A 1,153,433-nucleotide genomic window follows, 5' to 3' on the forward strand; every position below is an offset into this window, starting at 1 on the left:
ACCGATGGTCCCCATCATTCTGTTTTATTATAATAGTGTCATGAATTAGCTTCTCTCACTAATTTCTTCTTTTTTCTGAAAGAAACTGAATATTACTATTGTATAGAAATATTGACTGTTTCTACAGTATAAAGGGTGTGCAGGGGACGGGAGAGTTCCACAATCTTGTGGACAATCTGTTGGATTTACATAGGTTAAAACAACCCAGTGTCAAGGTTGTTATTCTCCCCGGCACCCCGTAAATTTTCAACAAATTTTGTAAAAAAAACCTTAAACCTAGGTGTGCGCTAGGCAACACAAATATTGGATTCTTGCAGGTTGTTCTCTTAGCAGGATTCTTTGCAATTCTGGCTATTTTCAGCTGCTTTTGCTTTGGAGAGGGTTTGTATGGGGCAAGGATTTTACAACTTCTTTTTCTTAGTTGCTTCTTGAAGAAAAAGCATTGTTTTCTTTACACCAACAACAGTGATTCAGGTGAACGAAATTTGGACCTTGGTTTCTAAATGTCAAGAAATAGAACACTTAACACATTGGGTTAAAATATGCACACGACCCCAGTAACTGTAATTTCTTCACTATTTTTGTTATATCTTCCTCTCTTCTAACTTATCTACTTTACTGAATTTCTTCTCAGGAAAATTTAGCCTGCTTGCAATTACTTCACACCACTTCCCATTTACCATTGAATTTATTCAGACAGTCTGGGAAAATTGCTCACTTCAGTTACCAGCTACACACCTAGTGCCCTAACTGAAATTCAGTTTCAGACATACATTACCATTTACTCTTGGTAATTTTGTGGCACTATTAGCACAAAATCATAGGCCCTTTAGACGTGTCTGCTCTGAATGTACGTCCTGCAAAATGGGTATGGAACTTGCATGTCCTATAAACTTCCAGAAACAGAATGTCATAAACAATTAGATGCAAATACTGTGAAATTGAATACATTATAGGATGATGAAAATTCTATGGTGTAAAGGTCACACATTGAAAATAGTTCGACTCCATTTAACATCAGATACAAAGAAAAGGTGGTGAGTTTTTTTCAAAGTTTTCCTTTAAATAAATCATTAATCATGATCATTTCCAGGCATGTAGCTTTTGAAAGATATAGCTGAAAGAGTGTCCTCATCACTTCCTACACTGCTCTTGAAAATATGTAAATTATAGTACAGGAGCTGTGCTGCGTTCTTAAACCCCCATTTTGTTGGGGTTGTAAGTTGCTTCAGCATGTATTTGGTATACACCTTGGAGATTCCCAAAATATATATAGGTGGTTTCCATTTGTGTTTAAACTGCATACATGGTATCCATCTCTTGTGCCAATGCTGAAGTGTGTTGAAAGGCCCATGAAATTGAAACTGCCCTCGAAAGATTTCTAGGTACCAGTGCACAAGATGGTAAAACATACACATTCAAAGAAGCGCAGAGTGCACATGTTTACTTGCCTGGTTCACGTTCGCTGGGAGCTAGCCAGAGAAACGTTCTTCATCTCAGGAAGGCTGTACACTGATCTCAGACCTCACATTCCTTACTTGAGTATGTCTGCTTCAATCTCTCTTCCTTCTTCCACCCTCACAAGAAGCACTCCACCTTTTCCCTATCCGTGTGTCTCTCCATTTGTCTACTTGGCTGTGGGCGTTTATATTTTCTATTTGGAATCCCCCACCAACTTTTGATTTTAGTCAGTTCCAACTCTTCTTGGGGGAGGCAGAATGAGGGGCTTAGAGTTGCTGTAAATTCCAGAGAAAACAACCCAAACTGTTTATTTTAAACAATCTTCGTTTCAGTTATCCAACTTCCAACATGACTGTATACATTATTGCTCTTCAAGCGAAGTTAAATAATATATTTACCTTAAAGATCAGGCTTCTTCTTCCAGCTACATGGCACTTTGTATAAATCACTTGATTTAATAATGTGTGCTTTCTCCGAAGTTAACTATAAAGGGGCGTGGCTACAGAGCCATGAGATAGGCTGCGATTCCATGAGCTCCCGCCGATCCTGAATGATCCTGAAAGAAAATCATTATCACAGAATGCTGCGACGTTTCATATTCGATATGCATGCGTGTGAATACGCCAGAGACAGTGTGTGTATACATTTGAAGGGACACACAGTACAGCCTGGGAATGAGAGCCGGATAAGTGGAGAAGCGTTTGGAAGATGAGGAGGCAAGATGGCGGCCAGTCTGTAACAAAGGACAGAGCTGATGAGCTGCGGCAAAGCGGAACGAGAAGAGTGAGAGCGCTGAGTCGCATACCGGGTGGGATTAGCCCTCGGCTGGAGTGGAACAAGGGATCAGACGATCCCAAGTGAAGGACCGGCACATCCTGATAGAGCCAACGGATGCGTGTACCCCTGCGGAGCCCTGAGTGCAGATAGCTGTATTGGAGCAAGGCGATAGGGTCAGACACCATCGGCTGCTAATAGCGCGACCAAGAGCCGGGTGCCCAACAATAAAGGAAGAAGTTCCCTATATGGAATACAGAGAAGCGCAACATCGGCGGAGTGGGCGCCCCGATGCACCATTGTGTCATTACAATCATAGATACTTTCGGAATTACACAAAGAGCCGCCGGCACACCAGCACACCGCGTGGACAGCAACTACATTGTAGCAGCAGTCGGATGAAGGGATCCAGCAGCAAAGGAAGCACATAGAACAAGACCGCATATAGCCGCGAGATATGGGTACACACTCGGCGGTGAAATGAGATGCACTAGACACATTGATGCATAAGGCTAGAGCAGGCGCGGGAGGCGTTTCTGAAAAAAGGAACTGAACAAACGAAAATTGTGCAACAGACGTTCACACTCACCGGAGACATTACCAGTGCATAACACTGTGTCGGTCAGTCGCAAAGGAAGGAAGGTCTAGCGGATATGTAAATATTATCCATTGGGCAATTGCAACATCAGTTCTGAGGAAGAAACCCGCTTGCAGAGGGGGAAGGCACCAGAGCTGTGGAGCAGTCAACAGCACAAACTGTCACGAATAAGAACTGCAACATACTAATACTTCGTATGCAGCATTCTGGAACTTCATGGCGGCCTGGCCCATGGAGAGGAAGAGGGCCTAAAGAACTACAGTTTCAACAGGCCGCAATCTTCCCTGTTACCGGACCAGCACAGCCTCCCATGTGAGAAGATACGAGTACGAACAGGCGGAAAGTGTGGGCAGACACAAAGGAGGAGCAGGCAATTGCGGAAGCATAGGGCTGCCACTGTAAGGCGACCAAACACCTAGATCAGCCACAAGGCTGTTACAGAACAAACTTCAGCTTCAAACAGCGCAACACGTTGCGGCAGCGCAGTGCATCAGTGGTGGTACAATGGGAATTGTAATACCCACAGTGCTTCCAGCACCTGAATAAGGCCTGCGGCACCCAGACATTAAGCTGAGCACGAAATTGGTGGACGAGTGGTGGGGGATGTACTAGTCAATAAAAAAGCCCCTGGGTGGAGGCGCAGGTCCTGGAGAAGGAAGCAAAAAGTAAGCACAACCAGTGTAGGACAAGCTCCCCCAGGAGCAAGACTGCAGAAATAAAGAAGGGCCCTGGGGGAGTGAGCAAAGTGTGCGCAGTAGAAGATCCACAACACAGAAACAACGCCACCAGACACCTGGGTTCACCCACCAAAACGCATGGCAGAAATGGAGGCAGTACTGGGGGTTTAAGTGATATGAAGCGGAAAAGTGGTTCCCAGTCACTGAGCGAACTTGGTGGTGACCCCAGAAGAAACAGTGGGTCTAGTAACAAATAGCGGCCTCGAGGGGACTTATGTGACTTGGTTACAGCAAAGAGCGACGGGCAGCAAAACCAACCAGTCTATTGCACCACAAAAGGCAAGGAACTGTACCACATTGGACAAGATAAGAGAAGACGCCAGAGTGTGGAGTGGTGCAACTATGGCATCCAAGTTGAAAAAGGGCAAAGGAAAACAGTTCTCAATTGACACATTCACCAAACCTGCACAGACAGCAGACGGAGCGACGGCAACAGTACGGGGGACACATGGAGAAGAGGCCTCTGGACGGGGAGACCACCAGATTCTGGAGGCCATAGCTGCGCTGAAGTCGACGCTGGAGTTTAAAATCGATGCTATCAGCATTGAGGTGAACCTCCTGAGGCAGGATGTTTGGACATTGGCAGAGCGCACAGGGGTGCTGGAGAAGGAGGTGCACGCCAATACGAGCAGTTGTAACAAAAACTCCCAGGAAGTCTCCATACTACAGCAGCAGGTACAGAATCTGCAAAGCAGAGCAGAGGAAGCTGAAGGACGAGCATGAAGGAACAATGTACAAATTGTTGGGCTCCCAGAGGGGGAAGAGAGACTGGATCCGACGGACTACATAGAAAATATGCTGTTGCAGGAAATAGGCACTGAGACACTCACCCAAGGGTTCACAGTTGAGAGGGAGCACACCGCCCTGACCAGAAAACCACCACTGGGGCCCCACCCCAGACAGTAATAGCCTGGATCCTAAATTACAAGGACAGGGAGAAGATCCTAGAATACTTTCGTAAAGGAGGGACGATCTGCCGAGCATCAGCAACCATCACGGCATACCCTGACTATACTTTTCTGGTGCAAAAACAAAGGATGAGCTCCATAGCAGTGAAGAGAAGATTACGTGCAGCTAACCTCAAATACATGCTGTTGTATCCAGCGAAACTGAAAGTCCTATATAAAGACTGTGCTGTCTTCTTCATGACTCTGGAAGAGGTGGATAAATGGATGGACACAATGAACATGCCTACTGGGATGGAATACCAGGCTGGGGCGATAAGTGAACCTTCACTGTTTAGTGGTCGCATGTTTAGACCTCAAAGTATCTATTAAGGAACGATCAGACATTGTTATATGTGTTGAAAGGCCATGTTGGCCGATCTTGAAATCAGCTAAATGCGGGAGCCACGGGCGCTGCACCGATAGGGGGGTGCCAAAGAATTCACACTATCACCCCAATTAGTTTAGTTAGGTTAGGCTACTAGTAGTAACGTATCCTCTTACTGCACTCTGAAAACCAGCAGCAGAGCCTGGGATAGGAGTGAGATGCTCGGATGCCTGAGCTCTAGATTCGGAGCTGGGCAACGGTTGGGAATTGTTGGGGAAGGGGGTGGGAAGGGAGTTGGGGTAGTTCAGGGGGTGTTGGCCTACAGGTACGTACAGGGTTGGAATAACGGATACAGCGTGGGGAAAATGAGAGTGAGAACCAGAATATAGACTGGAAGCCATAGCACAAACAGGGGAGGGGTCCTTAGAGGTGTCCCGCCTACAACAAGAATGTTGGGGACATAGGAATAGGCTAAGCAAATTGAGCTACAGGAAATATGTTGAGAACATACAGAAGCGGACAAACCTGGGCACTTGCTAGCTTGGCTTTATAGGAGTGAGAATAAATGGGAGACAATTAGAGCAATTGTGGGAACCAATGTGGAGTTGTGCGAGACGCAGGGCGGGGTGAACAAATGCTTTTATGATTATTACAAGCAACTGTATGAGGAAACCTCAGAGTGCCATATGTCAGAGGTAGAAAAAGCATTGTCAGAGATTAGACTCCCCAAACTAAACGCAGAGGAGAGAGACAGGCTGGAAATACCCATCAGAACTACCGACGAGCAAGGTCCCAGGAGCGGATGGGCTTCCCAGTGAATTTTATAAAGAATACAGGACGGAAATCCTAGCTCCTCTACTGGCAATGCTGAACGAGGCATTGGACACAGGCGGGCTGCTGGATCCTTAAGAGAGTTGATAATTGTCCCCCTTCTTAAACCTAATAAACCGGATACAAACTGCAGCTCATAAAGGCCTCTTTCATGATTGAATCAAGAGGGAAGATTCTCACAGCTTTAATGGCGAACAGGCTTAAACCGGTCATCGCCAAGCTTTTACATTCATACCCGACAGGATATGTCCCAAACAGAAATATTACACATAACCTGAGGGGATTGCACTACATAATTGATTGTACCCAAGAGGATACACAGCAAGTGGCAGTGGCATCCCTCGACGCAGCCAAGGCACTTGACTAGGTCAGATGGCGCTGGCTGTTAATGGTGTTGGACAGGTTCGGTATTGGACCCACGTACATTAAATGGGTGCGATTGCTGTATACTAAACCGATAGCGAGGGTCAAAATTAGCGCAATCATCTCAGAGCAGTGGCAGTTAAGCAAGGGCATGAGGCAAGGATGTCCGTGGTCCCAGATGCTTTTCATCTTAGTATTGGAGCCATTAGCAGTCTATTTACGGGAGGAATATGGGGAGGCGGGCCTAGGTACTCGGGGAGGGAGGCATCTGATCTCATTGTAGGTGGATGATATGCTCCTGTACTTGCAGCACCCCGAGACGAATTTGCAATACATACTCAATGTGATGGAGCGATATGCGGCCTTGTCAGGCATAACAATCAACCCACAGAAGTCGAGTCTGTTCCCTTTAGGGAGTTACACGAGGAGGCCCACACGCATGTTGCCGGTGCTATCAATTAAATGGGAAGTAGACACATTTAAGTACCTGGGTGTGGATATTTATCATGATCCTCAGACAGAACACACGCAGTACACGGAGAGGGTAGTAAACAAAATGGAAAACTCCATGTCTTTCTGGGCCAGATTGCCATGGTCTATGATGGAGCGTGCAGCATTCCTGAAGATGGTGGTGCTGCCGAGACTCCTTCATCATTTTGCAAATATCCTGTTTGCGATACCAAAAAAGTTTTTGAAGAGGCTGCACAGCATATGCAGGAGCTCCCTGTGGCATAATTCGAGGTGCAGAGTGGCATTAGGGAAGCTCCAGAACTCATACGAACAAGGGGGAATAAGGTTGCCCAATTTCGAAGTATAGTTCGTTGCTAGCCAGTTGCAATTTGTGGCCAAATGGCTCCCTGATGAGCAAACACCTGAATCACAGTTACTGCGAGTGGTGAGTACTCCGTTCTTTCTGAACAAAGTGATATGAATAAGTGACCAGCGCGCAACTCGCTCGCACTTGCTGCTGCGGCTGGGATGTGGAATGTGGCATAGGGCCTGCCAATTGCTGGGGAACACACAATGTATTCCCTCCAGATCCCGCTGGTTGTGCTGGAAGGGATAGATGAACAACTGAGATTAAATGTGAGGAAATACTGGGAACCGAAGAGGGTGGCGACAGTGGGAGATGTGCTAAAGAAAGGGTTACCCAAGGATTTTGAGGAACTGATAGAGGACTCTGGGGTACACCTAGGGCAACACCTTGCATATTCCTGCCTCCTGAGGAGTTTCAGACCCAGATGACCGGAGACCGAGGCACCAGTACAGCCAGACGAGGCGACAGAGACATTCTATGATATATCAGAAGTTGGGCATGAAGTCTTGAGGATATATGATCTATTGATGTCCAAGATGTGAGATGCGTTAGTGCAAACTAAGCAGAGCTGGGAACCAGACTTGCAGGAACCATTGTCAGAAGCAATGTGGATCAGAGCTATGACGTACCATAAAAAGGATTTTAGGAATTCACGTCTACAGCAAATTCAATTATAGGTGACCCATAGAGCATATCTGTAAAGAATAGCCAAGTTCAGTCAGGCAACAGTACAATCATGCCCGATGTTCGGAGAGATTAATGCAGATCTGGTTCACATGGTTTGGGCCTGCACAGAGATTAGAAGATTCTGGGGGAGGTGGCCCAGGCGTTAGCACGGGTGGATATCACCGTGGATATAGAATCCCCCCTAGCTTGTCTGCTAGGGGGCTTTACCAGGACCAAAAGGGCCAGACATATGAGTAAGCTTAAGGATTTGGCATACATACTGGCAAAATGTAGGATAACGATGGGATGGAAAGCACATATGAGGCTGGTAGTGCAGGTGTGGTGGAAGGACCTGATGAAATGGGCAAACGCAGAAATCGTGGTATGGCAAGAAGCAGTGGGTCGGGACACGGAACAAGGGGTGGGGGTGGTGGAGGCATGGAGACAGTTGATACCGGATTTGCCGACTTCTGAGTACAGTGTCATAGACTTGGAGGAGATACCGGAACAAGTAGAGTTTAATGTCAGTGTGGGCTCTGAGGAACATAGTGGTGAAGTGGCGGAAGTATCGGGTGCAAAGTAGGCCGGGGAAGGGGGGAGTGTGGGGAGCAGACGATTATGACTTGATGTGAAATGTGATGTACATGCTAATGCAAGTCTGTAAGTTACTCTGTTTAAGTTAAAATAATCAAAACTTTTTTTAAAAAAAAGGTTAAATATAAACTCTCCTTTGATAAGCGCTAGGTGTGCATTGTAGGGATTCCAAACAACTGTATAACCTCTTAGTTTAACACTTTCTCTTAGTTTAACACTTTGTGCCTTTGCAATGCAAAACAAGCTCCTTGTAATCCCAAACATCCCAGCGGAGGCAGAATTGTTATGATTTACAGGGCTTCTGTTCTCAACCCACTGTCGTAAATGTATGGGTGCAAAACGTCACTCTAGCAGCTATCGTGGTTCTGCATAGCATAATACACAATAGTATAGTGTGTAGTATGTTATAAACAGAACTTGTAATTGTGTACTTACCCTTTGTTTCCCGTGTGTGTAGTATATATAGTGGCTATTTTTCCTAATCACCTTACATAATATCACATGACAGTGGACAAATGAAGTAGCTCATATAACCACAAAATGTAGTTTTATTAAAGAAAATGAAATGGATGAAACAACATTTAGTTATTACTTTGCCAGAAAATGTTTGATGAACAGAAATGTCTTTTTCCAATACAGTAAAATCTATGTGTAGCCATGAACGAAAAAGATTCTATGTAGTTTAATCCCTACACTTTTTAAAGTGGACTGTTTGATTGTGGCAATTTCCACACTGCCATATAATTGTTTTCTTATTTCTTAAAATGGGCGGATCCCCCAAATACCTGATCCCCATCCCCTACGTACACCCGTATTGCCCCTGAACACCCCCTACCTATACAGATATATCTTATGCCATGATGATCAAATGGCCACAACCAAAGAATCCACTTTATAAATTGTGAAATGAAACCACCGCAGACAACAATTCATTGTGGATGCATTAATATTCATGACATTCGTCCCTTTGTTCTTAATAAAGCTTCATCCACATATACCGTGCAGAGTGGGCCCAACCTGCAGCTTGCTAGAGTTGTGCAACGTCTCCATAAATCTCAAACATGGTAAATCACTTTCCTCTGCGTGTTTTGGTTGCCAGTCTCCTCCAAAGCATCAGGTAACAGCCACAGGTAGATGAAGAATAATGTAATAGTGCTGCCACAGTTTTATTAAATGGTCCCAGTAAATAAATACATTTCAAGAACTGAAGGTTTGGATCACCATTGTGACTTTTTTTTTCAGAAAGAAACACAAATGCAACAGTCCAAATTCTTACATTGTAATTGTTATTACTTGTTGATTTTTATAACCACGTAAGCGCCTCAATTACTTATTATTGCATCAGCTTTATTGGTATATAACACTACATAATAAATTCCAATTAGTCTGAATCATGTTTCAAAAAAAGCCTTTTGCAGAGGGCTGCAAATGAACTCGGAGAGAGAAATGATTGGCCATAACTTGAGGATATTCAGATAATGGAATACTTCAGTTCCGAAAGAATCTTAAAAGTGAAACACAAATTGGTGGAAAGATTGAACAACGTTCAAAGGCATTGGGCGTGAGCCTCCAAGTCCTCTCTTATTACAGTCTGTACAGGGTCAACCTTTTGTGAAGAAACATTATATATCAACTTAACCTTTAGTCTTAAAAAAGAAATCCTGCACCAAAATAAGGTTGGTTTACAAATACAGCACATGGTATGCATCCAGTCAAGTAGAGACTAGGTGCCACACAACAGGTATTCTCGAGTAACAAAAATGTACATAACACTTAACACTTTCAAAAACATAGTAGCAGCAGAATTGATACAGTATTACTCTTAATCCATACCCATCTGTAAAATATCAAATACTGAACCTCGTACAAATGTCTGAACCTTTTACAAATGTCTGGACCTTTTACAAATGTCCTGAGATAAGATATTTGCTGGGCGGAATATATTGTGTTTGATCTTTCTAAGATCCACTTTTGACAGCAATATAGGGATCAACTACTTTGTCACTTGGAAGGAGACTTAAAAATAAACCTCCAAATTAACTGATAACAAGGCACCAACCTGTGTCATTAATAACCTTAGATATATATGTGTTTGTAGCTCTAGAATTGTCCGACGTATTACATTTCCTGGATATTTTTTTTATTTTCTAGTCCGAAAGACTCCTTTCTATATTTGGAAGCCTGTTCCACTAGAAGCCTTGATAGCCCACCTTGCTCAGCAGACAACCATACAGCAGCATTCAGCCTGCTCAGTGAAATTAAATGCAATGTTAAGTAGACACATGCCACTGGAAGGCTCATTTTAAACACACCTCATTGAAATAGAGGACTCTCATATGCACTTTAGAGACACATTGTGTGTAGACATATATGGATCCATTTTTTGCTTTTTTCTGGTAGAGCAAAATAAGGGTTATTTTTGACGACCAAGTGCCAGCTTTTGTGATTCCATTATGCGAACGTACCAATATTTTTCATGCAAACAAACATAGACCACATTATCGACAAAACATAGGGCAACAAGAACTTTGAGAATTATGCTCTGTTCATTGTTAAATTATTTCTACACTACCAATACAAAAAAGGCATATTCCAAGGCTGCCTGCAAATGTGCATATTGCGGACATACTAACACATGTATAGCCGAATATAAGGCACAATGGTAAACATATATGTGTAGGCTTTATCTATACTTGATACAGCTTATACATGTAATTGACATTATTTAATGACCAGTGGTTTGCTCATCATTGTCGAGTGGCAGCAATGATACTCCATTCACAACTGTGTCTGAATTTTCAGGTTTGTTGACTTTGGGAGTCGCCAGTTCGTCAGCCTCATCAAAAGTGTTTGTCAGGGGTTTCCCGAGGGTTTCAGGAAGCATTAGAGTTAAGACTCCAGCCAGAAGAGCCATGATTCCAACAAGAAGCTGAAAGAAATGTGAGCAGTCATTGAGAAGATGGGAACCACTTAAACGTACATAATAATGACATCTGTTTTGAAATCACATCATCAAAACGTGCCAGTGGTAACATTCAGTTATTCTAAGACACTTCTTAGAACAATTCTTTGATGCTCCTCTTGGCGAACCTTTTTGAGAACCTAATACTTACAATATGTAATGGGTGAAGTTGTTAATTTGTATATTATTGCAGATCAAGTTAGTGAGCCACAAACCTATATAATAACCAATAATGAAGGCATCACAACAACCATTTCAAGTGTACATTTAGAGTATGTTCATGCGGAGTTGGCAGCTGAGTTGAGTTGCTGCAGTCTGTGGCAGTCTACTCTCTCCTTCTCTACAGAGACCTGAGTCTTTCTTCAGTTGCTGTGTGTTCCTGTTTGTGGGAGGACCCATAAAACCCCATACTATCCGCGTAGCAGGCGTGGAGTTGGCAGCTGAGTTGAGTTGCTGCAGTCTGTGGCAGTCCGTGGGCAGGACTGGCAGACCACCACTACATGGAGTTTGAAAACCCTTTGGGTGGTACGGAAGAAGATGGGCGCTGGATGCGGAGTGCCAGCTTATCCTACAACAGACCAGAGTCAAATCGGGTCCCCGCGGCCCGGTCGACTCCAGGTTCTCGTGGCTGCCCTCCATTGACATTGTCCAAAGAATCTCTGTTCAAAGAATTAAAGGGAGCAAGAAACGCTGTAATTACGCCAACATCAGCCGCATCGGCCGCTCGTGCGGATCGCTTACCCCCCTTCTCCAGATCTCACCTGCCTTGGCTGACTTGGCAGACTCCAGCAAATCACACACTCCAGTTGTACTTGAAGCTGTACAGGGAGGAGCGTCGGAAGTAGCAGCGGACACAGCACCGGACGTTCTAACACAGCCTGAGCACGCTCAGGCGGCACAAACTCCCGGCTCACCCCCAGTGCAGCCTGCCGAAGGGCGGTCTGCGAGGGATTCGCCAGCCGGTCCGAGTTGTACCGCCGAGCTCGTTCCAGGGAAGGAGTTGGAGCCCTCACAACCACCTTCATTCAATCTCACTGTTGCAACGGCGCTGATGACGGTGTTCACGGCCCGCTGTACGAGGCCTCTGAAGTTCCGCTCTGAGTCCCGGGCATAGATGCTGCCTCCGTGCTTGCGGTGCTGGCCGGCGCGGAGAGGGGACGGGGGTCTCCCCCCCTCAGCATGTCATCCGAGAAAAGGCGGGTGGAGGCTTTATTCCACGACCCAGAAGGCGTGACCTAGCCTCCGAGTGAAGGCGCGGCTAAGTGGCTCCCGGAAGGAGGCAGGTTGATAACACCAGATGGAAGAGCGTTATAACACCAGATGGAAGAGCGTTGCGCGCCCCCCCTCGGGATCTAGTGATAAAGCCGACGACTCCATAGAAGAACTGGGAGAAGTAATACAATCTTCTACCTCGTTGTCAGCGACCCCTCCCCAAAAAAGAAAAACAAATCAAGAACTGGACCAAAAGTGTCCCACCTACCAACGTAAAAAAAAAACAAAAAAAACACTCAGCATACTTTACAAAAAAATAAACATCTGCTTTGAAGGTACTGTCCGAAACAATTATATGTAATTGCTTGAAGGAATACTTTGTGAGCCAAGGTAAAATAAAATACGACCCTTTCAGTGACCACGGCGCAAGTATCGAAAACCAGAGGCATCTTCGTCCTATTCTTGCCCCAACAGCCGCAAACTTACCATCCCCAACTAATTCCAGTGGTGTCGCTCAGAGTCAAGACCTGGCGCAAGTCAATTCCACTCGCCCAACACTCAACTCTTCGCTAACACCAACCCCTACGAACCGGTGTTTCCGCGCCTTCTCTCGCCCAACACAACACCATCGGAGAGAGTGCGGCATCCCCAATCTTCGTCCGAGGACTTCCTTGCCCCCCCAATTCAGGCAGACCCAGTGGTCAACGACACAAGCTCGCCACCAGGGCACCCTGCACATCGACCAGTTTTGCCACCAATTTCTAAGGACTCAAGTCCAACAAAAAGCGCACCACAGATCCCTTCACTTCCGACTCTGCCTCCAGTCACACCAAGAAGAAAAAGCAGATCTGGTGAGCCGCAACATGATGAAATACAGAAAGATACGCCTCCAAAACGACTAGACCTAGCGACCTTAATGTCTGCAATACCAATTGCCCTTGCCCCATTCGGCAAACTGTACGAGGCAATAAGCGACTCACTTAAGGACCAAACAACTTTACTGGCAATGACTCACACTAAATTGATTTTCCTGGAAGGATATTTCACAGCTAAAGAAAAACAGGACACTGAACTGTTCAATAAAATTCTGTTGGCCCCCAAGAGACCTGGGCCAACACCCGAGCTTCCTCTCCAGAGAACCATTGTTATCAAGGACTCAACAGACCAAGGCTCCCAAACGGAAATCACCAATGCACCCGAGCAACAGTTGGTACCTAAACCACTAGCGGCAGCCTTAAAGTCCCTTCCTGGTAATTGTCCTGACCATAAAAGCAAACAAAAAAAGAACCAATCTCACTCTGGTCACCCTGACCTATCCAATTCATTCCCAATTGGATCTGGTAAACGGGGTTCCTCCAAGCCCTTCTTACAATCAAAAGGGCCATCTACGAAGTTGTCAGAAAATTCGAAACCCGCAGAGACCCAGTCTGGTGCACAGACACCTGCAAAGCGGGTAGAGAAAGCAAAATCCTCTCTACAGGCCGACAAAGCCTCAGATCAACCCGACCCAAAGGAAATAAAAGGGCAGACTCAACAAGCAGGCCCCTCGGTCAGGCCAAAAGTGAAAGATCATAAGGAAAGTGAATCCTCGAGGCCTATGCCAAAGAGGTCTCCACCAGAGAAAGGTTTCACTCTGGCCCCTTCAAGAAAGTCACCGATCACACCAGAAGACTTCATGAGAGACGAAAACCTCATGAACCTAACCCTCCATACATCACCTACGAGTGCCGTCGACCCCCAAAATTGTCACTTTGGTAAGCAAACCACGTCTACAAAACGTAACAAGATTGTCTCTCCAGTCTCTAAAAAACATAGGCAAATGAGTGGTCCTCGCACGGATGTGACCCAAGCAAACAACTCCAGATATCCGAGAGGTCCGCTAAAGCTGAGAAACCTCTCATCACCTCCAAAAAACCGTCAAAAAGAAACGGATTTAAGGCCCCGTGAGAACCCAAACCCAAGAACCAGAAGAAGCCCGGACAGTCCCCGAAGAGGATCCAGTCCGAAAAAGCAAAGTAGTCCCTACAGACAAAAATACACCTTACGAATCCACAGGCCTCAGCACAACCTGTCTCCTTCTATTATCTTTAAGCTAGAACAGATCCCGCAAAACTCTGAAGCGATAACCCTGAACAGGGGCACAGTCCTGAAAATCCTGAAGCACACCAAAGACTTTAAGCACATGACGACGGCTGACTTAACGCTAGTCGAGCCATACCACAAAGGACATAAGGCAAAAGCCTTTTTTCACGTTAAAGAACACGCAGTGAGGCGGGGTTCTAGAGAAGGCGAATCCGACCTACTCAAATGTGGATACACCATCACATAGTGGACAAGTTCAACAGATAAATAAATCGAACACTCGACGAATATGTACCCCAAGCCAAAACCATCCATAGCTGAAACCCAGAGGAGTCTGCATGAACACCCTGAACCAGAGAGCCATCGGACGGCCACTTTCCATGACCTTGGTGCAGAGGCCAAACGTTCAAACAGGAAAGGCAACCAAAATCCCCCGAGTGGGGTAAGAGAAAGGAGAAACCTAAGCCCAGTACCACAAGGGACACCTAAAACAACAATTAAAAACTCGAACGGCAAGTCAAATGAAGCGCTGAGTGAGAGGTCCCCTCTTCCACCCCCGAAGATCTCGTCAACATTCGCTCCTATCAAACAACTTCTAGCGTGGTTGCCTAAAGCTCCAATGCTCTCGATGAAAAAATAGCAATTAACACCAATTAGTCTGCTAAAGAGTGAAAAGACTCACCATCACCTTCAGCAGCCTCTCAAAGCATGATGACGCAAGAAAGCTCCGTCCTTAAAATGATGTCTTGGAACACAAGAGGATTTAGTCACCTAACAAGTCCAGGTGAAGTCAACCTAGCGGAATACGACATCATAACGCTACAAGAAACATGGCTCATCGACAAACTGTCACGACTCGCTCCCTTCGCTCCCGTTCCCGCCACTTGGGGGCATGTTTTGGGGTTTATTCCCTACTGGACATTTCCTCCGAACCTAATGCTACAGTGTTGTGATGAATTGGTAGCGCTAAAACCTTATTTTCCAAGTTACTTCCCTTCCGGATCCATTCCAGGTTTTTGGCAGCCAGCATGCTACTTTGATCAAATGACTATGCTTCCCAGAATGCCTAGCTCACTGCTTCACCTCCTCCCTTGCAGGACAAGGTTGGGTGGAGGATAGGCAACACCTGTGGCTGCAGGTGCAGCAGGCGGCACACCTGAGGGGTGTGCTCGTTAAGCAGCTTTAAAAGCCTCAGTTTGCTTCAGTTCAGCACTGGTCATCGTTGCAGTGTTCCTGTTGTGACTGGTCCCTTGTTCCTTGTTCCTAGCTTTTGTGCCTAGTTCCTGTTCCTTGTTCCTCCGCCCTGGATTTCGGATTCATGTGCTTAATTGATTTCTGCTTTTTGGATTTCCCTTTCTGTCTTCCTCTGTCTGCAGGCAGCCTTTCTCTGTGCTTTACCCTTTGATGCAGCCCAATTTGCCTGTGTTTTCTGTTTCTTTGATGCTGTCCTTTGCTACTGAAAAACTTGATGCATTAGTCTTTCCGTTTTTAGATTTAGCTTCCTGCCTTTTCTCCTTGGATGGGTGGGAAAGGTTTCCTTTTGTGATATCATTTTCCCGGCTCCTGATCCTTACTTTCTATTGGGATCCATTCCATGTTTTCCGTTGCACTTCTGCATTTATTTCCCATTTGATTATCTAGGTGAGGGGTGCTGTTGTTAACTAGTCCCTGTGTGAATGCCTTTTGTTTTCCTCACTATTTCTTTAATCACAATTCCTACTTGCTCCTTGACTTAGGTCTTAGGTATTTAGTTATCCTCCACCCATTGCTGTTATAGCCTTCTGGGTCCCTGTTTGATCAACTGGGTTCGTGGGTTTACTGACATTCAAGTGGTCTTTCCGGTTCTCGTGAGTACTGTTTTTAAGTTCCTTATTCAGTATCATCCAGAGTGTCAGCACACAGATCCTGTCCTTGCTTGCCCTCTACGTGGGTTTAGCGCTGTCAGTATCTGTAATAGCATAGTGGGTAAGGAGTTTGCCGACTTTCCTTTCAGTCATAAGGAGGTTCTAAATGCTTACCCCACATCCCTTTTCATATATTGGTATTTTTGTTTCACTCTATCTGCACTCCTGGGTTTTAGTATATATGAGTCGTGGTTCTTGTGTGCACGTTGTTTGATTCAAGGTTATTCACTGTGCGAATTTGTGCACATTTCCCTTGCCATATTCGCTGCCTTTGTACTCACCTGATTAATCCTGATACAAACCAGGAATTGACGGTTTCTCAGTAATGGTCTCACCAGCCAGCAAAGGTCGACTGGGTCGCCCATCCTCCGGTCTCTTGGTAGCAGTCCGGCTAGGAGCTGGTCTGACAATTAAGAAACGCCTAGCTGCAACCCAAAACCATCTTGCGGTGTTGGTGGAATGGACGAGACCCTCTGTACCAATGGCCAAATAAAAGGAGATCAATTGACTGGCCATAATTACAACGTACTGGAATCCGGAGTCTATCACAGATGAGAAATTCCTCAAAATCATCGAAAAAGAGATTGATGGAATTTTGGCAGCTCAGGATGAGCCTCTAATCATACTAAGTGGCGAATTAAACGGTAAGTGCCCGAAAAATGGCCTGAACACCAACCACTCACGACCAAAAATCCAGGCAGAGTCTTGAGGGCAGAAATGGCAATCTCTAATGAATACCAGAAATCTTCACAACATCGAGGAGGCCCTTCCCCCAGTATGTCACATTCCGACTTGAGAAAGAGGCACTCAAAAGGGGACCATCGACTACATCTTTACATCAGAGGGTCTGCTTACTCGGATCACATCATTTGAAGTCCTACGGACCACCGCCAGTGACCATAATATCCTGAAAATCAGTTGGCCCTCTGAGTTTAGCCCAAGGGAGTACTCATCTGAGGCAATGGAACCCACAGCCCAAGGAAATCGTCTCAGACTCACGGCTGAAAGGATCAGAGAACTTACAAGAAACTATACTTGGCAGCAGTATAGGGAGTCAGGAGTCTTAATGCCTTCATCAGACTACCAGCCTCTCCTACTCCCTTACTATTCAAATATACAGAAAAAAGCAAGGGTCACTGCACACCTGATTCACGAGTACAACAGGGAGTTGGTCATCAAAAGGCGAAAACTGAGAAAACTGAAAGAAGCAAGCGATTAACTTAAAAACAAACGATGCTGAGAAAATCTTTTTGGAAGAACAAAAAAGATACAAGTCATGGCTAAGATTCCACAGATTTGCTCTATATCAACAAGACCCTGAAGAAATGTTAAGGAAACTGGCGGACAAAAACTCTGGAGCTTTCTGGCAACTGATAAGAAATAATGACAATCCCTCGACCCTTCTACCAACTAACTGTGTCGCAGAGGACGTCTCGAAATCTCACTTCTCTACCACTTTCAAGCTCCCCAAGCAGAAATCAATCATTACGGAAGAACCCTCCAAAGTTACCACCTGGGAAGACTTCTCTGATATTGACGACATCGTGCTAGTCATAAAAAGGCTAAAACCCGCAAGAGCACCCGGACGCGATGGAATTACCAGTTTTGCCACCAATTTCTAAGGACTCAAGTCCAACAAAAAGCGCACCACAGATCCCTCCACTTCCGACTCTGCCTCCAGTCACACCAAGAAGAAAAAGCAGATCTGGTGAGCCGCAACATGATGAAATACAGAAAGATACACCTCCAAAACGACTAGACCTAGCGACCTTAATGTCTGCAATACCAATTGCCCTTGCCCCATTCGGCAAACTGTACGAGGCAATAAGCGACTCACTTAAGGACCAAACAACTTTACTGGCAATGACTCACACTAAATTGATTTTCCTGGAAGGATATTTCACAGCTAAAGAAAAACAGGACACTGAACTGTTCAATAAAATTCTGTTGGCCCCCAAGAGACCTGGGCCAACACCCGAGCTTCCTCTCCAGAGAACCATTGTTATCAAGGACTCAACAGACCAAGGCTCCCAAACGAAATCACCAATACACCCGAGCAACAGTTGGTACCTAAACCACTAGCGGCAGCCTTAAAGTCCCTTCCTGGTAATTGTCCTGACCATAAAAGCAAACAAAAAAAGAACCAATCTCACTCTGGTCACCCTGACCTATCCAATTCATTCCCAATTGGATCTGGTAAACGGGGTTCCTCCAAGCCCTTCTTACAATCAAAAGGGCCATCTACGAAGTTGTCAGAAAATTTGAAACCCGCGGAGACCCAGTCTGGTGCACAGACACCTGCAAAGCGGGTAGAGAAAGCAAAATCCTCTCTACAGGCCAACAAAGCCTCAGATCAACCCGACCCAAAGGAAATAAAAGGGCAGACTCAACAAGCAGGCCCCTCGGTCAGGCCAAAAGTGAAAGATCATAAGGAAAGTGAATCCTCGAGGCCTACGCCAAAGAGGTCTCCACCAGAGAAAGGTTTCACTCTGGCCCCTTCAAGAAAGTCACCGATCACACCAGAAGACTTCATGAGAGACGAAAACCTCATGAACCTAACCCTCCATACATCACCTACGAGTGCCGTCGACCCCCAAAATTGTCACTTTGGTAAGCAAACCACGTCTACAAAACGTAACAAGATTGTCTCTCCAGTATCTAAAAAACATAGGCAAATGAGTGGTCCTCGCACGGATGTGACCCAAGCAAACAACTCCAGATATCCGAGAGGTCCGCTAAAGCTGAGAAACCTCTCATCACCTTCAAAAAGAAATGGATTTAAGGCCCCGTGAGAACCCAAACCCAAGAACCAGAAGAAGCCCGGACAGTCCCCGAAGAGGATCCAGTCCGAAAAAGCAAAGTAGTCCCTACAGACAAAAATACACCTTACGAATCCACAGGCCTCAGCACAACCTGTCTCCTATTATATTTAAGCTAGAACAGATCCCGCAAAACTCTGAAGCGATAACCCTGAACAGGGGCACAGTCCTGAAAATCCTGAAGCACACCAAAGACTTTAAGCACATGACGACGGCTGACTTAACGCTAGTCGAGCCATACCACAAAGGACATAAGGCAAAAGCCTTTTTTCACGTTAAAGAACACGCAGTGAGGCGGGGTTCTAGAGAAGGCGAATCCGACCTACTCAAATGTGGATACACCATCACATAGTGGACAAGTTCAACAGATAAATAAATCGAACACTCGACGAATATGTACCTCAAGCCAAAACCATCCATAGCTGAAACCCAGAGGAGCCTGCATGAACACCCTAAACCAGAGAGCCATCGGACGGCCACTTTCCATGACCTTGGTGCAGAGGCCAAACGTTCAAACAGGAAAGGCAACCAAAATCCCCCGAGTGGGGTAAGAGAAAGGAGAAACCTAAGCCCAGTACCACACGGGACACCTAAAACAACAATTAAAAACTCGAACGGCAAGTCAAATGAAGCGCTGAGTGAGAGGTCCCCTCTTCCACCCCCGAAGATCTCGTCAACATTCGCTCCTATCAAACAACGTCTAGCGTGGTTGCCTAAAGCTCCAACGCTCTCGTTGAAAAAATAGCAATTAACACCAATGAGTCTGCTAAAGAGAGAAAAGACTCACCATCACCTTCAGCAGCCTCTCAAAGCATGATGACGCAAGAAAGCTCCGTCCTTAAAATGATGTCTTGGAACACAAGAGGATTTAGTCACCTAACAAGTCCAGGTGAAGTCAACCTAGCGGAATACGACATCATAACGCTACAAGAAACATGGCTCATCGACAAACTGTCACGACTCGCTCCCTTCGCTCCCGTTCCCGCCACTTGGGGGCATGTTTTGGGGTTTATTCCCTACTGGACATTTCCTCCGAACCTAATGCTACAGTGCTGTGATGAATTGGGAGCGCTAAAACCTTATTTTCCAAGTTACTTCCCTTCCGGATCCATTCCAGGTATTTGGCAGCCAGCATGCTACTTTGATCAAATGACTATGCTTCCCAGAATGCCTGGCTCACTGCTTCACCTCCTCCCTTGCAGGACAAGGTTGGGTGGAGGATAGGCAACACCTGTGGCTGCAGGTGCAGCAGGCGGCACACCTGAGGGGTGTGCTCGTTAAGCAGCTTTAAAAGCCTCAGTTTGCTTCAGTCCAGCGCTGGTCATCGTTGCAGTGTTCCTGTTGTGACTGGTCCCTTGTTCCTTGTTCCTAGCTTTTGTGCCTAGTTCCTAGTTCCTGTTCCTTGTTCCTCCGCCCTGGATTTCGGATTCATGTGCTTAATTGATTTCTGCTTTCTGGATTTCCCTTTCTGTCTTCCTCTGTCTGCAGGCAGCCTTTCTCTGTGCTTTACCCTTTGATGCAGCCCAATTTGCCTGTGTTTTCTGTTTCTTTGATGCTGTCCTTTGCTACTGAAAAACTTGATGCATTAGTCTTTCCCTTTTTAGATTTAGCTTCCTGCCTTTTCTCCTTGGATGGGTGGGAAAGGTTTCCTTTTGTGATATCATTTTCCCGGCTCCTGATCCTTACTTTCTATTGGGATCCATTCCATGTTTTCCGTTGCACTTCTGCATTTATTTCCCATTTGATTATCTAGGTGAGGGGTGCTGTTGTTAACTAGTCCCTGTGTGAATGCCTTTTGTTTTCCTCACTATTTCTTTAATCACAATTCCTACTTGCTCCTTGACTCAGGTCTTAGGTATTTAGTTATCCTCCACCCATTGCTGTTATAGCCTTCTGGGTCCCTGTTTGATCAACTGGGTTCGTGGGTTTAGTGGGTATTCAAGTGGTCTTTCCGGTTCTCGTGAGTACTGTTTTTAAGTTCCTTATTCAGTATCATCCAGAGTGTCAGCACACAGATCCTGTCCTTGCTTGCCCTCTACGTGGGTTTAGCGCTGTCAGTATCTGTAATAGCATAGTGGGTAAGGAGTTTGCCGACTTTCCTTTCAGTCATAAGGAGGTTCTAAATGCTTACCCCACATCCCTTTTCATATATTGGTATTTTTGTTTCACTCTATCTGCACTCCTGGGTTTTAGTATATATGAGTCGTGGTTCTTGTGTGCACGTTGTTTGATTCAAGGTTATTCACTGTGCGAATTTGTGCACATTTCCCTTGCCATATTCGCTGCCTTTGTACTCACCTGATTAATCCTGATACAAACCAGGAATTGACGGTTTCTCAGTAATGGTCTCACCAGCCAGCAAAGGTCGACTGGGTCGCCCATCCTCCGGTCTCTTGGTAGCAGTCCGGTTAGGAGCTGGTCTGACAATTAAGAAATGCCTAGCTGCAACCCAAAACCATCTTGCGGTGTTGGTGGAATGGACGAGACCCTCTGTACCAATGGCCAAAAAAAAGGAGATCAATTGGCTGGCCATAATTACAACGTACTGGAATCCGGAGTCTATCACAGATGAGAAATTCCTCAAAATCATCGAAAAAGAGATTGATGGAATTTTGGCAGCTCAGGATGAGCCTCTAATCATACTAAGTGGCGAATTAAACGCTAAGTGCCCGCAAAATGGCCTGAACACCAACCACTCACGACCAAAAATCCAGGCAGAGTCTTGAGGGCAGAAATGGCAATCTCTAATGAATACCAGAAATCTTCACAACATCGAGGAGGCCCTTCCCCCAGTATGTCACATTCCGACTTGAGAAAGAGGCACTCAAAAGGGGACCATCGACTACATCTTTACATCAGAGGGTCTGCTTACTCGGATCACATCATTTGAAGTCCTACGGACCACCGCCAGTGACCATAATATCCTGAAAATCAGTTGGCCCTCTGAGTTTAGCCCAAGGGAGTACTCATCTGAGGCAATGGAACCCACAGCCCAAGGAAATCGTCTCAGACTCACGGCTGAAAGGATCAGAGAACTTACAAGAAACTATACTTGGCAGCAGTATAGGGAGTCAGGAGTCTTAATGCCTTCATCAGACTACCAGCCTCTCCTACTCCCTTACTATTCAAATATACAGAAAAAAGCAAGGGTCACTGCACACCTGATTCACGAGTACAACAGGGAGTTGGTCATCAAAAGGCGAAAACTGAGAAAACTGAAAGAAGCAAGCGATTAACTTAAAAACAAACGATGCTGAGAAAATCTTTTTGGAAGAACAAAAAAGATACAAGTCATGGCTAAGATTCCACAGATTTGCTCTATATCAACAAGACCCTGAAGAAATGTTAAGGAAACTGGCGGACAAAAACTCTGGAGCTTTCTGGCAACTGATAAGAAATAATGACAATCCCTCAACCCTTCTACCAACTAACTGTGTCGCGGAGGACGTCTGGAAATCTCACTTCTCTACCACTTTCAAGCTCCCCAAGCAGAAATCAATCATTACGGAAGAACCCTCCAAAGTTACCACCTGGGAAGACTTCTCTGATATTGACGACATCATGCTAGTCATAAAAAGGCTAAAACCGTCAAGAGCACCCGGACGCGATGGAATTACCAGTTTTGCCACCAATTTCTAAGGACTCAAGTCCAACAAAAAGCGCACCACAGATCCCTCCACTTCCGACTCTGCCTCCAGTCACACCAAGAAGAAAAAGCAGATCTGGTGAGCCGCAACATGATGAAATACAGAAAGATACGCCTCCAAAACGACTAGACCTAGCGACCTTAATGTCTGCAATACCAATTGCCCTTGCCCCATTCGGCAAACTGTACGAGGCAATAAGCGACTCACTTAAGGACCAAACAACTTTACTGGCAATGACTCACACTAAATTGATTTTCCTGGAAGGATATTTCACAGCTAAAGAAAAACAGGACACTGAACTGTTCAATAAAATTCTGTTGGCCCCCAAGAGACCTGGGCCAACACCCGAGCTTCCTCTCCAGAGAACCATTGTTATCAAGGACTCAACAGACCAAGGCTCCCAAACGGAAATCACCAATACACCCGAGCAACAGTTGGTACCTAAACCACTAGCGGCAGCCTTAAGGTCCCTTCCTGGTAATTGTCCTGACCATAAAAGCAAACAAAAAAAGAACCAATCTCACTCGGGTCACCCTGACCTATCCAATTCATTCCCAATTGGATCTGGTAAACGGGGTTCCTCCAAGCCCTTCTTACAATCAAAAGGGCCATCTACGAAGTTGTCAGAAAATTCGAAACCCGCGGAGACCCAGTCTGGTGCACAGACACCTGCAAAGCGGGTAGAGAAAGCAAAATCCTCTCTACAGGCCGACAAAGCCTCAGATCAACCTGACCCAAAGGAAATAAAAGGGCAGACTCAACAAGCAGGCCCCTCGGTCAGGCCAAAAGTGAAAGATCATAAGGAAAGTGAATCCTCGAGGCCTACGCCAAAGAGGTCTCCACCAGAGAAAGGTTTCACTCTGGCCCCTTCAAGAAAGTCACCGATCACACCAGAAGACTTCATGAGAGACGAAAACCTCATGAACCTAACCCTCCATACATCACCTACGAGTGCCGTCGACCCCCAAAATTGTCACTTTGGTAAGCAAACCACGTCTACAAAACGTAACAAGATTGTCTCTCCAGTATCTAAAAAACATAGGCAAATGAGTGGTCCTCGCACGGATGTGACCCAAGCAAACAACTCCAGATATCCGAGAGGTCCGCTAAAGCTGAGAAACCTCTCATCACCTCCAAAAAACCGTCAAAAAGAAATGGATTTAAGGCCCCGTGAGAACCCAAACCCAAGAATCAGAAGAAGCCCGGACAGTCCCCAAGGAGGATCCAGTCCGAAAAAGCAAAGTAGTCCCTACAGACAAAAATACACCTTACGAATCCACAGGCCTCAGCACAACCTGTCTCCTATTATATTTAGGCTAGAACAGATCCCGCAAAACTCTGAAGCGATAACCCTGAACAGGGGCACAGTCCTGAAAATCCTGAAGCACACCAAAGACTTTAAGCACATGACGACGGCTGACTTAACGCTAGTCGAGCCATACCACAAAGGACATAAGGCAAAAGCCTTTTTTCACGTTAAAGAACACGCAGTGAGGCGGGGTTCTAGAGAAGGCGAATCCGACCTACTCAAATGTGGATAAACCATCACATAGTGGACAAGTTCAACAGATAAATAAATCGAACACTCGACGAATATGTACCCCAAGCCAAAACCATCCATAGCTGAAACCCAGAGGAGCCTGCATGAACACCCTAAACCAGAGAGCCATCGGACGGCCACTTTCCATGACCTTGGTGCAGAGGCCAAACGTTCAAACAGGAAAGGCAACCAAAATTCCCCGAGTGGGGTAAGAGAAAGGAGAAACCCAAGCCCAGTACCACACGGGACACCTAAAACAACAATTAAAAACTCGAACGGCAAGTCAAATGAAGCGCTGAGTGAGAGGTCCCCTCTTCCACCCCAGAAGATCTCGTCAACATTCGCTCCTATCAAACAACTTCTAGCGTGGTTGCCTAAAGCTCCAAGGCTCTCGATGAAAAAATAGCAATTAACACCAATGAGTCTGCTAAAGAGAGAAAAGACTCACCATCACCTTCAGCAGCCTCTCAAAGCATGATGACGCAAGAAAGCTCCGTCCTTAAAATGATGTCTTGGAACACAAGAGGATTTAGTCACCTAACAAGTCCAGGTGAAGTCAACCTAGCGGAATACGACATCATAACGCTACAAGAAACATGGCTCATCGACAAACTGTCACGACTCGCTCCCTTCGCTCCCGTTCCCGCCACTTGGGGGCATGTTTTGGGGTTTATTCCCTACTGGACATTTCCTCCGAACCTAATGCTACAGTGCTGTGATGAATTGGGAGCGCTAAAACCTTATTTTCCAAGTTACTTCCCTTCCGGATCCATTCCAGGTTTTTGGCAGCCAGCATGCTACTTTGATCAAATGACTATGCTTCCCAGAATGCCTGGCTCACTGCTTCACCTCCTCCCTTGCAGGACAAGGTTGGGTGGAGGATAGGCAACACCTGTGGCTGCAGGTGCAGCAGGCGGCACACCTGAGGGGTGTGCTCGTTAAGCAGCTTTAAAAGCCTCAGTTTGCTTCAGTCCGGCGCTGGTCATCGTTGCAGTGTTCCTGTTGTGACTGGTCCCTTGTTCCTAGCTTTTGTGCCTAGTTCCTAGTTCCTGTTCCTTGTTCCTCCGCCCTGGATTTCGGATTCATGTGCTTAATTGATTTCTGCTTTCTGGATTTCCCTTTCTGTCTTCCTCTGTCTGCAGGCAGCCTTTCTCTGTGCTTTACCCTTTGATGCAGCCCAATTTGCCTGTGTTTTCTGTTTCTTTGATGCTGTCCTTTGCTACTGAAAAACTTGATGCATTAGTCTTTCCCTTTTTAGATTTAGCTTCCTGCCTTTTCTCCTTGGATGGGTGGGAAAGGTTTCCTTTTGTGATATCATTTTCCCGGCTCCTGATCCTTACTTTCTATTGTGATCCAATCCATGTTTTCCGTTGCACTTCTGCATTTGTTTCCCATTTGATTATCTAGGTGAGGGGTGCTGTTGTTAACTAGTCCCTGTGTGAATGCCTTTTGTTTTCCTCACTATTTCTTTAATCACAATTCCTACTTGCTCCTTGACTTAGGTCTTAGGTATTTAGTTATCCTCCACCCATTGCTGTTATAGCCTTCTGGGTCCCTGTTTGATCAACTGGGTTCGTGGGTTTACTGACATTCAAGTGGTCTTTCCGGTTCTCGTGAGTACTGTTTTTAAGTTCCTTATTCAGTATCATCCAGAGTGTAAGCACACAGATCCTGTCCTTGCTTGCCCTCTACGTGGGTTTAGCGCTGTCAGTATCTGTAATAGCATAGTGTGTAAGGAGTTTGCCGACTTTCCTCTCAGTCATAAGGAGGTTCTAAATGCTTACCCCACATCCCTTTTCATATATTGGTATTTTTGTTTCACTCTATCTGCACTCCTGGGTTTTAGTATATATGAGTCGTGGTTCTTGTGTGCACGTTGTTTGATTCAAGGTTATTCACTGTGCGAATTTGTGCACATTTCCCTTGCCATATTCGCTGCCTTTGTACTCACCTGATTAATCCTGATACAAACCAGGAATTGACGGTTTCTCAGTAATGGTCTCACCAGCCAGCAAAGGTCGACTGGGTCGCCCATCCTCCGGTCTCTTGGTAGCAGTCCGGCTAGGAGCTGGTCTGACAATTAAGAAACGCCTAGCTGCAACCCAAAACCATCTTGCGGTGTTGGTGGAATGGACGAGACCCTCTGTACCAATGACCAAAAAAAAGGAGATCAATTGGCTGGCCATAATTACAACGTACTGGAATCCGGAGTCTATCACAGATGAGAAATTCCTCAAAATCATCGAAAAAGAGATTGATGGAATTTTGGCAGGTCAGGATGAGCCTCTAATCATACTAAGTGGCGAATTAAACGCTAAGTGCCCGAAAAATGGCCAGAACACCGACCACTCACGACTGAAAATCCAGGCAGAGTCTCGAGGGCAGAAATGGCAATCTCTAATGAATACCAGAAATCTTCACAACATCGAGGAGGCCCTTCCCCCAGTATGTCACATTCCGACTTGAGAAAGAGGCACTCAAAAGGGGACCATCGACTACATCTTTACATCAGAGGGTCTGCTTACTCGGATCACAACATTTAAAGTCCTACGGACCACCGCCAGTGACCATAATATCCTGAAAATCAGTTGGCCCTCTGAGTTTAGCCCAAGGGAGTACTCGTCTGAGGCAATGGAACCCACAGCCCAAGGAAATCGTCTCAGACTCACGGCTGAAAGGATCAGAGAACTTACAAGAAACTATACTTGGCAGCAGTATAGGGAGTCAGGAGTCTTAATGCCTTCATCAGACTACCAGCCTCTCCTACTCCCTTACTATTCAAATAACAGAAAAAAGCAAGGGTCACTGCACACCTGATTCACGAGTACAACAGGGAGTTGGTCATCAAAAGGCGAAAACTGAGAAAACTGAAAGAAGCAAGCGATTAACTTAAAAACAAACGATGCTGAGAAAATCTTTTTGGACGAACAAAAAAGATACAAGTCATGGCTAAGATTCCACAGATTTGCTCTATATCAACAAGACCCTGAAGAAATGTTAAGGAAACTGGCAGACAAAAACTCTGGAGCTTTCTGGCAACTGATAAGAAATAATGACAATCCCTCGACCCTTCTACCAACTAACTGTGTCGCGGAGGACGTCTGGAAATCTCACTTCTCTACCACTTTCAAGCTCCCCAAGCAGAAATCAGTCATTACGGAAGAACCCTCCGAAGTTACCACCTGGGAAGACTTCTCTGATATCGACGACATTGTGCTAGTCATAAAAAGGCTAAAACCCTCAAGAGCACCCGGACGCGATGGAATTACCAACATCGATTTGAAAAACCATCCGATAGAATGGGCCTCCTTTATCAGCCAAGTTTTCAAAAACTGTACCCTGTCTAGAACAATTCCCGGCTCTTGACCACCTCTGTGGTCTCCCCCATATACAAGAAAGGAGACAGGGCGGTCCCTGTAAACTACCGCCCAATTGCTCTGCTAGACACGATCAGAAAGATCTATGGTTCGATCCTACAAAGGAGCTTTCAAACATGGGCAAAATCTGCTCAAGGCAACGACCCTTTCCAAGCGGGCTTCATGAAGAACTGTGGAACTACAGTGAACATCATGATCCTTAGTATTTTAAAGAACAAACTCATGGAAGGATCAGGACAGGTTTTCCTCGCTTTTATCGACCTCACCTAGGCATTCAACCAAACTGACAGGGAGATGCTATGGTCAAAATTGGCCTCCTGGAACTGCCCGAACACAATTCTGGACCCTGTGAAAGCCCTTCACACCGGAACCTCAATGAGAGTTAAACTGACCCAAAAAGGCCTTCTCTCCGATGAAATACCAACATTCCGAGGAGATAAGCAAGGATGTCCCCTTACACCTGCCCTGTTTATCTCCTTTCTAGGTGATTACAAAGAGAGTGCAAATCAAATAAGATCTTTTCCGCCAAAAATTGGCCAAACAGCCTTGGCTCGACTTCTTTATGCTGATGACATTATCCTCCTCGACCAGACAGAAATCGGCCTCCAAAGACAACTGGATAACCTGGCCTCTTACATATCTGCAAACAATCTGGAGATAAATAAGGAGAAAACTAAAATCTTGATAATGGAAAAACCACCCGGAAAGAAGTCAAAAAAATCGAGCTGGCACATTGAAAAAGCTTCCCTGGAGGTAATCAAAAACTTTAAATACCTGGGAGTGATGATTGACAGTTCCAAAACAGAAGTATCAATGCAAAAGCACCTGTGGGAAAAAAAAACGGAAGCTAACAACTCAGGCTCGGATCATCGACAGGAAATATGGTTGGTTCTCACTGCTACCGGTGCTAAAATTCTATAAAGGGAAAGTGATGCCGTGCCTGGTCTACGGAGGAGAAGCTTTGCCCGCGATCCCATCAACAATCTGGCAAAAACTAGAGGGTTACTTCTGGCGGAAAGTTCTCCAATTTCCAAATTCAACATCGATCGCAGCCATCAGAAGAGAATTGGGCCTACGCTCCCTGAAAGCAGTAAAAGAGGCAGGAGAAATGGCCCTTTTCAGGAGAGTTCTCATGTCTGAATCTCCACCGTTATACAACCTGATAAAACTGGAAATGAATAACGATAGCTGCAAGATGTTGACTGCATGGGCGACCAAACAAAGAACAAGCCTGGCTAACATTGCATGCACAGAAGAGATACTGACTCAAAATCCAACCAAAGTCAAAAAGAAAATGGACCAAGAAGACTGGATTGAAACCCAAACAATTGCAGAAAAAAACAAATTACTGGTGCATCTCCCTCCTCAAGCAAAAAAATTACACGCCACGACTAAAATCGCTCAACTTTCCTAAGGGCAAGGCTGAACTTATTGCCAACTAACGAAGTTCGGGCCATCAGGGGGCTTTCTACGACAAACCATTGTCGCCTGTGCAAAGTTTCATCAGAAAAGGAGTCAGTGAAACACCTTCTGCTAAACTGCTCTCAGACTATCAAATGGAGAAGAGCGTTCCTCGGCCCTCTACTTGAACCATTGTCTCTGTTTGAAGAAGAAGTGTGGTGGTCCCGTCTAATGAGTGGCTCAAAATCTTCATGGTCCCTAGCAACGGCAAAAATCCTAAAAGCCGCCTTGGACGAATGCGCTAAACAAGAGACAGAGCAACTTACAGTAAGCTCGGCCGACTAGTCAGGTGCAACGTCTAAAAGCAACGGACTCAAAACAGATAAATCAATAAAGAGCAACTAAAGAAAAAAAAGAAAGAAGAAGAAAGGAAGAGAAAATCATTTTGCAAAATCATAAAATTGATAAAAGCAACAAAAAAAAAAGTATGTTCATGAAGTAATCCGCAATCAGTGGTACTCCCTCAGTCTCCCATACACCACCAAACAAGAATGGAGCAATACCATTTTCCCCAGAACCAACCCACATGGCTAGTCCCACCTCTGGATGCATTTTGATTAGGTGTTGGTGAATCTTAAATGCAAACCTGAGTGCAACCTGATGTAGAAAGTATCAGCGCTTACCCATAAAGCTGGATGCAACATACATATACTTTTCAGTGCCAATGATGTTGGTTTGGTGATCCATTGCGTGATAATGCAAGCCTGGTCTAACAGCTTTTCTGTCTAATTAATTTAATGCTTGGACAAGAAGGAATTCCCACCGACAGACACAATTAACCCAGCAATTTAGCAGAGTATGGAAGAAATTATATCTCATACTTGCTGCAACCTTGAATGATGCAGTTACTGTTTGTAAACTCCTAACTTACTAGATCATTAATGGTTTGAAGGAGGTGAACCCCATGGCAGTTAAACAAAAACACTTGCATAAGACGCAAATATTGTATTGACTTCCGAACATTTGACAACAACAAAATAAAAATTAATCTTTATGACTTCGATGACAGGTCAGTTACAAACACAAAGATAGACTGCCCCACCTTCAACTTACTAGACAATTTGAAAGATGGTTGTGGGAACTAAACACATTTTACTTTCAGAATAATCTTTGCGAATCAAGTTTTTCTCAAAAGAAACTATTGTGCGTTATGTAGACATTTCACAATATGGCATCAACAAGAAACAAATTTACTTCTAGGCAGGATTGGATGAAAAAAGCCAGCCAATAGGTTAGAAAAAATCTTATGCTCTCAACTACCTCTTGGCACCCATTTAAGGGCATAAATATCTATAATAACTCCCATTAGAATATATCAATCCTAACCTGCACTAAACGTCTAAATGCCTCTCACTTCAAAGCTCTATTACAAGCCATCTAGCGTTCTGGCTCTTCAATCTACCAAGGCTTACCTGCAGTCTATAAAGTGCTAGCATTCTTCCCACTAATACCTGACAAAGTATGTATTGTATGTGGTTTATGCGCTCCCTGCTCTATGCACCAGCCCCTGCAGTCTCTCAAGTTGCAACACAGAGACAGATTCTAAAGATACCCAGGACCTATCCCCTAGAGTTTTCTAATTTCTAATCAATTCCTTGTCTGCTTTTACCAGTGAAATTGTGCGAGAAATTATAATGCAACAGCTACAACACCTCTTTGACTCCAACATATCAGCTGCAAGTTGACTTTTGGCCTTGTCATGGGATCAAATCTGTGATGACTGCCATTCTGGAGGCTCTGAAATAGCAGGTGGAAAAAAATCAGTGGTTTAACTCATATCTTGTTAGAAATCTTAGCGGCCTTGACACCGTCAGCCACAACTTCTTCCTCACAAGACTGTATGATTTTAGGAATGAGGGGTTTTCTGTGGACTGGATTAAAGGAGTGATTACGATTTGGGTAGATTTCTGCCAGGAAAGCTCACCAGAAAGAAACACTACTTTCGCTGGAGGAAGCTACAGCCCACTGAGTGAATTGGGAGTGTACCAGCATGATGGCAGTAACTGAATTTGACATTGTGTACTTTCCCTAGGAAATTCCAGAAACACTGTCACTTGTGGCGAACTTCACCAAAAATACAATTTGCATGGACGGACTCCCAGAATTTGTTTTCCCACCATGACAATGCCACCACCCACCTCTACAAATCCATTCCAATCCTAACAGAGAGAGTGCCATCTATTAAAATGTGCGGCCCCAGCGTATGAGAAAGAAATGTCTGCGAGCCAACAGAAAGTAAGGAAAGATCTGCAGATGTAGTTTCTTAATGGATGTCTGCATTAACAGCACAGTCCACGCAAGCCTTGCACCACCATTCACTGCCTCAACGGTTCTCTCGCAATGGACCCGTTGCCTTTGCTAACAAATCTCACATGCACTTCATAAGCAGGCAGAGTGAGACTTGCCATGTCCTGGGCTCGGGGGGGACAAGAGAAAGGGCTTGACACTGGCCACACTTTCTTGGGCGAAACAGCAACAGAATCAAAGAGAGATGTTTTTATGGGTGCCACGAGACAGGGACAACCACGTGAGGGTCACATACAACAAAGGCAAGCAATTGGAGGACACATTCAGCAGCCCCAAAGAAGAGAGACATGCATGTATCTCACTCACAACACCTAACAGTAGAAAGGAATATAGAGGGTTATACAGTGAGAGGATGTTATCCAAAGCAATCTAACAGTTTAGGCCACAGGTGGGTAAATGTAGGAGCAAAGTGCAGTTCCGTACTTACTGAGTCACCTAATACCACATGGCAATGCACGAGATAGGGGAGGAATGTAGATGTGGCAGAGGAAGTGGCAGCTGGGAACAGCGCACTGGTGATGTGTCCGTACGAAGGAACACACATCCAAACGGATAGATAGGTCGAATCTCTTACAATGTCATTTTTCAACAATCTTGCTTCCCATTCCTTCTCTCAACGGATTATCTTTAAAATTCTGTGTTTAGCTTTTAAATGCATCCATGATTTAGCTCCCACTTATCTGATCCGGAAAATTTAAAGATATAATACCGTAGGCCATCTTTGATCTTCTAATCTTTATCTGTTAAATATCCCTTCTTCAGGCTGTCTCATGAGAGAGGACAGGCATTTATAAGTCTTGGTCCCCTTGATCTGGAATAACCTCCCGCTTCACTTTTGGTCTGCAAACTCCGTTGAGATTTTTAGGAGAGGCCTAAAAACATAACTATTTTTCAAAATTCTTCTCATCATGATTATTCGTCCAAGGTTCCCTGCATAGTTGCTTTCCCTTTATTCCATCTGTGCCCAGATGCAGCTACAGCTGCTTCAGTACCTTGTGTTATGCGCATATTCAAATTCAAGAGAAGCGAACAAACTTCTTTGATTGACAGGCTGGACTAATAAGATTTAAAGTTGGTTACCAGGTTTGTCATATGACTTCATGCCAAGTGGCATGGGCCCAATCAGGTCCCGGAAGTGTTGTGTGATCTGAATAATTGAATTCAACAAGATAACAGACACAAAACTACTCTGGTCTATTACATAAATTGACTGAAGGTATGGAAGGCCATAAGCAACCCAGTGATGGCCAGCATCGAAGTGTCTCTCAGAGCCTGTCTCAGCCCATATCCGGAAAGGTTGGTTCTGGAACGATTCACAACACAGCAGATTGCTGATCCACAAGACCACTTACACCACTTCCAGGATGTATTTGTGCAAAAACCAGGAAGGGTAAAAAGCGTTGTAATTTGTACTGAATCTCAGCAGTTGGGCAAGGCTATTCATCTCAAATCTTACAGACCCGAAGAATCTCTTGAATCAGTACAGAAAGAGGCCCAAAATATGTTGCAACTGGATGCGATTGAGCCTTCCTAAAGCCATTGGTACTCTGCCATTGTCTGGTCGGAAACCCTGATAGCTCTTGGAGATTTTAATTGACATGTTAATGAGATATTAAGGTACAATGTCGTTTTCGATGCCAAGGCTAGATGACATGACTGAGCCTACTGGACCAGTCAAAAAATTCTCCCCTTTGGATTTAACCAAAGGATATTCACCCAACCCTGTAACGCTCACCTGATTCTCGCAGAGGCGCCGGTCTTGACTGGGCGACTACCGTATCTTCAAAGGTGATGTGTAGCACCCGGTTGGCTCTTTGGGCTGGACCTCTGTGCACTGTATGCCTGACGTGTAGAGTAAGATGTCTGCAGATAGAAAATATGGGGTTAATGAACTGGGGTTATTGGGGTGTCCCTATCTCTTTCCTCTTCTCCTCTCCTGTAGACCCCCAAAGGTTAACGCTCTCACCTTAGGTAAGTGAATGCCGAGCTCTCCATCTGCCTCGGGGCAGGGTGCTGTAACCAGTTTCTTCACTGGATAGGTAGCGCAGGCCTCTTGACTTCAGAGGACTGCTGTCCGTCGTTTACTGCACTAACGGTAAGTTTCGAGTCATTCAAATGTCTTTAAAGTCTTTAGTAATGATGTCTCTTGTTTTGCAGGGTTCCGGCGATGGCGGATGACGGGCTGAAGTGAGTTGAAGATGGAGCCCGTGTGATGAATAGAAGCGCCTGGAAGCACGTAAGTAAGCGCTTGTTGCCTGCTTCACTATGCGCTCTAACTGTCTTTTTATTTTGCAGGTACGAGTTCGGAGCGGCTGCAGGGTGCCGGAATACCCACTGGATTAGATGTGGAAAGGAGTAATGGCACGTGAGTATTAAAGTTCCCCAATGTCTTTAAACGCACCTTGTTTTGTCTTTCAGATGCGGGATGCAGCGCCGAAGGCCTCCGGAGCGTGCAAAGAGTTGGTAAACTTTTGTCTTTCAGATGCCGGAATGCAGTGTGAAGACCTCCGGAGCGCATGAAGAGTAGGTAAGCCTTTGCCTTTCAGATGCCGGAATGCTAACCTGTTCTTTCTTGTCTTTATAGGTATTGCTGAAGACTGGATTCAGGATGGTAAGCCTTTGCCTTTCAGATGCCGGAATGCTAACCTGTTCTTTCTTGTCTTTATAGGTGTTGCTGAAGACTGGATTCAGGATGGTAAGCCTTTTTCCTTAGGCCCAGGACCGGATGCAGAAGACACGATGAGCGTTCTGCTGCAGAGGTTGCAGAATAACGCAAAGCAAGATTCATCCACCGGGTGTGGTTTAAATAGCCTCCTGTAGTGCTTAGGTGTCTCCTTCCACAGCCACGCCTAAGTAAGAAAAGAGTTCCTGGTAAGAAAAGAGTTCCTGCCTTCCAGAAGAGTTCCAGTGTTCTGAATCTAGGGAGTGGCTCCAGCCCCACCCAACAGGAAAAGTAGTTCCAAACAGAAGAGGATCAGAGGCTCAACTGGCAGGCAAGTAAGCAGCATGGTCTGCTGAAGGTAAGTCCACCCAAGCATTATGAGCCCGGCGCTTCCAGCGCTGGGACTGGGCATATTTATGAGCCTGGTGCCACTGGCGCCAGGACTGGGTCCAAAAGGTCCCAATTGGGACTGGTTGGCACTCGGAACCTGGGTTATGGATCTGCTTCCAAGGGAGTTGGGAAAACCCTGACCTTTTGGAAGCAGAGATCATGACAGTACCCCCCCTCAAGGCCCCTCCCAAACCGGGCTTCTCCGGGGGTTTTGGCTTGTCAGGAAATGTTCGGTGAAATCTTTTGATTAGGCGAGGAGCGTGGACATATTCAGCAGGTTCCCAGGATCTCTCTTGGGGGCCGTAGCCTTTCCAGTCAATTAGGTAGAATAGTTTAGATTTGGAGATCTTGGAGTCCAGAATGCTTTTGACTTCAAACTCGAGTTCTCCATCCACTAGGATAGGTTTTGGAGATTTGGTTAGTCGGGTTTGAGGTTGCACAGGTTTTAATAGAGAGACGTGGAAGACCGGATGTATCTTCATGTGCGGGGGCAAGTCCAACTTGACCGCTACTGGGTTTACTATGGTAGTGATGGAATAGGGACCAAGGTATCTTGGGTTGAATGTGCGTGGCCCTTTTAGAGATAGATATTTGGTGGATAACCAGACTTGATCCCCTACTTGATATTGAGGGGCTTCCTTCCGATGTTGATCTGCTCCTTTCTTGTATTGTTCTTTAGCCCTTTGAAGGTGAGAAACAGATTCCTTAAAGGCTTGGGTGATTGTAGAATGCAGGTAGTCTACTGCTGGTGTTTCAAGATCTTGGAGGGGATCCAACTCCGAGGTTCGAGGGTGACTGCCGTACAAAAGAAAAAACGGGGTTTTCCCAGTTCCCGAATGGACAGAGTTATTGTAGGCATACTCGGCTATCCAAAGGATATCTTTCCAAGTTTTTTCAGTTTGTTGCAGCATGCAGCGTAAATACTGTTCCAGAGTTTGATTGGTCCTCTCGGTTTGTCCGTCGGTCTGAGGGTGGTGACTGGTCGATAGTCTCACATCAATTTGAGCCGACCGACAGCAACTTCGCCAAAAATGAGAAATAGATTGACTACCTCGATCCGAAATTAGAACCGAAGGAAAACCGTGCAGTCGGACGATGTTTTCGAGAAATTCTCGGGCCAGAGTTGCTGCTGTTGGCAAGCCTTTGAGCGGAATGAAATGCGCCATCTTGGAGAATAAGTCCACGATTACTAGAATCGTATTGTATCCGGAGCATGGAGGTAGATCGGTGATGAAGTCCATAGAAAGCGTATGCCAAGGGCGAGGTGGGATGTCAATAGGGCGTAAGAGGCCTGCTGGTCTTTCCTTTTGACTCTTGTTTTGGGCGCATACTCCACAGGACATTATAAAGTCTCTGATATCTTTTTTCCAAGACGGCCACCAGAAGTAGCGCTTGATCTTTTCTGAGGTCTTGGATATACCGGGATGACCTTCCATTAAAGAGTCGTGATAACAAGAGATTACTTTTTTCTGTAAATCTGTGCTGGGTAGGTATAATCGTTCTTGGAAATACAATAAGTTGTCCTTTACTGCAAAGTCCTTTCCCTGCAGATGCCAATTCTGTATGTCTGCTGGAGTTACAAGTTGCCTGGCTTTATCCTTAACTTCCTCTAAGATCCAGCTTTGTATATATGCATGCTTTTCTGACTTGGTCCAGGAGTTCAGGGATCAAAGGTAACGGATATCTATTCTTAACGGTGATCTGGTTCAGGGAGCGATAATCGATACAAGTTCTAAGGTCTCCTTCCTTTTTTGGAACGAAGAACAAAGCTGAAGAAGCAGGGGACTTGGAAGGACGAATAAACCCATTTGCCAGGTATTGATCCAGGTATTGTCGAAGGTGAAGGTTCTCAGGCTCGGTGAGGGCATAAATTCTACTACAAGGAGGAGTAGATCCAGGTATCAGGTCTATCTGGCAGTCATAAGACCTATGAGGAGGTAGAGAGTTAGCCTGATCCTTCCGGAAAACATCTTGGTATTCTAGGTATTCGGGAGGTAACTGGGGAGTCTCTGAAGAAATTGCGGCCAGTGCAACACCAGGTGGAGGGTGACAAGTAGAGACACATTCTGGAAACTGGACCGTTCTTGCTCGCCAATCGATCAGAGGATTGTGTTTCTCTAACCAAGGTATTCCTAGAATAATCTGAAACTGAGGGGCCTTGATCACATCGAACACGATCTTCTCATGGTGTCCATCTTGATTTACTAGCGTCACCTCTTGAGTGGTATGCGTTACTGGCCCGGAGGCTATCTCCGTACCATCCACCGTAGTAATGACGTCCTTTACAGCCTTGGGACAAAGAGTTAGATTCATCCTCAAAACCATTTCATGATCCACATAATTGCCGATGGCACCGCTGTCGACGTAAGCTTCAATTGCATGTAATCGATCCGGATTATCAGGGCTAATGAGGACCATAGGTATCACGAAATGCGAGGTCACGGAACTGGTTTTCACGCTCGGCAAGAGGACCTCTATTCTTGTCGGGCGAGGTCGTTTCCCTGCTCAGAGTTTGTAACTTTGGTAACTGCAGCTCCTACTGCCTTCTTGGCAGGTTTCACCGGACAGTCTCGAAGAAAGTGCCCTGAGTTTCCGCAATATAGGCATAATTGCAACTGTTTCCTCCTTTCCCGCTCCCTTTGTGTTAGAGGACCTTTCAGACCCCCTATTTGCATGGGTTCCCCGGAGTCTACTCCTTTGGAAGGAGTTGGCGGTTTGGAAAATACTCGAGCATCAAACTTGGAACGATCGGCCTTCCTGTTCTGCAGCCTGTGATCTATTTGAACGACCAAGTCTATATAATCCGAACAGTCTTGTGGGGGATTCACTACTTGGGCTAAAACGTCTTTGAGCTCTCCACGTAGACCTCTATAAAACAGCGTAATCCTTTTGTCCTCAGGCCATTGAGTTTCCACTATTAGTCTATTGAAAGATGCAATATAAGCCAAAAGGTCTTGATTACCCTGTCGCAACGAAAGAAGCTCATTGTCCAAGGCCTGCCCCTGTGAATGTCTTGCGAACAGTTTTTCCATACTAAGCTGAAAGGCTTGAAAATCATGGAGAACCGGATCATCTTGATTAACTAGAGGGATCGACCAGTCTGCCGCATTGCCACTAAGGTACGAAAGTACAAAAGCTACTTTTGCTTGATCAGTTGGAAAGGCTGCTGGCCGGCATAAGAAGTGCAACCGGCACTGATTGATAAATACTGCAAACCTCTTTGGGTCACCAGAAAATCGTTCGGGCGGAGCCAGAGGTACATTCCCAGGTAGGTTGATCTGCACTGGATTCATAGAGGATGTTGAAGGAAGATTTGCCCCTGATGCGGGTAACGGGGTCTGTCCGGCTTGTGACTGTAGCACTTGTCTAGCAAGATTGTCTGTTCTCTCCTTGGAAATAATTAGTTCACTTCTTAGAGCATTCGTTTCCTGACGAGCTGCATGCACTTCTGCCCTTAGTTCCCCAAGTAACCGGGCTAGGGGGTCAGTATCCGAGGTTTCCATAGCGCCTGGGCGAGAGTTTTGCGGTAGGCTTTGCGTTCTGTAACGCTCACCTGATTCTCGCAGAGGCGCCGGTCTTGACTGGGCGACTACCGTATCTTCAAAGGTGATGTGTAGCACCCGGTTGGCTCTTTGGGCTGGACCTCTGTGCACTGTATGCCTGACGTGTAGAGTAAGATGTCTGCAGATAGAAAATATGGGGTTAATGAACTGGGGTTATTGGGGTGTCCCTATCTCTTTCCTCTTCTCCTCTCCTGTAGACCCCCAAAGGTTAACGCTCTCACCTTAGGTAAGTGAATGCCGAGCTCTCCATCTGCCTCGGGGCAGGGTGCTGTAACCAGTTTCTTCACTGGATAGGTAGCGCAGGCCTATTGACTTCAGAGAACTGCTGTCCGTCGTTTACTGCACGAACGGTAAGTTTCGAGTCATTCAAATGTCTTTAAAGTCTTTAGTAATGATGTCTCTTGTTTTGCAGGGTTCCGGCGATGGCGGATGACGGGCTGAAGTGAGTTGAAGATGGAGCCCGTGTGATGAATAGAAGCGCCTGGAAGCAGGTAAGTAAGCGCTTGTTGCCTGCTTCACTATGCGCTCTAACTGTCTTTTTATTTTGCAGGTACGAGTTCGGAGCGGCTGCAGGGTGCCGGAATACCCACTGGATTAGATGTGGAAAGGAGTAATGGCACGTGAGTATTAAAGTTCCCCAATGTCTTTAAACGCACCTTGTTTTGTCTTTCAGATGCGGGATGCAGCGCCGAAGGCCTCCGGAGCGTGCAAAGAGTTGGTAAACTTTTGTCTTTCAGATGCCGGAATGCAGTGTGAAGACCTCCGGAGCGCATGAAGAGTAGGTAAGCCTTTGCCTTTCAGATGCCGGAATGCTAACCTGTTCTTTCTTGTCTTTATAGGTGTTGCTAAAGACTGGATTCAGGATGGTAAGCCTTTGCCTTTCAGATGCCGGAATGCTAACCTGTTCTTTCTTGTCTTTATAGGTGTTGCTGAAGACTGGATTCAGGATGGTAAGCCTTTTTCCTTAGGCCCAGGACCGGATGCAGAAGACACGATGAGCGTTCTGCTGCAGAGGTTGCAGAATAACGCAAAGCAAGATTCATCCACCGGGTGTGGTTTAAATAGCCTCCTGTAGTGCTTAGGTGTCTCCTTCCACAGCCACGCCTAAGTAAGAAAAGAGTTCCTGGTAAGAAAAGAGTTCCTGCCTTCCAGAAGAGTTCCAGTGTTCTGAATCTAGGGAGTGGCTCCAGCCCCACCCAACAGGAAAAGTAGTTCCAAACAGAAGAGGATCAGAGGCTCAACTGGCAGGCAAGTAAGCAGCATGGTCTGCTGAAGGTAAGTCCACCCAAGCATTATGAGCCCGGCGCTTCCAGCGCTGGGACTGGGCATATTTATGAGCCTGGTGCCACTGGCGCCAGGACTGGGTCCAAAAGGTCCCAATTGGGACTGGTTGGCACTCGGAACCTGGGTTATGGATCTGCTTCCAAGGGAGTTGGGAAAACCCTGACCTTTTGGAAGCAGAGATCATGACAAACCCCTTGGATCCCTAAGATAGTGAGAAGACAGCCTTTGTCATGCCAGTGATATTGTATCAGTTCAACTAGATGCCTTGTGATTTACCTGTTACCCTAGTCCCATTCCAGTCGATCATGGATTGCATGGTGCAGCTGCATCAAACATATGCTGGGGCCTACCTTGATAACGTAATGTATGATGGTACTACAATGGAGCACATCAGGTATATCTCATCACACAAAGTCATTGGAAAGCGGGACTCACAACAAACCCAGCAAAGGGTCATGTAGCCCCGGATTCTATGCATTATCTGAGTTTCAAGGTTGGTAGGGGCATCGTCCAACCCCAAAGAGGTCATAATAAAAGTAACACAGAAGAGTCCAAGACCGGTGGCGAAAATCTATCTGCAGGCCTTCCTCTACCTGGTGGGCTACTATCGCTGATTTTTCCCAAACCTTTTTACTTGCTCATGGGCTCACTATAAGGCACCAAGACAAACCAAATCTGGTGAACGAGTCGTAATAAAGAGGCATTCAAGATGTTGAAAACTCCCTCTGTTGAACCCCTCCCTTATCATGTCTGACTTCACGGAGGTGGTACATGCCCCACAAGGGAAGCAAGTGTACCTCCTGAACTGGTTTCCTGCAGGTTGTAGCTCCTCAGCCCTTGCCAAAATATGGCTCAGAATCAACCTGATGTGGAATCTTCAACAACAACAATCCAGTGAGTGGACAATTGGAGTCCCGCTACCACAATGTTTGCAAGCTGTACAAGACCGATTGGTGAAGGAACTCTGAACCTCAGAGACGGGCACAACTCGTAATAGATGTTTTGGGAAAACAAACATGTTCGAAGAGACATTGTTGCACCCACAGAAGCTATTCTGATGTTATTGTTTCAGTTAATCCTTTTGTTTGAACAACAAACCTTGCACCATCCTTGACAAACCAGGTTAACAAATATCTCAATGTTTGATTTGTTGGGCTGCTGGTCTTTTGGAACAGAATGTAGCAACTGATTTAGCGCATACTGCAAAACTCTGATTGATAGTCTCTGATAGAAGCAAAATAATACTCAAAATAATTATATCAATGATAGCGATTGCAGACATGAAGGTGCAGTTTAATTAACCATGTTGAACTATAGAAGCAGCCGCTGCAATTATTACAATTGGACTTTATCTAATGCACATCCTACTCAACCCCCATTGTTTCAGATTTAATGCCATGTCGGTCTAGGTGAAGAGGCCAATAGAGATTGGGGTTGGCTCATTGGGCTTGTGAAGTGTAAAATCATATCCTCAGGATAACCACAATGACTCTCTATGAGACACAGCTACATACAGTTTCAGTTACACTATATATTGGTCTTTTTTGCCTCATCATGAGTTGGGCTTCAACCCTTAAATGTGGCGGTAATGCTATTACCACTGCATTTAAGGGTTGGCCCAATTACTTGTTGGGCATAAAGTTGGAGTTTTACCTCCAGCTTTTCGTTGGAGGTACGAATGTCCACTTACCGCCTGTTTGCAGCCGTTTTTTGGACTCTATGGACACAATAGGGAATGGGGATTTACTGACCCCTTCGCCCCGCAACTCGGGATCTGCCACAAATTGCACCGGACTGAGTTGCGGTAATGCCCATTGCGTTGGGCCGTATCCCGGTGCAATTATTACCGGGATACCACCATGTCATGATAGAGCTCAGGATTTGCAGAGATGACTTACTCTTCAGATTTGTAGTCAAGATTAATGCCAAGAATATAATTATTCATACAAAATTGAAAACTAAAATGCAGGCTAGAAAATATAGAAAAGTTGAAAGCAAGTCGAGATTAAGAAGGGATAAAGACAGACAACATAGGTGATATGTTTTAAAATGCTGTGAGTGACTGGCCAGAGACATGGATATCTCAGGGAAGGTAGGGAAAGCGATTGGGAGCTAGAGGGGTTGGGGAATACACATTTTTTGTTTTTAAATTCATTTTATATTGGTATTTATTACATTTCTATACAAAGAGACATTAAAGATCAAGACTGATTAAATTAACAATACAAGCTATAACTGAGTGCATAGTAAAATTGTAAAAGTAGTAAGTAATTCACCCTATAAAAGGCAACCTCAGCCATCATAGTGCAAGTCGTTCAACTAAATTATGTGTATTAAAGGCACGGTCACCCCTGTACATTTTCTCCATGAATCGTCGTTAAACCTGCTCTGCACCACCTAGCGATGTATCATAAGTTTGTTTTGTGTGGAGTATCACTTGCATTTCAACTTGCTAATACCATTTTAACTTACCAAAGCAATCCTCATGTGTTTGCCATGGGCATCTTCTGTTAATGTAAAGTCTGTGATAGGGTTAACTTTGAATGTCCTTGCAGCAAAAAACCAGAGCAAAAGCCCCCATTGGTGATGTGTGTGCCCACCAGAGCAGTATGTACTCTCCATGCATTTACACAATAACGTGTTGCCATGGAAATGCGGAAGTCTCTTTTGCCTGCAGTACATATCAACATAGCTTTTCAGCATTTTCACTTTATTATCCATGTATGCATGTGGCATTGATAGTAATGTTTTAAAGTCATGTTCGCTTTGCCAGAACAGTTTCGAAATCTTCTTGTAACTGCAAATTACTCAAACATCTACTACATCATTCAGTTTATTTTAAAGTGTTTTATTGACATTTGATTAGTTACAGCGATGCATTTCAACATATCATTTACCATTCAGGTCATACATTTATGCCAAGTTTTAATAATAACCTTCAGACAAACAAAAAAACAAAACAAATTAAACAGTTTCCTACACAGGTCTTGTGGTGTATTGCATAGTTGAACGGGATATGCATCCTGGTGCATGGGATGTAGTTCTTACCCATCCTTCCCTGATGTCCCTATCGACCATTGTCAGTTGGATGTGGGTGGGTGGTTGTGCAGGCATGAGATAAGTGTGTTCCACAGTGCCTGGCCCACTCAGGGAGGTTTATCGTCTGACAGGTGGAACATGTCCCACACCAGTGCCTTCCATGAAGCCCATTTGTCATTGCCGTCCTGCTCCGATCTATTAACCCCTTCCAACCACACTTTGGTTTCCGCCTCTGCCCACCTCTCGAATTCCCTGTGCCATTTACCATATTGTGGCCACCCCAGCCTTTTTCCAAGACATGGCAATGGTTCTTTTGGCTAAGACGCATGCTAGGTCCATGAATCTGAGCACGTGCTTGTATTTGCTTACCCTGGGGTAGGCACCGAGCAGGCATTCCTTCGGCGACCATTCAAACCTTACTACACCAGCCGCTCTGCAAGCTTGTTCTATGCGCGCTCAGAAACCTTGCACCCGCCCGCACCCCTAGAACATGTGTATCATGTCGGCACCCTCTCCTCCACACCATGGGCATTGTGAGTTAGTGCTCTTATTAAATGTGGCTACCCTGTGCGGAGTCATGTAGGTGCGGTATAGCACATGCAGTTGTATCAGTTTAAAGCAATGGTTCCTTGACACTACTTTGGGGTAACCCAGTATCCTTTCCCATTCTTTTTCGGTTATCACAGTGCCCAGGTCTGCCTCCCACTTCTCTTTTAGTGACGTGCTCTTGGGGTTGGGTGCGTCTATTAGCATGTTGTACAATCTTGAAACCGTACGCCAGCCGTCGCACAGATTATACATCAGGGTGAGCAATGGTTCCGCTTGCGGCTCCTCCGGCCAGCCCTCCCATCTGCCTTTAGCCATCTTGCGGATACCTTGGTACCAGAGGAACTGCCCACTCGAGATCCCTTCTTTCTCTTGCATTGAGTTGAACTCCCTGAAGGCCCCCCATTCATATACATCGCCCCAGGCGCATATCCCTTTCCCTTTCCATCTTCTCAGCACCGCCATGTCTGTGCTGTCTCGGTATACATCTGCTGCTATTGGCACTTCTGGGGAGTAAGGGCGCTCAAGTTTTAGAAGGGCTTGTGTCCTCCTCCATATTTTACTTCCTGGCGTTACCACCATTGGGGTGTGTTCTGTGTCCCCGTGCATTACCCACAGTATTTCTTTCAGTTTAATGGGGGCCACCAGGTATTGTATCAGGCTTGTTTCTGAGGTGGAGTCGTCCGCCAGCCATTTGACCACATGGCTGAGTTGAGCTGCTAGATAATACCTCTCCAGGTTTGGCAGTTTCACGCCCCCCTTGTCGTACGGTAGGTGCAGTGTTGTCAGTGAGAGTTTGTGGCCGGCAGTGCCCCACAGAAATTCCCAGATCAGTCTCCAGCGTGGGGAACAAAGACACTTTGATGTAGTGATGCACATTGTTAAAGAAATACAGAAATCTCGGCAGGATGATCATTTTATCTGCCTAGAAAAGATAGTGGTAGCTTAGACCAGAACTTTATGGACTTCCCCAGGCCCTGCACCACCCTTGCCATGTTGTGTTCATGCATCTGTTCTGGCGTGTGCTTTATGTTAACTCCCAGGTATTTGAACGAGTGCGTCTCCCAGTTGAGTCCCACTGTCGGTAATGTGCTGGTGTCCCTCCCACTTAGCCCTGCTATTGGGAATATACATGATTTAGATCTGCTAAAGCTGATACCTGACACCTTGGCGTAGTTACCTAGTATATCTAGGATGACTGGGCCATTTAGATGTGGATCCCTGGGGGGCGCTGTTGCACGGCTGTCCGAGATGGCTGCTGCCTGAGAGGTTCCGGCCGAGGCCTCTATATCCTGAGCGAAATCCTCCTCTTCTTGGACCCGTCTTCCCCTGGCTGTTCGTCTGACACCGGCTGAAGCTGTGCGGCACCTTTTGGACTAGTTTTCTCTTCCTGCAGGCGAATTGTAGACCGCGAGGTCGGAGTGGTGCCGGTGGTGGCCTTGCTGCTTTGCTGGAGCTGCGAGTGGGGGGGCCCCGCACCGCACGTCGCTGCCCCTTGTCCCCCTTGCTGCCCGCGGCTGTGGGGATTGAAGCTGCTCAGCTCTGCTGGAGTCTGCGGACCTGATCGGGGCACCTTCCTGAGATCCTGTGCCCGTACGGTCGGGGCTGAGCTGTGGCTGCCTGGGCTCCTGACGGCGCGGGTTTGCCGTGGACCCAGCGTTCCCTCTGCCGGCCGGCACTGTCTGCGCTGCGGGCCTCCGGCCCCACCGTTTCCTGCTGTCTGGGGGGCCTGCCGCTTGCCTCATCTACTTGACTTGACTCTCGGACCACGGGGGGCCCCATCTGCAGGCTGAGCGGAGAGCGGTGCTTGGAGTGCCCAGCGGATCCTTGGTTTTCATCTGGCGCGGTGTGAGGAGCTGCTGGCTGTTCCCCTTGGGCCTCCTGCGCGTGCCCTGTGGCGGCTGAGGATGGGGGCTGGTGGAGCCCACTGGGGCATAGCCCAACTCTGGACTGGCGGTGAGAGCTGTTCGGCACTGCCTGGACTCTGGGACTGGACGTTGCTAAGGTGAGGCGCCCTGCATAGCGTTCTTCATCACTGTGTAAGGGCTCATCTCCCGCTGTTGCATGATTCTCCGCCTAGCCCCACTGCTTTTGCAGTTCGTGCACTGAGGTCGCTCGGGCTTGTCTGTCTGGGATAGCATTGAACTGTGGGCGCCCAGACTAGGAGTGTGGTGCCATCTTGGGCTGGTGCACATACATGATATACTGTTAATGATGTGTTATTTATATAGCGCCTTAATCCAAAGCGCTTAACAGAGACATATTTACATACAATATCACCCAACCAAAATTGGTACCCATTTATCGACCTCGGAAGGATGAAAGGCGGGGTTGGCCTTGCCGGGATTCGAACCTGCGCAGCAGCAAGCGCTCAACCCGCTGAGCTATCTTACCGGATAGATATACTTGCCTTTTGCCTTGCTTTGCCCCTGGGGGAGAGCCCTTGCCCTGTGATGGCATATTTTATGCAGTGACGTGGCTGCGCCCCCGGGTATCGACTACTATGCCACCTGCGACTGGGCCTACCCCGCTGTTTATCCTTCTTCTAATATCGTCCTAGTAAGTTGGACTCCCTTGGCCCCAGGCTACCACCGACGAGGGACCAAGCTTTGCTCTCTGGCCTGTGAGATTTGGGAGATCACTACGCTGCGGTGTGACTACCCTTCAGCTGGCACCCGATACCATTGAGGAGGAAGTTGGGTAGCATACATGCTCTGGCGTTGCAGAGACTCACGTTTGCATCCTGAGGTCCCACCGGCCCCTGGTTGTTTTTAGGGGGTGTAATTTACGCCTGCTGCTTCAATACCGAAGGGGGTGTGAGAAAGTGGGTACTCTCCTGCTGCCCACTGTCCTTGATATCGACAACACCTGCTCGAATCAGCGTCGGGACTCCGCACATTCAGTGATCTCCCCCTTCTGGCAGACCTGCGCTCAACCCACTGGTTACCACCGGCTCCTCTGGGTTCCTCTGCACGGGGAACACAGAGTGGGACTCTGGCTGCCTAACCTATGCATTAGAGTGACACGAGCCACTGTTCCTCAGGACGCTGAGGGGTTCAATTTCCATTGGACACCTGTACAGTCTGTGGAGGAATAAACTTCCCTCTGCGTCCCCGTACTTCTGCCTGCACTGTACCCCCTGGCGCCCACTCAGGCCGCTATGGGAAACCGCAAGAAGCAGGCCAAAATGGATCAATTGGCCTGCACCTACCAACCTTCTAGGCCGCCATCTCCCTCCTCGAGCCAATCTCCATCTCAAATTGATGTTGCTGCACTGAATCAAACCTTGCTTGCTTTAAAGAGCAGTACTGATAATCTAAGCACAAAAATTGATTCCTTAACTTATAAGGTGGACATCTCGGCTATGCAGATCGACAAATTGTGTGGACGCATGACAGAAGCGGAGCTGCGCATAGGAGAGGGTGAGGATAAAGTCTCCACACTGCAGCGCGAGGTGGCGGATCTGCAACAAGCAGTCAAGAAAATCACGGCCAAGAATGAGGATCTGGAAGGCCGCTCCAGACGGAACAATATATGCATACTTGTGGTGCCGGAATCCACACCAATTGACAACATGGAAAGATTCACGAAAACACTCATCGCTGACATTCTGGACCGCTCCTCCCTTACATCGATGTTCATGGTGAAGCGGGCACATCGCTCGCCAGCAGCGAAGCCTCCCGCTGGCTCTACGGAGCGCCCGATCATAGCTAGAATTTTTAACTATCGCGATCGGGATACCATCCTGCGCTCGGCCAGGGAGAAGGGCGAACTACGATGGGGCTCATCCGTGATCCGATTGTTTCCGGACTTCAGTCCTGCGGTCCAGGATCAACGTAAAACCTTTCAATCGGTCAAAGCCGTACTCAGAAGGAAAGGTATCAAATATGCAATGTTGTACCGAGCTAAACTTCGTGTGCAACATAATGGGACCGCGGTCTTCTTCACCTCTCCTGAGGCTGCTGAGCGCTTCGCGCCTCCCGGACACTGCGGGCCCCTCAGTTTGCTCTCCCTCGCACTCCAACGGTGCCAACTAGATGTGATGGAATGACGAAAGATGACCCTTGTGGACTGGTCCAAGAGATATCTCCTATTGGCCGAGGCCTTTTGGAGTGCGCTGGCCGCCTACAGCGCACCACCAATACCAGCAGACACTGCTGTTTGATTGTTTATTATTAGGTTTTTTTGGGGTCGGGTGGGGTAGTGATGCCGGTAGGTTACGGTTTCTGGCGTGGGAGAGTTTAGGGGGGGGGAGAGCCGGGGTACTGGCTGGGCTGTTTTTTGTTCATGGTTACCTCAGCATTTAATGGGCCTTTTAATCACTTACGTAGACAGAATGAGCCAGCACACGTCCCACCATAGCGTCCTCTTGGTTGTACGGTCCTATACATATTGGGAGGAGGTAGGCCAAAGGCTCTTTCGGTCCTGTCTTGGAATAAAAGGGGCTTTACCAACCCCAAGAAGACTCGGCTGATTGCGAATTACTGCAGGAATCATGGGGTTAGCATACTTTGCTTTCAGGAAACGCATCTTGCCAAGGGGGCCACTCTTCCTAGGCTGGCCGGGTGGGGCATCCATAGGTACGATTCATCCTATACATCTCACTCCAGAGGAGTAGCCATCTATATTCACGGCTCCTTGCAAAATAGACTACATGAGCAACTCGGGGAAAGCGAGGGTAGGTTCCTGATCCTGGCCGGAGAGCTACACAGTGTTAAGCTACTGCTCATTAATGTGTACGCCCCAAACGTGGACTCCTCAGAGTTCTTCCATCAGTGTGCGGCACATATACACACATTTCCGGGTTACGAGATCATATGAGCTGGGGATTTCAACTTAGCCCTCACACTTAGGCTGGATAGGTCGGCGACTAGTCAAACATCCTTACCGCTGGCTGCCAGTACCTGGGCTGCCATATCCCAGTACCATGGCCTACATGATGTATGGCGATCTCTACACCCTGACACTAGGGAGTATCTTTTCTTCTCGGGAGTGCATGGCAGTTGCTCCAGAATTGATTACATTATGCTTACCCCCCAGCTTCTTAGGGATACCGTTGAGGCTTCCATTCTTCCCCAAACCTTATCCGACTATTCTCCCGTACTGGCTAGCATTACTGTCCTTACAGACCCCCCTGGCCATCTTCGGTGTAGATTCAGGGCTCGCGCACTGGAGGACGCAGCCTTCCAGTCTGAGTTAGGCCAGGATATTGAAACATTCTTCCAGTTCAACGTTGATTCAGTCCCTGATCAGGGCATAATCTGGGAAGCGTTCAAGGTCTACCTGCGTGGATGTTGCATCTCTAGGGCGGGGTACTTAAGGCCATTAGGAGATCTATGCGAGCTCTTGAAGATAAAATTAGAGAGGGGGAGAATCGGCAGGGTGAAGCTGATACCTCTGAGCTCCGTCGCGAGCTTTTGTTGCTTAGGTAAGAATTAATGCACTTGGCCATGAGTGAGGAGAGATATTTGGGGGACCCCTTCCTAGCGATGAGATACGGAGAAGGGGACCGCCCGAGTAAAACCCTTGCTTGGGCCATTTGGAAAGAGCAGCAATCTACCATTGTCTCCGAGATTGTGGGTCAGGATGGGACCTTGGTTAAAGATTTGCAAGGGATAAACACCGAATTCCGCGAGTACTATAATCAATTATACACATCGCGGCTGCTCCCGGGCCACGATGCACTGATCCGGTATCTAGATGAGGTTGCCCTGGGCTGGTTGGATCGGGAGCAGGGTAGCTTGCTCAGCAACCCCATCACAGAGGAGGAAATCTGCAAAGCCATAAATTCTCTCCCTAGCGGGGAGGCTCCTGGGCCAGATATAATAACGGCTGAATTTTATAAAACATATGCAGACCTACTGTTTCCCCATCTGCTGAGTATGTACGACAATGCTTTTTCTAGTGGCTCCCTCCCGGAATCCACTAGATCAGCCTTAGTGACTGTACTCCTAAAGCCCGGACGAGACACCTGACAACTGTCCTCATACCGCCCATTGTCACTTATCAACACCGACAACAAAATCCTTGCAAAAATTCTCACTGACCATATCCTTCCCTACCTGCCAGCTCTGGTCCTTCCGGATGTAATGCTCACCTGATTCCCATAGAGGCGCCGGTCTTGACTGGGCGTATACCGTATCTTCAAAGGTGATGTGTAACACACGGCTGGCTCTTTGGGCTGGACCTCTGTGCACTGTATGTCTGGCTCGAAGGGTAAGATGTCTTAGGTAAGTGAACGCCGTGCTCTCCATCTGCCTCGAGGCAGGGTGCTGTAACCAGTTTCTTCACTGGATACGGGGAGCAGGCCTCTTGACTTCAGAGAACTGCTGTCCGTCGTTTACTGCACGAACGGTAAGTTTCGAGTAATTCTAATGTCTTTAAAGTCTTTAGTAATGATGTCTCTTGTTTTGCAGGGTTCCGGCGATGGCGGATGGCGGGCTGAAGTGAGTTGAAGATGGAGCCCGTGTGATGAATAGAAGCGCCTGGAAGCACGTAAGTAAGCGCTTGTTGCCTGCTTCACGATGCGCTCTAACTGTCTTTTTATTTTGCAGGTACAAGTTCGGGGCTGCTGCAGGGTGCCGGAATACCCACTGGGTTAGATGTGGAAAGGAGTAATGGCACGTGAGTATTAAAGTTCCCCAATGTCTTTAAACGCACCTTGTTTTGTCTTTCAGATGCGGGATGCAGCGCCGAAGGCCTCCGGAGCGTGCAAAGAGTTGGTAAGCTTTTGTCTTTCAGATGCCGGAATGCAGTGTGAAGACCTCCGGAGCGCACGAAGAGTAGGTAAGCCTTTGTCTTTCAGATGCCGGAATGCAGCGCGAGGCGTTGGTGACAGCCGATGGACCAGGTAAGTGAAGAGCTGTCACTGAAGACCGTAATGCTAACCTGTTCTTTCTTGTCTTTATAGGTGTTGCTGAAGACTGGATTCAGAATGGTAAGCCTTTTTCCTTAGGCCCAGGATCAGATGCAGAAGACACGATGAGCGTTCTGCTGCTGAGGATGCAGAATAACGCAAAGCAAGATTCATCCATCGGGTGTGGTTTAAATAGCCTCCTGTAGTGCTTAGGTGTCTCCTTCCACAGCCACGCCTAGGTAAGAAAAGAGTTCCTGCTTTCCAGAAGAGTTCCAGTGTTCTGAATCTAGGGAGTGGCTCCTGCCCCACCCAACAGGAAAAGTAGTTCCAAACAGAAGAGGATCAGAGACTCAACTGGCAGGCAAGTAAGCAGCATGGTCTGCTGCAGGTAAGTCCACCCAAGCATTATGAGCCCGGCGCTTCCAGCGCTGGGACTGGGCATATTTATGAGCCTGGTGCCACTGGCGCCAGGACTGGGTCCAAAAGGTCCCAATTGGGACTGGTTGGCACTCGGAACCTGGGTTATGGATCTGCTTCCAAGGGAGTTGGGAAAACCCTGACCTTTTGGAAGCAGAGATCATGACAGTACCCCCCCTCAAGGCCCCTCCCAAACCGGGCTTCTCCGGGGGTTTTGGCTTGTCAGGAAATGTTCGGTGAAATCTTTTGATTAGGCGAGGAGCGTGGACATATTCAGCAGGTTCCCAGGATCTCTCTTGGGGGCCGTAGCCTTTCCAGTCAATTAGGTAGAATAGTTTAGATTTGGAGATCTTGGAGTCCAGAATGCTTTTGACTTCAAACTCGAGTTCTCCATCAACTAGGATAGGTTTTGGAGATTTGGTTAGTCGGGTTTGAGGTTGCACGGGTTTTAATAGAGAGACGTGGAAGACCGGATGTATCTTCATGTGCGGGGGCAAGTCTAACTTGACCGCTACTGGGTTTACTATGGTAGTGATGGAATAGGGACCAAGGTATCTTGGGTTGAATGTGCGTGGCCCTTTTAGAGGTAGATATTTGGTGGATAACCAGACTTGATCCCCTACTTGATATTGAGGGGCTTCCTTCCGATGTTGATCTGCTCCTTTCTTGTATTGTTCTTTAGCCCTTTGAAGGTGAGAAACCGCTTCCTTAAAGGCTTGGGTGATTGTAGAATGCAGGTAGTCTACTGCTGGTGTTTCAAGATCTTGGAGGGGATCCAACTCCGAGGTTCGAGGGCGACTGCCGTACAAAAGAAAAAACGGGGTTTTCCCAGTTCCCGAATGGACAGAGTTATTGTAGGCATATTCGGCTATCCAAAGGATGTCTTTCCAAGTTTTTTCAGTTTGTTGCAGCATGCAGCGTAAATACTGTTCCAGAGTTTGATTGGTCCTCTCGGTTTGTCCGTCGGTCTGAGGGTGGTGACTGGTCGATAGTCTCACATCAATTTGAGCCGACCGACAGCAACTTCGCCAAAAATGAGAAATAAATTGACTACCTCGATCCGAAATTAGAACCGGAGGAAAACCGTGCAGTCGGACGATGTTTTCGAGAAATTCTCGGCCAGAGTTGCTGCTGTTGGCAAGCCTTTGAGCGGAATGAAATGCGCCATCTTGGAGAATAAGTCCACGATTACTAGAATCGTATTGTATCCGGAGCATGGAGGTAGATCGGTGATGAAGTCCATAGAAAGCGTATGCCAAGGGCGAGGTGGGATGTCAATAGGGCGTAAGAGGCCTGCTGGTCTTTCCTTTTGACTCTTGTTTTGGGCGCATACTCCACAGGACATTATAAAGTCTCTGATATCTTTTTTCCAAGACGGCCACCAGAAGTAGCGATTGATCTTTTCTGAGGTCTTGGCCATACCGGGATGTCCTTCCATTAAAGAATCGTGATAACAAGAGATTACTTTTTTCTGTAAATCTGTGCTGGGTAGGTATAATCGTTCTTGGAAATACAATAAGTTGTCCTTTACTGCAAAGTCCTTTCCCTGAAGATGCCAATTCTGTATGTCTGCTGGAGTTACAAGTTGCCTGGCTTTATCCTTAACTTCCTCTATGGATTCTGTGGCGATTACACCCAGAATTCTTTGTTCGGGAATGATTGGTACAGGTTTAGGGTTGATCAAGTGTTCTTCCACTCCCATCCGAGAAAGGGCATCAGCTTTACCGTTTTTTGTACCAGGTCGATAGGTAATTATGAAGTCAAACTCGGCAAAGAATAATGCCCAACGGAGTTGTCTAGAGGATTGGGCTTTTGCGGTTTTCAAATATTGCAGGTTTCGGTGATCCGTAATCACAGTAACGGTGTGTCGGGCCCCCAGCAGATAATGCCGCCAAGCCTTAAAGGCAGACTTGATAGCCAGAAGTTCCTTGTCAGTAATCGTGTAATTGATTTCAGGAGGCGAGAATTTGCGGGACCAAAATGCCACGGGATGCAACTGATTGGTTACCGGGTCCTTTTGTGATAGAACTGCCCCCATGGCAAGGCTTGAAGCATCAGTTTCCACGATGTAGGGGAGTTCGGGGCGAGGGTGTTTTAAGATTGGTGCAGAGATAAATTTAGTCTTCAAATCCTGGAAAGCTTGTTCCGCCTCGGTAGACCATTCAAAACGTTTGTTTTTCTTTAACAAGGCATTGATGGGCTGGACTATTCGAGAGAATTCGGGGATAAACCTGCGGTAAAAGTTAGCGAAGCCTAACATGCTTTGCACACCTTTTACGGAGGATGGTGATGGCCATTTGAGAACTGCATCGACCTTCTTTGAATCCATACGCACTCCGCCAGGTGATGATATGAATCCCAAGAATTCAACTTCAGTCACGTTGAAAACACATTTTTCCAACTTAGCGAAAAGTTTGTGTTGACACAATCTTTCGAGGACCATTTTCACGTGTTTCCGATGTTCAGATTCCGATGAAGAATAAACGAGGATGTCGTCAATGTAAACAACAACACACACATCTATGAGCTCTCTGAGGACATCGTTCATAAAATATTGAAAGGCGGCCGGGGCATTACAAAGTCCGAAGGGCATGACCTGATATTCAAATAGCCCATACTTGGTGCGGAAGGCCGTCTTCCATTCATCGCCCTCTTTTACTCGTACCAAGTGGTAAGCTCCTCTAAGATCAAGCTTTGTATATATGCATGCTTTTCTGACTTGGTCCAGGAGTTCAGGGATCAAAGGTAACGGATATCTATTCTTAACGGTGATCTGGTTCAGGGAGCGATAATCTATACAAGTTCTAAGGTCTTCTTCCTTTTTTGGAACGAAGAACAAAGCTGAAGAAGCAGGGGACTTGGAAGGACGAATAAACCCATTTGCCAGGTATTGATCCAGGTATTGTCGAAGGTAAAGGTTCTCAGGCTCGGTGAGGGCATAAATTCTACTACAAGGAGGAGTAGATCCAGGTATCAGGTCGATCTGGCAGTCATAAGACCTATGAGGAGGTAGAGAGTTAGCCTGATCCTTCCGGAAAACATCTTGGTATTCTAGGTATTCGGGAGGTAACTGGGGAGTCTCTGAAGAAATTGCTGCCAGTGCAACACCAGGTGGAGAGTGACAAGTAGAGACACATTCTGGAAACTGGACCGTTCTTGCTCGCCAATCGATCAGAGGATTGTGTTTCTCTAACCAAGGTATTCCTAGAATAATCTGAAACTGAGGGGCCTTGATCACATCGAACACGATCTTCTCATGGTGTCCATCTTGACTTACTAGCGTCACTTCTTGAGTGGTATGCGTTACTGGCCCGGAGGCTATCTCCGTACCATCCACCGTAGTAATGACGTCCTTTACAGCCTTGGGATAAAGAGTTAGATTCATCCTCAAAACCATTTCATGATCCACATAATTGCCGATGGCACCGCTGTCGACGTAAGCTTCAATTGCATGTAATCGATCCGGATTATCAGGGCTGATGAGGACCATAGGTATCACGAAATGCGAGGTCACGGAACTGGTTTTCACGCTCGGCAAGAGGACCTCTATTCTTGTCGGGCGAGGTTGTTTCCCTACTCAGAGTTTGTAACTTTGGTAACTGCAGCTCCTACTGCCTTCTTGGCAGGTTTCACCGGACAGTCTCGAAGAAAGTGCCCTGAGTTTCCGCAATAGAGGCATAATTGCAACTGTTTTCTCCTTTCCCGCTTTCCCCAGAGTCTACTCCTTTGGAAGGAGTTGGCGGTTTGGAAAATACTCGAGCATCAAACTTGGAACGATCGGCCTTCCTGTTCTGCAGTCTGTGATCTATTTGAACGACTAAGTCTATATAGTCCGAACAATCTTGTGGGGGATTCACTACTTGGGCTAACACATCTTTGAGCTCTCCGCGTAGACCTCTATAAAACAGCGTAATTCTTTTGTCCTCAGGCCAGTGAGTTTCCACTATCAGTCTGTTGAAAGACGCAATATAAGCCAAAAGGTCTTGATTACCTTGTCGCAACGAAAGAAGCTCATTGTCCAAGGCCTGCCCCTGTGAATGTCTTGCGAACAGTTTTTCCATACTGAGCTCAAAAGCTTGAAAATCATGGAGGACCGGATCATCTTGATTTACTAGAGGGATCGACCAGTCTGCCGCATTGCCACTAAGGTACGAAAGCACGAAAGCTACTTTAGCTTGATCAGTTGGAAAGGCTGCTGGCCGGCATAAGAAATGCAACCGGCACTGATTGATAAATACTGCAAACCTCTTTGGGTCACCAGAAAATCGTTCGGGCGGAGCCAGAGGTACATTCCCAGGTAGGTTGATCTGCACTGGATTCATAGAGGATGCAGAAGGAAGATTTCCCCCAGATGCGGGTAACGGGGTCTGTCCGGCTTGTGACTGTAGCAATTGTCTAGCGAGATCATCTGTTCGCTCCTTGGAAATAATCAGTTCCCTTCTTAGAGCGTTCGTTTCCTGACGGGCTGCATGCACTTCTGCCCTTAGTTCCCCAAGTAACTGGGCTAGCTGGTCGGTATCCGAGGTTTCCATAGCGCCTGGACGGGAGTTTTGTGGTGGGCTTTGCGTTCTGTAACGCTCACCTGATTCCCGTAGAGGCGCCGGTCTTGACTGGGCGTATACCGTATCTTCAAAGGTGATGTGTAACACACGGCTGGCTCTTTGGGCTGGACCTCTGTGCACTGTATGTCTGGCTCGAAGGGTAAGATGTCTTAGGTAAGTGAACGCCGTGCTCTCCATCTGCCTCGAGGCAGGGTGCTGTAACCAGTTTCTTCACTGGATACGGGGAGCAGGCCTCTTGACTTCAGAGAACTGCTGTCCGTCGTTTACTGCACGAACGGTAAGTTTCGAGTAATTCTAATGTCTTTAAAGTCTTTAGTAATGATGTCTCTTGTTTTGCAGGGTTCCGGCGATGGCGGATGGCGGGCTGAAGTGAGTTGAAGATGGAGCCCGTGTGATGAATAGAAGCGCCTGGAAGCACGTAAGTAAGCGCTTGTTGCCTGCTTCACGATGCGCTCTAACTGTCTTTTTATTTTGCAGGTACAAGTTCGGGGCTGCTGCAGGGTGCCGGAATACCCACTGGGTTAGATGTGGAAAGGAGTAATGGCACGTGAGTATTAAAGTTCCCCAATGTCTTTAAACGCACCTTGTTTTGTCTTTCAGATGCGGGATGCAGCGCCGAAGGCCTCCGGAGCGTGCGAAGAGTTGGTAAGCTTTTGTCTTTCAGATGCCGGAATGCAGTGTGAAGACCTCCGGAGCGCACGAAGAGTAGGTAAGCCTTTGTCTTTCAGATGCCGGAATGCAGCGCGAGGCGTTGGTGACAGCCGATGGACCAGGTAAGTGACGAGCTGTCACTGAAGACCGTAATGCTAACCTGTTCTTTCTTGTCTTTATAGGTGTTGCTGAAGACTGGATTCAGAATGGTAAGCCTTTTTCCTTAGGCCCAGGATCAGATGCAGAAGACACGATGAGCGTTCTGCTGCTGAGGATGCAGAATAACGCAAAGCAAGATTCATCCATCGGGTGTGGTTTAAATAGCCTCCTGTAGTGCTTAGGTGTCTCCTTCCACAGCCACGCCTAGGTAAGAAAAGAGTTCCTGCTTTCCAGAAGAGTTCCAGTGTTCTGAATCTAGGGAGTGGCTCCTGCCCCGCCCAACAGGAAAAGTAGTTCCAAACAGAAGAGGATCAGAGACTCAACTGGCAGGCAAGTAAGCAGCATGGTCTGCTGCAGGTAAGTCCACCCAAGCATTATGAGCCCGGCGCTTCCAGCGCTGGGACTGGGCATATTTATGAGCCTGGTGCCACTGGCGCCAGGACTAGGTCCAAAAGGTCCCAATTGGGACTGGTTGGCACTCGGAACCTGGGCTATGGATCTGCTTCCAAGGGAGTTGGGAAAACCCTGACCTTTTGGAAGCAGAGATCATGACACCGGATCAAGCCGGATTTATCCTGGGCCGCTCTACCCAGTTTAATCTGAGGCGCTTGTTCACCTTAATGCACAACGTCAACCCGGAGGTCCCAATAGCCATTGCGGCGCTCGACGCGGAGAAGGCCTTCGATTCCATCGAATGGCCCTTCCTTTTTGAGGTGCTCTGCTTATCCGGGTTTGGGTTAACATACATAAAGTGGATTAAAATACTATATACGGCACCTAGGGCAGCAATATGCACTAACGGTACAATCTCGGAGTACATTTACCCTATGCGCGGTACCCGCCAGGGGTGCCCCTTCTCACCTGTCCTATTTGCTCTCGTCATGAAGCCTTTGGCGTGTTACATTCGGGAATTACATGCACATTGGGGCGTATTGGTGCGCACGCATCGCACTGTGATATCCCTATACATTGATGATATTCTCTTGTTCGTTAAACACCCACAGCTGAATCTAAATCCACTGACTCAAGAGGTGGTCCAGTTTGGGGAACTATCCGGTCTTAGAATCAACTGGTCCAAGTCAGAAGTTCTTCCCCCGACTCCCACTGTACAACATATCGATGTGGGAGATGGTTTTCGTTGGTGCCCGCAGAGGATATGCTATCTAGGGGTGAGGGTCTCCACCGCGCCAGATGCCCTGTACAGGGATAACTACATTCAAGCCCTGGAGGAAATGGAGCAGAGGGTTGAGGCGTGGATACTACTCCCTATGTCCCAGGCAGCCCGCATTGCATTGTCCAAGATGTTATACTCCCTAAGCTGTTATATATTTTTAAGAACGTTCCAGTGTGGCCTCCACTGCTCTTTTGGTCTCGTGTCAGGAAAAGGATAACCAAACTAGTTTGGGCAGATAAACAGCCTACGGTATCGTACGAAATCCTCGCCAGGCCATATGAACAGGGCGGTCTAGAATACCCTGATATGTTTTTATATTACCTCGCAGCACAGGCACAATACATTGTCGGATGGTGCTCTCCTAGTCTTGACGCCCCTCACAACCATCTTGTGGCAGCAATCGCATCTCCAAATGCACTCCTGGGATTGTTATGGGCTATAGGGATTCCACTCCGAAAAGGGAGGTCCAACCACTAGTAGTGACATGTAAGGCCTGGGATAAGATATGTCAGTTGCTCGAGTCTTTTCCCCGTTACCAACCCTGCTTCCCGATCTACAACATAGTGGGGGTCCCACTTACACATGAAAAATCCTTTAAGGAGCTCTTCCCGATGCTCGGGGTACAAACTGTCTGTGATATAGTCCATAACGACCAGATGGTGTCCTGGGGGAACTTAAAACCAGAGGAGAGTGTAACCGGTGTCTTTGCTTCATTACTACAGGCTTAGAAGTGCACTTAAAGATATATGGCCGGAATTTCCTCGAGCCCCCTCTCCTCACCCAGTTCTGAATTTCATTATACAGCCACAGTCATCTGGTAAACTTGTGTCTTCTATTTATAAACTGATCAGATCCGGGAGGCAATCTGGGAATCACAGATACAAACACTAATGGGGAACTGCCCTTAGGGAGCCTTTGAGTGAGAATCAATGGAGGGCAATCGGCATGCAGACCCGGCACATATCCTTACATTTCCGATACAGACTGATTCCGTTTAAATTTATCCATCAGGCCTACTACTCTTCTCCCTCTGCAGGTTCTTTCCTGGGAGATCTTCAGCATGTAAGAGGTGTGGCAGCAAGGATGCTGACTTTTACCACGTTGCTTGGTCCTGCCCCTGCATAAGGCCCTTTTGGTCCAGCATAGCGTCGGCAATGAGCGTGATGCTACCCTCGACACACACTTATACCCCGGAGCTCTGGTTGCTGGCTCTGATAGAAGGTGAGAGCTGTGCAGAAAAGAAACTATTAAGCATGGCCTCTGTGTTGGCTAGGTATCTCGTAGCCAGAAACTGGGGGAGACCCAATCCGCCTACCTTTTCTAAATGGCTGGGACTTATGAACACATCTGAGCGAAGAGAGACTGGATATGCTTCCACACTCCCCGTCTCCTGTCGCCCCCTTGACTATTGGCCACCACTGAGGCAATACATGTCTGAAATGCTCTTAACAGCGCAGTCCCCTGCCCCCACGTTGGTTCATGAAAAATAGCACAATCTTGTGGTGGGCTTGTCTTCCACATCGTGAACTTGGAGGCGGGATATGGTGAATATTACCCTCTTTTGTTGTGCACTGATGTTATTCTGGAGTTGTATGTACATGCTTGGTTCTAATGCTTTGTGTCGGGAGCGGGGGGTGGGTGGGTTCGAAGGGCCTGTAGACTGAAGGTAACCTGTTGTTGTCTGTTTGCTGTTTGAAACTCAATAAAGAAAGTTTAATAAAAAAAAGATGTGGATCCCTTATGTATAGCAGCACATTGTCTGCATAGAGTGACAGTAGGTGTTCCTCTCCCGCAACCCAGATGCCGGCATCTAAGTATTTTTTCCTAAGGTATATCGCTATTGGCTCAAGACCCAGGATGTAAAGCATTGGGGACAGTGGGCAGCCCTGTCTGGTCCCCCTCTTTATGTCCCAGATCGCCGACACCGTCCTCCCAGTTTCAACCCTAGCTTTGGGGTTCGTGCATAGGATCCGAACCCAGCGAATGAAGGCCTCCCCAAATCCGAACTCCCGTAGTGTCGCCAGTAGCCACTCCCAGAAAATTGAATCAAACGCTTTTATAGCGTCCAGGGAGAGTACAGCATAATTTCTTTGGGATCCCTCTGTCTGCGCCAGGATGTGTTGCAGTCTGCGTAGGTTTAATGCAGTGCTGCGCCCCAGTATGAAGCCTGTCTGATCGCTATGTATTAAGCCCCCTATTATTCTGTTCAGGCGCTTAGCTAGCATAGTGTTGAGGATCTTGACGTCATAGTTCAGCATCGCTAGTGGGCGACAGGAGTCGCATTCTTCAGTTGGTTTGCCAGGCTTGGGTATCGGGACAATTAGCCTTTCTCTCATGGACCCCGGCAGTTCCCCATTGGTGAATGCTTCTCGGTAAACCTCCAGCAATACGGGCGCGATGGTTGTCTCGTACGTTTTGTAGAACTCTTGTGGAGTCCATCACTGCCAGGTGTCTTGCTGGAGGCAAGGGATCTTATTGCCTCAGCGATATCATCCCCTGTTATTTCCTCATCCAGGGCTTCACGTTGTGCCGCCTCTATCTTGGGGAGACCTATTTCCTACAGTGTATCCAGTATGTCTGACTGCGCCACCCAGTGTTCGTGGCTTTACAGTCGGGAGTAGAAGTCCCTGAATGTGTTGTTTATTTCTTGTTGTGTTTTGTATACTATGCCTGCTGCGTCCTGGATCTCCGTGACTTGGTGCCTAGGGTGTTCTCTTTTATACAGCCACAACAATAGCCTGCCAGGTCTGTCTCCCTCAGCGTGTGCCCTAGCGGTTTTCACCACATAATCAAACTTAGAGAGTCTTACCCATGCTTCCTGGCAATCCCTTCGCAGCTTCGCCAGTGTGCCCTCCTCCTCCCGTGTCCCCTGCAGGTTAGATTCCTTGTGTTTTATCTCGTCCTCCATTTCCTCTAGTTCAGCTCTTAGTGTTTTCCTTATACCTCCCGCTCCTGTGATGGCCTCGCCCCTCACCACCACTTTCATTGCTTCCCAGACTGTACCCCATCGCTCAAAGCTGCCCACATTCACCTCTATGTACTCCTCCAGTTTGTCTCGTAGCCCTTCTGTGAAGGCCTGATCGGTCAAAGCGTCGGATGACATGCGCTAAAGCGGTATTGGTGACCTGGGGCCCCTTGTTTTCCACGTCGCCAGCCGTGGCGAGTGATCCGAGATTGATCTGCCCAAGTACTGTGCTGAGTCTATTTGTGGCAGTTGGGGCTTGGGCACGAATAGGTAATCTATCCTTACTACATCATTCAGAGTAAGTGTTTTACATTATTTGTGTTGCTGATGCACCTTGTTATTTTATTTTTATTGTTATCTGTTTCAATGACATTATTTTTGCATTCATCCAAAAATCTCTCTTAATCTGTTTTTTCACATTGGCGATGCACTGAAATGTACTAACTTTAGTAATGTGAAAGGGTTTTGTGGTACACATTTTCTCCACATACTGTCTTGGAATGTCAGTTGAACATACTGTTTAACTACAGTTAAGACGACAGTTGTAACCAGATTCACAAATGCATGTTTTGAATATCAATTTTATGCAACAACCTGTTTTATGTTTAATTTTTCAACATGTCTCTTGTATGTGTCATCTTGCACTTTGCATCTAATAATCACATTTTAAAGTTACAATGACAGCGCTTGAATGGGTTCATGTTTGAACCAGAATACACAGATGAAAAAAATCGAAGACAAAGTCAAGAACAACCGGTGAAAGGCAGTGACACTAAAGCAATTTTTCCTGATTGAATGGAAGATGTTTCTACTTGGTAGCGTTGGCATGATTGTGAACTGATGCCCACATTAGAAGAAGATCCAAATTGTAGGGCCTATCTATCTGAAGGCAATGCCCCTTTATATTGCACAATGCAGCAAAATGATGTTAGGGCAACATGTCTTACTCATTCAGTTCTATGAATGCTCATGACCTTGATGCATGAACCTTGTGGCACAGTTTGACCATGTGTTCCCACTAATGAGTGTAATATTAAATTACTGAAATTAGTTCCCAAATGTCATTGTTAAAAACATTACTGTACTTTCAACTACCCAACATGATGTATGTTTTCCATTGTGATGGCACTAATAGATAACTTTTCTTTATCCAGTCACCTTTTCATCCTCGTCCGGTGGTATGAATATTTCTGTGTCTATAACATGTCTATTTTTGAATCGTTCTTTACTTTTTAATTATTTTCTGGGGATCTGTGAGGCTTTTGCTATTATAATTTTTTTTAAAAACTCTTTTTATTAGTGATCAAGAGATACATAGCTCAGTTACATCATTACCACAATGCAGAAACGTCAAATTAAATACATATCGTACAAATATCAGGGTCACACAGTATCATCGTCCTCTGGGATCATGTCACACAGGTACATTCTGAATGGCCCCCATATGTCTTTGGGCCTACACATCGATGGACGTGTGATGACAAACTGCTCTTCAGCTTAACTTATGTCAATTCCTTAAGAAAATGTTTCATAGTGGGCGGCCCAGTACTCTTCCACTGTTGTAGAATGCATTTTTTAGCCACTGCACACGAAACATTAAACAGTCTTCTGGTTCTTTCTGAACATTTTCCTATGTCTCCAAACAAGTATTTCTGCCGGGTTAGTGCAGGGGGGATTTGTGTTATTTCCTCTAACATCTCTGCCACCTCCTTCCAGAACCCCGCCACTATCGGACATCCCCAATACATATGAAATGCACCCGCCCCATCTGCCTTGCATTTGGGACATTCTCCCGTCACATCCGGTGCAAACCGTGCTACTTTGGCTGGAGTAAAGTGTAGTCTATTCACAATTTTGAACTGAATTAGACGAAGGCCTGCATTCAGGGAGACTCGTTTGCTGAGTGAACTGTACCTTCCCCAGGTCTGATCATCTATGGAGATCTGCAGATCCCTTTCCCATTTTACTTTAACCATGTTAGTCGAGGGGGAGTGTGTTTGGACCGCAGCATATAGTCCCGAAATCCCCAGCCTGTCATTAGATGTTACCACCTGTACACAGGGATGAGTGGGGGGTTCCTCAGGGAAGGATGCCCAGCGCCTCTGAAAGGCTGATCGCATTCGATGGTATTGAAGCACCCTAAGCGGACCCCCGCCAAAAGCTCTAGTAATTTCCTGCAGGGTCACAAACCTCCCATCAACGAATAGGTCACCCAGCTTCATCTCCTCATTGGGGTCCCAGGCCTCCCGCAAACCACTGTCATGTGTAGGTGGTATGCCAGGGTAGTTCCAAAGGGGGGTCTGCGGGTTATATGGGGACTCTAAACCCAGTTTTTTAAATATGGCTTTCCACTCACCAACTGTACAACTCACCGGGTTGAGCTTGCATGTGTCTTTATAGCATGTGTCAAATACCACAGACTTTATATTAGTATGGTGTGTGGTGAGCGTTTTTATCTCTGCGTGTGGGGGACCAGTAGGTTCATCATACCAGTACCTCGAGAATTGGGCTTGGGCCGTGTAATAGTATAACTCAAAATCAGGCACAGCTATGCCTCCCGAGGAATATGGCTCAATCAGTTTTTCCCACCCTATTCTAGGGGTTTTTCCATTCCAAAGAAAGGTTGTCGCCATTGACCTAAGCCTATTGAAAAAGAACCGGCCTGGCCATATGGGGATATTAACAAAAAGATATAGCAGCTTGGGTAAAACTATCATTTTAAGGACCGCTACTCTTCCATGCAGTGATATCGGGAGGCGGTCCCATAGTAGTAATTTAGTGCTCAGGGCTTGGAGTGTGTTTTCGTGGTTGTCTGTGTAAAGCGTGTGTTTATTTCCTGAGACCACAATGCCCAGGTACCGAATGCACTCTACAGACCACTTGAGTCCGCATGTAGAGTTGGGACACATGGTTGTCGGTGTAAGTGGGAATACCTCGGACTTGGCCTTATTTATGGAGTATCCCGAGTGGGCAGTAAATTCTTGAATCTCAGCCCTCAGGGGAGCGATATTGTTTTCAGGCTCACGAACATACAGAACGATGTCGTCCGCGTATAAACAGATCAGCCGGGAGGCCCCCCTTAAATTGATACCCCTATCCGAGTGTCTGAGCCAGATCGCAATCGCCATAGGTTCTATTGTCAGTGCAAACAATATGGGTGAGAACGGGCAACCCTGCCTGGTGCCTCTCCCCAGCAGGAACAGATCAGAAATAGTTCGATTGGTCAGCACTCGTGCCCCAGGTTCCGTGTATAGCAGTTTCAAGTATGCAATGAAATGGGGACCGATACCAAACGCCTCCAACACCGCCAACAAATAGGCCCATGAGACCGAATCAAAGGCCTTTTCTGCGTCCAGGGATATGGCCACTGCTTTCCTCTCCGGATCTATCTGAGCCACGATCCCAAAGAGTCTGCGTAGGTTGAGGGCCGTGGACCTGTTTGGGATAAACCCGTTCTGATCAGGGTGAACCAGGTTCGGGACCTCAGGCAGAAGCCTGTTGGCCAACACCTTGGCAAATATCTTGGAGTCGGTGTTTATTAAGGAGAGCAGCCTGTAGGAGGAAATGTCCTGTGGTGGACGCCGGGGTTTAAGGAGCACAGTTATGATGGCCTCCCTCATCGTAGGGGGCAAGGTGTTGCTCTGTAGTGATCCCTCCCACACCTGCAACAGCACAGGGGACAAGTTCTTCATGGAATTCCTTGTAGAATTCCGCCCCTATTCCATCTGATCCTGGGGCTTTATTGGATGCCAAGTCTTTAATCGCCTCAGCGATTTCCTCAGCCGTAACCGGCTGGTCCATGGCCAGTTGGGCCTCCTCAGTGAGTGTAGGCAACCTCAATGATTCCAGATAAGTCTTAATTTCGGTGGGTGTTTTGGTATCCTTGTTACTATATAATTGCTGATAGAATTTAGCAAACTCAATATTAATTTCCTGTTTCCCCAAAAGGACCTCCCCCTGTGGTGTCTGTATGCTAGTGATCCGGCTGGAATGTCTATCCTGCTTCAGGAGGTTAGACAGCGTCCTGCTGGCTTTGTTGCCCTCACCATATCTACGGGCGTGAATCGGGGCAGCCATGTATTGCACCTCCCTAGTGGCCAGCTTACCATATTTTTGCAAATGTATCTGTATCTCGGCCAATGTTGCCTTGTCTTGTGTCAGAGTGTAAGCCTCTTCCAATTCCCCAAGTTTGAGTTCAGTTTGGGTTAGTTCGGCTCAGACCCCTTTAAGGAGTCCCACTGATTTGGACAACAGGGTTCCCCTCAGCCACACTTTCAAGGATTCCCATACCGTGGAGTATCTGCCAACAGAGCCTATATTTCTGTCTAGGAACTCTGCAATCTCAATGTGCAATCCTTCCACCACCCCGGCATCACAGAGCAACCCTCCGGGCATTCTTCATCTTTTGACAGGTCTGGGGGAGTCACGAAAGTCGATCTCAATCACAATCGGGAATGATCAGACAGCGTGCGGGGCAATATCTCACACGTCTGGACCGCAGTAAGTGCAGCGGGGAGACAAACCAGTAGTCAATTCTAGACTCCGAAACGTGCACGGACGAGTAGTATGTATATCCTCTACTTTCCGGGTGGAGAACCCGCCATGCATCTTCAAGGGAGAGTTGAGATAGGATATTGTGCAAGGTAAGAACAGTTTTGCTGGATGGCCTTACAATCGTATTGGACCTCTCTAACCTGGGGTTGAGAGCAACATTAAAATCCCCCCCCACAAATTATGGTGGACACATCAATGGAAGTGACTATATGATATACATTGGTATAAAAGGCTGGGTCGTCTATGTTAGGACCATACGTGTTAACCAGTAACACTTGTCGACCAGCGATCACACCCCACACAATGACATACCTGCCAAGGGGGTCGATTTTTTGGCCTTCCAGTGTGAATCCCACACCTGGGTGTATTAAGGTGACGACCCCTCTGGACTTGGATGAGTAATTCGTATAGAACCTTGTTTTACCCCAACCCGGCATTATGCTTTCATTAGTATTATCCATGGCATGCGTTTCTTGTAACATGACAATCTGGACACCATGTCTGCTAATGTAGTTCGCCACCTTCCTAATATTAGATCGATTGTTTAGGCACCTAACATTCCATGACAGTAGCTTCATTTTCAGACCGCAACCAACATTTACAGAGAAGTGATCGGATAATGTCATACATTGTGGCAATGCACCACATGTGGAACATGCACTGCGCCAGCACCTCAGAGATCACTTGATTAACCGTTAACCAACAACCTGGTCCCCCCCTTCCCTTACCCAGACTGGGTTTCGTAACATGAAACCCACTGCCCGCTTCAAACTGCAGGGCTGCATAGCGACAACAATTTACTGGATTCCCCTCAACCAGCCCCCCTCCCTCACCGTCTCCCCCAACTTGACGATGTTCCCACAGCAACCTGTGGAGCATTCCAGGGGTGGTCATGTTGCCTCACATGGCCACCAACTCCGTCTCCACCAACGCCCCACCTGTTCATAAGATTGTGAGGCTGTTTGTAGTACTAAATAAGCACAGGCTCGGACAGATTCATGGAACCTTACACCTCAATCAACTGGACGGGGTCTGTTGTTCTGAGCGGGTCTGTCTTCTCTGGGAGGCAGGGGTATAGAGGATTCTATGTAAGCCAGGGCTTCGGCGGGGTTTTCAAAAAAGTGAGCTCTCCCAGCATGTTGAATCCTCATTTTTGCTGGGAATAATAGGGCAAACGTGACTTGGCGTGCTTTCAAGAGTTTCTTTACAGGTTTGTATGATCGTCTGCTCGCTTGAACCACAGCTGAGAAGTCTGGATAGATATGTATACGGTTTTCCTCAAATTGAAGCGTGCCGGCCTCCCTAGCTAGTTGAAGAATCGTGTCTCTGTCTCTGTAGTTCAGGAGATGGGCAATTATCGTACGCGGAGGTGTCCCAGGCTTCGGGGCTGGCGCTAGTGTGCGATGAGCCCTTTCAATCAAGAAATGTTCTGTAAAAGCATCAGGACCAAATAAAGATTTGAACAGTTCCTCCAGTTTCTTCTCCATTTGGTTCCTCCCAAAGGATTCCGATACGCCTACCACACGTACGTTGTTCCTTCTTGATCGGGATTCGAGGTCCTCACACTTGTTTTGCAATTTACTGACCGTGTCCTTGATCTGGGATATATCTTGGCTATGGCGAGCAATAGTGTCCTCATTGACGGATATTCTATTCTCAGTTTCTGTAACTCTAGCGCTTTCCTTGTCGATCCTGGCCCTCATGGAGCCTATGGTCGCCACAATTTCATCCAGTTTCACATTTACTGCCAGGACCCCGTTCTGAACCAACATTGTTAGTTTGTCATCACGTTCCCCCAAATCATGTTCTCCAGACCCAACGGGTTCTGGGTGACTGTCCATCGTAGTATTCTGGCTCTGGGCGTTCGTGTAAGTGTCAATTGGGCCCTTCTTTCTGCTCCCAGGGGTCTTGGATGACTTGCCCGACTTGTGCGGTTCCCCCATCTTGGCGAAGAGCAGTGTCTGTCGATCTCCAGGAGCATTGGTATGAAGGCAATCCCCCCAGAGCTCAGCTCGTACAGGCAAGGGTGGAGGTTTAAATGTCTCCGTGCTTCGCCTCACTTCGGAGTGCACCAGTGCTCGTGAGCTCGGATGGACTGTGCTCTGCCACGTATACAGTTTGTTATAGTATTATTTCCCAGTCGCGCTTGTAGCCTGGCGCATGCAGTGCACGTGTCTTACCGGCACGTATTCCGGGATCCAGGAGTAGAAGGCCCGGGGGCTGCCCCCACGTCTCTCAGGTCAATCAGGAGATGGAAACTCGCAATGCCAGGCCCGCAACCGAAGCTCAAACCCGCCTGCTCCCGGTACCTCAGAGAGTGCGCGACCGGATCAGGCCTCGTCCTCGATCCCGCTCCAGCGTCGCCCCAAGGAGGAAGGATTCCGCACTGCTCAGTTTTTATCTTCCGCTGCCCACAGCAGCTTGTAGCACGGCACCACAAGCCCGAACAGAGGGAGGGATCCACTTCTCCTCGCCACCTCCACTGGTCTCAGCCAGGCCCCGATCGGGCGCAAGGTCGTCGTGTGAGGCTCCTCCCACCTGTGGCCCGCGGCACCTCCACAGCCCCAGCACCCGGGTGAATATGCGTGGTTCCGGCCGCCGGATCACCACAGCGCTAGGCGGCGGTCAAACTTCACACGGCCGTAACTTGAAGGATTTAAGCCGTTTTTCCAGGATTTTCAGACGGTGTGCCCGGCCATATAGTATGTTGGTGGAGCCGTGTCGCAGCTCTTAAAACAGCCTTCAAAAGGATTTGTTTGATAGGGATCTTGCGGTGGAGTGCGAGCTTCGGAACCTTTTGCTATTATAATTTAATGTGGTCACTAGTCACTCAAAAAGTGTCACACACGTTCCAATGACAAATCATTATTTTTGTAAGATATTGTTTCAGATTGTGGACAATCTGTGCATGATGTTTTTGTTTAATGTGGATTTAAATAAAAAATGTGGTGGTCAGAAGTGGGTGTTTATAGAAGAAAGGATGAAGGTGGGCACCACTATGAAAAATAAATTGGTTAGATCAGTAAGTAGATATATTTCATACAGACAGTAAATCAAGGTGTCTGCAGCAAACAGGTAAGAACATCCGTAGCACCAGGAATGCAACTATACCAACAGAGGATCAGGGATTCCCCTGGTCCAACCTAATGCTCACAGTTAATATGTACTTAAACATTCATAATATTAAATGTCTATTAATGCATTCCTTGATGTCTCAAAAATATTCTCAGCAAAGTACAATTAATAAACTCACGTCCATATTTATTTCATCATTTTAGAATGCAGTATGCAGTACATAAACCAATGCATTTCGGAGCAATGTCCGTCTTCAGGTCTAGAAACTGCATTCAATGCATACCCTCTCGTAGAACTGAGCATTCTCTTGTACAGATGATGGGCGCACTTGGTGAGGGTCTGAGGGGGTGGGGGAGCAGGAAAGCATCAGCCATTTTGCCAATATTTGCAGCTATGTTCGAGGTTATAAAGGACTACTGATAGCTGATGGTATGTATAGTTCAGTACCCACGGTTACAGTTTAGAGAAACGGGCCGGCCCTTCCCTTGCTTTTAAGCTATGCAGGGTCAGTGCCGGTTACTGCATGGATGGGTGACTGAATGAGCATCCAAATTATTTAATTTTCTACAAACTGTGCTACTGTCAGTCCTTGAAAGTTTTGCACTCACACCATTTTTTGCCTTTTGCTGAATTGCATTCTGGTATTTGTAGTCTCCCAGTCAATAATAAAAATATATGGGATACATTACTCACCGTAATCGTATTTCTGATGCTTGTATCTGCTTAGAATCACATGCTTTGCATAGGCCGACATCTAGTGGAAGCTGCGGAGTATTACAGTTTGTTTTTCGAAACTCGAAAATGGGCGTCGACACAGGGCGTGCCAGTAATACTATCCCTAGTGTGACGTCCACTGTACCCAAGATCCCTCACGCGTTTTGGATCCTCAGATTGTATTTTTTCTGACATGAGGTAGCATGAGGAGTAGCGTGAGTACAGATAATCCAAGCAGATAGATAGAAAGGTAAGACTACAAGCAACCATGCGCCTTCTCTCAGAGGGGAGGAAGGGTGGGTCGCATGTGAATCTAAGCAGATACAAGCATCAGAAATACGATTACGGTGAGTAATGTATCCCTTCTGAGGCTTGTGGAATCTGCTTAGATCACATGCTGTGCATAGATTAGCGAGCAGTACCTGAAGAAGGAGGTGGGATGTGAGAAGGGTCATGAGCAAATAAGTGTCTTAGAACCGCTTGTCCCACTTGTGTATCTGCCTTGGAATGGGTGTCAATGCAGTAATGCTGAGTAAAAGTGTGAATAGAGCTCCATGTAGCTGCTTTGCAAATGGTGTCAAGGGGTACATTTGCAATGAAAGCCAGAGTGGCCCCAATGCCTCTTGTAGAGTGGGCTCTTGGCGTGAAAGGCAGAGTCTTTTCAGAGAGTGAGTAACACAGCTGGATACAGTTAATAATCCACTTCGAGATGGCACCTTTAGAGATGCGATCCCCCTCTCTGCCTGTAGCTACGGAGACAAACAGCTGATCTGTTTTTCTTAGCGGTCTGGATTTATTTACATAGTAGAGGACCACTCTACGCACATCTACGGTGTGTAGTTTCACCTCAGCTGAGCTTTGAGGGTCCTGGAAGAAAGCCGGAAGCTCGATGGACTGGTTTACGTGGAATTTAGATATACATTTAGGTGAGAACCTAGGGTGTGTGCGTAAAACCAGTTTGTCTTTATGGACAGTAAAGAAGGGATCCTGCACTGATAGAGCCTGAATTTCACTGACCCTTCTTATAGACGTAATAGCTACTAAAAAGGCTGTTTTATAAGTCAGGTGTTTGAGACTGCTTTTATGCATGGGCTCGAAAGGGGGGTCCATGAGCTTAGATAGCACCACATTAAGGTCCCACCCTCGTGGTGGGTTTGAAATAGGAGGGTGAAGTCTCTTAACTCCTTCCATGAAGGCTTTAACTACTGGTACTTTCCACCACGAGACCTTGTTATGGGAAGTGGTGTATGCCGACAGGGCTGCCAGGTGTACTTTCAGTGAGTTAAAAACCAGTCCTGCATCCAGCAGGTGGAGCATGTATGTAACAATAGTGGAAAGAGTGCAATCAACTGGGTTGATTTGTTTACTCTGGCACCAGATAACGAATCCCTTCCACTTGTCAAAGTAGCAGTGCCTTGTGTTTGGTTTCCTAGATTCCTTAAGGATGTCCATACACCTCTGTGGTAAATTGAGATGTCCAAACTCTATGACCTCAGGAGCCATGCTGCCAGGTTCATTGAGTTGGGTTGCTGATGCACTGTTTGACCTTGGTGCTGGGACAGTAGGTTGTAGCAGGCCGGAAGTTTGATGGGCTCACACACCGCCATCCTGCGTAAGTGTGGGAACCACGGTTGTCTTGCCCACATGGGAGCAACTAGGACGAGCGTCATCGACTCTCTGTTCATCTTGTTGACCACCTTCCTGATGAGGGGAGTTGGTGGAAAAGCGTACGCAAACATCCCTGACCAGTTCATCCACAGGGCGTTCCCCTGGGAGTCTGGTTGGGGGAACCTGGATGCAAATCCTGGGCACTGTCTGTTTTCGCTTGTGGCGAATAAGTCTATAGTGGGGAAACCCCACTGAGAGAAGATATCTTCTACGACCTCTCTGTGTAGAACCCATTCGTGTTCCTCTGGGAGGGAGTCTCTGCTCAGAGCATCCGCTAGGGAATTGAGCTCCCCTGGAACATGTTGTGATGACAGGAAGATGTTCTGTCTGAGTGCCCATATCCAGATTTTCTGGGCAAGCTTGGACAGATTTGGCGAACGAGTCCCTCCTTGCTTGTTCAGGTAGAACATGGCTGTCGTGCTGTCCGTCCGGATTTGCACTGACAGGTTTAGAAGGTGGGGCTCGAACGCTTGAAGCGCTCTGAATACTGCCAGGAGCTCTAGCAGGTTGATGTGGTTCTTGGCTACTGAGGGAGACCAGAGACCCTGAGCTGTGTGGTGGAGATGGTGAGCTCCCCACCCCGTCAGGCATGCATCGGTAGTGACTACTGCCTGTACTTCAGGATCGTAAAAAGGTTTCCCCTGTGCAAGATTCTCTCTTGTCCACCAGTGAAGGCTTTGTACCAGTGTTGGCGAAACGACCACTAGATCGTCCCACTGACCACTTGCCTGAGACCACTGTTTCGCCAACCATTCCTGCATGGGACGCATGCGCAGGCGCGCATGGGGGACCAGGTAAATACATCACGCCATCATGCCCAGCAAACGCATTGCTTTGCGTACCGTTATTTGGTGATCGGACTGATATTGCGGAATTTGCAGTAGTATATTCCGAATTCTTTCCTCTGAAGGAAATGTCAACCCCTCTTGAGTATCTCGGATTGCTCCTAAGAACTGTTTGGAGGTGCTTGGCACCAGGCTTGACTTTTTCTCGTTGATTGAGAAGCCTAAATCATGGAGGAGGTCGATAGTCCTTTGAATGTTTGTCCTGCAAATTACTGGGGTTTCCCCCGTTATGAGCCAGTCGTCCAGATAAGGGTACACCGGGATTGCCTCCCTGCGTAGGTGTGCAGCCACCACCGCCAGTACCTTGGTGAATACCCTTGGTGCCGAAGCTATCCCGAAGGGCAGTACCTTGAACTGGTAGTGCCGACTGTCCACCTTGAAGCGCAAGTACCTTCTGTGCGCTGGGAACATGGAAATATGAAAATAGGCATCTTTCATATCCAAGGTTGCCATGTAATCCCCCTTTTTTAGGAGGGGGATTACCTCTTGTAGCGTAGTCATTCGAAACTTTTGGGGCTTGACATACTTGTTGGCAGGCCGTAAGTCCAATACTGGGCGCATTGTCAAATCTTTTTTTGGCACAAGGAAGTAAGTTGAATAAATACCCTTGTTTACCTGGTGTCCCGGGACGAGTTCTATCGCGTCCTTTGCTAGCAGATTAGCGATCTCCTTGAGGAGAATCTTCTGATGTTCTAAAGAGTGTACTCTTTGTCGTGGAGGATGGTTCTGGGGACGCTGCAGTAGTTCTATACAGTACCCTGCGGATACTGTTGACAGCACCCATCTGTCTGATGTGATCCCTTCCCAAGCCTGGGTGAAGTTGGAAATGCGTCCCCCTACTGGGGTTGCGTGAGAAGGGACCCTGAACTGAGCGTCACTGCTTTGGTGGAGGCGTGCCGCCTCCTCTACTGGGGCTGCCTCTGCCTTTACCACGTCCTCTCCTATTACCCCTGCCGTAACCCTGGGTAGACTGTTGGCTGTTGTTGTTCCACTGTGTACCCTGCCCCTGGGAATAGTTTGATCCTCTCTGGGAATTTTGGCCGCGTGGGCGACGAAAGTTTTCATTCCCTCTCTGGTTAGGGGGTTTATTGGTTAGTTGGCCAAGGGACTTGAGTGTCTCATATTCGTCCTTGGCATTCTTCAGCGCGTCCTCGACCGCCTTACCAAACAACAGATCGGCTTCCACCGGTTTGTCCAACAATGATGCCTGGGTTTCTGCCTTAAAACCAGACTGCCGTAACCACGCATGTCTCTTGATAACAGTACCTTCTGCAATCAATCTGCCTGCGTTGTCCGCGGCGTCAAAAGTTGCTTTTAAAATGCAACCAGACACGGCTCTACCCTCTGCTGAAATTCGTGCTAACTGGCCCTTTAAGGGTTCTGGTGCAGAGGCTATGAGTGCCGCGACTTCTTCCCACTAATGGCAGTTGTAGCTGGCCAACAGGGTGGTGGAGTTTGCAATCCTTGCCTGATAGGCGGACGTTGATGCTACTTTCCTGCCGAAACCATAGTTTTTTGCTCTCCTTGTCTGGAGGAGCTTCGGACGATGACAAGGGTGTTCCAGCCCTCTTACGAGTGTTAGTGACAACCAGGGAGTCTGGCTTCAGATGTCCTCTTATATAGAGAGGGTCAGACTGGGCTGCCCTGAAAAGTTTTTCAACTCTTGGATTGACTGCTCTGGTGAGGTTCGGGTTCACCAGGGACGGGTCTATTCTGCGCTGAATAGACTTAAGGATAGGGATGGTCTGGGCAACAGGCCTCCTTTCTCCCACTAACTCCTCGGCGAAGTCCCTTTCCTCCTGGACACCGTGGGTGTCAATATGGAAATGTTCTGCTGCTCGTGCGAGAACCTCGTTCAAGAGGGGTTGGTTATTGACAGGGGAGTCGGTAACCGGGGCTTCCTTCTCTACCGGGGAATCTACTCTGTAGGTTTCAGGGTCTTCCTCTTCCTCTTCTTGGTCCTCATCATCCCCATAGTAGCCCGTCCCGGTTTGCTCTTCTACCATGCCAAATTCTTGGTCCTCACCAAAGGAAGTCTCTCCTTGATACTGTGAGTATGGCCGTGAGTATGGTTGTACATCGAAGGGGTCCGAAGACCTCATAGGTGTCTCAAACCGGGGCTTCTTACTCGGGGGGATAGGATCATTAGAGCCTGAGGGTGCAGACCCTTGTGGATTATATGAAAGGAAATGGTCTGGATTTTTATCATAAAAGTCTGCCAAAGAAGACATCCTTGACATGACCCTATCTATGTCATCACTCGACCATTCTTTGGAACTGGGAATGACCCTCTCAGAAAGTCTAGGAGACTTATCCTGAGTAGACTTGCTGGTTTTAGAAATAGCAGTAGACCTGGGCTTGTCTGTCTGTTTATGATGAGTGGAGAGTTTTACAGGTGTGGAAGAGTGCAGTGGCTGCTTCTTCTGCTGTTTTCCCCCCTCCCTGTGAGTGGAAGAGTGTTTTCCCTGTCCCTTTGTGGTTCCGGAGGTTTTCGACGCCTGGCGTCGAGGATCGGGGTTAGAGTCCCTGTCAATAATAAAAATATATATATTTTTACAGCAACAGTGGGTTTCCCATCCTGTCAGTAACTCAGACAAACCCTACTTAGCTTCAAAGCGAGGAAGGGGTGAGCCCCCTAAAGCCGTGTTGCCTAATAAATGAGCCCACCTTACAAGACCACTTAAAGAAACATGGCATAAGGGGGCTGGATCCTTCCTCGCTTTGAAACTAAGACGGGTCGATCACGGTTACTGCATGGATGGGAGACAGTTCACAGTCCCGAGTGCCGTGTGTTTTCTTAGTTTTAAATATCTCATAACACATGGCATCCACATAATTATTTTTTTAAACTGTGTTACTGTCATACCTCGAAAATATTTCACTGAGAGGCAATTTTTTTTAAACCTTTTGACGAATTGCATTCTGGGAGTTGCAGTCTCACAGTCAAGACTGGGGGGAATAATGCCCAATTGTACACTTTTTGCCTAACATAGTTCTATAAGGATTTTTATATTTAAGTGACACTATGGTACTTTCCACGTTAGCTTTATGAAGCATAGTATTGTTGAAAGCTAGACATGGAGGGGAAATGATGAGAGGGCAAGTAAGTCATGAGTATTTGCCCACAATGTGGCAAATGAGTTTGCAATCCTGGACACTGGTGCAGTTATTTTCCATTGTTTGTGGCTGCTTTTCAGGGCACCAGAAAAGAACACATGTGGGTGGACAGCGTAACTTTTCTTCAGAGGGCGGACACAACCCTTGGGATTTTATTAAGGTTGGCAAGATTGCTGAAGCAGGATGTCATGTTCCCAGTGCAGAAGCTTACTCACAAGACCACAAACACTTGTTTCGTATTGGAGTTAGTTTTACAGCTCCACTGGCTTCTGGTGGAGAAGCAGATATTGTTTAAATCGATGTGCATCGCCCACCGTGCCTTCTACAAGGTTGGAGCGGAATATCTTCAGGACAAGTTTCCTCAGTATGTTCCCACTCGCTCCCTCCGATCTCAGTCTGCTTTCTTGCTGTTGGTCCCGTGGGTCAGACTGTCCCAGACAGGAGGACGTGCTTTCTCTGTAACGGCTGCGAGGTCCTGGAACAAACTACTACTTTTTTCAGTCGCTTGCTGAAAACATTGTTATTCTAAGGTCTTTGTCTCTGTTACTGTCTCTGTTACTGTTCCTCCGCTGGTTTAGCACCAAGATGCCCTTGGGCGATCGTGCGCTGTATAAATATAATTAACATAACACAACATTTAAATAATGCATTCTCCAAATGCTGTGAACAGGTTTAAATTAGTGTTCCATTAAGTAATTCTTACTATTATTTCCCTTCTTTTTGAACATTGATGTTTTGTCTTGGTTATCCCAAATCAACAAGCTTTTCATTTTGATTTCTGTACTTTGATTTCTGTGCCTAATAAAAAATGTGTTTACTCACCCCGACATTGCGGGTACTACTTGATGACGTTGTCCACGTGTGTAAGCGGAACTGCCATTTTGAATCCCAGTATTTATGTATGCTGCGTGACGTCACATGGTAATTATAATAAATAAACACCCGTGCGTGCGCCTGGGTCACTGTCACTCGGTTTCTTTTTCGTTTTTTTTAAATTTTGAATGTATACATTCAGCCTCATTACGACCCTGGCGGTACGGGTTAACGGGCTCCGCAAAAGGAGGCGGATCCGTTAAACCCGTTCCACCACATTACGAGGTCCCCTCACGGGACCTGGTAAGGACGCCTGGTTTTACCGGGTCACGCGAGGGAAAGAGGGCGCAAACAACGGGTGTCATAAATCACCAATGTATCAATTGAAAAGGATACGGTATCCAAAAAAGGATACAATTGGTAGGGCTCTTCCGGATCCTTTTTCACACGACTTGATTGTAGGTAAGTCAAATTAGACCTTCCAAATGATACAACTCTCTGACTGATGAAACAGGCAGAGAGATGGATCACTGGAAAGGGCGTGGGTATTGTATCGGAAGTCAGCCTAGGATAGATAAAGTATCATAAGAAACTGTCGCAAACTCAATTCACTATGATAGCGCAGTATTAGCATTAATTCAAAACACTGACCTTATGGCAAAAACTGAAGTAGTCAACGAAAGTCTCTTGAAGAAAACCAGGAGTTGAACCAACGAAAAAGGAGGGGAAGATTAGTAAGGGAGACTTATCCCGAACGGCACGAGGCTCACGCTAGATACCGGGTTGGTGCACCAAAGTATAGCGTCCAAAGTACTGTGCACAATCACCTTCCAATAGTTCATGAAATACTTCCTTTCCCACGAAGAACAAAAATAGAAGTTCACCTGTTAACTATCACAGGTACCAAAGGTTCATAGTAGTTCAGAAAACCATGTGCAGGATTGCACGCGATAGTGTACACACAGCCAGGACAGCCGCGCTTGCAGACAGCGTTTCCGCGTGGAGATTTGGCACGCAAACAGGATACACGCAGCCCAGGACAGCCGTGCTTGAAGACAGCATCTGCGTGTGGAGATATGGCACGCGAACAGGATACACGCAGCTCAGGACAGCCGCGCTTGGAGACAGCGTCCGCGTGGAGATTTGGCACGCGAACAGGATACATGGCCTCAGGAATTAGCGTGTGGAGGAAAACATGCTACAAAAGGCCAAAGAAGTTGCTGAAGGGAATGCGAGGACGCGGGTCCAGAGTTCAGCTACAAAACGCCAAAAATTAATTAATCAGAAGCAGCGATCGACATTTCCACGCTGCTTATGTACGTACTGCCATGACACACGTGACGGAACTAAGTCACGTGAATTTAACGACGTGAAAAATGCAGACATCGTTTTCCTGGCAATGCATCGAACAACCTCCATTTCGAATCGAACGGTCTAGCGGTTCTATCGGCGTAACTTATTTTGTATAGAGATGTTGTTCCCGGTCCAGAGATATGTCCAGCAGGCATGACAACGGGCCACTCGTAATCGGGCCGTTGTTTGCTCCCTCTCCCATTCCCATTCAGCCCTATGCGGGCTGAAATGGGAATGGGGAAGGTCCGGGCCCGGGTTCCTGGAGGAAGGAATTACCGGGCCCTCCAAACTCGGAATGGCCTGGTAATTCCCCATTCTGGGAACCCGGACCCGATTTCAGTGGCAGCCATGCCGCCAATAGCGGCATGGCTACCGCCGAGGTCGTAACGAGGCCCATTGTGTTGCATCTAAGAACAAATGTCCCATATGTGGGTTTAACCCCTCATGTTGTTAGCATTCTGTCAATGCACCCATTTTCTGCCAAAAACGTATTCTAACAATTTATTTTGGGTTGCCATTCTTTTTATCAATATACACAGGGCCTCATTATGACATTGGCGGTAGCCGTGCCTGTAATACAGGCATGGCTGCCGCTGGTGTAATTTATTTTCTGGCACCCGCGAATGGGCAATTACCGGGTCATTACGACCCTGCCGGACCCGGTAATTGCCCATTTGCGGGCGCCGGAAAAAAGATTCTCCGCATTCCCATTCGGCCCCATAGGGCTGAATGGGAATGGGGAGGTTGGATGCACCGGCACCGTTTAGAATGGTGCCGGTGCATCTGACATGCTGTGCTTGCGGGTGTCTTTCTGCCCGCCAGGTTTGACCTGGCGGGCAGAAAGGCACCCGCAAGCACAACTCGTAGTTTGCCGGTCCGTGAACTACGGTACCGGCATGCTTATCAGTACCGTAGTTCCTGGACCGGCAAACTAATAAAGAGGCCCACAGTCTTTTTAGACAACATTGGAATGATGGCTAACTGCATGCTACATTTTGTTTTCAAATTGGGGTTCCTTGTCCCCTCATGTTATTTACTTTCTATGAGAGCACCAGAATTAAACTAACAACTTTTCACATTTAATGTTTAGTACATGCTCCTCGCCTATTCACAATGTCTGCTCAGGCAACGCAAGATAAAAAATACTATTTCTAATTTGCATGATAGCCGTGTGACCCTGATGCAGAGGAGCAGAAATTGGGGCGAGAAAAATCACTGCAACTCGAACCTAGCTTTGTGGCTTCCCATATATTGTTTCCTTAAGTTTATATGGTATTGACACCAATCTCTCAATATGTATATGGGGCTCATCTGTGACAACCTGCGTTTTGTAATATTTCATTTTAGAATTGCTCTAATCTCCACTTAAATTGTCTACCGAAATCACTGTACTCAATATTTTTTCTTTCTTATTGTTGTTTCTTATATAATAACATAATACTACTGTATTCACACATTCTGCCTCATCACGAGTTTGGCGGTAACCCTTAAATGCAGCGGTAGCTCTATTAACGCAGCATTTAAGGGTCTGCCAAATCACAGGTTTGGCAGCATTCACCCCCAGTTCTGAGCTCGGGGTAAATGCGCTGGGAATTTTCCAATTTTCGGCGCAATTAAGGCGCGGTAATACCGCCGCTGGTAATCACGCTGAAAATTCCCCATTGGGTCCAATGGGGAATGGGGAATTACTATTCTGCCAAACTCGTGATCCGGCGCTAATAGTGGCGGGGTTTGGCGGTAACGCTATTTGCCCTGGTGGTATCCCGGCGGTATTACGCCCAACTCGTGATGAGGCCAATTATAATCAATCAAAGCTGGATATTAAATTCTTAGAGGTAAACTTGATGTCATTGATGTAATTTGTGGTGTCATGTTTGATGACCTGGGTGTTAGTGTTAGCAGTGCATGGCAGTGGCGTGAGTTATGGTGCATAGTGCAACTTAACCATAACGTCCCTTTAACAAAGTTTTTTCACTGAATATATATATATATATATATATATATATATATATATATATATATCCTTCAAAGCACTGATGACAACAGGCAGGGTGAGTAGCACTCTTCATATCACAAGATTTGCGGAGTCCAGACACCAACGTTCAAGAATAATAGTAATCTTTATTAATGCCTTACAAAGTGGCACAAAAATTAAAAAGCCATCAAAATTTGGCTCTCCCAAAGTGTCAGTGCGCGTTGGGAACGTTGACGCATTTCGCGGCTTGCCTCGCCGCTTGATCACAACAATGCGTCCCCATCAAACCACAGAGTTTTAAACAACATGGTGTAGAGCAACCGGCCACTATTTTAGCCGAAATAGAAGAGGGACTCCATTGGAAACCACAACCTCCTTAACGCAGAACCATGGCGGACATCTTTGACTGTTGCAGACCGCAATTGTAGCTAATGCATGACGCTACCACCTAATGTATCTATAGAGACCCTTTGGGTTATCCTTAATAGGGATCTGATGCGGAATTACTGTGTGTATTAATTATCCTATTTGCCCGCCATGGACTAGCACAGGTAAGGTGCGTGTCAATGAAGCCCCTGGTAACGGACCATATCTTTCTCAGCACCTAGCATGCATTTGGACATCTAGTTAAGCACGAATAACAGACCCATTAAGAAAAATCGGACATTAGCATAATTCGTAAATCATAAAATTGCCATCAATTTATATGCTTTTCCCAGTTCCTTAAAGTGCATGATGCGATAAAGTACAACGATCTCTCTAAAGTGCAAAAGTCACAATAAAGTGCATAGTGCAGGAAAATTGTGCTAAGGTGCATAGGTTGTTTTTAAAGTGCAAAGTGCACAATTCAACAGTCTGTGATTTTTTCTTATTATATCCAAGTTCCTGCCATCTCGTCTCCTTTTGTTCTGGCTCGGCAGTTATTTCCACAAGCTCTACATTACATGTTAATAATCAAACTCTGGTTAAAAAAGACTAAGGGCCTGATCACGACCTCGGCGGTAACCCTTAAATCCGGCGGTAGCGCTATTACCGCCGGATTTAAGGGTCCGCCGAATCAGGGCTTTGGCGGATTTCGCCCCAAGTCTTGGCTGGGGGGAAATCCGCCGAAAATTCACGCTATTACCGCCGGCGGGAAATCCATTGAGCCCAATGGGGAATGGGGCATTCCCGAATGGGCTCAATGGGGAATGGGGACTTCCAAGTCTGCCCAACTCGTGCTCCCGCGCTATTAGCGCCAGGGGCTATGGCGGTCGCGCTAATAGCCCCCGCGCTAATAGCGTTAGCGTTACCGCCGAGGTTGTGATCAGGCCCTAAATCTATTGTCGCACAAATGTAAAAATATTACTTAATAGACAACCACCTAGTGAATTAAAAATATGCTTCAAAAAAGTTTAAAACCAATATTAAAATGAGTGTTTCCAAGGATGGAGGGGCAAAGATAATTATCATCCTCCTCTTAGTACTCTTTCATCATTGGAAATTAAGCATCTTACAATATTAGCAAACTCGACATTTACATAATCACTCGAATTTCCATATCTTGTTATGTATGATGTCTGCAATTTACAGGAAGAGGGGAAACAGGGGAACAGAGAAGAGGAACAAGGCAAAAGAAGAAGAAGAAAGAAAATACAAGCAAAAAAGCATAAAACATCAATGGAGGAAACCAGAAGCAGGGAGAATCACTTAATTGTCAATTACTGGCCTAGAAATGTATAGAGTTCCTCGTATATATTGTGTCCATTTGGAAATTTGCTTTCAAAGTCCAATATATAGCGAGTCTCTTTCTATCTCAGGATCTTTTCTTTGTCACCTCATCTTGGTCCTGTCTCAATTTTGTGAACACCGAAAAACCCAAAACTGCTCATGTTCTTGTCGTGGAACTCGGCAAAATGTTTAGCCATCGGGTAATTGGCATCATTGTTCACAATTGCCCGTACATGTTGGATACGTGTCTTTAATTTGCATTTGGTGCTTACTATGTACCACTTGTTGCATGAACAGGTCAGCACATAGACAACGTATTCCGTCTCTCTATATATATATATATACACACACACACATAGGGCCTCATTCCGAGTACGGCGCTAACCAATGGCGCTATTAACGCCTTGGTTGACGCCGTACCCGGACCGGCAGCGCCTTGGTGGATGGCGGAATCACCGCCCCATTCCAAGGTTGGCGGGGCGGTAATTCCCCATTCACCAAGGCTCTTCCCCATTCCCGAATGAGCCCCCATAGGGCTCAATGGGAATGGGGAAGATGCAAATAACGGTGACCGTTCATTACGGTCACCGTTATTGGCTTGGAGGCCCCTTTGCGCCCTCGACTTTAACACCTGCTCAAAGCAGGCGTTAAGGGCGAGGGCGCAGAGGGAACTCGGAGTATGGCGGTAAGGGATTACCACCACCGGTCTCGTTACCGGTGGCCGCTATCCCTTACCGCCATACTCGGAATGAGGCCCATACAGTTCTAAAACAGGCACAGCAATGCCACGGGCCGCACTTGTGCGTCTCCAAATGATCAAAATGGAAATCCCAATAGTAGTACACACTGGGCCTCATCACGAGTTGGGCGGTATTACAGCCGGGGCTATTAGCGTTAACGCCAAACCCTCTGGCGCTATTAGCAGCAGGATCACGGGTTTGGCGGAACGGTAAATCCCCATTCCCCATTGGGCCCATTTGGGAATTCCCCATTGGGCTCAATGGGGAATTTTCTGCACTACCACCGGCGGTATTAGTGCAAGGTAATACCGCCGGAAATTCAGCAAAATCGCGGTGGATTTGACCCCAACTTCAGAGCTGGGGGTAAATCCTGCCAAACCCGTGATGGTGTCCGGTTAAAGGTGTAATTACAAAAGATTCGAATGCAATAGGTTCGGGTCAATAGAACCGAAAACAAAAGGTTCGATTTTTTTTTTATTATATATTTTTTGAGGGGTTTCCGTATAGGTAAAAAAAAGTGTTTTTTACCACAAAAACAGGGGTGGTGGGGGATCCCCCCCCAAAAAAATATTTTTCGAACCTTTTGTTTTCGGTCCTTTTGTTTCGACCCTATTGTATTTCGAACCTTTTGATTCAAACCTTTAACCTATAACCACCCGTGATTTGGTGGACCCTAAAATGCAGCGGTAATAGCATTACTGCCACATTTAAGGGTTACCGCCAAACTTGTGATGACCCCTACAGTCTTAGAATGGAAACAAATTCCTCACGGTTAAAAGGCAGATAAATGGAAGCCACACTTAAAGCGTTTTGTCACTTGATCACTATATATGGCATGCATTACTCACCATAATCATATTTCTGATGCTTGTACCTGCTCAGATTCACATGGTATGCATAGGCCGACATCTAGTGGTAGTCGTAGAGTTTGACATGATTTGTTTTCAAAACTCGAAAAGGGACATCGACTGGGTGTGTTAGTAATACTATCCCTGGCATGACGTCTACTGTACCCACGTTCCTTCACGCGTTGAGGTGTATCAGATTGTTTTGTTTCTGATATGAGGTTGCATGAAGTGTAGCGTGAGTGCAGAAATAGGTAAGCGTAAAGGTAGATAGAGAAACATATATGCACTTTCGACTCCAGGAGGGGAGGGATGGTGGGTGCATGTGAATCTAAGCAGATACAAGCATCAGAATTACGATTACAGTGAGTCATTTATGCCTTCTGAGGCTTGTGGATTTGCTTAGATCACATGCTATGAATAGATTAGTGAGCATTAACTGGAGAAGGAGGTTGGTTGTGAGAAGGTATAGAGGCAAAGAACAAGTTACTTACCAACTGTAAAGTTCTTTCGACTGGATGTTCCTCCCACGTATTCCTTATCTTTGATAAATCCACTTCCAGCTTGCTGGCCTCGGAATTTCTTTTTTTTTTACAGTAGATGGGGCTGCGCGTCAACGTCCCTTGAAGGCCTCCGTATCGGCACCAACGTCACCATAGATATACATAGTGTTGCGCAGTGTCCATTGCTCAGTTCCGTTTTGAGGTTCTGTTTTTGCCTGGTATGAAATGGTTAATAACCTTGAAGGAGCGTAGGCTGCAACTACAAGGGAAGTTTTACTGTGGGGAAGGATGGGAGGGGCGATAAGGAATACGTGGGAGGAACATCCAGTCGAAAGAACGTTACAGTTAGTAAGTAACTTGTTCTTTGAATGGATTGAGTCCTCACATGTATTCCTTATCTTTGATAGACTCCCAAAGCAGTAGCGTGTAGAGGAGGCGGGCGTAAAACAAAACGTTTCTTTTTAAAGATGCACAGAGTGCAACACAGCTTTTCCAAATCTTGTCTCCTGGCTAGAGGAGGAATCAAGACTGTAGAATTTAGTGAAAGTATGTGCGGACGACCATGTGGCAGCCGCACATATGTCTTTAATTGGAACTCCTCTTTGGAGAGCTGAAGAGGCTGCGATACCCCTGGTTGAATGAGCCATGAGGTGTTGAGGGGGCTCTTTTCCTGCCAATTTATAGCATTCTACAATAGTTAATATAATCCATCTTGAAATGGTCTGTTTTGTAATAGGTAAACCTAACTTGTGCCCTGCACACCCCACAAACAATTGGTCTGCTTGCCTAATCCTTGCATGTCTGCTAATGTAAAAACTCAAGGCACGTCTTGGATCCAGCCTGTGCAATCTTTCTTCCTCTTTCACTGGATGGGGAGGAGGGTAAAACGAGGGTAATGTTATTTTTTTGTGTGATGTGGAATTCTGAGACCACCTTTGGGAGAAAATTCGGCTTCACTTGGAGAACTACCTTATCTTTGTGAAAGATTGTATGTGGAGATTTGCAAGACAAAGCTTGTAATTCGCTCACTCTTCTAGCAGAAGTTAAAGCCACTAGAAAGACTGTTTTAAGAGTGAGAAACCTTAATGAGCAGGAATGAAGGGGTTCGAATGGAGTACCCATTAGAAATGTTAAGACTAGGTTAAGGTCCCACAGTGTAGGTTGAAAAGGAGTTGAAGGAAAAATATTAGTTAACCCTTTTAGAAATTGAATCACTATGGGCAATTTGAAGTATGAAGGCTCCTCCACAGTGCGCTTGAAGGTTGACACCGCTGCAAGGTAACCCTTGATTGTACCAACTTGAAGACCTGAATTTGCCAAATATAGCAAAAAAGATAACACCATCTGTGTACTACATGAGAAAGGTTCAATATTCTTTTCTATACACCAGCTGCAAAATTTGTTCCAACGGCAGCGGTATAAAGATTTTGTTGCTGGACTTCTGGCTGAAAGCAACACCTCCATTACGTCATCCGGGAGGTCGCAATCCTTGTATCTCAACCTTTCAGAAACCAGGCGTGAAGGTTGAGGGTCCTGATATCCGGATGGAGAACTCGACCTCCCTTCTGCGAGAGAAGATCCTCTCTTTACCGAAGACGAATGCAAAGAGGACAGATGGACATGTCTTGAAGATCTGGGTACCACGTTCTCCTGGCCCAGTCCGGGGCAATTAGGATCATGGGTTTCCGGAATCTCCTCAACCTCCTGATCATTTGAGGAATGACGGGGACTGGAGGAAACGCGTACAGAAGTGGAAACTCCCAGTCCACCACGAACGCGTCCCCTAGAGCTCCTCTTGGAGGAAATTCCCTTGAGGAATACTGATCGCACTTCCGGTTGATACTGGTGGCGAACAGATCCACTTGAGGGGTTCCCCAAAGGGCAAAGATCTCTTGAAGGACTTCCTGTGCTAGTTCCCACTCGTGGGAGACTGTGTTCTGCGCTCAGAGTGTCCGCCGTTGAGTTCTTCTCTCCGGCTAGGTCAACTGCCTATAGAGAGATTCCTTCTTGATTTGCCCAGAACCAGAGCTGCATCGCCTCTCTGCACAGTGGCAGTGACCCTACGCCTCCTCTTTTGTTGAGTTAATGCATTGCCACTGTGTTGTCCGTCATTATCATGACATTCTTTCCCTGTACGATGGCAGGAAAGCTTTCAGCGCTAGTCTGATCGCTCTCAGCTCTAATAGGTTGATGTGTAGTCTGGACTCCGATGGAGATCAACTACCGCTGATGGTCAAGTCATTGGCATGGACTCCCCACCCCGTGAGTGAAGCGTCCGTGACTACTGTTATCTCCGGCCATGGTTGCCAAAACTGTTCTCCTTTCAAGATGTTCTCCCGGCAGGTCCACCAATGAAGGTCTCGAGCCACTCTGTCCGGGATTAATAGGAGATCTGACATCTTTCCTGAGTATTGTGACCACTGAGTCCTTAGCGCCCACTGGAGAGATCTCATTCTCAGGCGAGCCTCTGGCACTAGACAAATGCAGGATGCCATCAGGCAGAGCAACCTCAAAAAGTCGAAGGCTGGTAGACGCTGAGCATTTTGAAACTTGATGACCATCTGTACAATATCTTGAGTCCTCACCTCTGGTGGCAAGGCTTTTCCCAGGGATGTGTCCAAGACTGCTCCGATGAACTGGAGTCTCTGTGATGGTATCATCTGTGACTTCTTCAAGTTGCTGGAGAAGCCCAGCTTGTGGAGGAAGTGGCAAACATCTTCTAGATGGATCTGAGCTTGTTCCCGGGACGCTGATCTGATCAACCAATCGTCCAGGTAGGGATAGACATGAATCCCTTCCCTCTTTAGACTTGCAGCCACAACCGCCATTAGCTTGGTGAAGACCCTCGGGGCAGAGGTCAGCCCAAATGGCAGAACTCGAAATTGATAATGAGAGTTGCCAATGGCAAACCTCAGGTACTTCCTGTGCTTGTGATGGATTGGCACATGAAAGTAAGCTTCCTCAAGGTCTAGAGATACCAACCAGTCCTGAAGCTGGAGGGCCTGAAGGATCTAAGAAAGGGATACCATCTTGAACTTGTCTTTCCTGAGGAATTTGTTTAATTCTCGCAAGTCCAAGATGGGTCTCAATCCCCCGTCCTTCTTCAGTATTAGAAAATAGGGGGAATACCCACCCTTGTTCCTCTGCGCTAAAGGTACTGGTTCTATGGCACCAATCTCTAGCAGGTCTGAAATCTCCTACATAAGGAGTGGGTCTGGAAGCTTCAAAGAGTTGTTCCCTGGTGGATGACTCTGAGGAGTGTGTAGGAAAGGCAGGCAGTAACTGTTACGCTCACCTGGTATCCACGGGGACGCCACCCAGCTGCGGGGACTCTGGTGCCCTTCTCAGCCGCTCCCTGGTATAATCAGCGGGGATGTTCTGCCTGGAAAACAGGTGGGCAATGTTCAAGACTGGGCAACTGGGGTAAGAGCCTCCCAGCACCCTGTATGCCCGCAGCCCCTCCCCGGACCTTTCCTCACCTTGTTATGGGTTTTGGTGTGCTCTCCGTCCTGCCTTCTTGGCAGGGGCGCGTTGTCCTTTGTGGGCGAGTGCGATCTAGTTACTTCACTGATGCTTCCCTTTAGTGTCTTTCAGGTAGGTCTTATTACTGTTATACTGTAAGCCTTTCTTGGATTCAATAATGTCTTTTTTCTTTCCTTAGGTGCGGGGAAGCTCGCTGTGGAACCTTGGCTGAATTTGGACTCACCGGCAGGTGATGGTGTTTCAAGAGCGCCTTGATGCGGTAAGTAGGCGCTATGCGCAGCGCTATGATGCCTTGCCTTTGCTAACCGGTTGTCTTTTGTTCCCGTAGGTTGCGGTGCTCACCCGGAGCAAGAAGTCCCAAGGCGGTGCTGGTCGATGGGCGACTTGAGAGGTAAGCTGCCGGCACAATTGTAAATGTCTAATGTCTTGTTTCTCTCCTTTTGCAGATCCGACGGTCCGGGAGGCTCGCTGTTCCTTGGATGCTGTTTGCAGGAGTAGAGGGCATCTAGCAGTGGAATCACAGGTAAGCTGCTGCTAATAACGATGTCCCTTTTGTTTTTCCGAGGTTCGCAGATGCTGCTGAACACGATGAGCGTCACGTTGCAGGATTGCAAAGTAACGCTAAGCGTGTTCTCCAAGTCGGGTGTGGTTTAAATAGCATCAAGAAAGTAGTCCAGGTAAAATAGTCCCTAGGCTACCACACCCAAAACACTATACCGCATAACTTGGTTCCAAGGAGCCAAGCTATGTGGATGCCTCCATGTTGACTGCCATTGAGATAAAGTAGATCCCATGCACAAGTCTTCATTAAGTATGAGCCTGGCGCCAAAGGCGCCAGGACTGGCCCCAAGAGGGCTTAGGCAAAGGATGCCTAAGCTTGTTGGGGGCCCAAGCCGAGACCCCTCCTGGCCCATGGGCCTGCCGGGGGGGTTTCAGGAAGTGGGTTGTGGCAGTAACCTTGGGCAACTATTTCCATTGTTCAAGCATCTAACATAATAGCCTGCCATTCTGTCAGATGTTGAGTTAACCTGCCTCCTACTGGTGTCTTGTGTGGGGAGACCTCAAAGGGGTTTAGAAGCGGCTAACGCAGATGCTGAGGGTAAATCAGCACCTGCTGATGCGGGTTTGGTACCTTTGACCCGTCCACCACGGGTGAATCGTCTCTGTCCCCTTTGAGCTGGCTTCCCTCTGCCTTTTCCAAATGTGGAGTAAAAACAAAAGGGCTTCCCCCTCCAGGACGTACCAGTGGGGCGATTTGGAGTTTGACGGATTGCAGCCCCAAGTGATTTTGCTGCCGCCTTTGAGTTTTGCAATTTCTCCAGGCTGTCATCAGCCTTTTTGCCAAATAGAGAGGTGCAGTCAAAGGGCATATTCAGAAGCCTGGCCTGCACATCAGGAGCCAAACCAGACTTCCGCAACCGCACAAATCTGCAGATTGTGGTACTTGCCTCCATGGCTCTGCTGAGGCTGTCAGCAGAGTCGATACCTGTTTGGAGGGACTCACACATCGCATCCTTCCCATCCTTGATGATGTTCAAGAATGCGTCTCATTCCTCCCCTTCTGGGAGACAGTTAGCCGCTGATGAAGTACACTCCCAAAGGGTGTGGCTGAATCTAGCTAGCGTGCAAGTGGCATTAATAGACTTAAGTGCCATACTGCATGCTGAAAAGACTTTTTTAGACAAGGCATCAAATATTTTGTCGTCTCTGTCTTGTGGTATAGAGGGGTATGCCGACTTACTATTTGATGACGTCGCTGCCTGCACTACTAAACTCTCTGGAGTTGGGTGCTTATTTAAATATTCAGGGTCTGAGGCGGTTACTCAGTACTTCGCAGAGAGCTTTTTATTTACTGCAGGGATAACTTCAGGTGTCTCCCAATTTTCTGCTATTTACCTCTGCAATGCAGCATGAACAGGGACTATAGGGTCTTCTGGAGGCCCTTTATCTAAAATGTCAGTAAGATCATCTTGCTGGAAAGAGGGTGCAGGTGTTGTCCACCCAATAAATTGCATAATTCTAGCCATAAGGGCTCTGTAAGGCATTTCTGAATGTTCTCCAGGCTCTGGTCTGGCAAATTCTGCCTCTGGAGAGGTATCTATGCCACTAGCATCTTGTAAAGATTCTTGTAGATCTTTCAATCTATTTTCTGAAATGGGTACTGTTGTTCTTTGTAACCCAAAAGGTCTCTGTCAGAGTCCTCCCCTTCCTCATATATATATAGAGGATAAAGCTCTGAAATAATCAGATCTTGGATAAGTGGTAAAACCCATTTCCAGAGAAGAAGGAGCCAAATTAGTGGATACTGCTTGGGAAAAAGTAATGGTTGTCGATGTAGACGTTACAGGTCTCGACAAACCCACAAATGGCGTTGAAAAACTCGAAAAGGGTCTTGATGTACTCGAGACGACCGGAATCCTACTCGGTGTCGTTGATATTGTCGACGCCACTCTCGACGCCTTGGGTGGGCCCTTCGACACCTCTGCTGCCGATGGCGTAGTTGAGGTTTCAGGCCTCGAGGACGTATCCTTCATCGGGGTCGACGACGGCGTCGATTACGGCGTCGATGACACAGATTTGTGCGTCAAAGTTACCTTCAACGATGGCGTCGATGACGCAGCTTTACTCGATGATTTTTTGTCTTTACTCGAGGGTTCATGAAGCTCTCAAGGGTTTTTGCTCGCCGGGTTCGATGACTTGCAGCGTTTTTGTTTTTCGGGCCTTTCACCCGGGGTATCACCTCTAGGCATCTCCGAGGGAGCAAGGCAGCGTTCTCGAAGACCCTTAGCATTCTTTTTACAAAATTCCTCCCACTTAGCTGGAGAGCTGTGTTTAGTGGGGCAGGTGACCCTTTCTGGGGAATTTGAGGATGCAGAAGAGAGAGATCTATGATGCCTCTTCTTAGAGTGTCTCGATCTCAAAGAGGGATGGGAACCGCTTCGAGGTCTTGATCGGGAATGTTCCTTTCGATGGTGAGGAGACGAATGTCTTGACTCGGCCGAGGACAATTTTAAGGGACAGAAGATTTAACAGCCTTACATCTTTTTAACTTCCCCTTACTCTCCTTCAAGGCTTTCGCCGTCATAGACATGCAGTCCTCACATTCCGAACCCTGGTGCTATGATCCCAGGCACCACAAACAGATCCTATGAGGATCTCTTAGAGACATCTTTTTACCACAATCTCGACATTTTTTTAAGCCAGATCATGGCGTTGATGTTTCGGACGAAGATGCCATTGTATATATTGAGATTTTCGAAGATTTCGAAGATTTTCGAAGAGTAGAAGAACCGAGAATTGCGTCTCCGTGGCTTACGAAGCGCGGAAAAACGGAACTGAGGAACGGACGCTGCGCGAGACTATTTATACCTATGGAGACATCGGCGCCGATACGGAGGCCTTCGAGGGACACCGACTCAAGGGACGCCGATGCGCAGCGCCCTCTACTGTGAAAAAAAAATAATAATTCCGAGGCCAGCAAGCTGTAAGTGGATGTATCAAAGATAAGGAATACGTGGGAGGACACAATCCATTCGAATAGATGTTCTAGCAATGCTTGTCCCACCAGTGAATCTGCTTTAGAGTGTGTGCCAATGCTTATTAAATGTATGTATGGAGCTCCAAGTAGCTACCTTGCAAATTGCATCTAAGGGAACATTTGCAGTAAATGCTAAAGTAGCTCCTGTATTTCTTGTAGAGTGAGCTCTTGGTGTAAAAGACAGAGGGCCTCATTAGGAGTTTGCCGGTCCGGAAACAAAACAAGGGTGCCGGTAAACTCACTGGCACCCTTGTTTCTGGATCGGCAAACTCTGGAGTCTGCCTGCTGTGACCGCTGTGCCCGACAGATCTGACTTTGCTGGGCACTGAGGCCACGGGAGGCAGACTTTTCACGGAAGTGCCTGTACCGTTGCTTTTGTGTCTCCACCCCCATAAAGTCCGATAGGACTCTATGGGAATGGGGACTAACAATTTGCCAGCACCTGACTTCCCGGGCCGCCGGCCTCCTAGTGAGCCAGTGGCATCGGGAAGTCAGGCCCCAGTAAATTATTAAGGGGCCCACGGCAACCCGCTGGTAGCACTGGCAGGGTTACCGCTGTACCCGTAATGAGACCCAGAGTCTTTTTCATCAAGAGTATCAAAGCTGTATGCACTTGACTATCCATTTTTTGAAATATAATCTCCTTCCCTGCTGGGGTGCTATGAAAACAAGGAGTTGGTCTGTTTTCCTTAGAGGTTTAGTTTTGTTTATGTAGTACAAGACCATCCTCCTTACATCTAGGGTTTGGAGGCTTCTTTCAGTTGAGTTTGGAAAAAAGTAGGTAGTTCAATGGACTGGGTAACATGGAACTTAGATATTAATTTAGGTGAGAACCTAGGGTGTGTTCTAAGAACCACCTTGTCTTTGTGGATGACAATGAAAGGGTCTTGTAATGAGAGTGCCTGTAGTTCAGAGGTGATAGCTACTAGAAAGTCAATCTTGTAAGTTAAATATTTCAGGCTGGCTTTGTGCATAGGATCAAATGGGGGACCCATGAGCTTTGTGAAGACAACTTTACGTTCCGAACCTAGTGGAGGATTTAAAATGAGAGGGTAAAGTCTTTTTACTCCTTCCATGAATGCTTTGATAACTGGTACCTTCCACGTTGACACCTTGCTTTGGGATGTAGTGTAAGCAGACAGAGATTCTAGGTGTACTTTGGTGGAATTAAATACCAAACCAGAGTCTAGTAGGTAAAGCATATAGTGAAGAATGTTAGATGGTGAACATTCAATTGGATTTATGTTTGGTGATCTGCACCAAATGACAAATCTCTTAGCAGTGTCTGGTGCTGTGTTTTCGTGCTTCTTTGAGGATATCCATACACCTTTGTGGAAGATTTAAGTGCCCAGACTCCTCGTGTTGGGACAGCATGTTGAAGGGGCACGGAAGTTTGATTGGCTTGCACATTGCTAGTTTGAGTGGTTGTGGAAACCATGATTGCCGTGCCCAAATTTGAGTGATTAGGATTAGAGTGACTTGTTCCTGGTGCATCTTATGCACAATCTTGTTGAGGAGTGGTGCCGGTAGAAAAATGTAGGAAAATTTACCTGAGCCACTCATCAACAGGACGTTGCCCTTGGATACTGGTTGGGGAAACCTGGATGCGAAGTGTGGGCATTGTGCGTTTAGGTTTGTTGCCAACAAATCTTGAGATGAATGCCCCCATTGGGTGAAGATAGTGTTTAAAATAACCTTGTGAATTTGCCACTCGTGTTCCTCGGGCAGTAGAGAACTTCTGCTTGGAGTGTCTGTTAGAGCATTGAGTTCCCCTGGAACGTGTTGTGAGACTAGGAACATGTTCCGCTTGAGTGCCCTCTTCCAAATCATTTGGGATAACCTGGACAGACTTAGAGAGTGTGTCCCTCCCTGCTTGTTTAGATAAAAGATAGCAGTGGTGCTATCTGTGAGGACTTGCACTGTTTGACCTGTTAGAAGGTGCTGAAAAGCTTGCAAAGTTGTTGAAAAGCTGCTACGAGTTCTAGAAGGTTTATGTGGTTTTGGTCTGTTTGGGTCCACATGCTGTGTGATGGCGGTAATGGGCTCCCCACCTTGAGAGTATGGCGTCCGTTGTCCGAATGGCTTGTACTGGTGGATTGCGAAAGGGTTTTCCTTTTAGCAAGTTGTCTTTGGACCACCAGCGTAGAACTTGTACTAAGGTTATCGAAACAACCACTAGATCGTCCCACTGACCGCTTGCCTGAGACCATTGTTTTGCTAACCATTCCTGCATTGGGCGCATGCGCAGCCACGCGTGAGGCACCAGAGAGACGCATGAGGCTATCATCCCAAGCAGGCGCATTGCCTTGCACACGGTTATTTGGTGACTGGCCAAATATTGAGGTACTTGAAACAACATTTGTTGTACTCTCTCATTTGAGGGGAAGACCAACTCCTCTTGAGTTTTTATGATTGCTCTCAGAAATTGTTTCACTTAACTGGGGACAGCAGATGGATTGCTCTTTGGGTGTTGAGTTTGCATATTTGTGGAGTTTCCACTGTTATTAGCCAGTCGTCCATATAAGTGTGCACTGGGATTGATTCTCTGCGTAGGTGCACCACCACTACTGCTGGTACTTTTGTGAACACCCTTGGAGCTGAGGCTATGTGAAGGGAAGAATTGGTAATGTTCGCCCACTATTTTGAAGCGCAGATACTTTCTGTGCGCTGGGAACATTGAAATATGAAAGTACGCATCTTTCATATCCAATGTTGCCATGAAATCCCCCTGTTTTAAGAGAGGGATTACCTCCTGTAGTGTTGTCATGCAAAACTTTTGAGGTTTGACATATCCGTTTGCTGGGCGCAAATCTAGTACAGGGCGCATAGTTAAGTCTTTCTTTGGTACAAGAAAATACGTTGAATAGATACCCTTGTTTACCTGGTTTGCTGGGACTATTTCTATTGCGTCTTTTTCCAGCAGGGACTTCACTTATTCCAGTAATATGAGCCTTTCTTTTGGCGTCATTTTCCTGTGTCTTGGCATGTGGTTTAGTGGTTTCTGCACAAGTTATATGCAGTACCCTCCTGCAACGGGGGACAACAACCACTTATCTGATGTGATCCCCCCGATGCGTGGGTTAATTGAGAGATGCGACTTCTGACTGGAGTAGCAAGTAAGGGGACATGAATTGGGTGTGATTGTTTTGAGGTAGCAGAGCCTCTAGTGGTGGAGGCTCTACCTCTACTTCTGGACCTGTAGCCTCTTTGAAAGCTGTCAGATGACTGACCCTGTGAGTTATCCCATGATGGTGATTGGCCTCCCTGATTATAACCTCTGGAGCGCTGTGGACCTTGTCCACAAAGAAATCGTCTGATGTTAAACGCCCCTCGTTGGGCAAAAGGCTTATTAATCAGTAGTCCTAAAGACTTTAGAGTGGAGTGCTCTTCCTTGGCACTCTTTAGTGCATCCTGAAATGCTTTGCCAAACAAAGCTTTAGGTTCGATGGGCATGTTTAGGTGAGTGGCCTGTGTCTCCAGCATTAAGCCTGACTGCCTTAACCAGGCATGCCGCTTGATTAAGGTGCCCTCAGCCATAATATGGCCCGCATTGTCTGCTGCGTCCAGATAATTCTTCAAGATGCAGTTAGCAATTTGTTTGCCTTCAGTAATTGTTTTTGTAAGCTTAGATTTAAGGGGTTCGGGGACGGCATCAATTTGCTGTTGTAGAGAATCCCACACATGGCAACTATAACTGGCCAGTAGAGTTATGTTGTTTGCAATTCTAGTCTGATAAGGAGCGGAGGATGTAACTTTCCTGCCGAGAGTGTAGATCATTTTACTCCCGTTGTCAGGAGGTGCATCAGCAGAAGCTAGAGTTGTGCCTGCCCCTTTCCTGGTTGTGGTCACAAGAGAGTCAGGTTTCAGTTGACCTCTAACATAAAGGGGGTCAGTTGGTGCTGGCCTGAAAACGTTCTCAATGCGGGGGTTAGCTGCTCTCGTGAGGTTGGTTGGGCTGGATGGGCCACTGCACTGACTGAAGGATGGGTATAAATTGGGTTACCGATTTCTTGTCCCCCAAAATGCCCTCCACAACGCCCTTGTGTTGTTGGACCTCTTGTGTTTCTATTTTGAAGTGTTGGGCGGCTTTTAGTAGTAGTTTGTTGTATTGGAGCTGGCTATCTATGGTGGAGTCGGCCTCTGAGGAGTATCATGGCATCATCGGACGAGACATGGTATGCCCCTTCTTCTTTTCAGGAACCCATGGCCAATGGCCTTAATGGCATATTGCCATACCTCTCCTCATCCACACAGGAAGATTACTGAAAACCTCTTTACAAGATCTGTATGAAAGCCGTGGAAATCTGACTTGCCTTTTAAGACTCATGAAAACACCTTCTCAGACTCTACCTACAAGTCATCCAGAGCTGACTTGCCCTTAAAGATCACTGCAAACACTTACCCAGAATTTACATGCAAGTCATCAAGAATGGACTTCCATTCCCATAAATACAAGAATACTGTGACAAAGAAGATGAGCCGAGTAATGCAGATCAATGGAGGTGAAGAGCACAAGCTGCACACTAGTTGTTGCAAGCGCATACCTGCAGCCGGGAAATATAAACAGGCAAAGAAGCCTACTGAAGCGTGCTGCTGGTGGGAGAACGCTGTTCCTCTCAGTATGGACCGTGAGACAGTGGGGCTGGAGAGTGTTCCGTGGAGCCAAACCGGCTCGAGGACAAGGAAAAGGGAAGCGGAGTAAGGTGGTTAAAAAGCCTGGTAAACCACTTAAAGTAACAGTTTGTAAACACACTCCGATATAAGACATGCGCCAGTTGGTTTATATGTAACTTGAGTTTAATTTGTCGTATATTAGTCCTTAGTGATGACATGTGTTTCGGCGCAATGCGCCTTTTTCAAATCAGGGATCGGGGTCTCACGCTTCGGCTGGGACCCGAGTCCCAGGCGACACGTAAGACCCTGAACCAATGGAATCAAGCATGAGCCCTGATTTGAAAAAGGCACATTGAGCCGAAACATGTGTCATCACCAAGGACTAATATATGACAAATTAAACTCAAGTTACATATAACCAACTGGTGCATGTCTTATATTGGAGTGTGTTTACAAACTGTTACTTTAGGTGGTTTACCAGGCTTTTTAACCACCTTACTCCGTGATATATCTGAGTGTGTTTCCAAACAATATAGGGATGATCCATGACTGTACCAGAGGGGAAATTGCAATGGGCAAGATGAACACACAGGTAATACCCACCGCCCATACTCAGATGAATATACAAGTACCGATTCCAATTCCTGCCCCTCAACAGTATCGTCCAGGTGAGAAACTGTGCCAACTGAGACAACCCTAATGCCCCAAGAGCCAAGGGGTGGAAGATGAGACCAACCAAAACCACAAAGTTACTGTAATGAATAAGATAGCTGAGGTGACTAGCAGAGTGACAGGTAGTTGTTACTATATATAGAGACAAAGGGAGAGATAGAGAGTAACTAGATGACTATACACATAAACACGAAGTACACATAGCAGAAGTGCATGCATTCGATACAAAGAAAACATGCACTCCACATGAAGGACATTTCCAATAGGTAATATTTGCATTTAGATTGAAACAATACTAATATAGCATCCATAAGACACAAAGAACATTAACATGACCAATGTATAAAGTGAATGCAACATGAACGACGTGCAAATATAGCTCGCTAACATGGAAGCAAGAGTGTAATTGAGCAACCATCTACCAAAGATGGACGCCGCAGCACGTCTCAGAACAAGCACAAGTCTCAACTCCTCAGAAAACTCAAAAAGCTGAATCCACAGAAACACATTTGTGCAGAGCCCAAGCAGTAGTTCATAGCAAGAGCCAAGGTCAGGAACTGGAAGGCAGTCGTGAATGAGCGGAACGCTGACAACAGACAACAGTTCCCAGGTCGAGGCATGATATTCTCCCCAGCTAATCAAGAGTGCACAAAAACAACCCCTGATGTCAATGTGCATGCGATCAGCACGCCAAAAGCCTTTATAGAAAGTAACCGACAAGAGCCATGAGTGGTCACAAAGTACACAACATGCACGTTAGAATTAGCTAAAACCTAAGCTAAAACCTTAATAAATTGGAGGAAGTTCATTCTCAAACACAGTATCCCAACATGTGACCATATATGAAAAACACTGCCTATTCATTAAGTCCCAAACATAGATAGAACATGTGCAGAACTCCCTCAGCATGCACACAGACACCAAACGGCACACAAGGCCAAGTTCAAAGAATAAGGGAAGGCCTCATCGCCTTGAGATGGTTAGGGGTATTCTTTAATTGGAAGTGTGGCAGGCCAGTGAAGTTTCTTCCCCCACTTGTGTCTCAATCGTATCTTGACATCCTGCCAAAATGTCCACTGTTGGTAAGCTAGATGCCAACCAATAGAAGGTTCCCTTACCACACCGCACTTGTGCACAAAACAATTGTAAGCACCATAGTGATTCAGGTCACAGAATGTACTTTCTCTGTTGCAATAGTGAAGCAAGGTTTTGTTAAATCTATTGCACTTCTTCAATCCAGAGGTTTATAAGTGGAACTAATAGCCAGCGACAGTCAGATGAGCATATTCTTAAGGCATGTGAGAGAGGTTCCCACACATCCGGCATCAATTAAACGTTTGTCAAATGTCAAAGTCCGTGGCCCAGAAAATGAATGCAGCAAGGAAAAAAAAGGTTGTCAAGAACTAATACAATATTCAGTCAATAAGTAATACTCTCTGGAGGAAATCTTGCAATTTTGAACACTGAGAAGACATACTGGTCGAAAAAAGGTAATCACTTCTTCACCATACTACCAACAAACAATAATAGCAGGGCAGAACACAATCATGCCTGCGCACATCCACCACTGAGTGAGAAACAGCGGAGGAGAAAGAAATGGCTGCAGCCTAGGTCGCCACCTTATACAGCTCTTGTGAAGATTGTGTGTGCGACAAGGGACTGACCATATATTTAAAGGGCATCACATACATTTTCTACACTGGGGATTTGGAGGTGTTCCATAACATGCCTCAAATACCATCCCAGAAGGTTGTATTTCAGCATCAATGCCATGGACAACCTTGGTATTTCTGGTCAGGCCCTGGCCTGGTTGACCTCCTTTCTCACTGATTGGCCCTCCCAGAATCAACTTCGGTCTTTCCTCTCTTCTATCTCTCTTTTGTGGTGTTCCCCTGGGAGTCTAACCTCTCTCTCTGGCTCTTCAACCACTACCTGGCACCCTCGCCCACTGCATCTCTACATTCTGCTCTAACTTTCAGTGTTATACGGAAGACACTCAGCTCTCCTTCAGGCTCCCCTCAGCCACTTCTGCTCCTTCTCTCATACCAGACGTGCCTGTCTGCAATTCAGGAATGGTGTGCCTCCAATGATCTCTGCCTTAATGCCAGTAAGACTGAGATCCTCCTCTTTGGGACACCTGCTCCCTCCTTTCCTCTCTGACTCTGGCCGCCCACCCTGTGCCCTCTACCTGCTCCTTCCTGTGAGTCTAAGAACCTTGGTGTCATCTTCGACTCCACACTCTCCATCTCTCCTCACATTTCCGACGTCTCTAAGAAGTCACACTATCAGCTGCACCACCTCAGAGGTATTTTTCTTTTTCTCACTTTCCCCCAGAAGCTCACGGTCTCCAGAGCGCTGGTCCTCTCTAGGCTAGACTACTGCAACAGCCTCTTTCTAAATCTGCCTGCCTCTACTCTTCACCCTTTACAACTTGTCCAGAACAGGACTGGGAGACTTGTCCTTGGCCTCAAGCCCAGGTATCGTATCTCTCCAGCTCTGAAATCTCTCCACTGGCTCCCTGTGACTACAAGGATCAGGTTTAAGACCCTTTGCATCGTCCACAAGGCTTTCTGGGGCTGGGTATCGCACTACCTCCAACTTTCTCTTCCTAAGCATCTTCCTTTCCGAACCCTCTGCTCATCCACCTCCAACTCTCTTGAGGGCCAGACGCTTCTCCAGGCAGAGAGTGGGGTGTAGATCTCTTTCCTCTGCTGGGCCTACCACTGGAACAGCCTCCCTGCCTCTCGCAAACTTGAGCAGGACCATCTCTGGTTCCGGAAGCAACTCAAGACCTTCCTTTACGCTTCCGCTTTTTCTCTACCTCTTCTTTGGTGATGTCCCTGAATGCTCTGCACACTGGTCACCTGCCCACCCACTGAACTTCGGGTCCAGGTTCCTCCATATCCACTTGCCCTTGCACTGCCTACGGGCCTCCCAAGCACTTAAGCGTCTGTATATGCAACCCTACAGTCCCCTGACTCTGCACTCATAAGCCACTTACCGGTAGCACTTATGAGCTACCTGCACTTTCCCTACCCCCAACCCTGGCACTTCTCCCCCACACTCCCACCCGCACTTGCACAATCGGAATGACACAAGGCCTAGTAAGATGGTTGTTTTGTCCTCCCTTCCATGTCTTGTCGCGCCTAGAAACACTAGTGTATTGGCACGTTATAAATGACTTATCATATCATGGAGGTGAGGAAATGGTTAGCAGTGTTGGTACACAATGAAAACAGCAACAGGCAAGAACTGCCGGTGGTGCAATGAGAAAGTAAGGTGATGGCAAACTGCATTACAGATGGGCCTTCACTAAACGAAAGAAAGAGTGGGCCGCCAACACAATCTTGGGGTTAACAGTCATGGCAATGGAGACCAGGGTCCTGAAACAGGATATAGGCCACATGCAGAAACATTGCACCAATAGTAAGCCCCTCAAATGTCTGTTACTGACCCCCCAACTAAGTAGCCAATTTAAATGAAGATGTGGTGTCCACTTCGTTGATTTTGTTTTACTGTGTTTTGCTCCATGGAGCACTATTTGTTTACCAAATCCTCCAATGCTCTTTGTGTATGATGTATATAAGAGGTTTGGTGTCTTATCTTCCTCGTTGGAGGACTTAATTTGGCCACCATGGAGTGACCATAAACAGTGGGATTATTCTGCCATTGTGAGGTTTCATCCCTGTACCCTTTGTGGCATATATCTCCGGCCCAACAAACCCCCACAACCCCCTACATCCCCCTCTCTTTGGCAGGGTGGAGCAGGATCTGGATCCATTGGGGTGTTTGCTCCCTGAATGCCACTTACCCTGCCCCCATACCTGCTGTGCCCTTGCAATCACACACCCCTTCCCTGCCCACCTAACCAAAGTAAATGGACCACACCGTCTGAAGCAAACAGACCCGCCTCTCCTGATCTGCCCACACCCTGGCCCTCACCGGCCCTTTCATACATTTACCTGCTTCCAATCCCCCTGAATTCCTGCTTCCGGGATGCAGCCTTCTATAGGCAGCGTTTCCTGGATGGTGTCTTTGAGAGGAGTCCCAGGAAATACGGTATGAAGATGGCATACCATAAAATAAACTTTGTGTGTTCCTTGAAATGAACACGTGTAATACTTTTACAAAGAGCACCAAGGCGCCACAAAGGTGGTGACAGTGCGCAGTATAAGAGCCTTTAACATAGCATAACATATCCATGGCTATGTTTGTAGTTATACAATAATACAATGTTTATGTATATTAATAAGTGATCGCAAATCTGATTGAGCAGATAGCCATGCTGTTGGAAAGCTGTAGTTTCTGAGGTGACTGTTGCTCCTATACAAGACTATTTTGTGTTCGTATTCTCTCAAAAGGATGGCAAAAATATATACTAGTGATCTGTTGAAACTGGATGGGCGTCTTTGTGAGTGAACAAGTGATACTTGCACTTGTCACACAAATAGTGAGGGTGCACATATTGAAAAACAGTTAGTGCCACATGAAAAGAGGTAAGGCATGTCAATATTAGTTTTACCCCAGTGCCTGGACAATTAGCATTCGTATTGAGACTTCACTGTTTTTGAGAAATCCATTTCAATCTGATTTCAATCTGATCCATCTAGCCTGCATTGTTTTCGGTGTTCAAAGTAGTAGTTATTTATTTATTGTATTGGTTTACAGCGCCTAAACCCGTAAGTATCACGGCGCTGGTACATTGGTGAGCAAGAAAAAAAACAGTCAGGTACAAAAGCATGATGGTAGATTTTGCGGATAGTCAGGTAGTGGGGATACCCCAGTTTCAGTTTAGTCATATTTGTCGAACAGCCAAGTTTTTAGCAGTTTTCTGAAGATAATTTAGGAAGGCTGCTCTTGGATGTGGAGAGTTAGGGCCTTCCACAGGGTTGGGACAATGACTGTGAAGCAAGTGCCCCCGCTCTTTTTCTTGAGAATCTGGGGATGGCTAGTGATGGAGTGGATGAGGATCGTAGGCAAGGGGGTTCGGTTTTTTTGGAGATGCGTTGGGTGAGGAAGGAGGGTGCCGTGTTATGGAGGCATATGTGTGTTAAGGAGAGGATATTGAAATCAATACGTGCTTTAATTGGCAACCAGTGACGTCACGTCAATGAGCGCCATGTCATTATTATAGTAATAGCAAAAACAAAGAGGTGATGGCTGGAAGGTTTAGAATTAATCTTAACCACTGGCAATGCTCTGGGCAACCCTCCAGACCACCGTTCTTCGCCTGCCAAGCCATTACAGAAGGGAAAGACCATATGCAAATCAGGCTTGGCCCCACCCCAAAAGGGGCAGTCCAGCCCGAACTGCTAGGCCACATCCCTTCTGCACGAGACCACAAGCATCCCCAAACATGTTTCGCCCTTGTTGGGGCTCATCAGTGAGGAGTAGCTTGGGTCTCTAGGCCCAGCAGGCACGGGACCCACGTCTGGGCATACCCGTCCCACTCGGGGTGACATAGCAAAAACAAAGAGGTGATGTAATAATAGTAGACATTTTATGATCAGAAATGTTCATAAAAAAGAGCAGTATATTACATGCTTCCATGAGGTGGCATTTCAATTTTCTAGTCATGGGAACCGACCAATAAGACATTAGGTATCCCTTTACTTTGCAAAGGACCAATATATGTTCAAAGAAGGCAGACCATTACTTATGGTCCAGAAGTGTAGCCAGTCTCAGCCATTGGGGGGTAAGGGAAACTGGTTGGAGGACAGTTTTAACACGCTGGTGACAAGTGGGACCTTGATCCATGAGCCCAAATCCAGAGGTTTAATTTCAGAATCTCTAAAAAAAATCAATGGCTTCTTTGAAAGACTCACTGGGGTTTAGAGGGTTTAGAGGGGTGCACTTTTGCGATAAGAAATATGCGACATTGGGGTAAAACGAAAGGAGTACCACATTTGTATGGCAGACTCCTCCTCGACTACCCTTATGGTTCCTCATCCTCCGTGAGCTCCTTCTCGCTTTCGCTCCTTCTCTCTTCTTGCTCCACGTGCATGGAATTGTCTTCCCCGAGACTTCTGAGAAACAGTCCACACAGATTTGTTAAAAACCAAACTAAAAGCCTACCTCCTCGCATGTGAGTTACGCTATTTACCTACCTCTCTTCTCACTACTAGCTAACATTTTTCCCTCGCCTCTAACCTGCCCCTGTCCCCACTTCCTCTGCTGTAGCACTTCACCCATCATGGTCACATCCGATCACAGCTGGCCCTACCACCTACCTGCACTTAGAAAATGTCCAATGTTTGTTGTCCTTAATCTATGTATGTCCACGTATGTATTGTCTCTGGTGACTGTTTCATTTACTCCCCTTCACAACCTGGTTAGAATGTCCCTCAAACTCACCCCCATTGTAAGAAGCTCACTGCTTCCCATCAAATCTGATAGATTTCTTATCTATTGTACATTCTTTTGTGATCAAAAGAGCATTGTTCCTCCTGTATATAATATAAAATAAATAAATAAATAAAACCACTAATAAATAAATAAAAATAGCTCGGGAGAAAAAAGCTGAAAACAGAATTGGCAGACGTCGTAGTAGCAGTTTAAAATACGTAACATCTCGAGCAATTTATATGGTATAATATTGCATGCTGGGACATGTAGTTTGGTTTTCATGTAGCAGGATGTATTTGGAAAACTTGGCATAGAAACACTTAACGCAAAGTGTACATAGTAACAATGGAGGTGTGCAGTTTTTTTAAGGGGTTAGGGCTGAGAGAGGGCACACGAGGTATATGGGCTGAATGCTACGTCACTCTCTTCCACGGAGTACTTGTTGCATATGTGTGTGCCATGGTCTCACGGTTCCGCATCTGCAGCAAGCAATGGACAAAATCCCTTCCTATTGGCCAAATTGTGATCATCATTACAATAGATGTTTGAGGGGATTGTTTACAGCAGCACAAGAATACATCAGCTGTGAAACGCCATTGTGACAACAAACAAAAATTGATAAAATAACACACCATGCCATCAGAGTTGCAGTTCGAAACAAGAACACGGTTGGTCTTCGCTCGGTTTTGTGGATTACCGAATGTTTATGTCGCTTCAAAATGCCACCGAGCATACCACCGAAAGATGATGAACATTACAGAAATTAACAGACATTTGCATACGCATGCCAAATACTTTTTTCAAATGAAATGAACTTTTCAGAGCGGTGTGGTTTCAGATTAGAAAGCATGCACAACAAATGATATTATGCTTCTGACATTTTAATAACAATGCTTACATCACGTGAATATGTCAACTGCTTTCATTATTTTAGAAAGGAAACGACTGAAGTGAGAGGAACTGAGAAAGTCAATGTTGACTTGCATTCCTAGGCAGAACGTCGTCTACATTTGCGTGGTGACACGTGATTGCACAAATGCGTTGAGGGCATGTTTTGCTCCAGGGCCACATACTTCATTAGTGGGGGTGGTGGCTCTAGTTTATTGCCGCCAGGATGTTTTGAAGTTATTGTGATCACGTCAGACTTTGTGTTAACACAAGATGGCAGTGGCAACCATATGCAGGTAGCATTGGCAAGTTCATAGAATGAGGTGCAGTGCGGGTGTAATTAATTAGTTAATGGTTTAAAAAAAAATGTTTTACCTGTTTTAATCGAATGCGATTTTTACAATATATCAAAGTCCTTTGGTATTTATAATGCGCCTCACAAGTGTTTCAAGGCGCAACAAGCCAAGGTGGGTGGATGAAAAAACAATAACTGTCCTACTAGGTTTTGTTTTGTGACATTCGGCTTAATGCTGATTCACTGAGAAAAAGTACAGAGGTGATCATTACTTTATGCAAGTATGAGCCTCTTGCCGTCACTCCACCTCCCCTCAATACCCTACCTTCTCCGATTCTTTTAACATATTACCAGAAAAAAAGCACACAAAAAAGACCTTGGTAATGCTTCTGTGAGACACCAACGTCTTCATTTCTAGTCTGTTAGATACAGATAAGTAAGTAAACATAACCTTAACTCTACAACCTCTATCTAACCCAACCTTCTTTTCATGTTGTTGTCTGCACATAAACAGCACCCCTAATTTATCAGCTAAGTTGGTCGCGTTGTAGTAATGACCTTCCTTCACAAACTACCAAAAAAGGAAGCACTTGCCAACACACACCCAAATTGAGATTTTAGATACAATTGAAATTACGATACCTCGTGTATCTGGATGAAAACTACCAGAGAAGGCAGGATATTAATGTTAAAGGTGCTTATACTGCACACAGGTGCCACTTGCGTGGTCTCTCACGCTCTGGCGGTTCTGTGAAAAAATAAGGAGGGTACGGTTAGTTGGGGGAGTGGGAAAAGAGCAAGGGAGCCATGATGTGCTTGTGGCAGCTTCAGTTGGATGAACTGTTCAATGAGCCTGGTGTGAAATTTGGAGCCGGCCATCATGTGGTCTTGTGCAAGATTATGTGTAAAATGTCTTGTTGCTGCAGTGTTATGAAGTATGTGCGGTTTGCTGTGCCGAGGATGTCTGGTTATCTTTAGTGCAGTACGTGAGAGGTGTATGCAAAGGGTTGAGTGTTAATATTAGTTCACACGGGTGCGAGTGATGGCTAAGCAACAAAGTTTGTCCACAGATGAGAAATTGCTGACTAATGCAGTTCACCTAGATGTGGCAAATGGCCAACTAACGCAGTTCATCTGGGTGTGACAAATCGCTGACTAACACAGTTTACCCAGATGTGGCGATTGGCTAACTAACACAGTTCACCTAGATGTGACAAATGGCTAGCACAGATCACCTAGATGTGACAAATGGCTGATATTCACATTTCTGTCTAGATGTGAGGCAAACTAATATTCACATTTCTGTCCAGATGTGACACAAGCTAATGCTCACATTTTTTTCTAGATGTGACGCAAGCAAGTATGCACAATTCTGTCTAGATGTGACACAAGCTAGTATGCACAATACTTTCTAGATGTGACGCAAGCTAATATTCACATTTCTGTCTAGATGTGACGCAAGCTAATATGCACAATTCTGTCTAGATGTGACGCAAGCTAATATTCACATTTCTGTCTAGATGGGATGCAAGCTAATATTTGCATTTCTGTCGGGACTACCCGATAGAATAGCTGAGATTTATTGATGCTGTGCAACTCCCTGTAGTCATCTGTCCATGGCGACAAATATATTAATTCCCTTTCCTTGCACAGTCACGTCCTCCCTCCCCCGAGAGGAATTCATGCAACGCTGAGACCAGCAGGGCTGAGAGAGGCACTAGCTCTCTGCGACTGCCATACAGTGAAGGCGGGAGCCAAGAAGCACGCCAGACCAGGGGTGAGCGATAAACCAGACTGGAGGTGAACGAGAAACCAAAGCAAACGGACGGTCAAGAGAGCCGACCAAGGAACCTGAGTGAGTGCCAAGCCCCACAATTGTAATCCACATGAAAACAGGTACTGGGGTATACTGGAGTGGCAGGAGGCCGCCAGGAAGACTCATACTACCGAGTTGGGATGATAAAAGTCATAATTGTGATAAAGGAAGAGAAACCCAAGTCATTTAGACGTCTGAGGAAATATTTAAGAATAATGAGTATGAAGCATTAACTCCAAGGAGAAAGACATTTGGGGTTAGAAGCACCCCCGGAGTAACCTCATGGTTACTTGAAGACAAGTGGATAAGCCACTTAATAAAGAGTGATAAGGCACAGTGTGTCATAAAAGTGTTGAGTGAAATAAAACAATAATTGCAGGATATGGTAACCGTAGAAAAGGTTGAATGAATAAAATGAAAGGTAGATTGGTAGAATTTCGGCTGTACGAAAATGTTGTACCCCCGAAAGTTTCTAACAAATTTACCATTCGGTGCTGTTATAGTGTACAAGGGGAGCAGGGCTTGTGGGGTTATCCACTGCACCCTTGTTCACTATAATGGCACCGGGGGTTGCAGGTGTGTACCACCCTCCCGATAGGAAAATGTAAAAAAAAAAAAGAAAAGGACCCTGCAGTGCCGATTCCTGTGCACTTAAGTGAATAGAACCGGCTTTGCAGAGGGATGGAGGAGTTGGTAGCACACAACGAGGTGTGCCGCTGACAGGTAAGTAATGTGGTGGGGGAGCGGGTTGCCAGAAATGTCAGCGGGAGAAAAAACAAAAGTCATTTTCGCTCAAATAACTTTCTTTTTTTCTTCCGTGGACATTTCAAATTCAATTCTTTCATCGACATCCACAGGATATATTAAAGGTTTCCCAAGAGTGGAGAAACCTCAAAGTTTATCAAAAGCTCGAACCATATACCATAAGAGGAAGAAGGTGGAGAGCATATGTGGGAAACATTAAGGAAAAGAATCATGTAAATTGGAGCCTAAGATATAGTGACTGTTGGAAAGAGTTACAGTAACTCATTACAGTAACTCATAAATCAGACCTGCCGGTATTATTTCAAGATATCTTCCTAAAGAGACCCATTGAGAAAGAGAGACATTTGTGTCTGCAAAATCATTGTTAAAAAGAGGAAACCCTAAGAATAAGCCACAAGGCAAAGAGGCAAAGGGGGTGGGGGATACATAATGAAAGACATTCATCTGGCCAAGTTTAGTTATCGGTTATCAGTGGAAGGGATAGATAGAGATAGGTTTGGACAGAGGACATGTCTGTTATTGACTTCCTGATGACAGACTAGCACCTTTAGTTTAGTTGGTGAGACAGAGAACTACCCTTTAGCGATGCGGACAGTTCAGTCTGTTTTACTGTATCATTTCAATAGAATAAGTGAACATGTCCATCTTCTGTCCATATCCTTCTAACCCACCACATAGCCTACATCCAGGTGTGCTGGCGATGCAAAAAGAGACAGCAGGCCTAAGGATTCAGCCAAGATCCTGGCACCCAGAACTCCCTGGTTGCTTCACCTCATGTGCAGCTAGCTACAGAGAAAGCCTACCTTTCAAGAGCGGACATCAAGGCCATCTCCACCAGCTGTGGTCCACCCAAACTGTGCACTGTGGATTTAGGCCTATAAGCAACAGCATAGGGCTCAGAGGCAGTCTTTCTCTCTATTTCATAGCAACCAGGGATTGAAAGCAAACCGGGAGGTTGGAAGATAAACCGTCACAGAGTGCATGGAGCGAGAAAGAGAGGGATCTTCATTACACCTACACCACCTAGCAGTCTTGGAATAAACATTTGCAAGTATGTTCTTTGGCATATGCCCCTGAAGTTGGCAAAACATGGTTATAGAGGGGAATTTGGCTGGTTCTTAAATTTGCATTGGTCTTCTTTTGCCACATGGAGATATTTGGGGAAAAGAAATCTGCTCAAGGCCGTTGTCACTTGCGGTTTTGGCCAGATAAAGCTTTGGGATCAGGTCAGCTTCACCCAGTCAATGCTTGTTCATCCAATATTAAGGCAGTAGGGTGACCAGCTGTCTTGGTGTTTTTGTGACTGTCTTGAAATTGGCTGCTCTGTCTCGAAAGTTTTTTTTTCATTTAAAGCCCTATCCCGGAGCTCATGGGACCACTTGCAGAATGCCAGCTGAAATGCATTATCTCAGATTAAGCACAAAAGAGAGCGATTGCAGTGCTCATTTCACAACAAACCAATATAACAGTTTACTTGTTACACCTCAAACAAATGTTGTAACAGTTTGGTGGTTTCACAGTAACCCAGTCGCATCATGATCATTCCTGGTGGGCTCGAACTTCCAACCTTATCGGTTTACAGCCATATGCTGTAACCAGCTGTGGCACAGAGACAGTTTGGGTGTATGGTTTCATAGCCGGGTCTGGAATGCCAATCAGAGCAAAGGCTCCTTTGTGTTTAGTATGCTTAGAGTCACGCTAAACAGGCACAGTTTATTTCCAGGGGAATCACCCTCTCCTTTTCCACTGGTGAAATGTGGTCCTGGCATACCCATTTAAATGTTAGTCAAACTTTTATGCAAGTGGCCTGTCCTAGTTTTTTTTTATTTGGAAAATCTGGTCACCCTAATTAAGGGCGACATGTCTTCTAAAGTGCAATGACCAGAATGTAATATGCATTTGCCAGGTGTGAGAAATGCACCATGGACTTGGGGGAATTCACATTTTCAATAAATGTTCCCCTTCACTATGACTGTCCATTTCAATGGCGTGCCTATGTCTGTAACGTGCACTTATGTCAATTTAGAAGGTGGTGAGAAGGGCACGTTGTATACGCCAAACCCATTTACAAAAGCACAGGATCCAAGCGGCTTCACGTTTACACCCGCTTCATTTTTGTAACTTAATCAACTTTCTGATTTGTGACTAGTGATGGCAAATCACAAAAGTGGGTCATTAGAAAGACACATTATATAAGAGAAGGTTACAATACAGCTTAAAAGAAAATATATTTCAGTACAACATTTCATGGACTCTACATGTCCTCTTCAGATCAAATATTCACATAATGGCAAATCTAACCCTTGGTATGCCCAAACTCTTAATATTAAAAAGTGATGTACTATGGTGGACATACTCTGCTATAGTGGTCCAGATCCATTTACTGTTTGGGCTCTCAAAAACACCTTTAGCACTCATATGTATCTTATTAAGGATGAAAAATCCAGGCGTTATCCAGATTTGATAATGGATGCATAATTTATTTTATTTATTTATTGGTTACTTATTAGGCGCTTATACAATTAACAAAACTGTTTCAAAGTGCCCACAGGGCAAACAGGGTGCGCACAGGAGAAGACAGTGAATTACAGAAGGATACATAATTGCATTAATAGTACAAACAAAGAGAATAAATGAAAGGGGAGATGAACCTTGTGAGTGTTCAGATAAGTAGATGGCCTTATTCGAGGCTGTACAGAAATCTGCCAAACCAATTTCTCATTCGGCTAATTCTATTGTAATTTGTGATAAGATTAATCATTGTTTTAATAGATACGTTGCTTTAATTTCAAATGAAAATTAAATTCAACCTTTGTCCTGTTGGGTTCCAGTGGCGATCTTTCTATTCCTATCGGGAGCCCCTTTACATCTTTGACAGCTAAATCATTTTGCTCTGTCACTAAGATCCTGAAATATACTACACATAGGGGTGCTTTGATTCCTGCCAAAATCTTTAACAAGATCTCTTTTTATGTTTTAATTCTTTCTTTGAGGATTGTTACCCTCTCGCTATGCCAAGGAGTTCCTTTCTTCAACTCTCAAGCTTGGTTAAATTTTCCTATTATTGAAAAATCATCCTTGGATAGTTTGTGCTTAGTAGTTTCAGACCAATTGCAAGCCTTTCATTCCCAGGGGAAATTATTGAAATGTTGGTGGCTTGCCCGCTGCAAAGCCATATTGATCAGGAAAATCTCCTTGGCTTATATCAATCAGGCTTTCGACCATGGTATATGACTAAAATGGGCACTCTTCAGGTGGTGGATGACCTCTTTTGTGCTGCTGATGTCTGGGGCCTCTATTCACTGGATCTGGCAGCGATTGTTTTTATTTGGACATGATTTCCATCTTTGCAGCCTAAATGGTGATTGGTGGGGTTGTCCTGGAAGGTTTCATCTTTCCTTTCTGGACTCTGTGTGTTCAGATAGGAACCTCCAGGTCCGCTGCTCTTATTGTAAGCTGCAGGGTTCCACATGGATCCATTTAGTAACCCATGTAATTCAACCTTTACATGGAGACAGTGGGAGATCTGGTGGCAGGCTTTGGGGTCTCCATTCACCATTATGCTGACCACACTCAACTAGATGTTAGCGTGTTGTCTCAGGCTGCCATTCATAATCTGAAGAGTTGAATTTCCACTATTAAAGCCTGGATAACTTCAGCTAGCCTCATAGTTAAAATGTCATAGTAGTTTAGAATGGTATTTGTCCAGTAGTTGTTGATTTAACTACATTGTTGAGAGTTTTCCTCAAAAATGGACTGCCAACTTTATTTAATGTTCACACTGCAAAGAAAAACTCTAACCACCAAATTCCAACATATTTTGCCCTGGATTTGCCCTTTTTTACCTGGATGTATGTTTTATGCAGTTGTCTATTCTCTTGTGATTTACCTGCTTAAGAATATATTGTTGCCAGTTAAAGTCATCTGTCATTCTTTAGCTCGCTTAGTTAGTCAAACCAAGAAGTTCAAAGATATTTTGATTTTTCGATAGAGCTTCGCCAACTTCTCTAGCTTCCATTGGAGGCACAGATTCAGTTGAAGCTTGACTGTTTGATTTTCAAAGCTTTCCAGATTAACCATCCTCGCTGTTAGACCAACAAATTACAACCACATGTTTGCTCTCAGCTATCAGTCTGTGGCTTGCAAGGAAATACCTTCTGTCAAAAAATCCTTAAAAGAATTGCTACCTAAATATGTTCCGGCAGAAGCGTTATGCTGTGAATTAGGGCGGACCTCTCTTTTGACGTAATGGAGGATATCACAGAGCTTGTTATATTTGAAATTCTTGTGTCAGGTTAATCTGAGATCTATATTTAATCATTTTGTTTAATGCTTGGTTTAATGCTCAAAAGCGAGTTAAATCATGTGGTGTTTTTTACTAAGTTTATGAAAGAAGTGGAACATTTTCATGATTTGATTGATTTTCAAGTTGAAATGCCTTTTAATTTGGGGGCTGGTTTGGCAGCAATGAAAAAGAAAGCTAGGTTGCGGGATCGAGTGAACTTAATAGATAGATTGAGCCAAAAGCCAAAATATCATACCCTTTCCATGTCCTTTTTCTTATCTTATAAAAACTCAGTGTGAATCCTTGAGGACATTTATAATGAATTTAAAGTTCAATCTCTTGCATACTAACGAAATTCTTGGTTCTTTGGCTAAAGTGCCTCATGATCAGCAGAAATGTAGACTATGGGCCTGATAACGAGCGCTATTACCGCCGCATTTAAGGGTCTGCCAAATCACGGCTTCGGCTGATTTCCCAAGCGTGAAATTTCCCCATTGAGCCCAATGGGGAATGGGAAATTCCCGAATGGGCTCAACGGGGAATGGGCAATACCCGTTCCGCGAAACCCGTGATCCGGTGCTATTAGCGCCGGGGGGTTTGGCAGGAGGGCTATTAGCGCCGGCGTTACCGCCCAACTTGTGATGAGGCCCTATGTGCTGGGAAAATTGAGACCATTAGACATGCATTAACTGGCTTTTCTGGACGCTATAATAAATATGCTAAGGGATATTCTGCTTCTGTTAGCAATCTGGCATGTATTACGTAAGACCAATTTTGGAGCATCATTTTCTTGGACGACTCACTAGTGATAACTTCAGCTGCACATTTTATGTGGAAGGAATTTGAGAAAATGATTTTAAATGTGTGTTATCGATACATTTTATAGTAGAGTTGGCGAATTGTTTATTTTAACTGTGATTTGTTTCGTAATGGATTATTACGAAATATTAATTATTTTGTATTTCTATGATGTCCCAACGCCTTTACACAGCCATGTGTCACCATAGCATATAAACACATGCTTTTTCAGTTCTTTATAGGTCCTTTTTGTTTTCAAAGATATTATTTCTCAAAGAAATAAAGAAAGCGGTCGACACAGTAATTTGAGTATTTGTATTAACATTCCATTGAAGAAATCTGACACATGTTATTAAATATCATGAGTTAGATATGAATAAGGTTATAATTCGGCACAGGTAAAAACATGGCATACAATATCTACCAACACTTTCAGTGTCCAAGGCTGGTGGAGTCAGTTAATATTTGACAGGTGACCCAATTTAAATCATGTGAAATCATGTTGGGGCTTTTCTGTATAATCTATTGTAGACTATGGAAAACATAGTGCTTGTTTTAGGGTGAGAATATGTCCAAGGCTGTTCACCCTCCTAGTGAGTGTGAAAATTGGGGTATGTTCAGTAAATTGATGACAATTCAAGGTAAGATCAAAATGTGAGCGATCTGGAAAACCACAGCATGACATCCAACTTCTAGTCGTTTCTCTGTGACAGACAAAGGCAGGGTTGGGCATTTCTTCAATGTCAACTGAAGGAGGGATGTGCAGGCTATTGATGAAAATCAATGGCACAGTGAGTAGACACACCTGCGGTTGAGGGTGGGGCGTGATGAGGGTCATGAATAGGTCGTTTAGAAGAATGAATATTGCTGGCCCTTTAAAAAAGTCGTTGTTTGGTAAAGTAATGCTGCGACACAAGCATGCTTATGGACAGAAGCTGTCGAAGGCCATAGAATGTTTTTTTAAATTATGATCTTGAAAACAATCTGGGAAGAAAGTTCAACAGTAATTTCTAGGAGAATATTCTAATGACATGTATGGTAACATGGATCAGTGGGTAAAGCACCAGTTTCTATTCTATGACCTGTGTGTTTGTGAGCTGCATGAAGCAGGTTTGAAAACTGGAGGGTCCAACTCAGCCTTTCATCCTTCCAAGGTTGATAAATGAGTCTCATTGTTGGTTCAACATTTTTATATACAATTATTATTATCCAACATACAGTTCTTTAGCACAAGTGCTTAATAAATAAGTCATTATTATTAAAAGAGGTGCATCAAGGGTGGGACACTACTGGCATCAGAAAAGATCAATCCACACCCACTGCACACGCCAAGAAGTCAATCAGTATTGCAGTAGGCACTGTGCAAATCAACAATACATTAACAAATACATGTTTCATTCATATTAGCTTTATTTGGACTGCCATACAAAAATGAATATAAATATTGTCCAAATGATCGAAACAAGTTACAGTAAGACCATAATTATAAACATAAAATGTTGTTCCAGTAAATCTAAAAAAAGAAATCATCTGTTTAAAAGCTAGTAAGACATCAAATTCTCTTAGTCCTTGCTTTTTGAATGTAATTGGACATAGTGAAAACAACATCAGTAAAGCCAGAGTTTTGGAAGAGCTGTTCAGCCACTTTTAAAACTCTTAACGCTGTGGTTAATCAGACAAATATTTAGATTTTGTCTGTGAACATCAGCATATGCTGGGCATAAGAAGAACATTGTTGGAGGGTTCCTGACTTTGCACTACAGACAGGGCAACATTCAGACTGCTGTTATTTTATTTCAAGCGTTTTAGAATTTGTGCGAGGGATAGAAAACCAAGTCTCATTTTGAATACAGTGAAGAGGGATGGGGAAGTTTACCCTCTCCTCCCCCTCCTATAAAATACATGAAACGGAAGAAGGACAGGAGACAACGCGATTCCCAGTGGTCCGATGATTGACAAGTATGTTGAGAGGTACTCCCTCAGCCAGACATACAGGCCAGGTGTGGTACAAATTTACCCCAGAGTGGACGAGGATCCCCAGGCTGCAACTAAAGACACCTCAATTGACAGTATCGATTAAAGTGCCAAGAAGCCATGAAGCCATGTTGCGGACGTCGATAGAGACACCACGATTTAGCAGCATTAGACATGAAGCACACATGCCATCCGCACTTCGGGACACAAACACGCACTTGAATACACGAAGAATACGAGCATACAGTTGTATAGTTAGAGGACACATTCATATACATACTGTCATTGCTTTTTATTACTTTCCCATTAGCTAAACGCAGCAACGCAGAAACCGCAAGAAGCAAGAGATGCTGAGCAAAGCTTGCAGATGCGTACATGCAAATAACCTTGTGGAACTGCAGGTGCACCTATGGGTCCTGACAGAACCAATTGTGACTAACCTATGGCGTATATAGAGTAGCGCAAACACTGTAGACGCTGCATTATGGTTTAGGAAATCTACAGCAGGGCACAGGTCTCTCAGCAAGAGCTGAGCTGAATTCAGGCTGAACAGAGAGCAAATCATGTGAGACAGGGCAGACTCCAAAGGCCACAAGATATGGATGACATTCTATTCCCTGAACGACAGTAGCACCAGCTGCAATAAATGCAAATAATTCCTCTTAATTCAGAGCTGCACAGCTCCAAATCATGGTCTCTGAACACGTGACATGGCTGATGCAGATAATGGACAGCAACCTGCGCTGGGAAAGGGAGCCGATCTCACGCCACCAGACATAGGACCGCAACAAAGATGCTACAATGTGAGACAAGTGTTGCATGGAGCGAACAAGCACTCTCATAGACTAAGGTGGTTACACACAAGTTACAATGCAGACACAGTCATTCCTATTACCTTGAAAAGGTACACCAAGAGCTGAGAACCTTTGCGGATCCCAGGCCTGGGGACATCAGCTCTAGCCAATCACAGTTTAGTATCCTTGGGGTGGGTAGGAACGGGCAAGAACCAATGGTAAGACCCTCACACTGCAACATTGTTATATATAGTGACTTGGGGATGGACCAGGCCAGCCACCTGACATGCGAGTGCCAGTATACTAACATGTATAGGGCCTCATTACACGGAAGGTGGTAAGGGTTAACGGTCACCGGTAATGGTACCGGTGACCGTTAACCCTTACCGCCTTACTACGAGGTCCCTTTGCGGGTTGGTACTTTAACGCCTGCTTTTTAGCAGGCGTTAAAAACCAACCCGCAAAGGGACCAGGGTGCTAATTACGGTACCGCAATTTGCGGTACCGTAATTAGCACCTTCCCCATTCCCATTATGTCCTATGGGGCAAAAATGGGAATGGGGAAGGGCAATGGGGGAAGGGGGAATTACCACCCGCCAACCTTGGAATAGGGCGATAATTCCCCTTTCCTCCAAGGCGGTGCCGGTATTTTACCGGCATGGACCAAGGTGCTAATAGCATCTTGGTCCACCGCCTACCGTGTAATGAGGCCCATAGTGTCCACTATAGGTGGTCTATTACTCATTACCTAATACGGTGGTCCGATAGGTTTTATGGAGAAGGGCTCAGGTTGTAGCATCACTCTGACGTCATTAAGGTACAAAACTGGCATGCGAGCCAGGAGAAGTTGAGATGTCCATGGATTTCTTCTGTCCCTATGCTGATCCCTGTTGGTTTTGTTTGTAATAAACCGCAGTTTGAACTTGCTGTTGACCGAGTCCTCTGTTTGTCCTGTGGAAGGTGTTGGGCCTTCCGAGAGTCCGAGAACTCCTAGTGGCCATCTGGCATACCGGCGAGTTTGTTCCAACAACAGAGATGTGCGAAATTGATGTTTAATATCTGCCATATACTGCTGAGGGCCAAAGTCACCTGTAAGGGCAATAAAGTCAAACATATTGCTGATGCTGCTGTCACATTTAATGGAATCTTGAAATGAAGGACACCAATCATGCCATTTCCTCTCTGCAGTGCACTCTCTGCAAATCCACCAGGATACAGGCAAAGGCACCTACCGTTCTGCTACATGATATCCCGGTAATACCGGGATATTACAATCAGCGGACCAACCGGTAAACCCCATTCCATGGTGTCTCATAGGACTCCGCGGGTGGATTTGCCAGTATTAATACTGGCTGTTTTATGCCAGTGGGGCTGGAGGCAAGTCAGGTTACTCCCACTGGCATACTTGTACTCTGCCAGTCTGGTAAAGTACCGGGATACGTAAAAACCAGCACTTTTTTACTGGACCGGCAGAGTGATAATGAGACCCATTATTGTATTATTGCCACGTCAGTCTCCAAGATAGAAATGGAGTTACACTACATGGAGAAGGGGGGTGGGGCCTACAAGCCCTTTTGAAGCCTCCTGAGCACTGCCCATGACACACACCCTGGAGCCAGGTAAGCTATTGGTTAAGGTAAGTGAGCAATCCTGGGAGGGGTTGTGGTATTTAAGGAGGTGTGTGAGAAGGGTTGAGTGTGGGTTACTTGGGTTAGGACAGAAGTTGGTGGAGGACATCCGAGAGACCAGAGGATAGATGACCAGACTGCAGAAGCTATTGGTGAGAGGGGGTCTGTGGAGTATTTGTGAGTGGAAAGTGTGAGGAGTAGAGGTAGACTAGGAATAGCAGGGTGGTAAAGGTAGTAGAAGTAGTTGTGGGAGTTAGTAGAGTGGTGGTGTGGGTAGGAGGTGGTAGTTGGTAGTGGTGGATGGCAGTAAATCTTAGTGAGTGGTAGTCAGAGTAGACAAGGAGTAGAGGAGACAAGACATAGTAGGGGTAGCAGAACAGTAGTAGCAGTGACAGGGTGTGGGAGAATAGAAGTAGTGGTAGAACTAGTGATAGAAAAGGAGAGGCAGTTGTAGCAGTAGTGGCAGAGGAAGCCAGGAGAAAGAAGGGTGGAAAAGTATACCTGTGGCGGTCTGAGGGAGTGGTAGTTGGAGGACAGAGTGAAAGTAAGAGCAGGAGTAGGAAGAGAGCTGAGATCAAAGGATGGAGGTGGAAAGGTGAGTGAAAGATCTGAGGGACAGTATTATGGTGGGAGAAGAACATCTGTTGAGACCAGTGTAGAAAAGGGGCACAAGAGGACGGGTGTGAGACAAGAACAAGTTACTTACCACTGGTAATGTTCTTTCGACTGGATGTTCCTCCCACGTATTCCTCATCTTATGATATCTTTGTTTTCAGCTTTAGTTGCTTCGGAAAAATATTGCTCTTGGCAGAGGGCACTGTGCCTAGAGATGGTCGACTCGATGTCCCTCGGGGGCTTCCATCTCGGCTGATGTCATCGTCAAGTACATATACCACGCGCAGCGCCCGTTGGCTTCAGTTCTGTTTTTTCACCACCATATGCAGATTTACCAGCTTTGATAAGTTCCTTGTTAAATTATCAGACCTTAAAAGAGCGCAAGGTCTAAAGCTTGGAAATTCTACACAGGCGGTAGGATGGGAGGGTGATGAGGAATACGTGGGAGGAACATCCAGATGAAAGAACATTACCAGGGGTAACTTGTTCTTCCAATGGATTGTGTCCTCCCACGTATTCCTCATTTTATGGAAGACTCCCAAAGCAGTATTAGGTTCTTTTGGAGGAGGTGGTATGAATTGAGAGTTATTGTTTGTCCAGAATGGAGCATAGAACTGCCTTCCCAAATTGTCCTCCATTGTTAAAAGTGTCTAAACAGTAATGTTTAGAGAACGTGTGGAAGGTGGACCAGGTAGCTTCCTCAGAGATGTCCTTTATCGGAACTCCCCTCTGAAGGGCAGAGGAAGTTGCCATGCCGCTAGTGGAATGAGCTCTTAAAACTTCTGGGGGATCTTCCCCAGCTAACCTGTAGCACTCCAAAATAGCGTGTATGATCCATCTGGATAGGGTCTTTTTGGTGACTTATAGACGCAGTTTGTGTCCAGTATATCCAATGAAAATGTGGTTGTGTCGTTGCAACTTTGCCATCCTTCAAATATAAAAGCTTAGAGCTCTCCTTGGATCAAGCCTATGGAATCTTTCCTCTTCCTTGCCAGGATGAGTTGGAAGATAGAAGGCTGGAAGCACAATTTTCTGTATTAAATGGTAATCTGGCACAATCTTCGGTAGAAAAGAGGGTTTGACCTTAAGGACAACCTTATCCTTGTAAAATTTGGTAAACTGATGGTTACAGGATAATGCCTGCAACTCACTCACCCTGCGGGCTGATGTTACTGCCGCTAACAAAATGGTTTTGTAGGTTAATAGCCTTAAAGCGCAGGAATGTAGTGGCTCGAAAGGAGCACACGCCAGAAACTTTAAAACCAAGTTAAGGTCCCAAGTGGGTATTTGGAATGGTGTAGGAGAAAACACATTTGTGAGTCCTTTTAGAAATTGAATTATTAAGGGTATTTCAAAGTAGGTTGCCTCTTCTGAGGTGCACTTGAATATGGAAAGCGCTGCTAGATAACCCTTGATTGTTCCAATCTGGAGCCCCAGATTTTCCAAATGTAGTAGAAAAGATAACACTATAGGTGTATCACATTGAAATTGGTCCACATCTTTTTGCATACACCAGCTGCAGAACTTGTTCCAACAGCACTGATATAAGGATTGTGTTGCTGGTCTTCTGGGCGAAAGCAAAATCTCCATTACGTCATCCGGGAGGTCCCAATCCTTGTATCTCAGCCTCTCAGAAACCACGCATGAAGGCTGAGAGTCTTGGCCTCTGGATGGAGAACTTGACCCTCCTCTCGTGAGAGAAGGTCCTCTCTTTATGGAAGACGTATTGGAGGGCAGATGGACATGTCCAGAAGGTCCGGGTACTATGTCCTCCTGGCCCAAGCAGGGGCAATTAGGATCATGGATTTCCAAAACTTTTGCAACCTCCTGATTACATGAGGAATAACAGGAACTGGAGGAAACATGTACAGGAGTCAAAATTCCCAGTCCACTACGTCTCCTAGATCTCCTCTTGGAGGAAATTCCCTGGAGCAGAACAGTTCACACTTCCGGTTGACACTGGTTGCGAACAGATCCACTTGAGGGGTTCCCTAAAGGGTGAAGATCTCTTGAAGGACTTCCTTAGCTACTTCCCACTCGTGGGAGACTGTGCTCTGTCTGCTCAGAGCATCCGCCGCTGTGTTCTCCTCTCCAGCTAGGTGAACTGCCAATAGAGAGATTCCTTCTTGAATTGGTCAGAACCAGAGCTGCATTGCTTCTCTGCACAGTGGTAGTTACCCTAAGCCTCCTCTCTTGTTGAGGTAGTACATGGTCACTGTGTTGACGGTCATTATCAGAACATTCTTTCCCATACAGAGGGCCGAGGCCTTCAGCGATAGTCTGATTGCCCTCAGCTCCAAAAGGTTGATGTGTAGTTTGGACTCCGATGGAGACCAAGAACCGGTGATTGTTAGATCATTGGTGGGGGCTCCCCACCCAGTGAGTGAGGCATCCGTCACTACTGTTATCTCCGCCCATGGTTGCCAAAAAGGTTCTCCTTTCAGAATGTTGTCCTTGCAGGCCCTCCACAGAAGGTTCTGTGAGACTCTGCTCGGAATCTGAAGAAGGTCTGACATCCTGCCTGAGAATTGGGACCACTGTGTTCTGAGAGCAGGCGAGCCTCTGGCACCAGGAAAATGCAGGATGCCATGAGGCTGAGCAACCTCAAAAAGTCGAAGACCGGAAGACGCTGTTCACTCTGAAATTTGGTGACCATCTGCGAAATGTCTTGAGCCCTCACCTCGGGTAGCGATGCTTTTCCCAAGGATGCATATAGGAATACTCCAATAAACTGGAGTCTCTGAGATGGTATCATGTGAGACTTCTTGTAATTGAGGGAGAAGCCCAGTCTGTGGAGGGAGTGGCAGGTGACACTGAGATGTTCCTGGGCCTGTTCGGGTGAGCATGCTCTGATCAGCCAATCGTCCAGGTAGGGGTAGATGTGAATCCCCCCTCTCCGGAGACTTGCTGCCACCAGTGCCAATAACTTGGTGAAAGCTCTTGAGGCGGAAGGCACCCCGGATGGCAGAACTCGAAACTGATAATGAGAACCGCCAGTGGCGAACCTCAGGTACTTCCTGTGCTTGTGATGGATTGGCACATGAAAGTAAGCATCCTGAAGGTCCGATGATACCATCCAATCCTGGAGCTGGTCGTCTTGAAGAATCTGAGAAAGTGTGACCATCTTGAACTTGTCCTTTCTGGGGAACTTGTTCAAGTATCTCAAGTCCAAGACAGGTCTCAGTCCTCCATCCTTGTTAGGGAGAATTCTCAGAAATGTGCTAATTCCTCTCTACCTTAGAGCTCTTTTGCTGGACTCTAGGACTTTTTCACTTTTACCTGGAGAGTGTGAGACCCTTGTTCCCACTCTCTAATGTTTTTTAATGTGATTCTACTCTGTGTTTCTTTTGGTTTCTGGAGTCTGACAAACCCCATAGGCATCATTTTACTTTGTAGCACACAGTACCTTTAGTGTGGTGCTACAGAGAAGTCTTACAGATTTCCCCAAGGGCTTAAAACACCTTTCTCTTGAATAAACTACTGTTTCCAAGAGTACTAAAGTGAAATTGACTTTACTTTACACTTTTACATTTCTAGACCCAGCACACAATATCTTACAATAGGGTGCTGGAGGGGTTACATAGTATCCCCTTTGTCAAGCTTCTTATGTAACATTTTTATGTTACCCTTTCCTCGATGAATGGCTGGTGGCAGTGGTTTACGTTTAACTACCGTGGTGTGTCATTACCCTGGGCTGCGTTCTGGTCTTCTTTTTTCACCATTTCTTTGTGGAAAGGTCCTTCTTGAGATTTACTCTGCGTGCCAAACCAGGTTTGGTCCCTTTGTGCGTTTTGTCTTCGGCGGGATTCACAAGTGAAGCCCGCCTCTGGCTACAGGGTGTCTGGTGGGGGCAGGAAGTGATGGAGGTGCCCAAAACTCCCTGTGCTTGGTCTCCTAGGAGACAGGAATGCACTCCTAGTTGATTGGCCAGCTGTCTATCCGGCAAGGACAGCCACCCTGCTGGGTGATTGACAGCCAGGCTGGAATAAATGGGCGAAACCTGCATAAAAGTCAATGCTTTTGGCTTGGAAGGCAGTGTCGACCACAGGATGAAGGAATCCGAAGAAGAACTTGAAGAGGACGCCTGCTGCAACTCCTGGAGCGTTGGTTTGCCCGGTGAAGCCCTGCTGCTGTGCTGAAACTCCAAATTTGCATCGACAGCGAAGCCCCTGCAAGGACGACTTCTCCCTTTGAGTTTGTGGGACCCATCCACTCCAAAGTAAGCCACCTGGACATCCGTCTCAAAGCTAGTTGAAATTCCACAGAGTTGCTGCTGGAACCGAAAGAACAGGGAGGGGAACACCAGTTTGTGTGCATTGCTTTTTAGCTGGCCAAAAGCTCCAGAAAGATCCTCCAGGCTCCCAGGAAGCAGGACTGACGGAGCTTGAGCTACCTCAAGAGGGTGCTGGACCCCATATGCAAGGAAAGATGCAAGGAAAGTCTGTCTCGACATCCAGGAACTGGGGTGGTGCTGTTTGCGGTAGACGTGAGGAGCTGAAACACTGAATTGCCACTTGTTTGAAGATAGCCGGTTGCTGTCGGTAACCGTCCCATTGCAGTGCAGGAGTCCTGGGGTGTAGGAAGTTTCTGTGTGGCATCCCCAATGGGTGCTTGCTGATTTAGAAACTAAGAGTGTTTATTTTGATGGTATTTGTGTGTTGCTATAATATTGCTGCCTTCTAAAGAAGGCGTATATAAATGACGGCAAATAAATAAATAATTGTTTTATCAAGAAACCTTGAGTTTAAGTGTTTGTTTGAATAACTGTCACTGTGATTCTTTGTGTAACCACTGTATTGTTCACATTGACCCCTCTTGAGAGAAGCATGGCTGCTCTACCACACTACAAACCTGTGTAGTTCAGACTTATACCAAAGGTTGGGTCCTATTGCCAGGAGACTGAGATTGTTGTTGGGCTCCCTAAAAGCAGTACCACAAATCTGTACCTAACAGTCCTTCTTGGGGATTAGATAATAGGGAGAATACCATCCTCTGTTCCACTCCATCACAGGTACTGGTTCTACAGCACCTTTCTATAGCAGGGTCAACATTTCCTGCAACAGGAATGGATCTGGAACATTTAGCGAACGGTTTCCCGGTGGATGATCCCGAGGTCTCTTTATAAAGGGGAGGCAGTAACCCTGGGCTACTGCTTCTAGTGCCCATGCATCCAAAGTAATACCTCGCCATTCTTTCAGATGCTGTGAGAGTCTACCTACCTCCGGGGTGTCTTGAGTCAAGACCTCAGAGTGGTTTTGAGGTGGCTGAAGCAGTGGCTGATTGTAAAGAAGCTGCTTCTTAGGCAGGCTTTGCACCTCTCCCTCATACGCCACAAGGGAATATTCTCTGTCCTCTTTGACCAGCCTGTCCTCTTGCTCTTCCAACTGATGAGTAGTAGCGAAAATACCTACCCCTCCAAGATGATCCGCTGGGGTGAAAAGGCTGTGGTGCCTGACTGCGGCACTTAAAGAGTTGGCTGCTGCCTGCCTTTGAGGTCTGCAGCTTTTCAAGGCTTTCATCAGCCTTATTTCCAAATAAATGAGAGCTGTCAAATGGCATGTTAAGGAGCCTGGGTTGTACAACAGGTGCAAATCCTGACTTCCTCAAACACACAAAAATCTGCATATGACAGTGCTTGCCACAATGGCCCTGCAGACGCTGTCAGCAGTGTCCAAACCTGATTGCAGAGACTTACACATGGCCTCTTTGCCATCCCTTATCAGGTTCATGAAGCCGTCTCTTTCCTCACCCTCAGGGATGTGATCAGTCGCCATCGCTATGCAGTCCCACATGGTGAATATAAACTTTACCAGGGCATATGTCGAATTAGCAGACTTTAAGGCCATGCTGCTAGCAGAGAAGACTTTTGTTGCCCATGTGTCAATGCGTTTGTCATGCAGATCAAGTGTATGTTTGGGTACGCAGCTTGCTTGGAGGCAGATGTAGCTGCTTGTACTACAAGGCTTTCTGTAGTTGGATGAATTGACAGGTAGCCAGGGTCACTACTGGATGGCCTGTATTTCTTGTCATATTTTTGTTTACTGCAGGGCTGGACTCTGGAGCCTCCCAGTTTGCTGCAACCATTTTTTGCAGTGCCACATGGAACAGTAAAATAGGGTCATATTGAGGACCCTTGTCCAATATATAGCAGTCAGGTCGTCCTGTTCAAATGCAGGAGCTTGTCTACTCCATCCCAGGAATTCCATCCCTCATTAGGCTCCTGTAGGATGCATCTGCATGATCAGCCGGGTCTGGTTCCCCAAAATCTAGTTTTGGGAAGGTGTCTAGCCCACTAGCTGTCTGTAGGTTGTCACGTAGTTCCCTAACTCTGGTCTCTTCTGAAATAATGCATTCAGGTATATTAGTATTTTTTTGAATACTAGGTGTATCCAATTGGAGACCACATACACGAGTATCATCAGAGGTTTCATAACCCTTGTATATTGAAGTCAAGGACCTGAAAAAATCCCTTTTAGGTAAAGGTTTAAAAAAAAATTCCTGGCTTTTTTGATGTAAAGGCGTCAAACAATGTACTATCAGCGTCAATGTTTTTTGTTTAGACGCCAAAGACCTCAAGGGTGTTGATGTCAATGGTGTCAATGGTGTTGACAGCTTGACTTTTGTCTTGTGTTTCGAAGGACTTTGCACTCGACTCGACATTTTGGTCGACGATTTCTCGTCTCGTCGAGTACTCATAGACTTTCGAGTAGACTTAGGCTTATGATCTGGGCTCGAGGGCGTGCAGGGTTTCGCCTTGGCATCCTGCTTGTCTTCCACTGTAGCATGGCCACTTTTCTTATGCTTCGAGGAGGTTGGGACCTGATCCTCGAAGATTTTGCACATTTTCTTCCTAAAGAGTTCCCACTCCTCTTTGGAGGAAGATTTAGTTGGTCAGACTACGCTCCTTTCTGAGGAAGAAGACGAGGAAGAAGGCGGCGATCTGTGCCTTCTCTTTGATTTTTTTGAAGATGACAAGGAGTGTCTACTCATAGAGTTGGATCGCTTCTTTGATCTTTTTTTGTGAGAAGAGGAATCTCTCGGCTCGTGGGATGACCCACATTTAGAAAGAGTGGACAGGGATTTGAGGACAATCCTACCCACTGCAAGTTTAGATTTCCGCTCTTTTAAGGCCTTACCTGTCATCGACTGACAGGATCGACAGTCGGTTACATGCTCGACGCCCAGGCACCAGAGGCATATCTTATTCGGGTCAGTGATCGACATCTTTGTGCTGCATTTTTGACACTTTTTTGAAACCATCTTCAGAGTATTCGCAGCTGAAGACCAGGACATTTTCAATACGTTTTTGAAGAAAACTGAAGTGTGCGGTTAATCTCGAAGTAATCGCATTTGTGGAAAAATTGAACTAAAGCCAACGGGCGCTGCGGGTGGTATATGTACCAGACGGTGACGTCAGCCGAGATGGAAGCCCTTGAGGGACATTGAGTCGACCATCTCGACACACAGCACCCTCTGCTGAGAGAAGAACAAGTTACTTCTTACCTTGTAACGTTCTTTCGATGGGATGTTCCTCCGACGTATTCCTTATCTTTGATAATTCGTCTCCAGCTTGCTGGCCTCGGAAATTTTTTCTCTGTAGAGGGCGCTGCGCGTCGACGTCCGCCGAGTCGATGTCCCTCGACAGCCACCGTATCAGCGCCGACGTCACCATGCCCATAAATAGCCATGCGCGGCGTCCATTCCTCAGTTCCGTTTTGTAGCATAAGATAAGTCATGCCTGAATTGGTTATTGACCTTGAAGGAGCGTAAACTGCAACCACAAGGGAAGTATTACTGCGGGGATGGATGGGAGGGGCGATGAGGAATACGTCGGAGGAACTTCCCATCGAAAGAACGTTACAAGGTAAGAAGTAACTTGTTCTTCGAAGGGATTGTGTCCTCTGATGTATTCCTTATCTTTGATAGACTCCCATAGCAGTGGCATGTAATTGGAGGTGGGAGTAATAATGTCATGTATCCATTTTAGGAACGAACCGCATGTAATACTGCTTTTCCAAATCTGGTCTCTTGACTAGCGGAGGAATCCAGGTTGTAAAATTTTGTGAACGTATGTGTGGACGACCATGTGGCAGCCGCACATATGTCTCGGACCGGTACCCCTCTTTGGAGGGCCGAAGAGGCTGCGATACCCCTGGTTGAATGAGCCCTAAGATTTTGGGGTGGCTCTTTCCCTGCCAGTTTGTAACATTCCAGAATGGCCAAAATAATCCACCTGGAAATGGTCTGTTTTGTTATGGGTAGTCCCAACTTGTGACCTGAGTATCCTACAAACAGTTGGTCTGCTTGCCTAATCCTAGCCAGTCTGCTGATGTAAAAGCTCAGAGCTCGCCTTGGGTCCAGCCTATGTAGCCTTTCTTCCTCTTTCCCCGGAAGGGGAGGAGGGTAGAACAAAGGTAAGGTAATTTTCTGAGTAATATGAAATTCAGAAACCACCTTTGGGAGGATATTAGGCTTCACCTGTAGGACAACTTTGTCCTTATGGAAAATTGTATGGGGGGGTTTACAAGAGAGAGCTTGTAGCAAGCTCACCCTCCTAGAAGATGTTAGTGCTACCAATAGGACAGTTTTAAGCGTGAGAAATCTCAGCGAACAAGAGTGGAGTGGTTCGAATGGAGTACCCATTAGGAAGTTTAAGACTAAATTTAAGTCTCATAAGGGAACTTGGAATGGTCTTTGAGGATAAACATTAGTTAATCCCTTGAGAAATTGTATTACTCGAGGTAGTTTGAAATACAATGGTTCCTCCGCAGTGCGCTTGAAGATTGAAAGCGCTGTGAGATAGCCTTTTACAGTGCCAACTTGAAGACCTGAGTTTGCCAAGTAGAGTAGAAACGATAACACCGTTGGTGTACCACATGAAAAAGGGTCGATATTCCCTTCTCTACACCAGCTGCAAAATTTGTTCCAACGGCAGCGATATAAAGACTTTGTTGCTGGCCTTCTGGCCGAAAGCGACACCTCCATGACATCATCAGGGAGGTCCCAATCCTTGTACCTCACCCTTTCAGAAGCCAAGCGTGAAGGTTGAGGGTTCTGATGTCTGGATGGAGAGCCTGGCCTCCCTTCTGCGAGAGAAGATTCTCTTTGAGTGGAAGACGGATTGGAGGGCAGATGGACATATCTAGAAGGTTCCGGGTACCACATTCTCCTGGCCCAGTCCGGGGCAATTAGGATCATGGTTTTCCGGAATCTTCTCAACCTCCTGATCATTTGAGGAATAACAGGGACTGGTGGAAACGCGTAAAGGAGTGGGAACTCCCCGTCCACTACGAACGCGACTCCTAGAGCTCCTCTCGGGGGAAATTCCCTTGAACAGAACAGATCGCACTTCCTGTTGGTGCTTGTGGCGAACAGATCCACCTGAGGGGTTCCCCAAAGGGCAAAGATCTCTTGAAGGACTTCCTGAGCTAGCTCCCACTCGTGGGAGATTGTGCTCTGCTTGCTAATAGCGTCTGCTGTCAAGTTCTTCTCCCTGGCTAGGTGGACTGCCTATAGAGAGATTCCTTCCTGAATTGCCCGAAACCAGAGCTGCATTGCCTCTCTGCACAGTGGCAGTGACCCTACACCTCCTCTTTTGTTGAGGTAGTGCATGGCCACCGTGTTGTCCGTCATTATCAGGACATTTCTCCCCTGTACTGATGGCAGGAAAGCTTTCAGCGCTAGACTGATCGCTCTCAGCTCTAATAGGTTGATATGTAGTCTGGACTCCGATGGAGACCAACGACCGCTGATGGTCAAGTCGTTGGCGTGGGCTCCCCACCCCGTGAGTGAGGCGTCTGTGACTACTGTTATCTCCGGCCATGGTTGCCAAAACAGTTCTCCTTTCAAGATGTTCTCTGGATAGGCCCACCATTGAAGGTCGTGGGCTACCTTGTCCGGAATCCGGAGGAGATCTGTCATTCTCCCTGAGAATTGCGACCACTGAGTTCTCAGTGCCCACTGAAGAGATCTCATTCTAAGGCAAGCCTCTGGCACAAGGAAGATGCAGGATGCCATGAGGCCTAGCAACCTCAAAAAGTCGAAGGCTGGGAGACGTTGGGCATTTTGGAACTTGTTGACCATCTGCAGAATATCTTGAGCTCTCACCTCTGATGGCGAGGCTTTTCCCAGGGAAGTGTCCAGGACCGCTCCAATGAACTGGAGTCTCTGTGATGGTATCATATGTGACTTCTTTAATTTGAGGGAGAAGCCCAGTTTGTGAAGGAAGTGGCAGACATTATCTAGCTGGATCTGAGCTTGTTCCGAAGATACAGCCCTGATCAGCCAATCGTCCAGGTAGGGGTAGACGTGGATCCCTTCCCTCCTTAGACTCGCAGCCACTACCGACATGAGCTTGGTGAAGACCCTCGGGTTGGAGGTCAGCCCAAATGGCAGAACTCGAAATTGATAATGAGAGTCGGCAATTGGGAACCTCAGGTATTTCCTGTGTTTGAGATGGATTGGCACATGGAAATAAGCATCCTGAAAGTCCAGAGATACCAGCCAGTCCTGGAGCTGGAGGGCCTGAAGGATCTGAGAGAGAGTTACCATCTTGAACTTGTCCTTCCTGAGAAACTTGTTCCATTCTCGTAAGTCCAGGATGCGTCTCAGACCTTCGTCCTTCTTTGGTATGAGAAAGTAGGGGGAGTACCAGCCCTTGTTCCTGTCCGCTACAGGTACTGGTTCTATGGCACCTTTCTCTAGCAGGTCTATAATTTCCTGCAAGAGGAGCGGATCTGGAACTTTTAGAGAGCTGTGCCCCGGTGGATGACTCTGAGGGATGTGTAGAAATGGTAGGCAGTAACCCTGGGCAACTGTCTCCAATGCCCAAGCATCTAACGTTATAGCCTGCTATTCCGACAGATAAGAGTTAACCTGCCCCCTACAGGTGTTTTGTGTGGAAAGACCTCAGAGTGGTTTGGGGGCGGCTGATGCAGATGCCGAGGGTAAAGAGGCACCTGCTGCTGCTGCGGCTTTAGTACTTTTGACCCGTCCACCTCGGGTGGATCTCCTTTGACCTCTTTGAGCCGGCTGTCCTCTGCCTTTCCCGAATGCGGAATAATAGCGAAAGGACTTTCCTCTTCCAGAGGTTCCTGAGGGGCGAGAAGGAGTTTGGCGGATTGCAGCTCCTAACGATTTTGCCGCTGCTCTAGATGTCTGCAACTTTTCCAGACTGTCATCAGCCTTTTTACCAAATAAAGAAGAGCCGTCAAAGGGCATATTCAAAAGTCTGGCCTGTACATCTGGAGCAAAGCCAGACTTTCGCAACCACACATGCCTGCGGATTGTCGTACTTGCCGCCATGGCCCTGCTGATACTGTCAGCGGAATCGATGCCAGTTTGAAGTGATTCGCACATGGCATCTTTGCCATCTTTAATAATGTTAAGGAAGGCATCCCTTTCCTCTCCTTCGGGTATGCAGTCAGACGCTGATGAAACACACTCCCACAGTGTGTGACTGAACCTGGCGAGCATACAGGTGGCGTCGATGGACTTCAACGCCATACTACAAGCAGAAAATACTTTTTTTGCCATAGAATCGTACCTTTTGTCATCTCTATCCTGTGGGACAGTAGGGTAAGCGGACCTGCTGCTTGATGAAGTTGCCGCTTGAACCACCAGGCTCTCTGGAGTCGGGTGTTTTGATAAGTATTCAGGGTCAGCCGCAGCTACCCTATACTTGGCTGACAATCTTTTATTGACTGCAGGGATAACTTCAGGAGTTTCCCAATTAGATGACATCTTTCTTTGTAAGGCTGCATGGAAGGGGACCACAGGATCCTCCTGTGGACCTTTGTCTAATATGTCTGTCAGGTCATCCTGTTGAAAAACAGGTGAAGGTGCAGACCAACCCATAAATTCAATAATCCTTGCAATCAGGGTTCTATAGGGTGTTTCGCCATGTTCCCGTGGGTCTGGTTTAACAAATTCCACTTCTGGGGAAGTGTCCAGCCCACTTGCCTCATGTAATGACTCCTGTAGGTCTTTCAACCTTCTTTTCTCAGAGGTGAAATCCTCTGAAACAGGTAGTGTGGTCCTCTGCAACCCGAAGGTTTCCTGGTCAGAATCCTCCCCTTCTTCATAGATTGAAGATAATCCGGGGTACTCTGACCTCGGAAATGGTGTAAAACCCATTTCTAAGGCAGAAGGAGCCAAACTTGTCATTATTGGGCGAGAAAACGTCAATGTCGTCGACGCCGATGTGACAGGCTTCGAAGGCGCCGAGAACGGTGTCGAGAAAACTGGAAGAGGCCTCGAAGAACTCAAGAGGATTGGGATCCTACTCGAGGATGTCGACGACGGTCTCGTCGTCGTGCCGGAGGCTCTTGGTATCACCGTTGGCTGTGAAGTAGCCGTGGTTTTCTCTTTCATTGGCGTCGATGTCGGCGTCGACGATGGCATCGAGTCGATCGACCGATGCGTCGAAGAACCCTTCCACAACAGCGTTGATGGCGCCGATCCATGCGTCCAAGGGATCTTCGATGCCGGCGTCGAAGACGGTGCCTTCTTACCCGATGGCCCGTGGCGCTCTCGGGTGGAATCTTTCGCCAGGTGCAGCGACTCGCGGCGTTTTGATTTTTTGGGTTTTTCACCCGGGGTATCACCCTCAGTTGTCTTCGAGGGGGTCGAGGCCGCTTTCTCGAAGACGCTTAGCATTTTCTTCCTGAATTCCTCCCACTTAGCCTGAGAACTGTGTTTTGTGGGGCAGGAGACCCTTTCTGTGGAAATAGAAGATGACGAGGAAGGGGATCTTCGACGTCTCTTCTTTGAGTGTCTCGATCTCGATGAATGGTGGGAGCTACTTCGAGATCTAGAATGGGAATGCTTTCGACGGCAAGGAGACGAATGCCTCGACTCAGCCGAAGAAACTTTCGAGGAGGTTTTGACTGACTTACCTCTCTCGAGCTTCCCCTTGCGCTCCTTCAAGGCTTTCGCCGTCATAGACATGCAGTCCTCACACTCCAAACAATGGTGCTCGGCTCCCAAGCACCACAAGCAGATCCTGTGTGGATCCGTTATCGACATTTTATTACTGCAGTCTCGACATTTTTTTAAGCCGGATCGTGGCGTTCTCGGTTCCGATGAAGAAGCCATCGAGAACGAGTTGGTATTTTCGAGTAAATCTAGAAGGTTTATCTGACTGAACTGAGCAACGATATTCCGTGGCCCCACGAAGCGCGGAAAAACAGAACTGAGCAATGGACACCGCGCGTGGCTATTTATGGGCATGGTGACGTAGGCGCCGATATGGTGGCTGTCGAGGGACATCGACTCGGCGGACGTCGACGCGCAGCGCCCTCTGCAGAGAAAACATTTCCGAGGCCAGCAAGCTGGAGACGAATTATCAAAGATAAGGAATACGTCGGAGGACACAAGCCCTTCGAAATGTTTTTCTGAAGCAGCTAAAGCTAAAGCTGGAAACAAAGATTTCAAAAGATGAGGAATACATGGGAGGACGCAATCCATTCGAAAGAAGAGTGACACTGGGTAAAAGAAGGCACCATCCCTAATTCCCTAAGACTACTAAGTGGGCTAGGTTAGGGAAAGCCTAGAAGACGACTAAAGAGCCAGTCAGCCATCGCTTTAGGGATGCCCCTAAATAGAATAAGACAGAAACAGACAGCTCAGGGCCACCAATCAAATAGCAACTAACATACCCGTTAATGATGCCTGGGTTAGGTGGGGCAGAAGAGGCCGGGAAAGTGGGGATAGTGAGGGACAGTCTGAGTGCCCAAAAAACCACAAGCCTGAGAACCCAGAGAACACCCAAATTCAGCGTCCAGTTTTTCTATGGAAGGTTAATAACACCCTTGGATTTGCATTCTGAGTCGGCGTGATTATTTGTGGTTGGCCACCCTGTCACCCAACTTATGAATGTAAGATGCCTGCCATGACCTTGACACACTTCTAACTTCCTGTGCTAATTGTAATCACTGGCCGCCATCTTGGAATGGAGAAACCCTCCTTAGCTGCTCATAAATTACCAGTGTTTCTTAGTTCCTAATCGCCATTTTTCAGAGATCCTACAGATTTTGCTCTATCCCCAGTGCCTATACCTGACAAATGCGCATCATACTCAATAGCTTGCTCAGTGTCCATACCAAAAGGACCCCATTTGCCTGTTGCCTCATACTATTATAAAATACTTTGTGGGGTAAGCCACAATCCTTCTAGTCCCAAAGATGCACATAAATCCCTAAAATGCCTAGTTCATGATAACGACTGCTCTCCCTGGGATCCCAAGATGTCATTCACTGCATCTCTATATTTTTCAAGATGAATATTCAACCAAAGCTGGATGCAATAGATTAGGGGTCTTATCGCCATTACATAGCCAATACTACACGATCCCAGTTCCTTATGGATACGTTCATTAGGAGCACTCTGGGGAGCCACCAAAGGTTTTTAAGAAAAATAAATTCTGCAAGTCAATCTTGGAGCGGTTACCGCTTAGGTCCTTTCAACAGCATAACAGCATTGTTCCCACTAGAGTTAGAGAAAGAAAATACCTCTCTGCATCGCTTCACAAGCGCTGCTTAATATGCTTGCTCCATTTCCCATCATGGTTACATCAAAATTCTAGGTAGTGTGAAGAGCCAGGAATGAGACGCGGACACATGGTTTTGGTTATAGACTTTTATTAAGGAAGGATAGATCAGGGCAACGCGTTTGTCTTGGAAGCAAGATAACAGCGCAACACAGGTTTCGAATCCCGAAACCACTCGCTGGTATTAAGCGCATTATAAATGAACAATAAAATCAATACACTAAGAGGTATCTTCCCTACCTCATCCAAAACTAAGGGTCAAGAAGTCCAAAAAAAAAAAAAAAAAGAACATCCAGTGTCCGAAATCCTATCCTAGCCCTCACACTCTAAAAACGAACTCTAAAGTGCTAAGGATATTCGGCCTCATTACAGGTCAAGCGGTCAGGAATTAACAGTGGCGGTAAACCCGCCACCACTGTTAATTCCGGACCGCCCAATCCCGAGTCCTGCAGGCGGGAGGTGATCTTCCCGCCAGGTCTGACCTGGGGGGTTGAACACCTCCCGCCTGCAGGCGGACGTGGAAACACCAGCACCATCACGAGATGGTGCCGGTGTTTCCACTTCCCCATTCCCATTGAGTCCTATGGAACTCAATGGGAATGGGGATTTACACCATTCCGCCTCCGGGATTCCCAGGACACCAGGGTCGTAATGCCCTGGTATTTCCGGGAGTCACGGAGGCGGAATGGTAATACAAGTCTGGCGGTAACCAGGCGGTTTTACCGCCGCGGTTACCGCCGGACTCGTAATGAGGCCCAATGTCTCTGATTCTCAAGGTGCACACATTTTCTGCTCCAGCTAAAGGGTATACATCCAGGAAAAAGGTCTCCATGAACAATATTCACAGTTCCAGGGAATGACTCTCCTTCCCAGGTTTCTCTTCTCTCCAATGAAATAAAACAAGAACGTTCCAACAAAGAATAACCAGGTTCCTTGTATCCCAAGAGGGTAACACCCTTCTCCTGGTGCATTCACAGTTGCAGGGAACAACTCCCTTCCACTTCACAATCCCAAAGGTATAACTCTTCCTTGGGTTACTTTCCTACTACTTGAAGTTTGGGTGTGGATCCCAGACCTGCAGGTCACCTGGTGTACTCCCCTGCCAGGCTTTTCCTTCACTTTAAGAAACAACTCACACTTTCAAGGGCATGGGTCCTCCTTGAGATGTCACTGTTGGTCATCACACACCTGTTCACTTTGCCTGGTGTACTTTCCTGCCAGATCTTGGATACAGTCTTTCAAACACTTGATGATACAGTCTATCACACACCTAGGTTTTCCTGGTGTATTCTCCTGCCAGGGTTTCAACACTTAAGCTTGCCTGGTGTACTCTCCTGCCAGGCCTTGGATAAAACACTTCAATCACTTGATGTACAAACTCTTTCAATTGCTTTACTTTGCCTGGTATACTCTTCTGCCAGGATTTACATGCAGTGTTCTTCTCTTTTACCCTAAAAGAGATATGTGCCCACTGTTGGTTTCTTACTGGCGATTTTATAAAGTTAGTTTCCACATTTATACTACTATTTGTTACATTTCCTCCTTTCAAATATGGGTCCAGTGACCCGTTCGTCGTATGGCTCAAAATCCCTTTAAACCCTTCACATGTTTCATTCAGCATTCTTTCTGTTACTTTTATGGAGCGGCATGCATTCTCAGGCACCCCGGTAACCCGTTTCTCTTCTCTGGGCTTACTGGGTGCTTTGAACGTCTCTCGTTCCTCTTCGTTGCTTCTCCGAGCTGCCTTCTGGCTCATTGTGTATCCCGTCAGCCGATGTAGCTTTGCCACATTTGGTTCCCCTCTACGCGGCTCCTACTGCCTCTCCGACACAGGCGGCGGGTCCTCTGCCACTCGACTTCCCTTCACACAGTAAGCTTTCACTTTGGTTTTGCTTTCACCGGCGGGCTCTGCCTTTACTTGCTGTCGAGTCTCCTCGCAGCTCCAGGCTTCACCCAGCATCCTCATGCCTTCTGTTAGCTGTTGGGAATTTAAACTTCCTGGCAGCTCGACGTAGCTTACAAAGACTAGACCACTCAGTTTGATTGTCGGCTCTAGTCATTTTACGGCTCTGTTCCTCTTTCTCATCTCAGTGGCAGTTACATAAAAGTGGTTTGACGGTGAGGGTTACAATATGCCATTAAAACATGGGAGGAGAAGGAGTATCCCTGAAAGGAAAAGGGGGCCTTTTGTTTTCCTCCAATGATGTCTTGTCATCCCACTGAGGTTCACCTCTCCCATGTAGTCGTCCCTCATACAGCCACCCCAGGGTCAGGATCAGGTAGCGGGAAGGGAAGAGGCCACCCCCGGGAAAGAAGTGAAGACATCCTCTGATTCATCACAGCCGTGAAAAAGGTGGCAAGCAGTTTAATCGCAGATGTAGACACTGGCTGGTCATTGACCTTTGATGGCAAGACTTGGATTTGTTTTTTGTGGTGTTTATTTCCAAGCACCTTAAAAGACAGAGGTTGCTCACAGGTTCCTAAGGCCACTTGGTGTGTGTGAGAGATCAAGAATGCACATTGTGCAAACAAAATGATACCTATTGTTTTCTCTAAGGTGGGGGCACCTGCTACCAGGGTCTTATTTCTTCTACAATCCCATTTAGACATGGAAAATAGTGTTGGGGCCAAGACACAGCACTGTCAAACACCTTTCTCGACTGGAAATTGATTTTTATTTTTGCCGCCTAGACCCCACCTCACAGTAGCCACATTATTAAAGTATACATTGATTATGCCCTTGGTGATGGGTTTGGGTATGCTCTTCTCAATTTGGGTTACCCAGAGTTATTTTCTCTATACCCCATTTAATTCATTTTGAGGTCGACAACCAGCAGGTACAGGGATTCCTTTCTAAGCATAAAAGATGTTTAAATCAGAGTCTCAGCCCAAAAGCCTGATATATTGTACTGACTCCCCTGTGGAAGCCTCCTTATAAATGACTAATGCTATCTGTTCATTCCACCCATTCCTCTAGATGTGCCCCTAGCACTTTACCATTTATTTTCTCCATGGTGCTCAAAAGGGAAATTTGGTCGGTCATTTGCTGGTAGTTCACGTCCACATTATTTTAAATATGAATATTATTTCGCCCTTCTGCTAGGACTCCAAGGCTTTGCCCAAGATGTTAATTTATTTATTTTATTTTATTCGTATTTGTATAGCGCGCAGCAGCCCAAAGACATCGTGGCACTTGTTACAGAAACATACTTAGTTGCAGAGTTATCACGTGGCATTAATTACATAGCAAAAGCATATTTGGATACATATTTGTACATTTGTCAAGTGACTGTTGGATAGAAAGAATATACATAGTTACATAGTGTTAAATTATATTTATAATACAATATACATTAGGAGTGTGTTGCTTACTGAGCTAGTTCTAGAAAGTGGTCTTTAGACTTTTCTGGAAAGCATGAATGGATGGTTCAGCTCTGAGGAGGGCAGGGAGTGAGTTTCATAGTTTGGGAGCAATGTAAGAGAAGCCTAGCCCTCTGGCTTTAGCTCTCCGTATACGGGGGATGTGTAACTGGTTTGTGTACTGAGTTCTGGTCGGGCGTGTTGAGGTGGATCTTGATATAGCTTCTGATAGGTATGAGGGGGCTGTGTTGTTGAGGCATCTATGCGTAATGGTGAGGACTTTGGGTGGAATGCGGTCTTTGACCTGGAGCAGCCGCACGGCTTGTCTGGCTTGGGATATGTGGTCTCTCCTGGGAATGCTTAGGGCAGCTCGTAGGGCATTGTTTTGTATAATTTGTAGTCTGTGTAAGTTTTTGGAGGATGTAAAAGCCAAAAGTGCATTGCAATAATCGAGTTTGGTGCCTATAGTTGCTCTGGCTATTGCAAAGCAGTTGGGTGCAGAAAGGTAAGGTTTAATGGTATTGATAAGTTTGGTGCTATATGTTGCCGCAGAGGCTATAGCGCTAACTTGTTTGTTCATAGATAGGTTAGCATCGATGTGGACACCTAGGACCTCATCACGAGTTGGGCGGTAATGTTAATCCCCATCCCCCATTGAGCCCATTTGGGAATGCCCGATTCTCCATTGGGCTCAATGGGGAATTTTCGCGCTCTTACCGCCGGCGGATTTACCGCCGGCGGTAATATCACAAATTTTCGGTGGATTTCCCCCCAGCTCAGAGCTGGGGCGAAATACGCCCAAGTCCTGATTTGCCGGACCCTTAAATCCGGCGGTAATAGTGCGACGGCCGGTTTTAAGGGTTACCGCGAAAGTCGTGATGAGGTACCTAGTGTCTTGACTGAGGAAGATACTGTGATGGCAGAATTATCGATGTTAAAGTTGCTGTATTGGGGACTAAGTTTAGCTATTATGGCTTTCTGCCTGAGGATAAGGATTTCAGTCTTATCCCCGTTAAGACACAAGCCATTAACAGCCATCCAATCTTGGATAGTGGCATAGATATGATGTAAGGCAGTGGCGTCTTGGTGGTAGGAGCCCGATAGTGGTAGGAGTACTTGAGTATCGTCAGCATAGCTAGTATATGCTATACCCATGGAGTCAAGTAGGTCGAAGAGGAGTTTAGTGAAGGGGTTATAGAGGGTGGGGGCTGTGCATGAACCTTGGGGGACTCTGCAGTGTATGGTAGTGGGGTCAGCATTTGCTATGTTAGAGAATACCTTCATGGCTCTGCCTTCCAGGAAGGACGTAATCCATGAAGCTGCTTGTGTGGAAAAGCGGGCTGCCTGGGTGAGATGGGTGGTTAGGGTTTTATGGTTGACCAAATGAAATGCTGCCGAGAGATCAAGCAGGAGGAGCAGGGCAGGTTTACTTTTGTCAATGATCTGTGAGATTTGGTCTAGTAGGGCGGTTTCTGTTGCATGTCCTATGCGAAACCCGGAACCCAGATTGTCTTTTTCCCAATATAGAGTTGGATTCTATGTATAGTTGGATCTGGTTGTGAGCTGCCTTGTCGAGGATTTTTAGAAGGAATGGGACTGTCGTTATCGGTCTGTAGTTGTTGGGCTGAGCTGGGTCTAACGTGTTTTTTTTTAGGAGGGGGCGTACCCACGCTTCTTTCAGACTGTCAGGTACAGAGCCTGTTCTAAATGAAGCATTAATTAATGCAGTCACCACCGGTGCTAAGTCCTTGGCACATTCCTTAATAATTTGGGGGGGGGGCATATGCCTCCTTTGCAGAGTGATGGTTTGAGGTGTTTGATGAGATCAAGGAGCTCAGATTCGGTAGTGTCTCCGAAGTTGAATTGGGTATGGTGGGGGTCTCTCTGCTTTGCTTGTGTGCGCTGGTTGTTATTTTGGTTGGGGAGGGCTTTGCAATGGTTATGAATTTTTTTTTTAGAGGAGATCAATTTTGTTGAGCATTGCAGATTGGATGCCTGCGCACCAGTTTTTGTCTTTGATTACCTCCTCTGTGCTAACCGCAGGTTTGACCATTTCATTGAAGATTATGAATATCTCTTTGACTTGCGAATTGGACTTGGAGATCCTGTCGTTAAAAGAGTTAGCTTCAGCTGTGATAATTGCTTTTTTGTATTGGAGAGCTATCTGTTTGAATATGTTCCTGTTTAAGTGAGTTGGGTCTGCTTGCCAGTTTTTTTGTGCCTGCCTCTTTTGTGAGCAAGACCTTGGAGTTCATCTGAGAACCAAGAGTTGTGGTGGAAGGATTTTTTTTCTTTCTTGTTCTCAAGAGGGGCTAAAGTTTATAGCGTTGGCAAGTGTGGCGTTAAAGATGTCTGCTAACACTTTAGGATCCTGAGAGAATGGGGGTGCTAGACATGGGTTGTTGAGGTAAGGTCGGAGGATATCTGCGTTGAGTTTTTTTGAACTTCTAATTAAGGCTGGTGGCGTGAGGGTGAGAACTTTGGAGCTTGGGGTTGTGGGGATGTCAACTTCAATGCAGGTGTGGTCTGTCCAAGGATAGGCGGTGTTTGAGGTAATGTTGGATGCACAGATGTGATCCATGACCCAGTCAAGGGTAGAGCCTTTGGAGTGGGTTGGAGAGATTACTCCTTGAGAAAAGCCTAGATCTAATAGTTCCTTAGCTAGAGCTAAGGCAGGTTCATCTTTAGGGTCATTGAAGCCTAGGTTTAGGTCTCCTAGTAATAGAATTTTGGAAGATTTTCTAATGTTGTTACTGAGTCGGTGGGAGAGGTGGTCTTGGAAGTCTGCGGGTGGGCCCGGAGGCCTGTACAGGATATGAATGTTGATTGTGTTGTTGGGTGAGAGCGCTAATTTAACTGATAGGATGTCAGCATTACCACCCCAGGTGCTAGAGTCTGCTAGTCTAATGGACAGTGAGTCTCTGTAGATAAGGGCAACTCCACTTCCAGTTCTGTCCAGTCTATCCTGCCTCAGGATGGCATAGCCTTGAGGTAGGGCTAGTGAAATCGCTGGGTAGGAGGCATCATTGAGCCACGTTTCAGTTATGCCAAGTAGGTCAAGATTATGGGTGGATAATAGGTAATTTATCTCTAAGGCATGTGCAGGGAGAGAACGTGCACTCAGTAGTGCGCATTTGAGAGTTGGATATTGTTGCATTTTGGTTATGTTCATTTTGGAGTGTGATGTGGTACATTTTTTGTTGTGGGAGATTGTGTGCGGCTTAGTGCACGATATTGCTCGAGAAAATTGGTGAGGCAAGGGGCGAGTGTCATGACCCTTGCTACAGTAGGTAGAAAGTGTGGGTGCAGTGCGGGTGCTTAATCTGTTATTTCTCCCAGGGAGAGGTGGATGTGCGCATAACCAGTGTCTGGGTAGTGTGCGGGTTCTGAGTCTGTGAATTCTAGCTACTGGGCTGGGGTGTTGTGACTGTGTGGTGTGATGGTCTAGTGGAGTGGGAGGTGAGTGTATTGCAGTGCAATACGTATGAAATCTAGGATGAGGGTGTATAGGTGTGGGTACCAGAATTGTGGCGGCCATAGCAAATGTCACAAGGATAGCTAGGTGGAGCGCAGTATTGAGAGCAAAGGTCTGGGGACCTTTGTTGTGCACTATATGTGAGATCTTAGGTAGCATGATGGGGAGAACAGAGGCGTCTAAGCGTGCATCTAATATGTGGCAGGAGTGTGGTTCGGGAGCTGGTGGGTAGTTAGTGTGAGGAGAAAAGAGTTATGCACAATAGGCTACAATCAATGTATACACATTAGGCTAGTGCAGTTGTTAGACAGTGATGGTGAGCACAGAGGCTATGTTGGCGAAAGCAATATATGCATAGTAGGCCACTATCGGTGTGCTCTTTGGAATAAGCAGTGGACTAAAGCACACCACAGGCACAGTAGAGTTAGAAAAATAATATAGGCATGGTAGGCTACAGTTAGGTTGTGTGCTTTAGGCTGATATGCAGAGTAGGCGACAATGATTAAGAGCAGGATAAACGCAGGAGGCTAGAAGTTTAAGATATGCACTTATACTACTGCCAAAGGCTAAAACATACGATGGGCGCGGGCTGCTGCATTAGTTACAGTCAGCATAGTGGAGGTAGTACCGATGTGCGTGCGTGCGTTTTAGGCTAATGCATATGACTGAAAACACGAAAGGCAAAGTAGGCAACAATCAAGGTGAGCAGATTAGGCCAGGTACAAGATGGGCACATTAAGACAGCATGGTTGAATTGTGCATTGGGAGCAACATGGCAAATCAAGATGTGATAAAGCAAGTTGGGGCAAATATTATGGGAAATTGAGGACCAGTATTAACGGCGGTAAGTAGACAGTGAGAGTGGCAGTTGTGCAAGTAACAGATTGCAGGGCACTCAGTATTGCAGCAGTATATTAGAAGTATGAAGAGCACAACAGTGATGTACAGAGTCAACAGATTGGTGCATACATTTGATCAAGCCAGGGGCCACACTTGTTAACGCAGTATATGAGCGGTGTAGTGAAGATTGTCATGAAGAGCAGGTCGATCAGGGCGGCGCGAATATAGCGCTGGAGCTTACAATAAGGGATTCAGTAGAGTTAGGGGTGGAGTTCCAGTAGTTCAGGAGGGTACAGCAGCGTTGGAGATGGGTGGCTAGAATTGGAGGGAGCTGATCAAGGAGGTAAGGGGAGGGGAGGCAGGTGGACACTCGTATTGGCCTATAGCTGCAATAAGACAAGGTGATCTTGAATAGATGGCGCTTACCGTGTGGGGGAAGTACTGTGCACGGAGTGAGGCAGCAGGACAGTGTTCCAGGCCCTGGGCTCTGGCAGCTCCTGACAGGCTCACAACAGGGTCTGAGCCTTAGAAGGTGAGCCTTCGTGGGTGTACGGGTGAGGGATAGGCTCCTAAGTATGGCCACGAGCCAATCGCGTCGTCAGGCTGAGAGCACGAAGTGCCGGGCGGCCATTTTGAACTGCCCAAACCTCATGGCAGTCAATGGAGGAATGTACAGTTATGGTGCTTTCTGCTAATTTCCCTGAGGCGGAACTGTGGATAAGGGCATCAGGCGCACATGGGGAAAATTGTAGAGGACGTTTTTCTGAATTTCGTTGGGGTCCGCAGGGCGAGGGCTGGAATCAGGTGTGGCAGCAGTATTAGCACCACAGCCTACCTTTAGGCTGGAAGTTGGCCAGGGGTCTCTCCAAAGGCGGCGGACACTGCTCCAGCAGTGATGGAGGGCTCCTGCTCCACAAGTACTGTGTCAAATGAGTTCCAAGGAGTAAACATGTAAATCAATTCCCCAGAGAGACTTTTAATCACATTGAAAAGTCAGAAAGGGTATGCTACCTAAAGTGTGAACTTTTGCCTGAGAAAGTCCACTGAGATATTATCTGGAGTACCCCATTGTGTGAAATGTTTGTATTTAGGGCCTGATCACAAGTCGGGCGGTAGCCCTTGAATGTGGTATTAACGGTATTAGCGCCTGGAATAACGATCCGCCCGATCACGGCCCTGCAAAATTAGCGCCAGGCCCAAAAGGGACCGGCATTAATACAGCCGACGTCATTACAGCCAGCGTTATTACAGCAGAGGGTAAAACCGCTGTCAACACAGAGTGCTATCACAGACCTATCACAACTCCAGGTCCAGCGGTATTACTGCCCGAAAACCAGCGATAATACAGCTGGAATTACCTACAGCCTCCAGCTGGAGGTAAATGAACCCAGGTCCCAGGAATAAAGCCACAGGTACATACAATGCACACGAGAGGGCTACATAAGATCCAACCAGGCACCAAACACACTTTCCAACACCATTCTGCCATTTTCTGCTGAGAGCTTTGACATGCAGTTTCACGTGCTGCACCTGGAGCTACAGATGCTGGATAACCAGGGCAGGGCACAGGGAGCATAGGGGGGTTGTGGATGAGGAGGAGGAGACCAGCCCAATCAAGGTGTGCATCCATCCCCAGGGTCAGGCTATCACCACGGGCCCTCAGTGACACCCAGTTGGTAACAGAGTACCAATATAGGATGGGCGACCATCACTGAGCTGCTGGCCACAATAGAAAACGATATTGGGAGCAGGATTGCCATCTGGACAGCTGTGCCCCCCACTGGTCAGCTGGTGGCAGTCCTGCAGTTCCTGGGGACTGACACTTTCCAGAAATCTGTGGCCATGATGCATTGCATGGCCCAGTCAACATTCAGTGCAGCCCTGGGTCAGGTGCTGGATGCCCTGCTGCCCCATGCCAACCTGTACATCGCACTGCCCGCCATCCAGGCCGAGGTGAATGACCTCAAGGCACGCTTCCATGCCACAGCACAAGTGCCCAACGTCATTTCAGCCATCGACTGCACCCATGCAGTATTGGTTGTTCCGCAGTCCCAAGTGGAAGTCTTTAGGAACCGCAATCACTACGACTCTATGAACGTTCAGATGACCTGTGGGTCTGACCTTATCATCAGCCACTGCTGTGCCTGCTACCCTGGATCAAGCCATGACTCCACTGCATGCACCACTGGCCCAAACATATCCACGGAGTGGTGCCGGTGTAACCCGGGGCACAATGTTCCTGGTGTCCCTTGCCCAAATAATGCAGGGAGTATTAGTGCATCCCATTACAATTCAATGTGAGTTCATGGCAATTCATAATGAGGAAAAGTGGACCATACGCCCCCTTACCTGTAGTGCTGTGTCCACCCGTGCCACAACAGTCATCCCATGTGCATTCAACCGTCAGCCGCCACAGGACAGCCACCTCAACAACACACGGTGCATGTACAGGGGATATAATGCATGGCATGAAATAGGAAGGATGTACACCCATCACACATACACATTGCATGGCCCTGTTGCTCACAGGAATGCCCACGGTGCATAATGGCCAAATATTCTAATTCTGCAGACTCATGCATAGTACAAATGCCTGATGTTGTCATTCCCTCCCATGCAGGTGACTCAGGATACCCGCAGCTCACGTTGCGGATGACCCCTGTGTGTGACCCACGAACACCACATGACCACGCATACAACCATGCCGATGGCATGGCATGGCTAGACACGCATATGCATCGAACGCACTTTTGGACTTTTAAAGGCACGATTCAGGTGCATAGATCGCAGTGGAGGGGCCCTCATGTATGCCCCGGACAAAGTTAGAAAATTGTCTTGACATGTGCAATGCTGCACAACATTTGCCTCAGGCGGAATGTGCCCGTACCCCCCGATGCAGACAGGCAACCCCCAGGGGATGATGATGACAATGACCAAGTGGTGGGAGCCAGGGCTGATACAGAGATGGGGCGAGGGAGGGGAGGCTTGTCCGACAGGCACTGATAGATAATTTATTTTAGCACGTTGACCGGGCCCAATACACAACCTGCACATGAATAAAAATCACGAGTACACAATCATAAATGTCCTTGCATTTCTTCAGTTTTGATCAGGCTTTAATGTTTATGGTTGTACACCACCCCAGCACACAGCCCCCGCTTCCCCACCCACCACCAACTCCCCAGCACATAGTCCCACCTCTCCCCACCCACCATCAACTCACTAGCACACAGTCCCTCACCCCCACCCACCACCAACTTCCCAACACACATCCCACCTACCCCCACCCACCACCAACCCCCCAGCACAGTCCCCCCTAACTCCACCCACCACCAACTCCCCAGCACACAGTCCCCCCACCCCCCACCAGCTCCCCAGAACACAGACCCCCCTGCTCCCACCCAACCATGTGTCCATGTGATGGCACCCTAGGCCGACAGCGCACAGTCCATTCACTGGGTACGTGGCCACTTACAATGTGCACCGGATTCGGGAGAGGGCTGTAGCAGCAGGTGCTGTGACCTCTGCCGTGGGGTTACCTGGTGGGGGTGGTGGAGGTAGAGGAGATGGAGGTAGGCAGTTGAATATGCTGCCGGGAGAGGTTATTGGTTTCTCTCATTTGTCCGACAAATGTGGAGAGCCCCTCGCATAGTTCCCTTACCCCCTGCCCGAACCCTGTGATGGATGCTGTGGATGCCTCCACCACCATCCTCGTGTAGGCATTGCCCCTAGCAATGATCTTTGTTGCACCCCTATTAGCATGGCTGATGGCCTTCACGTGCCTATTGTGTCCTCTAGCAAGGCCCTCAATTCTTAGCTGCCTGAGGGGGATGTCCTGCCTGGGGGGGCAGTATTGCCTGTGGGGGCTGTCCTGCCTGGGGGGGCTGCCTGATGATGAGGCATACGAGGGTGTGTCTTCATCAGCCACCGGGGTGTAGGCACGATGCTGGCGTGCCCAGCCCTGTGACTGCTGTTAATGCATCTTTCGTCACTGGTGTGATTCCTGCTTCTTTGAAACATGCGCTGGTCATCCCTCTGCTGAAAAAGCCCTCCTTAGATCCCGAGGTTCTGGCCAACTATCGCCCGATTTCCCTCCTTCCTTTTTTGATGAAGGTTTTGAAAGCCCTTGTCTCTCCCCTTCTATCTAAATTACTGGAAACCTCCAGTTATTTTGATCCTTTCCAGTCCGGGTTTCGACCCAGACGAGGGACGGAATCTGTGCTGAATTCAGTACCCCCTCCCCAACATCAGCAGGAGCAGGGAGGAGACAGAATTAAGGACCCAGGTGGAACCACTGCAAATCAGAGGCCTACAAAGGACCCACCCATGCACAACACACCCTCCCCAACACCATTACACCAGCAGGAGCAGGGAGGAGACAGCAATAAGGACCCAGGTGGAACCACTGCAAATCAGAGGCCTACAAAGGACCCACCCATGCACAACACACCCTCCCCAACACCATTACACCAGCAGTAGCAGGAAGGAGACAGCAATAATGACCCAGGTGGAACCACTGCAAATCAGAGGCCTACAAAGGACCCACCCATGCACAACACACTTGCCCCAACACCATTACACCAGCAGGAGCAGGGAGGAGACTGCAATAAGGACCCAGGTGGAACCACTGCAAACCAGAGGCCTACACAGGACCCACCCATGCACAACACACCCTCCCCAACACCATTATACCAGCAGGAGCAGGGAGGAGACAGCAATAAGGACCCAGGTGGAACCACTGCAAATCATTGGCATACAAAAGACCCACCCATGCACAACACACCCTCCCCAACACCATGCTGCCATTTGGAGCTAGGAGCCTTGATGTTGACTTCTAGCTGCTGCGTCTGGAGCTACAGAGGCCAGCCAACCAGGCCAGGGCCCTGGGAGTGCAGGGGTCAGTGGGGATGAGGAAAAGGAGTTGGAGAGCAGCACCAGCAAGGCAGCCAGCCATCCCCAGGGTCAGGCCAACACCCTGGGCCCTGACTGATGGTCAGTTGGTGACAGATTATCGGCTGGACATGGCGACCATCAGCCAGTAGCTGGACACAATCCAGGGTGACATTGGCAGCCGCATAGCCACCAGCACGGCAGTACCTCCCCTAGTGAAGCTCGTGTCTGTGCTTCAATTTCTTGGGACTGGCAGCTACCAACATACCGTTGCCATGATGCATGGAATGTGCCAGTCCACATTCAGTGTCATACTGGGACAGGTGCTTGATGCACTGTTGAATCATGTGAACGAACACATCGCATTGCCAGCCACACAGGCACAGCTGCACCAGCTGAAGTGTCAATACTATGCCATTGCCCAAGTCACGAATGTAATAGCAGCCCTGGACTGCACACATGTGGCACTCGTACCACCCCAGGCACATGAGGCTGCCTACAGAAACCGGAAACAGTACCATTCCCTCAACGTGCAGATGAAATGTGGTCTCAACCACACCTTCATCCACTTCTCTGCCCGCTACCCAGGATCCAACCACTACTCCATGGTCCTGCGCAACAGTACCCTGCCGGCATACATGAAAAGGCATCGAGGGCAAAACACATGGCTACTGGGTGAGTACAAATGTATACCATAAAGCATGTCAATCCACAACAGATGGTGTCTGTCACAGAATCCATCATTCACAATAGGCAGCAGCATTACTGCAGCATACACATTCAAGCACCTTGCCCGATAAACCTCGGACATGTGCAACACAGCAGAACACACCCATGCAGGATGTACGACATGTGGCGGCACCGTGACATATAGAAGCCCCACCACAATAAAGCCTCCTGTGTGCATAGCACCATGGCTCCCAACACTGACACAGTACAGAATTCCCACCCTGCCCACCCGACAATAATTAATTTTCAAACCATAAGCTGGCACAACCACAAACGCACCACACATAAGTAGGCCGAGTAATGACAATGTTCATCCCACGAACACTGTCCCCAAAATGGCCAGGGAAATGCATGGAGAACAGTACAGAGCAGTGACAACCAGCAAATGCAACTGTAGCCAAATGGATTTGCAATGACACATGAGGCAGCCACTTCTGTCATGCACAAGTAGATGGAAGTGCCCCCTTATCCTGCGACAACTGAATGAGTACTGTTACATACAGATACATAGGCGTACCAAGTGGAGAGTACCCCATTGATTCAATCGTGCCCGTAGGATAGCACACTCCACAATGTTATAGGCCAAATGATATAAAAGGCAAAATGACACTGATGACAGAGCCCTGTACACCCACTGGACTTACCTTGTCCCCATACCGTCTTCCTCACCCCTGCAGGTGAGTCTGCATATCCCCAAGACACGTGGCACATGACCCCTGTGCATCACCCACACACGGCGGTGGAGCGGGCATACAACCTTGCCCATGCCCGTACACGGATCTGCGTGGAGAGGGCATTTGGACTGGCGAAGGCACGCTTCCGGTGCCTCGACCGCACGGGAGGGGCAATGATATATGCACCAGAATAAGTAGGCTAAATTGTACTGACATGTGCCATGCTGCACAACATCTGCTGTCGCAGAAATGTGCCACTGCCCCCTGATGCTCATGTGCATCCACCTGAGGATGGTAGTGAGGGCGATGAAGTGCCTGAATGTGTTGCACATGCACAAAGGATTGGGCTGAGGGAGGGGAGGTTGGCCAGACAGGGATTGATGGATGGATTATTTTGTAAATGGGTAATGGGTAGATCGGAAATATGTCACTTCAACATTGATTTGCATCAGTGACAATCACTACTGTCCATGCATTGTGAATTTTCTAACGTGATTTATTTAACATCCAACAATCCCCCCTGGCCCCAGTGAACACCCAGCACACTATCCCCCCTCCCCCCAGTAAACACCCAGCACACTATCCCCCCTCCCCCCAGTAAACACCCAGCACACTATCCCCCCTCCCCCCAGTAGACTACCCCCAACTGTGCAGATAGGCACATGTGTCTCATCAGGGCAACAACAACGATGCCATGCACCACTAGGATGGTCGCGGGCGCTTCCCTTTTCTGGGCCCCTCCGGTGTGAGTGCCCTTAGGTGGCACATGGACCCGCGCCTAGGAGATGGCTCGAGGGAACCCTCTGTGGGTGTGGTCGATGACGAGGTGACTGAAGCGGTGGCCATCACGTGCTGTCGCATGACGTTGTTTGCCTCCCATGTCTGTTTAGCAAGTGCCGAGACTGCCTCCGTCAACTCCCTCACTCGTTGGCCAAAGCCTGTCAGGGCATCGGTACATTGTTCAACAACTCGGCGTGTACGCGCATTGTCCCGCGCTATGTACTTGCACCCATGCCTTGTTGATTGACTGACTGCCTTGATGTGCCTGCTCTGCACCTTCGCCATCGATTCCACCCTGGCCTGTTTGGACTCAATGGTGTTGAGTCGGCCCATCACTGCTGCCCCAGTGACGAAGGGCTCCCCTGGTGCGTTACGTGGTGGCCTACGACTTGTGTGCTGTCGGGGGGTGGAGGGGGCTGCATGGCGACATGGCGCCAGCCTGGACTGGGCTGCCTGGCTCAGAGTGCCGGTCTTCTGGGCTCCCATAAGATGGCGTGTCGACGTTGGGCTGCGGTGTGCGGACACGACGCACAGGCACATGTCGACTCCCTGCATGCTTTGTGCCTGGGCTTGAGCTTCCCTGGGGTGTGATCATTCCTTCAGCCTCACTACTTCCGGGAGAGTGTTGTCCTACGGCATTATGGCCACGTGGAGGTTTTGCTCCCACGTCGGGCTCCGATGCAGACCTCTCTCCCTCAGCATCAGGGTTGTGAATGGTGGCTTGGGGTGAGCTGGCGGTCGCCTCCCTGTGGCCATGTGGCTGCCGCTGCTGTCTGACGGGGCTGCGTTAAGGTGAGGTGGGTGTTGGCCTGGGTCGTCTCCCTTCGTTGTGGCCTCTTTGTGGGATGCTGATGCTGGTGGAGGCGTGGTGTTGTGGGCGCTGTGTTGGTGTGGCCTCCTCCCCATTATCTTCGTCCCGTTGGGATCGACGTGTGCCTGTGGGGTACATAGGGTGTGGTTTGAGTTCAATGCTACATAGATTTGTGTGATGCAGGTCATGCCAACAAGTGTGATTGAAGACAGTAACAATGACGCATTCAACTTGTATTCTGTTCAGTCGCCATGTGGTGCTTGTTGTGAATGTGTGTGGAGGTACACTGCACGGGAATGCGTGGTTGGGGTGCACTGCGCTCTGGGTTTTGGGGGTGTGTTCATGCACACTCCAACTCTACGTAGCTGTCCTATGGCTATGGAAGTCTATCCCCTGCCCCTGTCATTCATGCACTGCACGTACGGGGTCGTCTAGGCAGCACTACCGTTCTAGGGATGTAGGCCTCACTTATGGGTGTATGCAGTACCTCAGACACATGTCTTCGCTTTCATTCACTAAGGGTCTGCATGTGTGGTACTTTCAGCTGCATGTATTTGGGAATGGGACTCACCTACCGTTGGGTCGATGCCAGTCCCTGCCTCCGCTCCACCAATGCCCTCGATGGTTTCAACGTCTATCAGGGCTGTCATTTTCTCCTCCCAAGGTGTGAGTTCGGGTGGGGGTGGGCTTCCTGCAGTGGCCCTCCTTGCACTCCTGTGCTGTGACAGGATGCCACGGCTGCGCTGGCCACTAGTTTTTCGCTGTTGCAGCTCCTCGTGGTGTATCTGTGCCTCCTCGACCAGTACTGCTAGCTCCTGGTCACTGAATTTGGGCTTCCTCACCGTGTCCAGGGCGGACTTGCCCCTAGTGCGCTCCTGAGACATGTTTTGGCCATGGTTCGCATGGATGGCTTCCAGAAGCTGTGATATCTGATGGATTGTGATTTCCAAGATGGCCGCCGCTTTATTTCCCGTTCCATCGGTGACGCGTTTCCCGCGCGCTATGAGCGCGACATGACGGTAGCGCACGGTGCGCCGGATTTAAAGGTTTGCGCTATTCGCGCTAATGCCATGGACCGGGGCGTGTGCATGATAACTGGTGATCTGGCGGATTATCCGACGGGGGCCTTGGCGTTAGCGCTATTAGATCCGGCGGATAATCCGCCACATTTACCGCCAAAGTCGTGATGAGGCCCATTGCCTGTAAATGCTTAGTTAAATGCAGACATGCAAGACATGCAAGTTGAAGATCCTTTCAAGCTCAAAATACTTCATTTAAAAATCCATTCTCCTGATGCATATACCATCAATCTATCTTGCATCAGTAAAATGTATAATTATTGCTGTAAAACCATTACTGTGACTGATGCACATGATGCATGCGTCTGTTATACTTTCACCAAGATGAAGAAAGTGATTTGGCACAACGAGAATGTAGATTTGAAAATAGTTTAAATCAGTGAGAACAAGCCACGAGAAGCAAAAACAGATAATAAAGTGAGAACCGAGAAAGGTTGTGTTGATGTACACTAGAGGCGAACACATCGTCTGCCTTTCCATGGCAACACGTGATTGCGTAAAGACGTTTTTCTGTGGCAGCTGCAGAGATCAACAGCAGGGACATGTCCTATGGATTGTGCCGCGAGAGCAGTTGAAGTTTTCTCACCCAGGTCTGTCTGACTGTTAGCACAAGATGGCCTGACAAACAAGGATGGGTGGAAGTGTTCAGGCCAGGCAAAAGTAATTAATGCACTGTAGAAAACATGGTTACAATACATCACTATGTGGTGCAGACAATGCATGGTTTAACAGTGAGGGTGGCCACTCCTCTAACACCACTAAGTAGACTTTCTCTGTGGCAACGCCACATTTCTGGAATTCTCTATCATTCTCTTAAACGCTGTTTTGGATGGAATACAATACACTGCCTTTCTCCCAATGCTTAAGTAACTCTTGAATTTGTCTTTATTTGTATATGATTTAACATTTTGAGAGGCTTTTTCTTTCTGAATGTTATAACACTGTTTTAAAACATGATATTTTCAATCGTATTATTCTTTTTTGTAAATGTGTTGTGTTTATGTTGTGATGTACCATTTTCGTATTTATTGTACAGCTCTGCATCAGTCATGCCCGCCAAGCTTTGCGTGCTATTAAGTACAGGTAATAAAATAGAAATAAGCACAACAGTTTCATCTTCAGTTAAAATGTTACAGAAAATTATAACCTTTGCTCGCAAAGTTATGCCGTATAGCAATATTTGGAAGTAAAGCCATCTTGGCTTGATACAGCTAATTAGAAATAACTACATGGTAAAATAATGAATGCATTCAGCCACACAATTACCTGGGGCAAAAAGATCCAAACATCCATCAAGTAAACACAAAATGGGGCCACAATGCTCCCTACACGACACATCATACTCCCGCTTCCAACAGCAAGTGACCTGAAATATGAAACACAATAAGAAGTAAGACTTGCAGATGTTTTAATTTTACTCCTTATATATTTGCATTTATGTCACAGTCCTTGAACAAAAAACTAAGGTCCAAGCCATACAATTTTTTTAAGTTCTTACCCTATCAACACATGTAGGAGGCATACTGTTTTTAACATGAGAAAGTCACAAGCACGATACCTAAACATTCTTAAACTCAACAAAACCTCTCCACAAACATATCTTCACAAGGAACATATGTCCTTACAAACAAAGCATATTTTATGATTGCGAGATTGTATTCCAAATGTCCCATTCATTAATTTCAAGCATTGTATTTGTAATGCTATTTAACCCTCTTCCGACATTACAACAGTATATATACACAATCCACAACAAACAATTATAACAAACTACTTAAACTATTTGCAACATGAGAGACTGTTTGCTTAGACTCCTATTCTTCATCGCTTCCTTCCTTTGTAGGAGACTTTACTCAACATGTTTCAGCCTGTGCAGTACTCGCATTATCGCTCTTTATCTAGGGTGACCTGTGTCTACTGCCTACATGAATTACACATTCAAAGGCATGCATTGCTCATCTCATCTTTCAGGGATGACATGTATTGGTAAAATTCCTTAAGCAGTTGTTTACCTATAGTAGTACCTGGTTTATAGTCAAAAAGTCGAATCCAATAATGTCGAAAGTCAAAAAGTCGAAAACAAAAAGGCGAAAACAAAAATGTCGAATTTTTGTTTTGGTTGGTTTTTTTTCGAAATGGGGGGTTCCCTCCCCAACCCCCTTTTTTAAATTTCTTTTTGTTTTACCCCTTTTTTTTACCCCCAGAGCCCAAAAAAAATATATAAATAAAAAAATAAAAAATTCAACATTTTTGTTTTCGACTTTTTGGATTCGACATTTTTGTAATTCGACATTATTGGTTCGGCATTATGACTGGACACCGTAGTTACCTGACTAATAAGTGATAGGTTCAAATGGAGCTTCCTTAACACGCTTGGTAGTCATCCCTCTAATCAACCAGGGTTCCTTAAAAATTGATATTGATAAACATTGATATTGTTCAGTGCTTAGCAGGGAATCTTTACCTAATGTGTCATCCTTTTTTTCACATGAATCACCCACCTGGAGGCAATGAGAAAAAATGTTTCTCTCTTTTTTTTCCTCATGATTCTTTTCGCTAAATTGACTCTTCAGTGTTCTGCAATGTGTCTTTTGGAAAGCATTGAATGTCTACTGATCACTTTCATTTTCTTACCATTTTGGACAATATTCAAGTAATTGGGTAAGAGGAAGAGGAACGGGTTCCACGTGCTATTTTTGTTTATCCTCGAAATGGGACCTTATTTTTTGTGCCCTGTAAATTGTTGTCCTTCCTTTTCTTTTATAGAAAGGTTTGTAAACCATGCCCTTAAGACCCTCAGATCAACCTACCAACAGTATTTTTTACATTAGACATCAGGAATGAAATACAATACTAGCTCACAAAGAAAATAGTTAAATAGCTGTTCTTCAAAAGTCTGCAATTAGCGTTTTGAAGCACTAAAACAGGGGTGTCATAACTAAGGGAATCTCCCAATCGAGTTTTGTTTTTATAAATCGCTGCTTAGTTTGGCTAAGCGCCCCCTGTTTACCACTGAAACCTGTGTTGTGGGTAAATGCCAACGAGACCTAAGAGTCCCCAAGACCGTTACTGGTTGAGTCCCCAAACACCTGCCAGTAGGGAGTACATTTTGTCTATAGAAGGGTCACTTACCTAGCTGAAAGGCTTGGACATGTATTCTTTATGTGGGATTACTTCCCAGTGGCACAAGTGGCACAATGGGAAGACTGCGTCCAGAAGGAAACCTGATGGAATACGTCTTGGGGAGGTTTCTTACATCAAAATGTGTACTTAAGATGAGAATTATCTAGCTTTCATGCCATAAACCTCAGTGAGCCACAGGATGACATGGAGGCAAGAAGTGCTGTCAAGATCCGAGTCCACCTCCCCTTTCTCCTCACCTGACTCCTCCGAGGTAACTTCGTAAGGATCCGTCTTGGTCTTGCTGGGTTTCTCTTTAGCTCTTGGTCCCTTGCCTTTCTGAGTTCTGGTCTTCTTTTCGTGAAGGTAAGGTCTGGCCCCTCCGGAGGCCACCCTGACAGAGGAGTAGGCCTGTCACAGGGGAACCCCCGGAGGCCAGCCTCAGCTCTAGGGAAAAAGCCCGTAGGCAGAAAAAATCCTAGTCCGTAGATGGGTTCCGAAGATGGGGTCTTTAGAAATCTTTAAGGTTGAATTTCCAGGATATTTGGTAAAAGGACGTACTCAGTGCTACTGAAGAAAATGTCAAGACACAGAGTGGAAGGGTCTTAAACCCGGAGCGAGAGATAGGTAAAGAAAGGAGGATCAAATATAGTCTATGAAGGTTAGCTGAGAATATGAGAAGAATATCTTGTCAAGTCAGGAAGAGGAAGGTAGGTATGTTCTGAGTAGCCCAAAACAGCGTAGTGCAATATTACTACGGCGGAGAAGGAAGGAAGAACCCCGCCGGGAAGCAGCACGCCGAGACGTCAAGGAGGTAGGAATAGGTAACGCAGAAGCGGCAAAGCGCAGCGCTTCTGCGCTCGTTAGAGACAGAATGTACAAGACTGAAGGGCTGAGAGTGCCGCCGAAAGCGGAACCAGCTAGGAAGCTCCTGTTAAAGGACGCGGAGACCTGTGCAAGAAGCACCTCCGTGGCCGGAAAAGGAGGAAGACCAGGCAGCAGTAATGTTAAAAAAACCAGAAAGTTAGAGCAAAGAGATGAGTACGAGGAGGAGAGGAACCGAACAAGAGACAGCGGCGGTGACCTCGAACTAAAGTAGAAAGCTAGCGAGCACGGGAAGAAAAAGGCAACAGACAGAGATATCAACACACAGGGAAGGAACAGAATGAAAGATATCAAGGGAGTAAACACAGGATAGCTGTAGTCCAAAGTCGGAGCGTTGGGAAAGTAAACAAGCCACAGATACAACGCGCCGAAAAGTGGGCGGAGCCTGGTATTATAGGCTCCGGCGCCATGTTGGCTGAGGACTAGACTGTTCACCGTCGGAACCGCCAGCGGTTCCAATGTTTCCAATCCTGGATCCTGACAGTATACCCCCTTCCTCTCGGGGTGCCCCCTGGCTTATCCGGATGAAGGTGATGAAATCTTCTTAGGAGCCTAGGGGCATGAACGTGGCTTACCAGTTCCCAAGACCTTTCTTCCACAGGATAGCCTTTCCAGTGAACCAGGTATTGGAGCCGACCTCTGTGGTATCTGGAGTCCACCAGGTATGCCACTTCGTATTCTTCTGGAACAGAATGTACCTGGGCTCGGCTCTTATGGATAGGTCTGAAGAATGGGTCTTCCTTGTATTCCTTGAGCAAGGAAACGTGAAAAACCGGGTGAACCCTTTTTAGATAGTCAGGGAGTCTGAGTCGAAAGGCAACCGGGTTGACCTGTTGGAGGACGGGAAATGGTCCAAGATAACGGGGGGAGAATTTTCCAGCGTGAACCCATCTAGGAAGAAATCTGGTCGACAACCAGACTAGTTGTCCTGGTCCCCATGTTGGATTGGAAGCCCTATTCCTATCAGCCCATCTCTTCTGTGATTGTTGGCTGAGTTGATGTGCCTTCTTGGCGAGTTCGTGTACTTCCTGGAGTTCTCGTAAAACGCTGTCCAAAGCGGGAATCTTAGTGGCTAGGGAGCCAAACCCGGGTAAATGTTGGGGATGAAAACCATAGGTGCACAAAAAAGGACTCATTTGGATGGTGGTATGCAGGGTATTGTTATAAGCGAACTCTGCTTGGGAAAGGAAACTGTACCATCTCTCTTGTTGTGAACTGCAGAAACACCTCAAGTACTGCTCCAGGCTCGCGTTTAACCTCTCAGTTTGTCCATTACTCTGGGGGTGGTAACCCGAAGAAAGGGCTCTGTTGATACCCAGGGTTTGGCAAAGCGAAGCCCAGAATTTGGATGTGAACTGAGGTCCACGGTCAGATACTATGGTCTGGGGTAGACCATGTAGACGAACGATGTCTCGGAGAAAGGTTTCAGCAGTCTCGGAAGCAGATGGTATTTGTTTAAAAGCTGAGAAATGGGCCAGTTTGCTGAAGGAATCAATCGTGACCATGATCACCGTCATACCCTCCGAGGGGGGAAGATCGACAATGAAATCTGTAGATATATGTTCCCATGGTCGTGATGGTAGAGAATGTTGTTGTAAGAGTCCGAGTGGTTTACCTGTTCTGTATTTGTTAGAGGCACAAACTGAGCATGAGGTGACGTACTGATGTACATTGCTCTTCAATTTATGCCACCAAAAGCCTCTTTGCAAGAGTTCATAGGTCTTTCTGATGCCGGGGTGACCTGACAAGGGAGCATCATGGCACCACGAAAGGACAAGCTTCTGGAGATCCTTGGTGGGAATGAAAAGGGCGTTTTCATGATAATACAATCCATCCTTGCCTTGGATGACCGTGGCGGGTAGTTCTGTACCGGACTGGTAACGAGGTATCAGCTCCCGGAAAAAAGAGACAGTGGAGGCTAAAACCTTGAGATTGGGGAAAAGGCGGTCATGTCCATCGTAGGTTCCTGAGCTGTTTCCGATGCTTCGTGATAAGGCATCTGCATTTTTGTTTTCTGTGCCTGGGATGTAGGTTATCATGAAATCAAACTGCAGGAAGAAATATGCCCACCGAGCATGTCGGGCATTGGTGCACTCCATTTGTTGTAGCACTCTGAGGTTGCGGTGGTCCGTTCTGATCACGAAGGGATGGGTTGCGCCCTGTAGGAGATGCCGCCATTCTTTGCAGGCTAACTTGATGGCCAGAAGTTCCCTCTCCAAAACTGAGTAGTTCCGTTCACTACTGGTGAGGCTCTTAGAAAAATATGCCACCGGGTGTTCGTAGCTATCAGCTATCTTCTGAAGTAGGATGGCACCTACTGCTCCTATCGAAGCATCTGTTTCCAAGATGTATGGTTTGGTCTGGTCCGGCTGTACCAAAATGGGAGCGGAGGAGAAGCTTTCCTTAAGGGTCTGGATAGCTCTCTTTTGTTCGTCCCCAAAGGCAAACTTGACTCCCTTCTTGAGCAAGGACGTGAGGGGAAGCACTAAGTTGGAAAATGTGGGTATAAATCTTCTATAAAAGTTGGCTAACCCTAAGAAGCTTTGTAACTCCTTGATAGTGCTGGGTTCTCTCCACTCCATGATGGCCTTGACCTTAGAGGGGTCCATCTCTATGCCTTCGCTGGATAAAATGAACCCCAGGTAGGACACTGAAGTGGTCTCGAACGAACATTTCTCTGGTTTTACCAAAAGCTGGTGTTCAAGAAGATGTTGAAGTACCCTCCTCACCAGTGACCTGTGTTCGGTTAACGACCGAGAGAACACCAGAATATCATCCAGATACACCACAACTGAGACAAACATCATATCTGCAAACAGCTTGTCCATATACCTCTGAAAGATGGCTGGGGCGTTGACCAGACCGAACGGCATCACCCGGTATTCAAATAATCCGAACGGGGTGCGGAACGCGGTCTTCCACTCGTCACCTTGTCTTATTCTTAGGAGATGGTAGGCACCTCTTAAATCCAGTTTAGTAAAATATACGGCTCCTTGTACCGCCTCCAAGATGTCTCGGATCAACGGCATAGGATACCGGTCTCTGATCGTCACCTTATTCAGCCCTCTGTAGTCTATGCATGGACGCAATTCAGCACTGTCTTTCTTAGGTATGAAAAACAAGGAGGCTCCACAAGCTAATCTTGATTCCTGAATGAGTCCGTTCTGGAGATTGGAGTCCAGGTATTCTCTCAAGACCTTCCTTTCTGGGAGTGATAAAGGGTACATCCGCCCGAATGGAATTACGGCTTCTGGTACTATGTCGATACCACAGTCTTCTGGTCTGTGGGGAGGAAGTTCACGTGGTTGAATATCTACGAATACCTCAGAGAACTCGAGATATTGAGTTGGTACTGAGGCTATGATTGTTGAACTCAGTATAGGAAGTGGTTCTGCTACTGGGAGAGTGGAGGAAACTATGCTGTCCATACAAGTTGATTTACAAAAGAGTGAGTCGAAGCTTACTCTATTTGCCTTCCAATCGATGTGGGGATTGTGTTTCCTTAGCCACGGAATACCTATGACCAGAGGGAAGTGAGCCGCTCTGATGAGATCGAACACCAGGTATTCCGAGTGGTGGCTCATCTCCATTCTTAGTGGTATTGATTCTGAGGTGATAGGTCCGGATGATAATGGTCTACCATCAACACCCTCAACCGGAATGGAAGTCGTCTTGTGTTTGGTAGATACGTGGTGTTCTCTTGCCCAGTCCGCATCCATGAAGTTACCTGCAGCACCACAGTCCAGCATGGCAAGTACATCAATGGGATTCGAAGGTGATAACCATAACCTGACCTGGAACACCATCAGGCTGTTTTCCTCAAGGTTGTTCATGGTTCTTGAGTGGTTGCAAGGGTACTTGGCACTTCCCCCGAGACTTCCCTTGCTGTAGATCGGGGGTTGAAGTTTTCCTTTCTCCTGGGTGGTCAGCTTCTCAACAGGTGTTTGGAGGAACCGCAATACATACATAACCCGGACTCTGTTCTTCGTTTACGCTCTTCCGGTGTTAGGGGTCCTCGTGTAGTTCCGACTTGCATGGGTTCTTCAGACGAGACGTTAGTCCTGGTTGTAGGAGAAGGGTACGGTACACTGATAGTAGGAGGATTGCTCCTAAATCGTCTTCTTTCTTGCCGCCTTTCGGTTAGCCGGAACTCGATCTGTAACGACAAAGTCATCAGCTCTTGACAAGACACTGGTCGGGCTACTCGCGCCAGTTCGTCCTTGAGCTCGTCGTGAAGGCCTCTCCGGAATATTGTTTGTTGGGCTGAGTCGGGCCAATCTACCTTAGCCGCTAGTTTCTGGAAGTGGGACATGTAGGTTTGGACGTCGGTGTTCCCTTGTTTGACGTCCAGGATAGCTTCTAAAGAAGAGTAGAACACCTCAGGTCTGTCGAATCTTTCCTTGAAGCCCTCTACGAAATGATCATAATCAGTCAAAGAGGGGTCATTTCTGGTCACAAGAGGAGTGGCCCAAGCCAGAGCGTTTCCTGTGAGATTGGCAATGATGAATCCAACCCTAGCTCTTGCCGATTCATATGCATAGGTACAAAAGGCAAAATAGACACCACAGGCATCAAGGAATTCTTTCATTCCTCCCGGATGACCGTCGAACTTGCCGAAGGAAAGGGGCATCGCCGGTAGATCACCATAGTCGTCTCTATGTAGGACTACCTGCTGTCGGAGTGCTATATTCTCTGTCCTCAAAGCCTGGACTTCGACTGTGAGGTTCTGCATCGCCGCCACCAGTTCGTGGTATTGTTCCAAGGAGGTCATGTTAGGATTTTGGCGTTGTATGCTGTCAAGATCCGAGTCCACCTCCCCTTTCTCCTCACCTGACTCCTCCGAGGTAACTTCGTAAGGATCCGTCTTGGTCTTGCTGGGTTTCTCTTTAGCTCTTGGTCCCTTGCCTTTCTGAGTTCTGGTCTTCTTTTCGTGAAGGTAAGGTCTGGCCCCTCGGGAGGCCACCCTGACAGAGGAGTAGGCCTGTCACAGGGGAACCCCAGGGGGCCAGCCTCAGCTCTAGGGAAAAAGCCCGTAGGCAGAAAAAACCCTAGTCCGTAGATGGGTTCCGAAGATGGGGTCTTTAGAAATCTTTAAGGTTGAATTTCCTGGATATTTGGTAAAAGGACGTACTCAGTGCTACTGAAGAAAATGTCAAGACACAGAGTGGAAGGGTCTTAAACCCGGAGCGAGAGATAGGTAAAGAAAGGAGGATCAAATATAGTCTATGAAGGTTAGCTGAGAATATGAGAAGAATATCTTGTCGAGTCAGGAAGAGGAAGGTAGGTATGTTCTGAGTAGCCCAAAACAGCGTAGTGCAATATTACTACGGTGGAGAAGGAAGGAAGAACCCCGCCGGGAAGCAGCACGCTGAGACGGCAAGGAGGTAGGAATAGGTAACGCAGAAGCGGCAAAGCGCAGCGCTTCTGCGCTCGTTAGAGACAGAATGTACAAGACTGAAGGGCTGAGAGTGCTGCCGAAAGCAGAACCAGCTAGGAAGCTCCTGTTAAAGGACGCAGAGACCTGTGCAAGAAGCACCTCCGTGGCCGGAAAAGGAGGAAGACCAGGCAGCAGTAATGTTAAAAAAAACAGAAAGTTAGAGCAAAGAGATGAGTATGAGGAGGAGAGGCACCGAACCAGAGACAGCGGCGGTGACCTCGAACTAAAGTAGAAAGCTAGCGAACACGGGAAGAAAAAGGCAACAGACAGAGATATCAACACACAGGAAAGGAACAGAATGAAAGATATCAAGGGAGTAAACACAGGATGGCAGTAGTCCAAAGTCGGAGCATTGGGAAAGTAAACAAGCCACAGATACAACGTGCCGAAAAGTGGGCGGAGCCTGGTATTATAGGCTCCGGCGCCATGTTTGGTGAGGACTAGACCGTTCACCGTCGGAACCGCCAGCGGTTCCAATGTTTCCAATCCTGGATCCTGACAAGTGCTGTCTGACTGCTATGTTATAGTGGCTGATGACCCAAGGGTATTAAAGAACTGCATATTGTAATAAACAAAATTAATGGCATTGATTTTGAACAAAAAAGGGTGGCTAGCTAGAAAGGGGACAAACGCTAATTTGGGTACATGTAGATGAAAAATGACGTTTTGTTGCATTTTCCTAAATCTGACTAGGTTTGACGGAGTTATTTATATTTAAAATTCATGCTGGGCTGCTATGGCTATGTGTATATGGAGGTGGTAGGATAGACTCACTGCTGCTCTACAGTGCGTTTGCAATGTCTTGAGTCTAAAGGGAGGGTGGGGGGCTGTTGCCTTCTCGATGTATGTGGATTGTTTCCAGAAGTGGTGGAATCCTATACTGTACCAGTTGGATAACTGGACATTTAAAGATGCTGTTTCCTGGTAAATTCCAATGAATATGCATTGGTGCAGTTTGCTACTGGAGAGGCTGTTGGAATAAAAGATAATACTGGTAAAAAAATCTAAAAAAGGAACTGTGCAAGGATCTACTAGGTTTGTCAAAGTAGGGCATGCCTTCGCTGCAATGCCCTTACCTTGGAGAGCTGCGATGCTTCAGGGGCCCCATGACTGCCGCTAGTTTTGTTAGACCTCTAGTTAGGTGGCAGTGCCCTTAGGTACAACACCCCTTTTATGAATAGCCTATTGAGCATACTGATGTGGGTTTCCCTAAAACATTATAAATCCCTGTTCACCCTCTGTAATTTGCAACTCACACATGTTATACATGTAGGTACATGTTTCTACTTAACTATGATGGTTTATTGGGTGATTGAATATGTGCATGGGGGTTATCGCCACTTATTTTATATTTACAGCTTGACATTTGTATGTATGTATTGTGACTAAGTCCTCTGCACTACCCCGGGGACCTCCAGTGAGATGAATAAGGAGGCTGCTTGCCTCCCCAAGCTAGCGGATAATGGGCTTGTAAGTTGCCTGGCGAGGATGCCCTGGTAGGTGACGGTTACATTACCATCACAGACACGCCTGCTCATTTAAGAGAATTAAGGAATAGCAGCCCTGCAATAGCATCAGCAGCTGAACACTCAGCTCCCCTTGCATGGGTGCAGGAACCCCATACAGATCTACAGAGAGAAAGAAAGGGACCTGACTTATGACATAAGACGTGTCAGCGAACCAACCAGCAATCCCCACATACTTTGTACAAGACCTCCACTCTCATACAGTTAAGAACAGAAAGATGAAGGGAGTCCATCCTGAGACAGGGTCACAAGGTGACAACCAGAGAGAGAATCACCCAAGAGAAGGGACTAACCATGACCAAACCACAAATTAGAACTGGAAGGCATCCTCACGGGTGGGGCCCACCAGTCAATCCATATACCAGCTGTCTCAAGAGACACACTTGAGTTCCCTTACCTCAGATACAGGCTGGATGGCAGAGCCAGAATATGGTAGGCTGAGAGAGGCCTATCCCAAGGGGAAGGGGCAGTCAAATCCTATTCCCAGATCTGGGTCGTCCAATTGACCAGAGAGAGCCTAGAAGGAAGGGCCAAACCCCAATAAGAGCCTACAAACTCAGTCTGGGTGTTTAGAGCAAGAGCTGGAGACCGAAGAGTGGAGACAGAAGTTTGTTGGTGGCAGGTTGGAGGAGCAAGCAAGAGATTGAGTAAGACCTAGGAGACTAGAGAAGTCCAGAAGGATGAGCAATACTGGAACTTGGGAAGTGGCAGAGAGACCCGGGAGACCAGACCAAGGATTTAAGAGAGCACGAGGCAAGTTGGTTGGGAGTGATGGCCAAAGGTGAAGAATGGCAAGACAGAGGTGAAAGAGGGAGGGAATATCAAGAGGCAACATAGAGAGAATATTTGGAGATAGTTAAAAGAGGAAGTGATTGTCAAGAGCTAAAATAAGGTGAATATGAGATCTGAACTGAAAAAAGGAGTGAAAAACAGGCTTTAGAGGGAGACAATCTAGGCAAAACTGTAAGAGTAATTATGAGGCTATGAAAGAGGGAGAATTACAGGAAGAGGATAGAGGTGGTCTTGAAAGGCTAAGAGGGAGCGATTTTCAGGAGGAGTAAGGAGATAAACCCCAGGTGGAAGACAAAGGTTTTTTGGCAGAGCTGATAAATGGTAAAGACCTACAGGTGAAAACATGTGGTTATCAAGAGGAGGACCCAAGAATATCAGGAGGAGGAGAGTGAGAACACTGAGGAATGTCAGGAGGGAGGCAACAAATAACATGAAGAGGTTGACTGTGAAGGTCATTATGGGTTGAATGGAGATGTCTATCAATAAGTGATAGAAAGTAAATATCGGGAGCTGGATATCATTGAGCGGTGTGAGAAACCAGAATGTGTCTCACCCATTAGTCCCCGAACATCTGTCATCCAAGTGGCCAGGACACAGCCATTGCTGTTAGATCTAGTTCCTGGAGGTGGACCACTGCGGGAGAATCACCTGGGTGAGGGGGTTTTCGGGGGGTGGGATTGGGACACCGGATGGTGAGACACGGTATCCCCTTCCCTGTAACACCTTTACCCCATCCTCCCGGTAGGATATTTAAGAACTCTACCCACCCAAACCCCTTTTAAAACACAAACACTTTCTCACTGACAGCCCGCTATAAGGGAAAACAGACTAACACCCGAGCCGTGTACCTGACATGTCACAATACTTTGGTCAGGAAAGGTCAGGCAATTATCGACAATCACTCACACCTGACTTCCATTACACTTCCCCACACAGATAAAAGGCGGAGCATGAGAGCACACTCTGAGCGAGGCAAAGCACTTGAAGAAACAACAGTTCCCAGATAGCAGTTTAACAAGAGGAGAAAGACGGTGAAACAGAAAGGGGTCGCAAGGAGGGAAGTTCCCTTGACCTTTTTGACAAGGAACCGTTACTTCCATGAAACCTCGAGAGAAAGCGTAAGACCAGCAAACCAGGCTAAAGAATGCTGCATTGTGTGTCACAGGTACACGGGGCCCTCCCACGTCAGTAATCAATGCAGGGAGAATCTCTAGCCACTGTGGTACTGCCCATGGCTCCAAGAACAAAGTCGCTTCAGTAAAAGCAACGCAACCAGTGATTTGGGGAGACCGATACAAGACTGGTCTGTGTTGAAGCCACGATTGCAAGCAGCAACATTGTATGGCAAGCGCTGGAATGAACATTGTTAAAACGTGTGTGATAAGAGACGCAAATGAAGTTAAACTGCTGATGAGTGATTGAACTTTAAAGCAAGCTACAATACCTTTGACAGAGTGGTCTGGCACTGTGTGGGTCCTCAATCGAAGGTCTCTAAGGTACCCAGCTAAGAAGTGATAAAAGTAGATAAAGATGGTCCGAGACCGGCGGAGGGAGATCAATTGAAAGAGAACAAATATGTGTGAATTGAAGTGGTCCTGCGACGTGTCAAGTCAAATCATGTGCAGTCGAAAGTCTTCTTTTTTGATAAAGTAAAGAAAGTTTGGAAAAGTATATGGATTTGGTCCGAGCCCAACAGAGGGAGATTAATCAAGAAGTTGTACATGAGAATCCTAAGGATAAAGGAACTTTTGAATGTTTCTTTGTTTGTCACATCAGGCCCTCTGAAGTAAGAGACTTTGAATGGCAAAGAGACTTTGACATAGAAGGCCCTGATACTGAGATCTGAAGGGCATCCTTGTGCTAGAGAAGCCAGAGACTGTGCTAAGCTCGAGTGTGCCACCTTGTCCCGTGCTGAAAACGTGGGCAAAGGAGGCCGATGGCCTGAATATGACATGCATTACATACTGTAAAAGCAGTTCTGATGGTTGTATCTGCTTAGATTCACATGCTGTGCATAGTCCGACATCCAGTGGCCACTGCGGAGTATTGCATCTTGTTTTTCGAAAGTCGAAAAGGGGACGTCGACATAGGCGTGTCTGTAATACTATCCCTATAGTGACGTGTAGTGTACCCACAATCCCTCACGCGTCGAGGTCCCTCTGTTTGTATTTTTTCTGCCATGAGGGAGCTTTATGACTAACGTGAGTGAGTACAGAAAAAAGATAAAGTAATAAGATGTCTATGTTCCTTTCATCTGAGCGGAGAGGAAGGGCGGGCACATGTGAATCTAAGCAGATACAACCATCAGAAATGCTTTTACGGTAAGTAATGCATGTCTTCTGATGTTTGTTAATCTGCTTATAATCACATGCTGTGCATAGACTAGCGAGCAGTACCCGGAGTTGGAGGTGGGTTGTGAGAAGGAACAGTAGTGAAAAGATGTCTTAGTACTGCTTGTCCCACCTGGGAATCAGATCTAGAATGGGCATCTAGACAATAATGTTTTGTACAGGTGTGTACAGAACTCCAGGTTGCCGCCTTGCAAATAGACTCAAGGGAAACATTTGCAATGAATGCTAAGGATGCTCCAGTGCCTCGAGTAGAATGTGCTCTAGACTTGAAGGGCAGTTCTCTCTTAGCAAGAGTGTAACAGAGAGTGATGCACTGGACAATCCATCTAGATACAGTGGATTTGGAAACTGCATCTCCTTCTCTTCCTGCCGCCACTGAGACAAAGAACTGATTGGTCTTTCTCAGTGGTCTAGTTCTTCCCATATAAAACATGACCGCCCTGCGCACATCAAGTTGTGCAGGCTCTTTTCTCCAAAGTTTGATGAGATTTGAAAGAACGTTGGTAGATCTATAGACTGGTTGACATGAAATTTTGAAATGAACTTCGGTGCAAACCTAGGGTGTGTGCGTAGAACCACCTTATCTTTGTGAACTGTAACAAAGGGATCTAATATAGAGAACGCTTGTAGTTCACTCAATCTCCTAATGAAGGTGATATTTATCAAGAAAGCAGTCTTAAGAGTGAGATCCTTAAGGGTTGCTTTATGCATGGGCTCGAAGGGGGAGCCCATTAGCCTGGTTAGTACAACGTTCAGGTCCCATCCGGGGGATGGGTTAGATATAGGAGGGTGAATTCTTTTCACTCCCTCCATGAAGGCTTTAATAACTGGAACTTTCCACCATGACACCTTATGTTGAGACGTAGGGTAGGCGGAGAGGGCAGCTAGGTGAACTTTAATAGAATTAAAGACTAAACCTGAGTCCAACAAGTGAGTCAGGTATAGAACGATATGTGTGGGAGAGCAGTCAACGGGGTTGATGCTCTTTGACTTACACCAGATGACGAACTGATTCCACTTGCTAGAGTAGCAGTAACGAGTGTTCGGTTTCCTTTCCTCTCTGAGAATGTCCATGCATCTCTGTGGGAGCTGCAAATGTCCAAATTCTATGACCTCAGGAGCCAGGCTGCCAAGCTCAGGGTCTGTGGGCATGGGTGCAGCGTTTGGTCCCTGTCCTGTGACAACATGTTGTACGGGCAGGGTAGTTTCACTGGAGGAGACAGTGACATCTCCATCAGATGAGCGAACCAGGGTTCGGTGTTCTCCAGAGTTGCGAACAGGTCCATCTCTGGGAAGCCCCATTCTGTGAAAACGTTGGAGACAATGTCTTCATGTAGTCACCATTCATACTCTGCAGGCAGAGGGAAGTCTCTACTGAGTCAGTCTGCCAGAAGATTGAGTTCCCCTGGTACATGTTGAGATAACAGGAACATGTTGTGTTTGAGAGCCCACTTCCAGATGTTCTGGGACAGCTTGGACAGTCCTGGAGAGTGAGTGCCCCCTTGCTTGTTCAGGATGTACATGGCCGTGGTGCTGTCTGTGAGGATCAGCACTGTTTTCCCTTGTAGGTGTGTCTGGAAAGCCTTCAGTGCCTTGAAGACAGCCAGCAGTTCCAGCAAGTTTATGTTTTTGGACGCCACACTCAGAGTCCAAACTCTGTGTGCAGTCTGAGGGGATAGGTGAGCCCCTCATCCTGTGAGGGATGCTTCTGTGGTTAGAGTGGCTTTCACTGTGGGGGTGGCGAAGGGTTTCCCCAACACAAGGTTTTCCTTTGACCACCATCGCAGCGAGAGAACCAAGGCCTGCGGGACCACCACTAGATCGTCCGCTGGCCTGACACCACTGGCTGTTGAGCCACTCTTGCATTGGGCACATGCGCAGGCGCGCGTGAGGTACCAAATAAATACATGACGCCATAATTCCTAGCAATCGCATGGCTTTGCGTACCATCACGTCTCGATTGGCTACATATTGAGGGATCTGATACAGCATGTTTTGGACCCTCTCATTGGAGGGGAAGACGAGGCCGTCCTTTGTTCGAATTAGAGCCCCTAGGAATTGCTTGACTTGGCTGTGGTCTAGACTGGACTTCTTCTCGTTGATGGAGAAGCTCAGGTGGAACAAAAGGTCTATAGTCTTTTGGGTATTTGAGAAGCATGTTTCGTAAGAATCCCCTGTTATGAGCCAGTCGTCGAGGTAAGGATAGACCAGAATGGACAACCTGCGCAGGTGTGCCGCTGCCACTGCCAGTACCTTCGTGAATACCCTTGGCGCTGAGACTATGCCGATGGGTAGCACTTTGAACTGATAGTGTTTGCCTTCTATCATGAACCTGAGGTATTTCCTTTGCGCTGACAACATTGAAATATGAAAGTATGCATCTTTCATGTCCAGTGTTGCCATGTAATCCCCCTGTGTGAGCAGGGGGATTACCTCCTGCAAAGTCACCATACGAAATGTCTGAGGTTTTACGAATTTGTTCGCTGGGCGCAGATCTAATACAGGGCGCATGGTTAAATCCTTTTTGGGTACAAGGAAGTACACTGAATAAATACAATGCTTTACTTGTGATAGAGGCACGATTTCTATGGCTCCTTTTTCCAGCAGCAGTTCGACTTCCTGAAGAAGGATGGAGAGGTGTTCCGGTGATAGGCGTCTTCCACTTGGGGGTCTGAATGTTGGGGATCGACTGAATTCGATGCAGTAACCATGGGCTATTGTTGACAGTACCCAACAGTCTGTGGTAATTCCTTCCCATGCTTGCAGGAATGATGTTAACTGGCCCCAGACCGGAGATGCATGGGAGGGGACCCGAACTTTCGGGTCATTTGGTTGTGGTAGCCGAGGAGCCTCTGGGAGTGGGGCCCGACCTCTTCCCTTGCCACGACGTTGTCCTCTTTGAGCATACTGTCCACTGGTTCCCTGAGGGGAGGACCAGTTGCTGGCTGAGGTGTAATGCTGTTGATTTTGTCGTTGCCATGAAAAAAGCACCTGTTGCCATAACCTTGCTTATTAGGAGGTCTTGTGATTTGGTCCAGGGTTTTAAGTGTTTCGTGTTCCTTCTTAGCTGTTTCCAGTGCGACATCAACAGCCTTGTCAAACAAATTTGAGTCTTCAACGGGTTTGTTGATGAGGGACGCCTGTGTCTCTGGCTTATAAGCGGGTTTGCAAGGGCTCAGGGGCTTCTTGTAGGCCTTCGTGCAACAGTCCCCGTTGGGCATCGGCTAAGCTAGCCAACAAAGTTGTATTGTTGGCAATACGCTTGGCAAAAGCTGCCGAGGATGTAATCCTCTTCCCTAAGGCATAAAGCTTCTTCCACTGTTTGTCCGTGGGTGCTTCGCTAGTAGACAGCGGAACCCCCGCCCTTTTCCTCGTGCTGGTTACTACCAGGGAATCAGGTATGGAATGACCCCTAATATATAAGGGATCAGAAGGTGAGGGGTTAAAAAGCTTCTCGATTCTTGGATTGACCCCTCTAACCAATGCACGTGTAGATAAAGAGGGAACGAGGCGTCTCTTGATTGAGGTGAGAAGGGGCATGGCCTGGCTAGCAGGCGGCTTTTCCTTAATTATTTTCTCAATTAAATCTACTTCTGGGATAGTTTCCCCTGTCTCAATTTGAAAATGTGCGGCCGCCTTGCGTAGCATTGCATTGAAAGTGGGTTGATCATACACAGGTGAAGGGTCACTGACCGGTGTGGTCTGAGGAGAGGGCAGATCTAAAACATCAGGGTCTGTTGACACCCTTGTGACTGCTAGGGCTATGGTTCACATATGTCTGGGTCCTCTTCAAAGTCCCCTACAGGGTCTTGTAGATCCTCAGTATTTTTTTTAAAAATGTCTTTATTTTGTTTTTTAAATAAACAACAAATATAACATACAAACACACAACATAACTGGCATATGGGCACTTCCATGGATTTCCGCTTTGGGTTAATTGTCCTGGTGCTATCTAACGACCTTGCCATCTCTGTCTGTAACTGCTTATGTGTGCAGTTTCAGCATCGCCGCTTATGCTGTCTTTTGCTTAGTTGCTTGTGCACAGCTGTCTTGAATCCGTCATTATTCCCATGCCTCCTCGGGGCCTTCTCCTTCTCTTCCTCCCCCTCTTGTCCGAATAGGTCCTGTACCAGGGAGTTCCATGCAGTTATTTTCTGTGCTGTTTCTCCCTCCCCCTTTTGCACTTCTCTTATCCACACTGCGGTTTCTGCTTGTGCCCACTTCCGGAGGTCTGACCACCATGACTCTATGGTCGGGCCTTCTCTTGATTTCCAAGACATCGCTATCCTTCTTTTGGCTAATATACATATCAAGTCCTTCATCTTTGCTAGATGCGCCTTATGTCTGCCTCCTCTCAGGAAGAGGCCCAGCAAGTACCTCTCTGGGTGCTCCACCTGTATTTTGAGTCCACTCTCTGTTATTTTGCCTCTGATTCCCTCCCAGAAGATCTGTATAACTGAGCAGGTCCAAAACATGTGCACCATGTCTGCTTCGTCGGCTGAGCATCAAGGGCACTTATTAAGGTCTCCCTCGTGCATCGTGTTTATCCTCTTGGGTGTGAGGAGGTATGCCCTTTGTGTTACGTACAGCTGTGCTTGTCTGAACCTTGCGTTCCTGGACACTTTCTTCGGATATTTTAGCACCCTGCTCCATTCTTGGTCATTAAAGGGCCTGTCGAGTTCTTCTTCCCAGCGCTGTTTTATGTGTAGCTCTTGCGCATTGTTGGCTCTTAGCATCTGTTCGTATAACCTGGAGGTTGTGTGTGTTCCCTCGTATATATCGTACCATGTGTCTAACGCCCCTGTTGCGTCCTCTTGCTCTTCCCATTCTGGCCATCTGTTCTTGATTTTGAGGATTATTCTATTATAGAGGATGAATTGGCCTTCGTGTATATCATGTTCCTCCACCATCTCTTGGAAGTCTGCCCACTTCTCCTCTCTCCTCAGGTCCCCAATTTGTGCTACGCCTTTGGCTTCCCACTGGGCTCGGTATATTGCTAGCGTGTTTCTGTCCATGCCCGCACGGCCCGCAAGAGGGATTTGTACCGACCGGGGGTCCTGTGTCCCTTGTAGTTTCCACACTCTCTTCCATAGCCCCATTGCGAGGTTAAGCACGTACGGTAGGGTCCTGAGCAGGGGTTTGTCCAGCCATGGTATTGCTCTTAGGTAGTATGTTTTTAGTGCTGGCTGAAAAATGGTTGTGTCGATTGTCTCTTCCTCACCCAGCCACTTGACTGCGAATTGCAGCTGCCCCGCTAAGTAGTACTTTTCAAAGTCCGGCAGCCCAATGCCTCCTTCCTCATAGTCTCTCTGTAGAGTCTTCATTGGGATCCTGATTCTCCCCCCTGCCCATAGGAAATTCCTTGCAATTGCGTTTAGTTTGATAAAGAAGGCCCTGAGAATACTGTGTGGGATATTTGTGAAATAGTATAGCAGGCGTGGGAGTACCACCATTTTCAAGAGGGCCGCCCTACCCATCATCCCCAGTGGTAGTGTTCCCCAGAATGTCATAGACTTTTGTGTTTTTTCGAGGGCTGTCTGTGTGTTGTGCTGGTGTGAATTTGCAGTGTTGTGGTGTATCTCTATTACAGGATATCAGAAGGAGTGTGGTGCTCAAGTTAGGCCCAGGTCTGGGAGATCTGCCTGGGGGACCCGTTTCAGACCGGCCAGGGGGAAGATCAGGGACTTCTCTTTGTTGATTGCCATACCGGAAAGTCTGGTGTATGCCCCAATTGCTTCCAGGAGGCAGCGCAGACTAGTGCGCGGGTTTCCCACAAAAAGCAGCATGTCGTCTGCGTATAACGAGATTTGGTGCAGCACTCCATCTATTTCTATCCCTGTGTCTCCGTATTCTGCTCTAAGAAACTCCAACAGCGGTTCGAGAGCCAAAATATATAACCTTGGTGACAGTGGGCACCCCTGTTTAGTTCCCCTATGTATTCTCCACTCTTTCGAGATATATCGTCCCGTCTTCACCCTGGCTCTGGGGTCCCTATACAATAACCTAATCCATCTAAGGAACCCTTCCCCAATGCCGAAATGTGCGAGGACCCCCAGCAGCCACCCCCAGTTCACAGAGTCAAATGCTTTGACAGTGTCCAGAGACACTATCGCACATTCTCCCTGTCTCTGGTTTGTCCCGTCTATCACGTGGTGTAGTTTTCGGAGATTCCATGACATATTCCGTCCCGGGACATAGCCTGTTTGGTCAGAGTGTATCAATGTGGGAATTACTTGTTTCAGGCGGTTGGCTAAAACCGCCGTGAGTATTTTGGCGTCCTGGTTAATGAGGGAAACCGGCCTGTATGCGGTGCATTTCGTGGGTGGTTTTCCTGGTTTGAGGATCGGTACAATTATTGATTCTAACATGCTAGTCGGTAATTGTGCGCTTTCATATGAGTCTTGGTATGTCTCTAATAGTTTCGGGCTGATGGTACTTTTAACTGTTTTGTAGAACTCTCCCGGGAGCCGGTCCGGACCCGGGGATTTGCTGGTAGGGAGCTCAGCGATTACGCTCTCTATTTCCTCTACCGTAAGTGGGGCATCGAGGATTTGGGCTTGCTCTTTGGGTAATTTTGGCAGTCTTATCTCTGCTAACGCATCTGTTATGTCCTCCGGGTCAACTTCCGGATTAGGGGCATACAGTCGCTCATAGAAACGGGCAAATAATCTCCATCCCTGTTTCGTCTTCTAGGACTGTTATGGGGTCTTTTTTATTTTCTTGCTTAGTAAGCCATGCCAGGAGCCTACTAGGTTTATCCCCTTCCGCGTGCAATCGTTGTAGATACCTCCCATAGTTCAACCTTCGCAGTTTTTCCCAGAGCTCTATTCATCTTGTCCTCAACTCCATCAGTTCCCTAGGTTCTTACCCCGCCGCTTCCGCTTTACGTTCCTCTATTTCTATCTGCCTTTCCAGTTTTTAAGTTCTTCTATTGCTGCTCCTTTCAGTCCCCCCATTCTGCCGATTGCCACCCCTCTTATCACAACTTTAAACGCGTCCCAGAGTGTGGCGTTACTTTCTCCTCTTCCCTCATTATGTTCGAAGTAATCTTCTATCACCTCTTGAAGGTGTTCCTCAAATTCTCCCTCTCCCAAAGCCTCTGCCCGGAGCCGCCATGTTGGTATCAGGGCTTTCCTATATGTATGTGCCCATGTTGCTAGTAGTAGTAGTATCGGGGCGTGGTCTGAAAGTGTGCGGGCTTTGATGTTAATCCCCGTAAAGTCCTATAGTGACTCAGTGCCCGTGAATATGTAGTCTATTCGTGTAAATGTTCCGTGGGGTGCGCTATAATGTGTTTACCCTCTTCAACCTTCATGTACCTGTCTCCAGACGTCCACCAGCTGTAGATGGTCGAGGGCTTTATGCAGTTCCTTGGCAGGGGGTGCTGGTTTCTTGTGCTTGCCATCTGACCTATCCAGGAGCGGGTCCAACGTGCAATTAAAGTCTCCGACCCAGATAATAATGTAATGGGCCAGTTTAGGTGCTAATTTCTTGAAAGATTCTGTTGTGTCGTGATTCGGAGCATAGGTGTTGATTAGGCACACCTCTTTGTTCTCCAGCATGCCATGCACTAGCACTAGTCTCCCCTCTGAGCCAGTTTCCTGTTTTATGACCTGAAATGGCACACCTGGGGCAATCCACATTAGTACTCCTCGTGCATAGTTTGAGTACGTGGTACTGTATACCTGCTCTCCCCATTTCTGGTCGACTTTGACCTGGTGTCAAATGCATCTCCTGGAGCATAGCTATCTTGACCTTCATCTTGTTCAGCTAGGCTTAGACTTGCAACCTCTCGACGTATGCGTTGAGTCCTGTCACATTCCAGGTTGCTATTACTAACTCGTCCAGGCCCATGTGCGCTTGTTTGTTCCGGCTCTGTCGGCCCATAGCCTTGTGCTTGTCCACTGTCTCTTGTATTTACTCTTTTTGGTGCTACTTGAAGTCGTCCCCACAGGGCTTACTTTCCCTGTACCTCGGCAGTCGTGTCCCTAGGATTGTTGCTGTATGCTGTACCATTAACTTTGTGCTGGAATTTCCCCATTATGTTTTTTGTTGTTTGCTCTGCTGCCAATGCCTTTTACCAACCATTCACTCAAGTCAATAACCCGAACCACAACTGAAAAACTAACACCCAGCCACCCTCCCCCTGCTCGGGCCTCGCCGCTTCTCTTGCCATGCTCCTCTAGGTGAAGCAGACTCGCTGCAGCGTGATGCCTTAAAACTGGCATCTGAACTAGCATTACGCTCTTTCCTGGGGGTTGGTTCTTCTCGGCTGACGCGGCTGGGTAGGGCTGGTTGCCCCTTCACATTGTTTTTTCTTTTCCTGATTTATTTGTTTGTTAGATGCTTGGCGTCGTTGTTCCTGGCTATCTGCGGGTCCCTTCACCGGGGCTGATCCCCACCATTATTGGAGTTTCTCTGCCCTAGCTGGGGGATTCCTTGTGCGTCCATCCATGTGTGGGCCTCTTCTGTGGATTCAAAGAAACATGTTTTCCCTTTGTGTAACACCTTCAGTTTGGCCGGAAAGAGGGGCATATATCGTACCCCCACTCTTCTGAGACGTTCTTTTGTGGGACCAAACTGTGCTCTTTGTTTTTGGACGGTGGCTGTATAGTCCGGGTATATGGTGATCCTGGAGGAGGGAGTTCCTAGTGATCACTCCCCCTCCCCTTGAGAATGCCAGTATCCTTTCTCTATCTTTAAAGTTCATAATCTTGGTGATCATCGCCTTCGGGGGGGCACCCGGCTGAGGTCTCCTAGTTAGAGCTCTGTGTGCCCGTTCCACCACAAAGCTCTGGGACAGTGTCCTGGCTCCAATCTCCTGGAGAAGGAACAAGTTACTTACCTGTAACTGTTGTTCTCCAGCATGGGTCTGGCATGGATACACATGCTCATGAATATTCCCCGTCGTCAGGTTGGGAATCCTTGGTAAAGAAAAAATCAGTTTCCATTTCGTTTCTGAACTGTCTTTCTCCTAATAACCAATCACTGGTCTCTGGGTCATACTGCCCCCAGCCAATGACTGCCTTCTACCTAAGCCCCTCCTCTGGCAGCCATCTTCAGATTTGGTAGCACGTAAAGTGGCAGTAGGACCAAGTGAAGAGCCGCAGAGGTATGGAGGGAGGGTTTGCATGTGAATCCCTGCCAGACCCATGCTGGAGAACAACAGTTACAGGTAAGTAACTTGTTCCTTCTCAGCATGGGGTCTGGCAAGGATTCACATGCTCATCAATCTAAAAATACATAGCAGTACACACATGCACAACCACGGGAGGTGGCAAGGCTCAACATTAAGTATTTAATCAACTCAACATTAAGCATCTCTTACCTCCTCACCAGGCCCATCTTCAGGCGAACAGGTTACGTAGCACTGCCTGGCCGTCTCTGGACTCCTCCCTGGAATCCCGGTCGACGCAGTAGAATCTCATGAAGGTGTGCGTTGACCTCCACGTAGCAGCCCTGCAGATGTCCAGCAGGGGCACACCAGATAGGAACGCCGTGGTAGTGTAACGCTCACCTGATTCTCGCAGAGACGCCGGTCTTGACTGGGCGACAACCGTATCTTCAAAGGTGATGTGTAGCACCCGGTTGGCTCTTTGGGCTGGACCTCTGTGCACTGTATGCCTGACGTGTAGAGTAAGATGTCTGCAGATAGAAAATATGGGGTTAATGAACTGGGGTTATTGGGGTGTCCCTATCTCTTTCCTCTTCTCCTCTCCTGTAGACCCCCAAAGGTTAACGCTCTCACCTTAGGTAAGTGAATGCCGAGCTCTCCATCTGCCTCGGGGCAGGGTGCTGTAACCAGTTTCTTCACTGGATAGGTAGCGCAGGCCTCTTGACTTCAGAGGACTGCTGTCCGTCGTTTACTGCACGAACGGTAAGTTTCGAGTCATTCAAATGTCTTTAAAGTCTTTAGTAATGATGTCTCTTGTTTTGCAGGGTTCCGGCGATGGCGGATGACGGGCTGAAGTGAGTTGAAGATGGAGCCCGTGTGATGAATAGAAGCGCCTGGAAGCACGTAAGTAAGCGCTTGTTGCCTGCTTCACTATGCGCTCTAACTGTCTTTTTATTTTGCAGGTACGAGTTCGGAGCGGCTGCAGGGTGCCGGAATACCCACTGGATTAGATGTGGAAAGGAGTAATGGCACGTGAGTATTAAAGTTCCCCAATGTCTTTAAAAGCACCTTGTTTTGTCTTTCAGATGCGGGATGCAGCGCCGAAGGCCTCCGGAGCGTGCAAAGAGTTGGTAAACTTTTGTCTTTCAGATGCCGGAATGCAGTGTGAAGACCTCCGGAGCGCACTAAGAGTAGGTAAGCCTTTGCCTTTCAGATGCCGGAATGCTAACCTGTTCTTTCTTGTCTTTATAGGTGTTGCTGAAGACTGGATTCAGGATGGTAAGCCTTTTTCCTTAGGCCCAGGACCGGATGCAGAAGACACGATGAGCGTTCTGCTGCAGAGGTTGCAGAATAACGCAAAGCAAGATTCATCCACCGGGTGTGGTTTAAATAGCCTCCTGTAGTGCTTAGGTGTCTCCTTCCACAGCCACGCCTAAGTAAGAAAAGAGTTCCTGGTAAGAAAAGAGTTCCTGCCTTCCAGAAGAGTTCCAGTGTTCTGAATCTAGGGAGTGGCTCCAGCCCCACCCAACAGGAAAAGTAGTTCCAAACAGAAGAGGATCAGAGGCTCAACTGGCAGGCAAGTAAGCAGCATGGTCTGCTGAAGGTAAGTCCACCCAAGCATTATGAGCCCGGCGCTTCCAGCGCTGGGACTGGGCATATTTATGAGCCTGGTGCCACTGGCTCCAGGACTGGGTCCAAAAGGTCCCAATTGGGACTGGTTGGCACTCGGAACCTGGGTTATGGATCTGCTTCCAAGGGAGTTGGGAAAACCCTGACCTTTTGGAAGCAGAGATCATGACAGTACCCCCCCTCAAGGCCCCTCCCAAACCGGGCTTCTCCGGGGGTTTTGGCTTGTCAGGAAATGTTCGGTGAAATCTTTTGATTAGGCGAGGAGCGTGGACATATTCAGCAGGTTCCCAGGATCTCTCTTGGGGGCCGTAGCCTTTCCAGTCAATTAGGTAGAATAGTTTAGATTTGGAGATCTTGGAGTCCAGAATGCTTTTGACTTCAAACTGGAGTTCTCCATCCACTAGGATAGGTTTTGGAGATTTGGTTAGTCGGGTTTGAGGTTGCACGGGTTTTAATAGAGAGACGTGGAAGACCGGATGTACCTTCATGTGCGGGGGCAAGTCCAACTTGACCGCTACTGGGTTTACTATGGTAGTGATGGAATAGGGACCAAGGTATCTTGGGTTGAATGTGCGTGGCCCTTTTAGAGATAGATATTTGGTGGATAACCAGACTTGATCCCCTACTTGATAGTGAGGGGCTTCCTTCCGATGTTGATCTGCTCCTTTCTTGTATTGTTCTTTAGCCCTTTGAAGGTGAGAAACAGCTTCCTTAAAGGCTTGGGTGATTGTAGAATGCAGGTAGTCTACTGCTGGTGTTTCAAGATCTTGGAGGGGATCCAACTCCGAGGTTCGAGGGTGACTGCCGTACAAAAGAAAAAACGGGGTTTTCCCAGTTCCCGAATGGACAGAGTTATTGTAGGCATACTCGGCTATCCAACGGATATCTTTCCAAGTTTTTTCAGTTTGTTGCAGCATGCAGCGTAAATACTGTTCCAGAGTTTGATTGGTCCTCTCGGTTTGTCCGTCGGTCTGAGGGTGGTGACTGGTCGATAGTCTCACATCAATTTGAGCCGACTGACAGCAACTTCGCCAAAAATGAGAAATAAATTGACTACCTCGATCCGAAATTAGAACCGAAGGAAAACCGTGCAGTCGGACGATGTTTTCGAGAAATTCTCGGGCCAGAGTTGCTGCTGTTGGCAAGCCTTTGAGCGGAATGAAATGCGCCATCTTGGAGAATAAGTCCACGATTACTAGAATCGTATTGTATCCGGAGCATGGAGGTAGATCGGTGATGAAGTCCATAGAAAGCGTATGCCAAGGGCGAGGTGGGATGTCAATAGGGCGTAAGAGGCCTGCTGGTCTTTCCTTTTGACTCTTGTTTTGGGCGCATACTCCACAGGACATTATAAAGTCTCTGATATCTTTTTTCCAAGACGGCCACCAGAAGTAGCGCTTGATCTTTTCTGAGGTCTTGGCTATACCGGGATGACCTTCCATTAAAGAGTCGTGATAACAAGAGATTACTTTTTTCTGTAAATCTGTGCTGGGTAGGTATAATCGTTCTTGGAAATACAATAAATTGTCCTTTACTGCAAAGTCCTTTCCCTGCAGATGCCAATTCTGTATGTCTGCTGGAGTTACAAGTTGCCTGGCTTTATCCTTACCTTCCTCTATGGATTCTGTGGCGATTACACCCAGAATTCTTTGTTCGGGATTGATTGGTACAGGTTTAGGGTTGACCAAGTGTTCTTCCACTCCCATCCGAGAAAGGGCATCGGCTTTACCGTTCTTTGTACCAGGTCGATAGGTAATTATGAAGTCAAACTCGGCAAAGAATAATGCCCAACGGAGTTGTCTAGAGGATTGGGCTTTTGCGGTCTTCAAATATTGCAGGTTTCGGTGATCCGTAATCACAGTAACGGTGTGTCGGGCCCCCAGCAGATAATGCCGCCAAGCCTTAAAGGCAGACTTGATAGCCAGAAGTTCCTTGTCAGTAATCGTGTAATTGATTTCAGGAGGCGAGAATTTGCGGGACCAAAATGCCACGGGATGCAACTGATTGGTTACCGGGTCCTTTTGTGATAGAACTGCCCCCATGGCAAGGCTTGAAGCATCAGTTTCCACGATGTAGGGGAGTTCGGGGCGAGGGTGTTTTAAGATTGGTGCAGAGATAAATTTAGTCTTCAAATCCTGGAAAGCTTGTTCCGCCTCGGTAGACCATTCAAAACGTTTGTTTTTCTTTAACAAGGCAGTGATGGGCTGGACTATTCGAGAGAATTCGGGGATAAACCTGCGGTAAAAGTTAGCAAAGCCTAACATGCTTTGCACACCTTTTACGGAGGATGGTGATGGCCATTTGAGAACTGCATCGACCTTCTTTGAATCCATACGCACTCCGCCAGGTGATAATATGAATCCCAAGAATTCAACTTCAGTCACGTTGAAAACACATTTTTCCAACTTAGCGAAAAGTTTGTGTTGACGCAATCTTTCGAGGACCATTTTCACGTGTTTCCGATGTTCAGATTCCGATGAAGAATAAACGAGGATGTCGTCAATGTAAACAACAACACATACATCTATGAGCTCTCTGAGGACATCGTTCATAAAATATTGAAAGGCGGCCGGGGCATTGCAAAGTCCGAAGGGCATGACCTGATATTCAAATAGCCCATACTTGGTGCGGAAGGCCGTCTTCCATTCATCGCCCTCTTTTACTCGTACCAAGTGGTAAGCTCCTCTAAGATCCAGCTTTGTATATATGCATGCTTTTCTGACTTGGTCCAGGAGCTCAGGGATCAAAGGTAACGGATATCTATTCTTAACGGTGATCTGGTTCAGGGAGCGATAATCGATACAAGTTCTAAGGTCTCCTTCCTTTTTTGGAACGAAGAACAAAGCTGAAGAAGCAGGGGACTTGGAAGGACGAATAAACCCATTTGCCAGGTATTGATCCAGGTATTGTCGAAGGTGAAGGTTCTCAGGCTCGGTGAGGGCATAAATTCTACTACAAGGAGGAGTAGATCCAGGTATCAGGTCTATCTGGCAGTCATAAGACCTATGAGGAGGTAGAGAGTTAGCCTGATCCTTCCGGAAAACATCTTGGTATTCTAGGTATTCGGGAGGTAACTGGGGAGTCTCTGAAGAAATTGCTGCCAGTGCAACACCAGGTGGAGGGTGACAAGTAGAGACACATTCTGGAAACTGGACCGTTCTTGCTCGCCAATCGATCAGAGGATTGTGTTTCTCTAACCAAGGTATTCCTAGAATAATCTGAAACTGAGGGGCCTTGATCACATCGAACACGATCTTCTCATGGTGTCCATCTTGACTTACTAGCGTCACCTCTTGAGTGGTATGCGTTACTGGCCCGGAGGCTATCTCCGTACCATCCACCGTAGTAATGACGTCCTTTACAGCCTTGGGACAAAGAGTTAGATTCATCCTCAAAACCATTTCATGATCCACATAATTGCCGATGGCACCGCTGTCGACGTAAGCTTCAATTGCATGTAATCGATCCGGATTATCAGGGCTAATGAGGACCATAGGTATCACGAAATGCGAGGTCACGGAACTGGTTTTCACGCTCGGCAAGAGGACCTCTATTCTTGTCGGGCGAGGTCGTTTCCCTGCTCAGAGTTTGTAACTTTGGTAACTGCAGCTCCTACTGCCTTCTTGGCAGGTTTCACCGGACAGTCTCGAAGAAAGTGCCCTGAGTTTCTGCAATATAGGCATAATTGCAACTGTTTCCTCCTTTCCCGCTCCCTTTGTGTTAGAGGACCTTTCAGACCCCCTATTTGCATGGGTTCCCCGGAGTCTACTCCTTTGGAAGGAGTTGGCGGTTTGGAAAATACTCGAGCATCAAACTTGGAACGATCGGCCTTCCTGTTCTGCAGCCTGTGATCTATTTGAACGACCAAGTCTATATAATCCGAACAGTCTTGTGGGGGATTCACTACTTGGGCTAAAACGTCTTTGAGCTCTCCACGTAGACCTCTATAAAACAGCGTAATCCTTTTGTCCTCAGGCCATTGAGTTTCCACTATTAGTCTATTGAAAGATGCAATATAAGCCAAAAGGTTGTGATTACCCTGTCGCAACGAAAGAAGCTCATTGTCCAAGGCCTGCCCCTGTGAATGTCTTGCGAACAGTTTTTCCATACTAAGCTGAAAGGCTTGAAAATCATGGAGAACCGGATCATCTTGATTAACTAGAGGGATCGACCAGTCTGCCGCATTGCCACTAAGGTACGAAAGTACAAAAGCTACTTTTGCTTGATCAGTTGGAAAGGCTGCTGGCCGGCATAAGAAGTGCAACCGGCACTGATTGATAAATACTGCAAACCTCTTTGGGTCACCAGAAAATCGTTCGGGCGGAGCCAGAGGTAAGTTCCCAGGTAGGTTGATCTGCACTGGATTCATAGAGGATGTTGAAGGAAGATTTGCCCCTGATGCGGGTAACGGGGTCTGTCCGGCTTGTGACTGTAGCACTTGTCTAGCAAGATTGTCTGTTCTCTCCTTGGAAATAATTAGTTCCCTTCTTAGAGCATTCGTTTCCTGACGAGCTGCATGCACTTCTGCCCTTAGTTCCCCAAGTAACCGGGCTAGGGGGTCAGTATCCGAGGTTTCCATAGCGCCTGGGCGAGAGTTTTGCGGTAGGCTTTGCGTTCTGTAACGCTCACCTGATTCTCGCAGAGGCGCCGGTCTTGACTGGGCGACTACCGTATCTTCAAAGGTGATGTGTAGCACCCGGTTGGCTCTTTGGGCTGGACCTCTGTGCACTGTATGCCTGACGTGTGGAGTAAGATGTCTGCAGATAGAAAATATGGGGTTAATGAACTGGGGTTATTGGGGTGTCCCTATCTCTTTCCTCTTCTCCTCTCCTGTAGACCCCCAAAGGTTAACGCTCTCACCTTAGGTAAGTGAATGCCGAGCTCTCCATCTGCCTCTGGGCAGGGTGCTGTAACCAGTTTCTTCACTGGATAGGTAGCGCAGGCCTCTTGACTTCAGAGGACTGCTGTCCGTCGTTTACTGCACGAACGGTAAGTTTCGAGTCATTCAAATGTCTTTAAAGTCTTTAGTAATGATGTCTCTTGTTTTGCAGGGTTCCGGCGATGGCGGATGACGGGCTGAAGTGAGTTGAAGATGGAGCCCGTGTGATGAATAGAAGCGCCTGGAAGCACGTAAGTAAGCGCTTGTTGCCTGCTTCACTATGCGCTCTAACTGTCTTTCTATTTTGCAGGTACGAGTTCGGAGCGGCTGCAGGGTGCCGGAATACCCACTGGATTAGATGTGGAAAGGAGTAATGGCAGGTGAGTATTAAAGTTCCCCAATGTCTTTAAACGCACCTTGTTTTGTCTTTCAGATGCGGGATGCAGCGCCGAAGGCCTCCGGAGCGTGCGAAGAGTTGGTAAACTTTTGTCTTTCAGATGCCGGAATGCAGTGTGAAGACCTCCGGAGCGCACTAAGAGTAGGTAAGCCTTTGCCTTTCAGATGCCGGAATGCTAACCTGTTCTTTCTTGTCTTTATAGGTGTTGCTGAAGACTGGATTCAGGATGGTAAGCCTTTTTCCTTAGACCCAGGACCGGATGCAGAAGACACGATGAGCGTTCTGCTGCAGAGGTTGCAGAATAACGCAAAGCAAGATTCATCCACCGGGTGTGGTTTAAATAGCCTCCTGTAGTGCTTAGGTGTCTCCTTCCACAGCCACGCCTAAGTAAGAAAAGAGTTCCTGGTAAGAAAAGAGTTCCTGCCTTCCAGAAGAGTTCCAGTGTTCTGAATCTAGGGAGTGGCTCCAGCCCCACCCAACAGGAAAAGTAGTTCCAAACAGAAGAGGATCAGAGGCTCAACTGGCAGGCAAGTAAGCAGCATGGTCTGCTGAAGGTAAGTCCACCCAAGCATTATGAGCCGGCGCTTCCAGCGCTGGGACTGGGCATATTTATGAGCCTGGTGCCACTGGCGCCAGGACTGGGTCCAAAAGGTCCCAATTGGGACTGGTTGGCACTCGGAACCTGGGTTATGGATCTGCTTCCAAGGGAGTTGGGAAAACCCTGACCTTTTGGAAGCAGAGATCATGACAGGTAGCAGCGATCGCTCTGGTCGAATGGGCTCTCGGACGGCCGGGCAACGGTCGGTTTGCCAACCAATGGCAGTGCATGATGCAGCCGGAGAGCCATCTGGAAATGGAAGCCTTCGAGAGGGCCTTCCCCTGGTTCACAGGTCCAAAGTTCACAAACAGCTGTGATGTTTTCCGAAAACTCTTTGTGCGGTCCACGTAGAACTTCAGCACTCTAGCTACATCCAGCGAGTGCAAAGTCCTCTCGGCCGGCGACAAAGGCGACGGGAAGAAAACAGGTAACACCAAGGGATCGTTGAGATGGAAGTCCAATGGCACCTTGGGCATGAAGGAGGGGTGCGTCCTCAGCACCACCCTCGACTCGTGGAAAGTCAGGTATGGAGGCTTGCAGGAGAGGGCCTGGATCTCTCCCACTCGTCGTGCAGAGGTGATGGCCACAAGAAACATTGTTTTCCACGACAGGAACTTCAACAGTGCCGAATGCAGAGGCTCGAATGGCGGGCCCATGAGCCTGGTCAGCACCACGTTGAGCTCCCATGCCAGGGCCGGAGCCTTCACCGGCAGAAAAGATCGGAACAGTCCCTTCATGAACTCCTTCACCAGGCGATGGGACCACAGGGAAGAGCGTCCCGGAGTTCTTGTGTAGCAGGAGATAGCCGCCAGATGGATCTTGATGGAGGCATGGGCCAGCCCCGCCTTGGCCAGAGATAGCAAGTACGGCAGCACTTGAGGGGCCGTAATCCGCAGAGGGTTAATCTTCTGTGCTCGGCACCAGACAGAAAACCTCTTCCATTTGTGTCTGTAGCCCCTGAGAGTTGAGGACGCCCTGGCCTTTGCAAGCATCTCCTTGGAGTCCGCCGGGATATCATACCCTCCAAACTCTAGTGTTGCAGGAGCCAGGCCTGCAAGTTCAGCGACCCCGGGTCGTGGTGGAGGATGGTGCCTCGTTCTCTAGAGAGGAGATCCGCGTCCGTCGGCAGTTTGACTGGGGGGGACGCTGACATGTCCAGAAGGTCCGGGAACCAGATCTGTCTCGGCCACGCCGGTGCGACGAGTATCATCCTGCACCGCGACTGTCCGAGTTGGTTGATGAGTTGCAGCAGCAACGGCAAAGGTGGGAACGCATAGAGGAACAGGCCATCCCAGGGGAATGAGAAGGCATCGCCCATGCTCCCCGGCTGGGGAAACCTGCGGGCGAACCTCTGGCACTTGGCGTTCATCGCCGTAGCAAATAAGTCGATCTGGAGATTGCCCCATCGTTGGAATAGCAGATCCACTTTATCCTGTCGCAGCTCCCACTCGTGGCACGAGCGCAGCTCCCTGCTGAGTGAGTCCGTAATGGTGTTCTTTATTCCTGTCAGGTGGAAGGGTACCAGAAACATCCCTTGAGCGACTGCTCAGTGCCACAGACCCTGGGCCTCCTTGGATAGGACTGGGGATCTGGTGCCTCCCTGCTTCCGGATGTAGAACATCGTGGTGGCGTTGTCGGTGAAGATCCTCACCATCTTGCCCTTGAGGGACGGGAGGAACGACCTGAGGGCCCAGAACACGGCTCGGAGCTCCAGAACGTTGATGTGTAGTGACCTCTCCTCCGGGAGCCAAAGGCCTCTTGCGTGGAGATCTCCGGTATGCGCTCCCCATTCCTCCAGGGAGGCATCCGTCGTCACCGTCTCCTGATGTGCCGGGGTCTGGAAGTCCATACCCAACGGGCATCGAGGAACTCTTGCAGTGGACGCATCCGCAGCCTGCACAGGCGTACGAGGTAGATGCACGAGGACATCATGCAGAGAAGGGACTTGATGGACCTCACCCTGGCCACGTCCATGGTCGACAGCCGCTGCACCTTGCCCAGGATGGCCTTCGTCCTTTCCTCCCACAGCGAGGCCAACTGTGCCACTGTGTCGAGCCTGGCTCCCAGGAACAGTGCGACTTGCGACGGGACCAGGTGGGATTGATGGAGAATCCCAGATCCTTGAGCAGCTGGATGGTCTTCGCTGTGTGCTCGACGGCGAGTTCTCTTGTCCTTGATCGGATGAGCCAATCGTCCAGGTAGGGGTAGATGTGGATCCCCTGCAGGCGCAGCCGCGCCGCCATTGGTGCTAGGCACTTGGTGAATACCCTTGTTGCCGACTTCAATCCGAAAGGAAGGGCCTTGAACTGGTAGTGCCGTCCTTGGACTACGAATTTGAGAAACTTTCAATGTCCTTTTAGAATGGGGATGTGGAAGTAGGCATTCTCCAAGTCCAGCGACGATAGGAAGTCGCCCTCCTCCAGCTATCCCAGCACGTGCTGGAGAGTGACCATTCGGAACTTCTGGGACTTGATGTGCTTGTTTAAACGACGAAGGTCCAGGATGGGTCGCCAGCCGCCGGTCTTCTTTCTTACGAGGAAGTATCGAGAGTAAACTCCGGAGCCCCAGAGCCTCTTTGGGACACGCTCCATAGCCCCTTTCTTCAGCATAGCCCTTACTTCCAGCAGCAGTTGAGGGACGTGGTTTTCCTTCCTGGCCACGGGAGGAATGCAGGGGGCATTTCTTTAGAAACTCGAGAGTGTGACCGCGGGCCAGGGCATCCAACACCCAATGGTCGGTGGAGATGGACTCCCACATGCTGACGAACTTCGCCAGCTGGCCTCCCACCAGGGTGCTCAGGTGGGGGCCCGACACCATGGCCGGTTCAGTCCTGCTTAGCAGCGGCCTTGCCGCCTTGGCCTCCTTGACGACGACGATGAGATCCTCCTGATTTGCTGCGTCCTCTGTAGGCCTCTTGCGTCGAGGAGCGGGCCGCCTGGCGGTACGTCGAGGAGCCGCCGCCGCATCCTGTGGAGGCACCTTGCTTGCCTCCGGAGTTCCGCAATGGGCGGCCGTCACTGCTGTAAAACTCCCAAGGCCCGTGCCGTCTCCGTGTCGGCCTTGATGCCCTGCAGTGACTTGTCCACTTATTTATTTTATTTATTTATTTATTTGTAACGCGCCGAAGCTCGCAAGCATCAGGGCGCGACAAGGACACAAGGACGAAGAAGAACGGGACAACACATAGAGAGCATAGAGAGGGAGGAAGCAGAACGATGGCAACTAGAAGCGGTGTGGAGGTTGTCTAATTATATGAAGAGAAAGGTCTTCAATTGTTTCCTAAAGCGTTGGAGGTTGTTTTCCAATCTGAGGCTGCAAGGCAGTTTGTTCCAGTGGAAAGTCGCCAGGTTCGGAAAAGCTCGGCCGAGACCAGTGGCTTTACCTGGAGGGCTGGGATTGATCAATCCTTGTTTTGCAGATCTCAAGCTACGGCTCGGCTCATACCAGCTGAATTTATTCTTAAGGTATGCAGGTGCCGTGCCATATAGGCATCGGTGGGTTAGGATCAGTGATTTAAACTTGATCCGTTCCTTTACAGCCAACCAATGAAGATCTTTTCTGTCCTTGGTGATGTGTTCACGTTTGGATTTATTAGTGATGGACCTAACAGCATTATTCTGGATAATCTGACATTGTTTCAGGCAGTTGTTGCTGGCGCCGAGCATTAACGCGTTCCCATAATCTAAGCGGGATAGTATGGTGGCTCTCCCTATCGTGGTGCTGTTCTTGGTATTAAGAAAAGGTCTTATCTGACATAGAAGCCTTTGGTAGTATTGACAGTTTCGCTTTAAATAAGCGGTTTGGGCTTCTGCACCTAAGGAGGATTGTAAGTAAATACCTAGTGTTTTAACCTTATTAGATACCTTAATGGTAGAATCTTTTATGGTGAATGTGGAGTAATCCGAACCAAGATTGTTTAAGGCTTTAGCGCTTCCGAAGGTCATGAGTTCCGTTTTGGAGCTATTAAGACACATCCCCCGTCACCACTGTCTTGCCAAACAGGTTGTTTCCTTCGAAAGGCATGTCCAAAACTCTGGTCTGCACGTCCTGGCGGAAATCGGTTGCCTTGAGCCAACCACGCCGGCGAAGGCAAACACTGCTGCCCATCTGGCGGAAGCCAGTGTCAGCAATGTCCGTGGCCACTGTTATGGTGTGGTCCGACGCCACCTCGCCTTCCTGCAGGATCTCCAGGGCCTCAGCCCTCTTGTCGTCCGGGAGGAAGTCCAGCAAAGGAGCAATCTTAAACCACAGCTCCCTGTCGCAGCGGGCCACAATCGCGAGGGCGTTGGCCGCCGACAAGATGACCCATCGTCCCATGGCGTCCAATTTCTTCCCTTCGCCGTCCGGCAGTGAGGTCGAAGTTGAAGACGTCGCCCCCGCTGCTTTCTTCTTGGCCGCTGCTGAGACGACCGAATCCGGGGTCGGCTGCGCCCTTAGGCACATGGGGGCGGAATCCGGGACCTGGTACTTCTTCTCGTACCGATCTCTCTTGGCAGGGGTCGTGGACGGGTTCTTCAGGTGCTCCAGCCCCTCGTCCCAGATGTCATCAAGTAACAGGACCGAGAGGACCATCTTCCTCTTGGCCTCACGGCGTTGATAGAGGAAACCTTCCTTCTTCTGTTCTACGGGGCAGAGCTGGAAGAGCTTGGATGCCCTGGCGATCATGGCGTGGAAGGAGCCAATTTCGTCAGGCGGAGAGGCCCGAGCAGGTGGTGATGGGAGGCCCATCCCATTGTCACCGCCATCGTCATCCGTCTCTGTCGTGGCCGTCTCTGTCTCCGTGTCATCCCTCGGGATTGGGGAAGGAGAAGAAGGCTGTGAGGGCCGCGCCAGCTGGAAGGGCAGTGGGGGATGAGCTCTCCTCTGCTTGCTTGGAGGGCTTCCCGACGGTCCAGACTCCGCTGGGTTGTCCGTTTGGGGTAAGGTAAACCTTGTCCTTATCTCCATACACAAGGCCTGGATTGCGATCAGGATTGCTCCTGAGTTGTCCTGTGGTCCGAGTACCGGTTGCGACGGGCACAGCGGTTGGGGAGTGGAATCCTCCGCCTCCACCGGAGCCTCGTCAGCGCCTCCGTCGCTTTCTTCGCCCGCCTCATCGGGATCCCTCCCGTGGGACCGGACTTCCTTGAACCTCTTGTCCAGGTTCTTCACGACTTCAGCCAGATCCTCTTCAGAGGCTGTATCCATGTCCATGATGGCCACCTGCCCCCCCTCTTTTTCCACCGGGGTTCTCACGGGGGTCTTATCGATGGGTTGAAAAGAGGATTCCCTCCGCGGTGACAGGGAAACTCTGGGCCCCGAGGTCGTCTCCACTGGGGTAGCCTCCACAGGCTTCGCCAGGGCCGCCACGACTCCCTCGATAGAGGCCTTAGCCGGGTGAATCAAGGCCGTCATGACCTTAGACGCGCCTGAGGCTTTCACCATGGGGGGAGGGTCACTGACTCGCTCCCCCTCGGCTGTCTCCGTCGGGATCGACCGGGACTTATCCCTAAGTTTACCCGGGTTCTCTGACTTTCTTTTCCCAGAGCCAGAGCATTGGCTCGTGGTTGATGGCGTCAGTGAAAGTGCGCCCTGCCTGGCAACCGAGGAGCCAGACCATTCGGTGCTCCTGGTGCCCGCGGACTCGCAGTGCTTTGCCTTTTGTTGGTCCCCCGTCACCGGAGTGCCCTCAAAGGTCTTAGAAGACGGCTCAGACCTCTTCTTCTCACCTGCTGCTGGACTCTTACCCTCCAGCCAGTTGGTGAGGCGGATACACCGATCCTTTATGGTCCGCTCCGACATGTTCTGGCAAAACGCACAGTCCTTCTCCACGTGCGTTTTGTCTTCGTGAAGGCAGTAGAGACATCTGGAATGCTCGTCCTCCTTTAAGACATTCTGCAATCCGCATCCAGGGCAGCTCCTGAACAGCTTGGATCCGGGCGTCGTGCTCCCTTTGTCCTGGGCCATGTCCACGCGGGGTAGGCCTCAAAGATCTTCTGGAATCCTCTGAGAAGCGGTACTCGACGAGAACTTCGCCCTTGAGGGGCGTAGAAAATTCCGAAACGGGTCCCCGTTGATCGGAAGTAGAAACGGTGGAGCTTGAGGCTCGATTGACCGAAAAAATGAGATTAAACACTTTAAAAAATCGCAAAACGCAGTAAAAGCTTGAGAGCTATAGCATGAGGACTCCCAACACTTGAACGTGCGGTAGAAATCTGAAGATGGCTGCCAGAAGAGGGGCTTAGGTAGAGGGCAGTCATTGACTGGGGGCAGTATGACCAAGAGACCAGTGATTGGTTATTAGGAGAAAGACAGTTCAGAAACGAAACTGAAACTGATTTTTTCTTTACCGAGGATTCCCAGCCTGACAACGGGGAATATTCATGAGCATGTGAATCCATGCCAGACCCCATGCTGGAGAAGCATGTTTTCGACATATTCTGTGGGGTCATTTCCTTCCTCGCTCTCCAGAACTCCAATTATGCAGACATTGTTCCTCCTTGCCCTACCCTCCGCATCTTCTACTCTTCGTTCTAGGATCTTGACTTTCTGCAGCACTTCTGTCATTTGTGTCCGCGTGACGGCGAAGTCTGCAGGGTTTTGTTGTACCTCCTGTTCCGTTGTCGTTACTCTGTCCGTCAGGTTCCTTGCATCCTGGTGAAGGAGGCCCGCGTCCACCATGACTGTATCTAGTTTATGTTCTAAAGATGCTTTCAGGGCACCTATAGCAGTGTCCATCTTGTTTTCGAGGGATGTCTTTAGGGAAGCAATCGCTTCCAGAATCTGTCCGTCTTTTCCATTTTCTAGTTGGTGCGGGGTGTTCGTCTCCGCCATTGCTGTGATTCAGCTGCTTGTTCCCCGATGTCTTGGCACAAGTGTCCAAACTGATTTGTTTGGTTTTCCCTTCTGTTTTCTTGTTGGACATTGTTACTGTGCGGGCGTGAGGTACAGTTCTACTCTTGCGCCTTTCGCATGTGGCCTGTCGCCAGGATCTGTGTGGGGTCGAGTCCTGCTTGTAGATGGGCTATTGATGCCTGGTCTCTCTATGTTCGGCTTATTGTGGCCCTCCGGATTCCCTCTTATTGCTCTCCCCCAGGCTTATATTCTAGATGTTTATTAGTCCAGCCTCTGCTACCCCGTGGCGCAGTTCTCCAGTGGGTGATTGGGGGTCTGTGATTCGTGCTGTGCGCCTTCTCTTTGGGCTTGTGTGTCGGGAGCCCACTTCTTCTGTGGTGTCTGCGGAGGGTCTCGGCCTAGTTTGCTGTGTTTTTATGCTAGTTCTCCCTCTCTGTTCGCCCCACTTCTCCAATCAACAGTGCTCCCCTGTGGGTTCCCTTTGTCTCTGGGCGTTTGTGTGTCTCAGGGTGGGGTGGGCACTTCCAGACAATCTGCTCACCTCCTGTGCTGCTGGACTACGAGCGTATCTCCAGAGCGGGACCCGCTCTGCCTCGGCTGCCTCCCTCTCTGTCCCTCCTCCCGTGCTCTTATGGGACCACTCCGCCTGCCGGTTCTCAGCTGCTTCAAGTTATGGAAGGAGCAGAGGGGCACCCCAGCTCCTCCCCGCCGGCTCTTGCCTGTGGCACGGGTCAGGGACGTCCTGCCCCGTGTGTGGGCCCGCGGAGCAGCTGCTTCCTCCGGGGCAGGGAAGGGAGCGGGGGAGTGCCTTGGGTCCTCCCTGCCAGCTCACAGCCCACGATGCGGGTCCGGGGCGCCCTGCGTTGGGAGTCTCTTTGTGCATGTAGGGTCAGCGTCGGTGAGCGGGTAAGCGGACGCCGGCTCTAAGGGTTCCCTCTGTGCCGCGGCTCCCACGGCGGTCATCCAGGTCCCGTTCTCACCGTCATGCTTTTTCTCCTGTGTCTGCTCGCCTGCCGCAGGTGTCCTCCTCCTCCTTCTCTGTCGCTGGATTTCTGGCTCCTTCCAGCGTCTCCCTTGCTTTTCGGAACGCTGCATGGCAGAGGTCCTCTCAGCGGGCCGCCATCTTGCTTCCCACGGTCGGTGACTTCTTTGGTTGTTTCGCCTCGATCCACGGTCCGATTTTCTTCCAGAATCAGACTGAACGGTCAGTAGGTGTTCCGACACCTTCGAGCGAAGTTTGGGGTGAATTAAGTCAGTTTGAAAGGATCATACACAGGATCATGTAGGAGCTTCCCAGTAACGCGTCCTAACGCATGGCCGCTTAGCCACGCCCCCCAGATCCTCAGTATTTAGGAATTCTTCCTCTTCCTGAAAATGTGGATCCTCCTCAGTGAGGTCATATGTATCAATTTCTTCCTCAAGTGGGTCAAAAAGTCTTGGGAATTTGGCCCTAGGGTCTTCAGAGAGCACCTCCCTTGGCCTTTTGGGTGTAGTGTGTTCAGAAGTGGACACAAACCTATCTAGCCTGTCTATACATGATTCAAATCTTTCCCTAGTACACTGGGATAACCCTGAATGGTCTAGTGGCAGAAAGGCTTGCTCCTCCGCCTCTAGGCGTCGCGATCTCTCCCATAGCGTGGAGGATATACCCCTGTCGCCCTCTGAGAAGCCTTCTCGTGGGCCCGGAACTGGGGACGTATCTCTGGGTTTTCCTTCGATGTGGGGGGAGGTTCCAGCATACCCTCCGTAGATTTCGGCGTCTCTCTGACCTTCTGAGCGGGCTTTGGTGACTCCTTCACCAGCTGTTTCTGTGCGTCTTTGGAGACTATTCTAGCTATGCTTGCCACGATTAGTTTGTCCGTCGAGGGCTGGATGTGAATAGTTTTCGGTGGAGCCGGAACCTTACCGTCGACTGACACCCTCTTACGAGGTGTTTCGACTGACTTTTTGGTGGTAGCGCCCTTAGCTGAAGACGGCCCAGTCGCTAGGCGTGTATGCGGCTGCTGGGAGGGCTGGCGACCCTTACGGTCGGCGGGGGATGCCAGTTGATTCGGCGTCTCCGTTGGCGCTGAGGCCTTCTTCGATTTACTCGACGAATGGCCGTGGGTTGTGTGTTTAGTGACTTTTTCGTGTGCGTCATCGTCGCCGGGGTGTACATTCCCATAAGTAGGGCCAGAGCCGAGCTTTTCGGGGCCGGGGACAGACACGGTGGAGCGGGAGCGCTCCATTTAGAGGTCAACAACCTCCGTTACGGATGTAGCGTTATCACTATCCCCCTCGTCACACACGGCGGCGGAAGCCGCTGGTGAGGAATCAGCCTTCGACATGCCGTAGGTTGCCCATCTCTTGACCCTGTGGTCCTTCAAAGTTTTTGGACGAAGGAGTTTACAGGCCGCACACCCGGCCTCGTTGTGGTCGAGGGGTAAGCAGCGGTTACACCGCTTATGCTTGTCCTTCCACGGAAATTTGCCGTTACAACGTGGGCAAAATCTAAAAGGAGTCCTCTCCATAGCTGAGGATGTAATCAGTGATAACGACCCAGAAGGAAAGTGGGGAGAAAGGTAAAGGCATTCTAGTAGAAACAGAAATGTCCACACCAACCCCCACTCTCCCTACTGTGTAGGCCGGCGAGGTCGGGCCACGTGTTCGGCAGTGCCGATAGGATCACCTCCGTCCAAACCACCGCCGTCAAAGATCTTGACTCGGCGGGGAAGTTGAATGGCCGTCGAAAGAGGGAGGAGGTGGTTTAATTAAACAATAACTGACAAATCGACCAAGGGTCGAATAAATGGTAAATGGCAATGTCTCTACGAGCTCCGCATAAGGCGACCAGTAATCTGGGCGGAAAGAAACAATCTAAGGGACCTTGACGCATGAGCTATTGTGGGTACACTACACGTCACAATAGGGATAATATTACAGACACGCCTATGTCGACGTCCCCTTTTTGACTTTCGAAAAACAAGATGCAATACTCCTCAGTGACCACTGGATATCGGATTATGCACAGCATGTGATTCTAAGCAGATTAACAAACATCAGAACCTGACATATCATTTCTTGAACACTTGTTGCATAACATTGTTTCCCACACTATTTGTATTTAGAAGTAAGGATTGGCAATAGGTTTATTAGTATAGGCCCCTTTAATTTTGACAAGACACCAATAGGAGTGCATTGTTATTATTTGATGGTCGTAGCTTGCTCCCATCGTTAGATTTAGGTTTAGACAGGCATTTTTCAAACCCAATTGAAGTTCAATAAACACCCTTGAAATGTGATCACTTGTGTCTGTCTTACTGTTTGAGACCATGCTTTCCTTACAGCGGAGTGGACGAAGATGAACATATCAGGAGGAGGAGAGAAATTGATGGTTTAGGTATTTGAGAGTTCAATTTGGGAAGAGCAAGAAGCCAAAAGGGGTGAAAAAGGTGAGGCCAGTAATAAGTCACTGGAGATTGGTTCTTGGATACAAAAGGAGAAGGAGCTGGAATACCAGGTTGAGGAATCCATTAATAGCGTAGGAAAAAGGGATAGATAGAGAGAGGTCTAAGAAACATCTGAGCAGAGAGGAGGTCAGAAAGTACATATAGCTGGACTTGGGCTCGTGGATATGCCACTTGAGACAGGATAAGTGCAATTGGACTCCCTCTCATCCGCTCCTGGCCCTGAACAGAGAGATTGAGAATTGCCACAACCACATTTCAGACCCTCACTGGACAACAACAGTGGTGTCCAACTAACTCAATAGAAGGTGAGAACAAGGCTATGAAGAGAGATGAAAGGTGCAGGCAACCTTGAAACCGAGTTAGAGATTAAAAGGAGACTGATTTTTAAACAACAGAGAGGAAGGGTTCAGCTAACCTTTAGAACAAGTTGTGGAGCTCAGGGAAGAAGGGCGTGGGTAGGAACAAGTTACTTACCTGTAACTGTTGTTCTCCAGTATGGCTCTGGCATGGATTCACATGCTCATGAATATTCCCCGTCGTCAGGCTGGGAATCCTCGGTAAAGAAAAAATCAGTATCAGTTTCGTTCCTGATCTGTCTTTCTTAGTAGTAACCAATCACTGATCTGTGGGTCATACTGCCCCCCAGCCAATGACTGCCCTCTCCTTAAGTCCCGCCTCTGGCAGCCATCCTCAGATTTGGTAGCACGCCAAGTGGCAGTATGACCAAATGAAGAGCCGCAGAGGGGTGGGTGGGACGGATCGCATGTGAATCCATGCCAGACCCATGCTGGGGAACAAAAGTTACAGGTAAGTAACTTGTTCCTTCTCCAGCATGGGGTTTGGCATGGATTCACATGCTCATGAATAAAAGAATACCTAGCAGTATACACATGCACAACCACGGGAGGTGGCAACAGGTTCAACATTAAGCAATACAACAACTCAACATTAAGCATCTCTTACCTCCTCACCAGGCTCACCTTAAGCGAACAGGTTGCGCAGCACTGCTTGGCCGACCCTGGACTACTCCCTGGAGTCCCGATCGACGCAGTAGAATCTTGTGACGGTGTGCGTCGACCTCCACGTAGCGGCCCTGCAGATGTCCAGCAGGGGCACACCAGACAGGAACGCCGTGGTAGCAGCGATCGCTCTGGTCGAATGGGCTCTGGGACGGCCGGGCAGCGGTCGGTTTGCCAACCGGTGACAATGCATGATGCAGCCGGAGAGCCATCTGGAAATGGAAGTCTTCGAGAGAGCCTTCCCTTGATTCAAAGACCCAAAGTTCACAAACAGTTGTGACGTCTTCCGAAAACTCTTTGTGCGGTCCACGTAGAACTTCAGCGCTCTAGCTACATCCAGCGAGTGCAAAGTCCTTTCGGCCGGCATCGAAGGCGACGGAAAGAAAACTGGTAACACCAAGGGCTCGTTGAGGTGGAAGTCCGATGACACCTTGGGCATGAAGGAGGGGTGCGTCCTCAGCACCACCCTCGTGTCATGAAAAGTCAAGTATGGAGGCTTGCAAGATAGGGCATGAATCTCTCCCACTCGTCGTGCAGAGGTGATGGCCACGAGGAATGCTGTCTTCCATGACAGGAACTTCAAAAGCGCTGAATGCATAGGCTCGAATGGGGCTCCCATGAGCCTGGTCAGCACCACATTAAGCTCCCACGCCGGCGCAGGAGCCTTCACCGGTGGGAATGATCGGAATAGTCCCTTCATAAATTCCTTCACCAGGCGATGAGACCACAAGGACGCCCGTCCCGTCGTCCTGGTATATCGGGAGATGGCAGCCAGATGTATTTTTATGGAGGCGTGAGCCAGCCCAGCCTTGGCCAGCGACAGCAGGTACGGCAGCACTTGAGGGGCTGTAATTCGCAGAGGGTTAATCTTCTGTGCACAGCACCAGACAGAGAACCTCTTCCATTTATGACCGTAACACTTGAGAGTTGAGGACGCCCTGGCCTTTGCAAGAACCTCTCTGCAATCAGCCGGGATATCGTACCCTCTAAACTCTAGTGCTGCAGCAGCCAGGCCTGCAAGTTCAGCGACTGTGGGTCGTGGTGGAGAATGGCACCTCCTTCTCTGGAGAGAAGATCCGTGTCCGCCGGCAGCCTGACTGGCGGGGACGTTGACAAGTCCAGAAGGTCCGGGAACCAGATCTGCCTCGGCCACGCCGGTGCGACGAGGATCATCCTGCACCTGGACTTCTTGAGCTGGTGGATGAGGCGGAGCAGCAACGGCAACGGAGGGAATGCGTATAGAAACAGGCCGTCCCAAGGGAATGAGAAAGCATCGCCCATGCTCCTCGGCTGTGGGAACCTGCTGGCGAACCTCTGGCACTTGGAGTTTGTCGCCGTCGCGAACAGGTCGATCTGGGGTTTGCCCCATCGTTGGAAGAGTCGATCCACTTGATCCTGGCGCAGTTCCCACTCGTGGCACGAGCGCAGCTCCCTGCTGAGTGAGTCGGCAATGGTGTTTTTTATTCCTGCCAGGTGGAAGGGAACCAGAAACATCCCCTGGGCGACGGCCCAGTGCCACAGATCCTGGGCCTCCTTGGATAGGGCTGGGGATATGGTGCCCCCCTGCTTCCGTATGTAGAACATTGTGGTGGTGTTGTCAGTGAAGATCCTCACCACTTTGTCCTTGAGGGACGGGAGGAACGACTTGAGCGCCCAGAACACTGCTCGGAGCTCCAAGATGTTGATGTGAAGAGAACTCTCTTCCGGGAGCCAAAGGCCTCTTGCGTGGAGATCTCCGGTGTGGGCCCCCCAACCCTCCAGAGAGGCGTCCGTAGTTACCGTCTCCTGAAATGCCGGGGTTTGAAAGTCCATGTCTTTAGTAAGGTGAGCCCGGGTGCCTCACCATAGGATCGCCCGACGGAACTCCTTGTCGAGAGGGATCCTGTCCTCGAAGCAGCTCCTCGCCTGAAACCAGCGGGTGCCGAGGAACTCCTGTAGCGGACACATCCAAAGTCTGCAAAGGGGCACAAGGTAGATGCACGAGGACATCATCCCGAGAAGGGACTTGATGGTCCTCACCCTGGCCACGTCCGTGGCTAACAGACACCGCACCTTGCCCAGGATGGTCTTGGTCCTCTGAAGGGGAGGCCAATTGCTCCACTGTATCGAGCTTCGCTCCCAAAAACAGTGCTACTTGCGATGGAACCAGGTGGGATTTGGGGTAGTTAATGGTGAACCCCAGCTCCGTGAGCAACCGGACGGTCCTCGCCGTATGGTTGACGGCGAGTTCCCTTGACCTTGCCCGGATTAGCCAGTCGTCCAGGTAGGGGTAGACGTGGATCCCCTGCAGGCGCAGCCGCGCCGCCATTGGTGCCAGGCACTTGGTGAAAACCCTGGGTGCTGACTTTAATCCGAACGGTAGGGCTCTGAATTGATAGTGGCATCCCTGAACCACGAACCTGAGGAACTTCCTGTGCCTTTTTAGAATGGGGATGTGGAAGTAAGCATCCTCCAGGTCCAACGACGATAGGAAGTCGCCTTCCTCCAGCTGTCCCAGCACGTGCTGGAGGGTGACCATCCAGAATTTCTGCACCTTGATGTATTTGTTTAACCGACGCAGGTCCAGGATGGGGCGCCAACCGCCTGTCTTCTTTCTGACGAGGAAGTACCTTGAGTACACTCCGGAGCCCCGGAGCCTCCTGGGGACGAGCTCGATGGCACCTTTCTTGAGCATCGCCTTTACTTCCAACAGCAGTTGAGGGACGTGATTCTCCTTCCTTGCCATTGGAGGAATGCAAGGGCACTTCTTTAGGAATTCCAGCGAGTGCCCGTTGGCCAGGGTGTCCAACACCCAACGATCGGTGGAGATGGACTTCGTCAGCCAGCCTCCCACCGAGGTGCTTCGGTGGGGGCCCGACAACCCGGCCGGGTCAGTCTTGCTTGGAGGCGGCCTTGCTGCCTTGGCCTCCTTGGCGACGACAGCGGGAACCCCCTTGCTTGCCGCGACCTCTGTAGTCCTCCTGGGAAGAGGAGCGGGCCGCCTGGCGGTAAGTGGAAGAGCCACTGGATCCTTTGGAGGCACCCTGTCTGCCTCCGGGGCTCCGAAAGGGCTGAAGCACCCCAAGGGCCCGGGCCGTCTCCGAGTCGGTCTTGATGGCCTGCAGAGACTCATCCACCGCCTTACCAAAAAGGTTGTTGCAGTAGAACGGCATGTCCAACACTCTGGTCTGGACGTCCTGGCGAAAGTCTGTCGCCTTGAGCCATCCTCGTCGTCGGAGGCAAACTCCGTTGCCCAGTTGGCGAAATCCGGTATCGGCAATGTCCGTTGCCACCGTAATGGCGTGATCCGACGCCACCTCGCCCTCCTGCAGAATTTCTAGTGCCTCCGCCCTTTTGTCATCAGGCAGGAAATCTAGCAGGGGAGCTATCTTGAACCAGAGCTCCCTGTCGTAGCGGGCCACGATCGCTAAGGCATTGGCCGCCTTAATCGTCGTCGCCGCCGACGAGATGACTCGTCGTCCCATAGAGTCCAACTTCTTGCCCTCGCTGTCCGGCAGGGAAGTGGAAGTTGAAGCCGCTGCGCCCGCTGCCTTCTTCTTAGCCGCTGCCGAGACGACCGAGTCCGGCGTGGGCTGGGCCCTGAGGCACAAGGGGGCGGCATTGGGGACTCGGTACTTCTTCTCGTACCTGTCCCTCTTGGCGGGTGTCGTGGCAGGGTTCTTGAGGACAGCAAGCCCCTCGTCCCAGATGTCGTCAAGTAAAGGCACCGCGAGGACCGTCTTCCTCCTAGCCTCTCGTCGTTGGTACAGAAACCCCTCCTTTTTCTGTTCTTCAGGGCAGAGCTGGAAGAGCTCGGATGCCCTGGTTATCATGGCGTGGAAAGATCCAAACTCGTCGGCTGGCGACGCCCGCGGGGGGTGACGACGGGATGTCCGCTGTGTCATTGCCGCCGTCATCGTCCGTCACCGTCGCCGTATCCGTCGCCGTATCCTCTCTAGGGGGATGAGGGGTCCACCGGTCTCGCAGGCACGAAGAGCACTGCGGGGTGGACTCTCCTCCGCTTGTTCGGAGGGCTTCCCGACGGGCCTGGTTCTGGCTCCTCCGTTGGGGTGCATGGTAATCTCGTCCTTATCTCGGTATATAAGGATTGGATTGCCAACAAAATGGCCGCCGAGCTATCCTGGGGCTCGGGCAATGGCTGCGACGGACGGGATGGCCGCTCCACTGGGCCCTGTTCGTCGTCGTCGTCGCTGTCTTCGATCACGTCAGCAGGGACCGTCCGCTGGGATCGAACCTTCTCGAACCTCTCGTTGAAGCCTATGGGTCTTTCGTTGAGGCCCTTCTCGTTCTCCACCAGTTCCTCCTCAGAGACTGATTCCGAGTCTGAAATGGCCACCCCCCCCTCTTTTTCAGCCGGGGCTTTCACGGGGGTCTTAGCGATGGGCTGGAAAGAGGATTCCCTCTGCGGCGGCAGGGATACTCTGGGCCTAGAGGCCGTTTCCATTGGCGTAGTTTCAGCCGGCTCCGCCAGGGTCGAGGCGACCACTTCGGTAGAGGCCTTAGCCGGGTGGGTCAAAGCCCTCACCACCTTAGGTGAGTCCTGTGCCTTCGCCTTGGGGGGAGGGTGAGCGCCTCGCTCCCCCTTTGAGATCAACCGGGTCTGCTCCAGCGGCCTACCCGGGTTCTCGGACTTTCTCTTCCCCGAACTGGAGCGCTGGCTCGTGGTCGAACGTGCCGGGGAAGTAGCGCCCTGCTTGGCAACCGAAGAGCCTGACCTTTCGGCGCTCCCGGAGCCCGCAGACTTGCAGTGCTTGGCCTTCTGTTGGGCCCCCATCGCCAGGGCACCCACAAAGGACTTAGAAGCACGCTCAGACTTCTTCTTCGCCTTCTCACCTGCCGTGCCCTTCTCCAGCCAGGTGGCGAGGCGGGAACGACGATCTTGTTTGGTCCGTTCCAAAAGGTTCTTGCAGAACGCACAGTCCTTCTCCACGTGCGTCTTGTCCCCATGGAGGCAGTAGAGACATCGCGAATGCTCATCCTCGTTGAAAACGTTATATAATCCGCATCCAGGGCAGTTCCTGAACAGCTTGGATCCGGGCGTAGAGCTCCCCTTGTCCTGGGCCTTGTCCGTTGAGGTAGGCGGCAGATCTTCCGGAATCCTCCAAGAAGTATAAACTCGACAAAACCTTCACCCTTGAGGGGCTAGAAGAATTCCGAAACGGGTCCCCGTTTGAAAAAATGAGAAATTCTCCTGAAAAAACATGAAAATGCAGTAAAAAACTCGAGAGCTAAACACGAGGACTCCCAACACTTGAGCGTGCGGTAAAAAATCTGAGGATGGCTGCCAGAGGCGGGGCTTAGGGAGAGGGCAGTCATTGGCTGGGGGGCAGTAAGACCCAGAGATCAGTGATTGGTTACTACTAAGAAAGACAGATCAGAAACAAAACTGATACTGATTTTTTCTTTACCGAGGATTCCCAGCCTGACGACGGGGAATATTCATGAGCATGTGAATCCATGCCAGACCCCGTGCTGGAGAACTTCTGAAACCTGCACTTGTAAATATAGGGGAGGACCCGGGAATAAAATGAGAAGCAGCAGATTTTGTGGAGGACTTTGGTCAAAGCTCATCTATTGTGGGGAACCCCAAAACAAGCCAATTCTAAGGAGAAGCTACCCTGAACTTTTTTAGCTTACTTTGGATTTTTAGTTGAGTGGGACTTTTATTTCAACTTGAGAGCTCAATTGATTATGACTCTTTAGTTGACTTTCTTCTAACCCGTTTTGTTAATTTCCACTAATAAACACATTCAAATTGAGTTTCAGAAAATGGCTGCTCATTTTTCAATGTGCTTCTGTTTTGCATCTTGTTTGGAAATTGTCAAACTAATACACATTTTAAATGAAAAATAATTATTTTGTTGTTGATGATTAACAATTTGCTCCTGTAGATATTACATGAAAATATTTACATTATAACAAAAACGGAGCAAATATTATTTTTCACCGTTTTTTATGCTTGTGTAATATGGCAAGGAGTGGAAAGGCCTTATTACACAAACGTTTTGAATCAGTGCAAACAAGAAAGGTGGCAAATGTGTTTGCTTTAGCTTTACTCTAAGTAATGAGAAATTGAGAAAATACATTTTGCTGCACTTTTCAAAAGTGAACGCCAAAGTTAAGTCAGAACCAAAATCAGTTAGCACAATTTCACATTACCTAAACAGCCACCATTGTGCAACATCCTGCAGCTCCATTCTACCTCTAGTAAAATAAATCTTCACGTAATATGCGTTTGAACAAAACCTATAATTCCAAATTACACAAACCTATAGGGCCAATACACAAACCCATTTTTAAAGTATTCCAGAAACACCACTAATGTTACCTCTGCACCAGTGGTATTTCTGTAATTTGTAAGATTTATGGAAATAGGTCCAGTAGAGATGGTAAATACCGCCAACAGTATTTCAGGTCCAAAATCCACCAAGAAATGAATGAGTTACTGAGTTTTCCTGGAGTGGCAGTTGATGAGAGACTTGATGAAGAGTTGATGTTTCTGTTGGGTGTCAAACTGAATGTACTTAAAGACTTGTCTGCAACTACTAATGAGAAGAATAAAGAAGCACACTCGTATTATAACAACTTTGGTTACGATGGGCTTCTTCCTGCACATTTATCTTATTGCCGCGTTCCTCACTTTGTAATGTAACCCATTCATTGATTAAACTATGGACAAACCATTTTGGTTCAAGGTGGTGAACACATCATTTCAACGAAAGATTTTGAGTGTGGTTCTACCTTAATTGAAAATAAAAACGATTTTTGAAATTAAATAAGTAACAAAAGTAGGTGGAAATTAAAATGGAATATTATGTAGAGTTCTGTCTAAGAATATTTCGCATGTTTCGAACATTCAAATGAGCAACATACACCGTTGCTGCGAAGTGGAGACCTCATTTTATATAGTCTTACAGCTCAGCGTAAGCCCTTTACATGGGTCTGTGTGATGAGAATCTCAGGAGCCCATCGTTGCACTATGTGATGTTTGCCATGAGCACCTGGAGACCGTCTCTGTGGTGGTAACGGTGCGCACTATAAGCCAACATAACATTACCTGATAAACGTGTTGCTTCTTTCTTCCACACAGTAATGTGTACTTCTTGTGCCGTTATGTAGACAATTTATTGAGCTCTGTAAGCAAAACATGACTCCTTAAAACATATGAAATACCTTACCTTATAATTGTCGGATAAAGCTCTGCTGTATACAGGTAAATAAGTCCAAAAGCCACTCCTATGGAAAACTTTCCTGACATATTTGCCACAATGCTTAAAACAGTGAAATCCTGTAAAAACGAAAAAAATCAGATATATTGTTTTAAGTGGCAATTTATTGCTGTTGTATAGAAATGACAATCAAGTAAACACGGTAAAAGCATCATTGCATGCTCCCTATTCATTTAAAAATATTTATTTAAAAATTCAGTGCTTCATCACTGTTAGAAACACCCAAATATGTTTTGTCATACACCTGAGTGAGGCCCAGTGTAGTTAGTTCTCAGAACTCCATATAATAACATGTGGGAGTAGCAGGCCACTGGGGACAAGATTGGACCGGCCCCGACCTGATGTGCCTCCCACAAGGATGGACAGTGAAGGTTCCTGTATGTCCATTACTCTCCATAGAAAGCAGTATTCCCCAATCTAACAACACTGGGGCAGAAGAGGATTGGGTAAACTATGAGTCCCAGAGTGCCTCCAACATTGTGCAGGAAGAATTAGATGCAAGAGCAATGCCAGAATATACAAGCTATAGTGTTCCTCAGGAGGAGATGGCCATAGGGGAAGTAGAGCAGTAGAGACTACATTGCAGACCTCGACCTCACAGCTGTATTGAATGTGGCAGGAAAGGTATAGGAGAGGCAAGACCTAGACTGCTTACTTACAGCGTCCACAGAACTTTTCACCACAGACTTTGAAACGTTACCTGGAGAGAGAGCAGGTAGTTGAGTAAGCAAGCAGACACACTGTCAGCAAGACAACCTGAGTGCAGAACCATGCATTCCAAGGCCTGGGAAATTTCAAGATGGTGCTGTAGTCCGCACTGACATTTAATTCTTCGCTGGAGCTGATTGTGGGCAGTTAGACAGAGCCACCAGGTAACCAATCACAATGCCAGATAAACAGCGAGCCAATAGGACGGGACAATATGAAACATAACCAATTAAATCCCATAGTTTTAATTACTAAAGGGAACAACCTTTGGGAGGGCAGAGGGGGCGGTCAGCCCCTCTCAGAGAACTTTCAATCCAGCAGGAAAAGCCCAGTCAGAGAGACAATCCGGAGGGATGTAGGTGGGATCTCTGTGGGGTCCTTGATATTAGAGCAGAGGATACTGGAAGAGACAATTGCAAGAAGAAACACCCAGACACAGGAGAAGGTGTATGCCATGGAACCCTTGATACAAGTGGAGAATACACCTGAGGAGATAACAAGGAAGAAGCCCCCCAGGTGGATCACTATGGAACTTTCGCAGAGCATAGAAGGTTGCTATCCGACCACCCAGTATGGCAAAACCCGGAAAGAGAGGAAAGGTTCAATAAATAATAAAGCACTTTCTATATTGAGGGAACTAAAGGACTGCTAGATTATCTTTCCACCAGCAACCCCAAAAACAAAGGAAGAGGAGCCAACCTGTGGCCGGAGGGCGTGACACATATCAGTAACCTGACAAAGACCCCGATGGCGGGAGAAATACCTATCGACAGCATTGAGGGCTACGAAGAGACCAGTGCCACCAGAGGAGAGACCTGGACTACACTCTGTACCTAGCATCTAGCATCTAGGACAGGATCTCTCATCAGCACCGAAGCGTAAAGTCTAGGAAGAGACCTATGGACAAACCTCATCTCTGGGAAGAGAGCTGTGCAACCTAAGATCCTTGAAGAGACTTCTCCTACAGCTCCAAGCCCAAGGCCTAGAAAGAGACCTGTGCTACACCCGGAACCCAAGGTCTAGGAGGAGACCTAAGTTACAACCAGAAACCAAAACTCTAGAAAGCTCCCTGTGCTACAACCTGAACCCAAGATCTAGGAAGAGACCAATGCTACAAGTACTATGCTGAAGCCTGAACCCAAGATCTGGAAAAAACCTGTGTTATACCCTGAACCTAAGCTCAGGGAAGACACGTGTGATACCAAAGGTCTAGGAAGAGACCTATGCTGCAACCTGAACCCAAGATCTAGGAAGAGACCTGTGAAAACCAAGAAACAGCCTGCACCCAAGGTGTAAGACGAGGCCTGTGCTACAAGGTGAGACCCAAGACCTAGGAAGAGACCTGGGCTAAACCTGAACCCAAGTCTAATAGGAGAGACTTGCATTACAACCTGAAACCCCAAAGTCTGAGAAGAGGCTGTGCTACAACTTGACAACTGAGATCTAGGGAGAGTCCTATTCTACAAGATGAAACCCAAGGTCTAGGAGGAGACATGTGATACCTCCAGAAGACCAAAGAGAAAGAGACCCTTAGTATTTTCTTTACCGAGGATCCAGGAAGAGGCCTATTGGGAACACTCAAACCCAAGGTCCGGGAACGGCCCCCTTCATGAATACTGAATCCCATGATCTGGGATGAGACCTCGTTAGAGAGATTTAAACAAAGGTCGGGGAGAGACCTGTTGGAAAGTGTGAAAAGTACTGTATCCAACTATCCAAGGACCTGCAGGGACCAGACAATCTGGCAAGGCCTGATAAAACGGCACTGAAAACTGACGGAACCCGAAGGGCTAGGAGAGGACAGAAGGAACACAACCAAACTGACAGAAGTCTGAGGGAAAAAGCAGAGCGGTCCAAGACCAGACTGTGAATCCCTGATCCCAGAACTTTGCACAAAAAAGATAATACAATATCAGCCCAAAAGAAGTAATAAAAGCATCTTCATCAATGTAATATAAATATCTAAAACAAAGAAAGCAAAAAGAGCCAATTTACAATTCTATTAAGTTAATATTATTAGAGAAAGAGACAAGAATAAAATTGATATACAGGAAATGACACACAGCTGGAAAAGGACCAGCCAACTGAGACATAATAACGTAATACCCTTTGCTGTACTGATCAAATGGACGGCTTCCCTCCATATGTGGAATGCTGTAGCCATGATCACAATACACTCTGACCCAAAAAGTGTACTCCAGAACTGGTCACCCGCAATGGAGTCAGGATTTACGATAAAATATGAATAACTTGTCATGTAATAAAATGTTAAACTCTTACATTGCGCAAGTAAGTGACGGGATGATTTCACGATCAATCTACATAGGAAGCATAGTCTCTCACTTCTAGGAGTCTGAGACCATCTGCCAGTGTTGTCAAAGGTGGGTAAGATATTGAATCAGAGGTAAGTAACAGAACGATGTAACTTTGACAAATAAAATGTGTCTAATATTATCATTGTAGTAGGGGATGATTTTCTATAAGAATGTGTTTTGGATTATTACATTGGCCAAACCTTGTAACATTTAGAGTAGTGTGCAATAGCACTTTATGGGCATATCCATGCACAGACTGGGATTGCCATAATAGACAGTGTTGGACCCAAATGACTGGACAGACTCAAATAATATGGAAAAGTACTACTTTATTATCAATTGAATAAAGAAGGGCAATCTGGCAAACAACGGTTCCTGGTCCACACACTCACACTGAAGATTAGTTACACAAAGGCTTTATACCTCAAAGTGTGTCAGCTATGATGTCATCCTATGTGACAAATAAAAAAACCTATCAGGTTTAGGGATTGGTTAGGGGAACATATCTAATTATGGAGTCTATAAGTGTTATTTACTTCATTGGCTGTTCCTCTCTGGTAGGCAAGCCTCGAACCTCCCTCTAACTAGGTATAATACAGATTATAACAGTATAACAGTAGTGGATTGGCTCATGCAACACTGTATGCTCATCGTTGTTTAGGCTTCATGATAGGTTGGCATCCTCTCCCAACCTTGAATACTCTGCTCACCAGCAGTACATAAGCAAAATGAAAATCAGGTGCAGAGAACAACGTCAGACTACTACCCACTTTCCCTATTAGTCCATCATCTCTCATCTGCCAAGCCTTCAGCCAAGGCCTATTCTTTGTAGTTGACCTTGTACACTGTTCTCTTCTCTAGGACTTTTTAGGGAGTGTAGGTACACCACTATCTTCATCTGGAGCTTAATCAATAGGCCTTGTTTTCGATTCCTGAATCACGTGTGAGGAGACCATAATTTTGCCAATTTCGACCTCTTATTTAGGGCTATTTAATTCAATTAAACTGGGTTTCATTACTCCTCTTGGGCTCTGGAGACTTGGTTGCTCCGTCTCTCATAGGTTTTTCTGCATCTTTCATTGTCATTACTTGTCACTTACAAATGGTCCCTCGTTTACTTAATCTAAGAGAAATATGTCTTGCATAAGTTGAATATCCTTGTAAACTCCCCTTGCACCCTTCAGTAGCTTCTCGCTGTGGCATCCTTGATCTCTGACCAGCAGTTATTCTTTGTTCATGCATGAATTTTTATTTCCAGTCTCTGTAAACTCTGGTCTCTCTCCTTCGAACTCTACTTATTATCATTGAGCGCCGGCGTCCATCTGTCCAACATGGCTTCTTCACCTGTGTTATGTTTTCTACTGCAGCAAGCGTCTATATGGCTCATCTACCTTGCGTTTCTGCATATACAGATTCACTACTCATTTGGTTACTTATATTCCTTGTATATATGGTTTCTTCTTACTTGTACGTATGTTTACTATTGTGTCTTCAATTACATCTTCATTCTTAAGTATTCTTAGATCGTTTCAGTGTGTCATTGTATCTTCTCCTTATGACATTACCTTGCACCTGTCAGATCTTCTTTACAACTCCTCGATATTCAGTGGTGCCTGCAAGTCTCCTGCTACTACTTCAGTACGAGGGTACATTCGATACAGCTGTCTGAGTGCATAACGTCTCTCAAACACTCGATGCGATATTGGGATAATATCTAGTGCCATGCACAGTGTCTTCTTGTTATTCATCCAGTATGACGGAGGAGAGGGGGACGGAGTCTATCAGTGACACACAACACTGCTCCTCTACAGTAGGTTAGTTTGAAGGCTAAGGCTTTCTAAAGAAAACAGTTCTATTTTCTGTAGAACCAACTTTGGATCCTTCTTTCGTGTTGTAGACTAGGGTGTCTCACAAAGAGACAAAGACTCATTAAGAGAAACCATCCTTAATCAAGGCAATATTTTAAGTTACCCAGACCCTCGCCGTGTTTGAATTCAGCAGTTTCTTTCAGTTATACCCCTATGACTAACTGTTATTTACCTAACCATATATCTGGGTACAGCCTAAATAAAGAACCAGGAGAGACTTTACACCAGGTCTTGTGCCTCACTGAACGGATTACACACCACAAAAAGACATGGGTAGCAAAGGTTTAATTGACCAAGGATTAAACATAAATGAAAGAAAAGGTCTCTTATTAACAATATTGCTAATTTCAAAAATCTGTATAAAGATTGCAACCCAAATGGCTTCCTGTGCCAATTACAGTTTTAAAGGTATCCTTTACAGTCCAGTGGATTCACTGTTCCTCTTCCACTAGCTTTAGTTAGTAGCACCGGTGCAGCACTCTAAAGTGATTTCAGCAAGTCCTTCCAGGTGTTAGCGGACATGGAACAGGAGAATCTACAAAGAGGCCTCATACAGACCAGGGCACTGATCGGCAATGGTGAGTGTTCCTTTTCTGTTTGTTTAGGGATAACTGTCTCGACGGTATTTCACTCTGTTTTTCGGGATTTGTCTTCTGCCCGTTCTCCTCTATTGGTAACACAGCCCTATTTGCAGCCACTTATGTTTGACGTCTGCCTGTTCTATGGATGTACTTCTTCCTTTTCCCTTGTATCGGAATTCGTCATTCGACCCCGATTGGAACTATTTGTGTTTACCACTGATTCCTCCATGGTATACGTCTGTGCTTTCTTCTGTACTGGTAACACAGACTTCATTTCAACTGTTATGTTAGACTTCAGGCTTGCTCTCTACGGCTTACCCTCACATTTATTGAACCTCTGACTGGAATTTTGCTGCATACCTGAACTGGGGTTTTTCTGCATGCACCATGCTGGACCTCTGCTTGAATTGGAGTTTTCCCCTTAGCTACCCCTCATGCCATACTGGTAGTTCCCTGCTTCTTACTTTTTTTAGCATTCATGTTCGCCTAGGAAGTTCATCCCTTTCTTTCCTGTCCCTCCTACTTACCCGACCCCCCTGACCCCTTCCCAGACTTGGACCTGTACTTTAAGGTACGTTCCTACTAAATTGGTAGTGGTTGGGGAAAGGAGGATCATTGTGCCTTATCATATGTCCTTACTCTTTATACCTCAAGCAGGGTAATAGCATTTCCTGGGAACCTTGTCCTATCCCTGGCTGCGAACACAACAGTTATTCTCTAGGCTAAGATCTCTTAAAGGGACCGTACCGTGTTCCTCTGTACAGCAATACAGAGCATATTATTCTTTGGGCAGGAAGAGTGCGTGATTTCCCCAATAATCCACTTTAGCAAGTTCCCTTCTGTATGAGCCATTACAAGTGCCTCGTTATTAATGCCTGCCCTGAGGTGGGGTCGAAGTGAAGATGATCAGGGGATTGGCCCAATATCATCATCCAATTGCTTGGGGAGGTACCCAGCCCCATCGTTCAACCCCCTCCATGTCCCCAGAGGGAGGTAGAGGACCTCCTAACCATTTTAAACTAGATATTCTTCTGTATTGAAGTCCATAATTAACCAATACAATGGTATGACCAGACAGGCAAGAAAATCAAAAGCCCTTTAGTTCCAAATTAGGTTAAATGATAAATGGATGTGAACATTTCAAGTTGAGTACCTTCATTGATACAGGCTTTAAAATGCATGCGACGCATCTATGCCTCGATCTATCTTTGTGTGGCTGGTTTACAGAGAGGAGATGTCTACTGCAGCATTATGAAATATGTTGTAATTCTCAGTCGTTCACATAGTTTCTGGCACTGAACTCTAGTGCCGGACCAGAAAGACCGACTGGAAGTGACCTTTGCTTGCTTATTTGGCCTTGTACCGTTACCTAGAAAATGTGGATTCAACAAAGAAGGTATTTAAAGATGCATAACTGAAACAAATTCCATAGGTAGAAAAGTAATACTCGAAAGGCGTCGCCGATGTAACATATATTTGAAACAGGGCCCTGTTCTCCAGTGCAAATTGACACACAGCTGCTGCATCCCTTATATAGAAATCACCCAAATGTCCATGCCTCTTTCTACATGTGGCAGAGGGGAATTATTTAGGATGAATTTGGACTTCTCTCAGTCTGTTGTGGCTGAATAGACCTTCGCACGCTAAGACACTGAATGATTATGTAGAGATATCGCGAGAGCGCCCACTCTCGCGAGATCTCGCCGCGAAAGTTAGCTCCGCCCCCGCGCACTCCGCGCGCATTACGGGAAGAGCCGAGGACGCGATAAGGTGCGTCCTGCCGGCTCCTCCGAGAATGGGGCCCGCGGCCCACACCCAAGGACACGGACATTTCGGCTGCAGCCTCCCAGCCACGTTAGGCCCGTTGGCCTTTGTTATTGAGGCACGCACTTGGCGTGCAGTGTTGCATGAAACCTGTGGGAGAATAAAACTCAGTGAGACAAGCCCTGCGACTCCTGCATTATCAGAGGCGGAACAGAACTATTCCACCATAGAAAAAGAAATGTTGGCCTGCGCATGGGCAGTGGAACATTTCAGGACATACGTATGGGGCACAAAATTCAAGTTAGTGACTGATCATAAGCCCCTCATTCATATGCTCAGCCCGGGAGGCACTAAAGTATCCACACCCAGATTAGCACGCATTGCAGCCAAACTGCAAGAGTACACGTTTGAAGTCCAGCACATCTCAGGCTGGAAAAATTCGCAAGCTGACTGCATGTCGAGACTGCCGGAGGGTAGGGATAAAGCCACCACGTTCCTTCATGGAGAATGCATAGTTGCATCCATCACGGACTTGAGAGCACCAGATTACCTAGAACTCAGTGAGAGACACTGGGAAGAGGAAGATGGGAAAGACCCCACCATGGCCATGATTCGCAAATGGATCAAGGAAGGTTGGCCAAGTGAAAAAACGCTGCCCGAGGGCATGAGACCCTATTGGAAGGTGTCAGACGAGCTATCTGAAACAGAGGGGATAATTATGAAAACCGACCAGATTATCCCCCCACAGGAATGAGAAATACCATTCTATGTAGAGCCCACGCGGGCCACTTGGGAAACACGATGACCCGTCGCAGAGTGAGAGAGGCCTACTGGTGGCCATCCATGGACCAGGAAATTCGATCCATGATAGAACGTTGCCATGAATGCCTCAATAGCGACAAGAGACTGAAGGTCCGCCAAGCACCCCTAATACCCACGGAAATACCAGAAGCCGTGTGGTCAAAGTTTGGCATCGACTTCATAGGACCTTTGGAAGCAATGGCACCTGAACATCGGTACGGAATAGTACTGGTTGACTACCTATCCAAGTGGGTGGAGGCGGAGTTTGTCCCAAACATAACTACAGCAACAGTTATAGAAGTACTTACAGAAATTTTTCAGAGGGAAGGCCTCCCCAAGGAAGTGGTTAGAGACAACGGGGTGCAACTGGTCTCTAAGGACATGGAAGAATTCTTAAAAAGAAATCACATTAAACAAAAGAAAGCGGCCCTATATCACCCCCAGGCAAATGGGCTGGTAGAGAGGGCAAACAGGTTCATAAAGGGCGCCATCCAATTGGCAACGGCTTCGGGTATGGACTGCTCAAAACCACCAAGGAGGCCATAGCGGCCCACAGACTCACTCCAAATGGAATCACGCAAATATCTCTGTTCAAAATGTTGAGAGGGAGGAGTGCGGCTTCCACGCTGATTCCACCATGGTTGTCGAAAATACGAGAAGACGAAGCGGTGGACATGGCAGAAGTAGTCTGGAGAATCGAAAGCAGCAAGACACGCATGAAATCATGGAGTGATCGGAGAAGAAGAACCAAGCAAGCGTCCGACATAGGAAAAGGAGACTTGGTTAAAATCAGACTACCGAAGAAAGATCAGGTCACGGGGTCTCGGTTTAGCCGACCTATCAAAGTGAGTTACAAAGGAGCAAATCATGTTCGCACAGAAGACGGGCGAGCGTGGAACCTCGAAAGAGTGGCACTATACCAGAAGACTCGAGGAAGAGCGAGGACTCCGGAGAGATCACGAACGGAAACCGAAAGAGACTACGGAACAGGCGAGGAACGAGAACCAGAAGGAGACGACAGAGAGAGGGTGGAAACCGAGGTCGAGCCGGAAGCACTGAGGGCAGATCCCGAACAGGAGCAACAGGAAGATTGCGCCGGAACTGATGATCGGCCCAGAAGAGAACACAGAAGACCGGTAAGATACAATGACTATGTTTTACAGTGATGTGCTGTCCATTGAAAAAGGGAGATGTGTAGAGATATCGCGAGAGCGCCCACTCTCGCGAGATCTCGCCGTGAAAGTTAGCTCCGCCCCCGCGCGCTCCGCGCGCATTACGGGAAGAGCCGAGGACGCGATAAGGTGCGTCCTGCCGGCTCCTCCGAGAACGGGTCCGCGGCCCACACCCAAGGACACAGACATTTCGGCTGCAGCCTCCCAGCCATATTAGGCCCGTTGGCCTTTGTTATTGAGGCACGCACTTGGCGTGCAGTGTTGCATGAAACCTGTGGGAGAATAAAACTCAGTGAGACAAGCCCTGCGACTCCTGTCTTCATTGTAAGCATTATACAACAGATTATCTGTGCCTCGCTTCTCATGGCATCATTATTTGTTTCTTTTTCTGTGTTTTTCACTTTTTGAAAGGGAGAGAAAACGCAAAACCTCAAGGTGGCCCGGGACTTCTCAAAGAAGAGGTTGGCTATTTTTAAGTAGAGCCTGGATTGTTTTATTTCCATACTCTTTTAAATGATAACTTGGTTGCACATGCCTGCTCTTAAGTGTCAGGGGACCGTAAGGTGAACCTCTCTGGTCGTTTTCCTGCTCAAATGAAACCGATAGAGCACTCTAGAGCAGTCTAGCTGATAATTGTTGGCTCATTCCCTTATTGTTTTTCACTTTTAGTGCCAAGAGGATGTAAGGTACAAGGCTTTTAACTGGTCCCCCCTTTTGCCCTATTATTTTTGCAAAGTAATTTACTGCTGAGAGAAATACGTGGGACAGCTGCTTATTTCTCCTTTTTCCAACTTAGAGAGGCTAGCATCTCACCATTACACTCCTCAAGCATTAGCTTGACATCATGATGTAATGTTCAGTACCTGAAGGTAAATAACACTGGCCTCAATGTATAAGGAGACTAAGTTAAGGAACACCAAACCCCTTCCATATTATCCCCAGAACTGTCACGTCTGGTCTGGCCATTGTCTTTAGAAGGCCTGCATTTGGAAGAAGGAGACAGGCCTGTCAGTAAATAATAGTAGGGAGTCAATATATTTGTATGGTTGGAGGGTTGGCATCAGAGATTTAGTATTATATGGCAAAGGTGTGGCAGAGTCAGGCACCTGACCCCATCCAGAGGGCATGCGGACCCCTCTCAACCATGGGTGAGAGACCTACCAGGATTTTCACCAGAGGCAGCCCTACCCCACGGGTGGGTTGTGGGAGTTGGGAGGTGTCCAGTGCCTGTCTCGTCTACGTGGGCCTGTTTGAATTAAATAAGTACCACCTTTTCTTGCCCCATGCCTGTACTACACAATATTGGCGTCTTGTTCTTGTCTCTTAGGACTGCAGTGTCCAGCATACCTAGGGATGGAAGAAAGAGCGAGCAGTCTGACCAGGAGAGAGGCGAGGAATTGCCATGCCTCAGAGCAACCCGCACAGCAGATTGGGAATCCAAACATTCTACGTGACACAGACCAACGTGACAGAAGTAAATTCACCTTCAGCGAGCCTGTGGAGTGGTCCATGCAACAAACTAGCAATTCCAGCCCTCTACTTAATACTCACAGAGGCAAATTCCTCACTTGCGCCATGGCCAAGGAACAGTCCCCATATCAACCCATCATACCAGACGCTCTGGCAAGCCCTAAAATGATCTGCTTCATTGACTAATAATAGCGAGCCACCATTTCCAAATTCAGGCGGACCTGCATATGAGAAGGGAGCGGGACTTAAATTCCAATTTTTGTGTGGGCTTACCCGTAACACCTCGCCTGGGGAAAGGAAAGACAGTTGCTGGCCTGGAGAAACAGGTGAGGGAGAGAGCCAATGGAGGGGCACAGGAAGGTGTGAGTTGTTCATGTGCTGTCAAGGGAGTAGGATGACCAACAGACCAAGTGGAGGAATGTACAGTGTAGAGGTACATGAAGAAGGATTACTAAAGGAGTGTACAAGGTGAGGTATTGGTAGGTGGGAGAAAGTGGTACTTGGATGTGAGTGTGTGTGTAAGGTGTGTGAGTGGGGGTAATAAAGGGAGAGTAGCGAGTGAATGAAAAGGTGTCAGAGAGTGAAGGGGAATGACTGCGGGAGAAGGTGTGGGTGGACTATAGATTAGTAGCTGTGTGCAGAGAGAAGAATAGTGGTGTCGAGTGGTGAGACAATAGTGTGGAGTGGTGAGAGTAGTAGTATGGAGAGTGGAGAGAACAGTGGGAGAGAAGAATTGGTGTGGAGAGGGTAGCATAGTGGTAAAAAGATGTGGGGAGTAAAAAAGAGAACATCATAGGGAGGGACAGGAAGAGCGATAGAGCGGTAGAGACAAAGGAGAATGGGGGGAAAAAGGAAGGAGAGTATAAGAATAGAACATCAGGATGAGGAGTACAAGGGAGTGAAAGGGAAGGACCAAGTGGGGCCAGAGTATATGAAAGTTACTAATCTTTACACTGAATTGCACTGAGGAACCTCGGTTAGAGAACACCTAGTTTGTTCCCATAGGGAGATAGTTAGAAAGAGTGTTTGCTCTTAGACCATCCCCATCAGGCAGGCAGAATTTTAGACAGTAGGGGTTATCAAACTTTAGAGAATGTCCTGCAGTTGAGGGATGCCTACTCTAGGGAGGGAACCGCCCCCGCGCTAGATGAGAGAGCGAGGCACGGCCCTTAACCAGCCCCTTTGTTTAATAAAAACCCTTGAACTATCTTCAAGAGTTGGTGTGTTCTTGAGGCCATCTTTGAAAGAGGTTACCATCTTTCCTTTACCTGTTATAGGCTCACTTGAAAGATGGTTTGACAAGACAAAACCAGTTGAAATGGCAGGGCTAGAGGGCAAATATTTATATATATAAAACACTTAAGTACTCAGCTGATGCAATTTATCAGTGCTATGTTGCCCTCTGCTGTCCAAATGGCAAAAGTGCACCCACTTCAACAACAGCTACCAATTCAACAAACAGAATGAGCATGGTTCTACAAGGTCACCTTCACATTCCACTATAGCAAACATTCAAAAGTTACTTCTTTCCACCCCCCTTCTCTTCACACAGGGAACAGCGGTTCCAGTGTCAATGAACAGTTAATTACCGGCTCAACGTAAACCCTGTAAGACGAATGCCTCCTCACGAGCTACAACTGAAAGTAGGTTTGGTAATTGCTACTGCTCAATCTTAATGCATCACTGGGACTCTGCAATGGAACGAGGTTGACAATTATGCATCTACAAAGACACAGCATAGAGGCCCGTGTGATTGATGGAATACTACCATAAGGCGTAAGGTCTACTTCATCCTGGATCCTGTGAAATATTGTACATGTTTCCTGATGGAATCATTTAAAAATAGCAGAGCAAAGTGGCTTACAAAGTTTCACAAATTGCTGATATCGGACATAGTATTATGGCTTAACAGGGACTATGAGCTGAAAGCAAAGTGCCACTTGGGAAACCGATCTACTTTTAGCAGTTCCCACCCATATTGCTGCTCTAATCCCTCATCAGCTAGCTAAGGGCTGCCGAGGAGCTAGGAAGGGCCTAACCACATCATCCGGGTGTTACTGACATGAGAGCAGGAAGAGGAAAAGCCAGAAGAAAGATTAGACAAATCAAGTTTCAACACATTACCAATCATCAATGTAGAGTCAGAACCGTGACATGTGGCCTCTTCCCAGGTAAGTGTTGGTGTGTGGGGGGCTGGATAAGGAGCCCCTGCACATGTGAAGCTGTACCTTATTTATGAGGACTGTGCATGAGAGTAGGCAGGAGTTGGGGCAAAGCACATGTAATGCCATGCCATACCTAACATACACTCAGCATGCAGATAGGCTGGTATGAAGAGGTTTGGAGTAGCAGTACCTGCACATGTGAAGGCGTACCTTGCATGGGCTGAGCGTGTATGCAGGCGGGTGGCTGGGATAGCAGTACTGGAGAGGCAGCAAAACCCCTGACTAAAAGCTGATGGCAGGACTGGCACATGCGAGATGTGCCTTGTTTGTGATGACTATACTGCACATGGCATGAACTACTATTGAATTCTTGAGATATTTGATGCGCATGGCATGTGATGGCAGCAACTGGACATTGAGGCTGTGATGGTGCCATGCAAATGAGGAATCAGCTGGCATTGGATGACCTTACGGGGGCATTTGAGGCTGCATTTGGCATAGAATGGCAACACATACACATGTGAGGTGGCACCATACACATGGCGTCTGTACTGAATACATGTCATCAGCGTTTGAAATATCAGCCACACATTGCCCCGATATGAGAGCAATTGTTGCAGCGAGTTCCTTCGGGTTGATTTTTTTCCCTTTACCCCCTCTCACATATGCCTAAAGAGAAACTAATGACACCTCTCCAGACTCTCCAGGGTGTGAAACTAGAAAGAAACTGCACTTTCTACGCACAAGGTTTTGACTGTGCACATGGTAACCTAAGATCATCTGTTAACCCTTACCTATGCATCTATTAGCTTTATCTGTACGGCATTGGTTGTGAAGTGGTTATGGCGCTTGCCTCAAAACAAGGAACAGTCTTGGGAGCTGGAATGAAGTCCTACCACCTTCAGCACCTTTTTTGAATTGGCCTGTTTTATTTTTATTTATTTTGTTGCCTTTTTTTTACCCATTGACAAATGGGACAAAATAGCACATAGGCAATATGGCAATGTCATTTCGGTATGCACAAGCCCAGAAATGTACCTCATCGCTAGGAGACCTAGGGGATCTGTGCTGTCTGATTCTGGACAGGTGTAGCCATAAAAGCAACCAAACTCTGTAGGCTTGGAGTCCCTTGATATCCAGCTCTGCCTTTTAGATCCGCTCTACAAACAGTTGCACTTGTGATTACAAAAGTACAGATTTAAAAAATGTTATTTTTTTCAATTGAAATGTTTTAGTCTAATGGTATGACAGATAATACCCTATGGGGTCCATGCTTTTGTACGCTTGTAGTAGTAATTATCCATGCACGTTGGTTGGATAATGGGTTCTGTTAACTTGGTAATTGGAGGTAGTCCTTCCATATATCGAACGGCCCAGGGTTCGTTTAAAAATGCACAGTCTTGAGGGGCCCTTGGCATCCAATGCTGCTTTTTAGCTTTCTCTCTCTCTCTGACAAGGGTCACACTTTTTAATTTCAGAAGCTTTGATTTTTAAACAATCTGCTTCTTTCCAGAAATACAATGTTTTTTTCTGAAATAGACACCGTTGTTTTGGGAAGCCTTTCTTAATTTCTTTCCTTTGTATTTTGGGTTGAGGGTTTTGAGTCACGGCAAACCTCCTTGTCAGTTACTTAGTACATTGCAATTGTGATTTTGCTAACAATGTCTCTTTATTGTTTGAATTTAGGTTGCTCTGGGGTGAGAGCGCCTCACTGATATGGAGGTGTGAACCTCCTGCAGTGTCTCTGATAGTAATGTGGACTCTTGCAAAGGTGTTTGCACCTTTTCACACAGGTTTGTTTGTTTGTTTATTTTATTTGTAAGGCGCACCAGACCCAGGAGTAGCAGGGCGCAGAAGGATATGCGAAGCTTACATATGTTACAAATATACGGGCAAAATACAAAATGTCGACATTACATCTGAAGTAATACAATATAATACAATATACAAGACTTATAATACAATATACAAGACTTAAGTTGCACATAGTGGCAGAATAACCTACATCTAGGAAGTTGGAACTATACACAATTTACAATCTAGCAGCAGGTCGTGCTGACGTACCATAGTTTCAGGGCAAACTAATTCTCAGTCAGGTTGAGGAGAGTAATGACGTTCTTTCTGAAGAAGGAGTAGGGGAGGTCGGCTCTCAAATGGTGTGGCAGGGAGTTCCAAAGTTTAGCGGCCTTCACGAGGAAACTGATGCCGCCAATCTTACACAATTTGAATCTGGGTACTACCAAACAATTAGTATTAATTGTTCTGGACGGTCTACTAGAAGTTCTTCCGGATATTCTGTCAATGAGGTAGCTCGGAGCCACATTGTGTAGCGCTTTATGTGTCAAAGAGGCGATTTTTAGTTGTATTTTATTGTGAGTCGATAACCATTTATGATGACGTCTGATGGCAGAGATATGCACTCTTTTGTTGATGCCTAGTGCAGCTCTAATGGCATTGTTTGTAATATTTGGAGTTTTTGGATAATGGTTTTATTACCACTGCTGTAGAGGGCGTTGCAGTAATCTAATCTTGATAGAATTAATGCTCTGGCCAGTATAAGGCAGCTGTCGTTGGAAAGGAAGGGCCTGCCTGCTCTGATCAGTTTACAGGTATAGGCTGTGGTAGAGGCCAGAGAATTTAGTTGTTTGGTAAAGGACATCCTTGCATCCAGGTAGAAACCAAGCGTTTTTACCTCCTTGGAGACAATAGTATTATTACCGTCAATGATGAAGGAGGCATATTCATGCCCTAGTTTGGAGATGTTGGGTGGGAAGCCAAGGATGATCAGCTCTGTCTTGTCATCATTCAGGCAGAGGCCGTGAGTGGCCATCCATGACTGAATGAAGAGATAAATTCTATTCACCAACACCAGGTCTTTGCCATGATCCCCGGAAAGCGGGAGGAGAATCTGAGTGTCATCTGCGTAATTAGTGTAGGTGACACCCAGAAGGTCCAGATCATCGAACAGTGGCTTGGTGAATATATTGTAGAGAGTGGGGGACACACAAGAAACCTGAGGAACCCCACACATGATTGGGATAGGGTCCGCAGCTGCAGAGGGAGAGAATACTCTGCTAGTTCTGTCGCTCAAGAAGGATCCTACCCATTTAACAGCGCCTCTATAAAAGTGGGCTGCCGTATCAAGATGCCTACAAAGGACCTTATGATCAACCAAGTCGAATGCAGCTGAGAGAATGAGTAGCAGTAATAATGCTGTTTTACCTTGGTCTCTCAGCTCATCGATTTGTGTCTTCAGGTCTATCAGTGCAGTTTCCGTCCTGTGTAATGGTCGAAATCCTGATTGACAGATCCCTAGGAGTTTGTGCTGTTCGAGGTGTTTATGGATCTGCAAATATGCAATTTTATCAAAAATTTTAAGAAGAAATGGAACTGTTGTGATAGGGAGGTAATTGGTGGCGATAAGTGGGTCTAAGGTTTGCTTCTTGAGAAGCGGAAGTACCCAGGATTGTTTCAAATTGGCTGGGACGGTGCCGGAAGCAAAGGAGGCGTTAATCAGTTTGGAAATGAAAGGGGGGAGGTCTCTCGCAGCCTCTTTTATGATATACACTGGGCAGATATCACCTTTCCAGTTAGATGGTTTGAGAGAGAGGATAATTTTTTTCACCTCGAGGATAGTAGTTTTGGTGAAGCAGAATGTGGTATTTGGATCAGAGATATTTGCATTAGTTGGGGGGTGGTGGTTGGTTGGTTGAGATAGGTTCAGAGAGTCTTTCTTGTTTTTTATTCTAGTTTGGAGGGTGTTGATTTTATTGGTTAGTGCTAGTTGTATCTCTGAGCACCAGTTCTTGTCTTTAAGGCAGATATCAGGGAGAGAGATAGGGGACTCTAGCTCTTTTAGGATTGAGAATAATTTTTCTTTTTAATAGTCGCAGATCTTTTAACTGAGGAGTAAACCACTTGTTGAGATGTAGTTAAGGTTTACTAGCCCTCAGTTTGAGAGGGGCGACTTTGTCCAAGGTCGAGAGCATGATCTTGTTATATTCATGCACCATTGTACTTGGGTCCAGGTTGTCTACCAGAGAATGTAGGGTGGGTAGAATATTAGGGATCACACTGTCCACTGTTAAATTCTTTTTTAACCGGTTAGCCAAGGTGGCGCTTCTTGGGGAGCCATGAGTTTTTGTCTGGTAGTGGAGAGTGTCATGGACACGAGGAACTGGTCCATCCAAGATAGGGGAGAGCTAGAGGTAACGGTAGCTGTACAATTGTGGTTGGCTACCCAATCCAGGGTTCTACCCTTAGTGTGGGTGGGAGCGTTCACCTTTTGGGTTAATCCTTATGCATTGCGGGAGCTTACTATTTGCACAGCATGATTGTCAGAAGGATCATTCAGGCCTAGGTTAAAGTCTCCGAGCAACAATACTTGGGAGGTAGGTTTGAGATTACAAGCAGTTAGATTATGCAGATCCTCTTCAAAAGTGCCAATGGGACCAGGGGGTCTGTAAACTATATGCATGTTGAGGGATCGGGAGTTCTTTAGTGGTAGCTTGACAGAGAGGGATTCACATGATTGCAGGTCATGAGGGGCTACTAGTCTCAGCGATAAACTCTCTCTAGCTATGATAGCTATTCCACCGCCTCGGGAGCCATCTCTGTCTTGTCTGAGAATAGTGTATCCTTCTGGGATGGCTAACGTGAGTGCAGGTCCTGCGGCCTTGTGTAACCATGATTCGGTTATGGCTAGGAAATCTAGGCTGTCTTCTGTAATTAGGTAGGCTATGTCGATTGCATGGGCCACCAATGACCTAGCGTTGAGGAGAGCTCCTTTTAGGGGTAGATTATCTTCTTTAGTTATGGTTGTGCATGTAGTAAGGCTATTGGGGGCTAATGCCTTGGAGATGAGTGTGGGAGTCTGAGTATCAGAAATGCTACAGGTGGGAAGGGTAGTGGGCCATTTGGTGCTGGTAGTTGTCGTGGTGTGGTGACAATTGGTTTTCTTATTGGAAGGTGGTAGCAATCTGGTAAGCGACTCGTAGATTTTAGGGAGTCTGCTACATAGTTTAAGATTTCTGATGTACGTAGTACAAGGGATCATGGTATATTCTCCTGTAAACTGGTAGTTAGGATGGGCAGGAATACTAGGCTTGGGTGTCATGTTGGTGGAGGTATGAGGGCGTGATTTCCTCTAAGCTAGGAGGGTAGCGTTGGAGTGGGCTACTAAACTAATGAGCAGCTGAAGAATGTTAGGTCTCATAAGGATATAGAGGATGCGGCGGCCTGGCATATTAGAGGTAAGCAGTGGACCAGTTCAACTTTAACTAGGTGGGCCTGGGGCTTGGTATGCACGGTACACAGAATGTTCTAAGACAAATCGGAATAGGCAGATACAACTTAGTCTGTGAGGGCCTATGACAAGGTATGCAAGTGCACTGAGTGCTCTAGGACACAAAGGGTAGGGCTGATACGGTATAGGGCAATAAGGCTGAGTAGCATTACAGAACTCAGTCTAAATGGTCATAATGGTTATAAGGCATCAAGAGCTAAATAATAAATGCAATGGTATCATGGTAAACAAATCTGTATAGTACAGCCTAAGTACAGTTCACACAGCAATACTAACATAAACAGGCAGGTGCATTCAGGTGTCTGAATGAATATGGGTGGTCTAGGCTGAGAGTAGATCAAAATACAGACAATGATGAGAACGCGATTAAGGGGGGAGTTGGTGCCGCTGATGTTACTGGACAACAAAGGTAGCATGGGGGGGCAACAATGTACTCACGTGGGTCAGCGAGCACATGGACTTTGCAGACATGGAGTCTGGCCTCTGGCACAATACCTCCTTACAGAGTGAATAAGCTGGCAGCGTGCAGATCCAAAGTAGGTGTCCACAGTTCTATAACAGCAAGTTCCGGGTAGGTCCTAGGGCATGTGTGCAGTGTGGTTCAAGGTTGCTGTTGCGGCTGCAAGGAGGACTGCCTGCGGAGCAGTATCCCGCGCCATAGCGCAGGTGCGGACAGGGGCAGACAGGAAGGGGCCTTTGGCTCACAGGCCTTAGGCTGCTTGGGCCGGCTTCCATCTCCGGTATTTCGTGCGGAGTGAAATACGTGTGATGATGGTTGCTAAGCAACCAGAGTAGACGCTGCGGTCGCGTCGTAGCTGGCGGCCATCTTGCGGCAGGAATGGGTCTGAAAATCTCCTCGTGGGCACAGTGATGTTAGCTGGCACTGGGGCCCAGGTTACTTGCCCAGGGTGCCTTGGTGCCTCTTAGCAGGGACAGGCGAGATGTGGACTTCAAACAAGAAGCAGCGCGGGATCACAGGCATGTAGATCGGGCCTGTGAGGGATATGCGGCTCGCTGCTCCTGCAGCATGGTGCGATGCCGGTACCCGATGTGGAGCAGGATCAGGTGTTGCAGGACAGGGTGATTTCTGTCTAACCGGGATCAAAAAAATATCAATAATCCTGATTAAAGCACAAAGCGTTGATGGCTGTACTCAAGAAAGTACTTGATTAAACAATTAAACTCCTGCCATTTGCGCACTTTGCATATCTAATCTTCACCCATCTTACTCCAATTAAAGAATCCCATTTGGAGAAGGACCGTGCAGTTATTGGTTGTGCACTGCAACTTGTGCAGCACTTCACCTGCCCTACCCTACCTGCAATGCCTAAAATTATTGGCCCAGAGATGAGCCCCAAGCTGAGGGAGCTTTTTGGGGTCAGGTATTCCTTTAAGTAAACCCAGCAATGGCTCACCACTCTTTCTCTCATGCAGTCTGCCACCTACTACCACAACAGTGGCAAAGGGCATCCTTCCACAGCAGAGTCTAATTAAGCATCACGACAAATAAGTGCTGTACTGTATAGTGCAGCTGGTGGGATGCTGTGAGGGGTTGTTCTGTTTAATGGAGAAGATAATGTGCCCATATAAGGAAACCATCCCTACTTACAATAGATGGGAGGACACTCAAAGTGTACGGTACAATTTGGACTGGGCTCTGTCAAGAGGGGGTGGAGACCTCTCTCAATCAAGGGTGGTAGCTCTACCATTGGGTTCCCAAGAGCCAGTGCTGCCCCACAAGTGGGGAGTGAGAGTTAGGAGGGCCCAAGTTAACCTTTGCATGGATGACTATCTCGAGTACCACTACTCTTGCTACATACCTGTTGCACACAATGCTCGCTATTGAACTTTCTATTCTTCCACAGGGCTACACATACAAACATGCCTGGTGGTGTAGACCCTAAATAGAAGCACGCCAGGGAAAGAGGGGGCGGCAAGTGAAGCAGATGAGGAACACCAAGCACATCCCAGGCAATGCAGATGTTGAAATTAAGCTGGGCACGAACTCCAGAAAGAACTCTTGTCAGCAGGCCGTCATTTTCAAATGCCGGCGGACTCATGGGTGAAAGGTGTAGGGTACTAACCCCATTATGTGCTTTGGTGACTTGAACCGAGCCCCTGGGGGAAAGAACGCCAGCAGCTGGCCCAGGCAACCAGCTGACAGGGGAAGGCAATGGCAAAGACAAACTATAGGATAAAGAAGGGCAGTGTAACCAGGGCATTGTGGATTGTTTGTGTGAGGTCATCGGGGGAGGAGGACCAAGAGACCAGGCACAGGAAGGACGGTGCAGTGGAGCGTGGAGGTAAATTATCAAAAGTGTGTATAAGGTGAGGTATTGGCTGCTGAGAGAAAAAGGTACTTGAGTGTGAGAGTGTGTGCAAGTCGAGGGAGTGATATTAAGGGAGAGTGTAGCGGGTGTGATAGAGAGTGGTTGAGAAGCATGACAGAGTGTGAAAGAAAGGTGACTGTGGATGTGATAATGGAGTGCAGCGTAGTCTCAGGAGAGTGCAGTATATTGCAGTGGGAGGAGAGTGTATGAGAAGGAAGCAATAGTGTGAAGAGAGTAGTAAAGAGTGGGAAGGAGAATATAGTCTAGGAGAGTTGGACCTTGGGGTGTAATATTCAATGACAGTTGCTTTTCAGTTCACTGACTAAGGGAAGCAATAGCTAACTTATTTTAAGATACCACAGTTATACTCCAGGTAAGTAAAACCTATACACTTTTTACATGAACTTTAAGCAACTTCAAGGCAGTTGTAAACCTAAGACTCTGTTTGTGTCTGTCTAAAACAGAGCAGGGAAAGCAAAACCCAGTGTTACACTTTATGAAGGCCTCAAAGTTATTCTACGTAGGTAAAACCTAATGCAGACTTATTTTGGACAGGCTAACAGCAAATCAGGGGAAGCAAGACCCAGTTGTGGAACACTCATACATATCCTAACAGGAATAGTGGAGTGAAACAAAAGCATTATTTTTGGCAAAGAGGCACAACCAATTCACAGGTCAGTAAAATAACCTTACACCTACTTTTCCAAATGGCAAAACATTTCTAAGGTAAGTAAAACAACTTTAAATATACTTTTCAGAATGGCAGAAGATTTTTAAAGTAAGTAATAACTTTTGTAACTGTTCACTCTCAGAGTTACAGTTACCAACCAACTCTTTTACAAGTAAGTAACATTTAAACACTTATTCTCTTTTCTAGGCAAAAGGCCCAACCTTTTAAAAGTATTTCCCTTATTCTTGGAGCATGAGTGTTCTTTGTGGCAAAAGGGGGATCACTAGGGAATAGTGTCCAACAGGCAGTGTCAGGATATGTTCTTAAGTAGCAAAAGTCAGGGTACCTAATGAAGACTGTTCAGAAAGGTGAGTATTTTACTTTAGAGTTAGTTGAGGGTCCAGGGGCTTCACAGGAGACACCCTAGGAGGATTCCAGCAGAGCCCTGGGTGCACTGGTGAGAGGACTTCCCAATCACAGAAAACACCCCAAAACTACACAGGAATCATAAGAGACTTAAGGTAAGTAAATACCCAAGCCAGCACATTACCTCAGCACAGAAGAAGATTTTGCAGCAGGAGGACTTCCCTGCAAAACCCAGTTGATGGATTCCTTGTTGTGGTGACTGACAACAGGACCTTGGAACTTTGCAGCAGGGATCAACGGGGAAGGCTCTAGGCAAGGCTTTCCTCTCAGCTGGATGCGGCTCTGTGGATATGGTGCCTTTTCAGTAGCACAGAAGAAGATGAAGAAGACAGAATATCGCTGGTCGGATTCTCGTCGTTATAAACGTGCAGCACTCTGGTGAGGGAACTTTTCTGACTGGAATAGTGCCTCTGGAGATCCAGCAGGATGCCCACGAAGTTTCAGCGAGATTCGGAATTCGGAAGACTGTGCACCACACAATGGCTAGAGGTCTGAGGGTATTGGGGTATAGCAGCCCCGCACAGTTACAGCACGGTGTGGGATGGCTCAAAAGGCAGGTTTTCTTGAGCCTAGCAGGTCTCACCAGGCTCTGGGTTGGGGTCATCAATTTCGGAGTCCCCAGCTCGATTGGAAGGAAGGGCTACAGCAGGCTCCGGTTACACAGCAAAGATCCTTTCTACTCTTGGGAACTGTAGTTCTCAAAAGGTTAGCCAGAGAAAGTTAAAAAGGGGAGCACCTAGGGCAGTGGTCTTCAAACTTTTTTGGCCTGGGCCCCCCCTGAGCAAAGTATGGGCAGGCCTGGCCCCCCCAAAAGTGCCAGATGGACAGTATGTAGAAATCACTATGAACATTTGCGTGCCGTCACCGCACCCTACTCCCAGTACAGACCCTGGGCTCTCCCCACCATGCTCCCACCACTATCCCAGTGATGCCGCCCATCCTGCTCCCACCACAGTCCCATAACACAAGCATACACACATCCATACACATTTAAATAAAACATAAATCGCCATAAACGTAGCTCGCTTGGTTGCTAAAATGCCACGCTCCAGGTTGCTCTGCCCGTATGTGCGAGGAGGCGCTGGAGCCCCCCTCGCACATACATACACGCAGTGCCCCAGCCAGCATTTCCAATGAGCTAGGCAAGGATGGCGAAGCAAATCACCCCCAGCGTTGCATGGCTCAGTGATCATGTGCGGCTGGGGAAATGAACTGTCAAAGGCAAACAGAGTTTCCCTTTGACAGTTCAGCCAGCCCAGGAGCACTCCCTCAGCTGGAGAAAGCAGCTGAGGGAGTGTTCAGTGTTTCACTGGGCTGGCTCGTCGGCTCCTCCATAATAGGTGAGGTGGCCAGTGGGTGGACGCCCCCTCACCCATTATGGATGAGCCGGAAGGCTTGGACTGGCTTAGAGGGCAATAGGGCGATGACCGTAACAAAAATGCAAAATGCTAGTGTAGGCCAGTAAAAATGGGCCACTTTTTTGGCCAATGTGGGCCAGTTTGAGGAGTTACTTCACTATGCAGCTAGTAGTTTTGACCATTGTTGCTGAATAAATATTCTTTAAATATCACCATTTGTTTACATTTGAACAAAAAACAACCCCTTGGGTACTGTTCAAACAGTCTGTGACTAAACACTGAATATCCATTTGCAACTGCTGGCCATTTTTTCATTGGTGCCTAAGACCGTTTTATGGCCCAGTCTGACCATGTGAGCTGCCCCTTCCCATTTCCTCCAATCTATAAAAAAAAAAAAAAAAAATACATTTCATGCTGGGCTCTGGTGTCCCCCCTGGGATGCGGCTGCGCCCCCCTGTGGGGGCGCGCCCCACAGTTTGAAGACCTCTGACCTAGGGCAACCCAGCAAAAATAGGCACTTATTACCAAAAAGTTGCATGGCTCAGTGATCATGTGCGGCTGGGGAAATGAACTGTCAAAGGCAAACAGAGTTTCCCTTTGACAGTTCAGCCAGCCCAGGAGCACTCCCTCAGCTGGAGAAAGCAGCTGAGGGAGTGTTCAGTGTTTCACTGGGCTGGCTCGTCGGCTCCTCCATAATGGGTGAGGTGGCCAGTGGGTGGACGCCCCCTCACCCATTATGGATGAGCCGGAAGGCTTGGACTGGCTTAGAGGGCAATAGGGCGATGACCGTAACAAAAATGCAAAATGCTAGTGTAGGCCAGTAAAAATGGGCCACTTTTTTTGGCCAATGTGGGCCAGTTTGAGGAGTTACTTCACTATGCAGCTAGTAGTTTTGACCATTGTTGCTGAATAAATATTCTTTAAATATCACCATTTGTTTACATTTGAACAAAAAACAACCCCTTGGGTACTGTTCAAACAGTCTGTGACTAAACACTGAATATCCATTTGCAACTGCTGGCCATTTTTTCATTGGTGCCTAAGACCGTTTTATGGCCCAGTCTGACCATGTGAGCTGCCCCTTCCCATTTCCTCCAATCTATAAAAAAAAAAAAAAAATACATTTCATGCTGGGCTCTGGTGTCCCCCCTGGGATGCGGCTGCGCCCCCCTGTGGGGGCGCGCCCCACAGTTTGAAGACCTCTGACCTAGGGCAACCCAGCAAAAATAGGCACTTATTACCAAAAAGTTGTAAAGGATGATAACTTTTAAAAGTCACTATGGAGAGTCTTAAAAATGACACCGATAAAAAGAGTAAAAGATTCTGTAAGTTTGGGAAAAGGCTCCTACTCACAGAGGTATAAGGAAAAATAATCCACCCGTAAAATCAAAAGATTCTGGGGAAGACACAGGTCCTGAATTGTTATCATTACTATCAAAATCTTACCTAACAACTTGTGAACTTTGGCAAGTGTGAACCCGACAGAGGGATGCCAGGAAAAAGCTTGGGGAAGGGAACTCCCGCTTTCTTATGAGATTGTGAACTTTGATATGGGCAAATGTGAACATGACTGATGGATGCTTGCGAAGACATTGAGACTTTTTGAATGTTATATTTTGAGTGAAAGGCAGTAGTGAACCTGACTGAGGGAGGCTAACGTTGGAAGAAGGATCAGAGCCCGGCTGAGGGGGATCCAAGGGGTGAAGAGCAATCGCCCAATGTGAAAGATTACCAAAGGAACTTTTGTTTGTTTATTATTTATGATCCAGCAGCAGGGACGTCATTTCACCAAAATGCCAGAGGTAGCGGAAGTGACATCAAACAACCCTTGACCTCTGATGACATCATAAGAAGTGTCTATTAACATGCGTTTTTCTTTCTCCTCTGCTTCCCTCTGTCTCTTGATTTCTTCTTGCTCCCATTTCATCCTTTACCGCTGCTACCGATCTTTCTATTCCTCCCTTTTCCCCTCGCTCCGCTCCATCTCAATTCTCTCTTCTCTTTCCCTCTCTCTTCTGTCCATTTCCATTTGTAATGGGTACTTCCCCTGCTCATCATCTGTGTCTTCAGAGACCTCGCCTGGAGGAGCGGGTGGGGGAGCGGAGGGTGGGGCCACGGTCCCCTGCACCTCCTGTTGGCTCAACATCCACTGACGCCTCACTGCATCCCCCTCGCCCTTCTGAAACATCCTCCACAATTCTAATATTGCCATGCGGCTTACTAGCTTCTTCCCCCTGTATGTGTGTCAATAGTGATTGCTGCACATCTTTGGAGAAACTTCCGCAACGTGGTTAACGCCCAACCCACAGGAAATCCACTATTTACATAATTTCTGTTATCCATGCCCTCGAGTCAATAGTTTAGGTTGTTCACCAGAACCTTTTACCTCTAAACGGAATGTGCCTTAACCACAAATAATGACATCTACATCAGTTCCAGTCCCTACTAAGCTTGACAATGCTAGACAATAATTGACAATACTCAACAATACTCCATACTGCTAAACAATGCTCCACAATACTCCACAATACTCGATACCCCTCTTACACCCCAGTTGCTGAGTGGCTGAGTCAATACTTACACTCCGTGGTCTGCATACGTTGCTCGGCTGCCGCATCCACCAAAGCTGCCACTTCGCCTTCCTGGTCTGCTGGACGCTTCACCGACTTCAGATAGGATATTTCCCAGGATGGCTACTGACAGTCTTTCAGCTGGGCACGCATTCCCTTCCCTGTCTTATTGAAACATGCGAGGGGTCTTGCAGCCTCTCAGGGTCTGTGGCGGGAGAGTCGGCTTCATGTCGGGCTAGCGTAGCTAACCATCACCTCTGCTACCAACTTGTTGGGGTAGTTTTCTCTGATATACCAGAAGATGGCTGGGGGTCCACCTGACTCTTAAGGGCCCAACTCCCTTCCCCAGAATAAACAGAGTACTCAGCCAATGGCAAGTTAGAACTGCGGTTTATTGCAAAAACCAACAGGGATCATACAAGACAATCAAGATTCTCTGGTACTTCTCCACTTTCCATGGCGTGCATTGCATTTTTGTGGACAGTCCACATCATTCCTGGGTGGGTCCTCCCCCGAAAAACCTATCATCACACATGATTGGGTATCGAGAGTGGTAACACGTATGGAAGTACCCGGTAGAGGTTATTCTACTGGTTCTTTCATGTCAAGTGGCTGACCTATCCCGTCCCCAAGAAACTATCTATTACGTTGTTGCAGAGTAATGGGCTTATCATTGGTTCTTGCCCCTTGCCATCTACCCCTGAGTTTCTATTCTGTGATTGGCTTGAGCTGATCTCCCCAGGCCTGGGACTCGATTAGGTTCTCAGCTCTCTGTACACCTCTTCAAGGTGATGTGAACGTCTATTTGTCTGTATTGTATCTGGTAGTGTCCCACCTTTGCCTATGAGAGTGCGTTCCAACGTTGCAACACTTGTTGCTTCTTTTGTCAGGCTTTGCTGGGACCAGCTCTGCTTTCCCACCACGGGGGAATGTCCATTGTCCATCTTGGCTGCATCATGAGTGTAGAGACCACAAAATCTAGCTCTTGAGCTTGCATTTATGAAGATTTTATTCCGTTTCTCTGCAGCTGGTCCCCTTGTCGTCTGAAGATTGGAATGTGACCGTGTATCTCCGACATTGGCTGTTAGCCTGCTTTGCTCTCTGTGCAGCCAGAATCAGCTCTTCTCGTCTCTGTGGCTTGAGGCCTTATGTAATTTTCCTTAGACTTCATAATCTGATTTCTACATGCTCATGTTATGCTAGGTAACCTATAAGTTAGTCACACTTGGTCCTACAAGACTCTACATATACTCCTGAAGTCCCATAGGGTTATTCGCATCTGCAAGCTTGCTCAGGATCTCTTGTTGCATTGCGTTTCTACATTACTGCATTTGGCTAATGATAAAAATAATAAAAGCTTTGACAGTATGTATATGTATCTGTCCTCTACCTAAAGAACTGTGTGAGCATGTTCTTCGTGTATGCGAGTGTGTGTCTGTGTAATGCCGTGCAGGAGTGCAAATGTGCTTCAAGACTAACGCAGCTATGTCGTGGTGTCACTAGTGACGTCAGCATCGTGGCTTCTTGGTGCTTTAATCGAGACTGTCCATCAAGGTATTTCCATCCATAATTTTTGTTTCTTCCTCTATATCAGTGAAGACATGTACTGGATTCGGTCTGTATGGCTGGCTGAGAGGATACCTTTCTGTGTATTTGTCAGCCATTGGTGCACTTGGGATTCGCCCGAAATAAGACTGGTGGCTTCCAGCATTTCTGGCTCTTTGTCCTGTCATGAATCTGGGAGTGAGGAGGGACATTCGCGGGACCCGCTCTTCAGTGCACTCTTTGAGCTGGGAGTTTCTTAACGACACGGTGCGGGCTGGGAGATAGGAGGCATATGGCAGGGGCATGTGCAGAGCCTGTTATTTCTGAGCAAGGTGGATCTGGCACGGATGTGGAAGATAGGCGCGCTTTGGGTTTAGTATTAGCTCCATTGAACCTCCTTGTTGTGCGTTTGTGCTACAAGGTGGTGTGCTGGGCTAAGGCTGTGATGGGAGGCTTCAGGATGTTTTGTGTGCCGAGGGGACTTTGAGCAACAGGTGGCGGCAGCAGTGCTTTGCGAGGATATGAAGTTGGTAGATGTAGGTAGGGGGGGCTTTAACGCCAGTCCTGCCTGTTTGCAGTTTTCCATCTTCTGTGGCAGTCTGGCGCATTGGCCACGGAAAGGGCTTGTGGCAGTGGTTCAAATTACTGATGGTAGTACTCTGGGCTACTGGATTGGAATGGCTTTGAGAGGCTGCAGTGCCTGTGGCTTGCCGACCTGTGTGCCCAGCTTTTAAAAGGACCGGGGAAAGGTAGGGGTTGGGCCTGGGTGAAGGAACTGAGTAGCACAAGAAAGGCGGACAGTATTTTGTTTTGCAGACGGCGATGCATGGGATCTAATTGTTGGGCAGAAGAGGCATGCAAGGAGCATCTGACCTTTACCATTCAGTATAAAGGTTGGTTGGTAGGCCACAGGACTAGGAGGTACAACTATATCCAAGATGGGTATGTGGAGTTCCTGGTGAGGGGTGACAGAGAAGGACTGTAGCGCCGGTTGTGAGTATTGAGCAGTGTGGGAGAGTGAAAGGTTTGGGAGGCTTCTAGGCAAGTATAGATGCATGGGCACTACACTCAATGTAAGTAGGATACACGCTGCACCAACCAAAGGCATAGTATTGTAGTTAAATACTGATGCAAATGGAGATGTGGTTACCTTTATCCGGCAAATGTCAGTAGACCAGGATGAGGGGTCATCAATTTGCCATTGTAGAGGTGCGCCTCTTAACAAATGTTGCATGGCAAGTGGTGATACCCAGTGGGTGTGTTCCACACACGGACAGGTGCAGGCAGGCTCTGGCCTTTTCAGTCAGCCTTCTCCGGTGGCTGGAGCCGGCAACTTTTTTAAAGGCACTAGCCAACACTTCCCCAAATATTCTGGGACTGGAGTTAGTTTATATAATAGCACCAGTCCTAAAATATGTTGGGAAAGTTGGTTAGTGGCATTAAAAAAAATTATCGAGTTACCTTCGATTTAATTTCCTGTGATTATATAACATAGAACTGGCAGGAGAGAGCTTTGAGCTCCCTCCATAATGATGGGGCTTCTTGCTTTACCTTTCATTGCCTCTGGGGGTCTTGAGATCCCTCAGAGAGTCCCAAGGAATGTCTGTGGGGCCTGCCTATGACCATCCTCTCCATACAGACAGGGGGCTTTGTCACATATCTCCCTCTCTTCATTTTGAAACTCCTCTCTACTCAGTGGGACAAGTCCACTGAGAGGTCAGGGCTCTTAACCCTTACTGTACAACTCTGCATGGGGTGTCTAAGCATGGGGTCTCAGGGATGGGTGAATGCCCTATGGGTTGCATTGTGCATGGTGTAAAAGTGTAGAGGAGCAGGTGGACACCTTCTCCCTGGTCTCCAACCCATTAGCACTGTCCTATTGGAATGACAAATGAAGAGCCACAATTGGGAACCAATGCATGAATTATTGCACCATATTGAGTATATGAGATGCGATATGCACTCAGGCAACCATTTAGAGTGTACCCACAAGCTGACATAGTGGAGGAAAGTTTCCAAGAAGGATGCTCTTTGCCGAGCTGTTGAAATGCAGCCATGAGCAGAATGGATGTATGTTAAAACAAAGTCTGACAATAGCAAAATAATTTAATAAAGAAGATGTAAGAACCTATGCTGAAACAACATGAAAATACTTAAGAATGAAGATGTAACTGAAACACTAAGAGAAACATGTACCCCACGATACAGTAATCATGAACATAAAGATGAATGAAGTGACTCACTGGTCAATAACTGTAAATATGCTGAAACGCAAGGTAAAGAAAACATATAGAGGCTTGCTTATGAGAGGTATATATTCAACGTTTAGGACGGCCATTAGAAGAAGATGGACGAAGGCTTATGGCAATCAACCCAGTTAACTCAAAATACAAGCCCAGGATCTTAAAGTGAAAAGATGATGAAGAAGTTGTTCTTCCCTTGCAAAATAGAGGAGTACATTGGCCTGGGACAAAGGATGCTATTTCGGGAGATGAAGGCAAAGTATGAAGGGAGTCCAACGAGCAGACCATGTGCGAAGGACATATTTCCCAAGATTAGGAGGAACAAGAACATTTAAGGAAGCCAAGTACTGGACAATTAAAAGTGCACAACGTTTATATGGGATAGAGTTAGCAAGTCTCTAGAGGTCAAGAGGAGCAACAGCACCCAGTATAATTGAATCAGATAGTGTTGAATACACTGTCGAAATGGACACATTTCTGGTCTTGTAACATGTGATGAAGAGCTCGCAAACAAAGGCTATTCATAAGGCTTGAAGCTAAGAAAATGGTGTGCCTACACTCCCTTGAATGTTCTGAGACAGTGCAGACTGGCAAGGTCAGCCTTCAAACAGAGGACACTGGCATGAGGCCTACCGATACGAGAGGGTAGACGAATTGGGAAAACAAGGGGAGAGCTGACGTTTCTCCAAGCACCTGGGTTTCATTTCTATGTATATGCTACTACCAAGCCGAATGTCCAAGGATGTATTTGGGTTGCCAACCAATCAGAAAAGCCTGCCATGCACTTTTACGTACAATTTTGCAAAGTATTATCCTGCTGCCATATTCTCTGCTGTAATAAGTGTTATAGGTATTTAGAAGTAGCTCAGGGCGTGTCCTACAGACAAGGGACCGCCAATGAGAGATGAATATTCATGCATTCTATATGTAGACATGTTCCCCATATCCAATCCCATCCCTCAATAGGTTTTTAGTAATGTAAATTTTTATTTTCACAGTAAGCAAACATAAATAAATGAACAGCAGTCCATGAAATTCACACATATCAACCAAGTGAAAGCAAACTAATCAATTCGCCATAAACAATCCAAACATCATATAAACATCAAAAATAGAACAAGAAGGAAGAAAGGAACAGAAGAAAAAGAAAAAGAAAAGGAAGAAAGAGAATAAGAGCATAGGAGTAGAAGACATAAACCAAAAATGTCAATGCAAAATACTATACCTCAGACAAAAGGGCATTACAAAAACCATCACACAAACTATAGGTATTATACAGATTATGAGTGTTCAAGGGTAAGTACATAATACCCCAGATCAAAGATCAGGTTTATCCATATGCATCAAGAAAGCAGCTCCAAATGTCCCAACATTTTTCAATGTCACCAGTGAGTTTGTAAATGGCTTTTTCATACGTTGAAACAGTAAGTAGCTCCTCCACCCAGTCATCAATGTTAACTGGTTGACGTACGCTCAGCTTTGCCAGATGTATGACATGTCAGAATGCTCGTTTGCTGAATATAGGAAACTGAAGATTATTATTTCAGCTTGTGTTGAGATACCACAATTGACTGGTCAGAGTCCTGATTGGACAGCTCTATCTGTATGCTTGAGTGCCTCACACCCTGCTTCTACCACGTATGGAATTATAAAAGCTACTCGGAAGGGTGATCCGAGATTGCCTGCAATTTGGACAGAGGAATTGGGGGAAGATGTTAGCTTCAGATGTTGGCGGAGGTGCTGTGAAAATAGTAGTTTGGTAAGTTTGGATTGGTCCTCAGAGCTTCTCAAACTAAGTTGTTGTTCAGGGCCTATTGGACGCCGGAGAAACTATTCAGGAGACGACTTTTAGACAACAATCTTTGCTGGAAGTGTAAATGTTCGAGAGGATCTCTGAGTCATTTGATTTGGTCATGTCCCAAGACGATGCAATTCTGGGATAAGGTTCGGGAGAGGTTGAGTCTGGTCTTGGATGTCACAATCCCAATGAATGCTTCATTACTGATTTTGGGTGATGACTCTTCTCTGGAGGAAATTGACTTTGGTAAGAGAGTTTGGTTGCTTCGTGCATGCATGGTTGCTAAAAAATTCATATTGAGGTCATGGAAATCAAGTCCCTCAATAGGTTTTTGTAATATACCATGTAGGATGACGTCATAGATGACGCATCTAGCATTATATAAACTGAGTATAATCAAAAAGACAGTGTGATCCTGAAGTTACTTACCCCTGGTAATGTTCTTTCGACTGGATGTTCCTCCCACGTATTCCTTATCTTTGATATTTCCAATATCCAGCTTTGCTCCTTCGGAAAACAAATTTCAGCAAGGGGTGCTGTGCATCGATGCCTGTCGATGTCCCTCGGAGGCATCTGTCACGATTGGCCTCAGTTCCGTTTTTATGAGTGAAGGATTAGCATGGTTGCTCTTCCTGAGGAAGCGTAGACTATAAGCGCAAGGGAAATTCTACTGCGGGGTAGGTTGGGAGCGGCGATAAGGATTACGTGGGAAGAACATCCAGGCGAAAGAACGTTACCAGGGCTAAGTAACTTATCTTCAAATGGATTGTGTCCTCCCATGTATTCCTTATCTTTGATACACTCAAAGCAGTTTAACTAATTTGGAGGAGGGAGTAGAATTTAGTATGACATTACATGTTATGGGTGTGTATGCAAAGAACGCAACACTGCTTTGCCAAATGCAGATTCCTGCCCTGAAGAAGAGTCTAAACTATAATGTTTAGTGAATGTGTTTACAGATGACCATGTGGCAGCTGCACATATATCCCTTACTGGAACACCCCTCTGTAAAGCAGAAGAAATTGGACAGATGTAATTGCTACTAAAAAGATGGTTTTTAGAGTTAGTAGCCTCAAAGGACAGGAGTATAATGGCTCGAAAGGCGCTCCCATCAAAAAGTTTAACACTAAGTTGAGATCCCAAAGTGGGACTTGAAAAGGGATTGGAGGGAAAACATTTGTCAGTCCCTTTAAATATTTTACTATTAGAGGTATCTTAAAGTAAGAGACTTCCTCTGTTCGCTTAAAAATAGAAAGCGCCGCCAAATATCCCTTAATGGTACCAATCTGGAGCACCAGATTTGGCAGAATTAACAAAAATGATAACACCATCAGTGTATTACATGCAAATGGGTCAACATTCGTACCTCTACACCGGCTGCAGAACTTATTCCAACGGCACAGATACAAAGATTTGGTTGCTGGCCTTCTGGCTGAAAGCAAAATCCCCATTATGTTGTCCGGGAGGTCCCAATCCTTGTATCTCAGACTCAGAAACCATGCGTGAATGCTGAGCGTCCTGATATACGGATGGAGAACCCTTTGTGGAAGACGTATCAGAGGGCAGATGGACATGTCCAGAAGATCCGGGTACCATGTTCTCTTGTCCCAAACTGGGGCAACTAGACTCATGCATTTCCTGAATTTCTCAACCTCCTAATTACGTGAGGGATGACACAGATTGGAGGAAACTCGTATTTGAGTGGAAATTCCCAGTCCACTACGACTGTGTCTCCTAGAGTTCCTCTTGGGGGAAATTCCCTTGAGCAGTACAGCTCGCACTTCTGGTTGGCACCAGTCGTGAACAGATCCACTTAAGGTGTTCCCCAAAGGGTGAAGGTCTCTTGAATGACTTCCTGAGCTAGTTCCCACTCGTGGGAGACTGGGCTCTGCCTGCTCAGAGCGTCCGCCGTTGTGTTCTTCTCTCCGGCTAGATGAACTGCCGACAGAGAGATTCCTTCTCGTATTGCCCAGAACCAGAGCTGCATTGCCTTTCTGCCCAATGGTAGTGACCCTACACCTCCTCTCTTATTGATGTAGTACATGGCCACTGGGTTGTCTGTCATTATCAGAACATTCTTTCCCCCGTACAGATGGCAGAAAATCCTTCAGCACTAGTCTGATTGCTCTCAGCTCTAAAAGGTTGATATGTAATTTGGACGACCGCTGATTGTCAGTCCGTTAGTATGGGCTTCCCACCCCGTGAGGGAGCCGTCCGCCACTACTGTTATCTCTGGCCATGGGTGTCAAAATGTTTCTCCTTTCAAGATGTTCTTCTGACATGCCCACCACAGAAGATGCAGAGAAACTCTGCTCAGGATTTGTAGGAGTTCTGACCTGCGCCCTAAGAATTGTGACCACTGAGTCCTGAGAGCCCATTGGAGAGATCTCATTCTCAGGCGAGCCTCTGGCACCAGGAAGATGGAGCATGCCATGAGGCCGAGCAACCTCAGAAAGTCAAAGGCTGGTAGACGCTGGGCGTTCTGTAATTTGGTCACCATCTGCAGAATGTCTTGAGCCCTCACCTATGGTGTCAAGGCTTTTCCCAAGGATGCATCCATGACTGCCCCAATGAATTGGAGTCTTTGTGATGGTATCATGTGGGACTTCCTGAAGTTGAGGGAGAAGCCCAGTCTGTGAAGGGAGTGGCAGGTATAGTTGAGATGTTCCAGGGCATGTTCGGGGGAACTGGCTCTGATCAGCCAATCAGCTAGGTAGGGGTAAACATGAATTCCCCTTCTCCTGAGACTCGCTGCCACAACCCCCATCAGTTTGGTGAAACCGTTGGGACGGAGGTCAGCCCAAATGGCAGAACTCGAAACTGATAATGAGAACCACCAACAGCGAGCCTCAGGTACTGTCTGTGCTTGTGATGGATTGGCACATGAAAGTAAGCTTCCTGAAGGTCCAATGATCCCATCCAATCCTGAAGCTGGAGGGCCTGAAGGATCTGAGAAAGGGTTACCATCTTGAACTTGTCCTTCCTGAGGAACTTTTTCAAGTCTCTTACATCCAAGATTGGTCTCAATCCTCAGTCCTTCGTGGGGATTAGGAAGTAAGGGGAGTACCAACCCCTGTTCCTCTCCGCTACAGGTACTGGTTCCATAGCACCTTTCTCTAGCAGGGTTACAATCTCCTGCATAAGGAGTGGATCTGGATCTTTCAAAGAGTTTCTCCCCGGTGTATGACTCTGAGGTTTTTGCAGAAAAGGAAGGCAGTAACCTTAGGCAACTGTCTCCAATGCCCATGCATCTGAAGTAATAGCCTTCCATTCTGTCAGATGCTGTGGCAATCTGCCTCCCACTGCAGTCTTGTGAATCAGAGAGGTTTTGGAGTGGCTGACGCAGTGCCTGAAGGTAAGGCTGCTGCTGCTGTTGCAGTCTTAGTACTTCTTCCCCGTCCACCGCGGAGGAATCTTCTTTGTCCTCTTTGAGCTGGCTGTCCTCTGCCCCTTCGTGAAGCAGTGACGAAAGGACCTACCCCTCCAGGGCGTACTCATGGGTTAGTTTGGAGGTTGTCTGATTGCAGCACCAAGAGATTTGGCTGCTCCCTTGGAAGTTTCCCACTTCTCCAAACTCTCATCAGCTTTGTTTCCAAATAAATGAGTGCTGTCAAAGGGCATGTTGAGAAGTCTGGATTGTACGTTTGGGCAAATCCTGACTTTCTCAACCAGGCAAATCTGTCCATCACTGTACTAGCCACCATAGCTCTGCTGATACTGTCAACAGAGTCGAAACCAGGTAGGGATTCGCACATTGCATCTTTCCCATCCTTGTTTAAGAATCTGTCTCGCTCCTCCCCTTCGGGGATAAGGTTAGCCACCATGGAAATGCACTCCCAAAGGGTGTGTGTAAACCTTGCTAACGTGCACGTAGCATTTGCCGATTTCAAGGCCATGATCCCGGCCGAAAAAACCTTCTCAGCCATGGTGTCATAACACTTGTCATCCCTATTCTGAGGTATTGTAGGATAGGCATTCAGCCTACTCGTAGAGGTGGCCGCCAAACCACCAGACTCTCTGGTGTTGGATGCTTTGACAAGTAAAAAGGGTCAGAGCTTGAAAATCTGTACTCTGCTGTCAACTTTTTATTGACAGCCAGAATGGTCTCTGGTGCCTCCCAGTTGGTAGTCACACTCCTTTGTAAAGCTTGATGAAAAGGTACAATTGGGTCCTCTTGTGGCCCTCTGTCCAAGATATCAGTTAGATCGTCTTGTTCAAAGACTGGTGTAGGTCTTGACCAACCCATATGTTCCATAACTCTTGACATCAGTTGCCTGTGTGTCACTTCTGTGTGGTCACCGGGGTCTGCCCTGCCAAATTCAACCTCTGGTGAGGTGTCTATGCCACTAGCCTCATGTAGGCATTCCTGTAGGTTTGTCATACGTGAATCTTCTGAAATTAATGCCTAAGGCACTGATGGTGTTCCATATTGTAAACTAAAAGGTCTGGATTCAGTAGAAGATTCCTCTGCATCCTCATAAATAGAGTGGGATTTGAAAAAAATCAGATTATGTAAGAAGCATATGTCTTTCCCAATGTAGTTATTATATTGTGGTCAGGGGAGCAGAAATCGTCGAGACCGTCGACGTCTTCGACGGTTGCATTGACGACGTTGACGGTTGCGCCGATGGCTGCGACATATGTGGCGCCGAGGAGGTCGACGCTCGAAGAGTCGATGACTTCTCCAAAATGATCAGCACCGATGGCCCCGATGACACACCTTTCGAACCTGATGGTGTCAATGGCTCAGTCCTTAAGGGGACTTTCTCTCGACTCGAGGGATTTTTCTAACGCTCTCGAGGAATCTTACCCGCCGGGTCCGAAGGCGCACAGCTTTTGTGCTTCTGAGGTTTTTCACTGGTTTTGTGTGTAGTCGAGGGGGGCAAGGCCGCTTTCTCAAACACCTTCAACATTCGTAATCTAAATTCTTCCCACTGGGCCGGTGAACTAGACTTAGTGGGGCAAACAACCCATTCCAGTGAGGAACTTGTAGACGAGGAAGATGGCGATCTATGGCGCGGTTTCTTTCCGTGTCCAGATGTCAACAAGTGGTGTGAATCACTTCTTGACCAGGAACGTTTTTTCTTTTTGTGACGAGGAGAAACTGTTCTCGACTCGTCCAAGGTCTTTCACTTTTTCGACAGAGTCGAAGGGGATTTTTGGGTCCTACCTGCGGCAAGCTTCCCTCTACGCTCTCTCAGGTCTTCAGCTGTCATGGATATGCAGTCCTCACACTCCGATGACGGATGAGTTGACCCCAGACATCACAGGCAGATCCTGTGAGGGTCCGTCACGGACATCTTTGCACCACAGTCACAGCATTTTTTGAAGCCCGATCTGGGGATGGACGATGCCGAATACGAAGCCATTACACGTATTCACTAGAAGATATGAAGAAATTATCGAAGAAGTATCAAAGATATTCCTATCAAGGAACACGGCGTACCACATCCGAAGCGTAAGCGCAGAAAAACAGAACTGAGGCCAACAGGCGCTGCATGTGCTACATATACCTTCGGTCATGTCGACATCGAGACGGAGGCCTCCGCAGGACCTCGAGTCGACAGGCATAGATTCACAGCGCCCCCTGCTGAAAAATAAATTCCGAAGCAGCAAAGCTGAACATTGGAAATATCAAGGATAAGGTATACGTGGGAGGACAATCCATTCGAAGTAGTATTTTACCATCTTCTTTGAGTCCGTCCAGTTATTTGGTCTGAGACATTTTATTGATAATTCCATCTAGCTCAAAGACGCTTCAAGGTGCTAGAGCACAAAGGTGACCCATGTCTCTAGAAAAATGCCACTCTCAATTGAAGGCCTACTGGTTCCCTGGGAGGAGATACAATGGTATTAGATCTATGTGGTCCCAACTAAAGGTATCCAGGGGTCTCTCCAAACGTTGGGAAGGCTCTTCATTCCAACTAACCTTGAGCTGAGTTTGTCTGATCTACTCATCAGTTTTCTGTCTTCTCCTGGTCGAATATTCCCCTCTTTCCGTTAATTGGCCACGGTCAGGCATACCTCTGACATTTATTCACCATGTTTGCCCATATTAGCCATGCTTAAAATGGCATGTGGTCTGAGCCGCAGACCAGGCTTTGTTGCTAAATGCACAGTGCAATGAAAACACTTTCAAGTTTAGTGAAATACAAGCCGCGAGATTTGCTTTTGCATGTTGTGAAGTACAGTACAGTTTTTTCCAATAGTCCAGGCTGCTCGCCAATGGCATTGAGCCAGGTACATCACACCTTTATTGTGTAAACATAGCCGTTCACTACTCCTTTAGGCTTTTTCTTGGATGGAGGCCAATATTCCTGCAAAATACAAAAAATAGATAACAGCAAACATTGCAAACAACAAAATGCAGTAATTTCTAGTAGATGTTTTCTGTATTTTTAAACAGGTTTCTGTAGTTTGCTGACACATTTGTTGGAACAATTCCTAGGGCTAAATGACAACATTTCCTTGACCTCAGGCGCTTAGCCGTTTTGTCCAGTGACCAAGAAAGGAAACTCCAGTTTGGCCACATTGTAACAGCTACCTATAGGACCCTAGGCAGAAATCCTCTGGGTAGACCCCCGTGGGGAAAAGCAAAGGAAGGAATTGTGGGAGAATAAGCACTCTAAGAAAGCACCACCTATTAACATCATTGGTACGAGACAGGAACCATGCAGAAATACCTTGTCAGCTAGAAGCGGAAAGGGAAAGACAAGGGCTTCCAATATGCCCCCTACCAATAAAGAACGGGAGACCTCTCGTAGCATAACACTATCTGGAGCGAACAATAGTACCTGTCCCAAGCAAGAAGCTGTTTGGGACCGAAGACCTTTTAAGGGTAGGTAGAAGTGGTGAGAAAAGCAACTAATAATTAAGAGATAGGGCACAGTTTAGGCAGCCACAAAGTTACACAGATGAAGGCTATCCTTCTTCTTCACAGAAAGAGAAGAAACAGCACCCAAGGGAGAGTAGAAGCCTGTCAGGAGGAAGCAGACAAAAGGAGAAAGGAAGCAAACTGCAGCTTTGAGAATGGACAATGGCAATAATGGTAGACATTGTAAACCAGACGCATAGGATAATACCAGTGACTAAAGATCCAAAGGATTTGTTAGTGGTACAATTGGACCCTGATACACAAGTCTCCATATTCACAAGAAGCGTTTGCATCATATACCTACTAATCAAACGATAGAGGTTATTGCTCCCACAGGAGAAGTGGTTGATGAGATTAATGTGTATATAGTTACAATTCACCTTGAAGGGGAACATCCTGTCATGAACTTCAGATCACGCCCCTTTTGGACCTCCTGGTCCTTGTCTCAATGGGGCTTACATTCCATACTACTTCCAACATGGCCGTCCAGAGCTGAAGCCCTTGCTCGCTCCATGCGCTGAACGCGGCGTGATCTATTTATAGACCACGCCTTCCGCGGCTCTGCGCGTCTCAATGCTATTGCAGAGTAGCCTCAGACGTGTGTTCGTAGCTCGCTGCATTGTTTCCTTTGTCCCAGTGCTATTACCCGCTCCTGACCCTTTCCCCCTTCCTGATTCCGAGCATTACTAGCTTTTCCCAGACTCCCGGATTCCTGGACTCCGCGCTCCCGGAACTAAACGCAACCTGGAACCAGACGAGACTCGAGCAGCGCTGTTCAAGACCAGGAGCGTTCGCAAGAAGGCAGCGATCGAAGACACCGGCAAACACCGGACCCAGGTGAGACGTGGGGGAACTCTTTGACAGTTTGAGATGCCACCTGATCGAACCTAAAAACGAGCTAGAAGCCGCCCTGCAGCACTTAATGCGACGCATTCAAGAATTATCAACCGAGGTCCAAAATCTTAAGGCGGAAAACGCTGCGCTCAAACAATTGGTCTTATCCCGGTATTCTGCTACAAAGGAGGGTGCCCTGTTGGGCGGTATTGTTGACAAGTATGATGGTTCAGCAAAAACACTTTGCGGATTCCTGGATTCATGCCTGGTCCACTTTACCTTTAAGCCCTATTATTTCTCGACTCCTAGGGCTAAGGTGGGTTTCATCATATCCCACCTTTCCGGCAACGCCTTAACTTGGGCAACACCCCTTGTTAACTCCGGCAATGCCCTCCTAGACGACTATGATGGGTTCTACAGGCCCTTAAAGGCATGTTTGACCGTCCAGAGCAGGTCTATACTGCCGAAGAACGCTTGCTGGACTTTCAACAGGGCTCCCAAGATATGCTCACTTATGTGACCAGATTTAAACAATTGGCTAAGGAAGCAGACTGGTCCTCTGAGGCTAGTTTTAACCCGTTCAGGAGAGGCCTGAACGATAAGATCAAGGATGAACTGGCCAGGGTGGCGACCAAATTCATTCCAAGCACTAATGGACCTGGCCTTGCAAATAGACTTTTGCATCCAGGAAAGGAAGGCTGAAAGGAAGAAATCCAAGGGAAACCCACAGAACCTGAACCCATGCAAATTGGAGCCTTTCGTGGACCCATATCACCTCAAGAAAGGTTGAGAAGGATCCATACGGGTTTGTGTATGTATTGTGCTTCAGACAAACATTTGGTGAGGGAATGTCCTCTGGCACCTCCTCGGCGTTCGGGAAACACCAGCTCCCGATCTTAAATGGAGCAGAGATTCGGGAGAGAGATGTTTGCTCAACATCAATTCCATCCTTGAACTCTCCTGGACAAAACATACTGGTCGTTCTCCAGGCATTTCTTTCACCCTTGAAGAGTAAGATCTGTCCCATTCTGGCCTTGGTTGACTGTGGAACTATGGGAACCTTCATAGATCAGGAATGGGTTGTCAGTCATCAAATCGCATATGAGGCACGAAGCACCATGCAGCCTGTGGAAGCCATCGATGGAAGACCCCTCAGTTCAGGACCCATAAGCCTACAGACCAAGGAAATCCAGCTCTCAATAAACCACCATCAAGAGCTAATCAGATTTGATATCGTTAAGTCCGCCCACTACCCCATGGTATTGAGTATGCCCTGGTTACAAAAACACAATCCGCATATAAACTGGACAGCAGGATCATTATTCCTAGGCTCTGAGTTTTGTATGTCTCATTGTCTATCCCTGGAACTTCCTTTAACACCCCCTGAGGAACCACCTAAGGAGCAAGAATCCCCACTCATAGTTTCCAATACAATACAGGTTCCGGAGGCCTACCAAGGATTTGCTGATGTCTTTTCCACTGCCATAGTCCAGGCTTTACCTCGACACAGACCCGAAGACTGCGCAATTGAAACGGAACCCTTGGCAGTGATCCCTTTCGGTAGGATGTTTATCCTTTCCGAACCTGAGAAAAAGGCCTTCAAAGAATATCTGGATACAAACCTTGAAAACGGTACCATAAGACCTTCAAAGTCACCAGCAGGCACATCATTGTCCTTTGTTCCTAAGAAAGACACCCAGGAACTTAGACCTTGCCTCGATTATCATGGCCTAAATCAATGCACTCTTAAGGACCGATACCCACTACCCTTGATATCGGATATCCTGGAGGCAGTGAGGGGTGCAGTAATATTCATAAAAATTGGATCTCAGGGGTGCCTACCATTTGATCCGTATCCGGGAAGGAGACGAGTGGAAGACCGCCTTTAGAACACCCTTTGGCCACTACGAGTAGCTGGTCATGCCCTTTGGACTACCCAATGCCCCAGCAGTATTCCAACGTTTTATGGATAGGGTGTTCTCTGATATGTTGTTTCTCTTCGTCATTGTCTATCTGCACGACATATTGATTTTTTCCAAGGACCCTCTGAAGCATGAAGGACATGTTAAGGCAGTTCTACAAAGACTCCGGGAACACCACCTCTTAGCCAAGCCTGAAAAATGTTTGTTTCACGTTACCTCTGTGCACTATCTGGGATTTATCCTTAGTCCAGAGGGGATTGGCATGGACCCTTCAAAAGTAAAGGCCATTCTAGCCTGGCCTACTCCCACGTCTGTGAAACAAATCCAATCCTTCCTAGGACTAGCCAATTTCTACCGAAAGTTCATAGCCACCTTTTCCAAGATTGTACAACCTATAGTGGCTCTGCTAAAGAAGGATACCCCATTTGTCTGGTCAACATTACAAGAAACTGCATTCCAGCGTTTGAAGACCGAGTTCACACAAGCTCCCATTTTGGCTCAACCCGATACAAGTCGACCCTTTTTAGTGCAAACGAATGCCTCTAATTATGCTATAGGAGCAGTGTTGAAGCAGAAAATGGAGGACGATTTGGAACACCCCGTTGCTTATCTTTCAAGAACCTTAACTCCGAGTGAAACACACTACTCTGTCCTGGAAAAGGAACTCTTAGCCATTCGCCAAGCCTTCACTGAATGGCGACACCTACTTCTGGGAGCCAGACATCCTGTCCAAGTCCGTACTGATCATCAAAACCTTCAGATTCTACAGTCACTGGAGTGCAGGAACAGTCGTCAGGCACGTTGGGCCTACTTTTTTGCCCAGTATCAGTTCCACATTACTCATGTCCCTGGATCACAGAACCTGATCGCTGACGCCTTGTCTCGCCGTCCTGACTACGTGACCACTGAAGATAAGGCATTTCCTAAAATGTTTTCTCCCACGATCTTCGTAGCCCAAGCAGTTGATCTCCTGGAAGAAGTCTGATCGCAAACCCAATCCTCGGAAATATGGAAGGACATTTCAACAAGAAATCACTGGAAATTAAGACCCAAGGAAGGCTACTTATTCAAGGACAATGCACTACTCATTCCTACACGGAAGTTACAGCAAAAAATAATAAACCTTTGTCATGACACACTCCATTCCGGGCACCAAGGTATCACCAACACCCTCTGTTTTATACAGAGACAGTTCTGGTGGCCTAAAATAAAGTCTGACGTACAGCAATACATCCAGGCTTGTATAACCTGTGCCCAAAATAAACCTGATAACAAAAGACCGGCGGGTCTTCTTCTGCAGCCCACTCTACCCTCTAAACCATGGGAAATCATTGCTACAGACTTCATAGTGGAGTTACCACCTTCCCGAGGATATACTACCATCATGGTCACCATAGATTTGTTTACCCATATGGCCCATTTTACGCCACTGATGAAACTACCCTCCTCTTCAGAGCTAGCTGGAATATTTCTGGAACACATATTCCGACTACATGGGCTTCCTTCCAAGATCATATCTGACCGGGGTCCCCAATACATTTCACAATTCTGGAAACACCTCTGTCTGGTACTAGGAATCCAACGTGCCCTCTCTTCAGGATATCACCCCCAAACCAACGGAGCCACAGAACGTGCAAATCAGACCCTGGAACAATATCTCTGATGTTTCGCCACCAAGGTCCAGGATGACTGGTCTCTCCTAATACCCGTTGCGGAATTCGCTTACAACAACTCCAAACACTCAGCGCTACAGACCAGCCCTTTTTATTGTAGTCAGGGCTTCCATCCATCGGTTTTACCCTTGGTTCTTCCTTACCCTGCACCAGTACCTACTGTTGACTCCTGGATCGAAACTCTTATCAACATTCACCGGGAGGCTAAAGAACACTTAGAGAAAGCCAGATTACAGACCAAGAGGTATGCGGATTCCAAGAGAAGACCAGGTCCTTCCTATACGGTCGGTGACCGAGTGTGGTTGTCATCAAAACTACTCCCCCGACACTTGCGACCAAACAAGCTGGCTCCCCGCTACTATGGTCCATTTCCCATCAAGGAGATTATCAATCCTGTCTCATATCGAATCAAACTACCTGACTCCTGGAAAATAATTCATCCAGTTTTTCACACATCCCTATTGAAGCCCTACATCCAATCCTCTCGAAAATCCAGTAGACCTCCTCATCTACTGGTTGACGACCAACTGGAATATGAGGTGTCCCGGATTTGTGACTCCAGGTATAAGCGGGGCCATCTTCAATACCTAGTGGAGTGGAAAGGATATCCTCCTAGCGAAAGGACCTGGGAACCTGTTTCAAATATCAAGGCTCCTCGGTTGCTCAGAATATTTCACCTAATACACCCGGGCAAACCTGGAGGAAAAGGCCTTCGGAGGAGGCATGCTGTCATGAACTTCAGATCACGCCCCTTTTGGACCTCCTGGTCCTTGTCTCAACAGGGCTTACATTCCATACTACTTCCAAGATGGCCGTCCAGAGCTGAAGCCCTTGCTCGCCCCATGCGCTGGACGTGGCGTGATCTATTTATAGACCACGCCTTCCGCGGCTCTGCGCGTCTCAATGTTATTGCAGAGTAGCCTCAGACGTGTGTTCGTAGCTCGCTGTATTGTTTCCTTTGTCACAGTGCTATTACCTGCTCCTGACCCTTTCCCCCTTCCTGATTCCGAGCATTACTAGCTTTTCCCAGACTCCCGGATTCCTGGACTCCGACCTCCCGGAACTAAACGCAACCTGGAACCAGACGAGACTCGAGCAGCGCTGTTCAAGACCAGGATCGTTCGCAAGAAGGCAGCGATCAAAGACACTGGCAAACACCAGACCCAGGTGAGAAGGGGGGAACTCCTTGACACATCCAAAGGAAATAGAGGCACTATTTTGGTCTAATTTGCATACAACACAAGATGGCCTTTTAGCAGAACATAAGTGGCAGAGGTAATATGTTAGGGAAAGTCCTAGAGAGCAGGAGGTAATTAAACCGACTTTTTCAGATAAACTTGGGAAATGTAGTGAGCTCCTATGCAGCCTCATGGCTGTTTTAGGTCCAGTACTGTTATACAAAAATGAAGTAGGACAGGTCAATGATTACCCTCCACATACAATGCCAAGTGTTTGCTTCAATAAAGCCTCAGAGACAATATCCAATCAAAGCACATGCTATGCCACATTTGAAAGTAATTGTGAATTAGTTATTGTAACAAGGAGTTCTGATACAAAAGGGAAGCCCATGCAACACCATTAATTCCAGTATCCACACCAGATGGTTCATATTGATTGTTAATAGATTTTAGAATCTTCAATACTAACACACGCACAGAGGGCCTCATTATGACCCTGGCGGTAGTGGTTTAACCGGGCCGGTAGAGCTGCTGGCCCCGTTAAACCCCTACTGCCTCAATACGAGGTACGCTTGCAGGACCCGATAAGGACACCTGGTAAAACCAGGCGTCCTTAGCAGGACCTGCGAGCGGCCCAGCATGCTAACAATGGGCCCGTCATTAACGGGCCTGTTGTTAGCATGCTCCCCATTCCCATTGAGCCCTATGTGGGCTCAATGGGAATGGGGATGGACCAGGTCCGGGTTCCCTGAATGGGGAAATACCAAACCCTCCAAGGTCAGAATGGCCCGGTATTTCCCCATTCAGGGAACCCGGACCCGGAACCGGGAATGGGGGTAGCCATGCCGCAAATAGCGGCATTGGCTACCTCCATTCTTGTAATGAGGCCCAGAGGCTGTACAGAACATGCATAGTTCAGGCCTTCTGGGTAACATACAGGGATACAAATATAAGGCTGTATTTGAACTGGGGATGGGTTTATTACACAACCTTTGGATACAGAGAGCTATACATACAAAGCTATAACCTTTAGGGGAAATCAGTATGCTTCACTAGACTCCCAAAGGGGAACAGAAAAGTCCTGGGCTATTCTTTAGTATATTACAATCCCTCTTAGAAGGCATACAGTCATGCTGGACATATGTAGATGGCATATACTGTACAGATGATAACTTAGATGAACACTTATAGAAAGAGGAACTGATCATTAGGACACTAGCAGTTAAGGGCTACATATTCAATGTCATCTAATCTAAGTTAGCCGATAGAGAAATCATATTTCTGGGGTTTTCATTATCTGGTGAGGGGAGGGGACTTGCTCCACAATTACTAGAGCAATGTGCATAGTTGAAATGTCTGCACACGCATAAGCAATTGCAGGCCATACTTGGCCTTTTTAACTTTGGGCGATCATATGTGGCAGACTATGCGGCATTTGTATAACCACTACATGACTTGTTGAAGCCCAACTTCCATCCAACAGACTGGGAGGGAGAGCATGTATTTGTATTTTATTTGTAATTTATATAACGCTTTCCACCAAAGCGCTTAACATGAATATACTTATAGTACAATCATCATGAATCAACAGACTTTGCAAAATGTTCAGCTTACAACTAGAGAAGGTAGCTTTTAAGGGAAGAGCAACATATTTTTTTTATTTTTTTTATTTTGGCTGGCTGAATATACAACCTTTCAAAATGTAGAATTTACAACAACAAATTAACAATACAAGAGTAAAAAAGAATTAATCAATACAATCACAATCTTATAAAAAACCTGAGAAGAAAAAAAACTTAACCCACACAGCATTTCGGCAAAATTTCAACATTCACTCCAACACCTGGAAAATTGGCCTTTTCATTACCCCACCATAATGCTGGACCTCAATACAGTATAAATATTAAACACTTAGCGCCAAAAAAGGTGATTTGGTTGGAATTACAGCATTTACAAATTGAACCAATGCGATTTGTGAAGATGCTCTAGCATTGGTTATAATGTAGACCCAAATTTCCTCACAGGTTCGAGATGTAAAAAAATAGCAACATTTGCTGAACAGTTGGTTCCGAATTATATCGAGGGCAGGACACTCAACAACCAAATGGCACAATGTTTCCAATTGTGTGGGATCTTTACAGTGCAGACAAAAGGTTTCATTTTTAGGAATGAGACGTCTCCTTCCTAGGATCTGCCTTGTAGCCCATTAATTCAACCGAATGCACAACATTTGGGATCTAACAAACTGGGAAGGACTTTTCACCAGATAGGGTTCCATGGTACGTAATCTTTTATGAGATCGCATTAGGATTTCACCATCCACATACGCTAGACATTGACTACGGGTATGTGACCAATCCGCCCAGTATAGTTTATGCTGGGCTTTGGTAGGATTCAGTAGTAGAAGTTCAAGAGAGATATCAGCACTGGATGAAGCTTCCATTACATACTCATTCCATTTTTTGGCTACATTGAGACAAGGAGTCAAAAGTTGTTTTGCAAGAATTCCCAACACATTTGGAACAGTAGCACTGATAATACATTTTCTATACAAAGAGCAGAATTTCCACACCACCTGGACATATAATGACAAAGAGCCCAATTCATGCCGGAGTAAAGGTAATGGAGTACATTTGGGCAGTTTGAGAACTGTTTTCCAAAACATGGATTCAAGGTGTTCCCAAAAGAGTCTTGCCTTCGGAGCTCTTGTTTCAGCTCCGTAGATGGTAATAGGGACCACTTTTAGTTGGTAGAAATTTACTATATGGGCTAAAGTGAACTTCCCATATCTATGCAGCAAAATTTTAGCTTGCGACGTTAATGAGCGCATTTTGGCATCCAAAATGGCATCAAAAATGCGCTCATTTTGCCACTCTGTATAAGGAAGACCGAGGTATTTGTATTGGGACACTCTCAATACCTCCTGCTTTTGAAGAAACCATTTAAAGCTAGCTGTCTTTTTCTTAGCAGAGGGAACACACAAAACTATTTGAGTTTTAGCTAAATTGATAGTGAGATGGTTCTCAGCCACATAAACTTGAAGTTTGTCCAACAAATTTTGCAGCCCACGCGGAGAGCAGGATAGTAAGACAAGGTCATCCGTGTATAAGAGCCAGGTGATTTTCTGTGACCCTAGTTTGGGCGCATCAGCAATAGTGTCTTCTAATTTCAGGCCTATGTCTAACAAAAATAGATTGAAGATCGTAGAGACCAGAATGCACCCCTGCTTAAGTCCCCGGTGTGTTGGAATCGAGGCAGACAAGGTACCATCCAAAGAAAGTCTAACTTGCAAGGATGTGTTCGTATGCAACAATTTGATTAGTGTAAGTATGAACAACGGACAGCCATAAAGTTCCAATTTCTTAAAAAGCAACTGACGTTCGACAGAGTCGAATGCGTTGCTAAAATCAACGAAAGCAATATATACATTTTGTTTGAGGTTGGCATACTTAGACTTAATCAAATTGAGAAGAAGCATATTGGGGGACGTCTCCAGCCCAGAAACAAAGCCCGCCTGGAAGGGATCTCTCTTCCCTGCATTCTTAATCCAGTCGTTCAAATATTGTGATAAAATACGACTGTAAAGTTTGCCCGGGGCATCTAACATTGCAATTGGACGGTAACTTTGGGGCTTGCTGCAGTCACCTTTCTTAAACAGAGGAATGATTATCGAATGTGTCCATGTTTTAGGGAGAGATTGCGTGAAATTGATTTGTTGGTAAATCTGAAACAATATCTCAGTCCACAACTCCATATTGAGCTTAAAGGTCTTATTTGAAAGCCCATCGGGACCTGGGGCTCTCGATTTACTTGGAGATGAAATGTGGTACCGAATGTCCGCTCTCAGTATTTGGAGGTAAAATGGTGGAGTGGGGGTCTCCTCCTGAAACGGAGAGGCTGAGACTGGACATGCATACAATTTCGAGAAATGCTCAATCCAGGCTGCTTCAGATACATTATGACTCTGAACTATTGTTTGGGGTGTATTAATAGCCTCATTGAGAATCGTCCAAATGTGCGCGGTGTTTTGATTACACAACAATTTCAGCATGTGCTCTCCGTCCTGTTGCCAAAGTGTGGCGCGATGTGTCCGCACCCAATTTCTATAATTAGTCTTTTCTTTGGACAGCGCAGCAATAAAGCTCTGCAGGGAGTAAAGAAACTCTACGCCTTAATGCTCGATATTCAGTTTTTTTTATTTTTGACCAGTATGTCGAATGTATGCCTTCTTGAGACTAGTGGTTTATTGGTAGTCTTCTTATTAACTACATGTTTCTGCATGAGATCAAAATAGCATGCATTAGTGCCCTCCCCAGTTAGTCACGAGTGGGCAAAGGCCGAAGTAAGGGAATTTGCAAATCGGATAAGGTTTTCTTCAGACCATTTAATCCGATTTACCTGAGGGTTTGCTCTCACAGTTCCGGAGTATTTCATCAAGGACTTGGACTGCTCTTTACGCATAGAGTACCAGGAGCTATCTAGTAGGTTGTGATCACTGTCAGCAACAGGAACTATTTGGAAGTCATTAACCTGCGACATTAGTTTAGAGTCAACATACAGATAATCAATGATAGCTCCAACCTGCCCACACTGCCAAGTAAAATTAGGGGGGCTATCACCCACATGGGATCGATTGAGCATAAGTAGACCACGAGATGCCATCAAATGTTTCCACTGTGCTTGCCTGATGGACTCACCAACTTTGCAAATTAAGATCACCAGCCAACACCAAGTAAACATTATCAGGCAGCATGAAAACAAAATCTAGCAAACCTACAAGGTCATGAAAAAATGTTAAATCATCAATTCCCTGACTGTTCCAATAGATGTTAACCAACGCGTACAGGGCAAGGCCAACTGAGATTAACGTCAGTTGCATATAAGGATTTGGTGAATGAGTGGCAATCATTTTAAGACCAGAGCCAATTTTGATACAAGTAATCAAACCCGCTGTGGGACGACCCTTAACCCCCTGCAAGGCTGGAGTAAAATGCATGATATGATCATGCCAAACTGGAGACCGGGTCAGCCAAGTTTCTTGCAGAAAAGTGATATCATATTTACTTAATTTAGAGTTGGGGTTATTAAACAAATGAGAATGCCCACGTGTATTCCACGAGGCAAACTTTACCAAATCGAACTCGCACTGCAGCGTTAGTTAATGTGGTGTCTCACAGTTGCAAACACATTTAGATTGCAAGGGTTGATCACGAACCACACCATTAATTAAAATTGGCTTAAGTGGTGTACATTTGTCAGCCTCAATACTGAGGGTAGGCCCCAGCAGCAGAACAAAGCCCAGGTCAAACAATTGATTCTTAGCAGCCCAAATAATGTTACGCACCAACTTTGAGCGTAACTTCAGACAAATGATGGTTAGAATAGTTTCATTCATAAATTCAACTTGCACAATATCAGCTGTTCCTATATCCTCAAGTTCTTTCACATCAGAAAACATTTCCAACACACTATATCTGTTGAGTACAAATTGGGGGTACGGTGCAGGACGGCACCCAAGTATTAACGTGTTTGCATTGTGGTCTTGATTAGAATTTGGCACTGGAGTTTTCAAAGTTTACTTACGAACTTGACTCACTTCAGACATTTTAGTTTTTGTTTGCTGTTTAATCACTTCAGGCATTTGAGTTTTTGTTTGTTGTTTGGGAAGCAAAGATTGTAGTAACCGAGCAATCTCATCCCCCCTGCCTTCAAAAGAGTCATATCGGGATTGCCCCACAGTATTTGAATCCACGACCACTGCCTGATAATGGTTGCAACATTCCTTAAAGGGTGCATCTGGAGGAAGATTTTGTCTTTGCACCATCTTTGCCTGTCCCTCATGGTCATTTGAGGGCTTCGTATTCAATTTTGAGGTTACAGAAGATGGCTCCTTATCACAAAAGGTCACAGCTTTAAGCATAGGGTTGGGGGCACCTATTGTGGGCAACTGAACAAACTTGGCCATATAAGCGTCAACTTCTCTTCTGATTTCTTCTCGCCTACCCACTCCGAAGAAGAGTCTGCTAGCCCTTCCTGCGTGGGAGAGTCTGGAATAGTGTTAGAGTGAAGCTGAATAGCATCAACAAGGTTGTCCAAAGGAGCATATGGCTCTGTGAAGGGTAAAGTTTTTAGCAGCCCCATCTTGATTGTTTTTAGATTGTTCAGTTCCACATATTTTTAGCCGCTGTGGCTGTAGAAGCACTTTTGGTTGGAGTGTTCAAGGCTCTAATAAACTGCTTTGTGGAGCCAGTCACTAAGTTTTTCTTGGCTTTTACGTTCTTAGATTTTGGCTTCAAAAAGGCGGCTGTGTTACTCTCAGTGTTATCCGAGACTAAAACCTTTTTCTTAGGGCAGCCAATTACCCCCTTTGACGGTTTGGCAAATATAGTATATATTTGCCTTTCCGTATGGTTAGGCAACTGAGGGGTGCTGTCAGTCCCCTCATTGCCAGACGCAAAGGGGTCGGTGATTACTTCAGAAAAAAGGGGTACAGCAGAACCCGTTTTTGGCCCTGGACATGGATCAAGCGATTGAATGGGGGGACATTTAGCTATAGGCGAGGTAGCTCTGTCAATATGAAGGACTCTTATTGGAGAAGCGCTCTGGTCTCTTGTCTACCACGTTCAAATTCCCCCGCACCTCTGGGCAAAGCTTGCCAGGCCATGATAGTAGAGATCTGCGCACTTTGGGCCGAGATTTTATCATTTAGTGATTCAAATAATTTCACTAAAGTGCTCAGAGTGGTATTCATGGCTTCACACACCAGATTCACCACTCTGTTTTCTCTGGGAGAGGGCGACCTGTACTCTTCCTGTCTTACTTGCCTTGGTGTAGGTTACAAAAAGGAGGAAGAAATATTAGACTTTGCAGGGCTAATGACAGGACACATATTTGGCGAGAAGGATAACTTCTCAGAGATGGTTTGTGCAGAGTAATCAGTGTGCATAGAGTCAAGATCTATCACCGCAGCATCAACAGAGGAAATCACAAAACTCCTGCTGATTGAGTTAGCAACCGAGGTAACCGAGGTCCCTCGTCCCACCATATTATTAGAAAGAGAGCATTTGCAAATGGGTTTGAACGTTGTTTGTGCATCATCTGCACCATCCATTGCAGTGCCCACATTGACAATCAATGCCTGTTTAGCAGAACAGGCAGTCGGGGGGGGGGGGTGGGGGAGAGTGTCATCCACTCTATCCACAGTTGCTGCAAACAAAACACGTATATCTGTGGCACTAAGATCCTTTAGGGCTTTTGGACCAACAGCATTGGATACCACTGATAAGCTTTTTGGGGTGGAACAGTTTTTTACAAAGAAAAAGCTTTTGTGCGAGGTTGTACGTTTCTTCTCACCCTTCACACTAATATTAGAACTAGAAGGTTGCACAGGCATATCTGTCCGTAGTGTCTAATAAGGAGGTTTCATGCCTGGCAAAAGGGAGGGCAATATACTCGCAACAACGTTTTCCAATAATGAAAAGACAACAATAAATCACTTAGCGTTTCTCTCTCAGAAGTATTCAGAAAACGTCAACAAAAACTTAGGCGCTTTTGCCCATAACAGCTCACCCAACAAATGACACTTCAGTGTTGACTCAGAGAGCGGGAGCAGTAGCTTGAGCAGAACCGCTCACACAAAGCTTCTCGCTCCAAAGAGAAGGAAAAAGGCAATAACAGCCAGGGAGAAGTAGAGCCTGGAGCCACACCGCACGACGCCGCGGCGAAGCGGCAAAGTGGGACTCAGCGTGGACTCCACGTGTGCGAGGGTGCTGTGCGCGCGGGCTCCCGCTTTTATAGCACGCCCCCTTGAGCGCGCTGTAATGTGAAAGTGCCTATGAATAAAGCAAAATTAAATATAAGTATATAATTACTGGAGATATAGTATAGTCCAGTATAGTCCCAAGAGGATCAGCAAAGAGTCAGCACCTTGTGGGGCACGTCGTTTTCAATCCAGTAAAAGAGTTGTGGAGACGATCCAACGGAGCAGGGGTCCTCGCAAAGGCAAAGCGGGACTCAGCGTGGACTCCACGTGTGCGCGCGCACTGTGCGCGCGGGCTCCCGCTTTTATAGTACGCCCCCTTCAGCATGCTGTAATGTGAAAGTGCCTTGTGGGGCATGTAGTTTTCAATCCAGTAAAAGCGTTGTGGAGACGATCCAACGGAGCAGGGGTCCTCGCAAAGGCAAAGCGGGACTCAGCGTGGACTCCAAAATAATGAATAAGTAGTAGAATGGAGGGAAAGAGGAAGAGAGTTCCAGTGAAGAGGCGCAAGCAGTGAAAAAGAACGAAGGCACGACTGAGCACAAGGGGGTCGAAAAACTGATAACAAAAATTGAGCTTGAGTACGTAATACAAGAGAGGCAACATAGAATGACACAAGACAGGAGAGATACTGGGGGGCAAGTCAATAGAGAGATTTAAACACAATACAAATAACATTACATTTCAGACCTGAGTGAAAGGAGAGCCGTCCAAGAGAAGTTAGTGGCAAGGAAATAGAATCACAAGAAGAAAGTATAACAAGCAAAGAGGCATTAAAACAGATTTTAGTGGGGCAAGACGAGAAACGGGGAGACCGAGATGTAGGGTAGAACAGTACAAAAGATGTGACAAAATTAAAGAAGAGACCAAATGTTTAGGGGCATTGAATGTAAGAAAAGGATAAGATTTCAGAATATTAAAAAGGTGAAATCGACAAGACCGAGAAATAATAGAGATATGATTAGAAAAAGTTAAATCAGTATCAAGATAAAGACTAAGATTATGAGCAGAGTCCGCATAGAAAGAGAATCGGAAAAGAAAGAAAAGAAGGAGGAGAAGGGGGAGGAAGAGTGTTAGCAGGGAAAAAGAGAACTTCAGTTTTAGAGGAATTCAAGACAAAAAAATGGTCTACAGATCTAAGTCTTTGTGGCTGAAAGACATGCAGTAAAATTATCATGAATAGAGGGCATGAAAGAAGAAAAAGATAGAAAGGGTCGGCCATCATCCGCATACAAATGATGGGAGATCCCGAAAGAAGAGATAAAGTCTGCCAAAGGGGAAGTATAGAGAGAAAACAGGAAGGGTCCAAGGACAAAACCCTGAGTGACACCATGAAGAACAGGTAGGGTATTAGAAGATGTCCCTGCCCAAGTGACTGAATAAGTACAATTAGAAAGATAGGAACGAAACCAAGCTAAGACAGAACGAGAAAAAACAAACGTAGCAATAAGAGTGCGAAGCAGAGTGTGATCCAGTGTGTCAAAAGCAGCTGACAAATCCAGTAGAACGAGAAGAGAATTTTTTTTAGAGTAGTGAGAAGAGTCACAGACTGAAAGAAGAGCCATTTCCGTAGAGTGTAAATGTCGGGAACCTGACTGAAAGAGAGGATAGCGTTCTCAGTAACAAAAACAGAAACCTGAGAATAGACAAGGTGCTCAAGCAATTTAGAAAGAAATGGTAGAAGTGAGATTGGCCGAAGGTTTGCTGGTAAAGAAGGTTCTAACGAAGGCTTCTTCAGAATTGGAAGCATTGTTGCATGGTTGGAAGATGAAGGAAAATTGTATGTGACAATTGAGATGTTAAGGCGAGTAGTGAGGTAAGAAATAAGCAAGGGTTCACTTTTGGTATTAGTGAAGAAGGCATGAGGTCAGAGGGAGAGGCTGTAGGATGGGCATGCTCTAGAATAGACAAAGTATCAGAATTAGAAATAGATGAGAATGATTAGATAGTTGGAATAGACAAATAAAGTGGGGAAGATGGAAAAAAGTTGAAGGCAGGGGAGATGGAACAGTAGCCGCTAGAAGAGTGGCCACTTTTGAAGAGAAGTAGGAAGCAAAGTCTGAAGCAGTTAAGACAGAATTGGGAGAACAGTCAGATGGAGAAGGAGAAAGAAGAAGAGAACGTGTCTGAAACAAGCATCGAGGATGAGCTGCTTGAGCACATAAGTGATCAGAATAATACAACTGTGTTGCTGCCTTAAGGGCCTCTTCGTATAATGCATGGTAGGAAGAAAAGGATGAAAGGTCTGAGGTAAGCAAAGAGTTACGCCAGTGTCTTTCAAGACAACAAAGAGCTTCACACATGGAGAGAAGATGAAGAGTGAGCCATGGTTGAGGTGGCTTCCGAGAAGGGGAGAAAGAATAAACTGGATAAAGAGAATCAAGAGAGAAAGAAAGAGAAGAAGAAAGAACATTGGCTGCTTCATCAGCCGTCAAAGTGAAAAAGAGTGAAACGAGGGAGACTCACAAAACAAGATGAGGCGAAAAGGGAGGTATTGAAAGCACAGAGATCATGACAAGAACAGATCCGAGTCATCGGTCTGTGATAAGTGTGTTAAAGGGGAAGGAAGAAAAATAGACAGAGATAGAAGATGATGATCAGAAGAGTAGATAGTTTGAGCAACCAGAGAAGAAGTAGATAATGATGAGACAAAGACAAGATCCAGATATATGAGATGGCTGAGTAGGAAGAGCAGAAAGATAATAAGAGTCAAGAATAGCAAGAAACGGAAGAGAACAATGAATAGAAGAAAGATGTAAGTTAAAATCCCCCAAAAGCATGAATGGGGAAGAGAAAGGGCAGGATAACCGACAAAAGTGCATCCACGTTGTCACAAAAAGTAGTAACAGGGCCAGGAGGGCGCGAGATAACTAGAAAAGTCAGTGGGTAAGGTTTAGAGAAAGCAACCAAAGAGTATTCAAAAGAAGACAAAAATTGGAAGAGACAGAGAAATAGGAGTGGAAGTAAACGAAGAACAAAAAAGAATACCAGTTCCATGTAGTATGTAATCATGTAAAGACAACACCCATAGCATACCATTCACATGTCTATACAATTGCTGAGCTAAGATTTGCTCCAGAAGGAAAGATTATGCTGTTGTACAAATGATAGTGCAGAATCCAAACAGACTGCACCAGTTTAGGACCAAAAGAAGGTGAAAGAACCTGGAAGAAAGTTGTGCTGTATATCCAAGGACTGGGTGTACTGCCAATTGAGATGTGCTATCTTGTAGCAGATTAAAACTGTGTTGTATTGCAGCAAGGAATCTACAAGCAGACAGATGTGGTAGTGGACATGGTACATATCGTCCAAGAGGACTTGGGAACTTTACAGGGTGAACAACAAGCAATGCTTGAACTTCTGAAGATCAAAGACTTCCTGGACACACACTCTGCAGGTGTTCTAGAATGGTCTACATCACATGGTCAGAGCAGCCGGCAGAACTGAATCTATCAAGACAACCTCAAAGACAGGCCATTTCAGAGTCTACCTATATGTTGCTGAGTGTACCCAAGAAAGCATTCTATGGAATATCAGCATGCTACAAAGAATTCATGTCATGGACACTGCATGGGATTCTGAACATTCCCATGCTAGCAGAAAAACCTCTGTTGTGTGAAGAAATGCAGTCCCGGGGCACAATGCAAGTCGAGAAGCAATGGATACAAACGCTCTATGAGGTGCCCTACACCCATGTATGTGTGACTTGTGAGGTTTTTATGGTACAACTGTATTCCCTGAAGAACTGTGTGGGAACGCCCCATATAAGATGCAAGGACATCCTCAAGTGCAGCCCATGTGAGCAGAATTCAAACTCAACCAAGTGCATGCTGAGTGCAATTCAAATGAAAACGTTCAGTAGCAAAGCTATGCTACTACCCAATGTATCCTACATGTGGTGTGCCAGTAGGGATTGTGATAATCACAGTCTCAAACATGATAAAGTGATAAGCATGATAAAGTGTTGCAACATTGTTTTCATCCACCAGTGCGGACTGAGCTAGTGCTATTGAACTGGCCTGAGTTAAAGCTATCACCACTGAAGTTCCTGCAATTATCACTGAGAATGGCATATCTCCTGGACATGAAGATACACATCACTAGCACCACAGAGACCTTCGTAGAAGCAGCACACAGAGCGATGCAATTTGCCAAAGACCTGCTGCAGAGAACACCAGATTGGCCAAAGGAGATCCAAGCCATGTTGTAAAGCTCTGCTCCATCAAACGGAAGCTCCATTCTGGGATCCACAACGGACTGGCTGACAAAGACATTCTTCTCTTTCAATCCACTGAAGAGTACTTTAGACCTTTTTTCGAAACATAGGCTGGGGATCACTCCTGTGTTCTACATTCTCGCAGCTGAGTTCATCCTGATCCTGATCATCTTTTTGTTTTGTTGTGACAAGTAGTAGTGAACTTGTTCAATGCACCAAAGCTGAATCCTGACAAACAAAAGAAAACAGTTTGGAACTTTTTGTGTAGCGAACATCTACTCGTCCTTATCAGCGATCATCAGCGGCTGAAGATTTTCTGCTGACCAGTACCTGCTGCAGCTGGTTCATCTCAAAAAGAATTGTTTATGTTTTAATATGTAGCAACTAGTTAAGATTCTAAGTGTATACATTTGAGCAAATAAGTAGTCTGACATTATTTACATGCTCTTCTGTCTCTTCACTCTTATATCCATGTTACCTATGATGCCTCCACGGCTTTTTCTATGTCTCATGGGGGTGGGGGTGACATGCATTCCCCATGTTTGCCCATATTAGCCATGCTTAAAATGGCATGTGGTCTGAGCCGCAGGCCAGGCCTTCTTGCTAAATGCACAGTGCACTGAAATACTTTCATGTTTAGTGAAATACAAGCCGCAAGATTTGCTTTTGCATGTTGTGATGAAGTACACTAGAGTTTTTCCAATAGCCCGGGCTGCATGCCAACGGCCTTGAGCCGGGTACATCGCACTTTTATTGTATAAACATTGCCGTTCACTACTGCTGTAGGCTTCTTCTGGGATGGGGGCCAATATTGTTGCAAAATACAAAACATCAATAACAGCAAACATTGCAACCTATCGAATGCAGTCGTTTCTGTAGTTTTATTCTGTACTTTTAACCAGGTTTCTGTAGTTCGCTGACACATTTGTTGGAACAATTCCTAGGGCTTCATGACGACATGTCCTTGGCCAATATTTACACAAGAAAGGTGCTGTCAGCTAAAACATATGTGCTGGCACAATTCCTAATAGCCGATGACGCTTGTGTCCTCGATATATTGTTTAGAACAGTTTTCAGTGCTGGACGAAGTTTGGGGAGTGTAAGCGTGGTATAGCGATGGCCCGAAGTGTATATGAGAAAGTAAGCTCAGCCCCTGCACACAGCTGTTCGGAGTGGCAGAGCAGGAAGGTCAGGAGGCAGATGGCTGGAATTCTTTTTTAAAATGTGTTTATTTTATTGTGTGATTAGTTTCAAATTTAAAACTTTACACACAAACACACACACACACACACACACAGGCACACACACACACACGAAAAAATTGCAGTTATTGTTAAAAAGAGTATCATCACAAAAGGAAAATACCAACAATTCATAGACAAAAGAACATTCACATAAACTTCATATAACATATTTAAAATACCATTTGTAAATCCACGGGAAATGCTTCTAGAAAATTCATAACTGAGATGAGCAAATGGTCACTAGGCTCAACCAACAATGACGTCCAAAGCATTTTCCATGTGACCAAGGGGCGCTTTTTAAAATACAAATCAAAAGAGGCTTTTCGAAGATTACATAGACCAGCACATGTTTTAGCGTTTCTCTTGACCGCATACAAAAGCGACAAAGGCGCTCTACCACAGGGGCTTTATTGCGTGCATCAATAACATCTTTGGTTGGCAATAGAATTAATTTCAACCTTAACCACATGTCTCTTGCTTTTTTGGATGGGTGTTTTATCATAAAGTTCTGCAACGCATTATGTGGTTTTATATCCAGACTGAAATGGTCAAAAATGTTATAAGAGACCAGGTGTTTACGATTCAGGATCCAGTCTATCTCGTACAATTTCCTCTTGATTTTGTCAGGAGTACATTGCAAATCCTCTACCAATTGAGAATTATGATCCAGAATATCCCGGGAGTTGCTCATCCATGCATTTAATACCCCACATTCACCCCCATTGAATTCCTCCTTCAATTGTTCAAAGAGAGAAAAAAATGGGGGGAATAATATGCTTCGGAATAACAACATTCTACGAGCATTCTACGTCAGGTAACTTTGACCTCCAGAGATACAAGTCCCAAAATGTGGCGCACTGCAGCAGAAGGAATACCTCCGGGTAAGGACAATACACATTTCCATATAAAAGACTCAACCTTAGACCAAGCTACACCTTCTTCATGAGCCTCAGCCCCATACATCACCCTAGGGACTATCATTTGGTTGTACATCTTAATGTCTGGCAAAACCGAGAACCAACCATATTTCTTGTATATTAGTCAAAGTCGAGTTGCAGCCGCGAATGCTTCCTGCATCAGAGCTTTGTTCGCCCTGGTTCGCCGTACCCAGTGATTTCCTAGATTTAAAGAGGACCCCAAGGTATCTGAATTCCTGAACCTCCTCCAACCTCCTCTCATTTATGTGCCAGGCAAAATTCAGTCTGCCAGAGCAAATAATTTGATGGTTTACTACCAAAACCTTTGACTTGGGGACATTGACTGTCAAGCCAAGATCCGCAAAGAAGTCCCCAGCGGCTTTTAGTGATCTTTGCAGGCCTGTTGCTGTATAATGAAGTAAAACCAGGCCATCCGTGTACATTAAAGACTGTAGTTTGAGCAAACCCAACCTTGGAGGGTTGACCATTGGGTCAACTAGTGCCGCCCTTATTCCAAATATATACAAATTAAAAAGAAAAGGGGCAAGCACACATCCCTGCCAGAGACCGCGCGCCACATAGACTCAAGCCGAATACTTATATCTGTGTGCAGGGACTCCAATATATTGACCAGACACTCTGGAAAGCCCCACAACCTTACCATCTTCCATAATCTGACACAATCCACGCAGTCAAACACCTTGGAGATGTCATGGAATGCCAAGTAAAGGCCACGCTTGGCCAACGTCGCTTGCTCACTCAGCAGGTAAATTATATGGCAGTTTAGAGAGGTACTTGTGCCTTTTTTGCGAAATCCTGACTGATTAATGTCCAGTTTGCCAGATTCTCTGGGCCAACCTTTCAAAGCACGAAGAACTAATCTAGAGAAGATCTTGTATGTCGCATCCAAGATGGAGATAGGGCGGTAGTTTCCAGGATCCCCTCTATCTTCCTTTTTGAATATCACTACCACAATGGCCTTGTTCCAATTTGCAGGGAGCTGGTGAGTAGCAATGATATTCCTAAACAATTGCAATAAAACCTCTGCCCATAGAAGAGGAGAAGACTTCAATGTTACATTGGTCAGGCCATCTGGGCCTGGGGCATTCAATTTTTTTGCCCTCCTAATTGCATTGGTACCTCCAGGTCTACATCCAGGCAATCCCACTTGGTCCTAAGCCCCACCACCCCTCTACCTTCTTGAAATTTAGCAGTGGCCCGAGGGGGTGAGAATACAATTCCCTAAAATAAGACTCCCAGTGGAGGCCAGCTATTGGCTGTAATTGCAAAGTTGTCTGGAACCAACTACCTCTAACGAGCCTCCAAAGTTTAGATAGGTCGGAGGAGCCAAGCGCCGACAACATGCATTCCGCATCTTTTTGGAACAATCAAAATCTATACCTTTTTATGCAATTTGCATAAGCCAACTTCAACTTCTTTATATTTTCATGTGCAGCGACCCCTAACTTGGCCGCTTTGCTAATATCGCCTCTAAGACTTCTTTTTCTTAGGTCCGCAACCTGCTGATTAAACTTATGGGCAACATCAGCAGTATTAACGTTGCCGGACAAAGACTTTAATGGAATTAGCATGCATAATGTGTTCTGGAAATAAGCATCCGCATCAAGAGGCGACATGTTCATAATGGTACCCCCCACAAGTCCATGCTCCACTTTAGTATTGAAACAAGCTGGCAGCTTTGGCCACCATATTATGGCATGGTCGGTTGGTCTTATCTCAATCAATGTCGTTGCCACCAAGCCAGGGCTAGCCATAGACAACCCCGCCAGTGTAAATACCAGCTGCGTGTGATCACTAATCACATTACCCATCCCCTCCAGCAGATCGAAGCTGGCACACAGCGAGTTTGAGACAAACACATAGTCCAATGTAGAGCTAATACTACCATTCGACCAAGTGTATTTGGGAGGCCTATCACTTCAAATATTACTATTTAACAGTGAGAGATCACACAAGTCCATGCAACCATGTAGCAGTTTCCCTCTATCTCTAGCTTGCTGTGAGAAATGTCTAAGAGTAGCCGTGGAATATACATGTGTCAAATAAACAATTCACTAAACGCATTCAAAATAACACTGATAGAGCTAATTCAAATCCATTAACCAGTTTAGGGGCCACCTCTTAATGGGATATTGGGCCTCATTACAAGTTTGCCGGTCTGGATTTAATGGTGCCGGTAAAACCGTACCGGCACCATTTTCCGGACCGGCAAACCACGAGTTCTGCAGGCGGGTGCCGTCCCACCCACAGGTCTGACCTGGCGGGCGGAACAGCACCCGCACGCAGAGATGCACAGAAACACCGGCACCATTACGACATGGTGGAGTTCCTATGGGACTCCACGGGAATGGGGATTAACCGGGCCACCAAGGCTGTAATGCCCCGGTAATTCCAGCAAGTCCGGAGCCCGTAATTCACTACGGGTCCGGCGGCAGCCTGCCGGTTTTACCGGCACGGCTACTGCCGGACTCGTAACGAGGCCCAAATTGTGAAGAAGAGACCCCTGTGATTCCCGCGTACCTTATGTCTTGGTCCGTTGACGGTCCAGGGTTGTCAAGAAGCTGGCATCCTATCCAGTCCTGATGATGTATAGTGAGGGTGTCCACACCCAGTCCCAGTCCAGGTATTGGGTACTAGCCAGGAACAGGAAGCAGTCTCCCAGCACCAGAGAAAGGACTGCACTCGTATTAACGTGGTCCCAAGCTGTGCAAAGCACTGGACGTGGAAAGTCCAAGATAAGCTTAAGAATAATGTGAGCAGAAAGATAGGAGAAACAAGCAAGGTCAAGCAGGGAGAGCCGTGGGCAAAAGGGAAACCGGAACAGAGCCAAGAGAGAAAGGACTCAGCACGGCAGAAGGCAAGGAGTCAGACAAACAACAGGAGCAGGTTCCAGAGGAGGAGGCTGGCAGTAGAATCAAAAGGGAACGAGCAAGGGAAATAGCTGGAAACAGCAGCATGGACTGAGCACAGGCTCAGCAGCGTAACCTCTGGGAAGGAAGAGGTTGTGATGCGCTGGAGCAGGCATCTGCCTTGTTTTTATAGTGCTCGGCAGCCAGTGGGAACTCTGCACTGGTTAACGGGTTGTCCATACAGGGTTGGATTGGCCCCTTGGCCAAAAAAGAAATTGGAAAAATAAAATATATATTTTTGGGAAAAAAAATACCTGCAACGGCATAATTCATCAACGCAAAGTAACACATGTTACCTTGCTTTGATGAGTTATTTGCATGCATGATGCGTGCATCATAAATTATGATGCATGCATCATTCACATGCTGCTGCAGCATGCAAAGTTGAGGGGCCAGGGCTGCCGCCGGGCCGGCGGCTGTCACTGTGCCGCCACTCCAGGGGGCACGGAGTCCCCTGGAGTTGCTCTGCTGTTGTATTAGTGATAAATATGCATTAGTGATATTAGGGATAAACAACCAATTTTAGAGTAGAATAAGCATCAATTTCGGACTATGTATTTTGTCTTTTGCAAGTTGCAGTAATAGCATGTTTTTTTTCGCCCGTTGTCTCTGTTAGGATCATCACAAGACATTCCCTCTCGGTGTTCTCGGTCACTTGACAAAATCCTTGTGCCTAAAAGCTTCTGTACAGTGTATAAATATTTGACCATAGCACATCAAGTGGCCATTGACTTCATTGTGCCACAATGAATGCTTTGTTGTAATGTGTCCATCTTTCCCGTCTCACTGGCATGCTGTTCAATGTTTGTTTGCATGTATGAGGTATGAGTGCTCAGAGTATGGGATGTCCTGTGAGTGCGCTGATATCCCTATTTTGCCAAACTCTGAAGTTTGAAAGTAAAAGCATGTAGGCTTGACATGCGGCCAACTTTGCACCAGACCTGCAGATGTACTTAGCTGGTCTGCTATTAAATCTCAGTTACCAGTTTAATGGTATCCACTACAGATTAATTGCTCATTTTACTATCACCGATATGATAGCTCAGTGGGTTGAGCGCTCGCTGCTGCGATGTGTGTGTGATCTGCAGGTTCGAATCTCAGCAAGGCCATCTCAGCCTTTCATCCTTCTTAGGTCGATAAATGAGTACCAACACAGGCTTGGTGATATTGTATGCATATTTGTTCTATAAAAAAGAGCTTAAGTGTAAGTGCTATACAATAACATTATAATTTGGCCTTGGACGTCTGCTTGCATTCACAGTAATTTGACAATATGGATCTATACACACAGATATTAATGATACATATGGGATCCATTATTGTATGAAATGTATATCACATTAGTGAAATCATAACCATATTTCTCGCAGTGTGCTGAGGAACAATGCTATTTGATGCCACTTCCTGTTTTGTCAAGGGGTGAAAGGTCATGTTTCATCGCTTCCCGGTATGTTACTTTGGGGTGGGGTCAAATGACATCACTTCTGGTGATGTCATCAGATGTCAAGGGTCGTGAGGCGGGCCACATTATTTTAGGTGTCCTGGCCTATTTCTTGTCCCAGTCCAACCCTGTGCCCATAGCAACAACCCAAGCCATGCACACAGCACATGCACGGAAAGCAGCCCTGGTACTGTCGGGCCGCAGTGATGAAAAGATGGCGGCCCTCAGGAACCGGGCAACCCAGCGGGAAGCGTCAAGAAAAATGGGGCAGCAACCTTCAGCGGGCCCCGTGGGGGAAAGGCATGTCGAACCAAGAAAGTTAGGTGCCGTGACAGACATTTTCCCAGTTGATCGGGTGCACACCATGTTTAAACCCTGGTGCTCAATCTATTTGGATACACCTGGCAAGCACTCAACCACACGTCCACCAAAGTTACAGGGACTCACATGTGCTTGAATGCCGAAGATACTTATGTCACACTCTCCTCTTCACAGTGCGTTTGTGGACAGGGCCAGCAGATGAAGGTGCAGGTGCTTTCACCCAATTGAACAAGGAGCCATGTAGCGATGTGTCTTGCGTGCAACAGAGATAAAATGGACCCAAAATAATACTGAAATGTAGTAGAGAGATGCTCACTAGGTCCTATAAAAAGACCCATACGTACAATTGGTGCTCTAAAGTATAGTATTTGAGTATGTGCTTGGTATATGATGTTAGCAATTGAAGCTGTGAAAATGTAAATTACATATTGTGACAATACCGTGCATATCAGGGTTTACCTGCCATTGGATGGCATTACTTGGGCATTTGTGGTCACAATAGTAATATGATGGCAACACCTGAAACATGAGGCTGCATCTTACATGTATTAACTATACCAAATATATGATATATGAGTCATGAACTGCAATTAGGATGCAGGTGAGGTTGCTCCAAACTTGCGAGCCTGCACTTGGCACACAAGGGCACCTACTGCACATACTATTGTGCCCCTTACATGAGTAGACTACACCAGGTGTGAGACTTCATATGGCATCAGATGGCATTTCCAAGGAATTGATGGCTTCATTTGGCTTAAGATTGTAGCACCTTGACATGTCAGTCTCTGCCTTGCACATTATACGCACACAAGTCCCTGCATCCAAATACAGTAGAAACAAGTGATTTATTGTAACTGTAGGACTAATTACCTTTTGTATAATTTGCAATTAATATATTTTTATTAAGCAACCACACTTGATACGAATGACACTGAAAAGGACAAACCTGAGGGATCAGCATAATTAATCCACAGATCAAAGCACTTAGCAAAAGGAATGGAGCCAAAGTATTTCTTCTGCCCAGATTATCCATCCCAATGCAGGCTATGATGTATGCCGGAATCTCCACAGCGCCTGTCAATTCAGAATGTGTTATCAGTGAGGTGGATGACAGTACTCCTTTACTTCGAATAGCATTGTCTTGGTATGCCAAAAAGGTCAAGCAAACAATGCTGAAACTGATGCCATAAAATCATAACGTTGCATTACATGTTAATCAGTGACCTTTCTTTTCGGGGAAAGGTTTGGAAATAGTAATGGGCAGCATACATGCATGTTAAGTTAACCAATCTTTTGCTCTTAATAGGTTCATGCAATAGCAGTGTGTGTGTGATTTTATGCCCAGGAAAAGTAAACAAATGAAGCAGGGCAATGAGACAGAAACATATAGCAGTTGGTATAATGGCAACGTAAGCACGGCTTTCAAAATATGATTATACAGCACTCATGTCTGGTTGCATCCACACTTTACCGAATGGGCATATTTTTCATGCGAGCATTAGCCAAAGTGGCTCAGATTGGAGTATTCGTGGAGATTTTTTTTCCCAAAGCATTTTATTGATTTCGATTTTAATTTAATATAAACAATATCAACGTGGAAGTGCAACGACACTCAAGGAGAAACAATAATAATTCTGGATCAAACGGTTCCATCGAATTCCTAAACAAAACATAACTCACGCCGACCCTACCCTATTTCCCCTCTCCTCCCTACAGTACCATTCCGTAACTTCCCCCTGCAGCATCTACAAATATTGTCTCCATAGCTTCTCGCACAAAAAAATCGGCTTGGGTTGCTCCTACTGCCTACATATAGACCAGTAGTCATTCCTACAAGCAAATGAAGGTTTCACACGTTATCTTCACAGAACGTTTCATCACCTTCAAATTCCAATTTACCAAAGAAAAGACTCGAGTATACTTCATACCCTCCGCCAGGACATCACCAGGACGGCTCATAGGTGGTTTGGCAGACTTAAGAATATACATCTAAAGAGATTCTGGGAGCGACCTGGACTGCATAAAGACAATCTAGCATGCCTAACCCACATAGAAGGTTATTAGAAAGAAATACGGCATAGACGGAGCTAGTACCTTTTCCAACAATACAGTAGAAACAATGAAGCACAACATCAGCTTCCAAGGTTGCTCCACTGAGGCCTCCTTTGTTGGTTCAAGGTCAAACGTTACATTCATTCCCACATTAGAGTAGGGTCTGGTTAAAATGGTGATAGAAATGAGAGAGCTGAGTGCCTCCACCACCCAGAGAGACCCATGCTAGGCAAATCTAATTAAGTAGCAAATCACTGTGTTAGCCACAACTCTGACCCACTTCTGCACTACCTCACTAATTGTTGGCTGAATGCCAGACTCCTCAAGAGGATCACCATAACCTCATTCCTCAAAGAATGCCACACTGTCTGTAATGGCAAATTTACATCCAATATCAAACGTCCCATTCGAAGAAAAAAGCCTGAGAAACCTAATCACCTCCCAGCTCCAAGCTTACAGTGAGAGCAACCCTCTTTTACACAATTACCAGTCGGGCATCAGACACTTAGAGGGATTAAAACAACTACTCTAAGCGTTAGAAGCCAGACATTGAAAACATGCATACCAACAAGGCAGTCACCCTTCTCCTACTTGACCTGTTGGCATCTTATAAAACTGCTGACCATGCAATCTTACTCCAATGTCTACAGTTTTAAATAGAACGATAAGAAGAAGCATTAGAATGGATCGCCTTTTGTGAACAACCATGATGCACACATATGTGTGGGACACATGGCTCTTCAACATGTATAGGAGGCACTGGCATCAATCGTTTGCTACACCTTTTCCTTTTTATGCATATGAGACTCACATCCTGATGTGTCTAGTGGGAGAAAACATCAGCATGTTGTTCGTAACTGAACACAAGGGAAAAAATGCTGTGCGCCACTCCTGGCAATTATCCATGAGTCCTCCACTGGTTACTACTAGGAACACAAGGAACATGAGCATCATCTTCGATGCACACCTGAGATTTAACTCTCAGACTGAAACTGAAGTCAGATCTGCCCTTTAACAGGTGCACACCCTGAGGAAAACGGTATCCCTCCTCGACTTCCACCATAAGACTGAGGTAGTGAGAGCGTTGATATTCTCCCACCTGGGCTACTCGAAACAGCCTGTCCATCAGCCAATCCACACATTCTAAAACTCAAATTAAACTTCTCCAGAACAGAGCGAATGGGCTGATCGTCAGTGTGAAGAAAAATTACTTGTTACCTCGGCTCTAAGATTAGTGACTTTCGAATAAACAAATAGTGTTTTTCAAAACTATAAGCATAAACAGAAAGAGCACTGGAACAATGGGCCCAAATACCTATCCGTGCATATCCAACCCTGTAAGCCACTGAGGAATCGCAAGTGTGAAATAATGGGGCAAATTTGTACCAAACCAAAGAAAGTGTGCTGTGTAGGTAGGATGATCACCTACCTTTGCCATAAGTTGTGGAATGACCATCAGAATTTAGGGCATGAAAAGTACTTTCACCACTTTTAAAAGTCTCTGAAAGCCTCCCTAGTCCTCCACGCTTTCTGGCTCTGACAACAGTTGGCACTAGGGAACTGCTTGTTGATCTGAATTTCATTATCTATCACCATCCTCAGCACCCACACACATCCTTGTGGACACTCTCGCCCTCAGGGCCTTCCATTGTATTCAATCATTAATCCAAAACACAACAACTGCAGCCATATTTGGTCCGGCAATGGTGATTAAGAACTGCCATATAGCCGAGTGAGGTCCACAAAGAGGCCAAACCCAATTCTTATGTTAACATGCATTTTATTTCACACACATAGATTTTCTCCTGGGGCCAATACAACATGTAGGCTGTCAGGACAGTCTCTTCCTAACAGTTCCAGAAGTGTCAAGGTTTCTTTATAAATTCTGTAAGGTTCAGGTTACTTACCCATCACGCACAGTCTCAAATGTATTCTCTCTGGGTTTCTTCCTGCTTCCCTCTGGTTGTGGTGGGATACAGCCACCTCCAGTAAACCGCATAGTCCCCAAGACATTGTTGTGTCTCAGTCACAAGCTGCTGCTAGTAGCAGAGCTCCTCTTCAGTGATGAAACAAAGCCATCTGTGTTAATCTTCTTTGGCTTCCGCAGATGGTCTCATCAGGGCTCATCACATCCCACTCCTAGGGTTCTGTATTCCCTCTTCACCACCTCTGTACTCTTGCTCCTCCACAACGCCATGCCACATACTTGTTCCTCCTCCCGCCTTCAGCTTCAATCCTTGCCTTGGGCCAAGCGTAATGTTTCCTAACTTCATAATTTCACTAACTAGGAAATTGCTAGCCTCCAGTACTTCTCAAATTTCCTTGAAACCTCTTCCTGCTGTTTTAAAGCAATCTCATCCTCCAGAGGACTCAAGGCAAATGTCTTTATTGAAACAATAGAGCTATCTGGATGCGTAGGTCACCACACTCCAAACCTTTTAGTTATGCTCTAACAGCTATTTTATAAATCAATTAATTAGACCATAATATGGTCAGTATTTGACTATTGATAATTTCTCACTCCCTGCCAACACGTGTTTCGAGACAATGACTCTTCATTAGGGCATAATCTAAATGTTTAAAATAAGATTGTAAAAGAAATAAAAGATATAATCCAAAATGAAAGATGACAAAATCCTACCAAATGTTTTAACAAATAAATAAAAAGTGAATTTGTTATTATTATTATAATTATATATTGTTATTTATTGAGCATGGATTTAGCTTCAAAGGCAACAGATCTGACTATATGCAGATGACTTTCTGGCAAAACTGCAAACCCTGAGGTGACCATGGCTTTCCCTACTGACCACTAAGTATAAGTAAATACTTGAGAAGATTCCACTAACAGAGTTCCTACAGATGAGTTGGCAATCCATATCCCATGCATTCAGTGCAGACCCTTATATCTTCTTTAATGCATTGATCCAGTGAGGAGTTTATTCTGGCCCAATTGGTATCTGAGTGGCATTCGCTAGATCTAAGATCTGGTATAAGATGGGAAATGGATCCCTTATATTATGCCAAAAGCATAAACTGCAAGATTGCGCCTACACAGAATACAGAAAATTTAGAGGAATTTTAGCAGAAAGCACTGGAAACATGCTCTGCCCACTTGAAATGAAGCTTTGTCCCATGTTTAAATATGCATAACTAGCGCCCATCCAGCAACTGCTCTACACAAACTTTTGTTGACAACCAGTTAGAAAGATACAGGAATTATGTTACTCTGGGGTCAGGAAATTGGAGACGACCTGTGACTGGAAAGCTGGATGAGGTGTTGCCACAATATACGACTGACATCATTAAATTGGAATCGAAGGGCCTGTTTGATCAAACATCTAAATTGAATATACTGGACACCTGAGAGAATGCATTAGAGGAAATTAAGCAAAGACAATTCATGCTGAAAATGGCAGAAAGCATAAGGAAATGTGAGTCACCTAATCTGGTTGTGCCACAAGACCAGTGACTTTTGGAAAGAATTGTCGGAGAGAATAAATCTTGTTCTGGAAACGGGCATCCTGATGAATGCTATCCCTAGCTATGCATCCTTGTTCCCAACCCTGTCACCTCATAGGTGCATCTTTCCCCCTATACCCTGTGTGACACCTTCCAATCCATATAGTGATCCTATACTCAATTACCCTGTAGGTATAGGTTTTGGCTCTGTCAACTGTAGGTCAGCTCTCAAACAACTCACTAATATTCCCAAATCTATTAAAGACCTCAGTATTGATATCCTTGCCCTTTTTGAAAAATTGTTATCTGATGACTGCACGACAGCCATTCCCCTTCCTCGAAAGTACAATATCCTGGGTAACAACCACACTGTGAAATGGGTGACCCCAGTGTTCACCTAGGAATTTCTATATCACCACCGCCTAGGTCGGTCCCACCCAATCACTTGAGAAAATGGTTGGTAAACTACTGATCAATTACAACACTTCTGTCACCATCTGTACTGCTTAATGTCCACCAGGATCCAGCTCCCCTCTTCCTGTATAAGTTGGCTGATTTGAGGACCACCCTCTGATCCAAGGGTAACCACATTCGCCTCCTCTGGCTCAAACAACCACACTCTAATCTATCTAAAGCATTCTGTAAACGTGCACTTAATACAGACTTCTGCCCTTTGGTCAACATGCGCCACCACCTGCATAGCCACTGGCTGGATGGGGTTTCACCTTCAGTTATGCACTCATGCCTTCGTATAATGTTCCCCTTACCTGGTCTGACCACTGCTTGTTGCAAAATGATTGGGATCACCATGCCCTACCTCTGTTCTCACCATACACCAGTAAAAGAATGCAAAATACCCTCCAGGTCCTGAAATCACTTGATTTTCATCAATTTTGAAGATAATGATAAATCTACTGTCTGCCACCGGACCAGTCCGAGACACTATCCTTATTCTCAACAGTGAAATCACAGGAATCTGGACACCTTGGCTAACAAATTACAGTGTATAATCCTCACGCACGTCCACCACAACTAACCTGAAAGGGAAAAAAGCCTTCTTCCAGAACTGCATTGTTACTGCCAATAAAACATCTACTGAAGTTTTCAAAATGTATTCTGGACTCTAATACCTCTCAGACCAACTCCAAACCTCCCCCTTCATTGCCTTGGACCTCACTTTTGGGTTGAACAAGTGCACTGCTAAGACAAGCTGCAACTAAATTCCTGTCTTCTTTCCTACCCACACGCCACAATGACAACCTGTTATTTCTCCAACTTCACATTAGAGATGGATATTCTTTCTTTTGCCAGAAAACTGAAGGGCTCTGCTTAACAATGCTACCCTTGTCCTGCATCTCTCATGAGAAGCATGATGCACCTTCCTTCTGAGCCCATCACAAAACTGTGTAATGCCTCTCTAACTAGAGGGCTGTCTTATTTTCCATTTATATCTGCAACCACCACAGAATTACTTATGAAACCCACTGCCAACCAGAGAGTACAACAATGGAAAAAACGACCATAACAAAATTTATAGAACACCACCCGAAACAGGAGTTGGAGCATGGCAATCCACCTACCTACCACCTCAAATATAAGGGAAAAGTTGTTGAAAAGGTTGATATTTTACAAGACCTAGTTCTAGCCAGACTTCATCACTGTAGCTTGAAGGAAGTTGACGCGACACAGACTTGAGCTTTGAAGTCCTTTATTTACGGAGCTCCCCAGAGCCCTAAATAGCTCCTCCTCTCAGATTCATATCTCGCGTCCTCAACCGTCTCTCCGTGGTCACGCGGCTCTTCGCTCCGAACACTGACACAGAGCGCGCGTGACCACCGCGAGCCGAAATCAATACATGCAATTCCCTACACATCTTCCCCTTTATAATAGAATACAAGATTTTAACCACACAAAGAAAAGACGGTCACAAACTAACTAATGTAACTGGTCAACCTGAAAACATAGGAAATGCGATTACTCCAGGTAATAATTAAAATGTTACTACTAATCTTGCATTTGCATTACCCTTTCATGTAATGAGATCAAGGTATTTTAATTTTCATAATCCCTCATCCACACAGGTTTTGACCTGGTCCTATGCGACCCTCCTTCTTTAGCTCTCTCCTCATTATCAATTTCGACATTTTTTCCGTCTACAACATCTTCTTTCCTCACCCTTCCTAACGTACTGTATCCAACCTTCACCACACCTTCCCTTATTTTCTCATCCGATTTACTGACATTCACATCACCTACTTTCGCCAACCTTCCTTTTGACCACACTTCACCTCCCTCCAAAATAACCACATTACTTTTTACTGCATTTATCTTCTTCGGTCCCAGGAATTTACTTTCCACACATTTGTTTACTAATCTAGGATTCTTAACATACACCTCTTCACCAACTTTCCATTCCTGTTCTTTCACCCTCCTCCTGTCATCAAACAATTCTTTATTTCTCTCCTGACTCAATGTAATAAGTTTCATAATGTGTTCCCGATCAACATTTACCACTTTGGCCATTCCCAACCATCCTGGACAAAGCCTTGTCCCAGGTTCCCTGCCTTTCAGTGATACGAAAGGAGACACACCCGTCACAGAGTGTGGTGTGGTGACATAATTCCACGTCAATAACCTTAATACTTCCCTCCACGGTTGTCCCGAATTCATGGCCATCTGCAGACCCCCTTTTATGTACCTATTTATTCTTTCAACAAGACCATTTGCCTTAGGATTATACAACGCTGTCCTCGTGTTTTTAATGCTATAACCTGCAAGAAATTTCCTCATACTCTCAGATACAAATTGTACCCCATTATCAGACACAATTTCACTAGGCACCCCTTCTTTAAGGAACAGTCTCTCTAAAAAACAAATCAACTCCTTGGCTGTAACCTCTCTCACCGCTTCCCACTCAAACCATTTAGAATGAAAATCCACTGCAACAAATAAAACTTCTGGCCACCTCCCAGCCCTGCTACAGGACCCATAATGTCCACCGCCAATTTGCACCAAGGCTGGTCTGGCACCACATTTGGTATCAAAGGGGCCTCCCTCACTACTCTGCACTTGTCACTCATTTGACAGGTCATGCAATCTTTGACAAATCTTTCAGCACATCTATCGATTCCCGGCCACCAATAATTTTGCCTCAATTTTCTTTTCATGGCAGCCTCTCCCGGATGACCCAGATGAGCCAAACTAACCAGCACTGACCTAATAGACTGCGGAGGAACAACACATCTTCCTCTTCTTAGCCTGTCCCCACACAGATTCAATTCATCCCTTATCTCCCACCAATTATTGAATTTACTATCCAAATCTCCCTTTGCAGGCCATCCCTTCACGGTCCAGTCCTTTATAAGACTAAGCTCCTCGTCAGTATCCTCTTCTCGTATCCACTCAACCTTGCTAACTGCATTCAGTATTTCTGCCACAACTGACTCCTCCTCTGCTTCTCTGTCTTCTGCAAATCCACCACTTACTGGCAACCTGGACAAACAGTCCGCCACCACATTTTTCTTTCCCGGCAGATAGCTCACATCAAAGTTAAAATTCTGGAGCCCCAAACCCCATCTGCTAATCCTTGGGGAACCTAACGCCCACCTTCCACTCTCAAAAAGTTGAACCATGGGCTTATGATCCGACCTAACCACAAATCTTCTTCCCCACAAGAAATACTTGAAATGATTCACTGCCCAGAACATAGCTAAGGTTTCTCTTTCAATAACAGAATATTTGCACTCTGCACCCCTCAACGTCCTAGACGCAAACGCAATAACTCTTTCAGTATTATCCCTGTCATACTGGACCAATGTCGCTCCCAGTCCCAGCATGCTCGCATCAACCACCAAAACAATTTTATCCTTATGATCAAACCTTCCTATGGATGGTGCTTCGCTCACCGCTTGCTTGATACACTCAAAAGCCACACCACACTCTGCTGACCATTCAAATTTTGCACCTTTCTTGAGCAAACTTCTGAGGGGAATCGATACTTTTGCAAAATCCTTCACAAACTTATGGTAATATTCGGCCAAACCTAGGAACGATTTCACTTGTTCCTTACTCTCTGGTACCGGTGCAACCTTCACTGCGTCTACCAAATTCTTCTTAGGCCTCACACCCTTTTCATCTATTTCATGACCAAGAAATTCAACCCTGTGCACTCCAATCTTGCACTTGCTCCTTTTCACCGTTAATCCTGCCTCCCTCAATCTATCTAACACCTTTCTCAACACCACCTCATGTTCTTCGGTGGAATTCGCATATATCAGAACATCCTCTTGAAAAATAATAATGTTCTTCACTCCGCACAGCACCGTCTCCATCACCCTTTGGAATACAGCTGCCGCCGAAGCGAGCCTAAACGGCATCCTGCAATATCTAAAAGTACCAAACACTGTAATGAATGCCGTCAATTGTTGACAATCCTCCTTCAGTGGAACCTGATGATATGCTTGAGAAAGATCAATGACTGAAAATATTTTAGCATTGTTCAATACGGATAACTCATCACCAATTATCGGCAGGGGGTGTCTATCAATCAAGATATTTCTGTTCAAGTCTCGCAAGTCTCCACACAGTCTTATATCCCCATTTGCCTTCGCTGCTACTACCACTGGCGACAGCCATTCAGAGCTTTCACTTTTCTCTATTATTCCCCTTTGCAGCAGTGATTCCACTTCCATTCTTAACTTTTCCTTTAGTTCGTGAGGCACTGGCCTCACCTTGTGCACTTTTGGAGTGGCTCCTGTCTTCAGCTGAATCTGATGTTCAAATCCCATCAGCACTCCTAATTCATCTTGAAACACTTCGGGGTATTCCTTCTCCCACCTATCCTTCAGCTCCGCCACATCTATAGGCCTTTCCACATTCGCTTGGATTCTAATACCCAACTTCCACTGTTCACCCCATCCCAGGAGTGTCGAACCTTCTTGAGTAACGTATATCTCCGCTTCGCAGCTTCTTCCTTTATAGTCCACTGAAGCCTGGAACATGCCCACAATTTCAATCTTCACATTCCCATACGCATAAGGTTCGATCTTATGTTCTTTCAGTTGCTTCACATCTCCTTGCATGCGACCTAGAAATGTTGCTTTCGACATCAAAGTCCACGGCGAACAACTGTCCACCTTCATTGTTATTGCCTTCCCGTTGACTTTGAATACATCTAAAGGTGCTCCACTTTTATTAGATACCTCTGACACTTCTAGTATATGCTTTGTCTGGCTGCAGATCCCTTCTGCACCATCTTCTTCTTGCTCGGGCACCCTACTTCCTTCCTCAATATTCTGCACCACTCCCGACTCACGACAAACTTTCGCAAAATGACCCTTTTTCTTGCATTTAAGACAAGATATGTTTCTGGCTGGACAGAACAGGCTAGTCGAAATGTGACGGTTACTTCCACACTTGTAGCATCTTATCTCCTTGTTGGAAACTCCTTTACGAAATCCCTTCACCACTGCCACTTCTCCCTCCATCTTCTCTCCCTTCATTTTAGTTATGTACTTCTGGGTCTGTTCCATACTTCTTGCCGTTTCAATAGCTACTTCCAGTGATGCGTCTTTGGACAATAGTCTCTCTTGTATCTTTACGTTATTAGTACATCGTACTAACTGATCCCTTATGAGAGAGTCTGTGAGCAGTCCAAATTCACATGTGTGACTAAGGGACCTCAATGCTGCCACAAAATTCTCCACTGGCTCCTGTGGACCCTGTGTCCTTTGGAAAAACTTATGCCTCTCAAAAGTTATGTTCTTTTTGGCTTCAAAGTGTATCTCCAACTTTCTTTCCGCCATGGAATATTGATCCACTTCTCCTTGGTACAGCTGTGGAGGATCAGGCAATCCATCATACACGCTTCTGCCTTCAGTTCCCAAATTGTGAAGTAAAATTGCTTCCTTCCTAGCTGATGCGAACTTGTCCCCACCAATGGCAACCAGGTACGTGTCAAACAGCCTCTTCCACCTGTCCCACCTTATTGGAGGTGCCCCGGGTTCAGCCAGGAACGGTGGTGGGGGTGCCATGCTAGCTGCAGCCATCTTTATGTGTGTCTAGGTGCTTTAATTTCCCTTAAATGTCACTTAGTTCACGGCTAGACAACACTGTTCACTTCTTCAGGTGCACTAATCTCCCAGTGATTAAGCTGCACTGTGGCACTTCATTAATTATATATTCATTTCCCCCAACACCATCCTTTGTTCTGCTGCCTCTTTGCCTTTACAAAGTCTCAATGTGTCCGTGGAGACGCTCCCACACTATAATAGCCAATTATTGTCCACCTTTCTGATGAGCCTCCCCCTCTGGTTGTGCCCAACCTCCCTTCTCCTTGCTCCTCACCTCTTTATCCAATGAGCCAGGGTGGGCGGCACCAACCAGGAACTAGCTGTTTGCTTCTTACAGCTACTCGGAGCAAGCGAGAGGAGGGGAGACTGTCCCCCTGCAGCGCACACTTCCCAGCGCCGCTGAGACAGCCTCTGCAGCTCCCTTCCCCTTCACCTCGGCTCCTCACACGTTTGTAGAGGCCCAATCTCCTCGCCTCTGACGGCAGCGCACTTTTCTTTCCTGGCCGTAAGGAAGACGTCACCAGGCTCCGTGGCGAGCTCCGTGTGTGTATATCCTCGTCGCCACTTGAAGGAAGTTGACGCGACACAGACTTGAGCTTTGAAGTCCTTTATTTACAGAGCTCCCCGGAGCCCTAAACAGCTGCTCCTCTCAGATTCATATCTCACGTCCTCAACCGTCTCCCCGTGGTCACGCGGCTCTTCGCTCCGAACACTGACACAGAGCGCGCGTGACCACCGCGAGCCGAAATCAATACATGCAATTCCCTACATAGCTCTGTTTATATAAGTCGTAACAATGACTCAATCCGCCGGCTACAATTCCACCAAAATAAGGTAGCAAGACACAGTTTCTCCCTTATATCATGGGATCCTATCTCATCATCTCTGAAACCTTTGAAAGGGTTCTCAGCTGAGCAAAGAATTATCTTCCAGAGTGTCTGAACTACCCACAAGAGCCTTTCCAACAGAGGCCCTAAATATATTTTGCATCCAACATAAAATGCCTAACTCTTCTGTCTTCCAGGAATCTGAGAGCTGCCACAAATAACATTCTAAGCTCTTCAAAGTTCTATAGAATCCACAATGGTGGAAGCGCTCCTGTTCTCTTTGGTCCCAAGTACTGGAACAACCTCCCACTGGATCTCAGCCCTGAACTGTTCTAGAGTTGATTACACTGCAGACTCAAAAATGTGCCTGATTTCTACAGCTCTCTAGCGATTTCTACAGCTCTCTAGTTCCGGGCAGAGGCGTAGCCAGGATTGTCTAACAAGTGGGGCCTGAAGCTAATGTAGTTGGGCCGACCACAGTTGCAAATTACATCTGTAAATGCCCATACAGCGCTGCAGAGTGGGCATTTACAGAAGTTGGGCGGGCCCTGCACGCTTAGGCTCTACCCTGTCTACGCCTCTGGTTCTGGGCCGCTTGCCATTCTGTGCTTCTTAGAACTTATTCAACTACTTCTAGTCCTGCTTCAGGGAGTGAATTTACTTTCATCTTTTTTACACTCCTGTGCTTGCATTGTTTTAGTCCTCCCATCTAGGAATATGTTCTTCTGCATTGTGATCTGATGTGCATTGTTTACCTTTCCCTGCGAATCAAAGTCGTTTACTGCATTACAACACTTCCAAACTAAATAAATATGGGTGAGAAATTTAATTTCTCAGATATTGACGTTTATAATGCTAAAGAAAAGTCCGAGCTGGGGACAAAGTAGCATGCATTGTGTTGCAGCAGGGTGCAAAATTGGTTGTTTAGGTGGTAAGGAGGGAGGGTCTTTTCCTGCCATGAGCAACTATTGCCCAGAACTTTCATGTTCTCCCACATCTTTTGTGGGAAACCTCTCCAGTTATGTTTTTATTTCTTTGTATTAAGGGACTTTTAGATTTGCATCTAAAAAGGGAAAAGCAGACCCACAAGCACAACAATGAAACGAGTAAAATCGGGACTGAAGAAGCCGCTCACACATAATAAAGGAAAAAAGAATGCTCAAACTGTCCTGAATACAATATAATCCCAATGTAAGAAAAAGGCGATCTGGAAACTAGATTATTGGACCTCATTACGACCCTGGCGGTAACCATTAGCGCCATGATTGACGCTGGTATTTTACCAACTTCACCATGGTGAATGGCGGAATTACCGCCCCATTCCAAGGTTGGCGGGGCGGTAATTCCCCATTCCCCATTGGCCCTTCCCCATTCCCATTTTTGCCCCCATAGGGCTCAATGGGAATGGGGAAGGCGGTAATTACGGTACCGCAAATTGCGGTACCGTAATTACCTCAAAAGTAAAACCAGCCGTTAAGGTCGGGACCCGCAAAGGGACCTCGTAATTAGGCGGTAAGGGTTTAACGCGCCGACACCTTTTACGGCGCCGTTAAACCCTTACCGCCTGGGTCGTAATGAGGCCCATTGTGTTAGAAAATAAATGAGCCTTTAGGTCCATATTTCCAAAGAGATCTGTTTAGCTTTGAAAATCATTTAACTATATTGTAAAAGCAAAGACAGATTAAGAGACTAAGGGCCTGATTCAATGAAGTGTTTTATAATGGCAAAACCCCACTGGAAAACGCTCTGTGAATTAGGTTCTAAGTATAGTTTATGATACTGCATGCAGAGATCTCTTGGCAGGGTAAAAGAGAAAGCATAGTTGTTTACAGTTGTTTGCCACAGGTCAGGGTAGATGGCTTAAAGCTCCAAGGGCGAGGGATGAACGAGGATGTCAAATAGTTCCAGACCAGTGGGCATAATTTCCCAAATCCCCAGAGTATAACAGTAAGATGTAAGGGGAAAGTGGTTTACCCCTTATTTTTGTACTCCAGGGGATTTTGAATCAATTTGGAGGTGGAGTAGGGGCACAGAATATATGTTTCCGCCATGCATTAAGCCTCTGCCTTTAAATACCACATGGGTGTATGTTGCTACATAGCTTTATTCAGCATTTGCCATAAAAGTGTAATATAAATATATAGTCCACACTTGCTTTAGATTGCTTCTTAATAGGTTTACTTCCAGTACTTAAGTTACAAGTTACAGGACTAAGACATCAGGTATAAGACAGATCACCGGCACCCATCACCCAGGGAGGGAGGGACCACCTGACTCCTACAGAACACTCAACACAGCATTCTCACACTGATACATCAACATTCTACTTGACACTTGCATGACATCACTAAGCACATGACCAGCTACAGCAGACTCAGACAAGCACATCATAACACATCTTCATCCTTACCGAAACATCTACACAAACAACAAGCACTTCACACACAGACAAGTCACACCACCATCGATCATACAAACTTCACAGGTACTCTCACAGCTATGCAATTCCAAACTTCGCCTACACATATCCAGGCCACCCTCAATAATAACACAAATCACCTTCTGTCTGTCCCTGCCACAAACAGACTCTAGACTCACACTCTAGACACATGCCAGCCCATACACAAGGCTAAAACTATCCTACAAACCAAACACTCACTAAAATAACATATATCCTTCCGCCCGCCCCCGCCACAGGCTAGCCTCCAGGCTGCCACCCTGAAGCACAGCTTGCCATCCTGACGCAATACTAGACATCCAGGATGACAACAGAATCACCATACCTAGTAACAGAACTCATAAAACCGCTAAAACCACTGCTACGAGATATCACCAACTATGCCTGCATCACAAACATACAAACAGATACATAAATGGACTAAGCCAATCGAGCCCACCCAACCACACCAAGATATTCAGATCCTGCAACAACTTGAAAATGCTGGCCAGCCATCTCCAAGACCACCAACAAAACAAAGGGTTGGCCTAAACACTCATCTCAATGGCAGAGCTAAACAATTCCAATGATCAAACCATGACCCAAAAGATTTGTGGCCAGGGTTGACAAATAACACACAAGATAAAGAAAACACCATGCTACTCTTCATCTTGAACAGCATCTTTACCTTTCGCCATTATACTTAACAGTATCACACTTCATCTACCTCAACCAACTGTCCATTAAAATAAGAGTCGACTTCTCCTAACAGTGCACTACTGCCAATCCTACAATCACCAGACTTACAACTCCACTATCTTTAGTGCACTTCTCACACACCACTCACTAATACTCCTGACAGGGCGCTACCCCCAGGATTTACCTCACTCGACACTATAACCAAAAGAGGAGCTAACTCACAACGGTTAACTCATACAAAGGCGCTACCTCCATATACAATATACCAAAACCCAAAACTACTGTGCGTGCTACACTTAAACACCTAATAAAACACTCATCTCCTGTCACTCTCAAAGGAGACATTACCTCCATCCCTTACTTCAAAAACCAATGAACAACCAAATGAGGCGCTACCTCATCATGGTTAATTTACAGTGACACTACCTCTGTTTCACTACACAAAGGCGCTAACAGAGGCGCTTACTCCTAACCTACCTTTCACTCATTATGACATACACATACTGCACGCAAAGTCACCTCGCACCACTAAATAAGAACTTTGCACACATCAGTCATACCTGTGATACTCATCATATCAATTCCATTAAGCCTCATAGTCACTCCCAAACTTAGAAACAGTGTGAGTACCACAAATGACACTTCTTCAGAATTTACAACTTTAAACTGCAACAACTCCAGCATAGTTCATTTCCTTGTCCATAACTTGCATTAGTTCTAAATGCCTAAACGTCCAAGTTGATGCTTAAAAACCTTTAACCTAAAAATCCTCAATAAGTAAACTAGCTCATCCACACACAAATAAGCTCCACACCATATCTCGTTGCATTTAACATGCACTTTTCCCTATAATGCCTAATAAGTCCATGAACCTGCAAATGCTAAAGAAATGGTTAAATTCTAACAACAATGTCTTAACCTTTGCCTTACACACACTCATCAGACCAGCATTTCAAATATGGTAGTTTTCACTAAAGCCCACAATAATGCTCAATGTCACCTTACCAATACAGCATTACCCAACATTGCATTCACAACATTTTTCTTTTCTACCATAGAAATTAAGTTCTACTAAAACTTAACTTGCCCAAAACAGGAAGGAAAGAAATTCAACAAAGCTAGGGTTGCATGCAAAAAAAAATAAAAAAATGAACTACCATTTTAGCATGAATTTGACCATTTTAACATGAATTTTACCAACACGTTGGCCGCTGCATTACGCCTCGGCAGTGAGACGGAGCGGCGTTACCTGCACACAACCTCATCAGCAAAGGATTCCTTGCACAGTACTTTGCCATGTTGCCTGCTACATCACACCCCTAGCGGGCGGAGCTGGTTTACTGCACACCGACCAGTACAGCGCTCCTCGCCGCACAGTAGAATAGGTTGCGTTCCTGAAAAGCGGGATCGCTTCTTCCTTCCTGGTCTCCGATCCACTCAATCCAATTTGAAAAAGCATCTTCCAGATCACTGAACACGATGTTGTGTCCAAAACGTAAGGTCCCTTACTCAGAAGGTACGATCTCCCTCTACGCTTACAGTAGGCGGTGATCCCTTTCTTCGTTTAGATCACTTGAAGAACTAAATGAACGGAACGTTCGATCACACCTCCAACTCCTCCTTACAGGTAATAGACGTCATCACTTTCAAATAGGCAGTAGAGGATAGAGAAACTCCTGCGCTTTCCAATGGACCAACGGTCACTTGGGCTCCTGCGCTTTCCAATCCGAGTGCTGTTTCTTCACGCACCACGAATGAAAGCTCTGCTCAAACTCCCCATGGACTGATCATCCGTGCACTGAACAGTTCCAGGAAACATACTTCATATATATATATATCACGTCCATTGTCCTTCAGCACATACTAAAAGAAACGCTTAATCTTTCACTTGCTTCACTTCTATTTATGGGACCGTTCCAACTGCATGCACATCAGGGAATAGAAAGAAACGCTTACTCTTCCTTTAGTCCACTATAAATTACGGGACCTTTCCACCATATTGGCAAGCTTCTCATCACCTTAGCTGGCCCTTGAAGTCCCTTATGGCCCCACACACAGCACTCCCTTAAAAATCAGGCTGCTGGTCTGGTCCGCCCAAATTAGTCCAGGAGTACTTTCTAACATGGATCACTTCCACTACATATGTCCCAAGATCCAGCACTCTAAGGGCACCCTTCTCACGTGGATCCCTTCCACTTCTTATGCCCCAAGACCCAGCACTCCCAAGAACTATGGGCTGTTGATCCAATCTGCAATGGCCTTCCTCCTCCCTTATCCGCCCTGGGTGATGGGTTTTCTTACTTGGGGGCGGTGATGTCCATTTCTTTCCTTCGTCCTGATGACTCCTGCACCCCCCGCAGCAGTTCTCTACAGTCACCTTCCTTTCCTGCTTTCCTTGCACCAGGGTTCTTCTTTCCAGAGATCCTCGTCTCCAATGTAATATAAAGATATAGTCCACACTTGCTTTAGATTGCTTCTTAATAGGTTTACTTCCAGTTCTTAAGTTACAAGTTACAGGACTAAGACATCAGGTATAAGACAGATCACCGGCACCCATCACCCAGGGAGGGAGGGACCAACTTCCTCCTACAGAACACTCAACACAGCATTCTCACAATGATACATCAACATTCCACTTGACACTTGCATGGCATCACTAAGCACATGACCAGCTACAGCAGACTCAGAGAGGCACATTATAACACAAAGCACCCATTTGCATTTATAAAACAAAACAATGAAATCACGTTCTAGTAGCCAGAAAAATAAAATATCAGTCTTGTAACATTATCAATTAAAATTACATCCAATTCGAACACATTAATTTAAAACATTATGAACAAGACCAGGCATATAATAGCCATGTAACGCCGCAAGCCCTGGATTGTTTTAAAACCAAGCATTAATAATCAAAGCGGTATAACAGAATAAGACAACCATATAACTAAAGCCCGGGTGAGTCCAACTCTGACCCATCAAGGTTAAATTGATAGGTACAAGTACAAGTAACAATGAAACGGTTGATACAAAAAGTCACGTGGTATATGCACAGATCCCCAAGCTACACCTACTTTGATTTTCTCAGCCACATCAAATATAAATATTTTTAAATGAAAAAAACAGCATTGAGATCATTGACATGGGTTTAAGCCATCATAATGTTTACATGCTGGCATAAAGCCACATGGATTCCCTGGAAATCCATCTGTTTTAACCCCTGTTTTTACAAGTGGGCGGATAAGATCTGTCCTGCTGGTCACAGATCTGTTTTCTGGAAAATGGCTGTGAAATACCTTAGGCACTTTCACAGGTTTCTCCAGTGCTGGCACACTTGAAGTACACTTCCCTAAGAATAGCGTCCATTAGCGGAGTGAGGGAAACGTGCACTTAGCTGAAGAAATATGGGCACATTGTTAGCTAATAATGGATCGACATCCACATTTTCAGGAATGGAATTGCATGACTGTCTGTCAAAACGTCCAATGAAGCATTGACGTAAAGGGGAATAATTAAGGTGGCACACTTCACTACCTCCCTTTGAGGAGGAGATGGCAATCAAAGTTTAATTTTCTTTGAAATGGGGATTTGAATCCTCAAAGTGCTAAACAAGTGCGAAAGTAACTAGGAAACCTATGGTATTGAATCACAAATTGCAATTTGGTACTGCTTATCCTTACCCTTGTATTGTGGGATATTGTGAGTTCCAGTCCCACATTTCATACCATAACTTTCAGCTTTCTTTTAAGCTTCTTGCTACATGCTGAACATTTGAATACTGCAAACCTCCCCATACCAAGCAGTACATTGTAGACAGAAGAAAGTGTAGTGCAGAAGCTTTGCTGACTGTTTGTTCTCTGAAGAGTTTGAGGCATTTCTGCTGCTCAGTAACAGTAAGACGTTTGTCTTTTCTCCTCTTTTCTTGGTGTGACTGAGCCAAACAAAGGGATGGAATCGATCTTAGGGATAGCCGGGTTTACGGCTCTCTAGGTATATGTGGAGGTAGAGATGGAGGGGCAGCAGTTCCTCTAAACAGGGATAACAACATTAAGAGGTCTGAAGTGTTGTGAGTTTTGTGGCTCGTAGCTATGCCCGGGGCTTGAGGGGTGCAGCAGTAGAAGGATATAATGCCTCACAACTTAGAGCTATGGTTCACCATTAGTAATCTATGCTGTTCTGTTAGTCAATAATGGCTGGGAAAAGGACATATGACCGTAGAAGAGACCATTCTCAATGTCCTAAACACTACTTCTGAAAGTGGCACTTCTAGTGACTGGGCCAGATGGCAATGAGAGGGATGCCCGAGTGCTTAATGTGGAGAAGAGCTCATCAGAATAGGATCATGTCTTAGCAGGCTCTTCTTTGACATCCACCGGTTCTGATGAGCAGCCTAATGTGAATGCACTGAGACACCTCAGAGGTATAGCCAGCTGCCATCATAGATGGGGAGGAAGAATGGGAGGATGTGCACGTGCTGCTGAACGGTCAGCACATTCCTGAGTTGCCAAAAAAGAAACGCAGCACAAGACAGACTAGAATCTAAGGATAGATCACTGGAGGTCCTTAGCAAACACTGCATTAACATGCGGGGGGCGGGGGACCTTTAGGTTTCTCTTCACAGAAGAAATCCTACACATAATCCTGAGCGAAACCAACCATGAGGCTGAGCATCTATCCAGGATTTAGAATTATATCCATCCAGAGAAGCAATACATTTGGAAGCAACTGCATGCAAAACAACCTCCTCCATTACCCGCCTTGAAACCCCTCCCCCTTCCTAGTCCCCTCCTTCGGTGCCTTATCTCCTTGATCTTCTCCCTATCCCCTCGCTCCCCCCCAATCTCTCCCCTCTCCCCTTCCATTCCCTTCCCCCTCTTCCCCTCCCCCCTCGACCCTCTCATTTCTACTGCATTCCTCTTCTTCTCTCCTCCAGCTAATTGCTCTACACTTGTTTTGTTGGCCTGATTCTCAATTTGTTAATTGCTTCTACTGTTACTGTTATAATGTTACTTCACATGTATCCTGTTGTTATAATGTGCAGGGCTTTGGTGTAAAGCGCTATATGAATAAAAATAAATACAAATACAAACTAAAGTCCTATTTCAGTCTACTGATCCTGTCTGGAATGTTGCATGTCAACCACAAAACTCTCAACGAATTATGTGCAGAGCAATTGGGACACCCATATTTCCAATCCTTTTAGAACATCACATGGGTTCTGTGCTTTGACGACAAAGCATGCTGGGAAAAAAGATAAGCTGACAAGCTGGCACCCATCAGGGATGTATATACTATGATTGTGGAAGAGCTTCAGAAAGCTATGTTCCTGGGATAGACCTGACAGTTGATGAGCAGTGGGTGGGCTTCAGAGGCTGCTGTCCTTCCGTCAGTATATCAAGATATGGTGGTGTTGTGATGCCCCCACTTCTAATCCACTGCTTGGTGAGGTTTATTTGTGAAAGCAGGCTGTAGCCTCAAGACAGGCAAATGTAGGCATGAGTGTGGTGCAGCACCATGTGAAGGCGTGGGAGACCACAGTCAGACATGTGCTGGGAGAGATTTTTTACCAGTATGGACCAAGCTGAAGATCGCCTGTCCAAAGAGTTGAGATGTGTGAACACAGTCAAGCAGAACAGAGCTGATAAACCCTCAGAAAGTATGCCACATTCAGGAAGGAAGCCACTGTCCTATGTGTGTGGATTTGATGGACCTAAACAATTGTCCCCTATGTGTCAGAAAATGGAAGGCTCAGATTCTCCTCTCAACAATGCACCACAAAGGAGTAGTTAAAGGAGATAAGACAAATCCGAACATCAAAATGTAATATAGTGCAGGAAAACCAACAGACTCAGCAAAGCTTTTCACACCAAAGCTGCGACCTTATGGAATAACCTCCCACCACAAATAAGACTGGAGCTCTCAGACATTACCTTCCGAAAGAAACTCAAGACTCACTTGTTTAGATAACTCCCTTAATCTAAGCTAAAACCCACCTGAAAATCCATAGAATCATGTTTTCCCGTGACTTGTCAGTATAATGTGACTCTGTGTGTACATGTGGCGCCCTGATGCCTGTGGGCTCTGGGCGCGGTAGTCTCAGGTACTGTTGAGGTCCTTCCTTGGTCAATGCCCTTAATTCCCACCTCCTCCTCCTCCTCACCTGTACTTGCTTCTTCTGTGGAACTTTCTGTAGATATGGCTCTTCTTTCTCTCTAGGTGGTATCCAGCCTTTTTTTGTGAAGTCTGGGACGAGCTCCACTGGAGGCCACCCTGCCAACAAGCTAACTGCCCGGCAAGAGGGGCCCTCAGGGAGCCTGCCCCCACAACCAAGGAAAAGCGCAGCTGAAAAACCCTGGAGGACTGGTTAGTTGCCAGTACAGTTGGTGTTTTGGAGGTTTGGCTTGAAGGTGTGGTTCGAGAGAAACCCAACTCCCAGAGTGCACTCCAGGAACCGGAAAAATGAGGACCCAAGGATGGAGAGAGGCTTGGAGAAAAACTGGAAGCCTCCGGTGCCCAGGAGGCGAGTACGGAGCTGTCGTAGAGGAGGAGCAGAAGGATAACAACCAGACGAAGCAGAAAGAAGAATGGGGCCCAGGACTTCAGAAGGTAAGCACGGACAGGGAAGCCTGAACTGGGCCGCAGTAAACGAGGCTCGGAGCAAGGAAAAAAGGCAAGAAAGCAGGGAGGACAACAGAGGAGGAAATAACACACGGACTGAAATCACTTACAGAAATGAACGAAGGAAAAAGGATTCAAGCGTGTTAACCCGAAGAGGAAGCTGGGTTGCAACGCACCGGTGCTCAGGAACGACACGTATATGTACGCGTCTTCTGCGTACGTGCGTCAAACAACTAGACCGATGCCTGTGCTTCCTTGTTAGCCCCTCTTGCACCGTCTCCACAGTTTCCATGGCGTTCGCGTCATGACAGTATAACCCCTTTGCCAAGGACCCCCTCCTGGCTTCCCTGGATGGTTGCGATGAAAAAGGCGCAGGAGTCTGGGTGCACTGAGGTTATTGGCTGGTTCCCATGATCTTTCAGTCCAAGGGTAACCCTTCCATAGTATGAGATATTGTAGTACTCTGTGTTTGTATTGGGAGTCCAAAATGTGGGATACTTCATACTCTTGAGGGTCATTCAGGCTTGGTGTTCTTCTCTTGATCGGTCTTTTATGCTGATCCAATTTGTAGTCCTTTAAAAGGGAGGCGTGAAATACAGAATGTATCTTACGTAGGGAGTGTGGTAGGTTTAACCTGAAAGCCACCGGATTGATTTGACGATCAATAGAAAAAGGACCTATATATCTAGGTGTGAATTTCCCTGGATGTATTCGCCTGGGAAGGTATTTGGTAGATAGCCGAACCTTATCCCCTGTGTTCCATGCTGGATTTGGCCTTCTGTTTCTGTCAGCCCATCTTATATAGGTCTGGCGACTAGCTCATAAAGTTTCCTGTGCCATTTTATGAGCTTGATCCAGGGAGTGCAACAACTGATCAATCGTTGGAATAATGGTGGATTGGGATGCGGAAAATGCTATATGTCTAGGTTCGTATCCATAGGTGCACTTGAAAGGACTCATTCCAATAGCCGAATGCTTGGTGTTATTATAAGAAAATTCTGCCACTGGTAAGAGATGATACCAATTGTCTTGAGGTTGATTACAGTAGCATCTAAGATACTGCTCAAGTGTGGCATTCAGGCGCTCCGTCTGTCCAGTAGTCTTTGGGTGAAAACCAGATGATAACGCCTTCTGGATATGCAATTGTTTACACAAGGTCGTCCAGAACTTGGAAGTGAATTGTGTTCCTCTGTCAGATACAATTGTGTGTGGTAATCCATGCAGTGGTACAATCTCTTTCATGAATATCTCTGCAGTGGTAGTGGCAGACGGAGTGCCTTTGAGAGGAACAAAATGTGCTAGTTTACTGAAAGAGTCGATGACTACCATGATTGCCGTGCACCCTTCTGATTCAGGTAATTCCACAATGAAGTCCATTGATAAGTGTTGCCAGGGTCCTGCAGGGGGTTTCTCTTGTTGAAGGAGGCCCAAGGGTTTTGCGGTATTGTATTTGCTCTGCGCACATGTAGGACAAGTAGAGACATACTCCAAGGCGTCTTTGGTCATAGTCGGCCACCAAAAATGTCTTCTCAATAAGTCCAGTGTAGCTGCGGAACCCTTGTGTCCAGCGGTCGGCAGATCATGACACCAGGAAATGGCTTGGGTCTGTAAGGCTTGTGTTGGTAAGTACAGCAAGTTCTCCTTAAAAAGGTACTCCCCCTTGTGGGTCAGAAACGGTATTTGGATCGTTGATGTGGTCTTCTGTGCTTCCAGTACCTGTTGCATGAAGTTGTTGATGATCCCGATGAATCTCTTCCCTTTCAACAAGTATTCCTGTTCAGCATATTTTCCTGATTCTTCACCAAAGCTTCGAGAGAGAGCATCTGCTAAGTGGTTCTCCTTCCCTGGTAAATAAGTGAGTTCAAAATCGAATTGGGAGAAAAAATAGGCCCACCGGGCATGTCAGGAATTTCTGCATTTCATTTGTTGGAGTACACTGAGATTTCTGTGATCAGTACGTACTTGAAATGGGTACCGGGTACCTTGTAGCAGGTGTCGCCATTCTTCACAAGCTTGTCTGATTGCCAACAACTCCTTTTCTATCACTGAATAGTTATTTTCACTGGTCGTAAGAGTCCTTGAGTAATAAGGTATGGGGTGTTCCAGCTGGTCTTCTTTTCTTTGTAAGAGTGCGGCTCCGATGGCTCTCTGTGAAGCGTCGGTCTTTACAATAAAGGGCATAGACTGATCCGGTTGTTTGAGGATGGGGGCAGAAGTAAAGGCTTCCTTGAGCTGATGAAAGGCAAGGTCAGCTTCAGGAGTCCAGTGGAACCTCACCCCTTTCTTCAACAGAGCTGTAATGGGTAGGACGATGTTGGAGAAACCGGTGATAAATTTATGATAAAAATTTGCCAGGCCTAAGAACTTCTGAATGTCTTTCACCGAGTTGGGAGTAGGCCAGTTATTAATGGCAGCAGTCTTATTTGGGTCCATTTCCAACCGATCTTCTGATAGGATAAACCCCAAATAGGGAACCGTGGAAACCTCAAACAGGCATTTTTCTGGTTTGGCCAATAAATGGTGGTCTCGAAGTCTTCTGAGTACTTCTCTTACATGTAAACGATGTTGGTCTAAGGTGAATGAATAAATCAAAATGTCGTCCAGATATACGATGGTTGAATTGAACAATAAGTCACTGAAGACCTTATCCATGAATCTTTGAAACTGGACAGGGGCATTGACTAGACCGAAGGGCATCACCTTATACTCATTATGGCCTAAGGGAGTCCGAAAGGCGGTTTTCCACTTGTCTCCTTTTCTTATTCTGAGGAGATGGTATGCACCTCTAAGGTCTAGTTTGGTGAACCATTTCGCCCCTTGCACTGCTTCCATGATGTCCTTTATCAAGGGCATAGGGTATCTGTCTCTGATGGTTTGACTATTAAGACCCCTGAAATCAATGCAAGGTCTGAGCTCCTTCGTTCCTTTTTTTGGAATGAAGAACAAGGATGCGCCTGCTGAAGAAGTGGATTCTTGTATAAGGCCATTTTGTAGATTGGTTGCTAGGTATTCCCTCAAGGCCTCCTTCTCCGGAAGGGACAGGGGGTACATCCTCCCGAATGGGACCACAGCTTCAGGTATGAGGTTGGTTGGTACAGTGTGGTGGTAATGGCTTCGGTTGTGTGTCAGCAAACACATCGGCAAAGTCTTGGTATGCCACTGGTATGGTGTTGATACTTCTTGCAGGCATAAAACTTCCTTGATGGTAAGGTTTCTCTTCATGGGATAGACAGGATTGAAAACAAAAGTCTGATCGAAACTCCACAGTGTTGGTCCTCCAGTCTATGCCGGGATTGTGCTTTCTTAACCAGGGGATACACAGGATAACCGGAAAGTGAGCCGCCTTTATTAAATCGAAAACAAGTCTTTCCTGATGTGTCTTCATCTTGACAGTGACTTCCTGGGTCTCTTGTCTGATCGGACCTGAAGATAGTGGGGTGCCATTGACACCTTCTATCGGAACAGGTTGCTGCTTTTCTCTTCGTGGAACCGCGTGCTCTCTGGCCCATTGATCGTCCATAAAATTCCCGGCTGCTCCTCAATCTAGCATGGCTAGACATTCCACTGCCTGGTTCGGTGTCCACTCCATTACTACCTTAAAGACCATTAACTGATGTGAAGAATCCAGTGGAGGAGGTGGATTAGCAACACAGGGATTTGCCAGTGTAGCCCCTTCCTTGTCCCTGTTCAAGGTCGGGGTCTTTCGTTTCCCGACCTCCTAGGAGGTACTTCAGGACAATCTCGCAAAAGATGTTTCTCTGAGCCACAATACAGACATAAACTCAAGTCTTTTCACCGTTTTCTTTCAGCAGCAGTCAAGGGACCCCTGGCTGTACCTATTTGCATGGGTTCTTCGGTCTGAGGAAGGGATCTTTCGGTGGTAACAGGTGGGTAGGAGGGGAGAATCTGCGGCAAGCTTGGTTTAGATCTTCGCCTTTCAACCCGTCGTTCGGATATACGGTATTCGATTTGCAGAGCTAAGGCAACCAATTCTTGGAAGGAAGAAGGCCTACCACCCGGGAGAGTTCATCCTTTATCTCTTCATGCAATCCCCTGCGGAAGAGCGTTTGTTTTTCCGAGTCCGGCCACCCTGTCTCCAGTGCGATCCTCTGGAAGTTCGAGACGTATGTTTGTACATCCGAAGGGCCTTGTTTGAGGTCCAAATGTGTTCGTAAGAAGCATATAATACTTCTGGTCTTTCAAATCTGTCTCGAAAGCGTTGAACAAAGGAGTTATAGTCATTCAATACTGGATCGGAATCCGTAACCAGCGGGGTTTCCCACGCGAGAGCATTACCACCTAGGCTGGAGATGAGGAAACCGACTTTGGCTTGGTCCAAATCATACATTTTAGGGCGGAAAGTAAAGTAAACCCTGCATGCGTCTGGGAATTCCTTGATTCTTTTGGGGTTACCTTCTTATTTACCACAGGGTAATTGCAGGGGTGGAAGATCGCCACACACCTCGTCCCTTTGTGTGATCTGTTGCCTCAGGGCAGCATTATCAGCCTTAAGTGCATTGTTCTCTGCCTTTATCGTCTGAAGTTCAGCAGTGATTCCTTGTATGGCATTGACCAGTTCTTGATACTGTTCTAGACTGGCCATCTTTTGGCGTTGCAAACTCTGAGGGACTGTTGAGGTCCTTCCTTGGTCAATGCCCTTAATTCCCACCTCCTCCTCCTCCTCACCTGTACTTGCTTCTTCTGTGGAACTTTATGTAGATATGGCTCTTCTTTCTCTCCAGGTGGTATCCGGCCTTTTTTCGTGAAGTCTGGGACGAGCTCCACTGGAGGCGACCCTGCCAACAAGCTAACTGCCTGGCAAGAGGGGCCCTCAGGGAGCCTGCCCCCACAACCAGGGAAAAGCGTAGCTGAAAATCCCTGGAGGACTGGTTAGTTGCCAGTACAGTTGGTGTTTTGGAGGTTTTGCTTGAAGGTGTGGTTCGAGAGGAATCCAACTCCCAGAGTGCACTCCAGGAACCAGAAAAATGAGGACCCAAGGATGGAGAGAGGCTTGGAGAAAAACTGGAAGCCTCCGGTGCCCAGGAGGTGAGGACGGAGCTGTCATAGAGGAGGAGCAGAAGGATAACAACCAGACGAAGCAGAAAGAAGAATGGAGCCCAGGACTCCGTAAGGTAAGCACGGACAGGGAAGCCTGAACCGGGCCGCAGTAAACGAGGCTCGGAGCAAGGAAAAAAGGCAAGAAAGCAGGGAGGACAACGGAGGAGGAAATAACACACGGACTGAAATCGCTTACAGAAGTGAACGAAGGAAAAAGGATTCAAGCGTGTTAACCCAAAGAGGAAGCTGGGTTGCAACGCACCAGCGCTCAGGAACGACGCGTATATGTACGCGTCTTCTGCGTACGTGCGTCGAACAACTAGACCGCTGCCTGTGCTTCCTTGTTAGCCCCTCTTTCACCGTCTCCACAGTTTCCACGGCGCGTCATGACAGGTAGAAATAAATAAATGTATACATGTGTGCCTGGAAAAGTAAAAACAGGTTGCTGTTAACCCTTTTTTCATTTTTCTGGGCACTGTGATCTTTGCTAATGTCATTCTCTGGATGTTGCACAAACGACAATGGAACCCCCATGATCTGACATTCTGCAGGCTCAAGCTTCTCACCTTGCTGGGGGACAAACTGATTGATTGGGCGATCAAATGGGGACTACTGAATGCCCAGGGGAATCAGACAATCGAAAGCGCATTCGCTATGTTCGGCTACACCCATGCACCCTTCTGACCATTAGCAAGTACTACAAGAGCAAAACATTGGCACTGCTACGAGTTCCCATGAGAAGAAGATAAGCGAACAACACACATATTTGACTGCTGTGAGAGACTGGCATTCAAAACACACCTCACCATTCTCAAATCCTGTGAAGACTGCAATTAAACCTCTTTATGTTCTAATACACAATAACAGTTTCTGGACATAGACTCTCCCAAAACACAGAATTAGCCATTACTTTGGAAAAATGGGTATTAGCAATATAGGTGCTGCAAAAGATGTATGAGTGTGATCCTATTGTTGTACTAGATTACAGTGATATAAAAAAGTTATAATACAGTTATAATATATGTTTGAATAAAAGTTACATTTTTATATCACAAACGCCTGTAAGGAATGTGTGTTCTAGTGCTAGGGCATGGGGTATACCACACAGGGTATCTCTGTATATGAGCTGTCTGTGGATTATTCCTTTGGCCTTTAGGTGTAGTTGGGCCATACTAACTCCATGTGAAATATGAACTGAAAATCCATAAGGGCTCTTCACTTATACACCATAATAGCTGTAGGACATAGAATATCCCACACCACAGGATTAGTTGGTAATTTTATAGCATAGGGTGTTTGCAACTAAGTTATACACAACGTTTATATGTTTACGTTATGAAAGTAAAATAAAAGCATTGTACTATTGTGATGCTGGAAATGCATTGGACGGACAGGGCCTCCCTGTGCTTGTCCTGTAGTCCTTTTTCATTTGTGTTCTGTATTGTTTTCTGCCCAGGAGTCCATATTGGACTCCTGGCAGTGCAGCTCTTCCTGTTTTTGGTTTGGTGTACAGACCCATGGAATACCCTTATAGCACCCATGGGTGGTGGTGCAACCCTGTGCCCCTAGTGTATGTTTGTGGGAACCTGTGTGTGGCCCACAGAGCAGGGTATGGGCTGGTGGCAGCTCCATGCTGAATTTGGCAGGTGCTCTGAGTATCCTCCATTTTGGGATATCCAGGCCCTGCCATTGGAATCAGTTGATTCCTGATAGGAAACAAGATGGCCCCTGTGACCTCTTGCTTTCTATTGTCTGTCACCTTGTTTTCCCAAAGTCTTGGGAAGCCCTGACTCTGTCCCTTCCCCCTGACTGGCTGTTGGGTGGAAGTTCCGTATATGGTGTTGTTGTGAAGTCCAGGCCAGACTGGCTGGAGCCTTCCCAGTGACTGTATGTTGTGGGTACACCCTGTGGGTGGGACCTGGGTGAATGGAGTGTGTGGCAAATATGCACTTGTTGTTGTGGATGTCTGGTTTCTGGTGTAGGACTGAGACAGCCCTGGTATAAATTCAGTGTGTAGTGTTGAATGGATGGGTACTTGTCCCAATACCCATTCCTTGTTGTGAGTGTCTGAGAGGGAGGAGTGTGGCCTGAATGCACTGTATGCCTGATAGGCTGACTAACTCCATGAATGCCCTTCTGTATGATTGGCTGCTGAGTGTGACCCAGCAGTGTGGATGAGAGACAGAATAGTAGATCTGGGGACATCTCACTACTGGAAATTGTTCAGAAGCTGAGTTGACACTTAAAGAGTAACTGCAACTGCTTATCCTTGACGCCCAGCTGGAGGAAGAAGAACTGCTGCTGCATTTGTTTCGACCCGATCCCAAAGCTGCTGAGTTAATCAAGGACTGATCCGAGAGAGGACCTGGTTAGGTTCCCACCATCGAGCACCGCTAGCCTTCGCCAAAGCTCCCTGGAAGTCAGACCTACGAAAGGCTGCCGACCGGAGATAGAGACCGCTGAGGAGAACGAAGTAAAGCACCCTGACATCGATGCCGTCGAAGTTCATTGCCATCGACCAAGATTCGGAGTATCGCAGTAACTGCTGGAGGCCTGTCGAAGCCAGTTTACCCAGAAGAGGGGAACGCTTGACGCCGTGCCGTCGCCAACCGGAGCCGCATACTCCTTTGCCTAAGACTTTTGATTCACGGATGCGCTCGTCTGCACCACCGCCTGCCTTATCCCACTGGAGAAGGCCAGGCCGTCGACGCGCCGAGGAGCATCCGCCGGTGGTTTTCCCACCACCCGAAGACCACAAAGACTTCGATGACTTGACGCCCTTGTCGGGCCACAGTTCTTCAGAAACTCTTTGCAGTCCTGAACTATCAAACACTGAGGTGCCCTGCACACCTCATCCTCGCAGGACGTCGCCGACGAGCACCGCCTAGATCAATGCCATGGTCTCGGCACCATCAAACTTTTCATCGACGCCTCTTGACGATCCATGGCTCCTGCTTTAAAGGGAGTCAATCAAGAAGGATCCATCGACGCCTCATCAAAGAACTCTGCTGTACCAGGTACATTGGGGGGGAGGGGTAGAAACCTTAAAGAAGGAAATAAGACTTACAGAACAATATATGGACTGGCATTGTGATATATCTTTAATTTACAGGTTGCCCAGGTGGGGGGGATCTCCACACAAAACTGTGCCTAGTTGGTAGGGGGTCAATATTCTGCCCATTGTTCTAACCAACTGCTTTCCTCCTATATCTATTGTTGGTTACTTTTATTCCTTGATCTGTGTGACATTTGACCAGAGTATGGTTGATGCACTTTAATGAGATCTGATAATAATTGTGGTACCATTTTAGAACTGTACATCTTTGCCATTGTGGATTTTCTGAGCACAGAGTGAGTTATTGTGATAGTGTACATAACCTTGAATATTAATTATATAAAGACTGTGTTTTAACTAATACAGTGTGTTTACATTCCTTTGTGGGGGCTTGGGGACTACACTGTACTTAAGAACCAGCCTGCATCACCGCCTGAGAAGCTAGGCCTTGATTGCTCGACCAGCGCTACTCTAGAGAGAATCTTGGCTGGGGTCCTCTGTGTCTCTCCTCTGCCATATAGAGAGCAGGAGTACAGTCACCCCCCTCCAGTCTTTACACTGGTGGCAGTGGTGGGATGCTTATGGTTTTAACCGTGCCACTTACAAAATATCTGCAGTGAGGTTTAGTTGTTTGCAAGATAACTGCATTACAAGCAATGGAGTCTATTGCAAATGGTAAATTGACTAGGATGAGCTTAGAGGCTCTCCAGAGTGCTTGTGAAGCCAGGGAGTTAGACTTTGTGGATAAGTCTAGGGCTGAGTTTACAGCTGCCCTGGTAGACTACCAGACTGATGGCAAAACTCTTGAAGGGGGGGATGCAACCAACGAGGACTCTGTCCCTGGGGTTTTTACTGAATCTGATTCTGGGAATGCCACCATTCCTGCTTCCACTGTTCCAAACCCCAGTACTGCTCTTCAGGGGGAAGCCCTGTTAGGGAGAATTCTCTCTTTAGGCTGAATTTCCTAACCTAGTGAATCCCCCAGCAGCTTTGCTGGGTTTCTGGAGTTTTTTTTTCCACCTGCCAAGAGTGAGACTGTTTTTCTCCCACTCTTGGACATGTTTATGGTGTTCCTTTGACTGTTAAGGTGTTTTATGGGCTATGTGGTCCTTTACTCCATAGGGTCTCATGTGTTTTTCTTATGGGTGTTACCCAGCACCCTCCGTGCAGTAACACAGGGGTGTCATAGTGAACCCCCACCATAGACTCTATAACCTGGGACCGACTACTGTCTACCAGGGCATGTAAAGTCACCATTGGCTTTACTAGTCCCAAATTATTAACAGAAACCAGTACAAACCATCATATTGTGGACATACTGGTCAGGGCAATTCGATTGCCCTGGGGTCTATTAGTCGAGGGGGCACGTCTCCGTCCCCCCTGATCGAGTTTTGGCTGGTGGCAGTGGAAATTACTTTTTATATTCGACCGCGAATATTTTCCTATGGGATTTTCCCATTGTTCGAGGCTACCAACTTTAATTATTTATTTCTCATAGCCTCTAACATACCGCCGGTTTATTTATTTAATATTAATTCACTGGTTGGTATTTTTTGCCAGGACTCGATTCTAAAATGGCGTCTGTGTTCTCTTCTGTGACTCCAACCCAAGTCGAGCCCTTTGTTCCACTTTCTGGAGGGCTTCTCCATGGAAGCCTCCAAAAGTGGTGCCACTCTGTCTGGGTACCACAGGGGGTGTGGGAGGGGGTTTAGGCACCCTGGGCTGAGTTACCTTGGTAACTCAAGTCGCACTCGTGTGTGATTGGCCCAAGTGGTGAGCCAGCCGGCTCACCACTTAGCATGTTTGATTGACAGCTAGGCTGAGTGAATGGGGGTATGCTGCATAAAAGCAGGGTTTTGGGGACTGGAACTTCAGAAGTCGCCACAGGACCTGAGAATCCGACGAGGGAGAAGCTGAGCCGACCTACCACGACGACACCACCGGTGGAGCCCTGCGGAACCGACTCACCACTTCCCGACGACAGAGATCATCTCCCAGCTGGAGAGGCTTCTTCCCCTGACTGGTGGGCACAACCAGTTTTACCTTCCTTCTTCGCACCCCAGACCGGTTTGTGGTTGAACTGCCCGTGCCAAGCACCCTGGCGGCCGGATAGCCACTCACCACTGAACCGCGAATCAACGGACCGCTCCTTGTACCTGAGGAACTCCGCGGCAGGTTTCTTCCCTGGCTGTGGAACGGACTCCTGTCTTCCTCCACGACGAGATCCTCACTTGCTCCGGACGAAGCACCAACTTGCATCCGCTGCCAGGAACAACTGCCCCCGCTGGAGTCTTCTCACCACTTTAAGGTACTGTGTCTGCCAGGCCTCCCTTTCTGAAGATTGCTACAAGGTAATAATAACCCCTTAACCTTCTGGACTGGGCTGGCCGCCTTGACCCTCTAACTGGTCCCTTTCTTTGGTCCAACTCCTTTTTGAACCGTTACAAGACTTTTGTGCACTGCAACCGTGTGACCTTGGACACATTTCATCCGATCCTATGAAAGTGGATCCGGCCTATTGAACTCTAACTTCACGGTTTTACTTTGCCTTCCTCTCTTGTTATGTTCTTGTAAAAGTGTTGGGATCCTTTTCAACTTGTTCTCTGCTTTTCTCTCCCTTTTAAAAACGAACTATTAGAGTGCCATCTACGTTAAGCGCTCACCGCTGTCTGAAAATAAGTGGGGCTTTACTTAAGACTTGTATAATATTCTTTTAAGGGAGTGTATATCTTTTAGTGACCGTGTTTTTGAATTGCTTACTATTAGTGCCTGTGTGTTTTTCTAGATGTGGTTTTTAAATAAATAATGATATCTCTTTTACACCAAGCCCTGGTCAGTGTTTACTTGTTCTATGGTGTTCTCTTGACCTATTGTGAATACTCTGTATACTTCCTAACTCTTTTTGAGGGAAGTCTGACTGCTCAGCCACAGCTACCAAGTGAATCTGTGTGGTACAGACTGCTACCAAGTGGGTTTACTGCCAAACACCTGTAGTCTTAAATCTTTTGCAGTGGTCCCAGGGGGAACTGCACAGGTTTCTGCCTAACACTGGTGTACAGTGGTGGGATTTGTATTGAGTATACACTTTAGAGTGCTTGTTGAACACTTTAGGACAACTAACCACAGAGATTAGCACTGAGAAGCTGATTTTCTAACTATGTCTGCTATGGAGAGTTATACCCTAGAATCATTGTCTGCCAAAACTGCTGATTGCTTAAAAGTATTGTGTAGACATAAGAATCTCTCTGAGAAGGGCAAGAAAATGGAACTTATAGAAAGATTGTTAGAAAACCAAAGTCTGGGTGGTACAGAGGAATCTACCCCCCCAGCAAATGTAGAAAACAGTGATGGTATTGATCTGAATCAAAGTCTTGATAATGAGTCAGAAGAGGAAAGTGAACCTAATGAAGTTAGGCACTCTGAGCCTCTGTCTGCCTTACCTACTGTACCTACTGGGCCTATACCAGGTCCTACATGTAACCCTGCTTATTTTGAACTTGAGAAAATGAAGCTTGAATTAGAGTACAAACGTTTTATTGCTCAATCTGAAAGAAACCAAGAGCTAGAGTTCAGAAGAATGAATGCCCAGGCTGAGCAGAAGCAAGCTGAATTAAGACTCAAAGAAATAGAGCTTAATCATGAACTAGAAATGAAAAAGTTGTCTGTGGAAAATTCTTCTCTCTCCTCTGGTTCTTCTAGGAGTTACAGTCCCAAAAGACCACAGATGCCTAAGGAATTAGTGGGTATGTATGAACCTACGTTGGATGTTTTGGATTGGTTGAAAATGTTTGAGTATAATAATGGGTTCCAGGACATCACAGGGAATGAGTTACTTCCCTGGTTGTTCTCTGGGCTTCCCCCTGTTGCAACTGATGTGGTAATGGAGTTGGGGGAGGTGGATAAGAAGGATTATGAATGTGTCAAACTAGCTTTGATAGCTAGATTTGGGAAGACCCCTTCCCAGTACCTTAAGAGGTTTAGGACCCTCAAAAAGCATGATGGTACGCCTTGGGCTACCTGGGTGAGTGAAAGTTTGAAAAACTTAGAGGGATGGATTAAGGGTTACAGAGTTAACACTTATGAAGGAATGAAGAATCTTGTAATGTTGGAGTCAATTTATGATGCCTGCTCTCCTGAGTTCAGACAGCACTTGGCTGATTCAAAGGAATTAGATTCCAGGAAGTTAGCTAAGGCTGCTGACTTCTGGGTTGCCAACCGGGCCATTCACAAGGATTCTGGGGCTACTCAGAAAAAGGATGCGGGAAAACAGCCGAAAAAGGATTCCAAAGAGAATTCTAATAATTCCAATTCCAAAGAGGGCCCCAACCAAAACCAAAAGGGTAAGCCACCAGGGAAACCAAATCAGGCTAGTGTTCCTCCTGGTGCCAAACCAGAAGGAGGTCAGAACAAGCCACCATTCCAGAAAGCATTTGGTAAATGCTTTGTTTGTGGCTCCACTGACCATGTGAAAGGAGATCCCAGATGCAAGGGTAAACCTTCAGGGGTCCAACTTGTCTCCTTAGCCTTCGCTCCAGAGGAGGAAGTCCAAATGGCAAGTGGAAACTTTCTATTACTGGCTGACGAACCCATTGGAGTCTCAGCCAGTGTTTCTTTAGTGTCTCTGGGTCTGTGGGAACAACAGAACTTAGATCTCTATAATTCTATCCCAGATAATACTAAAGAGTATTATAAGGACAGTGTCCAGGTGAATGGTCAGGAAACTCCTGCCATTAGGGACACTGGGGCCAGCATAACTGTGGTGGACAAATCGTTTTTTCAGGCTGAGGATGTTGCTAAGGCACCCATACGCCTCACCAAGTTAGCTGGAGGGCCTGTGCAGATGCTTCCCCAATTACCAGTTCTCATCCAGTGTAATGTCATGACTGTGAAGATACCTGTCAGCATACAAAGTGAGGTGCCAGGAAGGGTTCTGCTGGGTAATGACTTGAAAACTCTTGGAGTAGTGTCACACACCCCCAGACCTCCTAGTAAAAGGTTACACGAGCTCCCCAGACCTGCAAGGGAGAGAACCATGAGAGGTACTCCCAAGGAGATGATGAAGAAAGAGATCACTCCTGCTCCACTGGAGATGTCAGCTGCTGTCTCTAAGAAACTTAAAACTTCTAAAAAGAACCTCACAGCCAGCACTCCAGTGCAGCCAACAAGGACTTCCCTTAGGTTGTCCAAAGCTACACCAGTAACTCCCCCTCCAGCTGAGGCTGAGAGGGAGGTACAACCCTTTGTGGTTGAACTAGACTCTGAAGAAGAGCTAGTGGAATGCCAGGAACTCATTGGAGATCTGGATACTGTTGACCATCCTGAGCTGCAGTCTTTATTGGCAGAAGGTGGACCCAACAGGGCAGACTTCAGTAAGGGACAGAGAGAATATCCAACTCTGGAAGGTCTTCGCACCAGGCAGATGCTCAGGCTGAAGGGCAAGAGCCTGGGAAATATAGGTTACACTGGGAAGATGGCCTCTTCTACAGTGAACCAACGGAGTCTGCACCTGGGGACAACAAACCACTTGTAGTACCCCAAGAGAACAGACCACAGTTCTTGCAGTTAGCCCATGAGATTCCTTTGGCTGGTCACTTGAGTTTCAAGAAGACTAAGGAAAGGCTCTCACTCTACCTTTATTGGCCAAAGATGGGGGCTGAAGTAGATAAATACTGCAGGAGCTGCCACACCTGCCAGACTTCTGGTAAGGTTGGCTCCAAGAATGTGGCACCTTTAGTGCCTCTCCCTATAGTGGGAGTCCAATTTGAGAGAGTAGGGATTGACATTGTTGGTCCCCTTGATCCTCCAACTTCTTCAGGCAACAGGTCTATACTTGTTGTAGTAGACCATGCTACTAGATACCCTGAGGCAATTCCTATGAGGACTGTTACAGCTCCAGCTGTGGCTAAGGCCCTCCTTGGTATTTTTACCAGGGTTGGGTTTCCCAAGGAAGTAATCTCTGACAGAGGGTCAAACTTTATGTCCCACTACATGAAAGCCATGTGGAAAACCTGCGGAGTTACTTACAAGTTCTCGACCGCATACCACCCTCAGACAAATGGGCTGGTTGAAAGTTTCAACAGAACCTTCAAGAGCAGGATAGGTGCTTTAGAGGACCCCCTTAAAAGAAAGTGGGACCTTCTACTGCCATGCCTTCACTTTGCTTATAGGGAAGTCCTTCAGGAGGGAGTAGGTTATTCTCCCTTTGAACTTCTCTATGGTCATCCGGTCAGAGGTCCATTGGCCCTGATCAAGGAGGGGTTGGAGAGTGCTCCTTCCCCCAAGCCAGTCAGAGCGACTGACTACGTGATAGGTTTCCGAAGGAGAATGTCACAAATGATGGCAGAAGCAAGTGATAACTTGAAAGCTGGACAAGCATTGGTCAAGCACTGGCATGACCAAAAGGCTAACATGGTTTTGTTTACTCAGGACCAGCTAGTTCTCGTTATGATTCCAACAAGGCAGAGGGCCTTGCAAGACAAATGGATGAAACCCTTAAAAGTTGTGGGTAAACTTGGAGAGGTCAACTATCTGGTGGACTTGGGCAACCCCAAAGAGGCTCCAACAGTCTTCCACACCAACATACTAAAAGCGTATGTCTCCAGACCTGATGTAGGAGCTTTGCTTCTAGCATCATCAGAGGAAGAAGAAGAGAGTGAAGCTCTTCCTGATCTCCTCAGAGGCTTACCTTTAGAGGAAAAGATTGAAGGAGTAAATCTCTCTTCAAACCTGACACCTGAGCAACAGGAAGAGTGCAAATCTATGTTAAATCTGTTTGCCTCTCTATTCTCACTTTCACCAGGCTTGACCCCTTAGGGACAGCATGACATACTCACTGGTGACTGTCTGCCAGTCAAAAGCAGAGGATATCGAATGTCAGAAAATATAAGGACCCACATCAAAGGTGAGGTCAACAAGATGCTTGATCTCGGGGTAATAGAGCCCTCTACTAGTCCATGGTCTAGCCCAGTTGTGTTAGTACCAAAGGCAGGATCTAAAGAACTTAGATTCTGTGTGGATTACAGAGCTCTTAATGCAGTCACTAAGACTGATGCCCACCCTTTGCCAAGGGCAGATGAGTTGGTGGATAGACTTGGTGCAGCCAAGTTCCTCAGCACATTTGACTTGACTTCAGGCTATTGGAAAATAGCCCCGACAGACCATGCCAAGGAGAAAACTGCATTTTCTACCCCAGTTGGCTTATACCAGTTTAAGGTTATGCCTTTTGGATTGAAAAATGCACCTGCTACGTTTCAAAGGATGGTAAACCAGGTTCTGAATAGGATAGAGGACTTCTGCATGGCATACTTGGATGACATAGCAGTGTTCAGCAATTCCTGGGAAGAACATGTGGACCACCTGAGATATGTTTTGCAGGCTCTTGGAAAGGCCAATCTGACCATAAAGGCAAGTAAACTTCCAGATTGGACACAGTAAAGTGGTCTACCTTGGACATGAGGTAGGAGGTGGAGAAATAAGGCCTTTGCCCAGTAAGATTGAAGCTGTGCAAAATTGGACAACACCTACTACTCAGACCCAGGTGAGACCATTCTTAGGTCTCACTGGGTATTACAGGAATTTCATTGAAAACTATGGGCCCATACCTTCTCCACTGAATGTCATCTCCTCTCCTAAATTCCCTAAAAAGGTTAGGTGGAATGAGGAATGCAATCAGGCCTTTGAACCCCTGAAAAAGGCTCATTGCCAAGCCCCAGTACTCAGAGCTCCTGACTATCACCAAACTTTCATTGTGCAAACAGATGCTTCAAATGTAGGAATAGGTGCAGTCCTCAGTCAACTGGATGGGAAAGGTAGGGAGCACCCCATTTGCTTCATCAGTAGAAAACTGAAGGATCCTGAAACAAGGTGGGCAACCATTGAACGAGAGAGTTTTTCTATTGTGTGGGCTCTGAAGAAGTTTAGGCCATACTTGTATGGTTCTACTTTTTGTCATTCAGACTGACCACCAACCCTTGAGATGGTTAATGCAAATGAAAGGGGAAAACCCAAAACTATTGAGATGGTCAATCTGCCGGCAAGGGTTTGATTTCACCATTGAGCACAGGTCAGGGTGTCACCATCAAAATGCTGATGGTCTTTCTAGGATGTATGTCATCGACTAGAGGTATGAGATTCATCCAGGAGTGGATTAAATCCTCCGGTCCCTTAGTTTGGGGGGGGGCGAGTGTTAGGGAGAATTCTCTCTTTAGGCTGAATTTCCTAACCTAGTGAGTCCCCCAGCAGCTTTGCTGGATTTCTGGAGTTTGTTTTCTTTTCCTCCTGCCAAGAGTGAGACTCTTTTTCTCCCACTCTTGGACATGTTTATGGTGTTCCTTTGACTGTTAATGTGTTTTATGGGCTCTGGGGTCCTTTACTCCATAGGGTCTCATGTGTTTTTCTTATGTGTGTTACCCAGCACCCTCCGTGCAGTAACACAGGGGTGTCATACTGACCCCCCCACCATAGACTCCATACCCTGGGACTGACTACTGTCTACCAGGGCATGTAAAGTCACCATTGGCTTTACTAGTCCCAAATTATTAACAGAAACCAGTACAAACCATCATATTGTGGACATACTGGTCAGGGCAATTCGATTGCCCCGGGGTCTATTAGTCGAGCGGGCACGTCTCCGTCCCCCCTGATCGAGTTTTGGCTGGTGGCAGTGGAAATTACTTTTTATATTCGACCGCAAATATTTTCCTATGGGATTTTCCCATTGTTCGAGGCTACCAACTTTAATTATTTAATTCTCATAGCCTCGAACATACCGCCGGTTTATTTATTTAATATTAATTCACCGGTTGGTATTTTTTGCCAGGACTCGATTCTAAAATGGCGTCTGTGTTCTCTTCAATGACTCCAACCCAAGTCGAGCGCTTTGTTCCACTTTCTGGCGGGCTTCTCCACAGAAGCCTCCAAAAGTGGTGCCACTCTGTCTGGGTACCACAGGAGGTGTGGGAGGGGGTTTAGGCACCCTGGACTGAGTTACCTTGGTAACTCAAGTCGCACTCTTGTGTGATTGGCCCAAGTGGTGAGCCAGCCGGCTCACCACTTAGCATGTTTGATTGACAGCTAGGCTGAGTGAATGGGGGTATGCTGCATAAAAGCAGGGTTTTGGGGACTGGAACTTCAGAAGTCGCCACAGGACCTGAGAATCTGATGAGGGAGAAGCTGAGCCGACCTACCACGACGACACCACCGGTGGAGCCCTGCGGAACCGACTCACCACTTCCCGACGACAGAGAAGATCTCCCGGCTGGAGAGGCTTCTTCCCCTGACTGGTGGGCACAACCAGTTTTACCTTCCTTCTTCGCACCCCAGACCGGTTTGTGGTTGAACTGCCTGTGCCAATCACCCTGGCGGCCGGATAGCCACTCACCACTGAACCGCGAATCAACGGACCGCTCCTTGTACCTGAGGAACTCCGCGGCAGGTTTCTTCCCTGGCTGTGCAACAGACTCCTGTCTTCCTCCACGACGAGATCCTCGCTTGCTCCGGACGAAGCACCGACTTGCATTCACTGCCAGGAACAACTTCCCCCGCAGGAGTCTTCTCACCACTTTAAGGTACCGTGTCCGCCAGGCCTCCCTTTCTAAAGATTGCTACAAGGCAATAATAACTCCTTAACATTCTGGACTGGGCTGGCCGCCTTGACCCTCTAACTGGTCCCTTTCTTTGGTCCAACTCCTTTTTGAACCGTTAAAAGACTTTTGTGCACTGCAACCGTGTGACCTTGGACACATTTCATCTGATCCTCTGAAAGTGGATCCGGCCTATTGAACTCTAACTTCACGGTTTTACTTTGCCTTCCTCTCTTGTTATGTTCTTGTAAAAGTGTTGGGATCTGTTTCAACTTGTTCTCTGCTTTTCTCTCCCTTTTAAAAACGAACTATTAGAGTGCCATCTACGTTAAGCGCTCACCGCTGTCTGAAAATAAGTGGGGCGTTACTTAAGACTTGTCTAATATTCTTTTAAGGGAGTGTATATCTTTTAGTGACCGTGTTTTTGAATTGCTTACTATTAGTGCCTGTGTGTTTTTCTAGATGTGGTTTTTAAATAAATAATTATATCTCTTTTACACCAAGCCCTGGTCAGTGTTTACTTGTTCTATTGTGTTCTCTTGACCTATTGTGAATACTCTGTATACTTCCTAACTCTTCTTGAGGGAAGTCTGACTGCTCAGCCACAGCTACCAAGTGAATCTGTGTGGTACAGACTGCTACCAAGTGGGTTTACTGCCAAACACCTGTAGTCTGAAATCTTTTGCAGTGTCCCAGAGGGAACTGCACAGGTTTCTGCCTAACAAGCCCTGAAGATTGAACTTTTAAAATTGGAGCTACAACGGAAACAGTTAGCCTTTCAATACAAAAAGTTGGCAACAGGAGCTGAGTTGAAGAAAGCGGAGTTGGCACAGCAAGTAATACTCAAAAATAAGGACACTGAGCACCAAAGAAACCAGCTATAGAAACCTAGAGTGGAAACTTCAGCTAAACCAGTTGAGAGTGGCAGGTCCCCAGCCACCAAGTTTATGAAAGATTTGGTTGGTGTGTTTGTGGAGGGTTCTGTTATCCTCCAGTAGATTGAAGCATTTGAGATGGCTTGTGCAATTCATGATGCTGATAAGCGAGATTGGGCTAAGTGTTTGTTAAGCAGAGTTCCTCAGACTGGATATGACTGTATTCTGAAACTGAGTGTGGAAGAAAGGGGTCAGTATGAGTGCATGAAGTCTGCTTTGATTGCCAAGTTTGGCAAGACACCTACCCAATACCTTAGAAGGTTCAGGGATTTTAGGAAAGGAGAGAATGTGTCTTGGGTTGACTGGGTGAGTGCTGTGCACATGAACATGATGGGGTGGATTGATGGTTACAAAGTGAAAACGTTTGTTGAATCGTCCCACCTTTTGTTTTTTGAGCATTTTTCGGAAGCCTGTTCACCAGAGCTGCGTCAGTATGTTGCTCACCAGAACATTTTGGATCCCTTTAAGCTGGCTAGGTTGACTGACAAGTGGGTCTCCCACCGGGTGTCTCCTAAGGACTCCAGTGGGAAGGAAAAGAACAAAGAAAAGGGGACCTCTCAGAAAGCTGAGGAGTCCCAGAAGCAATCACAGTCGAGTAAACCAAGACCTTCCTCTCCTAAGACCCAAAAATCTAGTGGGGATAAGTCATCTGAGGGTGGGAACAAGAGTAGTGGTCCGCCTGTTGCAAAGCAGGCTCCCAGTGGTTGCAGTACCGTACCCCGCATTCCTGGCACTTGTTGGGACTGTGGGCCTCTGGATCACAAGAGGGGTGACCCCAAGTATAAAGGTAAGGCACTTGGAGTCCAGGCTGTCAGCCTGACCTACCCTTACCCCATGTCTGAGGTGGAGGCCACTGTCCTCTCTTCCTCTACAGGGATCACATTTGGTGCTCCTGTAGAGATTTCCTTGGGGCCTGGAACCAGTATGCAGAAGTACTGGCGACTATCCCACAGAACACCTGTAGGTTTTTGAGAAGTGTCCTCTTAAATGGCCAGCCTTCTACTGGTTTGAGAGACACTGGGCAAGCAAGACAGTGGTGGACAGGACCCTGCTCAAGCCAGAGGACTATGTAGGTGCTCCTCTGAGAACCACCAGGTTAGCTGGTGGGTCTCCCAAATTATCGCCTGTAGCCTTAGTCACACTCATGATTGGAGAAAAGACAGCAAAGCTTCCTGTCCTGGTTCAGGACAATGTCCCTTCTAACATTCTGTTAGGTAATGATCTAGTGGAGTTGGGGTTGATCTCAGATGGTCTCCCCCTGACTGCTGCTGCAGTCACTAGGTCACAGGTGACAAAGGGTCTGGCTGTGAGTCAGGTACCCGAGCCAAAGGCGAGGCCTAAGGCAAGAAGACGGAAGACCAAGAAGGACACCTCTGTGAAGGGGGCTCCTTTTCTTCCTGCTGTTCCTACAGCACCCATTGGGATCCATGCTCCGGATGGGCTGGGTCCAGTGGAAAACCCAAACTCAACTCCTGAGGGAGAAGAGACAGAAGACTCTCCTGTGGGAGAGGTTCTCAACCCGGAGGACCACCCTGATCTTCAATGCCTGCTGGCTGAAGGGGGACCCTCCCGGGCGGACTTCGGTAAGGGACAGAGAGAGTGCCACTCTCTCGAGGATCCGAGGAAACAGGCCCTGTCCCAGGCACAAGGAGAAGTGGCCAGGACATTCCGGATCTATTGGGAGGGTGAGCTCCTTGTTAGTGAGCCCACTAAGCCTGAACCTGGTGCCCTCAAGAGGTTGGTGGTACCCCAGGTTTACAGGCCCTTCCTGCTGCAGTTGGTGCGTGAGGTGCCCTTAGCTGGTCATCTAGGTACCAAAAAGACTAAGCAGAGGCTCTCTGCCCATTTCTACTAGCCCCGGATGGAAGTGGAAGGGGAGTCCCACTGCAGGACCTGCCCAACTTGTCAGTTGTCTGGCAATACTGGAGGCAGTGTCACACCGTTTGAGAGTGTGGGCATCGACATTGTCGGTCCCCTTGACCCTCCCACTTCAGGTGGACATCGGTTAATCCTGGTCTTGGTTGATCTTGCCACCAGGTACCCTGAGGCTATACCCCTTCGGACTGTTACTGCCAAGGTGGTTGCCAGGGCTCTCCTGCGCATTTTCATCCGTGTTGGATTCCCTACGGAGGTTGTCTCTGACAGAGGATCCAACTTCATGTCTAGTTACATGAAAACCATGTGGAAAGAGTGCGGGGTAACCTACAAGTTCTCCACCTCTTACCATCCCCAGACCAATGGTCTGGTTGAGAGATTTAATCAAACTCTCAAGGGCATGCTAGGCGCTTTGGAAAAGCCCCTAAGGAGGAAATGAGATCTCCTCCTGCCATGCCTGCTGTTCGCTTACAGAGAGGTACCTCAAGAGGGTGTTGGTGTAATGCTCACCTGACTCCCACGGAGGCGCTGGCCTGGTTCGCGCTGCTGTGACCTCTTCTAAGGTGATGCGCAGGGTTCAGAAGACGGACTGGACCTGGCCCCCAAATCTGGCTTGTCTGGCTCGCAGAAGTATCCTTCTGTAGGCGAAAATAGGGGATTAACTGTCTGTGGGGTAATGCAATCGGCCTCCCACTTTCCCCTCTCACCCTCCTCGAAACCCTTCTGTGATTCCTCGTAGCGTCTCACCTTAGGGTCTGGAAGGACGAGCTCTCCATCCTGCTTCTGATGCATGGGCGCGTTGGTATCCAGTTACTTCACTGGATTTTCGGATTGGTGAGAACCAAACTTGCTTGGCTTCCAGGTAAGTTTTTGATAAGAGGTTCCCCTTGTGTCCATGCATTAATGTACTAATGCTAGTGTCTTTTTCCCCATAGGGGCCGGGGTACGGAATGCCGGGGAACAGACACCGACCCGAGATGAGAGGTGAAATCCTTGTAGAAATCAGGTAAGTCTTTAATGAGCGTTTTTTGGTAATGTCTATTCATTCGCTCATTAACGCTGATGTCTTTTTTTCCCCTTAGGGGCCGGGGTCCGGAAATGCCAGGATGCGGCGCAGACCCGAAATGGAGAGGGAATGAATCAGCAGGTAAGTCTTAACATGGAGATTTAGCTTTCCTTATTCCCTTCTCTCTCTCACCTTTTGTTCTGGTCATTTTCTCCGGCGCTGGGGCGTGACTGCGAATCCGGATGATCGCTGCTGAACATGGAGGCGCCTTGTAAAGGTGAGTGGAATGTGGCGCTGCAGCGATCGACGCGATGAGCTTTTAAATAAAAGTCTTCCTTTTCAGGATTGTCGCCGAGATGTCTCCTGGATGCAGTTTTAGCAGGTAAGGACTTTTCCTTCTTCTGTTCTCTTCTTCTCTTCCTTTGCAGGTGATTCAGGATGCTGGCAGGCGTGGCAGAAGTCAGGATGCAGGAGCAGACACGGTGAGCGTCCAGCTGCTAGATGCAGAACAACGCGAAGCACGTGTGGCTGTTCGGGTGGGGTTTAAATAGCCTTGGAAGACGTTCCAGGTATGTATCCTTCCTCCAATCAGGTATGTATCCTTCCACGACCACGCCCAGATGGTAAATTAGTCCCACAGGTAAAGTAGTTCCTTTCAGGCCTCAAGGAGGCCGGGATCCTGCAGCATGGTCTGCATCAGGTAAGTGCACCCAAGCACTCCCATAATGAGCCTGGCGCCTATGGCGCCAGGACTGATGTCTTTTATGAGCCTGGCGCCATAGGCACCAGGACACTGTCCAAAGGGCCCCTATATGGGGTTGCTGGGTCCTTGCTTGGGGACTGGATGTCCGCTTTCGGGGACGCAGGGCTTGAACCGGCTCCCCGGGAGCGGGCATCATGACAGTTGGTTTCAGCCCCTTTGAGTTACTCTTTGGACATCCCGTGAAGGGGCCCCTTGCCTCGATCAGAGAAGGTTGGGAGGCCAATGTCCAGGTCCCGCCAAGCAAGTGGGGGACTATGTGTTAGGCCTCAGACAAAGGATGAAACAGATGATGGGTCAGGCGACAGCAAATCTCAAGGCCAGCCAGGAATTGAATAAGTACTGGCATGACCTTAAAGCCTCACAAGTGGATTGGACTCCGGGACAGGAAATCCTTGTGATGGAGCCTACCAAGCCTAGAGCTTTGGCAGACAAGTGGACTGGACCCGACAGGATCATCTCCAAGATGGGCAAAGTCAATTATCTGGTTGACATGGGAGCCCCTGGGGTAGCCCCTCAGGTATTCCATGTTAACAGGCTCAAGCCTTTCCACAGGCGAGCAGAAGTCTCCTGTCTTTTACTAGCTTCAGAGCAAGAAGAGGATGAGAGTGAGCCCCTTCCTGATTTGCTGCATAGTAACCCTCAAGATGGCTCCGTGGAGGGAGTATATCTCTCTCCCGATCTGACGACAGAGCAGCAGAGGGCCTGCAGGGCCTTGCTCCGGCAGTATGCCTCTCTGTTTTCACTGACTCCAGGCCTTACACTGTGGTGTAGGCACGAAATTGACAGTGGTGACAGTGTGCCTGTCAAAAACAGGTGCTACAGTATGTCAGATACAGTTAAGAACCACATCAAGGCTGAGGTCGCCAAGATGTTGGATCAGGGTGTTATTGAACCCTCAACCAGTCTCTGGTCCAGTCCAGTGGTCCTTGTCCCCAAGGCAAGCTGCCAGGCAGGTACCAAGGATTGGAGGTTCTGTGTGGACTACAGAGGAGTCAATGCCATCACCAAAACTGACGCGCAGCCATTGCCCCGGGCTGATGAGCTCGTGGACACTATAGGTGCTGCCAAATTTGTGAGCATCTTTGACCTTACCTCGGGCTATTGGCAAATAGCTCTGACGGACCATGCCAAGGAAAAGACGGCATTCTCAACACCTGAAGGACTCTACCAGTTTAGGGTCATGCCTTTTGGGTTGAAGAATGCCTCTGCCACCTTCCAGAGATTGGTCAATCATGCGCTCTATGGGCTGGAGGCCTTTTGTGTGGCTTACTTAGATGAGCTTGCTGTCTACAGTTCCATCCACCTGGGAAGAGCATTTGACACATCTGGATAAGGTGTTGCAGGCCTTGAAAAGGGCTAACCTCACTATCAAGGCCACCAAGTGCCAGATAGCTCAGGGTAAAGTCACATATCTTGGTCATGAGGTAGGAGGGGCTCAAATCCAACCTCTCCCCAGTAAAGTCCAGGATGTACATGACTGGGAGACTCCCACTACTCAAACCCAGGTGAGAGCCTTTTTGGGTCTCACTGGGTATTATCGCAATTTCATGGAAGACTATGGAACCATAGCTGCACCCCTGACAGCACTGACTTCACCCAAAAAGCCGAGGAAGGTTAATTGGACTGAAGACTGTCAGAGGGCCTTTGATGGCATGAAAGAAAGTCTGTATGTGGCACCCGTGTTGTGTGCACCTGATTACAGCAAGCCCTTTATCGTTCAAACGGACGCCTGCAACACCGGAATTGGAGCTGGCTTGTCCCAAGTAGATGACAAAGGAAGAGAACATCCGATCATATTCATCAGTACACAACTGAAGGTTAGAGGACTTAGGTGGGCTACGGTTGAAAAGGAATGTTTTAGCATAGTTTGGAGCCTTAGGTGTTTTAGACCCTACCTTACCGGGTCTACCTTCAAGGTCCAAACAGATCATAAGCCTCTGAAGTGGCTTATGCAGAAGAAGGGTGAGAACCCGAAACTGCTCAGGTGGTCCATTAGCCTGCAAAGGCTAGACTTCACCATAGAGCATAGACCAGGGAAGAGTCACGATAATGCAGATGGCTTTTCCAGAAGGTATATTGACCGTCTGAATGAGGGTGTCTATCTCGTGGGAGATTAGGCCCCCGTAACCTCAGTCTGGGGGGGGGGCGCGATTGTGATGCTGGAAATGCATTGGAGGGACAGGGCCTCCCTGTCCTTGTCCTGTAGCCCTTTTTCATTTGTGTTCTGTATTGTTTTCTGCACAGGAGTCCATATGGGACTCCTAGCAGTGCAGCTCTTCCTGTTTTTGGTTTGGTGTACAGACCCATGGGATACCATTATGGCAACCAGGGGTGGGGGTGCAACCCTGCGCCCCTAGTGTATGTTTTTGGGCACCTGTGTGTGGCCCACAGAGCAGAGTATGGGCCGGTGGTAGCTCCATGCTGAATTTGACAGGTGCTCTGAGTATCCTCCATTTTGGGATATCCAGGCCCTGCCATTGGAATCAGTTGATTCCTAATAGGAAACAAGATGGCCCCTGTGGCCTCTTGCTTTCTATTGCCTGGTACCTTGTTTTACCAAAGACCTGGGAAGCCCTGACTCTGTCTCTTCCCCCTGACTGGCTGTTGGGTGGAAGTTCCATATATGGTGGTGTTGTGAAGTTCAGGCCAGACTGGCTGGAGCCTACCCAGTGATTGTATGTTGTGGGTACACCCTGTGGGTGGGGCCTGGGTGAATGGAGTGTGTGACCAATATGCACTTCTTGTTGTGGATGTTTGGCTTCTGGTGTATGACACAATGACTGAGACAGCCCTGCCCGAAACTGGTATGAATGCAGTGTGTAGTGTTGGATTGCAGGGTACTTGTCCCAATACACATTCCTTGTTGTGAGTGTCTGAGAGGAAGAGTTATGGCCTGCATACACAGTATGCCTGATTGGCTGACTGACTGCATGAATGCCCTTCTGCATGATTGGGTGCTAACTGTGACCCAGCAGTGTGGATGAGAGACAGAATAGTATATCTGGGGTTCTCTCACCACTGGAAATTATTCAGAAGCTGAGTTGACACTTGAAGAGTAACTGGAACTGCTTAACCTTGAACCCAGCTAGAAGAAGAACTACTGCTGCATTTGTTTCGACCCGATCCAAAAGCTGTCGAGTTCATCAAGGACTGATCCGAGAGAGGACCTGGTTAGGCGCCCTCTTCCCATGTTCCGAGGGACTAGTGAGCACCGCTAACCTTCGCCGAAGCTCGCTGGAAGTCAGACCCTCGAAAGGCTGTCGACCAGAGACGGGGACCGCCGAGGAGAACGAAGTAAAGCACCTGGACATCGATGCCATCAAAGTCCATTGTCGTAGACCAGGGTTTGGATTATCGCCGTAACGGCTGGAGGCCCGTCGAAGCCGGAGTGCCCAGAAGAGGGGACCGCTTGATGCCGTGCCGCCGACGACCGGAGCTGCACGCTCCTTTGCCTAAGACTTTTGATTCACGGACGTGCTCGTCCGCACCGCCGCCTGCCTTATCCCACCGGAGAAGGCCAGGCCATCGATGCCCGGAGGAGCATCAGCCGGTGGGTTTCCCGCCACCCAAAGACCACAAAGACTTCGACGACTCAACGCCCTTGTCGGCCCACAGTGCTTCAGAAACTCTTTGCGGTCCTGAACTATCAAACACCGAGGAGCACTGCACACCTCATCCTCGCAGGACGTCGCCGATGAGCACCGCCTGGATCGACCCCGGGGTCTCGGCATCATCGAACTTTTCATTGACGCCAAGTTCACCTTCTTCGACGCCTTTTGATGATCCGTGGCTCCTGCTTTAAAGGGAGTCACTCAAGAAGGATCCATCGACGCCTTATCGAAGAACTCTGCTCTACCAGGTACATTGGGGTGTGGGGTGTAGAAACCTTATAGAAGGAAGTAAGACTTATAGAACAATATATGGACTGGGCTTGTGATATATCTTTAATTTAAAGGTTGCCCAGGTGGGGGGATCTCCACACAGAATTGTGTCTATTTGGTAGGGGCCGATATTCTGCCCATTGTTCTAACCAACTGCTTTCCTCCTATATCTATTGTTGGTTAGTTTTATTCCTTGATCTGTGTGACATTTGACAAGAGTATAGTTTATGCACTTTAATGAGATCTGATAATAATTGTGATACCACTTTAGAACTGTATATATTTGCCATTGTGGATTTTCTGAGCACAAAGTGAGTTATTGTGATAGTGTACATAACCTTGAATTTTAATTATATAAAGACTGTGTTTTAACTAATACAGTGTGTGGACATTCCTTTGTGGGGGCCTGGGGACTACACTGTACTTAAGAACCAGCCTGCATCACCTCCTGAGAAGCTAGGCCTTGATTGCTCGACCAGCGCTACCCTATAGAGAATCTTGGCTGGGGTCCTCTTGTCCTCTCCTCTGTCATATAGAGAGCAGGAGTACAGGCACCTCCCTCCAGTCTTTACAACTATATGTGCAGATTAAATTAAAAAAACATGTATAATTACATTATATCAATTTCTGCTGTCATGCAGTGTACTTCACAGTGTATCTCCATATTTGAATTGTCTCGGTCAAATTTCTTTGGAATTTTCTTGTACAGGGACCCAGTCTAACTTCATCTGATACATGAATTGATAAGGATGCCTTATGTATATACCATAACAGCTCTGAGTCATATAATGTCCACACGCGATTAGTCTCGCCCAACGTCATCTTTAATTTTTGCTTTTGCTTTAACAAGCAAGCATACACATTCCATTAATTCCAGCACCATACCACAATCATCTCACTATTAAGAATCTACACTCAAACTCAGCATCTTTCTATCCATTTCCCCCCACAAAAAGACCATTTTAATTTATTCATTCATCCCCACACCTAGTCTCATGTTATATCCATTCATCTACACAAACTCACCATCCACTGAAATACAAACTTCATTCAGACACAGAGAGAAAAGGAACCATCCATCCTCTATCCCTCACACACACACTCAAACTCACTGTTCTATCCAGCCACTAAACCATTCACACCACAGGTACACACCAATTCACCCATCCATCCATCAACCCACCAACCCAGCCTCGTGCATGTATTCCCCATTAACACAGTCACAAAACAACACACATGCACCCATGCCCACACAAAAATCAATCCACACATCCATGAACCTTGACACACAAACACTATGTACTCATTCTACCCAGCAATACTATCATAGTTATGGTAAAAGACTGCAATGGAGCAAATGGCCAAATGCTCGACAGGATGAACAGTGGGACAGGAAATCATACTACAATGAAGCATGTCAAAATAACGCCTTTAAACTAGTATTCTGTATGCAGCAAAGAAAAGCAACGTTCATCTACATTGCAAACCCATAATGCATTGCTGTGTGTCTCTCATCTGGCAGTCAGCTTCCAGTGATGGCTTCTAAGTAGCACTGAACTGTGTGTTTTCTTTTAGGTGGAAATGGCCTATTCGACTCATACATTGCAGGTAAAGAAAATGTTTCCCTTGCTTTTAAACCCATCATATTATGGATTGTGTTCATCAACAGAAGTACAGCACAGACAAGACTCATAGGGTCACACAGCTAGAGGGAGCCGGGACAATACTAGGCTTGGATCTGCACAAGGAATCCTTGGAACCCAGCCGTAGTCAGAGATGGCAAGTGGGGATCCCATGGTTGTAGACGCCTTCGACGTACTGAACCCGAAGAGGCATAGGGTTGGCCCTGCCGCTAGCTTGACAAACAGTCTCATACTTTAACAGACAGGTCCCTAGGCATTCTGTGCCTTATAATTCAATGCTAGCGTTGCATTGATAATTATTTATCTCTTTACTGGCTAGAACATACCGGATAGGGGCTCACTATGTCTCCTCCATATGTTTTGAAGGGGGACTACCACTGCTTTTCCTGCAGTACCGCATGGTTGGGTTTCATTACAACTGTATTTAGTTAATTTGTCTGAATTTACTTCAGGTATGGTATGAAGGGGACAGGGGAGAAAACTGTTAATCTCCTGGTCTAATGGCTTGATAATTTGGTAATAATTATTTTCACCTTAAAGTGTATATATATATATATATATATATATATATATATATATATATATATATATATAGTTTGTGACAATAAAGAGACACATGTACAAAGATTTTTCTGCACCTGCTATGCTGCTGGAGTCTACAATGTTATTATTATGTTTGTGTGGAAAGAACGAGTGAACGAAAGAATGAAAGTGCATTCATTGATGTTTGATTTCCTCGTTTGCTTCAGCATATCGTCTCTCTGAACAACATGGGCACAATTTATGATTACACTCTTGGTTACCCTAGCTTCAAGTCACAACCTTTAATGTACAGACGCTGATTATCTTCCACTAAAGAATATGGTCACTTCGACTACCGAGGCAGTGTAAATAGGTGTGACCTGTATAAAGGAAACTTATTTACTTAAGGTGGACACAGGAAGGCTGTCAAATAGGATATTTTCCATCCATCAAGGTCTGTGGGCCAGAGAAGGCTGCACTATACTGGCAATCAATTATGATTTATTATACAGTATGGTTACAAAGGGGAGCATAATAGGTTGCTTACCCCTTCTCCTCTTCTCTGGTAATTTGTCATCAATGGGTATGGACCCATGTTTTCTCTGTTACTCTTTTCCTTTTCTGCAGGGAATTAGTAATTCCACTTCAGTGAGGAGGCTTCTCCCAGGACGTCTTCTTCCTAGCAGGGAGGACGGAACAGTCACCCCCATAAGTGTTCTTTTTTGCATTTATACTGGATTCCCGTCTGATCCACCAATCCCTTTGAGCTCTCTGTGACCCAATGGGTTCAGAAAGGTATTGCTTTGCTCTGCACACCTTCCATGTGATCTGGGAAGTCTTGTGACTTCTCGTCCATAAGCTCCACTTCTTCTGATGACTGTTGGGCTCGATCTCTCTGGCGTCTGCATGGACCTGCCATATTTTCTTCCAAGATCCGCATGGCGTCTTTCTCAGGGCCAGGTCGAACCTCATTGCAAATCCTGTTACCAACACTGGGCTGCACATCAAGAGGTCATTGCCGTCCTCCAGCAATGCTGGTTCCCCACTGGGCTCTGACTCCAAAACAGGACCGGCCGCCTGCAAGCCTGCCGCTCAGGATGCCCCACCGGCCTGACTCCCACAAGTAAGGATACCACTTGTGTGTCTTGTTCATTCGAATAAGGTCTTGTTTCCAATTGTGTTGTGCTCTCCTGTGTTTGGGAACTCACAAGAACAAAAAGAGGGTGGCGAGTATACTTTCTCTTCACCTAAAAAGCCCAGATTTCTGACAAGGAGGGCAAAGTAATCTTCCTGTGCACTATACATGGGGAGGATTTGACTATAGCCGTTCCGTTGAATGCGTCATTCCTTTTTCTTGTGCCAACAGGTTCTTGTGGGGTTACTTGCATTCTGGGGTCCTCCTTACTTTCTCTTCTTTCACCTTTGTCTTCTCCTGTGGACAATTAGGGACACAACTCATACTTTAATGAATTTCTGCCCACCCTCCAATCAGCTGCATAGGGTGTTAGCACCTTCACAGGAGATTTAAACATGGTTCACAATAAACAATTAGACAAAGTAACAGAGATAGATGGTGGTGTAATCGGGCATAGCAGTAAAACCTACAGGCATTACAGGTGATGGTAATATGTGAAGTCTGGAGAGAGAATGTCCCTCGACAGAAAGATTTTTAATTTTCCTTCCACGTATAGGGTACATACCCTCAAAGACTTGAACGCAAAACAGAAACCTGTGGAGCTTCCCAAATTCCAACCTGTTTAATCATATGTAGTTCAGGTCACTCAGCAGAGTCACAGCAGATAGTCTAAACATGAGGGCATCCTACTCGCACAGGGACCAGATGAGGAAGCGTACTGTTGAAGTAAGCATGTGGCTCCACAGGATGGGCGCGAAAGAGAGCACACAAAAAAGAAAGCATTCCAGTATGAGCCAAGGAGGCGGTGATGATTTGTCACCCTTTAAACCTTCACTGGCCCTCAGTAAGGACTCTCATGACCGTTATATAATTAACCAATCAGCCACCAAGTTAAACATTTTAGATAGAAGTAAGGAATGGGTGGGGTTGGGTTAGACACAGCCCAAAGAGAAGAGAATGAAAGGGACTGCGAATGGCCACTTGTTGAGGAGCTCCTGAGGGAGACAGAGGTATCTGGAAGCGTTCTTATGATACAAGGGGAACTTGTCAGAAAGCCAGGTTCTAGAAAGCAAAGGAGGTAACATTACAAGCTTACTGCCTAACCTTTTGGGAGTTGGGGGGAACCAGCATTAGATTTCTACCTGCAATCCAAATGTTTGAGACTTGCCCATGACAAGGGAGCAAAAGAAAAGAATATCGACTGCCTGACAAGAATCTACAGAAGCTGGACAGAGTTACCTATCTGTGTTACGAACAACCCAGGAGTTCCAGAGAGGACCCGAGCTTTAGGGGAAGAAGTGAGATACCTGTACTGGGAACAAAACCTGAGAAGCAAATCCAAGCCAGTTCTGACGTCAAGGACACACAATGAAGCCTGAGAGAAATAAATGAGATACCACTTGTTGGGAACAAAACCTGCCCGTCCGCATACCAGGAACAAATGGAGAACTTAAAGGTCTCTTAATTGAAGCGCTGATCCAATGACAAGTTATTTATCATAAAAGAGGAGAATTCGAGAACATTCAGCCAGAGAACTAGAGGGTATCCAATGAAGAAGACACCGGGTGAAAGCAGAGAGGCTGATGAAGAACCGAGACTGATAGTCACACACACACGCACTTGTTGCTGCAAGGAAGGAGAAGTTAACATTTATCAGGACTGCCAAAACGGTGTCCACAGGAGGAGAAATAGGTAAAAAAAAGAGAGAGTAAGGAGGAACCCAGACTGCAAGAAACCCCACAAGAACCTGTTGACACAAGAAAGAATAAGAGAGCATTCCATAGAACGGCCCAGAAGGTGTCCGCAGTAGGAGGGACCAGTTGAAAGCAGAGATGGCGAGGAAGAACCCTGACTGTGAGTAGCCCCACAAGGACTTGTTGCCAAAAGAAAGGGGAATCCAATACAAAGATTTCCACCAGAGTGGCAAGTAGGTGTCCATGGAGGAGGCACCAGGTGAAGACAGGGAGGTTGAGGAGGAAACCATACTGTGAAAAGAACATGTTTTATCTTAGATTATGGTCAGACTTGGCAAGATTAGGGATTGTGATCCAAATAAATTCTATTAGGGCCGAGAATGTGAACAAAAACAATATTCTGTGTCAGTATAGATGCTCATAAGGATGTGATCAGTTCTCGGGCTAAACTGAAAAATCCAGTGTCTCCCTGGGAGGATGAAACATGTTAAAGGTAAAAGTTCTTCAGTTCTTGTTAAACACTGCTGCTGGACTCTACTAGTAGTTTAACGCAATGCAGTGAGCCCCTACCTCCTGTCTGTGACATGGTGGGGGTAAACTAGGGGATCTACCCCATTATCTAGCATCACATGGCTTGTGCTGACAACCAGCCCCCTTGATGGCTCCGCCATTCATCAGTAAGGTTGGGCAGGAGACTTCCTCACATACTCCTCTCCTCCCATCCCCGTGGGTGGGGGTTTGAGTTCTTCTGGGTTCCACTTCTGAAGATGCCCCTATCTGGAGTGGAGTTTGGTACACACAGATAATTTAGTAGCTATAGGTTCTTCTTGTAATCTTTGTTTTTTCCCCAGGGTATTCTTTTTTAATACAGCCGACCTGACGTATGTTTCTGTCATGAACACTTTAATAAAAGCCTCCAACTTATTTGCCAGGATCATTCCCTGGTCCTTGTCCACCTTCACCAAGGGCTTTCCTGGAAGATTCTTTACACAGTGGAATTTTGGGAGGTTGTAACCAGACACAGTTCTTGAGACTGTCTTCCTCGAACCTTGCACACAAATTTGGGGTACCTATCTTTATCAGGAAGTTTAATTCTCTTGGTGCCCAGATAGCAGACTGCCCAAAGGTATCTAACATACATTTCATGTAACAGATTCTCCAAATGTAGGGTCTCCTTTTGATCAGTTTTCATAAGGGTCTTCATCCCTGAGCTCCTCATAAGCTATCCTGTGCGCAGGAGTGCAGTGTGGCATGAATACTATTACACAGAATTTCTCTGCCAGCTTGTCGGTTGAGGAGCTTCCCCTGTCTGGTGCTGGTGGATGGATGTTATGTTTCCCTATGGATATTCTCACACTTCTGAGTCTTTGGGGCTCCTTATAGGTGCTCTTTGTGGCTCCTTTACATCGGTCATGGTCAAGTGCGGTCTATAACCAACCTGGGAGTTAGATAGCTAGATCCTCTCTGAAGCTGGTGCTCTCAGAGTACCCTTAAATGTAAACATCTTGTCCATCTGCTGCTCTCCAGTATTACCATGCTGTCATCAGCTCCTATCAGCAAATGTTCCATTAGATCAACATCAGGGTTGAGGCAAGGCTGGAATTTCTTCTCCCTCAATGAAGTAAGTACTAGAATGACTTCCAGGGCCGATGTTGGGGTTCTGCCGGTATTGTATCTCTGGGTCCTCGGCTGATCCTCTTTGTCTCACCTCTTCCTCTTCACCTTTCCTCTTTACCACCACCCTGTATGCTACATTCTGTCGATAAACACCTGTTGGTGGTCCTGCCATTCCGCTTTGTCTCCGGGGGAGGCAGACACTTTGCAGTCCAAGGCCCTAGGCTATGGAATAGCCTTCCATGGGAGCTGAAAAAAGGACTCTATTTAGTTTTGTAAGGCATTGAGAACTTTCCTTTTCAACTAATCTTCTCTTTGTGTCCGGAATTCGTACTCATGTTTAACAGTCTTGAAGCATACCCCCTCTCTATTTGGTATAACCTGCACCTGGATGCGGTTAAATCCACTTAGTTTGCGTGCTACAAACGTTTCAAAAATCAAACCACCTGCTCAAATATCTTACTCGAATGAAACCTCAGTGCCTGCTTCTTTCCTACCTTCCTCCTTGACTCCAGTTGCCACCACCCCTTAGCTTCCTTTATCCCCTCCTTCTTAACTTCTCTCACCAACTTCTTCTGAACTCCTATCCTCCCCTACACCTTAGTACCTCTCACCACCTCCTTCACTCCTGTGACCATCTCATTCTTGATTCCTCTTACCTCCTCCTTGGGCAACTCTTTACTCCGCGCCACTTTCACCTACTCCTCCACCTCTTGGGTCTCTCTCCAGCTCCCTGTGTATAATTTTTACCCAACCTCCTCGGTGTCTCCTCAGTCTGAGCTTTGTTATCCCTTGCTTCCAGAATCTTCCTCTCTTCAACCTCCTGAGACCTCCTTTCCTTAGCCTCCCTGCACCTCCTTTCCCTAGTCTCCTGGTTCTGTCTCCTTGCCCCAGCCTCGTGGGTCAGCCTCTGCCCAGCTTCCTGGTTCTACCTCTTTCCAAACCCCTAGGTATGTCTTCGCCAGTCCCTTGGGTCTCTATTTGTTCAGTCCTGTGCATCTCTCCTCTAGCCTCTGATCTACTCCTTTACCCCCTTCCTCCTGGGTCCTTCTTTCCACAACCTCCCGCATCTCTCCTCTGGTCTCCTGTTCCTTCTACAGTCTTCACCAGCCTTCTCCAAATGAGCTTTTTCTTATGATTCCTGCAGCTTTCTGCTACAGGCCCTTCCTTTTACAGCGCGCTGACCTGGGATTCCAACCTCTCTCTGGCCTAAGGGAATTCAGCTTTGACTCTCCAAGCCATTAGGATGGGGATTGTCAGAATGGCCCTGCCGCTTGAAATGGATTACAGCTCTGATATGGGACCTGGAGTTGGTTAGTCCATCTTTATTGGTGCCCGTCTCTCTGCATGCCACACCCTGGCCCTACAAGGGCAGCCAAGCATGCAGGCACTGCCGACTCTGCAGGACCGCAGGACCACCCCCCTAGAGTCTCTTAAAGGGACAGGAGCTTCTAAGGTGGCAATAGTAAATCCTCCTGCACATTGAATGGTGAGGGTAACCAGGGGATCTTCCACATGCTGTCCTCGTACCCAAAATCACCTGGCTTGTCCCGACCTTGCCCTCTTGAGGATCCCACCATTCTCCAAGTAAAGTCAGGCCAAGGAATTTGCCACATGATGTAGTTCTAAGGATGAGCATTGGTGGGGGTTTTAAGTGGCTTTTATGGTCATTTGCTAAAGTCCAACAGCAATGGTATGCAATGTTTTCAGAAGGGTCTTCATCCCTCAGCCCCTCACAGGTTCCTTTGCGGGCAGTGGTGCAGTGTGGCATGTACTCCATTAGATTGCTTTTCTCTGCCGGCTTCTCGGTTGAGGAGCTTCCCGTGTGTGGCACTGGTGGATGGATCTTACCATTCCCTATGGATATTCTTACACTTACGAGTCTCTGGGCTTCCCTGTAGGTGCTCAATCTAGGAGTTAGATAGCCAGATCCTCTCTGAAGCTGAGCCTCTCAGAGTACCCTTAAGTTTAAACATTTTGTCATTTCGCTGCTCTCTGGTATTTCCATGCTCTCCTCAGCGCTTATCTGCAAATGTTCCATTAGATCAAGATTAAGGTTGAAGCAAAGCTGGAATCTCTTCTCTCTTGATGAGGAAAGTACTAGAAATGACTTCCAGGTATGATGTCGAGGGCTCTGCAGGTATTGCATCTCTGGGTCTTCAGCTGATCCATTTGAGCCAACACCTTTCTGCAGAATTGAGGCCTCCTGCTCTCAGAGATGTTGGGTTTAATGGGAACTTTTCTGAATCATAGACTGTCTACATGGTTCCTTCTGTGCTTTTCGCTGCCTCCCTCTGTGAGGGTCTGGCACTCAAACCCCATTTTATTTTGAGCTTGTGCCTAATGGCATCTTGCCTAACTTTTCTGCACCTTTCTTAAGTTGTTCTAACTCCAGTTGTACATCCTCGCAGTTCCACCACCGGGTTATTCCTTCAACATTCTTACTTACACACCCCATAACCATGGGTTATGTGGTTCCTTCACAATTATTCCTCTCACAACTTCATTCCCCCTCCTTCTTTTCACCTCTTCTTCTCACCTCCACCTCTTCACCTTTCCCCTTTACTACCACCTGCTCAAATATCTCCCTCGTAGGCACCCTGTGTGCCTGCTTCTTTGCTTCCTTCCTTCCTTCCTTCCTCCTTGACTCCAGTTGCCACCACCTCCTTAGCTTCCATTATCTCCTCCTTCTTAACTTCTCTCGCCATCTTCTTCTGAATTCCTATCATCCCCCACAACTTAGTATCGCTCACCATTTCCTTCACTCCTGTCACCACCTCATACTTAATTCCTCTTAACTTCTCGGGTATCTCTATACTGAGGGCCACTTTCACTCCTCCACCTACTGGGTCTCTCTCCCTCTCCAGTTCCATGGGCATCCTTTTTACCGAACTTCCTGTGTGTCTACTCAGTCTGAGTTTTGTTATCCCTTCTTGATTCCACCTCTTTCCAAGCCCCTAGGTATCTCTTCCCTAGTGCATTGGGTCTCTCTTTGCTCAGTCCTCTGTATCTCTCCTCTAGCCTCCTATCTCCTCCTTGCCCATATCCTTGTGGGTCCTTCTTTCCGCAACCTCCAACGTCTCTCATCTGGCCCCCTGTCTCCTGCAACCTCTGCAGTCTTCACCAGCCTTCTCCAAAGGAGCTTCTTCTCAGGATTCATCACAGCTGACATTCCAGCCTCTCTCTGGCCTAAGGAAATTCAGCTGTGACTCCCCAAGCCACTAGAGTGGGGAATGTGAGATCGGCCCAGCCTCTTGAGATCGCTAACAGTTCTGATGTGGGACTTGGAGATGGCTAGTCCATCTTCATTGGCGGTCCTTTCTCTGCTTGCCACACCCTGTCCCTCAAGGGCCGCCAAGCATGCAGGCACTTGCGGCTCCGCAAGGCCACCCCTCCTTGATTCTATTAAAGTGACAGGAGCTTCTAAGCCAACAATATTAAAAGCCTCCTTCACATTGCATGGTGAAAGTTACCAGGGGATCTTCCACATGCCGCCCTCAGATCCAGCATCACCTGGCTTGTGCGGACCCAGCCCTCATGGTGATCCCAGCATTCTCCAAGAAAGTTCAGGTTGAGGAATTTGTCACATGAGGTACTCTTCAGGATGGGTATGGGTGGAGGTTTTAAGTGACTGTTATGGTCATTTACAAAAATCCAACAGCAATGGTATGTGTTGTGGGTTAATGGGACACTGTCATGAACCGTCGCCTGCGTCCCTTCTGGAATTCGTGGTCCCTGACCCATAGAGGACTGAATGCAGTAATCCTCCCAACATGGCCACCTGATACGGAACACAGCCTGCCAGTCTTTGCGCTCCAGACTTTGCACACTACTAAACAGACACGCCCCCCCAGCGCTCCGTGTCTCAACGCTACCGCTCGCTGTAGTTGGACGTGTGTTGCCGGAGTCCGCTCAGGGCTTTTTCCTCACTCCTGTTTTCCAGTTCCTTGAATCCCCCTCCTTCCTTCCTTCCTTCCCTCTAACTTACCTCCGAACTTCCTGGATTTTCGCCTGCGCTCGAGTCACGGCGTTCTGTGCCTCCGAGCCCGGACACTATTCCTTCCTGGTTCCGTCCTGGACTTCTGAACGTATCCTGGAATTGAAACATCTTTCTCATGCTGGAATCCAAAGACCAGCACACAGGCTTATATAAATCCCGGACCGTGCGAAAGAAGTCACCAAAGAAGGTCACAAGCAAACAAGAAAAACAGGTGAGAAGGGGAGAGACTTGTGACAGATTGAGACGCCTAAAGAACCTACAGATACAGAGATGGAAGCCACCGTGCAAGATCTCATGCGAGGCATGCAGGAACTCACCACAGAAGTTCAAAATCTTAAGGCAGAGAATGCTGCTTTAAAGCAGCTTGTCCTGTCTCGTGATTCTGCTACTAAGGAAAGTGTCTTGTTGGGTGGAGTAGTGGACAAATATGATGGTTCTCCAAAGACCCTTCGTGCCTTCCTCGATTCATGTTTGGTACATTTCACCTTCAAGCCCTACTACTTTTCCACTCCTAGAGCAAAAGTGGGGTTTATGATATCACACCTCACTGGTAACGCCTTGACCTGGGCAACCCCCCCCCCAGTCAATTCGGGTGACGCCCTCCTGGATGATTACAATGGGTTTGTGGAAGCCCTAAAAGCCATGTTTGATCGCCCTGAACAGGTTTACAGCGCTCAAGAACGTCTACTTGATTTTTGACAAGGATCCCAGGATATGCTTACATATTTGACTTGTTTCAAACAACTTATGAAGGAAGCTGATTGGTCCCAAGAGGCCAGCTTCACCCTCTTTCGAAGAGGCCTGAATAAAGGACGAGTTAGCTAGGGTAGCTCGCCCAAATTCCTTCCAGGCCCTTTTGGACCTTTCCCTGCAAATCGATTTCTGAATCCAGGAAAGAAGGGCGGAGAAAAAGAAGTCTAAATCTTCATTCCAAAAAACTGCCATAGACCACCCTTCCAGTCCAGAGCCCGCAGTCTCTCCGACCTCGGATCCAGAACCCATGCAACTGGGGGCCTTCCGTGGACCCATTACCCCACAAGAAAGGATGTGCCGTATTCACACTGGTCTCTGCATGTGTTGCACCTCCGATAAACATCTTGTGAGAGAGTACCCTATCGCTCCCCCACAGCATTTGGGAAATGCCAGCTCCCGATCCTAGATGGGGCACAGTTTCGGGAGAGTGGGGTCTGCTCCACATCAATTCCTTCCTTGAACTCTCCTGGACAAAACAACCTTGTGATTCTACAGGCATTCCTATCGCCTCCCAAGAGAGAATCCTACCCCATCATGGCATTAGTGGATTGTGGAGCCTTGGGCATATTCATAGATCATGATTGGGTCACTACTCATCACATTCCATACGAAACACGAGACTATGCAGCCTGTTGAAGCTATCAATGGAAGACCCCTGTCTTCAGGACCCATAACCCCTCAAACCAAGGAGCTTCTTCTTTCCATTAACCACCACCAAGAGAGGATTAAATGTGATATTATAAGATCTGCCCACTATCTTATGGTTCTAGGCATGCACTGGTTACAGAAGCACAACCCCTACATCAATTGGACAGCAGGCTCTTTGTTTCTTGGTTCGGAACATTGCATGTCCCACTGTTTGTCGCTAAACACCTTACCAAAGCCCCCTGATGACTTCCAAGAAACTCAGCAAGCACCAGTCACCGTCTCTAATGTCATCCAGATTCCCAGAGCCTACCAGGCTTACGCAGATGCGTTCTCCACAGCCATAGTTCAAGCCTTACCACCCCACAGACCTGAGGATTGTGCCATTGATACTGAACCTTCGGCAGTTATTCCTTTCGGAAGAATGTTTATATTGTCAGAACCTGAAAAAAGGGCCCTCCGGGAAAACCTGGAGGATACCAATTTGGAAAATTGAACTATTCGCCCGTCCAAATCCCCGGCGGGCGCTTCTCTGTTTTTTGTTCCCAAGAAGGATTCCAAGGAGCTTAGGCCATGCCTGGATTCCCGCAGCCTTAACCAATGCACTCTCAAGGACCGTTATCCATTGCCTCTCATCTCGGACATCCTGGAAGCGGTCAGAGGTGCAGTCATCTTCACAAAATTAGATCTCAGGGGCGCCTACCATCTTATTCGTATAAAGGAGGGTGACGAATGGAAAACAGCCTTTAGAACACCCTTCGGCCATTTTGAATACCTGGTTATGCCCTTTGGACTTGCTAATGCCCCAGCAGTCTTCCAACGTTTTATGGATCGGGTATTTTCTAACATGCTGTTCCCTCTTCGTCATTGTATGTCTAGACGACATACTAATCTACTCCAAGGACCATACAAAACATGAAACACACGTAAGGGCAGTTTTACAACCTCTACGTGAACACAAACTCCTGGCCAAACCCAAGAAGTGCCTTTTCTGTGTATCGACTGTTCACTACCTCGGATTCGTACTTAGCCAAAAGGGGATTGGAATGAACTCTTCGAAGGTTGATTCCATTCTTTCTTGGCCTGTTCCCACTACTGTAAAGCAAATTCAATCCTTCCTGGGGCTTGCTAACTTCTACAGAAAATTCATTCCAACTTTTTCTGAGATTGTGCATCCTATAGTTACATTACTAAAGAAAGACACTCCTTATCAGTGGACCTCAGCCCAAGATTCGGCGTTTCAACGGTTGAAGTCACACACAAGCTCCCATCCCTGCTCAACCTGACACTGACCGACCTCATTGTTGAAACTGATGCCTCCAACTACGCCATTGGGGCAGTCCTGAAACAGGAACTTGCTGACAAGTTAGAACACCCCATCGCCTATCTTTCCCGTACCTTGACTCCCAGTGAAACTCATTATTCCGTCCTGGAGAAGGAATTGTTAGCCATCCGTCAGGCCTTCACTGATTGGCGTCATCTCCTTCTAGGAGCCAAACATCCAGTACAAGTCTGCACGGACCATCGGAACCTTCAAGTCCTACAATCCCTAGAATGCAGAAACAGTCGTCAAGCCCGTTGGGCTTTCTTTTTTGCCCAATACCAATTTCAAATCCACCATTTCCCTGGAACACATAACATTACAGCCGATGCCTTGTCCAGACGTCCTGATTATGAAACCCTTGAAGACCGGACCTTTCCTAAGATGTTTCCCAACACTATATTGTTGCTCAAGCAATTACTCTCCTGGAGGATATCCGAATCCAAACTCAGTCCTCGGAACCTTGGAAGGAGTTTAGGAGAAACAACCGATGGAAACTCAAAACAAAAGGCAGATATCTATTCAAGGATAATCGATTGGTTATCCCCACTCCTGGATTGAGACAAAAGATCACAAGCTTATGTCATGATACCTTCCATTCAGGACACCGTGGCATCACCAACACCTTCCATCTAATACAAAAACAGTTTTGGTGGCCAAGGATGAAGGACGATATCAAGATCCACGTCGAGACTTTTGCAGTCTGTAACCAGAGCAAACACGACAATAAAAGACAGCAGGTCTCCTGCTCCAACCGGAAATACCAACAAGACCCTGGGAAATCATTGCCATGGATTTCATCGTGGAACTAGCGTCTTCCATAGGCTACACAACCATAATGGTTACCATAGATCTGTTCACACATATGGCTCATTTTACGCCTTTAAACAAGCTACCATCCTCATCTGAACTTGCTGGAATTTTCCTAGAACACATATTCCGGCTTCATGGACTACCTTCCCAGATCATTTCTGATCGTGGACCCCAGTAAATATCCCAGTTCTGGAAACGGTTATGTCGTATACTGGGAATCCAACATGCTTTGTCTTCGGGTTATCACCCACAGACCAATGGAGTTACTGAATGAGTAAACCAAACCCTGGAGCAATATCTTTGTTGCTTCGCCACCAAGATCCAGGATGATTGGTCACTCGTAATACCTGTGGCCGAGTTCGCATACAACAATTTGGATCATTCAGCTATCAAGACTAGTCCTTTCTTATGTAGTCAAGGATTTCATCCTTCAGTACTACCGTCCATTCTTCCTCACCCTATCCCAGTTCCCGCAGTTGATTCCTGGATTGAGACATTAATCAATGTGCACAAGGAAGCTAAAGAACACCTAGAAAAGGCCCGAAGAGACGTTAAACATTATGCCAACTCCAAAAGAAGACCAGGACCTTCCTATTCAATAGGCGATAAGGTCTGGTTATCCTCAAAACTCCTACCACGTCACCTACGGCCAAATAAATTGGCTCCGAGGTTTTACAGACCCTTTTCTATAAAAGAAATCGTCAATCCAGTGGCCTTTCGACTCCGTCTACCAGAATCATGGAAGAGGATCCACCCAGTCTTCCACACTTCTCTGTTGAAACCATATGTTCAGCCCTCTCTAACTGCTCCAAGATCTACCCCAGTGATTGTCAATGAGCAACTCGAATACGAGGTCTCCAGAATTTGTGACTCTAGGTACCGACGCGGTCAACTACAATATTTGGTCGAATGGAAAGGGTATCCTCCTAGTGAACGCACCTGGGAACCCATGTCAAACATGAATGCCCCCAGGCTGATTAGAAGATATCAACTTATCCATTCAGGCAAACCCGGAGGAGCTGGGCTTCAGAGGAGGCATACTGTCATGAACCGTCGCCTGCGTCCATTCTGGGCTTCGTGGTCCCTGACCCATAGAGGACTGAATGCAGAAATCCTCCCAACATGGCCGCCTAATACGGAACGCAGCCTGCAAGTCTTTACGCTCCACGCTTTGCACACTACTAAAGAGACACGCCCCCGCGGCGCTCCATGTCTCAACGCTACCGCTCGCTGTAGTTGGACGTGTGTTGCTGGAGTTCGCTCTGGGCTTTTTCCTCAATCCTGTTTTCCAGTTTCTTAAATCCCTATCCTTCCTTCCTTCCCTCTAACTTACCTCCGAACTTCCTGGATTTTCGCCCACGCTCGAGTCACGGCGTTCCGTGCCTCCGAGCCCGGACACTATTCCTACCTGGTTCCGTCCTGGACTTCTGAACGTATTCTGGAATTGAAACATCTTTCTCACGCTGGAATCCGAAGACCAGCACACAAGCTTATATAAATCCCGGACTGTGTGAAAGAAGTCACCAAAGAAGGTCACAAGCAAACAAGAAAAACAGGTGAAAAGGGGAGAGACTTGCGACAGACACAGTCCCCTTAAGGGAAAGGAAAAAGAGACTTGGGGGCGGGGGCACTGGGAGGGGAGGGAACGCACATGGAGAGGTTAGTGATTGTAAGGAAATAAAGGAAGCAGACGTATACTTGGTGTCTGTCCGTTATTGAGTGTATGCCTGGACAGGATACAACAAATGGCAACGAGCCGAGGCTCATGTCCGCTGTCCCGCAGGGGAGGGGGCGCAGTGAGGAGAACGTCTGCAGCTGCATACGAGTGCTGTGGCCCGGTACAGCCAAGAGTGGTGGCCATCCAGCGTGAGTAGAAGCGGACCGCCAGAGGAGTTGACGTCATCACACCAGCGAGAAGGGCTGCGTGGAAATGGGAGAAGCAACTATATAACTGTGAGGTGTGGTGAGGAGGGCCATGCAGACGTGCGCGCAACTACGCACCAACCACATTCCAGCCGATGGAGGAAACGGCTGGAAGAGGTCGCCACGGAGGAAGGAAGCAGCCGTACCGGCAGGTGTAACGCTCACCTGGTATCCACGGGGACGTCACTCAGCCTGTTCTGACCTCTTACGACCTCAAACCCTTCCCTGGAGGCTATTCGACTGGAGACTGGGCCTGAAACACAGGATTGGTAGAGTTTAACTCCCTATTGTCTCTGTGTGCTTGAACCCCTTCTTCCCCGGGGTCCAACCCTTCCCTTTGATCCACAGCTCACCTTGTTTTCTTGGATAGTGTGCTCTCTGTCCTGCTTTCAGCGCAGGGGCGCGTTGATTGATGCGGGCTCGTTGCTGCCTAGTTACTTCACTGGCAAGAGTCCGACAGGTAAGTATAATGAGTCTTTTGAACAGTTCTCTAACTTCGTTCCTTTCCTTCCTTAGATGATGGCTGGCGTCCGGGGATGGCTGCGTGCTGCTGAGATGAGTAGCGCTGAAGGTGAGTGAGAGCGCGATGCACTCCTTTCGTATTTTTATTGAACTGAGTTCTTTTTCTGTGACTTTTAGGTGCCGCGATGTTTTCAGCGTGGATGCCGGTTATGAAGAACAAATGTGGTGGGTAAGCGCGGTATGCGGCGCCTCTAGATGTTTCCACGCTAACCTGGAGTGTCTTTTCCCTCTTGTAGATGGATGAGAAGTTCCGGAGACAGAGTTCCCCCAGAGCGGCTGGGATTCAGGTAAGCGTTTGAAGCTCGTACAGTATTTAAAAATAAGCAAAGATTTGCAGAATGCTTACTAATGCCTTTTTTCTGTTCTTTTCCCTTTTCCTTAGGAAGTGGCGTGCCGGGATGGGAATGACACCGCCGAAGATGCCCGCAGAACAGAAGGAGCGATGAATGATGGGCAGGAGCGCCGCAAGGTAAGGCTGTTCCTAACGGTGTTCTTGTTCTTGCAGGAGCTGGAGACCGATCCGAACACGGTGAGTGTCACGCTGCAGGTACAGAAAACGCAAAGCATGTTTCTCAGCCTGGGTGTGGCTAAAATAGTCTCTGGGTGTCCCAGGTGTCTCTGGGCTGAACCACACCCAAAAGACTAGACTGCACATGCAGTTCTGGGAACCGAAATATGTGGGGGCATCCATCTTGTCCCCATCAATGCATTACAAGTTCAATCCCCAATGTTATCCTATCGGAGTGAGTGAGTCTGGTGCCACAAGCGCCAAGTCTGATTCCAAGTGGGTCTTTGGAGGGATGGAAAGGCCCTTGAGGGCCATGCAGGTGATTGTGGCCTGGCTCCAGCCTGACATCTTGGAGGGCTGGGGACATGAGGGGCAGGAATCATGACAGCAGGAAGCAGTCTAGAATATCCAATGCGCCCGACGCACACAGAATGAAAGAAGGAGGGTCCAGAGGAGGCGATCACGGTAAGGAGCACCGTGTCAGGAGGGAGGACTCAGTGCGCCCGATGTGCACCAACAAAAGAACGACGGCACGCACGACATGATCACGGGAAAGAGCACTGTGTAAACAAAGCACGTGGTGGATAACACGTGCACCCGACACGCATAAACAAAAGGAGGGCCAACGAGCGATCATGGTGAAGAGTACCGTGTAAGGAGAGCACCATAATCCAAAAAAGCATGTGGTAGATAACACGTGCAGGCAAAGCCCACTAGACCATGGGCTAAATACTCTTATGCTCTACCCAAGCACAGGGCTGATAGCTCATGTGCAGTAAAGGCCACTGTTAGGCAGAAACCTGTGCAGTTCCCTCTGGGACCACTGCAAAAGATTTAAGACTACAGGTGGTTGGCAGTAAACCCAATTGGTAGCAGTCTGTACCACCCAGATTTACCTGGTGGCTGTGGCTGAGCAGTCAGATTTCTATCAGGAAGAGTTAGGCAGTATACAGAGTATTCACAATAGGTCAAAAGAACACAGTAGAACAAGCAAACACTGACCAGAGCTTGGTGTAAATGAGATATAATTACTTATTTAAAAACACATCTAGTTAAACACACTGGCACTAATATCAAGCAGTTCAAAAACACGGTCACTAAAAGATATACACTCCCTTCAACGATTAGTTAGACAAGTCTTAAGTAAAGCAACACTTATTTTCAGACAGCGGTGAGCGCTTAACGAAGATGGTACTCTAATCAATCGGTTTAAAAGGGAGAGAAAGGCAGAGCAAAGATAGAAACAGATCCCAACACTTTCGGAAGAACACAGTAGGAGAAGAAGGCAGGTTAAAACCGTAAAGTCAAAGTTAACAAGGCCGGACCCACTTTAAGAGGCTCCGGTCGAAATGTGTCCAAGGTCACACGGTTCAAAGTGCCCAAAAGTCTCGCAATAGTTTCAAAAGGAGTTGGATCAACAGAAAGGGACCAGTTAGATGGTCAAGGCGGCCAGCCCAGTCCAGAAGGTTAAGGGGTTATTGTTACCTTGTAGCAATCTTTAGAAAGGGAGGCCTGGCGGACACGGTACCTTAAAATGGTGAGAACGCTCCAGCGGGGACAGTTGTTCCTGGCAGCGGGTGCAAGTCGGTGCTTCATCCGGAGGAAGAGAGGATCTCGTCGGGGAGGAAAGCAGGAGTCCGTTGTACTGCCAAGGAAGAAACCAGCAGCGGAGTTCTCAATTAAAAGGAGCGGTCCTTTTATTCGCGGTCCAGTGGTAAGTGGCTATCCGGTTGCCGGGGTGCTTGGCACGGGCAATTCGACCACAAGACGTCCTGGGATGCGAGAAAAGAAGGTAAACTGGTTGTGCCCACCAGTCAGGGGAAGAAGACTCTCCAGCAGGGAGATCTCCTCTGTCGTTGGGAAGTGGTGAGTCGGTTCAGCAGGGCTCCACCAGTGGTGTAGTCGTAGCAGGTCGGCTCAGCTTCTCCCTCGTCGGATTTTCAGGTCCTGTGGCGACTTCTGAAGTTCCAGTCCCAAAAGCCCTGCTTTTATGCAGCACACCCCCATTCACTCAGCCTAGCTGTCAATCAAACATGCTAAGTGGTGAGCCGGCCGGCTCACCACTTGGGCCAATCACACAAGAGTGCGACTTGAGTTACCAAGGTAACTCAGTCCAGGGTGCCTAAACCCCCTCCCACACCCCTTGTGGTACCCAGACAGAGTGGCACCACTTTTGGAGGCTTCTGTGGAGAAGCCCGCCAAAAAGTGGAACAAAGGGCTCGACCTTTGGTTTGGAGATACAGAGGCGAACACAAACGCCATTTTAAAACCGAGTTCTGGCAGAAAATACCAACCGGTAAATTAATATTAAATAAATAAACCGGCGGTATGTTAGAGGCTATGTTAAAAAGTATTAGCCTCGAACAATGGCAAAATCCCATAGAGATATATTCGCGATTGAATATAAAAAGTAGTATCCACTGCCACCAGCCAAAACTCGATGAGGGGGGACGGGACAGTGCCCCCTCGAATAACAGGCCCAGGGGCAATCGAATTGCCCCTACCAGTACTTCCACAATATGATGGTTTGTACTGGTTCTGTTAGTAATTTGGGACTAGTAATGCCAATGTTGACTTTACATGCCCTGGGAGACAGTAGTCAGCCCCAGGGTATGGAGTCTATGGTGGGGGGTCACTATGACACCCCTGTGCTACTGCACGGAGGGTGCTGTGTAACACACATAAAAAAACATATGAGACCCTATGGAGGAAAAGACCCCATAGCCCATGAAACACATTAACATTCAAAGGAACACCATAAATCATGTCCAAGAGTGGGAGGAAAAGAGTCCCACTCTTGGCAGGAGAAAAAAACAAACTCCAGAAATCCAGCAAAGCTGCTGGGGGACTCACTAGGTTAGGAAATTCAGCCTAAACAGAGAATTCTCCCTAACACTCGCCCACCCCCCCCCCCCAGACTAAGGGACAGGAGGATTTAATCCACTCCTGGATGAATCTCATACCTCTAGTCGATGACATACATCCTAGAGAGACCATCAGCATTTTGGTGGTGACACCCTGACCTGTGCTCAATGGTGAAATCAAACCCTTGCAGGCAGATTGACCATCTCAATAGTTTTGGGTTTTCCCCTTTCATTTGCATTAACCATCTCAAGGGTGGTGGTCAGTCTGAATGACAAAAGTAGAACCATACAAGTATGGCCTAAACTTCTTCAGAGCCCACACAATAGCAAAACACTCCCGTTCAATGGTTGCCCACCTTGTTTCAGGATCCTTCAGTTTTCTACTGATGAAGCAAATTGGGTGCTCCCTACCTTTCCCATCCAGTTGACTGAGGACTGTACCTTTTCCTACATTTGAAGCATCTGTCTGCACAATGAAAGTTTGGTGGTAGTCAGGAGCTCTGAGTACTGGTGCTTGGCAAAGAGCCTTTTTCAGGGTTTCAAAGGCCTGATTGCATTCCTCATTCCACCTAACCTTTTTAGGGAATTTAGGAGAGGAGATGACATTCAGTGGAGAAGCTATGGTCCCATAGTTCTCTATGAAATTCCTGTAGTACCCAGTGAGGCCTAAGAAGGCTCTCACCTGGGTCTGAGTAGTAGGTGTTGTCCAATTTTGCACAGCTTCAATCTTACTGGGCAAAGGCCTTATTTCTCCACCTCCTACCTCATGTCCAAGGTAGATCACTTTACTCTGTCCAATCTGGCATTTACTCGCCCTTATGGTCAGACTCGCCTTTCCAAGAGCCTGCAAAACATCTCTCAGGTGGTCCACATGTTCTTCCCAGGAATTGCTGAACACTGCTATATCATCCAAGTATGCCATGCAGAAGTCCTACATCCCATTCAGAACCTGGTTTACCATCCTTTGAAATGTAGCAGGTGCATTTTTCAATCCAAAAGGCATAACCTTAAACTGGTATAAGCCAACTGGGGTATAAAATGCAGTTTTCTCCTTGGCATGGTCTGTCAGGGCTATTTGCCAAAAGCCTGACGTCAAGTCAAATGTGCTGAGGAACTTGGCTGCACCAAGCCTATCCACCAACTCATCTTTCCTTGGCAAAGGGTGGGCATCAGTTTTAGTGACTGCATTAGGAGCTCTGTTGTCCACACAGAATCAAAGTTCTTTAGATCCTGCCTTTGGTACTAACACAACTGGGCTAGACCATGGACTAGTAGAGGGCTCTATTACCCCGAGATCAAGCATCTTGCTGACCTCACCTTTGATGTGGGTTCTTACATTCTCTGACATTCGATATCCTCTGCTTTTGACTGGCAGACAGTCACCAGTGAGTATGTCATGCTGTCCCCAAGGGGTCAAGCCTGGTGAACGTACGAACAGGGAGGCAAACTGATTTAAAATAGATTTGCACTCTTCCTGTTGCTCAGGTGTCAGATTTGAAGAGAGATTTACTCCTTCAATCTTTTCGTCTAAAGGTAAGCCTCTGAGGAGATCAGGGAGAGCTTCCCTCTCTTCTTCTTCCTCTGATGATGCTAGAAGCAAAGCTCCTACATCAGGTCTGGAGACATACGCTTTTAGTCTGTTGGTGTGGAAGACTGTTGGAGCCTCCTTGGGATTGCCCAAGTCCACCAGATAGTTGACCTCTCCAAGTTTACCCACAACCTTGAAGGGTCCCATCCATTTGTCATGCAAGGCCCTCTGCCTTGTTGGAATCAAAACGAGAACTAGCTGGTCTTGAGTAAACTCAACCAGGTTAGCCTTTTGATCATGACAGTGTATGGGAGCGAGGGGTCCTCAAGACCCCTCGGGTCGTATGCTCCTCCGTACAAGGCTTGGACCACGTGCCTCCGGTAGTGGGATTGCCCCTTGCCCTTATGTAAAGTTGACCACGGTTGACTGCTACATAGATGGGACTACTGAGCAGGACACGGGGCATGCATCTTTTGTGCCCCCTTTCAACTCCATCTTGGGTAAACAGGCCTCACTGCGATAGTACAGCAATGCTCAGCTCCCCTTCCACCGCGGCAGCCAAGGACAGAGACCCACACACACAAGGCGCGCAGGCAGCTGGCGGACCCCCACCCTTGCACTCCCCCTGCGAAGGAAAACTCTGCGCTTCCATTCTCACGCTGAAGCTGGAGAAAGTTGCAACAATCAATATGCTACAGTTTTCTACCTCTGAGATCACTGTTCGTCTGAGAACCGGCATGTGAACCAGGACGAGCTAAGCACTTTCTGCTCGATTCATCCTCATAAACGTGCAAGCCCCCCACCCCCATTAGAACAATTCATTGCCATCCTGACCATGCACCCCTTGTAAGGTATTTCTTTCAAGTGCCAGACCCTCGCCTGTGCTGCGAAACCCACCAAATACACTCCTTACTAACCTTAAGCATTTTTACTACTATACATGTTTTTATTTTGTACTATGAGTTTTGAAACCTAGGAAAAGATGCGAAACACAGCCTGATTCTTCTACATGCACAATAAGGTCAAGGCCTCCAATTAAAGCCACGAATGACCCAATTGTACTGACAATAATCATTGTGTGTGACTCATGTAGAAATGTGGCAAGTAGCATAAAATGTTTTAAATAATTTGTTATTTAGTGTGTAACATATTAGCTTAGGTATTGACCACAGTGACCGGACCCTGACCTGTGTGGAGCACAAGATGTTTGACGTCCGTCATCTCGTCAGCCACTCAGCCAACCAGGAGGAAGAGATGCCACCCACCGCTTGGCCAATCGGGTCCATTTAGCATTTTTTGTTAGAGTTACTTTAATTAATATAAATATAAGTGTGATGTAATGAGGGTTGGAGGGTTTTTTGTGTTATTTCCTAGCTGGAGAAATAAACCATGCTTTGAACTCTTGCAGCCGGGTCTCAGTGCCTCTTTCCCCGACAAGGGGTTGTGTCGGCTATTTTATTTTCTCTCACACGTAGTAAGCCTGGGAAAGGCACCTACACCAGTGCTTGACCAATGCTTGTCCAGCTTTCAAGTTGTCACTTGCTTCTGCCATCATGTGCGACATTCTCCTTCGGAGACCTATCACATAGTCAGTCACTCTGACTGGCTTGGGGGAAGGAGCACTCTCAACCCCTCCTTGATCAGGGCCAATGGACCTCTGACCGGATGACCATAAAGAAGTTCAAAGGGAGAATAACCTATTCCCTCCTGAGGGACTTCTCTATAAGCAAAGAGAAGGCATGGCAGTAGAAGGTCCCACTTTCTTTTAAGGGGGTCCTCTAAAACACCTATCATGCTCTTCATGGTTCTGTTGAACCTTTCAACCAACCCATTTGTCTGAGGGTGGTATGCGGTTGAGAACTTGTAAGTAACTCCGCAAGTTTTCCACATGGCTTTCATGTAGTGGGACATAAAATTCGTCCCCCTGTCAGAGATTACTTCCTTAGGAAACCCAACCCTGTTAAAATACCAAGGAGGGCCTTAGCCACAGCCGGAGCTGTAACAGTCCTCATAGGAATTGCCTCAGGGTACCTAGTAGCATGGTCTACTACAACAAGTATAAACCTGTTGCCTGAGGAGGTTGGAGGATCAAGGGGACCAACAATGTCAATCCCTACTCTCTCAAATGGGACTCCCACTACAGGGAGAGGCACTAAAGGTGCCACATTCTTGGAGCCAACCTTACCAGAAGTCTGGCAGGTGTGGCAGCTCCTGCAGTACTTATCTACTTCAGCCCCCATCTTTGGCAGTAAAAGTAGAGTGAGAGCCTTTCCTTAGTCTTCTTGAAACTCAAGTGACCAGCCAAAGGAATCTCATGGGCTAACTGCAAGAACTGTGGTCTGTTCTCTTGGGGTACTACAAGTCGTTTGTTGTCCCCAGGTGCAGACTCCGTTGGTTCACTGTAGAAGAGGCCATCTTCCCAGTGTAACCTATATTTCCCAGGCTCTTGCCCTTCAGCCTGAGCCTGGACCCTGTTGGGTCCACCTTCTGCCAGTAAAGACTGCAGCTCAGGATGGTCAACGGGATCCAGATCTCCAATGAGTTCCTGGCCTTCCACTAGCTCTTCCTCAGAGTCTAGTTCAACCACACAGGGTTGTACCTCCCTCTCAGCCTCAGCTGGAGGGGGAGTTACTGGTGTAACTTTGGACAACCTAGGGGAAGTCCTTATTGGCTGCACTGGAGTGCTGGCTGTGGGGTTCTTTTTAGAAGTTTTAGGTTTCCCTTTTTCTTCTAGTTTCTTAGAGACAGCAGCTGACATCTCCAGTGGAGCAGGAGTGATCTCTTTCTTCATCATCTCCTTGGGAGCACCTCTCATGGTTCTCTCCCTTGCAGGTCTGGTGAGCTCCCGTAACCTTTTACTAGGAGGTCTGGGGGTATGTGACATTACTCCAAGAGTTTTCAAGTCATTACCCAACAGAACCCTTCCTGGCACCTCACTTTGTATGCTGACAGGTATCTTCACAGTCATGTCATTACACTGGATGAGAACTGGTAGTTGGGGAAGCATCTGCACAGGCCCTCCAGCTAACTTGGTGAGGCGTTTGGGTGCCTTAGCAACATCCTCAGCCTGAAAAAACGATTTGTCCACCACAGTTATGCTGGCTCCAGTGTCCCTAATGGCAGGAGTCTCCTGACCATTCACCTGGACACTGTCCTTATAATACTCTTTAGTATTATCTGGGATAGAATTATAGACATCTAAATTATGTTGTTCCCACAAACCCAGAGACACTAAAGAAACACTGGCTGAGACTGGCTGAGACTCCAATGGGTTCATCAGCCAGTAATAGAAAGTTTCCACTTGCCATTTGTACTTCCTCCTCTGGAGCGAAGGCTAAGGAGACAAGCTGGACCCCTGAAGGTTTACCCTTACATCTGGGATCTCCTTTCACATGGTCAGTAGAGCCACAAACAAAGCATTTACCAAATGCTTTCTGGAATGGTGGCTTGTTCTGACCTCCTTCTGGTTTGGCACCAGAAGGTACACTAGCCTGATTTGGTTTCCCTTGTGGCTTACCCTTTTGGTTTTGTTTGGGGCCCTCTTTGGAATTGGAATTATTAGAATTCTCTTTGGAGTCCTTTTTTGGCTGTTTTCCCTCATCCTTTTTCTGAGTAGCCCCAGAATCCTTGTGAGTGGCCCTGTTGGCAACCCACCAGTCAGCAGCCTTAGCTAACTTCCTGGAATCCAATTCCTTTGAATCAGCCGAATGCTGTCTGAGCTCAGGAGAGCAGGCATTATAAATTGACTCCAACATTACAAGATTCTTCATCCCTTCATAAGTGTTAACCCTGTAACCCTTAATCCATCCCTCTAAGTTTTTCAAACTTTCACTCACCCAAGTAGCCCAAGAGGTACCATCATGCTTTTTGAGGGTCCTAAACCTCTTAAGGTACTGGGAAGGGGTCTTCCCAAATCTAGCTATTAAAGCTAGTTTCACACATTCATAATCCTTCTTATCCACCTCCCCCAACTCCATTACCACATCAGTTGCAACAGGGGGAAGCCTAGAGAACAACCAGGGAAGTAGCTCATTCCCTGTGATGTCCTGGAGCCCATGATTATACTCAAACATTTTTAACCAATCTAACACATCCAACTTAGGTTCATACATACCCACTAATTCCTTAGGCATCCGGGGTCTTTTAGGACTGGAACTCCTAGAGGAACCAGAGGAGAGAGAAGCATTTTCCACAGACAACTTTTTCATTTCTAGTTCATGATTAAGCTCTATTTCTCTGAGTCTTAACTCAGCTTGCTTCTGCTCAGCCTGGGCATTCATTCTTCTGAACTCTAGCTCTTGGTGTGTTCAGATTGAGCAATAAAACGTTTGTACTCTAATTCAAGCTTCATTTTTTCAAGTTCAAAATAAGCAGGGTTACATGTAGGACCTGGTATAGGCCCAATAGGTACAGTAGGTAAGGCAGACAGAGGCTCAGAGTGGCTAACTTCATTAGGTTCACTTTCCTCTTCTGACTCATTATCAAGACTTTGATTCAGATCAATACCATCACTGTTTTCTACATTTGCTGGGGGGGTAGATTCCTCTGTACCACCCAGACTTTGGTTTTCTAACAATCTTTCTACAAGTTCCATTTTCTTGCCCTTCTCAGAGAGATTCTTATGTCTACACAATACTTTTAAGCAATCAGCAGTTTTGGCAGACAATGATTCTAGGGTATAACTCTCCATAGTAGACATAGTTAGAAAATCAGCTTTTTAGTGCTGAGCTTTGTGGTTAGTTGTCCTAAAGTATTCAAAAAGCACACTAAAGTGTATACTCAATACAAATCCCACCGCTGTACCCCCAGTGTTAGGCAGAAACCTGTGCAGTTCCCTCTGGGACCACTGCAAAAGATTTAAGACTACAGGTGGTTGGCAGTAAACCCAATTGGTAGCAGTCTGTACCTGGTAGCTGTGGCTGAGCAGTCAGACTTCTCTCAAGAAGAGTTAGGCAGTATACAGAGTATTCACAATAGGTCAGAAGAACACAGTAGAACAAGCAAACACTGACCAGAGCTTGGTGTAAAGGAGATATAATTATTTATTTAAAAACACATCTAGTTAAACACACTGGCACTAATATCAAGCAGTTCAAAAACACGGTCACTAAAAGATATACACTCCCTTCAACGATTAGTTAGACAAGTCTTACGTAAAGCAACACTTATTTTCAGACAGCGGTGAGCGCTTAACGAAGATGGCACTCTAATCAATCGGTTTAAAAGGGAGAGAAAGGCAGAGCAAAGATAGAAACAGATCCTAACACTTTCGGAAGAACACAGAAGGAGAAGAAGGCAGGTTAAAACCGTAAGTTAACAAGGCCGGACCTACTTTAAAAGGCTCCGGTCGAAATGTGTCCAAGGTCACACGGTTCAAAGTGCCCAAAAGTCTTGCAATAGTTTCAAAACGAGTTGGATCAACAGAAAGGGACCAGTAAGATGGTCAAGGCGGCCAGCCCAGTCCAGAAGGTTAAGGGGTTATTGTTACCTTGTAGCAATCTTTAGAAAGGGAGGCCTGGCGGACACGGTACCTTAAAATGGTGAGAACGCTCCAGCGGGGGCAGTTGTTCCTGGCAGCGGGTGCAAGTCGGTGCTTCGTCCGGGGGAAGAGAGGATCTCATCGGGGAGGAAAGCAGGAGTCCGTTGTACTGCCAGGGAAGAAACCAGTCGCGGAGTTCTCAATTAAAAGGAGCGGTCCTTTTATTCGCGGTCCAGTGGTAAGTGGCTATCCGGTTGCCGGGGTACTTGGCACGGGCAATTCGACCACAAGCCGTCCTGGGATGCGATAAAAGAAGGTAAACTGGTTGTGCCCACCAGTCAGGGGAAGAAGACTCTCCAGCAGGGAGATCTCCTCTGTCGTTGGGAAGTGGTGAGTCGGTTCAGCAGGGTTCCACCGGTGGTGTCGTCGTAGCAGGTCGGCTCAGCTTCTCCCTCGTTGGATTTTCAGGTCCTGTGGCGACTTCTGAAGTTTCAGTCCCAAAGCCCTGCGTTTATGCAGCACACCCCCATTCACTCAGCCTAGCTGCAATCAAACATGCTAAGTGGTGAGCCGGCCGGCTCACCACTTGGGCCAATCACACAAGAGTGCGACTTGAGTTACCAAGGTAACTCAGTCCAGGGTGCCTAAACCCCCTGCCACACCCCCTGTGATACCCAGACAGAGTGGCACCACTTTTGGAGGCTTCTGAGGAGAAGCCCGCCAAAAAGTGGAACAAAGGGCTCGACCTTTGGTTTGGAGTTACAGAGGCGAACACAAAAAACATTTTAAAACCGAGTTCTGGCATAAAATACCAACCGGTAAATTAATATTAAATAAATCAACCGGCGGTATATTAGAGGCTATGTTAAAAAGTATTAGCCTCGAACAATCGGAAAATCCCATAGAGATATATTCGCAGTTGAATATAAAAAGTAGTATCCACTGCCACTAGCCAAAACTCGACGAGGGGGGATGGGACAGTGCCCCCTCGAATAACAGACCCAGGGGCAATCGAATTGCCCCTACCAGTACGTCCATAATATGATGGTTTGTACTGGTTCTGTTAGTAATTTGGGACTAGTAAAGCCAATGGTGACTTTACATGCCCTGGGAGACAGTAGTCAGCCGCAGGGTATGGAGTCTATGGTGGGGGGTCACTATGACACCCCTGTGTTACTGCACGGAGGGTGCTGTGTAACACACATAAAAAAAACTTATGAGACCCTATAGAGTAAAAGACCCCATAGCCCATGAAACACATTAACATTCAAAGGAACACCATAAATCATGTCCAAGAGTGGGAGGAAAAGAGTCTCACTCTTGGCAGGAGAAAAAAACAAACTCCAGAAATCCAGCAAAGCTGCTGGGGGACTCACTAGGTTAGAAAATTCAGCCTAAACAGAGAGTTCTCCCTAACAGCCACTGCAAGATAAGCTGGGCACCTCAACAGACCTAGTGACACCAAGTGCCCCAAGCGTGCCAAGCACGCCAGTGGGTGGCCCCCATGCAGGCACAGAAACCAACAACAGAAAGGGCGCCAGTGCAAAGCCAGCACCACTGACCCCACAAAGGACATCACAGCACTAAGAGGGTGGAATACATACCCTACAGCCCAAATGTCTAGAGACACGGCACCCAAACAAAGCAACCTTGCCATGAAAACCTGACCGCTTGGCGAGAAAAGGGCCACCATGTCCGAGGCAGTAGCAGGAGCAGCAGATCCAGCTGCCCGAATTGCAGCAGGAGTGGCCCCCACCAACCCGGTGTCCTTCCTACGACAGCCAAATCCATTTACTCTGGAGCCACAAGAAGATCAAGGACAACGATGGCAAGAGTGAATGGATGAATTCGAGGAATTCATGAGAGAGGTTGGGAACCAAGACGCTCCTAACAAACTCGACATCTTCACCAACCTGGTAGGGAAAGAAATGAAAAGTGTCATCAAAACCATTTCCCCCCAGCAAAAGTCTACATACCAACTTTTCATCACTGCAATAAATGGTCGACTGGTTGTGCTTCCCAACAGGGACTACGAATGATACACGTTTAATCAGTGCGCCCAAGTCCCCCATGAGACGATTGGACAGTTCATACTACGTCTCCAGAGGAAAATTACATATTGTGACTTTGCCAACTTCAATGATGATGAAGCCATCCGTTTGAGGGTGATAGAGGGGTGTATATCATCACAATTCAGAAAATACCTGCAAAAATAAAAACTCCCCCTACAGGAAATTGCCAAATTGGCGAGGGCCTATGAATGGGTTGATGTTCAAGCAGCCCAGAGAGAGAGCCAGAAGAAGACCGACACCATTTCTGCCATAGTCAACAGCCCACAAGGGCAGGCCCGACAGATGGGCACCTCGCCAAGAGGCCTCGAACGCCAACCGCCATACCCAACCCGAAAGACAATGCTATAGATGCAGGTTTGAATTCCCACACAAAGGCCAATGCCCCGCCATTGGCCAAATGTGTATGAGGTGCGGCCAGGAGAACCATTTTAAAAGTATGTGCCGGGAAAGGGTCCCACTACTGCTGGCATACAGACCGCCACCGCAATTGACTCCCTCACGGAGATATGACCCGACGAGGGCTCCCAACCTGCGACCGTACCCAGAGAGAGACGACACAAGACCCAGTTTCAACAGAAACACAGCAACGTATACAACGCACCCAGGATTCATACAAGAAGTAGAGAATCTACAAATTGAGATGCCAGACAGAGCCCCCAGAGCATCGGTCTGCACATAACTCTACCAAGGGGAAGACCAACAACAAGAGTTCTCGACGGATGACCCCTATGAGAAACCTTAAATACAAAAAATGAGCAAGGTCACAGAACCCCCTACAAATACTCCTGTTATGAATTACCACATAATGACAAAGGTTTGGCAAATTTAATACACAAAATGAATTAATATTCAATTTACAACCTGTCACAGGAGACTTAACAATTTATATACAATATCTATGCATGATACAATTTGTGCTCACCCAAAGTCAGTACTTTGGATTGTGATCTAAAATCAATTACATTCCCTGACATCCTATCAGGATTAACAGAGAAACAATTGTACATGAACATTATAAAGTGCTTCAATGCACTAATCTGAACAGTGTATACGTTGGACACTGGGGACTGGGAATCATATCGGCAACACGACTGTGTTTCGGCGTAATAGAGCTGAATTATGTAGCAGCTGTTATGTCGGCCTTCATCAGGACAGAGCAATTTTATATTGGGAGTAATGTCTGGAACCAGTGCAGGTCCAAAAGAATCTTTTCTACAGTAAGAATCTTTTCTCAAATGAAGCTAACCATTTGTTTTTTGTAAATACGTATTAAAATTTGTAAACGCAAATCAAGAGGATCATTCTAAAGTACATGAGCATCCTAGAAAAAAGCCCATCTCACTTATCTAACATTTTGTTTGCTTTTAAAAGGAGCTCCAACATTCAGGACACGTTTGTACATACAGATATGAGACAACTCATTTCATCCCACCACCAATAATTGATCTTTGAGACCCTCCTGCAGTTACAAACTACTTGGTAACTGCTCAGGTTGTAGCTTTACCAAGCCCATTAAAGAACTAAAGAACTAGATTTAGGCTTTCAATTTATTTGCATGCAACATCAGAAATTGACTAATTGAAACTCTCAGTGCAGTGTTCGAAATTGAGATTTGATGACCAGGCACTAAATCTAGATCCTGGGTGTCAGGCATCACCCAGTAGGCAGTAGCTACCGTTTGGGAACTAGGAGCGAGGGCACGCACACTGCAAATCTAGCTTCCACAGGAGAGGCAAACCTTTATGTATAACCCATTATATTTAAATGTGTCCAAGATGTGCCCTAATTCCTCTTTACTTACATTCTTAAACACTCAAAGTTAATGTCACAAATACATGTTTATAAAACAGCAATTGGCCTGGGGTGCCAAAGATAGCTACTGGTAACTGTTGACTTCACGCTAACCAGGCTTTCCTAGGGTAGAAGTAGGAGCTAAATAGCTCCCAGAAATGTCAAAGGCTGCAGTGAGTCATTTACATGATTACCTGTCCTTGTGAGTCAAAATGCATTGTTTTGACGAGAACTGTGAAGACACGTATCATTCAACATTGCAGTTCCATCCTCAACAAACATCTAACAGCTTTCTAGACAAGAATCACACTGAAAATATTTTTTTATGGACTACGTTAACTAGTTTTGATGCAGGGATCAATGCAGAGCACAAACCTTCCATAAATGAAAGTTTAATTTTTAAAACTAACAGTGAAATCATTTGATTCAATGAAGATATTAGTTACACATGAATTAAATAATGTTTATCTTGAGATCTTACCATTAAAAACTTGTGCTGTTAATGTTTTGGGAATGAGCAGATCCACGCAATGTCCGAACTGAAGTATGGTGGGGATCTGCTCTGAAGCGAAGTTGTGGAACACTGAGGTGAGATCAAGTGGGCTGTCAGGATGGTTACCATGAGCCCTGAGTGGAGTGGCAGAGGTGGGCTGAGGCGAAAGGAGGCTGCGGTCGGAACGGTCGCAGGCAGCCCACGCTGCGACAGACCCACACTGCAGATGGCAAAAGAGGACAAAGAAAAACGGAGAGCCAACCCAGAGAGAGTGTACCGATAGGGTTCAGCAATGCGGACTGCATGCAGAGCAAAGGCGGTGAAGGAGCGGCTTGGATGGGATACCCAGGTTGTGAGAGAGCAATGGAGGACCGCTCTCCATGAGACACGCACCACCAGAAAAGGGCTCCAAATGAGGCAAGGACCATGTACACCCTGGTGGAGATGTCACCCGTGCAGACAGAAGTGGTCATCCGAGGTGCTCTAGCAGACGGTAGACGGGCATGGCAGCCTGATGGAAAGTGCAAAATAAGCATGACGTAAGTAACACGGGCCTGCCGGCACAGGTCACGTTGAGCACAAAAGGCAAGTGGTCCAGAGCAGGACTGTGGCAGGGCACTCCATGAAGTGGCTCAATGGCTTGGCCAGAGAATGGGCTCAGCGGCCTTCAGGTACCAGTTGGATGGGCATGGAGTCTGCTGGGCAACTTGATCAACCTGCGTGAAGTGTTGAAAGTAGTGTGACCAGATTCCTGTCCCCTTCACAGGAACCAGCCCAAGGATAACCAAAGACTGGGAAAGACAGAAGAGCGAGCAAAAGAGAAGCAGGGCTGGGTCTGCTGCAATAGAGGCATGTCGTCCAGCCCAGCAGCAAAGAGAAGTCCCACTGAGTGTGAGGGAGAGGCATCAGGGGGTGTGGCCAGTGGAGAGAGGACAGTTGTGCGACAGGGGTTGGCCACAATGGCGAGGCAACCGGAAGTGTAAGATCTGTCACAGTTCGCCACTGAAGATGAAGTTGGGGGGATTCTGGCTCAAATCAAAGCCCTCTGTGGTGGCATCCAGACGTCGCTTGCAGACTTGAAGGGCAGGGTGGACATAATTGAAGGCAAAATGGAGGGCATAGAAAACAATCAGTGGAATGCCGACATGGTTGAAATGTGCCTAGATGCTTGTATAACAGAACTGGAGCTACATGAAGAGAAAGTACTATTAAAGCTGGACGATTCCGAGAACTGCGAAAGGATGAATAACATCAGAATCATCAGGCTGAGAGGGACATTGAGACACACATGCAAGTGGAGCAAAAAGTACAAGACATCATCGACGTCAGAAAAGCGAACAAAAGGCAGAAAAGCAGTGCAGCTTGGGGGAGCACACAGAGGGGGAAAACCATATGGCAATGGCCCGAGATCAATAATTGCCAAATTCCGCTGATACAAAAGGTAAGGTGGAAGTGATGACAAGGGCCAAACAAGGTTCAAAGATTAAGATCTTCCAGTGCTTGTCAGGCCTGACGTTGACCTGACGGAGAGACTGCTGCCCGCTCACGCAATGGCTCATGAGCAGGGAATTAGATATCAGTGGGCATACCCATTTGCATTGAAGTTTGAGTTTGGGCCATTAGAGTACTGAATAACGGCAGTTGGAGAGGTGGAGTAGGCCCTGCAACTCCTGATGTCGGAAGCCGAAGTGATACAGGTGGAGTGTGTTGCGTCCAACAACAAACAAGAGCGGTGGGAGCACGGGACTGGCCCCCACGGCGACAGAATGGGGAGTTCAATTTATGTTGAAGTTTATGTTCAATTGTTTACGAGATGAAGGGGGGATTGTAAGGTAACAGGGTATGGATCAAGGAAAGGTGGACGCATCCAGGGCTGTGCAGCATGGGGTGTATGGTGGGGCTTAGATAGTGTTATGTTATAGAGATGCTTCCTGGTCTCATGGTTGAGACAGTGGCATAAAGTGGGAAGGGCAGGAAAGCAGTGGGGACGCTCAATGTGAAGGTTCTCAACTCCCCTACCAAAAGGTCCTTGGTTGCCCATGAATTCTGTAATGCTTCTCTAGATGTGCTCTTTGTGCAGGGAAAGAGAATGAAGGTGGGGGATGAGGGGCCAATTAGAGAGGCTGGAGGAGGGCAGGTCTACTTAGCATCTGGAAAGGTGAAGTGGGGGGAGTGGGAATTATACTCCACAAGCGCCTCTGAATGATGGGAGCAGAAATGACAAGGATGTTTGATGGATGCCTGGTAGCAGTGCAGGTCTCCTTAGAGGGGATCCAAGTGGTGCTGGCTTCAATCTATTGCCCTGACCAGGGTCAAACAGCATTCAATGCTGTAGTGCTGGATGCAGTCATGGCAATGAGGGTTGAAATCATGATAATGGTGGGGGGGACTTAAATTCATGGACAGACAAGAGCTCCAATGAGGGCCCCAAAGAATTTGGGAGCCCTGGGATGTCCCATAGAAGAAAGGGGGCTCATAGACGCCTGGAGACAGTTGCACCTGGGTCAGAAAGGCTACACATTCTATTCGCTACCACACACCACATACACCAGGATTGACTATATGTTGTTGAACAGAGACCAGAACAGTAGACTCTGCCGCTGTGAGAACAGGCCGGTGAGATGGTGAGACCATGACATGGTTAACATGACAAAGGATATAGTGGGGCTAAGAAGAGCTGACGCAAAGTGCAGGTGTAACAAGTTACTCTGGCGAGACAAGATATTCGCGGAGCAGCTGAGCAAGGATATGGAGGAGTACTTTGCTCTGAATGACATGGGAGAGATAGACCTGAACACGCTGTGGGATGCAGTGAAAGCCACAAGTAGGCGACACCTGATGAGGGAGGCCCGTATGAAAAGGGAATGTAAGGAACTGGAAGACACTCTGCTGAAAGATATAGCAGAAAGGGAAATACGACTGCACTCAGGAGAGGGCTATGAGGAGGAGATCCTCAGGGTCTTACAACGCAAATGGGCTGAGCTCACTGGGGCTGGGGGACACAGTGAGAAAACTGTGGTTTAACAAACAGAGGTTTACACAGTGAGAAAACTGTGGTTTAACAAACAGAGGTTTTAGGAAAAATGAGACAAGGTTGACGCACCGCTGGAAGCAAGGCTCAGGCGCAGAGGACAGACAGATGGGTAGCAGAGGTATGCGACATAGAGGGGCACGAGAAGACAAAACTGGGGAAGATAGAAGAGTGCTTTGCGAAATACTACAAAGGCCTCTACAAGAACGAATTCCCTGAGAGTGATGTGGCACTGAGGGATTACCTTTGTGACACATAGATGGTAGCGCTAACCCACGAGGAGATGGCATTTATAGATAGCCCAATCAAATCGGAGGAGATAATGGGTGCCATTAATAGACTCCCAAATGTAAAAACGCCAGGAGAGGATGGGTACATAATCGGCTTTTACAAGCAATTTGTTTGTTTAATAATATCTTGGAAACTGGGTCTGCACTAAAATCTTTTGGTAAAGCACTTATCTCAGTACTACCAATGGAGGGGAGGGATCCGTGTCTCTCTGAGTCATACCGCCCGATAACCTTGCTCAATCGTGATGAGAAAATATTCACAAGGCTATTAGCCAAGAGGCTAGAGGAGAAGATCCCCTGCTTTGAACACCCTGATCAGGTTGCCTTCATTATGTGACGACAGGGAGTGGACACGAGGCAATCTCATGGAGCTAGCAACTGAGGAGAAGGGGCACTATGCTGTGATTAGTTTTGATGCAGAGAAAGCCTTCAATCGGGTGGAGTGGCAGTTTCTGTTTGCAGTCCTAAGTAAATTGGGTTTCGGGGATAGGATGCTGTAGGCAGCTAGGGCAATATACCCGGAGCCAACGGCACAAGTGGTAGTCAATGGTAAGATGTCTCCCGAATTCAGTTAAGGTAGAGGCCTAAAGCAAGGTTGCCCGCTGTCACCTCCATTGTTTGCCTTGTCTGTGGAGCCATTGGGTATCAACATTCGGAGGGACAAGTTGGTGGATGGCATCGGAGTAGGGGATGCAGAGTACAAACTTGGGATGTACACAGATGACATCCTTCTCTACATTGGGAACCTGTGCAATTCGATCTGGTGCACGCTACAAATTATTGAACACTATGGGCGAGTGTTGGTATTTAGTGTTAACATAGATAAATAAACCATATTCCCATTTAGCCGGAAAGAGCACATCTCGGTCGAAGAACTGCAGGAGTTTGGGATTCCTATTGAGAGTCAAGCAATCAGATATCTGGGAGTGCGCCTCACCAGGAACCTAAATACCATTTATGAGGCTAACTCTCCTCCCCCCTTTGCTACATAAGGTATTTGCATAAATGGAGGCATGGTTTCAGCTCACACTGTCATGGCTAGGGAGATTAAATGCAGTGAAAATGACTCTGCACCCCAAAATCATGTACCTGTACCAAATGTTGCTGATAGCAATGCCAGAAGAAGACTTCTGGGAACAAAGGCATAGGATCACTAGGTTTATATGACAGGGGCAAAAACATAGGGTAGCTTATAATGTATTGATACAGCCCAAGGGAAAGGGAGGGGTAGGACTGCCGAACATGCACACTTATTTCAGAGCAGCACAGTTCAGAGCGATACTCCCTCTAATTCTTAGAGGAACAACAAGCTCTCCAATCACTCCCTCTTTTGTAAGTATCTATGCCTTCTTCACTCCAATCCTACTCTGCCCATCCACTTTCTAGGAATGCTTTCTTCTTTTTTTGCTCTTGTATCCTGCCGCCTCCATTTCTGCAATACTGCCTGCCTTTTCATCAGGTTTGTCAGAAAAGCATTTCCAACAGTTGTTTTATTTAGTTGTGAATGTTTTTTCAGCAGATTCACATCATTGCGACAGAATGAGAGGAGGAGGGAATGCTCAGCTTTTTTGATTTCGCTATGTAAAATGATGGTGGGTTTTCACTCAGAACGTGAGCTCTCCTAAACAGACCTCACACTCCAAATGCTCCATGCTAGAAAATATATTTCACACATGTGTACATTGCTGGATCCTGTCTTCTGACACAACAGCAGCTGAAATGTGATTTGGCGACATGGCAGCTACACAGTAACATATGCATTTATTAAGCAGCCTGCTGGACTCAAATGAATTCCAACAGCCATGGGATGGCTTTAACAGTGGGTACCCATGTTTCAAAATATATGTAACTGCATATCCACATGGTCTGGTGGCAGAACTGTGGTAAATGTAAATATAAAAGTATATCTAGTTTGATATAATGGCCTATGGGGAAATCTGGTTAAAACTGCTAAAACCCAATCTTATACATAATTATAACGATGGCGAAGGGCATCGCTCATTGCTATATTATTTCAATAAGTTAAACAGTAAACGTACTGTATTTGGCGCTGACCAAAGTCTAGATTGCACTTTCCAGAAAAACAAAGTACATGAAAGACTGGGGAATCACCACCAGTATTGACCGGGCCCTTGTTGTAAATACTATTTCAAAGTCTATGCATACGTAAAGAACAATTCTTCAATCTTCTGGATTATGTGTTACATCCTTTATTGATGTTGCTCCATCAATATTAAAGTACCACCTTTTCTACATTATATCCATAATGCGAGAACCCTTCTGGCCACCGTTTTTTTTGCCACATATTGGTTTTTCACAAAACCTTGGATAATAAGCGTTTAGTTCACCAGACTACTGGCGTACATGTTGACTTTGAAGACAAGGGAGTTTAATCACAAAATAGGCTTCACATTTGCATCAGAGATCGCCCTGATGAAGGACAGAATGTCCGAAAGTATGCAAAACAAAACCCAATATTATTTCATTTTATTATTTCAACCTGATTTCCACTGACATACAACTGAAGGGCCATTTCTGTATTAGTGTCTGGGCCTGGATGTTTCACCCACAGCACATGGTGGGTCTGGCGCAGGAAGCTGTTTGTGCTCTACTGAGAGAGCAGGCCATATCTCCCCCAGAGGTGGGGTGAGGGCTTGGACCTTCAAAGGGATCCCTGTGACATAATGGGAAAATCACACCAGGTAGATAATTATCAGAGACCTTTTGTTCTCAGGCAGAAAGGAGACGGGGAAGTACATTGTATCTAGGGCGAGGACATGTACACAGGAGAAGGGTCCAGCCATCTTGAATATGTCCAAGCCACACTTCCTTACTGTCACCCACCTAATGGATGGGGTCCCTTCTCAACCTGGGCCAGGAAGCCTACCAGGTTGTTTGCCAGAGTCAATCCTGCCCCAGATGCAGCGTGTTGGAGTTGGGAGGGCCCCTGTCTTTGTCCCTTAGACCTGTGCCTGGTTAAATGATCAAAGTACAACTTCGTTTTACTCCATACCTGCTGTGCACCATGCTGGCCAGTGTTCGTTCTCATTTCCTTAGGAACACGAGAACCAGGATTCCTACCTGTGGAGACCAGAGCTTGCAGTGCACCGGAGAGAGATGCAGCGACAAGCAGAGCAGCTGAGGAACACTGCATATATCCAACCAGCAATCCGGAAACTCCACTCTATCAGGGTATGAAAAGGGGCAATGCTTAGGCTTATCATCTTTTATATGCTTTCTGATGCCTGTAACTTGACCCTGAGGAAAGGGATGCCTGTGGCTGTCCTGGGGAAACAGCTAAGGGGGGATCCAATGGAAGGAGAATGGGAATTACGAAATGGGCCAGAAGGTTCAAGCCAGTGTGGGCAGTTTGGGTGAGGTCAAGGGAGAACAAGGCAGACCAAGAGACCAGGCAGAGGAAGGACGGGACACACAAGCATGAAGAAGGATTACAGAGAGCACGTGCAAGGTGAGGTATTGGTTGCTGAAAGTAGTACTTGGGTGCGAGGGAACGTGCAAAAGTGAGTGAGACTAATGAAGAGTATAGGGGTGTGAGTGATAGTGGTTGGGAAAGGGGGCTGGGAGTGTGAAAGGAGGGTGAATGTGGGAGGTGTGGGTGGAGTATAGAGTAGGTTGAGGAGAGTGTGGTAATGTAAGGAGAGTGTAATGGGAGTAGAAAGTAGTAGTGAGTAACAGAAGTGGTGAGTAGAACAGAGTAGTGGGAGAGCAGAGCAGTAGGAAGGGCGAGTAGGAGAGAGTTATGGAAGTGAAAAGTGGGAAGAGGGAAGAGTAGTAGCAGTGGAGAGTAGTAGGGAGGAGAGTGGAGTGGGGAGCGTGGGGAGTAGCGGGTAGAGTAGAAGTAATGAGAAGAAAAGAGAGGGAGTGAGAGAACATCACGGGGACAGAAGAGGAAGGGAGAGAGTGAGAGATAGGAGAGACGGTGGGAGGAAGAATAGGGAGGAGGGAAAGGATATAGTGAGAAAATCAGGGCAAAGAATACTAGGGTGTTAGAGCAAAGGACATGTGGAGCCTGGGCAATTGGTAGGCACCTATTCCAATCATAAAGATCATTGTTATTCGTATGGGACTTCTGTATATGATCCTGCTAAGAAATCCCAGAGGGGAACAGCCAAATTGAGATTTTATATATTTTGCTTCATGCTAAAGGCCAGCCTCTAAGCACAGGACCGGGTTCGAATCAGTGATGCTGTGCATTGGCTTGCTTCCAATGCAAACACGTTGCCCCTGAGCTAAGCTATTTGCCTTTAGGCCATCCCACCAGTCTGTCAGCTGCTAGGTAGTATGGGTTACCAATCTCTAGTGACCATTTTAGCAGTTAGGGACGCCTGGGATAGGGCAGTAAAATCCCACTAGAGAGGAGATAGAGAGACAGCCCTTAGTGAAGCCCTTTTCCAAACCCTTGAACTATCTTTGAGAGTTGGTGTGTTCACGAGTTCATCTGTGACACACTCAACACTTTGAAATGTTTAAAGCACCTTAAAGCTGCGCTTTATTTATTGGGTACTTATAATGGGCCTATACATAATGTGTTTCAAGGCGCAAAGATCTGAACAAGCTTCTTAGTGCTATGAGCTGTTGCTGCTTGTCAACCGCATCATGTTACTGGCAGACATTATCTGTTGCTCCAAGCAACCCCCGCTCCAATACCTTCCTTAATCCCTCTGTTCCTCATCTACGCTGTGCATCCTCAATGTTTTACTCCTCCCTCCCTGCTCTCCACCACGAGAATGTACTACACACCTAGGACAAAAAAACACTTACGTCCACTCCTTTATATCTGCACTGAAGCTCCACCTCCTAAGTCTTGAAGGATCACTCTACCATGTGTTGTGACCTTCCCCTGGTGCATGTATCTTTTGATCCCTAAGATTAATTAATCAGTTATTCATTGTCATTCTCTCATATATAAGGCACCTGTTACAGGGCTGCCCCAGGCACTAATGTGCTTGTTTCAAGTTAACGCGCCTTGTTCACGTAATAAATGCACATTTTGTTCCACTGGTCTTTGTGGACTATGCTCATCCATACAGGCAGAATATCTTTCCCCTTTCTTGCTGCTATTTGTACTTATACCACACAAACCTAGATAAGAAGCCATAGAGTGCTTCACAATGTGAGCAGTCACACAGATTGTAAAGGTGCATCTGGCCGTCAGGTACTGAGAGGGTCTACCCAACTGGTGATCCAATGTCTGTATGATTATCTGAGCAATTCTTTGAATAGCACGGTCTTGGTCCATGCGCTTATCTGTTGGTATAATGTTACAACGTTTTGGCACAGTCTAATGATGCTACAGTTTTGGGAAATGTGCTGGCCTGTCAGGGTGCATATTTTCTCAGCTATTTATGTCAGTACTCGGTTAGCCACAGATTTCCATGTGATACAGGCTGCCTTAAAGATGATCGTGTTAGATATGTGTAGCCATTTTAGGTTTCCTCGGTTGGGAGAGATGTGATCATATTTTTTGGTGCCAGCGATAAACGTGCTGCAGAATAATTAACTGTTGGGAATGGGATGATGGTTATGGCCGAGATGCCAAAGAGGAGTGCGTTCCACCGGCCAGATGTGATAGAGCCAGGAATTGAACAGTAGCCTGGTAGTCAGAGGAAGGCAAGAATGTTTGTGTTCACACAGTAATATTACTTGGTGCAAGACCTACTGGGCCCTGTTGGTGATGTGATGTTTGAAGGAGAGACTGGAGTCAATGATGAAGCCTAGTTATTTGGTACTTCGGGCAACATTCTGAGAGAACCTTCGGGGTTCGTGTGTGCTAGAAATTAATGCACAAGTCTTTTACTTGTATGATTTTGGAGCAATTTGTTATTCAAGACTGAATGAGTGTGAGGCAGCATTTAATTCCAGTCATTTATCCAAAGTGCAAAGCACTTAGGTAAATTATACCACATACATTTGAAGTTTCGGAAGACAGCATTATGAGTCTTACTAGACGGACAAATAAGCCAAACATTACAAAGGGTATCCCTTTCTGAGGTTGGATGTGAGCTTTTGAGGGCATAACAAAAACTACTGAAAATGCTTCTAGCACTGTTGGAAACTAAATTCTCTCAATTTCCTAACCTTTTCAATCATTCACCGTTCCCCCTTTACTAATACCACAAACTCTTCCCTCACCTCTGAGTCCAATTACCAAGTGACACATATGAGTGGACATTTCAAAGGCCCGTTGCCTAAGTCACACAAATTCAATGCAGCCAACTGCATCATTCTTATACTAACAATTAACTACATTTTAAAGGACCCCCCCAGTTCAATTATCTAGGTAAGAGGAACATCAAATGTGAGCATGAAACCTGACATTTATGTAAATATGTATTTACATTTAAGTCAGAAGTTGCAATTCATATTAATAATTTTGCTTCTGAAAAAAAGGACACATTTGAAAACTTGGAAAAATAAATCATGCAGCCAGAGAAGTTAAAATAATGTTTTTTTGTGTTTTGAATGAGCATTACTTTTTTATGAAATTACATTTCCATATGTCAGCTTGTGATGCATTTTCTGACTCACAGGCAAACTTACCTGTGAGAATATCATCACGCTTAAGCCATATTTCTCACAATTATTTAAAAACAATATTAAATCTATTCCTTCTAAAACTGTGGTGTGACGAAGGACCAGCAGAAGACAAGCCAGAAATTAGGTTCAACACCTTTATTTAGAAACAAAAGGTTGTGTGGGATAAACTCCTACAGGTGATACCTAGTGATGTGACTAAAACTGAAAAAGGGATACCTGTACTAAGTGTCAGGATGGATTCAGTCAAAAAGTGAATTGGCCTAATGCGGGACCACCTATCCATTCGGGATTCCCTAATCTAAAACAGTGTATAGCCATCAGTATGCATTTTGGCTCAAAACTCACAATCTTTGAGCTATCGCACCCATCTCGCTAGTTTACTTTGATCCCAGTGATATAGCATCCAGTTTGCTTCTTGACCAACTACTACAAGCAATTATTTCTTGACAACTTGCTTTGGATCTGGTGTAGGCATAGATATTGTCACTCTCGTGCAGCAGGTTGCCCTCCTGGGCTGGTAATAATACTAATATCCGTAATACCTTAGGTAAACTTCTACCACTAAGTATGTCTTCCTCCTCGGGTGTTTTCAGATATGAGAGATTCTCAGCCACAAGCCTCGGGTCACCCTCCGGGGCCAAAGCAATCAGCCCATAAAGGCCTTTTGTATGTGTTTCTGGTCCCTCAGTCATGTCAGGGGTTGAGCCCTCACTAGACTTGTTCTGTAGAACTGTTCCTTCCTGTTTCCTGGTGTCAGGCAGTGTCTGTGATAGTCACCAGCAGGCATGCAGCTTTTCTTTATTCCTTTCAATCTGGTCTCTGCCAGATAAAGACGTATGTTTTCGGCTTCCTCTCCTTCTCTTGGTCTATCTTTCTGGGTCCACTTGGACTTTCTTCTTCAGGTCAGTATCCCGGTCTGCTGCACTTCCCTTAAATAGCTACAGGGTGTCATAGCGCTTGGTTGTTTGCGAAATGCTCCTTATTGGTGTTCTTTGATTCCATTCACCCTTGTGATCAGATTTGCCTTATCTCTCTGTTTGCTCTCCAGCGTATTTGGACTTTCTCACCTTGCTTCCCAAGCGGATTGTACTTGCATTCCCTCCTTATGCGATTGATTACAATTTCAGAGCAGCAGCCAAGAGTTTAATATGGTGGTGTGCTCTTTTGGGTACAGGCTGAAGTGCCCAACTAGCCAGGTGACTGTACAGCTAATTGTATCCTTCCTGGGTAGTTTCTGCCTAGCACGACCTGCAGTCCCCATTAGGTAACAAATGTTTTCTTTGATCTGTAAACCAGTCTTGGAGCTGTTGCGGGATTATTGGAAATGACTGCGCTCAATGCCCATATTACCATCTTTGGGTGTCGATGGAGGACTATGGACAAGTGCATGAATCACTGCACTTTCCCTGCTATTCGGCAGAGAATTTACCTTAATGGTGGCAATGAATTTCAGTGTTGAGATCTAATTTGTTTTTCTGGGAAGGAAATGTGGGAAGGGGGAAGTTCTGATCAACGCCAGACTGGGGCATACAATTGGCATGGACACCAATGAAAAAGTGGCCCACAGTCTCAAATGATCCTTTTGTGGCCAATCATTTGATAAGTACCCAAGTCGAGTTTTGGGGAATAATGTGTTGCAAATTGTGTACCTTAAAGAATATTTGTTCAGTAACATGTACCAAAACGTCTAGCTGCACAGTTAAATAACTCCTCAAACTGGCTAACTTTGGACAGAAAAACTGCACCCCACAAGGATGTGGGGTCTGCATGTCATTTTGGGCATTGCCTTATACGTCAACCGAAATCTGGTGCTGATGATGTCTGATAGGTGGCCCGAGGTATACCACCTTTTCTTCATGCAAAAAGTAGTTTGGATGGTGATCGCTCCTGTGATTAGTAGACATGGTGAACTGGGGAGTGTGTAAGGCCTCTGGGTAATCCTTCATGTACCAACTTCTGGTAGTTCTTTGCACAGTGTAAGGGTGTCGAAGAAGGATGCTGACACAAAAGTCGCATGGTGGTAGTTACAGCCTTTTATTTATAGAAAAAAAACTCACTATCCCTATCATCTAAGAGAGGTTTCCCTGCCTCAAACTAATACTAAAGGATCTGTCAGAATGTCGGTCAAAATCAAAGTCCACCGTCCTGTGTCACAACCTACTTCTATATTTTACACTACAACTAAAGACTAATATAATCCAACAGAAGGTTCCTTCTCCTGGTATGTGGGTGATGCTCAAAAGAATGTCCTCTTGATAAAAGGTTGCCAAGGGGAATAACTTCCTTCCCCCGACTTGCGGGTTCCCCACAATCTTTGCAAAACTGCACGTTCTGGACCAGGAGAATGACTCCCTTCTCCTGGTACTGGTTTGCACAGTTCACAATAAGGCCATGGAGAATTACTCCCTTCCTCTGGAATCTTTTGAATATGTTAGAAGGGGTTTTGTGTCATCCCCAGTAGAATGACTCCCTTCTCCTGGTATTTGAAGTTATTTTTCGTGCCTTTCAACTTGCTGCATGTTTTTCCACTCTCTCATGGTACCAAATTCCCAAACCCTTCTCTGTTGGTCTATGGACTTAACTTTGCCACTCCACCGAGGAAGTTCTCAGGTTCTCAGATCCTTGTATTGGGGACCCAAAACCTTTTCTGGTGGTCAGCAGGCTTATTGCTGCCACTGCAATGAGGAAGTTCTCCTTAGATGCTCTCTTCACTGTTGCTAGGGTCCCTAACCCTTCTCCGTTGGTCAGTGGTGCTTGGTTCACTCTTCCAGTGTACAGTAGCTATTTCATTACTACTAGGACAAGGGAGCTCCTCCTTGGTGCACTCTACACAGTTCTGTTCCCAGTAGTCCTATAGCTGCCACTGGTGTGAGGAACATTACACTGTGTCCCTTTCTCCGCCTCCCCCGTATCACTACCGGGTCTCCCGTGCCTCTCTTTACCTTCTCTTGGGATGTGGCATGTCACTGGTCCTTCCTGGGATAGAGTTCCTTGTTGGCGGTTTCCGCTATTCTTTCTGTCTGCTTTGATGGTCCCGGTGCACCTTCACGGTCCTCCGCTCCTTACGTTCTTGGCTCCTCTCAGAGCTGCAATGGACTCTAGCAGCCTTCCGCCAGTGTCTTCTGCACAGCCCTTCTTCCAGCACTCACTTAAGAGTTCAAAACTCCCGGCCTCCAGCGGGTCCCTGTCTTCCCCACGATCGGACTTCCTTCAGTCGCTTTTCTCTTTCCTTTTTTATCTTCGGGACTCCGCCCCGGCGCAGCATCAACACCTGCACGGCATTCCTCATGTCTCCAGTGATCCACCTTGGGCCAGTAAATAAGAGTTTGTTACTCTTCATGGTGGCTGTGCTCTTCCTCGCATCAGTATGTTCTGTTCTGGCAATATCCCATGTGCTGCAAAATTACATGGGCTTACTCTCGATGACATAGCCTGGTATGAAAGGAGGGCGGGGGTTAGGGAATGTTGGGAGTGACTTAGCTCAATGGGCTGTACCCTACGTGACTGTCCTTGTCCCTAGCGAGAGAGTCTCTCCCCATGAGGTCAACCCGCATTAAACAACCCCTAAGGGGACTGTTCAGTAGTGGCTGCACCTCCCTAGTCTCATGGGAAAGGGCTCCCCCTTGGGGAAAAGTGACATCACCTTGCGAGTCGTCACAGTAGCCAGTGGGCTTTCACAGACCCCAAAGAATGTCTTGTTCCCAATTAAGTATAGATACACAATGTGATTTGGTCATAGTGGAAAATAGGCACTTCTGCAGATTAGAAATGTGCTACCTAATGTCAAATTACTAGTTGAAGGCAGTTTTGTAGTGCAAGCAAGCTATATTTACCCATCAAAACAATCCTTTTAGCCATTCAATCTTCAGAAAATGTGCAAACAAAGGATTCAGGAATTTCTCACGCATATCATAAGCCTGCTTTCAAATATCAATAGAAGGAAAGAAATACAGAGGACCAGATTTCACATTTTGCAAAAATTATACTTACTAAAAATAAGCATATACAGCTATTGCATTTACACAAATGCAGTGCAGCTCTCCCTAATTAAACATAAGCTCTTGGAAAGTAGGAAGGTTCTTCTAAATATCGGAGAACCTGGTCCTATGTTAATGCGTATGTTGTTTTGCTATTTTTGTAACAAATCTGATCATTGGACATTTAAAATTTGTGTTGCAAGTGAAAAAAAACACTCTTGTAGTGCAATTTGTAAAATGTACAGTATTCGAGATTGAATATTAATTATTTTGGAAAATCACCCTTATGTACAGGAAAAAATAGTAACGCATCACTTACAGTGTGGAATGTTTCCCGTTTGGTAACCGAGCGACCCGTCAATGTGGAACGACTAAATGGCCACCTCACCCCATATCACCTTTCGTCCGACAGGTAACATCTGCCTGGGCATGCTAGAAAGAGGATTGGTATAAAAGCTCCACAGCTAGCCACAGGTGTACGAAAAAAAGAAGGAATTGCTGTACCAATCGTGAACAAGCATACAAGCAATAAAAGGAGGGAGGAGTCTGGCAGTATGAAGTTGACAGCAGTTAGAATGCAGGTCCGGAACGCAGGATTGTCCACAAATTTGTGACTGCAAACAACCTGGCGCAGAGAATGGTAACCATCTCTTAAAAATATTTGCCTGGAAAAGCCAAGCAGTAATTGCAGTTTCTGAGGAATGCTTGCCCGACAAAGCCAATAGGCTGGTGTATTCTTTGATGAACACTTACCTGAAAGAGTGGCTGGTGAAGTCCCTAAGAAGCTACGTGCCTGGCAAAGCCAAGAGGCATGTGCGGTCTCTGAAAAATATTTGTCTGACAAACCAAATGGCTGTTGAAGTCTCTAAGGCAACAGTTGCTTGGAAAAAAGCCTAGAGGCTAGTGAAGTCGCAGAGGAATGCTCGTTTGACAAAGCCAAGAGGCTGGTGAAGTAGCCAGATGAATACTTTCTAGTGAAGTCTCTGAGCCTGAAAAAGCCAAGAGGCCGAGGAATGCTGGACTGAGAAATCCAAGAGATTGATGAAGTCTGCGAGGTAACACTCACCTGACAAAGTGAAGAAGCTGGTGACGGCTCTGAGAGATGCTTGTCTATCAAAGCTAAGAGGCTAATGAAGTTACTGAGGTAGTTCTTGCATGGCATGGACAAGATGCTGGGTGAGTCTCTGATGAACGTTGTGCTGACAAAGCCAAGAGGCTAGTTGATGAATGGAGTCTCTGAAGAATGTTTATTGAATACTACCAATAGGTTCCTATGAACTTCTATATATCCTTCACCTAGTCAAGAGGCTATAGAGAGTTTGACAGAAGCTTGTTGGTCATTATCAAAGGTGAATTAAAGGATTTGGGTTGTTTGACCGTGGGAAAATTGTTTGCGGCAGAATTGACCCTAGTCAATTTCGCCATGAATACGATTTTACAGTGGCCAAACACACCAAACCCATGTCCCCCCAATTTCCCAGTACATCCCCCACATCCTCTACTTACCTTTTCTCCGTCCACCGCCTCTCCTCACGCTGCTGCATCAGTCCCGTTCCTCTAACTTGGGTCGGATCCGACGCCGCAGGGTCCCCTTTTCTTTTTTTCGTCCCCCGCCTCCAATGTTCAGAAAGCATGGGACACCCCTGCAACTCCTCAAGGCCAAAAATACTGAACATGGGGAGCCGGGGACACCCCTGCTGCCACTGCTCCACATGTTCAGTATTTTTTATAATCGATCGAATGGTACTGGCCGAATTCGGTCCAATGTACCATTCGATTGATTATATTCAAGTTGGGAAATTTTGAATTAAAGGCTTACAGACTGAAGCCAAAATGGGACAAAAACCCTCCATAGAATTGTCTCTATTATAAAGATTAATTTTTCAAATTATACAATTCTTTATAAAGAAAAGATAAGTGTTAGGAGGGTTTTTCAGAACCACTATCGGTATAGATTCTGAGTGACCAACCTTGGTGGACCTGTAGGGTTTTCGCCAAATTAGACCAACCATCTCACTGGCAATGTGACTGAGCAGTAAGGCTTACACTAAGAATAGAAGGAGAAAAGTGTAAAGTAGAGGTCACATAAACAATGGTTTCCAAACAATATATTTTCCACAATGGCAAGCTTCAGAAGAACAAGTTACTTAACAACTGGTAACGTTCTTTCGATTGGATGTTCCTCCAACGTATTCCTCATCTTAGATGTATTCCATCCAGCTTTGCTGCTCTTCGGAAATTTTTTCAGCAGAGGGCTCCGTGCGTCGATGTCGTCGAGTCGATGGTCCCTCGAAGGCCTCCGTCGAGGGTGACATAATCGGGTGTATAAGTAGCACGTGCGGCGCCCGTTGGCCTCAGTTCTGTTTTTCCCCTTTTTATCTTTGATCTTGTACTGTGTAGATTGTGCCGGCAGACAGGTATGAGCCTTGGGAGATTTGAGATGGCAATAACCTGGAAAAATCTATTGAGGGGTAGGCTGGGAGGGCGATGAGGAATACGTTGGAGGAACATCCAATCGAAAGAACGTTACCAGTTGGTAAGTAACTTGTTCTTCGAGTGGATTGTGTCCTCCAACGTATTCCTCATCTTAGATAGACTCCCAAAGCAGTATGAACAATTCCTCTGGAGGAGGGGGTAGATTTGTCGATACTCTTAGATGGCATAGTATAGTACTGCTTTTCCAAAAGCTAGCTCCCTAGACTGGGAAGCATCCAGGTTATAGAATTTTGAGAAGGTGTGTTGCGAAGACCAAGTTGCTGCTTCGCAAATAGATCTTATTGGAACACCTCCTTGAAGGGCCATGGAGGAGGCGATACCTCTGGTGGAATGAACCCTTACCCCTTCCGGAGGGTCTTTTTTGAGCTAGTCTGTAGCATTCTGAAATGCAAAGCACAATCCAGCATGAAATTGTCTGTTTTGTCACCGATTTACCCAGTTTCCTTCCTGTATAACCTATAAACAGCTGGTTGTCCACTCAAAGTCTGGAAAGTCTAGAGATATAAAAGCTTAAAGCTCTTTTCGGATCCAACCTGTGTAATCTTTCCTCCTCCTTCGAAGGATTGGGTGGAGGATAGAATGCGGGTAAGACAATTTTCTGACTTAAATGAAAATCAGATATTACTTTCGGTAAAAATTATGGTTTTACCCTCAACACAACTCTTTCCTTATAGAACACAGTATAGGGTGGCCCAGAAGACAGTGCCTGCAATTCGCTCACTCTTCTTGCTGATATTAGAGCAACCAAGAAGGCTGTTTTCCACGTTAGTAATCTTAATGGACATGTGTGCATATGCTCAAAAGGAACACACATTAAGAATTTTAGGACTAAATTTAGATCCCAGATCGGTACTTGAAATGGGTGAGGAGGAAATACATTAGTGGGTCCTTTTAAGAATTGTATTATCAAAGGAATTTTGAAGTAGGAGCATTCTTCCGATGAGCGCTTGAAAATGGAAAGCGCTGCAAGGTAACCATTTATTGTTCCAATATTCAGACCTCTACGTGCTAGGGTCAGAAGGAAAGATAATACTTCCGGAATAGAACATAGGAAAGGATCGACATTCTTTTCTCTGCACCAGTTGCAAAACTTTTTCCAACGGCAGCGGTATAGAGACTTTGTTGCTGGTCTTCTTGCCGAAAGCAACACCTCCATAACGTCATCTGCAAGGTTCCAATCCCTGTATCTCAGCCTTTCAGATACCAAGCATGAAGGTTGAGCGTTTTGACCTCTGGATGGAGAACCTGACCCTCCATTTGAGAGAGAAGGTTCTCTCTCTGAGGAAGACGTACTGGGGGACAGATGGACATGTCTAGAAGGTCCGGGTACCACGTTCTCCTGGCTCAATCCGGGGCAATTAGGATTATGCGGCTCCGAAACCTTCTCAGCCTCCTGATGACCTGAGGAATGACGGGAATCGGAGGGAACGCGTACAATAGTGGGAAATTCCACTCCACCACGAACGCGTCCCCCAGGGCTCCTCTCGGGGGAAATTCCCTTGAACAATACCTTTCGCATTTTCGGTTGATTCTGGTTGCAAACAGGTCTACTTGAGGGGTTCCCCAAAGGGCGAAGATCTCTTGAATGACTTCCTGAACCAGTTCCCATTTGTGGGATACCGTGTTCTGCCTGCTCAGAGCATCTGCCGTCATATTCTCTTCCCCGGCTAGATGAATTGCTGTTAAAGAGATTCCTTCCTGAATCGCCCAATACCAAAGCTGCACTGCCTCTCTGCACAGGGGTAGAGACCCCACACTTCCTCTTTAGTTTAAGTAATGCATGGCCATTGTGTTGTCCGTCATTTTCAGGACATGCTTTCCCCTGACAGATGGCAGGAAGGCCTTCAGCGCTAGTCTGATTGCCCTCAACTCTAAAAGGTTGATATGTAGTTTGGACTCCGATGGAGACCAACAACTGTTGATTGTCAAATCGTTGGCATGAGCTCCCCACCCCAGGAGTGAGTCGTCCGTCACTACTGTGATCTCCGGCCATGGTTGCCAAAAAGGTTCTCCTTTTAGGCTGTTCTCTGTACAGGTCCACCATAGAAGGTCTTGCCTGACCTTGTTCGGAATCTGAAGAAGATCCGTCATTTGACCAGAGAACTGGGACCACTGAGTCTTTAGGGCCCATTGAAGGGATCTCATCCACAAGCATGCCTCTGGCACCAGAAAGATGCAGGATTCCATTAGGGTGAGCAACCTTAAAAAGTCATAAGCCTGGAGATTTTGGGCATTTTGGAATTTGGAAACCATCTGAAGAATGTCTTGAGCCCTCGACTTGGAAGGCGAGCTCTTTCCCAAGGACGTGTCTAATACAGCTCCTATGTACTGAAGCTGTTGGGAAGGTGTCATCTGTGACTTCTTGAAATTGAGGGAGAAGCCCAGTTTGTGGAGGAATCGGCAGGTGACTTTCAGATGATCAAGTGCTTGCTCGGCAGAACGCGCTCTGATCAACCAATCATCCAGGTAGGACATGAATCCCCCCTCTCCTGAGGTGCGCTGCCACCACTACCATTAACTTGGTGAAGACCCTCGGGGCGGATGTCAACCCGAAAGGCAGGACTCGAAACTGATAATGTGAGTCGCCAACTACGAACCCCAGGTATTTTCTGTGTTTGAGATGAATCGGCACATGAAAATAAGCATCCTGGAGGTCCAATGACACCAACCAGTCCTGAAGTTGAAGGGCCTGAAGGATCTGAGAAAGGGTAACCATCTTGAACTTGTCCTTTCTGAGGATTTTGTTCAAATTTCTTAAGTCCAAGATGGATCTCAGTCCTCCGTCCTTTTTGTGGATCAAAAAATATGGGGAGTACCATCCCTTCTTCCTCTCTGCTGCAGATACTGGTTCTATATCACCTTTCTCCAGTAGGGTTAAAACTTCCTGCTGTAGGAGCGGGTTTGAAGACTTCAACGGGTGTCTCCCTGGTGGATTGCTTTGAGGTTGCGTTAGAAAAGGAAGGCAGTAACCTTGTGCTATTATTTCTAGAGCCCAAACATCTGAAGTAATGGATCGCCATTCTTGTAGATGCTGTGACAGCCTGCCCCTACAGGTGTTTTGTGATGCAAGTCCTCAAAGCGGTTTTGTGGCGGATGTTGCCGCCGCTGATGGCAGAGAGGCTGGAGCTGGTTTAGCACGTTTTCCTCGTCCACCACGAGTGGCCTTTTTCTGGCCCCTTTGACTGGCCATTACTCCCGCCTTTCCATATAAGGTGTAGTAACGATAGGATCGTCCCCTCCATGACTGTCCTTGCGCACGAAAAGGCTGAGGTTGCCTAATAGCAGCTCCTAAATATTTGGCAGCTGCTTTTGAGGTCTGCAACCTCTCAAGGCTCTCGTCAGCCTTGTTGCCAAAAAGGTGAGACCCGTCAAAAGGCATGTTCAGAAGGCGGTTCTGTACGTCCGGTGCGAAACCCGACTTCCGTAACCACGCAAATCTGCGCATTACCGTGCTAGTGCCCATGGACCTGCTTACACTATCTGCACTGTCCAATCCAGATTGAAGGGATTCCTGCATGGCTTCCTTTCCATCTCTAACGATGGCGAGAAACCCTTCCCTTTCTTCCCCTTCTGGTATGTGCTCCGCCGCCATTGCAATGCACTCCCAAAGAGTGTATGAAAATGTTGCCAAGGCACATTTGGAGTTGGCAGATTTTAATGCCATGCTCTCGGCTGAAAATACCTTCGGTGCCCAACCATCCACATGCTTATCATCCCTGTCTGGAGGGATAGACGGGTATGCAAGTTTGTTAGAAGCTGTGGCTGCCTGTATGACCAGACTCTCGGGAGTTGGGTGTTTGGACAGATAGCCGGGGTCGCTACTGGCCGGGTGGTATTTTGAGGTGAGGGATTTATTTGCCGGAGGAAAAGAATCTGGAGTTTCCCAATTCTTGGCCACCATATTTTGCAGGGCTACATGAAAGGGTAGTACTGGGTCTTCAGTGGGACCATGGTCCAATATATCTGTTAAATCATCCTGATTAATTGGGCTGATGGTTTAGCCCATCCTAAGTAATCTACTACCTTTGTCATTAATTGATGCTATGATAGACTGGCATGTTCTCCCGGTTCTTGTCTGCCAAAGTCATTTTCAGGAGATGTGTCAATGCCACTTGCAGTGTGTAATGATTCCACCAAGTCCCTCATTCTGCTTTCTTCTGAAATCAAGCATTCTGGGACATTTGGGGTGTCATATTCCAGCCCAAAAGGTACATTCTCCTCATTAGATCTCTCCTGTTCCTCAAAAATTGGGGTCAGGGATTTGAAAAATTCCTTTCTGGGGAGAGGCTTGAAAACCTTCTCTGGGAGGTCTAGTGCCTTGCTCTGAGGACAATACAGGTTTTGTAACCTTATTCTTCTCTTTTTCTGGTTTCCCTGGCTTGGCTGCAGCCTTTGGCGCCGAGGGTTTCGGCGTCGACGTCGATAATGGCGTCGACGACATCGTGGTCGTCGACAGGGTCTGCTTCGAGGGCGTCGAGGCGACCTTCGAAGATTTTCCCTTCGAGGTATGATGGGTCTCGGATGGCGTCGATGACCTTGAGCGGTCGACTCGACACAAGCGTTTTTCACTCTGCGTCCTGGAAGGTTCCCTATCCTTCCTTTTTCGATCACCCGGGCTCTAGGGCGCGCGAGTGTCGGAGCGATAACGCTCCCGGCGCGGACCGAGGCTTCGCTTTTTCAAACACCTCCATCATTTTGATCCTGAATGCTTCCCACTCTTCGGTAGACAAATGTTTCGTGGGGCATTTCATCTTTTTTGGAGACTCGTCTGACGATGAGGTGGAGGGAGACCTCTGGCGTCGTTTCTTCAATCTTTTTGACGAGGACGACGAGCGATGGGAATCGCTACGGGACCTCGATCGATGCCTTTCGCGTCAAGGAGAATTCTCCTAACGGGATCTCGACTCGACGCTAGAGGTTTTTCGATCGGTTTTTCGACCTACCTGTAGCTTTCCTCTCCTCTCTCGCAAGGCCTTCCCCGTCATCGCCTGACACTTCGTACAGGCCTCCATGTCGTGGCCTTCTCCGAGGCACCACAAACACTCTCGATGCGGGTCCGTGATCGACATTTTTGACCCGCACGATTTGCACCTTTTGAATCCCGATTTCGGGGTCGTGGTCGGCGTCGATGACGAGGACATATTTCGTATTATATATTCTCACAGAACTCGAGGCGCGCCGAATGTCCGAAGCAACGTATACTGCGGAAAAACGGAACTGAGGCCAACGGGCTCCGCGCGTGCTACTTATACACCCCGATGACATCACCCTCGACGGAGGCCTTCGAGGGACCATCGACTCGACGACATCGACGCACGGCGCCCTCTGCCAAAAAAATTCCGAAGAGCAGCAAAGCTGGATGGAATACATCTAAGATGAGGAATACGTTGGAGAACACAATCCACTCGAAATATACTTATGTATTACAACAAGAATATTGCATTATGTTCTGTAATCTACAAGCTAGATAAAAACATTTCTACATATAAACAACACAACATTGGCATCCACTTAGGAACACCTACCACACTTTAGATCCTAACAGTTTGTCACAAGGCTTATAATGTTAAAAGCAGGGCTCAAGTCGAGGGTACAGGCAGGAGGATGCAGTCCACCAATTTTTTTTCATATTCAATCTTCTTTGAATTTATGCATTAATGCCGACCACAGTGATCGAACCACAGTCGTCAGGTTTGCAGGCCGGACATTTCACCACTGCACTATACAACCTGATGAAAAATAACAAACAACTAAATGTGAAATGTCCCATTTCGGTACTGCATGTTCCAGGGAAAACATTTGTATTGGTTCTTGGAGTTTAAAACATGCACACCTTTTAATGTTTTCAAAAACACAATTAGGAGAAAATATCCTCTCTTGGTTTTGTGTGTGTGTTGATTTTCTGAAAGGCAAATGCCATTCTGTTAAATGTAAGACGGATAATAACTGTCTAAGTGGTTCTGATTTCAACAACAATAGGATAACTGAATCAGACAGATTAAGAAGAACTAACCTGGTCTGGTAGCAGAGACGAGAACAGCAAATTCAGAGCGCAAGGACCACCCCGGGGAGCCTGCCTCCCTCCACCGGAGAGGAAGACCAGCAAGGGAGAAGCATGAACCCCAGGGAAACCCTCTGGGGAAGAAAACCCTGGGCGAAGTAGATGGGCGACCTTCTTCTATGGATGGAACTCCTTCGAGCAGCGACTCACATGAATATTGGATGATCAGGTATGGACTCCTATGGGGAATCGGCTTTGAATAAGCGAGTTGTCCGTCCGTGGACTGGGAGCGGAGGACTCTGTAGATCCCTGGAAGACGAACAGAGGGAACTAATGTTCAGTAAGGAAGGGGGGCTCACTTTCTCTAGAAGGACAGGCTTCTTGCTATTCGTTGTTCATGAGACTGAAAGGTAAGGAGCGAGTGAAATGAAGCGATTCCGAGGGTATGGGCGATTCAGGGTTTTCGCGGAAAAGGTAATCTGCAGAGGAATTCTGAGGAGAAATTAGGAAATAAAAGGAATGAAGACAGAATTCAAAGAACAAATTAGATAGTTGTTCAATCCCTAGATTCGAACTTACGGAGCGCCACTCAAAACAGAAGCGACGCATCGAGCTGAGCATCTTCGGTCCTTTAATGGGATCACGTGACCCGCTGACAACGTCCGCAGAAAACGTGAGGAAACTAGACAGCTGCTTCTCCCATGATCTAGAGCCGCCACCATCCTTAATGTATCTTGGTTTATCAATCCGCACAACCTCCTTCTTCGTAACAAGGACCAACGTCGGAAGGGTGTAACACATTCGTCCTGTAAAATTTGGGTGGTTATGCAAAGCCAATTTAATGAAATGTGCATATTTCTCCTTGATATGCTAATTTCAGGCGACTTCACATCCCATTGCATTTGTTAGGAGTCCTGCCACTTTACTTTTTAGGACTTGACCCCTGGTTAAAAGGCACACCAACACACTGTCAAATTACCTTAAAATATCCAATCCTATCATAGGATCAATTGCCCAGCAATAGTCTCTAAAGATTTCGCCAGCGTTCTCTCATCGGTTTTAGCAGGCTTGATACAATGGTCAGTGTGGTTATACTGACAATTGTTTAAGATGGTACTTACAGAATTTCCATGAAGAAAGAAGGCAGCCGGCAATCAATGGACTATAGAAGTACCTCAGACGAGATTCCTGTATTCAGGCTCCAACCCCAAAAGTATTGCAAAGTGGCTGCAAGAAAGGACTTTATACCCTATTGGATATTATGGGCTGGGGGGGCAACTTAAGAGGTACGCAGCCAAGCCCCTTGACCCTAAGTAAACAGATCAATACATTCAGGTAAGTCTAGGCAGTTGGTGACGAATGCTCCCAATGCTGGTTGTTGTGATAGGGGCCCATGGGTTGTCGGTGCAGAGGCTCATTTTGGTGTCGGAACTGGGTCTGGTGAAGCATTGGTTCTGGTTTCCATTTCATACCTCAGCGTTCTAGACAGCAACAGGAGCAGGACCTCCGACTTCCAACGATGAAAGCAGGTCTGCTTTGAGACCCACAATGATGAAGGACTACAATGTTGCAGCAGTCGGGAAAGGTAGTGTTGTTGTCCAAGCAAGGAACTACAGGTAAAAGAGGACAAAGGACTTCAGTTCTAGAGAGCCTCCTCCAACTGGTGGTGATCAGCAGAACCAAGAGAGACCCTAGAAGATGTTCCAGAGTAAATTGAACAGCACTGGAGGCTGCACGATGTCCAGCACAGAGGAGCTCAGACTCTGGGTGATGCAGATCAGATGCAGGCCCATGGCTTTCATGAGGAGGACATCTATCGAGGTACAATACTATAAACTGGTTGTGCCCACCAGTTCAAGGAAGGGAGACACCTTGGTCCAAAGAAGACCAAGCTTTGCCTTATGGGAATTGGCCTTTGCAATGGCTGCCTCAGAAAGAGCGTCCAGCATTCCTCTGCGGCCTCTCATGCTTCAGATTGCAGGTTCCAGTGATTGACTATGGAAATGGCTCCAGTTTATTTCTTCTGATACAGAAACCTGGACTGTGGAGACCCCAGCCGGACTATCAGGGGATCTGTAACACTGAAACCATGGGTGGCTATCAATCCTAGCAGCAGGCTCATGCACATTCAGGGCATCACTCTAGCTTTGATATGTACTAGGGTTTTTGGGACTCTTTGCCCAGTCCAAGCGAGTCCCAAAGGCTTTTCCCCGAATTTGGCCACAGCCCACAAAAAGGGCCTAACCACATATGGTTATTTCTTCCTGTTGGGGAGGAAGACGGCCAACAAACGAGTGATCTGAAGAGACAGAAATTAAACTGCAAGATTAGCTATTTTCACCACCATATTGGACAAAAGGCTATCCAGCAGTAGAAATAGTTTAAGGTGTACCTAAAAATGGAAAATATGGGTATCACTGCCATCAGCATATCTGGACTACACTGCTTAAGTGAAAAATGCATTTGTGGTAAAAAAGAAAATTCTGGCCCTCACACTCAAAATAAACTCCAAGGTGCCAATGACAGTGTCTCTTGCTTTTCAAAAGTGCCCACAAAGGTTCAAATCCAACAAAAAGGTTCCCAATGAACAATGTTCAAAGTTCAAGAGAATAACTACCTTCCCCAGATTCTTTGTTCCAATATCACAAGTTCAAAAAGAATAATCAGGTTTCAAGAGGATTTATCTCTCCCCCTTGGTATCTTTTCTGTTCTTGGGGAACAGTTCCCTCCCCCAGGCTTTTTCTTCACCTTTTAACTCGTTGTAAATTCTGAGGGTATGCCTCTTCCTAGGGACTTTCCTTTCCTTTATATACTTTCCCAACAGTTCATTATCCCAAGGGCATTACCTTCCTTAAGGTTCTATATAGTTCATAATCCTAATAGCATTATCTTTCCTGAGATTCTTTACAAGTTATCGTTCTATCTTAACCTGGTATACTCTCCTGTCAGGAACTTTTACACAAACACTTAATTTTACCTTCACCTGGTCCACCTTCCTATCAGGACTTTGTTACACAAATACTTAGTTTCGCCTGGTATACTTTCCTGCAAGAACTTTGCCATACAAATACTTAACTTTAGCTGGTATACTTTCTGGCAGGACTTTGTCACACAAATGCTTCTCTTTGAGGCTTGGGTTCAATAACCCACTCATGACTTGTTATACAAATCCTTTCATTTATTTAGTGGTTTTGCTTTTGGCCTACCGCTGTGTTTTCAAGAAGCAACTAACTTTATTAAGCCATCCGGTAACCCACTTGTGCTCTCCGGGTTCACTGGTAACTTTTGGCCTCTCTGGCCTCCCCTCTCTTCGGTTCCCTTCAGTTTGTGTTATTCCTGTGGAGCTGTACACATACGCTGGTAACTCAGTAACCCTCTTTTTCTCACCGGGCTTACCGGCTGCCTCCAGCGTTCCTTCGTTGCAGCCAGATTCAGCGTACAGGCTTCATTGCGCCCGGTTAAGCAATGTACCCTTGCCGTCTCTCTTTCTGAGGTGCGCGGCTCCTGCTGCTCTCTCTCAGCGGTGAGCCGCTGCACCCAGGGTTCTCCTTTCCTCATTTGGATTAGCCTTCATGTCACTTGCTGCTCTGCAGCTCTCCTCTCTCCTTCTCCCGCTCCTTCTCACTGTCAGGTGTAGCCGAACATAGATAAACTTCCTGGCTTGATTATTCATCTTCCAACAACTAGACTGCTCATGTCAGTGGTCCACATACTATCCCTCATGGATAGTAATAAATGTATGATATGATATGATATGGCATTTGTAACACGCCTATACACAAGTGTATATGTAGATCTACATAGAAGTTGGGGAGGAGTGTAACAGTATGCCATTATGGTGTAAATAAATCGGGGGCATGGGACATACAGGAAGCATCCCTTGAAGGCAAGGTGGGGCATGCCACTTTCCCAAATGATATCGTCTGGTCTCCCCAGAAGTCACCGGCCCACAGGTGGTCCTCCCTGGGGGTCCAGACCAGGTAGCGGCTGCCATCTCCTGGCCATATAGGGGGAGGCTATCTCGGGGAAAGGAGTGATGAAGCCATCAGATTTATCACACTAGGCAGAGACTCCCCCTGCTTCCATGAATTGAAATAACAAACTGACTTTTCAAGAAAGTGTAACTTGGAAGCACAATAAAAGCCAAGCCTGCTCTGTGTCTTTCGCTCTGCTATATCCAAGTTCAGACCCCAATAATACAATTACCAGCAAGACCCTGACCACAGCTTCTTGTCATGTTTGGCAGACACTGGCATGCAAATCAAGGTGGTCTACCATCTACATGTGAGCCAGGGCAATTGAAGGGGGTGAGTGACAAGGAATTGGTAGTTGGCCAATGTGGGTAAGGAAAGAGGATACATGCAAGGTAAGGGAAGGGGTATTGAGTTAAGGATTAACAGTTGGCACAAAAGGGGAACAGAGGACTGAAAGTTAATCGTAAGAAAGCAGCGTAAAGGACATTGAGGATGTGGATCAAGGGAAGGACATCAGAGAGTGATGGGGAAGGAAAATAAGGTAAAGGAGGCAGAGGTACACATCTGGAAGGCTGGGTCAGCAGACTGAGAGACGGTTGGAGTGTGTGAGTGACCTGCATGCCACTGTACCAGATTGCAGGTCTGGGTCAACCCCTTTGTTTATTCTGACAAGGTGATGCATACTTGCTTTATAAACATCTGTTTCAAATAGGACTTCTCTCATATTTTGTCAGGTTGGTTTAGCATGTGACTTGATGCTTTGAAAGCCAGATTTATTTGAACAATGTACTAGTTTGACCACTGAATAACAACTTTGCAGAAAGGATTTTGTGGGTTTCAACCCTGAAGTTAGAATAGGCGAAGATGAAGTCACTCCTGCTGTCCACACTGGAAAATGTGTCACCAGGATGCCAGGGCTCAAATCCCTGTCTTCCACACTTCACACATTATGTGACCCTGAGCAAATCAGTTTTCATGACTTCTCCTTAGCTTCCTTAACTATCTGTAGGGAAAGTCTCTGTCATATGGGTTTATAATCTATAGCGTTACTACATACATAATTATAATATTAACCTTTGTATAACGTGCACTGGAGAGGCTGCAGGGCGTCAAGTTAGTGTCTTATGTTGCAGAGGGGTGGCTAGACAGGGTGTCAGGAATGAGTTTTGTGCTGTGGGGAGGATGGAATCCAGATCTGGTTGTGGGCTATCCCCGCTGGCGTTTGTCTCTTCCAGCAAAGTCAGACTCCATGGCTCAGCTATGGGTCTGATCTACCAATTAATTCTCTAGCTTCCCAACCTCTATACATCTGTCTAAAGCTAACGATGTAATGGGATAGGACGGGAGATGTAGCCTGCTGTTAAATTGCAAACTAGGTCACAAAGAAATCTGTGCTCAAATCCCAGATTTCCCATTTCTTCAAATTATATTATTTTGGTGAAATCCTTTTTCTATGTTTGGCAAGTGGGGGAGGTTCCCTGGGCCCTGTGTCCCTAAGAAACCAAAACCATAACTGAAAGATATGATGCATAAAAGGAAAGTGTCTACTATATATACTTGAGAACGTGTGAGTGGGGGAGAGGTTGGAATTGAGTTTAGTTGTACTGGAAGTTGGGGACACTGCATTGTGGGCTTGGGCCAATGCACCATGGGCCAGAAAATTGTGCTTGCCCTTCAGGCCAAAACTTGTCAGAAACAATAGGAGAGATGCAGGTTCAAGACCCACGAACTAGACTGTAATCAATATAAGTAATATGAGATGGGAAACAAAATAGACTTTGATTTTTCATTAGCTCATGTATTCATTAAGATATGATTTGTAAATTTAGAGAAACGATTATCATATCTGTGTATTAGTGCGCTGAACATAAGTCTGCGCTGCTGTGTTTATACATATTTAAGTTCTGTGACTCAAACACTATTCCAAGTGTAGAGCAAATGACATTTTAATGTTGTCTTTCTATCAGCAGGTCTCTAAGACTTGCCGGTACTTGTTAATGGGTAGGATAGCCTTTCATTTTACTGTGTCCTTTGGGTAAATAAGAGTGTGCCGAGAGCGAGAGACTGGTCGTCATAAAAGACACACTTCTGTACAAACCTGTGTTAGGCTGCAATGGCACCGTATAATCAATGATAATCATGTGGCAGGCAATAGCCACTTGCCAAGAAGAGTTGAGAATGCATTATTTACAGTGTGCCACTGGCGTGGTCATAATGTCCCATGTAATTTCCAGATCCAAAAGTTGAAGTTATTAATTCCAGTGGCATGCAACTTCTCACTGAGTACCAACTGTTGTAAAGTGACACCCTCTAAAATGGGCGCCTTTGTTAGCAGGGTAAAACATTTTTTGGTAAGGAAAGTTACGTTAGAAAAACATATTTACCTGCGAGAAACAAATTGAAATATTCATTGCCTCCAAGGTTGACAGAGCTCAGGGAGAAAACATAATATCCCAGACTTCCAGTAAACCATATTAACCAGACGGTAATTGTCCTTCTTGTGATGCTCCAGTTGGAAAACAGATCTATCATGTTGTGTTTCTTAATTGAGTTTGTTTCGTTTTCTTCTGGCATCTTCACAAGTAAGCCTTCTTCAGATAGTGGGTACAGCTCAGAAAGCATCAAAGGCTTGCTCACTCTGTTGCATCTTTGCATTGTGTTCATGAGTGTCTGCACTTCCCCGTTCCTCCCCTGTGACAGAAGCCAGAACGGTGTCTCTGGAAGCTTCCAACAGCACAACACAAAGGGGAGAGTAATAAGTGAGAGGCATATCTGGTAGAGCCACCAAGTCCTGACTAAGTATCCCACTAGGGCCACTACCATGATGCCCACTGCGAAGGCTGCATGGACATGCATGGAAGCCCAGGTCCGGGCTTTAATTCCAACGTATTCTGTCACATATACGAAAATGACAACCAGGTAGCCGCTTGAGACCTGAAAATCAAGGGACATTTTGTTAATTGATTTTTTCATATTTATATGGAAACAAAAACAGGTCTTTTCTTTCCTTGAACAGTTACAAGACAGCTATTTAGGCAATGTGCACATTGCGTCATGCTCTATTCTCTAAATACCTTCAGCTATACCTCCGTAAATACCTCCCCTCTCGAGCTCTTCGCTCCTCTACCTCCAACTCCCTCAATGTCAGTCGTTTTTCAAAGAAACGAGCTGGAAGTAGATCTCTGTCTTCGGCTGGGGCCACCCTCTGCAACAGCCTCCCTGCCACTCTGAAAGTTGAGGAGAACCATCTCCAGTTCCGGGAGCCCCTCAAGACCTTCCTCTTTGCTTCTGCCTTTGCCCCTCCTCTCCCCTGCTGATCTTCTCTCTCTCGGCATTGTGCACCTGGCCTACCCTCTGTCTTCAGGGCCCAGGTACCTGCTCACCCTCCCACCCACCTGCACTGCTTCCGGGCCACCCCTTGCACTGGGGTCTGTATCTGTACCCATACATCCCCCCTCAAGTTTAAGAGTGGCAGGGAGGCTGTTCCAGAGGGAGGCCCCAGCCAAAGACAGAGATCTACCCGCAGCTCATTTCTTTGAAAAACGACTGACCCTGAGGGAGTTAAAGGTAGAGGAGTGAAGAGCTCGAGAGGGTAGGTATTTGCAGAGGGATAGCTGAAGGTATTTTGGACCCAGGCCCCAGAAAGCCTTGTGGACAATGCAGAGGGTTTTGAATTTAATCATTGCATCCACTGGGAGCCAATGGAGATATTTCAGAGCTGGGGAGATACGATCCCAGGGCTTGAGGCCAAGGACAAGTCTCACAGTCCTGTACTGGATTAGTTGCACAGAGGGCAGAGAGTAGAGGCAGGTAGATTTAGAAAGAGGCTGTTACCATAGTCCAACCTGGAGAGCACCAGAGTTTGGGATACCATGACCTTCTGGGGGGAGGAGAGGAAAGGCAGAGTACCTCTGAGGAGGTGCAGTAGGAAGTTTGACTTTTTAGAGACCTCAGAGATGTGGGCGGAAAAGGAAAGGGTGGAGTCAAAGATGAACCCGAAGTTCTTAGCCTCGCAGGTGGGGGTAGGAGGAGGGCCAAGGGAAGGTGGGCAGAGGGTGAGGGGAAAGGATGGTGAAGGTGTGCTGATGAGGAGGATCTCCGTCTTGCTGGCATTCAGACAAAGATCATTGGCGGCACACCAATCTTGAATGGCAGTTAGGCAATCAGAGATAAGAGAAGAGGTGGCCGAGGGCAGCCTGAAAATGAGTTGACTGTCGTCAGCGTAGCACTGGAAATTTGAGCAGAAAATGGCAATGCAGTGAGCAAGAGTTGCCAGGTATTGGTTGAAAAGCCAGGGCGAGAGGTTAGACCCCTGAGGAACGCCACAGGTAGAGAGGAAGATAGATGATAGGAAGGACCCAAGGTGGCCCTGGGAGGGTCGATCAGACAGGAAAGAGGTCAGCCAAGCCAGAGCCTGATCAGTGATACCCAGGTTTTCACGGAGACAGTTGAGCAGGATGGTATGGTACACTGTGTCGAAGGCAGAAGAGAGATCAAGGAGGATGAGGACAGAGGGAATGTTAGAGTCAAGGTTGGAGAGCAGATCTTCAAATATCATATCATATATATCATATCTGATCGTTCCTATTGCCATGCAACAGCTTGACAGTATTGTCATAAAACATTTAAGAATGCCACAAAGTTACAAACACACCAAAACATGTGGATACATTTGGAGTTTCAAAACGAGTACCTACCACCTGCCATATTTTACAGCTATTCTTGGCTGTAGGAAAGCGCACTAGAATATTATCTGCACAGCAAGCACAGAAATAGAAAAACGGGGACCAATTCACATGTAAGGTCCTAGGCATCATCTACCCTATCTGCTGGCCAACTCCACCTAGGGCAGTTCTTTCTCCCCATCCATCCCAAGAGACTATAGACTACCTGCACAAAAGTCATCCCACTCATGTGGAAGATTTTAAAGCATGTACATGCATTGTAGTGCCGTGGTCCGATATTCATATTCTAATTTGAACTAGATAAACTTTCGAGCCGGCTGAGCTTTACCAAACCGAGAATCTAATCTTGACAACATCGAGTTAGTGATTTTAAAGCATGGTTGTCGTAGACAGGACATCCAAAGGGTCATAGCACCCATTGCCTTTTGCGAATGAGAGGAGACTACTACAGAAGGTGGAATGATCACCATGGCACAGCATTCTAATGTACAAGACAGTGCTCAGCGAGTAATTGAGACTTTTCAACCATGCTTGGCAGGAGAGTGGGCAGTACAGGTATTAAAACACATATGTTAAGACCACATTTAATTGCAGTCCGGGTGGTCTTTAAGAGCCCTGTAGAAATGAAAGGTGCTCCCTGCATCACAGTGAGATGAGAAAAAAAGGCAAACCGATCGCTCAATTGACATGGAAAATAATTTGGGTAAAAAAATGAGAAAACTGTTTTCCAGGTCACCCATCACTAACAATTGTATTTATTTAAGTAGTTGATAAGTCAACAGATGAATGTAATACAAATTATGCAAATCTACAGGAAATCACAGAGGTAGAGCCAGTCTTGCATTTTGGGGGGGGGGGGGAGATGCGGCGACAGTATTGAAACACTGTTTGTGAGTGGGGTCATGAGTGATCACCCAATACCAGTGCCTGGATACCCACTATCAAATGTGCCCTTGTTTTGTGCATTCATCTACCTGCCCCCATGAGAATTGATATAAATGGAGGGGGAAAAAGTGAGGCATACGTATCACTGTTGGTAAGCTACTTGTGCTTGGAACAAACAACTCACCTTCTTGAAGTGATGTGAGGGAAACTTACCAAAAAACATGGTACAGCCCTCTCACGGGTATGTGGCTTGCAGGTTATAACTTTAGGCAATATAACCTGAGTGGGTGGGGGCATTACCGGCAGGTTAATGCCCCCAAGGTCATAGTTAGAAGCCTGAGCATAGCGAAGGCTTTAACGTAGCTGCAATGACATTACCCTACGGTTAATGCCCCCCAAAAGTTATATTGCCATTAGTACCCCGGCACGTCGTACCAGAGTACTAGTAGGAGTTTTTCTCAAGTTGAGAAACAGCGCTGTGAGCATTTCGCGACTTGAGAAAAAAAGAAGAAAATGCCTGCCAGGGACCGGGGAGGAGGGACTACACATTTTGTCCCTTCTCCCTTTGCATGGCGGCCATTAAAACTAATGTAAAAAAAAGTAAAAAAAAAAATGCCCGCCATGGAAGGGGCGAAGGGACAACACATTGTCCCTTCTCCCTTTCCATGTAGGCCACTTGGGGAAAGAACTCCGGGATGAGGCAGGGCTCGGAGCCTTGTCGGGCAGCTAATGCACGGTTGAGGGCCAATGAGCAGGTGCCTTGCTTCGCCATTACTCATGGACCAACTCTTCAATGTCATGCAGAGCAATGTAAGATGCTATTCGATTCAGTGCAAAGATACATATGAAGAGCTCTCAGGCATAATCATATCCTTGTCAATAGATGGAGAAAATGGAGGCTTGTTTAATAGCCTTGGTATGGACTTCTCAGTCATTAAAGTTCTCGTAGAATGTCTTCACAATTTTAGTATCAAATCCTTTTAGGAAATCAACAACTATCTTCTGTAATGGTTCCCCCCTCTGCCTCTGATAAGGAAACAGATTATTTCTAAATGTTTGAATCCCTCCAGGACAGCATGAAAATATATGTCTTTCTTTTCCACCTTCTTAGCGTTGGGACGTCCCAAAAGTCTGTTTGCTCCATGATAAAATGTCTTGTTTCTCAGTATACACTTTAGCTTAGGGGTTCTTGTCCAGTTGAATAACACCACTCCCTTACATTTATGCACTATGCTGTCCGTGTTGTAGAGTATTCTGCTTCCCTTTCCTGTGGATGAGGATGTTGGTCTGTGCTTTCTTGATACTCTGGTTGGTTACTTCAACTTTGATATATAGTTTCTGTATCTTTTCCTACTCTTATTTAGTGAGGGCCCGCTGCCCGTCTCACTCTCTTAACTTGGCGTACTTGGTTGGCTATTTTAGCCTTGTATTACATTGTTCGTATCCCTTTTCTCTATGGATTAGAGGAGCAGGGTGCCCCTTACAGTCTCTTGTCTGTTTATAGTATTGCTGGCTATTCCAGCCTTTCAGTGCAGTGTTCATATTGTTTGCTCTCTGGCTCAATAGGGCTGTGTGCCTGGTACATTTATTTTGGTGTTCGTACCTGCATTGGTTTCTGTGCTCCTGGAAACATGCAGCCATGTATCTTGCTTGCCTCCACGTATCTCGCTTGCTTCACAGGTCCGTAGCGTTCCTTTCCCCATCTGTGCCTCTCGTGGCAGGAAAGGTCTGTGTCGGCGGGAGCTCAGGATTTCGGTCCCCTCTTTCCTCTGGGGTCTCAGCGCTGGTTGATTGTTACGCTCACCTGATATCCACGGGGACGCCACCCAGCCCTGGTTGGATGATTTGCACTCTCGAACCCTCTCCCGGTCCCTTGGTAAGGCTTCTGGTTAAAGATGGGTCTTAATATTGTAAAAGGTGGATTCTCCGTCCTGCTCCTCGTGGCTGGGGGGCGAGCAGCGACCAAGTTACTTCACTGGTGCAAGCCCCCACTTGCGGGAATACAGGCCTGCTGCGACTCCGTAGGTTTGCTGCTTTAAAGTCTTTATATGCAGTTCTTATGTTCCTCTTAGTTCGAATAATAATGTCTTGCTTCTTTCCTTTTAGGTATGGAAAGGTATTTTGGTGTTGTCATGCAGCCTGTAGATGAGCATGGGCCGGTAGGCGAAAGCGTGGTGTGCGCAATGCTGTCCGGTGAGTAATGCGCGATGCGCTGCACTGTTTCGCCTTTTATATTGCTAACCTGTGTCTTTTCTCTCCTTGCAGGTTGCGATATTCCTTGCCGAGCGCTGTTATATTCCAGCAATGATACTGACCATGAGATGACTACCCAGGTAGGAATTGTGTGGCTTTCTTCATTCGGGGAGGAAACGTGAGTAAACGCTTACTAATGCTGTCTTTATTTCTCCTCTTTCCGGGTTATGGTATTCCAGGATGCATCCGGTGCCAGATGATGGAGTTCGTACCTTCAGGTGAGTGGAACTGAAGTCGGCGATGGATTGAAGACAGGATACTGTTCCAGGTAAGTTTCGTAGTGTTCTTTCTCTCTCTGCAGGTCCTTGGTTTCAGGTAAGCTGGCATCAAAGAACTGGACACGATGAGCGTTATGCTGCTCACAGCAGAATAACGCAAAGCATGTTCTGCTGTTTCGGTGCGGTTTAAATAGTCTCAGGTAAAGTAGTCCAGGTAAAATAGTCCCAGGCCTGCCACACCCAAAGTAGTCCAGGTAAAGTAGTCCTGGGCCTGCCACACCCAAATGACTCGACCGCATAGCTCAGTTCCTTGTAACTGAGCTACGTGTGTGCCTCCATGTTGGCTGAACCCCCCCCCCAAGTTAAATAGTCCCAAGTAAATAGTCCCATTCTAGTGTTGGTCTTCATGATGGTTATGAGCCTGATGCCAAAGGCGCAAGGGTCATGACATTGATGGGCACCAGGCCCACCACTGCTCTTCAGTAGTCACGTCGGCCAGAAAGACTGTTGTCTTTAAATCCTGTGTCTCGCCTTGACAAGAGCCTCTTGCTCGGTTAAGGCACCCACAATCCAGCCTTCAGCTGGCAGGCTACGCATTCTGCTTGTCACTGCTGTCTCTGTGGCTCGACATAGCTCCGCCCCCTCCATGAAGTAGGCACTCCATGTGCTCGCCTCTGCGTAGCACTTGCAGGCCTCCCACTGCGGAAGATGGCTCTCCATTCATAAAATGTATGCGTCTTATACACTCAATAGAATTAATGAACTGTTGTCTGTCATCTATGATAATGGCAATTAGGCAAGGTTCACCATTACCTGAAGCCAATATGCTCACAGAAGAATCATTGTGGTTCATAACTCTAACAGGGAATGCAACAATTTTTCCGACATCCATATATCCAGAAAGGGTAGTTTAGACTGGGAGTTCCACATTGGGATGGGAGTCCTTGTCCCCAAGAGGGAGTCACTCCCAGTGAGGTCCCACCTGCCCAGAGCCCTAAGGAGGGTCTTGCGTAGCAGGCTCACCTCGCTAGCCTCAAAGGGGATGGCTCCCCTATGGGGAGAAGGGATGAATTGTTCAGATTCATCACAGTTTTCAGCCTGTCTCAAGGTGTGTGCTCTTTCTAACAATTCTGATACCAAAATGTGTGTGATAAGCTTGGAGATTGTGCACCTCTGTGGTAAGAGTTGGCTTTATCTACATTCCATAGGAGAACCAGCAGGATGCTTGACGTAACTGAATGATGGTTAAGGCTTTGATTATTGAAAGAACAGGATCCTAGTAGGGTGATTCAATTTCTGGACAATTCCACCAGATGTAAAACGTGGCATATTACTGCCTGCAACATTCCCAGAAGAAATCTTATTTGTCGGAAATATCAGGAATATTTTGCAGCCATCCTCTGTCATTTCTATGCAGCATGACGATACAGACACTGTGGCTATGATACAGACACCCTGCCCCACATCTTCTCTCGTGAATGAATCAGGGCCGCACATTGTATTTATTCTCATATTTTAACATATCTGGAAGTTTGTCTTGATATTCTTTCTCAGTTGGCAACTTTAGTAGATTGGGGAAACCAAGTGAGTGTTTGACGCATCCCTGAGTAATACGTCAAACAGTGTAATATGTCTGGCAGATACTTCTTCCATCTGCCACTCTGAAGCCATGTTCCTCATTTGTGAGTAGACGTCATCAAAGTCTGCAGTAGCTAGTCTATATAAATAGGCTAGTTCCCTACTTTTTAAACCTGAAAACTACTATATTCCATGCCCAAGTAAAAGGGGAGGCTTCCCAAACACTGGAACTCCTGGTGAGGAAAATGGTGTCATGATCTCTGGAAGCAGACCCATAACCCCGGTTCCGAGTGCCAGCCAGTCCCAATTGGGACCTTTTGGACCATGTCCTGGCGCCAGTGGCACCAGGCTCATAAAGATGCCCAGCGCTGGAAGCGCCGGGCTCATAATGCTTGGGTGGACTTACCTGCAGCAGACCATGCTGCTTACTTACCTGCCAGTAGAACCCCTGATCCTCTTCTGTTTGGGACTACTTCTGCTGTTGGGTGGGGCAGGAGCCACTCCCTAGGTTCAGAACACTGGAACTCTTCTGGAAAGCAGGAACTCTTTTCTTACCTAGGCGTGGCTGTGGAAGGAGACACCTAAGCACTACAGGAGGCTATTTAAATCACACCCGATGGATGAATCTTGCTTTGCGTTATTCTGCATTCTCTGCAGCAGAACGCTCATCCTGTCTTCTGCTTCTGATCCTGGGCCTAAGGGAACAAAGGCTTACCATCCTGGAATCCAGACTTCAGCAGCACCTGTAAAGACAAAGAAAGCACAGCTTAGCACTACGGTCTTCAGTGGCAGCGCATCTCTTACCTGGTCCATCAGCTGTCACCAACGCCTCGCGCTGCATTCCGGCATCTGAAAGACAAAGGCTTACCTACTCTTTGCATGCTCCGGAGGTCTTCGCACTGCATTCCGGCATCTGAAAGACAAAAGCTTACCAGCTCTTCGCACGCTCCGGAGGCCTTCGGCGCTGCATCCCGCATCTGAAAGACAAAAGAAGGTGCGTTTAAAGACATTGGGCAACTTTATTACTCACGTGCCATTACTCCTTCCCACGCCGAATCCAGTGGGTATTCCAGCACCCTTCAGCTTCTCTAAAGCTCCGAACTTGTACCTGCAAGATAAAAGGGACAGTTAGTGCGCATAGTGAAGCATGCTACAAGCGCTTACTTACGTGCTTCCAGGCGCTTCTATTCCTCACGCGGGTTCGATCCTCAACTCTCATCAGCCCGCCATCCGCCATCGCCGGAACCCTGCAAAACAAGAGATATCATTACAAAAGACTTTTAAGACATTTGAAGTGCCCAGAACTTACCGTTCGTGCAGTTAACGACGGACAGCAGTCCTCTGAGGTCAAGAGGCCTGCACCCTTATCCAGTGAAGAAACTGGTTACGGCACCCTGCCCCGAGGCAGATGGAGAGCTCGGCGTTCACTTACCTAAGGTGAGGGCGTTAACCTTTGGGGTTCTACAGGAGAAGAGAAAGGGAAGAGGAGAGAGGCACCCAATAACCCCAGTTCATTAATCCCATATTTTCTATCTGCAGACGTCTTACTCTTCGAGTCAGACATACAGTGCACAGAGGTCCAGCCCAAAGAGCCAACCGTGTGTTACACATCACCTTTGAAGATACGGCATTCACCCAGTCAAGACCGGCGCCTCTGCGGGAATCAGGTGAGCGTTACAGAACGCAAAGCCCTACCGCAAAACTCCCACCCAGGCGCTATGGAAACCTCGGATACCGACCAGCTAACCCAGTTACTTGGGGAACTAAGAGCAGAAGTGCATGCAGCCCGTCAGGAAACAAATGCTCTAAGAAGGGAACTGATTATTTCCAAGGAGCGAACAGACGATCTCGCTAGACAATTGCTACAGTCACAAGCCGGACAAACTCCGTTACCCGCATCAGGGGCAAATCTTCCTTCAACATCCTCTACGAACCCAGTGCAGATCAACCTACCTGGGAATGTACCTCTGGCTCCGCCCGAACGATTTTCTGGTGACCCAAAGAGGTTTGCAGTATTTATTAACCAGTGCCGGTTGCACTTCTTATGCCGGCCAGCAGCCTTTCCAACTGATCAAGCTAAGGTAGCTTTCGTGCTTTCGTACCTTAGTGGCAATGCGGCAGACTGGTCGATCCCTCTAGTTAATCAAGATGATCCGGTTCTCCATGATTTTCAAGCTTTTCAGCTCAGTATGGAAAGACTGTTTGCAAGACATTCACAGGGGCAGGCCTTGGACAATGAGCTCCTTTCATTGCGACAGGGTAATCAAGACCTTTTGGCTTATATTGCGTCTTTCAACAGACTGATAGTGGAAACTCGATGGCCTGAGGACAAAAGGATTACGCTGTTTTATAGAGGTCTACGTGGAGAGCTCAAAGATGTGTTAGCCCAAGTAGTGAATCCCCCGCAAGACTGTTCGGACTATATTGACTTAGTCGTTCAAATTGACCACAGACTGCAGAACAGGAAGGCCGATCGTTCCAAGTTTGATGCTCGAGTATTTTCCAAACCACCAACTCCTACCAAAGGAGTAGACTCCGGGGAACCCATGCAAATAGGGGGCCTGAAAGGACCACTAACACAAAAGGAGCGGGAAAGGAGAAAACAGCTGCAATTATGCCTCTATTGCGGAAACTCGGGGCACTTTCTTCGAGACTGTCCGGTGAAACCAGCCAAGAAGGCAGTAGGAGCTGCAGTTACCAGGGTCACAAACTCTGAGCAGGGAAACAACCTCGCCCGACAAGAATAGAGGTCCTCTTGCCGAGCGTTAAAACCAGTTCCGTGACCTCGCATTTCGTGATACCTATGGTCCTCATTAGCCCTGAACATCCGGATCGATTGCATGCGATTGAAGCTTACGTCGACAGCGGTGCCATCGGCAATTATGTGGATCATGAAATGGTTTTGAGGATGAATCTGACTCTTTGTCCAAAGGCTGTAAAGGACATCATTACTACGGTGGATGGTACGGAGATAGCCTCCGGACCAGTAACGCATACCACCCAAGAAGTGACGCTAGTAAGTCAAGATGGACACCATGAGAAGATCGTGTTCGATGTGATCAAGGCCCCTCAGTTCCAGATTATTCTAGGAATTCCTTGGTTAGAGAAGCACAATCCTCAGATCGATTGGCAAGCAAGAACGGTTCAGTTTCCAGAATGTGTCTCTACTTGTCACCCTCGACCTGGTGTTGCACTGGCAGCAATTTCCTCGGAGGCTCCCCAGTTACCTCCAGAATACCTAGAATTCCAAGATGTTTTCCGGAAGGATCAGGCTAACTCTCTACCTCCTCATAGGTCTTATGACTGCCAGATAGACCTGATACCTGGATCTACTCCTCCTTGTAGTAGAATTTATGCCCTCACCGAGCCTGAGAATCTTCACCTCCGACAATACCTGGATCAATACCTAGCGAATGGGTTTATTCGTCCTTCCAAGTCCCCTGCTTCCTCAGCTTTGTTCTTCATTCCAAAAAAAGAAGGGGACCTTAGAACTTGTATAGATTATCGCGCCCTGAACCGATCACCGTTAAGAATAGATATCCGTTACCTTTGATCCCTGAACTCCTGGACCAAGTCAGAAAAGCATGCATATATACAAAGCTGGATCTTAGAGGAGCCTACCACTTGGTACGAGTAAAAGAGGGCGATGAATGGAAGACGGCCTTCCGCACCAAGTATGGGCTATTTGAATATCAGGTCATGCCCTTCGGACTTTGCAATGCCCCGGCCGCCTTTCAATATTTTATGAACGATGTCCTGAGAGAGCTCATAGATGTGTGTGTTGTTGTTTACATTGACGACATCCTCGTTTATTCTTCATCGGAAACTGAACATCGGAAACACGTGAGAATGGTCCTCGAGAGATTGCGTCAACACAAACTTTTCGCTAAGTTGGAAAAATGTGTTTTCAACGTGACTGAAGTTGAATTCTTGGGATTCATATTATCACCTAGCAGAGTGCGTATGGATTCAAAGAAGGTCGATGCAATTCTCAAATGGCCATCGCCATCCTCCGTAAAAGGTGTTCAAAGCATGTTAGGCTTCGCTAACTGTTACCGCAGGTTTATCCCCGAATTCTCTCGAATAGTCCAGCCCATCACCGCCTTGTTAAAGAAAAACAAACGTTTTGAATGGTCTACCGAGGAGGAACAAGCTTTCCAGAATTTGAAGAATAGATTTATCTCTGCACCGATCTTAAAACATCCTCGCCCAGAACTCCCCTACATCGTTGAAACTGATGCTTCGAGCCTTGCCATGGGTGCAGTTCTATCACAAAAGGACCCAGTAACCAATCAGTTGCATCCCGTGGCATTTTGGTCCCGCAAATTCTCGCCTCCTGAAATCAATTACACTATTACTGATAAGGAACTTCTAGCTATCAAGTCCGCCTTTAAGGCTTGGCGGCATTATCTTCTGGGGCCCGATACACCGTTACTGTGATTACAGATCACCGAAACCTGCAATATTTGAAAACCGCAAAAGCTCAATCCTCTAGGCAACTCCGTTGGGCACTATTCTTTGCCGAGTTTGACTTCATAATTACCTATCGACCTGGTACAAAAAACGGTAAAGCTGATGCCCTTTCTCGGATGGGAGTGGAAGAACATTTGATCAATCCTAAACCTGTACCTATCATTCCCGAACAAAGAATTCTAGGTGTAATCGCCACACAATCCATAGAGGAAGTTAAGGATAAAGCCAGGCTACTGGTAACTCCAGCAGACATACAGAATTGGCATCTGCAGGGAAAGGACTTTACGGTGAAGGACAACCTATTATATTTCCAAGAACGGTTATACCTGCCCAGCACAGATTTACAGAAAAAGGTAATCTCTTGTTATCACGATTCTTTAATGGAAGGACATCCCGGTATGACCAAGACCTCGGAAAAGATCAAGCGCTACTTCTGGTGGCCGTCTTGGAAAAAAGATATCAGAGACTTTATAATGTCCTGTGGAGTATGCACCCAAAACAAGAGTCAAAAGGAAAAACCAGCCGGCCTCTTACGCCCTATTGACATCCCGCCTCGCCCTTGGCATACGCTTTCTATGGACTTCATCACCGATCTACCTCCATGCTTCGGATACAATACGATCCTAGTAATCGTGGACCTATTCTCCAAGATGGCGCATTTCATTCCACTCAAAGGCTTACAAACACCAGCAACTCTGGCTCGAGAATTTCTCGAAAACATCGTCCGACTGCACGGTTTTCCTTCAGTTCTAATTTCGGATCGAGGTAGTCAATTTATTTCTCATTTTTGGCGAAGTTGCTGTCGGTCGGCTCAAATTGATGTGAGACATTCGACCAGCCACCACACTCAAACCGACGGACAAACCGAGAGGACCAATCAAACTCTGGAACAGTATTTGTGCTGCATGCTACAACAAACTGAAAAAACTTGGAAAGATATCCTTTGGATAGCCGAATATGCCTACAATAACTCTGTCCACTCGGGAACTGGGAAGACCCCGTTTTTTCTTTTATACGGTAGTCACCCTCGAACCTCGGAGTTGGATCCACTCCAAGATCTTGGAACACCAGCAGTAGACCACCTGCATTCTACAATCACCCAAGCCTTTAAGGAAGCCGTTTCTCACCTTCAAAGGGCTAAAGAACAATACAAGAAAGGAGCAGACCAACATCGGAAGGAAGCCCCCCAATATCAAGTAGGAGATCAAGTCTGGTTATCCACCAAATATCTACCTCTAAAAGGACCACGCACATTCAACCCAAGATACCTTGGTCCCTATTCCATCACTACCATAGTAAATCCAGTAGCGGTCAAGTTGGACTTGCCCCCTCACATGCAGATACATCCGGTCTTCCACGTCTCTCTATTAAAACCCGTGCAACCTCAAACCCGACTAACTACATCTCCAAAACCTATTCTAGTTGATGGAGAACTCGAGTTTGAAGTCAAAAGCATCCTGGATTCCAAGATCTCCAAATCTAAACTATTTTACCTGATTGACTGGAAAGGCTACGGTCCCCAAGAAAGATCCTGGGAACCAGCAGAATATGTCCACGCGCCTCGTCTAATCAAAAGATTTCATCGAACATTTCCTAACAAGCCCAAACCCCCGGAGAAGCCCGGTTTGGGAGGGGCCTTGAGGGGGGGTGCTGTCATGATCTCTGCTTCCAAAAGATCAGGACTTGCCCGACTCCCTTGGAAGCAGACCCATAACCCTGGTTCCGAGTGCCAGCCAGTCCCAATTGGGACCTTTTGGACCATGTCCTGGCGCCAGTGGCACCAGGCTCATAAAGATGCCCAGTCCCAGCGCTGGAAGCGCCGGGCTCATCATGCTTGGGTGGACTTACCTGTAGCAGACCATGCTGCTTACTTACCTGCCAGTTGAACCCCTGATCCTCTTCTGTTTGGGACTACTTTTCCTGTTGGGTGGGGCAGGAGCCACTCCCTAGGTTCAGAACACTGGAACTCTTCTGGAAAGCAGGAACTCTTTTCTTACCTAGGCGTGGCTGTGGAAGGAGACACCTAAGCACTACAGGAGGCTATTTAAACCACACCCGATGGATGAATCTTGCTTTGCGTTATTCTGCATTCTCTGCAGCAGAACGCTCATCGTGTCTTCTGCTTCTGATCCTGGGCCTAAGGGAACAAAGGCTTACCATCCTGGAATCCAGTCTTCAGCAGCACCTGTAAAGACAAAGAAAGAACAGGTTAGCACTACGGTCTTCAGTGGCAGCGCATCTCTTACCTGGTCCATCGGCTGTCACCAACGCCTCGCGCTGCATTCCGGCATCTGAAAGACAAAGGCTTACCTACTCTTCGCATGCTCCGGAGGTCTTCGCACTGCATTCCGGCATCTGAAAGACAAAAGCTTACCAGCTCTTCGCACGCTCCGGAGGCCTTCGGCGCTGCATCCCACATCTGAAAGACAAAAGAAGGTGCATTTAAAGACATTGGGCAACTGTATTACTCACGTGCCATTACTCCTTCCCACGCCGAATCCAGTGGGTATTCCAGCACCCTTCAGCTTCTCTAAAGCTCTGAACTTGTGCCTGCAAGATAAAAGGGACAGTTAGTGCGCACCGTGAAGCAGGCTACAAGCGCTTACTTACGTGCTTCCAGGCGCTTCTATTCTTCACGCGGGTTCGATCCTCAACTCTCATCAGCCCGCCATCCGCCATCGCCGGAACCCTGCAAAACAAGAGATATCATTACAAAAGACTTTTAAGACATTTGAAGTGCCCAGAACTTACCGTTCGTGCAGTTAACGACGGACAGCAGTCCTCTGAGGTCGAGAGGCCTGCACCCTTATCCAGTGAAGAAACTGGTTACGGCACCCTGCCCCGAGGCAGATGGAGAGCTCGGCGTTCACTTACCTAAGGTGAGGGCGTTAACCTTTGGGGTTCTACAGGAGAAGAGAAAGGGAAGAGGAGAGAGGCACCCAATAACCCCAGTTCATTAATCCCATATTTTCTATCTGCAGACGTCTTACTCTTCGAGTCAGACATACAGTGCACAGAGGTCCAGCCCAAAGAGCCAACCGTGTGTTACACATCACCTTTGAAGATACGGCATTCACCCAGTCAAGACCGGCGCCTCTGCGGGAATCAGGTGAGCGTTACAAATGGGTTCTGTATTTCATTCTGGCTCTATCCCAGAAGGTCCAAGTAGTCAGGGCTGCAGCACCGGGTGGGAGGTTCCCTAGTCAGTCTTTAAAGTAATTTACTGAATCAGTAATTTGTTGCCCTGCTCCAACACGAAGCATAACTTATCTGGATCAGTCACTGTAATAAGGTTTTAAGTTGGACTGAAATTAAATCTTGCACCTTTGTTGGTAGTACCAGACACACTTTATCCATGATCTAGATCCTAAGTATCTGTGTAACCTGCGTCTTTTATTAGACCAAATTTAATCCATTGTGTGCAGTATCCACAGAGGAATCTCAATGTAAAGTTCATTTTCCCACTTGCTGATCAAACCCTTATACAGCTCCACAAGGAGAGTGAGTACTGTATCAGAAACAAGTGCTATAACACCATGTAATGTCTACCCCAAATATCTCGTATTGTTTTCCCATTCAAATTCAGATCTTTCTTTCAGGCATCTATGAGACTCTCAGTGACTTAATGTTTAATCATTTGTACTTCTTATACCTTTTTGATAAGCTTGTGATGTTGTGAAACAGCTCAAGCTCTTTGATCATTACTGGCAAGAATGTCTCTTCATTACTCATTAATAAGACATCATCCACAACCAAAGAGAGATTATATAGTGCTTGAGCTGATTTGAAGCCCATGATCAAAGGATTCTGTGTATTGGGTCTGGGAAAAGTGTTCAACAGGCACGTCAAAAGTTATTAGAGCATAGCCTTCGAGCAACCATTTTTGGAGTGACTCCTGTCACCCTAGCAAAAGGGGTGAGAAAAGTGTGAATTTAGTAAAGACCCCGCCAAAATTAAATTTGCCAACAACTGCTTTGAAGTGACACTAGACAACCAGATTCACTCCCTATTGCGTTATTTTAAACGCAATGGCTGCCTATTTTCTCATCTATATTTAACATCCTGCTGCACTTGAAGACCATCCCACAAAAGTTGAAGTTAGTGTTAATAGTACTGATGAGATAGGGCGATAGCACACAGGATCTGCTCTATCTCCTTTATCAATATTACGGTCAAATGGTTTGTTCAGGCCTTATATTGTAAGATTCTGGACTGGGCACAAACACGCAGAATGCTTTCAGATTTTCAATATGGCTTTCAAAAGGGCATGGGCACTGTGGGCCAGATCCTGAGCCCAAATCTCATTTTGGATAAATATATATGTAGATATAGAAGTCTGATTTACTTAGGTTTTATAGATCTGTCAAAGGCGCTTGATTGCATAAACCGCAAAAAGCTTTGGACCACACTACTGGGCATTATAATACCCAATTGAATGTTTCAACGATTTATCAAAATGCATAGAAATATATCAGCAAGAGTGCGAATTGGTAAAATGGGCAAATTAACACACACATTTTGGTCAACACAAAGGGTAAGACAAGGCTGTGTTTTAGCACCAATTATTTTTAATTTATGTTTACTCACTCTCATCAGTATTGGGCAAATTAACAAGAGATGTCCCCACAATGGGAAGGCACAAAACATGTGTTCTTGTCTATGCAGATGACACAGTCTTGATTGCAAGAACACAAAATGGCTTGCAAGCATTGACTACAGGAGTTACAGACTACATGGGTTCAAATGACTGAAAGGTCAATGTTAGTAAATCTAAAGTCATGTTCATTAGTGACTCAAGGTCCGCTGTCGGTGTCAAGGAGTTCCCCCCTTCTCACCTGGGTCCGATGTTTGCCGGTGACTTTGATCGCTGCCTTCTTGCGAACGCTCCTGGTCTTCAACAGCGCTGCTCGAGATTCGTCTGGTTCCAGGTTGCGTTTAGTTCCAGGATCACGGAGTCCAGGAATCCAGGAGACTGGAAAAGGCTGGAAAAGCTCGGAACCAGGAAGGGGGAAAGGAAAAGGAATGGGTAATAGCACTGGGACAAGGGAAACAATACCGCGAGCTACGAACACACGTCTGGGCTACTCTGCAATAGCATTGAGACGCACGGAGCCGCGGAAGGCGTGGTCTATAAATAGACCACGCCGTGTTCAGCGCATGGAGCGAGCAAGGGCTTCAGCTCTGGACGGCCATGTTGGAAGTAGTACGGAATGCAAGCCCTGTTGGGACAAGGACCAGGAGGTCCAAAAGGGGCGTGATCTGAAGTTCATGACAGCCGGCCCAATATTGGTGACAGGTAGAAAAACAGATTGGGTCAGTTCTTTCTATTATTGTTGTGTCACTATAGTGCACATGGTTAAATGGAATCACCATATTAAAAATGAAGAGGTTAAAATGACACAGGTTATTGGTTCAATGTTAAGATATGGGAATAAATAAGGAGGCTTACCTTTTGACATATTGTCTGCATATACATGGCCAAATCTGTACCGTTGGCCCGGTATGGTGTGTGTGTGTGTCTGGGGTCATCAATGCCCGGAAGTAATTGAGATCAAGGAGAATACATTTCTCCGACCAACAATGTAAGCACACCAGGGCTTTCTGTGATAACTTATGCACTAGTAGTGCGGCCTGATATACATTGAAGATTACATAGGCCTGAAGCCATTAATTTGTTGGGTACAACTTTAGGGGAACGCGCATTTGGCCCTAACTAAATTGTTAGTGTAAAATATTATGGATTCTGATGTCCATAATAGCTCGCCATGGCTAAATTACATAAGATCCTTTTTAAGTATCTGTAAGGGATCAAGAGTAAGAGTTGGACACAGTGGCATTATGTTTTTGGTCATAGACTTTTATTAAGATGAAATAAAGAAAGGGTTGGGAGAAAATCCTACCTCACCCTCACTTTATGAGGGATTTCCCCGCCTCAACAAAACTAAGGACCGTCTGTGTCAGGATGTTCAACCAAAAAGCATCTTCCGTCCTGTGCCCAAAAACCCTAAACTGACCTTAAGTGCTAAACTCAATATAATGTACAACTCTGGGATTTCTGCAAGCTATAAACTTATAGATTTCTTTCATAGTTCCAAAACAAAGTTCTATGGTGCAGAAAAGAAAAGGAACAACAAAACTATGTTTCGCCGGGTCTTCCACTGTCTATCCGGTACTTCCGGAAAGAGTCAATAATGTTCCACTGCTTCACAGGGGTGCGACTCTTCCCCTGTGGTTCTCCTTTCATACAATGTTTTACTTCACAGTTTTAAAGGGGACAACTCCTCCCTTGAGTCATCCTTAAGCACACAGTTCTTTTGAATGTTTCAATCTCTCACCCTCTGGATCTCAGTTATACTTAAAGGGGTGTGCTTCTTCCCTTTTCGATTGATTGTCTCTGATTCCACAATTTCAAAGAGGGGTTCTTAATCCTAAACTTTCTCAATCCTTTTGCTACTCCTAGTGTACCCTGGTACATGCAGCTTTATTACTTCTCTTGTTCTCTGGGTCTCAATTATTCTTTTGAACGTTTCAATCTCTCACTCTCTCAGTTATCCTTAAAGGGGTATTGGTCTTCTCTTGTCCATTGATTGTCACTGTTTTACAATTTCAAGGAGGGGTTTTGACCCTGAGCTTTCTTAATCCTCTTCCCACCACTGGTGTACTCTCCTGCCAAGGTATCGCACTTGGGTGCGGGCAGCCCTACATATAAGGGGTATTTCGGACACTTTTACTCCCTAAAAATAGGCAAATTCTCCCAAAAAATGAAAATCATGAGTAAAAATACCCCCAACAAAAACAGGAAACAGACACATATTTCTTTCATCCGCACAGCTCCATGGATATGTTTGGATTAGTGGTAAACATAAGGCCACAGAAGAAGTTATACTATTATTACTGTCTGGTCCGAAGAGGTGGAATTGTACCTTTTATTGTGCATTTATAAATTGGTGCAAAGAAATATTTCTTTCTAAAAGTTTGTTTTACAGATAAGATATATTTATTTGCTTATTAAAATAGTCCCACTGGGAATGGTACTTACTTTTTTACTCTCCTGGAGCATCGGGTAAGGGTCCCTGATTTGCACACTGCTTGTTTTACTTTCCTGCCAGGCCTTTTTATATCCTTTCATGGGTGTGAGTCCCAGACTCACTATTTGCCTGGTTTACTATCCTGCCAGGAATTTTCTGTTTTCCAGTCACTCTCTTTTGCATTTTGGAAATAATGTTTTTCAAGTATTGGGTCACTGACCCTTTCTTAACAATGTTCATATTCATATTAACTATTCCAGTTCCTATAATTAATTAGGCTCTCTCGCGCTGTCAACGGTATACAGCATTCGCTCTGAAGCACACTGGTGTCCCATTCACTCTCACTGGGCTTACCAGTCTTCAATGGCGGCTCCGGCATTCCTCGCATCTCACTGTCTTGTTTGCTCTCTGCCTGCTGACTGGCAGTGCATACCGTTAGCCGTTTGGTTCACGCTTTGCTCTCCTCTACTTTTGGCGGCTCCAGCTGCCCAATGCAATAATGCAGTGAACTTCTCTCAGCTTGGTTTCTCTGCACGCTGTTTTCATCAGCCTCTGTGCTGCGTCCTGCAGTCTGCTTGCCTCTGGTGTCCCAACCAGCATCAGAACAAGTTGGATTCAGCAGCAGTCTCAGTCTCTCTATCTCGTTCTGTTCAGTTGTGTCGGTTTTAAATGTCCCGGCATTGGTTATCATTTTCTAAAGACTAGAACGTGGTGTTGGCTTACCGCTTTTGTTCATCCTCATTACTTCACCCCTCTTCCTCTTCTCAGTACCATACAAGGGGGTCGGGGTAAATAATGTTCTTGGCCATGAAAACCCGCTAGTTCTCTATCTACATCACAATAAGCCATACATACATGTTGCAAAAGTACATGTGTGTCATTTAGAATTACAGCTGAAGGATTACTCAGATTCAGTATTCTTCTGTCTCCCTGGAGTTTGTCCGCACCCTACGCAGTCCTCCTGCAGATAGCCACCCCCAGGGTTAGAGTCAGGTAGCTTCTGCTTTCTCTGGCCATGTAAGAGAATCTTCCCTGTTGCTAGATTCGACACAGATCCTTCGCGTTGATGAGCTCCTCTGCAATAGATATAGGGCTAGTAATACAGATTGTAGGAGAGCATGAAAGAATTTATTTTCTTAAAATCGAAAACAAGGAGAGAACACTAAATCCATAAAACAAAGTGTCCAATTTTATTCTAACTACATATTCCACTCTGGTGTACCGAACTATGTCATATGTATTAATAATCCCAGGAAAAAAGCTATTTAGATTTGCTTCAGGTAAAAAAATGTGTTTACAAAAGGTGCTGGCCTGTGTGCAGCGAATGGCTCTAATGGAATAAATAAATACCTTTACAATTGGTCTAAATATGATGATAGCTTACATGTTATGCTGTTTATTTGAATCTAAGAAAGAAATATCTTCTATCAATGTTGAAAAGATGGGGAGTGAGGCAGATTCATACAGCTATTGTTAAAAGTTTACCGATTTCGGATTTGTATTCTGCAGAATGGGCCTCATTTTGAGTCTGACTGTACCTTTGCTGGTATATACCGGCACGGCTTCCGCCGCAGTAATTTTTTTCTGGCGCCCGGCAATGGGCACATACCAGGGCATTAAAGTATTACTCCCCATTCCCATTTGGTGTGTAGGGAGTTATTATAAGCATATTCAGCTATCCATAATAGGTCGAACCAGCTTCCTTCAGCTTGGTGTAAGATGCAACGCAGATAATGCTCGAGCATCTGATTTGTCCTCTCAGTTTGACCATCCGTTTGGGGATGGTGACTGGTGGATAGCCGGATGTCGATCTGGGCCATAGAGCAGCATTTTCTCCAGAAGTTAGGTACGAATTGAGTACCTCGGTCTGAGACCAAAACTGAAGGAAACCCATAGAGCCATATGATGCCTTCAAGAAATACCTTTGCCAGAGTGGAAGCATTTGGGAGCCCCTTAAGAGGAATGAAATGTGCAATTTTTGAAAATAGGTCCACGACCACAAGAATGGTGTTAAACCCTTGACTGGGTGGTAAGTCAGTAATAAAATCGAGAGACAATGTGTGCCAGGGTGCTGGTGGGATTTGCAATGGTTGTAATAGCCAAGCCGGTTTCTGCTTGGATGACTTGTTTTGAGCACACACTCCACAAGATAGGATGAATTGGATAATGGGCCTCATTCCGACCCTGGCGTTAACCATGGTTGACGCCGTTATCTTTCCGACTCCGCCATGGTGAATGGCGGAATTACCGCCCCATTCCAAGGTTGGCGGGGTCGGTAATTCCCCATTCACCAAGGGCCCTTCCACATTCCCATTTTTGCCCCATAGGACTCATTGGGAATGGGGAAGGCGCTAATTACGGCACCGTAAATTACGGTGCCGTAATTAGCTCCTAGGTCCCTTTGCGGGTTGGTTTTTTAACGCCTGCAAAAAGCAGGCGTTAAGTACCAACCCGCAAAGGGAACTCGGAATAGGGCGGTAAGGGTTTAACGGCACCGGTCTCGTTAACGGTGAACGTTAACCCTTACCACCCTACTCGGAATGACCCCCAATGTCTTTACGCCACGTGGGCCACCAATAATTTCATTTTACCTTGGCTAGGGTTTTAGCGATTCAGGGGTGGCCCTCAATCAAGGAAGCATGATAACCGGACATGACTTGTTCTCGTAGTTCTTGGTTTGTTAAGAATAAACGATTCCTAAAGTAGGGCAACTGATCTTTTATCATGTAATGTTCTCCTTGTGCACTCCACGCTTGTAATTGCTCCGGACTTATCAGGTTTTGGATTTCTTCATGTAATTCTTTCTGAGTTATGGTTGCTGTGATTCCTAGGAGCTTGTCACTCGGGATGATTGCTATTGGGTCAGGGGACTGATACCCTTGCTCTTCCACCCCCATACGGGAAAGGGCACCGGCCTCCCTGTTTTTCACCCCTGGTCGAAATGTAATCACATAGCCAGATTTAGCAAAAAGAAGAGCCCAGCGTAGTTGTCGTGAGGATTGGGCCTTTGCCGTTTTTAGGTACTGGAGGTTTCCGGTGGTCAGTTATTACGGTGATTGTGTGTCTGGCGCCCAAGAGGCTGACTTAATGGCCAGGAGTTCTTTGTCTGTGATAGCGTAATTGAGTTCAGGGGGTGTGAATTTACGCGGCCAGAAGGCAACAGGGTGTAACTGGCCCGTTTCTGGGTCGTTTTGTGAGAGCACGGCTCCCATAGCCATGCTTGAGGCGTCCGTTTTCAAAAGGTATGAGAGATCAGGGCGAGGGTGACATAAGATTGGGGCAGATGTGAATCTTGCTTTGAGTTCCTGGAAAGCCTCCTCGGCTTCTGTTGTCCACTGGAACTTTTTGTTGTTTTCCTTAGTAATGACGTGATGGGATGCACGATTTGCGAAAATCCTGGGATGAACCGGCGGTAGAAGTTTTCAAAACCCAGCATACTTTGAACCCCCTTGAATGAATTTGGGGATGGCCAGTACAGGATAGCATTTATCTTGTCTACATCCATTCGGATTCCATTCGGGCTGAGAATAAAGCCCAGGAATTCCACCTCGGAGACGTGGAATGAGCACTTTTCGAGCTTGGCGTAGAGCTGTTGTTGACGGAGTTTCTCCAATACGGATCGGACGTGTTTAACGTGGTCCTGCTTTGATGTGGAATATACTAGGATATCGTCGATGTACACTAGAGCACAGACATCAATCAATTCCCGTAGGGCATCGTTCATGAAGTATTGAAATGCAGCAGGGACGTTGCAAAGGCCAAAGTGCATTACTTGATATTCGTACAAGCTGAATTTGGTGCGAAAAGCGGTTTTCCATTCGTCCCCCTGTTTTACGCGAACAAGGTGATATGCCCCCCTCAGGTCTAGTTTTGTGTAGATTTGGACATCTTTGACTTGATCAAGCAATTCAGGGATCAGTGGCAGGGGTAGCGATTTTTTACGGTAATCTGGTTCAGTGCGCGATAGTCGATGCACGTTCTCAAGTCCCCCTCCTTTTTCGGTACGAAGAATAGAGGACTGGCTGCTGGAGACTTCCAGGGACGGATGAACCCGTTGGCCAGGTATTGGTCAAGATAGGCCTTCAGGTGCTGGTTTTCTGGTTCCGTGAGTGCGTAAATTCGCCCACTAGGGATTTGTGTGCCGGGTATCAGGTCGATTTGGCAATCGTACGGTCTATGCAGTGGCAGGTTATTAGCCTGTTCTTTCTGAAAGACATATTGAAAGTCCTGGTATTCACTTGGTAGGGTGCCGATTGCCACAGTCGCAAGCGTGAGGTTCTGGTGTCTATTGGTTGTTTCTCTTGGAGATAACATGTGTGGGCGCAAGTCTCGAGAAATGCCAATTCTTTTGCTCGCCAATCGATTCGAGGATTGTGAGCTACCAACCATGGCATTCCCAAAATCAACCGGAACTGTGGTGCCTTAATGAGGTCGAAAACGATAGATTCTTGGTGTCCATCCTGGCACAGAAGGGTTAAAGCTGCAGTGCATTGGGATACTGGACCAGAAGCTATTTCCGTGCCGTCGACAGTGGTAACAGTGTCGGTGGTTGATTTAGGGCATAACGGAAGCCCCATCTTTGCCGCAAGATCCTGGTCGATGTAAATCCCAACGGCTCCAATGTCTATGTACGCTCTTACTGCGTGCATCCGAGATGGTTGTTGGTGATTGATCAAGACCACAGATAGTGCAAAATGGGAGGTCTGTAGTTCACTTTCTTCGCTCGACAAGTGGACCCCTACACTTGGCGGGCTGGGGAGTTTTTCCGATTCCTTGATGGTATCTTCCTTGTCCGTGGCCCCTCCCGTCCTCCTCGGTGGCTTCACAGGGCACTCTTTAAGGAAATGACCTGACCTTCCACAGTACAGACATAACTGCTGCTGTCTCCTTTTATCCCTTTCCGCTTTAGTCAAGTGGGATCTGACCCCTCCGATTTGCATTGGTTCTCCTGAACCTTCCGTTGTTCGGGCAGTATTGTCCTTTGAACGCACATACATAGGGCGAGAGTCCGGTCTGGTTCAATCTGCTCTTCGGTCCTGCAACCTATGATCCAGTTGAACATCAAGGTCAATTAATTCTGAGCAGTCTTTCGGGGGGGTTCACTACATCCTTGAGCACCCCCCGCAACCCCTGATGAAATAACGTGGTTCTCTACTCCATTGGCCATTCTGCTTCAACTACGAGTCTATTGAACGTGGCTATGTATGTTAATAGGTCTTGATTCCCTTGGCATAGGGAAGTTCGTTGTCTAATGCCTGCCCATGAGTACGACGGGCGAATAGCTTTTCCATCTCCTGCTGAAAGCCCCTGAAGTCATGCAGCAAAGGATCGTCTTGGGCCACAAAGGGTACAGACCAGTCCGCTGCGCTACCACTCAGGTAGGATAGCACAAAAGCGACCCGTGATTGGTCATTCGGAAAGGCCCCTGGCCTACAAAGGAAGGGCAGGTGGCACTGGTTCATGAACGTTGCAAACCTCTTGGGATCCCTGTAAATCGTTCGGCGGGGCCAAGGGAACTGCCCCAGGTAGAGTTGAATTCCCTATTGTCTCTGTGTGCTTGAAACCCCTTCTTCCCCGGGGTCCAACCCTTCCCTTTGATCCACAGCTTACCTTGTTTTCTTGGATAGTGTTCTCTGTCCTGCCTTCAGCACAGGGGCGCGTTGATTGATGCGGGCTCGTTGCTGCCAAGTTACTTCACTGGCAATAGTCTGACAGGTAAGTATAATGAGTCTTTTGAACAGTTCTCTAAGTTTGTTCCTTTCCTTCCTTAGATGATGGCCGGCGTCCGGGGATGGCAGCGTGCTGCTGAAATGAGTAGCACTGAAGGTGAGTGAGAGCGCGATGCACCCCTTTCGTATTTGCATTGAATTGAGTTCTTTTTCTGTGTCTTTTAGGTGCCGCGACGTTTTCAGCGTGGATGCCGGTTATGAAGAACAAATGCGGTGGGTAAGCATGGTATGCGGCGCCTCTAGATGTTTCCACGCTAACCTGGAGTGTCTTTTCCCTCTTGCAGATGGATGAGAAGTTCCGGAGACAGAGTTCCCCCAGAGCGGCTGGGATTCAGGTAAGCGTTTGAAGCTTGTACAGTATTTAAAAATAAGCGAAGATTTGCAGAATGCTTACTAATAACTTTTTTCTGTTCTTTTCCCTTTTCCTTAGGAAGCGGCGTGCCGGGATGGGAATGACACCGCCGAAGATGCCCGCAGAACAGAAGGAGCGATGACTGATGGGCAGGAGCGCCGCAAGGTAAGGCTGTTCCTAACGGTGTTCTTGTTCTTGCAGGAGCTGAGCGCAGAAGAAAGATGCAGGCCTACTGGAGACCGATCCGAACACGGCGAGTGTCACGCTGCAGGTGCAGAAAACGCAAAGAATGTTTCTCAGCCTGGGTGTGGCTTAAATAGTCTCTGGGTATCCCAGGTGCCTCTGGGCTGAACCACACCCAAAAGACTAGACCACACATACAGTTCTGGGAACCGAAATATGTGGGGGCATCCATCTTGTCCCCATCAATGCACTATAAGTCAAATCCCCAATGTTATCCTATGGGAGTGAGTGAGTCTGGTGCCACAAGCGCCGAGTCTGACTCCAAGTGGGTCTTTGGAGGGATGGAGAGGCCCTTGAGGGCCATGTAGGTGATCGTGGCCTGTCTCCAGCCTGATATCTTGGAGGGCTGGGGACATGAGGGGCAGGAATCATGACATGAGCTCCATGTTGCAGCCTTACAAATCTCTTGTAAAGGTACATTAGCAATGAAGGCTAAGGTAGCCCTTGTGGTATGTGTGGAGTGAGCTCTTGGTGTAAACGGAAGTGTTTTATGTACCAGCTTGTAGCAACGCCTGATGCTTTTTACGATGCATCTGGAGAAGGTGGAATTAGTCATGGGATCCCCCTCCAGACCTGCTGCAAATGAGACAAAGAACTGGCTTGTCTCCCATACTTGTTTTGTTTTGTCAAGATAGAACATCACTGCCCTGTGCCAGTCTAGGATGTGTAATGCATTGTCACCCCTACTCAACTGTAGGGTTGAGGAAAAAACAAGGAAGTTTAATGGATTGGGTTACATGGAATTTTGATATATATTTTGGCGAGAACAATGGGTGTGTTCTTAGGACTACCTTGAGAGTGGCTACGAATGGTTCTATAACCAATAGTGCCTGGAGTGTGCTTACTCTTCTAATAGATGTTATTGCAATTAGAAAAGCCGCTATATAAGTTAGATCTCTCAGAGAAGCCTTGTGCATGGGTTTGAAAGGTGTTTCCATGAGTCTCTGGAGAACTGTTTTAAGGACCCCTCCTGGTGCTGGGCAGCCACTGGGGGGTATATGCAAATAACCACCCAATGAATGCCTTAAACACTGGTACTTTCCATCTGTATGTCTTAAGTTGTGAGGTTGAATAGGCCGCTAGTCCTGCAAGATATATCTTGATAGAATTGTACAGCAGTCCTGAATCCAGCTTGCAAGCTCGACAATGCCCTTCGTCGTGGTTGTGGTTCAGAAACAGGCTGCACACTCTGTGTTTGCCTAACCACAAACATTTTTTATAACATGTGGGGCAGAGTTTAAAGGGTGTCCTATCCATGTCTGGGAAAGGCAGCCGGGCGATAAAGGGAAAGGGTAGAAAAAAGCATTGTTCAATGACCGCCACCCACTCTCCCGACTGTATGGGCGTAGGCCCAGTGGGCTTTCCAAGGCCGAAATGGTCCATCGAAACGTGACTCCATCCGACGGTGCTGTCTTGTCTTTGTCTTGTCTTTCCACCGCGTCGAAGAACGATGTCGGAAAGAAAAGGGGTAAAGGACAGAAAGAGAAATTATATTTAAACTTTTCAAAAGTAAATGGCGTTAGCGGAACACGTTGGTGGAAAAATACAATCTGAGGGACATCAACGAGTGAAGGACCATGGGTACAGTGGACGCCGCACTAGGGATAGTATTACTGGCATGCCCTGTCAACGTCCCTTTTCAAGTTTCGATAACAACAACTCTAATACTCTGCAGCTTCCACTATATGTCGGCCTATGCATAGCATGTGATCTAAGCAGATTCCACAAGCCTCAGAAATATATATACACATATATATCACTATATCTGTTGGTGTGCAGTTGATGGGGTCAATCTGCTTCGATTTACACCAAATGGCAAATCACTTCTATTCATTAGAATAGCAATGTTTTGTGTTGGGTTTTATTGGCGCCCTTAGAGTTGTAAGTGTCCAAACTCTATGATTTCAGGAGCCAAGTTACTAAATTGGTGCATTGATGCATTATTTGTCCTTGAAGTTGTGCTGGAAAGTTGTGTCTGCTCTGTAACCTGATTGAGGGATGTATGGCCCTTTTCAGGATATGTGGATACCATGTCTGTTGTGTGCACATTGGTGGAATTAGAATCATGGTGAGCTGTTCGTGTAATAGTTTGTGTACTGTAAGGAACTCATGGTGGCAATAGTAAAGACAGCCACAAGTGATCACAGTTCAAGGGTATTTATTGAACTTTATAATGGGTGAAATAAACCTAAATCTAAGATGGGAGAAAGCTACAACCATCAAATAATAATAAGGCAGTCCTAGTGGCGTCTTGTCAAATAAAAAGGGCGTATACTAAAAAAAACTATTGCCAATCCCTACTGCTAAATTACAAAAAGAGTGTGTGATAATGTTCACCAGAAAAGAAAGAAGTGTTCAAAAATGAAAAGTCAGCATCGTATGGCTGGATCTCCCTTCCCCACGTTTGAAGCACAGGATAAGGCGGCACTTCTGAGCAGAGCAGCATGAGGTTCACAGTTCAGTCCAACGATATCAAACCTTCAGAAGTTAAGTCTCCTTCTTGAAAAAAGTCTCTTGCCTTAGAAGGCCTGCTGATTCACGACGACAAACAAACAAACAAAAGTTCCTTCAGTGGTTTTGTACCTGAGCGATTGCTCTTCACCCCTAGGATCACCCTCTGACGGGCTCGGATGCTTCTTTCAACTTGGGTCCCCCTCCGTCGGGTTCACTACGGCTTTTCTTTAGCACAGTTCATGTACCTTTTTAACACAGTTAATGAGTTACTCATTTTAAACAGAAAGCAGTGTTTTCCTTCTCCTAGCTTTCTTTCGGCATCCCTCTCTTAGGTTCACACTTGCCTTATTCCACAGTTCAGAATCTTATTGGAAAGCGGGGTTTCCTTCTCCTAGCTTTGCTCTGGCAACGGATCAGAGACTTTGGATTGTATAAAGGATTTGACATAACCCTTATAGGACCACTCTGATGCCTCACGCCACCCTTTCCTAAGGTCTTCTGGTTCTTTTAGTTTCTTAAACAGGTCCCAGTCAGAGTCTTTCGAATGAGCGTCCATATGGTGCCGGACCATTCTACATCTGGACCTCAACTGGGCTTTCTTTAAAGTTCACACATATACACAAGTTCTTTCTCTTAGGATTCCTTGCATTGAAAATGTTGCCACTTGCAACCATGGGCTGAACACAGCCTGCTTTACTATCAGTTTCCTTCAACTCATCGGCTGTGCTGAACCTGTTGGCTTCTTTGTTCTCTCGAGTCAAAGATAGTACCACGGTAGCCAGCTTGCCTCTCCACCTGCGTTATCAATGCTGGAGACCCCTGTGTACCATGGTTGCATGCTGCCTCGCACGCCAGCTGTCACTTCCGATCTTAGGATTTCCTTTTCGGAGGCTTGGTGGGTTTGTGGTGAAAAGGGCAAGGGCAACTCCCTCTTCATCGTCCTTCCAGGTTTTACTGCCTTTCTTCTCCGTTTGAACTGCTAGTTTGGTGTAGCTGTCTTCTCGTGTGTTTGGCCTTGCTCAAAGTGTGCTTTCATGTTCCACCTTTTATCCCTGTGTGGAAGACAAAGGGCAGTCAGGTGTGTGTTATTATTGTTAAGTGCCTGACTCTGCCTGACCCGTGTGTTGGGACATGTCAGGTAAACGGCTCTGGTGTTAGTCCGTTATTTGTTACCGTGTAAGAAAGTTACCCTGTGGGAAAAGGGGGGCGGCGGGGTAGAGCTTCTAAATATCCTACCAGATAGGATGGAGAAAAGGTGTTACAGGGAAAGGGATACCGTGTTTCAACCCTCAGTGTCCCACTTCCACTCCCCTAAGACACCTCGCCCAGGTGATCCTCCCCCACTGGTCCACCCGGAGGAACTGTATCCAATGGCGATGGCCGTGTCCTTGCCACCTGGACAACAGATCCCAAGGGACTAGTAAGAGAGACAGCTTCAGGCTTCTCACAGTACCATCTTGCATAGGAGTGGGGTCAGGGAAAAAGCATTAGCAAATGTCCCTGACCAATTCCTCCATAGTGCATTGCCTAATGACCCTTTCTCTGGGTACTTGGATGCAAAGGTGGGAAATTTAGCGTGTTGTGCTTTTGCGAAAAGGTCCACTGTGGTGTGACCCCATTTTCAGAAGATCTGTTTGAGTGTATCTGTGTACAACTCCCACTCATGATTCGACTATAACACCCTGCTTAGAGTGTCCGCTAGGCAGTTTTCTCCCTGGGAACATGTTGTGCTTGGATGGAAATGCCTCTTTTGATAGACAAACTAGATATGTTTTGTCCTAATCTGGACAGAGCTATGGAGTGTTTTCCTCATGTTTCTTTATGTAGGACATTGCTGTGGTGTTGTCTGTGTTGACCAACACACTCTTGTTGGTTAACCTTGTCTGAAAGGAAAGTAATGCCATCCTGATGGCCAGATGTTTCAGTATGTTTATGCGGTACTTCCTTTTCCTCTTGTGACCATGCACCCTGGGATGTTAGTTCTTGGCAATGGGGCAACTGTGGCCAGTGTTATTTGGATTGGCGGTTGTCTGAATAATCTTCCTTTTTACACGTTTTCCCTTGTCCACCATTGCAGAGCTTTTATGACCTCCTTTGTTATAACCACAAGATTGTCCCAATCACCTTCCACCTGAGACCTGAGACCAGTGACCCAAAAGCCACTGCTGTAGTGTACACATGTTTAAATGTGCATGTGGGACTATGTATATGCAGGATGCCATTATACCTAACAGTTTTTTATCTTTGCTCCCCTGTGACATCTGGGGATCTGCGCTAGAATCACCTGTACTATTTCCACAGATAGCCAGTGCCTATTTGGCACCTGGGAACCGTTTCTGCTGAGATGTTACTAAGCTTGATTTTGTTTTGTTGATGGTGAACCCTAGTGTGTGGATTCTTTTTACAGCTTTCTGTGTTCTCTAGACATGATTGCCAAGTCTCGCCCTATTTCAGCCAATCGTCTAGATGGGGAAAGACTGGTATGTTCTCTCTGCATAAGTGAGCTGCCACTACCACAAGAACTTTCATGAATACACATGGTGCCGATGCAATTCCAAAAGGTAGTACTTTGAACTGGAAACGTTTTGTCTCTATCTTGAATCTTAGGAATCTTCTGGGACTGGGGTACACAGAAATATGAAAGTATGCATCTTTCATGTCTAGTGTGGTCATGTATATTCCTCTTTTTAATAATAAGGGAATGATCTCCTGCAGGGTGTCATTCATACGTTTTGTGGTTTTACACACATTTCATTGGGTGAAGCAATTGTGTTCAAGGAATGTAGGCCTGGAATGGCTATGTTATCTGAAGGTCCTTAAAACGTTCTCCGGGTAACACTAAAAACAGTTTACATAAGAAGCAGTTCACATTTCTAGCCATGCTGAAAGATGAATTTTAAGAAAGCAAATCACATTCACACATCCTGTTGATTGTAATATGTTCTTAATATTATGCACAGGCAATCTGAAAATGAGCCCCTAAAAGTTTTAAAAAACATTTACATTCTTTTGGAAATACATGGAAGGGAGAGATTTAATAACACACTATTTGTAAAGGAGGGTGTGTTTTGCATTTCTCCCACACAGAGTATGAAAGGGTGTTTTGCAGACTCTATGTAGTGTCAGGACAGTGGTTTTAATATAGTTGCGAAGGTTGACTGGCTTGTATGCTCAGTGACCACTACAAATTATGTCCTCAAGGTTTGAACAGTGCAGTGTATAATGTTGGCTTGCACAGAATGTGGCAAATACAAAATACAATAATATTTTTTAATGTTGCAATGTCTGCTGTTATCTTAGGGCGCCTCATGCTCGATAATGGGTGCCAACTCATGTGGGCTTAATTGTAATTAACTATTGCACTATAATAAAAACAATTACATTGAAAAAAAAGAAAATTGGGCTTAGGCACCTAAGATGTCTATTGTAAATATCATATGTCCACACCTATTGGGGGTTGTGAACAGTAGTGTCCAAAATGTGTTGGTGAGAGATGGTACGAGAGGGTTGTCTTCTGGTTTTGTTGATGTGAATTCCTTGCTATTCTTGTGTTCAAAATTGACCATGTTGTGTAATACAACCTATATCAGACCTCTGCCTTTTTGGTTAAGCATCTTTAAGTACTTGAGTTTCTGTGTGTGTGTTATTTGACAGCTCATCTTACAAAACTATGACCAACAGGTACTGCAGTTGGTGACCAATCTGTGAAGTGGTAGCTCACTGGTGTTTCTGTTTTGCAGTTTGAGATGATGTATTTATGTAGGTACATCTTTTCAAGAAGGTCCTCGCCTACATATGTTCCTTGTGGGCATTGTTTGCAATGGGTGAGGTTCACAACATTGAAAGATCTGCAGTTGTATGTCCTGTGTACCTGTTTTGTTTGGTTATGTGGAGTGTGGTGCACAGTGGGAGGATTACTTGGCAAGGGAAGCCCCTTATGGGACTAGGCACAATCATCTTCAGGAGACGCGGCATAACCCGGCCGAAGGTACTTTTAACCCTTTGTCAGGAATTAAAATCCCCTCCCACCTGCCCTGATGAGACTGATATGTTTAATTGTGAAACCAATCCGACATTAAAGAGCAAACCAGCATTGACCTATTATATCGGAGACGAGGTAGAGGATTTTGAGGATGAAGATCACTCTGGTAAACCGAATTGAGCAGTCTAGTTCTTCTGGGAATCTCCTTGTCTTTCCCAACGCAGGAGTTTAAATGTAGTACTGAGCTGACAAAGTATAACTTGGGTACTCATACTTTTTGATAATGGGGGACCTGTCTCGAAGGGAAGAAACAATCCAACTGGAGGAGTTTTTCAAGAGTGTGGAATCATACTTGCATCGATTTCATGTTGTGTGTCCTCCTGATGAAGGCTTTTTGGGATCAATCAATTTGGGTGCTGATTATAGGCGCACCCCCATTTGCCAGAAACACGGTGTGTCAACCTACGGTCTGACGTATTTCTTGACAAGTCAGCTTAATTTGATGTAAGCGATAGTTCTGCCCCATGTATGAGAACTTAGAGAAGGGATCTGATAGATACATGTGAATATAGCCTGTGTAATAAGTGTAAAAATAAGTAACATTACACCTGTAGTAGTTATAGCACAGATTAGACAAGGTTGTGTCTTCTCCCTTGCATCTCTTGAGACCATCGAGTGCTGACGAAACAGTGATGGTGGAATTTTTGTCACATTCAAGTTTATTAACTTCACTTTATCGTATGAATTATGTTTAGTAATTGGTATGTTCATGAAATATGTTTAGTTTTGTGTCATAGCTCTGTCTAGTGGCTGTCCATGTATACATATTGATTGATTTTGGTGTTTTGTGTGATGAATAAACAACATATGTCCTTATATTGGAAAATATTGTATTAAAATGATTTTTTACTTCCCTGAACATATGTGCTGATAAGTGGTGTTTATCAGATCCCTCTGCGTAGCTGCGGCCGGAGAAACAAAGCTGTCAGTTGGAGAGCAGAGTAATGTGAAAGCATCATGAAGCAAGACACAGACAACAGATTCAAAGTTCAAACAAATAGGTTTTATTAACTTAAATGTCAGGATGGTTGAAGGTCTAAGTTGCCCTATGCTAAGGTGGGATTTTCCTACCTAAAGAAACTAAGGAAATTCTGAGTAAGAAAGTTCAAGTTAAACGTCTGTCCGTTCCCAGAACCTATATTTGCCTCACAACTAAAGCTAAACAATGTGTAGGGATGGCAGCAATAAAAGAAACAGTGTTCCAAATAAAGTTCTGAGCTTCTTCCAGCTGCGGGTTTACTTTTCAGTTTCCCTTCCCCAACTTCAAAGCAGTTCCACAAAACTCTCAGGGTTCCCTTCCCCATGTTCAAGACAGTTCCACAAAGTCTCAGTGTTTCCTTCCCGTGTTCAATATAGAAGGTTCAAAGTTCAGAACAAAAACAGCTCACAAAGCATTGGGATCCTCCCCAACCTTCTTACTATGGTTCACCAATGAACGTCTGCACACACAAGTTTTTCCATGTATATTTTCATTGACTTGCTCCTTTTGATATCAACACTCTTGACTTCTCTTTTCGTTTGCTTTTCATGTGGGGCACTTGGTCTAGGTGCAGTTGTCGGACCACATGGTCCACTCATTACAGGTCATGCAACCAATACCTCTTTCTTGGATGTGGTTCATCAATATTGCTTCTATGCAGGGGTCCCCACGCTTTAGTCGCAGTTGACAGACTAGCCGCTCCACCCATTACCGGTCACACAACCGATACCCCTTTTCCATCCGTTTTACCAACAATTGTCCACTGCTTTCCCTTGACAACACTTTATCGTGGTTAGCTTGGCCACCATTTGCGGTTATTCCTTCGATACTTCTCTGGCTCTTGCCAATACAGGTTTCCGCTTAACCTGTAGTTCTTTGACCACTTCGTTTGTTTCAATATTTGTTTCTCTTCTCACACCCTTCTTGGGATTTTACTTGGTTTACCAACACTTATATTTTATTAAATTCATTCTGTGGCATTTGCCACCTGCACAAAGTTACTTTTATTCCATTCAAAACATGCTCATTATTTGTTGGTCTCTTTGCGGCATTCAGAAATGCTTATTCAATCATATTCCTTATCTGCTTTAATTCTGTACGGTATTCAGTAATGCTTTCAGTTCGTTCAGTATTCAAAACGTATCTGTTTCACACTTGAAACCACCTTCAGTTCATTTTAAGATTATAGGCACTCGCTTCAGTATTCAAAAGTGCTTAGGACAGTTTCCAAAACGTGTGATATTCAAGAAAGGCTTTTTCCGGTTTTCCGAGTGTTCCGCATCTGTACTCATCGGCTTCAGGCGGCAGCACCCGTCGCACTCGTTCCTTTCCTCACTTTGCCTTTCAGCTTCCACGGTTTCTGCTCTTCTCTCACTGAGGTCCGGAAGAGTGCTGCTCGCTCTCCCGGAGGTTTGTGGCGACCGGAGTGCTTCAGCGCCCACTGCAAAGTTTAAGAATGGTATCATGGAGGAGATTAATTAGGGCTACAGAAACTTGGAAATCACAATGGTGGGAACCGTCTAGCCAAAAGTATTGTTTAGCCAAGGTTTAATGAAAAGATCCATAAACTCTTTCATGGTATGCCCTTGGAACAAAGGTTTGAGAGTTTTACGATAAAAACATTTCAAGGAGGCCACCAGGGGGCGCACAGGCAATAGCTGCCTGAGTACCTAGCTCCCGCCGAAGCCAGGCCGAAATAGGGGATTGAGCCCCCCCAACACCACCCAGGTGGATTTAACGGGCCGGACCGGGCGGTGACCCCCCAGGGCTTCCCCCGCTCAAAAGAGCGATGTTCGGGGACCCCCGAGGGACGGAAAACGGGACCTGTGGCCTCTGGGGAAGAGCGGCAGGAGGTTGGAACGGCTGCAACACCAAGGGAGGAGCCGTAGCCCACCGGAGCCGGGAGATCCCGCCAGAGAGGCCAACCCCCCCTCCCCAGCCCTCACCCTGCGCTCGCTGGAGGGGTACACAGAGACAAGACACCAGCGCCCACAAAGCGGGAGCGCAACCTCGGCGTGAGGTGAGAGCTAACCCCCGCCCCTCTACCCCCAGTGCGGGAGAAAGCCGCTCCAAGGGCCTGGGCCTGACGACGGCGAGGACCCGTGAATGAGGAGCGGAAGCGCCGGGGCCCAATGCCCTCCAACTCTCGTCAGACCCGTAGGACGCCGATACTGCGGGCCTAAGTGCGCAAGCCCTTCTGGATGCACCTCGGCCCGGATCGAGGAGGGACACATCCATCACCCCTACAGCTTCACTCCAACTCTTGTGCGTCTCCAACAGAGGATGCACGGACTACCGAGAGGCCAGTGTAGACGGGCCTACAACACAGCAACCCAGAGGATAGGAGCGCAGTCCGCCCTCCTCCGTGGGGTTCCTGAGGGCAAAAGGACCGTAATCACTGGGCGGAAAAGCAGAGGGGCAGGGACCCGGTGCCCAGATTTCAAGTAGGTGGTGGCCCCTGGTCTCAATCCCAGGGCGTGTGCCCGCCTAGCAGCAGCCAAGCGGGGAGGGGTGGCATCTGGTGGGGGCTGTGGGGCACGACCGTCGGTCCCCCCATTTGAGAGACCCCACGTGTCAGTCCCCACAGACCCCGTTGAACAAACCATCCCCCCAGGTGTGCAAAGAGGGCCAAGACAGCCTCAGGGAGAAGGGACAGGGTGTGAGGCCCCCGCCCGGTGTCGGTGGGGCGTGTGCCCGCCCAGAAGCGACCCATCTGCAGCGGTGAAGAAAAAAATAAGAGGGGGCAGCCCTGGCCTGGCCCCCCCTGTTCTCCTCTGGCCATTCCTGTCTAGAGAGCACAAAGCGGGGCCTGGAGGGGCTCCCTCGACCCCCCCTGAACGGCAGAATACCGCTATCAGGAGACAGGAAGCAATAACAGCGGCTTGGCCGGTGATAGGGGAAGGGCCCATTCAGAGGCCTTGTCGCAGTCCACAACGGCAATGGAAAGGGGCTTTGCCTCAATCCTGCAAGAAATTAGGGACATGCGATCTGACATTGCCCAGAAATTTGAAAAAATGAACCAAAGGGTGGATAAGGTCGAGGACAGGTTGTTACAGGTGGAGACCAACCAATCGACATCAGCAACCCAAGAGGTACAAATAGGCATGAGGTTAGCGGCCCTGGAGAAGATGGACGAGGAAAGGGCCAAGCAGATGGATGACTTTGAAAACAGGGAAAGGAGGAACAACCTCAGATTTCTTGGGCTCCCTGAAACGGAAGGAGAAACGGAGAGAGGTATGGCCCGAATGGTGAGAGATATTATCACCCTCCTGTTTGCAGAAGAGATGACGACAGAACTTACGTTCGAACGGGTGCACAGAGCGGGGGGAAGAGCGGGGGGCCCACGGTCGATTCTGGTCTGGTTCCATTACTATACGGAAAAGGCGAAGGTGCTGGAGGAAGCTAGGAAGGCGCGGGAGAACACATATAACAACGCCCAGGTTTCCATTTTCTAAGATCTCTCTTTGTATACACTGGCCAAACGCAGAATGTGCCGCCCCCTAACAGTTCCTAAAGGAGAAAGGAGTGCGCTACAGATGGGGCAACCCTTTTTCCCTGGCCTTCGAATATATGGGTCAACGGACGACGCTGGTCACGGGGGAGGACATAAGGGGTGCCATACAAGACTATGTGACGGAACCGATCCCCCGGAGGGGACCTACTGGGTTGGCGATGGGAGGAGAAAGTGGTCTTGGGCCGTCGGGAGACAGGAGAAGGAAGACTAGCTCAAGGAAATTAAAAAAATTGAAAACACCGCCAACGACAAAGGAAGGAGAGCGGAACAATCCTGAAGGTTGAGGATCGGGGCAACCCGACCTGCAGTGGATCGGGAGTTGAAGACCCAGAGGTTTCACCACAAGTAGGGTCCCCTTGAACAGCAAGTATAAGGGGGCTACTGAGGGGACGACGCAATGGGGTGGGGGGTGCTCAAAGAGAAGATCACTTCAATGATTGCCTGGCTGAGGAGGGCAGGCTGGTGGTCCGGCCAAGTGCCAGCAATGGCGGAACTATCTGGCTGGATGCCGGGGAGGGGGGAGGGGGGAAATATGAAAGTTGTGGTTGTTAATTTAGGGGTTGGGAACGGGGGATAGTTGGGGAAAAGTTTGAGGCCCACCCTGGGAGGAGTTAAGGGGGGTGAGAGGGAGCAAAATAAAAGACAAAGGGAGCGGGAAGGGAGTGGCGTTGTGAAGATGTTGACCGTGAGAGAAGGAAACCTAGATAATGGCTGAAAGTCTGCTGGCCATGGAACTGGGTTCTCTTAACATGCGAGGTCTGAACACCCCTACCAAGAGGTCCTTGGTCTGTAGAGAATTCAGAAGGGCGAAATTTGACCTACTTTTTTTGCAAGAGACACATTGGGCACGGGGGAAGGAACCCAAAATGCGAGGGGGGTGGAATTGTAGAGGTTTTTTGTGCGTCCCACAAGACAAAGAAAAGGGGGAGGGCATTTTAATGGCAAGGGACGTGGGCTTTGACATGGAGGCCACACTGAAGGACCCTGAGGGCCGTTATTTTCTGGTAAGGGGCTCCCTACAGGGCGCCCTGCTAACTCTTGCTGTAGTATACAGCCCAAATGAAGGCCAAGCTCAATTCTGGGAAGAAGCGAGGGACAGGCTAAAGCTATTTGTTCAAGGCACAGTGGTAGTGGGGGGGGGGGCTTTAACATGGTTCTGGACCCAGCCACTGACAGGATAAGTGTGGGACCGCAAATCACTAGGGCTGCAGAAGAAACCATGGCACAAAACTTCCAGAAGGTTAACACAGAACTGGGCCTGGTGGACACAATCCCGACCCCCAGGATGGGTGATCCCTCATTCACATACTATTCCGCATTCCATACATCATACTCTAGAATAGATTACATCCTAGTGGATGAGCTCCTGCGCCCATATGTCTCTGGCCACAGGGTTGACCCTGTCCCCTGGTCAGACCATGACATGGTCCGCGTCACCATAGCAGAGGGATGGCAAAGTGACCGTAGAGGGCGTTGGAAATGCAATGACGCCCTGTTGAAGGATGAGGTCCATGCGCAGGAGGTTCTAGATGCCAATAACGGAATTTTGTGAACTAAACGACAATGGGGAGGTTGGCACGCACACATTGTGGGACGCCTTTAAGGCGACCTTACGTGGAGTCCTCATTAAAATGGGAGCCCAGAATAAAAGGGAAAGGGAAGCCCAGGAGAGGTCTCTGAGAGAAAAAATAGCCCAACTCCAGCCGGGAGGTCCCCCAGATGAGCCCCTGGAGCGTGAGCGGGTGGCCACCCTGGAAGACTATAGGCTCCAGTTAAAAGACCTCCTTCTACATAAAACACAGAGGAGTCTTCAGCTGGTTAAGCAAAAATATTACGATAAGGGGGACAGAGCGGATAGGATTTTAGCCTGGAAGCTGAGGGAGGTCCAGAGAAGCAGAATGGTGAAGGCGGTGAGAAATGAGCGGGGGTCGATAGGTTATGATACTCCTCACATAGGAGGGGCCTTCCGTCAATATTATGAAAAACTATATTCGTCAGAATACGATGGGGGCGATGCCCAGATTGAGGGGTTTTTGAACTCCATCCAAATTCCGGCCCTGACAAAGGAGATGGCAGAGAGGTTGGAGGGGCCGGTGACCGAGGACGAGGTAGAGCATGTGATTAGCGGGATTAAAGTGGGAACGTCCCCTGGTGAGGATGGCTTCACAGTGTACTTTTATAAAAGGTTTCCCTCCACCCTAGCCCCGCACTAGTGAGGGTGTTTAATGCAGTGCTGGAGGGGGGAATCCTCCCAGAATCTATGATGGGGGCCATAATAGTAGTGCTGCCCAAGGAAGGTAAGGACCCTACGGAATGCTCCTCAGATCGTCCAATATCACTGCTAAATATAGATGTAAACATCCTGGCCAAGGTGGTGGGGAGGCGGATGGAAGACATAATGCCGAGGCTGGTTCACAGGGATCAGGTGGGATTCATAAGGGGAAGACAAGGCTCGGATATCATACGCAAAACAATAGATCTGATCCATTATGCCCAAGAATCAGAGCTTGAAGCGAGCGTGCTCTCCTTAGACTCGGAAAAAGCTTTCGACAGGGTCGAATGGAGATATATGGAACTCCTCCTCCAAAAAATGGGCTTTGGGGTACACATCAGGGATTGGGTGTCCGCATTATACAGAGCCCCAACAGCAAGGGTACAAGTGAATGGGAGGTTATCGGAATCATTCCCCCTTTCACGGGGGACAAGGCAGGGATGCCCAATTTCCCCTTTGATATATGTCCTCACGATGGAACCCTTACCTATAGCAGTGAGAGCACATCCGGATATCAAAGGGATCAGAAGAGGTGAAGTGGAATTCAAGCTTTCCATGTTTGCGGATGACATCCTGGCCTACCTGGTGGAGCCCAGCTCCTCGCTTCCCCCCTCCTGTCCTTGATGACCACGTTTGGGCATTTCTCAAGGTTAAAAATTAACACATCAAAGTCAGTATTACTCCCCATGAGAGTTCGGGACCCGAGGCTGGATCCCTTGGACAGGTTCAATGGGATTGTAGTGAGGAAGGACTCTATCCGATATCTGGGCGTTCTCCTCACCAGGGACCTATCAAAACTTGCCCCTACCAACTATGACCCCACAATGGTAGGGATTACCTCGGATCTGAGGAAATGGGGCACGATGATACTGTCCTGGCATGGTCGTATGACGGCGGTAAAGATGAATGTCCTGCCGAGGCTACTGTACCTCTTTACGGCACTCCCAAACAGTGTCCCCGACCAAACCTTCAGGGAGCTACAGAATGCAGTGCGAGAGTTTATATGGTAGGGGAAAACCCCGAGGACCGGGAGGGCCATCCTAACTTTACAGAGGGAAAAGGGAGGCTTTGGGTTACCGGGTTCACGTCTTTATTACCGTGCCGCCCAGTTGCGTGTCTGCCTGGAACACATGAAAGAGGGGATGGGAACCTATTGGTCCTACTTAGAAGATATGGATGCCCACCCTCTTAAGGTTCGTGACCTCCTGTGGGCCCCACGCAAGTTCATCCCAAGTAGACTGAAAACTCATCCAACCTTGGGAGTTCTCTGGGCAATTTGGAAAGAGGGACCCCAAACTGCTCACCTCACTTCATGGCCGTCCCCGATGACCTCACTCTGGGGGCACCCTCTCAAACTGGATAGTAGGGGGTTCCGGAACGTCCAGGCCTGGTCTGACATGGGAATGGAATGGGCGGGGCAGATGTTCAGAGAGGGCGAGTTCCTAGCGTATGAGGAAATGAGGGACGCTCTTGGGCAGGGTCTCTCTCCATTTTTGAATACCTTCGCCTGAAGGGCATCCTCTGCGACCAGTCATGGGGTCAAAATCTGAGGAGACAGTTGACCCCCTTTGAAAAACTACTGGACATGGCGACTTCAAGAAAGGGGACAGTGTCCAAGATGTACAAAACATTGAACACTAACAACTTAGCGGAAAGGAGGGGATTCCGCTCGTTCTGGAATGACTTAGCAGGGGAAGACATCTCGGAGGATACTTGGTCAAGGATATTTAAAATAGCATTCCATGGGAACCTATTCATTTCAGAAATGGAACATAATTTCAAGATCCTGCAGGGGTGGCATAGGGACCCAGTGAAACTGTCGAAGATGTTCCCAGGGGTGTCATCCAGATGTCCAAGGGGATGCGGTCAGGTGGGAACGAGGGGCCACATGTGGTGGCACTGCCCAAGAGTCCAGGAGTTTTGGGGGAAGGTAAGGGGCTGGATTGCGGTGGTCTCCGATGAACTACTCCCACAAAATCCCCTGACAATGCTGCTGGGCCTCCCCCTGGAGGAAGCGGAAATACACAGGTACCCAAGAATGTGGGAAACAATGTTGAGGGCGGGCAGGGTGGCCCTGGCGCAGAATTGGAAGAGGCCGGAGATCCCCTCCAAAGAAGATTGGTTAACAAAATTGAAGAACGTGTTTCTAATGGACAAACTGACTGCCATGATTAACAAGGACTCTGGTTCATTCCAAGCAAATTGGTATGGGGTGCAACAGTCCTGGGGATGGGAGGTTCATTGACACCAAGGAGAGGCCCCGGCAGGGGTAGGGAGGGAAGGGGACTTTGAGGTGTCAACTGTAATCCGGGTGCCCACGGCCCGGGGGACAGCGGACGCAATTAAGCCATCGAAGAAGTCAACAAAAACGTCAGCTCTCAAGTACCGGAAACAATGAGGTCTTATGGATGCTCCCATGGTTAAAGTTTTTGTTTGGATATTTCAATTGGGGGGAGGGACTGTGTTGGGGTGGGGGTTTGGGGGGAGGTTGGGGATGGGTTCAAGGGCCAGTCGAATGCATATTTCCTGTATTTACAATGAGCCTGTTTGTAACACTAAGAAAATGTGAATAAAACCAAAGTAAAAAAAAAAAACATTTCAAATGTTTATTGATAATTTGGGATGCCTGCCCAATGGCCACACAGATCCCCCTCAGGGTCAATCGTATTCGTTTGACCCTGAGATACAACATAAAAAGAGAGAGTTCAGAAGTAATGTTCGGGCAGCAGGAAGAAAATGGGGTCTAAACACAAAGTGCCAAGAAGAAGTGAGGAAGCTGAGGCAAACTGTATCCGCAGAAAAATTGGAATGAAAAAAACGAGGCAGAAAATGCTAACTTATTTTATTCAAATTTTGTGACTTTTTAGCAAATTAATAGATGGGGAGTAGGGTAAGGGGATATATTAGGGGAGGGGTAATGTGAGGGGGATTTGGGGGTACCCCCCTGCATTTCAAGTAAAACATTTAATTTCAAGTAAAACATTTGAATAAAGAAAATTCAGCATTTTCCGCCTCAGTATTTTCTACTAGATCTTTTCATGGACAACTTAGGCAAACTTATAAAAACTGGTGTAAGAGCCATACATTTATTCCACTGCAAAAGGAGGGAGAGACAATGTTAAAAACTCTTGTAGAAAATAAATAATTTTTGGGCCATGATCAATCATATGATTAAGGCATTTGATCAGGCACAAACTAACCTGATATCTGAAGGAGCATGGGTGGATAATTTTAGGGTTCTTTACAGAGAGTCTAACCAGTTGCACTCATATTCCCATTTGGAGGTGCAATGGACGCTGCACTTCAATGTAACCACCATTGAGAGCCTCATTAAGAAGGCCTCTAATTCGCGGGCAGCTGAAATTGAATCCCGAACTGCGGGCACAGATACTGTTTATTCTTTTTAGGGCTGTGCTTGATGCGAGGGCTTTTCCCAGTTCCTGGTGTCAGTCGATAGTAGTCAAAATTTACAAAAAAGGTGCTAGATGTAACCCGTGTAACTATCGTCCAATCTCACTATTAGATTCAGAGAAGACAATCTTTGCATCAATCGTGTTGGGGGAGTTGGATGCCTGGGTGCTATCTAGTGGCCGCTTACAGAAATTTCAAACTTGGTTGCGCAGGGGGTAATTGGTTTATTATTAGTCTCGGGAGGATAGCTCAGGTCTCGCGAGGATAGCATAACTCAGGGGCAAGGTGCTTGCCTTGGAAGCAAGATGACACGGAGCAACACAGGTTCGATCCCCAGGTCTGTGCTTAGAAACCTCTGGGTATTAAGCACGTTATAAATAACCTATCATAACATATAAATCATATGTATTCAAGAGACTTCATGGGGCCAGGGAGCTGCCACCGTACCGTTTTCGCAGCCACAATCTACTCCCAAGCTTTTGACTTTGTCAATCGCTCTCTGTTGTGGAGGAAGCTGAGAGACTGGAAGATCCCTCCAATGCTGCTCTCTATTCTAATCCTCATGCATGAAAACAGCTCACTTCAGGTGTGTTTGAGCTTGCATGGGGAGTTGACCGGGAACATACCCACTAAAAGAGGACTAAGACAAGGGTGTGTCCTGGCCCTGTACCGGTTTAATTTATATTTGGCCGACCTGTGGGAGCATTAGGAGGAGTCAAGTTTTGCCCCACCTAAAATTTGCTGATGATGTGATTCTGATGGACAAAACACAGATTGGGTTGCAGAGGCGACTGGTCTCTATAGAGTCTTACTCCATCAAGAACAAACTCATTATTAACAAGGAAAAGAGTAACATCATACGCTTCATGGCCGATTCGAGCAAAGATATTGGGTTGAAATGGTAGGTGGAAAGTCAGGTCCTGCTTATGGAAGCATCTGTCATGTATTTGGGCTTGTTTCTTAATTCTATACCAATTCAGAAAAGCATGCTGGCCCATTCTGTGGAGAAAGTAGACCAGCTGGTATCTACGATGAAAAAGATCAATGGCAAGTATTGCTGATTTTCCTTGCTGCCTTTGAGCAACTTTTACAACACAAAGGCAGTACCGGCCCTTCTATATGGCATGGAACCGGCAAGGCTTGCTAGATCAACTAATTGAGAATCACTGGAAGCCAGACTCTGGCATGAACGTCTTGGGAGCAAGACGACACCGAGCAACATGGGTTCGATCCCCGGGTCCGCGCTTAGAGACCTCTGGGTATTAAGCGCGTTATAAATAACCTATCATATCATTTCATATCACCTTCTTAAAATGTCATTTGCAGTGAAAGGTGTAGACCTCATGTTGAAACTAACTAGTTCCAGTGACAGGATCATTGTACAGGGACTTATTGTACAGGGACTTGGCAGAGGCAATGTCACTTGGCAGGTCTTCGCATTAGTGAACTTTGAGAATGAAGCAAAGGCAATATTAATTGATTGTAACCTCTGGGCTGCGGGCCTCGTTTGTAACCCGACAAAGGCTAAAAAGAAACTATTAGACCATGACTGGATTTGATCAATAGATGGCGTGAATACACATAAACTATATTAAAATACTTTTGTTGTCGATAGGAGAAGGGGGACAGTGGTGATTTATTTAAAAAAGTTCCCCAACTCCTATTGGAGGTCCCAGTATTTAAGAATCCGTCTAAACACAATGCCGACCGGTGAGGTATTGCAAAAGCGCAACCATAACAATGTTATTATTGAGGATTGCAGCTGTGCTTCAAACATGGTTCTATGTAGCGATCGAAGGTGAGGTTCTGAAATCACTTGGAGAGGAGCCGTGGTCGAAGTATGCACAACATTTGCATTATATAAGCGTGTCAGAGTTTTATATGAGATTAACCAGTGGTGAAGAGACAGGATTGACGTGAACTCTAGTCAAACTGCTTAATGCAGTATGGCTCATTCAGTTGAGATGGTGAAGAAAATGGGGCCTGCGGGAGCATGGACGATTATGGGAATGCCTCTTGTTACAGCTCCGCACTTTAATATGGTAATGAATTATATCTTTTCAGTTATGTGTGTAAGACTGGATAATATGACAGGAGAGATGGTAAGCAGGATTCCCAGTGTCTGTGAAATTGTATTCTAAGTAGTGTGATTTTAAATGCGTTGTTGCTATATTTGTGTGATTATGATTTTTTATTTTAAATGCACTTGAATTGTATTGCTCTTATCAATTTGTGTGTTTAGAAATGTATCTTGTTTTTAGCATTAGTGATGAATTCAGTGTGTATAAGGTTGTTTTATACAACCGACAGTAAAAAAAATAAGAGATCAGCCTCAAAGGACAGTTGTCCCTTTTTGAAGTCTAGGCGAAATGAGATAATAGAGACTTTCACTTGATCCTCAGAGATTTGTATTTGCACTTAAGGACTTGAACCAAGGAAAATCATCGTCACAATACGAATCAGCCATTTTGAAAACAATATCGCTCCTTAATCGGAAAATAAAATGCTGAATGCACATTTAGTGCGCATTCAGCAGTAACGAAAATGAACAAGGGGGGCTGGGGTTGCAGGGGTGTCTCCCGCTTCCCTCGTACAGTGAAATGGGATATGGGGTTACGGGGGTGTCCCCCGCATTCACGCAGAGGGGATTAGGGCAGAACCACCTGGAAGTACGATCTATGTGATTACCGCGCAGCTCCGTTTTCGCAGTCGGAATAACTGTTTGCAGGATTTTGGGCTGTGCAGTAATCACATAGATCACTTGAAAACTACTTGGTGTGTTAAGTCATATGTAGCATTTGTTGTAGGACCTAACAAAGTAAAAATTATCTTCTTCAATGTATTGAGTAGGGGCATAGTCTAACAGAGGAAGCTTTTTTTTAAATGCAAAACTAAGAGTAAGACAAAAGGATTTGCTTTACTATGTGGTTTACTATGCCATCCTTAAATTAAAGGTTGATTTCAGTGATGAAGCACTGAACAGGAAGCTAGATCTCTGGGGCGGACCACCGGTGCAAATATCCTGACCACTGCTACTATGCTATCAGAAGACCAAATAACTTTGAAGACCCAGTCTTGCCCCATACAAGTTGCTGCATGAAGTTCCAACATGGCACCAACTGATACATGATGATGCGCTCTGTTCTTCGTGAGTTTTCTTTTTGTGGTCCCAGCTATAATAGTTTACCTTAGGGTTGCTTCGTGACTTTGATGTAGCCTGTCTGTCATCCAATACCTTCACCTTATCCCCTCCCCCCTTTTGTTCTTTCCCTGTCCCATTTTAGGGTTGGTTGGATGCCTGCCCTTACGTGATCTTTTTGGAATACATTTTGGTAAAGATACAGTTTATCTTAGGTAATATCTATGTACTACCTCTGCCAAGGGCTCCTACTTTAGGATAAGTGAAGTGATTGGTGAGAGGTAATGTTATCCTAGGGGGTGACTTTAACTATGTGCAGGATGACAAGTTAGACAGATCTTATATGCATGTCCCAACAGCCAGGACGGAAAGGAAAGAGATGAAATCTCGAAAGAACCGAATGTAGACTATCCATGGAGTTGTATGCACCCGAAGGAGAAAGACGACACCATTTTTGCCCCCACAAAGGACACCCATTTTAACATCAATATGTTTATATAAAAAATCTGCTGAATGACCTAACCTTGGAGTGGTATAGGCAACTTTGTATTATTCAACCATGCAGATCTAACTCTCAATGTGGTTTTGCTGAGAGTTGAACTAAGGTGAGGCGGAAATGCTGCCTAAACTCCTACCTGCTGAAGGATGAAAATGGTATTGCCCATATAAAGGACACAGGGGCCTTATATATTGAGTACAGGAATTTGGTTGATGACTTCTTTATTAAATAGGATGCCCATAGGATACTGTTTGTGGAACAATTATTGCATACGGTTCTTGTGATAACAAGAACAGGAAAGAAGGACCGATTTCATTGGAAGATGTGTTGAAGTTGGCTGGTATATTCCATATGAATCTACAGGCTGAACAAGCAGTAGTCTACATCTGATACAACATTTAGGAGCACACGTCAAAAGCTGGGGCACTGCTAGTGGATAGACCTAAAAGAGCTAAGGACCACAGACCTTTAATTTCCTATGGTAGAATACAGTGATTGCGGATAGATTTAAGCCCCATTATGAGGACCTCAGTAGCATACCTTCCCTGCTGAAGAAGAGTCACTTAGATAATTTCTTCTGTAGGATCAGCGTATCAAAACACAAAGCCAATGATGCAGCCATCTTGGAGGGTGAAACTACACAGTCTGAAATATGTTTGGCTACCTCACAGCTAGAGAACGGAAAGAGGCCCAGGCATAATGGCCTGCTGATCGATTTCTATCACTCCTTTGCTGAGACTTTGCTCCCAGTCTTAGCTGTACTTTACAATCCCATCACTGCTGGAGCGTGCAAGCCACAGCCATACATCTTATCCCCAAGCTGGGTAAGGACACAATGGAAAGGGAGCACTATGGCCACATTTCTCTGCTAAACCAGATTTTACAATCTTGGCAAGATTCTCTGTGGCATGCCTTGAATATCTCATGCCTTGCTTACTACATATCAATCAGGTAGGATTAATGAGGGACCGCTATGGTGCGGACAATACGCATGAACTGGTGAGCGCTAAACACTTGATACACAACTCCATTTAGCCCTATGGAGCAGTGAGCATTAATGTTGAAAGGACATTTGACAGGGTTGGGTGGGAGAGTCATACACTTTGCAATTGGCCACGGTTCTGGAGCCACTTTGCAGTGTTCTGTGAAAGCACAGCTGCAGTGGTGTTGCAGTGGCGTTGGTGAACAAGTTAGTACTGAATCCCTGGGAGGACTGGGCAAAGCTGCCTTTGGTCCCACTTGCTGTACATCCTAACCATGGCACCACTGGATTCAGCTATTAGGAGCCATGAAGGTATTTGGGGTAGAGATGTGGGGAGATGCAGTCCAAGGTGCTCCTGTTTAGTGTCCATATGATAGCTTTTGTCTGATCGGGATACGTCTGCGCCCTCCTATTCTCCCTATTTGATTAATTTGGTGCACAAACATATTTCAAGGTTAACCTCTCTAAGCTAATGTGTTCCCCAGCTCAATAGATTGCCACAGCTTTGTTTGAAGATAGGGCTTTAACTGAACAAAATATGGGCTCACCTACTTAGTTGTAGATGTGCCTTCATTGGCTAAGAAATACTTCTCTACTCTGTCAATTAACATATTCTAACTGTTTCATGTTTTAACTTTCTCTCAGGAATTGTTTTTCTTCATTATCTAATTGTTGCAATGCTAGGATCAGACTGATATATAGTGGGTTTGATGGGAGTAACTTTGTAAAATAAAGCAGATTCCACCTGCAACCACTACAAAAATCTTTTAAAACAACAGTACAATGTTTGGTATATATTTAATTCATCATGCCATTCCATTTTTGGGGGGTGGGGGGGATAATCCTAAACCTGCCTCCTCTCCCTTCACCAGCAGCCCCTCCACCTTTGTTACCCCTCACTTGCATTACCCTGCCCTCGCCTACCTCTCGTGTTACTGCCAATTCTTTGTGGATCCTTCTGGGCGATGTAAATTGCAAGCAATATATTTTGGGATCTATTTTTACATGTGTTTTCTAAATCAATAATATTACTGCATACCATCAGACACATGTACCATGTCCTCATCCTCCCTGATAATATTGCAATCCGGCTGTCTAATATTTATCGAGACATGGCCCGTTGGTACAATCAAAATGGTTTTGCTACCAAAGATATCATATGTGCATAGCATACAGTTGTTGCCAGTAAAGAGCAGTGATGCCATGGATAGAGAGAAGAGCTTCATTGGCTTTGTAAGAACTGGGACAAAAACACTGAAAGTCCCAATGAAAATTCTGAAAGCGGCTAGTAGCAAGGGGCGCTTTGGCCTTTTAGATGTGAGGCTTTAATGTGAAGCATTAACATTAAAGGGTTCAAATAATTGGTGCTCCCCTCTCTGGCCTTACTCCAAAGTGACTCCATATTGACAGGCAGGCATGTCCCTGGCTACACTTGAATCTCTTTTCTACTCGAACCATAAAATACAGGTGTAAAGTATTCCCAACTGTTGTGAACATCACTAGAGTGTGGTGTGCAACAGCCACTATGAAGAACGAAAATAATCTCCTGCGTGGCGAGCCTTGCTATGAAAGAACTTGGTGCTGCAAGTGAACAACAGGACACCATCATAGTCGCATTCGAGAAAGACATTTTGTATCTACGGGAGGTGTGGCGAAATGTAAGTATAACCTCAATGAGTGTGACAGAACAAAATACGCCATTCTGACTAAACTATTTGTGAAAGTAGGATCTCAGCATCAACATTATAGAAGATGATTGATCAACCTAACTACCCACCTCATTTTACTTGTCAGGATGGATACAAAATCTAGGTTACTTGGGTATGTATATGCACCAACCATGTACAGAAGAAAACTGACTTAGCTTTGCGATTAACAAGGCAGCATGTCATTTTCAGGTAGTATTGTTTGAATGTTTGATGGAGGATTGATTTAGTCTGCCTCCAGTTGATTCCGTGGTGAGGACAATGGCTCTTTGGTGCATATGCTTTGGTTCTGCAAGGTCAACTCCTTCTGGGTGGTTGACCGCAGCAAACAGACTTGTTCTACTACCACCTATGCTGCATTCTCCTTTAGTGGCAGTGTTCAGTCACCTCCCAGACCCATCAAGCAAGCATAGTTTGAAAAAAGGTGGCTGTACAAACATTTAAAGTTGTCCCTCAAGCAAATTCTACAGTAGTGGAAAGGTAATAGCAAGCCTCAACCATATTAGTGGTAACCCTCTGTCAGCTAGAGAAAAAGTGTCCTGTATGCCGAAGGGCAAACTGGAGGAATATGATTGGATGTGATTGGCCTCAATCGATCTGTATGTGTACCCCACTGTTCATATGCCTGCTCTTCTGTATTAGGAATCATCAATCCACTACTATTGATTGGTGTGAATGCTATCTGCAGGAATGTCTCTGTCTCAGTGTACCACTCTCAACCCCTTATTTCCGTCACCGCAGCTGCTTTTCCTTGTCCTCTTCTGTATTTTCACTTTGCTTGCTGTCACCTTGCCCATTTTCTTCCCTCTTCTTTCATGACCCCTGCTTTAAATGTTGCTTTTTAAATTGAAATGTAGTTACTTCAAGGCATTGTGCTGTAGTCTTTCCTCCGTGAAGGCTATGTAATGCTTACTGTAGAGACATTTATCATTGGGTGAACGTAGGTTTGCATTTAATTCTGTTGTTGTCAGTAAAGCCAAAACGGAGCAACACAGTGTGACACTGTCCTTAAAGAAAGGGGAATGAAGCATGAAGCTTGATGGTGAGAGTGTGTCAGGATAATACCCTAACAAAAACATAGGTGAATAGTCGCAAACTTGCTCTAGGCGAAGTGTTTGCTAGGAAGAAAGCGCTCTGTGATTATGAAAATAATTCGGCCAATCCCCATGCAATGATTAGTCAGCCTCATGAGATCCAACCCTATTTGATTTGGGGCTCCTCTAAAAAAGATTGTTGGCTAATCACACGGGCGAGGTTTGATTGCCTCCTCCTGCGGGGGAATACAGTGAACTGGAAAGGTTATCCGGTTTCCGCGGGATGCCGTGTGTGCGGACATAATAACGAAGACTTAGTGCATTAGCTACTGTTTTGCCTGGGGTATATCGGGATCCAGAGAGTAACAATAATTCCCCTTCTCAGGGACACTAAGATCCGTCATCATAAAGTGGCTATCTGTTCTGGCTGCATGGGCATTACTCTCCTTTCTGAAAAGAGCAATGTATTTTAGAAAGGGAATATTGAGGGTACAGGGTGAGGGATGTTGAAATTTACCCGGCAGAACTGCAATGTGAAAAGGCATATAGATTTTAGACTTGTTTGAAACTTTGTTGCTTCATTGATAGTATGGTATTACATACGTTATTTTATCAATGGACTGTTGTTTGAAGTTGTATAATGGGGTTTCGGTGTATACTTTCAAGGGAAGGGATTTTATTTTTTGTATGTATTGTTTGGTCTTATGTGTCTTATGGATTTTGAATTCCAAATAAACTTTTTGACTGACTAATACCCTAATAAAAGAGCGGCGGGGGAAATAATTGCTGGTAAAAGCTTGCCTAACATCATGTCATAAAGTCTAGGAAGATAACCCACAGCCAGAAGACCAGGATTTCAGCGCTAAAGATATCAAGTAACACTTGAACCCCTGATAAACCAGAAAAGAGCAGAGGGGATTATATCCCTTCGATTGAAGTCAAGAAACAAGCTGGGGACTATAACCCTCAGGCTGTTAGTATTAGATCTGGGAATCCTAAAAAGGATAGGGAGTTATTTAAGATAGGCCATTACACCTCTATTTAAATTAGCCATCCTCAAACATTTAGAGCAGCTGTCCCTTTTGAGCTGCAGTTGAAACCTGTCCCACTTGAAGGAGCCTCTCAGCATATCATTTAAATCCATCATCACCATTGTTGGGTTAGTCTGGGGGAATTTGGCTACCCTGGTTTACTTATTTAAAATTGTTCATCCCTAGAGGCATTCTTCTCCAATCCCACATTATTTACCCAATCTATGGTGTTGTATTAATACATGTGTTAATCATACCTGCTGTTGAAGCTTTGCTGCAGTGAATCCTTGAGGAGTCCTGAGGTGCCTGTGGAGCTTTGGAGCTCTTTGAGCCATTGTTTTGTTTCCCCCTACTAACTTTTTTGTATTGCTGAATTATATAGCTTAAGTAAACTGCACTAGTTAAACAGGTGTGTTGTAAGGGATAAGCCTGCACAGATTCCTTCAGCATACAGTGAATGGCAGCAACATGTAATGTGAAGATGTTATGATAATTTGCACATAGCTTGTAATGTGAAGATGTTATGATAATTTGCACATAGATTATCTGCAAACCATACTGGAAATATAGGTTAGAAAAGTTTAAATGCGTTTTTTGCACAGTGGAAAAATGTTTACATGTGTAGTTTGCACATTGTTCTTTGCATAATGGCCATTAAGGAAATGCAGATGTACGGTTTTAAAAAGGTTTGCATGCACAATTTGCACAATGGTAATGAAGGAAATGCAGGTGATTATATGTTGTTGGTTGAATGGGCACATAATTGTTCTGAATATATTTGTGTGAAAAAAAACGATGTTAAAGAAATTAACATAAAGTAGTAATGGACCGCTTTATTCCCCAAAAATCCCAGCCATTTATTTGCCTTGCATTTAAAAACAAGTGAAAAAAGTGACTTTAGCTCATATTTATCTGCTATGGGCATCCAGTTGTCAGTAAAGGTCCTCCTGGGTGCACCCCATAATCATATAGGGCTGGTCTATCGAGCCAAACCCCAATCACCTTCTGTCTTCAATCTGCTACACATTGCTGATTGGTCAACCCCAGAAGCTGCCAAGTGTCTCGTCTTTTCAGTTTACAACCTTAACTTTGTCTTCCACAAGAAAAGAAGAAAAATCATTGCTGTAATTTTCTTTTTGTTTAAAAAAAAACAGGAGAATCGAGAATCCATTGAACTGTAAAACCCTACAAAAATATGAGAAAAACGTAAACTATTTTGTGATACAGTTCTGATGCCAATACCACAAATTGTTGGTGCTGGAAAGCCGAGAGGGACTCCAGCAACAGCTTAATTGTCCCAGCGGGTGCGGATCCAGAACCAGCTAGGAAAACTGAGTCATTCTCCCAGCTCCACAAGAACTTTGTTATTATTTCATTTTCTGTTGGATTACAGAGAACTCAGAATCTTTATGGAACTTTTACTTTGAACAACCCAAGAGGCGTTGGACGTTTTTCATCCAGTAGCTAGACTATGGTGTTTTGTTGTAGTGACAGGGAAAGAATTGTGAGTTGACGGTGCCTTTTTGTTTTGACTCACATAGACTTCCAGACGAGCACCAACGTTTCTTTAGTTTAGGTAGGGATATCACCTTAGAGTTAATGTTAGATAGGTTTGGTTTTTTATTTAATAAAAGTATATAGCAACCACTATGACACCACTTGGTCATTCTCTTCATTCCTTGTCACCACAGTTTACTCCCTGATTCCACATGCGACAGGCACAAACAAGCCCTTTATCCCACAGGAAGTACCAGCACAGACAGCACAGTTTGGTCCACCTGGCTTTATGTAGGGTAAGGGGGTTGTTCCAAGGGCACAGGGCTTTGGTATAGTGGGTGGAGGAGAGTAATGTTGTTTATGAATATAATTACATCAAGTTAAAGGAAATGGCAGAAACCGAATAAACTATCAGGGTAATTCATAGAATTTCGCAGAAAAGTGTCGCAAGCGGCTGGCGCAGAGTGTCCGCGTGCGATTGTCTGCGCCAGGCACGTGCGCCAAAACCGATTTCCGCGCACAGCGTATTCATGGATTTTAGGCTCCCAAACCAGCCGTGGCGCAGAGAATCGCAGCGACCCTGCAGCAGCGCCAGTAACGCCCCCAAGAACGCCCTCGCGCAAGGAAAAGCCATCAAAATCACTAAATCATCGCAAAGGGCTGCGCTAACCCTGGACCAGTTCACCGGGCTGGCAAACAGCAAACGCCAAGCGGGGAACGTGTATTTCAGGGGTGCGCTGGAAGTTCCACACGCGTTTGGCCCCGTGCAAGGAGGGTATGTGTATTCCATGGGTGCGCGGGAAGTTCCACACGCGATTTCAGCAGGGTACGTGTATTCCAGGGGTGCGCGGGAAGTTCCACACGCGATTTCAGCAGAGTACGTGTATTTCAGGGGTGCGCGGGAAGTTACACACGCGATTTCAGCAGGGTACGTGTATTCCAGGGGTGCGCGGGAAGTTCCACACGCGATTTCAGCAGAGTACGTGTATTTCAGGGGTGCACGGGAAGTTACACACGCGATTTCAGCAGGGTACGTGTATTCCAGGGGTGCGCGGGAAGTTCCACACGCGATTCCAGCAGGGTACGTGTATTTCAGGGGTGCACGGGAAGTTCCACACGCGATTGGCCCAGTGCGAGCAGGGTACGTGTATTCCATGGGTGCGCGGGAAGTACCACACGCGATTTCAGCAAGGTATGTGTATTCCAGGGGTGCGCGGGAAGTTCCACACGCGATTCCAGCAGGGTACGTGTATTTCAGGGGTGCGCGGGAAGTTCCACACGCGATTGGCCCAGTGCGAGCAGGGTACGTGTATTCCATGGGTGCGCGGGAAGTTCCACACGCGATTTCAGCAGGGTACGTGTATTCCAGGGGTGCGCGGGAAGTTCCACACGCGATTTCAGCAGGGTACGTGTATTTCAGGGGTGCGCGGGAAGTTCCACACGCGTTTGGCCCCGTGCAAGCAGGGTATGTGTATTCCATGGGTGCGCGGGAAGTTCCACACGCGATTTCAGCAGGGTACGTGTATTCCAGGGGTGCGCGGGAAGTTCCACACGCGATTTCAGCAGAGTACGTGTATTTCAGGGGTGCGCGGGAAGTTACACACGCGATTTCAGCAGGGTACGTGTATTCCAGGGGTGCGCGGGAAGTTCCACACGCGATTCCAGCAGGGTACGTGTATTTCAGGGGTGCACGGGAAGTTACACACGCGATTTCAGCAGGGTACGTGTATTCCAGGGGTGCGCGGGAAGTTCCACACGCGATTCCAGCAGGGTACGTGTATTTCAGGGGTGCACGGGAAGTTCCACACGCGATTGGCCCAGTGCGAGCAGGGTACGTGTATTCCATGGGTGCGCGGGAAGTACCACACGCGATTTCAGCAGGGTACGTGTATTCCAGGGGTGCGCGGGAAGTTCCACACGCGATTCCAGCAGGGTACGTGTATTTCAGGGGTGCGCGGGAAGTTCCACACGCGATTGGCCCAGTGCGAGCAGGGTACGTGTATTCCATGGGTGCGCGGGAAGTTCCACACGCGATTTCAGCAGGGTACGTGTATTCCAGGGGTGCGCGGGAAGTTCCACACGCGATTTCAGCAGGGTACGTGTATTTCAGGGGTGCGCGGGAAGTTCCACACGCGTTTGGCCCCGTGCAAGCAGGGTATGTGTATTCCATGGGTGCGCGGGAAGTTCCACACGCGATTTCAGCAGGGTACGTGTATTCCAGGGGTGCGCGGGAAGTTCCACACGCGATTTCAGCAGAGTACGTGTATTTCAGGGGTGCGCGGGAAGTTACACACGCGATTTCAGCAGGGTACGTGTATTCCAGGGGTGCGCGGGAAGTTCCACACGCGATTCCAGCAGGGTACGTGTATTTCAGGGGTGCACGGGAAGTTCCACACGCGATTGGCCCTGTGCGAGCAGGGTACGTGTATTCCATGGGTGCGCGAGAAGTACCACACACGATTTCAGCAGGGTACGTGTATTCCAGGGGTGCGCGGGAAGTTCCACACGCGATTCCAGCAGGGTACGTGTATTTCAGGGGTGCGGGGGAAGTTCCACACGCGATTGGCCCAGTGCGAGCAGGGTACGTTAATTCAGTGGGTGCGCGGGAAGTTCGAAACGCGATTTCAGCAGGGTACGTGTATTCCAGGGGTGCGCGGGAAGTTCCACACGCGATTTCAGCAGGGTACGTGTATTTCAGGGGTGCGCGGGAAGTTCCACACGCGATTGGGCCAGTGCGAGCAGGGTACGTGTATTCCATGGGTGCGCGGGAAGTACCACACGCGATTTCAGCAGGGTACGTGTATTCCAGGGGTGCGCGGGAAGTTCCACACGCGATTCCAGCAGGGTACGTGTATTTCAGGGGTGCGCGGGAAGTTCCACACGCGATTGGCCCAGTGCGAGCAGGGTACGTGTATTCCATGGGTGCGCGGGAAGTACCACACGCGATTTCAGCAGGGTACGTGTATTCCAGGGGTGCGCGGGAAGTTCCACACGCGATTCCAGCAGGGTATGTGTATTTCAGGGGTGCGCGGGAAGTTCCACACGCGATTGGCCCAGTGCGAGCAGGGTACGTGTATTCCATGGGTGCGCGGGAAATTCCACACGCGATTTCAGTAGGGTACGTGTATTTCAGGGGTGCGCGGGAAGTTCCACACGTGATTGGCCCAGTGCGAGCAGGGTACGTGTATTCCATGGGTGCGCGGGAAGTTCCACACGCGATTTCAGCAGGGTACGTGTATTTCAGGGATGCGCAGGAAGTTCCACACGCGATTGGCCCAGTGCGAGCAGGGTACGTGTATTCCATGGGTGCTCGGGAAGTTCCACACGCGATTTCAGCAGGGTACGTGTATTTCAGGAGTGTGCGGGAAGTTCCACACGCGATTTCAGCAGGGTATGTGTATTTCAGGGGTTCTGGGGAGTACTACACGTGAATTGGCCGTGTGGATCCTCCCAGGTGTACGCTCCACAACCTCCACGGCCCCTGCAGGCAGCCCACACCACGGGGGACTACCCTGCACCCCTGCTCATGTCCCGCAGGCAGCCCATCCACCATGGGCATGCCCCCCAGCCAACCCACATGTCACCTTGCACTACTGATCAACAATGCATGTCTCCCACCACCCCCACCCCCCAGCAGTGCAGGGGCAGCCTCCACCAGGCCCCCACTCATGTCTCCCTCCACCTCCACCCCCCAGCCACCAGGGGCAGCCTCCACCAGGCCCCCACTCATGTCCCCCTGCACCCCCACCCCCCAGCATCCAGGGGCACCCTCCACCAGGCCCCCACCCATGGCCCCTATCACCCCCACCCCCACCCCCCAGGGGCACCCTCCACCAGGCCCCCACTCATGTCTCCCACCACCCCCACCCCCCAGCCACCAGGGGCAGCCTCCACCAGGCCCCCACTCATGTCTCCCACCACCCCCACCACCCAGCCACCAGGGGCACCCTCCACCAGGCCCCCACCCATGTCTCCCACCACCCCCACCCCCCAGCAGTGCAGGGGCACCCTCCACCAGGCCCCCACTCATGTCTCCCACCACCCCCACCCCCCAGCAGTGCAGGGGCAGCCTCCACCAGGCCCACACTCATGTCTCCCACCACCCCCACCACCCAGCCACCAGGGGCAGCCTCCACCAGGCCCCCACTCATGTCTCCCACCACCCCCAACCCCCAGCCACCAGGGGCAGCCTCCACCAGGCCCCCACTCATGTCTCCCACCACCCCCACCCCCCAGCAGTGCAGGGGCACCCTCCACCAGGCCCCCACTCATGTCTCCCACCACCCCCACCCCCCAGCCACCAGGGGCACCCTCCACCAGGCCCCCACCCATGTCTCCCACCACCCCCACCCCCCAGCAGTGCAGGGGCAGCCTCCACCAGGCCCCCACTCATGTCCCCTTGCACCCCCACCCCCCAGCATCCAGGGGCAGCCTCCACCAGGCCCACACCCATGGCCCCTATCACCCCCACCCCCCACCCCCCAGGGGCACCCTCCACCAGGCCCCCACTCATGTCTCACACCACCCCCACCCCCCAGCCACCAGGGGCAGCCTCCACCAGGCCCCCACTCATGTCTCCCACCACCCCCACCACCCAGCCACCAGGGGCACCCTCCACCAGGCCCCCACCCATGTCTCCCACCACCCCCACCCCCCAGCAGTGCAGGGGCACCCTCCACCAGGCCCCCACTCATGTCTCCCACCACCCCCACCCCCCAGCGGTGCAGGGGCAGCCTCCACCAGGCCCACACTCATGTCTCCCACCACCCCCACCACCCAGCCACCAGGGGCAGCCTCCACCAGGCCCCCACTCATGTCTCCCACCACCCCCACCCCCCAGCCACCAGGGGCAGCCTCCACCAGGCCCCCACTCATGTCTCCCACCACCCCCACCCCCCAGCAGTGCAGGGGCACCCTCCACCAGGCCCCCACTCATGTCTCCCACCACCCCCACCACCCAGCCACCAGGGGCACCCTCCACCAGGCCCCCACCCATGTCTCCCACCACCCCCACCCCCCCAGCAGTGCAGGGGCAGCCTCCACCAGGCCCACACTCATGTCTCCCACCACCCAGCCACCATGGGCAGCCTCCACCAGGTCCTCACAATCCCCAATCATGTACGTTATGGTCAGCCTCCACAGCCAAAAAGCCCTACCAAGTAACCCATTCACCCACATGGAAATGGAAATTACGTGTTACACCCCCAATGTTCATAAAGCTAATGAACCCATGTCCGTCACACACAATGGTTGCAATTGAATGGGAAAACACCCAACATGACATGCATGAAACCAATGAGATGATACCACACAGTGAAGTATGAAAACAAAATTGTATTAAAAAAAATAAGAATGCAAAAGAAGTGAAACAAACTACAATGTCAATGAAAAAAAGATAAGCTGCATGTCCGTTTAAAAAAATAAAAACACCAAATCCGAATCCAAAAAAATGCTGTCCAAAGTCAAATGAAAAATAAAATCAATCCAATGAAGAACTATGTACAATACTTCCAAGGGTCCATGAGCCCAACTGAACAAAGGAAACCTACAAAAATCCCTAACTAAAATGCAACTATATACAAAAAGTGGAGCAGTGTCCGTCGACTCCAAATCATAAGAACAAACAAAGGAAACCTAAAACTAAAGAACTATATACAAAGGCGGTGGGCAAGTCCAGCGGCTCACTCCGTGGTGTTCCGGGCCAGGGCATCATCGAACTCCTGTTCGATGTCCCGGAGGCGGTCCTGTTCCATGGCCCCGAGGGTCCGCAGGGACGACGCCGTGTCCTCCTCCAACCCCCTGCGGATTGCCTCGAGGCACTTGGCCCGCCTCAGGGCCCTCCGCATGGAGTTCTCCGCCCTGACCATTGTGAGCCGCGCCTCTTCCGCCCGCCGCCGCTCCGCATCTATGGCGTGGCCCAACCGCTGCCACACGGAAGACACTCTCTGTCCTGGATCCTCCTGCCCTCCGGCCGATGCCTGCCCCTCCGATGTCGAAGGCCCCGAGCCTTCATGGCTCCCACCATGTTGCTGCTGCTGCTCTGCCTCTGCCCGTGCACTGCCTCCTGCTGCCTGCACATCCTCCGCCGGCTGGGGTGCAGTCGTAGATGTGGCCACCCCTGCTGGATGTCCGACTCCCGACTGTGGCAGGGATGCCTCCTCCACCAGCCTGGCCGCACCATCAGAGGCAGCTCCACAGGGCACCCAGGTGACTGATGGGCGGGAAGATGGCACAGAGGACGACTGGCGCGTAGGGGGTCCAGTTGAGGAGGGGGTCGGAGCAAGCCCCATCAGACGGAGGAATCCGGCCTGGGTGACCTGTCCCAGCAGGCTGACGTGGTCAACGAGCCATTCGAGATGACGTGCAGTCTCTCCATGAAAAGACTGCAGGTCACCTTGCATGGCCCGTTGACGCAACGCCACACCAGCCAGGACAGGCTCAACCCGGACCTGGATAGCCACGTCCGCAGGCAGAGGAAGGCCAGTTGATGTCAGCTCATCCCCTGCCTGAAAACGGGTCTGGACGAAGGCATCCCTGCTGGTGCAAGATGATGCAGGGACAGGATCGGGACAGGATTGCACACAGGCACCTCCGCGGCGGCCTGTGCTGCCTCCTGTCCCTGGTCCTGCACTGCACCACTAGCACCAGTGGGATCCCCACCTCCAGACCCCGTCTCTGGTGCTTGCACGGCCTCCTCCTCCACCAAACCCCCCACCAACCTGGATGACTCCGTGCCATCTTCCCCTGTTGGGCCCTGTGGGGTCCCAGCTGCCCCTTCTGCTGCCGAGGAGTCCAACTCCAACCTCCGCCTCTTGGACCTCCCCCCGGCAGCTGCGGCCTGGGACGCGGCACCGGACTCCTCACTCCCCGACGAGATGACAACACGGGAGTGGAGCCGGGCCTTGCGTCTCCGGCTGGCGGTGGGATCCCCGCCGCTGTGCTCCACAGCACCTTCTCCGCCCTCTTCATCAGTTGACGCTGCAGACAGGGAGAAACAAAACACAGGCATCAGGGCACTGTACAATGGACACATACACACATGACAGTTGCACATGAGTGGCATTGGCAAACCTCAGACATGTCATCACAATCCCCAACACACATGTCATTACAACTCGCACACATGAGCCATACCACAGCCATATCGCAACTGCTACCACCATCCCTAGACATACAACAGCATGAGCAGCCAAAGGTGAGCCTGACATCACATGCAACACAGGAAGTGCACCACACATGTACACACACCACCACACTTGCATGCATGTGTACACCTCTGCCAAGTGTCGCACTGTTCAGACGGGCATCCATGTCACATCTGCCAATCAGGCTTCCACATACCGCTGTCACATGCATCCATTTTGCATCACTGTTGCACCCTTGTCAAATACACACACATGCACATGTACACAGTGCTGATACATGCAGCCGAAAACAACATACATGCGTGACATCACGGACATGTCTACTTACATACACATTCATCCAAACATGTGTGCCCACACAACTGCATTTGGCATGCAAGCCTACACACACAAGCACCATCCATGTCTCACACATTACAGCCCTCGCATGTGTCAGCCCCACGGCCCTGTACAACCCCAGCCATACTCGACCCCATACAAACAGATGTGCAACCTGCACACTACCGAATAATCACCACACGCACTGCTCACAATCAGGATGCATGTACACTCACCGCTCGACTCCAGACGGGTCTGCTTCTCTAGGACCTGGACGTGGAGCGCTGGGGATATGCGTTCCAGGACCCTCATCTGTTCTTCCGACAAGTGGCCCTGGCGCCCCTTGGCATCCGCTGCCTTCAAGAGGCGCCGGGCCTTGTTCAGGGTAATGGACCTGAAGTCCTCCCAGCGCTTCCTGACATGTTGTAAGTCGCGGATTGCCACCCCCTCCGCGTTGATGGCAGTCACGATGTCAGTCCAGATCCGAGTCCGTCCTTCCTTGTCGGCGCGGGAACTTCCGAAGAGGGCATCATACTGCCCCAGGACTTGCTCCACCAGGACACCAACTTCGGTGGCACTGAAGCTGGTGCCCCTCTGCCTCTCTGGCCGGGGGTTGTCAGTGGTCACAGATGGTGTTTGCCCCGACATGACAACCCCAGAGGCAGGAGTGGGTGGGCAACTGGGTCCTGGGGCTGGGCTGTGGAGCGATGGAATCCCAGTTGGGAGTCTTCAGTTCCAGCAGGGGTGGTCACAGCAACAGCACCCCTGGCTGATGTGCAGGCAGCAAATGGCAGTGCACGTGGGCAGCAGGCAGTCAGGCAGCAGCAGATGACAGGTGGGAGCGTGCTCGGGGCTCTGGGGGGCAGTACTTCGGCCTTCTGGGCAGGAGCGTGGTCTTCCGTGTGCATACGCGTGGCCAGCTTGATACGGAGTGATTTGGCATGTGAAAAATCTGCACGTCAGCGTGTAATTCGAGGAAAGGCCCTTAGCGCGTAAGCGCGTCTGCACGCATACGCATTTTCATTGGACAGAAGGCCCCTCAAGCGCAAGCGCCCCTGTGACGTGACGCGTACAGACGTGCATGCGCATTTCAGCGCGCGTGAAAAAATGCACGTCCGCGTGTAATACGAGGAAAGGTCCATGCGCGTATGCACGGCAGCACAGCACGCATATGCGATGTCATTGGACCAAAGGCCCTTAGCGCGTATAAAGGCGTCGCCAGCGTATGCGCGTCTATGAAGTCACGTGCACGTTGAATTGGGCACACGTTTGAAAATGTTGCGTGTTAAAAAAATGAAAGACACGTCCGAGTGTCAAAGCGTGTAATTGGTGGGAATGGGCCTAGCGCGTACACGCGGCAGTGACAAAGCATGTAATTGGTGGAAATGGCCCTAGCGCGTACACGCCGCGTAAGTGACGCTGGACGTGTGGGCCTGTATAAATGGTACGTGTAGAACACCATTTCCTTGTACGTGCTTTTCGTGGAGAGCGAGTGGGTGAATTCTGTACTTCTTGTCGTTTCACACGCAATTTACTTCACAGCGTTTCAAGTTCGTATTCCCTGTTACCTCTGACAGCTTTTTCTCTTTTTTCTCTTTTACTGGTTTACCTGGGCCTGTTCCCTCAAACAGTGTTCCCTTCTACTGTTGTCCTGTCTCCTCAGACAGCGTACAAATCTTCTTTTGGCGGGGGTGTTGCCAACCAAACGCGCTCCTTTTTCACGCTCTTTTACCTGGCAGACGGTGAGTCACGCACGTATCTAACATCTGTGCTTGCCCCGTGTGTCGCCTACCCCTTCAGAGGTCATTCTAGGCTGCGTGTGACACGCATACGTTCATTCTTGTGTTACTGGGTGCCACAGCGTAGTGCAGGTTTTTCTTTCTGCACACGTGGTCTAGGAGGGGTTGCGTGCACGTCATCTCCCTTTTTTGGGGCTCCTGTGCGTAGCGTGACCCGTCATCTTTCCCCAGGGGTTACATTCAGCCTTGCTAGAGCACTAGGGTACAATTACCATCTGGTACCCAACCCCTTTGACCCCCAATTGCCCAGGACAATAGTTTCCAGCCACTCCCATACGCACATTAACATCAGTGCCATGGCTGGGAGGCGAGGATTCCGTAAGGGTGGCAAAGGTGGAAGAGCCACAAGTGGTGGCTGTGGTGGATCCGGTAGGGGACGTGGTTGTTACTTGCAGGGTGAGCCTGTCCCCCCATGTGTGGAGGACCAGTCAAGGGCACCCATAATCCCCCCCCCTCCCGTTGAGGCTGATGTGGCTGACACCATCCATGCTCAGCCCTTGTTGGACCAGCCCATTGTGGCTTCAGACCTGGCTGACTCCATGCTGACTTCCAGGTCAGCAGGCCTATGACACGTGGGCTGGTGCACGTTGATGTCATCATGCCACGTGCATCTGGGGCAGCAAGGTCATCTGCTGCCCCAAGTAGGCAGGGCGGAGAGGCTGCAGGGGCAGCTGCGGCTCCATCCACCCCAGCTCTCACACACCCAGCCAGGACAGTGTCGGTCCTAGTCCATCCTGCTGGCATTCCCCCTGACACCATTACACTTGAGCCAATGCCTGCACCAACTCCCATGCTGATTGTGCAATCCCACACTCCTGATACAGAGTCCACCAGGGCTCCTGCCCCTAGTGTCCAGAGCGGCGCAGGACACTCCGGATCACCACCACCTTTCAAGCGGAAGAGGAAGAGTGCTCGTCCGGCGCAGGCTGATGCCCCAGACACGGCTACACAGTCCGGCCCGTCGAGGAAGCCCAGCTTCACGGATGACGAACTGAATGCACTTGTCGAGTATGTGTCCGCACATGATAACGAGATGGTCATTGTTGCAGGATCCAAGACCACACCTGCACAACGCCAGGCACACTGGCAGACCGTTGCGGACATCGTAAGTGCCCTTGGAATCGTGAGGCGCACAGCCAATGATTGCTATAAGCGCTGGAATGACCTAAAGCGCAGGGCAAAGAGTAAGCTGGCCTCAAGTCATGCCGCAACTCTAGTGACTGGAGGTGGGTCTCCAGTAGTAGACATGGAACTCACTCCACATGAGTCAGTCGCTGGGACCTACGTCACGGAGGAACAGATCCAAGGCGTGGGAGATCTGCCTGATTACGAGGCATTGTCCGGTGAGTGCACATGCATGTGTGTGTCATCCATGTGCATGGTGTGTGTGTGAGGGCTTCTGTTTGTGTGCCAGGTGAGAGTGTGTGCGCCTGAGTCGTATGGGTCAGCCATGTGCTTCATGCAATACATCCTGCGCAGCTGCATTTGGCCATAGCAGTATCCCTTCTGCCAACGGTAGACATCTAGCCCAACTGTAGCCAGTTGCCCTTGAAGTGTCACCTTGCCACAGCATTGTTGCTTAATTTTCAGTGTTCATTCAGTCAGATTGTTTGCATTCCACCACTTTTACTAGGCATTTCGCAGTCCTCTAGTCACATGTCTGACATGGCTATGGTAAAGTGGAGTGACTTTGTTACCTGGATATCATTTGTTCACACATGTCCCTGTGCAATTGGACCATTTTGGAATGGCAGCTCCAGGTGAAAAATCTGACCTGTTTGAATTAGAAAAGCTATTACATGCGGGAACTGGACTGAATGAATAGGTGCTGCCCTCCTCTCCATCTTCACTCAATAGCAATGGTACATGCCATCTATGTGATGGCATGTGTGTTTCACCTGGCAATCACAGGCCAATGTGTGATGCCACTGCCAGGCAGCATGCAGAAAATGTGTTCATCTTCCATCTTGGTGTCATCAATGTGTGCCATTTGCCTCCCCTTCATACGCAGTGAGGGTGCATGCACGAGAGGGTTTTAGTCATGTGGGACATGTGTCAATCAAGTACTGGTTCTGTTGCTTCTCAGCCCTCATTGTGTGCCACGGCGCTAAAGCCTGTTTCCATTTCTTTGTTTTTATGTCTTTGCAGGGGAAGACGCACCTGATACTGCTGGGGTTGTGGAGATGGTGCAGACCCAGGAGGGGTCCGAGGGCCGACCAACCACCAGTGAGGGACGTGGTGTGGTGGTGGGTGAGAACCCACAAGTGCTGCAGGTCGTGCTCTCAAGGGGTGTCTCTGGCTGCACCTCCCCCGAGCTGTACTCAGGTGTTGATTCGGATGATGAGACCTACGTGCCGTCGCAGGTGAGTGTTCCAGGGAGGGATTCTGTTCTGTCCCACCCACCTGCACCAGGGTCAGAACCCTCAATGGGGATGTCAGTGTTGGCAGCTACGCCTTTGGTGGTTACGGATGCAGGGTCACACTCCGCGACATCTGATCCTGTTCCTGGGCCAGCAGATCAGAGGGGGAATGCAGTCCTGCAGCCTCAGGCAGTGCCGGCACAGCAAGGCGCAGTTCGCCTTGCCCCAGACAGGTGTGGTGCCCGCCGACGTGGTGGCCGTACGCCACCTGGCAATATCGCATGGGAGCAATCCATTTACGGTATGGCAACCCAACAGGCAGCATCATCCGAGATGATGGCTCAGGCCATGGATAGGGTGGCCACTTCCATTGTCCCCCCTGAAAGGCTGATGGAGCGACTACAGCAGGCAACCGACTCCATCTGCCAGTCACACAGGGAGGACATGTTGGCGTCCAACAGGGACAGGCGGGCGGCACTGGCGACTCTGCAGGAGGCCATCTCCATAGAGTCCCAGGGCCACAGGGAAGCCCTGAGGCAGGAGCTCCTTCACCTCAGGACGACTCTTGTTGAGCTTGAGGCTTCAACACACCAAAGGACAGAACAGCAGCTGGAGCGTCTCACCCGTACGCTCTCAGCTGAGATGCAGGCAACGAGGGCGGAGGTCCAGGCATCCCGTGAGTTGTTGCATGGGGACCTCCGCACACTCATCCTCCAGAACGAGACCTACCACACCCGCATGCTTGCAGCCATGGAGGAGCAGACTAGGGCCTTGCGTGGGCTGCCTCCCATAGTGCAACCACCTCCGGATGCAGCTGCACAGGGTGATAATAGCGACAGCAGTGATACTCCCACAATAGGGTAGCCGTGTGGGCCAAGAGCTCATGGAGGTGTTTTTTTTTCCTAGGATCCACACAGTTGGTTTTTGGTGTGCACCCTGTTCTCGGACCTCCTGGGTGGCCTCCCCAACCCCCCCGGGCCCATCAATGGCCATTTTTTATTTTTTTTATTTTTATTTTTATTTTTCCCCATTTTTTTGGGACAATTTGTTGCCTTCCGTGGTTCCTGTGGGCATACGCTGCATTGTGGCTGGGCACATGCAGGCTTGTCATGTATTTGGTTCAGATGCTTGGGTTTGAGTCACACACACCCCTCCTGCTTCCCGTTTCCATGGGCTTGCAAAGGGTGTGCCCAAGTGACATTGACGTACATGGTGACATTGGACTCCCACTACATGTGTGGGTAGTCTAGTCAATACTGTGTATACATTCCTAGTGCATATTGCTGTTGTGTTGTACACTGCATGTTGCATTGATGTGTAACTCATCATCTGTGTCTACCTCCCAATTTGAAGGTCCCTTCCTCATGTCTACACAAGGCCCTCTAGTAATATAGCATGACATGGCACGGTGTGTCATGTGGCGGGGCTGGGGATGGGTTGGCTGACATGGCACTGTCCTCTTGTTGCATTTTGGAAGTGGGTATTCATTTTAGCTGCTTGAATGTGTTTCTTCACAAAACTGCATTGGTGGTGTCTGTGTGGGTAGGGATGCACACATTGTAACACTGCCAGGTGAACAATCTCATGCTGATATGGTTTTCATGGTTGATTCTCCAGACATTCAGGATCAGTGTCAGGTTGAGTCATCATTGATTGTCAGATGGAATGTGCCAGGGCAGTGTGCACTCCACAGGGGTGTGATTTCTATGTGAAGTAATTAGCCACTAGCTATGTACGGGCTGCCTCCCCCCGTGCCCTTTCCCCTCCCATGCGCAGCGGCTGTGCATGTGGTTGGGGATGTGGGGCCACCACCATGTCCACGGCCAGGCCCCGGCGTGTTGCAACGTTGTGCAGGACACATGCTGCCACTATGATCCTGCACACTACTGGGGGAGCGTACAACAGCTGCCCGCCAGAACGGTCAAGGGAGCGAAAGCGTGACTTTAGCACTCCGAATGTGCGCTCCACTATGCCCCGGGTTGTAATGTGGGCTGTGTTATATCTTACCTGGGGTGGCGTGGTGGGGTTCCGAATTGGCGTCATCATGTGGGGGCTGAGAGGGTAGGCACTGTCCCCTGTGGAGGTGGTGATTGGTATCATTGGTGGGGTTGTGACCTTGCTCAGTATCTGACATGCATGCATGTGCAGTGGCATTCATACTCACCAAGCAGTCATGTATCGCCATGCCGCCCAGCTTCTAGGTCCCGGCTTAGGGTGGACATTCGGTAAATGAAGCTGTCGTGGGTGGAGCCGGGATAGTTGGCATATACTGAGGTGATGATTCCCTTGGCATTACATACTACCTGCACGTTGATGGAATGCCAGTGCTTGCGGTTCTTATAGATGTGCTCTGATGCCCTGGGGGGACCCTCCACCAGGCCCCCACTCATGTCCCCCTGCACACCCACCCCATATGGGTGCAGTCGATGGCACCTAGCACTTTGGGGAATCGTGCCACACCGTAAAAATCCAGGGCGGCAGCATGCCTTTCTGCAGGTGTTCTGGGCAGGTATATGTGCCTGCGGACTGATGGGCATGCAGTGATGATGTTCAAGACCTGGTGTAGGCAGCGTGACTGGGTGGCCTGTGATACCCCACCCACTATGGCACTTGTCCGCTGAAATGATCCAGTGGCTAAGAAGTGCAGTACATTGAGGACCTTCTCCAGGGGGCTGAGTGCTTGGGAGCACAGGGTGGGTGATGTGAGGTCATCCTCCCACTCACTCACCAGGTCCAGTATTATGTGTGGTGGAAACCTGTACCTCCCATACACCTGGTCATCATGCATCCCGAAAAGGCTGGTTCTGGGTGTGAATATTCTGGCCCTGACTATCCTCCTCCTCCTCCTCCTTTGGTAGCCCACGCCCACTGCTGCTAGGAACGGTATGTTCATCCTGGGTCTGAGCTTGTTATTTTGTTAGCGCGCTAATTTATGCGTTGCCCGTGTTGTAGGCGAGCGTGTGACCCGCGCACCCCTGAAATCCAGTACCCAGTCCAATAGCGTGTGGAAATTCCCGCGCACCCCGGGATACAGTTGCGCTGACGTACTTGCGTGTGTAAGTGCCCGCGCACCCCTGATATACAAGTACATAGGCCAATCGCGTGTACGCGCACTTTTATCCAATTACACGCGATGACACTCTGACGCTGTCCAATTACACGCGATGACACTCTGACGTGCAGTCTTTCCACGTGTGCTCTGTCATCACGTGCTGTGTGGGAAACATCCGTGCGGGTCACGTCACAGACGCGCTTACGCGCTGAGGGCCTTTGGTCCAATAGAATCGCGTATGCGTGCTGACGCGCTTACGCGCTAAGGGCCTTTCCTCGATTTTCACGCTGACGTGCAGGATTTTCACGTGCCAAATCACTCCGTATCAAGCTGGCCACGCGAAAACACACGGAAGACCACGCTCCTGCCCAGAAGGCCGAATTACTGCCCCCCAGTGCCCCGAGCAGCCTCCCACGTGCCATCTGCTGCTGCCTGCCTGCCTGCCTGCCTGCTGCCACCGTGCCCTGCCATTTGGTGCCTGCACATCAGCCATCTGCAGGGGTCCAGTTGCTGTGTCCACCCCTGCTGGAACTGAAGACTCCCGACTGGGATTACATCGCTCCACAGCCCAGCCCCAGGACCCAGTTGCCCACCCAAACCTGCCTCTGGGGTTGCCATGTCGGGCACTTCCACATCTGGCACCAGTGGCAACCCCAGCCCAGAGGGGCAGAGGGGCACCAGCTTCACTGCCACCGAAGTTGGTGTCCTGGTGGAGCATGTCCTGGGGCAGTATGATGCCCTCTTTGGATCGTCCCGCGCCAGCAAGGAAAGACGGGAGAGGATCTGGGCCGACTGTGTGGTTGCCCTCAACGCGGAGGGGGTGGCAACCCGCGACGTCCAGAAGATCAAGAAGCGCTGGGAGGACTTGAGGTCCAGGACCCTCGTGAAGGCCCGGCGCCTCATGGAGGGGGGCCGGGGCTGCATGAGTTCCATCCAGATGAGGGTCCTGGAACGCGTACGCCCAGCACTCCACGCCCAGATCCTTGAGAGGGAGACCCGTCTGGAGTTGAGCGGTAAGTGTCCAAGCATTGCTGTGTGAGACAGGGCATGTTGCGGTGTGCTGGTTGTCTGATACTTGCCTGTATGTGTGACATAGGCCATGTATGCATGTATGTGTGCAGGGACATCATGGTAATGCATGTGCGACCAGTGATGTGTGAACCACATGGTTGTTGCATGTGTTTAAATGCCACATGGGGAGCTCTATGCAGATTTCAGACATGAGAGCATGCCAGACTCTGTTCCTGGACATGGGTGGGGGTGAGGGATGGGTGCTGATGGCAGGTACATATATGGTAGCCATGTCTGTGTGCCTGACCTGCGTGTCTGTGTCTTGTGCATGCCATGGATGCATGACACATGTGTGTGACAATGCACAGATTCACTGATGCAGCCTAGTTACCCTTGTATCCGCTGTGTTTGGGGTGTATGGGGCCAGATGGATGTGACTGAGGTGAAGTGTGTGCATGTGATAGGCATGACCCATGATGCATGTGAGTTCCATATCATTGTATGTTTCAAGAGTCCATTGGACATGTATGGAAATGTCCATGGCATGCACCATGCCTGTTACTGTGTGTGTTTTGCCTGGACTGACCCATGTGTTGTGGAGGGACATGATGGAAGTGTACTTTGACAGTGGTACTCATCTGCTATTGCTTCCTGTCTAGGGGACCATTGTACAGTACCCTGATGCTTGTGTTCTTTGTCTCCCTCTACACAGCGGCTAGTGAAGAAGAGGGTGGAGACGGCGCTGTGGAGCAAGGCGGCGAGGATGCCCCCACGGCTGCAGCGGAAGGGGTGGGTGAGCCCCCACAGGGGCCTGCTACGGTGGAAGACGGTGAGGAGCCATCCAGGTTGGTGGTTTCCACAGAGGAGGAGGAGGCCGCCACAGGGGCACACATGGGGCCTGGTGGGGGCATCCCTGCTGGTGCAAGTGGTGCAGTCCAGGGCCAGGGGCAGGAGGCAGCACAGGTCACCGTGGAGGGGCCTGTGCATGTCGCTGTCCCTGACCCTGTGAGTGCACCACCATGCACCAGCAGGGTTGCCCCGTCCCAGGCCCGTCCGCAGGTAGAGGGGATGTCCATGTCACCTGACTCCCCTCCACCTGCGGACGAGGGGACCGTGTCCGTATGGAGAAGGTCCTGATTGGGGTTGCGATGCGCGCGGGTGCAATTCGTGATGACGTGCGTGCTTCCCGGGAGGAGCACGCACATCATCACGAAGAGCACCGTGCCGACGTGGCCCAATTGGGATCTTCCATGTTTGGGGGTTTCCTGCATGTGTCGGCCAATCTGGCGGCCTTCTCCTCCTCTGTGGAGGCTATACGCCAGTCGTTCTCCTTGCCGTCTTCCGGCCCAGATGCCACCAGGGCCCCCTGTGGACCTGCCCTGACCTATGCAGCCAGCTCGGTGGGGATCCCATCCCTGCCACAGTCGGGAGTCGGAGGTCAAGCAGGGGTGGACACCACAGCAACTGTACCCCAGCAGATGGAGGATGTGCCGGCATCATCAGGCAGGGCACGTGCACGACGGCGTCGGTGGATTCCATCAGCCTGGATGCCGTCGTGCTGGCAGAGGCAGTTGCGTCGGAGGCAGCAGCAGAGTCAACGTGGGAGGCATCATGGCTCGGGGCCTTCAACATCGGAGGGGCAGGCATCGGCCGGAGGGCAGGAGGACCCAGGACAGGAAGTGTCTTCCGTGTGGCTGCGGTTGGGCCAGCAGATAGGTGCGGAGCGGCGGCGGGCGGAAGAGGAGCGGCTCACGATGGTCAGGGCGGAGAACTCCATGCGGAGGGCCCTGAGGCGGGCTGAGTGCCTCGAGGCAATCCGCAGGGGGTTGGAGGAGCAGATGGCGTCGTCCCTGCGGACCCTCGGGGCCATGGAACAGGACCGCCTCCGGGACATAGACGAGGAGTTTGATGATGCCCTGGCCCGGAACACTACGGAGTGAGCCGCTGGACTTGCCCGCCGCCTTTGTATATAGTTCTTTAGTTTTAGGTTTCCTTTGTTTATTGTTATGATTTGGAGTCGACGGACACAGCTCCACTTTTTGTATATAGTTGCTTTTTTGTTAGGGTTTTTAGTAGGTTTCCTTTGTTCAGTTGGGCTCATGGACCCTTGGATTTGTGTACATAGTTCTTCATTGGATTGTTTTATTTTTTAATTTTATTTTTTCTTCTCCATGGAGCAATGGTGTTTGGATTTTATTTTTTTTCTGTCGGATTGATTTCATTTTTAATGTGACTTTGAAGTACATTTTTTTTGGATTTTGTGTTTTTCATTTTTTGGGACGGACATGCACCTTTTCTTTTTTTCATTGGCATTGTAGTTTGTTTCATTTCATTTGCATTCATATTTTTTAAATACATTTTTGTTTTCATACTTCACTGTGTGGTATCATCTCATTGGTTTCATGCATGTCATGTTGGGTGTTTTCAAATTCATTTGCAACCATTGTGTGTGACAGACATGTGTTCATTTGCTTTATGTACGTTGGGGGTGTAACATGTAATTTTCATTTCCATGTGGGTGAATGGGTTACTTGGTAGGGCCTTTTGGCTGTGGAGGCTGACCATTACGCACATGGTTGGTGATTGTGAGGACCTGGGTGCAGGGGGACATGAGTGGGGGCCTGGTGGAGGCTGCCCATGGTGGCTGGGGGGTGGGGGTGGGTGGGAGACATGAGTGGGGGCCTGGTGGAGGCTGCCCCTGCACTGCTGGGGGGTGGGGGTGGTGGGAGACATGAGTGGGGGCCTGGTGGGGGCTGGCCATGGTGGCTGGGGGGTGGGGGTGGTGGGAGACATGAGTGGGGGCCTGGTGGAGGCTGCTCCTGCACTGCTGGGGGGTGGGGGTGATAGGGGACATGAGTGGGGGCCTGGTGGGGGCTGCCCCTGGTGGCTGGGGGGTCGGGGTGGGTGGGAGACATGAGTGGGGGCCTGGTGGAGGCTGCCCCTGCACTGCTGGGGGGTGGGGGTGGTGGGAGACATGAGTGGGGGCCTGGTGGGGGCTGGCCATGGTGGCTGGGGGGTGGGGGTGGTGGGAGACATGAGTGGGGGCCTGGTGGAGGCTGCTCCTGCACTGCTGGGGGGTGGGGGTGATAGGGGACATGAGTGGGGGCCTGGTGGGGGCTGCCCATGGTGGCTGGGGGGTGGGGGTGGCAGGGGGACATGAGTGGGGGCCTGGTGGAGGCTGCCCCTGCACTGCTGGGGGGTGGGGGTGGTGGGAGACATGAGTGGGGGCCTGGTGGAGGGTGCCCCTGCACTGCTGGGGGGTGGGGGTGATAGGGGACATGAGTGGGGGCCTGGTGTGGGCTGCCCCTGGATGCTGGGGGGTGGGGGTGGCAGGGGGACATGAGTGGGGGCCTGGTGGAGGCTGCCCCTGCACTGCTGGGGGGTGGGGGTGATAGGGGACATGAGTGGGGGCCTGGTGGAGGGTGCCCCTGGTGGCTGGGTGGTGGGGGTGGTGGGAGACATGAGTGGGGGCCTGGTGGAGGCTGCCCCTGGTGGCTGGGGGGTGGGGGTGGTGGGAGACATGAGTGGGGGCCTGGTGGAGGGTGCCCCTGGTGGCTGGGGGGTGGGGGTGCAGGGGGACATGAGTGGGGGCCTGGTGGAGGGTGCCCCTGGTGGCTGGGTGGTGGGAGACATGAGTGTGGGCCTGGTGGAGGCTGCCCCTGCACTGCTGGGGGGTGGGGGTGGTGGGAGACATGAGTGGGGGCCTGGTGGAGGGTGCCCATGGTGGCTGGGGGGTGGGGGTGCAGGGGACATGAGTGGGGGCCTGGTGGAGGGTGCCCCTGGATGCTGGGGGGGTGGGGGTGCAGGGGGACATGAGTGGGGGCCTGGTGGAGGGTGCCCCTGCACTGCTGGGGGGTGGGGGTGATAGGGGACATGAGTGGGGGCCTGGTGGAGGGTGCCCCTGGTGGCTGGGTGGTGGGGGTGGTGGGAGACATGAGTGGGGGCCTGGTGGAGGGTGCCCCTGCACTGCTGGGGGGGGGTGGTGGGAGACATGAGTGGGGGCCTGATGGAGGGTGCCCCTGCACTGCTGGGGGGTGGGGGTGGTGGGAGACATGATTGGGGGCCTGGTGGGGGCTGCCCATGGTGGCTGGGGGGTGGGGGTGCAGGGGGACATGAGTGGGGGCCTGGTGGAGGGTGCCCCTGCACTGCTGGGGGGTGGGGGGGGTGGGACGACATGAGTGGGGGCCTGGTGGGGTCTGTCCATGGTGGCTGGGGGGTGGGGGTGATAGGGGCCATGGGTGGGGGCCTGGTGGAGGCTGCCCCTGCACTGCTGGGGGGTGGGGGTGGTGGGAGACATGAGTGGGGGCCTGGTGGAGGGTGCCCCTGCACTGCTGGGGGTGGGGGTGGTGGGAGACATGAGTGGGGGCCTGGTGGAGGGTGCCCCTGGATGCTGGGGGGTGGGGGTGGTGGGAGACATGAGTGGGGGCCTGGTGGAGGCTGCCCTTGGTGGCGGGGGGTGGGGGTGATAGGGGACATGAGTGGGGGCCTGGTGGAGGGTGCCCCTGGATGCTGGGGGGTGGGGGTGCAGGGGGACATGAGTGGGGGCCTGGTGAAGGGTGCCCCTGCACTGCTGGGGGGTGGGGGTGATAGGGGACATGAGTGGGGGCCTGGTGGAGGGTGCCCCTGGTGGCTGGGTGGTGGGGGTGGTGGGAGACATGAGTGGGGGCCTGGTGGAGGCTGCCCCTGGTGGCTGGGGGGTGGGGGTGGTGGGAGACATGAGTGGGGGCCTGGTGGAGGCTGCCCCTGGTGGCGGGGGGGTGGGGGTGATAGGGGACATGAGTGGGGGCCTGGTGGAGGGTGCCCCTGGATGCTGGGGGGTGGGGGCGCAGGGGGACATGAGTGGGGGCCTGGTGGAGGGTGCCCCTGCACTGCTGGGGGGTGGGGATGATAGGGGACATGAGTGGGGGCCTGGTGGGGGCTGCCCATGGTGGCTGGGGGATGGGGGTGGCAGGGGGACATGAGTGGGGGCTTGGTGGGGGATGCCCATGGTGGCTGGGGGGTGGGTGTGGTGGTCGACATGAGCGGGGGCCTGGTGGAGGGTGCCCCTGCACTGCTGGGGGGTGGGGGTGGTGGGAGACATGGGTGGGGGCCTGGTTGAGGGTGCCCCTGGTGGCTGGGTGGTGGGGGGGGTGGGAGACATGAGTGGGGGCCTGGTGGAGGCTGCCCCTGGTGGCTGGGGGGTGGGGGTGGTGGGAGACATGAGTGGGGGCCTGGTGGAGGGTGCCCCTGGATGCTGGGGGGTGGTGGTGGTGGGAGACATGAGTGGGGGCCTGGTGGAGGGTGCCCCTGCACTGCTGGGGGGTGGGGGTGGTGGGAGACATGAGTGGGGGCCTGGTGGAGGCTGCCCCTGGTGGCAGGGGGGTGGGGGTGATAGGGGACATGAGTGGGGGCCTGGTGGAGGGTGCCCCTGGATGCTGGGGGGTGGGGGTGCAGGGGGACATGAGTGGGGGCCTGGTGGAGGGTGCCCCTGCACTGCTGGGAGGTGGGGGTGATAGGGGACATGAGTGGGGGCCTGGTGGAGGCTGCCCCTGGTGGCTGGGGGGTGGGGGTGGTGGGAGACATGAGTGGGGGCCTGGTGGAGGGTGCCCCTGGATGCTGGGGGGTGGGAGTGGTGGGAGACATGAGTGGGGGCCTGGTGGAGGGTGCCCCTGCACTGCTGGGGGGTGGGGGTGGTGGGAGACATGAGTGGGGGCCTGGTGGAGGCTGCCCCTGGTGGCTGGGGGTGGGGGTGCAGGGGAACATGAGTGGGGGCCTGGTGGAGGGTGCCCCTGCACTGCTGGTGGGTGGGGGTGATAGGGGACATGAGTGGGGGCCTGGTGGGGGCTGCCCATGGTGGCTGGGGGTGGCAGGGGGACATGAGTGGGGGCCTGGTGGAGGCTGCCCCTGCACTGCTGGGGGGTGGGGGTGGTGGGAGACATGAGTGGGGGCCTGGTGGAGGGTGCCCCTGCACTGCTGGGGGGTGGGGGGGTGGGAGACATGAGTGGGGGCCTGGTGGGGGCTGCACATGGTGGCTGGGGGGTGGGGGTGGTGGGGGACATGAGTGGGGGCCTGGTGGAGGCTGCCTCTGCACTGCTGGGGGGTGGGGGCGGTGGGAGACATGAGTGGGGGCCTGGTGGAGGGTGCCCCTGGATGCTGGGGGGTGGGGGTGCAGGGGGACATGAGTGGGGGCCTGGTGGAGGGTGCCCCTGCACTGCCTGGGGGTGGGGGTGATAGGGGACATGAGTGGGGGCCTGGTGGAGGGTGCCCCTGGTGGCTGGGTGGTGGGGGTGGTGGGAGACATGAGTGGGGGCCTGGTGGAGGCTGCCCCTGGTGGCTGGGGGGTGGGGGTGGTGGGAGACATGAGTGGGGGCCTGATGGAGGGTGCCCCTGGTGGCTGGGGGGTGCGGGTGCAGGGGGACATGAGTGGGGGCCTGGTGGAGGGTGCCCCTGGTGGCTGGGTGGTGGGAGACATGAGTGTGGGCCTGGTGGATGCTGCCCCTGCACTGCTGGGGGGTGGGGGTGGTGGGAGACATGAGTGGGGGCCTGGTGGAGGGTGCCCATGGTGGCTGGGGGGTGGGGGTGCAGGGGGACATGAGTGGGGGCCTGGTGGAGGGTGCCCCTGCACTGCTGGGAGGTGGGGGTGGTGGGAGACATGAGTGAGGGCCTGGTGGGGGCTGCCCATGGTGGCTGGGGGGTGGGGGTGCAGGGGGACATGAGTGGGGGCCTGGTGGAGGGTGCCCCTGCACTGCTGGGGGGTGGGGGTGGTGGGAGACATGAGTGGGGGCCTGGTGGGGGCTGCCCATGGTGGCTGGGGGGTGGGGGTGGTGGGAGACATGAGTGGGGGCCTGGCGGAGGGTGCCCCTGCACTGCTGAGGGGTGGGGGTGGTGGGAGACATGAGTGGGGGCCTGGTGGAGGGTGCCCCTGCACTGCTGGGGGGTGGGGGTGATAGGGGACATGAGTGGGGGCCTGGTGGAGGCTGCCCCTGGTGGCTGGGGGGTGGGGGTGGTGGGAGACATGAGTGGGGGCCTGGTGGAGGGTGCCCCTGGATGCTGGGGGGTGGGGGTGGTGGGAGACATGAGTGGGGGCCTGGTGGAGGGTGGCCCTGCACTGCTGGGGGGTGGGGGTGGTGGGAGACATGAGTGGGGGCCTGGTGGAGGCTGCCCCTGGTGGCGGGGGGTGGGGGTGATAGGGGACATGAGTGGGGGCCTGGTGGAGGGTGCCCCTGGATGCTGGGGGATGGGGGTGCAGGGGGACATGAGTGGGGGCCTGGTGGAGGGTGCCCCTGCACTGCTGGGGGGTGGGGGTAATAGGGGACATGAGTGGGGGCCTGGTGGAGGGTGCCCCTGGTGGCTGGGTGGTGGGGGTGGTGGGAGACATGAGTGGGGGCCTGGTGGAGGCTGCCCCTGGTGGCTGGGGGGTGGGAGTGGTGGGAGACATGAGTGGGGGCCTGGTGGAGGGTGCCCCTGGATGCTGGGGGGTGGGGGTGCTGGGTAACATGAGCAGGTGTGCAGGGTAGTCCCCTGTGGTGTGTGCTGCCTGCAGGGGCCGTGGAGGGTGTACAGGGAATACCTGGGAGCACACAGCCAAATCGCGTGTTGAATTTCCTGCGCACAACTGAAATCCACGTACCCTGACAAATCGCGTGTGGAACTTCCCGCGCACACCTGAAATCCACTTACCCGGCCAAATCGCGTGTGGGACTTCCCGCGCACCCCTGAAATCCACGTACACAGCCAAATCGCGTGTGGAACTTCCCGCGCACCCCTGAAATCCACATACCCTGACAAATCGCGTGTGGAACTTCCCGCGCACCCCTGAAATCCATGTACCCGGCCAAATCGCGTGTGGTACTTCCCGCGCACCCCTGAAATCCAAGTACACGGCCAAATCTCGTGTGGAACTTCCCGCGCACCACTGAAATCCACGTACCCTGACAAATGGCGTGTGGAACTTCCCGCGCACCCCTGAAATCCACGTACCCGGCCAAATCGCATGTGGGACTTCCCGTGCACCCCTGAAATCCACGTACACGGCCAAATCGCGTGTGGAACTTCCCGCGCACCCCTGAAATCCACGTACCCTGACAAATCGCGTGTGGAACTTCCCGCGCACCCCTGAAATCCACGTACCCGGCCAATTCGCGTGTGAGACTTCCCGCGCACCCCGGTATACACGCACACGTATTTTTTGTCAGTGGGTGTCCGTGTTTGTGGGTACCCCTTTGCACGTCATTTGTCCTGGAGGGCCACAGTATGGGACATTCATCATGGCAGTATATAGGTGCTATTTGTTGGTGCACCTTTTGGCGCACATTTCTTCCAGGCGCAGAGACGCTACCGCCTGCTTTCTTGTGGCGGTTGTGTTTGTGCCTGTGCGCTGGTTTGAGCGTGCGCTTTTTTGCCCTATTCTATTCCATGAATACGTGATGTAGGCGAGCGTGTGGGCGTTCCGCGCACTTGTACCCTGTAATTCCCCCGTGACGCCCACATTTTGGCAAGTTGTTCCCCATTCCGAGTGTTACGCCCCGTGTTCCGCCTACTTTTGTAGCGTGCGCCGCGCTATGTGCGATTTTCGCTGTGGCCTGTGCGATTTTCGCTGTGACCTGGCACACGCAGTTAGATGGCCTGTGCGCCAACATGCGCCGCGCACTTTATTATCGCACATCCATGGTTTTCTCGCGCACGCCCTTCCATGAATCGATGTGCGCTGCTTTTCGTGCGATTTTCGCACTTGCACTGCGATTTTCGCTATTCCACTGCGATTCGCACGTTTTTGGCCACTTGCGCCGCACTAATTATTCCATGAATCGGCCTCACAGGATATTGGGCCTCATTACGCTGTAGGAGGTAGCATGGTGCTATTAGCACCATGGCTGCCCCCTTACCGCATTCCGGGTCCGGGTTCCCGAAATAGGGACTTACCCGGTCATTCCAACCTTGGAGGACCCGGTAAATCCCCATTCCGGGAACCATTCCCCATTCCCATTCGAGCCCCCATAGGGCTCAATGGGAATGGGGATGGAGCTAATAACAGTACCGCAATTTGCGGTACCGTTATTAGCTCTGAAGTCCCTTAACGGGTCCCATCCATAACGCCTCGTAAAACCAGGCGTTGAGGAAGGGACCCGCTAAGGGACCTCGGAATAGGGTGGTAAGGGATTACCGGCACCGGTGACCTTACTGCTACCGGTAATCCCTTACCACCTACTGCGTAATGAGGCCCATTGTGTTGCATTATGAAACAAAGGGACCAAGGAGAGGGAAGCTACCATTTACAACACACCACACACTTTCTTGTGAAAACAGAACAGGACATGCGTTGCCATGGTTTAGGACGAGACCCCAATTACATATAGAGGGTGCAGATTTCTACCAGGACGAGTGGAAGGAGGGCAGAAGGATTGGTGGGATTTACAGAAAAAGTGGCTATGCATATGAACAAGACTTGTTTTAGTATTTTGGAACGTAATGTTCAGATACTAACTTGGATTGATGAAAATAAGCAATCCGTTAAGATGCATGCAGAATAGTCCTTGTGTTTCAGATCCAGGGGTAGCGTTAAAATGAGGGTGAACAAGAAGTGCACAAGAACAATGGAGCTCTTGAGCCTATGGGGAGGAACAGTGGCACTAATGGACACGCACCGGGAAACAGCACCCTGGCTTATGCCCAACTACCACCACGTTGGTCGGGCATTTGTTCCCTTGCTACCCAGCACTCACCAGTATTGGTGCTCTTGTGTCCTTTGTTGAACATCTTCATATTAAACATCTGTACCATAAGAGGCCTAGGGGGTACCTGAACTTACAAAGAAGCCATTGCACTTCGCAGCAGTAATTACTTTTCCCAGGAATCCTCTTATAGACTCGCAGAAATACCTACAGAAATGTGTTTTTTACTAAAACTACAAAAAATGTTATGTCACTTCTTGCACCTGGTATCCAGCAGCCAATACTAAACGGTTGCAGATCACTCATTGAGAGCTGTTGCAGCTGGCAAATGATACAGATCGGGGTTCAAACATTATCATGGAAAAACTCAGGGCAGTACGGTTGACCACTCTGTACAATGGGTATGTCCTCGAAATCATAACAGCTATGGAAGGAGGAGTGTGTGCAAAGATAGGAAGTCCCTGCTGCACTTGTGTGCCCTCCAATGAGGCTGAGAACAGAATCTTGACTGAAGCCATCAGCGAAAAAGAAAGCAGCAGTGTGTTCAAAGAGGACTGGTACAATAAAAAAAAACGTCGGTGCCCACCTGGTTAAATAATATCGTAAAGTGCTTGTTGCTCTTTGTGCCCTCCAAACTGTTCTGGGTTGCTGCAAAAGGGTTGTGGCTAAGTGGACATTCATGATGCCAGTCACACTAAAGAATCTCTATGACGTTGCCACACCCATTTCGAGACATGCTCATACACAGACAGATAAGTGGAATGATGAGATTGAACATCGTATGGTCTGGATAGGAAATCCAATTGGTCCCCCAGGGACGCTCTCTAATGCACCCCCAGATCCTCAGAATTACACTGAATATTGGGTAGATTGTAATGCCAATGGTGATTGTGCTTTCATGACCTGTACATCTGAGGAGTACGCTGCGCAGGGAGAACACTTATGTGGTGTCTGTAAGATATGGATTACAAAGGATGATTGGGATAGGAAGATGAAGGAGGAGTTATAAGTTAATAAATTAACTAAAGGGGGGAGTGTAAATATGCAAGTCTAGCCTCCCAAAGGTGAACACAAGTACAAGATAAGAAAACTCTTTTGGCAAAGCATCAGAATCCTGGTAGTGACATAGGTATCACGGGCTTTCCATGGTGTGACATAGCATTTAGAGTAGATATAGTTTTGGCACACTTCAGGGAGCTTTTAGGCTGTGTGCATACATTAAAAAAACACACGTGCAGCAAAGTATTTCTTTATATTCTTATCACATTTATATTATTATATAAGGCTATGTAGTTTGGATTTATTTGGATTGCGGAAGTTGAGCTCTAGTAGGTGTAGTTGTTAGTTGATGTATTGAGCAAGAGGTCTGCCATGTTAAAATACACCATTGCTAAAGGCTGTAGATTTTGCCATTCTAGTGTGCTAGGCCACATTTCTAAGCTAAGACCATTTAATTGAAGGTTTATTTCTGATGGTGGACAGAAAGATCCAGGCAGCAACGGTCAGGAAAGCAAGAGATGCAGAACAGTGTTCAGCCAATTGTTGTGAGGGAGAAAGTTCTCAGGGGTCTGGAAAGAGATACAAGACAGCAGGTGGATTCCCAGTCGATAGACAAATGAATACTTAATGGTTGTGAAGGACACAGTGAGATAAACAAGAAAGCCCGTACAGTAGCAGGGTCTGCTGTTTGTAGGAGAGAGACATGACCACAGATAACTACTACTTGACGTTGGGTGCTTACTCACTGGGGCTCAGTGCTTGCATAAACAGTCAAGAAGAGCTGGCAGAGGTGCATCTGGACACCGAAGACTAGGCATTGTGCCCACTTCCACCTAGTGGATGTTAAGACACAATAAAGGCAAGGACCAGGGCCTCTAGTGCAAAACTTCAGTGTTTTCCGGCCATGAAGTAGCAGCCACAGGCAAGTGTCCTCACCATGTGTGGTCCTGCCAAGCCCTGCAATGCTGACCTTCGGTCGTTGGTGATCTGATCCTCCCAGATCCTGGCTGCCAGGGAACCAGCTGCTATCTAGCATGTTCTTACACAAAAAGGTAGAGTGATCTCAGCACCACAAATAGGAATATCATCAGCCTATCAGGGGAACCATTGGCATACATGATCATGCCACTGTTTCCGTAACTAGGGGGTCATTGTTGCTCTACTTCCCATACACTTTGATGATTCATTTTTCTGTGAAAATGTGGTTGTCGACAAACATGTGAGGAACCAGTCTTCCCCAGTCCCCATATGACATTACCTCCTGCCCAGGTCTTTACTTTACTTTGACTTGTCACCAGGGCCACACATAGCTTATGCACCAAAACAACAAAAAACACGCTTATATGAACCAAGAGAAGGAACTCTTCAAAGTGATATGATTGCAATGTTGTTTTGTGAGAAAAATATTGCTTTTTGTAGGAGCCTATAGTGCCCAAATAAGTTAAATCATTTCAGCCTGATACCTATCTCGACCAGGTAAAAAACAAATGACAAAAATGTATTCAGGGAATACTGCTGGGGATGTTCATGCTTCACAAAATCTGAACCTCTTCATCCTCTACTGGCTCAGAGCAAAACTCTTCCTAGCAGCTTGGAGGAGATCAGGATACCATTTGGAAAGCCCCAAATGATTGAAGGTCAGTTCCATAGATACAAACCAGACAATTGCAGCAATTAAGGGCAATAGTGAATCAATTAATCATGCAGCTGATGGGGGATTTCACCTCTCTCACACCGCGCTATAGTTAGAGGTGGCAAACTGCAAGCACCATAAGGTCTGAGAAACAGAATTTATTTGGCCTAGTGAGAGAGAGAAACGTCAATTGACATGTCACAAACCTCCCGGGGTTTACTATCATCTTTGGGACAAGTAATAAAGTGCAGGTTGTAAAGATGCTAATCTTCTCCCCCTCCATTCTAGAACGGAGCCATCACCAATGTTGAGGAGGGGTTGGTCCTCAACCACAAGACAAACTGACCACACTAAAATTGCAGCCTGGGGTGAAAAAGATCCACACTGGGGAAGCTTCACCTCCAAAAGAGGAAGAAGTCCACCTGATTGTTAAATTTTATTGGGAGCTTCTGTAAATCGGTGCTGTCGATAAATGTTTGTGTCCCATCTCTCACCAGGCGAAGAGCCAAGAGAGGCATTTCATTTTTGAGGACCTATAGCCACCTATTTTCAGCAGCAAGAAAAGATGGCGCAGGTTGACCCTTACTTGCAGATGTAAACCTTTGGTGTTTTCTCGTATATGAAATATGTCCCTCTACCCACAACAGGAAGGAAGATAGGCCTACAGTTAAGAATAAATGGTCCACTGGTCTAGGTAATTTAAGTGCAGGATCCAAAGGAAGGGAGAGTGCCCTTGCTAGTAGATGTGATTCATGGGAGTACCGCAGAAGTCCTTATTATCTTAAACTGAGATATGAATACAAGACGACTGATGATCACACAACTGCCTGCCTGATGGCAAAGCTAGAATTGGGTGCTGTATTGTTGAGGCTAGCAGGGTATTAGTAGCATGTATGAGACAATGATGTCAGGACTCTCTACAACAATCTGCACATGTCACAAGCTGAGCACTCAAATTACTGTTCATCTGCTTTACAGTCAGAATTCTCTATGGAGGAGTGAAGGTGATAGGAATATGAAGCTGTCAAAGGAGATTGGGATCTCACCATCCATTCATCCAAGTAGAGGCAGATGCAACTTGTTGGCATCTGAAAGAGGCCACCACAGACTCCATCATCTTGGTGAATGTGAGAGAAGCAGCGCTCAATTAAAAAGGAAGTCTTCTGGACCTTTATTGCACTCCTACGCTGCCAGAAAAGCCCTCTAGACCTGACTCAAACATGTGTCCCAGAGTGAGCATCTGTCAGGAGAGATGTGGAATGACTGAAAGGTGAACCTGCTTGATCAAGCCACTCATGGCTCCCGAAGTCATGAACTTCATGGAAATGTCTAAGGGTTCTGCTTATTGCAAGGATTGATCGTGGTGACACTGACACCAAACTAACTGGATACCGTTGTGTTTTCTGGGTATCTGCAGAAACAGTCAACTAGGCACTGAAAACAAATGAAATCAGATCTTGAAAGCCCCTAGCAATAAGCCAGCTCCATTGTGATGCATGTAACCAGTGGTAGGAGTTGGAGGCAGGGTCTTATGAAATATTGCGGGATGCTCTGAAACAAGCAAGGATTTGAGATTAATCTGTTTGACTACCCAGGCAGGGACTTCACGTTTTCTCCTACAGCTCTCATTTGGGGAGAATGAGAACCTCTCTACAGAAAATACTCCAGTCCTGATGACTATCAAATTAGAGTTCAAATGTCCTTTAGCCTCTTATAAGAGAGAGTCATGTAAGCAGCCTACTGCCATGCATTGTGGGATGGGGCAAATGAACTAACCATAGTAACACACACGGAAGGCTGGATAAATGGGTTTCATACCTGCTCCTTAGCCACTTGAAACCCAAAACCAGCAAATTCAGACCGAACAGAAATGCCAACAATCCTCCTTTTAGACTTCTAACATGTAAAGTATTCAATCAACGTGTGCCTCATCACCCAGGCACATAGGGTATGCTTGACCTTAATGGTACCAGTAAGGCATAATACCCCTTATGGCAGTGTGTTAACCCAACCTTTGCATCCCAGATTTGTGGTTGCAGTGCTGATGAGTTCCAGGAACCCACATTGTCCTACTGATGCTTCAAGAACATGCCATAGAAACACACCCCATCGCCCTTTTTAGGTTTCTTCTGCACTTCCTGGCGTGTCCCAACTATGTAAACCCACAGAATACATCAGAAAGGCTCCTGCACCACATTTAAGTTGTGGGTTCGCCCCTGGGTGATCCCTGAAGTAAGGTGTGTTGAATCCTTCACGGTTTCTCTGAGTGGAAGCAGAGAACACTACAGTGACTTGACCTCTGAGAGTTGTTTCTAATTTCATGTAAACAATATGTTTGAAACAACATGGGACCAGGTTGGGTAGCCTGTGAGATGAAGGTCTTTGATACTTGTCTACCTTTTTACATTTCTCAGTGATGAAATACTGGAGATCCCATGGACCAAAAAAACCCTACAATGGTGGTCACCGAGGAACCTGTTAAGGGGCCTCCAGCAAGAAATGCAGGTGAGCTTTGGGCAATTTTGACTGGCATGAATCACATTGCTTACAAAATATAAGACATTTGCAGAAACCACGAGTTATGGACAAAATATTCCAACTGAACACAATGGAAAAATAGAACTGAGCAGGTAAATGCAGAGGGCCGGAGTCTGCAGTCGTGCATGAGTGGTGGGATACCCTTTAATCCACTTGTAGCTTTGATTTGAAAGTATGTCATGGCCCGTGTTGGCACACAGAAGATCAGATGAGTCTGGAGGAAAGGGACTGGAAGTATGAGTACAGAAGTAAAGTGGAACAACATAAAGGGTATGTGTGTTAAATTTAGAAGAGAGTTGTCAGCCTGGTTGGGCTTGCTAGTCCATCTGATGCCAAGTTATATTTTTCCACGTCTATTTAGGATTTAAACATTTCAATTTTAGGCAGAACCATAGCATAAATGATACAGCATTTTGTTTTCTGAAAATGTACACATGTAAAATATCTATGTGGACAGCGCCAAACCAATCAAATCATTTGACAACACTGGAACTGGCCACCACCAGTCTACTGTCGTGTTTAAAAAAAAAAATATAAACAGAATACAAAGTCCCATAAATTACACGATGTAAATCTGTTACAAATGTGCAGAAATCGACATACCATATCAGGTTTTCCTTGCACTAATACTTTTTGAATTGTCTGGGGATAAAAGTTGGGCTGTTATTTAACCTACTGGAAGAGAGAGATAACGTGAATTTCCCATGAATAGTTTGTCTGAAACCCCATGGAAAAGGTTTAATAAACAGGAGTTTGCCTTGAAATGTATGGGTATTCAAAGCGGATAATTCCTGAATTGAGTAATGTTGCACACTGTGCAGAGTAGTGTGCACACGTGTAAAGGAGCCAGTTTGTTGCTGTCCGATTTCTGCGCTGTTGGACTATAGCACTTGTCTAAGGGGTCTCTGCATAGGATGTCAATAGGTCCAAAGTCCCTGAGCAAAACCTGGTATAGTGGGCCTCACATTCTCCATGAATTTATGTTGGAACACAGGACCGAGACAGGGAACAAGGAGAATCTTGGAGCCAGCAGAATATGGCATGTGGTGGGGATACTTAGGCACTATCAGTTATGTGGCTGTGGTACCTAGGCATGTGATGGCATTACCTGGTCTGTTGTGGGCCAACCAGGCATTTGATTGCACATCCTGAAACGTGGTGGAGTACCTGGGCATAATAGGGAAATACCACCCATGTGATGCAGGTACATGTTCAAATAATGTCAACATCTGGCATGTTACGTGTAACTAGGCATATGATTACTGCTATTTAACATGCAAGATGGTGCTACCTGAGCCTATGATGGCAGCATCTGGAAATGTGATGGCACTACCTGGCAATAAGAATATGTTGGTTTTGTTAAGTTTATGTGGCACTAACGGGTTGTTTGAGGCTATACCTAGGTATAGGATGGATACATCGGGACATAGGTGACTGTTCATAGGCACGAGCCAGCGACTGAGTTTATGAGGTTGTTTACAGGGATCTGCGGCAGTAAAAATCCACATTGGTCAGTACCTGGGTGTAAGCAGAAGCCACGCAAAGGCTCGGCATCCTACACCACCCACATCACTTCCTGCATCTTCACCAACTGCAGTAACGGTTAAAGGTTTGGCTAAGGGAATGGGGAAAGCCTGAAAAAACAGAGCATTTAATGAAAATGACAGGCTAACATTTCGGAACGAAAATAGTGTATTAATGAAACGGACAGGATGATATTTGGGTCTATGTATTTTCAGAAAATAACAAGCGGATATTTTAAATACATGAGTAAATGTGATGACTATAAAGGACAATGTGGTATTCAGTGACAACATTAGAGTATTTCCTGACAACAGCAAGCTTTGTGGAGGCAAATTTTGTGTTTACATTTGGGGCTAGTGATTGAATGCATGTAGTTACTGAAAATGACAATGTCCTTGGTGCCAGGGAAACTTTGTATTGTTCTGGGGTTACTTTGCTAACTCATGTGGCGAATTACAGGATATTTATAGAGGGGTTGTATAATATTATTTCTATAAATCTCTGCTATTTGAGACATGGGCTTTAAGATTGGTGTAAACCAGAGGTCTGCAAACTGTGGCTCTCCAGATGTTTTCCAAACACATCTGGATAACCAAATATTGCAGACCCCTTAGTTATATCTGCTTGAGTTGTAGCCTGAACTATCTGACCTTGTAAGATGTATTTACACAAGGGAATTATCTGCTGCCTAAAGCATGACCCTGTAAGATGTGTAACATGAGCAACAGCTCTGAACATTAGGAAAACTGGCAATGTGCATTGCTAAGCATTAAGTCATAGTGGTAATCTAGTTATAGACCAAAGCATGATAACCTGGGAGGGATCGAAATCCACAACTTGGGGATGCCTGAAAAATGATGTAGCACAGCACACCATTCAGGAAATGCGTGCAGAATATGATTACTCTTTTGACACTACTTCAGCTACCTTCTGGTGCATATACAAAAAGAATATGATCACTTAATGAGCAGTGTCTCTGGAAGGATATATTAATGGGAAATATTGCCCCCCGTCCCCCACCTCACACACACACACCATGCAGCCTCATGGACACAATGCTTTCTTTTAAGACCATAACTAGTTGATGCAAGCCCTAGAATTCAATTCTTTAGAGGTACACAACTGGAGGTGTTTATCCTAAACCTATGCTTAACTGATGCTATTTTTCAAGCCACCACCTCTTCATTGTATGGTTCCTGAAGTCAAATTGTGCCAACAACATCATGTCAAATATGCAGTGCACCCTTGTTACCCGTGTACTGATCGCAAGCAGGAGCTTCTGTTTTCTCTAAAATGCCTGGCAATCAATAGTTACATCAAAATGGGCACACACTTATTGTTTGGTGAAACGGTTACAAAGTTTTTTTAAAAAAAAAAACAATCAGTTTAAGATATTAGAGTATACACACCATAGCCAGTAGGAATCGTACAATCACGAAGCTGTAGTAGTCAGAAGTGAAAGCCACTGCTATGCCGAACAAAAACTGACCAGTGCTTGTGAACCATATCACAGGCCGTCTTCCCATTCTGAATATCATGAAATAATGAAACAGGACATGTAAAACCATGGAAATAAAAGTGCATGCAGTGCAATCTGGGAAAAAGGCAAACAATACCAGAGCTAAAGTTGCGAGGAATGGTAAACAGATTATATTTGACCTCCATAAGTGCATGCAGCAAATCTCTGGATAGAGTAAGGAACGAAGACGAGTCACATTGACAGCCTAAAATAAATTTACATCAAAAGGTTGAACGTATACTTTCTTTCACATTCTATTTCTGAAATCTTCCAGAATGGTCAATCGGGGGATTAGCAACATTTGCAAAAAAAACTTATATTAAAAGAAGAATTGAGCATCTATTACTGTATTTTATGCAGCACAATGTCACAAGTCTCCTACCATGTTACAGCAGCCAGGATTGGACCCCCTAACAAAAGGCTTGCCGTGGACCAATCCACTTTAGTATTTTGCCTACAAAAAGATGGGGGGGTGGTTAGCCCCTTAGTTGAATTATCTTTGGACTTCAAGATAAGAAGTAATCCCAAGTTACTCTGTTGGGAGTACAGTCTAATCCAAAGTCCTCTGTAATAGAGGTGAAGACGGACAGCTCCAAGGAGGAGGAAAGCTCTTCTCCCTAACCATCTCCAGGGCCTATGTGGCATCCCACCAGCCGGCTGGAAAAGGCCTACTGCAAATGAGACACTGGTACCCAGGACCTTGCTCGATGGAGGTGATAAAATCCTGTAAGCGGTCTCTACGAACTTTACTAATTGGTAAGGGCAGATGACAGGACTCACCTGTCACCTGAGACTTTGGACTGGTTCCCCCAGTAATCACAGAACCAAGGAGCTGGAACCTAGCTCTCTATGCATATCCAAACTGCCACCCAAGCAGCTGCAAGGGTACTGTTGAGTCATACCTGACCGCCTCTGCATCTCTACGTTTTGTTCGGTGGCGAAGCTCCACTGTCTCCACATCCGAGACCCATAGAGTCTTTCAGCATCCCTGCCTGGTTACCAGCTTCTTCAAGCTCCAAACAGTGCCACTGCGGTACCCTTAAACTGCATTCAGCCAGTGGAAACGGTTGTAGCTGCAGGAAAGTCTCTGCACTAGAGGCCGCCAATCCTTTTAGAATTGCTGATCCAACACTTCGTGCCATTGCCAACATTCTCCACCCACAAGCCATTGGTGCTGTCAAACAGCACTACATCATTGTAACCCGTTGCGGCTATTACCCCGACTAAACCCCGAACCAGCACTGAAAAGCACCCATATTCCTGGTTCAATGCTGAAAAGTTTTGCTCAATGTTGTTGTGCCTGCCAGACAAGAACATAAGGGATTTGAAGAGGCCCTGTCCCCTTGGCCGCTTTAAAGGCCCCCCTTCTCTACCTTTTGAGGGACAAATTCATAAATGTTGACATTTTGCTGCTGAAATCTTTGCCTGGGTGCAGCTGTCTACAAACTAAGAGTGTCCCTTTATTATAAAGTCTGCTTTCTCTATGTTTTCCCTTAAAGGGTTGGGCAAGTAGTTTTTGTAAGTGTAATTAAAGGTCCTATTTTTATAGAACCATGGTTGGACATTCTTTTATTTTGGTATCAGAATAGTATTGTTGTTTGGATTACGTCTGTATCAGCTCACACCCCTCCTAAAGAGTACACCCTGCAGTCAGCCCATGTCACCAAAATAGGCGAAGGAGGTATACCTGTCGGGCTGTGCCTGTTTTACCTTTATGATTAAGAGCACTAATGGTTTAGTGGGACTTAGTAGGGGCTTTAGCCACTGTTCATCAGTGCCCTCCTTCACAGCAGTACTCATTTTCTGACCAATAATCAGGTGCCAGATAAACACACAGAATCCTTGTGAATTTGCAGAATTAACACTCAAGATGGCAAAGGCCACAGAGGCTGGCACCAGTTACATTCATTTACATTTAAGCAATTATGGGAAATATGCATTTACAGGTGAAGTACTGAGGGTGAAAGATGGGATAGAACATCTTTTGATTATAAGACAATATATCGTTCCTTTGAAGCCTGCTAGTATAAAATGGAAGTTACTTGTTAAAGTACAGTTAAAATTCAATCGAGAACCTATGAAAGATGCCAATGCTGGAGAAATGGAGCTACAGGTAAGAAACTTGCCCCTTCTCCAGCATTGGATCTTTCATAGATTCACATGATGTGAATAGAATATACAGCAGTATACACTTAGTTTCGGTAGATCGTAGGAAAAACCTACTTTACTGAAATAGTCTCTGGAGGACTGCTCTTCCCCTCTTTGCGTCTGCAGCGTTCTGCTCCTGGAAGCAGTAATGCCTGTTAAATGTGTGCAGGACCTGTCCAGGTGGCTGCCTGGCAGGGGAATCCAGTCAGGGGAATCCCAGACCACATTGCTGCGGATGTCGCTGTCACACTTGTTGAATGGACATGAGCTGCTCCCCTCAAGGGCTTGTTTGCCTTTGTGTAACAAAAGGAGATGACTGAGGAAATTCGTCTGGAAATGCCTTGTTTAGAAATTTAATTTCCCTTGTTTGGAGGTCAATAACTGAGAAACTGCTGCATGGAATGTCTGGAGGGCTTGGTCATGTCCAGGTAGTACTTAAGCACTCTCCTAACATCCAGGGAGTGCAGTGCAACCTCCGCCTGGGTTTTTGAAACTTGGAAGAATGTAGGTAGTGTAATGGACGAATGTTTATGAAACTAGGAGGGCACTTGGTCTAAAGTGAGGGTTGGTTCTAAGGTATCTTTGTGGAACCAGAGATATGGCTACATTATCCTAAGTGCCTGCAATTCTGAGACTCTTCTTGCTCATGTAATGGCTATTAAGAAAGCAACCTTCCATGACAGGAATTTTAGGTTAGCCCTAGCCAACGGCTCAAATGGTGGCTTCATGAGTCCTGCAAGAACTATATTGAGACTCCATTTTCTTTGTTGGAGGGAATGGTCGAAAATAACCCTTGCAGGAAGTGTTTGATTAATCTGTCATTGAGGAGGGGCCTAGCCCTTCTCCTGCTGGTGTATCCGCAGATGGCCACCCGGTGTAGCTTCATTGACGTATGGGTGAGGCATCCCTGTGCTAACGATAGAAGATATGGCTGGACGCTCTCTGGGCATGCTGAAAGAGGTTGTATATCGGGCTGCTGTTCACACCATCGACAGAATCTTCGCCACTCGCTATGGTAGGAGCGATTCGTGGATGGGGCCCCTGCTGTGCTAAGGATGTTCGTACACTTGCGAAATGGTCAAGTGGCCAAATCTGCGAAGTCAGGAGCCATGTGTCAATTTGAATGACTATGGATCGTGGTTTAGTACCTTGCCTTGGTTCTGTGAGATTATACCCACCTATGTAACTAGCACTCAGATGCCAGAGGGCTTGATGCGCTGCTATAAATGAAAAATTAAAATAAATGCATTATTTTGGCGTGGTTTTGTAGGTGGATTGGACTGCATTGGGACAGTTCCAAGAGGTCCGAATACCACATTTGGCACGGCCAGCTGTGTGTTATTAGGATTACTGTGCAGGGGTATGTCCAGATCATTTGGATTGTTTTGCAAATTACCAGTATCAGCCGGTAAGCATAGGCAAATAGGTTGGTCCATGGAAAGGAGAAGGCATCTCCCATCGACCCTTGCTGCTGTATTCTGCTCACAATCTATGCACATTTTGCATTTCGTTTGGTTGCAAACAGGTCCACGGATGGGTGACTCCACTGAGTGAAGACCCAGTTGAGCTGACTGTTGTTTAGCTCCCACTCATGGCATTGAGTGGCCACCCTGCTGAGGCCATCCCTGTCATGAACCACCACTCGCGCCCCTTCTGGACTTCCTGGTCCATGATGCATCGCGCCGCCGGGCGGTGTCCCTCCAAACATGGCCGCTGCATCAGTTATGCTGCGCTCCAGCGTTTACGCCGATGCGATGGACGCCTACAAAATGGGCACGCCCCCGCGGCGCTCCGCGTCTCAAAGCTCCTATACTAGTTAGCGGCTAGTGTGCCTTGCGTTCCTTCCTAGTATCGCCCTTTCCGATACTTCAATCCCTTCTTCCTTTTATCCCCGGACCCCGGAGCGGTTCCCTCTCCCAGACCGCTTGCTCCTTCCTTCCTGGCTCTCACCCTTGCTCCGTGCTTGCTCCCGGCTTGTTAGCCCTCGAGCAGCTACCTCCTTCCTGGTTCCGCACTCCATTCAGAACGTAGTCTTCCCTGGCATCCTGGAATCCTGAACACTCCCCCTGTATCCATCCATGCCCACGCTGGATTTAGAGGATCACCGGCCGTACCTGTTCAAGTCCAGGACCTCTCGGAAATCGGAGAAATCCACAAAGAAGAGAGCGGCGAAGGACAAACAGGTAGGATCGGGGCTAGAGTGTGACAGTTTGAGACACCCAGAATCTGATACAGTGTTCAATATGGAGGCAGCAGTCCAGGATCTAATGAGAAGAATGCAGGAGCTAACAACAGAGGTCCAGAACCACAAAGTTGAAAATGCAGCCTTAAAGCAACATGTGCTTTCCCGGAATTCCGCACTACAGGAAAGTGCTCTAGTCGGGGGGAATAGTGGACAAGTATGATGGTTCCAGCAAATCGCTGCGGTCCTTCCTTGATTCCTGTTTGGTGCATTTCACATTTAAACCCTACTATTTTTCTACAACTCGAGCCAAAGTGGGGTTTATAATTGCTCATCTCTCTGGCAATGCCTTAGCCTGGGCTACTCCCTGTTCCTCAGGGGATTGAACGACGAGATCAAAGATGAACTGCTAGAGTGGCCGTCCAAGTTCCTTCCAGGCCCTGATCGATCTATCACTCCAAATTGAATTTCGGATCCAGGAAAGAAAAGCAGAAAAGAAAAAAACCAAAATAGCTTCTCCTAAGGTTCCCATGGATTATCCCAGTCCTAAGGAAGCAACCACATCTCACTCTCCCGATCCTCCTGATCCTGAACCTATGCAACTGGGTCCGATATCTGCACAGGAAAGGATGCGCAGGATTAACACAGGGCTCTGTATGTATTGTGCCTCGGATAAACACCTAGTACGGAATTGCCCTATTGCTCCACCCCGGCGTTCGGGAAAGGCCAGCTCCCTATCTTGAGCAGAGCCCAGCCTCGGGAGAAAGGTGTTTGCCCCGCATCAGCCTCTTCTTTACATTACCCTCGATTGAAAACCTTGGTAGTCCTACAAACATTCTTATCTACCGCCAATAAGGAGACTCATTCCGTTATGGCCCTAGAAGACTCTGGCGCAATGGGAATCTTCTTGGACCATGAATGGGCCTTGAAACATAGCATTCCCTGGGAAGCTAAGGAGGCAAGTCAGCCTGTCAAAGAAATTGATGGAAAACCACTCTCGTCAGGACCCATAACCCAACAAACCACGGAACTGTTACTTTCGATCAACAATCATCAGGAGATGCTTTGTTTTGACATCATCAAGGCAGCACATTACCCCTTGGTTCTGGGAATGTCCTGGCTACAAAAACACAACCCATACATCAATTGGGCGGCAGGATCCTTATTCCTACGATCTGAATGCTGCCTATCCCATTGCATACCCCAAAACATGATGAATGTGGATATGGAACCCCAGGTTTCCTAACAACCGTCCATCTGTGTCTCCAGTATTTCCCAGGTTCCGGAAATATAGCATGACTTCTCTGATGTGTTCTCTTCAGCTATAGGTCAATAACTACCACCACATCGACCAGAAGATTGCGCTATCGACACAGAAGACTCTGTAGTGATACCATTTGGAAGAATGTTTATCCTTTCCGAGTCTGAAAAAAGGGCATTGCAGGAGTATCGGGATACTAATCTTGCCAATGGAACCATTCGACCTTCCAAATCTCCAGCCGGTGCCTCCTTGTTTTTTGTGCACAAGAAAGACACTAAGGAACTTCGACCCTGCCTGGACTATCGGGGACTCAACCAATGTACCCTCAAAGATCGTTATCCCCTACCACTCATATCCGACATCTTGGAAGCAGTCAGGGGAGCTGTAATTTTCACTAAACTTGACCTAAGAGGCGCCTACCATCTCATCCGGATAAGGGAAGGCAATGAATGGAAGACAGCCTTTTGGACCCCTTTTGGACATTTTGAATACCTGGTAATGCCATTGGCCTTGCAAACGCCCCTGCAGTGTTTCAGCGATTCATGGATAGGGTCTTTTCAGACATGTTTTTCCTCTTTGTCATAGTGTATTTGGATGACATCTTGATTTATTCCAAGGATCCTCAGCTACATCAGAAACATGTAACATCGGTATTACAACGTTTACGTGAGAACAAGTTACTGGTCAAACCCGAGAAGTGTATATTCCATGCTCAAACAGTTCCTTACCTCGGGTTCATCCTGAGTACTAAAGCAATTGAAATGGATCCTTCTAAGGTGCAGTCTATCCTATCTTGGCCGGCCCCTACCACAGTGAAACAGATTCAATCCTTCCTGGGACTTGCCAATTGTTATCGGAAATTCATTCCCACCTTCTCTGATGTCGTGCAGCCAATAGTTGCATTATTGAAGAAAGATGTTCCCTTCCTTTGGTGCAAAGCTCAAGAAGCAGCCTTCCATGAGTTAAAACAGAGATTTACTCAGAGTCCCTTCCTGGCCCAACCGGATATCGACAGACCCTTCCTGGTAGAGACTGATGCCTCAGATCACACGATTGGAGCCTTCCTGAAACAGGAATTCGAGGACAACTTGGAACACCCCATTGCCTATTTATCTCGAACCTTAACTCCCAGTGAGACCCACTATTCTGTGCTGGAGAAAGAGTTGCTCGCCATCCAAGCCTATACTGATTGGCGCCATTTACTCCTGGGTGCCAAATATCCTGTCCAGGTGCGAACTGATCATAGAAACCTGCAGGTTCTACAATCCCTGGAATGCAGGAATAGTCGTCAAGCGCGTTGGGCTTATTTCTTTGCACAGTATCAGTTTCACATTCATCACGTTCCTGGAACTCACAATATAATTGCTGACATCTTATCTAGGCGCCCGGATTATGAACCAGTTGAGGTCCGAGCCCTTCCTAAAATGTTCCCTGACACTGTGTTCGTCGCCCAAGCCAACTCCCTGCTGGAAAGGTTCTGAGTTGAAACCCCATCCTCTGAATTGTGGAAGGACTACATCGGAAGGAATCAATGGTCTCTAATTAGAAAAGATGGTTACCTTTTCAAAGATGATAGGTTGGCAGTGCCCACGAACAAGTTGAGAACCAAGATCATAAACCTTTGTCATGACACCTTCCATTCCGGGCATTGAGGCATTACTTCCACCCTTCATCATATTCAGAGACAATTCTGGTGGCCTAACATGAAGGAAGACTTAAAGGCCTATATCAAAGCCTGCCCAGTCTGCAGTCAGAATAAGTCGGATAATAGGAAACCTGCTGGTCTTCTCCATCGACCTACGTTGCCAGATCGTCCTTGGGAAATAATCGTTACCGATTTTATCATTTTATCGTGGAGCTACCCCCTTCCAAAGGTTTTACCACGATAATGGTCACAATCGACTTGTTCACCCACATGGCTCATTTCACCCCACTGCATAAGTTACCTTCAGCCGAGGAAATGGCAGGTACATTTCTGAAACACATCTTGAGATTACTTGGCCTACCCTCCAAGATCATTTCTGACCGTGGTCCTCAATACATCTCACAGTTCTGGAAACACCTATGCCACATGCTGGGCATCCACCGTGCCTGGTCTTCAGGATACCACCCTCAAACCAATGGGATTACAGAACAAGTTAATCAGACCTTAGAACAATATCTGCACTGCTTTTCAGCAAAAGCCCAGCAAGATTGGTCAATCTTGATTCCAGTGGCAGAATTCGCTTATAACAATTCTGATCACTCAGCCATTAAGACAAGTGTTGCCAAGGGTTGCAAGCATTTTGCTACTGTCTTCTGATGGATGACATGATGCTGGGGAGAGAGGGATCCCCTAGGGTTTTTTGAGACCGTAGGAGACAAGTGCTTTCGTTTTGCTGCCACTTTGTGGGGAGGTGACACAATTACAGGAGACGTAGGCCTTGACCTTGTAGGAGAAACTGGTGCGGTCTACTGTAGTGCTGATTGGTGTGTTTGTGTGGGGGACCCTCGTTGGGGTGCTACAGGCAGTGTACTATGTACCTGCGTGATCATTGATAATGCTAGATTTTGTTGATTTTTTGGGTGCCTTGTGCACCACTTCCATGGATTCCTCGCGTGAGCAGAGGTGTGATTCACGTTGGACTTGCGCTTTCTTCTCTGCTGTAATGGTTACTGTCGTGGCCGACGACGACGTCCCAGTGAAGGGCGCCTGCGGTGTTCCTGCCATCAATATCTCTGTCAACAAGTGTTTATCCGTCGACAAGCGTTTCTCTTCTATTGTTGAGTGTTTCTCCTGCATCGATGAACGCTTCACCGTCGCCGACAGTTTCTCCATCGACAAGTGTTTCTCGGCCGTCAATCGCTTCTGTGGCAAAGAGTCCAGGTCTTTTGTCGAGTGATTCAACTTTCCCATTGACGTCTGTCCTGATGACGAGCATGGGGCCGTCAACGATGTTTGCTTCGTCGAACTGTGAGTCGTGGGCTAGGGTGCAGACGGTATTGTGATTTCCTTTACTTGCACCAGCAGGGTTCCTGCACCTGCAGCCATTACTGTCATCAGCAGACCCTGTGTTTATTGTGGCTTGGCTGGTAGATGCGCACCAAGGCCTTTTTATGCCTTCACTCGAGGTCTTTTGGTCGGCCATTCCTCAGACATTGACCTTTTTGGTGCAGGGACCCTTTTTTCTGGGCATCTTGGCACAGCCAGACTTCTTGATGACTCTGCTTCTGATGTGGGATAATTACCCTCATTGAACCAGCATATGAGGCGTCTACTCTGTCTTTCAGCGTTCTAGTGTTGAATGCATGGCAAATGTTGCACTCCTCAATGGAGTGATTTGGGTACAGACAATAGATGCAATCAGCATGTCTGTCACCCTCAAAGATGTTTTTTAGGCTGCATATGGAGCAGGCCTTTCCCTTCCATCCCCTTTCACCCATCCGAACTTATCTGCAGTAAGAGGTAGATGTTCCTTTGAAGAAACTCCTTCTGAAGAAGATGTCAATCTGAAGAAAGAAATGCTAATCCAATGGTTTTGAATATATCTGAGGAGAAAAACACAAGGACTCCATGGCATGCGGTTAGAATCGGAAGAGAGGCTGCAGGGGAGGGTCCACATGCTCGATGTCTCATTGGTGGGGACCAAACAAAAGCACCCATAAGGAGGGTAATAGTCTACATAAGAGGTGCCTACTTTTTCTTTTTATTACTATGTAAAAAGGGTTAACCGAAGATTCCCAGCCTGACGACGGGGAATATTGACAGCATGTGAATCTATGAATTATACAGTGCTGGAGAAGAACAGGATCCTAGAGCTCAGGAACTCAGCATCATTGTCAAAAGAGGTACAAATCCTAAAAACAAGAGGCAGATTAGAAACCCATAAAACTGAAATAGTGCAATTTCTTTTGGCATGAATCAGAGCCTAGAGCAGGGGGCCTCCATGACTGATTCTCAAGAGCCACAACCATACCATGGTTTTGATTTAACCATTGACTATGTAAATTACTCCCATTTAGATTCACTATATGCAAAAGCATTTTATGTGGCTATCTTGAACATGGATTTGATTGTGTCTGTTAGGACTGGACCTGAGCCCCATCACCTAGAGCAAGAGTGGTTCTGTTAGCAACAGAAGAGTACTATACTGTTTCTCATAACCTGCCACACTCTATTCGGTTTCCGTTTCCAAAATTGCCCCAGTAGCAAACCTCTTGTTTCACCCTTTAAGTGTGGGTGGTTCTAGCAATGAAAATAATGGTGATGACATAAATAACCATCTATATACTTCCCCTCTATATGAATTTGATCTCATCCTTGAAGTGTAAAATCAAACTTATGCCAATCACTAGAAAGACACTCAAAAGAAATCCTAAAGGTCTAAATAGAGCAACATTACACTGCAAAATGCCTTAACCCTCCATATTAAAAAAAAACGTTCAGTCCAGTTTAGCTCAAATCCTTCCATTCATTGAAGATAAACTGTCAGGTTAAGTTGATTTATACGGTGAACCGCGGACATTTCCTTAGTCCCCAGTCGCTCCTTCGAAAACCTATATGAGATTACAGCGATACCAACATTTTTGCAGGTGGTCCCAACCATCCCCTAGCCAAGTGAGAATAGACATACTAAAAGAGCAATCAGTATAGTAAGCAATTATTCACTCCTGATTTTGAAAAACATGAAGATGCTTGTATTGTAGAAAACGTTGAGACCGAAAACCACAAAAATACTTTAATTACATTTGCTTTTTTTTGTTTTTAAAGCGCTCACACAGCCCGTGGGCATCGAGGCGCTGTTACAGGAATATGTCTCTTAGTTGCGTATTAATAACACGCTTAATACCTAGAGGTTTTTAAGCGCAGACCCGGGGATTGAACCTGTGTTGCTTTGTGTCGTCTTGTTTCCAAGGCAAGCACGTTGCCGCTGAGCTATCCTCCCGGGACATATCCTTTAGTCTATTTTCATTAAAACTCCAGCTTTTATTGGCACTGCATTGTGGGGCTGTTAAACATGGACATCACCCTCACTCCTGCTCTAGATGCAGAAACAACAATGGAGTAGTACCGAACATAGGCAGGCTTGGGAGCAGACACAATAGGGGCTTTGCTTTGAAGATGGGCATTACACTTACATGTCTGCAGGTCTTACCAGCCAGGTCATGACACGCAATTGCATATAAAAGATGTAAGGAATATGGCAGGGTGGATCCAACCTGTTGCCATGGAGTCCAGGAAACTGTGCTGCAATGGGGTACTCGGGGAGGATACCCTCTGAGCCAGGTACTGTTGTGATGCAGGGCTGTAGCTGCAATTATGGTGGTCTAATCTCCAAGATTTGTTGACATTTTAGGAGCTATAGTAAATGGATTTTGCCATGAAAGCCAGATCTGTCAACATCCTCACTTTCAGACAGTGTTCTGTGTTTTAAAAACTGGTCTTTGTTGGTTTGTATCCATATGGACCTACCGGCTATTGGGTGTATAAAGGAATTTACCAGCATTCATATATAAGACACCACATGTGTACCTTTTGAGAGGCATCAGTAACTGGCATGCAAGCGGTGGTTGAGCGACACAATACCTGACAAAATGATGGGAAGCTGGAAATGGGTACATGTAGAATTAACAGTTTCTCATGCAGGTTTCCTTTCCAAAGCGTAATTGACACTAAAGAAACCCTTTCACATCATACAGCAGTCTACGGAAACATTTCACCTTATTTATCGAGAAGTATAGGGTGAGGGATAACATTTTGTGGAATTACAAAATATTTGTTATTAGTATAATATTAGTATCACAAATTCTGTCAACTTGTCAACTTTTAGTACAAAATCTCTCCACACATTATGCAGCTTTTATCGCCGTCATACGTAGCTCAATCAATGAGGAGCATTTATCGATAAGATGGAAGGCCGACTTCAGTTCTAGCCCTCCACATAACCGGCACAGTCTTTTGCTTTTCTGTATTTTAGACCATACACATGTAATCTCTTAGGTTGTTGCACAATTCTATGTGAGTCTCATATAGTCCCACATCAGTGTGTTGCCTACAAAGTGATGGATGTAGGATAGGCAATACATTAAATTCAAAGTAAAACATTTCCACAGATGTATATGGGAGGAGTCCTAACAATTTCTTAAGAACAATAGAATCCATTTTAGGAATTTCTGGTAACTGCCCCAAAGAACAGAATTCAGCCCTATACAATTCCACAGGCAGGATCTTGGTAGAATATAACTGGATGAATATGCCAGTGGAGTAACCACCACCTTTGTAAGCTAGTGTGCCAATGGTGCCGCTAAGCTGGGAAGTGCATAGCCTCAGGCGGTCCAGGTGTGACCCCCCCTTGAGATGGCAATCAAGAGTCACACCCAGGTACGTATAGGCAGCAACCTCCACAATCAATTCCCCATTCATCTGCCATTGATATCTCACTGGCTTTTTTCTTGATGCATTAAAGACCATGATTTTGGTCTTGGTTGTGTTTATTTTCATGCATTAGAGGTGGAGTATGTGAAGAGATTGCTTAGGGCAACCAGCAGGGCTCCAGGGGTAAGATCTAAGACATTACGCCCAGTTTTGGGGGTATGCATTTAGGACTCACTAGGGCAGGCCCCATGTCGGATAGGTAGAGATTAAGCAATATAGGGGGCCAATAAACACCCCTGCTTTCCCCCACGGTTTGCCTTGATCCAACTGGACATTCCACTTGTGTCTCTTACTGCACTCTCACCCGGGTTTGTTAATGCAAGATGACAATCATTTCAAATAAACAGGGGGGGATACTCCAGCTGGTCAATCTCCCCCACAGTCTAGGTCTATCAATGGTGTCAAAAGCTGCGCTGTAATCAATAAAAGCAGCATACACTGGCCTTTTTCGCATGATCCAAGCTTGTTGTATGGTGGTCACAAGTCTGAGGTTGTTAGTAGTTGTTGAACAGCTCTTGCGGTAACCAATTTGGTTCAGAGGAATTATGTTGTTCCCATCAAACCAAGTAGACAGCTCTTCAAGTAGTACCCGTGAAAAGATCTTTGCCGGCGCATCTTACATCGACAGCGACAGCAGGCGATAGTTGTGTGGGTCTGTGTAAGAGCCTTTGTTCAGAACAGGTACCAAAATGCCATCATTTTCTCCTCGGTGATGGCAATACTCATAAACAAGATCAAGTGTTGTGTGTTAAAGGCAAAACTTGCAACCCACACTCACAGCCACCCAAGGTGTCAGTTATATTAGTGATCCATTCCTGTTCTGTTACCTCATTGATGTCTCTATGTCGTGCACAGTTGCCATTGATGATCTGCCAAAACCTACAGGAATCATTGTTCAAAGTGGTCTCGACTAAGTCTCTCCACTGCTTGCATTCAATTTTATATTTGTGTTGTTTCAGCCATTTAGATTAATTACTCTTGATGGCTTTCCAGACTAATGAGTACTGAAGTGGGTTAGAGACATGCAGAGCCAATGCACGTAACTCTTTGTGGATTTCCCTTTTTTTTGTTGCTTTGATTTCCTTGTTATACAGATGTCGATGTGGTTTAGTCATCGCAGTGGCATTTCTGTTAGCACCCATAGATTTAGGGAGGGTGCTTTTCCTAATCAGTTCCAGGCAACCTTCATATTTGGACAGAAAGGAGCCATCTCGCTGTAGGTTTTCAATGGGTTCAGAGGATCCTTCCAATAAGACATCACTAAACAGCTCTATGCTAGTTCGGAAGTGACTTGAATTTTTGTTATATTCAAAGTGATCCTATTCAGTGCAGAGTTAACCAGAAGATTTCCTTCCATCGATCTGACTAGGGACCCACAGTCAAAATTGAGGCGGAGAACAATTGGAAAATGATCACTTTCCAATGTTTCCACAGAAGACCTCAACTAGAGATTGAATGTTGGACAAAAAACAATCAATGATATTCGCAATGCTAGCGGAGGGCCTGCTAAGTGCTCCATTGATCATAGTGCAACCGGCTGCATATGATAAAGTGACCCAACCCATTCCTTTCTTGCACCCCATATCCAAACGGGAGTCTGCAGACACTGCCGAGCTGGTGGATCCGATATTAGATCCAAGAGAACTAATATCTCTAGGTATGCTTGAGTTCAAATCACCACATATTATGATCGATACACTTCGTGGCTGTGTGTCTAAGACTTCTTCCATCTTTTAAGGATGGTAACATGAGATTCAGAATACAGGTGAACATATACGTTGATGATGATAACCTCATTCCCTGTCACCATACCATCATTGTTATTAAGTAACACTCTTCAGATGATAATATTCAGAGAGTCACAAGAAATGCCAATCAAGTGTAGTGGTTTCTTTACTCCCAAAATCAGGGCACCCTTTGGTCTGCCAAGTAACCCTTTAACTCCAGATTTATTGCTAACATTCCACCCATCTAAGACAATAGGTTCCCATAGCTATGTCTCCTGTAGTATTGAAATCCTAAAGATATCAATATAGTCTCTAACAGACACTCATATTCAAACAAATGTTTGTGGCCTATGGTGCTCCAACAAATAAGCAGAGACAGTTGTAATAACTATTCCCAATGTGAATCATCGTCCTTTACTTTATGGCCAGAACTGTATGGGCCCTGTAATTTAAATCGCCTATCCACACCGTTGTCTAGGCTAATAGGGCCCAGGGCATGTGCTTGATGCCTAGCTACTGAGTTTTACAATGTGAAAAAGTTGGGACCTGGGGAGTTCATCACCTTTGTTCACTGACCTACTGACTCCAACAGCCCTCTCTATCTGAGCTGATTCATTCCTGATTTTATTGGGATACGAAGCCCCACTGCCAGAGAAAATCTCTTCAATGACACTGTATTCGTAGCCCATCCTCAGGAGATGCTGACAACATTGAAGCACATAATCCATCATGCTTTCTGCATGGAAATATACCAGGGAAGTCAAATATTTCTCTTTCTCGAAAAGGTGGACTATCTTGATATCATTGCTGCTGACGAAGCGTAGTGGAATAATTGATTGAAAAAGCTCCATGAGTTTGGTATGATTCAAATAGCCATAACTGCTAAGGCAAAAGAGACTTATCTTTAGAACTTTCACCTTATGCATTTGTTTGCCATCAGATACCTTCACTTGCTTTTCAGCATTTGGAATGTAACTACCAAGCGAGGCCTCTACATTAGACATACCACAGTCAGTCTGAATCTCCACATCAACAGACACTTTCTCTGCGAGAGGTGGCATTATCACAGTCACCTTCTCAGAAAGAAAAGTTTTTACCACAGGTGGAGAACTATCAGGAATGGTAAATAGACCTTCTAAGTCATATACATCTCGCTCTTTCTTTTTGTGTACCGTTTTTTAACCAACAGTGTTATGTGGCTTTGGATTTTGTATCACTGTGCTTTGATACTTTTGAGGCTGATTAGGTACAAAGTTCCTACCCTACTCAACCACGAGCACACTCTCATCCTCAACTACTAAAGATGTTTGAACCCCATACTTATTCTGCAATTTCTTCTTTTTCTTATTTGATTTACATAGGGTCTCATTGATGACCACCTGTACCAGGGAAGAACCCACATTAAGGTTGTCATGTTGCAATGACGGCAATTCTATCATCTTTCCTGTTTTAGAGCCTTTGTGTGAGGTACCCTTATCCACATACATAATAGCCTGACACGTGGGCTTAAGCTTTTCCGTTTATACCAAAAAAGGTAAATTGCCGGCTTCCGCTTCCAAGGAAGCCGACTTGGTCTGAGAAAGATCATCTGTTTGCTTGACTGGAGGAGACTTTAATAGCCCAAAGACTGTTTCGATCTTTGTCAGAGTGATTGCATGGTCTTGCAGCGTAGTTGGTACCTGATTTAAAGTACCCACAATGTTTGTATGAACCTTGTTCAGTTGTTTAAAGCAAGTTAATACATTCCCAGTTCTTGTAGATAAAAGTAACAGAAGATTTTCTAAAACTCTAAACATTGAAGCAGAACCAGCATTGTTGTAGCGGTCATGGAAAGGATTATGAGTAGAGTCATGTTGAGAAATGCAGGAAGAGTCTAGGCGTGACCACTCAGACAAAGGATTTTTGTCTTCCCTGAGTGCTTCTGTATCTAGACTATGAGGCACATCAGACTAACTGTACATACTTGATAAATGCACAGCCACTGGGAACTCAATCACATTTATTGTTACCAGGCTCATGTTTAGAGTATTATGAAAACCAACTCCAATAGGGGATGTAGGCCCCTCGGCCCTGCCATTCTGTCTCTCCATAACCAAAACTGCTTTACTCGCACAGGACCTCACTTCTGCTGACACCTCCTTGAGGACCTGTGTTGATAATTCCTCACCCAGCATGTGTACCATTGTCTCGATCATCTTTGAACCGAGACAAGGAACTGAGACCAAGAGCTCCTCCATAAATTTGATACGGGAGTCATGAGATTTCAAGTGTCATCACACAGGGTATGCTTGGATGCCGTGTAGAAGTCAGTGATTTTAGAAGTAGATTTAGGGGGTGACTTAACCACCCATATATCTGCTCCAAATCTAAATATTTGTGTGGGCATGATCGAAGATTCCGCTTCCTAGCAGCAACGGGATTGGGGGTGGAATTAGAAGTGTCGAGTTTGTCGCCAACAATGACAGGGGTGTTAGCTGTATCCAAGATTTCAATCGTCTCCAGACTCTCTGTCACATCACCACCCCTGACCCCCAAGCCCCCATTCGTGTGCATCTTGGGAGGCTTTTGCTTCCATACCCACATCCATCGCTGTAACAAGAGAAGCTGCAGCATCTCTTCCTCTCTGCCCCCCACCTCACCTATTGCTTCCACATTGTTCCTAGCATGGGGGGGCAGACGTTTGCCCATGAATGAAGGTTCAGTTGGATTTGCGCTCAAATGTACTCTGAGGCTCTAAGACTCTAATGCCAGTGAAAATATCAAGGTAAATGTCTTACCAATTGCAAGTCTGCAAGTCTGGAGGACTAAGACGTCTCCATACAGCACAACCGTGCACCTATGGAACCGCCTGTGAACCACTGCAAACCACTCCTATAGCACTCTGCGGTGCTTCGTGGATGAGTCGAGATTTTAAAGTTGCGTGTTGCAGGCTCACTGCCTCCAAGTAGTCGTGAAAAAAGGCTCCGCTCCAGACCAGACTTCAACCACTGCAAACCACTCCTGCAGCACTCTGTGGTGTGACACTTTCAAAATTGCTCAGCCTATTTGTTCAGTTACAAAGTGCAAACCTTTTTTTTGTTTGCCAAATATTCTACAAATACAGTGGCAGTGTAAAAATTGGAGGTAACATTCATGACTTCTTCAGGTGCCATCCAGAACTTTTTTCGCTGACAAGTCCAAGACCAAAGTTTTTCTAAATTTTGCAAAGGCCTTTTTGTGGGGAAAAAATGGGAATCCCTTTGAACGTAAACAAACAGTTCACTTTTAATTAATTAATTATCCCATAAAACCTAGTCACAGTTATTGCTAAAATATAAATATAAATATGTATCTGGTTTGATGTAGTGGCCTATGAGGAGATGCAGGTATTTACTGCCATATGTCCATTTGCTTTGATTTTGTGTCAAACTGGTCTCATTCAACTCATACAACTTTCAGAGTATTGCGTACCACTGCTTGGGGTTATTTTTTTTTTTATTGTTTATTTATACAGCACTTATACACAGGTGAAGTGCTTCAAATCGCTACAAGGCGGAAAGGGAACAAGGGAATACAGTAATAATTCTTAGGCCTCGAAGATTCCGAATTATCTAAACAGAAAAACTAGAATACTAGGCCGGATTACATTTCTCCTAGTGCAAGTGCATGAAGTGTTACAGTTGCGACCAAGCTAGGCAGGGTGGAACAAGAAACGGTGGTGGGAGGGGGGGACAGGACAGACAACTAACTGGTCCTTGTACATTTAGGTAATGCATACATACAGACAGAGGTGCAGGGACGGGGGTGAGGGATGGGGGAACAAAGCGAGTCCGGTCCAGCAGGGCGCTGGGTGAAGTGCACAGAGGCTGCCCAGCTCATGCAGCGTATGCTGAAAGTGCATTAGCACTGTACAAAGTGCAGCGACCCGAAGGCCAGTGCAAAAAACTGGCAGGGGGAGCCTCTGACCTGTAGGCTCTGGAAGTGAACCAGGCAACTAGTCAGCAAAAACTGAACAGAGTTAGGTGGGAGAAGGAGGGTGGAGAGAAAAGAAAGAAGGTTAGCAAGGGAGAGGGAGAGAGAAGGAGGAAGATAAAAGGAAGGTCTTGAGGAGTTTCCGGAACTTAAGGTGTTCTGGCTCAAGAAGTAGAGAGACAGGAAGGCTGTTCCAGAGGGAGGCATCTGCAGAGGATAAAGATCTACCCTCAAATCTCTGTTTGTGAAAGCGGCTTACCTGCAGAGGGCTGGAGGACGAGCGGAGGACTCTAGAGGTAGAGTATTTAGGAAGAGAGTGTTGTAGATAGTGCGGGCCCCGGCCTCAGAAAGCCTTGTGGATTATGCAGGGGATCTTGAACTTGGTCCTTGCAGCCACAGAGAGCCAGTGGAGTGATTTCAGTGCTGGAGTGATGCAGTCCCAGGGCTTGGAGCCAAGGATAAGTCTCACGGTTCTGTTCCGGATAAGTTGTAGAGGACGGAGAATAGAAGTAGGAAGATTGAGAAAGAGGCTGTTGCAATAGTCCAGCCTCAAGGTGATGAACCTCTCGGGGAAAGTGAGAAATGGTAGAATACCTCTGAGGAGGTACAGTTGGTAGTTGGACAAACTCCCTTTGTTCTCTGCTGAGAATCTTGACACCCTTGCCACAGAACAGGAAATGCCCCCACAGGATATGGATGGATACATTGTGGAAGTCAAAGGGTTATAACTACTATAGTTTCTTTGATGTAAGGCAGCCAAAGAGAGAGATAAGTTAGAGGAGCTCAGGAAAGAAGTCACACCCAGGAGAGCGGTCCCACCATCTTGGAATTTCTCAGGCTAACCACACTGGTTGTGTCCCTCCCCATTTTCTGCAGACAAAGCACTCTTGTTACAGTAGCAAGGATTGGCCTCAACAGAAAGTTTGAAATTGACCAATCCAATGTGGTAAAATGAGTATGTAAGGGGATGAGACCCCTTTTATCCCCTTTAATTGAATTAGCTTTCAACTCAAGAAGAAGGAAGATGTTGCTGAAACATTATTGGGAACTGTCTGGCCAAAGTCCCCAGTAATTGGGGGAAGATAAAGCTTTTCAAGGAGGGAGTCATACCCTCCGATAAACCACTTCAAAAGAACATTTGAAGTCACCTTCTGTTAGAAAAGGCATGCCTGCTGCTTGGACACTGATACCCAGAACTCTGCCTCCTGAAGTGGCAAATTCTGCAAGTGCCGTGGCATCCTTTCTGGCTGAGAAGGGCCAACCATTGACCTGTGGCTCGAAAAAAAGGCCTGCCTGCTACTTGGACACTGGTACACAGGACTCCACGCTGAAGTGGCATTCTCTTCAAATGTCCCTGGCAACATTCTTAGAAAAGGAGGGCAGAAGGATTCACCTTTACTCAGAGACCATGGGCAGGGCCTCACAGCAGCCTAGGAACAAAAGAAGCTGAATGTCATTCTCCCTACCATTTTGAACTACGAATGCCTGTACGCTACCCCAACCATAACATCGCCTGCCTGCCCCAAACTTCTTTGACACAAGTTGAATTGCACCACACTCTTGAATCCAATTGCAACCAGTTTGGCCACCTCAAACCTAATTCGGAGCACTGACTAGCACCCAGAAGCCTAGCTCAATGCTGTCGAGCCCCAGAAAAAAAATATTAGGGTATGTGTAGTGGCTCTGTCCCTCTGGCCTTGTTCTATGGGACCTAGAAACAATTAAAATCCCATGCATCACATTTTTAAAAAGACATATATTTAAACTTGAATACTGCTGCAAAGACCATTGCCTACAAATGCCTGTCTTCCTAACCAGAATGCCCTATTCAAACAAAACTGCCTATTCTGTGTATTTCGTTACAGGGGTTGATTGTTAGTGTTTTTATTAGTTGGTCTGTCCTTATAGTTTAATTAATGTTTTGTATTTTGTATAGAACCCTGATTGAACATTTCTATTATTTTGGTACAACAATACAATTTTTGTTTTGGATTCCTCATTGCTGGGCCACACTCTCCTTGAAGAGTATAGCCTGCCCTCGGTTTATGCTATCTTAAAGAGTCAAAGGAGGTATACCATTCATGTTGTGCCTGTTTAATCTTTAGGATTGAGATCACTGCTGGTTTAGTATTAGTGTGGACCTGAGTGGGAGTTTAGAAACCATTACTCATCCTGGTACTTCTGCACAGCAGTAGTCATTTCATCACGCAAAGTTTTCGGACCATAGGGATGGACTCATCACAGGAACTGCACCTACAAAACCTAAGAAGTGAAAATGTAGATTTGAAGGTTTTATTATCCCACAGTGCAAACATTGTAATAGAAACGTTTGTACCTCTTGCTGCAATGTTTAGAGTGTGTCAAGAGTTAAGCATAGGCAAATAGTTCTGTGATTACTTTTTGGTTCAATTTACTTTTTTACCAAATCCAAATCATTTTGTCTAGGACTGATATAACATTGGTTTCGTCATTCAGAACCTGGCGGTTCATGTTGCTTTGACCTACAGCTTTAGTTTCAGCCTCTGGTACACTTTTTAATTGCGCAACTTATTTGGTTTTGCATTGCCATATATTTAATTGACCTGATATAGAGTCATATGCTTAGAAGACTCCGGTGAGTTACAGCAGCAAACAGTGAAGTTCCTTTCTTATATTCCGACAGATGGCAACGGAAACCATCTGGGTAAAAAAAAAAAAGGCAATATGCAGTATTTTATTTCGTAGAGCACTGAAAGAGGAGCACACGAATTAATTGGCCTAAGAGTCTCATGTTTTGACATTTCATTGGTGTGGATAGTTTTAAAAATGGATTAATCAAAGGAAAAGGTCTTTATCTGGAATTGCAAAACCAATGGAAGATGAGGTCAAGACACTAACTGATAGTCTCAAAGAAGGGAAGGTGCAGGTCCCAATGTCCCAGAAAGCGATTTTGGTGGCCACTAGTAATAACAAGCGTGATTGATGCATTTGCAAAGGTGCCACTATCCTCGAATCATGGAAGGAAAGGGCTACAACTTATAGTCCCATTTTACAATGAAGGTGACAAAAGGGACCCTACTGTCGTCTGATCAATAAGATTCACAGATGTGAATAACCACTTCTGTAGCAAATGGAGCATAATATACTATGAGATTTCCTAGAGGAAAACCAATTGATTCCTCTACTGTCAACTAGTTTTTAGAAGGCCGCTCGATGGTGGACCAAGCTTTTATACTCTTAATGGTGTAAGCAGATACACAAAGAGCAAGGGTAAACAGATCTTTGAATGTTTTTTTATGTCTAAAATAAGCATTCGGCACAGTAAAATAGAGGTAGACTGTGGTCTAAACTGAGAATTTTAGGCTTGCCCAAAGCCACTCCCAAATCATCCACAGACTCTACGAGAATACAACCGGAACAGTGAGATATGGAAGAAAAGAAGATTGACAGAAGTCTTAAAGGAATAGTACACTCAAAAATATTGTCCCGAGTGTTCAGCATGTGTTTTTAAGCATACGTTGATCAATCGTACAAACATTTCCTATGCACCTTACCTTAGTTTTCATCTTTTTTTACACATGCGAAATCAGGCAGCAGGGTGCGGCCATCTTGTGATAATCTTATCCGTTGCCGCATCGGCCAAGATGGACTGCTCTGGCGGCACTAAATCATATCCCCCGCCCCTGAGGCTGACATCACAAAAACTAGTGATAATCTCCACCTATCTCCACAACGTTACTGGGCAGCGTAGCCAAACACGCCCAGTCATCACCTACATGTTAACGTTAGCTGACGCAGAACGTGGAATATCAACACACATCATCTCACAACACAGCGGTCCCAATTTTGAATCTAAACTATACTTTTTTTTTTTTTAATATCAGTTTTATTAGTTTTCAAAAGGTAGCAGTTTGGTAATCATATACAAGCATTTTCCACCAACAAGACAGATAAAGATTATTGCAAAAAACAGCAACCATGTATAGAACATATAAAGTCTTTGTGGAACACATACATTTGCAATAGCAATATAGAAACCAATTGCCTACACCCGGCCCCTCTCCCCCAATTCCCATGTCGCCGACTGACGGGCTAGAAGACACCAGATGTTACATTAGAACCATTTTCATATACATAACATGGGACACATGAGCACAAAATGTCCTGTGAAATCTACATAGCAGACAACATGAACCATCGAATAGATTATCTCTGGGTGTAGTAACGCTCTGCACACATTCTGTTTATGTGACATATTTAGCACGAAATTCAGACCATTCATTCTCAACTGTGGTGCGATCCCCCTGCAGGGCCACAGTCAGATTGTCCATTCTGTATATGTTCAGTGCAACCCCCAACCACTCTGTTTTGCTAGGGAGCTGGGTCTCTTCCAAGTCATGGTGAGACAGGCTCTTGCGGCCATAAGAAGGCCTTGTATCATTTTGGGTGCTTCCAAGGTCGTGTTGTCTGTTTCAACCAGGCCGAACAGAATCAGGAGTGGTTGTTTCTCCCATACATCCTCATCCAATTCCTTGATCCAGCTGAGAACCTCTGACCAATAAGCTTGGACCACCTCACATCCCCACCACATATGCCAATAGTCTGCTCGCTTCCCACAGCCCCTCCAGCAGTGTGGGCTTACCCCTTGGTACATTTTAGCCAGTCGTGTCGGATCATACTTCCATCTATACATCAACTTGACGGCATACAATTTGTATTGGCAGGATATAGATGATTTCGCCGTTCGTCTACAAATTTGTAACCATAAGTTTTGTGAAATCTGCCTGCCCATATCTGACTCCCATCTGTTCTTGAGTGTGAGGGATGGTGTAATATCGACCTCAATCAGCGCCGAGCACATTGCACTAATTAAACCTCTAGTGGTCACACAGGTGTCGATAGTTTTCTCGAACGGGGTGAGGTCCCTTTGTAGCTGATCTTTCCATATCGCCCTTGTCATCACCCCCTTGAGTCTAAGGTAGAGGAAAACTGAAAGCGAGCCTATGCCAAGTGCCTCCTGAAGCTCCTGAATAGTAATGAAGGTTCCATTCCTCCAGAGTTGACCAGCCCTCTCCAGTCCCGCGTCATACCAGGTGTCATAGCTCCCTGGGTCCGGGATTGCATCCCGGATCTCTGTCAACCAGAGGTTTCCCAACGGAGAGGGCCATGTTGTAACTCCCACCATTTTCTTGCCTGGCTTCCATATTGCCCATATCATTCCAATAATGGGGTGATTTTTGACACTATTGCGTAGCTGGGGACCCGGAACCCATAGCCATTCACCCAGAATGAAAGGGCGGAGATGGTAATTGTCCAAGGCTATCCATTGCGGTTCTGACTGCTGCCTGACATGCGGAACAAGCACACGCAGTTGGGCTGCCCCATAATATGTTTCTATGTACGGGAGGCCTACCCCTGCATTGTCTTTTCGAAGCTAGAGCAAAGATCTGGGGACTCTTGGCTTTTGATTTTGCCAGAGGAAGGTTAAGAGGGACTTTCTAGTATCCATAAAGTATTCTTGGGGCAATTTGATGGGGAGCATTTGGAACAAATAAAGTATTTTGGGAAGAATCACCATTTTTATTGCGTTTAGACGGCCCAGCCAGGAGATGGTGAGTCTGGACCACCTTTGGATGTCGTTTTGAAGGACAAGTGACAGAGGGGGGAAGTTAACCTCATATAGGGAATCCAAGTCGCGTGTAACTGATGCCTAGGTAGCGGAGTGTGGAGAGGCTGACTTTTACACCTAGAGGGGCAAAACGCTCCGACTCAGAGTCTCTACTTTTATCAATTGGGAGGAGGATAGACTTTCCAGTATTAATTTTCAGGCCGGCCAGTTCGCCATATTCCTCGATTATATCGATCGCAGCTGGGACAGAATTGAGGGGGTCAGTTAGGTGTAGTAATATGTCATCAGCGTAGAGGCCCAGTTTATACTCGCAATTACCCACTATGATTCCCTTAACCTTACCATCGTTCCTTAAACTCTGCGCCAGCTGCTCAAGGGACAGTACAAATAGTATTGCCGACATTGGGCAGCCTTGCCTTGTTCCTCTTTCCAAGGGAAACCAGCGTGAATAGCCCCCGTTCACTGCTACTGACGTTGTGGGGGATGTGGACAGTGCTTTGATGGCGCGGCGGAGCTTCGGCCCGAGCCCGTTCCAGACCAAAACCCTTTCTAAGAAGTCCCATGACACCCTCTCAAAGGCCTTCTCGGCATCCAATGACAGAAGAGACGGATCCCCACCCATTCCCTGTGCTTCATGAATTAGGTGAAGTGTTTTCCTCATGGTATCCGCACCCTGTCTCCCAATAACGAAGCCAACTTGATCGGAGTGTATTAGCCGAGGTAAGTGTGATTCAAGCCGGGCCGCAATGACTCTAGCATATACCTTAGCATCAATGTTGAGAAGAGAGACGGGGCGATAGGAGCTTCAATATTTGGGGTCTCTACCCTCCTTTGGAATGACAGCGAGCAGGGCCTGAGAGAAGGACGGGGGGGCTTGGCCTGTATCAAAGATGTGATTGAACTAGGATGCAAGAAAGGGGGCAACGAGTGCGGAGAATGTCTTATAAAACCCAGGCGTGAAACCATCATCCCCACGGGCCTTTCCCGTCTTCAGGCGTTTTATGGCTTCCGTGACTTCCTCTTCTGTGACTGGTGTGTCTAAGGATTCGGCCTCCACGGATTTGAGCGTGGGGATCTGCACTTCTTCGAGGTATGTGTCAATACTCTCGGGAGGAGGGGGAGGTTCACATGTATATAAGTCTTCATAAAAGAAGGCAAATGCTTCTTGTATGCCTTCGGGGGATGTTGCTGTCGTGTCTGTGAGGGTGCCGTCAGTCCTCTCGATGAGATCGACCCACCTCTCTGCCTTCAGTGTACGAAGACGAGCCGCCAGGAGGGCGTCTGCCTTGTCACCTTTTTCATAATATTTTTGTTTGAGGTATTGTAGGGTTTGAGCTGTTTTGCCCACGATAAGTATTTTCAGCTCCTCTCTGAGCTGTTTAGCTTCGGCAAGATGCTTGGGTCTCTCACATGGGGAGGACTGTGCTAACTTTTGGGCTGTGGAGAGCTTCTCCCTAATATTCTTTTCTATCAGGGCACATTCTCTTTTTTTTCGGGCCCCCTCCCTAAGGAGCACCCCCCTCCAAGTGGCCTTGGCTGCTTCCCATACGGACGTCTTCCCAACCTCTCCCGGGTCATTTGTGGCGAAGAATTGATCGATCTCAGTTTCAAGAGTTTCTTTGAAAACCGAGTCTGCCCATAAGGAGTCATTACATCTCCATTTAGTATTCCGAGGGGCCAGGTCGTTCCAGCATACGTCCACCGTAACCATGTCGTGGTCCGACCATGCCGTGGGGTGTATATTCGCGGCGCGAAGTATTCGTAGGAGGCCATCGGAGAGGAAAATGTAGTCAATGCGTGTGAGTGTGTCATGAGGGAGGGAGTGAAAGGTGAAGCCCCTATCTGCTGGATGCAAATAGCGCCAACTGTCAGTGAGGCCATATAGGTCCAGGGTTAATTTGATTTCAGCCTCATCTCGGGAGGTGGGTGGATCGTGTGCATCGGACCTAGTCTGTCTATCCACAGAGCTGTCCATCCATGTATTAAAATCTCCACCTAGCGCTATGTGTCCCGTGGCCATACCCAAAACCTTTTCAGTGATTTTGTGGAGGAACCTATTCTGCCCTTGGTTAGGTGCGTAGAGCGTGGGTAGGGTAACAATTGTGCCTCGAATGTTTCCCACAACCATGAGAGCCCTTCCTTCCTTGTCTGACCAAGTCTCAAGAGTCGACATCCGAAGGCCCCTGCAAATTAAAATCCCCACTCCCGCTTTTTTTGAGATACCAGAGCTCCAGTAGGAAGGGCCCACTTCATGTGATGGAATCACCCTCTCATCCCCCCTGTGGTATCGTGTCTCCTGCAGAAAAAGAACATCTACGTTTGACCTCCTGAATTCTCTGGCCACCATGGATCGTTTCGTGGGGGAATTTAATCCCTTCACACTAAGTGTGCATATTCGTAGTGTGTCGTTAGAGAGTATAGGCGCCATCTTGAGTGTCATGTGAGTGCTTAAGCGAACATGTCGTCTGCATCATGGTCCGTGTCATGCTCGATAATGCAATGCATGTTTCATTTCTCGTGCGTCTGGTCTCCGCGAGTCCTGAAGAGGCCAAGGAGAGACCCTTCCAATTCGTGCTTTGACCCTTCATGGTCCCACTTGTGTACTTCCGCCCCCCAGGTCCGTCTTCTCATGGATTGTATGTCTTCTTCCCAGCCCACCCTTTCCTCCCTCCCCTCCCCCTCCAACATTCAGCGTCCGACCCGTCCAGGTTGACATCACCCAGTCAGCCTCGGACCACCAATGGAAACCGCGAAACAAGCAGTCGTATCGTAACATAAACATATTTAACAGTGAGCCCCCAACCGTGCAATCTTAACACCGCAAAAGCAACGTACAAGTGGTAATTCTGACCCCCTTCTTAGGCATCGTTCCAGTGCCCATTTTACCCCACATTTCCACCCAGGCACCCTAAACATGCAGGCCCCAGTTTGTCGAATGCGTAACAGAAATTAAACAATTAGATCTAAAGTCTGACCCTGGGGTCAGGTGCACCGTTGGCGCATGCTGCGTGTGAGCTCCCCCCACCATCATACCGAAAACCCTCCAGGATGGCGCCCGAGCGTTCAGCTTCATCCTTACCAATCACCCCACTGTACCTTTGCCACGTGCAGTTTAACGTGACAGCCTGGAATCCGGGTCAATGTTCCATGTCTTGTGAATTGTTCATTCTCCGGATTTTTCTGGATCCCTGAATCCTCCTGCGCCGCAGGCCCTTAGTACGCCACTCACCCTCACCTCCTTTCGATTCAGCAAGGGAGGGCCCTTCTCCCTGGGGACCCAACATGTCCGCTATACAGTCCGCAATGTTCTTTTTTCTGAAACTAGTTTCGTTGTCGAGGCCTCCCAATCAAAGATGGGTGAGAACGGATAACCCCACCGGTACCTGATACCTTTGTCCCTCAGCATACGTGTAATTGGGGAGCATTTCTTCCTCATTGCCAACGTGAGCGATGATACATCTTGGTAGATTGAGATGTTCGCTTCGCCCAGTGAAAGCTGTGGTCCGTGTCTGGCCTTTTCTAGGATCCTAGCTCTGTCTGCGTAATTGTGAAAACGAGCCAGTATTGATCTCGGGCCTCCTGGTCTGCCTCCAGCCCTATGGATGCAGTCAATTTTGGGTTCATCCACTAATTCATCCCTAAATAGGAGCTTAAGAATGGTGTGTAGGGTCTGTCTTAGGTCAAGATCAGTTTCGCCTTCCTTTTCGGGCACGCCGAACACACGAATGTTGTTACGGCGCTCCCTGTTTTCGAGATCGTCAACCTTTAGGCGTATTTGTTCTTCCCTGTGTTCTATTTCTGCGATGCGGTGATCCATTTGTGCCTCCAACGTGTTCAGAGAGGTTTGGTTGTGCTCGACTTGTTCCAGCCTGTCGTCCATTTTGTCCATTCTTTGTGTGATTTTATCGATTTTGCTGCCTATATCTGCTCTCATGCTTCTCATCTCGGTAAGCAGATCAGCAACATCTGCCTTGGTGGCAGCGGCGCCAGATCCTACAGTCGACATCTTGGACTCGGCGGGTGGCCTCAGGGAGTCGTGGGTTGGTGTAAACCTATATTTCGCCAATTTGCCCTTAAGGTCCATGGGTGGCGGGACCCCAATGGCGAGGTGCGTGGGTCACAGCTATACACAGAAAGCTCCTCCAGAATGGTCTATTGAGAAGTATACGCTTGTGTATATGGGCTTTGTCCTCCAGTGGCTATGCGTGATGGGGGGGATGTTATTAAAAGCTCCGATAACAGATAGCCCCTCTTATGTAACTAATTGCCCTTCAGATCTTCCTGCTTTATCCAACTGGGGAGCTTCCTGTGGTGTAGGACAGCACGAGGCTCCGGAGCAGTACCCAAGGAAGAGAGATTTCAGTTTGAGGCCTGCGCAGCGCACCCCCGGCGGGGTGCCCGCAACCGCCCCCGGATCTTGTAAGTTCAGGAGTATGCGTGGGTTCCGAGGAGGGCACACGCCCTGACTGTCAGGGGCCCAACCCTCTTTTGTGACCTGTTTAAGATCTTGTAGCGCCCTTAATAGGACCCGAGGCGCATTGGCTTGCTTATTCTCTCTGGGGTCCAGGTGCCCTGCGCAGTCCCCCAGCCAAGTTGCGACTCGGGAGAGGGCCCGCCGCTTTCCCTGTTTGTGATGTGGGAGGAGAGTCCACCCGTGAAGGGCCGGGACAGCTTTGAGCGGATGGAGCCGGTCGTCTCCTTCTAGAGTGACCGGGGCGCACGCTCGTACATGAAGCAACAGCGGAGGCCGCGTAAACTGGGCCCGCTCCACAGCAGTCCTCCCACAGGCGCACCCGGTGCCCAGTCAGGCCCCCTCCGGGTCCCCGGCACACAGGGGTGTGGGGGTGCATTCCCGTGTGCCTGTACTTGTCGGTGGGCCCCGGGAGCGGTGTGCGTCGCTGAATTCTCCCTGGTTCCGCTCATATCACGGCTCTGCGGTCGCAGAAGGGCATGGCGGGATCTCGCAGACCTGCCCTTCCCTCGCACGCCCATTCTTGCAAAGGGGGTTTCTCCATGAAAAAAAGCTCTGTTTCAGTCCGGGTTTTCTCCTGAACACTTCCAACGCTTATTTCCGTCGAAGTTGTGGCCGGGGGGGTCTCATGGTGGGGGCACAATCCACTTTTCGGGATCCTTGCGCAGAGCCTACACGTAAAGTAATTCCATCCTTGCGCCCTCTGGTGGCCGATTCTAAACTATACCTTTAAAGGAAATAGCACAACTGTACAATTTGTAAAGTACTTTTATTTCACAATAAACGCTCCGAGAACATCCGGCGATTGCCATATTCAAGAAAATGGGTAATTTTTTTCTTTGTTCCCGATCCACAAATGTTTATCGTGAGTCACCTTTTGGGTATAAGAACCGCATTGGATGCACCGTGAATCGCAAGGCTTGGGCATCAGCTTGGTGCTAGGCCACTGCAAACGATGTCAGGTTGCTCCTTATCGCTGGTACCGCTTAAGGGCATATCGGCCTGTGGCAATCGACCCAAAAAAGCGACATTGTGATCCAGTCATTCAAGTGTATCTGCAGCTGTCGGTTAAAAAAAACCATAAGTTGGTATCTGGAATCGATGACAATCGCAGAAAGGCAGGATGTAGCTGTTGAAAAACATAACAGAAATGTGTCTCAGTAGCCGATCTTTATTACAATTGATCATTTTACCCATTAATTCGGCGCATGTTAAAACTAATGATGAACACAGAGAAAACAACGTGGAAAGTAGTCTACAATTTGCTTCAGAGGTTAGTGCTATGGAGTATGTTCAGCTCGAAATGGGATGCGGAAGTTGACGCTACAATTCGAAGAACACATAGACAGCATTTTAACTAAATATTAGCGTGTAATTTGGCGTTTGTGGAACCTGGGGGAACCCAGTGATGGACTACATATCATCTCGATGCTGGACTGCCCATGTGTCCGGGACAAAGACAAGTGCACACACAGGTTGTATTTGCGTGTTGTTGCAATATGCCACAAAGAACAACCCAGTACAATGTAAGCCAGCAATAACGGTCGGCTAATGAAACGTTGACTCGTTGGTCTATAAAATCGTGGAAAGTAAAACGTACATAATATTCGGCATTTCCATTCTCTCGGCGTAACGCAGAGACTCCGTTCAGATCAACGAATTTTCATAAAATGAAATTACATGTTCCTTTGTCCAGTTTTGAAATGTTGACCCTTATCATATTTGACGGTATTGCGCTCCCCTCACTTCATTCATTCCTTTCGGAATCCTCCCTTTCTTTCAAAGTCGAAAAACAATTGAACTTTATACTGTGTACAATGCATGGGTTTGCTCAGCTCGCAAGCAAAAATTCAAAGCCGCTGACCTTCACTCAGAATGGGAGCCAATAGCCATTCAGACCGTAGTGGCATTAGAAATATTTTTGAAAAACATCTGAATTGTTTGCTGCCATCCACCAATGGCGCACAAAATTTCGAGTGACTTACTTTGTTCCTCTGGAGAACTTCACACTCTCCCAGTGACTTCCACAGCCAGCCCACACCACCTGTCAGCTCAGCCCATCTCCTGGTCACACGGCAAATCACGTAAACATTTTTCGCAAGGAGCAAGTCTCAAGCCCTGACAAAATGTGCTTGTACGAGAATGTCCAAGCAAGCCCTGCTGCAACCCCCCCCTGCCAGGCCAGCGTCCCCTGAACCCATGACTGCAGTTCTCCTTGAACGCATTTGCTTTCCAGACCCTAACCCTGCACCACCTCAACCTATATATTAGAGGCCTATAAATTGCACATGTGTGTTTGTACTATCCCACTTTGGGTCACTAGCGAGGTGAAGGGTGTGGGGGTCTTACCCCTGAGGCAACCAGCAGGGGTGGGGTTTGATAGCTGACAGGTCTGGCACATCAAAGCTAGAAAGGTGGTGGACTGACACATGTTAGTTTAGGATAGAATATACTGTGACTGGGGTCTTGTTTAATTGGGAGGCACCCTGGGGTGGTCAGTAAGGAAGGGTTACACTTCTGGTACATGAAAAGAATAGCTTTGGAAGGGGCACAAGGTTTAACAAGCAGTAACTTTCCAGCAGCATGGGTGAGAGGTGCAGGAGAACATTTGTTGAGATGGATGAACAACTACAAGTCATGGTTTGGCCCTGACACACACAGGACAATGATCTCAGAGGAAGAATTAAATTAATACATTATTTGTTCGCAACATCTTGTCTCAGCGCATCCATGAGAAAAGGGACTTGGGAGGCACAGGCGCAGGAGGAAAAAGGTGGGGACTGCCATTGCTCACTGTTCGTGGCGCTGCTAAGGGGGAGAGGAAACTTTGCAATGCCAGAATGCGGCCTAGTCCAAAGTTGGAGTCAAGGGTACACAAAATGGAGTCCAAGTGTGTCTAGCAATAGCCCCACCTCTGCTTATGTCAGGGCCTTCTTCCCCATGGCTGCAGAAGGGCAAAAGAGGTGTCCCCCACGAGTGCAAGGGCAGGGTGTCACTTTTGTGTCTAATGTATGGGGCTGGGGGCTCAAACGACCCACTCCTTCCTTACATTAGCAACGACCACCAACACATGCCCCCTTGAATATATTGGTCAGAGTGCAGCTATTTCTCACCATCAACCCACTTTGATGTGCTGTTTTGCTCACAGTCAGTAGTTATTGGGTGCAGAGTATCATATCTAGCCTAGATTTCATCCCTTTTGTGGGACGAGTAGTTATTCAGCTATTTCGGCAACTGTTTGGTAAGGCAACTGCAGAAACCCAAAGTTGCTTTCATGCTGTTATCCATCTGGCCCTCCCATGATCAGTGAAGGTCCCACAGTAGCTCGATGAAACTGGGAAGTGTGAAAGCACAGCATTACATTGTATGGCATTCGTAAAAATGGTATTTGTTGAAAAAGAAAATTGACAAAGAGGATAGATTTCAAAAGACAAATTGGGTGTTTTATTTGGACACTTTATATAAACATTGTTGATAAAGAAAAGGTGCTATTCATTAGAACCTGGAAGTGAACTGCTTCACATGCTTTGCTTTAGGTGGACAGGGCACGTTTGCAATGTTTTATGGCAATGTATGTGTCCTTGGAACAAAATTGAACGCAATCCCGTGAGTATGTATGTCCAAGACAGTCATAATAAGATCTTTCATAAAATCAAATTCCATTTCCCCGTATATTGGCTTGACCACCCATTTTTTGCTTCTTTTCGTAAAGGCCATTGTGTAGCGAAGCATCCCAAAGTTTCCCACAGTCCTTGATTGTTCACGCCCTACATTCTCGTTATGCACTAATACCGCTAGTAATGTCCTATATTGCATCCATCTATGCCGAAAGGCAATCTCTTGGGCCTGTACTTTAGGCACATATTGTGGAACACCTCTACATCTCCCGTGTGACAGAATTCGGGGAGTCCCTTCAGATCTCTTGCTAGAGTTTTATCAAACACAATCTTCTCAAGAGCTTTGTGTGGAGGTGAAGATGGAATCAACTACTTCTTCTTCCGTTCCTGCTCCGGCGACAAAGGGCCATGTGCACATTGGTGGAAATGTTGGTTTTCTGTCCAAGAGTGAACGTTGGAACAGTGGTGCAATAGTGACCGCCATTTTTCTAGTAGAATTTCCACAGACCCATCACAAGATTTGGAGCTACACCAAAGATGGTTGCTGAAAGACTGGGACCACTGTAAAATATTTTCAGAACCTTTTTTTTTCCTGCAGCTGAGATTTTTTAATTGATTGATTTGGCAATGTGCCATACATCAAATTGATGGTGAATATTTGGAAACTGCTCTCTCATTGTCTTGGCTATTGAAACGTGTCTGTCCATGGCCATGAGGTCGATTTGCATTCCCCTCGATTGGAGATCTTCCAGGGATTTTATAAAACCAAGTTTCTCCATGGCCACTGAGGATTTATATTCGGACACCTTCACGACCACCAAACTCACAATGTTTTTTAGTGTCCATGTCCTGAAAGTGCTATGTGCAGTAGTTTGCTGAAAATCCAGGGCTGTCACACTGTCATCGCCAGCTAGCCTGAACCGTTTTTCAGAGAATGTACTTTGAATAGACATTTGTTCAATTTTCCAAGCTTCACTAAAAGCAGGGGAATAGATATTGACGTTGATATTTGTAATACTGCGTTTTAGAAAGGAACTGGAGTACCAAAAATTGACAGAAACTGGACAACTTACTGAAACTAGAGCCACTGAAAAGTAAAGCAGCTGCATGCAGTAGATTTCCAGCTGGCAGTTTCTGCAACATTGGTTGAGCGGACCATGAACATTTTGCATGGAGCATTTCACAGGTGGCTTGTATTTTGAGGTTACTGCCTTGTGATACACGAGTCACATTCACCAATGGCTTCCCGCATACTTCCCCTCTCACTCGATGCACACATTTCAGCATTATCATAATCTCCTCAAGCAGCTGTTGAATACAATGTATTTGTGCTCCTTTATTAGACTATCATCCTGCATGAATGTTGTTTCTGACTCAACTGTGCTTGACTTATCAGCCCAACTGGACAAACTGTAGTCAAGATCTTTGGCTAGTTCCTCGGTCAATTGTGTTGATGCTTCAGTCTCTATTATTTCAGCTTCTGTTACTTGAACACGAATCGGAGAAAACATCAATGTCGATTGTTTTTTGGTTGGCCCTTTTTTGGCAGGTGTCGATTGTGTCAAGTGGTCTGGGTCTAATTCTAAAGCATCTTCATTACATTCAGTTTCAACTTCATCTGGTGGAGCTCTCGCATTGTAGCAATGGTCCAAAAACACTTTGCTGACTTTGCCGGTCACATTCAATTCATTTTCTGGCCATTGGGCAAAAGCATCTCTAGTCTGCTTATTGATTTGAACACGCTGCACCTCAAATAATAGTTGCTCCATGGTCAAATCATTTTGGCAAGCAGCATCTCTAATTTCTGTAGCTGTCTGTGTCTGCATAGTTGTTACACCATCGTAAAACTAGAAGACAGGTTGGAAAAACATGTTAAATCCAACATACAGTATATGGCACTTTAGATTTTTTTAAAAGCATGTTATGAAGGCAACAGCAGAAAACACTTTTTGAAAAGGAAATTGTTTGTAAATTACCGTAACTTTCTTGGTTTTCTGAGAAACCTTCTTCTTCTTCTTCTTTACTGTACGACTGCACCAGCAAGCTGGTCCACCGACTCGGATCCATGTGCCTCCTCTTCTATATCCTGATCTTTTATACATCCCTAGAAAAGAGTATCCATTCAAAATATTCCATCACACACATGGCTTACACAGATACCCTCATACACTGTATACATTCCGAATTTCACCTCATTGATGGCTAGTTTACTCAATGAAAGGCGACTGTGCGAAACCCACAGATTGAAATGTTGCACTGAAGCAATTTGCAAAAGATGCTCAATTATAATAATGTTAATGTCTAATGGTATCAGATCTAGGACCAACTTTCTCTCATTCGATGGAACTGTCAGTATGCATACCTCTGGTTCTGTATCAGCTCTGAAGGATGATGTCATTGTAGTCAAAGTACCATCATCACCCTGTAAAACAGTACTTGTTTTAGTATGGAAAAAGTGAAATTGAACACACACAATGTGATGCAGACAATGGTACATATCAATAAAAACCCATATATGAAACATTATTTAAACAAACGACAGGATACGTAAATTTGATCATATTATCTCAAATTCCATGCATAAATCATTTCCAGAACTGAATAGCTAAATAATACTACCTGATGCACGCTCAAAGTTGTTGCTGGCTCCAGGAAAGACATGGATGCAGAATCTTGCTCCTTCATATTCAGTGCATTTTCATGGAGTTGTAAAGGGAAAATTAGATTTGATTTAGAAATGCTAGCATAAATAATGGACATGTAAAGCATCCGAATTACGAAAAGATTATGCTTATTTCCAAGGGCAATATAGCATAGTTATCTGTGCCCAAAAATCATTTTCTATGATGCTCCTAAAACCAAGGACAGATGTTTAGCAAAATGGGGTTTAGTTATAAAGCAATACAATCTTGTAAATATGAAAAGTATTATAAGGGACATTTACACCTAAAACACCAATCTGTCCATGTAGTTACCTGTTCATGTTACGCTCACCTGGCTCCCACAGGGGCGTCGATCGGACCCGGACAGCTGCGGTCTTCTCCAAGTGAAGCGTGCAGAGATGACAGACTGGACTGGCCCGCCTAACCTCGTCTGCTTGACCTGTAGAAGTATTCTCCTGCAAGTGGAGAAAGGGATTTAGCCACCTGTGGATTCTAGTGATGGCACCCCACTGTTCTCCCCATTTATCACCTCCGATATTCCCTTTCAGTAATCTCACCTTATGTTTTTGAATGATGAGCTCTCCATCCGGTGGGGAAAGCAGGGGCGCGTAGATACCAGTTACTTCACTGGTTCGAAGGCCTTGGAAGAGTTTCCGGATGAATATTGACTCTGAAGTTCCTGGCGAGAACCCGTAAGTATAAAGTCCAAAGAGTTCAATATGTCCGATGTTCACTCTTGTCCCATTCCCTTCTTGTGTTGCAGCTGGGTCTAAGAGAAGATTGTCTTGTGGCTGCTGATGGCGTTCAGGTAAGAGTCTGTTTTACCCAACACTGTCCGGTAAAAGATGCGTGTATTTAACTTGTTGTTTTCTCTCTCCTTACAGGTGCGGCGTAAGAAGTTGTCGGATATTTAAGAATAATGCCTCCGGTGGTAAATCAGGTAAGACTATGGTGGTTAAACAGAGATTGGGCCTCATTACGACCCTGGCGCTAAGGGATTACCAGTACCGGTAAGGGTACCCGTACCGGTAATCCCTTAGCGACTGGTTACGAGGTCCCTTTGCGGGTTCCCACCTTAACGGCTGGTTTTACCAGCCGTTAAGGAATGGACCTGCAAAGGGACCTTGGTGCTAATTACGGTACCGCAATTTGCGGTACCGTAATTACCGGCTTCCCCATTCCCATTGAGCCCGACTGCAGGCACGGTGAGCGGTACGCTGCTGGATGCAGAATAACGCGAAGCATGTGCTGCTGTTTGGGCGTGGTTTAAATAGCCTGCTAAGTAGTACCAGTAAGAAGTTCCACCAGAACCACACCCGAGTAAAAAATTGTCCCTGAAGTAAAGTAGTCCCATTCAGGCCTCACGTTGGCTTGGCTTCATTGCAGCATGGTCTGCATGAGGTAAGGAATGTACATGAGCCTGGCGCCTATGGCGCCAGGACTGATTTCCTCTATGACCCTGTGCCAATGGTGCCAGGACTGTACCCAGGCTTTTAATAAGCACCTGGATTCCTGCTCCCAGGGCTTTTGGGCTTGGTCCGGATGCCCGGGGGTAGGCATCATGACAGCACTCCCCACCAAGGCCCCTCCTAAAGGTGTTCTTCCCCTTGGTCCTGGTTTGTCTGGGAAGTTTTGATGGAATCTTTTCACCAACCGAGGTGCATGAACATGGTCACTAGGCTCCCATGACCTTTCTTGTGGTCCGTAACCCTTCCAGTCGATTAAATAAATACAAAGTCTTGATTTAACCATTTTAGAGTCCAGGATATTTTTAACTTCGAATTCAGGTTCCCCATCTATTAGGATGGGGTTGGGTGGTTTGGCTAGTCTTGTCCCGGGTTGAACTGGTTTCAGGAGTGAAACATGAAAGACAGGATGAATCCGCATGTTAGAGGGTAATTCCAATTTGACGGCCACCGGGTTGATAATGGCCTTAATAGTGTTAAATCCCAAATATCTACGATTAAAAGTCTGAGTCCCTTTTAGAGGTATGTGTTTTGTAGCCAGCCAAACTTGATCCCCAATCTGGTATTGTGGAGCATCACTTCTATGTTGATCAGCATTTTTCTTGTATTTCTCTTTCGCTTGTTTCAAATGTTCTGTTGCTTCCTTAAAGGCTTGTGTAATAGTAGAGTGCAGATGATTCACTGCGGGCCTTTCTAAGTGTTGAGGCAAATCGAGTTCTGAGGTTCGAAGATGATGTCCATATATGGTATAAAAGGGGCTTTGTCCGGTTCCTTAATGTACAGAGTTATTTTATGCGTATTCGGAAATCCATAAAATTTCCTTCCAATTGCTTTCGATTTGGTGTAGCATGCAACGTAGGTACTGTTCAAGAGTCTGGTTGGTCCTCTCCGTCTGACCATCGGTCTGGGGATGGTAACTGGTTGATAACCTCACGTCGATTTGCGCTAATTGACAACATCTTTTCCCAAATTGCGAAATGAATTGACTACCTCGGTCAGAGACCAATACAGAAGGAAATCCATGTATTCGAACAATGTTTTTGAGAAATTCCTTGGCCAAAATTGAAGCGGAAGGTAATCCCTTTAAAGGAATAAAGTGGGCCATCTTGGAAAAAAGATCCACAATAACTAGAATGGTGTTAAATCCATTACATGGAGGTAGATCAGTAATAACGTCTAAAGACAAAGGGCCTCATTACGACCCTTGCGGAAATGGAAAAATGATGGCGGAAATGCAATACCGCCATCGAACACCGCTCGTTGCGATCATGACCCGTCACCGTAAAGTACGATGCCATTAGCGACACCGCAGTGAACGGCAACGCTAACTGCACCAAGTACGCGCACGCGCGCCTTGCAAAACCGGAATCACCGCCATGGCGCAACGGTACGCGAATTCTGACCCTAGCGGACATGTACTGAACGCCATCAAGCACGTCGTAAAGTACCATTCCGCCATGGCGAGAAATACGGCAACGCGAACCAACCGTAAATGGCCCACTGAGTGCCTGTACTCCACTCCCTGGCCTCATTGCACAACTCCTGGCAGGCGCAATGTACTCACACTATGCAACCAGTGAAATCCACAATTCACCCATGCATGCCAACGTAGAAAAGCATGCAGGGGCTCAAAGCGCCCCGTGAGTGGGCATCCATGTACGGCATGTCACCATAGCCGTACTGACGCAGCACAGGCATGTGAAGGTACAATACATCAAAATGAAAATCAAGAACACATGACACAAAACAACAGTAGTCCCCCATCGCTTGCCACCAGCGCAAGGCAACATCCAAAACAGCATCCTGAGGGGGATTGCACCAGCCCTGTACTCATGCCAGTAAACAAACCAACCATCAGCAGAAGCATGTACCACACAAGTCGGCAGAGTGACTGAGCAGCCAGGCTCATCCCAAGAGGGGCCGATGGGAGCTGCAGGGCACAGATGGCATCAATACAGAAGCTATTCCAATGGACATGACCCCAGTCCCCCTCCAACAAACGCACGCAAACACAGTCACCTGTGACCAGCCACATTCTGAACAACCCATCATTCCACCAATCGACCTGGCTGACAGGCACCAGTCGGCCAAAAGCCAATCCCCCGCCCCTGAACAGCACATCATGTAAACAGTCACAATGGCAGCCCCTATCCGTGACCATACTGTGCTACGTAGGCAAACGCGGCCAGTACTGTACCACACAACTCAACTCAGAAGGCGGAACACAATGCAGATCATCACGCAATACATACCGCCACAAAGCGAAAATCGCCACATCACCTGCAAAGAACAACGCAACACGACAAATATCGGAATACAATTTAAATGCACATCCAAATGACAAAGGCCCCACAGCAATTTGCAAAATACCACCAAAACAACCATCATCACCGAGGGCTGCATCTGCAATAATTGACCGGCTTCCACTTGTGTGACGCCCTGTACCATCATGGCACACAGGGCCTACATCAACGTTCCAAAAGGCAACATGGAAGCGGCAAGAACCGCAGGTCCGTCCCATGAGGCAGGCACTAGTCGAGCTGAAAGGCCGAAATGTTGCACCTAGCCACCAGTACAGCGTAAGGGCATGTGGCCCATTGGCGATCGTCCCATATGATCGAAATGGTGCTCCACTGATTCACCCGAAGCTGCAGGAGTCGAGAGTAAAAACCATCTGGAGGAGTGGCGTAGAGATGGCATCTGCAATAGGGCAGGAGATACCTGTCACCCAAAAGAAACACAAATCAACCGATTGCATTACGGGACTCATGATGCATTACAATCTTCATTCAACACACCAAATCCACACCCATATGCATGCTAGCCCACTCCAAAGGAATATACACACCCCTAAATCAGTATCGAATCATAACGAAACCAATCGAGCTAAATACACCATTGTCAACGTCGGTTACTGTGCATGCGTCCGTCAAGATAGAACCCATGACATGGGATTAGTAACGTGCCTAGACACAAGTGTATGAAGGCGCGTCGAGACAGGGAGGATCCGACAAGGGCAGATAGACGTATGTCCCACTATGGCAGCCTTGCATCACATAACGCAGGGGAAGGGGAGTGAATCAAAAAACCCATGTACATGGCAGACCCTAAACGGAATCATCAGTCCATGCATCCACACATCATTCCCTCATCCCGCAATGAAAACGCATGAATATTCACTCACATAATATGTGAAACTTCCATCGCGTCTGTGCGTAATGCAGTCCGCAAAAACCACTGTGCCCCTGGCCGGATCTGTAGTGTTGTGAAGCAAGATGGATTTGGGAACGTCCTGCCTTATCGTCCACTACGCTATTGCGCATCCCATTCAATTCATATCATTCATTGCCTGCTCGTTATGGGCCATGTCCCAAGGACATTCTACAATAGAACGTTACATTTCCAGCCAGACCTGTGGGCGTATCCTCGCCGCTACTTCAAAACCCAAAATGCTGGCCTTCGAATTCCTCACTTGCAACATTACGTCGAAAAGGCTTCTGTGAACGCTTGCATTCACAATTACATCAATGTAGTGCGGCTGTGTGTCATGATGCTAACTGGCTGCAATCACAAATGGCACGCCACGCCCGTCGGTGAAGTACGTTACTGTGCTGCATGAGGGTCGGCCATCGATCGAGCCCTACATACCACTGACTCTTCACAGGTATGTAAGCGGCTGCAATCATAGCATGTGTAACAATGGGAGCATAGCATGAAGATCAGTCAAAGTACATCACACTGCCATCGGGATTTGATACATGATTCAAATCCCAAGATGCCATGCGGCCAAATGCAGCCTTACGTGCGGGACGTGCTCGGCCAGAAGGGATTGCATCTGCCACAGATTCATTCAATCAGCACAGGTGGAGGCCATACAGGCCGACAGCACATATATTGCAGACCCAAACCCCTCCCACAACCACTCCCACTCCAAAATGCTACCGGCAGGACTAGCGATGTTGGGCCTGGGGTACCAGATAGCACTGCAAGTGCTACAACTACAAGAAGACGACGAACAACAACAGGTACAACAACCGGGCGCACAGGGGAGACGGAGGAGAAGGAGGAGGAGGAGGGCAAGGCAGGGTCAGCAAGGCCCACAAGCACTGCCACTACCACCACGCAGGCGGCCCGCAATCCCACGCCTCCGAGCCGATCCGTTCAACCTCACTGCTGAGCAGATCCACACCCTCTACCGTTTGGACCGGGACACCATAATCGCCATTGTGGACATGACACATGCTGACCTCGTGAGCATGATAGATAGCCCAACCGCCATCCCACCCCTACTGAAGGTGGTGTCTGCACTCCACTTCCTGGCCACAGGCACCTACCAGCACACAGTGGGACAGTTGCATGGCATTTCACAGCCACTGTTCTCACGGACACTCTTCCAAGTGCACGATGCCCTCCTGAAGCACGCCGACGACCACATCACACTACCACGCACGTACCAGGAGATTACCAACGCTAAAGTGGGATTCCATGCACTTGGCGGCATCCCGGGTTGCATTGGTGCCATCGACTGCACCCATGTTGAATTGGTTGTCCCACATGCCATGGAGGTCCAGTACCGCAACCGGAAACAATTTCATTCAATCAATGTGCAAATGGTGTGTGACTCCAACAAGATATTTACGCATTGTTGTGCCAGATTTCCAGGATCTACCCATGATTCTATGGTCCTGAGGAACACAAGAATACCACGCTACATGGAGCGACACGCAGGGCACAGATCCTGGCTACTCGGTGAGTCTCATTCCATGCATGACATCGTGGCCCATTTGATGTGTCAATGACCTTGCAGGGGGGGGGGGGGGCTACTTAGCACTATCATTCCACTGACACCCTTTATTCGTCTCATACAGGTGATGCCGGGTATCCACTGAAGAGATGGCTCCTTACACCAATCCGGAACCCACAGAACGAGCATGAGGAGGACTACAACCATGCCCACTCACGTACCCGTGTGGTCATTGAACAGGCATTCGGCCTACTGAAGGCTCGTTTCCGCAGCCTCAGCAGGTCTGGCGGGGCACTCATGTACAGCCATGAGAAGGTTTCTAAGATGGTCATGGCATGTGTCATGCTGCACAACATGTGCATACGTAGGAATGTGCCCATGCCCCCTGACGCTGTACTGCATGCACCTGAAGATGATGATGATGATGAGGGTGGGGATGTGGAGGCACCTCAAGGAGTCCATGAGGCACAGGATGTACGTGCAATCCGACAGAGCATCATAGATGCATGCTTCTAGCAACCACGCATGGTGCCTATTACACGGAAAGGGGACCTGTGGCACTGTGTGTGTGTAGTACAGGCACATTGTGGACTGTACGCCTATGAAGGCCTCGTACGCAAATATCAATGTCCACACATGTCATTGGATGATAATGAGGTGCTGTATTGTTAATGTGATTTGATTTATACACCCTATGGACCCGCCACCCAGTGAAGCCCAACACACCCCCTCCACCCTACTACCTCCCCCCCCAACACCAGTGTCCAAATATGCATGCTGTCCGTGGGTAGACGCTATTGCAAGCCCCCTCTACGGGTATCAGGGGCACCCCTGCCCGTGGAGCGCAGGTTCCTGCCAGATCTGCGTTGGGGGCTGCCCTGGACGGAACTTGCCACGGATGATGTCTCTGCCTGCTCGCGTCCATGCATGTCTCTGAGGGTTTGTGAGAGCTCCGAGAGCACACGGCGCACAGCAGCAAGTTCAGCACAAACGTCTTTGGACGTCGCATGCAGTTCCCCCCTCAGGCTCTCGGTGCTTTTCTCCATTTGTGCTCTCAGGCTCTCGGTGCTTCTCTCCATTTCTCCCCTGAGGCTCTCACTACTTTTCTCTATTTGTGCCCTGAGTGTCTCGGTGGATGTTTCCATGGCTGCCCTGGAACCCCCGCATTCATTTGCATGGTCCTTGAGTAGCGTGGACGCTTCCTGCTGTTGCTCGATCAGCAGGTCGAGGGACTGTTGCCTCTGCTGGGCCATGGACATTTGCGGTGGTGTGACAGGGGGGCTGCTCAACACATGTTGCCTTGGCACAGGACTTGTGGGGGTTGGCCAGTCGTCGTCTTCAGGGTGCCCCTGCGTGGTTTCGTCATGGTGTAGGGGATGGAACATGCAGGGGGATTGGGAAAGGTCATGGATGGTACCTACGTCGCCAGCACTGTTTTCCGTGTCGGAGCATGCTGGCATGACAGCTGTGTCACCTATGGTGCTGCTACCACCAGAGGCAGTGCCATCAGATACGTTCTTTGGGGGGACCTGTGGTGCTGGGGTTGTGGACTTGCTGGCTGCTGGGGTGCCTGTTGCAGTCCCCTCCAGTGTGCTGCCACTTGATTCCTGCTGCTGCCGTGTCTTGATCCTTGCACCTGAGGTGGAGGCTCTTGGGACGTTGGTCCTGGCCCTCTTTGCAGGCGTGCTGGTAGGGGTGTCCTGCAGCTCGTCGTTGGTATCGGACCCTGTGGTGGAGTAAAGAGGGGCGAGCGTTAGTTATGGGTCTGTCGGATTTGGAATGGCAACGTATCAAATGCATTGGGGTGGTACATGAGGCTGATTTGGGACTGGGCCTTGGAGGTGGTCTCATTTTCGTGTGGATTGAGGATGCATTCATTTGGCTGCCTGCAGTTAGGGGGTGCATGCTGCACATGTAGGGGTTGTTTATGGCTTCTTGATTGATTTGTTTGTTCATTCTGACTTTTAGAGGGCGCTGTCAGGGCAAAGTATGTATTGCACTATGGGGTCACATGGTACTGCACATGTTCGTGGTTTGTGGATTTCGCATTGTTTCTCTTGGCCAACCTACCTGATTCTCCGGATGTCGGCACTCCTTTCTCCATCCCTCCGACTCCCTCTATGCTCTCCATTCCTATGGTGGAGGCGCAGATTTCCTCCCAGGGGGTCAACTTGATGGGCGACTCTGAACCCCCCCCGGTAGCTGTGGCGATGTTCCTGTTCGCAGAAAGTATGCTGCGTACGCGGATCCGCAGGTCGTCCCACCGCTTGCGACATTGCTGTGGCGTGCGGGGTGTTGTCCCCACCGCACTTACGCGCTGTGCCACCAGGGCCCATATGGCCTTCTTGTTGGCAAGGGCCGTCCTGGTCATTTGACTGGAGAAGACGACGGCGGCATTTTCCTGGAGGGTCTCGGTGAGCACGGTCAGTTCCTCTCGGGAGAAGTGTACCTGCCGCTTGCGGTCACACGCTTTCTTGGCTACCTTTCCCATATTTATTTTTTTAACTGGGGTTGCTAACGGGTTGGGATGTGTGTCAGGGTCGGATTTTTTATGGTTGTGTTGGGATTCGGATTTTATAGTTGTGCGGCGTGCTGTTACCCGTTCCGGCCACATGCTTTTACTTCCGTTTCCGTATATTTACGGTGGCCGTAATTTGCGGTGCACGCTCGTTACGGTGACCGCTCATTACGGTGACCGCTAAGATGGGTGGCGGTATTGCACCTGGTGCAGCGTACGGCGGCGGTAAGGGCCGTTTTGGGGTCATTTCCGCCATCGCAGCCTTTCGGATTCCGCCATGGCGTAATGCTCGTGCCCGATGGGTCGTGATTGGCCGCACTTTGCTCCTTCGTGCAATGGCGGAAACGCTATTTACGCTGTTGCGGTCCGGTCAGTCACTTTCCGCCAGGGTCGTAATGAGGCCCAAAGTATGCCATAGTGTAGGTGGAATATCCAAAGGTTGTAAAAGACCAATTGTTTTTTTCTTCTGACTTTTGTTTTGGGCGCAGATACCACAAGATAGCACAAATGACTATGGGCCTTATTACAGGGACGGTGGTAAGGGAATAACGGTACCGGTAAGCGATTACCGGTACCACTAAATTCCCTATCTAATTACGACCCAGTCTTGTCGCTATTAGCGCAACCGGTAAGAACGGTGCCACTAATAGCGGCAAGTCCACAGGCGCGCGACCCCCAGGTCGGAAATAGCGGCATGGTGCTAATAGCATCCCATCACAAGCTAGGCGGACATGGCAATAGCGGCATGGGAAAGACCCAAAAACCCCTTACCGGCATGGCGCAAATACCGGCATCGCGAACCACCCATTAAGAGACCTGAGCAGTGTTTCCACCTGCCACAGGTGGACACATCCAGCACAGGTGGAGGCGATGGATACTGTGGCAGCACAAAAGAGCACACCACACCTCTTCCCAGACCCCTTCCCACACAAAAATGCTTCCAATACTGCCAGCATTACATGGGCTGGAGGACATGATTGCAGTGCGGCAGCACCAACAACAGGCAGCACGGAGGAGACGCAGGAGGAGGAGGAGTAGGGCAAGACAGGCGCAGCAAGCACCACCAGGGCACCCAGAAATACCACAGAGCCAGCCACCAATCTCCAGGATCCAAGCCAGTCCATTGAACCAGACACCTGAGCACATACAAACCCTGTACCGTCTGCACTGGGATACCATCACCATCATCGTGGATAAGATACATGACGACAGCGTGAGACTCATAGACATCAGAATTGCAATCCCCCCTCTAGTGCAGGTGTTGACTGCGCTCCACTCCCTGGCCACAGGCTCGCAGCAGCATAATGTGTGGCAGATGCATGGCATCTTACAACCAGTATTCCCATGCACGCCGAACCAGGTACACAATGCCCCCCTGAAGCTTGGACATGAACACAAATTCCTGCCACGGACTGCCCAGGAGATTGCAAACACCAAATTATGCATCTATTCACTTGCAAACATCCCAAGTAGCATCAGGGCCAGCAACTGTACCCATGTGGAATTGGTGGTCCCACATCACAATGAAGTAGTCCACAGAAACAGAAAATATTTTCACCCAATCATTTTCCAAATGGCATGTGATGCAAACAAGACAATCGCACATTGTTGCGCCAGACATCCCAGATCAACGCATGATTCAATGGTTCTGCAGAACTCAACCATACCAAGCAACATGGAGCGACAAGCTGGCCAACGATCGTGGCAACTTGGTGAGTAGCAGGCCATGCACAGGGCGGTGTGATTGGGGGGGGAGAGAACGATACACCAACTGTGAATTGTCTGGCGTGTGTGGGACAAATGGTCATACAGATGTCCATTGGGGGACTTCACAATGTACTTGATAAGACCCCACATGAAATGCGAATACCTTCCAACATTTCAAAGATGACACATCTATCCACAACCACATTTCACATCATGCCACACCACATAATACACAAATCATCATCTTGCCCTCAGGACAGTCATACAGAATTTGGGCAGCACAACATCATTACCGCAATGTGCCCTAGAATGCATGCAAAGGAATCACCCCTAGCCATGGCACATGACCACAAACCCATAGCAGCACTGAAGTGATGCCCCGCAGCACAGCAACATGGATGTAGGGATGGCTGCACACTGGCATAGCGGTACAAAATTTGCCTGGGCCCAAGGACACCTGAGGCCTGGCCTCAGCCAGGACATTTCCATTACTTGCGGAGGCATGTTTCGGGCATGTCGACTTGCATGGTTGAGCCCAGCTTTGTACATTGCAGTCACGCAGATTGTCTGCATGCATGCTGTCAGTTGTGACTTCCAATCACAATGCAAAGAAGACATGTGTGACATGTACAGTCCACAGCAGGGTGGCCGGTAACAGGTACCCATTCTTCACCCCATACAGGCAAAGCCGGCTATCCCCTGAAGAGGTAGCACCTAACCCCTGTATGGAACCCACAGAACCAGCAGGAAGAGGACAACAATATTGCACATACCCGTACCGACGTCGTGATGGAGCAGGCATTCGGCCTCTCCAACACACAGCTCCGGTGCCTAAGCGTGCCGGGTGAGGCTCTCCTGTACGGCCATGACAAGGTGCCAAAGATAACCATGGCATGTGTGATGCCGGACTAAATTTTCATCAGACGGAATGTGCCTATGCCACCTGACATGCAAGCGCCAGATGAGGATGATGTGGATGGTGATGAGGATGGGTCAAAAGGCCCGCAAGGACATGCAAGTGGCAATGTCCAGGAGGGACACGATGTGCGTCAGCATCTGATGTATCAGATTCCATGACATCCAAGGTATTTATGACTATTATGGATGCAGATGGGTATTACTGCCCTGATGCATGTGGTCAGTCCCACAAAGAACCATCTCCCCAATACAGTACACACACACAATGATGAATACCAAGCCTGTTTTTCAACTTTTCAACAGTGTATTGTGAACAAAAGACAATAATTAAGTGCATGGCCCCAACTGTGCAAACGACTTTATCCCCCTCCCCCACAACACTCCCAAGAACACCCTTACCCCCCTCCCCCCACAACACTCCCAAGAACACCCTTACCCCCCTCCCCCCATAACACCCCCACGTGAGCCTCATTGTGGGTGTGAACGTGTCCTTCTCCACATGTGCCACCTAGTCCTTGCTGGCCCTAATTGTCAGTGCCTCCTCTGCCATTTGGTGGTTGGGATGTGGTGCGCCTCAGGTTGCGCAGAGACCGGCGTAGGGGGCTAGTTTGCCGGGAACTCCCAGAGGAGGTGGTGCCCGGTTCATCCTGTGTTGTGAGTGGGCATCGGCGCTCAATCGCATCTGCTATACGGATCATGGCCTGCCTGAGTTGGGCCATTTCATTGCAGATCCTGTTGGTGCATGCCTCCATGCCCTCCCTTGTCTGCCGTGCATACATACTGAGGTCCTCCCTCAGACGGCCTGCCTCAGCCACATGCTGCCCTACTAGCCCAGTGATCTCTGCCTGCCTCTGGATGATGGATGAGAGGTCATGTAGCATGCTAAGTGCTGGTGGGATGACTGCTGCGCCTTGATCCATGGCACTGGCATCAGGTGAGAATACCTGGGGGCTCCATGCCCCTTCCAGGGTGGGGGTGGGTGATCCTCCATGGCTACCCGGACCTGATGACAACCTTGGGCTTGCCAGAATGGAGCGTGTTGGTTTGGGGGTCTGGCTTTGATCCACAATGCCATGTGCTTCCTCCTCGTCCGAAAGTGGGGCAGTGGCTGCTGCCTCACCAGTTGAACTGGTGGCAGCAGAGTGCGTGCCCTCTATGCTGGTTTCACTTGCAGGGAGACACACTACCGTGGGTGCTACGATGGCAGCAGGCATGGCCTCAGGCTGCATGGAACTGGTGCTCCTGCTGCCTTTGTCCCTCTGGTCATGGTCACTCCTCCCGGTTCCCCTTGAGGCTGTGGCGGTGTCCCTTGTGGCATTTCTCCTGGGTTTTTTGGTGGATGGGGGAGCAGGTGTCGCAGTGCGTGGCTCCTCAGTTTCTGTGTGTGATCCTGTAGGGGTGAGAAATGGGGATATTCATCATTTATGGTTCGACCTGCCTTATGCTGAATGATTACGTCATGCCGCTCTATGCATTTGGGCCTCTTTATTGTGGATTCAGGTAATGGGGATGTTGGGTGGGTCATGCATGAATGGGTCTGTGTTGCACGTGTATGTGGTGATGCATGCATGTATGTTTGTGGCTGGACCCACGGCCTTAATATGGACACATAATTTCTCCAATTCCCTCTTTGGATTCCACTCCAATTGTGGATGCACAGGTCTCCTCCCACTCACAGAGTTTAATAGGCGATTCACTGCCTCCTCCTGTGCCCATAGCCAGGTTGCGGTTCGCTGCCAGTATGTTCCTGACACGGAGCCGGAGGTCGTCCCACCTCTTACGACAGTCTTTAACTGTGCGGGTGGTGGTGCCCACCGCGCTGACCTTGTTGGCAACCTCTCCCCAGATGGCCTTCTTCTTGAGGATGGTCTCCCGCCGCATGTCGTTGCTGAAGACCACATGTGCATTTGCCGCTAATGTCTCGGTCAGCATTATGAGCTCCTCATTGCAGAATTTTTCCTTACGTTGCCGCTCTGTAGATTTTTTTACGGCCTTGGGCATCTTTAGGCTGTCCTGGAAGGATTTTTGTCCGAGTTTCCTGGAAAGGAGTCCTGGATACGGAGGATGGCAATGGATTATGTTTTTAAAGATGGCCGCCGTGCTCTTTCCCGTTCCTGTGCGATGACGCTATTTCTGCTTCTGCGTTTTTACGGTGACCGCTAATTGCGGTAACCGCAATTTGGATGCAGTAAGAAGGCAGAGGTGCTATTAGCACTTTGGTCGAATCCGTTAATGGACTTTTTGGGGGCTTTTACGACACGGCGGTAGGAGGATTACCGGCATGGCGCTATGCTCGTGTTCGCGCACTCGTCATAGTCCACCATTTGCGGGCTCTTGCGAGGGCGGAGACGCAAATAACGCCATGCCGGTAAATGCCTTTTTTTACCGCACAACATGTAATGAGGCCCTATGTCTTTTCGCCAGGTGGCCCACCAGAATTGTCTTTTAATTTTAGCTTCAGTTTTTGCAATACCTGGGTGTCCTTCCATCAGAGCATCATGATAATTGGAGATAACTAGTTCTTGTAGTTCCTTGTGTGGTAGAAATAGGCGCCCTTGATAGTAACGTAGGTCATTGCTGACTGAATAATCTTTGCCTTTCTTTACCCAGTCCTGCACGGCTGCAGGATCGAAAAGTTGTTGGATTTTTAAATGAATATCTTCTAAAGTCTGTAGAGTAGTTATGCCAAGAATTCTTTGTTCTGAAATTATAGGCACCGGGTCCGGGTTCGAATATGTTTCTCCCATCCCTATTCGGGATAAGGCATCTGCATTGCCGTTTTTACAACCTGGTCAATAAGTGATCACGAAATCGAATTCGGCAAAGAATAATGCCCATCGAAGTTGTCGCGATGATTGGGCCTTGGCTGTTTTCAAATACTGCAAATTCCTGTTATCGGTGATTACAGTGATGGTATGCCTGGCACCGAGAAGATAATGCCGCCAAGCCTTGAAGGCAGATTTGATGGCTAATAACTCTTTACCAGCAACCGCATAGTTTAACTCGGGTGCCGAGAACTTTCTTGACCAGAATGCTACTGGATGAAGTTGACCGGTTTCAGGATCCTTCTGGGACAGGACAGCTCCCATGGCTAAACTGGATGCATCGGTTTCAACTATGTATGGAAGCTCAGGGCATGGATGCTTTAAGACAGGTGCAGACGTGAATTTCAATGTTAGCTCTTGGAAGGCTCTTTCAGCCTCTTCAGTCCACAGGAAGCGTTTGTTTTTTCGCAAAAGTGCTGTGGATGGGGTGTACAATATGTGAGAATTCAGGAATAAATCTGCGATAGAAGTTAGCAAATCCACGCATGCTTTGTACTCCTTTAACTGAACTGGGTGATGGCCACTTGAGGATTCTGTCCACCTTTTGACAGTCCATTTGAACTCCTTTTGGAGTCAGGATAAATCCAAGGAATTCAACTTCTGTAGAATGAAAAACACATTTCTCCAATTTTGCGAATAACTTGTGCTGGCATAGTTTCTCAAGGACTGCACGAACGTGCTTAACATGGTATGATTCTGAGGAGGAGTACACTATTTGTATTTGTATTTGTTTTATTTGTATAGTGCAAACCAGGCCCGGAGGCTACCGGGCGCATATCTTAGCAACAATGGTTACATAGTATTCCGACATATCAGGTAACATTTAAATTGACATAGTAATCGGCAGCATTGGTATTTTGTACATATATACATAGGTAATCAAGTATTCACAGTGCAGCTTGGACCTCAGATGTGACTAGCCAATGTTTGGCTTTGTATTTGAAGAGATTCAGAGAAGGAAGGTTTCTGATAGTAAGGGGGACAGAGTTCCATAATTTGGCTGCCAGAACTGGGAAGCTGGATCCACTGGCTGTTTGGAGCTTGTATCTAGGGATCATTAGGTTCTGGTTGATGGTGGATCTTAGAGATCGAGATGGTGTATACTGTGTGAACCGTGAAGAGAGGTAGATGGGGGCCAGGTTATTCATGTATTTGTAGGTTAGGGCAAGCGATTTTAGAGAGATCCTTTGGATGACTGATAGCCAATGAAGGTTCTTCCTGGTTTCCGAGATGTGGGCCGATCTAGGGATATTCAGGGCTGCTCTGATGGCGTTGTTTTGTATGACCTGGAGTTTGTCTAAGTTGCCTTGATTGGTGCCTTGGTACAGTGCATTACAGTAGTCCAATTTGGACATGACCAGAGTTCTAGCAAGGATTGTGCAGTTATGAGTGGACAGAAAAGGGCGGCATGCTGTGATCAGCTTGCAGGTGTAAGCAGCGGCGGCCGCAACTGTATTCGTTTGTCTGTGGAGGGAGAGCATGGAATCGAGGTAGATTCCGAGCGCTTTGGTATCTTTGGAGACTTTTATGGAATTTCCATCGATATTGAAGGAGCTGAACAATGGGTTCAGCTTGTTAAGTCTTTGCTGTGTGCCTACGATGAGGAGCTCTGTCTTGTCGTCATTGAGACAGAGCTCATGTTGTGCCATCCAAGTTTGGATGACGAGGTATATGTCATTTAAGGATTTCGAGTCTACCGTGTAATCGCCCGTGATGGGGATGAGTATCTGGATGTCATCGGCATAGTTAGTGTAGGTGACACACGAGATAGTCAAGCACATCAAACAGGGGTTTGGTGAGAACATTGTAAAGGGTAGGGGATACACACGATCCTTGGGGGACTCCGCAAGGGACTGGTGCGGGGTTGGCGGCGGCGGTGGGGGAGAATACCCTCATCTGTCTGTTATCCAGGAAGGATTAAATCCAGTTAGTGGCCTTATCAGAGAAGTGGGCGGCCGTTTTCAGGTGGTGACAGAGGATTTGGTGGTTAACCAAATTGAAGGCTGCTGATAAGTCTAATAGTAATAGCAGGGCTAGTTTGCCTTTGTCTTTAAAGTCCTCAATTTGGGTTTTGAGATCTAGGAGGGCTGTCTCGGTACCGTGCTTAGGTCTGAAGCCGGATTGTCTCGTGCCTAGTAGATTGTTTGTTTTCAGGTAGTTCTGTATCTGAAGATACGCTGCTCTATCCAAGATTTTTAGCAGAAATGGGACCGTCGTGATGGGCCTGTAGTTGGTTGGGACCTCCGGATCTAAGGTGGTTTTTTTTAGGAGGGGGATGACCCATGCATCCTTCAAGTTGTTGGGGACCAGTCCCGATTGAAAGGAGGCATTGATAAACGTGGTGATAAAAGGTGCGAGGTCATGAGCTGATTCCTTAATGATCTGGGCTGGACATGCGTCCCCTTGGCAGTTGGAGGGTTTTAAGTTGCAGATAATTTTTTCAACTTCCATAACAGAGAGCGGTGTGAAGCTGAATGGCGCCGGGGAGTCAAGGGTGGTTATTTTAGGTGGCAGGGTGTTTGCTGAATGTAGGAGTGTGGAGGGAGTTTTGTTTGGCGTTAATTTTGGATTGCAGTGTGGTTATTTTGTTGAGAAGTGCGTTTTGTATATTGTTGCACCAAGTGCTGTCTTTGGTGCACACGTCAGGGACAGGGGAGGGGGATTCTAATTCTTTGAGAATTTTAAATAATTCTCTTGTGTTGGATTCTGCTTGGGATATGCGTGAATTATAGGTCTCTTTTTTAGCTTGAAGGATAGCTTCCTTATAGTTGAGAGAGGTGATCAGTAGGGAGGCTTTATTAGCTGGGCTGGGATGACTTTTCCAGAGGGCTTCGGCCTTACGCTTTTCTTTGCGCAGCACGTTAAGCTCCGGAGTGAACCAGGAGTTTAGGTGGGACTGTTGTTTGGCTTTGCGAATTTTTAGTGGGGCTATGCTCTCAATGGCTTTGATCATCAAGCTGTTGAAGGCGTCTACTAAAACAGTGGGGTCCTTGTACTTATGCTGCGAAGCGAAAGTGTTCAGGCAAGGGAGGAAAAGAGGAAGCAATTTCTCGCTGGTAATATCCTTTTTATTTCTGGTGGGTACAGCAGGGGCTATAATAGGTGTGGGCTGGGGGTTGGAGGTTGGCAGGAGGAAGGTAATAACATGATGGTCAGACCAAGCGCAAGCATCGTTGGAGATGACATTAGTATTGCAATTTAGGTCAGCTAACCAGTCGAGCGTTCTACCCTTGTTATGTGTAGGATCACGAATGCGCTGCTGGAAGCCTAGATTGGAAAGGGTAGTGTCAACTTCAGAGGCCATGTGGTCCTTGGGATCAGAGAGGCCAAGGTTGAAGTCACCTAATAACAGTATCTGGGAATTCGGCTTGGTATTAGCCGACACGGTGGAAGCAGCATCGTCAATGAACGAGCCCAGTGGACCTGGAGGTCTTTACACAAGATGGAGTGTTGCTGTGTTGGTGGGAGAGAGAGAAAGTTTCACTGATAGTGATTCTGCGGAGCTGAATTGTGTGTTGTTGGCAACTCTCATAGTGATCTTGTCTCTATGTATGAAAGCGACTCCTCCTCATTGCACTGAATACAGGGTGGTCTGGGCAGTCTGGATCTAAGTCTGATATTCCTATGTTGTAGTGTGCATGGGAGGTTAGGTGTAGGTTTGGTTGCAAAGTGCTTGAGCCACAGGGCTGGGTCGTTAAGGTAGGGGTTCGATGGAGGGTCCGAGCAGTGGAGCATGGTGGAAGGACGAGTAAGTTGGCGGTTGTGGTGTGTCTTAAGGATAGAATATTGTCTATGTATACGACAACACAGACGTCAATGAGTTCACGAAGGACATTGTTCATAAAATACTGGAAGGCTGCTGGTGCATTGCACAACCCGAAGGGCATCACCTGGTATTCGAATAACCTGTACTTAGTGCGAAAGGCAGTCTTCCATTCATCGCCTTTCTTTACACGTACCAGATGATATGCCCCTCGGAGATCTAACTTAGTGTAGATACAAGGATCCTTTACTTGGTCTAGTAATTCGGGGATCAGAGGCAATGGGTATCGTTTTTTTACCGTAATCTGATTTAATGCGCGGTAGTCTATGCACGTTCTAAGGTCACCTTCCTTTTTAGGCATGAAGAATAAAGCTGAGGATGCAGGAGACTTGGATGGACAAATGAAGCCATTAGCAAGGTATTGGTCCAAGTATTGTCGTAGGTGAAGATTTTCGGGTTCCGTAAGGGTGTAGATCCTACTGCATGGAGGTTGTGCACCGGGTATGAGGTCGATTTGACAATCGTATGATCTGTGAGGTGGTAAGGTGTTTGCCTGTTCTTTTTTAAAAACATCCTGAAATTCTTGATATTCCTGAGGTAACTGCACGACTGTATTAGTGACTGTGGCCAGGCCTTTGTTCAAGGTTTTTTCCGAGTAACAGGTGTGTGCACAATCCGGGAAGGTCACTCTCTTCTCTCGCCATTCAATACAAGGATTATGTGTTTCCAACCATGGCATTCCCAGAATTGGAATTGCGGGGCCTTGATTAAATCAAACACAATAGTTTCTCGATGCCCATCTTGACCCAACAGTGTCATCTCAGTAGTGGAATGAGTTACGGGCCCAGAGGCAATTTCAGTTCCATCGACTGTGGTGATGACATCCGAAGCGGCCTTTTTGCAAAGGGGTAGATTCATTCTTGAGGCCAATTCGTGGTCCATGTAGTTTCCTACGGCCCCACTATCAATGTATGCCCTTACTGCGTGCATACGTGATGGCTACTTGGATCAATAAGAACCATTGGTATGATTAGGTGCAAGGTCTGAGTGTTCTTCTTTAAGCTCGGCAAGTGGACCTCTACACTTGTCGGGCATGGTCTTTTCCCGAATCCGGCTCTATTTGGCTTTTGTCAGCAACTCCTACTACTTTCTTGGGTGGTTTTATAGGGCAATCCCGTAGAAAATGTCCTGGGGTTCCACAGTACAGACACAATTGCATCTGCCGTCTCTTTTCTCTTTCCTTTTGAGTTAAGGGTCCTTTAACCCCCCCCAATCTGCATAGGTTCTGATGCATCTGTTCCTTTGGGGGTAACGTTGGGTTTAACCAATACCCGATTCTCGAACTTAGCTCGATCAGCCTTTCTATTCTGAAGTCGGTGGTCTAACTGGACCACTAAGTCTATATATTCTGCGCAATCCTGAGGTGGGTTCACAACTTGAGCCAAAACATCTTTGAGTTCTCCCCGAAGTCCACAATGAAATAATGTAATTCGTTTCTCCTCAGGCCATCCGGTTTCCACCACCAACCTATTGAAGGTTGCGATATAGGTCAGCAGATCCTGGTTACCCTGTCGTAGGGATAAAAGTTTGTTATCCAGGGCCTGTCCCTGTGAATGTCTGTGAATGTCTGGCAAATAGTCTTTCCATGCTCCTTTGAAAACCCTGAAAATCCCGAAGAAAAGGGTCATCCTGGTTGACTAGTGAAATTGACCAATCAGCTGCGCTGCCACTAAGATATGATAGTACAAAGGCTACTTTGGCTTGGTCATTTGGAAAAGCTCCAGGTCTGCATAAAAATTGGTTCATAAACACCGCAAACCTTTTTGGGTCCCCAGCAAAGTGTTCGGGTGGAGCTAAAGGAATATCCCTGGTAGAATTACTTGCACAGGATTGCTTGATGAAACAGGAGTTGGGTCCCCCCCCCCCCCCCGAGTCCAGGTAGGGGTGTTTGCCCAGCTTGGTTTTGCAGCAGTTGTCTAGCAAAATCATCAGTGCGTTCCTTTGACACAATCAGCTCTCTCCTGAGGGCATTAGTTTCCTGGCGTGCGGAGTGCACTTCCTCCCTAAGTTCCCCTAATAATTGGGCTGGTTGGTCGGTTTCTGAGGTTTCCATACGCCCGGGTGGGGATTTGTAAATAGGCTTTGCGTTCTGTTACGCTCACCTGGCTCCCACAGGGGCATCGATCGGACGCGGACAGCTGCGGTCTCCTCCAAGTGAAGCGTAGTGCAGAGATGACAGACTGGACTGGCCCGCCTAACCTCGTCTGCTTGACCCGTAGAAGTATTCTCCTGCAAGTGGAGAAAGGGATTTAGCCACCCGTGGATTCTAGTGATGGCACCCCACTGTTCTCCCCATTAATCACCTCCGATATTCCCTTTCAGTAATCTCACCTTATGTTTTTGAATGATGAGCTCTCCATCCTGCGGGGAATGCAGGGGCGCGTAGATACCAGCTACTTCACTGGTTCGAAGGCCTTGGAAGAGTTTCCGGATGAATATTGACTCTGAGGTTCCTGGCGAGAACCCGTAAGTATAAAGTCCAAAGAGTTCAATATGTCCGATGTTCACTCTTGTCCCATTCCCTTCTTGTGTTGCAGCTGGGTCTAAGAGAAGATTGTCTTGTGGCTGCTGATGGCGTTCAGGTAAGAGTCTGTATTACCCAACACTGTCCGGTAAAAGATGCGTGTATTTAACTTGTTGTTTTCTCTCTCCTTACAGGTGTGGCGTAAGAAGTTGTGGGATGTTTAGGAATAATGCCTCCGGTGGTAAATCAGGTGAGACTATGGTGGTTAAACAGAGATTGTATTTGGTGGCTCTCTCGGCTCACCTTATATTTCTTTTGTCCCCTAGATGCTGGAGTTCGGCAAAGAAAATGATGGAGGCAGCGCCGAATCGAAAGATGCTGTGAGGACTCGTGAGTATGGCGCGGCGCTGCAGCTGGCGATGCGACGCATGCAGAAATAATGTCCTTTCCAAGTTCGAAGACGTGATGGATCCGGAATCAGGTAAGGAATTAAAATAATGTCCGTGTTCTAACCTTTCCTTCTTCTTTCCTCTATTTCTAGGAGCTCTGGATTCGAGGCGAGCGTGGCAGAAGACTGGATGTTGACTGCAGGCACGGTGAGCGTTACGCTGCTGGATGCAGAATAACGCGAAGAATGTGCTGCTGTTCGGGCGAGGTTTAAATAGCCTGCAAAGTAGTCCCAGTAAGAAGTTCCCCCAGAACCACACCCAAGTAAAAAATAGTCACTGGAGTAAAGTAGTCCCATTCAGGCCTCACGTTGGCTTGACTTCATTGCAGCATGGTCTGCATGAGGTAAGTAATGTACATGAGCCTGGCGTCTATGGAACCAGGACTGATTTCCTCTATGAGCCTGGTGCCAATGGCGCCAGGACTGTACCCAGACAGCCCCTAGCCGGGGCTGCTGGACTTTTAGTAAGCACCTGGATGCCTGCTCCCGGGGCTGATGGGCTTGGTCCAGATGCCGGGGGGTAGGCATCATGACAATTCAGTACCCCAAGGCCTACAGCTAAATCAGGAACCGTGACTCACCTGAGGCAGCGTGTGCATGACTAGAGTCAGAATTGCATTTGGAAGCAATGTACGAGACATTCTGAGTCGATGCTTCTTTGTTTACTGCGATTGGTTGTACATATGTGTGGCAAAGTGAAGGCTGCAGATGCAGAATCGATCACCCCTCGAGTCCCCCAAGACTTCATGGGCTCTACTTTCAAGCTCTTCCTGCGCAAATCCGCAATATCTGACCCATTCTCTTGTTAGATCTATATTCCTCTGGAATACATGCATTGTAGTGCCTTTAGGTTTGTTATGGGCCTTAGAGCGGCAACCGTAAACCGTACATGCATGAATTGTTGGAAATTCTGTAAAAAAAAAAAGGTCAACATTATTAGAAAATTACTTTGCATAAAAGCTTGAGAAAGATGGAATTATATCATACATTTTTCTATGCAATCCGTGATTTGGTCACCGAAGCAAAACCTGTGTAGTGTAGCCGGCTGTATTAAAGGATAACTTTCATACACAATTCATTGATGTGATGCAAATCATAACATGTTACTCGTCCCTTGAATGTACTATCGTGCATCAAAAGGAAACATGCTTATAGACATGGTCCGTGAAGGATGCAATTCGATCCCAATTGACACTGATGACAATTGCTATATATCGATAACATAACAAATTAAACTCAAGTCAATAACAATGAGATGAATGAACATTACACTACTGGGTACGTTCGTTCGAAATAGATAGAAATTTAAAGATCAAGGAGATATGATTAGGTGACCTGCCCTTACCTTGACCAACAAACAGTTAGATTCAGCAAGCAGGGTAGTTAGGAGCAGGAGAATAGGGAGATGTTCACAGGTAGCACAATGGCAAGATGACTCACAATGGTCGCAGAAATTCTCAGGTAGCACGTTCACGAGTTGACTTGCAGTGCTCAACGATGTTCTCATGATAAATATCAAGTGGTTTATAAAGAATTAGAAAAGTGGGTGTGTATGTGAATGAATGACGTGTATATGGCGTGGTCTTATGTGGATTGCAGGGGCGCGGCCTGCTTCAAGGGGAGCCTGCCTAGAGACACCGGGTTTGGCTAGGCCATGTGTACAATGGCCACTGCCCGTAAAATACCTTTAAAGTGTACATGGTGTTTGGCACATTGGCCGTTCCCACCCCTGCCAGCCCCCATTGGGAGGGCATATCCACAGGTGCTAACAGTCATTGAATCTGGAGGGGTGGATGGAGGGGCCTGAGGCGTGCAGGAAAGGGTCCGAAAACTGCTGAATGGAGACACACTTATATGGATTGCAGGGGCGCGGCCTGCTTCAAGGGGAGCCTGCCTGGAGACCCGGGGTATGAGGAGGGCATATGAACAATGAGCCCTGCGCATAAGATACCTTTGAAGTGTACATGGTGTTTGGCACCTTGGCCTTTCCCATCCCAGCCAGCCCCCTTTGGCAGCGCACACCCACTGGTGCCAACTGCCTTTGATAATGGAGGGGGGATGGATGGGCATGAGGCATGCAGACAAGGCCCGGAACACTGCTGAATGAAGACACCCTTATGTCGATTGCAGGGGCGCAACCTGCTTCAAGGGGAGCCTGCCTGGAGACACAGGGTCTGAGGAGGGCATGTGAACAATGACCCCTGCGCGTAAGATACCTTTGAAGCGTACATGGTGTTTGGCACCTTGGCCGTTCCCACCCCTGCCAGCCCCCATTGGGAGATCATATCCACAGGTGCTAGCAGTCATTGTGCCTCATTACGAGGCTGGCGGAATGGGATTAACGGCGCCGGTTTTACCAGACGTCCTGAGCGTGTCCCACAAGGGGACTAGGGAGCTAACAACGGGCCCGTTATTAACGGGGTTGTTGTTAGCTCCCTCCCCATTCCCATTGAGCCCTATGGGGGCTCGCATGGGAATGGGGAAGGTCCGGGTTCCCTGAAAGAGGAAATACTTTCCCTCCAAGGTCAGAATGGCCCGGTATTTCCCCATTCAGGGAACCAGGACCAGAGTTTGGAGGCAGCCATGCCCTTACTAAGGGCATGGCTGCCTCCAAACTCGTAATGAGGCCCATTGATTCTGGAGTGGTGGATGAAGGGGCCTGAGGCATGCAGACAAGGCCCGGAACACTGCTGAATGGAGACACACTTGATTCACTGAAAAATGGAAACAACCATTGATGAAAGTTCTGGTGTGTTTTATTTTGTTGCTGATTTTGATGGCACAAATGTACTACACATTAAAAACTTTGGAATGCAGCACAGTGTGGGAAAATCCCCTGTGCTGACCGCTGTCACTGGGAAAAGTTTCTCTAATGGCACCAACGACACAGGTGGGTATTACTCGTCGAACGCGGTGTCCAAACCTCCCATGAAGCCAACATGTAAACGAACGATAGGCCACCAGCCTGTACCACCTGCGAAAGATAAAGATACAACCTGTTTTTAAATGAACAAGATAAGTGTAGTAAACCTTAGTTGAAAATGCAATCTTGTATCGAATGGAATTGTTGCCAGCACAAATGTTGCTTAGACACTGTACAATATTGAACGACTATGCATTCCATTAAATTTGGGACACAAAGAAATATTCCTTCATGGTTGTACATGAAATAAACATAAGGAGACCACTATGATTTCCCCAAATTGCGAGTGATGTATAGAATTGCAAGACTACATTCGTTTGGCATTGATAGATCAAAGTTACGACAATATAGGAGACAACCATGAAATGGTAGCGGCCTAAGTGACCTCACAACTAGAGTACACTTACTCGTTACTTGGATTGCGAGGGTGAACTGTTGCTCCAAGTTCATGCATAAGCACCATCATAATCCTCAACACGGACCATGTGAGCCAGGCTGCCCTGAAGTCATGCAGCTCGGTAACGCATTGCAGCAGTGTCTCGCCTTCCAATATGTAGGACAAGCATCCAGAGTTTTCTCTGCAGCAGCAGCTCTCCTCCTCGGTTGGCATTACCGTGCACCAATTGCAGGTACACCAGGTGGAAACGTCGTCCATGCGACTAGGCTCAGGCTCTTGATCTGTTGAATCGTCCTCCCAAATGTCGTCCGAAGCCCCATCGTTTGCGTATCTTTCTCTTTCGAGTAATTCCACCTCGGAATACTCCGGCTCACTGGTAGGGCTGTATTGTTGCCATTATGGGGCAAAATAAAAATGGATAGTAATGGTACTAGTATCTGTTTGCACGGCCTACGAGCAACGAAAGTAGCTGACCAGAGCACAGAAACGAGGCACAGAGTATTCAAAAAAAGACAGTGAAACAATTGGAAAAGGAAATCTGATGTTGTCTGATGAGGAGCGGTTTGTTTATACTTATTGAGGAAAGAGGTGTCCTGCCATTTCCATGGAGACACGTCATTAGCTGGAGTACAGAGAATGTTGACACGAGACGTGCATTGGTGTTGTGAAATGGGCGGTATGCGTCTAGTGATCTCAGCCTCAGGGGCAGTGGATATGATTTAGTGCCTCCAGGGCAGTCCACCTTGGGCGATGCAGCAACGGATAAGATTATCACAAGATGGACGCGCCCTGCTGCCTGATTTCGCATGTGTAAAAAAGAGGAAAACTACAGTAAGGTGCATAGAAAATGTTTGCACAATCGATCAATGTATGCTTAAAAACACATGCCTGAACCCTCGGGACAATAATATTTTTGAGCGCACTATTCCTTTAATTATTGAGAATGGGACCAAGCAGCATTGTATCCTTGTTCCCCTATTATTTTTGTCATACCTTGCCAATATAGAGCTACTAATAAGAGAAAGGAACACTTTCTGCACAAAGATTGGAGAAATGTATGTTAGTGCTCTTGTTTTTACCAATGTGACAGTAAATATACAGGCCATAGATGGGCCTCAAAAGGAGCCAAAAAAGGATGTCTCTCGAAAGTGTACTTCAAACTTAATTTGCAAACAAAAAATATTAATATTTGGAGGCGCTGCAAGGAGAAATGGGCAATGATTTATAAACAATGTTGAGTATAACGAGCCGAGTTACATGTATTTACGCATCACCTTCTCAGAGCAAGGGCCCTGCGAAAAACTTGCTCAAGATGTTGCAAAAAAGATGAAATGGGCATGGGAAAGAAGAACAAGTTACTTCTTACCTTGTAACGTTCTTTCGATGGGATGTTCCTCCGACGTATTCCTTATCTTAGATATCTCTTTCCAGCTTTGCTGGCCTCGGAAATTTTTTCTCTAGAGGGCGCTGCGCGTCGACGTCCGCCGAGTCGATGTCCCTCGACAGCCGACGTATCGACGTCGACGTCATCCTGCCTATAAAGGCCGCGCGCAGCGTCCGTTGCTCAGTTCCGTTTTGTAGCCCACAATAATTCTTTCTGGACTAGACTAATCACCCTGAAGGAGCGTAAGCTGCAACAACAAGGGAAGTAGTACTGCAGGGATGGATGGGAGGGTCGATAAGGAATACGTCGGAGGAACATCCCATCGAAAGAACGTTACAAGGTAAGAAGTAACTTGTTCTTCGAAGGGATTGTGTCCTCCGACGTATTCCTCATCTTAGATAGGCTCCCATAACAGTATTCTGTTATTGGAGGTGGGAGTACTGACTTCATGCTTCCTCTTATTGATGAATAGAGTGCAATACTGCCCTTCCAAACCTAGTCTCTTGACTGGAGGAGGAATCCAAGTTGTAAAACCATGTAAAGGTATGGACGGATGACCATGTGGCAGCCGCACATATGTCTCTAACCGGCACTCCTCTTTTGAGGGCCGATGAAGCTGCAATACCTCTGGTCGAATGAGCCCTAAGATTTTGAGGGGGCTCTTTTCCTGCCAGTTTATAACATTCCAAAATGGCTAAAATGATCAATCTGGAAATGGTCTGCTTAGTTATCGGTAACCCCAGCTTGTGACCTGCGTAGCCTACAAACAGCTGGTCTGCTTGTCTTATCCTAGCCAGTCTACTAATGTAAAAACTTAAAGCCCTTCTTGGGTCCAGCCTGTGTAACCTCTCTTCCTCTTTCCCCGGATGAGGAGGAGGATAGAAAGATGGAAGGGTAATCTTCTGAGTGATATGAAATTCAGAAACCACCTTTGGGATGAAATTAGGCTTCACTTGCAGAACAACTTTGTCTTTGTGAAAGATTGTATGAGGGGGTTTACAAGAAAGAGCTTGTAACTCGCTCACCCTTCTAGCAGATGTAAGTGCTATTAATAAAACAGTCTTAAGGGTAAGAAATCTTAACGAACAAGAGTGGAGTGGTTCGAAAGGTGTGCCCATCAGGAAAGTTAGGACTAAGTTTAAATCCCATAGGGGAACCTGGAATGGTCTTGGGGGATAAACGTTAGTTAACCCCTTTAGAAACTGTATTACCAAGGGTAACTTGAAATAGGATGGTTCTTCCGCAGTGCACTTAAAGATGGATAGCGCTGCGAGATAGCCCTTGATGGTGCCAACTTGAAGGCCTGAATTCGCTAAATAAAGTAGGAAGGACAAAACCATTGGTGTACCACATGAAAAGGGATCGATATTCTTTTCTCTACACCAGCTGCAAAACCTGTTCCAACGGCAGCGGTATAAAGATTTTGTTGCTGGCCTTCTTGCCGAAAGCAACACCTCCATAACATCACCAGGGAGGTCCCAATCCTTGTACCTCAGCCTTTCAGAAGCCAATCGTGAAGGTTGAGGGTTTTGATTTCTGGATGGAGAACCTGACCTCCCTTCTGTGAGAGCAGATTCTCTCTGAGTGGAAGTCGAATTGGAGGGCAGATGGACAAGTCTAGAAGGTCCGGGTACCACGTTCTCCTGGCCCAATTCGGGGCAATTAGGATCATGGTTTTCCGGAATCTTCTCAACCTCCTGATCATTTGAGGAATGACAGGGACCGGTGGAAACACGTACAGAAGCGGAAACTCCCAGTCCACTACGAACGCTTCTCCCAGAGCTCCTCTCGGGGGAAATTCCCTTGAACAGAACAGATCGCACTTCCTGTTGACACTGGTGGCGAACAGATCCACCTGAGGGGTTCCCCAAAGGGCGAAGATCTATTGAAGGACTTCCTGAGCTAGTTCCCACTCGTGGGAGACTGTGCTCTGCCTGCTCAGAGCGTCCGCTGTCAAGTTCTCTCCGGCTAGGTGAACTGCCGATAGAGAGATTCCTTCTTGGATTGCCCAAAACCAGAGCTGCATCGCCTCTCTGCACAGAGGTAGTGATCCTACGCCTCCTCTTTTGTTGAGGTAATGCCTGGCCACTGTGTTGTCCGTCATTATCAGGACATTCTTTCCTTGTACAGATGGCAGAAAAGCCTTCAGCGCAAGTCTGATGGCCCTCAGCTCTAACAGGTTGATATGTAGTCTGGACTCCGATGGAGACCAACGACCGCTGATGGTCAAGTCGTTGGTGTGGGCTCCCCACCCCGTGAGTGAGGCATCCGTGACTACTGTTATGTCCGGCCAGGGTTGCCAAAACTGCTCTCATTTCAGAATGTTCACCTGACAGGCCCACCACTGAAGGTCTCGAGCCACCCTGTCGGGAACCTAAAGAAGAAGTGTCATTTTGCCTGAGAATTGTGACCACTGAGTTCTCAGTGCCCACTGGAGGGATCTCATTCTCAGGCGAGCCTCTGGCACTAGGAAAATACAGGATGCCATGAGGCCTAGCAACCTCAAAAAGTCAAAGGCTGGGAGACGTTGGGCATTTTGAAAATTGGTAACCATCTGTAGAATATCTTGAGCCCTCACCTCTGGTGGCGAGGCTTTTCCCAGGGAAGTGTCCAGGATCGCTCCGATGAACTGGAGTCTCTGCGATGGTATAATTTGTGACTTCTTTAAATTGAGGGAGAAGCCCAGTCTGTGAAGGGAGTGGCAAACATGATCTAGCTGGATCTGAGCTTGTTCCGAAGATACAGCTCTGATCAACCAATCGTCCAGGTAGGGGTAGACGTGAATCCCTTCCCTCCTTAGACTTGCAGCCACTACCGACATTAACTTGGTGAAGACCCTCGGGGCGGAGGTCAGCCCAAATGGCAGCACTCAAAATTGATAATGAGAGTTGCCAATTGCGAACCTCAGGTATTTCCTGTGTTTGAGATGGATTGGCACACGGAAATAAGCGTCCTGAAGGTCTAGAGATACCAACCAGTCCTGGAACTGAAGGGCCTGAAGGATCTGAGAAAGAGTTACCATCTTGAATTTGTCTTTCCTGAGGAATTTGTTCAATTCTCGCAAATCCAAGATGGGTCTCAGTACTCCGTCTTTCTTTGGAATGAGAAAGTAAGGGGAGTACCAGCCCCTGTTCCTCTCCGCTACAGGTACCGGTTCTATGGCACCTTTCTCTAGCAGGTCTAAAATTTCCTGCAAGAGGAGCGGATCTGGAGCTTTTTGAGAGCTGATCCCCGGTGGATAACTCTGAGGTGTGCGTAGGAGAGGCAGGCAGTAACCTTGTGCAACTGTCTCCAATGCCCAACCATCTGACGTGATAGCTTGCCATTCCGCCAGATGTTGAGTTAACCTGCCTCCTACAGGTGTCTTGTGAGGGAAGTCCTCAGAGTGGTTTTGGGGCGGCTGATGCAGATGCCGATGGTAAAGAGGCACCTGCTGTTGCTGTGGCTTTTGAATATCTACCCCGTCCACCTCGGGTAGTTCTTCTTTGTCCCCTTTGAGCCGGTCGTCCTCTACCTCTTCCGAATGCGGAGTAGAAGCGAAAGGACTTGCCTCTCGCAGAGGTTCCTGTGGGACGAAAAGGTGTCTGACAGATTGCAGCGCCTAGGGATTTTGCTGCTGCCTTTGATGTTTGCAGTTTTTCTAAACTGTCATCCGCCTTTTTCCCAAACAAAGAAGAGCCATCAAATGGCATGTTCAAGAGCCTGGCTTGCACATCTGGGGCATAACCAGACTTTCTCAACCAAGCAAATCTCCTGGTTGTTATACTTGCCGCCATTGCTCTGCTGATACTGTCAGCCGAATCAATGCCTGTCTGGAGGGATTCGCACATGGCGTCTTTACCGTCCTGTATGATATTTAGGAACGCCTCCCTTTCTTCTCCCTCTGGGATGCAGTCAGCCGCTGTAGAAGCACACTCCCAAAGTGTATGGCTAAATCTAGCAAGGGTGCAAGTAGCATTAATAGATTTTAACGCCATGCTACATGCCGAAAAGACTTTCTTAGCCATAGCATCATATTTTTTATCGTCCCTGTCCTGTGGGACGGTAGGGTAAGCAGTCTTGATGTCAGTAGAAGATGCTGCCTGTACCACCAGACTTTCTGGGGATGGGTGTTTGGACAAAAACTCTGGGTCTGCAGAAGATACCCTGTATTTAGTAGACAGTTTTTTATTTACTGCCGGGACGACATCTGGGGTTTCCCAGTTCGTCATGATTTTCCTTTGAAGAGCTTTATGAAAAGGTACTACAGGATCCTCCTGTGGACCTTTATCAAGAATATCCGTGAGGTCATCCTGTTGGAAAGCCTGTGACGGTGTTGACCACCTCATACATTCTGTGATCCTGGCCATTAAGGCTCTATAAAGGGTTTCAGCATGCTCCCCCGGGTCTGGCCTAGCGAACTCCACCTCAGGGGAAGTGTCTAAACCACTTGCCTCATGTAAGGAATCATGGAGTTCCTTTAATCTGCGTTCCTCTGAGGATAACTCCTCTTGAACTGGGGTTGCAGGTCCCTGCAACTCAAATGTCTCTTCTTGGTCAGATAGTTCTCTCTCTTCCATAATTGAGGACATTGTTCTCAATTGGTCTGAACTCACAAAGGGTGTGAAACCCATCTCCAAGGCAGAGGGTGCCAAACTTGTTGTAATCAGCCTCGAAAACGTCCATGTCGTTGACGCCGACATCGAAGGCTTCGAACGTGGCATCGAAAACAAAGGCGGAGGCCTCAAGGTCCTCGATAGAATTGGAATTCTGCTTGAGGATGTCGACAATCTCGACGACATCGTCATCGAAGACCTGGGAATAGCCACTGGGTGCGCCGCAACCGTGACTTTCCTTGGCGTCGACGCCGGTGTTGAGGATGGCGTCGAGTCGACAGACCCGTGTGTCAAAGGTCCCTTCGACAACGGCGTCAAAGACACCGACCTCGGCGTCGACGGAACCTTCGTCGACGGCGTCGACGGAACCTTCGAAGAAGGATTCGAGGTCTTAGCTTTACTCAAGGGTTCGTGACACGCTCGAGAAGCTTCCTTCGCCGGGTATTGCGACTCGATGCGTTTTGGACCTTTGGGTCTTTCGACCAGAGCATCGCTCTCGGCAGTCTTCGAGGGGGTCAAGGCCGCTTTCTCGAAGACGCTCATCATATTTTTTCGGAATTCCTCCCATTCAGCCCGGGAACTATGTTTCGTGGGGCAAGGGATTCTCTTAGGTGAAACAGAGGAAGAGGAGGACGAAGAAGGGGATCTTCGACGTCTCCTCTTCGAGTGCTTCGATCTCGAGGAGTGATGGGACCCGCTTCGAGACCTGGAGCGCGAATGGTGACGAGGAGACGAATGTCTCGACTTCGTCGAGGAAGAAGAAGCTTTAGAAGTCTTACCTTTTTCCAGCTTCCCCCTACGCTCCTTCGGGGCCTTAGCTGTCATGGACATACAGTCCTCGCACTCCGAACAATGGTGTTCAGCTCCCAAACACTACAGACAAACTCTGTGAGGGTCAGTCAGCGACATCTTTTTTTTTTAAAGCCGGACTGAGGGGTCGTCGGTTCCGACGAGGAAGCCATCGAGTATGGATCGAATATCTCGAGGAAATTGGATTAATTCTCTGCAAAACTGAGCAACGATATTCCGAGGCACTGATTAAGCGCGGAAAAACAGAACCGAGCAACGGACGCTGCGCGCAGCCTTCATAGGCAGGATGACGTTGACGTCGATTCGGCGGCTGTTGAGAGAAATCGACTCGGTGGACGTCGACGCGCAGCGCCCTCTAGAGAAAAAATTTCCGAGGCCAGCAAAGCTGGAAAGAGATATCTAAGATAAGGAATACGTCGGAGGACACAATCCCTTCGAAGTAACCATTTTTCCAAAATTACAAAGGGAAGTTATCACTTAGCACGTTGAAAGTGTATTAAGCAAAAGCAATGCCAGTAATGTTGTCTGAAGCTTACTTTTGGGAAGGAAAACCTTTCAGCATCCTAGATACCATCAAAGAAGCTCTGCTTTGAACAGCCACAAACCAACCATTGTTTTGTCCCAGGGTATCATATTTATTGAGAACTAGAAAGAACTAGAAAGATTACCAATATTTCCAAAGATACTTCTAGGGCCAGTACTCAGTTGTGCAAAGTGTGCAAAGAAACTGGAGAAACCAGAAGCATTTTTTTGCCCGAGTGTACTTAGAGAAACATTAATGGAAGAGCACAAAAAAGAACACCGTTGGGTTGGTTAGGAATGTCATTGGGAAGCTAAGTAAGCTGTATTTGCCCCATTTAATCAACAACCTTGCAACATGGCCTCTCAACCTATCGAAGAAAGAAGTGAAGACGTGTTTCCAGGAGAAACAAAAAGTTGAAATGAGGGCAACCTTAGGTTTATACGGTTCTCTAGAAAGATATTAGTCGTCGAAACCTGCATGGGGGCAGGAGTTACAGTTGACAGAAACGCTTATCCCAGGTTTGTAATTTGTTCATACAAGTGCAGTTAATCCAGCTAAGAACTGGTGACATATCAAAAAGGAAGGTTGTGTATTTTAAACTAAGAATGTGGAATTGTGGATTGCAGAAAAAGGAAAATAGTGTTTTTTTTTAATGGTGTGTAAACGCTAATGGAGGAAGAGGGTGCGCTCGCAGAAACCACTCTTTAGAGTGAATGGGATACAGCGGTAGTCCAGGCAGCACTATCTGCTCCATGAGGAGAGGGTCAGGAGTTCTTTCAAATTAAGCAGTTGCAAATTCTATCAAGGAGACAATGTTTTTCCAGAAAATTGTAAAAAGCTAGATGCAGCTGGAGAAACAAGCGGGACAAACCCCTGCAATCTATTATTTTAAAATGTATATTTTAAGAAAAGATCTTCCTTTTTAATAGTTGTTTTATTGAGATCTATATTTTGCTAGTGTACAGCAAGGGGGAACCCGCCCATAAAAGCTTGGTTTAAAGCATAGGGAAGAATTGTCCCGGGAGGATAGCTCAGCAGCAACTGCCTTGGAAACAAGACGACATGAAGCAAAACAGGTTCGATCCCCAGGTCCGCACTTAAAAGACCTCTTGGTATTAAGCGCGTTATAAATACGCAACTAAGAGACATATTCCTGTAACAGCACCTCGATGCCCCCGGGCTGTGTGAGCGCTTTAAAAATGCAAAAATAAAAAATAAAAAAATTGGGGAAAGAGCTTCATCTTCATATACAATGAGGCAATCAGACCTAACTGCAGAATTCTCTTAACGGTTTCATGTTGATGAGCCAATGCAGATTGAATTAGTACATTGTTCCCTATCAGAGGATGAGAAGGGATGTTGAAAAGAACTAGGTTTGTGCCTGTATTGTGGAATGAAGTGACATTTGGTAAAGTAGTGTCCAGTTCCTGCTGCTAAGCCATAAGGAAACAAAGCCAACCAACTCTTGTGAGGATGGAGAGGATGGGCGATGAGATTGTTTTTCTCAAAAAGAAAATCAGAAATAGATCACTACTTCCGCTACTACTGATTCTTGGTAATGTTAATGTTGACACTTTTCTTTGAGAACAAATGTATAAGGCCTCAATCTTCTTGAGATCTGGGATCTTAGGTCTGTAGATCATGATTGGTCTAACGAATTTGGGATTCCAGTACTACCAAAATCCCAGTTGGATATGGTCCATGCTGTGGATCGTACAGCCTTGTGTTTGTTGCCAATGGTCAATCAATTGAGGCCACCAGTGCTTTGGTAATCACAACGAGGTTCTTTCTTTTGAATTAATTTCATCTCCCAACTTCGCTTTGATGTTTTGGATTCCATGTTTGGAGAGTCTTACATTTATTGGACATCTTGTTCTGTAATTATGGGGTTCTCTTGTGAAATCACTTATACACCTAAGACTGGCTATTGCGTTCCTAAGAAAGAAACTGAGGAACTTGGAGGTGAGCTTGATGAGGCAGAAAGTAATCATGTATGCCTCAACAATTGCATCCATGTATGAAAAGTTGGATGTTATTTTTCGGATTTTTGTTGAGCAAGCTCTGCCACCCAATTTGGCTGGAGCCAGATAGCGATGCTATTATTATTTTTTTCAAAGTTTGAATTAGAGGGGGTTTATAACCTACAGCTAATGAGATCTGGAGATGAAACAAAGGCTTCTTTTTCAACCTCATTTGGTCATTACGAGTATTGCATACACTTATTTACGTTATGCAATGATCCAGTGAGTTTTTATAGATTTAGAGATTTATCTATTCAGATGTGTTTGTATCAATTTATGGTTGTGTACTCCGATTACATTTTGATATATTCATTCTCAGCTGAGAGGGATTAGGGATGTATAAAAGATTTTTGTAACACTCATGGAATAAAAAGCAATTTGCAAAGCCTGAAAAATAGGAGTGTGAGGTGGAAAGTGTTGCTTTAAATTCACATTTTCTTCTGATGACTGTCTATGGACCCTTAGATTACCTCTACTGTTATGGATTGGTTGTCCCTAAGATTTGTAAAGACACTGTCAAAGTCGGGAGATCGACAGATGTTCCATGACGATATTCTTTCTCTTTCCTTTTGGAGCGTAAAAACAGGGATTATTTTGCAACTGAATACAGAGGATAGGTTTGGGGGTTTTCAAAATTCAGCAAGGTTTTCCATAGGTCCACGGTCCTCAGTTCTTCCCACTCACCCTTAAATCCGGTCTGTCTTTGGAGTGGATAACAGTCACACACAGTCTTTGGGATTTATAGTCGATCCTCACTACTTTGTTGACTTTTGCTGTGTCTCTCTTGGCCCTGGCTTAAGTTGCAAGGAGCAGGTGTTGGTTCCTCTGACTTTACCTGCTATGTACCCCACATGGTGCTCCTAGGTTTTGCGACAGGGAACAGTTATTGGGAGAAATGCACAGATAGTAAAGCCACAAAGTTTGTCCGGCTTCCTTTTTAGTAGGCAATTAGTAAATTGTTCTGTGGGCCCTCAAGATGTTTTGGTATAATCATAGGCCTCACACTACTGTATGATCTTTTGTGAGATTGTGGTTCTGAGGACTATCTTGCGTTCTATAGTTTACATCCTTAAACCTTGCTTCATTCTTTCCCACTTCTTTGCATCTTCTTTGCTCTCTCTCTGCTTCTCTCCTTCACTCTCTCTTCCTCACCTTCTCTCCCGTTTCCTTTTTCCTTCCATTCTCTTCCAACTCTGTTCTACCCCACTTCTCTCTCTTCCTCCTTTCTCTTTCTTCCTCTTCTTCTGTTCTCTTCCTTTCTCCTCTCTGTTCTCTTTTTTCCCGTTAAGTCCCTCTCATCCACTATCTCTTCTCTCACTGCCTCAATACTCAAGTACACTGTATTCGGTCACTAGTCCCCTCCTCGCTCCCTCTCCTGTGCTTCCTCCTCTCCTCTCCCAATTCCACTTTCTCCACTCCACACTCTCTCCTCCTGCACTCCTCTCTCTCCTCCTCGATTTCGGTTTCTCTTCTCCACCTAGGCACTGCTCTGCCAAGTTCTTCTTCCTGACTTCTAACTGCCACTGCTATATCCATGTTTATAGGTCTTGGGGCTGTGAATGGGCTGTATGGTTGTGTATGAAAGGTGGAAGCATGTCTCACTAACTCGACAAGTAGCTTGCATTGCAAAGCTAATCGTCCTGCAGGTCTGCTAGCTGGGGTTGCAAAGGGTGCATTTGCCATTTTGAAACCAGTATAACAGCTGCATAGACTCTGACTGCTCCTTGCAATGTCAGTGGACTCTTTCACTGAATTCTTTCAGCAGTACTTCTCATGCCCTCATGAATTTTGGCGTTACCAGTGAGTAGGTGTAAGTAGGGCCTGAAGGGTTCTCCTAGAGCGCTGCTCATAAACATTTCCATTTTGGGCAAACGTGAATCCTACTATGGAAAATGTAGCTTGTTGACCCCTGTGATGGCGGATCCATGAGCAGATCACTTTGTCTAGGTCTTTTGTCATTTTACCATGGTTCACATTATTTTTGGGAACAAACTGTGTTCCAGGGCAGCTGGAGTTTTCCTACATATGAGACTAGGGATATCATGATCGCCTGGAGGATCTGTCATATTCTGCTTCCAGGGCCAGCATCATCCATCAGAAAGAACATTACTAAGAGGTAAGTAATTTGTTCTTCTAATGGATTCGTTTCTGCCACGGAATCCTCATCTGTGATAGACTCAAAAAGCAGTACGTAAATCTGGAGGAGGGAAGAAGCAGGGACCCTACTTAAACCAGAAAACTCTGGAGGACTGTCCTACCAAAACATGTGCAAAAATAGCCTACGTTGCTGCCTGGCAAATGTCTAGGATAAGGACTGCCTTCTGCAGGGCAGCCACTCCTCTGGTAGAGTGAGCTCTGAAACCCTCCGGCACATCCTTCCTGGCATTCTGCGATGCAGAGTATGATCCACCTGGACATGGTCTGTTTGGTCACCTTCTGGAGGGTGTCCTCAGCTCCAAAAAGGTTCTGTCCATTGAAAGGCATGTCTAGCAGCCTTGTCTGAACATTGATGCAAATATGACATTCATAGCCAAGAATGGCATCTGACCACCGTGCTAGTGGTCACGTATCTGCACATGCAGTCTGACATGGCCAGTCCAGATTGCAGCATCTGCTGTGCTGCTTCCTTGCTGCCAAGACCAAAGACAGAGACCCATCCATCATCTGTCCCTCTGGAACGCACTCCACTGCATTGCCTACTGAAGCCGAAGGAGAATTTCGCCATGGCACAAGAGGTGTTCACGGCCCGCAGTGCTAGACTGCGCAATGTAAAACAACTTCTTGCCCCACACGCCCAACCTCTTACACTCTCTGTCCGGTGGAAGGGACTGAAAGGTAGAGGTCTTCAGGCTAGCTGCCACAGCCTGATCCACCAGGCTTTCAGGTGAAGTGTGGGAGGAAAAAGAAAGCTGGGTCCGACAGAGCGAGACGGTGCCTCGCCAGGCCCCTGTCCACTGATGAAGCAGATGCAGGTTTTTCCTGCACTTCAGTTCTGGGGCCTCCACCACCACATTGACGGACAGGAGGGTTTTCCTTCTTTGTGGCATTGTCCAGAATGTCACAGAGTTCGCATTGAACTCTGGACGTGGATGGAGCAGAGAGCCCCAGAGTATCGGCCACCATAGCCTTCAGGTGCTGGAAGTCAGATGACTCAGGCTTATCTGGGGAGGGAGCTGGTAAGATGTCATCAGGGACGTTTGTAGGCTGCTGGCCCTTTGAAGGTCCTCTGCCAGGAACCAGCACATCCACACTTCCTCTGTAAAACTGCTCAAGGAAGTCTCTCAGTCTCTCGCCTCCCTACAACCCATGGGTTGAAGCCCAAAAGGGACCTGATCGCCTTCCTCATTGTAGATGTCATAGATCTTAGCTATGAAGGCGTCCCTGGGGAGTTCATGATGCTGATCGGCGCTGATCAGGCGGCGCCTAGAGACCTCACTCTCCTGGACCAGGCCCAAGCATCTTCAGGCGGAGGTTCTCCCATTCCTCTGGCGTAGAGGACTGGGTTGGAAACCCTTAGAGCGGTGGCCCTTTTTCTTTGAGGAGGAAGAACAGTGGCGATGAGAGGACTCACACAGAGAACGTGACCTCGTGGGATGCTGCTTCTTCTTTTCCTTCCCCTTCAGAGCGTCGATTTGTGCCGTGTGACCTCGACTGAGACCACAGAACCTAACCCTTTGCCTTGTAGACGAATGTGAAGATCTTTGCTGCCCATTCCCGTAGGGCCTTCAGGTGCATGCACTGACATGACCCGCAATTCTGGGTGTCATGGTTCTCGCTTAAGCAGTACAAGCATATCTTGTGTGGATCCAAGACCGACAACTGCCGGCCACAATCCGTATCCAGCTTGGAACAAGAGGCCTTCAATGGAGTCGGCACAGTGTTTTCAGAAATAAAAAGCTTGACAAGTGTGTTCCGGATTAGCCAATAGAGTGTGTGTAAAAAGGGAACAGAGGTCATGGTGCGTTGCGCTGCTATATATACTGTCCCCGACATCATATCCCACGTTAGACCCAAACAGCCGTCGGATCGAACTGAGGAGGAGCCACGCTGCGCCCTATGGCAGCCAAAATGTTTCCAGCGAACAGCTGCACTTGGATGGGGATATCATAGATGAGGAATATGTGGCGGGAAAGAATCCATTAAAAGTTTATTATGAATTGAATATACTTATGATATTAAGGAATGTGCAGAAAGGACTTTTCAAAATCTTAATTTTGTCTGTATTTCTTTCTTCATGTTGCTTCACCCATATAAGTTTATTGCTAAAATAATGCTTCCATTAGAACTTTTGGAGAAAATATGTTATCTTTTTCGTAGTGTCACTGCTTGTGAACAGAACTATTCTGTCATACAGGGTGAATTGTTGCAGATGAAGGAAGTCTGGGCCTAAATAGATATATATTTTGTTGGGTGCATGGTTTCTTTTTAAGATTAACAGGTTTTTATGTTGTGACACTTTTTCAGAAGGGTGAAGAGGATGTAAAGTTTAGAGGCCAAAGTTCTATTCTCCCCACTGTACATTTAACTAGAAAGGAAGGTGTGTACTTTTTAGATCATGCTTTGTTTGTGCCTATTTGTAAATTACACAAGTTCAAAGGGTGTGTTATGAGGCTGCTGTTGGTGTAGACACGGGATTAATGTCGAGTTGTTCCAGTGATCTTCAAGCAGTGACACGGTCAGTGAACCTTTGCAAGTATGTTGCCGCCTGCTGCGGTTGTTAAAATAATAAGACTTTATATAACAGCTAAAGGTGTTGCTATCACCATTAGAAGAAGCCCCAGCAGTGTAGCATAGTGATTCTAGTGCGAAATCACTGAGAGACACTCTGAGAGGGGCTCAATTTCCTATATATTAGTTGAGATATTCTGCTTCAGTCATCTGCTGAGACATATGATTTCTAATACAGAATCCCAGTATTTTTCAAAATTTGGAGGAGCTATGAGAAAGGCTTTGGGATTTAGATGGGCACCCTCTTTTGGTCACAAGCTTTATGCTCGAGTACAATCAGTTACTGAAGTAATATTTGAATTGTTTCATCAACACAAAGAAACTGCAAGGTTCTATATCCCATAACCTGTTTCACCTACTATCTATACTTTCTGAAAATAGGATGTGTTTGGAACACACAAATGGCTCCTTTACAGCATAGGGTTCCTACTTATTTTATGATTCTTTCTTTAAAGAACTATAATCAAATTATACATGGATTGCTAAAAAGGTACATGCAGCCAATGGGACTGTGAAGAGGAATACAAATATGTTGAAAAGTCCAGCACATACATTTTCGGTGGGAGGCATCATTTGATTGTCTTCACAGTTTCTTGACTGTCTGACATCTTTTAGCCTTTTTCAATAGATTGCATTGTTAACCATCTGCACGTCAGCTTCACAGTGGTTGGAGTGAAATCTTGTGTAACAAGGACCTTGTCAAGAGGGGATTGTAATCCGTCTCAGGCGGGGTTTGGGAGGCCTAACAGGGAGAACTGGTTACATTTAATTATAACTAATGAAATAATGACTAATGAAAAAAGAACAAATACTAAATAACTAATTCCAAAATAACTAATTTATTTTTCCCTCCCTTTTTTAAATAATACTTTCCCCCCACCCCACCCCAACTATGCCCTCTCACCACCCCTTTTTTTTGTTTTTTTCTGAATTAGTTATTTTGGTATTAATAGTTGTTTCATCTGTTATTTTTTCATCAGTTGTTTTGTATTCGATATAATCACTGCATACCAGGAGAAATCCAGATCCAGTCCTACCCGTAAGGTGGCCCGTGACAGTTGACAGGACCCCAATTCCTGTTCCCCACTTCCCCCTGTGCTAGTATGCGTTTATGCAGACCACTGCTATCTCCAGCCTTTCCTCCTTTGTCAAATACTTGCCCGGGTTTATCTATCAATTTCAGAGCTTCAGCATCAGACTCAGAAGTAAAGAAAACCTGCAAACCATAGAAATATCAGAAACACTGCCTGACTGCTACAAGGATCAGCTGCAGAGAGAGAGAGAATTGCTGATGGTAAAAGACGCAGAAACACTGCTGCCGAAACACACCAGAGACACTGGTGCTACTTGAAGAATTCCTCGAGAGGGGAAAGCTGTTTCTTTATGCAGCAGCAATGAGGACCTTACAGAGCTGCCAAACAGAGCAGGCAAGTTGGCACAAAAAAGGCTCCCCTAGACCACCAGGGACTGAGATAGGACCCCACCTGATAGACTTACCGGGAGACCCTACGGAATGTGGTCCTGGAACATGAACATGCACACGACATGGCCTTCCTGGGCCACCATCTCCGGTTTGCCTTGGGTAGATCCTCTTGGCCCCGTGGACATAGGCAATTGCTATTTTCTTCCATGGTTTGTATTCACTTGGAGCAACTACATAGAGGACTACTGCTATCTGTTTTCAAATTAAATACAACATGGCAGTAGCCACAAGCCCATGGATTTTCACTGTGTTTTTATTGTGAAATTCTGATTTTTGAGAAGATTTTAACTTTGTATGGAAGGATTGTCCTCTTTTTCTGGGAATGTTTTGCCACAGGTCTTCGTCTGCTTTCCAACTAGAGGCACCAACACGGCAATAATTCAGGCACTCCTTCTCAGCCTAAATGTCCAAATTCCTGATGCTCTGTGGAATACCCTGTTGATAGGCCATTTGCTAGCCAGATCTTTCAGATTTGCCACAGGGTCCCTTACAGGAATAATATGACCTGCCTGATCTGCTGTCTGTATTTGTCCTCGAACTCTCCGGAATGACATTCTCGAGCTCTGGGTAGGTGGTTCCTCCAGTAGGGACTCAATTCTGGGATTCTCCCACTAGAAGAGGTGTGATATACTTGTTCCACTTCTCAAAGTTACAGAGCAATACTGCAGGACCTTCAAGGTTATGTGCTTCTGTGGCTGATGCTGGGGATATTAGGATGTACACTGAAAGATCCTACATCCGACCTCAACTGGGGGAAGGCAAGTTGTTGACTTCTTGATTTGCCTGAGTTTGTCCCCTTGGGTTCTCAAAACTTCCAGCAGCAACCTTTGACCATACGCTAAACTCAGATTTAAAATGTCCATATTTGTACGGTTTCCAACTGGGACTTGTGAGAAACCTGAGGGTATTCTCCCAAGTAGACCTCTGGAGTCACTTATTCAGGTGGCCAGGGAAGGGCTGGCGCTCTCAGATCCCAACCCTGGAGGTGGACGAGCAAGGGAGGATCAGCTGGGTAGGGAAGCCTGGGGCAAGGCTTGGAAGAATATCCAAGGTGAGGCGCAGTACTGTACTGAGGAGGAAGAAGAGGATGAAATCACTGAGGCCTTCATAGGTTACAATACATCTCCCCCCCCAATAAATCTCTTCTACCCAGATCCAATAAACCCTCCATGCAAAACCCATCCTATAAGATCTCTAAACGCTTGCAACACATTCAAACAACCCCAGACATTCTTTTCCACATTCCTCTGGTTATTTGGTCCAGAAAACCCAATCTACTATGACAGAACACTACTATTCCCATAATCCTCTATGTTCTGTTCTCCATCCCAGTCATTCTCGCCCATTTCACAAACCTTCCCTATCCCGTCCCGTAGGATACTCTGACACTCCAACCCCTCCCCTTTCCAATATGAAGACTATAATTCCCGATAAAACCTTATCCCCATCCTGCCACGCAGAACATGTAGAAACTTAACCTATCCCCTTTTCCGACACCAACACTTTTTCCCGATGTAGAAAACACCAGACTTGTAATAAAACTGTTTACCTGACATGTCCCAACATGGGGGTCAGGCAAAGTCAGGCAATTTACTTAAATCACACACACATGACGGCCCTTCCTTTTCCCCACAGGGATAAAAGGTGGAGCAAGTGAGCACAGTACGAGCATGGCAGACAGCACAACGGCACAGATAACCAGGCACGGCACTCCAAGATATGGAGAAAGGCGGTAGGAATCGAGAGGGTGGCGAGGAGGGAAGCGACCTTGCCCTTTTCATCCCAGGCCCACAGAACCTTAGTGGAAGAGGACATAAGACCGCAAACAATAGCACAAGTGTTTTTCAGCAGATGTCAACGGTACACGGGGCAAGCCTACGCTGATAAGCAGAAGCAATGGAAGCTTGTGGCACCGGCCATGACTCACGATACAAGAGAAGCTAAGCGCTTCATCACAGCTGGTGAGTCGAAGGGAAATCTGACAAGAACCGAACTGTGTTAAAAGAAAATTGTAAAGTGGCTATTTGAAGAAAGTTCAAAGAACTGTAAATTGTAAGAAAGGAACACCAGATGCTGAGGGACCGGCACCATGTGGGTGCTAACTCGAAAGAGACTGGTCGATCCCCATCTGAGCGAAACTACAGGTACCAGAAGGCCCGTAGGAGAGCCGCCAAAAGAGGTCAACCTGGTCATGCAGGAGGTCTAGTAAAATCCCTGTACAATCAAAAGACTTTGAGCTGCAAATTGAGTGAAAGTAAGGGAAGTGAATGCCACCACATAAGAAATCAAGGGACGTGAATCCTGCAACACTTGAAAGTAAAGTTAATGTGAAGTAAGCAAGAGTGAACCCAACCGAGGGATACTGATGAGAAGGGGCAAAGTCTAAAGTCCCAAGAAACAGTGGGCCTCATTTGGAGTCTGGCAGTAAGCTTGCCGATGATACCGGCAGCTTGACGCCAGACTCGAAAAGAATTGCCGGCACCTGACTTTCCGGTAACACCGGGGTATTACAACCTCGGTGGCTGGGAAGTCAGGCGCCAGTAATTTTGTAAGTCCCCATTCCAATGGGGACGAAGGAAGCACTGGAACCGTTTGTGGTGCCGTTGCTTCCGTGAAACTCCCCGGGCGATTGCCGTTCCGCCCGCCAGGTCAGACCCCGGCAGGCGGGATGGCACCGGCCCGCAGAGTAGTACTCTTCTGGTCCGGTAACAACAGTCCCTGTAGGCTTACCAGCACCGTTTTTACCAGACCGGAACAGACGTAATGAGGCTCAGTGTGTTGACAACCGTGAACCCGGCCAAGGGATGTCCACTATGAACTGCTTGAAAAGACATTGAAAAGCCACAGGAAGTGAATCCACCTAAAGAGAAGACAGGAGAAGTACACTGTCCCGCTTGTCACTTGCAGTCCGAGCCCGACTGAGGGAGAAACCAAGAGATACTGTAAAACAGGAGATGTACACAGTCCCGCATGACATTTTGGGTCTGAAAAACTATCTTCCAAAGTGTCTGAGAGGTCTGTGCACAGAAGAGGGGGACCTAGGGGTAAAACTGTCACCCAGAAGCATTTTGTAGAAATAGGGGAATAAGAATGTGAAGGGTCAGCGCACATAAGAGGGGGACCCAAGGGTGAAGCTGTCACCCAAAGCAGAAACTATCAGGCCCTCGAGGGCAATGGACTTTTTATTGGAAAGAGACTTTTAAGCCACCGGAGAAACTGATAGCTGGAGCGGAGCTATTTACTCCTGCTGGGGAAAGCTTGAGTCTGTGCTCAGGAGACCCACCTTATCATATGCTAAAAGATGGGGAATGGAGACACCTGACAATCACATCCTGACTTAATATTTGAGAACACTTCTTTCTTTCCCTGAAAACTATGGCAAACTCTTTTGTATTTAGCGTAAGGAATTGGAAATAGGTTTTTCATAGTATAGGTCTTTTATTTTGACAAGACGCCACGAGGACTGCATTATTTTCATTTCATGGGTGACGTTTGAAGTCTGGTAAGGAGGCTTGAGCACTAAGAGGAAAGCCCAAAAGGGGAAAAGAAGATCACAAGGATTTTTTAGAAGATACAGGAACCAACGTTAATGAGACGGGATACTCAGGGCATGTCTGAAGAAACAGCAGCAACCAGGATGGCTGGAGAATAATTCTTCATAAACACCTTTCCTTTCTTATGGAGATGAACGCCAACCAGTGTGACTAAAGCAAAATAACCTAGGCATCATCATTAACTCAGACTTAGGGTTTATCTCACAGGTTAAGTAAATCTCAAAAACAGCCATTTTAAACTATACTCACTTCCTTTGCTATAGAGAATAGCTTTGGTTTTGACATGCCTAAAAAGGATTATTTACCCATTATTAAAAAAAATAATGAAACATATTGTGTCTGAGCAACTGGAAAATTATGGTATACAAATTGATAACAATGTTTCAACAATGAAAAAGGCACACTACCAATCTCAAATGCAATAAAATCTAGGTGGACTAAAAAATAATTTTGATCTTTTTTCCTACGCAGGGACCAAGAGGAAGTGATCCTTTTGTGAACAGGAAACGTGCGAGAGGTGGGTGGAAGGGGGCGGAACTTGGAGACCAGGAGATATAATAAAGATGACTCCTCAAAGTACGGGCCAAATGCCCAGACTTTAGAATGGTCAGAAGGGACAGTTGAGAAAGGAGGAATCTATTACGGTGCAAACTACTATAAACTGGATTTCTAGAACAAGGTTACCATAGAACAGGACCAAGGTCGCCATTCCATTTTTCTTTCATTGGGAAGCGAGATTTTCTTCTCAGACAAAAAAATTCAAAATGTATGAAGACGTATAAAAAGAGACTGAACCAGACGGCTAACAATCTCTTGCTCTCAGTTACCTGTTCGTAAGGTCCTAAGCTCAGCAAACACTTTTTGGAAGAATGCAACATGTTCATGTTCATGTTCCTCCCTGCTTCTAGCTCTCATTTTGAGTCCACTAGGTTTCCTGTCCTTTGTATAGGCAGACACCTGGGTGCCACTGAGTTAAACTTCTTTTATTTGAAACAGCACTATTTACATTGGGGTCTCTTAACACATCCTTTGACATTTTATTAGTTGATCAACTAGCATTGACAGTCTTCCATACAAATTGGTTTCTTGTATATTTATGTTTATCATTTAAAATGGCTTTGGAAGAACAGGGCCATAGATTTTCTCTTTATTGTTTTTTTTTTTAACCTTTATTTATTCATTTTTTTAAGTAACGTCCAGTCTGTAGTTGGCTTGACAGCAGTGAACACTTTCCAAGTTCCAAACAACACAGGTTATACCATTCTTATTGACAGAAGGGATCCAAGCACACTCAGATCTCAATATATGCTTTTAGGGAGAAGCAAGTCCACCAGCTCATTATACTACCATTTATGTATGCCCTACCTCTACCCAGCTCCAGCATGGGATGCCTTTCCCACCGTTCCCCTTACAACTCCGGTCTACTAGTGGGAGGGAGAGGGCGGACTCACAGTGGGTGACCCGTTGCTTCCCTGCCCCTGCAGGATGTACAGTTTATATGGCTAGACCCGAGAAATATTTGGTTTTGCTGGCTTGTGGCGACGTCCCGCAGATCTATGTTTCTCTATCGTGACATATAGTTTTATCCCATAGACAGGTTGCCAACAAAAGCTGGTGGCCTTGCATCCACGTTTTACCTATACATCGTCTGGCGAGTATCATTATAAGCCCCCAAAACCTCTGTGACATTAACTCTCCCATCCCAAAAGCTCAACCACTGGGGCGGGATCAATTCTTTTTCCTGTCATTCCAGATGCCTCCTCAAACTACCTAACCCAAAACTCAGAACAGGTGGGCATTCTCAACTCATGTGCAGGAAGCCATCCTTGGCACCCAGCATCGCAAGCAGATATCTCAAAAGTCAGTGTAGATCTTATGCATTCTCTTTATTGTTAAACAGCAATTGTGTTAAAAGTGTTTGGGAGGAGCGACTTACTCTGATAATGTCTCTGGGAGATGGCAAAGTTGGAGTTACCTCTGTGCTTGTTTCCTTTGGCTGTTCCTTGAGGATCAAGTAGCCTAAAACTGATGCAAATCCAGTTCCCGAATCAGTGTGGACAAAATACAATACAGAACAATATTTTGAGTCCAATAACTACCTGTCCCATAATTTAGTCGATAAGGACTGTAAGTGGTTGCTTTCAGTGGTTTATGACATCAAAATCATTGTCAGTTATCAGGCATAATAATTTTCCATCAGTAGTTGAATTCTGAAGGCCAACGTTAGTATTCATAACATTTTACTTGGGTTTTGCCTTCAACAGAAGTAGATGTAAGCGGTCACAACAGGAGGAATCAGACTTTTAAGTTGGTGTTGTGAATCTTCAAAATGCTTATGAAGTACAAGTGGCAACAGTCACCTTGCTTTGCAGCCCCATCACAGAGATTTTTTGTTTTTTTGTTTAGAATGTTCACAGCTGGTAGACATTCCTCGGCTACACAAGTTCTTTCAAACCCACGTTCAGTGGTAGCTCAATGTTTAAAGAGGTTGCAGACCCCAGTGGCGGGGTTTGAAAAGTGTGCCTGGGCACCAATATGGTGTAAAATGCCGGCGGAAGAGTCACAAATGTTCAGCAATAAGTCCAGATATGATTTCAAATTCAGCAATGGGAACACGTATCGCTAAAAAGAACACCACTAGGAATGTGAAGATTTAAAATCCCAAAGGCAGGATTTGTAGTTAATTCCATTTGCAATCCAGCTCAGAGAGCGGAAACCTCCTTGTGGGTAAGGCTCATTTATTTGAGTCTTCCATTTGCTGCGTGGTGTCGCCCCTTGCCCTACGGTGCACCAGTATCTTTCCCAGGCCAGACTCCACCCTCTCCCCCTGCCCGCCCATGCCCATCTCGACTCGGATTGGTCCCTGCTTCGAGCATGGGGCTGGAACCATCCAGGGGCTTAGAGACCTTTTTTCCTGCACCAGTCTCCTTTCTGCCCATTTCCACTCCAGCTCAAAGAGCAGATCCTCCTAGTGGGTAAGGCTCTATATTTATTTATTAGGGGCCTTCTGTTTGCAGCATGGTTTCGTATCTTTCCCTATGGTGCATCGGCACCTTTCCCAGTCCTGCCTACACCCTCTCCCCCTGCCCTCCCATCTTTACTCGGATTAGTCCGTGCTTCGAGCATGGGGCTGGAACCACTCTAGTTCAAAGACTCTTCCAGGGAAGCCTAGCATGGGCAGCCCGCAAAAGGCCACGGCTAAGGGCACCTCTTCTTTGCCTTTTCACCCTTGCCAGACTTCCAAATCTGTCTTCAGCAACTACCAGGAATGAGACAGCGAATATTTGGATGCATTTGTGCTGCATTTGTGACTCTTGCTTTGATGTTAGCATACATGCCAACAACATTCGAACGCACCTGGGAGGGAGATTTCTACAGAGAAATCGGGAGACCACAATTTCCCCCGCAGGAATGCATTGGGGAAATAATTATTTTAGGCGAGAGAACGTGAATAATTGTATTTTTTACTGAAAAATTGCGAGACTCCCGCCTAAATCGGAATCGTGAGGGTTGGCATGTATGTGTTAGTTGCACTCAATGTATAACCGCTGTGTTTAAACTTAGCTGCAACCTAATGTAAATAACTCATTGTGGAAACAGTCAAGACAGACACACGTGATCACAGTTCAAGGATGTTTATTAAACCGTATAAATGGGTGAGAAAAACACCTAATCTAAACTAAATATAAGATAGGAGAAAGCTACGACCATCACATAATAATAAGGCAGTCCTGTGGCCAAGTCTCTTTTACACCAAGACTCTTGCCTCAGAGGGCCTGATGTGCTATAAACAACAAACCAAAAGTTCCTTTCAGTAATCTTCCCGTCGGTTGATTTCCTTTCACCTGTGGATCCCCCTCACCGAGGCTCCGATCCTTTTTGTAATGTTGGCCTCCCTCACTCGGGTTCACATTTGCCAGTTTCATACAGTTCACTTATTTGTAATACCTTGCAGGATACCCTTTCCTTAGCTTTTTCTAGCCCCCAGTCAGGCTTTCTCTTAAGACCCAGTCAAGCTTTCTCTTAATCCCCAGTCAGGCTTCAGACATTTATCATTCGTACAGCTTTTCCCTCAGCCGAGCGCACACGCCTGTTTCACAAAATCAAAACTTTGGTAATGGGTTAAGGACTTTCGATTGTACAAGGGATTTTGGCTCAACCTTTGTATGACCATCTTAACTCTTTATGATGGCCTTTACTATGGCCTCTTGGTACTATAATGTTTACAAGAAAAGGGTACCAGCCAGAGTCTTTCGAACTATTCTGCAGCTGGTCTTTCCCTGAGCTTTAAAAGTTCATTAGAACACAAGTTCTTTGTTCATAACTTGTTGCCGTTTGCAACCTTTGCTCAACACCGCCCGGTTTGCTATCGGTTCTCCCTCTGACTCACCAGCTGTACTGAACTCCTTGTCGTTTCTTGTCTCTGCAGTCAAGGGTGGTATCACGGTAGCAAGCGCGTCTAACCACCTCGGTTATCAGTGCGGGAGAGTCCCGTGCACCATTGACATCTGTTACACCACACGTCAGCTGCAGTTCCCGGTCTTATGATCCCTTTCACGGAGGCTTTGCGGGTTTGGGTCGAAAAGGACAAGGGCCTTGTTGTCCTTGCCAGTCTCGCCACCTTTCGTTTCCGTTTGAACTGCCGTCATGGAATAGCTGCTTCCTCGTGTGATTGTCCTTCCTCAAAGTGTGCTCTCGTTCTCTGCCTTTTATCCCTGTGGAGAAGGGAATGGGCTGTCAGGTGTCTGTAGTTATTGTCAATTGCCCGACTCTGCATGACCATTGTGTTGGGACAAGTCAGGTAAATGGCTCCAGTGTCAGTCCGTTGTCTTTCATGGTGTAAGAAAGTGCTTGCGTTGGAAAAGGGGGGTAGAGCTTCAAGTATCCAACGGAGTAGGATGGGGAAAAGGTATTATAAGGAACGGGGAACCGGTCTCACTCGTGGGTGTCCCACTTCCACTCCCCGAAGACCACCCATCCAGGTGATCCTCCCCCACTGGTTCACCCCCAGGAACTGGATCCAATAGCGATGGGCGTGTCCTGGCCACCTGGATGACAGATCTCTGGGGACTAGTGGGTAAGACACCTTCAGGTTTCTCATATACCCTTCCTCCATGCGATGTAGCTGCAGCCGTTTCACATGGGAACCGGGAAAGGAAGTCTACATTCGCCTGGTCTTTTCCTTTTGGGTGTGCCACGGTAAAGCAGTAGGGTTACAGGTCTAGAAACCATTGCATGACCCGAGGGCTGGAATCCTTGCGCTGGCTAATCCAAACTAGGGGTGAGTGGTCTGTAACGAGTGTGAACTTTCTTCCTAATAGGCAGTATGTAAGATGGATAATGGCCCACTTGATGGCCAGGGCCTCTAGTTCCAACACTGAGGGCCTCATTATAAGTTTGGCGGTAGCCTTTCCAGTAAAACCGGCAGGCTGCCGCCAAACTTCTGAAAAACTCCGGCACCCACGAATGGGCAATTCCCGCTCATTACGGCCTTGCCGGACCCGGTAATTGACCATTCGCGGGCACCGGAATGGAATGCTCCCCATTCCCATTGAGCCCAAAAGGGCTCAATGGGAATGGGGAGGTTGGATGCACCATCACCATTCAGAATGGTGCCGGTGCATCTGACATGCTCTGCTCACGGGTGCCGGTAAGGCCGCCAGGTCAGACCTGGCGGCCGTAATGGCACCCACGAGCAGAACTCGTAGTTTGCCAGTCCGGTAACTAGGGTACCAGCAAGCTTACCGGTACCGTAGTTACCGGACCGGCAAACTTATAATGAGGCCCAGACTTATTTTATTTCACAAGGATAAAGCTTGCGACTTGCAAATAAGATGGGGTGGTCTAATCCGTCGTAAACTTGGTATAGTACTGCTCCTAATGTAGCTGTAATATAAACTCTTTAGAGACGTCTACTACCTTCAGAATTGGGATTGGGTTCTAGCACAGAGTTTGTTTTAGGGTGTTATAACATATAACATATACCATCCTCGTCATTCCAATGAAGATTCTTGGGTTCGGCATTCCTGAGTTTGTCGGTCAGCCTAGCTGTTTTGTACGAAAAGTTAGGGATAAACCTACAGTAATATCCTATTAAACCAAGAAAGGCTCTAAGATCTCTTTTGGTCTTGGGTGTTGGTGTATCTAGGATGGCTTTCACCTTCTCATGTTGAGGCTGTACATTCCCATTCCCTACATAGAAGCCAAGATATTTTACGGCTCACTGGGCCAGTCTGCATTTAGCTGGATTAGCAGTTAGGCCGGTCTCTCTGAGGACTTTCATGATGCTATAAAGATGGAAGAGATGGTCCTCCACGGTCTTACTATAAATGATGTCGTCAATATAAGCCCCACAGAAAATGGAATCTGGTTGGAGGATTTTATCTTTGAGGCGCTGGAAAGTGGCTGGCGAGCAGTGCAAGCCAAAATGGAGGACTTTGACTTGAAACAGTCCTAGGGGCTTTGAAAACGCAGTCTTTTCCTTATCTGGCCCATGTACTGGAACTTGCCAGTAACCTTTGGTTAAGTCAAGGGTGGATAAAAAGATGGCTCCTTCTAGTTAATCAATTAGGTCATTGATGCGCGTCATGGGATGGGCATCAAAGTCAGAAATGGAATTAACTTGATGGAAATATACGCAGAATATCCAGGAACGGTCACGTTTAGTGACCAACATGATATCAGAGGACTATGGACTTGACGAAGGCTCGATAATATTGGCTTTCAACATTTTGTTGACTTCCTCAATCTGTTTACGGCCTTCAGGGAGTCTATATGGTTTTAAATGAACCACTTTACCCTTAGGTGTTCTAATATAGTGGTATGTGCCTTTTACTCTTCCTGGTTTTCTGAGAATGCATCAGGAAATTAGGTAACTACATCTTTTAGATCTTCTTGTTGTTGGATAGATAGTTCTGGGGGAATTAATTCAAAGTTGTCTACCTCTTCTGGAACCAGAGAGGCTAATACTTTGGCATGGGTGGCTGATGGGTTGTCTTTCCACTCTTTCAAGAGATTTATGTGATATAAATGGACGTTCTGTTTCCTGTCCGGTTGGGCTACTTTATAAGTACAGGTTCCTGTTTGTTCTAATACCTCATAGGGCCCATGCACTTAGAGACAAGTTTGTTTTCTGAGGTGATAGGAGGACCAGTACGTTCATACTTTCTGTCCTATAGAGTATGATCTTAGCTCACCTTTTTTTGTAAGTGGATTTTTGTTGGCTCTGGGCCTTTTTCATATGATTACACACTAGATCTCGAACCAATTTCATATGTTCTCGCTTTCTGGTGGCGGTTTGTGAGATGGGAGTGGGAGCCTCTTCTCTTTCTTCCCAGGTTTCCCAGAGCATGTCCAGGACATCTCTAGGCACTCTACCAAAGAGCAGTTCAAAAGGAGAGAAACCTGTGGAGGCATGAGGGGTTTTCCTTACTGCAAATAGTGCCCAAGGGATCATTCGGTCCCAGTCTTTCCCGGCCTTATCTACCATTTTTCGCAGAATTAACTTCTGAGTTTTACTGAATCTTTCTACCAAGCCATTGGTTTGGGGATGGTACACTGAAGGTAGTGAGGTAGTAATATGGAGTAGCTCTTTGAATTCTGTCATAAGCTTACTCATGAAATTCAAACCCTGGTCAGTTAATATTTCCTTGGGAAAGCCGACCCTGGAAAAATATGGTAGGAGGTGTTTATGGATTCGCTGTGTGGTATAATTTTCATTGGGAATGCTTCGTGATATCGGGTTGCATAGTCCACAATCACAAGGATATATTTTTTGCCTAGTCTGAATGTTTCTAGAGGTCCAATCATGTTCATTCTGATTCTTGAAAAAGGGACTTCTATAATCAGCAACAGGTTCAGAGGGAGAGGTAATGGGAAGTGTCTGCTGGTCTTGACATATTTCTCACGTTTGGAAAAAGGTCTTTATATCGGTGTGAATTCCTGCCCAGTAAAGCTTCCCACAAATATGTGCCTGAGTTTTAGATTGTCCTAAGTCCCCCCCCACCCCTGGTAAGATGGAAAAACGCAATCTACAGTACAACCTTTTGGTGGCTCTTGGGTATTGCCACTTTGGTTGTTACTAAGCCTTCCGTACTTCTATAAAGTAACCCTTGTTGTAGGAAGAAAAAGGGGATTCCTTTCTCTATACCTTCTCCTTCCAAAATAGCTTGTAGAAAAGCTTCAGCGAGAGCAGGATCATTTCGCTGAGCGAAGGCTAGGTCGGGATGGATCGTATGCTCTTCTCCCTTCCTTTCTTCGATGTTACAAGGTTTATCAACTTCCCCAAAGCCTAAGGTACCTCTCTCTGGTTTGTATGGTTCACTTTCTTTAAACTGAGGAAATAAAGATCTTCCCAAAATCCCTTCACCAATTTGATCTCCACGATTTACTTCAAAGGGGATCTCATCATGATTCTGTAAGAGAACCTTTACATCTCCCCGGAAGTCAGTATCGATGACGCCTGCTAAAACGTCTATACCGAACTTCCACGCTGGCCAGATTTTGGGGCCAATCTTATGTTTCACCCCGGAGGAGGTATTAAAGCCAAGTCTGTAGGAATCATTCCTATTCTCCCAGGGGGGATAGTGGCTTCCCTACTGCTTCAGATATCAAAACCTATTGATTCCTTGGTCGCAACAGAAGGGTTAGGAGCTCTCTGACTACGTTTTTTAAATTGTAGGGTTCCCCAATTAGTTTCAATTGAGTCACACCCCACTACTGACACCATATGTAAGGAAGTCATAGAGTAAGGACAGACACAAGTGATCACAGTTCAAGGGTATTTATTAAACTGTAAAAATGGGTAAGAAAAACACCTAATCTAAACCTAAATCTAAGATGGGATCAAGCTACAACCGTCAAATAATAATAAGGCAGTCCTAGTGGCGTCTTGTCAAATGAAAAGGGGCTATCCTAAAAAAACATATTGCCAATCCTTACTGCTAACTTACAAAATAGTGTGGGATAATGTTCACCAGAAAAGAAAGAAGTGTTCACAAAATGATAAGTCAGGATGGTATAACTGGGGTCTCCCTTACCTGCGTTTTTACCACGGGATAAGGCAGGACTCTTGAGCACAGCACACTTCTGGGCTTCTCCAGCACAAGCTTACAGTTTGTTTCCAAAATATCAGGGCCTTCTGTGGCCAAGTCTCTTGCCTCAGAGGGCCTCATGTGCTATAATCAACAACCAAAATTACTTTCAGTAATCTTCCCATCAGCTGATTTCCTTTAACTCGTGGATCCCCCTCAACCGGGCTACAATCCTTTTTGTAACTTTGGCCTCCCTCAGTCGGGTTCACATTTGGGTTCACATTTGCCAGTTTCACACAGTTCACTTATTTGTAATACCTTGCAGGATTCACTTGCTTTTTCTAGCCCCCAATCAGGATTTCTCTTAAGCCCCCAGTCAGGCTTTCTCTTAAGCCCCCAGCCAGGCTTCACACATTTATCATTCGTACAGCGTTTCCCTCAAGACAGACACACGTGATCACAGTTCAAGGATGTTTATTAAACCGTATAAATGGGTGAGAAAAACACCTAATCTAAACTAAATATAAGATAGGAGAAAGCTACGACCATCACATAATAATAAGGCAGTCCTGTGGCCAAGTCTCTTTTACACCAAGACTCTTGCCTCAGAGGGCCTGATGTGCTATAAACAACAAACCAAAAGTTCCTTTCAGTAATCTTCCCGTCGGGTGATTTCCTTTCACCTGTGGATCCCCCTCACCGAGGCTCCGATCCTTTTTGTAATGTTGGCCTCCCTCACTCGGGTTCACATTTGCCAGTTTCATACAGTTCACTTATTTGTAATACCTTGCAGGATACCCTTTCCTTAGCTTTTTCTAGCCCCCAGTCAGGCTTTCTCTTAAGACCCAGTCAAGCTTTCTCTTAATCCCCAGTCAGGCTTCACACATTTATCATTCGTACAGCTTTTCCCTCAGCCGAGCGCACACGCCTGTTTCACAAAGTCAAAACTTTGGTAATGGGTTAAGGACTTTCGATTGTACAAGGGATTTTGGCTCAACCTTTGTATGACCATCTTAACTCTTTATGATGGCCTTTACTATGGCCTCTTGGTACTATAATGTTTACAAGAAAAGGGTACCAGCCAGAGTCTTTCGAACTATTCTGCAGCTGGTCTTTCCCTGAGCTTTAAAAGTTCATTAGAACACAAGTTCTTTGTTCATAACTTGTTGCCGTTTGCAACCTTTGCTCAACACCGCCCGGTTTACTATCGGTTCTCCCTCTGACTCACCAGCTGTACTGAACTCCTTGTCGTTTCTTGTCTCTGCAGTCAAGGGTGGTATCACGGTAGCAAGCGCGTCTAACCACCTCGGTTATCAGTGCGGGAGAGTCCCGTGCACCATTGACATCTGTTACACCACACGTCAGCTGCAGTTCCCGGTCTTATGATCCCTTTCACGGAGGCTTTGCGGGTTTGGGTCGAAAAGGACAAGGGCCTTGTTGTCCTTGCCAGTCTCGCCACCTTTCGTTTCCGTTTGAACTGCCGTCATGGAATAGCTGCTTCCTCGTGTGATTGTCCTTCCTCAAAGTGTGCTCTCGTTCTCTGCCTTTTATCCCTGTGGAGAAGGGAATGGGCTGTCAGGTGTCTGTAGTTATTGTCAATTGCCCGACTCTGCATGACCATTGTGTTGGGACAAGTCAGGTAAATGGCTCCAGTGTCAGTCCGTTGTCTTTCATGGTGTAAGAAAGTGCTTGCGTTGGAAAAGGGGGGTAGAGCTTCAAGTATCCAACGGAGTAGGATGGGGAAAAGGTATTATAAGGAACGGGGTACCGGTCTCACTCGTGGGTGTCCCACTTCCACTCCCCGAAGACCACCCATCCAGGTGATCCTCCCCCACTGGTCCACCCCCAGGAACTGGATCCAATAGCGATGGGCGTGTCCTGGCCACCTGGATGACAGATCTCTGGGGACTAGTGGGTAAGACACCTTCAGGTTTCTCATATACCCTTCCTCCATGCGATGTAGCTGCAGCCGTTTCACATGGGAACCGGGAAAGGAAGTCTACATTCGCCTGGTCTTTTCCTTTTGGGTGTGCCACGGTAAAGCAGTAGGGTTACAGGTCTAGAAACCATTGCATGACCCGAGGGCTGGAATCCTTGCGCTGGCTAATCCAAACTAGGGGTGAGTGGTCTGTAACGAGTGTGAACTTTCTTCCTAATAGGCAGTATGTAAGATGGATAATGGCCCACTTGATGGCCAGGGCCTCTAGTTCCAACACTGAGGGCCTCATTATAAGTTTGGCGGTAGCCTTTCCAGTAAAACCGGCAGGCTGCCGCCAAACTTCTGAAAAACTCCGGCACCCACGAATGGGCAATTCCCGCTCATTACGGCCTTGCCGGACCCGGTAATTGACCATTCGCGGGCACCGGAATGGAATGCTCCCCATTCCCATTGAGCCCAAAAGGGCTCAATGGGAATGGGGAGGTTGGATGCACCATCACCATTCAGAATGGTGCCGGTGCATCTGACATGCTCTGCTCACGGGTGCCGGTAAGGCCGCCAGGTCAGACCTGGCGGCCGTAATGGCACCCACGAGCAGAACTCGTAGTTTGCCAGTCCGGTAACTAGGGTACCGGCAAGCTTACCGGTACCGTAGTTACCGGACCGGCAAACTTATAATGAGGCCCAGACTTATTTTATTTCACAAGGATAAAGCTTGCGACTTGCAAATAAGATGGGGTGGTCTAATCCGTCGTAAACTTGGTATAGTACTGCTCCTAATGTAGCTGTAATATAAACTCTTTAGAGACGTCTACTACCTTCAGAATCGGGATTGGGTTCTAGCACAGAGTTTGTTTTAGGGTGTTATAACATATAACATATACCATCCTCGTCATTCCAATGAAGATTCTTGGGTTCGGCATTCCTGAGTTTGTCGGTCAGCCTAGCTGTTTTGTATGAAAAGTTAGGGATAAACCTACAGTAATATCCTATTAAACCAAGAAAGGCTCTAAGATCTCTTTTGGTCTTGGGTGTTGGTGTATCTAGGATGGCTTTCACCTTCTCATGTTGAGGCTGTACATTCCCATTCCCTACATAGAAGCCAAGATATTTTACGGCTCACTGGGCCAGTCTGCATTTAGCTGGATTAGCAGTTAGGCCGGTCTCTCTGAGGACTTTCATGATGCTATAAAGATGGAAGAGATGGTCCTCCACGGTCTTACTATAAATGATGTCGTCAATATAAGCCCCACAGAAAATGGAATCTGGTTGGAGGATTTTATCTTTGAGGCGCTGGAAAGTGGCTGGCGAGCAGTGCAAGCCAAAATGGAGGACTTTGACTTGAAACAGTCCTAGGGGCTTTGAAAACGCAGTCTTTTCCTTATCTGGCCCATGTACTGGAACTTGCCAGTAACCTTTGGTTAAGTCAAGGGTGGATAAAAAGATGGCTCCTTCTAGTTAATCAATTAGGTCATTGATGCGCGTCATGGGATGGGCATCAAAGTCAGAAATGGAATTAACTTGATGGAAATATACGCAGAATATTCAGGAACGGTCACGTTTAGTGACCAACATGATATCAGAGGACTATGGACTTGACGAAGGCTCGATAATGTTGGCTTTCAACATTTTGTTGACTTCCTCAATCTGTTTACGGCCTTCAGGGAGTCTATATGGTTTTAAATGAACCACTTTACCCTTAGGTGTTCTAATATAGTGGTATGTGCCTTTTACTCTTCCTGGTTTTCTGAGAATGCATCAGGAAATTAGGTAACTACATCTTTTAGATCTTCTTGTTGTTGGATAGATAGTTCTGGGGGAATTAATTCAAAGTTGTCTACCTCTTCTGGAACCAGAGAGGCTAATACTTTGGCATGGGTGGCTGATGGGTTGTCTTTCCACTCTTTCAAGAGATTTATGTGATATAAATGGACGTTCTGTTTCCTGTCCGGTTGGGCTACTTTATAAGTACAGGTTCCTGTTTGTTCTAATACCTCATAGGGCCCATGCACTTAGAGACAAATTTGTTTTCTGAGGTGGATAGGAGGACCAGTACTTTCGTACTTTCTGTCCTATAGAGTATGATCTTAGCTCACCTTTTTTTGTAAGTGGATTTTTGTTGGCTCTGGGCCTTTTTCATATGATTACACACTAGATCTCGAACCAATTTCATATGTTCTCGCTTTCTGGTGGCGGTTTGTGAGATGGGAGTGGGAGCCTCTTCTCTTTCTTCCCAGGTTTCCCAGAGCATGTCCAGGACATCTCTAGGCACTCTAGCAAAGAGCAGTTCAAAAGGAGAGAAACCTGTGGAGGCATGAGGGGTTTTCCTTACTGCAAATAGTGCCCAAGGGATCATTCGGTCCCAGTCTTTCCCGGCCTTATCTACCATTTTTCGCAGAATTAACTTCTGAGTTTTACTGAATCTTTCTACCAAGCCATTGGTTTGGGGATGGTACACTGAAGTTAGTGAGGTAGTAATATGGAGTAGCTCTTTGAATTCTGTCATAAGCTTACTCATGAAATTCAAACCCTGGTCAGTTAGTATTTCCTTGGGAAAGCCGACCCTGGAAAAATATGGTAGGAGGTGTTTATGGATTCGCTGTGTGGTATAATTTTCATTGGGAATGCTTCGTGATATCGGGTTGCATAGTCCACAATCACAAGGATATATTTGTTGCCTAGTCTGAATGTTTCTAGAGGTCCAATCATGTTCATTCTGATTCTTGAAAAAGGGACTTCTATAATCAGCAACAGGTTCAGAGGGAGAGGTAATGGGAAGTGTCTGCTGGTCTTGACATATTTCTCACGTTTGGAAAAAGGTCTTTATATCGGTGTGAATTCCTGCCCAGTAAAGCTTCCCACAAATATGTGCCTGAGTTTTAGATTGTCCTAAGTCCCCCCCCACCCCTGGTAAGATGGAAAAACGCAATCTACAGTACAACCTTTTGGTGGCTCTTGGGTATTGCCACTTTGGTTGTTACTAAGCCTTCCGTACTTCTATAAAGTAACCCTTGTTGTAGGAAGAAAAAGGGGATTCCTTTCTCTATACCTTCTCCTTCCAAAATAGCTTGTAGAAAAGCTTCAGCGAGAGCAGGATCATTTCGCTGAGCGAAGGCTAGGTCGGGATGGATCGTATGCTCTTCTCCCTTCCTTTCTTCGATGTTACAAGGTTTATCAACTTCCCCAAAGCCTAAGGTACCTCTCTCTGTTTTGTATGGTTCACTTTCTTTAAACTGAGGAAATAAAGATCTTCCCAAAATCCCTTCACCAATTTGATCTCCACGATTTACTTCAAAGGGGATCTCATCATGATTCTGTAAGAGAACCTTTACATCTCCCCGGAAGTCAGTATCGATGACGCCTGCTAAAACGTCTATACCGAACTTCCACGCTGGCCAGATTTTGGGGCCAATCTTATGTTTCACCCCGGAGGAGGTATTAAAGCCAAGTCTGTAGGAATCATTCCTATTCTCCCAGGGGGGATAGTGGCTTCCCTACTGCTTCAGATATCAAAACCTATTGATTCCTTGGTCGCAACAGAAGGGTTAGGAGCTCTCTGACTACGTTTTTTAAATTGTAGGGTTCCCCAATTAGTTTCAATTGAGTCACACCCCACTACTGACACCATATGTAAGGAAGTCATAGAGTAAGGACAGACACAAGTGATCACAGTTCAAGGGTATTTATTAAACTGTAAAAATGGGTAAGAAAAACACCTAATCTAAACCTAAATCTAAGATGGGATCAAGCTACAACCGTCAAATAATAATAAGGCAGTCCTAGTGGCGTCTTGTCAAATGAAAAGGGCCTATCCTAAAAAAACATATTGCCAATCCTTACTGCTAACTTACAAAATAGTGTGGGATAATGTTCACCAGAAAAGAAAGAAGTGTTCACAAAATGATAAGTCAGGATGGTATAACTGGGGTCTCCCTTACCTGCGTTTTTACCACGGGATAAGGCAGGACTCTTGAGCACAGCACACTTCTGGGCTTCTCCAGCACAAGCTTACAGTTTGTTTCCAAAATATCAGGGCCTTCTGTGGCCTTCTGTGGCCAAGTCTCTTGCCTCAGAGGGCCTCATGTGCTATAATCAACAACCAAAATTACTTTCAGTAATCTTCCCATCAGCTGATTTCCTTTAACTCGTGGATCCCCCTCAACCGGGCTACGATCCTTTTTGTAACTTTGGCCTCCCTCAGTCGGGTTCACATTTGGGTTCACATTTGCCAGTTTCACACAGTTCACTTATTTGTAATACCTTGCAGGATTCACTTGCTTTTTCTAGCCCCCAATCAGGATTTCTCTTAAGCCCCCAGTCAGGCTTTCTCTTAAGCCCCCAGCCAGGCTTCACACATTTATCATTCGTACAGCGTTTCCCTCAACCGGGCGCACACGTAAGGGGTTAAGGACATTCCATTGTACAAGGGATTTTGGCTCGACCCTTGTATGACCACCTTAACTCTTTATACCAACCTTTCCTATGGCCTCTTGGTACTATAATGTTTACAACTAAAGGGGACAAGCTAGAGTCTTTCAAATGGATGCCCAGGTGTCGCTGGACTACTCTGCAGCTGGTCTTTACCTGAGCTTTAAAAGTTCATTATCACACAAGTTCTTTGTTCAAAACATGTTGCCGTTTGCAACCTTCGCTCAACACCGTCCGGTTTACTATCGTCTCTCCCTCTGGCTCACCGGCTGTGCTGAACTCCTTGTTGTTTCTTGTCTCTGGAGTCAAGGACGGTACCAAAGTAGCAAGCGCATCTCCCCACCTCGGTTATCAGTGCGGAAGACTCCTGTGCACCGTGGACATCTGTTACACCACACATCAGCTGTAGTTTCCGGTCTTATGACTCCTTTCACGGCGACTTCGCAGGTTTGAGTCGAAAAGGGCAGAGCACTTCCATCCTTGTTGTACTTTCCGGTCTCGCCGCCTTTCTTCTCCGTTTGAACTACCGTCCTGGAATAGCTGCTTCCTCGTGCAATTTTTCTTGCTCAAAGTGTGCTCTCGTGTTCCGCATTTTATCCCTGTGGGGTGTAACGCTCCCCTGGCTCCCACGGAGGCGCGGGCGTGGCTGGGACTGCTGTGACCTCTTCTGCAGAGATGCGTAAGACCCGGAAGATGGACTGGACTGGATTCCCCAACCTGGCTTTTCTGGCTCGGAGGAATATCCCACTTAGGGACCAAAATGATGAGCTCTCCATTCTGCTTCTGATGCAGGGGCGCGTTGTGATTCCAGTTACTTCACTGGATTGATGAGTTTAAACTAGTTTGTCCATTCCCGTCGTACCGCAAATGTTTACGGCAAGTTTGGGTTTATATTCACTCATCTGTTCTTTTCTTTCGCAGGTGCTGGAGAAGATTCCGGGCTGCAGGCGATTTGGATGAAGCCAAATTCTGGTAAGAATTCCGATGAGAGATTCCTTTGCAGTTTTAAGTATCTCCTTTAATGTCCAATGTCTTTTTCCCCATAGGGGCCAGGGTACGGCAATGCCGGAGGTAAGGTGCCGACCCGTAAAGAGCTGCTGTGTCTCTCTTGCAAATGGGTAAGTCTTGAGTGAGCGTATTGCTAATGTTCTCACATGCTCTCACTAATACAATGTCTGTTTCTTTTCCCCTTAGGGGCCGGGGGGCTGAGATGCCGAAGGTATGGCACAAACCCGAAGGCGGAGAGGGAATTGAACCACAGGTAAGTTCTACTTAGATTCGTGTTTCCCTTCTAACCTCTCTTTCTCCTTCCTTCCAATAGGCGCTGGATGGCGGTGGAAACTCCAGATGGACGTCGCAGGACTCGAAAACGCCACGTGCAGGTGAGTGAAATGCAGCGTGCTGCGCGCGACGCGATGCGCATTTAAAATGTTTGCCTTCTTTGCAGGATCGTCGGCGTGCAGAATCCTGAGTGCAGATGTATCAGGTAAGGTTCTTGTTTTCACCTGTTCTCTTCCCTTTTCTTCTTTAGGTGTTTCCAGGATGCTGGCAGGCGTGATGGAGGACCAAGGAAGGAGCAGGCACGGTGAGCGTCCAGCTGCTAAGTGCAGAACAACGCGAAGCGTGGTCTGCTGCTTGGGTGTGGCTTAAATAGCCTTTCAAGTAGTTCCAGGTATATATTCTTCCCTCAGAAATATGTATTCCTCCACCGGTCACACCCTAGAGATCAAGTAGTCCCTAGAAAAATAGTTCCTTCCAGTCTTGGAAGTTGCAGCATGGCCTGCACAAGTAAGTTTACACCAAGCACTACTCCCAACCTACTTCTGTATGAGCCTGGCGCCGATGGCGCCAGGACTGATGTCCCCTATGAGCCTGACGCCAACGGCGCCAGGACTGAATCCTAAGGGCCCCCATCTGGGGCTGCTGGGACTTCCCTTGAATGCATGGTGTCTGTCTCTGAGGGTGCCGGGCCTGGTTTGGCTCCTTGGAGGCAGGCATCATGACAGTACCTCCCCCCAAGGCCCCTCCCAAGGGTGTCCAACCTGGAGGCCTTGGTTTATTTGGGAACTTCCGGTGAAAATTCCGTATTAGTCGAGGTGCATGTACATTCTCACTTGGTTCCCAAGATCTTTCCTGAGGTCCATATCCTTTCCAATCAATCAGATAAAAGAGTTTTGACTTGGACATCTTAGAATCCAATATGTCCTTAACTTCGAATTCCAATTCCCCATCTATTGGAATTGGTTCTGGTGGTTTGCATAACCTGGTTCCGGGTGGTACTGGTTTCAACAGTGATACGTGAAAAACGGGATGGATTCGCATATTAGGTGGCAAATCGAGTTTGAAGGCTACCGGGTTAATGATAGCTTTGATTGGATAAGGCCCTATATATCTTGGGTTAAAAGTTCGTGGACCTTTAAGCGGTAAATGTCTAGTTGCAAGCCACACTTGGTCTCCTACTTTGTAAGGAGGTACTTTACTTCGATGTAAATCAGCATTTTCCTTGTACCTTTCTTTGGCTTGTTGTAAATGAGTCGTTGCTTCCTTGAAGGCTTGGGTTATTGTGGCATGTAAATGATCCACGGCGGGCATTTCAAGGCTTTGAGGGGATTCAAGGTCTGAAGTCCTGGGATGATGGCCGAATAGGGTATAGAAAGGAGTCTGACCCATTCCAGAATGCACAGAATTGTTGTACGCGTACTCGGCAATCCATAGAATGTCCTTCCAATTACACTCAGATTGAGGTAACATACACCGCAGATACTATTCCAGGGTCTGGTTTGTTCTTTCGGTTTGACCATCGGTTTGAGGATGGTGGCTGGTGGATTATCGCACATCAACTTGGGCCATTTGGCAACACCTTTTCCAGAAATGAGAAATAAATTGACTTCCCCGATCAGAAACCAATATGGATGGGAAGCCATGTAAACGAACAACATTTTCAAGAAATTCCTTTGCTAAGGTGGGGGCTGAAGGCAACCCCTTCAATGGGATAAAATGAGCCATCTTGGAGAAGAGGTCTACAATCACCAGGATAGTATTATACCCATGACTAGGAGGCAGGTCAGTTATAAAGTCCATCGATAAGGTGTGCCACGGTGCCGGAGGGATGTCCAGGGGCCGTAAAGGACCGGCTGGTTTTTGCTTCTGACTTTTATTTTGGGCGCACACTCCGCAGGTCATCACAAAGAATTTAATATCCTTTCGCCAGGATGGCCACCAGAAATGCCGTTTGATCTTTTCCTCTGTTTTAGCGATGCCCGGGTGTCCTTCCATTAGTGTATCATGATAATGTGCTATAACGAGTTCTTGCAATTCCTTGTGAGGCAGAAATAACCGCCCTTGGAAATAGGGTAAATCATTATTAATGGAATAGTTTGAGCTTTCTGGCTCCATTCTTGAAAAGCTGTAGCGTCGAAAAGAAATTTAACTCTACCTTGAACATCCTCAATAGTTTGAGAAGAGATTACACCCAAAATCCTCTGTTCGGGAATAATCGGAACTGGCTCTAGACTTGAGGCAATGTCACCCATTCCAATTCGAGATAGAGCGTCTGCCTTGCCATTCTTGCAACCCGGGCGATATGTGATTATAAAGTCAAATTCTGCAAAGAACAGAGCCCAACGGAGTTGACGAGAAGATTGAGCTTTGGCCGTTTTCAAGTATTGCAAGTTCCTGTGATCTGTAATCACTGTAACGGTGTGTCTTGCGCCGAGCAGGTAGTGACGCCAAGCTTTGAAAGCTGACTTAATAGCCAACAGTTCCTTGTCTGTGATTCCGTAGTTCACTTCAGGAGCCGAGAATTTCCTGGACCAAAAGGCTACGGGATGTAGTTGATTTGAAACTGATCCCTTTGAGAAAGGACAGCCCCCATGGCTAAACTAGAAGCGTCGGTTTCCACAACGTAAGGGAGGTCCGGACGAGGATGTTTTAACACAGGTGCGGAGGTGAATTTGGTTTTTAGTTCCTGAAAGGCTTGTTCTGCCTCCTTAGACCACTCGAAGCGTCTGTTTTTTCATAGGAGCGCCGTGATGGGTTGAACCACTCGAGAAAATTCCGGGATAAACCTTCTGTAAAAATTGGCAAAACCTAGGATACTTTGAACTCCTTTCACAGAACTAGGAGACGGCCATTTGAGGATCGCATCCACTTTCCGTGAGTCCATTCGGACTCCTTTAGGTGTTAGGACGAATCCGAGAAACTCAACCTCCGTAACATGAAAAAGGCATTTTTCAAGTTTTGCAAACAGTTTGTGCTGGCGCAGTTTCTCCAAGACAGTTCTAACATGTTTTCGGTGATCGGATTCCGAGGAGGAGTACACCAGGATGTCGTCAATATATACAATGATACAAACATCGATGAGTTCTCGAAAAACGTCATTCATAAAATATTGAAAGGCAGCAGGTGCGTTGTACAACCCGAAAGGCATTACCTGGTACTCAAAGAGTCCATATTTGGTGCGGAAGGCAGTTTTCCATTCGTCACCTTCTCTGACGCGCACCAGGTGGTAAGCTCCCCTTAAATCTAACTTAGTATAGCTAAAAGCATCTTTTACCTGGTCAAGGAGCTCAGGGATCAAGGGCAGAGGATAACCATTATTGACCGTTATCTGATTTAAGGCGCGGTAGTCAATGCAAGTTCTAAGGTCGCCTTCTTTTTTCGGTACGAAGAATAGAGCTGAGGAAGCAGGTGACTTTGACGGGCGAATAAAACCATTGGCAAGGTACTGATCCAAATACTGTCGCAAATGAAGGTTCTCCGGTTCAGTAAGGGCATAGATTCTACTACAAGGCGGTTGAGCATTGGGTACCAGGTCGATCTGACAATCATATGGCCGGTGAGGAGGTAAGGTGTTGGCCTGTTCCTTTTGGAAGACGTCTTGAAAGTCTTGATAATCAAAAGGTAATGGTACTGTTGTGGAGGTTACTGAGGCTAGACCCATCTGTGGATTTCCTGGATAACACTTTTGTGCACAATCAGGGAAGGTTATGCTCTTTGCTCGCCAGTCAATTCGAGGATTATGTGTTTCTAACCAAGGGATCCCTAAGATTACCTGAAATTGTGGAGCCTTGATTACGTCAAACACTATGGTTTCCCGATGGCCATCTTGGCCAACCAGTGTCATTTCCGTGGTAGAGTGTGTTACCGGCCCGGAGGCAATTTCGGTTCCATCAACCGTGGTAATGACATCCTTGGGGGTTTTTGGACGGAGAGGGAGACCAATCCTGGAAGCCAATTCAAGGTCAACATAATTTCCAATAGCCCCGGCTTTTATTCCGTGCAACCGTTGAGGCTGTTTTGGATCTATGAGGACCATAGGCATGATGAAATGCGAGGTCAAAGAGTCTGTCTTCACGCTCGGCAAGCGGACTTCTACACTTGTCGGGCTTGGTCGTTTCCCGAATCAGGTTCTGGAAGATTACTGTCTGTGGCTCCAACCACCTTCTTAGGTGGTTTTACCGGGCAATCCCGCAGGAAGTGTCCAGAAGCTCCACAGTAAAGACATAATTGTTTTTGTCTTCTTCTTTCTCGTTCTTTCTGAGTTAGTGGTCCTTTAACTCCCCCAATTTGCATTGGCTCTGAAGCGTCGGTACCCTTGGGGCTTGTGTGGGTTTTGATCAGAACTCGGGTTTCAAATCTGGACCGATCCGCTTTTCTATTCTGGAGTCTATGATCAAGTTGGACCACTAAGTCAATGTATTCTGCGCAGAGTTGAGGCGGGTTCACTATTTGAGCAAGAACGTCTTTTAGTTCTCCACGCAGACCTCGGTGGAATAATGTAATTCTTTTATTCTCAGGCCACCCAGTCTCTACGACCAATCTGTTAAATGTGGCTATATAAGATAGGAGATCTTGGTTTCCTTGCCGCAAGGACAGAAGTTCGTTATCCAAGGCCTCACCCTGAGCGTGTCAAGCGAATAATCTTTCCATGCTTGCCTGGAAGCCTTGAAAGTCCTGAAGGATTGGGTCGTCTTGATTTACCAACGGAATCGACCAATCGGCAGCACTGCCGCTGAGATAAGATAGCACAAAAGCCACCTTGGTTTGGTCATTAGGGAAGGCCCCAGGTCTGCATATGAAATGTAAACGACATTGATTCATGAAAACGGCGTATTTCTTGGGATCCCCAGTAAAACGCTCAGGGGGGGCCAGAGGCATATTTCCTGGCAGGTTAATTTACACCGGGTTGGTTGAAACCATCGGAGTGGAATTCATCCCGGAGCCGGGTAAAGGCGTTTGTCCTGCCTGACTCTGCAAAAGCTGTTTAGCCAAATCATCAGTTCGTTCTTTGGATAAGATTAGTTCCCTTCTAAGGGCGTTAGTTTCCTGGCGGGTGGCATGCACTTCTGCCTGTAATTCCCCCAATAATTGGGCCAGTTGGTCTGTCTCGGAAGTCTCCATGGCGCCTGGGTGGGAAATTATGGGTTGGCTTCGCGTTCTGTAACGCTGACCTGGCTCCCACGGAGGCGCGGGCGTGGCTGGGACTGCTGTGACCTCTTCTGCAGAGATGCGTCGTAAGACCCAGAAGATGGACTGGACTGGATTCCCCAACCTGGCTTTTCTGGCTCGGAGGAATATCCCACTTAGGGACCAAAATGACGAGCTCTCCATCCTGCTTCTGATGCAGGGGCGCGTTGTGATTCCAGTTACTTCACTGGATTGATGAGTTTAAACTAGTTTGTCCATTCCCGTCGTACCGCAAATGTTTATGGCATGTTTGGGTTTATATTCACTCATCTGTTCTTTTCTTTCGCAGGTGCTGGAGAAGATTCCGGGCTGCAGGCGATTTGGATGAAGCCAAATTCTGGTAAGAATTCCGATGAGAGATTCCTTTGAAGTTTTAAGTATCTCCTTTAATGTCCAATGTCTTTTTCCCCATAGGGGCCGGTGTACGGCAATGCCGGGGGTAAGGCGCCGACCCGAAAAGAGCTGCTGTGTCTCTCTTGCAAATTGGTAAGTCTTGAGTGAGCGTATTGCTAATGTTCTCACATGCTCTCACTAATACAATGTCTGTTTCTTTTCCCCTTAGGGGCCGGGGGGCTGAGATGCCGAAGGTATGGCACAAACCCGAAGGCGGAGAGGGAATTGAACCACAGGTAAGTTCTACTTAGATTCGTGTTTCCCTTCTCACCTCTCTTTCTCCTTCCTTCCAATAGGTGCTGGATGGCAGTGGAAGCTCCGGATGGACGTCGCAGGACTCAAAAACGCCACGTGCAGGTGAGTGAAATGCAGCGTGCTGCGCGCGACGCGATGCGCGTTTAAAATGTTTGCCTTCTTTGCAGGATCGTCGGCGTGCAGAATCTGGAGTGCAGATGTATCAGGTAAGGTTCTTGTTTTCACCTGTTCTCTTCCCTTTTCTTCTTTAGGTGTTTCCAGGATGCTGGCAGGCGTGATGGAGGACCAAGGCAGGAGCAGGCACGGTGAGCGTCCAGCTGCTAAGTGCAGAACAACGCAAAGCGTGGTCTGCTGCTTGGGTGTGGCTTAAATAGCCTTTCAAGTAGTTCCAGGTATGTATTCTTCCCCCAGAAATATGTATTCCTCCACCGGTCACACCCTAGAGATCAAGTAGTCCCTAGAAAAATAGTTCCTTCCAGTCTTGGAAGTTGCAGCATGGTCTGCACAGGTAGGTTTACACCAAGCACTACTCCCAACCTACTTCTGTATGAGCCTGGCGCCGATGGCGCCAGGACTGATGTCCCCTATGAGCCTGACGCCAACGGCGCCAGGACTGAGTCCTAAGGGCACCCATCTGGGGCTGCTGGGACTTCCCTTGAATGCATGGTGTCTGTCTCTGAGGGTGCCGGGCCTGGTTTGGCTCCTTGGAGGCAGGCATCATGACATGGGGAAGGGAAAGGTCCGTCAGGTGTGTGTTGTTACATTCTCACGGACATAGAAGAATGACATTCCAGTTCTTGTTGTTCTTGCCATCTTCTAGGACACTTCACCACAATACACTTATTGTAGCATGTACAATCCCTGGGTTTTCCAAATCGCACAAAAAGGAAAGACCATCACAGGAATCGGAATTAAGATTGGACAAGCAGGAGCTAAAAGTAGCTCTTGGGTATCCAGCATTAACCAGGGACCAGGAGCTAGCTACCACTGGGGAACAAAGTGCTAGATAACACGTCTTGTTTTACTTACATCCAACCCCCTTTGGATGTAAGTAAAACAAGACGTGTTATCTTACTCTTTATTGTATTATACATATTGATATCCCTGTCAGTAGAGTAGGATGTTATTATAGGGACTGTTTATACCTATTTGAACATAGAACAAAGTGCTAGTACATAGCATTCTGCAATTTTAACTTCCACACAAAATACACACATATAATTGTGACTATTATTTAAGACTCCATATGATTTAAATGGCATATAGATGTGTCTGAATGTATATGGTGCAGATTCTCCCAAATGCAGAGTTCAATTTACATAGGTGTGTTTGTTCAGGATCAGTTGGCCTGGGGAGCCAAAGGTAGCTCCTTGTATATGTTGTTGTCAATCTAACCAGGCTCTTGTAACCTAGAAGAAGGAGCAAAATACCTACCAGCTTCACTCAATTTCGAACCCTGCTATAGTATAAAAAGAATGTGGTCACCTTCCTTCACTGTATCGATTTAATGGAGACACAGGGATACAACTAACAACTGTAATATATCATTCTCTTTCAATATATGGCTGACAGAGTTTCAAGACCTGTATTTAGGTTTTAAGTGTTCTTTCTTGAATAAGATGATTTGTTACAATTGATCGACTTGATGGACCAACACAAGACCATTGAAACCACCTAAAACAGTACACTCTTGTAGGGAGAAATCACATTGGTGGATTGATACTGGTGCACATGTGCTGTCACACAGTCAGCTACTGATATGTATACGGTCTTATAACACCAAGTAATTTCTTGATACCCATGCAAATGTAGGAAGGTCTGTAGTAAACTTCTGTTTTGTACTAGGGCACAGACATCTTCAATCACTTGCTGCTTGAAAAGTGGATGTGAAAGAAATGGCTTCCTCAGCGTAACAAAACAAATACCTATGCCAAAGTCTATAAGAAAAAAGCCATAATCCATGACAACAGCTTGTATGGGGCAGCAATAGAGCATGCAGAAATGCTCTACTAAACTTTGTAAACAAGGCAGTGATTACAACGTTAACAATGCAACCAGAGTATAACACAAGCTGTAAAAATGCAGGGAAAGTTCAATCACCATACTTAAAGACTGGGAAATGGGCAAATAAGATCTTTACAAGAGTCTTCAAAGACAAACTGAGATTAATATCCATTTCAAAAGCTTTGCAGGGCTATATAAAAAGACTAATCCAGTTATTCCAACACCCCCAAACACATGCAAAACAAAATAAATGACACAGATGGAACAAAATTAATACAATTGTTTAGCAACTGACACAGGAATAGTCTGCAAGATCCTAAAACATCTTCTCATAATTGCAAGAGCTCAGAGTCCAACATTACAAATATACTGTGAGTTTAGCATTTCTCCTTTTTATACATAACTAGCAGGTGTACCTGTGCTTTGCACAGTAATTCCTACTTCTCTCCTAGTTTGAAGTTAATTTAATGAATTAAACCAATGCTTCTTTTGTGGGAAATATATGCCCACTGAGCAGAACTTCCTCACATCATCAAGCTGCTCTTCTGCAGTTAACAGCAACATGGCTGTGTTTGCTCCTTGGAGCACCATTGCATCACAACTGCATTGTGCAGCAACAAAAGGATGGCTGCACCATCTTGCCAAACACCTATTGGGCGGGATGGAACAGGGGGGCACACTGAGAAAGCATGCCAGTTTGTTACGTACTTGCACCAAGGAGATAATTGAGAAGCAGCACTGCTTGATCCACATTCCCCTTGAAAAAGGAAATATTTGGCCTTTATAATGATTGTGCTCTGACGCTATTTCCATCTGTTCAACGTCACACTGCTTTCATCAATGAGGCCCTGCCATGCCCACCCATATTCAGATTGTGCTCCAGCAAAATAGAACATTATCCCTGTATGACAGGCTGTGTCAGCCAAACCAGAGAAATCAAAAGAAGTTTTATTTTCAGTCACATGGGAAAAGGCTTCACTTATGAGTTACAAAATGTCAAATATCAATGCTGCAAAAGAGACTCTGGCTCTCTGGGCCTATGTCAATTTCAATGGACCTGTGTCTTAAACAGATTGTTGTATAAGTGAAACTGACTAGGGCTGCAAAACAATGTGGGAAATTCAGAGAGAAAACCTTTTGAAATGGTCAGCCCAGCAGACTTCACCATGTGTTAAAATGCGCTTTTGTAAATAAGGAAAAATGCCTGTTTTGAAAGTGTAATGTTGAAAGAAGGCCCTGTTTCGGCCTCACAATGTTACAGGGGTTTTTGCTGGGAAACATATATGGGATGTTGTATTCAACAGGCTTGCTTTTGATTTAAAACAAAATAAAATAAAATAAGAAATAAAGACATGGGCTGCCCTCTGAAAACTAGCCAACCAGGTGTCTGCTATGGCTCAAGGGACATTTGGCTGACCACAGGAGTGGCCTAACCCCCCCCGAAAGAAGACGCCACATAGATTCTAGGACACATGGGTGATAATTGCTACCTTGCCAGAAGGCCGCATATCACAGGCTCATCAGACTTTTGTCTGGGCTGAGGCCTCTTACAATAGAGATTCTGGGACATGGACATGTGAAATAGGAAATCACACGTCCTCACAACTTCTACTCGGAGCTTCAAAGCCAATTCAAGAGCAGCCTTGGAACTATGCCCTTATATGGTGAACAATGCTGACCATTTTGGCTCTAAAGATTATTTTATTAAAAAACTTTTAAGACTTTTATCTTTGTGGACTTTGTGGGAATGTAAAAGGTTTTAACAGTTTAAATGTAATTTTGTGGTTTTTAATTTAAGACGTGGTAGCCTTCACTGCCATATTGGGAACAGAAATGGCAGAGAATTGGACAGTTTGAGGAAAGTGTACATGCCTTATGATAATCTATACCCATGTATAAAGTTATAGAATTTTAGGTCGAAGATTTATCAATGTAAATTGCGGAAAACTATTAGACGGGCGAAACAAAGTCCTACAGACATGAGGGTGGGACTGCCATGCTCTGCATAAAATGTGTAATCTGCCTTTGTAATTTGTTATGATGCCACAACTGTAAAAATGTGCCATTTATGTAAAAACTGGATTTTAGCTAAAGTAACTATGGGATGATCCTAGGCATAGTAAAGCCACATCATAAAGCTGATGTCATTTCTCTAAGTCCAAACATCTGACAGCAAGGCGTTAACAATCACACCTTGCCAATCCAGTTGTTAGAGGCGTACATAGCTTAAGCCTGCCCCACCATATAATTCTATGATGTCACCATGCCTTATAAATAAGGGTGGCTGACAGAACTTGACACAATCTCTTATGAATGTTCTAGCACCTGCGTATACAGATATCCCACCTTCACTTGGCAAGATTCCAGACCCCACTGCCAGAAAAGGGATACTTGGCCCAGGCCTTGCTATCCAGGCAGAACTACCATTCAGCACTAAAACTCCATAACAAAATTCCACTAACTTCAGGGAGAAAGGGGAAAGGTGGTTGAGCCCGCTTTGGGATTCTCCAGTGCTGCCTGCTTGCCCTGCCTACCCGCTCCATCCAGCTGAGGCTTTGCTGCGCTGTGACCAGACCTTTGCCCAGCTGTCTTTTGCCAGGAGAGCCTGCTATCCAATGACCAGAACCTTTTGAGCCCAGAACCCAGCTGGCTGTCCCAAATTCCAAACTCAAGTGCTGATTGTGAGTATTTCCCCATCCCATAGTAACACATAGCATACCACATCTTGACCCCTTTGTCTTTGCCCTATTATCTAAGTAATCCTATCCATACCCTGATAACTTGTCTAAACTGTTCTAATTCTCTGTGCACCCTGCCCTGGTTTTTCTAGTGTTAGCGCAATACCTTCATTCACCTCACCTTGTAACTCCTTAGCAATATTTGGAATAATTTAAAGTAATTCCCACATAGATCTGAACGCAGGGTGAAAGGGTTAAGTTTCAAATTAACCCAGGATCGTACCTTGTCTTTCTTTAACAATTTAGTCGGAATAATCTGGTTAGGTAAAACTTGTCGTTTTTCTTTCCCAACCGATTTCTTCTCTTTGACGGCTTTATTTTACCAAAACCGACCCTCCTTTTATCTTGCAAATCTCATCCAGTTCTTCAACTATAGCCCTCCTTTCACTTCTATATTGTCCCTGTGAGTATTTGACCTGTTTTTCTGAAAAACGTTTTTGACATTTAAAACTGCAAACTAGAAAAAATGAAACTTTTCCATGTGTGATTGACTGCACTGTGTTTTCCATTTCATCATGCTTTGTGAACTGTATGCCTTTTGTAATACCTTGCCTTATAGTTGCTAGTGGTATAACATCCCTGATACTGTGGTAAAACATATGTACATCATTATTTAATTACATATATAATTAATTATTTGTTAAAATCCGAGTGTCATTTTAGGCCATTGCAAAGGGTTTGCCTCTTATTTTATGAGGTAAGGTTGGATTTTGATTCTGTTTGCTGTCTCATATCCATGACTACCTGCTGTTTCTTTCTATCCACTCAGAAATCGAGTCATTGTGGGTTGAGGGAACATTGCAGGGGGAAACCTTAACTTGGGTGCTATCTATCTTAATTCAAAAAGTGCTCCTATTCAATTGTGCTTTGGATATGTTCATGTAGAAGGTTACCCAAGTGTGTTTCAGTAGTTTCCATTGTAATTATCACCCTGTGGTGATTGCTGCCCAATATAAAAATGGTGTGATTATCATTGAAATTAAAATAAATAAATATTGTGTTATATCCCACCGGCGTGGTTCATGGTCCATTGTGACCCGGGGTATTTGTAAAAGGGGGTGTGAAACGGGTCGGGTATTGGCTCAATTTGAATTAGTTGAAATTAAAGAAAAAGCATTCTAATCACGCGGTACATCTAAGGCTGAGGGCCTAGGTCCTGGTCCAGTGTGTGATGCCCGATTGGAATCCTTCACAAATTGGGGGCTCGTCGCCGGGGATTGGGCTTGTTTATTCACCTGTGACAGTTTAACACAGCAGGCTAACCTTCAAGGAAGTAATACTTTGTGTGGCTGGAACACTGTGTTACGCTGTAGAAGCGCCTGCTCAAAACAAAAACCCTAAGTACCAGGCATGTGTATAAAATGAAAGCCAAATCAACCCCAAAAATAGTCAAAAAGCAACAGAATACAGATTACCCTTATAGTAATAAATTAATAAAGAAAGAACACTTTCCAAAATGGCCACAGTAGAGATCAACATAGCTAGGGAGCACCTTCTGTACAAATTATTTGTCAGGGGGGAATGGCCAGATCAAGATGAAAAAGTATGGCTATAAGTAATGGTGCAACAGGTCACTGCCATGAACATGGACACGTAGCAGGACGGTGGCCTATTACACCAAGCTTTGAGTGAGTTATTCATGACTCCGAAAATTAAAGAGGAGCAGATTAAAATTGTCAGAATCGCGGCCTACATGTATCTCCATATGGGAGTGATGCGGGAAAAGCATGAGGAAAATACAACTCTTGCGCAAAATCAATCTGAAATCTTAACTAAAATCCAGACTGAACTAAAATTAGAATAAACAAAAATTCCAAAAGTGTCAAGATTCTGAGGCAGAATCTGGAAATTACATACAAAAATTAAAAGAGGACTTGGCTTTCCAACAGCAGAATAATGTAGACCAAGAGGCCCAATTAGATGCATTAAAAACAGAGTGTCAGGAAAAGGTTCTCTCTACAATAGAGTCAACAGAAGCTGACTCAACAATGAACATATAACAGGGGCTGCTCAAGACAAATAACCATGCTGCAAGATCAGGTCAAAAGGGTGGAAGAGGAGAATAATAAACTCATTATTAAAGAACTCACTCCCAAGCAGAATTTTATCAAGAGCGTCAGAAATTAAATACCATCAAGCAACAAAGGGATGACCTGGCTGAACAGAGTGACACCCTAAATCAGGAGAAAGATGCCTTATGTCAGGTCCTCCAGAAACTAAATGAACTCAAAACAGAATATTGGAGCACACCCGACGGGTAGAATGTGCTCTGGAAGACAACACCCAAAATAAAAATGCACAAACTCAGGAGGTGAGTCTCCTGCAATAAAAATTGGTGCAGTGTTCCCAAACTATACAGGCAGCACAAAGAGATAATGAGGCCCCCTGTGAGGAGTAAAATGGACTCCACCAGCAGGTGGTAGCTCAAGAATGGGTCATAGAGACCAGTAAAGCCCTGATAGCCGAGCAAAAGGCTCAGATCGTTGCCTATTATCAAGAGGTAGGGGCTGAGAAAGAAAAACTAGCGAGGTTGGAGAAAGGGTATCCTAGATCTAATCCAAACTGGAGGGACCCCGAACAGGTAGAGAAGGACAGGGCAACCCCTGATCATAGTATGATGACCTCGGTACTGAGGGACTCCAACCCATTTAATACTTTGCGCACTGCTGACCTCATGGCTACCGGTTCACATAAAGCAGAAACCATGAAGCCATCAGAATGAAATATATCTAGCATGATGGAGCTGACAGGTCAGTGCCTCCCAGAAATGGATAGAAGGGCATCCCTGGATAGATACAAAAATATAATGGCTGATGTCTCTGACCAGGAAACCTCCTATGAGGAGAAAGTCAGGGAATTTGATCTGAAGCATCACTACCTCCAAAGGGATCAGTTGGTACGATTTGCACAAGAACAACAGGAAAAGATGCCCAAAAAGAGCATCCTGAAGACTTCCACCCAATCAGGGCAGTGGGGGGGGATACCCTGCCAACCCTGGAAGCAGGGAGGAGTCAGAAGACTACTCTCCTGTGTGCCACAGGGGAGAAGAAACTAGGCCCCACCATTCTGCGAGCCCCTCTGAAGCTCACAGAATCAGGGAGCGCCTAGATGATCATGAGGGGACCTCAAACAGCAGCGCCTCGGAGTTTGAGGGCGAATGGACTCGGGTGACGTGGCGAAAGAAGGTAGATAAACCAAAAAGAGTTCTGGTGAAAGACCCCATTAGGCAGATCAAGGCCATCAGGAACTTCATAACACTGTACAATAAAAACACAAAATATTCTGTCTGGGAGCATTCGGAACTCTATGAACAAATGATGGATACATTTCACATAAAAGATAGCCAGAACTGTACAGATTATGCCAAATGGACATTCTCTCCAGAATACTCCAGCTTCTTTGCTGGACTGGAAGACCAAAAACATTCAAGATGGTCCACTTACAGGGCGGCCATCTTGAAGCACTTTTCCATCCATAGAAACTCCCAAGAGTCTCGCAAAGCAGCCTACAATCTACAATGTGGGGAAGACCAGGCCCCGTGAGAGTTTGTGCAGGAATTAAAATGTGCCTTTGCCCAAACCACCAGGAGGGTGCGCACGGATAGCAGAGAGTTTGTCACTATCTACTTTCATGCACTCCCAAAATACATTATGACCCAACTGGTGAGGGATTTCCGTGATAAAAGATCTCTGGACTGGGTAATAGAGCAGGATACCTGAATATATGAAGTCCAAAAACCTGCAGAAAATAAAAAATCAGACCAAAAACCCCAAACAAGCCAACACCCCTGCTGCTGCTAAGGTGGCAGAGGTGAAGGTTGCCCCCATTTTGGACCTAGAAATGGGGGAGCCTAAAAATGCACCAATCCCAAACCAGTAAAACCAGAGGCCAAGAAGGCCTTCAGGTCAATCACAAACAGGTGGTCAGGGATGTAATCCCACCAATGGGACCCCTAACTCTCCTGAGTATATAAGTCCCAGATACAAGGGCAATCGGCCTATCATGAGGTATCTATGGACTCCCCCAGCCCAAGGGGGAGGTATGTACTCCCCCAGGAAACTTCCCTCCTAATTTCCCTCAGGAGGGCAGTAAACCTCAAATCCTGGGTTAGGTTTCTTTCCCCAGTATCCACAAAACCCCAACCTGCAGTACAACCCTCCTTTCTTTCCCCAGTTTCAGGAGCCCAGACTGCCCAATCCGGGAGAGCGGAGGCCAAGGGTGGAGAGTTACCAAAATCCACAATTCCTAGGGTACTCCGGGAGAAGGGATAGTTACCTTTCCCATGAACCACCTAGATATGAATAGAGATCCCCGTACCAGCCTGAACGGGTATCCCAATTGGAGCACCAGGTCCAGAACCTCACACAGGATCTGGGTCGCATGCTGAGGGCTCAGGAGAACCCTCAGATGAACATGGCGGCTCAGAACCCCACAAACCAAGGGTCTGGAACCCCTGAACAATGACGGTGAGAGGGGTGTAAGGCCCTAGAGGAGGCTTCCTTCCTCACCTGTAAAAAGCCCCTGGACACCCAGGACATCTTCCTACATAAGGCCATGACCGACTTGGGTGAAAGGGGTAATCTGGCCTATGTGGATGATGTCTTGATAAAAAGCTCAACTGTGGAGGAACCCACAGCAGAAATCCGTTATGTTCTGACCCAGTTGAGGGTTGCCGGAGAAAAACTGTCCTTCCCAAAGGCACAGTGGTGCAGGACCCGTGTCAACTTCTTGGGGCATGAGATAACTCTAGAGGGTATCTGTCCCCAGGGAAAGAAAGTGGAAGCACTCCTAAAACTGAAAGACCCCACAACTCTGTGTGAGCTAAGAAGCCTCCTTGGACTGACTAATTACAGTAGAAAGTTCATTGAGGATTACGCAGAGGTCACAAGACCCCTGATCCATCTGTTGAAGGGGGGTCAAGTGGAAGTGGGGTTCAGAGCAAACTGAGGCAGTAAAACAACTCAAAAGAAGCCTCTCATAAGCGCCTTGTCTAGCTTACCCTGTCAAAAACAAGGAGTTCTTCTTGGAGACAGGGTTCTCGAATACATGCTTAACAGCCGTATTATAGCAAAAGCATGACAAGTTCAATAAAGTAATCTCTTATGCAAGCAAGACTTTTTCCTCTGTGGAGGAAGGAAAAATTCAACGATTGTGAGAAGGCACTCCTGACAACGGTGGTGGCATTGAAGAATTACCGCCTGTTCATCCAGGGAGAACACATCATAGTGGAGACTTCCCACCAGCCTCTGCAATACCTCCAAAGTGACAGAATCCGGACCGGAAATGTGAGTAATTCCAGAATTACTTCCTTGATCCTGTCAATGCAAGGCTTTCCTGTGGAGGTCAGATATAGCCAACACAAGAAGAGTCCCCTCGTGCAAGGTCTGGCTGACTTGCATGATTGTGCCAGAGAAAACTGTCTTGAGGACGAAAGTCTTAAAACTCCGGACAACATGGAGGCATACCTGAATTCCCTGCACAAAGTTATGAAGAAGACAAGTGCCAGGGAATGCCCACAGTTTATGTGGACGGTTGCTCCTACCATGTTGATAACAACGCGGAAAAGGAACTGGTGGCCGGCGCTGGGAATGCCTGAGTAAATGATGCCCCGGAACCCTCAGCTCGATACAAAAGCAGTCCTGCAGTAGTCAGGTGGTGGAGTTGATGGCAGTTCATCAGGCCATCCTCCATGAACTGGTCATAATCACTGATTCAGATTATGTCCAAACGGGTTTGTGGAGCACCTGGTTAATTGGAAAACCAGAGGCATGCTTTGTGCTAATAACAAACCTCTCAAACATGGTAAGCTAATCTAAAATATTGATAATCTGGTCACCTCTAGTGGGATGACCATCTATTGGAAGAAGATCAAGTGTCATTCCAGAATAGAGGGGCCAGACAAAACTGGAAACGACCTAGCTGATCAGCTGGCCAAAACCGGAGCTATCCATGGGATGTCCTCGAGATTGAGTCCCTGTTGGGGGAAATCCAGGCCACTGCTGTCACTAGGTCCCAGACAAATGCTCACAATGAACTCTCAACTGCCCAGTGGAGTAAGGAGACCCTATATGGTGATTTAATCACGGCACAAAGGGGATCCAATTATTGGGAAATGTTATCAGCACATTGAGGACCCTGAGAACTTTGCCCTGACGGATACCGGTTACATTGGGAAAGAGGACCTCAGAGTGGTTGATGAAGTGTCCAAAAATGTTCCAAATCCAATACGGTTTATTGGTAAGGAGATGCATACCTGGCTGTGACCAGTGGGTAGTCCCTACCTCATTCCGAAGCCTGATGCTAAGTCACACCCATGACGCGGCCACAGCCGGTCATCGAGGGTTTCACACTATTTTAGAAATCTTGCGGGAGGTTGCATACTGGCCACACATGGGGCAGTACCTCGACCAATACTTGAAGGGGTGTCTTGTGTGTGCACAATTTCAGCCAACATCACTCACACACCGAGCTCCCCTCCAGAAGAGGGGGATGACATTGCCTTGTTCAGATTTACAAGTAGATTTCATCGGGCCCATGATTCACTCCTCTAGGCGGAACAGGTACATGTTAACTGTAACATGCTTGTTTACCAAATGGGTGGAATGTCTCTGGGCCCCAAATTGCAAGGCAGAAACAGCAGCTGCCCTGATGATCAGCCACATCTTCTCGCGTTTTGGCCTACCCCAAAGGATTGAGTGAGACCGAGGTAGTCACTTCACCAGCGAGGTGATGACAAAGATGTGGGAGATACTTGGGGTAAAAAAGAAACTTCACATTGCATACCACCGTCCTCTATTGGGGGATTTGAGAGGTACAACAAAACAATTGTGAGCATTCTAAAAAAGTTTGTGAAAGACTCTGGGCCAAGTTGGGACATTCGATTACCGCTTGTCCTGATGGCCATCAGATCTACACCTTCTTCTGCGACCAAGATGTCTACATTTCAGCTAATGACTGGGCGAAGGATGGTACTACCTCAGCATCTGCTCTGTAGAACACTAGAGCAGACACTGATAAACGCCTCCACAACTTATGAGTATGTTGATAATCTAAGAAAACACCTTCAACATGCTTTTGCATACGCTATGCAGAACCTGGAAAATCTGCAGAGAGGATGAAGATTCAATATGACTTAAAAACAACCAAAAAGGAATACCAAGTAGGAGACAGGGTCTACTTGTTCAATTTCCAAAGGAACCAGACCAGGGAGCGGACATTTTTAACGAGCTGGCGCAGTCTTTTTTAAATTGTAGATAAAATGTCACCTGTCGCCTACAGAATCTGCATCCCCAAAGGAGAGCTGACATAGGAGAAATGGTCCATATTAATCAGCTAAAGAGTTGTCACCCTAGGTACAATTTGCAGCAAATTGAGGAGCCAAGAGAAAATCCAACAGAGGAGACATTTGGAGCACAAGAACAAGAAAAAGAAGAACCATAACGGAACTGGTAGGTTTATAGGTATAATTATTTAATAGGGACTATTTTTCTTCATTGTCAGGACAAAAGGGATTCTCAAAAATTCTAGTGAAGTCAGTAGTTATCTATGGCTTGTGAGTGATCATTTGTCTTTATCATCAAAGTACTGTTATTATTGCAATACATGTGTGTCCCATTGCTGTCAACCTTCTTGGAAGGCAGTCAGTGGGAAAATGTAGTAACCGGTTCTTATTTATTCAATAGATTCGTATTGGTTGCACCCTTCATCGACCGAGGAGGACCTCCCCGGGGACTTGGAAAGGAGAGATCGAAGAAAATCTGGCTGTGTCGATCCACACTACAAAGAAAGACCTAAGGGAAAGCTGTGGGTGTCGCTCCACCCTCCAACGAGAGACAGTGGGAGGAACGTGGCTTACCGCCCCCTGATGGAAGGACTCCACCTGATGAACCCCACTTTGCCCTACTGATGAACCCCACTTTGCCCTACTCTCCCTCGACAAGGAATCTCAGAAGAGTCAGGGGCGGGGTGATTTGTGGGACATATTTACCCACTCAGCAGTACTTCCTTGCATCATCAAGCTGCGCTTCTGCAGTTAACAGCAAAATGGCTGTGCTGGCTCCTTGGAGCACCATTGCATCAAAACTGCGTTTTGCAGAGATAAAAGGATAGCTGCACCATCTTGCCAAACACATATTGTACAGGATGGAACAGGGGGGCACACTGAGAAAGCCTGCCAGTGTGTTGCTTACTTGCACCAAGGAAAAAATTGGGAAGCAGCACTGCTTTGCTGCTTGATCCACATTCTCCTTGAAAAAGGAAATATTTGGCCTTTATAATGATGGTGCCCTGACGCTATTTCCATCTGTTCAATATCACACTGCTTTCATCAATGAGGCCCTGCCATACCCACCCATATAAAGATTGTGCTGCAGCAAAATAGAACATTATCCCTGTATGACATGCTGTGTCAGCCAAATCTGAGAAATCAAAAGAAGCTTTATTTTCAGTCGCATGGGAAAACGCTTGATTTTTGAGTTACAAAATGTCAAATATCAATGCTGCAAAAGAGACTCTGGCTCTCTGGGTCTATGTCAATTTCAATGGACCTGTGTCTTAAACATATTTTAGCATAAGTGAAACTGCCTGGGTCTGCAAAACAATGTGGGAAATTCAGAGAGAAAACCTTTTGAAATGGTCAGCCCAGCAGACTTCACTATTTGTTAAAATGCGCTTTTGTAATTAAGGAAAAATGCCTGTTTTAAAAGTGTAATGTTGAAAAAAGGCCCTTTATTGGCCTCACAATGTAAAGGGGGAAACATATATGGGATGTTTCATTCAACAGGCTTGCTTTTGATTTAAAATAAAATAAAATAAAATAAGAAATAAAGACATGGGGTGCCTTCTGAAAACGAGCCAAACAGGTTTCTGCCATGGCTCAAGGGACATTTGGCTGACAACAGGCATGGCCTAAACCCCCGAAAGAAGGATCGACCATAGATTCTAGGACACATGGGTGATAATTGCTACCTTGGAAAACTTTGAATGGCCAGAAGGCCGCATATCACAGGATCATCAGACTTTTGTCTGGACTGAGGCCTCTTACAATAGAGATTCTGCGACACGGACATGGGAAATAGGAAATCAATGACCCCGCAATTTCTACTGGGAGCTTCAAAGCCAATTCAAGAGCAGCCTTGGAACTATGCCCTTATATGGTGAACAATACTGACCATTTTGGCTCTAAAGACAATTTTATTAATAAACTTTTAAGACTTTTATCTTTGCAACGGGACTTCGTAGGAATGTAAAAAGTTAACAGTTTAAATGTAATTCTGTGGTTTTTAATTTAAGACGTGGTAGACTTCACTGCCATATTGGGAACAGAAATGGCAGAAAATTGAACAGTTTGAGGAAAGTGTACATGATGCCACTGTGAAATTCAATACTTACATGCCTTATGATAATCTATACCCATGAATAAAGTAATAGAATTTTAGGTTGAATATTTATCACTGAAAATCGCGAAAGACTATTAGATGGGCAAAACAAAGTCCTACAGGCACTGTAAAAATGTGCCATTTATGTCAAAACTGGATTTTAGCTAAAGTAACTGTGGGATGCTCCTAGGCATTGTAAAGCCACATCATAAAGCTGATGTCATGTCTCTAAAAGTCCAGCCAGCTGACAGCAAGGCGGTAACAATCACCTCTAGCTAATCCAGTTGTTAGAGGCGTGCCTAGCTTAAGCCTGCCCCACCATATAATTCTATGATGTCAACATGCCTTATAAATAAGGGTGGCTGACAGAACTCGACACACTCTCTTCTGAATTTTCCAGTACCTGCGTATCCAGATATCCCACCTTCACTCTGCAAGATTCCAGACCCCATTGCGAGAAAAGGGATAGTTGATCCAGTCCTTCCTATCCAGGCAGAACTACCCTTCAGCACTAAAACCCCATAACAGAATCGCACTAACTTCAGGGAGAAAGGGGAAAGGTGTTATGCTCACCTGGTATCCACAGGGACGCCACCCAGCCGGGTTACTCGCCGGTATGCTTCTCAGCTTTGCCCTGATATGGTCTGCGGGAAAGGTTCTACCTTGTGGTAGAATTAGGCGTGCTCTCCGTCCTACCTTCTTTGCAGGGGCGCATTGTCTTTCACAGGTGAGTGCGGTCCAGTTACTTCACTGACGCCGGCCTGTTTGATATTGTTCAGGTAGGTCTTATTGCTGTTCTTTAGTTTTGTTGCTATCCTGCATGCCTTTCTTTGTTTAAAATGTCTCTTTTTTCTCCCTTTGGTATGCGGAGCTTCAGCGCGGAGAACTGGCTTGGTTGAGCCCCGCTGGTAAATGATGGCACATTAAGAGCACTATGATGCGTTAAGTAAGCGCTATACGCAGCGCTGCAAAGTCTTGTCTTTGCCAACCTGTGTTTTCCTCGCTTGTAGGTCGCGGTGTTCTTCAGCGCGAGTGGAATGTCCGGAGTGGTGCCAGCCGAGAGGTGACCAGCCAGGTAAGCCTTTGGAGCAGTTCGTAATTTGTAAATGTCGCTACTGCTTTCTTTAATGTTGCCTCTATCTTCCTCTTTCAGGTCGTTCTGTCCGGGAGGCGTGCAGATTCGAGGAAGCTGTTCTCAGTAGCTGAGAGTGTTTAAAGATGAAGACTGCAGGTAAGATGCTGCTTCTAATGATGTTCCCTTTGTCTCCTTGCAGGTTCTGCTTCTCCGAGGTTCGAGGGAATAGCTGGACACGGAGAGCGTCACGTTGCAAGCTGCAAAGTAACGCAAAGCATGTTGTCTTGCTCGGGTGTGGTTTAAACAGCCCCAACAAAATAGTCCAGGTAAAGTAGTCTCTAGGCTGCCACACCCAAAACACTAGACCGCATAGCTTGGTTCTTAGGGCATGCCTCCATGTTGGCTGACAATACAATAAAGTAGTTCCCAAGCACATTGTTTTTCATGGTGTATGAGCCTGGCTGTCAAGGAGTTCCCCCTTCTCACCTGAGTTCGATCTTTGCTGGATTTCTTGATCGATGTCCTCTTGCGGACTGATCGAGTCTTGAATAAGGCTGCATGAGTCTCTTCCGACTCCAGCGTGCGTTCAAAGTTCCGGGGTGCAAGGATCCAAGAATCCGGGAAATTAACAGAGTGCGCAACTAGCACACGAGTCCAGGAATCAAGAAAGGAAGGAAAGGGACTAGGAATGGGGTAGGGTGGAAGAAGCAAGGGAAACAATACCGTGAGCTACGGAGCACACGTCTGGTCGCTACTTCGCAATAGCATTGAGACGCGTAGAGCCGCGGGAGGCGTGGTCTATAAATAGAACACGCTAGGTGCAAGGTGTAGAGCGAGGAAGGTGTTTCACAGTGGACGGCCATGTTGGAAGTACAATGGAGTGTGGGTCCCGTTGCGACAAGGACCAGGAAGTCTAAAAGGGGCGTGTTCTGTAGTTCATGACACTGGCGTCATAGGCGCCAGGACTGGCCCCATGAGGGCTTTTGAAGAGGATGCCAGGCTCTAGAGGCCCGAATCCTGACCTCACCTGGCCAATGGTTTTTCCAGAGGGGGTTTTGGGCGAGGGTCGTGACAGCACTCCCCCCTAAGGCCCCTCCCATGGTGTTCCTTCTGTCTGGCCCAGGTTTGGTTGGGAAGTTCCGATGGAATTTCCTGATTAGACGTGGTGCGTGGATATTCTCACTGGGCTCCCAGGATCTATCTTGTGGTCCAAATCCTTTCCAATCGACGAGATGATATAACTTGGTCCTAGAGAGTCCAAGATATCTTTGACTTCGAATTCTGGTTCTCCGTCAACCAGTATGGGCTTAGGTGGTGTCCCAATCCGTGTGCCGGGTTGCATTGGTTTCAGGAGGGACACATGGAATACCGGTTGGATGTGTATATTAGGTAGTAAATCTGGTTTCACGGCTGCTGGGTTGATAATTGCCTTAATGGTATAGGGTCCTAAGAATCTGGGATGAAAGGTCCGGGTTCCCTTGATGGGTACGAATTTAGCGGCTAACCAAACTTTATCTCCTACTTGATAATCAGGGGCCTTTTTCCAGTGTTGGTCTGCAAATCTCTTTTGTTTTTCTTTGGCATGAATAAGGTGTTCCTTTGCCCTTTTGAAAGCCTGAGTAATGGCTGTGTGTAGAGTCTTTACCGCTGGCCTTTCTAAGCTGGCTGGAAGGTCTAGTTCAGAGGTACGTGGATGTCTGCCATAAAGGGTATAGAGGGTGTTTGTCCCGTGCTTGAATATAAAGAATTGTTATATTCATATTCGGCTATCCATAGTAGGTCTTTCCAATTCCTTTGTTCGTGGTTCAGCATGCACCGTAAATATTGATCGAGTGTCTGATTGGTTCTCTCGGTTTGGCCGTCCATTTGGGGATGGTGACTGGTAGATAGCCGAACGTTGATCTGCGCCATTGCACAACATTTTTTCCAGAAGTTTGAAACAAACTGGCTGCCTCGATCAGAGAACAGAACCGAAGGGAAGCCATGTAGCTTAACCACGCCCTCCAGGAACACTTTTGCTAAAGTGGCTGCGTCTGGGCGGCCTTTGATAGGAATAAAATGGGCCCTCTTCGAGAATAAGTCCACAACTACAAGGATGGTGTTGAACCCTTGGCTTGGAGGTAGATCAGTGATGAAGTCAAGGGAAACAGTGTGCCATGGAACTGGAGGAATGTCCAATGGTTGTAGGAGACCAGAAGGTTTTTGTTTCTGTGATTTATTTTGTGCGCAGACACCGGAGGACTGAATATACTGAATGATGTCCTTATGCCAGGTAGTCCACCAAATGTTCTCTTTCACCTTAGCTAGGGTTTTGGCGATCCCAGGATGCCCTTCAATCAGTGAATCGTGATAGTTTGAAATAACATGCTGTTATAATTCCTTCTTGGGTACATATAGGCGATCCCTAAAAAAGGGTAGATGGTCCTTGATGGTATATTGTTCTCCTTGAGTTTGCCATGCGAGGTAGGCATCAGGATTCATTGTCAGTTGGATTTCTTTTTGTAGTTCTGCTGGTGTTAAGGCTGTCGTGATACCCAAGAGCTTGTCTTCAGGTATAATAGGTACTGGGTCTGGAGTTATATATACTATTTCATCTATGCCATGCGAGATAAGGCATCCGCCTTTCCGTTTCTGACTCCTGGTCGAAATGTGATTACATAATCATATTTAGCGAAGAAAAGGGCCCACCGTAATTGGCGCGAGGACTGGGCCTTGGTTGTTTTTAGATATTGCAGGTTCGGTGGTCTGTGATGACTGTAATGGTGTGTCTGGCCCCCAGAAGGTAGTGCCTCCAGGCTTTAAAGGCGGATTTGATAGCCAGGAGTTTCTTGTCCGTGATGGCATAATTAATCTCTGGAGCTGAGAACTTTTTCGACCAGAAGGCCACAGGATGTAGCTGGCCGGTTTCCGGGTTTCTCTGTGAAAGGACAGCCCCCATTGCGAGAATGGACGCATCAGTTTCAACAACATAAGGGAGGTCTGGACGAGGATGTCGCAGGATTGGAGTGGGATAAGCCTTCGTTTAAGTTCCTGAAAGGCTTCTTCTGCTTCTTCGGTCCAAGCAAACCTTTTATAGTTTTTTCGTAATAGTACTGTGATTGGGTGCACAACCTGAGAGAAGTCTGGGATGAACCGGTGGTAGAAGTTTGCAAAGCCCAGCATGCTTTGTACCCCATTCAGAGACGTCGGTGAAGGCCATTTCAGAATGGCATCTACCTTGTGCACCTCCATTCTGATGCCTCCTGGAGTAAGGCTAAAACCAAGAAATTCTACTTCGGTGACGTGAAAAAAGCATTTTTCAAGCTTTGCAAACAAGCAATGTTGACAGAGCTTGGTGAGGACTGAACGAACGTGCCTGACATGATCTTGTTCTGAGGCTTAGTATAATAAGATGTCGTCTATGTACACTAAGGCGCACACATCAATTAACTCCCTTAAGACGTCATTCATGAAATACTGGAATGCCGCAGGAGCGTTGCATAACCCGAAGGGCATGACTTGATATTCAAACAAGCCGTACTTAGTACGGAAGGCGGTTTTCCATTCATCTCCTTTTCTGGCTCGGACCAGGTGGTACGCTCCTCGAAGGTCCAATTTGGTATAAATCTGGGCATCTTTAACTTGGTCTAGCATCTCAGGGATAAGTGGCAAGGGGTAACGGTTCTTCACAGTGATCTGGTTCAATACGCGTTAGTCACTACAGGTTCTCAAGTCTCCTTCCTTTTTCGGTACGAAGAACAAAGGACTGGCTGCGGGTGACTTCGAAGGTCTGATAAATCTGTTTGCAAGGTACTGGTCTAAATAGGATTTCAAATGAAGGTTTTCTGGTTCTGTGAGAGCGTAGATATTGCCGCAAGGGATTTGTGCACCAGGAACAAGGTCGATCTGACAGTCATAGGGCCTGTGCGGCGGCAATGTATTGGCTTGGTCCTTTCGGAAAACATCCTGGAAATCATGGTATTCACTTGGCAAGGTATTAGTTGCTCCCAGGGTTGATACTGTCGCTCCGGGAGTCTTGGGGATACAGACGTCGGGTTTCTCCTCTTGGTAATAGCAGGCAGGGAAGCAGTCACCGGGGAAGGTTAATTTTCGTGCCCGCCAGTCTATCAAAGGGTTGTGAGCAACCAACCATGGCATCCCAAGTATTAGCCTGAACTGAGGTGCCTTGATGAGATCGAATGAAATAGACTCCCGATGTCCGTCCTGGCACAGCAAGGTTACCCTGGCTGTGCACTGGGTTACTGGTCCGGAAGCGATTTCTGTCCCATCCACGGTGGTTGCCTTGTGCATAGTTGGCTTAGAACACAAAGGAAGCCCCATCTCTGCTGCCAGTTCTTAATCAATTTAATTTCCAACTACTCCACTATTGATGTATGCTTCAACGACATGCATTGCATTCTTGACGACTGTTGGTGGTTAATTAAGATCACTGGTATTGCAAAGTGCGAGGTCAGCAACTCTTTCTTCTCAATCGACAAACTGACCTCTACGTTTGTCGAGCTTGGTAGTTTTCCGATTCCTTAGCTTCATCCTTCTCTGTGGCCCGACTGTTCTTCTTGGGGGTTTTACTGTACAGTCCTTTAGGAAATGTCCTGGTTTCCCACAATACAAACAAAGCTGTTGTTGTGTTCTTTTGTCCCGCTCTTGTTTTGTTAATGGAGGCCGTATCCCTCCAATCCTCATGGGTTCTACAGCATTTTCAGGTACACGGGTGTGTTTTCCCTTGGTCGAACATACACTGTCCGACGGTCCGTCTTAGACCGGTCTGCCTTTCGGTCCTGCAACCGGTGGTCTAGCTGCGCGACCAGATTCATGAATTCTGCACAGTCTCTGGGTGGATCAACCACCTGGGCTAAGACGTCTTTTAATTCGCCTTGTAAGCCTCGATGGAATAACGTGGTTCTTTTGTTTTCTGGCCACCTAGCTTCGGCAACCAGTCTGTTGAAGGTAGCAATGTACGTTAACAAATTCTGATTCCCCTGTCGGAGAGACAAGAGTTCATTGTCTACTGCTTGTTCCTGGGTTATGGCGAGCAAAAGGTTTTTCCATTTCTCTCTGGAACCCCCAAAGTCATGTAATAGAGGATCGTCATGTGTTATCAACGGCACCGACCAATCTGCTGCACTACCACTCAGGTATGATAAGACAAAAGCTACCCGAGCTTGGTCGTTTGGAAATGCTCCAGGCCTACAAAGAAAATGAAGACGGCACTGATTGATGAATGCTGCATACTTCCGTGGGTCGCCTGAGAACCTTTCTGGTGGTGCCAGGGGCACTGTTCCAGGTAACGTGCTCTGTACCGGAGTGGGTGGTATGGCGGGTTTTTGCATTATTGTATTACTTCCAGGTAGAGGCGTCTGTCCTGCCTGTGATTGCAAGTATTGCCTGCTAATCTCTTCAGTGCGTTCTTTGGTCACTATTAGGTCTCTCCGGAGGACATTAGTCTCTTGTCGGGCAGAATGAACCTCAGCACGAAGCTCTCCTAGTAATTGGGCCAATTGGTCCATTTCTTATGTCTCCATGGCGCCCAGGTGGATTTGTTATGGTAGTCTTCGCGTTCTGTTATGCTCACCTGGTATCCACAGGGACGCCACCCAGCCGGGTTACTCGCTGGTATGCTTCTCAGCTTTGCCCTAATGTGGTCTGCGGGGAAGGTTCTGCTTTGTGGTCGAATTAGGCGTGCTCTCCGTCCTGCCTTCTTTGCAGGGGCGCGTTGTCTTTTACGGGCTAGTGCGGTCCAGTTACTTCACTGACGCCGGCCTGTTTGATATTGTTCAGGTAGGTCTTATTGCTGTTCTTTAGTTTTGTTGCTATCCTGCATGCCCTTCTTTGTTTAAAATGTCTCTTTTTTCTCCCTTAGGTATGCAGAGCTTCAGCGCGGAGAACTGGCTTGGTTGAGCCCCGCTGGTAAATGATGGCACATTAAGAGCACTATGATGCGTTAAGTAAGCGCTATACGCAGCGCTGCAAACTCTTGTCTTTGCCAACCTGTGTTTTCCTCGCTTGTAGGTCGCGGTGTTCTTCAGCGCGAGTGGAATGTCCGGAGTGGTGCCAGCCGAGAGGTGACCAGCCAGGTAAGCCTTTGGAGCAGTTCGTAATTTGTAAATGTCGCTACTGCTTTCTTTAATGTTGCCTCTTTCTTCCTCTTTCAGGTCGTTCTGTCCGGGAGGCGTGCAGATTCGAGGAAGCTGTTCTCAGTAGCTGCGAGTGTTTAAAGATGAAGACAGCAGGTAAGATGCTGCTGCTAACAATGTTCCTTTTGTCTCCTTGCAGGTTCTGCTTCTCCGAGGTTCGAGAGAATAGCTGGACACAGTGAGCATCACGTTGCAAGCTGCAGAGTAACGCGAAGCGTGTTGTCTTAATCGGGTGTGGTTTAAATAGCCCCAACAAAATAGTCCAGGCAAAGTAGTCCCTAGGCTGCCACACCCAAAACACTAGACCGCATAGTTTGGTTCTTAGGACATGCCTCCATGTTGGCTGACAATACAATAAAGTAGTTCTCAAGCACATTGTTTTTCATGGTGTATGAGCCTGGTGTCATAGGCGCCAGGACTGGCCCCATGAGGGCTTTGGAAGAGGATGCCTGGCTTTAGAGGCCCGAGTGCTGACCCCACCTGCCCAATGGGTTTGCCAGAGGCGTTTTGGGCGAGGGTCGTGACAAAGGGTGGTTGAGCCTGCTTTGGGATTCGCCAGTGCCGCCGGCTTGCCCAGCCTACCCGCCCCATCTAGCTGAGGCATCGCTCTGCCGTAACCAGACCTTTGCCCAGCTGCCTTTTGCCAGGAGAGCCTGCTATACGGTGACCGGAACCTTTTGAGCCCAGAACCCAGTTGGCTGTCCCAAATTCCAAACTCAAGTGCTGATTGTGAGTATTTCCCCATCCCATAATCACACATAGCATACTCCATCTTGACCCCTTTGTCTTTGCCCTATTTTCTAAGTAATCCTATCCATATCCTGATAACTTGTCTAAACTGTCCTAATTCTCTATGCACCCTGTCCTTGTTTTTCTAGTGTTAGCGCAATCCTTTCATTCACCTCACCTTGAAACTCCTTAGCAATAGTTGGAATAATTTAAAGTAATTCCCACATAGATCTGAACGCGGGGTGAAAGGGGTAAGTTGCAAATTAACCCAGGATCGTACTGTGTCTTTCTTTAACAATTTGGTTTGAATAATCTAGTTTAAGTAAGATTTCCTCTCTTTGATGGCTTTATTTTACCAAAACCAATCCTCCTTTTATCTTGAAAATCTCATCCAGTTCTTCAGCTATAGCCCTCCTTTCACTTCTATATTGTCCCTGTGAGTATTTTACCAGTTTTTCTGAAAAAAAGTTTTTGACATTTAAAACTGCAAACTAGAAAAAATGAAACTTTTCCATGTGTGATTGACTGCACTGCGTTTTAAATGTCAACCTGCTTTGTGAACTGTATGCCTTTTGTGAGACCTTGCCTTATAGTTGCTAGTGGTATAACATCACTGATACTGTGGTAAAACATATGTACATCAATATTTAATTACACATATAATTAATTATTTGTTAAAATCCAAGTGTCATTTTAGGCCATTGCAAAGGGTTTGCCTCTTATTTTGTGAGATAAGGTTGGATTTTGATTCTGTTTGCTGTCTCATATCCATGACTACCTGCTGCTTTTTTCTATCCACTCAGAATCCGAGTGTGGGTTGAGGGAACATTGCAGGGGGAAACCTTAACTTGGGTGCTATCTATCCTAATTCAAAAAGTGCTCCTATTCAATTGTGCTTTGGATATGTTCATGAAGAAGGTTACCCAATTGTATTTCAGTAGTTTCCATTGTAATTATCACCCCGTGGTGATAGCTGCCCAATATGAAAATTGTGCGATTTTCGTTGAAATTAAAATAAATAAATATTGTGCGGCCTGGTTCATGGTCCATTGTGACCTGAGTTATTTGTAAAAGGGGTGTGAAACGGGTCGGTATTGGCTCAATTTGAATTAGTTGAAATTAAAGAAAAAGCATTCTAATTGCACGCTTCATCTAAGGCTGAGGGCGTAGGTCCTGGTCCGGTGTGTGATGCCCGATTGGAATCCTTCACACTTTGTAGACAATATTGCTAGTCTAACCTGTAGGAGCCAGTGTGAACAAATTGTCTTGGTTTGCAACTCTGGAGCAAGCCACATAAAGCTGACCATGAGAAAAGCATGAATCCCGTAAATCAGTTCCAGCTACTTTGAGTCGGAAGGTTGAGATTGCTCAGCAACATTATTGCTATCCCAATCTACAGCCAAGGCAGCAGCGACCTCAACATAAGTGCCGTACGTGTAGGGCTGAAGTGTGTATGCTTGAAGTGCCATACCTGTATGTGTATGGCTGAAGCAGCTACGTTTTGTACTGTTGAGATGGCATACATTCATCAATTTAGGTGTGAAATTAATTTTCTGTAATTAACAAGAGAGATTTGCCACGATGTGACGGACAGCGTCATTGCGGACACTATTGAAGAGACATGCACTATTTCCCGTCACCAGCATTACTACAAAAGCACTGTATTGTGTCACCCGCATGACTTCAAAAGTGGGTGCCGCTAATTATAGTGTGGAAAGTTTAGGAACAATGAACTGCTGAAGTTTTCATGAACTGCTGAAATTTAGGAACAATAAACATGGAACTACGGCAGAACCACAGCACGAAGAGCCAAATGACAGGGGTAAACCTTGCAGACTACTTAGAAAATTCCCAAAAGGGTATATTATGTACTGGTTACATTACCCACACCATGGAACCTACCCACATGCCAAATTTCAGGTTTGTAGCATGTTGGGAAGTATGCTGAACATTTCGAATAGACACACAAATATTCTCAAATTTCCCTTGTATATATATATATATATATATATATATATAGATTGAGACTGTTGAATGCAGGCAGATCTAAAGGCCCCAATGTCATTTAAGCAGTCCTTAGGGAGTTACTTTGAGACATCAATCAAAAGGATTACTTTAACTTTGAAAAGAAGCTTACCAGGCAGAGCAGTCACATGCTTCAAAATGATGCCTGGTGCTGATCAATCCCAGACTATCTATACAAATGTAATACTGCCCAGAGGAAATCTATAATTAATCAAATGATGAACGCACCCTTCGAACCGGTAAGATGACAAGTCATGGAATAATGCAAATAAATATGGGTCCTTAAGTCTTTGGCTGTTAGAGTACCAATGGTTAAACTAATACACTCCCATGCCATTATGCAATATTACATATATATCCTAAGAGTAAAAGTGTCCACTTTGTTAGGACTTATATATTTACAAGCGATAGGACATAAAAATGGAGAGCTAGATCTGTCTTGATCTGCTTTTGTTTCATCATCCTCAATGACATGTAAGCAAAGTTTGAAAGCAAACATTTATTTGCAACACCGAGTGAGTGGGCCCATGATATTCATGGAAGTGGAACAAGTAGGCTCTTTCATGGGATTGTGGACAATCCAACAATGTTTGAGAATGCATTTAATGAAAAAGAGCACAGTAAGGTGAAAAGGAGCAGCTTCATCTAACATTAGCACCATCAGCGGGTGCGTCAACCAATCAGGTTGATGAAAACATTGGCTGAATCTAACTATCCAAGAATGGATTCTGAGCAATGCGAGCAACCGAAGCACCCGCTACTCATCTTCCTTCTGGAAGAGGGGCTTCCTTCTGGAAGAGGGGCTCCTGACTGGAGTCCCGACTTCCAGTTCCATGGCAGTCATGTTAGATGAGGAATGGATTTGTATGAATCAACGGGTCACAAGTTCGCCATAACCCCTTGATTACCACAAATGTATTGCTGTCAGCACACCGAGGGTGCATAACCTGGGGCACTGGGCTGTTACCGCACAGTGAAGGCCTTAGACTGGGTGCTTATTGCTTCATTTATAGATCTGAAGTTTGTTTTTGTTGTTACAAATAGAGCCCAATTGGAAGAGGTATTAAAGATATTTTGTACAAGATCATAGTAACCTGTGTTTGCACCTATACTCCACTCTTCGGTAACCAGCATATCAATAATGTCCATACCTTCATGAGTAATACAGTGTAAGTATTAACCTGAGTGAAATATTATTGATGTTGTTCATTATGCACACATTCCTATTAGCTATGACTGGGAATGTTTGCACCATCTTAAGAATCTCATCATATTCATTGGATGATTCAGATTGTCTAATAATGCCAATTAATACAGCACAAAATAACTCATCTTAAAAAGTAAAATGAATCATAAACTGAAGTTAGAATTGATGTAAAATCAGCTATTGATTATCAAGGATGGAGGTTTTTGAGGTATGGAACAGGTGAAGCCAGACTCCTAAAAGCTTAAAAGCTTGCACTGTCATGGCTCTGAAGAGGAATGGGGAAATGTACCCCCTCCTCCTATAAAATACATGACACGGAAGAAGGCCAGAAGACATCGCGATCGCCCATACTATTTTGGACCAATTCCCAGTACTCCAATGATTGACAAATACATCGGGAGGTACCCCCCTCAGCCAGCCCTATCGGCCAACGTGGACAAGGAGCCCCAGTCTGCAACTAAAGACACCTCAATTGACAGCATTGATTAAAGAGCCAAGAAGCCATGTTGCAGACATCGTTAGAGATACCACGACTTAGCAGAGTTAGACATGAAGCACACGTGCCGTCCGCACTTCGGGACACAAACACACACCCGAATACACGAGGAACACGAGCGTACAGTTCTATAGTTAGAGGACAGATACATATACATACTGTCATTGTTTTTAGTATTTTACCATTAGCTAAATCACAAGAACAAGAGATCCTGAACAGAGCTTGCAGATGCTTACATGCGAATAACCTTATGGAACTGCAGGAGCACCTATGGGACCTGACAGAACCAAGTGTGATTAACCTACGGAGAATATAGAATAGCATCAACATTTTAGAAGGCGTGTTATGGCTTAGGAAAATTACAGCAGGCAAAAGTCCTCTCAGCACGAGCTGAGCTGAGCTGAATTCAGGCTGGACAAAACGTGTGAGACAGGACCTGCTGCCAATGCCAAAAGATACAGATGACATTCCATTCCCTGAACGACAGCAGCACCAGCTGTAGTAAATGCAAATAATTCCTCATAATTCAGAGCTGCCCAGCTCCTAATCATGGTCTCGGAACACGTGACCCAGGCGATTCAGATAATGGACAGCAACCAGTGCTGAGAAAGGGAGCCGATCCCACGCTACCAGACAGAAGCTGTTGCTGTAAAGATGTTACAATGTGAGACAAGTGTTGCACTGAGCAAACAAGCACTCTCAGAGTAAGGTGGTACACACAAGTTACAATGCAGACACATAGTCATTCTTGTTACCTTGAAAAGGTAGACCAAGAGATGAGAACCTTTGCAGATCCCAGGCCTGGGGATGTTAGCTCTAGCCAATCACAGTTTAGTATCCTAGGGGTGGGTAGCAACAGGCATGAACCAATGGCAAGACCCTTGCACTGCAACATTGTTATAGATAGTGATTTGGGGGTGAACCAGGCCAGCCACCTTACATGCGAGGGCCAGTAGACTAACATGTATAGTGTCCACTATTGGTTGTTCTATTACTCAGTACCCAATCCAGTAGTCCGATAGGTTTTCTGGAGAGGGACCCAGGTCGTAGCGTCACTCCGAAGTCATTCGGGTACAAAAATGGCCTGCAAGCCAGGAGAAGTTGAGATGTCCATGGATTTCTTCTCTCCCTTTACTGATCCCGGTTGGTTTTGCTGTAATAATCCGCAGTTTGAACTTGTTTTTTGAATGAGTCCTTCGTTTGTCCTATGGAAGGCGTTGGACCTTCCGAGAGTCTGCAAACTCCTAGTGGCCCTCTGGCATACCTGGGAGCTTGTCCCAACAAGTTGGTAGCAGAGGTATGGTTGACTGTGCCAGCCTGGCACCAGGTTGTCTCTTTCACCATAGAACCTGAGAGGCTGCAGGACCATCGCATGTTTTGAGAAGACGGGAAACGCGTGCCCGTTTACAGGTCGTCGGGAGCCCCTTGTGAATTATCCTGCCAGAAGTCAGCGAGTTGTCCAGTCAGACCAAGCCGGGAGGCGAGCACCTTGACGGGGAGCCGGCAGCTGAGCACTGCCAGCACACTACAGAACGTAAGTACTGACCAGTCTAAAAGCAACTGTGAGTGTGAGGGAGGATACTGAGTATTGTGGAGTGTTGCTTAGTATTGTCGAGTATTGTTGAAGTATTGTTTAGTATTGTTATAGTGAGTAGGGACAGGAGCGTAGGTAGAAGTCCTGTTTCTATGTTTAGGGCACATTCGGTCTTAGAGCTAAAAGATCCTGGTGAATAACCTAGACTATTGACTTGAGGGCTTGGATGACAAAAGTTATGTAATAAGGTATTCCTGTGGGTTGAGCATTTTAGCTCGGTCATAGATGACGGTATCCCCGTGAGGGTTAGCAAGAGAGCTGACCTAGCATGCGGAAGGTGAGTGGACTGGTTAAGTCTCCTGGAGTAAGGCGTTTCACACGTTAGGCGACACAGCAGGTGCAGTTCGATCTTAAGAGAATATTGATGTACTCTGCCTGGAGTGCAGGAAGACAGCTGTGGGGCTTTTGTGCGGTTTTGGAGTAACGGGCTATTATTGTGTGTGCGCAATATTTGATTTTTCTATGTCATTCTGGTAGCTTGGTGATGTCACCCCTAGGGTTGCATATAGGACACAGAGAGCTTGAGACAGTGAGGAGCTAGTATTGGGAACTTGGGATTGGTGGACGAGGTGAACGAGCGGCGGTGCACGGAAAGCGTATGTGCAAGATTTTATTTTTTAACAATTTTTATTGATTTCAACAAACAACAAAAACATAAACCAAACAGTGAACCACAATTATAAATGTCCAGTATCCAGTCTCACGATGTGTTCCCCACTTCCCCGTTAACCCCCTCCCCTAACCCGAGCTTACCCCACATCACCGTCTTCCGCCACTCTATCTGAGGACACTCCTTCCGCTTCCCCTGAGGAGCCATCGTCTTCTAGGCAACTCTGGGCAGGCCCGGACTGTGAGGCCACTAAGTGCCTCCACACTATCAGTGTCTCCACTTCTTACTCTTCCCCTCTATTAATTGCTTTACTCCACACCACTGTTTCTGCATCTGCCCATTTCTGAAGGTTGTACCGCCAGGCTTCCACTTTTGGTCTATGACTAGCTTTCCAGCACATGGCAATCCTGCGCTTCGCAAGTATATAAGCCAGGTCTCTGAGTTTGCTCACATGTTTTAACTTGAGCGACCTGGGGAACCCCCCCACCATGCATGTCCACAAAGATTACACCTCTAGCCTAATCTCCTTTTCGATCAACTGGTGGGCCACCTCCCGCCTGAATCTCCTTATTTCCGGGCACACCCAGAACATGTGCACCAGTCCCGCATTTCGGGCATTTTTGTATTCCTGCATTCTTAAACCTTGCAATCTTCTGAGGGGTAATGTATGCTCTATGGGTAACGTATAACTGAATTTGTTGCAACCTCGCATTCCTGGACACTTTCTTATGGTATCCTTGTAGCCTCGCCCACAACCCATCACTCATGGATTCCCCAGCTTCCTCTTCCCAAACCCGTTTCAGCGGAGTCACCTCCTTTCCCACCCTCGACATCAGCAGTTCATATATCCGGGAGACCTCATGACTGTCGTAAAAAATGTTTCTATGGCCATGTCCGGCTGACTCTCCTGCGCTATTTCTGACCAAGTGTCTTTTATCTTCCGCACCAATCTTTCATAAGTGATGTACTGTCCCTGGTGTAGTCACGTGTTTTCTACCAGTATGTCAAACTCCACCGCCTTCCCATCCTGCCAAACATCTCCAAGCATTACTATACCAATTGGTTCCAAGTGCTTCCGGACTACCTTCCTCAGTTGTCCATCCACTCCATTCAGTGCCACTAGCGGCAGCTCTGGGGAACACGGGTACGGGTTCTCCATGGCCCTGCAAGCCCTTTGCCATATCTTCCATCCCAAGTATAACAATCTTGTCCCTCTGCCCTGCCGTGATTTTGGTAACCATATCCATTCTTTCAGGAAAAAAGGGGCACATTCAGCCCTCAACAGCCTGGACTCCGATGTGGAGTCTTCCGATAACCACCTCTCCATATATTGTAGTTGGCTGGCCAGGTAGTACATCTCGAAGTTGGGCAATCTGATGCCTCCTTGGTCATATGTGTTTTGCAATTTCCATAACGCTATTCTGTTCCTAGTGTTGTGCCATATGAACTCCCTACATATACCCTGGATTTTAATAAATAATCTCTTGGGTATCATGTACGGTACATTCCCAAAGTAGTGTAAAAGCCTGGGCAACACCACCATCTTTAACAGTGCCACTCTTCCCATCATGGTCAGGGGGAGCTTAGCCCAGAACCTCATACTGTTTTCAATGTTAGCCACTGCCTTCTCTGTGTTTAGTTTGTGTTCGATCTCTACGCTGTGATATACATCCACCCCCAGGTATCTGAAGGTCCTGGTCTCCCATTGTATTTGTAATACTGGCCGTTCCTCTCATGGTATCCCTTTATATCTACCCAGGGGAAATATGCATGATTTCTTAGGGTTCACAGTGATGCCAGACAGCACCACATATCGACCCATTACTTCCAGAATATATTGTAGGTTCTCTTCAGGATATCTCAAATACAACAGCATGTCATCAGCATACATTGATATTAAATGTTGCCCTCCCGTCGTGCTGATCCCCACCTCCCCATATTGTTGCCTCAGATATATTGCTTGGGGTTCTAGTGCTAGAATGAGCAGCATCAGGGATCACAGACATCCCTGTCTAGTGCCCCTGCCGAGTTGCCATTTATCTGCAATGGTCGCTCCCATCCTAACTCAAGGCAAAGCCAGTGGTTTGCCGTACGGCAATTGGACCCATCTCAAGTACGTGGCCCAACCCCGTATTCTTTCAGGGCCGCCATCAACCAAGGCCATTTGACAGAGTTGAAGGCCTTCACTGCATCTAGTGAAATTAATGCAACTTCCTGGGGGCCTTTTCGGTTAATTCTATTACGTGATGGAGCCTTCTGAGATTGTCGGATATGTTCCTACCAGGAACATACCCGGTCTGGTCAGGATGTATGAGTTTATTAATGACTGGCCTCAGCCTATTTGCCAGCACTGCCGTAAGTATTTTGCTATCTTGGTTAAGCATGGATAATGGTCTGTAAGATCCGCAGTCTAAGCTTGATTTGTTAGGTTTGAGCAGTGGGATGATAATCGCCTCCCCCAGAGACTCTGGCAGTGCTCCCCTTTCTAATGCCTTGTTGAAAATTGCTAATAGTCGGTGGAGCAGCTCTGCCTTGTACGTTTTGTAAAACTTGCTTGGAAGCCCATCGGCCCCTGAAGCCTTACTGTTGGGTAGGAGTTTGATCACTGCTTCCAACTCCTCTAGCGTAATCGGGACCTCCAAGTTCTCCCTCTCTCCTTCCTCTAGTGTGGGAAGGCCAATGTCCTTCATTGTTTCCATCACATCAATCTCCTCTCCCTCAGCAGCGTCCGTATAAAATCGCTGGTAGAACTCTAAAAAATCTTTATTCATCACTTCCTGGGTATCTAGCATTTGTCCATCCATCCCCCGTATAGCTCTGATCGTTTGTCTGGGTGTCTCATTCTTGTACAACCAGGCTAACAACCTGCCCAGTTTATCCCCCCTCTGCGTGCTGTCTATCAACATATCTTTTATAGTTCAGGTTGCATAATCTCTCCCAGTACCCCTACAGTCTTGTTGCAATTGTTGTATGACTACAGACTCCTCTGGGGAATGCTCCTCCTTACGCATCTAATTTCTTTTTTTTCTTTTTTTTTTTTTAATGTCTTATTGGTTAATCTTATTTAAACCTTAAACATTGTTCTCCTTACTCCATTAGTAAGGTCATTATTCCTTTCTTAAAATCCTCTTCCATCGATAAGAACCAGTCCAATAGCGTGTTCCCTCCGTTACCTTTTGTTCCATCATTACATTGTTTCAAAGTTTGTTTTATCAAAATAATTAATTGATTAATTACATAAGTCTACTCCTAGATTTGTCTCAAAGTCCGGACCCTTCTTCTTCCTGATTCAAATTCAATGTTTCAACAAATTTTAGTGCATCGAGGGTTTTGCCAATCTGGTCAACAGTCAGGAGTCATTCCCAATAGTCTTCTTCCGTCTCCTCAGTAATATTCCTTATATAGCTGCCCATATAGATCTCTCTTTTCCATTTTAAAGCTGGGCAGACTAACATAACATGCCTGATCGTTTCCAGTTGGCCTTTAAGTTTGCAGAACCTGCAATATGCTGCTGGTTTTTCAATTTGCCTCCTTTTCCATTTTACTTCTCTGCAGTGCCAAAATGTTGAGTCTGCAGCGCAGCAGCAGGTCCCGGTAATGCTTAGATGGAAATTTCAACAGGTATGAAGGTAGCATGTTCAAGCCTTTTTTTCCCAGACGATGTTATAACATAGATTTCTTTTCAATCTTTGTTCCTGGGTTTCCTCCCAGTCCTTTTCCCGGATGACTCTTTTTGCTTTATCCGTATTATTCTTTAGGGTATCTTCCAGGAGGTTTACTTGTTCCATGCAAGCTTTGCATCTTCTTTTCCAGTTATTCAGCATCTTATCTTCATTCACTGTGTCCGTCTGTACTAGAATTTCAAATGGCTTTGATGGTATGTCCAGGATGCACTTTCTATACAGAGCTAGAGATTTCCAAAGTGCGACTGAGGCTACCGATTGGAGTCTAAGCTCCATTCTTATGAGTTCCACTGGCAATGAAGTTGGTAGGCGCAGGATCTTACGCCAAAAGTACGCCTTGCAGAGATTCCAAACTTCCCATTTTAGGGCTAAGAGTGCCTCAACGCCATAAGTGATGACCGCCACTACTTTCTGCTTGAAAAAGGTTACAATCGGGGTTAAAGAAAACTTCCCATATCTGCGATGTAGGCAAATCCCTTGATTTGTCAGGGCCACTAGTTTTTCCCAGATCAGAGTGTAATGTGCCTGTTCGATGCAGTTTTTGTTAATCATTATCCCCAGGTACAGTGTCGTTTCCACTTCTTCCAGTTTTTCGTTTTCCAATGACCATGTCACAGTTTTTCCTGCCAATTTTCTTCCCGTGCCAGATTTCAAGGTTAAGATCATAGATTTTTTGATGTTCATCTTCATGCTATTTTCTTTTAGATATTTATTGAAGGTCTCAATCCGTCTTTGTAGGCCTATTGGTGTTTGGTCTATAAATACTGCGTCATCAGCATATAGCATCCACGGTATCTCTTTTCCATGTATTTTTGGCGGGAATGCATGAATCTTGTCTTGGGCCGTTTTCATATCGGCCATATATAGCACAAAGAGGAACGGACCTACTGCACAGCCATGTTTGATTCCTCTGGAGGTTCTGATCCTCCTGGAGAGCCCCCCATTGCTTGTGATTTGAACCTTGATTGAAGTGTCAGTATATAATGTTTAATGGCTGTTTTAATGGCTTCCAGTAAGTCCTTTGGGCAACCCCAGTTCCTCATTTTTGACCACAAACGTTCTCTATTAATTCCATCAAAGGCTTGTTCGAGGTCAATAAATGCTAGGTAAAGTTTTTTTTTCCCAGCTAATGTATTTGCCTTCAGCAGGTTAATCAGAAACAGATTCAAGGCGGTGCCAACTCCACTAACAAAGGCTGTCTGTCTTTCATCTAGGATTTTGGCCTGGGAAGCCCATTTTTTGAGGTCTCTTATTAGAAGTGATGCAAATAGCTTGCCAATTGAATCTAGAAGCGCTATTGGCCTATAGTTCCTGGGGTTTTCCCAGTCTCCCTTCTTGTATATCGGTACTATATAAGCCTCCGTCCATGTGGCTGGAATTTGTTTTGTTTTCATGATTTGTTGAAATAGGGCATAAATTAGATCAGTCCAGTTCTCACAATTTTCTTTGAACAATTTATTGGAGATGCCATCTGGGCCAGCTGCTCTAGAGGTACTAAGATTCAGATGTCATCTTTATCAAAGTCCAGGGCCCAAGGGGTCGTGTCGGGAGTCTCTTTTGTGGTTTTTCCCTGGATTTCACCTTCATAGAGAGCAGTGTAATGTTGGAACCATTTCTCTTCCGAGACTTGATTAATACCTATGGCCGATAGATCGAGGTCTCTGTCGTTGAGTAAGTCCCATGTACCTCTTGCGTTGTTAGTAGATATTGCGGCTAGCATTTTTTCAGCATCCCTTTGCATTCTTAGGTGGCTAGTTTGTCGCAACCAGTTCTTGTAGGTTTGTTGACTTTTCCTCAGAAGTTCCTCTCTTTCTGTACTGGTATTCTTTTTTATAAGTCTCTGTTCTGATCTATATTGTTTCCTCCTAGCCACTAGCTGTTCATCATAAGCATGTTTTTTCTTAATGTGTTTACTTTGGGTAGGGTTATACTTCACCTCATAGGCTTCCAGAAGCCATTTGTAATCAACCAGCTCTTCATTTTTTGTTATAGCTTCTTTATATCCTTGTACTAGTTTTGGGATTGCCTGAGTTTTTATTCTTAAGCGATTTCTTCCCCATGAAACCTCAGTTTCCATTGATCTTTCGCTCTCTCTGTTAGTTCTTATTTTCCAGGCGAGTGTGGTGGCTAACAGACAATGATCACTGCTGGTTTGTTTAACTATTGTAAAGGATTTTATCCTCTCCAACGTGTTCCCTCCAACAAAGCAGTAGTCTAGGCATGCTCCTGATTTCCCACTGTGCCAAGTGTTAGCCCCCTGCAGATCTCCCTTTGTCTGACCATTTAACATCTTCATCTCACGGATTCTCATTTCCTTCATCCATGTTTGTTTTTTTCCTAGTAGATGTTCTATTATTTTGATTTTTCCTTCTTTATCTAGCAGTTTGATGTTTAAGTCGCCATTTAATATTATCAGCTGGTCATTTTCCTCAGTCATGGATTTGTCAATTACATCCATGATTGATTTTAGAAAGATCGCCTGTCCAGGCATATTCTCACTCCGGTAGATGTTAATCAAGATCATTTGTTTCGGGCCTTTCGAGTCTTCCGCTTCAGATGTTACTTTGAGCATTTGTACATATGGGTTTGGTGTCAGATGTTCTAATACTTTTAGTGGGCATTCCAGTTTCTTTAGTATCATGAGACCTCCAAATGGTCTTCCCTTAGGTCCCTTTCTAGCCGGGTTGGTAAAAACTTCTTAGCCCTCGCATACTGGAGGTTCACGCAACCATGATTCCTGTATTGAAATTAGGTCATATTTTGCCAAGAAGCAGCTGTCATTTGAGAGCAGGTGTTTAAATCCTCTTGTGTTCCACAAAGCACAGAGGATCGACTTCTGCTCGTTCTCCTTGCTCTATTGTTTCTTAGAATTCAAGGCATTTGCCATCCATGACCAATCCTTTCCCTGACTGTCTGCCTTAATTGGCTTACTCTTTGTCCTCCTTGGATTTTCAGAATTGTCCACTGTGAACCTCAGGGTTTTCAGTTCCTCCTTACTTTTTTTAGTTGTTAAAGGGTTTTCTTTCTGATTTCCTTCCATTTCTTTACCTTTTTCATTCTTTTCCTTCGGTGTTTCAGCATCTGGTCTATTTTCTATGTACTTTTTCCCAGTGTCTGTAACTCTAGGTCTTACTGAAATCTCCTCCTTTGTCCCGTTTGAGCTTTTTCTTTTATTTGCCTAGAGTCAACATCCAGATCCTCCAACAGGAACCCCTTTTTTTTTAGAATATCAGTCGCCTCCAAGAGTTTCCGCTTTATCTTCTTGGAAGTCAAGTGCAAGATGACTTGGTCCAACCTCTGTTCCCTTGGGAATTCGACTATTTTTATATCCTCAGTCGATATCATCCGTGGTGGTAGGACTTGATTACAAAGCTCCATCACATAGCTCCTATTTAATATCACCCTTCTTGGTCCATTTACAGCTGTTTCTAGTTTTAGATAACATCCTTTAAATAAAATGGATTTCTTTGGTGGTGATGTTAGCGGCAACCCTTCCCTTTTCTTAGCTTCAGTGTGCTTTTTTTTTCTTTATCATTTAGTTGTTTAAGTCGGGGGCTATCCTGAGTCTTTCGTTCTATCCTCCCTTTGTTCACCTGTTCTTTTCTTTTTTGTTCCAACGTCTTAAATTTGGTGGACTCCTGGTCTGAATTCCAATCACTTTCAGATGGTCCCGGTCGTCTTTCTCTCTCCCTGCTATTTTCTTGGGCACTTTTTTTATGGGACTTCAGCTTCTTATCATCCTTAGAGTTTTCAGTTGGGTCTACTGTATCCCAGTTATCTATGGTTTGCCATTCCGATACACTGAAACTGTCCCAGTCTTCATCCTTACTGTCGTTTTCCATCAGCTCAATAAGATCACTAAGATTTGCTGGCTGCTCCTGATCATCCCGGTTTTCCTCTATTATTGCATTTTCTAGATCTTTTATCCCCTCTGTCTCTAAAGAGTCATTCATATTCAGTTCTCTTCTAGATTTCTTAGCACACTGTGTATTGTTTCTTCTGGGTGGAGTTCTTAGATTCCTCAGAAAAGCTCTTGAGCCATTTACTTTGCGTTTAAGGCATTCATTTTTGGGTTTTTTCCCCTTTTCATTCGGTATTCTTATGATCTCCTTCCCATTTTGGTGGGTCAAGTCCTTCAACGTAGCCCCTGAAAAAATTGCAAAGGAGGATAGTTCCGGTTGAGCTGAGATCGGTTGTTTGGTTGGAATGCCTTTATCCTTTCCCTTTGTCCCGGACGGGATCAGAATCACATCGTCCAGATGTTGCTCCTTTTGTTTAGAGGGGACGGTTACACCCTGTTTCAATTTCATTGGGCCATTTCCTTCTTTAGGTTTTGTTTCAGTCCAATCGCCCTCGTTCTTTTGGCTTTTATGTTTATGGACGCTTCTCATCCATTTGCAAACCTCCAGGACTGCTTCCATCAGCAGGGATTTATCTGTCGCATCTCGCCTAGATAAGTCACTTAGGCGAGATTGCCAAATTTGGGTTAATTCTGCTTCTTTATTAGTTTGTTTATTTAAGCTATGCAGAGAGGAAGTCATTTGGGCGTGTGTCTCTTTTATTTGAGTATTGCTGATGGTCACCTCTTGGACAGAGTCTTTAATTGCCTCGTAGAGCTTTAAAAAGGGGGCCATTGTGATGGTTAATGAAGCCATAACCACTTTTTCAATATGCTCCATGTCTTTTTCTCTTTCAATTTTACAGGCCTCGGTTATTACCCATAGGATTTGTTTGTTCCCTGATTCTCCTGAAAGCCTGTTTGCATCTTCCGAGATTAGAGAGCTGATTATGTTCCTTCCTGTTTGTTCCTTCCCCACTGCTGCTGCTGCAGGATCCTCGACCAAAGACAAAGGCCTCCCTTTGGCTTGTTCTTTATCCAGAGCGGCCATTCTCTCATTTATCAGACAAAAGCTCTTTCTTTTTTCTCTTTCGATTTTGTCCGTCAGTATGAAAATGTCTTGCAAGATTTTGTTTGCAAGACATGAATTGCTCAGGCTTGCTGGAGCAATATCTGATGCTCCATTGGTATTCATTCTTCGTAATGGAATAGCCCTCCCCATGTGGGGCCTGGTATGTTCAGCATCATATCCAACGGTGCCAATTATTTTGTTTGCTTCATTGAGGGGATTTATAGATCTACTCCCTTTTCCCTTTAGGGGATTTGTAGCCAGTGGACTTATCTTCGTTATGGGGCTAGCCTTATCTTCCCTATACGGTTGGAAAATGTCTATAGAATCTTGGACTATCTTTATTGGCGCTCTATAATCTGTCTTCTCACTCGGGTTGATGGACTCCTGTAGGGCTTCCTCCATTCGTCACAGTTCGATCACATCCCATTGGTCTCCTCGGTCCCATGATGCTTCTGATGATTGATGGTCATTTCTGATGCTATCCATACCGCAGCTAGGCTCTAATGTCAGTGGCCTTAATGTTTCATTTAGACTCGTGGCCATTCTTGCCTCAGACGTCAATTCACTTAGGTCTGCCCTTTCCACCTCGTGAGACGACGTGGTCAATTGTGGATTCTCCATTATTTCACCTGCATTCTTGTTTCCGGGGTGCTGATCTTCTCTAAGAATGTCTAGAGACAGACCTGTTCTATTCAAAACCTCCATCTCCCCCACTGCAAGGCGTGTTACAATGACCTCACCCTCAATTTGTAGGTTCCTCTGGTTGTTTAAAGTCTCTTCAAGTGGGTTGGCAGACACTAGACTGAGCTTCGTTGGTCGTGCGTCGGTTCCCTGCGCTAGGATAGGGTCCTCACTTAGTGCTATTTCATTGGGATCACTAAAGGTTTGTTCAGCCACTTTCTCCTTGCAAGTAGGCTCAATAGGCATCTCAGCTAATATAGCTATTGTAGGAGCTAGGGGCAGTTTTATGATTTCTCTTGCCGTGGGGACAGTACACGCCATGGGTAGTTCAGGAGAATTTGGGGCCAATCACAAATTATCGCCTTTTTCTACTAAATGCGATTGATTTGATATGTCCATATCTGGCTGACTGGCTCCCACTGATAAACTTTTTCGTTTTTTTGTACAGAATGGTAGGCGACTCTGTTTTAGCGTAGCCGTTTTCAGAGTTTGCTCCGGACTCCCATTCACCTCCGGGAGTGAAGCAAATCTTTGCCTTACCTGCAGGTGGGTTCTTAATCCAGTCCCTTGTAGATCCCTTGATGCTGGGGTTGATTTCATGTTATCGAGGGCCTCTTCGTTGTGCTTCGTCACACTGACTTCTGGCAGCCAACAATTTAGAGATCCCTGCAAAGCCACAGCAAGCAGCCAAACAGCTTAACAGCTGACACAATCCTCTGTAATGATGCCCTTTGCGCGCCGGGCTTAGCGCCGCAAGGGTGTCTGGGTGGTGGTTTTATTTCACTTCCTGTAGGCGTGGTAAGGGGCGGGCAGGGGGCGGAGCCAACCAGCGCAACGGCGCACGCTCCTGCACCGCGTCCTCCTCAGCAGCAAACCGCGTGTCCCACAACACCTCCAAAGTCCTCCGTAGGCTCGAAGATTAACAGAGGGCAGGTGAGGGGGGTCGCAGCCACAGCTTAACAGCTGACACAATCCTCTGTAACGATGCCCTTTGCACGCCAGGCTAATTTCTTTTCTGCTACTTGTAACTCATGCTTTATTCCACCTTGTAGGCCTTTGGATTTGGATATTGCTGCCCCCCTCACCACCACCTTGAATGCCTCCCATAACATGCAAGCCGTTTCTACACTGCCGGTGTTGTTCTCGAAGTATTCCACTATATCCTTCTTCAAGTCATCTCTAAACCCGGTGTCTTTCAAGGCTTCGACCCTAAGCCTCCATGTCAGGATGCGTGCACTGGGCGGCGAATACTGCCATGTCACAATCAATGGTGAGTGGTCTGAGAGGACTCGCTTTGTATTCTGACTGCACTAGTTACCCCATCAGCTCTGGTGCCACAAATATATAGTCTAGCCGCGTGTTCAGGTTTTGTGGGGCTGAATAGTGAGAATATTGCCTATCCTGTGGGTGGTGCATCCTCCATACGTCCACCAGTCGGAAATCACTTAATAGGGACTTCAGAGCTTTGGCCACTGGGGTGGGCTTCTCCATATTCTTATCTGACCTGTCAACCCTGGGATCTAGCGTGCAATTAAAGTTTCCTCCCCATATAACTGCCCCCCGATATATGAGCTGGTCTTACAGTACAGGGTTCTAAAGTAGCTGGTAGCGTCTTGGTTCGGGGCATACGTGTTGACAATGCTCAGTTCTCTGTTTTCTGTCAGTCCTTTTATTAATACCATCCTCCCATCTTCCTCTATGGTGGATTGCAACAGCTTAAAGGGGACATGCGGTGCTATCCACGTGATTACCACTTTGGGATACGCCGAATATGTCGCTCCTATAGTGGTCCCTCTCCATTTCCTCCCCACCACTTCCTGTTTTTCTTTTGTCAGGTGAGTTTCCTGTAATAGAGCAATATTGATTCTCTGTCTCTTCAAATACGTCATGACCTTATTCCTCTTCAAATAACTATTGAGCCCCCTGACGTTCCAGGTCCCTATCTTAAGGTCCCCCATCTCATCCCTACCCCGTTCCACCCCTGTCCTCCCTTATCTTCTGCTCCATGTGCAGTGATTTATGTGTGTATGCTCGCCCTCCCCCTTTTCTTCCCATCTCTAGCCTCCCCCACAACTCCCCAACTCCTCCTCCTTCCCCCACCCATCCCATCCCCAACTGCCCAGCTCCATCCCTGGATCTCAGGCTATCCTGCATGTAGTCCACACGGCCCTGCCGGTGCCAGGACTCTGCAGGGGGATACCCTACTATTGGCACCCCAACTAAACCAACTACTAGGGGGGTAAAGACGCATTTCCTCACTGGCTCCTAGATTAAGCTAGATGACATAGAAGCCCTACCATGCTTGTGTTGCAAATTACTATATAAGTGTGTCCTTAGAAGCCCTACCATGCTCGTGTTCCAAATTGCTATATATGTGTGTCCTGATACCCTTTTCACATGTGCGAGCAGCTTTCAATGTCCGCAGCACTATACAATCATATTAAGCTCCTCAGGATGTGGCATCCTTTGTATCAGTTTATAGTACAATATGGAACAATACCGGGTCACTTATCCTGCTCCTGCCGAGGTTCACTCTCTGTACCATCTGGGCAACCCAGCGTGTCTAGCCAGCATGCAGTTTCTTCGGGCGTCTAAAAAAACTGCCTTATTCCTGTGAATGACTTTTAGTTTAGCCGGGTACAACAACATGTACTTAAAGCCGGATTCTCGCAGCCGCCTCTTAATCGCCACATACTGTAGTTGTTGTCTCTGTACCCCTAAGGTGAAGTCTGGGTACGCCGTGACCGTGGCTGATGCTCTAGTCATCGTACCACCTTTATGGAAGTGTTCCAGGATCTTCCCCGATCTTTATAGTTCAGGATCTTGGCGATGATCGCTCTGGGAGGGGCCCCCGGTTGAGGTTTCCTTGATTGGGCCCTGTGCGCTCTTTTCACCGTGAACCCCTGAGTGAGTGCTCCTGCGCCTATCTCCTGCATCAGCATATTCTCCACATAGTTTGTGGGGTCCATACCCTCTTCACCTTCTGGTTGTCCCACTACCCGTATGTTGTTGCCGCGAGGCGTCAGTGGATGCTAAGTCACCATGAGGTGAAGGACCAAGGGTCCCATCCCTCCGCACCTCTAGTATCCGATGATACAGATGATGAGCAGGGAATCCAATGAGGGAACTAAGAGCAGCAGAGGGGTATTCAAATCCGACATATAAGCCACCACCATATATGAAAGAAGATAAGCCGAAAGGTGCAGGGCAGCCAGCAAGTGATTCAGGGGCGAATGAATGGATAGCAGAGCAGGTACTTTTGAAGCGTGAAGGGAAGACAAATAGAGAGTCAGAAGGGGAAAAGGGACAGCGCCACGACAGACTGGCCAGCACTAATAGACGAGGAGGATAGACGGGAGATGGACAGGGAGGTGAGATTAGAATACGAGAACAGAGAGAGAAGGAGAGATGAGAAACTGGAGCGGGAAGACAGGGAACGAAGAAGGGACGAAGAGAGGGAACACTTGGAACGGGAAGAAAGAATTGAGAGAGATCTTAAGGAATGGAAGAGGACAGAAAGAGAGATGAGGAAGAGAGGGAAAGGGAACTGGAAAAGGCAGAGAGATGGAGAGAAATAGCAGAGTAGGAAAAACTCAAGTTAGCTGAGAGGGAACAGCGGAATTTGCAGTTGGACGAACTGGCAAGGTAATGAGTGCGCAGAGAGGAGGACGAGCAAGCAATAAGGGAGGTGAAGACGCAGGTAGCACAGGAAAGGCAAAGGAATAGATTTGAGGAGGACAGACAGACAGAACCAGACAGCACAAACTCTCTGGGCTGGAGCACAAATGAGGGAAGTGGAGCAGGCCTATGGGCCTGGACAGGAGGAAGCAGGGGTGACTTGAGAGAAATCGACCTTAGCATGAAGCCCAACACAGACTTAACATTGAGAAAACTTAGTTTTGCAGATGATTTTTGTAACAAAATGGACACAGGGTCTAAAAACAAGGACAAATACAGTGTGGGGCGAGGGGGGGGAGCAGTATCCATCACAGTCCATGTGAACGGGGACAGACAAACGGGTGTCATAAGAGTTCAGGGCACATACACAGGGAGAAGAGGGAGGTGGCTCAGACGAACAGACACAATAGACGGCCGACTTTTGCACCTCACAGAGCATCTATATTAATAGACTAAGGGATCTCCCAGGACTAAGGAGGGTGGAGGTGGCTATAGCTTGTTCGAGAGGACGGCTGTCTAGAGCTTATTGAGATAACAGGAGAGTGCCTATATTGGAACCAGTAGATGTATGCGCCAACATTGAGGATGAGAGAGGGCCTCGACAAATTAGATTGACCAGAAGGACACCTGAGGAGGTGACAGCATACACACAGATGCCTCTATTGGAGAGAGGAGGGGTGAGACCTCAGTATGTGCCAAGGAAGCACACAGACAAGAAGAATGTGAAGTGTAGGTTACCATCGTTGAGTGCGGGAGCTGGGAAATGAATCTATGAGATGGAGAAAATGACAGCTGGCCATAGGCTAGCAGTGGGTGACGTAAAGGGACTGTTAGTATCGATATTAGGAGACACAGCTGATGACATATGGAAAAGGGCGTGGTTCCCAGGGGTGATGACACAGAACACAGCACACAACGGGGCGCCATTTGTAAACTTCCGGGCGGCGGTATGGCAAGCATTAAGGATACAGTATCTAGACTCGTCAGACATTGGGGCGATTATGTCACGTAAAATGAGGGAAGATGAAGATCCAGTGCAGTATATTCAGGAGATTCAAGAGCTTTGGCGCCTCGAACCTCGAGAGCCTTGGGATAAAACAGTTGCAATATTTTATCACATATTAGTGCAGGGACTACCACAGCCACTTCAGAAGAGTTTGAAGAAGTTGGTAGGGATGGAAGCAAAAGGATGGCCAGAACTACAGCTCACGATAGTACATAATTGTAGACTATGGCAGGAAAAGGTTAAGCAAAAAGCAGAAGACAGGAAGGCAGATGAAACAAAATGAGTATAGAGAAAACTGTCAAAGTATGCGATGGAAGGGTCGGTTATAACCAGCTGCACCCCACAGACACAGCAGCGGAATCAGCAGCCACAACAGTTCGCACCACCCATGGAGGGAGGATACATGGGGTGGGCGGCCCACAGCAGGGGTTTCGAGGAAGGGGAAGCCTACAGGGGGCATGGTTTTGGGCCACTGATGCATCACAACCAAGGGGGGTTCCCAGGAGGATTTCGGGGATATGGACGACAGGTGCAACAGTGCCATGGGGACATTTCAAGAGGTTTTCAAGGACAAGGGAGGGAGCCGCCACAGTGCTGGACCTGTGGGCAGCTAGGGCATATCTCAAGGGTATGTTGATGTTGGGGGACGCAACAGAATTGGGGAGAGCAGGGCCAGCAGCCTTATCAAGGGGGCCAAGAAGATTATTATGCACAGCACCAACAACCACAAGGGCAGACGCAGGATACATATCAACAGATGCCACAAGTACTGCAAGCACAGATGCAAGTAACACAGATGTCAGCACCAATACCACAGTATTTACAAGTACCACAGATTAGAGGGTGCACACAACAACTAGCACAAATACAGAATGATGACGCACCAGTACACGTGGACACAGTAGCGACAGTACCTGTCCGACGACTGGGAGGAGTTGCCATGGTAGGGGACAACCCCTTTACAGGAAATGGGTTATCCATGTACCCTCAATAGGACAGCCAACAGATGAACTTGATGTGTGCCATCCTGTCGATCACACCCAACCCTACGGAAGAACCTCGCATAGGGGTGGCGATAGGTGATAAAACCTTTTCTTTCATTGTTGACACTGGGGTGACTAGGTCATGCATTAGGGAGGAACATTTACATTGTCAGGCGATGCAATGAAGACTCAACGATTCTCTGGGGGTCGAGAAGTGGTTCCTTTTACTGATAATATCTCACTATCTATAGGAGATCATCATTACCTCTACTTTATTCTCGACAGACATATCTAAATATATGGGGACAAGACATCATGAGCAGACTAACCATGACCATCTCATTCACAGACAAGGGTATAGTGTGTTCAACAACAGGCATACACATGTTAAACTAAGGAAGATTGTTCAAGCATATTGTGGATGCACGGTACAGAAGGGGGGTGCCAGTGGACCCAGATATGTTTCAATATGGGAATGACATTGCCATGGATGCCAGGCATTGCAAGGAAGGTGTGGCGAGTTCCAAACAAATATTTGTTCAGGCCAGAGACACCACTGGACGAGCCAGAAGGAACGATAGTGTTCATAGAAATAGAGGCAGTATTGGCAAGGGAGGATTGGATTGCAGCACATGGCATGGATGACAAAGGGAGGGCATGGAGAGCAATAATTGCAGTTGCAGAGGTGTGCAGGTTGACTACAGTGACAGATGAAGAACTATTCCAGGAAGAAAGACAGGAACTGTAAATTGTGTTTCAAATGAGGGTAACCTTTTGGTTACAGATACACTACAGAGAGGTGCCAGAGAGAATGGCAATGGCACTGGAGGTGCCGCCCACATTCTGGGAAGAGGACATGGCCAAAGTACCCAGCAGTTTACTGCATACCACAAGTCCTTATGACATGGGAGGCATAAAGAGCATAGGAGGGGTGTAGATAAAACTGAAACCAGGAGCGATTTTGCGAAGAGTAAAGCAGTATCCCGTAACTAAGGAGGCAGGCGAGGGCATTTATGATACAATTACAGCCCTGATTGATACGGTCATTCTGCTACCATCAGAATCCCCATGTAACACAACAGTGTACCCCATGTGCAAGGCAAATGGGGGATCATGGCATTCTATTCAGGATTTAAGACCTCTTAACCACATTAGTATCCTCTAGCAGCAAACCCAGCAACAATATTGTGCAGCATTCCAGCGGCAGCTGCCTGCTTCATGGTCATGGATTTGAAGAACACATTCTTCTCAGTGCCACTACACCCAGACTCACAAGACTTGACCATGTTTCATGCATAGAAACCAGAAGTGGAAACATACTTGTTTGCCACAAGGGTACTGCGAGTCACCATCTATCTATAACAGAGTGATACAGATCCATCTCAGTAACATACAGTCAGAAAGTGCAGTTTTACAGTATGTAGACGACATTTTGATTTGCAGTGAGACAGAAGATCAGTGCAGGAGGGACTCAGTGCACATGCTGACATTGCTAGCTGACAAAGGGTACAACGTGGACACGGCCAAATTACAGTATTGTCATGAGGAGGTGCTGTATATTGGACACGTGATATCCAAGGACGGCCGACAGATTGCCCCACGCAGAGCAGAGACAATACGCAAGACATCCCAGCCCACGACAGTGAGGGAGATGCAACAGTTCTTGGGGTTGTGCAATTATTCCAGAGCATGGGTCTTTGACTACACCACATACACAAGGCCACTACTGGGCACTCTGAAAGAAGCACAGAGGGGAACAAAGACACTGGGCCTCATTACGAGTCTGTCGGTAGCTGTGCCGGAAAAACCGGCAGGCTGCCGCCGGACTGGTAATTCCATTCCGCCTCCGTGATTGCCAGATTCACTGGGGCATTACACCCCCGGTGAGCCAGTAATTCTGGAGGCAGAATTCTGTTAAGCCCCATTCCCATGGAGTTGTATAGGGCTCCATAGGGATGGGGACCATGGAAACACCGGTTCCATATATGACAGAGCCAGTGTTTCCATGTTCGCCTGCAGGTGGGTGGTGTTACTTCCACCAGGTCAGACCTGGCGGGAGTGACACCTCCCACCTGCAGGACTCGGAATCAGATTTACTGCCAGCGTTGTTTCCGGACTGGCTGACTTGTAATGAGGCCCATTGACATGGACCACAGAGATGACTGAGACCTTTGAGCACTGCCCCAATGTTAGGGACTCCCGACTATAAAAAGGATTTCTTCTTATTCTCACACACTGACAGTTTTGTGATGAAAGTGGTACTGACACAGAAGACAAGCATGAGCCATAACCCAATAGCTTACTACAGCAAACAACTTGACCCAGTGATGAGAGGACATTATCCCTTCTCTTTGCTTCTGCTTTTTCTCCTCCTCTTCCTTGCTGACTCCCTGGCTGACACTGAAACTGCACTGATTACCTAGCCACCCTCTGATCTCAGGCCCAGGTCCCCTCACCCGCCAGTCGCACTCCTGCACTGCATTCCTGGCAGCCTCCGCACTTGGGTACTGTTTTCTGTATCCCTACAGTCCCACTACCAGCCCTTGACACCTGATATCTGCACTTACCCTTGCACTTGCCACCTGCTGGCCCTCCTTTTACTTTTTTTTTTTTTTTAAAGGTTTTTATTATTTTGAAAACAAATAAACAATACAAACCAAACTTGCAGCATTATTTACAACAGACTCATGGACATCAATTAGCGCACATTACCGCTCCCCAAATCCCTCCCCCCTCAAGAGCTTGTTTGCGTTTCTCGTTCTGTATTTGCTGCGTGTGGCCGGGTATCGCTTCCTTCCGAAGCTGCAGAATCCGTTATTGTGCCAAACAGTCCTGTTATTAACACTCTCCAAGCCATCAGGTTACCCACTTCTTCTTCCCCGCACTTGCTACATGCCTCCTGCCACACTACCGTTTCAGCCTCCGCCCATTTTTGCAAATCCCGCCACCATACCTCAACCCGAGGCTTGTGGCCCTGCTTCCAGCCCATGGCAATCCTTCTTTTAGCAAGCACATATGCCAGGTCCCTCAGTTTCCCAACATGTTTAGTAATCCGTGGTCTGGGAAACCCTCCCAATAGGCAGGCCCATGCCGTATCTATGTTGAGCGTGACCCCTTTATCCGCTAGTTTCCGTGCCACTTCCCCCCAAAAAGCTTCAATCACTGGGCAAGACCAGAACATGTGTGTCATATCAGCATCTTCTTCATCGCATTTTGGACATGCTTGTCTTCCTGCGTTTACAAACTTAGATATTCTCTTCGGGGTCATATAGGCTCTATGCGTTGGCGTTTCTGGACACCTTCTTGTGGTATCCCATAGCACGTTCCCACATCCCATCGGTCATCTGTGCCCCCACCTCCGCTTCCCAGTCCAGCCTCAAATGAGTCAAATCCTTCTCCACCCGGGTCATCACCATCTCGTACAGTCTAGAGATCTCGTGCCCTCCTTCTGATATGTCATATATTGTTCCCATTAGGACGTCTGGCTCCTCCGCCAGTACAGTCTCTGGCCAAGTTGTACAAATAATCTGCACTAGCCTAAGATACATGACATATTGGCCTCCATGCAAACCTGCCTCTTCTCCCAGTTCTTCGAAATCTTTAATGATTCCCTCTTGCCATACATCTCCCAATGTGACCAGCCCGACCGATTCCCAATAGGTCCCAATTATCATTCTATGTTGGTTGTCTCTCCCAGCTAAGGCGACTAGCGGTGCCTGTGGGGAACACGGGTACGGGTTCTCCATCAGTCAGCATACTCTGCGCCACATCTTCCACCCAAGCAACATCATACCCGGGTGTTCTTTCATTTTAAGTCTAGGCACCCAGATAATCTCCTTTAGGAAAAATGGGGTGCAGTCCTGCCCAAACAGCCTAAACTCAGGAGTTACCTCATCAGACAGCCATTTGGTTACATATTGCAACTGACTAGCTACATAATAGGCCTCAAAATTTGGCAGCTTAATGCCCCCTCTATCATGGAAGTTCTGCAGCTTCCATAGCGCCACTCTATTGCGAGTGCCATGCCATAGGAAGTCCCTGCACATGCTATTCAGTTTGACAAAAAACTTTTTGGGTATCAAGTATGGTATATTACTGAAGAAATGTAACATCCTGGGCAGGACCACCATTTTGAGCATCGCCCCCCGTCCCATCATCGCCAGCGGCAACTTCTCCCAAAACTTCATACTTGTTCGGATTTTTTTCACAGCCACCTCGGTATTATGCAAGTGTTCCCCCTCCACCGTATGATACACATCTATTCCGAGGTAGCGGAAGGAATCAGCCGCCCAAGGTACGGACAACACTGGCAACCGCTCATACCTTTCCATAACCTCTAGAATATACTGAAGATTTTCCTCCGGATATTTCAAGTATAGTAGTAAATCGTCAGCATACAAGGATATTAGGTGTTTCTCTCCCCCTACCTCAATTCCAACCATGTCATATTGTTGTCTGAGGTACACTGCCAGGGGCTCCAGGGCTAGAATGTATAACATCGGGTACCAGGGGCACCCCTGTCTGGTGCCTCTACCGAGTTGCCATCTCTCAGATATCACCGATCCTGTGCGCACCCTGGCCAGTGGTTCACTGTATAGTAATTTTGCCCACCTAACATAACCCGGCCCCATCCCGTATTCTTCCAGGGCCTCCAACAACCATGGCCACCTCACTGAATCAAAAGCTTTGACTGCATCTAGGGACACCACCGCCATTTCCCCCTCGCTCCTGTTTCCCTCTTCAATCACCCGGTGGAGTCGCCTATGGTTGTGGGTTATATTTCTGTTGGGGTCATAACCTGTCTGGTCCGGGTGTATCAGTTTGCTAATAACTCTACGCAGCCTATTGGCCAGGGCCGCCGTCAATATCTTGCTATCCTGGTTCAACATTGACAACGGCCTAGAGGAGCCGCAGCTATGCCCTGGCTTGTTGGGCTTAGGGAGCGGCACAATTAACGCTTCTCTAAGCGATTCCGGCAGCCAACCCATCTCAAAAGACTCATTGAGCATCTCTAGCATAGGGGGGGAGTACTTCCTCTCTATATGTTTTATAAAACTCGCCAGGGATTCCGTCCGCACCCGGGGTCTTGCAGGTGGGCAGCTGCTTCACCACCTCCTCCAATTCCTCTAAGGTAATCGGTGCGTCCAGCTCCTCCCTTTCTTCAGCACTAATCTTAGGTAACTCCATGTCTCTTAGAGTTTCTCTAATCTCTTCTTGATTGTCCCCTCCTCTGTCCTCATATAATGTCATATAATAGTCCAAGAATGCCTCGTTGACTCCCTCTTGGGTGTCAACCACCTCCCCGTCTTCTCTAGTTATTGTCCTAATCGGGGGCCTGGGGGTTTCGCTCTTATATAACCACGCCAACAAGCGGCCAGTTTTATCCCCTCCTGCATGTTGCCTCTCGACATACTTCTTATAGTTAAGGTTGCAGAGCTTTTCCCAAAGCTCTGCACACCTCTGCTGTAACTCGAGTATAAGTTCCGCATCCCCTCCCGCCCTGTTGCTTTCCCGCTCCAGTTTCTCTTCCGCTTCCTCTAGTTCCGTTAGGACCCCACCCTGTAGACCTTTTGATTTAGCAATAGCAGCACCCCGCAATACTACCTTAAAGGCTTCCCAGAGCGTGCACGCTGAGTCTACGCTGCCTGTGTTTACCTCAAAGTACTGTGTGATCGCATCCCTGATATCTTCCCTGAAGACAGGGTCCCGGAGCGCCTCTGCCCAGAGGCGCCATGTCGGTATCCGCGCCCTGGGGCGGCAGTACTGCCAACTCAGCACCAGAGGCGAGTGGTCCAACAGGACCCTCGCTCTATAGTCTATTTGGGGGGTCTCTATCACCACCTCTGGCGTGGCAAAAAAGTAATCAAGTCTCGTGTGCAGTTGCTGCGGAGCTGAGTAATGTGAGTACTGTGTTTCATTAGGGTGTTTCAGCCTCCAAACATCTGCCAGCCCAAAGTCGTCTAGCAATGTCTGCAGTACCCTGGCCGCCGGGGTGGGCTTATCAATCTTACCATCAGATCTGTCTGCCTTTGGGTTGAGCACGTAGTTGAAATCCCCTCCCCAGATAACCGCTCCTCCCATACACGCGCCCAGATGAGTACACAGGGTTCTAAAATATGCCACAGTGTTTTGGTTGGGGGCATACGTATTTATAATGCACACCTCTCTATTCTCTACCAAAGCCTTCAATATGACCAGCCTCCCCTCCGTGTCCACCACTTCTTGTGTAAATTGGAGCGGAACGTGCGGTGCCACTCAGCCCAGCAGTCCCCTAGCGTAGGCAGAATACGGAGAGCCTACTACAGTACCTCTCCACTTCTTCCCCACCAGTTCCAATTTTTGCCGGGTCAAATGTGTTTCCTGCAACAACCCAATATCAATCTTCTGTCTTTTCAAGTACATCATGACTTTGTTTCTCTTTAAGTAACTGTTAAGTCCCACGATCTTAACGTCCCCCATAGCTCATGAGTGTCTTCTTGCCTTCCGTGTAGCGATTCCCCCTTGCCCACGTGATACAGATACAGCTCTCCATCTTTACTTGTAGCTTCTTATACCAGCTCAAACTATCCATAACTATGTACACAGCAAATTCCCAACTTCCCTCCCCTCACCCCACCCGTCCCTTCCCCAACACCACACACCCCAACTGCTGCCCAGCTCCGTTCTCGGAACTCAGGCACACCCACATCTAGCCCTGCAAGCACCAAACAATGCACAGAGCTCAGTAGGGTGAAGTCGCCCTAATGGCCACTTAACTAAAATTGTTGTGGGCTAAAGAGATCCCCGTCTGTAAGGCTTCCATTATTTCAATAATAACTACAGTGCTCATAACATCTAGTGCAATAGTATGACCTTCTCTACTGAAGGCTGCGCAAATGACTATATTCAAGTCCCACGTGCCGCGCCATCTTGTGGCACCCTCCTCGTGCATTACTTATCTCTTCTGTGCTCTCTCTCCGTCCGAACTTCTGACTCCTGGGGACATCCCTGCGCATCGAGCCATCCCATGGCATCCTCCGGGGTCTCAAAAAACAAAGTTTTGTGTTTATGTATGACTTTCAATTTTGCCGGATACAATAACATATATTTGTGGCCCGCCTCTCTCAATCTCCGCTTTACCGTCCCAAAGTTCATGCGGCTACGCTGCACAGACAGGGTATAGTCCGGGTAGGCCGTGATGTTCGCCGCTCCTCGTGTAATCGTTCCTCCCTTGCGAAAGTGTTCCAATATCCTCTCCCGATCTCGGTAATTAAGAATTTTGGCTATCACCGGCCTAGGCGGGTTTCCCGGCAGCAGCCTCCTCGTTAGAGCTCTATGTGCCCTTTCCACCACAAATCCTTGAGATAGGGCTCCTCCGGGTATCTCTTGCAGTAGCATGGACTCAATGAATTCCGTGGGATCGTGGCCCTCCAATCCCTGCGGCAGGCCCACGATGCGGATGTTGTTTCGTCGGGCGCGTCCTTCCGCCTCCTCTGCTCTGCTCTCCAAGTTGCCCACTTTTTGTATCAGGGCATGCAATTCGGCCTTATGGGAGGCACAATCCGCGGTATTCGGGCTAACTTCCTTCTCAAGGGATTCGGTGCGCTCCGCCAAGGCCCTGACGTCCTGTCGGAGTAGATTAACATCCTCCTGCACCTCTCCGACCTTGAGGTCCAGTGCCGTTTTCAGTTCAATGACGGCCAGTTCGAGTTTAGATTCCCAGGCCGCCTTTAGGTCCGCAATCGCAGCTAGGACTTCTCGGTTAGCGCCCGTTGTCGTCATGCTGCTTGCAGGCGGCTTATCTCTGCTCTTGGTATTGTTTTGACCAGGGGACGTCTTAGCGAAGTCATCTAAGGTGGGCTGTTTTGCCTTCGGCCTCACCGTTCTATTCGACATGACCCAGAGGACCTGTATTTTGCACAAATGACAAATGCGCACCCAGTACGCCTCTTTCGCTCGGTCACCGTGCGGCCTGCTCCTTCCTTTGTTCCGGACATTGTTCGGCCATTTTGTGTCGTCTTTTGTCTCTGGCGCTCCTTATCCTTTCCGCACAGATCTCTGCCGTCGTTCTTCCTACACCTTCCAGAAGTTCACCAAGCGTGGCCCAAGCATTCACACTCCGACATGTGTATTTTCAGCGGTCATCGGCCCATCGTTGCGCACTTTTTCGCCCGGATCATGTCAGGATCTCGGGAGCTCCTCCAGATCACGTCCTCCTACATGGCCCTCGTAGCCACACCCCCCCTCCTTTTACTTATTGTTGATTTATTTTCTTATCCCATGTACTGCACTGTCCTCTCCTCCTTACCCCCGCACTTCTCCTCCCTCCCCATCCCATGTAGTTGCGCGATCTGAATGACACCTGGCCTAGTAGGATCATTGTCTGTCTTCCCTCTGTTCCCCCTCCCTTGCCTCGTCACGCCTTCAAACACTTGTGTATAGGCGCGTTATAAAGGCCATATCATATCATATCATCCGTGCGAACAAGCAGTGGCAGATGCAGCCTTCACAGTAGAGAAATTATCAGCAGTGACAATGGGGTGCACCACCACTTCGTACGTGGAACATGCCCTCTTTGCGATACTGCATAGGCCAAAGAGCACAGAGTACAGAGAGCATCAGGGTTTCGAGGTAATACTGTCGAATGTAGGATTGAAGATAGTAAGATGCAAGACAGTGAACCCAGCAACATTTTTGGCAGATGTTCTCAAGGCAGGAGACTATGATCATGACTGCGCAAAGAACATAGAGATGTTCAGTGAGACACGCAAAGTGGGGGAGGACGTACTTGAATGGGGAGACGTGCTGTACATTGATGGTTCATTGACAATTGATCAAACTGATGGCATCAGATGTACTGGGAATGCAGTGGTTAGACTGAAGGAGGATGGGACAAGTGAGGTGATTACAAGTGCGTGGCTACCATCCCATTATTCAGCACAAGCAGCAGAACTAGTGGCGCTCATATTAGCACTAGAAAACAGAGTAGAGAAATAGGTGACAAGACGTAGACAGTGCACTCAGGACTGACGCAATGGCTCAGGAGAGGCTTCAGGAGAGCAGACAGGACCCCAGAGCAGCATGCGCTATTATTGGACAGATTGATCAAGGTGATTGCATATCCACAAAAGGTAGCACTGGTAAAGTACCAGGTCCACACCAAAGGGGAAGACCCTATCTCAATAGGGAACGAAGCAGCAGATGAGGCAAAATACGCAGCGTATTTTGGGCAATTGTGGGAATTGAAAGAGACACAAAAGGCTCAGGGAGGAGTGAGGAACATGGTGATGAAGGAAGGTTACAGTATACTACCGGAGAGACACATTATGGAGCTGCAAGGAGCTGCACCCCAGGAGGAGAATGGGTAAAGAGAGGGTGCTCCATGTCTCCGGCAGATGCCTTATGGCAACAGAACAATACAGGGAACAATAGAGGGAAAGTGGTCATGCCAATAGCATTATTGAAGACAGCATTAGCACAATTGCACTATCCAACACATACCGAGAAGGAGGTCATTGCTACACACATTGGATTGGAGAAAGGTGGTTTTGTCCAAATTTGAACAAACATGAAGATGCATTTTGTCAGTAATTGTTTGACAAGCCAGCAGTTTACAGCAGGGCATACTCAGAGAGTTGTGAGAGGAGCCATACCAAAACCTCTAGGCCCATTTCTGCACCTCCACATGGACTACGTAATTATGATCCATGTTTGTCAAGAATAATGCTACATGATAGTGGATGTTTGCCCATTCTCTAGGTGGATCGAGGCCGGCCCCTATTCACATGCTGACGCCCTTAGAGTGGCTACGTTTTTGGTCAGGGAGGTTTTCCCGAGATGGGGCGTATGTGAGGCCCTGCGGTCTGACCACAGACCTCACTTCGACATCGAGCTATTCCAACACATCACAACCATGCTAGGCATCAAGCATAAATTCACCTGCGCGTACCTCCTGCAAGAAAATGGGGTGTGTGAACGCCTGAATGGACTCCTAAAGGAGTGCATAGCAATGACTCAGCAAAGCACCAAGAAAAATTAGTTGCACTGTTTGCCTCTTGCCTTGTTTGAATTGCGCAATAAGCCAGGGTCCAACCATCATTTAACGCCCCATGAGGTGGTGACAGGACGGCGCATACATCTTCCCCTGGCTCCTCCCACAAGAGCACTAAAGGACTGTGAGAGTAGGGCAGTTGTGTTAGGACAGGGGATCTATGATTACATTACTTCTCTGGTTGCTAGTGCCTCTTTTATGTCTCGCCAGATACAGGTAATCCAGTGGGTCCAGAAGATGGCGAGGAGATCAACTGTGACGACACACCACAAGACTGTGACCTAAAGCATTCTGTGAAAGTGGGAGAAATTGTTCTCCTACGGAACTTTATGAGGTGCTGGAATGCGCCTAGATTCACTGGTCCCCACGTGGTGGAGGCAGTAGCAGACCGTGCTGTTGAGCTAGTAGGCAAATCTGTATGGAATCATCCATAAGACATCAAGCCATACAAAGCAATGACTCCGCATGGCAACAGAGTTTCCGTGAGCGTCAGGGCCAACGTTCAGGACCTTGATGAACTACAAGTGCATGCAGACCCGACCCAATTATGGAGACCCGGACACCCCATGGTCACACGATCCCAAGCAGCAGAAATAGTGATGGAATACATGTACAAATCGACTAGGGATACACTGTCTGTTTGTTATTTTCCTTTCTGTACACGCAGGGTCTACATGAATGTCGTGGGGATTGTATTGTTTGTGTCACTGATGTTACCTTCCACCAATCACCCGGAAACGTTCGCTGATCAGTTTGTCAACTATGTGAGAATACCCAAATGATTTAGAGCACGATCCCCTGCAGTATATTATCTTGTCTTTGTAGAGTACTTGGCGCATACATACCCACAACTTGAGCACAGTCATCTCCCAGTGTTGGCCACATTAAGAGCCCCCTCGGTAAGGAATGTCTGAGTGGAGGTATATGCCTTTGCAATTAGTGATTATTTGGTTAACGGGGTTTGGGGGCACTGACAAATACTAACACAATACCGCCTTTTTCTGCACATTTCAGGCTGCAAGGATCAAGCAGCGTAAGTTGATTTGAAGGGAACAATAAAGAACATTATTGTTATGTTGTGTCTATTAATTCCCAGTGGCTTGATGGGATTCATATTTTACCCCGACCCCAGCAGGTGGGACGACCATGTCAGGTGGACGAGAGGACACTGCTGATAAGGTAAGGAGAGGTAAGCGCAGTGTTGATACAGACATCAAAGGAGTAGACATTTATCTCACTAACACTGTCTAACAACATGTGGAACAAACATATGACAAAAGTAGGTAAGGAAACCACCAGGGAGAGCTGTTATGTCAGCTCCTTAATCCCCTACGCCATGAGTGCCTCTAAAACGTTCAGAGCAACTGAAATACCAGCAGCAAGAGCACAATGCCTGATGTATCTCGCAATGGTGCAAACACGAGGAAGATTCCAAGGGAAGACAGCAACATTGAGATGGATATCCAAAGGAAAATGTCCATACGAAGATAATTACATAAAGACATTGGACATGATGAACAATTACTGGCAGCTAGATGAAGCCATAGAGTACCTGAGAAGGGTGAAACAAAGACTATAACATTGAAGAAACTGCCATGTCCATGGACAAGAGTGAATGAGATAGGAGGAGAGCCTGGCTGCAGGGAAAGGCCACAGATCCCAGTGTATGGACGAGTGTACACTAATGATGGATGGCAAGATGAAGTGGTAGGAAGCAAGGCACTGACACTAGCCCAGCCGTCAGTGAACAAGGTGCAGGAGAAAAATGACAATTGCCTCAAGGAGTGGACGCTAGTACAAAGTTGCTGACATGGGTGGAAAATGAAGCTGGAACCATGCCAATAATTCCTCTGAACCCACCAGCCCCGTGCATCAGAATAATGGTGATGTTGAATTGGGTGAGAACGTTTGATGCAAAATGATTGAACAACTCACAGCTATGAGGGCAGGAACAGCAGTACTTATGGATCATTACTGGGCTTGTGGATTGAAAGCATATGAGAAGCTGTCACCTGAATGGGGAGCAGTTTGCTCGCTGGTACACATCAACATGCCCTCGTTAGTCGTACCCAAGAAGGATGTAAAGCTCGATGAATTCGCGAAAATGAACACCAATAAGAGAAGGAAGAGGTTGGTTGGGGTGACACCAACAGCCCAGGTGGAGAGGACAGAGAAATGGGAAGAATTGAGCAGAGTGAAGAAAAGGGGGAATTACTTCTCGGAGGCATCAGAAATGGCATTGGATTAGATTCTAGTAGATCACAGGCTGTTCAGCAAGACACAGATGTTCTTCGCATCAATAATACCAGGAATACAGACATACACGAATGCCAAGTGGTTACAGATCACTCGTTGGGAGCTGATGGTAACGATGAACTCAACAGTGAATGGGTTCAACGCCATAAAAGAAGAGCTCAGAGCAATAAGGTTGGTGGCACTCCAGAATAGATATGTTCTGGATCTCTTCACGGCTATGGAAGGAGGAGTTTGCACAAAAATAGGGAGTTCCTGTTAAAGATTTATACCAGCTAATGAAGAAGATAACTGAGCTTTCTCAAAAGAAGTATCGCAGCTGGCACAGATGCATGCCAAAATGGAAGATGAAGCACGAGAAACAGGGGAGGACAAAAGCTGGCTAGTGCATATATGGTCATGGATGCCATCATGGCTGTCAGCCGGACCTAAGGTGATGGCAGGAGCCCTGGTGCTGGGAGCAGCATCACTGTGTGGGATCAAGATGTGCATGGCAAAATGCAAGAAAACAGCAAACGAGGCTATCGGAATGCAGATCCAGATGGATGTGAACATAGGAGGGACAAAGGACAAGATTGCTGCAGAACGAGACAAGCTCAGAGCGAAGATTGCGCAGTGTGAACTATTTCCAGCAGGATCTCTGAATCTGGATAATCTGCATGAACCAAAGTTCTATGAAGGGAAGTGGGTTTGCTGTTACATGTACTGGTCAGTCGATGACCACACAAACTATTATAGACACCTTGGAGGAATAACGAAGATATGGTGACCCAGAGCAAAAAGGACTATCATATAAGGATGTGGTCGACAGGTCGACCAGAGGGGGGACTGAAGAGGGATGGGGAAATGTACCCCTCCTCCCCTCCTATAAAATACATGACACAAGAAGGCCAGATGACATCGCAATCGCCCATACTATTTCGGACCAATTCCCAGTGCTCCAATGATTGACAAGTATGTCAAGAGGTACCCCCTCAGCCAGCCCTATAGGCCAGGTGCGGTACAAATAGTGGACAAGGAGCTCCAGGCTGCAACTAAAGACACCTCAATTGATAGCATTGATTTAAGCGCCAAGAAGCCATGTTGCTGACATTGTTAGAGACACCACGACTTAGCAGCGTAAGACATGAAGCACACGTGCAGTCTGCACTTCGGGACACAAACACACACCCGAATAAACGAGGAACACGAGCGCACATGTCTATAGTTGGAGGACAGATACATATACATACTGTCATTGCTTTTATTATTTTGCCATTAAACGCAGAAACGCAGAACACACATGAGCAAGAGAGCCTGAACAGAGCTTGCAGATGCTTACATGCAAATAAGCTTATGGAACTGCAGGAGCATCTACGGGACCTGACAGAACCAAGTGAGGCTAACCTACAGAGAATATAGATTAGCATAAACATTTTAGAAGCCGTGTTATGGCTTAGGAAAATTACAGCAGGCCACAGGCCTCTCAGCACAAGCTAAACTGAGCTGCATTCAGGCTAGACGAGCAAACGTGTGAGACAGGAGCCGCTGCCAAGACCACCAGATACAGATGAAATTCCATTCCCTGGACAACAGTGGCCCCACATGCAGTAAATGTGAATAATTCCTCATAATTCAGAGGTGCCCAGCCCCAAATCATGGTCTCTGAATACGTGACCGGGGCGACGCAGACAATGGACAGCAACCAGCGCTGAGAAAGGGAGCCAATCTCACGCTACCAGACAGGAGCTTGCAACAAAGATGTTACAATGTGAGACAAGTGTTGCACTGAGCAAACGAGCACTCTCATAGACTAAGGTGGTACACACAAGTAACAACGCAGACACATAAGGCCTCATTACGAGTTCGGAGGTAAGTAATGTCCCTTACCGGCATGGCGCAAATAGCGTGTCCGTGCTGGTACCAGCCCACTAATAGAGGGCTATTACGACTTCTCGGGCACGAGCTTTGCGCCATGCCGGTAATGACCCCACCGCCATGCCGTAAAAGGGCGAAAAATCCCTCTTACTGGCATAGCACGAGGTGCAAATAGCACTACCATCATCCAAGGCATTGGCATTAGCGGTCACCGCTAATAAGCGGAACCGGAAGTAGCGTCACCAGACAGGAACAGGAAAGGGCATGGTGGCCATCTTTAAAAACACAATCCATTCCCATCCTCCACAACCAGGAGCCATCTGACTACCACACCTCTACCACACCTCCACCACTACCTGCTGCATCCTACCATGCCCAAGGCACTCAAAAAAAGCACAGAGCGCCTGCGCAAGGAGCGCTTCTCCCAAGAGGAGTTGACCATGCTGGCGGAGACGCTGCAAGAACATGCGTATGTCGTCTTTTCCTCCGACATGTCCCGCCCTGCAGTGCAGCGCAAGAAGCAGATATGGGCGGAGGTTGCGCAGAAAGTAAGTGACACTGGCGTGGCGTATTTCAATCAGGCTGATGATGTTGTCATGTATCATGTCCACAATGGTGGTGATGGTGTCCCGGTCCAGACGGTACAGGGTGTGGATCTGCTCAGGGGTTAGGTTGAATGGACTGACTCTGATGCGAGGGATTGGGGGCTGCCTGTGTGGTACCACTGGATGCACTGGTGGGGCATGCTGGGCCTGCCTCACCCTCCTTCACTTCCTGAGTCTCCTCTGTGCTGCCTGTTTTTGTTGTTGTTGTTGAAGTTCCACTGCAATCATGTCCTCCAGCCCCAGCATTGCTAGTAGTATTGGAATCATTTTGGTGTGTGACTGGGTGTGGGAAGGGGTGGGGTGTGCTCCTTTTGTGCTGGCACCACACCCCGCACTCCAAAAGATGTCCGGAAGCGCTGGGACGATCTGCGTTTACGCGTGCAGAGCATCCTCTCCGCCAACCCCAAGCTGGGGATGGCAACAGGCAGAGTTGAGGACTCCCCCATCAGGTTGCCACCCTGGGAGGAGATCTGCGCAACCACCACAGGGATGGAGGCAATTGAGGGAGTGGGGGACATGGAGCGTGAAGCCCCGTCATCGGCTGATGCAGGTAGGTGTCCCAAATGAAACAATGCAAATACCAACACAATGATGTCCACCTGAACTGACAGTGCAATGATGTAGAGCAGGGTCCACCAGACACATATATACAATACTGCCTACAGGCAGTGCACAGCACCATCTTGTCCACATGCATGATGCACCCCATATATGTCTCAACCCAGACGCTTCCATGCATCACCCACCCAATAGACAAGCAACCCGTATGTCACTACCCCAATGTCAACTGCTATTCCATATCAATGCAGCCACCCCAATGCATGCCTGATGCCTATAGACCCATCACTTACCCTCTCCCTCTATTGGTCCCCAACAGGCATGCACTCAGACAGCGATGACCAGGACACTAGGGAGGAGGATGCAACACCACAAAAGAAGGCCAAGGCATGGAGGGAGAACACCGCCCGTCGACATCAAGGGGAAGAGGCCAACCGGCACTACTGTGGAAGGGCAAGAAAACCCCAGAGGCCACAGCACCAATGTACAGTACGGCCCCACCACAACACTCACAACAGCCACCAGAACACAGGAGCCAGTGGCAGAAGGCACTGCATCAGCTGCCAGCAGCACAGTGGGGGTGACATCTGCCACAGCAGCCGTGTCGGACGATGAGGCAGATGTTCTGCCGCATGGCGCAACTACCGCCACAGGCCCCCTGCAATCACCACAACTCTCCCCATGCAGCTTGCACAACAGCAGCATGCATGGGCTGTCTCCTGGGGATTCATGGCCCGGCAGTTTCACCCCCACGCCAAGTGTGCATGAAGAACATACCATGTTGGACACCCCTCACACATCCACCACTGTCCCGACCAGCCAAGAGGGGATCAGGGCAATTCAGAAGCGGCAGGAGGAGCTGACAGGGCTGTTGACACAGCACATAACGGAATGTGCCCGGGCAAGGGATGACATTAGGGAATGTGCTGCATCCCTCAAAACAGCAATTGAGACCACTTCAAAGGACATTTGCGGCGAATTGGCAGCAGTGCGGCAGGTCCTCTCCCAAATGGTGGCAGAAATGGAGGCCATGCGTTCGGCACCGGTTGCATAACACGCTGGGACATCTTCCAATGCAAGCTCAACTAAGTCGGGCCCCGTGCGTAGGTCTGGCCGGAACCTGCACAGATCGGACAGGGGTGCACCTGGTGCTGGAAGAGGGGGAGTGCTGTAGGTTCAGCCAGGCATACTGGTCCCATGTGGACTTATGGTGCATGCCAGTGCACACCATATGTGGGGGAGTTGAGGGGGGAGAGGGTGTGTGTGAAAGTTGAGGGCGGAGGGGGAGATGGAGAGGGTGTGTGGGGAAGTTGAGGGGGAGGGGGAGGGGAGAGAGGGTGTGTGGGGAAGTTGAGGGGGGAGGGGGTAGAGGGTGTGTGGGGAAGTTGAGGGGGGAGTGGGAGTGGGGAGTGGGTGTGTTGGGTGGAGGGCTTGTGCACTTGTTAGTTACATATTCTTAATACACTTGTTATGCAATCTGATTCTACATGTGAGGACATTGCTTATTGTGTACGTGTGCTTTATTGGTGAACAGTCTACAGTGTCCATGTCCCTGACACACCCAGTGCCCTGAGTTCCACCTCCATGTCACACTCCACATCCATGTGTGCTGTGCTAGAAACATTGGTCAATCAGAGTCTGACGCATGGCACGTCCCCTCCTGTGCATCGCTGCCTCCCTGAAGTGCAGCCCCATCTCCACTCTCCTCATCCTCATCGTCAGGTGGTTGCAGTTCAGAGTCAGGGGGAAGGGGTACATTCCATCTGATGCACATATTGTGTAGCATGACACATGCCATGACGATCTTGCCCATCTTCTCATGGCCATACAGGAGTGCACCACCAGACCTGCTGAGGCAGCGAAACCGTGCCTTCAAGAGGCCAAAGGTCTGCTCAATCACCACACAGGTACGTGTATGTGCACTATTGTAGTCCTCCTCGTGCCTGTTCTGCGGGTTCCGGACTGGGGTAAGGAGCCACCTCTTCAAGGGATAGCCTGCATCACCTGCATGTGGGCAACAATGATTATGTGTAAGTCCCCACATCACATGGGACCTGTATCAATGACACCATAGCAAGCATTCATTTCCTGTATGCACCCACAGATCCATGCATGAATAGAGACACATGAAGTGAGTGCTATGTGTGTATTGCACTCATAGACAGGTGTGCGTGCCATCGTCAATAGGGCGCGGGGAGGCCAATTCCTTGTGGTTGCTCATGCACTGTGGTAGTCCACGATGGTTGTTCCCATGATCTGGGTGATGTGCAGTGATATGTATGCTACCATCCTGTCAACGTTGATGGCTTTGTCATGATGATCTCACTTTGCACGACAAATGGTGACATGCTGTTTTGGTGGACCTCTGTGTTGGTGTAGGGGTGCGTTCTTGTATCTTGCCCTCATGTGGCTCCTTTGTACGCAGTAATGAAGACCTGTACTTTTAGATGATGGTATTTTGCGCTGTGCTTTGGCCATCCTCATTGCTTGTTGCTGAATTGTGCTGTGGGGTCTACGGTCTGATTATGTGCAGTGTACATGTTGATGGCTATGTAATGGTTGTTGCACTGCATCATTTTCGTGGTAGGTCAGCTTACCTCTTGTATTTTGTGGTCAGGTGTCGGGTCAAGTCTGGCCTGCTTTGGGGTATGAGCATGGTACATCCTCTCAGGTACTCTCAGCCAGGTGAAGTATGCATCTCTCCCCCCCATCTCAGCCAGGTGAAGTATGCATCTCCCCCCCATCTCAGCCAGGTGAAGTATGCATCTCTCCCCCCATCTCAACCAGGTGAAGTATGCATCTCCCCCCCCATCTCAGCCAGGTGAAGTATGCATCTCCCCCCCCTATCTCAGCCAGGTGAAGTATGCATCCCCATCTCAGCCAGGTGAAGTATGCATCTTTCCCCCCAATCACCTACCCACATTGCATTTCCATGAGCCTGACAATCAACTCACCGAGAAGCCAGGATCTCTGCCCTGCATGTTGCTCCATGTAGCGTGGTATCGTGGAGTTCCGCATGACCATTGAATCATGGGTTGATCCGGGGAATCGGGCACAACAATGTGTGATGATCTTGTTTGAGTCACATACCATTTGCACATTGATGGAGTGGTATAACTTACGGTTACGGTACACTACCTCCATGGCATGTGGGACCACCAATTCAACATGGGTGCAGTCGATGGTGCCAATGCAACCAGGGATGCCGGCCAGTTAATGGAAACCACCTTTGGTGTTGGAGATCTCCTGGGCTGTCCGTGGTAGGAAAATGTGCTCGCCTGTGTGCTTCAGGAGGGCATCAAGCACTTGGTTCAGCGTACGTGAGAATAATGGTTGTGATATGCCATGCATGTGCCCCACTGTGTGCTGGTAGGTGCCTGTGGCCAGGAAGTGGAGCACTGACACTACCTTCAGGAGAGGTGGGATGGCGGTGCGTATTTCAATCAGGCTGATGATGTTGTCATGTATCATTGTCCTCAATGGTGGTGATGGTGTCCCGGTCCAGACGGTACAGGGTGTGGATCTGCTCAGGGGTTAGGTTGAATGGACTGATTCTGATGCGAGGGATTGGGGGCTGCCTGTGTGGTACCACTGGATGCACTGGTGGGGCATGCTGGGCCTGCCTCACCCTCCTTCACCTCCTGAGTCTCCTCTGTGCTGCCTGTTTTTGTTGTTGTTGTTGAAGTTCCACTGCAATCATGTCCTCCAGCCCCAGCATTGCTAGTAGTATTGGAATCATTTTGGTGTGTGACTGGGTGTGGGAAGGGGTGGGGTGTGCTCCTTTTGTGCTGGCCCAGTCTATATTGCCTCCACCTGTGCTGATTGTGTGCACCTGTGGCAGTTGGGAACACTGCACATGGCCGTTTATGGGTAGTCCGCGATGCCAGTATTTACTCCATGCCAGTAAGGTACTTTTCGGCCTTCAGTAGGCCGTTATTTGCATGTCTGCCTGACTTGTGATGTCCTCCTGTTTACGCCATGCCGGTATTGCCGGCATGAAGGGCTGCATGCCCGCGCCCATGCGGCTATTAGAGGCACCGTTATTTATGGTGCGCTAATAGCGGGTTGGCGGGTCATAATAGCCCGGAGCGGTAAGCAATGCCAATAATCCTTTACCGGCATCGTTTTTCCCTTACCTCCAACCTCGTAATGACCCCCATAGTCATTATTGTTACCTTGAAAAGGTACCAAGAGCTGAGAACCTTTGCGGATCCCAGGCCTGCGGATGTCAGCTCTAGCCAATCACAGTTTAATATCCTAGGGGTGGATACCAACAGACATAAACCAATGGCAAGACCCACACACTGCAACATTGTTATAGATAGTGATTTGGGGATGGACCAGGCCAGCCAGCTGACATGCGAGGGCCAGTAGACTAACATGTATACTGTCCACTATAGGTGGTCTATTACTCAGTACCCTGTCCAGTGGTCCAATAGGTTCTCTGGAGAAGGGCCAGATCGTAGTGTCAGTCTGATGTCATTCGGGTACAAAACTAGCCTGCGAGCGAGGAGAAGTTGAGATGTCCATGGATTTCTTCTGCCCCTGTACTGATCCCTGTTTGTTTTCATGTAATAAACCGCAGTTTGAACTTGCCGTTTGACTGAGTCCTCTGTTTGTCCTGTGGAAGGTGTTGGCCCCTCCGAGAGTCTGCAAACTCCTAGTGGCACTCTGGCATACCTGGAAGTTTGGCCCAACAGTTCATATATATGCCAGGCTCTGATATTTCAATGTGAGGTATTGGGGTGGCTCAATTGAACATGCCATCAAGGAGTATATGGTATAGCTACAGAAAGGCCAGCTGCTACCTATGACCTCAGGATTTGGGTATTTCTTTATTTAAAAGCTTTACAAGTATCAGAGGAGAATACATTATCAAAGATCTAGCATGGAGGTTGGACAATCAGATCTTGTGAAATGATGTATCTAGATTTGGTAAAAGGTCCAGTATAGTACAAAATGCCTGCCCTAAAGATCTCTGAAGCAGAAATAACAGAGTCCCTATAATATTAAGCACCATCGTCCTTTCCAATTTGTCAAATATCCCAGGAATCCACCTTGAGTATTGGAACTGGAACAGTAACACATAAAGGAGTGGCTCATTCTAAGTAGGCTATATTTGGTACATGCAGGGGACATTTTAAACACAATGCACTGTTTATATTTAAAGGATTAGCTGAACCCAGGGAGACTACCAAGAAATGCTGTGAAGATTCCTGGTTTTGTCGATTTGTTAAGGATTTCAATCAGGCATCACACACTGGACCAGGACACTTGGTCTTGGCCTGGGATGTGGTGCTCAATAGGAATGATTTTTCTTTAATTTCAACTAATTCAAATTTAGCCGGTACCCGACCAGTCTCACACCACCTTTTACAAATACCCCGAGTCACAATAGACCATGAACCAGGCCGGTTGGTTAAAATGCAATATTTATTTATTTTTAAAATTCGCAAAAATCACACACATTTTCATATTGGGCAGCAATCACCAATGGGGTGATAATTACAATAGAAATAGAAGCAATGCACTTGGTTATCCTTCTAGTAGAACATATCCAAAGCACAAATGAATAGGAACACTTTTTGAATTAGGATAGATATCACCCAAGGTAAGGTTTCCCCCTGCAATGTTCCCTCAACCCACAAATAATCGAATTCCGAAGAGAAAGAAGCAGCAGGTAGTCTGGGATAAGAGGCAGAAAACAGAATCAAAATCCGACCTTCCCTCACAAAATAAGAGGCAAAGGCCTAAAATGACACTCAGATTTTGATAAATAATTGATTATATGTGTGTTTAAATAATGATATACATATGTTTGATCACAGTATTAGGGATGTTATCTCACTATCAACCATACGGTAAGGTATCACAAAAGTATACAGTTCACAAAACAGATTGAAATTGAAAACCCAATGCAGCTGAATTCACACATGGAAAAGTTGCATTTTTTTCTAGTTTGCAGTTTTAAATGCCAAAACGTTTTTTTTTTTAAAACGGGTGAAGAAAACTGAATCGGAATGCAGGTTTTTAGCAGGGTGAGAGATGCACAGCACAGGGACAATACAGAAGTGAAAGGAGAGTTATAGCTGGTGAATTGAGAGAGATTTGGAAGGTAGAAGGAGGTTTGTTTTTAGGAAAACAAAGCAGTTCAAAAGAGAAAATCGGTTTTAAAAATGAAAGGCAACTTTTGCTTAAATTACATTATTCAGACTATACTGTTAAAGAAAGCCACGGTACATTCAAAGATTGATTCGCGACGTCAACCTTTTCCCACAGTGTTCTGATCTATGTGGGAATTATTTTAAATTACTCCAAATATTACTAATGAGTTACAAGATAAGGTGAATGAAAGAATTGCACTAACACTAGGAAACAAGAACAGTGTGCACAGAAAATTAGAACAGTCTATACAAGTTATCGGGATATGGATAGGATTGCTTAGAGAGTGGCACAAAGACAAAAGTCAAGATGGGGCAGATTATGTGTTTTGGGATGGGGATACTCACAGTCCGCTCTTAGATTTGGGATTAGGAACAGTCAACCGTGTTCAGGACTCCAGGGCTCGGGTCACCAGGTAGCGACAAACTCTCCTAGCAGAACAACAGCTGGGCCTGTCTGGTCACCGGATAATCAGGACAGCTGGATGGCAGGGTTGCAGCGGGCATGCAGTTAGTGGGCAAAAAAAACAGGCTGGTCTCAGGATGCTTCCCAAAAGAATACAACAGCTTTTCCCTTTGGTTATTGGGATTTTTAGTGGGATTTCTGGATTGAGGCCTTGCTGGGATCATCAGCAATGCTTTGGCCTTGCCATGGAATCTGGAATCAGCTATGCTTTGGCTTTGCAGTGGGATCTGGAATCTGGCAAGATGAATGTAGAAGATCAGGAACGCAGGCGCAGGAAATTCAGGAAAGAGTGTGTGTCTAGAGTCCTATCAGCCACCCTTTTGATAGCGCATGGTGACATCATGGAATTATACAGTAGGGAAGGCTCAGCTAAGCCATAGGACATTATGAAGATCATCTCCAGATAGCTCTTGTCTAGAATCCTCTTTAGTCTTACTTGGATTATCACTTGGATTATCACTGTGATGAGGGAGATTTCTACTGATGCACTCTGGTTTTTCAGACCTTTGGATATAACTACATTAACAAAGGATATTACTCCTGAGACTTTCTTGACTCTTGGTTGTCTCAATATCACTACTGTGATGAGGAACATTACTCCCAAGGCTTTCTTGACCCTCTAGCCTCCCCATAGCTCACGCCGGTTTAGCACAGTTCCCGTTACCTTGATTGTGTTGGGAATCTATGTCCGGGTATTCCTGGGGTCGCATGCGGTTTGCTGTTCGCTCGTCGCAACTTTCTGGTTTGCCTTTGTGGCTCTGCAAAGGCCCGGTCTCAGCGTCGTTGTCGGATCGAGCAGTCCAATTCCCAGAGGTCACGCTATCCCCTTAAATTCCCCAGCACTGGAGTGAGTCGGCTCTTTGCCGGCTCATGGGATTCTTCTGCAACTTCAACTCTTCTGAGGACCACCTTCTCTGCGCAGCTGACAGATTCCCATGGTCAAAACTTCCAGGGCATTGTTGGATCCTTTCCGGCTTCTCTTCTTTCAGTCCTTCTTCTCTTTTTATCTCTTCTAGCTGGGCCCACCCCAGCGCAGTGTCATAGTCTTTTGGTTGTTTCCATGAGGTCCATGCCTCCTCGTGGCCACCTCTTACCAGGACTTTTAGAAAAAGGTATGTCATCATTCTTCTTCATCTCAGTGATGTCAAATCTCAGAGAAGGAAGGGAGAGAATGTTACAGTAACACACCGTAGTACTTTCAGTTGAAGTCTCTGCAGACTTTAGGGTTTTAATGGGTGCAAGGGCAAGAGGGTTATAGAGTACCTTCAAGGAACGGGAGTCCTTATCCCCATGAGGGGAGTCTCGTCCTATGAGGTCCCGCTTTCCACCACCCATAGTTGGAATATTGGGTAGCAGCCTCCCCTCCCTAGCCCCACAGGGAAAGGCTCCCTCTGGGGAGAAGTGACCAGATCCTGTGAATCATCACATACCCTTTCCCTAATGGCGTTGGCTCCCCGACATTCCCTGTTCCTTTCTGGTGATCAAAAAACCAGCACATTGTGCAGGGATTGGTATCTTTCCTCAAGCTTAGCCAGGTTAGAAGAGACTGGTCAGTAACTAGTCTAAACTTACGACTAGTTAAATAGAATTTTAAATATACTATAGCCCACTTGACGGCAAAAGCCTCTAACTCGATGGCGGCATTGTTCTTTTCGTGAGGAAAGAGCTTTCTGCTGATGTATAATGCAGGATGTTTCACCCCATCATATTCCTGGGAAAAGACTGTTCCAAGACCACCCACCTTAGACGCATCTGTCTGTTGTATGAATTCCTTGTTGAAATTCGGAACCTTTAATATTGGCTCGCTACAGAGTATGTGCTTCAGTGTGTCAAAGCTGGTCTGATCTTGTTTTTCCCACTGTAACTTTTGCGGTTCTGCATTCTTTCATTTATACGTTAGACATGAAGTTATCACAGAATATCGAGGGATAAATCTACTAAAGTATCTGGTGAGACCCAGAAACGTGCAATGATCTTCCTTTGTTTTAGGCGGAGAGATGTCTTGAACAGCTCTTACTTTTTCTATCTGTGGCTGAACCAACCCATTTCCAACAAAACAAACAAGATATTTCCCGACTGACTGAGCCAGATGGCATTTCTTGGGATTGGCGGTCAGGCCTGCCTTTCGCAGGGCCCACAACTTCATAAAAATGGAAAAGGTATTCTTCCCAAATGTGGCTGTGGATTAAAATGTCATCTAGGTATGGGCAGCAAAAATGGGAAAAGGGTTGCAATATCTATCTATCAATCTTTGAAATGTTGCAGGGGCCCCATGTAGTCCAAAAGGAAGAATCCTGAACTGAAACAACCGCTGGGGAGTGGAGAAAGCCCTCTTTTCCTTGTCAGAGTGATTTAATGGGACCTGCCAATAGCCCTTTGTCAGATCAATCATGGAGATATAAGCCACTAGTCCCAGTTTGTCAATGAAATTATCCATAGTAGGCATAGGATAATTGTCAAACTGGGAGATGGAGTTAAGCTTTCTGAAGGTGATGCAGAATCTCCACCACTGATCTGGTTTTCCGAATAGGACTACTGGCAAGGACCAAGGACTTTCAGATGGTTCTATAATGTCCACCTTCAACATTTTCTCCACTTCCTGAAGGATTGCTTCCTTCCTGGCTTCTGGAATACGATATGGCTTCAGATTTACCACCTTTCTGGGGGAGTGTGAATGTGGTGCATTAAAGATTTTACCCTCCCTGGTTTACTATTAAAGACATCAGGAAACTGTGATAACAGGTCATGGATGGCTCTTTGTCGCTAATGTGTTAAGTCAGGGGAAACCAAGTTATTTTCTGGTACACCCTCAGTTAGAAGTGTAGCCATGGTTATTGAGGTGGTTTTCATGGGATTCACTTTCCATTCTTTCAGGAGATTTATATGGTAAACCTGAGTCTTGGTTCTTCGATTAGGTTGGGCCACAAGATAGTTATACAGGCCTTTTTTCTCCAAAACCTCATCAGGCCATACCACTTTGAAAGTAGTTTATTATCCGAAATGGGCAAAAGATGAAGTACCTTTTGATCTATAGAAAAAGAGTGGTGGACTGCCTTTTGAATATATTGTGCATTCTGACTTTTCTGGGCTTTTTCTAGATGTTTATTGACTATCCCCCTTGCAATAGTCATATGTTCTTTAAAACGCTGGGCAGTTTGGGAAATAGGACGGGCTGCCTCCTCTCTCTCCCCCTTAGGTTTCTCAGAGCATATCTAAAGTGGGTCACGCCCATAAAGAATTTCAAAAGGAGAAAAACTCAAGGAAGCCTGTGGGGACTGCCGTATAGCAAAATGCTCCCCGGGGATCATCATATCCCAGAGGCGCCCATCAGCTTCAACCAGCTTCTTTAAAAAAAATAAAAAAATGTTTTATTAGTTTGGACATTGTATAGAGCATAGATCGCATAACATATAACTTCCCCCAACTCGCCAACTCTCACCCCCTCCCCACCATAGGTTGTGTCTGTCGCTCTTCAAGCTAGTTTGCTCATTAAGGTTCATAGGATGTCCAATATTCTTATGTTATGTGGGCACCACTGTGCCATATAGTCGCTTTGTAACAGCCCCAGTGCTGTTGGAATCTCCCTTGGTCGCCTTGGATTTTGTAGGTTACCCATTCAAGTGCCACAAAGTTGCAGACTTTATGCAGCCAATCATGTATCTTTGGGGGAGTTTGTTGTTTCCAATTTTGTGCAATCACCAGCCATGCTAATATTAGAAGGGTTATCATGCCCCGCTTCTGTATTTTTGGTTGGCGACTTCGCTTTCGGTTCCCGCATGCCAGACATACAGAATTTGTCCCCCAATTGGTCTGTGCCCTGGAAAATTTCCAACATCTGTTGTTTAACCTCCCCCCATAATTCTTGTATTCTTGGGCAGTTTCTCCATATGTGCTGCCAGTCTCCGATCGCTTTACATTCTTTCCAAGACTGATGGGCGCTTTAGGGAATATCTAATGGATTCTTTCCGGTGTGTAGTGCCATTGTAAAGTCACTTTGATCCACATCTCCCTGAGTTGGATGGATCTAGTTAGTTTAGGGATTAGGCTCCACAGATGTTCCCATTGTTTTCTTGGAATAGGTTCTCCTAATGTTTCCCCCATTTCCTCATGTAGTTCCACTGTACTTGTTCTTCTTGGTCATTCACATGTATGTATAGGTTAGAGACTAGGCTTTTCGATCCTGCGTTCGTTGTGATGAATTGTTCAAAGGATGTCAGTTGTCTAGTGGCAGCCGCTTTTATTGTTGGGGTACTTAGCCAATGTTTGAATTGATTGTATTTGAATCTGTCCCTTTCCTCCAAGCCTATATCTTGGGTGCAGTCCTCAAACGATCTAAGAGTTTGCCCTTGGTACATGTCCCTTATTTTCTGGAATCACGCTTTTTCCCACTTCCAGAAGGCTTCCTTGTCCATCCCGTGAGGGAATTCTGGGTTTCTAAACAGGGGGAGAATGGTGAGGGTTTCATCGAAAGAGCTCACCTCCCTATTGCCTCTTCCCATGTGTCTATGCCTACCCTTACTATCTCACTTATCTTTGTATTAGGATGTCTCTTCTTTTTGTCTAGCCACAGGAGTCCCTGTACCTCTAGGGGCATTCCCGTGACTGCCTTGTCCTGTCGGCCCATATTATTTTGTGTTGGTCTCTCCCCAGCCACTCTCGCATAACCCTTAGTTGTGCTGCCTCAAAGTATCTGTAGAAATGCGGGAAAGCCAGCCATCCTTTGTTCCTAGTGGCTGTGAGTGTTGCCATTGCTACCCTGGGAGGTTTCCTCTTCATATATAAGCTGCTATGGCCTTATTCAGGGATCTAAAGAAGGACTTTGGGACTGTAATTGTTAGGGCTTGGAAGTAGTACATTAATCTTGTCAAGGACACCATTTTTATTGTTGTTAATCGGCCCCACCATGTTACCATCAACGGGTTCCATTTCATCAGGTCTGTTCTGATGTTTTCCATTAGTTGGGGATAGTTCGCCCCATATAGTTGTTCTAGGTTTTTTGTGAGGGTTATTCCCAGGTATTCTATGACTTTATTGGCTTGCTTCTGTTGTGTCGTCTGCTCTAATCTATTTATTATCTCGGGGTCTGCTGATAGGTTCAGCATTTCCGATTTTTGCTTATTTATTTTTAGTCCCAAGATTTCCCCAAAGTCTTCCAATTCTTTAATTAGGGTCAGTAGTGATTGTTCCGGATTCGTCAGGGCGACTAGCATTTCATCTGCGAACGCTATTATTTCATGTGAATCCCCCGCCATTTCTATTCCTGTCAATTGGGTTGATTCTCGTAACCTAACTAGTAGTGGTTCTAGGTATATGGCATAGAGGAGTGGGGATAGAGGGCAGTCTTGCTTTGTTCCCCATCCCAGGACGACTGTCCATTAATATGCCATTTAGCGCAATGCATATAGATGGTGTTGCATAGTTAGCTCTTACACTGTTAATAAAGTTCTCAACTAACCTCATATGTTTCATCGTCTTAAACAGCATTGTCCATTCAACCCTGTCAAATGCTTTTTCTGCATTTAGCGATACTAGGATGCAGGGTTTTGTGTTATTCCTGTTTTTTTAATGAGGTGGCAGATTCTACTGGTATTGTCGAATGTTTGCCTGGGTGGTATGAAGCCAGATTGGTCCTTTCATATTATTTTCGGCAGGAGGTGGATCATCTATTGGCGAGTATTTTAGTGTATAGTTAGGCGTCCAGGTTTATTAGCGCTATTGGTTTATATGCCGCTGGCGTTGCTGGGTCTTTGCCTTGCTTGTGGAACACTTCCAGCTCTGCTTCGTTCATGGGTGGCGTAATATTTTTATTTATCTTGAATGCATTGAATAGTTTTGTGAGGATTGGGGTTAAAATATTGCTATGTTCTTTATAAAAGATCACTGTGTATCCATTTGGACCTGGGGTTTTATTCTTTGGCAGGTCCTGTATGGCTTTTTGGACTTCTGCCCTTATTACCCCCTCCAGGCCTGCTTGTTCCTCTTCTGTTATTTATGACATAGGGAGTCCTCTTAGATATTCTTCTTGTAGCTCTTCTGAAGGGCTGTCTGATGTATATAGTTTCTGATAGAATTCCCTAAATATTTCTCCCATATTATCATTTATTGTTTTCTCCTGCCCCTGACTGTTTTGAAGCTTCATGATTGTTTGTGTCACCTTTTTCCCCTTAATTGACTGGCCAGGTGTCTGTCTGCTTTGTTGGTTTTCACACAGTGCCATCGTTTTAGATATAGTAGGGCTTTAATTGATTTCTTTTTCCTAAGTGTCTGCAGCTGACCCTGAATGTGTCTCAGTGCGATCCTTAGTGTGTTGCTTGGGGATTTAGTCATTTCTTTTTGTATTTCTCTTAATTTTGCCTCCAGTTCTTTTTCCCACTGCCGTCTCAGTTTGTCTTTGCCTGCCTTCAGAGCTATTAGGTTACCCCTCATTTCTGCCTGTAAGGTGTCCCATATTGTTTCTTGCGGGACCTCTTCTGATTCTTTTTCTCTGAAGTATTGCGTCATCTGTACCCCTATTAGTGCGCTCTGTATTGGATCGTTGAAGGTGGTCCATGGGAAGTTTCCAGCTCCACAAGCCTCCCTTTGTTTTACCCCACCTCATAGTAATCCACAGCGGGAGTGGTCTGATAGGGAGATAGTACCTAGATCTATCTCACTCACTTTCCTCACAATTCCTGTTGAAGCCCAAACATAATCTATCCGTGACATTGTTGAATATACATGTGAGTAGTTTATGAACCCCTGTTCCTGCCCCCTTTTCATCCTCCAGATATCATGGAGGGCCAGTGTGGTCATTTTTTCCATCGTAGTGCTTTGGAGGGGGCTTGAGTACCTTGTGTGCTGTTCCCACTCCTATCCTGTCCCGGGACCCAGGCCATGTTAAAGTTGCCAGCTATGATGATATCTCCCTTGGCAAAGGTTTCTAGCTGTGATAGGATTCCCCTTATGTATCTATCTTGTCCCGTGTTTGGGACATATACAGACGCAAGCATCAGTGCCTGGCCCGCAATTTCTAGGTTTAGGAATACGTATCTCACTTCCTTGTCCGATACAAAGTCCTTGACTTGAGCTCACAGCCTATTGTGTAATGCTATCAGCACTCCAGCTTTTTTCTCCCCTGCGTTGGCTTGATATATTTGTGAAAACCTTTTTATTTTGTATTTCCCTTTATCTTGTTTCCTTATGTGTGTTTCTTGGTACATGAGTATGTCAAGTTTTCCCCCCCTGAGATGATCTTCTACTTTTCTCCTTTTGACTGGGGTATTTAGGCCCCTTACTTTGAACGTTAGTATTTTTACGTCCTTCATCCCTATGTTATCTTTTTCCTCCCTTCCCTGGTTTCGGTGCTCCTGTATTTGGTTTCTTCTCTTCCCCTGCCCCCCCAACTTTCCCAACCATAACTGCCCTCTTGAACGCCCTCCCCTCCCCCCTAACTTCTCCCTGAGGAGGGTCCAGGTTCCTGTGTGTACTCGAACGGAGTGTCTGTGGCACCTGGCCCTCAATTCTTCCCAGAGATAACTGTGTGGGGAGTCCTAAACCCCACTTCATGTTCCAAGAAGCACCCCTCATTCCCCTTCCCCTCGGGCCGCATTCTTGTAGTACGTCATTGGGCCTCATTACACGGATGGCGGATAACCATGGCGCTATTAGCGCCATGGTTCATGCCGGTAAAATACCGGCACCGCCTTGGTGGAAAGGGGAATTACCGCCCCATTCCAAGGTTGGTGGGGCGGTAATTCCCCCTTCCACCATTGCCCTTCCCCATTCCCATTTTTGCCCCATAGGGCTCAATGGGAATGGGGAAGGCGCTAATAACGGTACAGCAAATTGCGGTACCGTAATTAGCTCCCTGGGTCCCTTTGCGGGTTGGTTTTTAACGCCTCCAAAAAGCAGGCGTTAAATCCCCCAACCCGCAAAAGGACCTCGTAGTAAGGCGCTAAGGATTTACCGGTACCAGTATTTTACCAGTACCGGTAAATCCTTACCACCATCCGTGTAATGATTGTCTTACCCTCTTCCAGGGTCTTTTATGTCCTCTTCTCATCCTTTGACATAGTCTTCCCCAACGGGAGTTAATGTTTCTTTTGCCCCTTTTTCCTCGTCTCACGTTTTGCTTCCACATTTTCCTTCCCTTGCCACTGTTTTCCATTCCCATGGTTTCGTGCGGCTTGTTACTCCACTTTGTTTATTATCCATGGTTTCGTCCTCCTCACTTTGTACATTCAAGATCTGCTCTCCTTCCTCACATGTAGCTATTCTGTGATTTTGTTCCTCCCATGTGAATAGAAGGCTGAACGGGAATATCTACCTTATTTAATTCTTTGCTAGAAATTGTACTACAGAACCCATGTGTTTTCCTTTTTGGAGCGTAGTCTGTGCTAAGTCTTGATACAAATGCACCTCATCTCCATTTATTCTCACTTGCCCTGCCAGCCTCGCTTTCCGCAGGATTTGCTCCTTCTGGTTGTAGGATGCCATTGCTACTAACATGTCTCTTGGGCGGGCGCCCGGCTCTCCTGTCCTTCTTGGTCCTACTCGATGGATTCTGTCCATTTGGAATTGTTCCTCCTTGTCCATGGCTAATATATCTGTGAATAGCTGTTGCGCCGTGCCTTTCAGATCTTTGTCCTCCACTGCTTCAGAAAGATTTTTTATTCATATATAAGCGCGCCTTGAGCGGTGCTCTAGGTCCTCGCATTGGATTTCAAGGTTTTGTGATAGGCGTGCTAAGTATTCTACCGTATTGTCTTTTTTTTTGTGAGTCTTCTTCCATGTTCTGTACTATTTTCTCAAGTGTGTCCCTTCTCTCTTCCAGTTTTGCCACATCTGTTTGTATTTCTTGGAGTGATTGCTTCATTTCATCTTTCAATGAGTCGAACTGGATTTGGAAGGATGTCATGAATTGATTTTGGAATTCTTTAAACCAGCCTTGCATGTATTCCTTACTGCCATCGTACCTTCTTCTCTGTTTGATAGTTGGGCTGGTTTTGGGCTGTTTCTCCTTTCTTAGGGGCTGTTGTGCTTCCTGTTGTCCACAGCGGTTTTATACATGTCTCTTGCCTTCCCTGGGGGCAGTGTTGGGATGATAAGGCCGCCGTTGCTCTTTTCTTTGACATGTGGGTGCTGCTGTGGCCTCTTGCGATGTGCCCCTTTTTCGTTGAAGGTGTTTCGTTTTTCTTTAGCCTCTACTGTTCGCGCTGTCTTTTCTTCATTCTCAGAGGTCCCCTAATTGAGTTTCTTTTCCCCTTTTGCTTTTGAGGGGGAGGGAGGGTTTCTTCCTTGTTTGGGCCACTCTCTGCTGCTCCTTTGTCTCTCCTCTGGTGTTTGGCATGTTGGGGGGTTAGCCTCCCCGGTGGATTATTTTACTGCCTCCTCCTGGGGTCTGCTACATCTTGCCCCTCTCAGCCATTCCCCCCACTCCTACTGTTTCCACTGGGGTCCTTCCTGAGGTGGGTTGTCATTTATTTCTCCCCTCACACTCCCTCCTGGCGTTGGGGGTACCGTCCTCGCTACTTCCTCTCCTCGCCTCCTCTTATTCGCCTTATGTTTGGGGTCTTGTAGAGCTAGCTCCTCACCGCTGGCCCCCCTACTCCTCCTTCTTCCACTGGAGTCCTTCCTGGGATGGATTGTGGTTTGTTTCTCCCCCTCAACCATCCTGGCATTCGGGGTGCTCTCCAAGTTGCTTCACGCACCTCTCCCCCTCTTTTTCTCCATGTGTTTGGGGTCTGGATGTGCTCCCCCCTCTCCACTGTTCCCCCCTCACTGTTGCTTCCACTGGGGTCCTTCCTGCTGTGGGGTATTGTTTAATTCTCCCCTCCCCCCCTCCTGGCGTTCGGGGCACTGCCCACTTTGCTTCCACTCCCCTGCTTCCTGTGTTAGGGTCGCCAGGCACTGATCTTCTTCCTGATCTCCTGACGCCCCTCAGTGAAATTCCGTGGTGTTCCCCCACACCTCCACCCCCTGTCCGGTCCTCTTGTGTTGCCTTCTCCACTTCCTCTGGCCTCTTTGTGTTTCTATCAGGGGTGGGGGTGCTCCTCCCCTGTCCCTCCTAATCCATTTTCTTTTGCTTGCCTCCCTGAGAGTGTCTCCTCACATTCCTCCGGCTCTGGTCATTTGTCCATGCGTTTTACAGGAGGATGCTTCTCCTCTGTCTCTCTGACTTCGCAGCTTCCCATTGGGTTACCCTGCTTCCTGCTCCGTTCAGGGTCAGCTGGGCTCTTTCTCCCCTTCCATGATCCTACCGCTGTGTGTCACTGTTCCCCGGCTCTGATGGTGTCTGTTCCCACAACTAGCTTCTTAAGAATGTTTTTCAAAGTCTGGTTAAAGCGTTGCACTAATCCATCCGTTTGTGAATGATAAACACAGGGACGCAATATTTTTTGCTGGAGTATCTCCTTAACTTATTTTGACGTGAACGTGCTACCCTGGTGTGTTAGAACCTCATGAGGGGACCCCACCCTAGACAGGAAGGGAATCAGATGCTTTAGAATTCTTGTACGTTCTGCAGGGCTGTGCTTGCTTCTGTTTGTTGCTGTAATAAAGGCATTCTTTGAACAGAATATGCATATTTGTCCTAAGCCCTGCCCCCCTGACACCGGAACCACTTTTTGAGTTGGGGTGTGTTGTGTTGTGTGAGGGGGGGGGGGCGCCCGGGCCTCCGGTGGCCCACAAACGCGACCAGCATGCACACACGCACATACACAGGTAAGGAGACACGGGACGCACTGGTGCTGCTTGCGCGTCCCGGTGGCAACTGCCGTCGTACGCAGTTTATTTAACCCTGCGCATGCGCGGGCCTGAAACGAGGCTCGCGCATGCGCGCACAAACTAACTGGGACGTCACATCCCTTTTTTTCTTTAACGAGAAACAGTATAAAACTAGGGGTGCGCAGGCTCCCCTGAACAGGTAAACATGAACACGTTTTTCTCACCAGTCGGGAACGGACTCTCTTGCCACAGGCTCAGTCCCCTGAGTCCAGGACGTAGTCCTTGAGACGAACCGGTGGCTTGCGATCCCGTCGGACAGGATACCGGGGCGGGATCGTCGGCAGGGGTCGGTCACCCTCTCCAGCGGGAGTGCTCTCGCTCGATGGCACGTCCTCGTGCACTCGGGGGTTCCTTTCCGGACCTACAGTCTCACCCGGGTCTGGGCTCCATCCGGCATGTCCACTTTCTTGAAGAAAGACCGGTTGCGGGTGACGGTGCCCCGCTCACACGCTGCCGTCACCATGGTCCCTTTAACATGCGTTACCTTCCACGGGCGAGGTTCAAAAGGTAGAGACAATTTGCCTTCCGGGTGCCGATTCCGAACCAGCACCGAATCACCAACTTGCATTTCCATTTCTCGCAAGCCCCTCCTCTCGCTTTCCTTCTGGTTGCGCAACTCCCGTTCCTCCTGAACTTTCACGTCGTCAATGACCCCGGGTCCTCTGCCCTCCACTTCCGGCAACATTCCCCTCGGGCACCAGCCAAGCAGTGCCTCTGCGGGAGCAAACCCCGTGGACTGGTGGGGCATTGCTCGATACTCCCTCAGAAATTCCACGAGCTTCGTCCGCAGATTTTCACCCCCACTGGCTGAAATCCTCAGTACCTTGTTGAGCGTCCGCATCATTCTTTCGGCCTCTCCATTAGCTCGTGGCCATAGTGGAGACACCCGGCGGTGATGTATTCCCCTTTCTCTGAGGAATTGGGCAAACTGGCTGCCAGTAAATGGGGGTCAATTGTCAGAACGCAGTATGTCCGGGAAGCCATGCGTCGCAAACATTCTGTCCAACGCTCTGGTGGTGAACTCCGTGGCCGTCGACTCCACCACCTCGACCTCCGGGTACCTCAACCACTGGTCTACGGCCACCAGAAAGTACATGCCTCGACCCGTCGAGCCAAAGTCCACATGCACCGTCCCCCATGGCTTCGTGCTGCGCTCCATGGAGCATATTGGCGGGGCCTTGTCACCTGGGGTTGCCGCTTGGCAGGACAGGCATCTTCTCACAAAAATGTCAACCTCGCCTTCCAACTCTGGAAACCAGACCTTGGGCCTCAACCTCGCCTTGGTCTTGACGACCCCTTGATGACCGATGTGCGCCAGTTCCAACACCCTTTTCCTTAGCGCCTGTGGTATGACAATTTGCTGCCCTCTGAGGAGGAGTCCATCATCAGAGATGGATAGCTCGTCTCTCACTCGCCAGAGCGCTTGCAGGTCCCCCCGTGCCTCCTCGTGGCGCTGTGAGTTATTGCGCAGCACTTCCCTCCAATCTCCGCGGCTTTAATAATGGCGAAAACCTCATCCTTGGAGGATTCCGTCACTATGGCCAGTCTCGAGAGAGCCATTGGCAGTGCTCCTTCCCCCACCTGACAGAGCAAACCTTGGCAATCCTCTTCACCGCTCTCTGCTTCCGTATTCTCCTTGTTGGGATGGCGCGACAGATAGTCCGCCGGGTTGTTGGTACCCGGTCTGTATATTAGCCGCACCCCGTATTCCATGAGGGCCAACATCCACCTCTCGATTCTTGGTGGTGGTTTTGACGAAACTCCCGCCAATATGGGTAATAGCGGTTTGTGGTCTGTCACCACCACGACAGGCTTGCCCAAGATGTAGAGGCGGAAGTGTCGACAGCTCCACAGGATGGCTAGGGCCTCCCTCTCAATTTGCGAGTACCTCATCTCGGTACTGGAAAGGGCTTTACTCGCGTATGCAATCGGTCACATGTCCCCTCTTTCGTCTGGCTGTAGCAACACCGCCCCCACACCTACAGGGCTGGCATCCACTACAATCTCGGACTCCACCGATGGATTGAAGTACGCCATCGTGTCTTCATCAGACAGGACATTTTTGACGGCTTGAAATGCCTCCTGTTCTCGAGCTTCCCACTTCCATGCCGCATCATTTCGCGTCAGTGCCCTGAGTGGTTCCGCCAGCGAGGCCAAGCTCTTAATGAAACGCCCGCAGTACGTCACCATACCCAGGAAACTCCTTACCTCCGTAGGAGATTGTGGCGCAGCAGCTTCTCTAATGTCTCTGATCTTTGCCGGGTCAGGCGACATGCCGGCAGCGTGAAAGATGAATCCGAAAAATCCAATTCGGTCTTTAAAGAATTCGCACTTTTGACGGTGTAGAGTGAGACCCAGATCGTGCAGTCTTTTTAGTGTGTCCTCGAGCCTTTTCATGTGTTCAGCCTCAGAGTTGGAGAACACCAAAATATCGTCACTCATATTCAACACACCTTTCAGGCCTGCCAAAGCTCCCCGGATGGTGTTTTGGAACACCTCGGCGGCCGACGAAATGCCAAAACTCAGGCGTTTGAACTGGTAGAGACCCTCATGCGTCATAAATGTGGTGATGAACCTCGAGTCTGGGTGGAGTTCAAGCTGGTGGTAGCCAGCCCGCAGATCCAATTTAGAGAACACTTTCGCCCCCTGTAACTCCCCTACGATGTCATCCAGGGTGGGCATCAAGTGCCTTTCCCTTTTGATTGCGGCGTTAGGGAGGCGCATATCTACGCATATTCTCACCGCGCCAGGCTGTTTCGGCTTTGGTGCAACCACAATTGGTGACACCCTCTCAATGATGTCCATGTTGACAAGCGACCGCAGCTCCTCCTCCACCTTCTCCCGTAGATGAAAAGGGATCCGCCTATGCTTCAGGGCTGTTTGCCGAATTGAATCGTCAATGTGCAGATGCACAGACTTTCAACTTCAACTGTTTGCCTTCAACTTTCCGACCCCTTCGAAAATGCCCCCAAACTTGACAAGCAGTGATTCAATGTCCGTCAAATACACCTCATATGCGAAATGCACCAGGTTCAGTGCTTCAGATGCTGCACAGCTGAGTAATGAAGGGGGACTCTCATCCGTGACAAAAACTCTTGCTTGATCGTTTTTCCACCCTTGGATACCGGAGTTATGAACACGCCCTTGATTGGCAGCGGAGTTTCCCCGCCGAACGTGAATATTTTCGCCGCCGATCTGTCCAGTGCGGGAGGGCCTGGAATTTTCTGATAGTGCTCTTCCGCCAGTACGCAGACCGATGCTCCGGTGTCAATCAGCACTTGTGTCGGCACTCCTTGTATTTCCACTACACACTTGGGCTGTCTCTTTCTCTTGGTACCAGAGGCAATGTTTGAAATGAAGAATACTTCGTCCTCCTCTTCCTCTTCCTCCTCGGCCAACTGCAGTCTCTGCATTTCCTGCTCCAGAGCCGCGATGCTCCGTTGTCGTCTTGACCCACTCCCCCTAACTCTAGCCGGGCCTCTCTGCACAGGGACGGGAGCAGGGGCCCGACACATTCTCGCATAGTGTCCCGGTCCATTGCACCTGCCACACGATCTTGATTTTGTTGGACACTCCTCCGAATGAGGCAAATCATACCCACAGTCTTGGAAAATCACGTTAGACCCATGTGGTGTTTGAGGCCCTTCCCTTCTCGGACCCCATTTGTCTTTTGATCCAGCCCGCTTGCTGATGGCAAACGCATCCTCAGATGCGCCCGGTCGCACTGCAGCGTCCATCCTGGCACCTCTCGCTTTCGCCAGCTCATACGTTCTGCCACTGTCGAGTATTTGTTGTAGAGTCCACCCTGGCTCTCTCAGTATCTGTCTCCGTAGTTTCCCGGATCGACACCCTTGGATGACCTGATTGCGTATCATCAAATCCTCACTGTCCCATCGGCACGTGGTGGCCATCAGCCGCAATCTGGCACAAAATCGATCCAGGGATTCCTCTTCCTTCTGTTTTTCCCCGCAGAACAGGAATCTTTCAAAATCAACATTGGAAAGTGGTATGAAGTGATTCTCCAATGCAGCTTTGACGGCATCATATGTGGTTACTTGCAGGTTCAGAGATTCATATATGCGAATTACGTCGAGACCTGCGGAATACAACAGGGTCGCCCTTCTTGCGTCATCATCAGTTATCCCCGTTGCCGTGAAATACATATCAAGTTTCTTGATCCATAGCAACCACTTTGGACCTAATTTTGACGGGGGACCTGATACATCAAATTCTTGCATTGGTAGCAACAACCCTTGTTGTGCCCTCGTCGCTACTGCCGCAGCTCCTCCTTCGTCCTCGCTTTCTGCCATGGTCATAGGTCGCACAGGCACCTCTTAATGCCTCAGAGGCCGCAAACCTGACTCGGGTTGATTTCACACGTACCTCAGATTGCTGCTGGCTCATCCACCACCTTGTCGTGTCTTGCAGCACTCCTTAACGGGGTGTCTGTGTTGAGAAAAATCGTCCTCAGGGCTCTGGGGCGACTAAAAGTTCCAAAAATTGCTTGGTAGCACTTAAACAGCAGCGCACGAGCACCCTTTCAGGCCGCTACTGCTGTGTGCTTGCCTTTCGATATTGCCGGAATGTTCGCGCCGGGTCCGTGCTTCCATCCGACGTAGCGTCGCCGATTTTCACTGCCGTGAATATGAGGCGAGCACTACGGCGGTATCCCGTCTCGACGCCAGTTGTTGTGTTGTGTGGGGTGGGGGGCACCCGGGGCCTCCGGTGGCCCACACACGCGACCAGCATGCACACACGCACATACACAGGTAAGGAGACACGGGACGCGCTGGTGCTGCTTGCGCGTCCCGGCGGCAACTTCCGTCGTATGTAGTTTATTTAACCCTGCGCATGCGCGGGCCCGAAACGAGGCTCGCGAATGCGCGCACAAACTAACTGGGATGTCACAGGGTGCACGCGCATTCACGCTCGCGCATTTGGAAGTGCCAAAGAAGTGAAGTTGGCAGTTTTCAGGCTTGCAGTGGCAGTGTCTCTGCCCCCTTTCTTTAGTGACAAGTAACTTTATGGTTAATCTGACCTCTGGGAGTACTATTGCTTGCTGTTGGTGTTCGTTTCAGTTTAGATACTAGTAATATTAGCATACGTATTGTCTGCCGTTAAGAAAGAGTAGATAAACATCTAGTATTGTTCGGTCAGTAACTCTGGTGATTGCTGAGTAATGGTGGGTAATGCTGTGGACTGAATCCTCGTTATCCTAGTAGACACCTATTACAAGTGACTTAGTACATGGGGGTAACTGCGGTTGCGTTAGTGTTTCGGTTCACATTGTGTTCCGCCTGTGCTGGTTTTCCTGCGTCCGGGATTAAATATGTCCCGGGCGGATGTTGCTATGCTCGATGAATGCGATCAGAGTGTTGATGTCTCCTATGACTTGACGGCATTGGGTGACACTTTGACCTTGACTGGGAAGGCGGCCTCAAAGCCTATGCCTAAGCCTTGTACTGACGGTATCTGGCTTGTCTGAGAGGAGTACGACGAGCATGACGTCTAACAAGATGTTTCTAGCATTTGAATGTTTGCTAACCACCTTAGTCGGTAAATTAGAAAAACTTGAAAATAAACCAGATATTCAATCTGTACTGTTACACAAAAGCATTAATCGGAAGACATTGCGTGATAAAAGTTCAAACACTCATTTATCAGGAAGTGTGAATAGTACAAACTGTCGTTTCAAAGCTATGAATATAAATAGGGAGGTTGTAGTCCATGATACAAATACCACAGCAAAGGCAAGAGAATCTATACCTTCCAAACGTGGCATGGTCAAAAGGAAACGTAAATTCATTTCCCAGGCATTTATGTATGCCAAACGTGCTAAAACGACTAAAAATGCATGCAGTGTAGCTATGGAAAATGTCCCGGGTAACACTATCCTTCATTTTGACACTGACAGCAGTATCACCACCTTGTTCTCTAATGTTTTACCCCTTGGGCCTGATCGATCTGTGACCACGTTTGACCCGGTTTCGACTACGGTCCACATTGGGTACCCTCTATTGGCAGATGTTCATCCTGATTTGGCTATGTCCACTGCTAAAGAGGCAGCTGTGGCGCACCAGAAAAGACATATTGCTCCTCTCACTAACTCAACTGTGGCAAATGAGCCGCCTGGCCAAACAAAGCTAACAGACCTCTGGGCCTCATCATCCTCACATCTGCCGAATGCTGTCTCATCCTCCCAGCTGGGGGTAACTGTGAAAGCCTTGCAACTTGAACCCATAGCTACTGGGGACTAATTGTATCTCAACTAAAAGTAACATTACAGCAGTAAAACATATCCTTGAAAGGTTTAAGCAAAGGTTTCCAATATGGAGTATGGGGGATTTCAATGCCATAATCAAATTACAGGATCATGACCCCCAGGTTTCATCCACATCTACCCTCATTGGACAGGGTGGTCCATGTGGACATGAGAGCAAATGGAAATCTATTCTTGATGCGTATGGTTTCACCTGTCTAAATGGTAACTGTGTGCGGGTGACACCCAGCGGGCATTTACTCATGTCTGTGGAAAGAGTGCCTCTACCCTTGATTATGTTTTTGTGAACCACCCTGGTCTAGCACTGGTGATGGATATGGCTATAACGTCACAAGAAGAAAGTGACCACTTACATCTGTGTGTCCTCTTTAAGCCTCTGAATACATCGAGGTCCCAAAGGCTATACGATTTGAATGGTGACATATTTGTTAATAGTGGGGGAAACCACATTCAATGGCACCCTCACAATTTAAATCAGGGTAAAATAGTGTCTGATCCACTATTACCTGTGTTTATAGAGCAATTTCCGAGTGGTACGCCCACTTTCTCAACTGATATAGGCGAAGCCTTTTCATCTATGATTGGCCGTATAAAGAATATGATTAGTAAGAAAAGATCTCATGAAAGCCCATATGAGTGCGCTAATAAAAAATATACCAAGCAAATTAACTATGATCCAAGGATTAATGCTGCTAAAAAAACAACTACGGTGGACATTGCAGCTCTGGTGTCTCCCTCCATGTGGTTCCATAGTGCTGTTGAATCTAATATACGAATTAAAGATGCTAAACAGAACTATTGTCGATGGCTTAAAGACCATAAAGCTAAGTGCAAAAAAGAACGCTGGCTACATATTGCGCAATTGACTACAACTAATAACAACACTGAATTCTGGAGAGAAATAAAGGCAGTGTCTAAAGGTGCCATGCCTATAAACTGTCTTCCTGATGAGAGGTGGGTCTCCCACATTGATTCTACTGTGGGACCTGTAATCCAACTAATACGGTCATACCTTTATCACGCACGATTTGGATCTGCAGTGCTACCATACCAGACATTGCACTAATAATACAGCAACTAAATAAGTCACGTGCACCAGGACGTGACGGCATATGTAACGGCCTGCTGAAGATGTCTCCTGTCGCCTGGGCTTCTGCTTTACAATGAGTATTTACTGATATTGGGAAGTCCGGAATATTACCTACTACATGGCGGGAGAGTCATATTTTACCCATATACAAGAAAGAACAGCGTACTGATCCAAGAAATGATCGTATGCTTGCAATGCTGGATATCCCAGCAAAAATCTTCATGAGGGTGTTACTTGCTAAATTGAATGCATGGATAAACACAAATGCTATATTAAGCATATATCAACCAGGGTTCAGAACTAAATCATCTACATCCCATAATATTCGTATGTTGTTGTGGAATACGCCTGGATACGAAGGCGGACTACAGTCTATGGTGCATATATAGATTTCAGTGCCGCCTTCGGTACCGTTCTACGTAATAACTTATGGCAGAAACTCGTGGCCTGGAATATTCCTACAGGGCTGCTTAGGATGATTATGCTGCTCCATTCGGAAACCAGTGTGAAAGTGTGTCTTAATGGTGCTGGTAAACTGTCTGCTTCTATCCCTACTGGCAGAGGGGTAAAGCAAGGCTGCATTGTAGCTGCTTCTCTGTTCAATTTATACTTAGTCGATTTGCAACTGTCGTTTGATAAGAAGCATGTCCTATCAAAGTTGGCTCTCATCGTCTCAGCTGGTTAACGTATGCTAATGACCCGTTGCTTTTGGATTACACACCTAAAGGGCTCCAGTTCCTGATTAATGGACTAGGTGTTTTTGCAAATAATAATGGCCTAAATGTGAATATTGTTAAAAGCAAATTTATGGTGTTTGCTGGTACATCGAAACCAAAGGTGAGAACTAGTTGGTTCCTTGATGGAATTAAATTTGAATGTGTCAAATCATATAAATATGTGGGTCTTCTTGTAGACGATAAACTAACTGGAAACTCCACTGGGAAGAAACTAAATCCAAATGTTTAAAAATGTTGGGTACAATTAACACCTTCATTGGGAGGAATGGGGGATATTCAGTTAAGTCTATTGGCCTTCTATATTCCTTGAAAATTATACCGGTACTCACCTATGGAATTGAGATCTGGGCCCATGAGTTCATAACGGACGTTAACAAATTTGAGGTGAAACTGCAGCGCAAACTGTTCCGTATGCTGCAATCCCTACCGATTGACTATTTCTATCTTGAGTTAAACTTGATTGGGATTGTATCAATATTTACATCAAGAACGTATATGTGTTGTGTAAATTTACAAGCTCTATGCAATGGTACAGCTATGGTTGACTATGTAAAGGCATATTTGCATCTTGAGAACTGTCACCAGATAAGTACTTTGGGTAAAATATTAACTCTTTTCAATCAATAGAAAAGTGGCTGTGATTTTCCCTCTGTTGCAATTAATGTTTACCGGATGAAATGTAGGCTAAAGCAGAAGATAATCAGTTTCAGTCATGATAATCACATCGTTCAACTGTCTACGAAGGCAAATAGTAGTCCTTTTATTCTGTATAGAAATCACTGCAGTTGTACTCCAAAATATATTGATGCTTTCCCAGAGTGCGGGATCATAAGACAGTACCTACTACTTAAATGTAATCATTATACAGTGCTTGAATTTAAAGGTGCAAAATTAGGTATTCCTCGTGCTGAACGCTATTGTAGATTATGTGGTGAACTTATGATTGAATCTCTTGAACACATTATGGCCAAATGAAAGTCTCACATGCATTAGAGCCAAATTAAGAAATCCTAAATCATCAAATCAACTGCACTGATACATCAATGCTTAGGCGAAATTTTATGGAGGGAAATGATATGCATTTTATGTATTTTATGGTGAAATTTTATTGGAACTGTGTAGAGCTGTTTCATACATGATGAACTATTGTTTTTATTCTGTTTCAGATCAATATACTCTGTTTTTATTCCAGTGATGTACATTATGTTTTATGTTGTGCTTTGAGTGTTGTTTTCATGTTGTATATACAAGCCTTATGACTGCATGGAGATTAAATAAAATAAATAAATACATTCTTGAGAGGTGTTGTTCTTAAGGGGAAAAGCTTCCGGGTAACGGGTAGCATAGTCTAAGATAACAAAGATGTATTTATTCCCTAACTTTAAAGGTCCTACTATGTCCATTCCGATCCTAGAGAAGGGTACCTCAATAATAGGGAGAGGTTACAAGGGAGCTGGTGGCACTGTTTGGGCAGCCAAAAAAGTTATTATTTGCTTGACAAGGTAACAAGACAGTCAAATAGGCATTGCACAGATCAGCATGGACTACAACAGTGGGTACATAGTACAGCGAGCGCCTTAAAGGGATGCAAGAACAATATGTAAGAACATGACTGATGCTTAGTTCTACTGGGGTTCATGAGTGCTGGGAGGAGGCAGTGCATGTGGATCATTCCCAGGGTCAGAATTCAGTGTCGGTAAGTATGCACGGAAGGGGGCAATATGTCTCGTGGTGGGGCTGGTGGGTCTGAGCCACAACAACAGTATGCAGCGCATTGCAAGGAGCAGACATAGGCTAGTAAGTCTACGGGCATTTCCAGCAAGCAAAGGAAGCTCATGGAATAAGCAATTAATGGGATCAGGATCAATCATTCGCTCCAACACGGCAGATACAGCAGCACAAACTCCAGCCCAGTATGTAGTAATTCGGGGGGGGCACCCCCAGAGCATGTGAAGGTAACCTGTATTGCCTGTGTGGCATCTTGGGCATTGTGGGGAGTGTTCATGAGACCTGACGTGGAGCCTAGTGGGGGTGTAATGAAACCTGTGTAGTACCTTGAATTGGATTAAGCAGAATCTTTGCCTTCAGAGAAACACGGTGGTTCTGCATACACATGGCCTCCCATCTTTCTTAGTTATAGCTACCATTAGATCCCTACCCCACGCATCGCGTAACCTAGTGAGTGGTTCGATGGCGCTCTCCTGAAGTCGCCTGTACAAGCCGGACACCGCACTTGAGGGTAGCGTGGTTCCTATCACGAAGGCTAGGAGTGGCTCGTCAGGGGGATGCGAGGGAAACCCAGGCCATGACAGCTTGAATGCGTGTTGTCATCCTTCATATTGTAACCCTCAAGGGTAGAGCCTGCCTCGGCCACCGTGCCGGTCGGCCCACAGTACAAGGGAACCACTCTCGTACATGTCACCCAATGTGGCTTAGTCGTCCGCGGCCCAATGGCCAGCTGTGGTCTTACCCAAGCTGGGAAACCCTGGTATCATGTTCCATAGCGGTAAATCCCTGTGGAATGGGCGAGAATTCCCGGTCTGCCTCCTTATTTGGTCCCAGGCCACTGCGGTGGTGGCCACAGGGCTTGGTACTCCTGGATCTTTCCAGAGTGGGGCAACACCAATGAGCGAATGTCCCTGGGTCCCTGCGCGTGCCGCTCAAGTCTTGCATGTAGTAGTGGAGGGCCATCTGCAAACCAGTATGCGGTATAGTGAGCTTGAGCGGCGAGCCAATATTTCTCAAAGTCGGTGGCAGCAAGACTGCCAGAACATGGAGTCGAAGGCCTTCTGTTAGCTAGGAGAGCTGCCCCCGCCTGCACCTTCGGATTAACCTGAGACAAGGTGTTGAATAATCGTTGTAGATTAAGGGCAGTAGAGTGACCAGGAACAAAACCGGACTGATCAGTGTGTACCAAATGTATCATTGTATCATATATTGGGCGAGTCGGATAGCGATCGCCTTAGCAAATATCTTGACATCACTGTTCATTAATGACAGGGGTCGGTATGATCCACAATGAGTAGGTGATTTGCCGGGCTTAAGAAGAACTGTTATCACTGCCTCTCTGAGTGTGAGGTACAGCACCTTACGAGCTCAGGACTCCAAGCAGGGTGATAATAGGGGTTAATAACACTTCTAGAAGTACACAGTGAGCCCGTCAGGACCCGGGGCCTTCCCTGACGGCAGAGCTTCAATAGCCCGCATTATTTTGCCAACTTCGAGCGGGAGGTCAAGGGCTTCCCTAGTTTCGGGCAAGAGTACCGATAGTGGCAGCCCCTCCAGTAACGTATCGATAAAAGGGGCAGGCACCACATCATTATTTGTGTATAGTGTCGAATAGAAGGAGCGATAAACCTTGTTCACTCCAGCTTCGGCATGCACCAGAGTCCCATCAGAGTCACTGATTAGTAGAATGTGTTTCCCGCCCTCTTCCTGGCGCACCAGTCTAGCCAGTTGTCCACCCAGTCTTTCGCCTTCACTGTACTGACGTGTAGCTACCGGGTTATCCAGAAATCTCATCTCCCTATCTGCAGCGCCTCTGAATGCGTCAAGTCTCTCTTTTATTGCACCTAGGGTTATAGGGGACGCGTCAGCGGCATATGTTGTTAGAAGGTGTTTAAGAGAGGTCTTGCTATTCAGAATGTTCCTATATATCGTTTTGAGGATCCCTGATTCCTTGGCCAAGGCCATACCCCTAATGTATGCCTTGAAGGTGTCCCAAAGTGTATCAAGGGAGCCGACAGTACCCGTATCAATTTCAAAGTAATCACTCATGCATTCACCCAGTTCGGACCTGTATACGGGGTCCAGGAGTGCCTGTGGTTTGAGCCTCCAGGAGCGCCTCAGGTCTGACTTTCATTCCAGGTTAGGGCCAATGTGATTGGAGAGTGGTTTGAATACGTGTGAGGAAGTATGCCCATGTTCCCTATGAAGTTTACGAGAGTACCAGATAAGAGCCAAACGATGGATTCTGGAATATGAATCGTGGAAGCTGGAGTAAAATGTGTAGTCGCAGGTTTGCGGGTGTAGTATTCTCCATGCATCTACCAGACCTAAACTAGCCTGTGTATCTAGGATAACCCGGGCGGATCTAGTTAATTGACGGGCCTTGTTCCCAGATCTATCAAGGCTGAGGTCCACAATTGTATTAAAGTCCCCCCCCACATGATCGGAATGAGGGGATACAGTGCAAGCAAATTGGCAATTTGCGGGTGGAACTCTGGGTCGTCTATGTTGGGCCCGTATATATTAAGTAACACCACCTCTATACCGGCCAAAACACTGTGCATCAGTACATAACATCTGTGAAGCATTTGATACATATGGTATTGATTTGAGAATCAAGGTCATGACGCCTCTGCTTTGGGTCGAATATTGTGTGTGGTAGTGCTGATAGCCCCAGTTTTTGGTGAATTTTTCACAACTTACCCCTAGCGAGTGTGTCTCTTGTAGGAAGAAGATGCAGGCTTTGTGTTTTTCCACGTATAGTTGAAGCTTCTGCATTTTTGTATAATTACCTAACCCTCTAATGTTCCAGCTCATACACCCCAGAGTGTCAGCCGCCATCTAGTAACCGTGTGTAAAAAGCATCATGCGCAAGGAAGTTAACAGAGCAGCGCCCCGTGGAGCAAGCACAGGCGGAGCTACGCAATCCAACAGCCTTGTGTCCCCTGTCAAGAATTTTTAATAAACCGTACATCATCCCACCACCCACCGCCTCCACCCCCTCACAACCAGGGGGATGATAACCCCAAAACGTAGATAAACCAAACCATTGCAACCTAGTATGGGGGGGGGCTGTTCGCTGCGAGCAGCCCACTTCACAACACAGCAGCAATATGTATAGCTAGTATCAGAGGCATAGGCAGGGTAGGGCCTGGGGGGCAAGAACCACCCAAAATCTGGAAATGCCCACTCAGCAGCGCTGTGTAAGCATTTACAGATATTTTTGTCCGTGCATTGGGCCCAACTACATTAGCTTCATGCCCCATTTGCCAGACAATCCTGGCTACCCCTCTGGTGCTTCCCATCTCAACAACCCAATCACCCCTACAGCCCTTCTTACTCCTCACACAGCACCTCCCATAAGTGAGGAATGCATCTTTTGTTGGTAGATTTCCTTCATGAGGCTTAGCCAGGCCTGCATTCCTTTTCAAAGGGCCATATAAGAGAGCAAAAAAGGAGAAGGCATAATAGAGCGGGAAGTAGGTGGGAGATGAGGGGTTAGGGGGGTTGGCAGTAAAAGACACAGGGCCTGGCCTGGCAGAGACTTAGAAGTTAGGGAACACAACAATGAGCGAGGAACAAGGAAAGATGTTTCAGGCATGCAGCTCTCTGAGTCTTCCCCACTGTGCCTGCAGAAACAGACGTCATGGATACATTTGCCTGGAGAGCCCAGAACTAATGTCACTAAGGCAGAGGGTAAACACAGGGCAGCTGAGCAGGAACATCCCTTCATTTTACTATGCTCGCAGGTGCCTTCTGGGAGGAAAAAGGCATCAGTATTCCAGCAAGATCATCTTCACATGGGTCACCGTCACTAAGGTTTACAAAGCAGGCTGTGACACTTTCTGGGGCCCAGGTGGCCAGGCGTACGTGGAAGAGCACCGAAACCTAACCCTAAGCTGTGTGGGTGGCTGCACCAGAGGGACTGCATAGGACATAGGGCTGTGCCCGTAAGGGCTGTGGTCGCATTTGGGAGCATTAGGGACGCGTGGAGGACGCAGGGCGCAGACCTGTGCCCGTTTCCCTCCAGTATTAGGCCCTGATTGTCGGTGGTGGAGCCAGCCACTCCATAATTGAGGAAGTTGAGGGCAGAAAGCAGCCCTCTCTCCCCCAGGGCAAAGAGTGGGAAAGGCTTGCTACATCAAGAGTCTTTCAAATCTTTCACTTTTGAGAGCAGAGAGTTTACATTGAAAAATCATGAACAAGCAGCAATAAGAAAGCATACAGTAGCAAAGGACAGAAGACTACCCTGTACATATCAATACACCCCCAATGACAAAGTCAAAGATTTAACTGACCTGCTTAGCTATTCCCTTTGTTTTTTTCCAGTCGGTTGGGGCCAGAGAGACAAGCTTTTGTATGGATGTTACCAAGGCCAGAGTGCAGAAAACAAAGGCACAACTGTTAGTGGGAACGCAGGTATTGAAGGGGCATTAGCTGTTGGCTGATCGCACAGGGCAATGCATACCCATTTTCAATAAAAAAACATTTTTTAAAACATCCCCAGGAGATACCAGACATTGGATTAGAAATCAGGTCTCCAGCATTCCAAGCTCAAGCACTTACCACTTGAGCCACTGGACCCCGCTCCACCAAATACCAGCTAACTGCAGTGGCCTAGGGGGTTAAGTGCTTGCTGTACAGCACTGGGGGCTTGGGTTTGAGTCCTGCTTGTAAGGTTCACTGGTTATATAATGAGTTCCCTGGTAAAGGGAGGGTGGAAGAAAGCTGAGAGGCGGACTATGGAAGCGAGGAAGTGCAGGGCTAATAAAGGAGGAGGCGGGTCAGGCTAAAGGGGAGGTAGGGCCAGATGAATGGGTCCCTGTGGTGAGGAGGAGGGGATGAGTGAGTGGGGGTAGGTCTAGTGTGGCATGTGGATGTAGACAAAAGTGGGCCCTGGGGACAGTGTCATGGGGAAGAGGGCCCGGAATTGTGGAGGGTGGGGTGTGTAAAGGAGGCTCCAAATGTGGGGAAAGGAGGCATAAAGGGTGCCGTATGGATTGGACCCCACAATCTGTTTCGTCCGGTGCTATCCCGCCTGCCCCGCCTCTTCCTTTATTTACCCTGCACGTCCTCTCCTCCACAGTCCAGCCTCTCTGCTTTCTTCCACCCTCCCATTACCAGGGAACCCACGCCATGCCCCTCTAGATCTACCCCCACTGAACCAGCCCCTCCTCCTCTCCACTGTGACCCATTCATCCAGCCCTAACTCCCCCTTTGGCCTGCCCCACCTCCTTTACCCTGCACTTCCCCAGTCCCGCCTCTCTGCTTTCTTCCACACTTCCTTTACCAGGGAACTCCTTTCATAACCACTGAACCTTTTAGAAGGATTGTGGGTACCCAGGAAAATACCCAACTATTCCGTTTATGCACCTTAGGCAGAACTCGAACCCTGTAACGCTCACCTGATTCCCGTAGAGGCGCTGGTCTTGACTGGGCATATACCGTATCTTCAAAGGTGATGTGTAACACACGGCTGGCTCTTTGGGCTGGACCTCTGTGCACTGTATGTCTGACTTGAAGGGTAAGATGTCTGCAGATAGAAAATATGGGATTAAGGAACTGGGTTATTGAATGTCTGTCTCTTCTTCCCTTTCTCTTCTCCTGTTGAACCCCAAAGGTTAACGCTCTCACCTTAGGTAAGTGAACGCCGTGCTCTCCATCTGCCTCGGGGCAGGGTGCTGTAACCAGTTTCTTCACTGGATAAGGAGAGCAGGCCTCTTGACTTCAGAGGACTGCTGTCCGTCGTTTACTGCACGAACGGTAAGTTTCGAGTAATTCTAATGTCTTTAAAGTCTTTAGTAATGATGTTTCTTGTTTTGCAGGGTTCCGGCGATGGCGGATGACGGGCTGAAGTGAGTTGAAGATGGAGCCCGTGTGATGAATAGAAGCGCCTGGAAGCACGTAAGTAAGCGCTTGTTGCCTGCTTCACGATGCGCTCTAACTGTCTTTTTATTTTGCAGGTACAAGTTCGGAGCGGCTGCAGGGTGCCGGAATACCCACTGGGTTAGATGTGGAAAGGAGTAATGGCACGTGAGTATTAAAGTTCCCCAATGTCTTTAAACGCACCTTGTTTTGTCTTTCAGATGCGGGATGCAGCGCCGAAGGCCTCCGGAGCGTGCGAAGAGTTGGTAAGCTTTTGTCTTTCAGATGCCGGAATGCAGTGTGAAGACCTCCGGAGCGCACGAAGAGTAGGTAAGCCTTTGTCTTTCAGATGCCGGAATGCAGCGCAAGGCGTTGGTGACAGCCGATGGACCAGGTAAGTGAAGAGCTGTCACTGAAGCCCGTAATGCTAACCTGTTCTTTCTTGTCTTTATAGGTGTTGCTGAAGACTGGATTCAGGATGGTAAGCCTTTTTCCTTAGGCCCAGGATCAGATGCAGAAGACACGATGAGCGTTCTGCTGCAGAGGATGTAGAATAACGCAAAGCAAGATTCTTCCATCGGGTGTGGTTTAAATAGCCTCCTGTAGTGCTTAGGTGTCTCCTTCCACAGCCACGCCTAGGTAAGAAAAGAGTTCCTGCTTTCCAGAAGAGTTCCAGTGTTCTGAATATAGGGAGTGGCTCCTGCCCCACCCAACAGGAAAAGTAGTTCCAAACAGAAGAGGATCAGAGGCTCAACTGGGAGGCAAGTAAGCAGCATGGTCTGCTGCAGGTAAGTCCACCCAAGCATTATGAGCCCGGCGCTTCCAGCGCTGGGACTGGGCATATTTATGAGCCTGGTGCCACTGGCGCCAGGACTGGGTCCAAAAGGTCCCAATTGGGACTGGTTGGCACTCGGAACCTGGGTTATGGATCTGCTTCCAAGGGAGTTGGGAAAACCCTGACCTTTTGGAAGCAGAGATCATGACAGTACCCCCCCTCAAGGCCCCTCCCAAACCGGGCTTCTCCGGGGGTTTTGGCTTGTCAGGAAATGTTCGGTGAAATCTTTTGATTAGGCGAGGAGCGTGGACATATTCAGCAGGTTCCCAGGATCTCTCTTGGGGGGCCGTAGCCTTTCCAGTCAATTAGGTAAAATAGTTTAGATTTGGAGATCTTGGAGTCCAGAATGCTTTTGACTTCAAACTCGAGTTCTCCATCAACTAGGATAGGTTTTGGAGATTTAGTTAGTCGGGTTTGAGGTTGCACGGGTTTTAATAGAGAGACGTGGAAGGCCGGATGTATCTTCATGTGCGGGGGCAAGTCCAACTTCACCGCTACTGGGTTTACTATGGTAGTGATGGAATAGGGACCAAGGTATCTTGGGTTGAATGTGCGTGGCCCTTTTAGAGGTAGATATTTGGTGGATAACCAGACTTGATCCCCTACTTGATATTGAGGGGCTTCCTTCCGATGTTGATCTGCTCCTTTCTTGTATTGTTCTTTAGCCCTTTGAAGGTGAGAAACAGCTTCCTTAAAGGCTTGGGTGATTGTAGAATGCAGGTAGTCTACTGCTGGTGTTTCAAGATCTTGGAGGGGATCCAACTCTGAGGTTCGAGGGTGACTGCCGTACAAAAGAAAAAACGGGGTTTTCCCAGTTCCCGAATGGACAGAGTTATTGTAGGCATATTCGGCTATCCAAAGGATGTCTTTCCAAGTTTTTTCAGTTTGTTGCAGCATGCAGCGTAAATACTGTTCCAGAGTTTGATTGGTCCTCTCGGTTTGTCCGTCGGTCTGAGGGTGGTGACTGGTCGATAGTCTCACATCAATTTGAGCCGACCGACAGCAACTTCGCCAAAAATGAGAAATAAATTGACTACCTCGATCCGAAATTAGAACCGAAGGAAAGCCGTGCAGTCGGACGATGTTTTCGAGAAATTCTCGGGCCAGAGTTGCTGCTGTTGGCAAGCCTTTGAGCGGAATGAAATGCGCCATCTTGGAGAATAAGTCCACGATTACTAGAATCGTATTGTATCCGGAGCATGGAGGTAGATCGGTGATGAAGTCCATAGAAAGCGTATGCCAAGGGCGAGGTGGGATGTCAATAGGGCGTAAGAGGCCAGCTGGTCTTTCCTTTTGACTCTTGTTTTGTGCGCATACTCCACAGGACATTATAAAGTCTCTGATATCTTTTTTCCAAGACGGCCACCAGAAGTAGCGCTTGATCTTTTCTGAGGTCTTGGCCATACCGGGATGTCCTTCCATTAAAGAATCGTGATAACAAGGGATTACTTTTTTCTGTAAATCTGTGCTGGGTAGGTATAATCGTTCTTGGAAATACAATAAGTTGTCCTTTACTGCAAAGTCCTTTCCCTGCAGATGCCAATTCTGTATGTCTGCTGGAGTTACAAGTTGCCTGGCTTTATCCTTAACTTCCTCTATGGATTCTGTGGCGATTACACCCAGAATTCTTTGTTCGGGAATGATTGGTACAGGTTTAGGGTTGATCAAATGTTCTTCCACTCCCATCCGAGAAAGGGCATCAGCTTTACCGTTCTTGGTACCAGGTCGATAGGTAATTATGAAGTCAAACTCGGCAAAGAATAATGCCCAACGGAGTTGTCTAGAGGATTGGGCTTTTGCGGTTTTCAAATATTGCAGGTTTCGGTGATCCGTAATCACAGTAACGGTGTGTCGGGCCCCCAGCAGATAATGCCGCCAAGCCTTAAAGGCAGACTTGATAGCCAGAAGTTCCTTGTCAGTAATCGTGTAATTGATTTCAGGAGGCGAGAATTTGCGGGACCAAAATGCCACGGGATGCAACTGATTGGTTACCGGGTCCTTTTGTGATAGAACTGCCCCCATGGCAAGGCTTGAAGCATCAGTTTCCACGATGTAGGGGAGTTCGGGGCGAGGGTGTTTTAAGATTGGTGCAGAGATAAATTTAGTCTTCAAATCCTGGAAAGCTTGTTCCGCCTCGGTAGACCATTCAAAACGTTTGTTTTTCTTTAACAAGGCAGTGATGGGCTGGACTATTCGAGAGAATTCGGGGATAAACCTGCGGTAAAAGTTAGCGAAGCCTAACATGCTTTGCACACCTTTTACGGAGGATGGTGATGGCCATTTGAGAACTGCATCGACCTTCTTTGAATCCATACGAACTCCGCCAGGTGATAATATGAATCCCAAGAATTCAACTTCAGTCACGTTGAAAACACATTTTTCCAACTTAGCGAAAAGTTTGTGTTGATGCAATCTTTCGAGGACCATTTTCACGTGTTTCCTATGTTCAGATTCCGATGAAGAATAAACGAGGATGTCGTCAATGTAAACAACAACACACACATCTATGAGCTCTCTGAGGACATCGTTCATAAAATATTGAAAGGCGGCCGGGGCATTGCAAAGTCCGAAGGGCATGACCTGATATTCAAATAGCCCATACTTGGTGCGGAAGGCCGTCTTCCATTCATCGCCCTCTTTTACTCGTACCAAGTGGTAAGCTCCTCTAAGATCCAGCTTTGTATATATGCATGCTTTTCTGACTTGGTCCAGGAGTTCAGGGATCAAAGGTAACGGATATCTATTCTTAACGGTGATCTGGTTCAGGGAGCGATAATCTATACAAGTTCTAAGGTCTCCTTCCTTTTTTGGAACGAAGAACAAAGCTGAAGAAGCAGGGGACTTGGAAGGACGAATAAACCCATTTGCCAGGTATTGATCCAGGTATTGTCGAAGGTGAAGGTTCTCAGGCTCTGTGAGGGCATAAATTCTACTACAAGGAGGAGTAGATCCAGGTATCAGGTCTATCTGGCAGTCATAAGACCTATGAGGAGGTAGAGAGTTAGCCTGATCCTTCCGGAAAACATCTTGGTATTCTAGGTATTCGGGAGGTAACTGGGGAGTCTCTGAAGAAATTGCTGCCAGTGCAACACCAGGTGGAGGGTGACAAGTAGAGACACATTCTGGAAACTGGACCGTTCTTGCTCGCCAATCGATCAGAGGATTGTGTTTCTCTAACCAAGGTATTCCTAGAATAATCTGAAACTGAGGGGCCTTGATCACATCGAACACGATCTTCTCATGGTGTCCATCTTGACTTACTAGCGTCACCTCTTGAGTGGTATGCGTTACTGGCCCGGAGGCTATCTCCGTACCATCCACTGTAGTAATGACGTCCTTTACAGCCTTGGGACAAAGAGTTAGATTCATCCTCAAAACCATTTCATGATCCACATAATTGCTGATGGCACCGCTGTCGACGTAAGCTTCAATTGCATGTAATCGATCCGGATTATCAGGGCTAATGAGGACCATAGGTATCACGAAATGCGAGGTCACGGAACTGGTTTTCACGCTCGGCAAGAGGACCTCTATTCTTGTCGGGCGAGGTTGTTTCCCTGCTCAGAGTTTGTAACTTTGGTAGCTGCAGCTCCTACTGCCTTCTTGGCAGGTTTCACCGGACAGTCTCGAAGAAAGTGCCCTGAGTTTCCGCAATAGAGGCATAATTGCAACTGTTTTCTCCTTTCCCGCTCCTTTTGTGTTAGAGGACCTTTCAGACCCCCTATTTGCATGGGTTCCGCGGAGTCTACTCCTTTGGAAGGAGTTGGCGGTTTGGAAAATACTCGAGCATCAAACTTGCAACGATCGGCCTTCCTGTTCTGCAGTCTGTGATCTATTTGAACGACTAAGTCTATATAGTCCGAACAATCTTGTGGGGGATTCACTACTTGGGCTAACACATCTTTGAGCTCTCCACGTAGACCTCTATAAAACAGCGTAATCCTTTTGTCCTCAGGCCATTGAGTTTCCACTATCAGTCTGTTGAAAGACGCAATATAAGCCAAAAGGTCTTGATTACCTTGTCGCAACGAAAGAAGCTCATTGTCCAAGGCCTGCCCCTGTGAATGTCTTGTGAACAGTTTTTCCATACTGAGCTGAAAAGCTTGAAAATCATGGAGGACCGGATCATCTTGATTTACTAGAGGGATCGACCAGTCTGCCGCATTGCCACTAAGGTACGAAAGCACGAAAGCTACTTTAGCTTGATCAGTTGGAAAGGCTGCTGGCCGGCATAAGAAATGCAACCGGCACTGATTGATAAATACTGCAAACCTCTTTGGGTCACCAGAAAATCGTTCGGGCGGAGCCAGAGGTACATTCCCAGGTAGGTTGATCTGCACTGGATTCATAGAGGATGTAGAAGGAAGATTTCCCCCAGATGCGGGTAACGGGGTCTGTCCGGCTTGTGACTGTAGCAATTGTCTAGCGAGATCATCTGTTCGCTCCTTGGAAATAATCAGTTCCCTTCTTAGAGCATTCGTTTCCTGACGGGCTGCATGCACTTCTGCCCTTAGTTCCCCAAGTTACTGGGCTAGCTGGTCGGTATCCGAGGTTTCCATAGCGCCTGGACGGGAGTTTTGTGGTAGGCTTTGCGTTCTGTAACACTCACCTGATTCCCGTAGAGATGCCGGTCTTGACTGGGCGTATACCGTATCTTCAAAGGTGATGTGTAACACACGGCTGGCTCTTTGGGCTGGACCTCTGTGCACTGTATGTCTGACTTGAAGGGTAAGATGTCTGCAGATAGAAAATATGGGATTAAGGAACTGGGTTATTGAATGTCTGTCTCTTCTTCCCTTTCTCTTCTCCTGTAGAACCCCAAAGGTTAACGCTCTCACCTTAGGTAAGTGAACGCCGTGCTCTCCATCTGCCTCGGGGCAGGGTGCTGTAACCAGTTTCTTCACTGGATAAGGGGAGCAGGCCTCTTGACTTCAGAGGACTGCTGTCCGTCGTTTACTGCACGAACGGTAAGTTTCGAGTAATTCTAATGTCTTTAAAGTCTTTAGTAATGATGTTTCTTGTTTTGCAGGGTTCCGGCGATGGCGGATGACGGGCTGAAGTGAGTTGAAGATGGAGCCCGTGTGATGAATAGAAGCGCCTGGAAGCACATAAGTAAGCGCTTGTTGCCTGCTTCACGATGCGCTCTAACTGTCTTTTTATTTTGCAGGTACAAGTTCGGAGCGGCTGCAGGGTGCCGGAATACCCACTGGGTTAGATGTGGAAAGGAGTAATGGCACGTGAGTATTAAAGTTCCCCAATGTCTTTAAACGCACCTTGTTTTGTCTTTCAGATGCGGATGCAGCGCCGAAGGCCTCCGGAGCGTGCAAAGAGTTGGTAAGCTTTTGTCTTTCAGATGCCGGAATGCAGTGTGAAGACCTCCGGAGCGCACGAAGAGTAGGTAAGCCTTTGTCTTTCAGATGCCGGAATGCAGCGCGAGGGGTTGGTGACAGCCGATGGACCAGGTAAGTGAAGAGCTGTCACTGAAGCCCGTAATGCTAACCTGTTCTTTCTTGTCTTTATAGGTGTTGCTGAAGACTGGATTCAGGATGGTAAGCCTTTTTCCTTAGGCCCAGGATCAGATGCAGAAGACACGATGAGCGTTCTGCTGCAGAGGATGCAGAATAACGCAAAGCAAGATTCATCCATCGGGTGTGGTTTAAATAGCCTCCTGTAGTGCTTAGGTGTCTCCTTCCACAGCCACGCCTAGGTAAGAAAAGAGTTCCTGCTTTCCAGAAGAGTTCCAGTGTTCTGAATCTAGGGAGTGGCTCCTGCCCCACCCAACAGGAAAAGTAGTTCCAAACAGAAGAGGATCAGAGGCTCAACTGGCAGGCAAGTAAGCAGCATGGTCTGCTGCAGGTAAGTCCACCCAAGCATTATGAGCCCGGCGCTTCCAGCGCTGGGACTGGGCATATTTATGAGCCTGGTGCCACTGGCGCCAGGACTGGGTCCAAAAGGTCCCAATTGGGACTGGTTGGCACTCGGAACCTGGGTTATGGATCTGCTTCCAAGGGAGTTGGGAAAACCCTGACCTTTTGGAAGCAGAGATCATGACAAACCCAGGCCTCCTGCGCTGTAACGTAAGCACTTAAGCTCTAGGCCACTGGAGTTAGCTGGTATTTGGTAAGCGGGGGGGCAGCCAGATGTTCTATCCTCTTTGGCTTCAGTGAAATGTTTCACAATGCCAACGGCTATGCTCACAGGGGCATGTAGAAGAAAGATATATATGCCCAAATGCTACTCTCAAAAACATACCCACCAGTGGCTCAAGTGGTAAGTGCTTGGTCTTGGAATGCTGGAGACCTGAGTTCTAATCCAATGTCCGGAATCTGCTGGGGGCATGTTTTAAAAAAATAATGTTTTAATTGAAAATGGGTATGCATTGCCCTGCACGATCAGCCAACAGCTAATGCCCCTTCAATACCTGCATTCCTGCTAACAGTTGTGCCTCTGTTTTCTGCACTGTGGCTTTGGTAACACCCATATAAAAGCTAGCCTCTGGCCCCAACTGACTGGAAAAAATGACGGGAAGAAGTGTAATCTATGGGTCATAGTTAAGATAATTGTACTGGGACTCAAACAGGACACCTTCTCGAGGTGCTGCGTGGTGACCACCGGCCCCCTGCATAGCAAGCAAACCTGTATCAGCATCACACCAGCAACTGAATGTGTCGCCTGCAGCCTACACATAGGAGGCTGCAGTAGGTGCATTAACCCATTAGGCTGTTGATCCTCATTCCTCTGAAAGCAGGAAACTGAATTTCCATGTTGCTTTCCTTAGGCACATTAGATCTATCTTTCACCCCAATTCAGAGGATGTTTTGTTTCACGGAGAGATGATAATCATTGTGAGGTGTGAGCCACTAAAAGCAGGTCAGTTAAATCTTTGACTTTTTCATTGGGGTGTATTGATATGCGCAGGGCAGTCTTCTGTCCTCTGCTACTGTATGCTTTCTTATTGCTGTTTGTTCATGATTTTTAAATGTAAACTCTCTGCTCTCAAAAGTGAAAGATTTGAAAGACTCTTCTTGTTGCGATTTTTTCCCACTCTTTGCCATGAGGGTGAGAGCAGAGGCATAGGTAGGGTAGGGCCTGAGGGGCAAGGCCCACCCAAAATCTGTAAATGCCCACTCAGCAGCGCTGTGTAGGCATTTACAGATATTTTTGTCCGTGCATTGGGCCCAACTACATTAGCTTCAGGCCCCATTTGCCAGACAATCCTGGCTAAGCAACTGGCTAGTATATTAGGCATAGGAAAAACACTAAGGCGGAAAACAGGGATGAGTAGCCTCCATGGGCATGTTACAGGAGTAAAATACCAGAGGGGTGACGGGTTCACCCCGGAAAGTGTGGGTCCAAAAACAGGAATCGTGAAAAAGTTAGTTTTCTCTGAGTGCTCAATCCGGAGTCTTGCGGGGAACATCATGACATAATTAACGCCAAGATCGCAAAGCCTCTTTTTCACAGCGAGGAAGGATTTTCGCTCCTGCTGCACTGCGACTGATCAGTCAGGATAGAGATGAATCCAGTTTGAGCCCAGTAGGAGCTCCCCGTTTTACCCTAGCTGCTCGTAGTAACGCATCCCTGTCACAGTGGTTCAAGACTCTTGTGATGGTTGGGCGGGGGGGCCCCCGGTCTAGGTTTCACAGTCGGAGATCTGTGGGCCCACTCCATGGCAAACTGGGGTGACAGCTTAGGACCGTCAAGCAGGGAGAGAAGAGTGTGTTCGACAAAGTCCTCCAAGGGGCCTGAAATATTGTCCTCTGGGATTCTAATAATGCAGATGTTATTGCGCCTAGACCGGGACTCAAGGTCCTTGTCAGTAGACGAAGTGAGCAGGAGCTGTTGGGAGCGGTGCTCCTCCACTTTTTTAAATTAAGTTTTACTGTTCCTATACTTTTATTTTAAAAAGAAACTGTTCCAGAATGGTTTCATTTTAAAATAAAAGTGTAGGAAGAAGTTGAAACTTGCACTTTCAGTGCACTCCACTGAACGTTCCCTTAAAAAGCAGGTGCATGTGTCTGTGAGTTTGCATTGTTTTTGGAAGGGGCGTGGTGATAGGGTTTGGGGGAGAGGGTGCAGGCCAGCAGGGAACATAGTTTCATTACTTCTTTTCGTACACTTCGGCCACTGGTCCTTGTTCCTTTTGCTGACAATTTATTGATATTTTATTTCTATCGTGCTCGTACACAAGTGTTTCAGTGCGCGGCAAGGCAAGGGAGGGGAACAAGGGAGAACAAAACAGCGATTTTACTAGGCCCAGTGACATTGAGAACGCGCAAGTGCGTGGGAGAGGGGGGGGGGAGTGCATGAAAGGGGGAGAACTGGAAAGTGCGAAGCAAAGGAGAAACAGATAAATGATAAATAAATAAATAATATAGTCAACAAAAAGTGGTAGTGCAGCCAGCAATTTGCAAGTGCTAGGTTTAAGGCAGCAGACAGGGTAGGTCTGATAAGTGCAGGAAGAGAAAGGGGGCTGCATGGGTACAGATACAGACCCCAGTGCAAAGGGTGGGCCAGAGGCAGTGCAGGGGGGTGGCATAGTGAGCAGGTGCCTGGGCCCGGAAGACAGAGGGTAGGCCAGGTGCACGGTGTCGAAAGAGAACAGATCAGCAAGGGAGAGGGGGGACGAAGGCAGAAGCAAAGAGAAAGGTCTTGAGGTGCTTCCGGAACCGGAGATGGTTCTCCTCAAGTTTCAGAGTGGCAGGGTGGCTGTTCCAGAGGGAGGCCCCAGCCGAAGAAAGAGATCTACCCCCAGCTCATTTGTTAGAAAAACGACTGACCCCGAGGGGGTTAGAGGTAGAGGAGCAAAGAGGTCGAGAGGGGAGGTATTTGCGGAGGGATAGCTGAAGGTATTTTGGACCCAGGCCCCAGAAAGCCTTGTGGACAATGCGGAGGGTTTTGAATTTAATCCTTGCATCCACTGGGAGCCAATGGAGAGATTTCAGAGCTGGAGAGATACGATCCAAAGGCTTGAGGCCAAGGACACGTCTCGCAGTCCTGTTCTGGATTAGTTGCAGAGGGCGGAGAGTAGAGGCAGGTAGATTTAGAAAGAGGCTGTTACAATAGTCCAACCTAGAGAGAACCAGAGCTTGGGATATCATAAGCTACTGGCGGAAGGAGAGGAAAGGCAGAGTACCTGTGAGGAGGTGCAGTAGGAAGTTTGACTTTTTAGAGACCACAGAGATGTGGGCGGAGAAGGAAAGGGTTGAGTCAAAGATGACCCTGAGGTTCTTGCACCTGTTTAGTGAGCGAAGTAAGGTCGGTTCTTGGTGCACGAATGTCATCCTCAGCCACACCAACTCTGGTCTCGACCTCCCTAACACAGGCATCAGTTTTCTCCATTCGAGCCTTTATGGCACTGATTGTGCCACTCATGTCATCAAGTTTTGTGTTCAGAGTCGTGAACCCCTCCCGCATGTAGTCCATCATCCTCTGTAACTCTGAGGGTTCGGTATTGACAGGGGAGAGGGGCAAGCTGTAGTGTCACTTATTCCCTCAGAGTCTTTCGGGTTAGATTTAGCAAACATGTTTAGAGAAGCTTGCTTCTTGCCCTCCCCCCTTTAGCCATGACTGTGTCGTCGAGGCAGGAGAGAAGGTGAAGGACAAGAACAAAGGAATAGTTGTGGCGATCCTGCAAGGGTATTCAGTGATTGCTAATACGCTGCTTCATAAAACATAGGCGATGGCCAGTGAATGCTGTGAGCGGTGCGAGGGCCATGCTGTGTATGTGAGGGCGTGTATTAGGGGCCAGGGTATTGACCATCTGCCGTAACATGCGACTGGGGACTGACCGCCCAATGCACACGCACCAGGAGCCAGTTATCCGAGAGTGCGGCAACTAATGAGGATGTGAGTCACCACAGTCTCAATAAGTGCACACACCAGGGTTTATGAGGGTATTAAAGCACCTTATCAGCAGCACAGAAAGCGTCAGCCACAGTACAGCCACAGTAAGCAGAGGAGCAAAAAGGCCGGGAGGTCAGCACAGTCAAGGAGGTGGAACCAGAACGTTACTTGCAGCAAGGTGGATCCAGGCGTGAACAGTGAGGATGCACAGTGGCGGCCAGAGAAATTATATGCTGGAGGATCATCAGCTGGAGAGCAACATGAAGCAGGCCAGGCGCGTAGTAAAAAAAAAAGAAAAAGGTTTCAGGAATCCCCAGGCAGCACCCACGTCCCGCCTCGCAGTCTGCGTGCAGTGGAAGACCTCACCTTGGGCGTATAGTAGCACCTGAGCAGGGCCTCACATAGGCTGGGGATCTAACGCTGCGAGCTTGAGAGTCACAGCAGAACAGCCATGGCACACAGCAGGGGCACGGGTGCATGGCAGAGCATTCACAGCGGTGTAAACAGGAGGTGAGCGGGTGAGCGGAGGCAGCCTGGTGATGATGTGCAGCCCAGAGACGACTTAGTGGATAAGATATAGGAAGGGGGCCCCCGGCCGGCAGACCGGAAGGAAGGGAAGCCTCGCACAGCAGGTAAAGGAGGCACCAGCAGGTTCCAGGCTATGGCAGTAGAGAGCTCCCTCCAGAAGGCCGTTGGTGAGGAGATCAAGAGTCTGGCGGAGACAAACAGTGCACCAGCCAGGTGGATTGGATCACGGGCCCCTTGAGGGTCAGCCCAGGTCCGGCAAGGATTGCAGCGTCACAGGGCTTCAGTGCAACAGAAGTATAAAGTCACCCCACAGGTAGCACCTGGCGGGGAGTCGGTGCGCAGGCGGGCGGTAGCCCGACCACAACGTGGTGCAGGGAGATTCAGCCAGCAACGTCCCCAATGCCCTAACAGAGCAGGCAGCAGTCCAGATCCGGCGGCCCTGGCAAAAGCAGGGTATCCCAGTGTCAAGTGGTCGTGGGGGTCTTCTCACGCATCCATCCGACGCGCTGTCAAAGCGGAGCAGTGTGGGCAACCCATCCCGCACAGCGGGTTAGCTGACTCATGCATGACACTCACGCAGCTGCTGACACCACAAAGGCAGCGTGGGACGTCCTACTGTGTTCTTGGGCAGCGGTTGTCAACATGCAGGCCGCACGGGACGGCCTCCTGTGTTCCCGGAGTCGGGCGGCACCCCAAGGCCCGGTGTTCAGCCACAGGATGCAGCAACCATGCATGATCTTTTGAGGTGTAAAGGAGGCATGGTATGTACCAAAAGGATGCTCTAGCCGATGCGTTGTTTTCCGGCAAGCTGCAGAGCCACACAGTTATGCAGCTGTTTTTGACATACAGCACAGGTAGCGCCAAAGTTCTTCATCTCTGCATGGGCTCCTGGCCAATAAAATCAGGGAATGAATAGTCCTTGGGTGTTTGCAATTCTGAGATGTCAAATGTGAATGAGCCATTTATAAGACCACTCGCCTATGGATGCGAGGTATTACGAGCTGTGTTCTATATATACCCTCGGATGTCATATCCCCTGGATACAAAACCCCAGGTTTAATAAAAAAGAAAGGTCCTCCCTGTGATCTACCTTCAGCCTCTGTAATGACCTTCTAAAAGGCTTCTGTTAAAATCTGATCATTGAGTTGAGCAAAGGCTAAATCAGGAATAATCTCTGCATCTTCAGCTAAGGCTCTTACTGCTTCAGGTGGATTTATGTCAGCTACCCCAAAACCCTTTGCACCTCTCTCAGTGATATCTTGCTTCTGGACTTGAAAGGGTATGGGAAACACTGCATTTTCCAATATTATTTACGCAATCTTTACACAAGCTTTTTTATAAGCTTTATTCTATTAAGTGAACACCCATAGTCATCATAGTCAAACAGCAATACTATACCGGCAATAGTACAGCTGCTAGGTTCACAATGTTTTAACTTTATCCCCCCACAGATCCCCCCAAACAACCCACAACAAACTTTTGGTGGTGGTCATGAGCATTTATGTTTGTACTCAAGGTCCAGGCTCCATCCATTAGTTGTCCATGTGAGGTTTCCTCACCCCACGTTCAGGTCAGTTAACTTTAATTCACAGTACAGAGAGGTTGCTGAGCGGTGCCGGGTAGTGGTAAAATTGGTCGCTCTTTGAAACAATTCGTGAAACGGGAGCCATGTATTTACACATTTCTAATGCAATGCAAAAAAGAAATACTTGGCCATAATTCCCCACATCCTGACCCACCACATTGCTTTTATCGGGCCTTGTTCTGATTTCCAGTTATGTGCCAAAGTAATTCTTGCTGCAGTAAGCATGTGGGTGATTGGTGTACTTCTTAAGCCACTTGCGTCATAAACACCCTCTGCCACCACTCTCAATAGTATCACTTTGGGGCACAGAGGAAGCTGTATCCCCAAAATCTCTCGCAGGATTTCTTTCCAGTAGATCTTTGCCCTTGCACACGTCCACCACATATGCTCCATGTCCTCCACTTGACCACACCCCATCCAGCACTCTGATGGAATCTTGGGGTTCATCACATGTAGTCTGTGTGGTGTCAAATAACACTGCATGTAGATCTTATAATATGCAGACTCCATCATGGAACATAGGGGGCCTCTCTGCACTCGCGACCAAACCTGCCCACATTCTTCTTCTGTGATCGTTACCCCCCAGATCCTGCTCCCATTTACCCATGTATGGTAATTTCTCCCCTGGCTCAGCCCCATCTAATAAGCAGTACAGTTTCGAAATGCCCTTCCTCAGGAATCCTTCTTTCATGGTAAGTTCCAGACCCACTGGGTCTCTATTGGCTTCCTCCCTACACTCTATGCTCGTAACCCAGGGTCTAACCTGTGCATAGTGGAACCTTTCTCGTTTGGGTAGGGAGAATTTCGTTATACACTTTTCAAATTGTAAGGGTGCACCATTTTGAAAAAGGTCACTCAAGGTTAGTGTGGCTTGCCCCACCCAATTTGTCCAAAATCCCAGAGCCCTCCCCAGTGAAAAGTCCCGGTTATATCCCATTGGGGGTAAGGAGGCCCATCCCTGGCTTTAGTCTCTTTACGCGTAGTGACTTGTCCCAGAAGCAGAGTGTGTTTGTTGTTGACTCTAGCAGGGGTCCACCCGCCTCCCATGCCTTTGATTTCAGAAACCCCAAGCACCCCAGCGGAATGTCAGTAGCATGCTGCTCTAGCTCGCACCATCCCCTCTCCATCTCTTGTGAAGCCCAGAACAGTATTGGAGCTAATTGCGCTGCCATGAGGTACCGGGACATCTCTGGTACCCCCAGACCACCCATGCCTGGGCTTCGAAATAGTATTTTCTTAGACACTGTTGGCTTCCGACCGCCCCTGTCATGGCCACAGGGAAAGGACCACAAGCTCCACTACATAAAGGGTCCAGTTGGACCCAGTCCTGGCACCTTTGGCACCAAGCGCATGAGAAAGTGTGCTCTACACACTTTTATTCTGGTGCATGTGCTCTTTTCTCCCCTGCAGGGTCTCCACGTGCCTCCAGGTCGGGCGTGGCCATAGGAATGCATTGGGCTGCACGTGCGGCATCTTCTGGGAGTGGCAGGGTGGGGCCACAAGTCAGAACAAATGGGCGTGGCCAGGACCAGGCTATTTGAGCCTGCCCCCGTCCGCATGCAAGCACTTCGCGTTAGTCTGCTGGTAGCAGCGTAACGCTCACCGCCGCCTGAAGCGCATCTTACCTGATTTCAGCAATAAACATCGCCTGAAGCGCATCTTACCTGATTCCAGCAATAATCATCGCCTGAAGCACATCCTTATCTGATTCCAGCAGCAACCTCAGTCGGACCGCATCCTTACCTGATTCCAGCAGCAACCGCAGTCGGATCGCATCATTACTATTAGTAGGATGAAACTTACTCTGCAAATATTCTGCCCCTTGGCCATAAAAGACTTGGTGCACAATACACATGGATTTGAATTGAACTCTCTGAGCCATGGGGAGCCAATGGAGCTGCCATAGACCCGGAGACATAGGGGGGTCTTATTGGGGGTGCCATACACTTCCAGCTGTGCAGGGGGCGGTGAGTGTATTTCGGCACTGGCTTGTTGTTGGGCACACTGTTGTGGGTCCTGGCCCTGCATGAGTGCTTTAATGTCCCCTGATTGTGGCTCCATATGTTTTGCCGGCTGTTTGGCCATAGTGGTGTGCAGGATATGTGGGTCCAGGATGAGTTTTTGCCACGGTTGGGGATTCACACCACGCCACCAGTGTCGTTAGCGCCATCTCGCGTGGCCTACTCCTTCGTGGTGTGCCCTTTCCGTCATTCTCACCTCACAGCGTACAGCACCTGCTTGATGTTTTCAGCCCCTTGGTGCCCCCTCTGTGAGGCTGAGAGCCCACCACCAAGCTCATTTGGTATGCCCAGCGCTCTCTGTGGTTAGCTCCCAATGTGTGTTGGGTGGGTGGTATCGCCATCAGAGGTGAGACAAGTGATATGTTCCTCTCTTCTCCCCTTGTGATTTGTAGCTATGGGGGATATGCTGCACCCCAGGGCTGCTCATGCATTACAACTGTGCACTGCCGCTGGCACCGGGCTCCTCCTCGCTGTTCTGCTGAACAATATGGGGTCCACCCGCCGTGCTCCGCTCCGGCTCTAGCCCCGGGCCGGGGCTGTTCCTCGTTGCGCCTCACCGCCTCCCTCACGGGGGGATGGGCCACAGCTCCAGTGACCTGGCAATGTCCGCTCCTCCTCCCGCTACGTGGCACCTTCTCCTGCTGCTCACCAGTTGATGCCACACTCTCCGCTAGGACCCTGATACCTCCTCCAGGTCCTCGGTCAGCTGCAGGAAGCTCTGCCGCACAGGGGGACACACTGCTGCACCTATGGATCGGGTCCATCCGCCATTTTGCAGGCTTGCCACGGCCACCTTAAAGGGTCCGCACCCCCAGTTCCGGTGCCAGGAGCCACTTCACATTTGCACTGGGGGACCCCAGGACATGGGGGAGCCCTCCCTTTATTTTGGGTCCACAACCGATTCGATAAGGGGCGGATTTCGTGGATAGGGCAGGATCAGGACTGGGAGCTCAGCGGAGAGGCATCTGCTGGAGTCCCCGGCTAGTCACACCCCCTTCTCACCAGCTTTTACATGACGGTTTTCATTATTGTGGATTAGTATTTTTATGTTGCCTTGGTAGTCGGATCTATCACACCTACTATGACATCCAGGCCATGCTTCCAAGCCAAAATGGATTTAGAAACTGATCTTATATAGGTGTCTTTTGGGGGAAGATAGAATTAGGCCAGTGAGAACTAATTGAAGTTCACCTGAAGGAATGGTAACGCCACTGCTACTGTGAAGATCAAAACCGATTGACTCAGCAGTAGCAATAGATGGATTGGAGGCTTTAGGAGTAAGCATGTTGAACTTAAGGGAACCCCAATTTGTATCAGTTGGGCACGATCCCACTCTAACACTATATATGACGTGGTGGGGTAAAGAGTCAGACAAAGGGGTGGCATGTTTCAACAAGTTTTTTTTTTAAATATAAGAAAAGGCCCCACCTCTCTATCTCTAAAGGTATGGAACAAGTTACTTACTTGTAACTGTTGTTCTCCAGCATGGGTCTGGCATGGATTCACATGCTCATGAATATTCCTCGTCGTTAGGCTGGGAATCCTCAGTAAAGAAAAAAATCAGTTTCAGTTTCGTTTCTGAACTGTCTTTCTACTAATAAGCAATCAGTGGTCGCTGGGTCATACTGCCCCCAGCCAATGACTGCCCTCTACCGAAGCCCCTACTCTGGCAGCCATCTTCAGATTTGGTAGCACGTAAAGTGGCAGTAGGACCAAGAGAAGAGCCCCAGAGGGGATGGAGGGAGGGTTCGCATGTGAATCCATGCCAGACCCATGCTGGAGAACAACAGTTACAGGTAAGTAACTTGTTCCTTCTCCAGCATGGGGTCTGGCATGGATTCACATGCTCATGAATACAAGAATACATAGCAGTACACACATGCAAAACCACGGGGGTGGCAAGGCTCAACATTAAGCATTACTAACTCAACATTAAGCATCTCTTACCTCCTCACCACGCTCACCTTCAAGCGAACAGATTGCGCAGCACTGCCTGGCCGACTCTGGACTCCTCCCTGGAATCCCGGTCGACGCAGTAGAATCTCGTGAAGGTGTGTGTCGACCTCCACGTAGCAGCCGTGCAGATGTCCAGCAGGGGCACACCAGACAGGAACGTCGTGGTAGCAGCGATCGCTCTGGTTGAATGGGCTCTCAGACGGCCGGGCAGCGGTCGGTTTGCCAACCGGTGACAGTGCATAATACACCCGGAGAGCCATCTGGAAATGGAAGCCTTCGAGAAGGCCTTCCTTTAGTTCACAGGTCCAAAGTTCACAAACAACTGTGATGTCTTCCGCAGGCTCTTCGTGCGGTCCACGTAGAACTTCAGCGCTCTAGCCACATCTAGCGAGTGCAAAGTCCTCTCAGCCGGCGACGAAGGCGACGGGAAGAAAACAGGTAACACCAAGGGCTCATTGAGATGGAAGTCCGACGGCACCTTGGGAATGAAGGAGGGGTGCGTCCTCAGCACTACCCTCGTCTCGTGGAATGTCAGATATGGAGGTTTACAGGAGAGGGCCTGGATCTCTCCCACTCGTCGTGCGGAGGTGATGGCCATAAGAAATGCACTCTTGCATGACAAAAACGTCAACGGTGCCGAAGGCAGAGGCTCGAATGGCGCCCCATGAGCCTGGTCAGCAACACATTGAGCTCCCACGCCGGGGACAGAGCCTTACTCGGCGGGAACGATTGGAACAGTCCTCTCATGAACTCCTTCACCAGGCGATGAGACCACAGAGATGACCGCCCCGGAGTTCTGGTGTATTGGGAGATCCCTGCCAGATGGATTTTGATGGAGGCGTGCGCCAGCCCTGCCTTGGCCAGCGACAGCATGTATGGCAGCACTTGAGGGGCGTAATCCATAGTGGGTTGATCTTCTGTGCACGGCACCAGCCAGAGAACCTCTTCCATTTGTAACCATAGCACTTAAGCGTCGAGGATGCCCTGGCCTTTGCAAGCACCTCCTTGCAGTCCGCCGGTATATCGTATCCTCCGAACTCTAGTGCTGCAGGAGCCAGGCCTGCAGGTTCAGCAATCCCGGGTCGTGATGGAGGATGGCGCCTCTTTCCCTGGCGAGAAGATCCGCGTCTGTCGGCAGTTTGACTGGGGGTGACACTGACATGTCCAGAAGGTCCGGGAACCAGATCTGCCTCGGCTACGCCGGTGCGACGAGGATCATCCTGCAACAGGACCGTCAGGAGCAACGGCAGCGGTGGGAACGCATACAGGAACAGGCCGTCCCAGGGGGAACCTGCTGGCGAAACTCTGGCACTTGGTGTTCGTCACTGTCACGAATAGATCGATCTGGGGATTGCCCCATCATCGGAACCGGTGATCCACTTGATCCTGGGGAAGCTCCCACTCGTGGCAAGAGTGCATCTCCCTACTGAGTGAGTCAGCAATGGTGTGCTTTATTCCTGCCAGATGGAAGGGTACCAGGAACATCCCGTGGGCAACAGCCCAGTGCCACAGATCCTGTGCTTCCTTGGATAGGGCTGGGGATCTGGTGGCCCCTTGTTTCCTGATGTAGAACATCATGGTGGTGTTGTCGGTGAAGACGCTCACCACCTTGCCCTTGAGGGACGGGAGGAACGACCTGAGGGCCCAGAACACGGCTCAGAGCTCCAGGACGTTGATGTGTAGTGACCTCTCCTCTGGGGGTCAAAGGCCTCTTGCATGGAGATCTCCGGTGTGTGCTCCCCATCCTTCCAGGAAGGCATCCGTCATCACCATTTCCTGGTGTGCTGGGGTCTGGAAGGCCATACCTGCTGCTAGGTGCGCACAGTTGCCCCAGCACTGGATCACTTGGCGGAACGTCTCATTGAGGGATATATGGTCTTTGAAGCTGCCCGCTGCCTGCATCCAACGGGCGTCGAGGAACTCCTGCAGTGGCGGCAACCGCAACCTGCATGGGCGCATGAGGTAGATGCACAATGACATCATGCTGAGTAGGGACTTGATGGACCTCACCCTGGCCGTCTCCATGGTTAACAGCCGTTGTAACTTGCCCAGAATGGCCTTTGTCCTTTCCTCCGACAGTGAAGCCAATCGCACTACTGTGTCGTGTCTGGCTCCCAGGAACAGGGCGTCTTGCTACGGTACCAAGTGGGATTTCGTGAAGTTGATCTAGAATCCCAGATCCATGAACAGTCGGACGGTCTTCGCTGTGTGATCGACGGTGAGTTCCCTCGACTTTGCTCGGATGAGACAATCGTCCAGGTAGGGCTATACGTGGATCCCCTGCAGGCGCAGCTGCGCCACCACTGGTGCCAGGTACTTGGTGAAGACCATCGGCGCCGACTTCAAACCGAAGGGTAGGGCCTTGAACTGGTAGTATTGCCCTTGGACCACGAATCGTAGGAACTTTCAATATCCTTTGTGTATGGGGATGTGGAAGTAGGCATCCTCCAAGTCTAGCGACGATAGGAAGTCGCCCTCCTCCAGCTGTCCCAGCACGTACTGAAGGGTGACCATCCAGAATTTCTGGGACTTGATGTATTTGTTTAGACGACGAAGGTCCAGGATGGGTCGCCAACCGCTGGTCTTCTTTCGGACGAGGAAATACTGCGAGTATACTCCGGAGCCCCTGAGCCTTTTTGGGACGAGTTCTATTGCGCTCTTTTTTAGCATCGCTCGTACCTCTAGAAGTAGCAGTGGCAAGTGGTTTTCCTTCCTGGCCATGGGTGGTAGACAGGGACACTTTCTTTGGAATTCCAGAGTGTGCCCGTGGGCCAGCGCGCCCACCAACCAACGGTCGGTGGAGATGAACTCCCACACACTGACAAATTTTGTCAGCCGGCCTCCCACCGGGGTGCTTGGGTGGGGGCCCGATGTCACGGCCGGTTCAATCTTGCTTCGCCTCCTTGGCGATGACGACAATGTCCTCTGGCCTTGCTGCAGCCTCTGTAGGCCTCCAGCGACGATGAGCGGGCCGCTTGGCGGTACGACGAGGAACCGCCACCAAATCCCTTGAGACTTGCCTCCGGGGGTCCGAAAGGACGGCCATCGATGGAGAGAACCCAAGGCCCGGGCCATCTCGGTGTCCACCTTGATGGTCTGCAGTGACTCGTCCACTGCCTTCCCAAACAAGTTGTTCCCGTCAGAGGGCATGTCCAATACCCTGGTCTGAACATCCTGACGGAAGTCGGTTGCCTTGAGCCAACCGCGTCGGCGAAGGCAAACGATGTTGCCCATCTGTCGAAACCCGGTGTTAGCAATGTCCGTGGCCACCGTGATGGCGTGGTCTGACGCCACCTCGCCTTCCTGTAGGATTTCAAGGGCCTCCGTCCTCTTGTCGTCTGGCAGGAAATCCGGGAGGGGAGCGATCTTGAACCACAGCTCCCTGCCGTAGCGCGCCACGATCGCGAGGGTGTTGGCCGCTTGGATGGTCGTTGCCGCCAACAAGATGACTCGTCGTCCCATGGCGTCCAGCTTCTTCCCCTCGCCGTCGGTGGGGAAGTGGAAGTTGATGCCGTCGCCCCAGCCGATTCCTTCTTGGCCGCTGCGGAGACCACTGAATCCGTGGATGGCTGAGCGCTAAGGCACATCGGGGCGGAATCTGGGAACCGGTACTTCTTCTCATACCGGTCCCTCTTCGCAGGAGCCGTGGACAGTCCTTCGTCCCAGATGTTGTCCATTAACGATACTGAGAGGACGGTCTTCCTCTTTGCCTCCCATTGTTGGTAGAGGAAGCCCTCCTTCTTCTGATCTTCGGGGCAAAGCTGGAAAAGCTCTGATGTCCTGGCAATCATGGAGTGAAAGGAGCCAATTCGTCAGGAGGGGAGGCCCTGGCAGGGGGTGATGGGAGATCTGTCCTGTCATCACCACCGTCATCGTCGTCCATCCCCGTCATCGCCGTCTCCATTCTCGTCTCATCCCTCAGTGGAGGAGAAGGAGGTGAAGGCTAGAAAGGAGGGGGAGGATGGATTCGCCTGCGCTTGCTCGGTGGGCTTCCTGACGGTCCAGTCGCCACTGGATCATCCGCTGGAGGTAAGGGCAACATTGTCCTTATCTCTGTATACATGGTCTGGATAGCCATCAAGATTGCTCCTGAGTTGTCCTGTGACATAGGCATCGGTTGTGATGGGAGCGACGGCTGGGGAGTGGGGTCCTCCGTCTCCCCCACGGCTCCTCGTTGGCTCCACCGTTGCTCTCTACGCCTGCCTCGTCGGGATCCCTCCCGTAGGACCGGACTTCCTCGAACCTCTTGTCCAGGATCTTTGCGACGCCAGCCAGCTCATCTTCGGAGGTGGTATCTGTGTCCGTTATGGCTACCGTGCCCCTCCTCTTTCTCCTCCCGGGGTTTCACGAGGGTCTTCTCGTTAGGCTGAAAAGATGATTCCCTTCCGGGGTGGCGGGGAAACTCTAGGCCCAGAAGTCATCTTCACTGGGGTAGCCTCCACCAGCTTCACCAGGGCCGCCACGACTCCTTCAATCGAGGCCTTCGCCGGGTGAATCGGGGCCTTCACGACCTTAGGCCCGCCTGAGGCTTTCACCTTAGGAGGAGGGTCGCTGACCCGCTCCCCCTTGGCTGTCTCTGTCAGGATCGACCAGGGCTTCTCCAAAAGCTTCTCCGACTTCCTCTTCACCGAGCCAGAGCGTTGGCTCGTGGATGATGGCGTCGGTGACATCGCGCCCTGCTTGGCAGCCGAAGAGCCCGAACCATCGGCGCTCCCGTTCCCGCGGACTCGCAGTGCTTTGCCTTTTGTTGGGCCCCCGTTGCCAGAGCACCCACAAAGGTCTTAGAAGACCACTCAGACTTCTTCTCGCCTGCTGTTCGGCTCTTCCTCTCCAGCCAGTTGGTTGAGTACGACGATCCCTCATTGTCCTGTCGGACATGTTTTTAAAGAACGCACAGTCCTTCTCCACGTGGGATTTGTCTTTGTGAAGGCAGTAGAGGCACCGGGAGTGCTCATCTTCCTTGAAGACGTTCTGTAATCCACATCCAGGGTGCTGTCCAGTCAAAGTTTCGAAACAATAGTTTTGAATGCCAAAAGTTCAGACACAAAAGTGCCGGAAAAAAAAGTTTTGAATATATTTTTTTTTTATATTAAAGGGTTGATTTTAATTTCGTATTGTAAAATAAGTGTTTAAAGAAAAAAAACAGGGGTTCGGGGGGGTCCCCCATAAAAATAAATGCAAAACTTTTGGCATTCGAAACTTTGACTGTCGAAACAGTCACTATGAACCATCCAGGGCAGCTCCTGAACAGCTTGGATCCAACAGGCGTCGTGTTTCCTTTTTCCTGGGCTATGATCACGCGGGGCAGGCCTCAAAGATCTTCCGGAATCCTCCAAGAACTGACAACTTGACGAAAATTCGCCCTTGAGGGGCATAGAAAAATTCCGAAATGGATCCCTGTTGATCGGAAGTAGAATCGGTGGAGCTTGTGGCTCGATTGACCGAAAATATAAGAGAAAACTCTTCGAAATTATGCAAAACGCAGTAAAAGCTAGAGAGCTATAGCACGAGGACTCCTAAAACTTGAACGTGCAGTAAAAATCTGAAGATGGCTGCCAGAGGAGGGGCTTAGGTAGAGGGCAGTCATTGGCTGGGGGCAGTATGACCCAGAGACCAGTGATTGGTTATTAGTAAAAAGAAACTAAAGCTGATTTTTTCTTTATCAAGGATTCCCAGCCTGACAACGGAGAATATTCATGAGCATGTGAATCCATGCCAGACCGCATGCTGGAGAAGTTATCATTCGTATTCTTCTTAGTCTTACAATTCTTGGTGTCAAGTCTCAAAAAAGGAAGGGCAGGAATGTTACAGTAATACACAGTAGTACTTTCAGTTACACACTCTGCAGACTTTAGAGTTTTTATGGGTGCAAGGGCAAGAGGGTTAGAAGTACCTTCAAGGAACGGGAGTCTTTATGCCCATGAGGGGAGTCTCTCCCTGTGAGGTCCCACTTTCCACCTCCCATAGGCGGACTATTGGGTAGCAACCTCCCCTTCATAGCTTGACAGGGAAGGGCTTCCCCCCAGTGGAGAAGTGTTGAGATCCTGTGAATCGCCACAATACGCAAAAACATATGTATGTTCAATTTGATGGGGATATGAGGAGTCATGAGGATGCACCATATAGATGCTTGCCTAGACCTTTAACACACATAAAATATCAATGTTCTCACAATTGAAAAATGTGTTATGGATGACATGGGCTACATCTAAAACAAGAAACAGGCTTAAAACACTTTGTAGTTGTTTTAAGAAGCAACCACTCAAAGTGCCAAATAGTGTGATCAAATTATGGGTCACCCGAGTTTATTAAGAGGAATTATGCAACTAGCACAGTGGTCCCGAAATATGAAAAGCTTAAACAGCTGAGTTGGATTACAAATATTGTTTTTAGATTTTCTGAAATTGGTTAATGTGGGAAAATGTGAGCTATTCCATTAATTCAGATACAATCTTTAATGTTTATAAACCTCACATACATTTAAAGAGTGCATTATACAAAATTGTTAATGTGTTCATTTCTTAAAGTGTTCACTTCAGCAGTCAAACAAATACACTACAACATAAAACTTATTTGAGATTCCTACCACAATGAATAAATGTAATGAAGACCAAAAATGTGTAAATTACCTGTCTGCAACATCGCCAAAAAGTACGGCTCCAAGCAAGACTCCAAGCATGAAGGTTGGCTGGATAAATTTTGCGAGCCATTCTCGTTCACATACTAAATCCCATTCTGTAACCACACTGCTCTTCACTTTGGTCTGATCATAGAGGAAGCCATCGGAACAAGGGAATATAGTCTTATTGGCATCATAATCATAAGTAAGATTAAACATCTCGTCCCGCCTCGATCTACTGCACTGGTTGAGTTCCCAAATCTCTCCATTATTCAGCTGAACCACGAGGTAGTTTTTGACTGAGGTCCACTGGTTCCAGGCACTGTGTATCTCTGACGTACTGGAAGAATTAGAGAGTAGAACAGTGCTGATATTTCCATTGACATTACAAAAGTATTTGGGAGTAACAGCAATGAACACAGAAGCCAAGTAATGGATGCCACAGGAAACCGCCTGTAGAACCGATGTAAAATATATGAAGGCCTGGAATCTGTAAATAGACAATAGAAATTAATATAAGAATAAACATTAAAATAAACAGAGAAGTACACATATTGCACTCCCTTTAATATGCAATTTTCTCCTTTAGATATGGGAAACGTGCATTACGGGAATCAGAACCATAGCAGGGGAAGAATTGAGATGCATTAATCCCATTGACCTGCATGGAAAATGAAGGTGATATACAGGGGTTCCCCGGCGCCCATCTGCTCATCCAAGGCCTCGACAAGCTACAGCAAAGCCCCCTCCTCATAATTCCAATATCCAACAAAGACCTGGTGCATTGCTTTAAATGGAACCCTCACTTCTGCATCCAAGGAACAAGGGAAGAGAAACAATTAGCAACCACTTAGATTTAAAGAAATACACACCCCAAGACTCCTGAAATGCCCCAGAAACACCCCACCCAACTCAGACAGGACAGCACAGTGGAAGAACTATCACTCTTCATCCATTCAGCAGTAGGGCTTGCACATACAAATATTTAGACTTCAAGTCAGAATGGAAACACCAGGTCTACACCCCAAATAAAAAGAGAAGTAAGTAGGCACCAGAAACTGGAAATTTCCTAGCTATAACCCCTTTTACCTTCAAAGAAGGCAGCACACAAACGAGAGAGGGAAACATATTGCTCACCAAAAATGGCTCCAAGCAAATGTCAGGTTTTCAAGATGGCTACCAAACCTGTTAAAGTCTTCGTCCCTGAGATCTCAACTGCAAAGCCTCAGTCCCAAAAGGATCAATACAGAGAATCACCCGACCAGACCAGTCAATCAAGGAGTAGACATGTGGAATTTCAGTCTGGGAGAGGGAATAAGGAGTGCAGATGTTCCATGCAGAGCAGTAAGACCAAAGCCTGGTAAAGGTGCTGAGAACAATTATAGGAGCCAGTGGCTTACAGATACTGCAGGGACCAGGGCACCATAACCCCTATAAAGTAAGAATGCCACCCAATCCCTTGGAGAGTTAAGGAACTTAAAGAGAGACAGAATCAGGGAGAGAACCGGGCTCTGGCAGAGAGACAGACCCTGGATGAGTCTAATAGGGCGATCCAGAGCCTCTGGGACCAACCAGAAAGCCTACCAAGAGCCATATCTCAGTTCCTCCTTGCAAACAGCAGGGTGCAATGAGTACAGATTGCCAAGAGCCTGTTTAGGGCTGCAAACCAGACCCTGGGATAGAGAAAGATAATTGAAAGCCTGCTTGGGGCTAAAGCCCAGAGCTTGATAAGAACCTGTGTCTGCTTTGGGCCCACATCTGGAGACAGTGAAGGGATTACAAATTGGACTTATTCTCTTGTCTACCCTACTGCATGGGAATTTAATGTTTGCTGTGAATAGGTATTTGTAACATGGTGTAACACTTTAATAAAAAAAAATTCTAATGTGTCAGACACCCACGATGTCAATACATTGTTTTTCAATTAATTTAAACTTTAGATGTCCTCACAAATAGCGGTTATTAAAAGCACAACAAGATGTTAAAACATACACAGTGGTTAAATCCTATATCTCAAATACAGAACATGGCAGGAGCCAAAGAGCCTTAGACTGTTTTGGGCTAAAGCTCAAGCGGTCAAGCCTTGACTGGTGGATGAGAATAACTTCAGTCTGATAATACCCAGGGAGTGGTGGAGGGGAGGGACTCCTGCTGAAGATGACCCATCAAATGAGCCCAGGAAGCCAACCCAGGGACACAGGGTAACAACATCTGTACAAAAAAAAAAGAAGAAAAACCAGGAAACAAGAAAAGCTTGCTGGGGCACTTAAAAAACCCAGAGACTGTAAGGGCTTTAATAGAACTTGTAGCTCTGAACTATGTTTTGTTTAGACTATGGAATAGTACTTGAACAGGAGGTTCTACTAAGAATAGACCGGTAAACCCGTTTGGTTGAACCTCCATCCTCACAGCTAGCCAAAGTTCTCCCACTTGTCTTGTAAGTTGCTGCCCCATAGATCCCGCAGGAGTACACCAAACCCATTTCCCAAGGGAGCTGACCCCTATGACAAGGGTGGAGACACCTCATAGGGATGGTTCCGACTAGTGCAGCTATTATTGACCACATTCTCCCACTAAGGTTATGTTCTATCGTCTCTTTTTAACCATTTTCATAGCCGAGCCAAATGGGTCACTGTGTTCCATTTTCATCCTTTAATTCTTATAGGCATTCATCTGAAAGTTCCTACTGGACAAATTAAGGAGTTGAAGTTGGATGAGCTGAGTAAATATTCTGTTGGTCCTCAGACCCAGAGTATGAAGAGAAAAAAGCCTAAGCTTAATAGTTTTTCAGACCAAACCTATTGAATGAAGTGCAGAAACAATGTAGTGGGGATTTGGGGGCAGGGGATTATGAATGGTGATCCAAACCTAATGGCCCTTATTACAACTCTAGAGGGGTGCAATACATTTCTGCATTACAATTTACACCGGAGCAAAAATGGCTCGCTATAAATATCCATTACAGCAAAAAATCATTTTTGCAAAAGAGGAATTTTTTTTCCAATGCAAACATGGTTCAAAACTGAGCAGCACTGGGGGAACATGTATGTAGTAATGTTCCAAGATTGAAAACAAGTCACTATATTGTGTTATGCTCACCTGGTATCCACGGGGACGCCACCCAGCCCTGGTTGGATGATTTGCACTCTCAAACCTTCTCCCGGTCCCTTGGTAAGGCCTCTGGTTAAAGATGGGTCTGCAATATAGGAGAGCTGGATTCAATACCAGATTGTCTTTATTTTTCCCACCTCCCTTGGCCTCAACTCCTTCCTCCCCCTTGGGCCTTCTCCTACCTTAGTATTGTAAAAGGTGGATTCTCCGTCCTGCTCCTCGTGGCAGGGGCGCGTAGATGTGGGGGGTGAGCAGTGACCAAGTTACTTCACTGGTGCAAGCCCCCCTGTGGGAATCCAGGCCTGCTGCGACTCCGTAGTTTTGCTGCTTTACAGTCTTTTTATGCAGTTCTTATGTTCCTTTTAGTTCGAATAATAATGTCTTGCTTCTTTCCTTTTAGGTATGGAAAGGTATTTTGGTGTTGTCATGCAGTTTGACGATGAGCATGGGCCGGTAGGTGAAAGCGCGGTGTGCGCGATGCTGTCCGGTGAGTAATGCGCGATGCGTGGCGCTGTTTCGCCTTTTATATTGCTAACCTGTGTCTTTTCTCTCCTTGCAGGTTGCGATGTTCCTCGCCGAGCGCCGTAATGTTCCAGCAATGATACTGACCAGGAGATGACTACCCGGGTAAGAATTGTGTGACTTTCTTCATTCGGGAGGAAACGTGAGTAAACGCTTACTAATGCTGTCTTTCTTTCTCTTCTTTCCAGGTTATGGTATTCCAGGTAAGTTTCCTAGTGTTCTTTCTCTCTCCGCAGGTCCTTGGTTTCAGGTAAGCTGGCATCAAAGAACTTGACACGGTGAGCATTACGCTGCCCACAGCAGAATAACGCAAAGCATGTTCTGCTGTTTGGGTGCGGTTTAAATGGTCTCAGGTAAAGTAGTCCAGGTAAAATAGTCCCAGGCCTGCCACACCCAAAGTAGTCCAGGTAAATTAGTCCCAGGCCTGCCACACCCAAAGGACTAGACCGCATAGCTCAGTTCCTTGTAACTGAGCTATGTGTGTACCTCCATGTTGGCTGAACCCCCCCCCCCCCAAGTTAAATAGTCCCAAGTAAATAGTCCCATTCTAATGTTGGTCTTCATGATGGTTATGAGCCTGGCGCCAAAGGTGCCAGGACTGACTCCAAGAGAGTCTTGGATGCGGTTTTAAGGCCTTTGACCTGGCCCTAACTGGAAGGCTGACTTGCCAGTGAGGGCCAGGGGCAAGGGTCATGACACATTGTCACTAAATTGCACTGATTTCTGGATACCCTAGACGGGGACACAATGCGCCAGCCTCTAGACAAGCCAGGCTCTCTAAAATGACTACATTGGTGATTTTGCGTAGTATAAAACCCTTGAAATATAGGACAATGCTTTGACTACATAGATCCTTCATGCAAGCTACCATTCTTTTCTGAATAAATGCGAAACACTTCAGCGTTCAATATTTAGTCATTATATAGGCAAAGATTCCTTCTCACAAAACAAAGTAATTCCAGCACATAGGTAAGTCCTTTTATAATGTATAGTTCTTGGCAACACATTTACAACTGATGGTAGAGGAGGCAATGAATAAAAGTGAGTTTTGATATGGGAGTCGAAGAAAGTAACAATGCACAGGTTTGTCATAATGAATAGTTCAAATGGTAGCAATACTATGCCAGGCCCTTTTTTGTCCTATTTACGATGAAAATGTAAAAGCTGCTTAGGGCTCAGGACTGTTAAAAAAAACGGGGTTGGAGACAAATAAGTGATCTTAAAATTTGCCATGATTTATCTTTGGTTGTTTGGTCTTCCTAAATCCCTCCACCCCTCGGAAGTAAAAGGGAAACTTTACTGTGCGACTGTTCAGCTGCCGACATTCCCTCATATTAATAGAATCTGAGTCAGTGATTCACCAGATAGCCTGGCTAATCTTGTCACAGCCCATACATTTAATGCAGGCGGCAAAGGTGGAGAGGACTTAGGAGATTCACGTCAATGTGGCTAAATGGTGTCTAGTATATGGGTAAGTCATGAGTAATATCTCATATTCCATTTCTATCACCAAGCCAAAGATTTGAGAGGAATTAGCAACAATATCCTAGGACATCGAGTGGTGCTTTAAATTGATTTGTCTCTCTGCAGTATGCCTTAAAATGGTGGCCGAGTTATTTTTCATAGTAAGCAGGTATCACATCTTAACAAGTAACAAAGGTGCAAGTAGCATCTTCCAAGGTTGTGCTTAGCTAATTCATGTCACGACTCAAGGTGTGTGTCAGATGTCCATTCATGTTCAAATGTATAGCGTAGATTTCTTTGGCGATAGCAGTTATGGTTAAGATACACTCACATAAGAACAAGCACTGGCGAAGGCAATAGTTTGGGCTGAAATAATTTTCTGAGTAAATGTACACCGACATACTTAGGCAGATTAGGGATATGTCAGAGGAAAGCATACAGTGTAGAATGGGTGCATGGGGGTTAATGAATAGGCATATGAGGATTAATGAATGAAAGAGCGAGAGGATGTTTGACTGAATGATTATGAATATAGCTGGAGAAGGGCTGTGTCAAAGGAGGAAGATTGTGATGAAGAAGGACTATGATGAAGGTCTCTGAGGAGAGAGAGGACTATGATGAAGGAGGACTGTGCCAAAGGAGAAGCACTGGGACGATGTCAGGGTTCCGACACATCTGCAGCGCAGTCACCAGCAGCGGTGGCGTCCTCTGTGGCAGCTCCGGCAATGGAGTACCTATTTTGCAGGCACTAGGACTACAAGTCCTCTACTTATCTTCTTAGTGTAGACTCTAAATCTCTCTCACATTCGTTCTCACTTCTAAGAAAGATGCAGCACGAGGAATTCCTGGATGTCCCTCCAGAGCTTTCTCTCCGAGTTATTTTAGTTTTTAAATTAGACTTCCTGATCCATTTATTTTTTCTTTGCCATCCTCTGCTTATCTAGTTTTACTTCTGTCTGACTTATTTCCGTATTCTGTAGGTTATCCCCATCAGTTCTTTTTTTTCATTATTGTTTTGGTTTATACAAACCTTTACAAAAAATTTCAATTACGAAATCCATTCCCCATCAGTTCTCCATTTGTTTTCTGTATACGTTTTCTATTATGATAATGACTTGCAGCACATTCTTAACTACCTCTAATGACTGTTCTGACTATTGGTGCTTCTATTGTTACTAGGGCTTTCTTGTTTGAGCATTAAACTATAAGCTCCTGGCTCGCTGCTAAACCTTGTTATCCCTCCTCTTGTCCATTCTCCCTCGACTTCAATCACAGCACTGCCAAGCTCATACAAATTGTTTAAATACCTTCCTTGTAGACTATCACAGCTGTGCTACACCAATCCTTTTCAGAACCTCAGGGATACTTCTCAGAAGCCGCCGCTCTGCCGTTCACTAATAAGGAAGTTGCTTGCGTTACCAAGGTGACCATTGCGCTACGTCACCACGCAACTGACCACGGGTCCTTTCCTCAACTATCTCCCGGCCCATTCAACTTGTGTGCTCATTAACTCAGTAAGAAGCATGTGACAGGCTCACATGCTCAGACTCTTCCGTTTTACCCGTTACCTCCACAAATCCAAACATGCGCTGATTAACACCTTTAAAACTATTTACAGAGACCACCAGGGGGCGCGGCCCATGATGGCTGTGTGAAGTTGCTGCTCCGTCTAAGCACCGTTATACCCGGGCTTGTAGGGCTCCCCCCACAGCAGAACTAGCCGTAACATGGCGTTTTCGGGCCCCCTCCTGGGTCGTAAACGGGGCTGTGTGTCAGTGCACCCTGCTTCTTTGGAGCCCCAAGCAGAGAACCGACGTGGAGGCTGCCGTGGACCAAGCGTGAGCAGAGAGCCGGATCCAGCACATGCTCTGAGCCGCACCCCGGCGCCTTCCCCCCGGTGTGAGAGGAGTGCAGGGGAGAGCGGCGCAGGACCGGAGTCCTCTGCTGGTGGGGGCCGACCCCCTCATAGTGTTCAGGTCACTGGGCCTGCTGAGAACCCAGCGTGAGGACGATGAGAAACCCCGGAGGCGGAGAGTCTGGGACCAAGACCTACAGCGCGGTCCTGGCCACCCCTGCAGCACAAGAGGACGTGACCTTGGGAGGAGCGGACCAGAGTGAAGACACCAGGTGAGAGGGAGGGCGGAGGAGGTGCCGGAATGAATTCACCCACGCGCGTAGTGTAGTCTCTCCCTCGGCTCTATGCGGGGTGAAAGGGAATTCGTGGCATTGCGGTGTGCTCTCCCCCCAGGTAGTACAACAAGTTGGGGCATAGTGGTGCACGCAGAGGTTGCTAAGCGCTGCCTGGAGGACCCCTGTTTATAAGGACCTGGAGCGGTGAAAACACTCCCTAACTCTCGTTAAATATAAAGAGAGGAATAACGGAAGAATGGAAAAAAAGGGGGGACTTAAAGTGAAAAAGAAACAGAGGGGGAGAAAGAGAAGGAAAGGACAGCATGCACAGAGGAGGCAGTGGGCCTGGTCCCAGCCAAGGGCAAACACCGAAGACATTGAGAATTGAGGGGCTGCCCTCACCAGAAGTGAAAGGAGAGCCTTGGGACACTTGGGCCCAACCAGACAGTGGAGCGGGCACCCGAGGGAATGACACAAAATTGGACGGTGGAGAGTAGGCGTGGAGCCTAGGGGGTTGGTGGTCCAGGGACCAGGAGCAAACCACCAAGGAAAGTTAGGCAAGCAGGAACACAGACCCCGTGGGTGACGTCCAGGACAGTGAGGCCATAGGCACAGTGCAGTTGGCGCTTGAAGGACATCTGGGGCCCCGGAGAAGAGAGACAGGCTCAATTAGGAATTAAGGCGAGGACAAGGGGGGCCAGTGGTGGTCAGCCAGAGCCCTGAACTTTGCGGGACATTGCTTGAGTCCACGCTGGAGGAGGATCGGGGACCACCAGGACACAGAAGTGTGGCCCACGTGGGAGTTCAGTCGCTCCAGCGCTTCCGGAGAGGCCTTTCTGACAGTGGGGGGGAAGCCATCTAACCCAGTCCAAGATGGCGGCAGGAGGAAACACATCAGTGCTGGCCCTAACCGGAGACGACCGTAAGGACATACTTCAAGAAATTAAGGCGATACGGACGGACATTAAGGCATCAATCAGTAACCTAAAGGGCAGTGTGGACAAGCTGGAAGATAAAATGGACGGGATGGAGAATAACTACCTGCAGGTAGATGTCTTGGATATGAAATATGAGGCTTGCTTGACGGACCAGGAAATGCGCGAGGAAGATACCATCCTGAAGCTGGATGACCTGGAAAATTGGGAGCGCCGGAACAACCTACGCATTCTGGGGGTCAGAGAACAGAAGGGAGAATCCGCAGTGGAGGTTGGAAGGAAGGTGCAAAGACTGATCAACCAGCTTTTCACCCTGGAGGGGAGGAAGGAGGTACAGCTGGAAAGGGCGCAGAGCTGGCGGCGGAAGGGGGAACGGCCCAAGATCGATAGTGGTCCGCTTTCTGAGATATCAGGAGAAAATGGAGGTCCTGGAGCAGGCCAAGGGGTTGGGGAGTTTCCAATATGAAGGGCACACGATCAGGGTGTTCCAAGACCTGTCGGGACTCACCCTAACCCGCCACAGAGATTGTCACCCCCTCACGCAATGGTTGACCGAAAGGGGCATTAGATACCGTTGGTCCTTCCCATTTGTGCATGTCATTTGAGAAAGGGGAGGCAGATTATCGAGTGACCAGCGGACAGGAGGCACATCAGGTTCTCCAAGTCCTCAAGGGAGAAGATTCCAACGAAGGTCAGGAGGGGACGGCAGTCGCAACAATGGAACAGCGTAGACCGGAGGGTCCACAGAGCGTAAAGAATAAAATGCTTGGTGGCAAGAGGTTCAAAAAGCTCAACACCTCTCCACAGAAGAACTCTGGGGACTCTTGAGGAGGAGAAAGGGACGGCAAATCATGACAGACTAGAAGGTTAAGCTGTGAGCGAGGTGTGAGGGGGTGAGGTGAGGATGTATCTGGAATGACGGGCTGGGCAAGCATTAATCCCTGGTGGCCAATCACATGGTGGGCGTCTTGGAGGGGAGATTAGTTTCTGTTTTGGGGGAAGGGAGAGGTGGTGGGGGTGACAACGTTGGAAAACACTGCATTGCGACTTATGGAGAGGTGGGGCCAGGGTCTTACGCATCTAGATGGCACGAGTTAATAAAGGTGAGGGCCAGTCTGAGGCTCTTAAGGCGGGTACTCTAAATATGAAGGGCGTGAATTCTCCCACCAAGCGCTCACTGCTGGGAAGGGAGTTTCAGAATATAGATCTTGACATGCTGCTGATGCAAGAGACATGGTTGCTTCAGGGGGAAGAGAAATGTATCGCTTGGGCGTAGGTTGGACAGGCTTTCTGGGCCTCCGGACCCACCAAGAGGGGGGGTGTAGGCATCTTACTTAATCGCAGAGTGCAGATGATTAACCCACTGGTTTGAAAGAGTGCTGAAGAGAGAGCTTTGTTGATCTTTGGGTCCCTGGAGTGGGTACAGCTATCGCCATGGTATATAGACCTAGAACAGGGCAGATGCAGTTTCTACAGGAAGCCATGGGAGAGATACTTAACCGGGCAGAGGGCCTATTGCTACTGGGGGGAATCCTTCAATATGTGGGCGGATCGGGCTATGGATCGCAGTGGGGGGCAGGACACTGTGGGAGCCGGTACAGGGTGGCAGGAAGGGGGACTCCTGGGGTACATGCGGATCAGGAGCTGGTGGATGTATAGCGGAGAGGGGCTTCACCTTTTTCTCCCCAGTCCATGGATAACGAACACGGATCGATTATTGGTTTCTGCAACAGAGGCATGTCAGTAGGGTCACCTCTAGCGAGCATTCCCTGTTAGGTGCTCAGACCATGACATGGTGGTCCTGGGAATTGTATTGACAGGATTGAGACCCCTGGGATTTTTTGTGAAAGAAATGCGGGAGGCGATAGAAGAGTTCTTTATCCTAAATGATACAGGGGAGGTGGAGCTGGGCATGACTTGGGATGCAGCTAAGGCGACATGGAGGGGCCTCATTATTCGTGATGGAGCTCAGAGTCTCTTAATGAGTCTCCAACGAAATTAATTCTCTTCTTAGGTTTTCTTCCTCTGTTCTCTTCCTTTAAACAGCTTTTACTTAGTTAAATCTGGAGCTCTTGTTTGCTGTGACCTGCCCTGTACACATCTAGAATGAAAGGCAGTTTAGAATCCTGCTGAACATTTCAAGCTGCCCTTCCTGCACCTCCAACCATTCAGATCCTAGAACTGCTCCCTCCACGTTGGAATGGGGCCACACCTGTCTCCTGGCAGAACCTTGGTTAAGGAATTCACATATGTCACAGAACCACTCACAATATTTTTAAACAGTACTCAGACATGGGCCAAGCACCCCTCTACCTTATACACCACCTTTGCCCTCCTGGAATATTTTCCCTGCAGGGCCCTGATATATTTGGAAAGCATTTATGAATACTGACCAAATAGAATTGAAAATTAAAGGCAAATATGGTACAATTTTCCCAATATGAGATGTCAGTTGGGGGAAACCTGGAACCAGCATTGCCATTAGCTAAAATACCTTACAGAAGAAACAAAGAGGCAAAAGATGTACAATTCTCCTAATATGAGATATCAATTTGCGCAAATCTGGAACAGGCATTACCAGGAGCCAAGTGATATCGAAAGAAAGGTTGACGGACAGAGTTTGAACAAACCCTCATATATGGGATGTCAGTATGGGGGAAGTTTACCTGAAGTCAACAAATTTGTAACATTGAAGAAATGCAATTGTGAATGTTACAGAGAGACCTGATAAGATTATCAGGTAGTGAACCTTTTTGGGGAAGAAATGCCTTTCAGAAGAGTACACCAGGGGATCTGTATGAGCCAAAAGGGAGATATTACCTTTTAGCTTTTATATGCTATTAAATGATATTCCTTTTTAGCTTTTAAATGCAAAATTAATTAATTCCTGGCAGTGGAGTAAACCAGGATATCAAGAGTTTCAGTTGAGACGTTTCGACGCAAGAGAGTTTACCAGGAAACCCACTTTGAACTGGTGTGCTAAAGAAGAACTCTGTTATATCAAGTTGTTTTCATTGGGCCTCATTACGACTCAGGCGGTAAGGGGTTAACGGCAGCGTTAACAGCGCCGCCCCTTACCGCCTGATTACGAGGTCCCCTAGCGCCATGGTGCTTTTAACACCTGCTTTTAGCAGGTGTTAAAATCCATGGCGCTAAGGGACCATGGAGTTAATTACGCCACCGTAATTTACGGTGGCGTAATTAACGCCTTCCCCACTCCCATTATGCCCTATGGGGCAAAAATGGGAATGGGGAAGGGTAAATGGGGATTGGGGACTTACCGCCCCGCCTAGGTCGGAATGGGGCGGTAAGTCCGCCAACCACCATGGCGTAAACGTAGTTTACGCCATGGTGGTAAAGTCACGGCCCAGGCGGTAACTTACCGCCTGGGTCGTAATGAGGCCCATTGAGTTAGAAAATACTTAATACCTTTTGCCATTCTTCAACCAATATTGGAGAAAAGACATTTCGTTTACCAATCCTGAAAATTAGGAAAGATTATTCTTTGCCATATTCGAACTAGTGTTGTAGAAAAGACATTTTGTTTTGCCATCCTGAAAATCTCGGAGAGACTTTATCTTTGTTATATTCCAACCGGGGTTGTGGGAAAGACATTTTGTTTGCCATTGTGATGAAAGTATTGAAAGAAAGAGACATTTATATTTCCTTTAATAGACTATTGCTGAAGCAAAATATTTAGAACAATTTTCTTTAGACAATTCACAGGAAGGAAATCAACCCCTGTACACAAAGATTGTTTTGTTGAAGTTATATGTTTGGTTTTTTGCAAATCTTAGGTTGAATTGAAATTAGAAACATGTACCATGCACTTTTTTTGGATTGCATATGTCAGTGTGAGGGTCAGAGATAGTTTGGACACTATATCAGCCTGCTTTAGTTTTGGTTTTACAGGAAGGGACCTTCTCTTTAGGATAGGGGAAGATACGCCTTTATCCACACCTCTTTCTGTTAATATATATGGCTGATGTTGAAAACACTACAGCTTGTGTCCGCCTCTCATTTCTGACCTCTCAAAACCCTTACATCTACGGAGAAGAATTATACAATCATGAAATTGATTTGCTAGCTTTCCGGGATGCCTTTAAAGAGTGGCTGCATAATCTCTTGGGGGCTAAATACCCATTGACCATCTACACAGACCACCGCAATCTACAGGCGTTAGTCATGCAAAATGCATCAACACCTGATGGCATATCTTTTTTGCTATGTTTAATTTCATTGTCACCTATCAGCCTGGTGTACAACACTGTAAAGCTGATGCTCTTTCCTGGATTGTGGATGGGGGGGGTCAACTTCTCTGGATCCTTGTTCCATTCTACCTACAGACTCTGTGATTTGTGTCTGTACAGCATCTGTGTGCATTTTGGATGAGATCCGTCAGTGGACTACAGAACACACTACCGCCTTGGAAGCTCTTAATGCCCATCTTAGGAAAGGCCCTCCATTCATTCAGGATCAGTTATACTTAGCTACAGAGTCTACTCAATTGTTGGCTTTACCTTGGTCCTATCATGGTGAGCTTTCTGTTCACCCTGGCCAACACAAAATCCTTGATTTGCTATGATGATTGTGCTTGTGGTCCTATATGTACCTGTTTTGCAGGCACTAGGACTACAAGACCGAGGACAGGACAGCACCCTGAACTACAGCATGTGACGTCGCTTTGTTCTGCCGTGTCATCGCCATCAGGAAGCACAGCGTCGCGTATGTAAACAGAAATGTGTGAAAACTCTGGTGCTCCTGAACTGCTTTGGAGTACGTGTCTCACCCTGTTGTTCCGCCTTGCTGTTTCTCATTCCTTCTGTTTCCGACTCTATTGCTTTGTCCTTGAAACTGCACCTGTCTTCTGCCTATTCTGTCTTGTTTTTCTGCTCTCAGACGGTCTGGTCTACCTAGATACTGGATTTGCTGCCTGTTTACTTATTTCTCTTTTAGATTGCCCTGTTTTGGCTTCTGGTGTCATTTTGCTTATTTATTCTACATTATCATCAAACTGTAGCATACTTACCTCTTGTTTAGGGTTTGTTCTAGACTACTGTATCTTGGAAAGAAGAACTGGACTACAACTTTATTTGGAGTACCTATCTGTAGTTGCGTCCTCGTACCGTTTGGAAGAGGTCCCCAGCGTACCCTGGCTCATTTCATAGGGTCTGCACCCTCGTGCTGTTCGGATTACTTATTGGACTTCCTGGATATTTCTGTCTGCTGTCAACTGTAGTTCTGCAGGCAGTGCGACATGCAATATTCCGAGCCCAAGAAAAGTGTTTGGGCGGTCCAGTTTATAAATGGGGTGTGTCTTTGTAACCATAGCTTCCCTAAAACCAGGGGATAGTGGGCCGCATTTATGATGTCAAATTGAAGGAACCCACAATGGTTATTAATTTGCAACATAACGGAACCTGACTGTTCAGTAATCGGCCCGGACGATAAAGGTCTTCCATCAATGCCTTCAACTGTATGATGGGAAGCCCTTGGTTCCTGAGGTATTTGATTTAGTTCTGCCCATGAGTCGTCCATAAACAGGCCCATTGCCCTGAAAGGGGCCCCTAGGGGACCCTGACGTCTATGGAAACAAGGCGGGTCACCACACACGATAGAGACGCCAGACACGAGGTTGTATTCCCAAAGCTAGGGTTTTATTGCAAAGCAAAAGTCTCAGTTGGCCAACTCGGTCTCACGCCCTGCGACGTGTATCTCTAGACCTCGAGGGACGCAAGAGAGTGAATTACGTACATCAGTTACATATATACAAAATGCATATCAAACAATCAGCTATGACATGTTTAACACCCCTCTTTATTGGGTTTCTTTGAACTTGGTGTGATGATGGACATCTCCGACCACTATCACACCTTCAAACATCTATTCTAGTAACAATTTGCAATTTGTGAGTGCGTAGGCATCTTTCGGTTATTGAATAGAACACAGAGCTTCTGTTCTTGGAAGCGAACTACATACGGGGGGGAGTTGCATTCCGGACCTTGCTATCTATCAGGTGCTATTCGCGTCCTGGGAGCTGACATGCTCTTAGCGGGCTCAGCAAAGGGGGGCTGTTAGAAAAGCATAATTCAAGCCTTTAGCGGTATTATTCTAACATATTCTACCATATAACGAGACTGGCTGGCAGCTGTGAAATGATTAAATGCCCTGCAGCTCTGCTTCAAGGCTACATTAAGGAGGGAGCCGGGCATTCTTCCTGGCGCTGCCTACGTTTGTGTTTCAGCAAACTCTTGTTATCCTCTCGGCCCTGTGGCCTTGTCCTTTTCACATCCAGACAACAATGTTCCACAGTCGAGCAGTGTAAGCGGAAAATATACTGCAAAGCAATAGGAACAGAAAGCAATGAGCAATGGTTAGAAAACAAAATGGCGATTCTTGTTACATCAAAATGGCCGTTCATTGGCAAACTCAAAAACCTATATTCTGTCGTATCGTGCATGAGACGGTTGGTCCACGGCCACCAAAATGCGTTTGCGGTCTCAAATTAGAGGTATCCGTATTTCTAGACTGACAGCCCCTGAATCCACCAGGGCCAGAACAGTAATGGGATCTTTATCCTGGAGTAGAACCTGAACTTGAAAGATTATGCAAGGCATGCATGGAGTCCTTTCCACAGTGAAGGTTGTTAAGGAGTTCTTGTCAGCCTCACAATTCCTGGCTCCATTTAAGCTGGTGTTTCCAGCCCTTCTAGGAGGGATGATCAGACCATTTCTAACAGCATGGGTAGGTGATGCACAGTAAAGGCATAAGCCTAGGTAAATCCTAAAAGCTTTTTCTTCTCGGCTCAAGGTATGCAGCAGGGAACCTAATTGCATGGGTCTGGTCCTCAGGATGAGGCCGAAACACAACCTTTGGATGGAGGAGAAGGAAACAAAAGCCTGGAGGTAGGTAAGCAGAGTTTTATCTTCTCAGCCTTTCTCTCTTGAAGACGATAATTGATCTGCATAGCAAGGAAAAATAGTGATTGTAGAGAATCCGGACTGGCTATCCTATCCAGCTCATTTTTGATGTCTTCATTAAGTCTGCTTCAAAATATTGTGAAAAAGGCATTTGCAGACCAATCGGCTTCTTTGGCCAGTTGTTTGAATCTTGAAACATATGTTAGCATGTCCTGAGTTCTTTGGTGAAAGTCCAGTAACTTCTCTTTAGCAGTAAACACCACATCAGGTCTATCGAACATTATCTAGCTGTGCATTCCCTGGTGAGACCAAAGGTGTCGCCCAGGAAAGGGCATTGCAAGTCAGATGGGAGATTATAAATCCAACCTTAGCTCTGTCTGATGAGTATATGACTTGCTTAAAAGTAAAATGTACTAGACATGAGTCCAAAAAAGAACGCAGTTTCTTTGGTGATCCATCATATTTTTCAAGAACGGTTCCCAGTGATGGCATCTCTTGTGCCATGATATCACGAGTTAACACCAGCTGGTGAAGTGCAGCATTTTCTGCCTTTAGAGACTGCATCTCTGTGTTCAACTCTTGCATACCGCTTAACAAGTCTTGCAACTGATCCATATCCTCGGTTATGGTGATCGATCGGCATCTCAAACTGTCAGATGTCGGGCTGGCACTCACCTGTGCCTTCACTTTGGAGGTCTTCTTGTTGAGAGACTTATCTTTCTTCTTCTGACTGCGTGAGTCGTGGAGATAGGGGCGAGACTCTCCTGACGCCACGCTGCCTGAATAGCGTGAGCCCAGGCAGAGTGACCCCCGTAGGATAAAGCCAAAAGTAAGTAAAGGAGAAAAACCCTACCCCGAAGGGTAGGGGAAACACCAGTATAGAACTCTCTGAGAAGGTGCTGTTGCAGCAGAGAGGAAAACCACACATGGGAGTCCAAGATGACGGGATGGAACCGCAGCAAGGTAAACATTGCCAAATACAATGGAAACAGAGAAGCGGATGCAACAGGAATGAAAAAAACATGGGAACCAAAGAAGGGGAGGACAGATAGCCAGGGAATCAATTAGCAAAGGAGGAACCAGGAACGAAGGGCAGAAGGAAAACAGTACAAGGAGTGCTGAGCAGGGATGAAAACATAACCCGCGTTGAGACGTGCCAAATCGAATGCCGCAGCCGCTCATATGCAACGAAATCGGAAGAACCAGTACTGTTGCGAAAAGTGGTTTAAAAGCTAGACCGCTGCAAGTGTAATTGCATGTGATCGCAGGTACCATCTTGGGAGAAAAAATTGCGACCGCAATACGAGGGACGCATTTCCAAGCCGACCACAAGGGCCAGGAGTGGCGGTTCGTGACAGAGGTTGGCATCTGGAATACGTTGCTGGGTTTGCTGAACATTTTCCCACTCTTTTTTGACAATAAAAAGTAGCAAACATTTCCCCCCAAATATATTTATATAGTTCTATTAGGTTTGGAAACAATTTGCAAACCCAAATTCAAATCCACATATTGAAGTGTGATTGGTGGATGCCGTTCTGGCAATGTCATTGATGGCCAACTCGGGCACTGCAAAGACATTTTTAAGAGGCATATATAGCAGATCCTAAAGACAGGTCCTGGCACCAGGGAGGGCAAGAAACTGCCTTTGAGACTTAGAATATGCTCCGTTTGAAGGATGAAAACATTCAGCCATCCTTCAACAAAATGATGCTACCAGGTTTGCAAGCCCATTGGACCAGTTAGTGAAGCAAGGTGGCAGGGCTATATAATATGCACTTTCTGATCTTATACATGAGTTACCAAACCCCAGGTGCACCAACTGCCAACCATTAGTACCCATGGGCACGAGCTGAAACCAATAATACCGCTTGGCACCATTTGGCAAGCAATGGTTCCTACAGAGAGTACACAAACAGGCACAGAGCCCAAAGCACGCCAGTGGACACTGCATAAGGTAATGTCAAGCCAGACAGGATAGGGTCACTATGGGCCATTCTTGTGCCTATGTCCGATCACTTTGCCCAGAGCACAGCCAAAGACCATGCCCAGCAGGCAATGAAGTTCAGGTTCCTGGCATTGATAAAGACCATGCTCAGGGCACAGCGGCTGCTGGTATGGCATAGCCAAACCCCTTGCAGGTAAGATCATTGTGCCTGGAGTATGGCCTTAGGCAAAGCCCTCGTGTTGTGCTCACTGAAATGGCAGCAAGGCATTTTTCAGCAGTCCTTGCAATTATGGTTGGTGTGTGCCTGGAGCATGACAATGGTATGTGATGGTCTAAAAGTCAGAGTGTTCGATTGTTTGTATTAAATAGGGGTCCCAAAAAGACTGATTAATATAGAGTATTCAACAGGGCACTAATAGGTATAAATGAATATCGTCTTGGATATTGGAGACAGATGCATACTTTTCAGAGTATGTCAGATGAACTCAAAAGGAATGCACAGCATGAGGCATAACATGCCAAATACTGTTGTTGCTCATGTATGGCATACCATGGTCGTTGAGGTATGTACACGCTGCTTTAATTATTAAGTCTTCTTGCATAGTTGGTAACACATTTTCTAGATTCCTTTCATTGTTGTTTTGTGATATATTAGGGGAACTACAGTAGAGTGAGGGCAAGGCTAACTCAACTCATTAAATATAACCTTCCGCGTATATGTAAGGCAAACCCAGTAACATAACATTCCTCGTTTCTAGGTCCAATTGCCTTCACCTCTGGTGGTAGAGACCCACTGATAGACTGCTGTTTGATTTTTTATTTTTCTTACTTGAACAGTTGTTATCAGATCAGAAAGTGACCATAACCCTCTGGTCCTGACTTTAAGCTCACATTGGCTAACTACTGTACTGTTGGGAAGCAAGACAGAGTCCTTTAGAATCCACGGACTCCAATATTGCCCAAACAGAAGTTAGAAGAGATGCGGGCCAAAGAAGAAATATGTAAGATGTGTGCAAGTATTATATCCATGTCCCTCTCGCTAAGGACAATATTCCCACTATGTGAAGATATAGAAAATGTAATTACTAATGTGTAGGATGTAAAGCAAAGGCACTCCAGCCTGTAGGTAAAATACAGCATGTTTCCCCTTATGTATTGGGGACTAAGCCGGTCAGATAACACAGCGAGCTGAGCACTCCTTATGACATCTGTGTGCAGCCTGCTGATGCAGATCCGAATCCCGGCAGGGCCAGCTCAACCTTTCATCTTTCCGAGGTTGATTAATTGAGTATCACACAGTGTGACAATAATATAAACTGTTATGTCAGCGCTTAGATGCCTGCAGGTTTGTAGCACTATATAAAAAAAAACAAAAGAACTAAACTGCCTAAGGGCAAAACAAATGTTACATGATATCTCTAATTATCTGAACATCTCTGCAGGCAAATTGCATGCCTTAAAACAAGCTAATCAAAAATTGCTAAAGGAAAATAAAAGTCTGTATATCCCTTCTCAATGGGGTTTGATAGATAGGAAGGTAGGGGAAATAATACAAAAAGGTTTTGGAGCCCTTTGTCTCAAAGATTTAGCAATAATGCAAGGGTGGATAATACCTTAATTGCCCTAAATGCCTGTCAGAAACATTTTAAGGTGATTTTGTATAACGAGGCAGCAGATGCCTCGCAATTGGTTTGGAGATATAGGTATTCCACAGAAAATATGGGGTTTCACCCAAGAGGAGATTGCTGCCACTATTCGTTCCCAGAGTTGTGGTCCCGCTATTGGTGCTGCTATTTAACCTGATTGTATGGAAACTGGTTTGCCTGGTATCTTGTACAAAAAGTGTAATTATCATCGTCTTAGAGACTTGCTTGGTGACCCTCATTGTTACCGCCTTTTATCCCTCCTTGATACAACCTGCAAGATCTTTGTTAGCTGTCTTTTTTAAGACTGGAGGAATAGGCAAGGGAGAAAGGCAACTTGCCAATCCACCAGCCTGGATTTAGGAAGGGCTTTGGAACAATTGATCATTGTTTTGTCCTTAGTACCATCCTAGAAAACTATGTTGAAATTATACATGGGGACGTATATATAGCTTTTTTAGACCTGGCTAAAGCTTTTGACTCCCTACACCGTACAACTCTTTGTCACAAACTGTACAAGTTAGGGGACCCTGAGGGCTTATGACAGCAAATAATCTAACTGTACTCTGACACCTCGGACTCGATGCGTAGCACTGGGTTCGATGCCTCTTCTGCAGGGTTTTACATGAACAAGGATGTTAGATGGGACTGCCCACTAACTCCACAACAATTCATTGGTTCTACATCATAATTTCCCAGGCAAAATGTAGTCCTGTGAAAATGTACAAAAAGAAAGTTCCCAATTAGGGAACTCGCATCCCCTGCACGCTGTCAGATGTCTGAAAAAACAGAGCAATATTTCAAACTATCTTTTCAATTGGTACTCATATGTGACTTGTACGTTTGTTCAAGGTGATTTACTTTTTACAAAATTAGACATATCATAGAAATTGATAGACAATTTTATACATGAAAGAATCTTCTTTTATTCATGGTACTGCAATATAGGCCCAACGTGTTTCGAGTGTGTATCACTCTTCATCAGGGGCATGAATGATTCTATAAGGAAGTACATATAAAGTAATTTTAACAATTTTTGAAAAATATTTTGATAAAGAAAAACTCATAACTCCTGATACAGTAGTCTTGATGAAATCATTAGTCCGAACAAAATAGTTTAGATACAAACAGTTCAAAACCACAATTAACCTTACTGAGGCATCAATTACTGTGTGGTTTGTTAGAACATTCTTCCTCAGCTACCTGCGAATATTCATAAGTGCAGTATTGTGACTTGAGAACTGCTCTGTGCACTTTTAACTCTGAGTGTCAGAACTCCCAACAGCTCATCCCTCACTTATTCCTGTGTGATATATCACATTCTTCTGTGTATACCATCTTTATAGTGGTTCCTTTATATAGTAAATGCCCTAAGGGTTACTCAAGTAGTCTATATATTATGATGACTCAACCGCTTGGTGGTACATATCTCTAAATGCAAGACAGGTAAGCATGAAAACAGTTTAATATAGGGCTAACCTCGTGCCCTTCCCTGGCCACCTGAGGGGAAGATCCCGAGGTAGTAGGTGGGAGAACACTGTCAGGTTTCTCACACCGACTACATTTTTGCTGGCAACATTTTCACTGGATACCCTATTCATCATCTTTCTCTATGACTTTAATCTGCAGTTACAGTCTGGAAGAATGTATCTACCTGCACTAAAAGGCACTAGCTATTGTGAGGGGTCAGAAATGTGAGGCGGACATCTTTGTGAAGGTCTTTCAAAAGATGCCATTTTATTAAACTCAAAAGGGTTTGATAAGCGCCTCACTATCCCTACCCCTGATGAGGATTTCTCTGCCTGAAATAAACTAAAAGAAACACTCCAACAAAAGCATTCTGCCCCTCAGACTTATACATACATCAAACTCAACAAAGTAACATATGGCACATCAGATGCAACAAAATTAACAGTTATATTCAATACCAGGTAACTGTTTCTCCGTGTAGCCTGTGTGAGTTCCCCTTCCCCAGATCCATTCAGGATTTCAACCGACAGTTCAAAAGAATAAGGCAATCCCATCTTGCAACAAATTTCCAATATAGTTCCAACAAGTCTCCCAATTCGACTTGACCAACACTTCAAAATATCTTTGATCACTCCACTTGGGGCATAGAGTTCTACACAACTACTTCCACAGTTCATTAAGATCAACAAAAAGGCTTCTGTAAGGATAATTCTTTAACAGCTCACAACATTCTTGCATCAGCAATATTGGTTTGTCAGGATGATTCCAAAACTATTCACACAGTGTTTTTGTGGTCTTGCCACTTCTCCTTCATCAACACTTTTAACCACACCACAGTACTTTAATTACTTCTGCCTGGACCACTCACCTGACAGGCCTATACTACAAGGTCCCTTGTCCTGGTATACTCTGCTGCCAGGACTAGTAAAACGACTATCACTTCTTCACACAACTCAGAAAGTCTTTTGATTTGAGCAACAAGTTTCCCTACTTTTGCTTGGAAAACACAAGGCACATTGGTGCTGTTTGTTCCCCACTTTTGATTGCCACATACAATGCATGCTATGCTCCTCTCCTCCTGAACACCTTCTGTCAGAAGGGAAGCCTTCCTGCCACTCTTGTTTTCCCACTGCTGCAAGAAGCAAGTACTGATGAACATTCTCTCTTAATCCTGCTATTCTTTGGCTTAGGCAATGAATGTTTAGGTCAGTTCTCCCTATTGATTCTTTCTCCCTCTGACAATAGGGTCTATAAACAACCAGCTTCTTAAGGGCCTTTTCTTGGCTTTTGCAATGATTGGTCATTTTAACTGGATTAGCTATAATATTCTTTTGGCTTTGGCAACATTTGTATTGTTTTTTACAATATTGCCCTCTCATGTTGTTGATCATTATTCTGACCTTCAAAATCATCAGAACACTTGGCTGGTCTGTTTGCCGAGGTTTATATTGCCTCTTTTTCCAATTAGTATCAGCTTGGTGTTTAAAATAATTTTCTTTCTGTTTGACGTCATTTCGACATACAACATATTGATATTTCTGCCACTTCACTTTTCTTTAATTTGTTTGATATTCAACATTTCCGGGCTTGACGAGCGGGCAGTTATGGAGCACTTAGGGATCACAAATTACTAGGGAACTCAAAGGGTTTGGCTTGTGCACCCGCTCGCTGCGCTGCCTTCGGGTGGTCTGCTTCTTCTGCTCCGGGCGGTAAGGAAAACTGCTTCACTCAGTCTTCCCCGACACACGGTAGTCAGATAAGGAGCGTTCCTTGCTCCAAAGGCTCTCTGGTGCTCGCCTGCCATCAGAGCCCACCTTACCGCGGGGAACGCTTCTCAACTTTACGCTACCAACCGCACTACCTCTGCAACTACGATCTTCAGGGGGAAAGCTTTCACCAACAACACGTCCCACTGCACAATCTCTGCAAACAAAGTCTCTGAAGGAAGAGACCCTCTCAGAGTCAGCATCCATACTTCAAACTACGGCTTCTCCAGTGTCTCCCTTCTGCTCCAGTCTCAGCTGCAATGTGGAGTTACAGCAACCACTCCACCTCCCACCACTGCTCTCACTGCTACCCTCTGTGGCGTGCACCTTAGGGGGCCTTTTATGCCTCCGACCTCCCTCAGGTGTGGGTCATTAGCCTTATTAACCTGTAACTTGTAGTTCAGTGTCAATGCATCCCTCTTCTTCTTCCCAGTATTTGTAGGACTTGAAGTCCCCAATGTTCAACTTATTTTTATTAATGGGAATAGGATTACAAAATTCCTCTTTATACTTATTTATCTTTTTTAAAGGATTGTTATTATTTTTTTTTTACTGGCATTTGCTTTACAGGCATACATTTAGATTGAGAAATATAATGTGCTTGGTCATAGCATAATGTCTTTTATCTTTTGACGATTAACATTCAAACAATAAAACAACAATTAACAGAGTCTGTCTTCGGACTAAGCTGCGTACTGTCTTTTTCGCTCTTCATAGGTGGGGGGTTGACAGGGCTTGTAAGTTCTACCTCTGAGGGGTCCTATGGAGGGTGTGTTCGGTGGTTTGGGTGTATGGTTGCGTGCTCTCGTTGGGTGGAGTGAGTGGGTCCAGGGGGGGTTGTGGTCCGCTGAGAAGTGCATGTCCGTTATGAGTGCTTTCCATGATTCAAGCGTGTTGTTTATGACTAGCTCTCCACTCATGGATCCTTCTTGCCAGGCTCTGGTTTCCACTTCTGTCCATCTCTCCATCTCCCTAATTCAGATTTCAAGCTCAGGCCTCCGGGTGATTTCCATGCAATAGCAATGGTTCTCTTTGCAAGGATGCACACATGTCCATTAGTTTTATAATGTGCTTAAACTTGCTTACTCTAGGGTGCGTCCCAAGTAGGCACTCTTTCGGTATCCATTCGTACCTGAGTATCCCCGCTTCCCTGCAGGTTTGCTTTATTTTGGCCCAGAAGCCCGTCGTCCTGCGACAGGTCCAGAAAATATGGATCAAATTAGCGTTGTCGTCACCAACCCAGGGGCAATTTGAGGTGGCTTGTTGAAGTTGGATACTCTCTGCGGGATCATGTAGGTTCTATATAGGACATTTAGTTGTATTTGTTTGAACCTAGCGTTCCTGGACACCTCTTTGGGGTAGAGTAGTGCCCTTCCCCACTCTTCTTCTGTCAATGTCACTTCAAGGTCTTTCTCCCACTTTTACTTCAGTGTTGGGCTGCGTGGGTTGGACCTGTCCGCCAACCGGCTGTACAGTCGGGCTACCAGTTTCCAGCCGTCGGCGAGGTCGTGGATTTCCTGCAGCAGGGGTCTGGTGTTGGTTCCTAGGGCCATGAGTTCCATTTCCTTTTCGCAATGTGTTTGATTTGTTGGTACCAGAGGAACTGACCTTTCGGGAGCCCCTGCAGTGTATGTAGTGATTCAAAGTCTCTGAAGGTGCCCTCGTTAAACATATCCCCCCAGGTGTACATCCCCGCCCTTTCCCAGCACCTCATTGTGGGTAGGTCGTTGAGGGTTCGGCATGCGTCAGCCAGTATAGGGTTATTGGGTGAGTATGGGTGATTTAGCTGTAGCAGCGAGCTGGTTATGGACCAAATTAGCCTACCTAGTTTTGCAATCATGGGGATACCCTGGTGTTCGATCCATGGATTCCATAGCACTTCCCTGGGGAACAACGGGGATGTTAGCTGTCACAGTAATTCTGTTTCGGCTGTTGGTTCGTCTGGCAGCCATCTCGTCACATGGCTGAGTTGTGCCGCAAGATAATACTTCTGGAGGTTGGGGACTTGTATCCCTCCTTCTTTATATGGTAACGTGAGAATTGGTAGGAGTAGTTTGTGCCTGGTCGGGCCCGATAAGAAGTCTTTGAGCAGTGACTCGAGTCTCTTGAAGAAGGGCGGTCGGGTGTAGTGACAGATGTTTGTAAAGTAGTGCAAGAATCTCGGGAGGATTATCATTTTTGTGATGGCTGCTCTGCCCATCATTGAGAGTGGGAGTTTGGACCAGAATTTCATGGATTTTCATAGCCCTCTCATTACAACCTCAGTATTGCATTCGTGGGTAAGCTCAGGTGTGTGTTTCATGTTGACGCCCAGCTAGCGGAACATTTCGGGTTGCCACTTGATTCCGACCTCGGGTAGGTCTGCTTCTCTGGACTCGCTGAGTCTGGTCAGTGGGAATGCGCAGGACTTCTGCTTGCTGTATCGTATCCCTGAATAGCGTGCGTAGTTGTCAAGTACGTCTAGTGCGACCTTGGCGTTTGCTTGTGGGTCTTTTTAAGTATAAGAGGACTTTGTCAGCGTACAGTGAAATGATGCTGTATTCATTGCTCACCTTTATTCCTGCGTCAAAGAACTGCTTTCTGAAGTAGACCGCTATCGGTTCAAGCCCTAGGATGTATAACATCGGTGATAGTGGCCAACCCTGTCTGGTGCCCCTCTGTATCGCCCAGGGTTTTGACACTATGGCCCCAGTCTTCACCCTAGCCACAGGTGCGTTGTATAGTACCTTGACCTACCTCACGAAGCTCTCGCCAAAGCCGAATTCCCTCAAGACTTCGATTAGCCATTCCCAAAATATGGAGTCGAAGGCTTTGATGGCGTCGAGCGAAAGTACTGCTAGGTCTTCGTCCCTGTCCAGAGTCTGCACCATGACGTGTTGGAGCCTCTTTAGGTTGGCTGTGGTGTTGCGTCCCGGGACAAAACCATTTTGATCTCCGTGGATTAAGGTTCCCACCCCTTTTGCGAGTCTTTTGGCCAGTATGGTGGTTAAGATCTTGATGTCATAATTTAACATTGCCAGTGGTCGGTAGGAATCACATTTGTTTGCTAGCTTGTTTGGTTTGAGCATGATTGTTTCCTTCATACTGTAAGGTAAGTTCCTGTCTCGTATGCTTCTAGGAATACCTAGTGTAGAATTGGGATCAGAGTTGTTTCGTAAGTCTTATAGAACTCCGGCGGGAGTCTGTCGCTACCAGGGGATTTGCATATGGCGAGTGATCTAATTGCTTCCGTCACGTCTTCTGTGGTGAATTCTTCCTCGAGTGCTTCCCTTTGTTCAGTGTTCAGTTTCGGAAGTCCTATTTCTTCCAGAGTGGCCTTAATTTCCTCTCTGGGCACCTGTGTATCGTGGGCATATAGTTTGGAGTAGAATTCTGCGAAAGTGTTAGTGATCTCATGTTGCGTCTTGTGTCTTACTCCGTTTTCATCTACGATCTCGATTGGTAGGTGTCTCGGGTGTTCTTGCTTACACAGCCAGGCCAGTAGACTTATCTGCTTCCTTGTGTGCCCTGGCGGTACATGTTGTGAAGTCAAATTTGGATAGTCTTTCCCAGGCTGATTGGCAGCTGTTCCTGATGTCCTTCAGTTTCGCCTCGTCATCTGCAGTAGTGCTGGTGTTGACTTCCAGGTGTTTTATTTCCTCTTCCTTTTCCTCTAGCTCTCTTCTCAGTTGTTTTCGGATCCCTCCAGCTCCTGCTATCGTTTCTCCTCGTGTCACCACTTTCATGGCTTCCCATAGTGTGCTCCAACTGCTCACTGTGCCTTTGTTGATGTTTATGTATTCCTCCTGCTTGTTACCAAGGTCTTCTCTGAACGGTTGGTCTGTGAGTGCTGTGATGGGCATTCGCCACATCGGGATCGGTGGTCTGGGTCCCCTGAGTTTCCATTGCATGAGCAGGGGGGAATGATCAGATATCGATATACCTAGATAGAGTGTGGATTCTGTCAGGGGTAATTGTTACCTCTCTATGAACAGATAGTCTATTCGTGTATATAATTTGTGTGGTGATGAGTAGTAAGAGTAGCATCGCTCCTCGGGGTGTAACTCTCTTCAGACATCTACCAAGTTCAGGTGTTCAGTTGGGGTATTTAGGGCTAGTGAGGTGCATTGCTAGGCTGTTGCGGCAGGTGGGACCTGCCGGCGGCTCCGTCCCTGACACAATTGAAGTCCCCCCTGTCCCAAATGAAGGTTCCTTCCCTGTGGTGTGCTATTTTGGCAAACAATAGTTTAAGGTGCGTGGGTATGCCATGGTGAGGAAAATAGGAGTTCACCAAGCATACTGTGATGTGCTCGATTGTGCCCCATATTATTAGGTACCTGCCCTCTTTGTCGGCTTCCAATCCCAGTAATTGGAATGGTGTGCTTGGGTGCACCCATGTGTATACTATACGTGCATATTTGGAGTATGGTGCTCCTCTTCCTTGGCCACCCCCCCAGTGTTCCGACAGTTTGGCCGTGATTTCTTCAGTGAGGTGTGTTTCCTGAAGCATTGCAATCGAGACTTTCTTCCTTCGCAGGTAGGAGTTAATCCGGTTCCTCCGTAGATATGACCCCATCCCCCTCACATTCCACGTCATCACCCTAAATTGTGTTGCCATATCGGGTTTTGGTGGTTTTGTTTTTCGAGCCCCTGTTGTAGCCTCGGGCGGGCGACGCTTCCAGTGCATGGGTCCCACCCTGGGTTCCCCGTCCTTGTTGGTTTTAGATCTCAGGGTTATCATGCCCTCTGTCCCTCCTGTTATCTGTGGTTCGAAGACAGTGTAACTAACAGAACAAAAAACGTAACTATAACTGGTGCGCACAGCGACTGCATTTCTACTGCGGTGCTCAGGCGCACTCGTGTGTCTAGACCCATTCCGGGTTTTGGGCGCAAGTGGGGTCGTACTGGCAACGGGCCTGTACTTATCTGTCCGTGGGTTTGTGCTCTGTGCTCAGTTGGGAGGCCGAGCGAGGGCCATATCCGTCTTACTGTCTTGATTGTTTATGGTGTTCTTGGCTTTTCATTGTGTTTCGTTAGTTGCAGTTGTGCGGGGATAGACGTGGTCATGTATCTTCTGAGTTTCTCAATGCCCACCTTAGGATTCTTGAGGGAGTGCGTCTTTTCCATCTGACAGGTTATTGTGCTCCATCCACATGGTGGCAGCAGCTGGTGTTTCCAGGAATATCACACAACCTTTAAAGAACACTTTCAGTCGCGATGGGTAAAGTAGCATATATTTTAGGTTCAGTTGTCTGAGCCTAGCCTTGATTGGTACAAATGAATTTCTAGCTCTCTGTACTGTGGGAGTGTAATCGGGGTAAATGGTGATCTTGGAGTTATCACGTTCTATGATTCCTCCCTCTCTGGAGTGTTTCAGTATGGTTTTGTGGTCTTGGAAATTGAGGATCTTAGCGATTATAGGGTGGGGATGTGAGCCCGGCGGCGGTTTCTTTTGAAGGGATCTATGTGCCCTTTCCACCACAAATCCCTGTTTTAGTTTTTGTGCTCCAATTTTCTGCTGTATCAGAGATTCTATGTAGGCCGTTGGGTTCGGGCCTTCAGTTCCTTCTGGTACTCCTAGTATCCTGACGTTACTGCGTCTGGCGCGCCCTTCTGCCTCTTCTGATCTTGCTTCCAGCGTGACCACCTTCCTTTCTAGTTCAGCCATCCTAGCTTTTAGATCTGTGGTGTCACCCGTTGTTTCTTGGAGGGCTGTTTCTATGTTAGTCACCCTCTCGGCATGATTTCAGGCGTCCTGGCGCATAAGCTGCATGTCAGCCTTTACTTCGTCAATTTTGGCGTCTATAAATGTGCGAAGTGCGGCAATGGCATCCAGTACTTGGGTGTCCTTGCTTTCCCCTTCCTATGCTTGTGGGGGTTCTTGTAACGCTCACCTGGCTCCCACGGAGGCGCTGGTCTGGTCTGAGTTGCTGTGGCCTCTTCAAGCGTGATGCGCAGAATTCGGACCACCGATTGAACAGGACCCCCAAATCTTGCTTGTCTGGCCCGTAGGAATATCCTTCTGCAGATGAGAAAGGGGATTAACTGTCTGCTGAATAGTGTGCTTGCTCCCCCCCTCCCCCCTTCGTTCTTCTCTGACTTCCTCCAAACCCCCGGTTTATGCTCACCTTATGGTTTGGAAGGATGAACTCTCCATCCTGCTTCTGGTGCAGGGGCGCGCGTTCGTCCAGTTACTTCACTGGTTTTCAGAATGGCGTTGGCAAATCCACTTGACTTTTCTGAGCGATATGCCGTAAGTATGAAGATGCAAAAGTTCAAGTGTGAGCCTCCTTTTATGTTGTTTTTCCTTACCTGAGATCTGTCCTTTGTTTCAGGTGCAGAACAAAGGCGATGCGTTGAGGGGTTAAATTGCCGGTGGTAAATCTGGTGAGTTAGTGCTGAGGGCGACCCCTCTAAATGTCTTTATAATTCCCCAGTAATGTCTTTTGTCCTTTCCCCATAGGGGCCGGGGTGCGGTACCTGCCAAAGATGCAGCGCCGAACAGAGATGTGGCTGGAGTCCAGGTGCAGGAGCAGACACAGTGAGCGTTCAGCTGCTGGGATGCCACACACACGTGTGGCTGTCCGGGCGTGGCTTAAATAGCCTTGGAAGAAGTTCCAGGTGAGTGTTCTTCCACAGCCCCAACCAAGTAACAAAATATTTCCTTCAGAAAAATAGTCCCTCCTAAGCCTCATTTGGCTTGGTTCTTCATGCAGCATGGTCTGCATCAGGTGAGTGTGCAGCATGGTCTGCTTCAGGTAAGTGCACCCAAACACTTCCCCATATGAGCCTGGCGCCTATGGCGCCAGGACTGATGTCCAACATGAGCCTGGCACCAAAGGCGCCAGGACAGAGTCCAAAGAGCCCCTATAAAGGGCCGCTGGGCTTTTACCCGGGGGCGTGATGCCTGCTCCTGGGGGTGCTGGGCCTGGCCTGGTGCTCCGGGGGTAGGCATCATGACAGTTCTGCTGTAGAGATTGGGTGTTGGGCTAGAGCCTGTGTTTTGGTTGTGATAAAAGTGTCCATTGTTGTTGTCTTCCCCTTGCTCCTGGAGGAGGACATGGTGAAGTTTCCTCGGAACACTATGGGGTGCGGCTCATTGGCCTTGGAATCTGATGTATAGCGTGGATTTGGAACCAGGGCCTTAGTTCATGTGTTGGATCATCCTGTGGTGCACTTCCTGTTTATTTGGTGGGGGTTTTGTGCATGGTGGGGCAGGAGGCCCGTGTCTTTCTAGCACTGGTGGTGGGCCAGCCTCGTGCGCTGAGGTTTTTGCCCACCCGTGTCATTGTGACCCACGCTGGTCGCTTCGAGTATGTGGGCTCAGTGTTTGGCGGTGGGGGCTTTGGGCCCAGCTTCTATTTCCTTTTGGTCGGCCAGCAGATGGGGTCTGCTCTCCTAGTTTTGTGGGCCTGTGTGCAATGTGGTCAGGTAGGCCCGGCTAGCGTGTTGCGTGGGTGCCCCCTGTGGCCGTGGCTCTCCTTGGGCTTGTTGCGGTTGCACAAGGTGATTTACGTGGATCCGGTGCAGAGTTGTTGGGGCCTTTGCCCCCTTCTCGCCTCAGCGTTGGGGTAACTCGCGTTGTGGCTCGCCCCAAGTGTATAGAGGGCCTTGGCTGTACTCGCCTATGTCTCCGGTGCAGTGCCGCTGGATCTTTCCACCTCTCAGCCTCGGCGTCGGAGTCACCCGTGCCCTCCCTGGAGGGGGCCAGTGCGTCTCCTCTTCCCTCGGCTGGGCTTTGTAGGGCGAGGGTTTGGTGTTTGGCAGTGGTAACATGGGCTGGCTTCTATTTCCCTCATTCAGACCTCGGGGGGTATCTTGTTACCCGGGTTATTGTGGGCTTATACGTTGTGGGGCCGGGTTGCCCCGATTTGTTTGCTGTGCCGGTGTCCCTTGCGGTCGTCACTCGCCTTGAGCTTGCTGGGGTTCGCAGCTGCCATTTCCGCTGCTACGGTGCAGTGTCACGAGGACCCTCTCCCTTCTCAGCGCTGGGGTCGCTCGCGACTGGCTCACCTCAAGTCTGTTGGAGTTCTCAGCGGCAATGTCTTGTGGCTTCAGTGCAGTGTCGCAGGATCCTCTTCCCTTCCCGCTTCGATACTGGAGCCATTCGTGCCTTCTCAGGGGTAGGTTCCCTGTGCTCTCTCTTCTTTCGGCTGGGCTTTCCGAGTATGGGTAACCAGGGCGGCTCACTCATCAGTCCGCACTGTGATGTGGCTCCAGCTGGTGCTGTTATCATCCAGCGATGTTTCTTCCTGCAGTCCTGTCGCCGGTGGCCCCAGCTTGGAGGAGAGTCGGCGGCCAGTTCCTCGCTCGGAGATACGGGCTCTAGGACTCGGCCGCCATCTTGTGTTCATCCCCAAAGGAGGGGGGGAACCAATCGGACAGAGCTGCTCGCCTTCTCCAAGTCCGATTTTCTTGCAAATCGTTACACCTTGTAGGGCAGCACTTCCTCTGCCCCTACGAGTGTTTTCGTTGGGTTTGTGGTGCCTTTTTGAACACCTTTACAGGATCTGGATATGGCGCCTCGGCCGGAGCTCGGCGTCTCTGCCTCCTCACACCATGAGCTCCAGGCCACGCCCCCTTAAAGGATTGTTATAAGGATCTAATAAAGGTTTTTACTTTAAAGGAAATTTAGAGTTTTCAGAATCTAAAATGTCAATACTTAGAGATTCACTTTTACCCTTCTCCCATTGATCATATGAGTTATGACCTTTATACAGGACATGATTTTGGAGGGGAATTTTTATTCCCAACATATGACCTCTTTTAATAGTTTTCACCATCTTCAAGATAATTATCTTTGGAAAAGAAAAGCTCCTTCTGACAACAAGCCATTAAGTACTCCCTCATCCCTGACACTTCTTCCTCTGAGAAAGATGAATACTGCGTCCCTCCCAACGGAGTCCTCCTGTTGCCCTGGGGAACTTATCCTCCCAGGTGATCCTCCCAGTTAATACGCCCCCAGAGTCTGGATCAGGTAGCGGCTGCCTTCCCCTGGCCACATGGTAGGAGACTTTAGGTAGAGTCTTTGTGAGGACTCTGCAAGATTCATCATACTATCATATCATGCCTTATTACGATACACGATATGATACGATCTTGATGGACCTTAGTCCAAATGTCTTGGGATATAGTCTGGGCCATACAACCGGATATTTTGAAGAAAATGGCTCAGTAGATTAGATGAATGTGCTAAAGTGCTACTGGCCAAAGTATACTCCACAGCGCTTTATGGTAGTGAGGTATGAGCCCCTGGTAATTGTGCTTTATTGGACTGCATCCAAAATTGATTCCTGAGGAAGGTGCTCGTCTTATCGCCAAGCAATCTGGATGCAGCATTACGGCATTACAGTTTCAGTTAGGAGACTGTGGTATCAGGGTGTTAGCAGAATACACATTTTCAGAATTCTTTATACATATTTTTAGAATTCTAAAAGAAAAATATACTCCTGCCTCTAACTATCCCATTATCACAAATGCAATAGATGAAATACAGGTTTTATCATCCCATTTCAAATACAAATATCTTAAAAAGGGTTAACCTCTGTCGAGGAAACGGGGTTAAGGCTTTAAAGGTGGCACAGTTGGGCCTGAAAAAAAGAGCAAAAATATTACAGCATGCTTATATGCTGAAGCAGATCTGTAATTTCAGTTCACTGAAATTATTTGTAGATTTATATTGGGCGGCTCCTGTAGAAAGTGACATCATTAATCTGAGGTCCCCTGAGCATAGGAGTGCCATTTTAATTACACCACTGAAAGTCTTACCATTGAAGGGCTGAATAAGTAAGCTTGGATTACTCCACTCCTTAAAAAAGATAACTTGGACCCCACAATTCCTGCTAATTATAGCACCATCACAAACGTGGCTTTTCTTTTAAACAATGTGGACAGAGTCGCGTATTGCCGATTATATGATTTTATAGAAACCCACAATGTGCTGGTATTAAGACAATCTGGCTTTCGCACGAAACATGGGACTGAGACGGCCTTACTGGATCTTAAATCCAAAACTGCAAACATTATTGATTAGGGCTGAATTGCTCTTCTGTTGCTGCTAGATCTTTCCGCCGCATTTAAAAAAAACGTTATTTATAGAGTACTTTACATTACAACAGGAGAAAAAGACAGCAGCATTAAGAAGAATAGGTACATTACTTCTTGAGCGTTAATATTAGCTTTACAGTGATTAAAACATAATTTGGTATGAGCAGTGATTTAGGAACAATCAGGTGACAAAAGGAGCATATGGAAAGGGGGAATCATTAACCAGTTGACGGGTCCTCAATATCATTCGTATATGTTTGGTTTGATAACAGAATGTTGCGTAAGGGGGGCCATATATCCACAGGTTTGCAGTTTTCTGGCTGTAGTGAGGTCCATCGCTCCCCCATATCCGATGCCCACGAACAGCCCACAGCCACTGTGTCACTGAAGGGCAGGTGGGGTGCAGCCACAACATCAGCATACATCAGACTGCCAACAACATAAATAGGCTTGCCAGTCAGTGAAGGTTACGTTGTAATTGTTCAAATTGACAAAACAAACAGTCGGATGGTGTAGGTTCTAATGTGCATATCTCAGACATGACATCACAGATCCCCTTTCAGTATTCCCCCAGCTTCGGACAGCTCTAAAGCATGTGGAGATATCCCGCTCCATCAGCGTGGCATCTGGGGCATAAGGCAGGGTGGGTGCAAAAGAAGAGATGTAGCCAGGCCTGGGTGTAGTGGAATCTGTGTAGTACTTTAAATTGTATTATTCAAAATCTGGAGTTGAGGGACACGACTCGGGTCTGTAGACACATAGATTCCTAGATATCGTCAGTTATGTTTATTTCTAAATCCCTTGCCCAGACCTCTCAAAGTCTCACCAGGGGTCTGTAACCACGGTCTTGCAGTAAGTCATATAGTCTGGCTACAACGTCACGTGTAGAGGTTCCTCTCATGATGGCATCTAGTAGTGGCTCGTCGGGTGGTTGCACCGGGATCTCTGCCCAGGTTCTTTTGGCTGCTCGGTGGAGCCCTGCGTATTGCAGCCACTGCAAGGATTGTCTGCGTAGGGGCCCTGGTAGGTCTTGAAATCTGAAAAAGGATTCCATGCTATATCACCCACCGTCATGTATGCATCTGCTGCCCATTGTCGTGCATCTATTTTGCTTATTCTCGGGAGTGATGGAAAAAAATACCATAATGGCAGACCCGTGTGGTTTGGGCGAGAGTGGTCTAAAATGGTCCATATCTTGCCCCAAACCAAAGTTGTCACAGCTGCTAGGTCATTGACTTCAGGGTCTTTACTATATGGTGGTAGTATCAATGAGCATATGTCGCAGGTGCCGGCAACATGTCATTCTATTTTGAGGTGATGATGTTGTGAATTCTCGTTGAACCAGAAGGCCGTATAGTGTGCCTGAGCAGCAACCCAGTATTTTTTAAAGTCTGGGGCGGCGAGGACTCCTTATGCGTAGGGTCTTGCCAAGGTTTCCCATTTAAGCCGTACCGCACCAGCGTGCCACATGAAGCCATTAATCACCGCTTTCAGTGCAGCAAAAAATGCTGCTCCTGCCCACAGCGATATATTTAGAAAGTAGTATTATAGTTTTGGGAGGATGAGCATTTTGAGTAGTGATACTCGACCCCTTATTGTGAGTGGAAGATTCGCCCAGGCACATAATTGAGTGATCAGCTGGGTTAGATATTCACCATAGTTGCGAGTATATAAGGGGGGTCTTGTGTCGTGACACGATTACCCCGAGGTATTTAATTTCTAGTGGCGACCAGGAAAAACCAATATGGTCTGGTGGGGGAGTGCTTGCATCGGTAAGCGGGAATAGCTAAGAATTTGCGCAGTTGACGCGAAGTCCAGACAATGTCCTGAAGGAGAGGAGAGCTTGCATAATTGGTGCCAGGTGTCTTGCTGGGTCACAAACGAATAACAGTCCGTCATCTGCATACAATGAGATGATTTCTGGTTCACTCGTGAGTCTGATCCTTTTCTGTGCATGCTTGCAACGGATTACGTCAGCCAGTGGTTCCATTACTATGGCAAATAGTAGGGGTGACAGTGGGCACCACCGTGTATGTCACTAGGGGCAGAGAGGAGCCAGTTTACATTGACTCTGTCAGTGGGCAGCGAGTACTGTAGCTGTATCCACAATATGGACCTGGGTCCAAAATTACAATTTCTAGTAGCGCCCACTTGAATTGGCAGGATACTGAATTGAAGGCTTTTTGAACGCTCAGGGCTGCGGTGACTGCCTGTGCACCTCCAGATCGATCTGCACCAAGATATTTAAAAGGTGTCTCAGGTTGAGTTCCGTGGGGCGGCCAGGGACGAATCCAGATTGGTGTGGATGGATAATATGTTCCATGTAGGGGGCCATGCGCAACGCCAATACTGTAGAAAATATTTTAACGTCAGAGTTTATAAGAGAAAGGGGGGTTAGGAGCCACATTGTTCGGGAGGTTTGTCGGGCTTAAGTAAAACTGTGATCACTGCTTCGCATACAGATGAGATATGGTGTTTACCCTTTGCCTGCCACACCATTCTAGCCAGTTACTTGCCCGGGCGTTCGTCCTCACCATACTCTCTCGCTAGGGCTGGGTTGTCCAGGAATCTCAATTCCCTATCAGCGTGTGCTCAGAACGTACCACGTTCTGATGTCGCCCAAGATGGTGTTGTCGGGTTCAGACACCTATGTCTGCTCTAGGTGGCGTAGGTTGGTTTTGCTGGCTTGAATATCTCTTCGTATTGCATTAAGAAGCACTGATTCCATTGCTAGGGCTAAGCAGTGTATGTACACCTTAAAGGCTTAGCAGAGGGTTGCCGGTTTATCTATAGTGTCAGTGTTTATTTCAAAGTATTTGAAATGGAGAGCTCGCCTCTCCATTTCAGTAGAAAACACAGGGTCTAGTAGCGATTGCGGCTTGAATCTCCACTGCCTTCCTGTTTGAGCACCTCTCCCAATGACAGTCCCAGCATAACGGGGGAATGGTCAGAGAAGGTTCTGGGTTATAAACTGGCTTTGCTAAGGTGACTTACAAGTGTGTCCGACACACACCACATATCTATTCGGGAATGGGAGCCATGAACTCTGGAGTAGTACGAATATTAGCGTGATGTCAGGTTAAGTACCCCCCAAGAGTCTACCAAACCCATTTCATTTAGGCCCCTTTGTAATACCTGGGCAGCTTTGGTCGGTTGGCGGGGTTTGGATCCGGACCTGCCAAGGTTCAAGTCCATTATAGTGTTAAAGTCTCACAGAACAGGTACTAAGGTATATAGTGCCAGTAGGTCCTTTACCTCTGTATATAATTCAGAGTCATCGATGTTGGGCCCATACATGTTTAGCAAAACTATTTCCTGACCTTGTAACATGCCATGTAATAGCACATAGCGCCCTAGTGGGTCCAGGTGTGCCTTTATGTGGGTATAAGGTATTGGCTTGTGGATTAAGGTCATGACCCCTTTGCAGTCGAATATGAGGTGAAGTAGCGCTGTGGGCCTCAGCTTTTGGTGAATCTCTTGCTGCCCTTGGCCAGTGTGTTAGTCTCTTGTTGGAATAAGATTTGCACCTTGTGCAGTTCAGTTTATAGCTGGAGATGCCGCATTTTTTTACCGTATTGCCCAGCCCGCACACGTTCCAGCTCATAGGGTATAGTGGCTCAGTTCACATTGGGCCAGTTTGTAATGCAGTTACTGAGTTCCATAATGGCAAATATTAAGCGTTTCAGCGAAGTTGCTACCCAGTAATGTCGCTTGCTATCCGTAGTTACAAACATATCAAGCGTATGTTGCATAGTGGCCCATAACTTCACACCCCCACCTCCATCCCTCACCCAGTCAGAGGAATGAACTTCCCATACCAAATAACCCAACAACATTTGCAACTCTGCATGTGGGGGTGTTAGCCGACTACAGCCGGGCATCAGCACAGCTTGACATTCCATCTGCTGAACAGGTTATAGGCGAAAACGGTTGAATATTTTCCAGGTATATAATAATCAAAGTAGTAGGTGGTAACAGACTATGTAGAAAAGGCCGAGTGCCACCAAAAAGGCATTCACCGCCTTCATCAGTGTCTCTATTAGGATCTATAGAGACAAATTTTGAAGGGAAGTGTTCGTCTATAAACCTCATGGCCTCCTCAGGCATGGTGACGAAGTACACCTTGTTGCCATGTTCCACTCTCAGTTTGGTCGGGTAGAGCATGGCGTACTTCACGTTGAGGTCGCAGAGCCTCTTTTTTGTTGCCATGAAGGACTTGCTATCTTGTTGCACTGATATCGAAAAGTCTGGATATAGGTGGATCCTGTTGGAGCGCAGTAGTAGTTCGCCCTTGGCTCTTGCAGCATGCAGTAGTGTGTCTCTGTCACGATAATTTATCACACAGGCTATTATAGGGCGTGGAGGGGCTCCAGGCTTGGATTTAGGAACCAGTGTGCGATGGGCCCATTCTATAGCGAACTATGGTGACATTTTCGGGGTACCAAGCAGTGACATCAGGGTGTATTCCACATATTCTTCCATTGACCCTGCGATGTTGTCTTCTGGTATATCTTTTATTCGCAAGTTGTTGCCATGTGATCTGGATTCGAGGTCCTCATTCTTTTTGCCAATGATTAAAACTTGCTTTGAGAGCTAGGCGACGTCTGCTTTAAGGGCCACAACCTCATCCTCCGTTGTGCCTACCCTTGTCTCCACTGCCGTGATGCGAGCATCCGTTTTCTCCATTCGGGATTTTATTGAGCAGATTGTGCCACTCATATTATCTAATTTGGAGTGTATAGTGGTGAACTCCTCTTGCATGTATATCATCATGCAGTGAAGTTCACTGGGATCTTGTTGGTCGGTCACACCGCCCATAGCCTAGCTGGCATCTTCTGCTCCCTCCATCGCCTTGGGTGCGGGCTTGGCAAACATGTTGATTTAGCTCTGCCTTTTCCCAGCTCCTTTAGTCATTGTGTATTTGCTGGTCTGTAGATGAGGTACAGCGTGTTAGAAATACAGAGAAGAGGACCGTAGTGCAATTGTTGTGATGCTTAAATCTGTATTGTATGAACTTAGTAGAGTTTCTGGTGCACGTTGTTGTGATGTTCCGATGAAAAGGTTTTGGTCGCTGCCTCTGAGGTCCGCCAGCCAGGTTCTGTGGGGTGTGTGGGAGGAGAGGGTGTTGTCACATACTTAACAAGTGTTTTGCTGCTTTTAAATCAACTTTGGTATGGGATAATTAGGATGTGAAAGCAGTATAGTGCAGCATGCCCCTAGGGATGCGGAGCGGTGTGTTTCATTGTGGACAAGAGATCCTCTAGTTGGTGTGAAGCGGTGACTCTCAGGCCGTTATTTCCGGCAGCATGGTCTGAGTCGGGTAGATGGCGGGTCTCCTCCGCCTCGGCACATCAAGGTTGGCCCAGCAAGTGCAAAAGTGGAGGACCACATCACCACAGTGCGTGTTAGATGGCCAAAAGGGTCAGACGCTGTTTGCGTGCACGGGTCTTTAAGGCTCAGACAGGATCAGTCCCACAGTTGTGCAGAGGGGGTTGGCGGTTGTTGATGAGCAGCACAGGGTGAGCCAGAGGCGTGCTAGTGTTTTGGGGTCTCTGCTGCAGGCGGGATGGCACCTCTTATACCCAACCCCAGTACGTATCAGGTAGGGTGGCCCCGTGGTGCAATGCCTCTGTTAATTTTGTCCCACATTGTGTGGCCCCATTCACCGTCGTCGGTGTAGCGCGTATCACTGATATTGTTCTCAATGGGCTTCGGAGGTCCCGTAGCACACCCTGGGAGGTACCTCCAAAGACAGGAGAAACGAGGAGCAGTACGGAGAGGGTGCCCGCGCGGGGACTCTGCCACCAGGCACTGCACGGGGACTCTGCCACCAGACATCGGCGTCGCAGCAGCAAAGGAGTTCGGGCTGCTTTGCAAGGTTTGCTGCGTGGCTGCTGCAGAACTGATGGTTAAGCGCCGGAATGGGAGGGTGGGACGTAAGGGCAGGGAACACCGTGTCTGCAGGCCCAGTGGCCCCGGGAGCCACAGTAGCGTCTTGCGTGGATCGATGGAAGTGAAACTCGGCTAGTTTGTAGTATAAGTGTTCCGCTAGCTAGGGAGCTTGCATTTATCATATTTTGCACTCTGGAAAATAGGATATTCTACGTGCTGTGTTGCCAGGTTGCAGAGCTCCTCTCTCAGGTGGCCAACTTTGTCGTACACAACAGCGCCCCCATCCTTTCCGCCGCATTTCACTTTGTAGATCACTTGCAACTGGTGGAAAGGGAGACTCCCAAGCTGTTCCCATTTCCCTTACCTGTGGAGTCCCTCAGGACTCGTGTTTGTCCCCATTTTTGTTCAATATGTATACTAAATCTCTCTGTGACCTTCTGGATAGTTTGAGAACATCTTATGCTAACTATGCAGATGAGACACAGATCCCATTTGAACAGTCAGGGAACTAAACACAGGACTCTGATGCTATCAACGAAATCTATCTGTGTATCCAATCTTGGATGTTGCTGAATTCCTTGGCGCTTAACAATAAAAAAACATTATTGGATCAGGCCCCAGATTGAAGAAATTGGACTTCTCTTACAGCCATTTTCTCATTGATGGCTGCTCGATTCAGGTTGACCAGCATGTGAAGACACTCTGAGGCTTTTTTTTTAACTCACAGTTGCTATTTAATAAACAAATCACATATCTTAGATCTTCCTGCTCTCATACTACTAACCTGCTCTGGCAGATTCGTCCTTATCTGTCAGAGAAGAACAGGGCATTGGTAGCTTCTGCCCTCATACATTTGAAATTAGACTACTTTAACAGTCTACTTGTGGGCACTTCTCTGAGGAATCTCAAGAAACTTCTGGTCACTCAAAATGCAGCTGTGCAGGCAGTATGTGGCTTAGACAAACACGAACACATTACTGATGCTTAACGGAACCTGCACTTGTTTCCAGTTCAGCAAAGAATTCGGCATAAGGCCCTTACACTTACCTATAAATGCCTCTCTGGAAATGCTCCATGCTATCTTTCAGACCGTATTAAGATTTATGGTCATAAGACCGAAAAAACAAATCTCGAAAAAAAGGCAGAAAAAAAAAGTTTAATTTTTTTATGACGTTTTTTATTCGAAATGGGGGGTTCCCCCTCCAACCCCGCTTTTTTTATTTTTTATTTTTTTTACCATTTTTTTTAAAATCCTGGACCCCAAAATAAATATATAATTTAAAAAAGAGAAATTCGAGGTTTTTTTTCAGTCTTTTTTTTCGACCTTATTGTTATTCGAGATTTTTTTTCGAGATTTTGACCGCCCACCCCATATTAAGGCTGTCCCATATAGAAGATCTCTTCAATCCAATAAGGATCATTTGCTTGCTCTGCCACGGTTAAGTCTGAAGAAATATGGAAGAGCCTGCTTTGATGTGTGGGCCCCACTGCTGTGGAACGAGCTATCGGACACTTTGAAGATCAGTTCCAGCCTTGCTCAATTCAAGAAAGGTGCGAAGACCTATCTGTTCAACAGAGGAGCCGACTAGTGGCTCTCATGCTTTTCTCTATCAGCCTCCCCTTTTTGTGGCCATTTTGTTATTGTCTCTCTGTGGGCATCTGAGGCGTATGGGTGTGTAGCACAATACAAATAATACAAATAATACAATAATAATAATGAGTTGGCCTGAAACTACCAGTACATGTGCTTGTGGATCAAGTGCCAACGAAGATATATCAAATATTTTGTTAAGTTGTACCTTGATGTTGGATCATAAGATACTTTGGCTCAGGAGACATTTTATCCGCTATAATATGAGGATTACAATGGATGTGATGCCTCTCCCAATAAACTGTAATTAAATCAATTTAATAGTGGATGTATGTAATTATGTTAAAACTGCTTTTAAAATATACGAAAGACAGTTTTAACCATTTTGGTATTTTATGCACATGTTTTTCGGACTGTTCATGAATTTTGATTTATTATGCTGAATATTTATAGGTATGTAAATGCCGTAAACCGGATAAAATTGAATTAACTGAGTTCAACAATGTTTTTGTGGAGATGCTTGTGATATACCATGTTTTGACACATTAGCATCATTTCATTCACCAAATGAATTCCATATGAGCAAATGTCAACATCAAAATCAAAACCACGCTGTTCAGAATACACCACAAACTGCACTACAGTATCCAGGAGTGACCAATAATCCACACAGTCCTACTGTTAAGAAAAGCAGTCCATTCTAACAGCAGCAACGGCAGCAATGAGACTAAGGAAGTGGTTGGTTCAATAAATTATTCATTTTTAGAAAGCAGTAAATTGACTGGTTTATTTATGCCCTATTTCTTTTAGTGAACATAAATTGTGATATATACAGAAAATAAAATCAAGAATTTGGAAGCATGTTTTTAATTAGGAGTTTGCAAACTTCTAGTCAGTTTATGTAAATAAAAAGTGTGGCTGATTTTTGGATTAAGGTTTGAAAATAACACAAAATATTAGACAGCTTGGTTGCAAACATAAAAAAAAAAAACTATGAACTCTGCGTGCACACAGGTGAAAGGAATTACATGTGTTATGTTTTTCATCATTATGAAACCCCTGAAATGGATTAAAAAAAACATAAAAACATTATAGAATATATCTTTAAAATCCCTCAAAAGTGTGCTGATATGAGAAAAAGTTCACAATCGTTACAATAGATGAAACATTCATTTTAGACCACAGCGTTTCATATATATATTACATACATCAAAAAAGATTTGGTGACCAATTATATTATCAGCACCTTCTGTTTTAAGGGAGTCCTTGCAATTTCTTTTTTATTGGATGAATTGAAATAGTAACCCGTGTCCTTTAATTTGAAGAGCAAGAGTTCCTATGCACCTCGCAAGAGGCAATTGCAATGGCAGAATTTGAGCTCTACAGGACCACTTTAAATTATATTAAATTACATTTGGAAGGGGCATTGTAAAATATAATGTTATTTTAAAGCTGAAAAGGTATTACAACTATTTAAACATACAGTAGCAGTATTCCTAAGCAACATTGTGTTTCCCTGATTCAAGAACAAATTTGGGAGAATTGTTAATAAAGATATATTTCTATATATTTTGTATCTGCATAAAAAATAGTAGACATGTATATCTGTGCCATAGCATTGCCATAGTATTGTATCTAGCATCAGTACATGAAAGCTGCTGTTTTCAATCAGTTTCATATTGCAGCACTCACCTCCGTTCTGAAGGTTGTTACCCCAAGCCACATGGCAGAGCTTGGCACAGGGTGGTAGGGCAGGAGGAGAGAAAGGGCAGATGGCATTAGACAGCACAGAGAGCATGCAATGAATGGGGTACAGCCACACCGATGGCAGCATGAGCGGGACAAACAGAGTGACGGTACAGAATGATAAGAGCACTGGGAGGGTAGCAGATGCAAGGAAAGCTAGAGTGCACGGGAAATGTGGAAACGAGCATAAGGCTAATTTGCAGAACAGGTTTGGGACTAGTCTGGGGGGAAATGGGTGAAACGCCCCTTCAAAAAGAATAAACAGTCAACAGGTGGATTCTAGCAAGGTAGAATCACTGTTGTGCACACCCATGGAAATACTACAATTTTATAGGATGATAATGGAACCGGAAAAGAGATGAAGACTGAAATGAAGGAAGACTTGGGAGAATATCAATATGGAATGATCTGTTAAAAGCATATATAATAACTGTACTAGAAAAGAATACATCCAGTGGCCTCAAGGGAGTTGCTAAGTCGGAGGGGTCATGTATGGAAAAGTCAGCTTTGATGCCAAAGAAATGTAAAGCAGAACACGATGGTAAATGAAAAATGTAAAGACGGAAAATATTCACATTAGCAGCTAAAACAGAGGGTCCAGTAAAAAGACAGATACTGTTTCTGCAAGACCAATGGTGTCGCTTATTAGCTGGCAGGAGACCAATGATGCTCCTTACTGTTGGAAAGAGACAAATGATGCTGCTTGGTAGGCAGTCTTTAAAATGTATGTTTGGGAGGAATAAGTGGTGGCCAATGTTTACTTTCCAAAGAACTGAAATTTGAAAGGCGAAGTAATTTTTGAGGGTCACAGTTTAAAAACGACCACGTTATTTGATAAAAATTTGTGTTAGTTCAAAGGAATGTATTAAGCAAGATTAAAGATAAAGTAGTGCTTTACAAAGTGAAATGAAAGTGATTACAAGGTGGCAACGGTAAAAGTTCTGTCTGCCATTTTTAAATGTAGTTGATACATCCAAATTAAAACATTTAAGAGAGTCACAACATAATATTTACATTGTTAAGTGCCTAACAAAGGGGGCCACTGGAGTGCAAACCGTTCAGTGGTCACATTTCCAGGCGACAAGGTACAGAAGCAGAACAAAAATGTTGTACAGATTCAAACTTTACTTCTTAACCAATAAAGTCGGACACAGGAAATACATTTTGGAGACTCAGTTTGAAAGAAGTTACTGCTTAAGTTGAAAAATAGGGGCAGTTTAAAATAATGATGATGTTGTATGAAAAACATAATTGAGATGTCAAGGCCCAGTATCAAAATATAATTAAATTTGAGTCAAAGTATGACTTTTAAAAATAGAAAGTGAAATGGAGAAACATTAAGGAAGGTCACAATATCAGTATTGTAATGTTATGGCCACATAAGGAGAATTAATTAGAATACTATTTTATTTGTATTACTTTCACCAAAGTGCTGCACAAAATGGAAACATGTTACAATATTATGTAATACAACATGAAACTCAAAACTACATTAAGCAAGAGCTGAAATCAAATAGGTTTTCAGACGAAAACGGAAAAGGGATTGGTGGGAAATAATTAATAAAGATAGGTAAAGAGTTCCAGTGTTTGGGAGCATGTAAAGAAAACACATGTAAACAAGACTGGGCAGAAGGGGGGTTGGGAACTATAAGATGGTATTGGATTTGGGAATGTAAAATATGAGCTTGAATGTAGAAAGAAACTAAGGAATAGAGATAAGGAAGAGCCAAGCCATCAATACATTTAAAGACCATAGAGAGAAAGGGAAAAAGACGAGAACGAAAAGAAAGTCAACACATAGTGTGAAGTCAAGGGCATATAGAGTTACTAGAAGACAAAAGAAGTATCAATAGATGAATTGAAGATAGAGAAGAGAGGAGCAAATTGATATACAGCGTGACTGACTAACAAGTCAGAACAGTGATCGAGATGAGAGAGAACGAAAAGTAGAGATGAGCAGTTTGGCAGCATGAAAAGAGAAAGGATCGTACTCTACAAATATTGTACAACTGATAACGTCAGGAATGAGAAATATGGAAGGAAAACTGAAGTGAAAGCTTAAAGATGACACCTAAGTTATAGGCAGAAGGAGAAAAAAGAAAGAATGTAAGAGAAAGGACAGGGCATAGGTGAAGGCTATAAGACAATAGTAAACACGTAACAGAAAAGGACCTTTGTTTTGGAAGCATTAAGATGTACAAAGTGAGAGTGCATTCAGGAGTGAATGGCTAGAAGACAGGCAGAGAGAATCAGCAAAGCCAGAAAACTAAATGAAAATCTGAATCATCTACAAGGAAATTGTAGCAAAGACCAAAGGAAGCAGAAATGGAGAACAGTGGAGTTGTATAGAGTGAGAAAAGTAGCGGTCCTAACACAGAACCCTGGGGAACGCCAAATTGTACAGGAAGATAGGAAGGCCGCTTACCAGACAGGACAGAAAAAAAGGTATGATTGGGTAGGAAGACTGAATCCATTGCAGAATAGTACCAGAGAAATACAAAGAGAAAAGAATAATAAGACGAGTAGGATGATCAACCATATCTAAGGCCGCTGAGAAGTCAAGAAGAATAAGAACAGAAGAGAACTTGGAGTGACAAGCAGAAATGTGTGAGTTGGTAACATACAAAAGAGCTCTTTTTATTTGAATGTGGAGAATGAAAAACTCATTGATGTTCTGGAGGAAGAGAATGGTGATCAAGATAGGTAGCAATGATGATTACCCAGGCTTACAGCACAAGGAATCTTGATTCTATTAAAAGACTCAGAGGCGAGCATTATGTTTCAACTTCTTTTATTCTACTCTCTAGCAGATTCAAATCTTCACTTTCCAAACTCAATTTTCTCAACCAAAACACAATAAACTGAAAAGAATGACAAATCCCGAAAAAAACATCATTCTCTGGTAGTCCTTACAACTGTCTCCACCTCTCTGGGACACTAGACATAGCAACATAGCCAGCTTTCCCGACAGTTGCCGATCAGATAGGTCCTTCTTTAATGGCCATTCAAAGAAGAGCCGCAAGATGGCATTGACATCCCACAAATATGTGTACTTCGGCAGAGGCGGAGTGCACATTTTTACTATGTGCAATAATCTTGCCACTGCTGGGTGTTCACCCACCGGCATGCTGTCAACTGGACTGTGACCTGCCGAAATGGCTGACCTGTAGATGCCCACAGTCCGAAAAGCCTTTCACCTTTAGCAAGAGCAGCCAAGAAATTGACTACCTGAACTAGAGGGGATGAAACAGGATGAAAACCGTGCTGGGTACACCATTGCTCTCATTTCTCCCATGCAGAGTCATAGCTCCTGAGTATAGAAGGGGCCCAGGATTGCTTGATAAACTCTGCAGCCGGTTCTGAAATGCCATGCTACTAGAGGAAGTTGCTTCATCCTCATCAGAGGATGGCAATTCCCTGCCAGATCTGACAGCAGACCCTTCCAGTGAGGAATCATCCAAGGAAAATCCAATGAAAGTTCCATCAGAATTGTTAACCACGCTTGTGACTTCCAGTTCGGCGTCAATATCACCACCTCCACCTTTTCCCAGAGGATCTTCGCTAATGCACTGGCTAACATCATGAAGGGAGGGAAAGCATAGTGTACTGCACCCGACCACGATTACAGAAATGCATCTGCCCCCAGGGCTTCCGGATCCAGCCTCCAACTGAGGAAACTCTCTAATTGTTGGTTCAATATGGAAGCAAACAGGTCTATGTCCAGGAGACACTACAGGGCAGCCATCTGCTAGAAAACTCCCCAGTGAAGCCTCCAGTAGCTAGAGTCATGTAAATAGTGTGAGTTCCAATACGCCACTACGTTCTGGACTCCTGGGAGGTACTCGGCTGTAACAAAGATCCTCCTGTTGAGGCAGTAATGCCAGAAGTCCTTGGTCAGTTCTACCAACATGCTGCACTTGGCGCCTCCTAGATGGTTGATGTACCTCACCGCAGAGATGTCCATCCTGAGGAGAATGCAACACTCCACTTTGTACCTGCGAAGGCCTTCACTGCAAAGAAACCTGCTAACAGCTCTATGCAATTGATATGGAGGTCCTACTCTTTCTGTGACCATTTCTCTCCCGTCTCTAATTTCCTGCATCTCGCACCCCAGCCAGCTCTGCTCACGGCCGATTCGATCACTAGGTCTGGGATGTCCCCAAATATTGCCCATCAGTTCCAGCCTTCCATGTTCTGGAACCACCATTCCAATTCCGATCTCTCTTCTTGATTTAGGGGCTCCAGCTGGTGGTGCCCTAGGCCTTGCTGGTGGTGATGAATTAGCAGTCTCTGCAGAGCCCTGTAATGCAAGGGTCCCAGAATGATAGCTTGTTTGTCTTCGTTAAGAATAATCCAGTGCTCCTTGTGGTAAGACACAACAATATACTTTTATGAAGTCTGATTCCCAGTTTAGTTGTCACAGTACTATTTTTTTGTGTGTTTTTGTTTATTAATTGGAGGGCAGCAGGTGTCTCTTGTAGCCAGTCTAGCGGGAAAACATATCAGGTATACTTTGTGAATCCATGGTTCATATGTATATTATTTATCACTTGTGGCTTACAATCACTATCTTTCTTTGCAGCCGGTTACATGGCGGTGTGTTCTCCCTGCTCTTTTAATACAGTAGAGGGCCACATCATTGAAAAGAGTTAATTCCCTCATAGAGAGGAGGCTCGGGTAGGAGGCTCCAACCCGAGCTCTACAATCAAGTCCCAAACTTCACTGACGGGCTATTCAGTCTCGGGCTTTACCGTTTGGTGAGTTACAGCTGCAAGCAAACCTGCAATCCTTTCTAGCGGCCAGCTTGATATCAAAGTCTTCGTCAGAGCTACTCGCAACTTCTTCTTGATCGCTTGAAACCTTGTGAGTTGGGAGCTCTAGAGTCGCTTTGGTGGTGTTTACTATGAAACCTAGCAACTCCATCCTTTGTCGGGGGGTGAGCTTGGATTTCTCTCAAATGTCAAGGAAACCCAGGAATGTCTGTAGCTGGGATGGCCACTGCACCTGTTCCTGCAATGCTTGCTTGATGTTTGCTAGGATCAGCAGATCATCCAGGTAAATAATGACTCCCATCACCCTTTCTCTCATGGCTAGCGCCACTGGCCTAATAATCTTTGTGAATGCTGCGGGCCCTGACGCTAGCCGAACTGGTGCTACTTGAATAGCCAAACTTGTCCCGTTCCAGAGGAAACTGACGAACTTGCAGTGCTCGCTGTCCACTGGGACTGTCAGATAAGCATCCTTCAGGTCCAACCAGACAAGCCAGTCCCCTCTCTTCAGAATGCCTCGGAGGAGGTGAACCCCCTCCATCTCTAAGTAGCTGTAGATCAATCATCCATTGAGTTCTCTCAGGTTGATAACTGGCCTCACTTTCTCCTTCCTGCAGACCAGAAACATGCTGCTGATAAATGAGGGGCATGACTCTTCACTGCACTCTATCACTCTTTTGCTTGCCAATTGTCGTAGTTCCTCCTCTAGGAGTCTGCTGTCCACCTACGCTCACACGAGCTGCCTGCACAGAGCTCTCTGCACTGGCTCTGTATTAGACCACCTAGAGCAGCCAGGCATCGCTTTAAAGCTCTCACCAACTTGCCAAGCACAAGCTTGCCATTCCCCACAGAGGAGGATAACGAGTGACAGTCCCCACCTGCTTGTGGGACTGGATGGCAGATGTAACTTCGACTTCTACAGCCTCGATTGCTGCGGCCTCAAACCGGGAAGAAAGCGTCCTGCTGCCTTCCCTCCCAGTACTGAGCTCTGAGGTTCTGAGGTCTTCTTTGCAATTGAAAGTGACCAGAGACAACCTCTGCGGCGACCGGTCCCTGAAAAAACCTGGACGGGGAAAATCTTCTTGATGGAGGACTGCGCCTTCTCTAGGGCCAAATATGTGCCCATGAACTTGCCAATTTCTGTGGCAAATGCTTCTCCAAAAAGCAGAGTCAGTGCTGCTTCGCCTGCCTCATACGAGGCTAAGTCCCCTAGCTTGGGGTATATCTTCAGTAACAGTCCTCTTCTCCTTTTGGAAAAAAAGAGAACACAGTTTGCGATGCCTAGAAGGCACACTGGCCAATAAGCCCATGCTCGCTAGTACATCTGCGTCCACCGGTTCCCTGGTGTACCTGTCCCTCTCTGCCAGGTCCATGATTTTAGCAATCGACTCCGCCAGGTCCAACTCCTTCTCCTGGCATCCCTTCCAGGCTCGATCCATGCCTTTCCTCAGATCCCTGGAAGCTTTAGGAAAAGTGAATATCCTGGGATGCAGCTGCCACATACCCAGACATTCCGGGCGGGGCTACTCGTACCGCAGATGCAGTCTTATTTCTTTCTCGATGGACTTGCACGGCCGCTGTGTCATATACAAAGCCACTAATGGTGACGGCATTTAATTGTTAGACCTCGGAGGCACTATAGCCTCTGGGTCAAACATATCCACCAGCTCTTTCTTGGGCTCTTCAAGGTGAGGAATGGGTGTCCGATAAGTCAGAATCTGGTGATGTATCACTCTCACCCATAGTCTGCGTACCTGGGGAAAGGGAACGAAGGCTTGGCATAGTTGACCTTTGCATGAAAGCATCTTTCAGCTTACCAAAAGCGTTGACAGCCTCAGTAGCCTTCTTTTCATGCTATTTCACTGGACCCGGGGGAGTCAAAAGAGTTCTTCCTCTTCCAAGACTATTCTCTCCCCTTAATACCTTCCTCATTCTGAGGCTGGCTAGAGGACGTACTGTCAACAATACTGGCACCTTTCTTATTCAAGCCATCCCCAATCAAGTATTCAAGTGCCTCCAGTCTCTCTTGCAGGGGATGCACCCCCTGCACTTCTGCGTCCACCAGCGAATCTCCCAAGACTCTCTTAAAACTGAGGGTAAGATCAGTGTCTTCCTCCATGGATACTTGCTCCTGACTCCCTTCACTGCAGTCTTCTGACTCCATAATTGAGCCTCACTTATATTTCCTCAAGGGCCTGGTTGCTTGAACTAAGCAAACTGAATGGCACCTCCTCCAGACAGTGCGAGAGTGGGAGCCAGCAGGGATAAATATCAAAAGTGTGCACTCTCTTGCCCCACTATAGTCAAAACATGTGTGTTGCTGAGTTATAATAACAATAAGTAGACTGGTAGGCTCTGTAGTAGCAGAGCTTCTTTAAGAAAAAAGCAGGCTGCTGTGAGTTACTAAGCAGCAAGTGCCTCTTCAATCCCGGTAGTGCGGCCTTGCCAGTGCTCTGTTCCGATTGATAAACGTGCCCACAATTTGTATGTGATGGCTCTTGCCGTCACTGCAATTCGATTTTCGGAATGTGCCACTGATGAAAATTGGGCAGCGAAGGAGTGGAAGGCTCTTGCTGCTCCCGCTGCTTTGATTTGCAAGCAAGGTCACACCCGCTCTTTCTGCGTGTACCAGGTGCCCGGTGTCATGAAGGGACACAACAGCGCGGGGCTGAGGCTGGCATGCGCTCAGAACCCCTCAGGAGATAGTGAAAGCACGAGCTGGGTTCTCAAGCGTGAGCTTGATGCTCACGGGTCCGGCCAAGCCCCCTTATATTGTACACATGGCCTCCACTGCAGCCGCCTAATTGAAATCTAGTGTGCTGAAATTAGAAACTCACTCGCGAAAGAAATCGATGTACATACAAGTGTGCACGAACGCAAGGCTAAATGTTGCATAAAAGCAATATCAATAATTAAAATAGCACACTACCATGTAATATCTACAGTCAAACTAGCAAAATACCATGCAATATCACTGTAATAAACTCCTAAAAGGCAGGAGTAAAGTCACACTTCACTTATCTTTCAGGAGAGCAGAAAAAGAAGAGGAAAGGACCAGGGCATGTAGTGATTCATAGGGCCCAGAGAGGATAATACAGTTGTAAAGACTACCACAGACTGATGTTTTTTGGGGATTTGTAGTTCTTTTCAGTGTATTGTCTTTTTAGTTAAAAAGAAGAAAAAAAACACGAAACTTTGAGTTTTGAAAGTGAAGATTTGAATCTGCCGGAGAGTAGACTGAAAGAAGTTGATGCAAAATGCTTGCCTCCGGTCTTGACATAGAACTTAGATATAGGCAATATGTTGAATTTCTTTAGCCAAGAAATGAAACAGGAAAATATAAAGAAATAGAAATGACAATGAGCCTGCGACTGCACTCCTCTGGTCTTTCACTCATTTGTTAAGGGGAAACTGACAAGTCCTTCAGGCTGTCAGTACGGAGAACTTTTGTTTCCCCTAGTCTTCGACTATGTTACCATTTCTTGGTAACTTTTTATCTATGTGCCAAGTACCTCACAGTACCGCACATAGGGGTCATTTTGATTTATGGCCCTAGCCACCCTCTAAGGATTTTCTGATGTTTGTACAAGTGTGCCGAGGATGTTCTGGTGGCAGGAGGCTACTTTTAAAGTATGTTTACTTCGTTTTTATGGACCATACTACGTTTGAAGACTGCAGCCAGTGCCGAAAATGGCCATGCCATGAAGTCTTTTGTTCTGTCCTTTGGCCATTTTGTCTCTTTGCCTTCCCCCAGGTCGAGAGACCCGGGTATTCATAATTTGGGCATGCAGCCTCCTGCGAAAAACCGCATCTTTCGTGTGCTCCTGCATGTAACGTGTGCTAGTGCCCAGGAAAAGGGTTGGGTCTGTTTGGTCCCAATCCACACTACTGGTGCCAGTATGTCTGGTAGGCCTGAATGACTGGAACCACCGTGGGCCACGATTGGCCCACGTCTGGCGTGCATGCAAGAGAGCATATCTTCCATTGGCTATCTGAGATTTGAGTGCAAACCGAATCTTGGATAAGAGAAGGGGCTCTGCATCCATTTCAGGTCGATCAACTGAACTACAGAAGGGGCCAACTATCCTTACCGAAAGAGCAGACTCGAGGAACCAACAGTGACGTGCTAGGAAGGTTTGGCACCATGACCCCGCTGTTGTCCCGTCAGACCTCTGCTTTTGCAGCGTACCAAGAAGGCCTGCAAGGGTCGCTTCACCCCTTTGGAGTAGTGAGAACCACTACTCTCAGCACCCCCTACATACCCTCGCAAAGAGCCCCTTCAGAAGTGTTCCTGGGCCATCCAGTGAACTGTCCAGCTCGAACCCAGAGTATCGCACAGGAACGCCCTCTCCCACCAAAACTCGCTATCCTAGCTCTACTAGGTCATGATTCATGAGAGTGCGCCATGCTGCGAGCATTTGCTTTCCCTGTATCGCCCCACTGTGGTGACTGTCGCTGTAAGTGCCTAGAGACCTGCCCCACTGTGTCCCGAGATGTGCTGCACCAGAACTATCCTTCTCCTTTCTTCGAGAGCTGAGAAAAGGCTACTGTCCCGCCACAGACAATCGTCCTGTCCTGCAGGTGCTGAGAGCTGGAGTGTCCTGTAACTGCAGGGTTGAAACCAACGAGCGAAGTGGACGAGATTGGCAAAGTTTGATCCGGACTGTGTCGATGGTCGGTGAGTACTTTCATCAGTTACCGGTGGCCCTCTGGAACATCCACTTGTTTTTGGTTCCATGCCATTTCATCGCGGGATGTTTATTCGCAGGGTTTTTTACTGCGATTTCTTTTACCAAAAAACCCATCAAATTTTTTTACATTACTTTTGGGGGGGGGTTTAATTTGTATTTATTCCCAAACACCCACACCCCATATATATAATTTACTAACCCCCCCTAAAAAATGTGATGGGTTTTTTTGAAAAAAATTCATGGCAAAAAAACAGGCAAAAAAACATCCTGCGATGAAAGGACGTCGTACCCTGTTTTTATCCACGAGAATCCCTCAAAAGATACTCACCTTGGCTGAACTAGCCTGTGCTCCCCAGCTATTCCCGAACTCTGAAAGTTGCTCTATCCGCAAAGGTAGACCCTCCTCAAGGAGTAAGACTTTATTCTTCATCGCCTAAAACCCCTTCCTGAGCAGCTACAGCTCCCTGAAGAGAACCCGCTTTTAGCTTTACGCAGAACCGCGCATTGTTAACGCACTGCTATACTTTGAGCGCAAGGCTCCTCACTTCTTAGGGCTGGACTACATAAGTTAGGGATTGACTACGAAGAACTGCCTAATGCCATATCTGTGTTGAACTTACCCCTTTCTGTTGCGGGTTGTGGTTATCTTCTCCCCTTACATCAGCATTAGGCTAAACACATTTTTTTATATATGTTACATAGTGAATAAGTGTGTGTGGTAACTGTTTTCTTGATACTGTGGTTTAATCGTGTTTTGTTATAAAGGCCTATAATAAATGTATTTTTGATATACATCTGTCTAAGAGTAATCTGTGGAGTTTTACTGTGTGTGCTCATTGTGTGTTTCCGATCACTCTCACCTCTCCTGAGACTTAGTCTTCACCGCCTGCCAAGCTACCATAGATTGGTCTGGTTTGTCCAGAAGGTTCCCCTGTTCCACTAAACTAGGGTGGTTTCCTAAACCTCTGCCCACCAGGTCAGAGTTTAGAAATCCATGTTAACAAATTAGTATACAGCGGTGGAATACGTTCGGAGGTATCCAGTGTTGCGCACTTGTGAAATACCCAAGTTGTACTTGCACAGAAAACACAGTGACCTTACTTTAAAATGAACTGTAAGTCACCTGCCTCACTTACAACATGTAAGCAATTGCAAACATAACTTTGAGTGCTTCCAAATCAGAAACACAAAGAAAGATCTGTGCAGAAAGAGGCTTGTCAGCCTCTGGCACAAAAGCTGAAATGATCCAACAGATCATGGAATGGCAGGAAAACCCGATCTCAGCTTGTTCCTCAGATGACAGGACTTTTGCTGCCATCATTTAGGAGACAGGTGATGATCAGGATGATGTAGAGTCCCATGCTTCTTTTGCTGGCTTGTAGGCCGAGGCCCTGCTGGAATTCAAAAGCTGGTGTTTAAGCATAAGGAGCTTGAATTCTGCATGGCTAAGCTAGAACTGGAGCAAGCAGGGAAACAGAAGGACAGGGATCACCAGTTGGAGCTTGCCAAGTTACAAGCTGCCAATGGCTCTTCTAGAGGATCTGGTAATGGGTCTAGCTCCTCCTTTCATCCAAGGTTCCCAAAAGATTTGCTTAGTATGTATGACGACAAGAATGACATGTATTGGTTGACAGCATTGCTGATTAATGATGTGTAGAGGAGCTGCTGCATGCCTCTGCAGGAAACCCTGCCCTCTACTTTCCATATGTTGGAGACCTGAGATCGTGCCGTGTTTGACACCTGCAGTTGTGCTAATACCGCTGAGTGTGTTTGAGAAAAGATACCCATTGAGACAACCCTACCGAATGTATCCCCAAAGGGATGACAACTTAAGGGAGGAACTCCCTGAAGGAATATGAGAAGGAGCAGAGAAAAGAAGCCACTGACGTCACAAAAGAGTAGGTACAACGTCGCAAGATACTGGCTGAAGAGGATGTATGGATCCTACGGAGACTAATGATGAAATAAAGAATCAAGTGAACTTTTAAATATGAAAAAGGAGATTACAGGTGCACGAAGTGCTGCAGAAAATCATCCGTTCAGTAAATGTACGGATGCTGAAACGCAGGGTAGACTAAGTCATCATAGATGCTGGCTATACGTAGTGCATACGATGCAGGCAAAGCTGCCATTGCATAGAAGCTGGACATCGGTATCATGAATTTAGTAAGCCAAGACCCATGAAGTGGGAAGGGAAAAACTGTGTTGCAGCAAGAATAAGCAGAATCGTGGAGCTGCATGGCGAGTTTGTCTTGCCTGGAGTCAAGACTGAAGCAGCCAAGGTCAGCTATCTACTCTGGAAAGGGGCAAACGTGCAAAGCATGAATCATCCCTTGTTAAGGTTCAAAGAAAGAACATGAGGATTACCAAATTTAATTAATTTAAAGCATTTAAAACCTGCAAAATGGACCAACCCGTGGTCTCCTGTCACGTGTGCCAAAGGATGAAAATAGAGTACGAACTTGGAGTTCCCGAACAGGACAATGAGTGCTCTCACTCCCATGTACTCTAAAGATAAGGATACTTTGCAAGGCCAAGTTCAAAGACAATCTTCCTGGAAGAAGGCATGGGCGATGAGAGAGGCTGGGCTAATTGGGTGGGAAGGTAGTGTCATGCTTTAGAGGTAAGCATATGTTGTCCACCTGACAGTGGGCAGCCAATCACAATCCTAGCTCCTATAGAAAATATATCTAGATGTTGCCCTTAAGCCAATCCCGACTCTTAATAGGTTTTTCATTATTGCCACGTAGTATGATGTCACCTCTGAAGTATTTCTGATATAAAAGCTATGGTTTGTGTGAAGATCTGTTGATGTTCGTTGTAAACTCCCCATTTTAGATAATTGTTAATAAAACAGTACTTTGCCATCTTCCTGAATTGGTTTGGTTATTTGGACTTGGAGTCATTCTGTGTGATCCCATCCATTACATGCACATTCCTAAAGGTTCCTAAACTCACGTGGTAGCAGTGCGGATGGTTTAAAGATCCAAACTAGTTCAGCTCCAGATTTTCAGATGATCGGGCATCCTACGCCATTAGCTGGAAGAATGCAGAGATTCCTGTGGAGAGCAGCCAAATAGAAATAAACTTGCAAGAAGAACCGAGACGGTGGGCAGGTCCCCCTTTGAAGAAATCCCTGCTCGGTTTCCACGGGCGCTCTGCGGACGGAAGGCGAAGTGGTCGGATTGGTGGAGGAGTTAATACCAAAGGCCCTGAGTCGATTAACGAATGGTGAGCAGACTCAGGGGAATGGAAAATACAGGGACGGGATTGTGATAATTTTGAGTAACAGGGAAATATTGTGAAGATACAGAGAGACTGCCTAAGAGTCCTTATTCAAGGGAATTAAAAGGAGACCTTTCAAACTCCATCAGGAGCAGAAATAAATAAAAACTCACAGGTCAGGACCATGTACGGTAATGTTTCAAACCCTGTACAGGGTAAAAAAGATAAGGCGAGGGAAGAGGTGATCACAGTGTTTTATAAAGTGTAATATGTGACTAGTCCAAATGCTGTTTGTTGAGTAAAATATTGAGGAGCGATAGAATTGTGAAGAGTTGAAAAATAACAGTGATTCAAGATAAAAGTGTAGCAAAAACGATTGGCACCAATCAAAAGAATAGATAGGCTATTGAAACAAGAGGACTGAGCAGTGATTGATGGTGCTTGCTCATATTTATTGTTTTAAATGTTAAAAGTGATTTAAACTTAGGTAAAAAATGTATTTAACCATCTAGTAAGTATTGACAGTCAATTGAGACTTGTCATTAAGAGGGATACTCCTCTCATGCACCTACGTACAACACTGCCAAAACACGTGCCCAAACTCAAACATTACAGTGCAAAATGGGTAAAGAGCACAGCAGATAAAATGTTCATGGCATGGCCACAAGAGGGGTCATTGTAAAAAGTGGTATTGCAACACATGACCACGTACTTGCACGCTGCGTACACATGGAAGAAATTGGAGAACAGATTAGCGATTTTAGAACTTTTGAAAATCAATCAAGAAGAAAGGGAACATCTGCCCCCTGAGCTGTGGATGTTTAATCATAAGGGGGAGGTATTGAACCCTCAGCTCCCCTTACCTTGTCTGAAGCAAAGAGTGTTGCTATGAAAGAGATAGGAGTGAATCCTTTAAATTAATAGCAGTGACAGGCTATAGTAATCTGATATATGAACCCCCCGCTTACAGTAGGGATGATAGTCTGGAGGAGAATAAAAGAAAGGAAGAGATTTATAAGTTGATACAAGATAAGGAAGAAAAAAGTGAGCGGTCGAATTTGTCGACAGAAATAGACAGGGAGATTAAGAAATGGAAAGGAGAAAAGGATAAGGCTGACGAAGTGGCGCTGGTACAAAACGAACGGATACTACTCAAGATGGATTGGAAAGGTATCGAGGAAGTTAGGCAAAGGACAAACAAGAAAGCAAGTATAAGGAACGCGAGAAAAGATTAAAAGAAGATGAGCAGAAAAGAAAAAGCATGGAGTGACGAGAACAGATAAATCAGGAGGAGCAAGAGGAAATTGAAGAAGGGGCAGAAACCAAAGAAAGTATGACAATGGACAAGGAGCGACAGAAGAAAGAGATAGAAAGGAAAGAAAGAGAGGAAGAAGAAGCACAATGATTAAGGGACAAAAGGTTATAGAGACGAAGCGAAGAAGAGGAAAGAAGGGAAGGAGTAAGGAGAGAAGCACGAAGGCAAGAGTTAGAAGGGATGTAAGATAGCGAAGGGTAGTAGATGAATAATTCAAGCGAAAGAGGAGACAGCAAAGTTTGGATACTAGTTTTATTCGTAAAGAACAAATGAGGATGAGCCCAGAAATACAATGGGATAGAGTGGAAGAGATTCTTCTGATAAAGGAAGCAATGCCAGCAGCATCTAGAGTAGTGCTAAAAGAAGAAAGATTTGATGCGGAAAGCATTGGAGAAAGGTTCGATAAGGTCTATCAACTGTAAGACGAGATAGCGAGTATGGAGCTCGAGGGAACAATGATCGATCCCTGGTACCTCAATCACAAAGTGAGGAGGGAAACCTGCTCATTAATGAACGCCAAGCATTGTCTTAGGGCAGATTGAACCTAGACAAAGGAGAGGAGGATGTTAGTCATACTAATTGGGGCCTAGACATGTCAGACGAGGAAAGAGAGTCTGGTCTTGGGGCAGAAGGAGGGAGCGTGTAGCTCCCCGAAGGAAGCTCGCAAATGGATAAGGAAGTGAGATGCTGACTAAAAGCTGTGCAATAGGAAGCCGGCAGGCGAACGCCGGCTCTCCAACAAAGGCCCACACTCAAGGCCCCTCACTGTCTGTGGTTGTCCGTGGCGACCGCGGCCCATGCTCATTATCACCCAAAAAGTAAGTTGCATCCCTCTTTTTGCCTCGATATCCACCCATAAGATAATTCAACCTGTTCAAAGCCCACGCACAATTGAGTTACCCCCTTTAAGCGGCCTGTTATCAGAGCCCAGGCACTCGCCTACCTTTTCACTACAAACTGCCAACCCGGTCTGATGCGTAACACCTGCCTCCTGCATTTGGTCCCCGGGCAAAGAAGCAATATACTGCTGCGACATGTTAACGTGCCTCGCTAACACCTACAAGTCATCAGCTATCTGCCATCAGCCTCAAGGCTAATCCACCTCCGTTTCGCACTATATCATTACCACACCCTCGCTGACTAACGACAATGCACTTCCTGTATGTGCCTGGACCGCTCTTGGCTCCCAGCCTCTGAAAATTCCTTACTCGTGCGTTCACCACCTGCATGACAATCCTTTGTATACACCCATTGTACACCCAATATACTCACCCCATATAGACTGTTTGCTGCTCCATCATGCTTTTCTGTACCAAATATTGACTGTTGCACCCTGCCTATTTGCCCCAAATATTGATTGTTGCACCCTGCCTATTGCACCAATTATTGATTGTTGTACCCTGCCTATTTGCCCCAAATTTTGATTGTTGCACCCAGCCTATTACAACAAATATTGATTGTTGCACCCTGCCTATTTGCCCCAAATATTGATTGTTGCACCCGGCCTATTGCCCCAAATATTGGCTGTTGCTCCCTGCCTATTGCCCCCAATATTGATTGTTGCTCCCTGCCTATTGCCCCAATATTTATTGTTGCACCTTCCCTATTACCCCAAATATTATTTGATACCCTACAGCTCAAATAACTACAGCACGCTGCCCAGGACAACCTGCTTTCTAGAGTGCCAGATGTTCCAGGAAACACACCTCTTATAGATTATCCAGTCTAACTACGCCTTATTATGCTCTCCAGCTGCCAATAAGCAGTGCTATATATGCTCTACCTGCCCGCCACCCCTCAGCATCAAATCACCTAGGCCTAGTAATGCCTGTGATCTAGGCATGGCTCGCATACCACCCTCCTTTCTCAGCCACCAGACTAAGCCTCACGCCCAGATACTGCCCACATCCTCCCACTCCAAGGATAATGTTGCACGCAGACTTTCCATGCTGAACTACAGCACTGAGCCCAGTCTGCACCTTAGATGCCGTAGGCCTAACTTTATCAGGAACCAACTAATAGGCCTGTGGACATCTAATCTCGCTATTACTAATAAACGTAAGGCTTTAGCACCCCGACACATATCACTAACTACACCCCCTACACTCCTCACACCACCTACAAAGAGCATCATATCCTACCGCCTAGATCACCCAAGTCTAAAGTGAACACTGCTCCCATCCCCATCTAATGTACCCTTATAAACGTATGCTTGCTCCCAGCAAACGCCACTGAAATCCATGACCTACTCACTAACCGGGATCTTGATGCTCTCACTATCACAGAATCTTGGCTACACGAAGCACCAGGTCCAGCCTTCTCCGTAGCCCTCCCACCAGGCTACACCCTATTCCAGCAGAACAGACTGCTTACCAAAGAAGGGGGGTAGCACTCATAGTTAAGGATTCCATGTCGATCAGACAAATCAATTCCCCAATAGATGGCAACGCTGATGGCCTGACTGTGAAACTCTCCCTCTCGCCTAACTGCACGATGGCCATCCACATCATCTACCAGCCGCCTGGCCCACTACTGGACATTCAGGAAAACCTTCTCCATCTACTGGGCAATAACCAGAAAAACACCACTAAATCCATACTACTGGGTGACCTGAGCCTTAGCCTCAATGAGCCAAAAGACAAACAAGCCAAATCTCTTCATGACCTGGGATTCGTGCAACGAATCTCCAACCCCACTCACTCCAAAAGACGCATTCTAGACTGGGTAGCGGACCATAACTGCAACGCAGACAGAAGCTCCAACACCCACTGCCCCTGGACAGACCACCACCTCATTAAAACCATTACGCCCAACACTCCCTCACCACCTGCTTTAGCTAGAAGCGCTTGTAAATTAACGCAAAACAATATCCTACCGTTCTTACATATTCCTGCCCTCAAGCCTCCGTTCTCCAAGGACCCCTGGCTCTGGTAGAGCTCTACAAAAATGCCCTTGCCCCTCTAGGAAAAAAAGAAAGCAAAAAGAAAATACACGCCAACTCCTGGTTCACTACTGAACTCAAGCAACTACGCGCCCTCAATCGCACAGCGCTCACCGAATGGCAATCCGATCCACATGACATCACCCTACATGTCTACAAGAAACTTGCCATCCAATACAAAAAAGACATCAAAGCAGCTAAATCCGCTTACTATAACACCAGAATCGCCAATGTCTGAATCTAAGGAAATGTTTGCCATATTCAAGGAACTGGCCGTCCCAGCCATAAGCACCCAAGATCTCGTAAAAGACAAATCTTGGTGCTCGAGCATCCAGTCTGTCATGCTCAACAAAATCGATCTCCTGAAAAGCAAAATGAAATCACAGTGCCTTGCCCAAATCCGATCTGCTTACCTCGCCAACTGAAAAACCCCACTACTTGGAAGACAAGACGCTTTTCGCCTTCAGAGATGTGTCGGAATCTGAAGTACTATCCATACTTAAAAACATAAAACCATCCAATTGTAATGGCGATGCCTGTCCGGCCAATTTCATTAAAGGTTGCGCAGACACCCTAACAACCTTCTTGACAGCATTCATAAATGCCTCTTTCGCCTCCAGCATTGTCCCACTCCTGAAGAAGCCATCCTTAGACCCTGCTTCTCCAAACAACTACAGACCCATCACCACCGTGCCCTGCTTGCTAACAATCCTAGACAATGCTGCATACACACCAATCCAACAATTCCTGGAAACAAACAGCATCCTAGTTAAGAGACAATCAGGTTTCTGCCCTGGTCACAGGACTGCAACTGCCTTACTGGACCTTAAGAACCAACTAGGGGAAATTATGGATGAAGGCAAGCCAGCGTTGCACATCCTTCTCGACTTGTCTGCAGCGTTTGATCTTGTGGACCACAGGACACTCTGCAGACAACTCATGAACTCAGCCCAATTCTCCCCGGAAGCCACTGCCTGGGTTACCTCCTTCCTTGAAGGGAGAGCAATGAAGGTATTCTCAGAGCAGGCTTGTGCAGCTCCCACCACCATACATTGCAGAGTTCCACAGTGCTCCTGCACCTCTCCCACTTTGTATAATCTACCCTACCTCTCTTCGATAAATTGGACTATCTCGGCATAGCCTACACCAACTATGCAGACAATACACAAGTACTCCTTCCTCTCACCCACGCATATGAAAGAGACACAGAAACACTACGCAAAACCTACGCAACCATCCAAGCCTGGATGGCAGCCAATGGTCTATGCCTCAACGAGGATAAAACCGAAGTCCTCATTTGTAGGCCCCAAGGAAACACTTAACAAGCTTGACAAACAGTATGATTCCTTTATCATTGACACCATCAGAAACCCTGTTTGAGCAGCAGTCAAAACCCTTGGAGTGTACATTGACTCCACTCTCTCAATAACACGCCAAGTTAGCGCCATTGCGTCCTCAGCTGCTTTCACAATCAAAATAATCAATGCAGTGAAACCTTACCTATCCACGCGTAACTGCCTCTCCATAGCTAGAGCCACCATTGGAGCCTAATTAGACTACTGTAACATCTTATTTGCCAGCACCTCGGTCAAAGATCTTAACAGACTTCAAATCATTCAGAATAATGCCCTTAGGGCTGCCCTCAGCATTCCCAAAAGGGAGCACATCTCCTGCGCTAGACAAGACGCTCACTGGCTTCCAGTCAAAGAACAGATACTCTTCAAGACACTAGCCATAACCCATAAATGCCTCTCACTCACAGCCACCCTTATCTTGCTGAAAAAGTAATCGGAGCTACCTCCTCCAGGCCCAAAAGGTCACATCACTCTAATCAGCTTAAAGTCCCCATCTCAAAAGGGCCAAAGCAGGAGGTGCCAGCTTCACTTTCCTTGCTCCCAAACACTGGAATTCACTCCCCACAACCCTACGAAATGAGACCTCTCACCTAGCTTTCCGCAAATCTCTCAAAACTGAGCTCTTCAATTAGCTCACCACAGTATTTACTGCCCACTCACTCCTCCATCCCAGGGAAGGTCTCCTGCCATCGGACTGGGGCATTCTGTTTTTTATCTGAACCTTTGAGCCTGTAACTCTGCCGTTTCTGTGTCAATGTAACATTCACCTGTCTGGCATTAGTTTCACTGTTACCAAGAACCACAGACAGGCGCTCATGTATATTTTCCCTGTAACTAAGTAAGCACCAATGTAACAGCACCACGATGCCCCAGGACCACATTGTGCGCTTTATAAATGTAAATAAATAAATAAAAATAGATGGTCAGATCTGGAACAGCCTAAAAATAGAACGCCATATCCCGTAGCATAGCCTTAGCGTCTCCGAGGGTGATCACATAGTGAGAAGGGAGTCTTCACCATATGTAAGTAGGTTAAGGTCATTACCAACAAGGAGACATACAGGTATGATTATCCCTGCCAAGGATAGGCTAATAGTGGGATCTGACAACGGGATGGGGTTTACGCAGCCCTTGTTAGAGAAATGGGGAGCAAGGCCACAATGCATTCCATAGCCACAGATGGACAAACATAACTTAAAATGCAAGCTCCCTAGTTTGACTTCGGGGGCTGGGAAATGGATATATGAATTAGAGAAAATTACAGGAGGAAATACGGTGGCCATGGGGCACATAAAAGGTCTCCTGGAAGCCATTATTGGAGAGAGGGCTGATGACATATGGATGAGAGCGGGATATTCAAGTGGGGCTGCACAGAATACATATTTAATAATTGTAGAGCAGACGTTTGGAGGGCTCCCAGGGTACAATATCCTGACACATCAGATATGGGTGCAATTATGACATGTAAAATGAAGGCAGATGAAGACCCCATTGCTTACATTCTAGATATTCAGGAGAAATGGCAACTTGAAACTCACGAGCCATGGGAAAAGACAATGGCATTATTTTACCATATTTTATGTCAGGGGTTGCCTGAGCCAGTACTGAGGCAGATGAAAAAACAAGTGGGGATGGAAGCGAAGAAATGGGCTGAGATACGTTGACAATAGTGCACCATTGCTGGTTATTGCAAGAAAAGAACAAGAAGAAAGATGACAATAGGAAGATCGACGAAGCCAAGTTGGTTCTGAAAAAGTTGTCAAAATTTGCCATAGATGGGGTGGTACTGGCAAGAAGAGAAGGAATGGGAATGCAGAAAACAATGGGTACATCACAGGCAAATAATCTGCGCCCGATGGACCAAGGTGGGTATGGGTTTACGCCACAAGGCAAAGGTAATGGTTATTGGGGAAGGCGTATTTCAGAATAACCAAGGTGGGTTTCAAAACACACAGAATGAGAACCATAGTGCTCAGGGAGGATATAACCAAGGAGGGCTTACAGGAAGGGTTCACCCAGGATTTTGGAATTATGGAATTACAGGACATATTGTGCGTGTATGCGAGCCGAGGGAATGTACAAAATGGCCAGTTTTCCAGAGGGGGGACAGCGTATCCTCTGCCATACAGCACAAGGGTCAGTGTGACAATAGGAGGCAAATCCTTTTCTTTTCTTGTAGACACTGGAGCAACTCGTTCATGTAGGCGAGAGGGAAAATATCCAATGTCAGGTATTGCCATGAACGTTCAAGGGTTGTCTGGAGCTACAAGTCAATCCTTTTACGGATAAATTACCAGTCTCCATAAAAGAATGTGACATGTCCGTTCCTTTGTTATATTCACAACAGACACCAATTGACATTTTAGGAAGAGATTTAATGACAAATCTTAACATGACAATCTCATTTACTGATCAAGGAAATAGTGTGCGCCTCTCCAGGTATACACTATTTTATCATAGAAGAGTTTATATTTACATTTACAGGACAAGTGGCTCTACGGGGCGTTCCAGTAGATCCAGAAATGTTTCTATATGGGGAAAGCATTTTGCTGATATGGTTACCTGGTCTAGTAGGAAAGATTGTGAGGACACCTGATGACAAATACCTATGGATGAGGAAGGTGGACAGATTATTCCTATAGAACGGGAAGCAGCTATTGTACGAAAAGAGATTGCAATGCGTGAAGAAACAGACGATGGGGGTAGACCATGAAGGTTAGTGATAGCCCTTGAGGAGGGGTACAGACTGACTGACATAACTGATGATGATATGTTCAGGGATGACCGAAGCGATGATGAAGTGGTGTTCTTTATGAGCATTACATACTGGATAAAGATAGAAAAAAGGGAAGTTCCACAGAGAATGAAGATAATGCGGCAACAACCAGCATTTTTTCAGGAGGATCTTGAAAAGGTGCGAGCGCCCTGTGGTCCACAGGCCCCTATGACATAGGTTTTTTTGAAGGGGGTAGGGGAGGTCAAAATAAAGCTTAAGCCAGGAGAAAATTTACCCCGAGCAAAACCAGTACTCCATGTCTCGAGAAGCTGATGAAGGTATATTTCAGACTATTTCAGCACTGATAAATCAAGGGATTCTGGTGCCATCAGGATCATCATGTAATACTACAGTGTATCTGATAAAAAAATCTAAAAGGGGGGTCATAGAGATTTATCAAGGATTTGAGACGTCGTAACCAGATTGTAGATGCTGAGTTTCATTTAGTTCCTAATTCGGCGACAACATTGTGCAGCCTCCCAGTAGAAGCTCAGTACTTCACGGTGATCAATTTGAACAATGCATTTTTCTGATCCCGTTGCACAAGGATTCACAAGACTTGACTTCCTTTACGTTTCGCCAAACAAGGCTAAAACACACTCGTTTGCCTCAAGGGTACTGTGAGTCCCCATTGATCTTTAACACCTAGAGGTGGATTTATTTATTTTATTTATTTAAATTTGTAAAGCGTGCTACAGCCCATGGGCATCGAGGTGCTGTTGTAAGAAGATGTCTTAGTTTCAGGAATTAGGCTTAGCTCATGGTTACAGGGAGCGAAGGCCTAGCTTAGTAAAGTAATGCATATACATAAATGTTTGTGGCAATAAAGCTGCTGTGGTACAGTTATACAAACAATAGCGTTCTGACAGTTTTTCTATATGCTGTGTGTGAGTCAATATTTCTCACGTGGAGGGAGGGAGGGAGTTACAGTTGGCTGCTGCAATGACCCGAAAGCTAGCTCCTCCTGCCCGAACCCTGAGGGTCTTGGGGATGGTGATCCTATTTATGTAGGCGGTTCTTGTGTCAGATGAGGATTTGGAAATACGTTGTGAAAGGTAAAGGGGAGCGGTGTCATGAAGACATTTGTGGGTGAGGGCGAGGGTTTTGAACATGATGCGTTCCTTGATGGGGAGCCAGTGGACAAGTTTCCTGGTTGCTGAAATGTGGTATCTTTTGGAAATACTGGTGGTGGCTCTAAGTGCATTGTTTTGGACTGTCTGCAGTTTTCTAATGTTTTTGCCAGCCAGAAGGGCATTGCAATAGTCCAGCAGAGACCCGGTTATTGCTCTGGCTATAGTAAGGCAGTTCTGTTTTGTCAGGAAAGGTCTAGTTGCTATAATCAGTTTAGAATGGTAGACCGCAGCAGGTGAGATGGTGTTGACCTGTCTGCTCATTGAAAGGTTTGAGTCAAGATAGACAACCAAGGTTTTCACTGTTTGTGAGACAGGAATCGGGGTGTTATCTACGGAGAACAATGTGTACTTAAAATCAAGTTTCTTGAGTGTTCCTGCTGAGCCTATAAGTAGGAGTTTGTTTTTTTCATCGTTAAGGCACAACCAATTTTCCGCCATACAAGTTTGAATCTATGAGTAGATGGAATTAAGAGTTTTGCTGTCAGCTTCATAGTCGCCAGTTAGGGGGATGAGGATCTGCATGTCATCAACATAGTTAGTGTATGTGTCATGATCCATCGATCACACCCCTTTTGGTCCTCCTGGTCCCTGGCATGTCGGGGGGTACTCGCTGTAGTACACCCAACATGGCCTTATTCGCAGAACGCGGTCTATCGACCTTTACGTCCATGCAGCACGTTCCATAAATTAAACATGCCCCCGCGGCTCTGCGCGTCTCAACGCTTTCGTTAGCTGAGGCTAGACGTGCGTCGCGTTGTGCTCCTGGAACTGAGTTGCTGCTCTAATTCCCGGACCCTCTCCTTCTCCTTCCCTTTCCTTGTACCTGTTCTTTCCACGTTCCATGCACACCGCTCCCGTGTGCACTCTTCCTTCCTGGATTTTCCTTGATCCCGGACGAAGAAGCTGAACGAATCCTGGAATCTGACGACGGCCAAGCGGGCTAATATAAGACCCAAACAGCACGGAAGAAAACCCTGCGAAGGATCCCGCAAGGCAACATAAACAAGTGAGAAAACACAAAACCTGTCACAGATTGAGACGCCACCTGACTGAATTCGACACAGACATGGAAGCGGCCATCCAGGACCTTATGCGTGGCATGCAAGAGCTGACGACCGAAGTGCAAAATTTAAAGGCAGAGAACGCTGCCTTAAAGCAATTGGTGTTGTCCCGTGAATCCGCTACGAAAGAGAGTGTAATACTGGGAGGCGTTGTTGATAAATATGATGGCTCCGCAAAGAGTCTTCGTGGATTCCTTTACTCATGTTTGGTCCACTTTACTTTCATTCCTTATTATTTTTCTACGCCCAGGGCTAGGTGGGCTTTATTATTTTGCATCTTTCCGGCAATGCCTTGACCTGGGCCACCCCACTGGTTAACTCTGGGGATTCTCTCCAGGATGATTACGATGGCTTCATACAGGCCCTTAAAACCAAGTTTGACCGCCCAGAGCAGGTCTACAGTGCCCAGGAACGTCTACTCGACTTTCAACAAGGAACCCAGGTTATGCTTACGTATGTCACACGCTTCAAACAGCTGGCTAAAGAGGCGGATTGGTCCCCTGAAGCTTGTTTTACCCTATTTCGAAGAGGGCTAAATGAAGACATCAAGGATGAACTAGCCAGAGTGGCGCGCCCAAGTTCTTATCAGGCCCTAATGGATCTTGCCCTGCAGATTGACTTTCGCATTCAGGAGAGAAAGGCAGAGAAAAAGAAAAGCAAGTCGCCACTCCAGAAGAGCCCCATTGGGATACCCTCAAAACCCGAAGGTATTCCCACTTCAAGTAACGAGCCTGAACCTATGCAACTAGGGGCATTCCATGTACCCATATCCTCCCAAGAAAGAATGCGTAGGATCCATACCAGGTTGTGTATGTATTGTGCATCAGACAAACATCTAGTAAGAGAGTGCCCAATCATCCCCCCACGGCACTCGGGAAACGCCAGCTCCCGATCCTAAATGGAGCACAGGCTCAGGAGAGAGATGCCTGCTCCACATCAATTCCATCCTTGAACTCTCCTGGACAAAATTCCTTTGTGATTTTACAGGCCTTCTTATCGCCATCCAAGAAGGAAACGCATCCCATCCTGGCACTGGTGGACTGTGGAGCTATGGGGATTTTCATAGACCAAGAATGGGTTCTTAAACACCATATTCCTTGCGAATCCCGGACTATCATGCAACCTGTAGAAGCTATTGATGGAAGACCCCTTCCTTCAGGACCCATAACCCTTCAGACCAAGGACGTCGAACTTGCCATAAACCACCATCGAGAAAGGATAAATTTTGACATCAAGTCGGCCCACTACCCAATGGTTTTGGGAATGACCTGGCTTCAAAAACACAATCCATACGTCAATTGGGCAGCGGGTTCCTTGTTCCTGGGCTCAGAATTTTGCATGTCCCACTGTTTATTGTCAGACCTTACTCTGACACTATCAGATCCGGGTTCCGGAGATATACCAGGAATACTCTGATGTCTTCTCCACTGCCATTGTCCAGGTGTTACCTCCCCATAGACCTGAGGACTGTGCTATAGAAACTGACCCTTCTGCTGTAATTCCCTTTGGGAGGATGTTCATCTTATCCGAACCTGAAAAGAAAGCCCTTCGAGAATACCTGGATACTAATCTTGCAAATGGCACCATACGACCATCTAAATCCCCAGCAGGGGCCTCACTGTTTTTTGTTCCCAAGAAAGATACCAAGGAACTCAGACCGTGTCTGGACTATCGAGGTTTAAATCAATGCACCCTTAAGGATCGCTATCCGTTACCCTTGATCTCGGACATTCTGGAGGCAGTAAGGGGTGCAGTTGTTTTCACCAAGTTGGATCTCAGGGGTGCCTACCATCTGATTCGCATTAGGGCAGGAGACGAGTGGAAAACGGCCTTTAGAACACCCTTTGGTCATTATGAATACTTGGTCATGCCTTTTGGACTTGCTAATGCCCCGGCGGTCTTCCAAAGATTCATGGATAGGGTGTTCTCAGACATGTTATTCCTTTTTGTGATTGTTTATCTGGACGATATCCTAATATTTTCGAAGGACATTTCCAAGCACGAAGAACTTGTAAAGGCAGTGTTACAACGACTATGCGAAAACAAGCTCCTGGCAAAGCCCGAGAAATGCATCTTCCATGTTTCTACTGTACACTACCTTGGATTTATCCTTAGTCCAGCAGGTATTGGAATGGATCAATCCAAGCTTAAGGCAATATTATCCTGGCCAAGCCCCACCTCTGTGAAACAAATCCAGTCTTTCCTGGGCTTAGCTAATTTCTTCAGGAAATTCATACCTTACTTTTCCGAGATAGTCCAACCAATCATTGTTCTATTAAAGAAAGATGTACCCTTCCTTTGGACCACAACTCAAGAGGAAGCCTTTCAAAGGTTGAAGACTGAGTTTACACAAGCTCCCATCCTGGCTCAACCTGATGTCAACCGACCATTCATAGTAGAGACAGATGCCTCCAGTTACGCTATTGGAGCCATCCTCAAACAGCTATTCGGGGACAGGATGGAACACCCCATCGCTTACCTTTCCCGGGCGTTAACTCCCAGTGAAACCCATTACTCAGTCTTGGAAAAGGAACTGCTGGCCATCCGTCAAGCCTTCACCAAGTGGCGTCATCTACTCCTCGGAGTGAAGCATCCTGTCCAGGTCCGCACGGACCATCGAAACCTACAAGTACTGCAGAACTTGGAATGTAGGAATAACCGTCAAGCTCGCTGGGCCTTCTTCTTTGCCCAGTACCAGTTCCAGATTCACCACGTTCCCGGAACACAAAATCTAATAGCTGACACCCTCTCTCGACGTCCAGACTATGAACCTCCGGGAGATCGGGCATATCCCAAGATGTTTCCCCATACAATATTTGTAGCTCAAGCAAACAATCTCCTGGAAGAAATTTGCATGCAAACTCAGACTTCGGAACTCTGGAAGGATCCTTCGAAAAGGACTCTATGGGATCTGAGAACCCGGGACGGATACCTTTTTAAAAATAACAACCTGTTCATTCCCACGCAGAAACTACAACAAAAGATAATAAATCTCTGCCATGATACCCCTCACTCCGGTCATTGCGGCATTGCCAACACCCTCTGTCTAATACAAAGACAATTCTGGTGGCCCAGAATGAAGGCTGACATTCAACTGTACGTGCAATCTTGTTCTGTCTGTAATCAAAACAAACATGACAACCAGAAACCAGCAGGACTCTTATTACAGCCTACACCACCAACAAGACCTTGGGAAGTCATCGCTACAGATTGTATTGTAGAATTACCGCCATCCAGAGGGTACACCACTATCATGGTCACCATTGACTTGTTCACTCATATGGCCCATTTTACAACTCTGTATAAGTTACCATCCTCGTCAGAACTTGCTGGAATCTTCCTGGAACACATCTTCCGACTGCATGGACTTCCTTCCAAGATTATATCGGACAGAGGACCACAGTATATCTCTCAATTTTGGAAACACCTCTGCAGGATACTAGGAATCCAACGAGCCCTCTCCTCAGGATATCATCCCCAAACCAATGGAGTCACAGAACGAGTGAATCAAACCCTTGAACAATACCTTTGTTGTTTTTCTACTAAGCTCCAGGACGATTGGTCGCTTCTGATAACAGTGGCAGAATTCGCCTACAACAATTCGGACCATTCGGCTGTTAAAACCAGCCCTTTCTTTTGCAGCCATGGATTCCACCCTGCAGTACTACCTTCAGTCCTTCTGCATCCTACACCAGTTCCAAAAGTCGATTCCTGGATTGAAACACTCATCAATGTACAGAGAGAAGCCAAGGAACATCTAGAAAGAGCACAGATCCAAACTAAGCACTATGCAGATTCGAGCAGAAGGCCGGGGCCTTCTACACTATTGGAGATAAAGTATGGCTATCCTCGAAGCTACTGCCCCGACATCTCAGACCAAATAAGTTGGCTCCTCGATATTATGGGCCCTTTCCTATAAAAGAAATCATTAACCCTGTGGCCTTTCGACTTAAACTACCAGACTCCTGGCAGAAAATCCATCCAGTTTTTCACAAATCTCTATTGAAGCCTTACATCCAAACCACCCAGACTAATCTTAGACCCAGTCCTTTGGTTGTCAACGACCAACTAGAATATGAAGTGTCTCGAATATGTGACTCCAGATATAGACGAGGACAACTTCAATACCTGGTGAAATGGAAGGGCTATCCACCCAGTGAACGTACCTGGGAACCAGTCTCAAACCTAAACTTCCCCAGATTGCTCAGAAGATTCCATCTAATACATCCAGGCAAACCCGGTGGAGCGAGTTTTAGAAGGGGGCATGCAGTCATGATCCATCGATCACGCCCCTTTTGGCCATCCTGGTCCCTGGCACGTCGGGGGGGGGGGACTCGCTGTAGTACACCCAACATGGCCGTATTCGCAGAACGCGGTCTAGCGACCTGTACGTCCATGCAGCACGTTCCATAAATTAACCATGCCCCCGCGGCTCTGCGCGTCTCAACACTTTTGTTAGCTGAGGCTAGACGTGCGTCGCGTTGTGCTCCTGGAACTGAGTTGCTGCTCTAATTCCTGGACCCTCTCCTTCTCCTTCCCTTTCCTTGTACCTGTTCTTTCCACGTTCCACGCACACCGCTCCCGTGTGTACTCTTCCTTCCTGGTCTTCCTGGATTTTCCTTGATCCCGGACGAAGAAGCTGAACGAATCCTGGAATCCGACGACGGCCGAGCGGGCTTATACAAGACCCGAACAGCACGGAAGAAAACCCAGGCGAAGGATCCTGCAAGGCAACATAAACAGGTGAGAAAACACGAAACCTATGACAGTATGTGATGTCACGCGTGTCTAGGAAGTTAAATGGGGGCCTAATGAGAAGATTGTAGAGGGTGGGGGAAATGCAGGATCCTTGAGGGACCCCACATTTGATGAAATTAGGGTTGGCGCAGGCTTGGTCAGAGAAAACTTTCATCACTCTTTCTTGGAGAAATGATGTGACCCAGGCTGTAGCTTTAGGTGAGAAATTGGCAGCAGAGGAGAGGTGGTGACAGAGTATCATGATTCACCAAGTCAAATGCTGCAGATAAGTCGAGGAGCAGGAGGATGACTGGTTTTCCTGCATCCCTGAGGTCATCAATCTGGTTTTTGAGGTCCAGTAATGCGGTTTTGGCCCCATTGCGGGGCCTGAAGCCGGACTGACTGAGACCCAGCAAGTTATTGGCCTCTAGGAACTTGTATACCTGCAGGTAAACTGCTTTGTCAAGGATTTTGAGTAAAAAGGGGACCGTGGTAATAGGTCTGTAATTTGCTGGGATAGTAGGGTCAAGCGCAGGTCTTTTAAGGAGCGGTCATACCCAGGTTTCCTTGAGGCAGGTGGGGACATAGCCTGACGTGAAAGAGGCATTGATAAAGGCCCTGATGAAAGGTCAAGGGTGGATGCACTCTCTTTGATAAGCTGGCCGGGGCAGGCATCTCCTTTACAATTTGAGGGTTTTATGGATTTAAGGAGTGCCATGACTTCTAGCTCGTTCGTTTCCTTGAAGGAAAAGGGATCTACGCAATATCGATCTCAAAAGCACGGTGATACAATAAGTAGATTATCTATTTACTTGCAGTAAAACAGAGGATAAATGTAGACAGGACTCTATCCAACTAATGACTGTTTTAGCAGATAAAGGATATAAAGTGGACAAGGAAAAGTTACAGTACTGTCAAGAAGAAGTGCTGCACATAGGTCAGTTGATTTCGCATGAAGGAAATAAAGTGACACCTGAGGGAGCTGAGGCAATCATGAAAACATCAAAATTGAACACAGTGAGACAACAGTTTCTGGGTTTGTGCTATTACATTAGAGCCTGGGTGTTTGATTATAGTATGTACATAAGGCCACTTCTGCAAGCACAAGTTGGTAAAACAAAACTAGAATGGACTGAAAAAATGGAGGATGGATTTGAGAAATTGAAAAAAGCAATTTGTACAGCCCCAGTTTTAGGGATTCCCAATTTTGGTGAGGAATTTTATTTGTTTTCACACACAAATGGGCCAGTAATGACAGCAGTGCTTACACAAAAAAAACCACATTGGGGTACAAACCTTTGCCATATTATAGTGGAATTCTAGACCCAGTTATGAGGGGACACTTCCCGTGCAAACAATCTTCGGCAGCCATTGCATTTGCAATTGAGAAATCCACAAGTATCGTCATGGGATGCTCTATGACCATATGTAAAGATAAAGACGTAGCGCATGCTCTATTTGCTATTCTAGAGAAACCCAAGGGCACATTGACATCCCGAAGCTTCTAATCCAACCATTCAAATTGTAAGATGTAAAATAGTGAACCCAGCCATGTTCATAGCTAAGCCAATAGAAGAAGGTCATCATGTGCATGACTGTGCTAATTATGTTGAATTTTATGATGATATACCACGTGTGAAAGAGAATGGAGGAAACAATTTTTATTGACGGTTCTTCGAAAATTGATTTGAGTAGTGGAGAAAGGCATTCAGGCGCTGCAGTAGTAAGGCACAGATTAAATGGGGAATTCGAGGTAGTAGCAAGTGCAAGGCTACCGTCTCACTTTTCAGCACAAGTAGCAGAATTAATAGCGCTTATTGTCGCACTTAAAAAACATGAAGGACACAAAGTGATGGTGTACGGTGACTCTGCCTATGTGACGTCAATCGTACATGCAGGGTTGGCATGTTGGAAAAGGAGGGGCTTCCTCCACACAGACAGCACTCCAGTGCAATATTCGCCCTATTGGATAGGCTCATTAAGGCACAACAACTCCCAGTAGCTATAGTGGTCGTAAAATGCACAGCGCATACTAAACAAACAGATTTTATCTATTGCAGGAACGAAGCCGCAGACATAGAAGCCAAAAGGGTTGCATATTCTCCAGAAATTTCGAGTTTTGATACTGAAGATATTAAAGAAAATTCAGCTACAACCATATTGGTACAGGAAGGGTTTAATATGCTGTCGATAACCCAATTCATAGAGATTCAGGGAAGCGCACCACAGGTAGAGCAAGAACTGTGGAAACGAAGGGGAGGTTCTTTATCTCCCACAGAAGCTTTATGGCAACAGGACAGCAATGGAAAGCCAGTGATGTTAGTAACTTTATTGAAGGTCGCGCTTGAACAGCTGCATTACCCCACGCATGTAACTAGAGAAAGTCTTGCTGCTAATATTGCAGAAGACTGGTTTATTCCTATTTTGCTGGAACACGTTGCACCGTTTATGGTGAAATGCATTGTGTGTCAAAGGTTTACTGCTGGGCATACACTGAGAACGATTAGAGGAGTAATACTTCGACCGAATTGTCAGTTTCAGCATTTACATATCGACTATTTGATATGCTGCTGACATGTAATGGATATAGATATCTATTAGTGATGGTGTGTCCCTTTTCCAGGAGGATCGAAGCTGGTCCGTGTAAACACCCTGATGCCACTTGCACAGCAATGTTTTTAGTGCGCAAAGTATTTCTGAGGTGGGATGTGTGTGAAGTACTAAGATCCGATAATGGGCCACTCTTTGTCAATGAGCTATTCGAAAAAATAGGACTTTTATTAAGTATAAAGCACAAGTTATCTTCTGCATCTCACCCAAAAGCGAACAGGATATGTGAAAGACTCAAAACATCCTCAAAGAAAGGATTGGCAAGATTAAATTGACTTTGAAAAAGGGATGGCTGTATTGCCTACCCCTGGCATCATATGCCCTTCGGAATCAGCCAAGGTCGGACCACCACCTCACGCAGCATGAGCTAGTGACAGGGTGTTGAATGATAATGCCCCTTACACCTCTGTCTAGGATTACGAGTGATACCCAGAGTGTAGCTAAAATTTTAAGTGATGAGATGCACGACTATTTGACATGTATGACTACCAGTATTTCTTTCATTTCAGATCAAGTCAAGCATCAAGTGGGACGGTCAAGGTACATGGAAGAAGATAATTTGGCAACAAATCCAAGTGTACTATTACCACCACCTAAGTTATATGTTGATGACCTGATCAAGAACTTTACCCGGAAGTGGCATGAGCCTCGCTCTTATGACCCATTCTGTGTTGAAGAAGTATCCCCTTCAGCTGTTAAGATTCAGCGAAGAAGAGCTTGGTTGCATCTAAATGATGTGAAGGTTTATAAAGGCGAGACCATCCCTCCCACCGATGCTGATCCAGAAGCAAGACAAGAAGAATTTCCGCCTGTGCACACTCGATCGATGACTAAGAAGAAGGACGATAAAGCAACGAGTGATTAACACGTACTTTATTTGGACTGGAATTCAACAGACACTCTATATATATATATATATATATATATATATATATATTAGCAGAGAGTGCAAGAACTTGCAGAGAATTCCAGGAGTTTCAAAATGAACTTTTAGAAATATATATAGAAGCAGTGAATAATGCATGAGAGTTATGCCCAAACATCAGTTCTTGATCAGAAATTGGAAAATAGAGCAATATCTAGATTCATTTTGTGGAGAATATTTGTCTTAGGTAATAAAAACACATGATACCTGCCGACAGTGACGTTCATCGGCTTTTGGTTGCTTTTGTTGTGTTCATACTTCAATCTTACCCTGCTCTTGTCAGAAGAGACGTTAATATTCACACTTTCTCAAAGGATCCTAAAAATGGTCCAGTGACAAGAAGACTTCTCACTGCTATATTTGAACAAATTGTACAGTTACAGACATAAATGAAACTTGATGATTGTATTAGAAATGATTAATGAAGAAGACAATACGATTATAGAAAGAGCACAAGGTCAGCAAGCAGTAAGATAGCGCGAAAAATGGCTACCCAGAGTTCTATGCATAATATATATTTGCATGATTGTTCTCGGTGTCTTTTTGTTCCTTATCTTTCACAGTCTCTATCATCTTAATGTTTCTTCCGAAGAAAGTGCTCATATGATTATCCCAACTATGAAAACGAAAAATGACAAATTCCTTGATCTCTATAAGTACATTGGGAGACATAAAAGAGATGCAGAGGAAGATAATGAAGGCATAAATACGTATCCAGATAATACAGCTCACCTGGGGAATAACACGTGGTATCAACACAGGAAAAAGGTGGAGGAAAGAGCCACTGATGAGAGTTGCTATGTCTGCTCTCTCTTCCCCTATGCCATGAATACAGTAAGGACTTTAATTTCAAAGGAGGTTTCAGCACACAATGCGAAATGCCTCAGTCATCTTGCAGCATGTACTACTTGGACAGTTTCAAGGAAGTTAGGCGACCTTGTGATGGAGATCAAAATGGTTGTTTCTATACCATACAAATGGAGAAGGAGCCTGGGTGGAAGAGCAAGATGCTTGTCTATCCTGCTACAAGACAGGATGAGGTGATCATTGAGGAAATGAAGAGAATTGTCCTGATGTGAGAGAAATAGCAGGATCACCTGGATGTTGGGAACAAACTCAAATGTTAATCTATGGACGGTTGCATACCAAAAGGGATGGGAAGAAGGAATGGTGTCCTGTGCACCTCATCTGCTGAAGACAGACTATGTACAAGGAGTGCAGAAAATAAATGATGGATGCTTAAGGTCATGGGCCAGCAGGGGTAGAAGATGGATCAGGCCCAGTAGTTGTAGTCGCATTGGTTAATGCGACACTATGTGTCTGAAACCATGGGAAGAAACATGTGGAATATAACAAAGAATGCAACGCCCCAATTGATGTTCCTGGGATGAGAGAAGGGACAGTCGTCCTTATGGATCAATATTGGGCTTGTGGATCTACAGCCTATATGTAGTTGCCCAACGATTGAGGTGGAGTATGTTCCCTAATGCTCATCCATGTGCCAGCATTGATTATTCCTCAAAGTGATCTAAACATTGGTGAATTTCCAAAAGTGGGTGACCATTTGAGAAAAAGAAGATCACTTGAACTCCTATGGACGAAAAGAGAATATTATTTCTCAGCCAAATCGATATCAGCGTATGATACTATTCCTGAAGAGCACATGTTTTTCAGTAAGGTTGCTATGATAATGACACCTCTATTTATGCCTGTAATTCATACAGTAGCGAACACCAAATGGTTGCAAATCACCAGATGGGAGCTTTTGCAGACAATCAATGCTACCATAAAGGGATTTAACGCCATTAAAGAAGAGCTGAGGGCCATCCGACTGATGACCCTCCAGAATAGATATGTCCTTGGCATGATCACAGCGATGTAAGGAGGAGTTTGCGCCAAAATCGAGCCATCAGGTTGCACATTTAAACCTTATCAGGATGACCAGAATGTAACCTTGACAGAGGCCATAATGTTGTTGACAGACCAGATGGAAGACGAGACAGACGACATTGAAGATGAGAGTTGGTTTGCCTCTTTGTTTTCCAGGATTCCACAGCGTTTGGTGAATATATTCAAGGTTCTTGGAGTAATACTGGTGCTAGTAATGTTTGGATTCTGTATGGTCAGGATGGTGATTGCCAAATGTAAGAAAATGCCAAAGAAGGTAGTAGGAACGAAGGTCATTATCGATGTCAAACCCGAACCAATTGCCAGGGAGCTGACTGATGATGTTGTTAGAAAATACATAGAGGTTAGCATCATAGCACCTGAAGGAACCAAGTTTATGTATCCAAAGAATCATAAGAAGTACTTGGGACAATGGGTCTATTGTACCCAGAATGGACAATGTAACTACATGACCTGGAGTGTACATGAACATGCCAAATCAGCAGGCACCCTGAGGGGGGTGATGAAGATATGGACACCAAAGACACCTTTCTTCAAGAGAAAATACCAGGATGCAGAAACAATTGAGGAGGTGGTTGAGGACTTGACCAGAGGGGGGAATGTAGAGGAGCATCTGCATGCCTCTGCAGGAAACCCTGCCCCCAACCACCCATATGTTGGAGACCTGAGATTGTGTCATTTTTTGACACCTGCAGCTGTGCCAATAACACAGCGTATGTTCGAGAAAAGATACCCATTGATACAACCCTACCAAATGTATCCCCGACGAGATGACAATTTAAGGAAGGAACTCTCTGAGGGAATATGAAAAGGAGCAGCGAAAAGAAGCCAGTGACATCACAAAAGAGTATGTACAACGTCCCGAGATACTGGCTGAAGAGGATGTATGGCTCCTACAGAGACTAATGACAAAGTAAAGAATCAAGTGAACTTTTAAATATGAAAAAAGAGATTAAAGGTGCACGAAGTGCTGTAGAAAATCAACTGTTCAATAATTCTACAGATGGTGAAATGCAGGGTAGACTAAATAATCATAGACGCTGGCTATACGTATTGAATAAGACGCAGGCAAAGCCAGCATTGTATTGAAGCTGGACATCGGTACCATGAATTTAGTAAGCCAAGACCCATGAAGTGGGAAGTGAAAAACTGTGTCACATCAAGAATAAGCAGAATCGTGGAGCTGCATGGCGAGGTTGTCTGGCCTGGAGTCAAGACTGAAGCAGCCAAGGTCAGCTTCTATTCTGGAAAGGATTGAACGTGCGAAGGATGAATCATCCCTTGTTAAGGTTCACAGAAAGATTACCAAGAGTGCCAAGTTTAATTCATTTAAAACATTGAAAACCTGCAAAATTGACCAAATCGTGGTCTCCTGTCACGTGGGCCAAAGGATGAAAATAGAGTTTGAACTTGGAGTCCCAGAACATAACAATGAGTGCTCTCCCTCCCATGTATTCTAAAGACAAGGATACTTTGCAAGGCCATGTTCAAAGACAATCTTCAAGGCACATGGCATGGGCGATGAGAGCTGCTGGGCTAATTGGGTGGGGAGGTAGTGTCATGCCCCATCTCCATGCACCTGGATCTGGGCTTACGTGCTTGCTGCTAAGTGAACCGAATGTTCCAGACCTGGCACAAGCATGCCAACCAATTGTAGTGGTCCGTATATCGAAGGACCTTATAGTTTGAAAACCAATAAGAAACTGTGTATCTAATGTTTCTGAAGATTACATGTTTTAGAGGTAGGCATATGTTGTCCACCTGACAGTGGGCAGCCAATCACAACCCTAGTTCCTATACAATATATAGCTAGATGTTCCCCTTAAGCCAATCCCGACCCTTAGTAGGTTTTTTTGCCTCGTAGTATGACGTCACCTCTGACGTATTTTTGATATAAAATCTATGGTTTGTGTGAAGATCGCTGAGAGAACCTGAGCGTATATCCGTTGATGTTCGTTGAAAACTGCCTGTTTTAGATAATTGTTAATAAAACAGTACTTTGCCATCTTCCTGAGTTCATTTGGTTATTTGGACTTTGGATTATTCTGTGTGATCCGATCCATTACATGCACTTTCCTAAAGGGCCCTAAGCTCAGATTGCATGGTTGCTCAGTCGACTACCCCATTCTGGCTGCAGTGCCATTATGGAAATGTCAAAGGCTGACAGAAAAGACTTTGCGAAATTAAAGCAAACTCTGGTCTGAAAGTTTGGGAAGACTCCTGCCCAATACTTGAAATGATTCAGAGATTACAAAAAGAAAGAAGGTAATACTTGGGTCTCATATTTAACAGATTCCTTGAAAAATGTGACTCGCTGGGTGGAAGGTTACAAGGTTGCCACCTTTGAGGGTATGATTTGTTTAGTCATGCTTGAACATATTTTTGCTTCTTGTTCTCCAGAGATAAGCAGCGCTTGGCTGATTCCAAGGAGATAGATCCAAAGAACTTAGCCAGTCCAGTGGTTTTATGGGTGTCACACAGAGTGTCCCATAAGGAAAAGCCTGCTCTTGGCAAGCACGGGGAGGCGAAAACGCACAGAGATAAGGATGGTGGGGGATCTGATAAAATGTCCTCCCATAAGGGCCACAACAATCATAACAAGGGTAAGTCACATGAGAATGTTCAGAATAGTGGGAATCATCCTCCCAAGCATAGCTCTAGTTACATTAAGCCTCTCTATGTCCCAAGACCCAGTTGATCTTGTGTGGCTTGTGGAGCAAGTGACCACGTGAATGGGGACCCCAGATGTAAGGTCAAAACCTTGGGGGTCCACACTGTGAGTCTGGCCTTTCCCACATACGAGGAGGAAGACATTATCACAGGGGCATCCTTATTGTCAGACTTCTTCCCCAGTGGGATAGAGTCTGAAGCAATCTTAGTATCCCTGGGTTCCTGGCAGCCTAGAGTCTTAGAGGTGAATGCTAGTATTCCTGATAATATCAATTACTACTTTAAAGATAGTGTGCTAATCAATGGAGTTGGCACTCCTGCCCTTAGCGATAGTGAGGCCAGCAGAACTGCGGTGGATTCCACATTGGTAAACCAAGAAGAGCTTACCAGAGCTCCCTTGATGCCCACCAAGTTAGCTGATGGCCCCCCTCTCAAGTTCCCAATAATGCCTGTAAATCTAACCATTAATGGTACAGTAGTAAGGACACCTGTGAGTGTCAGAGGCAAGTCCCTTTAAAGGTTCTGCTGGGAAATGACCTCAGAGACTTCGGTCTTGTGGGGGACACAGTAGACAGACCATGCACAAGGTCACAAACAAAGTCTGCCCAGGCCAAGAACAAGGCTGAGCAAAAGCCAAAGGGAAAACCCAAGGCTAAGGAAGTCTAGAAACTCAGAAGAGGGAAAGAAAATATTCCCCCTAACTCGCCTACCGCAGAGGTGGAGGTAATTGGCCAAGCACCTGAACCTGACAAGGAAGAGGTACTGCCTGAAATCCTCAACCCACATGACCATCCTGAACTTCAAAGTGCGTTGGTTGAAGTTTGTCCTGATAGGGAAGAGTTTAGTAAGGGCCAACGTGAGTGCCCATCTCTGGAAGGCCCAAGGAGACAGGCTTGCTCCCAGGCTGAGGGTGAACCTCATGGGAAGCATAGGATGTATTGGGAAAGTGGACTCCTGTACAGTGGGCCCACAGAGTCTACTGATGGTGACCATAGGAGGTTGGTGGTCCCCCTTCAAGTAAGACCCTTCCTGCTACAACTGGTGCACAAGGTTCCTCTAGCTTGTCACCTTGGCATCAAGAGAACCAAGTAGAGGCTATCCATGCATTTCTACTGGTCCAAGGTGGGGGTCCAGATAGAAAGCCATTGTAGGAGTTGTGCCACTTGCCAGATTTCTGTTAAGAGTGGCTCAACAATCCATGCTCCATTGGTGCCACTCCCTGTGGTGGGGGTGCCATTTGAAAGAGTAGGGATAGACATTGTTGATCCCCTTGACCCTTACACATCCTCTGGCAATAGGTTTATCTTGATGCTGGTTGACCATGCCACCATATAACCTGAAGCCATCCTATTGAAGACTGTGACTGCCAAGTCAGTTGTAAAAGCATTGCTAGGCATTTTATTACTAGGGTTGGCTTCCCTAAAGAAGTTGTGTCAGACAGAGGCAGCAACGTTATGTCTAAGTACATGCAAGCCATGTGGAAATAGTGTGGGGTCACTTATAGGTTTTCATCGCCTTATCATCAATAAACTAATGGCTTAGTTGAGAGGTTTAATAGAACTATCAAAAGCATGATTGGGGTTCTGGAAGAACCTCAAAGGAGAAAGTTGGATCTCATGTTGCCATGCTTACTATTTGCCTACAGAGAGGTACCCAGGACGGTGTTGGTTTAAGCCCATTTGAGCTTCTTTCTGGTCACCCTGTTAGGGGACCACTGGCCATAGTCAAGGAAGGCTGGTAGTTCCCTACTCATTCCATCATTACCAAAGTAGTAGACTATGTGCAGGGGTTAAGGAAGAGAATGGTCCTTCTGATGGCTCGGCCAGGGATAAATTGATGGCAGGTCAGGCTCTGGCTTCACTTATTCACTTCACCCCAGGCCAAGAAGTCCTGATTATGAACCTTATAAGGCCTAGAGTCCTATAGGACAAGTGGTCAGGCCCTTACACAGTTGTGGAGCAGCTGCGTGAGCTAAACTATTTAATGGACCTTGGGAGACCTGGTCAGGCTCCCAAAGTGTTGCACATAAATAGGCTGATGGCATTCATCTGTAGGGTTGAAAAAGCAGCACTACCTTTGGCATCAGACAGAGAAGAAGAGGAAGCCGAACCTCTACCTGACTTGTTCCATGGTTACCCTTCAGATGGCCTCACTGAGGGTGTCAAAGTGGCCCCTCACCTGACTCCTACCCAGCAAGAGGAAGAATTTTGCTTAGACAGTTCTCCCCCTTGATCTCACTGAATCTTGGTTCGACACCTTGGTGCAAACACAAAATTGACACAGGGGAGCGTACCTATCAAGAGTAGAGGGTACAGGATGTCAGACAAGGTGAGATACTACATCAAGATGGAGGTCAACAAGATGTTAGATCTTGGGGTGATTGAACCCTCTAGTAGTCCCTGGTTCAGCCCTGTGGTTCTGGTGCCAAAGGTAGGTACCTCTGAGGTTCTATGTGGACTACAGGGCTCTCTCTGAATGCTGAATGCTGTCACCAGGGCAGATGCCCACCCCTTGCCTAGAACTGATGAGCTGGTGGATACCTTGGGTGCCTCCAAGTACCTCAGCACATTTGACCTCACTACAGGGTATTGGCAAATAGCCCTAGCAGAACATGCCAATGAGAAGACAGCATTCTCAACCCCAGAGGGTCTTTGCCAGTTCAGGGTAATGTCCTTTGGATTAAAGAATGCACCTTCTACTGTTCAAAGGCTTGTGAATCATGTCCTAAATGGGTTGGATTAATTCTGCTAAGCATATCTGGATGATATAGCAGTCTTCAGAGCCACCTGGAAAGACCCCACTTGACCATAAAGGCCAATAAGTGCCAAATTGGACAAGGATCTGTGGTCTACCTTGGACATGAAGTAGGTGGAGGGAGGATTCAGCCTCTGCATAGTAAAGTACACGCAGTACAAGACTGGCCTATCCCTACTACACACGCTCAGGTGGGAGCCTTCTTAGATCTCACTGGGTTCTATCGAAACTGCATTGCAGACTATGGCACCATAGCTGACCCTCTGACTGCTCTCACTACTAGAGGGTCTCTTGGTCTGAGGAGTGTGAGGAGTGTGAGAAGGCCTTCAATGGCTTAAAAGACTCCCTGTGCCAGGCCCCTGGCCTTAGGGCTTCTGACTACAAACATGCTTTTATTGTGCAGACAGATGCCTCTTACACTGGGATAGGTGACTGTGACCAGTGCCGAAAATGGCCGTGCCATGAAGTCTTTTGTTCTGTCCTTTGGCCATTTTGTCCCATTTACTTCGCCCAGGTCGAGAGACCCTGGTATTCCTTATGTGGGCATGCAGCCTCCCACGAAAACCACATCTTTCGTGGGCTCCTACATGTCACGTGTGCTAGTGCCCAGGAAGAGGGTTGGGACTGTCTGGTCCCAATCCACACTACTTGTGCCAGTATGTCTGGTAGGCCTGAATGACTGCAATCACCATGGGCCACGATTGGCACACGTCTGGCTTGCATGCAAGAGAGCAGATCTTCCATTGGCTACCTGGGATTTGAGCGTGAACCGATTCTTGGATAAGAGAAGGAGCTCTGCATCCATTCTAGGTCAATTAACTGAAGTTCACACCAAACTACAGAAGGAGCCAAGTATCCTTAACGAAAGAGCAGACTCGAGGAACCACCCGTGAAGTGCTGGGAATGTTCGACACCCTGACCCCGCTGTTGTCCCCTCAGACCCCTGCTGTTGTATCGTACCAAGAAGGCCTGGAAGGGCGCTTTGCCCCTTTGGAGCAGTGGGAACAACTACTCTCGGCACCCCCTACTTACCCTCGCAAAGAACCCCTTTGGAAGTGTTCCTTGGCCATCCAGTGAACTGTCCAGCTCGAACACAGGGTATCGCACAGGAACACTTCCGTCCTGAGTTGAGACTTGAAACTTTGGGAATCGTTTACTTGTGGTCCTGGGCCCTCTCCCGCTATTGTCCTAGCTCCACTGGGTCGTGATTTATGAGACGGCACTACACCACGCACATTTGCGGTCCCTGTGTCGCCCCGCTGTGGGGACTGTTGCTGTAAGTGCCTGCAGACCTGCCCCACTGTGTCCTGAGATGTGCTGCACCGGAACTATCCTTCTCCTTTCTTCGAGAGCTGGGAAAAGGCTACTGTCCCACCACAGACGATCGTCCTGTCCCACAGCCGCTGAGAATCGGAGCGTCCTGTAACTGCATGGATGAAACCTACGAGCAAAGTGGAATAGACTGGCAAAGTTTGGTCCGGACTGTGTCGAGGGTCGGTGAGTACTTTCATCAGTTACCAGTGGCCCCCTCGCACATGCATCTGTTTTTACGCACGAGAATCCCTTAAAAGATAGTCACCTTGGCTAGGCTAGCCTGCGCTCCCCAGCTTTCCCGAACTCTGAAATTTTGCTCTATCCTCAAGAGTAGCCCCTCCTCAAGGAGTATGACTTTATTCTTCATCACCTCAAGCCACTTTCTAAGCAGCTACAGCTCCCTGAAGAGAACCCACATTTCGCACGACCGTGCGTTAACGCACTGCTGTACCTTGAGCGCAAGGCTCCTCACTTCTGAGGGCTGGATACATAAGTTAGGCATTGACTAAGAAGAACTGCATAATGCATTATCTGTGTTGAACTTAGCCCTTTCTGTTGCGGGTTGTGGTTACCTTCTCCCCTTTCATCAGCATTAGGCTAAACGCATTTTTGTATATATGTTACATAGTGAATAAGCGTGTGTGGTAACTGTTTTCTTGATACTGTGGTTTAATCGTGTTTTTTTATAAAGGCCTATAATAAATTTATTTTTTTATATACATCTGTCTAAGAGTAATCTGTGGAGTTTTATTGTGTATGCTCATTGTGGGCTTCCGATCACCCTCACCCCTTCTGAGACTTAGTCTTGACCGTCTGCCAAGCTACCGTAGATTGGTCTGGTTTGTCCAGAAGGTTCCCCTGTTCCACTAAATCAGGGTGGCCTCCTTAACTTCTGCCCCCAAGGTCTGAGTTTTGAAATCCATCTTACCAGTAAGTATATAGCAGGTAGGGCAAAATTAATTCAGTTACTTTGGAAGAAGTAGTGAGACAAAGAAGTAACATTTGTATTCCTTCCAAAAAGTACATCTATAACGTTTGTGAAAGAACTTTCACATTTGCAACTACTGCAAAGAATATTCCCACTTCTTGAAGACTTCATATTTGAACACCTAATTCCGGCAGCCTTTGTTTTGTTTTTATTGGCTACCAGGAAGGAGATGTGCAAACCCTTATGTTAGCAAGAGCCACGTCCTTTTTTCGTTATTTATGTGATGTAAAGGACAGTTGTGAGGCCTACCACTAGTCGGCGATACCTCAGTATATTTTGTGATGCATATATGATGCATGGGCCGTCCCAGCAAAGAAGACATACAATCCACCCTGTTAGGCAAAGCCAGTTTCCGCAAGTGGAATTCATGATGTTAAGGGGCTACGTTCATAAGAATCCTGGATATGAAAACTCACATCTGGAACAAGAACCTGCCTCAAAATACTTCTCTCTGGGAGCAAGTGGAGACCATGAAAAAGTCAGCGGGCGCGGTGTAAATCACAATAACATAACATCAGCTAGCTTTGAAGCAACTGGTGAAATTGAACTGTGCTGTCGTCAATAACCTAGTCACCTGTGTGTGGTACATCTTCTTTGCTCTACCAAAAATGCAAATGTTGCTAAATTGCTGCAGCTACTTGGGCTTTCATGGTGTACTACAGTTTTCTCACATACCACATTCAGCAGCCATGTAAACTTTCCACAGATTACAAACTTAATAAATAGGCTTAAAATGATTCACACTTGTGTTGGGCTAGTACACGAATTCCTGTCAAAACAAGAGGTGGTTGACTATATAAAGGCCAACCTTCTGAGATTCGTAATTAAAGCTCTCTAAGATATAAACCTTGTTGATGATTGCCATAAGATGTCCTTCTTGGTTTACAAGAGGCCCTTGTCATTGGGAATGTATCTGAACCATCCCAGTCAAAAGGTATGTCCAGGACTGGATGCTTTGCTTGCCACAATTAAGCTTTATAGACTCCTCCAAGTACGGGTCTAGGAGGAATATTAAGCGGGTCTTAATAAAACCTATTCATTCTAGCTCCAGGAGTGAACGTTATGTCCTTTAGTACCTTTAAGCAGATGGAGGGCTTGGTAAAAAAAGATTTACCAAGCAATTCAGGAATTAGAACCGAGTTAGCGCGCGAAAGGTCTAAAGCATTTGCAAACCCTTTCTTCATTGTCTCAGAATCATGCTTGTGTTAGGATGTGACAGACAAAGGTCTGCACATTAGGAGAGAGACATGGAATACTAATATAGAGACTATTTATTACGCAAAATGAAAATGACTTAAAAGATAGAACCTAGGTGCAACTAGAAGGTGCATATATTTTATTTGCATGATTTGAAATAAGTAATTAGCAGTAAATATACAATACCATACGCTCTATTGAGAATAGTCATAGGATCTGACTTGCCACTGTTAAAGGATCTCGTTAGAAAGTGTAATCAGTATGAGTCTAAGGTGCTTTTAAAAATCTGTCTTGGACTTTCTTCCACATGACAGTTCAGAAGATATTATCTAAAGAACCACATGAACAGATGCTCTTATGTGTAAATTGCTCCAATTCCTGCCATTACAACTGTAGGTACAGCTTCTTCTTCCCAGGTGCATCCCCATATTGTCACTTACATTTGCTTTCAATACCTGAACCACTTGGCTACAATTTCTAGCCAAACTTTAAAGCTGTGTACACTATCAGACTTTTCAAAGGACGATTCAGCAAAGATGAGAGTTGAGAGTTTTAGACCAAAAGCTCATGTTTTAACAGAGAAATCAACCCTAAAGATATCAACATAAAAACAAGCAAAACACTCCCTACCAAATAAAAACAAGAGTCAAAATACTTGCAACAAAAAATAGGAAAGAGGACATAGAAGCTTAGCCCCTGCTTTCACCCAGATATCGTCAAGGATATATTTAAACATTGGTACCAAAACAGCAGCGCCAGATTAGGGAGCTTTACCTTACTCCTGCCCGATCTGAGCAGGAACTTTAAGCTAAAAATGCATCTTTTCATTTGCATGAATTACCTGATGGAAGGAGGTATGAATTACAAACACATATAGTATAAACTTTATATTGTTTATGTTCCTGCCTTAAAAATACTCCATTGGAAACAGCAATTACTATTTCAATCACTAAAAATAATTGACTCCCAAACATAAAAAAGTATGGGGTAAAATACTTACACTTCAAAATCTTATTTGGATCCCTGAGAAAAATGATTATTCTGAGGCCTGACAACTGGTTCTTGAAGAGAAGACCAGAGAGGCTGCTCTGCAAGGCATGAGATTCTGACAAATGAATAAATAATTGGTGTCTGGAGATTGTCTGCACTACGCATAGGCTTCCCATCACCCATGTTCTTTATTCCCATATTTCTTCAATGTAACAATATTCATCTCACTCTTTCTGTATAAGGACAGCAAGAGGTAAGATGAAAACAAGCTCCTGTAAGACATAAGTTCTAATAAGGGCAGCTTTGAGGCCTACCTAGATCGGTGTTACTACTAGTGTAGCATGCTTCTCCTTAGCTTGTATTTTAGCAGTGGGGCATTTTACTGAAGGACGATCTTATCTGACCAAGCTGCGTGACTTATTTACCAATGCTTGAAGTGCGGTGAGCAAAGTAAAGTCTGGGGCACCCACAGAAAGGCCCCAGACCTTGGAAAGTTAAAGTGCCACTTCATCAAACAATTATTAACAGACAATAGCACCTTCCTTGTTGGTTAACTTTTGAATGGTTTAAAATGAAATTCACTGGCGTGCTACTCTACACGGAATGTGAGAGTTTAAGTCAACACGTATTTATTAACAAATACAGTGTTACAATAGAATAAATGTTCTCACTTTAGAACAGGGTTACCTGCTTGGTAGTACCAAAAACAAAGTACTGCGGGCTGAGAAATACCACACAAAGCCTTTAAGAATGAAACTCACCAATATTTCCTTCTACCTCCTGCTACGAATCAGAGGTGTACTCTGCTACCTCCCCTTCCTAAACAGAAATCTAGCAATCATCTCCTTGGTATTATTGAGACTAGACTACACAAACAGTCTCTACCTTGGAATGCCAGAACAGCTGACAAAAAAATCTAAAATACTGCAGCAAGACTACTCCTGAGACTAACAGAAGAGACCACATCACACCAACACTAAGAAGCCAACACTGGCTTCTAGTAAAAAAACGCATTGGGCCTCATTATTAGTTTGCCAGTCCGGGAACTATAGTACCGGTAAGCATGCCGGTACCATAGTTCCTGGACCGGCAAACTACCGAGTTGTTTCTTGCGGGCAGAAACGCACCCGTGAGCACAGCATGTTGGATGCACCGGCACCGTTATAAATGGTGTCGGTGCATCTGACCTCCCCATTCCCATCGAGCCCTGTTGGGCTCAATGGGAATGGGGAGTAATGGATTCCGGCCCCTGGTAATGGGGACATACAGGGTCCACCAAGGTTGGAATGGCCCTGTACGTCTCCATTGCCATGGGCTGGAAAAAATGCAACTCCGGCGGCAGCTGTGCCCGTTTCACAGGCACGGCTACCGCCAGGGCTGTAATGAGGCCCATTAACTTTAAAGCCCTCTGCATCGCCCGCAAATCCCTACAAGGACAAGGAGACGAATTTCTCTAAGCAAAAATCAACCGCTACCAACTAGGAAGAAACCTAAGATTGAGCAACAATGCCCAAATCAAAGCGAAACGCTATGAGAAAAACACACAAGCCACACATCCACCACAAGAACAAAAAGCCACAAACAACAAACAACCCAGTTGCTGCATGTGTCACAACAGGCCCAGCGCACATAACAAAACACACTCAGAATGCTAACACACACAGAAACCAGTTTCTCCTGGTTCTGCAAGTATCAAAAGAAGAGCACAACGTGTATCCTACCCCTCTTCCCTCACTAACTAACCCCATCTACTTTCTTACAGAGCCATGCAAGTGCCTGGAGACCATGCAAATGGCAGAGATGTGCGGTATAAATCAAAATAACATAACATTTGTTTACATACCAGGCTGGAAACAGAGTCTCTTCCAATCTTCCATGACTTCTCCCAATGCTCCCTCATCTCTCATCCCTCCCAAACCTCAGACTGCTAGTGCACAATAGTTTTGCATTGCTTCAGTTTTACACAAACAAACCTCAATAACTTTGTTCGTTAAGTAAGACAGTATAGCAATTTTCATACATTCATTTCGAGATGTGATGGCAACAATAATGGATTTTAGAGATGCAATTTTTACGAGCCTTTTCTCCAAACATTTATTTATCTATTTATTGTGCATTTGTTAGGCGCTTACACAACTGAATTGTGTTTCAAAGTGCCCATGCAGCATTGCAAAATAAGTCAATGTTTACAAAACACTGCAATAAAAATTTAACACAAGCGATGCTTTTGTACATTTCACATACAAAAAACTTTAATCGGAGTCAGTGAGTGCACGTGCGCACGTCTTGTGTGTGTATGTTTTTGTGTCCGTCTGTAAAAATTCGATGTCACACGTGGTAGACATGCACTCAACCGAAACTGACAGGCAGCATACGCCCAGTACTCTTGCCATACATAATTAACCTGCTTCTTTTTATTTAAGAAAATTGACAGCTTCAAAGAATATTTGACTTAAAGAACAAAATCTATTTTTATCAAAAATGAAAACATTTTTAATGGGGTGTACAAAGTCCGGAGAAGTTGGGAAGCTTTGCAGAAGTGGTTTATACAACTATATTTAATGGGTATACTGTTATGTATGATCTGCAGAGAAGCTAAGTCAAACATGTCCATTCAACTTTGCAAGCTGTATAAAGTTTTAGCTTGCCTTTCTAACTTAAAAAGTTAGCAACTTTGCAAATTCCCTTTTTGCCTAAAATTCGCCATTTGGAAATGCGATCTATCCTTTCTCTCCCAATTTCCGAAAAATATGTTAAAAAAAACAACTTAAACTGTTTATCCGGAGCCCTGAGCATGACCTATGTGGTTTACAAAGCTGGTGGGAGCACTGAAGGAACACAAACGGCTACAATTGCAGCCAAGGCAAACAGAATGCTCCCCCCTTCACAAATCCAGAATGACAGAAACGTTCAAAGGGAGGTTATAATGAAACATCCCTAAATCAGCAAGAGAGGATGTGTATTCTTACACATTTGCCATCAACCGCTATCCATGGCAACAGTTTTTGTGCTCTTTCTCAGTCACTCTCTTACCTCACTGACTGACAAATCTTTCTTTCACAAGTCTAAGCACACAACGATCCTCTGCGTTCAGAGAAGAATAGCTGTCCCTGGTATCAGAGGCACTGGGGACCGGGGCCAAGATAAGGAGATGTAGGGCCTGATTTACAAAATGGCACAATGCCATTAGAAAACACTTTGTAAATCAGGCGTGTAGTCTTACCCACCTAACCCCCCTCACCCCTGCAAAAAAGGACGTTGCGCTTTTACGCAGGGTCACTCAGCAAAACCGTATCAATAGGTAAAATACCAAAGTACAAAAAGCCTTGAGGTGGAAATGAAACAAATCATTGCACCCCCAAACCGCCAATTCATGTGTTTGTTAAGCTGTGTACCTTTAGTTGAAAGGCTCACGAAAGGCGGCCTGGGCACACTTTCTTTCTCTTGGGCCAAATATCAAATCTTCTGAGCTCTGACGATCAAGCACTGCCCATGTACCAAGACATAGCAAGGCTGAGATACCTGAGACACACAGGGCATGCTTTACAAAGTGTTTTCCAAGGAAACACCCAAGTTGATTCAAATAATTGTCCGTATGGACAATTTGGTCGAATTCGGCCACTACAAAAAATCAAAGCCCATTATACTGAATATGAGGAGCTGGGGTTGCAGGGGTGTCCCCAGCTTCCCATGTTCAGTATTATGGGCTTCAGCGGTTACAGGGGTGTCCCCCGCTTCCAGGATATTGGAAGCGGGGGACTAAAAAAAAAAAATAAGGAAAAATATAAGGCCCCTGCAGCGTCAGCTCAGACCCGTGTTGGAGGGACAGAACTGACGCTGCATGGGTATAGCAGAAGCGCCGGCGGTTGGCAAAAGAAGTAATTAGGGGAGGGCGGGATGGTATAGGTCTGCTGGCGGGTCAGGGATTTAGGTTGGTTGACTGAAGGTCAAATTGATTTGCTGCGAAATCGTCTACGGTCAATTCCACCACTAATCTAGTGACGTTGGTCCACCAACACAGATCCTTTTCCAATGGGGTTGCGCCATTGTAAAACGCTTCTGTAAATTAGGCCCACAAACTCAGTTTCGTTTGTTAGCAGCAGAGCCTTTCTTTTTGCGTGATGGGACATTTCCAACAAAAAGACCCACACACAGCATCAATACCTAGGAAATCTGTGACAATTACAGTGAGTACCACAATAAAGCTCCCTTTTAAAGATTGGTTGATAGCTTTATATACTAGCTTGACATGCAAAAAGGGTTTCCTTTTATGTCGATTGTCAAATCTTAAAATCATGCATAACAGCGAGCTGGACGTTTGTGACAAACTATGCCCATACCTAACTGTTTTTCCTTCACAGGCTTGCATTATTTTGCATTCTTGGACTTAAGTTTCCGTTCAGAGTTTGCAAAAAAGTGACATGGATATTCCTTTGAATTAAAATGTTTCTGTAAGTATTTACATGTTGTCGTGTTGCTTTGCAATGCAATTTGTGTATTTTGCAAGTAAATACTACAGGGGAGCATTATTGTAGGCGCTGAAATCCAAAACGTAACTATTTGTACCAAGTAAACCATGCAAGGTATGTGGTCAAGTGCCTTAATTGCAGAGTAGGTTAAAATCCCAGCTTCATTATTTAGTCAAAGTGTGTGATACTGGGATCACAATTTAATCTCAGTCGGACCTAACTGCAAAAATTGGAGTCCTGATAAGTGATTAAGTTCACACTATTTGAAAAGGCACCCATAAACCATCCTCTGCTACCTACTTGTATAGATATGGCTGGGGCTCTCTAACAGTTAGCCCAGTTATCAGCAGTGAAAACTTTGGCCCATTAAACACTCCCTGCCACAAGAACAGAAGACTCAGCCATGGGGCAAAGTTACTGTTTTTTATTTGCAAACAAAATGACAGGGATCAAGTATCCTCTGGAGCTTTCAGCTTCTAAGCATGTGTTTTATCACAAATTTAGGTCCTATCCCAGAAACCTATCAGACATTCACATTGGCAGCTTGGGTGAGCTACATTTAGGAGCTACAGGAGTTAGTTCTACCATTGGATAGCCCTATCTGGTTGCTCACCCTGGGACCACCTATACTGGTGTTAATATACAATGTTGCAGGGTCGCACGGAGACCTTTGGCCCTTGCAACAAATTATATCCCCACGTGAAAGGTGACTCTGGATTGGGCAGAATGTGCCCTCCCAGGCCTGGGACCCTGGACAGTTACCAGACTACGTGTACTTTTTCAAGGTGATGAGAATGAACATAGAGGTGCAATGCGTTCTCTAATGTTGCCATCTCTGATCGCCTAAGCCTGGGAGAGTGCATTCAGTTGGCAGTTTGTGGGCAACACTTGTAACTTTTCCCCTCTGGTTCGATGGGAACAGTACTTCATCTACCTTGGTTGAATGGGCATTGTCCTGTTTGGCTGGGTCACGTGTTTTGAGACCATGAAATAAAGCTGTCTTGCTTGTAATTATAAGATTTTAGCCTGTTTTTCTGCAGGTGGTTCTTTGTCTTTTTAACTGGAACATTCCCGTCTCCACTTGTCCTTGGCTGGGTGCTTGTTTCTGCTTGCCACTGGCTCCGGCGAACATGTTAGCACTTGCATGTACCCAAAGCCTATCTCTCCTTCTTTGTTCTCTTCATAGGCCTAAAGCTTCCATATTGTTCCCTACAGCTTATACATGTTAGTCGCCGTCAAGCATGTGCAAGCTAAATATATGAATACTTTGCATCTTGTGGTTTCAGCTTTGGTGAAAGATATGAATATCTAGAAATATGTATGTGTATCTGTCTTCTCCCTCTGTGGGTCTTAAGCATGTGCTTCGTGCCTTGATGCAATAAACTAGTGCATGTTCGTGTAACTTCAGGAATGGATGAATATGTACTTCATGTATAAGTGTGACTACGTCGTGATGTCAGTGATGATGTCATTGATTTCTGGTTTCACAGTTAGTTGACTTGCTTGATGGATGTCATTTCCATATCGTCCAAATCATCGATTGGGTATGGTCTAAATGGCTGTCTGTAGTGGTGGCTGGCGACTTTTTTAACTGGTGGGCGTAAATATTTCCTAGTAATAAGAGCATAGTGAGGGAGTCCAAACTCAAGCAAAGAGTGATTTAGGCAGATTATTAAATAATGGGTTTAGATGGCTATCCTGATAACACAAAATGCTAGAAACACTAGTATCAGGGCTGCTGTCAATACTTTCAGTTTGCTGGCCATCCATGTTGGTATCCATGAGAAGATATACGTCAGCTAGCCATTGTCCTTTCCTACAGGGGTCGTTTCTGCCTCTGTCTTCGCATGCAGTTCAGAAAGCCGGGTGATGGCTTCTGTCAGGACCCCATTGTCTTCATCATGCGCAGGAATGAATGCACAGCAAGAAGACCCGATCTTGACAAAAACACCTACCTCCATGGCTGTAAGGAGATCTAGAATGTACCTATTCTGTAGGTCCATCAGCATAACTGCTCTCAGCTCTTCCTTGATGGCGTTGAACCCGTTGATGGTTGAGGTTATCGTCTGCATCAGTTCCCAGCATGTGATCTGGAGCCATTTAGCATTTGTGCTTGCTTGGACTGCTGGAACGATAGATACAAAGAACATCTCAGTTCTGCTGAACAGCCTTTTGCTCTGTTGGTATCGCATCCAATGCCTTTGCCATATCTGATGAGGCATAGTTCACTCTTTTCACTCTGGTCAACCCTACAGATCTCTGCTTTCTTTGGCGAGCATCCATTTTAGGGAACCCTTCTATTTGTATGTCTTTCCTAGGCACTACCACTGTACCAGCGAGCATATTCCTCCCCAGTTGGGTGGCAGTTGGGTGGCAGCTGCAGGTATGCCTTTGTCCCGCAGGCCTAGTAGTGGTCCATGAGCACTGCTGTTCTGACCTTCATGCCTGGTATCTTCAAAATCTGCTTACACCCTTTGTTTTCCCCAACCTTTAGTTTGCCATCATTCTCGAAACATAAAGCAGCTCCCTCGAGCGGTATGAGGGCATGGACCCTGCTTTGATTTCTACCCATGTGAGCAGTATGGCACTTGCTTTCCACTCCTTAAGGCATTTGTCATTTTCTTGCTGTACTACTTCCACTGGAACCATTAGGAGATCTTGTGCTTTACTCCCAACTACTCCTTCCTTCCTTCCGTCCTTCCTTCTATCCGTCTGTTGTGTATACTTGTCCATACATCAGCATCTGCAGTCTTTCCCAGCATCCTGGTATTCCTCCTTATTCTCAGGGTCCTTTCTTGGGACACTCCAGCTCCTTCTGTGTAACTGTTTTTTTACTTCCCCCTTTACGTGGCCCCTCTGTGATATATTATAAACTTTTATCTGTATTCCAGTAATCGTCCAACATTTCCTGAGTGTTTATGTAGTTATCTTTGTACAGGAATGTTTTCTTGGACATCCACCTTAGTGTTGCTTGTCTCCCTTAAAATCGTCCTCTTGTGTTGCAGAGTGATGAATGCATGAGGCATTGTGCTCTTGCCACTGGAATTTCAGTTACCACAAACGTTCTGGATGCACTCACGGCATAGGGGATGATAGAGCAGACTTAACAGCTCTCTTTTGTCGTTTCTTTCCCCACTTTGGCCATGTGGCTTTACCACATGTCATTTGATATACGCGCCGAATCTGTTATATAGGAATTTACCTGGTTAAAATCTACTTCTGCATTGCGCCTAACTCTCTTTACTTCCTTAGCAGTGCTTATTGCCTGCCCATATATGGCTTCCGTAACAGCATGGATCGTGGTTACGTTAGTATGGGTCAAAGTTTATCATTGGGAAAACAAATATCTTCGTAGAACAAGGAGTGTAAAGCTGTACAGACAGCAGAAAGAACAGCACATTATCACAACATTACAAATTACATTCCCCATGTTGTTATTCTTGAGTGTTTCGTCCCGTTACTTGTAAAACTCAAATGAAAAGCCTAAAATATACATTATTATTGGGTTTGTGTGTTCTAGATTAAGCAGTACGCCTGTAGTATTGGGCGAGTGCTGCAAAGAACAATTGCTCCACGCTATATGGATTCTCGAATAACCAAGCAGGGTAATAATAGATGGGTCATGCAAGGAAGGCATGGTATCGACACAAGTGATCACAGTTCAAGGGTGTTTATTGAACTTCAAATGGGTTGGTTGAACGCCTATCTAAACCTAAATCTAAAGATGGGAGCAAGCTAAGACCATCAAATAATAATAAAGCAGTCCTAGTGGAGTCTGTCAAAATAAAAGGACCTATACTTTTCGCAATCCTTATTTGTAAATACAAATAGTGTGGGATAACAATGTATGTTAAAGAAAAGTCTTCAAGAAAGAATGTTGCATGACGGTTGAGAAGTTGGCTCCCCTTAACCATGTATTCAGCACGGGGCAAGGCGGCACGTGTGAGCTTTGCACACTCTCTGGCTTCTTGGCCAGAAGGTAACAGTTCAACACATAGGCATCAGGGCCTTCTGACAAAGGCTCTCTCCCAATGACAGTCTTATTGCAGAGGGCCTGATGAAACAAAGAAAACACAAAGTTCCTTTCCTTTTTTAGGGGTTTTTCACATTTACAAGTTCACAACTGGTCTCCCTCCTTCGAGCTCAGACCACGGGTCCCCTTGTTCGGGCTCAGACTCCTTTCCCACAATGTTGACAATTGTTCTCCCTCATTCGGGCTCAGACCACGGATCCCCTTAGTTTGGGCTCAGATCCCTTGATATCAGATTCAAAGACTTTCGAATGTGCAATAGGTTTTGCTTAAACCGTCGCAGGACCACTTCGATTCACTTCACACAATTGTTCTCATCAATCTTCTGCTTTCATTTCTCTTGGCGGGATACCTTGCAGAGACTTTCGATTGATCACATGCTGACAAGATTTGAGGCCTTCTCCCCTTCCTCCTCACCTGAATCTTCAGTGGCGGATTCCTTAGGATTCGACTCTGTCTTCTTACGGTCCTTCCTACTTGTAGGAGTCTTGTCCTTTGGTGTTTTGACTTTCTTTTCGTGTAGATAGGGTCTGACCCCTCCGGAGGCCACCTTGGCAGAGATGGAACCCTGTCCGCGTGGACCCCCAGGGGGCCAGTCCTAGTTCCAGGGAAAAAGCACGAAGGCAGAAAAAACCCTGTTTCCAGATGGGTTCAATTTGGGAGCAGTCTGTTCCCTTCAGAATGCAATGGAGGTCTATTTTCAGCTGAAACCGAATGAAGTGGGATTCCAACTCCGATGGTGAAAGTCTGTTAAGCTCAACCGTGACAATAGAGCTAGTGCAGGCTTCCGGAGAAGAAGTAGGAGGTACCTTTTCAAAATGCTATTCACAATAGTGGCACACAGAGGAATGAATCAGGAAACTAAAATAACAAATAATAAGTTCAAGGAATGAAAGAATAGACAGGAATGCCCGTAAATAATAGTGAAAGGATGGCTGGAAAAGCGGAAGTATAGAAATTAGTGTGCAAGAAAATACCCAGGCTACAAGTAGAAAGGAAAAGGAATATGCCTGCTGAGCGAGAGTATGCTTGCAAGCGAGAAGCGTAGCAGTGCTAAGTAGCCGAAAGACTGAAAGCGCTGAGCCCCTAAAATAGAATGCTACGGCGGAAAACAAAGAGACAAAGGAGGCAGTCGCTCAGGCAAGGCAGAGCCGTCAGAACAAGCAAGGAGGAAAAAGTATAAACAAGGTAGAAGTTGCAAGGCCCAGGAAACAGGAAACCCGGGAAAATACTGGAAGCGAGAACAGAAGGTAGGCACAGGGAACGCAAAGGCGGCAGCATAGGAGGATTGGCCAGGAGGAAATTCACGAACAAAGTTTCCACACGAACCGGAGCGTAGTGAAACAGATACAACGCATCGGTTTGTGGGAGGAGCCAGAATTTAAAGGCACGGCCACCATATTGGGTGAGGACTAGAGCGCGCGCAAGTCAACGCTTCCAGCGCTTCCAAAGCTTCCATTCACAGTTCCTGACACATTCATAGTGCCGGACCATTCTATCAACGGTATCCTATCTTTCCTTCTCAAGTTCAAACACAGCAGTTTAGCTTTACTCGCGTCTTTCATCACACGTGTTTAACAGTGTTCATTCCAGCACTCGTTATACAATGTTGCCGCTTGCAACCTTGACTTCAACACAGACTGCTCTTGCATCAGTCTCCCCAACTCACAGGCTGTGTTGATCTCTTTGTCGCTTCTTGGTTCTTGGGAGGCAAGGACGATACCACAGCTTCTTTTGCTCCTCCCCGCCTTTGTCAGCTACGCGGGAGGGCCTTCGGTATCTCCGACACACAATGCAGGATTCTTCAGTACGGTGTCACAGCCTTACGCTTTCTGCATTGAAGGATTCTTAAAAATAACAGCGTTTTGCCAAAAAGGTCAAGGGTGTTTCCAGTCTTACAAACTTTCCTTGGTTTGCCGTCTTTCGCCCCTCGTTCAGGTGCCGACTCGAAACTGCTGTACCTTTATGTGCTTTGCCTCGCTCAGTGTGTGCTCTTGTGCTCCACCTTTGATCCCTGTGGGGCAGTTTAATGGCAGTCAGGTGTGAGTGATTGTCAGTAATTGCCTGACCTTGCCTGACCATAGTAGTGGGATTGTCAGGTCTCCCAGAGCAGGCTGTCCATGTGAAAATGTTTGTGCAGGAAAAGGGGGCGGGGTAGAGTTTCCATATATCCTACCTGTTAGGATGGGGTAAAGATGTTACAGGGAAGAGAGGGATACTGCGTCTCACCATCAGGTGTCCCACTCCTACTCTCCGAAGATCTCTGACCCAGGTGATCCTACCGCACTGGTCCACTCCCAGGGTTTGGATCCAAAGGTGGTGGCCGTGCCCAGGGCACCTGAGAGAGAGATCTGCAGGGACTAGCGGGTGAGACACCTTCTGGTTTCTCACAGTCTCCACGGGTCAATTGTGGGTATGTGTGAGCTACATCAAGCAAAAAAGCATGATAAATCTGTCGTGGAGGAATCATTTGTTCAGTTCCCGTCCGTATCACAAATCTAGTGAGAAACATTCTTGAAAGGAATTACGTCTATTGAAAACCATATGGCTCGGACAGTCTTTACTTTCTTGACGAATACCTATTGTGAGGAAAAGATAGTGTCCCTAATCTAGGTGTGCGTGTTGACCTTCCCTAACTCTCTGGCTCTGGACTGTGTTAGTCGCAGTTGTTGTTCTTCTTCTTTGTCTTTTTCTTCTTCTTGCATCAAATCATCTTCTTCTAGGCAGGAAGAGGTCTCACCCCGGCAGGACTTTACGTCGCCAATGTAATTCCACACTTTTTTCCCCACTCAATTCCACTGCACGATCTGTGGCTTTTTCTACCACAAAGGGACCCTCAAACCTGGGTTTGTACCAGGGCCTCACAAAATTCTACAGTAAGACAGTGTCCCCAGGATACAATAACATTTGTTTCAGATGTCCTTCATTTGGGTCTGGGATGTTATCTTCCTCAGTGTTCTTCGACCTCTCCCCATGTCTAGAGTTGGCGAGAAATAAGAGACGCACTCGCCATCAAAGAAGCCACATACTCGTACATCTCAAATGCAAGAACATCAGAGGTTGTATTCGCGTCTGTCAATGCGCAAGTGGAAGGTGCCAGGGGAAGTCACATGCGCCGTCCTGTTCGAAACAGTGAAGCCATCACTTTTTTAAAGTGGGTTTTATTTTTGCAATTTTTTCTTTGAGCAGGCCGTTGAGGCGTTCACAAACCCTGCTTGCTTGCATGTGATAGGCACAGGATAATATGTGCTGTATCCCCAGTAGGGTTGTGATATGCTCGAAAGTCTCATTTAAGAAATGAAGTCCATTGTCAGACCGCAGGACCTCACACACCCCCCCCCCCCCATCGTGGGAACACCTGTCTAGTGAAGAATTTTGCTGCTCTGATGGCGTCGGGGTGTGAAAAGGGACCAGCTTCGATCCATAGGGAAAACAGGCACGCAACCGCTATCAATTAGCAGTAGCCCTAGCAAACATGGATAATGTTCACATAGTCAATGTGGAGAAGTTGGAAAGGCCCGATGGGGCGGGGTATTGAACATTCCCTTCTAACCCATAATTCTATCTCCTCTGCCGGAGCCCTTCCCTGAAACTCCATTACCTGCATGGCTGGTAATGTATTATAGCCTTCATTTAGAATCATATTGTGCACATGGATATGTGTGGTTGATGGGGTATCAAAGTCTGTTATTCCAGAAAAATATACTGCATGCTTTGCTTCTGCTACTGCTGCTTCGTTGCCATGGGAAACTGCGTCCTCACCCCTCATGGGGCCTGGCACTTTACGGCCACTATTGCTGTTGGGAGTTGAATCAAGTCTATGAGCCTACATAATAGGGGCGCGTGCTGCACTGGTGTGCCATCAGCACGTCAGAAGCCCCTCCTCTACCATCATGACAGCCCAGAGTGTACTGTAGGAGTCACGTAGGCGGAATCAGAATACACTGTAATTTCCTGGTCCCTGTGTGCTTCTAATGCCATTATGAGGGCCACTAATTCTGCTGCTTGCGCTGAAAAATGTGAAGGCAATCTCACGCTTGCTATTACTTCGGCTGTACTGTCTGCTTTTAGTCGCAGAGCCGCTCCTGTATGTCTTTCCCCGTTGCCTGGTCTATTGTCGAGAACCCCCTGATTTAGAGCACATCTACCCCCTCAAGTGGCTCATTTTGGGAAGGTTGTCATACTGTTCCATGTACGTATTACAGTCGTGTACATAGTCTCCCTTCTCTACTGGTTCCACTAGAAACGTCGCCAGGTTCACAGTCCTGCACCTCACTACCTTGATTGCTGGATTCGAGATAATTACCCGGTATCCAGTAGCTCTCTGTGTAGTCAACATACTCTTGGGTCTTTCGAGAATTGCAAAGAAGGCGTGCTCCACGTAAAGTGTGATGCTACACCCCATAGTAATACTCGCTGATTTCTTTACCACGAATGCGGCAGCGGCTAAGCTTGTTCGGAAGGGTAATGTCCTCTCATTACTGTCCACTATAATAAGACAATGGCTTGTGCCCTAGGGTAGTCTTCTGTGTTAGTACTGCAGTCATCACTACTCCATTGAAGTGTAAGAACAAATAGAATTTGTTATGATAGTCCGGGATCCCTAACACTGGAGCTGTGCCTATTGCTTTGTTTGTTTGTTTGTTTATTTAACATAGCGCAAAACCAAACCCGCAGGTAGCCGGGCGCAAACATTACAAGGATACTTGAGAACTTAGTTACAGTGACACACACAAAATAGGCAGTAGAACAGTTCAACAACATTAAAGTCTGAATATACTTATACAGTTAATGCCAGGTGTTGGAAGCATAAAGAGCTAAGTAACAATCAACCACAGTTTTGTAGTCCCGGTAGGATCCAGTGAAGTTCCTAGATACTAGCAGTAGTAGTCGGAGGTCCCTATGGGGGGACAGGTTAACAATGGGCATAGTCGGGAGGTGTCACTCAGGACGAGTGGTTCTAGTAAAAGAGGGTGATCCCATTAGATGTCATTAGATGTCATTAGATCGTACCTTGCGCCTGAAACTTAGGTAAGGTTGGTCCTTTCTAAGTTCTAAGGGGAGTTTGTTCCAGGTTTGGGCAGCTATGACTGGAAAGCTAGCGCCGCCAGCTGTACTCTTTTTGTATCAAGGCACCATCAAGGTATAAGCGTTAGTCATTCTTGTGGGGCGGTTTGAGATTCTCTTGTTGATTCTGTTTGCTAGATAGGGAGGAGCTATATTGTTGAGGCATTTGGACGTGAGCGAGAGTGTTTTCAGGGTGATCCTTTAATTTTTTGTCAGTGGATATTCCTACATAGTTAGGGTCAAGTTTTTTAATCGCTGTCTCTGTGCCGAGGATCGCTGTCTCTGTGCCGAGGATCAGTATCTGCATTTTGTCGTAATTCAGACAGAGGCCATGGGATGCCATCCTTGCCTGAATGAGGAGATATATCTTATTTACCAAGGCTGAGTCTTCCAAGAAGTTACCTGAATGGGTGATGAGGATCTGAGTGTCATCTGCATAGTTAGTGTAGATGACACCCAGTCTATCCAACTTGTCAAACAAAGGTTTGGTAAAGATGTTGTACAGAGTAGGGGACACACATGATCCCTGGAGGACACCGCAGGAGACTTGTATGGGATCACCAGCTGCTAGGGGTGAGAAGACTCTCATAGTCCGGTTAGCAAGGAAGAATTGAACCCAGGTTATAGCATCGCTTGAAAAATGGTCAGCGGAGCCGAGGTGACTGCATAAAACTGCATGATCTACCAGGTCAAAGGCTGCCGAAAGGTCAAGGAGGAGTAGCATAGCTGATTTTCCATTATCCTTCAACTCATCAATATGAGTCTTAAGATCAATCAGGGCTGTTTCAGTGCCATGAAGGGGGCGAGCCGGATTGTCGTGAGCCTAGAAGGTTATTACTTTCTTTTTTTTAAAACTTTATTTTTGTTGCACATCACGGCTGTCACATCATGAGTTACATATATACTTTACAAACATGTTATATTCATCCAGATCCGTATCAATTGTTACCGATTGGCATCGTGATTTTAACAGTTAATGGCCTCGGCGTACATCTATAGGAGTATGTATAGGAAGAAATAGGGCACCATACAGGGTTAAAACACATTAAAGTTCGTTCACACTGTTATCATCAGAGCTTTCTGAATCCGAGGAATTTTCGGTTAGGTACTTCCTGAGCGGCGCCCAGATGTCCTTTGGTTTGCATGGGGTAGGCAACAGTCCCACATACTTTTCCTCACATTCATTCACATATACCAGTGTGGAGAGAAACTGCTCCAATGTCGGGGGCTGTGTACTTTTCCACTTCTGCAGGATGCATTTCTTAGCGACTGCACAGGCGACATTGAACAGTCTCCTAATTTTTTCGGGCATCTTTCCGATGTCTCCAAACAGGTATTTCGGGGGGTTAAGATTAGCAGGGATTTGTGTAATGCATTCTAGGGTGGTTGCTACTTCCCGCCAGAATTTTGCTATGAAAGGACATTCCCAGTACATATGGTAGGAGTCTGCGCCGGGGGTGTGGCACTTTGGGCAGGTGTCGGGCACATTGGTGTAGCACTTCGCCATCTTTGCCGGGGTGAAGTGTAGTCTGTTCAGGATCTTGAACTGTATTAGTCTTAAGCCCGCATTTAACGATACCTTTTTGGACAGGAGACAGTATCTGGACCATTTTCCCGCCTCGATGACAGTGCCCATATCTTTTTCCCATGCTGACTTGATGGTACTCAAGGCGTCTGTGTGGGTCTGGACCAAGGTATACAGTTTGGACACCCCTATGCCAGACTGGGAGTGTAAGGATTGAAAACATGCGTGCTCTGGAGGTTCGTCTGGAAATGTGGGCCAGCGCTTCTTGAACGCTGCTTTCATTCTGTGGAACTGCAAGGTTTTTAGGGGAGTCTCGCCGACCGATTCTGCAAAATCTTCGGGAGTTACAAATTTACCGTTTGGGAACATGGATTTCATTGTGAACTCATTCTGGGAGCCAACTTCTTTGAATGCCAGTATCGTACGTGGGTGCGATGCCTGGGAAGTTCCAAAGCGGAGCTTGTGAGTCATACGGGACATCTATGTCCAGTCGCTTGCTGATAGCTTTCCATGCTGTGATCGTGCATGTGGTTGGGTCAAATTTGCAGTCATCTCTGTGTCTTTTCGAGTAGATGACTGAGCGCAAGTCTGTTGGGCGGACTGAGCGGCGTTCTATGGATACATGTGGTGTCGTGTCCAGGGGGTTTTGCCAGAATTTCGCGTATTGGGCTTGTGCTACTTGCCAATATAGTTCGAAGTCCGGAGCCGCGAAGCCCCCCTTATCATAAGGTTCGACCAACTTGGCCCAGCTTATCCTGTTCGCCCCCCCATTCCACACAAAGGTTGTAACCATGGATCTAAGGTTATCGAAAAATGATCTGCCCGGCCAGATGGGGACGTTGCAGAAAATGTAAAGGAGCTTGGGCAGAACGGTCATCTTGAGCACCGCAATACGGCCAGCCAGGGATATGGGGAGCTTAGCCCAGATCTGAAGTTTTGAATGTATGTTTTGTAAAATGGTCTCGTGATTATCTATATACAGGGAGGCGCCGTCACGGGAGACCTGTATTCCCAGATAACGAATGTGTACAGGAGCCCATGCTAGTCCATGTGTGTTTGTGGGACAGTTGGTGGTATCGGTTAACGGGAAGATTTCAGATTTGGTGTTGTTGACTTTGTACCCCGAATGTAGGGTGAAGTTGTTTATTACGGCCAGTATGGGACCCAGATTTTTCTCAGGTTCTCGAACATATAGCAGAGCATCGTCCGCATACAACGAGGTGGCCTGGTATTCTCCTGACATATATATGCCTCGATGTTCCTGTTCTGCCCTCACTGCTGCCGCCACTGGTTCGATTGTTAAAGCGAATAGTATGGGAGAGAATGGGCATCCCTGTCTTGTCCCTCTGTGTAGTGAGAATTGATTAGAGAGCGTTTGATTAGTCAGTACCCTGGCTTTAGGAGACGAGTACAGGAGCCTAATACAACTGGTTAAATAGGGGCCAAATCCAAATTTATGGAGAACCTCAAACATATACATCCAGGAGACTGAATCGAACGCTTTTTCTGCGTCCAGGGATATTGCTACTGCCTGTGCTTGAGGTTTGATCTGTGCTAGGATGCAGAACAGTCTGCGCAAGTTTAGCGCAGTGGATCTCGTGGGTATAAATCCACATTGGTCGGGGTGTACCAGTGTGGGCATCTTGGGGAGCAGTCTATTTGCAAGAACTTTTGCGTAGACTTTAGCATCCGTGTTTATCAACGACAGGGGGCGATAAGAGGAGCGATCATATGCTGGACGTCTGGGCTTCGGGAGTACTGTTATAACAGCTTCTGTCATTGAGTCCGGGAGCGAGCCAGTGTTAATGGCTTCCTCCCACACACGGGTGAGGACAGGGACAAGGATCGTTGAGAAGGATTTGTATAGCTCGGCACCTAGCCCATCAGGGCCCGGGGTTTTACCTGAAGCTAGTGTTTTGATGGCTTCGGTTATTTCGTCACTGGTAATAGGCTGCTCAAGGATCTGGTGATCTGCCAGGTTTAATTTAGGGAGGTCAATCCTGCTCAGGTATTTGCGAATTCCTTCTTGTGTACTATTATCACGATTGGAGTATAAGTCAGTATAATAGCGCAAAAATACATCATTTATTTCTTTGTCGCCGTTGACAACTACATCTTCCTCTGTCAAGATGCTCGCGATTGGGGTATGGGAGTGTTCGTTGCGGAGCATACGGGCTAAGAGGCGGCCTGCTCTGTTGCCCTCCCCATATCTGCGTGCTCTGATGGGAATGGCCATGTACTGCTGTTCCTTAGTCGCCAGATCATTGAACGTATGGAGCTGTGTGTTGATGTCAGCTAGGGTGTGTCTGTCATGTGTCATGCTATATTCAGTTTCGAGTATTTGCAGGTGTGATTCTATAGTGTCTAGGTCGTTCCTCACGGCTTTGAGGAGACCAGTCGTTTTGGACATCAATACCCCTCTCACCCACACCTTAAACGCCTCCCACACAGTCGCCCATCTGTCTACGGAGCCATGGTTCAGAAGGAAGAATTCCTCTATATCAGTGTGGAGAGTCTCCACGACATTCGGGTCTTTTAATACGTTGGGGGACATTCTCCATCGTCGTGTTGGGCGGTCTATGCCAGGGAGCAGCGTGGTCAAGGTGATCGGGGAATGGTCTGAAAGCGTGCGGGGAAGGATTTCGCATTGTTCCGTATAGTTAACCAAAGGGGACGAGATAAGCCAATAATCAATTCTAGATTCAGTGTCGTGCACTGAGGAGTAAAATGAGTATTTCCTCTCCGTAGGGTGAATACCCCTCCAGGCATCAGACAGGGTGAACTCTTCGAGGGCATGTCGTATAACATTCGCCGCTTTGGTGAGGGCTCTAGGTCTACTGGAGGACCTGTCTAATGTAGTGTCGAGAATGGTGTTTAGATCTCCTCCCCAGAGGATCCAGGCGTTAGTTGTGAGGCCTATCATAGCAAGAAGTTGTACATAAAACTGCGGGTCGTCATTATTCGGGCCATACGTGTTTATCAGGACGAGTTTTACCCCGGCCAGGCTACCCCAGACCACTACGTATCTTCCCTGTGGGTCTGTCTTGCATTTGTCGGTGGAGAACCCCAAGGAGGGGTGTATCAGTGTGATGACCCCTCTACTCTGTGAAGAATATTCCGTATAATGTCTATTACCACCCCATTGCCGAAGTATTTTTTCGTGTGTAGACTTCAGCGCGTGGGTTTCCTGGAGCATTACAATATGCGGATGGTGCCTGTTGATGTAAGCGCCTACCTTACTAGCTTTTGCTCTGTTATTTAACCCCCGAATGTTCCACGTGAGCAGTTTCAGGCGGAGCCCCTGGGGTGTCCTAGTGGTTTGTGCCATTTGTGGTCATGATGATAACATGTAAAAGTGTGAATAGTTCTGTAAGGAGGGACAGCGAGTGAGCCAGTGAGTGCACTTTTAACCAAACGTAACCTATAACAACTAATGTAAGCTTTATATTAAGTGCCCAACAGGGGCATCCGGAGGCCTCAACAATGGCCAACAATACCCATTGGCAGCCCATATCGCCATAGCCCACCCCCACCCACATCATCGCACCCAACTTGATGATGATCCCTTTACTCAGTACTAACTTGTGGGAGAACCCAAAGATAGGGGTCGTGTGCCGCAGCAAGACCGGCTACATTCCAGGATTAAGAGCAGAGGTGCGTCTCTGCCCCCCGTAGAGTCCATTGCCCTACGAAGTTCACATGTCCGCCAGACTCTCTGGGTACTCAATGTGAGGTGAATGTTCAGGTTACACCGGCTGTTGCAAGTCATCATGTTCAGCGCCCTGTCTTCCAGGCGGTAGAGGAATCGAAGCCTCCATATAGGATAGGGCGGCCGCAGGGGATTCGAAGAAATGTGCTCTTCCGCCATGTTGTATTCGAAGTTTAGCTGGATAGAGGAGTGCATAGGGGACCTGTCACAGCCGCAGTTGACGTTTAATTGTTTCGTAGGATCGTCTTTGAGTTTGGACCCCTGCTGAGAAGTCCGGGTAGACGTGGATGCGATCATTTCCAATTTTTAGGGGGCCTTTCTCCCTGGCCAGCCGCAGGATGGTATCCCTGTCTCTGTAGTTTAACAATTTCGCTATGACAGTGCGGGGTGGGGCCCCAGGCCTAGGCGGCGGCGCGAGGGAGCGGTGGGCCCTCTCCACCATAAATTGAGACGAGAAGGCCTCTTCCCCAAGGAGAGATTTCAGCAAGTCCTCAATCCGAAGTTCCATTGGCCCCTTGCAAAACGATTCAGAGAGGCCGACAATACGGATATTGTTCCGCCTGGAGCGAGACTCCAAATCGTCGCATTTACTACGGAGCGTGTCCATCTCCCTTTTCAGAAGGGTAATGTCCTGCGCGTTTCGCCGGGTAGAGTCCTCGTTCGAACCAATTCTGCCCTCTGCTTCAGTGATCCTGGCACTTTCCTTGTCCACTCGGGCCTTCAGTGAGCCTATTGTGGATACGATATCGTCTAGTTTGACGTTTATAGCCAGGAATCCGCTCTGGACCGTGGTGAGCAGGTGGTCGAATTTAGAGTCCTCCGACAGCTGAGATGTGGTGGAGGGTGGTGTGTCAGGGCTAACAGGAGGCGTCTGCGAGCTGGTGAACGAATCCATAGGGCAGGTTCTTCTGCACTTATTCGAGTTCTTACCAGGCATGTTGTGGGGTAAACAGGAGTTTGATGTTCACGGCTCAGCGTGCCGCTGGAAGGACTGGCGGCACTGCCCTGGAGCGGTAGAAGGCTGAGCCGCAGCGGGGCACAGTCGGCCGATTCCAATGCAGGTATGGCCCGTTGTGTGCAGGCCGCCTCTCGGCCACCGCTGACGCGAGTTATAGGAGAATCTCCCCAGCCCCACCCCGCCAACGCGGGGCGGAGGGCAGGCACCGCGGCAGGCCTACACCAAGCCAAGCGCCACGCCCGTCGGTACCCGCGATCCCCGGCGACGCCGCACGGAGTGGTGGCGGCCCAGAAGCACCTCTCAGTGTGTTGTTTTATCGCTTTCCCGCGCAGCGGCGCAGGGCCAGGGCCCACAGGCCACTAGGGTTCCTGGATCGGCACTGCGGAGCTTGTCCGACCTCGCGCCCGCGACGCAGCTCGGTCCACTCTCGTTCTCTCCGGTCCCAGGGCCGCGCCAGGGGATCGATTCCTCGTCTCGTATCGAAGGATCTGGTTTAGGAGACCGAGTCGCAGCTCAGCGGATGACTGTTCACGTCCACAATGGTCTCAGCGTGGGAGTGTCTGGGCGGTCCCAAGCCGCGGTTCTTGCGTGATAGTGCCGCGGAGCCGCGCGGCGGGCAAGGCGAGCGAGACCACGGGCCTCACCCGTCCGTGGGCTTACAATTTCCGATTTCAGCCAGGATTTTCCCCAGTGGAGTCTGGATGTGGCGGGAAGCAGCTCAGCTAGTCTGGGGGTTCGACGCACTCTGGTTCTGGATAAAAAAGTTAACAAGGATTCATGCCGGAGCGGAGCTCCTCGGCTATGCGGCCATCTTGCTGCGCGGTAGCCACGCCCCCCAAGGTTATTACTTTCAAGGTAGTCCTGGATTTGCAGGTAGGCTACCCTGTCGATAATTTTGAGTAGGAATGGGACGGTAGTGATGGGTCTGTAATTTGTCGGGATGGAAGGGTCGAGCGTTTGTTTTTTTAGCAGAGGTAGGACCGAAGACTTTAATGTGTCCATAGCAACTTGCCATTTCATCTCTGTGCTTCCTTGAGCCAGCTCAACAAGGGTCTCGTATATATGTGCTATAGTTCAACACCCAGGATATGCAATAATTGCAAAGGACCACAAACTGCTGCATTTCTCTCACTATCTTTGGCATCGGCGGTCTGCGGATCACCTACGCCCTTTTTGAAATCACTTTTCACCCTTCGTGTGATATCAGCTGCCATATATATAGCCTTTCCTTTTGGCAATATTGTAATTTTGCCTTATCCACTTGGTAACCCTTTTCTGTCAAGACTGTCAACAAGTATACAGAGTCATTTCAACACTGTTCCTCTGACTTGCTACAAATTAAAATGTCATTGACATACTGTATGGCAGTGCGCTCCATCTGTATGTTGCTCTCCATCTGTATGTTGTCAAGATCCATCTGGAGGACCCTATTAAAGATAGATGGTGACTCACAGCATCCCTGTGGTAATCTTGTGTGTTTACACTTCCGGCTTCTATATAGAAATGAGGTTAAGTCCTGTGACTCTTCATGAGTGTGTGAGAAACCTGAAGGTGTCTTGCTTGCTAGTCCCCAGGGATCTGCCATCCAGGTGGCCAGGACACAGCCATCGATATTGGATCCAGTTCCTGGGGGTGGACAGTGAGTGAGGATCACCTGAATGGGAGGGTTCTCTGGGGGTGATAGTGGGACACTGATGGGTAAGACGCAGTATCCACCTTCTTATAACACCTTTTCCCCAACCTACCACCTGGGATACTCAAACACTCTACCCTCCCCCCTTTTCCGAAATGAACACTTTCGCACACCACGAAAGACGACGGACAAAAACCAATGCCGTCTACTTGACATGTACCAATACAAGGGTCAGGCAAAGTCAGGCAATTGACCAGAATCACAAACACACCTGACAGCCCGTTCCCTTCCCCAGAGGGATAAAATGTGGAGCACGAGAGCACAATACGAGCAAGGCAGACCACACAATGAGAGAGCTAACTCGGCACGGCAGTTCAAGAGGAAGAGAAAGACGGCGCAAACCGAGAGGGTGAAAAGGAGAGAAGCGACCTTGCCCTTTCCAACTAAGGCCCAGAAAACCTCAGCAGAAGTAATCGTAAGACTGTGAACAATAGCCAGCGTGTGTTGGAGCAGATGTCAATGGTACACAGGGCCCTCCTCTGCTGATAACCAAGCTGGGGAGAGACGCTTGTCTCTGTGGTACCAACTTTAACTCCAGAGAGAAGAAAAGACAAGCGGTTCATCACAGCCAGTGAGTCGAGGGAAGAACCAATAAGAAACCGAACTGTGTTGAACGAAAGTAGCAAACGGCTAATTGAACTGTGAAAGTACAAAGAACTGTTGATACCAAGAGGGGGAAAACCAGCAACAGGGGAGTCAGGCACCACATGGGTGCTCACTCGGGAAACTATGGGCGATTACCCGATTGTTGAAACTACTGTTACCATAAAACCTTGGGAACGGCAATAGAGTGGTCAAAGTGGTCATACAGGGGTCTAGTAAAATCCTATGCACAGTAGAAAGTCTTTGACCGACAGATGGTTGTGAAGCTAAGGGAAGTGAATCCTGCATCATAGGCATTGATCAAGGAAATATGTGATTGACAAAGTTGGTAAGAGTGAACCCGAAGGAGGGATGAACAGGGGGCAAAGTCTAAAGTCCCGGTATACAGTGTGTTGACAAGAGTGAACCTGGCAGAGGGATGTCCACAGTGAACTGTTGAAAAGGACATTAAGATTTGTGAGTGTCCCATAAGAGAGTGGTTTGCGAAGCTGTAGTGAACCCGGCTGAGGAAGGCTAAATCGTGACAATGGTCTGAGCCAGGAAGAGGGGGACCCAGGGGTGAAAAAGCCATCACCAAGTCATAATAAACCTGAAAGAGGGCGGTGGACATTCACGAGGGGTCTGGCCCGGAAGAGGGGGATCCCAGGGAGGAAGCATCACCCAAAGTGCAACCAGAAAATAACTTTGTTGAACTCTTATTTTGGTACGTTGAACCTGTCAGGCCCATCGGAAGTGAGGAAACTTAATTACAGAAGGTCCTGATATCATTTCAAACATTTTGAGGAGCTGGGCCCGGAAGAGGGGGATCCAGGGGTGAAGAATCACCCAACATACAAGCAGAAAGGAACATTTGTTTATTATTTTGAATCACATCAGGTCTTCGGAGGCCAGAGACTTTTTGAAGAAAAGAGACTTAACCACCAAAGGCCCCAATTGCGGAGAGTGGAACTGTTAGCTTGTGCTGGGAAAGCTAGAGCGTTTGCTGTGCTCCAGAATCCTACCTTGCCCCGTGCTTAAAACATGGGGAAGGGAGAATCCCAGCTACCGCATTCTGACATATTATTTGTGAACACTTCTTTCTTTCTTATGAACATTATCCCACACTTCCTAAGTATTTAGCTTAAAGATTGGCAATAGTTTTTTTAGCATAGGCCCTTTTTATTTGACAAGACGCCACTAGGACTGACTTATTATTGTTTTATGGTCGAAGCTTGCTCACATCTTAGATTTAGGTCTAGATTAGGCCTTTTTTCAACCTACCAATACAGTTTAATAAACACCCTTGAACTGTGCTCTCTTGTGTCTTTCTTTACTGTTGTCACCATGAGTTCCTTACAAGTGGTATAGAAAATAAGGCGTTCTTCAAGTCTGTTACAGTGAAGGGTGTAGCTTCCATCGGTATGCTGCACATAATTGTCACTGGATTCAGATCTAATTGGAATTCTACTATTTGGTTCAAAGAAAGCACATCCTGAATAAAACGCCACGATCCCCCAGTCGCCTTTTTCACGGGATACACTGCAGTCTTACACTGCGATTCTGAAGGTACCAAATTACCTTGCTTCACTAATGCAGCAATCATTTCATAAATGCCCTTGTTTTCTTCCCTTGATAGCGGATACTTTCTTGCCCTTGGTAAAATAGCTCCTTGTTTAAGCTTTTATCTTGACCGCCCCTATCCCTTTTAACAGAACCACATCATAGGGACTGTTGGGCCATTAGGCACTGGGTACTCGGCCCAAGTTTTCCTTGAGAAATGGTGGTGGTGCCTTTCGCAACACGGCCATTCTCTGTGGCGCTTCCTGGTAATTCAGTTCAACCCAGTATGTAAGGCTTATGTCAGACACCACCTCTGATCGATCGCCTTGGAATAACTCCTGATATGTCACATCAGTCAACCTGCATCCTTCCCCCACTACAATTACAGTCCTCCATGATCGTCCTATGTCATCAGTCCCATGCAATACTATTCTCTCGTCTCTCTCTATTGGGATCACCTTTCCTTCCTTTTAATCTAAGGGAATCTCTGGTCTAAATAGGAACTCATTGGGTATGCGTAACAGCCTACCCTGTATCCATGGGAGCCATGCTGTCAATACTTCCACCCCATATGAAAACAGTTCAGTGTCTACTGGGACCCCCCTCTGTACCGTCTGGCCATAATAAGCTTGGATGAGTTCCCTAAAATTCACGTAATGAATCCCTGACATTAAGAACACTAATCCTTTATCTGTGAATGAAATGGTCATGTTAAGTTGGCTCATCATGTCTCTACCCATTATATTCACTGGTGTCTGTCGGGAAAATACCTTTGGCATGGCCAAGTCATGATCTCCCACAGGAAGTGGTAATTCATCGGTAAAAGGAACCACATCTGTGGCCCCAGAGAATCCCTGCGCATTTATGGCAATGCCTTACATTGGCTATCTCCCCTCCCTGATACAGGACCTAGTCTCCCCCGTATCTATTAGAAAGAAAAATGTCTTGCCACCTATAAGTGGTTCCTGAGCCGGATTGGGTGTAACAGATAGGATCGAACAAATCAAGTCTGTCTGTGGGCTTTCCTATTGCAGATATAAGGACATTCCTGTCTCTGTGAATAGATTGCCCCCTACAACAGTGCCCCTCCCCCCAGTTTTCATACAGGAGTTTGCATTGTGGAGTCTGCATGTGTTGTGGTTATGATGTTCTGTTGGACTAGTGCCCGCTGTGCTGGTTGTGATGGCTGCATGTGTCCCTGCATCTGTAATGCATGTGTCATGGGCTGATAGTCCTGCATTTGCATGTCTTGGGCATGTGTCTGTTGTGGCGAGTACATCTGCGCTTGTGTGTCATCTTGAGCATAATAAGGAACAATTAAGTGTCCACGGGCTGTGGATCACTCGCGTCCCCTGCTCACTCAGATTTCTGTCATTGACAGATAATAAGTCAATCGATTTTGCCACATAGCTTGAGTGTGCAGGGACAGAGGCGGGATGCATCAAAATGGGGGAATGCAGCAGCAGCCCACATACAAGACAGAGCAGACTGACTATTATGCTCAAGATGGGGCAAAAGTTAAACTTTGCTGCACACTGAAAATTATGTATGTGCGTATTTGAATCATTAATGAAGGGTAGTAAGGTGCAGCGGAGAGAGACACAACCCTGACACTATGTTGTGGTATTAAGAAGGATCAATAAAGTGTCCACGGGCTGAGGATCACTCACGTCCCCTGCACACTCAGATTTCTGTCAGTGAAAGACAATAAGTCAATCGATTTTCTAGTGATAGTATATACCTCCTGTTCATTCAGTCAATTATCATGTTCTCAATTTTCTACAGTTATCAAATGTAAGAGCAATTAGATCTGATTATCAGTAGTTAAGTATAACCAAGTTACTCACGGTAGTGACCACCTTGCTCCTAGTCCATAGTCCCCTTTCCTCCATACTTATGGGACATCTCTCTGTCCTGTGGGATGGGACCGGAGCACTTTGTAAAAAGCATCCAAATATTTTGCTAAAATGTGTCCTTCCTCTCTTTCTTGTGGCCGTACCCCCGCCCACCTTGGCTCCGCCCCGCGCATCGCTCATCAGTCCTTTTCTATCGCCAGGTCTAAGACCTATTAGCGATAACAGAGGAACCTTATTAGAGGGGACGGCGGGCGGGCGTATGGAGGAAAGGGGACTATGGACTAGGAGTAAGGTGGTCACTGCAGTGAGTAACCTGGTTATACTCCTACGTCCCGTCCCCTTTCCTCCATACTTATGGGAGATTCCCAACCACTCCTTACAGGAACTACGGGTGGGTGGAAATACCCCTTATTGAAAAAGGTTCTTCAGCACAGCCTGACCAAACTGAGCATCAGCTCTTCAGCTCATGTCAAGACAATAATGCTTGCAAAAAGCAGATAGGGAGGCCCAAGTAGCTGCCCTAGCGATGGACTCCCAGGGGACATATTTCTACAAAGCTACCGGAGCTGTCTTGCCCCGCACCAGGTGCGCATGAATACCCTTAGGAGGCTTCAGCCCTTGGACGGTGAAAGACTCCGTAATGCAGGCGCCGATCCATCGAGAAATAGTCGCCTTAATGCCCGTTTACCCTGAGGGTTACCAAACGTCACAAACAATTGAGAAGAACTCCTAAGCTTGGCTGTTCTGTCCAGATAGAACTTAAGAGCCCTTCTGACATCGAGACAATGCAGAACCCTTTCTGCCTCTGAGGTAGGGTTCAGAAAAAAGACTGGCAGGGAGATCGACTGGTTCAGATGGAACTCAGACACCACCTTCGGCAGGAAAGCAGGATTTGTCTGTAGGACTACCTTATCCTTGTAAAAGACCAAAAAGGGATGCTCCACCGACAAAGCCTGGAGCTCACTCACCCGCCTTGCTAACGTAACGGCAACCAAAAAAGACACCTTCCAGGATAGGTACTTGAGGTCCACTGTGGCCATCGGTTCGAACGGCTTATGGCACAACGCCGTCAGGACTACATTTAGATCCCACGACGGGTGCGGACTACGAATTGGAGGATAGAGGCGTGTCAAGCCTGCAAAATGCCTCTTAACCACTGGGTTACACAGAGAATAAGAGCATTGGTCTGTAGAGTGGTAAGCGGAAACCACTGAAAGGTAAGTTCTGCATGACAGAACGTGGACACCCGATTCTGCTAAGAAGGATACAAAGGACAGCACTGTGTCAATTGTAGCCCCCTTTTGGGTCCAACTACACCAATGACAGAACCTGAGCCATTTGCTTCTGTACTGGAACCTAGTCGAGGGTTTCCTGGCTGCCTGGATAATACGCATGTTATCCGCAGACAGGTTAAGATGTTCTAAAGACTTGAACTAAGGCACCATACCGCAAAGCTGAGCGATTGTGGGGCGGGGTGCCATAGTTGCTGTTCCCCCTAATGAAGAAGCTCGGGGGTCACTGGTAACCTGATAGGCGGATACACTGACAGGTGTTGAAGTTCTGAGAACCACAACCTGTGTAACGCTCACCTGGTTCCCACTGAGGCGCGGCGTCGAAGGCGCAGAACTCTGAAGATGGACAGGAAGGGCCCCTCTATTCTGGCTTCCCTGGCTCGTTGGATACCCTCCTGTGCGTGAAAAGGGAGTATTACCAACTGTGGAACAATGCTCAAGCCTCCCACTCCCTTCCAACCCTCCACGATACCTCCTCCACGATTCCCCGTGAAGCCTCACCTTAGGGTTTGGAAGGATGAGCTCTCCATCCTGCTTCTGATGCAGGGGCGCGTTGAAACCCAGTTACTTCACTGAATTGAGGATTGATGGGAGTTCAGGTAAGCTTGACTGTTCAGGTAAGGCGCTGTAAAAGTTCTGTTCAAAAGTTCAAGCTTAATAATAATGTTCGTTGTCTAATTGCAGCAAGCGCTAATGCTTATGTCTTTTTCCCCCTTAGGGGCCAGGGTTCGGAGTGCCGGAGATATGGCGCCGACCCGAAGTGAAACAGTTCTGGATGAGCGCTCAGGTAATGTCTTTGCATTCGCTCATTCAATGTCTTTGTCTTTTTTCCCCATAGGGACCGGGGTCCGGAGATGCCAGGAAGCGGCAGGACCCGAAATGCAGTGGGAATAATCCAACAGGTAAGACTTAAAAGGAAACTGAGCTTTCCTTATTCCTTTTCTCCCTCTCACCTTTGTTCTTGTCTTTTTTCCTCTAGGCGCCGGGGCGTAGCTGAATCCGGAAGATCGCTGCTGAAGATGGAAGCGCCTTGCAAAGGTGAGTAAAATGCAGCGCTGCAGCGATCGAAACAAAATGCCTTTAAAATGATGTCTTCCTTTTCAGGGCCGTTGGAGAAATGACTCCGGGATGCAGATTTAGCAGGTAAGGGCTTTTCTTCTCCTATTCTCTTCCTTTCTCCCCTTGCAGGTGTTCCAGGGTGCTGGCAGGCGTGGCTGAAGTCAGGATGCAGGAGCTGACATGGTGAGCGTCCAGCTGCTAGGTGCAGAACAACGCGAAGCACGTGTGGCTGTTCGGGTGGGGTTTAAATAGCCTTGGAAGACGTTCCTGGTATGTATCCTTCCACCAATCAGGTATGTATCCTTCCCCTACCACACCCGGGTGGTGAAGTAGTCCTACAGGTAAAGTAGTCCCATTCAGGCCTCAAGAGGGCCTGGATGAAGCAGCAAGGTCTGCATCAGGTAAGTGTGCACCCAAGCACTTAAACACATATCCTCTTCCATGAGCCTGGCGCCTAAGGCGCCAGGACTGGGGTCCGCTATGAGCCTGGCGCCTAAGGCGCCAGGACTGAGTCCAAAGGGCCCCGACTTGGGCCCGCTGAGACTTTCCTGGGGAAAATGATGTCTGCCTCTGGGGTTGCTGGGCCCGGCCTGGCTCCTTGGAGGTAGGCATCATGACAACCTGGCCGGCCACCAGGGGGCTATGAGTAGAAGGGAAGAGTTCACCAAGTTCTTCAACTTGCAAATTGCTCGATGAACTAGAGGCAGAGGCGGGAAGGCATAAGCTCTCATGTTGTGCCCGGAATCTCGAGAGCATCCCCCATAGAGGAGGCTCCCAGCCCCCCTCTGGAGGCATACTGAGGAAGCTTCTTGTTTACCGCCGTAGCAAAGAGGTCCACATCCGGTGTGCCCCAACGCAGGAAACTCCATGAGAGGACCTCCGCCTTCAACTCCCACTCGTAGCTGACCACTGTCCGCTGGCTGAGGGCATCCGCTGTGACATTCAGCTGACCCGGGATGTGCACTGCAAACAACCAAACACCATGAAATACAGCCCACTCCCAAATCTGGATGGACAGGTCCACGAGGGGGGGAGACTTGGTTCCCCCCCCTGTTTATTGATGTAATACAACGACACCACATTGTCCGTGCGTATGCGGACCACTTTGTTGGCAATGATCGGCCTGAATGCCCTGAGCGCTAGGAAGATCACAAGAAGCTAGAGATGATTTATGTGGAGGAGCTTGTCCTGAGGCGACCAGAGATCCGAGACCTGAAGAAGATCTAAGGTCACACCCCACCCCAGAAGGGAGGAGTCTGTTGTGATTGTCACCGTAGGGGCTGGGTCCTGGAACCCCGCACTCACCGACAGGTTGCTGAGAGATGACCACCACTCCAGGTCCACTCTCATGGAAGTCGGAATCATTATCAACTTGGAATCCGGGTACACAGCCTGACGCCCAGAACTCCGAAGAGACATCTGAGTCCTCCTCATCTTGAGACGAGCAAGAGGAAGAGCCAACACGCACAAGGCCATGAGGCCCAGAAGCCTCTGGAAACACCAGGCCGACATGCTCTCCGACTGCACAAACATCTGACACGTGGCTAACAGATCCGCCATTCTGTCCCCGGTCAGGAATACTCATCAGTCGATCGTGTTCCAGCAAAAACCCAGGAAAATCAAGTCCTGCGAGACCGTCATGGAAGATTTCCGCCAGTTCACCAACAGCCCAAGGTAGAACAGGAGCTGAAGGAGAGACTGAAGATTGCACGCTTCTTTCAACGGGCAAGGACTGCGTAAGAGCCAGTCATCCAGACAAAGATAGGCCGCAATCAACGACATCATCTTCGTGAAGACATGCGGCGCAGAGCTGAGGCCAAAAGGAAGCACTAGAAACTGGAAGTGCTCCTCTCCCAAAGAGAAATGGAGATACCTCCTGTGTGGATTCCAAATCAGGATATGCATGTACGCATCCTAAAGATCCACCACGCTGAGCCAATCGCCCATCTGTAAGGAGGACCGTATCTGGCCGGGCGTGATCATCTTGAATTTCTCTTGGGGTAGGAAAAGATTGAACTGGGACAGGTCTAGGATGGTGCGCAGGCCAGCCTGGTTGGGTTTGGGCACTGTAAACAACCGGGAGTAGAAGCCCTCCCCTCGCTCCCCAAGGGGAACGGGTTCTACAGCTCTGAGGTACGGAAGCTTCTGAACCTCGGCTCTGAGGGAGGGCGAACCCGACAGTTGAAAAGGAGGGTTGAAGGATGGGGTAGGTGGTATGGATAAGCGGAAGCCCGCCCAAGCGACTGACAAGACCCATCTGTCTTCGGTGATGGTCTGCCACGCCTCCCAATGAGGCACAATGCGTCCTCCCACCGGGGTCTCGTGCGAGCGCGGAGTACCCTCATTTTGTAGGTTTTTCGGTGGTGTTGCCACCTGAACCCGAGGAAGAGGCTGAGGAGCGGGAGAAAAACCGAGTCTGTTATTCCACAAAGGGGTATCCACTTTGCGAGATTTCCAGTCTAGGAAGTTCCTAAAACCAGAGGAGGGCCAACTTTGCGACAACGGCCGCTGGGTCTTAAAAGGAGTTTTAACAAGGACCGACAAGGACTTATCTGTCCGAGTGCTATCCTTCGTCTTGGTCAGCTCTACATCTGTTGCAGAATGAAAGAGCTCTTTACCATCAAAGGGAAGGTCCAACACATTGTCCTGTACTTCCTTTGGAAATTTGGTGGCATGCAGCCACGCCTGTTGTGAGGTATCAACCCCCAGCATAAGGCCCTGAGCCGAGGTATCTACGTGATGAGCCGCAGCCTCCAGGAGATCCTCGGCCAAGACCCTGGCGTCGGATAATCCCACTCTAAAGTCTTCCAGCTTCTCGACCGGAATGAACTCCTCAAACTCCGACAGACCTTTCCACATCCGCATATTAGTCCCCGCTAACACCAGTTCGGCATTGGCCTGCCGGAGCTGCAAGGCCGAGTTGGCGAAAATCTTCCTCCCAAGGGAGTCGAGGAGTTTATCTTCCTTTCCCAGAACCTGAGTAGCCATCGTGGAAGAGGATGCTGCAGGCCTGGATTGCAAAGTGGCCACGGCCACCACTGTGGGGGAGGGGGCGGACAAGACAACAGGGTCACCTCTTCCGAAGAATGCAGCCTGTTTGTCGCGTCAATTTTCTTATTGCCGAAAAGTCCAGAGTGTGGCTTTTCCCAGACCCTGCGGACCTCGGCCAGAACGTCCTTCTGCAAGAACATGCCAGTACGCTCCAAAGGAGACACGGTGAACGCCCCAGAAAGCACGCCCTCCTGCGGAGCGGGTGCCTCAGGCACCGGAACATCTAAGAAGCACATCATGTCCAGTACCCGGTCATGAAAAGCTCTAATAGAGCAGGGCAGGTCCTTGTTGTCCTGATCGCCCTGCACGTCATCCGACAGGTCAGGATCCTGCTGAGCCATGTCGGGCGCTGCCTTGTCCACAGGGGACTCCATGTTCACCCAAGGAACCAAGCCCTACACCTGAGGCCGATGGCGTAGTTGTAGGGGTAGCATCCAAAATGGCCACCAAAATGGCCACCGCGGTCGTGGCGGGAACGGGCGCCATTTTGTCATCACCTGAGGGGAGCTGCGGCACGTGAGGAAGTGAGGCAGGGGTCTCCGTCGATGGATCAGGGGTCTTAACTTTAGCCTTGACATAAGGAACCTCGGCAGAGCCGGTACTATGAGGCCTGGAATGTTTCTGCGACATACCAACTGCCAAATTAGCCTTCCCAAGAAGGACCTCGACACTGCCGGTAAAAGAAGAACTTTCCTTCTTTGCCCCCTCAACAGATCTGGCATCACCGCAAGAGTGGGAACGGTGGGCAACCGCCTTCACCGATAAGGCCTTGGTAGGCCTCTCAGAAATGTTGGTAACTTTAGCCTCTGAAAGAGGGACCTCGGACCCACGTCCGGTAACAGCCTTCTTTGCGTGGGCCTCGAACATCCGTTCAGAGACAGCAAGCCCCGCCAAGGCCTCAGGGCGCACCCCGGTATCCCACGATTCAGTAGAACTGGGTCTACAAACAGCCCCCACAGGAGAGACCTCGGAGCGTGCTCCGGTATCCACAGGCCCCTTACGAAGATCCTCGGAGAAAACTCTGGTACAATTATTAGGCCCAACGGCACCTCAGGGCGAACCCCGGTGACGGAGCGATCAACGCTCCTCCCGTCCCGAGAGGAACCCGGAAAGGTATCACCCGGCCAGGGAGCTCAGAAAAGTAAAGAACTTACCGGGCGTTTTTTCTTCTCGTCGATGAACGCCTAAAAATGTGAAGGAGGAGTTTGTCGGAACACCTCCTCCCACCGCTCCAACCGACGTTGAAGTGCCCGGACCGAAAGGGAGTCGCAGTAAAAACAGGAGTCCCAACGGTGAACCGGACCCAAGCACTCTAAACAAAGAGGATGGGGATCCGCCCTCGCAAAACGACGATGACACGATGAACAATCTGTAAAGTCTAGTTTGAACGACATAGACAGACTAGTACACGATCGCTAGCGAGAGCCAGAGAGGAAAAAGGGAAGAAAATCTTCCGAGGATGCAAGTACGTCCAGTCCCGAACGAGCGGAGAAAAGGACTGATGAGCGATGCGCTGGGCAGAGCCAAGTTGGGCGGGGTTACGGCCACGTGCCGGGCCCCGCACAAGAAAGAGAGGAAGGACAAATTTTTGCAACATTTTTGGATGCTTTTTACAATGTGCTCCGGTCCCGTCCCACAGGGCGGAGAGATGTCCCATAAGTATGGAGGAAAGGGGGCGGGACGTAGGAGTAATTAGGTCCAAACAACGTGCATGCAGCGAATCAAATTATAATGACATCATTCATTCCAAAGGTATGTAGGAAATGTCCTATTTAATGGTGCATGCCATTTTATCAAACAATGCTGGATGAATATGAAGGAATTGCCTTTTGACATGGCTAAATGGTTACAATAGAAACCATTGGCCCCACAAAAATATGAACAATATTAAGAATGTTTCATACTAATATGATGTCTGAATGTAGACTGTGAGCAGAGATGCCCCAGGCTAACACCTACACAACAATACTTGGACATATTTCAGATACCAAAGGTAATTGCCTTTATATTCTGAACTTCCATTTTTTACGTCCAGCAATGTAATTGATCACGCCACAGCGCTCATAGGTTTGACAGAATAATGTGACACAGTGACACTTAACACAGTCATGTGTATTCAACTGTTTGTTTCACTTGCATGTGAGCGCAGTGCGTGATGACGGTCATTGTTTACGTATGACGTCATCACGCACCCATGCTCGTACATCATGACAAAATGTCTTAACTTCCGGAGGTCCCGCGATTCATTCTACTCACGAGCACCATAATGGCAACACGTTCTAGACGGCCATAAATGGTTTACATTAACTTGAGGTAAGAATTAGATTTGTGCCAAATACATTATTTTAAACAGCAAAAATTAAGAATTTTTCTGACATTTCAGTTGTTAGTTTACTGGTCACTATACTTATATTTGCAAACCAGGTCGTGTTTTCCACATTTGGACCTGTGAGAATCATTAAAGATACCTCTGATAAGATGCTACCCAGTCACGTTATAGAGCCACCCAAGACACAGTCATCACTCTAATCCATACATGCCAACATTCAGATGGACCTGGGAGGGAGATTTCCACAAGGAAATCGGGAGACGCATATTTCTCCATAGAAATGCATTGGGGCTACAGTTATTTTAGGCGGTGAACGTGAAATTGGGAGTCTCCCGCCTAAATCGGGAGTGTTGGCATGTATGTCTAATCCCCAAACTAAATCCCACAAGGTAAGAAAACTTCAGTAATACCGACATGGCACTACACAGACCATCTTTGTAGTTCTTAGACTGTCTTCTAATGACATATATGTAAACATTTTCTTAGGGTCAAAGCACACACCACACGTAAGAAGGGAGTCTCCAGCCCATCATCATTTTGAACATGGGCCTCAAGCCATAAGACGTAAGGTAACAATTCTGAGGGCATTTTGATGTCTTTGATGCCTTTATACTGAACTTGTTATCTCACAAAGATAAGTAGGATTTTAGAAAAAGGAGGATACTTAACATGAATGTATGTATATTTATTTATTGTTTACAAAGATAGAGGGATGTTACGCGTGTGAACTTTGAAACTGTAACTCCTAGTCAAGAAAATTCACCTAGTGAGGACCACCATTAGTGACATCTGAGACTATATCTAGCAGTGCCATAGAGGTAAGCCAGATCCTTTATGATATATAATCATAGATACCCCTTCCACTAAGGTGGTTGGTACATATTACTTACACCCACTTAACTTTCACTATAGGAGACTTTAAGACAGGATCTGTCTTTGGAGTCAGATAACTTACCTTTACTTCGACTTCAACAACTCAAACAGGTGCTTGGGGCACCAATGAGAGGTAGGATGAATTTGGTTATTGAGAAAAGGCCTTTAGAGAGTCAAAAATGCAGGATACCTAAAAACAGAGGATCACTTCAATATACTCACTTTGGTACCATTATGTTTTAGTGTTAAACAGATCTCGTTAAGGAAATTAAGAATAAGAACAGCACTTCTAGCAAATATTGCACCAAACCTGTTATTTGTGCTCCTGAAGAAGGGAACATGATTCCCGAAACGCTTTGAGCAAGTGTGACATTAATGTTTATTTGCTACTTAAGACAATATGAATGGAATATTGTATCACTGTGAACACGTTTGAATGAAAATCATTGTTTGATAAAATGGCATGCACTATTAAATAGGGCATTTCCTACATACCTTTGGAATTAATGGTGTCATTATAATTTGAATCGCTGCATGTACATTGTACCTAATCACTTAACTACTGATGAGCAGATCGAATTGCTCTTACATTTGATTATTGTAGAAAATTGAGAAAATGATAATTGACTGAATGAACAGGAGGTATATACTATCACTAGAAAATCAACTGACTTATTGTCTGTCACTGACAGAAATCTGAGTGTGCAGGGGACGCGAGTGATCCACAGCCTGTGGACACTTTATTGTTCCTTCTTAATACCACAACATAGTGTCAGGGTTGTGTCTCTCTCCTCTGCACCTCACTACCCTTCACTAACGATTCGAATACGCACATACATAAGTTTTTGGTGTGCAGCAGTGTTTACCTTTTGCCCCATCTTGAGCATAATAGTCAGTCTGCGCTGTCTTGTATGGGGGCTGCTGCTGCATTCCCCCATTTTGATGCATCCCGCCTCTGTCCCTGCACACTCAAGCTATGTGGCTGGTCCCCCACACACCCAACATACTATGGCAACCCACCATCTGTCTCTGCTGTCCCCCATGAAACCATCTTGCGTTCTGCTGCATTGGGTGTCTGAAACATCTTCCCTGAGGAATCCCTCTTCGTCCCTTTGGCCACTCATTCATATCCCCTCCTCCTGCAAAACCTCCCCCTGCTATCTGTGGTGTGTTCTGTACATGCTGAGTAACTACTGGTTCTCCGCTTGTTAACATTGCCCCTTTCATTGTATACGTAGATAATTTGTTCTGCAGTAACTTTGCTTCTTCTTGTTCTTGTTTCCTCTACTCACACTTCTTTCTCGCATTCTCTTGCAGTAGCCTGCATTAGTGCACTATGGTTAGCTGAATTTCTGACCACTGCTTAGCCTCCATCCCCACTAGCTTCTTAAGCTGCTTTTGCACTTGCTCAGGCAACCCTTGACGTAATATGTGGTAAATAACCCCACTGTTTTCTCCCATGGTTCTCTAGTTTCAAGGCACCATCTTCCTTGAATTTGTTGAATATATTAAAGTGGGTCTTCATCCTCATGCATTTTGTGTTGCATGATCGCGCTTATGTCCGAAGTGTCTGGGCATTGCACCCTTGGAGCTTGTCATACGGCCGCTCAGCAGTTATTGAACAGCACGCCATTGTGTGCCGTGTTTGTGCAGTCTCTCCGGGATACTCTGCTCTCTTCCATACGCCGTCTGCTACCTTCGCATGCCTTCCTCGCCTCCCCATATAGTGTGTCTATCAGAGCTTACTTCCCTGAAGTGGTGAGAGTGCCCCTGTGAATCCTTGTCTGACCCCATGGTCGCAGTACTACTGTCACTGTCACCTTCCCTGTAGACGTTGAAGACAAGTCTCCCTAATATTGTGTCTTCCCGCTGCTTTCCCTTTATTTGGTCTGTATTTCTGCATTCACTCCTCACCAAGGATTCTCCACCACTCCTATCTGCCCGTGGGGCAGCCGTGCTGCTTCTACTATTCCTATGGAGTTCCCCTATCTTTCTACGTATACCGTCCCCATCCTAATCATCTAAATGTGGCAAGTTCATCTTAATCTCTAACGCTTTCGAAGAGTCCCTTTCTCTGCTTTCGCCTCTGTCTCGCTCACATCTGAGCTCCTTTTCTTCCCTGCATCAGTGTTCTTTAACGAGCCGCTCAACTTCTAACCACCTTTTCTCTTTCCTTATTTGCAATTGATTTCCCCGCTCTTCTTCTGCTTTTCTAGCTCCCTTTGTTTTCTTCTTCCCTTTTCTTCCTTTTCTTGTGCTCACTTTCTTTTCATAATCTTTCACTTTCCTCCTTTTCTTCCCTTTCCCTTCTATGCATACCCTCCATTATCTCGCCCATTCTTTAGCTTCCTCCTCTGTGTCTTTACTACTCCATAGTTCCTTCCCCCTGTCTCGCCAGCTGTTTTTCTGTCCAATTTGAGCAATATCTATCCACCTAGCCATTCATTTTGTACTATCAATTCTTGGCCTTCCTCAAACCCTGTCTTCCCCAAGTCATTCTCCTGTAGCTTCGCTTGCATCTCGCTGTGCTCCCTACATTCACTACTAATGTCATGCGTTGCTTTACCCGCTTGCTTTGCGCCTTCAAGTGTATCTCTGCCACTATACACTATAGGTGCGAAAGTGGCAATGGTGTATCCCACGGCTGCTTTTAACTCCTTTATGGGGTAAAATCCCTTGCTTTCGGTTGCTGTATCTATGTCCGCTGATGAGGAGGAGGGGGAGCCAAGGGCTGTTCGTTCTCCATGTCCCGTTGGCTCAGCATCCAATGCTGCCGAACTGAATCCCCTTCCCCATCCTGAAACATTTCCCATAACTCTAATATGGCCAATCATTTGCTTAGTTTACTCCCCTTACAGACTGTCTTGTAAATAAGTGGTCATTTGTTGCTGCACACATTTGGAAAAGCTTCTGTCTATGGACAATGGCTTTGACAACTAGCCCTCTGTGTGGCAAGCCCATTTCACGTTATACTTTGTCTTGATACCGCGGGAGGGACTTGCATAAGTCTTGAAGAGGTGCATCCCTAATTTCGTCACCTTTTTTAACATAACCTCAAATCGTGAGTTGGACACATCCAATTTGAATCAACACAATATAACAAATCTTTTCCTTTGCCTCTTTGGCTCACCAACATAAACGCAGGCGTGCTCCGCGCACTGCCCCTTTGTGGCTCTCCGCCCTGAAGGCTCAAATCACAACTCCACTTGTGTGCTTCCCAGGCTCCTCCCAAATGGCACAACACTGGCTCTTAAACACAATCAACAAACTACCCACTAAGTTCCGCTGCGTTCTGTACACTTCAAGTACTATTAAACAACCTTACAGGTGATGTCACCAATACTGTAGACGAAGAATTGGTGATACCCCCCTTCAACAGATATAAACGCTTATGATCTGCCCCAAACAAAATGACAAACGAAGCATAACATACACCCGGCCGTCTTCCTGTTCTTGTAACAAGGTAAACCAGTAAATTATGTAGTCTCTCTTTTATAGCGTCACCCTACAGGAATGCATCTCAAAAAGATAAATCAGGAAACCACCATCTGCAATATGAGGTAGCTTCTTCTGCTAACCAATATACTCAGGCAAACCATTCTATACTCATCCATGAACCAAGCTAAATTGCCTAACTCACAGGGAACCCATTAAATAATCATCCTTGAACCAAGCTAAATTGCCTAACTTACAGGGAAACCAATATACCTTTTTTCTTTTCAGGTTTTGTGTTCTTCCTTTTTTTTTATCCACAAGCTAAGCTGTCTAAGCTGACCACCTAATGAACCGGTATCCTTACATCAAAGAAAAACCTCACCAAGAACATCAAGCGGCCATTCCCTCCCATTATTTTCCATATAACTGAGTCTATACTTACACTGCATTAGCCGCTGGGGTCTCTCAGACACTGGCTCTCCCAGAACCTGCCACCCGGTCTTATAGTTGTCCCATGGGAACGGGGCAGGAATTCCCTCCAAAGGCGGCTGCTGTTGAACTCTATTTTTCTGCACGTGTGGCTTTAGGCATTGATTATCACAGGTCGACACAAAGCCCTGCGGGCATGCAGCAGGATGAGGCAGTTTCTCGTTGAAAGATCCTAGCGACCATCCTCCGCTACCAACTTCTACAGATGTGGCCGGGGATCCCAATTATCAGCAGAGAACACCTGGGCCCATCGAAGACTTCCCGCAACAAGAACGGAAGACTCATCCATCGGGCAAAGTTACTTATTATACTTATTAGCAAACAAAATGACAGGGATCACACCAGAAAAGCATGTATCATCCGGAGGTCTCAGCTTCTAAGCATGTGTCACCCGGTTTTTATCTTGTGGGATGTCACAAATCCAGGTTCCATCCCGGAAACCTATCAGGTATCCACATTGGTCAGTTTGGGTGAGCTACATATAGGAGCTATAGGGATTAGTACTACCATTGGATAGCAATATCTGGTGGCTCCCTCTGGGACCACCTCTACTGGTGTTAATCTACAATGTTGCAGGGTTGCAGAGAGACCATTGGCCCTTGGAACAAATTATATCCCCACGTGAAAGGTGACTCTGGATTGGGCAGAATGTGTCCTCCCAGCCCTGGGACCCTGGACGGTTATCAGACTAAGTATACTTTTTCAAGGTGATGAGAATTAACATGGAGGTGCAATGTGTGCTCTAATGTTGCCATCTCTGAACACCTAAGCTTGGGAGAGTGTATTCAGTTGGCAGTTTGTGGGCAACACTTGTAACTTATCCCCTCTGGTTCGATGGGAACAGTCCTCTTTGTCTACCTTGTTTGAATGGGCATTGTCCTGTCCCGCTGGGCCACATGTGTTGAGAGCACAAAATTAAGCTATCTTGCTTGTAATTATGAGGATTTTACCCTGATTTTATGCAGGTGGCTCATTGTCTTGGTAAATGGAACTTTGCCGCCTCCACTTGTTCTTGGATGGGTGACTATTTCTCCTTGCCACTGGTTGCAGCGATCATGTTAGCCCTTCCATGTACCCAAAGCCTGTCTCTCCTTCTTTGCTCGATTCATGGGCCTATAGCTTCCATATTGTTCCCTAAGAATTCTCCATGATAGTGGCCTTCAAGCATGTGTAAGCTAAATATATGAATAGCTTGCATCTTGCCGTTTCATCTTTGATGAAAGATATGAATATATAGAAATATGTATGTGTGTGTCCGTCCTCTACCTCTGTGGGTCATAAGCATGTGCTTCGTGCCTTGATGCGATAAACTAGTGCATGTACATGTAACTTCATGAATGGATGAATATGTACTTCATGTATAAGTGCGGCTATGTCGTGATGTCAGCGATGATTTCATTGATTTCTGGTTTTGCAGTTAGTCAACTTGCTCGATCGATGCCATTTTCGTATCGTCCAAATCAACGATTGGGTATGGTCTGAATGGCTGTCTGAGAAATTAATGCTTCTCACACCTGCAATATATTGAGCATTGCGGTGATTGTCCTAAGAGTGAGGCACATCTGTCTCTTTCTCTGTCTTCATGTTGAGAGTTGTGTGGGAGTGTGGGGGGCATGATGGTCAAATTTGGCCTCCCAACTACCATACAGGGAGCAGAATTATGTTAGCGTCAAAATGGTGTACCCTTATATTCCTCTGTTAGTGGCCCCAAAAGGGTGTCAGCAAGAATTACACAATTGTTGCATTGGCAGTCCCTCATTCGTATATAAGTCTCACCAGTCAGTCAGTGCAGAACCAACATTATTTTCCTCCTCTGTTGCTGTCAAGCAACAAAGTTGCTTGGGACATCCAGAGTACTGGTACACAGGAGAATGAGTGGCACTCTTTGCTATTCCCTGTTGTGCTATATTAATACAACTTTTATAGCACACCTGCTGTTATTTTCAAAGTTTCAGAACTTCAGGATCTGCAAGACATAGGGTAGGGGACTAAAGCAGTGCCAGGGTAGCAGGGTGAGACTACTTTGTTACAATGTCGATATGTGCAGATTTGAAAAGATAGGGCTCACTCTGCAGTGTAAGTTTGAGCTATTTTGTGAGTTGTCTGGAGCCGTGGGGAATGCGCTCACCAGGTTCTAAAGCAAATTGTTTGTGTGGTTGACAGTGGGTCTGTCAAAACGGTGCTTAAGGAGCATGGGGTTGTCTTGGTCTATCTATGGTGGGTTAGTTTGGTGTTTAGTGAAATTTAGTGCAGACATGTGCCTTCAGCTGGTGTATGCAGTGCACCATTGTGTAACCTGTGTTGTTTTGGCGGATAGGTTCAGTGGCGCGAGGCATTGTCAGTTAGGGTGGGAGAGAGAATGATTTTAATTGGTTGTTACCATATCTTCTCCAATAAGTGCCAAATTTGATTTGTTGGACATATCACACAAGCATGAGAATTCCAAGTGTACATTAGGCAGTCACAGTAAAAAGAAAAAGGAAGCATTTTTCCGCTGTTTGTGTTTGCCGGCAACTCACCGGGAAGCCAAGGACCACAGGGGTGATGGACTAGAGGGGCAAGTGACCGGAGGGTTTTGTTTTTATCTTAGTTTCACTTTAGCCCATGTTTGGTTTTGCAGAATTATTGTGGTGCAAGTCACAAATTTGTCAAAACCATTGTTACAAAAGAGAGAGAGGGAAATAGGGCTCTGAACTGAGAATATCTGGTTAGCAATGCAACCAGCAATGCCACGGAATGAAATTCCCAACTCACTACAATTTCTTTTTTCCAAACTCCTCCGCTGTGCAAGTCAGCCGGGAGGCCCGATTTCCAGACGCGTGGTGATTTGCCCAATTTGGCTACTTTCGGCTTGTCATAAGGCAGCCGCCATGGCAGTGGAAAATAAATAGGAATTATTTGCAACGCTCCAGCGGCAAGTGACCTCAAGGAGTAATCTTTCAAACGTGATACATCCACGATGTAAAAGGAACTGGATACACTTGCTTCTGACGGTAAGGCTTCCTTTTGCAGTTTATGCTGATTGTGTTTATTTACACCAAGGGGACCGGCTCCCAAGCTACGACGTCCGTCATGAAATGTTTTCTGAACGTCTGAGCATCCTCTCTAACTCCACCCAGGCTCGGACTGTTCTAAAGGGCAATAGGACCATGGCCGAACCAAAAGCATAAAATGCTGGTGTGGGCCAGTTTTTTGAGTCAAAGTGGGCCACTTTCTTGGCCAATTTGGGCCACTTTGATGAGTTAATTCACTCTGCAGCTAGTAGTTAGTTTTGACCTGTGTTGCTGAATAGATATTCTTCAAAATGCACAAATTGCATCAAGCTTTATCAAAAAACGTCCCCTTGGTTACTATTCAAACAGTGTCACATAAGGAATGAATAGCCGTTTACAACAGTGGAACACGTTTTCATTGGTGCTCAAGACAACTTTATGGCCCAGTCTGATCCTGCCCCCACCCTCTCTAGAAAACCCACTATACCCCTACTCTCTCTACCCACACCCATCCTACCCCTACTCTCTACCCCCACCCACCATACCCCATAGTCTCTACTACCCACCCACCCTACACCCACTCTCGGTACCCCTGAACATGAACCCTCCCCCCACTCTCTACCCCACCCAACTTAACCCTGCTCTATATACCCCTACCCCCAATCTCTCTATCCCCATACTCTCACTCTACCCCCACTCTCTTTAACCAACCCAAGACCTAACCTCTCTACCCCCACCCAGTCTACCACCACCCACTGTATTACCCCTACTCTCTCTACACCTGCCCACCCTACCCCTACTCTCTCTACATTCACACACCCTACCACCACTCTCTCCACCCCATCCACCCTACCCTAACCCTGCTCAGTATACTGCTACTCTTGCTACACCCACCCTAGCCCCACCCTCTCTACCCACACCCCATCTAGCCCCACCCACCCTAGCCCCACTCTCTCACCCACCTTACCCCACCCACCCTACCCCTACACTGTACAAATACACACACACAGGCACACACCATACCCCCACTATATCTAATTTAAGGAAGGCATCACATCAACAGTGAAACATACACAAGCGACCACAGTTCAAGGGTGTTTTTTGAACTTTGACAGTGTTGTTATAAACGCCTATCTAAACCTAAATCTACAGATGGAAGCAAGCTACAATCATCAAATGATAATAATGCAGACCTAGTGGAGTCTTGTGAAAATTAAAGTGCCTATACTAAAAGAACTATTACCAATCCTTACCACTAATTTACAAATAATGTGGCGTAATGGTCATGAAAAAGAAAAAAGTGTTTACAAAATATGTCAGGATGTTCGGGCTGTTTGCCTCCCTTCCTCACGTGTGCAGCACAGGGCCAGGCGGATCACTCGAGCAATGCACACACTCTGGCTTCTGCGGCACGAGGATGCAGTTCCATTTTCACAGTTAAGAACCTTCTGTGTCCGAGCCTCTTTACTTCTTGCAAGTCACTATCAAAGACTTTAGAATGTGCACAGGGTTTCGCTTTACCCATTGCAGGACCACTTTGACCTCAATATTCCTATTTCTCACACTCAGCATCAGTTGCACACCTAAAAGAGACTTTCGAATAAGCACTGACATGGCGCCGGATCACTCTATTACTGGTATATTTTCGTGGCCTTCCAAAGTCCAATTATAAAGTTAAACCACTCCTTTGGTTTCCAATTATATTTGCGTTGCTCATTACAAATGCCTCACACACTGTGTTCTTTATACAGTGTTGCTGCTTGCAACCGTGGTTCAAAACACAAGCTGGTTTGGTATCAGTCTCTCCGACTCATCGGCTGTGCTTTCTTTACTGAGGCTGCTTTGTTGTAGGAGCCAAGGGCAGTACCATGGCGGCAATCGCTCCTCCCCACCTTGGTTATCGAAGGAGGAGAGCCCTGGGTACTTCCGACACACTGTGCAGGCTTGGTCAGCCTTAATTCCTGGTCTTCGGTTTCTTACTTTCCAAGGCTCACGAAAGTAACGATCTTTAAAGGTCAAGGGTACTTCCCTCCTTGCAATCCTCTGTGGTCTCGCCGTCTTTCTCTTTGTATGAAACTGCCATCTTGGAACTTTGGAACTGCTGTGTGCTTTGCCACACTCAGAGTGTGCATTCGTGCTCCGCCTTTTATCCGTTTGGGGAGGTGTAATGGAAGTCAGGTGTGTGTAATGATCAGCAATTCCTTGACCCTACCTCACCATTGTAGTGGGACATGTCAGGCATACGGCTCTGGTGTCAGTCCGTTGTCGTTCATGGTGAACTGTCCGTGAGAAAGTGTTTGTGTCGTGGACGGGATTGGGGGGGAGCAGTTGAGTTCCCAGGTATCCTGGATGGGAAAAAGAGGGGATACCATGTCTCACCTTCCGTTGTGTCCCACTTCCACTCCCGAAGACCCCTCATCCAGGTGATCCTCCTGCACCGGCCCACCCCCAGGAACTGGATCCAAAAGCGATGGCCGTGTCCTGGCCACCTGGATTACAGATCCCCAGGGACTAGCGGGTGAGACACCTTCAGGTTTCTCACACTAACTCCACTCACCTTACCCTCTCTCCCCACAACCCATTTACCCCCACCCACCCCCTCTACCTACACTGTCTACCACCACCCACCCTACCACCACTTTCTCTACCCCATACACCCTATCCTAACCCAACCTACTCTACCCCTACTCTCTCTAGACCCACCCTACCTTCTCTACCCACACACCATCTATCCCTACCCATCCTACCCCTACACTCTACTCACACCCAGTCTACTACCCATGCTACCCCTATTCTCGCTACACCCACCCTACCCCTACTCTCTCTACATGCACACACCCCTCTCTACACCACCCATCCTACCCCCACTCTCTCTAACCCCACTCACCCTACCTGCTCTACTCACACTCCCACTACCCCACTGACCCTACCCCCACCCTCTCTACCCCCACCCTCCCTATCCCCACCTATCCTACCCCGACTCTCAGTAACCCAACCCACCCTACCCCCACTAACTCTACCACCCCACTTACCGGCTCTCTTTATCCCCACTCACCCTGAGAAACCTGAAGGTATCTCACTTACTAGTCCCAGGGGATCTGTCATTCAAGTAGTCAGTACACGGACATCGCTATTGGATCCAGTTCCTGGGGGTGGACCAGTGCGGAAGGATCACCTGGAAGTGGGACACCGAAAGGGTGAGACGCAATATCCCCTTCCATATGACACCTTTTCCCCATCCTGTCCAGTAGGCTACTTAGAAACTCTGCCCCCCTCCCCTTTCCGACACAAACACTTTCTCACCCTGCAAACGACAACGGACTAATATCAGAGCTGTTCACCTGACATGTCCCAACACAAGGGTTAGGCAGAGTCAGGCAATTGCCAACAACTACACACACCGGACTACCCTTTCCCTTCCCCACTGGGATAAAAGGTGGAACACAAGAGCATACTCTGAGCAAGGCTGAACGCACGAGGAAGCAGCTAATCCAGGATGGTAGTTCTTAAATGGAGGAGAAAGGCGGCAATACCTGAAAGGACTTCAAGGAGGGAGTGGTCCTTGCCCTTTTCAACCCAGACCTGCAAAGCCTTTGACAAAAGAAACACAAGACTGGGAATCACAGCTGGCGAATGGTGTGACGGATGTCAGCGGTACATGGAACACTCCCACACTGATTGCCAGGGTGGGGAGACGTGGTTGCCATCGTGGTACCATCCTTGACTCGAGCGGTACAAGAAACGCCAACGAGTTCAGCACGGCCGGTGAGTCAGAAGAACTGGATAGTGGCCCGGATTGTGTTAGACTCAAGGTAGCAGTGACAACATTAAGAAGATTAAGAGTCCTTTGTGAGTAAAGAGAATACCAGAGATAGAGTTTTCTGGCTCCACGTGGGTGCTAGTTTGGAGGTCTCCGACTGGTACACCTCTCCCGAACAAAGAGAATGAATTGAACAAAAAGGGTAACGAAAATACCAGTACCAAGAGGTCATAGGGAAGGCCGACGTTAGGTGTCAAGGTGGTCATGCATGGGTCAAACAAAACCCCTTGTACAATCGAGTCCTTGATGCGTTGAAAAGGTTTTGACGACTATAGAATTGTGAACCCGACTAATGGAATTGTGAGACAGGAGTTTGGGCCCGGCGAAGGGAAATGCCGTGTGAACTGGTGATTGTGAATAAACACGCCCATGCCATAGGCTAACAAAGAGACTCAACCAGATGTGATCGCCCTTCGGAAGTCTTTGTTTAAAGTTGGCAAGTGCTGTGGAAGGTCTGAGTGGGACCTAACTAAAAGGTGGTTGTTTAATAAGGCATTGAGACTTTTGAATACTACAAATAAGGAACTTGATTGAAAGATGATAGTGAACCCGACTGAGGGACATCGAAATAAAAGTGTGAAGAAGCAGAGTGAAAAACATTTTGATGACAAGTATGAAGCCGACTGAGGGATGTCCACAGTGAATGGTTGGTCTGAGCCCAATTGAGGGAGGCTAACCACTAAGAGGAGGATCGGAGCCCGGCTGAGGTGAATCCAAGGGTGAAGAGTAATCACCCTATGTAAAAATGACCAGAATGAACTGTTTGTTTTGTTGCTTTGGAATATCAGACTCTCTGAAGCAAGAGACTTTGCGCTAAAGAGACTTGGGCACAGAAGGCCCTGCTATAGAAAAAAAGGAACTATGAGCTTGTGGCAGAGAGTTCCAGGAGTGTACAGTGCTCAAGAGTCCCGCCTTGTACTGTGCTGAAAACGTGGGTGAAGGGAGATCCCGGCCATAACATCCTGACTTATCATTTTGTGAAAATGTCTTCTTTTCTTGTGAACATTATCCCATACTCTTTTGTAGCATAGCGTTAAGGATTGGCAATAGGTTTTTTTAGTACAGGCCCTTTTTATTGGACTAGACTCTAGTAGGACTGTATTCATATTATTTGATGGTCATAGCTTACTCCCATCTTAGATTTAGGTTTAGATTAGACGTTTATCTCACCCATTTCACAGTTTAATAAATACCCTCAAACTGTGATCACTTGTGTCTGTCTTACTTTGATACCATGCCTTTCTTACAACCCCAACCCACACAAACTACTGCCTCTCTCTACCCACACTCACTCTACTTCAGTTCAGCCACCCAAACCCTCTGTAACCCTACCCCACACTGACTACCACTACCCACCCTACCCCTACCTACCTTCTCTAGCCCCACCCACCCCAGCCCCACGCTTGCTACCACCACCCACGCCAACCACTCTACCCGTACCCTCTCGACCCCACCCACCTTACCCACACACTCTCTACCCTACCCTCTCTACCTGACCACCACTCTCCATCATTTCCGAACATTCCTCTCACACTCTGGCTTTATTTCTTACCCTCTCACTCTCTACTTTCCTCGCTCATATTTCCTCTTGCTCATCATCGATTGCACCCTCTCTCAATCCTTTCCTCCATTTTTCTATTCTCCTTCCTTCACATTTTCATGCTCACACGCGCCCCTTGTCGCATCCTCCTTTGAAACTTTGCACTCTCCTGCTTGCACCCTGGTGCCTGGAAATGCAAAATGCAAAGAAGCAGTAAACACCAAGACTATTGGCTTTGCCAATGCGTGTTAGCTTTGGCTATTAGATGGCACTTCGGGGCCACCTAGAAGCCTGTAGCACAGTTAGAAAGGAGATTACATGAGATGAGGGACACACAGCCTGAGGATGTTGTTTGGTTATTTTCCTACCACTTAAATGTTCATGGCCATGTTAATCCCAATGGCCATTCCCAACCACTACCTGCTCCTCACCGCCCAAAACACATCTTTCTTAGATCTCTTTGGGCTGGCTCTGTCAACCATTTACATCAATATTTGGCCCGCCAGTGTGATTTTTAAGTAGTCTGCTCCAGTTTAATGACTTCATTGCAGCCATAAATGAGCTACTGTTGTAATATCATTTTTTCATCCAAGTGTTTCTTCAGCCACTTGATTTTAAATGTGTACCTTGTGCATAGGTCTAGGATGAACAAAGTCAACCATCCTTGCTTGCTTCTAAGTGTTAAACAGTTATACAACCTCTGCCAAAAGTTTGGGGGGACCCTAGGGACGCAAACAGAAGGACTTTGCTGAAAGTGTTTTCATGGGAGGGCTACAATATGCTCAGGCACACCATGACACCGTGGCAGACTCACAAGCCTGACCAAGGCAGAGCCAATTACATGTTTTGTCCCCTTCAGCATGTTGCACAGAAGCACAAGCCTAGTGTTTGGTCAAGTAAAATAAATCAATACTTTAAAAAAAAGAAACATTTATTGGAAGTCACCAGTTTTTCTGGAAAGGGTGCCAGTACATTGCTACCGGCACCCTTATTTCCGGACCGCCAAACCTCTAATGAGGCCCATTATATTTATTCATAAATTGCCAAATATTCTGTGAAAAACCAGAGGGTGTTTCACAGCCTAGTTCCTGGGGATCCTGTACTCAGGTGGCCAGGTAAAGGCCATTGCTTTTGGATCCCAACCCTGGGGGTGCACAAGCAAGGGAGGATCACCTGGGTAGGGGCTCCTCAGGGAGTGGGGGTGAAACACCTGATGGTGAGACATGGTATCCCCCTTTTTCCTTAACCCATCAAACCCTTATCCCTGCTTATTTTATGGGAAACTACAACTTCCATAATTCCTCCCCACTTCACATTGACAACACTACTGAGCCGAGGAAGCTGAGGAATGAGTCTAGGAGCATTACCTCTACTGACCAGCAATAGTTCTGTCACTCTAATGAGAACAGGCAGAGTCAGGCACGTAATACAAACTACATACACCTGTCAATACTCCCTGCCAGGATAAAAGGTGGTGCGCACAGGCACAATCTTAGCAAGGCGGGTTCAAGAAGGAACAGCTCTTTCGGGACTGATGCAAACCAAACTATGGAAGTTGGAAGGCCAAGGGGCTGATCGGCTACTGTGGAGAACGAGAGAGAGCCAGGCGAGATTTACATCCTTTCGGGAAGCCGTATGCATTCCACAACTGAAAAGGAGTGAGCGGAAAAGAGAAACCTTCAATGTGCTTCCAGGTGGCCCGCTACCCTCCTGGGTGAATGACAGAGTTGGGGAGGAGCAGAGGAAGCATTGGCAATGGCCATGACTGCTACGGGAAAAGCATTGATGATAGAAGCCCAGTTAACATGACCAGTGAGTTATTGAAGGCAAACAAAAGCCTGGTTTGTGTTAAGAGCAAAAGAGGCATGTAACACGAGTGTGCCGATGAAACGTGAAATGAAGAGAACAATGATTGAATTCTGTGAAAAGTATACAAAGTAACAGAGTGGTCCTGCGAAAGTGGAATTGCTCATTCGAAAGTCTCTGTGAAATGTTCAGAGTAATGGAAAGTGGGAAACGAAGGCGAGAAAGTAACCGCAATCCCGAACGGGATTTGACAGAGTGAAAAGCAATCTATATGAACTTTGAAAACCGCCAAGAGGGCAAAAGTAAAGAGGACATGCATTCTGAAAGATGCCAAGATGGCAAAAGTAAAACTACAAGTACCAAGAAGTATTGGTGTTGCATGTGAACTTTGAAACATGGCAAAAGGGCACAAGGAAAGAGAATAAGGAAACTACCAGTACCAAGGAGCATTGGTGGTGGGAAGATTATTGATTGTCACATTGTTTAAAGGGAGGTTGAAGTGGTCATGCAGAGGTCTATGTAAAATCCTTGCAGTTTCGAAAGTATTTGACAGAAAAAAAAGATAAGGATATAATGTTGGGAAAGGGTATCCTACAAAGAGAAAGACAGGCTTGAGCCAGGCAGAGGGAAGCCTGTACTAAACTGTGATGAAGTAAAGATTTGAATGTGAAGAGAGAGGCAGGATCGAGCCCGGCGGAGGGAAGCCTGTGTTAAATAATGGCAAAGTGAAAGCCAAGAGCATAACTGTGTATTTGTGTTAAGGTGCACAATGCCTAAAGAATTGATTAGACTGTCAAAAGCTTGATTCCCAAACCTGAACTGTTGAATTGTACCAGCAAGCCAGAGTGTGTAAGACTGATAGAACTATGCCATCCACCTATCCGCTTAAGAAACTCTGTAGACCCAGTGCTTCTGAACGTGGGGAAGGGAGTTGTTACCTAAGCCATTGTGACATTTCTTTTAAGACACTATTTTTCCTTTTTGTATTCCCTTTACACATGTCATTGGAGAAGGAGGGCAAGGTTAGGTTTTCTTAATATAGGCCTTTTTATTTTGAGTAGATTGATTTGGGACTTGTTTGTTGTTTATTTTATGGTCGAGATTACTCCTATTTTAGAATTAGGGCCGTTAGGAATTTCACCAGCCCCAGCAAACTACAAAATAAAGGTTTTCAAAACTTGCATCTATTGTATCTGTGTCTACTGTTGTTACCATGCCTTCCTTACAGTTTCCATGTTGGGAGTTTGAGTGGAAAAATCTGCAAAGTTTAAATGGTAATTTTAGACAATGGATTTTCTCCTCCCTTCATTTTCCATAATCTAAATGTCAACCTCCCAGACCGTATTGGTAGACAGAGGCCCGACTGGGGGGGTTGGGTTGGAGAGGAAAATAAATTACCAATCATATGTGCGAGAATTCTTACAGGACACCCCCGATATTGAAATTGGGATTGTGTCATACCAGGTACATAAAGTCAATGCACTATGAGAGAGGGGTGGGTCAGCTGGACATTCTGAGGGAGACCTGCTGGGGGGAGCTGAGACATCTCGAAGATTGTCATTAACCTAACTGGGAGTTCTGAGACAGCTCCCTGACCTTGCAAGAGGGAGACCAACTGGGAAGCCTAAAAGCTGACTGGACCCTATGGGGACCGTGCTTTGTCCCAGAGGGAGCCCTGAGGCTTTCCTGAATCTTAAACAGAACTCTCCAATGTAAGTATATATATATCTCCCAAATATCTACATGCATGCAGGGAACCTGTCTGCCTTAACCTTTTCCTTGACTAGTGGGAGGGAGGTAAAACCGTGTAGACCCTTAGCAGATTTAACTAAAAATATTAATTTAATTAATTCCCCTTGGCAAAACACCACAGGGTGATTTTTCAACCAAGCTCATTCCCATTGTGTCCTGAAAACTATAGACTGTAATGTAATTGGGTAATCCTATTTGTCCATTCAACCCAAGACTTCCTTTAAGGAAACGGGTTCCTTACCCCAAAACGAAAATCCCCAAACCCTGCCTTTTAATGTGAATGTGCTTTTGGTCTAAAGTGATAAATACCATTTATTCCATTTTACAAAACCCTGCATTTCTTTTGAATGTGTTTTTGGTTCAAAACAGGTTTTCCTATTGATTCCTTTGACATTTTACATGCAATTTAAAAGTTGAGGTGTTCTCAAAACTAAAAGTTGTCAAGTGTCCAGTGCAACCCCATACATCTAGCTAAGTACATGCCATGTGTGACTTGTGCTCAAAATTAACCTGTGATTGTTGAAATGTATATGTTATTCAGTAATCTATACCAATTTGTTGTAAACGGAAAGCTCCTATATGCAGAAGTGTATTGTGTTGTGCCACAGATAAGATGCTGTGTGTCATTTTAGTGTGATTTTCTTAACATATAATTCAAATAAATATATATATTTTTCTGCACACCGGCCTGTTTCTTGGCTAATTGGTAGCACAGGGAGAGCGGGCTACATAGCATTATATGGGACAAGAGTAGAGCCAATAACAAACTTGTTAAGCAGTTTGTTGGGTGACCCCTTGATTGGGGAGGGAAGGAACCTCCTGTGTTGAGGGTGACCTCTCAATAAATCATTACAAATTGGGGGCTCGTCTGGGATTTGGTTGGCTATTTTTGACTCATGACAAGTGCATGGTGACAGACCATTCATGCTGGTGTAATTGCATTGCGCTGCATCATGGACGGTTGCTTTTGCTTTGTTAAAGAGCCACAAAGACTTGACCCATGAGCTCCAGGGAGGCGAGTAGGTGAATAATTAACATTGTGTAGTATTGATTTTCATTTGGCAAGCTTGTAGGAATAGAACATAAGGTGATTTTGGTTGTGAAGAAAGGTACAGGGTCGCCAAAAAGAGTGTTTATAAAATGAGTGCAATTGAATTTGATGATGCCAGGAGGCATTTCCTTACTAAACTGGTGATTCGTGGTGAGTGGAAATAGGCAGATGAAGGGAGCTGGCAAGCTAAAATGATGCGAGATGTTACATCAGAAGGAGTTGACATTTGGTGTGAAGGTGGGATATGTCACAAAGCATTAGAGGCATTTTATATGACCCAAAATGCTCAAGAAGAACTGAGTGAAATGGCTCTGCTGTCAGCTCATTCATACTTCCACTTGCAGTTAGTGGAAGAGCGAGTGCAGAAGAGTGAGGCCTGTGCGTGGAGTGAGACTGAGATTCTAAATTAGGCGCAGAAATAACTTAATCAGTTAGAAGATCAAGCACAGCAGAGCCATATTTTTGAGTTAAAACAAGAAAGCCTCATGGAACAACTCAAACATTTGTTAAAAACCCAGCAGCAAGAGAGTGCAGAATGTGAAACTCAGTTTTCTGCACTGCAAGATGCACATAAATTGTGTGTGGAAATGCTGAGCACACTGCAACATAAGGTACATTATTAGACTATTTGTAATAGAGGGCTGCTAGGTGACATTATGGCTTTTCAATTACAAATAAAGGAGTTGAAAAATGAAAACAGTCAGTTAATTATAAAAGTTGTTGATTCACAAAATGACTTTGATCAAATGTATCAGGAGGTACATACTTTAAAGTAACAGAAACTGCAACTGGTGAAGGAAAACACCTCTTGAACTAGGGGAGTAGTGACCTTGCACAGGAGGTGCATCCGTTGAAAATTGATGCATAAAAGAGTCAGTCCAGTCCTCAGGAACTGACTGGAAATAGGCAAGAAAATGTAGAACTCATGGAGCGTCTGAGGAAAGCAGAAGCTGATCTCTTACAGGCAGCGCAGTTTAGAGACTTGCAAGGGAAAGAGATTGGTCATTTGAAAGCAAATCGCTTTGAATATGCACGCACAATGCAGGCAGCACAAAACGAAAATGAGTCAATTCGGAATGAAATCAGGGAATTGAAAGATCGCTTAATGGCCCAGAGTAAAGTGCCCGAGGCCAATCAGGCCCTGTTGTCAGAGTTAAAAAGCCAGATCAATGAAGGCCATCAGGAAATAAAGATAAAGAAAAACAGGTGTGAGTTTGACAAATGGAATTGAAAAATACACACAGGCTTTGAGGAACCCTTACCAATCTGGCTATGGGAAAGGGCCCTCTGATCCAGTGGTAATGCCCTCCCCATCAGGAACCTAATGCCAGTTAACCACAACTTCCTATGGGCTGACTGCGACTGACCTCATGCCTTCCACATACAAAGCACAAGGAAACATGAGGCACCTAGGTTTACCCAGGCCTAGCCAAACTGATCCAGATTGACAGTCCATATCAGAGATTGATGAGTGCTCACCTCTACCACACAGAAGCGAAGGTGGCCAGACCAGTGTGTCCTGGGAAGTCAAGAATAATCATGCGAGTGTTTCAAACTATGAAAACTCCTTGTATGAGAAATTGAGGGAGTTGGACTTAAAAACAAATGAGGTTTCAGGGAGACCATCTAGCTTGCTTCGCTGGAGAAGAACATTCAAAGTTTCATCACAGGAGGGCATATTAAAAACCTCCTTACACTCATTGGAAGGGGTGAATTTCCCCTGAATATCTGGAAGGGTGGGAAACTATACAGTTGATTCAGTCTGAGGAAGAGACTGAGTATTATCCTGTGCCGTGGTTCTGGGAGGTATTCCCAGTCTCATAGAGATAGGGAGCACCTAGAAGATAGGGAATCGAGTGCCAATAGCAGCTCTGAGTCAGACTGTGAATGGACGTAGTTGCAGAGAAAAAGGAAGACAGGGTCACAAAGAAAAGGTGTTGTCAAAGACCCAATTAGACAGATCAAGGCCATAAAGAGCTTTATGATCCCATACCATAAAAACGCTAGGTATTCGGTGTAGGACCATCTAGAATTGAATGAACAAATTATGTCCTCATTTGGAATAAAAAATGATGTAAATTGTATGGAGTTTGTAAAATGGAAGTCTACTCCTGAGTACTCCAGTTTCTTTTTGGCACTGGAGGACCAGAATTATTATAAATGGTCCACCTATAAGGCAGCCATTTTGAAAAAAAATTTCCACACATAGCAACCCACAAGAGGCCTGTAAGACTGCATATAATGTGCAATGTGGGGAGGATTAGACGTCTAGGGAGTTTGTGCAGGAAGCAAATAAGGCATTTGCTTAGACTTCCGGACGGGTGAGCACTCCTCAAATACATAATGACTCAGTTGGTGCATGGTTTTCACGAGCATAGGACCATGGATTGGGTGAAAGTAAAAAAAAAATTAAAAAAATCCAACATCCCTGCTGCTGCAAAGGTGGCAGAGGTAAAAACTACCCTAGAAATACTCCTTCTGCCAACAAGCAGAATGAAAGCCAGAGGAGACCCTTGGACCGAGCCCAATCGAATGGTAGTCAGGCAGGATCTCAGACCAATGACCCCTCTGACCGTACCACCTATGTAAGCCCTAGGTACAAGGGTAACAAGCCAATTCTGGGATATGTATTTGTATTTTGTATTTTATTTATTTATAAAGCGCAAAGAACCAGGCCCAGGGGCAACCGGGCGCATACTCTTGAAAACATGTTACAGAAAATAATTACATTACATTAAGTACATTAATTACATAATTAATTAATTACAAGGAAATTACACACAATATACGGTAATATACAGAAATATACATTATACACTCCCCCGACAGAGAGGGGGGGATGTGGTGGGAAACTTCCCTCAGGAGAGAATTATCACTTTACCTCCCAATCTGGACTTTTTCCCCCAGATACCTCCCGAACCAGAACTTCCAACATAATGCTCCTCTCTCTCCCCGCTTGCAGGACCATAGATCCCTGAACTTGGGAGAAGGGGGACCCAGGATGGAAAATTATGGGGGAAATGTTCAGTACCTGAGCTACTCCATGTGACGGGACAGTTACCCTTTGCGGGAGCAGCAGAGGTATGACTGGAGACCTCACTACAACCCAGAAGATGTTTCCCAACTGGAGCGACAGGTCCAGCAACTGACCAAGGATCTGGGATGCATGCCGAGGGCTCAGATGACCCCTCAACCGGAGCCTGCTGCCCAGAACACCTCGCCACCCGGGCCTGATGCCCCAGGGGGAGAACTACTGAAGGGAAATTCCAGCAACCTATAGGATCCTGAGGAAAGAGACCTAATGGAAGGGTAACGCCAAGCCCTAAGCTTCCTTTCTCAGCAGGACCGAACCCATGCAAACCTCTGAGCCTGAATGTGACTTTTCTACTCCCAGGAAGTTAGATGCCAAAGAACAGAGGGCAAGTAGAAGAGGCCAACAAAGAACCCACTTTGTGGAGGAACTCTGTATCATCCCCTTTTAAAGAGATGAATTGCTGGAGGATTCAGGTAAGGAAATCTTCTGTTTCAGGAATGGGGGATCCCTCCCAAAGGGAAATGGGTCCCAAAAGACACTTAATTGGCTGGGTAAGTATGGAAACCAACCTTGATCAAGAAACCCTGCAACCCCAAAAAGGTGAGCCAGACAGAATTGAAACTGAGGGGGTGTCCTTCCCCAAACGGGTTCTGAGAACTGACTCCAGATAAAGGTATACAGCCAAGGAGCCGGGGAGAAGGGGGATTCCACAACGACTCCCATTGGAAGTTGCAAAGTTTTCTTTATAGATTCCCAAACTCTAACACAGAAAGTTGCCAAGATCACACAATGTTGGGGTTCAAGATCAAGAAAATGACTGCCAAGCTGGCAAAGAACTTGGACTTTCTTTGCAACCTTGAGGAAAAAGAAGGCATATATTACACACTGGTTAGGGTGTAGGGTCATTGTGAAGTATCAGTTCTGGTGGATACTGGATCCCAAGCCACCCTCCTGTCCAAAAGGGCCTTCAACCAATTAAATTCACGAAGAGGGGAGAATCATCAAATTCGCCTCACACCTCTTCCCGGAACACTCCAAAACTTCTACGGGAATGATATTTCCGTTGAAGGGACTGCAGATCTGAAATAGAAACTGGCCGCTATCGGCTGAAACATCCAGTGATAGTCGTGACTCCAGAGGGCACACCTTGTCTACTCGGGAATAACCGCCACTGGAGGCACCCCTGATTGACTGTGTAAACAAGGTCCTCTAAAATCAGACTAACCGGCCTGTCAAATTATAATAGAGCACAAATTGTGTGAGGTTAAATGGCACCTTCCATGTGTTTGAACAATGTTCTGAAAAAGTGGAATTTCATTTCTAGTAAAACTAGATCCCCGACATCACCGTTATATAGGTAGGAGAACAAACTGGTGATGGGAACAATTCTCTATTATTGAAAAACAACCTACCTCCCAGTTCCCTGGACGGAAATACCCTGACATTTTATACTAGTCCCAAATTAGAAGAAAACCGGAATCCCATCAGAAGGGATGATGAAAAACCAGCTCAAAGTTTGATTGACTTTCAGAAGAACGGTGAGCAGCTGTTTCCCATTCAGATAAATGAGGGGGAGGAGCGGGTGCTCACCAGAGTATGCCTAAATAACAGAAGATACTTCATCAACAAAGGATTATTCAGGAATTCCCAAAAGATCAGGCCATTCCCACATTTAAGTTGATTGATAAATGGGAAGTAGGCCTGGAAAACCCCAATTCCAAATTTCTAAAGATTTCCGTTGGCAACAAAAGGATAGAACATAAATGTTGGGTTGTGAGAGATGTCTCTTTCGCCTTTTATTTAGGTAGTGACATTCTGAACCGATTTGCAATGAATTTGGACCTAAATAATAATAAAGCCTGGTCACAACTGGGGGATAACCCATGGATTTTGACAACACTGAAAAGGCATTCCAGTCAACTCAATTGCTGACTTATGCAGTTGATGTTCAAGTGTGAGAACATTTTACCATTCCAGGACAGGTGCGACAGTTCACAATACACATCAAAATGAAGCGTGGGCAAAACCTCAAATATCAGACACCTATATAAATTTGAATTCTCATTCAAATACAAACCTTGTTGTTGGCAATAAGGTTTGTCTTTGAATCTGACACCTCTGGTGGATCTAGAACATGACACCATTTGAATATTGGTGGATAACAGCGACTTTCAAAGTATCATTTTGGGCGCATACACCTTTATTGGAAACAAAATCATTGGACCGATTCCAACTGACTGTTTTGACATTAGCTACGGTATTCCTCCAGAAAAGATCTTTACCAAGCATAGGGGGGAATCTCTTGGTGTATTGTTCCTGTCCTTATGGGGTGGAAGCGGTGACCTGTGACATCAGGAGGGATGAGATAGTATTGAGAGTCAGTAACGACAACCTCACATCCATGGAACCTCTGGTCCCGTTCAACACTGTAACAAGAGATCTCTCCACCCAACTGGTGGATACAGCTGAAATTGCCAAGCTCAACATCTTTCCAGGTTTCAAGCAGATGGTCAAAGAACGGATCAAGCTTTCTGATGCCTGTGAAACCGGGGATCAGAGACAAAAACTGAACAGGTCTTCCTGGAATTCTGGGATATCTTTTCAGTGGACTCATGATTTTGGACGCACAACTATTCATTCAACCACCATACCCATGTACCCCGAGATGGCTTCAGTATTTGTTAAACCATACCGGCTACCTCTGGTATCCATGGAGTCCCTCACAGAGATTATTAAAAACGTAGAATCCTGTGGGATAATTTGTCCGATCCACAACACCTTTAACAACCCGGTACTGGGGATACCCAAACCAAATGACCAATGGAGACTATGTGCAGACCTGAGGGAGTTGAATAAACAGGTCCACATGTCCAGGTGGCCACATCGATCAAGGGCTGGCACAGATACAAGGGTCAAAGGTATGCACCACCACTGACTTGATCAACGGCTACTGGACAGTACTAGGGAGTAGGGAAGACCAATACAAGCGAGTATGGAAGACCAATACAAGCTTGCCTTTACCTTTGGGGGGCAGCAATACACATGGACCCAAACCCCTTTTGGATACATATACTCCGGCAATGAGTTCAACGTCTTTCTAACACCATGCCTGACTTGGGTGAAAGGGGAAACCTGTCCTATGTAGATGATGTTCTGATCAAGAGCTCAACTATGGAGGAACATATGACAGAAATCTGCTATATTCTAACACAGTTGCAGAAAGCCAGAGCAAAACTGTCCTTTCAGATGGCACAGTCGTGTAAAACCAGCGTGAACTGCTTAGGGCACAAGATCACTCCTGAGAGTCTTAATCTGCAGGCAAAGAAGGTGGGAGCCTTAATGAAATTGAAATACCCTTCTACTCTTTTCATTGAAGACTATGCAGAGGTCACTTGACCCTTGGTCCATTTATTAAAGGCCGGAGTCGAGAGGGGGTGGGGTTCCGAACAAGCCCACGCAGTTAAACAACTGAAAAGAAGCCTTTCCCAGGGTCCTTGTTTGACTTACCCCATAATGACAGAACATGGAGTTCTTCTTGGAGATGAGGTTCTAAAATATTTTCCTAACAGCGGTGTTGTACCAAATGCATGACAAGGTCAACAAAGTAATCTCATATGTGAGCAAGAATTTGTCCTTTTTGGAGGAAGAATTCAGTGACTACGAGAAGGCATTCCTGGTAACGGTGTGGACACTGAAGAATTACCGTCCTTTCATCCAGGGTAAGCACATCATTGTCGAGACTCCTCATCAACCCTTGCAATATTTACAAAGTGACATAATTTGGGCTGGGAACGTTAGTAATTCCAGAAATGTCAGATATGGCCAAAACAAGAAGAGGCCCATAGCGCAAAGGTTGGTGGACTTGGATGATTGTGTTCAAGGAAACTGTTTCAAGGATGAATGTCTAATGACCAACAACATGGAGGGGTACTAAACTTTCCCACACAAGTTCTATGAAGAAGACACTTGTCAGGAAGGAGATACCCACAATTTATGTGGATGGGTGCTCCTACCACGTTGATAACAGCAGAAAAAAATAACTAGTGGCTGGCATTGGGAATGCCTGGGTGAATGATACCCTGTAACCCTCTGCTAGTTACAAAACAGGAGTCAAAACAGGAGTCAGGTTGCAGAGTGTTAAGAACTGAAACACAATGGATACAGGAGAATGATTCAAAGGTTCTCGTAAAAGGATACAGACTGGTAGCAATAAAGGATACACTCGAAGTCTTCTTCCAACGGAAGATGTCAGAGGTAAGGCGTAGTGTATCAAAAGAGAACCTTCTAACTAATGTCACTCTCTGACTAGTAAAACCCACAGTCAGATAGAGCTATTAGTGGGAAGGGCGTGAGTGGACCAAGATTCACCAGGCTGTTGATAAAGAATAATTCATTTAGAATGATGATTGAAATGAAGGACAATAAGAACCTATGTTGAACACACTAACCTGGATGTGTAGCCAAGGAAGTCTCAAGAAGTCCAAAGAATCCAAGGAAACAACGGCAAGGAAAGGGTAGTGAGGGATCTAGCCCGAGCGGAACGAGGGCCGCACTAGAGACGGGTTGGTGCACCCACAGGAAAGCGTCCAGAGTCCAGTGCATGTGTAGGAGAGTAGGAGAATCTTGATCCAGGAAGTACAAGTCCTTAATACAGTAGAAGTTCGATGAGCGCAGGATCTTGGTAGATGGAGGCAGAGCAGGACTCTGCATGGTGTTGGTGCTGCCTGGTAGACAGCCGGAGGCAGAGCGGGACTCTGCAGGGTGTTGGTACTGCCTGGTAGACAGCCCGAGGCAGAGCGGGACTCTGCAGGGTGTTGGTACTGCCAGCCGAAGTCTCTATACAGCAATAGGAAGATGCGGTGTGGAGCAGCAATGCGGAAAGCTTCCAATACAAACAACAGGAAGATGCCACAGGTAAATGGTAGGACTCCGTTTGAACGAGGAGTGAAGAACCGCAAGCGAGCGCGGAAAAAACAGGCAACTCAAGGAAAGCTGGAAGTTGCCGGGAGCTGCGTCGGAACGCGGGAAAGCAACCGTACCTTAGGAGGTAGAAAACGTCTGCGAAAAGCAGAAGTAAGCTCCGGAACGCGAAATGAGTAACAACGATCAGAAGCGTAGTTGCAAGGCTTCCGCTTCGTTAAATGGAGTCAGCTGACATGCGTAGGACACACGTGAATGTAAACGTCATCGCGTTGGTCATGTGATCCATGCATTTGGATTAACGTCTCCCGGATAACTTCCATTGAGTGTAGAACGGTCTAGCCATTCTCAAGGCAGAGGAAGCCGGAAAACAGGGACGTTTGGGTTTCACAACGGAGCCGGGTGGAGAGGGCGGAGAGGTAGGCATGACAGTGCCATCCCCCAAATGGCGTCCCACACCCCTTGTCGCATGGAAGCGACGTAACAAAGCAGGAGCATGGATATTTGACAAAGGCTCCCAGGACCGGTCTTCCGGACCGTAGCCCTTCCAGTCAATAAGGTAATGAGGAACCCCGGCTCGCATCCTCATACCTAGGATAGCACAGACCTCATATTCATCAGTGCCCTTCACAGAAACCGCTAAAGGTCGAACAAGCAACTGGGTCCTTGATGCACATGGCTTGACCAATGACACATGAAACACAGGGTGTACCCGCCAGCGTGCGGGCAGATCCAGCCGTATAGCAACAGGATTGATCACCTGTGTTATTTTGTACGGCCCAATGAAACAAGGCAGTAGTTTTCTTTTCCCAGGGATCTTTAGGTTTTTGGTAGATAACCAGACAGACATACCAGCGGTGTATAGCGGTGCAGCCGACCGATGTTGGTCGGCATAGTATTTGGAACTTGTTTGGGCCTTCAATAGATGCCCCCTTAGTCTGGTATGAAGAGCGGCCAGAGCCTATAAGAGCATAGAATGGGGACATACCCGTGGAAGAATGGCAAGAGTTATTTTATGCGAACTCAGCCGCCAGTAACAGTGAAAACCAAGAAGACTGGTACTGAAGACAGAGGCAGCGTAAGTATTGGTCCATAGTACCGTTAACACGTTCTGTCTGCCCATCAGTTTGAGGATGGTAAGCACTGGACATGCGATCCTCCATAAGCAAGGCAGAAGTTAGTGCTCTCCAGAACCGGATGCAAACTGCGAGCCCCTGTCGGTAATAACAACTGAAGGCAAACCAAAGAACCGAAAGACGTGCTTTAGGAACATATCAACCAGGATCTTAGCGGTAGGAATACCTTGGCAGGGTATGAACAAGGCCATTTTAGTGAAATAGTCGAATACTACCCAGACCGTGTCATAACCGTGGACAGAAGGTAGTTCGACTACGAAGTCCATGGAAACCATAAACCAAGGCTTGTGAGGAACCGGTAATGGACGTAGTAATCCCATAGGTTTTCTAGATGAGTTTTTGCATTGTGCACATAAAGCGCATGACGAAACGTAATCCACGACGTCTCTGGACATCTTGGGCCACCAGCACCAATGTCGTAGGAGTTCCAAAGTTTTCTTTTGACCCGGATGAGCCGCGACCAAGGAATCGTGACCCCAATGCAAAGCTTTGGTACGTGTTTCTTCTGTCGGTAGATACAGGAGTCCGTTCATGAACGGAAGACCTTCTTTAACATCAAGACGAAGGTCATGTATTTCCCGTGGATTAAGTGTAACCCAATCAAGGATATTCTTCTTTAATGAAGGTTGAACAGAACAACCACAGACCATGTGGTCAGCCAGTAGAAGTGGTTTGTTATTATCTCCACTGTCCACCCAAGAGTGCAGACGGGATAACGCGTCTGCTTTGGTGTTTTCTCTTGCGGGTCTGTAGGAGATGTGGAAGTCAAACTGGGCAAAAAACGAATGCCAACGGGCCTGGCGGGCCGTAAGGCACTTCATGGTTTTGATGGCCTATAGATTACGGTGATCGGAGTAAATAATCACTAGGTGTTTTGCACCAAGAAGGTGATGACGCCATGTGAGTAACGTGTCTTTGATGGCCAACAATTCTTTCTCAGTCACTGTGTAGTTCTTTTCGTATGGGGCCAGCTTGCAGGAGAAAAACGCCACTGGGTGTTCCACCCCAGAGTCCTTGCATACCTGAGAAAGGATCGCACCTATGGCCTGATTAGAGGCGTCCGCCTCAACGATTTAAGGCAATTCAGGATCCGGGTGCTGCAGAACAGGAGCCGTGGTAAACGCCTCATTGAGTAGGTCGAAAGCCCTTTGAGCCTCTGTTGTCCAGTGAAATGGATTTTTTGGGCTGGTTAGTGCAGTAAGCGGTGCCACCACTCTTGAGAAGGAATGGATAAAGCGTCTATAAAAGTTTGCAAATCCAGGAAAAGATTGCAAGGACTTGATAGAGACAGGGACTGGCCAGTCCAGGATGGCTTTTACCTTGGATCGACTCATTCTGACGCCATGACTAGTAATATCGTAACCCAGGATCTCCACCTCCTGGGAGTGAAAGACACACTTCTCTGCTTTGACAAAGAGATGATTTTCTCTTAGCCTTTGAAGTACCTTGGATACATGTTGTACGTGTTCCTCTAAGGATGTTGAGTAAATCAAGATGTCATCCAGGTATATGACCACAAATTGGTCCATGTAATCGCTGAATATATCGTTCATGAAAAACTGAAAGGTCGCGGGGTCATTACACAGACCGAAAGGCATGACGAGGTACTCATATAAACCATATCGGGTTTTGAAAGCGGTTTTCCACTCGTCGCCTGCCCTAATCCTTACAAGATTGTAAGCACCCCTCAAGTCCAGTTTAGTGAAAATCACTGAAGAGCCCAATTGATCCAACAGGACGTCAATCAAAGGCAGGGGATACTGGTTTTTAACCGTTATGGCATTGAGGGCCCTGTAATCAATGCAGGGTCTTAATTCCCCTTCTTTCTTAGGGACGAAAAAAACAAAGGAGATGCAGCCGGGGACTGAGAAGGACGTATAAACCCAGTCTGGAGGGCTTTATTGATGTATTCCTTCAGGACAGCATCTTCCTGTTTGGTAAGGGAAAAAACTCGACTGGTGGGTGTTTTGGCCCCGGGAATCAGTTCAATTGGACAATCGTATTGACAATGTGGCGGCAACACCTCGGCCTTTTCTTTGTCAAACACATCAGCAAATTGATGGTATTCCTGAGGTATCAGTGATTTAGGTGACGCCAGCGCGTATATTCTTGACAACCCTTTGAGGAAGGCCAAGACAGGTGTATCATGAACACCACCGGAATCCAAGAAGCAGTGTTCATTGCAATGATCCGAAGGATATTGGATATGACCAGTGACCCAATCAATCACAGGATTGTGTAATTTAAGCCAAGACAGACCAAGAATCACTGGATATTGGGGTGCCGCAATTATGTCAAAAACCATATTTTTAGTGTGACCGGCAGGTAGGGACACAGTTATAGGCAACGTTTCCTCTGTTACCAGACCAGAAGACAGTGCAGAACCATCAACTGTCTTGACTGACTCGGGTACTGTTTTAGTGGTCATAGGAATGGTTGACTGTCTGGCAAAAGCAATATCCATGTAGCTATTTGTTGCACCAGAGTCTATCATAGCTTGGGTTTGAACGGTGATGTTGTTGAAACTTAAAGACACCATAACCGCAATGGAAGCATTTAGTGACAAAACAGAGTCCGTCTTGGTACTCGGCATAGGGACTCCCACTACTGCCGAGCTCTGGCGTTTCCCGACTTATTTGCCGGTTTTTTAGGGCAAGCAATCAGTAGATGCTCCGCTGAACCGCAGTACATGCATAGGTTATTCTTACGGCGGTTTTCTCGCTCAGCGGCGGACAAACGACCCCAAATAGCACCTATTTGCATGGGTTCAGGCTCATTAGAAGAGGGCTGAGAAGCCCCCGGAAGATTTGGCGCGGATAAGAAGGGTTTCTTTTTGCCCTTTCTGGCGGTTCTCCGAGCTTCGATTTGTAAAACAAGATCGACTAACTCCATATATCCTGATGGGACAACAGGGACTGTTGACAAGGCGTCTTTCAGTTCCTCGGATAGTCCTTTATAGAAGACCGCAGTCTTCTTATCTTCAGGCCACTGGGTTTCCGCTGTCAACTGATTGAAATGTGCGAGATAGGCCACTAACGGTTGGTTACCCTGTTGTAGATTCAGCAGTTCCAAATCGGTTGCCTGAGTGGAATATGTCATGTCAAACACCCTGCTCATAGCTGACAGCAATTCATCGCAGTCATATAATAGAGGACTATTGGTCTCCAACAACGGGTTTGCCCAGGCTACAGCAGTGCCTCCCAAATGCGACAATACAAAGGCTGCTTTGGTTGTCAAATCCGGAAATGAACTGGGTCTACACAGGAAGTGGAGACGGCACTGGTTAATGAAAGTGCGGTAATTTTTTGGATCTCCCGTAAACCTTTCGGGTGGAGCCAAAGGGAATTGGGTTGGCATCAACACCTGGACCGATTCTCTTTGTGGTGCAGATGCACCTGAAGTGGAGGCAACGGGAACCGTGGCAGCCCTTCCTTGTTAGGAGGCATGTATGGCGTCCTGCATCACGTCCATACGATGACGCAGGGTGTCCTGAGCAGTAATCATTTCCTGTCTCAAATCCGCCACCAATTGGGTGAGGACAGATAAGGGGTCAGACTCCTCCAACATGGCTTCTGATTCTGTTAAGAACTGAAACACAATGGATACAGGAGAATGATTCAAAGGTTCTTGTAAAAAGATACAGACTGGTAGCAATAAAGGATACACTCGAAGTCTTCTTCCAACGGAAGATGTCAGAGGTAAGGCGTAGTGTATCAAAAGAGAACCTTCTAACTAATGTCACTCTCTGACTAGTAAAACCCACAGTCAGATAGAGCTATTAGTGGGAAGGGCGTGAGTGGACCAAGATTCACCAGGCTGTTGATAAAGAAGAACTAATTTAGAATGATGATTGAAATGAAGGACAATAAGAACCTATGTTGAACACACTAACCTGGATGTGTAGCCAAGGAAGTCTCAAGAAGTCCGAAAAGTCCAAGGAAACAACGGCAAGGAAAGGGTAGTGAGGGATCTAACCCGAGCGAAACGAGGGCCGCACTAGAGATGGGTTGGTGCACACACAGGAAAGCGTCCAGAGTCCAGTACACGTGTAGGAGAGTAGGAGAATCTTGATCCAGGAAGTACAAGTCCTTAATACAGTAGAAGTTCGATGAGCGCAGGATCTTGGTAGATGGAGGCAGAGCAGGACTCTGCAGGGTGTTGGTGCTGCCTGGTAGACAGCCGGAGGCAGAGCGGGACTCTGCAGGGTGTTGGTACTGCCTGGTAGACAGCCGGAGGCAGAGCGGGACTCTGCAGGGTGTTGGTACTGCCAGCCGAAGTCTCTATACAGCAATAGGAAGCTGCGGTGTGGAGCAGCAATGCGGCAAGCTTCCAATAGAAATAACAGGAAGATGCCACGGGTAAATGGTAGGACTCCGTTTGAACGAGGAGTGAAGAACCGCGAGCGAGCGTGGAAGAAACAGGCAACTCAAGGAAAGCTGGAAGTTGCCAGGAGCGGCGTCGGAACGCGGGAAAGCAACCATACCTTAGGAGGTAGAAAACGTCTGCGAAAAGCAGAAGTAAGCTCCGGAACGCAAAATGAGTAACAACGATCAGAAGCGTAGTTGCAAGGCTTCCGCTTCGTTAAATGGAGTCAGCTGACGTGCGTAGGACACACGTGAACATAAACGTCATCGCGTTGGTCATGTGATCCATGCATTTGGATTAGCGTCTCCCGGATAACTTCCATTGAGTGTAGAACTAGCCGTTCTCAAGGCAGAGGAAGCCGGAAAACAGGGACGTTTGGGTTTCACAACGGAGCCGGGTGGAGAGGGTGGAGAGGTAGCCATGACACAGAGTTGATGGCTGTTCATTAAGCAATCCTCACTGCAGTGCACCACCAACTCAAAGAACTGGTCATAATCACTGACTTTGATTATGTCATGAATGGGTTCACAAAGCACCGGATTAACTAGAAGAATCGAGGTATGCTTTGTGCCAACAATAAACCCTTAAAACAATTGACGATCTGGTGATTCTCAATGAGATGACTGTGATGCTGGAAATGCATCGGAGGGACAGGGCCTCCGTATCCTTGTCCTTTAATGCCTTTTTATTGTGTGTTCTGTTGTGTTTTCCGTGCAGGAGTTCATGTGGGACTCCTGGCGATGCAGTTCTCTCTTTTGGTTTGGTGAACAGACCCATGTGATACCCTTACGGCACCCATGGATGGCGGTACAACCCTGTGCCCCTAGTGTATGTTTTTGGGCACCTGAGGGTGGCCCGCAGAGCAGGGTATGGGCTGGTGGCAGCTCCATGCTGAACTTGACAGGTGCTCTGAGTATCCTCCATTTTGGGATTCCCCAGGCCCTGCCATTGGAATCCATTGATTCCTGATGGAAAACAACACGGCCCCTGTGGGCTCTTGCTTTTTATTGCCTGTTACCTTGTTTTCCCAATGTCATGGGAAGCCCTGACTCTGTCCCTTTCCCCCTGACTGGCTGTTGGGTGGAAGTTCCATAAATGGTGTTGTTGTGAAGTCCAGTCCAGACTGGCTGGAGCCTTCCCAGTGACTGTATGTTGTGGGTACACCCTGTGGGTGGGACCTGGGTGAATGGAGTGTGTGACCAATATGCACTTCTTGTTGTGGCTGTCTGGTTTCTGGTATGAGAGACAAAGACTGAGACAGCCCTGTCCGAAACTGGCCTGAATGAAGTGTGTAGTGTTGAATGGCTCAATCCACATTCCTTGTTGTGAGTGTCTGAGAGGGAGGAGGATGGCCTGAAAGCACTGTGTGCCTGATTGGCTGACTGACTGCATGAATGCCCTTCTGTAGGATTGGCTGCTGAGTGTGAGCCATCAGTGTGGATGAGAGACAGGATAGTATACCTGGGGACCTCTCACCACTGGAAATTGTTCAGAAGCTGTGTCTACACTTGAAGAGTAACTGGAACTGCTGATCCTCGACGCCCAGCTGGAAGAAGAAGACTTGCTGTTGCATTTGCTTCAACCTGATCTGAAAGCTGCCGAATTCGTTGAAGACTGATCTGAGAGAGGACCTGGTAAGGCGCCCTCTTCCCGTGCTCCGAGGGACCATCGAGCACCGCTGACCTTCGCCGAAGCTCCCTGGAAGTCAGACCCTCGAAAGGCTTCCGACCCGAGACGGGACCGTTGAGGAGAACGAAGTGAAGCACCCGAACTCTCCGCCGCCGAAGTCCATTGCTGTCGACCAGGGTTTGCAGGTTTGTGTAACCGCTCGAGGCCCATCGAAGTTGTGCGGGGACCACTTCAAGTTGTGCCACCGACGACCGGAGCCGCCCGCTCCTTTGCCTAAGAACATTTGAATCGAAGGACTCCCTTGTCCGCAACGTCAACCGATTTGTCCTGCCGGAGAAAGTCAAGGCCGCCGATGCACCGAGGAGAATCCGCCGGTGGGTTTCCCGCCACCTGAGGGCCACAAAGACTTCGACGACTCGACGCCCTTGCTGGGCACCCAGTTCTTCAGAAACTCTTTGCGGTCCTGAACAATCAATCGCCGAGGTGACCCGCACACCTCATCCTCGCAGGACGTTGCCGACGAGCACCGCCTGGATCGACGCCGTGGTCTTGGCACCCTCGAACTTCTCATTGACACCGTCGACGGCAAGTTCACCTTCTTCGACGCCTCTCGACGATCCGTGACTCCTGCTTGAAAGGGGGTCACTCAAGAAGTTTCCCTCGACGCGTCTTCGAAAAAACTCTACTCCACCCGGTAAATTGGGGGGGTAAAAACATTGTAGGAGAGAATAAGACTATTGAGAAATATATGGACTGGGCTTGTGCTATACTGTGTCTAGGTAACAGGGCCAGTATTCTGCCAATTGTGTCAACCATCTTGCTTCCCTTCCTACCTCTATTGCTGGTTTCCTTGTTATTTTTCTGTGTGACATTCTAACAGTATAGTTGATGTACTTTAATGAGATCTGATAATATTGGTGGTACCACTTTAGAATTGTATATATTTACCATTGTTGATTTCTGAGTACAAAGTGCGTTATTGTGATAGTGTACATACCTTCGAATATTAATTATATAAAGACTGTGTTTTCAGTAATACAGTGTGTGGACATTCCTTTGTGGGGGTTCGGGTACTACACTGTACTTAAGAACTAGCCTGCATCACCTCCTGAGTAGCTAGGCCTTGATTGCTCGTCCATTGCTACCACAATAGAGAATCTTGGCTGGGGTCTTCTGTTCCTCTCCTCTACCATATAGAAAGCAGAAGTACAGACACCCCCCACCGGTATCTTTACAATGACCATCTATTGGAAGGAAACTAGGGATCATTCCAAAAATAAAGGGGCCAGATAAGACTGGGAATGTCCTAGTGGACCAGCAGGAAAAAACCTGAGCCCTGCAGGAGGATTTCATCAAAACGGAATCTCTTCTGGCCGCTGTCAGCAGGTCACAAACTCGTGCTAACAGTGAACTCTCGACTGCACAGTGGAGTAAAGATACCCCAGATGCAGATTTGATCACTGCACAGAAAGAGGACCAGCTCATTGGAAAATTCTATCGACACATCAATAGACCATCAGGAGACCCTGTGAGTTTTCCTCTAACAGAGTCGGATTATACCGGTAAAGAGGATCTCAGGGTGCCAATTAAGTTTTCCAAGATGTTCTGGATCCAAGGCAGTTTATTGGTAAGGAGAGCCCTATCTGACTGTGACCAGTGGGTGGTACCTACCTCATTCCGAAGCCTGATGTTGAACCATGCTGATGACGCGGCCACTGCCAGTCATAGGGGATTTCACACAACATTAGAAATCTTGCGTGAGGTTACCTATAGGCCTTTCATGGGCCAGGACCTTAACATTTACCTAAAGGGGTATCTTGCGTGTGCTCAATTTCAACCCAGTTCATTCACACACAGAGCTCCCCTACAAAAAACGGAAATGACACTGCCTTGGTCAGATTTGCAGGTTGATTTCATCAAGCCAGTGATTCGCTACTTTAGAGGAAAGAAGTACATGTTGACTGTGACATGCTTGTTCACGAAGTGGGTAGAATGTATTCCAGCCCTGAATTGTAAGGCAAAAACAGCTGCTACACTAATGATCAACCACATCTTCTCTCGTTCCGGCCTCTCACAAAGGATTGAGTCAGATCGAGGAAGTCATTTTACCAGTGAGGTGATGGCGAAGATGTGGGAGATTCTAGGGGTAAAAAGAAAACTCCACATTGCCTACTGCCTGACCTCAAGTGAGGGGGTGGAGATCTACAATAAGACAATTGTGAGTATCTTAGACTCTGGTCCCAATTGGGACATCCGATTACTGCTTGTCCTGATGGCTATTAGCTCTACACCATCTGCTGCAACAAGGGTATCTCCATTTCAGCTTATGACCAGACGAAAAATGGTGTTATCTCAGCATCTGTTGTATAGAACTCAGGAGCAGACACTGACAAATGTGTCCACTACATGTGAATACATAGACAATTTGAGCAAACACCTCCAGCACGCTTTTTCTTATGCCCAGTGCAACTTCGAGAAGTCGGCTGAGGGAATGAAAACATGAGGCCAAGAAAGAGTACAAGGTAGGTAATAAGGTTTATCTGTACAATTTTCAAAGGACTCAAGCCAAGGAACAGAAATTCCTTCCTGCTAGGAGGGGGAGCTTTGAGATCATTGATAACATCTCACCTGTTGCCTATAAGATCTGCATCCCTAAAGGAGAACATACGGAAGATAAATAGGTCCACATCTATCAGCTAAAGAGCTGTCACCCCAGACAAGCTCTGCAAATGATTGAGGAGCCTCATGAAAGTTGAACTGAGGAACCATCGGAGGAATGAAAAGGAAGAGCGAGAAACTCAGAAGGAGACTACAATATATATATACCAGTGGTAAAATTAACTATCATAAAACAATGACCAAAGAAATGCCCGAGTAGTATCGCAGCCACACGAGATGTTTGTCTGAATGAATATATTGTAATGTTTTTGAATGTGTTTTTGTTGTAAATTTGGTATAAGGTCTTGTGTTATAATTGTATGATGTTGTTTTTGTAAATTATATGTCAAGATTGCATGGGGAAAGGGGTGGTGTATAAAACACTTAACCTCTCCTTTTCTTCCTATCTCCATAATGACAAACTTCGTTCGCTCCAGCCTGGTGCCGAAGGGGTGTCTGGGGAGGCCCCGGGAAGGAGAAGAAAAGGGGGTTCTCTTTCACAACCCCAACCAAAAAGACAGCAGTGGAGGCCAGAGTTCCCACTCCCTCAGAAAGGAGAACAAGCAAGATGTGCTCCGAGAAACGAGGAAGCAGAAAGAAAAACCCCACTCTGCCCTGCTCTTTCCTCCGTGTGATCTGAATAAAAGAGCCAGGGGGGGCATGTGGGGTTTAAATTCACCCCCAAGATGATGTGATCAAAAAGGCCAAGCTAGGCTTCAAATTCGATATTCATCGGTGGCACTGGAAAGGCACACTGGTGAATGGAGTGGAAATCTTGCCTTAAAACTCTCATACTGCAGGACGTGCCTACAAGGTCAAAGACATACATTTCTCCAAAGCACACGAGGATGGTGTAGATGTAAAAGGCACATGTGAAATGATAGACTAAACAGAAACATTTTGCATGAGAAATCCCACACACTACAGGGAATGCATTTGCAAATGATGTGTGCCAACTGTGTCTGCTATGGGGAAGCAAAGCCAAGTAATAGTCTTCATTTAAAGTGACTAAAAACCTACATTTTAACACAGAAACTAACATTACGTGAAATGAGAAAACCCAATTTTAACAATGACCCTCATTTCATGTTAAATGGAGATGTGCATTGCGAATAACTCGGAATAAAGAGCCCTGTATTTTCAACTGTCCAATTAAAGAACAAATGTTACAATGGGGGGTGAGATATCACACAGTGAAATATATGAAATGTTGCACATGATGAATACAGGCTACCAATTTAAAAGGCTATTTCTTTCAGATTGCACATGTAAATTTCTTTCAGCTTGGAACAGTGCCATGTGAATCTCTGGGCAGACTTCTCCACATCCCCCAATAAAATGCTGCTGGACTCTTTATCTGCATCTCTGACCTCTGATCTTTGGTCTGAGACCTCGGCTGAAGCATATCAGGAATGCAGCCTGGCTCATTAGAAAATACAAAGAAAAATACCCTTGTAGATTGGATTCCTGGTGGACTTCATATAACGAATGCAGTCCTGACCTTTGAAGACCCTGGCCCTCCATCCAAGCTGGTTATGGCGGCCATAAACTGACCATTAGCTTCAAGGACAGGGTTGTTAATGGATTTAAATTGTCGAAATGGATTTACTGTCGAACCAGAGCAGATGTTCTACACCATGTGACTTCATGGAAATCCAGGTCTCAGAGCTCAATAGAATCTTAACCAAATATTTCCTATATTAAGTATATGATCAGTGATTAACATTGGACACATCATTTTCCCTTAATAAAAGGTGAACGGAAGAGCGCATAGAGTCAAGACTAACCAGGTTACTCACCGTAGTGACCACCTTACTCCTAGTCCATAGTCCCCTTTCCTCCATGGACATCTCTCCGTCCTGTGGGACGGCACCGGAGCACTTTGTAAAAAGCATCCAAAAAAATGTTTCCAAAAATGTGTCCTTCCTCTCTTTCTGCGTGGGGCCCGGCACGTGGCCGTATCCCCGACCACCTTGGCTTCACCCCGCGCATCGGCCATCAGTCCTTTTCTATCGACAGGTCAGAGACCTATTAGCAATAACAGAGGAACCTTATTAGAGGGGATGGCGGGCGAGCGTATGGAGGAAAGGGGACTATGGACTAGGAGTAAGGTGGTCACTACAGTGAGTATCCTGGTTATACTCCTATGTCCCGTTCCCTTTCCTCCATACTTATGGGAGATTCCCAAGCACTCTGTTATGCTCACCTGGTATCCACGGGGACGCCACCCAGCTGTGAGGACTCTGGTGCCCTTCTCAGCCGCTCCCTGGTATAATCAGCGGGGAAGTTATGCCTTGTTATGGATTTTGGCATGCTCTCTGTCCTGCCTTCTTGGCAAGGGCGCTTTGTCCTTTGTGGGCGAGTGCGATCTAGTTACTTCACTGATGCTGCCCTTTAGAGTCTTTCCGGTAGGTTTTGTTACTGTTATACTGTAAGCCTTTCTTGGATTCAATAATGTCTTTTCTCTCTCCTTAGGTGCGCGGAGGTTCGCTGTGGAACGTTGGCTGAATTTGGACTCACCGGCAGGTGATGGTGTTTCGGGAGTGCCTTGATGCGGTAAGTAGGCGCTATGCGCAGCGCTTTGATGGCTTGCCTTTGCTAACCGGTTGTCTTTTGTTCCCGCAGGTTACAGTGCTCACCCGGAGCAAGAAGTCCCACGGTGGTGCTGGTCGATGGGCGACTTGAGAGGTAAGCTGCCGGCACAATTGTAAATCTCGAATGTCTTGTTTCTCTCCTTTTGCAGATCTGACGGTCCGGGAGGCTCGCTGTTCCTTGGATGCTGTTTGCACCCAGCATGATCAGATTTTGATCATGAGTATACACAAAGGATAGGTACCTTTGCTCACAAGAAAGTTTGATTTAATACTTCAAACATTTGAATTTAATTGTGTACTTTGTTTGCTCTAATGTGTAATTATTTGTTTTTCTTATTTTCCTTTTATTATGTCCATTCTTTGAATTATCCTGTCTGTAAATGTTAACCATTTAAGTGGTCATTTTTTGTTCCCTGTGTCTAAAAACTTCTCTAAACATTTTATGTGCAAATCTTTATAGCATTGTTCACTTTATGCAGACTTTATTAACAATGAAAACATTTTAACCAATTTTCTTTTCTGTTTATACCAATAAATAATACGTATGACTGAATATATTTTTCGTGTTTGCCCTACTTGTTTTTCTTGGTATTTCCCTATTTCTTTCTGACCTCTTAAGAAGCAGAACATTCATTGGTTGGGAAAACTGAACCTTAACTTAGACGATAGCTGTTTGGTCAATTCATAGTGAGAGTTACAATCCTGTGTTTACTTTGTGCTTTGCCCCGAACTCTCACTGAACACACAGGGGGCCCCCCCTTTTTTTGTAAAATATGTTTGCAGGAGCAGAGGGCAGCTAGCGGTGGAATCACTGGTAAGCTGCTGCTAATAACGATGTCCCTTTTGTTTTTCAGGTGCTGTTCTTCCGAGGTTCGCAAATGCTGCTGAACACGATGAGCAACGCAAAGCGTGTTCTCCAAGTCGGGTGTGGTTTAAATAGAATCAAGAAAGTAGTCCAGGTAAAATAGTCCCTAGGCTACCACACCCAAAACACTATACCGCATAGCTTGGTTCCAAGGTGCCAAGCTATGTGGGTGCCTCCATGTTGACTGGCATTGAAATAAAGTAGTTCCCAAGCACAAGTCTCCATTAAGTATGAGCCTGGCGCCAAAGGCGCCATGACTGGCCCCAAGAGGACCTAGGCAAAGGATGGCTAAGCTTGTTGAGGGCCCGTGCCGAGACCCCTCCTGGCCCATGGGCCTGCCGGGGGGGGGTTTCATGAAGTGGGTCGTGACACACTCCTAACAGGAACTACGGGTGGATGGAAATACCCCTTATTGAAAAAGGTTCTTCAGCACAGCCTGACCAAACTGAGCATCAGCTCTCAAACTCATGTCAAGACAATAATGCTTACAAAAAGCAGATGGGGAGGCCCAAGTAGCTCCCTAGCGATGGACTCTCAGGGGACATATTTCTGAAAAGCAACCGTGGCTCCCTTGCCCGGCACCAGGTGTGCATGAATAATACCCTTAGGAGGTTTCAGCCCTTGGACGGTGAAAGACTCCGTAATGCCTGCTTACCCTGAGGGTTACCGAAAGTCACAAAAAGTTGAGAAGAACTCCTAAGCTCGGAAGTCCTGTCAAGATAGAACTTAAGAGCCCTTCTGACATTGAGACAATGCAGAACCCTTTCTGCCTCTGAGGTAGGGTTCGGAAACAAGACTGGCAGGGAGATCGACTGATTCAGATGGAATTCAGTTACCACCTTCAGTAGGAAGGCAGGATTTGTCCGTAGGACTACCTTATCCTTGTGAAAGACCAAGAAGGGATGCTCCACCGACAAGGCCTGGAGCTCACTCACCCCCCTTGCTGAGGTAACGGCGACCAGAAAGGACACTTTCCAGGATAGGTACTTGAGGTCCACGGTGGCCATGGGTTCAAAAGGCTTATGGCACAGCGCCGTCAGGACTACATTTAGATCCCATGGCGGGTGCGGACTACGAACTGGAGGGTAGAGGTGGGTTAAGCCTGCAAAATGCCTCTTAACCACTGGATTACACAGAGAGTATGAACATTGGTCTGTAGAAAGATAAGCAGAGACCGCTGAAAGGTAAGTTCTGCATGACAGAACCTGAACACCCGACTCTGCTAGGAAGGATACGAAGGACAGCACCGTGTCAATCGTAGCCTCCCTTGGCTCCAACTGCTTTCCCAAACACCAATGATTGAACCTGAGCCATTTACTCCCGTATTGGGATCTGGTCGAGGGTTTCCTGGCTGCCTGGATAATAAGCATGTTATCCGCAGAGAAGTTAAGATGCTCTAAAGACCTGAACTCAGGCACCATGCCGCCAAGCTGAGCGATTGTGGGGAGGGGTGCCACATCTGCTGTTCCCCTTGATGAAGAAGATCGGGGGTCACTGGTAACCTGATCGGGGGATACACTGACAGGTGTTGAAGTTCTGAGAACCAAAACCTGGCCGGCCACCAGGGGGCTATGAGTAGAAGGGAACAGTTCAGTTCTTCAGCTTCCAAATTGCTTGACGGACTAGAGGCAGAGGCGGGAAGGCATAAGCTCTCATGTTGTGCCATGGAATCACGAGAGCATCCCCCAGAGAGGAGGCTCCCAGCCCCCCCTCTGGAGGCATACTGAGGAAGCTTCTTGTTCACCGCTGTAACAAAGAGATCCACCTCCGGTGTGCCCCAATGCAAGAAAATCCATGAGAGGACCTCCACCTTCAACTCCCACTCGTAGCTGACCACTGTCCGCCGTCTGAGGGCATCCGCTGTAACATTCAGCTGGCCCCGGATGTGCACTGCAAGCAGCCAGACACCATGAAGCATGGCCCACTACCAAATCTGGATGGAAAGGTCCACCAGGGGGGGGGGGAGACTTTGTTCCCCCTTGTTTGTTGATGTAATACATCAACACCACATTGTCCGTGCGTATGCGGACCACCTTGTTGGCAATGATCGGTCTGAATGCCCTGAGCGCTATGAAGTTCGCCAGAAGCTCCAGATGATTTATGTGAAGGAGCTTGTCCTGAGGCGACCAGAGGTCCGAGACCTGGAGAAGATCTAACGTCGCACCCCACCCCAGGAGGGAGGAGTCCATCGTGATCATCACCATAGGAGCTGGGTCCTGAAACCCTGCACCCACCGACAGGTTGCTGAGAGATGACCACCATTCCAGGTCCACTCTCATGGAAGCCGGAATCATTATCAGCTTGGAATCCGGGTCCACAGCCTGACGCCAAGAACTCCGAAGAGCCATCTGGGTCCGTCTCATCTTGAGACGAGCAAGAGGAAGAGCCAGCACACACGAGACCATGAGGCCCACAAGCCTCTGGAACCACCAGGCTGACATGCTCTCTGACTGCGCAAACATCTGACAAGTGGCTAACAGATCTGCCATTCTGTCCCCGGTCAGGTACACTCTGCAGTCGATCGTGTTCCAGCGAAAACCCAGGAAAATCAGGTCCGGCGAGACCGTCGTGGAAGATTTCCGCCAGTTCACTGACAGCCCAAGATGGAACAGGAGCTGAAGGAGAGACTGAAGATTGCCCGCTGCTTCCAGCGGGCAAGGGCTGCGTAAGAGCCAGTCGTCCAAATATGGATACACCTGGATACCCTGGAGAGGAAGATAGGCCGCAATCACCGACATCACCTTTGTGAAGGCACGCAGCGCCGAGCTGAGGCCAAAAGGAAGCACTTGAAACTGAAAGTGTTCCTCTCCCAGAGAGAAACGGAGATATCTCCTGTGTGGGTTCCAAATCAGAATATGCATGTACGCATCCTGAAGATCCACCACACTGAGTCAATCGCCCATCTGCAAGGAGCAGACCAACCTGGTTGGGTTTGGGCACCGTAAACACCCGGGAGTAGAAACCCTCCCCTCGTTCCCCCGAGAGGAACGGGTTCTACAGCTCTGAGGTCCAGAAGTTTCTTAACCTCGGCTTTGAGGGAGGGCGAGCCCGATAGCTGAAAAGGAGGGTTGACGGGTGGGGTAGGGGGTAGTGGTAAGCGGAAGCCCGCCCGAGCAACTGACAAGACCCATCTGTCTTCTGTGATGGTCTGCCACACCTCCCAATGAGACACAATGCGTCATCCCACCAGCGTCTCGTGCGAGCGCGGAGAGCCCTCATTTAGTAGGTTTTCCGGTGGTGTTGCCACCTGAACCTGAGGAGGAGGCTGAGAAGCGGGAGAAAAACTGCGTCCGTTGTTGCCTACGGCGGTTGTTCTCCGCAGGGGTATCCACTCTGTGAGATTTTTGGTCGAGGAAGCCCCTAAAGCCAGAGGAAGGTCGACTTTGCGAAAACGGTCTCTGGGTTTTGAAAGGAATCTTAACAAGGACCGACAAGGACTTAGCTGTCTGAGTGCTATCCTTCGTCTTGGTGAGCTCTACATCTGGTGTAGAATGAAAGAGCTCCTTCCCATCGAACGGAAGGTCCAATACCTTGTCCTGCACTTCTTTTGAGAATTTAGTTGCATGCAACCACGCCTGCCGTGAGGTATCAACTCCCAGCATAAGGCCCCGAGCTGAGGTGTCTACGTGATGAGCCGCAGCCTCCAGGAGATCCTGGGCCAAGACCCTGGTGTCGGATAAATCCCCTTTAAAGTCTTCCAGCTTCTCGACCGGGATAAACTCCTCAAACTCCGACAGACCTTTCCACATCCGCATATTAGCTTCTGCTAACACCAGTTCGGCGTTGGCCTGCCTGAGCTGCAAGGCCGAGTTGGCAAAGATTTTCCTCCCAAGGGAGTCAAGGAGCTTGTCCTCCTTTCCCAGAACCTGAGTAGCCGTTGTGGAAGAGGATGCTGCAGGCCTGGATTGCAAAGTGGCCGCGGCCACCACTGTGGAGGAGGGGGACGGACAAGACGACAGGGCCACCTCTTCCGAAGAATGCAGCCTGTATCTCGCGTCAATTTTCTTATTGACAAAAAGTCCAGAGTGTGGCTTTTCCCAGATCCTGCGGACCTCGGCCAGAACACCCTTCTGCAAGAACATGCCTGTACGCTCCAAAGGAGACAGGGTGAATGCCCCAGAAAGCACGCCCTGCTGCGGAGCGGGTGCCTCGGGCACCGGAACATCTAAGAAGCACATCATGTCCAGTACCCGGTCATGAAAAGCTCTAATAGAGCAGGGCAGGTCCTCGTTGTCCTGATTGCCCTGTGCGTCATCCGACAGGTCAGGATCCTGCTGAGCCATGTCGGGCGCTGCCTTGTACACAGGGGACAATGGAGGCAAAGGCGGAAGAGTCGGGGGAGGCACCGCAGGCAAGGGAGGCGCCGGCGGAGCCACCGGAGGAACGGGTGGAACCAGAGGCGCGGGCAGACATATCTCCCTAAAAAGCCCTTTGAAATACTCCCTCATGGGGTTGGTACGCATTAGCATTTGAAATTTACCAAAAAAGGCATCCTCCGGGGACTGTTTCGGAACCCGAGGAGGCCTCTCATGAGGTGGACAAATCCAGGGACGTAACAGGGAAGGGTGCCACACAGGCCCCTCCACCGACATATCCACATAAATCAAAGGTGCCAACCCCGCAGGCAACGAGGCATCCGGGCGTTCCAATCGTAAACTGGCCGATAAGGATGCGCACAAGGGACTCTATGTTCACCCAAGGAACCAAGCCCTACACCTGAGGCTGATGGCGTAGTTGTAGGGGTAGCACACAAAATGGCCGCCGCAGTTGTGGCGGGAACGGGCGCCATTTTGTCATCACCTGAGGGGAGCTGCGGCACGTGAGGAAGTGAGGCAGGGGTCCCCGTCGATGGATCAGGGGTCTTAACTTTAACCTTGACATAAGGAACCTCGGCAGAGCCGGTACTATGAGGCCTGGAATGTTTCTGCGATATATCAACCGCCAAATTAGCCTTCCCAAGAAGGACCTCGGCACTGCTGGTAAAAGAAGAACTTTCCTTCTTTGCCCCTCAACAGACCTGGTATCACCACAAGAGCGGGAACGGTGGGCAACCGCCTTCACCGATAAGGCCTTGTCAGGCCTCTCAGAAATGTTGGTAACTTTAGCCTCTGAAAGAGGGACCTCGGACCCACATCCGGTAACAGCCTTCTCCGCGCGGGCCTCGAACATCCGTTCGGAGACAGCAAGCACCGCCATGGCCTCAGGGCGCACCCCGGTCTTATTTTTGAGGGAAGCCGACAGATAGGACTCAGAGCGAGCTCCGGTATCCCACGATTCAGTAGAACTGAGTCTACAAACAACCCCCACAGGAGGGGCCTCGGAACGTGCTCCGGTATCCACAGGCCCCTTACGGAGATCCTCGGAGAAAACTCTGGTACAATTATTAGGCCCAAAGGGCACCTCAGGGCGAACCCCGGTGACAGAGCGATCAACGCTCCTCCAGGCCCGAGAGGAACCCGGAAAGGTATCCACCGGCTGGGGTGCTCTGAAAAGTAAAGAACTTACCAGGTGTTGTTTCTTCTCGTCGATGAACGCCTGAAAATGTGAAGGAGGAGTTTGTCAGAACACCACCTCCCACCGCTCCAACTGACGTTGAAGTGCCTGGACCGAAAGGGAGTCGCAGTCAAAACAGGAGTCGCAACGGTGATCCGGACCCAAGCACTCTAAACAAAGAGGATGGGGAACAATATGGAAAGTCTAGTTTGAACGACATAGACAGACTAGTACACGATCGCTAGCGAGAGCCAGGGAGGAAAAAGGGAAGAAAATCTTCAGAGGATGCAAGTGCGTCCAGTCCCGAATGAGCAGAGAAAAGGACTGATGGCCGATCTGCGGGGCGGAGCCAAGGTGGGCGTGGTTACGGCCAGATGCTGGGCCCTGCGCAGAAAGAGAGGAAGGACACATTTTGGGAAACATTTTTTTGGATGCTTTTTACAAAGTGCTCCGGTCCCGTCCCACAGGACGGAGAGATGTCCATAAGTATGGAGGAAAGGGGATGGGACGTAGGAGTAATATATCATATTAAAGCTCAGGACGAGCAGGTCATGTTCATGTGAATTCCATATAGATGCAATGTGGGGAATTTGTGTTATTGTACAATACATGTTTTTAGCCTTCCCCTAAATGTTAGAAAACGGGAAATTGGGGGGCTGATAGCATGTCAAATTAGTGTTTGGATTATGGAGTTTCATATTCCCAACTATGTTCGTTTTTGAATAAAGGGTGAAAAATCATAGCACGCCCAAGGAATGTCCTGCCGCAACCTAAGTAATTTCTCTAGGTGCATCGTGAATAGCATTGTGAATAGCCAAATCAGGAAATATATATATTATTATGTTTATTCATAAATTACCAAACGTTCCCATGTTGGGACTTTCTGAGTGGAAAAATCTTCAACGTTTAAGTGGTCATTTTAGACAATGGATTTTTTCATCCCTTCATTTTCCTAGAGCTAAATGTCAACCTCCCAGATCCTATTGGTAGACAGAGCCCAGGCTGGGGGGTGGGGAGGAAATAAAATGACCAATCATATGTGCGAGAATTCTTACAGGACACTCCCGATATTGAAATTCAGATTGTGTCATACCTGGTTCATGAAGTTAACGCACTATGTGAGAGCGGTGGTACTGCTGGAGATTCTGCGGGAGACTTGCTGGGGGGAACTGAGACATCTTGAAGATTGCCCTGAATCTAAAAGGGGGTTCAGAGACAGCTCCCTGACCTTGCAAGACGGAGACCAACTGGGGAAGCCTAAAAGCTGACTGGGCCCTATGGTGACCATGCTGTGACCAGAACTGCTTTGTTGCAGAGAGCTGAGGCTTTCCTGAATCTTAAACAGAACTCTCCAATGAAAAAAAATATATATATATACATATCCCAATGATCTCAAATATGTGTCGGGGACCTGTCTGCCTTAACCTTTTCCTTGAATAGTGGGGGGTGGGGGGGGGGAACAAACCATGCAGACCCTTAGCAGATTTAACTAAAACTATTAATTTAATGAATTCCCCTTGGTAAAAACCCATGGGGGAATTTTTGTTAAAATTCGAAATGAACAAAGCTCATTCCCAGTGGGTGCTGAAAACTATAGGCTGTAATGTAATTGGGTAATCCAATTCATCCATTCAACCCCAGACTTCCTTTAAGGAAAGGGGTTACTTAACCCAAAACATTTCAAAACCCTGCTTTTCATGGCAATGTGCTTTTGTTTTAAAGTGAAAAATCCCATTTATTCCATTTTACAAAACCCTGCATTTCCTTTGAATGTGTTTTAGTTTCAAAAAGGTTTTTCCTATTGATTCCTTTGACATTTTACATGCCATTTAAAAGTTGAGGTGTTCTCAGAACTTAAAGTTGTCAAGTGTCCTGTGCAACCCCATACATCTAGTGATGTACATGCCATGTGTGAATTGTGCTCAAAATGAACATGTGATTGTTGAAATTGAAATCTTATTCAGTAAACTTTGCCAGTTTACAGTAAACGGAAAGTACCTATATGCAGAGGTTTATTGTGTTGCGCCACGGATAAGGTGTTTTGTGTTATTTTAGTGCGATTTTCTTAAAATATAATTCAAATAAATATATATTTTTTTCTGCGCACCAGCCTGGTTCTTGGCTCATTGGTGGCACAGGGGGATGGGGCTAAGTGGCATTATATGGGACAAGAGTTAAGCAGTTTGTTGGGTGACCCCTTGATTGGGGGGGGAAGGAACTTCCTGTGTTGAGGGGGGCCTCTCAATAAATGGTGACAAGTTGATGTGCTTTTGGCCAGATGATTATAGGCAACTACAAAATGCATTGAGTTTAAGCTATGGGCATGGGCATGCCCCTAAAAATTACAATTGTTTTTCTCAATTAGGGTTATTGATTAAAAAAATATATTTATTAAGAGAAAGAAATACAGTCATAATTTAAAATAAACGTTAAAGAGTCATCTGTCACAACTGGATTGACTTCCTTTACTATTCTTGCAGGAAAATGTCATTTTCACCAGCTAACTCTGTTTCGAGTCCCATGCTGTTATAATATAATTCCAATCCCAATATGTTTAAACTATCTCTGTAACTGTGCGTTTTGGTGGGAATAATGACTCATAGATAATTATAATAAACATGTTTTAAAGAGATATGCCAAACAGTATATTGTTTCATTTGAATGCACAGTTGGATAAAAGATTTCTATTTATTAATATTTTGCTTTGATATTTCTGTCAGGGACATATATAGTGCAATTTTTTTTTATCGATCCAGGCAATGTCAATTCTCGCCACAATGCAACAAAGGCCAATGAATGAGATTGCAAACCAAAGGTTGAAAAACCCTGTCCTTCCCCATCGCCCCCCTCACACACCACTGCGCCATCCCACGCCCTCCTTTTTGGATCCAGTCAGAGTACCACTAGTTCCTTTTTTTCCCTTGCACAACTGAAGAGATCACATTTTCATTGAAAGAACAACTGTATATCTTTGATGGATGTTACCAGGCTGGAAGCCAGTGAAATATTGGTAGATCGTTAAGTATTCAAGTTTGTGAAGACTAAATCGTGAGAAAAGTGGCAAGTATATTCTGAAGTGGGTGAAAAGAGATTTTACACTTAGCGTCCAACTGTGGGTTATGCTGGCTGTGAAGGCATGGTTGGAAACCTAAGTTAACAGACCAAGCTGAGACAGTTAACGTGGGCTAAAGGCCTTTTACAGATGGAAAGGACGCAGATGGGAGCTGAAAAACTATTATCACCCTGGCAAGAGGCTCAGTGCTTTATTAGCCAAAAAGTGAAAGTTGAGGGACAGCCAAAACTCTATTCATGAAACAAAGACATAAAAAGACGGCCAGTGTAGAAACGGGAGATGCATCTTTAAAAAAAGAGCTTTGTTTCCATGGTGGCATTGAGGGAGGACATTATGCAAGGCAGCTGAGAGCCAGCAAGCTGGAGGCAGTCAATAGCACCACGCAGAACAAGGAGGTGAGGAAACAGCAAAAGAGGTGGAATGGGAGGGAGCAAGCCAAAGAGATGGCTTGGAACCAGTCAGTGGTGTCTGTAGAAATCAATATTGAGGGTGGTGGGGGGGCAAACCCGGGGTGGTATAGATAAAACAAGATGGGGGCGGGTGGAGCACAAACAAATAAGGTTCAACAGGCCAAACAGGTTTACGTAAAGATATACTTTACCAAGCCGTTTGCAGTTATTACAAATGTGACATTATGTAAGTTTAGTGTAGGTTTAAGAAAGGAAACGGTGTGCCTTAAGTTAATATACGACCTGAGAGGGTAACTTATGTTCAACGGTTGCAACCCCCTCACCCCCCCGCCAAAACAATTCCAGAGGCAGTTGGTCCCAAAACGTTTTTTATTGTGTTTTTCATTTAACACTTTTTATCATCATTTGTTGTTGTAGCCTTGTCAGTTAATGAATAAATACACAACAAAATAAATTAACATTCTACAGTCACCTCCGCTCTCCCCCTGCATCGGTACCTTGAAGGTCACCCTAAATAGCACCTCACCAAACACAAATAGTACAAGTCCAACATGACAGTTCAAAGGTCTTTTTTAAAGTTCAGTGCTAAACCATAGCAATGTTCCATCTAACCATTCTTCATTCAGTCCATTAAAAAGAAGAGAGGCACAGAGGACAGGGGCCCAAAGGAGGCAACTGCCCCCTTAGTTCTTTAGCAATAGGGGCATAAACTGTGCAAAGACATAATGCAGCCCAAAGAAATGATTCCTTCGGTTCTGGCTGGCAATCCATAGTTCCCAGGTGGGCTCCCTCTGCCGTGCCCCGTGCCGCCACACCTGAGTGGGTCCATTGCCACCACCTACTCACAACCCTTAGATGCCAGGGCCTCAAAAATGTTGTCAATGAAAATGTACATGCCTGCCTTGGACAAATGCACTGCAACGGTTAAAAACAGGTCTGGGTTGTTCAATGCTATACTGCCATTTGTAATAGAATTCAAACCAATAGCCTTGCAGAACTTTTCTAATGCTGTGTTCAACTTCCTTCTGGATAACTCCACCGCCTTGTCAGAAAATACCCCTTTCCAGAGCCACCTAGCCAATATTTCAGATATCAACAGTTTCTCTGCAACAGTGTGATATGCTAATCAGGGACAGGCAGATCTCTTCCAGTAACTGTCTCCTCCCCGACTTTGCTAGGACATTCCCCTCCTTGGTTATTGGCGTCATATTTTTCTCTGCTTCTGCGCATAACCTCCTGAAATGTCCCCACTGTAAACGATACAAGGGATCAGCAAGTTCATTTTTTTTGCTAGCGATATGCTTTGCTGTTAGTTCAATGTTATGTTTCAGTGTCACCTATATTACCCTTAATATTTCCAACACCCTCTGGCATGACACAGTACCTTTATTGATCACATGCAGCCAGGGGCGTTGCTACGTTTGTAAAAGATCCGGGGCTAGAGCCAATTGCAAGTTTGGACATCACATAACTACATGATATGAACACACGTGCCGGGTTGCGATTTCAAGCGTTAATATTGAAAACTATACTGCTCAAAGTGCTCATACTCATTTGGAAGATTTGGCACTGGCACTTTTTCGTATTCTGCATGCATAACCACTAAAAACAAAAAAGAAGACCCACAATTGTACTTCAGAATATCTCCCTTGGAATGGCAGAAGCATATTGATGCCAAAACGCCACCCTAAACTGTTATCAGTTGTCCTGTCTGACACCAAAAAGGGAGGCCTGACATTTTCCCCAAAAGAAATAGCAGTGATGATTCAAATGTGGCTTTCCATCTGTGGGGTCGAACCAGAAGACATGGATAGAATCATGAATGAAATGTTAGCCAGCTAGGAAATTATTTCCGCCTGTGCAACTCCCTTTTTACACAGAATCCCTAAGCTACCCTAGGATATTGAAAAGATTGCCAACTCACACTGCACCAAACACGTAGTTCTCATGTACCACAGGCAGAGATAAAGCACTGGTCGGTCATAGCAGTAAGCATATGTTTTGGTTTGGGCTATTAGGTGGCTTTAGTGCCACCTGTAAGCCATAACTATTGCATTAAAATACAGATGGGGAGAAATGGCATATGAGGAGGGACACAAAGCTTGTATGTGTTGTTTTGGTCATTTGCTCACCCATTGACTGCCCATGGACATGCTAATGCTTATGGCCAGTTTCACCCAGTTTCTGCCCCTCTACCCCTCCCTGCCCAAAACACCTCCTCATCGGAACTCTTTGAGATCGCTTTAATCAAGTCTTCCGATCAAACTTTGCACTCAACGTGCCAGCCAGAGTTTTTAATTTAAAGCAGTCTGAGAATTAATGACTTAAATGGAGCTGTAAATGCACTAGTGATGTACTAAAAATGTCTTAACCAGGTCTGCCTTCAGCCACTTGATGTATAAGCAGTCTACGTGCCCTTCACAGAACTGCTGTTAAAAACAAGTATTGGCAAAGCCAACAGTTTTGGCTTGGATATAAGTATTAGGTATTTGCCAGCCACTGCTATTAGAAGCCCACTTTGCGCCTCGCACTCTGTGTCCAGGTGTCACATCGCAGATTGCTGATTCACAAAACTAGATCCCATGTATCTGTGAGCTGCTCCAGGTGCTGGCTGCAAGCACAGCGGACCCTCCGTGCATACATGATTATCGGGCACGTTCCCAACTTCCCAACACTCAAGTATTGAAATTTGCTCAGGGAACCCATATGATGGAGGGCTGCTGTGTCATTAAGTGCCCAAAATGCCTTTCTATGTGCGATCCGCAATAAAAATGAAAACGGAATGTACATGCAATGCATGCTGCTTTCTTTTTCCAGCATGCAAACGTGGTTTGGGGTGAGTAAAGGACACCAGCAGCTTTGTGCTGTCTTTCCCCTGTAGGCTGCAGCCGCTGCAGCCAGTCTCTGACAAGGGGAACTAGGTGTCTGGGGAGGCATAGCAGTCTGGCCGCAAGGAAAGGGTCATACCTTTGAGAAACCGGGCTGCGCCGGCCTTCCAGTGTGGAATCCTGCCCTTTGCTAAAGAATTTAGTGGCTAATCCATTTGCTCATGTGTATATTGTTTAGGGGGAGGATGTAATAACAACCCTCCTTCGTGTTTTGCATTACAACTTATAATAAAAAATTCTGTACGAACCATATCATAGCCTGTGTTGTGCAAGCTCGCTCTTTGTGGTGGAACAATTCTGAACGCATTGAAATTGTTGTGGCTATTACAAAGTGGTCACAAGAACAGTACAGACCATTCATATTACTCATTTTTCTACATTACAAGCCCCTGCAGGCGAGCCGTTGGTTCATTCTTCTACATGCAGTCAAACCATGTCCTTTCTCTTCTGTGTGCCATGATGCGAGCGTGGGCAACTACCCCTCAACATTCTCAGAGAGCAAGGCGCATGTTTATCAATTATCAAAGATACACTTAACCCATCTTTGATAATTGCTACCCCATTGCGTTCATGCTGTGCTTCAATATAGCTCAATGTTGGTTGGATAATCGCAAAAAAAGGAACAGTTTGCCATTCTGAGGTAGCGCTGGTACAGAGCGTGTGGTGCAGCCAGGGACGTCGTTTCACCAAAATGCCAGGGGTAGCGGAAGTGACATCACACGACCCTTGACCCCCTGATGACATCACAAGAAGTGATGTTATTTGACCCCACCCCAAAGTGATATTGCGGGAAGCGATCGAACACGACCTTTCACCCATTGACAAAACAGGAAGTGGCATCACATAGCATTGTACACTACAAAAAATATGGTTACGATATCACTATGATGTGATGTACATTTCATACAAGAATGGATCGCCATATGTATCGTTAAGATCAGTGTCTATAGGCCCATATTACCAAATTATTGTGAATGCAAGCAGACGTCCATGACCAAATGATAATGATGTGTTATTATATAGCACTTACGCTTAAGCGCTTCATATTGAAAAAATATACACCCAATATCACCCAACCTATGTTGGTACTCATTTATTGACCTCAGAAGGATGAAAGGCTGAGTTGAGGCGTTTAAGAACAGACTAAATCAATGACTCACCCCCTGAAGTGTGCCTGAAATAAACCTTTAATCAGTCTAGCAATTATGGTATAGAATTCCAGAAAGACACATTATTTGGTATTCCTATTCTTTCCTATTTATGGTCAGTGGTGAAAGTGTTAGACTTATGACACTCCTGTTCTTATTTTTCTTCTTTTTTTTAAGGGGCCTGAACAAGAAAGCCAGCCACTCCAGAAGTAAAGAGCCACATGGTGCTGGCCACAGCCCAAGAGCTTGCATTACAAAAAAAAAAAAGTTTTTCTTTTTTTTCTTTTTTTGTAGAGGTCGCAAGGGAGACCACAGAGGTCGCAAGGGAGACCTCTGGCGACCCCTAAATAACGTCCCTGGGTGCAGCACATATTCGTTGACACAGTATGGCCTCAATTGTTCATGGTATTAGGCATAACCCCTTGCAACGCCCTCAGGGTCAGCCGCTTCTCGAAGCAACAAGCTGGGGGTAGATCTCTCTCCGCGGCAGGGGCCTCCCTCTGGAACAGCCTTCCTGCCTCCCTGAAACTTGAGGAGAACCATCTCCGGTTCCGGAAGCACCTCAAAACCTTCCTCTTTGCTTCTGCTTTCTCTCTCCCTCTCCCCTGCTAAATTCTTCACTGAAACTGCACTGAATCTGCAACTGGGCCACTCTCAGCGACCTCGGTCCTGGGCCCAGCCACTCTCCACTTGCACTGCCTCCCTGGCAACCCCTGCACTGCGGGACTGTCTCTGTATCCCTACAGCCCCCCCTTCCCAGCACTTGTCTGCACTTACCTTGCACTCACCACCATCTGGCCCTATTTATTTATTGTTATTCTACTTACTTTGTACTGCACTTCCCCCCCCCCTCCCCTTCCCCTTGCACTTTTTCCCTTCCCCCTACCCCTGCACTTGCGTGGTCTGAATGACACCTGGCCTAGTAGGACCGTTGTCTGTCTTCCCCTTGTTCCCCCCTCCCTGCCTCGTCGCGCCTTGAAACACTTGTGTATATGCGCGTTACAAATGCCATATCATATCATCATATCATATATAATCACACACACCCAGCTCCTTAGCCCACATTCTAAACGTAGGGCTAGCATTACAAAATATTATATTACCTATCTAGGTGAGCATGGCACGGGGCCTGGGCCGGCAGCTCTTAAATTCTTCACACGGGGCCGGGACAGGTGGGTCCCACAGGCATGTGGCAGCTCTGAGCTCCTTGCAGAGAGCACTGTCTGCAGACACGTCACAGCTGTCTCTCACACCTGCTACTGCGCATGCGAGAGACGGGGCACGTGCATTTGAGGCCCGGGCGGTGGCTCCCTACAATGTGCTAGCACAGCCACGGACAGTCAGCAGCAGCACGAGTAGATGCAGGCCATCCCAGGAGGCAGCGATGTTTGTGAGGTGTGTTTTTGATTCCCATTTAATGTATTGATGAAATAATTTAAATGGGATCTAATCACGAACGCTGCTGCATCTACCTGTGCAGTGTATTATAACTGAGGATCCATCGATCATTCGACATGACAACACTATTCCAGGCATCATGTTCGGGGCTAGCCTTTGGTTGTTGCCCCCTGATCTTCATCCGGGGCTACAAGAGAAGGATCCGGGGCTATAGCCCCCCCTAACCCCTCTTAGCGACGCCCATGCATGCATCACTGCCAAGTTATCAGACCATAGAGCTAGCTGCTTCTTACTCAAATACTTGGCCCATAAGCAATGCCCAAGGCATATCGGGAAGATCTCTAGCAGTGTTATGTTCTTTGCCAGGCCTTTGTCGTGCCAAGCAAGGGGCCATGCACCTGCGCTCCATTTTCTATCCAGTATATCCCCGAAACCTTTGCTGCCTGCTGCATCTTTGAACAGTACCCGCTTGTCTCTTTCGTTTACGGGTGCTCTCCATATAATGTACTAATTGAAGCTCCTTAAAAAAATGTTCCCATACCATTAAGTCCTTAATGACATTCTTCCCCAGTTGTATGTGGTGACGCTTTTTTGTTGTCCCTTTTAATTGGAGTTCAATGCGTCTCTGGAAGGTGCGCCCTTGTGGTACTATCTCCAATGCAAAGTTCAGTTTGCCTGCCAATGACTGCAGTTCCCCCACTGTGGCTTTCTGCTCTGTTTTGAGTGAAGCAATTGTTTCCAGCATGTCATCTATCTTGTCTTTTGGTAACCTGCATTCGCCTTTGAGAGTATCCATTTCAATGCCCAGGAAGGAAATTACATGTACTGGGCGTACTGTTTTTTCTTCCGCCATCGGGATGCCCCATTCCTGGGCGGGTTCCATAAATGCTTTCAAAGCCTGCCCACAAGAATGAAAATACAACCAAAGCTGTGAGCTCCTATCCACAGGGAGCAGTCTGAAAGCGAACTGTATGTCTGTTTTTGCATTTAGAAACTTCTTACCCGCCTTTCTTACTATCTTCAGGGCTTCCTGAAAGCTGGCGTATGATACTGACGCCTCAATACCTGGTATGCCACCATGCACTGACTTGCCCTTCGGGTAGGATAAATGGTGGATGAGTCCCAATTCCCCACTCTCCTTCATGGGCAGCAGGCCCAGAGGTGAGCAGGTGAAATTCTGGAAGGGTATGTGCCTGAATGGACCACCTACTCTCCCCAATGCCAGTTCTTTTTGTATTTTCTTTCTTACCAAGTTGGGAGTCTGCCAAAACCGATTTCATGTTTTGGGAGGTGAAAGGTGTGGTAAGACAGTAGAAAGGTATGTTAAAGCCATATTGGAAACCCTTTTCAATAAAACTGCTAGTGTCCCTATCTTGAAATTCCTTAAGCCATCTTTTCATGGCCTCCAGTTTTATTGGTGACTTTCTCAGTGAAAACTCCCCTTCATGGGTTTTTAATTTCCGCTGACCTGCTACTGGCAAAGGGGCACTCCTGGTGCATTTGGAACAACTGTGGCTGCCTCCACACTTGGTGCATTGATTCCTGAATCTACATTTGATAGCTCAGTTACAAAAGCCTTTTTCAAATTTCCAACCGATTGCTACCTGGTGGCTATTACTCCTTCCTTGTTGGAGGGGGGGCATTCTGATGGGAATAGGGACAGTGAAAAACTCTGTTTCCCGAACAGTTTCCTCCGAAAGGAACTGTTCTGCTGGTGACTGCTGTCCCCAAACCTGTGAGAACTATAAGTATACAGCTTGTTATTGTGCCCTGCCAAGAGCAACAAAGTGGGCTGTGTCAGCTTGTTCTTCAATACATTAAATATATAAAGATTTGCTTCTTCTCCCTCTTATCCCAGATCAGGATAGCTATCCATCATCATTCCGAACTCTGACGTAATTGTGCCATGCGTCCCCCAAGCTCCCACTGGCACCCCCTCTCGCCCCCACCCCAAATGTTGTCTGTACCTTCGGTATCCTTTGCTCAGACGCTTTTTTATAGAAACATTTTTGGCAGTAAGTGAGAGGCAGCTTGCCAATTCTGGAAGGACTGCTTGCTCAATGGGTACTTTCTTTGGGACGCTTTTCTCGTCCTCTTTTTTTATAATAATTTTTATTTATATCAAAACCCCTTTTTTCAAACTCTAGCAATGAAAACATTTTTATAAATTGCTTCCTCCATATCTTTTTCTTAACTTTTCTTTCTATGTGCTACGCTAAGGTTTTGTTAATTTTCTTTTGTATGTCCTTTCCTATTTTGTTTTCAACAACTCTTGTTTTTTACTGTTTACTCTTCCTTCTGAACCCTTCCTGGTCTTTCCTTTTCTTTTTACCCAAGCTTTCAAATGCCTCTGCTCTTTGTCCCCAGTGCTGCTGATAGTCTTGCTCATTACTCTCTCCTTCAGTATCCGAAAACACATACGTTCCTTTGTCAGTCTTCTTTGCTTTTGGGCTTCATTTATCCTTTCCCCCTTTGTGTATTCCGTTTTTCCTCGCACCATGCCAGAGGAGCGCAGGATTGTTTCAAAAGTGCTTCTAAATTCATCTGGTGATGTATCTGCAGCCTCTGTGTTCTTTTTCTGCCCTTTACCCTTTTTGAACAAAGCGCCTCTTGAACATCCGAAGATTCAGACCCGGGATTGTTGCTTTCTCTGGATAGGCTGGGAGGTGCTGCCTGTCCTGCTATGCACGTCTCTCGGCGTAGCTCTTGTGTATCCAGTCGTCCCCGAGTTCTTCTTCAGCCCACCCAGCCCATGCTACCATCAATGGCCAGTTAATACCACCACGGCTTTGCCTGCCAAGTGCCTTTTCCATGCTTACACAAAAGCCCAAACTGTTGGAATTGCCAATGCTTATTCGGTGGTGTCTGCTACAGGCCAGATGAAAGGACAGGCAAAGCAAACAAATAGACTGTAAAAACGTGGCAACCAGCCAGTCGAATCAGCAACGTAAAGAATGCTGAAACGTGTCCTTCATGGGAATATTTATTTTCGATATACGGGGTGAGGAACAATGCTCTTTTAATCACATAAGAACGTACACTATACAAGAAATCAGATTTGATGGGATGCAGTGAGCTTCTTACAATAGGGTGAGTTCGAGTGAAATTCTGAACAGGTTGTAGGGGGAAGTAAACGGAACAGTCACTGGGGACAGTACATGGGTGGACATACATAGATTAAGGACAACCAACATGAGACCATTTTTAAGTGTAGCTGGGTGTTATGGCCAACTGTGTTTAGGGCAGAACTCCAATTAGGGGGCAACCAGTGGGGGCAAATGCTCCACTTTTCCCCCTTCTGACCCAGGGATGCCTATGCTTGTAATGCGGACAATACCAGAAGTTAATAGCTGAATTGTGAATGTCTGATTGGATCAACCACAGCAGCTGGGAGATAATGAATGCTTCTCACTTTGTGAAGGATATGTCCACTCCAATATTGTCTGCTCTTTCTTAACATTTTCTTCAAAGGCACTACAAATGTATTGTGAATTGCTCCCACCTGGGTTTAAAGTTCTGGTTAGCTAAAATTACGTTTGTCTAGTGAGCAGCAAGGATAGCAGGTATGCTCTAAGGTATTGCAATCAAATTATTGGACATAGCTCAGTGAGTTAAGTTATCACTACAGGGATCTTTGGGCAACCTGCAGGCACAGGTTTAGATCACGGCACGGCTGATTCAAACCTTTATCCTTCAATGGTCAATAAACCCGGCACAGCCGATTCACCCTTCATCATTCTCAGTTTGGTTAAATCGAGAGTAGCACCAGTTATTACAGTGCTTAGAATTTGGAGGAATATGCTATGAAATATTATATTATCATTATAGAATATCCATCTTTCCATGCTGCATATTATCTTAAATACTCTTTCCCTTTGTCAATTTACATTCTCTACCTTGCATGCTCCCAGGATTACACTTTACCCTACATATGACATGGCAGCAAAAAAGAAATCACATTTATTTTATATGATGTTTATATCACGCCCCATGGCACCAATGGAACCTCGGGTGAAAGGGACAAAGGGAGGTGAAACGAGGGGGTGGTGATGGTGAGGAATGGAAGGGGAAGGCATGGACCAACAGGTAAGAGTATTCACAGTCATCGAGGCAGACATCTAGCTGGTCTATTGGACGGCTCATCTGAAGAGGTGGGTTTTAAGGGCCTTTCAAATAAGGTGGTTGGGTTCCAGTCATAATAGCAGCATCTTTATCGACAGATCTAGGCCCTTGATGACTATTTTTGTTGCCGCCTACTTTTGTTCAATGACACCTCGATTGGATGAGTTTGCTGCCTGACCAATGCGGCAATGCACTGGATGGGATGTGTTTCTGAAAACAACTTTGCGCTATAATCAGGACCAGAATTCCAAACTGATTTATTGATTGTTCATAGCACCTCGAACTCAATGCATGGAGAGCCAATATATGTTCTGCAAGGCGACAGAGACCTAATCACATTTCTGAATCCTAGTAGCAGGCAAACTGCTATCTTCTCTATAGCCTTAGGTTTGGCGAGTTCTTTTTTGGGGAGCCAAGATAAAACCCACTATATGAATTGAGATTTAGGACTGCTGCCTGTGTGATCATAATTTTAAGATTTAATGATGAAGCTGACAATTTGCAGGATGAAGGGCAAGTGTCAATCTAATTTGATTCTTAGGTTCTTGACTGTTGTTGCCGGGGTCGCAGGCAGGAAGTTCTGCCCACAAATTAGAATGCCTGTTTTTGTGGCATTCAAGCTGAACTGGTTGACAAATAGCAATTACTGGGTGGCTTCCAGGCAAGTTGGTGACTTTTTGAATGGCAGGGATGGAACATCTAGTAAGATTTTCAGTTGGCCATCATTTGCATATATTAAAAGGGATGGATAATTGGGCAAGGAGGTAAATGTACATACATTACATAATAGCTAAAGGGAGGACAAGGTTTTGGGGAACCCCTGGGATTGGGTTGATTTGCGTTGATCCCTTCGAGGTGAAAGGACCATATTTTACTTGGGAAAAGAAGATCCATGTATTCCCATGTTGGCCTGACAAGTTCGAAGGATGTCATCATCAACCATGTCCTAAGCAGCAGAGCGGTCTGAAGATATGATTGATGCAGATTGTTTGGCCTCCTGGGTCCAAAGGACACATTTACGGGTGTTACGTAGTATGAATTCTGGACTTCTCTTTGGGGGGTTGGAGGGGAGCTTGATTGTATGTCATGGAAAAGACAAACTTTGTGAGCCTTTTCATGAGCTTTTTTGAAATTAACCATGCTTGGAAACATACAGCCTTTAACGACTGCAGAAATATTATGTTCTGGGGCCGTTATATCGATGACATTATCATGATTTGGGAAGGAGACGAACCAGAGCTAACTTCCTATGTCAATTACCTCAACAATAACAACTATAATCTTAAATTCACTATGAACAACAGTGTTGCCAAAGAACAAGTTACTCTCTTACCTGGTAACGTTCTTTCGATGGGATGGTCCGATGACGTATTCCATATATATGACATATCTATGACAGTAATCACCACAGCTGTGCTGCTTCGGAAAATCTTTCGCCGTCAGCGTCCTGCGTCGATGACGTCGATACGCCGTCCTCGAGGGCATCCGTCGAGCCAATGTCACCGGATGTTATAAGTAGGACGCACGACGCCCGTAGCCTCAGTTGTAGTTTTTTCCCAGAATGTGTGGCACCAATCTACTGCCAATAGGACCACAGAAAGCCTTGCGGAAACATAAGCTGCAATCGCATAAGAAATTCTGTAGCGGGGAAGGCAGGGAGGGAGCGATATGGAATACGTCGTCGGACCATCCCATCGAAAGAATGTTACCAGGTAAGAGAGTAACTTGTTCTTCAAGCGGATTGGGTCCTCCGATGTATTCCATATCTATGACAGACTCTCAAAGCAGTACCAACGTAAGGAGGTGGGAAAAGAATTTAGAATATACAAATTTAGAATGCCCAATCAAATTGCAGAGTAAAGGACCACCTTGCCAAAGGCCAGATCCTGCCCATGGATAGAATCAAGGGAGTAGTGACATACAAAAGTATGGACCGAAGCCCAAGTGGCTGCATCACAGATGTTACGAATAGGAACACCCCTCTGCAGGACAGTAGACGCAGCCATACCCCTAGTCGAATGGGCCCGTAAGCCTACAGGAGGATCCTTACCCGCCAGGCGGTAACATTCAGAAATTGCCACGATAATCCATCTAGACAAAGTCTGCTTAGTCACAGCTTGTCCCAAACGCCTTCCAGCGTAACCAATAAAGAGCTGATCATCCACTCTGACATGGGACATGCATGAAATGTAGAAACTTAAAGCTCTCCTAGGATCTAACCTATGGAGCCTCTCCTCGTCCTTACCAGGATGCGGAGGAGGATAAAATGCCGGAAGAACAACCTTCTGGCTCAAATGAAATTCCGACACCACCTTCGGAAGAAAGGAAGGACGAACTCGAAGGACAACCCTGTCCTTATGAAACACAAGGAAGGGTGGCTTAACTGAAAGTGCCTGTAACTCACTCACTCTGCGAGTGGAAGTGACCGCAACTAAAAATACAGTTTTAAGGGTTAACAGTCTCAAAGGACAAGCATGCAAAGGCTCAAACGGAGCACCTATTAGAAACTTGAGAACAAGGTTCAAATCCCAACCGGGCACCTGGAAAGGTGACGGAGGGAACACATTAGTGAGCCCTTTCAGAAACTGAGAAATTAAAGGAATTTTAAAATAAGAACACTCCTCAGATGAGCACTTAAATTTGGACAGCGCCGCCAGGTAACCTTTAATGGTACCCACTTTCAAGCCCCTGTGGGCTAAAGAAAGCAACAAAGACAGAACTACATGAATGTCACATGAAAAAGGATCCACATTCTTAACCCTGCACCAGTCGCAGAACTTTCTCCAATGGCAACGGTACAGGGACTTTGTTGCCGGCCGTCTGGCCGAAAGCAATACCTCCATCATGTCTTCACGGAGGTCCCAATCCTTATACCTCAACCTTTCAGAAGCCAAGCTTGAAGGTTGAGGGATCTGACCTCTGGATGGAGAACCTGACCCCCCTCCCATGAGAGCAGATTGTCTCGGTAGGGAAGACGACGTGGAGGGCAGATGCACAAGTCGAGAAGGTCCGGGTACCACCCCCTCCTGGCCCAAGCCAGAGCAATGAGGATCATCCGGGAACCGAACCTCCGTAACCTCTGCAGCACCTGCGGGATGACAGGGACTGGAGGAAACGCATACAGCAGTGGGAAGGACCACTCCACCACGAACGCGTCTCCTAAGGCTCCTCTTGGAGGAAATTCCAGCGAGCAGAACCTTTCGCACTTCGGTTGACACTGGAGGTGAAGAGATCCACTTGAGGGGTCCCCCAAAGGGCGAAGATCTCCAGGAGAATCTCCTGAGCCAACTCCCACTCGTGAGAGATCGCGCTCTGCCTGCTCAGAGCGTCCACCGTCTCGTTTTCGTCTACGGCCAGATGAACTGCAGAGATCGACATTTCCTGCTGGATAACCCAGAACCAGAGTTGCATTGCCTCCCTGCACAGAGGAAGTGACCCTGCCCCCCCTTTTTGTTGAGGTAGTGCATGGCCACTGTGTTGTCCGTCAGGATCAGGACCTTCTTTCCTCGCACAGTCGGCAGAAAAGCCTTCCGGGCAAGCCTGACGGCCCTCCGCTCCAACAGATTGATATGGAGTATGTTCTCCGACGGAGACCAATGACCGCTGACTGTCAGCTCGTTGGCATGAGCTTCCCGTCCCATGAGGGACGCATCCGTCACGATCGTCACCTCCGGCCAGGGCAGCCAAAACACAGTCCCCCTCATCAGATTGCCTTCGACGGCCCACCACAGAAGGTCCTGGGCGACCGAGGGCAGCACCTGAACGAGGTCCGACATCCTGCCAGAGGACTGTGACCACTGGAGCTTGAGAGCCCATTGCAAAGATCTCATCCGCAACCTGGCCTCTGGCACCAGACGAATGCAGGATGCCATGAGACCGAGCAACCTCAAGAACTCGAACGCTGGGAGACTCTGGGCATGTTGAAACTTGAGCACCATCTGCTGAATGTGGTGAGCCCTCAACTGGGGAGGAAAACAGTGCCCCAGGGACGTGTTGAGCACTGCTCTGATGTACTGGAGCCGCTGAGTTGGCGTCAAGTGAGACTTCTTTAAGTTGAGGGAGAAGCCCAGCTTGTGAAGGGAGTGGCAGGTGACAGACAGATGATCCAGTACTTACTCGGGAGAGCGCGCCCTGATCAACCAATCGTCCTGGTAGGGGTAGACGTGAATCCCCCCTTTCCTGAGATGCGCTGCCACCACCACCATGAGCTTGGTGAAAACACTCGGGGCAGAGGTCAATCCGAAAGGCAGGACCCGAAACTGAAAGTGCGAGTCGCCACCCGCGAACCTCGGGTACTTCTTGTGCTTTGGATGGATCGGCACATGAAAATAAGCGTCCTTGAGGTTGAGAGACACCAACCAGTCCTGAAGTCGAAGGGCCTGGAGGACTTGAGAAAGAGTAACCTTCTTGAACTTGTCCTTCCTGAGGAGCTTGTTCAAACCGCGCAAGTCCATGATGGGTCTCAATCCTCCGTCTTTCTTGGAAATCAAAAAATAAGGGGAATACCATCCCTTGTTCCTCTCCGCTACAGGCACCAGTTCTATGGCACCTTTCTCTAGCAGGGATTGAATTTCCTGCGCAAGGAGCGGATCCGGACACTTCAAAGAGAGGTTCCCTGGTGGACTGTCATGAGGCCTCTGCCGGAAAGGCAGACAGTAGCCGTGGGCTATGATCTCCAGAACCCACACATCTGAAGTAATGGCACGCCATTCTACCAGATGCTGTGCCAGCCTTCCCCCAACCGGAGAAGCATGGGCCTCATGATTGAGCTGAAGCAGCTGCTGCAGTGCCTGAGGGCAAAGAGGCAACTGCACGCGCAGACTTGGCACCTCGAGTACCTTGTTTACCACCTCTGGCACTCCTACGGTTGCCCCTTTGACTTGCAGCTCCTCTCGATTTACTAAAGGATGAGTAATAACGAAAGGAACCTCCCCTCCATTGCTGTCCCCTAGGACGAAAAGGCGGAGGTTGGCGGACTGCAGCGCCCAACGACTTTGCTGCAGCTTTCGAGGTCTGCAACCTCTGAAGACTCTCATCAGCCTTGCTGCCAAAAAGATTTTCACCATCAAAGGGCATGTTGAGGAGCCGGGCTTGCACATCGGGAGCAAAACCCGACTTTCGCAACCACGCAAACCTGCGCATTACGGTGCTCGCCGCCACCCTGCATGATAGCAAGGAAACTATCCCCTTCCTCCCCTTCGGGAATATGATCAGCCGCTAGGGAAATGCAGTTCCACAGAGTGTGCGTGAAACGAGACAAGGCACAAACGGAGTTGGCAGCCTGAAGCGCCATACCCCCGGAAGAAAATACCTTCTTCGCCCAGCCGTCAAAACGTTTGTCGTCCCTCTCAGGAGGGATGGTAGGGTACTACGCCTGCTTTGCGGGGGCCGTAGCCGCCTGCACCACCAAAATCTCCAGAGTAGGGTGCATTGTCAAGTAGCAGGGGTGGCCACTGGCTGGGCGATATTTCTTCGGGAAGGACTTGCTCACTGCCGGGAGACTCTCTGGAGAAGTCCAAGCCGCAGCCGCCCTTCTCTGCAAGGCCATATGGAATGGCAGCACCGGGTCAGTTGGAGGACCTTGGCCCAAGATATCAGTCAGGTCATCCTGCTGAAAATCCCCAGGGGGGGCAGACCAACCCAGGTATTCATTGACCCTCGACATGAGGTGCCGATATGAAGATTCGGCATGCATGCCAGGCTCTGGCCTACCAAACTCCACCTCCGGAGAGGTATCTATACCACTGGCGTCGTGCAGCGACTGACGCAGGTCCTCAAGTTCACTGTGACCAGAAACAATGTCATCAGGAACCAATGCGGAACCTCACCTTCCTCAGACCCCTCATCCACCACAGAAATATAATCTAGAGGCTGGAAAGAGGGTACAGAAAAAGGCACAAAGACATGTTTAGCCTTAGCCATCCCCTTCCTTGGGGGTGCCACCGTGCCACGGGGTACCTCTGATAAAACTGCCTCAAAAGGCATCGAGGGCGCCGACGGAATGGGCGTCTACGTCGAGCGCGGCGCCGACAGCTTCGACGGCGTCGACACAGGCCTCGAGGGTGGAGCGTGTCTCTCCAACAGCCTAGGCGTCGATGGCGTCGATGACTTCCTTGGAGGCGGGGCCTCGAGAGAGTCCGTCGACGACCTCGGTGCCGCCGACGTCGATGTCTTCATCGAAGACTTCACAGAGTCTCGCGGTCTCGATGGCGTCGAGGACCGGGACCTGGAACGGGCATGCCTAGAGCGACCATCCTTGTCCGACCGGGAGCCCGAAGGCGGATGAGCGGTGTCTCTAGCGCGGCCTCGACAGGCGTCCTCAGAAGGCTCGGCCGAACCGGAGCCCTGCGATTGAAAAATCACCAACATCTCCTTTCGGAACGAATCCCATTCCTCTGGAGTGGAATGCTTGTTGGGACAAGCTACCCACCGACGGGCGGAGTCCTCGGAAGAGGACGGGGAAGCCGACCTGTGACGGCGCTTAATGGAGTGCCTCGAAGAGGCAGAGGAATGGCGGGACCGACTCCCAGACCGAGAACCCCCAGACTCACGACGACGATGCGGAGAGTCGCCCCTCGAATCGTCCGTCGAAAGACCAGTGGAACGCGACATCCAGGGCTTGCCCACCTTACCGACCGACAGCTTCTTCTTACGCTCCCGCAAGGCCTTCGAAGTGAGCGATTGGCAGACGACACAGTCCATATCATGGTCCTCCCTGACGCACCATAAGCAAGCGTCGTGCGTATCCGTCAGGGACATCTTGGACCCGCACACCCGACACTTCTTAAACCCGGACCGCGGGGTGGAAGAAGCCGAAGACATCATGTTCGTATAGCAATGAAGAAACAGGTTCGAAGAACCGAAAGAACAGGATTCAGTAGAATGGAGGCGCGCTGAGATCTCCGAAGAGAACACGTTTGTGGAAAAAACAGAACTGAGGCTACGGGCGTCGTGCGTCCTACTTATAACATCCGGTGACGTCGGCTCGACGGAGGGCCTCGAGGATGGCGTATCGACATCATCGACGCAGGACGCAGACGCCGAAAGATTTTCCGAAGCAGCACAGCTGTGGTGATTACTGTTATAGATATGTCATAGATATGGAATACGTCGGAGGACACAAACCCCTCGAAATACAATTTCTAGATCTGGAACTTTACACTGACCAAAGCAAAATACTAACCAACCTCTATAGCAAACCCACGGCGGGCAACAGTATTCTACACATGAGTAGTAACTACATGAGACATGTGATTGCCAACATCCCCTACGGAGAGATCCTCAGGTTGAAAAGAAACCGTAGCACCGAATTAGCGTATGTGACTAATGTTGAACAAACAATAAAAAAATTCAGCCAACGAGGACAGTTAACGAGGATACAAGCACTGAAAACTGAGAGAATCAGTAATTAAAGCTGTGAGTATCATGAGAGAATTTCTACTGAAAGACAAACCCAAAGTTACCACACACACAAATACTGACTACTAAATTCATCACAACTTACAGCTCAGAGCCATCTACCATGCGGAAAATACTCACCAAATATTGGCATATATTAAAAATAAATGACAATGGCCCTCATCATGAGGTTGAAGGTAACGATGCCGCTTTTAGCAGCATGGTTGCCTCCTTACGGCAATCCGGGCCCGGGTCCCTCGAATGAGGACTTACCGGGCCATCGCAACATTGGCGGACCCGGTAATTCCCCGTCCGAGGAACCCGGACCCGGTCCAGCCCCATTCCCATTCGAGCCCCCATAGGGCCCGTTAATGACGGGCCCGTTGTTAGCTCCCTGGTGTCCTCGCGGGACCCGGTATGGACGCCTGTTTTTTCCAGGCGCCCATTGCGGGTCCCACAAGGAGACCTCGTGATAGGGCGGAATGGGTTTACCGGCACTGACACCTTTTCCGGTGCCGGTAAACCCATTCCGCCAACCTTATGATGTGGGCCAATGTTTGCCAATATTTGGGTGAAACGCCACGCATATGCTATTGGAAAGCCCCAACTATAAAGAACACGATTAGCCCTAGTCATCTGAAACACTTGAAAACAAAAGACCTAAGGAGCATGCTGGACAGAATCATTTATTTGGTATCTACAGATGTGGAAACTGCAAATTATGCCCTCTAATTTGTAATGAAACTAAAAGTGTTACCTTACCAAATGGCAAAGAGAAGCAAATATTGCAACTAATGAACTGAATCAGCAAATTTGTAATATATGGAATACGATTTGTCTGCAAAAAACTAAATATTGGGAGCACAATTAGGTCTCTCAAAACAATAGTATTTGAGCATTTACGAGCAATCCGGAACAAAGACCTGAGATACCCTCTAACTAGCCATTTCTGTACAGAGCATCCAGACTCTAATGTGGAGCAGATGACAGTCTATGGGCTAGAACAGATTATGGACTTGGCTAAGGGTGGAAACAAGGTGCTATTATTAAGGCAAAAAGAACCTAAGTGGATTTGCCTCATGGACACATGTGAAACGGGATTGAAATGCGATAATGAGTTTTACAATTGGCTGTAAGCATATCTTCATGACTTAATTGATGTTAACACCCATTGTTCACAATGATGTACTCGAACTTAAGTTAAGTTTAGTAAGGTAATGTAAGACAAAAAAGGTTGTGCCATCACAAAATGATCTTATCAAGACTGAGTAATATTGCTCACTTATACCTAATTACTTCACATCAAGTATCATCTGAACAATGTATCGGTTTCTGATATTTTGGGCTTATGTAGATTGAAAGATATGAGCTAAACAAACACCTAGCCCTTTAGCTTTAACCTTCCAAACCCTGCTTGGCATAAGGTTTCCTTGAATTATCTGCAAGTAGTCTAATCATTTGCATCTTAATGCGGTATAAATCTTTCTGACAAGAATAACACAAAAATTACTCTCAAAATGGCTGCGATGCACTTATGTGATGACGTCATCACGCACGTACTCCATGAGCGTGATGATGTTGCTATGGCGCTGTTCGGCGCAAAAAATGCCCGCAAATTACACTGGGGACTTATGCAACAGCCCGGCTGCATCACCCCCCAAGGACAATCGTATCCTGATCTTAAAATAGGCTAAAAGCCAAACCGTAAGGTAAGCTGTAAAGCTAGCTTTCTGAACCCACTCTTGTCTTTGTTTTGATAAAGTTAAAAAGAGCACCTCTAAGATTATGTAAAATTTGAATTGGTTGTGTCTTTAGCAATTTGCCCTTGTTCTAATTTTGTGGCTGACACGCTCTGGACTCTATAATTGTAAGACTCCTACAATTTGACGTTTATCCTACTTGAAAAAACATAAAAGCACATTTGAAGTACACACAAGTAAATAAAGCTGTATTAGGTGAGTAGTCCTTTTGAGTTAACTACTCCAATAGCTTTTCCAACTAAACTAGCCAGTCAGATAGATAATGTATTAAACTCTAAACATTACACAGAAACGGTATCAACTGACAAAAATAGGTCTGAATAATGGGAAGGAGGATGCCTTTTCTTTATATATGTGTTTCTTGTTTCTTCTCACTTTGGTTTTTACTATGCATTACTTGAGCGGACATCTTTTGTAATATTAGGTTCATTAATTTTTCTTTTTACTAGATACTCTCCTGATCAGCCCCCTGACACTAAGAGGGTGAAACAAATGTAGAGAGTACACTTGAAGGCTTTAAAAGAAAATAAAGAATATGAAAAATAAAAACATTGTAATTGGACTTACATAGCTCTCACCTTGAAACTACATATTTGATCATCAGTATGGCGCAAACAGGACAATAATAATTCTCAAAATGTAAATCTTGAAGCTGTTTGCTACAACTCTCTCAAGTATTTTCCCTCCATTGACAAATTTGCAACTGGCCAGTAGTTGGGGGGCGATTAGAGGGTTGGATGGGACTATGTTCATTTTTAAGCAGTGGGGTAATGGTTGCAGCCTTAAGTTTGAGTGGTGTTTTGCAGAAGGTCCTCAATGGAGCCTGTTTGTGAACAAGAATGGACACACATGGAATCTTCGGTGGAATATAAAATATCTCTGATGCACAGGGGGACATGCTTATTACGTGTGGGAAGCTACATTGTAGGCCTCAATAAGAATGTGGTGGCCCGGTAAAAAAGTGGCGGTAACAAGATTACTGCCATGTTTACTGAACCGCTAAATTATGAATTTGTTACTAAAACTCGCTATAATATGCCTGGTTTTTGTGGAGGATATTTCCAATCCCAAAGGGAGTACCATAGTGCTCCACAAAAGGGAATAACTGAACTGTCACTATGACTCTGAAAGATACAGACCCTTAAAATCACTGTTTGCAAATGCAGGGGCGGACTAGGATAAATTAAAGGAGTGAGCACCAAATGAAATGGGCCCACATTCTAATCCATTCAGGACTTTTTTCACAACCTGGGTGTGTGTTTTTGGGGAACATTTGTGTGAAATGTTTCTTTTTGAAGCAATCTAGGCCAGCAACTTTGGTCAAAACTAGCAGCTGTATAGTCAATAAAATGTCCCACAGTGGCCAGGAAAATGGGTCCACACTGGTCTTTGAGGTTGGCCATTTGTTCAGTCAGAGCCTGCCTGGATATCCTTTACAAAACATCTCATAAAAAACTGTATTTGTTTCTTCCTTGCGGAATAACATGCACACTTTTTGTCTTCAGAAAATAAAAATAAAACATTTGCTTTCTAACAAAAGGTTTGCAGAAGTGTTTCACTGTATGAAAAATAAAATTAGAAAAAAACATATTGCTGAAAACTATACCTATTCTGTTATCGCTTGACTCATAGCTTTGCTATACTACTCGAAACATATATTAAACCAAGACTCTGGAACCTCCTCCCCATCAACATCAGACTTGCCACATCACTTCTACAGTTCAGGAAAGAGCTCAAGACCTTCCTCTTCAAGTAATGGCTCTTCCTTAACACCTAGGTCCACACATCCTGCACTCCCCATCCTACCTGAGACTCTGTGGTCTGCTCCCCACTGTCTCCCCTATGTTGCCAATTTCCCACCCTCCCCTGTTAGCTCCCCACTCCTTTTTTCTCTGCTTACCTCACTGTGATCTTACCCCTATGATTGTAAAGCGCTCTGTTGCTCCCCGAAGCTAGGTCCATAACAATGTCATTAGCTACGCGCCATAAGGTAAATATGTCCTTTGGGGACGAAGGGTATAAGGCTCAGGATTGTGCAGTTTTACTGGAATTTATTTTACTCGCACACAGAAACGAATCCACTGGCAAGGGCCTTGGCTACATGAAAGAAACTCAAAAAGGTTTTAGGCTTCTTTCTAATCTTAACACAGACTCTGGGCCTCATTACGACCCAGGCGGTAGCCGTGCCCTTATTTAGGGCACGGCTGCCGCCAGTATTGATTTTTTACTGGGTCCCAGAAAAGGGCAATAACTGGGTCATTCCGACCTTGGTGGACCCGGTAATTGCCCTTTTCTGGGACCTGGTAAAAATCAATCCCCATTCCCATTGAGCCCAAGAGGGCTCAATGGGAATGGGGAGAATGCTAACAACGGGCCCGTTAATGACGGGCCTGTTGTTAGCATACTAGCCTGCTAGCGGGTCCCGCTTTTCATGTGTGGTCTGACTAGGCGTGAAAAGCAGGACCCGCTAGCAGGCCTCGTAATAGGGCAGACCATAATGAACGGTGCCAGTCCTGTACCGCCAGGGTCCTAATGAGGGCCTCTGTTTTTTATTCTGCGATTGGCAGTTTATTCTATTCAATAACAGTAAGTGAACTTCAGAACCCGCTGGTCAAAGTAAGCCAAATAAACTTCAACATGGATGTAAGCTTTCCTTTAAACATAAGTTCCGGGAGGATAGCTCAGCGGCAACGCGCTCGCCTTGGAAGCAAGATGACACGGAGCAACACAGGTTCGATCCCCGGGTCCAAGCTTAGAAACCTCTAGGTATTAAGCGCGTTATAAATAATCTATCATATATATCATATCATATCATTGTTTATGCACATTACGGCTTTTGGAGTCGCACACTGCCAGTTAAGTGCCACGGTATGATTTATTTGGGTTTCATCAGAGCACAAAAAACGCCTTTGTTCAAATAAGACTCACTCTCACTCTTGAGTTTTTCTACAGGGGTCTGTAAATCCCTTTTTTAATAAACACCAAAAATTATGTTGACTTTCACCTTTTAAAAAAAGACAACTTTAAAATGTTCAAAAAGCTACACATATTCAAAAACTCTATTTGAAACACACCACGATGACACAGGCTGAAGTGCTTACACACAATTGTTGTTGTTTTTCATGTTTCTGACAATATTAGAGGTTACTAGTTGGGATTTTGAGTCAAACTGTAGCAACTAGTGGTTTTCAGTACAACCATTTAGTGTTAGAGGAATAATCAATGTGTAGGCATATGAGGAATTCGACCATCCGCATGGTGGGTGTAGAATCATCTGGGCTTTTATAAAATTGTATATGAAATTGAATGATGGTAGATCAACCTCTAAAAAATGTGTGGGGCTAATCCGCACACATTTTCCTATGCTCACTGCACGACATACATATATATTATGCCTACAAGCAATACTTTTTTTTTTTTAATAGAATTTTATTAGTTTTCAATACAACCAACAATACAAACAAAACACGCAGTGCAATCCACAATCATTAAGTTAACATCACTTGGTCTTTGTTCACTGCCCCCCTGTTCCCACCCCCCATTGCGAGCCTGCTTGTACTTCACATCCAGTATCTGCCGCACATGGCTGGGCGTCATTTTCATCAGAGTCCTCTGGATCTAAAATTGTTCCAAATAAGCCAGATATCAATGTTTTCCATGCCATCAGGGTATCCACTTCTTCCTCCCAAAACATGCAACTTGCCTCCTGCCACACCACCGTTTCAGCCTCTGCCCATTTCTGTAATTCTTTCCACTACACCTCCTGCGCTTTGCAAGCAGGTACGCCAAGTCTTTCAGTTTCCCAACATGCTTCAGCTTCCGTGGCCTAGGAAACCCTCCCAACAGGCAGGCCCAAGCCGTGTCAACGGCGAGCGTGACCCCTTTCTCTGCTAGCTTTTGTGCCACATCTCTCCAGAAACCCTCGATCACTGGACATGCCCAAAACATATGTGTCATATCAGCATTCTCCTCATCGCACTTAGGGCACGCCTGTCTCCCGGCATTCCGGAATTTAGATATCCTCAGCGGGGTCATATACGCTCTATGCATTACATACAGCTGCAGTTATTTGCTGCAATCTGGCATTCCTAGATATTTTCTTATGGTATCCCAGGGCCCGCTCCCACATCCCATCCTCCATTTGGGCTCCCACCTCTGTTTCCCAATCCAATCTCAAATGTGTCAATTCTTTTCCAACCTTAGTCATTACCATCTCATATAATCTAGAGATCTTGTGCCCCCCCTCAGTTGTGTCATATATCATCCCCATAATGGCATCCGGTTCCTCTGGCAGCACTGTCTCAGGCCACGTTATCCAAATCTTCCGCACCAGCCTGTGATACGTAACGTATTGGCCCCCATGTAGTCCCACCTCCTCTCCAAGTCCCTCAAACTCCCTGATGGCCCCCTCCTGCCATATATCACCCAACGTTGCCAGTCCCACCGACTCCCAATAGGTTCTAATAATCAGCCTCAGTTGCTCATCTCCTCCCGCCAACGCAACCAGAGGTACCTGCGGGGAACACGGGAGCAGGTCCCCCATTACAATACAAGCTCGTCGCCACATTTTCCACCCAAGCCTCATCATCCCCGGGTACTCCTTTATTTCTAACTCAGGCAACCAGATAATTTCTTTCAGATAAAACGGGGCACAGTCATGCCCGAACAATCTAAATTCCGGGGTTGCTTCATCGGAGAGCCATTTGGCTACAAACTGTAATTGACTCGCTATATAACTATATAATAGGCCTCAAAATTAGGTAGCTTGACATCCCCTTTTTCGTGAAAGTTCTGCAACTTCCAGAGCGCTACTCTATTCTGGGTACCATGCCACAGAAAGTCTCTACACACACCATTTAATTGGACAAAAAAACCTCTTAGGAATCATCCCTACAAGCAATACTTCACTCTTTGAAGAAATAATTTGTCTGCATAGACTCCTTAGGAAATTAAGACTAAAAATATTTTTTGAGACGGATATGGACAAACAGGCAATTAACCAAATGGACGATAATCTTGAGTTGAGACCCAAAAGCCATTTTCATCTGCATAATCAAAACTCGATTCTTGACATGTTTGAAAAGAGTGTCCTGAAAGATCTCAAACGCATTAATTATCAGAGGAATACCCCTGTCAATATCAAAAATACTCAACTTGAACATGTAGAATTACTGTCCAAGGATGAAGACCTGGCAATTAAACCAGCGGATAAAGGGGGAGCCATTGAGGTAATGCACGCAGTATACTACACTGAGAAATGCATGGAACTCCTCAATGATGAGACCACAGATACCAAACTGGATCATGATCCTCTACAGACAATTTAAGATATCTTTGAAAATTCCAGAGGCAATGCATTAGAGAATGGATGGATTAGTGAGAAGACCAGCCATTATCTACTAAACAAGCATCCGATCACACCAGTCTTCTATGGTTTGCCCAAATTACATAAGAATCCCACAAACCCGCCATTGAGACCGATAGTAGCGGGCTCTGACAGTGGCACACTTGCTATACATCTGGACCGACTGTTACAACCTCTGGTAAAAGCCATCCCTACATATTTAAACAACACAATGGATGTTTTGAACTGCCTAAAGGACATAAGTGCCCTCAGTGATGAATGCATCATTTTCAGCCTGGACGTCTGTAGTGTAAGGCATCCAAGCCGTTCTATGGCTACTCTCTAACTCACCTGACATTAAGGGCAACCCTGAGTTTGCTGTGGAATTAGTAGACTTGATACTTAACAATAGCTACTTCCGCTTCCAAGGAAAATATTATGGCCAAATCTCAGGAACATCCATGGGTCTTCAATGGTGCCTGTGTATGCTAATACCTACATATACTACTTTGAACATAAGTATGTACTTGATCACCATCAATGGGCACCGCAGTTGCTCATCTGGAAATGTTACATCGATGATATTTTTGGGATCTGGTGTGGAAAAAGAACTGAATTGGATCTTTTTTTTGACTACCTGGATAAAGTACACCATAAAATAAAATTGACAATTTAAGTTGGATTACCGGCTTTGCACTTCCTCGATGTGGAACTAAGAATTCAAGAAGGAATGATCGTCACCACGGTTTATGATAAACCGACTGACACAAACAACTTGCTGCACTACTCTAGTTTCCACCCAAAACCTATGTTGAGAATCCTGCCTTATAGTCAGATGTTATGACTAAAAAGGATTATTTCAGATCCAGCAGGTCTAGATTCAGAATGCTCCAAGCTAATAGATCGGTTTGAATCAAGAAGGATACCCAGGTGAGACATTAGAAGCAGCAATGGAAAGAACTACGAACTTGAGTATAGAACAACTCCTCACACCCAAAGTGAAAAACAAAACTACACCTCTCCTCTGCATCTCTTCATAATCCTTAAGCTTACGAGTGAATCACCTCCCTCTTTAATTTTACAGTGCTCATATAAAAGGACGCCCCATCCAAGCTCAGCATGCACCTGATATTGGACCGGTTCCAGTGCCATTCCGGTGGTCCACTGCAGGATGCACCCCGCAGGTTGATTAAATCACTTGAACCTGTCTACACCCTTAGATACGCCGTTTATTACTACCACTACAGCTGGATACCATGTTCTCTCCTAACCAGGACGCATTTATCTTCTTTGCCAACAGTAACTCACGCCCTAGAAGGCCGTCTCTTCTTGCAAGCTGTTACGGTATGTGCCGTTGTTCATAGCCTTAGAAGTGACCTCCTACTTAATGATATACGTGGCTGTTTGAGACCAGGGTGTCAATACTACACCTCAATACTACACAAAAATGGTTTCGCAAACTTTAGATACCTATTATTTACCTTACCCTGCCTGACATAGCCCTCTATCTTGCTCTCTTTATTTCTTGTTTCAAATTCTAGGGCACTGATCACTTGACGTTGTGGACTCCAAAGTCAATTGTCGTTCTGGGAGTACATCCCGGGCACCCTTCTTCTTACCATCGCAGGATTTTTCCTGCACTTATGGGTGAGCGCTTCTGATAAGGGATAGTCATTTATACATGGGGTTATTCTAATATTTATGGGTCCTCTTTCAGTAACTGACATAGTGATGTCAATCTCTAGACCTATGATTAGTTATATTGTTTGAGGTGTATACCCCCTCAGGGTACACTGAATTTATTGACCCACACAGACAAGTGGAGACCACATGGAATGTTCTATCATATTTGGATTCAGCTCATACACTATGTAGATCATGCTGCTTAATTGACTAACCTAGGATTGGAATACAGTTATGTAATGCTTATTTGTACATGTACTCCCAGAGGAATGGCATATGTTTATTGGTAACCTCTTTTTAAATGGTGCTAAATGAAGGATACCCTATATGTATGTATTAGGACTGAATGTATTGACATGTAACCTACCATATGTATGCCATCACAGATAACGGAATATCTCTTGCTCTCTTTTTTTCTTTTCAAATGATATCCACTATCAACCAACTGAAGTTCAATTCAGGCTTCTGATGAAAAGGGATATCCCTTGAAATGTGTAAAGCCATTTTTGTATTGAACCTGAGGATTGTGTTTTTGCTTAATGTTATATTTCCTCTACATGTGATTAAAATACTTGTTTGTTTTATACAGACTGTATTCATATAGTATTCATTCAAATAAATATTTGAAAAGCTATTTCTTGCAAGACCAAGTATACAATCCCTGTAATCATATATCTATAACTATTTACCACCTCTTTGGTAGACTATAGACAGAGTGCAAGGGACAGGAGGGTTCCTACTTTGGATCCTCTTCTCTCTTTCATTTGTATAAAGGAGTCTTGTGCCAAGGCCTTATTTTCCTCCCTTGCACCTGAAAAATTTGAAACCAGAGTTTCTGGACCACTCTAATAATTTGAAATATTTACCTAATTTAAGGTGTGCACCTATTTACCTACCTGCTTTTCCAACATACATATAGACCCATGTACTCTGGGTGGACACAGCCTAAGGCGTAGTCCTCCCTGTCATATTTAGTGGGGATCTGACGGGTGGAGTACACAATGCATCTCACAAGGGGCGGGGTGGGGGGCAACATTTCCTCCTGCCATGGCCAGCGTAATTAACTATCAAAGGTTCCATGGATCCGGCCTGTCCATATATTTACCCTCTGCAGATGGTGGCAGCAATTGACATAATTAACATACTAATATAGTATACTTCAAACAGGCACACATGGGGCCTGGATGCAGAGGCTAAAACAAAGGGGAGTGGGACTGCATGTTTAGAGTAGTCATCCCCGGAGGGGGACCCCATTCAGGAGGTACGAGTATGTGGATTGATGGAGGTAGAAAGTCTGTTCTCACCGCAGCTTCAACAGAGACCTACTGCTATAATTAGGAACCACAGAGAGCTCCATCAACTAGTGAGACCCTTTGATCCACAACAGACAGGAAGATGGGTGGGACTTAGTATTACATGTTTTCACCCTTTTACCTTTTCTGTTGCAAGGCACTCTAGTTATGACCTCATGCATACAGCAGATTGTTGGTGGGGACCCAGGATTGGTTCATTAAGGTAAGCTTAGCCTACACCAATCACTGTGGCCCATTTGGGTTTAAAAGAGGGCTAAGCCCCTCTTTTGGGCCGATCATTTGAAGACTTTGCAAGGAGTAACAAGAAGAACTAATTTGGACCCTGGCGGAAGGTATAGTCTGCTTTACAGTTTCCGACGGTGAAGGAAGGCCTGGATTCCCAAAGAGAGAAGCAAGATCCTGCCCCTACACATCTACCAGGGAACAGAGGGAGATACTGAATCCAGAGGACCCTCCAGCAGCTCCAGAATTGGTACCCAGCCAGCACACAGCGTGCCCTGCCAGGCTCTGCAAGGAAGCTTCCTAGGTGGGAAGTGCAAGAGAGTCTCTGAACCAAACCAAGGACAAGGCTGTTGCCTGTAACACTCTCCTCAGCTTTGGGCAGTCCGCCTTAAAGGACTAAACAAGCCCAGTGAAGAAGCCAGGTATGAGTGCATCGACAGGCATCAACCAGTGTCTACCCTAAAGAACATTTTTGGGCTAGTCGAGCCCCTCGGGCTGCAACCGACTGCACTGCTGACTATAGTTACGCTGCCGTCGTTCACGCCGTCTGAGACACCTCGACCAGTGCCTCAGACCTGCAGACAAGCACTGAGACAACGATTCCTGATCCCGAGCCATTGTGAAGGCAGGCCGGTAGCTGTCTGTCCAGCCTCTCTCGCTGATGCCCGCACTTGTCTCCCATCTTGAAATCTGTCGCAGAAGCTGCAAAGCGCCCTTAAACCGACTCGACACGGTCAAGCAACAAGAACTTCTACAAGCACCAAGTACATTGTGGTTCTGTCCCCTTGGTCCTTCTCCAAAGGCCCCTAGTGACATTTTATGCCCCATTGCTCCCTTTGTGTAGAAACCAAGTATCCTTGAACTATTGTGATTAATTGTATTGTTGCTGTGTTGCAACTAATCAACGATCCACAACCTTTCGGAGTTAAGCCTGCTGTTCTGTCCACGTTACCAAAATTGGACAAGGAAGTTTATAATTTGCTTGTGTTTCCAATCTGTTTGGATCCCTTCTGGTGTACTAGAGGTGTGGGGCTGATTGATGGTGTAGAAACTGATTTTTTCATCCATGGACCACTTGTGCCCCAGAAGTTGATTGTTACAAGGCAACACTGATAATTGGAATATGAACTGAGTACAACTGTGCATATAAAAATTATCAGTTAATTGACTCTTTGGGAGTTTGTAATACCCAACTGTTCGAAATATCTGTATAAAAGACTATAAATAATTTAACACAGTCTAGTAGAGGCATCACTTTCTATATGTACCCAAAAAATGACAGACAATGCTGCAGTCCTGCATTTTTATAAATTGCTTTCCACGTCTCCCTTTTCATTTTGTCACCAAAGCTGAACAGTTAGTTTCCTGATACTAGCCGTTTCTATGGAACCCCTAGAATTTGCTTTTTCCTGTTGGGTTTGATGGCTCTTTGATGATTATGTCACCCTCCACCAATGTTGTGGAGTAGGCTGGTTGGCTTTACCGCATTAGTAGCCAATGTACCAATATGGAAAGCATTTGGGTACTAATATATGTTTCTAATCTCTACTCTCAGCTATTTTGTTTCTATGCCTTTCCTTTGTTTAGGGAAACCATGAGACAGGTGTAAAATAGCTGTTGTGCAAACATAGGGTCATTCTGTACCCAGAGATGCATCCTTAAGAGTGGTTTAGATTGGTTCCTATCCCTAGACAGGCCTAGACATACTTTGTGGCTGGACCAGAGTGCCAGTTTTTGGGGCCAACTTGACTGGCCAGCCACCAAACCTTTCTTTACTTGGAATTTAGCGTGATTGGATGGCTTGCTTAGGCTAACCCATGAATGAACGGCTATATCTAAGAGAGTCTGTGTCTGGTCATACTGGCTGTGTCCTTTCCCTGAACTTCGGTTGTCCTCTTGGCTGCTTGATGTTCTTCCTGTGCTGTTCTCATCCTCGCCCCTTGTTCTCCACCTAAAATGGGCTAAGATCACAGTGCTCGAACAGCTGCTGGACCATTTTTTCACAACTTTTCCATTTTACCAACTTGGTTGTGGACCCTGGGATAGGATGCCGTCATCCAGTGGGCTAGTGGGACACCACTATACCACCTGTTCTATTAGTTTGGGCTGTCCTGGGTTGCCTTCAACGTTGTTCCCGTACTGGGAATATATTCTGCTGACTGCCAATCTTTGCCATCAAGCCATCTGGATCCTCGTGAGTTGGTTCCTCAGTCCTCCTTGAGACATCTTTGCTGTTGTTTAAACTCTTGGCTGGTGGGCTCCACTCCTGTGAAGGCAGTCTCATTCTTTTGGGTTGTCTGTGTCGTTGCTGGTCCAGGGTTCCAGTCCCATGCAAGAGAAGGGGGGGTAATTACAAGTTTGCCTGGATACTGTTGGTAATACCAGCGGCATACCGGCAAATGGAATTAGCATTCTCGCTGCCTGATATTTCTGGGATATTACAGGTGGCAGGAATTCCGGTAATTCTTCATTCCCTAGAGTCCCATAGGACTGTATTAGAGGAATTACCTGAATTACCGGTCAAGTCAAAGACTTGAAAATATATGATCGACCGGAGAGCAATCATCACCCATTGAAGGTACGGTGGCAGATGGGCGCATTCTCAGGACACAAGGCCTTCCCCTTACTCAATCTGTAACAGTCTCTTCCTATGAAAAAGATTGATAGCTCAGATATGTTAACTTTCCTTCATGATAAGGTTATCATCAGACTACGCGATAAGCTTCTAGGTGTCCAACAGTACCACTAGGTGATATACCTCTTTGAACTCTTACAGGCCCGAATCTATTAGATTTACCCCATATTCTGCCTGATGTTGGAAGGAATAGAGGTTCCTCATGAATTGACGTCCCCTAATTCGATGTCGAATGCAAATAGGCAAAATGGGTACTGCATCAAGCTTCACAGCAGCATGTAACATCAGCAGGCCATTTTCACTTCATTAAAAAATGCTATAAGAACCTGCTAAAAAATAAGAAGCATCAATACATTGAGTGGGACCTTCTTGATAGTACAATGAGGGAAAACCACCCGATAGAATTCTGGAGGCTAGTTGGAAGGGGGTGAGAGGCTGCCAAGGAGGGAGATGTGGGGGCTATTAACCCAGAACGCTGGATCTCCCATTTTGAAGAAGCATTTTTTGACCCAGAGGCTGAGGAGCAACTGGTCCCCCTTAATCCCTACAAGTCAGAGCAGATGAGAAAAGCGCTGCTATTCTTGCTTTCTGAAATTAAAGCTCAATTAAAAACTCTAGAAAAAGGTAAAGCAGTGGGCCCGGATGGACACAGGCCAGAAATGTATGGTGAACGGAGTGACTGGTGGACCCGGATTCTCCTTGAGGTTTTTAACTCGATTGCCTCCACTAGTGTATTACCTTCCTCTTGGAACAAGAGCCTAGTAGTCCCACTGTTCAAAAAAGGAGACATGACCGATCCTCACTGTTACCGGCCAATTGCCTTAACTGATGTTTCTAACAAGATGTTTGCGTGATGTTTAGCATTGAAATTGGAGGAATGGGCTATGGAGAATGTTGTCCTCCCAGACACGCAGGCTGGTTTTCGCAAAGGGTTCTCCACTATCGACCAGTGTTTTATTCTGAATGCAGTAGTGGAGAAGTACATAAAAATAAGGAAGAACTGCCTATTTACCTCCTTTTTGGATCTATCTGAAGCTTGTGACTGCATCAGCCGAACGCTACTATAGGATAAGCTAAACAGAATCAGGGTCCCCTTCCTCGGGTTCCTCCAATCAATTAAGGCACTTTACACAGATTCCTTAGTGGTGGTCAGGTGCGATAGGCATTATGGGTATTTAAGGGATTTTAGTACTAAAAACGGGGGCGGGGGTCAAGCAAGGATGCCATCTGCACCCTTTTGATTCTCTTTATTTCTCTGCAATTTTAATCTCCATGAAGCCACGCAAGGCCTGATACCACCCGTTTGAGACAGTGTAAAATTTAGTTCACATGTATTCCAATGACACTGTCCTTATGGATCTGACAGCCAGCGGATTACAGCGGAGTCTGGAGTATGCTAATAACTACTTCCAGGCAAATGGCCTTAAGTTGACCCTTGCGAAAATACCAAAATTGTGATGTTTGGCAAAGGAAAGAATGATTTTAAATGGGTGCTTGAAAACGATAGAAATTATAAATGAATTTAGATACTTGGGTCTGCTCTTCTTTAGTAGCGGCACATGGAGAAGTCAAGTAAATACAAAGGCAAATCAGGCATTGGTGGCTCTCAGAGGGCTTCTCTACATTTATCATCAATTTAATGTTTAGATAAATACCTCCAGGTGCTGCAATCTAAAATGAACACAGCAGTCCTTGACAGTGCAGAAGTCTGGGGTATGTCCTCGTGTAGGTGCCTGGAAAGTTTCCAAAATGCAGGTTCATGTAGAGTTCTGGCCCTGTCTGCAAAAACCCCTGGAGATGGCACAAATAAATATCCTACTGTTCAGAGCCAGAGCACCATGGCTGGGAATGGGGAAGATTTGCCCCTGTGGTTTGGAGTGTGTGGAAGTTCTCTGACCACTTACCCATAGTTTCAATACCATACCTTCAAAAGCATCAACGTTAGCACACAACAATGCTCCGACTGCTCGTCTAGCCACTCTCAACAATACCCAATTGGAGTTGCTATCCCACTTTGGGAGTGCCAATTCAACAGTATCCGCTGATGTAATTGTGGTCAACCACGGCACTGTCGCCCACAACCGCAACATAGTTGACCTATTCAGAAAGGGGTTTGTTGCAGTAGGCTGCTTTTCTTCTAGCTTAACCATACATCCAGACGTAACCATTTCAGTAACCTTATTGCATCTATTTAAAATCACTTTTGGTCCGGACTCCACAATCATTGCAGTATTCAACTCAGGTAGAGCATCAGCCTTATTAGGCAAATTTTGTGCAAACAGGACTCTTGACGTTGGCCTGTCTTTCAAAACCTCCCCTACCCAGCCTCCCACCACCCATTTCCATTGTGGTCACAGACGCTGGCTTAAAAGCATTGCCACCATTATCCCATGTCATCATTGGCCTTTGTACTACAGCCGCCCCAACCTTACTAATTTGAACCCCCCCTTTGACCCGCCAGGTAGGCTTAGGGAGAGTCCACCTATCCATGAGTCCTTGTAGTTTTGCCGTTCTTTTAGTCCCATCCGACTAAGTATGAGATACTTTTTTTGCTGTATTGAGTGCGTCCACTCCTACACCTTTTATCATACTCAATTTCCGGCGTTCATCCCCATAGGGCAGAATAGTATTGGAGGGAGCTTTAATCCTCTCTTTGTCTTCAATCATTATTATGTCCAGTATTTTCTCAGGAGTTGTATGCGCAGATCTTTCCATCAACGACATTTCCATACACAAAGCCTCTAATGCGTCGTCTTTGTTCGCTGCGGCTATGTTGACAGAGACTTGCGACCTCCAGGTATTTCCTGACTCATCCAGAGATATGTAATCATATTTCCCTTCAAGCTCTTCCACAATACATTGCACTTTTCCATTTTCAGGATCCCTAATAATATCTTTTACTTGGGTGTCCAATTTCAGAATATCGTGATTTAAATTAACCTCATTTATTTGCTTCACCTCAGGGGGCCTTAAACCCAGTACTTTAACTACCATATCCAAAGAATGTTGGATGTTCCTTTGGTTGGTTACCAGTTTGGTACAGGTACTTAAAACGGACTCCAATTTCTCTGTAATTGCTTTGAGTTCAAAATTAAAAAAGCCTTCAATCGTTTGTTTAGACTCAGCCCACTCAGATAAATTCCCAAATTTGCCGTTTTCGGCAGAACCCCTAGGGGCTGTGTTACATACCAAACGATTGAAATCAGGGCTAAATGAAAGATTCCCTGATATGATAAGATTGCCCCGTTTAATCGATGAGCAGCCCCAATAGAGTTCCTCTGCAATGTTCTGCATACATTTAGTAGAGAGCCATTGTTATCCAATGAGTGTATTGACCCTGACAGGGTAGTAGAAGGATCCTTATATTTGGACTGGACGTCGTTATTCACAAAATGTTGTGTATCTTTGGTGGTGATCCCCAGCCATACTTGGCACCATACTTGACACAAGATGTGCATCCTGCGCAGATGGCAATCCACAACAGGACCTGATATTAACCTCTTTATCCGGTGCTACATTTACGCGGTCCTTGCTTATCCCAGAGACAAAGCCAGTAATGTTACTTTGAGTAGCACAGGGGTCCTTCTTCCCCCTCTTCTTATTGGGTATGTCCTTTGCTAATCTACGGGAAGGCCCACGACTCCTCAGCTGCTTACCTTTCTGCACCAGGTCACTGCGCAAACTTACCCGGCCACGAGGTTTTAATTTTATGATACAAGTGTGACAGCATCTGTAAATTAACAATCAACTGTGTAGCTGTATTTATACTATCTTAAGATCAAATCCCAACCAAGATACCATCGTTTAGGAAGTTAGCTAAAAATAACAAAGTTAAAATCAGAAGCCTTCACGTTCCATAGAATATACTTATTAATATAAATCAATTCATACAGACTGCAATAGTGTGACTTCTCCACCGAAAGGTTCTGTTGGCAGATGACCACTTTCAGCACACGTTCGACTCAGTGCGAACCAACTCAGTGCGACCACAATCTCCCTGTATGTATCTTACACACAGGGAGATACAGATTTCCACTCACTGAGCCTCACCTGAGGTATGAGTCTTAAACTGCATGATCCAATTCAGTGGAGTGAGGCTACACTGCGCGCCGCTACAAAGCGCACCCTGCACACGTTCACAGGGTCACTCTGCCTCACTCTGCCAAGGCTCTGCCGGGGTTGTAATATTATATGCTGACACTCACAGCTTCACGCCGGCAGCACGCCAAAGCAATTGCAACAGTAGAAAGACTCCAGCAGCACAGGGTCACTCTGCCTCACTCTGCCGCGGCTCTGCCTGGGTTGTAATCATTTATGCTGACACTCGCAGCTTCACGTCGGCAGCACGCCAAAGCAGTTGCATCAATGGTAGAAAGACTCCAGCAGCACAAGGTCCCTCTGCCTCGCTCAGCCGCGGCTCCGTCGGGGTTGTAATATTATATGCTGACACTCGCAGCTTCATGCCGGCAGCACGCCAAAGATGTTGCAATGGTACGAAGACTGCAGCAGCACAGGGTCACTCTGCCTCACCTCGCCAGGATTGTAATATTATATGCTGACACTCGCAGTTTCATGCCGGCAGCCCGTCGTAGCAGTTTGCTGGTTTTATTATGTCTGTGTGTTGTGTTTTTTTTACTTTGTTCTTTTAAAATTGTTAATGGATTGCTTGCCGAATAAACTTTGAATCTCTCTGAATTACTGGCACCAGTATTTCCGGTGCCGGTTATTCAGGCAGTTTTTTACGTGTGGGGGCCTGATTTATATCTAGCTCTTGGCTGGAGGTAATTCAGGTAACCCCCACCGGCAAACCTGTAGTTTGACAGGGTGGTAAAAGTGCTGGTAACAGATTTACCTGCATTTTTACTGGCACTTTTACCACTCTGCCAAACTTAGAATGACCCCCAATATTTTTACTCGCCAAAGGCCCAGACGCTCAAATTGCATTGAGAGAACCATTCGAGCTAAGATACATTGCCTCTCAGAATCTTGAACCCATGCTCCCTGAACAAACTGAGTGATAGATTGGCCCTAAAGACGTTTCACATTGAGAAAGTTAGTTCATATTCCCAGAGTTCCAATAACCAACAGGAACAGATCCAATTGAGATTGAATAAAGCCTACATTTTGGGATCTCAAGTCCAGTAGGAACTCTAGCCATCCTGACAATCTTGACCAACTGAAAAATACATTTTGATCTACAATACTTCATGCCTTTTTTGCTCATTTGCCCGAAGTCTGTCACATTCCTTACTCTCAAAATTACCTCTTTATATTTTATTTTAGCAGATTATTTGTGAACCAAAGTTCTTCCCTAATTTGTGAACTGCTTTCGATGCATAACACCTGAAGTGATATGTTATAGACATTTGTAAAGCACTCCATGCCTTTTGCATGATGTTGTGCTGCTGTGGGTTTTCTCAATGTGCAGTGATGCATGGTTCTGGGGTCCTGTTTAACCACGGGGTGACATTGCATCTGAAACGAGAGTACATATGACAAAAAACTTTTGCATGAGGACATTGCAAATTGACAGTGTATAATAAATGTTACAACTGTGAATGGCGCGTTAGAGATTACAGTTCATAATTTGTGTATTGATGGTAAGGACTTTCCCTTACCAGAGTCACACAGCACAGTAATGCTGCAGAGATGTAATGCAAAAGGTTGCATTGTAATGCATGGTAAGCAGTGCCTTTTGTCAGTGCTGTGTCTGAGGCGGTCACATAAGACAAGACCTAGCGGAAGCTGTGTTTCACTGTGACTAGCCATGTGGGGGCGTTTCAAGTAACATATGACATCATTGGCCTGTTACGATTCAATGCTATGTGGCCCATTCTATATACACATATGCACAGAGTGATGGACAGTTCTAGGAGAAGAGAGTATATTCCACATAACACTTCATTCGGTTTCTGGTGGTATAATATTGTATAATAAATTACATAATGCAGATATTAGGTAATCTAGCACTAGAACTTTCCAAGACAGAGACAGTTCTTCTAAAAGTACAGAGACCCTTGGAAAGTACGTGGATGGTTCTGAGAAGAGTGGACTAGATGTCTGTGGGGTGGGCCAGAGATGGGAGTTGTGTAAGTGGATGGATGAGACGAGTAGTGCTGCTGAGTTGCATGGGTTCTGGTAGTTGAGAGTGTGCGGACATTTGGAGAGAGGAGTGGGTGGCTGAGAATAGGAGTGGTTGTTTGGAGGAGTGTGCATGAGAAGGTTGTGTGTGGGTGAGGCTAAGTGAGAGGAGTCAGATGGGTGAGTGGAGTGGGTTAGATGGGTTGGGTGAGAGCAGTGGGGTATGTAAGGGTAAGGACTAGGTTGGGTGAGAGGTGCGGGTAGTTGAGGTGGGGGAGTAGGAGTGAGTGGAAGAGAGGTGGAAGGGCCAGTTGAGACTTTATGTGTAAAATGATGGGCTGCGCATCTATGTCGAGGTTGTGGAGTTATTAATTCATTTCTGGGTGGTATCCCTACAAAATATCCCCACCAAAAATATCACCGTACATATGGTGGCCGTTTGTCTCACCATAGGCAACATTTTTGGGGAGGATATTTTGTGGGAGCGGGGGATGCGCGGGTGTCCCCCACACATTTTAAAATAATGCGGGGGTTGCAGGGTTGTCCCCCGCAGGGTCCATGGGTCAATATCGCCGCAAATATATGGCGATATTTTTGTATCGCGGTATTTTTGCGGGGATAGTAACACATGGAACCTTCTGGGTTGCAGTGTCTCTTTCACCGATCATTCCATAAGAGAAGAGAGGGGTAACAGGCAAGTATCTAGCAAGCCTTGTGTCATGGGTTGTCGAAAATTTGGCATGATGCGGTAGCCAGCCTAATGTTTCGCTTAGGGGATATAGAATACCAGCTTTGATAGGAGGAATTCGGGTCCTTCCTAGTGGATGGGCCAGTGGGTGATACAAAGAGCTTTGAAAGTGATTTGGTGGTTGATAGGGAGCAAGTGCAAGAGGCACAGTCAGGGTAATGTGCAGGGGGCAGCAGCTATTTTCAGACCTGCTGGGCTCTAACTAATAATTAAGTCTGTTTGAGTAGATAGAGGCCCAAGACAATCATGGCCATTACGGCGTTTCTCTGAGGAAAGACCAGGAATGTGAAGGTGTTTTTTTTATGTGTCTTATTCATTATATTTGTAATCAATTAGGGGAAAGGGGCTCTCAAGGATCTAATGTTCTCCTATATTCAAGAGTCCACCTAAGAAAATCATACTGTCATGAAAGCTGGCAGGATGGACATCTAATGGGTGTACATCTATCTCTGGACCGCTGGCTCTTTCAGGAATCCTTAATCTCATACACAGTCTTTGGAATATGACCCCTGTTTTCTTCCTTTTTTTCTTTTTTAAAATTATTTGTTGTATGGATTTAGTATTAGGGAGTTAATTTCTAACAGAAATGATAGACATGGGATACATTACCCCCTGTGGGGTGTGGGCAAGTGACCTCAAATACACTTGGGAATGGCATATCCAGCTCCTTAAAGTAGGCTATAGCTTGAAGAGCTACAGTCTAAGGCCAACTCACCCGCCCATTTTAGGAAACCCCTAATTCAGGGAATACACCATGCTTAATTCGCTTCAGTGTCAGAGGGAAACCCTGGAAAAGATCTAGGAGAGTTAACTATGGATTAGGGAGGAAGTGGACTATGGAGAAAACCTAGTTAGGTTCTTAAGGCTGCGAGGAATGGGAAGAACATAATCCAAGCTAGAGTTATCGGGACTGTGCCAATAATCCTCCGTCAGAAGAACTACATCTCCCACAAGCCTACTCTTACACAGAGGAAACATCCATACCAGACTATGGAAACAAATTTAAACATTTTGGGGAAAGGAAGATCGCGGGAGAGTTTACCATCCCCCAATTTGGGAACTTGCACACTACATCCACTTTATACCCAAATGAGCAGAGGGAAGTGTAACTCTCATCCGTATAGCAATTGGATAACCAGCGAAAACTCCACTTCTTTCCCACATATGAGGGAAGCTGAGGGAAATGAAAGCTCATGTCTCACTCGCAGTTGTTAGAACATGGAGAGGGACTCCCTTGCAGTCCCTGCCATCTTTAAATCAATTGAAGAAACAGAGACACCAAACCACATGCAAGAGAAACAGCATTATGGACCTCCCAGACGTGTACAAGGAGTTTACAGTGCATACACTGACCCACTGGGCAAGGGATGAGACAAAACAAACAGGGAGAGGGGGGGACTAAACGAGGACCTTGCAGCAAAAAGCAGAGAAAAAGAGCAGCAGCTGAAGCTCATCAACCAGGGTGGCATTCTGGAAAGAGGTTCAAGGTGGTAGCTTGCCTACTTCAAGACTTCCTCTCAAGAGTCCCAATTACAAGGCAGCCCTGTGCCAGTGACCAAGCAGTCTCAGACAAGGCATGTGACCTATCCAAAGGTGAAGAGTTGCTGTCTGGGAGTTAGGAGGCACATATGGAGCATTGGAGGGAACTGCAAAGGAAAGCAAAAGGAGCTGGATTAGGAGGAAGGAGGCTTGAGAGAGGTGGGCAGAGGGCAGTAGAGGAGGTTGGAAGTTGTGAGGAGTGAGAACGAGATGAAGGAGAACCAGAAGGTGGTGAGGATAGACATCATGGGAAAAGAGTCACAAGGAGTTTTGGAAAAAACACTAAGGGCAATATTGCAAGAATAAAAGGAAGAAGAGACTTACGGTGAAGGTCTTAGGCTTGTAGAGGAGGAGCAGTCATATCCTCAGCCTGAGTGGTGTGAGTGGAGGAGCGGTTTAGGTATGAACACATGGTGAGGCGACAAGAACCAGGAGGAGAAAGCAAGAGATAAAGAGGAGAGGATAAGTCAGGAGGTGCAGGAAACAACACCTTAGGTGCGTGACAGCTGCAACGTGTCAATGAGGCAGATGAAAATGAGGTGTTGGGGCCTAGAACCAAGACCTCAAGACACAGTGATGAAGAAGTCAACCTGCCCTAATCTATAGAGAAGCTCAAATGAACAACCTCTTGGTGGAAGCGAAGAGGCTTATATCCACCTTGCAGAGCCCTAGCACATAACACTGTCACATAACACTGCCCAGGTCTAATGAGCAGATGCATGCATAGTCCCCAATCCCAGATGAAAGGTGTCTCCAAGGAATTAAGGACAGGAAGCAGAGCACCAAATCTACAGATTGAAGAACCATGAATGAAGTGTATTGATGCTGAAACCCCCAGACTGTGATTGACTGAGAATTGACAATATTCCAGGAAGGGGGATTACTGGATTTGAGGAGTGAAAAGTCCTGAGATTTTCTGTTGAATCCAGAGACCTTTGTTGGACCCAGAGACTTCAGTGTTTTGACTTCAAGGCTAGCTATTCTGTTGATGAATTACATTCCCAATAGATGCCCCCTCCCTTTGTATAATAAGTCCTAAAACGGTATCTTTCAATCCTTAACTTCAACCTCCACCATTTATTGATATTACTTGGCTTCTTTACAGGAGGAAGATGGGTGTCTGGAACAGTGTAGACCCGCTGGATGAGGGTTAATCTACAGTAACATAAACCAGGAACAAATGTCAGGGAACATAATAGACATAATCTAGATATTCAGAGCCTGGAGCCAGTATTTATCATGGTTTGGTTCAATGTACATGTTCACATACTTGTGTGACATTACGAAGGAGGGTAAGGTGGGCAGTCAGTAAAGAAGGAATAGCATGGAGATTGTAGACGTCCCAAGGGGGTTGTAAATACCACTTCACCAGTTAGCAGGTGGAGCTTGACTTGGGTCTTAAATATTTTCACAGATGGAATGTCGTTGATGGCTGGGGTGGGCATTACAGTTGTATGGGGCAAGTAGATTAAAGGAGCAGAAACTGGGGGATACATATTTAGTTGGAAGATGTAGAATGCAGAGTTCAAGGGGGACAGTAGAAGAGATATAGTCAGCAAGCTAGTGGGGTAAAGACCCCACTCTTGGGACATCTTCTGAGGCAACAGATGGAGCTGGGACCGCTCTGAGCTAGTGGAAGATGAACTCAATGTGATATGGGGAGGATCCCCTGGTCAACATCATTTCACCCCTTCCATTGGCAGGACACAGTCATATGGCAGGTAAATATAATACTGGTCCTATAGGAGCATTACAAAATTGTCTGCTACCCCATACAGCAAAATACACACTGTCCCCAAGACAGACTTGAAGAAGAAGGTTGCTGCAGGACATCAGAGCAAGATTCTGATTTAGAAAGCAGGTGAGGGAAAGGTATGTATAGAGATGGGGAGGAGTATAAGAGAATGCAGACAAGAGGGGATGAAAAGTCAGCAGGAGGTGATTGGTGGAGGTGGCTGGAGGAAGTAATTTGGGGGAGGTTGGAAGTGAGCAGGAGTTGTTTGGTGGAAGCCCTCTGGAAGAGGTTGGAAGACAGTAGAATTGCAGCATGCTAGAAGGATGATAGCTAGCAAAAGGTAAAGGGAACAAGAGGGCCCATTCATCCCAAAGCAGGGCATAGGTGTAAGACCTGATCAGAAGAGTTAAACTAATGGTGCTGAGGGGAAGGATCATGTGGTATTATGTTGAGGAGAAACAGGACCATTGAAGGAGTAGAGACATTGCAATGAGGGGTGAAATCATGACCATAAGTAAGGGAGGAGATAAGGCCCTCTTAGTCTCACCTAGAGAACCTGGGAAACGCCACAAAACCCAGTCCAGATTAATACTTAGTCCTAAAGTTGAAGAGAAGCTACAACTGTATCTTTAGCACATGGCAGAGAAATAAAGGTGCCCACAGGAGCTAAAATGAAAATCAGAGATAGTGTTATCTCACCATCAACAAGAGACAAGCAGCAGGAAACACGGGCGACCAGAACAAAGACTGAGTGCCAGAGCTTAACCCAAGCACTTGTGGATTTAGAACACTGTGGCTGCAGTGGCCTGGTGGAGAGACAGACACCCATTTGCTTGTGTTTTAGAGGCTAAAGAATTAGGTAATGTGGAGAATTCTGTGAACCTCCCACTACAACCCAGCCTAGAGTCTCCTCCCAGGTGGCCAGGAGAGGGCAGATGCTTCCTGATCCCAATCCTAGGGTGGGTGTAGTGAGGGAGGATCACTTGGGTTGAGATCAGGCCCAGGGAGGTGGGGAGATTTTGCAGGGGTGAGACACAGTATTTTTCCTTAGAGAGGAATACTGTAACCACAGACTTAGAGGAGGAATTGGCGTATTGCCATTTTGACATATCTCGACCTCCTACTATGTATGAAAAGTTAAAATCTAAAGAAGTGACTCAATCTAGAGTCACTCATTGTAGAGTCGCAGAAGTTGTTGTTAACCCAGATTCTTCTAGTATAAGGGTCATAAGGTTATCCAAAGCTAACAGAGTGGCACAACTGCTATGGAGTAACCACTGGTGAGAAAAAGAGTATGTGAAGCTGGGGACGAGAATTGGATACTTGTTCAAAAATCGATATTTAAAATCTGTAGAGCTGATTCTATTCCAGTGGAGAAGAAATAGTCTGGAAGCTAAAGGACAGATAGATTTTGTGGAGGCTGGATGGCTGAAGGAAAGGCAAAGAGGCTGCACTTTCTTATCATACAAGAGAAAAGAGTTCCTTGCCAACCTGTAGAGGTCTGAAGAAGTATTTTTGAAGATACCTAAAATGTTAAAGTTGCAGAAGTAAAACTGTGGCTGTCAACATTCTTGTCAGAACTGTAGATAAATGTAGCAGAAGCACATGTCTACTGCGGAAAAGGGAGCCTGCTCGCACAGTTTCATTAGTAGGAGTGAGATGCTGGAGAGAGCGCAAACCCAAAGCAGAAGCATCCTGACAAATTATATGTAAAAGATGCTGCAGAAGTTGTAAGCAGAAGAATTGTTGTTTAACAGAAGTGGAACTTATATCTTCAACTTTGTCCAACTTTTCCTGGAAGGAGTTTATCCAGGAACCCCATTGGTGCTGTTATTTTCTTTATGGGACTTGGAAAGGGAATCTTTTCATGAAGCGTAGAAGGAACTGTTACCAGTGGATTTTATTTGTGTGAACTTGTGTTTCTTTGGAACTTTTCAAGATTTTATTTTTCCTAGGAAGAGATTGATTTTGGGACATTACAGGGGAGCAAGATCTGGGCAGGACAAGCAGAAGTCATCCAAGACACTGGTTGTTTGGTAACCTTTTATTTATGTTGTTTTATGATGCTTTGTATTTTTAGGCTGCTTATTGTGAGGTTAGTTTTGTTTATGCTAGGAGGTTTTCCCTTAGATCCTAGAACAGTTAGGGAATCCCCTGGCAGAATAGGTTTAGTTAGGGTCAATACTATAATTTTGTTTGAAATAAAATGTCAAACCTCGAGAAAACTAAGCACAGTTGTGAGTCTCACATTACTGACCCCTCACAGTAAGGAAAACGTACCATGACCATTCCAAGAAGCCTAGTCTTGTTTATAGGACTGTAAACTATGTAGATAGACATTTGTTTGAAAGGATTTTAAGGATGCTGACAGAGGAGACCAGCCTGGACACCCTTAAGAGAAGGACATTTCCTTCATCTATATTCAAAGGTCACTAAGAGAAATAAAGCACATAAACAAATAAAGAAATAAAGTACATTGGAACCATACAAAAGGCTGGATCTTGTCTGGTTGATCCAGGTCCATGATATGACGTTTGATATATATTAAGACTAAGAGGGCCCCAAGCTCGCAAGCCATTGGTGATAGAGTGAGGATGTCAAAACAGTCTCAAGAGTTATATTGCCAAGCTGCTAGTTTTCTCAGTCACAGGATTATAGTGCCCAGCTTGCTTGTTGTATATGTTTTGTTGGTCTGGTCCCTACGTGTGTCTAGGATACACCCCCTCTGTTCTCTCCCACTTTGGTCTGGTCCCTACTGGTGTCCATCATATAATCCTCAGTTCTTACTAGGCTCTCCTTTCTCTCTGTCCTTAGTTTAGTCTCCATCTGTGTCTGGGATAATCCCCAGCAGGCTCTCTGTTCTTGCTCTCCTTGGTCTGGTCTCTTCCGGTATCAGACTCTCCCCCAGAGTCTGGCTCTCCCCTTAAGTCAATCTACCTCATGGTCTCATCGCTCCGATTCTTCTCAGCTCTCCTGACTTTCCCACTGACTCTGATCTAACAACTCTCTAGCCCATGTCAGCATTGATATGCCCTTTCTACCAGTGTGAGGAAACATAGCCTCTTTAATACTGTCTGGTCCGTTGTCTACTCCACAATTGGCTAAGTTGGTCAAATGGTGTTTGTAAAGACTGGATGGGGGTATCTGTACTCCTGCTCTCTAAATGGTAGTGTAGAAGCACAGAGCACCCCAGCCAAGATTCTCTATATGGTAACGTTGGACAAGCAATCAAGGCTTAAGCTCTCAGGAGGTGATGCGGGCTGGTTCTTAAGTATAGTGCAGTTCCCAAGCCCCCACAAAAGAATGTCTACACACTATGTTAGTGATAACACAGGTCTTTATATAAATAAGGTTCAAGTTATATACACACACAATAACACACTTTGTGCTCAGGCAATACTATAATGATAAATGTACAATTTCTATGTGGTACCACAATTACTCTTTGACTCCATTAAAATGCACCAACTGCTGACAGTTTCAAATGGCACGCAAATCAATAGCAAAAGGTATCAACAATAGACTTGAGAGGAAAACAAGTTGGTTAAACAATTGGCAGAATACCGGGCCCCTACCACTAGGCACAGTTCTGTGTGAGGATTCTCCCACCTGGGCAACCTGTAAATAAAGTATATTGACAAGCCCAGTCCATATACTGTTTAGCAGAGTCTTAGTTCCTTCTATAAATGTTCTACTACCCCAATGTACCTGGTTTAGCAGAGTTTGATGACCGGTCGTTGACAGATCCTTCTTGAGTGCACTCCCTTTAAGGCAGGAGCCACGGATCATCGAGATTCCTTGAAGAAAAGGGTGAACAATGGCATTGAGGCAGCAGCTTCGGTCTTGGCTGTGCTTGTCGACGATCGGTTGTGGACATCCTGAGAAGATGAGGCATGCGGTGCACCTCGACAATGATAGTTCGTTGTCACAAAGAGTCAATGAAGAACATAGGCCCAGCAAGGGCATCAGGTCATCAGCGTTTGGCGTCAGTGATCGGGCCTCCACCACGGCTGGCTTTCAGATCTTCGTTAGCTTCTTTGAGGACTTTGGGTTTGCGGGAAACCCACTGGCGCGGATTCTCTTTGGTTCGGTGGCAACATTGACTTTCTCTGGCGGGACAATGTGGTCGACAGTGATGAGCACGGTAGTCCTTGATTTCAAATGTCTTGGGCAATGTAGTGTTGCGGCTCCGGTTGACGAGGTTACAGCGGTCCTCCGAACTTCAGTCGGCGCGATGGACTTCAATGTCCGGGCGTTTCACTTCAGATTCCTCGGCGGTCCCCGTCTCCGGTCAGCAGTCTTTCGAGGACTGACTTCCAGGGAGCCTTGGTGAAGGTTAGCTGGTGCATGATGTGCCCTAGTAGCTCGAGAAGAGGTCTCCTAGCCAGGCCCTCTCTTGGATCAGTTCTTGGAGACACAACAGCTTTCAGATTGCGTCGAAGGAAAGCAGCAGCAAAGCTTTCTTCTTCCAGCTGGGCTTCAAGGATAAGCATCAAGTTTCGACTTCAGCTTCTGAACAATTCCAGTAAATGAGAGGCCCCCAGCTATACTGTCCTGTCTCTCATTCACACTGCTGGGCCAAGCTCTGCAGCCAATCCTTCAGTGAGGCATTCAAGCAGGCAGGCAGCCAATCAGGCTCACAGTGCATTCAGGCCATTCTTCTCCATCCAGACACTCACAACAAGGAATCTGGATTGGGACAAGCACCCAGCCATTCAGCACTCCACACTGCACTCATACCAGTTCCGGGCAGGGCTGTCTCAGTCATTGTGTCACACACTAGAAACCAGACACCCATAACATGAAATGTATGTTGGTCACACACTCCATTCACCCAGGTCCACCTCCTCCCCCCACCCCCCACCCCACCAGGACGTACCCACAACATACAGTTGTTGGGAAGGCTCCAGCCGTCTGGCCTGGACTTCCCAACAATACCATATATGGAACTTCCACCCAACAACCAGTCAGGGGAAGGGACAGAGTCAGGTCTTCTAAGGACTTTGGGAAAACAAGGTAACAGGCAATAGAAAGCAAGAGGCCACAGGGGCCATCTTGTCTCCTATCAGGAATTAACTGATTCCAATGGCAGGGCGTGGGTATCCCAAAATGGAGGATACTCAGAGCACCTGTCAAATTCAGCATGGAGCAGCCAGCAGCCCATACCCTGCTCTGTGGGCCACGCGCGGGTGCCCCAAAAACATACATTGGGAGTACAGGGTTGTACCCCTACCCATGGGTGCCATAAGGGTTCACCACGACCAAAAAGAGGAAGAGCTGCACTGCCAGGAGTCCCACATGGACTCCTGTGCAGAAAATACCACAGAACACACATGATAAAAGACCTACAGGACAATGACATGGAGGCCCTGTCCCTCCAATGCATTTCCAGCATCACAGTGTTCTGAAGAGAAGAGATTTTATTGAGGGGTTTAAGTTCAGTTCTCAAAGGGGAAAGCTTTAAAAATTCTGGCGAACATTTTTAATTCAGCCCATCTGCTCTCAGTGTTTGTTTGGTGAGTTTGCCGCCGTTTAAGCAGGTAAAGGAGTTTAAGAAGGCAGATTATTGAATTTCTGGTGCCTGCTTGCTTCCGATGCATATTTTCTGATTTGATGTTTCTCCTGTGTTTTAGGGCCAGATGTCCCAGATGGCACAAGAATCTCTCCAAAGGGTACAGATGGCTCAAGGATTTTTGATTTTTTTGTTTTGTGGGGCCTAGGGCTGTCCCCGTCTCCCTCTTCTCATTATGGCCCTCCTCCTTAACCCAGGTGTCCATAACCCCTGGTTAGTGCTACCGAATGCTGACACCAAATGCCTAAAAACTGGTTCATGCTAGACATGGTAAAATAAATGCTAGCTATCTAAACTCCCTCAGGGACTTCCTAACTGTCCCTACTCTACCCAGATGAACAGGTTACTTACCCTTGGTAATGTTCTCTTGATTGGATGTTTCTCCCACTTATTCCTCTTATCTTATGATACCTTTGTTTCCAGGTTCAGCTGCGTTGGAAACATGTTCTTCTCGGCAGAGGACACTGTGCGTCGACACGGTCGACCCAATGTCCCTCGAGGGCTTTCATCTTCGTTGACGTCATCGTTGAGTATATGTGCCACGCACAGCGACCGTTGGCTTTGGTTCTGTTTTTTACGCCACCCTATGCAGAATTACTGACATTAAGTGCCTTTAATTTATCAGACTTTAAAAGAGCATAAAGTTTAATGCCCTGAAATTCTACAGCGGGATAGGTTGGGAGGGTTGATGAGGAATACGTAGGAGGAACATCAAATCGAAAGAACGTTACCATGGATAAGTAACTTGTTCTTCGAATGGATTGTGTCCTCCCACATATTCCTCTTCTTATGATAGACTCCCAAAGCAGTATTACATTTTTGAAAGACGGTGTTAGAATTTTGAATGTTATTACTTGCCAAGAATGAAGCATAGAACTGCTTTCCCAAATCTTCCCTCATTGTTAGAAGTATCTAAACAATAGTGTTTTGTAAACGTGTGTATGGCAGACAAGGTAGCTGCCTCGCAGATATCCTTTATCGGAACTCCCCTCTGAAGGGCAGAGGAAGTTGCCATGCCCCTAGTAGAATGAGCCCTTAAGCCTACTGAGGTATCTTTTCCAGCTAGTTTGTAACGCTGTGTAACGCTTCTGGATAAGGTTTGTTTGGGAACAGACAGACCTAGTTTATGTCCTGTATACCCAATGAAGAGTTGATCATGTTGGTGTAATTTTGCCATTCTTGAAAAATAAAGGGTTAGAGCTCTCCTTGGGGTGAAATCTTTCCACTTCCTTGCCAGGATGAGGTGGTGGATAGAAGGTCGGAAGCACAATTTTCTGTGCTAAATTTTAATGCGATACAATCTTAGGTAGGAATGAGTGTTTGCCTTTAAGGACAACCTTATCCTTTTAAAAGGTGGTAAACGGAGATGTACAGGATAAGGCCTGCAACTCACTCACCCTACGGGCTGAGGTTATCATAACTAACAAAATATTTTTGAAAGTTAGCAGCCTTAATGGGCAGGAATGGAGTGGCTCAATAGGAGCATACGTCAAAAACTTGTTCTCTTCGCCGGCCCCTGGAGTGAGATCATTTTTTGTATGAGGAGATGAATCTCTCGACTCACGGGACGACCCGAAATTCGATGGAGAAGAAGGGGATTTTGGGGCAATCCTACCCACTGACAATTTAGCGTTACGCTCCTTTAAGGCCTTACCTGTCATCAACTGACAGGATCGACAGTTAGAGGTTTCATGCTCAACGCCCAGGCAACAAATGCACATTTTATGGGGGTCCATGATGGACATTTTGGTGCTGCATTTTAGGCACTTTTTAAAGCCGGTCTTCAGAGTAACAGGTGTCGAAGACAAGGCCACATTGAAATGTTTTCTGATGAAAACTGAAGCACCATATTTCTTGAAGCTATCGCATTGGCAGAAAAACAGAACTGAAGCCAACAGATGCTGCACTTGGTGTATATATACTGGACTATGACATCAACCGAGATGGAAGCCCTCGACGCACCATGGCTTCTGCCGGGAAGAACATTTTTCCGAAGCAACTTAAGCTGGACATGAAGATATCATAAGATGAGGAATACGTTGGAGGACACAATCCATTCAAAGTTAGTGTAATTGTAAAGTACTATCCCAAATCCCATTACATCACTATGTGAGTCAGACCTCTTCTAGCACACTTATTCCCTTCTGCTCCCTGTTCCGCTCTTTCTTCTGGTTGACTTTGTCTCAATCCTCACACTACTCTTCTGTCCCTTCAATGCTCAACTTCCTCCTCCACATTACTACTGCTCCTCCATGCTCCTACTCCCTCCCTCCTCTACAATACTAATCCTCCCCCCCACACTATCACTCCTCCTCCGCACTACTCTACCCTCTAACCTATCACTGCTGTCTGTAAACCACTACTCAGTCTCCCGCCTTTCACTCAGGCACATTCACTTCACAATCAGTCATTACTCTATCTTGACTACCCCCTCGCCACACAGTCAAGCTCACGCACACTGCAGAACCACTTTCACTCCTTAGCCAATACCTCACCTGTTCATCAAATTACCCCAACCCTCTCTGGCTCCTTCCTTCCTCCTATTGGTCTCTTGGTAGTCCTTAAACTCCATCTCTGACCACACCCAAAAAAAACAAGCTTCTTGTGCCACGCTTAAATCCCCTCCCTATGTGGTGATTGTAAATCTCTTCCTGGCCAATCTGGCCCGGTCTTTCTCACCCGGGGTGTGCGCCTAATATGATAAGTCATGAGAAGGGGGCTAAAATGCTGGTGTTGGAGGTTCAATGTTTATGCTAGTGTTTTGGGACCCGGGTTCATTGGTGGTCTAGGGGACCTTTCCTTGGCCAGGAAGCTCTATGGTGTTGCATGTGTACCAAGTCGGGCTGTCTCGGGTGGACGATGTGCAAGTTTGTTTCTGGGACCCTACTTCGTGAAGTCTCCTGGTAAATCATCCAGGGGAGGGTGGACCAGTATCCCCTCTAGGTCCACGCTGGTCACGGGGGCCTCTTTATTCATGTGCAAGCTCGTCAGCTGCGCAGACTTTCTTGAGTTGCGGCTTAGGGATGCAGCTTCGGGGCATAAAAATGTTTCTAATGTAATCCACCGGTAGCGCTTCAGGTTTGCATGCCCTTCTATGGCTCTACCTATCATCAGTTGATTCCCATATCAACAAGTGGAGCACTCTGGGTTCCCTTCTGTTTGCAGCTGTACTTCTATTGCTGAAGCTCCAAGATCAAGAAACAAAAACTGGCAAGTATCTGGCACACGAGGCAAGGCTGGAATGTATAGTGTTCTGCACAGAAACATCTCAGCACGGGGAGCAGAAACAGGGGTCCTCTCTTCTGGCCCCTCCCACCTCAGGGGTGAAATTAGCTCTGGAAGCCTCCCCTCGCCTCCAGCCTCCTGTAGACAGGGGTTCTTACCTTGTCACACAGATAAGAACTCTGTATATACAAGTTCTGATGCTGAATGGGGAGTGTCTGTACTCACTGTCTGAATGAGGGGGTGGTACTACTGGTATGTGATGGAATTGCCCGGGTGGCTTTTCCTTCCCCTCTAGCTAGTCTTAGTGTACCTTGCTACTTACCTCTTGGTAGTGGAGTTGGTTCTTCCATTTAAAGTAACAGAGTGGTTCCCTACTGGATATTGATGTTGTGGGTGGCAGAGGTTTTCTGCCAGCTGACTTGGTTTGGGAAGTCCACATAATATCTCACAGGGGCACCCTGACCTAATACTCCTTCCCAAATAGTGAGTTGACCGGGCATCATATGCTTCTGGCCATATGGCACATGTTACTCTGGGTACTGCGAAGGGGCTCTGGCAAAATTGCCCCACCCATGTAACACATCTGGGTAAATACTAATCACATAGCTTGAGGGCATTCCCCGATTCACAGGCACCCTCTTGTTCCCGAAGAGACTTCATCACCCACAACAATCAGGCCTCCTTATGTATCCTTGCAGGGCTCATTGCTTAACTGTGAAGCGAGGCATGGCCTTCAGTTTGTAAAGTATTGCTGATCATGTGGCAGAGGGGCCTAATTTACAAGGTAGCTCCCCAATATGACTGTATACCTGTAGTAAACCCATTGGGTATGTTAAGTTCAGTCAATCCCCTCTGTGGTTTGAATACTGGACTTAATTCAGCCACCTAAGGTCAGGATGTTGTGTGTGCCGCTCTGCTACTGGGGGGAACGCGAGCAACTTTCATTATGTTGAAGAAATTGTATTAAATATAGATACCTATGGATTTATATGTGAAAGAAGGTAGATTTTACTATGGGGATGACTTGTGAAATGTATGTGGACCTATATGTTTTTTACTTTGTTGGTGAGGGAAAGGGAAGCCCTACGGAGGTAGGCAAGGGTAGAATATGGGAAAGAGTATTTTCCTTGCAAGCAAACAGACTTTTGGCCTTACCTGGGTTCAATAACATGTGATTTACGGTTACTGAGTGGTTACTCACATGGAGGCAAGATGCCACGCTGTGAGTGGGGGGCTGCCAGGGATTTGCAGATATTGAACGCAATGTGTGTCTCAACTGGGTGATTACAGCAGGTCAATCTAAAGAACTGGATAAGAGACATAAGCAGACTTAAGTATATGATGAAGAAATGGGGTAGAGGGATGGCCTCAGTGGGACTCCGATGAGCACAGGGTGTGGCTTGCAGAGTAAAGGGGAGCGTACACTATTTGGGATTGTTCAGACAGGAAGGATGAGGGCAGTTCTAGGCTCTAATACAACAGAATAGCTAGAAAGGAGTGATTGATCATTCCTAAGGTAGTAGATAAGTCGAGGTGGACACGTGCCACAATCCCTTCTTCCTAAGCCAAGTCTCCGGGTCATCCAAGATGGAAAGAGTGCTATTTTGTGTGCCACTGCGGAACAATATGCCTGACTGCATGGCATAAACTAGATAGTTTTTTTGTACCCAAGCAGTGTTACATAACCTGCTCAGTCTTTCAGGTTGGTAGTGAAGCAGCCAATGACAATGTCCCTTACGTTATTAAGGTCAGACCAACTCGAGAAGTATTTTTGGTAGGAGTTTGCTGCAGGATATTGCGAGATCTAGGGGCACAATTCCAGAGCGAAAATAGAATTTGTGGCTAGTACAAACTATTCGCACAGTGGAGAGAATTACAGGGATAGGTTTTTAGATCATGCATCTGTGGAGTGAAACATTTGGCCTGCTGTTTTTTGTTGGAGATCCAGATGGTGGTGAGAAGAGTGCGTGTTAGAGGGCTCATGTCTCTTTAAGACAGAGACGCGCCCACGTGGACAAAGTCATGTGGGCCATGATGTGGGAGGAGGGAGGAGGTCAGTGAGGGAGATCAGAATCTGTATGCTGTTAAATAAAGAAGAAGTGTTCAAGTTCCTCCTCGGTATGCGTCCTCCTTATATTCATGGCCTAACAGCCCTAACAACTGGCGACGAGACTACGTCTGTCGCCCACAAAGGTCCTCCTTATTCCCGAGCGCGAGCTATCCAGCCGCGCTGCATCCTGCTCTACATCCTGCTCAGGCAGCCATCCGTGAACTGCATCCGCAGCGGCTCTCGCTGCTCCAGTCCTGCGATTCCGCGTCACGGCAGGACCCGGTCCTGGGCTGCCCCTCTTCCTTTAGTGCAAATGGCACCCACAGCAACACGGAGAGGCGGAAGGTGAAGACTATCATCTCTGTTGCACCGCGCTGGAAGCTTTTCACCTGTTGGAACACGTGCATCTCCAGGTGGGTGGCCCCTCGCCCACATCCATACAGCAGAGCTTGCCGCTTGCACGCACTTCCCAGAGGCACCCATAGCCCATCCGGAGGGGAGGCCCAACCAGCCTCTCCCTCCACACAAAAAAAATAAATGTTTCTCAACACTAAAACATTACACTGGAAGCAGCCTCCACCGTCAGGCCTGCCTGGAGCCACAGCAAAACATTTTGGGGGAAAGAGCACACACCCCCAAGTACTGTCAGTACCCAACCCCATGCATCTCCTGTACACTGACCACCTGCCACCCTGTGGTGCCACAAGGGAGGGGGTAGTGATGCCATCCACAGACTCTAAACAGCTACTAATACAAGGGACACAGCCACCCATTTCTCCCGCCTGCAATCATGAGCTCGCCGCCTGGCCTTGCGCCGCTACCTCAAGCCGCGCAGGTCACTCCCGTGAGATCCACAGCCACCGCATGGCGCATGTCACCCCCCTTTTCCATGCCTCCACAAGCAAGTGGACAAAGGCCCAAGATGGGTGGAATGGCTAGAGGACTTTAATAATTTCATTGCGGAAGGCGAGGAAAACTCTCCGAAGCTGCACAGCATGCTCCTCAACATAGCTGGCACCGAAGTCAAGTTGTTCGTCAAAACCATCCCTGCGGAGGAACAACCCGACTTTGCAGCATTGATCACGGCCCTCAATACGAGACTTGTGATTGAGCCCAACAGAGACTATGAAAAGTACACGTTCAATCAGTATACCCAGAGGAGTGAGGAGATAGTTGACAAATGTATCACTCGCCTGCGGGTAAAAGGGGCCCACTGCCAGTTCCATGCTTTCTCACTGGATGAAGCCATTCGCATACGTGTGATTGAAGGGTGCGTATCACAGACGATTAAGAAACAACTGCTCAAGAAACCACTCACCATCGATGATGTCAACGAAATGGCCTGGATCTTCGAGAGAGTGGATATACAGGCAACCCAGATGTCAGGTAACACTGCACCCAAACAAGACAAAGGCAAGTTGATAATGGCGATCGAACAAAGCTACGCAAGATCAGGGGACAAGGTCACTGGAACCGGTTACTGACGGCCCTGAGAATGCAGCGGCAGTGTTACCGCTGCAGGATGGCGTTTCCCCACTCAGGGGCATGCCCTGCACTCGCACAGAAGTGCGGTAACTGAGGCAGAGAAGGCAACTTTCAGTCAGTCTGCAGAGAGAGCCGGCCATTCCCTACACTGCACATGCCACCATCGCCACAGAACAGGATGTACAACCGGGCTCCGCAGAATCAGGCATACCAGATGCACCCATACAGGCAGGGACTGGGACGTTACATGAGGGTGGTGGAGGACCACTACCCTGATGATGATACCCAAGAGCTTGAGGCGCAAGACCAGATTCCACGGATTCGAGATGAATATGATGGTCCACCAACGCAACGCCAAGGGCATTTCATGATGGCACCCCACGTGATGGAATAAGAGAGTGACCAGTAAGATCAGTACTCCCAAGATGAATATGTAAACCTCAACATGGACGAGAGAGAAGCCAGAGATGCACCTGGAATACCAGTGGAGATATGTGGCAAACAATTCTGTTTTCTAGTCGACTCAGGAGCCACCATAAATATTATGGGGGAGAATGAATTTCACCAGATCCCTAACAGGCCGATACTGGCCCGGACAGTATCCAAGATCTTGCAGTGGGGGGCCGATATTCCTTTACACTCCATCAGATCTTTTAGGCACCGGCTCATCCACGGGGATCGATACATGACTACCATCATCTATGTGATCCGAAGCCTGACCAAAGGAAGGTGCCTTCTGAGTTATCGAACAGCGTCCTGTCTGGGCCTCATTGACATTCAAGCCCAAGAAGGCAACACCATTCGCTCGACTGCCCCTACAAAAGAGGCAAGAGACCAAGTCTGCAACATGTGGAACAGTCAGTCAGTCATTCACCTGTGAATACCACCACGAAAGATGTGATTTTGAATGAGTTCCCGCTCCTGTGCAAAGGACTAGGCAAGATGGAAGGCCCCCCGTCCAGTGGGGTTGGGAGCCATACTGGTACAGAAAAATGGGACAGATGCCCACCCTACACACATTGTGGCCTACTCCAGCAGGGAGCTAGCCCCACCTGAGTCTGCCTACTCGCAGACCGAGAAGGGGAGTTTGGCAGCCGTATGGGCGTGTGAACACTTCCACAACTTTGTGATAGGGAAGAGGTTCACCCTTATCACGGACCACCAGGCTCTGTTGTCACTCTCTGGGAACCCCACAACAAAGATGCCCCCCAGAATTGAGGGATGGGATATCAGACTTCAGGAATACAACTTTTACATCATTCATCGGCCTGGAGGTGAGAATAACCCGGCTGACTATCTGTCAAGACACCCTACGGGCAAGCCTGTACCTAGGCTCAGCAACACATAATACATCAGCTATGTGACATCGAACGCAATTCCTCCTGCTATCTCGCTCAAGACCGTTGCCTCAGCCTCAGCTGCAGACGCCTCCATGGCCCTAGTGATTAGCCTTACAGAGAACAATAGATGGAAGGACTACCGTCGGGCAGTGCTGACCCATCCGGGGGCATGCAGAGATGAGTTGGAGAGATTGGCCAAGTTTCACACAGAGTTGGCAGTAAAGGACAAAACAATTCTCCTGAGAGGGTGCAGATTTGTCATCCCAGTGACCCTCCGGTATGAAGTCATCAAGACAGCCCACGAGGTCCACCATGGCGCAGACAACACCAAAAGACAGCTCTGGTGCCAGGTGTGGTTCCCTTTCTTGGATGAGATGGTAGACTGGTGGGTGAAGAACTGCGTAGAGTGCCAATGCACAGCCAGGGCTGAGGCTCCGATCCCACTCCAACCGACACAGATCCCGAAACACCCCTGGCAGAAGGTCGCCGTAGACTTCAATGGCCTCCTTGAGTCCGGAGAGTATCTATTACTCTTCATTGATGAACATTCAAGATTTCCAATTGTAAAGAAGTAAGCAACCACCGCTTTTGCCCAGGTGGCAGCTATCTTCCGTGAGGTCATAAGCTAGTGGGGAATCCCGGACACCATCAAGTCAGACAACGGTCCACCATTCTGTGGCCATGAGTTTGAGGCCTTTGCAAAGCATATGGGATTTACTCATCAGAGGATCACACCCCAATGGCCGCAAGCCAATGGTATGGCAGAGAGGTTCATGGCCTCGATCAAGAAAACCCTGCAGAGGGCCCGCATTGAAGGTGCTGACCCCCACCAAGCACTCTGTGGACTGCTACAGGACTATTGTAACACTCCTCACAAAGCCACGAATAAGACCCCCGCGGAGTTGATGATGAAGTATCAAGTTCGCACCTGCATTGTAAGACACCCAGTTAGCCAGCCGGAAGTGGATCAGGAAGTCATAAGGAGCGACCCTGGGCGGAGGGCTCAAGTGGAGACCAAGGAGAGGAGCCCGATCGAAAGAATTCCATGTAGGGGATGAGGTGCTGGTCCAACAAACCATTGTCAGAAAGACTCACTCCCGATATGCCTCAAAACCCCTACAGGTTACCGCCGTCAAAGAAACAATGGCGACTGACGTGAACTCTGATTAAGAGATAACACGGAACAGTTAGTTGTTTAGACCTGTTGTTAAAGAAGAGAATGGAAGACCACCACCTCCCGATCCGGACCCAGAGCCTCGTGAGCCCAGGGATGATCTGTGGGTTCCTCCTGGGTCCCTGCCTCGACACTTGGTAGAGACCGCTGATGGTTCTGAGGCAGGTCCAAGTGCTGGTACCAGTGGCCGTCCACAACGAACCATCAGGAATCCTCTGCGCCTTATTGAAGAATGCTGATTGGGAAGCAAGGACACTTGTCCAGGGATTTTGTTAGAGGGCTCATGTCTCTTTAAGACAGAGATGGGCCCACGTGGACACAGCAACATGGGCCATGATGTGGGAGGAGGGAGGGGGTCAGTGAGGGAGATCAGAATCCATTTGCTGTTTAAATAAAGAAGAAGTGTTCAAGTTGCTCCGCGGTGTGCATCCTCCTTATTTCCAGGGCCTAACCGCCCTAACAGTGCATCAGAGGTCACAAAGAGAACTGTCAAGGGCTGGGATGAAGAAGACAATCAGTGATGGCTGTGAAGTCTCCAGTATAGCCTGTCAGGTCAAGTAACAAACGTTATCATTTTCAAACAGTGCAGTTGGGCGAGGGATATCAGAGAGGGATGGATAGCGGTAAGGGGTGAAAGTGTCTGACTTGGGGCAAGGGTAGAAGGAGGTGAGCAGAAATGTGGATGGATGCGGGCAACCTATGTGAGCTGTGTGTGGCTACAGTATATTTGTCCGGGGGCTTAAACTGGCGTTTAGATATGTGCTGCTGAATGAATGGTCCCACTGGACAGTTGTTGGAGGTGGAGGGCTTCAGGTTGGAAACTAGAATCATGAGTCATGAGTTTGGAGGTGCAGCCAAACCAGATGATGAAGTCCCGTAGTAAGACGGAAAGTGTGGAATGAGGGAAAGTGCTTTCTGTAGAATCATGGTAACAGCGAGGGTGCAAAGTAAAATGCTGCTTTTTCTTATATCTTCAGCAACAAATGTACTTATATGGTGACACAAGGTGGGAACGAGTTTTCCTTAAATTCCGTATGACAATGTTAAGAGGCTGAGAAAAGTAGCTAAGACTGCAATGTTACAAAAAAAAAAACAATCACAACTTATCCGAGCAGTTTGGTTTCTCTATGTACTTTTCAGGAACTCTCAGGGATATCATATGGGGGTTGCCAGGGATAGCAACTGCTACCCCTGGCTCCCCCTCTGCTTCCCCTAGACCTGTCCTTGCGACTCCTGGGCCACTGGACAAAGAGGTAGTGCCAAGTGTTGCACTTAAAATGCAGTTAAATGTGCCACAGCTTTTTTCACCTGAAATCTAGATCTCGTAAGCTGGAGAAATAACAGGGATGAAGGAAAAACAATGAAGCCGCCATCACTAACAGGCTGGCAGTCCATTAGTGAAGAATGCCTGAACGGTTAGGTTCAGAGGAGGCCTGTCTGTGCAGCTCATACCCAGTACTGTAGCAACAGAATGGTTATGGGGCTAAGTTTAGCTAGCTCGGGATGGGTAAGAGCAGCCTGCAGTACTCCGTGACAGCATAGAATCAGCACAGATCTCATCAGTGTTTCACGTTGTCAGCTTTGCAGATCCAGTGAGCCACTGGGCCTGTGATCGAGGGGTGTGCACCAGTAGCTTCTGCTACTAATCCTGCCTGGGCACTGTGTGAGCGACCCAGATCTGCCAAACCTGCATCACAGGCACACTGTGGATAGAGACACATTGTGAGATCATGAATTTACATGAAGTTGCCCTCTGCCTTTGAACCAAACCATATATTGCTTCCTCAAGCAAAAAATATATATATTTGGAAGGATAGCTCAGGAGCAACAGGATGCAGCGCAACATGGGATCAGTTCCTGTTCCAGTGCTTAGAAGCTGGACTAGGCTGTCATTAAACACGATATAAAGGACCAAAGACAATAATAAACTGGGCCTTTTCTGGGGGTGATGTCATGGAGCTACTGCTGCTGCTTACATTAAAAAATAAAACTGCAATTACTGTGACCTGCAACACATCCTTCCCCTCTATCTCCCACCTAACAAAAAAACGGTGTGTTACCTACCAAATAAGCAAAACAGAAAGGTTATGGCTGGAAGGCTTCAAATCATTCATAACCACTGGCGAACACCTGGGCAATCCTCCAGACCATCGTTTTTCTGGTTGGTCTGTTGCTGTTTCCAGTCCGTAGCCAGACACTTGGCAGGCACTGGCTGTCTGCATTCCGGGTTCAGGCATCTTCGAGATGCTGTCTGTTTACAGTTTAGCCCGAGTGATGTATAATATTCCAGGTTGTGTTTGACGTCTGCTTACATTCCCAGAAATGTGGTAATATGGGCCTATACACACTGATATTAATGATACGTACGGTGATCCATTCTTGTATTAAATGTATATCATATTACAGTGATATCGTAACCATATTTTTCTTAGTGTACTGGGGAACAATGCTATGTGATGCCACTTCCAGTTTTGTCAAGGGGTGAAAGGTTGTGTGCCATCACTTCCCATGAGGTCACTTGGAGTGGGGTCAAATGAAACCATGTCCTGTGATGTCATCAGAGGTCAAGGGTCGTGTGATGTCACTTCCGCTCCCTGAACTCTCTCGAGCTTTAATTACGTTGCTGAGGATTTTAGTGCTATCATCTTGCATCTGTGTCCAATTCCTCGCAGTAATTATTCTAAGTAGGTCAGACCTCATGTAGTGTAATCTAGAATGCATAATTTCCATTTACAATATTGCCTCGAACCTTCATGCGCCCTTTTGGACAATGTGAGAAAGTGAACGCCAATCAGAATTATTGTTGGAAGTCCGGATACTATCATCTTGTTGCTCTTACAAAGTGGCCTGCAATCATCTTAGTTAATAATAAGTCCAGTTCTACATCATAGCGAGTGCCTAGGTAAGAGATCAAAGTTACTCCATCTCATTGTTGGCAATTTTCTAACAGTGGAGTTAACAGGTTCTGTTATGGTCAATACACACTGCACTGTCACATGGCTCTTACAAAATAATGTTCCATGTGAGCTGCACAATAAAAAATGTAGTTTCTATTTGGTCCAGAGGATGCATATTTCATTATCCTTATCTGAGTTCCGAGTTACATCATCTGGATAAATCTAACTCCTATGCAAAAGTTAGGCTTCCAAGTATGTTAATGTTAATGTTAAAGGACATTTGTACTGTGCACTATCACCACCGAAGTGGTCCCGTGGCCCTCTGGCAGCTCTGAAAAAGAGGAGGAGAGCAGGTGGGTTAGTGGGAATAAGCTGGAAAAGTGCAAGAGAGCAGTGATGTAATGTTGGTAGCCTCAGCCCGGTGGGACCGTTGGCTAGGCTTGGGGTGTTTTACGGTCGATAGTCGTCGTGTACTCTTGTGCAAGTCTATGTGTGGTTTGTTTTGTTGTTGCATTGTTGTGAAGTTTGTGCGGATTGCTGCGTTTAAGGCTTGTGGTTGTGTTTGGATAGAGTTTGAGAGGTGTATGCAGAGGGATGTTATTGTTAGTTGGTTGGTTAGTTGGCATTGCTGTCTTTGCAATTATGGGATTCCATCTAGTTGCGGTACATGCTGATATTCACATTTCTATCTAGATGCGACGCAAGCTAAAGTTAAGAATCCTGAGTGTAGCACATGCTAATAATCACATTTCTATCTAGATGCGGCGCAAGCTAAAGTTCAGAATTCCATACGAGTGTGGCACATGCTAACAGTCACATTTCTATCTAGATGCGGCGCGAGCTAGGGTTCAGAATTCTAAGTGTGGTGCATGTTAAGAATAGAATTTCTATCTAGATGCGGAGCGAGCTAAAGTTAAGAATCCTGAGTGTGGCACATGCTAACAATCACACTTCTATCTAGATGCGACGCAAGCTAGGGTTCAGAATTCTAAGTGTGATGCATGTTAAGAATAGAATTTCTATCTAGATGCGCAGTGAGCTAAAGTTAAGAATCCTGAGTGTGGCACATGCTAACAGTGTGATGATGAGTACTCCTTGTCCTAAACTGGGGTAATCCTTTGGTCGTTTTAAATAAACCCTTGCTTTGCAGATGATCGGCAGATGAACAGGACACCGACCTAATTTTGGGCATGTTCTCAATAACATGATGGCAATCATAATACTTTGAGCAGGGTGCAAAATGTGTACTCACCACTAGCTATTGGCTAGTGATAGTTGACTCTTGGCGCGCAAGAAATGGTGAGTTCTGTGTATGCGTAGAATTGAGGTGGCACGCAGCCTTTTTGACTAGATAGTGGCTTACAAATTTTTGCCCCCTGTTTTCATGCACAAAAGCTGTCAAACCGCCCAAACTAGAACCCCACTAAGCCTTTGCATTTGGGCATGCCCAGTGTTCCTCTCCTGTTTAGACTCTCAATCAGGTTGATTGCCCTCCTTCCTTCCTCTACGATTCCCTAGCTTCTCGATGAATCGCCATGTTCTAAACGGATACCCTACCATGTTCTAAACTGATACTCTATTCTGCCTTCCTGTCAAATATACCAACTTCTCTTTTTAGTTTTCTTCTTTTCCTTTCCATTTTCCTTTTCTTTCACAGTGACTACTGATCCATCTTTACTTCCCTCCTCCTTCACCAATAGACTTCTTCCAGTGGCCAAGAGCTTGGCTTGGTTTTGCTGCAGCCCCTTTTGCTTTCTCTTTCTCCTCTATTTCTTCATGATACTGTTTCGTCTCTTTTTCTAAGTATTTCACCGTCCACCTTTCCTCTTATCTCTGCCATTGTGTGCCCTCTTGGCTTGTCCAGGCACCACCTTAGTCCCAAATGCTCTAAATATATCACTATCCTTGCGCCCTTCTTTCAGCTCTTGTATGATTCCCCCGCACTTTGTGTTTTGTCCAGCATACTTTCTCTCAGTATCTACCCTCTTTCTTCTCGTCTTACTCTCTCCACTTCCTCTGTAGGTCTCCTCACCTCCAATTCCCTGTGAGTCTGAACATTCTGTCCCCCACTTGGCTTATCTTTCTTTCACTTCTCTCTGCCTCATCCCTCCCCTCTCCATACTTTTCCTCTGCTCTCTTCCCGACGCTTTACTCCCAGAAACACTTGAACACTCCTATACACACTCCAGCTCCTATCTCCCACGTTCACCAACTGTGTGTGGTCTCTATTTATGTACCCAGACAGGATCCTAAATTTAGTAATTGTTTGATTGATTTCAGTGAGCTTACCAGGAGAGACGAGCGCTTGGATTGGCTGATAATAGAAGGAACTACAAAACCCACAGGTGTGATGAATTAGTCTCTTCGTGAGAGCAAACGTTCCTAGCCCAAGCCTTTATCCAGTCCGACGGCCAGCTTGGCTTCCTTTTGGTGTCGTAGTGGGATTGCAGTGCCAGATCACGCTTTGTGCTCCAGGACGCAGACGAATCCTGCTCCGAGCAAGGAAAGGATTCTCGCTCACAGACTCACCCTTATGTCTGGGAGCAGGGTCCAGGGAAGAGGCCAGCTAGCAAACCACTCTCCAATGTTCAAACTTCTGAACACAGGATTCCTACGGCAGTGGTACTATGGTATATTAGCTCAACAATTAAAGAGATCGGTCAAACACCCAGTGCTTCCCAGGAAACTCAGTCCAGGTCCAATCCCTTCTCCATCTTGTTTGTTGTAAATGACTTGAAGGAGGATCAACTCAAAAGTGTGGATTTCAGTTCTCCAAGACTTCCTAGTTTTTGGAACGTTGATGTAACAGAGTTTATGCATTGGCAGGAGGTCTATGGGCACCAGCTTTCCAGGCAAGGGTCTCCCTAGCTGACTACAAGGATCAGCGCTGGGTGGATCTGCTGGTATTGCACAGAAAGCAAGGAAAGAAGGGTGGCAACGGGTTGCTGGCCTGGCCTTTCCATCTCCTCTGGAAACAAAGAGTTACATTTACCTTGCACTTAATAAGGTCCTGCATGGAATAATGCCCCCTCTCTTCCTCTTCACTATACTTCAAGTGGGAAAAGGAACTAACTTGTCTACAAGGCATAGTGGGTATATAAGAGGAGGCCTTCTGACGTGGCTTTGCACTTGTGCTGGTGATAGACTGGGGACCTGGGGAACCCGTGTCTACCCTGTCCAAGCCTGGGCGCACCTGACCCCTGCCCAGGATCACCCCAGTACAGTACCCTTAACACAGACTTCACCATGGGACGTTGCCACGGGTAGCCTCCAGTCATGTATGACTTAAGAATCTAGTATCCGAAGTCATCAACTTTTTGGAGCATTAAGGTCCAAACGCTGAATTGACTTCCACAAAGCACGCTATACGGCAAGCATACCTCCTGTTTTTGTTGTCTGTACACCATTTGATACTGAGCAGTTTTGGGACTACACTAGGTGCTAACAACTCTACATAAAATTAATTTCAAAATGTAAATAAATATGAGCGGTTTCTTCATAAACAAAGCATAAAACACCCTCCAACTTTTCTACAGAACATTTGGCATTGTCACGGTGGGTGGTTCACGAGCAGGGGCGTTGCTAGGGGGGGGGCTAAGGGGGCTATAGCCCCTGATCTTTTGGTTGTAGCCCCGGATAGAATCGCAGGAGCTACAGCCAAAAGACTAGCTAGCCCCCAGTCCCAACAGTTCTGACATCAGCTTAGCCCCGGGTCTTTTCTAGACCTAGCAACTCCCCTGTTCACGAGTGCAACTCAGCAATGAACTGTCAAGGTCGAAGAAAGCAGAAGGAAGGGAGAAATGAATAGGATACACTTGGCATCCAAATTACTTGAAAATCCTTCTGATTCATACTTTGAACTAAAAGCGTTAAACCTCCAAACTTTTAATTCTGTTTGAACGCATCCCACTGGCCCAGACCATAACATTTCCAGCATTGAAGAATATCCTTGTGCACAAACGAGAGAGACGAGGAAAGCTAAAAGCCGGGCTTTCAGCAGGAGGCCCGCCCCTGCCAAATGCTACAGACACGAAAGCAAAAACAGCTGCCCTGGTCAATCATTCCACATCCAGAACCCCGCCCCCTCTTTCAGTCCTCTGAACCGTGGCTGACAATCCTGCCTGCCTAGGCCGCTGTCTCATCCTACATGCGGAGCAGGGTGGAGCGAGAGTGGTTCGAACTTGTTTTCAACAATATTTTGTAAGTGATGAGAAGGTCATGCCTCGTGCTTTTTGGACATTTGGACATGTTTCTTGCTGCGCTGTGTATTTTTTCTGCCAAAAGTTACTTAGTGTACTTTGAAAGTCATGAACAGTGGTTCACTAAGTACATAACACGGGGCAACATGGCTACAGTAGCCAATGTGCTGTAATGGTCCCATGTCTAGATTGCAGGTTAAGTGTACTAACTCATCGGCCTGTAACTAAGACTGGTATACACGGCTGCATGTCATACATTTTTAAAGAAATGTAGCCTTAGTATTCACATAATAACATTTAAACAACTATATATATATTTTTTTAAAACTTCTGCTAGATGCATTGCGCCTGGTGCAGAAAATAACAAGGCCTAATTATATTTGATTTATTTATTTATTATTACATTTGTATAGTGCACAAACAGCCCTTGGGCATCGAGGCGCTGTTACTTGTGAAGAGCTTAGTTACAAGAGGCATATAAATACAGGTTGGATACATACATTATAGGCAAGCAGTATATATTGTAGGCAGGAGATGGTAACAGCATTGCATAGATGTAGTATATGGTGATAATTAGATGAAGAATAACGATTTGACTGCTTTGCGGAAGGCCATTTGTGAGTTTTCAGCTCGTAGGAGTGGTGGAAGGGCATACCTAGCAGATCTTGTGGATGTCGACAAGTTTATTCTATGGGAAAGGTAGGGGGGCTGTTTGGTGGACACATTTATGGGTCAGGGCAAGGGTTTTGAAGAGGACGCGCTCTTTAATAGGAAGCCAGTGCGCCTCTTTTCTGGTGGCTATTATGTGATCCCTTTTGGGGATGCTAATGGCTGCACAAAGAGCGCTGTTTTGGATAACCTGCAGCTCCATGTTTTTTGCTGACATGCCCAGAAAGAGGGCATTACAGTAGTCGAGTCTTGACACTGTTATAGCTCTTGCAATGGTAATGCAGTTGTTCTTGGATAAGAACGGTCTGGCTGCATTTAAGAGCTTGGTGTGGTATGCCGCGGCAGAGGCAATGGCATTGACTTGCTTAGTCATGTATAGGTTTGAGTCCAGGTATACTCCAAGGGTTTTCACTGAGTCTGAGACTGGGATTTTGATGATATCAATGGTGAAGTGGTTGAATTGAGTGTTAAGGGTTTCAGTGGATCCTATCAGGAGAAGCTCAGTCTTGTCACTGTTCAGGCACAGTCCGTTCATAGCCATCCAGGCTTGTATGGTGGTGTAGATGGCATTGAGGGCTCTGGAATCAGAATCGTAGTCACCTGTTAGTGGAAGGAGGACTTGAGTATCGTCCGCGTAGTTAGTGTAGGAGATACCTAATGAGTCCAATATGTGGAAGAGGGGTCATGTAAAAATATTGTGGAGGGTGGACGTGATGCAGGACCCTTGTGGCATGGCACATAGGATGATGGTAGGCGAGGCGGAAGCTAGGTCGGAGAAGACTTGCATGGTCCTTCCTTGTAACAAGGATGTGATCCAGGACGTGGCATTAGGTGAGAAGTTGGCTGTCGAGGTCAGGTGGTGGCAGAAGACATTGTGATCAACGAGATCAAATGCTGCAGAGAGGTCAAGGAGTAGGAGAAGAGCAGGTTTACCTGAGTCTCTTGCATCATCCATTTGATTCTTAAGTTTGAGTAGGTTTGTTTCAGTACCGTGCCCCGGGCATAACCCAGATTGACGCAGCCCTAGGAGTTTGTTCTCCTCTATGAATTGTTGCACTTGTAAATAAGCTGCTTTGTCTAGAATTTTGAGCAGGAATGGGACAGTGGTTATGGGCCTGTAGTTGGTAGGGGACATGGGGTCCAATGTGTTTTTTTTTATAGAAGAGGGCAGACCCAGGCTTCCTTGAGGCAAGAGGGAACCTTCCCAGTGGAGAAGGATGCGTTAACGAAGGCTCTCAGGAATGGGGCGAGGGTGCTGGTGCAGTCCTAAATAATCGCTGTGGAGCAGATGTCCCCTTTGCAGTTGGAGGGTTTGATGGATTTCATGATATGGATGATATCATGTTCCTCGATTTCTTTGAAGGAGAACGTGGTGGTTGATCCTTTGGTTTGTGGTGTTTTGGGGGGGGGGAGTTAATCAGGGTTTGTCGGGTCGTTTTAATTTTGGTTTGGAGAATGTTCAATTTGTTAAGCAGGGCTGCTTGGATTCTGTTGCACTGGGTCTTGTTTTTGATTATGTTATGGGGGCATGGAGGGGGCTGGTAGGGGTCTCTAGGTCCCTGAAGATAGAGAAGATTTCTTTGGTGTCTGATTTAGCTTCTGAGATCCTAGTTTCGAATGAGGTGGCTTTGGCTCGGAAGATGTCTTTTTTGTATTCTTTAGAACGGTTTTGGAATTCTAGCTTGGCCGAATTCGAGTGGTTGGCTTGCCATAGGGATAGGGCTGCAAGTTTTTTTGATCGAAGTTCTAGGAGGTCAGTGGTGAACCATGCATTGGTGTGTCTGGTGGGTTTAGCTTTCCGGGGGTTTGAGAGGGGCAATAGTGTCCACTGCTAGTTTTATAGCATTGCTATAGGATTGTGAGAGAGTCTCGGGGTCGGTAGAGAAAGAGGGACTGAAGGCCGGCACTAGTAGGTGGGGTAGTATCCTTTCAGTAGTGAGCTGGCGAGAGCTTCTGGTGATTGCTTGAGGAAGTGATGGCGTGGGATGTGTCTATTCCTTACAGTAGGGATGTCGAACTGGATGAAGTGGTAGTCAGACCATGGGGTAGGTGCGTTTCCAGTAATAGTGAGTGGGCAATTGTATTGGGCTATGCAATCTAAGGTGTGGCCTTGAGTGTGAGTAAGGTCAGTAATGGAGTTGCTGAACTCTAGAGTCTCGAGCGCTGTGTTTAGTGACTTGGCTGCGGGATCTTTGGGATCATTAAGGCCCAGGTTGAGGTCTCCTAGGAGGATGGCTTTGGTTGTTTATTTTAGGTTATCTGAGAGAAGGTAAGGGCTGTCTAGTAGTCACCCAAGGGCCCTGGGGGTGGAAGACAAGGTGCAGGGAGATGGTGCAGTGGTGGGAGAGGTTAGGTTTGATGAAGAGGTAGTCACTGTTGTTATTCATCTCTTTGTCAGTCTTCCTGATGGGAAGTGAGTCTTTTGCTATTAGTCCTACGCCCCCTCCTTTGGCGGGGCGGTACTGTCTTACAATGGAGTACCCTGTTCGCAGAGCAAGGGATAGAGCTGGGCCGAAGGCTTCATGCAGCCATGTTTCTGAGGTTGTGAATGTCCAGGACATGTTCGTTGATGGAGCAGGCATTAATAAGGGTGCAACTCAGGGGAGCATTCTGAGCTGGGCTAGTCTGGCTAGTACAGGTCGCTGTGGGTTGTGGCTTGGAGGGTACAGTTTTTGGCCTGTTCTTCCCTTTGGGTAAATCATGAGCATTAGTGAGTGGGATGGGGTCCTGCGTAACATTACTGGGTTGGTGGGTATTGGCTTGGAGTGAGGCGCAGGGCATGGTGGTAGCACGAAGTGGAGCATCAGTGGCATCACAAACAATGGCATTAGCTATGTTAATATCAGGGTGAGGCACAACAATACCATCAGCATCAGTGGCGTTGGGTATGGCAGTAACATGGTGAGTGTTAAGACGGATTTCTGAACTCTGTCCGGGAGGGGCAGAGGTTCAGAAGGCCAGCCCAATTTCTTGGAACAGGGTAACCTCTGGACAAGCCAGACCAATCAGGGTAGCGATTGCGGCGGTCAAGACTAGCTCTCAAGAGGGGTGAGGGTGACTGAAAGCCTGCAATGAGCACACACAGCAAGGACACTTACAGATTACTCCAAACAGGTGTTATATTAAAAATATATACACATTTATTCTAAGGCCTTTGCAACAATGACCGCAGCGAGAAATCACAATAAAACTCAAGTAAACCAACACATACCAAACCAATACAATATATATACAAATACAAACGAGTCTAACACGTTGGACGCACGAAATGTGTAGACCACCTAGATGGGGAGGAAAACAGGCAGTGCGAATAATAATCAGACCCAGTCCGTCTTCAGAGGCACCTAACTAAAAGGAAGTCCAAACCCTACGAAGAGTGGAGCCTTGTGCTCAAAAGTACCTGCACACGCTGGTGCCAACGGGCAAAAAGGGAGTCTCTTTGAGGGAATCAGGCAGTTCAGTTCGGTGAACAAATGAAGATGAACAGAGCACTGCGACTCAAGCGCAGCCTCCACTGTGGGCAGAAGCAGAGCGCGAGTACGGAAAGGCGTACTGTTTGACACAGCGAGGATAGGCTATGGGCTACTGCAGGAGGGCGACCAGTTCCTAGCTATGCTACTCACCGGTCCCCGATGCAAGCACATCCAGGCTTCTCCGCGTCAGTTTCAGTGCTAGCAGGTTCAGATAGGAGCAGGGGACGTCTCGTCGTCATGTAGATTCCGCAGCAGCAGAGTTGAGTTGAGGGCGTCCCAAATGCAGTGAACCCGCACAGTTTGTTACCACAGCAGGGCAACGGAGCGGCCGTGTGTATCTCAGCCAAATGTACACTACTCACTTCAGACCTGGGAATGCCAAGTGTACGAATCGTGTGAGAGTGACAAGGACTCGAAATACAACACAACCGGACGGCGGTTACAGAGCCAGACTCCTGGGTAGGCTGGTCAGTCTGCTGGATGGCCCAGAGACACTTCCGAAGGCTTACGTGCAGGAGATGATGAAGGTGCCGAGAATAGCTGTCCCCGCTATTCCAAGGGTCGAAGTACCAGTACAGGCCTTCTTGTTCGATTCGAGGTAGAAAGGGTTTCACGAAGCGACAGCAGTGCAAAGGAGCAGTCCTTCAGCGGGTCACCAGCGATTCCTTGGTTCAGCCTCATGGTTGCAGGATACTTGGCTCCTGTATCCCTTTGCTCGTGAGAACTCAGGAGATCGACATGGTAGTGGTGTTTCCAGCCTCCTCTTATCCACGGTTCCCTTCGCGCCAAAACGGAGAGGACCCAATGGGAGATCTGCTCACAAAACACTCACACCATACATGGACCTATCACGGACCACGGTGGTCCCAGGCATTCATACCACACTAGACTCTCTGGCACCCAGGAAGTGTATTGGGACCAGACATCCCAGCCACATCCTGGAGGCACACACAAGGCCTGTAGAAGCCCGCGAAATCATCTGTTTCTCGCCGGAAAGTACATGCCCAAAAAAGGAAGGCCCCGGGTCGGCTCAACCTGGGGAAGGTGAAGGGGGCAAGCCGGTCAGCGGACAGGACAAAGAGCCTCGTGGTCTGGCCATTTTGGGAGCCAGGCCACCATTTTGGGCTAAGCGCGAGAAACGCGCTTAAAACTCCAAAAGGAGCTCAAAAACACAAGAAACGATCGCTGCCACCAGTCCCGTCCGTGATTCACTTGCACCGATCATTTACAATCCAAAAAGAGTATCTAGGGCCTGTAGAAGACTAGAGACCCAAGAGAGCAGTAACTTAGCTTATAGTGCCCTCTTGTGTCATGTTGCACGAAAGCTGCAACATGATAAAGAAACTACGGAAAACAACGTTTCCCGGTACTGACTGTCTTAAGGGCATGTCAGTTTCCCTGTAAGAATGGAGCGAAAGCCCAGAGGAGTGCGGCAGAAGGCTGCACTTCTCTGGCAAAGTCTAGATCCTGGTGGAAACAACAGCAAAAAGTTTAGGGGTTGCCACATGGAAGGAAAATTACCCACAATTAAGAAACCTTTCCTAACACTCGCCCCTCCCAGACTATGGACAGGGGGAACTAATCCACCCCTGGATGAGTCTCTTGTTCAGGTCGGTTAAACATTCTGGACAACCCATCAGCATTGCTATGTTGGACACCTGGCCTATGCTCAATAGTGAAGTCGAAGCCTTGTAGACTTATGGACCACCTAAAAAACTTTGGATTCTCTCCCTTCATGTTCATTAGCCACTTTAAGGGCTTATGGTCAGTTTGCACAGTGAAGTGGATCCCATGGATGTAGGGCCTCAGCTTCCGTAGGGCCCACACAACAGAGAAACATTCTTTCTCCACTGTGGACCATCTGAGCTCTCTGTCCTTAAGCTGGCGACTAATAAAACCAATAGGGTGTTCCTTACCCTTCTCATCTACTTGCGATAGTACAGCTCCTATCCCAGTGTCAAAGGCGTCCGTCTGCACAATAAAAGGTCCTTGATAATCAGGGGCCCTGAGGACAGGGGCCTGGCACAAGGATTCTTTTAAGCCGTTGAAGGCCTTCTCACACTCGTCGGTCCAAGTTAACTTCTTGGGTTTCTTCGGAGTGGTGAGGGCAGTCAGAGGGGCAGCTATAGTGCCATAGTCTGCCACGAAGTTGCGGTAATACCCCGTGAGTCCTAAGAAGGCTCTCACTTGGGTCTGTGTAGTGGGGGTAGGCCAGTCTTGTACTGCTTGTACTTTACTGGGAAGAGGCTGTATCCTCCCTCCACCTACTTCATGTCCAAGGTAAACCACTGAGCCTTGTCCAATCTGGCATTTACTAGCCTTTATGGTCAAGTGTGCTTTCTGAAGAGCCTGGAGCACAATCCCGAGGTGTTTCACATGGTCTTCCCAGGTGGCACTGAAAACTGCTATATCGTCCAGATATGCAAGACAGAATTCGTCCAACCCATTCAACACATGATTCACAAGCCTCTGGAAAGTGGCAGGTGCATTTTTCAACCTGAATGGCATTACCCTGAATTGGTAAAGGCTGTCTGGAGTAGAAAACACTGTCTTCTCCTTGGCATGTTCTGCTAAAGCTATTTGCCAATAGCCAGCAGTGAGGTCAAACGTGTTGAGGTACTTGGAGGCACCCAAAGTATCCACCAGCTCATCTGTTCGAGGCAAGGGGTGTGCATCTGTCTTGGTGACAGCATTCAGAGCCCTGTAATCCACGCAGAACCTCAATTCAGAAGTGCCTGCCTTTGGAACCAAAACCCCAGGGCTGGAGCAAGGACTACTAGAGGGTTCAATCACCCCAAGGTCTAACATCTTGTTGACCTCGGTCTTAATGTAAGACCGTACTTTGTCTGACATCCTGTATCCCCTACTTTTGGTAGGTACACTGTCTCCTGTGTCTATGTTATGTTTGCACCAAGGTGTCAAACCAGGCGACTGTGAAAACAGGGGGGAAAACTGCCTAAGCAAACTTTTCACCTCAGCCTGCTGATTAGAAGTCAGGTGAGGGGCCACTCGGACACCCTCAAAGGAGCTATCTGAAGGACCGCTTTGGAACAGGTCGGGGAGAGGTTCAGACTCCTCTTCCTCAACATCTGAAGCCAGTAGCAGTGCTGCGATTTCGACTCTTGGGACGAAAGCCTTCAGCCTATTTACGTGGAACACTTTTGGAGCCTGTCCAGGCCTTCCAAGGTCCACTAAATAGTTAACCTCACCCAGGGGCTCCACCACTGTGTAAGGGCCTGACCATTTGTCCTGTAAAGCTCGAGGCCTTATGGGATTCATGATCAGGACTTGCTGACCAGGTGTAAAATTGATGAGGGAAGCTTTCTGGTCGCACCAATGTTTCACCAGCGCTTGTCCTGCCTTCAATTTATCACTAGCCAAGCCCATCAGAAGTACCATCCGTTTCCTGAGCCCCAGCACATAATCTACTACGTTGCTAGTAACAGGGGGAGTGGGCATCTCCCATCCCTCTTTGACTATGGCTAAGGGTCCCCGTACAGGATGACCGAACAGAAGTTCGAAGGGGCTGAAGCCAACACCCTCCTGTGGTACCTCTCGGTAGGCAAACAGTAAGCATGGTAAAAGAAGATCGCATTTCCTTCTCTGAGGTTCTTCCAGAGCCCCAATCATGCTTTTTAACGTTCTGTTGAAACGTTCCACCAGACCATTGGTCTGGGGGTGGTAGGCAGAAGAGAACTTGTAGGTGACCCCACATTCTTTCCACATTGCCTGCATATACTTCGACATAAAGTTGCTGCCACGATCCGACACAACTTCTTTAGGGAAGCCAACCCTAGTAAATATGCCAATTAACGCTTTTGCAACTGACTTGGCAGTTACAGTTTTCAATGGGATGGCCTCAGGATATCTGGTTGCATGGTCGACCAGCACCAGGTAAACCTATTGCCTGAGGATGTTTGCGGGTCAATGGGACCAACGATGTCGATCCCTACCCTTTCGAATGGTACTCCCACAACTGGGAGTGGTACCAATGGAGCTTGGCTTGTCGAGCCAACCTTACCAGATAACTGGCAGGAGGCACAACTCCTGCAGTGACTTTCTACTTGCACCACCATCTTGGGCCAGTAGAAGTGCATGGATAACCTTTGCTTGGTCCTCTTAATACCAAGGTGACCAGCAAGGGGCACTTCATGCGCCAGCTGCAGGAGGAAGGGTCTTACAGCAATGGGAACCACCAACCTCCTATGGTCTCCTTCTGTAGACTCTGTGGGCTCACTATACAGGAGTCCACCTTCCCAATAAATCTGATGCGTCCCAGGAGGTTCACCCTCAAGCTGGGAGCAGGCCTGTCTCCTTAGGCCTTCCAGAGATGGGCACTCACGTTGGTCTTTACTGAATTCTTCCCTGTCAGGACCACCTTCTACTAACAAGTCTTTTAGTTCCGGATGGTCGTTGGGGTCAAATACTTCAGGCATCGCCACCTCCTCGTCAGGCCTGGGCGATTGACCAACTTCCTCCACCGCAGTGGTAGGCGAGCTCGGGGGAATGTTCTCTTTCCCTCGTCTTGACTTTCTTACTCCTTTCGCCTTGGGTTTCCCCTTCGGCTGGGGCGGCGTATTGGTCTTGGCCAATGCTGCCCGTGTTTGAGACCGTGTGCATGGTCTGTCGGCAGTGTCTCCTACGAGCCCTAAAGCTCTGAGATCATTGCCTAACAAGACCTTTCCTGGGATGTTTCTCTGAATGCTTACTGGAATCCTGACTGCTGTACCATTTAAAGTAAGATTTACAGGTATTACTGGAAACATGCGAGGTGGGCCGTCAGCCAACTTAGTGGGCATCAGAGTAGCTCTGGCAACTTCCTCTGAGTCTACCAAGGTAGAATCCACTACAGTTCGACTGCACCCACTATCCCTAAGAGCTGGAGTATCTACTCCATTGATCAGCACACTGTCTTTAAAGTAGTGCTTGGTATTATCTGGAATCCTAGCATAAGCCTTTGCGACTTTAGGCTCCCAGGAACCCAGGGAAACTAAAACTACCTCAGCTTCTATCCCACTGGGGAAGGAGTCGGAGGAGAAGGATGCTCCTGTAATCTCTTCTTCCTCGTAGGAGGAGAAGGCCAGATTAGCGGAGTGGACCCCCAAAGGTTTAACCTTACACCGGGGATCCCCCTTCACGTGGTCAGTTGCTCCACAAGCAAAACAAGATCCATTGGGTCTGTTTACATAGGGAGTCTTATTGTAACCAGAGTTCTGTTTCGGAGGCTGGCCTCCACTACCCTGTGAGTTCTCTTGTGTCTTACCCTTATTTTTCTTTTTGTGGCCCTTTTGAGAAGAGGATTTATCAGATTCTCCACCCTCCTTATCTTTGGACTTTTACCCTTCCTCCTGCTTATCAGGATGAGTTTTGTCCTTATGGGACACTCGTTGTGACACCCATAAGTCTGCTGCAATGGCCAGCTTCTTAGGATCTATCTCCTTTGAATCGGCCAAATGCTGATTAAGCTCCGGGGAAGAAGATGCAAAAATGTGTTCCAGCATGACAAGATTTATCATGCCTTCAAAGGTAGAAACCTTATAACCTTCGACCCTGCCAGTCAAGTTTTTTAAGGATTCGGTTACATTAGATACCCAAGTACCACCTTCTTTTTTCATGTACTCTCGGAATCGTTTAAAATATTGGGCAGGAGTCTTTCCAAACTTTAAAATGAGAGTTTGCTTTAACATTGCGAAATCAGCTCGCTCAGCCTTCGACATTTCCATAATGGCACTACAGCCAGAATGGGGCAGTCTGCTGAGTAACCAGGCAATCTTATCAGCATTGTCAACTTGTTGAACTTCACATGTATACTCAAACGCATTCAGCCAGTCCATAATGTCATTCCTTTCCTCATACACACTGAGCAGATCTTTCGGAAACCGTGGATGAGAGGAGGCCCCAGACCCATGTCCGGGACCCTTGGATCCATTTGCAACCTGAAGCTTGGCCAGTTTCAACTGGTGATCCATGTCTTTCTGTTTTTCGGCTTGTTCGATTTTTAGTTTGGCCATGTTGAAATCAAGCTCTTTCTGCCTAAACAGCAGCTCTTGCTTCTTGAATTCAAGCATGGCTTCCCCATCAACACTGGCAGAGGAAACATTAGACATCTCATCCTCCCTGTCCTCGTGGTCGCGGTGGACCAGTGCAGCGGCAGAACCGTTGGTTCTACCAGTGAGAGCAGCCCCACCTCCTTCTGCACTGTCCTCAGAAGTTATAGCGTCAAGCTCTGCTTCTTGCCACGCCACCATTCTTTGGATCATATCCAATTTGGTGCCTTGAGAGGAAACACCTCTCTCCGCACACATCTTTTTCAATGTTTCGGATTTAGAAGCATTTAAAGTTAACAAGGTATTTGTTTCCATACTATTAGATAGGACTATGGCCTTTTAAAAGTTATACTACGACAATTCACTACGTGTCCTGGTAGGAATAACTTGAAACTTGAAACACTGGATACCTTCAGTCGTATCCCACCGCTGTACACCAATTTGTTAAGACGGATTTCTGAACTCTGTCTGGGAGGGGCAGAGGTTCAGAAGGCCAGCCCAATTTCTTGGAACAGGGTAACCTCTGGACAAGCCAGACCAATCAGGGTAGCGATCGTGGCGGTCAAGACTAGGTCTCAAGAGGGGTGAGGGTGACTGAAAGCCCGCAATGAGCACACACAGCAAGGATACTTGCAGATTACTCCAAACAGGTGTTATATTAAAAATATAGACCCATTTATTCCAAGGCCTTTGCAACAATGACCGTAGCGCGAAATCACAATAAAACTCAAGTAAACCAACACATACCAAACCAATACAATATATATACAAATACAAACGAGTCTAACGCGTTAGATGCACGAAATGTGTAGACCACCTAGATGGGGAGGAAAACAGGCAGTGCGAATAATAATCAGACCCAGTCGGTCTTCAGAGGCACCTAACTAAAAGGAAGTCCAAACCCTACGAAGAGTGGAGCCTTGTGCTCAAAAGTACCTGCAGACGCTGGTGCCAACGGGCAAAAAGGGGAGTCTCTTCGAGGGAATCAGGCAGTTCAGTTTGGTGAACAAATGAAGATGAACAGAGCTCCGCGACTCAAGCGCAGCCTCCACTGTGGACAGAAACATAGCGCGAGTATTAAAAGGCGTACTGTTTGACACAGCGAGGATAGGCTATGGGCTACTGCAGGAGGGCGACCAGTTCCTAGCTATGCTACTCACCGGTCCCCGATGCAGGCAGACCCAGGCTTCTCCGCATCAGTTTCAGTGCTGGCGGGTTCAGATAGGAGCAGGGGACGTCTCGTCGTCGTGTAGATTCCGCAGCAGCAGAGTTGAGTTGAGGGCATCCCAAACGCAGTGAACCCGCACAGTTTGTTACCACAGCAGGGCAACGGAGCGGCCGTGTGTATCTCAGCCAAATGTACACTACTCACTTCAGACCTGGGAATGCCAAGTGTACGAATCGTGTGAGAGTGACAAGGACTCGAAATACAACACAACCGGACAGCGGTTACAGAGCCAGACTCCTGGGTAGGCTGGTCAGTCTGCTGGATGGCCCAGAGACACTTCCGAAGGCTTACGTGCAGGAGATGGTGAAGGTGCTGAGAATAGCTGTCCCCGCTATTCCAAGGGTCGAAGTACCAGTACAGGCCTTCTTGTTCGATTCGAGGTAGAAAGGGTTTCACAAAGCGACAGCAGTGCAAAGGAGCAGTCCTTCAGCGGGTCACCAGCGATTCCTTGGTTCAGCCTCGTGGTTGAGGGATACTTGGCTCCTGTATCCCTTTGTTCGTGAGAACTCAGGAGATCGACATGGTAGTGGTGTTTCCAGCCTCCTCTTATCCAAGGTTCCCTTTGCGCCAAAACGGAGAGGACCCAATGGGAGATCTGCTCACAAAACACTCACACCATACGTGGACCTATCACGGACCATGGTGGTCCCAGGCATTCATACCACACTAGACTCTCTGGCACCCAGGATGTGTATTGGGACCAGACATCCCAGCCCACATCCTGGAGGCACACACAAGGCCTGTAGAAGCCTGCAAAAGCATCTGTGTTTCGCGGGAAAGTACATGCCCAAATAAGGAAGGCCCCGGGTCGGCTCGACCTGGGGAAGGTGAAGGGGGAAAGCCAGTCAGCGGACAGGACAAAGAGCCTCGTGGTCTGGCCATTTTGGGAGCCAGGCCACCATTTTGGGCTAAGCGCGAGAAACGCGCTTAAAACGCCAAAAGGAGCTAAAAAACACAAGAAACGATCGCTGCCACCAGTCCCGTCCGTGATTCACTTGCACCGATCATTTACAATCCAAAAAGAGTATCTAGGGCCTGTAGAAGACTAGAGACCCAAGAGAGCAGTAACTTTTTTTTTTAACTTCTTTTTATTGGTTTTACAACAAGAGGAAAAATGCATTCCCAACTCCCCCCACTCCGCCCCTCCCCTTGAAGGTAATTGCTTATGTCCGTGGTCCATTACCGCCATGGGCCACTCGCCAAAGGTTATTAAGTTCATAACAGAGAAACCATCGTCCCAGCCACCCCTCACTCTCCCCTGGGATTGGCCTCTCCTTGTCCGTGAACACATGTGTTGGCACCTTGGAGTTGTGTCTATATTGTCCATTATTTGCTCCGGCCCCGGCCAGGCCGCCTCCTCCCCACTCACTGTATTCCCTCTGGTCTATGTTCTGCCCACGGGCATAGGCGGGCCAGCCTATCCTCCTTCCGAGTCATCTGAGTCACTCCTGTTGTTTTCCACCCCGTCTCCGAACAGGTCCTGCACCAGGGTGTTCCACGCCAGTATTCTGGCTCCGCTATTGCCTTCTCCCCTCTGTGTGGCTCTCGTCCAGACAGCCGTTTCAGCTATCGCCCATTTTTGTAGGTCTGCCCACCAGCCCTCTGCCGAGGGTCCTTCACTCGTGTTCCATGCCATTGCTATGCGGCGCTTCGCCAGTATTGTCATCAGGTCTTTCATTTTTGCCACGTGTGCCATCTGCCTGTCCCCCCTCGGGAACAGGCCCAGTATATAAGACCTAGGTGACCAGGCTTGCATATGGATTCCTGCCGTCCTTGCTTTATCCTTCACCATATTATTTTGGGGCACGATCAGAACATGTGCACCATGTCTGCTTGTTCTTCCCGGCAGCGTGGGCAGCTGGAAGTTTGTCCTTTTCTCATCTTCGTCATTCTTTTGGGAGTTAGGTATGCTCTATGGACTATGTAGATTTGCAGCTGTCTGAACCTGGCATTCCTAGAAACTTTTTTCGTGTATTGGAGGGTTCTATTCCATTCTCCATCCTGGAAGGGCTGCTGGAGCTCCTCTTCCCACTTTGCCTGCACGTTCAGTGTCTTCCTATTAGTGGTACCCAGTAGTTGCTCGTAGAGCCTGGACACTGTGTGTCCTCCTTCAGAAATGTCATACCAGGTATCCAGCGCACCCCCAGTATCCTCTGCCTCCGCCTCTGGCATGGTTCCCCACCTCTTCTTTATTGCTTGTACTAAGCTGTTATACAGGATGAACTGGCCCTTGTGCACCTCTTGCTCCTCCGCCAGGGACTGGAATCCGACCCACTGTCCTTCTTGCCACAGGTCCCCTATTTGGGCTACCCCCTTGTCCTCCCATTGTGCCCTGTGCGTGGCCAGGCTTGTTATGCGGGTATCTACCAGACCCGCCAAGGGGATCTGTCTCGAGCAGGGGTCCTGCATGCCTTGCGTCTTCCAGGCTCTTTCCCATAGCGTTCGGCCTAGCTGGGCCATATTAGGAAGAGCCCTAGCCTGGGCAGCTGGCATCCACAGGAGTTCCCTCAGGCAATATTGCCTGAGTGCTGGTCGGAGGAGAATTGCGTCAATGGAGATATCCTCCCCCAGCCATCTCACCACAAATTGGAGTTGTGCCGCTAGGTAGTAATGCAAAAAGTCCAGGAGTTTGATGCCCCCCCACTCGTGGCTCCTCTGTAGTGTAGTCAGTGCTACCCTGTTTCTCCCCCCTCCCCACAGGAAGGTCCTCACCAAGGTGTGCAAGCGTTTAAAGAAAGCTCCCGGGATGTTGTAAGGGATATTGGTAAAATAATATAGGAGCCGGGGCAGGACCGTCATCTTCAATAAGGCCGCTCGACCTATCATCCCCAGTCTTAGGGTCTTCCAGAACTGCATGGCGTGCTCAATTTTGTTCAGGGCCGCCTGCGTGTTGGCTATGTGTGTGTCCGTGGTATCATGGTAAATGTCCACCCCCAGGTATCTAAAGGTGGTCGGGGTCCATGTGAGGCCCAGGTGCGGCAGTTGATCTGGTGGCACTTTTCGCAAGCCCGCCAGGGGGAACAGTGATTCCCGATAGTCTACTGAATGCCCCTAGTGCCTCGAGTAAATCTCGCAGATGGGTGCGTGGGTTCTGGACGTAGAGCAGTATGTTGTCAGCGTAGATCGATATCTGGTGTGTCACCCTGTCAATCGCTATGCCCGTATCCATATAATCCATTCTCAGGAAGACCGCGAATGGCTCCAAAGCTAGAATATATAACATTGGTGACAGCGGGCACCCTTGTTTCGTACCTCGCCCTACGCTCCATTCCCCGGAGACAAGCCTACCCGTCTTGACCCTTGCTCTCGGGTCTTTGTAGAGCAACTTTATCCATCGAAGGAACCCCTGCCCTATCCCAAAGTGGGCGAGTGCTCCCAAAAGCCAGTCCCAGCTCACCGAATCAAATGCTTTTATCGCATCTAGTGAAGCTACTGCGCACTCCCCCTCTACTTGGTTAGTCCTATCAATGACGTAATGGAGTCTCCGGAGATTCCATGTCATGTTCCGTTCAGGTACATACCCTGTCTGGTCAGTGTGGATCAGGGTGGGTATCACTCTCTTGAGCCGGTTAGCTAATGCCGCTGTCAGGATCTTGGAGTCCTGTTTTATCAGGGAAATTGGTCTATAAGACCCGCACTCGAGGGGTGGTTTCCCTGGTTTAAGTATTGGCACTATAATGGATTCCGACATGCTATTCGGGAGCCTCCCCGTCTCATATGCCTCCTCCAATGTTTCCAGCAATCTAGGGGCTAAACTGTCTCTGTACCTCTTATAGAATTCCCCCAGTAGCCCATCCAGCCCCGGGGTCTTCCCTGTCGGCAGTTGAGTGATTACTTCCGCCAGTTCCTCCACTGTGAGCGGAGCATCCAGCATTTGGGCCTGCTCCTCGGTGAGTTGCAGGAGCCTGATTTCCGCGAAGGCGTCCTCCAGGTCCCCCTCCTCCCCCTCTTGGACTTTTGTGTACAGCTTCTCGTAAAATTGCGAGAACACCGCGTTTATACCTTCCTGGGACCTTACCACCTCCCCTTGACTATTCTGGATTGCATTAATTGGTTCCCGCTTGGCCTCCTGTTTGGTTAGCCAGGCCAGGAGCCTGCCAGGCTTATCCCCCTCTGCGTGCAGCCTCTGTATGTACTTCCCATAATCTAGGCGCCCTAGTCTTTCCCAAGTCACCATGCACTGTTGCCGCAGGGTGGTAAGGTCATCCTGCTCTCCTCCGTTCTCCCCCCCCCGTTTCTCGGCCCTCTCAATCTTCCTTTCTAACGCGTCCAGTTGTGTTAGACTCCTGAGTCCTCCCGTCTTCCCCATTGCCGCACCTCTGACCACCACCTTAAGGGCCTCCCAGATCGTCACCGTGCTGTCCACGCTACCCGAGTTATGCTCAAAGTAGTCTTCTATCGTGCTTTGGATATGTTCCTGGAATTCCCCGTCCAGCAGTGCTTCTGCCCTTAGTTTCCATGTGGGCTTGGGGGCCCCCCTGTGTGTATGTGCCCATGTGACTCTCAGGGGGGCGTGATCAGACAGGGTTCGTGCATGTATATGTGCCCCAGTGAATTCGCCTAGTGTTTCCCTTCCCGTGAAAAGGTAATCAATCCGCGTGAATGTCCCATGCGGAGCACTGTAATGTGTGTATCCCCTTTCCCCCTCATGTACCTTCCTCCAGATGTCTTCCAGTTCCAGCTGATCCAGTATCTTCCGTAACCTCCGTGCTGGTGGCGCTGGTCGTCTGTGCTTGTCGTCCGACCTGTCTAGTCGGGGTTCCAGTGTGCAATTGTGGTCTCCAGCCCAGATGATCGTAGCGTTCCTGTACGGGGCCAGCCGGGGCGTGAGTGACTCAAAGAAGGCTGTTGCGTCATGATTGGGGGCATAGGTGTTCACCAGGCACACCTCCCGGTTCTCCAGCATTCCGTGGACGATCAGGACCCTACCCTCAGTGTCCTTTTCCTGGTTGATGAGCTGGAATGGGGTGCTCGGAGCGATCCAGGTCATCACCCCCCTTGCGTAGTTAGAGTACGTTGAGCTGTACATCTGACCTCCCCATTTCTTGGCCACCTTGGTTTGTTTTCCAACCGTCAGGTGCGTCTCTTGCAGCATTGCAACGTGGGCTCTCGTTTTATTTAACCAGGTGTAGACCCTCAGCCTCTTGACGTATGCATTTAGCCCTCTAACATTCCATGTGACGATGTTTAGGTCATCTCGGTTCTTGTGGGGCAGGCGGTAGTGGCCCTCTCTGTCCCATGGGCCCGTACACTTTCATGTCCTCTTGGCGTGCCTCTTCCGGGGGTCCTCGTCCCGCATCTCTCCTGTGGTACTTTGTGTGGTTCACACGTCCTCCTTCCCCCGCGTTTCCCCGGGGTTTAGCTGTTCTTGCGGTTCTTGGATTCGGTTTTTTATTGGTGTTTTCCTTCAGTGCGCTTCGCTGACCCCTGGTGCCCTGGGTCTGCCCCGCGTGTCCACCTTCCGTGCCTCCGCCGTGGTTTCTTTGTCTGCTATGTCCTTTTTCCCTCTTACCTTCACCCCGCAAACTTAGCCTCCTAACAACTGTAACTAAAAACAACGACAACAAACGCCCAGCCTACCTCCCCCTGCTCGGGCCCCACCGCTCTCCAGGTGCCGCCTTCTTTCCCTCAGGCGTACTTGTCGCGGCGTAGTGCCTTAGAACTGGCACTATAAACATTGTCTCTGCTTGGGGTTCGGCGGTCCAGTTCCAGAAGTCTTGTACTCCCAGTATAATTCTTTTGTTTAGGTCTTGAACTCGTGAGCTGTTGGTTATCCTGCTCTTTCGCTTTTTCACAGGGGGTATCCCCATGTCTTCTTTCCCGTTTTGTCTTTAAATTAGTTGCAGTGAGGTGGTGTAGCAACCTGCGGCTCGCTGCAGTGTTCCTCAGATTTTGTCTCGCCCAGTTCTGCCGGGCGCCTGGGTCTTGCGTTCCATCTTCAATCTCCTTCTCTGCCACGTCGGGGCGCCTCTCTGTTCCGTCTGTTCCCCCCTTCCGGCTGCGGGAACCCTTGTTGGTCCATCCACAGTTGGGCGTCCGCTGTGGTCTCAAAGATCTGTGTCCTTCCGTTATGTAGCACTTTGAGCTTGGCCGGGTATAGTAGCATGAACTTCACGCCCGCAGCCCGAAGGCGGTCTTTGGTCGGCCAGAACTGAGCTCTCTGCCTTTGCACGAGCGCCGTGTAGTCTGGGTAGATGTTTATCCTGGCTCCATTCCGGGTTATGACTCCACCGTCTCTCGAGAACACCAGGATTTTTTCCCTGTCTTTAAGGTTCATGATCTTTGCGATCATAGGCCTCGGAGGTGCCCCCGGGCGTGGTTTCTTAGTTAATGCTCTATGTGCCCTTTCCACAACGAAACCCTGGGACAGGGTCCCGGCTCCCACCGCTTGGATCAGTAAGTTCTCGATGTAGTTTGTGGGATCTCTGCCTTCCTCCCCCTCCGGCAGCCCCACTATGCGTACATTGTTGCGTCTAGCCCTGCTTTCTGCGTCTTCGGCTCTGCGTTCTAGCATACTGATGCGTTTCAGTGCCTCTGACATTTGTGATTGGGAGGTGGTCATGTCCGCTGTATTACTCTGTACCTGTTGTTCTACCGTTGTCACTCTCTCCGCCAGGTTTCTCGTGTCCTGCCGAAGGAGCCCCACATCTACGATTACTGCATCCAGCTTGCCTTCTATCGAAGTCTTCAGTGCTTCTATGGCCTCCAGGATACTTCCTTCCACCTGTTTGATCTCTCCATGCGCCACATGTGACGTTGCCGTGTCCATTTCAGCTGCCTCGGGCTGCTGATCTTCATTCTTGCGGGCAAATGACTCCATGACCGTCTGCCTCCCCCTGCCACCTCTTGGTTTGTCTGGCATGTTGGTTTCGGTTGCTGTATGCCAGTATGCGGATCCTGCTCATGCAGTTTCGTAGTGGTAGCCTATCGTTGTTGCGTTGGGCCGGGGTCTTTACTGTGGTCTTCCTCTTGTGCGGATAGCCCCACCCCGTCTTCCGTGGGGTGGTGTGCCCCTGGCTATTTCTTCCGTGCAGGTGTGTGTGGGAGTAGGCCCGCCAGTTGTGTGGTTCGTGGCTCTTCCAGGGTCTCTGTCAAGACTGTTTGAGTGGGCTGTGTCCTCCCACGTATGTCCTATGATCCCCAGGGCGGGCCCGGGGTCGGGCGTTTGACCAACCTCTCTGGTGTGGCCCTGCTGTCCGTCGCCGTCTGCCCCAGTGTGTGTGTTGGCGGAAACTGGCCTCCCGCAGGGGCCTGTCACAGACGTATCACCATCCGTTGCGTCTGCTGCAAGCCCAGGCACCTCTTCAAGGGAGTGTCCAACGGTCCCCAGGTCGGGGCCGGACGCTCCGTTCACCCCCTTCGTCCTCTGGCCTCGGGGTCTCTTTTCCTTTCCCCGGCTGGGGCTCCCGGCGCCCCGACTACCAGCCTCCGCTCGGGCTCCGCCACCCGTGCCTACTGTCGGGAGGGCCGTGGGCACTTGCGCCCCTGTCTGCCTACCCTGGCACGGCGCTGCGGTGCGTCTTCCGGCCTCCTTTCTTCTGCGGTGGCTGTTCCGTCTCCCGCGGCGGCCAGTCCCCCAAGGGGTTCCGGGCTGGAGCCCTCGGCGTCCTCACCTCCAGCCCCCCTTGCTGACTGTCAGGGGGGCGGGGCGCACCCTCAAGGCCTCCGGCGCCGCCGCTGCCCGCCTGGTCCCTTCCCGCTCTGCCACGGCCTGTGCTACGGTCTGTGGGCGTTCGCGCCTCCTCCGTCTATCTGGGCACAGCGCTGCGGCGCGTATCTCGGTCTTCTTCCTTCTCCCGGGCGGCTCGGTGGTCTTCACTGGGCTGGTTGTCCGCCGGCGGCGCCCCCGGGTCCTGTCTTCCTTCCTCCTGCACCCGCCTTCTTCTCAGTGGCGAGCGGCCTTTTCAGCGAGGCGCACCCGCCATTTTGCGTGGTGGTGCAGCGTATCTCGCGCTCTCCGTTTCAGCCTTCTCAGTCACCGATTTTCCTCAAACTTTCTTCTGCGTGTTCTCTGGGCTTTCCGATGCCTTCCCCAACTTTTTCCCTATCGTTTTCCTTCTGTTTATGGCCTTTTTTCAGGATCTGTCTCCGGATCGAGTGGGAGCTCTCCAAGACTAGCTCACGCTCGCATGGCCGCCAAGCCACGCCCCCCAAGAGAGCAGTAACTTAGCTTATAGTGCCCTCTTGTGTCATGTTGCACGAAAGCTGCAACATGATAAAGAAACTACGGAAAACAACGTTTCCCGGTACTGACTGTCTTAAGGGCATGTCAGTTTCCCCGTAAGAATGGAGCGAAAGCCCAGAGGAGTGCGGCAGACGGCTGCACTTCTCTGGCAAAGTCTAGATCCTGGTGAAAACAACAGCAAAATGTTTGGGGGTTGCCACATGGAAGGAAAATTACCCACAATTAAGAAATCTTTCCTAACAGTCAGGCACAACAATATCAGTGCCAGTGGCGTTGGGCATGGCAGTAACAAGTTGAGGCACAACAATAACATCAGTGCCAGTGGCGTTAGGCATGGCAGTAACATGGTGAGGCACAACAATAACATCAGTGCCAGTGGTGTTGGGCATGGCAGTAACATGGTGAGGCACAACGATAACATCAGCATCAGGCATGCCAGTAACATGGTGAGGCACAACAATAATATCAGTGCCAGTGGAGTTGGGCATGGCAGTACCATGGTGAGGCACAACAATAACATCAGTGCCAGTAGCGTTGGGCATGGCAGCAAGATGGTGAGGCACAACAATAACATCAGTAGTGTTAGGCATGGCAGTAGCAGGGTGAGGCACAATGATAACATCAGCATCAGGCATGGCAGTAACATGGTGAGACATAACAATAATATCATTGCCAGTGGCGTTGGACATGGCAGTAACATGTTGAGGCACAACAATAACATCAGTGCCAGTGGTGTTAGGTATGGTAGTAGCAGGGTGAGGCATATGAAGCACATATTTGAAGGAGGCATTTGTCTGGGATGTGATACATCGGTCATGCTGGTATTTCAGATGGCAGTAGCACAGTGTGGAGCATTGGCCCCAATGCTATGAGAATCGATGGGTGGGGCATTGTCTATTGGTGTTTTATTTTTATGGTGTCACAGAAGGCACATTTTGTTGTTGAGGACGCCTCCCAGTGGCAAAGTTTGTGTGGGCAAAGGCGTTCTTGTGATGCAGAGCGTTCGGTTTGCTGAGAGGACCATTGAGGGGTTGATTCATCCTTAAAAAGGTCTGCCGGGCTGTAATCACATTAACCAACTCAAACACTCAGGGGAGGGACTGAGGAGGGGGACAGGAGAAATAACCGAAATCAGGCACTCATACTATACACGTAACATGGAGGGGGACAACCTAGAGAGGGAAGCACAGGTGGCGTTTTTGAGGAAAGTGGAGTTACCGCAAATCATAGAGACAGACAGGCAGATGCAAGAGGCCGCGAATATTGGAGGAAGAGGTGGGGGGTGCCATAAACACTTTAAAAGGGAACAAGTCCCGGGGCCCTGATGGATTCGGTAACGCATACTCCAAAATGCTTGTGGGCCCCCTGATTAAGCTTTTTAATCAGATAAGGGATACTGGGCGAATCTCTGGGGTTATGGGCCTAGCAACCACAATACTTCTGTTGAAACTGGGTAGCGACCCATCGACTGTGCAAGTTATCGCTTCATTTCATTGTTGAATGGGGACGCAAAACTTTCTTCAACGATTTTGGCACAAAGATTAGCTAAGGTCCTCCCGAAGATAATTCATCTGGACCAGTCAGATTTTGTGAAAAGGCGCCACACATATGGCAATATCCGTAGAGCTATAAACACCATTGAATGGGGACAGAGGTCAGGATAGCGCATCTCAGTGTTAGCACTGGACGCTTCCAGGGCCGTTGACAGCCTGGACTGGAACTTTTTGCAATTCACCCTGCGGAAATTTTGGTGCAGGCTGATTTTGTCCCACATGATCCTAGCTAATTATGGGAACCTGACCACCCGTGCCCAGTGTCCCTGCTACTTTTTGCCATAGCCATGGAGTCCTTGGCACAGGCGGTCCGGGCTGAACAGGGAATTCATGGGGTGGTGGCAAGGGCCAGTCGTACTAAGCTATTGGATAGATTTACAGAAGTCTCAGGGTTCCATGTTAATTATCCCAAGTGCAAGGCACTCAACATTACTGAAGACCCAGAAACGGGTGTTGGAATGGGGGAGACGCTACGCATTAAAATGGGAACAGAGGTCCATCGCATATTTGGGGGTAAACCTGGCATCTGGGGATTTATGGGGCAACATCCCAGGGTTACTGAAAACCTTGATAGAGGATCTCAAACGATGGGACATGCAGGAGTTGTCCTGGTTTGCGCGCATAGCGGCTGTCAAGATGTCCCTCCTTCCCAGGTTTTTGTATGTGGTGGGAGCGCTCCCAATACAGATCCAGATTCAGCGATTAAAAATCTGTAAAGGGAAGTCATGAGCTTTATCTGGAAAGGGAAGAAGCACAGGGTCACTAGAAAGGTCCTTTTTCATCCGCAAGCACTTCGGGGGCCGGGGGTACCAGACCTTTGCAGATACTTATGGGCGGCACAGGTGGCACCAATGCTGCAATGGGCTCCCCGGGAGAATCAGAACCGATGGGCAACCTTGGAAATGGAGTCGACCAAGACTACCCTGGAGAGTTTGGGATTCCTACCTGCAAGGCACAGGGGAAGAGGGGGTATGCTACTGGAAACGACAAAGGCCACCCTATGGTACTGTGATAAAGCGTTACGGGGAAAGAGGATAAAAGTAGGAGTAGGCCCACTTACACCAAAGGCCCACAACCCTGATTTTACACGGGCATGCAACCCACCTACTGGCAGCACTGGGGAGAAGGGCAGACCCTGTCACTAGGGGACTTCTATACAGAAGGGACACCCATGACGTTTGAAGGGTGCAAGGACAAGTTCTGGATATCTGAGAGTGAGGTCTTCCGATATGCCCAAATTTGACATTGGATTACGAACCCAAAAGTAAAAGAGGGGGCCTCTCGAGACCCAGTGGGGCTGGAAATTACGGTAAAGGAGTGGGTACTAGAGAAGGGGGTGTCGAGACTTTATCGGCTGATAGATGGGTCAGACCAGGAAGAAACCTTACCATACATGTGAAAATGGGAGCAAGATGTGGGGAAATCCATAACTGGGGACGCCTTGGGACCAAATATGGTGTTGGGGCACGAACAGCTCAAAGTGTGTGATAGGGGTACAGCTACCCTTTGATCCAGCAGTGATTCTGTTGGGAGAAGCAGTGGAGGGAAGTTATGCTGTCACAGGAGGTAATGCCACCCTCATTACTCACATGCTGAGTGCAGCCAGAATCAATCTAGCACAAGCATGGAAAAACAAGCAAGGGCCGGTGGTGGCTATGTGATGGGGAGTGAGTACCATGGAAAAGGTGACAGTACTGGCATATGGTTCATACCAAAGGTACTTGACCACGTGGATGCCCTTCCATGAGTTTATGGTGGACAGGGAGTAAATGTACTTTAAGCCTAACATCCTTCGAAAAGTTTCTATTCTCTGACCAATTAAGCCCTGCGAGCGTAGACTTAACCTGCAATGCACTTGAATGTTTTAAGTGAAGATGTGTTTGTTCAACCGAATACTGATAAGTTAAAAAGAGAAAGGGGGGAGTTATAAAAGTTAAAACCAAGAGCCCACGGACAATTGAGATGAGAATCAGATGGAAGAACGACCGAAGCAAGATTGTATATTGTTTCATGAGTATTTGTAACATGAGCTCTTGAATGAATAAATAAAGTTTATAAAAAATAAAAATAAAAAGGTCTGCCGGAATTAAATCTGGGCCTGCAGCTTTATGGTCTTTAAGTGATATAATAGCAGTAGCTACTAGATCAGCTATGTTAAAGCAACATATTTCTCCGACACCAATACTCCTTAATGGTTTTAGTAAACACAAAGTAAATTGTTGTGTTTTCAACTTTATTCTGAGAGCTGCTTCACCATTGATTTCAAGGGGATATGGATTTCAGGTAGACAAACATAATTTGTTAATGTAGATAGTGTGAATCCACTTTAATCAAAATCAATGGGCCTCATTACGAGTTTGCTGGTAAAAAAAAGAAAATAAGCACTGCTCCCGGAATCTATGGTAGATTCCGAGTCAGGGTGCATGCGCATTCCGCCATGCTGGAAACGGTAGCAGCGGCATGCCTGTCATGGCCCCAAAACCCCTGATACTGGCATCGTCACTGCCGCAGACAACGACTCCAGCACCGAGGAGGCCGTAATTACCGGTGCCGGTATTACCAGCACTGGAAATGACATCATCGTGCCGGAACAGGAAACGCACCCGTGGCATCATTAAAACACAATCCATTGCAATCCTCATTCCACAGGAGTGTTACTCAAAACCTGAGCACCAGGATCATGTCTGCATGGCAACCTGTCGTTCACCGCCACAAACTCCGGTTCAGTGAACAGGAAGTGAACATGCTGGCAGACACCCTTGTGGAGCACGCAGATGAGGTATTCTATGCAGATCGACGGCGCCAAGCCCAAATACGGACAAAGCCCATTTGGGAGGATGTTGCCTGTAAAGTCTCGGCGGTGGGGACAACACCCCGGACCGTCTGAGACTGTAGGAAGAGGTGGGACGACCTACGTCTACGGGTCCGCAACCTCCTTGCCGCAGAGCGCAGCCACGGCCTGGCCACAGGAGGTGGAGCACCATCCCCCATCAAACTGCAGGTGTGGGAGGAGACGTGCAGCACTTTCCTGCACATGGAGGCCATAGAGGGAGTTGGAGATAGGAGGCGGGAGCTGCAACATCTGATGATGCTGGTGAGTGTCCGTAACCCCAAAGTCACATGACACACCTTGTAGCCCTAATGCCAATGGTCACGTCCGAATGTCAAGTATGTAGCACCAGATCCCTGCTGCCATACCACCCACCGACAACCTCCTTCCACACAAGTACAATTTATTTGGCAGCAAGACCAAAAACGAAGCCCACTGACACACCCCACGTCCCCTGTATTGGCCACACACATACCATCTGCATGCACACAGACGCACATCACCCAGACAATGTCCAACTGCTGTCGTCACCGCCGTGCCACCACATGGCCAAAGCCACCTCATGTCAAGGTGCACACATCAATGACACCTGTCACACACTTGTCACACCCACCATGTGCCTTCCCGCAGAGTCAACATCAATGCAGCAACGTCCACAAGTGAAACACATCCGTTTCACAATCAAACTCTGCATGTCACACAGCTCCTGTGGCCTACCCACAACACCCAAACCACTGAACACCAGCACCCCAGGCAACAGATGCTGCACACTCCATGGCCGCACTACAAACATGCTCCCACACTGTATCCCTCATACATTAATGTGTGCACCATGCCATGCCCTCCGCCATGCCCATGACAATACACATGACTCAGAATGTACTAGCATTGATGTCTGTCAAATGGATCCACACCCATTACTGATGCCCTGCATCACTGTCCCCCACAGGCACATCATCTGACAGCGAAGGGGAACATACTACCAGACCCAGGTGCACTGGGGCACAGCGCCGCTGCAGGAAATCCACCACCTCGAGCCAGGAGCCAAGCACATCGACCACAAGATCGGACCGTACCACAAAACCTTTGGCCCAGCCCCTCGCCAGCAGGAAACACCTGCTGCCCAGGAGCCCCGAACACCTGCTGCCAAGCAGCCCTGGCAGCCACCAACACCTGCTGCCAAGCAGCCCCAGCAGCCAACAACACCTACTGCCAAGCAGACCCCACAGCCACCAACACCTGCTGCCAAGCATCCCCAGCAGCCACCAACACCTGCTGCCAAGCTGACCCGTCAGCAGTAAGAGCCTGTCTCCCTGGACCCCAGCCAGCAGGAAGAGCCTGTCTCCCCGGGCCCAAGCCAGCAAGAAGAGCCTGTTACCCCGGACCCCAGCCAGCAGGAAGAGCCTGTTACCCCGGACCGCAGCCAGCAGGAAGAGCCTGTTACCCTGGACCCCAGCCAGCAGGAAGAGCCTGTTTCCCCGCTACCCAGCTAGCCGGACGAACCTGCAACAATAGCACAAGGGTCTGGAGCACATATCATTGTGGAGGCCAGTGTGCACGACATACTGAGCGACGGTAGCCATGAGGATGAACCAGTGTTTACTCCCCCAGGCCCTCGGAGCCCACCACCCATACCACTACCTGGAATCCATCACATACGAGGCATAGAGGGGTGCCTCACCAGGAGGGAGGAAAGGCAGCAGGCAATGCACACCTTGGTCACGCATTACCTTACTGAGGCACAACTGACGCGGCAGGCCATGCAGGACACCTCACGTAACACAGCACGAATTCTGGGCAGAGCCACGGAGGGGGTGTACCACCTGGTGAGTCGTGTGAGGGAGTTAAATGGAGTAATGTCTGCAATGGCGGAGTCAATCAACATGTTGGTCAACGCTATAGCGGAACAACGCCACATCACCACCCCACTCGGCCCACCGTAAAGCACAACACCAACCAGTTCTATTCAAAGTAGCCCTTTGCGCCGGTCACAGCGACTCAATCGCCCGCCAGAGGCTCACCCCATCCACCAAAAAGGGGGCGTAAATAGGCCAAGGTTCATGTGCATGTGGGGAGGGAGTGGTTTGGAAGGGGTTGTGGGGGTAGTGGGGGAGTTGGTGGTGGGGTAATGGGGGAGGGTGTGTGGGGTCAGTACAACGGGATAGTAGTGTTAAGCAGAACAGGTCATCATGTCATGTTCTTTCTGGAGAGCAGCGTCTGCTACCTTTTTTGAAATATTTGCAAGGAACTTGGGGTTAGTCACCCTGAGTTACCTGGGGGCAACCAGACGTGGACTCCCTGCTCACTATGCTCAGAGAGGCACAGCTTCATCTCACTGATGAGGCCCAACAAGGCTGAAACACGTGTATGGGGTTGCTGTTGGTACTCCTGTTCAGAGAGGAATTGCCATAGCATTTCAGTGCTGGACTGCCCATGTGGGCGGGACAAAGACTGATATGCAAATGGATATTTCCCCATCTGTGAAAGGTACAGTGAGAAAAAAGTGTGTGCTGCAAACTCTCACCTCAGAACAGGTTATCATGCCATGTTCTTTCTAGAGAGGAGCGCCTGCTACCTTTTTGGAAATGTAAGCAATGTAATTCACATCTGTACATAGTTTATCCTTCTGCAATACACCTGGTGTTTCGAACAAACATGACTGGACATTGCTTATTCAGTGTGAGTCTAATTAATCATGTACAGTGTTCAGTGCCCAGTGTGACCCATGCCCAGTGCTGTGTCTTCAACAGTCCATCAAAAGTAGTTTTCAATTAATTCTTGCTGTGTGGCACGTCCATCATTTCCATTGTGGCGCAGAGCATTTCCTACATCTTCATCCTCTAGTGGCATCATGTCCATGTCAGGGGGCAGGGGGACTTTGCGCGGAATGCATAAGTTGTGTAGCATGGCACATACCAGCACGATTTTGCCCACCTTCTGTGGCCCATAAATGAGGGCTCCCCCTGACCTGCTGAGGCAGCAGAACCTGGCCTTCAATAGGCCAAACGTCTGCTCGATGGTGCAGCGAGTGCATACATGTGCACGGTTGTAGGCTTCTTCATGCCTGTTGTGTGGTTGTCTGATGGGGGTCATGAGCCATGTCATCAGGGGATACCCGGCATCACCTGCGTGGGAGCAAGAGAAAGGGTACTTGTGATTTATTTGGTCATTCCATGTTGGCATTGGCTGTACAGTGTTCATTTGAAAAGTCAACTAAGCACAGGGATTCATAACTATACATGGCATGTGTCATTGGCTATGAACCCGGTAAGTGAATTTAGGGCTGATCCATGGATGGGGTGGGGGGTGTGGGTGCAGTTGCTGTCACATGGCCCATTCACTGTGAACCTGCACTCTCACAAATCAAGTAAATCTGACGACAATGGACTCAGTTCTCATTGATGTGTTACCAATGGAAATGGACTGTGCCTATACAGTGGCAACGTACACATTTGCCTAATTTGCTTTAGTAATACAGTGGTCTCCCCGGTATGCATTCAACATATACAGGTCTTCATGTACGTATCCATCGACACCTTCACCCATATAACTGGGTCAGATATCCATTGGTAGTATGTGTCACGGGTGAAGGGTTACGTTACAAGAATACGGCTGGGTGGGTGTTTGCTTGGTGGAATGAAGCTACATTGGTTGAGGCCGGCACCTCTCAATCATGTGTTGGTGGTAGTCAAGATTTGTGGCATTTTTGAATTTCAGACTTGACCCATTCAACTTGACTGTGTCCCTTAAGGTGACATGACAGGCGTACTGACCTGCGCTGTACCTGTGGACTGTGAGTGCAGTCACTATTATTTTCAGTGTGGCAGATGGTTTCCCCTCTAGCTGAGCATCATGACTTGTGAATTGCTATACTGTGTTCATGTATTTCATGCATTGTCACTACAGAGAGTGCATTGTGGTACATGTGGTTTCTGTTTTATGATGATCCTAAAACATGTGCTGATGTGAGCACTGTGTCTGTTGAATACATGGAGACACGGCTGTGAAGGCCCTGCACTTTGGCATGCATTCTCCATGTTGCACATTCTGTAAAATTAACAAAAACTCAACGTTCATGGCACCCAGTACGCTGTGTCTGGTCTTGTTCCATTCAATGTGTGAGGTTTGATGTTGTGCAGGTTGGGAATGATGACGTTGCTTGATGTAATTCCTCATCTACATTACCCTTCTATTGGCCTATCCAGTCTATGTGCACGTCAATGGATACTTGGTAATGGTTACGGGAATTTGCAGGAGTGAAGACGGATTCAGGCATGGTTACCTATGCTGCTAACTGCCCCCCCCAATTCAACACCCCTCATGGCCCATGGCCCTGTGGTTAGACTCACCCAACAGCCAGGTACAATGTCCAGCGCGCCGTGCCATGTAGAGGGGCAGAGTGGAGTTGCGCAGCACCATGGAGTCATGTGTGGAGCCTGGGAATCTTGCACAGCAATGTGTGATTATTTTGCAGGCATCGCACACCATCTATACATTGAGGGAATGGTACAGCTTCCTGTTGCGGTACACTACCTCCACATCATGCCGGACAATCAGCTTCACATGTGCACAGTCGAGCACATCTATTACATTAGGTATGCCTGCAAGTGCATGGATTGCTATATTGGTTGCATTCACCTCTTGCACAGTCCGTGGTAAGCTAATGTGGTTGCGTACGTGGGACAGGATTGCATCTAGCACCTGGGTGAGCACACAGGAGAAAAAGGGTTGGGAGATTCCATGCGGCTGACCCACTGTGTGCTGATACGTGCCTGTAGCAAGGAAGTGTAGCACACACACACTACCTTCAGCAAGGGGGGATGGCTGTCCGGATATTGATTAGGCTCACTGGGTCTTCATTTATGGGGTAAACTATAGTGGTGATGGTGTCCCTGTCCAGCCGGTACAGGGTGTGGATCTGAGCGGGGGTGAGATTGAATGGGGTGGCTCTTAGGCGAGGGATTGGTGGCTGCCTGCGGGGTACAACCACCTGCCCATAATGGCCCTCCTTCTCCTCCTGCACCTCCGTTGCATCCTCTGGCTCACTGCCTCCTCAGTAGGTAGCTGTGCAGGCATGTTCTCCAGCTCCAGTATTAATGGTAGTATTGTGGATTTGGAAGGGGTGTGGTGTGTGGGAGTGGTCCTTTTGTGCTGTGCCACAGTCCATTGCCTCAGTGCTGATTGCGTGCACCAGTGGCAGGTTTCTACACAGCAGATTCCTATTACTGCTTGGTCCGCGATGCCGGGGTTTCCGACATCATTGTATCCGTTATTAACAGCATGCCCATGCCGGTGGTTGCATGTCCGTACACCTCTTAATGTGGACTTACTTGCGGCATGCCGGTGTCACAGGCACGGCTGCCACGTGTCAACGCTAATACCCGCAATGGTGTGGCCGGCCACAACGGGTCCGATGCCTGTGACACCGGCATCGCGACTCAGACTACTTCGGTCCGTTAAAGGATGCCGGTACGGTAATACCGGCAACGATATTTCCGGAATGGCATACTTGTAATGAGGCCCAATGTCCATTTGTAGCTACAAAGCAAAGTATAAGTATGTGCTTATTGTCTAGAATAGTAATTCATATTTGGTTTTTAATGTGTGGGTGTTTATATGAATTTGAATGAAATGAAAGCAAGCAGGTTCTGCTTTGCTTTATGTAATTAGGCTGCATGCAGTCAATAATAATTTTTGGTGACCTCCCCAGCGTTTTAGTTAGGGGAAATGAGCCAGAAAACATGGTGCTGATGCGCCGCCATTTTGGATATTCACTTCCATTTACCACAATGAAAGCCTACGTTTTGTGGGCTCAGCAAGTAAACATGTATTTATGCTGCAAAGACAAGGTCACATATTTATGCCAGATGACCAAGCCGGGGAGAATAGTTATTGTACTGGCTGCCGAAGACAAGCCAGAAAGGGAGTCAGAGCGCTCTGCAGGTGCAGTGATAAAGGGTAATGGGAACGAAAGCAAGGAGAGAAGTTGGTTTTTTTCCACTTCTAGCTGGAATATTACACTCTTTTTTCGCCTCATGCTTATTGTCTGTCCTTCAGCCAAGGGCAGCACGGTAACTCATGAGTAGCGGGGATCGAAAGTAGCCCCATAAAGAGAAGAGGTTTTCCTCTTTGAAAAGCAGTTCAAATTTGGATCCCGGGTGATGCAGTCTCACTGAGAGGGAGGACGCTCCTCTCCAGATCCCGTTAGAACGATCAATCTCTTTGCCACCTGCTGCGGGACTAAGCACTGTCGTAGTGGCCGAGATGAAGGTGTCTTCTGCAACAAGAACAGTGATGAGTTTTTTCTTTGTCTATGTATAAATGATTGTGTGTTTATTTTTCTTTCTGTATATTATGAGTGAATAAAGGGCCTGTAACATGCCATTTTTATTATGACTATAATTAACATGTTATGTGTAATTATTTGCCTGAGTCCAATAACTGATTTTGCAAGGGTCCGGAAAGCATATGTACGAGGTCTCCACATGTGGCCAAGATAAAGCAAAGCAATTGGTGCTGTGAGCAGGGTCTTTTTGCTGATATTTATGCCAAAGTTCCCTGACAATATTATATGAGATACATGATATTGGACTCAAAGAGTCAAAGAATTTGGGAAGTGAGTGGTGTGTGGTGAGGTATTAAAAATAGGGGACTCTCCAGATGAAAATGTATCATGATAAAGCAGACAAATATCAGGTGGTAGCCAAGCGAGCTACCGTGAGGGTGGCTCATAATAAATACAAAAAGAGACGAGGGAGAGTGAATTCTCATAAGGTAGCAACTGTGATTGCCACTGCAGCGGTGGACTGGGATCCTGATCACTGCGATAGAGACATATTTGATAGTACTAGTACTGAGAGTGGTTTGGAACAAGAAGTACCCAAATCAGAACTTAATCGTAAAGAGGTAGTGGTTAAACCGGTGATACGACAAACGATAGGTCGTAATCCCAATAATCCCAGAGGAGAGGTAATGGATATGACCGCACTGGAGGATTATTCAAAGCAAGAAATTGGGGAAATACTTAACCGATTAAAGCAGAGGGCTGGAGAACCCTTGCTGACCTGGATGGTCAGGTTACTTGATGGAGGGGCAGCAGGTCTTCACGTAGATGCGACAGACTCTGCTTGGTTTTTAGCTTTGATGCAAGAAGTCCAAATACAGGACATTCTACGTGTGGGCCCTCTGCGAGAGGGTGATGGGGGAGAGTCTCAAATGTCCTTGCTGCAATTAGCGGCCCAAGGGTGTAATCGCAAGTATCCTATCACTTCAGATTGGCCTCAGATTGGCCGGCCGAGTAAAAGAAATGGTACACATTAAAAGAGGCTATTCAAAGAGTGAGGGAACATGCCATGAAAGAGGCAATCCTTTTGGATGATCCCTAACATATTGGGTTAGTAGCGTTGTCTGTCTCAGCCAGAAATACCATTATTCGCATCGCCGCCTCGGCATATAAGAATGTCATAATGACCCTATTGGTGGGAATGACGGGTTAAATTACGGATGAGGTGGTTGATGCTATTAGACAATTAGCGGATTAAGGAGAATGAGAAAAGACAGAGGAAAGACTCCGAGATCGGGAGAGGGAGGGCCGAAGTGAAAGGCGCACTGCTGGGAAGATGTTTGACAGCAGTGATTTGCGCTTGTCCAGAAAGATATGTTCCTAACGTTACTGAAAGATGGGGTGCCACAAGTGGATTTTGATGGGATTGAAACACGGGAAATGTATCAATTCTATAAAAGCGGGGTTTGGATGGGAAGTAGCGTTATAAACAGGTGAAACTTCAAGAAGTACATAAACCGGAGAGGGAGGAGGATTCTTTTGCATTGCCTCCTGAGAAGGAAGATGGTGCGTCATCAGGTATGCCCACCCAATCTCAGGCGACATATGCTGATTTGAGGAAAATGGTGAGTGCGATGGTGGAGATGGAATCCAGAAACCTGCACTCTAAATATGAATAGGATGATGGTCAAACTCTGGTAACAAATGCCCAAATTAAGATAGATAGACAAACTCATGTGAAGGTAAAATTATTTTGGCAATCAGGAAACGTACAGGAGGTCAATGCTTTGATTGATACCGGGGCGGTCGGCCTCATTGATACATGAAAATCCTTCGAGGTTTAAGGGGTGACAATTTACAATTACAGGGTTGGGGGCAAAGAGACTGCTGCCGTTCAAACAAACATAGATATGAACATTGGAAGTTTGAAAAGGGATACCTATCAAGTATTGGTTGTCCCAATTCCCAAATATATTATTGGATTTGATTTTATAGAAGGATTGACCCTTGGATTGGGAGCTTTAGCTCTATCAATTTGGGGTCAGTGCATTCACTTGTACCCACGTGGTTGTGGGACAATTAAAGATGCCTCTGGTACAGGTTCCGATTGCCACTAAAATAGTGTCCATGAAACAATATCGGATCCCCGGGGGGCAAAAGGAGATTTTGGAAACCATTAAAGGGTATGTAGAAGCCGGTGTGTTGCGACCCACGACCACGGCTTGCAACAATTCGAGCTGGCCTGTTAAAAAACCTGATGGAAGCTACAGGATGACCGTTGATTATCGCGAGTTGAATAAACATACTCCTCCGCTAATATCAGCAGTCCCGGATGCAGTGACTTTAACTGAAAATGTAGAGAAATTTGAGCGAACATGGTACGCAGTGTTAAGACTTGGATCGTGCCTTCTTCACCGTTGCGATTGCTGAGGAAAGTCAGGAGCAGTTTGCATTCTCCTGGAATGAGAGGCAGTATACGTTCAAACATTTAACAATGGGTCATATACATAGTCCAACAATCTGTCACCGACTAGTGGCAGAACATTTGGATAAAATCGTGTGCAAGCCGGAGGTGCAGATCGTACACTACATTGACGGTATACTAATCCAAGGGAAGGATGAGCATAGCGTGCGAGTGCAACTAGATCTTATTATGGACGGTTTAAGGAAGGAAGGATGGGAAATAAATGTAACTAAAACACAAGGACCGGCAGAGACAGCGATTTTTCTGGGAATTCAGTGGTGCAATGGACATCGTGAAATTGTGCCCACAGCCAAACAAAAGATCCTCAGGTTTTCTACTCCGAGGACTAAAAAACAATCTCAACAGTTTATTGGCCTGTTTGGATTCTGGAGACAACGTATACCCCATCTTGGACAGATTTTGACGCCCCTTTATAAAGTGAAAAGCATGAAATTTTATTTTGAATGGGGTGAGGAACAAGATGAAGCGTTGCAATTAGCCAAAGACACCATTCAGAAAGTACTTGATTTATGGCCATTGAGGGATGGAGAGGTGGAATTAAATGTATCCGTTCAAGATGCATATGCCAATTGGAACCTGTGGCAAAAACAGGACAGTAAGCGGGTGCCTTTAGGGTTTTGGAGTCGCAAGTTGCCAAAGCTGGTGATAGATATACTCTGTTTGAGCAACAACTACTGGCCTGTTATTGGGCACTGGTGGATACAGAACAAATGAAGGTGGGTCATGATGTATTGATCCGACCAGAAATACCTATCATGCAATGGGTACTGAGTTCCCCTAAAACCCATTGGATTGGGCACTCACAAGAGGCAAGTATCATTAAATGGAAATGGTACATTCAAGATCGTGCCAAAACAGGAAAGGGTGGAGAAGCCAAATTACACAAACAAGCGGCAGGTGTTCTGTTAGCCGACTTGGAACCCGAGGAGGAAGTGATTATTGGTGAATCTCCCGTTAAATGGAGAATCACATATGGAGAGCTGTTCAGTGAGCAAGTTGAACATGCCTGTGTTACTGATGGCTCAGCCAAGTATTTGGGAGTCAAACAACATTGGAAAGCATTAACCTCCAATCCCAAATTAACAAATGGTGTTAACCACCCCTGGAAAAGGGAAGAGTAGCCAATTTGCGGAATTGTATGCGGTATATCAGGCTTTGAAACAAGAGACGCCCGGGAGCTGTTACATTTATACGGACTCATGGTCCGTTATGAATGGGTTGGTAATGTGGTTCCCTACGTGGCAGAAAAATGGATGGAAGATCCATGCTAAAGAAGTATGGGGGAAGGAATTGTGGCAAAACATTGCTGAGATGCTAATGCATACTACAGTAACTGTTTATCATGTTGATGCACATTTTGCAACGGATTCATTAGAACAGTGGTTCAATTCTGTTGCAGATGAACATGCGAAAATGTCAATCATGGACACGAGGGCGGAGGAAGAGGATTTGGAAGGGATTGCTAAATGGGCTCACCAGAAGAGTGGACATCTCGGAGAGAACGCTACTATCAGGTGGGCACAAGACAGGGGAATTAGAATCCCATTAGAGATTGTGCAAACAATTATTCTACAGTGTCCCATGTGTCAACATCAGAAGCAAAGATCTATTCCACACATAGTTCAAGGCACATTGAAGCCTGGCAAATTGCCTGGACAGATTTGGCAAATTGATTACATTGGTCCCATGCCCATTAGCAGGGGATGTCAATATGCATGTACCATTGTAGACACATATTCTGGTTACTTGATGGTGTTACCATGTAAAAGAGCCACACAATTGAACACAATTAAATTGTTATATCAAGTGGCTGTATACTATGGTATTTGCTTGCAAGTACAGAGCAGCAATGGGTCCCACTTTAAGGGTAGGTTGGTTTTATACTATTGTCAAGAAAAAGGAATCAAATGGATCTTTCATGTCCCCTATTACCCTGTGGCTTCAGGGTTAATTGAGAGAATGAATGGATTATTGAAGGCACAGCTATGAAAAAATGACAAAGGTACCTTGAAAGAGTGGCAAGAACACGTATTAGATGCTGTTAATGCCAGCCTTACAATTCAGAACCCATAGAGGTGTGGAAACTCAGTTGTACTCTGTTGTACTGGGAAATGTCTCCTAGTGCATTAGCTCCTTATCGTGCCACTCCTGAACCAGCTGGGGTGAATTTGCAAGCAAGAGAAGAAATCTGACTTGAGCCTAGAGGTATTTTGGTAATTGATATGGGTATTGGGGTGCAAATTCCGTCTGAACATATGGAATTGATTGCCCCTAGATCTGGACTAGTCCTAAAAGGCATTCAAGTTTTAGGAGGGATTGTGGATGCAGATTATCAGGGTGAAGTCAAGGTTATTCTCATTAATAGTGGTGAAGACATGTTACCTATTCATAAGGGAGACTGAGTGGGCCAATTGATATTAGTGCCTGTGAAGTTATCTAGGTGAGGAAAGGAGAGCCACCCACGGTATTAACTATCTGTGGAGACAAGGGTTTTGGCTCGTCGGATCCTATGGGGCCAGGTGCAAAGGTATGGGTCGAAAAACCTAATGGTCCGCCTGTTCCGGCGGATGTGATTGCAGCATGGGAGGATCAAGTTGTTCTTGTGATGGAACCCAGAAAAAGGAAATGGACTCATATTCCCGCTGAGTGATTGATGTACTCCGCTGATATCTTGTTTTTGAATTTGGATTTATAGATCCTGTATATGCTGAGTGCCTGTGTGAGGCGTGGTGGAGTGTTTTCGGGAGGGTCCGGGGACATGCTGGAGGAAGTGGCAAATGTCTCCATTCTGCCGATGGAGTCAGGAATTTGGATCAAGACTAACACGCCTACTATTGAGCCCAATGATGCATCCATTGAGGCATATCGCAGTGCTTTGGGGAATCAACGTGGATGAAAGTGCAATGCTTTTCACCTTTCTCCTCTTTCACTATCCCCGGTGCAAAACAAATATCCTGCAATCGTTGGGCAGACCGAAAAAATATGGGTTTACCTGGCTCGGCGGGTGCTGAACGTTTCACATTTTTGTATGTCGGATGTACATGACTCCACTACTTTGGTTTCCACGTGCCTTGTGGCTATATCAACGCCTGTCGCAGTGTTACGGACTTTGTTTGGAGTCTTGCATAAGGATTCCTTGGTTGAACTCTAATGTGCAAAGTTCCTTTTCAGTGTATGAATATTGTAAATTCTGTGCAGATACGGACCGCAAATGGAGAAACATGACTAATATTATTTCACACAATATTGCCACTGCCGATGTCTGTTATGAAATGACTTGTGATCCGAACTTTGTTGGCAGGTGCCAACAGCTGAACTTGAACCATGGTGAGAAGAGGTCGGATTTTGAGCAGCGACTATGCACTCGACCTGCTTCTGTTTGCATTGATGTTTCTAATAATATGTGGTGTAACTTTACTGTTTTAACAATCAGCCACCTGAGTCATGTGAAACTTCCTGCGGGTTGGTAACTTTCCTGTGGGAACCAAACATATTCATATATTCCTGCTAATATTTCTGGTGGTCCTTGCGCTTTGACATGCCTTGGCTTGATGCTATTTCCTCTACGCCCTGCTTTTCAGTGGACCACGCGATTTGCCTCCTACACCGCCTTATCCCCTGATTGTAATTCTGATGTTCATTTGTTGTGTGAAACTGAAGTGTTAACATTAGCTATTTCCTTAGTGGGGATTTAGGGACTAGCGGCTGGGGGATATAAGACTATGATCAAATTGGCTTGCCCTTTTGTTAAGGGGCTTAATGAGACTTTGCAGGCTTTAACCGAACTCTTGTTAGATGACCAAATATTTTAGGAAGGCTATATTGCAAAATGGAGCAGCTAATGATTATCTGTTTTTGAAGCATAATTTGGGATGTAACGCTGTGGAGGGGATGTTTTGCTTTGACCTAAAAGATGGTTCCCGCTCCATTGAAGACCATATTAAGGACTTGAAAGATCTAGTTGGCCGAGTGATGCAGGATAAGAATGGGGACTGGTGGGGTAAAATGTTTGCTTGGAGTCCCGAAGCGTTGCGTTTGTCTTTGGTTTGGATTTTTGGTGTTTTTGTGGTTTTGGTTTGTTGGTGCTGTATTTCTTGTATTCTGAATTCATGGCATTTGTTTCGTGGGTTCTGGGCACCTCCTTTTTGCCCATTGGGTTAAGGTAGTTGAATATCCAAGGGGCGGAGTGTAGTGCGTGTGGGAAATGGGCCAGAAAACATGGTGCCGATGCACGGCCATTTTGGATATTCACTTCCATTTAACGCAATGAAACAGCAATGAAAGCCTACGTTTTGTGGGCTCAGCAAGTAAACATGTATTTCTGCTGCAAAGGCAAGGTCACATATTTATGCCAGATGTCCAAGCCAGGGAGAATAGTTATTTGTATTGTCTGCCGAAGGACAAGCCAGAAAGGGAGTCGGAGTGCTCTGAAGGTGCAGTGATAAGGGGTAATGGGAACGAAACCAAGGAGAGAAATTGGGTTTTTTCCGCTTCTAGCTGGAATATTCCACTCTTTTTGTGCCTCATGCTTATTGTCTGCTCTTTGGCTGAGGGAACCATGGTAACCCATGAGGGGCGGGGATCAAAAGTAGCCCCATAAAGAGAAGAGGTTTTCCTCTTCGAAAAGCAGTTCGAATTTGGACTCCGGGCGATGCAGTCTCACTGAGAGGGAGAACACTCTGCTCCAGATCCAATTAGAATGATCGACATCTTTGCCTACCTGCTGTGGGACTAAGCAGTGTTGTAGTGGCCGAGATGAAGGTGTCTTCTGCAACAATCCTAACGGTATTGAGTTTTTTCTTTGTCTATGTATAATTGATTATATGTTTATTTTTCTTTCTATATGTTATGAGTGAATAAAGGGCCTGTAACGCTCCATTTTTATTATGACTATAACTAACGTGTTATGTGTAAATCGTTGCCTATCCGAGTCCAATAACTGATTTTGCAAGGGTCCGGAGACCATACGTACGAGGTCTCCATATGTGGCCATGGTAAAGCAAAACAGTACACCAATCCGACTTTTGCCTCACTGGAGTACCACATCAGGCTACACACAATTGTGTACACCGATCCTCGATGCTGGTCAGTGAAAACAAAATATAATGATTTTGGATATGAATGGGCCAAAACAAAATTTTATTCAGATAAGTATGTCCCATTGAGATCAAATACCTTCTCTGTTAAACACAAAGAATGAATGCCATGGATAAAGCAGAATTTCTATGAGACTGGTCAGTCACATTAAAGTCTTTATGTCAACAAATATTTGTCCATTGCAAATTAACCCCACTTTAAGAATTGACAAGTATGGCATGAAAGGGCCCAGTTTTTTAACTAATGCCGTGGATTAGATGTTTCCATCTGTGTATGATATGATATGATAAGTCATACATAAAGCGCCTGTATGCAAGTATTTCTAAGCATGACAAGATAAGGGAGGGAAGACAGAGGGAGGACAAAACAAACAATCTTTCTAGGCCTTGTGTCATTCAAATTGTGGAAGTGCAACAATGCAAAGTGCAGGGGGACAGAGAAGTGGGAAGTGCTAGGTAGAGGGAAGGGGGAAGTGCAATCAGGGCAGCAGTGCTCTGAGGACAAGCAGCCAGGGAAGCATGGCTCTGGGTAAGTGCAAGAAGACACAGGACTGTAGGGTAACAGTTACAGCCCTTAAGTGCGCAGTAGGGCCACAGTCAGTGCAGGGGAGACTGGTCATGGAGGAGCCTGTTACCCAGTGAGGCTCTGAGGGTAGTCAGGCAACCAGTCACTGCAGCAGATAGGGAGGTCATCAGGGGAGAGAGAGATAGAAAGCAGAGGCGAAAAGGAAGGTCTAGAGCTGCTTCCGGAACTTCAGGTTGTCAGGCTCAAGTTTGAGAGGGGCAGGGAGGCCATTCCAGAGGGAGGGCACCTGCAGAGGAGAGAGATCTACCACCACTCTCTGCCTGGAGCAGCGTCTGATCCTCATAGAGTTGGAGGTGGCTGAGCGAAGGGCTTGAGAAGGAAGGTGTTTTGTAAGAAAAAGTTGGATGTAGTGTGGGCCCCAGTCCTAAAAGCCTTGTGGACGATGCAGAGGGTCTTGAACTTGATCCTTGCAGCCACTGGGAGCCATTGGAGGGATTTCAGGGCTGGAGAGCTACAGTCCCTGGGCTTGAGGCCAAGGACATGTCTCGCAGTCCTGTTCTGGATTCGTTGCAGAGGGCGGAGAGTAGAGGAAGGTAGATTGAGAAAGAGGCTGTTGCAGTAGTCCAGCCTAGAGAGAACCAGGGCTCTGTAGACAGTGAGCTTCTGGGGGAAAGTGAGCAAAGGAAGAATACCTCTGAAGAGGGGCAGCTTGTAGTGGGCCTTCTTGGCAAGGTCCGTGATGGGAGGAGAGAAGGAAAGAGTGGAGTCGAAGAGGACACCCTGGTTTTTTGCCTCACAAGAAGGCGAAGGAAGAGGGCCTAAGGAGGGCAGCCAGAGTGAAAGAGGGAAAGCGGCAGCAGAGGTCCCAAAGAGAAGGATCTCAGTCTTACTGGCATTAAGGCAGAGATCATTGGAGGCGCACCAATCCTGAATAGCGGATAGACAGAATGAGCGAGAGAGGAGAGGAGAGGAGGCTGAGGGGCGCCCGAAAGAGAGCGGAGTGTCATCCGCATACCACTGAAAGTTAGAGGAGAAGGTAGAGATCAGGTGTGCCAGAATGGCCAGGTAGACATTGAAGAGCCAGGGTGAGAGGTTAGAGCCCTGGGGAACACCACATGAGGAGAGAGAGGTTGTGGAGAGAAATGACCCAACTTGGACCTGGGAGGGTCGGTCCAGGAGGAAGGAGGTCAACCACTCCAGGGCCTGTTCCGGGATGCCTAGGTACAGAAGCACTATATATCTGTAAGAGGAATAACGTAATAGGTCTTTACCAGATTTAAGAAGTAGTGAAATCAATGATTCGGCCATAGAACTGATGGCACTTCCATGACTGAGAATGTAATTGAAGAGTGTTTCTAACAGTTTGGACAATTATGTTTCAATATTTTATAGAATAGAGCAGTGAAGCAGTTAGGACCCGGGTCCATATTAGTGGAGAAGCTTAGGATAGCCACTTTCACTTAATTAGGTGTAACAAGGGACTCAAGAGCCTCCATGAATTCCTAAGAAACCACAGGAATGGTGAGACAAGCCAGATATCTGTGCACCCATTGCAAGTCAACCAGCTGCTCAGGATATGTAGAATAGTCAAAATTGACTCTTCTAAGCTTGCCAGTCTCTTTATACCTTACAAAACCACCTCCACATCCTTGATTTAATTAATGTAGGCAAGAGTCTGCCTTACTTGTCACTAATAGGCCAGCAGCCTCTCTGTTGTATTACCCTTATTGAAATAAATGTGTTGCAAATTACATGAATCTTTCTTTGCACAATATGTAAGAGGTCGCTCAAGTTGTCCCCTGATGTCAATGAGCTTGCATAGGGTTTTGCGTGAACCAATTGATTTGCAACATCTCTCAAAGTCACAGAGCAAGGCTGCTAGTTCTCATATGCAATCAATGTGTGCATCTCTGAGGAATGCTGTCAAGCTCGTTATTTCACATTGTACGACTCCTTTGAAAGGGTACCAGAGAGTAGGTGGAAACACCTCACCTACATTGTTGGACTTAAAATACCTGTAAAAGTACCTGTAAATCACCTCCACTATAGCTTTTTTAAATATTGGATTCTTCAGAGAATTGTCATCAAATTCCTCTCTAAACTCAGGTTTCACCAGGTGGCTCTGCACATTAAGGGCCTCACGAGTTGTAATAGTGCCAGGATACCACCCGGGCTAGTAGCATTACCGCCAAACCCTCCGGCGCTATTAGCGCCAGATCACAGGTTTGGCGGCAACGGTAATTCCCCATTCCCCATTGGGTCCCAATCAGGAATTCTCGGCACTATTAGCGCGCTCGAAAAGCTGGGTGTAAATGCAGCCAAACCTGTGATTTGGCAGACCCTTAAATGCAGCGGTAATAGCGTTACCGCCACATTAAAGGGTTACCGCCAAACCCGTGATGAGGCTGTAAGAGGTGTTGTCTCTCAATTTCATTTGCCAACATAACTTCAAGAGTACCATGTGATACCCTCCTTCTCGAAACACACCTGGCGGGGTCGGAATGCAACGTCTTTAGGCGCTCAAACTACAAAAGCGCAATACATACAGGGTTTTCTATGGGATCTCGTTGAGCATTGATTCTCCTCCATAAAAAATGGCATCTCACAATCCTCTCAACGAAGCATGATCGACGCGGAAGGTTTGTCCGGCTTAGGCGGGAGCTATGGATGGTCACCTTGGGTATCCTTGCTATATACGCTTGTCATTCCCCAAATATATACAAACTGTCAATGCATAAGTGTGAGTTAACTTTCTCTTTAAAAAAAACTCACTTGGGGTGCTGCTGAGCTGCAGCAAGTATGGCCGCTTGATACGGCAGCTCCGTGTCCTGGATAATCCTTAACATAGAAGATCCTCTGTTAACGGCACAGCTGGGGGCTGCAATGTGTTTGCCTGGAGCGGCATGACATTGGAAGCACCTGGCTGCAGTCTCTGGCTGAAACCTCTCAGTATTCCAGAGATATCTGGATAAGGTGATCTCACTGAGTGAGGTCCCGCTCTGGCCCGCTCTGCCTGTGTTGCGGCAGAGAGCAGGAGCGAGGCAAGAGCTAATGCAGCCACCGGAGGAGGCGGGCTGCATACTGTGGCCCCTTTCTGTTCTACTTCTAAGGGCTCAGCCGGTGCTCTGATAGCTGCCCGGCAATGGAGCCTGCTCACTGCTGGCGGGGCCGCCATTTTGCCTGCAATGCAGCTGTGCGGATCTATGAGCTGGTGCAACTCGCATTAAGGTGAACATACTTCGAATCACACAGCAAGGATCACAGGGCCCTGGAACTGCCCCCATATGCAGCACATGTATAGTTACTGATCCTATGGACATTACAATCATGCTTGGTATTACTTTCTGGACGAGTTTCTACGGAGAAATAGAGTGTGCTATGCCATTAGTCTGTGTCGTCTGCGTGACTGATCTGTCTGCTGGATGCGACAGCAATCTGGTTTCCCTCCTGTTTCTGGGCAACACTCTGAGGGGTTACTGCTGTTTTGCTTGCAGTGAGCTTTTCTTTGATTAGTACCATACAGCTATATTGGCTGCTGTACTGAACACTGTGCTGCACTGAACATCCTTTACCTTTGGTACCCTACCGTTGTGATTGGCTCCCACCTCGGCCCTATATCCTGATGACACGCGACAGTGGAAAAGGCAAGAGGGCCCCATTGACACATACACAAGTACTCCACACAGGTTTGCGGCGACCAGTGATGCCCCAGTGGAGGGTGCTGGAGAGTTCCCCTGAACATGCCAAATATGGATTCACATGTCAGCGATGCAGGCTGGGTTTGCATCTGTTAATTCTAAACTCTATGACATTGTGTCCACTATCCATTCCCTCAAAATCAAGCTGAATAAAGAGAGTGGTCGCATCACAGCTGCCGAAACACGTGTGGGCAATCTGGAGGACACACTGGAGAGGCACGACTGGGATCTTCAAGCTTTCGAGAAGGAGATTCTGGTGGTACACATAAAACGAATCTTGAGACGCGCTCTCGCTGGAACAATATCCAAATAGTGGGGGTCCCTGAGAGGACAGTCCGGGGCCCTATGGAGCCGTTTCTGGAAGATATCCAGCAGTCAAATTTTGGGTAGGTTCAGTTTTTGGTGCAGTTTCTGATTTAAAAGGACGCATCAGTCACTGGCCCAGGCTGTGAAGCCAGGCCCCCAGCCCCTCACGCACAATTATTGCCAGGCTGCTAAACTATCGGGATGCAGACCACATTTTTAAGCTAGCAAGAGAAAGGGGAACACTTCAGTTCGATTCAGCGAGGATCCACATCTACCCAGATTTTTCTGCCTGAGTCCAGGCAGCAAGGAGAACCTTTGACCAAGTGAAACACCTCCTGCGTGATAGGCAGGTACAATACGCTATGATGTATCCATCCAGGCTGTGCATACAGCATGAGGGCAGAGCACAATTTTTGAAATGCCAAATGAGGCAGCAGCATATTTTGAGAGGTCAATACCTATCCTAGTGGACCGGGGTCCTGACTCCGGCTGGAAAGATCGGACTCAACGAAGGCACAGTCTGCGGCGGTAGATTGACACTTGGCATGCTGTATCCGATACCAGTATACATGATTCGTCACTCTGGCCCACTGCTGTGCCACATTGAACGCTTTGCTGAATACTTTTGGCATCTGCAGTTTTGGCTGGTGTTCGCAGTGCACTGCCCGAGATAGCACAAGCAGAGTTAGTTGGGGTACACTATCAAGTTGGGGTTGATGGTGAGGTGGGGGTTGTTGAGTTGGGAGCAGGAGTTTACAGTTTAAACGTTTGACAATGTTGTTATGGGTGGTGTGCGGGACAATGTGGCGGATCTTGAGAGCTTTCATGCCTACATTTGGAAGGAGCAGGGCGTGCGGGCGAGGGCTCTCACTGTCACTCTTAACATGGAACGTGCTGCGATTAAACAACCCGGTTAAGGCCGAAAGAATCTTTCGTATATAGAACGGCATGCTCCTAAAATAATTACGTTGCAGGAAACTCATGCAATGAGGAGGATTCATGATGCGTTTGCATGTGGATGGGGCCCCTTGCGATATTACACTGATTACTCTTGGCAATCCAGGGGTGTCCTTACGCTAATTCACCACACTTTGGAAGTTAGGGTTTCCAGGAGCATGGCTGATTCTCTGGGCCGATATGTTATAGTCTGGGGAACAATGGCAGAGGAGTTGACCGTCCTTGTCAATACATATGGATTGAATCTAGACAATCCCAACTTCTACCAACGAGTAGCCCATGAACTGATTGATATTGAAGGGGCTACGATAATATGGGGCAAGGATTTTAACACAATCCTGAATTCCCAGCTAGATAGAGCATCAGATGTTCCCCAGGTTCTAACTAAGACTGCTCAGACACTGCAACAGGTGATGTTGTACATGCCCTTGGTGGATGCATGGCAGCATTTGCAACCTCAAGACAGAGAATACAATTACTATATCACAGTACATAATTCTGGATCACACATAGACTACTGGTTGTTTTTCACAGGCTTGATGTCTATGGTTAAGGACTGCACTATACACCCCCGAAGATTATCCGACCATTCCCTAGTGATGTTGTAGCTACTACTTGAGGACATTCTGGAGAATGGCTCTGGTTATGTTGCAAGATACAAACATCGTTAAAACGCTGCACACTGACATTGCTGCATTTTTTGCCCTAAATTGGGGCTCTGTCGAGTTGTATTCCACAGTATGGAAGGCATTCAAGTTGACTTATGTCCACATCATTGGGGTCACTTAGGACTATTAGGCATGAGTTACATGAGGTTGAGAGCCAACTGAGGTCATTCGAAATGCCCATGGCGGAACACAAACTGAGTCCACATTAGGGCAGATCTAGGAACTGTTGCCGAAGTTTCATACCCTTGCGGACTGTGAAACCCCACATGCTATTGCACCAGTGAGAACCCGGAGGTATGGGGAGAGTGATAAATCAAGCAAGTTGTTGGCCAGATTGGCAAGGGGGGAGAATTGTAGGTGGCCCATTGCGAGTATACAACTGAGGAATGGACAGATGTGGGTACGCAAGGCTGATATTAATGACACTTTCTCCAAATGTTATGCTGTCCTATACGATAACTACAAAACTGTGACAGAGGGTGAGATCACCCAGTATCTGGCCGGCATCCATTTGCCGGTGCTACCGGAAGAGGCCCATTGTTGGAACAGCCCATTAACAGCTGAAGAAATTGTTGAGGCTATGAAAGCTCTTTCCTCGGGTAAAGCCCTGATTGCCGAAGGCTTAGGGATAGAGCTTTACAAAACCTTTCACTCGGAATTGGGTTCCAAGATTATTGCGGGTGTCGCAAGAATCTCTCGTGAGGGGCGAGCTCCCACAGTCCATGCATGAGGCGGTTATAACCGTCTCACTGAAGCCCCATAGATCCTCACATGACAAGTCCTCATACAGGCCCCTGTTGTTAATTAACGAGGACGCCAAAGTCTTTGCTAAAGTTCTGGCTACACGTCTACTTTCATTAATGCCAGTCTGGCTTCATCCCCACGAGATCCACGGCCCTAAATTTACGTCAACTGTTTTGTGCATTATCGCAAATAAATCCCCAGGCCAAATCGGTGGTGGCGTCACTAGACGCAGAAAAAGCCTTTGATTCGATCTCCTGGCTGTTAGGGAGAATTCTCTGTAAAGGCTAATTTCCCAAACCTAGTGAGTCCCCCAGCAGCTTTGCTGGATTTTTGGGGTTTATTTTTTTCTCCTGCTAAGAGTGAGACTCTTTTTCTCCCACTCTTAGACATGATTTGAGGTGTTCCTTTGACTTTGTATGTGTTCTATGGGCTATGGGGTCCTTTACCCCATAGGGCTTCATGTGTTTTTGATATGTCGGTTACACAGCACCCTCCGTGCAGTAACCCAGGGGTGTCGTAGCGACCCCCAAACGTAGACTCCATACCCTGGGACTGACTACTGTCTCCCGGGCATGTAAAGTCACCATTGGCTTTACTAGTCTCATATTGTGAACAGAACCAGTACAAACCATCATATTGTGGACGTACTGGTCAGGGCAATTCGATTGCCCCGGGGTCTGTTGTTTGAGGGGGCACTGTCCAGTCCCCCCTGACCGAGTTTTGGCTGGTGGCAGTGGATACTACTTTTTATATTCGACCGCGAATATATTCCTATGGGATTTTCCCATTGTTCGACACTACCACTTTTTAAGATAGCCTCGAACATACCGCCGGTTTATTAAATTAATATAAATTCACTGGTTGGTGTTTTTTGCCGAAACTTGGTTCCAAAATGGCGTTTGTGTTTGCTTCTGTGACTCCAACCCAAGTCGAGCCCTTTGTTCCACTTTTTGGCGGGCTTCTCCACAGAAGCCTCCAAAAGTGGTGCCACTCTGGGTACCACAGGGGTGTGGGAGGGTTTTAGGCACCTTGGACTGAGTTGCCTCGGCAACTCAAGTCACACTCTTGTGTGATTGGCCCAAGTGGTGAGCCGCCTGGCTCACCACTTAGCATGTTTGAGTGACAGCTAGGCTGAATGAATGGGGGTTTTCTGCATAAAAGCAGGGCTTGGGGGACTGGAACTTCAGAAGTCGCCACAGGACCTAAAGAATCCGAGGAGGGAGAAGCCGAGCCGACCTGCAACGACGACACCACCGGTGGAGCCCTGCTGAACCGTCTCACCACTTTTCCTGACGACAGAGGAGATCTCCAGTCCGGAGAATCTTCTTCCTTTGACTGATGGGGATAACCAGTTTGCACGTCTTTTCGCCTTCCTGGACCATCTCGTGGCCGCCTTGCCCGTGCCAAGCACCCCGGCAACCGGAATACCACGGTTTACCACTACCGCAAAGAAAAGGGTAGTACCTTGTAACCGGAAAACTCTGCGGCTGGCTTCTTCCCTGGCAGTGCAACGACCTTCATCTTTCCTCCACGTCGAGACCTCCTCTTCCTCTGGACGAAACACCAACTTGCAACCGCTGCCAGGAACAACTGCCCCCGCTGGAGCGTTCTTCCCATTTCAGGTACTGTGTCCCGCCTGGCTTCCCTTGCGACAGATCGTTCGCGGTGACAGTAAATCCTCGACTTTCTAACCTGGGTTAGCCTGGGGCCTGTTAACTAACTTTTCCTGACTTGATCTCAGTCTTTTGTGAACTATCTACAAAGACTCTTTGGGCATAACCCCACTGTGTGATCCTGAACACATTTTGCTTGCTCTTTCTAAGAGTGGGCCTGGCATTTGAACTTCCTTGCTCTACAGTAGACTTTGCCTAACCTGCCTCGCTGTGGTTCTTTGAAAAGTATTGAAATTGTGTGCTTCCATAACTCTGCCTTTTTCCTCCCTTTTTATATAATTTATTAGAGTGCCATCTTTGGTTAAGCGCTCACCTCTGTCTGAAAGTAAGTGGTGTTTCTCACTAAGACTTGTCTAATAGGTAATTAGGGTTGTATATATATAATAGTGACTGTGTGTTGAATTTACTTACCTCTTTTTGTGCTAGTGTAATTTACAAGCGTGTCTTTAAATAAATAATTATATACTTTTACACCAACGCTCTGGTCATTGTTTGCTTGTGCTACTGTATCTCTGTACCTATTGTGTATACTCTATATACTGCCTAACTCACCTTGAGAGAAGTCTGACTGCTCAGCCACGGCTACCAGGTAAATCTGGGTGGTACAGACTGCTACCAATTGGGTTTACTGCCAACCACCTGTAGTCCTAAATCTTTTGCAGTGGTCCCTAAGGGAACTGCACAGGTTTCTGCCTAACACTGGTGTACAGCGGTGGGATTTGTATTGAGTATACATTTTAGTGTGCTTATAGATACCTTAGTACAACTAACCACAAAGCTTAGCCCTAAAGAAGTTATTTTCTAAACCTGTCAACTATGCAAAGTTATAGTCATGAGTCCCTGGCTACAAAAACTGCTGATTGTTTAAGAGTTCTCTGTAAGCATAAGAATCTCCTGACTAAAGGCAAGAAAATGGAGCTAATAGAAAGGTTGTTAGCAAACCAAAGTCTGGATGGTGGTTCAGAGGAACCTACCATTCCAGCAACTGTAGATAACAGCAATGATATTGATATGAATGTTAGTATTGATAACTTTGAGCCAGAAGCAGAAGAGGAGGGGGAAGATGATAGAGTTGTCTCCCCTGGCCCTCTACCTGCCCTGCCAGCTGTACCTACTGGACCTTTACCAGGTCCCACACTTAATCCCCAATATATGGAACTAGAAAAAATGAAGCTTGAATTAGAATTCAAAAGAATTAGTGCTCAAACGGAACAACGGCACCAAGAAGTAAGGCTCAGAGAAATGGAGCTCAACCATGAGATAGAAATGAAAAAAATGTCTGTAGAAAGTGCTTCTCTCTCCGAATCCTCTAGGAGTTCCAGTCCCAAAAGACCCCGGATGCCTAAGGAGTTGGTGGGTATGTATGAGCCTAAGTTGGATGTGTTGGATTGGTTGAGTTTGTTTGAATATAATCATGGGCTCCAGAACATTACAGGAAATGAGTTACTTTCCTGGTTGTTCTCTAGGCTCCCCCCTGTCGCAACTGATGTGGTAATGGAGTTGGGGGAGGAGGATAAGAAGGATTATGAATGTGTGAAGCTAGATTTGATAGCTAGATTTGGAAAGACCACTTCCCAGTACCTTAAGAGGTTTAGGACCCTCAAAAAGCATGATGGTACCCCTTGGGCTACCTGGGTGAGTGAAAGTTTGAAGAACTTAGAGGGATGGATTAAGGGTTACAAAGTGAACACTTATGAGGGAATGAAGAATCGTGTGATGTTGGAGTCAATTTATGATGCCTGCTCTCCTGAGCTCAGACAGCACTTGGCTGATTCAAAGGAATTAGATTCCAGGAAACTAGCTAAGGCTGCTGACTTGTGGGTTGCCAACAGGGCTACTCACAAGGACTCTGGGGTAACTCAGAAAATGGATGAGGGGAAACAGCCAAAAAAGGAGTCCAAAGAGAATTCTAATAATTCCAATCCCAAAGAGGGCCCCAAACAAAACAATAAGGGTAAGCCACAAGGGAAACCAAATCAGAGTAGTGTACCCTCTGGTGGAAAACCAACAGGAGGTCAGAGCAAGCCACCATTCCAGAAAGCATTTGGTAAATGCTATGTTTGTGGCTCGCCTGACCATGTGAAAGGAGATCCCAGATGTAAGGGTAAACCTTCAGGGGTCCAGCTTGTCTCCTTAGCCTTCACTCCAGAGGAGGAAGTACAAATGGCAAGTGGAAACTTTCTACTGGTGGCTGATGAACCCATTGGAGTCTCAGCCAGTGTTTCTTTAGTGTCTCTGGGTCTGTGGGAACAACAGAATTTAGATGTCTATAACTCTATCCCAGGTAATACTAAAGAGTATTATAAGGACAGTGTCCTGGTGAATGGTCAGGAGACTCCTGCCATTAGGGACACTGGGGCCAGCATAACTGTGGTGGATAAATCTTTTTTTCAGGCTGAGGATGTTGCTAAGGCACCCACACGCCTCACCAAGTTAGCTGGAGGGCCTGTGCAGATGCTTCCCCAATTAGCAGTTCTCATCCAGTGTAATGACATGACTGTGAAGATACCTGTCAGCATACAAAGGTATCAGGAAGGGTTATGTTGGGTAATGACCTGAAGACTCTTGGAGTAGTGTCACATACCCCCAGACCTCCTAGTAAAAGGTTACAGGAGCTCACCAGACCTGCAAGGGAGAGAACCATGGGAGGTACTCCCAAGGAGATGATGAAGAAAGATATCACTCCTACTCCACTGGAGTTACAACTTGCTATCACTGAACAAAGGGAAGCAAAGGGGAAACCCAAGACTTCTAGGAAACAGCCAACAGCAAGCACTCCAGGGCTTCCAACAAGGACTTGCCCTAGGTTGTCCAAAGTTACACCTGTAACTCCACCTCCAGCTGAGGCTGAGAGGGAGGTACAACCCTGTATGGTTGAGCTAGACTCTGAAGAAGAGCTAGTGGAAGGTCAAGAACTCATTGGAGATCTGGATCCTGTTGACCATCCTGAGCTGCAGTCTTTACTGGCAGAAGGTGGACCCAACAGGGCAGACTTCAGTAAGGGACAGAGAGAATGTCCAACTCTGGAAGGTCTTCGCCAACAGGCAGCGTCTCAGGCTGATGGGCAAGAGCCTGGGAAGTATAGGTTGCACTGGGAAGATGGCCTCTTCTACAGTGAACCAGCCGAGTCTGCACCTGGAGACTACAAGCGGCTTGTAGTACCTCAAGAAAACAGACAACAGTTCTTGCAACTGGCCCATGAGATTCCTTTGGCTGGTCACTTGAGTTTCAAGAAGACCAAGGAAAGGCTCTCACTCTACTTGTATTGGCCAAAGATGGGGGCTGAGGTAGATACGTTTTGCAAGAGCTGCCACACCTGCCAGACTTCTGGTAAGGTGGGTTCTAAGAATGTGGCACCTTTAGTGCCTCTCCCAGTTGTGGGAGTCCCATTTGAGAGGGTAGGGATTGACATTGTTGGTCCCCTTGATCCCCCCACCTCCTCAGGCAACAGGTTTATCCTTGTTTAGGAGGCCATGCTACTAGGTACCCTGAGGCAATTCCTATGAGGACTGTTACAGCTCAGGCTGTGGGTAAGGCCCTGCTTGGTATTTTTACCAGGGTTGGGTTTCCTAAGGAGGTAATCTCTGACAGGGGGTCAAATCTTATGTCCCACTACATGAAAGCCATGTGGAAAACCTGTGGAGTTACTTACAAGTTCTCTACCGCCTACCACCCTCAGACAAATGGGTTGGTCGAAAGGTTCAACAGAACCATGAAGAGTATGATAGGTGCTTTAGAAGATCCCCTTAAAAGAAAGTGGGACCTTCTATTGCCATGCCTTCTCTTTACTTATAGAGACGTCCCTCAGGAGGGAGTAGGTTATTCTCCCTTTGAACTTCTTTATGGCCATCCAGTCAGAGGTCCATTGGCCCTGATTAAGGGGGGGTTGGAGAGTGCTCCTTCCCCCAAGCCAGTCAGAGTGACTGACTATGTGCTAGGTCTCCAGAGGAGAATGTCACAAATGATGGCAGAAGCTAGTGATAACCTGAAAGCTGGACAAGCTTAGGTCAAGCATTGGCATGACCAAAAGGCTAACATGGTTGGGTTCGCTCAAGACCAGCTAGTTCTAGTTATGATCCCAACAAGGCAGAGGGCCTTGCAAGATAAATGGATGGGACCCTTCAAGGTTGTGGGTAAACTTGGAGAGGTGAACTATCTGGTGGACTTGGGCAATCCCTAGGAGGCTCCCAGAGTCTTCCGCACCAACCGACTAAAGGCGTATGTCTCCAGGCCTGAAGTAGGAGCCTTGCTTCTAGCTTCAACAGAAGAGGAAGAAGAGAGTGAAGCTCTCCCTGATCTCCTCAGAGGCTTACCCTTGGACGAAAAGATTGAAGGAGTAAATCTCTCTTCAAATCTGACACCTGAGCAACAAGAAGAGTGCAAAGCCATGTTAAATCAGTTTGCCTATCTGTTCTCACTTTCACCAGGCTTGACCCCTTGGGGACAGCATGATATACTCACTGGTGACTGTCTGCCAGTCAAAAGCAGAGGATATAGAATGTCAGAAAATGTAAGGACCCACATCAAAGGGGAGGTCAAGAAGATGCTTGATCTCGGGGTAATAGAGCCCTCTACTAGTCCATGGTTTAGCCCAGTTGTGTTAGTATCAAAGGCAGGATCCAAAGAATTGAGATTCTGTGTGGACTATAGAGCTCTTAATGCAGTCACTAAGACTGATGCCCACCCTTTGCCAAGGACAGATGAGTTGGTGGATAGACTTGGTTCAGCCAAGTTCCTCAGCACATTTGACCTTACGTCAGGCTATTGGCAAATAGCCCTGACAGACCATGCCAAGGAGAAAACTGCATTTTCTACCCCAGTTGGCTTATACCAATTTAAGGTTATGCCTTTTGGATTGAAAAATGCACCTGCAACATTCCAAAGGATGGTAAATCAGGTTCTGGCTGGGATGGAGGATTTCTGCATGGCATACTTGGATGACATTGCAGTATTCAGCCAATCCTGGGAAGAGCATGTTAACCACCTAGGACGTGTTTTGCAGGCTCTTGGACAGGCCAATCTGACCATAAAGCAAGTAAATGCCAAATTGGTCAGAGTAAGGTGGTCTACCTTGGGCATGAGGTAGGAGGTGGAGAAATAAGGCCTTTGTTCAGTAAGATTGAAGCTGTGCAAAATTTGACACCACCTACTACTCAAACCCAGGTGAGAGCCTTCCTAGGCCTCACTGGGTATTACAGGAATTCCATAGAGAACTATGGGACCATAGCTTCTCCACTGAATGTAATCTCCTCTCCAAAATTCCCTAAGAAGGTTAAATGGAATGAGAAATGCAATCAGGCCTTTGAAAACCTGAAGAAAGCTCTTTGCCAAGCACCAGTATTGAGAGCTCCTGACTATCACCAAACTTTCATTGTGCAGACAGATGCTTCTAATGTAGGTATAGGTGCAGTCCTTAGTCAACTGGATTAGAAAGGTAGGGAGCACCCCATTTGCTTCATCAGCAGAAAGCTGAAGGATCCTGAGACAAGGTGGGAAACTATTGAAAGAGAATGTTTTGCTATTGTGTGGGCACTGAAGAAGTTTAGGCCATATTTGTATGGTTCTACTTTTGTCATTCAGACTGACCACCAACCCTTGAGATGGTTGATGCAAATGAAAGGGGAAAATCCCAAACTATTGAGATGGTCAATCTGCCTGCAAGGGTTTGATTTCACCATTGAGCACAGGTCAGGGTGTCAACACCAAAATGCTGATGGTCTCTCTGGGATGTATGTCATCGACTAGAGGTATGAGATTCATCCAGGAGTGGATTAAATCCTCCTGTCCCTTAGTCTGGGGGGGTGGGCGAGTGTTAGGGAGAATTCTATGTAAAGGCCAATCTCCCAAACCTAGAGAGTCCCCCAGCAGCTTTGCTGGATTTTTGGGTTTTTTTCTCCTGCTAAGAGTGAGACTCTTTTTCTCCCACTCTTAGACATGATTTGAGGTGTTCCTTTGACTTTGTATGTGTTCTATGGGCTATGGGGTCCTTTACCCCATAGGGCTCCATGTGTTTTTGATATGCGGGTTACACAGCACCCTCTGTGCAGTAACCCAGGGGTGTCGTAGCGACCCCCAAACATAAACTCCATACCCTGGGACTGACTACTGTCTCCCAGGGCATCTAAAGTCACCATTGGCTTTACTAGTCTCATATTGTGAACAGAACCAGTACAAACCATCATATTGTGGACGTACTGGTCGGGGGTCTGTTGTTCGAGGGGGCACTGTCCCGTCCCCCCCGACCGTGTTTTGGCTGGTGGCAGTGAATACTACTTTTTATATTCGACCGCAAATATATTCCTATGGGATTTTCCCATTGTTTGAGGCTACCACTTTTTAAAATAGCCTCGAACATACCGCCGGTTTATTAAATTAATATAAATTCACTGGTTAGTATTTTTTGACGAAACTTCATTCCAAAATGGCGTTTGTGTTCGCTTCTGTGACTCCAACCCAAGTCGAGCCCTTTGTTCCACTTTTTGGCGGGCTTCTCCACAGAAGCCTCCAAAAGTGGTGCCACTCTGTCTGGGTACCACAGGGGGTGTGGGAGGGGGTTTAGGCACCCTGGACTGAGTTGCCTCGGCAACTCAAGTCGCACTCTTGTGTGATTGGCCCAAGTGGTGAGCCGCCCGGCTCACCACTTAGCTGAGTGACAATTAGGCTGAATGAATGGGGGTTTTCTGCATAAAAGCAGGGCTTTGGGGACTGGAACTTCAGAAGTCGCCACAGGACCTAAAGAATCCGAGGAGGGAGAAGCCGAGCCGACCTGCAACGACGACACCACCGGTGGAGCCCTGCTGAACCGTCTCACCACTTTTCCCGACGACAGAGGAGATCTCCAGTCCGGAGAGTCTTCTTCCTTTGACTGGTGGGGATACCCAGTTTGCCCGTCTTTTCGCCTTCCTGGACCATCTCGTGGCCGCCTTGCCCGTGCCAAGCACCCCGGCAACCGGAATACCACGGTTTACCACTACCGCGAAGAAAAGGGTAGTACCTTGTAACCGGAAAACTATGCGGCTGGTTTCTTCCCTGGCAGTGCAACGACCTTCATCTTTCCTCCACGTAGAGACCTCCTCTTCCTCTGGACGAAACACCGACTTGCAACCGCTGCCAGGAACAACTGCCCCCGCTGGAGCGTTCTTCCCATTTCAGGTACTGTGTCCCGCCTGGCTTCCCTTGCGACAGATCGTTCGGGGTGACAGTAAATCCTCGACTTTCTAACCTGGGTTAGCCTGGGGCCTGTTAACTAACTTTTCCTGACTTGATCTCAATCTTTTGTGAACTATCTACAAAGACTCTTTGGGCATAACCCCAGTGTGTGATCCTGGACACATTTCGCTTGCTCTCTCTAAGAGTGGGCCTGGCATTTGAACTTCCTTGCTCTCCAGTAGACTTTGCCTAGCCTGCCTCACTGTGGTTCTTTGAAAAGTATTGAAATTGTGTGCTTCCATAACTCTGCCTTTTTCCTCCCTTTTTATATAACTTATTAGAGTGCCATCTTAGGTTAAGCGCTCACCTCTGTCTGAAAATAAGTGGTGTTTCTCAATAAGACTTGTCTAATAAGTAATTAGGGTTGTATATATATAATATTGACTGTGTGTTGAATTTACTTACCTCTTTTTGTGCTAGTGTAATTTACAAGTGTGTCTTTAAATAAATAATTATATACTTTTACACCAAAGTTCTGGTCAGTGTTTGCTTGTGCTAATGTATCTCTGTACCTATTGTGTATACTCTATATACTGCCTAACTCATCTTGAGAGAAGTCTGACAGCACTACTCAGACAGTGCTTTACGGATTGATTCCCAGGTAATACCGGCTTTCCCCCTTTCCAGTCCCACATTACCCTTCTGCTAACTTTTTGTTCTGATGAGTCAGAGATATGCCCAGTTTCACCAAAAAATTTAAAATTATATATTTTTTTCTTGGGCTTTTGTATTAGGATGCATAGGACACCCTAGCTCAGGATTCAGAGCTTCGCTCCGGCCACATTGAAGGTTTGACTCCACCCTGCTGCACCCCACGACCGGCTTCCGGGTCCCAGCAGCCATTTACCTTCCAGCCCAGGTACATTTTGGGACTATTTAGTTCCTGTGTTGGTTTGCCACAAACACGAGTATTTACTCGTGACCAATAACACACACAATGCAAACACGACCCTTTGTGATTTTTTCCTTGTTTGCCTTTATTTCAGAGCAAGCCGTCTATTCAGCCACTCCAGTGTAATAGACCAATCCTGTCTATCCACTTCACAATCAGAAGACACAACAGTGTTGTCTGTCTGGCCATACCTACCCTGGGAACCTGCCTCACAAGCGAGATTCATGACAAGGTTTTAGTGGCGAGTCAGGCATATACCTCCCTACCACCATTCATTAATTCTATAGTATGCATTTGCTTCCTTGTTAGTGCATTTCTGTGCCCTTCCTTTTATTTGATTGTTTTTCTACCGAACCATACACATGGTTCATCTCACACAATATAGTTGTGGGTACTATACAACCCAGTGATGTCCAGAAAGAATGAAGATGTTGATACATAAGAACCTTGTATTTATTTTTCTTTTCTTGTGTTTTATTCTTTTTTACTACAGGGGCCACCTATTTGCCCTGATGAAGGCGGTTCATATGTAGAGTATTACCTATCCGCCTGATTTATTTGGAGCTGGATACCCTCTCCGCCGAAACGTATACCATATGCAAGGGGGACATTGGCACCAACAAGTACTTCTTCCTTGGGGTCTATGAACTATCTATTGTCAGGCCTACACCTGGCACCAAGACTTCGACTACAGTCCCCCCGTCACGTTGGCACCTGTAATACAAGATGCTTTAGGCACTTGCAATCTGAGATGCTTCATTTGAGGCACCTATAATACAAGATACTTTAGGCACTTGCAATCTAAGATGCTTCATTGAAGGCACCTTGGCATCTGTACTACAAGATGCTTTAGGCACTTGCAATCTGAGATGTTTCAGTGAAGGCAACTTTAATATAATACAGCATAGTCCTTTGATCTCACTAATTACTTACGCTATGCTACATGATCAAGTATTTCAAACTGTTTTATGTACTAAAGCAAAAACTGTGATTTTTTAATTTCTTTATTTATGTTAAGACCATTTGGATTTGCTGCACATGTAAACTGTCTACAAATGTTTGTTTGTTCATGTTTGAATGTTTTCCATTTTTATACAAACCACGTTTATTCACAACCTTTATTGTATGTGATTTTTCTTGTTCAACCCTCTTTTTCTTTCTGGACAAACTGATGGGGCAGTAACTTAGAGATTTTACCCATTAGTACCAACAATACCAGGGTTACCATTCCTGAAATAGAGTTGTTTCATTCACTGACAATTAGTGGGAACAGACCTGGTCAGTAGCAGTACTAACTCTTCTGGTCTTTATTGCTCAGCCACAGCTACCAGGTAAATCTGGGTGGTACAGACTGCTACCAATTGGGTTTACTGCCAACCACCTGTAGTCCTAAATCTTTTGCAGTGGTCCCTAAGGGAACTGCACAGGTTACTGCCTAACACTGGCACTACCTCTTTTCAGGTTCTCTGCCGTTTTGGGGTGGGCCCATACTTTTTACAGTGTGTCCAGTTGTTATACTCCAGCCCACTGGCTAGAGTTTGCACCAACAACACCCTGTCTGCCCCATTCCCATTGAAGCGGGGCATCAGACAGGATTGCCTGCTTTCCCCCCTGTTATTTGTACTTAGGATTGAGTCGTTGTCAGCGGTAATACGGGATGTTCACAGGCGTAGAAGGATAAGGATATCGGGACCACCCCATGTCATCTCACTATATGCGGACAACTCATTATTGTTTGTTCATGACCCAGATAGGAATTTGGACCCCATTGTGCAGGACGTGTATAGATTCACACAATATTCTGGGTACAAGATTAACAACGCTAAGTCAGAACTGTTCCCCTTAACACCGGCCACTAAAGAACCGGCAGACCTTGGGGGGTTTCGGTATTTGGGGGCTGTACTCTCCAAGGACCATCATGCATTATACATGGAAAATCATAAACTATATTTGCAACAATTAGCAGTGAAACTGACTTTATGGGCCCGTCTTCCAATATCACTGTATGGGCGGATCTCATTACTTAAGATGGTGGTCCTCCCCAAACTGCTCCATTATTTTTTTGCACTGTCCCTCTTTGCCTGGGTAGGGCTTATTTCACTAAAGTTAAGACGCTGGCTAATAGATTTGTCTGGGGGTTGGGGGTGGGGGGATTGCCAGGATAAGCTGGGATAAGGAGACCGAGCCCTAGGAGTGTGGTCGACTTCCGGTTCCTGACTTTGAACTTTATTACCTTGCGTCCCGGGCACATTTCACTAAATACTGGTACACTACAGACACGGAAGTGGTACATTTGCCATTGGAACGATACAGAGCATTCCTCACTGGCCTTCAATCAGTGCTGTTTTGTGACAGATATATAGATTATTGTACCTATAACCCTGTTAGAACCACAGTCAATGCTTGGTTGAGGAGTTTTCAGAAACTACAGATTCAAACTCCCCATCATAAAGCAGTGCCACTTTGGGACTTCCTGAGCTTAGCTCCTACATTTGACAGGGAACTTAAAAAAGCTTGGCACCTGGCTGCTGACCTTAAGTGATATGTTCTCAGTGGGGAGATTTATATCCCTGAAGGATTTCTCTCAGTGACTGGGGGGGGAGGGGGGTGGCCACCTCCGAATACTGCAATATTACTGAATGTAGACAACCTTCCGGAGGAGGTGGCATTCCTTCCTGTGGGGCAAGAGATGCACAAATGCGTCATTTCAATAGTGACTGCAGGTGGGACATGGTACATGGTGTCTACATTAAATTGCATACTACAATCACGCATACGGTCCAAAAATTGAATGAGGGTGGTGTGGGAAAAAGATTTGGGTATTGAAATAGGGAATGAGAAATGGCAACAATGCTGTCAGCTGACTAAAAATGTGTCATTAAATGCTGGCCTCTGGCTGATACAATTCAAAGTGCTAAATCTCCTGCATTATATGCCACACAGACTTGCAAGGTTATCCCCTGATACCATCACCAGGTGTGCAAAATGTGGATACGTGCAAGCAGACTCAATCCATATGTATTGGGCCTACACTGCTGTTCTAGAATTTTAGAGGAGTGTTGCAGGGATACTTGATACCATGTTACATATTCCACCATCCCTCTCACCGATTAAGTACCTACTGGGAGACATAGGGAAAATGCATGCAACTTCTCTACCTCTGTTTCATGTGGCTAGGGCAGTTGCCAAGAGATGTATTCTGAAGTATTGGAAGTCGAGACACTCCCTTAGTTCTTAGTTTAATTCTGATGGTTGAGAAAAAACCATATTGGTCTCCATGTGCTAATGGGCACTTGGGGCCAATTGAGATAAAACAAGATGGAGCAGTATCTATGTGGCCCATACATCGCACAAACCAAAGCATCTCTCTATATTCTTGGCACACCAGCCCATCTATGTGAAGGTGACCAGGCCATACCACCTACCTGGTCTTCAGATGTCACCTTACGACACCTTGCTTGCCTGGCTTTATACCCAATCCTCCATGAGGCAGGGAAACAGACGATTGGAGTAGGATTCCCCATGTGATCAGTCCATCGTTACACAGGAAAAGAGTCAACAAGAAAAGCCTAACATTCGAACCCCTAGGCCCCTACTTGGCCCACTCGTTCACCTGTGAGAATGGGACCAGGCCATTCAATCTGCCTGCTCCTACGACCAAGACCAATGCCACCTTGCTGGGCCTGCCTTGCCCCACAGTACTCCACAAGTCAGGGACACAGCTGATGAGCAAAGGATTGACGCTGTGAACTCCCTAGTTTGAAACCAAGAAAAGGATCAAACACCAAAGTGCTCCCCTTCAACCACTGAAGCTCCCTTCTCCCTTCTAGGCACATCTGCCAGCCAGTATGAAGGGGAAGTCTATTCCATCTGCCCAGTTGTCACTGGCCCTACCTCTCCCCATAAAGGAAGAGAAAGGCAGTTTTGCCCCAAGTGGTCAGTGTAGGGCATTTGGAAACGTTCTGCTTGGATGCCAATCTGCAGAGTGTCCACATGATCTATCTCTCTTTCTAGCCATCCCAGTAAGCAGCCACCAGCTTAGCTGTGAATGTCCCCAGACCTCCTCCATTCATCTCTTTTACGCTGTGTAGTTTCCAAACATGCAAGCGCATGAGACAAGTCAGCATAACGGACGTACTGTACAGAGTGAAGAAGCATCAAATGACAAGCAAAGAGAACTATAGCAATCAACATTCAACTTGATTTTTTTCAGTGCAACTAGGAAGCAGTGTTAACATTTTAGGTTACTGGAAAAAGAAAATAAGAAATTGAAGTACAGACTCTGATCAAACTGACACCGGGGGTGGGGGCAGGGGGCAGGGCGAGTCTCATAAATAAAATAGTAACATAAGATTGCAAGAAACAAAACAAAGATGCCTGGCAGGAATGACAAACCCACAAAATATGTTGTTCCATGGGAAAATAGCAAGTGACAGATGAGTGAGATGGATTTGGAGAATGATACAAGTGTACAGCAGAGTAGGGAGCAAGGAGACAAAGATGTGATATATATATATATATATATATATATATATATATATATATATATATATATATATATACACTTTGTAGCGCAATAGGTTCCGCAACCACCCCAGAGAAGGTCAGATAAGACAACAGTCGAAAGATTCAGTGGAAAGAAAGGAGTACCCCTCAGTTTCAAAAGGCAGAAACACTACTGACCTTTGTGTTTCTAAAAGCTAAAGGCGGACTGACGCGCCCACTGTGCTGTATGCCTCAGGCAACAGGCTGCACTTGACATCACGCTTGCCTTGCATGCGAGGGACAGAGGCAGTGCAAGGAGGACACATGAATTGAGTGGAGCACCAGCACAGGACTAACATCTAGTAGACGTTCTACTTCCCTCTTGCTGCTCCTGTTGCCCCCTCGTTTTGCCCCTTAATGCCTTCCTGGCCAAATAAAGGTTAGATCCAAAACACCAAAAAAAGGGCCATCTCAAGCAAGTGGTCAGAGAAGTGGCACAGGGCCCCACACTAATGGTGGCCATTGCAACTTTTGCTCACCACCAGAGATGTGGTGAAATGATATCTGTGGTACAGAGGCTATCAGACACTGCATGCACATTCAAGAGGGCCTCCCATTGGACCGTCGCAAATGCTTCAGTCTCTCTTTATCTGCTGAGCATTTAAATGTAAAGCTCTTTATTAGTGGTGGTTCACTGGAGTAACAATTTTCTCCGGCTAGACAATATAATGTGTTCATGTTTGGCTGTAAAAACTGTGATGGATGTTTATGCATCTGAAAGCCAATACAAGGCTCCATTTAGCTGCCTTCTTTCAAGACCATTAAACTGGGTCACACAGACAAAAATGACTTTTAAAACTATCTCTCTTATTTACATGGTGTTTGCTTATTTGGCCCACAAAAAACGTTTTTGCAGCACTTCACATTTTTTTCACTTATCTATAATAACAAGCATCATGCCTGTGTCAAACAGTGACAAGCGACCTTAGTGTACAGTATATTTTGCTGTGTTCTTTAAGGCTTGAGAGTCCACATGGAAAACCCCGGAATATGTTTAGGCTCACATTACTTTGTATGCCGGTACTTGTAGCCTTCCATTCAAGAAAAAGAACGTTTTTGCTTAATCTATTTTTGCAGTAATTTAAATATTTGTCAGATGGTTTCATTATGATGTGTATTTTTCGAATCATCTCTAGAAAACAGAAAAATCTTAAAAACCAAACATGAACACATTTCTTAGAAGTAGACCTGAGAAGATATGGGGCCAAGTATCTAAGTTGTGGACTAGTCTCAAATCCTGGCTTCACCACTTAACTATGTGATTTAGGGCAAATCATGTCTATCTAGCCATTCGTTATCTGCCAAAATTATAAGTACCTATGAGTGATTCATTTGACACTAGGGTATCCAAAATAAAGCCTCTTTTACCCCACTTCCTATACAAAATAATAAGAACAGTGACCACTCATATATTGCACATCAAAAAATGATTTGTCTCTTGGCTTACTCATAGCATCCTCTTGTGCGCTCCCATGGTTGACACTGAAAAAGACTTGTTTCACTCTCTTTGATTAAATTTGCTCTGATATCCCTTTGGGTGATGTTAAGAAATATGCAAATTAAGGGACAACACACATTTTTTTGGCACTGGGCCTCCAAATCTTAGAGGTGGAGGCGTTACGCTAAGCTGGAGAGTCATTATGTATTTATTCCCTTTGTGTTACTCGTGCTGGAGTGATATATAGAAAAAAGGCCATTTGTGCAATTCTGTTGTCATAATTTCACATGAAAACAAAAAATGTGAGTCAAATGTTCTTCAGTTCTTTCTGTCAAGTTTTTTGTCTGTCTTGTTTATTGCCTCAAAGAAAGCTAGGAAAAATATTTTCAACTACCATACTAGCCTGTGAGTGAATAATGCTCCAGTGGCATATATCATGGTGTTTCGGACTTGATATTTCTAAATATGTCAGCAGATTGACTCTCTCCACTTTTGCGGCATAGAGATTTTTGCCTTAGATTCGGTAGTGCTCGTTTCTGAGCAATGGAACGCAAACAGTAGCCTTGACACCCTATGAATGAGTATTTATCTATTTGACTCGTGGAGTACCTCTGAGCTTGGTATTGTCACATTTCCTTTTTTACCTTAGACCTTTCCCATTTGGCAGCTTTTCTATGCTGTCAGAGGACACATCTTTCTATGGTCGTATTTGTTGAGGATTGGCACTACAAACACAAATGTTATCCAAATGCTTGGCCTATACCGAGAGGTGCTAAAGTGAGAAATTAAAATAGAATTGTCTTCCTTTTTTTTTAAATGGAAAGAGAACTTTAATACAATAGATGTTCAGCCGTAATTGAGGAAAGTCTGTCAAGAGCTCTGGTTCAATTAAACCAAGGGATGATAATCGGATGTCATGTATTGGCTCTTTGGGTCAAGGTGTGGTGTGCTATTTGATACTGGCGTTAAGATAAGAGGGACTTTCGCCACAGCAAGCTTTGCCTACAAGAGTGAGACGCATGCAGGTAATCCTTGACTTAACAGGCAACTGCTGCAGTTTCCTGAGGACTGGAGTTATATCAGCAAGCCTATGCATATTAGGTATTATACATACTGCTGTGCCCTTCCAAACTTGAGGATGGTGGATATATATTTAGGCGATCCAGCATACATACTATATTCGAGCATATAATGAATTTGGCGATGATGGCACAGTGTGTTCCCAAAAGTAAGAGTCTCAGCTAGCTTAATGACAAAACATGATAATTAGTGGAAATTAGTTGACTATATACCTGCAAATTCATGGAGAAAGCCTAAAATCATTCCTTATGATTTGGTCTTGAGCTGAACATTAACGGGGGATCCTCTCTGAGTAGTGGAGATTAGCAGAAGCTCTGCCTTACTAAATTATCCTGGTTCATCCAAAAAACAATTATCGGTCAGCCATCTTTTGATCTATCGAAGATAAATTGCACACAAGAGGTGTAGACTTGTAATCACCTTCTAAAGATTGTTTGGATATAATTGGCATAGTTTTGATAAAATGCACCCAGATCTATCAGTAAATCGTGGAGGGATTTGATATAAGTGTTAAAAAAAGAGGAGCGATTCAGGACCCCTGGGAAAGGGGAATGGTTCCTTCAACGAGGAAAGATGTAACCCAGGGAAGAAGCATTTTAACACCCTAGCCACCTTCAATCTAATCAGGACACGTATTTGTGAAAATAAGGGGATCTCTACTCCTCCAGAAAAAGATCAAATTTGGTGTATCAGACTGTGTTTTTGGAAGCAGAATACAGGGGTTGTATAGACTGCTCAAATTATTAAACAAGTACTTAGTACAGTTGGAAGTTGCCTCTATGTGTTTTGTGTACTAAGCATGTTTAGTTTCTATAATAGCTAAGTAATAACTACTGTCTGCTACTTTGGGACTAATACTCCTGATTGGGGTTCCTAATCCACATTTGCTTCTTTTTTCTAAGGCTGACTTTAAAAAATGCAAGCTAATCCGAGTATCATCTATTGCCCAATATCTTGCATTTAACGCATTTTGTTCTTATGGGTGTGACATCGTTTATCGTTTTGGGATAAGGACGAGCTGTAGATATGGACAATATGATCCGCAGAGGTTATCCTATCTAAGCCTGAATCAATATTAACCAAGAGTTGCTTGAGATATTTGGCTGACAGCTTATGTTTATCTCAGGAATGACATTGGATGTAATAGCAATTCAAGGTTTGTTTGTGGAGTCATCATTGCAAAATAGAAGCTATGGTTGGTAAAATAGTCTCTTATGTGAATAGCTTGAGGGTTCTTATTATTATTATTAGAAATACCTCATATCATTAGGGGAGAAGAAAGCTTCATGGGGGGGAGGACAACTTCATGAGATGTTGAAAAAAATGAGTTGCTGTGGGAGGGACTAAAAATACTACGTCACTGCAGTGTGCGGGCCCCAGTGACTATAATGTTAAAATCGAGTCATTCCCAAGATGGGATTTCGGCACAGGGAATTAAATGAAAGTTTGATGAGTTTATAAAAACAAGAGCAACCCCTCCCACCTTCCCAATTTCCTGTTAGCAGTAAGCGTGCTATACCCTTTCTGGAAGAGGAGCGGACATAGAAGGACCAGAATGGTTCTACATCCATATTTTCGTGATGGCAATACATTCCACATTGTACTGCATAACAACATTGTGGATGGTGGTGGCATGAAAGGGAACCCGATTGAGCGTTGATTCATTCCCACTGAGGGTTAGTAGAACCAATTTTAATTGGCTTTGCTGGTTTGTCTGGTGCAGTATAATTCTCTGTGCTATGGTCACCATCTGAATAAACATGGCAAATTTGTAAACACAAGTAGTTGTTCTGCCTGCGGAGTAATGGTGCCAACTGCCAACATGCTCTGGGAGTCACTGAAACAAATGTAAACTCAGGAAGATGGTGAAGGTTTCTGTTCTATGGTAGTTTCACTGATAAAGTCTTCCAAATTCTCCAGGTCAGCCTGTTCGGGCCTATTAAGTTCCACCAGCTTAATTGCCTTTGGTACTTGGAAGTGAGAGCAAGAGGGACTTAATAGAATTGGCACAGTAACAGTTGTGATGTGGATGTTTGCTTCAAATGAAACGATGTATGTATAAAGAATGCCAGAATAGCAGAACAAATAACGAATTCATAATTTAAATGATGATTGGTGCATTGGCAGAAAGCGTTAGATAACAAACCTGGCAGGGCGTGTAAGAACTTGAATAGCGTGCCATGCCCTTTGGCCCTCACAGACTTTGCAAACCCAGTAATACCCAAGGGGCTCTGATTGATGACGCAAAGCAATGTGCATTGCCAGGAGAGATGGAGAATGCAGTCATATCAGTGGTGGCATGATGGCTGAGGGAGAAAGAGCAGTTGCAAGATAAGCCTTAGGCACAGAAGACCCTGTTTGACCTGATCAATGAAAAGCTTGTAAAAATCAAAAGTAAAAACGCCAAATATAAAATGACCCCTACAGAAATAGTTTCTTGTGTAATCTAAAACCTCAACATAATGAAGTATGTGATCAAGCATAAGTATGCCGATGATACCCAGATCATCCTCAGGTTGGAAGAGGATTTGTGTAACACTGATTATATTTCAAGCACTGTATGAAGGAGACTATTTCCTGGATCCACAAAAATCCCCAAATTTTATATTGCTTTGGAATCATTCTTATTGGCCTGGGTGCATTACGCCCTTGTTCCATACTAGTTTCTCTTGTTCGTAATTTGTGTAACCTTTCAGACTGCAAGATTGCCTTGTCGCTATGTGTTAATAACTCTGGTAAAATCGTGTTTTTATCATCTTACACTTCACAAATTATTTTCCACAGAGCACAGAACTGCCATTTTTAACTGATTCATATATGTGCGTTTTGGCTTATTGCAGTGCCCTTTACTGGGGTCTCAATAAAATAAATCGACTATTTTAGAGGCTACAGAAGACATCTGTGTGTCTACTTTTTTTATCTTAGAAAACAGGATTATATCTTTTTTTTTATACATGGCAAAGCGAGCCTACCAGTAGCCATGTTCTCTTTTTTTTGCAAGTCAAGTTTCATAAATACAACTCTGCAAGAAATTGTTGATCATCTGACTCCAGATTTCTGTCTAGGCTTCCTATTCTGCACCAACTGTGAGAGAAGCTTGCTCTTTTTCTTACTTTGCCTATCGACTATGGAATTCTTTGCCAGCAGTGCTGGAAATGAAAACAATTTACTGGGGGAGCCCTCTCCTCCTTGAGGGGCCGTGGCCCAGGTCAGAGCGCAAAATGTATCTCTTCATAGAACCCAAGCTCGGTCATTTGCATAAAAGCAAAGAGCATCATGCAAACATAAGAATGCTTACAATTCCAAATGGGAACCATGTCTGATAGTGATTCGGCAATAAACCGTTTTGAGCAAGTACTGGAAGTTACACCCTGCGCTTTTCATTAGTCACAATACTCACCCTAACAAAAAGATGTCTGCAAATTGCAAGACATATATACTAGGATGGGGAAGCGCCTGCGTGGGTCCGCCCACGCCTCCGATAATTAAGAAGAAGAAGAAGAACAGGTGCTAAACAGCTACTGTTCCTTAAAAGTACTTGGCTCCACCAGCCACATTTTCATCATTTTTACTGAAGGGTGTAAATCTGCAGGGCCAAAGGCAGCTTACACACACATGTACACTGCCTTTTGCCATGCACTTTTGCACTCCGCAGTGCAAAGTGAGTAAATGCTACCTAGCATGCAAGCCAGCAGTTAATTTTAATTGTGGGCGGCACTCAGTTGAAATCAAATGCTTTCCAGAGCATGACAGCGTTTACAATGGATTCCAGAGCATGACAGCGTTTACAATGGATCCCTAAGGGGCACGGTTGCTTAATACTGGTGCATTAAGCAGGAAGACCTCAAAGGGATCTCCAGCATTTGCGCTGGGATAAAAATCCCATGTTGGAGAGGAAGGAGGTGGTAGAAACTCAAGGTGCGTTCTATCCCTCCACTCTGCCATACCAATGGATGAAAATGTGGCATGGCGTGATTAAAAGGCGTAGGCTTTAGCACTGACATACATTAGCCCTATGTGAGGTTTTGGCTATTTCAGCGTCTCTAATGCCAGTGCCACAAACACACACACACAAAAAAAAAGACAGCTCTGTCCCCCACATGACTGTTGGGTCTTTTGCATGCAGACTGCTTTCAGACTGCTTTGATGTTCCATTATCACATTTATTGCATGCACAACCTCTTCAAAAAACACACACCAGACAGTTCATACAGAAACTGCCAAAGCCTCACATACAGCGCAGAAGCTGTTCAAACTGTTAAATATGGCCTGCAATTTACAGACATTTCTTTATTAGGGTGAATGTTGCTAATCAAAACAGAAGAGTCCATTATTCACTTAAAAGGGTTTCTTACTGAATCACTATAAGACATGTTTAGCATTTAAAATTGTGGACTTATGTTGTTCCCATAATGCTCTTTGCTTTTATGAAAATAACCAGGATTGGGATCTATGAAGAGATACTGGGCCTCATTACAAGTCTGCCGGTCTGAAAATAAGGGTGGAGTAGCAACGTACCGGCACCCTTTCCGGACCGCCAGACTACGAGAATGCCTGCAGGGGCCAGTGCTCTTGGCAGGCCAAACCTGCCGGGAGCACCGGTCCCTGCAGGCATGGGGCCTCATTACAAGTTTGGAGGTAGCCATGGTGCTATTAGCACCATGGCTGCCTCCAAACCGGGCTCCATTACCAGGTTCCTTCAATGATATTCAAAATGCCTTGGCAAATAAGATCGTGACCCTTCAAAGTAAAATCTCTAGTAAAAAAGCTGCTCTAAAAGACACTCTCCCCTCCAAAAATCAGAATAAGCATACGACTACAGATCCTATCTGCTTCAAGTTCTCCAAAGTCAATTCTCTTGAAGTAGAAAAAATTATCCTGTTTTGAAACCATCCAACTGCCAGGGAGATCTGTGCCCAGCACAGCTCATCAAAGAAGCCGCCCGTGACCTCTCACCCTTCATCACTAAACGGATCAATGCTTCCTTCAACACTGGCTTCATCCCTTACAACCTAAAACAATCCTGGGTACTTCCATTATTAAAAAAACCTACTATGGACCCAGCCATACCCACAAATTACCGACCTATAACTACTGTTCCCTTCCTACTAAAAACCCTCGACAAGGTTGCCTATGCACAAATACAGAAGCACCTGGAAGAACACCACCTCTTAGGACCCAGACAATCAGGGTTCCGTCCCCAACATGGAACTGAAACTGCACTTATTGACCTAAAAGCTCAGATCAATACTCTCAGGGATAAAGGGCAAGTTGCCTTGCTCCTCCTTTTTGACTTATCTGCAGCTTTCAATTTGGTCGACCATTCTGTCCTTTGCTCACGTCTCCATACAGCAGCACACTTCTCTCCAGATGCCATCAAATGGATCACCTCATTCCTTAACGGAAGAACTATGAGTGTCTTCTCTCCCACTCCTGCAGCAGACCCCATTCCCATCACTTGTGATGTACCACAAGGCTCCTGCGTCTCCCCCACACTGTACAACATATTTACCAAGCCCCTTTTCGATGATTTGGATCATCTCGGTATCACCTATACTAACTACGCAGATGATACCCAGATCCTCCTTCCGCTTTCTGGAGATTATGAAAAGGATTTGGCCTTGCTAAATAGGGTGTACATCATCATTCAGGCATGGATGGCCACTCATGGACTATGCCTGAATGATGAGAAAACGGAGCTCATCATCCTGGGTACCACGTCCAGTCTAAAGAAACTTAGCCCTGCCTACAATTCCTTCATGATAGATGGGAACAATATCAAAGTTGGACAGGAGGTCAAAACATTGGGTCTCTCCTTGGACTCTAACCTTTCCTTCAAAAGACAACTGAGTTCCCTGGCATCCTCAACTGCATACACGTGTAAACTAATCCGCTCAGCCAAACCATTTCTGTCAGACACGAGCTGCCTCACACTCGCTAGAGCCCTTATACTTTCCCGCCTTGACTATTGCAACGCCCTTTACCTGGGAACCTCCAAAGCTACCACCAACAAGCTACAAACCCTGCAGAATAACGCCCTGAGAGCAGCCCTAGGCATCCCTAGAAGAGAGCACATCTCAGGACTCAGCCAACAGAACAACTGGCTATCCACTAGAGACAAAATCCTCCTAAAAACGGCATCTCTAACCCACAAATCTCTTAACAATGCCGCCCGACCTATTTGATCAACAGGTTCCATAGACAAGCATCCTCGAGACCCCTCAGAACTGCATACAAAGACTGCCTCTCTGTCCCAAATTTCAAACTTGCCACCATAGGAGGTAACAATTTTCCAGTAAAAGCAGCCAAACTCTGGAACTCCTTGCCTCCCAACCTTAGAGCAGACATGCCCTACTTGAAATTCCGATCCATGCTAGTTTCATGGTTGAAAACGAGGGACCACCAAGATAGCTAGGTGCCAAGGCTTTCCCTCATGCTACCCGCACACTGTACAACCTCGTGCGCCCACTTTGTACTCGTGTTTATATCTATATACTGCTTGTTCTCCTCATTATGCTCTGTATATACTTCCATTGCCAATATGTACATTTTATACTTGTAACTAAGCTTCGCATATTCTTGTAAACGCTGCGCCTTGATACCCCCGGGTATATCCGCGCATTATAAATAATAAAACAAACAAACAAACAATGAGGAATAACCGGGTCATTCCAACATTGGAGGACCCGGTAATTCCTCGTTGAAGGAACCATTCCCCATTCCCATTGAGCCCCCATAGGGCTCAATGGGAATGGGGAGGGAGGTAATAACGGGCACATTATGAATGATCCGGGTTCCGCAAAGGGAACCTCGTAATCGCCGCTCCCGTAATGAAGGGGGCCGGTCCCGTACCAGCCCCATTCATTACGGGAGTGCCAGGGTCATAATGAGGCCCATGGTTTTCATAGAAGCACCGTTAGAAACGGTGCTGGTGCTTCTGTGTCCCGATTCCAATGGAGTCCTTTCGGATTCCACAGGAATGGGGACTTACAGTTTCCGCTGGCTGACATCCCGGCCCGCCGGGACTTGTATTGTAATGTCCTGGTGGCCCCGGGATCTCGGGCGACAAAAGGGCATTACAAGGTTGGCGGCAACCTGCCGACCTTGTAATGAGGCTGTGTTGCGCAACCTTGCCTGGTGTCCCGTCTCTTGGCCCTGCACCCTCCTTCCCACAACCCCACCTCTCCAAAGAGGCGACAGTTCCCCCAATACATTTTTTCCATTTCCGGCACTGCTCTATGCCGAGTCTTCTGAAGCACGGGCTGCGGGAGTTCGGCTTGAGGACATATCTGGGGCCTTCCTGGGCTAGCCATGGGACACAGCAGTGCTACAAGACAAACGGTTCTGCTGCGTATTGTTTAAGACAACGTCCTACCCTGTTATCTCAGATTTATCAAGACCATTTAATTGTCAAAAAATTCTAAAACCATGGCAATTGATATATCAGGTCCATATGAGAATATTTCTAACTCTACCAGGAGATGGTGATAGTGGAGGCGGGTCTGGAGATTCCGCATCTGGTTCTAGAAAATATGACACTGCGTTATTAAAATTGGGCAAACATTTTGGAAACAAAACAAATGTTGTTTTAGAAAGGTATTGGTTTTTTACCAGAAGGCAACTTAAAAATGAATCTATTGACATGTATGTTGCAGCATTGAGAGGACTTATAGCTACATGTGAATTCACTGGGTTAGCAGATGAATATTTAAGGGAACAAATTGTTCTACATGTTGCTGATCCCAAAATCCAACAAAGACTCTGGCAGGCAAAAAATCCAACCTTGGATCAAACTTTGGAAATTGCGCAGCCTATTGAATTGCGAGATAAATGTATGAAGGAGGTACAGAGTAGGCAAGAACTTTCGGGTGTGAATTCAGTTCAAGCTGTACACAGTGGAGAGACAAATACAGACGAGGAGGCACTAATAGCCATGGTGAAGAGGATTGTGAGATCTGATTTGGGCATGAGTTTCAAGCAGAACAGAGAAATGTCGTCCCGACCCCAGGGTAATTGCAACAGATGTGGGTGGTACAAGCATGCAAATCCAGACAAAGACTGTCCAGCGATCAATGCTGATTGTTTCAGATGTGGTCAAGTGGGACATTTTGGCAAAGTGTGTCGAAGCAACAGAGGGAGAGGGAGAGTTATTACAAAGGGAAATAGCGGCAGAGGTTATCGCCAACACTTGAAAGGTACCACCTCGGGGGTGAGAGCTGTTGAAGAGACTCCTGATTCAGACGGGGTAGTAGCAATAACAACTGAATTTGAAGAAGAAATACAAATTCTAACTATATCCTCAACGGGAGGAACAGTTGGTCCATGGGTGTATATGACTATTGATGGAATTGCCGTACAAGTTATGGTTGACACAGGATCCCCATATACCATAGTGGACAAATACACATTTCAGAGAATTTTAAGGAAGAAGCTAGAGGATCTATGCCCTACCAAAGTCAGAGCGACTGGATATGGCAAGTCTCCTATTGATATCGTGGGCTATGTTTGGGTCCAATTGACTTTCGAAGGGAGGCAAACCTATTGCAAGTTGTTTGTGGCCCGGGAAGGCCTTGCTATAGTAGGCTGGTGGGAACAGGCTGCTTTGAAAATTAGGATTCATCCAGGGGAAAGCAATCCCATTTTGAGTGTCATGGACAAATGTTGTGATTCTGCTGCCAGGTTGGTGCAATGTTTTCCAAAAATGTTTAACAACAATATAGGTATGCTCAAAGGTTTTAAACATCGAATTATACTGAAGAGGGGAGCGAGACCCGTAGTACATAAATTGAGTAATATACCGGTTGGCACCCGTGAACCTTTAAAAAAATAGTTGGAAAAGTTGTGCTCCCAGGACATTATTGAGCCCATAGAAAGCTCTGAGTGGCTTTCCCCCATTGTGATAGTAAGAAAACCGGAAGGATCGATCCGTATGTGCGTTGACCTACGAGACCTCAACAACAACATATGGGTAGATCGTCATCCTCTTCCCAACATAGGAGAGATGCTCACCACCATGGAACCTGCCAGGTATTTTACCACACTTGATTTATCCTCTGCATATCATCAGGTTGTTTTGGAGGAAGAATCAAAGCATCTCACATCGTTTATAACACCTTTGGGTGCTTTTCGCTTTAAAAGAATGCCATTCGGCTTGGCATCAGCGGCCGCTGTCTTCCAGAGATTGATGCAACATCTATTTGGGGGTTTACGTGGAGTTTACTATTTCCAAGATGATATTTTGATATCAGCCATGTCGGAGGAAGACCATGATGCCAAACTTCTTGGAGTTTTGCAGATATTGCAACAAACGGGACTTACCCTGAAGATTGAAAAGTGCAAAATAAAGAAGAGTGAGGTGACCTACCTTGGTCATTGTATCGATGCTGATGGAATAAAGCATAAAGAAGTTCTGGTGGACACAATACTCAAACTTCCTGGACCGTCTAACAAAGATCAGCTGAGGAGTTTGTTGGGTCTAACTGAATACTATTCGAAGTTTATTGATCATTATGCTGATAAGACAACTCACATGAGAAACTTGATGAAAAAGGGTGTAAAGTTTGAATGGTCAGATGAATGCAGAAATGAACTGGAGGCAATCAAACTTTTGATAAACAGAGCTCCCGCCTGGAAGATGTTTGACTGTGGTGCAAAGACCATGATATCAGTTGATGCAAGCAACATGGGTCTGGGAGGCGTTCTGGAACAGGTTCAAAATGGGATTGTCGTTCCGATTGCTTTTGCCTCTAGGACATTAAGAGATGCAGAGAAAAACTATTCCACAATAGAAAAAGAGGCTTTGGCTGTGATGTGGATTTTAGAGCACTTCAAGGGGCTAATATGGGGAATTCCCATTGAGATTAAGACGGATCATAAGCCACTTATTCATATTCTTAATCCAAAAAATCCACATTTAACCTCTCCACGGATTAGAAGGTGGATATTAATCATAATGCAATACAACCTGGCCATTAGTTTTACCCTGGGTAGAACGAACAAAGTCGCTGATTGTTTCTCTCGCTTGCCATGCTCCTCAACTGATGAAGGTGTCAATGTAGAGGAAGCGGAAATGGACAGTGTGATAGCACAAATACATCCCAGTTTCACCAAGGAAGAGTGGGTTGAAGCTACCAAGTTGGATGTGGAACAGGAACAGTTAAGGAGTGCGATAAAGAGCGATTGCAAGGTAGTAACTGAAGGAGTTTCATCTTGGGAAAATAAGAAGGATGAATTGTCATGTGATGAGGTTTGCATATATCGTGGAGATCTCATTGTTCCGCCTGCAAGTTTAAGAGAAAGGATCATGGAAATTGCCCATGAAGGACACATAGGGAGAAATCTGACAAAAAGGAGAGTAAGAGAGACATTCTGGTGGCCTAACATGTGGAGTGAGTTGGAAAACATTGTAAAGGAGTGTTCCGCGTGTGCAGTGAGTGACAAGGGGAAGATTACCAGAGCCACGCCATTACAACCCATAGTAATACCAGATTCAGTATGGACAAAGTTGGCCATTGATATACCAGGTCCATATGAGATATTAGAACCCCACAAAGTCTATATCATTGTTTTGGTTGATTTACACCTCAAAGTGGGTAGAGTGTGGCATCATAGAGGAGTCAGTGTCTGCTATGAAAGTAAAAACATTTCTGGAGGAAATTTTTAATAGAGAGGGTGAGCCTCAGGAGTTAATATCGGACAATGGTGCACAATTCATGTCACTAGATGTGCAGAGGTTCCTCAAAGAGAGAGCTATTAAACACAGGACCACAGCTTTGTATCATCCCATGGGCAACGGATTAGTGGAGAGAATGAACCGCTTCATAAAGGACACCATTCAGTTGGCAGTAGCTCTATGTTGGAGAGAGACTCTCAAAGAGGCATTGATCACTTATAAAGTTACACCACACTCTACAACCGAAGTGGAACCGTTCACCATGATGAGGGGAAGAATTGCCACCAATAGACTAAGACCAGCTTGGTTGACGCTGAAGAAGAACAAGAGCATAGATATGGAAGCAGTCGTAAGAAGAGTAAAGGATAAACAGGAGAAGTATAAAAAATACTATGACAGTCAGAAACATTTGAAGGAAAGCAAAGTAATGGAAGGGGATTGGATCCAAGTGAAGGAGCCCAGAAGAGTTATGAAGGGAGAGTCCAAATATCGTTCACCACAAAGGGTTGTGAGTTGTTCAAAAAAATCTGTGACATTAGAGGATGGGAGCAGATGGTCATGTAATGACATTATTATGGCAAATGAAAAAGTCAGTGTTCCAATTCTACCAGTAGGATGGAATGTGGAGATGTGTCAAAAAAAGATGTGTCACCATTATGTAAACCTATATCTCAGGGAGACATGGTGAACAATGATACTGTTGTTTTGAAACCCAGGAAAAGGGTGCCACATGTCAGAAAGGATTTCGTACATTACTAATACTGATATTTCAACGTATGCCGTTTAGATTCACTGTGAATCTCGAGGAGAAGTACCAACGTGTATCCTTTGCCTATTCTATATTGTGTGTGATTTCTTATTTGTTTATTTGATGTATATAGTTATTTTGTTCTCTGTAACATTGAGGGAGGGAGATGTTATGATGTTGAAGGTTAGTAGAACCTTCATAACCCTCAGCTCTCGAGGACGTTGTCTTTGTGTGATTCTGGAATTCAGGGACACACGGGAAGAGGACGACATCGGAGCGATTGTATCAAGGGAACTCTCCTCATAAAATAAACACACCTAAAGTTACAGAAGATTTCGTGTGTGCGTGTGTGTTTACATTCTATGGCATGACAGGAGGCTTCATATTATGCATTTCCATCTTTACTCTGAAACCACAGCAGCAAAGAAAAAACTTTACAAACAAAAAGTTTCAACAACAGAACTAGATAAGAGTTCAATGTCCATGCATGGGGAACTCCCCAAACCATCATGGAGGACAGGTCATGCCCTGCAGGGAACCAATGAGCAGGGATCCTCCTCTATATATATCCATTACTCTAACCCCAACCCCTCTTTCTTTGCTGCTGACACCACAGAGCTAAGTCACCCCTTTCAGTTGTGTCTTACATGTTAATCAGTGTTTGCCATATTAATTGGTGTTGCATATATATGTGTGCCTTGCGGCTTTCACTTTGGAAAATTGTGTTTCCTTATTTTAAATTTATTTGCTGTGTTATTTGAACGGCCACTTACTTTGTGGCGTCTAACAGAATTAATGGGCCACGAGCGCCCGTGCTGCTTCCTGCAGTATGGTTCCTTTTATGGGTTTGGGGCGCCTGGCATCGCCGAGCTGTGTGTTTATTTTACTTTCTTTCTGAGATAATGCGAGTAGTCGCATGGGCCCTTGTGGAAGCTAAAGTTTTAGCTTCAGGCCTGTCGCGTGATTTTTTAACGGAATGTCAGCTGTGCTGGGTCTTTGAAGCCTGGGCATCAGACCTCCCGTGCACACCCTTTGTTTATCTTGTTTATTTTTTGCGTGAGGCCCATTTAGAAGCTGTTGCTTACAGGCCTGTAATGCGTGGGTTGGTGTGCCTAGTGGGCCCAGTTATGTTTTCTTTTATTTTGAGAGTCTTTGTCAGCAGGGGTCTTTTAAGCCTTTGCTTTGGACCTCACACGCACAGCCAAGGTGTAGGGCTGAGCAGCGCTTTTTTCTACTGTAGCTAGTACAGCCACCAGTGGCTCAAATGGTAAGTGCTTGGTCTTGGAATGCTGGAGACCTGAGTTCTAATCCAAGGTCTGGAACATTTTTGGCATGATTTAAAAACAAATTTAAATCTTTTTATGCTGAATTATGAATGTCAAATTTTTGAATTTATCCATAAGGGAATTTTCCTTTCTTATACGCTACCCTGACCCAGGGGTAGGGTTGAGCAGCGCTCAGATACCTGTGGGTTTGTAGCGCTATATATATAATTGCAGATTTATGAATGCTAATTTGTTCATTTTATACCAAATGAGATAAAAGGGGTTTTTCCCTTTAAAGTAATCCTTATGGGAAAGGTGCAGGCTTCCACATATGGGTCTCCCATTTCAATCCCCATGCGCACCCTGGCAACAGCTTTGCTTACTGAAGCGCAGGTGAGGGGAGCGCCATGCACCACCTTTACATTTTAGAAATGAAATACAAAATGCTACCAAGTGTATCTTGCGTCAGAATTTCAGCACCTTTATTTTGAGTGCCACTGCCTGCTCGGCTTCAGGTTTCACCCGAGTTTGGATGCGAGGGTTGTTCCCTGGCGTGCTGCTGACTTCCATACCCTGCTCGGGTAAGCAGTTTGTGGTGCGCTTGCTTGGCGTATTCCTTTGACACAGCAATGGTTAAGCTGTGTGTGAAGCACTGCCGCTTCTCTTTGTTCAAACAACTATTTTTTTTGTTTTATTTGTTTTCTCACTTTATCCTTCAAAGAAAAGACACGGGTTGGTGGAGGAGGTTGTTAAATGACCTAGAGGGGGCTTGGGCCTTCCTATCCAGCCATCATTCAGGCACAATCCTGTACTAGAATGATATTTCATGTCCCTTTACGGGGGAAAAGAAATGTCTGCTTAATTACCCCTCTCTCTCTCTTTTTCTGTTAGGTAAGTTCAGGACAACTCAGTCTGTTTTCCTTTAGGTTTCTCCTCCCCTGAAGGGGTTAAGTTCGCAGGTTAGGGGGTGTACCTACAGTTCTGGTCTGTTCCCCATATCCTGTTTTCTTAATATATATCTCCCCTAATGCATGGTCCTTGGTTTCTGTGTCAGTTAATTTGGCGGACCCTACTTGCCTTCATAAGGCGTTAAGAACCTTAGCCTTCTTCCCTCATCAGGGGGGCGGTCTTGGGAGACAGTGCCATCCTCTTGTTTTGTGAGCTAACCCTCTCGACATTGATTGCACAGTCCTGGGTATCCTTCTTTGCCCTAGGGGACATAAGGGGTAGGACCCTACGAAGGAAGAGGGTATCTGGGTTTTTTAGGACATGTATAACCCAGTTTGCTCACTGGCTAAAGAGGGATGTAACCTCTATGTTCACTATTTGATGTGCAAGTACTGGGCTACTTGATCGAGATCTGTTTGCCTGCTCGGCAACGACGGCGCCTCTGCTCTTACGGAGCGGCGTAGTTACCCCTCTTGTGAGAAGGGATGGCTCAAGGGCAATGCAGTCCTCTGAGAGGTTAAACTATACAATCCAGGTTCGGATTATAATACTAGCACTTGAAAATGTGCGGATCATGAAGGACTGGATTATAAGAGCGATTGCCTGCTCGGCTTCGATGGAAAACCTTCACGGCCACAGGATGACCTAAGCCCTTACCCGTGCGATTTCATCTCGAATTATTATTGAACAGGTGGCTTTATTAAGATCTTGCCCCTCAGGAGAAGGGAGCAGCTCCTTTGGAGGTTTTCCTGAGTCTACCTATCCGGTAGAAGATGCATCAAGAAGTGCGCACAGTTCCTCCTCTGCTCGAGGGGCTTGAGCATGGTGTTTTTTGTTCCTTTGGAAGGATTGTGCCGACAGCAGTCCTGCTAGTCATAGGATATCTCCTGTAATGCCTTTGGTGTTCACTAGGTTTTTCGTAGATGATGTTCATCTCAAACCCCTGGGGGTTGCTGTGGGTTAACAAGGATCCTATTTGTGCTCTTCCTCTGTCAGTTTTTCCCTTGCCCTCATTTTAGAAGGGGCGGTGATAACAACCTCCCTCACGGTTTCTCAATTATGAATGAGATAAATATGCTCTCACTAATTGGGAGTGGACATATAGGATACTTCTAATAATAAGTATTTTACAAGTTTTAACATATATTTGTGGCACTCTTTAAATGGAAGTATTGTTATGCTCATTGTTTCCTGCCTCCTGGCAGATGGTATGGTCGTATTAGACCTCGAGGGTTAGTGTTGAGGGGTTTCCTCCATTATTCCTCCACTCAAGAGTTTCCGCGTCAGTTCTACTGATGGGTTCACTCTTATCTTTGTCCCTCCCTTTCGGTTTGGCCTTTCCCTTCAGCCCCTGGTGTCACCAAGTTAATGAAGAAGGTGATAACTCACCGAGGTTCCAAAGGTTCTGGCGTGTGTATATATATATATATATATTTGTTTCTTGGATACAGTTAGAGATGTCCCTACATCAATCACAGAGTTTGTTCTTGGTTTTAGGCACGTCATTATAACTCTGCATCTTATCCTTTGGGATGATAGACTGTACTTAAGTAAGGAGTTAGTAGTTTTCTCCCCTGGAAAGGGTGATTATTTCCCTTAGCTAGTTAACCTAGATGGGCAGAGGGCCAGCTCCTTCCGTGTCATTGTTCCAAGCACCCCGCGAGAATCTATTGCTCTCGCATTTAGATCAGCCTTTGGAACAGTTACCTAACCCTGTTACACACAAGAGCCTTTCTCTAAGATCAATTCCAGTTAGCTCCGTGACTGGAGCAACATATTGTCAATCAGAATGTCGGTCCGATAACTCAGCAAGTGCATCACTCGCTTTAACATCTGTGCAAAGCCTGCTGATGCAGGATCCAATGGGCAGAGCCACACTCAGCCTTTCATACTTGCAAGATCGATAAATGAGCTCCACACACCGTGTGTTATAACAAGCAGGGCTCAGATGCCTGATGGTTTGTAGCGCTTTATGAAAGCTACATTATTAGCTCTCTCTTGGCCTCAATCTGGTACGGTTGGAGTTCCGATTGGGTGATCTCTTTTCCTTGTGAGAAGGTGGATGCCAGTCCACTGTCTTCGGACGGTTCCTCCGGGATTGCTCGGTTCCTTTTGGGGCCTTCTCGGGAGGGGGATGGTTCCCATCCCTATAGGATTTTACGGTGCATGTTGTCTAGTGTCATCCCTATCCACCTTTCTCTATCTCTGCACGTCACTTCTCTCTTATAGTTGCTTTGTTATTCATTAGAATATATTTTCATCTTTTCCTGGGGCTTCAGAAGTTCTTTGCGCAGTGCACTATCTGGGTCATCAAGGACGTTTGGAAAGCCTTTAATAAGCCTGTTTTCTTTTAGATGGCGGCTATTCAGTGAAGGGGTATTTGATAAGATTTTGCTTCTGTTTCTCCCTTAACGGAAATAGGTTGTTCTGGTAGAACGGTCTACGAAGGCTACTTTACATGCCAATGATTGCATTTTACTGCCATTATCGCAGCGAAACATGGTCGCTAAGGGTGAAAACGGTGGTTGGCAGTACTTGGTGCGCGGGCCCTTCAGGTCCATTGGTTTTGGGGTTCCACCTTGACTAGGTGTTTCTTATCGGCTTCGATTATATCATATGGTATTACCACATCTTTGTTTTTTCAAGTAAGGATTGTCTGTGCTACAACTGTTTTCAAAGTTATCCATGTGGAGTTTCTTTCCTGTTAAAGTGCATCTCCTGTTTCAGCCCTTTAGATATGGACAGTGGAATGTTCTCCTGGGGGTCAGGATTTATTGCCAGATTGGGTACCCATAGGGTTTCCTCCATTTATTATCCAGGTCTGGGTCATTTTCTAATGTATAAGTTTTTAAGTGTTTTTAAATGCTTAAGTTGGACTTAACCCCTAAATACCTCTCAGCTGCTTTCCTGTGGAAACATTATTGCGGGGTCTCTTACCTTTGGGCATATGGATTAAGTAGATTTACAGAGAAAGGGAGTTAATTGCTCCTTGGTCCTTCAATAGGAGATGCTATAGTGTTTAAGATGCTCTCCTGGGGGAGGGAATTGTCAAAGCAGCTGTTTGGTCATGGGAATAATATTTGGAATCATAATTTTATTTTATCACTAGTGTATTGCTCAGGTTGGGATTTGGATTGGGATGCAAGGGCTTTGAACTTGCATAATATGAAGCCTCCTGTCATGCCATAAAATGGGAAATCCCCCTCACTAACGTGACAGGGGGTTTAGATTCTATTAAAGACAGGAGGCGAGTATTATCCCACCTACCCTCCCTTTGTATTGGCTGTTCTGCTTCCACCCACCCACCCTGTTATATTTCATATTGTTTCAGATTTGGGTGAGAAGTCCTATCCAGAAGAACTTCGTCATAGATTCAGGCTGTGGGAAGGTTGAGATCTCCAGTTTCGCTGGATCCTTTTTCCGCGCTACGCAGTTCAACCGTTTCATTGGACGTCTGGTGCAAGACAGTTGCAGAAAGAGGGGTTGGGGTTAGAGTAATGGATATATATAGAGGAGGATCCCTGCTCATTGGTTCCCTGCAGGGCATGACCTGTCCTCCATGATGGTTTGGGGAGTTCCCCATGCATGGACATTGAACTCTTATCTAGTTCTGTTGTTGAAACTTTTTGTTTGTAAAGTTTTTTCTTTGCTGCTGTGGTTTCAGAGTAAAGATGGAAATGCATAATACTCGCCTCCTGTCTTTAATAGAATCTAAACCCCCTGTCACGTTAGTGAGGGGGATTTCCCATTAACGTGCCACCCTCAACATAACAGCAATTTCCTAAAATTGCAGAGTCAGAGTGAGATAAATCTGTGTCAAACAAACAGTCCAGTACCAGGACTAGAAGTGCTCATCCGCGCGAAAGTGCTTTCAGGCGCACGTTCCGCTTTACAAATAAACAATACACCTTACATCATACGCAAATATATTAAAACGGATGGTACTTGTGAAATACGACTGGGGTGTTTACGGCAAGGACCCAGAAATACACGGCTCAGCTGCATACTTTCCGTCCGCTTCCGCCAGTGAGCACAGAGGGCTTCACAGCGTGGCTAATTATGCAAGGAGCGCGTCATTTAACATGCGCGCGCACGTCCAGAGCACAAACAGCCGTCTATGGGAGACAGGACAGGGAGCAGTTCTGGGAAAGAGTGGCCAGCATGACGACAGACCCAATATGTCAAAGTCCGGGGTGGGCGCTGTGTAGCCTCCCACTAAATGGATGGGGCAAACAAAAATGGCAGCGCGGCCAGCAAGGTTATGCAAAGATAAAGCCGTCTCCGTTATGAGCTTGGCCTGACAAGCTCGCGCGCGGCCACCCCAGTGATAGAGGCGGAGGCGCACGCGCCGCTATGTTGTTCTGGAATGTTAACGGTCACCTCTTACTTTAAATACATGATGCCTTGCTTAACGGACTATCTAATCGTGAGCAGCGATAGTTTTAAGCGCAAATTTCGTTACCTTCCGAAATGCCCGAGGTGGTCGAAGAGCCGCTCGATGTTGGCAGTCATTATGCTGGAGTTACTTCTTGCTGCCTGTGGAGTCCTCTTCGGGTGTGGAGAGGTTCGTTGCAAGAGATGAACGGGGAGGTAGCATGTGTGCCAATGGAGCAAGCTTGGCCAGGGGAGCTCAGCTGTGCCTCCTGGCCCCTCCTCCGACACCTGACCCGGTCAAGAGGCAGTCTGTAGAAACGCGACACCCAGAAAAGCGCCAGCTGTCCCCCTGAGCCTGTGCTTCACCTCCCAACGAAGGAGCGGAGTTGCGCAAAGGCGCCCCGCAGGAAGCCAAGCACGTAGTAAAAGTAAAAGTGGCTGGTAGATCAGGGTCAGCGTGTCTTCGTGGGAAAAGTTGGAGTTGCAGGTCCCCATAGTCCGCGTTTTACAGTTTATGCTGAGGGGAAAATGAGAACAGAGTTTTCAATCCAACTCGATTTCTTTATTCTCTCATGGTATGTGCACAAGATTTATGTAATGATTTTCGTTTTAGCAATGAATGAAAGTACACCATGTACTAGGGCCAGCGATAGCCACCTCCACCCGCTCTCCCTCATCCCAACTGCCGATCACCAACCATCACCCAGGACGTGCCCCAACCCAATGTTCCATCCCTGTGTTCCACGGTTTCCGGCACCATGGTGTTACGAGTGTGGCAGTAAATTCCCGGTGTTACCGTGATGCCGGTCCCACTGTTTCCGGCACCCTGTAGCAGCAGAATCAACGAGCGATTACGGTTTGTCGGCCGTGCGCATTCCGGCATGCCGGAAACAGAAACCCTGGCATCACGGAAACACAGGGAAAAAGGCCATACGCCAGCCGCACCGTCTTCCAGTATGCTTGTGCCCCCGTTTCCGGCATGACCATGCCAGACTCGGCACCACCGGAAACAACGGCACCCGCTTATGCCATGATCGGAAACACTGTGACCGGAAATTACGTGATCACTGGTACAGGAAACTGGACAGCAGCCATCATCACAATCCACTGCAATCCCAGGGTGCCAGCAGCCATCCAACCCTCCTGACTCCAGAAATAAATACATCCGCATGGCATCTCGCATCCCGGAGACCCGTCAGCACAAGCCACGCTTCACAGAGTCGGAGCTGCACATGCTAACCAATACTATTGTAGAGCATGCTGGGGACCTGTTTTCTACGGACCAGCGCCACCGAACCCAGCAGCGGAAGAAAGAAATATGTCAGAAGGTGACACAAAAGGTGTCTGCGGTGGGGACGGTTCCCCACACACAGTGAGACAGAAGTCCAAAGACTAAAAGTATGTAGGTTGCAAAGAAGGTGAGAGTAAAAAGAGTTAAGGAAAATAAGGAGAAAACAGGAAGAAGTTAACTGAAGTAGGGGATTAAAAGATGATGAGATTGAATATTTATGTCATAGAAGCATTTTGCCCATAGAAACACAAGAAAGATTGGAAGAAGAGGGTCACAGCAGCCTCAAAAAGAGCTGCAAGGAATGCTGCGATCAGCATGGGCTGGTGGGCAGGACACAGAAGACGTGGAGCAGAGGCCTGGGAAACTATATGGGCAAATGAGAGATAGAGGAATGTATGGAACTCACGAGAATACTGAAAGCTCCTGATTAACCCTTTAACTGCTATGGGGCCCTCCCAGTGCCAAGGCCTTTTTGGCGATTTTGGTATTTCGCCATTCAGTGCCTTCTAACGTTTTCTGTTTCATTAACCCCTTAAGTGCCAAGGACGAGATATCTCGTCCTTGGCAACAGGGAGGTAATCCCAAGGACGAGATACCTCACCCTTGGCACTTAAGGGGTTAAAGGGAACTGAAGTAGATCAGGGGACATCATAACACGATCATAGAACAATGTCTTTAACCAGGTTAGGTCTTGACGATATAGAAGAAGATAAGTCATGCCAGTTGGGGCATAATAATGTCAGATGAAGAAAGGAAAGAAAATGAGAAAGCACAAGCAAAAGGCATATATGGACATTTCAAGAGAATTGAACATAACTAAAGGGGTAAAATGGTCAGATTTAGAAGCCCCCTTAGAAAAAACATCAGAACCGACACTGTATATTGAATGATCGCAATTACGATTGTGCAGTACCGAGAATATATCACTGCCTTATGTAAGAAGATAAAGGACATTGCCAGGACAGAAACAAGCAGGCGAGGACACTGCAGCGTGAAAGACAAAGAGTGTGGTTGGGTATGATTATGAATCATGAATTGTATAATTCCCACTATTGGAGAAAGGGGGAGGTCGACGACAATATATTCCATGGCCCCAAATGGATAAGGAGAATTTAAAGTGCACACTACCAAGTTTAACTTCAAAGGGAAAATGGATTTCTGAATTAGAGAAAAGAACATCAGGAATGACCTAGGCGATATTAAAGGTCTTTTATCGGCTATTATGGGGGAGAGAGCTGACGACATTTGGAAAAAGAGCAGGCTATCCAAATGTAACAGCACAAAACACGGTGCATGATGGAGCGCCATTTAATAATTGTAGAGCGGATGTATGATGAGCACTTAGAATACAATATCCTCATAAATCAGATATTGGGGTGATAATGATTAGGAAAATGAGAGAGGATGAAGACCCCATTTCCTTTATTTAAGATATTCTGGACAGATGAAGTTTGGAGACGCATGAACTGTGGGAGAAGACGGTAGTATTATTTTACCACATTTTATGTCAAGGGCTTCCAGTGCCGGTGCATCGTCAGCTAAAGAAACAGGTGGGAATGGAAGAAACTCCATAGCCAGAGATACAAATGGCAATTGTGCATTACTGTAGAATATTAAGGGAGAAAGATAAAAAGGAAAGAGTAGGAAAAAGGAAGAGGCGAAGTTGGCAGAAAAAATGATCACAGTACGCCATTGAAGGAGCGGTATTGAGCGAGCGACGGCACAGTTAGTGCAATTACCACAGCAGAATAATGCGGCATACACCATGGATCAGAATGGGTATCATTTTATGCCGAGAGGCAGGGGCCTCGAGGAGAAGGATGGGGTGGATTTCCAAACCCTCAAGGAAGGGGAGGATTTCATGGCGGACAGCCACTACAATGTTGGAATTGCAGTAAATTAAGACATTTAGCTAGAGTATGCAGAAGCAGCGGAGGCATGCAACAACAGAATTGGCAATCTCCAAGAGGGTCGATGGGCTAAGCTCCACAGTATAATACAGATTCACAAGGATATTTAATGTCGAAGTTAAACATTCAAACTCAGACATATGCACCACAATCACTGCAAATGCAAGAAGTCCCAATGCAGGTGCAATCACCACAAGGGCAACAACAGCAAGCACCTATGCAGATGCGGCAACTAAATACAAAAAGATGGTGGGATAATGTTCACAAGAAATAAAGAAGTGTTCACAAATGATAAGTCAGGATGGGCTAACCAGGGTTCTCCTTTCCCACGTTTTGAGCATGGGACAAGGCAAGACTCCTGAGCACAGCACATGCTTGAGCTTTCCCAGCACAGGAGTACAGTTCTGCTCTCAGATATCAGGACCGTTGGTGGTGAAGTATCTTTTCCTACAAAAAGTCTCCCGTCTCCGAGGACCTGGTGGGTTCAAAACAACAACAAAAAAGTTCCTTTCTGATTGCACGTTGGGTGATATGATATGATATGGCATTTATAACGCGCATATACACAAGTGTTTCAAGGTGCGACGAGGCAAGGGAGTGGGAACAAAGGGAAGACAGACAACGATCCTACTAGGTCAGGTGTCATGCAGATCGTGCAAGTGCATGGGAGGGGGAAGTGGGAAAGTGCTGGTGGGGAGGGGAGGGAACAGTGCAGTACATAATAGAATAAATAACAGTAAGTAAAAGTACGGCCAGCAGGTGGCAAGTGCAAAGCTAAGTGCAGACAACAGGTGTCAAGTGCTGGTAGTGTGACTGTAGGGATACAGAAACAGTCCCCAGTGCAGGTGTGCAACTGGCGGGCGAGGGGGCCTGGGCCTGAGATCAGAAGGTGGCCAGGTAACCAGTGCAGTTTCGGTCAGAAAGTCTGCAGTGGAGAGGAGGAGAAAAAGCAGAAACAAAGAGAAAGGTGTTGAGGTGCTTCCAGAACCGGAAATGATTCTCCTCAAGTTTCAGGGAGGCTGTTCCAGAGGGAGGCCCCAACCAAAGAAAGAGATCTACCTCCAACTTGTTGCTTGGAGAAGCGACTGACCATGAGGGAGTTGGAGGCGGATGAGCGAAGAGCTTGAGAAGGAAGATATTTAGGAAGAGAGAGTTGAAGGTATTGAGGCCCCAGAAGGCCTTGTGGACAATGCAGATGGTTTTGAACTTAATCCTCGCAGCCACTGGGAGCCAATGGAGAGATTTCAGTGCTGGAGAGATATGATCCCTGGACTTGAGGCCAAGGACAAGTCTCGCAGTCCTGTTCTGAATGAGTTGCAGCGGGCGGAGGGTAGAAGCAGGCAGATTTAGAAAGAGGAGGTTACAGTAGTCTAGCCTGGAGAGAACCAGAGCTCTGGAGACAGTGAGCTTCTGCGTGAAGGAGAGGAAAGGAAGAAGACTTATGAGGGGGTGCAGCTGGTAGTGTGACTTCTTAGAGACGTCAGCGATGTGAGGAGAGTGTAGAGTCGAAGATGACCCCGAGGTTCTTAGCCTCACAGATGGGAGCAGTAAGAGGGCCAAGAGAGGCCAGCCACAGAGTGGCAGGAAATGAGGGAGCGGGTGTGCCGATGAGGAGAATCTCGGTCTTGCTGGCATTACAGCAGAGATCGTTGGCGGCACACCACTCCTGGATGGTAGACAGACAGTCAGAGATGAGAGAGGGAGAAGAGGTGGCTGAGGGTAGCCTGAAAATGAGCTGAGTGTTATCCACAATGCACTGGAAGTTGGGGCAGAGCACGGCAGTGCGGTAGGCAAGAGGTGCCAGTATTGGTTGAAAAGCCAGGGAGAGAGGTTAGACCCCTGGGGAACACCACAGGTAGAGATAGAGATGGCGGAGAGGAAGGACCCAAGTTGAACCTGGCAGGGTCGATCAGAGAGGAAAGAAGTCAGCCACGCCAGGGCCTGACCGGTGATACCCAGGGTATCGCGGAGAACATTGAGCAGGATGGCATGGTTGACCATGTCAAAGGCAGAAGAGAGATCAACTAAGATGATGACACAGCTTTTCCAAGAGTTTGCCCAGGAAAGGAGTGATGGAGATTGGGCGATAGTTAGCCGGGCAGGACGGGTCGTCTGAGGGTTTCTTAAGAAGAGGATGCACAAGGGAGTGCTTCAGGGGGGAAGGGAAGACTCCAGTGGCGAAGGAGTGGTTGCAGAAGTCAGACAGAGCAGGATCCAGGGAGTCTAGAAACCTCATCTGGGGTGAACAGGGGAAAGGCAGAGAAGGAGGGAGGAGAGGTGGCCGAAGAAGGGCCAGAGGAAGAGCAGGGAGTAGAGGGAGGAAGGGGAGAGGAGAGAGAGGACAGGATGTCCTGAGTTTTAGAGGTGAAGTGAGAAGCCAGTGCCGTGCAGGGGGCCTGGGAAGTGACAGGAGAGGGAGAGACTGCGGCAGGGTGCCAGTTCCTTGCAGATTTTAAAGAGCTCGGCCGAGTTGTTAGATGCCGCAGAGACACGCTTGGATGTGAGCTCTCTGCTTGGTGAGGACAGAGAGCCGGTATTGCCCTTGTAGCAGGCGGCAGGCCAGTTTGTCAGAGGATGTACATGAAGCACCCCATTTCCTCTCAGCCACCCTGCACTTGCATTTAAGGGTGACGAGGTCGGAGTCGTACTAGGAGTTGCACTTTGGGTTTGGGTTTTAAGCAGATCCTCATGACAGGGGCAAGAACATCAAGAGTATCAGATATAGCAGAGTGGAGAATGGAAAGGGCTGTGTCAGGGTGTGAGGGTGTGAGTCAGCCAAAGGAGGGGAGCGAAGGGGGGGAGAAAGCGGCAGCGAAACCCTCAACTGACATGGGTCGGATGACTGAGAAGGTGGGTGGTAGTGATGGAGTTGGCTTGGCCTGGGGGGTAGAAAGAGTGTGCTGGTAGGAGAGGAGAAAGTGATCGATCCAGGAGAGAGGAGTAGTGAGAGGGATAGAAAGGGGAAGGTCTGAGGAGCTCAGAGCATCCAGAGTGTGCCCTGCAGAGTGAGTCAGGCCAGAGGGGAGAATAGAGAGTGAGAGAGAGTCGCAAAGGTTGCAAAAGAGTCTGGTGGAAGGACAGGAAGCATCCAGGTGGATGTTGAAGTCTCCAAGAAGGAGGAGTTGAGTGACTTTTCACCCCTGGGATCAGATCCACAAAAAATTCCTAGCAATATCAGGACCTTCGTTGGCTAGATCTCTTGCTTCTGAGCGCCTGGTATGTTGAACATTATAAACAAAAGTTCCTTTCTGATTGTACTTGGGTGACGATTCTTCACCCGGGGTCCTCCTCTTCCGGGCTGAGAACCCTCTCGAATATCAGTCTCCCTCCGTCGGGTTCACTCTGGCTTGTATTCAAAAGATTTCTCGGTTGCATTGACATATCAGTGGGGTGATGGCTTTTCACCCCTGGACCCCCCTCTTCCAGGCTCACACCCTTCTCAAATGTTTGCCTCCCTCTGTCGGGTTCACTACGGCTTTTGTCAAATCGATTTCACTTATGTCATTCACAAATCTTAAAGTCTTTTTAAACAGTTCACTGTGGACCTTCCTCCGTCAAGTTCACTCGTGTCAACACAATGTTCGTTGGGGCATCATGCTTTGCCCCTTTTTGTTGGCATCCTTCCGTTGGGTTCACTTTTGTCAACCACACGGTTGCTTCTCCTTTTCTCGCTATGTGGGATTCATCTACGTTAGATTTTCAGTTACGATTCGGTCAAAGGCTTTCCACTGTACAGGGGGTTTTGCTAGACCCCTGTATGACGACTTTGACCTTCTTCTTCCAGCTCTCATACGGCCCTCTGGTTTTGGTAGTTTCAATAGTAGGGGAATTAAGCAGAGTATACCGAGTGAGCACCCATGTGGTGCCGAACCCCTCTGCAGCTGCTTTTCTCCTCAAGAGCTAACAGTTGATTTCCCTTTTCTGCCACTTTTACGTTTCGTTCAACACAGTTCGGTTTCTTATCAGCTCTCACCTCGACTCACCAGCTGTAATGAACCGCTTGGCTTTTCTTATCTCTGGAGTCAAGGACGGTACCATGGTTGCAAGCGTCTCTCCTTGGTTTGGTTATCAGCGGAGGAGGGCTCTGTGTCCCATTGACATCTGCTGCAACACACGCTGGCTATTGTTCGCAGTCTTATGATTCCTTTCACTGAGGCTTCGTGGGTCTGGGTCGGAAAGGGCAAGGCTGCTTCTCTCCTTGTCACCCCTTCATTTCTCACCGCCTTTCTCCTCCTCTTGAACTGCCATGTGTTAAGGATTTCAATCAGGCGACACACACCTTGGTCTCAGCCTAGGATGTAGCGCTCAATTGATATGCCCTTTTTCTTTATTTTAAATGGATTCAATTTGAGATGGTACACAACTCGTATAAAACCCTTTTTTCAAATATCCCAGGTCACAATGGACCATGAACCAGGCCGGTTGGTGAAAATTACAATATTTATTTATTTTTAAATTCAAAGTAAATCATACAATTTTTAATGTGAGGCAGCAATCACCAATGGGGTGATAATTACAATCGAAATGGAAGCAATGCACTTGATTAACCTTTGCCTAGAACATGTACATAGCACACATGATTCAGAGCACTTTTTGGATTAGGATAGATAGCACCTAAGTTAAGGTTCCCCCCTGCAATGTTCCCTCAACCCACAATTATTCAGCTTCTGAGTGGATAGAAAGAAGCAGCAGGTAGTCAGGAATAAGAGGACTTTAAACCCTTAGCAAAGGCCTAAAATAACACTTGAATTTAACAAATAATTAAATAATGTGTGGTTAAATTATAATATACATATGTTTTATCACAATAGCATGTATGTTCTATCACTGGCAATCGCAAGTCAATGGATCAGCAAAAGGCATACAATTCGAAAATGAGTGAAAAGTTTAGAGCATGTTTCAGCCAAATGACACGTTGGAAAACTTGCAATGTTCTCAATTCCTGCTTTAAATTACCCAAACGGTTTTTAATAAAAACGGGTAAAATACTCTGATTTGGAGTGCAGTGTTTGGGCTGGGGGGTAGATATATATCACAGGGACAATACAGAGGTGAAAATAGGCCTCTAGCTGTTGAATTCAGAGGGATTGGGTAGATAGAGTGAGGTTCGTTTTTAGGAAAATAGAGCAGTTGGAGTGAAAACTTTGGTTTTCAAAGAAAGGCAATTGTTACTTAAAACAAAATTATCTAGGCTATATTGTTAAGAGGAACACAGTAAGCTCCAAGATTGATTCGCAAGGTCAACCTTGTCCCCCCGTGCTCAACCCCAACAATAAAATATATGGAAATTAGTTTGATTACTCCAAATATAACTAAGGGCTTATAATTTACACTAGACAAAATTGAAAAGAGATGGCGCTAGCACTTAAACATTAAGGACTGGATACGAGGATAATTCTAACAGTTTCAACAAGTTACTAGGGTATGAATATGACTACTTAGAGAGTGGGATAAGGACAAAGGCAATGCAAGGTAAACTATGTGATTCTGAGGGGTGGGGATTATACTCACAGTCCACTTTTTAGTTTTGGGATTCTTGGGCAGTCAACAGGTTCTGGTCACAAAAGATTCTGGTCACCAGATAGCGGACCCTCCTGGCAAAAGACAGCGGGGCAAAGGTCTGGTCACCGGGTAGCGAACAGCTGGGCAATTCGGGTCAATGGAGGACACAAGTACCGCTGGATGCAGTCAGTGGGCAAGCAGGTAGTGGGCAGCAAGCCAGGCTGATTTGAGGATGCAAAAGATACCACAGCTTTCCCCTTTTTGTGAATGGGAGATTAGTGGGTTTATTGTGGATCAATGGCCTTGCTGGGACAGGATCAGCAATGCGTAGGCTTTGTAGTTGGGATCAGAAAGATGAATGGAGATCAGGAACGCAGCACAGGAACTGCAGGAAGAGTGTGTGTCTAGAGTCCTGTCATGGACTCTTATTTATAATGCATAGTGATATCATAGAAGTATATGGCTGGGCAGGCTTAGCTAAACACACCTCTAACCCACTGGATTGGTCAGGGGTGCTAGTCTCCACCTCGCTCTCAGCTGGTTGGATGTAAAGGGCAGGAGGGCAGATTTATGATGGGGGTTTTACAATGTCCAAAAACCTCCCACAGTTACTTTAGCTAAAATCCGATTTTGCCACAAATGGTACATTTATACAGTTGAAGTCTCTTAGCAAATTACATAAACAGGTTACATATTTTATGCAGACCATTGCAGTCCAACCCTGCAATCTGTGAGACATTGTTTTGTACGTTTAATAATCTTTGGTCATTTTCAGTGTGAAATGTTTGTCCCAAAATTCTGTGACTTTACACGTGCGTACATACTATCATAGGGCCTATTTCTGTTAATGTTTAACGCTCCATCATATGTCCTTTCCCCATGATTCACATTCTTATGGCGTTCGAGTACCATACATGCTATTGACAGCAAAGACCTCTTATTTGAAAGCCACAAAAATCACATTTAAACTACTAAATGTTTTACATTTTTGCAAAGTCATGTTGCAAAGATAACAGTCTTCAAAGTTTCTTAATAAAATAATCTTTTGAAACAAATGGGCATCCTTTGTCCTACACTGGCCCATTTTTTTTCTTTTCAGCTACCACCAACTGTTACTTCCCCCAGGGGAGGGTGGGGTTTTCCCAGCTTGATTGAAGATGTATTGCCCTTTCTCCACTTCGCACATCCGTGTCGTGGAAACACCATTATAGAGGGCTCAGACCAGACCAGATTCTGTCCAACCTAGTAATTATCACTGGGGTGTTAGTATCTACTGAGAGAGGCTCCATTTGTTTCTGTCATCCTCTCAGCAGAACCCTCTTTTGGGCTGGCATCCCCCCATGCAGCCACTGAAGTTTAATTTAACTGTATTTATTTTTGTTCTGAATTGGAAGGAAACCTGATGAATAGAACAATTTTATTAATTGTATTTTCACAGCAAAATCACCTTTGACATTGCTAGGCAAGAAGAAGTTTTTGTTCAACATAGTATTCTCAACAAGCATTTTTCTTCTTTAGTTTGCCAAGCCCATTTTTACACATGTGGTGCAAGCTGCTAGCATTTTGTTTTCAAATTCAGTTTTTGAATTTCCATTTGGCTTACCACACTGTTTTGCAGCCATAGTTATTTTCTTCTAGGCAGTAGTTTATTTGTACCACCTATGCAGTGAAATTGGCATAACCCAGAGCAGGAGTTTCTTTGAGTTACTAATCATTGACACTTTGTAACTTAAAAATTGAAGCTTTTCCCGTGCGGCAGAAAATGGAGTTTCTTTGTTGATATTTTTCAGATTTGGTTTGACAGGGCCTGTCATTCAGGGGTGATACTTGGTTTTGCTGAAGCACAACAGGGATATGAATGGGCATGGCAGGGCCTTATTAATAACAGTAGTTTGAGGAAGAACAATTAAAAATAGCATCAGAGCAGCATCATTTTAAGTTAAAATACCCTCTTTTCAATGGGGACTTTCGGGGCTGGCAGCAAAGCACTGCTGCTTTTTCACTCTATTTCTTTTGTATATGCAAGAACACACTGGCATGCTCCTTCAGTGTGCCCCCTTGTTCCATCCTGCCCAATATGTGCTTGGCAAGATGGTGCAGCCATCTTTTTGTCGCTGCAAAATGCAGTTTTGAGGCCATGGTGCTCACAGCAGCCAACACAGCCATTTTGTTGTTTCTGCAGATGCGCAGCTTGGTGATGTGGGAAAGTACAGACAAAGACTGATATGCAAATGGATATTTCCCATCTGTGAAAGGCACAGTGAGTAAAAGCAGTGGCTGCGAACTCTCAAGTGGTTAATAACCACTGAACAGGTTATCATGTCTGTTCTTGCGAGAGAGGGGCGCCCGCTACCTTTGTAAAACTATTTTTTAAGGAACCTGGGATTGGTAACCCTAGGTCTCCTGGGGGCAACCAGACGTGGTCTCCCTCTCACTGTGCTTAGAGAGGCATCAGCTTCACCTCACTGATGATCCCCAACAAGGGTGAAACACGTGTATGGGGTTGCTGGTGGTACTCTCGTTCAGATTGGAATTGCCATTGTATTTCGGTGCTGGACTGCCCCTGGGCAGGACAAAGACTGATATGCAAATGGATATTTCCCATCTGTGAAAGGCACAGTGAGTAAAAGCAGTGGCTGCGAACTCTCAAGTGGTTAATAACCACTGAACAGGTTATCATGTCTGTTCTTGCGAGAGAGGGGCGCCCGCTACCTTTGTAAAACTATTTTTTAAGGAACCTGGGATTGGTAACCCTAGGTCTCCTGGGGGCAACCAGACGTGGTCTCCCTCTCACTGTGCTTAGAGAGGCATCAGCTTCACCTCACTGATGATCCCCAACAAGGGTGAAACACGTGTATGGGGTTGCTGGTGGTACTCTCGTTCAGATTGGAATTGCCATTGTATTTCGGTGCTGGACTGCCCCTGGGCAGGACAAAGACTGATATGCAAATGGATATTTCCCATCTGTGAAAGGCACAGTGAGTAAAAGCAGTGGCTGCGAACTCTCAAGTGGTTAATAACCACTGAACAGGTTATCATGTCTGTTCTTGCGAGAGAGGGGCGCCCGCTACCTTTGTAAAACTATTTTTTAAGGAACCTGGGATTGGTAACCCTAGGTCTCCTGGGGGCAACCAGACGTGGTCTCCCTCTCACTGTGCTTAGAGAGGCATCAGCTTCACCTCACTGATGATCCCCAACAAGGGTGAAACACGTGTATGGGGTTGCTGGTGGTACTCTCGTTCAGATTGGAATTGCCATTGTATTTCGGTGCTGGACTGCCCCTGGGCAGGACAAAGACTGATATGCAAATGGATATTTCCCATCTGTGAAAGGCACAGTGAGTAAAAGCAGTGGCTGCGAACTCTCAAGTGGTTAATAACCACTGAACAGGTTATCATGTCTGTTCTTGCGAGAGAGGGGCGCCCGCTACCTTTGTAAAACTATTTTTTAAGGAACCTGGGATTGGTAACCCTAGGTCTCCTGGGGGCAACCAGACGTGGTCTCCCTCTCACTGTGCTTAGAGAGGCATCAGCTTCACCTCACTGATGATCCCCAACAAGGGTGAAACACGTGTATGGGGTTGCTGGTGGTACTCTCGTTCAGATTGGAATTGCCATTGTATTTCGGTGCTGGACTGCCCCTGGGCAGGACAAAGACTGATATGCAAATGGATATTTCCCATCTGTGAAAGGCACAGTGAGTAAAAGCAGTGGCTGTGAACTCTCAAGTGGTTAATAACCACTGAACAGGTTATCATGTCTGTTCTTGCGAGAGAGGGGCGCCCGCTACCTTTGTAAAAACATATTCCGCTGAGCATACGCAAAAGCATGTTGAAGGTGTTTTATTAGATTCTCAACATACTCATGAGTTGTGGAGGTGTTTATCAGTGTCTGCTCTTGTGTTCTATAGAGGAGATGCTGAGGTAGCACCATCCTTGGTCCACTCAGCCCAAATGGAGACATCGTAGTTGCAGAAGAAGGTGTATATCTGATGGCCATCAGGACAAGCAGTAATCGGATGTCCCAACTTGGCCCAGAGTCTGCCACAAAAAAATTTAGAATGCTCACAATGGTTTTATTGTACCTCTCAACTCCACCACTAGAGGACAGCGGTATGCAATGTGAAGTTTCATTTTTACCCCAAGTATCTCCCATATCTTTGTCATCACTTTGCTGGTGAAGTGACTACCCAGGTCTCACTCAATCCTTTGGGGTAGGCCAAAATGCGAGAAGATGTGATTGATCGTCAGGGCAGCTGCTGTATCTGCTGTTTGTGCCTTGTAATTTGAGGCCGGGAGACATTCCACCCATTTGGTAAACAAGCATGTTACGGTTAACATGTACTTGGTACCCCTAGAGGAGCGAATCACGGGCCCAATTAAATCTACTTGTAAATCTGACCAAGGCAGTGTCATCCCCCTCTTCTGGAGGGGAGCTCGGTGTGTGAGTGAAGTTGGCTGAAATTGTGCACACACAAGATATCCCTTCAAGTATTGGTCAAGGTCCTGCCCAATGTGTTGCCAGTATGCAACCTCTCGCAAGATTTCGAAAGTAGTGTGGAACCCCGATGACCGGCTGTGACTTAGCATCAGGCTTCAGAATGAGGTAGGGACCACCCACTGGTCACAGCCAGATATGGATCTCCTTACCTACAAACTGTCTTGGATTTGGAACATTTTTGGACATTTCATCAACACTCTGAGGTCCTCTTTCGGTATCCGTCAGGGGAAAGTTCTCACAGTCCTCAATGTGTTGATAAAATTTACCAATAATCAGATCCCCTTTTTGTGCCGTGATTAAATCAGCATCTGGGGTCTCCCCCAACAGGGACCCAATCTCAAGGAGATCACCCTGGATGGCTCCGGTTTTAGCCAGCTGATCAGCTAGATCATTTCCAGTTTTGTCTGGCCCCTCTGTTCTGTAATGTCCCTTAATCTTTTTCCAATATATGGTCATCCCACTAGAGGTGACCAGATCATCAATATTTTGGATTAGCTTGCCATGTTACAGCGGTTTATTATTAGCACATAGCATGCCTCTGGTTTTCCAATTAACCAGGTGCTCCACGAACCCGATCCGGACATAATCTGAGTCAATGATTATGACCAGTTTGTGGAGTTGGTGTTGGACGGCAGCGAGGATGGCCTGATGAACTGCCATGAACTCTGCCACCTTACCACTGCGGGCACCGATTTTGTACCCAGCAGAGGGTTGCGCGGCATCAGTCACCCAAGCATTCCCAACACCGGCCACCGGTTCCCTTTCCCCATTGTTATCAACATGGTAGGAGGACCGGTCCACATAAACTGTGGGCATTCCCTCGCACTTGTCTTCTTCATAGACTTTGTGCGGGGAATTCAGGTACGCCTCCATGTTGTTCTGGGTTTTAAGACTTTCGTTCTCGAGACAGTTTTCTCTGGCACAATCATGCAAGTCAGCCAGACCTTGCGCGAAGGGACTCTTCTTGTTTTGGCCATGTCTGACTTCCACAGGAAAGCCTTGCATTGACAGAATCCAGGAAATAATTCTGGAATTACTCACCTTTCCAGCCCGGATTCTGTCACTTTGGAGGTTTTCAAAGGCTGGTGTGGAGTCTCCACTATGATGTGTTTCCCCTGGATGAACGGGCAGTAATTCTTCAATGCCCACACCGTTGCCAGGAGTGCCTTCTCACAATCGTTGAATTTTTCCTCCACAGAGGATAAAGTCTTGCTTGGATAGGAGATTACTTTATTGACCTTGTCATGCTTTTGATATAATACTGCTGTCAAGCATGTATTCGAGAACCCTGTCTCCAAGAAGAACTCCTTGTTTTTGACAGGGTAAACTAGACAAGGCACTTGTGAGAGGCTTCTTTTGAGTTGCTTTACTGCCTCGGCTTGTTCTGGACCCCACTCTCACTTGACCCCCCCTTCAACAGATAGATCAGGGGTCTTGTGATCTCTGCTAATCTTCAATGAACTTCCTGCTGTAATTAGTCCAAGGAGGCTTCTTAGTTCACGCAGAGTTGTGGGGTCTTTTAGTTTTAGGAGTGCTTCCACTTTCTTCTCCTGGGGGCAGAGACCCTCCGGAGTTATTTCATGTCCCAAGAAATTGACACGGGTTCTCCACCACTGCACCTTTTGGAAGGATAATTTTGCTCCGGCAACGCTCAACTGTGTCAGAACATAGTGGATTTTAGCTATCTGTTCCTCCACAGTTGAGCTTTTTATCAGGACATCATCCACATAGGCCAGGTTACCCCTTTCACCCAAGTCGGGCATGGCATTATGTAGGAAGATGTTGAATTAGATGCCGGAGTTGTTGTATCTGAAGGGAGTCCGAGTCCAGGTGTACTGCTGCCCCCTAAGGTAAAGGCCAGCTTGTACTGGTCCTCCCTACTGACAGGCACGGTCCAGTACCCATTGGTCAGGTCAATGGCAGTGTATACCTTTGACCCCTGGATCTGGGCCAGCTCCTGGTCAATGTAGGGGAGAGGCCATGCGGACATGTGGACCCGTTTATTCAGCTCCCTCAGGTCAGCACAGAGTCTCCACTGGCCGTTCAGTTTTAAAATCCCCAGCACCGGATTATTAAAGGTGATGTGGACTGGACAAATTAAAATTATTATGAAGGTTTTTGATGATTTCCGTCAGGGACTACATGGATGCGAGAGGCAAGCGGTATTGCTTCACAAACACTGGAGTCAGTCCAGGGTCCATGGGAATTGTTGTAGTGTGGATGTCGGTGCGACCACAGTCATATGAGTCCACTGCAAAGAGATCTTGAAAATCTAAGCACACCTGTTTCAACTTTTGCTTTTGCTCTGTAGTCTCACAGGCATCAGCTAGGTTGACTTGCTCTTCAACCATTTGCCTGAAGCCTGGAAAGACGGTTTTGCTATTTCAGCGGCTTCCTCGAGCTGGGTGGAGAGGTCCCTGGTTAGAGTATTCACCTGGACAGAGGGTTTCAGGTAGGAGAGGCTGTCATTGTGGACCTGGAAGATCACCTCATCCTGCCTGATGTCACAAGTCACCTCTTCCTCACCGTAAGGGCAGGAAGAGTACACCAGGAAATTCCCCCCTTGTCGGGTGAAGATCCTGTCTGGTGGTAAGTCATTGTCACTGTCAAAACAGTCAATTTCCTAGATCCATGGAAAAATGTTGGTCATTAACTGCCTTTCCAATAATGGTGCCTGCGCCCAGAGTGATACTCTTAAGGTCACTGTTATCCACCAATATTGGAATGGTGTTGTGTTCTGTATTGACTAATGAGGTTGGGTTTAACCCCAACCCCTGCTGTTGGAGATGGGCATTTAGGTGTACAAATGCATCAGGATTTTGCATTTTCTGTCCTATTTTAATTTTCAATTCAAGTGGCAATAGTCGGGTCCGTCCTGGGATGGTGACCTCCTCTCCAATTTGAACTTAACTGCATACTTATTGGAATTGGGCTGACTGAAATGCTTTTTCTGAATCCTCAAAGCCCATGGGATTGCCCCTTAGTCAGGACCAGGCTTTGTAATTCATCAGGACTAAATGAATGGCAAAAACGATTGAGAATGTCACTGCCTAAATAAAATGCAGCAGGGACATCTCGCATGAACCAGCAATTATGTTCTATGCTTTGTTACCTATAGAAATTTTGAGCATACACCTGTGTATTGCTCTTTCCCAAAAAGTGCACGGAACAACCATAAATCACCAATGCAATTATAGAGCAAATACTTTAAACCATAAACCGACAGACACAATAACTCACAGCCACGCACTCTTTAGAAGATAATCAGCTCTTTACGGCTATTTATTCAAAGATTACAAGTACATAGAAATAACTCACAAAAATAATAAGGACATAGATCACACAAGAAGTAAAGAAGTCAAAAAGAAATACATCACCGTGAGCGTAACAGGATTCCTCATCTCGTCCAGAAGCGGCTGGAAGACCCCGGGAACAGCCAGGCCGAGAGTACCACAGCTCACAGGAAGGCCGGACGTAAGCATCCTTCTCCGGCTGAAGTCTCACCTGACCACCTCCGGGTTTCCGCATATATACACACTCCACAAAAGGGGAGTTAATTCTCGGACATTCTGGAAATTGCACTTGCGCAGTTGAGGAACAGCCGTCGGTTGCCAGCTGGGTCAATCGAGAGCTACCTCCAAGAAGCGCAGTGCCTCCCTTCTCTAAAAACACGCTCCACAGAGAACAGTAGCAAGCCATAACAACGTTAGCTTTCCCAGCAGACATGGCCTTGACCGCATACCAGGTTTGGAAAAGCATGTTTGTCTCAGCACTGTGAATCTAACACTCAGCAAAATGTGTGCAGCGTTTCACTGCGGTATGAAGTAAATATCCAACATGGCTCTGAGCGCTCCCAGAATGTATTGTGCACCCGCGCCTTTTTGGATCAAGCATAAATCAAGCATAACAATTCCACCCTTTGGATATTTATCTTCCATATCCCGGTGGCACAGGAACCGGTCTCTGAAACCTACGAAATGTTAAGACTAAATTGGGAAAACATTGAATGCAACAACAACAAGCAATTATAATAGACAATATAATAAAAATGCAAGCAAAAATGTAACGTAGTGTACCCCCAATATCAGGTATCCATGAAAATAACCAATCCCACCAATTTCTATTACGATCTTGAGACACTTGAGAAATGAGATCCCTCAAACCTCGAATATGACTTTCAATAGAACGTGAGTGGTCACTTAAATTGAAACGACACATACCTTCAAAGGCATTACACCCTAAATTATGTTTTAGCAATAGGTAATAGGTTTTTGCAGCTCTGTTCTGCAAAGTTGCTTTACTAATAACTTGACTATCAAGGAGTAATTCTTCTAAAGCCTGCGAAGTATGATTAAGACTTTTAACTACTAAACACGCTAATTTCATCAAAGTTTTGTAACCTCCAGCAGCTAAACCCCAAACACCCACTAATGAAAGGGTTAATGCTAGAACCTCAGCTTCTGATAACAAATGTACATGTGAATCACAGTCAGGAGATAGCCCTACAGATTCAAAAGTTGACCTTTTACCTCGGGTTATCGCTGAGTGTAAAGGAAACATCATTAGTCCTAATCGAGTTAAAGCACATGGACCTCCAGAAATGTTAGCTGGAATATAAGCATATGTAATGTTACCACATGAAAAGAGCCATCCTGTTGGAAGTTTCACATGATTCAAATGACTAGCAGTTATCACTGTATGATTGCAGGAGATAGTATTATTTACACTGGTGCATTTGCGTGACATTCGCAAACATAGTCGCCGCTCGAACATCGTGTTATTGTACTGATTGGTCAACTCTATTTGTCGGCATTTGCCAATTTCTTGTGCTTTGCACGTCATAATGTAACACACATCACCTTGAGTTATATTGGAAGTAATAACATGTGTCAAATTTCTCCATTTTCTGTCAGTCTCTTGGCAGAACCGACAGTATTCGTAAACTGAAAAAGATTGCCTAATGTCTGAGTCTTGAACTAAAGAATCGTTGTGTGTGGCGCCGAAGATATGCTTTAAAACCGGAACAGGTGTCGGCATCGCTACTAAACACGTAGTCAATATAGCTTCAGCATTGGGCACATCAGTAAGACAAAAGTGTGATATGTTCAGTACTTGGTGTGCGAGATAAATCCACATATTCTCTTCTTGGGTAATCATAGGAGAGTGTTTCCGCCTTCCTACTTTCCCATCTTGCACGACTGGATCAAGGTTGTTGTCACTGGCTCCTGATGTGTTTGTTACATTTCACGAATCCATATCTTCGGTCTGGCGGGCTTTTCGGCACTGGCATAGGGCTGCTTGGGGACAACATTATTCATCACTATCACTATCCCCTTGATCAATGGCACAGATGTGACATTTTTCGGTTGTAACAGCAGATCATTTAACTCGCCCAAATGGAGTCCATTTAGTGCCACAGTTAGACCAACCAGACCCAGGATCTACAAAGCAAACCCAGAAAAGAGATATCAGTGTTGCACATCACTCTCTCAGGTAACAATTGTCTGTGGGTACATATTGCCATTTCTTTCTACCAGGCTCCATAACTAAAACAACTTGATCTTTGCCTGATGCAATGACATCTGCGGGCACTGGTGGGCCACTTGGCTTTTCCATCCACACCTTTGCACCCGGTACCATACCGTCTGAAGAGCCAAAACCGCGATCCCCACGGGTAGTTAACACTGTAGGAGGCTCTCCTTTCTTAATCATGGACAATTTAATGGGAATGACAATCAATTGGGCCACTCGATCACCCTTGTGTATTGATTACAATTGATCCCCACTATTCATTAGGATGACTTTAATCTCGCCTTGGTAATCAGCATCAATTACCCATCCCAACACCTGAACTCCCTTCAATGCTAGGCCAGATCTAGGGGCAATCTATCCCATATGCTCTGGGGGAATCTGTACTCCAATCCCTGTTTCAATTACAACTATTCCTCTTGGATCTAATTTGATTTCTTCATTAGAATGCAAGTCTACCCCGGCTGACTCTGGAGTTGCTCGATAGGGAGCTAAAGAACCTGGAGTAATTTCCCAGTATAATAGTGTTTCTCTGACTGAATTGGGTTGAACCTGCAAAGTAGGAGTCATTAGTCTCATCAAAGGAGTTTCATGTTCATACACAGGTCTATTGTTTAACACTTGCACCGCATCAACACACGATCACGCTGGCCTGCCAAACTGCCGTCTCCAGATTTGCGCAACTGTTCTTTCAGTAACCCATTCATTCGTTCAATTAGCCCTGCCGCAGCTGAATGGTAGGGCACGTGATAGATCCACTCAATGCTCTTTTCCTGACAAAATTCTTGGATTAATTTGCCTTTGAAATGTGACCCATTGTCACTTTGAATCTGCAAAGGCACTCCATAATGTAATATGATCTGATCTAACAACCTGATGGTGTTCAATTGGGTTGCACGTTTGCACAGCAAAACCATCAAATATCCCGAGTAGGTATCCACAATAGTGCATGCATACTGACAACCTCTGCTGATTGGCATAGGACCGATATAATCAATCTGCCAAATTTGGCCTGGTAATTTTCCTCTTCTCAATGTGCCTCGAACAATTTGAGGTATCGGTCTATGTAATTGGTGTTGGCACACGGGACATTGCAAAATAATGGTTTTCACTACTTCTAAAGGAAGACTGATGCCTCGAGCTTGTGCCCACCTGATAGTAGCCTTTTCTCCAAGGTGCCCACATTGCTGATGGGCCCATTTGGCCAAACCCTCCATATCATCTTCCCAAGCCTCTGCATCCACTGAGGAAATCTTGGTGTGTTCATCTGCAACAGAATTAAACCAACGTTCTAATGAATCTGTGGCACAATGCACGTCCACATGATATACAGTGACTTCACTTTGTAATAGCATTTCTGCAATATCTTGCCACAGTTGTTTTCCCCACAACTCTTTTGAATAAATCTTCCATCCATTCTTTTGCCAAGTTAGCAACCACACTGCCAATCCATTTGCCACTGACCATGAATCTGTGTACACATAACATTGACCAGGGGTCTCTTGTTTCAACGCTTGGTAAACCGCGTAAAGTTCTGCGAACTGACTGCTCTTCCCTTTCCCTGTCGTTGTCAACATCTTCTTTGTTTTGGGATTGTACAACACTGCTTTCCAGTACCGCTCAGTTCCAACGTATCGCGCTGAACCATCCGTGAACCAAGCATGCTCTGTTTGCTCCACGGTCAAATCGCTGTAGGGTACTCCCCATTTCACGGGAGACTCACGTTTTTCAGGCACCTCCGGTGGTATGTAATCTGAGGGCGGTATGTTGGCTACTTGCTCATGTAGTTTGCCACTCCACCCTTTCCTGATTTGGCTCTGTCTTGAATATACCATTTCCAATTAATTATGCTGGCTTCTTGAGCATGTCCTATACGATGTGTTTTAGGAGAGCTCAGTACCCACTGCATGATTGGTATTTCAGGTCTCATAAATACATCCTGACCCACCGTCATCTGCTCGGTATCAACAAGAGCCCAATAACATGCCAGCAAATGCTTCTCAAACGGAGTGTACGAGTTACCAGCATCGGGCAACTTACGGCTCCAAAACCCTAATGGCACACGTTTTCTGTCTTGTTTCTGCCACACACTCCAGTTAGCATAATTGTTTTGTACAGACACATTTAATTCCACTTCGCCTTCCTTCAAGGGCCATAAATCAAGCACCTGCTGCACCGTGTCTTTCACCATCTCGAAGGCACTTTGCTGCTCTTCCCCCCACTGAAACTCATATTTCTTTCGTGTCACCTTATAGAGGGGAGCCAATATCTGCCCTAAATGCGGATTGTGCTGTCTCCAAAAGCCAAACAGTCCTATAAACTGCTGAGCTTGCTTTTTGTTCGTTGGAGTGGTGAATTCAAGTATTTTCTGTCGAGCTTTTGGCACCATTTCTCGATGCCCATGATGCCACTGAATCCCTAGAAATATCACTGTTTCAGCTGGACCTTGAATTTTACTTGGATTAATCTCCCACCCTTCCTTTTTTAATCCTTCCATATGGACATCTAGCTGACTTTGCACACTGTGTTCATCCTTGCCTTGGATCAAAATATCATCAATGTAATGAGAGATTTGTATGTCAGGTTTGCACAGTATTTTGTCTAAGTGCTCTGCCACCAGTCGGTGACAGATAGTCGGGCTGTGCATGTACCCCATGGGTAGTCTCGTGAAAGTGTACTGACGTCCACCCCACGTAAATGCAAACTGTTCTTGACACTCATCAGCAATTGGCACGGAGAAAAATGCATTAGCTAAATCGATCACTGCATGCCAAGTCCCCTCAAACTTTTGCACATTTTCAATCAATGTAATAGCATCTGGGACTGCGGGCACTAAGGGAGGAATATGTTTATTCAACTCCCTGTAATCCATCGTCATCCTCCAGGACCCATCTCCCTTTTTAATAGGCCAGAGCAGATTGTTCCATGAGGTGGTAATAGGGCGTAATACACTCTCCTCCACGTACTCTTTAATGGTGTCTGAGATTTCCTTGTGCCCCCCAGGAATGCGGTATTGTTTCATTGCTACCCACTTGGTTGCCACTGGCACTTGCACTGGGGGCATCTTCAATTTGCCCATGGTAATGGGTGTACAAATTAATGCACTCAACCAAACTGATACATTTTACCGCCAAGTCCCAAGGTTAGCCCTTCCAAAATGTCAAAGCCAATTATATATTCAGGTATCGGGACAATCAACACTTGGTATTTCTGCCTCTTTAAATTGCCTATTTTCATTTCACCTCGCGTTTGCACTGCGGGGGTCTCCTTTCCCCCTAAACCTGTAATCGTAAACTGTTTGCCTTTAAATCATGTCGGATTACCATGAATCAAAGAGGCCTCCGCCCCGGTGTCTATCAATGCTCACACCCCTTGTGTATTTCCTGGCCCCCAAAAAATCTTGACATCAACATGAGGCCGCCTATCCATTTTTATGCGGGCAGACGCTGCCGGAGCTTGGCCGAAGCCCTAGTCAAACTTTGAATGAGTGTGACTCGACTCCGCCTCTAGCATCGCACTCACCACTATTCTCAAATCAGCGTATGTCGGCTGGTACGGGGAAGGTGTCCCCATAGACCCTTCATCTTGTTCTTCTGCAGGGGGAGCAGAAGGTGAGGTGTCCCCCTGTGGCGTGGTGACTACTTGTTTCTTAACCTGTTTATAGCTCTCTTTGGCTGCAAGTCCTTGTTTTTTGTATAATTCATACATTACTCTGGTTTCAATGCCATCAATTTCCTCGTGTGGCACACCATCTTTTAACAAAGCTAAAACATGTCTTTTCAGGACACTCGGGAGTCTCTGCTATCTTGCCGCCTGCCTTCCGTTCTTCTCTTACTACGCCCCTCTCTCTCTCATGGCTTGTTATCGCTTTTATCCCACTCTCCCAAATCTGCAAGTTGCCGAATGGCATCTGCTACCTCATCAGTAGCCTTGCCCGTCATACCTACGAGCAAAGTCATAATGACACTTTTGTATGCGGGTGGCGCAGTTCTAATCACCATGTTGCGAGTTGAAACTGAGAGCGGCACGGCTCCCATGTGATCAGGCGCATCTATGTGAATCGCCTCTTTCATAGCATGCTCTCTGACTTTTTGAATTGCTTCTCTCAACGTATACCACTTCGTTTCTTCACTGGGCCAATCTGTGGTAATAGGGTATTTACGGTTACATGCTTGGCTACCAGGTGCAACAAAGACACCTGCGTATCTTGACCATTTGCGTCAGGGGGCGGTCCTGCTCTTAAGACCTCCTGTATATTGGTGTCAATTGACAGGGGTAAAAAACACGGTGAATCAGTAGAATCTACCAACAACCCTGCAGCACCCCCATCTAGTAACCTCACCATCCATGTCAATAAAGCTTCTCCTGATTTTTGTCTCAAACAGGTAATAATTTCCCCAACCTCTTGTTGTGTGTAATCCTCCAGCGTGGTTAAATCCACCATTCCGCCAGCAGGATTCTGCGGGTGTGGTCTGGCTCGCCGTCTTTTAACAGGCTTCGCCGCAACTGTTTTCTGTTTCGCCTCTGGTTTGGGGTCAGACTCATCTGCGGAACTACTTTCTAGACTGGTTGAATCAAAAATATTACCATCCCACTTGTCCAGATCCCAGTCTACGCCAGCAGTAGCGATTACAGTTGCCACCTTTCTTTTATTGACCCCTCCCCGTCTTTTCCTATACTTATACCGGGCTACTCGGACTGCTGCCCTTAAACAGTTTCATTTGAATCTGCTGCATTAACGCAGTCTGCCGTTCTGCAGCTAGCTCTCTCTCTAATCGCAAAACCTCATTTTTCATTTCCACCTTCATTTGATGTATTTTCCTATAAGCATGCAAAAGAACCCAACCTCGCCTACCTAATGCCGCACATTCTTTGTCATGTTCTACTGGAACTTGTTGCAAGCATGCAATTACATCAGTCGGATCGGCATCTCCCAATCCTTGATCCCAAGTTTCACTTAAACCGGCACCAGATGCCCATGCCTGAGCCAACTTATCATATGGACCCTTAGTCCAACCTGGGATAACAACATCAGGACAGTCACCGCCAGCGGTAACGCTCTTCTTCTTGAACAAACTACTCATTATCGCAAACAAAACAAAACCTCGTTGAACCTATATATTTTCTTCTCCACACTACAATCACTGCCACAGGCACTCAAACACTTACAAAAGAGAGAACAAAAAAAACTTCACTATTCAAAAACTTCACTCACACGACAACCAAATCATATCTGCGTTTCAACAGATTCTTGGACACTCGGCACAATTCATCACGAGCATCCTGTTCATGACGCCAAAAATGTATTGCTCTTCCCCAAAAAGTGCACGGAACAACCATAAATCACCAATGCAATTATAGAGCAAATACTTTAAACCATAAACCGACAGACACAATAACTCACAGCCATGCACTCTTTAGAAGATAATCAGCTCTTTACGGCTATTTATTCAAAGATTACAAGTACATAGAAATAACTCACAAAAATAATAAGGACATAGATCACAGAAGAAGTAAAGAAGTCAAAAAGAAATACATCACCGTGAGCGTAACAGGATTCCTCATCTCGTCCAGAAGCAGGTGGAAGACCCCGGGAACAGCCAGGCCGAGAGTACCACAGCTCACAGGAAGGCCGGACGTAAGCGTCCTTCTCCGGCTGAAGTCTCACCTGACCACCTCCGGGTTTCCGCATATATACAAACTCCACAAAGGGGAGTTAATTCTCGAACATTCTGGAAATTGCACTTGCGCAGTTGAGGAACAGCCGTCGGTTGCCAGCTGAGTCAATCGAGAGCTCCCCACAAGAAGCGCAGTGCCTCCCTTCTCTAAAAACACGCTCCACAGAGAACAGTAACAAGCCATAACAACGTTAGCTTTCCCAGCAGAAATGGCCTTGACCGCATACCAGATTTGGAAAAGCATGTTTGTCTCAGCACTGTGAATCTAACACTCAGCAAAATGTGTGCAGCGTTTCACTGCAATATGAAGTAAATATCCAATATGGCTCTGAGCGCTCCCAGAATGCATTGCACACCTGCGCAATTTTGGATCAAGCATAAATCAAGCATATCAACTTGCTAGGCAGGAAATGTTTGGATTTGGGAGTTCGAAGGCCCATTTCCCACTTATCGATCAATTTAAACGTGGGAATGGTTGGATCTTTTGGGGGCTTTTGGAACATGGCTTCGCTGATGAAGCTCTTACCATTTTTCACGTACACTCGGGTGAGAACAGCCTCCTTCCCCTCATTTAACTGAATAGGGATGAACAAATGTTCTCTAATTTTCTGAATATCAGCTAAGCTTTGATCCGATTTCTCATCACTTTTGACTACATAATTGTGATTTTCAGATTGTGAATCAGTATAAAATTTCAAAGTATTTATGGAATGGAATGCCACTTGAAACTGGAATGAAGGTTGATTTTCAAGAATGGAGAGGAGTTCCCATCACCAGTTTGTTGTCCTACAGTAATTACTGTCATGTCAGGTATTTGATTGTTCTGGAAATGAAACTCAATATGATCAGGTTTTTGTTCAACCATGTGGCATGGGCCATTTAAAATAACATGGTTGACACTCTGTTTCAATTTTATTGGCCTGTTAGTCTGAGTCCACAGGGCCTTGTTCACACAGTCTTTTAAGGTGGACAACCTGCGCAGGATGTCACTCCCTAGTAGACAGGGTGTGCACTCTGGAGTCATGACTGTGACAGGGTGTTTCACCTTATGTCGCCCAATTTTTATTTCCAAATCTGCTCTCCCCTCGACAGGAATTTCATTCCTGTTGAAGTTCTGGAGATGTCCAGGGAGAGGGGCGAGAGGGATCTGGTATCTCTCCCCCCTTCCTGAATTTAGCTGATCAAAAGCCCTTTTTGACAGAAGAGTGGCTTGGGATCCAGTGTCCACCAGCGCTGCAAATGTACATTGCCTTTGCACTTGGACCGGGACATAAATTCTACCCTCTTTCTCCTCCAATGGGCAAAGGTAATGTGCATTTCGGGCATGCTGGCTGGTCAATTTCTTTATTTTAGACTCCGACACAGGGATAGTTTGGGCATAATCCTGTGTGGGAGTTTGGGAATCTGAAAGCAAAATTTGGCATTCTGATATTTGGGGTGTTTCGGGCTCCTTCTTTTCTGATTCTGGGCTGCCACCCCCCCTTTTTGGAGGCAGTCACCAGAATTGATTTGGGAAGTTTGGAAATCCTATTTCAATACTTGATTCTCTGGATGCTCATTCTGGGGTTCCAGGGTGGGCGATTCTGAATCAGTCTCCACATCCACCCAGTCTTTATTTAGATCTCCTGGGACCCATTTATCTTTGGGAGGAGTTTTCCCATCCCTGAAGGAGAAGATCTTTTTTTCCAGAATCCTCTAAGGATTCTTCCCCTTCAAACTGGAGGACACTAAGTTCCTCCCTAAAATGGGGCTTTTTGATGTCTTTATTTCTCCTACCCACACTCTGTTCCCTGGGGTGCAGATTTTCGGGGGTTAGAGATTTTTGTTCTGGTTCCTGGGTGTCCAGGGGCTTTTCACAAGTAAGGAAGGAAGCTTCACCTAGGGCTTTACACCCCACTTTCCCCCGTGCCTAGTCCCCTGGAACCGGTGAGTTGTCAGGGTTCTCTCCCCTTCATTGTTCTGGGGTGCCAGACCCTTGGTTTGTGGGGTTCTGATGTGCCATGTTCATCTGAGGGTTCTGTTGAGCCCTCAGCATGCGACCCAGATCCTGGGTAAGATTCTGGTCCTGGCACTCCAGTTGGGACACCCGTTCTGGCTGGTACGGCGGTCTCTGTTCAAATCTAGGTGGATCACAGGAAGGGTAACTATTCCTTCTCCTGTAGGACCCTGGATATTGTGAATTTTGGGAACCCTCCACGCTTGGCCTCCCCTCTCCGGGGTGGGGTTGTCTGGTTTCCTGAAAGTGGGGAAAGAAAGGAGGGTTGTCCTGCAGGTTGGGGTTTTGTGGGCACAGAGGAAAGAGACAACCCATCATTTGGGGGATTACTGCCCTCCTGAGGGAAGTTAGGAGGGAAGTTTCCCGGGGCGGTACTTACCTGATTGGATCGCACCCCCCTTGGGCTGGAGGAGTCCATACATAAACCAAGATTGGTCGGTCGCCCTTGTATCTGCGACTTATATAATCTTGGGAGTTAGGGGTCCCGTTGATGGGATTACCTCCCTGACTGCCACCTGTTTGTCATTGGCCTGAAGGTCTTCTGGGTCTCCGATTTTGCTGATTTTGTGTGGGTACATTTTTAGGCTCCCCCATCTCGAGGTCTAAAATGGGGCCAACCTTCACCTCAGCTACCTTAGCAGCAGCAGGGGTGTTGGCTGGCTTGCGGTTTTTGATCTGATTCTTGTTTTCTGCAGGTTTTTGGACTTCATAAATGCGGGTCGTCTGCTCTATGACCCAGTCCAGAGATCTTTTATCGTGGAAGTCCCTCACCAGCTGGGTCATAATGTACTTTGGGAGCGCATGAAAGAATGTAGTTATAAACTCCCTGCTATCTGTGCGCACCCTCCTAGTGGTTTGTGCAAAGGCGTGTTTTAGCTCCTGCACAAATTCTCGTGGGGCGTGATCTTCCCCGCACTGCAGATTATTTGCAAGCCTCTTGGGGGTTTCTGTGGGCGAAAAGTGTTTCATGATGGCCGCCCTGTAGGTGGAGCATCTTGAATGGTTCTGGTCCTCCAGTCCAGCAAAGAAGCTGGAGTACTCAGGGGAGAAAGCCAATTTAACATACTCTATGCAGTTCTGATTGTCTTTCAGGTGGAAAGTGTCCATCATCTGCTCATAGAGTTCCAAGTGTTCCCAGAAAGAATATTTTGTGTTTTTGTGATATGGGGTTATGAAACTCCTAATGGCCTTTATCTGCCTAATGGGATCTTTTGTCATAACTCTCTTGAGTTTATTTGCCTTCTTTGGCTTAATCACCTGAGTCCACTTACCCTCAGACTCAGAGGCGCTGCTACTCGAGGTCCCCTCTTGATCATCTAGGCGCTCCCTGATTCTTTGAGCTTGGGAGAGGCTTGCAGAATGGTGGGGCCTAGTTTCTACTCCCCTGTGGCACACAGAAGAGTGGTCTTCTGACTCCTCCCTGCTTCCAGGGTTGGCAGAGGATCCCCCCACAGCCCTGATTGGGTGGACGTCTTCAGGATGCTCTTATGGGGCCTCTTTTCCTGTTGTTCCTGAGCAAATTGAACCAACTGGTCCCTTTGGAGGTAGTGCTCCTGCAGGTCTCATCCCCTGACTCTCTCCTCATAGGAGGTTTCCTGGTCAGAGACATAAGCCTTTATATTTTTTTGTACCTGCAGAGGGACGCCCTTCTATCAATTTCTAGGGGTACTGACCTGTCAGCTCCATTATGCTTGGCCTATTAAATTCTGATGGCCTCATGGCTTCCGGCAGTGCGCAAAGGATCAAATGGGTGTGAGTCCCTTAGTAGAGAGGTCATCATACTATGGTCAGGGGGTGCCCTGTCCCTCTCTACCTGCTCGGGGTCCCTCCAGTTTGTATTAAATCTAGCACCCTCTTTCTCCAACCTTGCTAGTTTTTCTTTTTCAGCCCCTATCTCTTGATCATATGCAAAGATCTGAGCCTTTTGTTCGGCTATCGGAGTTTTACTGGCCTATGTGACCCGCTCTTGCGCTGCCACTTGTTTGTGGAGCCCATCATTCTCTTCACAGAGGGCCTAGTTATCTCTTTGTGCCGCCTGTTAGGTTTGGGCAGCCTGAGCCAATTTTTGTTGTAGGAGATTTACCTCCTGAGTTTGTGCATTTTTGTTTTGGGTGTTCTCTTCCAGAGCACCTTCTACATGTCTGGCGTGCCCCAGTAGATTCCCATATTCCGTTTTAAGTTCATTTAGTTTCTGGAGGCCTAACTCACTTCCCTGTAACTCTGTTTTTAATTTGCTTACTTCCTGACATAGGGCATCTTTCTCCTGATTTAGGGTGCCTCTCTGTTCGACCAGGTCATCCCTTTGTTTCTTGATGGTATTTAATTTCTGGCGCTCCTCATCAAATTCCGATTGAGAGTGGAGGCCTCTCATAATTCATTTATTATTTTCCTCTTTAAATTTCTCTATCTGATCTTGAAGGGTAACTATCTGCTCTGCGAAGACTCTATTATAATTTATTTGTTGATTTAACTTCTGTTGACTCTCTTGCAGAGAGTCAACCTTTTCCCTACACTCCTCTTTCAATGCCTCTAATTGTGTCTCTTGATCTGCATTATTCTGCTACTGGAGAGCCAAGTCCTCTTTTAATTTTATGATGTAATTTTCAGATTCTACCTCCAACTCTTGGCTCTTTTGTAATTTTGTTTTGCTAAATTTAGATCAGTCAGGATTTCATTTAATAGTTCAGATTGATTCTGCGTCAGAGTTGTATTTTCCTCCTGCTTTTCCCGCATCACTCCCATGTGGAGATACATGTAGGCCGCGATTCTAACAATTTTGATCTGCTCCTCTTTAATTTTTGGGGTCATATATAACTCGCTCAATGTTTGGTGTAATAGGCCGCCGTCCTGTCACGTGTCCAGGTTCATGGCGGTGACCTGTTGTGTTATTTCTTCTAGCCCGACTTTTTCATCTTGTTCTGGCCATTCGCCTCTGAGAAATAGCTTGTGCAGAAGGTGCTCGCTAGCCAAATTGATCTCTACTACGGTCATTTTGGACATGTTCTTTCTTTATTAATTTATTTATTTATGTAAGGGTAACCTGTATTCTATTGCTTTCTGTCTATTTTAGGGTTGACTTAGCTTTAATATTAGATACAGGCCTGGTACTTAGAGTATTTGTTTCAGGGAGGCACTTCTACAGTGTAACACACTATTCCAACTACACAAGATATCACTACCCTGTAGGTTAGTCTGCTGTGTTAGACTGCCACGGGTGGCAACCAAACTCAATTCCCGACTCGAGCCCCCAAATTTGTTAAGGATTTCAATCAGGCGACAGACATCTTGGTCTCAGCCTAGGATGTAGCCCTCAATTTTTATGCCCTTTTTCTTTATTTTAAATGGATTCAATTTGAGATGGTTCACAACTCGTATCATACACCCTTTATCAAGTACCCCTGGTCACAATAGACCATGAACCAGACCGGTTGCTGAAAATTACAATATTTATTTATTTTTAAATTCAAAGTAAATCATGCAATTTTTAATGTGGAGCAGCAATCACCAATGGGGTGATAATTACAATGGAAATGGAAGCAATGCATTTAATTAACCTTTGCCTAGAACATGTACAAAGCACATGTGAATACTTTTTGGATTAGGATAGATATCACCCAAGTTAAGGTTTACCCCTGTAATGTTCCCTCAACCCACAATTAATAAGATTCTGAGTGGATAGAAGGAAGCAGCAGGTAGTCAGGAATAAGAGGCAGAGAACTGACTTTAAACCCGTAGCAAAGGCCCAAAATAACACTCACATTTTACAAATAATTAATTAATGTATGGTTAAATTATAATATACACATGTTTTATTATAATAGCATGTATGTTCTATCACTGGCAATCGCAAGGCAATGGATCAGCAAAAGGCATACAATTTGAAAATGAGTGAAATGTTTAGAGCATGTTGCAGCCAAACGACAGGTTGGAAATGTTCTCAATTCCTGCTTTAAATTACCCAAATGGTTTTAAATAAAAGCAGGTTAAATACTCTGATTTGGAGTACGGTTTTTCGGCTGCGGGATAGATATATATCACAGAGACAATATAGAGGTGAAAATAGGTCTCGAGCTCATGAATTAAGAGAAATTGGAAGGTAGAGTGAGGTTTGTTATAAGGAAAATAGAGCATTTAAAGTGAAAACTTCAGTTTTGAAAGAAAGGCAAATGTTACTTAAAATGAAATTATCTAGACTATATTGTTAAAGAGGAAACAGTAAGCTCCAAGGTTGATTTGCGAGGTCAACCTTGTCCCCCCCAGTGCTCAACCCCAACAATAAAATATATGGAAATTAGTTTAATTACTCCAAATATAACTAAGGGCTTATAATTTACACCAGACACAATTGAAAAGAGATGGCGTTAGCACTTAAACATTAAGGACAGGATACAAGGATAATTCTAACAGTTTCAACAAGTTACCAAGGTATGAATATGACTACTTTGAGAGTGGGATAAGGACAAAGGCAATGCAAGGTAAGCTATGTGTTTCTGTGGGGTGGGAATTATACTCACAGTCCACTTTTTAGTTTTGGGATTTTTGGACAGTCAACAGGTTCTGGTCACAAAAGATTCTGGTCACTGGATAGCGGACCCTCTTAGCAAATGACAGCGGGGCAAAGGTCTGGTAACCGGGTAGCGAATAGCTGGGCAATTTGGGTCACTGGTGGCCACAGGCACCGCTGGATGCAGTCAGTGGGCAAGCAGTTAGTGGGCAGCAAGCCAGGCTGATTTCAGGATGCAAAAGATACAACAGCTTTCCCCTTTTTGAGAATGGGAGATTAATGGGTTTATATGGGTCAATGGCCTTGCTAGGACAGGATGAGCAATGCTTAGGCCTTGTAGTTGGGATCAGCAAGATGAATGGAGATCAGGAACGCAGGGCAGGAACTTCAGAAAGAGGGTGTGGCTATAGTCCTGTCATGGACTCTTATTTATAATGCATAGTGACATCATAGAAGTATATGGCTGGGCAGGCTTAGCTAAACACACCTCTAACCCACTGGATTGGTCAGGGGTGCTAGTCTCTGCCTCGCTCTCAGCTGGTTGGATGTAAAGGGCAGGAGGGCAGATTCATGATGGGAGTTTTACAATGTCCAAAAACCTCCCACAGTTACTTTAGCTAAAATCCGATTTTGCCGCAAATGGTACATTTATAAAGTTGAAGTCTCTTAGCAAATTACATAAACAGGTTACATATTTTATGCAGACCATTGCAGTCCAACCCTTCAATCTGTGAGGCATTGTTTTGTACATTTAATAATCTTTGGTCATTTTCAGTGTGAAATGTTCGGCCTAAAATTCTGTGACTTTACACATGCGTACATACTATCATAGGGCCTATTTCTGTTAATTTTTAATGCTCCATCATATGTCCTTTCCCCATGATTCACATTCGTCTGGCGTTCGTGTCCCATAGATGCTATTGACAGCCAAGACCTCTTATTCCAAAGCCACAATAACCACATATAAACTACTAAATGTTTACATTTTTGCAAAATCCTGTTGCAAAGATAACCATCTTCAAAGTTTCTTAATAAAATAGTCTTTTGAAACAAATGAGGATCCTTTGTACTACACTGGGCCATTTTTTTTCTTTTCAGCTACCACCAACTGTCACTTCCCCAAGAGGGAGGGTGGGGTTTTCCCAGCTTGATTGAAGGCTATTGCCCCTTCTCCACTTCGCACATCCGTGTCCAGGAAATTCCATTCTCGAGGGCTCAGCCCAGGCCAGATTCTGTCAAACCTAGTAATTATCACTGGGGTGTTAGTATCTACTGAAAGAGGCCCTTTGTTTCTGTCATCCTCTCAGCAGGACCCTGTTTTGGGCTGACATCCCCCCATGCAGCTACTGAAGTTTAATTTAAATGTATTTATTTTTGTTCTGAATTGGAAGGAAACCTGCTGAATAGAACCAATTCTTTCATTGTATTTTCACAGCACAATCCCATTTCACAATGCTAGGCAAGAAGAAGTTTTTGTTCAACATAGTATTCTCCAACAAGCATTGTTCTTCTTTAGTTTTCCCAGCTCATTTTTACACATGTGGTACAAGCTGCTAGCATTTGGCTTTCAAATTCGTTTTTTGACTTTCCATTTGGATTCCCACACTGTTTTGCAGCCATAGTTATTTTGTTCTAAGCAGTAGTTTATTTGAACCACCTATGCACTGAAATTGACAGAGCTGGAGTCTTTTTGAGATACTGATCATTGACACTTTGTAACTTAAAAAGTGAAGCTTTTCCCGTGCGGCGGAAAATGGAGTTTCTTTGTTGATTTTTTTCAGATTTGGTTTGACAGGGCCTGTCATTCAGGGTCATATTTGGTTTTGCTGAAACACAATGGGGATATGAATTGGCATGGCAGGACCTTATTAATAACAATAGTTTGAGGAGGAACAGATAAAAATAGCGTCAGAGCAGCATCATTTTAAGGTAAAATACTCTCTTTTCAATGGGAACTTTCGGGGCTGGCAGCAAAGCAGCGCTGCTTTTGTACTCTATTTCTTTTGTATATGTAGGAACACACTGGCAAGCTCTTTCAGTGTGCCCCCTTGTTCCATCCTGCCCAATATGCGCTTGGCAAGATGGTGCAGCCATCTTTTTGTCGATGCAAAGCACAGTTTTGAGGCCATGGTGCTCACAGGAACCAGCACAGCTATTTTGTTGTTTCTGCAGATGCGCAACTTGGTGATGTGGGCAAGTACAGCTGAGTTGGGTCAATATATCCCACAAATGCTTAGATAGTTCTCTCGTTGTGCGGTCTGCCTTGCTCATAGTGTGCTCTTGTGCTCCACCTTTTATCCCTGTGGGGAAGGGGAAGGGCCATCAGGTGTGTGTGATTCTGGTCTGTTGCCTGACTTTGCCTGACACTTGTGTTGGACATGTCAGGTATACAGCTCTGATGTTAGTCCATTGTCTTTCGTGGTATGCTAAAATGTTAGTGTCGGAAAAGGGTAGGGTAGAGTGTCTGAGTATCCCATGTGGTAGGCTGGGGAAAAGGTGTTATACGAAGGGAGACACCACGTCCCTCCCGTCGGTGTCCCGCTTCCACTGCCCGAGGACCACCCATCCAGGTGATTCTCCCACACTGGTCCACCCCCAGGAACTGGATACAATATCGATGGCCGTGTCCTGGCCACCTGGATGACAGATCCCTGGGGACTAGTAAGTGAGACACCTTCACCTGTCCCACATACCCATCCCCTAGGCGCGGTGCATACACCTGCATTTTGTCCAGGTTCCTTGTTGTTAAGACCTGGAAGAGAACAGGATGAGAGATATCCAGGAACTCTCGCATATTCCACTGATTGGTCGTGATGAGGGTAGATAGAGGTGGAGTGGTTTTACCTGTCTCTCTTCAACAGCTGATTGGGTTTTAAGTGTTGCATTGGGTTTCATGGGCTCAGAGTTTCCCCATTCGCATGTTGGAGAGTTTTGGGAGTAGTAGTTCGTCTGCCAGGGTCTATGGGGTAGAAAATCTTCAAAGTGGGGTGGAGATTCCTGTGAGAGAGTAGAGAAGATGGGAAAGTCCAGCCCCAGAATAACTTCTTCAGGGAACCCGGGAATTATGGATGATGACACTTTGCAGGATTCACCTCGGATTTCAATGTGTACTGGTACTTTAGGGTATTCTTCATTGCCTCCATGTACATATGCCACTCTAACTAGGGCCACATTGTCCAGATCTTTTCTTGTAACTAAATCGGCCCGTATAGCGGTTTGCTTAATACCAGAGTTGATCAAGGCCTTTACCTGCTTCCCATTCACCCAAGCCTTTTCATATGTGAACTCGGTAGGAGTTTGGCATAAACAAATGCTAAAGGCCTCTAACTCTTCCTTGGGTTCTTCCCATTCTTCGCCCTTCAAACAGCCTATTTCCATAGGTTTGTCCTTCATATTCTTTGGACAGTGTCTAACCAGATGCCCTGTCTCTCTACAGGAAAAACAGATGATAGGAGGTGGTCTGCTTCATTTTAATTCCTCTTTTCTACTTTGCTCTTTAGCCTTTGGATCCATTTTCCTGAGTTCTACCCTCTCTCTTGGTATTCCTTCCTTGGTACTATGTAGTCCCCCTTGTTTTTCTACTCCCTGAGGTTGAGTTCGATGGATGGGTTTATGATCCTTCCGGTCTTCCCATCAATGAGCCAAATGGAAGTGTTTAGCTGCATCCGAATGATTGTGTGCAGTCTCAATGGCCATGACAAGAGTAAGTCGATTTTAACTGAAGAACGGATTTTTGCAAAAAGGGGGGTAAGGGGTTTTGTAAATGGTTCCAAGATAATTATCTGTGTCAGCTCTTCTAAGGACTTGTTATTAATCCATAGGGCCACCGTGTTTTTAACACGTTCACCTAGTTCTAAAGGGGATTCTCCCAGGTTCAACCTAATGGCCCGTAATTTCTGCCGATAAAAATTGCAGGTCTGCCCTTCTCTTTTTAACAACCATTCCTTCATGGATAGAAAGGTGGCTCCCTGTGCAAGGTTGAGTAGCATATAGGATGTTTGGAGTTCACCTTTCAATAAGGAACCAAAATAACAACTTTGCAGTTTCTCTCCCCAGCCCAGTTGTTCGGCCAGGCGTTTGAAGTTTAGAAAAACAATTCCTAAATCTTCACCTTCAAGCTAGAGTTGAAGTACACCCTGTGGTAGTAAGGGTCTTGTTTGTTACTCAATTTAGTTACATTTTCTTGGAGTCTATTTTCGGCCTCTAACCGATGGGTCGCTATTTGGGCGATGACATTGGCTAAGTCGGCAATTTCTTCCAGGGGTGTAAGTGTTCCCACTGCGGTGTCCGAATCAGAAAAGAAACAACTCTCGAATCCTTCAGATAAGGTTTAAAAATCCTCAGAATCTTCTGATCCTGAGTATGTCGAAGGAGTGGACTAGAGTAAATTAGTTTTTAGCCCTGATGGTCACGCGACAGATGAAGACTGGATACAGTGGGAAAAAAAGGATCGGAGGGAGGGGGATTCAGAGCACTAGGCTGAACTTTGAGGATTATTCAGTCCCAAGGCTGTATGTTGTAATGGTAGAGAGGAAGGGTGTCTAGCAACACCTGAGTTTTAAAGAATAGATCCTGTTGACTAGGTGGGACAAGTCATTGAGAAGACAACACCTCTTTTAGTGTGGATACGCGTTCAGAATCTAGGAGGTCAACTATTTTATTTTCCCCTTCCGGTGGTACCACAATTATTAGCATGGGTTTCAATTTTTATCAGTTGAATCATATCCCTGTCACGCCCTCTCACACAACCCATCTCTCACTTCCCCCCTCACACCTGTCTCCCTCATCAGGCGCTTCTCGCCGTCGTATTTCCCATTCACACCAGCGGGGGAAACACGGCAGGCGGAATACCATGTCGGGCGGACCTGCCTCTTTTCGCCCTTTTCCGCGTTGGCGGTTGCCATGGCGCCTCCTGCACAGCCGGCGACGCCAGGATACCAGGACGTACCGACAGCCCCAATCGCTGGCCGCGTTGCGCTCCACGCAACGTGCGCGAGCAGTCACGTGATGCGTCACGTGATACCGCTCGCCTCTTCAAAAGAAGCCGGCAAACAAGACTCTTTGCTTCACAGCTACTTCTACAGAGGACTGCCAGGCGTTACCTTTGCTTCTTGTTTTCTCTCCTTGCATTGACCTTGGAACGCTTCTTGGAACTGCTCTTGGATTACCCTTGGACTCTGGCGTGCTCTCTGATTTCCCGGACATCTGACACCTATTTGTACTCTGGACTTGCTTTTGGATTGCCCTTCTGTTTTTGCAACCCTCGGATTGCTTCACGTTTTGCCACGGATCCAGTCTTGCTCCACCAGGTGCTTTCAGAAGTGTCAACTACATCATCCCAGCCTGCTGTGGGTTCCCCTGCATAGGTTCCTTACCTACACTCCACCCCTTTTAGTACTCAGGGGTCCTTCTGGCGTTCCCGATACCAGGCTGACGACGACATTCCCACCTGTGGCCTCAAAGATTGCTAGGGCAGTATTTTACATTCTGCTCGAGCGGTACTTGGGGACGGAGGCATTACATAACTGCACGACCATCAAGTCGGACCCATCAAGTTAGAACAATCCCACAGCTGACACCATATGTAAGGAACATATGGTGGCAACAATAAAGACAGATTCAAGTGATCACAGTTCAAGGGTGTTTATTAAACTGTATAGGTAGGTTGGAAAAACACCTAATCTAAACCTAAATCTAAGATCGGAGAAAGCTTCGACCATCAAATAATAATGACACAGTCCTAATGCCATCTTGTCAACTAAAAAGGCCTTATACAAAAAATATGTATATTGCCATTCCTTACAACTAAATACAAAAAGAGTTTGGGATAAGGTTCACAAGAAAGAAAGAAGTGTGTACAAATGATAAGTCAGGATGGGGTAACCAGGGTTCTCTCTTATCCATGTTTTGAGCACGGGATGAGGCGGCACTTCTGAGCACAGCACACACTCCATCTTTCCCGGCACTAGACTACAGTTCTGCTCTCAGATATCAGGACTGTCTGTGGTGAAGTTTCTTTTCCTACAAAAAGTCACTTGCCTCTGAGGACCTGGTGGGTTCAAAACAACAAACAAAAGTTCCTTTCTGATTGCACATTGGGTGATGGCTTTTCACCCCTGGATCCCACTCTTCCGGGCTCAGACCCACAAAAAGTTCCTAGCGATATCAGGACCTTCAGTGGCTAGATTTCTTGCTTCTGAGGGCCTGGTATGTTTAAAATTATAAACAAAAGTTCCTTTCTGATTGTACTTGGGTGATGATTCTTCACCACGGGGTCCCCCTCTTCCGGGCTCAGACACCTCTCGAATATCAGCCTCCCTCCGTCGGGTTCTCTTTGGCTTGTATTCACAATATTTCTTGGTTGCATTGACCTGTCAGTGAGATGATGGCTTTTCACTCCTGAATCCCTTCTTCCGGGCTCAAACCCTTCTGAAATGTTTGCCTCCCTCTGTCGGGTTCACCACTGCTTTTGTCAAATCGATTTCACTTATGGAATTCACAAATCTTAATGTCTTTTTAAACAGTTCACTGTGGACTTCCCTCCGTCGGGTTCACTCGATCATCACAATGTTCGTTGGGGCATTATGCTTCACCTCTTTTTGTCAGCATCCATCTGCCTGTTTCACTCTTGCCAACCACACAATACCTTCTCCTTTTCTCGCTATGTCAGATTTGTCTCCCTTAGCTTTTCAGTTACAATTCAGTCAAAGTCTTTTGACTATAAAGGGAGTTTTGCTAGACCCCTATATAACAACTTTGACCTTCTTCTTCCAGCTCTCCTATGGCCTCTGGTTTCAGTAGTTTCAATAATAGGGGAATTAAGCAGAGTCTCCTGAGTTAGCACCCATGTGGTGCCAAACCCCTCTGCAGCTGCTTTTCCCCTCAAGACTTAACAGTTCTTTGATTTCCCTTTTCTTCCACTTTTAACTTTCGTTCAACACAGTTCGGTTTCTTATCGGCTCTCCCCTCGACACTGGCTTTGATGAACCGCTTGGCTTTTCTTGTCTCTGGAGTCAAGGACGATACCACGGTAGCAAGCATCTCTCTCTGGCTTGGTTATCAGCAGAGGAGGACTCTGTGTACCAATGACATCTGCTGCAACACACGCAGGCTTTTGTTCGGGGACTTATTATTCTTTTCACGGAGGTTTTTCGGGTCTGGGTCAGAAAGGGCAAGGTAGCTTCTCGCCTTGTCACCACTTGGGTTCTCGCCGCCTTTCTCCTCCTCTTGAACTGCCATGCTTAGATAGCTCTCTTGTCGTGCGGTCTGCTTTGCTCGTAGTGTGCTCTTGTGCTCCACCTTTTATCCCTGTGGGGACAGGAAAGGGCCATCAGGTGTTTGTGATTCTGGTCAATTGCCTAACTTTGCCTGACCCATGTGTTGGTACATGTCAGGTAAACGGCTCTGGTGTTAGTCCGTTGTCTTTCATGATATGCTAAAGTGTTTGTGTCGGAAATAGGGGGTAGAGTGTCTGAGTATCCTACGTGGTAGGCTGGTGAAAAGGTGTTATGTGAAGGGGGATACCACATCTCAACCGCCGGTGTCCCGCTTCCACTCCCCGAGTTCCCCCATTCAGGTTATCCTCCCTCACTGGTCCACCCCCTGGAACTGGATCCAATAGCGATGGGCGTGTCCTGGCCACCTGGATGACAGATCCCCAGGGGCTAGTAAATGAGACACCTTCAGGTTTATCACAATACGGGAGCCACGTACGTAGCTGCACCCAAATCGGGGAGTGTGACTGTGGTAGGAGGAAATCTTTTCACAGGTACAGGGATGTATTTATACCCACAGAAGGACCTGATGTGTTCAGTACTATCTGTAACGCCGGACCCCCAAGAAGAACCAAGGGTCAAGGTGACGATGGGAGGCAAGACTTTTTAATTTATTGTGGGAACTGGAGTAACTCATTCCTGTGTCCGTGAGGGAAAATATCCAATGTCAGGCAATGCCATGAATGCGCAGGGAATTTCTGGGGCTATGAATTTCGTTCTGTTTACAGACTAATTATCAATTTCTATAGGTGAATACAACATGTCTATGTCATTATTATACTACAAATGCCAGTGAACCTACTTGGGCGTGACTTAATGACGAAGCTTAATATGACAATATCTTTTACTGATGAAGGAACAGTGTGTTCAACTCCAGGGATAAATTATGTAAATGTGAGTGAGCTCATATTAGCCTTTACAGGAAAGAAAGCTTTACGGGGAGTACCTCTAGACGAGGAAGTGTTTTGTATGGAGTGACCATCTTATTATCATAGTTCTTAAATTGATCGGCAAGTTATTAAGAATACCTGATAAGTTTTTGTTCAGAAAAGAGATTCCTATGGAAGATGAGGACGGGCATATTACCCCTTTAGAACTAGAAGCAGCAATAGAGAAGAAAAGCTGATGCTTCATGGGACAGACGATGAGGGAAGGGGATGGAGAATGGTGATATCTGTAAATGAAGGATATAGGTTGACATATTTGACAGACGAGGAGCTATTTAGGGATGACTATTCAAATGATGAGTTAGTATTTTTGATAAATCTCACTTAGTGGATCAAAGTACAGAATGTAGAAATTCCACAGAGAATGGCATTGGTAAAAAAAGAAGCTGCCCAGTATCTTATGGACTATAAGTCCATATGACACAGGCCTAATGAAAGGAGTAAGAGCAGTTACAATTAAACTCAAACCAGGTGCATTTCTGCCACGTGCAAACCAGTATCCATTGTCCAGAGAAGCGGATGAAGGTATATTCGAAACCATATCTGCTTTGTTGAAGCAAGGCATTTTGGTACCATCTGATTCTCTGTGTAACACGGCCATCTGCCCTATCAAAAAAATCAATGGGGGGTTTGTGGAGATTTATCCAGGACCATGGCCCTCTGAACAATATAGTCGAAGCAGATTTTCCCTTAGTTCCAAATCCTGCAACAATATTGTGCAATATCCCATCGAAGCAAAGTATTTCACTGTAAAATGTATTTTTCTCAATTCCCCTTCTTGAAGACTCACAAGATTTGACTTCCTTTTCATATAGAACGAACCTCCTGAAACATACTTGTTTGCTCCAAGGGTACTGTGGGTCCCCATCAAATTATAAACAGAGTCCTTCAGATGGACTTGGGTAATGTCCAACTTCAAAGTACCATAATTCAATATGTTGATGGCATTTTAGTGTGTAGTGAGACAGAAGAAAGGTGCAAAGAAGACTCTGTCAAACGTATGACTATACTGGCAAAGAAAGGGTACAAAGTAGATAAGGAAAAATTACAATATTGTCAAGAAGAAGTACTGTATATAGAACAGTTGATCTCACACAAAGGAAGAAAAGTGACACCTGAAAGGGCAGAGGCTATTATGAGAACTGAACAGCCAAGAACAGTCAGACAAATGCAACGATTTTAGGCCTATGCAATTACTGCAGGGCCTTGGTCTTTGATTACAGTACATATATTCGTCCACTTTTAAAAGGACTCAAAGAGGTACAGATGGCTACAAATAAATTAATATGGACAGAAGAGATGATCAAAAAATGAAATTAGCACAGCTCTTGTGTTGGGGATTCCAAACTACAGCAAAGAATTTTACTTGACAGCAGTGCTTACACAGAAAACAACTCTAGGACATGGACATAAACCATTAGCTTACTGTAGTAGGATCTTAGATCCAGTCATGAAAGGACATTATCCTTGTGAGCAATCCTTACCAGCAGCTGCATTTGCGATTGAAAGGGCCTCAAGTATAACCATGGGTTGTTCAGTAACATTGTTCGGAGAGCATGCATTATTTGAAATTTCGGAGAAACCTAAACGTACATTGACCACACAAAGAGCATCAGGGTATGAGGTAATTATCTCAAACCCTGCGATCAAAATTGTTAGGTGTAGCACAGTGAATCGAGCAATGTTTATAGCTGAGAAGATGATGAGGTGCATGACTATATAACATTTACTGAATGCTATTATGATATTCCCTGAGTTAGAGAAAATGCTCTAGGAAGGGGGGAAGAAGCTTTCATTGATGGGTCATCAAGAATTTATCAAAAAACATGGGTGAGACATACAGGATCGGCAGTGGTAAAACTAAACCATGAGGGTACATTTGAAGTAATGATTAGCAGAAGATTGTCCCCAAATTACTCAGCACAGGCTGCAGAATTAGCAGCGCTTATTGATGCGCTATAAAGCTTTGAGGATAAGGAAGTGATGGTGTACTCCGACTCTGCCTATGTGACGTCAACTGTACACGCAGGGTTATCACTTTGGAAAAGGAGGGGTTTAGTGCAACATGCAGGCTTATTAGAAAAACGTATTGAAGCATTAAGTTTCCCACAGACAATAGCAATTGTAAAATGTGCAGCCCATTCAAGGAGAACTAAGTTAATCTTTCACTGAAATGAAGCCGCAGATTTAGAGGCTATAAAAGCAGCCTATTACACAACCACATTTGAAAGCGAAGTAAAAACTTCACAGCAGGCAATAGGGCGCTGCATGCTGGTTAAGGAAGAATTTAATAAGACGTCCATTGTACAGTTAATTGAAATACAAGGACAAGCATTGCAGAAAGAAAAAGAGTTATGGAAAAAAGGGGATGTTCTATATCCCCCACTAAGGCAATTTGGAGACAGGATAGCATTGCAAAGACAGTTATGCCTCTAGCCTTATTGAGGGTTAGCGTTGGAGCAGCTTCACTACCCAGCGCATGTGACCCGAGAGTCTAGCTTCTACTATTGCAGAAGAATGGTTTGTTCATTATAAACTGTATTGTGTGCCAGAAATGTACTGCAGGACACACTTTGCGAACAGTGAGAAAATTAATCCCCAGACCGAATGGACCAATTCAGCATCTACTTATAGATTAGGCAGACATGCTGCAGACTTGCAATGGTTATAGATACGGGCTAGTTGTAGTATGTCCCTTTCTAGAGGGATCGAGATGGGTCAATGCACGCACCCTGATGCCACATGTTTTGCCAAGTTCCTTATGCGCAAAGTATTTCCAAGATGCGGTGTGTGCAAAGTTTTGCCATCCGAAAATGGACCACACTGTAAATGAGCAGAGTGAAGCAGAACTTTCTGTGTCTGGAGACAAGCTGCTATTGTGTAAACCGGAGTCTATTTTCAGTGTCTATTACTGTAGAGGAGAGACCCACTGCGTGTGAACCCCTGCAACCAGCAGAGTGGTGCAGAGTGAAGAAGGGTGTTCTTGTCTGGAGAGAAGCTGGTATCGTGTAAACCAGAGTCTATTTTCAGTGTCTATTACTGTGGAGGAGGGATCAACTGCTTATGAACCTCTGCAACCAGCGGAGTGGTACGGAGTAAAGCAGAGTGTACTGTGTTTGGAGGTCGAATGCCAGATACGGTGTGCTGACAGATGATCTTGTGCTGCTCCTTTGAGTCTCCACATCAAGGTAACCCCCACTGGTGGAGTGGGAGAGCGATAGAGAGAGAGCGTGTTGGGCGGGCAGCGCTCTAGTGCTTCGGTGCTTGTGTTGTGCTGGTTTATTTTGTCTTGCTTTGCCCGCTATGATTGCAGGTTTCAATCTGCTCGGTAGTTCCCTTGACAGTCCCCAGTCTCCTGTTTCCCACCTCAGCACCTGCACCCGCCCGCCAGAGCCTCTACAAAGTGAAAGCGTGACCAGTGTCCCCACTTCTGTTTTAGCTGGCTTTAACAATATTTGACACATTTGTGACACATATTAATTGGTGGCCTCGGGTGGGTCTCTGTCTTCTCTGCATTGGTGACCTTTTACATTGCCCCATCTACCGTCAAAGGGTGTGGCGGCAAAGTGAGGGAAAGTGGTGCCTGCGGGTATTACGATAGTAATACCTTTGAGCTGCCCCTAAACCGGCAGGAGTTTGAAGCAGAGCCACCAAGGGGAGAAAGAGCCCGGTCTGATTTACTTTCGTGGCCACAGAAGCTACTTGTAACCACACAGGAGACCTACAGGCGGCCCCACGTGCTTCTGTGACTGTTTTTGTGACTCAGAAAACCTGACTCTTTGGATCTTCGGATCTCGACTATAGTATAGTACAGGAGCTAGCAACTCGGGTCCGCTCCCTGATTATTCAATTGCTCTGATTGTGTCCTTTGGTGTAGCCGGTAAATGCAGACTTGGAGCCTATGAACCGTACCCCCTTACTCCCTTACTCCTGTTAGCATCTTTTGGGAGTCGATATTGGTTCCTATTGGACCCACGCGTAACTTTGATAATCTGATGGACTTTTATAATCTGTTTTACAATCTCTTTGGCTACTCCTGTTTTTACTTTTACTCAAAAAGGGATCACCTTTATATGTTTGGGTTTTGATGTATTGTATGTATTTCCTTTTTTGGATAGATAAAGGTGACTCTGTGTGGGCATCAATTCAACATGTGTTGTGGTGGAGGGTCTTGATAAGGCATTACATTATTTTTATTTTAGACAGAAAAGACAGAAAGACAGTCATCAAATTGGTGGGCGTCTGCAAGGACACATCTGCTTAGGTCCGATTGTTGGGAGTTAGGCACGGGAGCATAGGGCCAGCTGTGTAGATTCATTCTCTATGAGTTGTGTGGATAGCTGCGAGCTCCTGTTCTAACAAACGCAAAAATTAATTTTACATGTTTATGTATGATGCTCTTTATTGGTTTTATGTGCATTTTATAGATTTCCGTGTTTTAGATATTGAACGTGATTTGATTGGTCCAGTGTTCAAAGTGCAGTGGCTGTGGTAGAGGATCTTGATCTGACACCTAAACATTTGTGTAGAGACAGTAAGATACCCAACTAAAGTTCCCTGGTGATAGGTCCTTTTTCCATCTTTGAACTGTATCCATTTGGGTCTTTGTTATGGCATCTAGCCTGAGAAGTAAAATTACCCGGGAGGAGTTGGTTGTGGGTAATTCAGTAAAACAGGCCATTCGCCCGAAGCCACTAGTGTGTGGGAAAAATCCACTGTAATAACGGTGGCCCAAGTTCATGCCCCTAAAATGCTGATTTGTTCACAAGCGTCCAAGGAAGCTTTCTTTGATTTTATGAGGAAAGCCTGTCTCCTTCGCTCAGGTATCAGGGATGAATCCTGGACTTCGCCATGAGCCTCTACCCCGATTCCTCCTAGGGAGGCTGGTGTGGACTCCAATAAGGCTCTATCATTCATTGAGGATCAGGGAGTTGTGGCTTGGCTTCAGGGCAGACAGATCTGTTCGCTGGTGTTGTGGGGGAACAGGTCGGATCGGCCCTCGGGTGTGATAACTAAAGAGGGCAAACTCAGCTACATGAAGAAATGACAGACCTAGAGTTGTTAGCAGGGAACTATCTTTTTCAGGCTGTCCGGTTGAGAAGGGACTTCTTTGGGGTCCCTCCCAGGGAGGTGGGTTAGGGGCTAACGTCTATGCGGTAAAAAATCCCCCAAATATGCCCCTTGAGGTACATGTGTCTAGAGACCCTCTTGGTTCAAAACAACCAGGTAATATATGTGAAGGGAGAGGAACGGACGATAAGTCCTATCAGACTCTCTTCACCTCCAAAGGGTGTATCCCGGACTGGAGCTACGAGAAACGTAGACACATTTACTACAACCAGGGCAGAGGTTTCGGGGGCATTTAATCACTTAGACCATGCTCATAGTCTTTGGGATCAGGAGGGAAATCCAGATGAGCTAGCCCCTCTGTCGGAGGCCTGGCGGGAGGGTTTACCCCCTTCTTTTTAAATTTGGGGGAAAGGTAGGAGAGTTTGCTTTCCCTAAAGGGTTATCAGTGAGGGCAGATTTTTACTTTTACTTTACACAGGTGGGGACGGATTTCGACAAAGTGAGATGGCACTTTGTGGCCAGACCTCCGGGGTCTGTTACCCAAAAGGAAGTGCAAATACCTGTCCCGTCACCCGATGACATATCAACGGAACATAGAAGACCCAGTCACCATGCACTGAATAAAAGTGTACAACACGATCTACAATGTCTGGCCCTGCGGCAGACTGAAATAATGCGGACAATGGGCTTGGTGGTTAGGGCTTTAGAACTTGCCCTCTCTGTGATGAATAACTTCAGAGGAGCCTTATAGAGGCTGCAGTGAATCAAGAAAGCAGGCTTGTAGCCATGCTGTTGAAAATAACATCCATTGAAGACCATATAAGGGCCGGTGAGTATAAACCGCCCTCTATTCAGGGGCTGGTGGAGTTGCCCCAAAATCAAATCGTTGGCGCCATGGTCTCGAGCGCACTGTCTATATCATCCTCTGTGGCGGAGGAGGTTTCCAACACCAACACGGTTCCGGAGGGAGTGTCTACCATTGAGGGGAGGGGCCTTTTTCTCATTACTAGGGGTCTCTGGCTACTCTTCAGGTGGCTGAAGAACTGATAAACGAGATTGAGCCTGACAAACCCAATGTGGAAGAGGTTGTCCCTGAGCAGGGTAAATATATTAGATATTCAACCAGGGTAAAGGGAAGAAAAGACAGGGTTTGTTAAACCATAATATAAGGGCCCAAAACCTATGAATAAAAAGGGTTTGAAGAAAAATGGTCAGAAGGCGGTGACACAGTTCATACAAAGGCTATTCACGCCACATGACCTAAAACAGTGTGGGAGGATGGTGGCTAGTGGACCCTCACGGGGAGCCCCCGAATTTGTGCAACCTGCGAACGGTGAGAGGCTACCCATTTTGAGGAGTCTATGGTGGCCCCCGTCGATGTGCACGTTAACACTATAGACTCCTTTGAGTCTGGCAGTGTCCCAGGCAATAAGGGAGAATGGGAACCTGTGGGGAAAAACAGACAAACACAGGCCATTCGTGAGGTTCCGCTCATGTGCATTTTGTGGGAAACCCATTAGTGACTATGGTGCCCAAAGAAATCAGGGAAGATCAGATAGAACCAGAGCATATGATGAAGGAAAAGACTTGTGATTCAAACCCCCGGGCAACTCACTTTAGGACTTTTGAAGAACGATGACTAGTGGTAAGGGGGACCTTGACAATCCAGGGGAACTGGTTAGGGGGGAGCACTCGAACAAATCAGTTCTCCATAAATTACCGCTAGACCAGGAGCAGGTCATTTTCAACCGCTCCAAGGTGATAGCAGCATTATGGAAATCACAAGCTCTGCTGACTTATCTTCTGGTGACATTACCCGGGTGGAATTCTGGAATCGTTTCAACGGGGATAAGGTGATCCTTAATTTGGCTTCCGGCATGGTGCTCAACCGGGTGCTGGTGGAAGCGGATGCCATAGGAGCTTGTGGCTACAACCTTTATAAGCTACCGATTAAGGTTGGGCACCCTCTGATCGCTGCACCCAGAGTATAGAGTGTTTGGTAAGCAAAGGTGGCCCCCATCAGAGACAACGTGAATTTCGCATTAAAAACATCAGGGATCGGAACTAACATGAGAGAATTTTCAGTGCGGACAGATGGGTCAAGTCACCCAGTAAGGGAAGAAGATTGGTCTTGGGTGGCAGCCTCCTTGAATGCGAGGCAAGTTGGCTTAGCATAGAGGGCCCCCCAAGCATAATGGCCGTTTAAAGCTTGACTTGTTATCCTGGAACTGCAGAGGATTCACACATCTGCTCCAGCTGGGCAGTGTGGAATTGTTAAACTATGATTAGTTTGCTCTCCAAGAGTGTTGGCTGTCAGAAGCACCCATCATTGACGGGTACTCGGTTCTCCTAACCTTAGCCTTTAGAGGAAAAAACGAGCGCCCGTGGCAGGGCTGTTCATTGCTGCCTCGCAGAAGGTTTGGGAGGAGATCGAGATTCTCGCCAGCCCTAACCCTTGCGTGCAGGGAACTAAATTTACCTGGAGCAAGGACATGTTCCCGGGCCAAACAGATACCTTGTTGATAAAAATATATTGGAAGAATCTAAAAAGTTGTCAACAGGAGATGGTGGAGGCAGTTGAAGTGATCATGTTTGGCAAGGTTGAAAGTTGCTTAAATTCCACTATGATCTGTGGTGATTTGAACTGCAGGTGTGCGGAATGGCCAGTGGATAAAAGGCTCTCCGGCCCTGATAGGACTAGCAGGGCCAGGGGTAGGGCATGGGGTGAACTTATGGATGAATGGGGGTTAATGATCCTTAATGAGAACATCAAGGGGGACGAAGCGCCACACAACACATGGAAGAAGGGCACCCAAGGTAATATTTTAGACTATGTATATACAGGGGTGTTGCTAGGTCTGGAAAAGATCCGGGGCTAAGCTACTGTTGGAACTGTCAGGGTTTGGAGGTAGCTACCCTTTTGGTTGTAGTCCTTGAGCTTTTATCCGGGGCTACAACCAAAAGACCCGGGGCAATAGCCCCCTCAGCCCCGCCCTAGCAACGCCTCTGTGTATATGTATCAGAAGACATCTACCTAGAGTTCGAATCACTAATTTTGGTGGAAACTTTGGCGAGTGACCACTTGCCACGTTGCATTAAATGGTTAGTCCCCGCATTGAAACAGAACCATAGAGCTTACACCTTTGATTTAGAGGTGAATGTGAGGGGAAATAAAATATGTTGACGGCCTTTAATAGAATCCTGGCTACAGAGGAATTTTATTGTTTCTTTAAGGAGCGGTTTAGAGGGAAAGGTGTGTGTGTTGCCTGGGAACACATCTACAAATGCCTGCTGAAAAGGAATCCGGGTAAAGTGGTGCATAAACACAAATTTGACAGTGTCATCCTACTCAAAAAGAGAGAGCTACAGAAAGCCTTTAAAGCGCTGGTTAAAGATGATAAGTGCAATAGGTCACATTTGGTGGCGACCTACAACGTTTGGTTTCATCACTACCGCCACCAATTGATTCTGGGGGATGCCCGTAAGATGCTGGAGGTCATGGCCACCAATAACTCTCATGATTTCTGCAAGCTACTGAAAGATGATGATAAGGTTCAAACGGGGTTCCAAATAAATCTGATTACAGAAGCAACTTGGAGGTCCCACTTCATCGAGATCTATACATCAGAGGATGACAGCATGCAGATTTGATGGAAAGGGTTGAGTGGGGTCTAACTTGGGATTTAGGCAATTTATTCTATCTACTACCCAGGAGTAAAAAATCTATCCCCCTGGGGCCAGATGGCATGGCCATGTGTGTGCTACAAAATTAGCTTGGATAGTTGGGTGGGTGTCCTCGATAGAATGTTTAAAACCGTTCTTAGGGAGAAAGTGATATCAGTGTCTTGGCAAACAGCTATTGTAGTTCCAATTTTTAAAAAAGGGGTCCCGTTTGAGCACTTTGAACTACAGACCAATCTCCCTTCTGAATTGCTCAACAAAGATCTTCACAGGTCTAGTATTAAGAGACCTGCGAAAAATGGGCAACCGAGACTGGAAGAATTGATTTTTTTCGAACAGGGTTTTGCCAGGGAGTTGCTACCGAGATGAATGGTTTCATCCTTGAACTTTTGAAAAAGGGGGCATCAAAAAATAACAATCCACTCGAAGCCGCTTTCATAGATTTTTCCATGTCTTTCGACAATATGCCAATAAATAAGTTATGGCCTAAATTAGATAAATGGGGTTGTTCTCCTGCTTTATTGGCGATCCTGATTGCGCTTCATACAGACACCACTTTGTGTGTCCGTTTGGACAGGGAGGGGAGCCTATCTGCACCGATCAACATGGCTAGAGGATTGAAACAAGGTTGCTTATTTGCCCCAATTGTATTCCTCCTTTTTATCTCTGACTTGGGGGATGCTTTTTCCAACACTAGATTCTTCCCCTAAACTGAATAATCGAGTGAGTTACTACCTACTGTACGCCGATGACCTGATTTTACTGGACCATACACCAATAGGGTTGCAGCATCAGTGTAAGGCCCTGGAATTATATACCAACAAGAACATGTTAATGATAAGTGTCCCTAAATCAAAAATCTTAACCCTGCATAAAGGTCCCGGAAAAGCACAAGAACATTTTAAATGGTCTATTGGAGGGTCAGCCCTCGAGAAAGTGGATTACTTTGTGTATTTAGATTTTGTAATATTCCCTAAGGGAACTAGAACCAGGTGGCTGGCAGGGAAGAAATTGAAGAAAAAGGCATTGGCCGCCCAGGGCAGTACCCTAAAGAAGAAACATGAACACTTTTTATTATACCAGTATGAGAGTTTCATTGTAAAAAGGTGGTACAGATAATAACCTATAGGTCTGAGATGCTATTCTTTGCTCTTAAAGGGCAATGGTGTAAGCTCGAGAGAGCTTTTTGGAGGTAAGTGTTAGGGTTGCCACCTAGTGTCCCTGCTCCTGATTTAAGGTATGAATTAGGCCTAGTGTCATTGGAAGTGCTGGTTAAATGGAAACATCTAAACTTCCTTCGAAAGATTCACCTGGCGAAGTGGGTATTGACCTGGGTGTTTCTAAAGTGTGGGTTAGAGTTAAACGCCCCGGTCGGTCTCTTAGAATGGTCTTTTCAGTGCCATGAAATATTAACTGAGGTTGACTCCACTGTAGACTACCTTCTAATGCATCCATTGAAGGTAAAAAAGAGGTTATGGGAGGTCGACTGGATTGACACAATAGACCATGTCAGGAAGTATCATTTATTTAGGGGCCTACTTTTAGATGTCAGGCCTTATAATTCTTTGCCTTATTATCTGAAGAAATGCCTGGGTCATTACTGGTGTAGTCAGTGCTTACACCTTTGCTTAAATTTGCTCCCTACTAATGAAATTTGGGGCACGCAAGGGGTTATTGCACGTAACTTAAGGTGCTGCAGATTCTGTAAATTAGAGAAATCGACAGAAACCCTTCAGCACCTTCTTTTACATTGTTGTGAATTGTCTCAGTCCCGTCAGTCTTTTTTTCTGCACCTTTTAAAGGATTATAAAGTAGTCGATCCAAGCTAGGTCTGGCAACTTATATTAATGGATAAGTCTTTTAAATGGACTTTGGCCTCCATAAGTTTTATGAAAGTGTCACTCGCAGTCGCGGCCATCGCCGTGACTGGCGATTTCTTCCGCGTTGGAGTTTGAGAGGACGCAGAGGAAGGTTACTTTAGTCCCTTTTCTGTGTTCGCAGCCGCCGCTCCAAACGCGGGACGCAACGCTGCCGGGAATATTTAAATCCCGCCTCCCGGCAGGTCGTTGCGTTGCAACCCCCCTCTGTTGTTTACCTTTCGACTCTGGGTCCTTCGCTCTTCCTCTGCTCCTTGCTTTGGAATTACTCAGGGGTTTTTCCCCGTGGTTACTTTTCTCCGGTGTCCCGGTTCCCTGAACACCGTACTTTTGTTTTCCATTTCTCTCCGCCGCCTTTCCTGGGCGGCGCTAGCTGTGCCTTTTTCTCTGGCGGTCTCTCTCTCTCTCTCTCTCCCTCTCTCTCTCTCTCTCTCTCCCTCTCTCTCTCTCTCTCTCTCGCTTTCTCTTTCTCTCACCCTTTTTCTTCCCTTGCTCTTTGAGTCCAGTCAGCGTGGGGTTTTCTCCCGTGCTCCTCCGCAGTGCTTTCTTGGAAGATTTCTACCTCCACCTCAGCAGTTCAGCTGCTGCCTTCTCCGCCTGCTCTTCAGGCCTAGTGCTACCATTGGACTTGGACGTTTTGCGGCCACTACCCTCAGTGTTGGAGATCCTTTGCTTCCTTCTTTCATCAGTCAACAACTGGCCCTCTGAGACAAGTCTTGACACCTCTTATCAGGGTTTTTTCCCTTTGCGGGTTTTTCCCTGTATTTTCTGGCTTGGTTCCGGAAAGGAGGTCACTGTGCCGCTGTTCTCACCCAGCGGCCACAGTGGCTTCTCTCCGTGACAAGCCCACGCACCAGAAGAAGGAGAGAGACTAGCTGGCACGTCGAGGCCTGCAAGATACCATCGACTCGGAAAGCTCAGGTGAGGAGAGCGTGTGCACAGGGGGAACTCAGCCAAGGGTACCGTTCAAGTCACAGATTGCAACGCCAAAGAGTATCACGATGTCAGCTGAGGAACAGGTCCAAGAGCTGTGGAAGGCTTTCCAGGCCATGTCCCAGGAGCTACAAGGTGTAAAGACCGAGAACGCTTTGCTTAAACAAATGGTTGCGGCTAGGGAACCGACTCCCTCGGAATTGCCACCCATGGCGCTGTCCTCTGGGAAATTTGATGGCTCCCCCAAGAAGATGAAGGAGTTTCTTGAAGCATGCTTGGTTCATTTCACATTCAGACCCTGTACCTTTGCTACAGATCAGGCCCGGGTGGGTTTCCTAATAGCCCAACATGACTGGAAGCGCTCTGTCCTGGGCCACCCCATTGGTGACTAGTGGAAACGCCATTCTGCAGGACTATTCGGGGTTTCAGAATCTTCTCAAGCAGACCTTCGAACGACCAGAGCTCTCCTTTACAGCCTGCGAACACCTGTTGGATGTCAGGCAAGGCTCGCTAGACGTTTTGTCATACATCTCCTCTTTCAAGACATTAGCAGCCGGAGCAGGATGGCCCGAGACAGCGCAGTATGCCATTTTCAGAAGAGGACTGAAGGAGGAAATTAAAGACGAGCTGGCCAGATCCCCTCGTTCTCCTACGTTCTCAGATCTGCTTTCTGCTGCCCTTCATATTGAGTATCGCCTTCAAGAGAGACGAGTTGAACGTCGTAAGCAAAGGACTCCTGGCTATACCTCAGACCCCTCTGTACCCGTTCTCCCTGGTCGCTCTACTAACATTGTTACCGAAGAACCAATGCAGATCGGTACCACCAGGGCGCCTTGTCCGCAGCTGAAAGACGTCGCAGAAGAGAGAAAGGACTGTGTGCCTACTGCGGATCAGAGAAACATCTTCTCAGAGACTGTACAGAACTGTCAAGCAAGAGGTCGGGAAACGACTACCCTCGGCGTCAGTAGGGACAAGCGACCGAGGGTCTTCGAGCAATCTTCATCGTCCCTATGTCTCTCTGTCAGTGACCTCTTCCAAATCTAAGGAGGACTCCAGGCTGATGGTCATTCCAGTACAACTCAACCTCGGAAACCATCAGGTGGAAACACTGGCTCTATTGGACTGTGGCGCGGCAGGGAACTTCGTCGACACCCTGTGGGCAGACAGGGTGGGTCTCCGTCGGATCCCCCGGGCAGAAGGTCAGAAGGTGGAAGGTGTGGACGGTTCGCCTTTGTCTTCAGGTCCCATCACCCATACCACTGAGGATCTCTCCTTGACGATCAACCAACATAAGGTGGTTTTGTGTTTTGATATTATCAGGGCTGCCCATTTTCCCATCATCTTGGGCATTACCTGGCTCCGTCGACATAATCCTCTGATTAACTGGACCGAGAATCAGATAAGTTTCAGTTCCCCGTATTGCGCAACCAACTGTTTTTCACTGGAAGGTCGAGCTGATCTTCAGCCAGTCAAGGTGTTTCCCAACAACCATGTGGGTGTCCATGCTTTACCCAATTTCTGCTCTGGGTTTTCAGAGGTTTTTCAGGAGTGCCTCCATGCCAGACTTCCACCCCATTGGCCAGAGGACTGCACTATCGATCTGGAGCCCAATGCCTTGGTTCCATTCGGACGGATGTTCGCTCTCACCCAAACCGAGAGACAAGTTCTTCGGAGATACTTGGATACCAACATGGAGAATGGTCTCATGCAACCTTCAAAATCTCCAGCAGGAGCCCCTTTGTTTTTCATTAAGAAAAGAGATTCCGCCGACCTTAGACCCTGCATTGACTACAGGGGCCTAAATACAGTGACAGTCCGTGACCGGTATCCTATGCCCCTAATCACGGACATTATTGAGGCGGTGCAAGGTGCTCGAGTCTTTACCAAACTGGATCTTCGCAACGCATACCATCTGTTGCGGATTGCCAAGGGTGACGAATGGAAAACCGCATTTCGTACTCCTCTGGGCTTATTTGAGTATAAGGTTATGCCGTTCGGTTTGGTGAACGCCCCAGCGGTATTCCAGAGGTTCATGGACCGAATGTTCTCTGACATGCTTTCCATCTCTGTCATCATCTATTTGGATGATATCTTGGTTTTTTCCCCTAACATAAGAGAACACATAGTACAAGTACGACGAGTTTTGGAGCGTCTTAAGGAGAACAATCTACTGGTCAAGGAGGAGAAGTGCAGATTCGCGGTACCTTCGGTACATTATCTGGGATATATTCTATCAGAAGGAGGGATCGCCATGGATCCTGACAAGGTGCATGTTATTCTTGACTGGCCGGCCCCGACCTCCGTCCGGGAGGTCCAGAGGTTCTTGGGTCTTTCGAATTACTACAGGAGATTAATTCCAAACTTTTCGGAGGTGGTGTTTCCCATCACCCGCCTACTCAAGAAGACGGCCTATCCTTTTTCCTGGTCTACTGAGGCGGAAAGAAGTTTCTGTCATCTGAAAACCCTCTTCTGCTCTGCCCCGATTCTGCAGCATCCCAACCAAACTCTTCCATTTATTCTGGAGACGGGCGCCTCCGCTATAGCTGTCGGAGCTGTGTTGCTTCAGTCCTTCAACATGATGGAGCATCCTGTCGCCTATCTCTCTAAGACTCTTTCTCCCAGCCAACTCAACTACTCGGTTCTGGAGAAGGAATTGTTGGCGATGAAATTGGCTTGTGAGGAATGGAGGCACCTTCTCATGGGTGCACCTGAGAAACACCTGTGTATAGGCGCGTTACAAATACCATATCATATCATATCATATGGGTGCCCGTCATCGGTTCCTCATTCGCACCAACCATAAGAACCTAAAGGCTTTACAGGACATGGAATGTTCGAACTCCAGGCAGGCTAGATGGGCCTACCTGTTTTCGCAGTACGACTTCCAGATCACGTACATCCCTGGGTCTCTCAATCGTCTGGCTGACGCTTTGTCTCGCAAGGATTCCCACTTGGACACGGTAGCTGTCAAGTCTGAGCCATTGTTCCATAGAAATCGGATCCTAGCCACGGTGAGTTCTTTCCTTCAGGAAGTCAAGGCTGCTGTTGCGCAAGAGGCTCCTTATATCTCTTTTTCCGCTGATTCCCCTTTCCAAATCAAGGACGGTTGGGTCTTCTACAAGAAGAGGTGGTATATCCCTGAAGGGTCGCTGCACCGGAAAGTCCTTAAATGGTGTCACGACTCACGTCTAGGCGGACACAGAAGTGGAAATGGTACGTTGGAACTTATCTCGAGGTCGTTTCTTTGGCCCAACATCAGGAGAGACGTGTTCAACTACGTAAAGACCTGCCCGACTTGTGCCAGAGTGAAATATGCCTCGGGGAAGCCCCTAGGACTTCTCACCCAAGTGGAGATGCTGACTCGCCCGTGGGGACTCATCCCCACGGACTTCATAGTGGAGCTTCCTGATTCTGAGTCATGCACATGTATCATGGTTACGGTGGACTCTCTAAGCAAGCTAGCCCATTTCTCACCTCTTCCGGGACTCCCTTCTGCCACCAAGATGGCAGAAACATTTGCCCGAGATATCTTCAAGCTTCATGGCCTCCCCGACAAGATAATATCCGATCGAGGAAGCCAGTACATTTGCAAATTCTGGACGGCTTTATGTACTCGATTGGGAGGGGAAAGGGCCCTTTCCTCTGGGTTTCACCCACAGACAAACGGCCAAACGGAACCACTCAACGCAACCTTGGAGCAGTACTTGCGATGCTTTATTTCCCAGCATCAAGATAATTGGGTTTCTCTACTCCCTACTGCGGAATTTGTTTACAACAACTCCAGGCACACTGCCACAGGCCTATCCCCTTTTTTTTGTACCTACGGTGTTCACCCGCGTTATTTAATGCCCGAGGTGCCCAGTTTCTCCAACTCTCCAACTGCGGAAGAGGTGCTAAGAAATATCAAGGAGGCCAGGGACAATGCATTGCTAAGTTTGGTGGATTGTAGACAGCGGAATAAGGTTGAAGCTGACAAACATCGCAGGGAAGCACCTTCATGGAAACCTGGGGACAAGGTATGGTTGTCGACCAGATTCCTTCCACAAGACCTTATAAACTGTCTCCACGTTTCTTGGGACCTTTCCCCATTCTCTCCAAGGTCAATCCTGTTGCCTATCGTCTACAACTCTCTCCATCTCTCAGACGCATACACCCTGTTTTTCACGCCTCTCTTCTTAAACCTTACTATTCAGATCCACATCGCCGGCCTCTCCACCGGAATCTTCCTGTCACTGCAGCCGACCAGGAAGAATACGCAGTTTCTGCCATTCGTGATTCTAGATTCCTTCGTGGTCGGTTGGAATACCTCCTGTCATGGAAGGGTTACCCGGTATCGGAGGATTCCTGGGAGCCAGCTTCCCAAGTACATGCCCCTCAGCTGTTGGCCAGGTTTCATCGCTTGCACCCGGGTAAGCCTGGGTGGTTGCACTCTAGGGGGGGCATACTGTCACTCGCAGTCGCGGCCATCGCCGTGACTGGCGATTTCTTCCGCGTTGGAGTTTGAGAGGACGCAGAGGAAGGTTACTTTAGTCCCTTTTCTGTGTTCGCAGCCGCCGCTCCAAACGCGGGACGCAACGCTGCCGGGAGTATTTAAATCCCCGCCTCCCGGCAGGTCGTTGCGTTGCAACCCCCCTCTGTTGTTTACCTTTCGACTCTGGGTCCTTCGCTCTTCCTCTGCTCCTCGCTTTGGAATTACTCAGGGGTTTTTCCCCGTGGTTACTTTTCTCCGGTGTCCCGGCTCCCGGAACACCGTACTCTTGTTTTCCATTTCTCTCCGCCGCCTTTCCTGGGCGGCGCTAGCTGTGCCTTTTTCTCTGGCGGTCTCTCTCTCTCTCCCTCCCTCTCTCTCTCTCTCTCTCTCTCTCTCTCTCTCTCTTTCTCTCACCCTTTTTTTTCCCTTGCTCTTTGAGTCCAGTCAGCGTGGGGTTTTCTCCCGTGCTCCTCCGCAGTGCTTTCTTGGAAGATTTCTACCTCCACCTCAGCCGTTCAGCTGCTGCCTTCTCCGCCTGCTCTTCAGGCCTAGTGCTACCATTGGACTTGGACGTTTTGCGGCCACTACCCTCAGTGTTGGAGATCCTTCGCTTCCTTCTTTCATCAGTGAACAACTGGCCCTCTGAGACAAGTCTTGACACCTCTTATCAGGGTTTTTTCCCTTTGCGGGTTTTTCCCTGTATTTTCTGGCTTGGTTCCGGAAAGGAGGTCACTGTGCCGCTGTTCTCACCCAGCGGCCATAGTGGCTTCTCTCCGTGACAAGCCCACGCACCAGAAGAAGGAGAGAGACTACCTGGCACGTCGACGCCTGCAAGATACCATCGACTCGGAAAGCTCAGGTGAGGAGAGCGTGTGCACAGGGGGAACTCAGCCAAGGGTACCGTTCAAGTCACAGAAAGAGGTTTTAGCCCTTAAATATAAATATCATGTTGTGAGTCCTGTTTTAGATGTGTTCAATTGTTATTCTAGGAGAAGTCTTTTACCATGTTTTAGTGTAATGAATTGTCATCATATATTCATATGTGGTTTTATTATTTGGCCTGCACGAGAGGTTAAATTGCAAGATTTCATAAAGGGCCCGCGGTGGGTACCAGTTGATGCCGAAACCTGTTTTCCTTTCTCTATTTTAATCCTTTTTTGTTGTGCAGTTGTTTCTGTTTTATTGTCAAAGTGTTAAAGGTTTTAATGAATTTTATTGTAAATTCCATTTCTATGTGAGATTTTGTGTATATGTGAAAAGTTCCTTGTGAACTATAACACAATAAAGAATAATAATAATAATGAGCTATTTGAAAATATAGTTTTGCTATTAGGCATAAAATGGAAGTTTGCATCAGTCTATCATCCGCAAGCAAACAGTTTTGTGAGGAATTAAATGCTCTTTTGAAGGAACGGATAGCAAAATTGGAAGTCACTTTAAAGAAGGGGGGATGGCTCCATTGCCTACCCCTTGTGCTGCATGTGCTGCAGAACCAGCCTAGCTCAGATCACCATCTGACTCCTCATGAGTTGGTGACTGGACACCATGTGAGAACTCCTCTTACTCCCCCCAACAAGGGCAAATACAGACACCCATAGTGTAGCGAGGACTTTCGCAGTGAAATGCATGATTATTTGAAACCAATGACTGCAAGTGATTCTTTTATGTTTGAACAGCTCCAGAACGGATGGGAGGGGCCAAGGGGAAGCAAAAAAGACAACCAGCCCATTGATTTGGAAGAAACACTCAAGCCACTAATCCTATATCCAGGGGACCAGATGCTGGTGCCCAAATTCGTCCGTACCTGCAGCACCCCCCGTTTTAAGGGCCCCATGAAGTGGAAGTAGTAAGCCCTACTGCTGTGAAACAATAAGGAAGGCAAGCATGGATACATTTACATGATGTCAAACCCTATCAAGGAGAAACATTGACCTCTCCTGCAACTACCCCTACTGAAGCAAGTACAGAATTTCAGCTTGCACAAACGCAATCTATGACCAAAAGCCAAGACAAGGCAAGAAGAATTTCAACTTTTAGATTAGGGTTTCTTAAGGACAGGTGGACTTCGAGTGATCCTGGAACACCTTCCGTAGACTAGGATAAAAGAAACAATGGCACAGAAGCAGTAAAAGCCAGAAGAAAAGAAGAATAGTTTATTATTTATGTTACCTATTATACACACGTTCTAACTTGCTGTTTTCCCTTATATTCTGCAGAGTTATCTAGCTTTAATAAGAACATACAAAGACATTGTCACATTTCTCATAATCCCGAAAAATAACACTTTTGTTTTAAACATTATATTGGTGATTATTTAGCATTTTTTTGTTATAAATGTATGAGTTACATACAAATGGTGGGGAGTGTCCTATATGTTACGGTGGAGTAGGACAAATATCTAAACAGTAAAACAAAGGATCCACTGTAAATAGAAAACAAGTTCTTAAAAATCACAAAAGTTTGTTTAAAGTATTTCAGTGTTATAGTTGTTTCGCTGAGATTTTGATGTGAGCCAAAATAAAATTCTAGTAGCCTACACGAAATTATATTTGAATTTATTCAAGTGCTTACAAAAGGAAAAAAAACATCAGTATATGTACAAATTAATACTCACAATGAAAGCAAGAAACATATTGTAGCACAATTCAATCAACACACACTGTAAGAAGGTGAATAATATCCCAAAATGAATAAAGTTAGGGACAGGAAAAAGTATGAGGAAAATATTTGTTAAGGAGAAAGGGAAATTTGTGGTGAAGAAAGGTACAGGGACAGGAAAGAGTATGTTCTTTCTTCTTTCCAAGTTGGTAAATTTTATAGGTTGATTGTCTTTCTTCACTCTTTAGTCATAATTCTCAGGGCAGGTCTGCCTACGCGCAGGTGTCCAATTGGACATCTACCACACGTTTTGGCAATGGTGCCTCCTGCCAGGCAAGGGTTTCAAAGAGTGCCTTCGTCAGGGCAAGTTGTCCTTATGGGGAAGCAGACATGAAAGAAAAACATATAATAAATACAATTTAAATTTACATTTAAAAAATTACTTGTGGCTTCCTAGATCAGTTTGGCTGAAACATCTAAACATGAAGTTATGTTTCTATTTGACTGCTTCTTAACTATGAGTACCCTAAAATGTAGCTTACCCAATCAATGGGGCATGACCTGTAGAAAACTGGGCAAGTATAACTTTGGAGGAGCAAGATTCTGCAAATCAGGCAGGTAAACTGCTAACGACCCACAGGTGGAGTTAACACGTTGATGCCTTAATTTCAGGTGCAGTAAATCAAAGTGTTGAGAAGAATGGGCAAAGTACAGTCCTGTAATTTAAGCAAACAGAAATAAGCCTGTAATGCTTCATGTTAATAAAAGTACACAAAGGGGGTAATTAATAGAATTCAGCGCACAAGTGGCGCACGCGGCTGGCGCACAGTGTGCGCGTGCGACAGTCTGCACCAGCCACGTGTGCCAAAATCCATTTCCACGCACAGCGTATTCATGGATTTTAACATCCATAACCAGCCATGGCGCAAAGTGGCCCTCCCCTCCCCTTGCGCCATGTACAGCGCACAAATCCCGTACATGGCGCACAGGCCCCCAACCACGAAAACTCCTGTAAAACTCCCTGTGCGCCCCTCCGAATACACGTACCCCGCTGCGCAGGGAGTTTCACACGCAATTGGCCGTGTGCGAGTGGGGTACGTGTATTACTGGGGTGCGCGGGGAGTCTCACACGCGATTGGCCCTGTGCGAGCGGGTACGTGTATTTCGGGGGTGCGTGGGAAGTTTCACACGCGATTGGCCCTGTGCGAGCAGGGTACGTGTATTTTGGGGGTACGCGGGAAGTTTCACACGCGATTGGCCCTGTGCGAGCAGGGTACGTGTATTACTGGGGTGCGCAGGAAGTTTCACACACGATTGGCCCTGTGCGAGCAGGGTACATGTATTTCGGGGGTGTGCAGGAAGTTTCACACGCGATTGGCCCTGTGCGAGCGGGGTACGTGTATTTCGGGGGTGCGCGGGATGTTTCACACGCGATTGGCCCTGTGTGAACAGGGTCGTGCATTTCGGGGGTGCACGGGAAGTTTCACACGCGATTGGCCCTGTGCGAGTGAGGTATGTGTATTTCGGGGGTGCGCGGGAAGTTTCACACACGATTGGCCCTGTGCAAGCAGGGTACATGTATTTCGGGGGTGCGCGGGAAGTTTCACATGCGATTGGCCCTGTGCGAGCGGGGTACGTGTATTTCAGGGGTACGTGGGAAGTTTCACACGTGATTGGCTCTGTGCGAGCGGGGTACTTGTATTACTGGGGTGCGCGGGGAGTTCCACACGCGATTGGCCCTGTGCGAGCAGGGTACGTGTATTACTGGGGTGCGCGGGGAGTTCCACACGCGATTGGGCCTGTGCGAGCGGGGTACGTGTATTACTGGGGTGCGCAGGAAGTTTCACACGCGATTGGCCCTGTGCGAGCAGGGTACGTGTATTTCGGGGGTACGTGGGAAGTTTCACACGCAATTGGCCCTGTGCGAGCGGGGTACGTGTATTACTGGGGTGCGTGGGAAGTTTCACACGTGATTGGCCCTGTGCGAGCAGGGTAAGTGTATTACTGGGGTGCGCGGGGAATTCCATACGCGATTGGCCCTGTGCGAGCAGGGTACGTGGATTTCGGGGGTGCGCGGGAAGATTCACACGTGATTTCGCTGTCAGAGCAGGGTACGTGTATCCAGTGGGGTGCGCGGGGAGTCCCACACGTGAATTGGCAGTGTGGGTCCTCCCAGGTGTGCCCTCTACCCCCTCCATGGCCCCTGCAGGCACCCCACACCACAGGGGACTACCCTGCACCCTTGGTCATGTCCCGCAGGCAGCCCATCCACCATGGGCATGCCCCCCAGCCAGCCCACATGTCACCTTCCACTAGTGATCACCAACTCATGTCCCCCAGAACCCCCACCCACCCAGCAGTGAGGGGCACCTGCCAGCGGGCCACGACGCATGTCCCCCAGCACACCCACCCCCCAGCAGTGAGGGGCACCTGCCAGCAGGCCCTGACTCATGTCCCCCAGCTCCCCCACCCACCCAGCAGTGAGGGGCACCTGCCAGCAGGCCCCGACTCATGTCCCCAGCACCCCCACCCCCCCAGCAGTGAGCCTCAGGCCCTGACTCATGTCCCCCAGCACTCACACCCCCCAGCAGTGAGGGGCACCTGCCAGCAGGCCCCGACTTATGTCCCCCAGCACCCTCACCCACCCAGCAGTGAGCCTCAGGCCCCGACTCATGTCCCCCAGCACCCCCACCCACCCAGCAGTGAGGGGCACATGCCAGCAGGCCCCGACTCATGTCCCCCAGCACCCCCACCCACCCAGCAGTGAAGGGCACCTGCCAGCAGGCCCCAACTCATGTCCCCCACCACCCCCACCCACCCAGCAGTGAGCCTCAGGCCCTGACTCATGTCACCCAGCACCCCCACCCCCCAGCATTGAGGTGCACCTGCCAGCAGGCCCTGACTCATGTCCCCCAGCACCGCCACCCACCCAGCAGTGAGGGGCACACCTGCCAGCATGCCCCGACTCATGTCCCAACAAACAACATGTCCTAACAAAACAGACCCATGTCCCTAAAGCCAACCCTAATCCCCCTTGCCCCCCAATCCAAACATGCAACCATCCACAGAACCCACTCCCAAATTACCCATGCCATGATAGTCTAAATGAACCACCATGCCCATGCAGGAATGCACAACGTAGCCACACAGTGGCAACACGTGACTGAGGAAATGTTCAATGTGACATGCACTAAAACAAATTACAGAACACAACACCAATTCAGAAGTTATAAAAAAAGTATTAAAAACATAAAGAACTGACTTGGAGGAATAGTAAAATGAAAATCAAATGACTGATGTAGAAAAAAAATATTGTAACTCCAATGAAGTAAAAAAAAATGAAAAATCATGTAGAATAAAAAAGTGGTCCATTGCCAATGTCCATAATAAAAACATAATCCAAAAAAAATAACCATTGATCCATGGGAATATAGAAAAAGAAAGTATGTACAAGTCTGCAACTATATACAATGTAAGTCCAAATGGTCCATGATCCACAAACAAAAGGAAAAAACTATATACACACGAAGTGGAGCAAGGTCCATTAACTCCAAATTAAAAGAAAAACAAAGGAAACCTAACACTATCTAACTATATACAATGGCGGCGGGCAAGTTCCTGCGGCTCACTCTGTGATGTCCCGGGCCAGGGCATCATCGAACTCCATGTCGATGTCCCGGAGGCGGGCCTCTGCCCTGGCCCCGAGGTCTCGCAGGGATGCACTCATGGCCTGTTCCAACTTTCTGCGAGTTGCCTCGAGGCACTCTTCCCGCCTCAACGCCCGACGCATGGAGAACTCCGCCCTGACCATGTTGAGCCACGCCTCTTCCGCCCGTCGCCGCTCTGCATTTATGCGCTGGCCCAACCGCAGCCACATGGAAGACACTTCCATTCCAGGGTTCTCCTGCCCTCTGGCCGATGTATGCCCCTCTGATGTCGATGGCCCTGAGCCATCATTGCTCCCACCTAGAGCCTGCTGCTGTTGCTGCTGTCCATGTGCCCTGTCCGATGCCTGCACATCCTCCATCTGCTGGTCTCCAGTTGTTGGGGTGTCCACCCCTGCTGGACCGCCGACTCCCGACTGTGGCAGGGATGGGATCGCCACCAAGCTAGCTGTGTTGGTCAGGCCAGGTCCACAGGGGCCCCTGGTGGAATCTGGGCCAGAAGACGGCAGGGAGAACGACTGGTGCATAGTCTCCACAGAGGAGGAGAGGTCCGCCAGAGTGCGCGACACATGTAGGAACCCACCGACCAGGGCCCCTCCCAACAGTGCCACGTCGCATCGCTGCTCTTCATGATGGCGTGCATGCTCCGCCCAGGAAGCACGCACGTCATCACGAATGTCACGCGTGCGCAAAGCGACACCAACCAGGACGGAGCCCATACGGTCATGGGACCCCTCGTCCGCAGGTAGTGGAGAGGCAGATGACGTGGCACTCCCCCCTACCTGCGGACGGGCCTGGGACGGGGCATCCCTGCTGGCATGGTGGTGCAGTCACAGGGTCAAGGACAGCGACATGCACAGGCCCCTCTGCGGTGACCTGTGCTGCCTCCTGATCCTGGCCCTGGACTGCACCACTTGCACCAGTGGTACTACCCCCACCAGGCCCCATGTGCGGCTCAGTAGTGGGCTCCTCCTCCTCTGTGGAGACCACCAACCTGGATGTCTCCACACCGTCTTCCGCCATTTGCAAGCCCCTGTGGGGGCTCACCTGGCCCTTCCGCTACAGCCATAGTGGCAGACGCGGCACCAGCCCCCTCGCTCCCGGATGATGGCAATTCCTGGGAGGGTGGCTGGGCCTTGCGTCGCCGCCCGGTGGAGGCATCCCCGCCGCTTGACTCACAGCGCCGTCTCTGCCCTCTTCTTCACTTGTCACTGCGTAGAGGGAGACAAAGAACACAAGCATCAGGGTACAGTACAATATTCCCCTAGACAGCAATCAACATCAACATCCATGTACAAGGTCCTCTGTTTACCAAAATGTTGCCTTCAAACTCACATGCATCATGGCTCACACTGATCCCATGCACACACATCACCGGAGGGTCATGCATCATGGCTTGTACACCACAGACACAGTGGATAGACACAGTGGATACAACGGTGACAGCACTGCATGAGTGAATCTACACATCATCATGGACATGTGTCATGCATCCATGGCATTTCAAAGTCACACACACACTTCTGAGACACACACACACATGTGCACCATAAATGTACATGACAGCAGCACCCATCCCTCACACCCCCTCCATATCCAAGAACAGAGACTGGCATGCTTTCATGTGTGCATTCTGCATACAGCTCCCCATGTTGCATTGGAACACATGCACCATCCATGTGGTTCACACAGTACTAATCTCACATGCATGACCATGATGTCCCTGCACACACACATCCATACATGGCCTATGTCACACATACAGGCAAGTATCAGACTACCAGCACACTGCAACATGCCCTGTCTCACACAGCAATGCTTGGCCACTTACCGCTCAACTCCAGACGGGTCTGCCTCCGAAGTATCTGGGCGTGGAGAGCTGGGCCTACGTGTTCCAGGACCCTCATCTGGATGTTGCTCATGCTGCCCCGGCCCCCTCCGCGAGGTGCCGGGCCTTGTAGAGGGTCCTGGACCTCAAGTCCTCCCAGTGCTTCTTGACGTGCTTGATGTTGCGGGTTGCCACCCCTCCCCGTTGATGGCAATCACTGCGTCCTCCCAGATCCTCGACCATCCTTCCTTGTTGGCGCGTGATGTTCTGAAGAGGGCATCATAATGCCCCAGGACATGCTCCACCAGGACACCAACTTCCTTCTCACTGAAGCTGGTGGCCCTCTGCCTCTCTGACTGGAGGTCGCGAGTGGTCTAAGATGGTGTTTGCCCCGACATGGCGACCCCTGAGGCAGGCGTGGGTGGGCAACTTGGTCCTGCGGCTGGGCTGTGGAGCGTTGGTATCCCAGTCGGGAGTCTTCTGTTCCAGCAGGGGTGGACACAGCAACTGGACCCCTGGAGATGGCTGACGTGCAGGCACCAAATAGCAGGGCACGTGGGCAGCAGGCAGGCAGCAGCAGATGGCTGGTGGGAGCGTGCTTGGGGCTCTTGGGGGCAGGAAAATGGCCTTTTGGGCAGGAGCGTGGTCTTCCGTGTGTTTTCGCGTGGCCAGCTTGATATGGAGTGATTTGGCATGTGAAAAAAGTGCACGTCAGCGTGAAATCTGAGGAAAGTCCCTTAGCGCGTAAGTGACGTTACGCGCGCGGGCGTTGCCCACAACACGGGTGCATAGTGAATCAGCACGTGAGAAAACTGCACGTCACCGTGCTATTGGAGGAAAGGGCCTTAGCGCGTAAGCGCGTAAGTGACGTTTCACGTGTGGGCTGGCTTAAAAGGTACGAGTATAACTCTATTTCCTTGTATGTGCTTTTTGTGGAGAGCGAGTGGGTGTATCTTGTACTTCTTGTCGGTTCACACGCAATTACTTCACAACGTTTCCAGTTCGTACTCCCTGTTTCCTCAGACTGCGTTCTTTTCTTCTTTTGGCGGGGGTGTTGCCAACGCGCACATGCGCATCTTTTTCATGTTCTTTTTCAAGGCAGACGGTGAGTCACGCACGTATTTTCCAACTGTGGTTGCCCCCGTGTGTCGCGTACCCCTTCAAAGGTCATTGTAGGCTGCGTGTAACACGCGTACGCTTATTTTTGTGTTTCTGGGTGCCACAGCGTAGTGCAGGTCTATTTTTCCACGCACGTGGTCTACCAGGGGTTGCATGCACCTGTGCTTTTGTTTTTGGGGTGCCTGTGCGTTGCGTGACCCGTCATCTTCCCCCAGGGGTCACTTACAGCCTTGCTAGAGCACTAGGGTACGAATTCCATCTAGTACTCTACCCATTTCACCCCAATTGCCCAGGACAATTGTTTACTGCAACTCCAATACGTACAACAACATCAGTGCCATGGTTGGGAGGCAACCAAGCAGTAAGGGAGGCAAAGGTGGCCGACCTCCAAAAGGTGGGCGTGGTGGGCGTGGTAGGGGACGTGGCCAGGATTTGCAGGGTGCCCCTAGAGCCCCGTGTGTGGAGGACCAATCGGGGACACACATGCCCCCCCCCAATGGTTGTGGGAAACGTAGCTGACACCATCCCAGCTCAGCCCTTGTTGGACCGGCCCATTTTGGCACCTGAACCGGCACAGGATGACTCCCAGGCTGACTTCCAGGTCAGCAAGTCTAAGCCACGTGTGGCGGTGAAAGTTGGTGTCACCAGGCCATGTGGATCTGGGGCAGCAGTGTCATCTGCTGCCCCAAGTAGCCAGGGTGGGGAGGTTGCAGGGGCAGCTGCAGCTCAATCCACCCCAGCTCCGAGTCTCCCAGCTGGGACAGTGTCGGTCCAGGTCCATCACTCCGACATTGGCCCTGCCAACATCACCCTGAAGCCAATGCCTGCACCAAGACCTATGGCCATTGTGCCTTTACAGGCTTCTAGTACCCAGTCCACCTGCGCTTCTGCCCCTACTGACCAGAGCGGCGTAAGCCACTCAGGATCCGCACCACCTTCCAAGAAGAAGAAGAAGAAGAAGGGTGCTCTGGCACTACAGGCTGAGACCCCAGACACGGCTACACACTCCGGCACGTCAAGGAAGCCTAGCTTTAATGACGCCAAACTTGATGCACTTGTGGCCTATGTGTCGGCACATAGCCGCGAAATGGTGGTGACTGCAGGGTGCAAGACCACATCTGGTCAACGTAGGGCACACTGGCAGACCATCGTGGACCACATTAGTTCCCTTGGATTTGTGAGGCGCAGAGCTGATGATTGCTACAAGCGGTGGAATGACCTGAAACGCAGAGCAAAGAACAAGCTGGCTTCCAATCATGCCTCTACTCTGGTGACTGGCGGTGGGTCTCCACCAGAGGACAACCAACTCACTGAACATGAGTCTGTTGCTGGAACCTTCATCACAGAGGAACAGATCCAAGCTGTGGGAGACCTACCATTACGAAGCATTGTCCAGTGAGTGCCCATGCATGTGTGTGTAATCCATGTGTATGTTGCTTGGGTGACATGTTCAGATTGGGTGCCAGGTGAGGGTGTGTAGACCTGGGTGGTATGGGTCACCCATGTGCTTCCTCCAAAACATTCAGCGGCCTTAGATTTGGGTATGACAGTATCCCTTCTGACCACAGTAGCCAATTAGCGCCACATTGCTGCAGTTGCCCTTGAACTGTCATCTTGCAACAACATTGTTCTGAATTTGTCAGTGTTCATTCAGCCTGATTGTTTCAATTCTCCCATTTTTGCAACACATTTCTCAGCCCTAATGCCATATATTTGACATGCTCTGTCATTGATTGAGTAAGGGCCTGCTCACAAAAACTTTTGGGGCCTGTTTGAATGTGGAACATGATAGTTGTTTCCTGTCATGTTGAAGTGACCAACCATTGATGTATCCATCTGCATGCCATCACTATATTATTGTACACTGGATGTGTTGCAGTGTGTGGCACATGCATATTTTGTCACACTATTTTGCATTTTTCATCTCATCATGTCCATCTCACATGGATGGGTAACAGTACTCATTCACTGACATATGGCTGTACTTGTCAAATGAACCATGGCTATGCTACATGCCATCTATGTGCTGGCATGTGTCATGTATGTGTATTGGACATGCCACTCACAGGCTAATGTGTGATGCCAGTGCTACTCAGCATGCAGCAAATGTGTTGCTTTTCCATTTTGGTGTCCTCAGTGTCTGCTTTTTGCCTCCCCTTCCAACTCATTGACAGTGCATGCATGCCAGGGTTATAGTCATGTGGGACATGTGTATTTCATGTACTGGATCTCTGGCTTGTCAGGGCTATGTGTGTGCTATGGTGCTCATGCCTGTTTCCATTTGTTGTCTTTCATGTTTTTGCAGGTGATGACGCACTTGATGCTGTTGAGGTGGAGGAGATGGTGCAGACCCAGGAGGAATCTCAGCCACGACTGGGCACCAGTGGAGGACGTGGTGTGGTGGTGTGTGAAAACCCAATCTTACAGCAGACCATACTGTCCACGGGTGTCTCTGGATGCACCTCCCCAGACCTCTATGATTCAGGTGCTGAATCGGATGATGAGACTTATGTGCTGTCGTAGGGGAGTGTTTCTGGCAGGGATTCTGTTCTGTCCAACCCACCTGCACCAGGGGTAGACCCCTCTATGGGGATGTCAGTGTTGGTAAGTCTGCCTTTGGCGGTTACGGAGGCAGGGTCACACTCCACAACATCTGATCCTGTTCCTGGGCCAGCAGATCAGAGGGGGAATGCAGTCCTGCAGCCTCAGGCAGTGCCAGCACAGCAAGGTGCAGATCGCCTTGCCCCAAACAGGTGTGGTGACCGCCGAAGCGGTGGCCGTATGCCACCAGGCAATACTGTATGGGAAAACTCCATGTACAGTATAGCAGCACAACAGGGAGCATCGGTTGAAATGATGGCTCAGGCAATGGAGAGGGTGGCCACTTCCATTCTCCCCCCTGAAAGGCAGATGGGGCAACAACAACAGGCAACAGACTCCATTTGCCAATCACACAGGGAAGACATGTTGGTGTCCAACAGGGACCGACGGGCGGCACTGAAGACTTTGCGCGAAGCCATATCTGTAGAGTCCCAGGGCCAAAGGTAAGCCCTGATGTTAGAACTCCATTTCCTCAGGGAGAGTCTGGTTAAACTTGAGGCTTCCCAAAATTTTAGGGCAAAACAGCAGCTGGAGCAGCTCACACGTTCACTCTCAGCTGAGCTGCAGGCAACCCTTGAGGAGATCCGGGCATCACGCGAGGTCATGCGTGCAGATATGCAGGCAACCGTGAGGTGCTGCATGGGGATCTCTGCACTATCATCCTCCAGAACCAGACCTTCCACACCCGCATGCTTGCTGCCATGGAGGACCATACCAGGGCTTTGCGGGGGCTGCCTCCCATAGCACTGCCACCTCCTGATGCAGCAGCAGAGGGTGAAGAGAGCGACAGCAGTTCTCCCACATTGGCGTAGCCGTGCAGGCCATGAGCCCGTGGAGGTATTTTTTTTTCCGCAACATCCATGCAGGTGGGTGTTGGTGTGCACCTTGTCCTCGAAGAACCTCTTGGGTGGCCTCCCCCCCCCCCCCGGCCCACACATGGCCATTTTTTTTTTTTTACCGTGTGTTGCCTTGTGTGGCTCCCGTGGGCATCCACTGTGTATTCCAGCTGCTGGGCACATGCAGGCTTGTCCTGTGTTTGGGTTAGATGCTTGGGTTCCTGACACACACACCCCTCCTGCTTCCCCTTTCCATGGACTTGCAAAGGGTGTGACCAAGTGACAGTGACTTACACAGTGACATTGGGCTCCCATGAGCTGTGTGGGCAGTCTGTAGTCAAAAATGTGTGGACATCCCTAGTAGGGATTGTTGTTGTATTGAACACTGCGTGATGTATTGATATCTGCTTGTGCATGCATGTCTTCCTCATTATTCACAGGTACCTTCTTCATGTCTTCACAAGGCTGTCTCCTTTGCAGATCCAGTTCATGTTGTATGCAGTACACTGACACATTTTCCTGACAGCAACACTCTGCAGTTGGAAGGGGTCGATGTGCTGGCTCATTCAGGTTGTACGACTTGCACTACTTTGATTTTGTACTGTCATATTTTGGCAATGTTTCATCCTGTGTTGCTGTATTGTGTTGCTGGTAAATATTTGGTCATGTGTGCTGTTTGTTATTGATTACTGTGAGCATATTGTCTGTGGCCTGTTTCCATTTGGGACAGTGCACTTTGTGACACTTGTGTCATGTGTTGTGCATTCCTTTGTTTGCTTTCACATTGCATGACATGCCATGGTGTGTTGGGTAGCTGAGATGTGGAGGGGTTGGGTGACATGGCGATATTTTCATGTTGTATTTTGCAAGGGGGTAGTCATTCATGCAGCATAAATGTGTGTCTTTTTGTGACACAGCATTGGTTGTCTTTCGGTAGGTAGGGATGCACACAATGTAACACTTCCAGGTGACCAATCTCAGGCTGGTATGGTTGTGACAGTTGTCTGTCCCTTATGTCATCATCATTGATTGTCAGCTGGTATGTGCCAGGGCTTTGTGCACTCCACAGGGGTGTGATTTTAGGTGAAGTAGTTAGCCACCAGCTGCGTACGGACTGCCTCACCATGTGCCCTTTCCCCTCCCATGCGCAGGGCCGTGCATGTGGTTGGGCATGTGGGGGCACCACCATGTCCACCGGCAGGCCCCGGCGGGTTGCAACGTTGTGCAGGACACATGCTGTCACTATGATCCTGCACACTACTGGGGGCGCGTATAGCAGCTGCCCACCAGAGCGGTCAAGGGATCGAAAGCGTGACTTGAGCACTGCGAATGTGCGCTTCACTATGCCCCGGGTTGCAATATGGGCTGTGTTGTATCTTACCTCGGGTGGTGTGGTGGGGTTCCGAATTGGCGTCATCATGTGGGTGCTCAGAGGGTAGGCACTGTTCCCTGCCCTGGGGAGGTGATGATGGGTATCATTAGTGGGGTTGTGACATTACTCAGTATCTGACATGCATGCATGTGCAGAGGCATTTATACTCACCAAGCAGCCATGTATCGCTATTGCCGCACAGCTTCTAGGTCCCGGTTTAGGGGTGACATTCTGAAAATGAAACTGTCATGGGTGGACCCTGGATAGTTGCCATATACTGAGGTGATGATTCCCTTGGCATCACATACTACCTGCACGTTGATGGAATGCCAGTGCTTGTGGTTTCTATAGATGTGCTCAGTTGCCCTGGGATGACGTAGAGCCACATGGGTGCAATCAATGGCACCTAGCACTTTGAGGAAGTGTGCCACCCCGTAAAATTCCTGGACGGCAGCCCGCCTTTCTGCAGGTGTTCTGGGCAGGTATATGTGCCTGCGGACTGAAGAGCGTGCAGTCATGATGGCCAACACCTGGTGTAGGCAGCGTGACTGCGTGGCCTGTGACCACCCCCCCCCCCCACTATGGCACTTGTCCGCTGAAATGAACCAGTGGCCAAGAAGTGCAGTACATTGAGCACCTTTTCCAAGGGGCTCAGTGCTTGGGAGCACAGGGTGGGTGATGTGAGGTCATCCTCCCACTCACTCACCAGGTTGAGTATTATGTGAGGTGGAAACCTGTACCTCCCATACACCTGGTCATCAGGCATCCCAAAAAGGCTGGTCCTGGGTGTAAAAATTCTGGGCCTGACTATCCTCCTCCTGCGGTGTCCCACGACCACTGCTGTGAGGAACGGTATATTCATCGTAGCGTCTCAGCCTGCTTGTTGTTTGCGCGCACTTTTATGCTGGCCGCATACGCCTGCTTCCTGCTGGCCTACCTGTTTCCGGATTAGCGCGTCTTTTTTGGCGCACGCGTTTCCCATGTTCGATTCCATGAATACGTGTTGTAGGCGCGCGTGTGGGCGTTCCGCGCAATTTAACTCCTGTACTTCCCCCGTAATGCCCACATTTTCATGCGTTGTTCCCCATTCTGCGGGTTACGCCCTGTGTTCCGCCCACTTTTGTTGTGTGCGCCGCGCTATGTGCGCTTTCGCTGTGCAAGTAGCGCATGCCGTTTGATGACGTGTGCGCCCGCGTGCACCACGCACGATTTTAGCGCACATCCCAGGATTTACATGCGCATGGACTTGCATGAATCGATGTGCGCGGCTTTCGTACGCTTGCACTACGATTTTCGCACTTGCACTGCGATTCGCACGCTTTCGCACGCTTGCGCAGAGATTTTCGGTGCACATTAATTCCATGAATCGGCCTGTAAATAAATAAATACTCGCAGCCCCCAACTGCTACGTTACACATTTTTTGTATTTGTGTATTATTTTAATCTAAAGTCCCCGTAAGTTAATTATCAATGTTACCTTTATATCTGATTACTTTGTTGGCCACAATATATGATAACTGCGATAATCAAGTAACACTGCCTAAGTAAGGGGACATATTTCAGACTGATCTTCCTTATCACGAGCTATGTATTGTCCATTTTGCATTTTGGCCCTCATTACCCATGCAGGGTGGATACATTTGGCCTTAATAAAGACTGTAGCCATGTCGTCTGGTCTCTTGCATACATCCAGAGCATCAGACATGGCACGAGTTCCTGCTGTTCTTAAAATTGTTTTGAGATAATGTGCTCTCAAGCCCCGGAACATGAAGTGGGAGACTGTCTCCTCACAAGTAGTACACAGTGGGCACAGACCTGTTTTCCCTTCTCGCACAGCCCTCATAAAGGTAGCCACCTTTAATGTGCCCAATAGAAAGTTAATACGCAAGGCAGGGGCGAACGTAAGAATAAGACAGTCAATGTATTTTTCGTAGCCAGAGTCACCTTTGATCCTTGAGTATCTGGGAGTCGGGTTCAGGCGACTGCATGCTGCCACCATGCACTCCCTATAATGGTCTATAGAAAGGTTGCTTTTAATTCTGCAGGCAGCAGCTTTATTGGTCTGGGCTGGGCATGTCCTTAGTTCCAGTTCATTCAAGCCCTCCAGACCTTTCTTAACATACACGGCTCATGGCAAATTCCTACCACCTTCCAGACTTAGGATAAGTAATAAATCATTCCTAAAGGCGATGACATTAGGGGTGTTCTATAGTCGTATGCATTATACAATGGGTTTTGATGCAGCTACAGCATCAATGGGGCACAAGTTGGTGTCTAGGTGCAATAGTGAACTAGGTGTGTCTTGTGGTTACAATAGGCAGAGCTCTAAACATTTATTTTCCACTATAACTAACATCCTTCCATTTAAATACCCCCACATTTCTGTCCCATAGAGGGCCGCTGGTGTGGCCTGTTTTACATACAAGTCCAGTGCTGGTCTTATTGCCCCTCCGCCATGTCTATTGAAAAAAGCACGCGTCCCACCACTGTATTTTTCCAGTGTGGCTGAAGGCCTTACCAACTGGTTAGTATTAACAACAAATATCATGCTTGCATTATCATACTTGCTTTATTGAAGATGCTGAGTAAAACATACCATGCCAAAGTAAGTTTGCACGAAAATGGCAGTCTAGCCACATTACATATCATGCTTGCCTTATCATAGATGTGCAGTAAAATAAATGGCATGTCACAGTAAGAAATAGCTAGACTGGCTGCACCAAAATGACACGGCTAGTGACACTTATCCTTTATCATAGATGGTGATTAAAAATGCCACGCCACACCTGCTTTGCCCCCCATGGCACAATTTGACAAACACAAGTGAACACACAAACACCCAACATGCACCCGCTCATTCACACACAACATTCACTCATTATCTCACAAGCACCTGTACATCATACACTTGCGCATACATATACGCATAACACACATTAAAGTTAATCACTCTTATCTTCATCCCCAATTCGGACTCTGCTCCTTGCTGCCAGTGCCTCCATAAAGCCCTCCGGCTACACGCAGCACAAACAGGAACCAGGAATGAAGGAGCACTTCCTGATTCCTGCACATGCGCACAGGAGCCTGAGCACTGAACTAGTAGAGCCACAGGCTGCCTGAATATGCAGGAAGGCACAGGAGCACCTCCTACACACATTCAGGGATACAGTTCCCCAGCCTATGCCCCCAATGGGCCATGCAAGGCCGGGGAATAAAATGCCCCAGCCTTACATGGTCCACTGAACATGCGCATTGGGGAACAGAAGCTGTCAAAGGGAAGCTAGGTTTCCCTTTGACACTTTAAGGCAGCCCAGGAGTGCTGCAGCTGAGGGAACGCTCAGTGTTTACACTGGGCTGGTGTCACTTCTTCATAATGGGCGACGGTACAGGCTTGTCGCACCCTGTCGCCCATTCTGGATGAACCAGTCCTGGGGAATCAGCCAAACTATGTCAGCAATTGAGAAGGCAAACGTTTTCACGGAAAGCAGCCCAGTACCATACAGTACAGTGTGATAATATAATCTCTCAAGGAACACAATATAATCTTTCAAAAAAACGGATACAAATCTCAAAACATTGGCTGCAGAGTCTCGAATTTGGTTACCAAATCGCCTCTCTGGAATAATGCATTATGGTTCTTTTTGGGGGTTTTGGGAGACGGGGGCTGTCCAGTTTTTTCAGCCCAGGTTTGGAGGGATGAGTTCTAGACCAGTACCATACTGAAGTTATATGAGTGTTTACATTTTGCGCTTTCTGGAGTAGGTACGCTGGGCCTCATTTGAATTATGGCAGTGAGGTACAAAAGTGGCAGTTAGAAATGACTGCCACTTTGACCACACTGCCATATTGTACGGTTTGAGTGATGTCAAGGAAAAGTCTCCAGCCAAATACTCTGATCCGGTAAGCTTTGTGTACATTCATGGGCTTTGCAGAAACCAGCTTTCAAGAATGCATTTCTAAATTGCCTTATGATCTTATCTGGGCTAGCATTTTCTGCCAAGCAAACCTCTATGAGAGACAGATTCCCTGCTCTCACACGTTTCGGCTTGTTTGCCCCCAACGTTTCATCCGTCTCAGTCTACAATCATTTGCTCTTACCCTCTAAAATCTGGCCTTTTTTTAGTTTTGTCATTCTGCTTCATGGCAAAAGGATTTTCTATAACCAGACTCAAGGACTAGTTATGTTATGTCATGTCATAATGCATTTGTATAGCGCTTTATCTACCATTGGTGTGATCTCAAAGCGCTGTAGGTTGAACGCCCTCGGGGACTAGTGGTCACTATCTGGCCTTGGTATCACTTTGAAGTCAACTGTTAGGCTCTAGGGCATTGTTCCCAAAATAATCAATGGATGGCCTATCAGATGAGCCTGAAGATGTTATCTTGCCTGGTACATCAGAGCGACCCCTCCCATTCATTGCCCAGCGTTTTCCACATGGGAGTCCTCCATAATGAGTTGCTGGAGAGCTAACATGCATGCTCATTACTACCGAAGAGCGCTTCTAGTGGACCATTTCCTAATTTTAAATTAAAATGACCCCTCATAAAATTGAACTGTTTACATTCGGAAGCTATGTCTAAAATGTTATCAATTCTGCTTTCTATGCCTTTTAAAAACCCTAGGTTTTCTCATTTCTGGGGCCCATTGTAAACGTTTTATTATTATTATTTTTTTTTAAATGTAATGATATTTTAGACCTCGATTTCTTTTTCAAATTCGATATTGCAGTGTTCTTGGACTGGCCACCCTACACCACTTCCCAAAACCACGTTATTTCTCTTTCAACATACATCTCTTCTCCTTCCTTAAGCCATGACAAACCCTATAGGAGAATAGATGGAGCTCCCGGCTTTGTGAGGCACTTTGAGGAATCAACACTCACCCCTTTTTCCTTTCCTACTCCTCCTTTCAGCACTAAGAACCCCCTGCAGGGTTTCAGTATCATTTTGAAACCGAAGCCATGGAGTTACCTCAGTGAATGGTGGCCAGTTGGGGGTGGGGAATCTCATTTTGACCTCTGACTCTGTGCAATGTGGAATTCACTGGGTTAGACTTCTGGGAGCAATGATTCTGGCACCTACCCGTATTGCCTAAAGAATGCCTGACAAAGCTGTTATTTCCCCTCATGGGTAAATGTCCCGCTGGCCACTGAGCACCACACCTGCGCAGTTTTAGAGTGAGGTTAGAGATGGCTCTCTGGCTGCAAGCAATAGACCCAGAAAGGTAACACTGTGCACGTCTGTTCCTCATATCTCAAGCTGCCCTTTCTCTGAAGCATAGGTTCTTGCATTCGATGACCCTTCGCAGGGGAGCCGATTTATGAATTTCCCGGGGGTGCCCAAATGTAGGAAGTGACATCAACGGCAGTTATATAACTGCATTTGCACGCAGTCGCTAACTTGGTGCAAGGGGGTGGGGCGCAAACATTGGCTAGCTTGTACTGCATATACTAAAGTCATGTAAGAAGGAGGTTTAAGCTTTCCAGTTGCATTCCAGTTGCCCATCACTGTCCCTACTCCACCGCTCTATAATCATCCAGGTTGTAGTAGTCCTCAAAAGGCAGAGCAACACAAGTAGGATGGGAGAAAGAAATGCCAGCCCATCCTGTGAGTGTGTCAAACCTCAGAGTAAAGACTGTGTGTGTGCCTCCTACCTTGGAGCACAATCTCACTAATTTAGTGCAAATCTCGCAAGTGGGAGCATGGGAATCCCCTGCGTGTGTGTGGGCTGCAGACCCCGGATCACATGCTCACTTCTTCAGTGTGAAATTCTGGCCAAGGCTCTTTGGGCAAGCATTCAGGATGGGTCTCACACCTTTAAACAGTGTGATATATTGAGTGGGCACCTCACTCCTTGGAGCATAGTATCACCTGTTGCTGGTAATCTCACAACTGAATGTAGTTTCACTCTTGGTCATCTCAGTGACCCCATGTTTATTAATGGAGTCAGTCTCCCATCTGGGAAGACAATTATATATTCTGATATCTTACAGGCACAAGCCTTCTATCTCTTGCCCCATGACGGCTTCCAACATCCTGAGCGGCAGCTTACGGACAGCAGGCAGCTTGGGACATCCCTGTTGCCAATTGAATGTAGCCAGATCTACTATTTAGACACTGAGAGAGTGCCATGAATCCACATTCGTGGTGAAGAAGTACTCAACATACAGAACACAATGGTATAATGTTGCAGTCCTGCTGAGAAATGACAATTTGGTCTGTTTAAATGTAAAGCAGAGTGGCTGAGAAGCACATGCACTGTGCCATTAAAAATAAAGCAGCTGTGGTGGGTGGAAGTGCTGCTTCGGTGGCATCAAGAGTATGCAATTCCCTGCAGGGTAGTGTTGGTCATTTCCTATTGAAATACAGCAGCCCTATTGAGAAGTTATTCTTAGCTAGTTAAGCGCGGTAACCACTTAAAATCGAATCTTGGTTTGTTTGTGCACTACAATTCAAACGCTTGTGTTTGCTGCACATTGCAAATTTTGTAAAGTTGTGGCTGTCCTTCTGACTGAGCCTCAACCACTCGACCACCATTACAGCACACAAGGCTGAATCCATTCCAAGATGGCCGCCCGTGCCTTCTGAAGCCTCCCCTCCTCTGTGCTTCCTTCACCTGACCTGAGAAGCCGGATGATTGGCTCTGCCACCCTACTTCTCCACCCATCAGTCGCCGAGAGGCACAAGCCGGCCCTTCTGGGAAAGGCCCTGAGGGCAAGGCCAACAACTGTCCAGAGACTGTCCTGAGCTGACCAGAGCCCAGGCCCATACCCCCTGCTTGTTTCTTATGAGGTTGTGAGTAATCCATATTTGTCTTACATACTCCACCTGTGCCCTTTACCTTATCCACTCAATCTGCTCCCTTTATTACCTTACCGGCATCTGCTATGTGTCCCAGTCACTGCATTGGACGTTAAGGTTGCTTAAAACATTCGCAACAGTGCGCCACCTTTAGTCGGACCTATGTACTCTACATTCTGGTGGACATCCCTACTATCCCCTCTCCTCATAGAGAAATCACATTTATGTGTTCGTTATTAATGTATTTGAACTTGTGCCTTTCTGCATTTTAATCGACTGCCTTTTTGGCTCCCTCTGCTAAAATCGAATCTAGGTATCTAGGTATCTAGGTATCTGTACCCTAACACACTGCTACCGCGGTTACTGCTGCCTTACTTTCTGTGCACGCCACTGCATCGACGGTGGTCATTGTTATTATTGTTTAACATTTTGTGCAATTGCCTACGACAGCACCTCTAACTCAACCACCCTTTTTGTAGATCTGGTAGGCATCTGCTTTTAGACTGTATTAGGCCAACATGCCCTCCACCCTCACTATTCTATTTGCAAGAATACTGCCCACCCTACTCTACCTCACATGGCACACCGGTGGGACAGTACCCAATTACACCAGCGCCTCCTTCCACTACCCCAATCTTCACAACACCATGACTATGCCGTCCATTGCTCACCACACCAACCCTTACCTCAACAACCCAGCCTTATGGCTCCAACACTTTGCTTCCAGACCTTCACCAAATATACCATGTTCCATCACCCTGAGAAATGCCAGACTTGGCTCGCGACTCACTCACACCTCCCATCACAATGTGCATCTTAACAAACAGCCTCTGACCTCCACCACATCCACACACTTGAAAAACCCATCATCACCTCACCCCAACCTCCCTAACACTAGCAATATTAAGGGTGCATTAATCAATGTCAGATCACTCACGGCTCACGCTCTAGAAGTGGCTGACCTTATTCTTACCATCGACCTCAACTTTATGGCTATCACCGAAACTTGGCTTCATGCAGCCTCTGGCCCACTACTCTCCCTTGCCATCCCTCCAGGTTACAACATTATCAGACACGATCGTAACTCTAACCAGTCCAAAGCTGGTGGCATTGCCATCACCCCTAAAAATGCTCTAAACTTCCACCTCTCCTCTGTGCATCACTTTTCCTCTATGGAAGCACTGACAGCCAAACTAGCCGTCACTCCTAACCACTCTATCACCTTCCATCTACTTTACCGGCCACCTGGGCCACTATCCACCTTCAGTGAGGACCTCTACAACATCATCACTCATAACACCAAAACCAAATCCCAAGCCTCTATATTAGGGGACTTTAACCTGGGCCTCACTGATCCCAATGACACTGCTGCCATGACTATTGATAATATGCTTATGAATGCAGGATTATCAACCAACCTACCCACGTTAAGGGCAGAACCCTCGACTGGCTAGCCTCCCACAATTGTCCTATCCATATCATCTCTAACCAACAGTATGCATGGACCGACCACAACTTAATTACGTTTAACATTCAGTCCAAACCTGCCAGCCTCTCTCCTACCATTGCACCGGCTACTGCCACCCGCAATAAACGTGACATCACTTGCGACAGACTCCTCCCCCTCCTCCTCCCGGCTCTCAATGACCAGGTTCGCTCATGCTCCGACCCCACGGCTCTGGTTGACACCTTTAACCTTGCTATGCAAAAAGCCTTAGATATCTTCGCCCCATCCAAACTGAGAAAACCCAAACCTCGAGCCCACCTGAACTCTTGGTTCACACCCCAGCTCAGAAACCTGTGCAAAGAAAAACGAATTGCGGAATCACATTGGAAAAGCAACCAGTCCGCAGCCAACAAATCGTGCCTCCTCCTGGCCACCCTTAACTACAAGCAAGCCATATTCCAGGCCAAAAAAGACACTTACAATAAACGTATCGAACAAGCCAAATCCAACACCAAAGAATTGTTTAGAATCCTAAAAGAACTTGAAACCCCTGTCACTGCACCAGACACTTGCATCAAAGATAGCACTTGGTGTACCAAAATCCAAGAGGCTCTCCTCACCAAGACTGCCACCCTCCAAATTAAAATAACATACAATCAAGCCTACAAACCAACCCACAACCCAACCCTATCCCCACCCTAAACCACCCCATCCCAGACTCTCTGACTCCTTTTAGCTTCGCTCCACGCTCCATTTCCGAAGTGGAAAAGATCATCATCAGCCTTAAACCGACCAATTGCCAAGGCGACCTCTGCCCGGCACCTATAATCAAGGAAGCAGCTCATGACCTAGCACCATTCATTACTACGCTCGCTCATCAACTCTTCCTTTAGGTTTGGGATCGTACCTGACAATCTAAAGGACGCGTGGGTCATCCCCCTATTGAAAAAACCTACCCTGGACGCTAGTATACCCACAAACTACAGGGCAATCACCACTGTCCCGTTTTTACTAAAAATCCTCGACCGTGCAGCATATCTACAAATTCAAGATTACCTTGAATCTAACAAACTCTTGGGACTTAGGCAATCTGGGTTCCGGCCATGGCACAGCACTGAAACTGCCCTCATAGATTTAAAAACACAGATTGAAGATCTAAAAGACAAAGGCAAACTTGCTCTCTTACTCCTCTTGGACCTCTCGGCGGCCTTTGATCTCGTCAATCATGAAATCCTCTGCCACCACCTTAAATCAGCTGCACACTTCTCTGATAAAGCTACAACCTGGATTAGCTCCTTTTTAGACAATAGATCTATGCGCGTGTTCTCTCCACTAGCAGCCGACCCACCTGCACCTGTCTCCTGTGGCGTGCCACAAGGATCTTGTGTTTCACCCAAGTTGTATAACGTGTTCACCAAACCTCTCTTCGATATCTTGGACTATCTGGGTGTCACTTACACCAACTACGCTGACGACACCCAGATACTAATCCCTATCTCAGGTGACTACACGGCTGACTCCCTCGCTATCAATGTCATCTACCAGGTCATCCAGGCGTGGATGGCTCAACACGGACTCTGTCTTAATGATGAAAAGACTGAGCTCCTTATTCTTGGTTCGCCACAAAAACTTACCAAACTCGATCCTGCGTTCAAGTCCTTCATCATCGATGGGAATATTATCCCAACCGCCAAGGACACAAAAACCCTAGGGATCTACATTGACTCGACCCTATCCCTGACCAGCCAAACTAACTCAGTCTCTTCCGCAGCGGCATTTACCTACAAGCTTATTACAGCCTGTCGCCCTTTCCTCTCCGCAACCAATTGTGTCACCCTGGCTAGAACTCTTGTATTACCCAAGAATGATTACTGCAATGCACTGTACCTAGGCACCAATTGCTGCAACCTAAACAAGTTACAAATTGTCCAAAACAATGCGATTAGAGCTGCCCTCAACATTCCCAGGTGCCAACACACATCCGACACCAGATGCAATATTCGCTGGCTCTCAGTCCCACACCGTATCTCCCTGAAAACCCTGGCTCTTACCCACAAATGCCTTCATAACCAAGCTCCCTGCTACCTGGCCAACCGATTTGCCCTCCACAACTCCATTAGACCCCGCAGAATGGCTCATTTAAACTGCCTTGAGGTTCCACGTTTCAATCTCCAAAGATCAGGTGGAATTAGCTTCCCTATCTTGGCAGCTAAACTCTGGAACACGCTTCCTAATGAGCTTAGAGCAGAACCCTCATTCCCGAGATTCAAACACCTTACGAAAACCTGGCTGGCCGCCCAGGACATTTAGCTCTGGGTTCTCTGCTTAATTTGTACATGTATATATAATCTGCTTGTCCTCTCATTGCTATTATCATACCTGTAAATTCTGTATTATACTTGTAAACTTTGTAATTATGGTTCTGTCTGTTTTTCTTATGTTGTAACTATGTGATCCGCCCTGTTGCCCCTGGGCCTGGTGCGCTATACAAATAAATAAAATACAAATACAAGTGCCATTAAAAGTGAAGCTATCCAGTAGGCTGGATCAGTGCTGCCCCATGAAAGGTGTAGAAGCCTCTGTGAGAAGTGGCAGTACTGTGCCAACGGTGAGAAGTGTAGTATTTTCACATTAACTATGCTTAAGCACTTTGGGTTATTGAATAGTGCTGCTACATTCTGAGTAATTCCATCCCTTTAAATATTAACTCTTGTATAACCACGACAGTGTTGAGTTATTCTGATGATGATGAAGATGATATCAGACTTGCTTAATAGTTCTGGTTCTGTATCATTTAATGTACTTCAGATCTTCAGGAGGATAGCTCAGGGGCAACGTGCTCACCTTGGAAGCAAGACGACACGCAGCAACACTGGTTCGATCCCTCGGTCTGTGCAACACAGGTTCGATCCCTCGGTTCGCGCAACACAGGTTCGATCCCGCGGTCCGCGTTTAGAAACCTCTGGGTATTACGCGCATTATAATTAACCAATAAAAATAAAAATAAATAAGTCGTCTGAGAGGTGCTAAGCCTTGTAAGAGTGTAGCAGCTCAACTGAGAAGTGCTGATGTCCCATCAAAAGTATAGCAGCCCCACTAAAATGAACTAGCATTGCTTCAACAAAAGCATAGTATTACCGCTGAGAAGATTCAACAATTATAGAAGCCATGTTGGGAAACAGCAGTACTACCCCATCAAGAGTATAGCGAGCTAACTGAGGAGTACCAGCATTGCCCCATTTCAAATATGGCTAGCTCTACTTGAAAGTGCTATTACACTGAACAAGGATAACAGTATGGCAAGGTCCACACTGGGTTCTATGTGATAATTCTGCATTTTGAAGAACAAATACAAAAAAGATATCGGCCGATTTGTGTGGCCTTAAAAATGCCGACTTATCACATTCTATTGCCCAGCCCCCTGCAAAACCCCACCCAAGAAGGTGTGATCCCACCTAATCCCATACCCCCCCCTCCCATGCTGTTTCCTTCCTTAGAATTCAGGGGAGTTCCCTACCTCAACTCCTCTGCTCCCCCCCCATAGCATTCACCCTCACCACGTGCACACTCAGAGACATGAAAACAGTCTCATTTGCCCTCTCCCTGCCCCCTCCCTTCCGCAGATGAAATAGATGCAATGCAAGAGGGTTCACAGATGTAGAGGTACACCCAACCCAAAAGATTTTTATAAATTGAGGGACAGAGGCTCTTGCTTTGCATCTGTCCCTCGATTCACCCAACCCGAAACGATAAAAATTGTTTTGGGTTGGGTGTACCTCTACATCTGTGCACCCCTCTCACCAAGGAGGGGTGCACAGATGTACAAATACACCCACCCCAAAACGATTTTTAGAAATGGAGGCACAGATGCAACCTCTTGCTTTGCGCCTGTACCTTCATTTCTAAAAATCGTTTTGGGTTGGGTGTACCTCTACATCTGTGCATCCGTACACAGGTGTAGAAGTATACCCAACCCAAAACGATTTTTAGAAATTGAGGGACAGATGCAAATCAAGAGCCTCTTTTTTTTACCCGGGCCGCCAGAGAGAGACACAGTATGTCCGAACAAAGGGCCATCCATACTGTGTTTCTTCTCTGCGGCCGGGGGGGAGGGGGTTCAGCCCCGACTTCATTCTGCCGGCGGGTGCCCGGGTCCCGGAGCACCCACGCACTCGGTGCCCCTGACCCTTAGCACATCGCATATGGGAATGAATGGAGTCGCCAGACTGCCCCTTCAAACATCTGCCAAACCCCAGGTCCTTGTTCCACATGGTGTACAAAGTATCTATGGGAAAGGGAGAAAAAGAGAGAGGGTTGACAGTGGCACTGCGAGCATATGAAATGTAATCTGTCTGCAAGAGGCCAGTGCTAGGAATATGGGGCCCTTCCATGGCTGTCCTGACTTCTGATACTTTGTAAGGACTTTCATGCCTTGCTGTGCCATGTTATCATTTGCTATGTGTGTCCATCAGTATTGTCTGTACCTCTCCAAATCATGATCCTTGTGGCACACAACACTTCTTTCCCCCATCACTTGTGCCACTTGTTTGCCTACCACTGCTTCTCCCCGACTAAGCGACTCACTGCTAAAGTCTCCTACCACTTTGCATCACACACACGCACACACAGCCCCAAGGGCCTAGCCATTCCCACAGTAACATTAATCGAGCTATGACTAAGTTCTCCACTTAAGCCTGTTATACTCCCCCCACATCAGCTGCTAACTAGACTTAAGCGCTTAAATCAATCAGAATATGCTATCTAAAGGAAGGAGCCCAACTGAGTCTACTGTTTACACAACACACAGAGACACCGCCATCTTCAAGTGCTGACAAATGGCCCTCCAGTGAACTCACATGCACCCACACTACCACACACACTCCTACTCGGCTAAAATACCAGTAACCATGCCTGCCAAAAACTCCAGTTGTCTTAAAAAAATACAGCACACAATTTAGCATAGCTGTAAAAAAAATACATTACTCTTTCCCGTCTCTTTGTCTTATACACACTCCACCTCTGTCCTCAGACTAATGGCTGGTCCACCCTGACAGGGGCACAATACACCGACTTGCCGGACAAGCCAGGCGCTCTAAGACAAGTGCGGTGGTCATTTGGTGCAGCATTAAGGCTTCATAACAGAGCATGTTATTACACCTAAGGACGACTGACTATATGCGAACAAAAGAACAAAGAAATAAAATGCTCACTTGCCCACCTCCCTTGACCTGAACAAGTGCAAGTCCCTGTGCCCTCTCCTCCTAACGGGCCTTGAGTCTTTGCCGAGTGCAAATTGGGGTGAACAACACGGCGACCTGATCGGTGTGGCATTTTAGCTCGACTGTGCTGTGCAAACACGCTTCTGAACTATGATCGGGGTGTTTGTAGAATTAAACAGCGGGTTTGTAAAAATTGTAAATCAATTAAACAAGTAAATAAAAAATAAATAAAAAAAGATGCGTTTAAACACACAATACCTTTGTCCTAGATTTCCCACGCAATTGCGGTGTGGCCGGAGTCTTCATTGGACCGAAGCTTCGTGAAGGCAGGCAGAGCCAGTCGCCAGCTTCTGTGTGTTAGTTGACCCCTCTGCCCCCGGCCGTCGGGCAGCTGGGAGAATTATTTGGGCAAAACGGCAAAGTGGGCAGATCTTTGTCTGAAGCTGCTTCGCTGGCGGGCCAGGGCCACTCTGTCTCTGCACGTGCACCTGCCACACAAGGCCCCGGGACAGACTGTGCCTCCCAGGGCGTGAGAGCAAAGCCACACTGCATTTACCCTCTGCAGCTTCTGCAAACCAGACTGAAAAGCCCACCCAGCAGCAATGCAGGGCTCTAATGAGCCCCCAGTAATCATGGTGATGGTTTTCATGGTTAAATGGAGGGAGGTTCAAATATGTGTACCAGTAAGTACATCGTTACTCCCCTACATACAACACAGTCCCAGAGAAGTGCCTAGCCACCCCTTCGCCCCCACAGTCTCACCTTGATAACACCCAGTTGGTTCTTGGTTAAGGGTTCAGGGCCTGGGGTCTAGCACCCGGCTGCTTCTTAGCCAAAGGTTATTTTCACAGGGAATAGCCGCCTCTGTCCACCATTTGTAGTCCACACCAGCAGGAAAGTGCGTGATTCGCTCCTTGCTGGGCACAGTTCCCTAGATTAGTCTAATGGACATGGCCCCCTTCTCACCTAAGCAATATGGTGCCCTTTGCACTATCTGTAAAGGAGTCAGAACTGGTTAGACCCGAGTAAGCCTTCTAGCAATGGGCAGAATTATCAAGGGGCTTAACTCCTTCCAGCCCCTCCTGAGACGCCTCCAGAAAGTCCTAGCTTGGGCCTTTATCCACCCGAATAGCCATCCTAGTTCTCTTTTAGTTCTCTTTGTCTTCTCGTCTGTTTGCCTCGTCTTGGGAGGATATCTCAGGGACAACGTGCACACCTGGGAAGCAAGATGACACGGAGCACCACAGGTTCGATCCCCGGGCCCACGCTTAAAATCCTCTGGGTATTAAGCGCATTATAAATAACCAATCATATCATATCTGTGTGGTCATGACTCATGAGCCCACTAGTGGTCTCAGCCCACAGCTCCTCTGTGTTCTTTCTCTCTCATTGTGTTTCACCTCTCCTTGCTCTGCCCTCCTACACATGCCCTCAGTTTCTCTAACCTTTGTTTAATGTTCTCACCAGGTCTGTTAATGGCTTCACATAGTGTCCTGCTATGTTCGTAATGAGTCGCTTCATTACAGATCTGCTGTCTCCAGGCGTCCTGCTTATGGTATGTTATCGGAGATTAGAGAGTTGGCCCAATCAATGCGGGCACAGAAAGGTATTTAAAGCCTTAGGGAATTTAAGATAATTACGAGTAAGCCGCAGAGAGTTCTAGAGCTGAGACCCTGCCATGGAAATTGCCCGACCCCCAACCATGTTTTTCTAATCTCGGGATAATAAGACGATAGTGACCAGCAGAGCGCAATGCCCTAGCAGGGGCATAGAGAGCACGCTTTTTGCGCAAATACAGGGCCCCCAAATACACACCTCCTCCTTCAACAGCAACCACCCTGTCCAAGTTCCAGATGGAGCTATCCTCCACTCTTACAGCATTGACTAGCAACTCGATGACCCTCTTGAGCACATCAAATTTCGATTTCCCCTTGGTCACATGCACGCCGCACCTGACTCTTACCCACGACCCTACCACCACCTCAACGCATGATTTGGTTCCCTTCCCCAACCTGGCATTGTATTTTCTTTTGTACCATTCCTGCGCCTTCATCATTCTACTCCTAAGTTGCTCCTCATTATCTTTATCGGCACCAGCTATATCATTCACCGAAGCAGGCTTAAGCCCTGTGTTGGCCTCCCTGGCCCTCATGACTCTGAAAGGCGATACACCATTGACTCCATTCAGAGACACACGTACATTCCAAAGCAGTTTCTTGACTGCATCCACTGCATCAACACCATTTCTCACCGCCTGCTCCATCACACCTCCTAAAACTCAGTTAAAACGTTCTACAAGTCCATTCGACTGCGGTCTGTATAAGGACGTGAACTTCCATTTGAGTTCCGTTTTCTCAGCGTAAGCATTCATCTCTAGACTCCTGAATTGTGGCCCTCTCTCCTAAAAATGTGTTTAAAAAATGTAATGATCTCAGCACTCGTGACATTTCTGACCCAGTTCAACTCCAGGCAGCTCGAAAAATAGTCCACCAATACAATCAAGAAACTACTCTCTGTCCCAAAAATGTCATATGGTCCTAGGATATCTACTGGAACCTGAGACCAAGCACTCAAAGGTAACAGCACAGGTGACAACTCCTGTCTGTGCGTCTTCAATACCTTGACACAATTCCGGCACTCAATGCATTCTCTAATCACTCTCTCAACCATTACGTCCATATCCGGCCACCAGTACCTCCCTCAGCTTCCTCTTGGTGCATGTAATGCCCGAGTGTCCCTCGTGAGCCTTGTTAATCAACTTCTCCCTGAAGCACTTTGGTACAACCAGTATAACTCTCCTCCATAGGTGGTCCTCCTCCAACATAAATTGATCCTTAGCCTCCCAGAAACCCTTAAGCTCATCATCCATCTCACTCTTGATCGGCCAACCTGACTTCGTCCACTCAACTACTTTACTGAGGGTACAATCTTCCTCCATGCCTTTCCTCCACCCCTCCTTTTTAACAATCGCATATTCGTCCAGAAAAGCTACCATTTCTTCCTCTCCTTCGACCGACTCATTACCAGTGTCCTACTCTCCTAAAGCCACCCTTTACAAAAAATCAGCAACACAATTGAGCACCCCAGGAACATACATAAGCCTGAAATCATTCTCCTGCAACCTCAAACACATGCAAGCAACTGTGGGAGTAGCCCTCATCATCCCCTTAACTGTGACCACTTCTACTAAGGGCTTATGATCTGTTCTAATGACAAACCGTCGACCCCGCACACACCTTCTCAAATGCACAATTCCCCACACACAACCTAGTAACTCCCTCTCAATAACCAAATATATATCTTCACATTCTGTAATGGCCCTGGACATGTGACATATCGTCCTCTCATCCTTCCCAACACCTTGTGAGAGGACAGCACCCAACCCCTTTGCACTGGCAACCACTGTGATAATGCACTCCTTCTCCAACATGAAATTCAAGAGGTTTTTTGCATCGCAGATCCCCACCTTGATCAATTCCAAATCCTCTTGACACTCAGCGTCACATACAAACTCCACTCCCCTCCTCAACATCCTTCAAATGGGCTCAGATAAAGCAGCAAAGTTCCTCACACATTTATTGTAGAACTCTGCAAGACCTAGAAACGCCCTCACCTCATTCTTAGTTTTGGGTATCAGTGCTTCTCTAACCACCCCCATGGCGTCCACCTTGGGGCGATACCCATTGCCACTCACCACATGCCCAAAATATTCTACTTCACTCACTCTAAAACAATACTCACTTTGCTCAATCGTCAAACCCTTGTCTCTCAAATTGCTGAAAACCTTTTGTCATGTTCCAACATTGCTTTACCATAAATAAGAATGTCATCTTGCTAGACAAGCGTGCCCTCCACCCCTCTAAGAATCTTGTTAATCACACGTTGAAAAACCGCTGCAGCCGAGGCTAAACCAAGTGGCCTCTGGCGAAAACAGAACACGGCAAAAGGTGTGATCGATGTGGTCAACAACTGGAAATCTTCTGTGAGTGGTATCTGAGGATACGCCTCTGACAGGTCCAAACTCGTAAATATGTTAGCTTCATTGACATTGTTTAACATGTCCGTTATCAAAGGCAGAGGATACTTGTCCACAACAATGCTCTTGTTGACCTTCCTAAGATCAACACACATCCTAATCCTTCCATTCTTTTTACGAATCACCACTTTGGGACTGACCCCTTTTGCAGCTTCAACTCTCTTGATTATGCCCTTCTCCAGAAGTCTCTCCAGTTCACACTCAACCTCACTCATGATTGACATCGGGATATGCCTCATTTTGTGTCATCCTGTGGGTGAAACCGCATAGGCACCCTACCTCCTCAGTAAACATATCAGGAAATCGCTCCTCGTTAGAAGCGCTACCTTGCACCAACAACACTGGTTCAGTGTTCCTAGGATCTAGTCTAATACCAAGAGCTGCTTGATCTCTCCAGCCCAGGATGTCCACTCCTTTCCTTGCCACCTAAATATTAACCACTGCCAATCTCCCCTTGTATTCGATCATACTTTGGAACATTCCAATGATGGAAATCCTGGAAGCTTCATATACCCCGGGATCCTTAACTTTGGAGCGTTTGAGAGCAATGTTCACCCCTGCCTCCTGCAGTTTCCTCCACCTGCCTTCGGTTAAAATTGAATAAGGTGAACAACTGTCCACCATCACTTTCACAGGGAAACCCTCAACCCTGATCTTGCAGCTGGGACACTTCATCTGGGAATAGTCCTCTGTACTCTCCTGCACCATCACCACGCGGTCTTCATCATCAAGCTCCCCTCCTCCTCACCGTCCTGGACACACAACACCTTCTTTTTCCTGTGGCACATGGCAGTGAAATTACCTTTGAGCCCTCAGTTCGAGCAATTTTGGTTGATAGCCAGGTAAAGCTTGGAGCTAGCCCAATGGCCCACAAGACCACATCAGAACCATTTTTGTTTCTCTCCCTCTCAGGTCACCACAACCTTTTTTTCTCTCACCACGGGTGTCCGGGTCCTTCAGTGGTTCATCTTTCCTCGCCCCTCCCTTCTTGCTCCTTTTGGAAACCAAATTTACTTGAACTTGTTCACTTTTCAGATTCTTCATTCCGCAATCAGCCATGCTGTTCTTCTTCTCAATTATCGTTGAGGAGCACAATTGCGTGTGTTCTACCTTTTTCGCAATCTCTCTGGCTTCTTCAAGGGTAGAATTCCCACACATCCATAGCCTCTTGCACAATCAAAATGTTCTTGTGTATGATGTTCCGGTCTTTGATAACCTCATCCATCCCCATTCTAGCCGTGAACTCACACAAGCTTGCTAGAGTCCTCAAGGCGCAGACATACTTTTCAACCGATTTGTTGTCTTCTTGCTTCCGGGTATAGAAGTTGTATCGATTGATCGCTATGTTCGTCTTGGATGCATAGTGGGCTTCCAACTGGAGGAGTGCCTCTTGATATACATGTACATCAACCGCCCTCTGAGCATCAGTCAAAGGCGGTAAGTCTCTATATTTCCTTTGACCCTCCTTCCCTAGAGAATGCAATAACATCTTCTTTTTCAAGGGTGACATTCCTTCATATTCAACTGTCCCCAAGGAGTTGCCCCAATACTGTTTCCACTCATTCCAAGGAGCAACAGGTGTGCCAGGATTAGGCAAAAAGGCTTCAGGAGGAAGTACTGTGAGTGACATTATGGTTGAATCCCTCAAGTCTGATGTTATTCTGTCCTTTTGTCAGAGATTAGCACATAAAAATGCTAGAATTCCAGTCTGCGGGAATCTTTATGCTTCACCACTGAGACAAGAAGGAGTAACATGGAGGAATGAAGATCTGCCTGGACTTGTTTGGAGAAGTTGCCTAGGCGACCAACATGGTCACTCCATTGGATCACGCTTGCAGGTTCTTTCTTCTAACCTGTGAATTACATCCACATTGTGCTCTTCTTACACAGGACCTAATGCTTAGCCACGGCCCGATGTAATGCTACGCGGCAACAAAAGCCCTTTTGTTTGTTTGTTTGTTTATTTATTTGTAATGCGCACCAGACCCAGAGGTATCAGGGCACAGAGGAACAGGAAGATAAATGATTAGTAGTAGATCAACATTTACAGATCAATCAATGCAGTCAATGGACTGTATGACAGGTATATACATACAATAGGAATAATCAATGCAAAAATTACATAATTTACAAGATTGACATTCAGTGTAAAAAGGCTTTGTGGTATCTATTTGCAAAGCATGAAAGAGGTAGTGCAGAGGAGACTAGAGACAGTAGAGGCACTAGAGTGAGTTAGTGGTCTTTTTCTCTAAGCCATTTAATGATGTTATTTCTGAAGTTCAGAAAGGTTTGGTCCGCTCTCAGGAAGGGGGGAGGGAGTTCCATAACTTTGCTGCTTTGACTGGGAAGCTGTTTCCTCCGGCTTTGGTCAATTTGAACCTAGGTACAACTAGACAGTTTGTGTTCGCAGTCCTAGTGGGACGACTGGAGGTTATTCTGTTGATTCTCTCCATAAGGTAGCGAGGTGCAGCGTTGTTAAGGCACTTGTGTGTTGACGAGGCAGTTTTAAGCAGAAATTTGCCACTGGTGGACAGCCAATTATTCTGTCTCCTTACCTCTGATATGTGCTCTTTTCTAGATAAGCCCTGTGCCGCTCAGAGGGCATTATTCTGGAGAACATGAATCTTGTTGATAATGTACTTGCTGGCGCCCAGGTACAGGTAGTTACAGTAGTTCAATTTGGACACAATTATAGTTCAGACCAGAATGGTACAGCTATTCTTAAATAGGAATGGTTTGCTGGCTCTGATCAGTTCACATGTGTAAGCAGAGGCAGAGGCCCTGGAATTAACTTGTTTGACAAAGGTGAGGGTGGAGTCTAAGTAAAAACCGAAGGTTTTTACCTCTTTCGCAACTTTAATGGTGTTGCCATCGATGTTAAAAGAGGTGTATTTGTGGCCAAGTTTATTGAGGTTGAAAGTGGTTCCCAGAATGATGAGCTCAGTTTTGTCATCATTCAGGCATAGACCGTGGCCAGCCATCCATGCCTGGATGATGAGATTTTATTTACCAAGGCCAAATCCTTGTCATAATCCCCGGTAAGCGGTATGACAATCTGGGGATCATCTGCATAGTTAGTGTAGGTGACGCCAAGATGGTCCATATCATTGAAAAAGGGCTTAGTAAATATATTGTACATTGTGGGTGAGACACAGGAACCCTGTGGCACTCCACATGTAATCGGAATGGGGTCTGCTGCCGCTGATGGCAAGAAGACTCTCATAGTCCTGTTGCTCAGAAAGGATTGGATCCAAGCTATGGCCTCCTGTGAAAAGTGATTGCATAGGACCTTGTGGTCAAGCAAGTCGAAGGCCGCCGAGAGATCCAGTAGAAGTAGTAGAGCCGAATTCCCCCTGTCCTTAAGCTTGTCGATCTGGGCCTTAAGATCAATCAGCGCAGTTTCTGTCACAACCCTCGCCCAAAAACCCCTCTGGCAAACCCATTGGCCAGGTGGAGTCAGGACTCAGGCCTCTAGAGCCTGCCATCCTCTTCAAAAGCCCTCATGGGGCCAGTCCTGGCCTATGTCGCCAGGCTCATACACCATAAAAAACAATGTGCTTGGGAACTACTTTATTATATTGTCAGCCAACATGGAGGCATCCATATAGCTTGGTTCCTAAGAACCAAGCTATGCGGTCTAGTGTTTTGGGTGTGGTAGCCTAGGGACTACTTTACCTGGACTATTTTGTTGGGGCTATTTAAACCACACCCGAGCAAGACAACACGCTTCGCGTTACTTTGCAGCTTGCAACGGGACGCTCACCGTGTCCAGCTATTCCCTCGAATCTCGGAGAAGCAGAACCTGCAAGGAGACAAAAGGAACATCATTAGCAGCAGCATTTTACCTGCAGTCTTCATCTTTAAACACTCGCAGCTACTGAGAACAGCTTCCTCGAATCTGCACGCCTCCCGGACAGAACGACCTGAAAGAGGAAGATAGAGGCAACATTAAAGAAACCAGTAGAGACATTTACAAATTACAAACTGCTCAAAAGCCTTACCTGGCTGGTCGCCTCTCGGCTGGCACCACTCCGAACATTTCACTCGCGCTGAAGAACACCGTGACCTACAAGGAAGGAAAACACAGGTTAGCAAAGGCAAGACTTTGCAGCGCTGCGCATAGCGCTTACTTACCGCATCATAGCGCTCTTAATGCGCCATCATTTACCAGCGGGGATCAACCAAGCCAGTTCGCCACGCTGAAGCTCTGCATACCCAAGGGAGAAAAAAGAGACATTTTAAACAAAGAAAGGTATGCAGGATAGCAACAAAACTAAAGAACAGCAATAAGACCTACCTGAACAATTTCAAACGGGCCGGCGTCAGTGAAGTAACTGGACCGCACTCGCCCATGAAAGATGACGCGGCCCTGCAAAGAAGGCAGGACGGAGAGCACGCCTAATTCTACCACAAGGCAGAACCTTCCCTGCAGACCACATCAGGGCAAAGCTGAGAAGCATACCAGCAAGTAACCCGGCTGGGTGGCGTCCCTGTGGATACCAGGTGAGCGTAACAGAACGCAAAGCCTACCATAACAAATCCACCTAGGCGCCATGGAGACATCAGAAATGGACCAATTGGCCCAATTACTAGGAGAGCTTCATGCTGAGGTTCATTCTGGCCAACAAGAGACTAATGCCCTCCGGAGAGACCTAATAGTGACCAAAGAACGCACTGAAGAGATTAGCAGGCAATACTTGCAATCACAGGCAGGACAGACGCCTCTACCTGGAAGCAATCCAACGATGCAAAACCCCGCCATACCACCCACTCAGTACAGATCATGTTACCTGGAACAGTGCCCCTGGCACCACCAGAAAGGTTCTCAGGCGACCCACGGAAGTATGCAGCATTCATCAATCAGGGCCGCCTTCATTTTCTTTGTAGGCTTGGAGCATTTCCAAATGACCAAGCTCGGGTAGCTTTTGTCTTATCATACCTAAGTGGTAGTGTAGCAGATTGGTCGGTGCCGTTCGTAACCCATGACAATCCTCTATTACATGACTTTGGGGGGGTTCCAGAGAGAAATGGAAAAACATTTTGCCCGCCATACCCAGTAACAAGCAGTAGACGATGAACTCTTGTCCCTCCGACAGGGGAATCAGGACTTGTTAACGTACATTGCTACCTTCAACAGACTGGTTGCCGAAGTTAGGTGGCCAGAAAACGAAAGAACCACGTTATTCCATTGAGGCTTACGAGGCGAATTAAAGGATGTCTTAGCCCAGGTGGTTGATCCACCCAGAGACTGTGCAGAATTCACAAATCTGGTCATGCAGCTAGACCACCGGTTGCAGGACCGAAAGGCAGACCGGTCTAAGACGGACCCTCGGACCGTGTATGTTCGACCAAGGGAAAACACACCCCGTGTACCTGAAAATGCTGTAGAACCCGTACAGATTGGAGGGATATGGCCTCCATTAACCAAACAAGAGCGGGACAAAAGAAGACAACAACAGCTTTGTTTGTATTGTAGGAAACCAGGTCATTTCCTGAAGGACTGTCCAATAAAACCCCCAAGAAGAATAGTCGGGGCCACAGAGAAGGATGAAGCTAAGGAATCAGAAAACTACCAAGCTCAACAAACGTAGAGGTCAGTTTGTCAAGTGAGAAGAAAGAGTTGCTGACCTCACACTTTGCAATACCAGTGATCTTAATTAACCACCAACAGTTGTCAAGAATGCATGCCGTTGAAGCATACATCGATAGCGGAGCAGTTGGAAATTATATTGATCAAGAACTGGCAGCAGAGATGGGGCTTCCTTTGTGTTCTAAGCCAACTATGGACAAGGTAACCACCGTGGATGGGACAGAAATCACTTCCGGACTAGTAACCCAGTGCACAGCCAGGGTAACCTTGCTGTGCCAGGACGGACATCGAGAGTCTATTTCATTCGATCTCATCAAGGCACCTCAGTTCAGGCTAATACTAGGGATGCAATGGTTGGTTGCTCACAACCCTTTGATAGACTGGCGGGCGTGAAAATTAACCTTCCCTGATGACTGCTCCCCTGCCTGCTATTACCAAGAGGAGAAACCCGACGTCAGTATCCCCATGACTCCCGGAGTGACAGTATCAACCCTGGGAGCAACTAATGCCTTGCCAAGTGAACATGATGATTTCCAGGATGTTTTCCGAAAGGACCAAGCCAATACATTGCCGCTGCACAGGCCCTATGACTGTCAGATTGACCTTATTCCGGGTGCACAAATCCATTGCGGCAGGATCTACGCTCTCACAGAACCAGAAAACCTTCATTTGAAATCCTATTTAGACCAGTACCTTGCAAACGGATTTATCCATCCTTCAAAGTCCCCCGCAGCCAGTCCTTTGTTCTTCGTACCGAAAAAAAGGAAGGAGACTTGAGAACCTGCATTGACTACCGCACATTGAACCAGATCACCGTGAAGAACCGCTACCCCTTGCCACTTATCCCTGACAGAGGCATTGCTAGGGGGGGGGCTAAGGGGGCTATAGCCCCTGGTCTTTTGGTCGTAGCCCTGGATAGAATCTCAGGAGCTACAACCAAAAGGATAGCTAGCCCCAGTTCCGACAGCTCCGACATCAGCGTAGCCCCGGGTCTTTTCCAGACCTAGCAACACCCCTGATCTGTGAGATGCTAGACCAAGTTAAAGATGCGCAGATTTATACCAAATTGGACCTTCGAGGAGCGTACCACCTGGTCCGAGTCAGAAAAAGAGATGAATGGAAAACCGCCTTCCAAACTAAGTATGGCTTGTTTGAATATCAAGTCATGCCCTTCGGGTTATGCAACGCTCCTGCGGCATTCCAATATTTCATGAATGACGTCTTAAGGGAGTTAATTGATGTGTGCGCCTTAGTGTACATAGACGACATCTTAGTATACTCAGCCTCGGAACAAGATCATGTCAGGCACGTTCGTTCAGTCCTCACCAAGCTCCGTCAACATCGCTTGTTTGCAAAGCTTGAAAAATGCTTTTTTCACGTCACCGAAGTAGAATTTCTTGGTTTTATCCTTACTCCAGGAGGCATCAGAATGGACGTGCACAAGGTAGATGCCATTCTGAAATGGCCTTCACCGACGTCTCTGAAAGGGGTACAAAGCATGCTGGGCTTTGCAAACTTCTACCGCCGGTTCATCCCAGACTTCTCTCAGGTTGTGCACCCAATCACAGTACTATTACGAAAAAACAATAAAAAGAAGCCTTTCAGGAACTTAAACGAAGGTTTACCTCCGCTCCAATCCTGCGACATCCTCGTCCAGACCTCCCTTATGTCGTTGAAACTGATGCATCCAGTCTCGCAATGGGGGCAGTCCTTTCACAGAGAGACCCGGAAACCGGCCAGCTACATCCTGTGGCCTTCTGTTCAAAAAAGTTCCCACCTCCAGAGATTAATTATGCCATCACGGACAAGGAACTCCTGGCTATCAAATCTGCCTTTAAAGCCTGAAGGCACTACCTTCTGGGGGCAGCTCACACCATTACATCTCATCACAGACCACTGAAACCTGCAATATCTCAAAACAGCCAAGGCCCAGTCCTCGCGGCAATTATGGCGGGCCCTTTTCTTTGCCGAATATGATTATGTAATCACATTTCAACCAGGAGTTAGAAACGGAAAGGTGGATGCCTTATCTCGCATGGGCATAGATGGAATAGTATATACAACTGCAGACCCAGTACCTATTATACCTGAAGAAAACCCTTGGGTATCACAACAGCCTTAACACAAGCAGAAGTATGAAAATAAATCCAACGGACAATGAATCCTGATGCCTACCTTGCATGGCAAACTCAAGGAGAACAATATACCATCAAGGACCATCTAGCCTTTTTTACGGATCGCCTATATGTACCCAAGAAGGAATTACAACAGCATATTATTTCAAACTATCACGGTTCACTGATCGAAGGGCATCCTGGGATCGCCAAAACCCTAGCTAAGGTGAAAGAGAACTTTTGGTGGCCTACCTGGCGTAAAGACATCTTTCAGTATATTCAGTCCTGCAGTGTCTGCGCACAAAATAAATCACAGAAAAAAAAACTGGTCTCCTACAACCATTGGACATTCCTCCAGTTCCATGGCACACTCTTTCCCTTGATTTCATCACTGATCTACCTCCAAGCCAAGGGTTCAACACCATCCTTGCAGTTGTGGACTTATTCTTGAAGATGGCCCATTTTATTCCTCTCAAAGGCCTCCCAGACGCAGCCACTTTAGCAAAAGTGTTCCTGGAGGGCGTGGTTAAGCTACACGGCTTCCCTTCAGTTCTGGTCTCTGATCGAGGCAGCCAGTTTGTTTCAAACTTCTGGAAAAATGTTGTGCAATGGCGCAGATCGACATTTGGCTATCTACCAGTCACCATCCCCAAACAGACGGCCAAACCGAGAGAACCAATCAGACACTTGAGCAATATTTACGGTGCATGCTGCACCACGAACAAAGGAATTGGAAAGACCTACTATGGCTAGCCGAATATGCATATAACAATTCTTTGCATTGAAGCACGGGACAAACGCCCTTCTATAGCCTTTATGGCAGACATCCACGTACCTCTGAACTAGACCTTCCAGCCAGCTTGGAAATGCCAGCGGTAAAAACTCTACAATACAACCATTACTCAGGCTTTCAAAAGGGCAAAGGAACATCGTATTCATGCCAAAGAAAAACAAAAGAGATTCGCCGACCAACACCGGAAAAAGGCCCCTGCTTATGAAGTAGGAGACAAAGTTTGGTTAGCCGCTAAATTCGTACCCATCAAGGGAACCCGGACCTTTCATCCCAGATTCTTAGGACCCTATACCATTAAGGCAATTATCAACCCAGCAGACGTGAAACTGGATTTACCACCTAATCTACACATCCATCCGGTATTGCATGTGTCCCTCCTAAAACCAATGCAACCCGGCACACGGATTGGGACACCACCTAAACCCATACTTGTTGACGGAGAACCAGAATTCGAAGTCAAAGATATCTTGGACTCTAAATACTCTAGGACCAAGCTATATTATCTCATCAATTGAAAAAGATTTGGACCACAAGATAGATCCTGGGAGCCCAGTGAGAATATCCACACACCACGACTAATCAGAAAATTCCATCGGAACTTCCCAACCAAACCTGGGCCAGACAGAAGGAACACCGTGAAGGATATTCAGGGGCCTTAGGGAGGAGTGATGTCTTGACCCTCGCCCAAAAACCCCTCTGGCAAACCCATTGGCGAGGTGGAGTCAGTACTCGGGCCTCTAGAGCCTGGCATCCTCTTCAAAAGCCCTTATGGGGCCAGGCTCATACACCATGAAAAACAATGTGCTTGGGAACTACTTTATTGTATTGTCAGCCAACATGGAGGCATCTTGGTTCCTAAGAACCAAGCTATGCGGTCTAGTGTTTTGGGTGTGGTAGCCTAGGGACTACTTTACCTGGACTATTTTGTTGGGGCTATTTAAACCACACCCGAGCAAGACAACACGCTTCACGTTACTTTGCAGCTTGCAACGGGGCGCTCACCGTGTCCAGCTATTCCCTCGAACCTCGGAGAAGCAGAACCTACAAGGAGACAAAAAGAACATCATTAGCAGCAGCATCTTACCTGCAGTCTTCATCTTTAAACACTCGCAGCTACTGAGAACAGCTTCCTCGAATCTGCACGCCTCCCAGACAGAACGACCTGAAAGAGGAAGATAGAGGCAACATTAAAGAAAGCAGTAGAGACATTTACAAATTACGAACTACTCAAAAGGCCTACCTGGCTGGTCGCCTCTCGGCTGGCACCACTCCGGACATTCCACTTGCGCTGAAGAACACCCTGACCTACAAGGAAGGAAAACACAGGTTAGCAAAGGCAAGACTTTGCAGCGCTGCGCATAGCGCTTACTTACTGCATCATAGCGCTCTTAATGCGCCATCATTTACCAGCAGGGCTCAACCAAGCCAGTTCGCCACGCTGAAGCTCTGCATACCGAAGGGAGAAAAAAGAGATATTTTAAACAAAGAAAGGCATGCAGGATAGCAATAAAACTAAAGAACAGCAATAAGACCTACCTGAACAATATCAAACAGGCCGGCGTCAGTGAAGTAACTGGACCGCACTCGCCCATGAAAGACAACGCGCCCCTGCAAAGAAGGCAGGACGGAGAGCACGCCTAATTCTACCACAAGGCAGAACCTTCCCCGCAGACCACATCAGGACAAAGCTGAGAAGAATACCAGCGAGTAACCCGTCTGGGTGGCGTCCCTGCAGATACCAGGTGAGCGTAACAGTTTCAGTACTGTGTTGCAGCCTAAAACCCGATTGGCGGACTCCTAGGAGCTGGTTGAGCTCCAGATACTCCTGCATCTGGAGATAGGTCACCCTGTCTAAGATTTTAAGTAAGAATGGCACTGTCGTGATAGGTCTATAGTTAGTGGGTACGGTTGGACTTAACGATTGTTTTTTGAGGAAGGGGAGGACCCAGGACTCCTTTAAATTGCTCGGGATAATGCCTGATGAGAACGAGGCATTGATAAGCTTAGTCATGAAGGGTGCAAGGTCTCTTGCGGCATCTTTAATGATTTGGGGTGGGCATTTATCTCCCTGACAATTTGAGGGTTTGAGGGAGAGGATGATTTTTTCAATCTCAAGAATTGAGGCTCTAGCAAAGCTAAAGCGTTGTAGTGGTTTATGGGAGAGCGTGGGAGTACTAGTTGGTGAGTCAGTATTGGGTAAATTAGCTTTTATGTCAGCAATCTTAGACTGAAGAGTGGTGACTTTGTTAGTTAGGGCCTTCTGTATATTAGAGCACCAAAGTCTATCCTTCAGGCAGTTATCTGACACAGGAACTGGTGATTCAAGAGTTTAGTTGTGCTCTGGGTTTGCTTTTCCTCATTTTTATGGGTGCAATGGTATCTAAGGCTTTGGTCATGGTTTTATTATATTCATCTACTAAAGTAGTAGGGTCGTTGGTATCTGGCAGTGAGTTGAGGGTCGGTAATATAATGGGTAAGAGCTTATCTGCTGTGATGTTCTTTTTATTCCTAGTTAGGATGGGAGGAGCTAGTAGGTTATTTTTAGTTGTGAGAATTTTAGCTGCTAATGTGAATGATAGAAGGTAGTGGTCTGTCCACAGCTGTGATGTTATGGCAGTAATTGAGGCACTGCAGTTAAAATATGCCACCCAATCGAGTGTTCTCCCTTTGTCATGTGTGGGTAAAGTCACTCTTTGGATGAGGCCAAGTTCAGTAAGTACATTGACGATTGCTGTAGCTTGCTGGTTTTTGGGGTCATTGAATCCCAGGTTGAGATCTCCTAGCAGGAGTACTTGAGAAGTGGTTTTAGATTGTCGGATAGGATAGTAGAGATATCCTCCTCGAATGCGCCGATGGGGTCTGGAGGTCTGTAGATAAGATGAATGGTGAGCGTTTGGGAGTCAGATATGGGTAATTTAGCAGTGAGGGATTCACAGGATTTGAAGTCGGGTGAAGGGGATATTTTCATGGCTAGGTTAGATTTAGCTATGAGAGCTATCCCTCCCCCACGTGCATCAACCCTATCTGCTCTGAGAATGGTATAATTATCAGGCACTGTGAGCATGAGGGCAGGGCCTGCTGCTGCATGTAGCCATGATTCTGTTATGGCTAGAAAATCATAATTTTCCGTCTGAATTAGATCAGCTATATCAATGGCGTGGGCTACTAGGGATCTAGCATTTATTAGGGCACCCTTAAGGTCTGGGACAAGGTTGCCTGGCATTGGATTTGGTGAAGTATAATTGCTTACTTTTTCGTAAGGTATCACAGTAGAGACCTTATTCTGCTGTTGGTTTTTGTAGATACAATCATCGGTCTTAGGAGTGGGTAGAGTGGTAGGGATAATATTTATTTATGGATTCAGTATTTAGTTTGTTGGGTGGACATTTTCTCCTGAGGCCTATATTAGTCTTAGAGTTGGCAGGTGGTTGATAGAGTTTGGTCAGTCTGGAGCAAAGTCTGGTGTTTCTAGATGATATGTGGCAAGGTAGATTAGTTTTAAGTAAACCCTGGGTGAAGTTATCATTCAAGGGGGGTCGATGATTCAGATTACTATTATGGAGATAGTCAAATTGGGATTTCTCCTCTATTCTAATCCCTATGGGATCTCTATTAGGTGTATCCTGCTGACAATTTAGGTTCAGTTTGGGTGTTGGGGGTGGGGGGGGGGATTAATGAGTATAGCCCCCATTGTGGAAGCCATATTACTTGTCGTAGTAGGGGAAGGTACAAATATAGCAAAATGACCTGTAGTACTAGTCAATTGACCTAATGCCAGTAGGGTACATAGTAAGAGTGGATGTCGGATACTAGAGGCATACATAGTGCACTTAGGGTCACTTTCTGTGTAGTATTTCACAAACAGGGATTTAGTCCTGCGCAGCCATATCCATCACTAGCTAGATTGATTGTGTTAGGATTAGAGCCATGTGAGGTTCAATTTACTTTAGGTTAGAGGGAGAGAACATAGGTACTCCTAGGTTGCATCAAACTACACGGTGTAGTCGCTAGTGATAAAGTGAATTGTGATTTGGAGTGCAGGAGGGTTCCTGCTAATACAGGATTTAGGGCAAGCTAGATGCAGCGCACAATGGTATCACACAATATGAGGCAGGTGGAAGAACCTGGTGTGGGAATCAGAGGAACAGGGGAGCGGTGTGCTCCCAGGGGAGATAGATGGTGGGCAGTTTGGCAGCAGCGGTATACAGGGGTTGACAACTCCTCCCCCTCTACTGTTATATTGATACAATGGTAGGTAGGTGAAATAGTTCACTCTCCTGTCCATCATTGTAGAATTCAGGATTAGATCGACTTTATTAAAAGTAAAAAGTACATTAGACACAGCACACACTTGGTTTGAGGTGGCACGGGCAATGAAGGGTACATTTATATTACACACTCTTCATAGGTGCTATATATTATGAATAATGTGTCTACAAAATGAATATGCGTAAATAAATGCACAATATAGCTCCCTGAAGAAAAGCATTGTCAGATAAATATGTATTTTTTAAAATGGATACTCAGATGCAAATGGTTTCCAGGCCTATAAAAGCCAGGTGGGGGGAACTATAAACCATTCTTAGCGTTTTCAGATAAGCAAGAAGGACTGATGCACTTGGAGACAGCATCTTGTAACAAGATATGAGGTGTGTCAGGTTAAAAATGCATAGAAATAAGACAAGAATGAGATAAGGTTAGGCAATTAATAGAAACTCCTGACACATTTATCTATGTTCTTGAGTTCTTGTGGATAAGGGTACGAAGTGTATCATACAAACTAATTTGAAATCCCAGCTGTATTATTACAAGTGGATATATATTCTCTAATGGTTTTGAGTACTAGAAAACTTGTCATAACCTCAGGAAAGTAGATAAGGTGCAGACATTGACTCATGAATAATGTCATTGGCACGAGTTGAGCACTTTCATAGTTGTGTCCAGCCAATTCTAAAATAGGCATATTAATTTTGTGCATCAGAGAAAAGCTGTGGATGCAAGTTATGCTAATGTGGAATGACTGCGCATGTGTGATAAGTTATCCAATGGTGTTTGCCCTTTAATTAAATTACCTATCAAAGCCTACCATTCACAGGTGCTAATTTGCATACAAGTGTTGCGTAATCTTGAAAAATCTATAAAAATAGGTTGGATGCAGACATGCATTTGAGTGTGTTGTATTCCCTGATGAATAAAGACGCGTTTTTGGCTCCACATCATCTGTTCTTTCCGCTCTCTGCCTAGTGTATTAAAGCATGAGAATCCATGGATGTCTGATGGAGGCATGGGGTGTGTGGAGGGAAGGACCCCTATACATTTTGGCACCCATCTTTGGGGACCTAAATCTTATGTAAGATTACAGGAACAACAGTCCAAGACCCCTTTTCTTGACATGCTGGGTGCTGGCGAGCAGGGGAGATTCTAGGAGAAGGGACAGGTGACTGATATCCTGCAGTGTGATCTCATTTTGTCAGAGTATGTTCTCATGCCCACCAGCATAACGCACATGGAGATATGAAGCGCAGCTCCATGGATTCTAGTAAATATATATGCATAATGTGAAAGACAGAGATAGAAAAATATATATATACATATATTTATGTAAATACTTCAGGTAACACTAATTTTGTGTAGAGAAAGCAATGCCTAGGTAATCCTTTTTCAAGGGAGATAGAAGAAGACATCTTAAATTTCAGTCGGAATATTAAGAGAGAGGATACACATGGTCAGGACCATGGAAGGTGACATTTTAAACTCTGGATGGGGTAATATAATTGGAGGCAAAGGAAGGTTACCTCTTACTATAGATAATTACAGGGAATAGAGAAGGTGATCACAGGGGTTATTAATGTGTACTGTGCTATTATTTTGATTATTTTTTGATGTATGAAGCTTTGAAATATGATAAACTGTGAAGTTGTTTAAGTAGACTGGAGTAAATGCTTGGCGCCAGTCATAAATTATTGGTGTGCCCACGTATATTTGTGTATAAAGCTTTTGTGTGTTTACAGTAATATAATATAAAAGGTAGCCAAACTAAATAAATAAAAGTGATTTTTGTTACATCTTTTAAACAAAGGATTGACATCAAGTAAGGGGTTAAAAGTAGATAAAATTAATATACAAATGAAGATAAGACTGTAAAGATACTAGACAACCAAGAATGATATAAATTTAACTGACAGAAAGTACAAACGTAGGGAGTGGAACATGAATGGAAGGGAGTGGAAAAGTCTGCAAATTGTTTTTCTATTTGCGAGCATTTCGTGGGTAAAACAGTGCACAGCTCTGTGTTTCATGCCAAACAGTAGATAAGCACTCCCCAGGACTGTTTGTGCATTACAATTGCAGAAATAACAGTGATTTGACCTTCCTTTGGATAAATTAAGACAGCTAGTTTATACCTGACATGCCCTAAAGTGAAAGAAAAATTTAGCTATAAATGATATCTATTTTAAAGCCCAACGTGTGCAAATTTCACGAAAAACGCACATATATTGCAGTGTGAGATTTGTGAACACTTCAAAAGACACAGCATTCCTTACCTGGATGCAGAATAAAACTTCAAAGAAATGATAAGAGCCAGCAAGCGGGAGGGAGTGATTAGCCTTAGAAGAAAGCAGAGCAGCTTGCATTCCGTGTGGGAAAATAAAATAAGAGATGAGCAAAGGATCAGTTATGAAGGGTTCATAGACATAATTTCGAATACAAAATATTCGAAAGTCAAAAAGTCGAAAAAAAAATGTCGAAAAAAAAAATGTCTATTTTTTTTTTAATGACTTTTTTTTTTAAATGGGGGGGGTTCCCCCCCAAACCCCCCCTTTTTTATTTTTACCTATTTTTTTCACAGAAACTAGAGCCAAAAAAAAAATATCGAAAAAAAAAACAATTCGACATTTTTTTTTTCGACATTTTTGATTCGACTTTTTTTACTTTCGAAATTATGTTTTCGAAATTATGACTGGACACCGTTATGAAGCTCTATTTCCAGAGCAGTTGCAGCTTATTTATGCATGAGCTGTGAAGAACATGATATTATGACGTTTTTAATCTCAGCAAAAGATAGGTAAGGTATTATGCATGTTTTAGCCTAAATGTATTTTTCAGGTTTTCATTTGAGGCTGGTATTTAACAGTGACATCATTTTATAGACACCAGTAAAAACATGGGCAGTTTAGAGAAATCATAAGTGTCTTTGAATTAAGAAGCTTGTGGTGTTAAAGGCTCAGGAAAAATGTAGTTTGTGATGACAATTATATTTATATGTAGATAAGTAGATATTGGATTTTTAAAAGATGGGAGGTGATTGAAGGAAAGAAATGATGATGAATCTCTTTTTTAAAAGGCGTAATCTGAGACAGAACAAATAAAGATTTGTGAATATGTGATCAAAATGGATAGGAATGAGTAGGGATAGAGATGATATATATGAGACCATGCATAGAATTAGTGTAAATTGAGAATAAAGGCATACTTTCTAAAATAAAAAGTTGTCAATTTGAGCTTATTAGAATAAATTCATATGTTTTATATAGTAGTAGAGTGATCTTGTATCAACATTATTAATATAGAGAGTATTATAATGATTGGATCGTATTTTTTGAAAATTGTATATTTTGTATTCAAAGTTTTAAGTGAGCCAGGGCTGATTACCACCCTTATGGAAGTAGCCTTGAACCGGAACTCATTGAACTGACTTTCATTTTTAAGGGTTTTTTGTGACACATATATGTAATTTCTGTGTTTCTTGAGTTGGGAAGCTCAGCTTTAGATCCATATAACAAACACCAATGGAAGAAATCCAAAGCTGAATAGATTTTGAGGAGAGAAATATTTTTGGGAAATATTGTCTCATGTTGTGTTGAGGAAATATGCTGGGGGAGCACTTGATTGAAATATATGGGATTATGGGGTGGCTAAGCCGTTGGTTGTTCATTTAGTAAAGGTATATATTTTGAAGCATTTTTGTTTGTGCCAAGAGATCGATTATGATTAACCACATTGTGAGCACACTGTTTTACACTAGAAATTGTCCCCAGCCACTACACATATATGAATTCGATTAGTCCCATTAGAGCCCTTTTTTTTAAAAAAAAAAAAAATTACAGGAGCCACTTCCCATTTTAAAAGGTTTGTTAGTTATTTTGGGTTTATGCCAGATACTTTCTTTGTTAAAGGATTTGATTATATGACATTATATAAGCACAAACAAGAGCACCCCTGATTTATTAATCTAATTTTAAGCAATATAGGCATTTTATATTAGTAAGTGATGGGACATTATGAAAGAGTATATATCGAAAGCATGCATAGGACACTTATATAGATGAGAAAATGGCAATGGAAAGAAACCATTTTTAAAAAGTGTAGACACATTGATGAAAATTAATTGGGAAAAAGGAAAGGTGCCTTGCTCAAATAGAGGTGCCTCGCTAAGAGGTTTCAGTGCGCTACCAAAAGGAAGAGCAGATGCACACCGTTTATTTTCATAGAATCGGTAACAAGGAGAAGGCTGGGAAGTATGTCAGAAGGGGGAAATGGGAAAGTTAGTGAAAAGGAGAGAGAAAGGTGGCGATGAGAAAAGAAACAGACAGGACAGGGAAGACAGAGATTGCAATAAAGGCATGAGAGTACTATAAGTAATCAGACAGTGACAATATTAGTAATTAAGGACTGAAAGAGGAATAATGGGATATGCACCATAATACTATACAGAGTCATAAGTATATCGTGCCCAAGACACACGCAGACACAAGCATATGCACCAAAGTCACATCAAATTGGCCATCTCAAAGTGGGGCGACAACATCTACCCCATTGCACAGCATTGAAGCATTAAAAAAAGTGTCCAAGATCGCACAATTTGTGAGACATGCACCGAGAATAAAAATGTAATTATGAATGCATATTACATTAAAAAGTAGGTCAACATAATAGCAAATTACACTAGATTAAGCACGGCAAATATGTATGGGGAACAGCAAGAATTAATATGATGAAGTACTTTTTTCAGTAGCACTATTAAAAGTGCATGCATAGATGCAATTATTTGTATCTAGAATGGGGAAACAACAGTAATGAGAGGAAGTATTCTCAATAGCACCAGGACTACAGTTACACACACTATAGATAGGAGAGCATGATATATTTTATAACAAATTAACAAACATATTGAGGGAAGATCTCAAGTAAGCTAGTAGGGGATAGCATGCACTATTTTTAGGGATTCATTATGGAAACACAAGAAATCACACTATTATTTTTAAGGCCTGAACATGTAAAGGAGTGTACCATTAGGTCAAATAAGTATTTTGTATAGAGCACACAGCTTTATTAGTATGATTTTCAAGAATAAAGAGTACATTAGTCAGATCTCTCATAGGCTTTATTTAGATAAAGCACATTCATGAATGGGTGCAAGCAGGCTGGGAGCTGCACTAATAAAGGAACAAATCTGAAGAACAGTAATGGCTCTTGGTAAAAAAACGTAGATATATTAATTTGTAATAAACAAAGGCTTGTTTACTAGGAATTTATTTAGCAGTTAAGGATTACTAACATAAACAAGGAGGGTTTGGCACAAGTATTGAGCATGTTATGGATTACTATTATACATGATGCTTGGTTTATTAGAAGGAGTAAAGAGAAGTGGAATTTGGAGATATGAAAAGAGAAGATGCATGAGATTTTGGGGAAAAATAGGGATAGTTAGGTTAGAGTTCTTGTCACAATATGGTTATGAAGAGGGGTGTGTGACATACACATGCACACGCACACTGAACATATATATGTATACCCCCCAATAGTAAATGGTATCATCCCTACATCAGGATATAGTTTAATAGATAGGTTATTGAGGGCATAAGGGCCTTCATTCAGATTGTTTGATAAAAAAAAATAAGTATATAGGAATAAATGTGGTGTAAAGTCAGGGGAAACACTTTTAGAATGTGTTATTCAGTGCCAGAGCAAGGGAGGTGATCTACAGACAACTGAACACTGACCCTAGAGGAAATAAAAAAATCATGCATTTATTTCTGTGAACGTACACATGCACACACACACACAGACTCTCTCGCACACACACACACACACACACACACACACACACACACACGCACACACGCACACACTAATTCCCGTGGAAATACAGGCAATCAATGGATTACAGGCTCAATTCACATAAAAACACATTTAAGTAGTAGGAGAAAGAATTCAATACCGCAATGAGAACACACACACACACACACACATAACGGCTGCCTTCTCTTTACATTAGGAACGCCAGTTAGAAACATTATACCCTGCTGAAACACAATATAAGAGAACATAGAGTGCATATCATTGTTGTAATACGTGGAGCATTTTGTTAAGCAAGAGAGAGGGGTTTGTGTTGTGAAAACAAATATATATATATATATATTCAAGTACTTCTGCGAAGCAGTAGCAGATAGAGTTGCACTCTCTGATGTCTTATCAGCAAAAAACATACAGCCCAGGCTCTGTTTCTCAAAGAAATGGCAATCTTTATTTGTGCATCAGAGCAGGAGTTAAAAACCTTGCAAATACAGCAAATCCCAAAGGAAAAGTCAAAGCCAAAAATTAGGCAGCTACATAACGCGTTTCGTGACAGACACATCGCTTGTTCACATGAGCTGCCTGTGTAAGTGAGAGTAAACATATAGGAGGAGTCCTAGGTCTAAGGTCAGAATGCAGAGTCAGTGAGATAAACAAAGGACATATATCCTGCTGTATATGCTCTCAGTCATGTTGTGCTGCCCAAACTATATATGAGTACAATTATTGTAAGTATTGTCACCTCAGGTTTGTAATACTATGTAGGCATTTGCACCTGACTACAATGACAGAAACAATACTATCAAATGTAATGTTTAAATACTCAGTGACAGAGGTGGGATATGACACAACATGTGATAAAATAATCATAATCACTGAGAATAACAGATGGTATCTGACAAGGAAAAGATCTGTATGTACAGAAATAGTATATCAAAGCCTAATGCGTTGTAGGGCTTAATATTAAATGCGAGATATCTATTTAAAGTGAAAAATTGCACACAGAACCAGAATAGGCCTAGTGAAGCTACTGTATAATGTGTAATCACACCTGTTCATGATGACAATGTTGCGTCCCTTATCCGACGGCTTGATGACACAATTGGGTAGATTTTGTAGCTCCGATAATGCACTTTTATCGGCGATTGACTTATTATTAGGGAAACAACCTTTCTTCTTCTTGTGAAAATGTTTTAGATCTTCTATTACTAGGGATTGGAAGGCCTCAATGCTGTTTCCTGAGGAGGCAATAGGGTTGAATCTAGATAAGGTATCCAGTTCTGCAATAGTGATGTCGGTCTTTCTCGTCATGGCTGGTTCAGCAGGTTTCACATAGGCATTAGTGGTGAAGAATTTGAGAAGTCTTAACTTCTGTATAAATTGATCAAAATCTATATGTGTCTGTACATAGTTGTAATGTGCAGTAGGGCAGAAATTGAGGCCCAACTGGAGAACTCTGTCCTGATTCGGACTGATGGTGTGATCAGATAAATTGACTATCTGCAACAGATTAGCTTTAGATGCCATAGAGTTGTCTACTTGCCAGAGTGCAGCAATCTGGCTGGCGTGTTGTTTATAATGTTGGTGCCCCCTCTTCCCTCTCCTCGTTTTTTCTGCTTCCTCTTCCTCACCCACGTGTTGCATTTCCTCCTCGACCCCGCTTTTGTGCTCTGCCATCTTGACGCAACAGCTGCATTTCGTCTAAAACATTTAAACGTATGTTCAGTTCATCATTTTCACTTCCCGTGATGTCTGACTCAGAACTGGATGTCGTGTCACTAAGGGTACTCGCATTCTCTTGTATTTGTCCAACGGGTTTATTCATAGCAGTGAGATGTAGTTGGTCAAATCTGCAGGCAAAGGTGTAGACCCATCCAGTCTCATAGTCCTCTTAATCGCTTAACAATTTTCTCTGTTTGCATTGCTTGATTTCTTCTTCTTGGTTAGAGAGATTTTTCTCCATATTAACATTACTTTTTTTAGCTGTTTTGCTTTCAGGTATCAATTTCAATTTCTCCTCTATGTCTGTTATTCTTAACACAATCTTCTCACGGTCACCACCAGCGTATTTAACCAGAACCCTTAAGAAGGTCATGGGGCAATCATTTGTGGCATCACCCCATTCCTTCAACATCTCAGGCTCTTGCTCTTCAAAAGATGGAATAGTAAGAATCTGTAATCCACGTGGTATCCTGCATACATCATTATCATTTTGTAAGGGGTGTTGCTCCCACCACTTGCTTACTTCTCTTTTTTGGAGTTTTTCCAATTCCTTCTAGAGTGTGATTTCATCATTATCTGGTACATTTGCTGCAGTGTTATTGCTAGTCTTCTTCGTGGTTAGTGTCTCATTAAAAATTGAAAGAGCTTGTGCTCTACGAGTGGCTTCTCTTTTTTCCAGGGAACTCGTCATGATGCACTGGCATAAGGAACACCTTCTCCAACTCAGAAACTGAGCTTAACAAATGCAGGAAAACCAGACTACTGAAGAATAAAGTATTCCAAAAAATAACTAAGTCTGGAGACACAGCAATGACTTCAGAGCCGTACACGCACGATATGATCACTTGCGTCGGCCGCAGAAAATATAAGGGACTGTCTAATAGAGTGGATTGCTATAATCTGCAAGTGTTATACATGCAGGCTGACAACGTGAGGCATTACTTACTGCGTCGCTGCATCACCCGATAATCCTCCGATGGACTGGTCTGCAGTGGCAAAGGTGTTTGTGCAGTAACGTTACACTGCAATCGCAGTACCCAAGCTGCCATGGGACATGCGTCTGTTGTACCAAAAATCCATGCGCTCATAAGATTGTTTCCACTGGTGACAACTCTGCGTTGAGGCACAATGTGAAGAAATATTCAAGTACTTCTGCGTGAATATATATATATATATATATATATCAGAGTAACTGGATTTTTGGGGATTATATATAGATTATATAACGAAGAAAGATAAGAATACATTGAATTCACAGACCCAAGAAGAGACAGGAAGGGTGCACACTATAAAACTCCATATACGAGTGGTAAGGATTCCTACTGGCAGGGCCAGGTAGAAGAGTGGGCATGAAACTCCCAGAACAGGTAATAAAAAAGAGGATAATACATCCGCTGAGGCAGTGGAAGGAAAACGTACATAGGGGGACAAGGTGAAAGTGCACAAATGTAAGGGATTATAATATGATAAGTATAAGAGTTTGTGTTGTGTTTAAACTAATAACTATAAGATGATATGAAACAATTAAAACTAAAGTGCTTAGTAAGAAGTTCCTAATCAAATGATTGATGTCAATCCTGGGGGTAAAATCAATCAATCAATAAATAAATCAAGACATGAACTTTAAAATATGAGCATTAAAGCAACAATATAATGCAAGTTAATAGAAGGTATAAATAAAGGAACAGAAATAACATTATGACATAAGGTTGATGGAGAAAGGTGTGGATAAAATATTCAGATTTTCAAATAATGAGTAGCAATGGATGGTGCCTGTTCAAATTGATCAGTGTAATATATTTGATAAAATAAAGAAAATTAATGAAATGCCAGGAAAGTATGGACAGCCAAGATTGACCTGTCAGTATGAGAGAACATTTGTCAAAATTGCACAAAAGAACACATGAGAGTAAGTAACAGGAACATTATTTATATGTTTATGTGAAGTTGTTGATTTATGTATTACAGATGAAAATCTTTCATTTTTGGAGCGCAGGAGGAATATCTATATGGATTTAGCGGAGCATAGTGATACAATGGAAGAAACATTATGGAAAAAGGTAAGTACTAGTGGACAAATAGAGAGAGAAAAGGTAAGTAACAAGTGGACACAGCAAGTGTGTGAATCACCTCATTGATCATTATTAGGAGAAAGAGGACCCAGGTGACTACAGAAAATGGTAGTAAGGGATAATGTATTTTTAAACAGATAGCATTTGTTTCCCAAGAAAGGTGTAAACCGGTGTAAACTCAGAATAGTACATATATGCGAGTATGGCCATATCTAGTGAAGAGAATGAAGAAGACTTTTGGATGGAAGGTGGAGTAACCTTTTTATGATTATGGTGATAGAGAATATTGAATATGTATACCTGGTAAATGCATGAAACTGAAGAGCTAGACAAAACATTGTATGCCTATATGCCACACTTGCATGCACTTAATAGCATCAGTGCTTCTTTCCAATATCATGAGTAGGTAGATTAGTGTAGGTAGGCGACAAAAGTGTTAATTATGTCTCAACAGAGTAAATGCAGCCAAGAAAGAAGGGACCGCAGTTGACCGGCATCATGAGGAGGACTACATAAGTACAGAGAACATTTTCTGCATAGCAGAGAAGATTTAAAGAAAACAATCTTGCATTATATTTGGCCAAAGATACAAAGAGATGGACCTTGCATCGTGTTAAAGGAAAACATGAGCGATAAAGGCCTATTTTAGGGAAATATCATTTGCTTTGCTAGCTTATCACAACTTTGCCTCTATTTTGGTTTCTGCAGGGAACAAAGAACAATGCTAGTCATGGATGTGCCTAGGAGAAAGAAGAGGAGCAGCTAAAGAAGATGACATCCTTTTTTTTTTTTTAAAAAGAAAAGAAATGTTTTTGGATTTGTTATGTTGTCCGTTTTATCTTTTACCATTTTGATTCATAAGAAGGGGACAATGTAGCCCCCGTGGCATGAAGCATGTCATAACCACACAGAAAAGCTTTATCAAACATAGAAGAGAAAATGTTTCCTTTTTCACTTACAAAATGAAATGTTGGGTGATGATGGTTGGATTTTAACACAGCACTTAGAAGGATAAAATGGAGTGTGAGCCCATGAAAAGGTGGGGCAAGTGGAAGTAAAACAACTTATGTGTGTTCTTTTTGGTCTCATATCACAGTCACACCCAGGTATAAGCAAATATGAACATAGGTGACAGTAAGGTATGCATGAAAGGGAGAAAAAGGCAGCCATTCTATTACTTTAGAAAAAGAGGAAATTCAGTAGCAATTATTATAGGAGGAAGTACTGATGATAAAAATGTACTTCTTTTTCAAGAAACTCACCCAGTCTTTATATTTCAGACAGGCAGGGCGCACCTGCATTCCAAGTGACCTCAGGAACCGATTCTGGAGCAGGGAGAAAAACCCTTGTTGTCATGAAAAAGGGGTTTGAGGGACCCAGCCAGATGCCCAGTTGCGACTAAGACTAAAAATAAAAGCAGTGACTCTCTTTATGAAACTCCCCATCCTTGTGTCTCACAGAACATTTAATATCCCCCTGACTGACTAGCTTGTTTAAAGAAGAAGAAGAATGGCATGTGAATTAAGGGGCTCTTGAACTAGCTGAAAAGCAGCCAAAAAGACATATAAATGGATTAAATGAAAAAGTCCTTGGATTTGGAATAAGGAAAAAAAAGAATCGGATGGAAGATGTGCAGCTGTAAGACGAATAAGATGACAGTCTGAAGATTAACTAGAAGTGAATGGGGAATAAGGCAGGGATCGAAGAAGCATTGTGGGGTGGTAGGAAAGAGAAAATATGAATTAATAAATGTCTTAAATGGAACGAACAGTAAACAATGGGCTGATGGGTTCCCTCAAGGGATAGCAAATGTTGTTCTAACCAGTGCTCTAGATAGGATTTTGGCGTGAGAGTATTTTACTCCCAGTTTTTAGAATTGAAGAGTAAATCCAATTTCAAGAGGGTAAAAATGAGTTTCTTCATTTGCAAGAGAGTAAAGAAGTGTCTGACAACTATCCAACTTGTGCGTGAAATTAAACTGTGTTTGAAAACATTAGTGACAAAGAACTTGTAGATGCATACTACCTAGCTTCATCTTCATGATACTTGGACACCAAAACTCTGTTAACAACTACTACAGATGCCAGCTAGTTACATCGGGTGATTCATAAATCAAGTCCCTCACTCTACCAGCACCACTTCTCTGCCTCTCAGGCCTACTGTTGCTGCCTAGCAATACCTGCTTGACAGCCGTTCCATGTTTTTTCTCCATCTCTCGTTCCCTTTGCTACTCTGTTTCCCCGGTCTCTCAGGGCCCCCACCTGTAGCCTCCTCCCGTCTATGCAGGTCAAGTTCTTTCCTTAAATCCAACATTTCCTGTTTCAACATTTGTAGATCAGGTTGCAGTCTTATTGGCTGTTAGTTCTTACCTTCTTAGGTTAGGGTGCTTACCGCAGCGCAACAGCAGCTGGCGCTCTGCTCACCGCCCGCCGCCGCCTGACACCGGACACTCAGACACACTCCGCTATGCTTCGCTCAGCTTCCGGTTTATGAAAGCAGGCGGGCGTAGGGAGGAGGAGTGTTCTCCTGTGGTGTCGGCGAAAGCGAAAGCAGACTCCTCTTTCAGTTGGTGGAAAACAGACTCCACGTAATCCACTACTTCCAAATCTTCATGTAACTTGATCTCGGTCTCGTAGCAATCCAGCAGTCTGCGCGGCACACCGGACACACAGACACACTCCTGTGTTTAAGATGCAGGTAACATTCATTTGTAACAAAGCTGACTTAGCTTTCGATTTATCAAAAGGACTCCTAAATGTTCAGTGATTCAGAAGACACACCTCTCATCGGGATCATACAATTACTGCACCTTTTTCACTGCGACCACTGAAAATGTTGACTTTTTTATTTTGACCCCATATATATGTGGGGGATGGATACAGTATATAATGAATGTAGAGGGTAGCAGGGGGTGCAGGGGGTCTCCCCCTGCATATATATGGAGTGAAAAGGGTGTTGAATCATTCAACTCAGTAAAAACAGCACAGTGATTACATATATCCCCTCTCACCTGGCCTGCTATACCTGTAATGGCTCGGAACACACACATATCATCAGGGCTGCTATACTTGCAATGGTTCAGAACAGACACATTCAATCAGGGCTGCAATACCTGTAATGGCCCAGAAGAAGCCCATCCCATGAGGGCTGCTAAACTTGTAATGTCTCAAACCACATACACACATCTCATCAGGGATGCTATACCTGTAATGGCTTAGAACAAGCACATCCCATGCAGGCTGCTATACTTGTAATGGCATACAGTGCTGGTAAAGCATCTGCATTCAAGCAAGTAAGAGAACGCTATAAGAGGACAGATCATAGGAATCACACAAGACGATAACCGAAGAGAAACGATCTGTAACATAGCTCACAAAGATCAAACGACGCAGACTACAGAGACCGGGAATGAAAACAACAAAAACCATACAAGGCCGAAGAAAGCCGAAGATAGGTTCATAAACTTAGTGGAAAACGAGAACTTAACGAGGCCAGGTCGGTCTGAGGAAGAAAACTTCCTACTGGTAACAACACTGTCAGGAATCATAGCCCCTTTAATGAAACTGTATGAGGACATCGCAGACACCCTAAGAGATCATTCCACAATGCTTGCAATGGTCCATACGAAAACAATATTTGTGGAAGGGTTTATCACAGCAATTCAAAGTAACCTGGATAACAGCACAGCAAACGTTACTCAACTTTTGCACGATATAATAGAACCAATATTAAAAGAGAGACAACTAGGGAGGATGAACTCCAGAGGAAAGGACCCCATACGCAAAGAACATAATACGTCGAATACACTAATAGTAGCCACTGAAGTAGTGGACGTAAACAGTGTGAAAACGAAAATGCCAGAACAAAATGGTCAGGGATGGCCACCATCTCTGGTAAGAACGCAAGAAAACAGTGAATCACAGAGCCAAACCCTGATGAAGAAGACTGTCGGCCCAAGAGAAGAAACGGCCGGGGAAAAACAGAGTGAAAAAAGAATGCAAGCAACAGAAGAAACAAACATCAAGAGAGTAGTGGGAGAAGAACTGCAGAAACAACCTAAGGCCGTGTGCACTGGAACAGAAACAGCCAGGACTTCGGAGAATCTGGTTCGGGAAAGACCCACAAATGGAACCGTCTGCGACTGTCAAACTAACAGGAGACAGACGCAGGTGGAAACAAATAAACAGACAATAATAACTAGAACAGAAAAACCTAAAAACATGGACAAGCTCGTGGAGAAAGAAAAGAAAAACAGGAGTGTTTGTGAGATTTTTAAAAAAAGAGACACAATCACAGGAAATAATACACAGGAAAGTTGGACAAAATTGAAGAAAGCAGGGAACGCAGACAGCAAAACAGGAGGGGACCGGACGAGCGGCGTCATAACATAAGAACTAAAAAATCAACCACCACCGAAGAAACCAAGCAGTAGCAAAAGCCGGGCATTTATCAAAAACCTGAAAATACCCAAAGAACAGCCAAGTATAATGGACCAGCTAATTAACAATAAGAAACAGGTCAGACCAGAACAGAATATTAAAGAATTTGCAACACCTGAATTTGGAGACTACGAATGCTTCGAAGCCGACCTATTGGACTTCTCGACATATACGATGTCAGAAGCAGAAGAGAAACAGGGGTAAGAGAAAACGAAGACACAAATATAGTGGAAGACGACCGAACGCGAGAGGAGAGCATAGACGACACTGAGAACGACATCTCAATTGTAACAGTAACATCCGTTGAAAAAGGCAAACGAAAAGAAAGAGGAAGAACATCAAACATTCAAAGACAAAGAGAGCATCTGGAAATAATAACTGATAAAAGACACATGGTTCAGAAGAATGAACCTCAAATACAAGGAAAGAGTACCGGCCAATCTGAGAAACTAAAAACTGGAAACAGGCCGAACAGGGAAAAGAGAAACAGTAACAACAGATCTGTGATGGAGGATAGAAGAGGCCGGACGACCATAAAGGAGAAGGAAAAAGAACATCAACAGCGACAAGTACATAAAGCAAGTACAGTAGACACAAACAAGCAACCAGGACTTGTGTTGGAACGAATCCTCCATTATGACGACGGGCTAATCCTAAACAGAACCAACGTAATAAGACTCTTACATCATATCCCTACATTAAGACTAATCACCACAGACGACCTAGCAATTGTGGAGTTTGTCGATGAGGACCGGACCGACAAAGAAATTCTACACACGAGGTCAAACTTGGTGAGACAACTGTTCTTGGAAGAAGTGCCAACCAGAGTTCTCGAAGCCCAGACAACAGAAACAAAAGACAAGGAGAAGAAAACGAGGCGGCGAGATGGAAATGGTTGAAAAATCTTATTGACGACAAAACAAACGGTAAATAACATAAAACAGTAAAAAGTGGGTGTTCATGGAGCCTGGGAAGCTGGAATACAAGAGGCTCCACCCACCTTTTTACTAATGGAGTCCTACAAAAGGAGAATCTGAAAGTGTTGTGCTTACAAGAAACGTGGCTGTTGAAACCACCCATGCTGGAAGGATGTGTGGTATTGTTAAATCCAGCCATAAAGGGCTTTAGAGGAAGACCCATGTCGGGCCTCCTAGTAGCCATCAAGAACGATGTGAACTGGAAAGTGCTGGAGACAACCAATTTAAACCCATTTATCCAGATGGTAGTGATACAGTTAGAGAAAGATGCCGTGAGAGTATTGATCTTGATCAACATATAATGGAACCCAGCCAACATTTTACATGAAAAGCTCCCTGAGGAAATAGCTAAACTAATGGATGAGCAGAGAGAGAAGTGGACAGACCCGTTTTACATACTGGTCGGGGACCTAAACTGTACCTGCGTGAACAAAGATAACCAAACAGAGCACGACGCAATAAACGCCACAGCGAAGGAAAAAAGAGGAACAAGGTGGAACAATATGTTGCAATCGAGAGACTGTGTCATACTAAACGGAAAAGTGGAAGGTGACGTGCCAGCCAATCCAACTTGGAAGGGCGTGCAATCAGTTGAGATCCTGGACTATATCTGCATCTCGAGTAATTTATCAGAGACCACCCAGACTTTGGAAGTAATAACATCAACAGAAAGTGATCATAACCTGATGAAACTGACATGCAAAAGCATCAGCAATAACAAGCTGAGCACTTATAACCAGGAGATAGTCACAGTCCAACGAGGAACGAAACTAAGGATAAGACCAGAAAAAATTAAAGAACTAAACCACAAACTAAAAGATATGATCCTGTCGCTCGAAATGGAACAAGAAACACAAAGGATTGACTATACGCCACTCTTCAGAGCCTTCGTTATAGAAGGGAAAACCGGAAGTAATCACCTAACAAAGAACCATCAACATTTGTACAACAGAAGGATACGGGAAATGAAAAAAGAACTAAGGAGAAACATCAAACGACTAAAAAAGAATAAATTCAGCAACCCCAATAAGGAGATAAAGAAGCTAAAACAGAGCTACCGTAACTGGCTGCATCTACATAAGAAGACCTTGTTAAACCAGGATGCAGAAAGTATGCTAGAAAAAATAAGAACTAAAAACACTGCAGAAATATGGGCCATTATTAATGATGCAGAGAATCCCCAGGAGACAAGTCTAACAAATCCAATAAGCGCCATCATATGGTGTGAATACTATACACAGCTACAAGGGGAAAACTACAAATCACCAAAGCGAAAACAACTGCTAAACAAGGAAGGCGTAATAATAGATATCAGCATCGAGGCAATTGAAACCATTTTAAGGAAACTAAAAGATTATAGAGCCCCGGGCCCAGACGGGCTGACGAACGCAATACTAAAAAGCAACATAACGGAGTGGGCAAAGTTTCTGCATTACCTGTTTAAATATATTCTGGATACTGAATAAATCGAAGGGGAGAGGCGCTGCACTTAATATATTTCTGATTAATTTGATGAAAGCGAGAACAATAAGGAATAAAAACCAAGAAACCTATGTAGCTTTCATCGACCTGTCAAAAGCTTTTGACACAATAAAAAGAGCCAAGCTGTGGGAGAAACTGGAGACCTGGGAATGCCCACAGACACTGGTAGACAACATCAAAGACCTGTACACAGATACAAGCATCAGAGTCAGGCTGGACAAAGCAGGAACACTGACAGATCAAATTCTTATAAGAACGGGCTTAAATCAAGGGTGCCCACTGGCTCCAGAACTCTACAACTTGTATACATCAGATTTTGAGGAATCCTTTGAACTCATACGTTGCTTCCCACCTAAGATTGCAGGGATTCCAATAGGGAGACTGCTATACGCAGACGACATCGTCCTGATGGACCAGACCCAAATCGGCCTGCAACGACAGCTGATAGCGTTGCAACTGTATGTGGACGCAAACGACTTGGTAATAAACCCAGAAAAATCAAGGATTTTAAAGTTGTGCCCAGGAGGGAGAAAAAAACAGACCCAGAAATCCAGGCTGGTCATTGAAAAGCAAAGAAATCTTGGAAGTCGAGGCCTTTACATACCTGGGAGTTTGCATTAATAACATGAAAAGTGAAGCGCCAAGAATTGAGGGGTTAAAACGGAACGTAAACAATCTAGCTTCTCAAGGGGAAATCTTACTTAAAAGATACTGCAGATTTACTTTAACACCACTGGTAAATTTTTATAGGATGAAAGTGGTGCCCACATTGACATATGGAGCGGAATCGCCAACACCCATACCGACTGAAATTTTGTCACTTTTGGAGGGCCACTTTTGGCAGAAAGTACTACAGCTCCCCAAATCGGTACCAATACAGCACATAAGGAGAGAGCTGGTATTAACCTCATTGAACACCATAATGGTATGGAAAATGCTAAGCTTCTACCGAAAATGTCTAGAAGAAAATGCAACCAGAGGCTTCAGTGTGTTGAACAAAGCCTTAAAAGAACAAACTGATGTAATACTAACAGAGTGGCAAAGAGCGTGTCGAGTGACCCTAGCGAATCTAAATGAATCAGAGCAAGACCTATGGACTAACCCAGACAAAACAAAGAAAAACTATATACAGCAGACTGGATAAAAACACAGGAAACAACAGCAAATATAAAGGCTACGAAGACTTCTGGGCACAACCATGTAAATTGAACCAGATACCGAGCTATCTGACCTTATTCCCGAACTGGTACTTTCAAACTCTTTTTCTGAGATTCAGATTGAACAGTTTACTGACGGGAGAAATACTACAAAGGAGGAAACTCATGGACAGCGAAGTAGGATGCAGAATGTGTAAGACCCAAGGAGAGAAAGAAACCCTGAAACACCTTACACTTTACTGCGCCGCCGGACTAAGGGAAGCCCCGGAACAGCTCTTGGGGGACGCCCTGAGAACCTTTGTGACAAGGAGCACGGAAGACTGGTGGAGGGTTCTTGTTGAAGGAGAAATAATGAAGATCAACATAGCGCTCATAAGACTGGTGATTTTAATACTAAATAAACTTGAGGGCCTCCACTGTGATGAAGCCTAGACCTAAATCCTGTGGTAGGGCCGGAAACATTCATCAGACCCGTGAGCCATATGACGCACATTAGACAGTTGACAAACTATGGAAAACGGTCTTGGTAACAGGTTAAAGGTTTAAAAAAAATCTTGGAAAACCGTAAAATCTGTGTGAATAAATAAAAAAAAAATAAACACCTCTGATGCAGACGCATTAGCTCAGCTATCAGCAGGATTTGAGCTAATAGGTTAAACAATTATCTCTGTGGCAGGGTTATTGACCAACTGAGCTACCTTTCCCAACAGGCTGTTGACATGGAAGGCAAATAGGGTTAGTTCCATGTGAGGCTTGCCTTACATAACTGGCTTGTCAAAATGTCTAAGCCTGTTTGGACTTTCATACATGAGTCAGTAGATTCATAATGAGGCTTTGAAATGTGCTAGATGTTTGGTAGTGGGACTCAGTAATGAGACATGGGAGAAGCAGAAGTTTTGAAAAGCGCAAGACAGAGTAGGATGGATTGAATTATATGACTGCATTGCCATCTTCTCACACTGTCTGCCAGTGTGTATCACACCAGCTCAGGGGGGTGGTGGGAAGGATCTCCACGAAAATACCACATTATTTACTGCAGTCGAAAATCATGCACGTAAAACACATTTTCTGTATTTTTAAAGCAGGAAGAGACCGCTCGCAGCACACTCCCTCCACATCCATCCACTCTATTAAATACCCCTATCCAACGTCCCCCTACCCATCTATTCTTTGGGGGACTGGGTAATGGGATTCGGGAATTTGGCAGGGAAACCGGTGGGAGGAGCTCAGACACTGTTCTTGCTCAGTACTTTAGCTCGCTGCAAAAATGCCAACACATGTTCGTGCTTTGTCATTACACCAGCTCTTTTAAGAAATTCAGGTACTGTCTCAAAACATATCCATCCTGCTAAGAAATGTGGGCATTATGCAATCAGCCCTGCTGTGAATAATTGTCACTGTGCCTTGACATGCGTATAGCAGCTCTGAGGATAAATTAGGCTACTTTGCCTGAATATATAGCAGTCCTGTTCAGAGGTACCTGTACAATCTGTGCCTCTGAAAATAAACACAGCACTGCTTCTACCTGCATCCATTCTAACCGCTTGCGGTGGCCGGGTGGTCAGAAAGGGAGTTAAAGTAAAGGTCAGACTACATGCCCAGCTATTTCTTGCTCTCCACGACAACCAACTATATACAGTGCCCTTTCATGCATGCACATGCACACGGACACATAAAATGTTAAGACTAAATAAAACACATTTTCATATAGAACACCAAAATCTTTTCCTTCTCACAAATGCCAAACAACTGCTTGCTGGGAGGCTCTTCTAAAACTTTGAGACAAACACAATTGATGTGCTTCTGTGATGAAAAGAAAAGAAAGTAGGAAATGCCTATGATGCTGCAACTGCGCTGCCTCTATTAAAGCTGATCAAAACAGAGGAACATGAAGCAGAAATGCAGTACTAGTTTAAGGTCATTTTCCTTTTACGCAATACTAAATGTGTCCTAAAGCAATGTGAAAAGCATGAGCATGATTCAAAATGATTCAATAACACTGTAGCCTTCAAAATGGAGGCAGTTGAACAAAGTGAACAAAACACAAATTCCCTTCTACATCACGCAAAGTATTATCTTGTAAGAATTATTAACAGAGAGTATTAAAAGAAATAGACCAGGACTCATCCCAGTTGCTTCTTTCAAGGAACTGTGTCGATTGCTAAAATAAAGAGTGGGTTTGCAAGCTGGTGCTGGCCAGCCTGTCTCCAGTGACCTTCAAGATTCATGGGTGTGCTGCTATAAACAGCTTGTGTAAGCTGTACGCAAAGAAGAATTAAAACGGCTTTATCGACAATATTTCTGTGCATAAAAAGGCCTTATACACACCTTATCTGGAGGGCTGGTTCTAACGATATCTCCCAATTCTCATGGTGGCTGAATTCACTTGCTGTGCATGCTATTTAACATTTAATTGGCGAACAGGGGTGGGAGCAAGATGTGAGCAAACAAAGCTACTGTTTGGGGCTACATACATACAAGGATTAAAAGAGGGCAAACATAGGCCACAACTTTTGACAAAGAAGGGATACATATTTATATTTTAGATCAGGTGAATACAATATGTTTGGAGACACTATTGGTTCTTTAAAAGTGTCTTTTATGATACCTCCCATGTTGAGATAAAGCGTTGAATTGAGGGGGGGTGACTGAAATAGGGATGCATAGGTACACTGCATATGGGGTGGGTGAACACTGAGTACAAGGTTGGGTAGCAATCGAATATTGAATGCTGGTCAAATATCGACCAGTGGAGGGAATGTACAGGGGGTGCCAACCCCTGCTCCCCCTCAACTGATATATCGATAAAACGGTAGGTACGTCAAATAGTTCACTCTCCTGTCCATCATTGTAGAATTCAGGATTAGATTGCCTTTATTAAAAGTAAAAAGTACATTAACACTGTACACACTTGGTTTGAGGTGGCATGGGAAATGAAGGGTATGTTTGTATTACGCACACTTCATAGGTGCTATCGGGATATATTATGAATAATGTATCTACAAAAGGAATATACTTTAAAAATGAAGAATATAGCTCCCTGAAGAAAAGCACAGTGTTAGATAAATATGTATTTTTTTAAATGGATACTCAGATGCAAATGGTTTCCAGGCCTATAAAAGCCAAGTTGGGGGAACTATAAACCATGACAAGTGGTTTCAGATAAGCAAGAGGGACTGGTGCACTTGGAGATAGTTTTTGGTAGCATCTTGTAACAAGATATGAGGTTTGTTAGGTCAAAAATGGAATTGACATAGAAATCAGGCAAGAATGAGATAAGGTTGAGCAATTAATAGAAACTTCTGACACATTTATCTATGTTCTTGAGTTCTTGTGGAGAAGGGTAAGAAGTGTATCATACAAACTAATTTGAAAGCCCAGCTGTGTTATTTTGGCACCATAAAATAAGAGGATATATATTCTCGAATAGTTTTGAGTACTAGAAAACTTGGCATAACCTCAGGAAAGCAGATAAGGTAAAGACATTGACTCATGAAGAATGTCTTTGCAGCGATTGAGCACTTTTATAGGTGTGTCCAGCCAAGTCTAAAATAGGCATATTAATTCTGTGCATCAGAAAAAAGCTGTGGATGCCAGTTATACTAATGTGGAATTGTTGTGCATGTGTGATAAATGATCCAATGGTAATGCAGGGATGTCTGCCCTTTAATTAAATTGGCCTATCAAAGCCTATCATTCACAACGTGCTAATTTGGATACCAGTGTTACATAATCTTGGAAATTCTATAAAGATAAGTTGGATGCAGACATGCATTTGAGTGTGTTCTATTCCCTGATGAATAAAGACACTTTTTTTGGCTCCTTTGCATCTGTATTTTCGTGTCTCTGCCTAGTGGATGAGAGCATGAGAATCCATGGATGTCTGATGCAGGCGTGGGGTGTGTGGTGGAAGGGTCCCCTATACAGCGGGTCTAAAAGCAACCCAGCAAGGAAGCAGTGGGGATCAGATCACCCAGTCTCAGGTAGGGTGGGAAGTGGAGGATGTGTGGACCTGATCGTTAGGGAGGACCAGAGGCCTAGACAGGGTAGGGCCTGATCGGGCAAGAACCACCCAAAATCTATAAATACCCACTCAGCAGTGCGGTGAGGGAATTTTCTCTGTAGGCTGAGCAGCAGGTGTCACTCTCTGGTTCTGTCATGTATGTCAGGAAGCAGGAAGCTCTGCCTGCTTCCTTTCTGTGCCTGTTGTGGAGTGTGAGAGCTGGGGCCCTACAGAGCAGCTGAGGTGGCAGTGCTGTGCTGTGTCTGGAGGGAAAAGGGTAAAGAAAAACAAAATGTGTGTGAGGAATGTATTTATGAATGTATGCATGCATGCATGCAGAGGAGTGTCTCTAAGTGCATGGCCATGAAAGAATGCCACGTGAAAGTTTTTCCTTATACGATTCCACACCGTTTCACCAATCTGCACCAAATTATGCATAGCTGCCTGTTAGGACCCCCCAGGCAACACTGTCTACATTTGGACCCCCATACCCTTTCCCTGTATTTCAGCATCTTCACACATAAGACGGTTGCCTGAAATCAGTGAAACTGCAATGTGGTCGTAGAAGTACCGGTCCTCAACCCTTGCATGGTTTCTGGGTCATTTTCACTGCAACAAACTGCCCCACACGAGGGTGATGCAACGGTGTGGAGGGAGCACAGTTGGTCCCAGTATGCAGCAGCACGCCAGCTCTCGCCTCCCCCAAACATCTGCTCAAGGGAATGTCAGCCAACCCCACACACCCATTCTCAGTGCAGTTTACTTCAGAGTGCAAAGCACATCAAGCGATAAGCAAATCGGAACAGCGACCTACAGGATAATTGATTTCCAACAATTGATGAGAGTGTTGTCTTGTCTGTCCACAGAACCCGTTCAGAGAACGGGTACTTTTTACTAGTCTTAAACAAATAAAGATTTTAACCTCTCAAGTGAGGAGTGCTACCTCACAACACAGGACCCATCTCAAGATGCCAGCGTAGTCGCCGGAAGACATTCAAAAGGACATTGCCACCAGCCAGGTGGCAGAGGACCAAGGCTTGGACAGCAGATCTGAAGTTGTTTTTTGAGATGGAGTGCTTGATTTTCCACAAGAGAGGAAGTTGGTACCAGGGCGTTTGTATTTTCTGTGCTATATGCTGTTTGAAGGTGAGGTGTCTGTCGATGTCGAGCCCAAGGGACTTGGCGCAAGTGGTCAACTGTATTTTCTTTCATGTCTTAACCAACAAAACTGATTGTAAACAATGTGGTTTTTTTCCTAATTTGTCACAGAAAGTGTACTGTAAAATGCAGCATTTTAACCCATTTTAAAATTCTGGAGGATAGAACCCCTCCTGAACCCCTCTTGATTGATTCAGGCACCCTGGCTAAACTTGGCTTCTCCTGCGCATTCGGCCAGGGGCAGAACAAACCCCCTTTCCTCTGCAGACTCCCCTTGGGGTGGGACCTGCCACATTAGGTACAGGCCCCACTTGTTAGACAATCCTAGCTCTGCCTCTGGTTGGAGCACGTGGTGTGGTATAATTCAAGTAATGCTATTTTATCTTGACAAATGATGACAGGTACTCTAGCTCATTCTGCTGATCAATTTCCCAACTTCTTTGACTAATATTCCTTTAGTGTTTTCTGATGCCATTGGTTACGAAAACGGTTGCTTGCTATTTCATCCTAGTGTTCAGGGCCTAGTTTGCCAATGCTTCCTCCTTTATTCGTCCGTTTTTTAAAATCAGGTTTTAGTTGGATTGCAATGCTCTCTGGGCACCTGCTTTCTCTTTTGACATATTACTCAGAGCATATGTGTTATTATAGACCACGCAGAGCAACAGAGGTTCGGATCCGCGCTTAGAAACCAAACTCGGGTATGGTATTAGGCGTGTTATAAAAAAATTACAGAAATAAATTAAATAAAATTTTAAACATTGTTTTCAGTCATCTCAGGGAACATAGACTCATATCAATAATAGTGTTTGAAAGTTACGTAATACAATATTTTACGTAATAGAGGTCACGTAATAAAATATGTTTCTACAATACAGCTTTACTGAATCATTGAGAATTTCTGAATGGTTGGTGTGGGTGCAGATTATTTTGTTTCTTTTTATGAATGGACCATGTGAATAAGTCCAACTGATTCACCATGCTGTATTTTATTTGCTTTACTAAAAAGTGTTTCTCTTTCCAGCTGGATTTCTTGATTGCATCTTTTAAATGACTGTTTGTTTTGGGTATTGCTTGTTTGATGTCCTTGTGGTGCTTCTTTCTAATGTGTAGAGCGAGATTCGAAATTGCCAGCTTTCACTTTTCCATCCTAAGGACTGTAAGCACGTGGTATTAGCCACCGTAGAACAGAACGTTCATAGTGGACATTTTCAAGAAATGCAAGGAGTGCAATGAAAGCTGGGGTTAGTGAACTCCTTTCGACAGGAGCTGCCAGAAGGGACAGTCACGTGACTGATTTGATGATCATTTGTGTTAATGATAGACTACTGGGTAAAGGTTTGAATTAACTTTTTTGGAGGCGGGGGCGCTTTTCTCACCATGCAGGGCTACGAATTTCACTTCCAAAAAGTTCATGTTAGGTTTCAGTTTCATTACGGGATCGTGACATATACAGGTGGAAGTCGAGATGATGGGCCATGTTGTGGTACACTTAAGATGTGTTCTCTTACATGGCAAAGACAACACAATACATCTTCAGTGTACCACAATAAACCACAACATGACCCACGAGCCAGACTTCCACTTGTATTCATCATAGAGCAGTCTTTTTTTAAATGTCTTTATCGCTTTCCCAGTTTATTTATTTTATTTATTGATTGTTCACTTGTTAGGTGCTTATACAGGAATCAAATACTGTTTCAAAGCGCCGACAGGGCAACACGGAGGGGACATGGGATAATAGACAATGTAATTACAACAATAATCAATAATTAAGTTAATTAAAAACAAAGAAGCTAAGAGGGGAGGGGAAGACGTGCCTACTGTGCCTTGTGAGTGTCAGAATGTGCAAGTGCAGAGGGGAGAGTGCAAAGGGGAGAGGGAAATGGGATAGGTGCTGTGGTGCTCATGGTGAGCAGCAGTTGAAGTGCTATGAAGAAAAGGTAAGTGTAACCTCCTAGAGGAGGGTGAGCCGACAGCAAGTGCAGAGGATTGACAGCAGCTGAGATGATAAGAAGTGGCAGGTCAGGGCCCGAGGATGCGTAAGGGCCCTGCACTTCAGTCAAGCTACTGTATGATTAGCAGGAAAGAGAGGGAGTGAAGGAAGAGGTGAAGAAGAAGGTCTTGAGGATTTTCCAAAATTTAAGGTGGTCCTGCTCAAGACGAAGAGGGAGGGGGAGGCTGTTCCAAAGAAGGGAGCCCGCTGAAGAAAGCAATTGACCACTTACTCTCTGTTTAGCAAACCGCTTCACACGCAAGGAGTTGGAGCCACAGGAACAGAGATGTCTAGAGGGGGAGTATTTGGTCAGAAAGAGTTGCAGATAGGATGGTCCCTAGCCCCAGACAGCCTTCTGTATGATGCAGAGGGATTTGAATTTAATCTGTGCTGCGATCGGGAGCCCTTGGAGACTTTGTAGGGCAGGAGAGATGCGGTCCCTGGGCTTGAGGCCAAGGATAAGTCTCTCTGCTCTGTTCTGGATTAGCGGAAGGGGTTGCAGAGTGGACAAAGGTAGATTAAGGAGGAAGCTGTTGCAATAGTCAAGCCTAGAGCGAAAAAGAGCCTGGTAACTTTGAGTCTCTGGGGGAAGGTGAGGAAAGGTAGAATTCCTTTCAGAAGGAAGAGCTGAATGTGGAACTTCTTGACCATGTCCTGAGAATGTTACGTTGTGTTATCATTATTTATAGAGCGTTCGCTCAAAGGCATCATGTCGCTAAACTGGTGGGGAGCAACTGCAAGGAAAACTAGAACAGGAATGTTTTGAGGGAGCGACGAAAGATCAGATGATCAGAGATAGCGCAACGGCAGAGCAGGAGAGAATTCCAGGCTTTGGCTGTAGCCACTTGATAAACTCGACCACCCATCTGAGACAGTCTGAATCGGGGGACTTCAACCAGAAGAGCAGATTGGGAATGAAGGTCACGAGATGGAGCATAAGGAAGAAATTTGGCCTGAAGATATTCTGCACCAACCTTGTAAAAGGCACGATGGACAATGCACACTGATTTGCGCGTCTCACCCGGCAGCCAGTGTAGCGGCCAGAGAAGAGGAGACATATGCACTCCAAACGGGGGGTGAAGAATAGACCTAGCTGCTGCATTCTGGAGAAGTTGGAGACGGTTCGTGAGATAGCGGGGTTGACCAAGATAAAGCGAGTTGCAATAATCGTACAAGTACAAGAGCTGCCACAATCGGGGTCTGGAGATGAACCGGGATATAGGGAAGAACCTTCTGTACAATTTTCAATTTAATATGGCCAGCCCTACAAACAGAAGCAACCTGGTCATCCATAGAGAGGGATGAGGAGATTTTTACACCCAGGTTCTTTACCGAAGGGGAAGGTACAGGAAAAGAACCAAGAGAGGTCGGCCAAAAATCAGCCATCCAGAAAACAAGAGGAGTGGGCGTGCCGACTATTAGAACCTCTGTTTTGTCACCGTTTAGTTTTAGCCGGTTTGTTGCCATCCAAGTACGCAGGGCTGCAAGGCAACTCCTAAGCCGTGTCACAGTGTCTGAGCAGGTAAGGTCAAGGCGAACCAAGATCTGTGTGTCGTCGGCAGAAGAGTATTATCTGAAGCCATGGGACTGGGTAAGGCAGAGAAGTGGCCTGTTATAGATATTAAATAGAATCTGGGAGAGTGCAGATCCCTGCGGAACATCGCACAACATTAAAAGCGAGTTTGAACAATACAGGGGAAGAGAAACAGACTGGGAGTGATCGGACAGGAAGGCCGAGAACCATGCCAGGACTTGGCCAGACAGGCCAGCTGTCGATAGACGAGAGATCAGGGTGGGATGGCCAACTGTGCCGAATGCAGCAGAAAGATCTAATAATATAACTGCTTCGACACCAGAAAATAAGAGAGCAGGGGGGATGCAAGGGACTCCAACACCTTCATGAGGAAAGGTGGAAGTGAAATGGGTGAAAATTTGTCATCACTGTGGGGGTCTAAGGACGACTTCTTGAGTAAAGGAATCACAAGTGCATGTTTCAGAGCAGGAGGAATATATCCATCCCGAAACGAGGCATTCACTGCCATTGTAATACAAGAAATAATGTCACCAGTGATTTCCTTAAGAAGACCAAGAGGAATAGGATCAGCAGGTGAGGAAGACTTAAGCCGATGAATGGCAGTGAGAACATCGTGATCGGAAAAGCAGGGAAAGAAGATCAAGTGGGGTTAACTACTGACGACGAGAGAGGAGGGCAAGACGGCAGCCCGGCCAGAGACATTGCTAATATTTTGGCGAATAGCCTCAATCTTGCTATGAAAGAAACCGGACAGCGACTCACATAGCTCCTGGGAAGGGATCGCCTGAGAACTAGCTTTCACAGGGGAGGAGAGAGAGTGGACCAGCTCAAATAGAGCCTTAGGTTGGTTTACAGCAGTCTCCACCTTACGACTAAAAAAGGATTTCTTCGCAGAAATAATATCCTTGTGATAGGCCAACATAGTACGATGAAAGGAAAGGTTATCCTCAGGCGAATACTTGGAACGCCACTCTCTCTCTGCTTGCCTGCTCTGGATCTTAGCAGCCCTGAGTTCCTCAGAGAACCAGGGCTCGTATGGGTGATTTTTCTGTTTAGAAAGCCTGAGAGAGGCTGGTAGGTCAGCAGCCACAACAAAAGAGGCATCCAAAATTGTCAGAGAACAGGGGGCACCTTGGGCCCACTGAGAATGAAGAGAGGCTACTAATTCAGGGTAAGAAACCCTATGCTAACTGTGTTTGGGCAAGCCGGTTTGCCCACCGGTAAAGTAGGATCAAGATGACAACTAGAAAAAGGTACCATGAAATGGTCCGACCACAATAATGGGCTGGGGGAAGAAATAGTAATAGAATGTCTAGCGGCACAGACAAAATCCAGAATATTTCCCAATCAATGGGTGGAATCAGAGACAAGCTGAGGAAGTCCAAGATCAGACAGCAAAGCTAAAACGTTTGCTACCTGGCGCATATTTGATGCATTTGCTGGAAGATTAAAGTCACCAACAATTAAAAGATTAGGGTATTTAAGTTGGAGTTCAAGGGAAAATGCAGGACAGTCCACACAGAAAGTGCTATCATCCCCAGGGGGTCGATAGACCACAAGAACGGATAGCAACGAAGTAGAGGACAGAGAGATCCTAGCTAAAAGCCACTTCCACCTGCATCTCCTGATTAACTCCAAAATGTATTTACAAATCTATTCTGTACCTAACGTATTAACGTACAATGTGTAAATGCATTTCCCACCTGTATCTCACCTGTAACTAAGCTCCCCGCAAGTAATAGCACCTCGATGCCCAAGGGCCGTATGTGTGCTATACAAATGTAAAAAAATAAAACGAAATAAAAGACACGCCTTCTTGAAGGAGTGGCTTGGATGTGCAATTGATTTTATAATTTGCCTTATGCATTTTGGCCACCCCCCAGCCCAGGATAAACCGAGGTGCCTTTGCGGGACAGCAACAGGAAACCAGGCTTATCATGGCCTTTTCAGCACAATCCATCTAGCTCAGCAGCCTTTTTGAAGAAAGTAGGAATTATGTTTGAAAGCACACTGCACAACAAAATTGGAATGAAAAATAACCAGAGCAACCAGCAGTGCCAAACTCGACTATTGTAACGCCCTCCTAGCAGGTAAAACCGCCAAAAATATAAACCGACTCCAAATCACTCAAAATAATGCGTTAAGAGCAGCACTCAGCATCCCTAAAAGAGATCATATTACCCATGCCAGAAAAGAAGCCCATTGGCTCCCAGTAAAAGAACGCAACACTTTCAAAATACTCACTCTCATCCACAAATGTCTCACCCCCACTGCACCCTCTTATCTATCAGACACCATCACCAAAACCTCCTCCACACAACCAGTCAGGACTCGCTACTCTAACCAAATTGACACCCCCCACATATACAAAGCGAGAGCTGGAGGGTCAAGCTTCCCCTACATAGCCGCCAAGTCCTGGAACTCTCTACCTGCCGACATTAGAGCTGAAAACTCCCTCCTTGCCTTCCGAAAAAACTAAAAACCACCCTCTTCATTTAATCCCACTCCAGCACTTTCAATTGTTTATGTATTTGGTAACAAGAAGTACCATCTGCAGTTATGTAAAACTGTCTGTAACCAACGATATTAACTATCATACATGCTAATCATGTATAATCTCTGCAACTAAGAAGAATAAATGTCTGTAATTAGCGCCACGATGCCCCCGGGCTGCTGTGCGCTCAACAAATGCGAATAAATAAATCACTGTTCACTACAGAACTAATAGGAATTGTTACCTTTTCTCTCCTGAAGAACCATTTATACAAAAGAATAGTGAAATAGAGAGATTAAATATATAACCTGTATGATCTATTAAAAAAGTGTAAGCAACACTAATAGGACACATTTATTTAGAAATAATCATTAATTGAACTTTTCTACAAGTGTGAAGCAACACGCATTTGGAAAATTCAAGCATATATAGGTGTGAATTAACACACATTGAAAAATTGGATAATAAAAACAATTAACTGAGCATTAGCTCTTTAAGAATCCAAGTTGTTGTCAACAAATTGTCTTATTTTTTGACTCACCAGCAAAGAATTATCACGTGTTCCTATCATTTGACTACAAAGGTTGGCGCATTGAGAAACCAATAGGAGATCAGGTTGGAAATTAGCAAACAGATCATGGCACTCCATAGCGTGCTCTACCAGTGAGCGGGTATTAAGGAGACAACATTGCAAACCAGCAGCTGCAGGTATCAGTTTAGTAGCATTACAGATTTTATGGAAGCCCACATGCCATTGAGTTTTAAGCGGGAGGCTAAAGATATCAGAGACCCGCGGTCAAAGAATCCCTTAGTCAAAGACACACCAACTAGGGGCTGCAGGCCATGCACGGCCGGCGCACGGACGAGATCAGACAGGTTTGACTTATGAGGGAGGAAGGATAGAGAGGAGCCGAAAAATGACTCTGAGATTCCTGGCTTCCCAAGGAGGGAGCAGTGGGAGGACCCATGGAGAAAGGCCAGAGAGAAGGGAAGAAGTAGGGTGCCGGGGTTCCAATAGGGAGGATCTCAATTTTGCTGGCATTGAGGCAGAGATCATTAGAAGTGCACTAGACCTGGATGGCAGAGAGGCAGTCGGGGATGAAGGAGGGTACAAGGGCGTCTGTAGGAAGTTTGAAGAAGAGTTGTGTGTCGTCAGCATAGCACTGGAAGTTAGGGCAGAAGGAGGAAATGAGGCATGCAAGCAGAGTAAGGTAGATGTTAAAGAGCCATGGTTAAAGAATGGAGCCCTGGGGGACGCCATAGGTGTAAGAGGAGGAAAGTCTGCGTCCCTCAACATATCCCATGAAGAATGTGAAAAACCACCAGTTGACCAAACCTCAGAGACATCCCCCCCACTTTCCACCCGAACATTTGCAATGTATAATAACAAGACAAAGGAAACAGCCACCCTCAATCACCAGTTCTCAGTATAAAGGGCATATACAGAAAGACTCAGTGGAGGCAAGCCCCTCATCTATCCCATGGACCCTCCGGATGTACCCTCAATCCTCCCTACTCGCTTATTCACCCCCATTCCCTTCCTTCCTGGCAGATTGTCACATGAGGGTTAGCACAGCGACTGTTTCAACAGGTTCTATGCCATTAGGGCATTGTCAGCTTCCTGTTCCTCCTCCTCTGGCCTCAACCAAAACCATTGTTTCAGCTAAGGACCCCCGCTTGAGATCCGCCAAGCACCTTTTGCCAAGACATCCTCCCTCTTGTGCCCACGACGGAGGCACAGGAACCAGGGTTTGCTTGGCTGTATAGCAAGACAGACTCCAGCTGGACCCCTGTGTGCACCCCTGGATTTGCACAGTTGCATTTTGTTAGACAGAAAGGCGACAGAAGCCTTTCCCCGAAACTGGCGGTGTTAAAGTTTTACTGTGTTTGTTGAGAAAAATGTACTTGAACAAATGCAGTACCACTTAAGCGACTATTTTCAAGAAAGACTTCCATCGCCTCTCTGCATATTGCGCTTTAAAATATACTATTTGATAGAAATCTATTGGGGACACAGCCTATATGTCTCAGGGGGCTGTGACTCTGGGAAACGGGTAATGCTTGATCATCTGAGCCAAAGAGAACAGATTTGCCTCGAAGGAAGAAAGAAAATGTGCCCAGAAGCATGTTCCTGATCCTTTTAACTGTTAAAGGGCACAGAAGCCCCGTCCTCTCAGTTAACATTTCGGGGGGCGCTTTAGCCCGGTCAGCTCAATGATGTTGTGTGCCTGATAATCACAGACACCACTGAGCCCTGTGGTGTGTTGTATGGGCCTACGGATGAGCACGATCATAACTGTTACCGGAGGTCGGATCCAGGAGAGCATGTGAGAGTAGCCGACTGCAAGACCTTCGGGGGAACGTTGGCTCTGTGCCCCGAAGCTTTAGCTCTTTTTTGAGAGCAGCTGTTGTGGCCAGTGCCACGTAACGAGGAACACATGGAGCTCCAGGGCATGGGAGAATAAGCAGGGGTCAAAGAGGCAATGCCATAGGACATACGAAATAAAACAGTGCCATAAGCAGCAGCAATGCACAGCTCTCCTTGCCGTATTTTCCAGCCATCACACATGGCTCAATGTCACCAACACCAGACAGGAAGGGAGACACATCAGGGGGCTAATACCACTTAGGTGACAAAGATCCAAGAGCAGGATGAGGCCTGGAGGAAGGGACAACGGCAACAAAAGAAGAAAGGCCTGTCACCCCAAAGTGTGAAGGGCCTTCAGCGCCAGCCACCAGGGGTGCATCCAATTCTTCCAGACAAAAAACAAATGACATAGCTTCAGGCTATGTAGTACAAATAAAAGGAGAGGCACCTGGAGCAGTGTTGCCAACTTGGTGACTTTCTCGCTATATTTAGTGAGAAAGTATGGCCCCTAGCGACTTTCTGCTAAAAAAGCGGCTAGCGAGAAATCTAGCGACTTTTTTCTATTGGTTTGGAGATCTGCGTCATTTATGCAAATTTCCAAACCAATAGAAAAAAGTGTGGTCATTTGGCCGTTTTCTAAGGGGAGTAATGCAAACACACACCATAAACCTAAAAGGGAGGTGTTAACTGTTAATAATAACAATGTATGCAGCTAATCTTTGAGGAGTTTCGGCAATGAGTGTTCTTCCGACAATTAGCCGATTGAATGAAACACATTTTATTTTTCTTTACGTAGCCAGCCTGCCCCCAGAAACACTCCAGGGGAACTGGGCGGGACCCAAAGTTGAATGACAGTAATAATACCCAGGAGATGGATTCTGAAGTGGGCAGGAATTGAGAGTTGAGTGACAGCAATATTACCCAATGTAAGCCAGTGTGTGGCTACGCCTAGGAACCCCGCTTGCGAAGTAGCGGCTCGCGTGAGTCAGACGGCAGAAGAGCAGTTCAGGTACCCAGATACACTGCTGATATGGACCGGGTAGAGAGCTCCATGAAGCAAGTCGTCAACCCTCTGTTGAAGGTGTTAAATCGACAGTGCGGCAGGTAGCTTGAAGGTAGAGAAGAAGACACAGGGGTGTGGTTAAGAGGATGGACCGAAACAAAATGGTTAAAAGGGGAAGGGCCACAGTAAAAGTGATAAATTGTAGGGGGCAAGAGTAGGCAATTATACAAATTAGGCAATGATGTCATTTAGCTACTTCTGGCGACTTTTAGGGCAGCCAATAGCTACTTTCCAGGGGAAACTCTAGTCCTTCCTGGTACGTAGCACCAAAACTCATCCTGCGAACACAGGAGACTGAATTTCTTTGAGCATTGCCCTGCTCAAGTGTCCTTTCCATGAGCGTTGTCTTGCTCTGGGACAGGACACCTCTAAAAATACTTCAGCTGTAAAAATCATTCCGCCTATACTTTAAACTAGAGGTATACGCACATTATAAGTTGTGAGCGGAGGAAACAAGAAAGCCTTGAGTTTTGCAAGTGCTCAAAATCAGGTCATTGTTTAACCAGTGAATCAAGTCGTCGGTTAACCAGTGTGCAGCTGTAAACACATTTCCAAGTCTGAGGACTCCAGCCGGGGCTGACTTGAGCGGAACAGGTTGTCCATCGGCGGCGCACATTTAATTCAGTAACCCTAGGAGAAGGAGCGTAAACGGCACATGGAAAACTTACCAGCAGCAGGGAGGCGGTCAGACATGGGTGCAAGGAATCCAAAGGTCCGAATCCTCGAGGAAAACAAGGCAGAGGATCGCGGGTGGCGGAAAGAGGAGCGGCAGCTGAGCACCTGTAGACAGTATCGAACGCCCGGCCCAGGTTGCCAAGCAACCAACCACACGGCCCGGCGGAGACAGCCAAAAGCAACTAAGTGACAGCAGCAGAACACAAGGGAACGGGGCGGACAATATTACAAAAGAAAGCAAGGGTTTTTTCCAAACGTAGTAATAAAGCAGCAAAAACACGACAGAGGCGCAAGGGGATACCGTTCCTCACACAGTACCGGGAAGGCACTAAAAGAAGATACCGGTCAATTTGCTAACACAGGCATGTCGGAACCAGCCATAGTGAATCTTGAACAAACAACCTCACTCCCCCCCGCACGCGCCCATACCGCCCATGCAAGTACCTCAAAAACACGGCTCTCAAAAACAGACTGTATCACCAGTTCTAAAGCTGGAGGGAGGGGCGGAGGAGCAACGCGTAGGGTGGCAGGAGGCAGGTAAAGCATGGACTACAGTTCAAAATCAACCAGCACCTTTCAGCAGCTCGTTGCAGATATGAAGAATATGTCAAATACACAGAAAAGATTATGCAATACCGGTTCCAGCTAGCCATGTGGTGCAGTGACTGACCATGACCCAGTGAATCTGCCATACATACTAAAACCGGTGGCAGAAGTTAGATTGCAAAGTACAAAAGCAAATCATAGCCATCCCGCGTACAATAGCAAAATAAACACGATGAACCCATAGCCCATTACATTAGGTGCCGTTTTACGAGATCCATGCCGCAGCCAACAAAAAATGGGTCACAACCAAGCAGTGCTATTGCACTGATGAGAAAGACTTTTGTGGTGGCCTGGACAGAAGACAGGACACACTTGGGATTTATATAGGCATTAATTGAGACATCTGAAGCACTGAAACAGTGGAGGCATTAAGTCCAGGGCAGGGGTGGTGTAAGTACTCACAGTTCTGTCCTGCCAGCTATGCAGTTGGCCTCACTGCATGGCATGGGTCAGGGGTGTAGAAATCCCTCAACAGATAGAGCTCCCAGGAGGCTGCCCTCAGCCTTGGAGTTACGCTTTTTTGGGAAGGGCCTGGGGATTGCAGGCCATGATGTAGCTGAGTCTCTCACCAGGAGGAGCATCGGGTCTGGTGTGTTTTCTCCAGCCTTAGCTCCGTGTTCTCTGTGTCGCGCTTTTCCGTGCGCTTCCCGCTTCCAAATCTTGCGAGATCGTGGGGCGGGATCTCGCGAGAAGGAGTCCCCACAACATTGCACCCAAAGGCGATGACAGCCTTGGCACAAAAGGTCTTTTCAGCAGAAGGAAAAAACAAAGAAGAAAACCTGTGAGGAAACATAGCGACTGGAATGGTCAGCAGCAGTTGGAAAAGAACATGACTGAGCATGGGGTAGGAGAAACCTAGGTGACGAGATCACAAGGGAAGATGATATCAGCAGGGGGGACGAAGTAAAGGAACCAGTCAGCAGAAAGCCACAAGAAGAAATAAGCACAATTCAAACAGCCGCAAGAGCGGTCGGTGATCCGGGAAGAAAAGAAAACATCCATGGTTAGTAATAAGCAGCGCTGAGATGCCTGAGGGTTAGGAGCACTAGATGAATCCAAATTATTGTTCACTAACTGCAACAAGAGCACTGCATGGTGCCACGAGAATTAAAGGATCAACAATGGCTGCAGTGGCTCATTGACAATGCGTCTGGCTATGAAGTTAAACAGCATAGAGCAGCCGGATTTCAAGCACCTGGTCCAATAAACAGAAAGTAGGACGTAGGCTTCCAGGCCGAGTGGTGGCAAACCCTGTTTGCAGAATGCATCATGTTCCATAACAATTGAACACACAGTGAAGGCTGCCAAAAACGTGAGAATCACAAATCTGAAAAAATTGTCCAGAGAGCGAATTATATTTATCACAACGGTGTATCAAATTTTATTCAACATGATACAAAAAGTTCAAAAGAGTCAGTTAATGACATGTTAATTTACACTACATTATCATATCACATAACAGGACAGCAAAGGTATACATAAAAACTGGCTAAAAATAGTCCAACACAATGAACATTCATAGTGCAGCATTCTGACCATACACAACACTCAGTGACATTCAACCATACAACAATTGCTAAAAGACATGCCAAAATTGATTGGTAATAGGAAGTGAGATGTACAAACTTTCCTCACGTCCAATCTAGTTACTTAAGTATTTTAAGGTTTTCAAAAGCAGCAATAGAGATAGTTAAAAACAATCTATCGCAAGGGTGGATCTGGGAAGGAGAATATTATGTAGATCGCATCCCTGAAGAATTGTCTCAACCGGTTTCGACGTAGAATGTACTTTGGAAAACGTCTTCATCAGGAGAAAGATGTCATAAAAACTACACCTTGAGTCTCATTGCTATGGGCGGTGCCGTTCGGTAGTAGGCATCTAAAGCTGTCCACTTAATAGGATGTGCAGCAAACCACAGCTTATCAGCATGAAGTAACCTGGTTCAATAGACACCAGTGCAAGCACGGCGTGGTGTGGCGATTCCAGTTTAGCCATCGTCCGTCGCGGGAGGCACAGGTGACGTGCTACCATAAACGTGAGAAGCCTGCTAGAACGAGGCAGAAATAAGAGAACTGAAAAACAAGAAACAATTGCAGCAGAGAATAAGTGTCATGGTCATGAAGTCAGGCGCACAGGCATGCAGGGGTCGCATCCACAGGAGACCCGGGTGGACACTGTCCTGGCGCCTTTGGCACCAGGCTCATGAACAAAAGTGAACAAGAACATCCATTTAACACCAAAAAGCTTTTATTATGGACATAGCACTTCAGATGCATTAACCTTGAACATTCCATCCATTAAGCAGCCCCAAGTGTATTCTTAGGTGTGGCTGCTAATGGATTGCCTTCGCACGTGCTCACTCTCTAGGAGTGGCAGGGTGTGGCTGGTAAACCGGGAGTAATGGGTGTGCCCATGATCTCAGCTATATAAGTTGCCCCGATCCTCAAGACAGACGCTTCACGTTATTCTGCACTTGCAAGCAGTGTAACACTCACCGTTGTCTGAGGTCAGACTTACTTTTGAAGATCCTGCTTCCTGGACATCCTGGTTCCTGCCAGCATACTTACTAACTGGGGGAAGCTGTTCTTACCTGTACATCTCTTCGGAGAACCAAGTATTCATCTTTACACTTTCCGGAATGCCGAAATCTTCATCTTGGCACCGCAGCACGACACGCTCCATCGTCGACAGCAGCGCCTACAAGGAAAAACAGAAGACAAGGTTAGACATCAGTTTAAGGTTGCGCTTCGCCATACTTCGCACTTTTCCTTAAACTATCACTTACCTGCTGTTGAATATTGCGGTAGCATCCATCTTCCATCCGGCCACATCTCGCGTCTCACAGCTGCATTGAGGCCACATTTCCATCTAAGGGAAGAAAACAGAAGAGAGACATGATTGCGGACATAAATAGGAGCAACATATAAAGACATTAAACAGAATGAACAGCATCACAAGAGCTCAAGAAAAACTTACCAATCATAAGGAGAAGCATAGTCACAGCTGGACTGGACTAATCCTTATCAGGGATCAGTGAAGGAACTAGATCCCATTCGACGCTCCCCTGGCAGAAGTAGCATGACGGAGAGCTTATCTTCCATAATTCACAGTGAGCTTTATGGGCCGGCGTATGCTCACAGAAACTGTACTTTGGGGTAAAGGGTTCGAGAGGTACAACAATCACAGATTGGCGCACTGACACACTATTATCTCCACGCAGGTGCAGTATCACCACATACCACTGCCCACAGCTTTCTAATGAGGGAGAGGCCTGAAGGGGGTGATTCAAGTCCAGGGAGGGCTGCAACCGAGCCCCAAAGCCTCCGCAGAGACCAGGTGAGCGTAACAATACCTGAACGCTAATGGAAGAAGGCAGCAGCAGAGATTGACAAAGAACCATACAAGGTTTGCAAATAAAAGGAGAACCTGAAAGAAGGGGTCTCCAGTTCTTGCAACACTCCGAATGGAGCACAACCAAGGTATTCGGCGGACGCAGAATACGGCAAAAAACGACAACAAGAGCACTGCACGGTGCTGTTACAATCCAGCAAGGGCACACAAAAACTTGATATCCGGCAGTCACAAGGCAGTGGCATACGAAGTAGGTAAATAGCCAAGTATAGTAGGGTTTCAAATGGGGGGTGCGTGCACACACATCACAAATGGGACTGACTGGGTTGGGGCCAGTGAAGAGAGTTCAGTAGATAACAAAATAACTGCTCTGATATAAGTTACTGCACAACGTCTTGCTGGGAGCGGCTTGCAGGGGAGTTGCTAGGTCTGGAAAAGACCCGGGACTAAGCTGATGTCGGAACTGTTAGGACTGGGGGCTATCTAGTCTTTTGGCTGTAGCTCCTGAGATTCTATCCGGGGCTAGAACCAAAAGGGGCTATAGCCCCCTTAGCCCCCCCCTAGCAACGCCCCTGGCGGCTTGTCAGCCTATCTGGCTCAGGAAGCAAGGGCAATGAATATTAATGGAAAGTTGGGGGCAAACAATACTTCAGATGACAACATTTAAGAAACGGTTATCTTTCATTGCAGGGGGCAAAAATAAATTTGCCTAGAACAGCCGCATAAGAATAATAGAGGCATCCATTGTACAGAATATAAAGCGCTAATATTCAGGTACATAACTGACATTGCGGTAGGTTAATAAGGTTCTGGGGCTTATAGGTTACAGGAAATATGATAAAATGTAAGCCACAGAGATAGGGGTCAGCATAACGTATTGTGAGAACTTTAGAGATGCCATGTTGTACATGAGGTAAACGCTGTAAGGCACCAGTACTGTAACCCCTCAAAGCGAAGGTTGTCTCAAAATGCCAAAGGGTTGGGAACATACACCAGGTTAAATTAGAATGTGGCGCACAGCAAGGCTACATGTTTTAAACTGGGTGGCTTGCAATGAGGCCAAAGCGGCGCATGTCCTTTAAGGCAATATATTTTGATTTGGGCAGCTTCCTAAAAACGGCAAGAAGAGTAATGCCTGCACACTTACAATTACAACCCGTTCCGACAAGGACAACTTAGTTGATAAACAAGGTTCAGAGACCTTTTAAAGAAAACCACGGTGAGGGCGCAGGCCAATTAAAGACAGAAAACAAGAGAAGGTCCTCACATATGGAGAAGAGGGAATGCAAGGAGGCCTTGAAGCTATGGGTCACACACTTGGAAAAGTTGCTGCGTTGGCCATTGGCCAAAGGCATGGCAGTGATACGGGTAGACCAGAAGCAATAAGCGACTGGAAATATTCCCCACAAGATTAATGCAGCTGTAGGGCCACACAGTCAAAAGTTGCAGCAATGCCAAAGGCATGGCAGAATGTACTTATACGTAGAAATCTGGTATGCCCAGGCTAGCGTGATTGAGCAGCAGCAGCCTCCTGGGTAAAATCACAGGAAGAAGTAGACCTTACATGCAGCACATGTTCAAGACAGGAGCAGCAACAGCAACACCTAAAAGGGGCGCGAGAGCCCAGAAAGTCAAAACAGATCGGGTTTTAGGACAGACTGCTAGTAAAAAGCATAAGGTCTGATTTAATGCAAGCAAAATGGTGGTGACAAACCAAGAAATCCCCTCTCAGGTCGACTAAAGTAAGGGAACAATGGCCATTTAGAAACATCATTGTGTCACGGGGGGCACCAGGAGCATGAGTGGGTAGTAATTCGTGAAAGAAGGGCAGAAGATTTGGTATCATCAGGGCACCAGAAAATTACGAGGGAGAGTTCGTCCCTGACCTGGTCTATCCATCGGACGTCATACCGTACGGACTCAGGTTCTTGTCTGGCCTGTTGCTTCATGTGCGCCTGTCTGTCCGACTATATACAGCGTCTGACGATTCGAAGGGCCGGATCTTGTTCCGACTGGGTGATGATTTCCGACCACCCTACCGGGAGCTGTTACAGTTGATGGACTACATAATAAATGTAGGCATCTGCGATGGAAGGCTGTGCGCATGCCGGTCCTGTGGGGTGACAGGATAGGTAGTCCGCCGGATTATCCTCCTTGCCGGGACGATGTTTAATGACGAACTTATAGTCTTGGAGGTGCAGCACCCACCTTGCAATTTTGGGAGGCATCCTTGCATCTGGGTCCCCATAGATTGTCAGCAGAGCCTCCCGATCGTTATGATTTTGAGCTCCTTGCCGCATAGAAACAAATGAAAATATTTGCAGGCCCACACCACGGCCAGGCTTTCTTTCTCCGCCTGGGAGTATGCTTGTTCTGTGAGGGAAATGCTCCTGCTGGCCTGAGCCACTACGAAGATGATGTTTGATGGCGCGTCCAGGTCTCTTTGAGTGAGGATGGCTCTGAGCCCTAGGGGGCTGGTGTCGATGATCACTTCGGTGTCACGTTGTGCATCAAAGTATGCCATGTCTTCTACCCTGGCAATGGCGTTGCGGATGGTCTCGAATACTCTTTGGAAGTCCTCAGACCACTCAAAAGGTTGGTCTTTGTGAGTGAGCAAACGCAGGGGGTTGCTCACGGTGGCGTAGTCTTTGAGATAGCCGGAACAGTAACTGGCTAAACCAAGGAAAGATCGCAGTTCCGTCGTGTTCTTGGGGGGCAGCTCCGTGTTAAGAGCAGCCACCTTGTCTGGGTCCGGGCGCATCACTTTGTCAGAGAAGATGTGGCCGAAGAACCTTAATGATCCTTTTCCAAACTCACATTTGGCTTTGTTGAGGGTGAGAACCGCTGCTTCCAGTGCTGCGCACACGCGGTGTAGAGCCACGTCATGTTCTTCCTTGGTCTTTCCGAATACTAGAACACCATCTGAATAGTTCAGGCAATTTGGTACGTGTCGAATGACTCTGTGAATTTCCTCCTGGAAAATTTCAGCGGCCGATGATATGCCGAAGCTGAGCCTTTTGTATTGAAAAAGCCCTAAATGGGTCACAAATGTTGTGATGTATCTTGATTCGGGGCTTATTTTGATTTGGTGGTACCCTTTAGTCAAGTCTAATTTTGAGAACACCTTGGCTCCGTGGAGGAGATGAATCATGTCGGTGATTCTCTGTGCTTGATGTCGCGCTCTTTCAATCGTCATGTTTGCTCTTCGCATGTCCACACACAGGCGTATTGACCCCTCTGGTGACCTTTTTGGGACAGGTACCATGGGCAAAACCCATGGCGGTGGGCCTGTGACAGGTTCACTGACTTGCAGCCTGATAAGTTTATGCAGTTCCTCCTCCACCTGCCTCTGTATGTTCACAGATATACCCCTGTAGTGCTGGGCCACTGGTGGGACCTCATTGTTAATGTGGAACTGGACTTTCCTGTGCTTCAATTTTCCTAGACCTTTGAAAAGTTTTGGGAAGGCTTCTTCTACTGCCTCCAGCCTGGCGACGTATTTGTGAGCCATTATCTGATAAAGAATGTGTAGTAGGCCCATGTCAACCGCCGTTTTAAAACTCAGTATGCAGCCTCTGTTGGCCTCTGTCTTCAGTATGTGCAGTGTGATCTTGCCGGCGTGAGTCTTGTGCGCGCACCAGGCCGTGATGGTGCCCTTGCATGGCAGTGGCGTTGTTGCCCCATAGGGGTATATGTCTACCGTGGCTTTACGTATTTTTGGTGGCCGGGCCAGCGAGTTGTAGGCTTGCTCACTAATGCTAATGATGTTGACGGTAGCGCCTGTATCAATAAGGAAATCTAGCGGTGTGTCATTAACCCGCAGCGTGAGGATGGGGCTGTGCCGGGTGGCCATGTCATTGTTGAGGGCCCAGACGTACCCTTTCTTCCTCTGGTCATCCTCGGATGATGGGGTTTCGCTGCTCGGGGGTGAACGCATTTCTATGTATCGGACGAACCGTCTTCTCTGGCTGCGTCTCAATCCTTCAGAAGATTGCCTTTCCTCACAGGCATATGTGCTTCTGCGTTCCCTGTCTTCCCTCTGTTGGGCTCTCGGGTCATTCTCGGACTTGTTGCCTGATGGGCTTTGGCGGGAGCTCCTTCTGCGCTTCTGGAATCTCTGTCTGCCCGGCATGGGCACAGGTGCGTTCTAGCATACAGCCCTGAAATGATCCATTCATGATCCATTCATCCACAGGCAGCGCACTGTTGGCCCATTGCAGGGCACTCCCCTATGTGCGGGTATTCATATCCACACCTGTAGCACGTGGCTGCTGAGCATTTCCTCCTTGGTTCGGGATGGTAGCTAGCTTGTTGATTACCTCTGGGTTTGTTTCTGGCTGTTGGATGGCAATCTTGCCTAGGCTGTCGATTTGTAACTCCACAGCTGCTTCCATTCGGGTCAGTATCTCCTCTAATGACCTTTGCTTCTGCAATAGTTGCTTTCTGAACAGTTGAGATATGCATCCACCATCACTTGCGACCTTAGAGCCTTCTCATTGGAGTACCTATGAAATTTGCAGTACTTAAGTTTTATGCAGAGGCGCATAACAAAGTTGTCGAAGTTGAGCAATTCTCCTGCAATGTCCCTGATTGCAGGCCCTACGGCCATGACAGTGTGTTTTTTAGTCTTGCATCGTCTGTGAGACCTATTGCCCCTACATAAAACTTGAAGTCTCTCAGCCATATGACCCAACGGGGGCCCAAGTTGGTGGTGTCACTTATGTCAAATGGATTCGGCATGTGCATCACTTGCGATGCTCCTCTTGCTGCTGGTGCAGGGTTGGCGGTGGCTCCAGCTGCTCTTCTGCCCTTGACGAGGATGCTGAGGATGCTACTGGGACCGACATGATGTTGTGGTGGAAGGGTGTATTGGACGTTTATTGGACGTGGTATGTGGCTCTTCTGGAGCTGCACCTGCGGTGCTTATGGTTAGCCCCAACACCCTGATTCATTTAAAGCCCCCCACCCCTATCATCTGGTCCGATCACTACATTCTCTCGTTCGCCATCCCCTCACCCGTCCCCCTTCCCGTACTCGCATCTGAACCTCTGAACCTACGCAAATGCTGGAAAAAACTAATAATCTCCCCGGACCTAGCCGAGGCACTCCTCCAGTCTCCACCACCTACCTGACGTCCCAACAACCAACTAACACCTGAGGCCTCTGACACATGGCTCAACGCATCTCTGATGCGACTCACCCCCCCCGTGCAAACCATCAACCCGCCGTGGCCCTTTCCCCAGATGGTTCACTCCTGAGCTGAAGACCACTAAACGACACTACAAATACCTAGAACGCAATTGGCTGAAAAAGAGAAAACCCACAAGAGCAGGACCACCTTGGCCCGACACTTGTACCGGTACAAGGCCGAAATCCAGAAAGCTAAAAAAGCCACTACAACACCAGAATCCTAAACTGCAAAAACCCAAGCAAAGAACTCCACAAAATCATCTCCGAATTCACCAATCCAGCTTGTAATACAACCGTCCCTACCCCGTCACAATCACTGTGTGACTCGCTCTCCCTCCACTTTTACACCACAGCTATTGAAAGGACAAAAACTCTAAACACCAAACTGGCTCTCCTACAGCCAATCGACAATCCTCCACCCGTACCGGCCAGCCCGTCAGCTACAACCTCTACCCAACCAATGTTCGAATCTTTTAGTCCAATATCACCAGAACAATTTCTCAAACTTCTATCTGCCCACAAACCATCTGGATCCCCACTGGACCCCTGCCCAGCCACAACCCTTAAAGAAATTTTTGCTTCCACCTGCGCAGGAGAACACGCAAGATCTATCATAAATGCCTCCCTTTCCTCCGGTATTTTTCCCGAAGCATTCAAAATGGTACACGTCAAACCTCTAAGTAAAAAACCTTTGCTCGACACCCTCGAGCCCAAAAACTACCGCCCAATCTCAAACACCAGATTCCTTGCCAAATTCATTGACCGAACCGCCTACTCTCAACTAAATGCCTTTGTCGAAGCCAACAATCTCCTTGACCCTGCCCAATCAGGTTTCAGAACACGTCACAGAACTGAAACCACCCTAACCTCGATCTGGGACGACCTTAGAATGACAGCAGACTCCGCGGGATGTGCCGCTGTAATCCTTCTCGATCTATCCGCTGCCTTTGACACGATAAATCACTCAATCTTACTAGACCGCCTCCACTCCCTAGGAATTCGTGGAACCGCTCTTAAATGGATAGCTTCATTCCTCAAAGACAGTCACCAAATAACGACACTCTCCAGCTTTACCTCCCAAGCTCAACCAGTCGACATGGGAGTCCCTCAAGGAGCATGTCTATCCGCCCTACTGTTCAACCTCTACCTGATCACCCTCCCACCAATAATTCGTTCACACAACATCCTATGTTACAACTACGCCGACGACACTCAACTAATTCTAAAATTCCTGAACTCGAAACCCAACTCCCGACCCGACCTGGCATCCTGCCTCCTTAACATAGAACGCTGGATGACCCAAAGCCACCTCTTGTTGAACCCCTCCAAAACAGAAATCATGGTTTGCGGGAACTCCGATCTTCTCCCGCGCCCGCTACCCTGGCCACCCGCCATGGGCAACTCACCGACACCCTCCAACACAGTGAAAAATCTTGGATGCACCCTGGACTCCGACCTAACACTCTCGCGCCAACAATGTCTCAAAGTCCTGCCACTACCACCTTAAAACCCTTAGGCGCATCTTTCCATACCTCTCATTTCCCAACAGAGTCTCCGATGTCCAATCAATCGTTATATCCAGACTGGACTACGGAAACCCCCTATACCTCGGAATCCATGCCTACCAACTGAATAAACTCCAAAGAGCACAAAACGCGGCGGCCAAAATGCTACTTGCGCTCGGTCAAAGAGACCACGTATCCCCAGCCCTTAAGACACTGCACTGGCTTCCAGTAGCCCGTAGGGTGGCTTTCAAAACCTTATTCCTCTCCCATCGAGCACTGCATAAAACTGGACCCCAATATCTTCAAGACAAACTAATACCTTATCATCCCACTCGCACCCTAAGATCAAGCTCAGCCGGCCTCCTAGTAATTCCCAAGACAAACTCAGTCAGGCTAGGCAGATCATCATTCTCAGCCCTGGCTCCAACCCTGTGGAACTCGCGCCCACCCCACATCCGCCTAACTGAGGACCCAACGTCCTTCCGCAAACTACTGAAAACCTGGCTCTTCCCCTAAATCCAACCGGCTTCCAAACTAGCATCATCACAATAATACCGACCCATCAAACTACCTGAAGCGAGAAATGACAGCTAAATAAACTCGAATGTAAACTAGAAAGACAAACAGACCTAAACGAATAAAGTAAATCAAAACAGTGAAACGGATAATAGGAATAAATCATTGAGAAACTTAGGAGATCTGAACCAATGAAAGGGACATAATGAATGAGGAGGGAACACAGTGAATGACATAAATGAAACAGTTGAAATGGATGAAGCGTATAGAACAAACAAATACACTAAGTGGAAGCGTGCATGAGTGGAAGAACAGACGACTAGAAAGATCAAATGAGTATGGTGACTGGATGAATTAGATGAACATACTAATGCCAATGAGTATGAAGAATGGTTGCGTGTGTAGAGCGGTTGAATGTATTGAGTCGATGAGTACGTGTGAATTAACGAGCACGCAAATACAGTGAAGCGAACAAAACGCATGAGGGCGTAAAACTATATTGAACGGACAAACGTATAGACTTGATGAACATTCGGCCAGACGAACGTGTGAGAGCGAACGAGCATGTAGAGAGGATGAGCATGGGGATCGGATGAGCATGGAGAGCGGATGAGCGTGGAGAACGGATGAGCGTAAAGAACGGACAAACTTTGAGAGCAGATGAGCGTAGAGTGCGGATGAGCGCGAAGATCAAATGTGCGCTGAGAATGGATGAGCATGGAGAGCGGATGTGCATGGAGAGCGGGTGAGCGGATGAGAGTGGAGTGCGGATGAGTGTGGAGAGCGGATGAGTGTGGAAAGCGGATGAGTGTGGAGAGCGGATCAGTGTACAGAGCGGATGAGTGTAGAGAGCGGATGAATGTGGAGAGCGGATGAGTGTGGAAAACGGATGAGTGTGGAGAGCGGATGGGGGTGGAGAGCGGATGGGTGTGGAGCGGATGAGTGTGGAGAGCATATGAGTGTGGAGAGTGTATGAGTGTGGAGAGCGTATGAGTGTGGAGAGCGGGTGAGTGTGGAGAGCGGGTGAGTGTAGAGAGCGGGTGAGTGTGGAGAGCAGATGAGCATGGAGAGCGGAGGAGCGTAGAGAGCAGTTGAGAGTGAACAATGACCAAATGTGGAAAGCGCAGAAGCGAGTGATGCAGTTGAGTGTGGAGAGCGACTGAGTGTGGAGAGCGACTGAGTGCGGAGAGCGGATGAGTGTGGAGAGCGGATGAGTGTGGAGAGCGGGTGAGTGTGGAGAGCGGGTGAGTGTGGCGCGCGGATGAGTGTGGAGCGCGGATGAGTGTGGAGCGCGGATGAGTGTGGAGAGCGGATGAGTATGGAGAGCGGATGAGTATGGAGAGCGGTTGAGTATGGAGAGTGGATGAGTGTGGAGAGCTGATGAATGTGGAGAGCGAAAAAGTGAATGTGTGGTGTGGATGAGTGTATGGAGCGGATGTGTATGTGGAGCGAATGAGTATTTCGTGCGGATGAATGTGTGATGTGGATGAGTGTGTGTAACAGACAAATGCGTAGAGCGGACAAACACATAGAGCAGATGAGTGTGTGGAATGGATGGTCACGCAGAGCAGACGAGTAGTATTGTCAAGCGGGTGGACCGGATGAGTGTTGTGGACTGAACGAGTGTCTAATCTGGGCGAGTATGTAGACTGGACGAGTGTGTAGACTGGACGAGTGCGCGGACTGGACGAGGGTGCAGACTGGACGAGGGTGCGGAGCCGACGAGGGTGTGGAGCCGATGAGTGCCTGGAGCGGACGAGTGTATGTGGAGGGAATGAGTGTGTGGAACGCATGAGTATATGCAACGGACGAGTGTATGTGGAGCGAATGAGTGTATATGGGGCGGAAGACTGTATGTGGTGCTGATGAGTCTGTGGAGCGGGTGAGTGTACAGAACAGATGAGTGTGTGGAGCGCGCAAGGTGAACCAGAGTACTTGAATATGTCGAGCAGACACGAATGTGTAGTACAATCTTGAACACCTGCACAAAATGCATAGAACGGACGTGCCCGCACGGAACTGCGTGACATACATAATATGCCTTGGAATGCAGAGAACATTTGAAAAACATGCATCATACCACACCCCACGCTTACTCTCTCCCTTACACCACCACTCAACTAGAACACAGAGATACTATGACACCATTCGGTATAACTGTTCTCATATCTACATCCCCCGCTCACTCCACATCACTCTAAGTAAACATTGCTGGTTTCACAACCCCCAGCCAGGCGTTCTCCTCAGGCCTAACGCAGCCACACTCGTTCTGGATAAAGCCGGCCAGAGCGAACACATACTCCTGATCTCTCAACCACCACACCTACCGCTAAGAAGCAGCTACCACTTGAATTCCGCACCAGCTGCACACATACCTGGTGCGCCCATGCACTTTTTGGACTCTCTCTACTCTCTCTACTGACCCGAACTTCGGTTCCCAAGGGCGTTGTACCAGCGCCTTCAGACCATACCAATGGTATATAAGGCGCTATATAAATGCAAAATAACATAACATAACCGCATGACTGTTGTGGGCACCTGCCCTCACTGGGCTGCCTGCACTTTATCTGTATTTTTCTCCTAATGTCTGTGGCTGTTTTTCGTTACCACCTGCCTTGGTGATGGCCACAGCATTTTCTGTGCCTCTGGGGTTTTATTTGGGGTGCCTCACCTACACACGTGTCCCGGGGGGGGGACAGAGCCTCCCAGCCATGTTTGCCTGTGTCCAGAGGCGGTTCTGTGCCTTTTTCTGGCTTTCTGGCCTCCTCAGAGCCGCTTCTGGGGTCTGGGTGTGTGTCCCGTGCTGCCTCCTGCGCCAGAGAGCCTCCATGGCCACTCGTGCAGCTTGGCTGGCGTGGGCTGGCATGTGGCACGCTGCTGTGGTCGTCGTGATAGCAGGAATTGTTTACGCTGCACCCGTGTGGCGCTGTCAAGCGGCCCTCGTGTGTTGCTGCATACTATGGGGCCGTCTGGCCATGCAGTGATTGCGAGCCCTTGGCCTACACAGTGGCCCGGGGCTGCTCGACTGAGGTGCACCGAAGCGCTGCTACTAGCCGACAGCAGACCTCACCACAGCGCTGGGTTCGTAGTGACCGCTCGTCGCCATTGTGAGCATTGCACATGGCTCACTTAATCATCCGTCATACCAATGATACGCGGGGCGCGGGCTAGTAACGTACGTCTTAGTTTAATCAAGCATACACAGGAACTGCCTCAACCGCTGCCCTCCCTGACCCCAATGTCACTTCCTGGGACGGGACCGCAACGGCGACCCTCCCACATAATGATGTGGAGAGAATACTGTCTCAAGTGTTTACAGCACACACTGACAGACGTGAAGCTCCCTTTTGACAGCAGAGCCAGTTTAAAAAATAAAACCTATGCCTTGCAAACGCAGGTGAGATGGGTCCCTTGTTTTCAGGAATAATCCCCCTCTAGACTTCTACAGGAAGCTGAACGGAAAAAAGGTTGAAGAGGCTGATAGCGAGGCGTTGATCCCGAGGGTTGGAAGTCAAAAAGGCAAATGGTGAGTAAAAACTGAGTGAGGTGGCAAAATTGTGAATGGGCAATAAGTGGAGAGAGTGATAAGGGAAAACGAGCAACAGAGGGAGGTTGGGGTAAAAGCAACTCGAGACGATGAGCATCCAGTTATTAAGTAATTGACTTGAGGAGAGAAGCCAAGCGATTAAAAAAGACAAGGACTGTCATGACAGAGGAAGCCCAGTGTCCTGCGTCATAATCACGTAACAGAAGGAACCGTATCTAGAGTCCCATTCGTGGATGACGTAGGTGTTAGGAAAGATTTCCATTTCACGTGTAATTTTCCCTTCAGTTGTGTACCCCCCAACTTTTTGCTTTGTTCAAACACCATAGTCTGACTTTACCAGAGGAGCACAGCCTTCTGCTGCACTCCTCTGGGCTTTTCGCTCACTTCTTATGGGAAACCGACATGCCCTTAAAGACAGTCAGTACTGGGAGACTTTGCTTACCTTAGTCCTTGTTCCAACTTTTCTGCAACATGTAACAAGTGTACAATGTACCCTACAGTACAGTGGACTTCGGTCTAATAGTCATTTTCAAAGGCTCTAGATAGACTTGAAGGATTTTTTAGGAGAAGAGCAGATGTACCCTGGAGAGGGCTGGTGGCAGCTTATCATTTCGGATATTTTTAACCCTTTCTTGCCAGGTAAACCGCGATTACTACGTTTGCCATTCCATGGTTAGGTGGCCTGGATCTAAAATGGCCATGCCACGAGGTTCTTTGTCCTGTCCTTTGGCCATCTGGCCCCTTCGCCTTCCCTAGGTCGAGCCAAACTGGGTCAGTCCTTATTTGGGCATGCATTTTCCCATGAAGCACCAAGCTTTCGCGGGTTTCTGCATGCCTTGAGTGTGGGCCCCTAGGCGGTAGGCTGGACTGTCTCGTTCCAATACACATCCTGGGTGCCAGAGAGTCTGCTGTGCTATGAATGCCTGGGACCACCGTGGTCCATGATTGGTCCACATATGCTATCCCTGCAGATCTCCCACTGGGTCCTCTTCGTTTTGGAGCGAAGGAGATTTTGGATAAGAGAAGGCTCCAAACACCCATACCATGTCGATCACTGGAGTTCTCACTGAACGAAGGATAGGATCCAAGTATCCTGAAACTAAGAAGCAGAGTCGAGGAACCGCTGGTGACCCGCTGGAAGGTTTGGCACCCTGAGCCCGCTGTCGTCCCGTGGGACCCCTCTACATCTGGTCGTCCTAGAATGTCTGTGAAGACGCTTTGACCCATTGGATTAGCGGGACCAACTATTCTCGGCACTGTCATCAAATCCTGCAAGTAGGCCCTTGAAACGTGCTACATCGCAAGCTCTGTCTTCATGACACCCTCACAACGAATTTCGTACACTTGGCATTCCCAGGTCTGGAGTAAAGTGAGTGTGCCTGAACCTGGAGTATACGCGGTTACTGTGTCGCCCAGATGTGGTGATGAACCTTGCAAGTTCATTGCAGCCGTGGTCCTCTGTGCCCTGAAGCCTGCTGCAGCAGAACTGGCCTGATCCATCCACCAGGAACAGAGAAATCGCCACTGTCCCGTAGAGGAATGACGGCTGTATCTTCGTCGCTGAAAGCCGCAGAGCCGCGAGATTGCCGCATTTGAACCTGCAACCGAAGTGGACTCGACTGCCGAAGTTTGGTCCGGAGTGCACTGGGGGTCAGTGAGTAATTGCAACCCTAACCAGTGTCCCCTAGCACATCCATCCATTTTTATGCATGACTGGCCCCTGAGGGCCCCTCTCCTTTCCACTGATAGTACGAACTAGCAAACTAATCCCAACTCTTGAAATCGACTCTGCCCTCAAATGGAGGCCTTCCTCAAATAGTGGAAACCTATTCTGCATCACCTCACCTACCTTCCTGAGCTGCTACAGCCCCTACAAAAGACCCTGCTTTGCCCATTTGTACTAGCACGTGCACCAGCTTCACAAGTACATTTGAGCATTAGGCTCCCCTCATTTTAGGGATTGGACTGCCTTTCAGTTAGGACTGTGTTTGATGCAGAAGGGCCTAAAGACTATTTGCACTGCAAGCCTCATTCCCTGTTCAGGTTGTGGACCCATTTGGTGCATTCATCCTTTAGAACCCATTGGTATTGTATATATGTGTATAGATAGGATTGTGTTGGTTTTGTAGTATTGCTGTGATATTCTTACTGTTTGTTGAATTGCAAAGGCCTTGCAATAAATGTATTTGTATTTTTGATATATACACCTGACTCGGAGTGATTTGTAAGGGCCCTTTACTCTGTGTGCTCATTGAGGTCTTTCAGTCACCCTCACCCCTCCTGAGACCTAGGCTTGACCGCTGTCAAGCTACCTTGATTTGTCTCACTTGTCCTGAAGGTTACCCTGTTCTAAGAAACTAGACTGGCCTTCTGAACCTCCGCCCACCAGGTCAGAATTCAGAAATCTGTCTTAACAGTAGGCTACAGACTTGTTTAAAGACAATCCAAAGAGAACGGTTCACATCCCAATCGGGGCATTTTTTAGGGGCGAGGATAAAGTCTTGAGGATCGTAGACTAAGATATATGTGGCCGGTTGAGTCCGTCTGTTTGTCTGTCTGTTTTATGTGATTGAATATATATATGTGTGGTGAAGAAGTAATAGAGTAATTAAGAGACGTAAAAAGCAAAACGCGAGATTCAAGATTTATTTATTTGTTGAAATTGAGTTGATGATGTTTAACGAATAAAGTAGATTGGAGTAAAAAGTGATATATAGGGTTTGGAGCTGCGACGTTTGGTGCACGCTCATATTGTGTTATTTTCTTGAAACGTAATTTTGAAAAGTGCAAAGAGTAAAGGTGAGTATTGACACTCAAGTGTGATGAGTCAAAATGGAGGATATTACTCCGCTTACACATCTCTGCAAACAGTTGCTGAAATACGCACCCAAGCTTAAACAGTACAGTGCGGAAAGGGTTAAGGGCACGGCAGACAAGATGTTCATGCCGTGGCTACAAGGGGATCACTATCGAAGGCAGTTTTGCAGCATATGACGACATATTTGCATGCAGCATACACAGGAAAAAAGTTAGACAAAAGGTTTGCGAGCTTAGTGCTCTGGAAAATGTACCAGGAGGAAAAGGAAGAGCCACCTCCTGGAGACTGGATACTTAATATATGCAAAGAGGGGGGTAAGGAGCTTTCTGCTCCCCCTGCCGTGACTGAAGTAAACGGCGATCGTGGGAAAGATGACGGATTGTACCCACTAAGAGAGCTCAAGGCAGCAACAGGGTACAGCAATCCAGCATTTAAATTGCCTGCGCAAAGCAGCAATGAGGGTGCAGAAAAAATTCCTGAAAGAGATGTGATCTCTAAGGTCCCAAGGGACAAGGAGAGAAAGGACAAGGAGAGAAGTGATAGACCAAGTACATCCTTAGATATAGGACGAGAGATAAAGAGTTGGAAAGGAGAAAAAGATAAGGCTGATGAGGTAGCGCTCATACAGAATGAATGGATGGGTGGTCAAATTTTGCTCAAACTCGATGGTAAGAGCATCGAGCACGTGAGGCAAAGGGAGGCAAAGGGAAGATCGAGATGAGAGAGTCAAAAAGGATAGAGAGAGAGAAGAACGATTAAAAGAAGATGGGTCAAAAAGGAAGGATAGACAAAGACGGGAAAAGTTGTATCAAGACGAACAACTGACAAAGCAGGAAAGGGCGGAGAAGCAAAGAAAGTATGACAACAGACAGAGGGCAATTGAAGAACAAGAAAGATTAGAAAGAAAGAGAGAGGAAGAGGAAGAACAGAAATTAAGGGATAAAAGAATACAAAGACATAGAGATGAATAGGTACGAAGGGCAAATGAGAGAAAAGAGATGAAACGAAGAAGATAGGGTGAGAAGAAGCAAGGAAACAAAGAGAGTTTGATGATGAAATGGAACGAAGGAGCAGGCAGAGAGCACGCAATCTTGAATGTTTGGAAAAGGAATGAATGGATCCTAATCCAATAGTGGCATGGGAGGATATAGAAGAATTCTTCCCAGCACATGAACCAGTAGCAGATTTGTCTAGAACAAATCTAGAAGATGCGTTTGACTCTAGAAGTATTTGGGACGCAATCGATAAAGTCTATCATGATATGAGGACTAAGAAAGAACTGAGGGGAAAGGGTAAGAATGATAGACTCGAGAGTACGCAGTTGTACGACAGAGAGGGAGTCTTGTGTAGTTTTGAGCCTAAAGAGCTGTCTTTAGATAGACTGACTCTGAATAGAGACGAAGATGAGAGGAGCCACACAAGTTGGGGACAGGATATGTCAGATGAGGACAGAGAAACCTTCCGCGGTGAGGAGGGAGGTAGCGCATGTGGTCCTGAAGGATATTTTTCAATGGATAAGGAAGTAAGATGGTCAGATCTAGACCTACCCAAATCGCAGGTGTCACAGTCTCTGGCGCGACTAGATCAAGCTAAAGGGCAATCCCATGGTGAGAGTGGGGACTCACTACCTTATGTGAGCAGGTTAAGGTCTGTGCCAGGAAGAAGGCAGTGCAGAACCATTGTCCCTGCTATGGACAGACAGACGATAGGGGATCGGGACGAATGTGAGTTTGGGGTTTCGCAGTTTCCCTTGTTAGAGAAAGGGGGAGCCAGACCACAGTATATACCTTGGCCACAGATGGATAAGGATAATTTAAGTTGTAAACTCCCGAGTTTATCTTCTGGCGCTGGGAAATGGATACATGAATTAGAGAAAATGACAGGAGGAAACACGTTAGCTGCAGGGGACATTAAGGGTCTCCTAGTCGCTATCCTTGGCGAGAGAGCTGATGATGTTTGGTCAAGAGCAGGCTATTCGAGTGTTACCACGTTGAGCACCGCTCATGATGGAGTACCATTTAATAACTGTAGGGCGGCAGTCTGGAAAGCGCTTAGAGTGCTGTATCCGGATACGTCAGATATGGGAGCTATAATGAAGAAAAAGATGCAGGAAGGGTATGATCCTCTTGTTTACATTTAGAATTTTCAGGAACAATGGAGTTTGGAGACTCGCGAGCCTTGGGGGAAATCTATACCTGTATTTTATCACATATTATGCTAAGGGCTGCCAGAGCCAGTGCAGAAGCAGCTCAAATAATTGTTGGCCATGGAAGCAAAACCATGGTCTGACATTCAGCTGACCATCGTGCATTATTACAGACTGTTGCAAGAGAAGAATCGAAAGAAAGACGATACTAGGAAAGGCGAAGAAGCGGAATTAGGCAGAAAAAATGATCATAGTAGGCCATTGAAGGGGCAATGTTGACTAGTGGAGAAGGGTCAGGTTCGCAGCAAGCAGCAGACATGCCACAGGTGTATAACCAAAGGCAGTTCGATCAAGGTAATAATGGATGTGTACCACGAGGTAGGGGAAACCTTCGAGGCAGAGGCTTCCAGAATAATCAGGGAAATTTCCAGAATAACCATGGTGGGTTTCAAAACACGCAGAACGATAGTCAAGGCATGCAGGACGGGCAGATTGGGAGGCCTCCTCCTGTATGTTGAACATGTGGAATGTCAGGACACCTTGCACACATGTGTAGAAGCCAAGGGTTCGTGCAAAATGGGCAATTCTCAAGAGGGGGATCGCATATCTGCCTGCATACACTCAACAGACTGGAGATGGGTTTGCTCAAAATCAGACAGTGCAGCAAACACAAGCGCTGAGAGTACAGCCAGATGTAAAAACGCAGCAGACAATAATGAATCCACCACAAGGACAGTCACAGCATTCACACATGCAGATACAGCAAGGTACGATTATGGGGCAATTGATGATTCCTAGGATAGGGGATGTCACTTTCGATGGGGGGAATCCTTTCACAGGTACAGGGATGAGAATGTATCCACAATAGGACAGCTCACTGGGAGACTTGATGTGTTCGATACTATCTGTAATGCCCAATCCTCAAGAGGAACCGAGGGTTGATGTTAATATAGGGGGAAAATCCTTTTCTTTTTTAGTAGATATGGGTGCAACACGCTCATGTATATGAGAGGGGAAATTTACAATGTCTGGGAATGCCATGAATATTCAAGGTTTCAGAGGAGGTACAAGTAGAGTTCGTTTTACTGAAAAAATACAAGTCTCTATAGGAGAATGTGACATGTCTGTGCCATTATTATATTCAAGACAGACACCTGTCAATATATTAGATCGAGATTTAATGACAAAGTTCAACATGACGATTTTGTTAACTGATGAAGGCATAGTGTGTTCAACGCCAGGAAAGCATTATTTAAACCTGAGAGAGTTTATTATGGCATTTGCAGGACAAGTGACCATATGTTATACGTTGATGGTCGTGAAGATATAAGAGACCTCCGTCCCCAAGTGCCGCACAGGGAGAGTCACTAATCACTCCCTGTGCAACCTTTGAGGCCACAGGTGGAGAGATCCGAGGCCGGAACCGAAGTACTGGGAGCCCCAAGGCAGCTGTAAAAAATACAATGATTAAATACCAAGCAAGCAGGGTACTATATGCATAAAACAAAGAATGGCCAGTTTCTTACCAGATATCTGATGAAAGGGAAGATGGACCTGAGGGATGGTTCCGGGACTCACGTAGGCAAGGAATCCACCCTAAAGGATAGGTCAGGATGTGTTTTAGCCAATCTCCGCCTGAAGAATGTTGTGGTCCCTCGATAGTAGGGTGACAACTACCACTTGGGAAGTATGATTTATTGTACAAGGATGCGGCCTGGGAAATCCAAAAGGTGTCCGTTGAGCAAAAACAAGGTATCAAGCCAGGAAAGGCAGTCCGAATCCAGTGGAGGAACAAAGAGCAGAAGTCCGTGATTCAATCCGAGGTCAGAAGCCGTGAGAAACAGGAGAGCCGAAGTCGCCGTAGCCGAACGTGATCCGCAAGAAGTCCAAAAACAAGAGCCAGATTCAAGGAAGCCAGGTAAGCAGGTTTATTCAGCAAAAACAGGGTCTCCGAGGAAAACAGCTGTGAAGCGCGGTATACCAGCACTGCCCGGCTTAAATACAGTTACTTCCTGGTCATATGACACGGAATGGAATCACGTGACCGTGAGCCTGGGGCACATGACCGCATAACGTCACGTGATCGGGTCGCAATGGAACGAGCTCTTGTCTTCCTGCTCGAGCGGCTGCCTAATCTCCATGGCAACTGCCAATGGAGAAACGGCCGCAAGCGCGACTGCAGGGTGTATGGCGATTGCTTCGCCAGCGCGCGAGCCAAACCGGAATGCCTGCGTGAGCCCCTGGAAACAGGTGACTGGGGGGAGAAGGTGGTTATCTGAGTGGTTGGCGGGACATGGCCGAAGAAATGATCTGAGGACATGACACCATAAGAGGAGTACCATTAGAACCAGAAGTTTTTTTACTATGGGGTACAAATTCTGTTAACATGGGTACCAGGCTTAGTGGGAAGAACTATGAGAATAGCTGATGAATTTTGTATTCAGACCAAGGATACCTATGAATGAAGAGGAAGGACGAGCCTTTCCTCTAGAATTGCAAGCAGCCATAGTATGAGGAGAAATGGCTTTGCTTGATAGAACTGATTATGAAGGCAGGTGATGGTGCACAGTGATTGCCATTGGGGAAGGCTATAGACTGTCTGGCATCATTGATGTGGATATGTTTAGAGACCATCCGTCAGATGACGAAGTAGTATTTGAAATGAGTATTACTTATTGGGTACGAGCAATCAAATGCGAGCTTCCTCAAAAAATGATGTTCGCTCAGAAGCGTCCTGAGTTTTTTGATGAGGACATGGCAACAGTGCCAGTTGCATTATGGACAACAGGCCCCTATGACGTAGGCCTATTAAAGGGAGCTGAAGAAGTTAAGATTAAATTGAAACCAGGAGCAATTTTACTACGAGCACAACAGCATCCCATGTCTCGAGAGGCAGATGAAAGTATTTTCAAGACAATATCCGCCATGGTGGAACAGGACTTCTTAGTGACGTCAGAGTCACCGTGTAATACGCCAGTGTATCCGATCAATAAAAGTAAAGGGGAGACGTGGCGTTTAATTCAAGATCTTCGCCCGATTAACCAGATTGTAGAGGCCGAGTTCCCTCTAGTTCCTAATCCTGTGACAATCTTATATAGTATCCCTGTTGAAGCACAATATTTCACTGTGATTGATTTGAAAAATGCATTTTTCTCAATCCCATGGCATAAAGACTCACAGGATCTGACGTCATTTACTTTCCATCAAACTCGACTGAAAAGTACTCGCCTGCCCCAGGGGTACTGTGAGTCTCCATCGATTTTCAATAGAGTCCAGCAGATGGACTTAAGCAATATTGATTTGGAAAGTGTTGTGTTGCAATACGTAGATGACGTATTGGTCTGTAATACCTCAGTGGAAGAGTGCAGATGCGATTCAGTTCAACCAATGATTATTCTTGCAGAGAAAGGATATAATGTAGACAAACAGAAATTGCAATACTGTCAAGAAGAAGTGTTATACATAGGTCAGTTAATTTCACATGAAGGAAAAAATGTTACTCCTGAGAGAGCTGAGGCTATTTTGAAAACAGTAAAGCCACATACCATAAAGCAAATGCAAAGATTTCTGGGACTGTGTAATTATGTGAGAGCATGGGTCTTTGACTATAGTTCAAACATAAGACCCTTGTTGCCAGCTCCGAAGAAAGGACAGGCAACTCAGGAAAACATTGTCTGGACTGAAGAAATGCAAGAATGGTTTCATGAGTTGAAAAAGGCAATTTGCCCAGCTCCAGTTTTAGGGATTCCCAATTATGCTGAGGAATTCTTTTGCACACGAATGGCACTGTGCTGACAGCAGTACTCACGCAGAGAACCACGTTGGGGTACAAGCCTCTTGCATATGACAGTGGGATTCTGGACCCAGTAATGAGGGGTCACTTTCCTTTTGAACAATCTTTGGCAGCCGCCGCGTTTGCCATTGAGAAGCCTGCAAGCATAGTAATGGGGTGTTCCATGACGTTGTTTGTTGACTATGCTTTGTTTGCCATCTTGGAAAAGCCTAAAGGCACGTTGACTTCTCAAAGGGCTTCTGCCTATGAGGTGGTCATATCGAATCCAGCAATTAAAATAGTTTGTTGCAGAATAGTGAACCCTGCATGTTTATAGCAGAACCACTGGCAGAAGACGAGCATGCACATGCTTGCTCGAATTATGAGGAATTCTATGATGAACTCCTGGGGGTGAAGGAAAATGCATTGGCAGCTGGAGAGGTTCTCCTTATTGATGGTTCTTCTAGAATTGATCAAAATGATGGACAAAGATATAGAGGTGCCTCTGTGGTGACGCACAGGGCCAATGGGCAGTTTGAAGTATTAATAAGTGCATGACTACTTTGTCACTTTTCAGCACAGGCTGCAGATTTAGTGGCGCTGATTGTCGCGCTCGAGAATCATGCAGACAAGGAAGTAACCGTGCACAGTGAATTTGCCAATGTGACGTCGACAGTGCACGCAGGGCTAGCACGTTGGAAAAGGAGGGGCTACCTCCGAGCGGATGGCACTCCAGTGCAACATTACACCTTATTGGACAGGCTTATTAAAGCAATATACCTCCCAGTAGCCATCACAGTCGTTAAGTACGCAGCTCACACTAAAAGGGCAGATTTTATCTCAAGTGCAAATCAAGCAGCAGACGAGGAACCAAAACTTGTTGCATATTCAGAAAGCATCATGAAGTTTGATACGCCTGATGTGAATGAAAGTATGGTGGTGATGATGAGTGTGCCTGATTGTTATAATGATCTGTCTAAGACTCAGTTGGTTGAACTTCAAGGGGAAGCGCCTCAGGATGAGAAAGACCTGTGGACACGGAGGGAAGGTTCTTTAAGCCCTTCCGAAGCATTGTGGCGACAAGACACCACTGGTAAACCGGTGATGCATGTAACCTTATTAAGGGTGGCGTTAGAACAGCTACACCACCCTGCACATGTTACTAGAGGTAGCCTCACTGCAACAATCGCAGAGGACTGGTTTGTGCCAAATTTAGCAGAACATGTTGCATTTCATGTAGTAAATTGTATCGTATGTCAAAAGTTTACTGCTGGGTACACACCATGTACTGTTAGAGGAGTTATTCCTAGACCTAATAGTCCTTTCCAGCATTTACATATCGATTATGTCGTCATGCTGCAAGGCTGTAATGGATACAGATATATGATTGTAGTGGTATGTCCCTTTTCAAGGTGGATTGAGGCTGGTGCATGTACACATCCAGATTTCACCTGTGCAGTGAAATATTTAGTACGAGAAGTGTTTCCCAGATGGGGAATATGTGAAGTATTAAGATCAGATAATGGCCCTCATTTTGTCAATGAAGTCTTTGAACAGATAAGCTTGTTGCTTAGTATAAAGCACACGTTTTTATCGGCTTATCACCTGCAAGCGAACAGTGTCTGTGAGAGACTCAACGGCCTGCTTAAAGAAAGAATAGCCAAATTGAAGCTTACCCTGAAGAAAGGATGGTTACATTGCCTACCACTGGCATTGTATGCGTTGAGAAATCAGCCAGGTTCCAACCACCATCTTATCCCCCATGAAATAGTGACAGGGAGGCAGAGGAGGACACCCCTCACACCTCCATCTAGAACTAGAAGTGATGCCCAGCTGACAGCAGAATTGTTAGGAAAGGAGTTACGTGATTACTTAACATGCATGACCACAAATATCTCTGTCATTTCAGATCAGCTCAAAAGGAATGGGTGTGGGGCACAGAACACAGAAGGAGATGTTACAACAACCAGAGTTGAAGAACTATGTCTTCCCAAACTTTTCCCCGGTGATCAGATCTTGATCAGGAACTTCACTAGGAGATGGCACGAGCCACGCTTTAATGGGGCTTTCTTCGTAGAAGCCGTGACACCGTCAGCAGTGAAAGTGCAAGGCAGACGTGCATGGATATTTCTCGAAGACGTAAAGATCTTCGCTGGAGAACCCCTTCAACCCTACCCCTGTCGGAAGCAAGCATCAGGGAAGAACCTCAGCACGTGCAGATTAGGTCCATGATAAGGAAGAAGGACTCAGAAGCCAGAGTAGACAAATAAAGAGTATATTGGACTGTGGCTTGCTTAGGGACACTCTTTTAAGTCACTAAAAAAGGAGTTAAAGAGAAGCTATTTGTTCTTGAGCCATGTTGTTGACATTGGACTCGGACATGTTTTAGTCTTGATCGAGAAGCATGCCAGATTTAGAGTTCCTTTTCGATGACTGGAAGTGTCAGATATCAGATTGCCCACGTAGTGTAGCCGATGAATTCTTCTTCCCAATGTACCCCTCTGGTCTTGTTTTGAAGAAAGAACCAGAGCGATCAATTGGAGGAAAGAATGGATGCCAATGGAAATCCAGGGGTACCAATGGAGTAACACAGGTCAAGATGCCGAATTTCAAAGGAGGACTGGATGTGGGTAAACACAACAGCAGTTTGAGGCCGAACCTGCAAATGTGAGATATAACAACACACCACAGCAGAATGTTTTGAGTTTGCGGTGTGCCAAAAGATCCAACAACCGAACAAGGCAAAGAAGCAGTCCCAGTAATCGTCCCCCACAAGTTTGGTTAGCATAGGATACAAAACACACCTCCCTTCTCCCCCCCGGATTTAATTGAAGAGGTTTGCAGTTTACCGGTGGTTCTGTCCCAGGAGAGAGTGGGCAGCAAGCGTAGAGAAAGTTCCAAGCAATCCACAAATGAATGTAGTCCAAACCTAACCCGACGGCACGAGGACGCCTAATAACATCCTGACCCGACGGCACAAGGACGATAGTATACACAGGGAGTCTCTAGTCCGTGTACCAATTCTAAACTCCAAGAGGTCCAAGTTGTCGAGAGAAAACCAGAAGTTTCAGGGACAATCCGAAAGTGGAGAACCGTATGCAAACGGGGTCTGGCCTGATGTAACGTGGTATCCAAGGAGCAGGCAAGGGAAATCCAGTAACGGTCCGTGGTCAGAGTACGTGACGAGGCAAATCAAGGCAAGGCATTCAGGAAGAGCAATCCAAATAGCAGTCCGCGTCAAGGAGCCAAAAAGTAATCAGGAACTGAGGGGAAAAAACAGGAATAACAAGGACAGGATCGGATAAACAAGATACAAGGAAATAACACTAAACAGAGTTCGTAACGCCACTAATCAGCGATCAGAAGGAGGAGTAGAGCAGACGCCAGCGTTGCCATGCCGGTTTCCAGGCACCAGGTTTCGCGCTTCTTAAAGGGACACAAGCCCTTGGTTTGGAAAGGAACGAGTGCCCATACATGACAGTATCCTCCCGCAAAGGGGCCCTCACCCCCCGAGTGGACCAGAAACGGGCCAAAAGGACAGGGGCATGAATGTTTCCAGCCGGTTCCCAGGTGCGGTCCTCCGGACCATAGCCCTTCCAATCAACCAAGTACAAACGCCGCCCCCTGCACACCTTGGTGTCCAGGATTGCAGCCACCTCATATTCGTTGAAACCATGCACCCTAACAGGAGAAGGGTGTAAAGGCAGTTTGGCCAATGGGTGACAAGGTTTCACCAAGGACACATGAAACACCGGATGTATCCTCCAACTAGAAGGTAGGGCTAGACGAACCACCGTTGGATTTATGACCTGCAGAATCTTATAAGGACCCACAAAACGAGGTAACAAGGCCAGTCGACCTGGTAATCGTAGGTTTTTTGTAGACAACCAGACCTTCATGCCCGGGGCATACAGAGGAGCCACAGAGTGGTGTGCGTCAGCATGCTTTTTTGAACGGCTCTGGGCCAGAATCAGTTGGCTTTTTACTAAGGCATGAGTATCTGAGAGCCTCTTAAAACAACCCAAAGCAGCGGGATTGTGAAACGGTAGTTCTGCACCAAGAGGCAAGGAACGCGGATGTCGACCATACATTGCGTAAAACGGGGACATATGGGTCGCAGAATGGAGGGAATTATTGTAGGCGAATTCCGCCAACGGCAATACGGAGATCCAGGTACCTTGACGTTGAAAGGTGAGGCAACGGAGGTACTGTTCCATGGTTGCATTTAGCCTCTCCGTTTGATCATCTGTTTGAGGGTGGTAAGCGCTGGAATATCTGCCATCGATACCCATGGTTGTGGTCAAAGACCTCCAAAAGCGAGAAGTGAACTGCGGTCCCCAATCTGTGATGATCATAGTAGGTAGGCCGAACCTTCTAAACACGTTCTTCAAGAACAGATCCGCTAGCACCGGAGCAGTAGGGACACCATGGCATGGTACAAACATAGCCATCTTGGTAAAGTAATCAATCACTACCCAGATAGTGTTGTACCCGTCCACCATAGGTAGTTCCATGACGAAATCCATAGAAAGCATTTTCCATGGGGCATCGGGTACAGGCATGGGTTGAAGTAGGCCCACAGGTTTACCATGATGATGTTTGACTGGGCACAAACAGTACAAACCGCTATATATTCCCTTACATCTTGGTTCATAGAGGGCCACCAGCACCATCTTCCCAAGAGGTCCAAGGTCTTTCCAACCCCTGGATGGGCTGCTACTGCAGCATCATGGCACCACTGCATGGCGGTACGCCGGGTATTAGCATCTGGCAAGAATATTTTTCCCTGTTTATAGGGTAGTGAGTGAACGAGCTCCAAACCAAGGCTGGCAACCTCGGAAGGATGGGTACTCACCCAGTCCTTAATCGAGACGGTTAATGAGGGACGTAACGTGCAACCACACACCACTTGATTAGATAGTAACAGGGAGCCTTGAAGGTTGGAAGGATTCGGAGGTCCATGAAGTCGAGAAAGGGCATCTGCTTTTGAGTTTAAGGAACCGGGACGGTAGGTGATGATGAAATTGAACATCGAAAAGAATTCATGCCACCTAGCATGGCGAGCCGTGGTGCATTTCACCGACTGCAAGGCCAAGAGGGTCCTGTGATCAGTGAAGACCTGGACCGGCTCGGGAGAGCCCAACAGATGATGCCTCCAAACCAAGAATGCGTCTCTGACAGCAAATAACTCGCGCTCCCTGATAGTGTAATTTCTTTCATAGGGCGTAAGCTTTCCGGAGTGATAAGCCACTGGATGTAGGCTTTTGGTGTCTGGACAATGCTGGGACAAAACAGCGCCCAAGGCTACATCAGAGGCATTGGCTTCAATGACAAATGGTGTATTTATATCCAGATGCTGGAGAACAGGAGCAGAGGTGAAGGCAGACTTCAGGGTTTTGAAGGCTACTTGTGCCTGCTCGTTCCACCTAAACGGGTGTTTAGTGCTGGTAAGGGCCGTCAGTGGAGAAGCAAGGGCAGAGAAGTCTTGGATAAACCGCAGATAAAAATTGGCAAAGCCAAGAAACGATTGCAAGGCTTTCAATGTGTTGGGACGAGGCCAATCCAGAATAGCAGATACCTTGGAACGGCTCATCTGCACGCCCTGGTTGGTAATGTTATAGCCCAGGAATTCCACCTCAGTAACATGAAACATGCACTTCTCCAGCTTGGCATATAGATGATTATCCCTCAGTTGTTGCAATACGTTAGAAACATGAGTGACATGAGAAGCAATCGAGGGGGAATAGATCAAGATGTCATCCAAGTATACAACCACATATTGGTCCAACATGTCATGGAATACCTCATTAATGAAATACTGAAAGGTAGCTGGGGCGTTGCACAGGCCAAAAGGCATAACGCAGTACTCAAAGAGGCCATACTTAGTTTTGAAAGCGGTTTTCCATTCATCGCCTTCGCGTATCCGTACAAGATTGTATGCACCCCTTAAATTCAGTTTAGTAAACATCTTGGCCGAACCCAACTGATCCAGCAGAACCGAAATCAGAGGAATCGGATATTGGTTCTTGATCGTGACTGCGTTTAAAGCCCGATAGTCGATGCAAGGGCGAAGGTCCCCCTCCTTTTTTGGGACGAAGCACAAGGGAGAGGCAGCAGGCGAACGAGAAGGGTGTATAAAACCAGAGTCCAAGGACCGCTTAATATAGTCCTTCAAAATCAGGTCTTCCTTTGGGGTCAAGGAGTAAATCCGCCCCGAGGGTACCTTGGCCCCTGGGACCAGCTCAATAGGGCAGTCGTAGGGTCTGTGAGGCGGAAGTACCTCTGCCCCCTAGGCATCGAAGACATCCTTGTACTTTTGGTATGCCAAAGCAAGCGTGGCATTGATAACTGCTCCCACGGTACCAGCTAGCTCAGAGAGAACACGGCCTGGATTGACCATCGAAGGGGTTGTCAGACAATGACTCTCGCAGAAATCTGAGAGAAAACACACGCCCCCTGAATACCAGTCCACAGAGGATTATGCAACCTGAACCAAGGCAGACCTAGTATGAACCTGAACTGTGGTGCTGCAATGAGGTCAAAGGATATGCTTTCCTGATGACCACAATCCGTGGTCATGACCAGATCGATGGTGCGTTTCGTCACTAGCCCAGAGACCAGGGAAGAGCCGTCAACAGCATTCACCATTTCAGGACACGATTTAAGGACAATCGGAAGACCCAATTCCCTCGCATAAGAGTCATCCACGTAATTCCCCGTGGCTCCGGAGTCCAAAACCATGCTAACATCCTTTCTCTCAAGACCGGAGGCCGTGGGTGACACAGCCAGACAATAAGGGCTACACAAAGGGGGATCTGTAGATGAAACACCCGGCGTCTGGATCCCTTCAGTCACCGGGTTTTGGCGTTTCCCTGTTTCTTGGTAGGTCTTTTAGGGCATTCCCTGAGCAGGTGATCAGATGCTCCACAGTAAAAACATAGACCGTTCTTTTTGCGGTGTTCCCTGATTTCTGCGATAGAGGGTTTCTTAGTGCCCCTATTTGCATAGGTTCAGAGGATCCCGAGGCAGGGACGGGAACAGAAAGAGAAACCGGAGGAGCTGTTCTTTTCTCTCCTTTCCTGCCTGTCGGGAATCGATCTGAAGAACCAAATCCAACAGCTCGGGGAACGTCTTGGGTATCACTGGAACCGTAGCAAGGGTGTCCTTCAAAGAATCAGACAAGCCTTTATAGAAGAGCGAAGCCTTCTTATCTTCGGGCCAACCGGTTTCTGCCACCAGCTGGTTAAACTTAGCCACGTAGGCTAGCAGAGAAAGATTGCCTTGTTGCAGATTGAGCAGCTCTAAGTCAGTGGCCTGTGTGGCATAACGTGTGTCAAAGACACGACTCATGGCATCTATTAAGGCATCACAATTATACAGAAGGTGGCTCCCTTCTTCCAGCAATGGATTCGCCCAGGCAGCAGCAGTGCCCCCTAGATGGGACAACAAAAATGCTGCTTTGGTGGTTGCATCTGGAAAAGAGGCAGGGCGACAAAGAAAGTGCAACCTACATTGATTCAAGAAGGTCCTGAATGTTTTGGGGTCTCCATGGAATCGTTCAGGAGGAGCCAATGGGAACTGGGCCGTCATATAAACAGGTCCAGTGCCCTGTTGAGGAGGGAGAGGACCTGCGTCAGGAATACCCGCCAAAGGAGACGCCTCGGCCCCCCCGAGGTGACAAACCTGCTTGCAAATCATCTATGCGTCGCTGCGTAGATGTATGGGCAGCGGTCATATCATTGCAGAGTTCGGCCACCAATTGCAAGATGGTGGCCAAGGTCTCATTGGCATCCATTGAGGCTTCTGATTCTGTCAGATATCAGATTGCCCACGTAGTGTAGCCGATGAATTCTTCTTGCCAATGTACCCCTCTGGTCTTGTTTTGAAGAAAGAACCAGAGCGATCAATTGGAGAAAAGAATGGATGCCGATGGAAATCCAGGGGTACCAATGGAGTAACACAGGTCGAGATGCCGAATGTCAAAGGAGGACTGGATGTGGGTAAACACAACAGCAGTTTGAGGCCGGACCTGCAAATGTGAGATATAACAACACACCACAGCAGCAAGGTTTGAGTTTGCGGTGTTCCAAAAGATCCTACAACAGAACAAGGCAAAGAAGCAGTCCCAGTAATCGTCCCCCAGGATTTAATTGAAAAGGTTTGCAGCTTAACAGTGGTTCTGTCCCAGGAGAGAGTGGGCAGCAAGCGTAGAGAAAGTTCCAAGCAATCCACAAATGAATGTAGTCCAAACCTAACCCGACGGCACGAGGATGCCTAATAACACCCTGACCCGACGGCACGAGGACGATAGTACACACAGGGAGTCTCTAGTCCGTGTACCAATTCTAAACTCCAAGAGGTCCAAGTTGTCGAGAGAAAACCAGAAGTTTCAGGGACAATCCGAAAGTGGAGAACCGTATGCAAACGGGGTATGGCCTGATGTAACGTGGTATCCAAGGAGCAGGCAAGGGAAATCCAGTAACGGTCCGTGGTCAGAGTACGTGACGAGGAAAATCAAAGCAAGGCGTTCAGGAAGAGCAATCCAAATAGCAGTCCGCGTCAAGGAGCCAAAAAATAATCAGGAACTGAGGGGAAAAAACAGGAATAACAAGGACAGGATCGGATAAACAAGATACAAGGAAATAACACTAAACAGAGTTTGTAACGCCACTAATCAGCGATCAGAAGCACCGATCTAGGTGAAGGAGGCGCTAATAAGGAGGCAAGTCACATGACAAAGCGGTGCGCTACTCGGCGTGGACCGTGGGAGGAGTAGTGCGGACGCCAGCGTTGCCATGCCAGTTTCCAGGCACCAGGTTTCGTACTTCTTAAAGGGACACGAGCCCGTGGTTTGGAAAGGAACGAGTGCCCATACATGACAAGAAGAGGGAACAGTTCCCCGATTCCTTTCTCACTGAGATTCTTTTCAGAGGTGCCCATGGTGGTGCCCAATGACAACGTCCATCGGATCATCCTTGCTGTTTTTATGTTTATTCTCCGCTCTTGCCCTGCGCTGGTGGGGAGAACTTTTGACGTTCGTCATTTTCTGCAAGATCCTAAGTCTGGTCCAATCATGAGGAGATTGCTCGCAGCCATAATAGAGCAAGTTCTTCAGCTTCCTAAATACAGTGGGGAAAATACAAATGCCCCTATCAGCTGATAATGCGCATAGACTAGTTGGCATGGTCTTCTATTACCTGATTGAGGAATGCCCGCATCTTGTTGGAAGACAAACTGATGTTCACACTTTCTTGAGAGCTCCGAGGATAACGTGGCACTTAATGAATTGTTACGCGACATCATTGAACAAGTCAACCAGTACCCTGAGAGAACATTGAAGACATCCTGAATGAGACTTTTTCGAGGGAAGAGAGCCAAAGGTTTACTGTTTAAAATACTTTATTTCTTGCAGGGAGAGTATCTGCATTTCGTTTGGTAAAAGGACGATTCCTTTGTCTTCAGTGGGAAACTTTGTTAATCGTCCAGCAGTAGCCAGCTGATCAAGGAACTCGTGGGGAGAATTCAGCAGCTTCCAGAGTCTTGCATGATGTTGCCCGATTAAAAGCTGATTTTTCCATCCTTAAAAAAGATTTAAAATGGGCAGCGTCAATAGCAACAATGTAATGGCAGACAACGAGAGACATCCACACTGTGCAAGTAGCCTTATAGCATGGGGAAGTCTAAAATCTTCATAGCTCTTGAAATAGACATCAAGACAGCACATTGTCTACCACACATAGCACTCTGCCTTGCAAGAGGCCATTTCATGGGCCGAGATGCCTATCTCAAATGGGCAAATGAGTGGTCAGATCCAGATGAAGATGACTATGTCCAAGACACAAAGACAAGAAACAAGGTATATACCAAGTATCGCGTGATCAAATACGAAAAGCCTGGAGTAAAAGGAGCTGAGATCATATGGAAAATAAACAGAAGACTTGAGAGACCAGGAAAATCTGTAGAAGTTTGTACATGGAAGAACAGAGGACAGGTGCAGATCTGGGGATCAGTGCTATCACCAGATGGATGGGAAGAAGGTGTGGTCATCTGCAGAGCCCGGGTGGTCATTGGTTGTTATCAGCCAGTCATTGACATAGTGCAGAAAGGATGCAAGATTCTATGGCCAAGAGTCTAAAATACTGACCTGGTTCGAAGATAGAGGAGGACCATTGCAGGTAGTGCCTCTGGAAAGTGCAAAGCTGTGCTTCAGAAACAATGGCACAAGAAAAGTCAGAGAGAACCAGAACTGTGGTCGAATCTTTGATGTCCGAGGAATGAAATTTGGAACAGCAGTAATTATGGATCATTACTGGGCTTGTTGATTCAGAGCGTATATGAAGCTACTCAAGGATTGGGGAGAACGATGCTAACTAGTAAATGTCCATGTTCCAGCATTGGTGATTTATAAAAGGGACTTGAGCCTTGACAGCTTTACTAAAGCAGATGATCACCTGAGGAAGAAGAGATCTGTGGAAATGATAAATCGAATGAAGAGAGAGAACTGTTTCTCAGCCAGACTGCATTGATATTCATGTTGATATTTATGCAGAGTATCCATGTTGGAGAAAATACTAAATGCAGATTACCAGATGGGAGTTATTGCAGACAATCAACACTACCATAAAGGGATTCAATGCTATTAGAGAAGAGCTGAGAGCCATACGACTGATGACTCTTCAGAACAGATACGTCCTAGATATGATTACAGCTATGGATGGAGGTGTTTGTGCAAAAATTGGAGAATCATGTTGCACATTCATACCTTCTCATGACGACAAGAATGGGACCTTAACAGAGGCAATAGAGATGCTGATAAAGCTACACGTCCAGCTGGTTTGGAGCGCTCTTTTCTTGGGTTCCACAATGGATGGCAGACATGTTCAAGTTCCTTGGAGCCCTGATACGTGATGGTGTTGCTTGGATTCTGTGTGATTAGGATAATAATCTCACAATGCAAGAAGACTGCAAAGAAAGCCATAGGGATGAAAATCAGGATCGATGTTGAATCAGGATGCATGGCCAGAGATCTGACATATGAAGACATCAGAGACTTTGTGAAAGCCAGTATCCATGCACCTGATGGAACGAAGTTCTTGTATCCAAATAACCATAAGAAGTATGTGGGGAAAAGGATCTATTGCAGCCCAAGTGGACAGTGCATGCCCATGACATGGAACACAAATGAGCATGTGAAATCAGCTGGATGCTTGAAAGGAGTCATATAAATATGAAAACCAAAGAAGCATTTCTTCAAAATAGCATGTTTGGATGTGAAAGATGATGGGAGAGTGGTCTATGAATCGCCCAGAGGGGAGAGTGTAGAGAAGGAGCCAAGTATTCCCACCTCAACCAGCTCGCCCATATTGCCTATATGTTGGGAACAAGAGAATGAGACACGTGCAGTACCATTGAAAATACCTATACCAAGGAGACACCTGGAAGTAAGGTTGCCATTAAGAAAGCCATACCTGCATACACGACAGTATGATGGCTATTTGAATGAAATCCCAGAAGAAGCAGGACCAATGACTAAACAAGCAGATTGGTGACATCACCCATAGCAAGCCTGACGTACATAGAAGAGATGCAGGGATAAGAGAATGCAGATATTCTATAAGGCATAAAGAAAGTGTCAAAGATAAGTGACACCTCAGGCTCAAGATGAAGAAACCTATGCTACAGAAACGATGAAAATACCAAGTCATTTTACACGTGTACAAATGCAAAGAAACGCAATCAGATGAAGTATTCTTAAGGCTAGCTAAGTAGTGAATAGATTGCAGCATGCACCAATGTATACATTTATAGGAGCAAGTAAAGAATGGATGATTCCACTATGTGTTATAGCAGAGCTGGACCAGAGAAAGAAGACCTCTTTTCCAGAGGGTCAGAGTTGAAAAAGCAATTGAATTACAAAAGCAGATTTCAGAAAGGCGAGGCTGGATGAGCCCCAGGAAGCCAAGGTCTTATCGGACTAGGATGAACAGAAAGTAGTTACAAATGGTGTGAAAGAACAAAACTCCTGTTCAGAAGACATGGACAAAGAACAAGGAAGACGTCAGAGGTCTATTAAAAAATAGTATTTTAAATGCACCAGAGCTCAAAATTGTGGTCTTCAGTCACTTGGAAGGATGAATTTGGACAAACATGACAAACCACACCTACGCTTGAAGGCAGAGCGTACCTTCACTCCCCCTGGATTCTCCAGAGCAAAGAACATTTCCAAGAACAAGTTCAAACCCTTAATTGACAGCAGACCACTGAGGTGATGATAGATGATATGCTAATTGGTGGGAAGCCATGGTTATGACCAGCTCACCAGCACCTGGAAGTCCAGCCTGCGTGCTTCTAATGTAGGTGGAAAAGTACTGACGGATGTTGAAAGAGTGTCAACTAATTGTAGGGGGCCGCGTAATTAAGGGCCCTGTAGTTTGTGTAGCTAATGGGACCTTGTGTATTTAGTGACGTTCATAGTGACCTGTTTGAGGGGAGGGCTAAGTTGCCCCACCTGATGTTAAGTAGCCTATCATTTTCTTGGGCTAGTATGGAACGTATACTTACATCCATAGATGATGTTCCCTTAGAACCAATCACTCTATTCAATAGGTTTTTGTAGTTTGCCACATAGTTAGTACAGTGTTTTTTCTGAAAATCATTGAGACCATGCTGTGAGACGTCCGTAGATGTCTGTTGTACTCCCTGTTTTAGATAATTGATATTAAACCAGTTAACCTTTTTGCCAACTAGCTGAGTCATTTTGATTATTGATGTTTGAGTACCTTCTGCATCCCCATTCATCTCATAGTATTGCTACCTTGTTTTAAAGGGCTGGCGCGACTCCTCCAGTTCACATTCATGGCACTTCCTGATAACGAAAATGTTCCCTCTCGTATACATGAACGAGTTGCCCCTGTGGCTACTAAAAAAGAAAAGGATTTGCCTCCTATGGTAACTTAAACCCTTTGTTCCTGTTGAAGATTTGGCGTCACTGATAGTACTGACCACATCAAGTCACCCTGTGAGCTGTCTTATTGCGGGTACATGCTTATTCCCGTACCTGTAAAAGGACTTCCTCCCACGGCAGTGACACCCCCTACTCTAGGAGTCAACAACTGTCCTGTGTTTGCACTCTGCTGTATTTGCATGGGTGTGTGCTGGGACTGCCCTTGCAGCAGATTCAATGGTGCTTGCTGTGGTTGTAAAGCCTGTTGCAGTGGCGGCGCTGCCCCGATACACTGTCTGACCTTGGGGGAATCCATCCCTATTTTGTGAGCTATATGCTGGAGGATAAGCTGTCCCCCCTCTTTAGAATTGCCCATTCTGTACATACCCTTGGCTCCCACATGTTTGTGCAATGTGCCCTGCCATTCCACATGTCCACCACACAGGAGGGAGTCTTCTAATCTGTCCTCCCTGCATGCTTTGTTTACCATTCTGCACATTCTGAAAACCCCCTTGATCATTCTGGAAACCTCCTCTTCCCCTGAAACCAATTCCCTTGCCTCTTGGCATGAACCCATTCCCTCCTTGATCTGATTGACATTGATTATTCGCCTGTGACATAACCGCCGCATGCTGCGTTCCCAGCCCTTCGCCGCTTGTCAGTACTGCTCCTTCTATAGCATACTTTGACAATTTCTTCTGAACTAATTTAGCTTCCTCAAGTTTCGTAGCATCTTCCCTCTTCCTAGTCTTTTCTTGCAACAATCGGCAATGATGCACTATAGTCAACTGGATTTCTGCCCATGGTTTCGCTTCCATTCCCACTAACTTCTTGAACTGCCTCTGTACCTGTTCTGGCAGTCCCTGACACAAAATATGATAAAATACGGGTATTGATTTCCCCCACAGCTCTCGAGTTTACAAAGACCACCGTTCCTGAAAACTTTGAATGTAAGCAAGCTGATCTTCATCCTCTTTCATCTTACGTGCCATAATTGCACCCACAACTGACGTATCAGGATATTGTACTCTAAGCGCTTTCCAGACTGCCGCCCTACAATTATTAAAAGGCACCCCATCATGCACAGTGTTCTGTGCTGTGACACTTGAGTATCCTGCTCTTGTCCAAATGTCATAAATCCTTCCCCAAGGATAGCTACTAGAAGACCCTTAATGTGCCCTATGGCCAAGGTATTTCCTCCTGTCATTTCTTCTAACTCATAAATCCATTTTCCCGTACCCGCCGTAAAACTAGGAAGTTTGCATCTTAAATTGTCTTTATCCATCTGGGGCCAGGGGATATACTGTGGTTTGACCCCTCCTTTCTCTAATAAAGGGAATTGCGATATCCCAAAATCGCAATCGGCTCCCATCGTCTGCCTATCCAAAGCAGAGACAATGGATCCTGATCGCCTTCTACCTGGTAATTACCTCAGTCTACTCACATATGGTGGCGATTCCCCCCTCTCACTATGAGATTGCCCTTTAGGCCGTTCTGAATACGCCACAGGCTCTGGCATCCTTTCTTTAGGTTGGTCTAAATCTAACCATCTCACTTCCTTATCTGTCTGAAAGCATCTCTCAGGACCGCATATACTTGCATCCTCCCCCCCACGGAAGGTTTCTCTGTCTTCATCTGACATATCTTGTCCCCAACTAATTTGACTGTCATCTTTCTCGTCTCTGTTTAGAGTCAGCCTGTCCAAAGACAAGACTCTGTGCTCGAGATTAAACTGACTTCCCTCTTTGCCTTTTAATTGGGCAACTATAGATCGATCTTCTTTTCCCCTGTTCCTCGATTCACTTTTTGTCCTCATCTCCTGATAGGCTTTGTCGATTCTGTCTCCGATACTTCCTATCTCATAATTCTCCTGTAGGCTTACCCTAGATGGTGCTGGCATTGCTTTTTGCGACGGGAGAAACTCCTCTATTTCGCCCCATAATACTACTGGACTTGGTTCCATTAGCTCTTTCTCGATGTGATCAATGTTGCATGCCCTCTGTCTTCTCTTTTGGTCCATTTCCTCATCAAATTCTCTTTGTTTCTTCGTGTCCTCCCTAACCCTCTCTTCTTTCTGTCTTTTCACTTTCCTTCTTTCAATTGCCCTACACACCTCTTTGTCTCTGCGTCTTTGCATTCTTTTACCTCTTAATTTCTGTTCTTCCTCTTCTTCTCTCTTCTTTTCTAACCTGTCTCGTTCTTCGATTGCTCTTTGCCTATTATTGTATTTTCTTTGCTCTTCTGTTCTTTCTTGTTTTATTATTTGTTCTTCCTGATACATCTGTTCTCGTCTTTGTCTGCTCTTTCTTTTATACTCCTCTTCTTTCAATCGTTTCTCTCGTTCCCTGTCTTTTTTATCCTGTTCGTCTTGATCTGCCCCTTGCCTTACTTCCTCGATGCTTTTCCCATCAAGTTTGATCAATATCTGTCCACCCATCTATTCATTCTGTATGAGCGCTATCTCGTCAGCCTTGTCTCTTTCTCCATTCCATATTTTAATTTCTCGTTCTATTTCTAGGGTCACACTTGGCTGTTCAGTTTTCTCTTTGTCCTTTAAGACTTTAGAAATCACTTCCTTTCCTGAGGTCCTTTCTGAACTCTCTTCACTGCTATAAGCAGGAGGTTCATGTACCGGGTTACTATACCCTGATCCTGCTTTTAACTCCCTTAATGGATATACACCATCATCTTTTGAACTATTGCCATTTACTTCAGGTGAGGTAAGTGGAGCAGAAGGCTCAACACCCCCTCTTTACACTGGTTAAGCATCCAATCCAGATCTTCCTGTTCCGCCTGATACATCTTCCAAAGCTCTAAGCTAGCTAACCTTTTTTCCAATTTCTTTCCTGTGTACGCAGCGTGAAAGTATGTGGCCATGTGTTGCAAAACCACATGGCCCGTGATCCCCCTTGTAGCCATGGCCTAAACATTTGATCTGCCGTGCCCTTAACCATTCTGCACTATATTGCATAATATTTGGTGCGTGTTTTGGCAGTTGCTTACACAGGTGCATCAGTGGACTAACATCCTCCATTGTGACAAGTCTTAATCGACTGTCAATACTTACCGTTATTTTACACAAAAATAAGTTTCAGAAAAACAATAAATATGAGCGTGCACCAATCATTGCCGCTCCAAGCCTCTATTTCACACTTTACTTTAATCTACCTATTCAGTCAACACAAACAATGACTATATAAATAAGCTATTTACTCTCAACCTCTTAACACAACCTATTATTTGTCGCTCTTTCACATCTCACTCTTTTCCTTACACATAAAATACATACAATACACGAACAGACAGACTGGCCGGCTCCAACATATATCTTCTCTAAGCGCTTCTCACTGCTATTCTTGCCCCTAAAAATACTCTGATGGGAGTGTAAGTTATTTCCTTTCACAGACCTGTCTGTGTGTCGTCTATTTATCCACTTGGATTTTGAAATAACTTCTACTAAACATTCCTTGAACCTAGGACTCTGGGCTATCTGTGACGCTCCTCGTCATATACCTTTATTCAACGTTCTTCGTCATTAACTAAATACCCAACCAACTCTCTGTTACTTTCTCCCTATCATCACATTCCCCAATTATTATTCATTCATTTTTTGCCACCTTTCTCAATCTACTCACCATTTGCTTTTCAGCTCCTGACCCTCGGGATCGTCTCCTCCTCAACTGACCACCGTCGCTTTCGGTCCGCTCAGCTCCTTGTGGAAACCAGGAGGGGATTTTGTGAAAGAGGGACCCGTCCCACCTATCTCTATTGTCTTGCAAGAACTTTTATGTCGGCCACTATTCACAGGAAGTTTTGCGGTCCTCCAGCTAAATGGCAGAGGATGTCCGATATTCCGAGACCCTTAAAACCCTACTAGGTCGATGGATCGTTAACAATCCTACCTCTGCTACCACGTGAACCCTGAGACCTGGGACCCTTTAAGATGAGGTATGTCATGACCCTTGCCCCTGGCCCTCACTGGAAAGTCAGCCTTCCAGTTAGGGCCAGGTCAAAGGCCTTAAAACCTCATCCAAGACTCTCTTGGAGTCATTCCTGGCGCCTTTGGCGTCAGGCTCATAACTATCATGAAGACCAATATTAGAATGGGACTATTTACTTGGGACTATTTAACTTGGGGGGTTCAGCCAACATGGAGGCACACACATAGCTCAGTTACCAGGAACTGAGCTATGCTGTCTAGTGTTTTGGGTGTGGCAGGCCTGGGACTACTTTACCTGGACTACTTTGGGTGTGGCAGGCCTGGGACTATTTACCTGGACTATTTTACCTGAGACTATTTAAACCACACCCAAACAGCAGAACATGCTTTGCGTTATTCTGCTGTGGGAAGCGTAACGCTCACTGTGTCCAGTTCTTTGATGCCAGTTTACCTGAAACCAAGGACCTGCAGAGAGAGAAAGAACACTATGAAACTTACTTGGAACAGTATCCTGTTTTCAATCCATCGCCGACTTCAGTTCCACTCACCTGAAGGTACGAACTCCATCATCCGGCACCGCATGCATCCTGGAATACCATAACCTGGAAAGAGGAGAAAGAAAGACAGCATTAGCAAGCGTTTACTCACGTTTCCTCCCGAATGACGAAAGCCACACAGTTCTTAGCTGGGTAGTCAACTCCTGGTCAGTATCATTGCTGGAACATTACGGCGCTCGGCGAGGAACATCGCAACCTGCAAGGAGAGAAAAGGCACAGGTTAGCAATATAAAAGGCGAAACAGCGCCACGCATCGCGCATTACTCACCGAACAGCATCGCGCACACCGCGCTTTCGCCTTCAAACTGCATGACAACACCAAAATACCTTTCCATACCTAAAAGGAAAGAAGCAAGACAGTATTATTCGAACTAAGAGGAACATAAGAACTGCATATAAAGACTGTAAAGCAGCAAACCTACAGAGTCGCAGCAGGCCTGGATTCCCCCGGGGGGGGCTTGAACCAGTGAAGTAACTTGGTCGCTGCTCGCTCCCCAAATCTGCGCGCCCCTGCCACTAGGAGCAGGACGGAGAATCCACCTTTTACAATATTAAGGTGAGGAGAGGGCCCAAGGGGGAGGAAGGAGTTGAGGCCAAGGCTGGTGGGAAAACATAAAGACAATCTGGTATTGAATCCAGCTCTCCTATATTGCAGACCCATCTTTAACCAGAGGCCTTACCAAGGGACCGGGAGAGGGTTCGAGAGTGCAAATCATCCAACCAGGGCTGGGTGGCGTCCCCGTGGATACCAGGTGAGCGTAACAGAACGCAAAGCCTCAAGAATATTATCCACCTGGGCATCATGGAGACTTCAGAGACTGACAAGTTAGTACAGTTGTTTGGACAATTACGCACTGAAGTATGTAATAACGGAAGATTCAGGTAGGTGTTCAACTTCCTTTTTACTCTTCAACCTTATGCCGTGACCATCAATCTCCTCCCAGCTCCCTGCTCCTTCAAAACCCAACCGTCTCCACGAGCATAGAACGCGGAGCCGTTCTACGCACACGAGACAACAAGGGCACGCGAAAGCGCGAGCCACTTACAACACTTCTCCCCCCGTAAACCACAAAAACATGTAAGCACAATTTCCACAAGGAAAACAAATTGAAGAAAGAACGGAAAAATAACACAAAAATGATGAAGAAAGAGCCATCAGGAAGGAAAACAAAATAAGGTTAAGTATCAGTAAACTCTAATACAAAGTCCTTGTATTTCGCTGGAAACTTCTTCCTTCTGTTAGGGCGGTTATTCATGTCATTGGAACCCTCCACAGGAGAAAAAGCCTCACATTGTTCAGCCTCGGTTGGAATTGAAACAGAATTGTCCGGAACAGACACTGGACATTCATCAGCATCCTCATGCCCTACCTCATCCGGGATAAGAGCAAAATTATCAGAATCACATTCGGAATACTCATCCGCCTCCCCACCAAATGGCGCAACACCTTCACTCCCCAGGGAAGACACCTCAACACTTTCATGACTTGCCACATTGGCCTGCCCAGATATTACCACATCACTACTGGCATCTGGAGAGCTCGGTATAGGAACCACACACTCAGCCGCACACTCGAGACCGTCCCCACTTGTGCTCTCACTCCCCTCACAACCCTGGTCCTGAGTACCCGCAACGTTTCCCTTAACAGGCACCACCCTCCTCAAACTCCACCTGGTACCATCCTGTAGTTTAACATAACCACGACCGACCTTGGTCACGATACACGGCTGCATAAACTTGGAAAAGCCCTTAGCCACGAACCTAGGATTTTTCACGACAACCAAATCACCAACTTGCACACGCAAGGGCTTCCTTTTGTAAAGCTGAGATTCCCACAACGGGGATTGTTTAATACGTACCCTGTCAAGAACCTCCTGCATGTTGACGCAACTTTGTACACCACCCCCAAGAGCAACTATCCTGAGTTTGGACCCCGGTTTCCTACCCCTCATTAACTCAAACGGAGACAAACCAGTAAAAGACGAAGGGGTAAGCCTATAAGCCTTCAATGCCTCAGACACCACACTGCACCACGGCAAACCATTGGCGATGGCCAACTGAACAGCCCCTTTCACGAACCAGTTCATCCGCTCCACTAACCCGTTGGCCTCCGGGTTGTACAAAGCCACCCTATGGTGACGAATCCCTAGTTTAGAGAAGAACTCTTGCATGGCACCCGATACAAACTGGGGACCATTGTCAGTGACGATCCCCGCAGGAACTCCCTCCCTGTCGAACACCGATGACAAGAAATCAATCACCTTTTCCGTGGTCACTGAGGATAAAGTCGTGGCCTCCACCCACCTCGAGGTGTAATCGACCAACACCACAAAATACTTCAAACCTCCACCCAAAGCTTCTATAGGACCCATAATGTCAACGGCCACTTTTGACCACACATCTTGGGGCACTTCCACAGGTTGAATGGGTTGGGGCAAGGTTGTTTTGCTCTTATCGCTGATGGAACAGGCCACACAATCTTTAACTACCCTCTCAACCTCCTCATCCATCTTGGGCCACCAATACCCTTCTCTAAGCCTCCTTTTCGTCATGGATCTGCCAATGTGCCCCTCATGAGCCAACTCAACCAACTTACTCTTTAGACACTCAGGCGGTATTAATCTGGCACCCCTAGCAATGCCCCACGGACCATCCGACAACTCCGACCACACCTGACCAAACGATTTATTCAAATCGTCCTTGCCCACACCAGTTGTGAGAGCTGTTTTAATGCTCTTTAATACTGGATCTCGACCACACTCTGTACACCACTCCTGTTCACTAATGGCCGGAAACACCTTGGCCACCAACACATACTCGTCACCCGCCACGCACTGTGTTGGATCTCCCACGCATATATCGTGACGGGGGAAACGAGAGAGACAGTCCGCAACAATATTTTTAGTGCCAGCTATATATTCCACTCTAAAATTATACTCCCTCATGTCGGCCATCCAACGCATCACCCTAGAGGATGCCTGGGACAATCCCTTAGTTGTCAAGACATGCACCAGGGGCTTGTGATCAGTGCGTATTGTGTATTCCATCCCCCACAAGAATGTTCTGAAATGTTTGGATGCCCAAACGGCGGCCAAGGCCTCCCTCTCTATGACGGCGTATCTGCGCTCAGTCTCACTAAGAACCCTGGAGGCAAATGCAATGGGGCGATACGACCCGTCAAAACACTGCTCAAGAACAGCCCCTACACCATACTCACTAGCATCCACTGTTAAAACTGTCTTCCTTGAGGGAGAAAAGGACGCTAAAGATGGAGCCTGGTCTACCAGAATCTTCAAACCTTCAAACTCAAGCTGGCACAACTCTGACCATTCAAACCGTACACCCTTTTTGAGCAAAGCTCTCATGGCAACTGTCTTGTCGGAGTACGTGGGAATGAACCTGCTGTAATATTCGGCCAACCCCAAAAACGACCTTAACTGGTCCTTACTGGTGGGTGGAGACACCTCACACAATGCCTTCACTAATTCAGCCTTGGGATGTGTCCCTTTGGCATCAAGAGTGTGTCCCAGATACGTTACACTCTCCACCCCTATTTTACACTTACTCAGTTTGACCGTCAGACCACTCCTCTCCAAAATGCCTAAAACTTGTAGAACCCTCTCATCATGTTCCTTAAGTGACCTGCCCCACACCAAGATATCGTCCTGAAAATACTCCACCCCATCCACTCCACAAAACAACTTCTGCATAACTCGCTGAAAAACAGCAGAAGCAGAGGCCAAGGCAAAAGGCATCTGCTGGAAACGAAAAGCTCCAAACGGGGTAATGAATGAGGTCAGAGGGCGTGATTCGACGTGCAGATCCACCTGGTGGTAGGCAGAGGATAAATCTAGCGTGGAGAAACGAGACGCCCCTTCCACAAGCGAAAGCATTTCGTTTATATTAGGCAAAGGATGTCTGTCGATCCAGATATTGGAATTTAAATCTCTGAGATCGACACACATCCTCATGCCTCCATCGGATTTGCGCGCCAAGACAATAGGCGCTAACCACTCTGAGGACTCTACCTCCTCTATTACACCGGATTCCATGAGTTTGTTAAGCTCCGTCCTCAGTGCATCACGTGCTATGATAGGTACTCGCCTGCCCTTGTGCACAACGGGGATGTCACCCCTTTTAAGCACAATTTTGTGTGAAAAACCTTGCAACTTGCCCAGGACAGGAGAGAAAACTGACGGGAATTTCTCTTGAAGACCCTCAGGTGTCAACAAGCTACCATGACCCAAACTATCTTTCCTTCCTTTCTCACACACAAAACAGGAACATTTTTACCCGGGCGAACCTCTATATCGAGGGCAGCCTGCTCATCCCAACCAATAACCGGATCACCCTTATGAGCTACATAAAGCTTTCCTCTAGTTTTCCGGCCATGAAATTCTATATTAACCCAGTCATATCCAAATACTTTAATTGGAACACGTCCATACGCACATGGATTGATGTCAGGCGGACTCAAGTCAGATACTTCTTTATGGAACTTGGCCTTGTACAGCTCAGGAGAAATCATGGTGTAAGGAGAACCCGTGTCGACTAACACATTAAGGGGAACTCCATTCACACTAAGGGTAGCCCACGCACTCTTTTTGGTTGGTCCCACACTTAACAGCGCACCTTCCTTGGGAAGAACACCCGCCGCAGGGGAGGGGCTGACATATCCTACAACCGTTACATTTCTATCATCCTCATCAGGATCTACCATACGTACAACTTCCTTCTGTGGAGCAGCCTTGCACATGCGGGCAAAATGTCCCCTTCCCTTACATTTTCTGCACACTACTGCAGAAGCAGGACACTCCTTAGCTCCCGCAACATGACCCCTCCACCCACATTTCTTGCAAAGATCTCTGCTACTTGACGTCGCCCTTTGATCCCTGTCCCTGGCACGACTATCCTCAGGCTTGCGTGGCTGAACCATGTGTACGATGTCCGCCTTCTCTGTCACTTCCTTGACGCTCTTCCTTGATTCCTCCAGGGCACGGGCTATTTCAATCACTTTTTCCAATGGAGGGTCCTTTTCTGTCCATAACCTCTCCCTGACCTTTGAGTCACTCGTCCTCATCATGATCTGGTCACGAATGTATTCATCCGTAAGCCCCGTGAACTTACAGGTAGAAATGAGGGCGCGCAGAGCCGGCACATATGAGTCGATGTTCTCGCCAGGACCCTGTGCCCTCGAGAAAAAATGATACCTCTCCAGCACAATGTTGGCTCTCTTGCCGAAGCGTGTCTCTAACTTTTTAAGAGCAGTTTCAAATGTCAAAACCACTGCCTGCCCTCCCTCTTCCTCACCATCGCCAGAAGGTAAAGCCACTACATCCTGGCCTGGAAGATGTCTGAAGATCCTCAAACCCTCCGTGCCAAGGCAATTAAGTAGGGTTGCTTCCTTGTCGTCATCAGACATCCTGGAACCCCCTGACGCTCTCAGATATACCTTGAAAGTGTCCACCCAAAGCTCCCATGCAATGGGGGGCTCTCCTGGATTGGGAAGAAAAGCTGGGGGAGGGCGAGCATCACTGTGCTGCATGGCGTATAGAAACAGAGATCCTCACGAACCGCAGATGGGAATAATGGAAAAGTCTGTACGTGACCAGATCAGGTTGATCTCATCCAAATCCCTCTTCAGGAAGCAGATTCGCTGAATGTGAATGCCACAAATAGTCGGCGGTTGCAGAATGCCAGCCAATATAATTTACCTACTAGCAAATCCGCAGGCGCAAGTCACTTCCCTCCTAGCTGAAAAGGAAGTGGCCAACCGTGGAACTGCAGTCACAGGACCTTCCACTCTCAAGGGGTTAACCTTCCTCTCCTCGCCGCCGAAGAAACCACTCCCACCGACGCCCAGGAAACCCCTGGTCTATCTTCCTCACGGGAAGAGGGCGGAGCCGAACACACGCGGAAAACCGTGGTCTCTGCAGGAGCCCTCCCGGGCTATTAAGATCCACTGGACCGTGCCCCCACCCAGGGTCCACCTCTCACCTGCGGAAGTTCGCTGTCTGCAACGCGCGAGGAGCCAAAACGTGGCAGCTGCACACCGTTTAGAGCCGCGCTCGACCTCGTCCGGGAGCGCGGCTTGGGTCACAACCCCTGATTAAGCCAGGAGCCAGCGGCCGTATACACCGCCGTGAGCCGTGCTCGACCTCGTCTGGGAGCGCGGCTTGGATCAGGATCCCAGAGTGCCAGGAGCCAGCAGCTGTATACAGCGCCGTGAGCCGCGCTCGACCTCGTCCGGGATCGCGGCTCGAATCAAGATTCCTCAGTCAGCCAGGAGCCAACGGCCGTGTACTGCGCCGTGAGCCGCGCTCGACCTCGTCCGTAAGCGCGGCACAGAAGACCAGCTGAGAACACCAGACAATGATGGTACACGGCTTCGTGAGGCGCGTGGGTTGAAGGTTGAAGAAATCCTCGTCGCCAGTGTAATAACGGAAGATTCAGGTAGGTGTTCAACTTCCTTTTTATTCTTCAACCTTATGCCGTGACCATCAATCTCCTCCCAGCTCCCTGCTCCTTCAAAACCCAACCACGAGACAACAAGGCACGCGAAAGCGCGAGCCACTTACAACAAAGTACATTCTGTCAGGCAAGAAACCAATGCTCTTAGGATGGATTTGATTGTTACTAAGGATCGTACCGACGAAATAAGTAGACAATTGATCCAATCACAGGCAGGACAGACCCCATTGCCTGGTAACATTCCGTCAGCACTTGTACCAACTTCTTCCACCAATCCAGTACAAATAACCCTTCCTGGGGCAGTTCCTTTAGCTCCACCTGAACGATTTACAGGGGACCCCAAGATGTATGCCACGTTCATGAACCAGTGTCGTCTTCATTTCCTTTGCAGACGTGGGGCTTTTCCTAGCGACCAAGCGCGGGTTGCTTTTGTCTTGTCATATCTGAGTGGCAGTGCTGCGGATTGGTCGGTACCATTGGTAAGTCAGGATAACCCATTGTTACATGACTTTGGGGGTTTCCAGATGGAAATGGAAAAACTCTTTGCTCGTCATACCCAAGGCCAAGCATTAGACAACAAACTTTTGTCACTCTGTCAAGGAAGTCAAGACTTGCTTACATATATAGCACCAACAGACTAGTCGTTGAAGCTGGGTGGCCTTAGGAAAAAAGGACCGCACTATTGCATCGGGGTCTACAAGGGGAACTAAAGGATGTCCTTGCTCAAGTGGTTAACCCACCTAAAGACTGTGGAGAATTCATCAACCTTGTGGTGCGATTAGATCACAGATTACAAGACCAAAAAGTGGACCGGATAAGGTTAGATACTCGAGCTTTGTATGTCCGGTCAAAGGATAATGTTCCATGTACATTGGAAAACACGGTAGAACCCATGCAAATCGGAGGTGTACGGCCCCCTTTAACTAAAACTGAAAGAGACAAGAGAAGGCAACAGCAATTATGCTTATAATGCGGAAAATCAGGCCACTTCCTCAAAGAATGTCCAGTGAAACCACCAAGGAGAACTGTTGGAGCCACAGAGAAGGAAGATAATAACAAGGAGTCGGAAAACTACCAAGCCCGGCAAGCGTAGAGGTCCGCTTGTCGAGCGAGAAGGATGAGCTACAGATCTCACACTTTGCATAACCAGTAATTTTGATCAATCACCAACAACCGTCTCAGATGCATGCTGTCGAAGCATAGATAGACAGCGGAGCAGTTGGAAATTATGTAGACCAAGATCTGGAAGCAGAGATGGGGCTTCCCTTATGCTCTAAGTTGACTACTGAAAAAGTTACTACTGTTGATGGGACAGAAATAGCTTCCGAACCAGTAACCCAATGCACAGCAGCACTAACTCTACTGTGCCAGGATGGACACCGAAAATCTATTGCATTCAATCTCATCAAAGCTC

The 1,153,433-nt window shown here is 46.8% G+C and overlaps 1 protein-coding gene across 1 annotated transcript; it reads right to left on the minus strand.

Annotated features, from left to right (window-relative positions):
• Positions 1-9,439: 9,439 nt before the first annotated feature.
• On the minus strand, positions 9,440-972,548 carry SLC22A16 (solute carrier family 22 member 16). The gene is made up of 8 exons (XM_069607763.1): positions 972,350-972,548; positions 665,088-665,567; positions 450,365-450,482; positions 365,307-365,856; positions 257,905-258,032; positions 194,510-194,619; positions 146,567-146,666; positions 9,440-11,042 (listed from the first exon to the last, which is right to left on the minus strand). Exons 1-8 carry the CDS (start codon positions 972,397-972,399, stop codon positions 10,839-10,841), a joined length of 1,740 nt encoding a protein of 579 aa, XP_069463864.1. The 5' UTR covers positions 972,400-972,548; the 3' UTR covers positions 9,440-10,838.
• Positions 972,549-1,153,433: the final 180,885 nt, after the last annotated feature.

This window comes from Ambystoma mexicanum, chromosome 4q, assembly GCF_040938575.1.
Source record: "Ambystoma mexicanum isolate Mex_15411 chromosome 4q, UKY_AmexF1_1, whole genome shotgun sequence".
Taxonomy (NCBI): Eukaryota; Metazoa; Chordata; class Amphibia; order Caudata; family Ambystomatidae; genus Ambystoma; species Ambystoma mexicanum.

Bases quoted from the DNA above. Each gene is read 5' to 3' on its own strand.
- SLC22A16 (XM_069607763.1), bottom strand. From the start codon at position 972,399: ATGACTGCCAACATCGAGCGGCTCTTCGACCACCTCGGGCATTTCGGA. The intron at 665,568-972,349 runs GTAACGAAATTT...GTCTATTTACAG, and splicing joins CACCTCGGGCATTTCGGAAG to ATTCCAGGCCTTCATATATT. The intron at 450,483-665,087 runs GTAATTTACACA...CATGATATTCAG, and splicing joins TTTGGCGATGTTGCAGACAG to AATGGGAAGACGGCCTGTGA.